The sequence below is a fragment of the Leptonotus elevatus genome, chromosome 19 (genome assembly GCF_054856555.1).
Source record: "Leptonotus elevatus isolate MCC_2025b chromosome 19, RoL_Lele_1.0, whole genome shotgun sequence".
NCBI classification, from domain to species: domain Eukaryota; kingdom Metazoa; phylum Chordata; class Actinopteri; order Syngnathiformes; family Syngnathidae; genus Leptonotus; species Leptonotus elevatus.
The window spans coordinates 8,430,009-9,443,516 of record NC_141257.1 but is presented as its reverse complement, the minus strand read 5'-3'; the positions used below and the strand labels follow the sequence as shown (position 1 = coordinate 9,443,516).

The 1,013,508-nt window shown below is 41.0% G+C and overlaps 24 protein-coding genes, 4 long non-coding RNA genes and 2 other non-coding genes across 102 annotated transcripts; 20 read left to right on the top strand and 10 right to left on the bottom strand.

The window, feature by feature from the left end:
- Positions 1-20,717: 20,717 nt before the first annotated feature.
- LOC147157814 (transcriptional repressor scratch 1-like) lies at positions 20,718-29,885 on the bottom strand. The gene is made up of 2 exons (XM_086061986.1): positions 29,218-29,885; positions 20,718-25,373 (listed from the first exon to the last, which is right to left on the bottom strand). The coding sequence occupies exons 1-2, from the start codon at positions 29,336-29,338 to the stop codon at positions 24,586-24,588; spliced, it is 909 nt and encodes a 302-aa protein (XP_085918112.1). The 5' UTR covers positions 29,339-29,885; the 3' UTR covers positions 20,718-24,585.
- A 13,721-nt stretch (positions 29,886-43,606) lies between these two features.
- Positions 43,607-58,540, top strand: dus3l (dihydrouridine synthase 3-like (S. cerevisiae)). Its single transcript, XM_086061979.1, has 16 exons — positions 43,607-43,689; positions 53,112-53,207; positions 53,655-53,904; positions 54,042-54,390; positions 54,600-54,667; positions 54,794-54,883; positions 54,967-55,008; positions 55,086-55,238; positions 55,472-55,588; positions 56,300-56,365; positions 56,449-56,559; positions 56,815-56,911; positions 57,003-57,078; positions 57,210-57,398; positions 57,470-57,598; positions 57,845-58,540. Exons 1-16 carry the CDS (start codon positions 43,670-43,672, stop codon positions 57,915-57,917), a joined length of 1,926 nt encoding a protein of 641 aa, XP_085918105.1. The 5' UTR covers positions 43,607-43,669; the 3' UTR covers positions 57,918-58,540.
- Positions 58,541-58,619: 79 nt separating this feature from the next.
- Positions 58,620-62,774, top strand: LOC147157812 (zona pellucida sperm-binding protein 1-like). 3 transcript variants are annotated; one of them, XM_086061981.1, is made up of 11 exons: positions 58,620-59,311; positions 59,408-59,523; positions 59,585-59,771; positions 60,449-60,571; positions 60,646-60,815; positions 60,901-60,998; positions 61,085-61,233; positions 61,997-62,171; positions 62,253-62,388; positions 62,551-62,625; positions 62,702-62,774. In XM_086061981.1, the coding sequence occupies exons 1-11, from the start codon at positions 58,807-58,809 to the stop codon at positions 62,708-62,710; spliced, it is 1,743 nt and encodes a 580-aa protein (XP_085918107.1). In that variant the 5' UTR covers positions 58,620-58,806; the 3' UTR covers positions 62,711-62,774. The 3 variants fall into 3 exon arrangements, with proteins under 3 accessions (XP_085918107.1, XP_085918108.1, XP_085918106.1); XM_086061982.1 differs by having other exon boundaries at positions 59,420-59,523; positions 62,551-62,774; XM_086061980.1 differs by having other exon boundaries at positions 62,551-62,774.
- Positions 62,775-63,959: 1,185 nt separating this feature from the next.
- cndp2 (carnosine dipeptidase 2) lies at positions 63,960-71,080 on the top strand. 3 transcript variants are annotated; one of them, XM_086063430.1, is made up of 12 exons: positions 63,960-64,036; positions 65,702-65,780; positions 65,952-66,095; positions 66,563-66,725; positions 67,454-67,542; positions 68,386-68,586; positions 68,667-68,751; positions 68,837-68,997; positions 69,075-69,239; positions 70,460-70,601; positions 70,687-70,834; positions 70,899-71,080. In XM_086063430.1, the coding sequence occupies exons 2-12, from the start codon at positions 65,721-65,723 to the stop codon at positions 70,963-70,965; spliced, it is 1,425 nt and encodes a 474-aa protein (XP_085919556.1). In that variant the 5' UTR covers positions 63,960-64,036; positions 65,702-65,720; the 3' UTR covers positions 70,966-71,080. The 3 variants fall into 3 exon arrangements, with proteins under 3 accessions (XP_085919556.1, XP_085919554.1, XP_085919555.1); XM_086063428.1 differs by lacking the exon at positions 63,960-64,036 and adding an exon at positions 64,664-64,729; XM_086063429.1 differs by lacking the exon at positions 63,960-64,036 and adding an exon at positions 64,736-65,610.
- An 871-nt stretch (positions 71,081-71,951) lies between these two features.
- On the top strand, positions 71,952-82,348 carry recql4 (RecQ helicase-like 4). Its single transcript, XM_086062803.1, is given in 26 exon segments — positions 71,952-72,212; positions 72,320-72,353; positions 72,431-72,546; positions 72,799-72,945; positions 73,015-73,145; positions 73,232-73,904; positions 73,978-74,060; positions 74,128-74,227; positions 74,340-74,564; positions 74,566-74,833; positions 74,900-74,992; positions 75,682-75,818; positions 75,916-75,999; positions 76,060-76,248; positions 76,319-76,501; positions 76,588-76,780; positions 77,060-77,253; positions 77,337-77,420; positions 78,334-78,471; positions 78,545-78,800; positions 79,629-79,758; positions 79,858-80,018; positions 80,104-80,281; positions 80,451-80,607; positions 81,173-81,281; positions 81,519-82,348. Coding segments are annotated over 26 exon segments (4,269 nt in total). The 5' UTR covers positions 71,952-72,128; the 3' UTR covers positions 81,641-82,348.
- An 840-nt stretch (positions 82,349-83,188) lies between these two features.
- slc39a4 (solute carrier family 39 member 4) lies at positions 83,189-92,105 on the bottom strand. 2 transcript variants are annotated; one of them, XM_086062942.1, is made up of 12 exons: positions 91,840-92,105; positions 88,811-89,170; positions 87,486-87,681; positions 87,280-87,401; positions 87,039-87,210; positions 86,679-86,851; positions 86,346-86,516; positions 85,612-85,716; positions 85,488-85,542; positions 85,195-85,347; positions 84,903-85,090; positions 83,189-83,815 (listed from the first exon to the last, which is right to left on the bottom strand). In XM_086062942.1, exons 1-12 carry the CDS (start codon positions 92,059-92,061, stop codon positions 83,687-83,689), a joined length of 2,046 nt encoding a protein of 681 aa, XP_085919068.1. In that variant the 5' UTR covers positions 92,062-92,105; the 3' UTR covers positions 83,189-83,686. The 2 variants fall into 2 exon arrangements, with proteins under 2 accessions (XP_085919068.1, XP_085919067.1); XM_086062941.1 differs by having other exon boundaries at positions 85,488-85,716.
- LOC147157809 (uncharacterized) lies at positions 86,953-90,116 on the top strand. Its single transcript, XR_015091319.1, has 3 exons — positions 86,953-87,408; positions 87,507-87,767; positions 88,874-90,116. It is a non-coding gene; the product is annotated as an uncharacterized LOC147157809 (long non-coding RNA).
- An 843-nt stretch (positions 92,106-92,948) lies between the features above and the next one.
- mterf1 (mitochondrial transcription termination factor 1) lies at positions 92,949-94,802 on the bottom strand. Its single transcript, XM_086062995.1, has 2 exons — positions 94,631-94,802; positions 92,949-94,332 (listed from the first exon to the last, which is right to left on the bottom strand). Exon 2 carries the CDS (start codon positions 94,292-94,294, stop codon positions 93,152-93,154), a length of 1,143 nt encoding a protein of 380 aa, XP_085919121.1. The 5' UTR covers positions 94,295-94,332; positions 94,631-94,802; the 3' UTR covers positions 92,949-93,151.
- Positions 94,803-97,885: 3,083 nt separating this feature from the next.
- akap9 (A kinase (PRKA) anchor protein 9) lies at positions 97,886-141,524 on the top strand. Of its 9 annotated transcripts, none has more exons than XM_086061916.1 (49): positions 97,886-98,084; positions 100,197-100,448; positions 101,234-101,278; positions 101,617-101,682; positions 102,249-102,392; positions 102,655-102,810; positions 103,004-103,201; positions 103,663-106,173; positions 107,895-108,009; positions 108,337-108,493; positions 108,875-108,926; positions 109,387-109,692; positions 111,075-111,254; positions 111,926-112,008; positions 112,176-112,321; positions 113,278-113,411; positions 117,148-117,310; positions 119,887-119,981; positions 120,166-120,283; positions 121,175-121,213; positions 123,069-123,301; positions 123,830-123,949; positions 125,294-125,314; positions 126,619-126,792; positions 127,169-127,273; positions 127,353-127,505; positions 128,787-128,873; positions 130,107-130,922; positions 131,066-131,188; positions 131,271-131,315; positions 131,387-131,521; positions 131,604-131,648; positions 132,095-134,404; positions 134,476-134,533; positions 134,856-134,983; positions 135,097-135,276; positions 135,535-135,705; positions 136,560-136,665; positions 136,747-136,930; positions 137,100-137,250; positions 137,310-137,606; positions 137,678-138,148; positions 138,276-138,455; positions 138,647-138,853; positions 139,865-140,100; positions 140,187-140,281; positions 140,725-140,842; positions 140,917-141,047; positions 141,137-141,524. In XM_086061916.1, exons 1-49 carry the CDS (start codon positions 98,037-98,039, stop codon positions 141,181-141,183), a joined length of 12,135 nt encoding a protein of 4,044 aa, XP_085918042.1. In that variant the 5' UTR covers positions 97,886-98,036; the 3' UTR covers positions 141,184-141,524. The 9 variants fall into 9 exon arrangements, with proteins under 9 accessions (XP_085918042.1, XP_085918048.1, XP_085918041.1 ...); XM_086061915.1 differs by lacking the exon at positions 97,886-98,084 and adding an exon at positions 99,825-100,108 and having other exon boundaries at positions 101,620-101,682; XM_086061914.1 differs by lacking the exon at positions 97,886-98,084 and adding an exon at positions 99,825-100,108.
- A 37-nt stretch (positions 141,525-141,561) lies between these two features.
- cyp51a1 (cytochrome P450 family 51 subfamily A member 1) lies at positions 141,562-146,884 on the bottom strand. The gene is made up of 10 exons (XM_086061923.1): positions 146,590-146,884; positions 146,402-146,500; positions 145,855-146,031; positions 145,647-145,773; positions 144,633-144,807; positions 143,994-144,113; positions 143,729-143,924; positions 143,569-143,664; positions 143,289-143,457; positions 141,562-142,042 (listed from the first exon to the last, which is right to left on the bottom strand). The coding sequence occupies exons 1-10, from the start codon at positions 146,752-146,754 to the stop codon at positions 141,864-141,866; spliced, it is 1,503 nt and encodes a 500-aa protein (XP_085918049.1). The 5' UTR covers positions 146,755-146,884; the 3' UTR covers positions 141,562-141,863.
- Positions 142,410-145,494, top strand: LOC147157805 (uncharacterized). 2 transcript variants are annotated; one of them, XR_015091039.1, is made up of 5 exons: positions 142,410-142,553; positions 143,718-143,939; positions 144,000-144,094; positions 144,302-144,362; positions 144,566-145,494. It is a non-coding gene; the product is annotated as an uncharacterized LOC147157805 (long non-coding RNA). The 2 variants fall into 2 exon arrangements; XR_015091040.1 differs by lacking the exon at positions 144,302-144,362.
- A 979-nt stretch (positions 146,885-147,863) lies between the features above and the next one.
- krit1 (KRIT1 ankyrin repeat containing) lies at positions 147,864-154,258 on the bottom strand. The gene is made up of 17 exons (XM_086063431.1): positions 154,070-154,258; positions 153,436-153,577; positions 153,184-153,340; positions 153,029-153,121; positions 152,447-152,576; positions 152,020-152,263; positions 151,819-151,934; positions 151,611-151,754; positions 151,395-151,551; positions 151,179-151,286; positions 149,491-149,647; positions 149,208-149,359; positions 148,953-149,119; positions 148,785-148,872; positions 148,496-148,702; positions 148,303-148,419; positions 147,864-148,160 (listed from the first exon to the last, which is right to left on the bottom strand). Exons 2-17 carry the CDS (start codon positions 153,535-153,537, stop codon positions 148,071-148,073), a joined length of 2,229 nt encoding a protein of 742 aa, XP_085919557.1. The 5' UTR covers positions 153,538-153,577; positions 154,070-154,258; the 3' UTR covers positions 147,864-148,070.
- Positions 154,259-154,820: 562 nt separating this feature from the next.
- On the bottom strand, positions 154,821-157,294 carry rpz2 (rapunzel 2). Of its 3 annotated transcripts, none has more exons than XM_086063443.1 (2): positions 157,188-157,294; positions 154,821-155,748 (listed from the first exon to the last, which is right to left on the bottom strand). In XM_086063443.1, exon 2 carries the CDS (start codon positions 155,737-155,739, stop codon positions 155,020-155,022), a length of 720 nt encoding a protein of 239 aa, XP_085919569.1. In that variant the 5' UTR covers positions 155,740-155,748; positions 157,188-157,294; the 3' UTR covers positions 154,821-155,019. The 3 variants fall into 3 exon arrangements, with proteins under 3 accessions (XP_085919569.1, XP_085919568.1, XP_085919570.1); XM_086063442.1 differs by having other exon boundaries at positions 154,821-155,783; positions 157,188-157,272; XM_086063444.1 differs by having other exon boundaries at positions 154,821-155,745; positions 157,188-157,264.
- A 1,693-nt stretch (positions 157,295-158,987) lies between these two features.
- LOC147157801 (uncharacterized) lies at positions 158,988-163,271 on the top strand. Of its 2 annotated transcripts, none has more exons than XM_086063440.1 (4): positions 158,988-159,070; positions 160,306-160,376; positions 161,342-161,912; positions 162,723-163,271. In XM_086063440.1, exons 2-4 carry the CDS (start codon positions 160,339-160,341, stop codon positions 163,035-163,037), a joined length of 924 nt encoding a protein of 307 aa, XP_085919566.1. In that variant the 5' UTR covers positions 158,988-159,070; positions 160,306-160,338; the 3' UTR covers positions 163,038-163,271. The 2 variants fall into 2 exon arrangements, with proteins under 2 accessions (XP_085919566.1, XP_085919567.1); XM_086063441.1 differs by lacking the exon at positions 158,988-159,070 and adding an exon at positions 159,134-159,412.
- A 1,047-nt stretch (positions 163,272-164,318) lies between these two features.
- On the top strand, positions 164,319-200,021 carry ptk2aa (protein tyrosine kinase 2aa). Of its 8 annotated transcripts, none has more exons than XM_086062024.1 (35): positions 164,319-164,497; positions 176,028-176,054; positions 177,674-177,921; positions 178,355-178,527; positions 179,427-179,514; positions 179,729-179,808; positions 180,393-180,455; positions 182,132-182,186; positions 185,846-185,986; positions 186,098-186,175; positions 186,279-186,386; positions 186,505-186,622; positions 187,150-187,180; positions 187,938-188,002; positions 190,125-190,142; positions 191,467-191,523; positions 191,818-191,838; positions 192,430-192,527; positions 192,599-192,683; positions 192,760-192,860; positions 192,943-193,058; positions 193,202-193,302; positions 193,585-193,674; positions 193,761-193,965; positions 194,167-194,278; positions 194,373-194,447; positions 195,331-195,420; positions 195,592-195,696; positions 196,203-196,265; positions 196,411-196,450; positions 196,689-196,792; positions 197,898-198,053; positions 198,135-198,215; positions 198,348-198,433; positions 198,516-200,021. In XM_086062024.1, the coding sequence occupies exons 3-35, from the start codon at positions 177,718-177,720 to the stop codon at positions 198,634-198,636; spliced, it is 3,129 nt and encodes a 1,042-aa protein (XP_085918150.1). In that variant the 5' UTR covers positions 164,319-164,497; positions 176,028-176,054; positions 177,674-177,717; the 3' UTR covers positions 198,637-200,021. The 8 variants fall into 8 exon arrangements, with proteins under 8 accessions (XP_085918150.1, XP_085918149.1, XP_085918151.1 ...); XM_086062023.1 differs by lacking the exon at positions 164,319-164,497 and adding an exon at positions 172,269-172,446; XM_086062025.1 differs by lacking the exons at positions 164,319-164,497; positions 176,028-176,054 and adding an exon at positions 177,082-177,295.
- Positions 200,022-200,473: 452 nt separating this feature from the next.
- Positions 200,474-206,628, top strand: LOC147157799 (class I histocompatibility antigen, F10 alpha chain-like). 5 transcript variants are annotated; one of them, XM_086062030.1, is made up of 9 exons: positions 200,479-201,636; positions 202,497-202,637; positions 203,698-203,964; positions 204,088-204,366; positions 205,387-205,686; positions 205,761-205,868; positions 205,952-205,969; positions 206,062-206,186; positions 206,267-206,628. In XM_086062030.1, exons 2-8 carry the CDS (start codon positions 202,574-202,576, stop codon positions 206,175-206,177), a joined length of 1,152 nt encoding a protein of 383 aa, XP_085918156.1. In that variant the 5' UTR covers positions 200,479-201,636; positions 202,497-202,573; the 3' UTR covers positions 206,178-206,186; positions 206,267-206,628. The 5 variants fall into 5 exon arrangements, with proteins under 5 accessions (XP_085918153.1, XP_085918157.1, XP_085918155.1 ...); XM_086062027.1 differs by having other exon boundaries at positions 200,474-201,636; positions 205,952-206,186; XM_086062029.1 differs by having other exon boundaries at positions 200,475-201,636; positions 205,761-205,969.
- Positions 206,629-217,074: 10,446 nt separating this feature from the next.
- LOC147157798 (major histocompatibility complex class I-related protein 1-like) lies at positions 217,075-233,932 on the top strand. Of its 13 annotated transcripts, XM_086062875.1 has the most exons (10): positions 228,145-228,275; positions 228,887-229,035; positions 229,936-230,047; positions 231,006-231,272; positions 231,396-231,674; positions 232,700-232,999; positions 233,070-233,177; positions 233,261-233,278; positions 233,372-233,496; positions 233,577-233,932. In XM_086062875.1, the coding sequence occupies exons 1-9, from the start codon at positions 228,266-228,268 to the stop codon at positions 233,485-233,487; spliced, it is 1,359 nt and encodes a 452-aa protein (XP_085919001.1). In that variant the 5' UTR covers positions 228,145-228,265; the 3' UTR covers positions 233,488-233,496; positions 233,577-233,932. The 13 variants fall into 13 exon arrangements, with proteins under 13 accessions (XP_085919005.1, XP_085919004.1, XP_085919006.1 ...); XM_086062871.1 differs by having other exon boundaries at positions 228,143-228,275; positions 233,261-233,496; XM_086062870.1 differs by having other exon boundaries at positions 228,143-228,275; positions 233,070-233,278.
- Positions 233,933-248,163: 14,231 nt separating this feature from the next.
- Positions 248,164-252,318, top strand: LOC147157797 (major histocompatibility complex class I-related protein 1-like). 5 transcript variants are annotated; one of them, XM_086062883.1, is made up of 7 exons: positions 248,164-248,441; positions 249,374-249,640; positions 249,793-250,071; positions 251,083-251,382; positions 251,453-251,560; positions 251,644-251,878; positions 251,959-252,318. In XM_086062883.1, exons 1-7 carry the CDS (start codon positions 248,378-248,380, stop codon positions 252,065-252,067), a joined length of 1,362 nt encoding a protein of 453 aa, XP_085919009.1. In that variant the 5' UTR covers positions 248,164-248,377; the 3' UTR covers positions 252,068-252,318. The 5 variants fall into 5 exon arrangements, with proteins under 5 accessions (XP_085919009.1, XP_085919011.1, XP_085919007.1 ...); XM_086062885.1 differs by having other exon boundaries at positions 251,453-251,661; positions 251,754-251,878; XM_086062884.1 differs by lacking the exon at positions 248,164-248,441 and having other exon boundaries at positions 248,968-249,640; positions 251,644-251,661; positions 251,754-251,878.
- Positions 252,319-262,560: 10,242 nt separating this feature from the next.
- LOC147157796 (major histocompatibility complex class I-related protein 1-like) lies at positions 262,561-266,768 on the top strand. Of its 2 annotated transcripts, XM_086062481.1 has the most exons (8): positions 262,561-262,838; positions 263,864-264,130; positions 264,253-264,531; positions 265,535-265,834; positions 265,905-266,012; positions 266,096-266,113; positions 266,206-266,330; positions 266,411-266,768. In XM_086062481.1, the coding sequence occupies exons 1-7, from the start codon at positions 262,775-262,777 to the stop codon at positions 266,319-266,321; spliced, it is 1,152 nt and encodes a 383-aa protein (XP_085918607.1). In that variant the 5' UTR covers positions 262,561-262,774; the 3' UTR covers positions 266,322-266,330; positions 266,411-266,768. The 2 variants fall into 2 exon arrangements, with proteins under 2 accessions (XP_085918607.1, XP_085918606.1); XM_086062480.1 differs by having other exon boundaries at positions 266,096-266,330.
- A 2,382-nt stretch (positions 266,769-269,150) lies between these two features.
- LOC147157795 (major histocompatibility complex class I-related protein 1-like) lies at positions 269,151-273,392 on the top strand. 4 transcript variants are annotated; one of them, XM_086062485.1, is made up of 8 exons: positions 269,152-269,431; positions 270,302-270,568; positions 270,691-270,969; positions 271,507-271,806; positions 271,881-271,988; positions 272,072-272,089; positions 272,183-272,307; positions 272,388-273,392. In XM_086062485.1, exons 1-7 carry the CDS (start codon positions 269,368-269,370, stop codon positions 272,296-272,298), a joined length of 1,152 nt encoding a protein of 383 aa, XP_085918611.1. In that variant the 5' UTR covers positions 269,152-269,367; the 3' UTR covers positions 272,299-272,307; positions 272,388-273,392. The 4 variants fall into 4 exon arrangements, with proteins under 4 accessions (XP_085918609.1, XP_085918608.1, XP_085918611.1 ...); XM_086062483.1 differs by having other exon boundaries at positions 269,151-269,431; positions 271,881-272,089; XM_086062484.1 differs by having other exon boundaries at positions 272,072-272,307.
- Positions 273,393-273,944: 552 nt separating this feature from the next.
- LOC147157794 (uncharacterized) lies at positions 273,945-275,027 on the top strand. The gene is made up of 2 exons (XR_015091278.1): positions 273,945-274,082; positions 274,959-275,027. It is a non-coding gene; the product is annotated as an uncharacterized LOC147157794 (long non-coding RNA).
- A 216-nt stretch (positions 275,028-275,243) lies between these two features.
- Positions 275,244-276,589, bottom strand: rplp1 (ribosomal protein lateral stalk subunit P1). The gene is made up of 4 exons (XM_086062777.1): positions 276,370-276,589; positions 275,691-275,765; positions 275,488-275,605; positions 275,244-275,371 (listed from the first exon to the last, which is right to left on the bottom strand). The coding sequence occupies exons 1-4, from the start codon at positions 276,439-276,441 to the stop codon at positions 275,289-275,291; spliced, it is 348 nt and encodes a 115-aa protein (XP_085918903.1). The 5' UTR covers positions 276,442-276,589; the 3' UTR covers positions 275,244-275,288.
- Positions 276,590-277,369: 780 nt separating this feature from the next.
- On the bottom strand, positions 277,370-282,016 carry clptm1l (CLPTM1 like). Its single transcript, XM_086063408.1, has 18 exons — positions 281,726-282,016; positions 281,013-281,247; positions 280,835-280,929; positions 280,578-280,767; positions 280,321-280,487; positions 280,094-280,172; positions 279,838-279,955; positions 279,679-279,773; positions 279,497-279,581; positions 279,154-279,257; positions 278,949-279,014; positions 278,800-278,850; positions 278,611-278,693; positions 278,503-278,537; positions 278,361-278,416; positions 278,242-278,286; positions 278,041-278,156; positions 277,370-277,972 (listed from the first exon to the last, which is right to left on the bottom strand). Exons 2-18 carry the CDS (start codon positions 281,175-281,177, stop codon positions 277,888-277,890), a joined length of 1,635 nt encoding a protein of 544 aa, XP_085919534.1. The 5' UTR covers positions 281,178-281,247; positions 281,726-282,016; the 3' UTR covers positions 277,370-277,887.
- A 472-nt stretch (positions 282,017-282,488) lies between these two features.
- On the bottom strand, positions 282,489-282,560 carry trnah-gug (transfer RNA histidin (anticodon GUG)). Its single transcript has one exon. It is a non-coding gene; the product is annotated as a tRNA-His (tRNA).
- A 283-nt stretch (positions 282,561-282,843) lies between these two features.
- Positions 282,844-282,915, top strand: trnah-gug (transfer RNA histidin (anticodon GUG)). The gene has a single exon. It is a non-coding gene; the product is annotated as a tRNA-His (tRNA).
- A 5,912-nt stretch (positions 282,916-288,827) lies between these two features.
- trps1 (trichorhinophalangeal syndrome I) lies at positions 288,828-448,829 on the top strand. Of its 8 annotated transcripts, none has more exons than XM_086063263.1 (17): positions 288,828-288,864; positions 288,981-289,061; positions 292,106-292,190; positions 312,018-312,087; positions 338,488-338,556; positions 353,879-353,954; positions 368,779-368,846; positions 385,953-386,386; positions 404,363-404,581; positions 405,865-405,980; positions 407,752-408,265; positions 408,554-408,768; positions 409,615-409,789; positions 410,220-410,448; positions 410,866-411,559; positions 442,465-442,587; positions 445,328-448,829. In XM_086063263.1, exons 8-17 carry the CDS (start codon positions 386,374-386,376, stop codon positions 446,741-446,743), a joined length of 3,714 nt encoding a protein of 1,237 aa, XP_085919389.1. In that variant the 5' UTR covers positions 288,828-288,864; positions 288,981-289,061; positions 292,106-292,190; positions 312,018-312,087; positions 338,488-338,556; positions 353,879-353,954; positions 368,779-368,846; positions 385,953-386,373; the 3' UTR covers positions 446,744-448,829. The 8 variants fall into 8 exon arrangements, with proteins under 8 accessions (XP_085919389.1, XP_085919382.1, XP_085919385.1 ...); XM_086063256.1 differs by having other exon boundaries at positions 404,363-404,983; XM_086063259.1 differs by lacking the exon at positions 353,879-353,954 and having other exon boundaries at positions 404,363-404,983.
- Positions 448,830-451,524: 2,695 nt separating this feature from the next.
- LOC147157788 (CUB and sushi domain-containing protein 3-like) lies at positions 451,525-772,878 on the top strand. 12 transcript variants are annotated; one of them, XM_086061996.1, is made up of 75 exons: positions 479,309-479,449; positions 480,428-480,575; positions 515,026-515,243; positions 574,004-574,226; positions 599,643-599,755; positions 620,631-620,828; positions 646,646-646,720; positions 646,790-646,853; positions 661,089-661,201; positions 669,691-669,768; positions 674,917-675,004; positions 675,100-675,224; positions 684,878-684,999; positions 693,056-693,159; positions 693,273-693,385; positions 699,624-699,806; positions 699,973-700,299; positions 702,330-702,524; positions 704,077-704,215; positions 704,500-704,687; positions 705,118-705,306; positions 709,290-709,406; positions 709,490-709,705; positions 711,917-712,105; positions 715,063-715,163; positions 716,422-716,490; positions 716,575-716,731; positions 717,508-717,699; positions 720,470-720,596; positions 720,670-720,872; positions 720,961-721,152; positions 721,218-721,356; positions 721,550-721,737; positions 721,824-721,942; positions 722,053-722,128; positions 722,214-722,330; positions 727,138-727,251; positions 727,354-727,449; positions 727,564-727,767; positions 728,747-728,871; positions 729,334-729,430; positions 730,624-730,728; positions 731,525-731,643; positions 732,129-732,198; positions 733,541-733,657; positions 735,062-735,271; positions 736,603-736,791; positions 737,438-737,615; positions 740,468-740,613; positions 743,781-743,861; positions 745,168-745,281; positions 745,366-745,554; positions 745,732-745,890; positions 747,629-747,817; positions 748,473-748,658; positions 748,737-748,931; positions 749,027-749,200; positions 752,052-752,225; positions 754,142-754,327; positions 754,910-755,095; positions 755,464-755,637; positions 757,929-758,111; positions 758,225-758,401; positions 760,501-760,680; positions 760,859-761,032; positions 761,109-761,282; positions 764,952-765,025; positions 765,598-765,709; positions 765,803-765,982; positions 766,445-766,504; positions 768,122-768,280; positions 768,486-768,622; positions 768,820-768,907; positions 768,981-769,116; positions 770,050-772,878. In XM_086061996.1, exons 3-75 carry the CDS (start codon positions 515,027-515,029, stop codon positions 770,207-770,209), a joined length of 10,827 nt encoding a protein of 3,608 aa, XP_085918122.1. In that variant the 5' UTR covers positions 479,309-479,449; positions 480,428-480,575; position 515,026; the 3' UTR covers positions 770,210-772,878. The 12 variants fall into 12 exon arrangements, with proteins under 12 accessions (XP_085918117.1, XP_085918115.1, XP_085918118.1 ...); XM_086061988.1 differs by adding an exon at positions 480,101-480,193 and having other exon boundaries at positions 479,409-479,449; positions 646,646-646,853; XM_086061991.1 differs by lacking the exon at positions 479,309-479,449 and adding an exon at positions 451,525-451,641 and having other exon boundaries at positions 646,646-646,853.
- A 514-nt stretch (positions 772,879-773,392) lies between these two features.
- LOC147157786 (uncharacterized) lies at positions 773,393-912,968 on the top strand. Of its 3 annotated transcripts, none has more exons than XR_015091119.1 (10): positions 773,393-773,761; positions 774,816-774,879; positions 775,315-775,378; positions 856,272-856,334; positions 868,995-869,105; positions 901,467-901,545; positions 901,981-902,047; positions 903,798-903,886; positions 903,983-905,063; positions 911,689-912,968. It is a non-coding gene; the product is annotated as an uncharacterized LOC147157786 (long non-coding RNA). The 3 variants fall into 3 exon arrangements; XR_015091118.1 differs by having other exon boundaries at positions 901,467-901,663; XR_015091120.1 differs by lacking the exon at positions 911,689-912,968 and having other exon boundaries at positions 901,467-901,663; positions 903,980-903,995.
- On the top strand, positions 869,115-900,589 carry LOC147157787 (teashirt homolog 1-like). The gene is made up of 2 exons (XM_086062146.1): positions 869,115-869,459; positions 896,046-900,589. The coding sequence occupies exons 1-2, from the start codon at positions 869,420-869,422 to the stop codon at positions 899,273-899,275; spliced, it is 3,270 nt and encodes a 1,089-aa protein (XP_085918272.1). The 5' UTR covers positions 869,115-869,419; the 3' UTR covers positions 899,276-900,589.
- A 151-nt stretch (positions 912,969-913,119) lies between the features above and the next one.
- On the bottom strand, positions 913,120-986,818 carry jarid2b (jumonji and AT-rich interaction domain containing 2b). Of its 5 annotated transcripts, none has more exons than XR_015091116.1 (29): positions 986,057-986,818; positions 953,665-953,791; positions 947,453-947,579; positions 939,007-939,287; positions 934,162-934,383; positions 933,187-933,404; positions 929,892-931,296; positions 927,610-927,830; positions 927,000-927,320; positions 925,906-925,998; positions 925,715-925,833; positions 925,562-925,632; positions 924,475-924,589; positions 924,289-924,394; positions 922,812-922,994; positions 922,385-922,515; positions 921,990-922,158; positions 920,905-921,012; positions 920,359-920,819; positions 918,899-918,987; positions 918,741-918,836; positions 918,477-918,660; positions 917,958-918,396; positions 917,772-917,812; positions 916,008-916,086; positions 915,291-915,481; positions 913,723-913,863; positions 913,528-913,609; positions 913,120-913,395 (listed from the first exon to the last, which is right to left on the bottom strand). XR_015091116.1 is itself a non-coding variant. In XM_086062145.1 (19 exons), the coding sequence occupies exons 1-19, from the start codon at positions 986,099-986,101 to the stop codon at positions 920,559-920,561; spliced, it is 4,323 nt and encodes a 1,440-aa protein (XP_085918271.1). In that variant the 5' UTR covers positions 986,102-986,818; the 3' UTR covers positions 919,129-920,558. The 5 variants fall into 5 exon arrangements, 1 of the variants encoding a protein (XP_085918271.1); XR_015091114.1 differs by having other exon boundaries at positions 913,528-913,606; XR_015091117.1 differs by lacking the exon at positions 913,723-913,863.
- Positions 986,819-1,013,508: the final 26,690 nt, after the last annotated feature.

Here is a 1,013,508-nt window from a genome sequence, read left to right as displayed (position 1 = left end):
GCAGTCTAATGGCCGGCCCTGACAAATGATCCATAAAAGCGCAAAGCGATTGGCTGGGAGATTGTCATTCATTCTAATGCAAGTGTCGTGGTGATACAGTGCGGGCGCAGTCACGCGCTCGCCGTTTAATTACAACCAAAATGGACTCGCTGCTCACTTATACGTTTGTCACCTTGTCTGTTAACGCGGGGATTTTGTAGGATTTCTTGCAACGAGTCATACATTGTAATTGGTTGCATTTTGAAGGTTAAATTTTTTTTTAATGTTTTCAGAATCATCAGGTCTAACTTTTGTTGTCATTTTACATACATTTGAATGAACGTGCCATTTCCTTCAGTATGTATCTTGATATATTTCAAAGTGGAACAATTCGGTTCTTTTAAATCAGAAACAATTTTCCGGTTTTGTTACACGCCTAGTATTGGTACAAGTCCTACTCAATTTTTGTTAGTGGTTTTTGCGGCACTACATTTTGGATAAAGTCCTACTAAATTTTTGTATAACTCTTACTAGATTCTTGTTAGTACTTTTACTGCATTACATTTTGTATAAAATCCTACTAGATTTATGTTAATATTTCATTGCTTTACTTTTTGTTCATAACCTACACATTTTATTTCACTTTGTTATTTTAGTACAAATCCTACTCAATTATTTATCTTTTCAGTGCATTACTTTTTTACAAATCCGAAAATCTTGTTAAATTATTGCAAAAATATTTTCACAGCATTATTTTGCACAAAAATCTTGTATTTACACTACTTTCCGGTTTATACAAAATCTGACAAAAATGGCACTTCCGTTGATTAAGTCCATTAAAACAATCTATTCTTAAAGCACTTGATGCATCAAAAATCTAAATATGTTGTATTTATGTCAGAATATCTAATTTTAGCACAATCAACAATCCTATGCTGCTAAGTAAGCACCTTTTTGTACGTAATCCAAATACCGGTAAATCCATGTTCTAAATTGCACTACATTGCTACAAAATTAATATTTTCATATTCACAATTTCCTTCTAAATTCTCAGATTAATGTTGTACTCGAGGATGAAACAACTTTTTTGTCAACGTCTATCTTCAGCTCGATCGATGATATAAATATGGCATTTCCTCCAAGAATCGGCACACCTCATATAAACAAAAGAAAATTGACAAAAATGTACAGTGTTATTTAATATTAGTGATTAAAATCTATTTCTCTTTTTTTGATTACCTTATCTTTCTTGATACCTAGTGCTTTTTTTTTTTTTTTTTTTTGCAGTTTGCGTGTGATCAAATGCATTGCTCTTCCTCATTTGTAATACTTGGATCCATATACCAGACAGCTCGAGGCTGTTTGCAGTTGTTTGATGTGTGCATGTTGTATCTGCAGGGAATTTAGCAATCCACACAAATTGAAAGCCTTTCCTCGCATGGCACAGATTTCCCAAAGTGCTTAGTTTGCATGAAGTTGTGAGCACGTTCCATCTGATGAGAGACTCCGCTAAAACTTTAAAAACGAGCTTCACACATCATTAAGAGATCAGATGGCCGAGCATGGCGGAAGCGCCGCCAGACACGGGAGACGTCGTGTGAGTGGAAATTCATCAAAAGGTTCACGTTTTGGCAAAGGGTTTAAAGGTAGTCAAAGCGCAGAGTGATCAAGGAAAGGCATGTTGTACTTCACGAGGTCTGCGGGGAGTGTGGAAGCGCCTCCAAAACTTTCATGCCTTCGTACGAGTGCAAAATAAATTAAAAGCTGTGACCAGAAATCCATCGAAATGCTCCGCCATTTGTCCTTGTTTTTTTGCAATTTGGCTTTTTCAAATTTGCTAGCAATCAGACTTATATTATATGATATTATATTATATTCACTAAAATCTCCGCTTCAAACAGAAATGACTTCCGGTGTCTTTTCTGTCATGAATCCTTGACTTTTTTTGTGTGTCTAACTCATTTTACTGCTCGCCGTTGGTGTCAAACATAAAACATCTGCAATCACAACTTGGAAAACGCAGTCTAGTCCTCGTTAACAGGATTGTGTGCACGGCCGGCGATTATGATACGAACGTTTCAGCGTTTTTGATTACGCTGTCACAACTTGCAAATGTGATACCGCTCAGAATACTATTTTCAATCTGGGTACAATCAGAGCTGGGATTGACTGTCGTCTTAACGCTACGCCGCCATCTCTTAATACAGCTGACAACTAACATAGTGGGCAAAAAATAGACAAGCTTAATTTGCCAAATCCTTCCCGTACTTGATAGTTTAGGCATCTATTTTATTCATCTGGTATTCAGGGGTACACATCCTAGTTATTTTTTATTGTCATTAACTCATTCACTGCCATTGACGCCTAATTTATTATAATCTTTAAAAAAAAAAAAAATCGTTAGTTAGCGAGGGAAATCACGCAATTAGTTCCAATTAATTTTAATCACCTGATGCCCCTAATTTTTAAAAGTATTTTCTTCTTTTTTTATTTTAAAAGAAAAGAAAGGATCAAGAATAGATTATTAAAAATTAGGGGCGTCAGGCGATTAGAATTTGTAATCGTAATTAATCGCATGACTTCACGAGTTAACTCCCGATTAATCACAAATTTTATATCTGTTCTAAATGCACAATACAAATAATTATAGGTTTTCCTACTCTTGTTGACAAAAATCGGAACAAATTTTAAACGAATAGAAATAGTTCAAATGGATTTTTGACGTCTATAGCCGTCAATGGCAGTGAATGAATTTAAAAGTAAAAGAAAAGATAAAACATTTGGAGCATCAGGCGATTAAAAATTGTAATCATAATTAATCGCATGACTTCACTAGTTAACTGACGATTAATCACAAATTTTATATCTGTTCTAAATGTACAGTAAAAATAATTCTAGGTTTTCATACTCTTGTTGACAAAAGTGGAAACAAATTTAAACTAATAGAAATAGTTCAAATGGATTTTTGACGTCTATAGCCGTCAATGGCAGTGAATGAGTTCAAATTAAGAGGGCATTTTTGGAAAAATGTCCGTAGAACCAAAAAGATTTGTGTAGCTCAATGTAACTGATCTGAAACTGCTCTCAAACCATAACAACAACAACGCTAAGCATTACCTTTGAAAAGGCAGAGTTTACACAAAAGTGAGCGTTAAATTATATTTAAAAGGTAGCATTAAAAGTCATTACAGCACGACTGAGGTACGTGATGTCCTTCCAAGGCCGCATCACATCACAAAGTAGTCATTCGTTTGTGCTTGTTTGTTGTGTTGTTTACCTGCATGAGCACTTTAAAAATACATACACATGTTGCAGTAACGTACGTTGGAATGCTCTTGCTTGCCAGCCCTCGCAATTCCTTGTGTGTTGTGAAGAATGCAGGTCAATCTGTAGAGCATAATGACTATTGATTGTGTATGTACGGCTCCACAAAAGAGGCCGTTTAAAGTATTCAGATAAGAAATACTGTAATGTTTTTCTCTTTCACGCTACGCTGAGCTTTTTTTGTACTGTAACGGTTGTCTGGAAAGAAAAAGATTCCAAGCCTGAAAAAAGCGTTTTTGTTTGGTGACGTATGCTTAGAAGTTGCTGCCTGGTTCATCACTTAAACAATGAATGCCTTCCTCAAAATAAGTTCTTTACATGAAAAAATATATATATATTTTTTTAAAGCTGTAATTGTCATTAATTAAGCATCTAATGTTCACTTTTGGACATTAAGGAGGTCGCTCCACATTATTGTGTCTGTGTTAAAAATAATCTTCTGTCCCTCGAATGCGTACTGTAATTAACTCATTCACTGCCTTTGACGGCTATAGACGTCTAAAATTCATTTAAACTATTTCTAGTAGTTTAACATTTTTTTTCCACTTTTGCTAACAAAAGTATGAAAACCTAGAAAAACATATTGTACATTTAGAACAGATATAAAATTTGTGATTAATCGTGAGTTAACTATTGAAGTCATGCGATTAATTACAATTAAATAAAAAAAAAAATCGCCTGACGCGATTTAACTTTTTTTTTTATTAGGGAAGTCAGGTGATTACAATTTTTAATCGTAATTAATCACATGACTTCACTAGTTAACTCTTGATTAATTACAAATGTTATATCTGTTCTAAATGTACAATAAATAAAAATATATGTTTTCATACTCTTGTTAACAAAAAAGGGGGGAAAATTGTTAAACTAATAGAAATAGCTCAAATGAATTTTTGACGTCTATAGCCGTCAATTGCAGTGAATGAGTTAATGGTTAGCTGCACTCCATTTGAACGCTGTTGCTGACCAAAACATCAGCACTAAAACAATCTTTCAGACAGATAAAAATGTGGAGACTTGGTGCACGTTATACAGGTGTTAGTGTGATTGCTCCACAGTGTTGTGTGCATTCATGTTAAGCAAAGGAAAGTTCATGGGAACTCTTGCCAACCAAAACAGCAGCACCTACTGAGTAATCGGTCTCCCAGAATCAAAGTATGGCATCGTTGTATTTAACTTAAAGATGATCTTGATCTTAAAGAGAATTTGTGTGGCAGTGGTCGCTCCGCAATATTGTGTTCCCGGAGAGCTCTATAACTTATTAGTTGATTTCAAACTCCAATTCCTCTAGACAGAGATTATAATATACGGGTAGTAAAAAAAATAAAAAAAATAAAGTGTTTAAATAGTGAGTGATAAATCCAACAGCAAGTTGCCTGAGTGAAAAAACTGGACGGGAGCGAGAGAGTCGCGCTTATCTCAGCGGCCAGGCTTCTGCAAGGTCACTCGGCAGCCGCAAGAAGATGCTGCCACTTTCTGTAATGACTCTGCGAAAAACAATCAGCGCTGCAGCCCGAATGTAAAAAGCTTGTGCTCGCAAAAAAAAAAAAAAAAGATGGGGGAACATTGAAATGCTAAAGTCTTTACAATGCACCCCTGCCGATTTGCGTCTTGCTTTTCTTCGCCTACTATTTGGAGAAAGGAAAATACAGGGGGACAGAAGTTAAAAAAGAAGGAAAAGTTATGAGGTTCTTGGTTCGAATCCCAGCCTTGCAACGGAGTAATGGAAGGAAATTGCGACCACTTGAAAGTGGCTTTGGATCTTCACCCAGCCCGACTTTTTTGTCCACAAACAATAAAACCTCACTTTCCCATCTGTTCCACTTAACACCTCTCTGACAGGTTGTTATGTTTTTCGAGACAGCTTTTTTGGTACAGCTCGAGCTTGGATCTTATTAAGATGAACTTGCGGATGCATCTAATTACAGCAAGTGTCTCACGGGTCGGTTCCCGGCAGCTTGCGGGTGCCAACAACTTTCGTCTTCAACATATGGAAGAAGTCCTCGGACCCAATTACTCTCTGCTCAACTTTTCACTCAAGTGTCTTCCAGCTGTTCACTGAAGCTTAGTGAAACATTTTTTTTGGGGGAGGGGGGGGCTGAGTTACTACTAATAAATATTTCACAAATGTTATCAATTACTTACTCTTGCCAACTTTTGGACAAATCTCATTAAGATTCTAAGCATTATCTGTAGTTATTTTCACTCAGATAATACAACACTGCGTTGCTTTAACCTTGGCGTGTTGCTGTGGTCACTCCGCAACGTTGTGTCGTCGGGTAAAATCGGCGCGAATCAGTGTTGCTGACGCTGTTGAATTCACGTGGTAAAGTGTAGCGGGATCAATTACACGGCTAGATGCTCCCAATTAGACGAGGCCGATCAATGTCAGCCAAGATTACTTGCCTAATCTCACACACACACACACACACAGTGATGCGCGCGCGCACACAACACACTGCATAGATGATTTGATAATTAAATCAATCTTAACAACTAGAGCTGCACTAATGAAGCTCTGATCAGATGAAATTCATCTGTGTGTGTGCGCGCGTCTGTCTTTGTGTTGTTGAATTTAATTGGCGATTTTCGATGCGCTAGCACCTTTAGCCACGTGACAATGGCCCATAAAAGCTATATTAGACCTTAGCATATGACGACAATTTAACAATAGATAGGTTTGAAACACAAAATTATGAACCACTAGAGGAAAGCCTTCAAGAGGACATTTTCTTTACAATAATCTGTTCTGTACGCCCCCAGTCCAAATTCAAATCTTACGGTGTTTTGCTATTTTGCTACTTGCTGTCGACTGAAAGTGACATCCTAGTTGCTCAGGTAACGACCAATCACGGCTCATCTGTTTTCTGAGTAACTGAGCTGAGCAACTGTGATGTCATTTTCAGTCGACAGCAAGTGACAAAATGGCCGCCCCCTGAGATAGATAAAAATGGGTGGATTTTGCTCCTTTATTCATATTCCACAAACTCAATGTTAATCAGAATACCATGTTTAGACTAGTGGGGCCACATAGAACATATTATTGAAAATACATTTGTATTCTTCCCCTTTAAATGTCACACAACCTAATTTCAGCTAGCATTGACGCACTATAGTTGCTTATTTCACTGTCATGATAGTTGGAGATTAGAGTCAGTAGTCATGCAGGTGACTGACCAATATTTTGGTCAATCAACCCCACACCTCCCACACCGCCTCCCAATTTTGGCTCTTCTGTGGCATTACGCTTTAGCAAAAGAGTCATTATCTATAGGCTACTGCTATGTTAGCCTGCTATGCTAGCTGCCGCAAAGTATGCTTGTCCCTTTTTAGAGGTGGTGGAAAGTAGTGAAGTACAAATACTTCATTACTGTATTGTACTGAGCTAGGTTATTCATAGAAGAGGTAAAAAAAAACTAAAAAAAACGTTTAAATGTAAAGTATGAACGGAGTAAGCTTCATTGTTAGCCTTGTAACATAAGACATTTAACAGTGACAATATCAATTACCCCCCAAAAAATGCTGACATTTTTTTTTCTTTGTGTATCTTCTCGTTTGTTAAATTTGTTGCATTTGTACTTATTCTCCATAACTTGGGCGACGACTGTATGCTATTATGCCCAGCACTGCGTTAGAAATAAAAATAGTCATATATTAAAATACAGTACTAAATTTTCCTTACTGCGTGTGCTCTTCGAGTACTAGTGACAGTTTGATTAAGCCGGCAGAGATGAAGTTGACTGCGTTGCCCGGCCGAGCTTAAACTCAGCAGGGTGCCACCATATAAATGTGTGTGAGAGATTTAATTGCTAATCACCAACGTGTGGTTTTGCTTTCTTACGCTGCTGGGAAAGACGAGGGAAGAAGAAGAAGAAGGAGGGAAAAAAAGCAAAAAGGCTTGATTAATAACATGATCCGTCACCCCGACGATATGATGATTAATGCGGCGATTCATCGGCACGGCGATACAATAGGAAGAATGTAAAGGGAGATGAGGACGGACAAGAGTGAGAAATGATGAAACGGAAAGAGGAAATGAAGCAAAAGAGGCACAAAAGAATAATGTGAGCAGTCGGAATTGAGGGAGAAAGGGGAAAGATGGACGAGAAGGAGGAGGCACAAAGCTCAACAAAGCATTTTGCTGTACAGCAGCTCTGTTTCTTTGAGATGTATCATAACGCTCGTTACATGAATTGATTTGACTTTCAACGGCTTTCATTAGTTTCGTTTCGCTTCGCTGGAAAGAGTCCAAGTAGAGCTTCTATAGCGTTTTCTTTACTTCATTTTTTTCCCCGGATTTTACCGTTCTTACAACAGTGTGTGCATATTCAGCGTTGTGTTGTTCATCGGAGATGAGGCAACACTTGCCGGCTAATTAGCCAGTCGGTGGACTTCAGAGCCCAAAGAGTCATTTGTCTTGTTTCGAACACAGTCGTGACTCATTGGAGAACGCAATTGCTGTGGGAATTGAATTGAGTTGGTCGAGAAATGATGTGAAGAGGTAAATGATCTGCATTTATGTTTGTGAGAGATCCTAAGTGGAAATGTGAAATTAGCGCAAACTGCTAACATGCTAACGGCTGTAATGCTAAAGCTACTTCATACTGAAAAATAGTATCCCGAGGATGGAAAATAACTTTATTTTTGCGAAAAGGTGGAATTTTAAAGAATCCAAGATGTCCTGAATGGTTTCAAGTTGGAATAGTTCCAGTTGGTGACAAAATGTGGAAATTAGCTAGAATGTTGTTATGCTAACAGCAAATGAGGTATGCTAACGCTTCTAGTGACCTGAGAATAGAAAGTAATTACCTTGGATGCGTTATAGGTTAAAAGATGATAACATGTCTCAATTTTATTTTCATATGAAAATGTGGAATTCCGAACAAGTGGGACTTTGTGGAATGTGAATAATACAACCCAAGATGCTGTGAATGAGCTGAACATATTGTTGGGTGAATATTTTGCTGCTGGAATCATTTGAATTGATTGAGAGATGAGGATGTTTTAGGCACACAGTAACCAATTTTTTTTGTATGTATTTATTTATTTATTTATTTATTAGCTGACTCTCCCTCCCTTGTCTGGTCATTATGGCCGCTTAAGTGTTTTCCTGTTGCGGAGAACCTCGCCGCAACATCCAGCGTGACGGAAAAGAGGGATGCTCTCGTCAGGGCATGTGTGTGTGTGTGTGTGTGTGTGTGTGTGTGTGTGTGTGTGTGTGTGTGTGTGTGTGTGTGTGTGTGTGTGTGTGTGTGTGTTTGAAAGATTTTGTGTGTGCGCGCACTGACCCACTTTGTCCGCCATGCAGCAACAGAGTGGGCTGTGCATTTTTTAATAGCAACAGTCTACTTTGCTCTCCGTCTCTGTGCGTGCTTGTGAGTGTGTGAGCATGCAGAACCCAAGCCTAATGTGTTCCCTCAAGAATTTCCATAAATAGTGGCCAGGAGTTAGTTACTCAAACAAAGGTGGGCTGGAGGCATTTTTGGGGGAGGAAAAAAATGAAATGAAGCAATGTTGGAACTCGGAACTCATCTTGGAAGTCTGTCAGCATTGTGATTGAAAAAGCAATAATAGTATAATAGTGTAATTTGCGTTCTTTAATTGTAGAATCCCAAAAATAATAATCTGTTTTTGAAACAAAAGCTTTTTTTTCTAAAAATGTAGTTTTATTTATTTTAGAACAAAGTCATTTTTGTGTGTGTTTTTCTCAAAATAGAAATTTGTCATATTACTGGAATACAATCTGACTTATATAGAATAACAGTGCATTTTTTTGGACACAGTCATCACATAATGAGAATATTTTGAGGAAAAAGTGTTTTTTTTATTTTTTATTGGAATCTTACAAGAATAAATCCATATAATGAAAAAGTTCAAATTTAACACAAAAAGTTCAAAATTTACAAAATTATAACCATATTTTTACTCTATGGCAAAAAGATGTAAGGTTGTGTTGTGTGTTATTTAAAGCCATATTGTTTCATCTTTTTTTAAACTCATAGTTTGACATTTAGAAAACAAAAATGTTTTTCTTTTTGTCATCTTACAATCAGGCTTTTTGTTGTTGTTGCAAATACTCAAACTCTCGAGAGGAAAAGATCTGTTAAATCTTATATGAATAAAAGCATATCATTGGCTCAAAAAAACTGCAATTTTAAAAGCGTAAAGCCATATTTCTCCAATAAGGAAAAATCGAATGTTCCGAAAAAAGTTGTTTTTGGTGTTTTTTTTTAAAATGAAATTAAACAATTATAAAGACTTAAAAAAAGGCCCTTTTCTTAATAGAATAAAACCTTTTATTTATTTATTTATTTATTTGAGTAAAATGAAAAAGTCATCCATTCATCGCTACTTGGTGTGAGTGATTTCAGGTTAAGATTTCCTTAGCAGGTTTTGACTGCCGTTGGGGAACGTCCCTCCCATCCCCACGCCGCGCTGCCGTCCACACAATCCTTCGCCGCAGTAATGGCAACATCATGTATATTCCATGAGAGATAAAAGCAGCTCCGGTGTCTATGTGTACACGTACACGTGCGTATTAGACGCCAAGTGGTCCTCCTTTAATAAACTGCTGTTCCGCTCCTGCTCACGCAAACGTGACCACGATAAACAAGCGATAGAAGCGAGGACGGGGTATCATTTCAAAGCCTTACATCATTCGTCTTTCTTGTCCAAGGTTTTTGTGCCCGTATGGTCGTAATCATACGCACGCTCGTCTTCATGCATACGTTTTTTACTGATGGGGAACGTATGTTTACATGCTTGAATGTACATTTGGATCTTAAAATAGCCATATTGACTCAATATTAGGATTGTCTCCGTGTACAGCCGAACGCTCCCAAAAGTCAGACAAAAAAATCATTTTTGCTACGTTAGCATCGAATAGGATTTTCATTCTACGGTCTTTTGCTTGATGCTATACTCTAAAAACAGTTGGGTCAAAAATAACCCAACTATGGGTCAAAAATGAAACTGGTCTTTCAGCGTAAAACAACTCATAAATATTGGTCAGATGCTTTACTTGGGTCATTTTGTATAAACCAAATAAAGTGGATCGCTCCATTTTTGATCCATAATTAGGTTACTTTTGACCTAACTGTTTTTAGAGTGCACAGAATATGCATTATTTTTATAGATAAATACTGTCCATGCATCATAAAAAGGCTGAGTAATTTTACTGTATTCTAATTGAACATATTTTGTAACAAAAAGTCAAGTCCTACTTTGCGAGGAAAAAAAAGGTGTATTTTTTTTTTTTCAAGAAAAATGAATCTTTTGGAGAAAATTGTCAATCGTACCTGTAAGGGATATTGCCATATTTTTTGACACACGTTTTAATCTTATAAGAAAAAAAGTCATAATTTGCCAGTTTTAATCATTTTAAATATTTTTTTAAAAATGTATATTAATAGAACAAAGTCAGATTTTCATGAAAAAGTCATAATTTTATGACAATGTATTGATTAATGAAAATAGTTAAATGACAAGACAGATTTTTTTTTGTACCGTAAAAATCTTTTTTTGAGGGGAAAAAGCAATAATATCCTGAGAAGTTTTCTCAAAAAGGTCAATATTACAAAAATTATCGAGGAAAAAAGTGACATATTTTTTAGATAGATGCAATGCAGATAAAAGGTAAAAAAAAATTATATATACACTAAAATTTGTAGTTTTAATGTAACATAATGAGACTAAGTAAAGCGTAAAGATTATTTTGAGGATAATTTTGATTTTTTTTTTTAAACATAACAAGTAGAAATTATTTCAAAGTATCAGTATCAAGGATGCCGATACCAGTCACTGATACTTCAAGTAAAAAATGAATAAATAAAAAGAACAAATCTGACATTGCATAAGTTTTCCTACACTCAATATATCGGTGAATCGTCATGTGCGCCAGAAAGAAAAAAGCTCAGAATTATCTTTCATTGTTTCAATTGAAATTATTTGTATCATGTGTACTACTGGTATCGGTGTCAGTGAGTACTCCAGTGAATACTTGTATTGGTATCCGTATAAAAAAGTGGTATCAAACTTGTGATTTTTGAAATGTATTTATTTTTAAGACCGATACCAATACAAGTATTTACTGGAGTACTCACTGACACACCAATAGTACTCATGAAACAAAACATTTATAAAAAATAATAATAATAATCATAAATATTGTGAGAATAAAGAAAATATTCTGTAAATAAAGTCATAGTTTTTTCTGAGAAAAAAAAGTAATAGTATTACAAAAATAGAGTCCCGTAATACATTTTAGAGGGAAAGTGTTATGTTACTCGATGAAAGGTGTAATCTTATCCGAATGAAGTACTACGTACCGACAATGGTGCACGACAAATAAAGTTGTTGTTTTGTTTTTTCCCGCCTTTTTACTAACGTCACCCTTATTGATGCTCATGTGTGTATTTCGAAGCCAATTATCTCACGCTAGGACAGTGTGTGTTGGTCGGTTTGTGTGTGCGCGTGCATGTGTGATGTGTGAGTAATGACACCCCCTTCTGAATTTTGCTGTCCAGCTAAATTACTCAACACTTTCTCATATCAGTCCTCCCGGGACGTCGGCAATACTGCCTCAAAGAGCCCGGCAAGCTTATTACAGCCGTGGCTTTATTGATCAACGCACACACACACACACACACACACTTGCACTTTGCTCCTTTGGAGATGTAACACCTGCACAGTGAGACACACCCACACACAACCATGAGAATGGCAATATGATTTTTTTGTGTGTCCATGCTACACACACACACACACACTGGGTCATTAAGGGCTCTCTTCGCAGTGTGTCCTGTAAGCAGTTTGGTTCCCCGGCGGGGCGCTAATATACTGCTGCGTTTCCATCGCATGTCGTGGCGTCAGCTTTTTTTGCGGCCGTTAAAGCCACAGTTCCACTTTGCCGGCGGGCCGCGGGACCGCTTGGCGGCGAGCTCGGGGAGTCGACCGCCGACGCGCCACAGACGCATTTCGCCGTAAATTGGCTGCAGGGAGCGCTCGGGTTTACTTTGAGGCCTGTCGCTCTCGCTTTGCGGCGGAATGACTTTCAGGCGTCGTGTTTGGAACCCGCTGAGGAGAAAATTAGATGACAACAGAAAAGTTGTGATTTTGCAAGAAAATATCTCATGAGATGAACTCATTCCCTGCCATTGACGGCTGTAGACGTCAAAAATTAATTTAAACTATTTCTAGTAGTTCAACATTTTTTCCACTTTTGTTAACAAGAGTATGAAAACCTAGAATATTTTTTTAGATATATCAGAACAGATATAACATTTGTGATTAATCGTGAGTTAACTATTGAAGTCATGCGATTAATTACAATTAAAAAATTAAACCGCCTGACGCGATAAAAAAAAAAGATTAAAAAAAATTACGGGCGTCATGCGATTAAAATTTTTTATCGTAATTAATCGCATGACTTCACTAGTTAACTCTTGATTATTTGCAAATGTTATACTTGTTCTAAATGTACAATAAAAACAATTCTAGGTTTTCATACTCTTGTTAACAAAAGTGGGGGGAAAAAAGTGAAACTAATAGAAATAATCCAAATGAATTTTTGACATCTATAGCCGTCAATGGCAGTGAATGAGTTAAAGATAGACTTTTTTTCTAGAACAAAAGTCATAGTACTACTCTCTAAAATGTTAAACCAAACCATAATTAAATTTTAGCTTAATGCTAACAGATGACGCTTAGTTTGGGACCTTTTCTGCCTCTTCTTCTTACTATTATTTACATACAAGTTGAAATGAGTTAAACATGTTTGTCATAAAGCAAAAAATTATTGTCTTTATATTTTGACATTTTGCTTGGACCCCAAAAAAATTCCCTCAGGATATTATGATTATTTAGGGAAAAAGACAAAATATAAAAACTTAATTTTAGTCCTATTATCAATTTTTTCTTATAAAAAAAAAGAAAATACTATTTTTGTAACATTATAGAATACTCATTGCCAAAATTAAAAAAACATATTTTAATTATTTATGTAAAAAGTATTTTTTTCAAGATAAAATTTGCAACAATATTCTTTATCTTTCGACTTGGTGAAGCAGCATGTGGCTTACAACAATAGTGAAACGTGCAAGCTAAGAGAAACTCTGCAGAAGAGGAACAAGGAAAGTGTGTGCGCGCACGTGCGTGTGTCTGAGTACAATTCATTACAGTGATATTGATCTGGTCAAAGTCTCTTAGAGGTACTGCCGCTGCCTGCCACTGTCCTTCTGAGACCAGGATGACGATTTTGATTTATGATGACTCGGCAGGATTATTTTTTTATTTAGTTCATGTCCCGGGAGCGCAGGGAAGAAGCATGACATAGCATTTTGTTTTCAAGCTAATTAAAGCGGCGAAACACCACGAATCGTGGATTACCAATGGGCACAACCGTCCTGAAAAAAAATGACTCAGTGGCGCCCCCCTTGGAATGTTTGGAAAATTGGCCCCTGCCTGCATCCCCTACAACAGTTGAACTGATCGACATGAAATTTAGTGGACTTGTCTATCATATCAGGACACATGAAAAAGTCTTAAGAACCCATGTCTGATATTGAACAGCAAGTCGGCCATTTTGGTTTGAGGCAGCCATTTTGGGCAACCAGTGAATTGGTACACATGAGCCTCCAAGGTGGGCAGAGTTTGGTTGTCATTTTGAGGATTTGGAAAATGTGTGCAAAAATTCTATTTTTGTGATTTTTCTTTTTAATTTAATTTTTTTTTAACTTTTTGATAGTTTTGTTGTTGTTGTTGCTGCTGAAAATAGCCCCCGTTTTTCCTTCTTTTTTTGTGGCGATCATTCAAGCTCACACGTTGTTAAAATGAGAAGAAAAATAGGAATTGAAGCAGGGTGAAAATTCCAGGTGTAGCAATAGTTGTCACTTGTCACGTTATAGGTGATGAGCTGAGCTGAGCTGAGCGGCGCATCCCTCACTCATTACGCAGACACGTCGCGCGCGTGTTAAGAAGATTTCAACATTCATGAATCACAGACGGGAGAAGAAGAAGCGTGATATGACCGCGTGCTCTAATGAAGACGTATGTCGCCAATAAACATCCGCCGCGTGTGCTTGTGCTGCGTGTAATCGAGTATTGTTGCTCTTGTGTGTATGCGGGCACATCGGAGCAGAACTTCATGCCTCCAATGCAAGCAGGAGTGTTTAGGGGACGCACAGAAATAAAACACAAGTAATGGAAAATGGGAATAATGCAGAGAAAGGGAGAGAGAGAGAGAGATAGAATAAATCTTCCATTTATGCTGTAGAGCGACACCCCTGGAAGTTTTTGCGCGGGCATGTATGTATGTCATTAAGCTGTTAAGCAATCGAAAGGTTGACGTGGCTGCGCTCACATATGTGATATTGTTTTCAGAAAAGTGAATATGCTGCTTAGTAAGGCGCTTTAAACAACATATAGTGTAAATAAAACACGAATATGTTTACCATTTACCGTTATAATAAAACTAAAAATTGCGCTATGGCGTGTTTTTTTTTGTGACAAAAAGTTCAATTAGTAAACCATTTGATTTGATTCAGGACTTGCTGCTTAAGCTGTAAAGAAATAGCAAGTGCGGATTTTCGGTGTGAGTCTGAGCTCTAATATACCGGTAGACCGTATATATAACTTTTGTTCTTAAAATACATACGTATATAGAGCGACTCACAAAAAAGTTGTGTAATTTTGAGAAAATGTCAAATTCGCGAGGGAAAAGTTTGATCTGTAATTTTAAAAAAACTCAAATATTTTTTTTTACCCCCCAAATGATGCTTTTCTAAAAAAAAAAGTTAAAAAATAAAAAGTTTATTTCTTTTTTTATAGTTTTTGAGGAGTAAGCAGTGTTTTTTTCTGTTTTTTTTAGGAAAATATCGTTTTCTTTTGTTTTTTATATATATATATATATATATATATATATATATATATATATAATTTTTTTTTTTTTTTTGGGGGGGGGGGAATAGAGTATGTTTTTGAGAACAAGCTTCACATTTTCCTACTATTTTCAGAATTTTAAATATATATATATATATATATATTATTCCCCCCCCAAAACAATTTATAGTTATGTTTTTTTTGAGAAAAAAGTTGTGTATTATATTCCCTTGAAAAAAATGTATATATGCAGTGAAAGAGTTTCTTATTCTAAGCATTTTGGATGAAATATTTACCTTTCAGTTCCTCTGATGATTTTTTGTCTATGGAATTGCATGGTTTGTCCATCATGCCCTTTTTCCCCTTGAACAACCACACGTTGCTTCAAAAGTAGCTCAAGTGGAACATCAAGTCCTTGAAAGTCACCGCAAAACTCCCCAAAGAATTCCCCCTCGCGCGATCGATGTCCCCCGTCCCCCTTCGGACGTCTCCGCGCTGATGCCGTCCGACAGCCGGCGACGCACGATTAGGCGAAATAATACACGAGGCGTCGCGACGGACGGTATCGATTGCGCGGGCCCGGTGTGCTGCTTCTCTAATGGAAGTCAGAACATGATCTCAGAGCGGGAGATCGGCTTCGCTCAGGTGACTTCTACTCTTCCAATCATGTCTTCATGTACACGCACACTCCAGTAATCCCCCCCCCCCCTCCATCTTACATTTTTAAGCATACCTTTAAAATAATACAAACACATTTAAACACATCTTGAGAGGGGCACTGTGCCCCATTTTGAACAGGAAGTCGGCCATTTTTGTTGGAAGCAGTCATTTTGGGTGATTTCTAGCCTCAACTGGAGGCAGAAATTCTATCGAGACGAAGATGCATGACTGTAAATTGTCAATGCTGTCTAATGTAGACAGAGAAGCACTATACGTTTTGTTATGGATTTTAAAAAAATTATTTGACTTTGGGTTCGAGGGCAAAAGTTGCTCGGCTAAATGTACAAAACACAAGCCGACAACTGTGAAGACTCGCATTCACACACATACGAGTCTTGGACATTCACAAAGCACAGAGCTTTTTAAAAAATGATTAGCTAAAGTTGTCCTGATGCTGATGGCCGACGTGCTAAAAGCAGAACGCAATACAACTTTAATAGGAGACACACACGCGCGTACAGAGAGCTATTTTTCTTCACTCTCCTTCATAATGTCTTCCTTTTGTGTCTTTAGTCTTTGAATGTCTAATGCTGACACGCAGTCTGTTGCTCATAAGACACAACTACAACACCAGCAGTCTCAACCACTGAATTAAAGCTGTTTGTGCGGCCTACATACCGTGTGATTTGTTCATGCTATTTTTTAGGTGTTGTGCCTGTGGGCATTCTAGCATGGCAAAAAAAAATAAAAAAATCATACCATTTAGATTAAAACAAAAATTGTCAAAAATGTATAAAACATTTTAGAGAGAAAAAAAGTCTTACATTTTTAAGATTATTTTTAAGATTTAAAAATATTCAAGAAAAGAGTTGTATATTTCTGAAAATTACATTTTGTCTCTGTTATAAAAAGTATTGTTTTTTATTGTGTTTGGAAAAACAATTTTGAGGGAAATTAGAAATTTTGAAGGAAAAATTGGGGAGTTTTGGGATAATTTGCTACAATATTTTTGTGAAAAAAGGCAGATATTTTCAAGAAAATATTTGTTTTTAGTTAATAGTAATGTTTAAGATTTGTTTGTATGAAAAAAGTCGGCTGTTTTCATGGCCAAATATTTTTGAGTTTGTTTGTTTTTTATCAAGAAAAAATTGCATAGCGAGCAAAAGTGATTATGAGTGGCGGAAAAAATTGTTCTCCAGAAAAATACAAATAAATTATAATTAGATTAAGAACATTTTCATTCTTCAGAAAAAAAATCTCATGTCAAGAAAAATTTTACATTAGATATATAGATATATATAGATATAGATGGATAGATGCTTTGTTTTTTTTCATATATTTTTCAGGGATAAGATTGAATATTTTTGACAAAAAGATGTCTTCTTTCAGCAAAGAGCTTAAAACATTTAAGCCCAAAAAAAATATTGAAACTAAAATTGCATTTTTGGGAAAATTTTTCTTTTTTCTTTGCATGCTTCAAGGATTTTTAAATACATGTACTTGAGGAAATAAAAGATTGAGAAAAGGTTGGATTTTTTTTTTTAAAGAGTAAGACATTACTAAGTGAGTAAGTAAGTGAAATATTTCCAACGCCTTTTGCACCTTTTTCTGCCTGTATCTCATAAACCATCAACATGAACAGTCTGCCATTGAATTCCAACTGCAGTATGTGTGCAGCTTACATATGGTGTGATTTGTTCATATTAAGCCAAACAGACTTTTTTTTATTTATTATTATGTGTAGTGCCTGAGGGCGTTGTACTGTAGCGGCGCAATAAAAGACACATTAGAGCAAAAGAGAGATTACAGTGGGAAAAAAATAAAATACAAGGCATAAAGGCAATTTTTTTTCCGCCATCACGGGGAAAGAAACAATAAATGTTTTTGTACGTGGGCGTGAGAAGTAAGCAGAGGAGACGTTCACAGCAGGCGACTGCTCCTGGAAAGAGGAGAGTTTGGATAGGGCTGAGGCAAGGAATGCAGGGTACAATGTCTTGTGATGAGCATGACGAGCATGGCGGATGCGAATGAATGAATTATTGTAGAAATCAATTCATTGAATGCATCATTCTTCTTAATCATATGTGTGTAACCCTTACCCTCCAAATTCTGCCTAGCAACAAGTGTTTGTGCAGCTCTGAGCAATTCAATGTGGCTCTATTTAACTGCGGCATTTTCAGATAAATAATATAGAGCGTGTGTTGTATCTGCCAGTAACACAGTCAGTGATGTCTTTTGTAGTTGGGTCGCCCCATTTTCTTCCATGTAAAAGAGACCACTGAGGAATAACCCGAGGGGGGAGGGCGTGCTTCCTTGTTCCTTCCCTGGAAAAGTCTACCCCATTGGGGCGTGCGTTGCGAGCGCGCCCCCTGACAAAGCAGGAGGTCAAAGCGCTGTCACTCACGTTGATGTAAAAGGAGAGAGGAATAAGCAAAGAAGTGCTTGCAGGGAATCCAAATGAAAACGCAATAGACACACTGTCAAGTCGGCCCCGTGTGCGTCTTACCTGCTAATTGAAATGCGATGAGGTGTGAAACAACCCTTTAAAGCCTTATGTGCTGCGTATGTGCGTGTGCAATGCACGTCAATGCAGGTTTTGGCGCGAGGTGCACTGCACCTGTTTGCACGCGAACGAGCAACAAATGCTACCGGTTTCATGGGCGTGGTTTCGGCGTATCGGCCTCCTGATGAATAAGCATTTTGGAGCGGCTGACGAGTATGGCAACGTCTGACGGACGGAACATGAAAGTCATAATCAGAAGAATCAGGTCGAAGCATCCTGTGAGTAATTAATCAAAGCGTTATATGGCAGAGGAGACTTTTTTTTTTCTTTCTGACTGAAAGTAAAAAAAGGTGATTTATTTATTAATGTATTTATTTTTTCCCATTGAAAGTCAAAAGAAGAGGCGTGAATTAAAACATTTTTTTTATTCATACAAAAAAAGTCAAATTATTAAAATAAAAATACGATTTTATTATAAAAAGTAAAAAAAATAATAATTCTCGTAACCTTCTGATTTTAATATTTTACTTAATATTTAACTCTCACAACATGGTGACTTTTTTACTCACATTGCAACTTTTTTGTCATGACTTTGTCATGAATTAGGTTTTTCCTCACTTCATATAATGACTTTCAGAAATTGCCACAATATTGTCACAATGTTGCTTATTTTGTAAGATTGCAGCATTTTTTTTTCTTAAAATATTCAGATTTTTTTTTTTCTTGAATTTTTTGTCCGAGAAAAATGAGTTTATTATTGTAGTATCAAAGTTTTTTCAAAAACGTATTTTTTACATTTTTTCCCAACATTTGTCGAAAGTAATATTATGATTTAAGATTCTTAAAACTTTTTTTTTCACAATGTTGCGACTTTTCTCGTAGTTATGACACTGCAAGTTCTTCTCTTCTTACGACTTTCTCATGATGTACGACTTTTTTTTAAATTTATCGTATACTAACTTTATTGCGGTAACGTTACAATTGTGATGATATTTGACTGTAGTCGAGGCAATGGAATCTTCCCGCTTGTTTTCTGTTATCCTGGTTTCAAAACAAAAGCGTGTACTATTCGTTTTTCTCTTACTGTATGTACTTTGAAAGCTTCGACTTTGCTCGCCGCGACATGAATGATTTAAGTGGCGAGCGCACGGGGGAGTGTGTATGAACAATTTAAAGCCATCGCCTGCTCTGAGGCTGAAAGGTCAAGTGTCGTGGGAAAACTGGAATTAGCATATTTAAATGCTTCTGGGCAATAAATAAAATATATTTCTCGTCTTCTTTTCGTGGTCGTCCTTCTCCAATGAAGTCATTCAATGCATAAGTAAAATAGGGAAAGTTTGGTGTCACGGTGGCTCGGGTTGATTTAGTTGATGTTTACGGGCTTCTCTGATTCAAAACTTTATTCTCATAGCATTTCAATTTGTTTGTTGTGATATTGACTTAATTCCTATAATATTGCTACTATTTTTCATTCCATAATTTGCCATTTTTTCTCAGAAAATTTCATTTTTTTCTTGTAAATTCTGATGTTATTTTCTCAGAAATTACGCTTTTTTTCCTCATTTTTTACACTACAATCTGAATGTTTATCTCATAATGTTCTGAGTTTATTTGACACATTTCCAGTAAGTTTTACCTTTAGGGCTCAGACTTTTTTTCTTAATATTTCAACTTTCCTGTCATAATATTGCAACTTTTTTTTCTGGGTTCATGAGAAAGTCTTAATGTATGAAAAATAATTCAGTTTAATAAGAATTGTAATGTTATGAAAATAAGGTCGCAACGGTCTTCAGTAATGTTTTATCAGGGGGAAAAAATATTCTAAGAAAAGTTGAAATATTACAAGCAATGATAATAGTATGAGAAAAGTTTACTTTTCCATATATTATGATCATGTCATTATTTTCATTCTTGTAACAAAACGAACATTATGACATTTTTCTTGTAATATTATAAATGTATTCTTGTAATATCGCCATATTTTCTTATTATGCAATTATATATTTTTCCATTCTTACTTCATTCTTGTAACATTATTATTTTATTTGCACTATTATAACTATTGTGATAATATTGCCCCAATTTTTTAAGATTATTTTGGAATTTTCAAAATTTACCGTCATAACATTAATGACTTTATCTCACACTATTCCAACTTTTTTGTTCTCGTGTTTAGGCTAACTTACTAATTCCCCATAAAATTTGTTTTCTTAAGGTATAACTGTCAGTGTTTTGCTCTTTCAATGTTTATAATTTCCTAAATAAATTAAGTAGACATTTAGAGGTTCCATTCTTTGTAATAAAACTAATAATATAGGACATAAATGGCTCACAAATTCATTGGAGTGAGTCAATGAAAAGGTTTTCTGTTGAAACTATCTTTTATTCTTAATAAGGAAGTGAAAGGGGGAAAAAAATGCCCAGTGTTGTTTTTGTGCTTTACATTGGAGGTCCCGAATAAAACGCAGAGGAAGAAATCGGAAGCTCTGGAAAAAAAAATCATCATCATCATCATCATCATCATCCTCTTCATTATCACACTATACAGTACAGATCTATAGAAATAATCCATCAGTCCATTCAGTGCTTATTTACAAGGCTTGAAAATATCGAATGTCTAGAAAAGGACGCGTCGTAAAGTTCATTATTGTGACGCAATCATCGCTTCTAGTAGAAAAATGAGACTGCGGTTCTTCTTTCTACAAACAAGGCGTCGTCTACCTGAATCTCTAAATACTTTTGTTGTGCTACTCACGTTGGGGGGAAAAAAAAGAAAGAACAAAAAAAAAACGTTCAAGAAGTTACAATTGGTAAGAGGAACAAGAAGTGCTTTTCATATAAGAATAGATCAACTAACTCGTGGCTATAGTCGGCTACAGTAGTGTCGTCTAAAAGTGGTTAGTCGGCGTTTTTCTGCTGCTGAAACATTGACTGCCAAAGACGTGATTGGCCGCCCTTTAAATTAAAAAATGGCTTCATTTACTTTTTTTGTTCTTTTTGTTTGGGAGCTAATTTGCAGTTTGGGCAAAATGTTGATAGTGTCGTACATGATGACATTGTTCTCACAACATTACGGATTTTGTCATGAATTGCAACTTTTTTCTTGTTAATTATGACGAATTGTGAAAACTACGAATTTTAGCTCAAGTTACACCATTTTCTTATCATATTGCCTCTGTCATAACTTTTTTGTGTGTGTCAATTACAGATTTTTTTCTTGTAAAAATGGAAGTCATTTTTTCAGAACTCTTTTGTAACATTACAACTGATTTTGCGTTACAACTTTTTCTCATTAAATTATGACATTATCAAAACACATCCAAATGTTGTCAATAATTTTTTTAATAATGCAACTTCCAGCTTTTTTTCTCATAATATTCTGATTTAATTGTCATAGTTTTATTACTATACCATAACATTACCACTTTTCCTTGTAAATCTTTTCATAAAGCGTCATTACTCTCTGTCCATGTCATTTTTTCCCCCCATGAATTTTGACTTTTTTTCAAGAGATAGTTGTAGCATTACTACAAACCTAACTTTTTAATCCTCGTGCCTTCATCAATTACAACTTTTTTTTATGATAACAAAACAACTTTTTCCTCATCAAATTGCAACTTGAATTTGACAGGAAATTTTCTTTTTATGTTTTTGACACTAATAAGATCAGTCCATGTTCCAGCAGCAGATGCCGAACTTAAGTACCCTCTACGTTCTTCTACATATACTTTTAGGATAATACAAGGCAGGCAGTGCATAAAAAGCATGTACAAAAAAAAGGAAAAAAGCCCTCCTTTCCATAACTGTCATGCATATTGTGTTCCCGATTAATCGCCTCAGCGGAAAAGGCCTCCAAAGGATCACAGCAGTGTGTGTGAGTGAGAGAGAGAGACCACATAATGCACATATATAGATATATATATACTGTATATATAGCCTCCATGGTTGGCAAACTCCCTGATATTTCATCATGTATCATCAATACATAAACGATAACAGAAAAAACTGTTGATATGAAAAAATAAATTATTGCTTGATCAGATATGAAAAAAATTGCTCTTTTTTGGCAACTAATCCAAAAAGATTCAGAAATTGGCATAGTTTTTCATTGCTAGGCTGTTGTCACCTATTTTTTTTGCATGCAGTTTATCATTAAAATGGCACAAAAAATATATATAAAAAAAAAAGGCTAAATAAATTAGAAAGTGTCAAATGCTTTGGCATATTCCAAACAGAAGGTGAAATAAAGTGCAAATAAATAACATTTAAATCATCAATAAATTAATAAATAGCAATAAACAGTAGCGGAATACTGTGTGATGGCATGAAAACCGTTTTTACATGAGTTCCCTTGTAAGTACGGCCCTGGCATTTTTGAATGTCTCAATTCATACTGGCAGCTAAAAGATATTGGATGTTCTTTAATAGGAGATGTGAATGTTCCAATAAAAATGGGCCTGTTTTGGGTCCCGAGCCACAGTTTGGAAACCCCTCCTTTAAAAAAAAATTAAAATAAATACCCTGGTGCATTTTGTTGTTGTCCGCTTCACTGACTCGTACTCGGATACAACGTGAACTGAACACAGACGCTCTCGCTTTTCCGATACTGTTGTGCTTGCTTGTGCTATTACGCTAATGGCTTGTGATGAGCTCGATGTGCTGTGCTTTTGTTTGTCCGTCTTTGCAGCTTCTCGTGGGCTATTTTTCGACCGGGTGAATTACCCCCAGTTGGTTTGTGTGTTTATATTGTTCAAGATGGGTTTTAATGATGTCTCACTGGTGAGACGAGCTACAGTGTCCGTGCTTGTGTGTCACTGTGGACTTTTTTGTTCTTTTACTATGTGGATTATTTGTAGTTGTTTTGTTTATTTCTATTGTGTATTGTGGTGGTTATCATAAATAACTGGCAAGAGGAGCAGTGGTGCATTTGACCAATCGTGGCCAAGCAGACTTTGTCTGATTTAGTAGATTATTTTAAGCCATTTTAGTTCATTCTATTGTGCGACATGTCCAGTTTTTTATTATCATAATTTTTTTACTGTGCGAATTATTTCTAGTTATTTTGTGTAGTTCTATTAGGGAAAGGGGCTGCGATCATAAATGATTGCCGAGAAGAATGATGGCATTGTTTTATTGATGATTTATTTTTACCATGTGGATTATTGCGAGTTCTGTTTATTTCTGTTGTGCATGGTGGTGGTTATCATCAATAACTAGAAAGAGGAAAAGGAGCAAACATGTGCATGTGACCGTCTGGAACTGACTAGACTTTGTAGATTATTTCAAGTTGTTGTATTTATTTCTATTCTGCAAAGTGACCAATTATCATGAGCAAAGGTATGTACATTTTGCTTGTACCTGTGCCATGGATTTTTTAATATTTTTTTACTCTGTGTATTATTTCTAGTCATTTAATTCTGCTGGGCAAAATGTGATATGAATTCCTAGTGAGATAAATGATAGCATTGATTATAAGAGCATGTAGCCTTGCGTGACCAAGTGTACTTTTTTGACTTTGTGGATTCTTTCTTGTTGTTATATTTATTTCTACTGTGCAGGGTACCAGATAAAGAGCAGTGGTGGATGGTCAGGGTTAGTAAGGCCTAAGCACCGGCCTAAATTTAAACCTACATTCTAATATTTATTTCATAAAATTGTGTTAATTTACGCTTACTGCTTGTCCAATCAGATTTCAGCCTGTGTGTTGCCGTGTCCATTTTAATCTGCCCAACTGCCTTTAGAATCAGTAGTGCTGGTCGATGTACCTTATGCTACATTAGCAATGTGTGAATGTTTCTTTAACCAATCAGATTTCAAATTCATCCTGACTGGGCCAGAGCGCTGTCCCTCGATGATGTCAGCATTTTCCCATCCTCTGATTGGTTGGTCAGAACAAGCCAAGTTTGACTAGCAAAACACATCTGAGGTGATCGGCATTGATACAGTTAATGATCTGCGTCTCTGGTGATTAATATGTTTTCTGTCTAGATTTTTTTTTTGTTCCTAGTATGTGCTCTTATATTGCCTTTTTGTGTAGCATTGACGTTTTTTCTAACTGCAGTGGTGGTGTTAAGAGGTGAATTAGATCGGGTAAGTCCCAAACATCTGGCCCGCCACCGCCTTACAGTAACCGCCGAACCGAACCACACGATCCGAGCCCTCGCCAGTGTCAAGCGGGCCCGAGCACGGTCGGAAGATGAGTCCACGCCGGGACGCATCCGGGCGGCCCGAAGATCGAGGCGTCAGTCCCCGAGCGAGCCCATGGGCGAGAAGGCCCCCTTGAAGCAGGCCGACTCGTAGTGCTTGTTCAGGTAGCTCTTGAGCGCGAAGGTCTTGTCGCAGCGCTTGCATTTGTAGTGCTTGAACGCCGAGTGCGTCTGCATGTGCGCGCGCAGGTTGGAGCGGTCGGCGAAGGCCTTGCCGCAGTGCGCGCAGCCGAAGGGCTTCTCGCCCGTGTGCGAGCGCATGTGACCCTGCAGCAGCCACGGGCGGCTGAAGGCCTTGCCGCACACGTCGCACTTGTGCTTGAGGTCGTGGGTCAGCAGGTGCATGGCCATGGCGGGCATGGACACGTACACCTTGTCGCACGTCGGGCACTTCTTGGCCATCTTGCTGTCCATGCTGCGGTGCGTCTGCTTGTGGCGGCTCAGGTTGGACGACGTGGCGTACGTCTTGCCGCACTCGCCGCACGAGTGCCTCTGCGGGGCCCCGGGCCGGCCCGCGCCATCTGCGGCCGCCTCCCCGGCCGCCTTCCGTCTCGACCGGCCGTCGACGATGAAGAAGGCGTCCACCGAGTAGGCCTCGCCGTTGATGTAGCCGCTGGCCGCCGACGACACCTCCGAGCGGGGGCTGTCCGGCTGGTCCGAGTCGCCGTTGATGTCGGCGTGGAGGCCGCCCACGTAGCCGCCGTCGATGTGGCTGTAGATGATGGACGGGCGGGGAGGGGAGGAGGGCGCTTTGGCGATGGCGGGCAAGTCGCTGCGCGCCGGGTCGTCGTACGGGGACGGGCTCAGATAATCCCGCTCGTAACCTGAGGAGACACGGGAAGTGATCGGTGAGGAAATGAGACGCTGACTGATTTGGAACTCGTGACGCCGGAGTTATTTATAAACCCTGCTACAGGCTAATGCATTATACAATGACTGGACATTTTATTAGGTACACCTGCACATTCTAACTCCAAATCCAATCCAAGTTGTTTTCCAATTTTCCATAACGAACCATTTTGATTTTCATATTTAAAAAAAAAAAAAACTTTCTTACTTGCAGGTATCTAAAGAGGAGTTAGTTCTACCATCACTAATACACTAGAGCCTATCAGTACACAATTAAACTTTACCAGTAAACTAATGTGTTGCACTAGTAAGCATATTTCCTGCACTAGTAACCTCCTGGATCTTACTCGTAGCGCCAAAATACCCACTGGTATCATTTTGCCTCACTAATAATGTCGTTGTCCTACTAGTATGCCAAACATGTCCTACTAGTGTACAAAAATGTCATACAGAAAAATTACTAGTAAGACACAGCCATTCCACTAATGTTTACTAGTGCAGACTTACAGCATACTAGTATGTGGACCTTCAAAGATATCAATCTTGAGGTCTCCAAATACTAGTACGCACTTTTCCCGCTCTAGTAGGACAACTTTGACAAATACATACTGTATTACTAGTAAAGCAAAACTGTGCACTAGTTGTTATATATACGCGACTGGGACTATATGTTAACTAGTAGAATTTTATAATCTCACTATTAGCTCACAGTAGTGGTCCTGCTAGTTTGCCAAATTGTTCTACTAGTGTGTGATACATTCCTACAAGTTGGGCCTCGCAGTGTTGCTTGTGCTAGTAGTTTACAAGTGAATCTTAATTGTGTACTAGTAGGCCAAAAAGTGGTAGTGGAAATAAACATGTACTAATAATGTTTTACTACTTTAAATTGGCTTAATAGTGAGGACAGACAGACTAGACAGGACCTTAACCTGGATATTGAATAAATGCTGAAAAGGTTTGAAATCTTGCCATGCTCAAATTATTTTCACTTTGAATTTGCGACACACGCGCACACACTGAGTGAGCCAGCGAGCCGGCTCAGCAGGATGCGCGCCAATCAATATAGCTGCTCCATTTCAATTAGCGCACTCCAAGATACTTGTGCTGGTAATATCATTTCGCCGGTCACTTCTGAGAAAAGCATCCATGTCGGTAATAGCAACCGGGGGGGGGGGGGGGGGGGGGCTGAGAGGCGGCGGGCTTGAGGATGAGAAAAAGGAGAGGGGTGGCGTGAGGGAGGGGGGGAGGGTGTAGGTCAAGTTGCTTGTTTACATGCTAACCGGACGTTTTGGGAGAGGGAAGACGCGGGCAAACAAGATGGAGTCTTGACGTCATGAGTCATGAATATTCGATACTCTTGGCTGCGAATGTGTGTGCGTGTTTTATAGAGCATGAGTAAAGTTTTGCAAAGATGACCAAGTGTTCATTTTCGCGCGCAGGAAACTTGACACATAGCTCTGGAGTGTGTGCACTAAATTCATTGGAAAGTACGACACAAGAATCCAGCAAATGTTTATTATTGTTTTAGCAGCGAAATGTTTTTGTTACACTTCTTCTAAGGAGAGGATACTTCAAAACAAAACTAAGTAAACAAGTTCATTTTTGTGATCATCTAACAAACATTTTAGCAGTTATTGAGTGAAAGACAGCAGTCTTAATCTCAGAATAGTTTTTTTGGTCATCAAACTCAATCACCATGCTAATACGTTAGCAATCGGACAAGATCACTACAACAACTTAAAATGGCCTCTTTATAACAAAATGGCTGACTTCCTGTGTCTTTTCCGGGATGGCTTCTTGAGACTTTTTTGTGCATCTCTTCATGCTAGACGCGGCTTTTAAATTTCATGTTGCTTAGTGAAGCCGGTTTCTGGGGCCGAATTTCCCAAATTTTTCCTGAAAGTCATTCAAATTTTGCGACATGTTCCTTCACCAAAGCATGACAGAAATCACAATCGTAACAACTTGGCTCATCTGTCTGGAAAAGAAGGCTCAAATATGGTAGCAACATTTTGGACCCTTAGAAATAGCTCAAATGGCCACTTCCAACCAAAATGGCTGACCTCCTGTCTTTTCAGCCATAGCTTCTTGACACTTTTTTGCTTGGCTAGTCATAAAAGATGTGACTATTACATTTCATGTTGACAAGTCAAACTGGTTTCAAGAGCTGGGGAAAAAAAAAAAACACAGCATAAAAATGTCCAACGGTTGAGAGTGATGCTTGCAACCTGATGCACACTTGTGTGCTTTTGCCTCCATGTAGGTCGCAAAGTGCTTCCTGTGCGTGTGCGTGTGTGAGAAATGCTGTGCACTCAAGCGTGTAAGCTGCCTGGAAAATATGCCAACTTGACAGAAACACAGCAGCGGTGTCTGCGTGTGCGCTTTTTTTGTGTGTATATGCGTGTGCGCGCGCAACAAGCGTCACTTGCGCGAGTCAAAGTGGTGTTATATTTATAACGTGGGAGCGTTGGGGGGGGGGGGGGGGGGGCACAGCATGCCTGCCGTGTTGCTGCTGCAACCTCCATGTTTGCTTCTTTTTTTTCTGTCATCACAAGTGACAGTTATTCATTTGGCCACAAGGGGGCAGAAAAGTTCCAAAGCGAGGTGATGAACAGCTCCAGGGTAACATGACACTAAAAACTGTTGGGTCAAAACTAACCCAATTATGGATAAAAAAATGGACCGATCCACTTTATGGGTCAATTTGACCCAATTTTTGGGGTTGTTTTATACAAAATGACCCAATTTATTGACCCAAGTAAAGGATCCGACCAATATTTATGAGTTGTTTTACACTAAAAGACCCATTTCTTGACTCAAAATTGGGTCAAACTTACCCAAGTAGAGGATCGGTCCATTTTTTACCCATAGTTGGGTTATTTTTGACCCAACTGTTTTTAGAGTGTACAATGATTAGACCCCTGTTTATCCCGGGAGTTAATTTGTAATATAGAGAGACCATGTCGAAAACTCTTCTCTTTTTTAACCCTTCCCATTGCTATGTTAAAAATCACATAAAAAGTGATGGCAGAGATTCACTTTTTTTTTGTGGCATAACCAGTCACCACTAGGTGGCACTGTGACTAAATGAGAGAATAAAATGAAAAGACAGCTTTGATTAAGATCGTCCCTTGTGGAGCTGAATTACTAGTTTGGTATTTAGATAAAAATACAAATAAATCAGTCGCAGACGTCGGTTTCACCTAGCAACATTAAATTTAATAGCCATGTCTATCATTTTAGAAGAAATTCGGGACGCTAATTAGTGAACCACCAGGCTTCCTGATTTTGATTTGTCTCCCTCTGTTGGTCATTGTTATTTTTTGTCTTTCTTGGACAAGCTAGGACTGTGAAGACAAATTTATTGTGTTTTTATATTCTTGGCCAATAAATCTGATTCAAATTTTGACTAACAGACCCACAGCTGGCCTTTTGATTTGAAGTGGCCATTTTTTGGCCATCTTCCTGTGTCTTTGGTGGCATGGCTTTTTTTTTGTGCATCTACTCATGATAAACATTGCTAGTAAATTTCAAATTCACAAATAAAACTGGCTTTTGAAGGTTGATTTTTTTTAAACACCATATTTAACATTATTCTCCATAGTGTTGAGAGTTGGACTTTGTGTATACTGCATTCCATGCATCTCCTTTGTACAATTTCTCCACTGCTACAAGATTGTATTGCTTCCTTGCTTTCTCACCATTACCTGAGTTTGACCCCCTTCCGAGGCAGTTATGACTAATGCTGCTATCTGGGGATTAAAATAATGTGTCGGAATGGTGTGTGCGTGTGTGCGTGTGTGTGTGTGCGCGACTCACCTTTGTGATGATGGAATCGCAGGCTCAGTTCCCCCCGTCGACCGTGACAGTAGGAGCTCTCCAGCTCAGCAGCTGAAATGTCATCCAGCTTGACTTTCTTCACCAGGAAAGAGCGAGGCATGATGGCAGTCACACACGCACGCGCGTGCGCACGCACACACACACTCCCACTTCACACTTTATGAAAAGTTATTTAAAAAGTTTCTTCCCTCGGAAAACTGTGGCATGGACATTCCAAGGTTGTTGTTTAAAAAAAAAAAGAAGAAAAAAAAGGTCCCGGTTTGTGTTACTGTGATTGAAATTCCTCTCCTCTGTCGGGTCGTTCAGAACCGGTCAGCTCCCTGAAGCGAGCCAGTTGTCGTCGCTGTCCCTTCAGCACCACAAAAGCAGCACAAGCCAGGCACATTCCAGTGCACTAATAATCGTTTGTGTCTTTTTAGCCTGAAAAGTGCAAAGTTCACCAACGTCCGAAACGCATCCCGAAACGTCCTTGCAACATATTAGCTCCTCTTAAGCGCGTCATTGCTCCCATAAAAAACGCTTTCACATGCGCACACGTCCCTCACGCTCTTCCTCCTCCTCCTCCTCCTCTTCTTCATCTGCCTCCGCTTCTGCTCAGAGTGCGTGAAGCTGCAGTGGCTCTCTGGTGCACAAGACCAGCTGTTGCCCTTATATAGAGGAGAGAGATGGAGAAGGGGGAGGGGGGGGAGTAGAGAGAGAGAGGGAGAGAGCATCAGGTCCAATGGGAGCAGCGTGGAGGGATTTAATGAGCTACTTTGAAAGCGCTCGGCGGCTCGGCGCTGATTTATAAGGCAGTTAAAAGGGAGCAAAAAGGGGGCTTTGCAAAAAGTGGAAACTGTGATGAAAGAAGAAAAAGAAAAAGGGCCACACTGAAAATGAAACACATTTGAAATAAGTGATGAGTAAATGTGTGACAGCTGTTTTATGGCCGCACTGAAAAAATGATAAATAGATATGACAAATAAACAAATTACCTTTAAAAAAAAAAATGTGTGAATTGAATGTTGCTCAGTGCAGGCACACGCAGGAGTGATGCATTGTTTTGGATGTTTACACTCAAAGTGACTTCTGCCTGCAGCCAGGACACACGCACACACACACACACACACCCCCACACACACACACACACTTCCCTACCCCCCATTCATGCTGATGCAGAGAGGCGGGATGACGGCGTGTGATGTAATCTGGTGACGCGTACGCTTTATGTAAGATCTTTTCACTGAAGTTGAACTTTTTTGTTTTTATTTCATCAAACCCACATCATCTGTTTGTTTGTTTGTTTGTTTGTTTTTTTAAGCTCCTAAGAAAAAATAAATCATACACTTGAAATACGAGATATTGAACGATATCTGCCGGCTGTATCGATCACACACGCCAGACAGGAAATGCTAAAAATGGTTCACTTCTTGTTGTGAGTTTTTCCTGCTGATCTCAGCGCTGTTTGTCTACTTTGCGCGTGTGTGCGGACATGTCGAGACTGAAGGTCTATTAGCATAATAATAGACTTGGCGTGTGTGGGTAAAAGGCTCTCAGGAAACACAATGGGCGGGATCTTGTTGACTTTTCATTCCTTTCTCTTTAAAGGGCCATCCAAATGACTAAGACCACCCATTCGTATAGAGAAGGACTTTACATTGGAGGCAAATTATGGAATCAAATAAGCAGAAGGGTGGCTTGGGGTGGCTTCCAGAGGACAAAGACAAGGTGGGCCAAGAAAGCATTCCCCGATAGGACGTAATGAGAATAATCCATTTCGAGGTCAAATTGTGGCAGTTGTATTAGCGCTATGTGCTAACTGTCCAAGCAAAGTCTCAATGTGGTGCAAGCCGGATTCAAACCTGCGACCTCCTGATTACTGGGCAATGCATTCTACCAACTGCGCCACCAAGCAGTATCAGAAAATGATGGAAAGTGGGACTTGGAACATTTTCAATTTATGTCCCATTGAAAATGAATGGGGAGAAGTTGATATTTAACGTTAAATTGTGCGAATACTGTAAGTAATGTGAAATTAGACAATATAGACCCCGGAAGGCGTGAATTTTTGATGGCGGTGTAATCGTACTATAAAAATTACACTATAAAAATCACAATAACATATTCCACTTCTAGCATTCCCACAATTAAAAGTAATAAATACAAAATTATGAAAAAATGTAGACAAATTATACGATTAACTCATTCACTGCCATTGACGGCTATAGTCAAAAATTTATTTGAACTAGTTCTATTAGTTTATCATTTTTTCTACTTTTGTAAACAAGAGTATGAAAACGTAGAAAACAAATTATTGTACATTTAGAACAGATATAAAATTTGTGATTAATCGTGAGTTAACTAGTGAAGTCATGCGATTAATTACGGGGGGAAAAAATGATCGCCTGACGCTCCTAATTCTTAATAATCTTTTCTTCTTTCTTCTTTTAAAAAAAAGTAAAAACATTTTTTAATAATCTTTTTTTTAAAGAAAATATTATTTAAATATTTTTTTTAATTATGATTAAAAAATGTAATCATAATTAATCACATGACTTCAATAGTGAACTCACAATTAATCACAAATTTTATATCTGTTCAAAATGTACAATTAAAACAAAATCTAGGTTTTCATACTCTTGTTAACAAAAGTGGGAAAAAAATGTACACTAATAGAAATTGTTCAAATTAATTTTTAACGTATACAGCCGTCAATGGCAGTGAATGAGTTAAATAAATACAATAACATTTATACAACAAAACAATAAATTTGGCAGATCATCACAAGAGAAAAACAAAGTTGAAAGTGATGGAATTGGAAGTGTTAGCGGTAGAGGCAAACAAACGTATTACCGAGTCACACTAATCAATCATTCCGATCATTTTTGGAGAAGCGCGCATGAACGGCATAAAAGCCACGTTTTGTTTAATGACCTCGTCTTGAATGCGCGCCCGCCGCCCATCCTGTGTAACATTCCTTCAAGCGTGACAAGAATTCAACGCACAGTAAAAGTAAGAAGCCAAAGTATAGTAAAAAGACAAGCTGAAGAAAGGGGAAGTCATTTGCAAAGGTGGCGAGGATCCATATGTGGGCTCTATGAATATGTATGCACTATGTAAGCGGGGCGAAGATGGCCATTAATATGTATTGTTTGGTAATGAGGCGAGTGGGGCACATCAGATGGGTCCTTCCTTAACTGCTCACATGTGGCTCATTAAGGAGTAGACCACCACGCAAAGCACCTGATACTCCCCCCCCACGCCCCCCCCCCCCTCCTCCCCCAAAGACCACGTCGTCCTGATTGATGTCAACAAAATGGACATTTGATCAGCATCCATCCTATAATATGACCACCCGGTATGTTTACATTACATCCAATAGAAAGTCGTGGAAAGATCTCAAATCATCTTTCTCCATTAAAATGAATTGAAATGCCTTTAATTCGCTCCCCCCCAAAAAACAACAACAACATGTTTTTAATTTATTTCAAAATCTCAAATGTATAATGGCAAAAGGTGGCAAAAAATAATCCAAAAAAGGGCATGCTTATTATTCCTTCCTGCGCATGCAAATCACCTTCGGATGAGCTTGTGGGGCCAATGTGCATATAGACAGCTTTATGAGTCATTCATTCAAACACAGACAGCTTATTAACCAGTCTGTGTTCTCAGCTGCCTCCCACCTGATACTACCACTGGCCCCTGGACACCGCGTGTTACCTCTGTAATGCCATATCAAAGATCATATTAACTCTTCTTTACTTCAATCGTCACTAATACAGAAATCAAAACATCTGACCAAAGACTATTAGGACTTGAATGCATCTTACAAAAAATAGTTTCATTTAGCAATGTGAAATTTAGTAGGGATGTCTATCATGAGTAGACCCACCAAAAAGTCTTAAGAACGTTTGTCAAAAGGACAAAGGGATGGCAGCCATTTTGAAGCAAGTTTCACTTAGCAACATGAAATTTGGTGGAGACGTCTATCATGAGTAGACCCTCAAAAAAGTCTCAAGAAGCCAAGTCCAAAAAGACACAGGAAGGCGGCCATTTTGGTTCAAAGCAGACTTTTCGGGTCATTTTGGCCATTTCCTAAGATAAAGATTTTTCTGATTGCTAGCATATCTTGAATCTCATTTACTAGATAGATTGCCAATGAAAAATGGAAAGAAATCCAGCTTTCAACATATGTGACCCTCAGCCAGCATTTTCTACTCCTCTCCCTGTGCCTCGAATGTCTGTTTTAGGTCTTTAAGGCTTCCTGTTCACATCTTTGAAAATTCAGCCCCTGAAACCTGTTTCACTTAACAAAATGACATTTAATATCCACATCTACCCACAAAAAAAGTCTCAGGAACCCATGCCCACAAAGACACAGTAAGTCAGCCATTTTGGTTTGAAGCAGCCATTTTAGGGTCATTTTCAAAGACGGACTACCTTGCGATATTGCCCAACTGTGATCCTATTCAAAGTACTTACTACTACTACATAGATAGGCCACTTTCCTATGGAGTTGATGAGCAAAATAGCATTCCATTGATTGTGATCAGCCCCCATTCAGCATTCGTTTGTAACTCATGAACGGGCCACCTCAAGCCGGTCCTGTTAAATTGTCTCGTTTTGTGCGACAGAGCGAGAAAGAAAGAGCGAGAGAGAGAGAGAGAGAGAGAAGGGAGATTCTGGGGGTTAATTGGGTCTAGGCACATACACACACGCACGCACACGCACACACACACACACACACACAGCAAATCCTCTTAGCTACTATAATGAAGGAAGTAGATGTGGCAACAACAAAAAAAAGAGTGGAAAAATATGGACGGAAAAAAGGCCGGGGAAACAGATGCAGGTCAAGATAAAAGGATAAACACGGAGGGATCATTTTTCGGGGTGATGCTTCAGAAGATGGGACGTGGAAAAAAAAATCGAAAAAATAACATTTCGTCATCGCCATGGAAACCAACAGCAGCCAGCCAGGTCGGGGATGCGGCCCCGCTTGTTATAAACCCTCCTTGTTAGTTAGTTAGGATGTTGTTGTTGCGCGCGTGTGTTTGTGTGCCTATGTGTGAGAGTGTGTGTGTGTGTGAGAGAGAGAGAGCGCAACAGCGTGTTAATGAAACCCTGCAGGGACCGCAAGCACTTTGTTCTATTTTGCTCCAGGCTGACTTTCCTCTGCCAGGTTTGGGATTAATTACAACAGTTTCTACCAGCAATGAGTGCCGAGATGATATTTTTACCCTGGCGGTGGAGCGAGCAGACACGGAAAAAGTCTGACAAGCGTGTACTGCGAGGTCGGCCGAGGACGTGAGCAGATGAAAGCCACTGTATGATAAAAATCAAATCGATTTCAACTACTCACCCGAGGAGACATGTAACGGGGAGGGAACGGAAAACGTCATCATTAGTGTTTTGTAGTCTTAACATTATGAGTATAAAGTGGAGTTTTTTTAAGGGGGAAAAAAAAGGTATAATATTGATATAAATGGAATAATGAGTTATAGGCTTTGTGTTTAGGAGGACATGAAGTTCTTGAGCTTTCCAAAGTGACTCATGCAGCCGCAGTGTGACGCAGTCGCGCGCTCTATGTTCCGTCTTTGTCAATGTCACTTGGCTTCTATTGGATTCTTAATCTCATGTGCTCCATAATGGGCGGATTATTGTGCGGCCGGGATATCTTGGTCAGCTCATCCCGGCCGACGCACGGCGTCAAAAGTTTGCGATGCACGTGCACAGAGCGCAATAGTGCTGATTCCAGCATGTCACCAGAGTTGCAGAGTGCGGCATTTATTCCATTGAGTTACGCTGTATCCACTAAAGTGGAGGACAATGAGATCATATCTCTTTTTTTTTTTCTGTGACAAAGATGAATGTAGTGTGTGTGTGTGTGGACTGCATTAAAGTATCTGCTAGATTTTGCTTTAAGGTTAAAGTTGCAGCATGGGAAACCCCCAACCCCCCCCCCCCACCCCACGCAAAAAAAAACTGCACGAAAAGTAATATTATACAATATAAAAAATAGACAGAATAAAGTTGCAATCTTTTCCAAGTTTTCTTTTTTTCACAAAAAAAAAAAGCACCAAGAGAATAAAGTTTTTTTTTTTTAAAGTAACACTTAGGAACTTTTCAACCTTAATCAAATATTTTCACAACTCTTTTGATGAAACATCGCCTTAACACTAGTTGAATGGTACCTTTGCCATGGCCTGAGGGGGTCTGTTTAATTTTTACTGGCGCTAAGCAACTTTGAGGAGGATGGTAGGAACACTGCCACACAAAAAAAAACTACAAATGTGATGACTGCTTTATGGCATATGTCAAAAGCAAAGGACAGTCAAGGATCAACATTGGCCCGGATTTCACTCGCTGGAGTGAGCTAAAAAAAACGCGATGCGCTTGTCTTCATAGGAAATGTAGTCTTTCTTCAGACATAACAATACCGCTTTTGTCCATATGGCACCGCTATAATCAATGTAAACTGCAAGTTCCTTGGTGTTGCTTTAAAGAAAAAAGGCCAAATATTAGAATAAAGCAATATATTATGAAAATGCACATTATGAGAATACATTTGTATACAGTATTTTGTATATAATATCACAAGAAAAAAATGTATTTAAAGAAAATTCCAGGATTTGTTTTTAACTCATTTACTGCCATTGACGGCTGTAGACGTAAAAAAAAATCATTTAAACTATTTCTATTAGTTTAACATTTTTTTTCCACTTTTGTTAACAAGAGTATGAAAACCTACATACAGTCCAAATCAAAAATGATTTTCCAATTGGAAACAGTTTTGTTGCACCATTAATATTGCCCCAATTCTTCTTGTTACTATTTGAAATACATTTGCATTAGAGGAGGAGGACACTGGGGCCCATGCAAGGCCGGCGTGCGAGGGGCTGAGAGGGTTGAAGGTCTCCGAAGGCGTCGCGTCGGCCGAGCGGATCAGCGAGACGGCAAAATGAGGCAGGAAAGTCAGGGGAAGTGTGCAGACATGCTTTAATGGTTTTAGGGATGAGAACTTTCGAAGAGGTTTTTTTTTTTTTTTCCGCCTCATTCAAGTTTGTCCCCAAAGCTCCGCGGTCAAGACAGATTTAAGTCTGCTCGGTTAATTGGGGGAGGCGCGTGGACGAAATGGCTTAAACCAATCAAAAGTCATTTGGGCTTGAAAAGTCACGCCAACTTTTTATGTTGTCTCCAGACAAACGTTGCATGTGAAACTCGGGTTTGCTTGTATACATTTTTTTTTTTGGAAGGGAAGTAAGTGTATTTTTTAGTTCATAGATGCTACTGTTTAAACAAGCATTAACTAGCTCTTGCTAACCAAAACAGCAGCACCTAACCATCTTCATAAAAATAATGCAAATATACAAGCCCTGCAGCAAATCGTGAAAATCTGCATGTAATCAACATCCCCCAAAAAGCGGCTTTCCTATGAGACGACGAGAGCAAACGAAATGAAGCTCCTCCCCTCATTTCAACATAGTTCTATGGTACCAAGATCGCGCCAAACAATGATTTTTAAGGTTGCAGAGTAACACTGTATATAATGCCAGGTTCATAATGCACTTCAGACAAATTTTTCATGTGATTCACAATTCCACTTGTACTACGCCGCAAACACTGTTCACACGCCTCATCCGTCTGCGGTTGAGTAAACGATGCCGTCGCCGAGTCAAAGCATGACTTCGACAATTGACAATTGGGCGGCGGAGCTGATGCAAGCTGTTAAAAAATATATAATACAAAATCAGTACTGATGCTTGATTATCAGCGCCCAGCCAGACGTCTGTTGCCCCCCCCCCCCTCCTGACAATTGCCTCGCCGCCGCCCATGCGTGTGTGCGCGCGCGCGTGAGTTAATCATGCCGCCCTTATCAGCGACCGTCAGACCCGCAGAGACTCCGATGTGCTCCCTGCTGATAGCCGCAGACACTGAGGTCGCCCTCCCCAACCCCCACGTGCTACCCGGCCACCCCCTTTTGGCGAGGGCGGGGGTGCGGGGGGGGGGGGGGGTCTCTCAAATAAAGAAGTAATAGACCCGCAGCCGGAAAAATAAACGCTTATTATCGGGGCTACAATGAACACTCAAATGAAGCAAACAGCTGATGATCTCTCGAGGTTAACCGCAACACAAAAAGACTAACTCGCCTTTCTGGTTGCTTAAATGCGTATCCACTGTGTTTATTCGTCATGCTACGTCATGCTAAAAAGGTCACGCTTAGTCTTTAAAAGTCATATAAACATAAAGAGGAGTTAACCGCGATACAATGAGACTAATATAAAGTAAAGAGACCTCTAAGGGTCCGGTTTATCGGGCCGAAATGGTTCAAATCAATCATTAAAGTCTATTCGGTCCTGTCTCGATGGCGTCAATGGAAAAGCTGTTAACCTGCTGACACGCACGCAGGAGCTGTAATGAACAGTCAAGGGAGTCCATTTTGCCCTTCTGTTTCGTCTGACCAGGGGGTGGGGGGTGGTTGGGGGGGCTTTATTGGCCAAAGCAGGAAGCACATTAGGATGAAACAGAAAGTAATCCAAAAGATTCATTTTGATGGCCGCCGCCGTTTTGGGATGTGTGGGAACACCCCAACGTGCACATGACAGCTCGTTATCAAGCGGAGATTGGGACCCCCCCCCCCCCCCCCCCCATTTGCTCTCAATCGGCCCACGCAAACCCCCTCGCTGACCACCAACGCCCCTCGAGTGCCCCTCCTTAGCAAGGTTGAACTGTAGGATGGGGATGGAGAGCATGTCGGGCAAGTCAGTGGTCCAAGGCGGCCATTTTGGGGCCTATAAAGTACGAGGTCGTCTGACCAAATGAGCTGAATTGCCAAACTTTTTTGACTTTGCCATCCAGGATGTGCACAGCGTGACGTCATAGTTTGTTGATCATTTCGAGGAGTCTTGTAGCATCCTTGCATTAATTTCCCAGAGGATCCAAATGGACTTCACGACTTTGCCCCGAGTGATGTTGTCAATCTTTTATATTTAAATATTTGATGTCCGTTTCACTTCCACCCTTGTCTTATCTTTCCATCTCCCACCCCTATTCTTGCCTGTCTCGTCGCACCCTCCCTCTCTACCCCTTATAATAACACAACACCTTTTTAATTGGTCTCTGCGTAACCCTTCATTGACTGGAACCCTCAAGAACGCGAGCCCGTTTGCGTGATTGGCGGCTTTGTGAGCCGACAACGAGGAGGAAGTGGCGGAGAGGGTGTTTCAGAAAGATGATGGCGGTGGAAAGCCAACGTACATCGCAGCCGGAGAGTGGCGCAATCAGGTCCAATCAAGATGTTATTGATTTGGTAGGCTTGATTTGGCCGCCTCCCAGCCAACACCTGGCTCTTGGCTCCATGGGACGCTGAGGATCATCTGCAGCAAACGCACTTATGTCCTTCTGTGTCTTATTTGGCGCACGTATTCAATGATGTAACTCACAATGGAGCATTATTATCAGCTCTGAAGGAGTGCAGGTGGGCTGTGCAATGTTGACGCTATTTGTCATCCGAGGGAGATTATGTGTCATTAAGATTTTTGGTTGATTAAATACGTAGTGGCGCCTTATGGCACTGCAGCAGAATTTCACACATTTCACACAAAATACATGGGATGAGGACCTTGAAAAAAAATGACCGCACATTAAATCACAATCACAATATCGAGGAAAGAATATCGCAATTAATTTGTTTCAAAATCATTTAGTTAACGTGATTAAACTCACAGTTTGTATCTTTTCTAAATGCAGTTTAAAAAAAAAAATCCAGGCTTACTTGTTAACATAAGAGTGGACAATTATGTTTACCTTGTAAAAATATTTTTTGCATCTTTTAGTTCATTGACACATAATTCTTAGCTATTTGAAGCTAAAAAGATATTACTATACAGTTAAAAATTGTGTATAACATTGAGTCATAGATTTTCACTAGGCAGCATTAGTGTTTCATGTTAGACATTGCTGGCAGTAATAGTGCATTTTTATTTTCAAATTAAAAGTACATTAATTACAACATGGAGCAACAAAATATTTATTATTATTATTATATTTATTGATGCAAAATTGAGTGACTCCTTTGCAAAACGTACGCCTTTATCGTAATACATAGTGCCACAGCTTTCCGACAAGAACCAGATATAAAATCGACGATGTCACTATAATCCATCAATTTAAATCTAAACGATGACATTTATCATTTATGAATTACAATGATTTTGAATGCTAGTACCCCAATTTTCAACATAATTGCAATTAAGTCCTATGTACTGGAATGAGTGCATGACTTTATTTTGAAAAATGGTGCTATCGTTTGTGTTTAAAGTGACAATGAAAGGCCTGAGGATTCCCCAGCTGTGTGTTGTGTCCGTGTCGGTGTGTGTGTGTGTCTGTAGCCGTATGCTAATCAATGGCGTTAATGTAGCAATGAATTAGTAGTTTAGATGTCACGGGACGCTTAACACAGCTGATCCTTACCAGACACCGACTGAAATATACACACACACCACACATGCCCACGGGACCCCTGGGGACCACAGGCGGACATTGTATAGCAGGCTAATTATCCCAAATTGCTAAAGTAGTGGAGTGTGTGTGTGGGTGTGTGTGCCCTCACAGCTGCTCCTGGTGTCAAGTCTTTGATAGATGAGAGATGGAGAGAGTGTTCATTTACTGCTCGGAGACACACACACACACACACGCACGCGCACACACCTGACTGCTCATTTATGGCTCAAACAGATTGGTCTTTTGTTGCCCAGTCACCGGTTCGTGCCGTGAACGCGGTGCTAGGAAAGGCACCCCGTCTGCGGCCCTAAATCTCCTAAACGCTGCGAGGCGCCCTGCTAGGAAATCGTGCTTGTAATGAGGGAAATTAGAGCAGTCGTAAAGAGACGATTGTGTGTACGCTGCATGTGTGACTCAGAAGGTGGAAGAGTGGATGGATGACAGTTGGACGGACATAAAAAACGCCAGGCGGACAGTCGGATGGACAGACAGAAAGATGGATGGACGGACAGATAGACAGACAGATGGTTGGATGGGTGGGTGGATAGAAAGATGGATGGATGCATGGATAGACGGATGGATGCCTGGATGGATGCCTGGATGGATGCCTGGAAGGACAGACGGAAATATAGATGCATGGACCGACGGATGGATAGACAGACAGATAGATGGTCAGATGGACAGATAGATGGATGGAAGGACGGTTGAATGGACAGATAGATGGAGCTACAGAAAGATGGATGGACGAATGGATGGATGGATGGTGCCTGGATGCATGAATGGATGGACGGAAATATGGATGGACGGACGGATAGACAGATAGCCAGACGGACAGACGGGTGGATGGATGGACAGATAGATGGATGGATGGATGGATGGAAATATGGATGGACAGACGAGTGGACAGACAGATAGCCGGATGGATGGATGTGTGGATGAATGGATGGATGGACGGACGGGTAGACAGACAGATAATCGGACGGACAAAAAGATGGATGGATGGACAGATGGATGGACAGACAGACAGATAGAAATATAGATGGATGGACGGACGGACGGATAGACAGACAGATAGCTGGACGGATAGACAGATGGATGAATGTGTGGATAAATGGATGGTGCATGGATAGATGGATTGAGGGACAGGAAGACGGACGGACGGATGGACAGACGGGTGGTTGGATGGATGGATAGACTGAAAGATGGATGATGAATGGATGGACGGACGGGCAGACTGAAAGATGGATGGATATGTGAATAAAAAGAGAGATGGATAAGTGAATAGAAAGATGGATGGATGGATGACAAATGAAGGGTGTGTGGATATTTCAGTGACTGGAAAGACAGGCAGAACTCAGGACTGATAAATAGTTGGGCAAAAGGATTAACAGTTGGATAATAGAATGATTGACAGACACACAGACAAATGAGAGGTTGATGGTTAGACGCATGAATGGATAAATAGCTGCACTGATGGATAGAAGATAGACACACGTGAAAGGAAGTATGAGATGTGTTTTGGATGTCGCTGATGATGTTGCAGGGCCACAGACCGAAATGCACACTTCATCTCATTTCAATCACCTCCTTGCAACACACACACCTGCACCAGCTGCATGCATGTGTGTGCGTGTGTGTGCGCGCTGCCTCTGGGACAGGCAATGCAGGAACGCCCATGACCCTGGTCATAGCTACCAACACACACACACACACCACAGGAAGAGAGCAACTGCCGAGCGGGTGGTCTGTGAAATGAGCTGGGGTGCAGAGGGGATATTAAAGTGCCACATGTGTTCTCTTTACTATTCTCTAATTAACCTCCAAGCTGTCTTGTACACCACACACAGGGCTTGTCGTTATTTAGGAGCATTTGGGAGGACAAAACTAAACAATGCACTGGAATTAGTGTGTGTGTGGGGGGGGGGGGGGGGGTCTTTTTTAGCATTTCGGATTTCATACAAAAGATTAAAGAAAAATTATGTTATATTATATACCCTAACTAAGTCATAATTTAAATAATGTAACATTTAGGTGTAAATTAATGAGGTAATTATTCAACCTCACTAGAGTTACATAGCATTTCACAGAAAATGTAATACAATCCAAAAAAAATCAAAAAAATATGTGGGATTTTACTTGCAAACTTTATAAATAGAATGTGCCTCAACTGAGTCCATAATAACCAAAAATAAAACTTTTTTTTGGGGGGGGGGCAAAACACAGCCTTTGAAATGTATACCATATAATTATTTTTTTTTTAAATGCCATTTTTAAAGTCAATTAGTTTTGAATGGCATTTTGGTGACAAAATATAACTTTTTATTGAGCTATTGCTGCAAACTCACAAGAATGAGAACTGCCGAGTCTTCATAATTAACGAATATGGCAAAATAGCATTTTGTTCAGCAAAAGCCTTTCACACAGTGGGAGGGAAAATTAAAAAGCTGATTTACTAACAAATTGTACGAATATAATATAAACTTGAATGAGTCATAATTTTTTTTTTATGTTTTGTGGCTTTTTTTTATTTGTTGGATTTCATATTTATCAGGTATGAACCCCCCCCCCCCCCCAAAAAAAAAAAAAAGCGTAATCTGACATTGTGACACCGAAGAAGAAGAAAAAGCTCGACTCTAAAATATCAACACTTTTGTGTGTCTCTTTGTACTGTCGTCATCACACACACACACACACGCGCGCGCGCGCACGCACACGACGGACACCGAACATGGACTGATGAGAGGGAGGAGTGTAATTTGTGCCGCGTGATAGTTGCGGCGTGGCTGCAAACAAAGGCCACGCGCACGCAAGCACGCGCACGCACACACGCGCCAGCATGCTCTTTGTCTCGCTTCCACCGTCTTAGCGCTCACATGTAATTAGCTTCACTCTCTCTGCCCGCTGCAGATACTGATAGCACACGGGAGGGGTGTGTGATGTGTGCGCACAACTGCGCATGTGTGTGTGTGTGTGTGTGTGTGGGTGTGTGCGTAGGTTAAAAAAAAAAAAAAAAAGAAGAGGGACGAGGGGGTCCAAGTGTCTCGCGGGACAGGTTATGACAAATAAGATTAATGTGCCCCCTATTTCCAGACTGGTGCACTGGCCTCTCACATACACACGCACACTCAAGAAAGTGACATCGTATAAAAAAAATGTAAAAAAAAGCACACATGCACGCTTCCCTCATTGGCTTTTCTCTCAGGAGACACTCCATATGGAGAATAGAGTCCCGTGTGCGCGCGCGTGTGTGTATTTTCCTTTGTTCTTTATCACTTTGAATCCTAAATATGTTGACTTCAACCATATTTACAGTACATGGACACTCGGACTCGCCTCCACACGATTGACAGGCGTCCACGTCATATTAGAGTGAAGAAATTAGCCTATAAAAAAAAAAGAAAAAGAAATCAATGTCTGTGGGGCCACCCCTAGTTCAACTTTGACCCTCAGCTAATTATTAAATAGGAGACACAAAGAAGAGAAAATTTGCAGCTATGCTAAAAAAAAGATGAAATAATTGTATAATTATTACTTTATTTTATTTCATATCCAATGCTATTGATAACTTCATATTCAGTTTTATTTAATTCAACATCCAGTACAACTTTTTCCAGGAAATATTTTATTTTATTTTATGTATTTAAATATATACAGTATACAGAAGCTTCCCCAGTATGTATTCTATTTTTTTACTGTATTTTATTTTATTTTATTTTAAACATTTTATACAGTACAGTACCTTCCCAAGTGTAAATCAAAATTCTTCTTATATTCTAGTTTTTTTTTCTTTTTACATTTTGAGGAATATCTATGTTTTTATTTTTTATTTTAATATAGTTGAGTTTATTTCACATTAGTTCAATTTCAGTTTTTTTTTCCATCCAGGTGTCTATGGGGGAAATGCCATCTCGGTGGTTTCTTCTTGGATCACAAAGTTTCAGCTGATCGGATGACAAGATTGCATTCTGGGTAAATAACGACGCGGCAAAGCTACCAGTAATGTTAAGCAGCGCTATAGTGCCCCCCCTCCCCCCCCTTCCCTTCCAAAAAAAGTCATATTTAGTTTTTTCACTCAGAAATTCTAGGTAACTTTTACAAGGAGAGTTTTGAGTGCATCTTACAAATGTATTTTTAAAAATATATATAAAAAGCTATGCAAACGTTGAACGAACATATGACCTTCATCTTGGGTGACAGCCACTCTACCACCTGAGCCATGCCGCTTTTCTTCTGTATGTTAGTATACTGCTGGAATCAGGTGGAATCCTCCCCAAGAGCGCTTTTGGTCTCATTTTGGACACACAGCAAGAGCGGCATGGCTCAGGTGGTAGCATGTAGGTCATGAGTTTCTACCTGAACACTTACGTAGCTTCTTTTTTTTATTTTTATGAACTAGTCAAATACTTCGAATTTCTGAGTGAAAAAACATGACTAGGTTTTTTCAAGTAATTTATACATTTTTTTACAGTGTACATTTTCACTGTGAGCTTCCCCTGTTTTCATTCGACGCTAATAATGCACAACACATTTGATATTTTCTGCTTGTGCTAAAATTACAAGTGGAAATTCTTGCGCTAACATTATATCACATGTTTACTTAACTGTAGATAGGGGAGGCCTTTGAGTGTCTTACAACAGGCGGTCCAACGCCATACTGTTTACATGCTAGGTGCTGCTGTTTTGCTTAGCCAGAGCCCAGCAGTAGTAATTAAAAGCATCTATGGACTGATGTAATGACACTTACCATTCTTTTTTCCCTTCCTGGTGTTAAAAGGGAGGCGTCAATTTGAAGGAGGTGTTAAAATCTACATCTCCATGTAACAACTTGACTTGGACTAACGCCGTGTTTAACCTCATTTGCAGCCTTTTGAACGTCCCATTCACGTTCCAAATCCAAACTAATGCGACTGACAGGAAGTCTGAGGCGAAATGAAAAAGGCTCCGAGTGCTTGAGAGCGCGTGTGTGTGTGTGCGCGCAAGCTCGCAGTTCAAAAGTTCATGTTTGTGTGCGTTTGCGTGCCAGTCGGCTGCTTGTTTTTTTTTTTTGGGGGGGGGGGGGAGCATCAGCCCCAGAGGTATCATCTTGTACTCCCACTGAGCTCCTCTCCGCCACGCTCTCAGCCTCCAACTGGCACAATGACTGTGTGTGTGTGTGTGTGTGTGCACCCGGGAGAAACACACTCTCACACACACACATGCCCGTGGGCCACAGAGGAAGTAGAAACAAGAAGTTAATGCATAGTTTTGAAGAGGCAACTGTGGGCGGCAAACAAGCAAACTGTTTAGCAGTTGACATTAACACACTGAAATATAAACTCTTGAACTTGTGTGACTTTATTCACGAAATACATTAAGTCATTTGCTTAGAAAAAAGGGAAACTATTTTAAATATTGCCATGGTCTCAAAAAGTACTTTTTTAAAAATGTTTTTTTATGCTAGAGCAAACAGACGACCAACAGGTGGCAGCAGAGTATAAGAGATCAACCAGGCCCATGTTGCAACAAGCTGTTTCCCCCACAGTTTTAAACAATTTGTGAATAATGATGAAACATAGCTATATTCTAATGCTAATAGCTGAAACAGACACAAATATACCTTTTTTTTTCCTGATGAAAGAAGACACTCTAACCTTTCTTTTGGTAGGTTCCATGTTTTTATAGCAATAGAACACAATATTCTGTGGGCCTTGCAAAATCTGTCAAAATCCAGTAAACCAGCCGGGAGCGAAGGGGGTTGCTTCAGTGAAAATGGCCGGGAGTGAATTAGTTAATATAATATGTGCTGATTGAGTTATATTAACTGGAAATATATCACGTTTGAACAGCAGGTGTGCCGGTATGGAACATTTTATACAAAAAGTAACACAGTGGGAAAAGCCTAATCTAATTGTACTCCTAATTATTTTGAATATAATATGAGCTGAGTGACTCATGAAAATTAAAACATAACATTTGCATGGCAAAGTAAATGATCGGCCTAAAATGTATCACATTTTCATAATTCAATTTGCAGAAAATCTAAAGTGATTTTTTTTCTCAAATAAAAAAAACAAAGACACCAAATGAGCTAATTGGATCCGAAGAACATCATCCGGCATTGATTTGTCCTTTTAAATGTTTCAGGTCAAAAGAAAACTTTTAACAAGCTTCATCGTGGATGATGTAGCAAATGATTTAGAGGTGAAGATGCGAGAAGGAAAGAAAAAAAGAGAGCGAGCAGACGTTCCTCCTTTCCGTCTGGAGTTGAAACTAATTGGTCCAGGATTAGAAAATACAGTATTACAAAAACGCACACACACGCATACACACGCATACACACAATTTCGACAAAGTCTTCCACAGGTCTGGTTGCCATGGCGATAATGCTGTGCAACAGTGCAAAGAGAAAAGGGGTAAAAAAAATAAAAATAACACCGCTTGCTGTATTGATGACAATTTGAAAGGAACTTTTCAAGCTGTTTCAAGAAAACATGCTTGGATGAGTTTGGTGCAGAAGAACTTGAGGGAGGAGCCTGATGCAATTATCTACAACTTGTTGCTAACCAAAACAGCAGCGCAAACATTACAATCACAATTAACTAATTTACTGCCATCAATTCATAAAAATAAAAAAAAGAGATTAATAAAAATTTGGGGCGATTAAATGTTTTTAACTCATTCACTGCCATTGACGGCTATAAACGTCAAAAATTCATTTAAACTATTTCTATTAGTTTAACATTTTTTTTCTCACTTTTGTTAACAAGAGTATGAAAACCTAGAAAAAAATATTGCACATTTAGAACAGATATAAAATTTCTGATTAATCGTGAGTTAACTAGTGAAGTCATACGATTAATTACAATTAAAAAATTTAGACACCCCTAATTTTTTATAATTGAATCGCCTGACGCCCCTAATTTTTAATAATCTTTTCTTTAAAAAAAATAAAAAAAGATTATTTAAAAAAATAACATCTATGTTTTCATACTCTTGTTAACCAAAGTGGAAAAAAAAGTTTCACTAATAGAAATAGTTTAAATGAATTTTTGACGTTTATAGCCGTCAATGGCAGTGAACGAGTTAAAGACCTCAGTTGAGTAAATAAACACGACCCGATTCCAAAATGCATTTTCTTTCCTTTCTACTCCGGAGTTTGTGTCCCAATACTTTCCCCCGTGTGTGCGTGTGATTCACACTCAACAACATCATTAATTTCCTGACATTCAGCTTTAATGATCTTTGATTAAAAAATGTCTCTTTTTGTCATGAAGACGAAGACGATGTTCCAGAGAGAACAAGGGTGAGATTAATTACACGCACGCACACACGGGATACACACCTCATAGGGCCCAGATGTTAGCGTTTAAATTTCTGCGTAAAATCAAGTATGAGAAACATGTTTTAATTATCTGGCCACCTGGACTGGCTTGTTGCACATACACGTACAGGACAAACACACACGCACGCACGCACACACTTGTGGTGCATGTTTTCATCACAACAGGACGTTGCATTCATTACTTTCCTTGATTAATTAAGCCGAAAAAGATCTGATTAAAGGTTTGATTTACATGTCGGGGACCAAACGTTGTCGTAATGATGCTAATTTCATAAGGTCACATATTTGTTGCTACCTGCTGTATAATATTGCAAATGAAATTGAGTGTAAGTTGTCTCTGGGAGGAGACAATATTAAGACAATAAATAGTAGTATAAATGTTTTCTTAGCAAATGAATCTAATGCTCAAATTGGATTCACATTTTTCAAAATAAAATACAATATACAGTACACAAAGAGAAATTCACAAAAGAAAAACAATATGGAACATTGGTTGCTTAAACCATAGATGGTGTATGTTTTTGGTTTGGGGTTTCACCGGTGAAAACATAAACAAGAAGACCAGAGAAAAAAGCAAAGCATTTTGAAATCTCATATTCATGTTTTGGTATGAAATCAAAGTGTCTTCTGTATGCAACAAAAAGAAAATAATAGACATTGACGTTTTCCAATCATTTTGAAGGGGATTTTTTTTTTACTTTACTTTTACTGATTTTATTTTGAAAGCATTTTGAGCTGTCAAAAACATCTTATCTAAATTTTGTTAATTTGAAAATGTCCGATTTTTTTTTATTCACTTGACAGCCATTTTTAAAAATATTCATTAGTTATTTCACAGTTACATTTTTTTAATATATATTTGTATACATGCACACATATATTTTTTTTTATAGTTTTTATTTTTAAAGCATTTTGAGTTGTCAAAAAAATCTTATCTAAATTTTGTTAATTTGAAAAAATCTGATTTTTTTTATTCACTTGACAGCCATTTTTAAAAATAATCATTAGTTATTTCACAGTTACATTTTTTAAATATATTTTTTTGTACATGCACACATATTTTTTTGCTGATTTTATTTTTAAAGTATTTTGAGCTGACAAAAAAAATCTTGTCAGAATTTTAAAAAAAATTCACTGACAGCCATTTTAAAAATTTTCATTAGTTATTTCACAGTTACATTTTTTTTAAACATTATTTTTACATGCACACATAGTTTTGTAGAGAATACTTGTTCAATATCCATTTACCGGTACTTATATTTAGATTAATTTTTTAACACTCCGAATACTTATTGCAATTATTTTGTTCTTATTATTATGTAGCATATTTTCTTCAAGCATGTTTTGTTTACCTCTGATGACAGAAATAGTGCATGTCCACAGAATGCAATGCAAAAGTGTTCCAATATCGAGCTCAATCAAAATGCATCAAAAGTCCAACCAAATGAGACTTCAGTTCAGTGAGCATCTGACTGACTCCTTACAATTGCAATGACATGAGTTTACCTCGCATGTTTATCCACGTTTTCCTCCTCCTTTAGTTCATTTTTTCCGTCTCCATCTTTGATTTTCTGCCGCCATCACGTCACCTCTGCCGGCGTTCCTCTCATTTCCCAGTCCACTGAGTTAAATATAGGGTGGGGAAAAAAACACAGCAATCAGACCATGACATGGTTATTATTTTAAAGTGAAGTGCTGGGGTGTTTTATTTATTTTTTTATTTTAATTCCCTCTCATCCCCCCTCTATGTATTCCCGCTCTTTTAACGCTCACTCTCTCTCTCTCTCTCTCTTGCAAGCTTGAGGAATTTTGACGCCCAGAGATTTAAGGCTGGGAATTAGTAAATCATTAACATTTGACCAAAAGTGTGTGCGCGTGTGCATGGCTGATTTTTCAAGGATTCTGAGTTAGAAAATGCCTGCTTAGAATAAACATGGTCATATTAGACTCCGTTCCTGTGTTGTTTTGTCAGTTAAAAAATGTGGGAACACAAAAAATAAATAAAAGAGTTGAAGTTCATATTTGTTTCATGTTTATATTAAATTTTTAGATAAAATATTCTTGAAGTTAATTAATGATAAAATTAAAAAAAATAATTACATTTTCAAAAATTGACAGAGTCCGCCTCCAAGTGCAGAGGACGCCTTCCTGGGTGGAGTTTGCATGTTCTCCCCGTGCTTTTTTGTCCGGGCGCTCCGGTTTCCTCCCACATTCCAAACACATGCATGGCAGGTTCATTAAACACTCTGAATTGTCCGTAGGTGTGATTGCCAGTGTGGATGGTTGCCCTGGATTGGCTAGCAACCAGTTCTGGGTGTGTACCCCGCCAACTGCCTCAAGCCAGCTGGGATAGGCTCCAGCGCTCCCCGCGACCCTTGTGAGGACTAAGCGGTTAAGAAAATGGATGGATGACATGGAGTGATGATGGAGTCCAAATGTTTAAATTGTCTAAAAAAAAAAGAGAAACAAATGGTAACTTAAAACATTTTTAAAATGACCTAAACATGTCCAAAACATGGCCGTAAAATTCCCAAAAAGGAAGAAGAAGAAAATCACCATAAAATGTGCCACAATGGGTTAAAAAGGGCAGAAAAAAACATTTAAAAAGTCATCATAAAATGTCCAAAAAAACTAAAATAATTTCCGAAAATTACCATTAAATATTCACAAAATTACCAAAAATATCAGAAAATTTATAGCAGAAAAGTGTAAATATATAAATAGCCATAAAATTTACAAAAAAAGGAAGAGAAATTACCATATGTCCATAAAATTGCCAAAAATGTCAGACATTTGACAGAAAGGCAGAAAAGACTAAAAATGTATGAAAAATGAAGTATGAAAAATGAAGTATGAAAAATGAAGTATGAAAAATGAAGTATGAAAAATGAAGTATGAAAAATGAAGTATGAAAAATGAAGTATGAAAAATGATAACAACAACAAAATTCAAAAAACAGAAGACAAAAGGTAGAAGAAAATGAATGTCCACGTATTTGATGCTGCATATTTTTGTGTTATAGTGCAGCTCTTTGGCCTTCAGCGCATTAGATTAACACTAACAAACTGTTTCCATCATCACAATCTTTAAATGTTTTGCGGCTCCAGGCAAATTTTTTTGTGTTATTTACTTTGGCCTAAAATGACTCTTTTGACAGGAAAGGTCGCCGACCCCTGGTTTAGGGCTAAGGTTGGAGTTATAAAATTAGTGGGAAAGGTTAGGGTTAAGGTTAGCATTCGGCATATTTGCACTTTATTGATTCCTTTTTAACTTCAAAGTATCAAACCCATAAAATATAAGAACAAACCACATTATACCTTAAATAAATCTGCTATTATGACACCATGGCGTGTGACCTCTCTTTCTACCGCACCCTTCCACTTTTCCTTCCTTACCGCTAAGTCCTTAAATCTTCATCTTGACAAAATGGAGCGTAAACGACTTTCCCGGTGAGAAACGATTAAAAAAAACAAGGTGAGGTTGAAGACATCGCAATTAGATCTCTTGAACGTCTTACGTACTCAAGCAAACCCCCCACTAACACTTCAATTCCTTCATATCTTCACTCCATAGGAAGGACCGGTGGGAAATTGTCTTGGGAGATTACCACCAGCGTGTGCGTGCGTGTGTGTGTGTGTTGGAAAGAGGCAATGTATTAATGTAGCCTGAGGTCCATATGCAACATGCATGAATTTGTGTGTGTATTTTGTATCCGTGTGTGTGCGTGTCATCCAAGGAACACATAAGTGGATTAGCCGTCATGCTTTTATTCCTGTAATGGAAACATCAGGCGGAGAAAGAAAAGTAGGGCTGAGGCCAGGCGGCGAGTGAGAAAGGGGGGGGGGGGGGGTTTGGGTTGCGCCAGTAGACTAAAAGCAACGTTCAAGAGCCTCAAGGTTTTCTTCAGTAGCAAATGCTTTGTGGTGGAAAATTCAATCACCGCCTATTGGAAACAGTGAGCAACACATGTTGATCTTATCTTATGTTGATATCTTCCCTGTCACACCCACTTGAGGGTAGGGTAGGGTAGGGTAGGGTAGGGTAGGGTAGGGTAGGGTAGGGTAGGGTAGGGTGGGGTGGGGTGGGGTGGGGTAGGGTGGGGTGGGGGGGGGGGACGCCCCCCAAAAACCAAACTTTTTAAGGCCGATTGAAAGGGGTCACAAAGACAGCAACGTGCCTCCAATGCCTAAAAGAAACGTGTTGACTTTGACTCTTCATTCTATCTTTGCTGTTACAGAGCATATGCCAAGATGACTGTATGCGGTTGTGCTCTCATTGCGTTGTGTTGTTGTCTCTGATTGAGTACAGAGGCGTGTCCTCCTGCGCTGCACCTGTTTTTCATTCACAAATCAACGCTTTATAAGGACCAAATTCCAAATTCTTATCTCTAGCTTCGTTTCTTGTTTACAGTTTCTGACGTGAGTCTTGTAGTTTTATGTTGTTGGTTCCTCGGCTTATTGCCCGGGTGCTTGTTATCAACGCGTTGTTTTTCCCACGTCGCTTTTAGTTTATCCGCTTTGTATTTTGGTTTTTCTTATTCGCGTTGTGCGATTGTGCAGCCCTCGGGTGTATTTTTGTTTGTTTTCCTTGCATACTTTGCAAGCGACTTTTGTTAACTGTTCTTCTCCTGGTTTCGTCCAGCGCTTTGTGTTGTAGAATTCTGTTGTGTACAATTAAATTTGTCAAGCCACATCCTTTGTGTCTCTGCGTTGGTGGGATCCACTATTCGGTTATTCCGGAAATCATTACAACAGGCTGTTCATTTTCAACTCTTAAGATCTTACAAAAGTAGTAGCGGTGACGTGTGCGTGTCGGGGGAGACTTGATGAATGTGTATGTTGAGAACATCCACAGGTTTGTATGACAAGGAGCTAACTGGGAGTGACACATGACAATGAGGCAGTGAAAACGGGTCACTGGACACTTTGAGGATTAGCACTTTTGGTGGGGGGGGGGGGGCGAGTAAGACATCCCAGGCAGATGTCCAGGGTCCCATGCCAGAAGCAAATGTGTGTGCACGCATGCATGTCTGCAATCATCTCAATATATTTACATTCAGTCATGTTTGACATGTGATGACGTAAATTTGATCAATATGAAGATCTCACACACACACACACAAAAAAAAGTGAAGTTGGCATCAACCTGGCGTTCTCCGTGCTGGCAGCTGTGGAAGAACATCTCGTGAGGAGATTGTGGGCATCCTGGAGCGTTCGCCCGAGTCATTCTTCCGCGCCAGCAACAATGGCAACTTGCAGAAGAACATAGTCGAACTGTCTTCGCTTGGGGCTCATCAAGGATCTTTACAATAAATAAACCTCATTCAGTGCCCTAAAAGTGATATAATTTGCTTTGATTTAATTTGTGAGTCTTCAGCTCGGTGAGCATCCAAAGGATGGAGTCAAAGTGCTTTTTGGCTTTTACTTATTGATATTGACAGTTTAATTAGCGTTATGTTATTTCTTAGGGGTAGAATGAATAATAATAATTTTTATTTTCTGCAAAAGCCTGTCTACGTGAAAACGTGTCAACGTGGTTGGAAATGTAAGTTAAACAAGTATAGTTAACCAAATAACATGAAACATTAAAAAGTACTGTGACCCAAGTCAACCCGGTAAGATGATAACGATGCACTGCCGCCTCCCTACGGTACTAGGGCGGTACACACCGGCCCGGAACTAATGGTCTTCGTATGTCCTTTCCGGACCCTTTTAAACGATGTACTGTTGCCTTCTCACGCTTTTCGAATACTCGTCGCATTACTTGCATATTAATACTATGTGACAGTAAACACAAGTAAATAATACTATTTTAGTACAGTTCTGCACCCTCGCCGGCATTAAGAAATAGCTATTGTCTGTTTCACTGTTTAACTTCGCGTTAGCAGCTAGCTTACATTGATTAGTGGACGCCAGGCTGTCAACACCATCAAACTAGTAAGTAAACAGTAAGCAACATAAATCAACAGTACTTAGGGCTGTTTTACTTTCTAAGTACTTACTAAATATGTCATCGTGTTCTTTGATTTTATGTACACGATAACGATGTCCTTTTTTCTTCTTTTTTTTAGCAAACAGGCAGATATGATGGAAAAACCTGGAGAGGAAACAGCAGTTGCAAAGGGTACAGAGGCTGCAGTTAAGGGTGAAGCAGCCCTCAAACCAGAGTGAGTCATTAGCCAATGAACTACCACCAAACTGTCAATTGTAAAATACGAAGTGCATTTTTTATTTCTTAATCACTTGTTCAAATTTACTTACAGTGGGGTAAAAAAGTATTTGGCCAAAATCAAATATGAATTATATGGGAAACTGGCCAAAAAATGTTTTGCCCCACTATATTCGGTGTTGCTTTGGCATCATCTTGTGGCATAGGTGCCAGGGGACAATGTTGAAGTGAGTGTAAAAGCTTCATTTCAACAGGCCACCGTCCTCTCCAATAGAAAGGTACTACCTTTCTGCCATTTTGTGGAGAATAAAAATAGTAAACCTTTAATGTTGTAAACATTCTCAATTTGCATCTGTAAGCTCCTCCTAAATCATGAGATCAAGTGGAATTTCCCTCTCATCATAACACTGAACACATAACACCCTCCCGTTTGTTGCAATTACAGATTCATCACCAGCAAAGACAAATTCCACGAGTTTCTTGACTCCGAATGGCAAAGCTTGAAGGGAGGCGAGAGCAAGGTATCCGAGGACCCCTTTGAGAAGCCTGAAATTAAAAAGGTGAAATTGGACACAGAAGAGATCAACAAAGGCGCCAAACCGGACGGCAAACGACCGAGGGGGCAGAACAAGTCAAGGCCACACAAGAAACCACAATCTTACGAGGAAAAGAGGTTGTGTGCCTATGTTAGTCAGGTAGGAATTTTAAACACGACATCTGTGCATCTTCTATACTGCTTTCCTTAATTTGGGTTACAGGTGAGGCGAAGCCTATCCTGAGTTGACCTATTGCGATCAGACTTCCTTAACGCTTGTCCCTCTCAACTCGCTAGGACAACCGGGAATGTCCCTACGGCGACAAGTGCCACTTCTACCACGACGTCGCCATGTACTTGGCCAACAAGCCCGCCGACATCGGCGAACGCTGCCACGTCTTCGACACCTTCGGGAAGTGTGCGTATGGCCTCTCCTGTCGCTTTGCCAAGGCGCACACCACGGCGGAGCTGAAGAGCGCCGAGAATGCGGACGTGGTGAAAAGCTGCGAGGGCCGCAGGCCGTTGAGGAACAGCCTGAGTAAAGAGCTGCAGAATCGACTGAGGAAGCATTCCGTTGCATTCAGCAAGTCGGCAGAGTACCTCACGGCGCTCAACGACAGCAAGGATAAAAAAGAACAGGGCAATGGTAGGAAGACATTTTATTTTGTTGAGTATATAAATAAGACAGTCATTTTCAAACTGGGGTCCCCAGATGCTTGGGAGTCTGCAAAATATAATTTTCGGAAGTTAATTACCTTGTTAAACTTGATTTATGATTTTAATAATATACCCCAAAAGTTTGAGAACAGCTGACGTGAGAGATATTAATGAGCAATTATTTCAATCTTTTACCAGGCGCCGCTGACTTACCAGCAGATTCAACGACCAAAACAAAGTGTGAATCTACAGATGCAGAAACACAGGTAAGAATGTACTTATATATATACTGTCATATACTATATGACTGATAGACCACATAAAACAAAGTACCTCTTGTAGAGCATGTAATAGGTTTCAATTGATTTTTTTAATGTATTTTTTTGTTGCAGGTTAGCTCTGAGAAACCCTCCACGGTGAGGACTGTCGGTGTGTTGACCGACGTGGACGTCATCAAGTTGCGAGCATGTGAGAAGAAGCAGGTATCTTCCACTCCCTTGTATACAATATATATTTTTACAGTCAAAACAAAGATGGCTGAATGAATGTGTTTTGCCCTTGCCAGGTGGACTTCCGAGACAAACTCTACCTCGCCCCATTAACGACCGTATGTGCCAGTCGAGGGAAAGTTCCACGCGTCATTGATGCAGCCGTTCATTCCCGGCTTTCCTTTTATTCCCTCAGTGCGGCAACCTGCCGTTTCGCCGCGTGTGCAAACGTCTGGGAGCGGACATCACCTGCGGCGAGATGGCCATGTGCACCAACCTGCTCCAGGGTCAGCAGTCCGAGTGGGCTTTGCTCAAGAGGCACGAGAGTGAGGATCTCTTTGGAGTTCAGGTTAGGTTACAAAACAACTTTAATAAGCAGAATGAGCCTAAAATGTCCACCTCAAACCAAAATGGCAGACGTCTCGTGTTTTTTTCGGGCTTCTATTAAATTTCTATTAAATATTAAACTGGCTTTGGGGGCTGAATTTTCAAACACGTGCCGAAAGACTTAAAGCGGAAATCCAAATCATAAATTGAGGAGTAATAAACGCTGACTGATTTTACAAATGAATTGGTTCTTAGGTGGAGGGCTGCTTCCCCGATACCATGACGAGATGCGCCGAGCTCATCAACAACAACACGGAGGTGGACTTTGTGGACATCAACTCGGGGTGCCCCATCGACCTCGTATATAAGAAGGTAAGCTTCTTCTTTTTTCTGTGTTGCATTCACCTGAGAAAAAAAACAAGTCCTATTTTTCTGACAAATTTTTGGGGGGAGCTTTGTTTTTTTGAGTATTTTTTTCCCCAGTTTTTCAGAATATTTTTTCCTGTTTTACTAAAAAAAAAATCTGTCAATAAAGTATTCAGAAAAACAGGCTGAAAAATTACTTTAAAAAAACAGGGGAAAAAAATATTTAAAAAAACGGAAAAATACATTTACTCCGAAAAACAGAACACCAGCTTTGTTTTCCGGAGTAATTAAAATTTTTACCTCTGAACTCCAAGTGACTTGTTGCAGACTCGCTAATAGCGGAAGTGGACACTTTCCCGCATACCTCCATATGCAATAAGATGGTCATGTTTACTTACTGGCTCTCAATAAAGGCATGCATGTGTATACCGTATTGTGGTTTGTTCTCTAATCTCTTGAGGGAAAACCCCTTAAAAAAATTACTCAGAAAAACAGAAAAAAAATTATTTTATAAAACAGGGGAAAATTACTCAGAAAAACAGAAAAAATATATTCAAAAAAACAGAGGAGAAAAAAAAATGTTAACAGAAAAAAAATACTAAAAAAACAGGGGGAAAATATTCAATAAAACAGAAGAACTTTTTTTTTTTCTTCAAGTGAATGCAATACACTTCCGTAGTCATGCATGCCTGGCTCACTTTATTTTTTGCTCCTCAGGGCGGAGGGTGCGGCTTGATGACCCGCACCCGCAAGTTTGAGCAGATCATCCGTGGAATGAATTATGTGAGTGTACATGTTTAAGAAAACATTGTGCAAATTTTGGAGGAAACAAATGTCCCCCCCCCCCCCCCCCCCTCATTCTGTAGGTGCTAGACGTCCCTTTAACAGTGAAGATCCGGACCGGCGTTCAGGAAAAGAACAACATTGCGCATAAACTCATCCCAGAGATGAAGAAATGGGGCGTCTCTATGATCACTGTAAACAATTTTTTTATCCAGAATTATTCTGCATATAACATTCAATTCATCATAAAGCTATTATTCTGCTGTAAAAATGAAGAAATGCATTATTTGTTAAGTGAAATTTCCCATTCATTTTGAACGCCACAGTTATTTTAGATATACATTAAGCTTTTCTTTTTACAATTGAAATCAGCTCCCAGTTGTTTAAATAAATGAGCCAAAACAGTGTTTTGGCGTTCTAATACGTTTTTCTTCCATGTTGTAATTTAGCTGCATGGCCGCTCCAGAGAGCAGCGCTACACCAAGCTCGCCGACTGGCACTACATCACCACCTGCTCCAAGCTGGCAAGCCCCATACCACTCTTTGGTATAAATAGATTGATTGATTGATCCGGAACAGTTTGTTACATTTTTGAATAATGCGGAACAATGAATTAGTTTCTCCTGTATTTTGTTAGGTAATGGCGATATTCTGTCCTACGAGGATGCCATGAGAGCCAAAGAGACGGGCGTTTCTGGAATCATGATTGCAAGGTTGGTTTTAGCGCCGTAGTCAACCCACCATCAAAGTACGTTGCCATACATTTCATATTTTAAGAAATCGTTTCACAAGTAAGCATCAGGATAAATAAATATATATTTTTTTAATTATGACTATCTACCAGGGGCGCTTTGGTGAAGCCGTGGCTCTTCACGGAAATCAAGGAGGGGCGCCACTGGGACATCTCGTCGGCCGAGCGTCTGGACATCCTCAGGGACTTCACCAACTACGGCCTGGAGCACTGGGGCTCGGACACGCGTGGCGTGGAGAAGACGCGCACCTTCCTGCTGGAGTGGCTCTCCTTCATGTGCAGGTTCGTGCCAGTTGTTTTTCAGCACCGGTTCACATGTAGCCTTTTTTTCATGGGGCAAAAATATACATCAGGTATATTCCAGTGGGGCTGCTGGAGCGAGTGCCTGTGAAGATCAACGAGAGGCCACCGTACTACATGGGGAGGAACTACCTGGAGTCCCTGATGGCCAGTCAAAACGTCGGAGACTGGATCAGGATCAGGTGAGCGCCCTGCCTTTTTCACGCGGAGATACTGTCAATTGGGACGTTAGAGTCACGTCAGGACATTGAAATCTATCCACTGTTGCCTTTTAACACACAACCTGAAAAAGTGGCAACGGCGGATCCATTTTAGGAAATCTAAAAGGCATTGTCATTTGCAGGCAGTGTGAAAAAGGACTTTGACTATATTTCTTTAGTTCTGCTTTACATAATGATCCTCTTTCAAATGTTTTGTTTGTTTTCCAGTGAAATGCTGCTTGGACCTGTTCCCCCAAATTTAAACTTTTTGCCCAAACACAAAGCCAATTCATACAAGTGAGTTATATTTGTATGCCCCCCTCCCCTCCCCTCGCCCCGAGAAGCATTTCAGGATTTTTTTTGGGGGGGTGGGGGGGGTGGGGATGTCGAGACGTAAAAAATCAAGTGTGTGGTGTTTTGACTGATAAAGAAAAAATATGTGACTGATAAAGAAAAAATATGTGAATTTGAGTTTTGGTACACTTGTACTGTGCAATAAAGCCACACTTAAAATACCACTGTCACTTGAACTCTGTTGCTAATGAAAACAGCAGCACATAAACAGCATCTCGGATGAATGAAGGTGTTTGTTCTGACTTCACATTGTAAACGAGTTCGCTGTGTGCTATTTGAACTGAGGCTACGTTATTGAAGACAATGATTAGCATTCTACCAAACTGATGCGGTTGCTGCATAATGTTTTGTTTGCTAACCAAAACAGTAGCACTTAGGGAAGCACATCAACTCGCTCTTGGACGAATTAGTGGGGAATCTGTACTTGTGTAGTACTAAAGATAATCTTACATCATGTGGAGATCATGCTTGCTCTACAATGTTGTGTTGCTAACCAAAACAGCAGCACCATAAGTGTGGATTTCTACCATATTTTGTTCACTTTGCAATATTAAAGATGAGCTCTTGCCAGGCGTCCTTATCGACTCTTTATGTCCAAATAGACTGATGTGGTCATTCTGTAGAACCCGGCACAATATTAAAGATGACATTACGTTATGACAATTCACCTTCCAGTCGATTCTGACATATGCTTGTTTATATTTTACTATAATAATAATCAACGTTACTTTACCTCAACATCTAATCAAATTTGTATTTAAACAATAAAATCACGTTCAAACAGAAGCGGGCACGAGACATATTTCAGAATATGCTTTAATTGGATGTGATTGACAATGCACACCTACCTCGTTAAGTGGCTGGGATTTGACCAATCAGAATCCACCAGGTGTGACCATTTAAGCACCACCGCAGCAACAAGTGGAGGTTGCAAAGGTTTTGCCACGCCACATTTGTTTTCTATTGGGGTCCACATGGCTCGCCTGTGGCTGCTTTCGGTCCTGACTTGGGGTCTTCTGGTTTCGGGATGGGAGCAGGAAGATGAAACGTCACTTTCTGAAGAACCGGAAACCGAGACGTTGGATGAAGGCAGTAACGGCAATGAATACGACAAAGGCGTTTTTTCTGATTCGGAGGAAGTGGAAACGTTGAACCCCGAGCCCGCGAAGGAGGGCGAAGCACCACCCAATGGGACCCAGGAGGAATCCGCTGAGTCTTCTCCGAGGGTGTGGACCAGCACCACCAACCCGAGTCGCGCCGGACTCCGAGTCACATGTGAGGATGAAGGCTTCGGGATTGTTCTTCCAGCCGCTCCGTTAAGCAGCAGCGTGAAAGTTTGGAGTAGGTTCTCGTTCCATATCGAAATTGGCATCGCTAGTCCCAGCAGTGGAAAGTTTTGAAATCACTATAGTGGAAATATTGTATGTTATAATTCAGCCCTTTCTGTAGGTTCTGAGAACCCGCGACCTGTCGCTCACGATCAATGTGGTCTCAACGTCACCCGCGTGGACAACACCCTAACCGTTCCGTTTACCGGATGCCGTGCGGGGGATGTAAGTCATCTGTTGTCATTTAAATCCAAATGAATGGAGCCTGATGCCAAATGCCTTCCAGAGCGACAACTACAGCCTGCAACTAATGTACGAGGATGAGCTTGGTGAGGCCCAAGTCGCCACGGTGGCGTGCCACCCGGGTCCCGAGTCCACCCCTGGCCCCGAGTCCACCCCTGGCCCATCGCATCGCGCCGGTGCCGCAAAGTGCCGCACGCCGTCACCGCCGCAAGCGCCACCAAGGGCACAACGTGAGTGCTAAGTGACACGGCGTATGACATCGTGCTGTTACTGGTACTAAAAATGAGCCCATGTCAAGTGTTTATTTTATTATTATTTTTATTTCCTTTTAAACAAAAGCCATATTATAGGAATGGAGTTTTTTTTATTTAAGAATGTAGTACAATTATTATTATTTTTATAATACAGTAAATGCATCTTTTCCAGCATTTTAATATTACAAAAAAAAGCTGTATTTTTTTTAAATGCGCTAAATTATGACATAGTTCCTTCTATTTTCATAAGATACCTGCATAGTCGTGGTTTGGCTTTTGCAATTTCACCTATTTACAGATTTGTTTTTGGGAAACTGCCCTCCGTTATTTGATGGAAAAACAAATATTTTTGCTGGTTTTGGTTGTTTTTTTTTAGCTCAGGCTAAAGCAAAGTTATTAAAAGTAAACCAAATAGTATTGATTTGGCGCCATCTTGTGGCCAAAGAACTGTCAATTTGAATTTGAAGCTTTGCTCATAGAAATATATGAATTGTAAAATTCCGAAACCACTCTTAGTGCCTATGTTTATAATATTTAGGGTTGCACATAATTGTGTTTGAGTTGTATTAGGGGTGCTTGTAAAAATATCTTTCTTCTAAGGGGTTCTGAACCCAGAAGGTTTGAACACCCCTGATGAAATATTTTGACTTCAGACTGTGCCGTCGCCCCTGAAGAGCAGCTGCCTTGTGGCGATTATGGAATTTTGCCCGTCCACTGTGTGGGCTTGGGATGCTGTGTGGATCCAACTTCGTATGAATGCTTCTATCCAATGGATGGTAACATTTTTTTAATTAATATTTTTGTGACACAAAAAAGGTTCTCGCCCATTAACTTAAAATTGTTCTCGCAGAGTGCACGGTAGATCTTCATTTTGTTTTCATCATCCGCTCCACATACGCCTCCATGCCTTTGGACCCCACCCAGTTGGTGATTCCCGGAACCGACTGCAAACCTGTTGTGGTGAATGCCAACTTTGCCATCTTTAAGTTCAAAGTATCTGAATGTGGTACACGTACATATGTAAGTTGGCACTCATAGGTGCATATAGTAAAGTCAGGTTGTATATTGCGTTCTAGTGCCTCAAGACTTGGCAATTCACTTTCAGGACATTGGCATGACAAGGTTCTACCTGGCTGAAGTCCAGACTCTCGTCCAAGCTCTCAGCCTCAAATACGGCATCATCACAAGAACGGACCCATTAAGGTTCTCTATATGACACCTTTTTGTGATACGACAAAATTTAGAGCAATTTATTTTTATTTTTTTTAATCTTGTCTTTTCAATTTTAGGTTCCTGGTAGAGTGTCGCTACGGTTCGGCTGCTCACGACCACCAACCGTTCGCCAGCGTCGGCTACATGGTGAAGATCCCAAGTCGCAACCTGCCGACGTCCATCCTCTCTGTTGGGTTGTACGGCGTTCAATTGAGGATTGCCACAGGTCTGATATCCCACTTGTTGAAAAACACAAAACGCCGATTAAATTGCGGCTTCTACTGTATGTAACTGAAGAAGTGAACACCTGTAGACACAGGTGATATTAGGGGTGGGAATCTTTGAATGTCTCCCGATTCCGATTTTTGGGTGCGCGCTTCGATTCAGAATCGATTTTTGATTCAAAACAATTTGATTGCCAATGATTTTTGCTTCAATCTATAGATGTGCAAGGGGATTGTAATGATCTACTCCAGTCTGACTCGCTAATGCTAATTAGCGCGCTACTCGCGGCACTTTTATCACTCAAAAGAACGGCTCCACGCTGCAAAAAAACAACAACTTTTATTGGAATAACTTGATCGTGACTTTTTTCCTTCTACTCTCTAATGTGGCTACAACTTAACCGTGTATTAGACCGCGTGGAACCACACTGCTCCCCAAGTGGCCAAAGCGGGTACAGCATGGATAGCGCTCTAAACAAAGGCAAGACCGTATAAAATAATTTAAATAAAATCGATTTTGGGACATTTAAAATCGATTCTGAATCGCACTAAATTAGAATCTTTTTTTTTTATTTTTTTTTTATTTATTTATTTTAACACATCCCTAGGTGATATATCACACTTGTCAAAACAGCAGTCAATTGTGAAATGTATCTAATGTCTAAGTGAAAAGTTCTTGACCCGAGTGGTTCAATATCACACTAACATCCTTGAATATGAAGTTTAGAGCTTGGCTGTTTAAATTCTGTACGTAATTTCAAACAGACGAGACCTTTTCTACCTTCCTGCCTGCTTTCCCGACATTGCGGTACATCTTGGGCAAACCCGTGTATTTGGAACTGAGACTGTTGTCTCCCAAACCCAAAGCGACCATTTTGGTCAAGTACTGTCTGGCGTTCCCTCGCTCGGCAAAGAATGCCCTGGTGCTCGTTTACGAAGGGTAAGCCATCATCTCAACATTTTTTTTTCTTTTGTTCTTATTTGTGCTGTCTTACAAGGTATGTCATGTTGCTCACTGTAGGTGTGCCAATCCTTATGACCCAAACGTGGCCATTTTGCAAGTGAGCAATTTGCCCCAAAATCGCCATCAGAGACGTTTTGTGGTTAAGGCGTTCCAGTTTATGGATGTTAAAACTAAGAGGTACCTCGATGAGCAAGTGAGTATCTGGAAAGATGGAGTTCTATATCCAGTTCACTGAATTGTCTTACGAGTACTGTTATGTACATGGACCAAAAAGTTATCTAGGATATTGATCAAAAGATGTAATGGCTTTTCATACGTAACTTTATTCTGTACGACATATATATGGTCCCCACAGATCCACTTATTGTGCTCTTCAGAGGTTTGCAGGTCGGACGAGAAGACTTGTGAAGAGCGCTGCTTTGATGGAAAAGTGAGATTTTAAACAGCACATTGGTGTCATGGTATAAATATCTGAATGTTTTGTTTTTTTTGTAATGTTTTTGAAGGTACCATAACGACTCACAGCCTGTGGACAAACCTAACATATTTTATTGTATATTAAACAGACTGCCAATTGTATCCTGTTGTGCATTTATTTGTCCTTAAGTCATGCCTCAAAACAAGATCACAAGATGATACATGTCATTTATAATAAAAATTTTATTATAAGACAGAATGCAATTTTATACCTTTTATGTATGTCATATATTAACATTGCAATGCCCTCGTATACGGTTTAAGGATGACTCAATCATCTGATCACTCAAAGCTGCTATTGGCCACAACTCGTGCCCATGCAGTCACTCCACACACCTTACATCTGGAATGTTTTTGTTACTTTGCGCTGCTGTACTTTAAAAACATCACAGACACGCTCAACCGAAAATGGTTGCAAAGCATGCTGGGAAGAGTGTGTGGCTCCGCCACGAATAAATGGCGTTGCAGCACTAGCTCGCGTGAGCTTTTGTGTGTGTTATTGGATTGGTTTACAAAATAACAGAATACGCCATAGAAAAGTGCATGTAAGCAGAAAAAGAAGCATTTTCTCAAGGACGTAATTTATCATTTACAAGTCATGATCGTACAAACGTAAAAAATAAATAAGTATTTCTATTTATTACTGAATTTAGTGTTTAGATAAAAATTAAAGCAGTATACACTTTGCTTCTAATTACAATTTAAAACAACGCATAAGAGAAACCCACAATCCTTTGCGGCACAGACGCGTAAAATAAATAGTCGGGCATAATTTAAGATTTTAATTTGAAAATTAAAAATTAATAATTTTTTTAGCATTTCCACATTGTTTAAGTCGGTAACTCGTATCAATTATGACCGTAAACAAAATGTTTACAGTCCTCACATAATTCATGTAAAGACTCACGGGGTGTAAGAATAAAGTGGAGAGTGCTGAACAAAATTAGTTACATTTCAAATGGTCCCTTTTACTATATTAGACGTTTGGACTGTTTGTTGTAAACTCTGATCATTTATCCATTTTGAACCGGAATTAATGAATTAAAAATTGTATTCACTTTTCCCTAACTAAATGAACTAATATTTATGTCCGTAATCAAAAACTAATATTTTTTTTCCCATATATATATATATATTTTTTTTTTTATATACTATACTTCATCCTGTGAGGAAACTTAAATATTGTTTCTATATGTCGCAGCTTCCAGGCGGGGAGGAGATCCCGCTGCCTCCAATCATCCTGGGACACCTGGGCTCGAACCCGGGCAAGAAGACGGTGTGCATCTACGGCCACCTTAATGTCCAGCCCGCCGCCATTGACGACGGCTGGGACACGGAGCCGTTCACCCTGGTGGAGAAAGATGGTGAGCATGCAGAGATGCTTTCAGTTTCCAGATGATTCCGTTATGTTTCGAAATGAGATTCTGGAATTTCCCAGCCATTGCTTTCACTTTCTGGAATGTTTTTGTTACTTTGCGCTGCTGTACTTTAAAAACATCACAGACACGCTCAACCGAAAATGGTTGCAAAGCATGCTGGGAAGAGTGTGTGGCTCCGCCACGAATGAATGGCGTTGCAGCACTAGCTCGCGTGAGCTTTTGTGTGTGTTATTGGATTGGTTTACAAAATAACAGAATACGCCATAGAAAAGTGCATGTAAGCAGAAAAAGAAGCATTTTCTCAAGGACGTAATTTATCATTTACAAGTCATGATCGTACAAACGTAAAAAATAAATAAATAAGTATTTCTATTTATTACTGAATTTAGTGTTTAGATAAAAATTAAAGCAGTATACACTTTGCTTCTAATTACAATTTAAAACAACGCATAAGAGAAACCCACAATCCTTTGCGGCACAGACGCGTAAAATAAATAGTCGGGCATAATTTAAGATTTAAATTTTATACCACCTTTGCCCTTTTTCACCCTCTCTGTATTATTTCACTGATTGTACAAGTACAACTTTTTCTTTTTTTCTTTTTTTAAAAAGACATAAGTACCCGGAAGCGTTGGTCAGGTGGCGAGTCACGTGAATAAATCGTCGCTACGAGTCACAGTGAGTTGGAAATTGTTGCATTAAATCTCAGTGTGCGTTAATTTAATACGTGGGCCAACCGTGTCATTGCTATGTATTTTAAAGGAAATGTTTTTTTCTGCTTTTTCTAATGTACTGATCGTGGCGTGAACGTGGCTAGCTACTTGTCGTCCAACGATGTACTGTAAACTCTGAAATAGGATCGGTGAAAATACAACACCTAAACAATTCAAGCAATGTTGGCTAAAACTAATGCTGAACGACCCTTAAAATCTCGTGAGACTCCTTTGCATTAACGCAAGGCAAGTTATGTATTGCGCCATTCATTCATACACAGGGCGAATCCGTAATGCTTTCCAGCGGTAGGAAAAAGAACGATTGAGTGAAAATCAACAACATAAAAGCAGCGTAAACGAAAGATGCAACAAAACAATTTAAAGCCAAAGCCACTGAAGTCATATCTTCAATTGTAACCGATACCGTTTTTTTTTTTGTGCTACAGTTGAGCGTAGAAATAGAATGCTGATTCATGCTGTTTGCTTCTTGCACCCAAAGAGGCCTGGAAGTCTTACGAGGAACGTCAATGTCTTAAATATACAACGCGTACCAAAATTGCTCATATTGGAGATTGAGAGAAAACTCAAGATGATCCTAAAATGCACTTTCCAGGTGAACTTAATTTGAACTTCAAACTTTTGAATCCACAACCAATTCAATGTTTCAGTGCATTTCGTGCTGTGTTGACACAAACTGTATCTCCATGCCAAATCAACATAATACTAAATACTTTAAATTTGCAACCACAAGTTTTTATTATTTAAATTTGCATCTTTTGTGATGCGGCGTCCAAGTTGAGTTGTGAAGCTACAAAATCTAGTCCCCTGTGCTGTCAGCAAGAGCAAGTAGGTGGAGTTATTCCACCGCACCCGCTCATAAAGCAGCGCTGGGCTGGAAGTTGCCTCACACCATTTTCCTTCTGTCAAACCCACTCAGCTCCTTCCAGCCAGACAAAATGGCTCATCTTCCGACTCTTTTCCAGTATGTGGATGAACACCAGGAGCTTTACGTGCAGGTAAGACTCCGCTTTAGGAGTCATTTCTATCAACAGATATTGTTCTCAGGGGCCATTTCATACGTTATGCATTATAAGAATTTGTGAGTACTGTAATATATTTTTGAGACATTTAAATGTAAATGTCTGAGCTTTTAACTTTTTTTTTACTCTCGAATTGCCCTCGACCAGCGCCTGGCAGAATGGGTGGGCATCCAGAGCGTCTCTGCTTGGCCGGAGAAGCGCGGCGAGATCAAGAAGATGATGCAAATGGCTGCCAAGGACATTGAGCGGCTGGGTGGCACAGTGGAGATGGTGGACATCGGACAGCAGAAGGTGAGGGAAGAATGGAAAGCGCTTTTATCCTGCTTGCTCCCATATACTAGTATATTGTATTTGATCTTTTAACTAGCATTTCCACATTGTTTAAGTCGGTAACTCGTATCAATTATGACCGTAAACAAAATGTTTACAGTCCTCACATAATTCATGTAAAGACTCACGGGGTGTAAGAATAAAGTGGAGAGTGCTGAACAAAATTAGTTACATTTCAAATGGTCCCTTTTACTATATTAGACGTTTGGACTGTTTGTTGTAAACTCTGATCATTTATCCATTTTGAACCGGAATTAATGAATTAAAAATTGTATTCACTTTTCCCTAACTAAATGAACTAATATTTATGTCCGTAATCAAAAACTAATATTTTTTTTCCCATATATATATATATATATTTTTTTTTTTTTTTATATACTATACTTCATCCTGTGAGGAAACTTAAATATTGTTTCTATATGTCGCAGCTTCCAGGCGGGGAGGAGATCCCGCTGCCTCCAATCATCCTGGGACACCTGGGCTCGAACCCGGGCAAGAAGACGGTGTGCATCTACGGCCACCTTGATGTCCAGCCCGCCGCCATTGACGACGGCTGGGACACGGAGCCGTTCACCCTGGTGGAGAAAGATGGTGAGCATGCAGAGATGCTTTCAGTTTCCAGATGATTCCGTTATGTTTTGAAATGAGATTCTGGAATTTCCCAGCCATTGCTTTCACTTTCTGAGTATGTGCATGCTCTGCAGACACACCTGTAATTGAGAAGTCAACATGCTTGAGGTGAAACTGTCAGCTATTTGTCCGTTACATTTACTGTTTGTGTCTTTTTGGTGCATAGTAGGCGTTTTGATCATTATTGCTCCATTCAATGCCATGCGGTGCAGCTTTTATCAGCCAATCCTATCACTGTTCACGCTCGTTTCCAAAGTCCTTTTCCATGTCATCATGCATTATCAGGCAGCCTTTTTCTTTTTTTTTTCTTTTTTTAAACTCTGCTCTATTTTGCTTTAATTTCTTTTTAACCCTACAACTTAAGCACATCAAGATTTCCCTGAAATGTTATTAGTATTAATAGTAGTATAACTCCGCGTTCACTTGGCATGAATCTTAGTATATATTCTTGAATATTAAACCTCCAAAGTCACAATTGTGGCGATCAGTCAGCTGACTGAAAGCAGCGTCTCCACTTCCTCTTCCTGTCGTGTCCATCCTGCCTGTTCAGCATTTATTTTGCATAACTCATGTATGCTACTATAAAAGAAAAAAAATCTAGTCAAGAAAATGGCTTCAACTAAAGAATTTTATTCAACTATATAAAGTTAGACTAGCTTGAAAATTAAAACTTTTTTTTCTTTTTTCAGGAAAAATGTATGGAAGAGGCTCCACTGATGACAAGGGTCCAGTGCTCGCTTGGTTTAACTGCATTGAAGCCTACCAGAAGATCCAGCAGGTGAACTAAAGTCCTTTGTCAACAGCTTGATTGCTTATTGTCCATTTCAGGAGCTTGTCTGTCCAAAGGTCTCCATGCAAAATTGCTTCTTCCTGCAGCTATTTAACTCATTCACTGCCATCAATTCAGATTGTTAAACTTTTTTTTTTTATTGATCACATGATTTCACTAATTAACTTTTAATTACAAATTTTATGTCTGTTCTAAATCTACAATAAAAAAAAATCTAGGTTTTCATACTCCTGTGGAAAAAAAATGTTGAATAGAAATAGTTCAAATTAATTTTGGACGTTTATAGCCGTTAATGGCAGTGAATGAATAAAAAAAAATAATAATAAAAATTCGTGGCGTCAGGCGATTAAAATTGTAATCGTAATTAATCGCATGACTTCACTAGTTAACTCATGATTAATCACAATTTTTTTAGCTGAAAATCTAGGTTTTCATACTCTTGTTAGCAAGTGTGGGGAAAAAAAGTAAAACTAATCGAAATAGTTCAAATACATTTTTGACGTTTATAGCTGTTAATGGCAGTGAATGAATTAAAAAAAAAAGATTTAATTAAAAAAAAAAATGTTATCGCATGACTTCACTAATTAACTCACGATTAATCACAAACGTTATGTCTATTCTAAATGTACAGTAAAAAAAAAAGTATAGGTTTTCATACTCTTGTTAACAAAAGTGGAAAAAAATGTTGAATATAAATAGTTCAAATTAATTTGACGTTTTTAGCCGTCAATGGCAGTAAATGAGTTAATAATTAAACTCACTCACATCACCTCATTTGTTCCTTCTACCACCTTTCTTTTGTTTTAATTGCACCTAATCGTCCCTTGGCAGGAGCTTCCCATCAACATCAAGTTCTGCTTCGAGGGCATGGAGGAGTCGGGATCCGAAGGCCTGGACGAACTGGTCTTCGCGCGCAAGGACAGCTTCTTCAAGGACGTGGACTACGTGTGCATCTCGGACAACTACTGGCTGGGCAAGACCAAACCTTGCATCACTTACGGCCTGAGAGGAATCTGCTACTTTTTCATCGAGGTGGACATCTTGAGTTTTTGGACACTTTTACATATTGGTAACAACCGTTAATGAGAACAACATTGACGCTACTTTCAAAGGTGGACGGCTGTGAGAAGGACCTTCACTCGGGCGTGTTTGGCGGCTCTGTTCACGAGGCCATGACGGACCTCATCACACTTATGGGCAAGTGGGAGCGCATTTAGGGAGGTTTTGTATCTCCGTTTTCCACAAATTTATATATTTTTTTTTCTCGTCTGTCTTTCAACAGGCTCCCTGGTGGACAGGAAGGGGAAGATCTTGATTCCTGGCATGTACGACGACGTGGCTCCTCTGACCGATGACGAGAGGCAACTTTACGAGAAGATCGAGTTTGACTTGGAGGAATACTGCAAAGATGTCGGAGTCGGACAGCTTCTACACAGCACTAAGGTAAGCCAAGGCGGGCGTGGTGGGTGAAAATGAAGCTACAGCGCATGTGTTGAATTTTTGTCTTTTTTTCCTCGCAGGAGGAAATCCTAATGCACCGCTGGAGGTACCCCTCGCTTTCTCTGCATGGCATCGAGGGGGCTTTCTCCGATGTGGGCGCCAAGACGGTTATCCCCCGCAAAGTCAACGGCAAATTCTCCATTCGCCTGGTGCCCGACATGGACCCCAAAGTTGTGGAGAAGAAGGTAAGACCACAAATAGTTAAATGACAATAATATCCAGTATAATGTACACTCAAATAAAATATTGAATTAAAATGCAATAAGTTCAATACTTTACAGTAAAAATAAATTTAAATAAACTACAATACTTTAAATTAAATTAAAATAACCTAATTCATAATAAAAATACAATACATACATTGAAATTGAATGTATTAAAAGATAAAATAAAAAAAGTAAAAATCAGTACTATAACTTTAATTTAGCATAAGCTATATAAAATAAGCTAATTGAAAGTAAATAAAAATAAGATAACTCAAAATGAAATACATTAAACTAATTTGAACATAAACTATATAAAATAAGCTAATTTAAAGTAAATAAAAATCAAATAACTCAAAATGAAATATGTTAAAACAAATTATAATAAAATATTTTAACACAAAAAAGTGAAATTAAAATAATTGCAGGCAAGAGAATAATAATATTTTTTTTCATTTATTGACATTAAATAATAAAATGCAATAAATTATATTTGCTAATTGAAAATAAAAATACAATCAATTAAATATCCTTACAATATAATTGTATAATATATAATAAAAAAAATCTTTAGATTGCAAAGTTTCAATAAAATATAGAACCATACAATTAAATAAAACATTTAAAAAATAATTTAAAATACAATAAAATGTAGTATAATAAAAGGAAATAAAAAAGCATTTTAAATTTAAACAAAATATTTAATACATTGAATTAAAATATAATAAATTACCCCTCAAATTATATATCACACGGTACAATTAAAATAAAATAATGTTGAAGTTAGTAGTAAATTTGAATACAATTAATTAAATCATATCAAAAAATTATTCCTTCATTCAAGCAAATTTATATAAAATGCAATCAAATGTAATGAAATGAAACTAAACTTAAAAAAAAAAACTCAGCCTTTTGCTAGTCATCATGGAACTTTGTGGTTTGCCACAAGTGTCTGCCTGTGCAAACCTAAAAATAAAACCTGCTAATACCCTTTCAGGAAGTAGATGTCGCTCACAGTTAGGAAAATAAAAGAAAAAAAAACTGCATACGTAGTGAATTTTTTAGAACTTAGTCAGATTTAAACAGCTGACTCACTCATCATGATGATCACGCATTCTAAATCGCCAGCTAAACATCAAGCCAGTCAGTATTTCTGCGTCTTATGTGTTTTCATTCATCACAATGGTGATTTTGGTTTTCAGGTGATTGACTATCTGCAACAGAAGTTTGCTGAACTCGAGAGCCCTAACAAGCTGAATGTGTACATGGGCCACGGTGCCAAAGCTTGGGTGTCCGACTTCAACCACCCGCACTACATGGCGGGTCGCAAAGCCATGAAGACGGGTATGCACCCCTTTTCAAATGCCAACTTTTTGTGATACAATAGAATGAGTAGTCGAATAATTTTTATTTCATTTTTGCATGACAGTCTTTGGCGTGGAACCGGACCTGACGCGCGAGGGCGGCAGTATCCCCGTCGCCCTGACCTTCCAGGAGGCGACTGGACGCAACGTCATGCTGCTTCCCGTCGGTTCCTCTGACGACGGGGCACACTCCCAGAATGAGAAACTCAACAGGTACTTATCTTAATTTGAGCCTTTTCTTCAGGCGACGTGAATCATCACTTTGTTCATTTTTCAGATCGAATTACATTCAGGGGATCAAGATGCTGGGCGCGTACTTCCACGAGGTGTCCCAACTGCAATAAATCTCATTGCCACTACCACTTGGACAGCTGCCGACTCTTCGATATCATTATGTAGGATATTGATAAGATTTCTCACTGCCTCACGATAATAAAAAACATATGCTTTGTTACTGTAGTCCCTGCTCATGTTTATCTCACTTGGTTCAGCATGGAATTATAAAAGATTAACGAAGGACCAAGGCCTTCTGTAAATAGCAAGCACCACTAGAATGAACATAATTGCCTGCGTTATTAATATAAACTGTTAATGTTTGACAAATTATGATTCCAAAACGGTATAAAAGTTCAAACTCACCTTGAAGTGCTTTTACTAATAGGTTACAATTTTTGGGGGCTGCCGGGGGAAAAAAATGCAAAAAAAACATAACTTCAACATAAGTGTGTAAATTTTAAATGATTAAGTAAAACGTCACACCATAACTATTGTATTGTCATTAGGCATTTTGATGCAAAAATATAATAATGAACGTGTGATCGGAAGTTTATCAGGAAGCAGATAAAACATTTCTTTAGGCAGGAGTTCCCAAAGAATGTGTTGTTTTTATGTTATTTTTATTTCGACTTAATTAAAGCGTTTTCTTTATTAAATGTAAAATCCCTTTATGCTATATTTTATATGTATGAATGTATAAAGTGAAACTCTGAGTCAACGTCCTACTGTAAATTAAATGTACGCGCTTAAAGTGTGACTGTCACTTTAAATAAATCCGCGTGGCTTTTGGAGCCCGGATATCCGCCTCATAATGATTGCCAAATTTGCCACGTACATCGCCATTACACATTTCACAACACTCACAACGTCTTAAAAAGCTTTTTAACCGGATAGACAGTACACAGAGTCTCCAAATTCCACATGAATCAAATAACTACATGCTTTAGACTGAGATAAATTATGCATTTTAATTGGAACATAAGTTTCAAGAAAGGGGGATAGACTCAACACTGGCAACACGAGCTGCCATTTTCCGGCGCGGGAAAATCGTAGCAAACACGGAAGCGCTTTGCCTGCTAGCTCGATGACATCATTATGCGCTACTACCACGCGTTTCCCCCTCACAAACTCTTATTAAACGCGTCTAATAAACAATGTTAACCTTCGCTGAACATCAACAAACCTCAACAAAGCCCATCTTTTAGTTCCGACTCAAATTTGTGGTTCTGTTATGGATCGCTACAACGAGGTGAAACTGTTGCTGAAAAGGTGGGAGCAGGGCTTTGTCAAGGAGCACAAGAGGAAACCCGTCAAGGTACACACATATTTTAATGCATTTACCTTTTAATGTGTGTTTATCTGCATGACTGTTTTATTAGTACAGTTAAATAAATGCTAACTATGTTTACACAAAATGTTCAGGAGGACATTGATGAAGCTTCACAGGAGACAAGAAGTAAGTGCACACGTAACATTTGACATTTAGTTTATTTGTAAAAAAAAAATTCAATTTAATATGTTACCGTTTTTCAGATTTATACAAAGAGTACCATAGTTTGAAACTGGCCAAAGAGAAAAGCAGCAGCAGCAGCGGTAATAACGATGCAACCAGAAATAACACTGAACAGTCTGGAACTGCACCTCAGAAGGTAATACCGTGATAATCCTAATGTATAAACAGCCCCAATGTATGTTAGGAAGTGATTTGGTGTAAAAGTGATTAAAGAGAAGTAGATTTGCAGGTTCTGTATATATTTTCTGCTGCGACGCAAAAAGAAAAAACAAATCCATCCAGAAAGAAATGTGAAGTATAATTATAATATAATTGTAATCAAACAAAATGTGTGACAGTATACTGTATGTCAACATGAGCAATGCATCGCCCTTATTGTGTTGTTTAGGACTGCTGGGGTTCCCATTTGAATCGCAGCGCATTACCAGCGTCTTCAACCAGGCCCCTTAGCGCCCTGGATAGAGACTCGCTGAAGGCCTCGGCACAATATTACGGCTTCAAGCTAAAGAACAACCTGGCGACACTGACTCACAAGGTAGCTCAAGTACGAAGCTGAGATTGTGTGGTTGATTGCGTCGTCAATATGTGCTTGTTGTCGTTACAGGAGAAACCCGTCTCGTTGAAAAAAGCTCGACGTGCGCCTGTGAACTCCTTAAAAAAAGATGCCCTAAGTGAACAGGAGAATAACACTGTCACCACGTCCACTGATGCAGAATCTGCCCACTTTTCACCAACGTGAAGGACTTTTATTTTTTTTTGCACTATGTGTCTTTATTCTTCACCTGTTCTCAATTTTAACAAATGGGGCAACTATTTTGCAGACAGGCGAAGCCGAGCCTGGGAGCCGTGGTCTCCAATAAACTCCCCCCAGTGGACCCTGAAGAACCTCTTGAGCCGTTTACGCCCATTCCAGAACCGTCCAAAGATTCTGTCAGTCCCGTTAGGACTCGGGTGTCTCCTATCTCCAGTGGAGATGTAGAAAATGACTTGGCGACTTCACACGGAGGTATTGGAACCACAGGTCTAGGAGGGCTTCGAATAACGACCACCACGGGAAGGCCTTCTCCCGCCAACCGGCTGAGCTTCGTAGACAGAAAGTGGCTGGAGAGATGTCAGGTTTTTGGTGAGCTGGTAGCTGAAGAGAAGCCTGGGGCAGGAAATCAGGAGGGGTGTCAGCCAAACGGGAAAGACGAGGAGAAGCGAGCGGATGAGAAAGACGCTGTGACCAACATTCCAGTAAATCCCACTTCACAAAAGAAGACAAATACTGAAGACCTGGCGCCACCGAAAGACGCCAGTGAGAGCCCTCCAAACATGAGTGGGAAGAAAAGAGGGCGAGGAGAGGTGATAGAGGAAGGAGGAGCCCAGAAAAGGAGGAAGAGGAAGACTGACGAGGAAAAAGATGATGGGGACGGAAAGAAGAAAAGACGAAGGAAGAAGGGAAAAGAGGATGCAGAGGTGGAGGAAGACAAAGCGACCAAGTCACCACAGAAGGTAGTCCAGTATAAAAACTGTTCATTTCCAAACTTTGCCCACAGTCCTAATAGCTATTATAAATACTGTCAAGGTTCCTCAAGAGAACCTGCTTGGAGAAATCCAGGAAGACTTTGGCACCAGGAGATCATATCATGCGCAGCCAACCCGAGCCAGGTAAGACTTTAATCACGTCCTCCAAATCCGAAGGTCAAATTCTTTTGTTTTGTCCCTTTTTTTCCAGAGGCGCCAAAGTTACAGAGGGCAACTTTGTGAAGATCAACCTGAAGAAGAAATCTCACGTCAAAGGATATGCGCTGCGAGGAATGGCTTTGCGTAAACAAGTACGTTTGTTATATAAAATTAAAAAAAAGTCAAGAAAAAAAATCATACAAAACAAAGAAATTGTGTATTTCTACTGAGTCATATCTATTTCTGTCAAATCCATTGGTTTAGATGTACATGCAGAAGTTCCAGCTGAAAGGCGAACGTTTCGGCGGCGCTGGTGGCTTTTTCGGTAGAGGCGGGCGAGGCGGCTTCCGCGGCGGCCATAGCCGCCAGGGCGACACCTGCTTCAAATGCGGTGGCACGGGACACTGGGCCGTCCACTGCAAGGGACCAGGTAGCAAAGCGGAAAACGTACGCTTTTTGGTTTTGTTGATACCAAGCTCTTTGTTTTTGCTTCGCAGCGCCGCCGCCTTCTGTTCGCGAGGAGCAGCCCGCGGAGGAAGAGGAGCCCTTCGAGCTGCCCACCCTGGAGGAGGTCGCCAGGGCGACGGGTACACTGCAGCCACAGCCGCAAGTTCCTGGTTTCAAAGAAGAACAAGAACCAGAGAACACCGGCACAGGCGAAGCTCTGCTCGACGTCATCCGTCCCGACTATGAGCGTCCGGCGCCTCCGCCGCCCGTCGAGCCGCTTTACAGCCTCACCGATGACGGCAAAGTTCAGGGTAATGAAATTGACTTTGACTGTATTGATTATTGTAAAACGATAACATACGTTTGCGTGTGTTCAGGGACGCCCGATGACGTCTCCGCCGCTCTCCGAGAACTCGGCTACAGCTCGTTCAGGGCAGGACAGGAGGAAGCCATCATGAGGATCTTGTCAGGTACATAAAGGCAAACAAAGCACAGGTCCTGCAAGATACATATATCAGAAATGTATTTTTATACAAAAATCTTGTCATTCTCCCTGCTGCTGCTCACCGGTCCCTCGGGATGGGTCAAATGCGGAGAATGAATTTCGCCCCACTTCGTTGGGTGTGACAATCAGCGGCACTTTAACTTAATAACCATTTTACAGCTATGTTTTAACATTGTATCAATTCAATTATTAGTCAATTCATTTGAAATAAAATAGATGTAAAATAATTTTACATAAAATGTTTCACATTTTTTAAATATTTTTTATTTCAATTATTGGTTATTTATAATTGTAAATAATACAATACAAGTTAAAAAAAAGAATAAATAAATGTAGATACATTTTGCATTTTTAAGACTAAATATCAGTAACTGAATATTAGTTTTTTATAAATGACACAAGAAAATATAATTACAAAATTAAATAAAAATACATGTACATTAAATTAATATTATTACATATAATAACATTACATGCATTTTTATTACAGGGCACATTTAACATTAATTATATTATAAAAATACAATTTAAAAAAACGAGAATTAATTTTATTGTATTTATTTCTTTGTTTGGCCTCTTCTGTCTATTTTAAAAGTCAAATTCGGACTAGGTTTGCCCACGACGGTATACTTAATGTTACTTCCGTGTGCACAGGTCTCTCCACTCTGGTGGTGTTGTCGACGGGGATGGGGAAGTCGCTTTGCTATCAGCTGCCGGCTTACTTATACGCCAAGCGGTCCAATTGCATCACTTTGGTCATCTCCCCGCTCGTCTCGCTCATGGATGACCAGGTGCGGCACCGTTAAATGACTACACAACATAGCCCTTTTTTTATCGAAGCCTTTTCAGGTAGCAAACTAAAAAACTGTCGCGACCGTGTTTGTCTAGCTGTCTGGCATTCCATCCAACCTGAAAGCAGCCTGCATCCATTCCAACATGACAATGAAACAGCGAGAAGCCGCGATACAAAAGGTAACAGACAGCAATTTTTGGCACCGTGATGTATTTGGATTACTGCGAATTTCTACTCAGGTGAAGGCGGGCCTGGTGTGCGTGCTGCTGCTCTCGCCCGAAGCGTTGGTTGGTGGCGGCGGCGGCAGTTCGGGATGCCTGCCCTCAGCGCAGGAGCTCCCCCCTGTGGCCTTCGCGTGCATCGACGAAGCCCACTGCGTGTCGGAATGGTCGCACAACTTCCGGCCGTGCTACCTCAGGCTTTGCAAAGTAAAAGACATATTTGATGTTTCGCTTGAGGATCACGTGACAATTGGTCTGTCATGTTTTCTTTTTGTAGGTGTTGAGGGAACGCTTGGGCGTGCGATGCTTGCTTGGGCTCACAGCCACGGCGACATTGTCGACAGCTTTGGACATCGCCCAACACTTGGACATCCACGACCAGGATGGCATCGGGGTCCGATCTGCCGCCGTGCCCGCCAACCTGCACCTTTCCGTGTCCACGGACCGAGAGAAAGATCAGGTACGACCGATCGGGTTTTTACCTTGGAGAGTTTCTGCTGATTTATAGCACTTTTTTTTTCTTTGTCCTTTTTTTTTTTTTTGTAGGCCCTGGTGTCCTTATTGAAAGGCGATCGTTTCGGCTGCCTGGACTCGGTCATCGTTTACTGCACCAGGAGGGAGGAGACAGCCCGTGTGGCTGCACTGCTCAGGACCTGCCTGCAGGGGGTGCTATTGAAAGAAAATAAGCATATCAGCAATAACCAAGTCAACCCAGTGGGGCAAAAGAAGAAAGAACTTGGTGAGGTTGAGTTGGAAATGGGTAACTTGAGGTGGCGGTTGATTTGAAGCTGTACTTTTTACTATTTGTCTTCCGCTAGCTCGTTTAGGCAGTGAACTATTTGGGCCTGAATTACCGGAAGTACTCCCAAGTACTAGCAATATTTTTACCTCATTTGCGCTATGATTTAGTGCCTGGTTCCTCACTCACTAATCTGGCAGCCATTTTGTGCAGCAAACTGAATGAGGGACAAGGCAGTTTAGTTTCAACCACCGGTCTGCCTTGTCTTTATTTTTCCAGCAAGGAAGAAGATTCGCAAACCTCTGAAGTGGCAGGCCGAGTCCTACCATGCCGGCCTCTCGGGGTCGGAACGCCGTCGGGTTCAGAACAACTTCATGTGCGGCGAGCTCCGGATCGTGGTAGCCACCGTGGCGTTTGGAATGGGCCTGGACAAATCTGACGTGCGTGGCATCATTCACTACAACATGCCTAAGGTGTGCAGAAGACTTCCCACACAGTAGTATGACAAAGTACTCGGCGTGTAAAGTGTACCCTGAGCGTGGCGTTATTCCCTCAGAGCTTCGAGAGTTACGTCCAAGAAATCGGGAGAGCGGGACGAGACGCAGAACCGGCCCACTGTCACCTCTTCCTTGATCCTGAAGTAAGGCTGCAATTGTAATTTAAAATTACAGACCACATTATTAGGCACACCCACACACACATTCAACTAATAAGTCAGCTTTTAGGTCATACTGTTTGAAAGATTGCGTTTACCAAATGTGTTTATTGATGTGGTTAATATTACGATTGGTTATTGTATTTAATACCAACATGAGATTCTTAGTATAGCAACAATAATTAAAATATATATTATCCATTCATCCATTTTCCGAACCACTTATTCCTTACAAGGGTCACTGGGTGTATATATAGTATATTATCATTTTTTATTTCATTTTATTAATTCAATTACAAATTTTTTATATAATTTTATTGCCTTCCTTTATTTTGTAATATTTATATGATGATTTTATTTGTTTGATCCATTTTAAATTTATTTTATCATTACTAATTTTCTAATTCGTTTTTATTTTATATATTTCAGCAGTTTCTATTTAGTACCGTTTTTTTTTTTTACGTTTTTTATTTAATTTGATAGTTTTACAATGTTTTTTTTACTTTAACTTTCTGTCTTTTTTGACTGATTTCTTCCATCATATTAGTTGTTCAATTACAATTTTTTCCCAACTTTTACTCCCTCATTTATTCATTAATAAAAATAAAAAAATAAGACATTTTATGTATGTCTTTTAAAGTTTAATCAAATTTTAATTAACTTTATTTGGTTTTTATTGTCGAAAAAATGTAAAAAATATTGCTAATGTTAGGGCAAATAATTATTAAAAAAAAACTATTAATATAATCGATAATGTACAAAACTAAAGTAAAATATATTTTTAATGTATTTGATTTTTTGATTTTATTATATTTAATGTTGTTTTTCATTTGATAATGATGATCTTATTTATTCATTATATATAACGGATGGATGTGTAATCAATCTTTATGTGTAGGGTATGGACCTCCACGAGCTACGGCGTCACATCTATTCCGACACAGTCGACTACTACACGGTGAAGCGGCTGGTCCAGAAAGTCTTCCCGCCGTGCAAATGTCAACAAATCCACCAGAAACAACAGCAACTGATCCAAGTAAATGCCTGCTTTTCGCGTGGACTGCCACACGCACGACACACGCGTCATACCCGATGCTTCTTGTCTCCAGGAGGATGTCGGTGATGCTGAGCTTTTGGAGATGATAGAGATGTGCGATCAGGAAAGCGGTGGCGACGCACCTGCGCAGCATTCCACAGATCATAAAAAGGACGATTCCAACACCTCAAAAGAAGTCAACATGGAGGTTGTGGCTGACCAAGAAATAGGAAGCTCCTTTGAGTGGCCCGTGGAACGAGTTTGTCATACTCACGAGAGAGCCGTCCCCATCCAGGAAACGGTTGAGAGTCTGGACATCACAGAAGAAGGTAACTGCACACTTCATTTTTACTGCCCGTCTAGGCAACGAACTAGGCCGGAATTACTTGCGCCTTCTGCAAGTTATTGCCAAATTAAGAGGATCCCATTTAACTTCTCTTGCTTTCAGATTTAGTGACGACACAGAATGTATTTTTTATTATTCCCGTCCTGATTCCTTTGGCATCCTCTTCAGTCAGCAAACGCATCAGAATTACTTGGACCTCCTATTGATTTCTGCCAAGTATTGAAATTAAATGTTTGCCCTTTATTTTTTTCAAAATGTAGCGACTATGCAAAAGCCTGTTTTTGCAGCAAACTAGTTAGGTCTAAATTACATAAGTTGTCTGATGGTTGCAAAATCTATTTTGCCTCTATTGCTTCAATATGTAGGGACTACACAACATAATGTACTTTTTGATAGTTGTCTTGATTGCTTCTGCAGCCCGTTTAGGCAGGAAATGAGTTAGGCCTGAAATATACGTAAATAACCTTTGCAGGTTGCTGCCAGATACAAAGCTCCATTTTGGCCTCTATTGCTTCAAGAGGTAGTAACTACACAACAACATAATTTTACTGTAGTCTCAATTCTTTCTGCAACCCATTTAGGCAGCAAACTCGTTGAGTCAAAAATGTTTTGCATCTCCTGGTTTTTGCCAGATAGTGAGGGTGATTTTTGCAGTTATTTCTTCAAGATGTACAGTGGTGAATATACAACAGAACATCCGCTGTCACTACCAATCACGACTTCTTCGACAGCCCGTTTAGGCGATACATGTATGGATTGTACATACTCTTGACGTGCATATGTTGTTTTTTTTTTGTATGTTTTTTTTCAGGTGTGGAGACACTGCTCTGCTATCTGGAGCTACATCCTCAGCGTTTTGTGGAGCTTCTCCACCCGACGCTGTCTGTGTGCAAAGTGAGCTGTTATGAAGGACCCAGACAGCTCAGAAAAATCACTAAAATGTAACCCCCCCCTTTCCCGCCCCCCTCCAAGTGACTCAACTTTCCACGTATTCATTACCCTATGGTGGTCAAAACTGAAAAACACTTGTCGGTTTGCAGCTGCCCGCCCGTTGCCGTGGTGCTGGCACGGAGGCGCATGGCCGGCGAGCGAGTGGAGTCGTGCGACCAGCTGGAGTTTGACGTGGTGGAGGTGGCCGACACGATGGGATGGCAGCTCCCATTGGTCAAGAGGGGACTCAGGCAGCTGCAGCGGAGCACCAGTAATGTTGTGTGGATGTGAATTTGTGTAATACCAGCGAATAGGAATGAATATCGCTTCACACTGTACTCGCTCTTTGTGTGTAGCTGGTGGGCGGAGTGGCGTCCTCGTGGAATTCTCTTCCCTGTCCTTCTACTTTCGCTCTTACGGCGACCTGAGCGACGAGGAACTGGACAAGGTGTGCCGCTTCCTGCATAAGCGCGTGCAGGATCGAGAGAGGTCGCAGCTCTACCAGCTGAGCGCCTGCTTCAAGGCCTTCAAAAGGTACACGTCTGCGTAATGTTTGGCAAAAAAGCTAGTCGGGCCTGAATTACTCGCACCCTCTGTTGGTCCCTGCCAAGTTCCGAAATCAATTTTTGACACCGATTGCTTCAAGTTGCTGCAAGTACACAAAATAAAATACTTTTACTGCCTGACTCGGTTACTTCAAAAGCGTGGCCTTCAAAAGCGTGCAGTCCTGCGTGGACGACTTGGACGAGGGGCGCAGTCTCCGGCTCAAGGACCTTCTGTCCGACTACTTTGATAAGCGGCGGGAAAGAGACTTCACCCTGGAACCATTGGAACCGGAGGACAGCCTGGACCAGTACAAGGTGGCAAAAAACACTATGCTGGTGTTTAATGCTCTGTGTTTTTATTAGGGGTGTCAGGCGGTTCAAATTTTTAATCGAAATGAATCGCATGACTTCAATAGTTAACTCACGATTAATCGCAAATTTTACATCTGTTCTAAATGTACAATAAAATATTTGTTTCAGTCATTTAATAATTTTTCATAAAATTGCGTAAAAATTATTATATATATATATATATATATATATATATGTTAATTTGCATTGAGGTCATTATCTGCCACTAGATGGCATAATTGCATTTGTAAGACGTTGGTGACACCTCAGTGCAGTTTTCTTTTCATATTAGAGCTTTAACACGAAGTAACTTGTGAAATTCTGCACATTATTAAAATGACCTCAGTCTCCACATATATATGCATTGTTATTACATTTATTACTGCTAAACGCTGACGTGTCTGCTGCGTCGCGACTGGAATTCCCCCAGTACAGGCTTTCCAAGTCGTTAATTGCGTGTTAAAAAACATTTGTGTCGTTAAAAGAACATTTTGAACACCCCTCATTTTTATTGCATTTTTCCGTGCAGCTCTTGGACTGGGAGAATCAGATCCGAGCGGACATAAGGAGCTTCCTATCCAACAGAAGTGATGAGAAGTTCTCGGGAAGAGCCGTTGCCCGAATCCTTCATGGCATCGGTGAGACATTACCATAAATGTAATGTGATATACTTTTTTTCCCCGTATTTGAAGAAAATTTCTTTTTTTTTTTTTTATTGGGATAATTCAACCAGTAACAACCACTAGATGGTGTCATAGAGTAAGGTGAAGACTTGTTGCAAAAAGTAACTCAGTGTTGTTTTGGCGGCAGGATAGACGGGAAGTCAATAAATGTACATTTTGTTCCATTTAAATGGTTGAATTTCTATTTGATAGGAAGTCCTTGCTACCCCGCCCAAACGTACGGCAGAGACAGACGCTACTGGCGGAAGTACATCCAGTTTGACTTCAACCAGCTCATCAAGTTGGCCACTCAGGAGATCATTCAATTTAAGTAAAACACACCCTGTGTTTTTATTGAAATTCTACATGTGTCGATGTGTTTCTTTCTATACGAATAAATTATATATATATATATTTTTTAAGGCTGCTGACTAACGCCCGCTGAATTTATTGACAACATGTCTGTTTTCCTTTAGTATGCATTTCTTTTATTAACTTAAAAGTTACGCAGCTAACCTTTGGTTACACAATCCAAATCAAAGGACTGCTTTCGTCGCTTTATTTACCCCAACACTTGAAACAAGGAAGAACAATGCTGTCTTTCCCAGAAATGTACCAATAAGAGCAACCTTAGCAAACCCACCATCATTAACTCCGAAGGCAAATATTGACCTGCATTAAAGCTGAGGAATTTCCTCTATTTCCTCATCGTTAATGTTTATTTAATCAATTTTCTTCCACAGTGAGGTTAAGGTTGACCTTTTTACATGCCTCAACAATTATTCCACAGTTGTTCCTGATCATGTAAAAAGAGTGAAATTCTGCACAGGACACCATTTGGACTTAAAGGTGCTTTAAAAAAAAAAATGCAGACACCAGCGATCCGTTCTCCTCAGTCAGCAGGTCTCGGTGCAATATTTGGGCTTACGGGCTCGGCGCACCAAAGCGTTCATTGTCATGTGTAAAGAGTATACATTATGTGTGTGATGAGTTGTCACTGGACTCTGGCCCTAATGAAGATGTTCACATAACCTCCAAGAGCAGATTAGATGAGGCTGATGATTATAAAAAATAAAATAAAAAAGTATTTACCATCAGCCAGTTTCTTTTATTTATTTATTTAAAAAAATATGAAGTTGAATGAATTATTAAGTAAAGCCATAAAAAAAAAAACTAGAATTAAATATATATCAAATATAAATTATAATTGGGGATCAGCGAGTACTGTATCGGGGCGATTCCCAGCCTTATTTCAAGGTATCGGTACTCGCGACGGTGGCCGATCCTCTTATGGCTATATTACAATCGGGAACTTGAAATTAATCATTAGTATACAGGCAACATAAAATTTCATGTAATTTTAAGTAAAAAGGCTATATTGGGATAGATGGGTTTTTCTTTAAAAAAAAAAGTGGGAGGGGGCGGGGCTGAATTGTATGTATTAAAAGTACTACTATTTGGTACTGGTACCGGTGACAACTCAAGAGTTGAGTGCTTGTACTGTTGTCTGTGTGAAAAAAGGGGTATCAGACATCTCTAATTATAATAAAGGTAATTGTCTCAAACAAATACAAATAAATGAATTCATTGGCAAGATTAAGTCACAGTGGCTGTAAAAATTATACACTGCATATAATTCTCAATTGCCATGTTTTTGTCATTATAAGATGATAGAAAGAAGACAATTTAAAACCTTTTTCCACCATTGAGTAACTATAACCTGTTCAAAAAATATATTTTCTGATAGTCGCAATAAGAAGAAACGAGTCAACTGAATTGATCAATTCATTGTTGACATGTTCAATGCACACATTAAATACAGCATGTTTGAATAAAAAAAAAAAGAAATATATTTTTTTTAAAAGCAGTGTTTTGCAGGCATATTTATTATTCAAACTGTTCAAATATACTAAATATATATCACACTTTATCATCCGGAACATTTTGTGTTGAGTCACAGTAATAAACCTAAATACATTCTTAAAAAAAAAAAAAAAAGTGCAAAGTTACATAACTCTGGTACGTCAAAAAGAGCCTCTCTGCATTTTACAAACAAAATGAAGATGACTTCAGCATGCTGTCATGTGACTGGAGTTAATTACAAGGTCAAGTCGAGAGAGTAGTTATATGTTCAGTCAAAGTCTCTTCTTAGCTACTATTAAATCAGTAGATCGTACTTCCCATCTTCCACTTTAAAATATCACTTACTAAAATATGTTTCTAAATATGTTTATTTTACTCATATTTGTGTATCATATGTAAAACTATTTCATTAGACCTTTGGACAGGGTGTGAGCATAAATTTCTTTCTTTAAAAAAAAAATACATCCTAGAAAACGATTCATCTGTCTCGTGCTAAGATCAAAACGGGGTTGAGGCCGCTAGAAACTGATGGTCTCCTCGTAGACGGACAGCAGCAGGAGGATGGCCCATCCCAACAGCAGGCCTACGTTCTGCAGGGCGAACATCAGCCACGGACTCTTGGACTTGATGTGGGTCATAGTGGGCAGCTGGAGTGGGATACGAGACCAAAAAAAGGTGCCATTTTTATTTATTTATTTTAATGTTTTTTTTTTTTTTTATATATTTTTTAAAGGTACCATTTTTACCCCATTCACTGCCATTGACAGCTATAGACGTCAAAAATTCATTTGGCGATTTTTGTTGTACATTTAGAACAAATTATTAAATTAAATTACAAATTTTAATCGCCTGATGCCCTTCATTTTTAATAATCTTTTTTTTTAAAGAAAATATTATTAAGATTATTATTATTAATTTATTTTATTTTAATGTTTTTATTTATTTATTTAAAAAAATTAAAGGTACCATTTTTACCTCATTAACTGCCATTGACGGCTATAGATGTCAAAAATTAATTTGAACTATTGCTATTAGTTTAAATTGTTTCCCCACTTTTGTTAACAAGAGTATGAAAACCTAGAAAAAAAAATTGGAGGTACATTTAGAACAGATGAAATTTGAGATTAATCGTGAGTTAACTATTGAAGTCATGCGATTAATTACAATTTAAAAAATGTAATCGTCTGACGCCCCTACTTTTTAAATATTTGTTTTCTTTTTCTTTTTAATTAGGGGCATCGGGCGATTAAAATTCTTAATTGTAATTAATCACATGACTTCAATAGTTAACTCAAGAGTTATCACAAATTTTATATCTGTTCTAAATGTAGAATCAATTTTTTTCTAGGTTTTCATACTCTTAACAAAATTGGAAAAAATGTGAAACTAATAGAAATAGTTCAAATGAATTTTTGACGTCAATAGCCATCAATGGCAGTGAATGAGTTAAAAATGAGAGGCGTCAGGCGATTACAATTTTTAATCGCATGACTTCACTAGTCAACTTACGATTAATCGCAAATTTGATATCTGTTCTAATACAATAAAAAAATTCTAGGCTTTCATACTCTTGTTAACAAAATTGGGAAAAAATGTTAAACTCATAGAAATAGTTCAAATGAATTTTTGACGTCTATAGCCGTCAATGGCAGTGAATGAGTTCATTGTCTGTTTCTTACCATCCATCCAACTAAAAGGGTTCCACTGTACAGGATTTTAGTCTGTGCCACTCACCATGTCAGTCAGGCCCACATAGAGAAAAAGGCCCGCAGTAATGGCGGCGATCCACTGAGTCGTGGCCAGGTCGGTAGCCACGCTCAACGCGATGTAGAGGCCGACGAACGACGTCATGGCGCTGCCGACGTTCAAGAGAAGCGCCCGGCTCACCGACATGCCGCAGTTGAGCAAGATGGCGAAGTCGCCTGAGTGCACAAAAAAGTGTTCAAACGAACATTTTGTCGGGACTTGTTTCTGCGCCTCTGTAGGTGCTGCTGTTTTTCTTTGCAACAGAGTGCGTACGTGTCACCTAGCTCGTGCGGCAGCTCGTGGCAGAGGACTGCCAGCGTCGTGGCCAGTCCGGATTTCCATGAGAGCGAGAAGGCGGCGCCCATCGCCAGGCCGTCGGCGAAGTTGTGGATGCCGTCGCCGAAAGTGATCATGTAAGGCAGCAGCCGATGTTCTGCGCAAAGACAGCAGTTAACCACGCTTAAAACTTGATGATCGGGTGAAATAGCTAACCCAGCGGCCCGGCATATAAACCATCGTAAAGCACACATTTGTGAATTGTGAGTTTGTGGGGGAATTACTGTAAAATCTTACCTCGAGTTCTCTCTCTGGACATATGAAAATCTCTTTCGCACTCCTCTTCTTTCACCTTGGCACATGTCACGATAATCACTCTCACAGTTATATCAGTGTGCCTCCAATGTGTGACATTTCTTACCAGGTCTGCTTTGGAAATTGAGTGCAGTTTGTCTTTTTGTTTCCTTTCCTGTTGATACATCTCGAGAACTCGGCTGTGGTCGCAGTGGTGGACTTCGGATTCATCCTTGAAGGTTTGTCGCAAATGATTATGAAATGTTTTTGGGGCACAATCTCATGACATCCGATGCAAGGGCTGTCAATTCTGGAAGGTGTTTGTATTTGGTAGAATAGTCATGTGACTTGTCCCAGCCAATTAGGGAAAGGCAATGAAAATAATGGAGATGTTACTGCAAGAAAATTACATTTTACTTGTATTTCGTAATTTTCAAAGTTTTTTTAGTATTAATTCTTATCAAGAACAGATTTAGTTTTTTTTTTTTTTGTATGACATTTGAAAGGCCAAATTTGTGGACATATCTATAATTATTTCAGTTGAATTGATTTAATTAAACTTATGTGTTTTATTTATTACTGAAGATTTTTTTTTTTTGAATTATCACATGTGAAGGCAAATTATAATTAATAAAATTAATACTTCTATTTGAATTATTAAAAAATAAAATCGATTTAATTTGTGAAGGCCATTTTTTTCCCCATAAAGGACTCATTATTTTCATTTTCATTCTTTCTAAATGGACACTTTCACAATTCATCCCTTATTTCATCATAGATAAAAATGCCTCGGAATTTGCGACCCAGCTCTTGCATTGGTGTACCCAATGAAGTGTCCAGTTCCAATTTATTTTTGCTCACCGCGTGGTGGTGATGACCATGCGTGATGATGTTGAAGACCGTTTCCATCAGGTAGAAGAAGTAGATGCCGCCCATCACCACCAGCATCTTGTACACGTAATCCGACAACTCCGGCTGGCCATGGTGGTGACCTCCGCCGGCTTCTTCCGAGTGCACGTGCAGGCCCAGAAACTACACACAGGTATTTATTATTTTTATATATATTTTATTATTATTATTATTATTATTGTGTATGATAATAAATGACTTTTTGTGACATTATTATTATTTTTTTATATCAAATGTGTTCTTTGGCTCAATAAAGGTCAGGAAGCAAAGCAGAAGACGGCTCACCATGGGCAGCAGATGCAGCAGCGCGTCCCCCGTGAGTGAGCCCACGGCCAGGCTGATGCAGAACTGGATGCACATCGGGAAGACGCTAGTGCACGATGTGCACAGCAGCAGCAAGATGCCCAACATGGACATCAGCGTGACGACCACGTTGGCCAGGGTTGCGTACAGGTACCCTGAAGCGCGCGCATGAGAGCGTCAAAACCAAGTTGTTAATAATCTACTGGAGAGCTAATATAGCTGACATATAATCATCGACATGCAGAAAGATGCCACGCCCTGGTTTTTTACGTGTTTTGGTAGGTGCTGCTTTTTTGGTTAGCAACAGTGTTCAAAATGGGCTCAGCACTTATGAACACTTACTCTCCGTTTTGGTGAGCTGGTCCGATTTCGTCGGGTGCGAGCCGGCGCAGGACCCGCTCAAGATCTGCTGGATCAGCGCCGGGCTAAGCCGGGCCAGGCCAGAGCGGCCCAGGTTGGACGAGTTCACATCCAAGCCGTGGATCACTACCAGCTCGTGTGAAGAGAAGCAGTGCTAAGAGAATCAGAGCAATGGCTCATTTTTTAAAATGCTGTCACATGATCTTCAGTGTGACGTCTTTACCTCTTCCCAGGTGCCGTTCGTTTCTGAATGTTGGCGTGGCATGTCGTGATCATGATGCACATGCTCGTGGCTTGCCTCAATGTTGGGTCCGATGCCAAGAGACATCATGGCAGCCTCCAGTTCTACAAGGTCCAGAAAATATGTTTAAATGTTTTTTTTTTCTTTTGGATTCTTTTGACTTCTTTTTTTCTTTTTCTTTCTTCTACCTTCAATGGTGAAATTCTCAGAGCCCAGTCGGTGCATGATGTCATCTAGGAAGAAGCTCTCTTCAGGGAGCGATTGGAAGCATCGGCCTTGCAAGGCGTGATGCAGGACCCGGCCCAGAACTGCACCCGCCGCTTGGGTCTGCTCCGCTGACGAGGCGCCGGCCTCTGACATGATGTCGCTTGTTGTGATGCAGTTCTGGTTAAAAGATGGCGGGTCCTGTGGTTACTTCATTTAACAACAAGAAACTCCAAGCAGATTCCGCTTCTCCTCATCTTTGCAGGGTAAGTCTGATTCACTTACAATAAGGTCAAAAAGCAGTACATAGCCAACTCATTCACTGCCACTGACGGTTATAGACGTCAAATATTCATTTTAACAATTTCTATTAGTTTAACATTTTTTCCATTTATGTTAACAAGAGTATGAAAACCTACAATTTTTTATTGTACATTTAGAACAGATATAGAATGTGTGATTAATCGTGAGTTAACTCGTGAAGTCATGCAATTAACTCATTCACTGACATTGACGGCTATAGATTTTCATTAATTATTTATATTAGTTTAACATTTTTTCCTACTTTTGTTAACAAGAGTATGAAAACCTAGATTTGTTTTAATGTATTAGAACAGATATAAAATTTGTGATTAATCATGAGTTAACTCGTGAAGTCATGCAATTAATTACGATTAAAAATTGTAATCGCCGGACGCCCCTATTTTTTAATAATCTTTTCTTTAAAAGAAAAAAAAAGATTATAAAGAAAAAAACAATTTATTTTTTAAAAGATAAGATTATTAAAAATTAGAGGCATCAGGCGATTACAATTTTTTATCCTAATTAATCGCATGACTTCACTAGTTAACTCACGATTAATCACAAATTGTATATCTGTTTTAAATGTACAAAAAAATTTAGGTTTTCATACTCTTGTTAAAATGTTAAAAAATGAAAAAAAAATGTAACTAATAGAAATAGTTCAACTGAATTTTTGACGTCTATAGCTGTCAATGGCATTAAATGAGTTAATTACGATAAAAAAAAAAAGATCGCCTGACACTCCTAATTTTTTAATAATCTTTTATTTTCTTTAATCACGTCAGGCGATTAAATTTTTTAATTGTAATTAATCGCCTCACTTCAATAGTTAACCCACGATTAATCATAAATGTTATATCTGTTCTAAACGTTCAATAAAAAAAATCTAGGTTTTCATACTCTTGTTAACAAAAGTGGAAGAAATGTGAAACTAATAGAAATAGTTCAAATGAATTTTTGCCGTCAATGGCAGTAAATGAGTTAAACAAATATTTTTACCACTGACCTCAATATCTGACGACTCATAGTGCTTGAGAAGCTCTCTGAACACACTTTCTAATCCACCAAGGCCCACGTGCGGATGTTCGCGCCCGTGGCACGACTCGCCCTCCACCTCCTCCCCCTCGTGGTGATGTTCATGGGAATTCCCGCTTGCGATTCCATGCAGGAAGTGTTCCACTTCTTCCCCCCACCTGCCCTGACCTGCCGCGGCGCACACCGTGTCAGGAGAGGTCAGGTACAGGACGCAACCGGCGGCCAGGGCGGTGAATCCCGCCGCGTCGATAGCGTGGTTTTTCACTGCTCCCGCCTGCCGATGATCGCTGTGATTGTGGAGCAGCTGGTGGACGGCGTTTGATAGGTTGCACTGGAGAAAAGTAAAAACACATTTGTAACCAATCATATCACATCTCATCGTAGTGGCCAAGTACATGTGGTGAACCATGCTAGGCAAAACCTGAAGAGTACTGGAAGACATGCAGCCCTATTAAGAGCAGGAGAGGCAAAGAAGGTCCCTAACTGAGCTTATTTTCACTGAGCAGAGAGAATACATGCCTGTGAGTATTGTCATGTGCTCAGTTGGTATGTTTTGCTTTTCTTTGTGTGTTTGAAAGTGTATCATTATTATATTTATGCTAATTCCAGTGAGCCTATCTATTAGGGGTGGGAATCTTTGAATGTCTCACGATTCGATTCCGATTTTTGGGTGTGCGATTCGATTCAGAAAGATTTTTGATTCAAAATGATTTGATTGACAATGATATTTGCTTCAATTTATAGATGTTCAAGGAATCGTAATGATTGACTCCAGTCTGACTCGCTTATGCTAATTAGTGCTCTACTCGCGGCACTTTTATCTCTCAAAAGAACGGCTCCACGCTGCAAAAAAACTTTTATTGGAATAACGTGATCGTGACTTTTTCCTTCTACTCTCGAATTTGGCTACAACAGTGTATCAAATCGCGTGGAACCACACTGCCCCTAAGGGGCCATATCGGGTACAAAATGAACAGCGCTCTCAATAAAGACACACACAAATAAAGGCAAGACCGTATAAAATAATTTAAATAAAATCAATTTTGGGACATTTAAAATCGATTCTGAATCGTACTAAATGAGAATTACGATTCTTATAATAATAAATTTTTTGCCACACCCCTACTGTCTATAGGTTTTTGCATTGTTAGCATTGAGTTAGCTAGTACAGTATCTGTAGCGAGTAAAAGTATAAGTTGTCAGAAAAATACTCAAGTATAGTATCGATACGTGTATGTCACTGTCAACAACTGCATTTTGGGAACCACGGCAGCAGGTTCGACCGATATTCAATCATATCAGCTTCATCTCCTTTCATTAGCGGTTCTAGTTAATAGTAGCGTGACCCACATGGGAGAGTATTTACTTATATGTTTCTGATAACGTTTTTGCTTTTATACTCTACATATGAAAATATCTTTGTAATTAATCACCCCGTGCAAGGGGCTTTTCTGGAGTCAGATGTTCAGGGGTGATGACCTCCGGAGATAAATTTTACTGTTAAATGAAGGAGTTAAATCTCCATATACGAATACTTTTTTTTTTTTTTAAGTTTAACCTTTTGATGACATATATGCACATAACAGACTTTTTTTCAAGGGCAGTGATTTGGCTGATAACTTATTTATTAATTTTTTTAGGTCAATTAACAGTTATCGATTTATTGAACCTCTCTCAAGGGTTTGACACAACGGTATTAAGTGCAGCAATCTTACTTGTGAGTCATTTATCTCCCGCAGGGCAGGCAATGTTTCCTTTTATTTCTGCCAGTGGGCACAATCCGTCACGCTTTCCTTTTACTGCGATCACACTGACATGCGGCAAGTTCAAGGACTTCTCACGCTGATAATGACACTTTAGCCCCACTGACCTCATGCTCACTAACGTATAACTCCATAGAAATTGAGGTATTTTATTAAAGTGGGAAAGCTACAATTGGTGGACCACATACGACCCTGTGAGACCAGTCCTGCCCACCATGCAATTTAAAATAAATAAATAAATAAAACAACAATAATGCAAGTAATGCAAACTTCAACAAATGCTGTAATGTATAAAAAAAAAAAGACACTTTTTAAAATAAATTGCATATGTATTTTTGGATACATTTATGTAGACATATTTGTGTGTGTTTGAGGTTGTATAATATACGCAGACGCAGTATAACAAATAATTATCTTATTGTGTCACTACAATCATATACATTAAGATAAATGTTATTTTGTTACTTTAATAACAATACATAAAATAAAGTTATTTATAAAAGAATTATTTATAAAACAAAAGTTTATAAATAGGATGTTTTCCTCTTTTTTTAGTTACTTTGATATTAATATAAATATTATTTTACTACTACTTTACTTAATATTATTTTGTTACTTTAATCATTGATACACTAATAAGTAAAGTAATATTTTCTTAATGATGTTAACTATGCTGCTGTAATAATGAAGAAATTAATACATACAATAAAATATTTTTTTCTTATTTTGATTATTATATTTGGTTACTTTAATGGGATAGTGAAACTAAAAACACCCAAAAATTAAAAAACGAAACAAAATATTTGAAGTATGATTAAAAGTTCTATACATTTTATTTAAAAATGTCCAATGAATGTCAAAGGTGAAAATGATGAATTTCAAATTAATTAAATGAAATGTTTTGCTAGCAGTTTCTTAAAATATATAACAAAATATAATGAAAATAAATAGAGAGAGATAGGTGCCTTCTAAGTTTAAAAATGTATATATATATATATATATATATATATATATATATATATATATATACTTATATATATATATATTCCTACGAGCATCCTTAAGCTTGAACGAAAAAGAAAAACTTATGAGTTTTTATCGCAATATCAGCACGTTAACAGCTTTTGGACTTCGTTCCCTGAGCAGCACACCTGAGGCGCGCGTAGACTTTCACCCAAGCTCCGCGGACAGGTGGACAACCCAAAAAAAAAAAAAAAAAAAAAAAAAAAAAACCTACCTTTCCACACGGCACTTCTCCACACTGCACACGGTTCTCCAGCGTATTAAAGAGAGCGACCAGCGACTCCTCGTCCAGAAGTGAGTGCTGCTGGCCGGGGTGCAGCAGGTCGACCACGGCTCCGTACGCCTCGTCAACGGCGGGACACGCTGATACCGAACCGAGCGCACACCAACTTGTCAGCGCCGAGAGAACGAGCAGCTTTTGGCGAAACGTTGTCATTTTAGCTTTTCTCGAGATTCAAAGCAACAAAAAACGTCAGCAAGTGGCGTCTGATGTGGTTCTGTTGGATTTCGAGAACAAACTTGAGCTGTAAAGACACTGCTGCCGGCTTTTATTCAGATTGAGGATCCACTGGATTGTGATTGGCTGACAGGTTCTGAGCGTCGTCCTGTCCATAAACGCTGAACTGTACCTACCTGAGGTCCTTAACACACACACACACACATATATATATATATATACACATATATATATATATATATATATAGACACACAAGACATACCCCAAACCGTTTCCATTATAAAAAAAGAGAAAAAAAATCACCCGAGAAAAACTAAAGGGTTGCTGGGATTTATACAAATACACAGCGTGTTCAGGTTTGTAATAAATAAATAAAATAGACCAATATAAATAATTTCAAAACTGTTTTCATCACTCGTGACCTATGACCTGCATAACTTAATTGGAAAAAAATAGAGGATAAATAAAACTTGACGATGAAGATAAAATTATGCTCTTCGCTTTAGATTTTTTTTCTTTGCTCTAGAAATGATTCATAAAAGAGACGTAAACATGACGTCAGTTTGAACCACTCAGAGTATCAAGACCACTAGATGGTGCTGTTACTCTACCTGGTGGCCATATACTGTACAGTACTGTAAAAAAAAAGAAAGAAAGTCATGTACCTGACCTGTATGTTTAAAAACCATACATTTGCATTAACTTCAACTTAATTGTGAGATATTCACGGTTCCCTATTGTATTCATGAAGTCACTTAATTGCATTATTTTCTGTGGAATCTGTCCCCAACTTGTATATAATAACATAATTAAAGGTTGTTGTATCAAATTTGTTATTTCAGTGTGTATCAAACTGAAGGCCAAGTAAGGTTTGGTGGCACAATTTAATAGAATTTTTTTTTTTCCTGCCATCTTGTGGCATCCATCCTGATCAATAGCAACTACTGTTTTTCATGGCAGGGCAAAGTAAATAGTGGAGGATTTCTGTAATTCCCTCAAAGCAAAAATATGTGATCTGGAAGCCACTTTTAATGGACAACAACATTAAATGAACATAAGAAGCTACATTTACTCATCGGTGGAAGTGACAAGTTTCTCCATCTTGGCTACAAATCGCTTCTGACTCAAGTGCAGGATGCCGATGCCGTTCGCCTTGAAGTCATAGCCGATGGCATGAAGCTCCTCCAGTCTGGCTGTGACATTCTCCGTGCCGTAGTCCAAGATCTTAGGCATCTCCAGGATCTGCTTCATGATGATTCCTCCTTTTATGAGACAGTCCAGTTTTGTGCCCAGCGTCGTCGCCCCTATGTACAAAACCATCGGATAGCCCGTGATCAGCTTTTTGATGTCCTCTTCGCAACAGCCCAGCGCGAGCAGCCTCCCCTGAAGACTGGCCATGTTCTTTTTAAGGTACTCGTTGGAAACGTCCAAGATTTTCGCACCTGGCCCTTGCAACAGGGCCAGGAGCTCGGCATCCGTCAGTTTCAGAGTCGTTCGCACGTAATTGATGTTGGCCTTGACTCTCTTTGTGCTACAGATGAGAATATAGAGGTTCCTGGATATGATCACTTTGGCAAACTTCTCAGGATCAGTCCCGCCAAGCTCGACGCAGAAGTCCTCAAAGAACTGCACCATCTGCTTGTTGAGCTCCAACCGGTTTGAGAAGGTACGCGGTGCAGTGCCGATCAGCCGACGGAGGTCTTTGTTGCTGAGCCCCAGTGAAGACAGGTAAGCTATATTCTTCTCTAGGTTGCCGTTGTTGCTGGAGCGGAAGAACGACTCGGGCGAGCGTCCCAGGATGCCCACAATCTCCTTGTCCGTCTGTAAGATGTTCTTCCACAGCTGCCAGCGCTGCTCAAGATGGTCCAGGGAGCGGGTGATGGCCCTAGGGTAACGCGATATGATGCTGGCAATGGTCTGGCGGCTGGCACCTTTGTTCTGCAGGAACTGAGCCAGGCCCTGCTCGTTAGTGAAGCCTCTACGGAGAACGCCGGGCTGACGCTGGCGCGCCATCTTCACGTCCACACCCAACAGATCCAAGTTCTTCAGCAGGGACTTATTCTCAGGGTATGCTATGGGATCATTCTTGCTCGGTGTCACAGTGTAAAACCTCAAGAGAGGGGAAGTTGTCGCGGACTGTACGGTAATGCATTTAAAAGGTTGTTGAGTTAATCTGTGGAGGCCAATGAATGCTTTGAACCCAGAAGCCATTTTTCATCTACGAGATATCCTTGCAAGCACCATGAGACCTGCAAATAGATACGTAGGCAAAAGTAATGTAAAAATAATAACAACAATCATAGTTGATATTTTGATGAAAGTATTGTATGTCACCAAAAAAATATTTCAAAATCAGGTGAACTGTTTTTAATTCAAAGTCACTTTCAGTTGTCTAAAGTTCAGATATTATCGCTTTTCCTTTGCGTCTAAGTTCATGCTTAAGTAGTTATGAATTGTACTTAATATTTGAAGGCAGGATTGGATTTGATTGCATATAAAACAGCAACAACAAAAAAAGATAAGATCATTCAAGTTAATCATTCTTACCTACATAGTGCCTCACGGAAACACAAGCTAAATTTAAGCGACTACAAAACGTCAGCGTTAAGTAGGAATATAACAAGTGATTGGCGTTAGATATTTAAAATATTTTGAACGTGCGGACATACAGTAAGCTGACATGTTGAATGCAATGGATTTGCCTTTTCTTCTTCCTTGGTTTTCTTTTTTTCTTCTTTTTCTTTTTCTCGGCTGATTGTTCAACCGCGAAGTAACTAGCGCCATCTTGTGACCATCATTATTTAACAACAGACCAGATGGTAGCAATGAAATGGAATCGAATGAAATTGTTTACAATTACACAATTATCTACAATATAAAGTATTTCCAGTGTGGCGTTTATATGTATCCTGTTGTTGCATGGTTTATTCCGGCTTCCTCCCACATTCCAAAAAACATTTATAGAAATGATTCCCTCTCCAACTAGCACCATAACGATTAACAGTGAATAATTAATGTACATCTATCAAAAACGATGCAGATTAGCCACTGTAGCATCATGCAGTTTGGACATTACTATAGGAAATGTCAACTTGCATACTTACTCCATTAAACTGTGTTGCATGTAAAAGTTTAAATTTGTACCCAAATAAATGTTTTGAAACAACCGTTTTTAAGGATTGCATTCAAATGTATAGTCTATACTTAAAAGTTCAATACAACTGAATTGTGCTTAAACGTATTAAGAAAAAAAAAGTTCAAAGGGTTTATAGGCATAGTTGCAATTTCCTTTATAATGTGCTCTATTTCATTGTATGACGCGTATTAGGGCCACGTATAAATATATATTTTTTAGAGAGAAAAAAATTGCAAGATTAAAACTCGTAAATTTGCAAGTTTATAAAGTGGCAAATTTGCTAAATTTCTTTCTCGGAATATTGCCTCCGCCCTCCAAAAAATAAATATTTATACGTGGCCCTAATACGCCGTCGTAACATTGCATTATTTTAAATGTTATTAATTTTATTTGTATTTAATTCAGTGATTCTTACAAATACCATAGTGGCACTTGTACCACACTTCGAGAATCACTGCTCAAACTTGCCCAAAGGTGTGAATATGAGTGTGGTTGCTTGTCTATATGTGCCCTGTGATTGGCCGGCTACCAATCCACCAAATCCGATTGCCTTGGCTCCAGCTCACCTACAAACCTAATGAGGACAAGCATTAAAGTAGGGGTTGGTATTGTATTATTATGTTTGTTTTATTTGTGCAACGGCACCCATATGTTGCTATACTATGTACTTTTTAGAATAAAACGACATAGTAATTTATTGCAAATCATTTTGCGGACTTGAGTGGGCGCAATCATGAAATTGCAGCCACTATTGTATTGTTAGTTTGTAATTTTTAGCTCATGGCACATGTTTAAATGATGTTCTTTTCCTTACGCTGGCTCCACGACTCACAGACCTTCTGATCATTTGGCTCTCAACACTGATGAGGGCCTCCACTTATGAATATTTTAACCGAAGCACAAGCTATTCATAATGCAAAACAGCTTTCACTCCTGCGTGGAATAAGATTCAAGTGAGGGTGATTCTAAGAAAAAATAAATAAAAAAGGAAGTAAGCATTGTTGGTATTATCATCATCGGATGCATTTACCATGAGTCTACCATGACGACTTTTTGGTGTTTAGCTACTTTTATTCAAAGTCTGATCCAATAGTCTAATTCTATATGCTGCTCGTGTTTAGGGGCTGCTGACACATTACTCCCTTGGTGAATGAATAATTCAGACCGGGGCCTAAACTTTCAAATGCCCCAGAGTTCCTTCTGCTGCTGCAGCTGCTGCACAAAAACGAACTGCTCACACAGGTGGCATCAAGTTAGACACGGCATGTCTAAAAGAAGATGGGTGGAATTCAAGATCTGTCAGACGATAAGTTGCTCCACTCCCATCAACCGAAGGCACAGAGCGTCCTCGTCGTCCTCATCTGCTGCTGCAGGTACGTTAGAAGGGAACAGAACCTTCTCGAGATGACTATTGCAACAGCTCTCATGTTATTCGACCTGAGCGGGGGGGGGATTTGAACATTTTCTTCACACAAAAAAACAAAAACGTAATAAAAAGGCAGCCTCTCGAACTGGGACAGCTCGCTGTCTGTTACCATAGAAACAGCAACAGTCCTTTTGGAGGGAGAACAATGAGTTCTCATCACTTCATAAATGAATTGAGGCAGGAGAAAAACAGGCAATTAATACAAAATACATTCTTTTTTGTATTTTTTTCCCCATGGCATAATACAAATAACACATTCACCAGTATTACCACTTTGAGGTGTGAGCAGTCTCCACTGAGGCCATACGACCAAATGTACAGCAAATTAAGATACAATGATCAAACAAATGTTTGTGCTATGATCGGTTGTAGGTTGGGAGGCTTTTCATAACATTTCCTGTGAGGTTTTATTTGTATAATTACTGGGGTAGGCTCAGAACATAAGCGTTCACAGAGCATAGGTTGCCCAATCCAGGCCTGATGTTGAAAAACTGCTGTGTAGGACTATAATATACTTGTGTAAACAATACCAAACTATACAGATCTGTTTAACGTTTTCTCTTTGTGATATACGTAACTATACCATCTCTTCCTTCCCCCAATAGTAGACGCATGAGGTAGGGACTGGCTGACTCCAAAATGAAGTGCATTACAATAACCCAGCCGAAATGTAACAAAGGCATGGATTACTGTTTCCAAGTGCTGCTGTGAAAAGAGAGGTTTTACTTTATCCAGCTGCCTAAGATAACATTTAAAAAAAAGTAATCAATAACAGCATCAATTTGCCGGATCAATTTAAAATCAATGTCCAATTTAAAACCCAAGTTCACCAATCTATGCGTGAGATGTACAAGTAGTACCAACTCAACCCATCATTTTATACTGGACAATGTCAGTCAGATAAGCTGATGATGGTTTAGATGCCAGTCGATCCATTTGGAAATGGCTACTCCAATTCTAGATTTATCCTGCTCTTCACCCACATGTTCCATGTTCTGTTGGCAACCTAAACATTGATTTTGGTGTATATAGGCGGCAAATTCAACACGTTTTTTTTGTCATTGTTTGCGCCTAGCACCTGCTGTGTTGTCAACAAATTACACGTAAACTCTTTAATTCTAATTTAAAAAGTATCACTATTGACAACAATTCTGCAAGACCGTGAAGGCAACACCAGTGGAATGCAGAGGGCGTGGCCACGAGCCACCTATCAGACGTCATCACGGCGGGGTGTCATGTTTACGTGGAAAACAACATGGCCGTCGACTGCCAACAAGGAGGCAATCCCTGAGAGAATGCGAACGGCGGCCGACTGGAAGCCGGCGCGGCCCCTACACGCTTCACCACATTATTTGTGATTCCCTCTCCGTTTGTTTTTAGCCACGGAGACCATGGAAGACGAGGAGCGGCAAAAGAAACTCGAGACCGGCAAAGCAAAGGTAGGACTCCTCCAGTGGTGTTACACTGTGTTAGCATAACTGTCTTTAAAGTTAACGTTGCAACAACTGTGTTTAGCTTTAATGCTCCCTGTTGGGGTCTGTCAGCTGTCCCCCCCCCCCCCTACTTAACCCCCCTTCACAGCTGTCAGTGCCCCCCTTCTTTGACAGGGGGTTAGTACCCTGTAACCGCTGCTAGCTCGCCACACAGTGCAAGCCTTGTGTCATGCTGCATGAGAAACGTCATTGTTTGTTTAAAACCGTAGTGCTTCAAGTTAGTGTATTATCGGCAAGTAAGTAGAGGCTTTCCGACGCCTCCCCTGTTGGGAGGCTGGCAGGCAGGTGTAACAGGATTTACAGGACACATATCCCCTCATGCCAGACCTGTGATGCCTTTGCTGGGTCAATTAGCACCCTTGCTAATTAGGTCACTAATACACGACCCAATATAAAAGCCCCTATGTAAACGGATTGGGTTGTAGTCATTTTTTTTTTTTTTTTAATGTAAACATCCAATAGGTGTGTCTTGCTTCCTGTGCAGTTAGGAAATTGAAAATGATGTTAGATTGCCATGAAAACTGTAACAAAGCTGGAAACGACCTGTATTGCTAGTGTCATATTAGTCACATTAGTGCTGCTAGGAAATAGAAAATGATCCCCTTTGTTGGTGTCGTGGAATAGTAATGAGAGTCCATGGTTTGCTGCTAGGAAATAAAAAATTCGGACAGACTGTAGGGAAACATTGTGACCAAATAAAAAGGTGCTATACGGCTTTCATGGAATAATCATGACAGGACATGGGGAGCTGCTTTGCTGCTTGACATTGAAGATCAAGATAGATTGTCAAGATGGATTCTGACCCACCGTGTTACCAGCTGGAGACAAAAGTGTACACAAATAAAAAAAATAGTGTTACTGTTATCGCTATTATGTTTTAGTAGTGTTGAAAAACAGCAGTGCATGGCATGCGTTGCAAAATAAATGAAATCATGATACATCACGGGATTGCTTTGTTGATTTTGCATCGATTTTAAAGCTGTGGCTCATTTTTCTCTACTAATATGAATCATGAGCTGCCTGCTCTCAACCTGCTGCTGTGTATTTACAACACAATGCTGCTTTCAAATATTTGTGTAAAAAATGTCCAGACAGCATATGTTGCTACACCTTAGCGCTAGCCCAGATGGAGACACTCCTCAGCAGACTGTACCCCCCCCCCCACTCCACCCCACCCCACCCCATCCCATCCCATTCCAGCACCAGTCCTGCCAAGTAGGGCATCAAAAGTTTCCCCGACTGGACACGAGCGCCTTGTAGATTTGAGTCCATGCAAAACAGTGCGTCGTTGTCACTCAAGCTTGCATATACATAATGTATATCTGTATATTATTATCCCCTTTGTATTTCTCTTTAGCGGTAGCACTAAATGTGGAGATAGTCAAACCCACAAATTTCCACCTTTTGTAGATCTATCAGAGCTGCAAATGAGGGTGGCTCTCTTCAGTGCTCTTTGCAGTGTACATTCTGTTCATCTTATACGTAGTTACTGGCTTCAGGCCAATGACATCGAGTAGCTGGGACATCTTATAAGGCTCTGATGTGGATTTTTTTTTAACATTCTCCCCGGTGCCGTGGCTTCACCCAAATCTGGCTGCAGTGTGCTGTGGATTAGGTGTACCTTGGTTCAAGTGATCTAATTCAGTTAAATGGACGCACATGTCGGCTCAACATTAAACGCATCTGCCAGCAATGGATGAAACTTCAGACAGAAATGCGATGGTAATTGACTAGTGGGAGATTATGATCTGAGTGAAAATGTTTGGTGTCCGGTTGAAAAGAAGAGCAAGAAAGACGTCAAGTTTCATGGCAGTTTAAACTGATTGTTGACATGGTTTGAAGTGTAATCCTTTAGTCGGGATTAGCACCCGCTGGCAGAGCAAAAGACATGCATTGCATGTTACATGGATGCTCCCAACGCGGACGATGACATGTTTCGCTTGCCTTTCCCCAAACTGTGCAGACAAAGAGTAAGTTCATTTAGCTTTGGATGGAGTAAACTAACAAAAAATGTCCATAAACACTCTTTTTCTGTGACATCTGTATTTCTTTTCACAGCTGGCTGAGTACCGTCAACGGAAGGCTCACGCCGATTCCCAGAGGAAGAAGAAGAAGAAAAAGAAGCCAGAGGAGGACTGGCAGGGAAGCGTGGAGCCGGACCGCTCAACGGGCAGGGAGGACGACTCATTCGGTGGCCGACATGGAGTGCGGGAAGCAAATGAAGAGGCGCCAGCCGCCGCTGAGCTGAGCTTCTCCAAGACGCTTCGCAGCGGGGAGACTTTCAAGCATGACCAGACGTATACCATAGAGGTATGATGGAATTATTGAGGCCCGATTTTACACCATTTTACCAATCAACATTAAATTGGGTGGACATCATAACGACAACAACAACAAAAGTCTCAAAGACCTATGTCAGAAATTGAACAGGAAGTCATCCATTTTAGTTTGAGGCAGACAATTTGGGTTTGTATATTGCCCAATTTTTTTCTAGGGCATTTTTACACATGAGCTTCAATCGGAAGCAGTTTTTTTTCCTTCCTTTTTCAAATTTCATTTAGCATTAGTCTTTAAAATCATGACCTAAGAATAATGCTACCATTTCTTCTGGATCCCGTTTAATAAAATAATTGTTTGAAAATGCTTCCCTGCATTCTCTCAAGTTATGACACACAAGGGAGCTTTTTAAGTGTATGTCTCAGATTAGGTGCTTGCCTTCAGCCACACCAAAAACAAAATGTAAGGACATTTTTTGTTGCCAAACTTGTTGCATTTATGCTTTTATACTTTCACAGTAAATGTCCTTACTTGTTGTCAACAATATTTCCTACCGTTATTACATCTCTGTCCCCGAACCTCATGTATGTTTGATGCTCACAAAAGCAGTGGTTGCCATGGAAACAGACGGCCTTCTGCCTGACCGACTTTTTATCACAATTTAAGGCCGATTTAGTCCATTTATTTGCGCATCTGTGCACAATCTAATTTCGTTTTTGTATTGGATTTCCAAGTTGGCACATTTGTATTCAACTTTCTTTAAATATTGCGACAATCCTGTAAAATGAAATGACAAATATAAACTTTTTGTGTTGCAGCCCGAGAGTGAAGTTTCAACGACGGCAGAAGATTATTCCTCTGAGGTAAGATATTTGCGAGAAGGTAGATGGATGAATTATAGACTATCAATTAATCAGTTAATGTTGTTTAGTAAAAATGTTAAAATGTTTTAAGAGGGTTAGATAGATAGTTGAACAAAGATACTTTATTCATAGTAAAAAAAAATTTGGCCACTGAAATTGGAGGATTTCATTGCACCTCGGTTAGGGATTAGTGCGTGGAAGTATGTTTTTCCCAGGTTCCCCAGAGATGGACCTACTGTCGCCCCTTTTGTCATAAATGAGAATTGCAAATAACTGCCAATTTAATCAGCCTTCACCCGAGTGATTCTTTCCTGTTTGGCTGACACGTTGTGAATTAGCAGGTCAACGGCTGCCGTGAGATGATGGCCAATCTAATGACGTCCTCCTCCGGGGATTTTATTTGGGTACGGTAATCCGATCAAGCGGCTCTGCTCGCGGGCCCTGATGGCTAAACCCGCCTTCGCTGACTGTCCGTTCGCTTAACAGAATAAGATACCCCCCGACCCCCACCACCCCCCCGCAGCCACGCCACATAGCAATGACTCTGTACTAACTCTGTACTAATTTTTGTATTCTTCTACCTGGTGCTTTGGTGATGGTTACATGCCTCAAGGTCACAGTGACACCATGACATGACATGTTTTATTTTTGCCTTGCTAATGGAGGTGCTAGGATTTGGTTCTGACTCCTGTATCAGTTGTTAAGGTGTCAGTAATGGTGAACCACAAATATGTGAGAGATTACTGTATACTAAACCTACTGCAGAACAAACACTCAGTACTCTTCTGTCAGTGCATTTTGACCTGTATTTCCAACACCAGAGGCACATGTTCCATCATCTACAAAGCGCTCTGCTTTTAAAGCCTACTGCCGCAGCGCTTGGTTGTTGACTAACCAGCCCTCTGTCTCCTTCTCATATTTCTCGCGAAAAGCTGCACATGCTCTAATAGCTCTTACCTACTTGTTTCAGGAAGAGGCAGAGCGAGAGGTGATAAAGGGAGGCAGAATACAGGACGTCGAGGAGGCACTTGCAGCCAAGACACGAGCAGTGGAGGAGCTGAGTCAGGAGCTCGAGGAAATACGAGCCACATTTGGAACGGAAGGTGTACAGAAGGTAAATATTAATTCGATCTGAAACATATGATGATCAAATTTAAGCTAAGGTTGAGGACATGCGCCCCTTCTATGGAAATTGTACAGTACATAGAAAAGAACCAATTTCAATTAACTCAAAATCAATATGAATCCATTGTCCTTATTTGGCGTGCACTGCTCGTCCAAGAGAAGATCATTAAAAGAAGCACAGTCATTGATTGCGCTCACACCATGAGTTTGACTTTCATTGTTTGCCCTCATTCATAACTTCTTGCTACCAGCTGCAGGAGTTTGAGGCCGCATTGAAGCAGAGGGACGGCATCATCACCCAGCTCACCTCTAACCTCCAGCAAGCTCGCGAGGAGAAAGATGAGATCATGAAGGAATTCCTGGCGTTGACGGATCAGAGCCAAAAACTGCAGATTCAGTTCCAGCAGGTAGTAGAGATGTATTAATCATGTTTTTTTTTGTTTTTTACCATTCCTCAGGTGTCTTCACATTCCTATGATGTGCTTTTGTCGAAATACCCTAATGATCCATCAACTACATTATCAAGAATACGTTCCAGAAATACATACTGTAAATACAGATGACAGTTTATCTGATGATGATACTGCGAACGTTTTCCAGCTGCAGGCCGGCGAGACCCTGCGGAACACCAGCCACAGCAGCACTGCTGTGGACCTTCTGCAGACCAGGCAGCAGCTGGCGCAGTATCAACTGCAGCTGGAGGAGGCCAACAACGAAGCTGGAAAGAACCAAAAGAAGTGCGATGGGCAACTGGAGCTCATCGGTCAGCTGCAGCGCAAAATCTACGACATGGAGTTGGTGAGTTCCATGATATCTTCCTTAATCATTTCCACCATTTCCTTAAATGGGGGACATTTTAGTGTTATTTTTAAATTGGGTTATAAAAAAGGTGAATTCAGTTTGAAATCGTTTCTGTTCAAAATGGTGAAATGTCAACAGCTCACTGAAATTGAAAGAGGCCATTGTTAAACACATCATGATCTATTACTTATTTATTTATTTAGCTTTTTGAGAGTTAAACACTGTATATCATGTGATAATGGAGTGTAAAGCAAAATAAAATGGAATATGAAATGTGTAGAAGCAGCTCCAGTCGAGGCAGACTTGGAGGAACAGATAAGTGTCTGCACTTAAGGCTGCTTTGGTTAGCAGCAGAGTCGGAATGGGCTCAACTCGTTAACGTTTGTTGAGGAATTACCGGGTATGTAATGAATGGACGGTGTTGCTTTTGTATGTCTAATACCTGACTGTTATTGTAGTCAGGGAGAAGATCAGAAGAGTCATTCACACAAAGGCTCAACGAGAAGGATGTGCTCATCGCAGAGAACGAAAAGGTCATCATGAATCAAGATCAGTCTCTTGCCGAACTTAGAGCGGCTGAAGAGACTCTGGCCACCACGCTAAAGGAGAAGAATCTGCTGCTATCCGAGCAGACGGCGTCTCTGAACCTTTTCCGAGAGGAAATCGCCATTTTAGGACGCTCGGCCAATGATATTCAAGCTTCGGATGAGAAGGACCTAATTATAGCAGAGCAGGAGAGAGTCATTTCCGAGCGGGATTGTTCTCTCGGCCGGCTCGAGGAGGAGCTGGAGTCATCACGTCAAAGCCTGCGTGGCCTCCAACAGCGAGTGGCCGCAAAGGAATCAGAGCTAGAAAAATGCCTGGGCGACCTGCAGAACACTAAGCGTGATTTAGAAAGCAGTAAAGTGGAAATGGAGAGTTGTAAATCACACCTTGAGAATGCGCGAGGCGACCTGCAAAGCTGTCAAAGTGAGCTCGCCAGCTCCCGGCGGAAGGAGCAAATGTCTTCGGATGAGATCAAGCAGCTCATGGGAACGGTCGAGGATCTTCAAAAGCGTTGTCACCGGGACAGCCTGTCAGAAGGCGACACCGTCCAAAGAATGCAGGAGGACACTGCGCGGAAGCTGGACCTACTCAGGGCCGAGCTCGACGAAATGTATGGCCAGCAGATTGTTCACATGAAACAGGAGCTCAACCTCCAGAACACGGCACGTATGGAGCAAGCCACGGCGCAGCATCACGCAGAGATGGAGCGTCAAAAAGTCGAGGTAGAGCGACATCTCGCTGAAGTGGAGCTTCTGAAAGAACAAAACTCGACCATCAAGGAATCACTCACTGTTAAGATTCAGGAGCTTCAAGCAACGTTAGCCGAATCCACAAGTGAATTCAACCGAGAAAAGTTCAACCTCCAGGCTGAGCTCCAAAGCCTCCGCGGCGATCTCCGTTCAGCGAGGCAAAAAGCCGAGCAGGTGTCCAATAGTCTCGTCTCGCAGGAGACACAACAAAGCGAGATGCGGCGCCTTTTGGAGACCACCGACAACCTACGGCGTCAGCTGGCCGCCGCCGGGGAGGCGGCGCTCGAGGTCGAGGCCCAGCATGAGTCTGAGACGACCAACTACAAGATCAAGCTGGAGATGCTGGAACGTGAGAAGGACGCCGTGCTGGATCGCATGGCCGAGTCGCAGGAGGCCGAGCTGGAGAGACTGCGAACTCATTTGCTGTTCAGCCACGAGGAGGAGCTCACGATCCTGCGGGAGGAGCTCCGTCGAGAGAGCTTCCTCAACGCCGAGAACCTCCTTAACGAAGCTGCCATCAAACACCAAAAATCTCTGGATGATCTGCGCCTCACTTACGAAGACCAGCTACATCTGTTGCAAAACGAAAAGGCTGCCTTCTCCAGTGAGCGAGAGGAGTTCTTGCACCAAATCCTCGGCCTGAAGGAAGATCTCAAGCTGGCCTTGCACAGCTCCAAAGCGGACGAGCTTGTGCAGCAGCTGCAGGAGCTCCAGGTGGAACTAGAAGATCTGCGGAAGGGAGGAGAGCGGCGCGCCAGGCTGGAGAACGAAAACCAAACATTGCTGAAGAAGATGGAGGTTCTTCAAGAGGCGGAGCCAAACTGGGAGCGCAAATGGAAGGAGCAGCAGCCGGAAAATGACGCAAAAATTTTGGAAATGGAGACGGTCGCCGCCCAGCTGAGGGAGGAGATCGAAAAGCAGCGGACCACGTTCTCCTTTGCCAAAAAGAACTTCGAAGTCAACTACCAAGAGCTGAAGGAGGAGTACTCCCGCCTTATCGAGGCTAAGACACAACTGGAGGAGAGGACACTGAAGGAAGCGCTCGAGTTCCAGGCCAAAATTGCTGACCTGGAGGGCGAAAATGCCAAAAGGTGCGCCGAGGCTGTGGAAAATGACTCGGCCAAACTCACGGGGAATCTTAACCTTACACTGAGTGAGAAGGAAAGCCTCGTGGTGAGACTTTCAGAAGTCACTGAGCAACTGGAGGTTGCCGAGAATAAAATTGGAGTGTTGAAAGGCGAGCTGGAGGAGGTTAAAATAACAAAAGGAGACGACCAGCACTCTCAGATTTGCTCCCTACGAGGAGAGATCAAAGCTCTCCAATCGCTCCTGAAGGCAGCGCAAGCTGAGAGAGACGGCGGTCGGCGGACTGCGGCTCTCCACAGCCTCCCCCGGTCCTCTCCGTCACAAGTACCAGCCTCGCAGCAGAAGCCCGCCACTGGCGCCTCGGGCTCCAACCGGCGTAAGAGGCGTCAGAGGTTGAAGCAGGAGCGCAGAGCGTGCGGTGGCCCCTCAGAGGCTGCCAGGCAAAGGGAGGAGGAGGAGGAAGAGGAGGAGGAGGAGGTGGAGGAAGAAGGCAGAGCTACAAGTGCCGCAGAACAAGAGATGCAGACAGAGAGGCAGGTTCGCGCCGATGAGGCTGACGGCTGCCAGGCAGACGGCACCATCAAACAGGTAGATCTGCATTCACCACATTTTTCTCTGCCTTCCTCCCTCAGATTCACTTTCTCGCATGATGATGAAAGGCCTTTCCAGAATAATATTCTCCACTTATTGCGGCTATGCTGGCGGAAACTGACACTTGATGCTCATCTAACGGGGCACTTGATTATCGTAACGGCGCTCCAGTTGCTAAAAGACCCGTTTTTGCTCAGAGTTACACAAGACTTTGTTTTTATGTTTGTGCGGCTTGTGCGACGGTTGCTACCGGAGGGAGGAAAAAGATCAAAAAGAGCATCCTTGCTCTGTAGAGTGGTATCAGTACAATGTTGATATGGGACTACAGTAAAACCAGAGTGTAATTGAAGCCCCCCCGCCCCCTATTTTTTTTTGTAATTGCCTAGATTCATAGCGAATGCAATTTTTATTTCTGCTTTTAAAAAGCTGCGTCTGTTTCTTCCTTGTTATGTTAGCACTTGCCACAGAGAGCCTATCGAATCACGGAACAGACCAAAGGCAGTTTTTTTAGTGTTGCATTTCTATGGTCATCATCAAAAGTGCCTAAACTGTCGATTGTCATGGAAACCTCAATTTCTTTCTCTAGTTCAATTCAAAACGGGAGACAGATTGATGACACATCTTATTCTTCATATTCATCTCTTAAAAATCTTTATTTTTCAGGCTACAGTTTACAGCTATTGAAATCTTACAGTTCACCTTAAAAAGATTTAATTATTACAGAATAATCACAATGTTATTTAATCTAGGAATTAAGTACAAATTATATGATATTCAAGTTTATTTTGATTGTTATATATCGCATTACAAGACCAATGCTACCTGTTGCTTTTCAATGTCAGTTGCCAGAACAGATGAATTTGTAGTGCATAGATAAAAAAAAAAAAAGGGGGTGGGTTGTTTGTGTGCCGGCAAAATATGGCCATGCAACAAATCCACCATTGAAATGGTTAAACACGTCCGATATCAAAGGCTGCAAAACAGCAATCGCATAATTGCTCAACCAGGACGAATTAGCACTAATGCATAAATTACAATGAGTGGAGCCCTTGCTTTATGTTTACCGCCCGGTAATTGGTTTGTTCCTGGACTCTGTCATTGAAGTGGGATTAGACGCATTATGACTGCTATTGATTCATCACCAGAGATGAGCCAAATTGCATAATTGAATTGGAAAATCATACTATTCGAAAGGGACAGTGGCCGAGCACTGCTGCATATAGCCAAAAACCACAACAAATTCATGCCCATGGGAAAATTTTGTTTTTGTTGTAGGTGTCAAACTCACAATCCAAAATCAATATTAAATGTGGCCCATTAAGGCGAGTAGTATTTACTGGCAGAAAATATAAATTTAAACTTTTAACAGCGTGATTACACATTCCCATGGCCCTCTGAGGGAAAAAATTACTTCTATGTATCCTGGGCCAAAATCCAAAACGATGAAAATGTACCAGAGTTGCACATGTACATATGGCAAAGACAGTCTGATAAAAGATGTCAGTCTCTCAGTCGAGATGTATCACTTTAACACACAGTACTTCAATGACATAAATTACTACTTTCCTATTAGCCAGGGCTTTGGCGCCATCTCGTTGCAACTTAGAGCGTTGTAAAAAAAGCAACAACAAAAAGCATGAGGTGTATTTGTGACTAGTAAACCACAAGGAGGAGGCTGCCCCCCACCCATGTTAAATTTTTTTTCTTCCTGTTTTAAGACCGAATGCAAGCTGCAGTTGGAGGCACAGCGCATCAGTCTGACTCACATCCACGCGGCTCAGCTGGAGCTGTTGCAGGAGGAGGCGGACAACCAGAAGGATGCTGTTGACCAAGGTCAGCTAATGGTGTGGTTGTATAATAATGAGAGCCATTTGCTTTTTTTTTTTTTTTTCTTTCTCCAAAGTAATCTCTCTCTCACATAAAGCTGCGCTATGGAGAGATGAAATACCTCTTTTGAAAATAGTTTTACCCCGCTCCACATATTTAAACCCATTTCAACTTCTAAAAACACACCTTTTAAACAAATTGTAAACTTATTTGACCATAAATAAATAAATCACAAGCATAAAATGTGTGTGTAAAATACGAGCGCAGAGATTGGTAGGTAAACCACAATCTAGTGTGGAAATACTGTATTGAATCCCAACTTCTGTGGATCAGATTCGGCCAAGATCCAAAGGCTGAAGGCAGAGTTGGAGGAGAAACATCGCCACCTAGAGGAGAGTCACCGGCTGGAGGTGGAGCACCTCCAAGCTCAATACCAGAGGATGCTCGGGCAGCAAATGCAGGAGCTCACTGGCTCGCAAGCCCAGGACAGGTGAGGTCACAGCACCTTGAACAGTGTCCAGATTCCATTTCAACGTTTTCGTTGAACAATTTTGAAGTGATGCCTAACTTTTGCGCAATGTAATGTCTGAAAAAAGTATAACAATGAGTGCCCTATAAACTATTCATTTCTGTATTTTACATATTTGAGTCTTTTTGGCCTGTTTTTAATAATAGTTCCAACATGGCTGATAAATCAATATGTACTAGATTTATATATCCATTTAGTTTAACTTTCATGTACTGTATATAAATTTTAGACTTAAAATGAGTTGCTATGGAATTTTTAGGAGACAAACAATAGAGAAAGCAAACCATGCTGATCATTAATTCACATCTAATATTACACTTACCGTTTTTTCATATTTTCTAGTGGCCCACAGTCCAGCCAAGAGAGCGACAAGGGGCACCAAGAGGAGCTGAAGGTTTGACTGCCTCCATTTAAATCACTCAACAATCACTTGTCACATCATTATATTCTACTATGGAGCTGATTGGTGCACGGGCACTAAGAGAGCATGACAATCTGAGTGGACGCGAGGGGAGGCAGTAGCAGCCTTTAGGGCTAAACGTGCCCTAAATATCCCCTACACCACCACCCTCCCTTTTTGCTCCAGAAGCAGCAGGATGAACTGTCCTATATCGAATGATTAAAAGGGTGGGAAGTTACATAATCCGCCTGTATTGCGTGTACGAATAGAGTACGAGCCATCCTCTTAGTTTGCCCCACTCTTCCAATCCTCATAACTTTGAGAGTACCCGTCTGATGTTAGGAATTCATCACAAGACAGAGGAACAACGTGGTGTATTGATCCGAGAGCAGAAGGGTGGGTTTGTTATATTGCACATTACTACACACTTCATAGTTTGTTCTGGCTTCTTTAGGATCTCTCCGAGGAGCAACTGTCCCAGTGGGCGTCGGGCTCCCGCTCGGGCTTGAGCGCCAAGCTGCAGGCGCTGAGGAGGGCGCTGTACAACGAGTACGTCCAAGAAGTGGCCACGCTCAAGAAGCAGCACAGCGCCGAGCTGACGAGGTTGCGGCAAGAACTGGAGAGTGAAAGGAAGAGGAAGGGAGAGCGACGGGATATCAACAGCACTGACGGAGGAGCTTCAAGCTCCTCGGAGACCGCCGTTGTTGCCTCGCAGGGCGACCTGCAAGGAAAGCTGAGTGTGGAGGAGGAAGTCGCTAAGGTAGGTGATTGTTTTGTTTACTCTACCAAGGAAGGAATCACATGAGTGTGTGCAACTTCCTCTCCAGTTAGCTGTCTGTATACATCAGGGGTGGGCAAACGTTTGTTTGCTAGGGCTGCATTTCTGAAACTGGCAGATGGGCCAGATCATTTGTAGATGATGTAAAAAAAAAAATAATAATAATAATAATAATATGCATGTGAAATGTGTCAAATAGTACAATAAAATAAATGTCTAAATAGTTTACAATCAAGTGAAACTTTGAAGTGAAAATGTATTTTATTGTTTACAATAAATGAATCTACCAACTATTTTGTGAGGGAAATGAATAAAACCAAATTTTAATTAACTAATTTAAGGCTGCATTAACGCCCCCCGAGTCATATTTTGCCCATCCTTGGTATACAGGTTCTGAAGTCACGTTTCAGATAGCTGTCATTCAGATGCAATAGTTAAAAACTGAAATGTTGATTTAACAAGGAAACAAGATTCAACGTTGACCATGTTAACTCTCCCGTATCAAATGAAGTTTTATTCAATTTGACGCCAAATGTGCAATTTATATGCAGCGTCACAAGCTGCACTGTCAAACCTGATTGAGATTTACATTTTTTATTTAATTGTAGTGCTGCATCATGTTGTAATGGTTTGCACATCGGCCTCAAACTTCTGAGATTCGAGGTTATAATCGCAGATCTGGCATTCTTGTTTGGTGTTTGCTTGTTCTCTCTGTGCTATGATGTGCGTGTGTTGCCCCTGGGTGTGGATGGATTTGTATTACTTTTTGCTCTCTCTTTAAATGAAACTTTATCTCCTTTGACCTATTAATATCCATGCATGGATTTGCTAGGTCGTGAATGGCCTTGGAATAGTTCTATGCTCTAAGTGCTTGACAAATCACAGTTCAGTATGTACCTTGGTGTTAAAGTCACGGTTTGGTTCAGTAAGGCACTGTGTCCCAACACTTCAGAAAAATACCACCAAACAAAAAAAGTAAAAAAAAAAAGGTATCGATACTGAAATAATACACAAGTTAGTTGCAGCTAGCTGAAAACTTGCTAATAAAAATAAATAAATAAATGCAGAGAGAATTCCTTAAATAGCCAAAATAATGTGTCCAATAAATTAAACAAGGAATATTAAATTATATATAAATGTCCTAAATCTTTTCTTTTTAGGAAAGTCAGTTTTTTCTTTTTATAAATGCAGAGAAATGCAACAAATTTGAACAGTCTTGCTGGTATTATGCCAGAAACTGTGCCACACTGTATTTGTTTACAGCAAAGACATGTGGCCAAAAGTGTAAAGCCGCTACTAAAATTTTCTGTGTGGGCAGTCTGTCACATATGAAAGGATCTCTGATACCAGCGTGTTGTCTTCAGGCCATCGTCCAGATGTCGGTGGAGTATGCACAGCAGACAGAGCTGGTCCGGATCAATAAACTCACCTGCCAGACCAGCACTGCCATTCAGACCCAATCAGACGAGAAGGAGGTTGCACCCGGTAACACGTCTGTCTCGGTGGGCGTGTGGCTGAAGGAGGGGATGGACCATCTCGAGAAGGTATTTGTACTACTTAGTAAATAATTTTTGGACCAATTAAGTACAATTAGATCATTTCTCCCGGCATACCTGATTATCTGTCACGGCACAATCATCTGCCATGGTACAGTGGTTGGTTATCACTGATTTGGAGGAACTCATACCTGACGTGCGAGGCATCACTTTTTTTCCATTTTTTTTTCATGATTAGCTTTTGGCTTCGTGACTGCACAGACTGTCAGATTCAGCCTTCAATTTAATTTGTCATCGTCATTATCAATTCTGATTTAACAAGGCAAAAAAGTAACAACACAGAAGTAATATTTTCTTAAGGACATGAATAATACAGTATAAAGACACTAAACATGAAATCATCATAGAATCTACCGTTTATTCATGATTTAATTTAGTGAGTTATATCATGAAATGCGTAGAGCCAAGTTTATCCATCCGCATTACTACCTTCTCTCCAGCTGGTGGTGCTGCCGTGCTTCTTTTTCCCCAGCTGCACCTGTTGCCATGGCAGCACAAAGAAACTAGTGTATCTTCACACTAGTCCAAGTGCGTCTGTGTTTGTGTCATAAGGGTGGCTGTTTACAACTTGGCATTTGAATTTGCCTCGCCGACTGTGCCACTCTTTCGGCTCCGTGATGACGGGACTGCTGTCCGTTGTTTCCTTTTTTCCCGTGCAGCCGCTGCAGACGAAAGAAGATGGTGAAGAAAAAGTTGAGGGAGAGCAGGACGATGTTGACTCCATCGACAGGGACGACGAAAGGTGATGATCGCATCAATTTTAATGTAGTGATTCACCAGTGCAGTTGTTTTCAAACTTTTGCTTTGGGCCTGTTAAAGGCTCTGATATGATTCTGACATAACATCACATGCATCTTACATCCCTGCATGAATAAAGAGTTCTGAAGTCAGCATTCCCTTTGCTTCCAGAATTGTCCTACGCAGGGCCAATGAGAGGCTCAGTCGCGTGTTGGCGGACGTCTTGAAGACCACGGCGGCGGCAGAAGAAACAATGGGCCTCCACATGCAAAATCTGCAGGTGGAAGTTATCTCGTCATCCACACCCCACGTCGCAGGCATGTTACACTCTTTTAACCGCCGATCGAAATAACTTGTGAGTAGAGAGACAACTACTGCAGTTGCTGGAACTGCATTTTAATGTGGTGCTTGATGTAAAAAGCCACTGTCATGTTTTGCACAGTTTGAATATGACCACTGTGCTTAAATATAGGAAAATAAGAACCTGTATGTAAATAATGATTCATAAATGTATTGCACTTGAACATTTAATTCAGTGATTCTTCCCATTAAACTAGAGGGAATATTATACTTTGTGAATCATTGTGTAATGGATTAAGGGACACGCCTGCTTGACACTTAAAATCTAGTACGTTTGGTTGGTATCAGTCCTCTGATGCGTACTTAGCCACCTCTGGCACGCTCACAATTGGTCATACGAATACTGCAATGCAAATGTTTCTTGCTAGTTATTCATGACCTTGTACAATAGAAATAAATGCAACAACTCAAAATAATACTAAAGTTAAAAATGTCTACTCATTCCTCGTTCACGCACATGTGGTCAATTAATACAATACAATCTTTCAGCAGTTGTTCATGATAAGTGCCATTGTGCACAGTGGAAATAAACAGATTGATGAAAAATATTTCATAGTCAAAAAAAAAAAAAGTGAACAACATAAAATGAATGTGATGAAACCTTGCCTTGGCGATTTATTACTGATAACCACCATCTTTCATCGTGGAAATAAACTTAACTCGCAATAATCAACGGCATGCACAGGCACATGTGAGCAGCCACCTTGAACAATGGAATTAAACAGAACGACTAGAAATAATCCATGTAGTTATAATAAAGTCCTTGAACCGCTCTGTCGTCCACAAGTACATTTGCTGCCAATGTATCTTTTCATGATCAATGGGATTGCTCCGGTTATTCATAATAACGCCACCTTGCACAATAGAAACCAACAGAGCGATGAGGAACAATCCATATCTCTTCTCACACTAGGTCAATCTGCCAAGTTTTCATCTGGCGACAGCCCACTCCTCGGGGAGGACGAGGAGCATCTGATGGGCATCAGCAGCCGCCTACAGACGGCCTTGGAGAAGATGCTGACGGTTATCACTGACACCACCAACCAGGTACATAAATGGCTACTGTACTTTTTCAAGCTTCTCCACATGCGCCGTATATTTACACACAGACAGCAGTTATTGGTTTTCCCAGTGTGGCGATAGCTGCAGAATGGGTCCTTTCAACAAAGTTGCCTGGAAAATGCCCCCCACACTCAAAGGAGCTACCTCATTCCCAGCGGTTGCCCATAGAAACGAGCTGTATTTACATGGAGCTTTTGTCTGACCGGCAGACAGCCTATCATAGTCCGGCTGGGGGAAAGCCCCCCCGCCCCCATGCCGTGCGCCCGCTGCGTGTAGCGTCGCCCCCTCTGAGTCGAGTTTAACTAGGCCATTGAGCTTGTTACTGTAAGCGAGTGAACGCCGCATCCTACCCCGTGGCTGAAATTCGTGCCTTACTCACGCTTGGGTGCCATTTGTCTTGGTGAGCTAAAAATAGCTTGTAGCGACCCAAGTCCAAGCCAGGCGTCACTGTTGTTCAGCATCTTTGTGCATCGCTTCTGGCAAAGGATTATTTTGAATATTTTTTATTTTTTCAAAGTCAAATGTACAACATTTGCATATGTTCTGTACTTTTTTGGCCTTGCACACACAGATCATTTTTTTATATGCTATTGTGTTCCAAGCGCATTTCAAGTTGCTGCCTCGTGGTAATGGCCACTGTGCACAATAGAAATAAATAGATAATAGTATATTAGGTAATAGAACAACTAAAAATAACCAATAGAGTAAAAACAAAAAAAGGAAATTGTACACTTATTTACACAATGGCAATGACAAGTTATTCATGACAACCACCAAGGTGCACAATAGAAATAAACACAGCAATGAGAAATAATTCATATCCCAAATGTCCCAAATAAATGCACAGGCATATGCGCACTGACAATGTACGCGTCATGATTCATGCGATCACTCCTCTCGCCTGTGATTCGTTCCAGAAATTCCACAACATTCATGATAACCGCCACCTAGCACAATAGAAATAAACACAACTACAGCAGAAATAATCCACTGTGGTCTCCAAAAAGTGTTGCCTCATGCAAGATGGAAAGTTAATATCATGAATAATGGGATTATCTTGACAGTCATTCATGAAAGCCGGCACATTGCACAATGGAAATCAACAAAATGAAAGTGATAGCTTTTCTTGTCTTTTTTTTCATGGTAGCCATCACCATGCCCAATAGAGTAACACAAAACTAGAAATCACCAATAGAGTCAAAAAAGTTCACAGTATGAACTATGAAGCGGCCATGCACACTGGAAATAATCAGAATGACAAGCACATGCATGCTGACAGCACATGAAAAAAATGAAGACAACAACTAGAGTAAAAAAAAAAAAATATATATATATATATATATATATATATATATAAGAGAAGAGTACATAGTCAGTCATCAACAAAGCGTCTGTTTTTCTTGATGATTTTCTTGCCAGGGGGAAAGTGTTTTAAGCTTGACAGTATGTCACACATGGAGAATGATGACATGTCGGAATTTTGAACTATCTATTGTCTTTTTGCACTGCGTGCGACTGCGTAAGGAGTGAATCCGGTTTGACGACTTTGTTGCTGGGAGGGCGTGTGTGCGTGTGTTGTCTAAGGGTTATTATTTGTGCGCACAGTAGTGCGATAGGGAGTGGTGTCAAAGTGTGTGTGGGAGATATCTATTTGCTATTCTACCTGGATAGCCCGGTGGTGTTGGGAATAGAGGCCACACCTCCTTTGCCCTCATTCCCTACGCCCCTCCCTCCCTGGTTTCACTGAGCACAATTCTTCAGCCCGTTGATCAGTGCAGTCAATGAACCACTGTGAGGAGAAAACAGCCGTGGAAGTCTTGGATTTGAGCCTTTTTTTGTGTGGAACAGAGTCAATAAGGAAACCTTGCACCTGTCCCGGTGAGTAACATTAAAAGCATGCGTAGGATGGGAATGACGGGCAAACTCTGGAAGGATCTCCGTCATGCCATTTCACCATCACCCGTGCTGAGCAATTAAAAAGGGGGGAGCCCTCGGGAAAAGCTTGTTGTTGCTACGGCGATATAGCTTTGTTTGGGAATCTCCAGAGGGGGAGACGAAAGGGATGTGATCTGTGCTTTTCCGCTGGAAAAAAAGGAGGTCAGCAGGAGTAGGGGGATCACTGAAGGACTGAGGACCCATGTTCAGGAATGCCGCTTAAGTTGATGGAATCAGGATGACGAGCCCCGTTTGGACTTTTCCTCTTCGCGGCTCGCTGCGGTCGGACCTGTTTACCTGCTCAACCAAGCCACGAACGCGTTAACCGTTGCCGGGCAGCCAACCATAACTTCATTCTCGGATCATGGCGAATCTTCCCCGGTGATCGAAAAAAGCGGCAGCCATGGATTCCCACCGCTCCTTCTGGAATTCCAGGACGCAAAGCTCCACCTGGGTGGAAGGGGAGGACCAGGACGTGTACGAGGTGGAATCTCGGATCCCCCTCCCGCGGCCTTTCCCCGTCTATAGCAACTTGACGGAGAGGAACGCCGTCCTGGTGCGGACGCAGATCTCGCACTTCAATCATCGCACAAATGGGCACCTGCTTAAAGTTATCTCCAGAATCTCTTTGCCCACACCTCCCTTTACAGTAAGTTTACACCTCACGCATCGCATGAGAAGTGCTGATGAATATTTTACCCCCTGCAGCTTCATTTATGCACCTGATGAATTAAATATCAACTGAGAGCTGTGATGGGTTTCAGAAAAGTGAGATATTCCATGTCCATGGCATTATTTAGTTGGGTTTTTTTGTCAGGTGAAATAATGATTTCTGGCCTATGAACTGCAAGCTTCATGTGTTAAATTCTGCCCATTCTCAAAAAACGCATACCATAAATTGACTTACTTTTTACTTTTATACTCCAGTACAGAGTCTATTTTTATTTTTATTTTTTACTTCAGTCTAAAAATTGAATCGGTCTAGCACTTATACTTGACTGAGAGTATTGTGCGACTTCCACACGACTACGTCACCACTTCCTGCTTTGCATAACAAAATGAAAAGACCTTTGCACTCCAGAGATACGCAAATCTGTTAAAGAGTCGTCGTGGAATGGCAACAAAACACAACCTTGCCTAACATCATTATACTTGTGTTTTAACTATGAAGTGGAAAAAATATGATACTATGGTTTTTGTGTTGTGCTACTGGATACGCACTGGTCACAATGTGAACAAAAGATTTTCTATTGTAAATATGAAACCGATTATAATTAATTAATTCATTAACTAATTGACTAACTCATTCACTTCCAGCCATTTTTACAAAAGTAATCCCCTTCACTCCCGGCTGTTTTACTGTATTTTGACAGTTTTTGCAAGGCCCACAGAATATTGTGTTGGAACCCACAAAAGAAAGATTAAAGTCTCTTCTTTCATCAGAAGAAAAGTATCTTTCTGTTCCATTTTGCAGCAATTAGCATTAGAATTTAGCCAAGGTTCATCATTATTCACAAATCTATTTAGAATTGTGAGTAATTGAGGTTTTTTTTCAACATGGCCCTGGTTGATATATTTTGCTCTGCTGGCCGTTTGTGTAATAACTATCATTTTTTCAACAGTTCTTTGCAGTTGCTCTAGCATTAAAAAACGTATAACTACATGTTTGGGGCATTTATAATAGAACATAGTTATACGTTTTTGGGAGCAAATGAGTTGACAAGAAAACAAAAAAAAAACAACAAACAACATCAAACTTTTTTTTGTGTGTGTGGTCACTTGTCAGGTGGAACATGCCCGCATCACCCAGACTGAGCTCATGCGCGAGTCCTTCCGCCACAACCAGGAGATCAGTGAGCTCCTGCAGAAGCAGGAGGAGCTACAGGAGCGCCTCACCGAGGAGGCCCGGGCACGTGAGCAGCTGGCCCTAGAGCTACACCGGGCCGAGGGTGAGCATCTGAAGCGCACACACACGTACACAAAATGGCGCTAGTACAGTAAGTAGTAAGTCTCATTGGATACAGCAAGGCAGAGATGTTCAAACTTTTTTTCCTGCTGTGGTTGCACACAAAATGGAAGGTGGCATGTTTTAGCGTGTTTCACCTTGGTCTTGTGAAACATGTTAAAACCAATCCAATATACTGTTTGCTAGCATATGCTTAGCACTTACACAAATAATAGAGATGTTTCTTAATTGGTTGTTCACTGAAGACTTACGTTCATAAATGCCCTGAATGACAACAGTAAAACAAAAACAGAATGAGCATACTGGCGCAGCAGCTGCTGTTGGCTCCAGCTCACACACACACTCACGCACAATCGCCAGCATCAAGCCACCCAAATACAAACACTACAATTCGTACAGTAGTTTATTTAACTTTTATACTTACATTTTTTGTGTACTCAAATATATTTACGGTTTGTGTTTTGATCATATGTTAATGCATGTGGGGCTGCAATGCCGTTTCGATTCAGTTATTATGGTATTCATGCACATTTGTTATTATTTTGGTTCTATCTGATGCGCCCGATAGAGGCTGATAAATGTCTCTACTTTGTTTACACTGCGCTAGTTGAAAAAAATAAAATAAAATAGTTAATTTTATTTGTTTAGGGTGTGTCCCTAGATGATAATGTTGCAATTTTCAAGTGATCTTTTAGGAAATATGGTTAAATGTTAACACAAGAACCAAATTGATTTGGAAGATGAGGGGGTTGGGCAGTTAACTGGAGCGTGAGAGAAACCACATTTTTCAATCTTGTCATGGTGGCGGCGTATCAGCTAGAGTGCCGGCCCATCCATGTCAGAGACAGCTGGTCCTGCATGTGCCAACTGTGGCGTTCAAGCACATGCACACCAAACAACACCAAAGCTAAGTTTGAGCTCAAGTCTATCAAATACAGAGCAACTTTTCACAAGCTTTTGGAAACACATGGAGTTATGGTGAGACTTCTATGCTTATCTTTCTTTTATTTGAGCATTATAAGGTTGTACAGTCGGGAATCCAGTATTTGCTATAAAACAGGATCGTGACCATGTGGTAAACACTCATTGCTCATACTGATAATAATAATAATAATAATTTTGCATTTAGTATTTAATGGGACATACAGGATTGTTGTGATAGAAGGCAAGATTCTGTTGTGAAATTTGGTAGGCAAGCCTCAGAAGCCACGCTGTAAAACAAAAAACAAAACAAAATTGTGCTCAGGGGTGGCACCATTTTGTGCTGAAATGAGTTGGGCATTTGTCACTATTTTGTGGCATATACTGTATAGGCAACTACAGTATCGTACAAACATTTTAACAGATTTTTGCTCTTAAAGCCTGGGCTCGGTCCCTAGCTCCAAGATAGGCGGGTGGCGCTAAATTGCGGAACTTTTTGGCTTATTAAGGGAAGTTTCTGTTAGGCAAATTTATTGTAAGGAATTTCCATTATAAGAAAGAAAGTGATAGCAAATAAAATGTGCGGTGTTTCTAACTGGTCACTTCCTACCATGGCACAAAACTAAAAGAGAGACCTTCCTTCCACAGTTGAATAATTCAAGTCACGCAAGACAAGCTATAAAGGGCTCATCTCTTGAACTCAACCCTATTGAGAACACGTGGCGGCCGTGGCTCAGGGTGTAGAGACGGTCGTTCAGTAACCAGAAGGTCGGCTGTTTGATCCCCGCTCTTCCAAGTCCTGTGTCGTCGTGTCCTTGGGCAAGACACTTCACACGCATTGCCTCCAGTGCTACTCACATGGTGCGAATGTTTGGTGGTGGTCGGAGGGGCGGTAGGCGCACATTGGCAGCCACGCTTCCATCAGCCTGCCCCAGGGCAGCTGTGGCTACTTAAGTAGAATGAATAATGTATCTATTCCATTGTAAAGAGTCTTTGAGTGTCTAGAAAAGCGCTATATAAATCTGATTTATTATTATTATGTGGAGCATTATTAAAACCCCTTAGTGCTACACAAAATGAATTCATTGTGATATTTAAATTGTATTGTATTTGTGTAATTTAACCTACATAAGTGTCACAATATCTTGCCATGATGGGAAAGAAGCAAATTGTGTATCCTGGAGAAGAACCCTCCTTAGGCAAACTCAATACAATGTCCTGCTCAGGTGTCTGCAATATGGCAATGCTCGGAATGTTTACCCTGTAATCCTACTGAATCAACACGAGCAGCCATTATCAAGCCATTAAATGCACCATTATGATATTTAATAGTTTTTGGAGAAAGCCACTCTCCTCTGTATATCCACGACCCCGAATGGCATCCCAAAGCAAAATGCTTGCTGACCTGTTATGAAGCATTTCATTGTACTTGCAATTCAGTCGTGTTCCACATGTCAAGCAAAATGGGTCAGACATGCAGCTCACTTGTCGGATCCTCAATTATGCAGCGGGAATGCGTTTGTGCTTGCTTGAAACCTTGAGGTTTGTTTTTGTTTTGTTTTCTGTATTGGCTGCACCTCCCTGCACAAAAGAACTCAAATTTTAAAAGCACTTACCTAACCGTCTCATCTCTTGCAGGTCTGATTGACGGCTACACGGGTGAACGAGCTGCCCTGGAGGAGCAGTTGCGTCAGAAGGAGGAGCTCCAGCTCAACCTGGAGCAGGAGCTGCAGGTAGATAATACAAAGTTTTGAATGACAAAGTATCACTTGGCCTTAGTTAAGTTGAACTAACTTCAGTTTAACCCACTCAAGTTTCAATTTTTAAATCATGTGGGGGAGGGGTAAAACTTTTTTATATGGTCTCTCTATATAGTCTATTTTTCTTTTCTTTCTTTAAAAAAATAAATAAATGCAGGTTACTGCGAGTCGACTGCAGGAGCTGGAGCAGGAGAGGCTTCAAATGCAGGAGGAGCGCGAGCTGGTTTCCCGGCAACAAGACGCCATGCGAGAAACCGCCGGTACCCGTGAGCTCTGTACGTATATCCCAGAAGACCTATGACAAAAAAGTCTGGGTGTCCTGAAAAGTTCTACAAGTGTTTTTATTTTTATTTTTATTTTTTTTAATTGCTTAAGTTGTTTGTCATTAAATCGGCATACTGAGGGTTTTCCTGTACTCAAAAACACATTCAATTTTGCAGACGTGGTCAACCAGGTGAAAGATTGTTTGAAAATGTAGCCCATGTTGAACGTTTAGCTAGGCAATGTCAAGGTCTGTCATGAGTAAACCCACAAAATAACTCAACTATGAATGTTGTGAATCAAACAGGATTTTTTTTTTTTTGCAGTTTTTAGAGTAATGTTGGCCAACTTCAGGAGTCCTTAAAATATTTTTTTTTTATTGCAATGAAATTTAAAATAAAAATAAAATGTTATACTTTAAAATTTAAAGTATACTAAACACATGTTTTTTTTTAATTCAGCACCTGTAACACATTTATCTTAGCAACATGAAATGTATTTTAAATATGTATCACAAGTACAAAGTACAAAGTAACCTCATATCCAAACTTAGTTTTGCATCATTATATGTGAATGGAGCATTGCTGTAAAGTTTGTTGACTTGCCATAAAGCAGTTCATTTTGGCACCATAACCCTTCTTGTTATCAAAAAGGTATCTCATCAGAACATTTTCTCTTTTTAAGGGTGAGTATACAACACTGGACAATTTAAGAAACGCCTTCCCTTCATGCTATTTGCTTCTTCTTCCTGTGACAACTACTTAACAAACTCCTGAATGACGAAATGCAAAAAAAGCTGCACCATCCATCCCCTTTTTCTGCCATCTTTTTTCTTCTGAGATGTTCGTGTTTGTGACACAAAAGCAAAGCATGTCCAACTCGTGTGCTTTCTTATTCCCCTGTAGGCCTAGTTGAAGCTGCAATGGTTGCAGCACCTGAAGCAGGTGTGTCCACTTTGAGCATGGCTCAGCCCCTCTCCCTCTCTCTCTCTTTATGTTTTTTTGAATTGTCTAACTGATCATATGCTGTATCTGTAACCCTAATCCGTCAGCATCACACATAACCTGACAGAAGTGGGTGACTTGAGTCACATGACTTGAGTTTATTTAGACTTGTTTGGCTAGAAGTTATGAGAGACTCATGATACTCACCTTGACTTGGACTTGAAACTCATGACAAGCCACCTCATAAAGCAAATATCTTGGAAGGAGCTCTGAAGATGATTACACTTCAAGGATTATGTTTTTGAAAGCAGCTACTATATATCTAATGTCATCATTGACTCACAGACAGATAAGCTCCGTTTCCTTCGCAGTTTAGCTAAGTGATTGCTGGTCAAACATTAACCATGCTTCATGGCGCTTCTGTGTTTAATTGAGATGACAATAAAGTAATAGATGATAACGAAACAACTGTGAAAGTACAGTTAGACGCTGTGTGCGAAGTGGCTAATATGAATGAATCTATGTTGTGACTGAGCAAGATTGTATGACTTGATTTGACTTGCTTAACCCAAGTAATGACTTGACTCGACTTGCTTGAAATTTAGTGATGACTCCATTTGCTTGATTATTTTTTCCAACCACATTAACATGAAGCTTGTTTAACTCATTCACTGCCATTGACGGCTATAGACGTAAAAAAATCATTTGAACTATTTCTATTAGTTGAACTTTTTTTTTCACTTTTGTTAACAAGAGTATGAAAACCTAGAAGAAAATTATTGTACATTTAGAACAGATATAAAATTAGTGATTAATCGTGAGTTAACTATTGAAGTCATGCGATTAATTGCAATTACAAATTTTAATCGCCTGACGCCCCTAATTTTGTATCTTTTCTTTAAAAAAAAAAAAGATTATTTAAAAAAAAAACATGTCTAGGTTTTCATACTCTTAGTTGAACTAATAGAAATAGTTCAAATGAATTTTTTACGTTTATAGCCGTCAATGGCAATGAATGTGTTAAAACTTGAAAGTAAAGACTTAAGACTTGCTCATATCTGACTTACTCCCACCTCTGGCATCACCCGAGAAAGCTTGTGCTTGCTTTTGGGCTTATGATCACAATCACTAACCTTTGCTTTAGCTTTTTGCTGTTCACTAATCTTGGCCTGCATTTTTTTAGCATCTTGGATTAAGTAATAGCCCTGGTTTTAGCATGGCGGAATGAAAGCGACATCAGTCTCCTAATCATCAGTTGTTTTTTTATTTAATTTTTTTTATTTGTACCAGTAAGATGATTGCAATTTCCCCTCTCCCTCCTGTTGACGCTTCCTGGGCATGAATATTGCAATGTTATGGTCTGTCACTCACACACTTGTCGCACCTTGACACTGCTAATTCTGTGGCGGGGCTTTTTTTTAATTGTATTTTTTTTTTATATAAATAAATCCCTGGTGAACTAATGGGGATTGTTCATTGGTGGTAGCAGAACGAGAATCGTCTTGGTGGGGGATCATCTTGGAAAAGTGAATGGGATGTTTGGAGAGTCTGATGATAACCACAACAGATGGATTATGCCTACAAATTGTCCCTAATAAAAAGAAAAAGCATTCCCAGCCTGATGAAAGGCACGTATATATTAAGTATGTATATCAAGCTTTCGTCAACCCCTTCGAAAGCCACCTTATTTGACAATTCGAAATACAATATTGCATTAAAATCCATCACAAGGTTAGAAACCAGCTCAGACTCTCCAATAACCTCAGCATCCTATTCATCACTAAAATCGCATTTCACCAAAAAAAAAAAAAAAGAAGAAGAGTGTCCACACAATAACACCTCCGTGCCCGTTCAGATCTCCTGGAAGAGACGGAGAAGCTGATGAAGGAGAAGGTGGAGGTGCAGCGCCAGGCGGAGAAGGAGAGCGCTGACCTGCTGAAGCAGATGAAGGCCTTGGAGGTCGATCTGGAGGAGCAGGTCAACCGGGTGATCGAGCTGGAGAACGCCCGCATGGCCGAAACCGGGGATCTCCAACAGCAGATCCAGTCACTGGAAAAGCAGCTGGACAAGAACCGGCGCTTCCTTGATGTAAGCAACAAACACTGGAGGTGGCAAAATACTCAAACTCCGTAGTTAAATAAAATGAAATACTTGTGTAAAAGTAGAAGTACAGACAGTAAAAAGAAAAACAGTTAGTGTTAGCACAAAACCTTTTGACTTCTGTTAGGAAGTGGGGAAAAAATGCCAGGAAAATCTACTACAACATCAGAACTTTATTTGGTGTTAATCATAGTCAATTAAAATAGTGGCAGCTGTCTCCCATTTAAAATTAATTGGAATTTGATTAATTAAGTCTGAACGCAGCCAAATACCTAGCTATGAGGGTGTGTTCACTTGTGCAACCACATTATCTCAATTGTTTATTTTTACCTGGAAAAAAAAAATCAATCAAATTGTGTACGTTAGAGGGCACGTTAATGATTTTTAAATCACAACAACCTGGCATTTGACCGAGGGTGTGTAGACTTTTTATATCCACTGTAAGTACAATACTGACAAAAATTTTGTATCAAATCTTGTTCATGAGGGCAAACTCGCTTTTTTCCTTATTTCTAGGAGCAAGCCGTTGACCGAGAACATGAGCGTGATGTCTTCCAACACGAGATCCAGCTACTGGAGCAGCAGCTAAAGAACCAGCAGAAGCTTCCCAGCGGCTCGGAGCAAAGAAGCCAAGAGGTAAGAAAAGAAGGGAGGGAGCTCTGTTTCAATTTGTATGACACCGCGCTGCACCACAATAGAGGCGATAGATTTACATGTGCTTCCTTGAACTTGACACTTAACTTGTTGACGTGGGAGAAAAGTGCCAGAATGCAATGAATGCTTTTTTTCTTGTCACATTAAAACCATTAATAGAACCGTTGAGAAACTGAAATAGAGTAAGCGTCTTTTATTCTCGAGGATTGGGAATGTGAATGGCGAACTGAAGTGGCCATGTAAAACCTTTATTAGTCTTAAATTGTTTGATGTCTTCAAATTAAGACAGAAGACTGTTGGGATTGATGCCAAGGTAAGGAAAAAAAACAAACCGAATACATGACTAAGGATTAGTGTGACCTCCGCGCAGGGATTGGTTGGATTCGGGAGTACAGGAAAAGGCAGATCACTGCCAGATAGCGTAACCTAGCACCATTCACTAATGACACTGAATGCTAAGAACTAAAGACAAAGTCCATTGTATTCCATCATAATCCACTTCCATGTGAAAATAAGAAAAAAGCAGTAGGGAAAACTAACTTGCATACTTCCTCCACCTTCCTAAAAGGATCATCCTGCGTTATGTAAAACTTGCTTCTCGATTTGCTTATATACGACTAGTTGGCTTTGCGATGAAGTGCTGCCTCCACGAGTGAAAACCAAGCAGTTTCTAACAATGTTAGATTGTAAGCATGCTGTAATTCTTTAACCTTTGTGTATTTTGACCAGAGAATGTCTACAAAGACACCTGGGAAGTATTTTTGATTGTTAAGAAAGAAAGGCATAACATGCCTCGGTTAAATTTCCTCTCAATACACACATTGCTAGTTCAGTTGTTACTTTAAGTAGACTGAACTCTGGATCATAACGTGTCACCTTTTAACAAGTTAGTTAATGTGTAACAGTCATTAGCGTATGCTATAAGCGGCAGCAGAGCACACACTCAAAATGTAGCTTTGGTGAATGCAGTGAGTGGAATGTCCATCCGTTCTGATATTAAGACGTTTGTTACGGCCTCTTTGAGGTTAAGCGTTCCAGTTGAATGTAATAGTAATAGTTACTTTGTTTTAAATCTCTGTATGGCTTGCATGGAATGATTAAATCATCTTCTCTAACATTATTTGTGCTTCCAAACTCAAGAGAGACCAGTGATGACATCCTACTATTTTGTTTATTCCCAGAGCCATATTCTTTTCTTTTTTTTAATACCTAAAATAGTAATTTTTTTTTGCATCCTCCTCAATGGCTCACCTTTCTCCTTTTTTTGCCTTGGCGCTCTGTGCTCCTTCACGCTCCTCCCAACTTCTCTCTCCTTGGTCATTGCAGGTGGATGGAGTGTTGTTAAAGGTACTGCTTCTAGTCGCTACATGTATCCCCCAAACCCCTGGAGAGTGTTTAGTGCAGGGGTGGGCAAAATATGGCCCGCACTGTTTTATAAACCCGGCCATCAATAATTGACATTATGAAGAGTTGTAATTGTTGCATTAATGTTCTCTCCTTAAAATGTATTTGCTAATTAATTCATTTATTTTCATTTGTGTCATGTAAATTATGAAAAAATATTAGTAAAATAGACAATATAATATATACATTTAACTCCGTACCGGTAAGTACAGATATAATACAATTAAAAATTATCTATGTTAGCATTAATCTATTTTACACATTTGAGAAGTTTCCCCATAAAATTGATTAATTCAAATGCAATTATTTATTTTTTGCATTTATCCCATTAAATAATTGGTTAATCTGTTGATTGTAAATAAAAAATATTAGCAATAGAAACGTTTGTATTTATTTTATTGAATGGTGAATTAACTATAATCTCAATTAGAATACTTTTAAAAATAATAATTTTATTTATAATATCAAGAGTCCTGTGATATATTTTTAAAATAATGTAGCTATTTGTTTTAGCTGTTTAAGAATTGGTTAATTTGTTGGTTGTAAATAAAAAAATATTAGCTATTTTCTACCAAAAACTGTAAAAAAAATATATATATATAGTTTTTAAATGTTTTATCTCATCTTAATTTATTTATATAAGCAATCAAACATTAATTAAATATAAAAAATATATAGTCATTTTATTATTATAATAAACTAGGATAAGTGGTACAGAAAATGGATGGCTGGATTTTACGTAGGCATTTTACCTTTTTTTTTTTTCTAGTCTTTTTTTTTGTTTAAACCTCATTTACATCTTTCAGTGGAACATCTGTCCATTTTGAAAATGAAATATTCCCTACAAGGACAAAAGTTTGCCCACCCCTGCGGGTAGTGCATTCAGTATTCCCAGCCCCTCCCTCTGTTTCCTATGGATACCAAACACTATGTGCATTTTTAGCTTTCTTCCTATTGAGCCCCCTCCTCGCTCTTTTTCCTTTTCCTCCTCCAGGTGGACCTGCGAGTCCCCTAGCCCCTGATTAATGATACTGTGTGGTTTGTCACCCTTGAATGAAAGCCCCCCCCCCCTAATCCCCCCACCTCCTGCACTTCTTTCCTCTCACCCTCCCTCCTTCCTTTCTCAGGTGGATCAGCTGACCTCCAAGCTAGCTGTGTATGTGCCGGCTACACTGTGTAGCAAATGGCATCCGTAAGCGAGTCTTTTCACCTGCTCGTCCTTCCTTCTTCCTCTTTGCACTAACCAGGTGCAGCTGAGCTCCCAGTTGAAGGAGAAGGCGGACTGGTGCAGCGAGCTGCTGCTGGGCTCCGAGCAGCTGCGCCGCGAGCTGACCGAGCGCGACCAGGAGATTGACAAACTGGAGAGCCGCGTACGCGAGCTGGAGCAGGCCCTGCTGGCCAGCGCGGAGTCCCTGGAGAAGGTTAGGAAAACGGGAAGGTGGGGGGGTGAGAGGGAGCCGCATTTAATGGCAAGAGGCTGTGTGAGAGCATTGAGATGAGGGGCTGACTTTAAGAGGAGGAGGAGGAGGAGGGAGGGACTGCACAGAGCTAGAGAACAATGTGTGGGCTGTTCCAATGCAGATGATGTCTACCGTCATGGTGTTTATGTTTACATAACTGAACTGGTACGAAATGCAGCACGGTGGGGTAGTGGTTAGCACGCCTGCCTCACAATCCACAGGTTCCAAGTTTGATTTTCAGCCAACTAGTTTCTGCTGTGGTATAAGAATGGATGGTCAAAACTGGGATTGAAATTGAAATTCATTTGTTTCCGATGCATTTTGTTGTGTGTCAAAGGACGACCAAAAGAAGCATCATGATTCCGTCACGGAGGCAAAGCACTCCACGTTGGAGGTTCAGTTGCAGACTGAAAGAGAAGCGTTGGAGCGGAAAGAGAAGGAGGTAGTGTTCCCTTTTTATTGTTTTGGCCTACGATCATATCGGTGTCCATCATCTTAATGTCTGCCATCTTCTCCTTCAGATCTGCCACCTGGAGGAGCAGCTGGAGCAGTTCCGGGAGGAGCTGGAGAACAAAAACGAGGAGGTGCAGCAGCTCCACATGCAGCTGGAGATTCAGCGCAAGGAGATCAGCAGCCAGCAGCAGTTCCTGGAAACCAGGGAGAGCATGCTCAAGGTAACCTGTCAAAAACCACAAAGATGATGTGATCTCATTCACTTCACATTTTGCAAACTACAGTTTTTCTTCAAATAGTGGCCCTCCCTCTAATATACACTGTACCCCAAACAGTCTCTTAAATGCTATATTAGGATTTCTTTTTTCTTTTTAACACGCACATTAGAGCCCATTTAACTCAGTTGCTAACCATAACAGCAGTAGTGGGGGGAGACCCTTTACGTCAGAGAAACCTTTCCAAAATCCTTTTTTCCTAATCCTAACACCAGGTAAACATAACTAACTTGTACCCCTAAATGGCAATTGATTTGAAAAAAGTGGTAATCATTATAAGAACAGACTCTGACCTATGGTCGCTCCACAATGTTGTTTTGCAAATCAAACCAAATCAGCGACAACCACCAAAGTACATAAACAATGCACAGACTGTGGCACATGTTGTAAAATATTTGCCCACGCAGTGTTAAAAATGATGACGTTAAGTGTTCCAGTAGACTCTGAAGTGGTTGCTCCACAGTGTTGTTTGCCTTCATAAAAGTCGACTATTGTAATTGTTTTTGTTGTGATTTAAGTGCTGGTTTCACTTGATATCAAACTATAACATGCTGCTAAGGTTGTTTAATGGTTTGCCAAAAATGCATTGAAGGCCTCCCCTCAAATAACAGCCTAGATGTAAATAAATGCCACCCATCCAAATCCCCTCCCCTCTCCCCATCGGCCACTATTTGCATGAATATGGTTTTCTTGCAAAATGCCAAATGGAAATTATCTAAGGATATTAGTTTAGCGTGTAGATAATACCCACTTGGTGTAAATAGCACTTAGACTAGTGTTTCCAACCAAAATGTGCTGTGGGAAATTATCCAACTTCAATCAAATTGTTCCAGAAATTATTTTTATGTACAAACAAATGATGTGATCTCTGTAATCTAGTCTATTTATGCCGAAGACATATAGTGACACGTAGAGCAATTAAATACTCCTCCCCCGGATGGCAGAAAAGAAAACAAACCTGACTATTCACCTGTTGTTACTATTATACCATTCATGAAACAGAATAATGGCTTCGTGTTCAACTAAACAGGAAAGGTTGGGAAACACTGAGATAGAAAAAAAGAAAAGAAAATAGATTATAAAACTGAGCATTTCCCATGTCTGCCAGATCGCATCCAGTGCAGGGCAACTTAAACCTCATGCCTTTCGTCTTCGGGCCGACTCTGGACTCTTATTTTTGTCATGGCATGTTCAATCCATCACGTTATAATCTTTTGACTCTTGAAGGTGATGGAGGAGAAGGACAGGGCAATAGCACTTCTTAATGAACAGAACACTAAGCTCCAACACATGGAGAAAACGTCTGGCAACAAGGTAACAAGCCATGTCTATGCACGCACGGAATAGGATTCGGTGTGTGCATAGCTTCATGGTCGTGTGTGGTGTTTTCATTTTTGGTGGCATCCATTTTGGTGTTGTGTTTGTCTTGGTAAGTAAATCCATGTGCTCGTTTTGTGGTGGTTCGTTAAAACTCTTGAGTTTCTGTCTGTAAAATCTCCACATTAGAAATGTATGTATAATCCAGGGGTGGGTTTGAGGGCCATATTTAATTTGTTATATAAACACATGGGCCATTCAGAGTTATTCAGAGATGAGGTAAAAAAATAAAATTAAATATGCATCATAATTTTTTTGAGCTTTTAAATGTAATTGTAATAAATTTATAGGAAATTAATAAGGATGGACGAGGACGAATACCAGGTATTGGCATTGTTACGATCAGGAACTAAAAATGAGAAGAAACTTGCCATTCATTTCATGCAATTTTAAGGAAAAAATGCTCTTTTGGAATACATAGGTCTTTCTTGAAAAAGATCTGTCATTGTTTTTTTGGGGGGGAAATTTCATGTATCAAAAGTGGTATCGGGGACTACTCAAGAGTTGAGTATTCGTACTGGTATCGTTGTGAAATTAATATTTTTTTAACATACCTACCGGTAATTTAATAAAAGAATACCTCACTCTCGTTTTTAAATGTTGCTATAATGAAGTTATTGATAATTAATCAACCAATTTATTAATAAAATAAAGGGGAACTTTTTTCATAGTTCATAGTAAAGTAAAGTTCATAGTAAAGTAACAAATTGTTTATTGAGTCAAATGAATGTAAAAAATACATTTGAATTCACAAATTAAGAGGAAAAACTAAAATAATTAGGAATTTTTATGTGTGATGTTTTTTTATGAACTATTATTCAGCAAAAAACATTTTTCAAATTTAATGTTTTTGGCTTTTGTCTTGAATGGATAGGACATCTCAAGCATAGACAGAAATGTTTAATTTGTTTAAAAAATATAAATTCACCAATTTTACGAAGCAAATGAGCAATTAACAATTTTACGGGGACAAACTGAAAACATCTAAGGTAGTAGTAAATATGTAAAATAGTTTATTTGTTTACTTAGCCCACCCCTGGTCTAATCCAAAATGAGTTACAAAATAATGAACATATTTTTAAAGCGGAGACTCAAAGGTTTCGTCCAAAGGAGGGAGCGAGAACCATTTATTTGGTACTATGTGCTAATATTTTTTGGTGATCTTTTCAGGGAATAGACGAGCGAGATGCCCTGATAAATGACCTGGAGTCGCAGGTGGAATGCCTGCGCAGCGAGCAGGAACGTGTCAAACGCAAGAGCGAGGAGGAACTGGAGCAGCTGAACGCCGTCATCGACAAACTCCAACAGGAGCTGCTCCACATGGAGCGCAAAGAGGACAACGAGGCTCACACGGGTAAGGAGTACGAGTACGACGAGCTGAAGCAGAGGATGGACCTGGCCTCCGGAGAGTTCCGCGCCTTCAAAGCGGAGGACAGCGAGCTGCTGGAGACACACCGACGTTTGGAGAAGAGCGTAGAGAACTCTGAGGACCTCACAGAGACCCTGAGGCCGAAAACCACCGACCTTGTGACGGCGCAGACCCAATTCCAAGCTCTGGAGAAGAGCGGCGCGTCCAGCGTGAATGAGCTCAGTCTCCGCATTCGGGAGCTGGAGGACTCATCGGGCAAGAAAGACGTCGAGCTGAGCCGCAGTCGAAAGTATGCTGAAGAGCTCCAGGGGCAAGTGTCCCAGCTGGAGGAGCATTTAAGGGAGAAAGTGGCCGCAGCGTTGGTCAGCCAAGCCACCCTGGATGCCCTTCAGCAGAAGGCATCCAAAGACCACTCGGGTGACAAGGTGGGCCACCTGAACCAGAAGCTTGCTGAGCTTGAGGCCAGTTTAAGTGGCATCCAGAACAATCACAAGCTCCGGAAGCAGCTGCTCTCCAGCTCGACGGAGGCGCAGTATGAGAAAAGGCTGGCAGGGCTCCTGGATCTGATGATGCAGATGACGGGCGGGAAGCATCCCAAGACATCAGCAGCTCTGGAGGTAAAAAAAAAATAAAAGTTTAGAAGAAGGGGATGGCACATTTTTGTGTTCAATGGCCATGGACAGATAGGCCAGGTCATTCGTCAGTAGATATACATATCAAGTCCATGACTAGTTAAAAAATTCCTCTTTCTTTGAACCAGGCCTCGGCTGGCAACCAAGTGCTCACATTGGAGCTTCAACAGGCCCGAGATGAAGCGTTGGCTGCCAAAAAACAGCTGGACCACCACATGGAGCAATGCCACCATCTCCATGATGAACTCAAAGTAAGCAGTTGTGTGTTTTGAGGTCCAGTTTGAACCCTTCTTTGTTGGCAACGTTTAGTGACTCTCTCTCACTCTCTCTTAGGACAAAACTGAAACAATAGAGAGGCTCAAGGAGCAGCTCAAGACGGTATCCATTTTCTTGATTGTCATGTTTTTACCCCATAGTAATGATAAATGATGAATTATGCTCCCCCTCAGGTATCTTCTGGAGGAGATGAGGAGACGCGGGTGCTCCAAGGAGAGTTGACTAAGACCCAGGAGGAGGCGGCACACGCCAAGGAGGAGCTGAGCAGCTGCAAGGAGAAGCTGGAGAAGCTGCAGGAGCTTCTGCAGGTATTGATAAAGCAGTAGTTAACAAAGATGGAGATTCAATGTGAAGTATTACCTGTAAGTTTTTTTTTCTTTTCCTCCAAAGGAGCGGGAACTGACAATTGCACAACTGAAAGAAGATCTTTTACAAGTACAGTATTTAGTTTTATAAATAATTTGTGTTGTATTAAAACAAAATTGTCAATAAATTACTACAGTAATTTCTGGACTATAAGCCGCTACTTTTTTCACTTGCATTTGACCTTGCGGCTAATACAAAGGTGCAGCATTATAAAGGAAGCGCAAAAGCGTCAGACAGAGCAAAACAAACCAAGTGAGCCCAAATACAGTAAGAGAGACAGAACGAAAGCAAGACAATTTGCACCCTCATTATGGAAAAGAAAGTAGCGGGAACCCGGTGCAGTAACATTAAAACACCTGCGGCTTACAGTCGGGTGCGGCTTATATGTGTAACAAACTCGAGTATTCCCCAAATTTAGCTAGCGCGGCTTATAGTCCAGGTGCATCTTATAGTCCAGAAATTACTATACTTACAAGATATGAAAATTGAAGCTCAAATTTGTCTTTTCTTTCCAGGTGAAAGCCGAAGAGGACAAAGCAGACAGGACACACCTTCTCAAGGAGCTCCAAGACGTCCAAAGCCATGCGGACTCCACCAAAGATGAGCTTGACAGCTACAAATCCCACAATGAGAAGCTGCAGGAGGACATTCAAGTGCGTGAGGTCTCTATTTCTAAACTCAAAAAGGAGCTCCAGGAGGTCCAAAAGAACGTGGGTGCCACCAAAGAAGAAGTTATCAGCTACAAATCCAGTAATGAGAAGCTCCAGGAGGATATCCGGCTCCGCGAGGTTTCCCTTTTGGAGCTAAAAGAGGAGCTCCAACAGGTCCTGAAGGATGTGGACACCACCAAAGAAATACATAGTTACAAAACGCACAATGAGAATCTCCAAGAGGACGCTCAAGTGCGTGAAATGTCTATTAGTCGACTAAAAGAAGACCTCCAAGAGGTCCACAAGAACATGGACAGTACCAAAGAAGAACTCAACAGTTACAAATCCCACAATGAGAAGCTCCAGGAGGAGATCCAGCTCCGTGAGGTTACCATTTCGAAACTCAAAGACGAACGCCAGGAAGTCCAGAGGAACTTGAACTCCACCAACGAAGACGTGACCAGCTACAAATCCAGCAATGAGAAGCTTCGGGAGGACATTAAGGTGTGTGAGGTCTCCATTTTGAATCTCAAAGAGGAACTCCAGGAAGTTCAAAAGAATTTGGACTCCACCAAAGAAGAACTTAACAGTTACAAATCCCACAATGAGAAGCTCAAAGAGGACGTTCAAGTGCGTGAAGCCTCTATTTCTAAATTTGAAGTGGAGCTGCAGGAGGTCCAAAAGAATGTGGATTCCACCCAAGAACTGACAAGTTACAAATCCCACAATGAGAAGCTTCAGGAGGACGTTCAAGTGCGTGAGGTCTCAATTTCTAAACTCAATGAGGAGATCCTGGAGCTCCAAAAGAATCTGGACTCCACCAAAGAAGAAGTTAAGAGTTACAAATCCCACAATGAGAAGCTCAAGGAGGACGTTCAAATGCGTGAAGCCTCTATTTCTAAACTTGAAGTGGAGCTGCAGGAGGTCCAAAAGAATGTGGATTCCACCCAAGAACTGACAAGTTACAAATCCCACAATGAGAAGCTTCAAGAGGACGTTCAAGTGCGTGAGGTCTCAATTTCTAAACTCAATGAGGAGCTCCTGGAGCTCCAAAAGAATTTGGACTCCACCAAAGAAGACGTCAACAGTTACAAATCCCACAATGAGAAGCTCCAGGAGGAGATCCAGCTACGTGAGACCAACATTTTAAAGCTCAAAGAAGAACTCCAAGAGGTGCAGAAGAACAGGGACGCCGCCCAAGAGCTGAGAAGTTCCAAATCTCACAATGAGGAGATCCAGCTCCGCGAGGTCTCTATTTTGAAGCTGAAAGAAGAGCTCGAGGAGGTGAAGAAGATTGCCGATACCACCAAAGAAGAACTGACAAGTTACAAATCCCACAATGAGAAGCTTCAAGAGGACGTTCAAGTGTGTGAGGTCTCAATTTCTAAACTCAATGAGGAGCTCCTGGAGCTCCAAAAGAATCTGGACTCCACCAAAGAAGACGTCAACAGTTACAAATCCCACAATGAGAAGCTCCAGGAGGAGATCCAGCTACGTGAGACCAACATTTTAAAGCTCAAAGAAGAACTCCAAGAGGTGAGAAGTTCCAAATCTCACAATGAGGAGATCCAGCTCCGTGAGGTCTCTATTTTGAAGCTGAAAGAGGAGCTCGAGGAGGTGAAGAAGATTGCCGATACCACCAAAGAAGAACTGAGAAGTTCCATATCCCACAATGAGAAGCTGCAGGAGGACATCCAGCTCCGCGAGATCTCCATTTCGAAATTGAAAAACAAACTCCGGGAGGCGCATGCGACCCCGAGAAAGGCGGCCGACTCAGCCTCGACGTCTCCTTCTCCTGCTGCGTCCCCTCAGCCTTTCTCCTCCTCTTCCTTGTCCAACTCCCAGCCCAAGAGGAAAGCAAGCGGCAAGCAGCCCCTCGTCAAGGGGAGCAAAGACAAGACGTCCATATCCAGGAAGTCCGCAGCTCCCTCCAGAAGTCCCGAGCCGCCCGCGGTGGACGCTTCCACTCAGACGGCCGCTAGCGAGGAGCTAGAGGAGGTGATGGGAGAAGTCCGGGAGAAGGTGGTCCAGATGCAGGAGCTGCATGCGGCCGAGATCCTGGACATGGAGGCGCGGCACATCTCTGAGAGCGACGCCCTGCGCCGCGACGCGCACAACTTGGAGGACGAGTGCAAAGCGCTCAAGGCTGTCATTGACAAGCTGCGCGGCAACGAGGTGAGCACAAGCAGAGATTTGTCTTTGAAATTAATTGAAATGCCCCGAAATCACCTCTTTCTTTTTTTTAGGTCCTCTCACTGAGACAAGATCGGCCACTGTCACAGTTTAAAGATGGCTACACGAGTGGTAAGGTCAATAATGATGCTAATGATAAACTTTCAGTTATGATTAGCAGTGAGCTTCGGTCCAATAAAAGACGATTTAATGCATATCTCGACATTTGGGGTGCAATAGAATTTAAGAATGGTGCATTTTAAAGTGGAACGATTCAATTCGGTGACTGTCGCATGGTGTTCCACATGGTGCAATTCTGGGGTCTCTTCTGTTTTCGTTGTATCTGCTGACCTTGGGTTCCATGATAAGAAAACATTTTCTGATTAACTTCATTTTTTTTTTTACACCTCTAGTTATGGTCCTTTTCTCAATGCGAGTATGTTCCTTGTCACAGACAGCAGCTCCGATTACAGCCAGAGGACCGGATACGACCTTCCGACTGGACTTCAGCAGGAGTTTAGGGTGACACCCGAAGGTGCCAGAAGAGAAGTGGATGACCCTGTATTACCTGATAGGATCAAGGTAAAACCTGAATTATTGTGGAAATTAATGTACTTGTGTAATCCTAACCTAACACCCTAACTGAGATTTGGAACTCTAATTTTCTAATGCCTCATTGTTGTTTCTCCGTGCAGTCATTACTGCGTGAGGTGCACCAGGAGGGCATGCAGGTTCTTTCGCTGTCAGAGCTTCCCGTTTCTGAAAGTGAGCCTGGTTGCCATTTGAACCTGCAGGTCTGGCTGAAGGAGAGAGATGCCCTGCTGGCTACTGTAGAGTCCCTCAAAGGCCTCATTGCTCACATGCAGACCACTCAGGTTTTTGTTTATGACACTTTTACCCCTCCCACATGCGTTAAACACATTTGAAATGATCTAAAACTCTTAAGACGTATTAAATTACACTTTTTAAAGCATTTCTTAGCACCTTTTCTCACTTTTTTTGCCTGCACAGTTCTCCAAATAAGAGACATAATAATAAATTGTCTAACGAAAGTCCACTATCTTAATGCTAACATAAAATGTGAAACGGCCTTATGGAAATTAGTATGATTAATGCTCATATTTGTGTGCTAGGTGTCGGGCGACTCTGCGGATTGGCGTGCAAAACTCTTGGAAGCGGTGCGCCAGGTTTTCATGAGGGAGCGTAGTGTGCTTAAGTGCGCCCTCTACAGCCACTTAGACCTGATGGACACTAGCGATGCCGTCATCCACCTCAACCAGCTGGAGCGCAGGCTGGCCGAGCAGGTGACAATAATCCCACTCGTATCACTTTTAGAATTTATATTGCGTATTAGTAGGAATTATTTTTTTCTAAATTTTTTTTAACTATATTAGCATAGACAAAGCTGTGATTGACCAGTTTAGGGTGTACCCCGCCTACTGCCTGAAGCCAGTTGGGATAGGCTCCAGCCTATCCCAAAAAGCCTATCCCGCGGCCCCCCACGAAAACAGTTTGAAACGATCAAAATAATTTTAATTAGTTATTCACGATTGTAGAATTGATTTGTACATTAATCATAGTTTGAATCATTTTTAAATTCTTAAAATAATGAAATAATTATTAAATTATTGATATTTGAGTTATTCATGTCCGGTTAGGCTATATTGACTTTAAAAAAAATAGTAGTAAAAAAAAAAAGTATTCCATTTATTTGACTTATTATAAAACAATGCATTATAGCGTCAATTTTTATTTTTATTTTTTTCACTTAGCACAATAGCTATTTCAGATGCAATATCAGCATGATTTCTAATCATGAACTAAATAATTACATTGCTATTATTTGAAAATCTGTAAAAAAAAAAAAATCAAGGCTATCATTTATTAGCCTTGGAATTTATTAATTATGAAACACTGCTTCATTATATCTTAATTATCAATTAGAAATAAAATATAAAATAATTGTTCAAATTAATTATTGAAGCAATTATTCAATTATTGCATAAAAAAAATTGGAGTAACTCCTTTTTTTAGATTTACTATTTCAATAAAGCAAAAATATTTTTAAAACTAATAATTAAAATAATCATAATTTCTCCCCCCATTCGTTTTTCTTCTATTCATCAATCGAATGTTGGTTATTTCGGTCCGTGTCCAGGATGCTCATCACAGAGAAGCACTGGGTTCCCTCCACACAGCAGACCGGTCCAGTCTCATCACTGAGATCCATCAGCTCCGAGGTCAGATGGAGCTCCTCCGCCAAGGTAAGGAGCTTTGAAACAAGCTGCGACATGGCATATTAATGGAAAGACACACAAAAGAAGAAGTTTGATTTCCTCCTTTAGGTGCACGACCTGCCACCTTATTGGGTGCGACGGCGCATCTGGGCGGAGGCGATGCCGATGGAGTGCCGCGGGCCAACAGGCTGCTGCTGGAGGAGCTGAAGGGAGAACTGTCACAGACCAAATTGGAGCTGGAGACCACGCTCATATCGCAACACAAGCACCTCAAAGAACTGGATGCGCTCAGGTTAGATTGGACAAAATGTCTACAAGAGAACTGGAAAATTTGACTTCTTAAACCAATAATGTAAAAACCAGGTTGTAAAAAAAAATATATAATAATCGAAAGAAGAATATATTAGTAAATTTAAAATGTTCTGCCAACAACTTGGAAAAACTGTTATTACTGTCTGCAGGGTGGAGGTATCGCAGAAGGCCTCTGAGGTGGACGCGCTGAATGAGCAGCTGTTGGAGGAGACCCGGAAAGGCCGTGAGCTTCAGTGGGCCATGGAGAAGGAACGCTGTCGCGCAGGGAGGAACGAGGAGAACGCTCGAGAACAACTGGAGGTAAAACCTCGTCGGCTCAAAGCGGCACAACACAAACCAACTTGGACTTTGTTTCCAAGGACTTGAAACTGGCTTTGGAGGAGCAAAAAAGCCAAGCGGAGGAATTGACGTCCAGCTTGGAGCAGGAGCGCCAGGCCTCCTCCCGCCTCTGCCAACAAACCGAGAGGGAGAAGCTGAGCCTCCACAGGCACCTCCAAGAGCTCCAGGTGCAGCTGGAGACGGAGCGAGCCAAGGCTCGCGAGATGAGCTCCGCGCTGGGCACCGAGAGGGAGCTGCGGGTAGGCGGAGGCCTAGCCAGCCAGGAGGAGAACCTTCTGGAAGGACTGCACAAAGAGCTGGGTGACAAGCAGGCAAAGGTGGGGGTCGAGCTGTTGTGTGATTGCCAACAACAAATAAATAAACAAATAAATAAAATGTTGTTTTCTAGGTGGTGCGTCTCCTCAGCCAAATGGAGGCTGAGAAGCTTGAAGGGCTGAGAAAGGACGAGGAGCTAACACTGGCGGGCCTCAAGGCAAGGCAGCACAACGAGGCACTGCTGGATGCCCGGGCCCAGCTGGAGAGCCTGGAAACCCGGCTGTCAGAGACGCGGGACCTGCTGGCAAATGAGGAGGCGAGGCGGAGGAGCCTGGAGGAGGACAAGGAGCGACTGGAGGAGAGGTTGGCTCGGGAGGGCGGAGCTGGGCCGCTGCCCGCGCCACACCACCAACATCACCATGGCCCTTGGCGCATGGCGGACGCCATCTTGGGTAAACTGCACCTGGTTTCCTCCAAGATCCGCGGCATGGCAAGCAAGGCCACTGCTGAGATCACCAGTGAAGAGCTGTCGCTGCTCCAGTCCAGTGTTGATGATGTCATCAGCATGCTGCAGCAGTCTCCAGCTCTTCCATCTATCCCTGAGGTGAGCATTGCTAATATAATGTATAATAAAATCATAACACAAACATAATACTCTACACAAAATGGCGGATAACGGCTAAGAGATGCTAACAGAAATGCACTTCTCTTGTGTTTACCCCCCTTCTTAGAGCGCCGCCCTGTTGGCAGGAGGCTCCTCATCGAGCTCCTCCCTGACCGAGCGTTTGCTCCGGCAGAACGCCGAGCTAGCAGGTTTCGTGGGCCGCCTGACAGAGGAGAAGAACGACCTGAGGAACCACTCGCTGCGGCTGGAAGAAGAACTCCGCTGCTACCGGCACACGGGCAACACTGTAAGTATGACATAAATGTTCAAGTAAAATTAAATTAATGAAATTAAATATGGAAACACTATACATTGAACCCACTCTGTTTGCTGCTAATTGCACTCACAGTACGTATTTTCCAGTGCTGCCCGGCATATTGTGGCACAAAATGGTACTGCAACAAAGGCATGCAACACTATTCTTCCTCCCTTTTGCAGTCCAGCGGGAGGAGAGGAGCGTCCAGGCCAGACTCTGCCGACGCGCTGCTGCTCTCTCAGGAGAAGGAAACCTGGAGTCGGGAGAAGGTCCGTTTGGAGAAAGCCTTACATCAGGCCCTCGCTCAGGTGGCCCGTCTCCGAGCAGAGATCAGAACCGGCATGCTGAGGGAGATAACCGGACCTGAGGCGGACAACGCTGCACTCAAGGTCAGATGCGAATATTATGGATTGAAATTACAGGCTCCGTGACCCACAACAACTAGGGTGGGTAGGTAAAGTAGATTGGTTGCTAGGGTATGTTGTGTAGGTAGGTAACTAGCTAAATAGGTAGGGTGGTCAGATAACTATGGTAGGTTGGTTAGATAAGTAGGGGTAGGTTGGTTCTGCAGGTATGTAGGATGGGTAGGTTGCATAAGGTTGGTTAGGTAGGTACTACTCGGGTAGATTAGTTGGGTTGGTGGGTTGTTCAAGTTAGGAAGGGTGGATAAGTTAGTAGACAGGCTGGTTAAATAGGGTGGATAGGTTAAGAAATATAGGCGAGTTTGGTAGGGTTGGCATGTAGGTAGGTTGGTTAGGATCTCTAGGTAAGTTAGTACCTTGGCTGGCTTGGGTGTGTTGGTTTGATTTAGTAGGGTGGTTATAAAGGTAAGTAAATCTGTTGGTTTGGTGGCTAGGGTGAGTATTTAGGTTGGTTAAGTGGGTTGGTTGGTTTTAGGTAGGTTGATTAATAGGATGAATAAATATCTAAGTTGGGCAAGTAATTATTAAAACTATGTGTTTGGACTATTTATACCACAACAGCTGTGTTGGTAGAGGGATTGCTTGGTTGGTAGATAGGTAGGTTAGTTAAACAGGTTGGTAGGTAAGTTGCTGCAAGTAGGGAGGGGATGTTGCTGGGTAGGTCATTAGGTAGGTCGAGGTTAGGTAAGTAGGTAGGTGTATAAATAGGTTGGTTAGGTAGGTAGGTTAGTAACTAAGGGTTTGAGTTGGTTGGGTAGATTAGGTCACTTGTTAGGAGAGTTACGCAAGTATGTTGGACGCTCTAGGCAGGTGGTTGTGCTGGGTAGATTAGGTAAGTAGGTTAGTAGGGTTGGTATTTTGGATAGGTTGGAAAATATAGTTGGTGAGTTGGTTAGGTAACTTGATTTGTTGGTAGCTGACTATTAAGTGGGATAAGTGTTGAAAGATAATCTTAGTGTCCTCGCTTGTCCCCTGCAGAGGATGTACGGCAGATACCTGCGCTCAGAGAGCTTCCGGAAAGCTCTGGTCTACCAGAAAAAGTACCTGCTGCTGCTGCTAGGTGGCTTCCAGGAATGCGAGGAGGCCACGTTAGCCCTTCTCTCCAGGATGGGGGGCCGACCCTCGGAGGGGCTGGGCGTCGGCCTAAGGTGGCAGCGCGGGCGGGGGCTCACGCGCTTCCGCTCGGCCGTGCGTGTCTCCATCGCCCTCTCCAGGTAAGTCGCAGAGAGAAAATAATTCAGCGATTTTTTTTTATTTTTTTTTTTTTACTACGGTTACTTGTATTTTTTTTTTCTTCCAGAATGCGTTTCCTTGTCAAGCGCTGGCACAAAACAACGGGCATGAGCAACACGACTTCCTGTAGCACTCAGAAAAGTGAAACCACGCAGATGATCGGTAAGTCAAACACGATTGGGATCATCACTTAGTTGTTGTGGTGCCATGTTGAACTTCCAGTGAGCAGTTTGAAATCGTGTGAAAGCGGTAACACCAAATTTTGAACATCTGCTCCTCATTCACACCTGAGACCTGAGACCGGGGATGGGAAAAGGCTAATTGGGCCCAATTTTGACATTTTCGCGTAGGGGTGTACTCACTTTTGTTGCTTGTTTAGACATACCTGATAATTTACACGCTGCTCACGGACGGACTACATTACATTGTAGAAAAATGCCATTACGTCTGTGTTGTCCTGTGATAAGATCTAATGAAATATTTAAAAAAAACTGTGAAGGCTAGACTGAATGAATGAATGGTTGAGGCGGACACCATTTTTTCGGAAAAATCATTATACATAAAACAAACATTACGCAAAAAAAACCTCATGTTTTGTTTTTCAGGCACTGACGACAGAGATTACCTCCACCCGGGCGGAGATATGTACCGAGGCGGGGGCTCAAGCAGGGGACGCAGTGGGCGGGAGTCCCCGCGGTCGCCCATCTGCTCCGCCCAGCACAGGTAGGACAAAATTCAGGAGCTTCCACCAAGGCTGAAAAATGGCAATTTCGAATGATGGATTTCTTGTGTGTAAGGTTTCACGCGGCCGGAGATCCCGGGATGCTCACGTGCGCCCACCTGCAGAGCTACGACCCTGACCGAGCCCTCACCGACTACATCTCCAGACTGGAGGCCCTGCAGAGGAGGCTGGGGAGCGTCACATCAGGTTCTCGTCGAACATTTACATGACAACGGAATCTCTTCTCTGTATTAACTATGAAATGTCTTCTCTTATTTCTTCGTCGTCTTCTCCAGGTGCTTCGTCTTCGCTCGCTCCGTTACATTTCGGCTTGAGAAGATAAGACGGCGAAAAAAAACAAGTTGCCTTTTCTGATGCAAACTGTTGTCTTTCCGTATGGACCAAAACACTTTATCTGTGTGATACAGGTTTGCGTCGCCGCCACTTGAATGACATAATTTAATTCAACTGCAAATGGTGTATATTTTGTTTGTGGATAATTTAAAAAGGATTTTTGAGATTAATTTATGTTTGTGTGGGTGTTGGTTGCGAGCAAGGGGCTTAACTGGATTCTTCTACACACTTGTTTTGTTTCATGGCCCCAAGACATTTGGAGAGAGCGTATTTTTATAGAAGCTTTTCTGACTATTTTGTCAAAAACTGAAATAAAGGAAAATATTTGGACGTGTTTTTTTTAAATTATTGTTGACTTGAAAATGTGGTAGTTCAAAATGTGATCATTCACAAATCTCGTTTATTATTTATATTTGACAGAGGTAAAAAGAGTTCCGAAATTCCCCCGTATTATCGAATTCAGCGTAAAGTTTCATTTAAGAAAACTGGGGACTTGGACAACAAGAAATGTTTTAAGAGGCTAGTAGCACTCACAAAACTTATTTTGTATTTGTTTCTTAACCCTCCACAAATGTGGACATTATTTTTACATTAATTACAAAATGAAATGTAAATTCCTTTTTTGAAAGACTTAGTGGTCCGTTTTACGTGATATTCACTTCCAAGTCTTCAGTGTTTCCTTCTTTTATATGCGATGATGGGATTGTGAGGTGTGTGTATCATAGTGGTGTAGTTGATGGTGGGGAAGTATCCGTCCACCAGGTCGAAATCGTATAGGCGCAGCATCGTGGACCAGATGGTTTTGATCTGCACGTAGGCGAAGTTCTCCCCAATGCAGCGATGTCTCCCTGAAGAAAAAAATATAAATAAATGAGTCATTAAATTAAAAAAAATAATAATCAAAATGGTTGGCCTTATAGCATAAATGCCAATGTTATTTTTTAACTTAAAATAAATGTCCTGTTTTTTTAGTTGGTGTTTTTTTTAACGTGTGTAACAATCCAGGTCACTGTAATCAGTAACAGCTAAATCGAGGCAATTAGATTCTTGTTTTGTTTAAAAAATAAATAAAAATAAAACCTGTCTTGTGAAAATTTCGACAAATACCTTAGGCAAGTATGCTATTTGACTTTACAAAATAATCCTTACACAAAATACAGAAATAAAACACATTTTGTATATATTAGTTGTCCTGAGCCAAAATGAAGAGTAGTTTTTGCTTTCAAAATGACTCGACACACAAATGATACTAAAAACAATTATAACAAATAAAAAAAAGTTACTAAAACCTTTTTAGAGTGACTTAGCATAGTACATGACTTAATCAAGCTAATTTCTCCGGCCATGTGTAAACCTAAGGTAAGTCCTCTTTATTTTTCATATTTTCTTAAGGTTTACAGCCAGCATGGATTATGTTACTCGAACGAATGCAACCCTGTTACTCACACACATATATATATATTCATAAAATACATTAATTTCCAAGTTTTTCGGGGGTTTTTTGTTTTTGTTTTTTTACAGCCAAGTGAGTTGACCGGTTAGCATAGCAGTATGTTGTTAATCTGTTAGCATAGCAGCTAACACAGATAGCATGTATGCTTAAACAAAGACTCTAACATTAGCGTTGATTTTCAACTTTGCTACTTATCACACACACAAAAAGACATGAAGCTCATATTTTCATTATGGTTGTTGTATGGTACGTTTTTTTTTTCTTGACCGGTAGTTAGCATAGCAGCTAACATTACGCTTGAGCAAACATTGCATAGCAGCTAACACTACTCTTGAGCAAAATGTCTATATTTTAGGGTGACCAAACGTCCTCATTTGGGAAGACAGGCCATTTTCTTACTATTCGCATTTATTTTGTGTCCCTCTTGCTCTAATTGAGGCAACATAAAATAAAATTAGTCAAATCTACAAAAGTACGGAAGAGTTTAGCTGGATGAATCAAATTACAGTATATGATGTTTTTGTCTTCTCTTTTCTTGAAAACATAACCAAAATGATCAAATAAATGGTCTGTTTTGAAAAATGTTTTTACAATGATCCATATAACACCAACACAAATATGGCGTCGGAAGGGGTGCGTACCGGCTCCGAAAGGCACATAGGCAAATTTCTCGCCGGCAGCGGGATTATCCTGGAGGTAGCGGTCAGGGTCGAACCGTGTCCTCTCACGCCACGTATCCTGCAGTCGGTGGTTGACGGTCGGGGAGACGCACACCTGGTGGCCCGCGGGGATGGTGAAGCCCGATGTGGTCTGTGGCACCGATGTGAGACACTAGAGTTACTCATCATAGCAATCTTTTAAACTGCGTAGGAAATCGTACACCGGGTGAGTGTTGCGGTTTAACGCCAATGATGTCATTACCTGAGAAGAGCGAGCCATCCTCATCATGGTCATAATGGGAGGCCGCAGCCTCAGAGTCTCCTTCAAACAACGCTCCAACAGGCTGAGGTCCTTCAACTGAAAAATGACATAACATACTGTTAATTATTAATTAATTCACATTTGTCAAGGCGGGTGGTACCTGATCCAGGTGGAGCGGAGGCAGGTGGTCACCACACACGGCCCTCTGCTCAGCGTAGCAACGCTCCTGTGTGGCTTTGTCCCTGGCCAGGAAAAAACCCATCCAGGCACTGGTGGTGGACGACGTGTGCTGACCGGCCAGCAGGAGACCGATCAGCATGCCCGCGACCTCGTCGTCTGACAGCGGCCGGCCATCCCTGAAAGAAAAAAAGGTTGAATTCAGCCAGCTTTGAAAAGGAATTATTTTATTTATTTATTTTTTTTACTTGTAGGTTGCATCCATGAGCGTCTGCAGAATATCGTCCACTTTCTCCTCAGAGCTTCTTCGCTTCTGAATCACCTTGTAAAAGATGTTCTTGATCTCCCGGTGAGCTTTGTCCCGCTTTCTAATGATGACAAAATATCTTAAATCATCCTTCACCGTTGAAATAAATGCAAATGCCATTAATCTGTTCCATCCTCACAAAAAACACCAATATTTTTTTTTTAACTTCAGTATTGTACTTTACAAAAACATGCAGTATTAACAATTAAATAGATTTGTTTTAATAGTTTGTTCATCTCAATGTCATAGATTCATCCTCCAGCTCCTTCTTGGCCACCAGAGGGCAGTATAATACAATACTAATACTGAGGTACCGCTGTAGTTCCTTGGCTATTAGATGAGGCTTTAGCACCACCTTGTGGAATCTTAGGGTGTTTAAAAGAGCATAAAATTACTGACACATACTTTTTTTCCCCAGCAAATAATTCCAGATAGGTAAAAAAAAATGTTGATTGGGTGAATCCGATGTAAATGGCAAATACATGGGCGAACGCTGTATTATTTATTATTTAGTCCCTGATAGGAAAACGACACCCCAGAATCATGGTTCCATATAATGATGACGATGTCATCGTCCCACCTGAAGCTGGGCAGCGGCAACCATCCGGGCAAGAGCCAGGCGGCGTGACTGAATCCTCCATCCAGGTCGGCGTAGAGCTGAGCCACGTGCTCATCCAGCAGGCCGCGGATCTCCTTACCGTGCAGGCAGCTGCTGGCCGTCAGGATAATAAGTTCGGACAACGCCTCGAACAGGTCTGGAAGGAGGAAAAGCTTTAATAGTGCTGAAAAACACGTCAGAAACGGAACAAAACAACAGTGGAAGTTGACCAGTGTGTATTGTATTGTTATTTTTGACCCATCTAATATTGTTGTAATGTTATGGCAAATATTGATATTTTACTATTAAGACACAAGGGCTGCACTTTTATGTACAAAATGATATTATTTTGATCACTGTTCTATTTGAAAACAGTTTTCAGTGTAAAATTAAACTTTGAAATGTATGGTTTATTATTTTAGAATACACTGATTGATATTAAGAAAATCACATTTACCCAAGAATTAAAAACTGAATAAATATGCTAGTATCTGTCTTATTATTTAGGCAGCTTATTGAAATCCTAATCATGCGTTCGCCCCCTAGTGGTTGGCTGACTACTAGTTGAGAAAGCAGTTGATTATATCTGCATCAACAATCGAGTCAATTTAATCACAGCATCCGAAATTGTGATCACAATTAAATGTGGTTATTTGTGCAGCCCTTTTTTATCTATAAACTACAAGTTATTAAACAATTTGCCGCACAAATGCTTTTATAAACCACCAAATAATTTTCCTATGAACTTTAACGTTAATTTCCCCTCCGCTCCACAAGGTGGCGCTATGCACCAATGTACCATTCCAAATCATTGCTTTTTGTGAAAATAATGACTGCTGAGAGTTGTATGTAAGTTTATTGGCTGTGTTTACATTCAACCCTTTGACGAAATATGCCATATCTTTGTTAGAATAAGAGCTAGAGATACAATTTCTGGAAATATGTTGGGATCTTAAACCTTCTGTCACACAATTGTATTAAACATATTGATCTTACTTCTCTGGCCGCTGTCTCCCCATCGCTGAAAATAGTCGATGGTCTCTGCCTCAATTATCTTGACGTGTTCTCTAAAGTGAGCGATGTTCAGACCCGTCTTCAGCATCTTCTTTTGTTCCAGAAAGATCTACACATATACATAAACGACATCCACGGGTGAGACTTATTTCACCGTTTTGGACAATAACGTGTTCCGGTGGACTCTCACCGGGTTGGGGATATCGTAGGCGACTCCTTTGCCGAAGACTGGCGTGGTTAGTCTGGAGTAGACGTCCTCGGCGTTCAGGTCCTCGTTCTTGCTGTTGAAGAGCAGCGTGGCGGCGTCGCTACCCAGAAGGTACGTGAATGTTTTGCCCACCATGGTGAAGCTGAACACCGGTCCGTACTGTGGAAGTTAGAGGGTTAACTATTTGTCCGCATCTTGAACCTTTCTGGCTGCGATAACGCAACGGTGGGGATTTTTTTTTGTCAGGCCTTGTGGTTTTCAACTTCATCTCTTTAAATTGAACAATACTGTTTATATTAGTGTGTAGTCTTAGGTTCTTTTTTTTTTAACCAATTGAAACCCTTGGGTTGAATAATACAATTTAGGTTACAATGGTCTCTTTCTAGATTGTACTCTTGTAAATTGCAGTTTGTTTTCTACCATATTACATCACTACGTTACCCTTACATATGTCATGTCATTAATTCGTACTATAATTTTGTTTATAATATAAAAGAAAAAAAAACATTAGTTATAAGCTTGAACTTACTTTTTCGTAGGCGTTTTCCAAAAAGTCTATGGGACTTTTGCCAAATGCAACAGCATGTCCCAGGAAGGGGACACTGGAAGGGATGTAAGGTGGATATTTCTGGAGGGAGGGGAAGCAAAACAACAACAACAAATAACGACATTATTTAGAATTTAAGCACAAGGTTCATTCACTTTAATGCAACTTACCACATTCTTGTCAGAAGTCTGTCTGGGAAGTATTTTGCCGTAAAAATATCCTAACGTGAGCGTGACGACAGAAACAGCCAGGACCAAAGAGGTTAGGTTGTCGTTCATTTTGCTCACAGTGTCTTCGAGCAGCTTAGTGCTCATTTGGTACAAATGCGTCGCCATGTTTAAAACTTCCGTTTCACGGTTCGCTTTTTAAGTGTGCGAACGGATCTTTATAATCTTGGACAACTCCATCTAAAATTGTTGGAGCGCCGCTGCTGTTCTCTACCTGTCAACGTCGGTCCCGCCCCCGCCTGAGCGACTGCCGTTTATGATTGGCTGTTGTTTTCGTGTCTGTCAATTGGTGACTCCTATGATTGGTTGCTTTGTCTGAACCGATGTCGGGTGTTATGATGTCACTGCGTGGCCGAATTATAATAAATAACTATTATTGGTTTTTATTTAAACACATTGATTGCTCAAAAGTCCGTCTCACAAGACATATATTTATGTGTATTATTTTAGCAAAAATATGAATACAGTTTTGTATGTAACAATTTTTTTTCAAACTATCTAATGTTACAAATTATGTACGTGAACATAACTCGCTAGTTTTATTTTTTCGTCATAAAACGCACTTATTCCGTAATAACTTGTGAAAACGACTGCGTCGTCGAATCGTCATAATAACGGAAATTTAAGAACTCAAGCGTTATAGAATTTTAAATCTTTCTCGGCTAAATTAATAAAATGGGGTTGTGTTTACATACTAATTAGCTTAGCGGCCAGGGCTAACTATTTATTAAGTCCAAATTTATCACAATAAACTAGCGTTTCCTGACTTTTATTGAGCCGAGGCACATATTCTACATGACTAAATTCTCACAGTAAACCACCAAACAAAAAATGTCACAACAGCATTATTATCTTCACTTGCGAGTTTATGTGTTGCTGCAGCGGCTCGTATCTCGAAACAATTTTCAGTTGGGCGCTCGTAAATCAAGTACAGTATCAGCTTGCACTCTACTGAAATACCGTAATGATGATTTTGTCTCAATTTACTCACAAATTTACTTGATCAGTTTGAAATTCGGGACTTGCATGTATAGAATACAGCTAGAGAAATAACATTAAATTGTTCAGGTTCCCACTTTTGTCGCTTGCATAGATAGATGAACATAAAAACATTATTTGTAGTAAATGAAAATGTTCAGACTAATTAAGAGGAATTATTTATTTAATCCTCTAATTGTGCAAAATGTAACCTTAATACATACAAAGGACAGACAGACTTATTTAAACATCATTGCATTTATTAAAACAAATTATTAAATAACATATTAACAGAACATGGAAATACAAGATTTGTCAAAAAAATCCCAAAACACACACATTGAACTTGTGAATATGAACATTAGAAAACTGCCCTGCGTTGCATGTCATTTATTATTCAGCATTGAAATGGTTTGGCAGCTGCGTCATCCTGAGCGCTTTTGGTTTCAGCCGTAAGTGTATTTCTCGGTGGCGCCTTTGTCGTTGGGTATCATCTGTCCGCTGAGCTTCATTAAAAGCTTCACAATGAGGCCGGCCTAGCAACAATTACGAGAGACATTCATTATTCATACCACTTCAATGTGTCAAAAATAATGTAAACGTTTCTTCTCTGATCACTGGGTTGTATTTGGAGAGGGTCTCATTTTTGTAAGATGTTCCTTTATGGACCACGTTTACCTGCTTGGTGTGCACGACGAAGTTCACTTTGTTCTCCCCGCCGTGCACTTGGAAGTACTGGTCGGCGTGTCCGAGCTGCCACATGAAGGTGCCGTACTCTAAGCTGATGAGAAGCACCTTCAAGACGAACCAACGAAGCATGCAAATGAGAGGCCGGCAAGTATTCCGATGAGAAGACGCAACGACGGCGCACCTTGGTCTCCATGTTCATGAGGTGCAGCCCCTTGGTGTTGACGCCCACGTAGACGCGGATGACCTTGTGGTTGCTGGCGCTGGCCTTGGTGTACACCTGGCCTGTGAAGAAGGCGGCGCCGTAGGTGGGGATGTCCCAGCAGTTCTGCAGGAAGAGCCGCTGCAGGTGGTGCATCTCCTTGCTCACGCCTTCGCTGGTGCTCAGCGCCTGTTGGCAAATAAGTTCAAACGTTTTAAACCATGACGGGGGGGGGGGGGCTTGTCCAAACTTCTCCAAGCTTCCACTCTACTTTATATTCATGAAGTATCCTGTGGGTCCAGTGGTATGCTTTGCTTTTCACTTTCAATATAGGCACAATGGACTTGAGATTTTCCTCACTGAAAACAAGAGAGCGTTCGTCAAACTGTGTGTCTAACAAAACATAAATCAAAAAACTCAGATTCAGTCCGTGTCGTACTTGAGGAAGCCTTGCTTGTGCTTCTTGCTCTCATAGTTCCCGTAGATGATCTGCAGCAGGAAGCTAGCCAGCGTGATCAGCTTGCTGTCGGGAGCCGGAAAGAAGCCCTTCAGCAGGCAGTGGCGGGCCTCGTCAAACAGGATGAGGATGGCCAGCGGATCCTCCACCTGCAGTCAAAAACGGGGGAAGTCGCGCATTCTTATGCTGTGCTTTTAGCATCGTGACGTTTTAAGCTAAGCATTGGAGCTGAGTGACCTTTTTCTCAATCTCTAGGGGCAAGCGGACGTCCCTGCGGAGGAAGAGCTGAGGCGTCTCCCTTTGCGGGTCCAGCACAGTCAGGTCCGTCACGATCTCCGTCCAGATGCGCAGGTGCTGCACGGGCTTGTGATACGGCTTCAGCTGTAAGTCTGTGACACATGTGCCTCTTATTACTACAGTATACATATTATATTCATCTTTAAAAAAAAAAAAACAGTCAGTGGTCGGGCGCATCCGCTTTTAATCCTTAAAATAAGGAGATGTTAGCTCGTCTGCTCACGGAGGTTTTCGGAGCATATCCAAATGGTGAAGTACTGCTGGGTCTCTTGGGACAGACGCATGCCCTCCATGATCTGCTGCACTGTGGTGTTGTTGCCGTGCTTCAGCTCCACGGAACGGTACGAGCCGTCCATGCGGTAGATGCGCACCTTCTCGTACTGTAAAGAACATATTTTTAAAAAAATTGATAAAATGCAAAAGGAATTGCTACAAAATAGGGATAGACCGATTAGCGGCTCCGATATTTAGCATTTTGTCGAGTATCGGCATCGGCCATTTTGAAGAATCATATGGTCCATTTAAAAAAAGTGTTAACTTTAGAGAACTAATGACATTTTCAGAGATGCTGCTGACCCTGGAAAAATCTCTGCACTTTCTGTTTGAAATTAAAACTAAGATAAGGACAAATTGAATGCTTCAGATATTTTCTAATTTTGGAAGACTTTATTTACTGTAGAAAACAATTAATGACGTTTTTATTTAACTTTTGAAAACATGCTACTGCCCCTGGGAGATCCTGCAACTTTTTGTTAGATTTTTAAAACAAAGATTTTTTTTTTAACTCCAATATTTTACAAACCCTAAAAGTAATTCAATAAACATGTGCTTTAAAATTAACCCAAAAATAAGAGGTGGAATTTGTAAATTTTCCCTTTTAGTGAAAATGAATATCAGCTCCAAATATCGGTTATTATATATATATATATATATATATATATATATATATATATATATATATATATATATATATATATATATATATATATATATATATATATATATATATATATATATATATATATATATATATATATATATATATATATATATATATATATATATATATATATATATATTTATATATATATATATATATATATTTATATATATATATATATATATATATATATATATATATATATATATATATATTTATATATATATATATATATATTTATATATATATATATATATTTATATATATATATATATATTTATATATATTTATATATATATATATATTTATATATATATATATATATTTATATATATATATATATATATATATATATATATATATATTTATATATTTATATATATATATATATATATATATATATATATATATATATATATATATATATATATATATATATATATATATATATATATATATATATATATATATATATATATATATATATATATATATATATATATATATATATATATATATATATATATATATATATATATATATATATATATATATATTTATATATATATATATATATATATATATATATATATATATATATATATATATTTATATATATATATATATATATATATATATATATATATATATATATATATTTATATATTTATATATATATATATATATATATATATATATTTATATATATATATATATATTTATATATATATATATATATATATATATTTATATATTTATATATATATATATATATATTTATATATATATATATATATATATATATATATATATATATATATTTATATATATATATATATATATATATTATTATATCGGCCTATCTCTACTACAAAATTTCCTGTGCATAACAATCTGTGGTGGACTACAGTGAGAAATGACACCCTCTAGTGGGCATTGTGTTAACTGCAGTGGGTGATTGTGGGACTCACCGGTTTGCTGTTGGCTTGTTTAAGAAGCTTCACGATCTCCTCCCATTCGTTCTGCTTGTTCTCCTCACACACTTGCAGTGGCGATCGCTTCTGCTGGTCTTCTATGTGCTGATGACCACACAGAAAAGGAATGACAATAAACAGCATCGCATTGACATGACGAGTCCTAATATTTATTGTGGGGAAAATATTTTTGTAGTGTATTTTTGGGCTCACCCGGTCAATCTCGGGGTGCTGCAGCAAGACTTGGACGATATCACCGTGGCCGCCTCTTGCGGCGAAGTGCAGCGGTGAGCTGAGCTGCCCGTTCAGCAGGTTCGGGTTACATTTACCTTTTTCCAACAAAAGCTTGGTCGCCTCAACTTTGCCGTGCCTGAAAGGGCAAATAACAAACATCAGGAGACGAATCGACGCGGTTTTGTGGATCCTCACCAGCATGCGTAGTGGATGGGAGCCCAGTGGTCGCTGTCCAGCTGCTTGACCGAAAAGCCGCTGTCCAGGAGCTTGGTGAGCAGCTCCGTGTCGCCCTCACAGGCGCTGCGGTGGAGCGGGAAGTCGTCCACCCACTGACGATCCCTGCAAAGACAAAATGATGATAAATGACATATTCAGGAGAGGAGAAGCTGGATTGAGTCCTCACTTGTCCTCAGGTGTGCAGTTGGCGGCGTGCTGCCACGTCTCCCTCGTCGGGATCTGGATTTTGGAGTAGTCGGGTGCTCCGAGCCCAAAATATGGGTTGATGATAACTTTATCCACCTTGCAGACATACCGTTTTTTTATCAAAGGTATTTAGTACCTTTGGTCATATTTATCTTAGCGTGCACATTAAACCTGGTCTCACCCGGTTGGTGTACTGCAGATCGGAGCCATAGAGCGGGTTTAGGATGCACATGTCCGCCTTCTCCAGCGACATCATCTTGCTCTTAATTTCTAGCGCCGTGTAGCCCATGTGCAGGCCCTCGTCGCTCGCTCGGCCCTCGCCGCCGTACGCCGGGTTGCTGACGTTGGTCTTCACCCTCTCCACGGGCGCTGGCCGGAACAGGGCTGGGATGGCGTGAGGCACCGCGTGCTGCTCCGCTAGCCACCTGGAAGTGGGCATGTTTTGGAGCAAAGTCAAAGTGTGTGGATGTTGGAGGGGGCGTGGCTTAAAACATAGGGGAAGAGTAGTCAACCGAGGGTGTGTGACTTCAACTTTTGGATTGTGCGGTTGTATGGATAAGGGCGAGTGGGCTTCAAAAAAGTAAATATGATGCAAAATTCAAGCTCACTTGTCCAAGGCAAGGAGCATCTTGGCAGTAACCGGGCAGAAGTGGATGCTGGTCTGGCTGCAGACCTTCATGATGTCCTGTAGGCAGTAGAAGCTTGGGCCGCCCGAGTTGTGGACCGGTTTGCTGTTGTCTGTCAAAACGCGCTGGTTATAACTCATTCACTGCCGTTGACGGCTCTAGACGTCAAAAATTCATTTGAACGATTTCGATTAGTTTCACTTTTTTTTCTCCACTTTTGTTAACAAGAGTATGAAAACCGAGAATTTTTTTTTTTGTACATATCAAACATATAAAATTTGTGATTAATCTTGAGTTTAAATAATTAAGTAATCAAACAAAAAAGAAAATATAATTTAAAAATTAGTAATTGTAATTAATCGCATGACTTCCAATAGTTAACTCGCGATTAACCACAAATTTTACATCTGTTCTAAACTTACAATACATTTTTTTCCTAGGTTTTCATACTCTTGTTAACAAAAGTGGAAAAAAGTAATAGAAATAGTTTTTAAAAAAAAATTGACGTCTAGAGCCGTCAATGGCAGCAAATGAGTTATATTGGGACGGGGGGAAATACAACACCTTTAACGCCAACTGGCACCACAAACAGCGACGCCTCTTTGGCGGCGTTCTCCCCACCCAGGGGGAATTTCTTCATGTGAACCACACGTTTACCTGGAATACAAACTGGATAACGAGCCTCATCTGAAAAGCAAATTGAATCGTCCCATGCTCACCGCTGAAGCTTTGGTTGTTGGACAAGGGTTTGATGGTGTCCGCAACATAGTCCAAGATGGATTTGGATTTGTCTCCTGCCGCTTGGATCCTGGTTGTCGGGAGGACTTTCTTCCTTTTCTTCTCCTTCCCTTCCAAGGGCACTTCACTCAGCAGGATCTCAACATGGAGATGCACATAGTGAAACGATTGTTTAAAAACGTTGCGATATAACAAACGGTGACATGAGGGTGTGATTATTTTTGAAAGTGCACCTCATAGGCTTTGGCTCTGTACTCCTTGGAGCTGAGGCTGACTTGGTTCTTGGGCCGGAGGACAGCGACAAACACGTCCTCCAGGCTGTCCTCGTTACCCATGATGACGGCTTTTAGGGCCAAATGCTGTGGAGTGGCATGTCTGGGATGCCGAACGACAATCATGACGATACAATTATTTTAACCGATGAACGCATGTTTATTATAAGGATTTGCAGGTCAAATGTTTCGTATGATGTTGTTGTACTTTCGTTTCAGGTGTTTATTATGTAGTATGCACCCCTGTGGGTACTAATAATTATCTGTAATGGCCATATTATGCTGGATTTGCTCATCGGTCGATTGTTACTTTGGAGTCATTACGGTACAGTACTGCACAATATAATACAGTCGTACTGCTACTTGTTGAATTCATGATGGTGACGCCCCGGAAACCAAAGCACGTCTGTCGTTCCTACATGCTATTAACAAAACAAAAAAAACATAGTTCTGCATTCACCACGACTCTTACGAATTTGAAGCCATGTTTAAATACGTAGAGTTGAATTACTTTAACGACAAATAGACGCCGTTTGGCTGTCCTAGCTTTGGATGCTACACGGCATCATCGGTTAATTCGAGTGGCCAAACTCACCGAAAAGACACGCAAACTTCACACAACTTCTTCCCCACCGTCGGAGTCCTTTTCGGGTTAAGTGTCCACCCTCGGCCCCACCGGGTGAATTTCCAGGGTGGTTATTCGGGCAAAAAGTCGCCGCCGCCGCCTGCCTGATATTGTTGGCCCCTTGGCAAACAGGAGTCGCGGTGCGTTCAAGGACGGCAGAGCCGGTAGGACAATAGAACACTTTGGTATATAGTGGTAGGGCGAAAGGTGTCGAGAGTAGCGAGCGTTGTTTAACTTGTTTTATTTTTACACGTAACTTTAGCTATTTGAAAATATTTAGCAATTCACAAGATTGTCCAGCAGGGTGATTGGTTGTCATAACTTTATGCTTATGCCTGTATACAAGCAACTTTTTTGTTTTTTAATTAGTAAACCCCGACCTGTTTGTTGCGGGGATATGTTGCAGGACCCCCCCCCCCCCCAATAGTAATGAATGTAATGAATATCGAGATCATATAAAAACGTTTTAAAGCAAAGTTTTACCTCTCACAAATGTTTCTAACATTATTGAATGCCACCTCACATACTAGTATTCACATTATGCGTGCAATTTTTTATTCGTGTCGAAATATCAAAAATCTGTTAAATGTGGAATGAGCTAAAAATATCAACTTTGTACAGTCTTAGATTTTTCCGCCATTGTGGGTGGGCTTGGAATGTATCCCAGTGAAACATTGGTTCGCTGTGCTGTAAAAACCCATAACAATTATTTTTATGCCAATCAACAAACACATCAATATTTTTTATTTGAAGTGATTATATCAAACATTGAAAACAAAATCATGCAATGGTTAATATAATAACATAAAAGATAAACATAGCTGAGGTTACATATGTTCTTTTGGTATAAGATGATTGGTCTGTACTGTAATTCGATTGGCCCACAGCCGTGTGGTGGTTCTCGACTTGTCGCGCCAAGTTCAGGAAGCAGGACTTTTCTCACCGGAAGCCGAGTCGGGTTCCCTGTCTTTGCAGAGGCTGAGCACCTCCTGCATCTTCCTCTGAATGTCGTGCACCCTGACGGTCCACTTTTCGCGCACCTCCTCCTCGTCGTCCTCTGTGACCACAGTATAGGCCATGAGGGTGATGAGGCCCATGTAGAAGAGGTGGGCTATATGTGAGCAATGGCTCTCCATGATCTCCGCGTCGCCATCGCAGTTCTCCAGGTAGACCCTCAGCAGCGGCCTGCCGAAGAGCAAGTTGAAGCCCATCACGCCGCGGTAATACACTTCCAGGCCAGTGTCCATTTTGTCCCGTTCGTAGATCCGCTCAAAGTTCTTCATGCAGCACAGCGTGTTGTCCGGGTCCTTCTTCACCTGCGCCACCATGGCATTAAAGGCGGCGTACTGATGCTTGATGTACTCCTCGTACTTGCCGAAGGTCTCGTTCACCTCGTCTATCCGGATCTGCGTCAGACACTGCCGGTTCTTCTCGGAGATGCTCTCCAGCTTGGTGTGGATGGCCTGGAAGTCCTGGTCCAGCTCGTGGCCCTCCTCGTCCATGAGACCCTTGCGAGCCACACCCACCAAGGAGGAGACGATGCCGAAGATGGGGTCGATGGACGAGGCGAAAGAGGAAACCTTCTCCACGTAGGTCAGCACAAGGACTGCCGTTTTCTTTACCTGGAAACCGTCCGCCATCTTGTTCTTCTGGGGGGGAAAATGGCCACACGAAGAGATTAAGACTAGAAGGATAAAGGAAAAGCAACACATTTTTAGAAAATTGAAAATTGTTGGAATGTTAGCCTGCAGTGGCTACCTAGCTGTGCCTTTTAGCATTTTTAATCAATTCTACTCTAAGAGCCGAGTTTCCACTCACTACCACCCACCCACGTCCTTAGATACATTATTAACAATCCTATAAAAGCAGTAAAGGAGTTTAATATCATACACAGGCATACATTCATGAACAAAATACCGTAAGCACATAAATGCACATTTGATTCATGCAAACGACAGTACCGAGACGTTTGTTGTATCAAGCAATCTCATACATTACACATTTCTCCAAGCCTAGTAAAGAATGTGCTATATTAAATCACCTCAGATTGTTTTAATTACACAATTTATTTAACTTTTAAACTTAAATATGTTAATAAAAGAACAAAATTAACTCTAAAAATCACTACATTCCTATTGTTTTTTTTTTCATTAAAAAACATGAGGTACATATACAGTGCTCAGCATATATGAGTACACCTTTGATTTTTTTTTTAAAGATTTTATTCAATATCTCAATGAAGATAACATAAGAACTATTTCCAAAATTTTGACAAAACGTATTTTGTAGAATATGCGCTTAACTCACAACATGAAAGTAAGGTTGTAATGGAATGCATAGATTACAAAATATTCAGTTTAATCAAATTAACTAATGCAAAAAAATAAATAATGCAACCCACAACAAAAACATCTTAGTATTTTCTATGACTGTAAAGGATAGCAACATGTCTGCTAGGCTTGGAATTAACAAGTTGTCAGTTTTTTTCCGGGGTTACTTATTTGTGCAAAATGTACTTTAATAAATTTAATATAAAAACTACTTTTTTTTGTGGGTACTAATTAACAAATCTTGTTTGCAATCAATGGCCCACTTTTGTAGGAGTACTTTGTAGTATAGTAGAAAATCTTGATTCTGAAATGAAACTAAAAGTGTTCTTACAAAACCTGTTTGAGTGTACTCATTTATGCTGAACAAAAAAATACTGTATACTCGTTTTTGTATACGAATAAATAAGAGACTCTTGATTTTTGTTTAAACTAAAATTTGTGCATTATAGTCTACACCTCGGTTGAATTAATCATATCACAAAATAAAAATACATCTTAAAATTATGTCAACGTCAATCAACATGACTTTATATGTAAGTCACCATGTCACCGTGGTAACGTCTTATTTAACAAACACATTTTGCTTGAACTAAACACCACTGATGTCGTTTATAAGCCCCCTTTCCACCCATTTCCTGATCACCCAAACCAATCATACCTAGCGCCAGCGCCATTCCCTGCCTGTCAATCAACACTCAAACACATCAGCAGTAAAAACACAAATCTCAAGCGGCTGCTCGTGTTTAATGTTTACTCACAAGGGATAACGCTTCTGCTATCTTTCTGTCTACGGGAGCCGCCCGTCTGCCCTGGCCACCATTTTCCTTTTCCGGCCTACGGAGACGGCCCTTTCTTGCCAAATAAGGCAAGCGACACAAGGAAGTGACTCACCCCTGCCTTTTGCTGATTGGCTGACGTAAGTGCCGCACACCTCAGCGACGGATACACGCCTTCTCACCGATGACAGACTGTTTATACACTTACCAAACCAGAGTAGGTGACCACACAGGTTTTTTTTCATTATTCATTACCAACGAACATCCTTACACAGACAATTTCAAACCATAACATGAGCAAGGGCAAGTCAGGGTGATGATTATTTGGCATTCTAGTAATTCTCATTCAAAAAAGTAGCTGCCAAATGCAAATATGAAATTATTTCAAATCTACCCCAACAAATGTGGAATGTGGAAGGTTGTTGTCTTGCATTATATTGGCATGCAAACCGTTTGTTTCAAAACTTTTACATTTTTTAAATAATAACAATAATAATAAGTATTATTAATATGTATTGTGTTATTTTGTGAGTAATTTTTTTTATATACTTATTTTATTATTTATTTTTATATACTTATTTAATTATTACTTAGCTGTGTATTAGCACGCTTTTGCACAACAGCACAAAATGAGGCATGAAATGTTCCAGGATTAACATGATGGGTCCACGGAGGATGCTAAATTTGAACATTCTAAGAATCTGCAACCCAACAGATTAGCGACAGATAAGAGTCCCTTACACCCACCTGTCCCCTGTGTATTCAAAAAAGCCAAAGCGGCTCATCTTACATGTTGCCGTCCGCGGCGGTTCACAGGTGTGACTGACTCATCTTGCAATGGCTAACCTCAACTCACAATAAAACAATTCAAAATAATATTCAGTGTTTGAAGTACAATGCCATTTACAACTTCCTTCTTGCCCATCATGTAATCTGTTTATGCGATAACTAAAATCTAAAATGGGCAGTGTTGGTAACCTGCTTACACTTTGTAGTTTTTATTTTAACTCATTCACTGTCATTGATGGCTGGCCTATTCTCCATTTGAGCTGTCAAAATTAATCGATAAGAAATCGATTATCAAATGAATCGACAACCATTTTAACTCATTCACTGCCATTGACGGCTATAGACGTCAAAAATTCATTTGAACTATTTCTATTAGTTTAACATTTTTTTCCACTTTTGTTAACAAGAGTATGAAAACATAGAAAAAAAAATTCTAGGTTTTCATACTTTTGTTAACAAAAGTGGGAAAAAATTTTTAACTAATAGAAATAGTTCAAATGAATTTTTGACGTCTATAGCCGTCAATGGCAGTGAATGAGTTAAGGAATGTCTATTTATTTATTTATTTATTTTTTAATGTGCATACTGTGAGTGCGCTGTCGGCACCAACAGCTAAACAAATAGCATTGGACAAGGACAAGGCAGTTATGCAATGTTTGAATTCCTTTTTAAGATAAAACAATAATCTCACATCTGCACACGTTTCCATGGAGAACATGCACATACGCGCGCGCGCGCACACACACACACACACACACTGACCACACGCTTCTCAGGAATCCTCATTGAATTTCTTTCTCAACTCATAAACAATAATAACTGTCGTGACACCGTGACATTGAATGGATCAATAATGAGAACAAATACGCAGGATAACTGAATGCTCAAAACCAATGGTGATGAATAGGACAAACACGCGCACACACTCACGCGCGCACACACACACGCACACAGGCCCCTCACCTCGCCATAGAGTTCAGCTGCTCAACTATGCCATTTCCCACAATAACACCTCGTGGCTGTGTCCACTCGGGCGGCCGGGCTGAAGCGAGGCTGAGCACCTCTTCTGCTTTTAGGTACGAACCTCATCACAACATCATCATCATCATCATCATCATCATCATCATCATCATCATCATCATCATCATCATCATCGTCAACTTTTCTGCTACAGCAGCCCGTGCTTTAGAAAGCTTAAGCCTACTATTGAAAAGGCCTGTCACACACAGCGTAGTCTCGCTGTTTTGTTTTTGTTTTTTTCGGACTAAATGTCATTCATGTTTAAGATGACACGTGTCTCGTTTGGAAGGAAGGCAGAAACGTGGGAATGTGCTGAATTAGGGTTTGTCGGCAGCAACATCTATCGTCTATGGTGTTTTGCATTGTTTCTTAGCACTAAGCTAACAGACTTTCCGAAGGTGCGGTCATATAAGGTTGTTTTGAGTTACAGTCTATTTATTTATTTATGTTTAGTTTCGGTATAAACTTCAACAGCAAGTGGCAATAAATAGCTTGACGCTTCCTCTCTTCAATATCTGCCAAACTGCTGCTTGTTGTTGAGTTTAATTCCACCTTCGAGCACTCATCTCACATTTTGTTTTGTAAAGGTGCTTTTTAACATTTTATTTAATAATCATTTAGTTCCATGTGTGGTGACATTTCCTGATTTTATTGCCAAATATTTAATTTAATATAATTTTTAATGATTCAATATAATTATTTATTTTAAATAGAAAAAAAAACATAGTCATTGTATGTTGCAGGTATATTGAAATTGGGATGTTTTTTTGTTGTTGTTTGTTTTTAAGAGGAAAACAGAAAATACCTGTAATAAATAACAGTAAGGCACAGTGTAATACTGTAAATAGTGGAGTCATCAATATTTTTAAAGTAAAAAAGAAAAGAAAATAAGACACAATATAGATTAATGTTTAGATTAGATTTACATGATATTAGACTATCTCTTTTTTTTTTCATTGTAATTTTGTATTTATTTATTGGCTTTTTTATTTTATTTTACATTTCTTGTACTTATCTGAGGTCAGCAGCAGCTTAAGCAGGTAAGCCTAGACTTTTTAGTTGGTTAATGGATTTACATTTACATGCATTTAATGGCCTTTTTATTTAACCAATGATTGTTTGCCTTTTTATCTCCTGAAAATCTTTCAACAAAAAAAAGTCTGAAAAAAATATTAATCCATTAAATAAAAATAAATAAATGTTTTAAATAGGTTCATTACATAATACCATTGATATATTTAATAATTTAATCAATTCTTTTTGACTTTTTTTTAATGTATCTAAACTGCAGGATACTTGCCAGCAGTAGGAAACAACTGGGAACATGTGGTGCAAAGTTATCAACTTCCTGCTCCTTTTGGGGTGAGTGTTATTAACTCATTCACTGCCATTGACGGCTAAAAACGTCAAAAATATATTTGAACTATTTCTATTAGTTTAACATTTTTCCCCTCTTTTGTTAACAAGAGTATAAAAAGCTATAAAAAAAAATTATTGTACATTTAGAACAGATATAAAATTTGCGATTAATCGTGAGTTAACTAGTGAAGTCATACGATTAATTACAATAAAAAAATGTAATTGCCTGTCGCCTCAAATTTGTAATAATCTTTTCTTCTTTTTTTTTATTCATTCGTTGCCATTGACGGCTATAAACGTCGAAAATTAATTTGAACTAATTTGTATTAGTTAAAAAAAAATTCCACTTTTGTTAACAAGAGTATGAAAACCTAGACGTTTTTTTCATTGTACATTTAGAACAGATATAAAATTTGTAATTAATCGTGAGTTAACTAGTGAAGTCATACGATTATTTACAATAAAAAATGTTTAATTGCCTGTCGCCCCAAATTTTTTATAATCTTTTCTTCTTCTTTTTTTAATTAATTCGCTGCCATTGACGGCTATAAACGTCGAAAATTCATTTGAACTAATTTCTATTAGTTTAAATTTTTTTAACCTAGAATTTTTTTCCATTGTACATTTAGAACAGATATAAAATTTGCAATTAATCATGAGTTAACTAGTGAAGTCATACGATTAATCACAATTGAAAAAAATGATTGCCTGTCGCCCTTCATTTTTTATAATTTTTAAAAAATGAATTTATGGCAGTGAATGAGTTAAAGACTGTACTTTAATTTGTAGGCCAAAATACATTTGCTGTCTCTGAGGTGAGCTCTTGAACAAACAGCCAAATGTGGTATTGTTTTGGACTATATGTCAAATTCTTCTCCAGTTAACCATCACCTACAGTAATTGCGGTGAATCCACAATTTCACCTATTATTCACGGGGATGTACTTAAAATGGTCTCTCTTGTGGTAGTGTCTCTCATTTGACCTGGGGCGCAATCCAGCGACCGGACTACGATGACACGGACACCCCGGAGTTCTTCAACCCGTCCTGGATGGCGAGCATCCCTGATGAGCGGCCCCTGTCCGAGATCACCATGCCTGGCACCCATAACACCATGGCTCTTTACGGCGGCGTCTACGCCGAGTGCCAGACGTGGAGCCTGGGTTTGCAGCTGCGCGCCGGCGTCCGCTTCCTGGACGTACGCGTGCGCCACGTGGAGGGCAACCTCACCATCCACCACGGGGTGGTGTACCAGCACGCCCACTTCGGCCACGTGCTGGAGGGAGTGCGAGACTTCCTGGACAGTTACCCCGGCGAGACGGTGCTGATGCGCGTCAAGGAGGAGCTGAGTGAAAGCGATAATATCTACGGGGCTGTGATGGAGTACATACGGCGCTATGCCCGGTGGGAGATGTTGTGGCATAGCCGCCTGGTGCCCACCATGGGCCAGGCGCGAGGTAAGCTCGTCATCCTGCAGGACTTCTTTGGGCCAGATTTAGGGATGCGCTACAAGTCTATGGACATTGCTGACGACTGGAAGGTAAGATGAAATTTCCTTTATTGAAAGACACTAGCATTGTGCTTTTGAAATTCTTTCTTTCTTCATTCTTTCTAAAATGCCACAAAATGCTGCCAAGATAGGAAAGTGTCAAACCATTTTAGGATCCATTTCCACGGGTACTTTAATGACAAAAAAAATGAAAAAGGTGATGCTAAATTACTAAATGTATTTGAAGTAGGGGTGTCAGGCGATTACAATTTTTCATCATAATTAATCGCATGACTTCAATAGTTAACTCAAGATTAATCGCAAATTTTATATCTGTACAATGAAAGTTTTCATACTCTTGTTTACATAAAAATGAAACAAATGTTAAACTAATAGAAATATGGCTGCATATTTTAGTCATTGATAAAGTAATTTCATAATAATTCATAAAATGTTGTTAAAATTAATGTGTGATATTAATTTGTGTTGGTCATTTTTCTGCCACTAGATGGCATAATTGCATATGTAAGACATTGGTGACAGCTCAGTGCATTTTTTTCCTTTTCATATTAAGAGCTATCTAATCTTTAATATGAAATAACTTGTAAAATTCTGCACATTTTCAAAATTGGAAAATACAACTTGACCCCAGTCTCCACAAATATATGCATTATTATGAAATGCATTACTGCTCAATTTTGACGTGGACGTGTCTGCTGCGTTGCTACTGGAATTCCCTCCTGAGGGCCAATCATTAATCGCGCATTGAAAAAATCTGTGGCATTAAAGGAACTTCTCAAAATGAACGCACTCATTTTGACACCCCTAATTTTAAGTAATTTAGGCATTGTATTCTTGAAGGTTCCCACGCTCCTGCATGTGGAGGAGAAGTGGCAGAGTGTCTACGAGCACCTCGAGATGGCGCCCACGGGGAATAAGGACCAGATCTCCCTCACGTACAGCAGCGGCGCCGGCGTCTTTGCCGTCCCGATGGCTGTCGCACAACGTGTCAATCCTCAGCTGTATGGCTACTTGAAGGCCAAGACCGACCTGAACCAACGCTTTGGGATCATCTGCATGGACTTCCCTGCTGCTCCCATGATTCAAACCATCATTGACTTCCAGCTTAAAGCAGGAACGGGGAAAATGATCCAGCCCGTCGTGCAATTCGAATAACAAATAAAACATCTATTAAAAAGCCCCTAATAGGAAAAAGGTTCCCATCCTGTTTTGAACAACGGTTGGTGCTTAAATCATTATTATAGCAATGATCATTGTGAACTTGACTGAAACAGCTCAGTTTGGTTCACTTCACTTAACACGTCACTTTAATTGTTAAAACAGCAAAATGTGAACATTCTAAACGGTATTAATCTTGTGTTTTGAGCCAATAAAGCAATAAATGCATTATGTTCATGTGGCTTTTATTTGTTTGACCTGTGATTATTTTTTAGTAGATTGTAAATGTTGGAAATGGTGTCATATTTCCCCCCCTATGCTCCATTCATAGCATATCATAAATACTATACAACATAACAACAAATCTTTAAAAAAAAAAACTGTTAACTATCAACAACAACAAATCCCTGCATTTAAATGAATTCATGACCAGTAAACCATGTGGCTGAATTAAATAAATAAATAAATCCCCAAATACAGTTCGTACACATGGAATCAAGTGCAATGACATGTTGTGATCACAAGGTGTCACCCTTAAACTTGTATTCTAGGAGGTTTTCAGGACCAGCGCTGCAATTTGAATCTTGTACATTAGTAGCAAACGTCCTATACTGTTTACATGAATATCCACATTTTGAACTCGTTGTATAAACATTACTGTGACATAATTTGACTAGCTTCATTACTTACTATACTGTACGCCAAAATGCAGCAAAATCTTAATCTCTTGCCATTTAGATTACATTGAATCCCTTTGAATTCCTCCTTTGTATTTGTTTTTACTTTGTTGATTGTTCTATATAATTAAAGTGAGTATAAGGTGGATATGAAATGTCCACGCACTCGTGATAGAAAAAAAAGACAAAATAAATAAATTTATATATATATATATATATATATATATATATGTATATATATATATATATCAAATTTGAATGGATTCTATCTTTACCCAAGCCTTTGCTCCTGTATTTTTTTCCGTAACCGTTGCCTTTTAAAAATAAATAAAATACAAAATAAAATACGGCTGTCAAAACACGGGGCGTGGCTGACAAGTACATCATCGCGACGATTTTCAAAAGAAAGTCCCCCGAGGTTATCCATTCCATTCGCTTGATTCATTCATAAAGTGGGCGTGGCTTGGTTCGGCGTGTGCACGCGCCCGCGTGTGTGTGCGCGCGCGCGCGCGCTCCTGCCTGGCTCTCAGCGGCGGCCATGTTGGAATGTTGGATGTGGACGGGGGCGAGCAGGGGGAAGCAGGAACGGCCGAGCGGGCTGCGAGCGAAGGGGGGGGAGAGGGAGACACACAAGAGGGGGACGAGATTGGAGCGAGACGGGAGAAAGATCGGAGCGATACAAACGCCGCCGACAAGTACTTTGGGCTCCCGCGGTTCGCCCAGCGGGTTTTCCAGCAACTTCTGCCGGCTTTTAAAGTCAACAGAATCCTTTAAGAGAACGTAAGTAAACATTTTTGGCTTTATTTATCGGGGAGGTGTTACTTAACTGTACTACAGTACTTCTGGAGCGAAAAAGGAAATGATGGGGTGCGTCGGCTCACGGTTTCAACACTCAAGTGTTTTGCCACATTGTCACCGTATTGAAGTGTTAAATATAAGTGGAATTTATGTTTAACGGCAACAGAGTTGGGCGCAAGAACCGTTGGCCTCACAAAAGTCACATGGAGTAACGTTACCTCCACTCTGACTGGATTAACCCACTTTTGTTCTCCCAAATCTCCCCCCAGGTGCTTATTTGGTCCCGAAGTGAAGCACTGTAGTCTATTAAGACTGAGACTTATAAAAGGCCACTCTTTAACATTTAAAGGGAGGCCTTTTATAAGTTGCATACTTAATTTGTTTTCAAGTTTAAACAACTTTAGAATCCCACCAACGAAATGGACTCAAATGGACTACTTTTTCATCAAACAGAAGCAAATTATGTGTGTAAAATTTAATAAGTATAAGCCATATCTTTTATAGATGATTCCAATAATATAAGTGTAATTTTCCTGTGATAATTAATCTTTAAAACTGGTGTAAATGTATCGGTTTTTTTTGCCAACTCCCTCATAATTAAATAGGGTAGATTTTTGGCGTGACCTTTTTGTTAAATCCAAATTTCAAACTTTAATAATCTCTTTAATCTATTATCAAAAGGTTGACATCAGAAACTGACAATGTATAATAATGATTAAAAAAAAATAGTAACAAAGTAAAAAATAATTAATAAAATGGCATTCAAAACATGCAAGAAAAAAACAAATTACGAGCTGAGAAGGAACAAACATGCCATACGTTTTAAAAATACAGTACACAATAATAAATAGCATAGTAAAGAGACATTGGAGTTGATGAAATTAGTGTTGGAAGCGACAGGAAATTTGAGCCATCTAAATAACATCACAAGCAAACGTGCCTGTGGCGGGTTCAAAAAAATATGGTGCAAATCAATTTGCATCGTATTTGGCAGAGTCACAGAGAAAATCTATAATTCAAGTAAAAATAGGGATTTGAAGCAATATCTCACTCGCCTTAAATGTTTTTGACGGTCAATTGTCAACAGTCGATTTATCATCACGTGAAGCCGATTTTTTTTAAGCACTCATTGGAGTGATTATTTGAAATTAGCAGCAGTGTCACATGAGAGATGTGCTGTGTGTAGTTGTGCACCATTTGCCTCTACTTCATATTCCAGATGCGAGCAAATGCTAATGAACTGCAGCATCCACTCGTGATGCAGCCTCTGAGCACCAGTAAGACTTCTCGGCCCTTATGTGTGCATAATTCTTTTTACATGGCCTGTGAGCCGCACTACTGAAGAAATGCTGCGTTAATGCTGAATGTAACACTTTGGCTCAAGTTGCCACTGTGAGTGCACCTCTCAGGTGATTTGCATCGTGGTTCTTCATATAAGCAGATTGGTAATGATCGTTGTCTTGTTAAATGAATGGACGCTAAGCAATTCACAGTGAAAGGTCAAAGATAATCAGGTTTTTTTGGGGGGGAGGAGGGGTTCAAAACAAGGCAATCATGGAAATAAATCAGTGCCGGGCTCACATTGTCACTAGGGTGTGCCCAAAAATCGATTCTCATAAGAATCGAGATTCTCATTTAGTTTGATTCAGAATTGATTTTAAATGTCTCAAAATCTATTTTATTTAAATTATTTTATACTGTCTTGCCTTTGTTTGTGTGTGCCTTTATTGGGAGCGCTGTTCATGTTGTACTCTATTTGGCCATGTAGGGGCAGTGTGGTTCCACGCGGTCTGATACACTGTTAAGTTGTAGCCACAGTAGAGAGTAGAAGGAAAAAGTCACAATCAAGTTGTTCCAATAAAAGGTTTTTTTTTTTTTTGCAGCGTGGAGCCGTTCTTTTGAGTGATAAAAGTTCCGCGAGTAACGCGCTAATTAGCATTAGCGAGTCAGGCTGGAGTAGATCAATACGATTCCTTGCACATTTATAAATTAAAGCAAAAATCATTGTCAATCAAATCATTTTGAATAAAAAAACCCCGTTCATAATCGAAAATCGATTATGAATCGAATCGCAGACCCCAAAATTTTGTAATAGTAAAAAAATAACAAAAAACTGACAACATGTATGGTGGTGATTTTTGTGAAAGATTATTTTCAAAGTATAAAAAGAATGAACCACTAAATCACCCCTCCCCCCCCAAAAAAAGAAAACAGTCGACAAATTTTGATATGAATTCTCTCGGCAGTGTTGTATGACTTTAGAGGGTATTTTTCACCCTATATTTGGTTTGAATTCCAAAGCAACCTTGGGGTGTTTGACTTCTCTCATTCACAATTTTCAGTTTCTAAAAAAATATATACAAAAAAAGTAAAGCTACTCACTCTTTAAAGATGCCAAAGCAATAGATAAGCGGGATCAGGAAATAGTTTGGTGATGAGCTTCTCCGGTCCGATCTTTTGATGTTTGTGTCATATGATGATAAAGTTTTTTTTTGTTTTTGTTTTTCACAATTCGTGGTCAAATTTCAAAATTTACCACCTCAGGGATGTTGCACAAATGTATCATCAAGGCTTTATCATTTGAGGCCAATCCAGATTAGGATTGTTGGTAAAAGTTTTATAGTAAGCGTCTGTAATGCATTCCGCACTGCCGAAACTGATTTGACTCTTTTCATGTGGTTGGCTACAGCTGGCTAATACAGGCGTGTCCGTGGTGTGTGTGTGTGTGTGTGTGTGTAAATTGCAGAGCGGTGCTTGTATTTATAGAAACACTTGACTACTCTGAAAGATCCTACAGTCAACCCCCGCAGAAAACTCTTGTCACAGTTGTCTGCTTCTTACCACCTCAGTTTCTTGCATTATATTCGTTTTTTGTGTTGTTGTTTTTTGCCACTGTTTGCAAAGTAATTGAGAGAAACGGTAACAAAGGCGGCAGTCTAGTGTCACCGTCTGGCATGACAATTTTATTGTTTGGAAGTCAGCCATTATTTTTGCGTTGTACCCCTCCTCCTTATTCCCTTTTGATGGGACGTAATCCATTCCACGACTCTTGTCGTAGGGTTAGCTAACCCTACCCCTGCCCATGTTAGCTTATTGAGTTGTCGCACTCAATAAATAAGCCTTCCGATGAAGGGGCTGTGAGGTACTTTGTGCAAAACGATGTTCTCAAGCTGTAAAAGTGCTTCATAAAGTGTGTGGATGAACTCGCGTAGACTGCAATCTGCCACAATGGCAGGAAATGACATCATCGCTAATGACCCGTCCCTCCTTGGGGGCATGCACATAGCCCGGACGTGTGCACGAAAACACACACTCTGCAGTCGACATCCCATTCTGCAGAATAACGCCAGATTTTTTCCAAACCCAACTTTAAACATTTATGCAAACTTCTTTGATCCTCACACAAGTCCCTTTACTGGCAATTTGAAGACAGGCATAAAGACAAATTGGTCCCCTGGCCTGGATCGTGCACACACAGACGAGATGTAGTCAAGTCATGAAGGTCAGTGCCGCTGCATGTCAGCTCATGATGAATGGCGCTGGAACGTGGTGATTCCCTCTAGTGTGGACACCAAAAAAAAAGGAAAAAAAAGAATCCAGACTCAACGGGAATAATAGGACATCGTAATACCGGCCGCGGTATTGCAAAAACATGGAGCCGCACATCTTGTAAAGTAGTTGTCTTCTCTTCGCGTGTGCGCGAGATGGAGAGAGCAGTCGGCGTAATTACACGTCCACCAAAGAAAGAAGTCATTGTCATAAAGACGGGAAGAGAAGTGTGCCGGGGGTGAAGTCAAATGGTAGGAAAAAGAGAAATACAAGACATGGAGTGGAAAAGGGTCCGCATATGTAAAATCACTTGCAGCTGTCTGATTTTCTAAATAAGAATTAAAGGAACTTTGGGCCTTTTTTTTTTTTTTTTTGACAGGATGTTGATGTTTTCGCTCTGTAAAAAAATGTTTGTCTAAGTGTTCCTGCTGTCTGGTGGCCTACGTAGGCTAAAAATCTCAGGATGCATCCCAGACGCGCAGGGAACGTACGTACTCATTGAAACATTGACACATTGCGGCATTGTCTCTGCAGAGACGGAAAATAAAGTCAAAACAAAAATGGAGAAATCAATGAATTCAAATTAGCCTCGTTTAGGGAGCGGCAACGTAAGATGGCTGCCGCGCAGACCAATATTCCTTGCGAATAGAGCGTGCGCTGAACACAAACCAAAGTTTGGCCGATCATATGACCTCATCACGCTCCCCACCAACACGCACGCACACACACACACACCCTGTCATAATAGAGACCATCTTCAGTGGAACACCTGGATGCTAGCCAGCGTTATGACATCACAGTCGCACGTTTCGCGTCTGCGGAGACTTAACTGGTGTTACCACCGCTGAGGTCAGGCATGGGTAAAATACCGCTGTGTCTGTGTGTGCGCGCGTCTGGCTGCATGATGAGTCACCCGCAAACGCTGCCCTTTTTACACAAAGGTTCATTGAGCAGCGGTCTTCATTCTTCGAGCTGCCTCCAACCCATTTGAACGTGATGATTTTCAACTATGCGCAGGCGGGGAAAGGCGTCGAATAAACAACATTTTTGGATCGTTCGGGACCCCGATTGAAATCACCTTGCCACTAGAGGGCAATGTTACTACATGGGCCTTGGAATCCGGGTGAACTGAGACGGCATGACGTGGGATGGGTGCGAGTGTGTGACATCTTGGCCTACTAATCCGACGGCCTATTAATCTGCTTTACTCTTGAGCAACTCCGGTCTTGCCTTGCGGCCGGTTTGCCAGTTTTGTGTTTGACAGCGAGGGGATTGTCTGTCTCATTCACTTACCAACTATATAGATACTATAGTAATAGAGTTGCGACATGCACTGTGTTTCCGCAAATGGTGCCAAGTGCCTCTAATAGATGCTGTGCCGTATTTAGTGTGTCGTCAACTTATGACTGATAAAAGCCTCTCTTAACTCATTCACTGCCATTGACGACTATAGACGTCAAAAATTCATGTGAACTATTTCTATTAGTTAAAAAAAAAATTCAATTAATTTCATTTTTTATGAAAACCTATATTTTTTATTGTACATTAATAACAGATATAAAATTATCATCTGATTATTTACGATTAAACGCTCCTTAATTTTTATATATATTTTTAAAATTAGACCCGTCAGGCGATTAATTTTTTTAAAATTGTAATTAATCACGACTTCACTAGTAAACTAACGATTAATCACAAATTTTATATCTGTTATAAATTAAAAATTCTTTAGGTTTTCATACCCTTGTTAGCAAAAGTGGATTTTTTTTTTACTATTAGAAATAGTTCAAATTAATTTTTGACGTCTATAGCCGTCAATGGCACTGAATGACTTTTTTGGGGGGATATACAGTTTTACAGTACACAGTATAATGTTGAACCTTGGTGATTATTTTCTCAAAATGTCAGCAACAGTTAGCACATCTGTCTCACATGTTGTGGGTTCAAATCTCGGGTCGGGTCTTCCTGTGGAGAGTTTTTGCATGTTCTCCCCATGCTTGCTTGGGTATTCTCCGGATACTCTGGACAGCTTCCTCCCACATTTGTTCATTGAAGACAAGTTATCCAACGGTGTGAAATGCTTATCTAATCATGCCCTGCAAATGGCTGGCAGTCAGTCCAAGGTGGAACCAGAATAGATTGCTTCAGCTCAATGGTGATTCTACTGAGCAAAATGGTTCTTTAGTCTGACTGTAGCTATTTAATCAATGTATGTTTTAAAAAAAGCCAAATTTGGATCAGGCCACAAATATATATATTTTTTTTACAAAGAAAATGTCAGATTATACAATATTATTGCAATACTTTTGTCGACTTCATCTTGTGCCACGATGACCTACATTTACTTCATAAATAATCTCTTATTTTGCATATCTATGTTGTGATGAAACAATTCTTTGCGGTGGTAAAAACAAAAAAAATCGAGATAGGCAGTCAAGTGAACAGCAGGCGCGTCACTCCATTCAGTCGAGCAACCGAGAATGTCACATTATGACTAATGGAGGAGCCCCTCGGGTGGTGTTTGTGTCAGAGAGGCGGAAGAGCCAAAGGCAAAATACACACGCGCGCGCACACACATTCTCCAGCTCCAGCCTGTTTTCGCAAGGATTTAGTAGATTTTTATACTGTACAAATGCAGCACATTGTCAACGTTGGCGGGATTGCAGTGAATATTGCTTGACATGTAAATATCACATCGATAACTATACAGTATAACAAGTTAAGTACTTTTGAGTCTCATTTGTTTTGTGTTTATATTCCTATTAGTTAACCTTTTAAAATATTTGATTAAGATCCATTTGATTTTATTTTTATTTTTATGACACATCAAGCAAACGTACATACAAAAAGAAATATGTCTGCTATTTTTGTCTATTATGTCTATATTTGTACGGTAGTTGGAACCAGGGCTGGATGATAACAGGAAAAATAAATCACGATTATTTTTGATTGACATTGAAATCCCGATTAATAAAATGGTTATTCATTGATTGAAACTTTACATATAATATTTTTTCAACTGCTAAAACTCAACTACTCCAAACTTTGATCATAGCCTTACGCCCGTTCATCTCTTCACGTTATTCTTGAACACGATTCTTTTTGTCAAGTATAACAATATAAATATTAAATTCAAGCCTCTTGCATTTTAGTCTTCATTTTCAAATGAAAGCATTACATTAGTAGCCTCTTTATCATATTTATTTCATCTTATGTTATTTTCACACGTCTGGGGACTTAGTGGGCTAACCTGGCACCTTAGGGATTGTATTTTGTGCTGTCATGTGGAAAGTTGCAATCGTATTTTATTAAGATAACTTGTTTTTCACAAATTGGGACGAACAGGCTGAAAGAGCCAGGCTGCCTGAGATTGCATCTCCGTGTATCTCTCGCCGGGAGTGTCGTAGAGCCACAAAAGTCACCCTGAATACTCTTACTAGCACCAACCCTATATGATGAAAAGCATGTAAGGATTGGACAAACAGAAATTAATTTAGGGGCGGGGAGGCAATCTCAGGCAGGCTAAAAAAAAATGGCTGCCTGAGCTTGCATCCCCATGTGACTCTAGTCGGGAGGGTCATAGAGCTACAAAACTCACCCTGAATGCTCTTACTAGTCCCCTCGGTATCCACTGAAAAGCATGTGTGGATTGGAGTCATTGGACAAACAGAAATTAATTTGGGGTGACGCAATCTCAGGCAGGCTTATAAAAACGGGCTGGCCGGCATTGCATCCCCGTGTATCTGTGGTAAGGAGGGTCAGAGAGCCACAAAACTCACCCTGGAACCCAGGCTAACGCAATAGTAAAGTCAAAATGACAGTATACATGTTTATGAAAATGGTTTCATTTAAAGCTGCTCAATCTTTTTGCGTAATTTCTCACAAAAAATCTTGAACTTTCAGTCATCTGGTGTCATTCTTCACCTCCGTCACGTTGCAATTTCTCTTGCCTCCCACTTCTGTCAACTCACTGTGACTCGTACATCTGGCTGCCTCTCTCTCTCTCTCTCTCTCCCTCTCTCTCTCCCTTTTCCACTTCATCCTTCTCCTGCTGGACAAAGATTCCCCCTCCCCCTTCTTCCTCCTCCACTCGCTCATCTCCCTCCCCCCTTTTGGGCTCCCCCCTCTCTCTCTGTCTCTCTCTCTCTCTCTCTCTCCTTCACTCTCCTCCTCTTCCCCACTCGTGTGTAGTTGTAGTAGTTGTAGCGCGGGATTAGGAAGGAAAGGGAAGGCCGGTTTGTAAACTGACACAGTGACCACAGAAGCTCGGCTGGGATTTGGGCTTTCCCAGTATAGCCTCCTTTCATTTGTTTGGTTGGGGGAATCTTGTTCTTCTTTTTCCTCTTTTTTTTTTGGACTTTAGATGGAGGGATTATACCATGGTAAGGCTAGTATGCATGTGTCATGTTATATTTGCGGTGGATGAAGTGTCCAGTTTTTGCAATGTGGGGAAACTGGTACATTCAAATCCATTGTGACGTGAACCGACTTGCTCGAAGTGTGTCACTTGACACGTTTAATTTCAAAAAGCAGCACTCTTGAATTGATTAAAGCGTCCAAGCGTGCCTACAGTCAAAATACAATTTAAAGAGGTGACATAATCCTCTTTCCTATTGATCAAGGGGGTGTGTGTTAATGTCAAGTGTGCACACAAGGAGGCTTGAAGTGCGTGCGCGTGTGTGGGAAGTTGCGTGTGGGGCAGTGGATGTGGATGTTAAATTAGAGGGTTGTGTTGTGCATCCTTAGACTATTCCTGCTTTTGTCTTGTATGCGGGCAATCTGTTTGTTTCTGTTTCTTCTTTATACAGAGAACCCAGCAGTAGTTATTCATTTGCAGGCTGTTATAGTTTATTTAAGGTATAAAAAAAATTCCGCCATGTTGGAATCTAGAGATTTTAATGAATTGCGTTCATATTAACGGATTAACAGAGAAGTGTGTTTTGCTTTTTCTTAGGCTTAATTAAACTATACAAACCAATATTACTCTGCAAACGATCCTGTTTCAAGTGACAAGTAGTCATACTTCAGTTTTCAGCCTCCTCTTTTTAACATTCAGATTTTTCAATACATTTTATGAAGGCGACAGTTTGAGCAATATACTGTACATGACTTCGGCTAATTCATTTGAGAATTAAAGCAACTTAAAAGTCAACCAGCCTCATTGGAACAACACATGAATCGGTTTATTGGCTGAATAAAAAGGTCGGCATCATGAAAAAGAGCTATTTTTCTCTCGCCCTTGATCAGTTTTGAATAAAACATGGTATAATATCAGCCCCGCATGCATTGCTAACCCCAGCTAACACGTTATCGCTGCACCTCAAACCCCACACACGAGTGAGCGTGTGTGCCTTTGCAGATAAAGGCTGACGAGCACTCATGCGTTTACATGACCTTATTATGTTTTATGCATGCAGGGTTTATCTGTGTGGAAGGCATTTTATGTTCGCCATTGATGTCTTAACTTGATCGATCACACAGGAAATGACTTGTGCCATAGAATACATCAACTAAAGATGTGTGCCTGCTCGATGATCAATAAAAAACAGCCTTTCACATTTTACTTCGTAATCATTTCGGAACCGTACTGTAGTTAAAGCCTGATTTGAATTGAGTCGTTAAAATGTCAATTTTTCCAAGTCTTGTCAATAAGTCGCAGCTTGACTTTGCATACGAAAGGCTTGATTTCCACGCGTCCCCGCTGTGTTTTTGGCCGGCAGGTGTGCGCGTTCGTTGCCTTGGGCGCAATGCTGTGCACACGGCATGCTCCAGTAACACTTCTTTGTCCACGGGGTTGTAGACTCAACCCGCACACCTCCTGCTGAGGCGCAACACGAGGCAGCAGGGCGGCAAGTTGGATTGCATACGTAATGTACTGTACAGTGTATGCCCTTAAAAAGTGAAAGAAGCATTTTTTTTTAGCTACAAAGAAGAACGATTTACGTGTGTGTTTGCAGCATTGAGGCAACGCACTTTTCACTGAACTCGGCATCAGAGTGACAGATGGTGTGTTTCTGTCTATCTAAGAGTATATCGAGATGTCATTATGGACACTTAAGAAACATGATGCCATGTCCTCTTTAACTCATTCACTGCCATTGACGGCTATAGACGTCAAAAAATCATTTAAACTATTTTCTATTAGTTAAAAAAACAACACTTTTGTTAACAAGAGACTTTTTTTTTTTTAATTGTACATTTAGAACAGATATAAAATTTGTGATTAATCGTGAGTTAACTATTGAAATCATGTGATTAATTACAATTAAACATTTTAATCGCCTGTCGCCCCAAATTTTTAATAACGTTTTCCTTTTTTTTAAATTAATTTACTGCCATTGACTGCTATAAACGTCAAAAATTCATTTAAATTATTTTCTATTAGTTAAAAAAAAAAACATTTTTGTTAACAAGAGAATAGATTTTTTTAATTGTACATTTAGAACAGATATAAAATTTGTAATTAATCGTGAGTTAACTATTGAAATAATGCGATTAATTACAATTAAACATTTTAATCGCCTGTCGCCCCAAAGTTTTCCTTTTTTTTTTATTCATTTACTGCCATTGACGCTATAAACGTCAAAAATTAATTTAAACTATTTTCTATTAGTTAAAAAAACCCACACTTTTGTTAACAAGAGTATGAAAACCTAGATTTTTTTATCATACATTTAGAATTTTAGAATGATTAATCGTGAGTTAACTAGTGAAATCATGCGATTAATTACAATTACATTTTTTAATCACCTGTCGCCCCTAATTTTTAATAACCCTTTTTTTTTTATGAATTTATAGCAGTGAATGAGTTAAGCTGCTACAAGAATAAAAAAATAAAAAAAAGTAGTTACAAGAATAGCCAGTGCTATGAAATTAAAATCAAATTCCGTCTAATTTCCGTAGGAAAATTAAATTGTAATATTTGAAATATCATCTAATTGTATAATAAGAATGTTGCAACAATAAGGAAGTCACCAACAAACTCATAATTACGACATCTTTCCAACTTTATGCTCATTTGATTTCATCTTGTTACTGTCAGAATTTCGTCTTTTTTCTCCTTATTTTGTCTTTGGGGGTGGTCCTTGATACAAGAACGACAAAGGAAACACTTGATGGGCTGTGAGATGTGCATTAGGAGGAAAATGTGCTAATCATAAAAGTCATACGGTGGGAGATATCGTCGATTGAAGGCCCTCTCTGCCTCCACCATGCTCACATAGACACGCATGCGGACGGCACACGCAACACACGTACACACACACGCACTCGCACACTGGTTTCATATTACAAAGTGTTGGTCGATAAACTATACGACCTGAGTTGGCACTTCCTCTTTGTGGCCTTTCTTTGCATTACATCATCTTTGTTGATGACCCTCTTCTGTCATTTCATCCTCAGCGTGTGTGTGTGTGTGTGTGTGTGTGTGTGTGTGTGTGTGTGTGTGTGTGTGTGTGTGTGTGTGTGTGTGTGTGTGTGTGTGTGTGTGTGTGTGTGTGTGTGTGTGTGTGTGTGTGTGTGTGTGTGTGTGTGTGTGTGTGAGTACTGTATGCCTTGGTAGTATTGTGTAGCCCTGATTGTCTGAAGCACTTATCCTCTTGACCTGACTCGGGATCAGTGACGCCCTAACTCGGTAGTAAGGGCCCAAAAGTGTCTTGGACTTCCTGTGGGAGACCATCTGATGTTGAGGGACTCTATAGACATTCAGATGCTCAATGTCTATAGAAGAGTCTCATGACCTGCCATTTTGTAGTTTACCTTTAGTAATTCAAGTCCAGATGGTCGGTACAAAATTCTTTCCTCCGTTTTTTTTTTTTTTTTTAAATCTAGGGACCTATTGATTATCCTCAATCCATATGTTGTTCTTTCTCACTAGGATATTGATTTTAAAAATTTTTATCATATAAACACAATATTAAGTGACTCTTTTGTGATTAACAAGCTTTTTATTTGCTTCTTTCAGATATCTCCAGGATTGCCTACTACACAGGTGAGTCAACCCCCACTCGTACCTAATTTGATGTTCATTATCATACAGCTGCTTAAGGCTTGTGGGTGAGGTGACCACCAAAGATTTCCCCTGACGGAGAACAGAAGAGGTAATTTGTTTGCGGTGTTAGAGGTCAATGCACTGCGAGTGGCTGTAATTAGAAAGTAGGTTCCTTTCTGGTTGACAAGTTCATCCACAAAGACCCGAAGGTGCAAAGCGAAGTATACCGAGCAGTTGAGCATGTTATTTATGTGGGCTGGCATCAAGTCCATCCATCTGTGTGCTAATACCAAATTCACACCTGCAAAATGGATGATAAAGTCTGCTCGTGCCTTAGCTCAGCTGTGAGGCAGACTTGTAAACAGACTTTTTATTATTATTTTTTTTTTTACTTTGTCCAAACACCATCTCAAAATTATCCCTCTCCAGCCCACAGAAGGTTCTGACGTCACCACCCGGTGGGTAAAAGTGGGAGGGCATAATCATTGAGCAGTCCAATGTTTTGGTAATTAGCATATTCCTCTTGCTCCTCCTCTCGGCTCCCTATTCAACTTTCACCCGTGCCGCGTTTGTCCTTCTTTTCCTCTCATTCTTCCTCGAGACAATGGTCGCCTTCGCCGTCATCCCTGCATCTCTGCTTCTGTCTCTCTCTTTCATTGCACACCGCGGTTGCTAAACAAGAGGACGTCTTTCCATTGGCTGCTCGCTAATTGTCTCCAGTTCCCTCCGAGTGTACGTTGTCCACCGGCCTGGAAAAGTTGGATTTTTTTTTCTTCTTCTGGAAACTGTCATCGCAACAGGAGAAAAAGCTCTATCCAAATTCTCTCCTGAATGATGGTCACGTCACACTTCCACGGCAACGGTGTAACTATGGAGCACAGGCATGGGGTAAGAACAGCCCGATAACAAACAGCGTGCTTGACGTCAGAAAAAAGGGGGCCGCCGTGGGGAGCGAAGAAGAGAACTTTCTGAACTCTCAGGATCTCAGGCTAAAGGACTCAAATGTGACATCGTCAGAACTTGCAACTTTTCAAGGATTTGCTCTGTTGCGCCGTTGGAAGTGGCGGATCTTGTGTGTTCGTTTACATCGCCCCCGCCCGGGACAAAGTGCGGCGTCATGCGTGTTTGTGAGGCCGCCAGCTGCCTGTCTGTGCTCGGCAGTGACGGACACAGCCAGAGACTGACATGTGTTTCCATGGCGACGAGCGGCTGTAGCCCCTTTCCCATATGCTGGGGCCGAGGTAGGGCAGTCATTTCCCTAATAGGCGGACTCAAATAAAATGAACGCCACCTATTAGAGACAATCTTTTGTATGTCGGGGGAGAAGCTAAGTTTATCCTAGATTGTTAGCGGATGAAATTATGAGAGCATTTTCCCTGCATATGCAATTGTAATCATTTTGAGGTTTTTATGAATTCTCTGTTTTCTTCCTCTAACACAAGTCAAGACGCACACATGACGAAAGGAGGCATTCCCAGATGAGTTTAAGTCCAGGAAGTTTGTCAATGTCAGGAAAAATAAACGCCTGTGGTCCATTGTCTTGCTTCGGTCACAGAATGGATGAGCCTTGACCTGGCCCAAATAATCTTAATGTGGGAAATCATTTACTTGTTTTCCAGAATATGACAGACACTTAGCCGCGGCCGTCTCAGCAGGGAAGACCATGGCGACGCCCTACATGGATCCCAACCTCAATCACGCCCTGCTGGACGGCGGCGCCAAGTCGCGGCTCAGCACCGGGGGGTCGGAGCGTACCGCTGCCGGATCCGTGGACAGGGTCCTGAAGGTCTTCCACCATTTCGAGACCAATACAGAACTCAGCAGCTGGTCGTCCAACATCCGATACGGGGATGCTACCGACGTCCGGGTAAGATTCGGACTCTGCTAATTAATGACTAGAACCCGGACAAAATATGGATTTCAATCAATCGAATTAAAAACCAACATACAAACATTTCAGAACCTCAAAATGTTTTGTTGTGCTCGTTTTAAACCGAGGACTCCTGTACGACAAATTACACTACTCAATTTGTTAAGCGGTCTTCCTCCATATCTGGGTCAAAACCCCCCCACCCCTGCCAGATTTTTTTACATGGCATCACACATGCTCCTTTGAGCATTAATGCGCATGTGATGTCTGGCAGCTTGTTTGGGTGCGAACGTCACCTTAAATGTGTTGAAGTTAAAGACAGGCACGATGTGAACCTTCTGTAGCCTAGACTCAATGCTCTCAGTTTAATACAGCTCGTTTACGTTTATTTTGTTCAAGTGAATATAATATCACAAGTTGACGTCCACAGGGAATCATCCAGAAGATCCTGGACATCCACAAGGTGCGATGGACGTCATGCTTTGGCCTGCGTCTCAGCAGCAGCGGCCAACCCAGCGACCAAGTGCACTGGCTTCATCCCGACATGGGCGTGTCGCACGTCCGAGAGAAATACGAACAAGCGCGCCCCAACGAGGAGTGGAGGTAAGTGAATTTTGAGGCGGCGAGTTTAGTTAATAGGCAAGATGCCCCTTTTGTACAATGCACTTTAAAGATTCATCTGTAGCTTCTCTCTGGATGGGGAAAATATGTCGTGTCATTTATATTTTAAACCAAGTAGAGAGAGCTGGAAACGAACACAGCGAAGGAAACAGTATTGCTATACATAGTGTGCCTTTTAATAAACAGGTCCCAAAAAAAAGGGTGGGGACAGCATAATTATTTGGGGCTGTATTTCTTCAGCTGGAACTGGGGCCTTAGAAAAAAAGGACCGAATTATGAACAGTTCAAAATCGCAGACCGTGTCGGCGCACAAGTCTTCATGCTTCTGCTTAGAAACAAACATTGTCAGGAAAAGCCGATGAGAACAGCTTAACTTTATTTGGGGTTGTATGATGGCAGGCATGTGCTGACTCGAGTTTAAATGCAATTTGTTCATTCTGAACGCATCCAAATCCAAGTTATAAGAGGCACAGTTTGACAAAGCCACAGCTCGCTGCCTGAAGCAGTATGCCTGTCGCAAATGGAATCAGTGATTTACTGGAGACGCCTCATGAAAAATCCAGCGGGCCCCGTCTGTTGTAGGGTGGATTGAAAGGCTCGTGGATCACTTTTATTGTGGCGGTCGCCGCTAATGCCATTGTACATTTAGGATCTTTTGCACCGTGGACTTATAAAGAGAGAAGGAAGCAGATGTCACCTTTGTCCGACTAAGTCAACAACTCTTTGCTGCTTGTGTCATGATGTAACCCCTTCTCTCTCACTATGTCATACCCTGTCATTTGCTTTTAGAATTGCATGACGGGCCGAATTAAGTGCTCAAATTGCCCACGGGCCGTAGGTTGCGCACCACTTCTCTAAACAATTACATTTCTTTTCCGCAGGTATGAACTGAGGATCCGATACCTCCCAAAAGGCTTCGTGCAGCAGTTTACGGAAGACAAACCTACACTCAATTACTTCTACCACCAGGTACGGACGCACAAACGATACACACGCATTTCATCTTTCAACATGAGACATATGGCGCTGATTGCAGACTGTGTGTTTGCCTGGAAGTCATCTAGGTCAGTAGGACTGTTTATGTTTGTCAAAGTGCCATTTGTTGCTCGGCGATATATAAATATGTCAGTGTCTTTAAATAAACATATGCGTTTGTTGCTTACATGTGTCATTTGGCACCCAGGTGAAAAATGACTACATGGCACAGACCGGGGATCAAGTGGAGCAAGATGTCACCCTGAAGCTGGGCTGCCTGGAGATCAGGTGAGACGCACGCTGAGAACTCAGCTGTTAACTATTAATTGTTTATATAACGATAACAATACATTTCGGATTAAAAATGTTTTTCTGATTCTGCTTGTTTTTATCCATAGGTAAAAACATTCTTAGATTTTTGGATGCAATCATTTCAATAGTTTAAATTGTTTAATTTGTGATATTATTATTTCAATAATTTAGTTTTAAATTAAAAAAAATAATTATTTGTTGCTACCTTGTGAAAAATGTTTTCTCAACTTTCTTTTAAAATATATATTATTTTAAAATCTTAAATGCTTTCCAAATGTTGATTTCTGTTTTCATTATTTTTTTCCAAAACGCAACAAAAACAAACCCTTATACAGTATTAAGTAGTGCAGTTCAGACTGCTGTCACTATTTACACATCAATCACATGATTTAAACAACTGTGTTAATATTTTTGGATATAGTTCTTGTTTTGGATTCCATTCGAATGTGCAGGTGTAGAAAATTAATTTATTTCCCTCGGGTCCACTGAAAGATCTAGAGCCTGTTGTTTAGCTAGGATGATTTAATGCTTACGCGGATATTCTCTGCTCTGATTTCCAGGAGGTTCTTTAAAGAGATGAGAGGAAACGCCCTGGATAAGAAGTCCAACTATGAGCTACTAGAGTAAGTACTTTTTATGGTTCCGACTTCCAGACCAGCAGTGATCTTCCAACAGCTTCGTCCTCTTGTTAGCATGTTTTGCAACTCAACTCAGCTCAGTTCCATACATTTGTCTTTATTCACGTTCAATATGGCAATTACTCATGATGGCAAAGCGTCTTCAAGCGGCTTCGCTCTCCATGTAGCAATCTGCTGACTGTTAGACGGCTAGCGCTAACAAACCGGGCGGCTTAACGAGGCTGCTTGGCTCCGACTCTAATGAGCTGCCCGATTCTGCCATACTAGCCTTTTCTTTCAAACCCTACGGCCTAATGAGCTCGCCAATGAACAGCCAAAAAGAATGTCCAGTCGGTTTGTATCCTGCTTCCTGCTCATCTCATGTCTTTGTCCTCGTCACAATTTTCTCCTTTGTTATTTTGTCTCAATCTGTCCCTCGTCCCCAATAAGATGTCAGCTTTCTGCCAAGCGGGTCTGGAGGGGGAAGCACTGCAGGCCTGACAGTTGGCCTGTTTAAACATTCCCTAGTTTATCAAAAGTTCTCAAAGCAAACTTTACATTACTTGTTTTTTTATACAGATAAGACCACAAGTAGCTGAACTTTGGAACATCCAAAGTTGAAACAATCTTTTTGTGATGCAGTTTGACTTCCAGGTTTTTCCATTAAAAAATAAAGATTATACATTTGATTCAGATAAAATAGTCACCACCATAAAACCTTTATATATATATATATATATATATATATATATATATATATATATATATATATATATATATATATATATATATATATATATATATATATATATATATATATATTATTATTTTTAATATATATCATTTATTATCCAGTATGGTAACAGCCACATGCTGTTGCTATTTACGAACCAAATTTGTATCCTGAATTTGTCCGCAGTGTATGAAGTAGCATTTTAGCATTTCTCACTGCCATACAAATATACAGAAACGTTAACCACTGTATAATGAGACAAAATAAAATCAAAATAAAGCAAAACTGCACACCTTTTGATGTCTGGGCGACACATAATGGACTAGAAAAATGTGCCCTATGTTGGTAAGCTTCTCTTCTCATTTTAACTGTAGCCATTATGCTAACAGCTACATTTTATTTAGCATTTGCTTGGTAAAATCCATTTGATTGAAGTTGATTTATTAATTATTCATGAATTACTTAAATGTAGATGGATGGAGTCTATGGCAGTGGTGGGCAAACCCCGGCGTCCTGCAGGTTTTGGAGGTTTCCCTGCTGCAACGCAGCTGATTCCAATCAACAGGATCGTTACCAAGCTTATGCAGAGCTTGCTGATGAGCTGATCATATATCAGCTGTGTTGGAGAAGGGAAACATCCAAAACCTGCAGGACTACGGCCCTCGAGGTCCGAGTGTGCCCTCCCTTGGTCTATGGCAATCGCAATTTTTCGCTGATGTCATCATAACAGAGGGGGAAAAAAATCCAAAATAGTACTGTACGACTGTTTGACTTTGCAAGTTAAACCGTTTAGCAAGTGAGTCAGCCTCATCACTTTCTGCTTTCCACTTCCCACATCCACTTATGTAACCGAGCTCGGATCAGATAGCGACATTCAACATTCCTGTGAATATTTACAGCATTCTAAACATTCCCCCTTCTCTCTTGTCGTCTTATCCCCTGTACACAGGAAGGATGTTGGTTTGAGGCGTTTTTTCCCCAAAGACCTTCTGGATTCAGTCAAGGTGAGAAGAAAGCACTACAGTAATCCCCTCCATAGTTGCGTTTCACTAATTATGAATTCACCTATTCCCAAGCTTTCCTTTGTAACGTATCCGCAAGCTATTCCCTGAAAAAGGGATTTATTCGCAATTTTTGTGTTAATGTGAGCTCTGTTTGAAATGATATTTAACACTAGATTGTAGTTTGTAGAGCATAGTTTGTTTGTTTTTTTCAATTCAAACTATACATACATGTGGTTGATCGTCAATTCTGTATGGGGGTTTTTTACTTTACACTGCAGTGGCATATATATATTTACCGTGAGTGGCCTGCTCTATTAAATCAAATATTTGTAACAAGGGTGTCCAATGTCTGACACAGGAGCTCATTTGTGGCCTTGTGGCTTGTTTTTGTTGTCCCCCGGTATGTTCAAAAAAAAAGAAGAAAAGTTTAACCATTAACTCAATTGTGTTTATAGAGCACATTATGTACCGCACTTTGCATGCAGCTGTGGTTGTTTTTAAAGTAAAAAATCTGACGTGTAAAAACAAATACAGTTAATTAATAACATAAACGAATCACTAAAACAATGCCCAGTCTCATGCTGATTCGAAAGCCAAAGAATACATTTACAAATAAATTAACAGACTCTATTATGCCGCAAGTCCGTTTACTGTTTTCTGCGCCAGCTCAAAACTAATAAATTTCATGTTTAAATTTGGAGTTTTTGTGTGCCGGCATAATGGCAGTGTCAGTGATAAATTTACGGCACACTTTTACGGGGAGGGTGTATCGAAGAAAGGCGCAGTGACCCCAAAAGGTCCTGATGTCGGCAGGCGGCGGGGAGACAGATGCTCGTGCACAACCCCCAGGGTCACGTTTAAACCCACTTTCTCTTTCCAACAATGAGGAAGGAAAAGGGGAGGTGTGCGCCTCCTTTCCTAGTCTGTTTATCAAGCCCAGCTGAACGCCCCCCCCCCCCATTCCCTGCCCTTCCCATCAGCTGCCCACTCACTTCTTTACCTCCTCTTCACAAACATGGCAACATAAAGCCTCCCTCCCTTCCTGGAGGCAACCACACGTGCAATCAACATCCATAAATTCTCTGATTGGAATTGAATACAGATGTCAGGGTGGGTGTCGTAGTTTCACAGTATTTGAGTTGTTTTGACTGAAACTGATTAAACACACATTGGCTATAGACATGACAATGGCAATATTCAGACGTGACTTTAAAAAGTGGAGCCTTTCTTGCACGGGGTACACGGGGCATTACATACCGAGTCTGTCATTTTTATTGATGGAGAATGATTGGTGGGGGATATTATATACAAACGCTCAATATATTGATTTTCGTAATTGGCTACTGTTCTGTTTAAATTGCAATTATCCCAACAAGGATATTCCATTCTAAATATTGAAGAGGTGTTACAATTATTGTCCCAAATGTTTTCTGAGCAGTAAAAAAGAAAATAATCACTGATGCTCTGAAATCCAACTTTTGTTTGAATTTTGAGGGATTTTTTTTCCCTCCAGAAAATATACATTCACTGCAAAAACTAAAATCTTAAGTAAGATATAATTTCTTAAATGTAACCTAAATTTGCTTCTTTTGATTTGACAAGTTATTTTTACTTAAAATGAAATTGCCAGGCAAGATCATTATGCTTATTTTAAGATACTTATTATTTAATTATCTTGGCATTGAGTGTTAACAGCCAGTTTTAAGTACTGTGAGGATTAAAACAAGCATTTCCCACATTTTAAGATGACAACTAACCAACATCAAAGGCCCTGAACTGGGGTTTCATAAATTTTCTTATTTTAAGATTTTGCATAATCTAGTAATAAGATAAATGAAGAAAAAAAATACAAGTATGAAAATAACCTCAGTCTTGAAGGTTGTGGGTTCAATTCCTGGCTGGGTCATGACAAAGAAACCTGTTACCTCTCTGCTTGACAAGTCATCCAAGCGTAAAAAAACCAACTAATTTTAAGAAAATTGTTCTATTCATTCCATCTTGAAAAAAGACGACATTACTTGTTTTTAATCTGAAAATAATATTTTCAAGACTGCAGTGGTTGATATGTGCCCAGTATTATTTTCTTATTTTTTAAAATCTTACAGGTAAATTTAAGTAAAATTTTCTTATTCTGTTGGCACATAATTTTGCTTATTTGAAGTAATAATTTTCTTATTTTACTATTTTATTTCTTAAAATTTCTACAGTCCTTTTTGCAGTGTTATTATTTTGTTTCACAAAAGCTGTTGTGAACATCTGCAGTTGTTCGGCATGGATACGAGGTGTGTACGTCCGGGTGTCACAGCTGTCAGATGTGTGGCTGTCTTTGAAAGGATATAAGGGAATGGGAGTCTTTTAATGGGATTATTCTCTTTCTCAATAGACTCCACTTGTCTCACACACACACACACACACACGTGCATAGACACACAAACAAAAAACAGATGGCTACGATAGTAAAGGGTGACTGATGTCAGGGCTGGTCAAAGCCTTCTAAATAGTCTATTCACACGGACAGGTTGGCAAGCAAGTTTAGTTAAAAAAAAAAGAAAAAAAAGGGACATTATAGACAGTTTAATGACAATGATTACTAGTGTGTGCCTCCAGGTGGCGCTAGTGTAAGTGATTGACAGCTTACACCGTCCGGTGTGATTGTGGGGACAATATGTGATCGTCTTTGTGTCCCGTTTAATCTTGAGGCCAGTTGCGATAGCGACAGGCGTTTCCTCTCAGGAAGGATGGACGCTTTAGAATGACTAGAAATGGCATTATCTCTCCATCAATTGGGTTAATCAGGTTACACACACACACACACGCACACCCCCCCCCCCCACACACACACACACACACTGATTTTTAACCTTTTCCATCAGATTTTGCAAAGCGTGATACACCCCACATGACCTGCAAAAAAATTGGTGAGTGTTCATCCTTGTAGCGTGCAGACAGGATGAAACGGGCGTCAATAGTCGTGGTAGTACCAAGACTGACCTGTGAGAGGCAGCATGATGCCACGGGCAATCCAGACTGCCGGAAAATGCAAATAAGACTAGTAGTGGTAGTAGATGAAGAAAAACAAGAGTTTAAGTTAACTGTTTTCTTATCTGATAACTACTTCTCCTTGCAAATATTTTACAGGTTTAACATTTATAATTGTTGCCCCCCACACACCTAGAAATATCTGATAATGCGGCCTTTGAATGACGACCCCCCCCTCCCCCGACACCCCCAACCAGAAAAAAAGGATGACCATACGTCCACAGCCATGTCTTGCTTAACAGCTTGTAAATCGGCATGTTCTTTAAGTCAGCTTTGAACATCAACCTCCAAACTCAATCTCTTCTAATCTCTTGTCTTAATCTATATGGCGAGCTATTCACAGTTTGGCCGGGCCTCTCTATTTTCACATCCTTAGCCTAATAACATAACTGCTTAGGTCATTTCTTGAGTGTTATCAGAAAACAAGAAAAACAAAATCTACAAAAACTACGAAAAACTAAATTTTTCAAGCACATTGAACGTTTTTGTGTGTGTGTTTAAAAGTGATTTACGCAAATCATGCTGTTAGGCCAATGAAGAGAAGATGAAGTACAAATGGCACAACACTGCTCGGGATAACCCGTCTGCCATGTACTTGATTGTCTCTCATCCTCCTTCAGGCCAAGACACTTCGCAAATTGATCCAGCAGACATTCAAGCAGGTGGCCAACCTCAACGATGAGCAGTGCATCCTCAAGTTCCTTGAAATCCTGGCGCCCATCCAACGCTATGACAAGGAATGCTTCAAATGTGCCCTTGGGGTGAGTAGGACTCTGGTTCCTTGTGTAAGGTTGACCCCTAGTGGTAGCATTAAGTCTCACATGCATTGACTTGATGCAATATCTGTAAATACTTCTTCTCCCTCTTGACAGTCAAGCTGGGTGATCCAGGTGGAGCTCGCCATCGGACCCGAGGAAGGCATTAGCTACCTGACGGACAAGGGCTCAGCGGTAAGTTCAAAGTTTGCCCTGACCTGCTGTCAATACTTTTCAACTGTCGCCACATCGTCTCATGATCCGATTGTGAGTAAGAAGTCTCTTTTCCTACCTACAGCCAACCCATCTGGCTAACTTCACCCAAGTGCAGTCCATCCAGTACTCGGCCATGGAGGAGAAGGACAGGAAAGGAATGCTGCAAGTCAATGTCGCAGGAGCCGCCGAGGTACACTTGAGTTGCCACCGTCGGCTTTATCCGTGACGTTAGCAGCAGCTGGAGAGCGATGCCGTATGTCAGTGAGGTAACACAACTTTTTTTTTGCGCTTTTGTGTGCACGCGTTAGCCTCTCACCGTCACGACAGCCTCCCTGACCATGGCGGAGAATTTGGCCGACCTCATTGACGGCTACTGTCGGCTCATCTCCATGGAAACGCGCTCTTTCATCGTCAGAGTTCAGAAAGGTGGCGGCGTTTGGTTATGTTTTTTTTTTTTATATTCACTCCTTTCCGAATGTGAATTTGGAATGATTTTGGGTTGCATTGCAAAATCTGAATCTGAACGCATGATATGAAAAATGTGATGCACACACAGTCACTCTTTGATATTTATGTTGATGTGTGCCTTTAAGGGGTGTGGCCTAGTGAGTGACATCAGGAGCTCTGGTTGGCCATTTACCATACTTTTAGTTTAGTGTGAGCGTCTGCGCCATCCTTCATTTTGACATAACTGTTTGCCCTGTTAAGAAAATGGCTGAAAGTGATTAAATAACATTCCGGAACCTTGAACTAAAATTTTGACTCCACACACAACACAAGAAAATCAACAACCTGGAACATTTAAAAAAAAAAAAACATAATTATGCAGCTATTAATGTCCAGTACGTGTAGAAAGGTTGTAATTATGTAGTCCGTATTTTATCACCATGCTGCAAAACGTGTTTTTTTTTTCTTCTGCAGTAACTTCATGTTGTTTTGCATTTGTCCTCTAGAGGGGGAGAGAGCGCTACCTTCCCTTCCAAAGTAAGTGCCATTCTCTTAACATTTGTGTTATGTTGAACCTAAACCTAATTCTAGGCTCAGACTTACCTTGTTTCCTAAAATAGTGCCCCCTAACTTAATGGTCCCCAGGTGCACCTGACTTGGATAAATGCATAATTTTTTTTACTATGATACCTTTAATCTTCTTTCAAATAATAATGGGTCATTTTAATTACATCAATTCAAGACACTATTGGTGTCTTATTGACAGTAAAGAGTGGCCTGATGAGTCCATTTGGTTTCGGTTACTAATTAAAACAGCACATTTAAAAAGGCTTGATTGAAAAAAAGTGTCTCATCCAGTCTCTATGATATTCTTTTTTTCATTTTGTTTAGTCCATTTCCGCTTGACATAAATGACAACAATATTGTTTAATGTTATTCCAATGATGGCCTCCAGCATCTGCAGTTGAGTAAATAAATGCCACTGCCCCACTACATGAGGAAATAAGGTCGTGTTGATCCCTTAGTTGGTGGGTCCGGTTGAACTACTTGATGTTTTGGGTTCAGTTTAAACACAAGTATCACTCCTTTTTTTTTCTTTTTTTTTCCTGCGTGTACCTTTCTCGCTCGTCTGGTCAAATAAGGAGATACGTTTGGCAGGCAAATAGTTTCCACTTGTGCAAGTCTCCTCCTCTTTTCCTTGGCCTCTCTCTCTGCCCTTCCGCGAGACACCACAAAAAGGCAGAGATAATTGCCGCACTTTGGGTTGTGAACACATACATGTTTCTATTTGTAGGTTGTCCAATAATGTGAAGAAGTTAGAGGCGGTAAAGAGCGGCGTGAGAACAATCTCTGTTTCAGGTAAGTGAGGGGAATGCTGAACTCACTCTTGTCACATGTTCCCTAGTGACTGCTCTGCTCTTTCCATTTCCTCCAACATCTGTTTTTTCTCTCATTGTTCCTGTCTTGTCTCCTCCGTCCTGTTTGTTTACCTCTACACTTGGCCTCGTTCTGTACCCTGTCCGTCTTCCATTCACGCCGTCCTTTCTTTTCAACACCTCCCCTCTGTCGTCCGATTGGCCGAAGACCCGGTGCCGTCGACTCCTCCCAAGTCAGCCAAGGCGCGTCGTTTCCTCCTCCCCTTTGTCTTCTGTTCCGATTCACCACCCAATGGTATTCCTTGTGATGTGAATGGCTAATCAAATCATGCTAATTCAGAGGATAATTCAACTAACAAAGTAATTTTGGGTCATTTTGATGACAAAATGGCAGTATGGTGTAGTAGTGGTTCGCACGCCTGCCTCACAGTTGGAAAGTTCCTGGTTGGAGTCTCGACATGGTCCGTTGTGTGGCTTTTTTTTTCTTCTTCCGGTTTACTCCTCTGCATTCCAAAAACATGCATGTCACATTCATTAATTGAAGACTCTAAATTGTCCATGGGTGTGAGTGATTGATTACTTTAGTGCCCTGCGACTGACTACCTACCAGTCCACGGGGTACCCCACCTCTCACCCAACGGTTAGCTTTATGTTATGTATTGATCTTAATGTTTTTCGAATATTTTTTAAATAAAGAAGCTTTTTGTCAATAACAGCATAAATAGTAGGGGTGTGCCAAAAAAATCGATTCTCATTTAGTATGATTCAGAATCGATTTTAAATGTCTCAAAATCGATTTTATTTAAATTATTTTATAGTGTCTTGCCTTTGTCTGTGTGCCTTTTTTTGGAACGCTGTTCATATTGTACCCAGTTTGGCCACTGAGGGGCAGTGTGTTTCCACACGGTCTAATACACTAAGTTGTAGCCACATTAAAGAGTAGAAGGAAAAAGTCACGATCAAGTTATTCCAATAAAAGTTGTTTTTTTCCAGCGTGGAGCCGTTCTTTAGAGTGATAAAAGTGCCGCGAGTAGCGCGCAAATTAGCATTAGCGAGTCAGACTGGAGTAGATCATTACAATTCCTTGCACATCTATAGGCTGAAGCAAGAATCATTGTCAATCAAGTCATTTTGAATCGAAAATCGATTCTGAATTGAATCGCAGACCCAAAATCGGAATCGAATCGAATCGTGAGACATTCAAAGATTCCCACTCCTAATAAATAGTAGCATTGCAAGAGGAGCGCATAAGCAAAGTATAATGATGAGTTGAAATCGTGCTCTGACTCTGAGGTCACATTTAATTTGCTAAATTCCAAATCCAATATATAATCCATTATTTTTAAGGCAGATGATTTAAAGTGACAGAGCTGAATTTGCGGTCAGGATAGAAGACTTTTGCGATTATTATCAGCCAAGGCGACAGCCGCAACTCAGTGCAGTGAGCCATTAATCTGGACGGCAGCCGGAATGCTGCAGACGGTTTTCACAACGTTCTCAGCTGGCGGCTTCCAATTTGACACGCAGGCAAAGCGCATATTCACGTTTGTAAATTCATTTCAGTGTTGCGCTAAAATCATTAGAAGTCATTGTGGCGAAGGGATCAAACCAAATGCCTTTAAATTAAAGATGTGTCAAACCTCCACTGATGTTGAAAATAATTGCCGGTAAATGATTTGTCTTGGGAGAAGTGTCTCATCATCAAAAGTATTGGGACACCTGATTGCGAAAATGTTGTGCTCCTGCCTTCTGTTTGCAGCTTCTACAGCTTCCACTCATTTGTTCTGCAGGATTTTGTGGGATTTGTGGGGGATTCTTTAGCAATTCTAACTGCCTGCTCACCATTTAAAGTCCGCCACTGGAATTTCAGCGTTCACCTCCGCCGCTCACACAAATATTTACAAGGCGGCCGCAGACTGCATCGTGTGCAAACCACAGTCTTGCACGCTGCCACTTTGTTAACGCTTTATTGGCGCTTTAACTAACTGCCTGCGCGTTTGACTTTGCAGGTTGTGCGGCCGCCATTTTGTGACACGACTAATCTCTGCTTTCTTTCTCTCTGTCTCCTCCTCTTCTGCTCTTGCATGCTCTCCCGGACCCTGCAGAAGATCTTAGCGGGGATGGTAAAGTGATCAATCTCTCTGTTTCTTGTGTTATGTGGGACACCCCCTCTCCTCCCACAACCCCTTTTCCGGTACACTTGCACTCATCTGTGAAAGTGTGCCAGGGGTCCGGGCTACAGTTATGCATGTGCTCCTCTTCCGCTGAAGCTGCATTAGCCCAATTTGCGAGAATTTTCTATATAATTATATGCTTTGCTACTAAAACTCAAAGGTGACACATCCACAAAAGCAACTACGGGATGTTTCCCTTTAAAGGAGTTTCTCCAAATGCTTCCCTCTCTCCACGCATACACACACAAACGTGCACACGTGGACTGACATATATTGTTGCAGAAAGTCGTTCCTGGTTTCAAGCAATGCATTCCAGGCTATAATGGGCAAACACACACGCTAAAGGGAGATTGGAATTTGAAAAGCCAAGAGTTGTTTTGTTTTTCCGTGACTGGAATGTTTTATTATTAGATAAACCATGAGTAATGTAAACCAGCTTATGATGACATGTGAATGATGCGGCTTTTCCCCCTTCTCTTCTTAAAACTTTCAGACAAGTGTTGTCTGGCCAAAAAGCTTTTGAAATGAACGTGGAAGTCAGTCCAGTGTAGTTTAGTGGTTCCCACTGCTTTAATTGAGCCTGCCTTTTATTAGCCTTTAAATGACCTGCTATATGCCGCCCGGCACGTTCCTGTTCAAATTTTTCTTGAGTTAATCAAGAATTTAAGGAGCAGATTTCCGGTGTTCCCACTGAGAAGTCCGGTGAATCGGATGTTAAGCTTTCACGGGCAGCAGATGTTCGACTCGTGTTGCTAGCAGCTGAGTCTGCAGCCTGATTTTATTTTAAACACCAACCATCTGGTTAGGATGGATTCCGTCCATCCTTCCCTCCCCCCCCTCCTCCACCTCCGCCTCCTTCTGTTCCTCCTCCTCCTCCTGACGCCTCTCTCACTCTGTTTTTCATTTTTACAAACATCTCTTTTGGATCCCTGCTTCTTTTATTTATGTTTATCTCCTCTTGAACTCTCCCTGGCCTCCTCTCCTAATTTTCCTGCCGCCATCGCGCCGCAACGCCAGTTGTTGTCAAAAGAGCTCAGCTGACACACCCAGCCAAGTGTGTGTGTGTGTGTGTGTGTGTGTGTCTCAATGTGTGCGTGTTTGTAAGAGAGAGAGAGAGAGAAAGTATAGCTGCATGGGTGTCGCTTTGGGCAGGAGTCAAAACAGTGAGACTATTTTCAGTAAGCTACTGCGCGTCCTCAATATTGCACATGCCTTTTTTTTTCTTTTTTTTTTTACTTGTGTTGTTAGTCATAGTGTTTGATTTTTGTTACAGAGACTGATGACTACGCCGAGATAGTTGACGAAGAGGACACGTACACCATGCCCTCCAGTAAGTGCATGATTTCCGTTGGGGTTTCTTTTAGTCAACAGGGGAGTGTGACACGCGTTTAGTCTCTCCTTCTCCCTCCTTTTACTTCCTCTTTGAAAGCTTTGAAACTTTGAAATCTGACATATGTTCTTTGTATGCATCCGTGTACGCGACGTGACAATCTCCGCCAAGTAACGCTGATGCTGAATGGCCTGGATGCGTGTTTTCCCGAGCTGTCTTGCCTCTTTCCCGCTTTTCACCTCCCTGTCTTCCTCTTTTTTTTCCTCCCCTCTCCCACCCACATCGCCAACGCAGTGACCTATGGAATAGTGGAAGGTAAAAAAAAACAACAACAACTAAAATCTTTAACTCTCTCATTCTGTCCAATTTCCAAATTTTTCTTTGTCACAAATCATCTCCCTAATTTTGACTATGGATTGACATTTGATTAATCAATGTTATTTTTAAAATATCAATTTTAAGGGGGCGGATATTCTACACTCCTGTTGACGGCTAATAATACACTCCAGTTTGCCTACATTGCCTCAAGACAAGATTAATCAACGATTGATTCCACGTGATCCACTAAATTTCATTAATAACGATGAAAGAAAAACGCAAAATATATTTTTGTTTTCATTTTTTTTTCTAGTGTTGGTCTTGCTGAATTACATGGAGGGATTAAGTTAAATGGATCAATATCATACATTTCAGTGTAATTTAATTGTATTTCATTTCATGAAAAAATTATTACATTTAATTCAATTTGTTTGATTTAGTTAAATTTTCCATATTCTTTTACGTGCTTTGTTTTAGGTGCTTTTCTTTTCAGGTTGTTGCAAAAAAATCATAAAATGCAATTAGAGAAAAAAATAAAGGTCTCTTTTTTTCCATCATCGGCATCATCACTTCATTTCTTCTTTTTAGCGCGGGACTACGAGATCCAGAGGGACAGGATCGAGCTTGGCCGCTGCATAGGAGAGGGTCAGTTTGGAGATGTGCACCAAGGAGTTTACAACATCCCGGTACGTATATCGAATTATTGACATAGGAAGATGTGATAAACGGGATTCGGTATCAAGATGCTATCCTGCAGGACAAGCCAGCGTTGGCTGTCGCAATTAAGACGTGCAAGAACTGCACTTCGGACAGCGTCAGGGAAAAGTTCCTGCAAGAAGCGCGTAAGGCAGCCATGAAGTTAGCAAACGTACTTCAATCACGCGTATTCTGTTAAATGGACTGAACGTGCTTTTGCAGTTACTATGCGGCAGTTTGACCACCCTCACATCGTCAAGCTGATTGGCGTGATCACCGACAACCCGGTGTGGATCATCATGGAGCTGTGCACGCTGGGAGAGGTCCGCTCGCATAGGCCCAATTTTTATGCTTGAATGCATAATGATTCTAATGTTTTTTTTCTTTTTTCCCCCCTGCGTACAGCTGCGTTCCTTCCTCCAGGTGAGGAAGTACAGCCTGGACTTGGCAACACTCATCCTGTTCGCCTACCAGCTGAGCACTGCGCTGGCGTATCTGGAGAGCAAACGCTTTGTGCACAGGTAAACAAGCCATTCTCATCAATACCTCGGTTTAAAAATGTCCTCACGCAGCCGTACTTGATGTTTTTTTATTTGTTTGTTTTTATGTGACATATAAATGTACATTTACGAGTCTGCATCATATTCTGCTTTTTTTTTTTTAGGGACATAGCGGCACGTAATGTGTTGGTGTCTTCGATTGACTGTGTGATGCTGGGGGACTTTGGCCTGTCCCGCTACATGGAGGACAGCTCCTACTACAAAGGTGATAATAATGCGCCTTTTCATATTGAATGCAGTCGAACCGCTAAAATGAAACCACTGCTTGGGGATAATAGATTGCGGTCGACTTTAGAGGTACTACTACTGTGTTCAATCAACTTAATGACTTGAGTTGGGCAGCATGATTGCGTATTGCGAGTATGAATGGTTTGCGTTTGACTAGAGACCAGTTCAGGGAGGCATCCTGGCTGCTTTAGTTGGACTTTACCGCCATCTACTGGAGGCATGGGGCATTTTCTCAAGCTTTTATCCTCCCTCCTTTTAGCCTCCAAAGGTAAACTTCCTATCAAATGGATGGCTCCCGAGTCGATCAACTTCCGAAGATTCACCTCCGCTAGTGACGTCTGGATGTTCGGTGAGCTTATCAGCTTCTTCCTAAGATGACATCGTGTCATTGCGGCGGCGATGGCTCGTTAAATCATTTTTGCATCCCCGCCACAGGTGTCTGCATGTGGGAGATCCTGATGTACGGCATCAAGCCCTTCCAAGGGGTGAAGAACAACGACGTGATCGGCCGCATCGAGAACGGCGAGCGGCTCGCCATGCCGCCGCAGTGCCCGCCCACCCTTTACAGCCTCATGACTAAGTGCTGGTCGTACGACCCAAGCAAGCGGCCACGGTTCACAGAACTCAAAACGCAACTCAGGTAATTACGATAACGGTACATGATGATACGGAATCATTACAGACCACATCATTTCATCATGCATGCGTAATGCTATCATTTAACGTGAAATGCCATAAACAGGCTAATGGACAACATATACAAGCAGAGCAAGCAACAATAGGAATATATTCACCGCAACTAATGGTTGGAGTGAAGCAACTTTTTGGATTTCTATAATAGCACCATACTGGAGGAGGAAAAGGCGCAGCAAGAGGAGAGACTGAGGATGGAGATGAGAAGACAGGTCACAGTGTCCTGGGACTCTGGAGGTTCAGATGAGGCGCCGCCCAAAGTGAGACTCGTCTTTTTTTCTTTCTTTTTTTTTTAGCTTCAATGAACTTGATTCCGGAGCTCCAACAGAATGTGTAATTTATTTGTGTTTGCAGCCGAGTCGACCGGGTTACCCGAGCCCTCGCTCCAGTGAGGGCTACTTCTCTAGCCCACAGCACAACCACTACCAGGTACTGCACACACACAATGCGTATACCAAAATACCTCAAATGTGTCACACGTGCACAAATATGAGGAAAGGGAGTTTCCTAATTTCCTACCATCTTTTACCTTTTTATTGCTAAAATAAGATTTCATTGACCAATAATGACAATAAAGACATGCTCTATTTATTTGAGAGGATTCGGAAGGATTCCTTTTTTCCACCCAATGGGTTAAGAAGTTAGCACATCCGCCTCATGGCTCTAAGTTCTGGGTTTGAATACTAGGATACTTTATACTTTGTATTTGTCGTACCAGTGTGAAACCACTTTTGAATGTCATGGTAGACACAGCCACCTAGTGGTTTAACATGGCATGTTTTTTCCTAAGGGTGGGAAAGGATGAATACCACATTTATGTCTTTTTTTCATATATACCAGAAAGATGAACCCAGTGATTAATTAAGGCACAACATCGGCTGTAGTTCAAGTCTCGATAGCAACTTGGCAAACCTGCATAACCAAAGGGAAACACGAGAAGCAGTTAAGACACAAAATGAAAACAAACATGGTCATCCTATCATTTCATTTCTAAAGGCTCTTTAGAGGGATGTCTTCAGGCAAAAAAAAAAAGAAAAAAAAAGTCAGAGTCAGCATGACCTCAGTGCACCGCAACATTGTCAGCAGTGACTGATGTGATCTACGTCTCACAAGTAATCCAAGCGGACAGCAGGCATTTTCTTTTGTGCCTGAGACACCTTATAAGGAGCGGGACATTGTAACTGAACACAACAATATCACATCTGCAATATATATCTTGCTATTGTCAAGATACCTTCGTCAAAACGTTTTGGGGTGTTTTTGATTGATTATTATTTAGTTTATAACTCTCTCTTTTTGTGTCCACCTTTAGCCGACAGCACATGGCGGCGGCTTCCCTGCGACTGATTCATGGAACCAGCACAGACCGGAACACACTGCACTGTGGAGCACCAACATGGAGGTACATAAATAAGATGTTTACATGTTTACATCTGTCTATATTAAGAGTTTAAACTGTAAACACAACTATGCGATACTTTTCTTTTGCAGCAACCACAATATGACAGCAGGATCAAGTGTGACGATGGCAACTAAGGAAATAAGAGGATGAAAGCTCTTTTTCTTCTTGCAGGACACAGAATGTGTGGGCCAGGCGCTCATGGAGGAGAGGCTAATGATGCAGCAGCAGCAAATGGAGGACGACCAGCGATGGTTGGAGCAGGAGGAGAGCTTCATGGTAACGTGAACACACGCCACTCTCGTGTAAATAGGCAAGCAAGTCAGCGTTGAAGCCGTGCGACCGACGCAGGCCTCGGCCAATCAGGGTTGAGCATTTGCGAAGGTCGGCGGGCGAGACAGGAAGTGGGATTGGCAAGGAGGTTAGGAGCGAGCGCTGAGGTGTGTGGATGGAAAGAATGGGAGGAAAAGTCGAGGGGATCTTTTCCTTGGCCGGCTCCTCCTCCTCTTGGAAAGAAACCTCCTTATAGATCCGATTTCTGCCATCTACTTCCTCTCTCCTCTTCAAATTCGTCTCGACCTCTTTTCATTTCATGACCTTCTCTCGCGCCACTCTTCTTGTTCAGACTTCTTTTTCTCCCAGGATGCAACTCTTCAAGGCTTGCTTCACCAAAACGGTACAGAAGCAAAGAGCGAGGGAGACAACCAGGGACACGTTGTTTGATAATGCCTGTTTTTCTTCTCCTCAGGAACATTAATAATAATAGTTGTTTTTTTTTCCTCCAGAAGGCCGAGCCCCGAAACAGCCGAGGGAGCATCGAACGAGAGGACGGGACGCTCCAGGCGCTGGTCAGTGCTTTAGCGTGACCATTTCTTTCCAAGTTTTTTCTTCATTTGGCGACCACATGACCACAGTGATGGCCGCAAGATGGCCGACAGCTCAACCCACCACTCCCCTCTCCTGACCTGTTGTGTGCATTTCTTCTCTGTGCAGGGTGGAAGCCAGCACATCTACCAGCCTGTGGGCAAACCAGGTAGGAGAGCATCTTTGACCCGGTTTAGTCAAAATACCCCAAGGAGCAAGAACTTCGTTTAAGTTACATTGGGCAGCATTAGTGATTCTGAATGTTGTGGGCAGATTCGACTGGCGTGGCAACACATAGAGGCTGAAATATAATTGGGCAATAAATAATGTGTTGGAAGCAGTGAAGTGAAGAGAATAGACTTAAATGCTAAAAATGTTGTGTATTTTTTATGTATTAATTTTTTTAGAACACATGGCTCCGCCGAAGAAGCCCCCTCGCCCCGGTGCCCCTGCTCACCTGGGCACCCTGTCCGGCCTCTGCCCCGTCGACAGCTACAACGAGGGCGTGAAGGTACGTCATGCTCTTAAGTCCACAATTGAGTCGAGTGCCGCCATCCCATGCTAACGGCTTACAGATTTTGGGCTAATGTGCTGTCCCTCACTCTCTCCTCTACCCAAACCCCCCTCTTGCCTCCCCATATAGCCATGGAGGGTAAGATGATCCGTGCGTTCTAGCGTAGATGTTCAGTAGTGTTAGTCTGTCGTCATCAGAGATTCATTCGGTGAATAATTTGGGTAACACAAATACAGTGGAACCTTCAAATACTTTTGACCCCTTGAAAAAGCTGGTGCCGTCATAGTACACAATATAATTTTATCTAGCTGATGCTAACATAATTAGCATGTAGCTGAAAGCATACTGACTAGCATGGAAATGACCAGAGGAAGAATGGCAACTTAACTCATTCACTGCCATTGACGACTATAGACGTCAAAAATTCATGTGAACTATTTCTATTTCTATTTTTTCAAATTTCATTTAATTTTTTATGAAAACCGAGGAAAAAATTTGTATTGTACATTTATAACGGATATAAAATTTGTGATTAATCGTGAGTCAACTATTGAAGTCATGCGATTAATTACGATTACAAATTTTAATCGTCTGACGCCCCTCATTTTTTATTTTTATTTTTTAATTAGGGGTGCCACGCGATTATTTTTTTTAATTGTAATTAATCACATCACTTCACTAGTTAACTAACGATTAATCACAAATTGTATATCTGTTCTGAATGTACAATAAAAAAACTTGTAGGTTTTAGTACTCTTGTTAGCAAAAGTGGAAAAAAATTTTGACTAATAAAAATAGTTCAAATGAATTTTTGATGTCTATAACCCTCAATGGCAGTGAATGAAATACTTTTTGACTGTCCATTGCTCTCCAAGGGTAAGTAGCTGTAATAAATTTTACTTATATATATTATATATATATATATATACTATTTGTAGTTTACATTGGAGGTTCCACTGTTATTTATCAAGCCATAATCAGCATTAGTTCTTAGCAGTAGTAAACATAATGTAGATTATTTGTATTGTTCTGTCTAGCTAGCTATATAAAAAAAATCATAATAAAGTAAAAAACCACAATTCTCCTTCCCACAATGGTGCAGTTACAGCCCCAGGAGATCAGCCCGCCCCCCACAGCCAACCTGGACCGCTCCAACGACAAAGTGTACGAAAACGTGACGGCACTGGTCAAGTCAGTCATCGAGATGTCCAACCGGATTCAGCCAGCGGCGCCCGAGGAGTACGTGCCCATGGTCAAGGTGAGGGGCCCCCGCGGGGCTAGTCACGAACGCAACATCCCAATTTAAGACTTCTGCTGAGGTTTTGTGCACGTTCTATAGGAAGTGGGTTTGGCGTTGAGGACTCTGCTGGCCACGGTGGATGAGACCATTCCCGTGCTGCCTGCAAGCACCCACCGAGAGGTAAACGCACACATGGCTGACACAACACGGCTGGTAGTAACGCTAGGATGGTGTGCAGCTTCCTGTCTACACCTTTTCATTCAGCAACTTAAACATTTGAATATCATGTGACATCATCCTCACACGACACAGATCGAGATGGCACAAAAGCTGCTCAATTCTGACCTGGCAGAGCTGATCGCCAAGATGAAGCTGGCGCAGCAGTACGTCATGACCAGGTGAGCGCCGCATTGCTCCGATTTTTTCCCCCGCCTACGTCCCGTTGTTGACGCGAGACGCTCGTCTGGTCTTTTTCTGCAGCTTGCAGAAGGACTACAAAAAGCAGATGCTAATGGCTGCGCATGCCCTCGCCGTAGATGCCAAAAATCTGCTCGATGTCATCGACCAGGCGCGTCTCAAGATAATCACGCGAACACATTAGTATTGAAAGATGCGCAGATGTCCAAAAATGCAGGAACGAGATGGACGTTGGTCACCACGGAGACAGAGACTTGGATCGAAATGGTGCAGAGTGGACAGACACTAAGTCACCGTGTTTTGGTGTCTTCTTGTAATTCCTTTTTTTTTTTATGAGAAACTCTTATCACATATTTACAATAATACAGAGTGATTAATAACTCCCTATTTTTAAATACTTATTGTAAGTTTCTCTCAATTTTTTTGTTTATTCTTTATTGTAGTTTTTTTTTTTTAACAAGAAATTGATTTGAGAGGAATGTTTGCATGTAGCATGAGTTCTACATTTATTTATTTATTTTTTTAAACGACAGAATGTGGAAGGGAAGCACTAGTAACTGTTCAGATTTAGTTACAAAATTAAATTATATACGTGAAAGAAACGGCACCAAAAAAATCAAGAGCAAAATTACAATAAATGTGTATTTTAAAAGAAGGGGTTACTTTTTAATCACCCTGTACATTTTCAGAGGCAGCCATTTTTAAAAATCTATTTAACACGTGATGACTCGCTTTGAAGGAGTTTGCCACGTGACGAACTGGAAAGCAGATGAAGTAGTGACGTTTGAACTTGCTTTTTATATAATATATATAAAGTTTATATACATATGTAATATTTCCAGCCTTTGTTCTTACTGGATGTTTTGTTTGTTTTGTTTTTTGTCAGTGTTGCTTTATTTTCCACATTCTCGTCCTTCATCTTTAAATCAGGGGTGAGGAGCAGTTTCCCTATTTTTCTAAAATATATGATTGACAAATATGAGCATTTGCAGGTTAAATGTTTTTAAATGTGTATGTCAGCTCCTCTGAGGTTTGATTTGTTTATGAAGTTGCATGACAGGTCACGTGCCGCAGGTTACTACCCACCCCATTTTTAAAACATAAGCAAGTACACGGCAGGCCACTTTTTTTTTTTAAGTTACGTATATAAGTAATTATATTTTAACACTTTTATGAGGCACAGATTGCTTGTTCGATACAAGCATAGAATGGAATGGATATAGAACACCATAAATATGCTTTTTATTGATGCTTAAAAATCTTGATGGCTTCTTTGTTTTTAATGTATATAACAGAGTCATATTGGGTTGCTTTTTTACACTACAAAACAAATTGGCAACTTTTCAGACTAGAATTCAATACTGTGAATAGACCAGAATCACAACATTATTTATTGGGTGAATGGCGACTGCAGTTGGATACTTTAGTCAGCCAGTTTGAACCTGATAAATTCCCAGAATGGGATGTATATTCCCTTTTCACAATTGCCTAACCTTCCCACCACCACCACCATTTCTCTCAGGAAAAGACTCATCATGTACAGTTGCAAATAAAAAACACTCAAACAGGTTACGGTTACTTCTTTATTTACCATAAAATGTACTATTTCTGCTATACAGCTAATTTATAGCGTTGGAGTTGCCTAAAACGTTTCAATTATTTTTTTAAATAATTAAGAAAAAGAAAAACGTGTTTCTGCCCGGTTTTGAACCGGAGACCGACCCTTATGTTTTTAATAGTCTTCCACTGAAGAGTATACGCTTCTTAAAAATATTTTTACAAAACTGCATTGGATTCCATTTGTTTTACAACAGTAAGTCTGATTTTTCTGTGGTTCTTTTGTGAGCCGCGCCGCGCAGAAGCTGTGAATAGTTAAACTCAACTGCCCTTAACTTTACTGCTTACCTGCACTACCATTGAAAATAAATTCCCAGTCATTTTCAATGGTAGTGCTGAGTTCAATACCGACGCGATATATTTTTGTCCATTGACTGGCGGTAGCGCTGCAGGTATGTTTTGGTCGGGGTCAAAGTTAACAGGACGCAGTCGCGGTCTCTGGGGTATATGCCATGGAGGAGGCGGGACTTACGACTTCCTGGTTTCATCAGCTTTGTTTCCGTTTCTTGTAAGCGACGTGTGGGCCGCGTCCCAGTTCTTGCGCTTCTGCGTTTATGCCGCTTGCTTGCGCGTTCCCGTCGACGGGTGCGACTGTGTAGTGTGTTTGTCTCAGTTGTTCGAGAGTTGAGACACCCTGCGCGCGAGAAAGGGTGCGGGTGCGGGTGCGGGGGTTGGAACGCTGGAAACGACGCTGATGTGTGAAACCCGGAAGTTGGAAGCCCGTGGCATCGACCCCATTTTAAAAATGTGAAATTTCGGGGCTGTCCTGATCAAATATGACGATTAAAAAATGAGTACCGGTAAATATAATGCCACTTGCCACACTGCGAATTTTGGTTTACCAAAGTGAACAAATTATCCTGAGCAAAGTAACAATATTTAGGAAATACGCAGTGAGCTTGTCCATCTTGAAAGATCCTTTAAGTTTCAAATTCCACAGTTTTGTTTTGCACAAGTTGAAAAGTGTCCCTGTGGCTGTGACGCTCTGTATTTAAGTATAAATTAAATGGATAATTATTGAAGGATTTACTATCATTATGAGGCGCACAACTGTCGTGGCTATGCGTACGTAAAGTAACTTTACATATAAGAAGAAGAAGAAGAAGAAAAACCCCCACTATGCTTTGATTTTGAAGGCCGAGAAACACGCCAATCCGGTTCAGATTGTGTGCAATTTCTCGGCCTCCATCTGGTGCTTAAATCGTGAACTGCAACTAAGATGTCATTACCTACTGCTCAGGTGTCTCGTATTCTGCCCTTTACTACATTTTGTTTGCTTCAAACTCTTTGTAGTTGGGTTAGGATTGTAGTCTTTTATACATGCAATAAGAAATGTATTTTCAAAAATGAAATATATGAAGAGGACGTATTTTGTCCACATTTTAAATAGCTTGTTTTCTTTTTGAATATACATCTAGAAGTGTGTGTGTGTGTTCCGAGTGTCACTGGCTGGTCACCATTTGTAGCGAGATATTTGGTGCAAAACTCACGTGACTGGACAGCAGCAGAAAAACCACTTGTGACTCCTAGTGGCGACTTCTTTGACTACAAGTTGTCATTTCTACAGGTACAAACATTTTTTACAAGTTAGTTTTGCACCATATTTAACTCCATACTTTAAAAGTAAAATTAATTCAAAATCATACGAATCAGAAATAAAAATAGAGTAAAATAAAAGTAAAAAACCTTTTCCCAAAAATAAAATAAATAAAAATTTAATGAAGCAAATTGTCAATCAAAAGATTCAGGGAAAATAAAACAAAATAAAAGATTCAAAAATAAAAGTAAAATAAATTCACAATCAAAAGAATCCAAATTGAAAATAAATTGAAATAAAAGTCAAAAAGTTTTTAGAAAAGGAACAAAGAAAATAAACTAACACAAATTAACAATCAAAAGATTCAGAAACAAAAGTAAAATAAATAAAAGTTAAAAAAATCAAAAGAATACAACCTAAAGTTAAAATCAAATAAAAGTCAACAAACAATTACTACATCTTGTTTGCTTCCGGTATACAGTATATCATATAAGTGTGTGTTTCTAGTGTGTGCCCCGCCCCCCAGTAGCACTGATGAAAAAAATGATGTAGTTGCTGAAAGTCAGCATTTGCACACCTTGGATGCGAATCCGAGCTGTTGTTCTTGCTGGCGTGGCGTCAAGGAATTTTGCGTCACACGCCAGGAAACTTGAACTTTACCACTTTCGGTTTCAAGCGTTCCGACGCGTCCGATACACAGTTTATTCTTCAAAGCTCAGCTTGACAAAATGAAATTAAAATTTGCTTAATTGTATTACTTTTGCGTCAACACATCTTGAACGTTTATTCATTTTATTATTCCTGTCCAAAGTGAAATGCTGTATGTTGTGTTTCTTGTCCTGACGTCACCCGGTCTGTGGTCACGTGACTTCCCCGAAATCGAACTATAGCCGCTTCCTTGTTGCCTTCACGGTATTAGAGCGGCGTCTTCTGGTTTGCTTTGACGCGGGACCGAAAGGAGCAAAAGATGTGGAAGATGAACTTGTTGGGATTGTTTGTGGCGGTTGTGCAAATCCACAGCGTGACGCCTGGTAAGTGCACAAGTTGACTCTCCCAATTGTTCACGTCTTAGTTGAAGGAAGCGACACTTGAACTGCAAACTGAAATATGCAAAATATGTCATCGAGCGATGAAGTATACTGTAAAGGAGAAAAATAGCAAACGTGTTCGACAAGTGTATTAAAATTGTAACATGTTGACTGGCAAAATACAAGTGGTCATAATTCATGAATTTCATCAGGAATGAACTTTAACAATCATTCGCTTAATTTAAATGAACGCAAAAAACTAAATATTTTAAGTGTCGTAAATGTTTCGTAGAATTGGTTTTTAATTTAACAATGATTTATATATATATATATATATATATATATATATATATATATATATATATATATATATATATATATATATATATATATATATAATTTCAAATATGAACAGTCCAAGATTTGTGGACAGCAAGCAAACAAAATGTTTTTGTTTTGGCTTTGACCGATTCACTCGCTCACATTCCAAACTTGTAAGGGTTGTATTGGAATTTTTCATCAACAGAATTAATCTCCTCTTAAATATACTTAACTTAAATACTGTATAATAAATGACAAAAATATAGTATGAACGAAAAAATATTTAGAATAAACAAAAAAATTATACACTGTGTTGTATAAGCAAATGAAAAAAATAATTTTAATGGAAAAATGACTGTAAATGGAAAAAGAACATATATGATGAATGAAAAAGCATTCATATAATAAAAATCATATCAAAAAGAAAAAACATATATAAATAAACAAGAAAATATACATAATTAACGGAAAATAAAATAAACGGGAAAGTAACACGGGCGAGAAACGAGGGAACACTGTACATACAAAATAGCAATGTCTGTGTAATAAAGGGTTAATAAGCAAACTTATTAAGGAAGCGTTTGTTTGGTTTGTGTGTAAGAATGAGCTGAAATCAATCAATGTATTGAAATGAATGCAAAATACAAATATGTGTTTTAACAACAATAAAAACAATTATTTCCTCAAAAAGATGTCAATAGTTTGGACGTCAAACAAACAAAATGTTTTTGTTCTCTTTCAGTGGTTCACACGCTCAAATATTTCGACACTGCGTCCTCTCACATTCCAAACTTGCCATCGTACTTTATTGTTGGTTATGTTGACGGCGTTCAGATTGTTCGTTATGACAGCAAGAGCAGGAAAGCAAAAGCCAAACAGGACTGGATGAATAAAATCACAGACGACGATCCGCACTACTGGGAGAGACAGACACAGATCAGTATTGGTAATGAGCAGGCCCACAAAGTCAACATTGAAATTGCTAAAGCGCGCTTCAACCAAACTGGAGGTTTGTTTACATTCAACTTTCTAACAACAAAAACGTTTCATGTGTGAATACTTTTTGCTTTAACTATTCACACACACACGTACTCAAGTCGGATGTTGCTTTGTGTGTTTGTGTGCGTGTCAGGTGTTCACATGGTCCAGGTGATGTCTGGCTGCCAATGGGACGACGAGACTGACGAGGTTGACGGTTGGGAACACCACAGTTACGACGGCGAAGACTTCATCTCGTTTGACTTGTCGACACTGAGATGGATCGCAGTTAAGCCGCAAGCTGTCGTCAGCAAACACAAGTGGGACCAAATGGACGACAGGAATCAATACCTGAAGCATTTTTACTCTGAGATTTGTCCTTCTTACTTGAAGAAGTATGTGAGCTATGGGAGGGACTTCCTGATGAGAACAGGTACCAGCACGCCCCCTGGAGTAGCATGGCTGACATGCACTCTCGCCTTGCCCCTCTCACACATTCTCTATTTTCCTCACCTCGCATGTCCTGTTTTTCCTCTTTCTAATTTCATCATCTTGCACTCCAACTTTCCTTATTTTCAACACATTCTCTCCATCTTTCCATCGCACGTTTTCTCTCACGCTTTAAATCCACATTTTGTCCTGTCACACATTCTGGCCATTTTTTTTTCTGCTCACACATATCTATCCATCTCTCTCTCTCACTCATGCTCTCCATCTTTGGTCTTCACACACATTTTCTTCATTCATTATCCTCTCACTTTCTCTCCATCTTTGTCTTTTGTCATCTCTCCATCTTTCTGCACCTCATGTTCTCTAAAACGTTCCTTGTTACACATTATCTTCACTCCTCTCACACACATCTCTATGTACTTAATATTTTTGCACATTCTATTCATCCTTTCTACTTGCAATGATTTCCCCTCTCACACATTTTCTCTATCTTTTGTCCTCTCACACATTGTGGCTATATTTCTTCCTCTCACATATTTCCTGTCATCTTCCTGAGTTCACACTTGCTCTCCACGGTTTCTCCTCTTCAACTTGTTCTCCATCTGTCATCCACTCACTTTCTTCCCATCTTCTGTCTCTTTCCTCTACGGTCCTCTCACACGACTCTCCAAATTTCTCCTCTCTCAAGTTCTTTCTGTCATTCTCTCACTTTCTCTCTTCTCTTCATCTTTTGCTCTTTCCTTCTTTGGTCCTCTCATACATTCACTTAAACTGTCATCCCCTCATGCTTGTTCTCCATCTTTGGTCCTCACACACATCCTCTATATTTTTCTCCTCTCACACAGTCTCTCTGTCTGTCATTCTCCCACAAATGTTCTCCATCTGTTGTTCTTATACATCTTTTCTCCTCTCACACATCCACTCCATCGGCCACTTTCTCCCCACCTTTCATTCTTACCTTCTTTGTTCCTCTCACACATTTTCTCCATCCCTTGCCCGGCAGAGCTGCCGGTGGTGTCGCTGCTGCAGAAGACGCCTTCGTCGCCGATCACGTGCCACGCCAGCGGTTTCTACCCGGCGGACTCCGCCCTGTTTTGGAGGAAGGACGGCGAGGAGCTCCACGAGGACGTGGAGATGGGAGAGCTCCTCCCCAACCACGACGGAACCTTCCAGACGACGGCCCACCTGAAAGCGGAGCTGCCGGCCGACGCGGAGGGCCGCTACGAATGCGTCTTCCAGCTGGCCGGCGTCGAGGACGACATGGTCACCAAGCTGGACAGAAGCATCATCCTGAGTAACCACGGTAACGCACGCACGCACGCACGCACGTGATCCTTGCGTGTCATTCACACGTCTTCCTTCTCACGTCTGGTCAAGAGGAAGACGCCACTAAGGTGACGCTGGCCGTTGTTGTCCCCTTGGCGCTCCTCGCTCTGCTGGCGCCGCTGCTCGTGCTCCTCGTCAGGCGCTACAAAAGCCCACCAGGTGAGGGACGCAAATGTTGGCCTGCCTGCCGGCAACATTCGGGATCACAAGTCGCAACTTTCTTCCTCTTTTCTTCCTTGCAGCCGACTACGCTCCAGCTTGTAAGTCAAACGTCTTCGCAGTCCTGTCCGGGTCCGATGTCCACCTTTGCGAAAAAACGCTCCACATCTCTCGCTATCTTTGCGTCCCGCAGCTGCTGACGCTTCCGAGCCCGATCCCGAGCCGGCCTCAAAGTCCGTTTCCGAGCCTGATGCCGAACCTGCTTCCGAGTCGGTTCCCGAGGCCCATTCCGGGACCAGTTCCTCGTGACGTCACACGGTGAGTGAGCTGACGCGGACTCCACGTGTTCTTGGACTCTGGATTCATGTCCACCATTTGCTGTGCTCGTCTTCGTGCAGGTGTCGGGACACGACAGAGACGTCTCCGTCCAAGTGCTTGGATTTGAAAACAGAGAGAATTTTTATTTGCTTTGGAGATTTATTTGAGTTCCTTGGGTTTTCCGTTTGATTTGTATGAAATTGTCAGTCACATGGTGAGAAGGATTTCTTCTTTCTTGGTATCGAGCAGTTAATAGCAATAATAGATTTATATCACGTTTTTTGATTCTTGGTTTGCCTCCTCTATCATCCTTACTTAGATTCTTCCAGAATTTCTTTCACTTCAACAGTCAGCAGTTAATTGGTACATTTATCACAATGTTGTTGTTTGCACTTATTTGACCTCGTGATGTAAATATTGGACCAATAAAAGGATGATGAATGAAAAAAAGAAGAAGCAAAATGTATGTTTTTTTCTGAGTTTGGTCAAGTTTCTGGAAGCTCCTCCTGCCCACCGAGCGCCAGCCTCTTCTTCTCACCTACAGGACGTAGGACATTCTTAACTAACGCTTCCTTTTCACCTGCTCTCCTGCTAGCTACCTTTCTCATAAGTATCATGTCAAGAAACTCCCTTCATTTTCTTATCCTGACATTCAAACCCCTTCAGCACTAGTAGAGAGAGAGAAAAAATGCTACAACCGTGGCTGACCTCATTTAATAATTAGGTCGACACCTGCGTGAATCTGATGACGTCACAGACAGAAGACGCTTCCTCTTGGTCCCTTTGCATATTTATTTATATATTTTAACGGAATATTATATAATTTCAAGTGGCGATCATAGCGTGAGAGAAAATCTCGAAAAATTAGTGTCGTGTCTGAGAAGTGACAAACTCCGCCCATTTTCTTGTAAGCAAGACATGCGGCGTCCTCAGGTAAGCCTGCAGATGACTTTTTGCCTCATGCACACCTTTAGTAAGCGATTTGGAAGCAGCACGTGTGTGGCTTGTTTCACTTGCAGCTTTCAAAAGACTTTGGGAAAACGATGACGTTTGCTTTTGACAACTTAAAGTCTCTCTGGTAACGGTCGGGGGCTTGTTGCGAAAGGAACTGGCTGCCGTGGCTATACGAATGTAAAGTAAAATAAATAAACTAGAAAAATTTCCGCGGAAATTTGGAATGGGCCTGCTGACTCTTGCAAGGTGGAAACACGCAATACTTGGAGCAATAAAAATACAATTTAAACCATTGAAATCGGTCAAGAAATGTGGAAGTTAACCATAATCAACTAAAAGTATTACTGCCCCTTTAAGAAACATGCACATTCACGCACACACATTTGATTTTACTTGTTGGGAGACGTCACGCACCAACATTCCATTGGTTTTGTATAGGATACGCACACCTCAAACAAAAGCCTCTCACGACTTAACGGTTGAAGATGCAGATTCCAGAAATGGCTCGTTAGAACGGCAAGGGTTTGGGGAACGCGAGCATGTTCTCAGTTTTTTAATCGGATGAAAAATGACCAAATGAGAGCAGGTTGAAATCTTATGATTGATCGAAAATGAAGAGGGGAAAACGGCGAAATTAACATGGAAAAAGAGACGAAATAGTCCGACTTCTCCTCGCTTAAAGTGAAAATAAAGGTACTAAATGACACCTTATCCAAATAAAAGTTAGTTTGTCAGAAAGCAGAGCCTTGTGGCTACAAAATGTGCGAATTTGATGTCGAGTGAGCAAAGATTGTGGCCATGGTGACGAGTTGAAGTGAAACTAGGAAATAGATTTTGTGCTTCGCTGCTGCTTGCTCCGCTCAGCAGGCTCATAATAAATGATAAGTACACAAATGAATTGCCCGAGATGTGACAAATATTGTCAGTTTAGATTGCTAATGTGGTCCTATTATCATTAAGACTATTTTTGTGATGCGATGTGATTTGTGAACTGCTAAAAAAAGAAACCAAACCCACGTGAACACGTCTGAATCACGCATTTCGTTAGCGCTGCTGTACTGACGTCATCGGCAAGATCGACGGCGCTTCAATCTGTTTTTTTTTTCTTAAATCTTCAAGTAGCCTGCTTTTATATTCTTAGGTTTATTTACGTTTTGACAATTTAAGTCCATACATTTTGTTGTTGACATCTTTAATATTTTCGTTCCAATGTTTTGACGTCAACTGGATTTTTTTTCAAATAACTTTATTAAACAATTGTAACTGGATATTCTCCAGCCAATCCTGTACCGTGACGCCATCGGCAGGCGACCCCGATACAATCTGGCAGCCCGATCCTATCTGGTACGGACACCGGTTCAGTTTGTGTGCAATTTTTGTTCTCTGCCCCCTCCTGGTGTTCAAGTCGTGAACTGCAACTCTGATGCATTTTCTGAAAATCAACTACATTTTGATTATCGTACGTTTTGTTTACATTATAGATAGAAACTTTATTCATTTTTTTTTTTACTATTTTAAAATTCTGAACAATTGAAGTAACTCATTTACGTGAATATTTTTGATACATTATAATTGAAGTTTTAGATTTCTACTTTGAAGTTCATTAAAAACAACTGTTGAGCAGTTTAATAATTATTAATTTCTTTTCAACAAAATTCATAACAAAGCGAGACACATTAAAAAAATATCTTTAAGCGCACTGAGGAAAGAGTGCATTTTATTTTGAAAGTCAGGCAGTGTCATTGTCAAACAAGAAGTCTTTATATTTTTACAGTGTATAGTTAGTAACATAGCATCTTTGCTTCACGACGCGGAGATATAGTAATCGCCTATGCCTGTACTGTGGGCAAGGCGGTCACTTTATCCGTACAGGCTCACCAATAACGGGGGAGGTATTGGTGGGCCAAACGCAAAGCCCCTCCTCACGCCGACTCCAACTCGCTGCTACGCTGTTCCACAACGACCAGTCCAGGGCGCCGTTTGCGCTAATCGACTGCGGGGCTGATTAGAATTTCGTCGATCGCAGCCTAGTCAAGCAAATGGGAATAGAGACTCTCCTATTGGCTACGCCTTTCGTGACCACAGCCCTCAATGGTCAGTTACTGTCGCGAGTAGAACAGCAGACAATGCCAGTCTCTCTCAGGCAACCACCGTGAAGTCATTCGCCTATATGTTTTTTTTTTTTTTCCTTCTTCTTCTTACAGAGTTCAGTATTGTTCATTCGGAAATGTCATCATCATTGCTCTTTATTTTTATTTTTTTATTTTTAATATATATATCTATATATTTTATTTTTTTATTTTTTATTTTTGTATGTGCGTGCGTGCGTGCGTGCGTATTTGTTAGCTCACCAAAAACCTATTAGAAAAAAATCCCATACCGTTCACCTAAACCGAACACCGCCGTCAGGAGACCCGAGGGGACCAAAGAAAACCAAGGAAGGTGAAATCCAGCACCGACCAGACATCACCCACCGGGCCACCCACCAGAATTCTTCCCCAACCCAAGAAACATCTAAATTCCAACAAATCCAAAAATAAAAAAAAAAAAATCAGGGAGACACCAAGAGACCAAAGGAGAGACTGAGGAAAGGAAGGAAAGACAGACGAAGCCGAGTGAGATCCACAGACACCAGCCTCCACCGATTCAATGACCTGAGGAGGAAGCAGATTGTGTCTGAGTTTCGATAGATGCTGGTGTGGTGGATCTGGCATGCATGAAAATCTCCACCAAAGAGGGGAGCCGACGACCCCTGGCAGGACAGAGCAAGCGCAACACCTCAGGGCCCCCCAGGACGCGGCAACGCCAAAGGACGACCCCCGGGCCCCGCCAGGGCCACCGGCCGGAGAGCAAACCCAGGAGCAGGCGCGCCCCCCACCCCAACACGGCCCGCGCCCCCGACCCAACGCAGCAGGACGGGGCACTGCAGGCACGCCAGGCACCCCACCGGCCCCCAACCCCCGCACCCCCACGACCCCCCCGCACCCCATCCATCCCCGCCATCCACCCCAACCCAGCCCCAGCCGCCCCCAGGTCCCCAATCCCCCAGACACCCCCCCACCCAGCACCCCCCCCCCCCCCAACAAAGCCGCCCCCTCCCCCGACCCCACCCCGACCAACCGGCAGCCCCCCAACCCCTGAACCCCAGCCCCCGGGGACCCCCCGCACCCAGCCACCGGCGCTTAAGAGGGGCCGGACAGCAGAGCGGAGAGGGCAGCCGCGCCCACCCCACCCCCCGCCGCGTGGAGGGACGGAACACCGGGGGCAGAAGGGGAGATGGGGGCACCGGAGGACGGCCGACACCCCCGAACCCCAGGCCCGGTCGTCACCCCAGCGTTCTTTGTGAAAGTTAACCCCCGTTACTGAGTCCGCCAGCTCGCCGACTGGCGAACTTTACCCCTAAACCGTGAATGTGACCCCACCCAGTGTATATACAAGTGTGTGTGTGTGTGTGTGTGTGTGTGTGTGTGTGTGTGTGTGTGTGTGTGTGTGTGTGTGTGTGTGTGTGTGTGTGTGTGTGGGGTGCATTAAAATTGGGAGCAGGTGAACCGGAGCCGAGGGAAATGATATTCCCACGATCCGATCCACTTGCCTCCCAAGCATGTTACTGAGTGTATGTGGTGCATTAAAAAAATAAAATAGATAGGGGGGGGAGGGTGGCCACTGCTCTATACCACGGTCCCAAACCGATGGCACCCCCACAAGCCCCCCCCCCCCCCAGTTGTGTGGTGCATTAAAATTGGAGGGGAGTTGTAGGGTGAAGACGGTGTTTCCACCCTACCCCACCCCCCAAAGTGTGTTATGTGCCCTATATGTCTATAAAAGTGTATTGTGCAAACTTAGTGTAGTGAGTTAAGAGGAGCGACCAGCGGGGCCCTCCCCAACCGGGCGGGGGCAGGAGGCGCACCCGCCCACCAAGCCCCCGCCCACCAAGCCCCCACCCACCCCACCGGGACCCCGGCGGGCATATGGGACCAGCCCGGCGGGGCGATAGGGCTCGCCCCCCGGATACTGGGGCCCGCCCGAGGCGCCAGGACGCCCACCGGAGCGGGGCGGGTACAACATCAAACCCCAGCCAACCCCGCCGGCCCCCGGAGCACCGAGACCCGAGCCATGGATGGAGCTCCCGGCCCAGGGGAGGGGAAGGAAGGCGTACCGGGGAGGGGGAAGGGAGGGGGGAAGGAGACGACAAGAAGGGCAGGGGGCAGCGGCAGGGCCGCAGAGAGAGGGGGAGAGGAGGAGGAAGGGTGACGAGGGAGAGGGGACAGGGAGGCGGAGGACGGGCGGGGAGAGGCGAGGAGGGAGAGGCAGCAAGGGGGAGGGGAGAGGGAACCACCGGGCACCCCGGCGGCCCACAGGCCCCGAACCGCGTCGCCGGGCCCAGAGCGACGGACCGCGCCGGAACGGCGCCGCCCCAGACACCAGGGAAAGCCCCGCAACGCAGCACCCCCCAAGAGACCCAGGGAACGGCCAAGACGCAGCCGCCACCCAGCAGCCAACAGAGGGGCAGACCCGCCCACGTCCAGCCAGGGGGGGACAGCACCCACAGAATTAACCCACTGGCAAGCCGTGAATCCGAATATCAACCCCTGGTGCCCATCGGAGGCGAATCCGCTCGATCCCGCTGGCAGCAGCCGGGTTCCTGACTATAAAAACACAACCATGAGTTACAAATTGCCAAATACAGAAACATCAATGCAAGTTATCACGCTGCTGTGGCTCTCGCTAACAGGCAGAATTAATTAACCAGGTTTAGGTTAAAAAATTCTATATACGTAGACCATGTTTCTTTAAATTTTGACATTTGGTTTTTATTTGAGGCAGATATTTTTTCCATTAAAATATGATTTATGAGGAGGTTAGACCATTGGTCGATATTCAAAGTTTGTTTATTTTTCCAGTTAACAAGAATTGGTTTTTTTGCGATAGTAAGGGCTACAAGTGTAGATTGAAATTGTTTATGTGGTAAGTCAATTGTTGTTAAGTCACCTAGCAAACACAAGTTTGGAGAGAACGGTATCCTACAGTCCAAGACAGCGGAAAGCTTTTCTAAGACTTTAGTCCAGAAACACATAACCGGAGTACGTAAGCATAAAGCATGAAAATAAGTGTCTGTAGTGTTTTGTAAACACTGGAGACAAATGTCGGAGTCTGAGAGTCCCATTTTCTTCATCATATATTGAGTAATGTATGTTCTGTGAATAATTTTATATTGGATAAGTTGTAAATTTGTGTGTTTTGTCATTTGAAAAAGGTTTTCACAAACTTGAATCCAAAAGTCAGATTCCGGCGCTATAGACAAGTCTGTTTCCCATTTCGAGATGGGTAAAGACGTTTTATCAGTATATGAAAGTAACTTATATATTTTTGAGAGTTTTTTTGTTGTTGTTGGAGAAAGCTTGGCAATATCTTTAGCTAAAACAGGCGGTTGGAGCGTACCCTGAAGTGTTGGAATTTATTTCTTTATCATACTTTTAACTTACAAATAATGTAAAAAGTTTCCGTTTTTTATTTTGTATTTTTGGAGCAAGGATGTATATGATATAAACATATTATCTGAGAAGAGATGGTGGAGATGTGTAATTCCTTTCTGCTGCCACACACTCAAATAAAACGATTGGTCATTCGCCTATATGTTTTCGATTGCCCTCAGTCGCCCTTGGTACTTGGATTACCCTGGCTAAAAATCCACAACCCCGATATTGACTGGACGGTGCCAAGGCTTACCTCGTCCGCATCAGAGAAGGTGATGAATGCAAAACGGCTTGCAACACACCACTAGGGCACTACGAGTAGCTGGTCATGCCATTTGGGTTGGCAAACGCCCCCGCCGTTTTCCAGGCCCTGGTCAATGACGTCCTCCGAGACATGATTGGCAAGTTTGTGTATCTCGATGACATTTTGATTTTTTTCACTGTCCCTGTCCGACCGTGTAAGGCATATGCGGCTGGCGCTCCAAAGGCTCTTGGAGAACGGGAGCCTTTTCGGCCTTTTTGTCAAGGCCGAAAAGTGCGAATTCCATGTCCCCAAAACCAGGTTCCTCGGCTTTGTCATTGTTAAGGGTGAGCTGCAAACGGACCCGGCCAAGGTCACAGCTGTCTCAGAGTGGCCTAAACCTACCGACCACAAGCAGTTGCAGCAATTCCTCGGATTCGCCAATTTCTATCGGGGATTCATGAAGAACTGTCGTCGTGTTGCAGCCCCCCTCACCTCCATTGCCATCCCTTTCCGCTGGTCAGAAGAGGCGGAAACTGCATTCAGCAACCTCAAGAACCGGTTCACGTCTGCTCCTGTCCTTCTTCATCCAGACCTATGGAGACAGTTCATTGTGGAGGGGGACGCATCTGAGGCGGGAGTGGGGGGGCCGCGCTCTCCCAACGGCTACCCGAGGACGCTAAGGTACATCCATGTGCCTTCTTCTCCCGTCAACTCTCCCCAGCAGAGCGCAATTACAGCATCGGTGACAGAGAACGAGAGGAATGGCGCCATCTGCTGGAGGGTGCAACACATCCATTCTGGAATACTTGAGGACGGCAAAGAGACTAAATCCAAGACAAGCGAGGTGGGCCCTCTTTTTTGCTCCTTTTCATTTCACTTTGTCGTACATTCCAGGGCCTACGAACACCAATCCTGATTTCCTGTCCCGCCAGTTCTCCACCCACAAAACAAAGGATTCAGAGCCCATCCTTCCACCTGCTTGTGTTGTAGGATCAGTGGAGTCAGAGATCGAAGCATTGGTTAAGAATGCACAGAGCGGACAGAACGACCCCAGAGGTGGGTCCCAAGCAACTCTATTTGTCCCTGATTGTGTCCGCTCTCAGGTACTTGGATGGGCCCACGCTTCCCGTCTGAGCCGCCACCCGGGAGTCCACCGAACCCTAGCCGTCCTGCGCCCATGCTTCTGGTGGCCGACTATGAAAACGGACACTCGGTCACTCGTCGCCGCATGCACGGTATGTGCCCGAAACAAAACATCTACCAGTTCCGGTTACCGCCGCCCATTACCAGTCCCCAGCCGTCCAAGGTCCCACATAGCACTGGACTTCATCACTGGCCTTCCTCCATCAAGAGGTAACACAGTCATACTTAGTATAGTGGACAGATTTTCTAAGGCCGCCCACTTTGTTGCCCGAGCCAAACTCCCTTCCGCCACAGAAACGGCTAACCTGTTAATACAACATGTTTTCCGTCTCCATGGCAGTCCCCTAGATATAGTCTCAGACCGAGGTTCCACAGTTCACATCCCTCGTCTGGAAGTCTTTTTGCTCTGCGCCAGACATTTCTGTAAGTCTATCTTCCGGTTATCATCCGCAAACCAATGGTCAGGCGGAACGCACCAACCAACAGCGAGAAACCGCACAGCATCGACTAATACTGCGTCATGAGGTCAGTTCGTTCTTTGCGGAGTAACTAAGAACTCTCTTGAGGTTGAAATACATTTGACATTCTTTTCTAAACACAAACAAAACATACATGGTGTGAAACATTCAGTTGTGCGTAAGTTCACTTGTATGGGATGAATTTCTTAGGTGAAATGTGTAAGATCGCTTTGTGGGTCGTAGATGTTCCATGTGAGGGCAGTTCCGATCGTCGCCACTCGAAGGCGCTGTGGTCACATGTAGCTTTCAAGAACGCTGGAATGTGACTGACCTGGGTTCAACCAGGGCCATCTGGCTTGCTGTTATCTGTGATTTAATCCACAAACTCGACAGGGGAGAGGAAGGAGCCCCCCGATAAAATAAACTGGCGGTTCTGGAGGGTGAAAAGCAAACATTCACATCCTGGTGACATGCGTGGTGGTTGACTTCAAAAGTGTGGAAGGCCTTTCGGCCGTCTCTGGCGAGGGTGAAAAAGAGGCGGAGAGTTGCTATCTCTCAACCCCAAGCCCAGGTTGACCTTGCGCATATTTCCAAGAGTGAAGTGTTTGAGGAAAGGAGAACAACAACAACAAAATGGAGGGTGACTGGCAATATTCGTTACAGCTTCAAGTCGGCTGCGGGAAGAATTCGTTTCGGTTCTCACCGTCCCGGTTTTAGAGCGTCAGCCCGGTCTTGCTTCAGATAAACCCTTATTGAGTAACCAATTCGAAATAAGGATCCAATCGAAACACGCTCTTTTTACAGCGGCTCCTCTAAAGATCGGTTACGCTTGTTAAGACCTAAATAAGTTTAGCTGGTTTTATTAAACCCGCTCGGGCTTGTTATCCTAACTCGGAGGATATGGAGTGATATTTATCAAAACCAAATGAACTCCAACTGACACTAAGAAAGATATTAAGTTACGCAAGTGATTCTGAATTCAAGCGCTCGGTTCCTGTATAAATGGGTCGAAATACTTGAACCTGGGTAATCCTAACTCGAGATAAAATCGCTACTGTTAATAGTCATCCCTCTAACTATAAACAGCACAATTAATTCAAAGAACCTATGCCTTTAGCGGCAAAATAATACCAAAATTGGTTAGAATTTTCTAACGTTTATTACAATTTTAATAATAGTACAGATCATCAAACGAGTGAGTTGGAGAAATGACAATATAGTACTTAGTTCGTGAGGTTCAGAAATAAAATGAAATGAAAAGCTTTCAAGGTAAAATAAATTCAAAAATCAAAAGAATCAGAAATAAAAATAGAGTAAAATCAAAATCAAAAAGTTTTTCCAAATTAACAATCAAAATATTCAGAAACAAAAGTCAAATAAATCGAAAGATTCAAAAATAAAAGTCAAACAAATTCAAAATCAAAAGAATACAACCTAAAGTTAAAATCAAATAAAAGTCAACCAGCAGTGCACCTAAAGTTGGAAAAGAATAAAAATAATAATATAAGAAACGTTGGAGAAAGACCCCTTTTTAGTTAAAAAACAAACAAAAAAACAGTCCAACGGATTTAAGTAGTTTTGACCCGATAGAAGAAATGGGTTCGAAATCATGACTTTTCCTTAACTGTCCCAGACTTCCTCCTATCTACTCAAGTCTAATTTCGAATTTGCAATCTAAGGCATAGTTCAGCTCTCTTTTCTACACTCAAAAACAGCCACGAAAAACAGCCAATATTACGATGCCTTTTCGTACCTTACGAGTAGGATAAGCCATGTCCCCGAAGGTTGTCGGGAAAAGCCCCGACATGAGCCCTTCTCCTCCTTATATACCCGATAGTTGGATAAGGAGGAGTTCTTGTCTGGGACCCTCTTACTAAGGAAGTTAGTATGAGGGTTTCACCCCTAGATGGTGCCCTTTCTCCATCTTACTGCAAGCATTCCCACCTTTCAAGTCAAGCTACCCGATGACCTCATTCCTTTCTCACCCTGTCGCGGATGTTAACCATTTCAACATACGGGGGTCCTTCTCGACATTTCTCACAGCCGCCAATTCTACAGCGAGTGTTTCCACCGTTCAAGTGCCCTAATTAGGTCACATAATCATGCATGTTACCCAACAATTACTACATCTTGTTTGCTTCCGGTATACAGTATATCATATAAGTGTGTGTTTCCAGTGTGTGCCCCGCCCCCCAGTAGCACTGATGAAAAAAATGGTGTCCCCCTCTCGCATTGACGTTGACCCCCCTCCCCGAAGTAGTTGCTGAAAGTCAGCATTTGCACACCTTGGATGCGAATCCGAGCTGTTGTTCTTGCTGGCGTGGCGTCAAGGAATTTTGCGTCACACGCCAGGAAACTTGAACTTTACCACTTTCGCTTTCAAGCGTTCCGACGCGTCCGATAAACAGTTTATTCTTCAAAGCTCATCTTGACAAAATGAAATTAAAATTTGCTAAGTTTTATTACTTTTGCGTCAACACATCTTGAACGTTTATTCATTTTATTATTCCTGTCCAAAGTGAAATGCTTATGTACAGTATGTTGTGTGTTTCTTGGCCTGACGTCACCCGGTCTGTGGTCACGTGACTACCCCAAAATAAGCACTTCCTTGTCTTACCGGTTCCCGAGCAGCAGGAAGGAGAGCGTCGCTGTTTCAGCCCAAAACTTCCAAAAACACTTGTGCTGCTTTTCATCTCTTCTTACGCACACTCGACTTGATTTGAGGCGCAAAATGACGCCATTCTTTCAAGTGACGTCATCGGCGGGTATTTGAGCGGCGTCTTCCGGTTTGCTTTGACGCGGGACCGAAAGGAGCAAAAGATGTGGAAGATGAACTTGTTGGGATTGTTTGTGGTGGTTGTGCAAATCCACAGCGTGACGCCTGGTAAGTGCACAAGTTGACTCTCCCAATTGTTCACGTCTTAGTTGAAGGAAGCGACACTTGAACTGCAAACTGAAATATGCAAAATAGGTCATCGAGTGATGAAGTAGACTGTAAAGGAGAAAAATAGCAAACGTGAATTTCATCATGAATTAACTTTAACAATCATTCGCTTCATTTAAATGAACGCAAAAAATTTAATATATTAAGTGTCGTAAATGTTTCGTGGAAAAAAATGTTAATTTAACAATGATTTATATATATATATATATATATATATATATATATATATATGTATATATATATATATATATGTGTATATATATATATATGTATATATATATATGTATATATATATATATGTGTATATATATATATATATATATATATGTATATATATATGTATATATATATATGTGTATATATATATATATATATATGTATATATATATATATATGTATATATGTATATATATATATATATATATGTATATATATATATGTATATATATATATATATGTATATATATATAAATGTATATATATATATATGTATATATATATATGTATATATATATATATATATATATATATATGTATATATATATAAATGTATGTATATATATATATATATATATATATATATATATATGTATATATATATACGCACACCTCAAACAAAAGCCTCTCACGACTTAACGGTTGAAGATGCAGATTCCAGAAATGGCTCGTTAGAACGGCAAGGGTTTGGGGAACGCGAGCATGTTCTCAGTTTTTTAATCGGATGAAAAATGACCAAATGAGAGCAGGTTGAAATCTTATGATTGATCGAAAATGAAGAGGGGAAAACGGCGAAATTAACATGGAAAAACAGACGAAATAGTCCGACTTCTCCTCGCTTAAAGTGAAAATAAAGGTACTAAATGACACCTTATCCAAATAAAAGCATAGCCTTGTGGCTACAAATTGTGCGAATTTGATGTCGAGTGAGCAAAGATTGTGGCCATGGTGACGAGTTGAAGTGAAACTTGGAAATAGATTTTGTGCTTCGCTCAGCAGGCTCATAATAAATGATAAATACACAAATGAATTGCCCGAGATGTGACAAATATTGTCAGTTTAGATTGCTAATGTGGTCCTATTATCATTAAGACTATTTTTGTGATGCATTGTGATTTGTGAACTGCTAAAAAAGAAACCAAACCCACGTGAACACGTCTGAATCACGCATTTCGTTTGCGCTGCTGTACTGACGTCATCGGCAAGATCGACGGCGCTTCAATCTGTTTTTTTTTTCTTAAATCTTCAAGTAGCCTGCTTTTATATTCTTAGGTTTATTTACGTTTTGACAATTTCTGTCCATACATTTTTTTAACTCTTTGACTGCCAGACGTTTTCAGAAAAGGGATGCCGTCAGTGCCAGCCGATATAAGCATTTTGACTGATCTTTCAAGGTCCACAGAAAATGTTCTGTTTGGACTATGGAAACACACATACTACCAAATGAAAGAAGACTTTCATCTTTCATTAGAAAAAAATAGTTTGTTTCTACCTTATTCCGTTCTTTAGTAATCAACAATAGAAAATGGTTAGTTTCATTCAAATGCGCTTGTTTTGGACCAAAATACGGAGAAATCAAGCTTTTAGTGAAACGATATTATTTCATGCACTCTAGTGAATTTTACACTTCTTTTTGTCCATGAATGATGCCACAAACACCTAAATAGTGCTTTACTTCTATAAAACACTACCACCAAGAATGAAAAAGTGTTTTTTGATAGCAAAATACGTTTATTTACATTCAACAGTGTAACAATTTGACAACAATTTGGCAAACTATTTACAAATGTGTGCAACTGTGGTGCTATTTACAATTATGTGGATGTTTCAACGACAGTTTTTCTTTTTGTGAAACACTCCCCTGCGTGCAAGGAGACGCAACATGATTTGCACAACAGATTAGTTTCACTGCGATTGCCTCTTCGCGTGCAGAAGCTACACTTTCTTGCAGGCCGTTTTTTCCGGGGAATAGCAAGTATATACTGCAGTGTGTGTTGCCATCAAGTCTACTATCAGGATCATGCTACGGTTACGTTACGGTGGTGTTACGTCTGGCTTCCTCATGTCCTTCAGTTGCTATACCGGGTGGTAAGAGATGTTCTGATCCATCTTATCCACTCCATTCATGGTGGCATCGTAGTCCAGAACCAGTGTCTTCTCCGTGATCAGACTGTACCCGCTCCTCCGATGAATATGCATTGGACTCGGGGTACTCTTCATTGTCCGACAAAATGTCCGCTTGTGCAGCTACGGCGTTAGCAGCGCTAGCCGGTGATGCTTTATGACGTGATAATAAAGGCCGCGTCCAACTGTGGCGTCCAACTGTGGCGTCAACCTCGGGATTCACCATCATCATCGGGATTCACCATCATCATCATCATCAATGTGCATTGGTCGATGCTTTTCGACAACTCTCCTTCGCCCGATCGAATACCCGGTCGGGTGTGCTGCGCGTTTTCCGGCGTTAGCAGCGCTAGCCGCGCTAGCCGCGCTAGCCGGTGAGGCTTACTACGTGATCATAACGGTCGCGTCAAGGCTTCCAACTTTGGCGTCAAGCTCGGAGTCATCATCATCGTCGACATCAATGCGCTTTTTAGTATTGATCGATGCTTTCCGTCTTTGAAAAAAATGCTCAAGCTTGAGCTGCTTGCAACCGGTTGCTTCATCAGCCATTGTGTCATGATCAGCCATGTCTCCTCAACACTCTAGCTCCGCCTCACGTCTTCTACTGACGCCCACGGTGGGCGGCCCATTCAACCTTGTGCAAAGAGAGTCATCGCTGCCATCTAGGGGCCAAAACGAGTCATTTTACTAACTAGATCTGCTTGATACTTTCAGCACAGCTGCCCAAGGCTTTTCTCCACCCGTTTCCCAAAAAAACAAAAAAAAAACATAGTGAAAGTCTTTTAACGTCTTCGGCGCCCTTCCGTAGGTTTTTACTAAACGTTTTATAACGTTTATGGCGGTCAAAGAGTTAATGTTACAAGAAAAGTTGAAATTGTTCAATTTTTTGTTTTTTTGCAGAGTACATGTTGAAAAGACAAAATGAAAAAAAACTTAGAATGTTTTTTATTTTTTAACAACACAAACTTAAAACAACAACAACTTGAAGTTGTATGACTTGATTGCTGTCTCCTTGTGGTCACCAGGTGAAGTTGTGAGCCAGCGGGAGCAGATCGTGCGGCCCTAAGACAAAAACGACATCAGTGAGTCACGTCAACTTGTTGTACAGCAAACGTTTTTGAAATATGATGAAAGCCACCAGCACAGAAGGGGATCCGGGCCAAATTGCTCACACAGCCGCATCGCCAGGAAGCCCGCCATGTTCCTCGGCGCCTGCGGCAGAACATTGGAAGACATCGAGGAAAAGCTCGCCGAGTCGACAACATTCAAAGTTTACCATCAACTTCAAGCTGATGGTATCAATGCAGCAACAAGAACACAAGTCACTGCCTGGTCGAGGGGACTCTACAACAACAAAATGGAAGTTATGAGGTTTTTTTTTTTTTTTAAGGCAGCAAATTTGACAGAAGATGAAACCCACCAGTGCAGAAGAGGACCTGCGACTCAATTCTGGGACTGTCAGTGATGACGCAGTTGCATTCACAGGACGATGACCTTGAAGTGACCTTCCATTTCGGCATCGGACGAACTGACACACAAACAGGAGATGAGCAATGAACCAGTCCAGCTACTTCAGTTTATTAACATGTGTCAACAAAAAAAACAAAAAAAAGTGATCCAGAGAGCGCCAGCGACAAGCTTTTAAATCAGCGCCGGTGTAAGGAGGAGATACTGCATTGACTACATCATGTAGGTCGTGCGCTGTGAATTCCGGCAAAGTCGGCGATTTGATGAACTTGGTAAAAACAGCAGGCGACAAAGGGTAATGGGCTGTTTTCAAACTAGCGATCTCCAAATTAAGTAAATATCGCGATTTATAAGTCCCGACTAAATGTGCCACTTTGACTGACAGGCAAACTTCGGTTGAAGTAGTAACAACTTTTAGTTAGTAAAATAACAGCCGCTAAATCACAAAGTCGTTCCGGGTCACGTCCATTTAACAGTCATTTCCTTCCGTCCGTCCTTCATAGGGCAGTCACGTGATCACGTGACGTCGGTGCAAAATGTCATATATTGTTAAATTAATGACCATGTTTTTTTTCTTTTGCTTTCTTTATTAATTCACACTTCAACATCCATTTCAAACTGAACACATAAACGGTGCTGCCAAACAAGACACAATAAAAAGAAAACACTCAAAACAAAAACAAAAAACCCAAAAGGTCTCATCGGACAGTAAACTTTTGAAGTTATTAAATACACAAGGCTTGCTTCGTCTTCGCCCTCCTCAAAGTCCTTCCAAACCCTTCAATTTCCTTACAATAAATCAAAAACAAAGGTCGACATTTAATAAATCGACATTTGTGAATAAATTGCAGCTACCGCCATTTAAGTTGTAACCTCACCCCGATTGCTGAAAGTCAACATTTGCACATCTTGAATTTTATTGCTTTCGCTTCAACACAGCGATAACGTTTATCGTATGATTCCTGTCCAAAGTGCAAAGCGCATGTATGTTGTGTGTTTCTTGGCCTGACGTCACCCGGTCTGTGGTCACGTGATTTCCCCGAAAGGAGCACTTCCTTGTCTTCCCGGCTCCCGAGCAGCAGGAAGGAGAGCGTCGCTGTTTCAGCCCAAAACTTCCAAAAACACTTGTGCTGCTTTTCATCTCTTCTTACGCACACTCGACTTGATTTGATGAGCAAAAGGACGCCACGCTTTCAAGTGACGTCATCGGTTTGAGCGGCGTCCTCTGGTTTGCTTTGACGCGGGACCGAAAGGAGCAAAAGATGTGGAAGATGAACTTGTTGGGATTGTTTGTGGTGGTTGTGCAAATCCACAGCGTGACGCCTGGTAAGTGCACAAGTTGACTCTCCCAATTGTTCACGTCTTACTGAGAAAAACAAGACAACAAAAATATTGTAATTTGTTACAGCAAAATCTTTATATTCATGATTTGGACTTGAACTGTGAGGTGGATGTGCTTAGCAGTGTGCCACAAAGCCTGCTAAGCACATCCACATCCTAATTGAAATAAAACAAAAACATATTTGTAGTCAAATAACAAACTGCCATTAACAGAAAACTGTCCCTATAAAACGTTTTATTTTTATTTTTTTTAAGTTAAAAATGTCAAATTTTACTCACAAAGGGGAGCTAAAAAACAACAACTAAAAAAAACTTTTATTTGCAAAATGTGTTGTATGTGCCCCTACTAGTTAGACAAAAAAATAACATTAAAATCTATAAAAACAAGTATTGTAAGTTAAGTCTCATGACTTTAATTCGTTTATTCCAAAATAAAAATGTACTTGGATGTAACTTTTTTATTTGGTTTGGGGAAAATAGATATATTTGATGTACATTAAATTGAAAATAATGCCTTCAACCAAATCATGAATACAATAAGACAAAAAAAATAGCTTTAATAAATTACCGGTACAGTTTTTTTGTTTTTTTGGTTTCGTCCAATGAATCCCTTTTTTCAGCGCAACACTTGGAAATACGCCAACATGACCATTAACAGAGATGGAATAGTTCAATTGGAAAATGTAGCAAACCGAGTTAATCACCTGACATATGCAAAATATGTGATGAAGGATACTGTAAAGTAAAGCAAACACGTTCGACAAGCGTATTCAAATTGTAACATGCCGATTGTCAAATAAAAGTTATATGGATAGAATAGAAGAAAATAACTAATAATGAACTTTAATAGACATTAAATGAATGTAAGTGAACCGTGAGCGCACAAAAAACAAAATGTTTACTGTTTTAAATAAGGGTTTCCAAGAAGAAGAAAAGTTTTTTGTTGAAATTTGAAAAGACAATCATTTCAAAATTGGATAGTCCAAGATTTGTGGACATCAAACCAACAAAATGTTTTTGTTTTCCCTTTCACCGATTCTCTCACTGAAGAATTTCTTGACTGCGTCTGCTCAAATTCCTTCAGAACTTGTAATGGTTGTGTTGGAATGTTTAATCAAGGGAATTAATCTCCAGAAATCAATTTAACCTTCGTCTTGTGTTAACTTTCTGTTACCATCTCTTATGTTAATTTGTTTTATTTATTTATTTATTTAAATATTATTGACTATAGTAACATCTATGGTGTTATGGGTCGATTTCGACCCATATATATTTACTTCAAGAAAAATGCAAAAAAAGTATTTTTTCAGCAGTAGAACTTAAATATAAACACAAAATGAAAAGCAGATCTTTGTCGTGTTGAAGGTGTGGACGAAGTGCTAGGTGAGCTCTGCAGCTGTCTGACCAAGATGGCAGCATCTGGGGTTCGGGGCACCCGTTCCCTTCGCTCAATGTGTGGCTTGACAAGTGCATTTCCCAGCTCCTCAAGAAACATTCTTCGCTTGCTTTCTTTGGTTGAGTTCCACCCTTGGTGGATTTGGGTCCACAACACAAATGCATTACATGCAGACACATCAAGGATGTTGTAAAACACAACCATTGGCCACCTCCTGGTCATTCGCTGGCCAGTGTAGGTAGCAGTCAGCTTGTCCAGGTTGTCCACTCCTCCTTTGTTTTTGTTATAGTCGAGGATAATTGTGGGCTTTTTGTCACTTCCTGATGAGTTGCGTCCATCTCTCCCAGACATCCCTGATGGGGGCAAGCTTGTCAGATCTTGCTCTGCTATTTCGGTTGTCAAATCTGAGGACTCTTGATATCATTCGAAAGGTCTGAAGTGACATTGTTGCCCGGAAAATGTTTATGCCTGTCGATGCGTCCCAGAGACTATCAGTGGCCTCATTGCAGGATCTGTACGCTCCAGCAAGAAGAAGAACACCAATGTAAGCATCCAGATATTCCTCATCAATGTCTTTCCACATGTCGTCATGGACTTTTTTTCTTTCAAGGTTTGTCATAGCCATGATGACTCTTTTTGGTGACAATGGCATGAATAGCTCGAAACATGTCTTGATGTCACTGACTCTTGTCACAGCAAACCTTGTGATTCCAGGGGTCATTTTTATGACATTTGCAGCAGCTGCCCTGCCATGTACATCATGAGGTACTGAGCTCCAACAGATCTTACCATTTTTGGACTTGAATCTTTCAGTGGGACGAGCTTCACCACCAGTGACCTCCTCATCAGACTCATCAGATATGTCTGTGTCTTCTGGATGATACTCCACATTGTCTTCCTCCTCAGAAACCTGCTCATCCACATCGCTATGCTGCTCTGTGTCCTCTTCCTCATTTTCGTCAAAAAGATTATCCAGAACTTGGGTCGCTGTAAATGTTCTTCTCATGTTTGTATGCTGCAAATTGGAGATGTGCACTCTGCAAGTCAAATGACCCTTCAAATGAATGAATTGACCTTGCATGTCAGGACATGCCCATCTCTGTTTGTTTTGTTTTTGTGCAGGTGTACTAGAAAACACGGCAAAATGCGAATCCCCTACAGCTCACAGGATTGGGAGAGGAGCTGTCTGTCAGTGTGTTGGCTGACAGTGCAATTATGAATCCAGTTTTGGCTCTAATTATTGCTTTATAATCTTATTTTTATAACTGGGTCGAAACCGACCCTAACAACACAAATGTAATAATTTCAACCAGAGCATTTTAGAATTTAGTGAAAACATTTTTTTTTGTTTTATTTTGTTGAAATAGAGGTTCCTGACAAAGTCAAAAAGCCTTGATGCAATAAACAAATTTATATGGTTATTTTATGCATGTTAAATCTAAAAACGGGTCGCTGCCGACCCTAACGCAAGACGAAGGTTAAAGAGCTCAGTATTGTTCATTCGGAAATGTCATCATCATTGCTCTTTATTTTTATTTTTTTATTTTTTATTTTATATATATATATATATATATATATATATATATATAAATTGTGTATGTGCGTGCGTGTATTTGTTAGCTCACCAAAAACCTATTAGAAAAAATCCCATACCGTTCACCTAAACCGAACACCGCCGTCAGGAGACCCGAGGGGACCAAAGAAAACCAAGGAAGGTGAAATCCAGCACCGACCAGACATCACCCACCGGGCCACCCACCAGAATTCTTCCCCAACCCAAGAAACATCTAAATTCCAACAAATCCAAATATAAAAAATAAAAAATCAGGGAGACCTCAAGAGACCAAAGGAGAGACTGAGGAAAGGAAGGAAGGACAGACGAAGCCGAGTGAGATCCACAGACACCAGCCTCCACCGATTCAATGACCTGAGGAGGAAGCAGATTGTGTCTGAGCAGTGAATGAAATACTTTTTGACTGTCCATTGCTCTCCAAGGGTAAGTAGCTGTAATTAATTTTACTTATATATATATATACTATTTGTAGTTTACATTGGAGGTTCCACTGTTATTTATCAAGCCATAATCAGCATTAGTTCTTAGCAGTAGTAAACATAATGTAGATTATTTGTATTGTTCTGTCTGTCTATCTAGCTAGCTAGCTATATAAAAAAAAAAATCATACTAAAGTAAAAAACTACAATTCTCCTTCCCACAATGGTGCAGTTACAGCCCCAGGAGATCAGCCCGCCCCCCACAGCCAACCTGGACCGCTCCAACGACAAAGTGTACGAAAACGTGACGGCACTGGTCAAGTCAGTCATCGAGATGTCCAACCGGATTCAGCCAGCGGCGCCCGAGGAGTACGTGCCCATGGTCAAGGTGAGGGGCCCCCGCGGGGCTAGTCACGAACGCAACATCCCAATTTAAGACTTGTAATTCCTTTTTTTTTTTTTATGAGAAACTCTTATCACATATTTACAATAATACAGAGTGATTAATAACTCCCTATTTTTAAATACTTATTGTAAGTTTCTCTCAATTTTTTTGTTTATTCTTTATTGTAGTTTTTTTTTTTAACAAGAAATTGATTTGAGAGGAAAGTTTGCATGTAGCATGAGTTCTACATTTATTTATTTATTTTTTTAAACGACAGAATGTGGAAGAGAAGCACTAGTAACTGTTCAGATTTAGTTACAAAATTAAATTATATACATGAAAGAAACGGCACCAAAAAATCAAGAGCAAAATTACAATAAATGTGTATTTTAAAAGAAGGGGTTACTTTTTAATCACCCTGTACATTTTCAAAAGCAGCCATTTTTAAAAATCTATTTAACACGTGATGACTCGCTTTGAAGGAGTTTGCCACGTGACGAACTGGAAAGCAGATGAAGTAGTGACGTTTGAACTTGCTTTTTATATAATATATATAAAGTTTATATACATATGTAATATTTCCAGCCTTTGTTCTTACTGGATGTTTTTTTTGTTTTGTTTTTTGTCAGTGTTGCTTTATTTTCCACATTCTCGTCCTTCATCTTTAAATCAGGGGTGAGGAGCAGTTTCCCTATTTTTCTAAAATATATGATTGACAAATATGAGCATTTGCAGGTTAAATGTTTTTAAATGTGTATGTCAGCTCCTCTGAGGTTTGATTTGTTTATGAAGTTGCATGACAGGTCACGTGCCGCAGGTTACTACCCACCCCATTTTTAAAACACAAGCAAGTACACGGCAGGCCACTTTTTTTTTTTAAGTTACGTATATAAATAATTCTATTTTAACACTTTTATGAGGCACAGATTGCTTGTTCGATACAAGCATAGAATGGAATGGATATAGAACACCATAAATATGCTTTTTATTGATGCTTAAAAATCTTGATGGCTTCTTTGTTTTTAATGTATATAACAGAGTCATATTGGGTTGCTTTTTTACACTACAAAACAAATTGGCAACTTTTCAGACTAGAATTCAATACTGTGAATAGACCAGAATCACAACATTATTTATTGGGTGAATGGCGACTGCAGTTGGATACTTTAGTCAGCCAGTTTGAACCTGATAAATTCCCAGAATGGGATGTATATTCCCTTTTCACAATTGCCTAACCTTCCCACCACCACCACCATTTCTCTCAGGAAAAGACTCATCATGTACAGTTGCAAATAAAAAACACTCAAACAGGTTACGGTTACTTCTTTATTTACCATAAAATGTACTATTTCTGCTATACAGCTAATTTATAGCGTTGGAGTTGCCTAAAACGTTTCAATTATTTTTAAAATAATTAAGAAAAATAAAAACGTGTTTCTGCCCGGTTTTGAACCGGAGACCGACCCTTATGTTTTTAATAGTCTTCCACTGAAGAGTATACGCTTCTTAAAAATGTTTTTACAAAACTGCATTGGATTCCATTTGTTTTACAACAGTAAGTCTGATTTTTCTGTGGTTATTTTGTGAGCCGCGCCGCGCAGAAGCTGTGAATAGTTAAACTCAACTGCCCTTAACTTTACGGCTTACCTGCACTACCATTGAAAATAAATTCCCAGTCATTTTCAACGGTAGTGCTTAGTTCAATACCGACGCGATATATTTTTGTCCACTGACTGGCGGTAGCGCTGCAGGTATGTTTTGGTCGGGGTCAAAGTTAACAGGACGCAGTCGCGGTCTCTGGGGTATATGCCATGGAGGAGGCGGGACTTACGACTTCCTGGTTTCATCAGCTTTGTTTCCGTTTCTTGTAAGCGACGTGTGGGCCGCGTCCCAGTTCTTGCGCTTCTGCGTTTATGCCGCTTGCTTGCGCGTTCCCGTCGACGGGTGCGACTGTGTAGTGTGTTTGTCTCAGTTGACGAGAGTTGAGACACCCTGCGCGCGAGAAGGGGTGGGGTTGCGGGTGCGGGTGCGGGTGCGGGGGTTGGAACGCTGGAAACGACGCTGATGTGTGAAACCCGGAAGTTGGAAGCCCGTGGCATCGACCCCATTTTAAAAATGTGAAATTGCGGGGCTGTCCTGATCAAATATGACGATTAAAAAATGAGTACCGGTAAATATAATGCCACTTGCCACACTGCGAATTTTGGTTTACCAAAGTGAACAAATTATCCTGAGCAAAGTAACAATATTTAGGAAATACGCAGTGAGCTTGTCCATCTTGAAAGATCCTTTAAGTTTCAAATTCCACAGTTTTGTTTTGCACAAGTTGAAAAGTGTCCCTGTGGCTGTGACGCTCTGTATTTAAGTATAAATTAAATGGATAATTATTGAAGGATTTACTATCATTATGAGGCGCACAACTGTCGTGGCTATGCGTACGTAAAGTCTCTTTACATATTAGAAGAAGAAGAAAAAACCCCACTATGCTTTGATTTTGAAGGCCGAGAAACGCGCCAATCCGGTTCAGTTTGTGTGCAATTCTCTGCTTCCATCTGGTGCTTAAATCGTGAACTGCAACTAAGATGTCATTACCTACTGCTCAGGTGTCTCGTATTCTGCCCTTTACTATATTTTGTTTGCTTCAAACTCTTTGTAGTTGGGTTAGGATTGTAGTCTTTTATACATGCAATAAGAAATGTATTTTCAAAAATGAAATATATGAAGAGGACGTATTTTGTCCACATTTTAAATAGCTTGTTTTCTTTTTGAATATACATCTAGAAGTGTGTGTGTGTGTTCCGAGTGTCACTGGCTGGTCACCATTTGTAGCGAGATATTTGGTGCAAAACTCACGTGACTGGACAGCAGCAGAAAATCCACTTGTGACTCCTAGTGGCGACTTCTTTGACTACAAGTTGTCATTTCTACAGGTACAAACATTTTTTACAAGTTAGTTTTGCACCATATTTAACTCCATACTTTAAAAGTAAAATTAATTCAAAATCATACGAATCAGAAATAAAAATAGAGTAAAATAAAAGTAAAAAACTTTTTCCCAAAAATAAAATAAATAAAATTTTAATGAAGCAAATTGTCAATCAAAAGATTCAGGGAAAAAAAAGGAAAATAAAACAAAATCAAAAGATTCAAAAATAAAAGTAAAATAAATTCACAATCAAAATAATCCAAATTGAAAATAAATTGAAATAAAAGTCAAAAAGTTTTTAGAAAAGGAACAAAGAAAATAAACTAACACAAATTAACAATCAAAAGATTCAGAAACAAAAGTAAAATAAATAAAAGTTAAAAAAATCAAAAGAATACAACCTAAAGTTAAAATCAAATAAAAGTCAACAAACAATTACTACATCTTGTTTGCTTCCGGTATACAGTATATCATATAAGTGTGTGTTTCTAGTGTGTGCCCCGCCCCCCAGTAGCACTGATGAAAAAAATGATGTAGTTGCTGAAAGTCAGCATTTGCACACCTTGGATGCGAATCCGAGCTGTTGTTCTTGGTGGCGTGGCGTCAAGGAATTTTGCGTCACACGCCAGGAAACTTGAACTTTACCCCTTTCGGTTTCAAGCGTTCCGACGCGTCCGATAAACAGTTTATTCTTCAAAGCTCAGCTTAACAAAATGAAATTAAAATTTGCTAAGTTTGATTACTTTTGCGTCAGCACATCTTGAACGTTTATTCATTTTATTATTCCTGTCCAAAGTGAAATGCTGTATGTTGTGTTTCTTGGCCTGACGTCACCCGGTCTGTGGTCACGTGACTTCCCCGAAATCGAAATATAGCCGCTTCCTTGTTGCCTTCACCGTATTAGAGCGGCGTCTTCTGGTTTGCTTTGACGCGGGACCGAAAGGAGCAAAAGATGTGGAAGATGAACTTGTTGGGATTGTTTGTGGTGGTTGTGCAAATCCACAGCGTGACGCCTGGTAAGTGCACAAGTTGACTCTCCCAATTGTTCACGTCTTAGTTGAAGGAAGCGACACTTGAACTGCAAACTGAAATATGCAAAATAGGTCATCGAGTGATGAAGTATACTGTAAAGGAGAAAAATAGCAAACGTGTTCGACAAGTGTATTAAAATTGTAACATGTTGACTGGCAAAATACAAGTGGTCATAATTCATGAATTTCATCAGGAATTAACTTTAACAATCATTCGCTTAAATGTTTTTTTATTTAACAATGATTTATATATATATATATATATATATATATATATATATATATATATATATATATATTTCAAATATGAACAGTCCAAGATTTGTGGACAGCAAGCAAACAAAATGTTTTTGTTTTCGCTTTGACCGATTCACTCGCTCACATTCCAAACTTGTAAGGGTTGTATTGGAATTTTCCATCAACAGAATTAATCTCCTCTTAAATATACTTAACTTAAATACTGTATAATAAATGAAAATTTAGAATGAACAAAAAATATATATACTGTGTTGTATAAGCAAATTAAAAAATAATTTTAATGGAAAAATGACTGTCAATGAAAAAAGAACATATATGATGAATGAAAGATTATTCATAATAAACAAAAAATCATACAAAAACGAAAAAACATAAATAAACAAATATCTATATATATAATTAACGGAAAATAAAATAAAATAAACAGGAAAGTAACACAGGCGAGAAACGAGGGAACACTGTACATACAAAATAGCAATGTCTGTGTAATAAAGGATTAATAAGCAAACTTATTAAGGAAGCGTTTGTTTGGTTTGTGTGTAAGAATGAGCTGAAATCAATCAATGTATTGAAATGAATGCAAAAGACAAATATGTGTTTTATCAACAATAAAAACAATTATTTCCCCAAAAAGATGTCAATAGTTTGGACGTCAATCAAACAAAATGTTTTTGTTTTCTTTCAGTGGTTCACACGCTCAAATATTTCACAACTGCGTCCTCTCACATTCCAAACTTGCCAGCGTACTTCGAGGTTGCTTATGTTGACGGCGTTCAGATTGTTCGTTACGACAGCAAGAGCAGGAAAGCAAAAGCCAAACAGGACTGGATGAACAAAATCACCGACGACGATCCGCACTACTGGGAGAGACAGACACAGTTCAATATTGGTAATGAGCAGGTCACCAAAATCAACATTGAAATTGCTAAAGCGCGCTTCAACCAAACTGGAGGTTTGCTTACATTCAACTTTCTAACAACAAAAACATTTCATGTGTGAATACTTTTTGCTTTAACTATTCACACACACACGTACTCGAGTCGGATGTTGCTTTGTGTGTTTGTGTGCGTGTCAGGTGTTCACATGTTCCAGAGGATGTCTGGCTGCGAATGGGACGACGAGACTGACGAGGTTAACGGCTGGCGACACTACAGTTACAACGGCGAAGACTTCATCTCGTTTGAGTTGTCGACACTGAGATGGATCGCAGTTAAGCCGCAAGCTGTCGTCACCAAACACAAGTGGGACCAAGACGACGCCTGGAATCAACTCAGGAAGCATTACTTGACTGAGATTTGTCCTTCTTACTTGAAGAAGTTTGTGAGCTATGGGAGGGACTTCCTGATGAGAACAGGTACCAGCACGCCCCCTGGAGGAGCATGGCTGACATGGCAACATGCACTCTCGCCTTGCCCCTCTCACACATTCTCCATTTCCCTCACCTCGCATGTTCTCTATTTCCTCTCACTAATTTCATCATCTTGCACTCCAACTTGCCTCATTTCCACACATTCTCTCCATCTTTCCATCGCATGTTTTCTCTCACGCTTTAAATCCACATTTTGTCCTGTCACACATTCTGGCCATTTTTTTTTCTGCTCTCACATATCTATCCATCTCTCTCTCTCGCTCATGCTCTCCATCTTTGGTCTTCACACACATTCTCTTCATTCATTATCCTCTCACTTTCTCTCCATCTTTGTCTTTTGTCATCTCTCCATCTTTCTGCACCTCATGTTCTCTAAAACGTTCCTTGTTACACATTATCTTCACTCCTCTCACACACATCTCTATGTACTTAATATTTTTGCACATTCTATTCATCCTTTCTACTTGCAATGATTTCCCCTCTCACACATTTTCTCTATCTTTTGTCCTCTCACACATTGTGGCTATATTTCTTCCTCTCACATATTCCCTGTCATCTTTCTGAGTTCACACTTGCTCTCCATGGTTTCTCCTCTTCAACTTGTTCTCCATCTGTCATCCACTCACTTTCTTCCCATCTTCTGTCTCTTTCCTCAACGGTCCTCTCACACGACTCTCCAAGTTTCTCCTCTCTCAAATTATTTCTGTCATTCTCTCACTTTCTCTCTTCTCTTCATCTTTTGCTCTTTCCTTCTTTGGTCCTCTCATACGTTCACTTAAACTGTCATCCCCTCATGCTTGTTCTCCATCTTTGGTCCTCACACACATCCTCTATATTTTTCTCCTCTCACACAGTCTCTGTCTGTCATTCTCCCACAAATGTTCTCCATCTGTTGTTCTTATACATCTTTTCTCCTCTCACACATCCACTCCATCTGCCACTTTCTCCCCACCTTTCATTCTTTCCTTCTTTGCTCCTCTCACACATCTACTCCATCCCTCTCCCGGCAGAGCTGCCGGTGGTTTCGCTGCTGCAGAAGACGCCTTCGTCGCCGATCACGTGCCACGCCAGCGGTTTCTACCCGGCGGACTCCGCCCTGTTTTGGAGGAAGGACGGCGAGGAGCTCCACGAGGACGTGGAGATGGGAGAGCTCCTCCCCAACCACGACGGAACCTTCCAGACGACGGCCCACCTGAAAGCGGAGCTGCCGGCCGACGCGGAGGGCCGCTACGAATGCGTCTTCCAGCTGGCTGGCGTCGAGGACGACATGGTCACCAAGCTGGACAGAAGCATCATCCTGAGTAACCACGGTAACGCACGCACGCACGCACGTGATCCTTGCGTGTCATTCACACGTCTTCCTTCTCACGTCTGGTCAAGAGGAAGACGCCACTAAGGTGACGCTGGCCGTTGTTGTCCCCTTGGCGCTCCTCGCTCTGCTGGCGCCGCTGCTCGTGCTCCTCGTCAGGCGCTACAAAAGCCCACCAGGTGAGGGACGCAAATGTTGGCCTGCCTGCCGGCAACATTCGGGATCACAAGTCGCAACTTTCTTCCTCTTTTCTTCCTTGCAGCCGACTACGCTCCAGCTTGTAAGTCAAACGTCTTCGCAGTCCTGTCCGGGTCCGATGTCCACCTTTGCGAAAAAAACGCTCCACATCTCTCGCTATCTTTGCGTCCCGCAGCTGCTGACGCTTCCGAGCCCGATCCCGAGCCGGCCTCAAAGTCCGTTTCCGAGCCTGATGCCGAACCTGCTTCCGAGTCGTTTCCCGAGGCCCATTCCGGGACCAGTTCCTCGTGACGTCACACGGTGAGTGAGCTGACGCGGACTCCACGTGTTCTTGGACTCTGGATTCATGTCCACCATTTGCTGTGCTCGTCTTCGTGCAGGTGTCGGGACACGACAGAGACGTCTCCGTCCAAGTGCTTGGATTTGAAAACAGAGAGAATTTATATTTGTTTCGGAGATTTATTTGAGTTCCTTGGGTTGTCCGTTTGATTTGTATGAAATCGTCAGTCACATGGCTGATATTGATTGGTATCAAGCAGTTGAATAGCAATAATAGATTTATATCACATTTTTTGATTGTGGGTTTGCCTCCTCTATCATCTTTACTTAGATTCGTCCAGAATTTCTTTCACTTCAACAGTCAGCAGTTAATTGGTACATCTTTCACAATGTTGTTGTTTGCACTTATTTGACCTCGTGATGTAAATATTGGACCAATAAAAGGATGATGAATGAAAAAAAAAGAAGCAAAATGTATGTTTTTGCTGCGTTTGGTCAAGTTTCTGGAAGCTCCTCCTGCCCACCGAACGCCAGCCTCTTCTTCTCACCTACAGGACGTAGGACATTCTTAACTAACGCTTCCTTTTCACCTGCTCTCCTGCTAGCTACCTTTCTCATAAGTATCATGTCAAGAAACTCCCTCCATGTTCTTATTATCATGACATTCAAACCCCTTCAGCACTAGTAGAGAGAGAGAGAGAAAATCCTAGAACCGTGGCTGACCTCATTTAATAATTAGGTCGACACCTGCGTGAGTCTGATGACGTCACAGACAGAAAACGCTTCCTCATTGGAGAGTGTCGACCCTCACCTGGTCCCTTTGCATATTTATTTATATAATTTTAACGGAATATTAAATAATTTCTTGAAAAATGTGTGTCATGTCTGAGAAGTGACAAACTCCGCCCATTCTCTCGTAAGCAAGACATGCGGCGTCCTCAGGTAAGCCTGCAGATGACTTTTTGCCTCATGCACACCTTTAGTAAGCGATTTGGAAGCAGCACTTGTGTGGCTTGTTTCACTTGCAGCTTTCAAAAGACTTTGGGAAAACGATGACGTTTGCTTTTGACAACTTAAAGTCTATCTGGTAACGGTCGGGGGCTTGTTGCGAAAGGAACTGGCTGCCGTGGCTATACGTATGTAAAGTAAAATAAATAAACTAGAAAAATTTCCGCGGAAATTTTGAATGGGCCTGCTGACTCTTGCACGCAATACTTGGAGCAATAAAAATAAAATTTAAACCATTGAAATCGGTCAAGAAATGTGGAAGTTAACCATAATCAACTAAAAGTATTACTGCCCCTTTAAGAAACATGCACATTTACGCACACACATTTGATTTTACTTGTTGGGAGACGTCACGCACCAACATTCCATTGGTTTTGTATAGGATACGCACACCTCAAACAAAAGCCTCTCACGACTTAACGGTTGAAGATGCAGATTCCAGAAATGGCTCGTTAGAACGGCAAGGGTTTGGGGAACGCGAGCACGTTCTCAGTTTTTTAATCGGATGAAAAATGACCAAATGAGAGCAGGTTGAAATCTTATGATTGATCGAAAATGAAGAGGGGAAAACGGCGAAATTAACATGGAAAAAGAGACGAAATAGTCCGACTTCTCCTCGCTTAAAGTGAAAATAAAGGTACTAAATGACACCTTAGCCAAATAAAACTTAGTTTTTCAGAAAGCCGAGCCTTGTGGCTACAAAATGTGCGAATTTGATGTCGAGTGTTAAGTTATTAACATTGTTTTTCAGTTTCAATTTACATTTTAGCCGTTTTGGATTTAGTTATAGCAGTATGGCTCAATAAATAGAATTGTATTCTTATCTGTCTCACTCTCAGAAGAAGGGCAACGGGTTTCTTCCATTTGCTATCTTGAAGGGAGTGTAGTCTGGTACCGGTCTCGGTCGGAATAGACAGGCTGATTTATTATTGTTTTTCTCTAATCTGATTTATACCTATGGGAACTTGCTGATGGGAACAGAAGGGGGGATTTTCTTGTATTCACTGAGTTGTAAACAAATGTACTGTGGGCTGATGGGTGGAGACTTTTCGTATTCACCCACTTTTCAATAAATAATGATGTGCAGCAGGAGGAGAGGACACACAATCGGAACCGACCACTGTTTGAGTGAGTTCAATTGTTGTCATCAAAAGCTTTTGATACATTTGCAAAGGGACTTCTTCACCAGAATCTCACCATTCAGTTAATTGAACACGCAAAGAGTAGAATATAAATATTGCCTACTCTAACAAATGGTGATCCCCAACGCTGAATTATAACGAATGGTGACCTCCGCTGTATTCTAACGGATGGTGGTATTTTGACGTGGAGCAAGCTGCGGCGTTCACGGACGGGTGGAACTTCTAGGCCTAAATAAATAAAGTACGGTAAGTGGAGACTTTTATCCACGTAGGGAGGTTCTGTCTGTTTGGGTCCGCTGCAACTGGTTTTTCGTCTTCCAAATTGTCTAAATTTTAAATGAGATCTGTGTGAACAAGTTGTAGTTTGATGTCGTTATAGAGTTGGGATAATTCCTACGATATTGAACTAAACACGTCGTGGGGTGGTGCATTTTTAAGTGACGTAAATGCAGACCTAAAAGAGATAAAGCTTTTTTACACAGGATGAAGTAGTGAATTTTTGTTGTTTATTTGTTTTGTTTTTCGTCACGCTACGAAGAATCCTTAGACCATAATATATATTGAATAAAAGGGTTTGCCGGATGACGTAAGAAGTCTTTCTTTTTACTAAAAATCGCGAAGATTATGGTATGCGCTCTGCCTTTTTTGGCAGTTTGGCCGATTTGGGACTAGTATCATATTTGCTCATGGCTCTTGGTGAGAACGTCCATTTACACGTAATATGTTTTTTGAAAAAAGCGCCTGTTTGAAATTGAACAGTATTGAGGGGTCCAGGTTGATTACAGTGATAATTTGATTTGTGTTACTGTATTTGCAATCGAGAGATTACGTGAATTTTATTTTATTTTTTGGCGCTCCTACGATTGTAGTTTTGGGGTCAGGATTACCGTATGAATTCCTTTTGTTCTACGGTTTAATTCGATAGCGCGTGACAAGTTATTTTGAAAATGAGCGCCTTGCAAAAATTTTGCAATATATTAAGAACAGTTTAGCTCAGCGGGATTGGATAACCGCTGTGTATAAACGAGAGGTCACGTGATTCTTATGTGTGTCTGTTGTGTGGCCATATGTGTTAACTTATTTGAACTATTATACTAAAAGTGAGACGTCACTGTATTGATAAATATTAATACTACTTGCGTAGAATATAAACCGAAAGTAAAAAATAGCCTACAAACAAAATGGAGGGCGATTTCGACCCGGATACAGAATGGTTTGTCCTGAATGCGCTTCCGGTTCATAGTCGGGACTTGTGAGTCGCAGCCATGCGGAAAAAATAAAAAACGTCGATGAAAAACGAAAAAACAAACTATGGATCGATTGTATAAAAAGCTTTCGCTGGACAAAATGGTACGTCAGACTTTTGCATTTTCTTTGTTGGTAATGATGTAGTGGCTGAATTTGATGCTAAAATGACTCCAGCATTTGTGGAGCAGTTTACGGGTGATTTGTTCGAAGTTAACCCGTTTACTGAAATCACCGTACAAAACTGCGGTTTAAATGCCATAAGATTTGTAGACAACGAATTGGTAGAATAAAACCGTTTATTATTTTCTAATGACTAAAGAGTGTGTGCGTATGTATTTGAGTGTGTGACCTAGCTTCTAAAAGGTGGGGGCTATTATTGTGATTGTGAGTGAGAAATGTGCATATGGGGATTTTGTTTGTTTTTCTTCAATATTTTAACTAAGTTTGGTGTTGTTTTTGTGTGAGATGAGACTGTTGTGATAGTGGCGTTTGTTTTATTAATGGGAATGTGATAAAATAGGTTTTGCGATGTATAATGTTAAGATCCCCCCCCCCCCCCCCGTTTCTAGGTTAGAAGAAAAGGAGGGGGCTGTGGGTTAGAGCATAATGTGTCCTCGTAATAGGACTTTTTCTTTGTCAAAATGGTAAGAGAGGAATGATAAACAATAAAAAATAAGTAATAGTATTTGAAAGATATTGTTGAGTTTTTGTAGAAGAATATTAAATTAGTGTTTTATTTTTATTTTATTTTATTTTTTTTAGTGACTGAGCCAATAGTCTTTACACTTTAATGATTGATGAAGATGGTTAATTTGTTAACTTTCCCTTTTCGGGACAAATGAATAAAGAATAATGATAAAATAATGGTATTTTGTTTGAGCTGTGTTGAGTTGACATGGTTATGCCTACATCTGTACAGCTGTGGCTAGAAGTAAGATAGTTGAATAAGAAGTTATAAATGTTTTTGAAATTGACATAATGATAATGATTTTTAATATTTGTTTTTTCTCTGAGTGTGTCATTTCAGAAACTGATGTTTGAGTTCCAAGGCAGATGAGGGTTTGATGGCCTTCACTGATTACAAACTGCGAACGGGATGCGGAAGCTGCTGATACGTTGTATTTGCAAGTATTGCTAGTAGCTATTTTAAAGGGGTATTTAAAAAAAAAAAAAAAAAAAAGGCTGTTTTTCAGCTGCTGATACGTTGTATTTGCAAGTATTGCTAGTAGCTATTTTGAAGGGGTATTTAAAAAAATAAAAAATAAAAAATAAAAAGGCTGTTTTTTTACGAAACATTTTTGAGAAAGCAGGAAGTGAACTATCTTGCTGTGATCCCATTTCCTCAGTCTGGCATTGTAGTGCATTGGATCAGCCGGGTGCATTCGTTGGTCGAGGTGAACGCCTGGAAGGACCGAAAATGTGTCATCGGGTCCACATTGCAGACAGCGTCTGAATGGATGTGGCAGAGATCAAAGGTCAAAAGCCGCAGAGCAACAGTCTTCTCCTCCTGTGCCTAAAAAACATGATGCTCAACTTCCACAATGCCCAGTGACTGTGTACAAGCCTCATTACAGATGTCTCCTCTCATCGAACTTTGTCTGACACAGCCCCGCCCTGAACATTGACTTTTGAAAGCTGGTGGTCTGACTAGGATGCGACCCTTCAATCGGTGAAATGCTGCACGTTATATGCAAGGCATTTTAATGTGTTGAATGGGGAACTGTGATCTATAGCAAGGTATTTCAGGAAATTGAAAACGACATATGTAAATTTGAAATGAGGGATTGAGAAAATGTATTTCATTCTATAGCCTACTAAATTCTTGCCTATATTTTTGGGAGAATTAGTTTCTGAATTGGTACAATGGGAATTTTATTAATATGATATGATACGATATACTTTTATTTTCCCCGTGAGGAACTTTTTTGGACTTCGTCCAGCTGCAGCTACAGTATAAAATAAATTATAGAATAAAATGAGTAGTAACAAGTAAAAGACTAACTAAGAGTTTGATGGTTAATTTTAGATTTTTTTTTTTTTTCCACAGCACTGTGATTTATGAATCCCAGAAATATTTTGTGTGCTGTGTTTTTTATGAGCCCCGCTAATATGTAAAAGAGGTGAAGTTGATTAGCAGTTTGAAGATAATTTTTAGTTTGATTAAGTTAAGCTAATTAAGTTATTAACATTGTTTTTCAGTTTCAATTTATATTTTAGCCGTTTTGGATTTAGTTATAGCAGTATGGCTCAATGAATAGAATTGTATTCTTATCTGTCTCACTCTCAGAAGAAGGGCAACGGGTTTCTTCCATTTGCTATCTTGAAGGGAGTGTAGTCTGGTACCGGTCTCGGTCGGAAGAGACAGGCTGATTTATTATTGTTTTTCTCTAATCTGATTTATACCTATGGGAACAGAAGGGGGGATTTTCTTGTATTCACTGAGTTGTAAACAAATGTCCTGTGGGCTGATGGGAGGAGACTTTTCGTATTCACCCACTTTTCAATAAATAATGATGTGCAGCAGGAGGAGAGGACACACAATCGGAACCGACCACTGTTTGAGTGAGTTCAATTGTTGTCATCAAAAGCTTTTGATACCTTTGCAAAGGGACTTCTTCACCGGAATCTCACCATTTAGTTAATTGAACACGCAATGAGTAGAATATAAATATTGCCTACTCTAACACGAGTGAGCAAAGATTGTGGCCATTGTGACGAGTTGAAGTGAAACTTGGAAATAAATTTTGTGCTCTGCTCAGCAGACTCATAATAAATGATAAATACACAAATGAATTGCCCGAGATGTGACAAATATTGTCAGTTTAGATTGCTAATGTGGTCCTATTATCATTAAGACTATTTTTGTGATGCGTTGTGATTTGTGAACTACTAAAAAAAGAAACCAAACCCACGTGAACACGTCTGAATCACGCATTTCGTTAGCGCTGCTGTACTGACGTCATCGGCAACATCAACGGCGCTTCAATCTTTTTTTGTTTTTTTTCTTAAATCTTCAAGTAGCCTGCTTTTATATTCTTAGGTTTATTTACGTTTTGACAATTTAAGTCCATACATTTTGTTGTTGACATCTTTAATATTTTCGTTCCAATGTTTTGACGTCAACTGGATTTTTTTTTACAAATAACTTTATTAAACAATTGTAACTGGATATTCTCCAGCCAATCCTGTACCGTGACGCCATCGGCAGGCGACCCCGATACAATCTGGCAGCCCGATCCTATCTGGTACAGACACCGGTTCAGTTTGTGTGCAATTTTTGTTCTCTGCCCCCTCCTGGTGTTCAAGTCGTGAACTGCAACTCTGATGCATTTTCTGAAAATCAACTACATTTTGATTATCGTACGTTTTGTTTACATTATAGATAGAAACTTTATTCATTTTTTTTTACTATTTTAAAATTCTGAACAATTGAAGTAACTCATTTACGTGAATATTTTTTATACATTATAATTGCAGTTTTAGATTTCTACTTTGAAGTTCATTAAAAACAACTGTTGAGCAGTTTAATAATTATTCATTTATTTTCAACAAAATTCATAACAAAGCGAGACGCATTAAAAAAAGATCTTTAAGCGCACTGAGGAAAGAGTGCATTTTATTTTGAAAGTCAGGCAGTGTCATTGTCAAACAAGAAGTCTTTATATTTTTACAGTGTATAGTTAGTAACATAGCATCTTTGCTTCACGACGCGGAGATATAGTAATCGCCTATGCCTGTACTGTGGGCAAGGCGGTCACTTTATCCGTACAGGCTCACCAATAACGGGGGAGGTAATGGTGGGCCAAACGCATAGCCCCTCCTCACGCCGACTCCAACTCGCTGCTACGCTGTTCCACAACGACCAGTCCAGGGCGCCGTTTGCGCTAATCGACTGCGGGGCTGATTAGAATTTCGTCGATCGCAGCCTAGTCAAGCAAATGGGAATAGAGACTCTCCTATTGGCTACGCCTTTCGTGACCACAGCCCTCAATGGTCAGTTACTGTCGCGAGTAGAACAGCAGACAATGCCAGTCTCTCTCAGGCAACCACCGTGAAGTCATTCGCCTATATGTTTTATTTATTTATTTATTTATTTTTCTTCTTCTTCTTAAAGAGCTCAGTATTGTTCATTCGGAAATGTCATCATCATTGCTCTTTATTTTAATTTTTTTTATTTTATATATATATATAATTTTTTTTTTTTGTATGTGCGTGCGTGCGTGCGTGCGTGCGTGCGTATTTGTTAGCTCACCAAAAACCTATTAGAAAAAATCCCATACCGTTCACCTAAACCGAACACCGCCGTCAGGAGACCCGAAGGGACCAAAGAAAACCAAGGAAGGTGAAATCCAGCGCTGACCAGACATCACCCACCGGGCCACCCACCAGAATTCTTCCCCAACCCAAGAAACATCTAAATTCCAACAAATCCAAAAATAAAAAATAAAAAATCAGGGAGACTTCAAGAGACCAAAGGAGAGACTGAGGAAAGGAAGGAAGGACAGACGAAGCCGAGTGAGATCCACAGACACCAGCCTCCACGATTCAATGACCTGAAGAGGAAGCGGATTGTGTCTGAGTTTCGATAGATGCTGGTGTGGTGGATCTGGCATGCATGAAAATCTCCACCAAAGAGGGGAGCCGTCGACCCCTGCCAGGACAGAGCAAGCGCAACACCTCAGGGCCCCCCAGGACGCGGCAGCGCCAAAGGACGACCCCCGGGCCCCGCCAGGGCCACCGGCCGGAGAGCAAACCCAGGAGCAGGAGCGCCCCCCACCCCAACACGGCCCGCGCCCCCGACCCAACGCAGCAGGACGGAGAACTGCAGGCCCGCCAGGCACCCCACCGGCCCACAACCCCCGCACCCCCACCCCCCATCCACCCCCGCCATCCACCCCAACCCAGCCCCAGCCGCCCCCAGGTCCCCAATCCCCCTGACACCCCACCCCAGCACCCCTAAGTGTATGTGGTGCATTAAAAAAAAAAAATAGATAGGGGGGGGGGCACTGCTCTATACCACGGTCCCCAACCGATGGCACCCCCACAAGCCCCCCCCCCCCAGTTGTGTGGTGCATTAAAATTGGAGGGGAGTTGTAGGGTGAAGACGGTGTTTCCACCCTACCCCACCCCCCAAAGTGTGTTATGTGCCCTATATGTCTATAAAAGTGTATTGTGCAAACCTAGTGTAGTGAGTTAAGAGGAGCGACCAGCGGGGCCCTCCCCAACCGGGCGGGGGCAGGAAGCGCACCCGTCCACCAAGCCCCCACCCACCCCACCGGGACCCCGGCGGGCATATCGGACCAGCCCGGCGGGGCGATAGGGCTCGCCCCCCGGATACTGGGGCCCGCCCGAGGCGCCAGGACGCCCACCGGAGCGGGGCGGGCACAACATCAAACCCCAGCCACCCCCGCCGGCCCCGGAGCACCGAGACCCGGGCCATGGATGGAACCCCCGGCCCAGGGGAGGGGAAGGAAGGCGCACCGGGGAGGGGGAAGGGAGGGGGGAAGGAGACGACAAGAAGGGCAGGGGGCAGCGGCAGGGCTGCAGAGAGAGGGGGAGAGGAGGAGGAAGGGTGACGAGGGAGAAGGGACAGGGAGGCGGAGGACGGGCGGGGAGAGGCGAGGAGGGAGAGGCAGCAAGGGGGAGGAAGGGGGAGGGGAGAGGGAACCACCGGGCACCCCGGCGGCCCACAGGCCCCGAACCGCGTCGCCGGGCCCAGAGCGACGGACCGCACCGGAGCGGCGCCGCCCCAGACACCAGGGAAAGCCCCGCAACGCAGCACCCCCCAAGAGACCCAGGGAACGGCCAAGACGCAGCCGCCACCCAGCAGCCAACAGAGGGGCAGACCCGCCCACGTCCAGCCAGGAAGGGACAGCACCCACAGAATTAACCCACTGGCATGCCGTGAATCCGAATATCAACCCCTGGTGCCCATCGGAGGCGAATCCGTTCGATCCCGCTGGCAGCAGCCGGGTTCCTGACTATAAAAACACAACCATTAGTTACAAATTGCCAAATACAGAAACATCAATGCAAGTTATCACGCTGCTGTGGCTCTCGCTAACAGGCAGAATTAAGTAACCAGGTTTAGGTTAAAAAATTCTATATACGTAGACCATGTTTCTTTAAATTTTGACATTTGGTTTTTATTTGAGGCAGATATTTTTTCCATTAAAATGTGATTTATGAGGAGGTTAGACCTTTGGTCGATATTCAGAGTTTGTTTATTTTTCCAGTTAACAAGAATTGTTTTTTTTGCGATAGTAAGGGCTACAAGTATAGATTGAAATTGTTTATGTGGTAAGTCAGTTGTTGTTAAGTCACCTAGCAAACACAAGTTTGGAGAGAACGGTATCCTACAGTCCAAGACAGCGGAAAGCTTTTCTAAGACTTTAGTCCAGAAACACATAACCGGAGTACATAAGCATAAAGCATGAAAATAAGTGTCTGTAGTGTTTTGTAAACACTGGAGACAAATGTCGGAGTCTGAGAGTCCCATTTTCTTCATCATATATTGAGTAATGTATGTTCTGTGAATAATTTTATATTGGATAAGTTGTAAATTTGTGTGTTTTGTCATTTTAAAAACGTTTTTACAAACTTGAATCCAAAAGTCAGATTCCGGCGCTATAGACAAGTCTGTTTCCCATTTCGAGATGGGTAAAGACGTTTTATCAGTATATGAAAGTAACTTATATATTTTTGAGAGTTTTTTTGTTGTTGTCGGAGAAAGCTTGGCAATATCTTTAGCTAAAACAGGCGGTTGGAGCGTACCCGGAATTTGTTTCTTTATCATACTTTTAACTTGCAAATAATGTAAAAAGTTTCCGTTTTTTATTTTGTATTTTTGGAGCAAGGATGTATATGATATAAACATATTATCTGAGAAGAGATGGTGGAGATGTGTAATTCCTTTCTGCTCCCACACACTCAAATAAAACGATTGGTCATTCGCCTATATGTTTTCGATTGCCCTCAGTCGCCCTTGGTACTTGGATTACCCTGGCTAAAAATCCACAACCCCGATATTGACTGGACGGTGCCAAGGCTTACCTCGTCCGCATCAGAGAAGGTGATGAATGCAAAACGGCTTGCAACACACCACTAGGGCACTACGAGTAGCTGGTCATGCCATTTGGGTTGGCAAACGCCCCCGCCGTTTTCCAGGCCCTGGTCAATGACGTCCTCCGAGACATGATTGGCAAGTTTGTGTATCTCGATGACATTTTGATTTTTTTCACTGTCCCTGTCCGACCGTGTAAGGCATATGCGGCTGGCGCTCCAAAGGCTCTTGGAGAACGGGAGCCTTTTCGGCCTTTTTGTCAAGGCCGAAAAGTGCGAATTCCATGTCCCCAAAACCAGGTTCCTCGGCTTTGTCATTGTTAAGGGTGAGCTGCAAACGGACCCGGCCAAGGTCACAGCTGTCTCAGAGTGGCCTAAACCTACCGACCACAAGCAGTTGCAGCAATTCCTCGGATTCGCCAATTTCTATCGGGGATTCATGAAGAACTGTCGTCGTGTTGCAGCCCCCCTCACCTCCATTGCCATCCCTTTCCGCTGGTCAGAAGAGGCGGAAACTGCATTCAGCAACCTCAAGAACCGGTTCACGTCTGCTCCTGTCCTTCTTCATCCAGACCTATCGAGACAGTTCATTGTGGAGGGGGACGCATCTGAGGCGGGAGTGGGGGGCCGCGCTCTCCCAACGGCTACCCGAGGACGCTAAGGTACATCCATGTGCCTTCTTCTCCCGTCAACTCTCCCCAGCAGAGCGCAATTACAGCATCGGAGACAGAGAACTCCTGGCTGTGAAAATGGCACGAGAGGAATGGCGCCATCTGCTGGAGGGTGCAACACATCCATTCTGGAATACTTGAGGACGGCAAAGAGACTAAATCCAAGACAAGCGAGGTGGGCCCTCTTTTTTGCTCCTTTTCATTTCACTTTGTCGTACATTCCAGGGCCTACGAACACCAATCCTGATTTCCTGTCCCGCCAGTTCTCCACCCACAAAACAAAGGATTCAGAGCCCATCCTTCCACCTGCTTGTGTTGTAGGATCAGTGGAGTCAGAGATTGAAGCATTGGTTAAGAATGCACAGAGCGGACAGAACGACCCCAGAGGTGGGTCCCAAACAACTCTGTTTGTCCCTGATTGTGTCCGCTCTCAGGTACTTGGATGGGCCCACGCTTCCCGTCTGACCCGCCACCCGAGAGTCCACCGAACCCTAGCCGTCCTGCGCCCATGCTTCTGGTGGCCGACTATGAAAACGGACACTCGGTCACTCGTCGCCGCATGCACGGTATGTGCCCGAAACAAAACGTCTACCAGTTCCGGTTACCGCCGCCCATTACCAGTCCCCAGCCGTCCAAGGTCCCACATAGCACTGGACTTCATCACTGGCCTTCCTCCATCAAGAGGTAACACAGTCATACTTAGTATAGTGGACAGATTTTCTAAGGCCGCCCACTTTGTTGCCCGAGCCAAACTCCCTTCCGCCACAGAAACGGCTAACCTGTTAATACAACATGTTTTCCGTCTCCATGGCAGTCCCCTAGATATAGTCTCAGACCGAGGTTCCACAGTTCACATCCCTCGTCTGGAAGTCTTTTTGCTCTGCGCCAGACATTTCTGTAAGTCTATCTTCCGGTTATCATCCGCAAACCAATGGTCAGGCGGAACGCACCAACCAACAGCGAGAAACCGCACAGCATCGACTAATACTGCGTCATGAGGTCATTTCGTTCTTTGCGGAGTAACTAAGAACTCTCTTGAGGTTGAAATACATTTGACATTCTTTTCTAAACACAAACAAAACATACATGGTGTGAAACATTCAGTTGTGCGTAAGTTCACTTGTATGTGATGAATTTCTTAGGTGAAATGTGTACGATCGCTTTGTGGGTCGTAGATGTTCGATGTGAGGGTAGTTCCGATCGTCGCCACTCGAAGGCGCTGTGGTCACATGTAGCTTTCAAGAACGCTGGAATGTGACTGACCTGGGTTCAACCAGGGCCATCTGGCTTGCTGTTATCTGTGATTTAATCCACAAACTCGACAGGGGAGAGGAAGGAGCCCCCTGATAAAATAAACTGGCGGTTCTGGCGGGTGAAAAGCAAACATTCACATCCTGGTGACATGCGTGGTGGTTGACTTCAAAAGTGTGGAAGGCCTTTCGGCCGTCTCTGGCGAGGGTGAAAAAGAGGCGGAGAGTTGCTATCTCTCAACCCCAAGCCCAGGTTGACCTCGCGCATATTTCCAAGAGTGAAGTGTTTGAGGAAAGGAGAACAACAACAACAAAATGGAGGATGACTGGCAATATTCGTTACAGCTTCAAGACGGCTGAGGGAAGAATTCGTTTCGGTTCTCACCGTCCCGGTTTTAGAGCGTCAGCCCGGTCTTGCTTCAGATAAACCCTTATTGAGTAACCAATTCGAAATAAGGATCCAATCGAAACACGCTCTTTTTACAGCGGCTCCTCTAAAGATCGGTTACGCTTGTTAAGACCTAAATAAGTTTAGCTGGTTTTATTAAACCCGCTCGGGCTTGTTATCCTAACTCGGAGGATATTTATCAAAACCAAATGAACTCCAACTGACACTAAGAAAGATATTAAGTTACGCAAGTGATTCTGAATTCAAGCGCTCGGTTCCTGTATAAATGGGTCGAAATACTTTAACCTGGGTAATCCTAACTCGAGATAAAATCGCTACTGTTAATAGTCATCCCTCTAACTATAAACAGCACAATTAATTAAAAGAACCTATGCCTTTATCGGCAAAATTATACCAAAATTGGTTAGAATTTTCTAACGTTTATTACAATTTTAATAATAGTACAGATCATCAAACGAGTGAGTTGGAGAAATGACAATATAGTACTTAGTTCGTGAGGTTCAGAAATAAAAGGAAATACAATGAAAAGCTTTAAAGGTAAAAAAAATTCAAAATCAAAAGAATCAGAAATAAAAATAGAGTAAAATAAAAGTCAAAAAGTTTTTCCCAAAAATTAAATAAATTAAATTAAACAAATTAACAGTCAAAAGATTCAGAAACAAAAGTCAAATAAATCGAAAGATTCAAAAATAAAAGTCAAACAAATTCAAAATCAAAAGAATACAACCTAAAGCTAAAATCAAATAAAAGTCAACCAGCAGTGCAACTAAAGTTGGAAAAGAATAAAAATAATAATCTAAGAAACGTTGGAGAAAGACCCCTTTTTAGTTAAAAAACAAACCAAAAAACAGTCAAACGGATTTAAGTAGTTTTGACCCGATAGAAGAAATGGGTTCGAAATCATGACTTTTCCTTAAACTATCCCAGACTTCCTCCTGTCTACTCAAGTCTAATTTCGAATTTGCAATCTAAGGCATAGTTCAGCTCTCTTTTCTACACTCAAAAACAGCCACGAAAAACAGCCAATATTACGATGCCTTTTCGTACCTTACGAGTAGGATAAGCCATGTCCCCGAAGGTTGTCGGGAAAAGCCCCGACATGAGCCCTTCTCCTCCTTATATACCCGATAGTTGGATAAGGAGGAGTTCTTGTCTGGGACCCTCTTACTAAGGAAGTTAGTATGAGGGTTTCACCCCTAGATGGTGCCCTTTCTCCATCTTACTGCAAGCATTCCCACCTTTCAAGTCAAGCTACCCGATGACCTCATTCCTTTATCACCCTGTCGCGGATGTTAACCATTTCAACATACGGGGGTCCTTCTCGACATTTCTCACAGCCGCCAATTCTACAGCGAGTGTTTCCACCGTTCAAGTGCCCTAATTAGGTCACATAATCATGCATGTTACCCAACAATTACTACATTTTGTTTGCTTCCGGTATACAGTATATCATATAAGTGTGTGTTTCTAGTGTGCCCCGCCCCCCAGTAGCACTGATGAGAAAAATGCTGTCCCCTTCTCGCATTGACGTTGACCCCCCTCCCCAAAGTAGTTGCTGAAAGTCAGCATTTGCACACCTTGGATGCGAATCCGAGCTGTTGTTCTTGCTGGCGTGGCGTCAAGGAATTTTGCGTCACACGCCAGGAAACTTGAACTTTACCACTTTCGCTTTCAAGCGTTCCGACGCGTCCGATAAACAGTTTATTCTTCAAAGCTCATCTTGACAAAATGAAATTAAAATTTGCTAAGTTTTATTACTTTTGCGTCAACACATCTTGAACGTTTATTCATTTTATTATTCCTGTCCAAAGTGAAATGCTTATGTACAGTATGTTGTGTGTTTCTTGGCCTGACGTCACCCGGTCTGTGGTCACGTGACTACCCCAAAATAAGCACTTCCTTGTCTTACCGGTTCCCGAGCAGCAGGAAGGAGAGCGTCGCTGTTTCAGCCCAAAACTTCCAAAAACACTTGTGCTGCTTTTCATCTCTTCTTACGCACACTCGACTTGATTTGAGGCGCAAAAGGACGCCATTCTTTCAGGTGACGTCATCGACGGGTATTTGAGCGGCGTCTTCCGGTTTGCTTTGACGCGGGACCGAAAGGAGCAAAAGATGTGGAAGATGAACTTGTTGGGATTGTTTGTGGTGGTTGTGCAAATCCACAGCGTGACGCCTGGTAAGTGCACAAGTTGACTCTCCCAATTGTTCACGTCTTAGTTGAAGGAAGCGACACTTGAACTGCAAACTGAAATATGCAAAATATGTCATCTAGTGATGAAGTATACTGTAAAGGAGAAAAATAGCAAACGTGAATTTCATCATGAATTAACTTTAACTAACTAACTTTTACTTTAATTCGCTTAATTTAAATGAACGCAAAAAACTAAATATATTAAGTGTCGTAAATGTTTCGTAGAAAAAAATGTTAAATTAACAATGATTTATTTATACATATATATATATATAATTTCAAATATGGACAAGATTTGTGGACAGCAAGCAAACAAAATGTTTTTGTTTTGGCTTTGACCGATTCACTCGCTCACATTCCAAACTTGTAAGGGTTGTATTGGAATTTTTCATCAACAGAATTAATCTCCTCTTAAATATACTTAACTTAAATACTGTATAATAAATGAAAATTTAGAATAAACAAAAAATATATATACTGTGTTGTATAAGCAAATTAAAAAATAATTTTAATGGAAAAATGACTGTCAATGAAAAAAGAACATATATGATGAATGAAAGATTATTCATAATAAACAAAAAATCATACAAAAACGAAAAAACATAAATAAACAAATATCTATATATATAATTAACGGAAAATAAAATAAAATAAACAGGAAAGTAACACAGGCGAGAAACGAGGGAACACTGTACATACAAAATAGCAATGTCTGTGTAATAAAGGATTAATAAGCAAACTTATTAAGGAAGCGTTTGTTTGGTTTGTGTGTAAGAATGAGCTGAAATCAATCAATGTATTGAAATGAATGCAAAAGACAAATATGTGTTTTAACAACAATAAAAACAATTATTTCCCCAAAAATATGTCAATAGTTTGGCAACAAACAAACAAAATGTTTTTGTTTTCTCTTTCAGTGGTTCACACGCTCAAATATTTCACAACTGCGTCCTCTCACATTCCAAACTTGCCAGCGTACTTGAGTGTTGGTTATGTTGACGGCGTTCAGATTGATCGTTACGACAGCAAGAGCAGGAAAACAAAAGCCAAACAGGACTGGATGAACAAAATCACCGACGACGATCCGCACTACTGGGAGACAGAAACACAGGACAATATTGGTAGTGAGCAGTTCTACAAAATCAGCATTGAAATTGCTAAAGAGCGCTTCAACCAAACTGGAGGTTTGTTTACATTCAACTTTCTAACAACAAAAACATTTCATGTGTAAATACTTTTTGCTTTAACTATTCACACACACACGTACTCGAGTCGGACGTGCAGAAGTAAGGTTGCTTTGTGTGTTTGTGTGTTTGTGTGTTTGTGTGCGTGTCAGGTGTTCACATGTTCCAGAGGATGTCTGGCTGCCAATGGGACGACGAGACTGACGAGGTTGACGGTTGGCGACACTACAGTTACGACGGCGAAGACTTCATCTCGTTTGAGTTGTCGACACTGAGATGGATCGCAGTTAAGCCGCAAGCTGTCGTCACCAAACACAAGTGGGACCAAGACGACGTCATGAGTCAACACCAGAAGCATTTTTTCACTGAGATTTGTCCTTCTTACTTGAAGAAGTATGTGAGCTATGGGAGGGACTTCCTGATGAGAACAGGTACCAGCACGCCCCCTGGAGGAGCATGGCTGACATGGCAACATGCACTCTCGCCTTGCCCCTCTCACACATTCTCCATTTTCCTCATCTCGTATGTCCTGTTTTTCCTCTTTCTAATTTCATCATCTTGCACTCCAACTTTCCTTATTTCCACACATTCTCTCCATCTTTCCATCGCACGTTTTCTCTCACGCTTTAAATCCACATTTTGTCCTGTCACACATTCTGGCCATTTTTTTCCTGCTCTCACATAACTATCCATCTCTCTCTCTCACTCATGCTCTCCATCTTTGGTCTTCGCACACATTCTCTTCATTCATTATCCTCTCACTTTCTCTCCATCTTTGTCTTTTGTCATCTCTCCATCTTTCTGCACCTCATGTTCTCTAAAATGTTCCTTGTTACACATTATCTTCACTCCTCTCACACACATCTCTATGTACTTAATATTTTTGCACATTCTATTCATCCTTTCTACTTTCAATGATTTCCCCTCTCACACATTTTCTCTATCTTTTGTCCTCTCACATGTTGTGGCTATATTTCTTCCTCTCACATATTCCCTGTCATCTTTCTGAGTTCACACTTGCTCTCCATGGTTTCTCCTCTTCAACTTGTTCTCCATCTGTCATCCACTCACTTTCTTCCCATCTTCTGTCTCTTTCCTCTATGCTCCTCTCACACGACTCTCTCAAGTTCTATCTGTCATTCTCTCACTTTCTCTCTTCTCTTCATCTTTTACTCTTTCCTTCTTTGGTCCTCTCATACATTCACTTAAACTGTCATCCCCTCATGCTTGTTCTCCATCTTTGGTCCTCACACACATCCTCTATATTTTTCTCCTCTCACACAGTCTCTCTGTCTGTCATTCTCCCACAAATGTTCTCCATCTGTTGTTCTTATACATATTTTCTCCTCTCACACATCCACTCCATCTGCCACTTTCTCCCCACCTTTCATTCTTTCCTTCTTTGTTCCTCTCACACATTTTCTCCATCCCTTGCCCGGCAGAGCTGCCGGTGGTGTCGCTGCTGCAGAAGACGCCTTCGTCGCCGATCACGTGCCACGCCAGCGGTTTCTACCCGGCGGCGTCCGCCCTGTTTTGGAGGAAGGACGGCGAGGAGCTCCACGAGGACGTGGAGATGGGAGAGCTCCTCCCCAACCACGACGGAACCTTCCAGACGACGGCCCACCTGAAAGCGGAGCTGCCGGCCGACGCGGAGGGCCGCTACGAATGCGTCTTCCAGCTGGCCGGCGTCGAGGACGACATGGTCACCAAGCTGGACAGAAGCATCATCCTGAGTAACCACGGTAACGCACGCACGCACGCACGTGATCCTTGCGTGTCATTCACACGTCTTCCTTCTCACGTCTGGTCAAGAGGAAGACGCCACTAAGGTGACGCTGGCCGTTGTTGTCCCCTTGGCGCTCCTCGCTCTGCTGGCGCCGCTGCTCGTGCTCCTCGTCAGGCGCTACAAAAGCCCACCAGGTGAGGGACGCAAATGTTGGCCTGCCTGCCGGCAACATTCGGGATCACAAGTCGCAACTTTCTTCCTCTTTTCTTCCTTGCAGCCGACTACGCTCCAGCTTGTAAGTCAAACGTCTTCGCAGTCCTGTCCGGGTCCGATGTCCACCTTTGCGAAAAAACGCTCCACATCTCTCGCTATCTTTGCGTCCCGCAGCTGCTGACGCTTCCGAGCCCGATCCCGAGCCGGCCTCAAAGTCCGTTTCAGAGCCTGATGCCGAACCTGCTTCCGAGTCGGTTCCCGAGGCCCATTCCGGGACCAGTTCCTCGTGACGTCGCACGGTGAGTGAGCTGACGCGGACTCCACGTGTTCTTGGACTCTGGATTCATGTCCACCATTTGCTGTGCTCGTCTTCGTGCAGGTGTCGGGACATGACAGAGACGTCTCCGTCCAAGTGCTTGGATTTGAAAACAGAGAGAAATTTTATTTGTTTTGGAGATTTATTTGAGTTCCTTGGGTTTTCCGTTTGATTTGTATGAAATCGTCAGTCACATGGTGAGAAGGATTTTCTTGGTATCAAGCAGTTAATAGCAATAATAGATTTATATCACATTTTTTGATTGTGGGTTTGCCTCCTCTATCATCCTTACTTAGATTCTTCCAGAATTTCTTTCACTTCAACAGTCAGCAGTTAATTGGTACATTTATCACAATGTTGTTGTTTGCACTTATTTGACCTCGTGATGTAAATATTGGACCAATAAAAGGATGATGAATGAAAAAAAAAGAAGCAAAATGTATGTTTTTTTTCTGCGTTTGGTCAAGTTTCTGGAAGCTCCTCCTGCCCACCGAGCGCCAGCCTCTTCTTCTCACCTACAGGACGTAGGACATTCTTAACTAACGCTTCCTTTTCACCTGCTCTCCTGCTAGCTACCTTTCTCATAAGTATCATGTCAAGAAACTCCCTCCATTTTCTTATCCTGACATTCAAACCCCTTCAGCACTAGTAGAGAGAGAGAAAAAATGCTACAACCGTGGCTGACCTCATTTAATAATTAGGTCGACACCTGCGTGAGTCTGATGACGTCACAGACAGAAGACGCTTCCTCTTTGGAGAGTGTCGACCCTCACCTGGTCCGTTTGCATATTTATTTATATATTTTTAACGGAATATTAAATAATTTCTCGAAAAATGTGTGTCATGTCTGAGAAGTGACAAACTCCGCCCATTCTCTCGTAAGCAAGACATGCGGCGTCCTCAGGTAAGCCTGCAGATGACTTTTTGCCTCATGCACACCTTTAGTAAGCGATTTGGAAGCAGCACTTGTTTCACTTGCAGCTTTCAAAAGACTGGGAAAACGATGACGTTTGCTTTTGACAACTTAAAGTCTATCTGGTAACGGTCGGGGGCTTGTTGCGAAAGGAACTGGCTGCCGTGGCTATACGTATGTAAAGTAAAATAAATAAACTAGAAAAATTTCCGCGGAAATTTTGAATGGGCCTGCTGACTCTTGCAAGGTGGAAACACGCAATACTTGAAGCAATAAAACTAAAATTTAACCCTAATCAACTAAAAGTATTACTGCCCCTTTAAGAAACATGCACATTCACGCACACACATTTGATTTTACTTGTTGGGAGACGTCACGCACCAACATTCCATCGGTTTTGTATAGGATACGCACACCTCAAACAAAAGCCTCTCACGACTTAACGGTTGAAGATGCAGATTCCAGAAATGGCTCGTTAGAACGGCAAGGGTTTGGGGAACGCGAGCATGTTCTCAGTTTTTTAATCGGATGAAAAATGACTAAATGAGAGCAGGTTGAAATCTTATGATTGATCGAAAATGAAGAGGGAAAAACGGCGAAAATTACATTGAAAAGAGACGAAATAGTCCGACTTCTCCTCGCTTAAAGTGAAAATAAAGGTACTAAATGACACCTTATCCAAATAAAAGCAGAGCCTTGTGGCTACAAATTGTGCGAATTTGATGTCGAGTAAGCAAAGATTGTTGCCATGGTGACGAGTTGAAGTGAAACTTGGAAATAGATTTTGTGCTTCGCTGCTGCTTGCTCCGCTCAGCAGGCTCATAATAAATGATAAATACACAAATGAATTGCCCGAGATGTGACAAATATTGTCAGTTTAGATTGCTAATGTGGTCCTATTATCATTAAGACTATTTTTGTGATGCGTTGTGATTTGTGAACTGCTAAATAAAGAAACCAAACCCACGTGAACACGTCTGAATCACGCATTTCGTTAGCGCTGCTGTACTGACGTCATCGGCAACATCAACGGCGCTTCAATCTTTTTTTGTTTTTTTTCTTAAATCTTCAAGTAGCCTGCTTTTATATTCTTAGGTTTATTTACGTTTTGACAATTTAAGTCCATACATTTTGTTGTTGACATCTTTAATATTTTCGTTCCAATGTTTTGACGTCAACTGGATTTTTTTTCAAATAACTTTATTAAACAATTGTAACTGGATATTCTCCAGCCAATCCTGTACCGTGACGCCATCGGCAGGCGACCCCGATACAATCTGGCAGCCTGATCCTATCTGGTACGGACACCGGTTCAGTTTGTGTGCAATTTTTGTTCTCTGCCCCCTCCTGGTGTTCAAGTCGTGAACTGCAACTCTGATGCATTTTCTGAAAATCAACTACATTTTGATTATCGTACGTTTTGTTTACATTATAGATAGAAACTTTATTCTTTTTTTTTTACTATTTTAAAATTCTGAACAATTGAAGTAACTCATTTACGTGAATATTTTTTATACATTATAATTGCAGTTTTAGATTTCTACTTTGAAGTTCATTAAAAACAACTGTTGAGCAGTTTAATAATTATTCATTTCTTTTCAACAAAATTCATAACAAAGCGAGACGCATTAAAAAAAGATCTTTAAGCGCACTGAGGAAAGAGTGCATTTTATTTTGAAAGTCAGGCAGTGTCATTGTCAAACAAGAAGTCTTTATATTTTTACAGTGTATAGTTAGTAACATAGCATCTTTGCTTCACGACGCGGAGATATAGTAATCGCCTATGCCTGTACTGTGGGCAAGGCGGTCACTTTATCCGTACAGGCTCACCAATAACGGGGGAGGTATTGGTGGGCCAAACGCATAGCCCCTCCTCACGCCGACTCCAACTCGCTGCTACGCTGTTCCACAACGACCAGTCCAGGGCGCCGTTTGCGCTAATCGACTGCGGGGCTGATTAGAATTTCGTCGATCGCAGCCTAGTCAAGCAAATGGGAATAGAGACTCTCCTATTGGCTACGCCTTTCGTGACCACAGCCCTCAATGGTCAGTTACTGTCGCGAGTAGAACAGCAGACAATGCCAGTCTCTCTCAGGCAACCACCGTGAAGTCATTCGCCTATATGTTTTTTTTTTTTTTTTCCTTCTTCTTCTTACAGAGTTCAGTATTGTTCATTCGGAAATGTCATCATCATTGCTCTTTATTTTTATTTTTTTATTTTTTATATATATATATATATATATTTAATTTTTTTATTTGTTATTTTTGTATGTGCGTGCGTGCGTGCGTGCGTGCGTGCGTATTTGTTAGCTCACCAAAAACCTATTAGAAAAAAATCCCATACCGTTCACCTAAACCGAACACCGCTGTCAGGAGACCCGAGGGGACCAAAGAAAACCAAGGAAGGTGAAATCCAGCACCGACCAGACACCACCCACCGGGCCACCCACCAGAATTCTTCCCCAACCCAAGAAACATCTAAATTCCAACAAATCCAAAAATAAAAAATAAAAAATCAGGGAGACACCAAGAGACCAAAGGAGAGACTGAGGAAAGGAAGGAAAGACAGACGAAGCCGAGTGAGATCCACAGACACCAGCCTCCACCGATTCTGAATGACCTGAGGAGGAAGCAGATTGTGTCTGAGTTTCGATAGATGCTGGTGTGGTGGATCTGGCATGCATGAAAATCTCCACCAAAGAGGGGAGCCGACGACCCCTGGCAGGACAGAGCAAGCGCAACACCTCAGGGCCCCCCAGGACGCGGCAACGCCAAAGGACGACCCCCGGGCCCCGCCAGGGCCACCGGCCGGAGAGCAAACCCAGGAGCAGGAGCGCCCCCCACCCCAACACGGCTCGCGCCCCCGACCCAACGCAGCAGGACGGGGCACTGCAGGCACGCCAGGCACCCCACCGGCCCCCAACCCCCGCACCCCCCATGACCCCCCCGCACCCCATCCACCCCCGCCATCCACCCCAACCCAGCCCCAGCCGCCCCCAGGTCCCCAATCCCCCAGCCCCCCCAGCCCCCCCCCCGCAACCCCCCCCCCCCCCCCCCAACAAAGCCACCCCCTCCCCCGACCCCACCCCGACCAACCGGCAGCCCCCCAACCCCTGACCCCCAGCCCCCGGGGACCCCCCGCACCCCGCACCCAGCCACCGGCCGGGCAGAGGGGCCGGACAGCAGAGCGGAGAGGGCAGCCGCGCCCACCCCACCCCCCGCCGCGTGGAGGGACGGAACACCGGGGGCAGAAGGGGAGATGGGGGCACCCGAGGACGGCCGACACCCCCGAACCCCAGGCCCAGCGGGGGAAGGCCCCGGTCGTCACCCCAGCGTTCTTTGTGAAAGTTAACCCCTGTTACTGAGTCCGCCAGCTCGCCGACTGGCGAACTCTACCCCTAAACCGTGAATGTGACCCCACCCAGTGTATATACAAGTGTGTGTGTGTGTGTGTGTGTGTGTGTGTGTGTGTGGGGTGCATTAAAATTAGGAGCAGGTGAACCGGAGCCGAGGGAAATGATATTCCCACGCTCCGATCCACCTGCCTCCCAAGCATGTTACTGAGTGTATGTGGTGCATTAAAAAAAAAAAATAGATAGGGGGGGTGGGCACTGCTCTATACTGCGGCCCCCAACCGATGGCACCCCCACAAGCCCCCCCTACCCCACCCCCCCAAAGTGTGTTATGTGCCCTATATGTCTATAAAAGTGTATTGTGCAAACTTAGTGTAGTGAGTTAAGAGGAGCGACCAGCGGGGCCCTCCCCAACCGGGCGGGGGCAGGAGGCGCACCCGCCCACCAAGCCCCCGCCCACCAAGCCCCCACCCACCAAGCCCCCACCCACCCCACCGGGACCCCGGCGGGCATATGGGACCAGCCCGGCGGGGCGATAGGGCTCGCCCCCGGATACTGGGGCCCGCCCGAGGCGCCAGGACGCCCACCGGAGCGGGGCGAGTACAACATCAAACCCCAGCCAACCCCACCGGCCCCCGGAGCACCGAGACCCGAGCCATGGATGGAGCTCCCGGTCCAGGGGAGGGGAAGGAAGGCGTACCGGGGAGGGGGAAGGGAGGGGGGAAGGAGACGACAAGAAGGGCAGGGGGCAGCGGCAGGGACGCAAGGAGAGGGGGAGAGGAGGAGGAAGGGTGACGAGGGAGAAGGGACAGGGAGGCGGAGGACGGGCGGGGAGAGGCGAGGAGGGAGAGGCAGCAAGGGGGAGGGGAGAGGGAACCACCGGGCACCCCGGCGGCCCACAGGCCCCGAACCGCGTCGCCGGGCCCAGAGCGACGGACCGCGCCGGAACGGCGCCGCCCCAGACACCAGGGAAAGCCCCGCAACGCAGCACCCCCCAAGAGACCCAGGAAACGGCTGAGGCGCAGCCGCCACCCAGCAGCCAACAGAGGGGCAGACCCGCCCATGCCCAGCCAGGGGGGGACAGCACCCACAGAATTAACCCACTGGCATGCCGTGAATCCGAATATCAACCCCTGGTGCCCATCGGAGGCGAATCCGCTCGATCCCGCTGGCAGCAGCCGGGTTCCTAACTATAAAAACACAACCATTAGTTACAAATTGCCAAATACAGAAACATCAATGCAAGTTATCACGCTGCTGTGGCTCTCGCTAACAGGCAGAATTAAGTAACCAGGTTTAGGTTAAAAAATTCTATATACGTAGACCATGTTTCTTTAAATTTTGACATTTGGTTTTTATTTGAGGCAGATATTTTTTCCATTAAAATGTGATTTATGAGGAGGTTAGACCTTTGGTCGATATTCAGAGTTTGTTTATTTTTCCAGTTAACAAGAATTGTTTTTTTTGCGATAGTAAGGGCTCCAAGTGTAGATTGAAATTGTTTATGTGGAAAGTCAGTTGTTGTTAAGTCACCTAGCAAACACAAGTTTGGAGAGAACGGTATCCTACAGTCCAAGACAGCGGAAAGTTTTTCTAAGACTTTAGTCCAGAAACACATAACCGGAGTACATAAGCATAAAGCATGAAAATAAGTGTCTGTAGTGTTTTGTAAACACTGGAGACAAATGTCGGAGTCTGAGAGTCCCATTTTCTTCATCATATATTGAGTAATGTATGTTCTGTGAATAATTTTATATTGGATAAGTTGTAAATTTGTGTGTTTTCACAAACTTGAATCCAAAAGTCAGATTCCGGCGCTATAGACAAGTCTGTTTCCCATTTCGAGATGGGTAAAGACGTTTTATCAGTATATGAAAGTAACTTATATATTTTTGAGAGTTTTTTTGTTGTTGTCGGAGAAAGCTTGGCAATATCTTTAGCTAAAACAGGCGGTTGGAGCGTACCCTGAAGTGTTCGAATTTGTTTCTTTATCATACTTTTAACTTGCAAATAATGTAAAAAGTTTCCGTTTTTTATTTTGTATTTTTGGAGCAAGGATGTATATGATATAAACATATTTACTGAGAAGAGATGGTGGAGATGTGTAATTCCTTTCTGCTCCCACACACTCAAATAAAACGATTGGTCATTCGCCTATATGTTTTCGATTGCCCTCAGTCGCCCTTGGTACTTGGATTACCCTGGCTAAAAATCCACAACCCCGATATTGACTGGACGGTGCCAAGGCTTACCTCGTCCGCATCAGAGAAGGTGATGAATGCAAAACGGCTTGCAACACACCACTAGGGCACTACGAGTAGCTGGTCATGCCATTTGGGTTGGCAAACGCCCCCGCCGTTTTCCAGGCCCTGGTCAATGACGTCCTCCGAGACATGATTGGCAAGTTTGTGTATCTCGATGACATTTTGATTTTTTTCACTGTCCCTGTCCGACCGTGTAAGGCATATGCGGCTGGCGCTCCAAAGGCTCTTGGAGAACGGGAGCCTTTTCGGCCTTTTTGTCAAGGTCGAAAAGTGCGAATTCCATGTCCCCAAAACCAGGTTCCTCGGCTTTGTCATTGTTAAGGGTGAGCTGCAAACGGACCCGGCCAAGGTCACTGCTGTCTCAGAGTGGCCTAAACCTACCGACCACAAGCAGTTGCAGCGTTTCCTCGGATTCGCCAATTTCTATCGGGGATTCATGAAGAACTGTCGTCGTGTTGCAGCCCCCCTCACCTCCATTGCCATCCCTTTCCGCTGGTCAGAAGAGGCGGAAACTGCATTCAGCAACCTCAAGAACCGGTTCACGTCTGCTCCTGTCCTTCTTCATCCAGACCTATGGAGACAGTTCATTGTGGAGGGGGACGCATCTGAGGCGGGAGTGGGGGGGCCGCGCTCTCCCAACGGCTACCCGAGGACGCTAAGGTACATCCATGTGCCTTCTTCTCCCGTCAACTCTCCCCAGCAGAGCGCAATTACAGCATCGGTGACAGAGAACGAGAGGAATGGCGCCATCTGCTGGAGGGTGCAACACATCCATTCTGGAATACCTGAGGACGGCAAAGAGACTAAATCCAAGACAAGCGAGGTGGGCCCTCTTTTTTGCTCCTTTTCATTTCACTTTGTCGTACATTCCAGGGCCTACGAACACCAATCCTGATTTCCTGTCCCGCCAGTTCTCCACCCACAAAACAAAGGATTCAGAGCCCATCCTTCCACCTGCTTGTGTTGTAGGATCAGTGGAGTCAGAGATCGAAGCATTGGTTAAGAATGCACAGAGCGGACAGAACGACCCCAGAGGTGGGTCCCAAACAACTCTATTTGTCCCTGTTGGGTCCGCTCTCAGGTACTTGGATGGGCCCACGCTTCCCGTCTGAGCCGCCACCCGGGAGTCCACCGAACCCTAGCCGTCCTGCGCCCATGCTTCTGGTGGCCGACTATGAAAACGGACACTCGGTCACTCGTCGCCGCATGCACGGTATGTGCCCGAAACAAAACATCTACCAGTTCCGGTTACCGCCGCCCAATACCCGTCCCCAGCCGTCCAAGGTCCCACATAGCACTGGACTTCATCACTGGCCTTCCTCCATCAAGAGGTAACACAGTCATACTTAGTATAGTGGACAGATTTTCTAAGGCCGCCCACTTTGTTGCCCGAGCCAAACTCCCTTCCGCCACAGAAACGGCTAACCTGTCAATACAACATGTTTTCCGTCTCCATGGCAGTCCCCTAGATATAGTCTCAGACCGAGGTTCCACAGTTCACATCCCTCGTCTGGAAGTCTTTTTGCTCTGCGCCAGACATTTCTGTAAGTCTATCTTCCGGTTATCATCCGCAAACCAATGGTCAGGCGGAACGCACCAACCAACAGCGAGAAACCGCACAGCATCGACTAATACTGCGTCATGAGGTCATTTCGTTCTTTGCGGAGTAACTAAGAACTCTCTTGAGGTTGAAATACATTTGACATTATTTTCCAAACACAAACAAAACATACATGGTGTGAAACATTCAGTTGTGCGTAAGTTCACTTGTATGTGATGAATTTCTTAGGTGAAATGTGTAAGATCGCTTTGTGGGTCGTAGATGTTCCATGTGAGGGCAGTTCTGATCGTCCCCACTTGAAGGCGCTGTGGTCACATGTAGCTTTCAAGAACGCTGGAATGTGACTGACCTGGGTTCAACCAGGGCCATCTGGCTTGCTGTTATCTGTGATTGTATCCACAAACTCGACAGGGGAGAGGAAGGAGCCCCCCGATAAAATAAACTGGCGGTTGTGGCGGGTGAAAAGCAAACATTCACATCCTGGTGACATGCGTGGTGGTTGACTTCAAAAGTGTGGAAGGCCTTTCGGCCGTCTCTGGCGAGGGTGAAGTGTTTGAGGAAAGGAGAACAACAACAACAACAAAATGGAGGGTGACTGGCAATATTCGTTACAGCTTCAAGTCGGCTGCGGGAAGAATTCGTTTCGGTTCTCACCGTCCCGGTTTTAGAGCGTCAGCCCGGTCTTGCTTCAGATAAACCCTTATTGAGAAACCAATTCGAAATAAGGATCCAATCGAAACACGCTCTTTTTACAGCCGCTCCTCTAAAGATCGGTTACGCTTGTTAAGACCTAAATAAGTTTAGCTGGTTTTATTAAACCCGCTCGGGCTTGTTATCCTAACTCGGAGGATATGGAGTGATATTTATCAAAACCAAATGAACTCCAACTGACACTAAGAAAGATATTAAGTTACGCAAGTGATTCTGAATTCAAGCGCTCGGTTCCTGTATAAATGGGTCGAAATACTTTAACCTGGGTAATCCTAACTCGAGATAAAATCGCTACTGTTAATAGTCATCCCTCTAACTATAAACAGCACAATTAATTCAAAGAACCTATGCTTTTAGCGGCAAAATAATACCAAAATTGGTTAGAATTTTCTAACGTTTATTACAATTTTAATAATAGTACAGATCATCAAACGAGTGAGTTGGAGAAATGACAATATAGTACTTAGTTCGTGAGGTTCAGAAATAAAAGGAAATACAATGAAAAGCTTTAAAGGTAAAAAAAAAATCAAAATCAAAAGAATCAGAAATAAAAATAGAGTAAAATAAAAGTCAAAAAGTTTTTCCAAAAAATTAAATAAATTAAATTAAACAAATTAACAGTCAAAAGATTCAGAAACAAAAGTCAAATAAATCGAAAGATTCAAAAATAAAAGTCAAACAAATTCAAAATCAAAAGAATACAACCTAAAGTTAAAATCAAATAAAAGTCAACCAGCAGTGCACCTAAAGTTGGAAAAGAATAAAAATAATAATATAAGAAACGTTGGAGAAAGACCCCTTTTTAGTTAAAAAACAAACAAAAAAACAGTCAAACGGATTTAAGTAGTTTTGACCCGATAGAAGAAATGGGTTCGAAATCATGACTTTTCCTTAACTATCCCAGACTTCCTCCTATCTACTCAAGTCTAATTTCGAATTTGCAATCTAAGGCATAGTTCAGCTCTCTTTTCTACACTCAAAAACAGCCACGAAAAACAGCCAATATTACGATGCCTTTTCGTACCTTACGAGTAGGATAAGCCATGTCCCCGAAGGTTGTCGGGAAAAGCCCCGACATGAGCCCTTCTCCTCCTTATATACCCGATAGTTGGATAAGGAGGAGTTCTTGTCTGGGACCCTCTTACTAAGGAAGTTAGTATGAGGGTTTCACCCCTAGATGGTGCCCTTTCTCCATCTTACTGCAAGCATTCCCACCTTTCAAGTCAAGCTACCCGATGACCTCATTCCTTTCTCACCCTGTCGCGGATGTTAACCATTTCAACATACGGGGGTCCTTCTCGACATTTCTCACAGCCGCCAATTCTACAGCGAGTGTTTCCACCGTTCAAGTGCCCTAATTAGGTCACATAATCATGCATGTTACCCAACAATTACTACATCTTGTTTGCTTCCGGTATACAGTATATCATATAAGTGTGTGTTTCTAGTGTGCCCCGCCCCCCAGTATCACTGATGAAAAAAATGCTGTCCCCCTCTCGCATTGACGTTGACCCCCCTCCCTGATGTAGTTGCTGAAAGTCAGCATTTGCACACCTTGAATGCGAATCCGAGCTGTTGTTCTTGCTGGCGTGGCGTCAAGGAATTTTGCGTCACACGCCAGGAAACTTGAACTTTACCACTTTCGGTTTCAAGCTTTCGAAAAACAGTTTATTATTCAAAGCTCAGCTTGACAAAATGAAAAAAAAATTGCGAAGTTTTATTACTTTTGCTTCAACACATCTTGAAAATGTATTCATTTTATTATTCCTGTCCAAAGTGAAATGCTTATGTACAGTATGTTGTGTGTTTCTTGGCCTGACGTCACCCGGTCTGTGGTCACGTGACTACCCAAAAGAAGCACTTCCTTGTCTTACCGGTTCCCGAGCAGCAGGAAGGAGAGCGTCGCTGTTTCAGCCCAAAACTTCCCAAAACACTTGTGCTGCTTTTCATCTCTTCTTACGCACACTCGACTTGATTTGAGGCGCAAAAGGACGCCATTCTTTCAGGTGACGTCATCGACGGGTATTTGAGCGGCGTCTTCCGGTTTGCTTTGACGCGGGACCGAAAGGAGCAAAAGATGTGGAAGATGAACTTGTTGGGATTGTTTGTGGTGGTTGTGCAAATCCACAGCGTGACGCCTGGTAAGTGCACAAGTTGACTCTCCCAATTGTTCACGTCTTAGTTGAAGGAAGCGACACTTGAACTGCAAACTGAAATATGCAAAATATGTCATCGAGCGATGAAGTATACTGTAAAGGAGAAAAATAGCAAACGTGTTCGACAAGTGTATTAAAATTGTAACATGTTGACTGGCAAAATACAAGTGGTCATAATTCATGAATTTCATCAGGAATTAACTTTAACAATCATTCGCTTAATTTAAATTAACGCAAAAAACTAAATATGTTAAGTGTTGTAAATGTTTCGTAGAATTTGTTTTTAATTTAACAATGATTTATATATATATATATATATATATATATATATATATATAATTTCAAATATGAACAGTCCAAGATTTGTGGACAGCAAGCAAACAAAATGTTTTTGTTTTCGCTTTGACCGATTCACTCGCTCACATTCCAAACTTGTAAGGGTTGTATTGGAATTTTTCATCAACAGAATTAATCTCCTCTTAAATATACTTGACTTAAATACTGTATAATAAATGAAAAAATATATAGTATGAACGAAAAAACATTTAGAATGAACAAAACAATTATATACTGTGTTGTATAAGCAAATAAAAAAAAATACTTTAAATGGAAAAATGACTGTAAATGGAAAAAGAACATATATGATGAATGAAAAAGCATTCATAATAAACTAAAAATCATACCAAAAAGAAAAAACATATATAAATAAACAAGAAAATATACATAATTAACGGAAAATAAAATAAACGGGAAAGTAACACGGGCGAGAAACGAGGGAACACTGTACATACAAAATAGCAATGTCTGTGTATTAAAGGGTTAATAAGCAAACTTATTAAGGAAGCGTTTGTTTGGTTTGTGGGTAAGAATGAGCTGAAATCAATCAATGTATTGAAATGAATGCAAAATACAAATATGTGTTTTAACAACATAAAAAACAATTATTTCCTCAAAAAGATGTCAATAGTTTGGACGTCAATCAAACAAAATGTTTTTGTTTTCTCTTTCAGTGGTTCACACGCTCAAATATTTCACAACTGCGTCCTCTCACATTCCAAACTTGCCATCGTTCTTGAGTGTTGATTATGTTGACGGCGTTCAGATTGTTCGTTACGACAGCAAGAGCAGGAAAGCAAAAGCCAAACAGGACTGGATGAACAAAATCACCGACGACGATCCGCACTACTGGGAGAGAGAAACACAGATCAATATTGGTAATGAGCAGGTCGACAAAGTCAACATTGAAATTGCTAAAGAGCGCTTCAACCAAACTGGAGGTTTGTTTACATTCAACTTTCTAACAACAAAAACGTTTCATGTGTGAATACTTTTTGCTTTAACTATTCACACACACACGTACTCAAGTCGGATGTTGTTTGTGTGTTTGTGTGCGTGTCAGGTGTTCACATGTTCCAGGTGATGACTGGCTGCGAATGGGACGACGAGACTGACAAGGTTGACGGTTGGGAACACTACAGTTACGACGGCGAAGACTTCATCTCGTTTGAGTTGTCGACACTGAGATGGATCGCAGTTCATCCGCAAGCTGTCGTCAGCAAACACAAGTGGGACCAAAACGACGTCGGGAATCAACTCAGGAAGCATTACTTGACTCAGATTTGTCCTTCTTACTTGAAGAAGTATGTGAGCTATGGGAGGGACTTCCTGATGAGAACAGGTACCAGCACGCCCCCTGGAGGAGCATGGCTGACATGCACTCTCGCCTTGCCCCTCTCACACATTCTCCATTTTCCTCACCTCGCATGTCCTGTTTTTCCTCTTTCTAATTTCATCATCTTGCACTCCAACTTTCCTTATTTTCAACACATTCTCTCCATCTTTCCATCGCACGTTTTCTCTCACGCTTTAAATCCACATTTTGTCCTGTCACACATTCTGGCCATTTTTTTTTCTGCTCACACATATCTATCCATCTCTCTCTCTCACTCATGCTCTCCATCTTTGGTCTTCACACACATTTTCTTCATTCATTATCCTCTCACTTTCTCTCCATCTTTGTCTTTTGTCATCTCTCCATCTTTCTGCACCTCATGTTCTCCAAAACGTTCCTTGTTACACATTATCTTCACTCCTCTCACACACATCTCTATGTACTTAATATTTTTGCACATTCTATTCATCCTTTCTACTTTCAATGATTTCCCCTCTCACACATTTTCTCTATCTTTTGTCCTCTCACACATTGTGGCTATATTTCTTCCTCTCACATATTCTCTGTTCTCTTTCTGAGTTGACTTGCTCTCCATGGTTTCTCCTCTTCAACTTGTTCTCCATCTGTCATCCACTCACTTTCTTCCCATCTTCTGTCTCTTTCCTCTATGCTCCTCTCACACGACTCTCTCAAGTTCTATCTGTCATTCTCTCACTTTCTCTCTTCTCTTCATCTTTTGCTCTTTCCTTCTTTGGTCCTCTCATACATTCATTTAAACTGTCATCCCCTCATGCTTGTTCTCCATCTTTGGTCCTCACACACATCCTCTATATTTTTCTCCTCTCACACAGTCTCTCTGTCTGTCATTCTCCCACAAATGTTCTCCATCTGTTGTTCTTATACATCTTTTCTCCTCTCACACATCCACTCCATCGGCCACTTTCTCCCCACCTTTCATTCTTTCCTTCTTTGTTCCTCTCACACATTTTCTCCATCCCTTGCCCGGCAGAGCTGCCGGTGGTGTCGCTGCTGCAGAAGACGCCTTCGTCGCCGATCACGTGCCACGCCAGCGGTTTCTACCCGGCGGCGTCCGCCCTGTTTTGGAGGAAGGACGGCGAGGAGCTCCACGAGGACGTGGAGATGGGAGAGCTCCTCCCCAACCACGACGGAACCTTCCAGACGACGGCCCACCTGAAAGCGGAGCTGCCGGCCGACGCGGAGGGCCGCTACGAATGCGTCTTCCAGCTGGCCGGCGTCGAGGACGACATGGTCACCAAGCTGGACAGAAGCATCATCCTGAGTAACCACGGTAACGCACGCACGCACGCACGTGATCCTTGCGTGTCATTCACACGTCTTCCTTCTCACGTCTGGTCCAGAGGAAGACGCCACTAAGGTGACGCTGGCCGTTGTTGTCCCCTTGGCGCTCCTCGCTCTGCTGGCGCCGCTGCTCGTGCTCCTCGTCAGGCGCTACAAAAGCCCACCAGGTGAGGGACGCAAATGTTGGCCTGCCTGCCGGCAAAATTCGGGATCACAAGTCGCAACTTTCTCCCTCTTTTCTTCCTTGCAGCCGACTACGCTCCAGCTTGTAAGTCAAACGTCTTCGCAGTCCTGTCCGGGTCCGATGTCCACCTTTGCGAAAAAACGCTCCACATCTCTCGCTATCTTTGCGTCCCGCAGCTGCTGACGCTTCCGAGCCCGATCCCGAGCCGGCCTCAAAGTCCGTTTCCGAGCCTGATGCCGAACCTGCTTCCGAGTCGGTTCCCGAGGCCCATTCCGGGACCAGTTCCTCGTGACGTCACACGGTGAGTGAGCTGACGCGGACTCCACGTGTTCTTGGACTCTGGATTCATGTCCACCATTTGCTGTGCTCGTCTTCGTGCAGGTGTCGGGGCACGACAGAGACGTCTCCGTCCAAGTGCTTGGATTTGAAAACAGAGAGAATTTTTATTTGTTTTGGAGATTTATTTGAGTTCCTTGGGTTGTTTTCCGTTTGATTTGTATGAAATTGTCAGTCACATGGTGAGAAGGATTTTCTTGGTATCGAGCAGTTAATAGCAATAATAGATTTATATCACATTTTTTGATTGTGGGTTTGCCTCCTCTATCATCCTTACGCTTCCAGAAATTCTTTCACTTCAACAATCAGCAGTTAATTGGTACATTTATCACAATGTTGTTGTTTGCACTTATTTGACCTCGTGATGTAAATATTGGACCAATAAAAGGATGATGAATGAAAAAAAAAAGAAGCAAAATGTATGTTTTTTTCTGCGTTTGGTCAAGTTTCTGGAAGCTCCTCCTGCCCACCGAGCGCCAGCCTCTTCTTCTCACCAACAGGACGTAGGACATTCTTAACTAACGCTTCCTTTTCACCTGCTCTCCTGCTAGCTACCTTTCTCATAAGTATCATGTCAAGAAACTCCCTCCATTTTCTTATCCTGACATTCAAACCCCTTCAGCACTAGTAGAGAGAGAGAAAAAATGCTACAACCGTGGCTGACCTCATTTAATAATTAGGTCGACACCTGCGTGAATCTGATGACGTCACAGACAGAAGACGCTTCCTCTTGGTCCCTTTGCATATTTATTTATATATTTTAACGGAATATTATATAATTTCAAGTGGCGATCATAGCGTGAGAGAAAATCTCGAAAAATTAGTGTCGTGTCTGAGAAGTGACAAACTCCGCCCATTTTCTCGTAAGCAAGACATGCGGCGTCCTCAGGTAAGCCTGCAGATGACTTTTTGCCTCATGCACACCTTTAGTAAGCGATTTGGAAGCAGCACTTGTTTCACTTGCAGCTTTCAAAAGACTTTGGGAAAACGATGACGTTTGCTTTTGACAACTTAAAATCTATCTGGTAACGGTCGGGGGCTTGTTGCGAAAGGAACTGGCTGCCGTGGCTGTACGTATGTAAAGTAAAATAAATGAACTAGAAAAATTTCCGCGGAAATTTTGAATGGGCCTGCTGACTCTTGCAAGGTGGAAACACGCAATACTTGGAGCAATAAAAATAAAATTTAAACCATTTAAATCGGTCAAGAAATGTGGAAGTTAACCATAATCAACTAAAAGTATTACTGCCCCTTTAAGAAACATGCACATTCACGCACACACATTTGATTTTACTTGTTGGGAGACGTCACGCACCAACATTCCATTGGTTTTGTATAGGATACGCACACCTCAAACAAAAGCCTCTCACGACTTAACAGTTGAAGATGCAGATTCTAGAAATGACTCGTTAGAACGGCAAGGGTTTGGGGAACGCGAGCATGTTCTCAGTTTTTTAATCGGATGAAAAATGACCAAATGAGAGCAGGTTGAAATCTTATGATTGATCGAAAATGAAGAGGGGAAAACGGCGAAATTAACATGGAAAAAGAGACGAAATAGTCCGACTTCTCCTCGCTTAAAGTGAAAATAAAGGTACTAAATGACACCTTATCCAAATAAAAGCAGAGCCTTGTGGCTACAAATTGTGCGAATTTGATGTCGAGTGAGCAAAGATTGTGGCCATGGTGACGAGTTGAAGTGAAACTTGGAAATAGATTTTGTGCTTCGCTCAGCAGGCTCATAATAAATGATAAATACACAAATGAATTGCCCGAGATGTGACAAATATTGTCAGTTTAGATTGCTAATGTGGTCCTATTATCATTAAGACTATTTTTGTGATGCGTTGTGATTTGTGAACTGCTAAAAAAAGAAACCAAACCCACGTGAATACGTCTGAATCACGCATTTCGTTAGCGCTGCTGTACTGACGTCATCGGCAAGATCGACGGCGCTTCAATCTTTTTTTGTTTTTTTTCTTAAATCTTCAAGTAGCCTGCTTTTATATTCTTAGGTTTATTTACGTTTTGACAATTTAAGTCCATACATTTTGTTGTTGACATCTTTAATATTTTCGTTCCAATGTTTTGATGTCAACTGGAATTTTTTTCAAATAACTTTATTAAACAATTGTAACTGGAAATTCTCCAGCCAATCCTGTACCGTGACGCCATCGGCAGGCGACCCCGATACAATCTGGCAGCCCGATCTAAAGTTGGAAAAGAATAAAAATAATAATCTAAGAAACATTGGAGAAAGACCCCTTTTTAGTTAAAAAACAAACAAAAAAACAGTCAAACGGACTTAAGTAGTTTTGACCCGATAGAAGAAATGTTTGCTTCCGGTATACAGTATATCATATAAGTGTGTGTTTCTAGTGTGCCCCGCCCCCCAGTAGCACTGATGAGAAAAATGCTGTCCCCTTCTCGCATTGACGTTGACCCCCCTCCCCAAAATAGTTGCTGAAAGTCAGCATTTGCACACCTTGGATGCGAATCCGAGCTGTTGTTCTTGCTGGCGTGGCGTCAAGGAATTTTGCGTCACACGCCAGGAAACTTGAACTTTACCTCTTTCGGTTTCAAGCTTTCGAAAAACAGTTTATTATTCAAAGCTTGGCTTGACAAAATGAAAAAAAAATTGCGAAGTTTTATTACTTTTGCTTCAACACATCTTGAACGTTTATTCATTTTATTATTCCTGTCCAAAGTGAAATGCTTTTGTACAGTATGTTGTGTGTTTCTTGGCCTGACGTCACCCGGTCTGTGGTCACGTGACTACCCAAAAGAAGCACTTCCTTGTCTTACCGGTTCCCGAGCAGCAGGAAGGAGAGCGTCGCTGTTTCAGCCCAAAACTTCCCAAAACACTTGTGCTGCTTTTCATCTCTTCTTACGCACACTCGACTTGATTTGAGGCGCAAAAGGACGCCATTCTTTCAAGTGACGTCATCGGTTTGAGCGGCGTCTTCTGGTTTGCTTTGACGCGGGACCGAAAGGAGCAAAAGATGTGGAAGATGAACTTGTTGGGATTGTTTGTGGTGGTTGTGCAAATCCACAGCGTGACGCCTGGTAAGTGCACAAGTTGACTCTCCCAATTGTTCACGTCTTAGTTGAAGGAAGCGACACTTGAACTGCAAACTGAAATATGCAAAATAGGTCATCGAGTGATGAAGTATACTGTAAAGGAGAAAAATAGCAAACGTGAATTTCATCATGAATTAACTTTAACAATCATTCGCTTGAAAAAATGTTTATTTAACAATGATTTATATATATATAATTTCAAATATGAACAGTCCAAGATTTGTGGACAGCAAGCAAACAAAATGTTTTTGTTTTCGCTTTGCCCGATTCACTCGCTCACATTCCAAACTTGTAAGGGTTGTATTGGAATTTTTCATCAACAGAATTAATCTCCTCTTAAATATACTTAACTTAAATACTGTATAATAAATGAAAATATATATAGTATGAACGAAAAATATTTAGAATAAACAAAAAATATATATACTGTGTTGTATAAGCAAATTAAAAAAAGACTTTTAATGGAAAAATGACTGTAAATGGAAAAAGAACATATATGATGAATGAAAAAGCATTCATAATAAACTAAAAATCATACCAAAAAGAAAAAACATATATAAATAAACAAAAATTGTATATAATTATAATATATATAATATAATAGAAAGTAACACGGGCGAGAAACGAGGGAACACTGTACATACAAAATAGCAATGTTTGTGTAATAAAGGGTTAATAAGAAAACTTATTAAGGAAGTGTTTGTTTGGTTTGTGGGTAAGAATGAGCTGAAATCAATCAATGTATTGAAATGAATGCAAAAGACAAATATGTGTTTTAATAACAATAAAAAAAAAAAATCCCAAAAAGTTGTCAATAGTTTGGACGTCAAACACATATATTTTTTTCTCTTTCAGTGGTTCACACGCTCAAATATTTCCACACTGCGTCCTCTCACATTCCAAACTTGCCATCGTACTTGAGTGTTGCTTATGTTGACGGCGTTCAGATTGCTCGTTACGACAGCAAGAGCAGGAAAGCAAAAGCCAAACAGGACTGGATGAACAAAATCACCGACGACGATCCGCACTACTGGGAGAGACAGACACAGATCAATATTGGTAATGATCAGATCTACAAAGTCAACATTGAAATTGCTAAAGAGCGCTTCAACCAAACTGGAGGTTTGTTTACATTCAACTTTCTAATAACAAAAACGTTTCATGTGTGAATACTTTTTGCTTTAACTATTCACACACACACGTACTCAAGTCGGATGTTGTTTGTGTGTTTGTGTGCGTGTCAGGTGTTCACATGATCCAGGTGATGTCTGGCTGCCAATGGGACGACGAGACTGACGAAGTTGACGGTTGGCGACACTACAGTTACAACGGCGAAGACTTCATCTCGTTTGACTTGTCGACACTGAGATGGATCGCAGTTCATCCGCAAGCTGTCGTCAGCAAACACAAGTGGGACCAAGACGACGTCATAAATCAATTCAGGAAGCATTACTTGACTCAGATTTGTCCTTCTGACTTGAAGAAGTATGTGAGCTATGGGAGGGACTTCCTGATGAGAACAGGTACCAGCACGCCCCCTGGAGGAGCATGGCTGACATGCACTCTCGCCTTGCCCCTCTCACACATTCTCCATTTTCCTCATCTCGTATGTCCTGTTTTTCCTCTTTCTAATTTCATGCTCTCCATCTTTGGTCTTCACACACATTCTCTTCATTCATTATCCTCTCACTTTCTCTCCATCTTTGTCTTTTGTCATCTCTCCATCTTTCTGCACCTCATGTTCTCTAAAATGTTCCTTGTTACACATTATCTTCACTCCTCTCACACACATCTCTATGTACTTAATATTTTTGCACATTCTATTCATCCTTTCTACTTGCAATGATTTCCCCTTTCACAAATGTTCTCTATCTTTTGTCCTCTCACACATTGTGGCTATATTTCTTCCTCTCACATATTCCCTGTCATCTTCCTGAGTTCACACTTGCTCTCCACGGTTTCTCCTCTTCAACTTGTTCTCCATCTGCCACTTTCTCCCCACCTTTCATTCTTTCCTTCTTTGCTCCTCTCACACATTTTCTCCATCCCTTGCCCGGCAGAGCTGCCGGTGGTGTCGCTGCTGCAGAAGACGCCTTCGTCGCCGATCACGTGCCACGCCAGCGGTTTCTACCCGGCGGCGTCCGCCCTGTTTTGGAGGAAGGACGGCGAGGAGCTCCACGAGGACGTGGAGATGGGAGAGCTCCTCCCCAACCACGACGGAACCTTCCAGACGACGGCCCACCTGAAAGCGGAGCTGCCGGCCGACGCGGAGGGCCGCTACGAATGCGTCTTCCAGCTGGCCGGCGTCGAGGACGACATGGTCACCAAGCTGGACAGAAGAAGCATCCTGAGTAACCACGGTAACGCACGCACGCACGCACGCACGCGATCCTTGCGTGTCATTCACACGTCTTCCTTCTCACGTCTGGTCAAGAGGAAGATGCCACTAAGGTGACGCTGGCCGTTGTTGTCCCCTTGGCGCTCCTCGCTCTGCTGGCGCCGCTGCTCGTGCTCCTCGTCAGGCGCTACAAAAGCCCACCAGGTGAGGGACGCAAATGTTGGCCTGCCTGCCGGCAACATTCGGGATCACAAGTCGCAACTTTCTTCCTCTTTTCTTCCTTGCAGCCGACTACGCTCCAGCTTGTAAGTCAAACGTCTTCGCAGTCCTGTCCGGGTCCGATGTCCACCTTTGCGAAAAAAACGCTCCACATCTCTCGCTATCTTTGCGTCCCGCAGCTGATGACGCTTCCGAGACCGATACCTTGTCGGTCGACATATCCAATTGCAATTCTGAGGCCGAACCTGCTTCCGAGTCGGTTCCTGAGGCCCATTCCGGGACCAGTTCCTCGTGACGTCACACGGTGAGTGAGCTGACGCGGACTCCACGTGTTCTTGGACTCTGGATTCATGTCCACGATTTGCTGTGCTCGTCTTCGTGCAGGTGTCGGGACACGACAGAGACGTCTCCGTCCAAGTGCTTGGATTTGAAAACAGAGAGAGAATTTTTCAATTCTGACGTTCCTGTTTAGACACTCAACGGTTTTTACATGCTTTTGGTGTATTGGAGATTTATTTGAGTTTATCAGGTTGCTTTCTTTTTCTGTCTTGAACTTTTTATCCGTTTGATTTGTATGAAATTGTCGGTCACACGGTGAGAAGGATTTCTTCTTTCTTGGTATCACGCAGCCGAATAGCAACAATGGATTTATGTCACGTTTTTTGATTACGGGTCACTGATCTGAATATATGACTGGATAGCCGATAGGCCAAAACTTTTGAAGTCGCGAAGCTGCCATATTGCTCCTCCCAAGAAACGTTTCTCTGCATACGATCCTATACATTTACAGTATCGGAATTGGAGAATATTTGAGACAGCATGATTTATAGTGTTTTAAATTTGTTAAATATAAACAAGAGGACTTCAAATATTTTACAACTTGCCTTAAATACCTGTATAAATTATATGCTTAATGATGTATACAGGAGGAAACTTGCATTTTTTTATTTATTTAAGAATTATAACTAATTCAATAAAAGATTTCTCTGCCAAATCTAATAATGGGGTCTATTGAACTGAGCGATAAAAGAAAAAGGAGGTTTTCAAAGCAGCACATACTGTCCACTTGTTATTATTTTAACTTGTTAAAAAAATAGTGACCACCCTGTCACAAAACCCACCACCCGGCCTTATAATAGCTGCCTACGAGCTGTATATGTCTCATGTGTACATATGCCATATAGTTTATACAGTCTGCTCGCGAAGTGGGAGGAGTGAAATGGCCGCCCTGTGACTTCAACGGCTTGCACGGGCGTGTATGGGTTATCGGCTATCCAGTCATATATTCAGGTCAGTGTTACGGGTTACATTTATCACAATGTTGTTGTTTGCACTTATTTGACCCTGTGATATAAATATTGGACCAATAAAAGGATGATGAATGGCAAACATGCAAAATGTACGTTTTTTTTCCTGAGGTCGGTCCAGTTTCTGGAAGCTACTCCTGTCCAGCCTCTCCTCTTCTTCTCACCTACAGGACGTAGGACGTCCTTAACTAACGCTTCCTAATTTTCACCTGCTCTCCTGGGCACAATATAACTAGCTTGCTACCTTTCTCCTAAATGTCACGTCAAGCAACTCCCTCAATTTTCTTGTCATTGTCCCGACATTCAAACCCACTTCAGCAGCAGAGGCCTAGCCTAATTTAATAATTACGCCGACAGCTGCGTACGCGAGTCTGATGACGTCACAGACAGAAGACTCTCACCTGGCCTGTGTCCAAATTCACAAGGCTGGATCCTCCAAAGGCCGAATTTGTCGTCTACATGGCGTCACTCCCGGCGCGACTCGACAGCACGCACGGACTTATGACTGATTTACACATGAATGGATTGCCGGTCAATGTGCTACTAACGAGCAGTATTGACAATCCATTCATATGTAAGTCCGTGCGTGCTGTCGAGTCGCGTCGGGAGTGACGTCATGCAGACGACAAATTCGGTCTTCGGAGGACCCAGCCTTGTGAATTTGGACACAAACCCGGTCTGTTTACATGTTTATTATCTCGAAAAATTCGTGGAATGTTTAAGTGACAAACTCCGCCCCTTTTCTCGTAAGCAAGCCATGCGGCGTCACCAGGTAAGCCTGTAGATGACTAGTTTTTGCCTCATGCACACCTTTAGTAAGCTATATGGAAGCAGCACGTGTGTGGCTTGTTTCACTTCCAGCTTTCAAAAGACTTTTGGGAAAATGAGTTTAAAGTCTGTCTGGTAACGGTCGGGGGCTTGTTGTGAAAGAAACTGGCTGTCATACGACAACAGTATTTAATCAATAAATCAGTCTCTCTTTTTTTTGTTTGTTTATTAAACAAGCGATTGGAGATCATTTTTGAATGCTGTCGTGTTGTGATTGGCCAACTGTGTATGATAGCAATACAGCCCACTGAGCCATAGACGTCTCGTCTAAGTTTAGACCAAAATTAGCCCGTCTCTAATTAGTCTATTTTTTAGCCCGAATCTGAACAATTAAGTAAATATTAAATAAATTACTGTAGGTTGTATAAATGATGGCAAAATGTTGGATTACTACGTTTTAAATAGTCATTGATCAATGTAGTGTATTTCGTAATTAGACTTGATTTAGATGTCTAAATCAAGTGCTAATTTCAACTCTTTAGACCAAATCCGGACGATTAATTTAAATGCATTGAATAATGTGTATTGTCAAAGTAAGTAAATAACTGCAGAACATCAGTGTGAAACAAAATGCCAGATCACACGATTCACAAATAAAGCAGCCAAATACGCATATCAACGTAAATGTGTATGTAAAACAAATTTGTAAAGATTTATAACTCAACTATTAAACATTAGCCATAATGTCATTTTCCAGTTTTCCAACTAAACATATATATATTACTTTTTTTATTAACTATTTAAACTAGTTACCAGTAAATGTCATTTTATCTATTATAAAATATTTTGGGGAAATAATTTAATGCAACAAATGTTACAGGTCTCTTATGTCAGTGGGTTGCATTACAGAATGAAGCAAGCCATACTTTGCCCAACCCTGCATTAAAAGGTAAGTCGTTTACTTTTCGCTTTACGTTATATTTGTCTAAACACCATATTTTGTATCCATCTTATGGGGCGGCCATTTTGTCACTTGCTGTTGACTGAAAATTACATCACAGTTCCTAAGGCCTCAGCTTGCTCGCATAACATGACCAAACGCAGAAAACAGATGAGCTGTGACGGCCGTGACTATCGTTATGTATGAAAGGTCACACAAGCAAGATATTTTTTTTTGTCATTTTATTGCGTTTTTAGAAAAACAGCCAGTTTAATCAAAGAGGCCGAAGCCCATGTCGTCATCAGACTCCTCGGACTCCTCCTTCTTCTCTTCTTTCTTCTCCTCTGCCTTGGCTGTGGTGTTAAAAGGTGGTTAATAACAGTGGTTAAAAAAGACACAAGATTGAACCCTTAAAAAAATGACATAGGCCCCCACCCCTTATTGTTTCCCTCCCATTTTTTTAGTTTACCTGGGGCATCTCCAGCAGAGGGAGCGGCTGCTCCAGCAGCGGGGGCTCCGGCTGGTGCGCCGCCTCCTCCGGCACCGACGTTGCAGATCAGGCTGCCGATGTCAATGTTGGACAGAGCCTATGGGACGTAAAAACAGGTGAGCATATTTTAAACGTTGTCACGTGTGCTTCATTTAAGCCGGAAAATGGCAGCTTTGCGTTACCTTGGCGAAGAGACTGGGCCAGAAAGGCTCCACGGTGACGCCGGCGGCCTTGATCAGGGCGTTCAGCTTGTCCTCCTAGATACAAAATGGTCAAGAAGATTAATTGAGCAATAGTAATACATTCATATCGACTATACACTTAAAAAAAAAAAATCAGAAACATTTACTAAACTTCCTTAAACATTGCATCACACAAACTCCCTGGTGGATAAATTCAAATAAAAGTGTCAAAGAAAAACTATTAAATATGCTTTCAAATGTGCTATTATGGTTTTGAGCAGGGCTAAGTTTCAAGTTTAAGGTTCCAAAACAGGGCTTCACGTGCCAACTTCATGTATGGCGCATCACGTTTAAACAATTAAGGGTTATTCTTTAAGAATTGTGCGCAATATAAAAATGATAAATATGTATTTTTTTGTAAACAAGCAGTGACATTATAAGCGACATAATACATACGGTTTGCACAGTCGTCACTCGTGTCCTGACAGGAGTTAGCCTAGCATTAGCAGCAGCTCGTTTTGAACCCATTGACATATCAATATAGTTATCCCGCTTTCCAGACAAAATTAAACTTTAATGATAACGCAGCCATTTATATCGCTGCTCGTTCTGTGGCCATTATAAGCCTCAAAATGAATCCGAAGTGTGGCGAAGCTAACGGGGCGAGCGGGACACTTACGGTGACAGTGACTTCATCGTCGTGGAGGATGAGAGCCGAGTAAATACAGGCGAGCTCGGACACGGATGCCATCGTTTATGTTTGTTTTTATGTTTACAGAGTCGGATGCCTAAAATTGACGGTGCTAGTCGCCGGATTATGGGCCTTAGCTTCGGGTGAAGAACCGAGCACCTTAGGCACGTTGACTTCCTGATAATGGAAAGGGACCGAAGTGGGCGGGAGTTAGATTTTTATAGTTTGTTCCGGCGGGGACTGACGTCATGACGCAGAGCCAGTAAAGATTGACGTAGCTACGCGGAGAAGCTGGACGTGTTTTGTTTTTTTCTCCATGATCTTTATTTAAATAAACCCAGACAATACACTGTAGCAAGATATTTTAGTACAACTATTACAGTTTAGGTTTGAAATGAGACTGTAAAAATACATTTTATAAATATATGTCACTTTTTTAATGTTAATTTAATGTGTAAACGTCTCTATTGTGCTAATGGTAATACTAATGATTGTATTTCAATGATAAAAGTAAAGAGATCAAACTACTTTACGTTTGCCAAGTTTTGCACTTCTTTGGGTAAATTTTTGATTCTGACAAATGTATTTCCTTGGATGATATGTACATGGTTTTGATTATATAATAATTAGACTCTATCCTTGTTATATATTTTTTTAATATTTATTTATGGTCATAATACAGCTAGCTGATCTGTTGCTAAACATCCGGTTTACATTTCAGATTTCTAAGTCAATCTATTTTTGATGGAATGTACATATTTGACCACTTTTATCTTAAAATGTGACTTAATTTGACTGATTATGTATATAATGTATATTTAAGTATGCATATTTAATAAAGCCAGTTTCAGGCTAAAAACGATTTTAACACATTACATATGTGATTTTTAAGTCCATCTTTTAAATGGACATGCATTTGATTATATTTGACTAATAGTTGACATAAATAATCACACTGATTTGTTGCTAATGAAAACATCAAAACCAGTTTGCATATTCAGTCAGTTTATTACATCTCAAATAATCACATCAATTAAAACCATTTAAAAAAAAGAGTCTGTAACTACACCGAGAGGAAAACCCTGAACTTTGAGAGAATGTACCTAAAAAGTCACATTAGAACAATGGAATGGAGCCTAAATGTGATAAATCTGTAGTAATACTTTCTTTGTCCATTTCTGTGCCTATTTGAAAAAATCCAACAGAGCGACTCTGCTGAATGTAAACTGAAAGAAAAAAAAATCCTTTCACATTTGGCACTGATAATGATGTATGTTAAACAAATAATTGTGCAAAATGGAATTAAAAGGAAAATGCATCCTGATATGAAGACAAAAAAAAGGAAAATTCCAATTGGACGCAACAGAGTTGACATAAAAAACAAAACAAATTGGTGTCATCTAAAATCCTCACAAAAATGTTCCTCAATATTTGTGGGGGAAAAAAAAATCCAGTTAAACCCTTTACAATTAAGTACGGATCTTTATTTTCCTTCACTTGTCCTTCTTAGTCCTTGTGAGATTTCCTTTTGGGTTTGTCATCATACGAAATTCCATATTCGTTGACCCTCGTCTTGTCCACTGGGTAGAGCCTGAGGAGGAGCAAGAGGTTTAGCTGTGATTTATTTATGTTTGCGCTTGCGAGTTAATGTGAGCGTACCATCGCTGGTAAAGGTAAACGAGAAAGACCACATCGTCCCGGAAACAGGCCAGTCGGTGGGATGTCGGCATGGTGATGATGAAGGCAAACACGTCGTCGATGAAGGTGTTGAATGCCTGACGTCATAAAAAAAAAACATTTATTGTGAGAAAAAAAACGGGAGTTAGTACACATTTGTGACAATTGTCCCCGTGTTCTCACCTTGTACATAAAAGCCTTCCAGGGCAGATGAGCCACCGACTTCAACTGTTGGACGATGAAGAAAAAAATGCATTTTAAATGCATACTGGCAGTTGATTATTAAATACTTATAAACTCACCTTATAGTTGACAAACAGTTGAGGAAGCATGAAGAGGAAGCCGAAGGCATAGACACCTAAAATATATATATATATAAAATAAAATAAAAAGAGATGATATAGTGACGTTGAGCGTTAAAAACAAGCGCTGGTCCAAACCTACCGTTCACCATACTGTTGATGAGCCACGAGTACCAACTACAAGACACAAATAACCTAGTTAGTGAATGCTGAGCGAACACTCGTGAACTTACAACTTCCCATTCCCAACCTTTTGTATCGCAGGAATATTAGCGCGTACAGGGCTCCCCCCAAGCACAGTGGGTAGAGAAGGTACGAGAGGTACTTCATGGCCTTACAGGGGGGGAGGGGAAGGGGGGGGGGGCACGAGAAATGATCACATTAAGCATGTCACTTTAAACAAATAAATAAATAAAAATAAGCAAAGTTGCGGGGTTACCTGTGTGTCGTACTCTCCTGTTCTTCTCTCCGACTCGTCTAACTTGCCAAACTGCAAAGAAAAACACTTTCTGATGCATGTGCAAGTATTATGCTCATTGTGGTTTCTGATCAACATTCCCGCCCGTTTGTTTGTGTCCATCAACCTACCAGGAATGTCGGCTTTCCTCCTTTCCAGATCACCTGAATCTTCAGGGCCTTCTTCACTTTCCACACCTACAACAAACATCCGCTTAGTCCAATCTGTCCACATAATAATGGCACAGTTTTTCCTCACCTATTGTGAAATCACTTATTCCAATAAATATGGGACTTAAAAAAAAAAAAGATGAAATTCTAAATTGTGCACTCTCACCTCAATAATGGCGCCAATGCCGGCAGGGATGAGCACCAGCAGGCTCGTTTGCTCGTCGAACAGGTACAGGAAGATGATGATGGTGCTGAAGCATCGCCACAGCACTAACACAGGGAATCAACATTATTTTTATCATTAAAATTCAGCGATATAGCCATGTTCCACCTAAGAAAAATAATTAGCGCCCTTTTCCATGGTTAGGGGGTATAGCGCCCCCTGTTGCTCTGGCATGCGCATGACAGCTTGTGAATACATTTTTGCATAGGTGAAGAATTTTTTTAGAGGACAGATTGTGTAAAATAAAATAAAATAAATGGAAATTAATCAACTTAAGTTGTCGTACCCGCCTTGCTTGACATCCCCACCATGCTTTTCTTCTCTTTCCAGAAACTGATATCATTCTTGAAGGCCAAGAAGTCAAAAAGCAACTGAATACAAACATAAAAAAGAGGACATTTCCACCATTCTATTAATCTGATTGACCTTAATCAAAACAAGTACAGGCATCTTTGGAGAAAGACTCACATGGAAGGCAGCCACGAAGAAGGTCAAAGCCAGAAAGTACAAATTGGTGTCAGTGAAGATCCCTTTAATCTCGTCAGCGTCCTTCTCCGTGAAGCCTGCGAGGGGCAAACGGCGTTGTGAAATGGCGGCACGAGACTGGCGTGTTTGTGAGGGTCGTACCAAACTGTTGCAGGGAGTAAACGGCATCTTGCATGTGGATCCAGAACCTGAGTCTTCCCAGGGAGATGGCGCCATAGGAAATGGTAAGAGGAAGCTCCAGGGTGGTGCTGTTTATTTCCTAATAACACAACACAGAACGTCTAAATCTAATACCCATTCATTTGCTGCTTTAGGTATTATTACAGGTGTCATTTTTTTTCTGCAACTATTATTTATTTTAAATTAATAGAAATACAACTGTTTGGAATTGCATTACCAGGAGATCCTTGACGCGGTTACTGAGCTCATCAACAAAGAGCAGAGGTAGGTAAACCGTCTTCTTGCCATTTTGAAACCTGAAAACAATCATCAACATCATTTAATACAAATAAATAAATACAAAAAAAATTAATAATAAAATAAAAATAAAAATAATTTAAAATATATAATATAATATAAATATACACACACACGTCGGCTAGATATAAGATGGCAGATTCTTACGCTCGGAGGTAGCGGCGCACGTCACTTGGAAGGTGTTCCTTGTCAAACACAAAATGGTCGCCCACAATATTCAGTGTCAGGCGAGAGCGCCAGTGCGAGACGGGCTGGTCTGACACGCCGCCTTCTTCTTTGCGTTGTTTGGTCTGGCGGGCCTCTTCCGTGACGCCCTGTGAGATAGGATGGCAAACATGCAAGTTACCCTGCCAGTTGGTTTGTTAAACTGTAACCTTCATTAACTATGCTCGAGTGCGTCTCACCTGCGTTTGGTCCTCTCGGGATATAAGGGAGATTTCAGGGGGCTTGGGCACCATATAGGTGGTGAGCTGGGCCGCCAGGTGCACCTGCCGCGGGTCCTGCCACGGCGTGACGCCGGCCTGGTGGACAAACACCAGCGCATACAGAGTCCCGTTGTTGCGCGTCTTCTTGGGTAATGAGACGTTCACAGTCCTGGAGAAGAGACAAGCTCTCGGTTAGTTAGCGATTAACTAATAGGCGGCAATCAGCATCTACGGACCTCTCAAACTTTTCGTTGATATTAAAATTCTCCTCTTTGTGGATGAAGGTGTGTCCCCCATCAGCATTGAGCCGGAGAGCCGTGTAGATGCTCATCTGGAAGATGCACATGAATGATATGCGTTCGTAAAAAACACACCAAATTCTTCCTACTCCAGATAAGATAACCCAATCCTCACCTGGAGCTCGGGGTTTCCGGCCAGGAAGGGTGTGATGCAGCCGGTGCCGCTCGGCGGCTCGCATGGTTTGGTGTACACGATGCCGTACATCACCCAGCAGGTGTGCACCACGTACACCACGAACAGACCTATCACCAGGGTGGTGAACGACGACTTAAGGAACATGGTGCCGGGGTGGTTTGGTGTCTCCTTGACTAGCTGTGGGGCTGGCCCATGTCAATCCAGTTAGTTGCAGCTACAACAACAACAAGGAGATTTGGTGAACCTGCTCATCTGGTTTAGTCATTGTTAAGAGTTTGTAAAGCTTTCTGTTAGATTTTTGGCAAAAAGCTGAAGTCCCTACTAACAACTATTTATGCGTGCCTTTGTGTCAGTCTTGTAATATGTACTGGTATCTACCTAAATAATGAATAAGTGAAGTACAGATACCTGAAAAAATAATACAGTAACGTTACGTTCCAATACTACTTGGAATTATAAAGTAATCATCCAGTGAACGAAAACCGCCTGGTGCGGTCAGGAGTGATGAAATACAACACACGTTTTTAAAGTGCAAGAGATAGAAGGACAGTAATTACGCAATCGTAACAAAAATCGGTTAAATACAGTGGTCGCAAATCAATTTTATGTGACAAAAATTCCGTAGTTCAGAACGGCGTATTGTATATATGCTCGTTGATCCCGTATGTACATGTGGATTAATTCAAACTAACCGGTGTAGATAGTGTCCGGCTGTCAGTGTTGGGACATTGGCGGCTCCCTCCCTGCGACTTGTCTCGTCCCCTTTACGGATCCCAGCCGTCTCATTCACCGCGACGACATCGTCTTTTTAAAAACCCTCCCCAAGTGCCTTGGCTGCCGGTCCAAATATCAGGCATACGCCATCCCTTCCAACCGAATCTCCATCCAGAGAGCAAAAAAACAATAAAAATCAAATTAGCTGTCGCGTAGCGTGAGGTGGATTTACACTACTTCCGGTATCCACTTCCTGGTTCGGCGATTTAAACGTGATTTGGCCGTATTGGTTAACGCGAGAAATAGCGAGATTACAACTCCCCAAAAATGCCACTATCAACAATATACCTGCTGTATAACATTGTAAACTGCGATTTTAACGAATATATATGAGCAATTTGTGTTTGAACAGAAGCCTAGAGATGCTTAATATTGGTCACTGCTGATTTAAAGTGCTACGGAAGGTAGGCTATAGGCAATCTGTACTTTTAAATGTAATTATTTCATTTATGGAATTTACTTCAATATGGCGTCACAAAATGCTATCGTGTTCACATGTACTGCAATTTGAAACACTTAAGTTTGTGGGGTGAAAAGATGTGCCATTAGCGTGGTTTGACGTTACATTTGTTTAAATCAATGCTTCAAAAGCACAGCATTTGAACTTTAATTTTACTGGTACGTGCTTCCAAATCCAGAGTTTTAAATATATTTTTTACGAGCAAAGATGAAGTTCAAAATTGCCGTGACCCGGATTCGAACCGGGGTTGCTGCGGCCACAACGCAGAGTACTAACCACTATACGATCACGGCTGTTAGTTGAATGTGATACAGTTGGATCGTAGACAGAGAGCCACGTCAGCCAGTCTACTGTCAGAATATTGCCCCTTTAACCTGCCAGTAATTGTGCACCCGAAAAAGCTTAGCTAAAATACTAATTAAGTACTCAATGCAACAGGTTACATGTTATTTTAGTTTAGACTGCTCTTCCAGCGTGCGGTGTAGTAGTGTACACATCTCCACCGACAAATCACGTCCCTCCCATGTCGTTTACGGCACAACTCTACAGATATTCAACTATTCGAAGGACTCAACAGCCGTGATCGTATAGTGGTTAGTACTCTGCGTTGTGGCCGCAGCAACCCCGGTTCGAATCCGGGTCACGGCATTTTTGAATTTAAGTTTGTAGCAAATAAAAATGAAACGGCTTTTCCTCTACCAAATTTTTTTTATTTTGTTTTGCATAACTAAGCAAACTAATGTACCCCTGTTCGAATCTTAAAATCGTTTTGAAACACGTTGTACATATGCGCAGGAAAATTGCAAAAGCATAGCATGTAGAGAAAATAGTGTACACTGTACACTATTTTCTCTACATGCTATGCTTTTGTACACTGTACAGTAATGAAAATGCCATTTACCGGAAATACCTCTTGATCACAGTCATACCAAAGATATTTAGTGGATTAACTGGTTAAAGGCGGCACAACCAGGAGTTCAACTTCTCACGAGTGGTCAGGATGTTCCTCTGGTTTTTCAAATAACACTACCAGAAGCTAGAGAGCTATCATAGGGCTTAAAAGAACAACAAAAGTATTATTCAAGAATGCGTGATGTTATCCGCAGCATAAAGCCCTCGAGAATTAATAGTTTTATGTTGTGTCAGCATTAAAGTGGCAATGAAAATGCAGTTAAATATGAAAAGAGGCAGCGTTCACGTGTCAATCCAATCTGGCAAACAAATCAAAACAAAACAGTTGTTATCGCTAGTTAATTTAGCTTTTGGTTGTCAGTTCACACGGTGAGCAATGACAAAAATTGTTTTGATAACTAACTTTTTGCTTTTGTGCATATCAGAGTCTTTGTTTTTTTTGCTTTTACTTCGGTAAAGTGTATCAATACTTCTATTTTTAATGGTCCTTTTTTATTAAAAAAAAAGACAGTAAAGTGTATCAATACTTCTATTTTTAATGGTCCTTTTTTAAATAAAAAAATAAGACAAATATCTACATTTCTACCTTCAGTCCTGACTGTTTGTACTTTTGCCACGTCTGTGCCCGTTCGTGTAAGTGTCCAATCAAATGACGAGTTGATGTGACGTCACCCCAATGCTTCTCACAACCACTAGGGGGCATACTTGCTTCAAACCTGGGGTTTGCCAAAATGAATGCATTGACCTTTTCTAGCTATATATACTTTTTTTTCTCAATGCTTTAACCATAATATTTCCCAGCAGGCCAGAAAGTGTGAAAGGTAAGGAGAAGGGGTAGAAGAATGAAAAAAAAAAAAAGAACCTCTTGTCAGTGTGCAGTTAGCCTTTGGGCAGAGGAGAGAATGTCAAGAACAGTATGAGGGTGTAAAAAATGCAAAGGAGAATGGCAGCATTTCAAAGATAGAAGAAGGGTGCCCCCCACGCCCCACGCCCCACCCCCCCTGCAACCGACGCATCCCTCGCCCGTCTACTTGTCAGAAGTGATTAAAAAGCCTTGGCCGCTCCCTGTGCCAGTGATGTACTTCCTGCCTCCCCTCGGGATACCCGAGACAAATACATGAAGCAAATTACAGACTTTCCGCTCCCCCGCGAGAAGGCGAGCAGGTGGAGATCCTCGGGCACATTCTTCCTTTCCCACTTTGAGGCGAAAAGGTGACCACGTTCGGGCCGTCGGGCCCTCTCAGCTCGGAAAGTCATGGCGGCGGAATCTCGGCCGCCCACTGCCATTTGCACGCCATGCTCATAAAACATGATGAGGTGCGCTTTAAGGAATATTAATCGCACCGGCACAGTCTATACATGGATGAAATGTAATGGGACTACTTGTGTAAGGACGTATGACGTCCACCAATTGGTGGCGCAGCAGCTCCATCTCGCGCCGCCAACCTCCGTCCGTCTCCATTCTCTCGCATCATCATTATACGCGGCGATGATCCATAATCACCCCGTCGCGTGTCTTCATTAACATCCATCACTCTTCATGGAGTTTTGCTACTAATGGAGGAGAGGAATCGACATTGAGTACGACTCGTTTCCAAATGACCTCCCGCGTGGATACAATCCCTATACGCTCACATTTTTGCATGTGTGGCTGGCGCTATGAAATGGACATTTTCAGCTGTCAGGCCAGCAGAATGATGAAAAAGTTGGATGTTTTTAGCCTGCCAGGTAATCAGGCCTGCTTCAAAAGCTCCACATTTGATTAAAGCTTCAACACTTAAGTCGAAGTTAGTCACACCAAGGTTGCTCGGGGTGTATTATATCCGGAAATTCAACACATGCCGTTCAGCCAAGATATGCAAGGCATCAGAAAATCTCTCCGTTTTATTGAAGTCAGCCATGCCGTGTATGGTGGGAACGTGGGAAAAGGTTGAACAATTCTCATTAATGATCATTTTTCATGTGAATTATAGTCTGGGAATCTTTTTAAATCTCTTCCCTTTCTGCCGCCATCGCTGTCCTGCATTGAAAAAAAAAGAGAGAATACAAATCCCCATACATCCTCCTTTGCTTTAGCCTCATTCTCATTCCACACTTCCCGCCGCTCGTCGTATCTGTCACTCTTTTCTCATTTACCCATCTCCATTCTCCCCCTTTTCCCGCCGTCTTGTTTCCCAAATGATTAAACAATGCCGCCGCCCTGGCGAGCTCACACTATTCTTTTTAATGCCTCCCGTCCGTCCCTCCCTCGCGCCGCTCTCCCGCCCGTCTATATCGGAATCTTTAACCTCTCGCCATCCGTCTCGCCTTGTCGCCTTCATTATTTCTCTCCCTCTCTCCGTCCTTCTCTCCGCAGCCTCCCGCGCCCTGTCGCCTCGTGATTGAACGAGTTGAGAAGTTAGCCGGATACCCTTCTGCTGTCCTCCAAGGTAACACACAAACTCACCTGGTCTATCTATCTATCTATCTATCTATCTATCTATCTATCTATCTATCTATCTATCTATCTATCTATCTATCTATCTATCTATCTATCTATCTATCTATCTATCTATCTATCGATCTTAGTCACTTCCTCGTAAAGGAACAACATGGCTTTTGATGGACGTTGTCTTTTTTTGGGCTGGATGACAAACGCGCACACACACACGAATACTGTATGCAAAGTCACCTTAATAGCAGAAAGTGCAAAAAAACAGCGGAGAAAGTTTGTGACCCTGTCAATCACTGCCGTTTACAATATTTATTATTTTATGTGATTGATGGATACTCGCAGCCTTTTGTCCTTATTGGGGACATGTTGTGAAAAGGTGACACAAATTGTTGGGTCTCTGGAGTGACTGGTCAGCCATCAAGTTTGAAAATCTTTGAATCTTTTGTTCGCTGTTTCAGAAAATGTGTTTGCGCCATTTTCTGAATAATTTAGATAATAACCACATTCATGCCAAAATTTATCCCGACTTGGCATCTCGGCTGGGTAAAATCTGCCATTTTTAAACACTAGCACTGTCATCATGACAAAAGCCAAAAAGCTAATTTAGCACAGGTTAGCATAATTCATTAGCATTAGCAAACAGTCTTGGCTTTTGATTAGGAGCACACACGCGACTGTTCGGCTAAGTTGTTGATATATTTTTGTTACAAATGCATGGATCTGGTTGGCGATGAAGTGCTGCCTCCACAAGTGAAAATATTACAGCATTCGTGACCCGACGTTTGCAAATTAATTTAAAGAAATGTCCATGTTTGCGGCAGGTCTCAGCCCATATCTCCTGCGAAAAGCTGTGTGTCAGTAATTCTTTACTATTTGTGTATATTACCATCATGTTATTAACTCATTCATTCACTGACGTAAAAAAAATTTTTTTTAAACTATTTCTATTAGTTTAATTTTTTTTCCACTTTTGTTAACAAGAGTATGAAAACCTAGAAGAAGAAAAAAAATTACATCTAGAACAGATATTAAATTTATGATTAATCGGGAGTTAACTATTGAAGTCATGCGATTAATTACATTAAAAAAATGTATGTGATTAAAAAAAAAGAAATATAAAAAATTAGGAGCGTCATGCGATATTTTTTTAAAATCATAATTAATTGCATGACTTCACAAGTTAACTCCCGATTAATCACAAATGTTATATCTGTTCTAAAATTACAATTAAAAAAATGGTATGTTTTCATACTCTTGTTAACAAAAGGGTAAAAAAATGTTAAACTAATAGAAATAGTTCAAATTAATATTTGACGTCTATAACCGTCAATGGCAGTGAATGAGTTTGGAATTTGGTGTCAGAATTGGGGTCAAAATCAGAAAAGGAGGCATGAAACTAAAGTTCCTTCCGTGTCCGTTCTCAACAATATGGAGTTGACACTTATGCACGATGTGTGTGTGTCTTGAGGTCTCCCTCCTCAGGCTGCGTCCTGATGGACATGAAAGGAATTCTGGGAAGTCATCTCACGCTACGGAGTGCGGGTAAGTGGCATGCCATGCGCAGCTCATCCTCGTCGCGGGGCTGAAAGGAGGCTTTCATCCCTTATCCTCCATCAGCCGCCCGTCTTTTTGTGCACGCGCCCTCGACCGCTCTTGTCCGCTCTTTTCTCGCCCCTTTCATAGTTTTCTGCTTTGATTTTTTTTTCATGTACATTTCCTGCTTTCATTTGCATTCCCTTTCCTCCTCCTTCCTACTCACCTTATTTCCCTCATCCTTCTCTTTTGCCTTGACTGCGAACATGAAATGATCAAAGTGCCCATTCTGGCCATGACAGTTCAATTTTAGCAGGGCACAGCATGTCCGCACAACACACACACACACACACACACACACACACACACACACACACACAAATGTGTAAACGAGCGAGGCAAGTTGCAATCTGCTTTTAATCTCTTTGAAAAGCAGAGCGAAAATCAACCGCGACGCAACATCAAACATTGGCGGTTAAGCTGCTCTCAGGTGATCAGTTCAGCAAAATGCATGTGTAAAGTATGTAAATGTTCATACAGTCCCCTCCAAAAGCATCGGGACGGTTTTGAGTTTTTGTTGTAGACTGAAGACATTTAGGTTTGAGAACAAAAGACGAATATCAGACATGAGTTCAAAAGTCCGGCTTTTAGTTCATGTTATTTACATCACATTATTTACATCTTTAACTCATTCACTGCCATTGACGGTTATAAACGTCAAAAAATAATTTAAACTATTTCTGTACTTTTGTTAACAAGTAGTATGGAAACCTATATTGTTTATTGTACATTTAGAACAGATATAACATTTGTGATTAATCGTGAGTTAACTATTGAAGTAAAACACATTTATTATTATTATTTTTTTATGTTTAAACGGAGGCACTAAAACATGAACTCATTCACTGCCATTGACGGCAATAAATTCATTTGAACTATTTCTATTAGTTTAACATTTTTCTCAATTTTGTTAGCAAGAGTATAAAAAGAAAAAAAGAAGAAAAAAAGAAAATATTATTAAAAATTAGGGGCATCAGGCAATTAAAATATGTAATTGTAATTAATCGCCTGACTTCACTAGTTAACTCACGATAAATCACAAATTTTACTTATTTATTAGTTACTTACTTGTTTATTTATTATACTCTTGTTAACAAAAGTGGGGAAAAAATAAACTAATAGAAATATTTCAAATTAATTTTTGATGTTTATAGCCGTCAATGGCAGTGAATGATTTAATGTCTGGCCAGTCAAAGATCTTCCACTTTTCCTCCTGATGAAGCCCTTTGTTTGGTCAATATCTTTTTTGCACGATGAAGCTCCTCCCATTTAGTTTAGATTCCAAAACAAATACGCCCCCCTCTCATCAGCACTTCAACTAAATTCCTCCCAAAGTCGGACTCCTTCACTTTTGTGTGTCTCCGAGACTTTTCAAAATGTACGTGATGTCCTTCCAGTTGACATCAAGCAGTTGGAATTAGTATGCATGCCCATTCAGTCGTACTGCACCACTTTTAAACTCAGCATGTGTGCTTTCTTCACAAGATGCGCTCTTCCTTTTCTGTCCTTTCCTTCAGGTGTTTGCACTCTCTTTCACACCCCCCCCCCCCCCCCATCCATCCGCCCATCTGTTCATCCATCCTGTTCATCAACCTTCACACGCGTAACAAAAGGCACAGAACGAATGGCCCGCATCGGATCCGGAAGTGAAGGAGAAAGTGAGCGACTCCAAACTCACCATTTTTCATCCTCTATCCTTATTTGCACCCACTCGGACTTATTCTTACCAGTAATTACAGCACCCTTACAGCTTGCTGTTCGACCGTTTCACCAGGGAGGGGCGCTGTGGTGTCACGAGGAGAAAGTATTGACGCTTTCCTGACACAGGCGGACTACAAAGTGGGACGTTTGGAAGGTGACGGCACGATTTAAGTCCATCGCTATGAAAAAATGTCACTCTGCTTTTTACTGGCTGATTGCCTCCGATAGTTGTGCGTGTGTGCGTGTCTCCCTTTTCTGCTTTCAAGTCATATAGTTGCAAATATTTGCAATTTTGAAATGAGCCGGATGGGATGTTAATTTAGGGAAGCCTCAATAGTCTGGGTGTGTTGGCCCAAAAATGTGTGTACCGGTATTTGTGTAATCCGTCCAAAGCAAACAGGCCTCCGCAGCTGACAAGAGTGTGATTGATTCGGCCTCAGCCTCCGCGCGCGGCTCGCTAGGCTGCTTGACGGTGACAGAGTGACTGACAGCCGGCTTGACAAAGTGACAAAAGCGGCGGGGCGCTTTGGGAGACCCGTGCGGGCTTTCGGAGAAATTTTACAACCCGTCCCGAAATACTCACGATAGTTGTTGTCGTCTCTTTTGCGTTAGCTTTTGGCTAACTGTAGGTCACATGATGTTAGCATGATGGGCAGCATAGAGGTAATGTGGTGCTTCCTCACTGTGACAAGGTTGTGGATTCAAACCTAGACAGGTCTAGAAGACTCAAAATTGGGTTTGATGTTTACAAAACCGTGAACGATAGGTTGACGGAAGACTTTTAACTTGACGTATATTTGGTTCATTGACGACTAAATTGTTTTTGAAGACGTTGACATTTAGGAGACGCATTTCTTTTTGATGTTGACAAAAACGCGAACATGAGTTGATTGAATACTTTAATTTGACATGTAATTGCTTCAGCGAAGACTCTAAATTGTCTTATAAATGTACAAAAATACATACAGAATGTTTTTTAAATTGTCTTTGATGTTTTCAAGACAATTTTTTTTTGACGTTTACAACAACATACTGAAAAAATGTCGTTGGGTTCATTGAAGACACAATTGTTGATGTTTACAAAGACATTAGGTTAAGAGAAGGCTTGAAATCTTAGATGTTTAGAAATTGTTCAATTCAGTGAAGACAAAAATGTCTGACGTATGGCATTGACAAACAGTTCATGAAAGTGTCTTTTTGATGACTTCAAAAGCGTAAAAAGACAATTGCTTTTGATGTTTAAAAAAAAAAACAATAGGGTTATAGAAGGATCTCATTTTTCTTCCATACTAAAACATGGTTGTTAAATTCATTGATGACTCAAAATTGTCTTTGATATTTAAAAAACAACAACAACTTTACGCAAATGCGCCAAAAGAATGCAATTAGTTTGGGTTATAAAAAGAAAACAATGAATGTTACAATGAATATTAGCTTTGGTTCATTTGACTCTAAACTGTAAATGGTGAGAGTGAGAATGAGAATGTTTGTGTGTACATTAGTATTTTATTCCATTCCCATCAGCGGACCACCCAGTCAACAAACCGCAACACGTGCTGTGTGCCTTATTTACCCTTTAGGTACCGTACCACTGCAGTTGATACTCTTTTAACAGCAGGGTGCCCAAAAGGTGATATGCTGCAGATTGCGTACTTTTGCTACTCTGCACAACTTGAAGCATTCAATATAGAATATATTTATTCCTGGATTTAGATGCCATCATGCGATAAAGTTGAGCTCGCCCCGAAGAGCAAACACACTCGCAGCACACCAACACACACAAACGGCGAGTCTGCGAGCATGCAGTGATGTGTGTTGAGCACTCAAGCCAGAAGTGTATTATTGTCACCTTGGGCCCCCAACAGCATTTATGCGACCCCCGCCTCCCTACACTCATACACACTGAGAGGTAGTAGCAGGCTCCATTGCCTTCCATTGCAGGTGTGTGTCGCTTGATAAACTTTATCAGCTCAGGGCATGCTGGCGTTTGTAAAGAAAAGGCAAAGTGTGTGTGTGTGTGTGTGTGAACGTTAGACATCATGCGTGTGTCTTTTTTTCACACCGTTAGTTCCACTTGCACAATCTAATAAAATCCACGACAGAAGCTCTATCACGTCCCGCTAATTTGCTGAATGTTTTTGTACAATTCATAGCTCTGTTTTGTTCTGCCTCTTGTTTATGCTGGGTGTAATTCTATTGTTGACCACCAGATGGCGGCACACTGTTTAGTTTGACTGTGTAACTTTGGTTAAAGTCAGAAGAAGATTGAATACAGGAAGTTAAGTATTTCAAGTCGCTCCAAATTTTTTTTGCATTCAACCCTGCTTTTAAGCCTACAGAAAGCAACAGCCGTAAGTTCATTTTGTAACGTGCATCTTTTGGCATGATTATTGATGGATATGGTGTGATGAAAAGTTTGTTTGGTAAAAAAAAAATAGATTTGTTTTTACTGTAAACAGAGGGATTATTTGTTGCTCTTGGTAAATGTGCTTGTATTATTTTAAAAGGGTCTATAAACATTTTAATGCTGGATATACTATAAAATAGGGACTGCATGTCTGGATATTTTTCCACAATAACTAGTGAAAATAGTTAAGTTAGATTCATAGAGCAAGCCTCTTTTGTTCAAAATGAAATGCTTCAGTGCAGAAGGAAGCGGTCAGCCATTAAGATATGATGCATACAGATTTATTTTTTGCTGATTACGCAGCTTAGTCAGCTCAACGGTTTATTTATTGCATCATCCGTTGCTCTAAGACCGTTGAAAAAAGTGTTGAAAAAATGACATAACCGTAATTTGTAAAGATATTTTTTTCATCATCATAAAAAAAGAGGCTAAATTAATGTAAGAAATAGTACAGGACTGCATAATATAAATGCTCAGTGGATTGTGCAACAGGCATATCTAATGAACCCATCTACTGTATTCCTTTGTCCACAATAATACAATCATTAAAATTGATGAACTTATTCTATAATAAAAATAGACATTGGTTGAAGGCATGTGTAAAATTGCTTAGTTTACGAATATTTGCTCTATTAACGATTTAATGATCAAAATGAATATAATGTACTGTAAATGCTCACTTAAAGTAACCATCTACTGTATTCTCTTTGTCCACAATGTGAGCACATTTAGTCTCCATGACAACTCACCCATACACACAACTAAAGTCTTTTTATTCATCTTTCACACAGACATCTTTCTATTTTGGTGGACCCAGGACTTGACAGCGTGAATCTTCCCCCCAAAAAAGGATGTTGACCCACGGCCCGTTTGGAGGTAAGTTTCCTAGCGTCCCTGAATGCACCGCGTGAACAACGGCTGATGAATGGCGTCCTCTCATAGTTGTCTGGTGTAACTGCAAAACGCTTTGATGGATGGAGTCGTATGCGAGATGGTTTTGGTTCTAGTGGGTCATCATTAGGGCAATGTACACACACACTTGCAAGCAGCTGATGAGGATCACATGTGATGGGAGTTGTCTTCCGAGATGCTAACATCCACTGGATGGCACTGTTGACATTTGCACACCTCTGAAAAAAAGAGGAGCATTTTTCTCCTCTCTTCTTGCTGCCTCCGCACTTACATTAGCCATCTATTCCCTCGCGTTGTAATGCGCTCTTATTAGAAAAGCAGACACACCTTGACGCGCACAATCTATACGGGCCGCGCAGCGAGGGGAAAGTCGGCGTGACGCACGGCGGACGTGATGCAACAAATTCAATTCATTGTATAATATGCCCGTCATCCGCTCGCCAGCTGAATATATGTTGCTCTTGTTGGAGCGTGCGTGCGCTTTACTGAAGAGCTTTTTGTAGGACACAGGCCACCGTCAGACGGAAGCTAAATGCTTATCGGATGGGACCAAGGGCAAGTGGTTAGCCCGTTACTGCATTACGGGCCTGAGGTTCAGGGTTCGAATCGAGGCTTCCTCCCACAGCCCAGAAAACATGCAAGTGAGAGTCATTGACTTGTCCATCGCTGTGACTGTGAGTTAAGGGTTGTTTGTGCCCTGTGATTGGCTGGCGACCAGTCCAGGGTGTACCCCACCTCTCACCCAGTGTCAAGTGCTATAGGGGATGGATGGATGGAAATGTCCTTGAAATCTCAGCACCGGCCAAAGCGGTATTTATTTTTGACTGTTTTGCCTCATACATTTAATGTATTTTTACGCATATGCAATTTAGAGACACCTTTTTTAAAATGTTAAAAACTAATTTAAAAATCACTTTTTTAAAGTATTCTTCGGTTCTCACTCAAGTGGTCAAAAAAATGGAAGATTATCGTTTAAAAGAGGAATTGCATGCTCGCTTTTATTTATTTTTGTCACTTCCAATTGGAATTTACTCAACATAAATATTCATTCAAACCATATACAGTAAATTTCTCTCACAAAAGTCTATTAGTTTAATGCTAACATATAATGTGAAACACCATAAAAGGGGCTAACTGAAATTAGCATAGATGTTATGATAATTAGGGATGAACGAGTACCCATATTAGGTGGCCGCACCCTCTCGTGGCCATTTTACAATCAGGAAATAAAACTTGACATTGAAAAATACTATACTGGGATTTTTAGGTCATTCTTTAAAATTATCTGTCATTTTTGGGGGGGAATTTTATGTAGCCTCCTTCTGGTATCTGTATCTGGTATCGGTATTGTGACTACCTAACAGTTGAGTATCGATATCAGTGTGAAAAAAAAAAGAAGTGGTATCGAACATCCCTAATGGTAATTATAAACTTTCAAACAACTGGTAGCAGCAACACATACAAACAGAGCCAACAAAAATTATTGCAGGCAAATATTCTCTTTGTTTTGTGGGAACTCGAACTTTCCCGTATTCTATAAAACTCCATTTAAAAAAATAATAATTGGGATATAGTGTTGGCATGAACGCTGGGCCGCAATATAGTGTATACAAATGCCGAAAACTTCAAAAAAGCCTCAATATACCCAAACAGAACTGAACATTATTTTCTTTGTAGGTAAAACTTTGGAGCCAGGTATTGGATTTCATTCCATTATGCAGCCGCACCTTTAATGTTGTGACACTTATTGGTTCTCAAAAGTCAGATGAAAGGCACCAAAGGGAGTCTCTCCTGCGCAGAGAAGCGTCAACATAATTCATGATGAAGAGCGCCACGTTTTCCGCACATTTCCCTGGCCTGGCGGGCTCCCTTGTGGTCCAACCAATAACCAGCATCCCCCCTGTCACGATTGGAGAGCGGACCCTGCGTAATGTTGTTGCGGCGCCACAAAACCCCAAGGAGAGGCGCGCTGCGGGGGCGGCCCCCGGTGGTGTGTACAACGTGGAGAAAAACCTTGGCGGTTTGCACGTCCTCCCGACAGTGAATGTGTGGCGCGAGATCAGAAAACGTTGCGGTTTGCGCTCAGAAGGGCGTGTTGCATGCTGAGTAAGATGCTGAAAAACAACATCCATTCACTGACTCACACAGGCCAATATAAACAAGTGTTGACTACCACTTTGATCAATGATTTATCTTGTCGGCAAATGTGAGTAAAAAAAAATAAATAGCTTGCCCATTGCCCTATGCATTTATTTTTTTTCATTTCATTTTTTAAAATATGGTCTCTATATTACGAAAGCGTATTGCATTCACTTGAAAAAAAACCCTCCTGTTTTTCTGACAATTTTTTGGGGGGAGCTTTGTTTTTTTTGAGTTTTTATTATTTTCTGTTTTCTTTATATATTTTTTCAGTTTTACTGAATATTTTTTCTGTCAAAAAAAAATTCCGAAAAACAGGCTGAAAAAAAATATTCCGAAAAACGGGAACAATTATTAAAAATATATATATATATATTTAAAAAAAAAACTGAAAAAAATCTATTAAAAAAAACAGGAAAAAAAATATTCCGAAAAACAGAGCTGGTGTTCTTTTTTTCGGAGTATTTTTTATTTTATTTTTACCTCTGAACTCCAAGTGACTTGTTGCAGACTCGCTAATAGCGGAAGTGGACACTTTCCCGCATACCTCCATATGCAATAAGATGGTCATGTTTACTTACTGGCTCTCAATAAAGAAATAAATGTGCATACTGTATTGTGGTTTGTTCTCTAATCTCTGAGGGAAAACCCCTTTAAAAAATATTCAGAAAAACTGAGAAAATATATATTTTTTAAAACAGATTTTTTTTAAACTCAAAAACAGGGAAAAATATTCAATAAAACAGAAAAAAATACTCAAAAAAACAAAGCTCCCCCCAAAAATTAGTCACAAAAACAGGATTTTTTTTTTTCAAGTGAAATCAATACGCTTCCGTACTATATTGCAGATTTTCACTCAACATAATATGTCATATGTGACTTCACTAGTAATTCTGATTAATATTACATTTGTGGAATATGAGTTATGCAGTAAAATCCAGCCATTTTTATCCATCTCTAGGGGCGGCCATTTTGTCACTTGCTGTCCACTCAAGATGACATCACAGTTGCTCAGGGCTCAGGCAACGACCAATCACAGCTCACCTGTTTTCTGAAGCTGAGCTGCGATTGGTTGTTTACTTGAGACCTGAGCAGCTGTGATGTCATTTTCACTCAACAGCAAGTGGCAAAATGGCCGCCTTCTGATATTGATAAAAACTGCTGGATTTTGCTGCTTAACTCATATTCCCCTAACGCAATATTAACTCATTCAGTGCCATTGACGGTTATAGACGTCAAATATTCATTTTAACTATTTCTATTAGTTAAACAGTTTTTTACCCTCTTGTTAACAAGAGTATGAAAACATAAAATGTTTTATTTGAAATTTTAGAACAGATATAAAATTTGTGATTAATCTTGAGTTAATTCGTGAAGTCATGCAATTAATTACGATTTAAAAATGTTATCACCTGACGCTCCTAATTTGTAATAATCTTTTCTTTTCTTTTTTTATCGCATTAGGCGATTACTTTTTTTTAATTGTAATTAATCGCATGACTTCAATAGTTAGCTCCCGATTAATCATAAATTTGATATCTGTTCTAGATGTACAATATTTTTCTTCTTCTAGGTTTTCATTCTCTTGCTAACAAAAGTGGAAAAGTTTTTAAACTACTAGAAATAGTTCAAATGCATTTTTTACGTCAATAGCCGTCAATGGCAGTGAATGAGTTAACCAAAAATATTTAGACTAATGTGGCTGCATAGAACATATTGCCAAGACATTTTTTTGGGGTTGGCTTCCCCTTTAAACTCGGGAACTCTTTTGCAATTCCTCTTGTTGCATTTAGGTTCGTAGTGTCTTTTCCAGTCTTTGTCCCAAACTTTGTCAATCCTTAAGAAGCTCCCAAGTTTTGGCTTGTCCTTGTTGCTACTTTGCTAATTTTGTCTTTAGGCTGAGTTGGATGCATAATAAATCTGAGGAGTTCCCTCCTCAGTTCAGGACAGCCGAGATGGCTATACATCAGCAACATTTCAAGAGTGCCCTCTGTTCATCTCTTTCAGCGAGCCAGCACATCAATTTTGCTCTTTATTTATTTTTTTAATCTTTTTTTTTTTCTTCCGGGGTGTAGCTGACAGTTAAAACACGACGATGCTCGCTGCCAAGGGAACTCAAAATTGCTGCAAGTCACCAAAGCAGCACGTGTAAATCATAAATTCATGAAGAAGTCGCAAACACTTTAGAATAAGTTGGGCAGAAAGTTGTCGAGCTCGGCATATATTTGCCGAGGGCGAGGGCTGTTGGGACGCCCAGAAGTGGCAAAAGCGCTCTCACTATATACTTAAGTAGAAGTACAGATCTTGTGTAGAAAAAGACTCTGATACTGACTCAACTCATGTACATTATGTAAAATATATAAAATCTCAACATTTACCTCTCTGCTTACATCTTTTTTTACATCGTGTTGTCATTCACAAAGGTTGAAATGTAAAACTAAAAAATAAGCAGAAAAATAAATACTTCAAGTTAAGTACATTTACCTGAAAAATACAGTATACTTATAAGTCTACTACCATTTTCTAATGTGTTTACAAGAAATAGTCATGAGATTTACTTTATCAGTTGAACTACTACTTAGTAAAACATTTTCTGCTCCGTATATCTGTTAGCCAATGTTAGCTACTCGTTAGCATTTACGCCAGAGTTTGCTATTCCCAACAGGGCTTGCATGGCCCCTAATCCCCGAGAATAGTGAGGTTTGATTCTACGATAGAGAATGTCTACCATTCTTAAGCACGAGTGGCCCCATTGCACGCAGCTTTAAGGGCTTCTGAGCGAAGTGACAGGCAAAGGAGGAAATTCCAACAACGGCTATAATTTGACCGAGGAGGTAAAAGGCTGTCAAGGGCTCTCGAATTCCTATTAGACGTCGCGGTATTGGTGGTAAATCCATAAACGTCATCCTCGGCTAATCTGATCCGTTCTTTTCTGATAGCGCGCAATGGAATGAGTTGTAGCGGCGGCGACATCTCACATTTACACGCTACAGTCTTGCCCTTCAGAGCCACAAGCTATTTGTCACGCTTAGACACATGGCGACTGCTGAGAGATATAAATTGATCATGGAAATTAGGGCGATGACATTGTTCACACTTGTAACAGAGGTGATCCAGTAATTGGCATGCTAACAAATGCCTACACAGAGTCCAAGTAGAGTGGATTTTGGACTTGTATGTATGTGCCTGTCCCTGAATGAACCTGTTAAAAGCCTTAAAGGAGCCACACAGTATTATGGAAAATATATTTGTTTAATGTTTAAACGGAGGCACTAAAACATGAACTCATTCACTGCCATTGACGGCAATAGACGTCAAAAATTCATTTGAACTATTTCTGTTAGTTTAACATTTTTTTCCCAATTTTGTTAACAAGAGTATGAAAAGAAAAGAGAAAAAAAAGAAGAAGAAAAAAAAGAAAATATTATTAAAAATTAGGGGCATAAAGCAATGCAAATTTGTAATTGTAATTAATCGCATGACTTCACTAGTTAACTCACGATTAATCACAAATGTTATATCTGCTCTAAATGTACAAAAAAAATCTAGGTTTTCATACTCTTGTTATTTTTTTTACATCTATAGCTGTCAATGGCAGTGAATGAGTTAAAGTCCTAAGCAGATCTTGAGCTACACAGTTAGCACAGTTTAGCATCGGCTAACCGGGTTATCAGCGTTATCTTGTAATAACCGGCACATTTGTGCTTAAGTTGATGAAACATTGTTTACAGTTTTTTTATTTACATTTAAAAAAAAAATGTTTTTTCTAACTGCCGGGGCACATACTGCCAACATGCGCGTCAATCGCTAATGCTAAACGCGTTGTCTGACCAGCAACACTGATGACTGCAGTTGATAGTAGGACTACATTTCTCATGATTCTTCGATGTGAAAGCAGGAAGTGGTTGTAGTTCCGGTCACCGCCTGCTACGTAACGCAAACGTGAATTTGGGAGTAAATAAGAAGGAATATAACAGTTAAACTCACTTTTAATTGGTTTATTGCATGAATCACTATGACAACTGTGTGGTTGACATACACATGGAAAAATACTGGGACGTACGTAACAGTGGGACAAAATAATGAGGTTGGCGAAATCTGCCAAGATCCGGGACCCAAGGCTCAAAATCAGAAATGCCACGGCCAAAACGTCTGGTCACCTTAGTGTAAAATCTTCTGTAATTAGAGTTACTAGTGAAGATACGCAAAAACATTGAAATCAGTTATGAGATTTCCCATTACCGTCTCTGTTTCCATCTTAGAGACCAGTATAGGTGATTGCGGTCTAAGTAAAAGGAATTGACATATCGCCAGACCACACCCCAATGCATCCAAAACCCACAACTAACCCGGATAAACGCAGGCTCTGGCGAAAGCAGCTGAATCCTGTCAAGCTCAATTGTCTGTATAGACTTACAGTCACATAAGATTTATGAGACTCTTTCGCCATCTTTTTTTTCCCTCCACATTCATGGATCATATAAGAAGGCATATAGGATCGCAGGTGGTTAATCCGACCTGCGACTCATCAAGGAAACCTGGATAATACAAAGCCTGCTCTTTGATCCCCCTGCCGCCGTCTTCTCGTCGATTCGGCGAGCCTTTCCCCCTCGCCTTGCTAGATTGCCTGGTGTCCCGCAGAGTGGTTTCAATTCATTTCCATATACGGCGAAACACATCAAACGGCGTGTTTCCACAAAGCAAAGTCCGTGGCTAATAGCAGCGGGGACGTTCAGGTTGCTTCTACCTTTGCCGAGCTGATTTAATTGGTGCTAATGTGACGGCCCGTGGTTGCGTTTGAACCTTGTGGTACGAAGCCCACGATTGGGCTCTAAAATGCATTTCCGTTTCAAGGTATTTCAACGAGAGTTTCCATCGCATGGACAGATGGACAGACTTGTCTCGAGTCAGACTTAAGTTGCCAATTTTAGACTTGGGACTTGCTTGGCTTCAACGACATGACTTGACAATCTTGCCTGTGAACATTTGGTCTTCATTTGCTATTCCGCCAGTTGGGTGCCAAAAATTAGAGGCACACGACAGATAATATGCTTTGGTACCAGACAAAACTTTTGGCGACCTGTCACGCCTAATAAGGTCATGATAGGCATCTTCCGCGGCAAGTTGGTGGCTTCCCAGAGAGCGGGTCACCTTCAAGGTTGTTATTCAAGAGAAAACTCGCTGAGGTGTCACAGGAAGTCCATTTTCCACTCCAAGTAGTGGAGCTGATTGGAAGTTTTGGACTTACCTGAGACCAATTAGCAATCAGCACACAGCCCGTTTGACCTGTCAATCACTCGGGGGAGCTCTGCGAGGAAGCTACGCTCGCACATATGGAGGTCAGGGTCAGGTAACGGTACGGGATCTCGGTCCCTGGAGAAATCGCCGTCTTCCAACCGTGCACAAACTTCCTTTGATGAGACTCAAGGTCATTCATCACTCTGACTTCCTGCGTTTTTTTTTTAGAAATGGTCGGTAAGGTTGGCATCAAGTCATACGTCTTACCCTGGTGTCATCCTGCGACTCATAGATTTTTCCGCTAATAAGGAAACTGACTCACACAGAACTGGATGACAAACAACACGTATTTGTAACGAATGTGAAAGTGTGACTCACCCGTGTTTTTTAAAAGAGCCAATCTTACCATCCTTGTGTAGCCTGGAAGCCTAACAGCAGTTTCATTTTAAGCCTGTGGATTTTCACTTCAACCTGAAGCACAGAGAAAAATAAATGTCATGTATTATTATTATTATTATTATTATTTTAAAGCTTAAAAATGATTCATCATAGTTCTGAAGCACGGCTGAGCGTAAACGGAAGTTATTATCACCACAAATGTGTTCAGTCACTTCTGATAAAACAGACCACAGTCAGACAAACACTTGTACACATGTTTTATTTTTTTTTTTTTAATCTAGAAATAAACAATAAATAACATTTAATTTTCATTGTCATTATTTAATTTTTAGCTGGGCGGCTATTGACGAGCCGCTACCGCCCTTTGCGCTCATTCGTCTTATTTACCTCCCCGACCTGCTTTTTCCTCGACTTCTATCATTATGCTTCTCACTCTTTATGTTTTTGGCAGCGCTCGCTCACATTGTCCATGGTAGTAGCAGGTCGCTTGAGCATCTGCGAATGTGTGAGTGTGTGAGCAGTCTAGACGCGGTTTCCTCTGCCGTGTTTGTCTTTCTCCCCGGGCCAGCTGATCTATTCGGCCAGGAATGTTAGCGCTCGCCATTCCGTTAGCACACGCTCTCCGTGATGCTCCTCGTCTTTTCGCCCCCTCCATCCGTTTTAGTCTCCTCCGGTTCTTATCTGTGCCTGACTTTTAACCGCCGCCTTCATGCGACGTGGTTTCCCTTGTCAGCGGGGAACCAGACGTACAATTTATCTTTCTGTTAAATGCTCGCAAACGCAGATTTCGGATCTGCGCTTAGCGCATTTTTCTCCTTCCTCATCACGCCTTCACCTTCCCCCCCCCCCCCCCCCCCCCTGCGGAGTCATCATTCATTGAGTGTCATCTGGCAACAGACCAGCACGCCTTGGCATGCGTAATTAGGTGTGAAAATTCCTCATTTCAGCACGTATGAGAAACGTGTTTTCGTCACTGTTAGACTTTCACGATTTTGGCCTTCCCGTGCTTGGATGGGTTTTCGCCAGGTACTTAGACTTCCTGCTGGCATTTTTTTCCTGAAAATATGCACCGAGGCCTGTAACAATACTCATAGCCTTTCAAGTAGAGTATGCTAAACTGGCTACAACTTATGCTAGCTTTGTTCTACTATGTGAGGATTGCTAAACAGAATCACAAGACCCAGACTATTTACCATAAAATACTCGTTGATCATGTTAATGCGTCTTCAAAGACGCCATCCCTTCTCACCGACTCATCTTTCTCTCATCCAAAATCAGCTGGAATAGGCTCACTCTAATAAGGTCACGGTCACGGGTGATTTGTAGTTTATCCAATCTGACTTCAGCCCGGGACACAGGGTACACCCTGGACTGGTCGCCAGCCCAATAGCAGGGCACCAGGACCTATCAGTATCAATATTTTCCAACCAGCACTCATTACCACCGGGAAGCCATCCAACAAGTTCCAGTCGTCAACCTCCGCACCATCTGCTTAACTTATCAGCAGCCTGGCTCGCTGTTGCCGTGGCAACACAAGCAAACAGCGACAAAGAGGGGCGCGAGACTGCCAAGCGCTACAATGACTGTTTTCTCTCCATCTCTTTTAACCCCATCTTCTTTTTTTGCTCACTCACTTTATTTTCCCCCCCGTTGTCGCACTTCTCTTGTCACTTCTAAAAATGGACTCTTGGTCAATGAATTCATCAATAAAGCGTTGGACTGGAGACCCTAGTTCTCCCTTAAATCTTCATTCGACTTCCATCCATCCATTTTCTACCGTGGCTCTCCTCATTTCAGCATGTTTTATTGCCATTTCCATTGGCTTGATAAAACTCTCAGACGGAGCTGGTATTGGCCAAAGGGCTTTGACTTTAATCTGGATCTACGGTGACTGGTGTCATACATTTAATTTCATCAGTTTGACCAGAAGGAGCACTGAGTGGAGAGGTTGACAGCTACGCCGCTAGCTAGGTTGCTACTTCCTGTATTTGTTCCAAGCCCTGTTGGTTTGAGAGGATTAACAAGGAGTACTGTATAAAAATGTAAACCGCTAATGTTAGCCACTCGCTAGTTTCTACTTCCTGTTTTTACTATCTATGGGCCTGTTGGTTTGATAGGACTTGACCAGAAGAAGTACTGAGTAAAAATGCGCATTGCTATGTTAGCCACTAGCTAGGGTTCTACTTCCTGTATTTTTCTGTTGGCGTGATAAGAGTCATAGGACTCAGTCATAGTTTTTTTTTGTGAACGAAAATATGGATCTTGTGTGACTTGTGTTGAACATTCAAGTCCATCTGTATGAAGCACTTTACACGAAAATGCAGACTGCTACATTAGCCCTAAACTAGGTTTCCACTGCCTTTATGGTTTGGTAAAACAACGACATTTTTATCAATTTTTTAAGAACAATCTACTTTCTTTTAGATCCGTTATGACTTATGACACACATAGGCCTATGTGGTATGGTGCATTTGAGTCCATGTGTTACTGACATTTGACAAGGACAGCTACAGTACATTAGCTTCTCGTGCTAGCTGCAATATGCTGCTCGTAATCTAAGGCTAGAGTTGTTGTTGTTGTTGTTTTTTTTTTTTTATAGGTGTGACACATTTCTTACCCAACCTCGTTTGACAAAGTTTCGGAAGGTGCACTGCGTATATTATCTATCTGCTTTCATATATTTTGGCGTGTGACACAAATCACAAATTTTGATGAACCATATCTTTTCCAGTTGCCAATATTCTGATGACGTGGAAGCAGAGCATGATGTTTTCACTTTGCTGGAAGGCGTCAAGGTCTTCTGATGGATTTAAAATACATTTTGGAGAGCGTGTGTGTGTGTGCCAGCACCGCATTCCCATGTTTTGCATAATTCGCACGCACGCCCAGGCACCGCTGCCCTTGCCCAGGGCGGCGAACACGTACGTGCTCGTGCCCACGTGTGCCGGTGATGGATGTTTTAGGTGCGCAGGTTAATCTCCCGCTAATGCAGATGAATTGTCCACCATCCAGATTGCGGCAAAAGTACACACACAAACACACGTAATGCAGTATGGTTTAAAACATGACACTGCAGATGCGTTGTTATGAGAGAGAAGAGTAACACAGTGTGAAGTCAATTGACGAGTTAATTGGTGTGTGAAAATGTTGACTTTATAGTAATTATGAAAAATGTAATAAAAAATCAAAATTATGGCTTTTTTTCACCTGAAATGACTGCTATGTTTGTAAATATGTATTTTTATTTCATTTTTTTTCATGTAAAAATGACTTGTTTGGTTAGAAAGCAACATTGTAACAAAATTCCTTTTTAATCAAGAGTTTGTAAGTATAATGTCGTCAAGTGCCGATTTGGTATTTGGAAACGAACACCAACACAACTATCAGTGGACAGCACATCACATCAAAATGCAAAAGCCGAGGCGATGAGTTCTTATTTGAAGTTATGCAAATTGTCTTATGAAATATTGAGGGCGAGGCATGAAACTCCAAACCTTCTGAAAGACTATTTTTTGGGCAATTTGGTTGGCAAACGTGTCACACACACATACACACAAGTAGTTTGTATTCACCAAGAATCGAGCAGCTTGACGAGAGAGGACAAGATCAGACACACATACAACTTTTGATTATTCTCATAGGTCTTTAATTTCTTTCTCAGAGCGTGCTTCTTTTTGGGTTTCACGTTTGATAAAAGATGGATTATATTTGCTTATAGTCGTGTGACCGAGTAGAAACGAAAGTAGGGTTTGAGATAATCACTTTAGGAACGGAACCTAAAATGCTTTCTTAAAAAATGGAACCGCTGACTCCCTTCCCCCCCCGAAGTAATAACTATTTGTTTTATTCTCCGAATATTTTGATTTTATTCTTATAATATTTTGACTTTTCTAGTGATATTTAGAATTTATTCTGATATTTTTTTGGGTGGCACATTTCAACCTTATTCCTACACAATTGGGACTTTTTTCAAACTATAATAAGAATGTATTCACATAAAATGTAATTTTATGAATACATTCTTGTAAAATTGACTTCTCCTCACGTCTGTTTAATATCATTTCACATTCATCTTACCACATTACACTTAACTCATTCACTCGCAGCCATTTTTACTGAAGCAACCCCCTTTGCTCCCGGCTGTTTCACTGGATTTTGACTGTTTTTGCAAGGTCCACAGAATATTCTGTTTTATTGCTTAACTTAGCAAAATAAAGTCTCTCGAAGAGTCTCTTCTTTCGTCAGGAAAAAATATATATTTCCATCTGTTTCCGTTTTGCAGCAATTAGCATTAGAATATTGCTAAGTTTCATCATTATTCACAAATCGGTTTAAAACAGAGGGGAAAAGAGCTTGTTGCAACATGGCCCTGGTTGATCTCTTATACTCTGCTGCCACCTTCTGGCCGTTTTTGTCCCTGAAACATACCAGGCTAAACATAGCTCCTCCCTTACACACTAGCCTTGCCTCCGGACCAGTTATTGTACTACCTTTGGCTTTTGCACCATCTTGTGGGGCGTATTGGTGCCAAAGAACTCTCTTGAAGTGAAGTTTAGGAGCTTCATTTAGACATAAGTAGCACTTTGGTGCCATATTGTGACATTTTGTTGCCAAGGAACTATATAGTGAAGTGAGTTGAGAAGCTTCATTCGGACCAAAGTAGTGCTTTGTCACCGTTGTGTGACATCTCTAGGCAAATAGACAGATGGAATATATTTTTATTGATCATCATGAATCATTTTTTTCCCACAAGATGTGATTCTCAGGATATGACTCATTGCGTTTTGTCTCCTTTTCATCCCAGTCCCCTTTCGTGGCTGCGTAGTAGCAAAGGAGCCGTCTTAATAGGAAAGAGCGCTGTCATTTCATTTCTCCGTCTGGAGAGATTTGAAAATTTCTATTTCATCTTTCGTCGCGGACGCTCAACCGAAAAGAACAACGCGAGAACCTTGCTGACCTTTTGTACCGTCGCACCGGCTGCATTGAAACACATTCTTTCTTGTACAAAACTTTTCTATGTTGTCACTGACTTTTTTTAAACTTTTTATTTCTACAATTGAATGCATGATTGAATACCTTTCTTCTTCTGACACTTTCAAACTTGAACGCATTATAAAGCTGATGTGAATTATTTAGCAGACTTCACTCCTCAAGTTAGTTTCTTATCCTTGATTACAGTATTATTATTATTCATGGGTGTGATTTTTGGAGTGTAGTTTCAATGAATTTTGGGCATGTTCCTCCACGGCTGCACATCTCCCTCAGCCTCTGCTCCTGTCAATAATTGATGAGCTGAATTTTATGAACACATTCAAAGCCGAACACACTCGTTGCTTTTTCCTTTATTGCTGCTGCACATCCGCCCATGCTCTAAATTCTATATAAGCGCCAATAGGCAGCAATATCCAACTTCAGGCGTTGCGTCAACTTCCCCAAATTGTTGCTCAGCAGGCCTCCCCCAAGGCAGACGCAACTTGGTAGCTGCGGTGTCAATAATGCAACAAGGTCGGACGTCATCGGTGGCGTCTCTTCTCGGATTCACGCACTCACACAGCCTGAGGGGGGGAAAAAATAAATCCAACACTTTTTTTTGGTTATCTGCGCTACTGCAGCAGGCTTGTGCAAGAAATTGTCAGGCGGGGGATGAAGAAGTCAAATTTGCAGAGCAAATAATTGGATTCATTTCAATAGATATCATATCCTGCAATTCCTAGAAAACCGTTGGAATGTTATGAAATTAAATGCGAGCTGAATTTTTGTTCATTACTTTTGACATGACATTATTACTGCTCTCATATTTGAAGTGTGACATTCCAACTTTATGTTTTTGTAATAAATTGAAGTCAATTAACGGGTTGCCATTTGCAGGTTCACATTTGTAGAATTCTTTTTTGGAACCTATCCTTTATTTGCTAAAATAGGAACTATGCTAAGGTGAGTTGAGGAGCTTCAAGAAAGCCCGTATCCCACCTAAGGGCGAATGTTTGCGGGGATGTGCGAAGGTAGCGAATGTTGATTTCTAGTCAGGGTTCCTTCGAGGTCGCAAACGTTCACCAGATGTTAGCAGTTTTTTTCACGTTTAAAATTTCCATGAGCAAAGAAAAAACATACTTTCACTTAATTGTACAATTTTCCTATAATATTAAAAATTCTAAACTTTATGTACAAAACTTAAAAAATTGTCTCATAATTATTTTGTCTTATCCAAATTCCAATGTAATTTTTTTTCCAACAAACCCGCTACTGCAAAGCATTCTGGGATTTGTAGTACCACTGGCACATGTGCCATTGAAGGCTTCCCACCCTTCTCTATTTGTGTAAAAATAAACCCACAGTCCACTGGTTTGACTATATATCGCTCTTAAAACAACATAATAAACTTTATATTCCAGCGTCATCATCCATACTTTTTTAATAATTGAGCTTACAGGAGAAACTGTCCTTGTATCCCTGACAAATCCCCCCCTGGCTGCTTCTGCTGTGACCACAAGTTCAACTTCCTTTTCAGCACCACTGAAGAAGCGGCTGAAGGATTTGTCTCGCAACTTGAGGATTTGGGTCCCAGTGGTATTAAAAAAAAAGAAAAAAAAGAGGTAACCTTGTTCCTAACCTTGTTCTGATGTTTTTCAAAGCTCCAGGAGAGATGAGGGGCTTAAGCTCACAGCTCTTACATGAGCAGAGATCATTGGATAATTGATTATTTTTGTTCAAGCCATCACTTGTGACAAACTCCGCCCATTCCCAATAATCCTGAAGCACCGCAAAGAAAACGTGGAAGGTCTTTCACACCTTCATCCCGACGAGGCATTTTTGCCATATCCGGGCAGCAGATGGAGACCGTGAAATTGCTTTTAATCTCAATCAAAGGAATGTGCAACATTTTTGGGGTGCAGCATAACAGCTAAATGCCACTTCACCATGTTTGCTTTGAAGCCTGGACTCCACTAATTGACCCAAGTTTGCAGACCTCAGAGCTCGACCAGGTTTATATTCAATTAGCATTTCCTTAACTCATTCACTGCCATTGACGTCTATAGACGTCAAAAATTCATTTGAACTATTTCTATTAGTTAAATTTTTTTCCCACTTTTGTTAACAAGAGTATGAAAACCTAAAAAAAAGTATTGTACATTTAGAACAGATATAACATTTTTGATTAATCGGGAGTTAACTAGTGAAGTCATGCGATTAATTACGAAACATTATAATCACCTACGCCCTCCATTTTAATAATCTTTTTTTCTTTAAAAAAAAGTATATTTTTAAATGTTTTAATAATCTTTTCTTTTTAAAACAGAAAAAAGAAAATATAAAAAAATTAGGGGCATCAGGCGATTACATTTTTAAATCATAATTAATCCCATGATTTAACTAGTTAACTCACGATTAATCACAAATTTTATATCTGTTTTAAATGTACAATAAAAAAAATATAGGTTTTCCTACTCTTGTTAACAAAAGTGGGAAAACATTTTAAACTAATAGAAATAGTTCAAATGAATTTTTGACGTTTATAGCCGTCAATGGCAGTGAATGAATAAAAAAAAAGAAACGATTATTAAAAATTTGGGGCGACAGGCAATTACATTTTTTTAATTGTAATTAATCGCATGACTTCACTGGTTAACTCACGATTAATCACAAATTTTATATCTGTTCTAAATGTACAATAAAAAAAAAATCTAGATTTTCATACTCTTGTTAACAAAAGTGGGAAAAAATGTTAAACTAATAGAAATAGTTCAAATGAATTTTTGACGTCTATAGCCGTCAATGGCAGTGAATGAGTTTTAATGTGTTCAGGAACCAAATCATTCTGTGAATCTGCGCTCTGGGCCTAAGATGGCCCACGGGCCAGAGCTTCCCCACCCGCGACGATGTTGTATTTAGGGGCAGTTAATTTGGTTGGGCGAAGAGAGAACGCGCGTATAAATATCCCCGCGCTCGGGACTGCCTGACGCAGTTTGACAAAAATTATAGTTATGGCCGCGCTCGCGTCTCGACAGCATGAGTCAGTTACGTGCAAGATTTACGGTTATTGGGGGAGGTGAGGCGAGGACACCAGCGCACGCTTGTACACAAATAGCGTGCAAAAAAACTGGTTTGGAGCGCACATTAAATTATCTTCACACAAACACAGCGAGGGAACAGAATATTTTACGGCGGACACAGAGATGTGTTGTTGCCACGCAGCGCTAATCAATACGTTCTTTATTGGGGGCGGTAGTAGCTCAGGCCGTAAGGACTCGGCAGCTTTGAGACCCACCGCCCACCACAACAACAGGTAAGCGGAGAGACGCTAATTCTCTTTATGAGGACCACTGAGGTGCCTTTGAGCAAGACCCTGAACCTCCAAATGCTGACCAGGGACTCAACATCTCAACTGTAACAAACACTTTCAAATCCACTGTCCAATAAAAAAACAAAAAAAACATGCCAGTAGGGATAGACGAGTGCAAGTACGCGACCAGACCGAATTTAAAGGTATCAGTCTTGTGGCCGTTTCATGATCAGGAACTAGAAATGAGTAATTAGAAGAACAGAAAATTCATACCAATTTCATGCAATTTTAAAGAAACATGCTATAATATGATATATTGATCTTTCTTCTAATTATCTGTCATTGATTATTTTTTTGGAGGGGGGGGGGGGCAAATTTTATGCATCCAAACTACTAATGGTATCGGTACTTAAAAGTCGTATTGAACGATCATTATTTATTTATTTATTCATATGTATATACACCAACATACATAATTTAAATCCAAATTGATTATGTTTATTTGTTTAATTTAAAATACAAATAACATAAGTAATTTTTTAATGATCCTGCTGGACTCGTACCAGGAAGTGCGGTCACTTCATTAATACCACAAAAGAAGAAGAAGCCAGAGATAAGCTGCTAGTATCAATTGGAGGAGACCTAGTGAAGAGTAACATATAACATTCTTTTGAGATAAACAACAAATAGTGTTGACCCAGCTTCAGTTAAATCCAATTCATGCTCACTTGTTGAATGAAATTACTTTTCGTCTTAATCCAGTACTTCTTAATTCATTCTTGTTGGAAGAAGATGCATATTTACATATATTCCTAAACGCTACAGACTTCATACTTATATTACACTTTTTTTGAAATGTGTATTTAAATGGTGTTCACAACAGGTGTTTGTCTTCATCTTGAATAGTCTTACGTGTTTGTGCCCACAGCTTTATTGAACTCCTCCATAATTGACTGACTGTGTGCGAGTTCTTTGTGAGTCATTCGACCCTGGCATCACAACGAAATGTGCAACATTTGACGCATGCACTACACTCTGTCAAGCTGTTAAATGAGGGAGCCAGCGCAAAAAAAAAAAACAATCATGTGCCAAAGGTGGAGCTGGGCTTCCTCCTGGAATGTGGATGAGATGAGTAATGCTTCTAAATGTATCTTGTCCTGCCATAACAACCTCCTGTGTGCCCCTTCTTGTTCAATTGACAACATCAAAAATTGTTCTTCCGTGAAATTGCAGGTCATCGTTCATGGTGGGTTTTCATGGTTTAAAAAAAATAAATATTTTTTTTAACTTTGGGTCCACTGGAAGAGATGACGCATAATTAAGAGCATGAAGAAGAGGCAGAGAAGGTCCCCTATTAAGCTACAGCTGAGATAATATATGCCTGTAAGTGTTATTGTATGCTGTTTGTACTTGTTGCTGCACAAGGGGTAGATTTCAAACCAAAATACAAATGACTTGAAATGAGTTTGCCCACCCGTGTGTTTATATCCTGCAATGTTACCCCTAAAGTTGGAAAATTGACTTAATTCCCCATCCCATGTCCATAATTACAGGGTGGCCCAAAAGTCCCTAATACACTTTCTATTCCATTTGAGTTCGGATAGATGTGAGGTTATCAGCATTTGACAGCTTACATTTTTCAGTTTTTTTTCTCCAAGCGTATCATTCCGTTGCCCGTGGTTCACCAATTGCCTTTGGAGCAGCGTTGCAAAATTGCCACCTGACAGACGTTTTCTGTCGCCAACTGCAGTTCAGGAACAGTTTGAGAAGCTTTATGGCCGCCGCGCTGCTCCAACACGCAGCGCAATTTACGCTATCCATGCTAAGTTTCGCAAAACATGATCTGTTTATTTGCTACTATCGCCACTAGTGGTCCAACGGATCACAAAAGTCACGGTCGGATCAGGGCTTTGAGCCACGGATCGGATCGTTTTTCGGATCAGCAAAAAAGGAAAAAAGAAAGATAAATAGTACTTTGTCTTCATTTATTTTTTAAAATACTTTTTCCCCATTAAATTAAGTAAAAAATCAATTCAAATTGTCCAATACAGCTGTTTAGGATTTAGGAAAACAACTTTTAAGTGCAATATGAGGCAGAAACATTTTCATTTTATACATCGTCCATGTGTAAAATAACAAAGCACTAAGGGCTCAAAGTTGTGTTCCTCCAATCTAAATGGCTATGATTGACATTTTGAGTTGAATGTTTTTCTTTATTTTACTTTTCAAAAGTGTTTTTTATGAAATAAATGAAGACAACATTGTATTTATCTTTTTTTTTTTTTTTATTAATAATGAAAATACCTCAAAGTGTAATTTAAGGCACATTCCCTTCCTTTAAACATGGAGAGTTAATTACAAAGTAGCTTTGGTCAAGAATATTGGAAAAATAATTCAAGCAAGCCAGTTACCAGCTGTCAAACTGATTTACAGCTACCAGCCAGGCACCCGTAGGCAATGCTAACAGCTAGCTGCATGCTAACCAGTAGCCACTTACGTCGGAGACTTTTGACGTATCATGCAATGACGGCGTAATTAATTAGCGGTTTATTAGCGTCCTAAATTAGCGATTGAATATGAGCTCGGGATAGCATTGTGTCGACGTTGGTCGCAACTTTAATGTCAATCAAAACTACGAACGTCGAAAAGGGAAGTCAAGCTAGCCATCATGCCACGTCGTGGGCCACTTTCAAAGTAAATGTCCACTAAAGCTATTTGCATTGCCATCAATGTAAGTAACCTTTATTTTGAAGTCAGCCTGAGCGCAAGCGGTGTGTTACGTGAGTATGTTTCAGCTTCTGAACGGTGTCCACTGTGAATGCGCACTTTGTTGTTGTTTCTTTCCCCTCCAACCAACCAATCCGCGGATCGTAGGCCATCCGAACACCGGTGCCAGATCCGAAACTGCGGCTATTTTGTGCCTTTCTCCATCCCGTTCGATGCTTACTACGAGTGCGAAAAGGTGACTTTCCCGCAGGCGGGCGACGAGTCGCGGCCATTCCGGGAGAAAGCAACAACCGACAGAGTCATTAGCAGAGATGACGAAACATGAAATTGCGACAATTAATCACAGGACAAGAGGCTGAATGTATCCACACATCTCAGGTGGATGAGCTCCAAAATGGGAGTCTGTGCCTGCGGATGGAATCTTCCATTCATCTTTTTTTTTTGACAAGCCCTGAGTCATGACTCTGACACATATAGTGGCTAATATGTGTGTGGGTGGCACAGACTGGAAACAAAATGAAGCTCTGAAATATCAACAAGTTGCCACCAGGCCGCAGATTTTGGCGTCCAAATGACTGATGCCAGTTGAGGACAGCACGAATGAATTATTCATGGTGGGGAAAAAACGACCCCCGCCAGACTGTGAGAAAAAAAAAAAGTTCCGCAAGTTACCCACCACGTTTAATCCATCGCACATGACTGATGTCCCGCTTTAGAACGGCGATCGCTCACTGAGTGTGAATTTATTTTTCATTAAAGCGCCTCGCCACCCCCGCAGGGGTCATCCATTACGACACTATACGAACGTCTGCAATGCAAATGTTGGGGGGGGGGGGGGGGGGGGGCTAAAGAGCGGACGCTCACATTTATTACATTTGTTCCTGTGTGGCCTCAGTTCATTTGTCTGCTCAGATCAGCAGCAATGATTGATCAATGTACAAAGTTCTACTTTTCAGCCATTTCTCATGTTTCTCTCTCTCCTTCCTTTTTTTTTTGTTGCTGCATAGCGCACGGATTCCAGATGGCCCACTATAAAGCACGAACACGTCATCTGCTCCAGCCAATCAGCAGCCAAAGGTAACAATGATCAAAAGTGTAACAAAAAAGAAATGCAGTGAACATGCTAACAATTAATGTGAAACGCCATATATGGGCTAACATAAACTAGCATCAGCGTTACAGTAAATATAAACCTAACAGCTGCTATTTTGATATATTACACAATAGCATATTTTGCATGGGATAAAGTAGCACATCTTATGTAAAGAATCTTTATTTAAAATTAGTAGAAATTTACGTGAAAAAAATAAATCATAATGTCCAGAGATAAAAAAAAAATAATAATCAGCACATTGTAAGATAAAGTGGAAATTTTGTTAAAATTCCCTCACACACGTAACTCAAAATTGAGATTTATTTCACCCCTTAAAATTAGAGATGGGTAAGTACCGATACCAGACATTAGTATCACAATGGTACCAGTATCAGCCGACCTCTTGTGACCATTTTACGATTAATAACTAGAAATTAGAAATCGCAAGAATAGAACATTGCCGTTAATTTCATGCAATTGTAGAGATAATGATATAGTGGGATATATAGGTCTTTCGTTTCATTGTTTTTTTGGAAAAAATGTATGTATAAAAATTACTATTGGTATCGGTATCAGTGACTACTCAAGAGTTGAGTACTTACGTGTATTGTTATCGGTCTTGACAAAAAAAAGTGTATTGAACACTGATTTCTATAACTTATTCCATGTCAGTTACACTTTACTTTGACTTTTCCCTTTATGAAATTGTATATAATTATTTTGATTTTATTGAACTTTAATTTTATTATTTAACTTTATTTCTGCAGTCGTATTAATTTTGTCTTCCTTTTTTTTTTGTGCACCCTAAATACTCATTTTCATATCATACTGACTCAGCATTGTCATAAATATAATTAGAAAAATTAGATATTGAGAACTAGTTAATTAGACAATTAAAAAAAACAACATTTGAACGCATCCCTTGTAAACTTAACTGCGTTAGATATCAGGTCAAATTAGTAAAACAAACAATTTGTGATAATGCCAACGGACTTAATATCACCTGGTGTGAGTGCGTGTGTGTAAGGCAGATTGTGTGTGTGTGTGTGGGGGGGGGGGGGGGGCTCTCCGCATTAAAACCTACTAAGTTGGACTACTTACAATTTATTACCATGAATATTTTATTGCATTTGACAGGAGCAGTTGTAACAATACCTTTATTGTGCGCTACTAATGGCTTCCCCTTCTGCACGTGTGTGCGTGAGTGTGTGTGCGTGTGTCTCTCTTCAGATATACGTAGACAGAAACAACAACTTCCCAAAGTAAAAGAGACAAATCAAATGGCAAAAAAATATAAATAAATAGAGGAAGAAATAATCACACACGCATTCAGAGTACACAGCCACTCTTTATACCTTCGTTAGTGTTACGCATACAAAGATATATGACAGCTGTGGAAAAGTCTGGGAAGTGGCTTCGTGCATGTGTGTGCGCGTGCGTGTGTTAGCGGAACGTGTCAGCTCAGTAGAGCGTTACCATGGCTCCTCATGGCTTTGGCCGCAAGCTCGAGTCCCTTTCCCTCCGCTGAATGCCCCAACTCAAATAAATACGCCTCTGTCTTGTGCCACCGACAATTCTTGATGAGAAAAAGGAGGAAAATGTACTTGCCTTTAAAGTAAAAAAAACACACAAAAAAAACACACAACATGGATTTGGCTTTTTTGGGCAGTTCGGTGAGCGTCAAAGGATTCATGGGCTAGCTACGCTTAGATTTTTGTTTGGCATTTGAAACAGTTCAAAGTCAACTTTTAATTGGCCTATATTTATTTATTTTACTGTTGAACCCATTCTCAGCTATTTGTTGAAAAAAAAAAAAAACTATTTGCAGTTTTTGTGCTCTTCCTGTAATCTACTAAAATGCCACAGGATGGCGCCAAGGGCGAATAGTATAATAGTAATTGGTGTTAAGGAAGTATGTGAAAGCAACATCTTTGTTGGGGAGGAGCTAAGTTTAGCCTGAGTTGCTAACGGGAGAAACAGTTCTTCATTGCATGTGTATGTACACACAGAGTTTCGGTGCATTTTTGTCAAAATCGAATCATCTCATATAAGATTAGGGAATCTGAGCCATTGACGTCAGTGTACAATTTCGAATTTAGTCACATTTTCTTGAAAATCAGTCGATAAACTTGCACAGATCTTCAGAATTTTGCGGGATCGTAGTTAAGTGACTGTGAAAGGAATAATTCATGCGTGGCGCATAAGCTTAGTGTCTCTTAGATCGTACAATTTGGAATTGGATTTTTTTACAAAAACAATTCTCGTTTTTTTGTTTGCACTAGAGCTGTCAAAATTATTACATTGATCAACAAGTAATTATCAAATTAATCGACAACTATTTTAATAATCAGTTTTTAAATTGAAAATTGTCGAAACGATCTGATCTCAGCAACTCAACAATAATTAACTCATTCACTCCCAGCCATGTTTACTGAAGCAACCCCCTTCTCTCCCGCGTGTTTCACTGGATTTTGCAAGGCCCACAGAATATCGAGTTCTATTGCTATAAAAACATGGAACCTACCAGAAAAAAGATTAGAGTCTCTTGCAGCAATTAGCATTAGAATTTAGCTAAGTTTCATCATTATACACATTCCTGGTGAAAACACTGTCAAAAAGAGCTGGTTTGCAACATGGCCCTGGTTGATCTCTTATACTCTACTGCCACCTACTGGCCGTTTTTGTAATTACTACCATTGATTCACCTGCAGTTCAGAGGCTGCATCAAAGCCTTCTGTATGCTCTAGCATAAAACAAATATAAAAAAAACGTATAAATACATCTTTGGGACATATAAATAGGACATATTCGTTTTTGGGAGCAAATGAGTTCATCACTGATTTCTGTAGTCTTTCATGGAAGAAGACCGATTACCTTCTGTGCTCAATTAAAATAAGACATAAGCAATGACGGTAACATAATCAGTTTCATAAATGTTGACGAGTGCATCAATCCATCTTTTTTTAATCACTATATGAATACGAAATACAAAATAAGCAACAATCACTGGTTAAAGCAGTCATCAGGGAAAAATGCTTTCATAAAACACTTTAATGATCCGATTATTCGATTAATCACATGAATAATCGACAGATTAATCTACTCTAAAAATAATTGATTGTGACAGCACCACTTTGCACTTCCATTCCAAAATCCAATGTAATTGTGCGCCATGAACTTTTTTTCTTGATTTCGTGGGATGAATGCATGCGGCCCTGTTAGCTTCACTCAAAGTCGATCCCACACCGGGGATTAGCGGGCAGATGCCCTCGAAATGGCACAAACCTAAACAAGCTCCACGCGCACAATCAAACCCGGCTGAGTCACAACTGGACGTGGTGGGGTGGTGGTGGTGGGGGGGAAAGAACACCAACGTCGACGAGGAACACACACATTGACGGTCGTCCAACGAGCGACGCAACCGTTGCCGTCGCGCTTAGCCGGCTGCATGGCGCAAACACGCCGACGCCGGCGTCCGCCGAAGCAGGGAGAAAGGCACCGGCGTGGCTTTTCCATATTTATGATAGCCGCCGCCCTCCGGGGGATCGTTCCACTTTAATTGTACGTGCAAGGAGCGACGCACTGTTAGCTGCATGGAAGCGTGTCAAGTCCACGTGTGTGGTCCTCCACGTGTGCATGATGATACTGGAACAGCTGTCTGCTTCATCCCTCCAAGCTCTATTTGAAGTCGTTTTTTCCCCCTCGTTCTTTTTTTGTATTGTAAATATCTCTAATTTGATGATTTATATGACCAAATAACTAATTCTTTCCAGTGATATACTGTAGTTGTTCAGTTTTGGCTCAAAAGGGAAATTTCACTGAAGCAAAAGTTTGAAGAAGGAAAAGAAAGAAATGTGAGAACTTTTCTTTCCGGAGATCGTACAATTTGGAGTTTGAGTACAAATTTCCCAAAAAAGTACATTTCAAAGTCCTGGAAAGCTTCAAACCGTCATTGAGGGCTCAGTTGAGTGAGCATGACTGGATAGTGTGCATATTTGATTTTACGTTTTGGAATTTGTGTACAACTTCCCTCAACATGAAAATGAAAACACAATAGATGAGAAAAAATACAAGACAAATATTATTTTTCAAACATGAGATTTCAACCACAGCCTGCATGTGAAATGACTCTTCCTTTAAGTGCTTCACTTCTGTGATTTGCATATTTTTCAATGGCTTTCTACATTAAATCTAATAAGACCAAGGCTAGAATGAGCCGTGTTGATAAAAAAAAAAAAAAAAAAAGGGGGGGAAAAAAAGTTAGAGGAAGAAGCCACGAAACGATTTACTGTCTGTTCCGAACATTTAACCGCAGTATTGATGATATATTAATGTGGTGTTGTGTTTTTATATGACTGTAATAAACAGTGGGAAACCCAGAGAGGATTAATTTTCATCTCGCAAGGGAGTAGAAATTGTACAGTGTAAATGTATGGAATACAGTATCTTGATCATTATCACAATATATCCTGATCCCAATACAATTGTATATGGAGCCACGTGCTGCTTCACCAGGTCATTGTTTCATTGCCTCCTGTTAAAGTTTTTTTTTTTCAGGTTGCTCGACGATGCAGGTAACTAGATGCAGGCTGTTAGATTTATATTATGGCCACAATATAACCACTCGCCCTCACATGTCATCCTCCGTACATATTAGTAGATGCACTTTCTTTTTATTTTATTATTCACATCAATAATTCTTAGCCCCCTGACCTGAAAGTGGGTAATGAAAGTGCACGGAGGCGAAGCATGATCACACGGAGACAAGAGAGACGAGCCCAGTAGGAGGACATCTGAATGCTAATTAGCGCTATTTTATTTACCCGCAGGCTGTTTGTCGAGGGTCCGGGCCTTTTCATTAGAACTGCACGGGCTCTCATTAGCACAGGACGCTAACTCCCGCGCTGCAAAAACTCATTAGAGGCACTGCCCCTTACTTAAAGAACACACGGGTCATGCAAAACGCTTCGTCAGTGTTGCAACATGAAACTCTGAAAATCAGAATTGAGGAATTTGAAACGGTTTGATCAAGCTTGAGGTTCCCTTCAACAACTGGGGAGCTTGTGGTGAGCATGAGTTATGACCACAAAACATTCTTTGATAAAGCTGAGTCAGCCTTTTTTTTTTTTTGTTCTTTTTTTTTTTGCCGCAACATTAATTTCTCCCTCGTTCATCTTCCCTCTCAGAGCAGCCGTGGTGGTTTTGACCCGCCGACTCCTGGCATCTCTCGTCAGTGTTCCGAGGCAACGGCGCGACCTCGCTCGCTAACGTCCGCTTAATAGGAGTGGTATGCAAATGATGCCCGAGTCACCCTTCACGCCGCCTGACAGTGGGTGGCGTGTACACCGTCTCTGTAGAACACCGCGGGGCTAATTCATGCCGCGCGCAAAGCTCGTTAGCATACTTTTGCGAGGGGAATCATTTGCTTTTTTCCTGCCTTGATGAGGAAAGTTTGTGAAGGAAATGGGGACCTCTGCGTCGTGATGTTGGATGTTGGCTCATCCATCTATCTATTGGCTAATTTTTTTGTTCTATCTTGGCCATCAATCATCATATCAATCCCTCCATCATCAAGTCACTTTTTATTATTAATCTCAAATATAAAGCATATGAAAAAGTCACCGAGTGAGCTGAAATTGCACCCAATTGTCCAAAACATGTTGAAGTTTGAAATGGCACTGTCCAAAATTTCTAAATTATTATTGTCAGTATTATATGTGGGAAACTCATATAATATTAATATATAATATTGTACACATGAGTAAAAATGTCCAATTTTTGGCCCATTGACTCCCATTATAAATCCTGTTTTTTTGATGCACTGTACACCTGATGTGTTATAGTGCATTTGCCGTGATTACCTAATTTATGTCTTTACTGGGGCCTCATTCAACTAAACGTAGAATTATTATTATTATTAATTTTTACTTTAGAGTCATAAAAGCCATAATACACCAGATGGCACTTGTGAGCTAATTAGCTTTTTTGGTTGACCTGACTTATATGTTTCCTATGTCCCCATTATTGTACCAATACAAGAAATGTGTGTGTGTGTTTTTTTATATACATATACAGATGATAGTTAGTTGTGCTCTTAGGACAATATTGCTTTTATTGTCCATAGAGGGCATCAAAAACAAATAGTGTTTGGTTCATTGGATCTTTCTGTTATTTTCCTCCACTTTTCCAAGCACTCTTTTTTGTGTGTTGGTCTGTCAGTGTGTGTGCGTTTATGACCAGGTATTTCTCTGTGCTGGAACTGCTTGTTAAACCATTTGCGGGGGAAAAAAACAGGTGCAGTTTGTCTGAATGACTTCTCTGTTTTCCGCACCAGTCGCCCTCTGTGTGTGTGTGTGCGTGCGCGCAAGCATCTAATGAGCACAACCTCAGCCGTCATGTCTGACAGCCGGCTTCCTGACAACACACCTAAGAAAACACACTGGTGCAGCACACATGTGCAGGCGCACACAGCCCCTTACACACAAACACACGCGTGTACGTTTTTGGAGGTGTGTTTGTTCGTACGAGTAAACACCGTCTTTTAGAAAACGACACAGCTCACGCAGCTGACAGATGAAAACATGACGTCGCCAAAGCGTCAACATTTTAGTGGCCGCCTTCTTTTGATTGATTGTCCTGTTTGGCAAAATGACGGAATGAGGCGACGTAAGCTCAAAGTGCAAGATAAAGACCCCTTTCACACTTTGGTTTCCTCGTGTCAACAGGTTAATGGGAACACATTAACTTGGCTCTGATTGGATCGTGCTAAGCTAAGCTAATTTTGGCTCGGCTAGCGCAAAGTCAACCGTAAACATTTCTTGACAGTAATATGTTATGTGTGGCTTAACTAGTCTAAACATGACATTCTGATTCATATAACATTTGTGGAATATGAGTTATGGAGCAAAATCCAGCCGTTTTTATCCATCTCAGGCAACGACCAATCACAGCTCACGCTGAACTGTGATTGGTTGTTACCTGAGCCCTGAGCAACTGTGATGTCATCTTCAGTCAACAGCAAGTGGCAAAATGGCCGCCTTCTGATATGTAAAAAAAAATTCTGCAATTTGCTGCTTAACTCATATTCTACTAATCAGGGCTGCTCAATTATGGAAAAAATATTAATCATGATTAATTAGGTAATAATTGAAATCACGATTAGTACAATCATGAATTTTTTAGTACAAAACAAGAATTTTTTAACTCATTTGCTCCCCAAAACGTTTAAAAACATTCTATTTTAAATATTGCCATGGTCTTAAAAACTTATTTATACATTTTTTTTTATGTTTCAGAAGGCTTTGATGCAGCTTCTGACCTGAAGAGGTCACTTAAAGCAATGGTAGTTATTACAAAAAACGGCCAGCGGGTGGCAGCAGAGTATAAGAGATCAACCAGGGTCACGTTGCAACAAGCTCTTCCTTAGCTATATTCTAATGCTAATTGCTGCAAAACGGAAACATACAAATAAACGAAGAGACTTTCTTTTGGTAGGTTCCATGTTCTTTATAGCAATAGAACACAGTATTCTCAAATACTAGTAGTCTAAAGCCAGTAAAACAGCCGGGAGCGAAGGGGGTTGCTTCAGTGAAAATGGCTGCAAGTGAATGAGTTAAACATGTAAAAAATATTAAGACAAATAAACTTCTTTGAAACACTTTTATTATAATTATTAGGCTCCTTTTGGACCAAACAAGATTGATCAAATTAGTCATTTTAGAATTAAAAAAAGGTGCAAAATTAGTATTAATGATATTTTTGTTAACAGTTAACCGCTGATTTTTTAATTGTGGAGTGTAATAATTGAAATTGTAATTGAATTTTGATTAATTACACAGTCTTAGGGGGGGGGGGGTGGGGGTTGGTGACCTCCCCTTTAACACCGGAATTAATGTAATGTAATTTTTGCAGTTTTGTGAAGCCACTTGTTGCTAAGCAGAATTGTATTCTTTCCCCCAAAACCAAACTCGACAAAAGCTGTGTTCACTGTGCGGTTTTCTTGACACTTAAGGCTTCAGAAGAAGACATTGCATGGACAGGATGTCACTCACGAAGGCAACTTCCAGCCATACATTTTGTAACTTGTTTGAATTGGATGCTGCATTTGAAGGTAATACAACCATGCGTTCCCCCCCCCCCCCCCCCCCCCAGCCAATCTGTGAAATCCGTTAAGGCTTCAAATTTACTCTCTGTAAAAGAAGCTACTGTATGAAATTAAAAATGGCAGATTCATAAAGGTCAAAAAATGCGCAGGGATCTCTGCTACTCCGGATTGTGAATTTAACCCCCCCCCCCCCCCAAAATTCTAATTAATATATCACACAGATGGGAAACGGCAGGGCCCGTTTGATTACAACTGCCCATCTGCTTGGGTTCGAACAAATAAAGGGCAAAACGATGCATAATGTGCGCGTGTATGATGGAGGCGGAATTCCAACAGACAAGCGTCCGTTGCTTTTTGGCTGAGGGGGAAGAACAGGAAGTGATTTAAAAAAATAACACACTTATGCGTATTTATTTGGAAGCCGAAGTGCATTGTCAATATTTTGCCGCGCTTTCTGATTTACACGCCGCGCACCCCTGCTCTAACAATAATTAATAATTGCTGCTTTGCGACAACATTGTATTGGGTACGCCTCCATAAAACTAATGCAGCATAATACAACAGGCCCGGCAGTAAATCCTCCCTAATGGCCTTCATAATGCGGCATCTCTCTTGAAAAGAAGATGACGATTTTTTTTAAATATTTTTTTTTTGCAGCGGTTGTGATTTACGGAACCAATTTTTCCATCCTGATTTTTTTCCCCCCGCCGCGATAAATTGGAGCAGAAGTGTGCCTGTCAATCAACCCAATGGTACACAATGGCACATCCTGGTCCCCGGCCAGTTCCCATAACGTTAAACGATGCTGATCAATAACAAATGCCCTGTTCACATCATTTATTTCATACCCTTCCTGACATAAACCTTAATGGAATTGATTTGTTTACCGACTGAAACAAGTTGAAGAAGATGGCGGGCTGCTTTAATCGTCGTATAATTAATTACGTATCATTTGATTGCGTCTGACCCTAGCAGCTTCCCGATGGAGGTAATAAAGTTGATCCTGTACAAAGAACTGCGCTAATGAGCTGAGTCGCACCAACGGATGCCAACAGAGATCAATTCCGACTTCGGTCTGTGGAGGTTGACGCCGGAACGACACGCTCAATTGCTTCAACCGGAATCGCAGTGTAGGTAGCAGTCACATTTGTTTATAGATACTTGATGCTAACATCATTTAGCCGCGAGCCACAATATCTCCATACGCACAAGAGCGGACCATGAGTTAAGTTTATTTGCAAAACGTGTCCTTACATTCCAAAACACACACGACAGTGAATGATGTCGCACTTCTCTAATTGAGTGTGTAAGCATAAATGTGAATTATGGCCCATGCTAGCTGCCGTTTGTGCGCATTGAAACGCTATGTCATTGACTTCTGGTGAGTCACGTTACTCCCAGGCGTGTTCGTAGGTGGCAAATCCAGGTTCAGAAAATAAAAACCCTGCCGCAGTTTGGTTTTAGCCCCAGGTGCTAGCTAGCGAGCTAGCTCTCCGGGTGCTTGTTTACCTGCTAGGGAGCTAGCTAGCCTGCCACAGTTTGGCTTTAGCCCCAGGTGCTAGCTAGCTAGCTCTCCGAGTGCTTGTTTACCTGCTAGGGAGGTAGCTAGCCTGCCACAGCTTGGCTTTAGCCCCATGTGCTAGCTAGCGAGCTAGCTCTCCAGGTGCTCGTTTACCTGCTAGGGAGCTAGCTAACCTAGTGACAGGGTTTTTACTTTCTGGACCTGGATTTGCCATTTCTGGGCATGTTAGGCGATTACAAATTTTAATTATAAATAATCGCATGACTTCAATCGCAAATTTTATATATTTTCTAAATGACAATAAAATATTTTTTTAAAGTTTTCATACACCTGTTAACATAAAAGTGGGGGAAAAAATTTTAAATAGAAATTTAGCTGCATCTTTTAGTCATTGATACAGTAATTTCATAATTCATGAAAATGAGTTAAAATTGAAAAGATGTACTGTACTCAAAAATATGTGATATTGGTTTGTGTTGAGGTCATTTTTCTGCCACTAGATGGCATAATTGCATTTGTAAGACATTGGTGATATCTCAGTGCAGTTTTCTTTTCATATTAAGAGCTATCTAATCGTTAACATGAAGTTCCTTCTGCACATTTTAAAAATTGTAAAATACAACTTGACCCCAGTCTCCACAAATATGTGCATTAATATTAAATTTAATACTGCAAATGGACATGACATGTCTGCTGCGTTGCGACTGGAATTCCCCCAGTATAGGCTCTCCAAGTAAGGGCCGGTCATTAATCGTGCGTTAAAAAAAAAAAAAGAGTGGTGTTTAAAGGAACTTTAAATTAACACAAAATTAAGGCACTAATTTTGACACCCCTAGTTACTACACATTCATAAACATACACATTACTATAAAGCCTTGAAAAAATCGTAAAACTTGTATGGTTCTTAGTGATTCATTGACATGGACTGAGAATACACCATCAGAAAGGAAACTCAAGCGAAGGATTCCCGAGACTTAAACCTCATGTACAAATTGACCTTTTACAACAGCAACATTTTCTTCATGCTTGCGTGTGTGTGTGTGTTTGTGGGCGTGTGCACAAAGGTCAGTGAGAAGTAAAGCACAGAATTCATGTTGGCAAGCGTGCACTTTTTTGTACTTTTGAAGGTTGGAGTCCCGCTTGCTGTTTTAACAACGCTAATAATTTGTGCGGCGGATGACAAGGGCACACTTAGGAGAGATAACTCAAGATACCCCCCCCGGGATAATTTTCATATTTTATCCTCGTTTACTCCATGTTGTGTACACAGTATATCATGTGCTGAAATATTTAATAACACTCGCCTGCGGTGTGTCTCATGTCCAGCTTAGGTAGGCAGTATTTTACGCCGTAACATCCATTTTTTATGCCGCTTATACTCACTTGGGTGACGAGTGAGCTGGAACCTATTCCAACTGATTTTGGGTACACCTTGGGCCGGGTTCCAGTTAATTGCAGGGCACATTAAGACGGTCTGTCTCATGAAAATGCGCCAGAGCTGATTCCGGCAACTCTGCCATGTCATGTCGATCAAGGAAGGGAGTTACGAAGAGGCTAGCAGCTTACACTTGAGGAAGTGTAGCCCAGAGTGTGAAAGTGTGATAGCATTTTCCCTGGTGAACGCAGCACTTCCTGCTTAGTTGCGCTTGAGCTTCATGTTACAAAAAATCTTGGCAAGCATTGCATTTTTTTTAATTCCATTTTAATGCATCCTTTTGTCACTCACTTCACAAAAAGGCGACGCTCACCGTGCCATATTGATTTTTCTTTTTCTTTAACCGCATCTTCTAAAGTATTTACGGCCCAATTGGTGAAGCGCCTCGTCGTAATAGGAAATGCCGGAGCACTTTCTGCGGCGTGCGACAAGGCGACAGAGCGAACGCTGGATGTTTATCAAGAAGGAGGGGGGAAAAAAACAGCACTCACGCACACACACATAATACAAAATGCCAAGAAATGCTCCCGCCGCCATCTATATTGCCAAATATGCTGAGCCAAGCAGCCTCTGTTCAGATTATAGACGACTGTACTGATTATGTGTGTGTACTTCATACGTGACCTCAATTTAGATGCTGCTCGCCTTCTGAATGGCGCTTTTATTTGTCCTTCAACTTGTTTACATCGCTGGAAGGAACACGGCAACTACTATGATGACTTTTTACTGACATGTTCCACAAATCATAATAATCTCGCCGATGGCCGTGCACAATTGTCGGTTGCTTTTTCTTCTTCTTCTATTATCAAGTGCCTTTCTCTCGTTCTGTTTTTGTTCCCATCAATGTGGAGTGAGGATGCGCTGTAGACTGGTAAAAATATATAGTGTCAAATCACTTAATGGCAAAATATTATAAAATATAAGTTAATCATCTGATTAAAAGAAAAGAAAATGGAATGAAATTATATATATATATATATATATACCACTTTAGGCCAAATAAATAACCGAAATTGTGTCTGGAGCCACAAAACACATGAAGATTGTGATGAAGGAAACAGTGTAGTGTTAGTCTAATGTACTGAGGGCCCAAGAGTTAATTAGAGCTGCATCCAAACAGAAAAAATATGGCAGCAGCATCCAATAAGTACTGATTTATTTATTTTTCTCTACCTTTCGTCTTCTGGTTTTGGATTTTTGGGGGATAATTTGTCATACTTATTTACTATTTTTGTGGGTATTTTTGTAATACTTATTTTTTCATACATTTTTAGACCTTTCTGCCTTTCTGTAAAATTTCTGACATTTTTGCCAATTGTATGGACATCTTTTTTTAATTTAGATTTCATGGCTATTTAAAAAATATTTTTTTTCTGCCTTTTTTAAAATATGTGTTTTGACTTTTTTTTTGTGCAATTTTGTACACATTTTATGTTCATTTTCAGTAATTCTTCTTTTGTTTTTGGACATTTTATAGTTACATTTTAAACACTGTTCTACTTTTTTTTTTATTTTTTAAATACATTATTTCACTTTTGGGGCATTTTTTTGGTACACATCTTATGTTGATTTTGAGGATTTTTTCTTTTGTTTTTAGACATTTTATAGTTACTTTTTGAACATTTTATTTTCTGTTTTTTTAAATTCAATTCCCTGACATTTTTCGGCAACTTCATGGACATTTTATGGTGATTTTCTGATTTTCCTCTTCCTTTTTGGACATTTTATGGTCACTTTTTGGAAAAAAATTTTTTAGGTAATAAAAAAAACATCGTCTACCTTTCATGTCTTTTTTTTTCCTGACAACTTGAAAATTTGGCCTTAATTTTTTTTTAATTATTCATTTTTTAAAAATCCAAATCATTAATTCATTCAAAGAATATTGAATCTAAAAAATAAAGATGTAAAATAAATATTAATTAAAAAAAAATAATTATCGAAAAAGAACATGGACTAAAGAGCCCCATGTGGCTCCAGAGCCACACGTTGCAGACCCCTGGTATATGTCAAAGCCACCTAATTGGCTATTTTTGGTATGTGTGAAACATACAAATACATAAAAGGATCTTGTTGGTCGTTTTTACCAAACAAGCAAACACACAAAAAAAGCCTTTGTGAATAAGAAGAATGCACGGAAATATTTGAATGATGATTTAGTGGCGTTCCATCCGTCCAACTTTTAGTCGAAAGCGTAATGAGTCAATGTGTTGAGTGTGTCTGTATATCACCAAGCTTGTCGGCTGCCAACGTCTGCCTGTGGCACCCAATTTAATCATTGTCCCACTTCACATGCCCTGCTGCGTGCGCGTGCGTGCGCGTGCGCGCAGAGCCGAGTAATTGTGTTTTCATTGTTTAGGTGTCAACAACTCACGGTGGTCTACTTGTTTGCATATTGTTAATTTCCGCCTCTTGCTGTGCATCTCTGCGTGTGTGCGCGTGTATAATATATAATAGATAACGCTGCTTTATTTTAAAGTTGGTCATGATGTAAAAAATATTTTTTAAGGTGGTACTTGGTGTAAAAAGCATTGTTATACTCATCTCCTATTTCTGACGGACTTCCTTTAAAGTCTTTAAATAGTGCGCCGGTCTTACTCTCCCCAAATGTGCCGCACGGGAAGCGTCTCGCGTCGCTCCCAAGACGCTTTGGGGTTGGACCTCCGCGGCCACCGTAGAGGCAATTAGGCGGCGGCTCGGTGTGAGTAAATGTCACTCGGTGTGCCGCTGGCCTCATTAAATAAAGCCTTAATTCAGAATCCACACTGTGCTTTTAATGCTGGGGATTTAGACTGCAGTTCCAATTTAGCATTAGAATTAACGAGCGAGAGTTCAATATGTCTATTTCGCCGAAGAATGACATAGAATAAAGAAAACAACTTTTCAATGATAGTACTTATATAACACTGTTGAGTTTTATTTCAACTGAAATTGGTATGCTGATTCCAAAATTGCAGCCATTGTTTTTTTCTCTTCTCCACAGTGTATCATCTAGCGAAGCAAAATTCCACCGATTAGCTGTCGTAAAACTAATCTAGTTACATGGCAACTTTTTATGCAGTCACAATAAAAAAAATTTAAAAAAAGGACATTTCCGTTTTATGCTGTTGTGTTCAAAACAATTCATTCATGACATTAATGTAATATTTTTTCAAGAAGATGAATTAAAAATGTGTGTTTAAAAAAAAAGAAGAAGCATAAAAGCACAATTACTGCAAAAATATATATAGCACAAGGACACACAGTTGAATTATTTTGTAACACTGAAAGCGTCTCGACCGCTCGTTGTCTTTAACTCATTCACTGCCATTGACGGCAATAGACGGCAACAATTCATTTTTCACAATTTCTATTAGTTTTAGTTAGTTAGTTTTTTTTCCACTTTTGCTAACAAGAGTATGAAAACCTAGGAAATTTTTGTGTGTGTAAATTTAGAACAGATATCAAATTTGTGATTAATCGTTAGTTAACTAGTGAAGTCATGTGATTAATTACAATAAAAAAAATTAATAGCCTGACGGGCCTAATAAAAAAAAAAACTTAAAAATAAGGGCCGTTTAATCGTAATTAATCGCATGATAATTTTATATCTGTTATAAATGTACAATAAAAAATGGGTAGGTTTACATGAAAAATAAGATGAAATATATATTTTTTTAAACTAATAGAAATAGTTCACATGAATTTTTGACGTCTATAGTCGTCAATGGCAGTCAATTAGTTAAATATGTGCGTTTTTTTTTTAGTTGATCAGTCGCAGACAAAACAAGTTTTACTTTCTGTCTCCTTTCATTCTTTTGCTTTACTTAGAATTTTTAATATTGCCTTTTATTGTCTTTTTTTTATGAATTAAATAAATTGATTGGAATTGAAAAATTGAAAGAAACCCTACAACTTCTATAGCTCAAAAACTTGATGTGATAGAGAAACACTGAAATAAATGTTGGATTCCGTGCCCAGAATTGAGTTAAAAATTGTGATCCCTAGTGTAATGACAATTGTTAGTGCAATCATGCTAACAGTTGCTATGCTAACATAATAGCAAAATAGTAACCCGATAGTGGAACGCAAATCAAATTCTTCTGAAAGTGAGATTGGTTTAAATTAGCTGAGCAAAGTGGAAGGACGAGGTCAATAAAACATCTTCTTAATTTGGGAATTTTCCCCGACATTTTCAACGTCCTTTCTCTGAGAGTGTGTGTGTGTGTGTGTGTGTGTGTGTGTGTGTGTGTGTGTGTGTGTGTGTGCTCTGCTTGGCAAAATAGGTTTCATAAAGTTTGTTTCGTAAACTACATTATTCACTAGAGACACACACACACTTACACAGGAGGAGGCGAGGATGAGGAGGAAAAAAATCTTATCTTCAAACACTGTGGCTTCCACTCCTATGAGATTTTTGTGGTGTGTGTGTGTGTGTGTGTGTGTGTGTGTCTGTGCGCGCGCGCGCGTGTGCGTGTGTGTGTGTTCTTTCAGATGTGGTTGAGTCGGAAGAGAACAACAAGCCTTTTTAAGCTCCGTACAGAAACTCTTCAAATCCCCAAATGGATTGATAATTACAAACAGGACACAAATTATATACTCTATATGTATATGAATCTGTGCGTGTGTGGTTGTATATGTGTCATGGGGCTCGAGCTGAACATGTTTTATGAATTTAGAAGGAGAAATAATTACAAAGGGCCGACAGATATAGTCGGATTTGCATGGCGGGGATGCGAAAAACATGAAAGATGCGAAGAAGAGTGGCGAGATGCTCAAATATTCTTGGAAAGGGAACAAATCAACAACATGAATATGTTCACAGATTGAAAAAGAAAAAAGATGGAGGAGGCAATGATGGGGGTGTTTAGAGCCCCCCCGTTCCCAAACCCCGGCTTGCATGGGCCTGTAAAACAATGCTGAATTGCTTTCCCTGATCGTATCCAGTATGTTGCCACAATAATTTAGTAGGAAATGTTGCGAAAAATGTCACATAACCACATCTGGATGGGACTGTTGACCGGAAAATCAGTGTCACTTCGCCTGAGCGACCCCCCACGCTGAAGAAAATGATCAACTCCACTTCAGCTCCAACAAACGTGGCCCGTGGCTGGGATGTTGCAACAAAAATAGAGCAAAAAAAAAAAAAAAAAATCAGAAAATGGCAAGATTCTCTTATTTAATGACAACATTTATTTGTTTTATATATACAGTATACAATATTCTGACATAGGCTACGTTTATTGTACATGACAACCAAACTGAGTAAATAATGACAAAATGATGCATTTACATAAATATAGCAGTAAAAAGAACTGAAAAGACTGTAATGTGCATGCCAGACCACAAGTTGGCGATGTCATGCGCAAAAAGGTAACAAAATAAAGACAATAGTTGGCCCATAAAGATGACTATTATTGACTTTTATTGTATTTTGAATTTAAGTGTACATTTACCCAATAGTAACCAAATTAATTTTTGGATACAACATTGTAAAAATAAAAATAAATCCAAATAAATCTCTTCCAATGTAAAAAATTCAAATAACCCTCAAATTACATCACATTGCTTGTCGTGCAGACTAAAACTTCCCATTTAAAATATTTATTTTTCCAGTTTGACTTTTTTTCATGACTTGTGGCTTAGATATAAATTTTGACAAAAATTATCTGTGTTTTTTTTTACACCAGTCTGACAGGACTAGCTTTTATTAAATTTGATGTGATGATTATGATTACCAGATTAAAATTTTTTAACTTTTGTCTCTCGCAGTTGAAGCTTACTGTAAAATTAATACTAGGGCTAGGTTTAAATAATTGAATAATTAATATCGAATCGATTTTCCTTTTTGAGCCTAATATCGATTTATAAAACCATGAATCGATTATTTTAATCTACTTTTCCCGTAGATTTGTAAGAAAACAGAATTTAAATCCCTTTTTTTATGTTTCTTACTCTTTGTATGTTTTCTTGAAATTTACTGTTCACATAAATTGAAAAATATTTTTCTTACATTTATGAAAGACATGACTTATTGCACTTTAGGACAATTGAGAATCTTTTAAATTTATAATTAATTAATAATTTATAATTATTGAATTAGAATTATATAAAATGTCATCCTTGCTGATGTCAATGTTAATTTGGAATTGAATGCTTGTGGAGTTTTTATCATGTCCTTGATATGTGAGAAGAATTGATGTTCCATTTTTAATCAATATCGAATTGAATCGAATTGGGAAAAATCCAAATTGAATCAAACTGAACTCTTGTGAATTGAAATCAAATCGATTCAGGAAATTAGAATCGATACCCAGCTAACACATAAAAAAAAAAAACGTTACACATTAGCCACTAGCTTAATGCTAACATATAATGTAAAACACCATAGACTGCATAACAGAAATTAGCATTGCTGCTGTTATGACCATTCTAAAACCGTCAAACAACTGCTCCTTTAACACACATACAAACAGCGCATACAACAATACTCACGGGCATATATTACTCGACTTTAGTTGTTTGCATCTCTCTCACCAAAACAAGTAATAAACTACTATCATGTCTAAAAATTTGGTCTTGCCCAACTGTGGCTACATTTAAATGGATTAGGTAGCCTGTGGAGGTTCCAAATCTCTGCACTGGGGGCAGCGGGCGCGCGCACACACACACATGCACGCGCACACACACACACTTGTCCTCTCTCCCCCATGCTCTGCTGTACACAACACAAAGACATCCATCTAGTGTGTGCGGGGTCCTTAAGGCCCTAACTTGTTTGCTGTGATGGAGTGTTGCACACCTCTGTGCCTTTCTCAATTTTTCTCTCTCTCGCTCTCTCTCTCTCCCTTCTTTTTTATGTTCCACCACACCGCTCTCTTCATCACGCACTTCCTTTCCACCGCTCACATTCTCTCCCCCCCCCCCTTTTTTTTCTTGTCCCACCGCGGGCACTAACCCTTATATCACGCTCGTATCACCATGCCGGGAGGTTGAAAGTCAGCACCGCCAAATGTCAAGTAGTTCTAATTACATTCAAAGGTAAATAAAGAGTTAGCTGCTTGATCTATTTGGGATGTTGCTAACCAATACAGCAGGACCTATCGAGACACTTAGATGGAATAAAGGGTGGAGTTGTATAGAATTCTATGCGCGGTATTAACGATGATCTTGTTGGATGACAGCACCCTTTTTTTTTTTTGTGACTAATTATTGAGGATTTATTTCTTACAGACACAAAATGTCAATATCAAGTTTCTGTATCAAAACCTTTACCAAAACACTTTTTGGTAGAAAAGTTGTCTTTGTTCATTTGCAAACTTGTGCTCACCCTAATTAAGTGAAAGAAGCATTGTTGCATTGTTGAAAGAAAAACAGCAAAAAAAAAAAAGTTGTTTGTTTATAGTTAAAAGGGTTTTCATTCCAGTTGTTTGTGTTTGTTCTTTGCCGGAGGCCCTTGTTGCAAAGCTCTGATTTACATCGCTTGTGTTTGTGTGCTGAGAGAGAAAATTGAAACCATTTAAATTGGAGACAGCGTATTGACGATATGTATACGGCGCAGAAGGAAACCGTTTTTTTTTCTTTCGCAGCAGAGCTTTAAAAGAGTCAAAACTCATCGACCACCCAGCGCTCGCCGTCTTTCAACACTCCTTTTTGCCTCCTCTGCTGTTTTTATTGTGTTCCCCTTCTCTTTAAATCCGCCTGGTTTCATACTCTTGTCATCTCAAGTGCGCTTCTAAATCCCTTTTCTATCTGCGTCTTGGCTTCTTTATGTTGCCACGTTATCCTAAAGCCACATCATCAAACCGGTATGTTAATGAATATGTTTTTTTTTCTTCAGGCTGGAGGAGAGATTTCTTTCCCACTTTTTTTTTTTTGCTGTCTCAGCACAAAAATAAAAATCATCACGAGCGGTGTGTGTGTGTGTGTGTGGCACCGTTAGATGCAAATGGGCCATAAACAAAAACATATATATATTTATTTCATATAAATTCATCAGATTGACAATTACGTATTTCGCTGAGAATGAAATGAAATGAAATATTTGTTACAGACTAGTGAGTAAAAATATACAAAATATACAATCAAATATTTGCACTGGCCATTGAAGTATAACAAAATGCAAATTTTAAATATCATAATGACCTCGCAGGGGTCTTGTTATGAATTTCATTTCAAAATGTGTACACATTTGCCCCATACATTTTCTAAGTGACATTTAGAAGAAAAAAAAGAAGTTAAATGCCAATATATGGCTTAAATGTCAGTTACACTTCACAACTGTAAAAGAAACCCTGGAGCAACAGTACCTAAAATTTGAAAATACATGTATATTAAAGGGCAGAAAAAAAATCCCTTAATGACAAATGAACAAAACATTGAAATGTAAACATGCATTTTAATGTTTAAATCTTGCATATACATACAGGGAACAGGAGCAAAAACAATAACGCAAAAAATTAATTTTGCAATTTAATTTATATACATTTTCAATTCAAATCAAATGCGTGTTATACTTTCCAACTGTAGGGGGAGCCCTGGAGTAAAAAAACAGACAATTAATAATTGAATGTATTTAAAAAGTATTTCTCATTTGTGACATTTGATTAAAACATCATCCATAATAAAGTGAAATGTATTTAAAAAGGTAGAAAAATTAAACACCAGCTGCTGGTGAGGGAACAATAAAACAAAATATGGATATATTTTTAAAATCAACTTTATCTAGAAGTGTTGCCACTGGAATACATCATATTAAATTTGCCCCCCCCCCCCCCAAAAAAAAGAGTTGTGGCACGCAAAAATATACACATTTTATAATTAAATGTACTATTTAAAAAGTTTACCTCATTAATAATAACATTAAAATGTGAGTCAAAACAATTTACAACGTATCCACCTACCCATCTAATGACTTTTCAAATAGTTGCCCATATGGCACTTGCATATACTTTTGGAAAGAAATTGAGGCCCAGTAATAGATTTAATAACATAATAATAATATAATCATATTTAAATGTTACTGTTTCTATGTGTAAAGGTGTATAATAATAGTGAAAGGCAGCTGGCATGTCTCTTTGCTCTGATCCGCCCATCAAGGAGAGCCTGGTGGAAAATCCATTTGGAACGCACGGTGCGAACACGCACACACCTAATGATGTCACAGACACAGAATCTGTTAAGAAACTTTTTTTTTTGTTGTCAGGAATTTGTGCGACTAAATTGGTGCAAAAAAAAAAAAAAGTCCTCATGATAATGGTGGGGCGTCACATTAGAAAAACAAGCACACACACACATAATCCAATGATTGGCAATCTAGAGATTGTAGAGATACAACTAATTCATTATATGTGACTATATACTGTAATCGTGTGTGTGTGCGCGCGCGCGCGTGTGTGTGGGGTGTGTCTTTGTGAATGACTTGTGAGTGGTGGTAGGGGGGTAGGAAGGATCTGGCATGGCGTGCTAGTCATTTCCCTTCTAGACTCAACATCACACTCACACTCACACACACACACACACACACACACACACACACACCCCTACACATACACACACACACTGAGTACAAGCGTTGGAATATCATTACGGTAAGAGCTGCAGTGAGCGGGCCCCTGACACAAGTGGCCCTTTGTTCCAGTGTAGACACACGCAAACTACACACACACACACACACACACACACACACACACACACACACACACACACACACACACACACACACACACACACACACACACACACACACACACACACACACACACACACACACACACACACACACACACACACACACACAGAGTCGGGCCTTCCATATCGGCAATATATAATTGCAGCTATTACATGTGACTCAAATATAACTTTACATGTCTTCTTTTTTTCCCCACCCCTTCCTGTCCCAAGTGCTCCATGTCGAACAAGAAGCATTTGAATGTTTGTGTGCCATGGCATAATGCTGTATAAACATTACCTCAACTAACGAGCGAGCGGTAACTGCTGGCCCGTGTGTGTGTGCGTGCGCGTGTGTGCGTCTTCAACGTCACCGTTTGTACAGACGGCCTTTTGTTCGCATGACTTTCACTTCAGACTTATAGTATTGCTCTTATATTCCTGATTTAATGTGCCTTTAAGTGTCGTCTTCCTAATGATAAAAAAAAACTACCGTGTTTCCACAAATTTTGGTCGAGTGTGTTTGTTTGGCTGCAAATGTTGGGGGGCGTCTATTAGAGGGGAGGCCTTTATCTGCATTTATTTAATAATAGTAAATGTCTCTGGCATAATACAATGAATGTCATGTGAAACTAGAATTTGAAACAAAATAAAGAGGACCAATAGGCAGACGGTGCGTAACGTAGACATTGTGGCTCCCCGTAACATAAACATGGACACACACAACAATGTGGAGCGACCACATATCAGAGTCTACTGGAATTGCTAATCCTCTTTCGAGATGGCGTCTACGCATAACGTAACATCAGCGACTCGTACAATACATCATGGCACTCCACACTTGATTTCTTATTTAACTAACCAGCTAAATCACAAATAGCTAACAGGTTCACTAGGTAGTAGAAACCCAACATTTTACTGATCGCAAAGAAAGAGATGAATACAAAAATCAAGAATAAAATAGGTAACAAAGAACTAAGTGAAAAAAACTAAAAATAAGCTAAATAATTGCAATTCACAAATGAACAAACTAACTACCAGCAAACAAACAAACAGCTTTGCTAACTGCAAACAATCTAAAACAAACTAGTTAAAAATAGTGAATTACTAACTAACTAACTAACTAACTAACTAACTAACTAACTAACTGCAAACAAATGTACAAGATAGATATGGGCTAACAAATGAACAGATTAACTGTGAACAAATGAACTACCGGTGAACAAATGAACAGCTTTGCTAACGGCAAACAATCTAAAACAAACTAGTTCCAAAATAGTGACATACTAACTAACTAACTAACTAACTAACTAACTAACTAACTAACTAACTAACTAACTAACTAACTAACTAACTAACTAACTAACTAACTAACTAACAAATGAACTACAGGTGAACAAATGAACAGCTTTGCTAACGACAAACAATCTAAAACAAACCAGTTCCAAAAATAGTGAAATACTAACTAACCAGCTAACTAACTAACTAACTAACTAACTAACCAACTAACTAACAAATGTGCAAACTAGATATGGGCTAACAAATGAACAGATTAACTGTGAACAAATGAACAAATTAACTACCAGTGAACAAATGAACAGCTTTGCTAACTGCATACAATCTAAAACAAACTAGTTCCAAAACACAGTGAAATACTAACTAACTAACGAACTGCAAACAAATGTGGAAGCGAGATATGGGCAAACAAATTAGCACTAACTGTGAACAAATGAACAAATTAACTTTGAACAGATTAATTGTGGCTTCAAAAAAAACAGAAACATGTTAACCTACATTGAACAAACATACATTTTTACTAACGGTAAATACATTTACTACCTGTGGACAAGCAACCAAACAAATTAACCCTGACAAGAACAAAATAATCAATTCATTACAAACAAACAATTGAACAAATTAGGTATGTGGCTAGGGACAAATGAATAAACCAGTAAACCAGCTGTGAATAAGCAAACAGACCAAACTAACTAGCTACACAGCTATAAAAATGGACAATAGACAAACAAATGAAAAAAATTAATGCAAACAATCAAACTATTTAACTAAGCGCAACCTAACTAGTTTGTAACAAATAATAATAAAAAACATGTCGACGAACAGCAAAGAAGCAAACGCATGAACTGCAAACAAACTAGTGAACAAATGAGATAACTAGCAGACAAATGCAACAAATAGATATGAGGGATTGTAAAGACGTCATTCATCGTCTATGTCGAGGAGTGTCAATGCCAACTGGTAGCTACGATGTGTGACGCTTTCCTCCACGCTTAAACACACGTGTATGTTATTATGTCAAACATGATTGCACTTTTGTCTGCAACATGATCTCGTCAAGTGTGTGCATGCAAACCTATTTTCTCGCTCACTGCTTTCCTCCTTGCTGCTTGACAATGCATCCGGCACAGACAGAAAAGCGACATGGTATACGCACCGGATCAACTATGTACATTGCCACAAAGGCCCTTAGTAGAGCTTAGACCTCCGCCAAGGCCAAACAAGTAAAATGTTTGATTCGAGAATTAAATGAATGATGATGTTACACTCCAGTCCTCTAGGTGGCGGTAAGTGCTAGATCTGGCGAAGTAAGTCGATGAAGATGAATTCCTCAAATTGCTCATTTATCCAGATCTGCACAGAAGCATTTCCTAAATTAAAAAATATATCTGAAGCAATGAATGAAGACGGAACAGACCGTCACTGCGTATACGGAAGACAAAGTGATCAGCGTTACGTTCACTATTGATTAGTTAAGTGTTTGAAACGTCTCTTTTATTTTAGCCATGACTTTATGGAGCGGATATCATTGCTAGCCACGCTCCATAAATTGTCCCAGGAGTGCGTTTTGCTTCTTACTGCACAACACACCGCACTCTCATTTAATATTGTGGAAGTGACAACCCTGATGAATTTGTGTTGTGCAAGTCGCCGCATATGTGAGTGTGTGCTTTTTCTGGGTGTGCGTGCGTGTATATGCGTGTATATGCGTGTGCTTCACAAAAGACAATTTCACAAATAACCTTGAACAATTATAAAGGTATTTTGCATACACAGTATACATAATATGCTGCATATATATTTAGTATAAAAATATGTAAGTAAAATTAATTTAATAGTAATAATAATTATATATATATATATATATATATATATATATATATATATAAATATTATTATATTTATATTATTGATAAATAAATTTGAATTCATTGTCAGAAAAGGCATTATGTTCTTCTCTATTTTCTAGCCATTGAAAATTTGAAAAGTTTGTTTTCGTTACAACTCAACAAAATCCTTGTGTGTACACTTCATGTTATTTATTTATTTATTTAATTTGCTTTTAGATTGGGTGATTTATAGGCCATAGTTTAATTGCGAATCTGCTTAAAATCATTTATCGCTTTTTATTGTGTCAGTAGCAAACAGGACGATTCATTCAACATAAAACATAAAAAAATAAAAATAAAAATAAAAAGAACAAATGCAACCTCGGAGACACAATTATAACTAATAGCCCTCCTCTTTATTTTTCATTCCCTAAACAAGATGTTCTGTTTTACTTTGTCTTCTTTGCGGTGGAACATAACACAGAAACACAACATGTGGCATGACTTTGCTTCACACAGCATCAAACATTCATGCTATTAATGCTATTTGTCCTATTCTGAAGTTTGAAGGACACCAGCTCCGGATAAAGCTGTGTGATTTTCCGCGTAGAAAAACAAAAACACCTCTAAGTAAGCGTAATAATTGTATGTCTATAAAAGTGGACGACTCGCTAAACTAATACGGCTAGCTACATGCTCCTGGTTGCTACGTTTACATTGTAATTGTAATTAGCGAGCTAGCCAGCTTTATGAGAATTGAATGAAAGGATTAGTTTACTAATTGTGAACTAGCTTCAAACAAACAAACAAACAAATTAGCTATAATAACAGGTTAGCTAACTGCAAAGAAACAAACTAGCTAAATAATCAGCTGTCAACAAACAGATGGACAAGAGAAACATCTATGTAGCATGCTAACTAACTCGTTAGCTAGCTAGCTAGCTATCTAACCAACTCGCTGCAAACATGCATAATGCAGCCGTGAGTGTATGTAATGTAAGCGCACGTCACGTGCGACGGCATATAAAGTGATCCCACCGATGTTATGCAAGCTCTCCGAGCCAAAGTGAAAATGAAGGTTGATCGTGTTCATACATAATGGTTCATTTACATAAATAATAATTCTCCGCGGTGGACGTCTGCGAGGTTGCTGATCGTAACCAGCACTTGGAAGGTCCGACCGTGTTACGTTGCCACCCTCCGGCCGGCATGCTAACAAGCACTTACATGTAAGAGCCGCCTAATCAATTTTGTCTTGAGTGCTTTTGGGTTTAAAAGGGGCTGAATAAGGAGAGCGGAATTTGCATTTAAAGTGACTTGCTCACACCGATGCGACACTTTAACATGCAAGAGAAACGGGGGATTCGCAGAAGTGTCTCGTGCAGGCGTTGGGAACTTTTTTTACTGTCAGTCTGAAATTGTTCAATATTTTACAGTTATATGCTAAAAGCATTTTTAGGTGAAACCGTTTTTGGGCCTGGTTTGGATCGGGATTCATTGAGGCAAATTTGTCAAAATCGGAGCCATTGTAAATCGCTCAAAACGTCTACTTTAAACCAAAATGGCTTCCTGTTATGATCGACCAGTCGCCCAGAATTTCTTGTTGATCGATGAAGCTATTGTTGGAAGCTAAGTTTTTTTTTTTTACTTTCCGAGAATTCACCAAATGTTCATCAAACTTGGATGCTATGCTCCCCTAGCATTAGACGACATAGGGAAAAAAAAAAAAAAACTCGGAACTTAGTAATTTATCAAAATACGAGCCTTTATAAATCACCCAAAATGATTACTTCAAACCCAAATGACCAGCTTCCTCTTTAATTTGTAGCACGAGTCCCCTAAAATCCATACATTTCTGCTCGGATAAACATTAATGCTGAATTCTCAAGCATATTGAGGTCTGCCCGAAAAGGAGTGAAACTCCGTCCATTCATTCAGACAAGCACTGTAATTAGTAATGAGTAATCATCGCGCTCCTGTTATTTAGAATAAACAGCCACTGCTTGTAATTAACCAATCTATACGAACACCCCCCGCCCCCAGCACCCTCCATCGCACTCCTGCTTATTCACTACTCTTCACTCGTCATCTTCACCATCATCGCCATCAAACATTAGGATTCCGCTCGGCGCTGCACTTACAGAAACTTCCGCGTAGAGTCCATTAGTGGCACATAAAAAGCACTCAGGCTAATTAGGACGACACATCCGCTAATGTTCCGCTGTGGTGCGTTGGGATGGACAGGAAGAAAAAGTTGTTTTTATGAAGCCAGCATGAAGTTAATGCAACATTTTTGGGTGTGTAAGATTAAAAAAAAACGAAAAACAAGGTGAAAGTAAAATGTTCCCCAAATGTTCTATTAATCAGTGGTTTGCTCTCCAAAAGTATTGGGTCTGTTCTGTACCTTGAAAACATTTGGATTTGACATAAAACGATAAATATGAGATCAATATGTCTTTTTTTTTATTTATTTCCTGGTATTTACATCTGGATCAGATAGACAACTTGAACCCGCCTGTCAGCTAAAGTATTGGAACGTGTTTTATTGCACAGGTGTCAAACTGAAGGCCCGGGGGCCAGATTTGGACCAACACGTTGTTTTTTGTGGCCCACAAAAACAAGGTGAGTCCATTTTCAGTGTCTTGCTTCATGGAATTGTTCTGTTGGACAGTCAAGTCCACAAAAAAAATAACATCACTTAATATGACAGTCAAGATTCAAATTTATATATGTCTAAAAAAAATGTTGGGGTGTGTTTCAATATTAACTCATTCACTGCCATTGACGGCTATAGACGTCAAAAATTAATTTGAACTATTTATATTAGTTTAACATTTTTTTCCCCATTTTTGTTAACAAGAGTTTGAAAACCTAGATTTTTTTTGGTACATTTAGAACAGATATAAAATTTGTGATTAATCGTGAGTTAACTAGTGAAGTCATGCGATTAATTACGATTACAAATTTTTATCGCCTGACGCCCCTAATTATTAATAATATTTTCTTAAAAAAACAACCCCACATTTTTGTTTAATTTTTAATCATCTTTTATTTATTTATTTTGTTTTTAAAGAAAAGATACTCACGATTAATCACAAATTTTATATCTGTTCTAATACAATCAAAAAATTCTAGGTTTTCATACTCTTGTTAACAAAAATGTTAAACTAATAGAAATAGTTGAAATGAAATTTTGACGTCTATAGCCGTCAATGGCAGTGAATGAGTTAAGAGTGGTTCACTCCATTACAGCTAAAATCGATCATTTCCTTCCGGTAAAATACTTTGAAAATGCCAGTGTTTGGCATGTGGAAGGCTGACATTGGAGACTCCCTTGGAATGGAATATGAATTGAAAAATAATATAGAAAGGAACAGTCTTATCTAATCCAATTAGGTATTATTCAGTAATTCTTACCTCAGAGCCTTTCATCCTTTTGCTTCTTATGGCTCTTACGTCTCATCTCTCCTCTCTCTCTCTCTCCTCATCTCTCTATTATCCAATCATGCATTTGTGTGAACCTCTTAACCCGCTGGAGGAAGGCACAAAGGCTGCAATATTGGCTTTCGGCAGCTAATTGGACAGACAATTGGCTTTTTTTTCTTCCACCTCCTGGTTCCTCGTATGGATGTCTTCCAAGTTCCCTTTTCTCGATTCTTCTTGTTTTTGTAAATCCCAGTGTGCTGGATACTCATTACCTAAAGGTGTTCTTTTCACAATTTACAGCAACCATTCTTCACCCTTCAAAGTGATTTTAATTAAAATGTTCTCGTAAAGCCATTTTCGAATGAGTTCCAGTCGCCCCCGTAACATTAAATTGGATATTTTTGAGGTTACGAGGTCGACTCGTGATTTGTTTGACATTTAGCTCAATTACCGAATCTGGGTCTCGGTCCAGAATTGGCTCCGGTCGGATTGGGCGCCGCCTACACCCACCCAAAAACTCTCACTTGGCAGCAAAAGCCAATGGCCTTTTTTGACATTGTGCGGTTGAAAGAAGTCGAAAGTTGTGGCAGCAGACTGGTGCCAGACACAGCTGTAATGGGAAAAAATGTTCCCTCAGAAAGAGACCATTAATCACTGTTTACACAGGACATCTGAAATTATGAGATGAGGAATTTTGACGAAAACGGGAGTTACAGCTATCTACGCCGCTTTTTTCTCTCTCTTAGCGACTATATTATTAAACTAAATAAACTCTCACCCATAGAGTGGGTATCTTGCCAAAGCACCGCGCCTGCTCACTTCATCATCATTTTGGGAGTTTAATTAGCAGTGGGGTTGGTGACGTTTTCAAACCAAAAACAAACTAACGTTTTTTTTTTCCCAAGTCATCGCATGAGGACATACGGCCCAAAAATAATTACAGTTTAGAAATCCTTTGTTAAAGCTTTTAATTCGATGTACTGTATGTCTTGACGTAGTTTGTTGTAGATGTGATTGGTGACATTTCGGTCATCTGTCCTGAAGTGGTTTGTTACATCGCATTTGGGCTGCTCAATTATGACGAAAATATTAATCACAATTATTTTTGGGGTAATAATTGAAATCACGATTAGGACGATCATTTAATTTTTGGTACAAAACAAGAAAAAAAATCAGATTAATCACGATTAATCGCTTAATGAACTCATTCACTGCCATAAATTCATTAAAAAAAAAGATTATTAAAAATTTGGGGCAAGAGGCAATTAAATGTTTTAATTGTAATTAATCGCGTGACTTCAAGTTAACTCACAGTTAATTAACATTTTTATATCAGTTCTAAATGTACAATAAAAAAGTCTAGGTTTCCATACTCTTGTGAACAAAAGTGGGAAAAAAATGTTAAACTAATAGAACTAGTTAAAATGAATTTTTGACGTCAATGGCAGTGAATGAATTAAAAAAATTTTTTTTGAAAAGATTACAAATTTGGAGCTTCAGACGATTAATCACGATTAATCGCTTAATGAACTCATTCACTGCCATAAATTCATTAAAAAAAAAGATTATTAAAAATTTGGGGCAAGAGGCAATTAAATGTTTTAATCGTAATTAATCGCATGACTTCAATAGTTAACTCGTGATTAATCACAAATTTCATATCTGTTCTAAATGTACAATAAAACAAATTCTAGGTTTTCATACTCTTGTGAACAAAAGTGGAAAAAAATGTTAAACTAATAGAAATAGTTTTTGCCCGCCCAATTTAAATTAAAACATTTTTATCCACTGCACACACTCATTCTCCTCTTTTTCTAATAAGTTAATTACTTGAATAATTTACTAAAATAAAAAATGACCCCAATAGTTTGACATGAACATTGACATGAATATTCTGAATGTCATTCGCAAACATTTATTAAATGCTTTACTTTAATACATGTAGTTATGTTTATTGCTCAAACTCAACCTGTGCTACCTTTAACACAACCATCTGCTGTCAGCTAAAGGATCATCTGCGGTCAAAATTAATAGTGGGATTAATCTGCGTTAATATATGATTAATGCGATCTTTTTTTTTTTTTATGAATTCGTTTTAATTTTGTGACAGCACTAATAATTATACAAGTTCCTTTTGGATGAAACAAAATTAATATAATTAGTTATTTTAAAATTTAAAAAAAGGGCTAAATGTATATAAATTTAAACAACTCAAAATTTTGTATTATTAATCTTTTTTTTCTTTTTTTTTATTATGCTGATTTTTGTAAACCTCTGAAAACCAAATGGGAAAATTTCTAATGGGAATATACAGGTAAAGTAGTGGAATGTAGAGTGAAATAAGAAGCTGTACGTTTCTCACAAATACTGTATTACAGTGGCGGGAATGCATTAAACATATCGTGTGACCATCTGTGCCAGATATAAATCACCGTTATGGTCACCCTGCAATTTTATTGTAACTCTTATGCGTGGCTTTCGGTGCCTTTCGGGAGGAAGAGAAGTGGTTGGGGAGGTGCGCGGGAGACAACAGAAAATGCAAAGTCATGACGGAGCTATAAAGAATGGCAGTGGCAGTCAATGATGCATGGCGCGCCGTGACTCAGCAGTACCGATCGCGAGCCAGCGGTTCAGCAAAGTGGGACGTCGCACCCGAACGGACGCACGGGACGAAAAGGTCAGAGCATAAGTAACTCCGAAAAAAGGCTGCAGACAGCAAGAAGAAGAAAGCGAGGAGTTTGTGACTTACCCAAAGTGCGATTAAAACATATAGAAGAAAGTTACTGTGGCAAACAGGTCACCGGATAGTCAAGTGCAGTGGTATTGCATTGATTGATAGTGCCCTGCACTGTATTAACTCATTCACTGCCATTGACGCCTATAAACGTCAAAAAATTATTTGAACTGTTTCTATTAGTTTAACATTGTTTTCCACTTTTGTTAACAAGAGTATGAAAACCTAGACTTTTTTTTTTTAAATAATCGTAAAAAAATTATCAAAAATTAAGGGCGTCAGGCGATTACATTTTTTAATTGTAATTTTTTTCTAGGTTTTTATACTGTTGTTAATAAAAGTGGATTTTTTTTTTTAACTAATAGAAATAGTTCAAATGATTTTTGGACGTCTATAACCGTCAATGGCAGTGAATGAGTTAAGTGCAGTGTGAAAAGGCCCATGAGTGTTTAATGTAGAATGTTTTTTTCTTAGTAGTTGGCATTACCTTTAATAACATTCTCCGTATAAAACCACTCACCCCACGTATAAATATAATATATCAATTAATATGAACTCGTCCTCTCAGACGTCCCACTCCGCGTGTTTTCGTTTTGCCGCAAACCCTTTTCTTTCTCGCTTTCCGCGGGGGAACAGCCCCCCGAATAATATCTTAAAATTTTCATTCCTCATCTCGGCTTCCTTTTCCTTTTTACCTTCAATTTGTTGCCCGGAGCCCAAAAGCATCACGGGATTCGTGAAACGTGCACACGCCATAGAAAATGCGATTACAGCCGCTCCTTTCTCGCAGCTTTGGGAATCGACAGACGTGATCGCACCTTCGTCTCTGTAGAAAAACCCTTTGTCATTTTTTTTTTATTTTTTTTACCATCACTCATATTTCTTTGTTTCCTGCCGCTTGTCTGGTTTGGCGTTATCGCACTCTCCCTCCTCGCGTCACCGTCGCGCTTACCGGGACTCCTTCTTCTTCTTCTTCTTCTTCTTCTTCTTCTTCTTCTTCTCTATTTCCCTCCCCGCATGCTCAGAGGTAATTCTCTCCTCTCCTGAGTCCTATTCATCATCGTCAGTGTCTCTCGACGAGAGAATACACGGTGACATTTCGGAGTGCAAGAAAGGAAAATTCAAAAAGGAAAATGTGCGTGCGTCTGTGAAGTTTGAGTTTGATAGAATTGCCATTTTCGAGGAAAGATTTGCCTCAAAAGTATAACGAAGGATTGACGCAAATGTGTGCTTTTACTGTTCTTTGGCTTTTTTTTGTTTAATACGCATTCTTAGCTATAATCGTAGTTTATCCACCAAAAGCTATAAAACACCACTTTGCTGTGTGAACACCTTCCTTCTCACAATTGTATCTCAACCCACAAATAACCTGAATTAGAAGTAATTTTTTTTTAAAAAATCAATGTTAGCAGTTGCTCACTTTTTTCTCTCTGGAGTTGCTAACAAAAAGTGCTTGCGTCAAACTGTTTATTGTCATTCCCAGTTGAAGTTACGTTTGTTTACAACTAAACATATAACCAAACTACGTAACTTTTCCGAAAGCCTGCTACCTTAATGCTAGCACATAATGTGAAAGGATATAGACGGGCTAACAAACCTAGCATCAAATTTGCAGTAATTTTAAACCCTCCATAGGTAGCAACATATGCAGACAGATTCAACAACAATACTCATGGGCATATATACTTTAACCTCTGCAAAAAAAAAAAAAATATATATATATATATATATATATATATATTAGGGGTGTGAACTGCGATTCGATCTGTATCACAATTCATAGGTCACGATTCGATTCGATACGATTAATCTTGATACGAATCGATAAGTCAATTATTGCGATTTTTTTTTTTACTTAAGTTTAGAAAATACTTATCAGTAAACGTGTACATGTACACTGAAAGATTTGTATGAAAATGTATTTAGCTGAAAATTCAGGCTTATAAATGAGCCACTGTATTTAACAACAGGTTGGAATCTGTTTCATGTTTGAGCAGCATTGAAATCAAATATTAAGACTTAATGTTTCTTTAATATAACATTCTTCCATGCTTAAAGTGTGAAACATTTTGTTGAATATTTCCATCAAAAATGTATCTTTTAAAAATTGATTTGATTCAGATATGAATCGATACGAGAATTGTGTGCTGTAATATCGCGATATATATATATATATTTTTTTTTTATTGTAGTATGTCTATGCATTATACTGCCCCCTGGTGGGTAAGGCGTGCACACCAGAATGAGCAACACAATGCCTATTGAATTATCATGATGCAAAAACTTCTTTATATTTGAAGGAGTCTTTTGAACTGATTAATGACATTTCCATTCATTCCAATAGGGCATCAATGTTTTGAGTCACAAGCATGTTCATGGAACAAATTAAACTCCGAAGTAAAGGCACTACTGTATTATTCATCTTCTGTTTGCGCTTTTATGACAGTTTTACTCTAACTCAAAAACTTGTGAGCTGAAGGGAATGACAGGAACGGGACGGGAAGAAAATAGAGTATGGCGCTCTCTCCGTGCGGTCAAGATTGATAAATGGACTTCATACGTCGTCACATGAGCTCAAATGATGGACGGTCACGGTTTACAAGGCAGCAACATGTGTGGAACACACCAGTCAACTTTGGTGCGCCTTTGCTATGAAAAGCAGCCAACGTGAAGGTTTTCAATTAAATGAGTTTAATGCATGGTAACGAAAAAAAAAAGAAAAAAAAAGTATGATCTACGCTATCATCTTTCTTTAAAGTGTGTCATGATTCATAACCACTAATATGACACTGCAATCTGGATCTTAGTATGCATGACAATATCGCATCATCACAGATGTGTTGCATTCAAGCAGATTGGATTCATTTGTGTAACGAGGCCAATTTTTTTTTATTGCGAAAGCACAGCTGCAAACAACATATTTTAAAGCGATCTCTTGTCTCAACAGTGAGTACAGACTGATGCTTGCGGGGAGGGGGGGGGGGGGGGGGCAAAATGTCCCGTGAATCTCGTCTGGGTCGCAAACTCGTTGACATTGTGGGCGGTGCAACATTGAAGGGCGCTACTCGAAGGCGTACAGTGCGGATGTTATGGATTCTTAGCGTAGCATCTCTCAGCCTAGGTTTGTTTTCTATTGAAGCAGCCGCAAATAGACACTTGAGACCTGTGCCATAATCCAGGATTATGATACTCCCTGGATGAACACGTTTCTGTTTGACGCATCCTGCGACATATGGTAATCCAACAGATTACCATATTTCTTTATGCTCCAATTAGCACTGGCAGGTTGCGTTTTTTCACTTATGCCAAACAAACACCTCCCTCAAATAGGCACCTCCCCTTTCGGTCCTACTAACAGTAAATATCTCAGTTCACATATGTTTTTAAATGGATACATGACTCATTGAGCACTTTTTTAGCAGTAAAAAGTTTATATTTTGTCCAGAATTATTTTTGATAACGTCATTATTTTTCATGTCCAATTAGGCAATTAATACCTTTAAAAATATTTTTTTTACACTTGCTGTCGACTGAAGATCACATCACTTGTGTTGAGGAAATAGGTCATATAACGACCAATCGCAGCTCACCTGTTTTCCGGGTTTGGACGGCAAACCATGATTGGTCGATACCCGTCATCTTCAGTCGACAGCAAGTGGCGAAATTAGTTTTTAAAGATATTAAATTGCCTGTGAAAAATAATGAAGTTACCACATTATAGACAAAAGCGAAATTGTACTGTACCAATTTTTTATTTTGAAAATCTGCTCATTCTAAACTTTTTTTCCACTTTTGCTAACAATAGTATGAAAACCAAGAAGAAAAATTATTGTAAATTTAGAACAGATATAAAATGTGTGATTAATCGTTAGTTAACTAGTGAAGTCATGCGATTAATTATGATTAAAAAATGTAATCGCCTGATGCCCCTAATTTTTATAAAAAAAGTTATTTATTAAAAAAAAAAAAAAAAGAAAAGATAAAAAAAAAAAATTATAATTAAAATTACTTTAAACAAAAGAAGAAGAAGAAGAAAACATTATTAAAAATTAGGGGCGTCAGGCGATGACATTTTTTCGTAATTAATCGCATGACTTCACTTGTTAACTCACGATTAATCACAAATTTTATATCTGTTCTAAATGTACAATAATTTTTTCTAGGTTTTCATACTTTTGTTAACAAAAGTGGAAAAAATGTTAAACTCATAGGAATAGTTCAAATGAATTTTTGACGTCAATAGCCGTCAATGGCAGTGAATGAGTTAATAAGACATTTAGTTCTCGTACAGTGTCAGTGCACAACATAAACGGCATGCAATTTACTGAACTGCTGTTTATTTGTTTCAATCCACAGCATGTCATGTGATTAATTACAATTAAAAATTTTAGTCGCCTGACGGGCCTAATTTAAAAAAAAAATTGTAATTAATCACGTGATAATTTGATATCTCTTATAAATGTACAATAAAATAATTCTAGGTTTTCATAAAAAATGCAATTAAATGTTGTTGTTTTTTTAACTAATAGAAATAGTTCAAATGAATTTTTGACGTCTATAGCCGTCAATGGCAGTGAATAAGTTAAAGGTTTGGTGACTTGGGACTCACTGTCACACAAATATGTGACTTTCTCCTACCTTTTTCGCTTTCAAGTAACACACCGTGCCGTTAGAAAGAAATCAATCAACTTTGCAGACGTGACCAAAAGACAATCTGAGCTTTTTTTTTCCCGGGAACTAAATCATATTGTTAAGTTTTAATTGAGGAAAATGTGACGCCGCCGTCATTGCGTAAGATGTCGCGCGCACCGAGACGAGCCGGGTTGCCAAGTTCCACGCTCTCTTAAAACCCTCTGCCGATCGGTCCTCTGGATTGGATTCCCAGTGCCGCGGCTTTGATAGCAGCGTGTAAAGAAAGGAGGCGGGCGGGTGGCGTGTAGACAGTTGGCACCAGCGGGACGACAAGACGACAGAGGAACACGTCCGAGCGGGAGACATTGTGGCTTTTCTCTTCTCATGGATATATAATCACTTTAAAGAGGATGTTTTTTTTCCCTCCGCAGTTTCGGCTTTGATGCGCAATCAGATTTGGGGCCGCACTGTAATTCTGCGTCTTTGTCTGTCCCGCTAAAGTCTCCCTGTCACCCGCGTTTGATGTGGCGGCACGCTGGCACATTGTTCCCACTATTGTGCCAAGCGGAGGGGCGGAGGCTGGGGACGGAGATAGATGAAGGGCAGGCTTGATGTGGCACGGAGGCCCCAGTCAAGTTGGGGCAATCTGGTTGTAATTGACTGCCACACGGGCAGATCTGGGATTCCCGTTCGAACAAAAGAGGGGTCCGGCGGCCATGTTCTGCAATCGCCTCCAAAAACGTTGACAACCTCCACCTGTTTGCGCTACGCTTTTCGCAAATTCAACTTTTGTTTGTGGAACTTACCCTCAGCTATTTTGGTGCTCTTTCTGAAATGCCCTAAGATGCCACAAGATGAAACCAAAGTCCTAGATAATAGGAACATAATAATTAGTGTCTAAGGTTCTTCTAATGAACAAACACTAACTAAACAAACAAAATTCCGTTAATGAAAAAAATACAGACGAAAATGCTTTAAAAAAAATGAAAGTCACCTAAAACTAACTATAAATACAGAAAATGATTTTCATATTGCTGTATGACCGTATAAAAGGAAGGAAGGTCAAAAAGTCATTTAATAATTGTAGTTTACTTCAGGGGTGCTCAACATGTTGATATTGATCGACCAGTTGATCACAAAGGTAGTATTGGTAGATCGCATGCAATTAGGACATAAAAAAAAATATATATATATATTTATCGAAAATTTTGTTCACTGATAGCGCTCTGTAGTCAGGTTTCCATCCAAATGTTTCGAAAATGCGACTTATGCCCGTTTCCATCCGCTCTTCTTTTGCAAATATGCGCCGCGAGATGACGTTGTAGTGACGGAACTTTGGGGCAATGGGGAGTTCCAGGTGGGAATGTTGGTTTTGACGGACTGAACGGAAGTAGTTTGTCTTGTTGGCTTCCCCTCCCTCATGTAAGTGAAGTGTGAGCTGATGTTAAAACTCATTCGCTGCCATTAGTTTAACTTTTTTTCTTCATTAAATTTTTTATGAAAACTTAGAATTTTTTTTTTACTGTACATTTATAACAGATTAAAAATTTTGTGATTAATCGTGAGTCACTTATTGAAGTCATGCGATTCATTTTTATAAAAAAATTTAATCGTTTGACGCCCCTCATTTTTTATATATATTTTTTAAATTAGGGGCGTCAGGCGATTACATTTTTTTATTGTAATTAATCACATGACTTCACTAGCTAACTAAAAAATAATCACACATTTTACATCTGTTCTGAATGTACAATAAAAAAATTCTAGGTTTTCATACTTTTGTTAGCAAAAGTGGAAAAAAATGCTAAACTAATAGAAATGGTTCAAATGAATTTTTGACGTCTATAGCCGTCAATGGCAGTGAATGAGTTAATAAAGCCATCTAAAATTGCATTAGTGTTTTCTTTCTGTAATTAATTATAAATAGAATCGTGTTTCTTCGTCTCCCCAAACATATCTTACTTTATCATCCGCCATGTATGTCATTTCTTATCTTGCATGTGACAAATGCTCCATATATTAAAGCATTTTTGAAAAAATAAAAAAGAATAAAAACTAACAAACACACTCTTAAAAACTAATTCAATCTAACTGAATTTTAAAAACTAATTCAAAATGAAATAAAAACTAACTATACTGACAAATCCAGGGAGAAGTTTAGCCTGAGTTGTTAGGGGAAGTTACGTAGAGTCTACCCTGTATGTGTATGTCAATTTTTTATTTTTGACATTTCATTGAAATGAAAGTTAAACTGGTTTTCCATTTTATTCAGTGTAATTAAACAAAAATCCAAAAGTCCCAACAACTGTAACGTTTAACTTTAAGGGGCGTAGCTGAGTAAATGACGAATGAACAGTTGAAGTTGCATCGGCTGGATAGCGATTGTTGCTCTCCTTGCCCATATGCAAGGGCATTTTTTTTTACACTTCATTCGAGTGGCAACATGATTGAACTTCGCTTGTGACAAATTTTGGCCGAAACACAAATTCATTTTTTTTTAAACGCCTCGTAATAATAATTATTATTTTTTTAAACTAGTGAAATGGGGCACCCTAAGTTTGTTAGCGTTGGCCTAAAAAATCTGGTGTTTTTTGTCTATTAGTGGCAGGGCTTGATCCCTTGCGAATAGTGGGCGTTTCCTGCATCTGCACGTTATCATCATCAGAAATACCAAACGTCCATGTTTCTAATTATTATCCCGTTTTATTTTCGTTCCCATTGCACTCGTCTTATCTCGTCTGTCTGTTTATCTTCAGCAGTGACTCTGAAGTTACTCTGGGAGCTTTATGGGTAAAACATTTTTGGACGATGCTCAGTGATGATCTCACTGTTATTATCAGTTGAAGCGGAGCAGGCAGCGAAAACAAACAGCTCAGCCTATTAAGTTACGAAGAGTATAAGTGGAAATGCATGGTGGCAGGCGACCACATTGCATTCCGCGGGACATCTTTTTGGGGTTGTCTCATGCATCCCAAGTGGGTAAAAGCACCAGTGCTGTAGAGAGTTGGTCTACCTAGCAGGGAAGTTGCTGCATTATACATTCTTAGCTGACCAAAAATGTAATTTTTTTTTAAAAAAGCATCAAAATGACAAACAAAATATCACACTTCCCCATTGTATTATTTATTATTTAATTTAATCAAATTTTCAATATTATTCAATTCCAAGTTTAGAAAAATATTTTTAATTATATTAAAATATTTTCCATAAATTATAAATTGAAATTAACTATTTAATTAAATGTAATTGTTGTGTACCTAACAAACTTATTTATTCAGCTTCATTACATTTTTTGATTTATTTAAATGTAGGGGTGTCAGGCGATTAAATAGTTTAATCGTAATTAACCCACGACTTAAATTGTTAACTCACGATTAATCGCAAATTTTATATCTGTTCTAAATGTACAATAAAATATTTTATACGTTTTCATACTCTTGTAAAAGTGAAGCCATTGATACAGTAATTTCATAATAATTCATAACATTGAGTTTAAATTAAAAAGATGCACTGTATAGTAAAAAAGTGTGATATAGATTGGTGTTGAGGTCATTTTTCTGCCACTAGATGGCATAACTGCATTTGTAAGACATTGGTGGCAATCTTTAACATGAAGTAACTTTGTAAAATTGTAAAAAAAAAAAAAATGACGTGGACGTGTCTGCTGCGTTGCAACTGGAATTCCCCGGTGCAGGTTTCCCAAGTAAGGGGTGATCATTAATCGCACCTTAAAAATAATAGTGGTGTTAAAGGAACTTTAAATGAACTCAAAATTTATGCACTCATTTTGACAAATTTAAGTTCACTATTATTTGTTTATTTGATTGGTTAATTATCACATCATTATCGTTGTATAAATGCAATAATTTATTCATTCATTTTTGTTTCCTTTTTTAAAATTAATGTATTTTATTCTGAAGCATTGATGAGAACGTTTTTTTATTTTTATTAACTTGGGTGGGAATTGAACGGGTGCCCTTCAAAATACTGGACACACATTTGAACCGCGAGGAGTTTCATTACCATCCTTGATGCTCAAAATGAGTAAACTGGTGACTTATTTTTTGAAACTAAAATGGCGCACACGCTTGATGTCACCATAGAAAGGCAAGCATTGGGAAAATGTCAACCTGTAACAATCAGCCGCAAGTGTGCCATTTGTGCGTGTGCGTGAAATCCAGCGGTTCAATGGAACATGGAAAATGGGAAGTAGCGAGCGTGCGGCGCGGAGATAAAAGACGATGACGAGGCGGCGGAAAAACAATGACGGCCAAACTCAAAGAGCATAAATGAGCCGGAATAGAGTGAGAGAAGGAGAGATATAGAGGGCAGGAGGAAGAATGGAAGAATGAAAGAGGGGTGAGGCAGAAGATGATTGATGGAGCCAAAAAGCCGATTTCTTGCTTCATCTGATCTGCATTACTATGCAATCAGCACACACACACACATACACACACACACGCACACCCCCACACGCACACACACTGCAATCAACACACACTGCAATCAAGGTGCAGGTTACTGATCAGATGCTGTCATCAACTACATGCTCTGCATGCTTAAAGTGCGCACACACACACACAGTTTGATCGGGTGAAATAAGCTCATCCGCACATTTTTGGGGGAAGATACAAACATTTCGGATGTCAAATTAGATAGATAGAAAGACAAGAACACCTCACACAATCCAATAGGGGTGAACAAAGTCATCCTGGCATTTGTATTGAAAAACAGAAACACTTTTCCCCATAACTAACTCATTCAAACCCAAAAAACATATAAATACGTTTTTAATACTTTGTCCTTCACTGCCCAAAACGTATTTAAACGTTTTTTTTGTTTTTCTTATGCTAGAGCATAGAGCAGGCTTTGATGCAGCCTCTGAATTGAAGAGAATGGTTGAAGAAATGGTAGCCAGTAGGTGGCAGCAGAGTATAAGAGATCAGCCAGGGCCATGTTGCAGCCAAGCTCTTTTCCCCAGTGTTTTCAACGGGTTTGTGAATAATGATGAAACTTGGCTCTTCTTATGCTAATTGCTGCAAAACGGAAACAGATACAAATATATTTCTTCTTCCTTGTTTATATATTTTATAGCAATAGAGCACAATATTCTGTGGGCCTTGCAAAATCAGTCAAAATCCAGTAAAACAGCCGGGAGCGAAGGGGGTTGCTTCAGTGAAAATGGCTGCGAGCCATTAATATGGGATGCTCATTTATCAAAATCAGGATCATTTGTGAACGGCTCATATCTACACAGTAAATTCTGTAGAGTAAATTTAACTCTATTTAGTGTAAATATTACTCTAAAACGGAATCTATTTAGTCCCACTCTAAAAAGTGGATGACGAAGCGCGATATAACGTGGTGACACCGTACTATAATCCTACAAAACTCTTCATCCTAAAAAGCAACGTGTACGGGGGCGGACGACATTACTCACATCCTCAAACGAGGATGGAAATGGAAAATGACACCCTACATTTGTTTTCTTTTAACTTTTGATAATAATTCAAGCTTAATAAATCAAAGTGTGTTTTGAAGACGCCTCCGAGTAACAGTTCGCTCCTCCCTCAATGCCCCCCCCCCCGATTCTCATCCCAACATCTCCACTGCGTGCATGTTAATGCTCTCAAGCAGTTGATGCTATTGATGCGATGAGTCGCCGTGTCTCCCAGGCAAACGCAGCGTCATTCATAAGCGCCGTCGATCAACCGGTTGACTTCACAAGCCAGCCAGGCATCAAAGAGGCTTTCAAACGCCTCATGAAAACAAGGCAGCGATGCTAAAAAAAAAAAAAGAAAAGAAAAAGAAAACATTGGATGTGACCGTAATGGCAGTCGCGGAGATCATTAGGCCTGGTAGGATATTTTTTTTCATAAGACAGAATGATTTTTTGGGTTCCAGTGTGAGAAAGAAGCCATTTAGCTAATGCCAAGCCTCGTGTGAAAATAAGATGTTTAGGTTTTTGGCTTCTGATGGGGGAAAACGTCTCTTTGCTCCCGAATATTTTCGCGTTTTATTTTATTTTATTTTTATTTTTTAAAGAAAAACATCCACTTTCACACCTGTTTGCCAAACAGCATGAAAATGACACATTCTTTTTTCTGGTTTAACATTTTCATCACAATTCAGTTCCACACGAAGATTTGTCTTGCAAAAGTTAGCTTGTTTTTGAGAGGGCAGCCTCGTCTCATTCAAATGAGCGACTAGACCCGCCCCCCTTAGCCGCTATACCGATCGCAAGTATGGCTTTTGTCACCATGACGACCTCAAACAACTAAGCCCAAAGTAAAGACACCCCGTAAAGACAAAAAAAAAAGCATTTTCACTCATGGAGGCAGCACTTCAAAAACGTATAAATCTTGTCATTCTCCCAAAGACGTATTTATACGTTTTTAAATGTTTTGTTTTTTTTATGCTAGAGAGCCAGCAGGTGGCAGTTGAGTTAAGAGATCAACCAGGGCCATGTTGCAAAAAGCTCCTTTAACCACAGTTTCAAACAGATTTGTGAATAATGATGTAACTAAGCTATATTCTAAGGCTAATTGCTGCAAAACGGAAACGGATAGAAATATACTTTTTTTTCCTGATGAAAGAAGAGCCTCTAATCTTTCTTTAGGTAGGTTCCATGTTTTTATAGCAATAGAACACAATATTCTGTGGGCCAGTAAAACAGCCGGTAGCGAAGGAGGTTGCTTCAGTGAAAATGGCTGCGAGTGAATGAGTTAATGGGGCACATCACAAACAAATAATACCTCACCCACCCTAACATACTGTGTCAGGCTAGATTGCTCAAAATATGTCATTGGAAGCTATTAAGTTATCCGTGTTGCCGACAAAACTCATTGCAGCTCTGCTTACCTTTTGGCCAGCAAACTCAACACACCACAGTGGCAACAAAAGATGGCATTCATTTGCCTGCATCTTTTACCCAGAAGCCTCAGTCAGATTACATCGAGTGTGACTAATAAACCGCATGCCAGACAACAACAATTGCTTTGAAAACAACAAAAGTGAGTGTCTGGTTGCTTAAACTTCACATTCTGGCCACAGACAAGAATGAACAAGAAAGAAATTGAATGTTGCATTTAATCCTGTTTTTGGTAAGCAGTGATGGCGACTAACACTTCAGGTGTTGTTGTTTCCCGTTAGCCCAGGATGGAACCGGCTCATTGAAGAGAAGCAAGCACTGGCCTCTCAAATTACAACCACAACAGTTAGTATCATGGTGAGTTAATTATATTTTGGAGTATTTGTTTTTGTTTGTTTGTCCATATTACACGAAATCGAAAAAATGTTGGGGCCCGCTGGTTAACAGACAGTGTGAAAAAGGGCTATGACGTGAAAGATGAAAAATCAATGACAATTCGACGCGGCTGATCTTGTAACAAGGAACAGGTGGCAGGGCCTGATTGCAGGCGAGGAGCTGATTGGTTTCGGGGCGCAAAAAGCGGGCGAGATGACAAGGACTGATGCAGCACAGGTGCATGGGGAGGGGGAAAAAAAATAGTGGAGGGTTAAATAGACAACAGCTGTGTCCTGATTCAGCGGGTTCGTCCTTCGAAGGATCCAGAATATACGGTACAAGCGGAAAACTGCGTCTTTGGTAGATTTCTTGGTTGTGTCACATAGTCCCAACCTTACATAACAATGCTAGGTTGCTACATTTGAGCATTATTAATAAATTGTAATAAAGTAGCAGTATATCCTACAAAAACTCAAAAATAGGGTCGCATTTGAAGGTTTTACATCAACATTGGTTTTTAAATCTGGCATCCAAAGATGCAGCACCTAGAATATTAGGGTATTAGGGTAGTAGATGCTGCATTCGAAGGAATTTATGAATTAGGGCTTCACACTGTATTGTTACTTCATCTGCCTTCAATTGCTACCTCCGTTGGGTCGAATGGATCCCATGAAAGATCATCACAGTCAATGTATAGTCTTTTATATTTGTGTATTTGAAGGAGCCTTTATATTCTCCCGCTCTGTCTGCCTTCAAATGCTGCCTCTGAAGAATATCGTTGGCTGGTAAAGAGAGTATTGTTGTGTCATCCAAAGAGGTACATTTAAAGGAATCTTGGAATTAGCACTTCATTTGCCTTCAAGTGCAAGTTTGTGGGTGCCCGTGAAGGATTATCACGTTGTGTCCTTAAGAAAAACAACACTCAATTTAAAGAGGCCTGCGACATGGAATTATAATAACATAATTTACCTTCAAATGTTAAAAAAAACTGCATCTGGGATGCCATTGAAGGCACACTTGAATTAAATTGAGAATGCCTTCATTCTGGGTTATCATCTGCCTTCAAATGTGCACTTCACAGGATTCAACATGAAGAATCTTGTGACATGGGTTTCTATGAATGATCGTTTCAATGTTACTCCTATTCAGACTGTCTTCGAAGACTCCAGAATTATTAAATCTTCTGCCATCAAATGTGGCTTCTGGCAGGTTTATGGGTGGACTCTAAAGTATTTTCAAAGTGTATCCTGCCAAAAATGCATTTGGGCAGAATTTGAAGGAATCTAAAGGTTAGGACTTGATTTGCAATCCTACAAAGGATGTAGCATCAAGAATCTTAGAATGTGGGTGGCTATGAAGTAGCCTTCGAATTTGTCCTATCCTTCAAATGTGTCCTAAGGAGTGTTGTTGGTGGCTTAGAAAGATAGTACCACTTTGTCCTTCAAATAAAAGCCACACTGAAGATCCATGTAGATTTCCTTGAATTGTGACATTCTCAATGACATTGTCTGCCTTCAAATGCAGCCTCCAAGGGACACAGCAAGACCAGAATCTTGCGGTACGTTTGGCAGCAAAAGACAGCCGTGTGTCCTGATCCTGCATTGAAATGATCCTTCATATTAGGCCTCCGCATGGAGAAAAAAAAATGACCCCGGTACCTTCAAATGTGGCCTCCAGTGGGTCAGTGGGTGCCTGTGAAATAACATAGCAGTGCGTGGCTGTGTACCGTTAAAGAAAAATCAGCATTTGCAGTAGGCGTCCTCTAATTGGGAGAGAGGTTTTCACCATCCTTCGAATGCAACCTCGAAAGGTTGTGGCCTTGAATTAGAACACAGTTTATTGTTTTGTACAGCTGCACAAAATCATTCAGTTCAGTCCGACATGTTCATTTCCAGCTTGAGTGCTTCAAAGTTGCCTCCGCTCGTCAAACCCATGTGAATATACACACACACACACACACAAAAAATGCCACTGAGCAAACTCTTGTACTTTTGCCAGAAAAAAAATCGAGGTCAGCTGATCAAGTTGTTCTGTGATTATCGGAGCTGAAATCACTGCAGTGGAAGCAAACAACATTGCGTGACCTCGGAGCGTACAGTTCAACCGGAGCGAAAGCAAAAGAATAACAACAACTTTTATGCAGGACAAAATGTGTTCCAATTCTCAAGAGGCTTGAATAGTATAATCTTAAAAACAAATACAAATAAAATAGTCACTGTGGTCCGTTGTGGCGTTGGGGAGGAAATAGACAAAAACAAACAAAATAGAAGGGCACACAGTCAAAGGAACCTCATCAAAGGGCAAAAATAAAGAAGAAGAATAAAATAGAAACAAAGTTTAAATTTGTTTTATGAAGACAGAATGTGGCAGAGGGAGGAAGAAAACAACAAAAGAAAGGAGACGCTTTTACCACATGGCTATGCATGGTCAGATCTTTTAACGACGGGTCAAAAGAGCTCCAAACACCCCCCCCCCCCCCCCCCCACACACACACACACAGACAAACACTAATGTGACAAAAGACACCCATGGGCTGCAAAGTGCCTGTTCAAAACATAATTGAGTACAAAAAGTAGATTTTTGGTTGCTTTCAAACTTCTCGACACTAATTGGAAAGAAATTGTGTGGAAAAGAATGGCGCTAGCAGAATGTTAAAACAGCAACATTAAACAGAAAATATTTATGTACGAGTTCAAAGAATCATTTTCTACGTCCATCTATAGCCACAGTAGACTTTTATTTTTTGCAAACGTTCCATTTACTGTCCTGCATGTATGTGCACTATGTGCGGCAATGCTCAAACAATGGTTATTATAATCGTTTTGAAAGACGCGCTTGGATTTGGAATCAATAAATATGGAGGCCCTATTTTCCATTTTCCATTTGTGGACGGCTCCCAAATTGAAGGGGGTGGTGCGAGGTTACATCGAAGGCATAAATGGATTTCTCGGGGGGGCTGGGGGGGGGGGGGGAGACAAGAGGGGGAATGTGAAGAATGGGCATTAGTTTGGGGAGGTTAAATCAACGCTGCATGGGGATATTGAAAATGTGTCCTATTGAACATTGAACTCGTCGTGTTTCCTTTTTCATTGTTTTTTTCTTAAAATTCAGTTTGTATTCTGTATATTTTCCACTGAAGGTGCAATTTCTTACATTTTTAGCCACTGAGAGAACTAGATTTAGCTTTTGGATGAATACTAGTCTAATTAATCTAAATTGCACTCAGCCCCTTCAATTTGTCGGTGGTACATGCCATGCAGACGTTCCTCTTTCCATGTCCATCTGGCTCCTTCTCATTACTGCGCTTCTGTGGCCTGAGGGATTCACGTAACAGGTCGTCCCGAGGGAAGTGCCTACTCCTCAGCTGTCCTCTTTCCACGTTGTGTACGGATTCAGGTATGCTGGATTTGATTTCAAATTAGGGTTTCAAGTCAGGGTGAAGGTTTCACATTAAGATTTCAAAGTGGTGTTTTGGTTAGGGTTTCAAATTAGGTTTCCAGCAAGGGTTTGATTTTCAAAGTAGGACCTGTGAGGTACCACTGCATCTAAATGCAGCATTTCTATGAAAAATATGCATGTATAACTGGCATGGGAAAAGGACAGGAGAATTTCTTGTTCTCATCGGTGTGTGTGGATGTTCTCAGTTAAACGTAGGCACAACGGTTCCCTGTGTTTGCAACCACACCCCGAGTGGGAAAAGGGAAGGGCTGCAGGGTACACACATCATTTAGCAATTAGAGTCTAATTTTTTCCCCCCGCGTTTGTATTTTGATCGGCAATTATATTGTCAGGTGTCATTTAAGCTGCACACTGTACAGCGGGGACAGTGACTTTCTCCTTCACACACACACACACACACATGTGATACTGTATTTAATTGCGTGTTGTCATAGAAGGTTAAATATATACCCTAGATACACTCCATCTTTTTTTTATTTTGAGGCCTCGGCATAATTTTCCTGTCGCGTGAGGTTCAAACCCAACCGGGTCTGGTTGGATGTGATGTGATGTGAGCACAGAACGAGCGATGAAGTCAAACACGCTAAGCAGATTTCCCGTACAATGCTCGGAGGGAGAATGCCTTAAGAGTAGGAAAACAAACAAAATGTCAATCCGTATTTTCTTTACTTTTTAAACTATAGGGTACATTAGAAACAATAGTCCTATTATCCTACATCCTATTATCATAAAACCAAAATATGCGGAACGGATTAACTTAAATAAAAGATTTAATACTAGGGCAAAACTAAATTGTCAGGAGAGCAAAAGGTCTGTCAACTCTTGAGATTTCAATACGCTACAACAAATTGACCAGAAAAATGTACAGTTTTAAGCATAAAAGTCCAATCACGACGTTAGGAGTGCTAAAAACTAGAAATGTATTTAAAGTTTTTGGGGTGTCAATTTTGTTTCTATATTTTGTTAACCATGAACTGTTCATCATCACAGACGCATAAAAGGAGAAAATGTTCCAAATCCTCAGATTGTGTCGGATGCATTGAGGTGTGCCGTATAAGAGAAAACGTAGCCATGTACAAAATTGGCTTGGCCGGCTCGCTGCTCCCGCCCGCCCGGCCGCCCGAGCGCCCTGCCTGGCGTGGCGACTATACTATCATCCGCATCACGTTGTCGGCGATCTCGCCACCTCTCCGGGCCTTCGTGCGGTTCGAGCTCTAATTCGCCACAAACAAAGTGCCAATTTATAAACGTAATTTGTTCCGCGTCTACGTTTTCCATAGTGCGCCGGCTGTGTTTAGATGTGTGAGGGCTGCGTGTGTGCATGTGAACCTACTCTTATTATTCATGCTATTGTCCCCCCTCATCATACTTGAGTCACGCTGTGTGCCAAAGTGTAATAATCCTCTTACAATTTCAGTTTAGCTTCCCGGAACACTGGCTTGCTATATATGATTCTATACTATGAGGACTCTTGGTACTACTTTCACACAATACACTCGCCATATCATCCACAAGTCCTCAAGCAATACTAATATATATATATATATATATGGGTGTCAAAATTTCATCAAAATATCTAAATTTAGCAGTAATAATATAGCATATATTTGTGGAGACTGGGGTCAAGTTGTCCATCCATAATTTATGCACATTTTTAAAAAATGTGCAGAATTTCACAAGTTACTTCATGATGAATATTTAAATATTCGATAGCTCTGAATATGAGAAGCAAAATGCGCTTAGCTGTCATCGTCTTACAAATGCAATTCTGCCATCTAGTGGCAGAAAATGACCTGGACACAAATCAATATACACTCGTTTTTTACAGTACAGTACAGTACATCTTTTTAATTTGATCTCAGTTTTATGAGTTATTATGGAATTACTGATCAATGACTAAAGGATGCAGCCATATTTCTATTAGTTTATATATTTTTTCAATATTTATGTTAAGCAGTATGAAAACTTGAGAGTATGAAAACTTTTGATTTTTTTTTTTTTTACATTTAGAACAGATATAAAAATTGTGATTAATCATGAGTTAACTATTGAAGTCATGCGATTAATTCCGATAAAAAAAAGTTTTTCTGACACTTCAATATAAGCATCTTCTTATTGCAAATGTTTTCAATTAGAGATTTTGATCGAATAAGGGCTAAAGTTAATCGTACAAGAAATATCACTATAGCTGTGGTTAAAAATAATAAGTGGAATCAGTTTAGCATTTTTTTTTTTTCAGGATAAGCTTGCAGGAAGGAAATGGCTGTGGCAATTGTGCACATTTTTTTCAAAAACACGCTGGCCATTTATACGTCTCAAAAGCAGTGATTTATGAACATGATGCAAACCTTTGACCCGAGGTATGTGATTCCTTGCCTCACCTGTCTTAATATTAATGTATTAAGAATTGCATATGCTTTTTTTTTTAATAATAGGGAAATTTTTCCAATTAAGCTTGTTTTGCCTTGGCCTTCTTTTATTAGTAAATGTCCAAAAAGCAGGACATCCCAAGAAGAGATTTGGCATGTTTGAAACCCTCGTTGACACAAAATAATTGCAATCATATTGCCAAAACAAAGGTGCGGAATCCGGATCACTTTTCTCACAAAACGATCCCTCTTCTCGGTCATCAATCCGTCACGAAAGCCGGCGGATTTTCAGCGTGATAATTAGCAGGCAGCGTGGAGCGGAATCGCAGTCGCAGACGACGCATCGCACACGCGATTTCAAGCTCTCAAGCAAAATTGGCGTGACGCGCCGTAAGCATGTTGCTCTGATTAAGCGTGTTTGTTTTTCGAAATGAGGCCGCGGGGGCCGACGGGACGATGTCAAACGAGCCGTGACTGATTACTTACACAATAGAACTTCAACTTGAGCGCGTCCAATAGTCATCCGTGAACGCAAACACATCTGGAAAAATGTGCAGGAATAACATCAACAACAAAAAAGGGCCGCTTACAGTAAGTGCATTGAGTTTTAAAGATTTGAGTAGAACAAACTATGACATGGACTCATAATGTTTTCAATGTAATTCCAGTGGTAGCAGATTACTAGACTGTACCATGAAATAAATTCAGGTTTTCATTCTGAAGTCTATATTCTTGTAAGTGAACAACAGGCATAATATTACTTCTTCCTTTTTTCCCCTTTTTTAAAATAAATATGATATACACGTACCTACCAACAGCTAGTGAACAACATAAAACTGAATGAAGTCAATATATATATATATATATATATAAAATATAGTTAAAATTACTACACGGAATAATCAATCCAATAAACAACCAAACAACGTCAAGTTAAAAAAATAAAATCAACAATACTACATATTACTTTTTTTTTTTTGTACCTTGAATAAAGTCCGGGTATCGGTCCACGGGAATCGCTCATCCCTAGTATCCAATCTGAATTTTGTACTACAGTTCACCAAATGACATTTTATTGTTAATACAAAAAATAATGGATACACTAAAGTAATAATAAACCCAAGGATGCTTTAAAAAAAAATCAAAAGGGAAATAATTGTTTTTATTTATTTTTTATAAACATTATAGTGTATTGTAGTTTCCTCAAGTGACATTTTCTTTTCAATAATTCATAAAATAATGGTATCAATAAAATAATTATGTTGATTTTTTTTTTAAAGGAAAGTAAAAAAAAAATAATCATCATACGACTTTTGCACACCTATTTTTACCTTGCTTACCTTCTTTACCGTTAACTTTTTTTTTTAAATTTTACATAAAATATTGTAACATACTAGTGGAATCCATGTAACCCAAGGGCAAACAAAGGCAAAATAAGGTAAGAACTTTGACTTTTATGTACATCATTTCACCAAATTTTAAAACTAAATCCACAGACGCGGTGAAGCAGCATGTGGCTCATTGCCCATGGTTATATTTCTATCCGGGTAGCTGTCTACAGCGACGTCATAGTTCTAGTCAAGAGTGGCTTGTGTTTATTGTAAGTGTGAACGCACCTGCCGCGTTGCTCAAAGGAACTCGCATACTGCATTCCGTACATATCCGCTATAAAATGTTAAATGTTTCCTTTTCCTCCTCCTCCTTACTCTGAAGTCAGATCCAGCAAAGTTTCTCCTGCTCTTCCTTTCTTTCTCCCCTTCCCCCCCCTCCCCCCCCCCCCCCCCCCCCCCCCCCCGCCCCCCTCACTTTATGAGATAACTCCTCTAAACCCTTTAAGCTACTTGGCCATATAAATTATGTTTTATTAGAAGTGTCCCGGGCAGAGAAAGCAGCGAGAGAAGCACACAGATAGCCATAAAATAACAAGAAAAAATAGATTTTTTTTATTTTTTTTAACAGTGATTTTAAATATTCAGATACTCTCCGCGACGTGTTTAATTTGATCTGTCTGTCCGTGATGGATGAGTTGGAAATCGAAACGTCATTGCCGCATTTGTCACAGGAGACATTATGTGTGAATAAATACACGTTCCTCTGGGGCAACAATGTTCTTGGTAAAAATAAAAAATAAAAAGAAGGAAAAAAAATCATAATCTTACTGACTTCTTTCCCAATGCAATAAAAAATCACTCTCTTTTATGTGCAAAATTTGATGATATTAACTTAGCGTGGCTATTATAAGAGTGTATCATAAAAAATATCTCAAAAGTAATATTTGCACGTCCAAGTGTTCCTCACTCTTGATCTTTTGTAAAACTTTTTTTTTTTATATATTTGTACTTGGAACAAGATGTTCAAAAGTGGCCTTGCATAATGAGCCACATGCTGCTTCACCAAGGCAAAACATGCTATTATCTGATCACATAAATAACCTCAAACTAAATCGCAGCGACTTTGCAAAATGACAAGCGCTGAAATCCATTGATGTATTTTTCTCACAAACGATAATGACGCAAAGAGCCAAAAATTTGCAATCGTGAAAGGATTCGCTTTGCTGTGGTTCGCCGCACACAGGGAAAAAAACATCCTGATTATTCGTTCTGATACCACATGTTCCATGTTGTCTTGTAGCCGGCAGAACAACAACATCAATGCCTTAATTATCATGCGAGGAAGAAAAAAACAACAAAAAAAACATCCTTGATTCAGTCGCCCTGTTTTGCAAATCGGATCGTCTAACAGCATGGCAGCCGTCTCACTAGTGGCATTACTTAATGCCAGGGCTGCTTCTAATGGCCGAGACCGTTAAGCAGAGACTCCCCGCGGCGCAAAAGACTCCCCGCTCCAAACACACACGCACGCACACTGTAGTGTTGCGAACAACATGCTAAACACCTTCCATGATCTCACCAGTCACACCCCCTGCAGTGTTAAAAGTTTTTCACTCATTCATAAAGGAAGAGAGCACATTATGTACTCATGGGTTCAAATGGCACAAGTCATTTTCATTATGTCATCATAAATATGATTATTTTTACATGCTAAGACCATGCGATATCCAGGCGCAACATTGTAGAGGGTGGGCCACAAGTAGGTATACACGTGAAAATGTTTTCATTCAGCTCAACTTTTTTTTAATTACGTCTACTATTCCTTATTACACTTTACCTTCCAACTGCCTTATTTCCTTCCTTCGGGCCTTGCCTTCATGCATCTTTGTTTACTTTCTTCCAACCTGTCATTCATTGTTATCATTCTTTCCTTCCTTCCTTTCTTCCTTCCTTCCTTTCTTCCTTCCTTTAATATCACACTTGTTTCCTTTCTTCATTCCATCTATTCTTAGTTTTTACCTTCAAACTCCTGCCTTATTTCCTTCCTTCGGTCCTTGCCTTCATGCATCTTAGTTTATTTTCTTCCGACCTGTCATTCATTGTTATTATTCTTTCCTTCCTTCCTTTAATATCACCCTTGTTTCCTTTCTTAATTCTTACCTTGTAACTCCTACCATATTTCCTTCCGTCGGTCCTTGCCTTCATGCAACTTTCCTTCCTTCCTTCCTTCCTTCCTTCCTTTAATATCACCCTTGTTTCCTTTCTTCATTTCATTTATTCTTAATTACTTCCAACTCCTGTCTTACTTTCCTTTCCTCCGGTTTCTGCCTTCAGCATCTCTTTTCCTTTCTTCCTACCTGTCATTCATTTGTTATCTTTATCTTTACTTTTTTTCTTCATACCACTCTGTTTTCATCCCTTCTACCCTTTCTTTCTTCCGACCCTTGTTTCCATATCCCGGCTGCTTATACCTTTAATCCATCCTTCCTTTCATACATACCAGTACTTCCTCCCTCCCTCCCTCCCTCTCTCCCCTCCTTCCTTACCATTTCTCTTTCTGTCCTTACTTCCTTTCAAACGATCCCACCTCCCAGCTTTTTCCCTACTTTCTCCCTGAAATAAGTTAATTTCAAAAGTGCATACCAACTTTTGGCCCACCCTGTCTACTGTTACAGTATATTTGTGTTGACTTAGCCATATTGGATTGAAAAGCCAGCACAGAGGCTTGTGTACTTACTGAATGACCAAACCTGTGGCTAATTAGCAGAGCAGAGAAAGCCAACTCAAGTGTCTGTAATTGCGGGGACATGCTCTGTTGGATGTTAGATTAAAATATATTATCATTGACTTATCCTTCTTGTACTGACCTGCCTGGACAGAGATGCATGAACCACTTTTGACGCTATGCAACCACTTTGTCCAAAGTTGCGCTTGCAGTGGTATGGTTGGCATTTCGCCATCCCAAATACCCTTCTGGAGCGGTGTCCCAAACAAAAAAGCCAAATCAATGAAATAGCAATGTTCTTGTCTCAAAACCTGGACCATTTTAAAAATGATATAGGCCATTTCAACTATCAATATTAGCTCATTTTGTTTTGTTTATAAATACAAACAGGAATCAAAAATAAAATAAAAATACTTGGGGTGCGTCTCATTTTTTAATGGGCCACTCCTGCGTCTGAAAATTTCCTACATGATGTGAGCAATTAAAAATGGTTTGAACAAATAAGTTAGCACACCTTAAAATACCACAAAGAACAACACGAGTCTTTAAAATATTCCATCAACATCCTTGTATTTTCTACTGATTGAGTTGCCTTCAATTCAGAAAATGCTGTATAATGATGACTACTTTATCTTAACCCAGGGATAGGCAAGTTCGGTCCTAGAGAGCCGCAGTCCTTCATGTTTTCGGTGTCTCCTGCCTCCAACCCAGGTGTTTCCAATCGTCAGCTCATAATTACGCTCTGCAGGAGCCTCTCAGCTGTGTTCGAGGAGGGAGACATCAAAAACATGCAGGACCGAACTTTTAACCTAACATATATTTTATGTTGTTGAGAATATTGTGAAGTAGGAATTGTGGGTGAAGGTAAAAGGGTATGATTTCAAACAAAATCATTTGAGCTTTTTTTTTTTTTTGTGTGTGTGTCTCTTTAACTCTTTGACTGCCATAAACGTTATAAAACGTTTAGCATAAACCTAGGGAAGGGCGCCGAGGACGTTAAAAGACGTCCCCTATGTTTTTTTTTTTTTTTTTTCAAAAACGGGTGCAGGAAAGCCTTGGGCAGCTGTGCTGAAAGAATCAGGCTGATCTGATTAGTCAAAGACTCGTTTTGGCCCCTAGAGGGCAGCGATGACTCTCTTTGCACAAGGTTGGATGGGCCGCCCACCGTGGGCGTCAGTAGAAGACGTGAGGCGGAGCTAGAGTGTTGAGGAGACAATGGCTGATCCAAGCCACAATGGCTTGACCAAGCAACCGGTTACAAGCAGCTCAGCTTGAGCATTTTTTTCAAAGACGGAAAGCATCAATCAATACTAAAAAGCGCATTGATGTCAACGATGATGATGACAACGAGCTCTACGCCAAAGTTGGAAGCTTTGGCGTGACTGTTATGAACACGTAGTAAGCCTCACGGCTAAGCGCGGCTAGCGCGGCTAGCGCTGCTAAGGCCGGAAAACGCGCACAATAGCCGGCCGGGTACTTCTACACAATCGGACATTCGATCGGGCGATGGAGAGTTGGCATCGACCAATGCAGATTGATGATGATGATGAAGATGACTCTACGCCAACGTGACTGTTATGAACACGTAGTAAGCCCCACCGGCAAAGCGCGGCTAGCGCGGCTAGCGCGGCTAGCGCTGCTAAGGCCGGAAAACGCGGAGCTGCACAAGCGGACATTCGATCGGACAATGAAGAGTACCCCGAGTCCAATGCATATTCATCGGAGGAGCGGGTACAGTCTGATCACGGAGAAGACACTGTTTCTGGACTACGATGCCACCATGAATGGAGTGGATAAAATGGATCTCCTACCACCCGGTATAGCAACTGAAGGACACGGGGAAGCGAGACGTAACACCACCGTAACGTAACCGTAGCATGATCCTGATATTAGACTTGACACACACTGCAGTATATACTTGCTATTCCCCGGAAAAAAACGGCCGGCAAGAAAGTGGCGCACGCGAAGAGGCAATCTTGTGCAAATGCTGTTGCGTCTCCTTGCACGCAGGAGAGTGTTACAAAAAGAAAAACTGTCGTTGAAACATCCACATATTTGTAAATAGCACCACAGTTGCACACATTTGTAAATAGTTTGCCAAATTGTTGTCAAATTGTTACACTGTTGAATGTAAATAAACGTATTTTGCTATCAAAAAACACTTTTTCATTCTTGGTGGTAGTGTTTTATAGAAGTAAAGCACTATTTAGGTGTTTGTGGCATCATTCATGGACAAAAAGAAGTGTCAAATTCACTAGAATGCATGAAATAATATCGTTTCACTAAAAGCTTGATTTCTCCGTATTTTGGTCCAACACGGGCGAAATTGGGTCAAACTAACCATTTTCTATTGTTGATTACTAAAGAACGGAATAAGGTAGAAACAAACTCTTTTTTTCTGATGAAAGATGAAAGTCCAATCTTTCATTTGGTAGTACGTGTGTTTCCATAGTCCAAACAGAACATTTTCTGTGGACCTTGAAAATCAGTCAAAATGCTTAAATCGGCTGGCACTGGCGGCATCCCTTTTCTGAAAACGTCTGGCAGTCAAAGAGTTAAGATTCAGCCTTTATTTATTACTTGGGTCATAATGCATTCAATCCCAGTAACAATTTTGGCGTTTAAGAATCCAGACATTCAAGACCAGGTACGTATTTATATTTTAAGAGTCTGTCATCATTCTAATTGAAATGATTAAATATGAATTTGAACTACGTTTATCATGTGTGTATCACTTTAAGAGTCAGTTTTCAGGCATAGTAGTTCTGAAGTAGTTTAAACTGAGATTTTTGATTGTAGAGTGCCAAAACTTCAAACTGATGACATTCAGTGTTACAATAACTCACCATTATGAATAAGTCATGCTACCAACATAGCAGCTGTGGCTAACGTCAGCTCATTTACAATGCTGATGCTAGCTAAGTTTCGCTAGCACCGCTATTCTATTGTTGCAAAAGAAAATACTGTCTCTCTTTATTTTTTAAGGAGGAGGAGGTGAGCAGCAAAAAAACAAAACAAACTCTGAATAGATTGTACTCATGGCTCAGCAGGAACTTGGAGAGTTCAATTTAATTCGTGAGCTACAGTTCCATCAAGGCCGCTTCGAGGTATATTTCAGGCTGAGGCAGGGAGCAGTTTGAAAACGTACTGCAGAGACTTGGTCCAAGGCTCACGTCACCTCCATTTTCCTCATGCTTTACTGTAAAAAGTCCAGTAAAATAACCTCTGCTGCCCCGCCCCCTCAGCACATACATGATGAATGGGTTGACAGCGCGCCGCGTGCTGCTAAGTGCAGTGTGAAAAGACTTTAAGTCTCCTATCTCGGGTTGGCTTTACCTCTATTTATTTACTTTTTATTTGTTGTTGTTGAAAAAGTAACAAGCATATTTTGGCAAAAGTTGGAGTAAAAAGTACAAATGCACGTTTTCAAATGTAGTAATAGTGATGAATCTACTTGGGTGTATTAACTAAGTATTTGTACTTTTGTTACTTTCCACCACTGGCAGTCAGAAATAGTTCTCAGTCGTAGAGGGAATTGGGGGATAACATTCAAAGTTGCCTTTTTAGAGAGATTGTGAAATGTAAATAATTTCAATCAAAATCTAAAAAAAATTAATACAAACCATGTGTCAGGTGTCTTTTCCTCTGTAGTCCATCCAAAGCCTTGCACCGCATCACAGTGCTTGCCTGCAAGGTAAGGCCTTTGTTAATAGCAACAAAGGGCAGCACTTAAAAGATGTCCCGAAAAATCGAAATATGGACTGCCACGTTTCTATTCAAGTCGCATTAGAAGACACATGATTGAATAAATAGCTGGTATTGATAGAGTTCGAACAGTGTTATCTTATCTTCTACTCATTTATCTTGGCTTAAATCCATTTACCGATGAATATTTTCATCACGCCGGCCCATTTGCCCCACGGTTATGTGCTTAGCGAGACCAGATAAGAGTTATTAATATGTATGCCGCCTGCTCTCTGATCAGTGTTTGAGGGGAAACCGTGTTTGGCTCCAATTATATACACTTTTATAAAGTTATATGGCCCGAGGTTGAGATTTAAGGGGTGAGATTATCCCGTCGCACTTTTACATGTGTTTACCTTGCATTTTGATGACACAATTTACATGTGGCTTTATTTAATATTTTTCTTATCGTTCACTTGTAAAGATAAAACATCTTTAGTAAATATTTAGCCTGTCTCATATGTATTCCAAATAATCCAAAAGCAAACCACAGTACATGACATAAATGTGGGTTTATTAACAGTTGTTTTGTTGCATTTAATATGCGTGCATGTCTCCTTAAGAGTCTATCGCAAATGTTGTTCAGTGTTGTGTCTTTTGAGTCAGTATTTGTTATATAAGGCTTGACGTGACAGTAGGCACATTATCAATAAATGTGTTGCGTGTGCCTGTCAGTTTTTATTGTATCAGCCCGTAAGTGATTTTACTGAGTGTGTGTCACTTTAAGAGCCATTCTTGATTTTAGTGGTTTTAAAAGTGGTTTCATTTGAGTTGTATCACTGAGTTTATTCATGCGTGTGTTTAAGAGTATTGAATGTATTAGCCTTGATGTGATTTAGTGTCTTCATGGACAAGTTTGTAATGGGTGCCTGACACTTTCAGAGTCATTATTTAATGTCTTAGCCTTGAAGTTATTCCGTATGAACTTTATTTTAACACGGAGTTTATCATGAGTGCATGTCAGCCTTTTTAGTTTTGCAGTTTTCATTTGAGCTGTGGCGAATGCAATGCATTTGCTACCAGTGCGTGTCAATATAAAATACATTAATCCAAAGTACAATACGGCTAATATTTGTTACCTCAATATGTGGCCAGATGTTCCCTGGTCCGATTTTGAATGGATAAATAAATGGATTCCTGTTTCTTTTTACAAAAAGCTTATTTTTCTCTGCTTTTAGGTGAGAAGCCAGCCTTTCTGATGAAACCAACCCAAGTTCTAGTGCTGACTACCAAAGAACAGAAAAGGGTAGGAATGAAGATAATGCACTTTGTTTTTGTAATGCTTGACTGTATCATGTCATTTAAAATCAGTTTAATGTATCACAGAAAAAAATCTGTTAGATTTACATTTTTAAAAGTATGGGCTCTACATGAATATTGAACAAAATAAAATCATAGTCCTGTTGGTGAAACATGATTTTAACACGTGCAACCCAACCAATGCCCATACTTCTTTTTTTTTTAATGCAAATCCAACACTCTTGTTTCAGTGACTTGGACCCAATACGTTTGTCATGGGTGCGAGCCACTTTTCATTCTCCATAACAGTCGTGGTGATTTCGCGTGGACGTGAACAATAAGTTTGTCCCACACGGGTGTGCGTGTCACTTTAAGATTCCGTCTTCGGATGGCTCCTTGTTGATATTAATAGAGCTGCAGCTGTGTCTTCCTCCTGTGACGTCACAACTCCGGCGAAAACGGCAGAGATGTCCTGTCACAGCAAAAGCGACAACACCGCTACACCGAACTAAAAATAACAACAAAAACAACAACAACAACAAACCGGCAGCCTGCTCCGCTTTTGTCGGGCCGGGTAACACAGGATACCGAATGAGAACCCCCAACTAACCCGCTTGGCGTGCTCTACGGCGTTCAAACTCTTCATTAAAACAAAGAAAAGAAAGACACAAAAACAACGAGTCACCCAGCACGCCATCATCAAACAGCATAAAAACCTACAAAGACAAAAGACGAAGCAGCCTTTTTTTTTGTCCCTTTGGCTAGCCCCCCGGAGCTAGCCTCCATCTTTAGCACGGAGCTAAAAAGAAGCTAATGTTCTTGTTGTCCGGATCAACAGGTAAGAAACACACTTAAAACTGTCGCAGTGGCGTAAAAAAAAATAAAAAGCTACGAAGGCGAGTGGGACGCTCGGGGTGCAGCCGCCGAATGGCCGGTCCGGACCGGGACAACTCTCGCTGTGTTCGCTGCTTTTACGACAACCGGCGGCCGCTTGGCGACTTATGTAACTAGCGGCAAGCGGCTGGTGGATGAGGGAGGGAAGTTAAAAAAGAGAGAGAGAGGGGAGGAGGAGGGAGGGAGGAAAGGAAGAGCTTTGAATTCACATGGCAGCTCACATTTTAGCTTCGGGACAGCAATACAAAGTGCGCGAGCGAAGGTGGCTTCTGGTTCGGGAGGAGGGGGTACGACTCGGGCTACTATCGCTTGGCCGACAAAGTGAGCCGGGGAGCCCGCGGCGAGACCAGACGAGACACGGCGGTCGGACAGACGCGGTTGCGGTCGCCACACAAGTAGTAGGTTTTGTATTGTTGTTGTTTATCTTCTGTTTTCTTTCTAAGAGAGTTGTGGGCCTTGATTTTCCTCTCAGCGTAGTTTGTTTGCCTTCATTGATAACTTTTTGGGTGCGTGAACTCGCTGCAAAGTGTTTGAAATGGTGCGTTCACGGATCAAAGCACTTGTTTTGCACATCTCATTGTTGGGGGGGCTTGGCTGCCCCCCTCCCTCCCTTATCAGCTTTGAAAAGTGAAACTTCTAATGGCCTGATAATGTTTGTTGCAACTTTGCATGATGGATGCCCAGAAGCCCTTTTTTTGTGTGTGTGTGCGATCATCCTCCCCATCTCCCCCCCACCTCGCCACTACCACCTTCACTAACGTACCCCCCCCCCCCCCCCCCTTTCCTTTTCCTTTCCTCCCCTGTGGTAAGAAAGTGTGATGTTCCTTTGAGATAAGGGAGCCCGGGTAGGCATGACAACTCTGTGGGGAGAGCCGAGTATGCGAGGCCATCACAATGAGGCACACACTGCGAGGAAGGCCTTTTTAACACAGTCCTTCCACAGTTCTCCAGCCACCGCTTCACCCCCTTTTTTTTCCCCAAAAAGAAAAACAGAATTGCTCATGTGCGCCCACTTTTATGCATAGATAACCTTCAGGAGTTTTTCAAAACATTACAGTAACTCACAGTCACCCAGTATAGATTTGCTTTAAAACGTGTTGTCGCTGTACCAGTAAAAAGCACGCTAAGTGTTTGTATAATAAAAATGTGGGGAGGGGGGGGGAGAAAACAGTTTTTTTGTCTTTTATTGATTAGTGATGATACAAATCTATGGGTATGGTGTATCCCATCAATTTGGAGTTGGGGAAAAAAGTTTTGACCAAAGTTTCAGTAACTTCAATCCTGATAAATAGCACGCAGAACCGTAGTATGTAATTTAAAGCATGACTGTCTATTTTTTGTGAGTGATTATTTTGACAAAAGCATGAGAAAAAAGTTTTTTTTTTTATTGGAGAGCGATGATAAAATTTTTTTTTAGGGTTAACCTTTTGTTCAGTCATGTAGATCCTGGAAAATGAGTAGTACAATAATAAGCCATGTACAGTATACATTTTGTGACTTTCATGTTTGGATTCAAACCCTGAGAGCAATTTTGTTATTTTTTCTTTTAATATACATCTGAAGGTTTTCACTGTGAAAAGTTTTCAAGTAAAAAATAGTTCTACACCCCACGGTGTGAAATGAAAAGCATCTATTTCCACAGTTTGTACTTCCCGTTCTGATCCAAAAAGTCTTTAAAAGCAAACTTTTGCTGATTTTAATTGACAGTGACGATATACCCCGTGTGGGTTAACCTTGTGGAGTTGAGAAAAAAGTGTATATGCAGAAAAAAAATGCATGCTAAAAACGAGATTTTCCAAAGCAAATGTCGTGTATTCCACTTTTAGTTCTGATCTGAAGAATCCCTGGGTTGACCCTGTGGAGTAGTAAAAAGTTATAGCGTGTTTCAGTAGTTTAAATTCTGGAAAAAGTAGTACTAAGAATTGTAGGGAAGAGCATGTTTTAACCACATTTTATGTGCTTTTTGTTTTATGCAAAGCAAAATAAGTCATTGTGTTTTTTTTCATTGGACATTGACAAAATGAAACCAGTGTTCAATGAAGTCAGTATTCTGTTGTGTTCTGTTTGATCTGAGATATAAAGTAAAGTAACATTTTCTGTTTTTCTTTTCACTGGACATGGATGGCATGCAACCACAGATATAACCGCGCAGTGGTGAAAAACGTTTTCAAAACGCAGTGTCCATCGGAAAGGCCAAATTGTATAACATTTTTTGAGTGTTTTGTTTGTATCTGAAATGCACAGAAAAGCGACTTTTGGTTGTTTTTCATTGGACAATAATGGCCCACATCCGTTAGTTATAATCCTACTTTGTCTATAGAACCACATAGTGTCCAATGAAAAGCATGTATTTTGTACGTACTGAATTCTTTTGTTGCTTTCTCAACTAAGCTAATTATGGTTTGTTTTCTTTGGACAGTGAAGATACGCTGATTCTTGAATTTTAACTCGGCTATTTTCTACATTTCCACAATAATAAATTGTGGATGTATCTCCCGACTCGAGTGAGGTCTTGTTTTAAAAGCTCTACATGCTCCTCATTGGACAGTAACAAAATATTGTAGCTATGTTTACTATCATAATAATAATAATAACAAATCTGTGCGCATTGAAATGCCATGAAATTGACTTGGTCACAGCTCCTCAGGGTTGGTTGCTCAGCCAACTGTTTTTTTTTTAATAGACCTGGTGGACTGTAGCACAACCTTTTCACACGTTTCACAGCACCTTGGTAAAAATCCACCATCTGAAAGTCTCTCTATAATAATGTCAAATGTTGCTCCTTTTCCTTCCAGACACTGGATATTATTGTCTCACGGCCTTGTTCGAAGCCACTATTAAACCTCAAACCAGTTGATGACCTCTTAAATAGAACGTCTGCTTATAAAACTCTTTCCCGTATGTGTGTGTGTGTGTGTGTGTGGGAGAGAACACAGCACTTTTGTGTGTGTGTGTGTGTGCGCGTTATGGAGACAACCACGGATTACTCATATGGCTGCAAGATGTGAAGCCTCTGCGGTGCAACTGGGCCGAGGAGAAAGTTTTCTGGTCGCGTTGGGAGAGAAGAGCGAGAGCCTCGGACTCGGGAGCGAGGAGGGGAAGTCGCAAGCGCTGGAATGCATCTCGCCGTCGTTTTATTGACGGTTTGACGCGCTGTACGACACGGAGGAACAACTGTAGTGATTTTGCGGGCAGCCGCGCGTTTGTCTTTTGGTCGCTTCCGAGCAGCCCGGCGTTACGGGGGGAGGCCGATGGGGAGCGAAAGTAGACATTACTCCTGGCCCGTGCAACTTTTGAGGCTAGATGGTGGTGACCAAGATCCCGTGGAGCTTCATGAAGTACGACACTAGGTAATTCGCATCTGACAGTATGCATTTAAACAAGTTTGTCATTTGTGTAGAAATTGCTTGAAAGTTTCCAACAGGGCTTTGCTAGCGTTTTTAGCTCAAGACTCAGTTTGAAATTCCTTCCAGGGACCATTTCTTGCAATATTACATAGAAGCAAACGGTGAATGGGATTAATTAGCATATACATGAATCATAAAGCCACAGGCTGAAAAATTCTGTGCTTTTCTTGCCGGTTAATTAAACAGTTTACAGAATGTTAGTGATTAGTTTTAACAGGTTTAGTGTTTATAAGATTAAACTCATGTGAAATACAGTCTGAATGTGGTTCATTTGGTAACAAAAACAAAACAGTGCTTTAAAAAAAATCACGACATCATTAAGTGAGCCCCTAACTTTTGAACAGTACCTGTCACACATACATTAGTGTCATTTCATAAAAAACACCCTACCTTCTGTATAGTACGGTATATGAGCTGAATTTGCTTAGTCAGCACATCTGTGTATTGCATTACAAGGTGTATTGCCAATATTCCTTGTTAACGATGAAACACCGCAACATTGTAAAATCAGAACCAACAGAATCACTAACAACGGTCGTAACGATTATTGACTTGAGGCAGTTTTAACTGCCTGAAATGTTATCACAGTTTTCATTCCTATATGACAAAATACTTTTCAGACTGTGACGGCACAGAACCTGGGTGGCGGAAAATGTTGCCTTTCACGAGCAGTTGTCGACATCCGAGTAACACTACTAATTTAACAATGTGAGTGAAGCCTCGTGAAGGCCCTCGAAAATACTCTGAGCTGCACATTTATTATGAGAGGCAAATGCGATGACGGTGGTGTCCTATTATTGTTTCACATTTGAATTAGTGAGGATTTTGCAGTTCTTGTGTATTTTGTTTCTTGGAAACTAAACCACCTCTGGGGGCATGCTTTTTTTAATTGTATTTTTTTTTTAAAGTATGATTGAACAGTTATTTACTATGAGCATTTTTATTTTGTGTAAGTTCCCCTGAGGCTTCATTTGTTATTCCAATTTCATGTTGGTTTTGTTAGATGTTCCGGGTAATTTCAAGGTTTAGTTTGTGGGGGTTTGGAAGCTCATATCAGCAAATCCGTCTAGACTAAACATGTAATTAATTTTTTGTAATCATCATCATCCTTTTCTGATGATGTGTGAAGCCTTCTTCCACGAAACATCAGACACATAATTTGTTCTTTGAAGACACCTTTCTCATTTATACTTCTGTACACATACGGTTGTCGACACCATTCCAAATCTTGTTTATGGTAAGAACTAATAATAAGACGGTGTTTTATTTATCTGATTTAACACAGCACTGTAGCTCATGAAGGAAAACACCCATTTGTCTCGGCTAGTTTATTCTTAGACAAACGTTTTTTTGCGCGGCTCCTGGCGCGCGTGGCTCTGTCGATAGCACTTGGCTAACTCGCACTGGGATGCAATTGTTTCAATGGAGTTTACAAGCTGCACACATGTTTTTTTTGTCTCTGGTAGCTGTATAGCACGTTAGCTAATTATGAAATGTGCATGGATTGCATTGTAGGTTGTCTGGCTCTCAGGGTAGGCTATAGGAGTGAATGCTAAGAATACCGAAGCCATCCTCTGGAGTTTGTCACCGTGCTGTTTCTGTTTATTTTAGGCTTTTAACGTCAGACTGCAACGCGCACATGGTCTTAGTTTAAGGGGATTTTTTTTTGTTTTTTTGCACGTTTCATGGGACGTCCCAAATATGGGAGTTTTTTTTTCTTCTTCTTGCTGCCACTTTGATCACAGAGAGTAAATAATTCTCCTGTCACGACACCGAGGAAGCTGATAAAAGCGGCGGCTGAGTGGATTTAGGCGTTTACAAGTGCCAGGTGACGGCAAATGGGTTACAAACGTCCTCCTTTTCGCTTCTGAATTGCTGTATAAAAGTCGCACAAGAAAGCTAACAGTTTATTGCGTGGAATGGTTTGTTACCCCCACCCCCCCTTTTTTTTTTAAATTTGACTGGGGCTGTAAACAATCTATTTTTAGTTGACGCAATATTTGTGTAAATCACTTTCTTCCTGATATGTGCGCTAAATGCTAATGGACACACATGAGCAAATATTCATAATTTCTTTTTTCTTTTTGATTTTTAGGCAGATGTAATATCAAATTATTAAGTTTGAAATAAAGATACCTTTATCTGTTTTAAAGATGGGGTTTCCCTCATAGTCAGGACACAAAATGGATCGCAAGTCAATTTTCAAGAAGTCGCCAATTGTCAGACTAAGGAGCTGTAAGAGATTTTATTGACTGGTTAATCTGGCACACATTTCTTGGCAAATTTCTTTTTGACTCTTGTCTGTTGTAATACATTAAGTCTAAGTGTGGGTTGAAAAAGCCTCTGCATAGCGTCAAACCCTGTGTCGTCGTTCAAAGTCATCAATGCACAATTAAGATATTCATGCTTTGGTGTTATGAGTTCGCATTACAGGACTCGACGCTTTCCCATGAGTGCAGCCCCTTGACGGTAATTTCCTCTGGTTTTTCCCACATTAAGCCATCAGACAGAGAGACAGTGAAATTAGCTTTGGAAAATGTGACCGAGGCGCAAGTGGCCTGAATGTGATCAAGTTGTAAGTTTCTTTTTGTTGGAACCCGAAAAGGCTGATGGGAAAAGTACTGAGCTATTTTTCCCCTCAAGTGCCGCATTCTGCCCGTGTGCTTCTTTTGAGGACGTATCCGCTTGTTTTAATGCAGGTACATCCAGCACGACTTGTAGTAGCTTGTAGGATCAGGCGTTGACTTTCAAGGGCTGATAATTAGTAGTCTTTGTTGTTTACTGTTGATTTAAAGGTGCTGTTTCTTTAGCGAAGTTTTTCCTTAGCGGTTAAGTTCAGCTGAGCTAACCACGGTATGATTTGGTCACCACTTTCCTTGTCCTTTCCCCATCGACCGATGAATGGAATGTATTGTCCCGGAGCTTGAAAAAGGCAGGGCGAAATATCTATCGTCAATCGTGATGTATGGTTTTTGTACAAACGTCAATATTATAGGTAGTCCAATAATTTTATAGTAAGTTTTAATCTCACTGCTGATTTGAATGAGCACCGAAAAAACTCCTTTTTTCTCTCAGTATTTTATCTTTTACACGTGTGTGTTAAGTCGTATGGGAGGGTTAAGTAAAACGATACCAAAACGACATTGTCTCCGTTTAGCGCATATTTTCACCTTCAATGAGTGCGTCTGGAACGTATCCCCTGCTTTGAACCGGGGTTCACTGTACATTGTTTCGAATAGTAAAGTTTACAGGTGGTCGTTTATTTCAGCTGCTTTTTAAACCATTTGCTCATACACGCACTTGCACACACAAACGCTCGACCCCATTAGCATTGTAGTCTGGCTAAAAACATCTGGCGACTGTTTCAATGTAGTCTTGGTCCTCTCTGAAATGGGCAGGTCAGCCATTCTGTCTACAAAACAAGGAGCAGACGTTTTATGTTGTCCAGGCTAATTGTAGCTCGGATTTGAAATGACAGTTTTTTCCCCCCTCTTTTCTCGAAAATGGAGCTGGCTGCGAGGCCGCTCGTCCTGGCTTGTCCGCTCAGCTTGCCTCTGGTCCAGCTTGACATTTTGACAAAGAGCCGGAGAGAAAACCCAAAAAGGCAGAAACCGCTGGAAGTTGGAGCTGATGCCCTCAGGCCTTCTCTCCAAGGAACATGAACTTTGGCGGACGCTGGTGGCCTTCTAACTTTATGTCAAAAGTAGACTTTTAGATTGTTTTGTTTCGGACTTTTTTTCCGATGTAGAAGTTACGATATAATTCCCCACAAAAATACTGGACCAGTGTCCTTTATTTTGAGAATAGACTGAAACCATTTGGGTTTGATAGCAATCATGACAGAAGATCAATTAGTAGTTTACCTCCAGTTCTTTACTGGATTGGAAACACAACCCATAAGGATTTTTTTGGTAGTAATTTGGAAGTGCTAAATCTAAGTAAGGATGGGAATAATAGCCGCCTATTGATTTTGTTTGCAACTTTGTTGTTTTAAATGTACAGTATTTATTTGAAGTCAAGTAACAGCAGCTTGAAGCTATTAAGACAAAATGGAGTACACTACTTGGTTGAGACACTTTCGATTCAGTCTTTCAGGTGGTTGTCTATAAAATAACAAACGTCTTCTATGGGAAGGTGAGCTCCATCCGCGCAGTTGCGCAATTAATCCTAACAGCTCAATATGGCTCTGGTATTAAAATAAGATTGCAGAACGTTTAGAGCGATCCCATTAAATAACTAATAGATTAATTTAATTTATGGTGGCACTTATGCCGGCCCCTAATGGCTGAAGGGAATCTAAGTTTCTTGTTGACCTTCTGAAAGTCTGCTCATTTGTTTAAAAACAATGATTGCCGAAACTTTCTGACAGGACAGAGGACCGTCTTTCTTCTGCTCGCCCAGAAGAACAGCTCCTTAATGTGGCCAATTACTAAACACTCAGTTATGTAACCATTAGCTGCACTCAACACTAACAACAACAGCAGCAGCAGCAACACTTATTGCTGTGTTGTGCGCTGCCTACACTTTAGGGGAGAGTTTTCAAAAGTGCAGCAACTCCTGCTTCGTGGAGGCGGTTTGTCGAAAAGAGTGAAGAACCACAATGAAAACAAGTAATAACCACGTTAACTATTGAACTGGCTGTGTTCGGATGGGATTCAGGCAACTATGCATCAATGGATATTTTTATTAGCTGTCAATAAGCTTAGCCCGAACCTGGTCTCGTGAGAATTTTGTCAGAATTTGTACATTTTGACCAGTAAGTCCTATGAAGATAATAAACACAATTTAGCGCTAATGATGAATTGTAGGGTGAAGTATATTGTTTATGTAGCAAACAATGCAAAATGTAATCTCTTTTGTTGTCATATTTGTGCATTGTGTGGCAGCAGGATAGACAATGCGGCTGGAAAGTTGTCTAGCTGTAAGCACTTTTTGTACATTTCCTGTTAGATAAAGCTGCCATTCAAGCAATTGTTCCAGTGATTCAGACAACTTTTTATCAATGAACATTTTTGACTGTCAATAGTCTGAGCCTTTTTTCTCTTGATAATGCTGTTGGAATTTGTACATTTTAATGAGTCATTATGATTTTTTTGTGCTAACTAGTGCGGATTTAGGGCGAATTGTAGTGTTTGTTGTAAAGTCTGGAAAATAAAAACATTTCCACAAAATGTTGCAGGATATCTATCTTATTTACGAGCACTTTTTGTGTGTGTAAAAATCTTATTACTTCAGTACATTTGTCTTGCTTTTTTTGTGTTGATGGGTTTTGCAATGTGTGTTAGTGTGTGAAGTGGGTGCATCGATTGGATGTCAAGCAGAAGGGAGTTGGTCCCCCAACTATTTTTTTTTTTTGAAATGGAAATGAAAGGGGGCACACATCTGGGGGTCTTTGTGGTAGGAAGGCGAGGTGGCGGGTGTCCGAGGCCCACGGTCAGGGTAGGGTGCGAGGGAGAGTGTTTGGTGAAAGTGGGAGGGATGAGGAAGCTTTCCTTTGATGAAGGAATGTGTCAAGAAGTTAAAGAAAATAAGTGGAAAGTAGATATCCATATTGGCCATTCAATTTGACCGTCCGGAAGGACGACGAGTGTGCACGCAAACATTAAGACCATTAGGAAAAAGGACAAATCTGAGGTAAGGTAAGAAGGACGGAAGGGCAGATGAACAAGCAAAGGAGCTCATTAGCATAGACAGGAGTGAGAGGAGGAGGGAAATAAAGGGGAAAGGATCACTTGCTATAGTTGAAAACTTTACGGCTGACAGTTAAATTTACTTGTGTGCGTGTGTGTGTGCGTGTGTGTGAGAGAGAGGAATAGCTCGGTGGGGGGGTGCGCTGCGTTTGTTCTGCAACATGGCTTTTAGGCTTTTTACTACTGTTTCACCCCCCCCCCCCCCCCCACACACACACACACACACACACAAAAAGTTGTCCTCTCGCTTGTCCGCTGAGGCCAATTTCACCTCGCTATGACAATCATGCATTCTTTCACCTCTTAAAAAAAAAAAAAAGACAAAACAGCATTTCAATCATAAGATTTTATTTATTTCATAAAAAGGAAATGCTTTTACACCGATGAGTCACTTAAAAAGAAAAAATATATTTACTGCATTTACTGGGCTTAGTAGATTTAAACACAACCAAAAAAGGTTGTTGTGACATAAGCTAATTCGTTGTGGCTTAGTATTTCTTCCCCAAAATATATGTGAAGTCTGAGCAAAGTGCAACGTTGTGGTGGTAAAAAGTTGATATTCACGTGCTAAAGCTGTCTTTGTCCTTTCTTTGTTCTTCTTATTTTATGGCTAATTCCTGCACTGCAATTGGAGCGCAGTGTTTGATGTTCCACCATTTTAATTTTTGAATACGGATGGAGAAAATGTGTCAAGGAAGTGTTGCGGGCAAGAGGAAACCGCATTGGAGCGAGTCTAAACCATAGCGCCATTAGAAGTCTCTACAGATGATTATGCAAATGTAATCTGCTTAATAACCACATCCGAAGAAGCGTCCCATTACAGTTATTTGCGGCCCACTCTGCCTCCCCAAAATTCTTTTGAATTGACTGAGCTCGCTTAAATTCAGCGCCGGGGATGCTTAAATGGAATTAGTCGAGGTGGCGGGCTATAATATCCGATGGCAGCTGCATGGACTGCACCTGTTTTGTTGTTTTTTGGTGATTTGCGGAAATGGTTGTGCTGGTAATGGAGGGAATGAACACGCATATAAATAGGCCTGTCTGGTTTAGGAATGGGCATAATAATTGATTAATTCATCTGCAATTGGAGTTGATGTAATATGGTATTGAAAGAGTCATTCATTTGTCCATCATACCACTTATTTTTAGTAATGCTAGTGAGCTGGAGCCTTTCCCAGCTGACTTTGCATGAGAGGTGGGCTACACCCAAGACTGGTCAGCCAACCAATCGTAGGGGGTCTTAAACTATTGAAATAGGTTTTACATTTACGATTGTCAACCCTGATCGTTTTCCAACCAGATCAGGAGGAAAAAAGTATTAACACACCCCACACCACAGAATCGCTCAAAAATGATCATTGACAACATCTGACACTCTGAACTTGGCAGACTTTTTTTTACGTACAAGTGTTGAATCGGGCTCCAGTCAGGCCTGATGGTTGTTGATTTGTTAACCCAGCTTTCGTATTCGCAATCGTAAATATGGAACCGGTTTAACATTTTACAGTTATCGGCCTTGACCATTTTCCAAGCAGATCAGGAAGGAAAAATCACTCTTAACACACTACATGATAGTCGCTCAGGTTAATCGTTCTGACAATCAGGCCTTTGCTGATTTCGATCGCAAAGGAGGGCTACTCAAACGTTGTGATCGTTGGTAACTGTGTAATATTAAATCCATTTCAGACTAAATGATCGTAAATATTAAACAGGTTTAACAATTAGGATTGTCAGCGCTGACATTCTGAGCAGATCAGGAAGAGAAAAAAAAAATCAACTTTAACACCAAACTACAGTATAATCGCTGAGTATAGTCTTTCAGACACAGCCGATAATCGGCCCTTTTCTGAATCAGGCCGAATCTGAACATGATTGTAACTCGTCAGTATGCATGTACGCAGCTTAAGGATTTGTAATAGTAAATATTGAACATGGCTAGTATTTGTGACTGTCATCCCGACCATTTTCAAGCCAATTCAGGTGGAAAAAATGAGAAACCCACACTGCAGATCACTCAATATGATCTTTTCGAGACATCTGAGAATGGGGCCATTGCCGACAAATTTGGCCCGATTGTCAGTGCGTGTGTGCCCATTCGAATTGGATGGGAAAAGTCCACTGCCAAACATTCGAGACAGTGTGACAACTTGTGGCTCTCGAGTGAAGATGCCCAGCTTTGAAATTAACATCACCGGGAAAGAGAAAATCCCACCCCCGCTCCTGCTTCCCGATAGTAGAGAAACGGCGCTCCGCTCGCCTCTGCAAGCGAATATAAAAGTCAACATTGTGGCCCAGCAAACGTTCCGCTGCGCGTCTGCGCGTGTGCACGTTAAGTTTGTCCAGATACATTTCCCGTCAGTCGGAGAGGGTGGTGGTGGTGGTGAGGGGCTGCTTCTGCAGGAAACGTCCGCTTCTGCGGGAGTGGAAAAGTGTGCGTGTTTGTGTGTTTACACAGGCGGCGAAGAGTTGTCGGTGCATGTGCACTACGGCGCTACATGGCCCTCCTTTTTCTTTTCCGTCTTTTTCTGTGGACGACTTGTGTGCGAGTGATGTCATGTTTGAGATTAGCCAGACAGACAAGTGCACATGTGTGTGGGTGCACTTCCAAATCGTCTTAATTACCTGGTCGACTTTGGCACGCGGACATCTTGTGTGTGTTCCTTTGGCATGACTTTGGTTTGTTTTTCATAATTTCTGAAGGGGAAAAAGAGACAGATAGACGAGACGAGAGAGTCAACAATCAACATGTTGATTTATGCCCGCTACAAGTTCCTTCCATGACGCCTACGATTACTGCTAAAAAAGTTTGTTCTCTGTAATTTGTTTTATTTCTTTTTTTTTTTCTTTTTTAAGCGGCAGCGTCTTAACCGTGCTGAGATACCTGTTGATTTATGCAGCTCGCCTGCGTAGCCAAGGATGAATATACGCTCTGTCTGTCTGGGCCGCCGAGAGTTGGAAAGCAGTCTCGGCAGCCACGGGCAAAACCAGGGGCACAACCAGACATTATTTGGCTATTCTTGTTTGAGCACGGTTTTTCTTGAACTCTGCCAGGGATGCATCTGCTTGTCATCTCATAAAATAGTATTCCATTGATTAGACTTTTTTCTTCTTCTTCTTTTTTGAGCAAGTTGCACTAACGGGCATAGCCAAAAAATGTTCAGTAGCTTTATGCATGTTTAGTTTTCACACTGGGGCTTTCATGACTATAAAATATTGCTTTCTTTTGACACATTCAAGTTTTTAATGGGTCATAGTATGTAAAATGTAACTTAAATTTTTTTTTTTTAATATCCATTCTCCATATAAATTTTTTGTGCTTATTTGAACCCAGACTTCTGCTACTGTAAGTACAAATAGCAAGGCTAGCTATAGCATCTGATGGAATGTTTGAAATGAATGTGAAATTTGGTGCATTCTGCCCTCTCATTGGTGGAGTGTGTGTCTTAATTGGGGTACTTGACTCATTGAGCCATTTTCAACAGTAAAATATTTTGTCTATAATTAATGTGATAACCTCTTTTTTTTTTTATGAACAATTAATACCTTTAAAGACTAATTTTTCCACTTGCTGTCGACTGAAGATGAAATCACCTGAGCTGAGGAAGTAGGTAACGGCCAATCGTGGCTCACCTGTTTTCTGGGTTTGGTCAGCAAACTGAACCATCACAGGTCGTTACCTACTTCCTCAGCACACGTGATGTCATCTTCAGTCAACAGCAAGTGGAAAGAATGGTTTTAAAATGTATTAATTCTACATGAAAAATAATGAAGTTATCAAATTCAGTCGGGACAGAATATTAACTTTTTGTTGCTGAAAATGGCTCAATGAGTTAAGTATCCCTTATCTTAAATGCTTTAAAAGTCAAATCAAACAAACTTTTTGAGTACAACCGTTTTGGCTGGGAACTCATGCATATTTATAATTTTGACCGCATTGCCATTTTAACTGGTTGTTGGCTATTTAGAAACGAATGAACCGTTTGATGGTTCAAGGTAAGCGTCTTAGGAACGTAAAACTAAAGAGTGGCGGTAGCTCGCCTTCCAATAGCTGACGTGTAGCCTTTTTATTTTTAACAACTTCAAAACAAAACAATCATAATTGCTTCTTGTCATTAATTATCTTTCTGTTGTGCTGCCTATCCCAGCTGAGCTGACTTTGGGCGAGAAAAGGGATACGCCCTGGACTGGTTGGTTGCTACTAGTCAATCGCAATACGCATATATTGACAAACAACCATTCACCTCTGGACAATTTGGAGCCTTTAACCAACCAAACTTTTTTATTTGGGGGGAGGGAATGAAGGAGGAAGGCATAATGGTCAGAAGAACCAACTAGAAGGCCCAACCTGAGATTTGAACACAAAATCTCAGAATTGTGAGGCATATGTGTTAACCAGTTGTTTACTGTGCTGCACATGATTAATCAACTTCGTTTGGAATCTTACCAGTCACTTAATCGATTTCAATTTGTGCGTGCCGTTTCAACACATCCATTTCTTCTGGCTTCTGATTGCGTGTAATGGCTACTCGTTGCTTTGCGCTTCTTGGATACAAGACTGGTGTGTGTTTATGTGATAACTGTACTTTTGTGATGACGTGTTGTGCACCTATACATTCTTCTACGCCTATTCTGCGTGTGAGCGTGCGGGCGTTTGCGTGTAATTGCGTGCGTCGGGCCGTCATGAATGGTGCGTTTGAGTGTGGAGTTCCTCCGGGCCGAACCAAATTGGAAACAGAAAAACAAACATCCCTCCCAGCCCCCCACCAAGTCAAGTTACCCATTCCCCCTCGTCTGCCGGCTAGTGACGCGACCTGACCTGTCTGGGACAATGTAACGGCCTATAGTCGGACCGGACCACACACGGCTGTGGAGCACAGGAGGCGGTGGCTGCGCCGTGGTGGGAAGACATCTGTATGTATGGTGTGCGCGTGAGTGTGCCCTGGAAAAACAGGCGGGAATCACGCAAAGTTTGTCAGGGAGCTCAGTGACGGATTGATGGGAAAGACAGAGCGATGGAAAGAGATTAGAAAAGTGAATGGAGGAACACGAGTGGAAAGGATGGAGATAAGTCACGGTAGAGAAGGCGGTAAAGAGAAAAACAGAGGAACTGTGATTGAGTATAAATGAATGAGGAGCCGCGAGACCCAGTCGGGGCTCCTCGGGGAAAATATTCCGACATTTGATGGGGAAGTAAACCCCTCCCCTCAATCACTTATTTTCCTGTTGTGAGTGCCCCCCCCCCCCCCCCCCATAAAAGACACTAATGGCTGAAGCTATTATGTGGTCAAGCTTGCAATAACCGGAAGCGTGTGGATTTGTTTGAAACGTCACACAGCAGCTCACATAGTAGACGGGCTTGACAAAACTCAGTGACTCGTCATTTCCAGATCAATTCCTATTGCGCCTTTTCCATCCACAATTGGATTGTCTGATAAAGTTTATACTTGACCTATAATTGCGTTCTCCCTTTTCTTAGTTTGCCGTAATACCACCTTTTGTCTGTCGTGCAGCTAGAATTGGGTTTTTCGGCGATAATATATTGTATGCTACTCCCTTCTTTTCATCAGTGCGCTTTGTGTTATTGTGCCTGTATCTTTCCACCAAAAGCATATTCATAGTTCATAATAACTTCCAGCTTGTTATAATACCAATGACTTTCTTCTAGCTTCTGTTTTCCTAAATTGGCCTTTTAGTTGTAGTTTACACTTGGAGCTATTTTGTATGCTTCTCCCTTTGCACAAAAAAGCTGCTCTGTGGTTAAGCGTGCAACAAACTGAAGCATGTCGATTGTTTGTGTGGAACAGCAATTCTTATGATAGACATGTTTTAAATAAATCATACAAAATAGAGCCCTGTGTATCACAACATAATAACCTTCAAGTGTGATTTTTGTTGCCTAAAAACACACTCACGGTACCACTTTTTGATGGGAAGGTCTGAAAATGAGTCATAATTTCTGTAATGACTCATAATGCGCTTGACTTTTCTCGCCAGCAATCTTCTGTTTCTCCTCCAAAATGCCCCATATCTGTTTTCACATAATAACTCGCTCGCAGTCTCGAAGGGCCGCTGCCGTTGTTTTCTACTATCCAGACAAAAGTTGAAAAGGCACGTGGATGTATGTGAGTTTTGCCACGGCGAGGGCAGGCATTGTATTTTAAACACGAGCTCAAAATAAAAATGGTACACACAACCAACATCCCATAGTGACGTTAAAAAAAACAACTTTTTATTTTTTTAATTGACGATCCTATCCGTAAAGATCTCAGAATAGAATAGAATCTACAATTGCCAACAAAAGGTATCAGTGTTAATTTCATATAGCCACCACCGCTAGCTAGAACATGGATAGACACAGCCACCAATACTCTTTCAATCGCTTTATTATAAAATAGTAAAAATAAATAAATAAATAAATTAAACACAAACACGTGCACATCATGTATTTGACATGCAGACGAGCTAACAGTTAGCCAGTTAACAGCCTACTGCAATCTTGAGCTGACTCCCACATCACTCACCAGGCCAGGCCATACACAGTTTGCTGTTTAATAGAATAACATTTGTTTTTATCTGAGTTATTGATGGGATAATCAATAACTGATTCTAACTATAGTTGATAGCTGGAGCACTATTATGCGGAGCTTGTGGCCTCATTGAAAAATATTTGAGGCTGAAGGCTGTGAATACAGATACCTTAAAAAAATATATTAATTGGGTGTTGCACGTAGAATTTTAAGGTGAAAATAATTTTAATTTATTTGTACAAAAGTGTGAAAAAATGTACGTCATCTTCAAATATGACATTGAGTTTTGTCGGCAATGGCTCGGTGTGTACCATCAACCATATTGAGGCCATCTTTCCTTGTAGTTTTGATGTAGCACAAATGTCACAGACCGCCGTACTTCGATAGCGTCTGGCTCTCGTTTGTGGGATAGATTCGATCTATCCGTCTACGCTGCAGTCACACTGGCACAAAACTATTTTTCCTTACGCCGCACACCACTCAATTTGAGAGTCAAGGGGAAAATTGTTTCCCGTAAAATCTGGACAAGACGTCCCAATATAAAACGCCATTGCATGTAAAATCTGAACCCATTTGTCTTTCTGCCTTGTTCCAGGTGCTAAATGCGGCTTTTTTTTGAAGCTCCACAAAATTGACAAGTGAGGATCTAAACCACAGCGGAGACCGGACCGCCACCTGTTTTAAAACTTCTCCTGTGGATCTACAACACACTCCACCAAGCTGTGACGCGTAACAGCACCAGCAGCGGTGGACCAGAGCGAGCGGATGCTATGTGGAGTTTAAGACCCTCCTAACCCCCTCCCAAAAATTGATAGAAGCTGAAGGCTTGGCGGCCATGGACCTGCGTGGAGCTATGCGGGCCTGCTGAGAAAGGGGCACTTGGATATAGCCTGAGCTCCACTTTTTTTTTTTTTTTTGCGGGTGGGGTGGCTTCTTATTATCAGAGCGGAACCGCTGGGGTCCAACTGAGCCGCTTGAACAGAACCGATGCCCAGGCATGTTGTTTTTATAACCTGATGACCAGCAGAGGTAAGACATTTACATGTATTTTTAAATACTCCTACAGTACCATGAATCATAATCTGATGGGGGAAAAAAGCCCCAAATTATCTCAATTACTCAAAATCATATGACAGATCCCTTCATTTTTAATACTCGAACAAGATTTAATATGCAAATAATCAGCTGTCTGCGTTGTAATTAAAGTGGGGTCATCAATAATATAAACTGCGCTATTATTATTTATATTTAGCCTCCATAATTGATAAAAATGCCACAGCAATGAGTTATTTTTCTCAATGAGTACCGGTACATGGAATTACATTGAAGTAATATATTAATTCTTGTGGACAAAAAATACATTTGCTTCATTTGTTCCTTTTTACAGTGCATGTGTCAAAATGGTTGATTGCTTTTTTTACATTTATTTATTATTGTTTAAAAAAATAAATAAAAATAAAATATATATATATATAAAAATTCCTTATTACTTTTTTCACTCTTTACACCACTCGAAATTGTATATTTGTTTTCTATTTGTGCTCTTTATTTATTGATATATTTGTTTGTCCAGTCCGCCCATCATATTGAATACATAGTTACATGTGATGAAAGTTACCCCCGCCCCGGTCTGTCCAAAAAAGTGGGGAGAAAAAAAAAAGAGAAAGACTTTTGATGACTTTTTCTGTCATTGTGTGTTTAGATAAATGATTAGGACAACCCTGAACATATGGGACGGGATACACACAAGCCCTTTTAAGCACGTGAGCGTGTGTGTGTGAGTTTGTATGTTTTTCATTATGTGGTACGGTGGCTTTTGCTCGGTGATGTTATTCAGCAAGGGCGGGTTGCTTTTAACCGCTTGATGCTTTTAGCTGTGGTTTGCGTGCGCGCTTATGTCTGTGACTGTCTATGCGTGCGCATACTTGCGTGTGCGTACATGCGCGCGGTTGCATGTGCGTGCCTGTGTGTTGCGGCAGTGCGACAGCTTTGATGTCGCCGGGACGAGTCGGATTTGGAACATGTTTTTGTGCAGTTTGTGAAAAAAGAAACAAAGGAATGTCAAGTGGAGACAATTCGATAGAGTCTAAAAGTTAAGTCGGACTGTCATTCAAAATGCACGCACATACGCATGCACATGATGGCCCTGTACGTGCGGCATGGTCAGTGCTACGTCTCTGTTTGACTCTTGTTGAATATTTTCAATGTTTGTTGTTGTTTTTACCAACATTACATCACAGTAAACCTAGCACCAAATAAACAGCGGGACCACAATTCGTTCAGTCATGCGGCAATTTAGTTGATCGGCAAAACAAGCTATCCCGTTAACATACCGGTAAGCTATAGCTAGCAGGGCTCTAGACAGAGACAAATTTGAGCGCCCAGGCACACTCATTTCTCAATGGTACACCTAAAAAAGAAGAGGTTGCACTGGTGCGACCACCCTTTCGAAAGGTTTCCCCCAGATGGTAACCGGCAGATGTGTTTCTTGTTTCATTTTGTTGGCACATTTTCAATATTTAATTTGGTGTATAGTCTTTTTTCCGCCAGAAAAATGGTGCCTATAGTTGAGAACTTTTGTGTCATTAACAAATTTCGTATCTTTCATTTGAAGTGAGGGAAAGTTCAACTCCTCAAAAAACTGCATTATTAATTTTTTGCTAATTTATTTTTCTTAATTTTCCCTTTAAGGCATTCGACTTTTGAGTTCACGCTGTAAGTTACCAGTTGCCATCAATGTAGTGCATAAAACACTCATGTTCCTTCAGTGCTGCATAATGAGTGTTTGGAACAACAAGTGCCAATGCATCATCCAGTAGCAAGCCTGTTAACCCTCACTGCACTCACCTCCTCGCTCAATCTTGAAGTACTATTTTTTTTTCAATTTTTGTCCCACAAACAATTATTTACCTGGCAGAGGCATCTAAATTATGCAGACAAAGATGGATAAAGGCGTTGTCGCCAGACATCACTACAATTAATGACTTAATTTGTTAGTTTGCTAATGATCGACTTGTTTAAAGGACGCAGAATCAATCAAGCGTCGAAATGACAAATGTGCGTTTGCCGTTGTGTGATGTGTGCGTGTGATTTCATAATTGATGAAGTTACTCGACTGGAGTAAGCACAGCGCGCTTTCATTGCGGTCGCTGTTGACGTGACTTTCCCCAGGTCAGTTGCGCAGTTTGGGGTGGGCGGGACATGTATCTTGTTGGTAATTAGGAGATGAGAGCTCCTATGAATTAAGGGTGTCAAAAATAATTCACCGTAATTAGGAGAAAACTGCAAAATCGACATAACCATGTTGGCTTTATGGGAATTTTGGAACACAAATCTCACCGTTTTATTTTTTATGCAGCCAAACCAATATGTTTGTGAACTAAAAGGGATGGAAAGTGCCACCATTGTTATGTCAGTATGACCGTATCCTGAACCGAGCTAAGTGTTTTTCTGTTTCTTTACAAAATGGCCTACTACTTGCATGGCATGCATATTGCAACACTATTATTTATTAATTCCAGGTCTACAGCTAAATTGAGCTAGTACAGAGGTGTACCAAGTTTCCATATTGAACATGCAATTTTGGGTTAAGTGTCACATTCTATTTTTTTAGGTGCTATTTTGAAACGACAAAAAAAACAGTGGATCGCGTCTGCAACAATAGGAGCATGAGGGTAAACTAAACCATACAAATACCACAAACCAGGATCACAAAATGTTAAAAGCATTTCAAGCATGCGCATTTCAAACATCCCTTAAAAATATAGTGCTATAAACGCAACGAATCACACCAATACACCAATGGTGCAGAGTCTGCCAACGTTCCAGGCGTGGCATGTGCCGGTGGGAAATGCCACTGTTTAGTCCCAGTTTGGCAAAACGATCAGCTGCAGCAAATGTACGCAGCTATCTGTTCTATCCACTCCTGCTTTGATTTGTGATTGGTGAACTTCCGTTTTGTGGAAGTTTAGTTGAACGGACAGCAAATTTTTTTTCTTTTTCGGTTTATGGCTAACCATTTTTAATTGCAATTAAAGAGACGCTACAGTATAATACCATGCATTCATACTGTTGTCAGTATTTTTCAGACTTTTTCTGTCACTTTACAGAAATTCTAAAAAGGCGAGTTCTATAAAAAACTGAGGATATGTATTTAAAAAAATAAATAAAAAAAATCAACAAATAAGTGAATTTGTGTTGGCCGAGCTAATATTGGTGAGAGCTTTCCTTGACGCCCCTGCAGGAAAGCCATAATCAGAAAAAATAGTAACCAGACAAAAGCAGGGCCAGTGGGTCTAACCTAGATTTCCAAGGCCCGCTCCATTTGTCTCCGGCTGTTCCTAGCCGGGCTGGGCTAAAATGCCTTAATCAGATTAGGTTTGAAACCTCTGCCAGTGGGCACACTAACCCGACTCTTGGTTCAGCGTGAACTCGGCTACTCTAGCCTGATCCTGCACGCTGCGTTTGCCTCCCGAGCAATTACATTATGTGTTGCGACTCGCTCCCACGCTAAGCCGAGCTACACCCGCTCACCTGCTTGTATGTGTGCCGCCACAGGGTGTGTTGTCTTTTCTTTTTTTTCTTCCGTTCTTTGGCTACCACCGCGTGCCTTGGCCAAGTGAACAAGTGTTAACAAGCTCCGCGCACACTGTATTTATTTAATCCATATGCCGGTGAGCCATACAGCTGCTGCAGCGAGTGTGTCTGGGAGGGAATTATTGCAAAGTCAGCTCCACAGCGTTGCTGGTTTTCCTAAAAGAGTTAAACATTTAAGCCATATTAGTTACACATGAGCTTCTTCTTTTTTTTTTTTTTTTATACTGTCTGCCCTTGTGTTCCTGACATTATTAAAGATGTTTGGCGGAGAGCTTTCAATTACATGAGCGCTGTTGGATTTTACTACATTTTTTTCCCTCAATCTATTTCTTTTATTGGAGCAAGGGCCAGCTGTGGTTAAAAAAAAAAACAGGGATACATGGGGGTCAGGCAAAGGCTGTGAGCACCACTGACAATAAAAAGGGTGGTAAAGGGACCGGGATGATGCATTAGCCACCAGCTAAAGCATCCAAACTTGCTCAGATGATAAAAGCAGAAGAATAATCCAGCTATCCATTTTCTGTTCTACTTGGTAGGGTTAGGGTTGTGCAGCAGTCAATCCCATCTGACTTTGAATGAGAGGCGGGGTGCACCATAGACTGCTTGTCCATCTCTTGCAGGGTACATTTTGCAAAATTCACACTCATACCTATCTTCAGTGCATGTTTTTGGAATGCGGGAGGAAGTACACGGAGAAAACGCCACACAAGCTCCAAATAGAGACTTTAAAAATTAAAGATAAAATCAATTATTTTCTTATTTTCTTAAATTGTATTTATTATTTTTCATAGTATTTTAGATTCATTTTTATATCAAAATATTTGAAATAAAATTACTGAATTAATGTAGCTTGATAAATTATTTTCTTATGAAATGATTGATTATTATATTGAATCAATCAGTTGATAGAATTTAAACATTATTTTTCTAGATGAATTCAAATATTATGAATCGTGCACTTTGAAATTCCCCCCCCCCCCCCTCACCTCCAACATCAGAACCACTATTATTTATGTGTAAATAGGTCAAGGAGAAATAAATTGTGTGCATTTGGACACTGTCAATTGCTGAATGTATAATCTACGTTTTTACCAATATATCAAAAAAAAAAAAACTGGTTTTAAACATGAAATACCTTGGTCTAACTGTCTGATAAAAAACACAACTCTTTATGTAAAAATGTATAGGAAATAAAAGTATCCAGATCGGCGCTGTACTTCATTTCCCTGATCAACTATAGGGAATCCATACATTGATTAGCTAGTTATTTTTAATGAACACAGTCTAGTGAGAGTTGAACACTGAAGAGTCTACTGACTGGGCAAGCCTGGATAAACTCAATACATTTACACTCTGTCAGCATGTTAAGTTGGTCAATTCTCTCTGAATGTTCTGAACTCTTGTTTCTATGCCATTGTTGTTGTGAAGTCTGTGCAGCTGAAGTAGTTTACTTGCAGTCATGTTGCTGCTGTTGTTTGGGTTACAAAACTAGCAGTGCACTCCATTTTTCCTCAAGACGCGATGAATCAATTCCACACGGTTGCTTAATCCGGCCGTCTAGCTGCACAAATGACCGAACGCGTTGCCATGTTGTTGAATGTGGTGACTGCGTGCTCACCGCCAGTCCACTGGCTGCCAGAGCTGGGTGGTGGAAGTTACTGGAAGTTTGGATTGCTAGTTTGGAATATAGCATGGAAACACATATCTTACTTTGAAGAGCCACGCCACAGCCAGTCATTCACTGCACAGTTATTTATTTATTTTCTAAATTTATTACCCTACTCTGCTATATTAAAGATGTAATCATGCCAGGACAAGCTAAATATCAGCTGTCTTTATGGGCTTGTGTATAGGCCTCTATTGGTGTATTAAATTTGGGACCAATGGATAATTGCCCCAGAATACCTAATGCAGAATGTGAGTGTGCAAGTGTGGTAATCTCTATGGCAGGTTCCTTGCCATTAGCGCACCGCCGAACAAGGCAGCAATTCATTCAGCAGATTTAACTGTGTGTGTGTGTGCGTAAGTGTGTGTGTGTAGTACTGTGTGTCTGGATGACAGGTTTCTAAATGTAGAGTGTGTGTTGTTTTTGGAGAATTGTTTCCGTGCGCCTGTCTGCACCATATGGCCCTATGTGGAAAAAGGCCTCTTTAGGGGTTTGTGCGTGCGTGCGTGTGTGTGTGTGTGTGTGTTGTGTGCGCACACACAGCGGTTGGGTCTGCCCAGAGTTGAAGCTGTAAAAACAAAACCGTCTTGAGAAGAAGGAAAAAAAAAAAAAAGCTCCACTCGGAGTAGTGATGTCAGAGGCAACCTTGCTCACTTTCACTCGCCACCTAACGAAATCACAATACCCTCACTGTCACACCTCGCCGTATACAGTGCGCAGTGCTGGAAGGGAAGCTTGTTGATGATGTCATTGCTGTCTCGTAGGAGTGCCACAAAATATCCATTAGTCATATGATGTGAATAAATATGATGTGAATTTCAGTACTGTCATCGTTGCTGAGCTAAACGGCAGATAAAAACCAATGTTTTCGCCAGTTCCCCAACACCCAGCCGTGGACAGCTCTAAGCCCTGATACAAAAAATGGGTGTGCTGGTTGGTCAGGAAAAGCATAAAAAATTATGCTGAACAAATGGGAGTGACTTGCTGTGGCAACTCCTGACAGGACAAGCCGAAAGTCATACGCTGATGGCCGGAAAGAAAATCTACTGGGTGTATTTGCACCCCAAATATCAAGGTTCGAATTGTACTTTGCCATTGGACAAAAAATAAAGACAAAATGTTGGACCATTGCATCGTCAGAGAGAGAGCGACAACTTAAACACTTACTATTAGTTAATTTGTAAAAATATGAATAGGAGGCTGACCAATGGTATTGATTTTTGAGTATATTAAAAACCTGACCAAATTAACCAATTTTGGACATAAGAAGTTTCGCCCGCTAGCCGCTATATAAACAACTTGCTAAAAATCAGCTGGGTAGGCTCCAGTTCCTCTGTGACGTCATCTTATTAATAATGACAACCTTAAAAGAAAAAGGAGGGATTTCAGGATAATGTTTCATGCTTGTGCAAAGTGTGCATTGCTAGCCATGTCATCCGCTAACCAGAGCCTCAGCTGCACTGTATTTGTTTACAGAGTAGCATGTGGCAAGTGCGCAAGGGATTTCCACTTCTGTCCCTTTACCTAATGTGTTCCGTGTGGGAACCCATACGGTCTGTGCCAGACAGACAAATCTGAATATGAACACATGTACCATTACAACCCTAGTGAGAGCATTGATATCTTTGGCAACCATATCTAAATATCATATCTCCAGTTACTATGCAATTCCGACCCCTAATGTCCAACACTTGCTGAATATGTATTTTCAAGCCCGGTTTATCCTGCCCGATAGTGTTTCTTACTTGTTTTTGGCTTGTTCCGAAATTATCACTTCGGTTTTTCCCCCCATGTACTTTTCTCATGTTTTCTTTGTGTCCGTTTTCCTTGCGACTTTTGGTTTACTTTGGCGTAACAGTTGGCGCAGTGGTCGAGAGTGCCGAGACCTGCGAACAATCAACGTCTCACACATGCAGAAATGCTTGAACGCGCTCCTCGTCGGCCGTCACGTGTTGACAGATGTAAGCAGATCTATGTACACCCGCAAGAAACTGAACATTTACCAAGTTTTCTTAGAACTTTGATTTGTAAGAATAGTAAGAAAAAACTGGTTTGCTTAATTAGTTATTATTGCTCCGTCTGTTACATAGAAGTGAACAAACCAGTTATAGATCTACTTCTTACTTGAGCGATTATAAACCTCAGACTATTAGGTCAAACAAAGGCAAGCAAGAAAATTCTTACAGAAGTGGCTCACTAACTCAATTTGTATTGTAACAGCTGCAAGAAAGGCCTTTTTGTTTCTAATGGTTGCTCTTTGGTGTAGTTTCAACATGTTCCATTTAATGTACAACATCTGTTGGGAGAGCCGGCTCTCGTTTTGGTGGCTCCATCAAGTTTCCGCAATGGAGTGCGCCCCTCACCCCGTCCCAAAAAAAAAGAAGAGGTTTTAGGCTTCATGTTAACATGCTCACAGAAGAAGAACTTTTTTATTAGGCCCCTGGAGCGGGAACAATTATTGAACACTGTCGCTGTCAAATGAGAAGCATATATCTATCTCCTTATTTTCAGAGCTTTTTATCTGGAAAAATGACTAATGAAATACCGACTTGCACTCAGGGCTGAGCATTGTCTATGCCCAACAACTAAGGAACTAGCCCCAAGCACCAGTTAGCAAACACTGGTCCAGAGGGATTGATGGAATTAATGGAACAAAATTTTTTTGTGGCCTTTTAAAATCCGCAACCAAGCCTAGTCAAATGATCTAGCGCCGCCTGTAAAGTCAGGTAAGTCACACAAGACCTAGACATCCTCTGCAAACCCCCGTGGACTTGAATTCACGCCTGGTCGTAACATGTCTGATTGGATCTCCCATGGAAATGAAGACCGGGGAGGCAGCAAGTCAATTGTGCTTATCGCCTGTTGATTAAAAAGGAGAAAACCGTAGCAGCGCTCCAGGCAAAACCAGGTCGCCTGGGGTGTTTGATGCACTCGTAATACATTTTTCAGCCAAGTGTAAAAGTCAAATCAAAAGTCCTGCTCATGGTTTAGCCAATATTCTTCTCCTGTGCTGCCTCTTCATGCTAATGGAACATTCTCGTGTACAGGAAAGGAAAATAACTAATGGCTTTCAAACTGGGGTTAGTAACATGTAGGGGTTTGTAAGCCGTAGTTTGTGTTGGATCTGTAGTGACCAGTGAGAACTGATTAAAAGATTATTGAATTATTTCCTCCTTTACTCCCAAGAAAGTTTTTTTATTGGCGTTGCTGCATTTCTTTTAAGCATCATGTCATTAGGTTTTCATTTGATTTCCATTGTGCTACGCAAAAGAGCAACATCCATCTCCTTTGGCCTCGCCAAACTTGCAGCATCCCCACTTACAAACTATGGATTTCGTGATAACAAGTTCCTCAGGACTTGATTAACGAGAGGCATCCGACTGCGGCCTCCTGCGTCTTCTCCCGGCGTGAACTTTCATCTCATCGCAGTCTCTCTTTGCTCTCTGCGGTATCTCGATGCAGCCCCACGTTCTGCAGCCACGTCCAAACATTTACATTTCTGCTTTCAAGTGCTGTTTATATATGGCCTTATCTGTTATCTAGCACGCACCCGTGCACATTCAGACGAGGACGGTCGGTCGGTGAATCAAGCCTCCGTCGGACTGACATCAACACAGTTGCTTTGTCCATAATAGGACAGAGGGAGTAAAAGAGAGTGCCACATAGACACAGGGAGGGGAGGCAGATCATTTGCCACCACAGTGATTTGTGGTGAGGTGACGCATGGAACTTTGGGGACTTAAGCGCACCCAATTTTTTTTCTTGTCTGTCTCGCTTGTGCTATAGAACGACCGTGTCATTGCACTCCTCAACAATAGCAAATGCCACTTATCCTGTTCAAGTTATGATTGAGTTTGAGCCTATCCTAGCTGACTTTGGGCAAAGGGTGGACAACACCCTGAACCGCTTGCCACTCAATTGCAGGGTTTTTTCCCACTGCCTTTTCTCACTCATTTATTGGAAATTATAAATGTCCAACTTATGTTTTGTGAAGATGAAGGTACTTCATAAGTTACAAGTACTGCACCGCTTAATTTCTTCTTCCTATCCTGATGACAAGACTTTGGTCAAGGGAACTTGTAAGCTAACAGACAGAATCAAATCAGATACCTTAAATTGACTGTAAATATATATATAACGGGATCAGTATCTGCCTCGATTTCCTTAATTTTGGGGACTCTGTGATCAGCCGATCCTTTAAAATAAAATATATTTTTCATGATCCCATGATCTCCCACCGCAGAGGCCTGAACAAGCCTGATGAATAAGCATAGTAAGTCCTTTGAAAATAGGTGCTACTGTGGTTGTACTTCAACGTTGCCAGCATGCATAAGTAGGAGTTTTGTAGCAGGAACCTTGCAAAATAAAATTGTCTGCGGATAGTATAACTCTTCTTACTTTTTGAAACACATTACAGGGTGCACCCTCAGCCTCGTTCTGAGGACTCGATTTGTCATCCTGACCCTCTTCAGAGGCATCCCGACCCTTTGACATCCCCGTCTGTCCAAAACAAGACAAAAAGGAGATCTCCGCTCCAGGGATCTGCCGAGTGTCACACCAGTGCGTGATGGGCTCGGAATTTGACACTCTGTATCTGCTTATCTGTCTGAGAGAGAGAGAGAACGCGAGAGCGAGAGAGTCATGGGTCATCGGTGTGGATGTGTAGTCTGATTGTTATCACGCCGTTTGACTCCCATCTGCTTTTAAGGCAATGAATTCACATCTCCCCTTCCTTCTTGTCTTGTGAGCCCTCTCCTCTACTCATCTCTGGTTTAAATCTGTCCTTCTTCCTCCTCCCTTTTATCTGACTGTTATATCTTCCGTGAGTCTCACATGACCATGTTGTCTTTTGTCTTTTTTGAGAGATTATGTGTAATTAGCAGCGAGAGATCAAATGCTGAATTGCAGGTTTGGTGAGTCTTATTTACAAGAGATTGTTACCTCAGCCAACAATGACTGTAAAACTTTGAACCGTGACGGGGACCCCTCAGGTAAGATGTTTTATTGTCTGTCACCCTGCAGCAAGGATACAAGTTGCGCTCCCTCCTTCCACCTGCACATCTGTACCGCTGCCAAGATTGTGGTTTGTTTTGCAGTCTGTGTACTCAAGCGTGCAATGGCACACGTATTTATCAGGCGGCCGGCGAGTGATAGACAGAGTGATTGACAGCGGGATTTGTCGTGTTTTTCTTTCATTCCACAATCGACGCACGTGTATATTTGACACGATACAGCCAAGACGCTCTAGTTTTGACTCGCTCGCCGATGACTCATCCGACTGTCAGTTTTCCAAAACATCACAAAAGGGAAACCTCAACCAGCACACCCATCTTATCATTTCATTTTTATGTATGCGTGTGATTCATCAGTGGCGTATATCAGAGGAGGATCAGGGCGAGGAATAAAAGGCAGAGGGGAGAGGTTGTCAACAAAAGCCAGTCGATGAAAAGATTAAGGGTGTAGTAACTGCTGATCTCAGCAGTGAAATCTGGTTTGTCTGTGTGCCAGCATTTGTGTCTGTGTGTGCGCGATTTTGTTTGTTCATATCTAAGGGCGTACCAGCAGTTAAGACTGGCGTGAGAACAACAGATTGCATTCCTTTGCCATCAAAGATTGTCTACCTTTTGCCTTCATTATGACTCCACACCTGCATCTATTTAAAATGAGCAAGGAGGTAACTCGGGACAGTCGAGTCTCATCATCAAAGTGATACCGGCCCATGCCGAATCATGTGTGATCACCATGATCCAACATCGATATTATAATTTCAGTAGCACGACGATCTGATAGAGAATGGTAAAAAGATCTGAGATCTTGATGCGTGTCATTGTGGATAAACTGGACAGACATTCCCTCTTAGTAACAAATTTGTCGCTACTGTTAGTCGGGAACTGTATTTGGACAATCTGGATGGACAGCCATTTTTCTGCACTCGATTGTAGTGATATAATTGCATAATCACTCCGATGTCTATGGCAAAAGATTCTCCGATCCCAATATACATTAAAAAAAAATATCTTCAAATGCTCCACCCCCAGTAAAAGAAAACACAAAACAAGTTGAGCAGCTGACAAAGTTGACCCAGGAAAATTAACTGTTCTTGAGAAATGAACAAACAGGATTTTAATTTGTTTTTAGCGCTCTGTCCTCAAGTGTTTATGGTCAAAAGCAATCTATATTCAGAAATGTATGTTGGTTATACAGTATATTGTAACTTTTTTTTTTTATGTAGACTTCCTTACTCAAGAAATCCATGTTTTTGTGTCCTGCATTGTCACATATTACCATTATAGTCACAGTTTCATCAGCTTGTTTTTACGACAAGCTATTTGTGTGCTGTGTAGTTCCTGCGGGCGGGTCACAGCTCTTGATAACCATCGGCTCACAGTGTGCATACACGTCTGCGTGGTTTTCAACATTTTTGTCCTTTTTTTTGTGGTGGGGGGGGGAGGACAGAGGAAATGAAAGCTCAGACTGAGGCCTTCGAGGCTTTTTGAACTGTTTCTGTGTCCTTCTCATGCAATTTTGTATCCGTATGTGTTTGTTGTATTCTTCAAAACGCGTATGCCAGGAAATTATCGTATCTCATTGCCACCACATACTCTCTCTTCTGTTTGTGCGTTTTGTTTATCTTGCATTTCTTCTGGACTTTTGTAAACCAAGTGGGGTACTTCAGGGATGTAACTCAGTGGGATCCACTTTAAATACTATAAATTATTAGCACAGAATAGTTGGAACTAATCCTTTTAATGTTTCATTACAAAGGATTTAATCATTAATTTCAGTCATATAGAATCCAATGAGATGAAATTAATCTGCCCCGATCAATCCTATTAGATTATTGTGTGCACGTTTTATTATTGCACAATTTGCGTCCATGTTCAGGTGCTCCCAGTTGGTGAAATTCCCTCAAACTATCGCATCATTGCATGTTAACGTTCATTTGTCTCTGTTTTACATTCATTTATTCCTGGTTATTCCATTAGCGGGGGTCAGAGCATGTTAAACCAACAGTTCATACTTCCATGTATACATCAATGGGAGATTCTGAGCGGCCTCTGTGTGTGTGTGTGCGTGCGAGACATCCATACGGGTTGTACTATTGTTTAGCCTCAGCAGCTTGTTTAGCTATAATTAATTACACCCGCTCATTGTGTTAGTAAGAGCTTTCCACATAGTTAGCTCGAAGGTTGAATGCCCTAAAGGCGACATTTTTCCCGCAATTTAAAACGGTTCCCATATGTCTTAATAACATGTTTGCGATGTGCTTTCGACAAATTACTGAAAGGATCAAGAGTTACAGCACATTGCCTTTTTTTTTTTTTTTTAAGTCTTGTTTGTGTTCTGTGGGGGTAGTCCTGTCTTTCCAATTGGGCCTGTGCTGAGTATGGCTTTCGTTTCCATGCGGATTGGGTGCAGAGTGTAAAGAAAAAAAGTGGATGTGATTTGTATTTTCATTCATGCAGACAGCACTTCATCTCCAAACTGCTGAATGGCACTTACCAATTAGTGCAACACAGTTTTCTGGAGTGTTTATTGAGCCAAGCAACATATTTAGAAAAGTCTTATGACATTCAACCAATCAAAAATGCCACCCAGTATATTTACTGAAATAATGATGGTCTTGTCTCAATTTACTTACAAATTGACTGCGTCAGTGTAAAATCTGGGCCTGTTTAGTTGAACACAAGGGTAACATTTTATTTTAGGAATGGCAACAGGTGGCTGCATGGTTTAACTGTATACATTCAGCAATCTAGTGAAAGAGCGTTTACATTTTCTGCCTTTTCACTACATACCACTGGCATACACAGTGCATGGATTATTACAGTTTAAAAAAAAATCGGACCCATTAAGTGTTTGACAAGAACAAGCACCTAGCAAATCTGTAGACTGCACTGTTGGCTTCTCATGCTAACAGTGATAGAGAAAACTAGAGAAATGTTTTTCATGAACAAAATGGGAGTTGACCACACATGCTATATTTGATGACATTCACACACTCAGACAGCGTATGCTCTAAAGACCATAGTGGGGGAAGCTCTGTCTGCGTTTTAGTGCGTGTGTGTCTGCGCGTGTGTGTGTGTTTATGAAGTCAAAATCCAGACAAGAGGGCAGACTATTCAGTCTTATAAACTCTCAGGTCGCAGATTATTGAAATAACAGAAGAGATGCATTGTCTTCTGTTTCGCTTTGCGACTGAAATACTCCCTAGTTGCTGAGGATAGTGATCATTTGTGTGAGTGTTTATTTTGTAACGGCAATACGGCATATAACTTTTGACTGGTACACAGTCATCGACGTGTTTGACGAGTCATTTTAGATTAATTGTATTCTATTTGCCATGTTGAAATTACAAGCCTCTTTTCAAAATGGCCCCTTCTGACCTGTAACAGTATTGCAGGTCACTGATGTCTTGTGGCGCCCCCTGCGTGTCTATAATTGGATCAATATTCAATTCACACAGCTCAGTATAACCTCCATTGTAATCACACAAACTAGCAAAGCATTTCAGGGATGATTAATAATAGTTGGACTGGCTTAAAGGCCAAACTAGTGTTACCCCAAAACGGTAGTCTTACCTGAACAAGGTGTTAATAATACACACCAAGTTTTGTGTCAAGATAAGGCTGGAGACAGAGCAAAGTAAAATTGGCGGAACTGAGAGCATGATGAATGTGTGTGGATGTGTATGACAAATTAATTGAGAGTGATGGATGAAAGATGGAGTGATACGGAGCGTGTGCATCCACAAAAGAAGTACGATTGGGAAGAGAGCAATTTAATAGTCGAATTTGATTTGAAAGGTCTTGAAACTGCCTAATTAGTTTTGACATTTATGATGACACTTCTCTACATGAAGTTCTTAACTCCACTAACCGGATGTCTTTATATGGGAGTTGCATGCTTCTTGGAGAGAGCTATTTGCTATGCAAGAGGTATATGCATCTTTCACTTGAGCAGAGTATTTATATGTGTGGTAGAAACAATAAATGTTTCCGTAGATAGTAAAACGTGTGTGTGTCACAATTGTGAGGAAAAATGGCGCTGACCATGGAGTGAATGACGAACGGCATGTCAAAAAACAAAAAACAGAAAGAAAACACTTTCAAATCTAGCCATGTGATGAGTCAGCGTTGCTCACACAACATTTTATAGTTGTATATCTGTAAATAAATTAGTATTTGTAGCATAGTTCTGATCCGTCTTCTCAGTAATTAGGTTGATTGGATTTGTTAGTTGAGTTGGTTTGGTTGGTGACGTCGACTTGGTTGATATGGTTGCTTTGTTGTCAACTCCAAACGTTTCAAGACTAGTAGACTACAGCCCTGAAATACGACCTTGAACCAAATTCTGATTAACGGTATACAGTACTCGTGATAAATCGGCAACAGTGAAAGGTAATGGGGAATCCATATTTTCATGCAATAAACTGTTCATACCACAGAGAAACTACATTCCCAACAACACTGTTTTCTAACTTCCTTGACTTCCTGAGGCTAAAACTTTAAAGTGAGTTTAAAATGCATAAGCGTGTAAAAAAGCAAAGTAACACATTGCGGGCATGCAGAGGTACTGACACTCTGGCATTCATTCATTCATTCATTATCCATTATTGACTTTAAATTTGGTTGGCAACAAGTTCAAGTTGCACATTTGTTTGAAATCAAATGTTGTGTCCATACCTTAAAATGACAGCTTTTGGTCCTACAAAGCCTCATTGATTAAAACTCCACAGTTGATCATTGATAATCCATAAATCACACCCACGCTTGGCCAGAGCTCGATCGGTGCTCAAAACGCAACCCTCCCCCTCCTACTCCTCGTAACCGGCGCTTGTGTCTGATTCCCATTACAGCTTGGCTTGGTTTCAGGAACGCATATGTTTTGTCTGTCTGGGCATGAAAGCATACACGTTCATATACAGCGCTTTTATTAACTTTTTACTTCAAAGAGTGCTAACTTGAAGTGACAAGCCAACGTAGCCATGAAGTCCCATCACGAGGGCATCAAGTAATCACGTGTGACAATGACGTCTAAATAACTGCTTTGTACTTTTGGAGGAAGGCTGTTTTTCCAGGAAACCTAGTTAACACAAGGTAGTAAAAGCGGGGACAGGGATGAAGGGTGTTCTGTGATCTTGAAACAGGGATGTGAAGGCATACGTTTCTATATTAATAATATTGCAATTTGCAACCTTGTTTGGGCTAAAACTATTGAGGAATTTGCGGTTTGTTTTTGGAACCTATCCCCATCTATTTGCTGAATAACTCATATTCAAATGTTTTGTGCTCTTTCTCCCTAAGATGCCACAAATTGGCATTAACACCCTTTTAAATAGGAAAGTAGTACTTTGATGCCAATGAAGTTGAAGTGGTAAGTCTCCACTAGAGTCGTTAGCAGACAATATGTCAGAAATCATTTATTGGAAGTGTACCGTATGATGAGTTTTGCCGATGAAAATATTTTGGGATCATTGTTTGTGATATATTTACTAATAATAGAGGTCATTATGCACATTTTTGGAAAGGTGTCAATTACTCATGCCAGGGTTGGTCGGCCCCCGTTACCAGTAGTTTTGTTCTCGGATTTTCTGCGTGAGGAAAAAAAAATCCTTCCGTTTACTTAATAGTGGCATTTTTTTTTAAATTACTTCCTTGAAATCTTGAAAGCCAGCTAGTCTTATTTTCATATTTTTTCTTCAGTTTGGTTCCCCTACTTTGTCATCAACCGGGAAAGTTGTAACACTCATGTCAGCGTATCCCTCAGCGGTCGTCTAAGGGTCATTATCATCAATTTTAGATAATAGTCCCACCGGCTAATTCACGATGATGGAAACGATTAAGCGTCACATTCATCCTACCTGTCATATCGCGAGGGCCGCTTAGCGTTGTTTTTTTCGGAGGCGGCGTGGGTAATTGTAGCGAGTAGCAGTTGCTGATATGCAGTGAAGTCAGTATGTTGTGGCGGCTTGCACCTAATTGCACTTGATAGTAATGGTTCCAGCCTGTGCATACAGCCTGAAGCATGCACAGGCAGTGGCTCGGCAGTCCTGAATAGGCGGGATCCAATCCCAGTTCGGACCCAGATGTCATTCTATGGGGTTTGCATTAGTACGAATAGAACTAAGAACTAATTTATGATTTTTTTTTTAATGTGATCATCTGCTAAGAAATGTTGTACTGCCTTAGTTGGGATACTCTAGAATTGCATTTTTAAGGTTTGACAGTCAGTCAGACTGATTTAAAATGCAGCATCATGGTGGAGCAGTGGTTAGTCTGTCTCTTAGTTTAGAGGTTCTAGGTTTATATCTTGGCTTGCTTGTGTTGGTTTTCTCCAGGTCCCCTCTGGCTTTCTCCCACATTCCTAAAACATGCTTGTTATGCACTGAAGACTAAATTGTCCATAGGTGTAAATGTTAGTGTGAATGGTTGTCTGTATGTGTGATTGACCGATGACCAGTCTGGAGTGACCTGGGATAGCTTCCAGCGCACCATAATGAGGATTAGGGATATAGAAAATAGATGGATGGCTTTTCAAAGTTACTGCTCTACTTTGGCATAAAATGGGCCTTCCTATAATTGCCGTGCATCAGCAATGTTGGCAACTAATTGGTTCTGATTAAATTCACAGTTTTATGACCCTCATCTTAATGGACGTCCGTCGGCCAACAGATGGAAACACAGTTTGGTCACTCGCGAGCTCCTTAATCTTGGGACTTTTTGCGTCATCACTTCACCACAACGATGTCGTTTTCCACTTTGTGTGTGCGTGTGTGTGTGTGATGAATTCTGACTTGGGTGTGGTGAGCATCAGATGAGATTTTCCTCTGCTCCCCGCACTCCATCTCACACACACACACACACACATGCACACACAAGGAGTTAGTGCCAGGGTTGGTTGAGGCGTGGGCCCTGGCAGACATAAATTACTTTATTTTAATAGTTGCATGGCTAAGAAAGAGAAGGAAAGACTCGTGGATACACAAAGAACGTCTTTTTTGTCCATATCTCGCTTTCTGATTTCATTGACCCATTTTGCACCTCAAGCATATTGCTACAGTAGTTATACATAATTCAGCCTACAGTCCATTCTTCTGCACTTAGTATGCGTCTTTATGTTGTTGTTTTTGTTGTAACATGCAAACATACTCACTAAGATTGCAGGTTAACAGGGAATAAGAATTGATGTTGTTTTTGCTTGATTACATATTTATGCAATATATTATGTATCATGAATTGGCAAAATATCACTATGATATAGTATCACCTAGTAGTGTTTTATGATATGAACCAGAAGATGTTCTTCCATTATACTGATCCTCATGCAATTTGTGTATAGTGATACTTATAAGCGACGGCAGCCGATCCCAGTATTGGCTGCCCTCTTGTGGCTGTTTTTCAATCAGACTAAAAATTATAAGAATGGAAAATTGTCATTAATTTCATGCAATTATAAGGAATAATGCTATATTTAGATGTGTAAGTCTTTCCTTTAAATGATCTGTTATTATTTTTGGGTGAATTTCTTTGTTTCAAAACTAAGTACTAGTGGTATCGGTTTTTAGTATCGGTGACCACTCGTATTGAGTACTCCTACTAGTATCGGTCTGAAAAAAGTGGCGTTGAACACCCTTCAAATATTGAATTTTACACGATTGCTGTATCATGATACCACGGGTATTGTACAGTATCACAATATGGTATCGTAGAAGTAACACACAACTTTCTGCATCTTCACAGCGATGGTGAGGAAGAAGAATCCCCCTATCCGCAGTGTGGGAGGTGAGGAGGAGGAGGAGGAAGAGGGGAGGAGGCCAGCAGGCGAGGAGGAGGAGGACGGCGAGGAAGACGAGGGGCGCGTGGGAGCCGAGGCCGACCGAATAAGCCGTCCCTCGGAGCCCGAGGAGCGAGTCCGGGGCGATGAGGATCCCGACGAGGAGGAGGAGGAGGAAGGAGAAAGTGAGTGCATTTCCTCATCTCTCTCGCCCTCATCCGTTGGCAACGAGGAGCGAGGCGGGCGGAGGGGAGGAGGAGGCGGAGGTAGGCCTTCACAAGGAGGACTCAAAGCGGCCGAGTCGGACCCTGAGGACAAGGTGGGCAAAGGCGAGCCCCCCGGGTCGGACGCAGGCAGGGCAGAGTCGGCCCCGGACACGCCGCCGCTCTCCTCCAGCCCCTCCCCCAAGCTGCAGGACTTCAAGTGCAACGTGTGCGGTTACGGTTACTACGGCAACGACCCCGCCGACCTGGTGAAGCACTTTAGGAAGTATCACCTCGGCCTGCACAACCGCACACGGCAGGACGCTGCCCTCGACACACACATCCTGGCTCTCCACAACATGGCGCCCCCGCACACACCTCTAGGTAACTCCTAGCTTGGCTTGTTTTGCACCCTCTTTGTGTGAAGTGGTCGTAAAGAACACAAAGTAGCAAGTGAAACAGTGTGTCCGTGGGGTTTGTCAAAGGGTAGTTCATTGAAAATGCAAACAAGTTCTGTGAACAGCCTTTCTGCCACATCGCAGTCATCACAGTAGACTCATTTATTGGCTTGGAGCACGTTTCACTATGCCTGCCTGTTCACACATCCTCCATCCCTCTCACAAATTCACTTGATGTCTTTTTTTTGGTTGGAAATGCTCACCGCTACACCAAATAAGTTTGTTCATGAAAATAAGTTGAGTTTTTGTGCAAAATGCTATTAAATTGCAATGATGCATTTCATAGAGACTGAACTCGTTCGCTGGAACTTTTCATTATTTTTTTGTGAAGACTGTTTTATGATGATAATTTAGTGGGAAATTACAGCTCACCCACTGCAAACTTCTTCCCTCCGCGATTTATTAGGAAACATTAGCCCATGTGGCCCAAAGGGCCATGGGCAGTGACTCTCGGGTGTCAAACGTACTGCACACGTACTTTCTCTTTAATTGTACATTTTGGTGTGATTTGTACAAGTTATATATTTTTGTTATATTCAACAGTAATTTCTGTTCTAATTTGTGTGTAGTTTTAATCTGCAACCTTACATTTATTTTTAGGGTTTAAAAACTGTTGCAATTCATGTCTGGTTGTAAAAAAAAAAATTGATGTATGGTATTTGAAGGTATGACATTTAACTTTAAGCAACATTAATTTTACCATTGCATGGCATTTTCCTCAACTTAACATTTTTGCTTTTGGCGGTCCGAGTCCCACAGCTTTTGCAGTTCTGACTCGTCCGTCCATCCTTGTGTTTGTTCTCACAGTCATGCAGTCAGGAGAAGGGAACAGGAACCAAACCAAAGAGTCTGCCGCGAGCAGGCCGGAGCTCCACCATCAGCAACACAGGACAGTGATGATGAACGGCACTTATGACATCCAGGTGGGAATCAACATTGATATTATTGGAATACAGGAGTTCATTGAGGGTCAGAGCCATCTTACACTGGAGCTAGCATGTCATAGACAGGGAACTCCTTTACTTATACATGTACTATTATTCAGTTGTGTTCAGTCATGTTAGTTTGCTCTATATAATCTCATATTAAGTATTTTAAACGTTAAGCCACACTTTAAATCAGCGCACATACGCCACACGCACAAACTCCCTGCAGAATGCCTTGCATTTCACAAACGCACACTTACAAATAAAAAAAATAAAAAGTATCAAAGGAGTCGCTATTCTCTTATTCCCTCATTCCCTCATTCTTGGTTTCTCGTTCTCTCTCCCGCATGTGTTTGGAAAGTTCCATGCTGTAATTTGCTAAAACGGGATTGCCGGTGAGATTTTGCGGGGTGGAACAAAATGATAGCGGGGTGGTGGGGGGGGGGGGGGTGTCGTCAAGATGAAGGGTTACTTAAGGAGGCTTCGAAACACTGGCCAATGTAATGAAGCAGCTGTCAGACAAGTTTAACTCAGCTTTTGACTTTTGTTTACCTACTGTCAAACTTTTCAATTTACGTTTCATCTGTCTTACTGCTTTTTCCCCTCACCTTGTCCTACCCTGTGACTTTCAATGTTTTCCCACTTGACAAAGATTTGCAGTTAGAGAGCATTGATTGTTTACGTTGTTTGCTGTCTAAAGAAATCCAAAACAGGTCTACATCTGGAAAATTTAACTTCATGCACGCTACTCACACTCTTGGAAATGTTTTTGACGAATGAATCGTCTTCTGGGGGAGGCCCTCACGATTCATTAAAACACACCAGTTTTTGCAGTACTGGTGAAAATGTATATATATTTTTATGTGTCCCCCACAGAAAACTGAAATAAAATAAGGAAGTCTGTTATTTGAGGTCTTCATTTGGACCCTTTTTGTATTTTAAGGGACTCATACAAAACTCACCTGCTAGCATGGCCCTGTTAAAAAAAAAATATATATATTTTTTTTAAAGCAGCCCTTGTCGGAAATGGATTTCGAAGACAGTTAATTAACGTTTAACTTTCATGTTCATGTTTATTCCAGTGCTAATGCTGCTCTCAGTTTTGCTGTGTAACGAAAGACGTTTGGTAAAAAAACATCAAAGAAACTAATTCGATGGTCAAGCAAGAACAAATGATGTCATGTTTCTGGTTTTAAATTCAAAATTCTAACACTACATCTGGATTTTCCAAAAGGCTTTCTTTTGCATTGACAAACTGCCGCCGCCGGACCGCCTAGCGTCCGCATGAGACCGCAGATCTGCTCGGAGATAAATCCACGTCGTACGGTAGTAATGTCATTGTAAGCCCCTGCGCTCCCGATCCAGCCAGCAGCAGCACGTTATAATCACCTACAGTCTACGGGGCCAGCCTAATAAAAAACAGATGGGCTTCAGGTTTCCTTGCCTCGCAGCCGTGGCCTCATCTCATGGAAACCTGCCCTGGAATATATGTTAGGGGGTTTGGTTAGTTAAAGTTGCAGCAGCATTTAATTGCACATACATACAGAGAGGAGGCGTTCAAGTGCGAAGAGGCATTTTTCTTTGTAGCGGCACAGTTGTATTTGGCTCATGACACGCATCTCTTCAAAAAGCACCAACATTGGAAAGTGGCATGCTTCTTTTAATGGCTCGGCAGTCTTAACAGCAGTAACTAAATGACACGTTTTGGACAAAGTCGAACCTGGTTCCTGTATTACTTTATAATGTAAGAAATGTTTACATTCAACAGGTGACGTTGGGTAGCACGCTTATCGGAATCGGCCGCAAGACCTCCGATTGCCAGGGCAACACAAAGTACTTCCGCTGCAAATTCTGCAACTTCACCTACATGGGCAGCAATTCAGTAGAACTGGAGCAGCATTTCCTGTCCTCGCATCCCAACAAAGCCAAGACCCCGCCAGCCACGTCCCTCCTGAACAACGACATCCAGAGCAAAGGGAGGAGTCCGACAGCGGACGGGGCGGAACGAGTGGCGGTCCGAGCGGAGGACGACTCCCTGGTAGGGTATTCCATCCCCGTCCGGGCCGAATCGTCGGGCTGGCCAACAGAGGGGACGCAGGCGTACTACTGGTGCAAGTTCTGCAGCTGGAGCTGCGAGTGGTTGGGAGGTTCGGCCAAGCTTTTGGAGCACTATGAGCAGCGGCACAGGATGAACACGGCAAGCCCTAATGACTCCCGAAGGGAAGGTGAAAGAGACCACGTGTCCAAAAGTCGCAAGGATCTGTCATCCGGTCCCAACCAAGGTAATTTGGGCCCAAGCTTAATGAGCAGTAGTATACTGGGAAAAAATATATATCTACTGTATATATACATGTTTCTCTTCCCAGTGACCCTAAACTTCTGACCAGTAGTTTATAACATTAAACATTACATTTGACAATATCATACAATCCATAAAAATGATATAGCAGTGGAATATACCAATATTTACAGTATTTCACAAGATGGCGAAATGTTGTCCTGGTGTGAGCGTCAGGCCAAAATCTCCGGTGTTCTAATCCTTTTTGACGCAACGTCCTTCTTGTTCCCAGGCGATCCGAACAGCGGCGACGCCGAGGCCGTGGTCACCAGCTACAACTGCCAGCTGTGCGACTTTCGCTACTCCATGGCGCACGCCGCCGACGTGATCGTGGTTGCTCCGTTGCTGCTGCATTACCAGCACAACCACTCCATTCATCGATGCTGCATCCAGCATTGCATGTACTGTCCGCAGGGCCTCTGTCAGCCGCACAAGCACCTGGGAGAGGTGAGTTTTTGATTTCGGGAGTTCTCAAATGAGGCGTAACGTGTAGGGGTCTACAAAATAATTTGTAATACATTTCAATTGGGAAAAAAAGTTGCATATCTTCATATGGAGACTGGGACACCAAAAAAAACGAATTAAGTAATTTTACTGAATAATAATGAATATGTAAATCATTGCTTTTGTAATGTGTATATATATTTTTTTATAATATTCAGTTCAAATGCCTTTAACCAGGTTGCTTTACCCGTATTTGTCAAATAAGGGGAAAAGGATTCTGCTCATGCTGCCTGTGTCTTAGAGGGAAATAGAGGGTTTCGAAAAGGCTCTAAATTGGCAAGACTGACAGTGCTTTTGTAAACGAGTTCCTTTGTTCGTAGCCATGCTGTTAGTTGAAGCAGTGCACATCTGCTCACAACGATGGATGAATATTTCATTTAAATCAGTTGATTTTGGTAAAGTTCCTTTCTATTTAACAGGTCATGAATATTTAGGTTGAAAGGTGAAAAACTTGGTGCACTTGGTTCAAGGTTGTGATGTTTAATCGCCGTTAGGATTATTGAGGCGGACCTTGGCGATGAAAATTGTGCCTGGACCAAAAAAGTGTGAGAAGTGTGTTATTTCTTGAAGTTAAACAAGACACCTCCATCTTTCTTTTTGTCCTAGCAGCAACATTGGGGATGGCATCATTAAGAGTATCATTAATGATGCACATACTGTATCCCCAAGGAACTCTCAGTTGTTTGATTTTCCCTGCCAAGATGAAATACATAGTACTGTAAAGCAGGGGTTTCAAATACTGGAGATCACATCATTCTTGTGTTTTTACCCCCCCGCCTCTCTGAATAGGTGTCACACCCTTTTGCGTGCCGGAAGCCCACCTGTCCAAAATGTTGCGCCAAATTCCCCCCGTGCAAGACACAGCAAGACACAGGCGGGTCCACGCCTCCCCCTCATCCCAGAAGCGACCCCAGTGTGACATCGGTTTCGACTGTTCTTTCCTCGAACACTGTTGCATCACAAGGTAATTAATTTGACTGACCAGGGAGGACTTTATGTGTTGAATAAAACAAAGAATATGGAATAAAATTTCCAGTGGGCAGTAGCAACACGTGAGTATAATATGAAATAATGCAAAATATCTACTGTAATTGTAGATTATATCTAATGTACACACAGTACTTGAACTATACATGAATAATAAATTGTATCTTGTATGCAGATGTGAATGGCAAAGTGTACAATACATGACTAACCAGATACCATATATGCTTTTAGATTGATACTTTTAGATCTAAGCTGAAAATGACGCCAGTAATGCTATCAGCATGAATAATAATGCATTGATATGCTACTACATTATGTAGATGTAAATGTGAGCAGTTGCAAAAATAGTCAGCAGCATTCACTGGAGTAGGAAACCACAAACCATGAATGTGATCATGCGACCTCAGGCGTCACCCACCTGTGCGACCAGTGCGCCTTCGCCACCGCCGACATCGACGTGCTGCTGCAGCACTACGACGGCTGCCACAGCCTGATCAACCTGAAGGGGGCCCCGGCGCACGTTAAGGCCGAGGCACAGGAGGGCGGCGGCGGCGGCAGCGGGCCGGACAGGGAGTACTCCTGCTCAAAGTGTCACTTCATCACAGAGGTGGAAGAGGAGATCTTCAGACACTACAGGTCGGCTCATGTTGTGCTTTGAATTTCTAGTGCTAGTTCTTAAGGATGTGGCCAGTTTGTACACAGTTGTGCCTTAAGATAGGAGTTAAATAATTTATTTTTCGTGGAGGTTGATATATTTATATTATCTGTTAACACAATTTATTCCACCCTTCCTAGAGTCCTTAAACCGTGACTATCAATGCTATCTGTGAAAAGCAATCTCCATGATCCTGTATGTTAGAAATAAGCTAGGTGGTCATTCTTAAGGCAACGTTTTTTGATTGTTTCAACGTTATTATTAGACAGTAAACTTCACATGGGATTGCCATTAAACAGCTTGATGTTCTTTATTGAGGAATTGTTCACTATTTGACAAACTGCACTTTAGTGTGAACTTTTTAATGAAATACTATTTTCTTTATTGTTTTTGCGCAGACGTGTCCATGCGTGCTGTCGCTGTCGCCACTGCGACTTCACGGCGCCCGATTCGTCGGCGCTCCTCGACCATTTCAACTCGGCCCACTGTCACGACGCGTCGCTGTCGGCGACCTCGCTGACGCCGTCCCTAACGCCGTCGGCCAACGGCTGCTCGGCGCCCTCCACCTTGGCCATCAAGGAGGAGAGCAAAGGAGATCTTCGGCTCCTCTACTCGTTGGCGCCGCCCGAGGGTCGCCTGGCCGAGGGGGGCCGCGAGGAGATCGTCAAGAGCGAGGGCGGCGACGAGAAGGAGAGGGAGCGTGAGAAAGGCTGGGTCCTCGGGGAGACGAGAGGCGGCGAGCAGGCCCACGGACTCCTGTGGGTGCCCAAGGAGCGCATGGGACCCGAACCCTCCCTGTTCCCCTCACCGTTGTCCGTGGCGTTCGTTGCCGCCAACCACGAGGCCTCGCTGCAGAAGCGGGGCGGCGGCGTGTCCTCGCCCAGCATGGTCTACCTTGGAGATACCAAGTCTTTTTTGGGAGAGGCCAAACTGTATGGTGGAGGCAGTCGGTTGGGCGTTGGAGCCGCCTCCAGCGGAGGGGAGAAAATGAGCCAGATGCCGTCTCAGCAATACACAGGGGGAGGAGGGAGCGGAGGAGTTCAGGAAGTGAAAGGAGGAGCTGCTAAAGAGGAGTCCCAGTCACTGCTACGGGTAAGGTTGAACACATGTACACCCCCCGCCTCCCCTCCAAACACTTCTCTCGTCCTTTTATACTGCTGTCAATCATGCCACTCTCGCTTTTCACCCCACCCCCCCCCCCCCCCCCCCCCCCGCCGCCCCCTTCTACTTAAAATAGTTAGATTTAGCTGTAGCATGCTCGCACCCTGGTGGCACTGTCCACACAGCAACACATCTGCAATTAACCCTTTGTGCTTTATTTTTCTTTTATTGTCACTATATGTCAAAGTAATTATAAAAAATAATTTTGTGTCTTTTATTTTTTTGATATTTATTATATATCTAACTATCCAAAATACTGTATATTACATTAATAATAATTTGTGAAAAATGACCAAATATGGTTCCTCATCCAAAGAGCAACATTTGCTTCCCTCCATCACCTGCGACGATTATTTTGGACTTGGAAACACCATAATCACCAAGTGGAATATGCCACCTTCTCGCCTTCGTAATGACGGGAAGACAAACGTTGACAGTTCCCATGGCAACCCGCCTGTCAAGTTCCACTTTCTCCGTAGGGGGGAGTCTCAATTCACAAGTGATGTCATGGACTGGCAGTAGTGAGATTGCGGTCGTCGAGCGTATTGGTTATGATTGCATTGAATCAGCATGGGCCCACATGTATTTTGTGTGGGCGGATATAGAGTCATTGCATGGACATGTCTCCATCTTAGTGGCAAAAGTGAGTGTGTGAATGGCGCTCATATGGTGCCTGAGAAAATATCACTGCGTATGAATACAGTACACTGTGCTGGCTTGCTTATTATGAAGTGTGTGTGTGCATGCACATGATGTGTTGGCAACCACTTGGCAGACAGGCAGGGTGTGTCGGCAAGGAGGTTTACTCATTTTCTCGGGTGGGGCAGAAAGAAAGAAAAGAACATTTAGATGAGAAGCAATGAGGCGAGTCGCTAAGAGAAAAATTAACCCATTCTGAGTCACTCGTCTTCCTCTTTCTATCTTTATCACAGTGGATCCCTTTAAAGTGGCAAAATGTGCCTCGAACGTTCAACAAATTCACGGTTCAAACAATCGTGTGCAATAATCTGAGCTTTTTTTTTTTTTTAATGGAAGCCAAATAACAGGAAATGTAACTAATTGCATGGGTTTACTACAAATTTTATGTTATTCAAATTCAGTTTTCAGCGGTTCAAATTCCAATATGAACGATTCAAATTCAGAGGCTTTATAGTGGCGACAGTTTGAGCCTGGAATGCATTAAGTCACTTTAAGTCATTTTAAAAATCCTTAGACGGCCCTATTTGTCGTTAAATTTACAATTTTTTTAATATGATATTCTTAAATTCAAACAAACTTCCTGAAACTTGAATCAGGTCATCTAATATTAGAAAAAACACACTCAGCATGATGCAAAGCTTTTTATTTTTTATTTTTACATCATTGCAAATGAAACCAAACCGACTTCTGTCTCAATCACAACTTTTTTAGTAAGAAGCGTTCTAGTTTATTTGTGTGTGCGGGAAGGTGGCAAGCACAAACACTGCAATCATGACATATTACTTCAATCGCGCCGTAAGCGATCACACTTCATTGGTTTATCTTCAACACAATATTTACCCTGTGTTTCCATGGCATACACATACACACAGGCAAATGCTTTATGCCGCATATGAATGCATGCAGAGTCGCTGTTGACTCATCATTTTGACTCATCGTCGTAAGGCAGGGCAAAGGACTGGCATGAATATTGCATCATTTGAGTTGTTTTTCTCTCTCTGCTCAAATCTTCCCCAAAATAATATCAATCACCATGGCAACACTTGAGAAACTTAACACCAACCCTTACTTAGTGAAGTTTTTTATCATGTGCTACTGTCAAATGATGTTATTTTTGTGGAATAAAACTGCGAAGGAGGGAGGCCGAGAATGAGGCATGACAAAGACGAAAAGCAGCAAAAGTCATATTTTATCGAAACATGCGACACTGGTCATTTTTCCCCCTCCCTGCGTGCGTCTCGTGCGATTATTCCCCAGCTACTGCATCGACCTGCTGCTTTCTTCCATTTCTTCAACTCACCTGACAGAGCCAAATCAATAATCAGCAAAGACAAGTCCAGCAAAGGAGAAAAGGGTTTCTTCTTAAAGGGCCGGATGCTAGTGAAGCATTGGATTGTTGAAACCTCGTGCCTCTTATTGCGTGGTGACTTAGTACGCCGATGTCAACCTTTTTGTGTATCCCCAGTGTGACTTTCTGCTTCTTTGACTGACTTAATGAGACAAGCTTTCGAGTGTTGCTCTTTGGATTAAAACTTCCAGTACGCTGTACCGGCTTGGCTCTACTAATATACAACATGATGTACACGTCAGTCGGAACAAGGCAGCAAACAATCTGCATTGTTTCTGAGTATGTGATTGTGGACTAGACATTGCGAGCAAATAACTGCAGAGGATCTAATTTGAGAGGAGGCGAAACATGCAGCCAAGTGGAGACTTTGGTGTATTATACAAGCCCATTGTCTTGGAGAGTAATTAAGGGGATTTGCCACGTTCAGCACAGTTTTATTTCTGCTAGAATCCCAAACTGTCGACCTCCCTCAGGGTTTCGCCAACATCCAGCAGAAGCTCAGAAGTACTAGGTCGGGACGTGTAGTCAGATAAATGGCCGTGTGTGCTTTCGGCATATCAGAGAGAAGTTTCATTAAAGTTCTTTTCGTTTACATTGCTGCCTGACGGAGCTAATTATGTTTTTTTTTTAAGGGCACGCGCACACACACACACACAAAATTGTATTTTACATAAAGTTCTCATTACTTTGCGTTCCATTTCCCCTTCACCGTCTTGCATAAATCCATGTTTGTGTATCCATCTGTGCGAGTGAGCCTCCAACCACCCCCCCCCCCCCCGGCTTGTGTACTTAATTATGTGCGTTGTCCCCGCATTTGCATTCCATCTGAGCGTGTGTGTTTTGTAAGGAAATTAAAGCTTGAATTGAAGTTATTTCCCGTACTGATAATTTAACATCCAGTTATATCCGCGACCGGAAATTGTGGAGCTTATGCCGGAGTGTGTATGTGTGCCTGTGTGTATGTGTTTAACAGTGAAACTGAAGTGATTTAGCCCCCAAATGATGCAACTTTACTGTGTTTTAAAACTGAAATATAATAATGTAAACAAACAAACTAAACACTCATCCGTTCATAGAAAGCGAACAGGAAGGTTGTTGCAGAACAATACTGCCACCTAGTGGTGTTTTAAAGGCATTGCTGTTCATCTTTGCGCAAGTAATGGGGACTCGTTCCCGCTGTGAGTAATTGATGCCCCTCGTAAAAGTGTTTATAATTGCTCATGTTTATACTTTAATGTGTTAAATCCGAGACTTGCGGCAAATACTTGCATAATTGATTCTGTTAACAACCAAGGCTAAATGTAGCTCTTCCCGTATATTCAACGAATCTGATGACACCGACGTACTGTTCTCCTATTACACATGGCTTCACTGACACCTTGTGGCATCTTAGAGGATTGCAGAAAGCGTACGTCAGTAAGTGTAAGTTCAATTTCCTCTTCTATAGTCATCATAACGGTTTCCCTCTTCACTCCGTGTTTCCTTCAAAATAAAAGCTAAAGAAAAAGCTAATTTACTACTCATCCAAGTAAACAAGTTTTGTGGGCTTTGACATATTGTTACAATGTCCCAAATGTTGTGGAATCTGTTGGTTAACTTCAACTCAGACTGGTTCTCATCCAAAAAGGCAATCCATGTGACACACACATACACGCACTCGTACACGTTTGCCAACCTGTTGCGTTTGTTTGTGCAGCATGGCCACATTTCCCAGGACACACGCTCAAATAAACATGGCCGTGCTCGGATGGGGAAGAAAAGTGTGCGTCTTGTCTGCGTGTGGCGGCTAACTGGCTGTTTGTTAGCCTTCGAAAAATTCCCTGATTATGCCACTCACCGCTGTCTGTGGCATAAAAAGAAAACCAGCGGCGCGAGGAAATCAGTTTTCGATGAAGATAGAAGTTGCATAGCATGGTGACCCAAGGGTACAGATGGAAACTTGTGGCACTTTCAAAGGCCACCATCGTGTTGTAAGGGATAATGGTGGATACCTACGACACAGTCAGGAAAACTTTGGATGGCTGCACCACATGTTTCTACATGCTAAGTGGCTTCATCTTCTTAGCCTTAACATCATGTTAGTTGGCTACCCCTGGCTACGTCGCTACATGCTAACGTTAGAAGGATTTACCAGTTGGTAGATGATTTGCCCTTTCGCTACCATGCTAGGTGGCTATATGTTAGCCTTGGCGCCATGCTGCACAGCGAAATGTTATTTTTCAAAAAGGCCTTCTGCACCACGTTAAAACCCATACTGTACGTATGTGGCCATGCCGGGTGGTTATATGTTTTAGCCTTTGAGAGATTTCCTGGTTGACTTGCATGCTATGTCAGCAAAAAGGTGTCATTATTTTAACAGAGATTTGAAGGTTAAAGCAAAATTGTCACAACCTCGGCTCGTCCTTTAGTGACACAGTTATTAACTTCACTATTGAATCAGTGCTCTGTAATAAGTTTCAAACAAACGGCACCCATCCATTTTATTTTATCAGTATAGAGAAGTACAATGTAAATTGGCTTTAAAACTCTCGGGACTTGGGTCTTGGCTCTTTTTATTCCCCCCCCTGTTTGCCCTGCTTCTTCCGAGAGGTTGCTATGGTGATGCTATCAGATGAGTTTCAGCGTGAAGGTTTTGTCCGTTCTTCTGGGGACTCCTTGAACAAGCCCCCTGTATGCTGCAGGGCTGCTTGGAAATAGTGTCTCCATGCTAGGTGGCTACATTTTAGCCTTCAAAAGATTTCTCAGTTGTGCTTGAGCGACTCCGTTGCTTGCTGCAGCGCTGCTGGGAATACCTCCTTTCGGGAAACAGATTCAACTTAGCATCTCTTTTGACTCGTCCTATTTACGAGGGAGAAACCGCAGTTGTCAGGAGCCAAACTTTTTCTGAACCGGCATCTAATTACCACGCGGCGGTTCGCGGCCTCACAATATCGGTCGTGCAGTAGAATGAGTTTGACGTGCGCCTAACACCCATGTCACATCGCTGCTGGCGCCCGGCCTGGGCCTCCGTCGTGGCTCTCGGGCCGGGCGCCATGACACAGATGTTCCGCCCCGGCCGCCAGAGCGCCGGCCAGGTGTTTTGCATCGTGTCGCCACGGCAACGCTCAAACACAGCGGTCACTTTAGCTCCTTGCTGTAATTTAGGCGTTTACATCAATTACTGTTACAATCAGCTACAGTACACATGTGTTCTTTTAGTACGGCTTTTTTTTTTTTTCCCCTCGCCGCCGCGTTGTTCGGCCCTCGCTCTCTTTCTTTGTGTGTAAGGCAGGAGCGCTTCATCACAGGCTCTCTGCGCTTGCTTGTGTGTGTGTGCGTGTGTGTTCACACATGGAACCAATATTGAGGCCAGATGTTCATTTTGCTACAACAAGACCTCTACACGCAATATTAGCCAGGTCCACACACACACGCACACACACGCACAGGCAGTACATAGCATCCTGGCAGCACTTGTGTAATTAGGAAGCTGATTGGTTAGATTAAATGTCCACCTGACCCCTGACCAATAGTTAATTTGACACCCCCTCCTCCCTTTCCACCATCTTTTCGCCTGACATGACGTCCTTTTGGAGAATCTGACAGTTAACGGTGTCTGACAATTGATTCTTGTAGCATATTAGTAAGTGGCGATTTTCTGTATCAGCCCCATGCAGCAGTTCATCATTCACAAATTCACCTTTCGCGTTTTTGTCTGTACAAACTAGCCCCAGCTTGTCGCTGAGACAAATCATTTTCAAGAGGCAAGAATGCTTTCTCAAGATCTAGAGTTAGATATGCTGTCATTTTGATTCTTAGGGTTTGACAAAAGCATGTCAACTTGTCTCACATTACATTTAACTGATTCACTTGCAGCCATTTTCACTGAAGCAACCCCCTTCACTCCCGGCTGTTTTACTGGATTTTGACTGATTTTGCAAGGCCCGCAGAATATTGTGTTCTATGGCTGTAAAAACATGAAACCTACCAAAAAGAAAAATTTGTCTCTTCCTGCATCAGGAAAAACATATATTTTTTATCCGTTTCTGTTTTGCAGAAATTAGCATTAGAATATAACTAAGTTTCATCATTATTCACAAATCTGTTGAAAACACAAGAAAAGAGCTTGTTGCAACATTCCCCTGGTTGATCTCTTATACTCTGCTGCCACCTGCTGGCCATTTTGTTGTTGTTGCAATAACTACCATTGCTTTAAGCGACCTCTTCTGGTCACAGGCTGCACTAAAGCCTTCTGTATGCTCTAGCATAAAAAAAAACATAAACATGTATAAATAAATTTTTGGGACCATGCCAATATTTAAATTAGAACGTTTTATATGTTTTGGGGATCAAATAAGTTAAAAATGAATTACTTGGAGATTTGATTTTGAGGAAAATGCACATGCACTTGTGACAGAAGACTCTATAACAACCTGAGCTAAATTTAACTCCTCCCAGACATAGATACATACTTCCTTGACACCAATGACTACTTTTCTATTAGCGGGGGCCCTTTTGTAGCATCTTAGAGTGTAATAAAAAGTACACAAGTACACAAAAAAAACTCAAATGGATGAATCTGTGATTAGCGAAACCACTGTACAGTCATGAATCTGTGACTAGCGAAAGCTTTCGAATTTTGCATACTTGCAGTTCAGCACTCATGGGTTTTGATATTTGTCCCCCCACCACCAACATTTTCTTATATTTCGTTATTTTGTTTGTTTTTTGGGGGAGTATGAAACATATTGAATGTTTATCAGCATTTTTTATTTTTATTTTTTCCCAATACATTTCAATGGTCGTCAATCATACACAAATTTTTGCTGTTCTTGGGCTAGCCTGGTCCCTAAACCGTCAACTGTACGCCATTGCCATCTATGATTACAGATCTCTAGTTTCCATGTGAAATTGTGAAATGTTTGCCAAATTATATCAACTAGACCTATTGTGCAAGAAATATCTCCACTCGTTTCTGCATTTGCATTGACTGTCACAACACATAAACCGGAAAATAACTGCGGCACACACACGCACACAAAAGCTGCGTCAGCAACAAATGATCACTCATCTGCCGTCTTGCAGCCTGAAATACTTTGTCAGTCATATGGGCGAATTCTTACGAGAGAGAAGAGGACTTTTGAGCTGCACAATCTTCTCCTTTTCCATATTGTGCAGGCTCAAGCCATCATCGTGACACTGCTAATCCACTTCTCTTCAGACACACCCTGCTCCCCCTCAAGAGCCATGTGTGTGTTTGTGAGCGAGCGATACCATGGCAACGCTGGCCGTCCAAGGCCCTCTTGGCAAGGTTGCAACACTGCCCCGGTCTCACACGCGTGCCTCCGCACTCTGCGCTAAATGTGTGGACGGCAGATTTTCACTCTAGCGCACGCTAAGAGGCGCACATGCTTGATACGATGTGAAAGCTTTTTCTCCTCTCGGCATCTTCCCCAACTACTACTCTCCCACCTCCTCCCTCCCTCTTCCGCATCCCCTGTGAGGTCTTCGCTCATTAGGAATTCTTGCCTGTGTGCGAAGTGTGTTTATGAATTCTGCTCCACGGGCGCGATGCAGCTTGTATACCCTGATTCCCCCCAAAGACCACTTCGCTTTTTTTGTTCTCCCCCTTTCTATTCTCTTCAGGCGCAACAGGATCACACATTCTTTTTAAAATAAAATATATTGTATTGCACTTCTGTGCTATGTACGGAGGGAATATATGAAGGATGGGTTCTTCTCGCCTTTAAACAATTGATGAAAGTAGCTGAGATGCTTAAGTTATTCCAGGTGCACTGAAAGCTGATTGCTGACATTGAAAATTGATGATGGACAAAGTTGATTGCACAAGGGCATCCAAAGAAATTAGTTTTCTCTATGAGCAGATCATAGAATCATAATCATAATATTTTCAGAGGATGAATGGAGATGTGTACATGAGTTCTGGTGAACGGTAAATCAGTTTTCAGACATAAAGGTGATTTTGTAGTTTTTTTTTTGGTAGACTGCCTTTTGGAGGCTCAAGTCTGCTGCATTTGCCAGTCACTGCCGCTGTACAAGTTTGTTTGTTTTTCTTTCCAGAAGGAAGAACATGAAACTCGACATGGTGAGGAGTGTCCTTATTTGAATTATGGCAATGCTTGGTGATGCCATACGGCATTTTCATAGCAAATTAGAACAGGAAACAAATCCAAAAACAACAGCTGCCATGTTTAAGCTGGAGCTACTGCATGTCATAGTGATCACATGACTTGTCAAAATGGTGTTGCCCGGGGTCGTCATTATTTTAACACTTAACTCATTCACACCCAGCCATTTTCACTAAAACAATCCCCTTCACTCCTGGCTGTTTTACTGGATTTTGACTAATTTTGCAAGGCCCACAGAATATTGTGTTCTATGGCTATAAAAACATGAAACCTACCAAAAGAAAGGTTAAAGTATCTTCTTTCATCAGGAAAAAACAGATATTTTTATCTGTTTCTAATTTACAGCAATTAGCATTAGGATATATATATATATATAAGTTTCATCATTATTCACAAATCTATTTAGAATTCTGAGTAATTGAGGGTTTTTTCCAACATGGTCCTGGTTCATTTCCTATGCTCTGCTGCCACCAGCTGGCTGTTTGTGTAATAACTACCAATTCTTCAACCGTTTTTTGCAGACGCTGCATCAAAGCCTTCTGTATGCTCTGGCATAAAAAAAATAGAATAATTTAAAAAACGTATAAATACGTCTTTGGGACACTTAAATCATTTAAAATAGAATGGCTTTAACTTTCTTTCAGGTCATCAAATACTATTGTTTTTCTTTTTGGTTTGCTACTAATTCGTTTTAATCACAGATGTGTGCCTTTAAAGCTGCTCATTGTAACAATTTGCAACAATAGCGTTTTTATTTGACCATTTATGACTGAAGCATCTTCTAATTAGTAGATTAACACATTAGCTGTTCACAATGGGTATTCCTGCAAGACTCCGGCCAATAGTTTTCAGACTGGATTAGGGTTCAAATGTCCCGCCCTCTCTCCTCTTCGTCAACAGTTGCCAGTAGTCATTCATAATTGAATTTTCTGCGTTCAGTTGCTTTTAAGTAAGACTACCATAATTCCCACAAAATGTTCACACTTTTAATGAAGCTGGCGTAAATCCTGTTAAATTGTGCAGTTTGGAACAAGACTACCGTTACTCTCACAGAAGTTGCACAAAATGAAATAAGACTACCTTAATCCTTCCAAATATTAAACACGTTTAGATAAAACTACCACAAATCACCCAAAAGTTATGCAAGCTAAAATGCGACTATTGTAAATCTCCCCATAATTGTGCCTTTTTAACCTAAGATGTAAATGCCCCAAAGCGACTTTTTGCAGAAGCTGTGTAATATGAGTGCTTCATAACATCAGCCGCAGAAGATAAATACACTTGCCTCCATTTTCTGATCAGTCGCAAATGTCTGATTTTTTTTTTTCTTCTTTTGCTTTCACATGTGAGTGATGGCTTTCCAGGCCTGGTTGAATGGAAAATGTATTTTCCGGCTCATTTGGATGATGATCATTCATATCTATTCTTTTGTTATTAATGAAAACATATTAGTGTTTTTAAAGCACTACCATCTGCAGGCTGTGTGTGATTATGGCGTGAATAATGGCGTATCCTAAGTGTTATCGTACCTCAATCGCGCCTTAGTTTGCGCCCATTTTTACGTCGTTTCTCAAAGCTTGCGGCAGATGTTTGGCGGCGGAGACTGCACAGCTACAGATGCACACAAATGCACGCTGATTCACACGTTCTTGCGGTCAGGTCCCGTAGATCCATCTATCCTGTTCCTTAGTGGTCCAGGTGTTGTTGAACAATAGCTATGTGCCCTTTACTGCGAGTGTGTGTGTGTGTGTTATTCTAAACTACTGTGTTTGCATGCGTTTGAACATTTCTTTCAATTTCTCTTTTGGGATCGTTGACACCCGCCCGCCCAGACATCTTGACTCACGCAGTTTGGCTGCGCCTTTTAAAGTCTTTATGTTCCCCCATTAGTGGAATCCATCGCAATGCTTATGCTTTTATTATTCTATTCGAGGTGCTTTGCCTTCCACTACACGTCGAGATAAAACCGTTTTAAACAGACACGATCACCACCACCACCCTAGTAGGGCTGCATTATTCCTTTAATCATCATGGCTCACTGATCAAGAACAGCTCTCTGCATTGCCTTTGTTGCATTAATGACAAAGAATACATACCGTGACTGTCCCATGACCACCCTATATGACACATTGTGTTTTTTATTCTAAAGAACGACCGAGCCTGAGGAATTTGAGCTACATCCATGAAGACGTTGTAATAATTAGAATTATTTATATTATATCTTTCAAGGGATTCAAGTACACTGGCACAACTCCACTGGGCAGCTTTATATTCTATTCAACATTTCTTTTGAATGGGAACATTCTTATTCTGGTGGAAGTATGACTGAAGGACTGTTCTAGACTACAATGACTCCACCAAAGGTTGTACATGGTAACTGGTAACATAAGACTGCTGTGAATACTCCAAAGTTATGTAAGTAAAAACAACTGTAACATCTAAACTGAGGCAACTGGAAGTTAAAAATCCAATACATTGAGGGTCCTATATTTAGTTTGTGTTGCCCCTCCTACATGGTTTGTGCACAACAAAACTTTTTTAAAACGCGCTCTTTAAAGTAATCAAGAAATAATGCAACTGAGCGTCGGAAGCTTGCGTGTATTTGGTTCGCAGTGAGCTCTTGAGGCTTATGAGCATGCCATGCAAGGCACATGTGGAGGATCATCGTTATGCAAAGCCCTCTGTTTTGCAGCCCTCTGTTTTTGCACCACCGCCAGGATGCCAGTGTTCTATTACCTCGAGACCACCGCCAGTGAGGCGGTAATCAAAGAGCGATGGGAGAAGACAATAAAGACAGAAGGATGATGTGGGAGAGAGGGGGTACAGAGAGAGAGAGAATGAGTTGGCAGCAGCTGCCAAGTTATGAGAGGGGTTAAGCATCACCACAAGAACAACCAAATAAGGTCCGAAACACACCGAGTTGGCAAGCGTTCACTTAGTAACTCGCTTCTGCCCCCTGCGAGCCGACGTGACGCTTTGCTGTGATATCCCGGTGAGGAGTTCTTCCCTGTTGTTTGGCCTTCGTCGGCCAACATTTGCAACACGGGACGACCTCCCCTCCCCTCCCCTCCGCCCCAACCCCAAATCAATCATCGCCCAGTCGCTCTGCGCTAAAACGCTCCAGATGTGAGGCAGCATCACCTGGTGTGCTTCCAGCTGGGATGCACAAAGCAGACGCAAACACACACACTTGACGGATTGGCACAAAAGACGGGACATTTCCACACGAACATTCTTTGTGTTCATACAAAAGTGTTCAAAAGAAGGACAGGGTGTACTAACGAAAGCAAAGTGAAAATCCACAGAGATGCACAGCAAATACTGTCGATGGCAAACCATGTTACTCACAAATGTTCAAACATGCCGCACACATACTATGCTTGAATAGGGTAAAAACTACATTTTGCCATTAGTTCTGATTGCTTAATTTAGCTTTTAAAAAAAAAAAAAAAAACTTTGACTTCCTCCCACATTCCAAAACCATGTATGTTAGATTATACAAGACTCTTAATCACAGGCTCAAGGCCCGCGAAAAGTTTGCCACAAGTTTTCCTTGACTTTTCAATGTTATCATGTGATTGTTAGAAAGACAGATAGATGGCTGCGGTAGAGCTCAGCTCAGTCTCGTGATCTGCTTTTGGCACAACGTCAAACTTGTGAGCTGGTTTGAGCGAATGTGAACATTATTGCAGCATGGGAATAAAAAGTACTTTCTGCATTTGCATGACGACGGGCGCCCTAGTCTTGTTTATCTTGTAGAATAAATCATTGCTAATTCCGTTTTTTTTTTTTTTTACGTCAGTTTTGTCATTCAGCGTCATTTGCGAAGAACTGTAATTCCTAAACAGATTTAATCCAGTGAAATGTTTGAGGTGAGGCATGGTTTCCAATTACGCCCTCCAATCTGTTCAAATGTTATTAAGCTTTACATCTTGTACCTGTTAGGCCTCGTAATAAGGTACAAATCACATTGCACTTGCTGAGCCAATAAGTCCTGATCTAGTTTTGGCACCCGCAGTGTACGAGTTCATTTATTTCTCCATTTGTAATCACGTTTTGTCAAGTTAATGCCTTTTTGTCCGCGTGAGGCCGTGTGTGTGTTTATTTATTTTAAATGTGTGTCAAAATGTTGGTCTGTTTGTGTGTGTCAGTATGTGTCCATCTGCTTGAGTGTCAAAGTGTTTGTCCGTGTGTGTGGGATCCTTTTGTGTGTGTGTAGAGGGACTTCGCGGAGGCCATCAATTTTTTAGCTTTTTTCCCCAAAGGAATGTCTTCTAAAATGCTTTTTTAATGCAAGAAGGTCCAAAGAAACTCACAAGTGAAATAATGGATTTTTATCTGTTTGCAAGGCTTAGCGAGGAATGAAAGTGGACAATCCTGCCTGCTAAGTAACCGGAGAAGCCAAAAATGAAACTCATCATCTTCCCGCAGTATCCAGACAGTAAAATGAAATCACACAAATAGTCTGCTGTCCCTTGACAGGTAGCCTTGTGGAAAACCAAATGAATAATGGGAGATGGAGGATAACTTTTCCCCGAGTGCCACCGCGAGCTTTCTCTCCGGTAAAGACGATAGATGAAAAGCTGATAGCAGAATGGCAGAGACATGTTGCACTCGTGCTTTCTTCTTTTTCCAGGTCTTTAGTTTTTTTTCTTCTTTTGACGACGCTAACATGAGTCTCTCCTGATGTAAGACATATGTTCTGGCCTCCGCAGCGTGTCCGCGGCTGTTTAAACCAACTTTATCGCTCCATCAGCTCGCAGACAAGGAGCGATTCATTCAGTGGGCGGGAGAAGGTGGTGGTGGGGGGTGGGGGGGGGGCGCCTATGTGTGCGTGGGCGTGTGTTAATAAAACCTCTGGAATGTCGGACATCAGATAAAATTGATGTAAAAGGTCCGCATTGATTTGCTATATGGAATTGTATTCCGTTTAAAATAACCATCATATTTCCTCAAATAGTGTCTGTATTTGGCACATTGGCATAAGTAGGTGTGTCATCTGCCTAAGACCGGGCGGGTTCAGCAACTAGTTTTCATGAGTGGCTCGGTTAAATAACATGCAATGTGTCCCAAATGTCACTCAACACTCGCTTTTTTTTTCCTATTTCATTTCAGGTATCATTTGGGCATACGTGAGGCCATCAGCATTTGACCGCTTTGGCTTTTCCGTTTTTTTCATGTTACTTGACATTAGAGGGGCGTTGCAAAATTGCCACCTGACAAGAAGTTTTTCTGTCCCCAACTGCAGTCTCGTACCACTTTAGAAGCTTTATTCTATTCATGGCAGGTTTCCCGAATCAGGATTTGTTCTTGACAAAGGCCTGCCACTACCATTAGTGTTGAAATCACCAAACTCCTAGAGCAGGCGTTTTCCAAAAAGTCATGGAAACTTTATCTGGAGGGCTGCACTGGAAAAGATCAACAAAAGCTTGACACAGCAGATACTGTGATAAAGGTTTTAGCCATACTGACTTTTGTGTGTTGAGCAGCAGAATCCTTTTTTTTTTTTTTTTTTTTTACATAAAAAAGCTGCCCTGCAATTGGTTCAGAGCATTCAAGGGCCAATAGGATATCTTGGCTTGGCATGCAGTGAGCACGTCACACATCACTGAATGTCGTGCACTAGTAAGACACAAAACAACTCCTACAGTTTCTCAAGTAAATGAGTTAGACATTCTTGTCATAAAATCCGGCACAGTATTGTGCCCATCCATGTGTATGATCTTGGCAGCTACGAAGCTCGGTCTGCCTCCATTTTGCGTTAAACTCCACTTTAATTGTATTAGACCGGTTACATTGTTTAATATCATTCTAAATAAAGGACTTCCTCCCTTCGTAAATGCCTCTTTTCATCTGTGGGAGCGTAAATAAAGTAAATGCCCCTGGCAGATGAAAACAAAAGTATCTGCCTGGTGGGAATTTATACAAAACCCAAGTATTACGAGGGGATTTTCACCCTGGATCCTGACTTCTTTTATAGCAAAATGAGTTTCTTATGGTACCATAGCAACTACGACGTGTTTATTGTTTCTTGTACAAAATAAGGATTAAACTCCAACAAATGCAGAATTTATTGGGATTAAACATTTCTTTGGTTTATTAGCATTCTAAATGTACTTTTCCTGAGCTTTTATTTTATTATTTAAAGGCGGTAATGAGGAACAGAGCGAGTAAGCTGCAACTTCCAGTCTACTTATTCAGCCATTCCAATGGCCCATTCAATATGGCAGGTTGAACATTTTCTTTGTTAGAAAATGCAACAAAAGTAGTTTTATTTTTTCTTATTTAGGAAATAAACAATCCAGACACGTAACAAAAGGAGCACCAGTGGCATTTTGTATTGCTTTGACTTCATCTGAAGAGCCTGTAAGAGGCTTTTTAAATGCTGCCAGATGTTGTGTTGGCACTGAGGTATTTTATTTAATTTTTTATGCCCGACTGATATTCACAAAAATCACAGTTCAGTTCCACCTTGGTTGTAATGTTGCTGTTTATTTCACGTTCAGCACAGTAAAGGGAACAATGCATAAAAGAAAATCTTGAATGCATGTTCTGGTGTGATAAAATAGTCATTAATGTTTAAGGGTAATGTTTTAAGATGAGTTTGAAATTCTAGCAATCAATGGAATCAGGTATTAAAGTAGGCAGTTTTTGATTGGTGGCAAAAAATTGTCGTAAATTTATTCACTGTAAACAAGTGAAATATATTTTAAAATAAATACATACTTGGCTATGTAGTCTGAATTTTGCACCAAAAAAAAGGTAAAATAGACAGATTTTTATTTTGCGCTTTAACTACACCATATGGTGCCCAAAGCGGTTTTACAATTGAAGCCTCACATTCACCCATTCATTCATACACAAGTGGTCGGCTGCTGCCATGCAAGGCGCTGCCAGGTCCACTGAGAGCAAATCACACAGAGGCACAAAAAATACACAAATGGACGCACAATGTTGAGCATCAAACCCATAACCTCACAGATGGGAGATGACCACTCTGTGAGCCATGCTGCCTCTAAAAAATACAATGCTGTTGCAGACGAGTTACCAATTTTGACCGTCCTGTCAAAAGCATGTCACTACCCACCACGACCGCGAGCCCGAAGCTGAGCTAAATCTGAGCACGACACAGTTGCACTTCCTGTCCCTTACCTAATATTTTCTGAGCTTATGGCAACTTGCCTCTCTGTACCTCCAAAATGTTCGATTCCAAAAAATCTCAAAACGATTATTTGCGAAACTTCATTGTGCATTTTTTATTTATTTAATGAGAAGATTCCATTTTGATAGCGACTTAAGTGTACAATTGTGGAGCACTTGAACTAACACATGGTTTGATTAAGGCTTCATCTTACACACGCGGAACTCATCTCCATTTCGATTCTCTGGCCCAATGTGTGTGATTGTGATTGTGTGTGTGTGGTCATCCGTAGAGTTGGATCAAGTGAAGAGTGTGCGTGCGTGCGTGCGTGCGTGCTGTGAGTTATTGATAGTATATGCGGGCTATCAGATGGACTTTTGGGAAATGAAAGCATTTTATTTATTGATACCATATGATTTAAAGGCATTTGTATCTGTCTTTTGTGTGTGTGTGTGTGTGTGTGTGTGTGTGTGTGTGTGTGTGTGTGTGTGTGTGTGTGTGTGTGTGTGTGTGTGTGTGTGTGTGTGTGTGTGTGTGTGCGCGCGCGTGCGTGCGTGCGCGTGCGCGTGCGTCTGTGTTTGGTATAATGACAAATAGAATGAAGGGATCAGGGCAATCAGGTTTGAATGATTACTATGGGAGCAAGGGAGCGAGAGAGAGAGAGAGAGAGACTTTGGACTTGGCTAATTCTAACACGGCGATACAATAACAAGAGTATTGCATCAGTTGTCTATCAGATCTTTTATTTATCATTCTTGAACTGCAGCGCCTCATTTCAATCCGTCCCCTCTCGCTCCATCATTTGCTGCCTTTCCATCTTGTCAGGACGGCCGCATCAGTGCCAATAATTACAGCCTTTGTTTGCGATACGGCCTTGGCAACGTTCACCCCCGCTCGGCCGTATAAACTCTCTGTTTTGTGGTTCGAAAGAGAGGAGCGACTTTAGAGTTGCAGCCAGCAAAAACGTCATCGTTATTTAGTGCATCCTTTATGTTGTCAACGCTTTTATGGCCCTTCTTCGTCACTTACTGTAACTGGAAGCATTTTTTTTTTTTCTTCACAGAGCTTTGACGGGATGTTGTAGTTTATTATAGGGGAAAGTGCTTTCATTAGTAGTAGCAATTGCAATTCACTTTGAAATTGTGCAGGAAATGTGCTAAGAGCCACAAAGCTAAAATTCTGAAGCAGAATTGACGACCGTAAGTGCACCGTCCGTACACATTACGACTAGTGTGTTCTCATGTCCCACCGGCGGGAAGCCCCGGGGAACGCCTTGGGATCCCGTCGGAGGAGCTGGTTGAAGTGGCTGGGGAGAGGGAAGTCTGGGCTTCCCTGCTAAAGCTGCTGCCCCCGCGACCCGACCTCGGATAAGCGGTAGATAATGGATGGGTGGTGTTCTCATTTTGTATTTGTTTGGCGTTTTGTCCCATTCAATAAAAGTGTATTGGCACGGACAAGTTCTTGCAGTCTGTTACTATATTTGAAAGTGGCTCCTTGCCGGCATGACTTAGTCCTCCACGTTCCGTATCTTGTGCTTGTTTATACTGAACAGAAAACTTTGAAAAAGGTGAAAAAAAATTCCTGACTTGAAAAAAGAAAACATGTCAATCGTAATTTTCTTTAAAAGAAATTATATGTGTTTGTCATTTTGACTTATTAGATCATCTGAGGTCTTTTTTTTAGATTACAAGTGATTTTGAAATACGAAGAGTGTCTGTGCATGTGTGTTATACAAAAAAAGACAAGGAGTGTCTACATATGTTCCAGCACAGATTCCAGCCTCATAAATCACTTCAACTGGTGTTCAACAGTCAATCTCTTTCTCTCTCGCTCTCTTTTTTTGTCGTTCCCACTGCCAGCAGGGAGATTTGTGCTCTGTGTCTCTGTCGTACAGGATTAGCAAACAGACAAAGAGAACAGAAGGAAAGAATGAGAGGGAGGGAAGGAAAACTTGAGGAGAAAGAGACAAAAACGCAATTCCCCGAAATCATACTCCTTGCCTCCATTTTGTGCGTGTGTGCGTGTGTTATCTGTTCTTGTGTGTCCGGATGTCGTCCAGATGTGCAGTGAGCTACACGTGGTCTGCAAGTCTGTACGAGTGTGTGTGTGTAGTAGTCCAGCACTTTACTGCCGAGTTGCTTGAGCCAACAAGCTAATGCTAAGCCGCTTGTCAGTCTGCGTCCAGAATGGCGAGCGCCTCATTTTTATACTAACGCATTTGTGGTTGTGACAGCACATTTGAAATAACCATCAATCAAAGTCGGAGTTGTCATTTCACAGGATTCATGCAGAAACAGTAATGTTGAAGTCTAGCTTCGTCTTCAGCCACTAGAGGGCACATTATTATTGAGGAAGTATTAGCCACTTTTACACTGCATGCAAAAGCGGTGAATTTTCTACCTTTAGAGTTTGTATCAGACGAGGCGGATAGATGCCAGGTGTTGTGTTACGGTTCGAATATGCCAATTTTGCAAGATCGCCAGCCACAATTCAAGAATAACGGAGGAAATTGAATGTGTGCTCTTTGCATTTGTAGCTCCGTGCGGCTACTTTTAATATCAACCCGCCGTCCGACCTCTGTTGCATTTCTGTGGCTCAGCTTGTGTTGGAAGTGATCAGTATCTGTTCTGTTTGCTCCTCTCCAACCTGCAGTGGCTCCCATTGTTTGTGTTTGTTCCCTCTGTGGGGAAGAGATGAGAGAGATGATACCACAGGAGGATAAAATAATGAAAGTAAAGCATTAGAAATAAGGGGCGAATCATAGCTTTTTGACCCTCTCCAGGTGCAGCAGGCTCTTTTGTATGCCTTTTAGGAAATTGGCATACTTTTCTGTTATCAATCATCTGGAAAATAACCAATCAATTTTTTGTAATTTGTTTTGGTGATTTATGTGATGTATCCCTCCAAGGGCATACTTTGAATTCATAGTCATCTGTCTGTAGCCTCTTTGACACATGACATCTAAGCTGCCATTTTATTTCCTTTCTGTTTGTGTGTTAACACAGTGTTGTAGTTCTTGAGATCGGGCTTGGTTTCGAGTCCACCTCTTAAGGGCCTCGGTCTGGTCTCAGAATTGAAGGCATTTTTACACAGTCTTATCTCGGTCCCAGACAGGCCAGACTCTCTTCTGTTTTTTAGAGGTTCCAATACCACTCAACTGCCTCGAAGGATTTTTCATAGATTTGTGATCAAATGTGGTGTGTTCTGACTGAGATAGAAATTCAGGTTTGGCTGCCACCGGAATTCAGTGATAAACCAAGGACCCCCTGCATAAATCTTGCAAAGGAACCTGAAGCTCTGAACTTAATCTTTACACATTCAATTGCATACGTTTGAGCTTGTCATGGTGAAAGCGAACCTGCAGTCAGTCTTCATTCTACAAACTTCTAAGGTACCAAAACTGAGTGGATTCGGAGTTATCAACAGTAACTTTGTTTTTAGCGCTCAACATAGCTGAGTCATAGCTGAGTTTTGCTGCCGACCATCATTTAGTGGAATAGTCGATGTCTCAGGCCCTTTCCCATGTGACACCCAGCATCGTAACTTCTCTTCTATCTCCTGGCAACAACTCGACTGCAAACAATTTCTTTGAAGAGTCTTGGTCCTCGCATGCGTGTGCTTGCATTTCATTATTATAAGAGTGTGTTTCCAACGGGTGGAAATGAGCCTGCTCTCGTCTCGGTTTCCTACGCTCTTTGTCGCATGATGTCAGGCCCTGGGAACAAAATTGTACCTACCAGCAATCATTTGCCCTCCGCCTGTTCTGCTCGCTCTCTCTCCATCAAGTTTACTCAGCGTTCTCGACACGTTTTGTTCTGACGTGTAAAAGGAGATGCAGGGGGAAGTAATAAACGGAGATTTCATGACCTTGAGTCACCGTAACCGTCTTGTTTTTACACCAATCACCAGTCCAGGGAGAAGTCGGACAATGCCTTGACAAAAAACGTAGGTGTGTCTATTTCTCTTGATAAATCCAACTTGAACAGTTTATAATCACATTTATGTGTGTTCCCGCTGAATGGATCTAACCTTGTATCTCAGACTATTCTGGATAACACTGATGTTTTCTTGATTTTAAATACTTGACTCATTATACCAACATTGAATGTTCCAAGCAACCATCTTGAGCTGAGTGTTCAGTTGTTGTACAAGTAACTGCCACCACGACACAACGGGATGATCAAAGCCCATGAGAAGACATTCTGTAAATATCTGTTTATTTTTATTTTTTATTTTTAAAGCTCCAGAGACATGAGGTCAGTGACAGAGCGAGTTAGCAGATTGCCGAGATGAAGGGACATTACAGAAGCTGTCTAAAAGTAGCACAGTTCCGTCCTGCCAGTTTTTGTCTTTGATTGACACGTTCGACGCAACGTCTTTGGAGGTGGCGGGGCATCGGTTGATGCGAGGCCAGGTTTGATGGTTGGATATGTTTGGCTCGGCGCCTCGTGTGAAGACGCTCGTTCAAGTCCAATTAAGGCCTCAGATGCAAAAAAAAAGAAAAAAAGACTGCTCGTTCTCTCTGCCAGATTTGGACGCTCATTTGAGTGGATGTGAAGTGCAGCGTGACTATCTGTCAACGTTCCCGTAGCGTTGTCTGGTTAACATATCGGGTTATCATAGGTGGCTGTCTGGAGCGAATGGCACAAAGATGACACGTCGATTACGCCCACCAGACACGTGCAAGCCTAGCTGATCTGTTTGGTTTGTCGCGATAGCCAGAGCATGACCGTCAACATTTTGAGCGTGTGTGTGCATTGGGGGGGGGGGGGAGTAACTTTTGATATTGACGTGTGGGGCTCTTTATAAGTGGAAAATGTCAGATAAGCCCCAGGTCAGTCACCTACCTAGCATCAAGGGTGCCTTAGTGCTGACATCGACTAGGTGCTGCACTAATTTATGCGTTAAATATGCAAAGACGACACATGCATTTTAGCACGGGGATGGCTAAACATTAAAAGAGCCCCTTAGAAATGGCATTCAAGAAATATACCCCAAAAATATTCAATCCATACAAAGTTTAACACATTTATTTGACCACCGCCCATTGGAAGATTTAGTCATTGAATGGTATGGTAGATTAATTTCAGACTTCTCAGAAAAGCCTAGGGAGCTCAAATTTGGGTCTAAAAAGGTGAATTGAGTTTGAAAGTCATTATTTCTGTTCATAATGGGTAAACATCAAGGCCGCTCTGAAATTGAAAGAGTCTACTTAAAATAACTTTGATGCTCTTCTCATTCAGGTGTTCTAATCCATTTGGCAAGAGCACAATAGATTCAAAATGAACTATTGCTCGACAACTTCAGTGAGCGTGAAGCCGCACTAAATTTAAGTTAGATAATAATTCAACCTGATTGAAGTAGAGCAGGGACAAATCTAGTACTGTTCGATATGCTCTCCACGGTACAGTACGACGTTATGGACTGCTACGCACTCAGGATGAATTAAAAGACAACAAAAACGTGAACCTTGACATTTGCCCAAAATGTTTCAAAACAACAAAGACAGACTTTCCACTGTTGTTCTAGAATTAGGTCCCATGTTTTGCCAATACTTTGACTCTTAGACTACCAACCCGCATCTTCCTTGCCCGAGGCTAACTTTCATTAAAATTGTAAGTCAAAAGAAGCCATTTGAAGTGGCCATCTTATCACGCAGGACCCTTATAAGCAGCTCATGCATTCTGAGCGAGTGTCCGTCGTCTGTGTGCAGCACGGGTTTCTCGCGGCAACAAATCCACACGCCTTCCAGCTCCCTCGCCATAAATAATAATACAACCTCACCCTGACAGGCCTGCACACATCACCACCCCGCTATGAGCCCTCACACATACAACATGAATACCTGGTTGATAATAAAGAGCAGCGGCTGCTCAACCAACTGACTGACCGACAGCCCAGGGGACAGCCTTTATCAATATTCAGATGATTCCACAATGCACTTGTGTTGCAGCTGGCGTAAAAACCATAGCGAGCTGCCGCTTCCACAGTAATGATGGTCAGAGGTCGGCATCTTCTATTAATTTCAGGCGGTCTTTATCACTGAGGGGGATGTCAGCGGAGATTATGCGATTCCAGGCGCTAATCCATTTTAAAGTCACATTGTTGCATCGCCGCTAAATCCTAACCGTTTTGAATTTGATAGATGTGCTTTCAAGAAAATTCATGTATTGTGCTATTTCCATAGACACTCTTCTGAGTTTTCCATTTGTGACACTGAAGAATTGAGATGATTCTTGTTACCCAGCTGTTGTCAACTTTGGATAACAAATGTAGAACTTTGAAAAGATGGTTATATATCATTTGTCATGCAATGACTGCATTGTGCTTTTGTTGTCGGAAAATGATCACAATTATTTTAACATCTACTCCTCAACTCCTGTCCATATTTTCGAGTTATTTAACAACACGCAATTGTGAAAAATACCATGTAGTCAAATTCTAATTGTAACCGCTCATTCTTTTTAAGCAAAGACGGGAAAAAAAAATTCTCTCATTATGCAGCTCAGAGTAGTTTCCATTTGTTTTGTCAGGACTTTGATGAGTTGGCCCTAATGAGCTAGCTCGCCTTATCATTTGTCCTTTTGGCTTCAATTTGATGGAGCGCGTTGATATTGTTGAACTACTTACTGGGCCGCTCAGCCCCGGGATTTCTCGTCTCCGGCGTTCACCCCACTTTTTAAATGAAAAACATATCAGATGGTTGCATATTCTGGATTGTTGGGCATTTAAAAACGGACACAAATGAAGAATGGCAATACAAAAATGTTTAAGGCGTAGTCGTTTGCTTTGGAGTCGCCGCGTATGCTCACACTGCACATTCTCTACGTCATCTTTTGCTTGTTATTCACCTTGGCCTCCTTGCCCACTCACTTTTGCTCATTTCTCGCTGCCGTGACCCATGGCACCATCACAACCGCCCTCACACTCTCGAGGACACATACTGATAAAATACAGACTTTACCGCAGGACCACGGTAGGTAGGGATTAATAATGTTACCGTACCTGACAAAGGACTGAACTTTTAATGATCAAATAACTGATTATTAAGTTATAATGAACCAGTGCAATAATTTTTAATGAAAAGGAATAACACAAACTTTTAAGAAGAAAAACGTCCAATCGTGCAATCAAATGTAAACATCACCAAATATGTTAAGTCTTGGCCCTAATTGGAACTAATTTTCTGAACCAACTCAAATCTTTGAGGCAGACATGCTAACCTTCAGTCCACCATGAACATGTATCTATGTGTCACCCGTCAACATTTCATGATATCGGAGTTTTTTTTTTTTTTTTGCATAAATCTGCTAATGTCTACTAACATGCTACTTATACATTTTCGTCTGAAATCCTACTAAATTCTTCTTTGCTCAATTTATTGTGTCTGTTTGTATTAGTATTCAAATTTTGGACACAGTTGAGGGTCCATTCATTCTATGCGATACCATGAATGCCAAAATGTACCTTACTGTGCTGCAAGATAAAGTCTTGCCAGTTATTGGTTCTTGGGAGAATTTTGAAGATTTCATTTTCATGCAAGATGGAGGTCCTTTCCCATTTGACTATTTTCGTTCATGAATGGCTGAACACCCACTTCCCGGGAGATGGATGTGTAGCCAGACAGGAGTCCCAACTTAACACCCGTGACCTTTTTTTCCTTGGGCTAAAAACTTTGGAAGAACGTGAAGGACGAACATGAAAAGTTGTGTTTTCCATCCCGAAAGAGTTTCTGTTTCATTCAGTTTATGCCATTCCTGGGCAGTTCGAGAAGTTTGTAGCAGATTCTGAAGCCCCAGTTTTGATAAAAATGCTAACTTTCCTCTTATGTTGAAAATAAATCTTACATTAAAGAAGCACTCGAGGGAAAAGAAAAAATCTAAATCCTAGTTAGTAATCAAACATTTTCATACAAAAAATTATTCTGTGCAAAATTGTAGAAAGTGTCTAATTAAACTCCATGAGGAGCTAATTTGTGGATTTTTAAGCTAGTCATAAATGTCAGCGTTGTGTTGTGAATTCGGTGTGCATTGTCTTTTCTGTCGTCCACACTGTCCAGCCTCTCTCCTCTTCACACCTCTTTTGTCTTGGTCATAGCACTAATTGGAGAGATAGTCATTTGGTGAGGCGGCTAGTGCACGAGGTCATTTTGTGGTTTAATACTATAAAGTGCCATGCATTACACGCTTTTGGTCGCATCCCTCCTTGCTTCCCGTTTTCTGTGGCTCCTCATCTTCGCAATCATTTTTATTTAACAGCCCGCACCCCCTTCCCATTTTCTCCCCGTCCCTCGTTTTGCACCGCAATTAGGCAAATCTTTGCTTGTCCAAGGACGTTTGGAAATGAAGACGTACGACTGGCGGTGTGTGTGCGCACCTCGTTTAACGTGCCGCGGTGTCAAACAATTAGCGTCGCAGATGTTGGCGTCAGGCTGGGATGAGCTTAATACATGCCGGTGTTCACAGCATTGTTAGTTTGCCTGTCAGGTCAGTTTGTGTTGTTCTTTGACAACTTCATTCCTGACATCACAGGTGATTTCTTTTTTTTTCACAGTGATGTAGCAACAGAACAAGGTAGCGCTTATGAAATCTGTGCATCTCTCTCGAGCAGTGGTTCTCAAACTGGGGTCAAGGACCCCCGATGGTCTTCGAGCTGCGGCTTGGTGGTCCACAAAATATGTATAGTTTAAAAACCATCACACACGGTAAAATGTCCTATTTTTCCGAGAGAAAAAGTTTTAACTTTTCAAGAATATATATAGTCCTATTTTTTTTAATGTTACAAGAATGAAGTTGTATGACACTGAAGTCGGAGCCAGTTTTGTTTTAGTCATTGCTTTTAGACCAAGCATGGCAATGAACTTTAATGACTCGCCATTAAACCCAAAATTCTAATCAACTCCACAAGGTCAGTCTTGTGATGAATGCTCTGGCATAACTGCATAAAAGATAGATTTGCATTTCTGTCTCTTCAGTAATTGTTTTGTTTAGACATTACCTAGCTCACTTGTGGAACTAACGAGAGATGAGCACATTTTTGGATGAAAGTACCAGTCCAGTCTGCCTTGCCTTTTATTTTGCTCCAACTTCTACATTCACAAACCGCGGTTACATTGCCAGCTTTTACCGGCATATAGTAACGGCATTCCCTGCACCTGAACAGTCACGTGGGGGTCCGCAGTGTGGGAATCGACTTGATGTTCTATTCTCAGATAAACAAGAAAAATAGAGACTCAGACAGTTAATTGGTTGTTTAATGCCAGTGGATCAGGCCGCAGGTATTAAGGGTGTACATGGAATAACTTCCTCCTCTGCTCATCTTCTTCCCCTCTTGATAGTTTTCCTTTGGGCACTTGCAATGTGAGAAGGGGCTAAGGTTGCAATGTCCTGGATAAGTAAAGTGTGTTCATGTCCACCTAAAAAGGATGAAATATAAAAAACGACATTTCTCACCAATCTGGACAGGTTGAAGTGGGTCACTGTTCTCCAGACACCATTTTGTTCCGCGGGCTGGGATGATACCATTTTAGACATTGAGTAATATGTTCTTAACCACATGCAGAGATTTAATACAGGAATTCTGTTAACGCGGTCCACAACTACGAACGCATCAACCCTTTAATAATGCAGTGGAGCAGCATTTCCCAACCTTTGGAGCCAAATTTTACATTAGAAAACCTTCAGAAATGACACAAAAAGTATGACTACTGAAATAATGATAAAAGCTGATTGACTAGCAGGAAGCTATGGTTTATTCTCTTTTATGTATGACCATTGTCAACAGGTGGATAAAAAGATATATGGCATTTAGTGTAATTTGTGGTATGCGGACTCCTTAGGAACAGAACTCCATTGTAAACCAATGGCCCCCTACATTGGATTCTGATACATAAACTTTTTTGTTTATGTAGCATTTTGTCAACCCTTTTGTTCTTTTTAAGCATTATGACATCTGTTCAGTAATCCTTAAGCTGGCATTTTAGAGATGTAAAACAAAATCACTTTAGCAAAACATTACTTAAGTGTCACATGCAGATTCCCCCTGAGGTTATTGCGTTCAAGCTGCTCCAATTGGCCGCTGTCAAAAAATAAATACATTTTTTTAAAAATCAAGTGGCGTTTGCTGACGTGCTCCTTTGAAACATCATTAAACACTTCCTCCGCTCTAATATGGAGCTCGCCCAGTGGTGGCCTCCTCATCAACCGGCCTGGGCCTCACTTTTGAAAAACCCTCTTGCGTATATCGCCAACACAGCCTTTATTGTCCAGCAATGAGATTTACTCTTAAGCTCCAAAGAGAGACGGTGAAGGGGATGTAGGGGGGTAACTGAATGTGTTGCAGTGATAGCATTGGCGCTGCCAGTCCAAAGCCTGCTGGTGTGGACTGTTACTATAAGCTTGCTTATGTGTAATGGAGCGCAAGGTGCACAGGGACAAACACCGGCCGTGTTCTATATATAAAAAGCTCTTTCAAGCTCCACTTGCTTGTTTACAAGTTTGTTGCTGTGCTAACCGTCGCTTAATGCTCGCTGACAGCAAATTTAAGACATTTTATTCTAAGGCTTGTGGTAATCCCTGATACATCTCCATTACTAATACACTTTGATTAAAAGAAAAAAAAACATGGTCATCCAATTGTTGTAGGATTTATTTGTGTAACATCGCTTTGCTCGAGAACAATTTATGATGTCATACAATTGTGTGTGAAGCTCACGTTCACCTGTAAAGGATAAGAGCGCTCCCTCAACACAGCCACACATGGCTTATTATGACACTTGTATTAATGCTGTAGAATACATTACCCTGACATTAATGCAGAATTCAGGCACAACCCTAATCCCATCGGATATATATCCAGGCAGAAGCGACGGTTTCCCTCGCAGATTTGCATATAATGCCGAGGCCTTGTTACCAAGTAGGTTATCTGTCAGGATTACGCAATGGACCGTTTTCATGAGCTTCAGCCAACAAGGAAGCTGTTGGATTTTGGGGACATCTCCATAGGCTTGAAGGTTTCCAAATTGAGGAAAATCAAGTCATTGTCTCGACCCCTGAACGCTCTGTGTGTGTGTGTCCACTCCACATTTCACTACTACATTGTTCTCAGTCTTTGCGTATGTTTTTAGCAATTATCTTTAACCGTGTATAATGTAGCAATAAACAAATCTATGGTTTCACTTTACAGGGACTTGAATGTAAATTCTTTATAATAAACTGTTTATTACTGTAGTGATGTCAACCGCGTTACTGATTTTGCAACTGCTACACGTTGGTGGAGCGACATTTTCCATTCTTCTTTCTCACTAATAATGTTATGTGAGCTGATAACCGTTGAGGAAAATGTATCGCCCCGCTGCCGTTGATTCATGTCAATTTTACAGAGCGCGGGGCCTGAGCTGTTTTAGTCTATTTTGTGCTATCAGCAGCAGCTCCTGCCATATAGCATATAAATATGACAGTAATATAGCATTTGTTGTGCTCCCTTATCTCCTATGACTTTCCCCCAGTCTTCAAAATGACCTACTTGTGTATTATTGAAGGTGAAGTTTGTGCAGTGTCTGTCGGTCCCCCAAAATGCTCGTCTGCTTCTGCCAAAGCCGTCAGTGGAAATAGTCAGGTCACCTTTACAGCCACTCAACACCAACCTGATGGTTCCATTAGGTTTTGCACAGTAGCTTGAGAAGAAGCATACGCCGGACACACAAGCACAAGCAGTTGATGGTTGGTAGCATGATTTACAAGGCTCGCTCACGTGTTAGATGGCTCCCAGATGCAGTTCGCGGCGCTGCGGTAACATGTGTCTTGTTGTCTAACAAGCACCATGTACACATTTCTTTTCCACGTGTGTCCGTGCGCGCGTGCAATGAAGAGACTGATCCAGCGTATGGGATATTTGACTTGTCAGTACGGAATTGAGTTAATTCTTCCAGCGAGTAGTCTTCTGGGCTGATTAAATAGTCACTGATTCAAAGTATGTCGTTATGTGTACGATATATGCTCCAGAGAATACTTGACTTTATCTTTACGTGAATCAAATGTAATTTCATTCTGCAAGAAAAGCCTCTTTTTGAAATCGGAGACTGCTGGGCGCCCTGATCTCTTTTCTGTTGCAAAAAATACTGGATTATTACCTTATTTTATGTAGAGAAATGTCCATATTTTTCTCTCTTACAGAACTGTAGTCTGGAATTGTATTTGTAAGTTAATGACTAAATTGCATTTTGCTGTAAAAATACAATATTTAGGATAGGGCGGCCTCCTTTGATGGTAGAGGACCGCAATAATAAAAACAGTAAGTAAAAAATAGGAAAATTGCACAATTGCTTTCTAATCTAAATGTTTTGTAAATTTAATACCATGCAAATACCCCAAAAAGCGATTATCTCAAGGAACTCTTGAAAAATTTAATTAGATAACTGAATCATCATAAAAAGGATTCTGTGATGTTAAAGGACTGATACATTTTTTTTAAATAAAAGTACACAATACATTAAAAAAAATTATTAAATAAGATATTTTTTTTTTGCATGGAAATGCCATTTTGAGTTTTCAGCTCATTAACATGAATTAAAATATCAACACTGTGAGTATGTTAAAATAAGAGAGTTCTTTTTGCTCAAATTATAAAGGAAAAAATTATACTCATTTCTCTTGCAACAGGTTTTGTGGTGATAAAGAACAGAAAAAATATATGTATTTTTTTTATGCTATGTTGTAACAGTGACATAAAAAGGAGTCACTGTTAAATGAATATTCCTAAAACTTTTTCAATCACATAGTTCCTCCACAAATTCAATTTGAGTGTGTTCATGTAATGAGTCAGCTTTTAAACGTCTGACATGTCGACAGGTGTTGTTCATGTTATACATTGTTGCTATAAAGCTCTCAGCATTGGAAAGAAATGTGAGCCCTTGATAAAAGAAGACATAAATATCACTTAGTGACCAATGCAATAAATATATTTTTTTATTTGCTCTTTGACATAAAGTTGATTGCACTCCTGTGCCCATTTGAGCCTCCTTGCCATGTCCTTAATTATGATTGTTTTCATCCAAATTGCTATTTCATAGTCAGATTAGGTATATATTTTTTTAATAGCAGGATGCAATTTCCTCCTTGAGGGTTGTGTGTGTGTTAGGTACAAATTGAAGCGTGTCATAGGTAGCTGAGAAATAGGTGTATGAGCTATGATTAGTGCATATGTGTGTCTGTCCTCTTGTGTTTTGATGTTTAGTGTAGCACAAAACCCGGCCGCTAGCTTTCTGCATACATTTTGATTCCACTCGTGTTGAAGTCTGTGCGTCCATCGTCCCATAAGGAGGCGGGGCAGCTGCGTGACCATATGCGAGTAATTTGGCTCGCTCGGAGAGAAGCTAAATTCTGATGACAGACACATTGTTGAGCTCGCGGAGGACTACACACACGCACATACACACGCGCACACGCACACACTCTCGAAGAGGAAGTGTACATCAATCAATCACCTGGCTCCGTCTCGCTACATGTGGTGAGCGTATGGTGTGCGCACACAACGCCCGCGCACACACGTAGTGTGCGTTGCCAGCGAGATGATTTGGATCCGTGCGTGGTCCCGTGTCAGAAAGCAACACATGTACCATAAAAAATCCCAATATTAGCCATGTGCTGTTTATTCCATACAACATGTTTGGAACAGGATGTTTAATCATCCCCACATTGACTCGGCGAAGGGTGGACGCAGGCTTCCCAGAGTAAATAAACATCTTAGCTTGCAAATATTTGAACTGTCTGCTATTTTGTCGCCGTAGTCTTAAAGTAGAGTGAAGGAAAGCACTTTAAATCTCTGCTTGGCAAAAACGTTCATGTCCCATTTTTAAAACATTGTTGCTAAACAGTAGCAACATTAAACAAACGGTTGTGGACGATTCATCATCTCCTGCCGGAAACTGTCTAAGGGCATTTGCCGTGTCATGGAAATGTACTAGAGCTGGCTGCTGCATGTGATCAGATAGCCTTTTGTGACTCGGTGATTGACTCGGCGAAGCAGCATGTGGCTCATGGCTCAAGGTTTTTCATTGTTCGCTCAATTCCAAGGCACTGTGTAAACAAGTAGTTGTTTTAATCGAGAGGTGGCTCGAGTTCAGTTGAAGGGTCACAGCAGGTGCTATGTTACTGTGAAGACCTTGCGTACTGCATTTCATAAACATGATTAAATCAATATATTCTTGCTTTTTTTTGTTTACATACAAAACAACTAACTGCACCAAAGTAGTATCGTCAAATGGATAGATATGAAATAATCAATGAAACTTAGCATGATTATGAGCAAGGTTATCCGCACCACAGATGGTCATTCCGTTAAATTATCTATATAGAACATGAGGAAAATTAACACTCAAATCAATTAATTATCTAGTTTTTACAGAGTCAGCAGATGTAACTAATTACTACCCGACGTGCTAATCACTAGTCCACCTTGCTGCCTAAATTTTCCATATTCACATGCTGTTTGTTGTGTATGTAAGTAGATTTTTGGATTATAAATCTACAGAATCTGTTGACCAAAATGTATGGTAAACCAACTGTGATTAATTACAATTAGATTTGCAATTAGTTTCCCCCCCCCCCCCCCCAACTCCATTCACATCCTTGCCTTGTCGCAAATAAGACATTTCCGGTGGGAACAAAATCTGAAAATGTAGCAGTGCTGAGCCCTGTCTGCTTTGTAGCCCCCCCCCCCCCCCACACACACACACACCCACCGGAAACAGATGCCTGTTGGAAGATGTGCTCGTGGCTCCATCTGCAACAGCTCGGAGAGTCCAGAACGGCCTCGGGTGAAGTGAAGGCGCTTTTGTGAAAATGTTTTCGCACCGGCTGCTTCGAACCCCTTGCTGCCCAAAAGAATGCTAAGCTCTCCAGTGTCTCCACTGTGTCAGGTACATAAAGCGACAAGATGGCGGCGTTGAAAGGAGAAGGTCCCGGCGGACCGTCAACAGAAGGAGAATGCCAAAGATGGCAGGCGCAAAGATGGAATTTTAGGGCATATATAGGAGTGAGAACATAATGGTGCTGTACTTCTTATTGTAAGAAATAAATGAACATCAATCCTAAATGTGGTGCCTTTTCCAAGGTGTGGCTATGGTGTTTGATGCATTAAAAAAAAAGTCAGTCTAAAATGAAATTGGGAGTGAAGATTGATGGACTGGCAAAGAAGAAAATAAAAGCGACTGAGTTTGTTGGCGTGGAGGAGGAATGCATCGTAAAGGTTGGCGACCTGGGGGACCACAGACCTAATGGGATGGAGAAACGCTGTGATTGGCTCATTACTGTGATGGAGCACGTTGCCACGCCAATTAGCCTGCTCACCTCACCCGCCTCTTTACCACGCTTGTATACTAATATCGTTAATGACTTACCTGCAACGCACTTCTTAAACTCCTCATCTTTATTTTTCTTCATCCATTTGTGTTGACATTCACTCTCTAACGTCAATCTTGTGTGTGTGTGTATGTGTGTTTTTTTTCCCCATCGTCCTCCAGCGGCGGAGAGGCAGCGGGGTCTTTTGCGCCAACTGTCTGACCACCAAGACGTCGCTATGGAGGAAGAACGCCAACGGTGGCTACGTCTGCAACGCCTGCGGCCTCTATCAGAAACTGCACTCGGTAAGACCACATCCTCGCCAACTGTACGTTACCCCCTTCAAACTTTTGGGGTCTAAGGACACCCTCATAATCATCATCATTTTGAAAAATAATCAAAATTGGGATTTTTTTTCCCCCCTCATCATTACTGCCTTTGTGATTTAATATGCAATAATTTTTTCAGGGTCCTCTTACCCTATTTTTTTAACAAAAAATAAATATAATTTCTGCTATTGTTATTATTATTATTATTATTATAAACAATATCTGATTTTTTTTTAAATCTCATAGGATAGATTTACGCTAAAATAAAGCCATATATATATATATATATATATATATATATATAATTACATATATATATATAATTACATATATATATATAATTACATATATATATATAATTACATATATATATAATTACATATATATATATATATTTATATATATAATTACATATATATATATATATATATATATAATTACATATATATATATATATATATATATATATAATTACATATATATATATAATTATATATATAAATACAGCCTAATGAGTGACTGAATGACAGTAGCCTTTCCAATTCGAAAATTGCATTCTTCTACATTGCAATGTTGATTTGTTTTTAATTGTTCAGCCCAATAGGAAACATGGTTCAGCTGTGTACTATACTGTACTCCGCGGTGGAATCGGGCTTCGGTCGTCCAAGGCGCCAGAAGACTGTGCATCTGTTCACCCTTAGCATAGCAAATAAAGGCAGCAAATTGTGCTCTCTTAAGATCTGTGGCACTGCGACTCCTGCTGTGGAAACATAATATTGTGGAAAGTATATTTGATTTGGCTGCCGGGGAGTCGCAGCGCTCAGTCAGCTTCCTCGGGAGCGCGAACCGTTGTGGCGTGATCCGAGCCGACCAGCCGTCTCCAGCCTGGGGAAAGACGATGGAAATCCCAAACTTAATTAGACGGCATGAATTACAGATGAGATAACGACACTCGGGTTCCGGAATCAGCCGGATTTCAAGCGTGGATCACCTCAGACGTGCTCTCGTGGAGTTTAGAGTCATTTCACGCATCAGTACATGTTTGCATATTGACTTTTTAAGATGGCCTTGTTCAACCGCAAGGTGCTTCCATCGCATTGTTGATTTAATAAACGAGCCGACTGCTTGACAATTACTGAATGTAGCTCAAGCTGTGGGTCGGGCTATCCAAATTGGGTCACAAAGCCATTTTTATTGGGTGACTGACTGTCAAAACTGCAAGTGGACAAAGATACGTTAACATTTCCAATAACTATTCTTGGAAATATTCATTCAAAGGTATTCAAAATGCAATTATCAATGTAACATATTTATGAGGAGAGCATTCAGCATCATGAAGTGCTCTCATGCATCCTTTTTCGATTTCAGTCTCATCGTTTTACCATTCTGAACAGAAATTAACACATTCAAGCTGATTCCACCTTTTTAAACCTATCATTTGAAATTAATCAAGAATAACGTTCAACCACTAAAACAAATTTTCTGTTCAGCAATGCAAATAAATAATTATACTGTGGCATTGTAATCTAGAAATAATCTTGACGAGTTTTACCGTTTTTTTGGGGGGGTATAATTGTGGTACTCAATTGTTGTTTTTAGGCCTGTTTATAAAATAAATATGGGGGGAAAGGTCAATAAACATTAAACCATTTATTTCAATTTTGTAGTATATGAAAATGTCTTAGAATATTGTCATCAGTAACTAAAAACAATACGTGATCCATTCTAGTTAGCTTGCGTGTTTGGACGAAAACTGCAGACGCACCAGTTTCAGAACTCCGCCACTCTCGTCCCATTCAGTCCCTCCCTCTCGGCTCTTGCCGGTCGCCACGACGGCCATATTTTACATGGCACGATAAAAGTTTTATTTGCTCGACACACATTATTAGCGAGGATCGCAGCTAGTAAAAACGCTGGCGTGTTGAGAGTGCACAGGGAGAGTTATGAATATGGAGTCGCGGGTGCGAGAGGGAGCATGTCACCGTTTGTCTTCACTCCGGCGACCTTTTGTCGCCTCAGTTTGCTCAATTTTGAAATGGAAAAGCGTTCTGTTGATGCCGTGAATCACTTTCTCCTTCTTCGGTTTTTGTTCACTTGTGGTTCATTGAAAATTCTTAATTGGCAATAGGTGAATTTGAGTGAATGACTGTTTTTGTATGCCCTGCAATTAAAAATAAGTTACCTTTAATAATGTTGTTTGTATGGTGTTAATCATAAATCACAGTAATTATATGTGAAGATCATGTTAATGATTTCTCACAATTATTATTTTCAATCACTTTAATAAGTTTTACAATTTAAGTTATCATATACAAGCACTCCCCCTTGTGGTCAGGGTAGGAACCAGACAGTAATTGAAATGATTATGTGCAGGAGATCCGGGTTCAACTCAACAGTTGGGTCAAAAGTAACCCAATTATGGATCAAAAATAGACCGATCCACTTTATGGGTCAAATTGACCCAACTTTCTGGGTTGTTTTATACAAAATGACCCAATGTTTTGACCCAAGTAAAAGGATCTGACTTAATATTTATGAGTTGTTTTACATTAAAAGACCCACTTATTGACTCCAAGTTAGGTCAAATTGACCCAAGTTAGAGGATCAGTCCATTTTTGACCCATAGTTGGGTTATTTTTGACCCAACTGTTTTTAGAGTATACATTCTCCGACGAGAAGTCACATTTGGACATTTTGTGTTTATTTTGTGTTGCAGACGCCCAGACCTCTAAACATCATCAAGCAGAACAACGGCGAGCAAATCATCCGCCGGCGCACCCGCAAACGCCTCAACCCGGACACGCTGCCGCCCGAAAACCCTGCCCACAAGCAGCAGCGCGCCACCGCCGACGAGCGGGTCAATGGCGACGAGTCGGACAGGAGCTGCGTGTCGGTGAAAAGCCAGCAGCAGCCATCGCCGCGCTCGCGTTCGCCGCGCTCCACGCAGGCCTTCCTGGCCAACCAGACCTTGGAGATACACCGGCGCATGCCGCCGCTGTTGCTCCCGTCGCACCCCGCCTCCTCCGAGGTGGTGGACGTGCTGGCCAAAGTTGAAGCGGGGAAAGTCGGCTCCGGCGGCAGCTCGGAAAGAGGAAGTCCCATTGAGAAGTACATGCGGCCGTCAAAACCGTCCAGTTACTCTCCGCCGGGCTCGCCCATTGAGAAGTACCAGTACCCCCTTTTCCCCGTGCCGCTCTCCCTCACGCTCTCGCCGGATTTGACGCCTGAGTCCGATTGGCTGCGCTTCTGGACCAAGTACAAGATGGCCGCCGCCTCAGGCATGGGCAACCTGGGTGGCACGGCGGGTCTGGCCAACAACGCGCACTACCTGGGCGCCATGGTGGCTCCGGTGCAGCACCACCCGCAAAGCTACGCGGTGCCTTACTGCGCCTCGCCGTATTCGCCACTCCCGCCGCCGCCCGCCCCGGCCCAATACCCGCCTCCACCTCTCCACCCGCAAACCTCGTCATCATCCATGGAAAGCGACGCACCATTGGACCTTGCCATACGACAACGGGACGCCACGGATTGCGTGGAAAAGAAGAAGCGGGAGTCGCCTTCATCGGAAAGCCTGAAAGTTGAGGCCGAGGAAAGCGGCGCCCGGCGGGAGGCGGAAGACGGGAACCCGTCCACCCGCTCCACTGCGGACGTCGCCACACAAGACGAACCCAGCAACCGCTGCTTGCACTGCGGTATCTACTTCCTGGACGAGGTCATGTACGCACTGCACATGAGTTGCCATGGCGACCAGGGACCCTTCCAGTGCGGCTTCTGCCTGCACGTTTGCGCCGACCGCTATGACTTTACTACGCACATACAGCGAGGCTTACACCGCTACACGGACAAAAAGACGCCGACGAAGGATCAGAATGACATCGCCGACGCTGCCGTGACGCCGAAGCATCTTGTTTTGGAGCCTGAACATCGAGATCTGGAACTGGGGCATCCAGATATGACGCTGAAGAATCAGGATTTAACGGCAGAGTTGACTTTGGAAGAAAAAGATGGAGGCGACGACGGCACAAAAAAAGACATTACCTGTGAGGATGCCACAGACGGAAGTGAGGAAGGTAACAAGATGACGTCCGACGGTGGCGAAGAGACGGAAAAAGGGGACACAGAGGGTCATTGATGTCCCTCGAGAATATTACATATGCTCCCGAAGGCGAGCTGTAGCGCACCTCCAAAAATAAAAAAAATTAAATAAAAAAACACACATCCCAATGCTGGAATAGAAATCACCCTGCGAAGTGCTGCTGGGATGGGAGAAAACTCATGGGGAAATGATGACGTGATGAACAGTTTTGACGGCATCAGAGCAACTTCACCGCTGTTACATCGGTACGACCTGCGCAAAAACCAAATCTGATTTGGTCTTGACGGGAATGTGTCAAGCGGGTGTCAAAGTGGATCTCGCGCGTCTTCTGCTGTTGGGCTTGAAAAACTCCCTCCAACAGCCAAGACTATTTGTTTCAGTGTGGACGCATCTATCTGAAACCAGTTGAAACTGCTCCAAAACGGTGCCAATCCGGAACCGAAGTGTTCTCCATGTCCCGTGTGGATGGAACCAAGTGACTTTATTTTGTACTTCCCTCCGTGCCATGATACTAGCTATGTGCCTGGCTGCCTTTGCCTGCCTGATAATAGAACAAAACAACAATCTATTAACCTGCTTAACATTTGTATTCAACAATAATAATAGTAATATTAATAATAATAATTATATTGTTCTATTACAAAAACATGCAATTTCATACACTTTTCTTATGTTATTTTGTAAAGGCAAATACTTGTTTTCAGGACTTGGTACTACAAAAGTAGTGTTTTGTTTTTTAGGTTTCTTTTACATTGTTATGGAAATGTAAATGAGTGTGTGTGTGTGCGCGTGTGTGCGTGTGTGAGGGTCAAGGGCGCGTCCGTCCCCGATCATGGATGTAAACAAAATGAAGGTTTGCTATTTCAGTCCTCAGGGGTCACGCGTGTTGCACACCAGCCCGCCTGCTTTTTATTTCTATTATTGGATTGTTTTGTAACTTGTACATTATGTAGCTGACGTCATGATGTTCTCACGTACGGGGGGGTCCTCGATTTACGACGAGTTCCGTTCTTACGGCGGCGAAGTAACAGAGCGTTTTTTTACTCGCAGTATTACTACGACCTGTCGTGTAAAATTACGACTCGATTCTCATGCAGTTGGAAATGTTCGATTTATTCAGGTCACCTGGCATATTTATTTGTGCAAAAGTACAACAAATTTAAAAAAGGGGGGAAAAAATACTTTTTTTTTATTACAACTAAGAGCATATAAAATGATGCCTTGTAAAATGATGACTTAAATCCCAAATTTCTTTAAAATTGTGGCTTTTTCCACATCAAATTTTAACATTATGCACGTAAATTGTATTTATTTTTAAAAAAATCATAAAATTGACTTTGTCCTGAAATATTCTGACTAACTATGACCGTGTAAAATGCCTTTTTCTCATAAAATTGAGATGTCTTCTAAAATCATACCTTTTTTCATAATATTACTTCATGTCTTATAAACTTACAACTATAATTATTCCAGTAACATTGCAACTTTTCCCTCAATCTATTTTAATTATTTTTCCTTAAGATTTTACTTTTTTTTTTTATTTATTGACTTAAAATTGCATCTTTATGTACAATAAATAAATAATAATTTTTTTTAATGTCGTGACTTTACGACTATGTCCATGTGAAATTGGCTTTCTCATCAAATGGCAACTAATCTTTCCAAATCATTTTTTTGTAACCTGCTTTAATCAATAACTAGCCTATGCTGGTGCAGTCGTAAAGTCGTAATTATAGTCTATATTTCTATGAAAAACACTTCAATATAAAACGGAAAGACAGTAAATACGCCATTCTTATTGCGCACCATCTGCAACCTCGTCTTATACCGGGACCATCGTAAACCAAGGACCCTCTATCTAGTCCATGTTCTCATTCTGATTTTGTTTTTTTATTATTATTAGGTCAACTTTAAGTGTTTGGGTTCAAATCAATAGTCAGTGTGCTACAGGTCACCTCAGTTAGTGTTACTGATACATTTTACTGTGCAATGACTTAACAGGAAATACCCTTCCATCCCATCTGCTTAATTTTTTTTTCTTACATTTATTATTTTTGTCGCGGTTATTTATCAGCAGAATATTTTTCTACTTCTCAACTGTTTACATTCAAAGTTGTACATAACCAGGTGGGAGGGGGGGGGGGGGGGGATCGTCACCCGCCTTGCTGCCTTAGTTTAAAAACAAAAAAAAGAGAGAGGAAAAAACACTATAGGACTAAAATGAAGGAAAAAGAAGCCTTAGAGTGATATTTTTCTATCCGTTGAATGAAATCCCATCTAGTGCCTGCTCACACTTTTTTCTACTCAACATGCTTCTTCCTCTCTGACTGGATTTGCGCCACAGGTCCGAGTGCACGATTCTGATGGAATGACTTTTTCAAGTGACACAATACTCCATACAGGAAATCAACCCGCAATGCACATATACCCAAATTGCACATTGATAACTCCACAAGCATGAAGAACAACATGGAGGTAAACCATCATACATGAATAATATAAATATTCAAATTTGCACTCTTAGCGTGACTTTCATTGATTTGAAATGAGGGTCACGTAACACATAACTCCGTAATACTCTAAAATGTTGTGAAAAAGTCAGAATTGTGCCACTTGAACATTCGGTGTAAATCCATCCTTTGTCTCAAAAAGGTACGTCATCAAAAAAAAAATGCCAACCCTCCATTCATTTTGTCATAAATCGACTACAGCAAAGCGCCTTATTGTCTTTGGGCGAATCCTTATTTCAGAATCCAAAGGATCTACTGGAGTTGAAGTCTAGCCATGATCTCAAGACAACGGCCGGAGCCAAAAAAACAAACAAACTTGCCGACCACGGCGGAAGTGCGGCCAAGATGGCGCCCACGTTTTCATCAATCACACGTAAGCAGTCGTGAAGCCGACATCTGTTCAGGAAAAAAAAAACATTTTGTTCGCTCAGCTAAAAGCCATATGTGGTGCTTACACATATTTAGCTGGACGTCAACACAATTTAGTAGGAAATCGTACTTCAGCGTGTGAGGTCACATGGCTCATTTATCCTAATAAGAGTCCACTTTTTTTCTTTTTTTACTTGGGATTTTCAAATAAATTAACAACTTGTTGACGGGAGTCTTTTTTTTTTTTACAAGTTTACAAACCTGCAATGAGGCCTTTTTCAAAATTCAATTCAGAGACGTTTGACACCAAAATAATTCATCACGGCTAAAAATCCATACTGAAGTTCTTCAGCGCCCCCACTAGGCAATGTGAAGCTCACATAGGACCAAAAAAAAAAAGTCATTACAAATGGAAACATTCCTCTTTTCTGGCCCGATTCACTGATGAAAAATGGGGGGAAACTCCAAATCTCACCCCTTTGAGCTTTGTAACATTAGCACTAGTGGGGTGGGGGGGGGGGGATACTAGTACAGTACATGGACCTTAAGCTGGGCATCAAGGATAATGAATAAATGCTTTGTTGTGCGAAATTCTACTAAATTGTAAATAAAGTAGGTAAGACCAAATCAAGGTCACACTGTGCTTGCTGCTTGGAAGACAAAGTCTAAAAAATCAAATTTAAAAATAGCTTGATTCCAAAGTTCACCTTTTATTGCAAAAAAAATAAAATTGCGAAAATCCTATCATGCAATAATACGAAAAAAGGTATTTAAAAAATAATAATAAAAGGATCATTTCAACCATGGGAAGTGGATGTGTAGGGGTGTGTATTTGTTTGTTTGTTTTGTTTTGTTTTGTTTTTGGCGGGTGATCAAAATGGTCATGTTTACATTTTGGAAATGTAGCAAAGAAATGAAGTGACAGGGAAAGACTGGAGGGCTTCTTTTCGGAAACAGATGAGACTGTGCTCTTGGTCTTTGACTCCGCCCGCTTTGGTCCATAAAAGTGGCCGTTGGGAGTTTGGTCCAAGTTCAAACGACTTGAATCAATTGCAAACGTTTTGGGCGGGGACATTTTCCAATGATGTTTGAATTTTGTTTTTCTTCCACGTCGATAAAAGTTCACATGAATGGCATTTCACGTCAAAGTTTACATCAAGGCCTTTGAGTGTTTTAGCTTCCTGCGTTCATAATAAAAAGTCGCGATATAGCTTTTGGTTCATCGCGAAGGGACAACAGAAATGTAGCTTAGCATGCAGCCGACGGTACGAACATGTTCAAGAAGGGAGCTTAAAAAAAAGGCCAGTTTGGTCCGAACCATGCATGGGTAAATGTACATTTAATCATTTTTTTTTTTAAGTAGAATTTTTGTCTTGATTCCTTTTTTAATATAAAATGGGACTATTTTGTTGTTGTTTTTTAAAGGTAGTTTTCTGTCATGTCTTATTTTATTCTGTTATCTTTCTGTATGCTATTTGTTAGGTTTGCAAAAATTGTATTTTAATGACATGGGGGGGAGGAGTTGGATGGCCAAGAAAAAGTTTGTTACGCAGCTAAACTTGAAAAAAAAATATTGATAATGATAATAATTAATAAAAGTAACAAATATACTGAATATGCGTTGTCTATATTTTCTTGTCATCTCATTTTGTCCGCTTTTAGCGTGTTTGGTTCCTAAAAATGTAACAAGCCAAGTTTGAATGCTCCAAAACTGTTGCCATGCTATATGCTAAGCTGGTTTCCCAGATTACTTCCTGGTTTGTATTACAAATGTATAGTTATTGTTTTTATACAGAGGAATTAAAAACAAAGAAAAAAATGTGGCATACATTTGTTTATTTTTCATGCTACATGCTAAGCTAAGGAGAGAAAAAAATAAATGACCTTGGATAGACACCTGAGAGTTGTTGCAAAATGTGCCATATGTGGATGTAGCTCAAGAGGGCAGCACTGAGCAACTCAGCTGAATTTTCACTTGAGGAAAAAAGGCACGGCCAGCTGCAATCACTTGTGGAAGGACGTGTGAACAGACACCAACAACAAAAGATGCCTTTGGTATGTGTGGAACTGTTTGTTTTTCTTACAATGATGACTGCTTTTGAAACGAGTAATATATGGCATAGCTTTTTACGATGAGGCAAATTATCCGCCCATAGAACAGGACTTGGCAAGATTTCTTAAACCATTGCAAAAAAGGAAAATATGCTACATGCGAAGCTTAAAAACACAAAAAAAAAAAAGCAAAACTGTTGAGGGGAAACTTGCTACATGCTATGCTAACTGAAAAGAAAATCATACTTCATTATCTTTATTTGTTGGATTGTGTGCTCTTAAAGTTCGCGGTGGACCATGTGAGGTTTCACAAATGGATAATTATCGGGATTTTTACTGAAATGTAATTGGCTCTTCCTTTTTCAGTAATTTTTAGTGAATGTTTTCAAGAATGGGGGGGGGAAGTACCTGACAGGTTTGTCACGAAGCTAGCCATAGTCTTTGGTATGTTAATCTACCTGAAGTGAAAATTATGATTTATTGTTTTTGTTTTTTTGTGGGACATCCTAGCTAGCAGCCTACTTCCTGTTTCACTGATAAGAAGCCAAATGGCAAACGGATAGAGCCACACTGTTTAGCTCGAGCTAAGCTAACAGAAACAAACACCGTTTTTAGCTTTGTGTGTCTGTCTGTTAGCGGAAACAGTTATTGTTGGTATTTGACAATGGAGCAAGCACAATTCTGTTTGACTAAATCCTTTTTTTTCCCATAATAACCGCACTTCTGTCCAAAATCAGTTGCTACATAACCTCAATCTTCCTCACAGTTGCCGAATCATTTTTGGTTTCACTGCACGTATACCCCCACGAATCAGGAACTTTGACAATCAGCGTAGCCGCGGCCATCTTAATCTCATGTTTGGCATTATCAATTCATCTGTGTGTTTATTATGTGAACATTGATTAGAGTTTATTAACTCTGCGCCTGGAGTGAAATTAAGAGGCAGCGGGGTATCATTTGTGTGTGTGTGTGTGTGTGTGTGTGTGTGTGTGTGTGTGTGTGTGTGTGTGTGTGTGTGTGTGTGTGTGTGTGTGTGTGTGTGTGTGTGTGTGTGTGTGTGTGTGTGTGTGTGTGTGTGTGTGTGTGTGTGTGTGTGTGTGTGTGTGTGTGTGTGTGTGTGTGTGTGTGTGTGTGTGTGTGTGTGTGTGTGTGTGTGTGTGTGTGTGTGTGTGTGTGTGTGTGTGTGTGTGTGTGTGTGTGTGTGTGTGTGTGTGTGTGTGTGTGTGTGTGTGTGTGTGTGTGTGATGATGATTTAGCACAGATAGAGGATGTCAAGACTGGAATATTAACTAGCCCCGGTGTCTTTGCACAGAGGTCATCACAGACCGATGGATGTGCATGTAATTATTAAGATCACGCAGCAAATTAAAAAAGCAACATAAATTAAAAAAAAAAAAATGCAGCTAAAAATAATCTTATGATATAGCAGCTGCCGTTTCAGGTTCTAAGACATATGCAAATAACCATGTCGGGGATCAAACTGGAATTTTGTATTAGTATATGAAATATAATTTGTGTTGTTTGAGGTGGTATGGGATTGCTGTCACTACATGAAAAGAAAGTTAGATAAAATCTCCAAATAAAATATAGGCCGACTGCTTATATAATTATTTTAAAAAATATGGACAAAATCACAAAATGAAAGTCAACTAAAAATATACTTTAATTATGTGCTTATTTAACAAATACAGTATTTTTTTTTAAGCATGATTAACTTTATAAATCCGATTTTCTTTGATTTTAGTTGACTTAAATCCTTTTTTTTTAATGACTAAAGACCAATAAGTTCTCCATAAATGCTAATATATTTGCATAGTTCATTTGAACATACTTTCTTCATTATTAATAGTTCCAAATATTAGTAATTGCTCTGAATGTGCTGTAGAAAGCCAACCCAAATCAAGAGTTGAGAATGAGATGACGACAGGCTTTACTTCTCCTCGCTCGCCTCTTGCTCCATCTATTATTGAGGATCCCTTCAGGTCAAACTACACCCCCTCTTCTCCTTTTAGTCTTTCACTCTTGTTCTTTTACCCCCAAGTCCGTTTCTCGGTGTTATCCTCCATCTTTGTCTCAAGACTGTACTAAAATGGCCGTTCAAGTTTATATATATATATATCCCCAAAAGCTTTAGTTTCATGAAGCAAAAAGTCAAAGGCATTGGAAGTCGGCCATTTTGGTTAGTAGCGGCAAATTTAGGGTCCTGTTGGCCACCTCTGAGGACTTTTTTTCTGAATTTTTACAAAATTGCACCCCAGAAGCCAATTTCACTTGAAATTTAATCAATTTATCATGCGTAGACCCACAAAAAAAGTCACAAGAGGTCATGTCTGAAAAGACACAGGAAGTCAGTCATTTTATTTTGAAGCAGCCATTTTATGGTCATGTTGGCCATTTTCAACAATCCTCCTAAATGTATCTGAGATGTTTTTTCTATAACTACTGCCAAATTTCTACATAGACAGAAAATAGTTCATAGCTAGTAGTCCTTTAAAAAAAACTGTTGAATATTCTTTGCTAAATGACTGATGGATCCATTAGTGATCCCCCTCTGAGACCTCTGACCAGACAAGGGAGCGTCCATTTTGTTAGCACTGTGAGATAAATCCAGCTTCTCCGCCCTAAAGAACAAATATCCTCAGTCTCTGAGCCCATTAAAAAAGGTCCATGATGGGCGGACACATAATCGATCGTCCTTTAGGCCATTTTCCACATTGCAAACACACTCCAAAATCTGGATCTTATCATACAACTCCTTTAAGACTGTAATATGGCTTTTTATTCCCGACTAAATGTAACTTTATTTTGACATTTGGCAAACAGACGCGCATGATGAATTTATCGCCTGGAGTACTTGGTTGCCATGGCAACACGCACCGTCCCTCCCAACAAATGGCTAAATTGCTTTGCCTCAATAGTACGTTTAGCTTGATGCTAACAAACAATGTAAAACGCTATACGCAGGCTAACAAATAGCATCGGTGTCGCTATGTTATAATAACCCTTAAAGTACTTTTACTTTTATTTAGATATGTTAATGTAACTTTATTCCTGTACAACATTATACAGTGTACTCTTTATATGTAATAATTTGGACTTTTATGAATCTACATATACAGTTCAGACATTTATTTATTTAAAAAAAAAGTTTTTTTTTTTTAAAGCACTCATAACGGTGAAAAAAATACAACACTACACTCAGGAACACGTAAGCCGCTCTATATGTCTGGCAAACAATCAATAGCTGACACTGCCTCATAACCTTTACATATGAGCAAATAAGTTTGCGACACGAGGACACGCACACATGGCGCCCCCCTGTAATCAATGGCCGTAGTGATTGATGATCACGTATGGTGCATCTAACGTACTTTATCGATTTGAAGTGCGGTGTGTGTGTGTGTGTGTGTGTGTGTGTGTGTGTGTGTGTGTGTGTGTGTGTGTGTGTGTGTGTGTGTGTGTGTGTGTGTGTGTGTGTGTGTGTGTGTGTGTGTGTGTGTGTGTGTGTGTGTGTGTGTGTGTGTGTGTGTGTGTGTGTGTGTGTGTGTGTGTGTGTGTGTGCGTGCGTGCGTGCGTGCGTGCGTGCGTGCGTGCGTGCGTGCCGCGTGTGTTTGTATGTTTGCGTTTGACCTTTTTGCCGGTGATTAGCATCCTGTCGTGTTGAGAATAATCAGCGAGCTGTCCATCACAGGTGCCGCAGCATCAACAGGCAGATGGCAGACATCTTTGTAGGATGTTCACTTGCGGTTCTTTCGAAATATGAATTGTAACTAAAATACTATTAGTGAAAATCTGCAATATCGAGAGTCTGCTAGCTCAGTGTTAGCATATGATGTGAAAACAGCGTAGGCGGGCTAATGGAAGTTCGCATAGCTGCTACGGTAATTATACAATTTCAAGCAACTTCCATAATACTCACAGAGCAGATAATATTATTTTCTCTGCTCTTTTGGAATGTCACCTGCATTACTGGAGCTTAATTGGCGACCTTCTCTGCCTCTTTTTCTGCTTCTTAATTACGCTACATCTCTTCTTGTCGACCCGACATTTTGTGGTGCAACAAAATTCTAAATTTGGACTTGCGGTAAGATTTTTGTAAATTTTTTAAATAATGTTCCAAATATTAGAAATCCACTCCTCCCCTTATCTGTAGTAATCTGGAGTAATTGTTGCCATCATTTTGATTATTGGTGCATGTTATCGAACAAGGGTGCTCATCTGGCTCTCATCTGAAATACGTAATGGATCTATTCTTCTCCTAATGTGCCACAAATGGAAAATCTATTTGCATTCCCGACATCATAAATATCATAAGAGTGTATGTGTGTATCGTGTGCGTCCTTGTACTGTACATCCACATTAAATTTACATTTGATCATTTATAGCCCAGCATTATCGTCGTGCTCGTTTCATAATTAATGCATAGCGGAGGATGTCACCGTCGCAGCTTTATTGAACGTTTGGGCCCCAGTGGAGCGATCGGACTGCTTATGAGGTGATGAGATGCTTTGGGTTTGTTGCATCCGACTTCCCGCCTGGTTTCCCATTTCATGTGGCAAATGACTGCGGGCAATCGTCCAGCTGCTTGTTAGCCTAGCATGCTAGTCAGCTTTATGACAAAAGTCGTCATATTTAGTAGGAGATCTCATCGATTTTCCCTGGCTGATCTTTTTGGGTTGAGTAACGGTCCACCATTATTCGCAGTATTTGTTCTTAGGCCTAAACCATGTCAAATGTCCAAAATGTTACTTTAGCGCCATCTAGTGGTGCACCAATGAACTACATTGAAGTGTAGGGAGGGGCTTCATCTAGTGCTTTGCTGCCATCTTATTTGGTAGGACATCGAACCCCCCCCCAAATTTTTTTGTAATTTTCCGAAAATGTTGACACATGTACTTGTTTGGTAGAAAATCTGAGCAAAACAAAAAAAAAATCACACTTAATAGGAAAATGTATGAAAAAAGTATTACTACTACATGAAGGCGGAATTAGAAGGAAGTCTTATCAAAAAAGTAATTAATTAGCAACTCATTTAATAGATGTTGCAAAAAAAAGTACACTACTTAGTACAGTCGTAGGAAATTTGAGAAAAATGTCGACTACTCGTAGGAAATCTTACATAAAAGTCGACTAATAATCTTGAAAAAATCGACTAGTAGCAAACCGTAAATAGTAGATAATATAGAAGAACATTTGACAAAAAGTTTTGATTACTTTAGGAGGTAATCTTACATAAAAGTTGACTACTTCAGTGGGAAATTTTACCCACAAAAAATTAGGGCAGGATTATGAAAAATGAAAAATTAAAAAAGTCGGCTCGTTTCGTAAGAAAGTTCAGCAAAAATGTCGACGAGTAGTAAATCTACAAAAAAAAGTTGACTACTTACACTAATCTTATAAAATACTTAACTTAAAAAAAAGAAAAAATATAATGGTATCACAAAAACAAGTCAACTAATTTAGTTGGAGCATCAGAGCCACTAGCCACTTGTTAGCCTGGCACGCTAATAAGCGCATGCGGTTATAGCAATTAATATGCAGTGCACATGTTGGATGAAGAGCTCGAGTGTTCTTGGACGGGCTCATGTCGTAAATCAGTCGTGTTCTTGCTGACACGGAAGATTATTTCTGACGCTCCGTCAGCCGCACCTGATTCTGCTAAATGCGCTGCCACACTGCGGCCGTTAGGCGAGCGTTCAAAGTTGCCGTCGGGCCTAATGGCCGTGACATGGCGCACTTGACCCGTGTTTACTCGCTGGTGCCCGTCACTCGTCAACGACCACCCAAATGCCCGTGCTGCCATTTTGCGAGGCGCCAAAGCACACTCGGCACTTTGGCTTTCATCTCGACACACTATTGGAAGAAAAAAAGACGAGTCGACAACATTTCCTGCTTTGGAAATTGTTGCTAGGCAGATTTCATTCAGCAGAATGGAATAACTAATTGACATATGACAAATGGCTTTTTGGGCATTATAAATAAATGTGCTAAAAAAATAAATGTTAATTTGTCTTTTTTTTTTTTTATTCTTAGTAAGTCGCTGTGTCCCATCACTGGTGAAATATTTTTCTTTCTTTCTTTTGAATGAATGAATGGAAATGTATTCGGTTTATTGGCAAGATGAATTCAAAATTCATCATAGACAAAAACAAATTCCATACATAGATATACAACCGAAAGCGTGTAATTAATTATTAGCTATTTTAAGAACAGACCTGTGTGCTACTCATGTTGTCCTTGGGGCTAACCATTACCTGTTGGCTTATTCATTTTCTTATGACAGTGCCTCCCTCCGCCTCCTCTGTGCCTAGCTGCTCACTCCTCCCCTCTTTGCTCTCAAGAAAGAGAAAATAATCTATTTTTGATTTCTTTTACATTTGATTTTACATTAATAATTTAAAGTCTGTCATGTCATGTCCTTCACACATTATTTATAATCTTTTTGTAATGAGTTTATTCCACAAACCTCATTTAACAGGGCCACCCGCTGATCATGATGAAAAAAATAATTTATTATTAAAAAAAAAATAGTTCCGTAATTTCAGGTATATTGTAGTTGGATTTGTGAAAATAATTGTGTCCAATTTATTTCCTGACTTTTCTGAGGGGTTTACACCACAGTGCCCTCTGCTGAATCTTGCCCTTCACGCTCGCTACAGCATCCCACGTCATGCCTCAAGTGTGTGCGCGTGCGTCATTGGCAATAATAAACACATTAGTTGCCCTAACGATCCCTAAGTGCAGCCCCAACCCATAACGCACCCCACATGCCGCTGCCCCCGAGGACACAGAATCTGACGCATAATCACAGGTACACATGCACATCCTGCCGCCACTGCAACACATAAAAATCCCCACTTTAATCATCTCCCCTGCCTCGCTCCCAACTGTGGAAAACAAGCAACGGCAGCCCACGTGGCCTTTTCCCGTCCCCTTTTCCCTGCCCTCATTAAATATGGAGCATCCGAGGGAGCCGTAACGCGCAAGGACACGCCGCCGCTCGCCACTCGCCGCCTTCCTTGTATATGTCAACCGGATTTAAGCGCACTCTGCTCTTGCATTCCGGAAAAGAATTTGCAACTCCTTGCCAATGTAGCTTCAAATAAATCCGACATGAAGACGCAACGGTTGTTGAAATCAAATCCGTCGTAAGCCAACGGTGCAAGGCTTCGGCCGCGTATCAGACACCTGAGCAATGGAACTGTCGGAGCAATTAAAAGCGGCTTAAATGGAAATATTAATTATGTCAGGGACCGGCGGTCTGCAGATTGGCCTTTTTTTGCAGGCAGCCAAGATAATAAGGTCTTAAATTCACAATTTGTGGGGCGTTAGTGACGTGACACTTCTCGGCAATGAGATTGACCGATTATGCCAGATTGCCATGGGCGACAACTCTTGCTGCAAAAAAAATCATTGAGGAAGTCTTTAAAAAACAAATCAACGGAAATCATTCAAAAAAGTGTTTAGTTGGACCAGTCATAGCTAAGAACCCCCCAAAAAACTGAAATGAAATTTTAAATTGACTAATTTAGACGGAAATTTTACTAAATGTTTTTTTTCCCTGAAATCTAATCAACATTTTTGCTAATTTAATAGGGAAAAAAGTTTATTAATATTGTCTGAAATGTAACTAAAAAGTGGAGTCGGTTGACTAATTTAGTAGGAAATCTTTACCAAAAAAATTGACTAATTTTGCCTGAAATCTTACACAAGGTTGACTAATTTAGTAGGAATTCATACTAAAAAGTAAAAAAAATTATGGAATCGCACCGAAAAAATTTACCAATTTGGTCTAAAATAAATTTGATTGATTTTGTCTGAAATGTAACCAAGAAGTTGACTCATTTAAGAGAAAATATTTACAAAAAAATTCTGAAATCTGACCAAATATTTTTACCAATTTAGTCTGAAATCTTTCAAAGTCGATTGATTTTGTCTGAAATTTAACCAAAAAGTTGACAAATTTATAGGATTTCAAAAGTAAAATTGTTTTTACTGAAAGTTGACTACATTTGTTTGAAATCAAACCAAAATGCTGACTGATGTTTCAGGAAATTTTGCAAAAAGTTCACAAATTTTGTCTGAAATCTTACCCCAAAAAATTGACTAATTTGTTTGGAAATCTAACAAAAAGTTTACTAATTTAGTAAGAAATCATATAAAAAAGATGAAAATTTTGTCTGAAATCTAACCAATTTTATTTGACTAATTTGACAAAAGATTGACTAATTTAGTCAAAAATCATACAAAAAAAGTTGACTAATTTAGTATTAAATATTACAAAACACAAATAATTTAGAAATCTTAATATATTACCGACATATTCAAATTCAACAAAAAAATGACACATGCAGAAGCAAATTAAGTAATGTGTTACTGGCATCACTGATTCTGACTCACCTGTAGTGTTCAAAAGACCTCTTTTTTTATTTTTTAAAGTGCCGCAGTTTATCAGGGGTGCTAATATATTTTACAAGCTACCGGTACATCAAATATTGTCCTTCCGGCCAAAGACAGATACTGAACGCACCCCTCACCCGCTTTGAGATTTCATTAATGTATGAACTGTCCCCTCTTAATTGACCCGCGCTCATTAGCTCGTCTGAACCCGAGCCCTCCGTAATGGCATTTAACGAAGAGGGAGCAAAGTTGCGGGGGTGTAGGAACAGAGAGGTGGTGTCGGGCAGGTCGCGACCTGTGCCGCCGGTGTTCCTCCTTTGCATGATGTCGCGCACGCACGCGCCGGCAATTATTTAAGGGTCAAGTTAGGTGTCAAAAAAGTTCCGATGGTCATGTGTGAACAATAGTGCCTTGAAACTGTGCTAATTTCACTTAATATCCTTTTTTTCTGATGTGAAAACTTGACTATTAAGTTGATGTTCAGGAAAAATATGAAACAGTCTTAAATGCTCTCTTTTTGAAAACACGAGCGATTGTCGTGTCCTCGCCTCATATCGACTTAGCGGCCTTCGCTATCACTGAAGGAGTAAATGGCGCTGAATGTGCATTCTTGAAATAAAAATACTTTCTATTGCTTTTGGTCTTTGCCAAGGTAACTACACGCTCGGTTGCACGCTCACCATAAGCAGAAAATAGACGAGCGTGGGATGACGCCATCGCCAAGAGGACAAAGAAACAATTTCCAGACACTTCTGATGAGACGGCACGAACTTTTATTGATATCTGGTTGGTGAGGAATCATGCGCCACGTGACCCCTGCTTTGGGTTGTTTTCCTTGAGGTCGTCCCGCTGCCAACGAGGCGTCCGTATCGCCGTGTGAACATTTGCTATATGGCCATCGAGCGCCTGTTCTCTGGGCGCCGTTTGTTGAATAATTCAGCGCGTCTATCACTCGAGCATTTTGGTAAATATTACGCGGCGAAGGCTCCGTCATCTAACGGAATGATGCGCACAATATCCATTTGTTGCCGGCGCGGCATCATAATCACCTCATTTTCCTAACCCCCCCCCCCCCCCCCACACACACACACACACCTCCGCCGGGAGCCGAAGCATCTCAGCGCCTCACCCGGCCGCTGTTTGTTGTTTAATAGCGGCGACCTCGGCACAGCGTGCGTATGCATGAGGCCGACCGCTGCTGTGCCGATGGCCGCGGCTATTACACACTCTGCTGCGTTTGTGTGTGGAGGGACATCAGCCACAAAACAACTTCAGATTTCCTCAAAAAAAAAAAAGAAAAAGGTAGAGCACTAGTTGTATGGAGTTTATTTGTGGATATGATTTGGATTCGCACTTACTTTACAGTGAAAAGTAGCGCTTGGCTGTTTTTATTGGCTTAAAACACATATGGTAAATGATACCCCTTCAAAATGTAAAACTTCTTTAAAATGCAATTGTTTATTTTATTTAGTAAGTTAAAAAGTTTAAAAATAAAAATGCATAAAGACGTTAGTTAACGCATTCACTGCCAATGACGGTTATAGTTGTCAATTGGACTAGCGGTGTAGGAGTTAAAAAAAAACGACTTAACTTCCCGTAGTTACTTGCTACATCCTTTGCTTATATTTGTTTTCTTGAAAACTTGAAGTGTTATTAAAATTCTAAAAAAATAATCCAAACCCTCAAATCTTTTTTTTTTTCTTGTTTAATTAATTTGAATGTTTTCTGCATTTTCAGTGCATCACAGTAGTCGTTTGAATCGACAAGTTAGCCCACACTCAAAACTGCTGGGTCATAAGTTGGATTCACCCATATTTCTGTTTTTGTTGTTGTTTTTTTGTGTACGGGTACTAAATATAACCCCTCCCGAAAATTGGGCTGTTTGAACCTAATTTGTGTCAATTTGACCCAAATTTCTTGTTTTTTGTTTTTTTTCCCAAAATCAATCTTTTTTTTTCTTTTTCTTTTTTTTTTGGTACAAAACAACCCTTTTTGGTGACCCCCCCTTCCCCCTCCCCAAAAAAAGGAGAAAAACATAGTGTTGTTTTGACCCCTTAACTTCGTAAATTTATGGGTTGGTTTGTAGAATGAATTTTTTTTTATTTATTTATTTATTTTTGGTACTAAATATAACCCCTCCCGAAAATTGGGCTGTTTGAACCTAACTTGTGTCAATCTGACCCAATTATTATTTTATTTATTTATTTATTTTTTTCAAATCTATCTTTTTCTTTTTTTGGTGCAAAACAACCCACAAATATTGGGTTGTTTTGACCCCCTAAACTGGATCAATTTGACCCAACTTTCTGGTTTGTTTCGTACAAAGCAACCCAAAGTTGGGTCAAATTAACCCAGGTTATTAGGTTGGTCCAATTTTTGACCCAGCAGTTTTAAGGGTGGTCGATTTGAGTTGTCTTGCCATGTCCAGCCTCATTGAGATTCTTTAGAACCAATAGCAATTTAAAATGACATGACATTTTTTTTTTTTGCTGTCCAACTGCTGTTATCTCCACTTTTGCCATCTTTCTCCCAACAACACAAGTCCCGAGTTGTCCCAGCCAAAAGGATCATATCATATCCCCACATCTCCATGTGAATTATACATTTTGCTCTTAAAAGGAAATCGCAGTTCTCAAAGACAACACACGCGCTAAGACACTCAAATGCGTCGGCGCGTTGAATAATAAACGCCATCTATTCCCCCCGCGCTGCCCGTCACGAGTAACAATGCTGGTTGTTATCATCTGCGCAACGTGAGACAACAAGATGTCCTCACATGGCTTGTTTTGGCAAGTGCTTAGAGGTGATTAACTATAAAGAACACAAACGGTTCTTATAAGACGCAAAGTGCATAACTTGACATTGATGGGCATTGGGCAAAATGTATTTGGTAAATTAACTATGGATTGGATTTTTTTCTATTTCCTTTTTTTTTTTTTCTCAATTTTTTGGGGGGGAATGACGTACATTCTGATGGAAGCCTAATTCCATCAGTGTGGGGGTGGGGGGTATTTATTTATTTAAAATAAAAATAAAAATTTTGAACCAGAGCCTTTTTCCCATGCACAACTTGGGTGTTTAAAAAAATAAAAATAAAAAAAAAATGGAAAAAAAACAAAATCTGATAATAATAATTCCAATGGTGCAAACAGGCCTCTGATGGTTTAAAGAAAAAATCAGGGTGACAAAGAATGGAAAATTTTGTTTGTGTATAAAATGATAAATTCCTCTCGCCTTCCTCCTATGTCTTTGGTATGTGTGTGTGTGTTGTCAAAATGTCTCAGTGGAATACTTGCACATGGATCCTATGGAAATGTCCACGTTTGCGTCATACCAAGGACCAAGAGGTCACTTCTATGTCTACACACATGGGAGTTGTGCTCCTGAAAGCAGCATGTGTGCATCATTAAAAGCAACCCGACTGGGAAGAAGAGGTCTGAGGTGTCCACAGCTAACCAAAACAGAAGCCCCTACAGGTGCACTTAAATGGATGTCTTAAGGTGTCATGGTATTGAAAATGGCAATGATTGGCGTTCCAAGAAACTGGCAAGTTTCTTGTCATTCTTCCCATAACAGTCCCTTTCGTTTTGTTTTGAAAGCCACTTTCCTATAAGCAATAACCCCCCCCCCCCCCCCCCCCCCCCCACACACACACACATTTGCTGCCACCTACAGGGCTGGAGTGGAACAGCATCAATATTCTCTTTTTAGTTGCACTGTCTGATGCCAGTTGTTTATATCACAAATTCAGTGTTGCCTATGGGGCTAACGTGTTCATTGTTAGTCAAATCTCAACCTAGTAACCATTTTAGAAAGTAGAACTGCAGAATTTGTCGACTTTACTGCTTGAAAGCAGCATCCAAAGCCAAGTTTATCATTAGAAATGTTTTTGAGTTGTTTTGTTGGCGTTCGGAGGCAAACTTGCCACGAAGAGCTTCTGTCTCTCGGGGGGGGGTGAAATGCAAACGATCGTCGGGGGAATCAAACAGCGAGATGAAAGCACGGCGGCACAAAAGGAAACATGTTTGAACTTCCCGTGATTATTCCGCACATGCAGAATGATTGGAACGGCTCATCATCCATGCATGCGGATGTTGCCAGCGTCTATTGCCGCACGCATTGGATGGGAACCAAATGGAAAGACATGGAGAGGCTGCTCTAGTTGCATTGATGAAGTTCATTTCAAGTTTATTGAGGATGCACCAAAACAATATAATTGGCATACTTTAAGATGTTAAAGGTGCAAATCAGATGGCGGTCTCTCCTCCATCTTGCTCTGATGGGATTTTCCCATCATTTGACATGATGTCCCGTTTCAAGCAGGAATAATTCCAATATTAAGAATTTATCCCTCATCTTTTGTACCAACAAATCAGTCCGGATGAGGACGTTCGAACCGGTATGGTGTTCTGTGCTGAAACGCTTCCGAAATCTTAACAAGCACATTTTGTGTTGCCGACTCATTAAAACATATTAGTGTCATCCGGAGACCCCAAGCGGGCCAATTTAGTCAGTCAGGTCGCCTCTATCTTGACCCAAAATGTGAATATTTGGAGTGCCTGGGGCTCATTACAGCATATTAGTACCTCTGTCATGTTGGGGGGGGGGGGGGGGGGGGTGCGAAAGACAGTCAAAAGCAGTTAGCGTCCTCACCTGTGCTTGCAGGGCGATTATCACACCTGTGCGGTCAATTCCTGAGGACCGACTTGCGTTTTATTTGCATGCAACACGTCCAAAGCTGTTTGTCAAAAAACTGACATCACATTTTTGGGTTGATAATCCTCTAAAATGCCACAAGATTGGTGGATAGGAAAGTAGTAATTGTGGTCAAGGATGTATGTTTTTTAGTGGGTTGTTGGGAGAGTCCATTCATACTGCAACTGGGCTGTTTTGGTTGTCGGTTCATGAAAAGGCTTGGTAGGAGGTCAAAAATCCAGTTGCGATCAATATAAGGCCCCGGGTGCGAATACGCGTACAGTATCTTTTTTTGCAGTTCGTTGCTCCCTGTTAAGGATGTCCCCTCTCGGGAAGCTTCGTTGACCACACAAGGGTTAATTAAGGTGAGCCAAGCAAGGTGTGTTTGGATATACTTGGATATCTGCTCTTCCCGGCGGTGTCAAATGAGATCCTCATCGGACTATTTTCCCGCCACCGGTCATTCTGTGTCTAATTGCCAAGAGGGGTTCACCTGCTCGGTCCCTGAAAAGTGTGATGATGATCTTTTTCCTTCCATCTTCTCTCATCAGCTCTCTGCGACTCCCTTTTTCTGATTATCTGTATCGCCACTTTCCTTTTTCATCTCTTATGCTCCAACCCTGTGTCGTTTTTTTCTTCTTCTTCTTGCCCCCTCCATCAATCACAATGTCATTCTCCTATAGAAAATGTAGTTAACAGACAGATGACTGCAATCAGCTGTGGTTCACACTCGGGTCACCCAGTACATATATACAGTGTGCTGAGTGTGTGTGTGGGCGCGCACAGGGTTGTGTCCTTTAGTATGGCTGTGATTGACATGTGATCTGCAATGCAGACTGATTATGAAATTCCGAGCGAGATTGGTTGATGTGCAAAATCTGCGTATGCAAGAAATATTGTAAGTGCAAGTGTCCTGATAAATCTTCCTCTTCTCCATATCATAATTGAAAGATGACTCGTTGCACATGCTGTAGTTGTCCTAGACAAATCAAATATTCTACAAATGAACTAATCATTTAGATAAAAGAAAATAATTAAATATTTGTTTTACCAATTACCTAAAAATGTCCAAAAAAAAATCCAAAAAGGAAGCAGAAAAGCAGACAATTGCCATCAAATATTTTTGGAATTGCCAATAATGGCATAGAACAGAGGTGGGCACACTCGGTCCTCGAGGGCCGGAGTCCTGCAGGTTTTGGAGGTTTCTCATTTCCAACACAAACCAATTCCAATCAACGGGATCATTATCAGGCTTATGCAGAATTTTTTTTTAAAGGTTCAAAAAGTAGCCTAACCGAAATATACAAATATTCAGAAACAAAAAAAAAAAAAATCACCATAAAATGTCTTTAGAATTAGCATAATAATAATAATAATAATAATAAAAAGTGTCCAAAAACAAAACAAGAAATCCCGCAAATGACCATAAAATATCCACAAAATTGCCAGAAACGGCAGAAAGTTGATATAAAAAAAGGCAGAAAAAAATTCAAAAAATGGCCATAAAAAGTCAAAAAACGGGAGAGGCAGAAAATGACCCTATGTCTGTAAAATTGCCAAAAATGTATGAACAATTGCCCCCTCCCTATACCAAAGACTAAAAATAACCCATTTGTCTCCCTGCTTGACACTCAGCATTACGAGTTCGCATAGGGGGGTTAGATCACCAAATGATGCTGCTGCTCACCGCTCCCTCAGTGGATGGGTCAAATGCAGAGAACAAATTTCACCTCACTTAGATTGGCGTTACAATCAGTGGAACTTTAACCTTAAATGTTTTGCTGCTCCAGACACATTTTTGGTTATTATTTGACCTAAAATGGCTTTTTCTAGCAAAAGTTGCTGACCACTGGTATATATACAGTAGGCGTTCCACAGGTATCTGGTCTAGGTCCACTTCTAATTGAATGCAGAAAGCAGTTATTTTTTGGACTGTAAGGGGGAGAATCCATTGTATCTCACCCACTTCCACACCCACTACAAATTAAATAGTTTTTTTTTTTTTAATAGAATGTATACCCAGATAGGAATTGAAGTGAGCATTTCAGGAGCATGGGGCTCTCACGGTTCTCCTGACTAGTGGCATGATGAAAAACAAGTTAAAGATTCCAAATGTCATTTTTTGAGTTGCTAAAATGGGATTCACACCGCACAATTCTGAGTTCATGGTGACTAACGTGTCGGATGATGACGGACGGCAACAAAGAATAAAGAGGCAAGTAATAATCCACACTTTGCTCGATATGATGAATGAGGAAGAGAGTGCAAGCACGAAAACAAGCAGACACACGGAATTCTGATACCGGGCTGGGGTTAGTACAAGCATCCAAACAAGCAAAGAGGTTTGCAGCTGAAATGGGTGATGGGGAAACTATCAGGGCAAATGTGGCCTATTTGAGCGTAGATGAAGTCATTTGCGCCGCGCCACACAATTCTCTTCATAGCGACGAGCGCTGCAACACAAAAGGGCCGGTGGAGATAATGGGAAAGCAGGGATTTCATCTGCACCGCCGACAAGTGTAAGACAAATGGCGAGACATATGTGCTTTGGTGTAATGGAGTCCCCATACCAGCTGCACTGCCCAAGAAGTGGCAAAATTGGACTTAATTTTGAAATTCTTGTCTTGAAATTTATAGTCCTGAAAATGTTTCATTTGACTCGTTATGCATTCATAGAAATGCAATCATTTGACATCAATGTCTAGCCAGACACTTAAAGTACACTTTTCTAAGAGAAAAATACTATAAAAAAAAAAAAACTCTGTTGCTAGCTAAAACAGCAGTACCAAAGCGTCGTAATCACAACAGCAGCCGTTTCAAAAATATGGTGAATGTAAATTTGGCCCAGTGCTTAATAGGCTACAGATGATTTTATGTTATATGACAATGGCGTCATTAATAACAATCAGCGTTCCAATAGTGATATTTGGCCGTTCCACAATGTTGTGTGCATCATTTTTTTTTTTTAATGAGCAACAAACTTCCGCAGTTTCACAGCGTTTTATCATAAAAGTCATTTTTATTAAACGATAAACTGCAATATTTGGCCAAATACTAATAAAAATCAATTTAAATAGCATTCAGTATGTATAACAGTGACATTTAATTTGCGAATCAGAAGAAAGTGAAACTTTCTGCCCTGCCGGTCGTGATCCGGCGTCTTCATCGCGCTCCGGATCATTCAGCCGTCTTTACTAATGTATGTTGTTTAACATTTAATGAGAGGGGCGATAGGCGCCGAAGGTCAGCGGGTTGCAACGGAGAAAAAGACGAAAACAGAGGTTGAATGGAATTCTTCTTCATCCCAGCCCAACCCCCCTCCCCCCCCCCCCCCCCATAACGTGTCCTCCCCGTGAACCAAATCGACATTATCACCTCCTTAATTGGTGCATGCAACAACTTGCAAGTGATTTGACACAAATTGAGTTGATGAGAGCACAGTTATAGTTCCGTCCGTGCCAGTCGTTATTTTTGGTGTATCTAAGACTTAATCGTAGATGCAGACACAAAGAAGCAGGAGGAGATGATGAAACTATTACTTTTAAATAAAGCATGTTTTCGGCCCCTAGCAGTAGAGACACAAAACGTGCACCTGCAAAACAAATATTGAGTCCTATCACGTTTCAATTGGCATGTAAATATCGTCAAGACAAATTTGGCATTTAGTGGTTTGGTAGACACTTAAGAGCCACATTTGGAAATTTAAATTGAGCTCAACGACAGGACAACAGTTGTTTTTCAAATCACCGTAATTCCTGAACCGCTAGCGCTCGCAACGTAATTCCAACGGCTTCTGAAAGCAGAGAAGCGGAGCTTTACGTGGATACCACGTGTATTACGGTAGCTAGATTGTCACGTGTGGAGGAGGGGGAAGTTACGCGTCATAGAGGAGTAACTTCAAAGTACCGTAACTCCAGAACTATATGTGCTAGCAACGCAATTACAACGGTTTCTGAGAGCGGAGAAGCAGAGCTTTGCGTCGATTTCACATGCGTTACGGTAGCTAGCAGATTTTCATGTGTGGAGGAGGGGGGAAGCGCTGTGTCCTCGAGGAAAGTGACGCAGAGACAGGAGCTGACGCATGTCTTACAAAAAACAATAAAAACAGGCGGACTGCTATGATAATAATACCAAAAAGGTTAATTGTTTTTTCTCCCTTTCACTTCTTAAAAAAAATGTCCCTCAATGTTTTCAATAATTGCATATTTTTAACATTCAAATTCCATTCTCGTTCCCCACCCTTTGCAAATATTTTCATTAAGGTTCACCACATTGTTAAATTTGCATGTGACATTTCCTCTCTTCGTATCCCCCTTCCCTCCCCGACACCTCCACGTTGACACATGACACCAGCCAGCCCGGCACGTACGACCTTGCGCCTCCTCTTCCAATCCGCTCGGTCCTTCTGTTGCGCATTTTGGGCTCTGCAGCTTTCAATTACGCCGCTGACATCCAGTATGTGTCATGTCATCTTCTCTCTCCTCACGTGCGGATTCCGCTGCGTTTCCACCCCCACTGCTCGCATCTTCTGCGACTCCTTCAGGGACTCTCTCTTATTTTGAGTCATGCTGAAATAAGATTGCATGAATATCATTGTTTTCGTGTCAAATGGTTTCATGTTGTTGTTGTTTTTTTTTCAACAAAAAAAAATACTTTTTACTTTTTCATGTGCGTAACTAACAAAATTACATTTTGCCGTGTGTGTGTGTGTGTGTGTGTGTGTGTGTGTGTGTGTGTGTGTGTGTGTGGGGTGTGTGTGTGTGTGTGTGTGTGGGGTGTGTGTGTGTGTGTGAGCATCTGAGGGTTTGAGTGTGCGATGCTTCATTCCACCCCGATATCGCAAAGTCAACATTGACAAATATTTGAAAGAAAGGCAAACTTGTTTCAATATTTGTTTGCGGCCATATCTTTGCAGCATCACCTCACACATACAGTACACACACACACATATACACACAGCTGTTGTCCAGTGCGCAACAAAGCTAGCATAAAATGCAATTCCCCAAGTTTGTGTTCTAAATGTATGGCGAGTAAACATGTTTGTGGAAGGTGAGAAAAGTTATGATAGGGAATTATAACGGCTATTTTCTTCTTTTTTCTTTTCTTTTTCACGTGCCGTCTACATTGCTGTGAAAAAATAAATAAATCCGTATTTACGAACATTTATTATTTTGTAAAAATGCCAAAATGTGATTTTAACGAATCTGTATTGATTTTGCTAGAAAGTGCCATCGTATTTGTTTGCCCGTGTGTGTGTGTGTGGTCACGAGTTTGTGCTAGCTAGCGTATCGTTTAGGCTAGCATGCTAGCTATTATTGATAAGCCTCGTGTAAAGGTGGTTTGTGTTGAATAATTTAAAGGAGATGTATGCAATAAATAAATAACTCTATTGGATATATTTTGTGCCTATATGTGCCACTATTTTACTAAATGTACACTACAAACAGTTGGGTCAAAAGTAACCCAATTATGGATCAAAAATGGACCGATCCACTTTATGGGTCAATTTGACCCAACTTTCTGTGTTAATTTATACAAAAATACACCATTTTATGACCCAAGTAAAGTATCTCACCAATATTTATGAGTTGTTTTACACTAAAAGAGCAATTTCTTGACTCAAAGTTGGGTGAAATAGACCCAAGTAGAGAATTGGTCGATTTTTGACCAATAGTTGGGTTATTTTTGACCCAACAGTTTTAAGAGTGTAAAATCAGTTTGAAGTTATATATTTTTTTCCAGGTGGTGGTGTGCCTGCGATTAGTGTACTCAAAACAAATGACACATCACAAGTCCCGTCTTGTCCGTGATTGGTTGTTTTTCCTTGGGCGTGGTATTTGTTTATCAAATGGAGCATATGCCACAGAAGGGGCGGGACTTCTCACCAAAAACTTTATGCGGCCTCCGCATTTGTATTTTTTTCCCCACTATATGAAGAGATTCGATGTCAGTGGATCAATTTTGATATTACACGTCACACAGGTGTGTAGCTGTCATTTTTTTAAAAGCAGGCATTTGAGAAAAAATAAATCAAAACCTGCTTTTCATTGGCTAAAATTAGTTTTACTTAACACGGAAGCTACATGAACGAACAAAAAGACAACCCACTAAATCAAAGACACTGACCACACTATTGCTGAAGTCTGCATTTACGGGTTGCACTTTATTTTCCAAAGCGGCTCGCTTAATATGGACATCAATCACCGAACAAGCGCTTAAGCTGCTTAAATCCCCGCGAGGACGCCGCATCTCAGCAGAGCCAGTTAGACGACTTTGTCAAAGCGCGTGTGCATCCAATAAGCAACAAAGTGCGCGCTTGCGTGATTGTTTGTCCTGCGGAAGTCCCCCTTTGTTCCAAAGTTGAACTGACAAGGCATGCGAGGGGAGCTTAGCGGGGCTACATGGTGCTAATTATCAGGTTAAAGCTTTTAATTTGAGGGTTTTAGTAGTGGGGCTTTGAGTGATCAAAAGCATTATTATCTGGCTTGTGCCGGCGAGTTGCTGCAGTGATTGTTAATTCTGTTCCGGAGCGCATACAGTCACGACCTGCAAGCTAATTGCTGCCGGAGTTATTTGAAGAGAGGACATGATTTTACCTTTACTGTCAGGAAGCAACCTGTAACGGGTGCGCATTTGCAATACCAACAGTCATTGTCCGTATTACACGCAAAATAATAATAATAATATTATTTAGGCGATTAAAATTTGTCATCAGAATTAATCGCATGAATCCCATAGTTAACTCATGATTAGCAACTCATTCACTCCCAGCCATTTTCACTGAAGCAACCCCCTTCGCTCCCGGCTGTTTTACTGGATTTTGACTGATTGTGCAAGGTCCACAGAATATTGTGTTCTATTGCTATAAAAACATGGAACCTACCAAAATAAATATTAGTCTCTTCCTGCATCAGAAAAAAAGTATATTTGTATTCAGTTTTGCAGCAATTAGCATTAGAATATAGCTAAGTTTCATCATTATTCACAAACAATGAAAACCATGGCAAAAAGAGCTTGTTGCAACATGGCACTGGCTGATCTCTTATACTCTGCTGCCATCTGCTGGCCGTTTTTTGTAATAACTATTATTTATGTCAGAAGCTGTATCAAAGCTGTTATGCTCTAGCATTAAAAAAAACATTTCCAAGTTTTTGGGAGTGAATACAAGGGATTAAAAACACGTTGGGTTTGAATGAGTTCGCAAATTTTACATCTGTTCTCAATATACGATACTCTTGTTAACATAAAAGTGGAAACATTTTTACATAGAAATATGACTATATATTTTAGTCATTGAGTAGTTTCAAGATAAATCCTAAAAATTAGTTAAAATTCAAAAGATGTACTGTAGTGTAAAAAAATAATAAGTGATATTGATTTGTGTTGAGGTCATTTTCTGCCACTAGATGGCATAATTGCATTTGTAAAATGTTCGTGACAACTCAGTGCATTTTTCTTTTCATATTAAGAGCGATCTAATCTTTAATATGAAGTATATTTAAAAAATTGTTAAATACAACTTGACCCCAGTCTCCACAAATATATGCATTATTAGTAAATGTATTACTGTTCAATTTTAACGTGGACGTGTCTTCTGTGTTGCGACTGGAACTCCCCTAGTAAAGGCATTCCAAGTAAGAGGCGGCCATTAATTGCGCGTTAAAAAAATTAGTGGTGTTAAAGAAACTTTAAATGAACTCAAAATTAACGCACTCATTTTGACACTCCTAATATTATTATAAGTTGTGAGTATCAAACAGAAAACGTACTAAAAAGAACCCTTTTTACATCTTTAAGCCTTGGTGAAGGTCTCTTGTCCTTTTTAGTGTTTAACCACCTGTAGGGATGCCGCGATGGAAAATAAGATGTGAGAAATGAAAAACAAACACCAGTGTAATTACAGGGAAGTTATTGTGCACACGGCTGTGACTCCCAAAAAGTCTTTAAAAAATATATATAAATAAATATTTAACGCATCGTTATCTCATTTCAGAGCGCTGCGGTGTGTGCGAGGCGGCGGCTGCTGTTTTTTTTTTTTTTTTTTTTTTTGCTTGGTGAGATCCCAAAAATTATGTTGTGAGCATACTCGATTGCACACCCACCCACGCTGACTTGCTGAACGGTAGTCACTAAACTCATAATCAGGTGATATGTCGTGTTGGGTCTTAGGCTGCTGCTTTTGGGTTGTGCTCCGTTACCAGGACGACCGGCCGACTTGGCGCGAAGCGTTAAAGACCACTCAGTGCTCACGGGAAAATAGATTGCCTTCCCATCGCTTCACCTGTGTCTGCCTCGGTACACCGGGGCCTGCTGTAGACCTTTATTTGTCCCCCAGGGCCAATTCATTCTTCTCTCTTAGCAGTAAAAGTGGTCAGCTACACACACGCGCACACACACACAGAAAACCCGCAGCAACAAGCACGCTTGGAGATGGTGGCAGGCGCAAAAGAATTTATTAGTTTTGACAGATGGTTGTCTGAGACGAGAAGCACAGTGCAGGAACTTCAATTCAAAGTGCAAGGGATCATGGGTACTGTCAGAGGGAATAATACTCAAGACAAATAAACGCCTCCCCGCAAATAGCCGCCTCCCATTCCCCCATCAGGAAAACAACAGGTACTTAGTGTATTTCTCTGTTCGTAGACACGGTTGTTTGCAAGTGTTAACCACTGAGCTCATCTAAATACTGTCGCTAACCAAAACAGCAGCGACTATTGGAGCATGTTAACAAGTCTCTCGGATGATTCCGATTCAGAAAAGGGGCAATTAAAAAAAAAAAAAAAAAAAAAAAAAAGAACGAACATAAGAGTGGGGGAAAACGAGGCTCAAACTCTGCGACTTTAAAAGGGAGGCACAGTATGAGCCTGGAAAAAAATATTGGTAAATAAAGCCACGTAAGACATTAGAACAGAAAACTCAGTTCAACAGCCACATCCTTGTCAAGGATTAAAAGTGCATTTCGTACCCTATGCAGTATTAAAGATGATTTCACAGCTGATGACAAGCATCTCAGTAGAATCTGTCCAGCTTTAGATACCTCCCAGGCCCTTATTTTATTTTGGGCACTTTTTAGACTTGATGTATTCTAATACATCAGAAACAAAAGCCTGACGAAATAAACACCGCGCAGTGCTCCTATAACAACGAACAAAACTAATTAAGATGACTGCGGTTTGGCTTTTGTGAGCATTAGTGCGCGCGAGTCCACTCATTAAAACCCAATTTGGATAAAGCTGTGTGGAGTGTTTGAGATATTATAAAACTCCCTGAAATGATTAGGAGTCATGAAAAATGGATTTTTAATTGCGGTAGAAATCCTCTGATGGCTAATACTGATAGGACGGTTCTCTTTGAAATCTAATCGGAACATAGAGGTATACCTTTTATTGTATGAGAGTGAAGTCCTGTGCCGGTATCGCCTAAGTTAATATCAAAAGAAGGTGCCTTTTAGACTTCACCGTTTCACCAAAAAAGTTCCGATTTTTCCATGAACTTCGTACTCGTTGTATTCAGTGGATGTTAAGGTGCAATGCATATTGGTCTATCGTCTGCATTTTTAAACAAAACAAAATAAACCGTAGGCTGACAGGCAAACGGCAAAGCAATTCAACTTGCTGACAGGGTGGACATTTTTGTCAAAAATGTGCAATTGATGAGCACATGGTGGATCTTCACTTTGCAACATGGTTCAGTTAGCAAGCTGACTGTGTACTGCTTAACAGATATTTTCAATTTATATTCATTGATATTTGACTGTGACAGAGTGGACATGTTAACCTTGACAACATCGAACAACACAAATGGTGAAAATTGACAAGCATAAGTGTAAATGTCAACTATGCAACACGCCACTGTTTCAGCCTCCATTTCATATATTGGTATTTATTAAAGTGGCAGTTACTTTATGATGACAGGGTGGACATTTTCGCCAAAAGTTAACATTTTATGAGCACATGGTGGACAACACTCAGCTGGCAGGCTGTCTGACTGTGTAGTGTGACTGATTTTGTTCAATTTATATTAATTGATATTTCACTGTGACGGAGTGGACAAGTTAAGCTTGACATCAAAGTACACACATGAGAAACATAAGTGTACATATGAACTACGCAACCAGCCACTGTTTCAGCCTCCAGTGATTATATACATTGGTGCTTCTTAAAGTGGCGGTTGGTAATCGTAACGACAGGGTGGACATTTTTTTGTCAAAAACTAGCATTTTATGAGCACATGGTGGACTTTCACTTAGCAACATGATTCAGTGAGCAAGCGGAGTGTGGACTGTGGAACAGCTATTTTCAATTTTGATCAATTGATATTTCATTGTGACAGAGTGGACGTGTTCAGCATGACAGCATCAAACGACACACATGATGAACATTCAGAAGCAAAAGTGTAAATATTAACAATGTAACAAAACACTTTTTTGGCTTCACTTTAAATTAAAGTGGCAGTTATCCCAAAATGACAGAGTGGACAAAAATTTCACACACATACAAAATGTTCAGTATCCATCATCCATCCATCCCTTTTCCAAACCGCTTGTTCCTCACAGTGATTATAAAAAATATATTTACTTATATAAATATATGCATGCAAAAGTGTGTAATTAAAATGATTCATGTTATCAAACAACTTGTTGTGGGTGTTAAAATCTTGTAATTTTTTTTTAAATTTTGTATAATTGAAACCGTTATTAGTACAACTGTATTTAGCAGAGCAGAAAAAAAGTATAAAATGAAGGAAGGCAAGTTTGTCATGTATAGATCCATCATGATCGCTCTATCTATAATGCCATTCATCCTGTTATGTGACAGCAATGTCACAATGACCTTGCAAAATACGATTTTTTTTATATGCCTCAAACTAATTGTGAAGAAAATCCAGCCAAATGTGAGCGTGGAGGAAATAATAAAGGTTACCAGCCTTTGTGAAATGTCAAAGATCAACTCCACTTCATAATACTAAACTTCATAAAGCACTTTTTTTTTTTTATGGCTCCCGTTTATGAGACCATAATTCTAATCATCGAGACCGTCACAGTAATCAGGAACAAAGCATCCACCTTGTGGAATTTTTGAAAGGGCTTCTGTATGTTTTTACTGCCGTCGTTCATATATCAATATCATGAGGGCCCTTGTGAAATCACTGTTTATTGTTAATCAGTCGACTTTTATGGGCCCAAAACACATTTTAGAACAGGTTTATTTTTTTGGTAGTTTCTTTTTATTTTGTCAAATGCTTAATATTAGTTTAGCTTTTTTTTTTTTGATGAATTTATAGTTTTAGCATTAGTTTTATTTTTTTATATTTTAATATATGGAGTATTTGTTGAGAGCAATATTAAAAAAAAAAAAGTTTGTGTAACAACGTTAACATTTACATTTTGCTTTTTGACGATTTACGGTGAAAAATTGTGTGGTGCAACGTCCCCTTGGTCGCTCTTTGCGGCTTTTGATATATATGTGTAACTCTGCCCACCTCCTCTGCCGCTGCCTACTTCTGGCCTTGGTCTGCCTTTCACAGCTCCAACCGTGCGCGGATTAGGGCTGGCTGAGCGGTCATACCATGAGAAGTCTAATCCATCATTAAGAGACAAGAGGAGTTTGGCGGGATTTGAGAGGAGACGACCTGAAATGTAGCGTGACGTGCCAAGAGCGACATGCAAATGAATGTACAACCTAAATTGAAAGTCTTGTGACCAGTTATGACATATAACATCCTCGGTGTCTCAATGCATTTTGTCACGTTTTATTGATGCAAACAATGATTTTATTTATTTTCCACGTGCCATTTCCGTTTGCCGTTTCCATCTGTGCGGGTTCCACGGTTCACTTCTGCGATCACGTCTTATGATTCCGAGTGAAATGCCGGCACCGTCAAATGATATTTTGTGACAGTCCGGCTGTTGTAAAGAACACAAGTTGCATCCAAGCAAGAGCTGTTCTATTAGCCCCCGTTTATAGGGATAATAAAGCATCAGTTTGCCATTGTGGACTTGTTTATGGGCCGCAAAACTCCACAAAGGTTAGAGGGATTTTGGAAGCCAACTCTACACCCTTGCGGTGTTTGAGGCCCGGCCACGTTGTGTGTGTGTGTGTCTTTGGGGCGTCCGTGAGAGTATTGTGCATGTGGGACGTGTCACAGCGTGGCCTTTAGAGAAAGGTCGGCCCGTTTGGAAGAGGAATAGAAAGATCACGCCGCGGCAGACACACATGAAGAAGCCGCAGTGACATGGATACAGCGTACACGACAAAGAAATAGGAAATTGTTGGCCTTTATCTATTCGTGTATGTCTATATTTTTTCAATATGTTGCGTAGTAGCGTTATAATCACTGTACTATTAGAGGGGCGGCGAAGGAGGGGTGAAACATCATCTGATATTATTGATGTTTTGTCTTGGGCTAGTATGTGTGGTTCTTGCTGATCTGGGGTCAGTTAGGAACCATTTCAAAATGCTACCTGGACTGGATAGACAGTAAGTATCATAGAAATGATTAAAGTGTTTTACTTTTTCTTTGGATTTATTTTATATATTTTTTTTGCAACGCCAACCACAGAAGGGTATCAGTATTCACAAAAGAGAAAAATGTTTGATATTTCATAGAACTGAATAATCAAATAATGACAGACAATGTGGAGGTGGGTTGGGTCCAGGGTTTTGGATTTCATTATGGTTCGCTTTTTTATTTGTATTTTTTTTTAAATAAAGTCAGTTTTACTTCATTTTTAGAGCAGGTTTGTTAATTTTAAATTTTTTTTTTTTTAAATGAAAATACTTGGTTTTAATGTAGTTTTGGTATTAGTATTAGTTTTTTTAAATACATGAAATATTGAGTGCAAGTGGACAAAATGTCACTTAGAATTATGTAATAAAATTCGAATTTAATTGTTTGAAAAAGCAAAAAAAAAATTATATAATTATGGTCAGTTAGTTATAGTTTTTTATAACTTTTATTTCGATAATGACATTTTATTTTCTATTTTAGCTGTAGTTGTTTTAGTTTTGTTAGCTTTTAACTATAAAAGCCTTGGTTGGGATTTGGGGAATGAAGTCACAACAAACTCTATAAATCTGAGTTGAAAGTGTGCTTAAAAATGTGAACCTTGGGGTATTTTGACGATGCCTAGAAGATCCTTTAAATGGTAAAGCAAAAAAAAAAAAAAAAACCCTGATGCGTATGTTTGCCATTTATATAAAACCAACTTTTTCCATGTACTTTTTCAGATTTACAATCAAAAAGTGGACTTTTTGAGTCTGCCTAGTCAACCGAAATAATATTTCTGTCCAGCTCCTTTTGTTGTCCGGAGATGAGTCTGAGTGTTGTCACTTGGGCACATGTCAAAAATCCATTGCTCCTGCTCGATCCTCCATCCTGCTTCTTTCTCATTAAAAGTCTCCTCTCTCCTTTGCCACATCACTCCATCCCAGCTCATTTCTTAGTCAGATGGGGCTTTGCGAGGCAGAAGGTCACAGAAATATCTCTCTTGCATACACACAATCACTCTCTCGCTCTCACTTACTCATGGATCCCCCCCGCCCACCCACATGCATACATTATTAAATGTCCATTTCCCTCCACCCCTTTGTCTCAACTCTGTCCTGTATGCACCGCATATATTACTTTTTTTCTCTCTAATTTCATAGAATCCAAAGGAACATGCCTTTGAGCCAAGCATTTCACTCGGCATGCTCGTTCTAAGATAACTCATTAGCATTTATTTCATGGGTAAATCAATAGAGGGAGTGGAGGCTAACTGGCAGTGATTGGCTGCACCTTAAAAGGGTCGCACGAAGATATTATAAAGTTACATAGGTAGTTGCTCATACTATAAGGAGGTTTTTGCACAAGATAGTTGGATGGGAGCGTCAAATATCACTATTACTATATTTTCTTTTCATATATGTGCTAAAGGCAAACATAGAAAAATAGCATTCACATTCACACCTATGCCCAATTTTATTAACCTTACATTCATGTATTATTGATAATTTAAAAATACGTTTTTATTACTAAACTTTGAAAATAGTTACAGAGATCCACTACCATAAAGTGAGAGGAAGTGATGTGATTTCTTTTTTGCAACTCATGAAAGGTTTACTTGGTCGTTAGCTTAGTGTGCAAGTCAATGAAAGAAAAAGAAAAATCAATGCAGAATCTTGATTGCATCCAAGTAATTAAGTCTAACCTCACTTTTCAAACGGAACTATGTACCATGTTTGAACCTTTTCCTGCAGACTCTTTTTTTAAGTCAAACCAAAAGCTTCACAGAGGGCTAAAAACAAGAGCTTGATCCGCAACTATGCTGTCAAATAGCTGTTTTTACCCCGTCTTGGTGCTTTAAATCACCATAATCTTTGTTTAGCTGTTGCCTTATTGCCTATTTTTAAATATCACGTCTTATAGAAAATGTTTAAAATAAATTTCTAGGTTTTGTGTTTTACTTTGAAATCTTTTTCGCTGCAACAAATTTCTTAACTTTACTTCCGGTTGTAGATTGCGGTTATCTGGCACCTGCTTCGAAATGGTAAACAAAACAGTTATGAGTTTTTCCTGCCCACCTTTTTTTTTGTCTGTATTGACAGTTTGTGTTTAAAATGTTTGAATGTGATATATTTTCTTTCTCCACAATACATTTAGTGGCAAAATGTATCACGTACAATCCACAAAACACCCGCTCTGTTTGCTACGTTGTTGTTCGACTTACTGTGAGGTAAGTCATATTTGACGGATGAGCAGCGTGTGATTTTAATTTAATTTTAAATATTAAGACAAAAAAATCGTATTTTTCTGTAAAAGGCTTGGCTTTTGAATCCTGAGCGTGATTTTAACTGAGGTAACATTTTATCACAGTGTTGCAGTGAAGTATACTATTTATTTAGTTATTATTATTATTTTTTTTAAATTGTTTTAATTTCTTTACTAACACACCAAATGACTATTGGGAATATATGAGCAGACATGTCATTAAATACAAACTGAACTCTTTAATTGTAAAGTCCTGGAAATAAAATGTCTTAATCAACCAAATCACATTATTTCAGAAATTTTGTATGGACTTAGTTTCACAGATGTGACTTCTTTCAGGTGCTAAACTACGATCATAATGCTTCTAAATGCAGACAAAGAGTAAATATATTTTCCACTGATGCAATAAGCTGTGGGAGTTGTGTTTGCTGCTTCCCTTTCCCTCCCGCGCGTGGACATATGTGCAGCGGCCCACCGTCTCCTCTGTAATTGAAAGCTGATTATTATAAGAAGTGAGGCCTCACATTGACTTCCCAGTGTGCCTTCATGCGCAATAATGTTTACCCGCCGCCATTCATTAGCAAACATTCTTGCCACCGCTTGTGGGCTTTCACAGGGGTATCCACCTGCCCACAAATGGAACATCATCGGCATGGAAGACCTTCTGTAGCTTTGATATTTTGGGTCCTGATCCGCTGCTGTTTTAAAGGTGACATTTTGTTTTCAGTAAAACAATGCTCTGATGTTTAAAAAAAAAAAAAAAAACGTGAATAGGCCTATGAAATTGTGGAGATAAAGTGCACTCCATTTACCATAATGGCCGACTTGGATAATTCGTTTTTGGGATTATGAAGTGTTTTTTTTGGCAAATTTACAATTGGTAACCCATTCGAGTACTTTTCTAACCTAGCTTCTAAATGGTGATTCCACTTTTCCTATCCAGCAGACAAACGAGGCTCCTTGTGGGGAGGACGGCAGAGAAAAGGACGTTGGAAAACTGGAAGCAGAGAAGCCTCCAAGTTGCTAAACGGCAGTGGTGGACGCCAACATCTGATCAGCTGGTAGCGGCGAGCAGCTCAACGTGTGTTACAGTAAGTGTTCAATTCATAATTGGGACTTAAAATGTCTTATAGAAAAGTAGCACTAATTAGTAGTTTAACAGTATGTAAGCCAACATAAATTCCAACATCCGCAAACTTTCTGTCCATTTTTCACATGACAAAAATACCCCCAAAATGAACATTTTGCTAGCATGTGGATCAGCATGTAGCACATGCAGCGGACCCATGGCCAAAGCACTACTTTGACTTTTATTTATTTTTTTGCTTAATTTGCCTTTTTATTGTCATTAACAGAACCTCGTGGTTATGTGCTCACTCAGCAACGCTATCTGATTTGCATCCGCCGCTCGCTTAGCCGTCACGTCCGGCCTCACGCGTGAAAGTGACCTGCCTCGATCAGACACCGGCTGCATTCTTCTATTTGCTGACACAGCCTTCGTCCTACGTCGCTTTTGTGTACTCGTTGACATGCGACGCGGTACAATGTAAATAAATCATCTGATGGCTCGGATGATCCCGTCCGTTTGGTATGCAGTAGCTCAATAATAGATAAATGAATAAGATAAGGGGCGGTGCGTAGTTGTTGTCTCAGCAAAGCGGTGAGTCCTTCACGTCCCTGATCCGACTCTCAAGGATTAGAACTCCATTTCCAGAAACGGATTGAGGGTTCGAGGTTTAATATTTTGACACCATTATTTTTTAAAAAGAGAAAGCAAACCCTAGCAAAAACATTTTCACTCATGAAGGCAGTCAGTTACTGTGCAGATCTGTAGGATTGCAATGTTGCGATTCTACGAAATTCTTCGCGGCACAGATGGCTCAGAAACTTTTTCAGAAATTGGCAACTCTTGAAAGGTTTACTTGGTCGTTAAATTTCGCACTTCAAGGGAGGGCAGAGTCCCATTTATTTCTAGACAAACAATGAAAAAGTCAATTTTCCATGATATATCTCTCGTAAAAAAGTCGTTTTTTCCCCTAATATGTCATTGATTGGTGTTACATTTTAGTGTTGGACGTGATTGATTTTCATAGTATCTAGCACAAGATGGCTGACAAAGCAGGGTTAGAAAATAAGTCCATTCACTTTTGGGCGAACATATGGAAAACAATTATTATTATTATTATTATTATTGTTTTTTTCAATTATTATTTCAATAATTGTTTTTTTCAAAGTCATTTTATCATGTCTTTTTTAACAAACAAGCAATTAATTAACAGATATACATAATAAACAGATTTGTTATACTTACGATTTTGTCTAATAGGTTATGCGTAAACAAAGGCAAATGAACCGTGGAAGCATTTTTTTTATCTACTTAAGTGTTGTAACTTGCTAAACACTTTGCCTCGCAGTACTTTAAGCATGAACTACAACGTGACACATTTCAACAAAGCAATCGTGGTGCAAATATAATTATAATTAATTACGTAAATCAGATTATAACAATACAATATTACCAAAACAACTGTGGCTTTTTCTCACTTCAATTTTTCACGTTTCATGAAACAATATGTCAACGTGGACTGCACTTCTTAACAAATTTTCTCCCAAAAACTTAAAAAAACTAATCTATTTTAAATATCGCCGTTGTTCCGAAAACATATTAATAAGTTTTTCCCCAATGCTAGAGCATACAGAAGGCTTTGATGCATCCTCTGACCTGGAGAGGTCGTTAAAGCAATGGCAGTTATTACAAAATAAGGCCAGCAGGTGGCAGCGGAGTATAAGAGATCAACCAGAGCCATGTTGCAAAAAAAGCTCTTTGCCCCAGTGTTTGAAACGTAGCTATATTCTAATGCTAATTGCTGCAAAACGGAAACAGATAGAAACATGATTTTTTTTCTCCTGATGAAACAAAAGACTCTAATCTTTATTTTGGCAAAGGGGGTTGCTTCAGTGAAAATGGCTAGGAGTGAATGGGTTAATTAAAATGATTAATTAAATAACAATTGGTTGTTTTTTCCCGCCCCCCAAAACTTTCGCCTTTGCGATTTGAAAATAGCAATTTGCTTCATTGTGGTTCAGCTTTTCTATTTGAAAGAAGGTTCATTCGTACTGGTTTCACTTGGACTCCATACTCGCCACTTTTGTAATCTTATCCAGTGTACCCCCCCCCCCCCCCTTCGAAGGCGATATGGAACTAATTGCCACAGCCGTACTGAGGCACAAGTGTTGCGTGCCGTAGCTTAGCAACAGGCCACTCTGCCATTTCCTCGCCGCGCTCTCAAACTCTCTTTTTTTTCCTAGAGATGTCTTCTTAAATGTTGTCTCCTCACCAAAACGGCTGAATGCAAATCGCAATAGCGTATCATTGTGTGAGTCTGTGTTTTACCGAAGCAGCCGAGCCGCGAAGCTAATTGGCTTCAGCTGAGAGAAGCAAGACAATAGCTGCTTGGGGGGGGGGACACCAAAAAAAAGGTATCAAAGTCAGACAGGGACAAACAAGCACACGGTACCCCTTAACATCCGGGTGCGGCTTGGCTGGGCCCAAACAGTTGATTACGATTCCGGGTGTTATGATTCGATTAGTCCAGTGATTATCGAAGCATTTTGGCGTGCCTTGAATCGATGCATTTTTTTTCTTACCGTGTTACTTTTTTTTGTTGTGGTGACTTTTAAACAAAAAGAAAAGGATGCGTGACTTAGATGTAACATTTGCTAGCAAACGTATCTCATCGTCGCAAAATGCTAACAGGTTCAGTTCCTACGGCGACGACGCAACCCAAATTCTGTATGTTGCAACGTTGTCTTTAAATGTCCGACAGTAATGCACGGCGTACACAGCTGGTTAATTGTGCGCCGTTCGTCACCTCGAAATGTCAAATGTCGGGAACCTTGTCAAAGTTGGCCAAGCTAACATGCTAAACTCAACTTTGTCTATATAATTTTTTAATCGCTACGTGTGCACATATTGTGTGTGTTGTTATAATTAGGAAATACAAGTTTTAAACAAAATCATAATTTTTGCACTTACAAAAAAAACATTAATTTTGCGCACCTGCAACTACCAACTCGTATCAGCCCTTACTCGTCAGGACTCCCAAATATATAAATAATATTGTTGACAGTTACGTATAACCAATATGTACAGTATATGAAACTGTGGATTTGCGTACACTTTCAAAATAAAAGCATGTAATTTTACATTTTACTTTGACTTTATGGTCACTGTGAGGGCCGGTCGGAGACTGCGGATGGACCGCATATGGCCCCCGGGCCACACATTGGATTTAGCATTAAGTGATGCGTTTGACTGAATTAAATATGTATTCATTGTGCTAGCGAAATAAGTCATTCATCGTTTTTTTTCATGCAAAGATAATATAAGTGAGTTATTCACTTCGATGGCTTATATTGGCACAGAGATGTGATTCCCATACGTAGTACTTATTTAGTAGTAATTTGCGCCTTTATTTCACAAGCCCCCAGGATTGTGGAGTCAATTAATAAGCAAGTCCAAGTAAATATAATAAAATGACAAACACATCGAGCTCAGGAGAGACGGGCTCGCTTTCACTGTGAATTTGATTTGCGCTCACAATTTTCCCTGCACTCATTCTCACCCCCCCCCCCCCCCCGAGTGCATCGTGTTTGGTTTGTGTGCAAGCGGAGGAGATGGTCGGCTTCATCTCTGTGAAACCAGGAGGGCGTGCTCAAGCACCTGTAGTCACAAACTAATTCCACACACACACACGCACGCACACAGTCTTGATCCGGCATCGCAGCCTCTCAGGCACTCTTTGGCGCGAGGCGGCGGCGGCGGAGGGGGAAAGAAAGAAAGAAAGAGCGAGCGAGCTAGCAAGAAGTGAATTTGTAGTTGAAGTGTTTTTTTCTGTGTTTCCTCCAGCGGGCTTCACTCTCCATCACACACGGAGACGTTACCACACGCACACACCGACACCACATCGTTGTAAACAGTCTTTGCTTTTTCTCGCACAAACACACAGAAGTCGTCGAGTGGAAATGACTTTGAGATTGTCTTTCCACAAACACCTTTTTCTGCCGCAGAAAGCAAATATTTCTCAGAGGGTCAAAACACTCGAAGGGTTCATTTCTTTTTCTTTTGTTGAAAATCTAACATTGTAAACGTTGGTATTAGCGGCATGTGCTGTAACCGCGTATATGAGTCGAGTTCTTGATGAGACGTGAAAAGTAAATGTAATAAAAAAAATTATAATTCCAAATGCTGTATTTATTGTAATTATGACTTCGCCACTTCATTGTGGGGAATGCTTAAGTTATTGTGATTTTTATTCTCCCCACTTTTTGCCGTTTAACAACTCCCACATTATCCTTCCGAATTTCAACTTGCTTCAAAAATTCACGCCTCCCGGGGTTTATATCGTCTGATTCCACATTACTTACAGTATTCGCATAATTTAACGTTAAATAAAAACTTTTCCCCATTAATTTTCATTGGGACTGACGTTGAACTTTCCACGCCCACTTCCAGACGTACAATTGATCATCATTGCCCAAACCAGGAGGTTGCAGGTTCGAATCCCACCTCCAACTGTACATTGCAAATATATCCATCGCCGTTATGCGAAGTGATATATATGTATACCAACTGACTATCATATCAGGAAATGGATTATCATTTCTCTGAAATGATTCAATCCCACCTTTGACAGATTGCAGTTCAAGTTTTCTTTTTATTCATTTGTCATTTAACTACAATTAAAAATATGTAATTTTCACATAATTTATCTTTCAGTTTACTTCATAAGCACATGCATTCAAGCTTTTCAGCATTCCCACACCATTTCTGCAGAAGTTGTACCATGTGCAGTTATTTCGGTAAAAAAACAACAACTCTGAAATCAATTAATTAGGCAGTTGTATATATTTACATTTTCTAGTTTTCTATAAACACTGCTATATACATGATAGGGCAAATACATGTCATCTAGGAATTTCCATATTTTTGGGTGACCTCGGCCCTGTATACATGAATACTGAACAGCGAGCAAATCCCATCTCCACATTTAGAACCAAAACAAGAGCAAACTGTAGTAAGACTGACCTTTTTTCAAAGTTAGAGGATCATTAATGCCAAATTTTCATTTTTAATATAAGCCACTGGTCCTTGAAAAATGGAACGCGGGCCGCAAATGGCTCCCCGGCCATAGTTTTGACACCCCTGACCTAATATTCCCTGATTAGAACACCAGGTCTTACTTAGGGCTGGATATCGATTCAATTTGGATTCACATTAGTTTGATTCGGTTGAGATTTTTTCCCATTCGATTCGCTTCAATTCAATCCGATATTGATTAATTACAGAACATTATTTTTTTCTTAAATATGAAGGACATGATAAAAAAAACTCCACAAACACTAAATCCAAATTAAACTTTGTGGAGGCAGTAACTGGTTAAATGATTTAGTTCATTAATGAAAGTAGCACGCGTTATAATCAGTTAAGTGTTACACAAACATTGACTTCAGCAAGGATGAGATAAAAATGTCTAATAAAAAAAAAAAAAAAAGATTCTGAATTGTCTTAAAGTGCAATAAGTCAGGTCTTTTGTAAATGTAAAAAAAAAACTTAAATTCATGTGAACAGTAAATAAAAAATAAAAAACTCAGTAAGATTCAATTTAAAATTCTATTTTCTTAAGAATTCGTGGGAAAAGAGATATCAATTAAAATCAATCCATGGTTTCATGAATCAATATCAGGCTCGAAAAGGAAAATCGATTCGATGTCGATTCTTCAATTTTTTCCAATGCCAGCCCTATTGTTACTGCATTTTCCTCTGTCGCGTACATTTCTAAATTACATGCATGCTATTCACCACATTAGCATCTCAGCGAGGTGAATTCCAATTGCCGTTTGGTGCGTCACGCATGCGCTCATAAATAAAGGCGGCAAGAAAATGAGCGTTGAAGTCGAAGCCGCGCTCGAGCCGGGGGACCCCCAATAAACATTGACATTCATTGCACTGAGCCCGATCAACTTTTGGGCATCGATCAGGGAAAACAGCCAGAGGGCAGGTCCGCTTCGCCAACCTGCGGGTTGAGCGCTAATCCCTCCAAATAAATCTCCCAGACTCAAGACTGGGAAATCAACGTTTGACCAGCCCGTTGTGGGGTCTCGATGGGCTAATATAGATGAGTGCGTTCTGAACAGTCGGCTGCCCGGACTGTGAAACTTAGAGCTGTTGACTTTACGACGTAGCGCCATGAACGCGCGGCCGCGTTTTATGTCAGGCACATGTTGGTATTGAGCGAGGAAAGCTCCATTCGAATGCCAGGCAGAAGCAGTTGAATCTGCTCTGGCCTGACATTCAGATCTGCTTACAGAATGTAAAGTACACATTCATTTCACAGGCAGCGTTAAACCGATATACTGCCGGCAAGGTTGTGTGCGTGCGTGCGTGCGTGTTTGGTCGTTTGAGGTATTACTGCAGACAGAAGCTCTCGTCCGCTCCAGTCTGTTTCCCAAATCCTGCAGAGATGGAGGAAACAAGGTTTGGAGGAAGGGAGCGGGGGCGCAGATGAGCGGATAGAAGCGACACGGTGAAAGTGAAGACAAGAGAGAGGTGTTTTTAGCGGAATGAAATTGTTCCTGGGAGTGACTCGGGCCGTGCGCTTCAACCTAATGGTGATGGATGGTGCACGGCTGCGATACAATACAACGCGATGCACTCTCGTGGTCCTATAGATGGCTTTTAATGCACACTTTGTGATGATGGGAGCGAAGGAGCCAAAAGTCAAAGAAAGGAGCCTGTGTTTTAATGGCACCCGAGTTGTGGCCAAATCTTTCTTAGTACATACATTGGCCAGTTATTATAATTGAAGGCCGTAGCAGGTTTGAATATCTAATCTAGTTCGCTACGCTTGAGGCAGCTGGTTGATGTTCTCTGTGAAATAAGGCAAGGCAACTTTATTTACAGTGTGTAAAGTATATCGTTTTTTTAACCTGCATTTAAAATAGTTGACATTACACATTTGGCTGACTTGGCAACTTATTCCGTTTGCATGCAGCATAACAGCTAAAAGCCGCTTCACCATGTTTGTTTTGAAACCCCGGGCTCCTTTAGTTGAGTCCTACTGGCAGTGTTGCCAATTTGGCGACTTTCTCGCAAAATCTGACGGCTTTCTAAAGCCTCTTTGTTTGCTTTTTTAAATTTACTTTTAATTAACTTTCTATTTGCTTTTTTAAAATTCCTCTCTCCTATAAGTTTTATATGCAAATTGACAATTATGCAAATTAGCCAATGACATCATTTAACGACTTTTAGGACAGCCAACAGCACCCCAACTCCCCAGTAAGCAACATTGCCTACTGGGTTTATATTCAATTAGTATTTCCTTAATTCATGTATTCAGGACCCAGACCAGTCAGAGATTTATAGACCAGTAGCAGAATTTTTAAATCTATTCTACAACTGACTGGGATCCCGCGTAAAGACTCTTGCAATAATCAAATCTACTCATCTGTAATCCCTTAACTTCAACTGAACAAACCATTTTCTATGTTTTTGTAGGCTTATTGTGTTTATCAATTAAACCTGATAATTGTGATGAAGATTAGAATTGGAAGTGAAACATATTGTGACATATGCCGTAAAAATGGAGGCTGGCACTGGCTGCTTGTCCGCCCAGTTACCTGTAAAGCCATTCTCTCCCTGTCTGGCTCTTTATCTTCCTTTCTAATTCTCCCTCCCCAGTGCACCGTTTCCCCCTCAATCTTGCCCTCGTTTGCTCTCATCAGTACCTCAGACTCTCCTTGACATTTTTCCCATAATCCTTCACGACCAGGAAGTTAAGCCCTGCGGGGGCTGGGCTGACATTTAGGAACTGCTCTCCGCGCCGGATAGCTGAACTCTGGATTTTCATGCACACACACACACACACACACGCGGTGCGCACCATGTCTACGTATAGACTTAATCCATTGCTTTAAGATGGACCCATGGCAGACTTGTGCGCGGAATGCAGTTTTTGGAATAATTTGTGGAATATTAGCTATGAAAGTCCTTTCTGTGCAGAGATATTATTCTGCTGCACATCTTGAGCACAGAATACTTTATCACTCAGGTGAGGACAGCATTTTTCCACCTGTTAACTGTCCTTGACGTGTAACTCAACCTCAACGTTGTTTCACTGAAGTGAGGCATACATTGTTCAATTTTGGTTTTGTGAGTCCAACCCACACTGTAGTAATTAATTAACAGGTGGAATACACCAGACGTTGCATTTGTCACAGTTCCTTGTTTGTTGGTAGCACAACAGTTGTCGACCCTCAAACAAATCAAAAACAGACTTTAAAGCCATCTGTTGACTCCCAACGCTAATGCTAAAAGGAACTTTTACAACAAAGCTGCCTGTTTCAGTTAGGCCTGTCCTACACTCTACAATTTTGCCATTTTCACTGAACCAACCCACTTCGCTCCCGGCTGGTTTACTGCATTTTGACTGATTTTGCAAGGCCCACAGAATATTGTGTTCTATTGCTACAAAAAACATGGAACCTACCAAAAGAAAGATTAGAGTCTCTTCTTTCATCTATCTGTTTCCATTTTGCAGCAATTAGCATTATAATATAGCTAAGTTTCATTATTATTCACAAATCTGCTTATAATGGTTGGTAAACATGACCCAGGTTGATCTCTTATACTCTGCTGCCACTTGCTGGCCGTTTTTGTAATCATCATTGCTATCATTGCTTCATGTATTCTCTTCACTTCAGAGGCTGAACAACAACTCTAGCATAAACAAACATAAAAAACGTATAAATATGTCTTTGGTAATATTTAAAATAGAACATATTTATACGTCTTTGGGAGCAAACGAGTTAATGTCAATCTATTCTTACTTTCTCATGAAACAGTAAATGCTGAATGATGTCTTGTGTCGTTTCAGACAATCCAATAAGTGTCTAAGTGAGGCGGTGTTTTGTCCCAGTTATTGTGTGGCTATTATTTACGACAAAAAAAATGGTGGCGTTCTAAGTTGTGCTAGTGCTGTAGAAGCTCCCAATCATGATCATTATACACCAAAAAAAGAAAAACCGTCAGCAGCGAGTCAAGAGTGGTAACAGTATATAAAACATTAAATCCATGGCGTATTACAGCAGAAAGTTTTTGGTCAGTTTCAGGCAGCGTTTGCTTGACGGTCTACACACATTTTTTGAAAGGTTCCTGGAAAATTTTAAAAATGGATAAGAAGCAAAAGATTGGCTCTCGTTTTAGTTGGACTCTCTCTATAGAGCATGTATTTATAACGCAACTTTCTCAAAGGTTGCATGTTTTGATATCTGAGCAAGGCATCTCTGGTTTTCATCACTTCATGGAAAAGAAAATAATACAGTAGAAGAAATGGGAAGCTTATCGTGCATGAAAAAAGTTTAGTTGTGTTTGTGTACTCTCATGTCATTAGACTTACCTCCTGCTCTATTTCTAACCTGACACGTTTACCAAACTTTCCTCTTCCCCTTACACATTTATTAGAAAACGCCACTATGACAGGTGCTAAATTTTGGCTCACCGTCACCATGACAACAATCTGAGTTGGCCACACACCGGTGATAATAATCCCGCAGAGCCCATTCCAGGCCAAGATTTAATGTATGTAAAGTGTGAATAATTGAAAATCAATGATGGAGCCATCTAACGCTGTGCAGTGTGCTTTGCGTTCACCTTATAAGACGGCAAAAGCTGTCTAGTGAAGCCTGGCTCCGTTTTGAAAAGTCGCGACAGCATCCTTGATAACATGAGAGATGGCTGTTGATTTCACGCAAAACTTGTCCGATCGTTAGAGGGCCGGTCAGGAACTTCCAATCATTCCTTGTGCAACTGACAGCAACCCGGCGCGTCTAAAAAAAAAAAAAGTGAGTTAAAATTGTGCTTGATTCTGGCTTAATTTGCACAGTGTCTTAATTAAAAGCCAGTTTTTAAGCCTTTTTGGGCTTGACGGATTCCCTTGCGTCTCGCCTCTTTCTCTCTGCCTTCCTATCGATTCTTCTATCCTTCCACATTCCCAACAGCTTTGTGCTTTTGCTCGTAAAGGTTTATTAGAAGCCTTTCTGAGCGCGTGTGTTTGTGAGTTTCATCCCTGATTATCTCCCTGCCTATCTTCTCCCCCCCCCCCCCCCTCTTCCTGATAACAGCCTGCGGTCATGAAAACTTTTACAGATGTGAGTTGGCAGACCTTGTTGGTGGGTTTTCCGCATAAGTGTGTATGTGTATGCGTGTGCGCTGGCAGACCTTGAGACCCGTCAGCAAGTCAGTGTGTCAAAAGAGGACACTGGCATCCTGCCTAACCCCCTCCTCTCCATATCCACACGTCTCTAACACGTACAGAATTAGCAATGGCGAGCATGCATGCTAACTAGCGGTCGGCCCACTTCTGTTGCCACCTGCGCTGCCTTTTTGCCGGCGGTCATGCCCTGCGCTGTTAGCCTGCAGAGTCGGTCAGTTGGAGGCCCTTCTCTGTTTACACACGGCATAGATTTCTAGAAACCACAAACACGAGTTGGGATGCTTGAACCGCAGGGCTTTTTAGTTGGTCAAACTGTTCCCTCAACATGCCGTTTTGACACCGGATGGCTGGAAGGGCAGTTGGTGTTTATATCCTGGACGTGTTGAAAAGATATGATTTGTTTTGGCATTTTTTACAAAAACAACATTTCAACCATATTTGGTATGTGCATACAAACGAAAGAAACACTATCAAGACTTTCATGGCTGGTTTTGCACTGGAGGTCCCCAAAATAAAAAGTTCTTATTTAACTCATTCACTCCCAGCCTTTTTCACTGAAGAAATCCCCTTCGCTCCCGGCTGTTTTACTAGATTTTGACTGATTTTGCAAGGTCCACAGGATATTCTGTTCTATTGCTATAAAAACATGGAACCTACCAAAAGAAAGATTAGTCTCTTCTTTCATCAGGGAAAAAAATATTTGTATCTGTTTTGCAGCAATTAGCATTCGAATATATCTAAGTTTCATCATTATTCACAAACCTGTTGAAAAGCAGTGGGAAAAAGAGCTTGTTGCAACATGCCGCTGGTTGATCTCTTATACTGTGCTGTCACCTGCTGGCCGTTTTTGTAATACCTACCATTGCTTTAAGCAACCTCTTCACGTCAGAAGCTGTATCAAAGCATTCTGTATGCTCTAGCATGAAACAAAATGTATAAATACGTTTTGGGGAGTGCAGGACAAAGTATTAAAACCGTATTTATATGTTTTGAGGTTTGAATGAGATAATATAATATAATATTTTCCCCCAACCTTTATTGAGCCAAGTCATACATTTTACATTGGAAAGTTTTCTCGCCACATTGATGATTTTTGCCTCGATTTACTCATACATTTATATACTCTTGTGTGAAATCTGGCTCTATTTAGTCAAAAACAAAACTGACATACTGTTATTAAATTTTTCACTGCGAATAATGTATTGTTTGTAGTGAATAAATAATTTTCGGACCGATCAAGTCAAATTAGATAATTTCCTGCTGTCCACGTGATACATTTTTGAAGCAAAATGGTTGAGATTGCTGCTCGACCATATTTAATGGTCTAAGCTTTCACGTTCAGTATCTTTGATTTACAGTACTGAGCAATAAATTGTAGCAGCACTTGAACTATGTAGTCCCATTACAGCCGAAGAGACATCGCCCAATCAATATTAAGTTCATCAACCTCTCAACTGAATGCTTTGGAAAAAACCTACTTTGATTAATTAGAGCAGTATAAAAACAAAAACAAACCTGATGAGGTCTTCATATTTGGACCCAAGGTGCGAAATCTTCCCAGCTTGCCTAGGTTAGAATGACATGAAAATGTCAGCTCGCCCTGCTTCTCTGGACCAGAAATGCTCAGCACACGTCGAGCCGTCCCGTCTTTTTCACCCCCCCCCCCCCCCCCTTGTCATTCTCATCATCCACTCTTCCCAAATTGAAATTTGCTCCACTGAAGAAAACGGGACAAATGAAATGAATTGGGCCGCTTTGAAGAAAAGCCTGAGCTGCATTCTAAACGGATTCAAAATGGTCGATACAAGTTCACTTTAGGTTGATTTAAATCAAATCTGTTCAATGGTACTCATGAAATTGATTTTTGGGGAAAGATTAGAATGGAACGAGTGTGGCTACGCTAACATGCCAGCCTAGCAGTGCTTAAAATGCAGCAGGAGAAGCAACAAAAACTTATTTTGCAGCTGCTTCAAGTGGACTTTTAAGCAACATTTTCCATTCACTCTCGTTTTATTGGATCCTGGATATCAACCACTTCTTCATGTTAGGCCTGACCCTGCATAAAAATATATATTTTGACTTGAACCAATAGGACATCATTATTTTAGCACTTAGCATGATTCTGGTTGGCTTCCAAGTTTTTTCTACCATAGGAAAACATATCAAGTGAATAAATGTTTTTAAACTCAGATGCACCCTTACTTTAACATCATGTGACATCTGCACAGTGACGTGACCTTCTAATATGAATGAGACAGTTGCCTTGCGGGGGGGGGGAGGATGCCTTGTCATCACCGTCCCTTTTATAATAAATCTGTTTTGTTTACGTCGCTTGCTTTAATCCCTTTTCTCAACCTGTTCCGCCACGTTGTCTCCACCGGTCGTCAACTTTTCCCCTCAATGTGGCCGGCGGGAGAGCAGATGGCAGTGATCCATATAAACCCGGTTAAAGCAGCAGATTCTTAATGAGGAAGGACGTATATACGCACAGAAAGAGAGAGACGTCGGGGAAAGAGTGAGGAACAGGCTCGACGCAAGAGAGGGAATTATCAACATGTCGGACCACGTCTGAAAAGTTAATACCTTAGGGAGATGTCTCGCTTTCAACATTCCCCTCTACAGTTGTGCCCTTTTAGACTATGCAGCATATTGAAGACCTGGCCGGGGGCCGCAGTGCAGACATATATGCACGGCAGTGCCGTCTCCCGAGTCGTCCTCCCCGGTGCTTATCGACATGCTGGAGTGACTGTAAAGGTCTGACAACAACAATGTGTAATAGGATCTGGAATAGTCATTACTTTTATCTTGCATTAACTGAGCGATGAGACAAAAGAGCCACATTTTTGTCATTTATTGCCGTGGCGGCCGTAAACCAAAATAATTTGACTCACTCGCTGCTTAAATAGACTCACAAGGATGTTGAGCAATAATTCAGTCATCATCATAAAAAGGTTACATTATCAACTGCACTGAATACAACCAAATGTAACATTGTTTACGGTAAGTAAAATAAATCAGAGTTTTGGCATTGCAATGGTACGGGAGCTGCTGGGTAAACTGTAAATTTGGGTTTGCAAGGTAGAAAACAAACTTAAGAATGGTTAACAATTGTTAAGTTAACAAAATGTTAAGCTTTTTTTTTTTCACTCACACAAACAGACAAACATGGTCTCCCAGGCGGGGAAGCGAACCCACGCCAGCCTGCATCGAAGGCAAGTGATGGTTCCACTCCGCCACCTGGAGCCCAATGTTTAGCCAAATTAAATGGTATTGGTGGTGATGAGAATAACCAGAATAGCTATAGCTAACTGTTCTGTCAATTGCAATAGATACAAGCAACTGTAATGTGGATTGTAAGGTACAGTAATGAGTAAAATGAACTCTAATGTCTGTGATGTTTGGCAAAACCAATTTCTGATGTGGGTGGTGACGAGTTGAACACACTGTAGTCTGTCTGGGCCACGGTGGCTAAAGCTAACTGTAGTAATACAGCCAACTGAAGAGTGTTTGTTGTTGGGTTTTACGCCCTCCGATGTGGGCCGCACTCACTAAAGCTTGCACTGAGTAAAACCGCATCTGGTGTGGGTGGTTATCGCGGTACGCAAGGCTATTATGCACGATATGGCTAAAACCCACTTTTGTACTGGTAAGACGAACTGCAGTATGGATGCTTGTGCGTATAACCAACTGCAGGATTGCTGGCGATGGCTAAAAAACAACTTGTGATGGTCCCGAATCATCCATTACATTCTTAAAGTACGTTTTTATCTTTATTTCGAAAACCAAGATTTTTAAGCCCTGTAGTTGGCCGTAGAGGAAAGATGAAAATCAAGGCCGATTCGTTTACAACCCTCCAACTCCATGTCCTTGAAATAAAAATTGAGTTGATTGGTTGGCCCCAAGTATGAAAAGAATGAGCGCAACACGTCTTTTTTTCCCCCGTTCTCATTTAATTAAGGTGCTCTCGCTACGTTTTATAGTCTGAATGGAAAGCCCACGGCATCCATGGAATTGAATTGATGCAACCATAGCAACTCAGATCTTTAATGCCCGGACTCTACGGCTGGGATTTACAGTGCAGTCCCAAGGGGAGTGAATAAATAAAGTCCCGCTGTGTCCTTTGGATGTGGTATGTTATAATGTACACTATTGACCCAAGATGTTTCCCCAGGATTTGGTTAAACTGCAGTCCCCATTATCTAATCAAAGCATGGGGTCAATACTTTCATCATGAGATTAGACACTGACTCAGTGCTTCTAGAGGCTTATTTTTACAAAAATATACAGTCGAGTTTTGTATACAAATGGGTGATGGAGTGAGCAGAGTCAGGCGTCCAGAAAGTCATATCGTAAAGAGGTCAATTGGAAATTTTCTTGAAAATCAATCTGCAGTCGCTGACTTTCTTGTCAATTTGTCTTTTTCGTTGGCTTTTTACAAAAAATAATAATAAATAATACTGATTCCAACTCCTAACGTACTTCGCTCACTGCCTGCAAGTCTGGCTTTAAAGGGAAGAATGTGGCAGGGAATGATGTCTACAAAATATACCTGGAAAGTCTCCAATCTGGCACCCGCGACCGCTGCTGCTGATGTAGCTGCAGGAGGAGGCCATTGTAGGCAGGGCCAGGAGTTACAGCCTGGCGGCCGCTTGACAGCGCTGTCAACCAAAAGAACGGTGAAGGACATCGGCCGGCACGGCCGAGAGTTTTACTAACGTTCTTTGCTAAAGCGCTGCCAGCAAAGCCCAGGCTGGGTCCAAATTTCAGAGCTACCGGCCCCGTTCAGGCTCCAATTTGTGTGCCGGTTTGATGCTGCCAGCCCTGCAGCAGACTGAGCAGCTGCACAAAGAGGGAAGGGGCTGCAAGGACGCGATAGAACATTATTGCAGACGTAAACGCCTTGAGACGACAAGCCTTTCCTTAAGACACAACAGTGACTGCTTTAATCCATTTTTCTGTCCCTTCACCTGCTCTTTCCTTTAGAAGTTTACCCTTCAGTTTTTATCCCCCCCAACAAATGTTAATCTGGTTTGCACACCCACCCATAAAAAACTTCTGAGATCAGTGTGGCCCTTCTCTAAGAGCTGAAATTGCTCTCAGCTGGGAGCAGCTTACTCTGAGGATGTCGCATGTCGACAGTGTGAAACCGATAACAATCCATTCCATTGAATTCCCCTCCCAGCTCCTTTCTTTTTCCAACCGGACTCACAATGCATGTTCTTCATTTCAAGCGCTAATATTAGTCTGCTCACCTCGTGTGCCAAACAGCAAGGCGAGAGAAGATAAGGTGTCGATGAAAGCCCACGAACGGCCGATGTCCTTGATGAATCCAGCTGGGAGGTAAAACAACTCTACGTGAGCTTTTGCGCTTCAGTCAAAATTGTGCATTTGTAAAGGACACTTTTTTTGGGATAAAACACTAATACGGTTTTCCAACCTTTAAGGTTCCAATTAATATATGTTGTGTTCAAAAAATCTCACCACCAAACAAAAAGATCCCCAAAAGTATTTAACATGAGGCATTGCATATTCGTGGTTCAGCATTTGTGAATTAGCATGTTGTCAAATTTATTTTGGACCCTTTCCTCGTTATTCACTGAGAATCTTGTATATTTGCTGTATTTGACTCGTGCTCTGGTGCTGTCTGGTGGGACCCTGGTGTTGTTGTTTCATTAATTGTGAACTTGTTTGAGGCATTTTGTTTTGTTAGCGGCAAATTTGAATCGATTCCCAAAGTAGCTACAAATTTCTGGCGTGGCCACATTTGTCATGTTTACCCTAACAATTTATTTATTGTAGGGAAATGCCAAATAGTGGGTTTAATGACCGAGACTGTGTAAAATAGTATTGCCCATCATTGATATCATGTTAGTTTGTGCTAGTGGAGTGGTGTCCAAACTCGGTCCCCGAGGGCCGTAGTCGACTAGGTTTTGGATGTTTTCCTTCTCCAACACACCTGAAGCTCATCAGCAAGCTCTGCATAAGCCTGATAACGACCCTGGTCATTGGAAACAGGTGCTTTGGAGCAGGGAAACATCCAAAACCTGCAGGACTCCGGCCCTCGTGGGCCGATGATAGACACCACTGTACCAGTGTGTTATTTAGGCTAGTATGCTAACTGATAGTATTGTAGTATACTGTCAAACGAGATGAATGGTTTGGGTGATTTTGAATCTTCTCCATTTTGAGTTATTTGCCACCATCTTGTTATTCGTATGCAATTACAAGCTACTTTTAAGGAGTTTGGTAGGGTTGGATTCCCGAGCGCGGCTGCTGCTGCTGCTGCTGCTCACCGCTCCCTCAGGGGATGGGTTAAATGCGGAGAATGAATTTCGCCCCGCTTACGTGGGTGTGAGAATCAGTGAATCTTAATCTTAATCATAATATTATAAATATGGACGCATATAGCACTGTGAAGCAACATGTCAGAAGCTAGTATAAACATAGTTTTACATGCCATTTGAGGATCATCTTTACTATTGCACAGGAAACTCATTTACAACATGCCGTAAGTCACCACCCGAAAATGAATGTACTTAGCAACAGAGTTCAGTTGTACTAGCAAATTAACTTTTCGAATGTTTGTGCAAACAATATTGTCTATGAACTTATAACTGCAGTTAATATCTTTTTTTTTTTTTTCTGATGGAAAACCTCAAGTGTCTATTTGAGAGAGGTGTTTACTGGTCTTAAGCGACTGACACACGTGTGAATTTGGACACATTTTCAAGAAGACAAACAGCAAGTGTCTTGACAAACTAACACTTGAGAAAGATTTTGATGATTCAAAGTGGAGTGGAGACTGTATTTTGTGCACTCAGTGCTAGTACACCATGATTTACCAGACGCAATTTTGGTTTGCTACTAGAGTCGCATTCATCCATCCATCTTCTAAAGCGCTTGTCATCATCATTAGAGCACACCCTGGACTAGTCGTGAGACAGTTGCAAGGTGCAACCATTGCTAGTCTTTAATGAACCAAACACGTTTTTTTTTAATACTTCTCCTGTACTCTATTTGTGATGCAAAAATGAACATTCTTACTGATACAGAGAGGACTGAATACCTCTAGTTTCAAGTAATCGAAACCCCTTGGCTTTCTCTGAGTCTTAATTCTTCCTCTTATCAAGAGACTTTTGGGAAGACTGATTTTTGCTTAAATTTAATAAAAAAAAATACATTGTACTCGTAAGATTAATTTACAGGTGTTTAATTAAAGTCGCCCGGTGAAGATGATTGTGTCATAATCTAAAACTCAGAGTCTTTGTGCTTTACGCTGTCCATCACCGAAACAAAGATGGCTCAATCTCCTAGGAACTGTCTTAAATTATTATTTTTTATTTGTATTGAGTGCTTTGTTTGAAGCTGAGCCGCCAGACGACGGGTTAATTGAGCAGGCCAACGGCATCGCTACATTAGAAAGTGACTGGAATACATCTAAGGGGTTTTTAATGGCTCAAATTATCACTGTCAATCGTGAGAATAATGAGGCGTGAACAGTTGGAATCCGGTGAATTTGTGTGAATCAATTGTATTGCCGTGGCACCAATGAATATCGGAGTATTTAGTTAAATGGCACCGTTCCGTCTCACTTGCACCGAAACGGAAAACGGGCAGTGTGAATAGTCCAAAGCCGGCTGCATGGAAGGAAGGATCAATCAAATGGAGTTTCAGATAAGGAGGACAAATGGAAACAGAAGGTGGATATTAAGACAGTTGGACATTAGCATGAGACCAAGTTGTCCAGAGACAATAATTTCATCCACCAAACCAGAAGTTTTAAACGTGATCATGTAGTAGCAAGACGACATACTGTATATATTTTATATATCTATAGTATATTTTATTTTGGTGATCAGTGTTGTATTTGCAGTTTGCCCTCAAGGATGTGAGCACCCTCATCTACAATCGACATGGCGGCACATATTTGTTTGTGAAAACAGCACTTTGAGGGAAAGGAATGACTGTCCTCTGTTGAACTAGCAATTTTTGTGCCTTATGTACATATTTTTTTTACCTCTTTTATGGCTTGTTGCACTCCAAGATTAAAAGCCAGGACCATTGTGCCCAAGAAGTCCATTAGATATGTGTACAATCAGCATCTCCAATTGCCTCTCAGACTTCCTCTTGCACACTTCATGTCGGCACAAGGCGGCAATTTGCCACCGCCGCTTGCTGCACGTCATCACTTTCAACTTATACACGGTCCATTACAAAAAAAAAAAAAAAGCAAATGGGCCTCAGGGTATTCTGCACCTTTTGCATCTGGACCGCGCGGTACTATTTTGCCGTATGCAATCTAATCCGCTTCCTGCATAGCAATGACACTATTTAAATTCAATGCACATTGATTCAGAGCAGCAGAATTGTTTGAAATCAAATGTTGCAAAGGGTGAAATGTTAGGTGGGGGGGGGGGGTGAAAATATTTCCTCTCATCTCGTATGAGCTTTGAGGCGTTACGCGAGGAGAAAATGTTCTGTTTTGAGGGATAATGGAAGGCTTATACAATATTATCACTTCACAATGATGGGCAGAGCAACAAGAATTTAGCAGAAGTGTAGATCTGTATTTATTTAATGGCTGTATGTCGAAACCGACAACTCATTTTAAAGAGTCATTTATGTTTGTCTCAGTTTGTAGCAAACACAATTCCACAGAAGTCACAATGCAGTCGAAACACGGCGCTGAGATTTTACATTAAAATCCGCATAATTCAGAGTTAAACGGCTAGTTTGACTTCACAAAGCATACACAAAGACCATCAACCCTTGGGACTGAATAGTTAAGCCGGTCACCGTCGATTTTATTTAATGACAGTCATTAAATAAAAGTGACGGTGATCGGCTTCCCGATTCAACGTTTTACCATTGCTCCTCTCCAATCATGATTGTTGGACTTATGAGTGGCGGCCGTGGCTCAGGATGGAGAGACGGTCGTTCAGTAACCAGAAGGTCGGCTGTTCGATCCCCGCTCTCCCCAAGTCATGTGTCGTCGTGTCCTTGGGCAAGGTACTTCACACTCATTGCCTCCGGTCTTACTCATTGTATGGAAGGTGCGAACGTTTAGTGGTGGTCGGAGGGGCAGTAGGCGCACACTGCTGGCAGCCACGTTTCCATCAGCTCTGGCTACTTAACTCTTTGACTGCCAGACGTTTTCAGAAAAGGGATGCCGCCAGTGCCAGCCGATTTAAGCATTTTGACTGATTTTCAAGGTCCACAGAAAATGTTCTGTTTGGACTATGGAAACACACGTACTACCAAATGAAAGATTGGACTTTCATCTTTCATCAGAAAAAAAGAGTTTGTTTCTACCTTATTCCGTTCTTTAGTAATCAACAATAGAAAATGGTTAGTTTGACCCAATTTCGCCTGTGTTGGACCAAAATACGGAGAAATCAAGCTTTTAGTGAAACGATATTATTTCATGCATTCTAGTGAATTTGACACTTCTTTTTGTCCATGAATGATGCCACAAACACCTAAATAGTGCTTTACTTCTATAAAACACTACCACCAAGAATGAAAAAGTGTTTTTTGATAGCAAAATACGTTTATTTACATTCAACAGTGTAACAATTTGACAACAATTTGGCAAACTATTTACAAATGTGTGCAACTGTGGTGCTATTTACAAATATGTGGATGTTTCAACGACAGTTTTTCTTTTTGTAACACTCTCCTGCGTGCAAGGAGACGCAACAGCATTTGCACAAGATTGCCTCTTCGCGTGCGCCACTTTCTTGCCGGCCGTTTTTTTCCGGGGAATAGCAAGTATATACTGCAGTGTGTCATCAAGTCTAATATCAGGATCATGCTACGGTTACGTTACGGTGGTGTTACGTCTCGCTTCCCCGTGTCCTTCAGTTGCTATACCGGGTGGTAGGAGATCCATTTTATCCACTCCATTCATGGTGGCATCGTAGTCCAGAAACAGTGTCTTCTCCGTGATCAGACTGTACCCGCTCCTCCGATGAATATGCATTGGACTCGGGGTACTCTTCATTGTCCGATCGAATGTCCGCTTGTGCAGCTCCGCGTTTTCCGGCGTTAGCAGCGCTAGCCGGTGAGGCTTTATGACGAGAGAATAACGGCCGCGTATAGCTTCCAACTCCGGCGAGGTTGACCATCATCATCATCATCAATGTGCATTGGTCGATGCTTTTCGACTACTCTCCATCGCCCGATCGAATGTCCGCTTGTGCAGAAGTACCCGGCCGGCTATTGTGCGCGTTTTCCGGCCTTAGCAGCGCTAGCCGCGCTAGCCGCGCGTAGCCGGTGAGGCTTACTACGTGATCGTAAACACGTCCAGGCTTCCAACTTTGGCGTCAAACTCGCAGTCATCATCATCATCATCATCAATCTGCATTGGTCGATGCCAACTCTCCATCGCCCGATCGAATGTCCGCTTGTGCAGAAGTACCCGGCCGGCTATTGTGCGCGTTTTCCGGCCTTAGCAGCGCTAGCCGCGCTAGCCGCGCGTAGCCGGTGAGGCTTACTACGTGATAGTAACAGGCCAAAGCTTCCAACTTTGGCGTAGAGCTCGTTGTCATCATCATCGTTGACATCAATGCGCTTTTTAGTATTGATTGATGCTTTCCGTCTTTGAAAAAAATGCTCAAGCTGAGCTGCTTGTAACCGGTTGCTTGGTCAAGCCATTGTGGCTTGGATCAGCCATTGTCTCCTCAACACTCTAGCTCCGCCTCACGTCTTCTACTGACGCCCACGGTGGGCGGCCCATCCAACCTTGTGCAAAGAGAGTCATCGCTGCCCTCTAGGGGCCAAAACGAGTCTTTGACTAATCAGATCAGCCTGATTCTTTCAGCACAGCTGCCCAAGGCTTTCCTGCACCCGTTTTTGAAAAAAAAAAAAAAAAACATAGGGGACGTCTTTTAACGTCCTCGGCGCCCTTCCCTAGGTTTATGCTAAACGTTTTATAACGTTTATGGCAGTCAAAGAGTTAAGTAGCTTACCGCCACCAGAGTGTGAATGTGTGAGTGCATAAATAATGTATCCATTCCATTGTAAAGCGTCTTTGACTGTCTAGAAAAGCACTATATAAATCTGATGCATTATTATTATTATTACTTAAGTTTAAAAGAGGAAGTACGCGTTTTAAATGACAAAACAGAGCTACTCACAATGCCCTTGTATCTGGCAGTTCTTGACTGAGACGAGCATTGCTGCAGCAGCCTTCCTACTTACCTGACGTGGTTCTTGCGTGAATAGTTCAGTAGTTTGGATTTGAAATGTCTTTCGTGACAGCAGCCCTGAAACTCTTCTGACACACCTCGTTCAGTATCTTGTCATCACTTTGCGTATGCGTGTGTTGACAACCAGCCGGAAGAAATGACTTTCAACGATTTTGCATCGTACTCTCCCTAACAGCCAATCACACTCCATTTCAAACCACAGCACGGACACGCACAAGTTGTGCGTGTCCGTGGAAACACATGGAAACTAAGCGATGTTTTATTCAGAAATATCCAGGAGCCAACAGAAAATGCAAATGTAGAACTTTCCCACCCTGCCGCCAAACACATCCCGCATACTGCGAGATGGATCATTTTGTAACGTAACTTTGTAAGTGTGAGTGTTTCTTGTCTTGCCTTTGCATGCCATTATTCAAATGGAGAATACTCTGTGGGTATTTAGGGCAACTTTGTTTTGAAGGACTTTACTGTAGGTGCATGGTCTTTAATTAGTCTCAAAACGTGTGCCTGGCAGAGTTGTTCCTCCACGTGAATAAGCATGCACTGCTTAACATTGTATCCCTCCTCGCGTTGACTTTAAGAATCTTGAGGGCGGACGGGCATTGACTAACTTTTGATTGCTTCTATTGATGTAGTCTAAATTCCCTCTGAGAACGACCATGTTTGTTTGGCATATTCTGAGGCTACATTTCATATACAGTATGTCACAATGTTGCGATATGCAGACCTGTCTTAAAACATTATGATGATCATGTTCGGCCACAAATGATAGGTTCCGGGTTGTGCAGGTTCCTGAGCAAAACAGAGCAGTTTTACAGTAGTTTCTGAATGTTTGCGTTTTAAGGCTACGGAAATGTGGTCATGTAAAGAGCAACCACAACAACGCCAGGTCAGAGCTTCTAAATCAAAATGCGCAAAAGAGTTCTAAGTCTTTGTCAGGCTTCCTGAGCTAAATTGGAGTACAAATAGGCAGTTACTATGCTTAGTTTTCAGACAGTTGGCCATGCGTAAATCATTAATCGTCCAATAGTGTAACTGGGCGAAGGGACATCATTACAGTATTAGAATTCCCGTTTGTAGCACACACCTTCATTTGCATGAATACATTAAAAACCAACCAAGCTCCTCTTAAAATGTTTCTCTCGTTCATTTCATGATCGTGTATTGTTCATGTTCTAATAGAACTGGCCCGCAAGGCTGCTCACTGCAGAGCCTCCAGCTGTGTGTCTTTTGATTTGAATGGACCATGCTAATAGTGGCATTTCAGCCAAAGTCAAATCTTTCTTTCGCCCTACCAGAGAATCATGGTATGTTTTGTACTGTAGACATTGTATTCTATTCTATTGCTAGGCCCAGTTTCGTAATTACCTGCCAGCAAGGAGTTGACGATTTAGGCGACATTGGTTTGTCTGTGAACACGACTACGCTAAAGGTTTTCGATTTATCATGCTGTCATTGGTTGAAGTGATCATTAATCATCCGCAGATCAGGTTTTTATCTTTTGAGTTAAAATGCGGTCAAGGTCAAGGTTGCAATATCCCTTACTTTCAAGCCACAGGAATCAATGGAGGACATTACGGAAACTGACCACCATGGCCTTATGCAGGAAATGAGCAACCTCGTCAAAGGTTTGCACTCTCCGTATACCTGGTTAGTTTCAGAAAACTAGACCCTATGCCTTGACCGCTTTGGCAAGAGGTTGGGTTTGACAGAAACCGATAACTAGAGCTTCCAATTAATTGAGCTCAGACGGAAGATGTAAATTCTCGCTAGAGGGACCCAAAAACCTTGAAGTAGCCAACCCAAAATAACATCAAGAGGCGAGCCAGGAAAGCCTACTCACTTTCTCAGGCGTCAATCACAGCATCACTCCCTGTCAGCTGTCACATGACATATTCATCAGCAACCACAGCTGGGCATGAATTTCAAGGGGATTATTTCAACTTGATACTGTATTTTACTCGCTGTCCTCTGAGCTTGCTGAACTTTGAATTGGAGCACCAGCTCATATACTAGCTGCTCGGTTTTGCGATGTTTCAAGTCTGCCTGAGATGTAATTCTATGAATAACAAAGTCTCTTTTGTCCCCAAAACGCAATATCAAATTACAAAATATAATTGATTTTGCGGCTATGAACAAGACAGACTGGGCAAATCAACTTCCTCCCCCTTGAGGATTTGCCTCTGCTGGAAAGTGAATCGCTATTTTGAAGCCATTTGTCTTTCTGAAGAGGTAAAAAAAAAGATATATTGCAGCTCCTTCACTCATGACTCTCAACACATCTCTGATGCGGATACTCAGAACCATACAGGCTAGTACCAAGTGGGCCTGGAAACTAAACCTAGGGGTCTAAACCGGTTAAATATCTACTTAAGCCAGGCCGAAGTCATGCGAAGTAATGTATCCACGAGCGATGCTGGCTACCCGGCTTTAAAATGCCTTAGTTGTTTCATGTAGCCCGTCATAATCTTCCAGGCCAACAAATAAGCAGAAGAGCTGCTGGAAGTGTTTGATTCAATGTCAGCCTCTCTGGTGTAGCAACCCTTGCCCTCCCTTCAAGTGCTGGCAACTGCTTTGTTCAGTCAGTCGAGGCTGGTTCCGAGGTTCTCTGCAAGGGCTTAGTGGCAAAATAGTGGTTCAAAAACAGCTACCCCAAGGAAAGGAACAGTGGAGATAAAATCTCTTCTTTGTCGTGCAGATTTCTCCCGGACTGAGCGCGGTTTTAACATCAGTAGGGTTTTCCCTGTGCGTCTTAAGTGCAGCTCCCTTGACATACTCCAGCTTCGATTGTTTCTCCCTACACATGCTCTCTTTCTGATGTCGGAATAATCCATATTGTCCATTATTCAATCTCTTTTACGTTCACCATAAATCATAGTAAAATCTATTTTTACATTGTTAGCATGAAATGTTGTGGGTATAAAAAAAAAGGGTTAGAATACTGCATATGTACAGTATATTGCTTGTAACTTAATTTGAATTTCGTTTGACACATTAGCAAAATCAATAACTTAAAATTGATCATAGATGTAAATGTGAATGTTAGTCAGAATGTTGGTCTGAATGTCTCGCGCCCAAGTCTTCAGATCACTTGTGACCCGAACGAGTAGAACTGCTATAGAGAATAGACGGATGACTTTTGAAACTAATTCAGCTTCCACTTTGGCCCAGTCAGTGGATAAATGTTGCACATCATCTGATCTATTTAGTGTCTAGAATTAAGCAGAACAAGCAGAATTGAAACTATGTACTGTTCTTTGTGTCAGTGGTGTAGTTACGTTGAGTTGAATATAGAACTGAAATATCTGCTTCTGTGATTTTGGCAGCTCAATGAAAAGGCCAGCATCAAAACGGCAAACTGTACTAGAGCCAGTTGTTATATGCCAACCATATCATTCATTTCCCGGCTTCCCATCTGTATTGTCTACATTATTACGCGCGGTTAAGTCAATTAGAATGAATTATGGCTTTCAAGATTTACTTCTGAATTCGGTGATAGATGTTGTTTTACGCCAACCTGGCGGCATAAGCGTAAAGGCGAGACGAACTGTCAGTGTTTGCTCAGTCGGAACGGGATACAAAGGATTTGCCGGTAACACGGTATGAATTATTTTCTGTTCCAAGATGGAAAGCTTCACCCCCCCAAAGAGAGGCCACAAAATGACACACATCCTCTGGCTAAGACTGAAAAGGACAGACGCAACCCGACCACAAAGAGAAGCCAGCAGTTGGCGACTGGACACGAGCAAGCTGTACCGATCAGCCTGCATGACGCAACAGTCTTTTTAGGGTCACTTTTTGGTTCTCTGTTCTTTTTGGCTGGCCTACAACTGCAGGCCATTGGCACCAGTGTTTTTGTCAGTTATTGCTGGTCAGATCTTGGCTCTCTGCGACACTTTTTCTTTTCTCTTTTAGCGGAATTGCAACCGAGTTAAGCTGTCATTTTCAGTTAGGTTTTTTCCCAAACTGTTCTTTTAAACAGACTGCCTCTTTCATCCTGGAGTGAATGAAGTGAGGGCTTACTTGAAAAGCTAAAGATGGAGTGATAGCTGCCTTAAAGTAGGAACATGTTGACCGTGCCCTGCAAGTATGGTTGCATCTTGTGTATCCTGCGCCTGCTGACCTTGACCCGTTGCTGATTCAAGATATGGCAAAAAAACGTTTTTTGTCGAAGGGGGTTGGGATCTGCTCACTGACTGACTCAAGATTTGACACGGAAGCTAAGAATTGTACAATCAATTAGCCTTCATTTGCACATGAGTCATCACCTCACTATCCCCAGGTAGTTATTTTCTGCTTTTTAGCGGCGGCACTGCAGTACTTCTTATGCTGTCATCACAGCAAAAATGTATGCAGGAAAAATTGTCAATGCTGATTCTTCTACTTCTTTCAAAATGTATTACTCTAACAATATATTTGTTACTGTGATTGTTGATAGCTGTGATGTAGAACCACCGGCGTCTTCTCTCACCCTCATTTGATGATTTTGAATAAGTGTAGCGTCATTGTTCTCTTCATTAAATCGAGAGCAATACATTTGATGATCCCTAACACACGTTTTAACCTCTCTACTCCCACATTCACAAACACTTCTTATTCATGAGGCTGTGGCTGACATCTTGTACGTCGGAGCTGGATTAACAGCCTGCTGCTACCAAAAGGGCGAGGTGTAGATGAACTGCTACAAATTATTTCCTGGATTAAGTGGTTGAATTTTTAGATTGGAAGCCCCCCAAATCCGTTGGAAAGGGTCTGCACCTTCAAGTCTTTTCGCCGTTATCTCTCCTCTTGTGATAGAGGATAAGAGAGGGGAAAAAAACACTTTGCTCCTGCAGGCAATATGTGAGACTTAAAAGTAAAGTGCGATAAACAGGATTGGAAGGGACAGACCAAAATCGAGAGAAACTCAGGGAACACTGTAATAATTCAGCCTAGATTGGCCGCACTAACATTTTATCACTGCTTTATTGGAAATTACGAGAAACACACCTACACATGATGCTTCCATTGCTAAGAATAACCCAAGGATTGCTTGCGCTGATTTAATCCAAACCCACATTTTGTAAACATAGGATGTCTATGTGTTGCATAAACAAAACATAAAATAAGTCAATACAACGATATGCAAATCAGTTTAAACTAGTGTTCATCATTAGCATATATAAAAAACAAGACGGCATTCAAAGAAAACTGTGTAGTCGATTGAGGCTTTTGAAACAACCTTAAATGTAGCAAATCTTTCAAGAGAAGATATTTGTCAAGTTTCTTATTTGAAACTTCAAGGTTTCTCCATTACATCAGAGAGGTCTGACAGTGACAAAATATATTTGTCAGGAAAGAAGTCTCTGCTCCAAGAACATTTTTAGGATTTCATCTGATAAGTAATATTTTGTAGTTGCCGCAGATTGACACCAAAGTTACAGTTTAGAAGTAACTGTAAGGTCCCGATGGACTTGACGATGGCTCATTCAAGTTCTGATATTGACCGAAGTCTCAAAATTCACTTCCTGGTCTGCTACTGGATAATACACATCCATAGAATTCAACTGCAATATGAATGGGAATAAAACATTAATTGATTAAAGGTAGAGTTTTCAGTGATTACATTTTTTTTCTCATATATTAAAACTGTATCTATGACCTGACTGTAGAATATGACATAAATAATTAAATAATCTTTTGAAAAGTCATCCCTCTCTGGCCCCTTCTTAATGCCTCTAATTTAATTTTTAATTATTATTACTTAACTTATCATTGCGTGACTAAACTAGTCAATTAGAGACTGTAGAGACAGAAAGGCGTGACTGAGGGATGCACGCTGCCACTCACGGAGGCTCTTGGAGACATACGGAGACTCTCGTAAAGGAGAATATTCAAGTTTATTGGTTGGCTAGCAACAAAAAGTAAAAAGAAGAAATAAAAAAGGGACATAAAGGTGTTTGAGGCACGCATGGCCGCAATGTTCCCATCAGGTCACCAAAAAACACAACATCAAACCGGTCACATTTTGTTTCAGCCAATAATCCATCATGAAAGTAGGGGCCAGATTTGTGATGCTACATTCACATCTTGCTAGCATCTTTAAGTCTGCACTCTAATAGTAAAGCCCCAAGAGTATTGTTCTCATTACGGTACTCAAATCGACTTAAAACAGTCATAAAGTCCTGCTCCCAACCACACTTCATATCATCCAAGTATGAGTTTCACATTCAGGATATTGAGCCTAATGACATCCCTCCCCTCCACCTCATCAAATGGCGTCTGTATATCTTTTATTGCGCTCGACCAGGTGATATTGTTTCGATGTGTGAAAGCGCGATCAGTCAAACCTGAGTGTGTGTGTGTTGGCGGTAGCCGCCGGCATCTTGTTGAAAAGTCAATGACGTTGCTTCTGTTTGTGCAATGAGCCTCTCCACACTGACAGACACACACAATCACACACACGCACACACACTAAAACAATCTGTCTCTCGACGTACCCTCCCCGCGAGCGACAACGGTTGTAAACAGGCAGCTGGGGACGAACAAACACTGTCTGCCTTGTTGTGTGTGTTTGTTGGAGAGAGTGAGCATGATTGTGCATGTTTATAAAATGGGAGCCATAATTCCCCACGAAACCCCCGCAGCCCCCACAAGCGTTGCAGCCTCTTGTCTATTAGTAAAATTGGGAGACGTTTTTTTGCTCAGCATCGGTTGGTTAGCATAAAAAAATTAATCCCAGGATTTCATGTGCTTCCACTGAATGCGCTGACATTTTCTTAGCATCTCCAATATCCTCTTCTTTTTCTGGCCATAGTTCCTTACACCACTTTTTTTTTTTTTTTACTTAATTTGCTTAATGCAGAGCTGGCCTCTGAACCAGTGGACTGCCTTTGTTGAAAATTCTGGCAAAAGCCCAATACGACTCTTTTATGCACTCCGACTCGCTTTTCTGGCAAAGCCTTGCCTTACGTCCAAGTGTACATAACTTGGAGTGTCAACAGAGAGGTCGGTGCAAACCACAAATTGCTCGTATATGCAATGCAAAACAAAAGCCTTTGCAATGACTGTTTTTTTTGGTCAGTTTTTTTTCTTTATTACCATGAGCTGAAATGGTTTGGTTTAAAAGGTGGTTCTCGATCCGAGCCTTAACCTTTCTGATCGTGTCAGGAGTCCGATGTGTGGCTTCGTATCTTTGCACTTTGATATCAATCCTGAGTTTAAAATCATCAATACAAATTTAACTTCATGACCCTTAGTCGTCAACCACTGCTCAGCGGCCTTGCCCTTCAAGTGATGAGATTCCAGCCAGGGCTGGTCTTGACAAGGTCTTGCCAGCACCCAGCTGTGAACAAAGTCAATATTTCGCATTTCCTCACTCTGAGCCAACCTTGTCTGTAACAAATTTGCTTTTATATTTCAATAGAGTCTTGGATAAGGGAGATCAATTGAAGGTTAGCATGTCTGTCTTACAGTTCTAGCATTCAAATCTCTGCTATACTACCTTCCTATGTGGCGTTTGTATGTTCTCCTTGTGCTTGCGTGGGTTTTCTCCGTGTATTCTGCCTTCCTCCCACATTCCAAATACATGCATGCTAGCTTAAATGAAGACTCTAACTTGCCCATAGGTGTGAATTTGTGTGTCTTTGTGCCCTGCGATTGACTGGCCAGGCTTACGTCAGCTGGGCTAGACTCCACCTTTATTGAGGCTCGTAAAATGGATGGATGGAGAGTGCAGGATCCTGTCACACATCCACCAGCGGAATCTTTGTCTCCCGTGTATTTAAAGCAAGGCTTGCTTGGGTGGGTGGCTAAGCGGGGACAGCGCTCTCACCTGAAGCGCATCGTCTCTAACAGCTGCGCTAACACATAGGCGGCCTCTTTCGCCTCGCGTGTCATGACAACTTTTTGGAACGCCCGTTGAGAACAACAAAACAACCGTCACTCCCACTTTGCCTCCGCGAGCCACCGGTTGTCAAGAGAAGCGGCAGGTTTTAAACACCTTTCACCGTCGCCATTTCACATTTGCTTTTGTCACCGCTCCAATGCCTCCGAGCAGCGAGTGTTCCTGCATGTGTTCCCGTACTCTCATTGAGGATCGTGTTGCACTTGTCTTCACGGTGGAAGTCTCTGCACCAAGGCTTTTGACAACCGTTTTCCGCAAATCAGGAGAACCAATCATATCATCTATAATTCATTCATCCATTCATTTTCTATTCGACAGCGTGTCCCACAATATATTTGTGCATTTACATGACCTAGACAAACACGAATAAATAGGTTGAAAAGTAAATCATTCATTCATCAAAATTCTTGCGTTGCAGAGGGAACAAAAGGGACAACAAAACAACTCCCCAGCTAGCAGGAGGGGCTAGTAAAAAAAAAAAAACTAAGCAGAAAGTGGCAAGCGATTGGCCAGAATCACGGGAGTTAGTAACGACCACCTGCAGACGCCAGCTGTGGAAGGTAAGCTGCAGTCGACCCATTGGGTCCGAAACTCAATGCAAAACCACGCGGGCTTACGACATTTGCAAAGATGTCCTTTGGGCATCCGTAGCAGTAAGATGGCGGCAAAACATGGCAGCGCTAGTAAGGTGAGACTACAGCCATGTAATATATTACTAGACCTACAAAATATATATATATATATATATATATATATATATATATATATATATAAAATGTTCATGCGATACATGTTCTTTTTGCATACCATTGTCATAAACAGAATTGTTAGTTCACCACTAGATGGCGCTAGGGATCACTGAATGCCCCTTTAACGTAGGGTGACCAGATGCCCGGTTTACTTGGGGGACAGTCTTTGTTTCGAGCCTTGTGTCTCAAGTCCTGGTGGATTTCGCCAGCCCTGTTGTTTTGTCCCACTATTACGCGCATCCTGGTTTTTCCAGTCAGCAAGCCAATTGTTTGTGTATTCCAATCTCACAGTTTATATTGTGTGTGTGTATATTTGATTTTCAGCGAGATTATAGTGTCCCGGTTTTGATTGTGAAAATCTGGTCATCCTAACTAATAACAATAACGGTGGTGTGTTGGCAGCTTTAGTGACATGGTCAACTGTAAGCTGACCCTTGAACGGAAACCGAGCCTGTCGCAATGGCATACACGTCAGCTGAATCTACCCGCGACCAATGGGCCATCTTTGTATGGTAGACAAAGATATGCTCTTCCTTTTGCCTTGAGGCTTTACTTGCTGCAGACTTCATTTTTGCTCGGATTCCCTTCACAGACGCGGCAAATGGCATCGACTTAAGGCAATAACAAATAAATGTTCCACCTTGACCGCTAGTTGTTTGACTGCAATGGGGAAGGCATCAAACCAAAGCTGATCGGAGCAATTGCAACCCTAATGGCGGAAACTAAATGGGCTGTTGGAAGAGTAGAGTTCATAAATTTCAACTCATTTGATGCAGTGGTGAAGCACTCTGCGGTATAACGGCTTCTGTCAGCAGCATCAGCTGAAACGAGTTTGCAGCACCCAAGCACAAGCATGTAATGCAGCTTCCAAGGAGATCTTGATCACACTGGTTATGAATTCCTCACTCTTTTTTTTTTTTTGCCTCCGTCTTCCTTCAAGTCCAAAACCATCATGTCCGTTCACTCGCTGTCATTCTTCTTCTCCTCATTTTGTTTTAATTGCCTCGTTTCTCCCTGCCTACCTCCTCCCCACTCCTCGTCTCATCCGATATTCTTCACCCGAGCTCGGTGTCTGCAACCTCCCAGCCCTCCCTTCTCGCCAATCCCCCTCCAGCGTCTCTGTGCTCTCCTCCCTGTCGTCTTTTCTCCTTTCTTTCTCTCTCACTTTCCCAGGATGTGAACCGCACACACGGCTTATTGATTTCTCCTAGCAGGAACAAGCAGACAGAGGGAGAAGAGGGGTCGGCAACATATTCACACTAGAAGTCTTCAAGAAGGAAAAATAGAGACCATTAAAGGAAAAAAAAATGCTATGCAGATGATAAAGCAAAGATCAGATTGTTGCGGGAGAGGGTGGAGGGAGTGCGCCTGCAGATGGCAGAAGAGAGCTTCATGAAGCTCACACACAAAATCACACAAGTACATCAACTCTTACGGCCATTAACCCCGCCTCACTTTTGCATCGATACACCTGTTTGGATATTCCTTGATGAAATTCTCTCATCTGAACCAGTCAGTGTAGCATGCATGCATAGATTACCCTAAAGATGCACGTATTACTGCATAAATGAATGAATCAAAAGCAGCAGCATCCATAATTGATCTCTAAAATGATTACACCAAGGGTAAGAAATCGACTGTTAACTTGATTGGTTTAACCAACGACGCCTGCAAATATTCTGTCGATCTGTCCGTCTGGATTCGCGTCGCAGGTTGATCCAGTCATCGTCCAACCGACCTACCCGGAATGCGACACAATCTAACACTAACCTAAGATGAAGCAGTTGTAAAGTCATTATCACAGTAACTATTTGTATAAAAATGGCTTCTTCGCCTTATTTACATCAAATATGAAAAGCAGGAAGTATGGCGGTAACTGATCATGCAACCTTGTGACCAAGTATTCTTACGCCGCTGCGCAAGCTAGTTCTTGGAGCACCAAAACATTGTCGACGAGGACCTCCTGTATTATCTTGGCCATGTCTACGTCTATTCAGTGACTGTCTAACATCGAACTAGTGGGAGTGCAAACCATTATGCAACAATTGCAACGGTGATCCTTTCAGTAGCGAGCCAACGTTTTAGAAAATGGGAAAACAAATGTGAAATTCTGCTGACTGCTTTGTATGGGGAGATAAGTAGTGCCATCTGGTGGACAAACTTGAAAGTCATTACAGTGCATCTTTTGTAAGATGGATTTGTGTAAAGGCCAGAATATGCCCAGTTACTAACCTACGCCTCAGTCAACAAAGTGATGAGATATTGTTACACCACCACCCAAACTAGTCAATCGGGTACCACTTTAACCTCGAAACTTCGTAAACCAAAGTCCGCTTTGTATTCATGTGAACGATTGGGGAGGAAAAACCTAACAAGATAAAGCAAATCTCTCTATTTAATTCTTGCTCCTGTCATGAAGGAGCACAGTTACCTGGATAATGCAGTCTTTAATCCCTGTCGTTAAAACTCACCTTATTACACATATTACTACTCAACTTTGAAAATCCTTAATCACTCGTCTGTGAGACAAAAAAAAAAAAAGGCAGCATCATCCAACATATCTGTGCGCCGTCCGTACGAGATGACCTTGCAGGACAAACACATGCCATGCAGCGAGTAACGGATAATACTAAAGTGAACATTATTGAATTGTTAGAAATAAATTAGTCGCACAGGTCATCCCCAGCAATATGCGCATTGCGTTTGCAATTTATGGCAAAGAAAGGTTTGGAAAATGATACTTGAAGGTCTAAGAAATAACCTCTTAACTGGTTTGTGCAGAACCTAAGGGTTTTTTTTAAGCACTTTTTAAAAATATGACATTTTCTATACCATTTAATGTTTTCACGATAATGCACATTTTTTCCTTAACATTTTTTGTCTTGTGGTAGCCTATTTGTATGACATTTTTCAGTACGGCTGCAACTAGCGATTATTACCGTAATCCATTAACCTGTTGGTTATGTTTTCTATAAATCAATGGATTGGGTAAAAATAAGTTTAAATTTACAGCCATTTTTTCAAAAACAGGACATTTGAAATTGACAGTGCATAAACATCAATTACAATTCGGTTACTGGTTTGCTCTGTAACGTGGGGAAAATCTGCAAAAATGCTAATCATTGTTGTTCAAAGTGTTCAAAACACACGCTAGCTTTCAAGGAGGACTACAATAATCGGAAAATATTTACTGTTGAGGAGCTGAAATTCAGAGCATTTTGACAATTACCAAATAATTTGGTAATCCATTAATTGCCGATTAATCATTACACCTCTATACCATAGCTGAGGATGGTTGTTTTCGTCGCTTGTAATTGGCAGGATTATGCAAATGTCCAGAAATCTGCAAACTAGTCTAATTCCACAATTTCTCTGAGGAAGTGCTGCATCCCTGTGTGAAAAGGCAATACTCTATTTGTGGGCTTTTTTTTTTTTTTTTTCCTTCAGACTTTTTCTAATACATTGCACTGCATGCACACAGTGCTGCATCACTTCCACGACCCATCCCCTGACCAATAGTCACACCCACGCACGCGGCCGGGGAGCTTAATTCGCCACCAACTCCCAAACTCCTTCCTCTACCGACTTCATTCCACGAGACTAGCGGCAGAGGAGGACGAGGAGGAGGGTAGCGGAGTGATTCGTGCAAGCACCGGCGTTTCTTCCCCCCACCTTCCGCCGGAGTGGTTTTAATCACGGAGCCACTCGGGCTGTGACTCGCGTGCGACGGAACGCGCGTGACTTACGATGCGGGAGCTTCCGAGGAGCACTTGAAGGCAACATCTCGCACCAGCCAGGCAGCCCGCCTCACTCGCAGCAGGAAGACGAGGCAGAAGGATGGAGCAGGATACGTCTCCTCTGCTTTGAGACGAGAGGGATTTCTTTTCATTCTTTTTTCAATCCTGGGGGACAACTTGAACATAACACGGCAAGACTATTTGATGGTTTTATTTTTAAGGGGAGGAGGGGGGGATCAAGAATGAGTGAAGCTGATTGTTTTGCGCCACAGCAGGGAGCAGTATGCAACAATTCCCGCATCCGCACTTGAAGAGAAAAGAGTAGAAAGGGCTGCGAGGGGGTTAAAAAATCAGAAGAAAGGATCTATTTATTGTTTTGTTTTGTTTTTTGAAGGAGGGGGGAATACCAACCATCCTGGGAGCTTGGATGCATCCCAAAGGAGGAAAAATTTGGATTTGACATGCCAAGTCTGCCTCAACATTGATGGCTGATTTACAAGTCACTTCTCCTCTCGCCGTCGAGCGCCATATGATGGATTTATTTAGTCTATGTTAGACGGAGGAGGAAGGAGAAAACTCACGCAACCCCCCACCCTAACCCCCCTATCCTCTCCTTTCCTATCTCTCCCGCCCTCCCTCCTCCCCCCCTCTCCTGCCCTCCCTTCCCGTGTTCTGGATGTGAAGCAGCATGCGGCCCGGTGAGAGCTCAGAGGGCTGGCGCTCACCTCGCCGCGGAGGATGCGTCGGAGCCCGCACTAGCGGCACGGAACGCCGTCTGATGGAAGGAGGAGGAGGCGGAGGAGGAGGTGACGGAGGACGACGGACGAGCATGACCGACGGAGGGATGACGGCGCGCTGCCTCCTGTGGATCGTCGTCCTCGGATCGCTCTGCACGCACGCGCAAGGTACGGCCGGGGATGGATGGACGGGCGCACGCACGCACATGCAGGGTCGTGCCACTGGTTCAACCCCCCCCCCCCCCCATCCTCTTTCTTTGCTGCTTCTTTGATGTGTATGCATGGAGTGTTCGGAATTGAAGAGCTATTGAGCTGTAGCTTCTTCTTCTTTGCTCGTGTTTCTGCCTCCCTCCCTCCAAGCCTTCGCCTCAATACAGCCATTGAGCCGGTAGCCAATAAATATTCTTGCGGTAGCTCTTGGGCTGTGGCGGTGTGAACGTGAGCTGATTATTCCAAATTGTGTGTGTGTGTGTGCAAGTGCGCGCGGGGTGTTTATAGCAATCATCTCCCAGCCTTCCTTACGCAGCACTTTTCCTTCCATAGATAAAGCTCAACCTATTTCACTCTAAATGTGTTATATAATAAACAGGGTGCTCTGCTCCCCCTCCTCACACTTTTCCCCCCAAGCCTTCTTCTCCCAAGTGGAATCCAATGTTAAAATATTGACCGCGTCGCATCTTCCGGTTCTGATCACACAAAACTCATCCCCGCATCATGAGTGGTGGGGAGGGATAATAGAATGGACCGGCACCTTGGCCCGACTTTGAGAACTTGCCAGTAGCGGATGAAAGAGGAGGTGAAGGAGGAGGAGCTTGTACAGGAAGTGGGTAGCTAAAGGCTGGACGCCGTTGAGGAACGTTTGTCACTGTCACGGCCAAGTGGAGGGCGATTGTTTGGAGGCTGACTGGGCCAAAAAAGCGAGATGGATTTTCCTCGGCAAAAGAGCAAAATCTCCACGCGTGCTCGGAAGTCATGAATAGGCTTGTTTGACAGTTTGTTAAATGGCAAAATAAGACATGGACTCCTTGAAATCTGTCTTATAGCATGATATCATATATTGATATGATAGTTGATGATTGAGGGTTCTTAAAAAAAGTTCTTGAATTTCCCTTGGCACAATGGAACATGTGGGTCATGGGTCATTTGCGGACCTCTCAAAGAGGATTTGATCTGCTATATAAATAGAGATGACTTGACTTGGACCAGCATGCAGTTCTGGGCACAAGTAAAACCTCAGTCACCCAAACACAGACAAGACATTAGAGTTCAGAAAGAGAGAGTCTTTTATGTACAAAAATACAAAGTAGCAACAAAGAGCAGGTACAGATTCAGAAGGCCTTGAGTGGGAAACCCATGGAAGAAAAGCGAGCATGGAAGAGGAGGAATAGGAAACTCCTCGACGTACTGACAAAAGTGTCATTCAGTAACTCTCGTTAAGGCAATGCACATTTTATATGACAGAATAAAGGCTTATATGGCAAGAGTCTCAAATCCAGATCCTAAAATACAGGACCTAAGAATGACAATTACAGGAACACAGCAACCTCATAGCGACTGCAAATATCATCACAAGGGACATCGCAACTGCATAGCAACTAGCGACGTTAACACCATAACACAATGGCCTGCAGTGAACCAACCCAAAACACTCGTAACAGACTGAAGCTTCACAAACATCAATCAGTACTCTCGTTACTCGAACACACAAGTTCTAATTTGGAACCGTGGGTGAGCTTTCGGGTCTTGCCACCATGCTCCTCACAACGCTCCACAGAGGAAAGAAAGAAAAAAAAAAACCTTGGGGCAGATTTAAATTAGGATGGATAAAATGTCAAAGATAAATAGAGAAATTGGCGAAGCAGCCAAGCAAATAAAACTCATTAAATCGCCAAACAAAGAAGAGGTAAATAATAAGACGCGCTTGATACTTGATGACATTTGCTGACATTTTGGCTTAGAGTACAAAAGCGGGACATTTTTTCTTTGCAGGTGTAAGTGAATGGAATTGAATGGTAGTTTTGTGGAGGTGCAATTCTTTTCTGAACCACAATGGGGCCACTCATGCAGACCCTCCCCCAAGGCGAAACGATCACAGTCGCTTTTGGTTCTCTACCAAACATTTCATGCTTGCTTCTTGGCCAGGTTGTTCGGTCATCCTGTTGACAAAGGAACGAGATGTAATGAAAACACAATTCCTGACTTATTTTCAAAAACGAATCAGAACAAACTGAACTGAAACTCTACCAGATTTTCAAGGCTTTCCTTGCGCCGACGTGCTAAATCACCATGAAGTTTCAAGTTTTTGCCTAATCATGGTCACGAACAAGCTAGTAGCGATTAAAAACACTTAATCGGTGATGATAATGAAGGATAATGGCGAATAATACACAATAACAAAAGTGAAAGTTCAGATGACAGATGCCCACGTTTTTGGCGAGCGCTTTATGACGCAAAGCCTCGAAAAAATACAAGAAGGACTTTATTGACCCGGATCGACGCATAAAAACCTGCTTCGGTCGGTGTGCGCAACCCCTCGCAAGCGCTCGCCGAAAATGTGAACATCTGTTGACTACGGGGAGATGGAAATGCCCGCCTCCGGTAAACCAAACGTTTCCTAGGCCTTTCCACCAACTCTCTACAAAATAAATTCTTGTCTAATCCGTTTTACAAACAGCCAAGCCTTGACCAAAAAAAAGAATGATTCTTTTATCTTTTTCCCCATTTATTCGTATTATATTTTAAATGTTTGGATGCACAAAGTATTTCAATTCAGATTATTCATCCACGAGGAAAAGATAAAGTATTACACGAAAATAAGCTTCCTTTGAACAGAAGCAGTATTTTGTCGTTTAAAAATTTAGTTTTTTTCTCTCAGCTCTCCTTCTTTACGCCCCCTCTCGAGGGTTAATTTACACAACGCTACATCGCACTTGCACACCACGATGTCAACCCCCACATCTTTTCCCATCTTCGCTCCTTTAACGTATTCTGCTCTCGTCCCAGTCCCGGTTACCTACCGACTGATTCGTCTCCGGCACGTGACCGAGCAATTATCGCACGTGGTCCAAAATGAGCATTTCAATCTTTATTGACGTGGCGTGAAAATAGAATGCTTTGTTCTTTGCTCGATTGAAAGCTATCCGCCATCGGCGGGCGGGTAATTGAATGCAAGGCCTCGCTGTTAAATTGGACGGGCTGTCAGGCGTGTTGAAGCTCTCCTGCCGGACGTTTTTTTTGTAAGCCATCGGCGGATATCGAAGATTGATCGGCGCCCGGCGCCTGCTTAAAAATCATTGATTGATGTCATCCATTAGCATGCCATTGCTAATCATTTCCTTTTTTTTTTCTATTTTATTGGTTTGGGGTGTGAGAGGGAAGCGATTGGTCACATTTGGGTAATAACTTCAGTCGGTAATGGATTGATATTTTGCTGCGGACACGCAGGCAAAATGATGATTGCACTTTTTGTGTTCTTGCATACACACTTTGACACACACGTCAGCATACACTTAATTCCGCGGCTTATGGCTGCTGGCTCTGAGAGGGAGATCATATACTGTAAATAGTGACGCTGTGCCGAGGAGGAAGAGACACATGGCGCAGAGAGGGGAATTGGGGGATTGTGAGGCAGCGTGCCTGAGGAGGGCTGCGTAATATACTGGAGCGCGAACGTAGCGGCCAGCGAGGAGGCATTCATGATATGAACGACAGCCTCGACGCTTGTGATGGATACGCTTCCAACGTCAAGAAGGTTCTTGCTTTCACACCGATGGATTACCCCTTTTAAAGTCACAAGTTGACACATGAAAAGAGGGTTAGAAAAAGGGGTTGATGGAAAATGGTGGCTGAGCAAACAGGCGTAGTTAAAAATCTATCAGCTTCTTGCTTTCACCCTGAACAATTGAATTCAGTTGCTATAGAGTTTAGAGATCAGTTGAAGATTGAAAAATGTGCAGTGTTACGTCGAATCCCCAATATTAATCAATAGCTTAGGTCTTCTGATGGACTGAAATGTCATCCATAGGCTTTGGATATGATTCTTGCATCCACCCAATGGCATTAGGATATAGCTAGGTTTCATCATTATTCACATTCTTGGTGAAAACACTGACAAAAAGTGCTTGTTGCAACATTGCCCTGGCTAATCTCTTATACTCTGCTGCCACCTGCTGGCTGTTTTTTTATTATAATAAATACCATTGTTTTAAGCCTGCTCAGAAACGGCATCAAAGCCTGTCTGTATGCTCTTGCATTAAAAAAAACAAAAAAAAGTTTTGGGGAGTGAAGGGCAAAGTATTTTTTGGATTTAGCACTGAAACTTGATGAGGATGAGAAATGCCAACACGTTGGAAGTCGTACAAGTTTAGGCTTGTATGTACGATATGAAGGCTGTCAACAGTATGTGTTGTGGTAGGTTGTAGAAATTGTGTCACTATTTTAAGAAAAGGCAGTTCATGGAGTGCACTAAGAAATGGAATGTAAAAAAAATAAAATGGAGTTGTTAGTTGTACAACTCAAATTACTTTGCCATCAAATGCAATTTTTCAGTCTTATTTTTCTTCTTTTATAGTTTGAGGTGTCACAAAGAAAATAAAAATATATATATATCAAGGTTGCTGTTCTGCACATCATGTTTCTTTTCACAAAAAGCTTGTTTTTCCGCTTTTTATTCAGAAACTGGTGTTTTTGCTGAACACTATTATTACTATTATTATTCCGAAAGGTGAACTGGTGGAAAGATAACTCTTTCTTTTGGTAGATTTGGTGCTTATACCATCACAGATCACTCTGAAAGGGCTGACAGTACGGGTAACTGCTTTGAAAAGGGCTGGCAGTAAATTGCTGTACCAATGCGAGTGGTATCCCAACGGGGATAATCCCAAAAGTGGTCTCTTATGGCTCACTTTTGCTTAAAAAAAAATGAAAAAGCGATACGGCATTTCTGAAATTAACTGAACTTGCTCATTCTCAGCCTTACTTTCACAGAAAAGACATTGCTGATGGAGAACATATTTATAAATTGATATATTCCACGTGAACACGTGCACACTTTGTAGTTTTCTGATTGGATTAGGATCTTGCCAGATAGAGATCTAAATTAAATTAGCCCCCGTAGCCTAAAAAAAATCATATCTCCTAGGATTCTTTGGATGATGGCTTCCTTTGATATTAGTGATGAGAGAGCGTGGCACCTGGAGTCAGTCCATTTGAATTCTATTAAAGTCACGGTGTCCGTTTTCGCTCCCCTCGTGTTGTCAGTTCGGAAGATGGATACTTACTTACCATCTGGCCTCTTCTTGTTGGGTTGCTTTTGTCCAAGAAAAGCAGCAGTTTATCAATCCAAGTCCCTTGTTTATTTCGGACCTGAAGACCCTTTTTTGTGGTTTAACACATGATAAACGCCATGCTGCCAAATGTCATGTTTGTAAGCGAAACTAGCTGAGTTTTGGGATTTGAAGGCCGCACTTAAGTCTGTTTTTCCTCCGAGGACTTGTGCCTTTTGCCACACAGTGTTGTCATGAGTACAATTAGCGTAATGCTAATTCCTCATAAGTGACTATACAAAACAATGAGGCTTCCCGGAGGAGCCATCATGAAATATGGCAACGATTCAGAGTGAACAGGAACAGGGTCAGCCAGAGTCCACTGCATAATTTTTTTTGATTTTTTTAACCGACGTCACATTTTCAACTTTAAGGTGGTCATGTTTGATTGTCTGTTTCAGGTTGATTGCGCAAAAACTGAATGAACGAACAGGCAATGTTGAGAGTACCATAATTTGGTTTTATTAGGCAAAAGTCAATTTCTTGTTGAGAAAATTCAAATGGCAAAAGTCTAATTTTTAATGGAGGAGTGGTTAGCAAACACATGTAGAAATATTACTTAATTAAAACATTGGCAGTAATGGCATTGTTTGAATCTAGATTGGATTATTTCTATAATTTCCCCTGTCTTCACCTATCATAGCTCGACTTTATTTGGAGTGGGACCTTGATTTCACACTCAGTGACTGGCAACAAGGCCTTTGGAGCAGTGTTTTGCAACCTTAATGAGCCAAGGCACCTATTTTACATTGGAAAAATCTCAGGGCACGCTACCAAAAAGTATGAATACTAAAAGAATCATGATCTCTCCATTTCCCCACAAATTGACTTCAGTGCGAAATCTGGGCTTGTTGGATTGAACTCGGGAAGCTGAATGGCAACAGTTGGATACTCAGATTTATTGTACCTTCTACCACCTAATGGAAGCGCATTGAATTGGTCCGCCTTTCATTATATGTCGTTGGTATAGATAGAACAACATTTGTCATTCAAAAATACTCAATTTCTCATAGTCTGAGGCAAAATGGTTTATTCCTGGGGCCCCCCTGGTGACCTCAAGGCGCTACTGTGTTGGAGTCGCTGCTTTGGAGGAACCCAAATAATCAAGCCTGTGTAATTTTAACTCGTAGCCAAATCACTTGTCTGCTTCATGTCAAACATGAGTCAATATGGAAATAGAAAAATCTCATAGTGGGTGACGCATTACGCAAATACGCACACCCACACGCCGGATTTGCCAGCCCTCCTTAGCCTTGTCATTATTCCAGAGGAGGTAGACATGACATGAAGATGTTGTCTTCTGTGTGCGCACACACAATAATAAATATTCCCAAAATATTCAGGTCACGTCAAGATAGCACTTCCCCGAGGAGGCGTGACCGCAAACTTGCACGCACATGCGTAGGGGACAGGCGACAAAATGACTCTGCGATGGCAAATTAACATAGACGGACAGTTTCAAATCCAGCTGGTGCCTCCTCGAGCTTTGTGTGTGCGTGTGCGCGCATTATCAAGGTATTTTGGCTTCCTCGCTCGGTAAGAATTGTGCCGGATCTTTGCTCGAAGATGGTGAGGCATGTAGAGAAGGAAGAGGGGGGAGGGAGGGATGGATGCGTGAAGGGCAGCGTCGGTCAAAGGTTGGATCCCCGCTGACAGCTGGAGTGTCGCTGTCAGGGTGTCCTTGAGTAAAACACCCCCGGCCTTAATGATGGCGTGGCGTGCTTCCACTTTCTCCAGCCCGCTTGGGGGAAATACATGACAAGAATGTGTACAAGACAAAGTCCACACTTGACACTTTACTTCATTCAGTCATGAAAACTGTTCAATGACATATGAACGTACCATAAAAAAATAGGCTCGTTTGATGTTTGTTGTTTAATTAGCTGGTTTGTTTGCGGAATTATGCACAAAACTATTCAACAGATCCAAGTAACTTTGCATAGATTCCTCCTATGCAGCAAGGTTCTAAAAACGTCCAACTCATGTGCTTGCTTGAAAAAATCACGAGACCCATAGATAGCTCTATTTAGCGGATCTGGTGGGTGACTGGCCCACTTTGACCCGATGCAAGTGGCGCGTGATGAGAGAAAAGTAATTTAATTTCTATTCAGATCTGCAGGAAAAAATAATGGTTTTGTCTTTGGCTTGTACAGTATGTTTAAAAAAAAAAATCAAAAGGGTAAGTACGAAATAACTGCAATCATATGGTTGCATAAGTGTGCACACCCCCAGGACTGGGATATGGATCTTTTCAGACTGAGCTAATCACATTCAACATATTAAATGGGAGTCAGCTTGACACCTTTTAAAGTGCCTCTGGCTAGCGCCAAATGTATTTATGATGTTCGAGTAGGCTTTTCCTGACTTTCAAGGGTTTGTGCCAACACTGAATACTTAGTACACCTGCCCAGAAATTATATTTCAGGTTGGTAAAGTGGTAAACACGGTTAGTATCGGTGTTTGACTTTGAACAGATGCTCATAATGATTCTGGGCATCTATACTAGAGATGTTAGATACCACTATTTTTTCCAAACCAATACAAATGCGAGTATTCACTCTTTGAGTACTCGAGTACCTCTCATACTTTTGATATATAAAATGTCATTTAGCTGTCAAAAAATTGTGAACAAAGACCATGTGTCAAATTACCGCAGTATATAACAACTGCCGAGGGAGGTCATATTCAGTGTCAGCTTTTATTTTTTGCCTTAAGTATTGGTGGATGGTATCGGCAGCCTCCATGAGGACCCGACTTAAAATCATCCACAAGGAATATGGAACTGCGTGTGCATCCTCTGCTCGCCCTGCTGCCATCATGTTGGCTACGATTGTCTCGGGAACACTTCCTTCTGCGAGTGATGGTGTATTTTCTTTCTGGCTTTTCCTTTTTCTTTCCTTTGGAGACATTTTGTGTTCTTCTGCCATGTGTCTCTTTGTGTGCGTGTGTGTGTGTGCATGCGCTTCATTTCCAGCGCACGCTCATTCCCCTCGCAGGCCTTGTCAGGCTGTTTGGAGGTGCACTCAGCTCACAGCTTGAGGCTGCCGCTGTCACCTTCTTACCTAACATCCCCTCTGTCTTCTTTTGGGAGGGATTTAACCCATCTGAGTCGGGACACAGGGATAAATTGTCCTTTTATAATAAGATTAGGACTTAACTGTGAACAATTGTATTGACAGTAGTAGAATGAAAATGACAATCATGAGGTTTGCATTTATTAGCAAAATTTGTATGTTTTTCCATAAAAAATTTTTTTTTATATTTTTGAAAATGTTATGTATCAAAACTACTAGTTGCATCAGTATCGGTGACTACTCGAGTTGAGTACTCGTACTGGAAAAACAAAAAAGGAACATCCTGTAGAATTTTGGGAATAATGAATTAGGTTACGTGTACTATTATTAAAATGATCAATTGCATAAACAGGGCAAAACCATTAATAAACAACCTGTTTATTTTACCTTAAATCATGCATGTCTTTTTCTTCAAAAGGATGAAGCAATCACTCAAAAGATTAATTTAAAATCCTTATTATTCGATTTCTTTGGAATTCAGTGCTTACTGTGAGGTGTTTGCGACCTGTGTGTGTGCGCGCGTGTGTGCGTGTGAGTTCTTGTCTTGTGTTGACACTACAAAACAGTTGCTCGAGTAAATCACACATATATGAATAAGTAATACAGTCCCAACAGTGATACATTTCAAAACATTACTTATTGATTAACATATCTGCCATTAGTTATTAATTAGCATACATATCATTAGTTACTACCTTAACTAATGGATCCTGATTCTACGATCCCTAAAAATTATCTTTATCTTTCGTCTTAAAGAACAGTGTGTAGAATTTAGTGCCATGTAGTGGTGAACTAACAGAATGCAACATTGTTGCATATTATTAAAATTAATAGTTAATGAATAGTGTTTTTTTTTTTTTAAAGCACATGAACGCTTAAGACCCCCCCACTACATTTTGGTTTTGGTTTTATAAAGCCTATGCTGATATAAACCTTTAGTAGTTAAAAAACAAAATAAATGTGTCATTATCATAGCAGATGGCCATTCAACTTTGAATGCCATGCAGCATAGTTTGGGAATATCTGGCATACATAATTGTTTCATCATTGGAGTATGAAAAATAAGTATACAATATTTAGCAGCAAAATAGGCTGAACTAACAACCAGAAGGTCAGACAATTATGTTATTAACATAAATGAACAGCTGCATAATTATGACCTAAATGGATTTCTTGGCATTTGTTTGCGTGCGCGGATGTCACAAAAGCTGCTTTCCAGCACCGTCCTGTCCTCCCGCAATGTTGTCACCCTTCACCGCTCGCCATCCCCCCCTCACCTGCTCGCCTGCGGGTCAGCGGGTCAGACGGCAAGCAGATGCTTTCACGGCATGACTCCAACCAATACCGCGACACGGCTACTCCCGTTTGCTAATTTCACCCACACAAAGCAGTGTGTCCTCGCGCTTTTACACGGGAGTCAAAGCTAATTGTTTAACGGCACATTGTGGGCTTTTAACATTACAATTTGTGCCTCTGGGTTTGTTTCCTCGCGCAAACAATTGTCATCATTGAAATGTGTTTATGTCGTTGGCAAAGCTTACCCCGCCATGCACTTTTTCCTCCGTGTTCTGTACAGTGCCAGTTCCTCCACGTTTGATGGGTTTGTGTGTGTGGGGGATGGAGATGGAAAAACAAGAAAAGCATAAAAAGTCTCTTTATATTCAAATGCAAGCCAAAAGATTTAGTCTTCTTTCTGTTGTTTATTATAAAGCTCCAACCCAACGGCCCGTTCGTTTTTTTTTCATTTGGTAATTGGTACCACAATTACAGTGGTACTTCGGAGGCTTTCAGCACACAAGTCCAAACGAGTCCACACTGTTGCCATCATAAAAGTTTTAAGTGTGCAGGCTATATTTTAATTTAAAGAAAAAGTCATTTAGTACCACCTCCGGCTGAAAGTCATACAGGAAGTCGCCACTTAGCGATCTAACGTAGCAGTCTATAGCTTCACTGATTGTTTCTCCTTGCCAAATGGCACAAACAGATGGTCTCAAATGCATGAAATCACTCACACACGTTTAATAATCAATAAAAGTCCTTTGTTTACAACTTGTAGGTCGCTACCACCTCCGGCTGAGAGTCAGTGGTCATGATGAAAAAAACAGGAAGTAGCAAACTAGCTAGTGGCTAACGTAGCAGTCTATAGATGGATTCAAATGCATGAAATCAGTCACAGAATTTAAATATGAAGTAAAAGTCCTTTGTTCATAACTAATTGGTCACTGCCAACTGCGGCTGTGTGTCTCGTCACACTAATAGAAATGGGAAGAGCAAAAACTTAAAAGGTTAAAAAACCACTGCATATATTCTTCGCTTCTTGCCGTCCTTATGAGGAGGAAAAAAAAACGCCACAGAATCTTTTAATCTCTTGTGCACGGATCCCTTAAAATCTCTTGGAGTTCTTTTTCCCCTCTAATATTTTGTCTCTGTAAAATCGGTTGGCTTTGCTGCAAAAGTACATTATTCCACTTGGCGCATTAGACAGCCCAAATTCATCCCCGGATAAATCACAAAAATACTAAATGTCAAAGCCACTTTGGCGTCGCCGTCGCAATCTGGTGGAGGTAATTTACTGTATATTCTCCAACACAACACAGAGGAAATAAAAAGGCTGCTGCGTCTGCTCGTCACAATCCCAAATACCTGCTAACGGCTCAGCTCAAATGACTTTGCCGGATCAGAAGACGGCGGGCGATAAGGAAGGGGGAAATAAAAGGATTTGAGTCGGACTTGGAATCCATTCAAGCGGGCGGTGCATCGGACTTGGCTCGTGTCACCCGGGTCACATCTTATTCTACTTCTGCACACTTTATCTGAACTTATCTCCAGTCTCCCTTTTTTTTTTTTGCCTTCTCCATGAACTTTTCCTTTTTGTGTCTTTTAAATAACCAAAATGAGCAAAACAATATTGAACATTTCACTTAATCTCTTGCAGCAGCCTTTCTTTCTTTTTTATTTGTGGATCATGCTGGTTTTAACCATGCACGTGTTTGAATGTAATTCGATCACTTCAAGAAGGACACAAACTGACACCATAAAAAAAAACGCTTTTAAAGGCATTTCATAATTTAAAAGTGCCCAGATGTTTTAAAAACAAACCTCTGTGACCAAGTGCCCAATGATCAAAATTGAAACCTTGTCGTTTTACTATAACTCCAAAAGGCTTCTTCACTTTTATATCTTGTGTGAACTTCCCCGACTGTATTTGTGTCTCCTGTGGGGGTTTGTTAAGAACTGAAGACACCTTTGGGTGAAAAGGTGAAACATTTTCAACAACCAAAAGTGTCTGGTTGCTTTGAGAATTACCATCATTTTATATACAGTAGACATTAATTTTAACACAACACAACATACACAACACAAATACGCCCCAATCGCATTGGCAAATTCACCGAGAAATCAAGTGCAGTATATGCTGTTTATCAGAAGCTAATGCTAATCTCGACCAGCCTCGCTTTCAAACTGAATGACTGGACATGATTGAATCTGGCAAAACTCAGATCGACGTTTTCGTAGAAAAGCAAATATTTCACATACTTCACAACTATTAGTTTACTAGCAATCCGTTTTCTTTATGCATCTCCCTGCTTGACCCCAAAGTGACTGACATGCACAGTAATGACGCCAACTGAAAAGCTAAAGCTCCTATTGTAAGGTACTTATTGGTTTGATTGTCTCCCAGTGATCTTGCTTAGAAGCAATTTCATTAAAGGTACTTCTCAATAGACCGCATGCTGGATCTCATCGTGTTCATCTCAACAGAACACAATTTCGGGGACATTTCCGCGAATGAAATGCTTCCTGCGTGCTTCTCAATTGCTATAGTTGACTTCAATTTGGGGCCTGGATGCGGGTAGATACATACCGCAATGTCGCTGCCTGAGAAAAGTAGCATACGGTGAAGATTCTGCGGGGGGGGGGGGGGGGGGGGGGGGGGGGGTAAAAAAAAACTGTCATTGCAAAATGTGTCACTAGCGACTCATTGAATATGATAGCTCTGAATGTGTTAATTGTTGCTCGGGGGATTCATTTAATTCACACTAATAGGTAGCTGTTGGCAAAATTGTGAATAAACCCGCAACTCTGATTACGGTCGTGCCAAACCTTCTAAATGTTTTGTTTTGTTTTAACAAATGGCAATTTGCCAAGGGAAATCAACGTTTACACATTGTAGATGTGATGATCTTGCTATATTAATGATGAAGTGATGCTACAGCAATATGTAAACACAGTGTGGTTGCCCGTCACCGTTCGTTTGTAGTTTTGAACATCCATTGGTTTTCCATAGCGCTTGCTTATCCCAGCTGACTTGAGGCGACACGCGGGGTATCACCTTAGACTCGTTACCAGCCAATTGCGGAGACACGTATCGATAAACAACCATTCAAACTTACATTTATTTATGAATGTCACACAGCGATAATCCAACGGAGATTCACGATTGTGAGTCAGATAGGCTGACCATTAAACCCCGCAATGCTGCCTAATTTTTAACATCCCTCCATTTCCTTTTCTGCTTGGCCTCATTAATGTTGTGGCCAACCACCTGGCACATATTGCCACAAACTGTACCAAGGGGTAGGACCCAAAGGCAAGACCCAAAAGGCATAAGAGAGTTCCAAAAGCACACAGTTTAATAAACAGGCGGGGCTCGGTACACGGGCAGGCAGTCAGCAAAAGCAACGGTATCCAAAAATCTGAGGCAAACAGGAAAGGTCGTCAATCAAACAGGGGCCGTTTACTCACAATAGTGTGGTTTTATTCGGAGGCGGGTTTCACCGTTTATTGTCGATGAAAAAATTGCATGTGTTCAAATGGCCTCGTATTAACGTGCTTCACTGTACTGGTTTATTTCGGCTTAGCAAGAAAAGTGCAAATCTCCCGGTAATTATAACCTGAGCAGCCCTGACATTTCTTTTTTTTCCCGTTTTAACACCAGACTCCCCCAGGTAAGTGCGCATGTATCACTGTGCGTGTGTGTGTGACGGCCCTTTTGTCTTTCGGGGATGAAACAGCTGGGTGCGCCTTGCTAATTAACTCGAAAACCTCATGATTACCGTTGGCTGGTGCGCTGGAGTTGACAGAAGGAGGGAGAGTCAGGAAGCCCAAAGACAGGAGTGCCCAAATGGGACACTTCACATGGACAAATGTTTATTTACTGCTCGTCCTATAATAGCACGCACACACACACACACACCAAAAAAGCCTTGGTTTATCAGAACATTTCTAACAATTGATTTTTCACTAAGGTAAGTTTTTTTTTTCAGTTTTCAAAACATGAAACATCCTCTGTACTGTCTGTGCCAAAGTAAGCAATGCACTTGTATTATACCAAACAATTTTAAGATATCATTAGCTTGTTAGCCAAAATGCTAATCTTATGCTAACAACGAGAGACCGAGTTCATCTCAACTCAACTAATCTTTATTTATATATAGTTACAATCCACTTAACTCTTTAGAGAGCATCAAGGGGTTAATTGGAACTTTTTGTTTGGCTATTTGTCACTTTTTTGCTAAATTTATTCTGAAATGAGGATTAACTTGCCTACGCAAAACTGCACACAAACTGATAATACGACCCAATTCGCTTTTCTGAAGTCTCTTAAAGATTATCCTGAGCGATTATCATATGGTGTGGGCTGTTCAATATTTATGATGACGGATTCTTGTGTGTCGTTAACACCGTCAAGCCACAGACTGTAATTGTGACGTGAAACCGAGCGGTAGCTAATCAGGAAGCGGCCTGAAACACAATTAGTGATGCAGCCGGATGTGCTGCGTGATTGTAAAACGTGTGTCACTAGACATTGGACTCACTTAAAATGGCACGTAGAAAAGTTTACTACCGCAATGTTGTTACCAGATAAGCTAACAGTTAGCCTAGCTTTGTCTATACTATATTGTTATATGAACTGATTTCTGGACTTGTAAACCAGCTACGACTGTGGAGAAGTTGACAATTTTAAACTCATCAAAACGTTTGCTTTTAATCTCTGTAAACCTACGTGGAAGCCTTCCATGCGAATCAATTTGTTTCCATTTAAAGCACCCTAGAGGATAGTCAATAGTTGAGCTTACCATGACTGACATAAAAATGTAAGCTGTGGACCACGTATGGGTCCCCAAGCTCGACTTTAGACACCCCCACAACATGCAGTGCGGAAAGAAGATGGATGAACTAGACGAGATGAAACAAGACGACAAAACAACACATGAAGCATAATTAAGACCGGTTGAGATGTTTGTTTTTCCATAACTGACAATCCAATTATGTGCAGCAATTTTCTTGCCTCTCACAAGCCGGTACATAATAGGGAGAAAATGTTTCCTCACAATGCAAAGGCAATCATTTCTGGCAACAAAGCGACAAACGTGAGGCTGGCGACCAACAAGAAGAACACTGGGACGGTGTTGTTGTCTCTCCGCAGGCGAAAGGCCACCCCTGCCACGCCGCTACATCCCGTGCGCATGTGCTCATGTACTTGTGTGTGTGCCTCTCTGACAAACATGTAACGTCGGATTTATCCGAACGGCTCGCCTTGGTTGACCTTACAAGCTTCGAGAAGTCTTCCTTGAAAGGTCACGGAAATCAGTGGGGGTGGGAACACACTACATGACTTCTACAGGCACAGACACTTTTTAGCCTATACGGCACAGTTTTTTTTTTTAATTATTTCGAATGACATACATATTTTCAAGAACACTGTATTTTTTCTAGATAATTGTACTGTGTACAGAGTAAATTTGCCATATTTCTTACATGAAGCAAATTTAGCCACTATTCTACTTTGCTGTTTACATGAACCAAGTTGGGCTATGTTGCTATGGTGGTTAGGAATTTTGTGATGTCACCAGCTGGCAAATTGGGAACTACCAGCTAGGCTGAGTGCTTGATCGAAGGGCCACCATTTTCATGCAAATACATGGAAACACAAGACGGGGAGTCTTTGCCCTACGTCGTCTCGACTTTACGGCGTCTGTAGCACCTTCTTTTTCGTTAACTTACCACAGTAATTACGCCATTTTAAAGTTAAAGTTGTAAAGCAGGTCGGCTCACCATCAGGCGCGTCACATTTCCGTGCTTAAGTTTGAATTAGCTTCACTTTGCCGTCTGTCAGCAATGGATGTCCATGCTGAGGAAACATGAAATATTGTTTCCGGCCGTTCCGGGTCGCGCAAATTTCAACTTAAATGGTGAAATTCGACTTAAGTCGAAATTCGGGTTACATCGCCAGCGTAGGAACGCAACTCGGACGTAACTCGAGGACTCCCTGTAATGTCAAAGTTAAGAGCTGTAGTTAGCATTAGCTTACTGGCACATACTGGAATGTTTAGTGAAATTGTTGTTGTGGATGTCGAGGTATTTGTGCACATGCACTTATCTGCTACACCAGTAGTTCTCAACTCTTTTTTTTACACCAAGCATCAATAACAGGTATATTATAAAAAAGTCACTTTAACATTTTGCACAGTTTTAACTAGGGCTGGGCAATAAACCAAATTATTTAGATCAATCGTCATTTTGAAAATCGAATTGTTGAAAATTTGCTCAATCGTGAAATAGAATTTTGTCTTCTAGATTATTAAACGGTGTTGTGTGACATGCAGATGTTATTGTGAGTTGTAATTCTGCTCAAGTGGCAAAATGCTGGATGGGTGGTTTACAAGACTTACTTATTACTTATATTTGTCGCAATTAAGCAAAAGCTATGAATAAGTTTAAGTAAAAACCGAATCAGTATACATTATTGTTGTCTGAACATTTTGCACAGGAATTTATTTTGAATAAATAAACCCTTTAAAAAAAAAAAACATTTGTTGAGTTTATTAGATTAAATGAATGAATATTACATTTTTTGACCATATTGCCCACATTTTTACCATTAACACTGTGATTAAATATAGGAAAAAAAAACTTTTAAAACACTGTACTTGATTCAATGAAAATATGGCGGCACGTAAAAAAAAACAAAAAAAGAAATTGTACTGAAACAAACATTTGAAAATGAGTTCCTAAAGATGAAATGCTGGACTGCACTTAGGAAATTGTATGACTGGAGGCAGTAGTACACTTTGAGTATGACTTTGAGTAACACTAATTGTCAAGAATGTTTGCTGATGAAGTGCTGAATTCCCCAAGTGAAAACCCAACCCATGCTTTTACCGTCACAAGCGTCACAACAACCCCAATCGCTCAATACATTACATGCAGACGCGCATCTCTTCTTTAAGATGTTAAGGGTTATTTGTTTTTGTTGACGAGTTAATTACTTTAGTGTTAGAGTAAAAAAAACAAAAAAACGTTGTGACATGCTCCCTGGCTGTCAGGCTTCTACAGTGTGTAGCTTGTCTCTCACTGCAAATAAGACGCCGCCATATAATATCTCATGAATGTCAGGCTCATTGCGTAATAATATTGAGTCATGAAGCCAATAAACCGCCTCCAAATTCTTCTGTTGTTATGATTGAAAGAGAATAATCACCCTTGGCGTGCTTGTGTGCGTTTCTTTTTTTTTATTTCTCTGGGGTCGGCCGTGGTCTAAGCAGCTGGCTATTTATATGTGTGCGCGTGTAATGGTGTCGTCACGGCGCGTTGATTTTCATGTCAGACAGCAGCGTTCTTTGCTCCACTCAATTACTACACGTGCCCACGAGGCGTCACGGCGGCGGCGGCTGAGTGCCGGTTCGATTCCCGCAACCGTTCCAGTATCTCGGAGGAAATATTGAACTCCCCTGTCGCTCCCAGTGCCACGTCATCATTTTAAATGTCTCCATTGTGACTACACTCACTTATTTTATTCCTTCCATTCTGTCCCGTCTTCCCTTGTGGTTTCCTCGGCCGAGAACTGTTTTATTCTTTCTTTCCTTTCCGCACTAAAGCTATTTAATTGCCACTTTGGCCCGAGTTTGACACAACACAATTGCTCACAATAACAATAACGTCAAGTCAATGAAAACCCACAAAAAACACACACACACAAAAAACACACACACACAAAAAACAAATAAAATACCGCTCCGCATCATTTTTCAAGCTTGAGCACTGTCACTGGAGATTTAAGAAAACTGCTGAATTAGAACCGCTCCTAAACACAAACAAGCAATTGTTTACAAAAGGCATAAGTCATTTTTAAATTTTCCACAGAGTAGAATAATCATTCAAAAAGCTTAATTAGTGTGGAAAACTGGACTTTTGTGTCTTGAATAAATCAAGTCAAATTGCAGTAAGCAAGGGAAGTCGTCAAGTATGATAGATGATATTAGATGATTTTAAATCATTTAGGTATTGCTCTCGTCCTGCCCCTACAGTTGTTAAGTTTAATTGAATTTACAAGTCGATGTAAATATAGGTCAACATTTATCTAAGATACATGTTGATATATAAAATAAAAGTGACAAAAAATATATTTTTGGCGCAGAAGATGATTTGCCAATGTGTCAAACTGCCACACTATAATGCCTCTGACTTATTCAATGCCCATTTTTTTTTTTGGTATTAATTCACTGCCATTGACGGCTATAGATGTAATTAGAACTATTTCTATTAGTTTAAATTTTTTTCCACTTTTGTTAAGTTTTTGTTGTTGTTGAGTCTGAAAACCTAGAATTTTTTTTTTACATTTAGAACAGATATAAAATGTATGAATAATGGTGAGTTAACTAGTTAAGTCATGCCATTAATTACGAAAAAATTTAATCGCGACACCCCTAATTTTTAATAATCTTTTCTTTTTTTTTTAAGTAATTTTAATTATTTTATTTTATTTTTTAATATTCTTTTCTTTTTTAAAGAAAAGATTATTAAAAATTAGGGGCGTCAGGCGATTCAATTTTTTTAATCATAATTAATCGCATGACTTCACTAGTTGACTGACAATTAATCACAAATTTTATATCTGTTCTTTTTTTCTAGGTTTTCATACTCTTGTTAACAAAAGTGGAAACAATGTTAAACTAATAGAAATAGTTCAAATTAATTTTTGACGTCTGTAGCCGTCAATGGCAGTGAATGAGTTAAGTATCGGTGGCTGGTATCGGCAGCCCCCACAAGTACCCAATGCCTTACAATAAGGCCAGTATTGGTACTCACTCATCCCTAATGCTCTGTATCGAAAAATATATTCGTCACGGTGAAGCAGCAATCACTGAATGTTATTTCTGCTTGCACCAAGTCATGACAAACAATTGTATGTTTGTATTCCGCATCTTGCGTATGTATAAGTTCCTCTCTTACTTTTAGTATAAGTAGAAATAGTAGTTAGTCAAGAAGCAGGCCTGTGCAGCACAACTGGGATTTGCCTCGCGGGTTGCCTCCACCTTTTTGTTTTTTTCTGCTCATTGTGCACTCCGATGCCTTTTGAAAGTTGTCTTGGGATGAAATATTGTACTTTACTTTTTATGGCACTCTTACTTTGCCTTTATTGGCCTTGTCTAGTCCCACTCCACTTAGCGATCGCCTACACAGAATGCCTTTCAACAGTCCCCAGACACCGAGGGACCCTGAACTTTTTATTCCGTAGAGGCTTGCGCATGCATTGTTGGAGGGAGAGCTCGGGAAAGCTTTCTTTCACTGGTGAAACTTGAAAGAGCTTCCGAAAAAGCAACAAGTCTCACATTCAGGAGCTAAAATCGACCCATGGTTACATTGCTTCCATGTACATGTTTGAGTAGTCTTTGTCATCTTGGGTCTGAATATTGCAGGTGTGTCAATATCAAGCAGCATTAATGCATAAGTAAACATGAATAAGTAAATAATGTATTACTGTATATGTTTTTTTAATACATTTTTTTTATTGGCCCTGATTCTCCACCGTACTGGTTTAAATGTTTGTAACCTTGAAATGACTCGAGTGATTGCCGTCGGCAAAGATTTTCCTTATTGAATAATCCATACATCTAATGAAGCACGTTTACTCATTTCTACATATGGGAACCACTGCGCCAAACGTATATTAAGAACATGGCATGCAATAACATATCGAATAAAAAATGTAATGAGAAGGAGCAGCATGCAATTAATACACGTTGAAGTCGGTTGCATTGCAATTTATACATCTCTTCCATTTTGTTTTAATAAAAGATAATGAACGTTTTTTTTATGCTTATCCATGTAATTATGCGTTATGCAATTACTCATTGACTCAATTATCCTTTTGTCAAATCCAATCCAATCCAAATTGTAATCCAATCCAATTGTCAGGTGACACACCTGATTTCTTTTGACCCTTTTTATTGTGTTCTTGCGATCTGAGAACATTCCATTTCAAACATTTTCTTTACACCGCCACGGCAGAGATGCACATTTTTTTTTCCAAAATGAGCACTTGAACCATGTTAAACCACCAACTCTATCATAAGTGGCTAAGTACGCTAAAAGCATACAATAGCCGTGTCATTTTCCCTGTTAAATGTAGTGAGTCAACCATTTTAGAGAGCTTCTGTACTGAACTATGAGCACTCAGCATGAAACCGGTTCATACAAATAGGAACCTGGACCCACTTATTTTTATCAGGAGGAGTTGAGGTACTAGTAGTAGGATTTGGAAACCTCCCCCGGCGGTGGCTCGATTTCTGACAGCTGCGAGGAAGCCGCAGAACCTGGAGCCCCGCTATCTGTGCACGGAGCACCGCTAATGTATAGTGATCCCTTGGCTAAGCCCTTTATCACAGCAATTAGCGGAATGTCTCTTAACGGCCGGAGGAGAAAAGGGCTTTAAGAAGGGCCCCGGTGTTAAGGAGAAGCTGGAATGGGCTACGAGTTGGGGAAATTGGACGGCTGGTCGAATGACTGACATCTCTGGCTGACATAAAAAAAAAAAAGGCCTTACACCAGACATCAGGGATTTTGTCATTTTGATACTAGAGGCGCATCAACATGGCTTTAGCCAGACAGGTCAGATCCGTCGGGTCCTGATGTCTTGTTGGAGGAAGATGTCATAATACCACTTTTCAAGGTTATGAATGATGCAAAAGTCTGCACAGTGTCGTTATATTACGGCAAACAACACTTTGCTGTCAATGTATTATTTTTTTTATTTTTTGGGCTTTACAAGCTAATTTTATCACTATATGACTAGTTCAAGGTTCAGAAGTTGGATGGATGATGAGTTCCCATTGTAGCAAGAGTTCAAATAGTCAATGTTGGTGGAATTTCCTTGATTGCTTTAGAATTTACTAGGTTTTAATGTTAAAAAAAAGAAGTCACATCATTAATCAAAAAAACAAACTTGGGCCCAAAAAGTATAATGCCACAATAGAACATAAAATGCAAAACATACTGTATGTTGTCACAAAGGCATGCTCAATTATTGCTGTACTTAATGCATTTCATTTGATTATTTTTTTTCATAGTTAAAGCTATATATTGTTTGACAGTTTGTTAGTGACAGACTGGCATGCTCCGACTTTTAGAGGAAAAATATCACGGTATTAAATTTACAGCTCTGACCTTTCTATAAACATTTGGGTCAAGAAAAAACATTTACCCCCATCTAACACAATCAATATAATTTTTAAACAAAATATAGAATATTTTGTACAGAAAAAACATGTACCATGTTAAGAGTTTAAATAAATCATCAACATTCTTCTTTGTAAGTCACAGTGTCCCATCACTGACCAGTGGACTACTTATGTTGTGCTTAAGGCTAACTAGTACTCACTGGCACTATTTATTTATTTATTTAGCAGTGTCGCAGCCATGTCCATGTGTCTCTCTGCCCCCCCCCCCCAAAAAAAAAGTTAATTAGAGGCAATTAACTTCAAAGTATGGGCTTGTTTACTCAACTCTGCAAGCAGCCAATCATATTGTGCCCTGCTTAGACATCCCCTCAAGAAAAGAGAAGAGCTCATTACGGGTGACAGCTAGTATTAGCGGTTATTGAATCCTTGACTTTAAAAAAAAAAAACACGGTAAACCACTAAACCGGGGATCGGACCATGACTGAATGAAACTCTGTACAGTACTTCCAAAAGGATATTTTGAGCTATGGATGTCCACCTGCTAGTTGTGTGACCACCCCAAATAATTAATCCTCTGTACCATATCGAATGTTACCGTCATATTTGCTGTTTTTCATTATTGTCTTTTAATTCTCTTTACTACTGCATTAGTGTGTAGTTCAGTGACGTCGTCATAGAAACAGAACTCAATCATAAACCGAGGACCCCCTATACACTCTACCCTTTTGTTCCCTTCAAGTAGACCCTTAAGTGGACCACATGTTGGAGTTTCTGCACTTTGCTTTTCACCATTCCCTCCCTCCTGACTGCGCCCGTCAACTGTAAGGCAACGTGACTTTTTGTTGCGAGCTCCTTTGGATTCACTAAGCCTCGCAGAGCTCTTTAGAAAAGACAGCTCTCGTCGTCAGAGAGCGGAGCGGAGTTATTATTAAGCCCAACCTCAATCAGAATCGCTCATGGCGCGCCGGTGGCGAGAAGCCCTGCGGGGCTTTGGGCGTTTTGGCTCAAGGTCATTTCGGCGCGAGCGAACTGGTTAATGTCCTTTTTGCGAGACGGCTTGGCTGCCTCGCGAGCGGGCGACGGGATGACAGTTTAACGGGTCCGTGCAGGATCGCTCGCCACACATGACGCCGCAGCGCGATGAGACGGCTTTGAAGATGATGTGGAATCAGTCGCGTACAAACACTCGCGCTGTGCTGTTAGATTCCGCCTTGACATGTGCAAGGCAATACACATATTTGTGTAAATATTTTATGACTATCAACGCTGGAGAAATGACCATTTGCTATAATATTAAGTCGGCAGTGTGTAGATTGAATACAATGTGAATTTACTGTCCCCTCAAAATTACTTAACTGCCATTAATGTCTAAGCAACTGGTGGGGGACCACCCAAGTAAAAATGTCCAAATTGAGCCCAAGTAGCCATTTTTCCCTCCCCTGTGTCTTGTGATTCGTTAGTGTTACAAGGTCTCAGGTGTGAACGGGGAATAGGTGTGTAAAATGTGTTGTTCCATTAAAATATATAATTAAATAACTTTTTAAGAATGTGATATACAGTACTTCACGTAGCCTCAATTGGATCAGATACCTTATAAAAAAAAAGGAAATGATCTAACTTGACTTGAAGCTTTTAGTCGTCGACCTTTTTAGCATACTTTGTGTGAATACTCATTTGTGTGCCTGGAAAAAACACAGACCAAGAAATGTTATGTTCAAACTGCTGTTTGGCGCACATGCTAGCCTTTTGTTTGTGTCTGACTGTTTGTAAGAGTTCATAAATGTGTTTACTCCTGATGGCGCGAAGCTCTAATGCGCCGTCTCCAATCTGACAGCGTCTATGCAAATTGTCGCAAGGGACACACTGTCTCGCTCTCTCGCGCACGTAAACACACATTTGCTTTTGTCGCCATGAATGAAACGCATGGCAGCGTTTGACTCTGCACAGTGGTACCAAAGCAACCCGTTTGGCTGAAAGATAAATGAGAAAAGAAGCAATTTGTTGCAAAACTGTTCGAAACGCGCTGAATTTGGCTACTTTCCAGCAGGTATGTCCTTGTAAGAAGAACTCGGTAGGAAATTGTGTGAAATGTCACTTATTTTGAATGCTTTCAAGCAGACAATTTATCCTCCCAAGATTTCTGTCGACAAATTGCACAAAATGAAAGTCTGGTAATTGCAGTGAACAGAGCTCCTTTCCAGCTGTTAACATGTCCTCGCAAGAAATGAGAACATTTTTGTCAAATGTCACTAAATATGACTACTTCCCAGCAAAATGTCAACAGCAGAATTGAGTGTGAAATTGCACAAAATTAAATCAAATTACACTGAAAGGGAGTTCTTTTCCAGCAGGCAACGCATTTAGTAGGAAATGAAGTGGAATGTAAATAAATGACGACTTTCTTGCTGGGAATATGTCCTCACGTGAAGAATTACACAAAATGTCATCGTTCTAATTACCCTATACCCAACCTTCTTTCCAGCAATAATTCAAAATGTCACTAATTTTGACAACTTTCCTAGATGGAATATGTCCTAATGTGAATTTTGTACAAAATCACACCACGTCAGCATGATAAATACACTGAACAGGAATACTTTACAGCAAGAAACATTGGCTTAACGAAAATGTAGTAACACATCTACAAAATGGTTCCATTGTAAGAATTTAATAGGTCTCATACAAAAATTATATATTATTTTTTTAACTTATTTTGAATAACTTTTAAGGGTGTTCGATACCATTTTTTCAACTCTTCAACTCTTGAGCAGTCACCAACTAATACCAAGTACCGATACCACTAGTACTTTTGATACATAAAATCCCCCCCCCCCCCAAAAAAAACTGTAATAATTTGATGTCCTAGTATAGCATTTTTCCTTAAAATCGCATGTAATTAATGGCACAATTTTTTATTTTTTTCAATCCGTTTTGTTCATAAAATACGTATTTTGTGTAGGAAATACAATAAAATTAACGTTATTAAATAAATGAATGAAATGAAACTAATAAGATGATCAGAAAAAGTACAGATTAAAATGTGGTTGCACATCTTAATGGCCATCTGTCAGACATGTATGCCTTTTGTTTACTTTGACTGATACTTTGAAATAAGCCCCATCCCTAACCCTAATAACTTCAGTTTTTTTCTGTTTCCTATTTTGTTTACGACATGGATGGAAATGGATGTTAATTTAACAGATTGCGGCGAGACAACACTATTTTATTCCACATCGAGTTGTTCCTGGAAAATTGTTTATCTTAAATAAAAATCTTTATCTTTTAGTATGATTTTCAACAAAAATTGCATCTATCATAAATATAAGCTTATAATTTTGCCCGGAGACAAAAAATATGTTAAACTTAAAAATAACTTTTGAATGACCAAAAAGTATATGCAAATTAAAGTTAACTGCGCCATTTTAAGCCTATGTCTCAGGCACTGTGACAAATGCAGAAAATGTGAAGAAAAATCAAAATTGTGACTGCACATAAATGCAACGGATGACTATGAATCAGGGTAAAAAGCGGACACATAGCGAATTTGTGACATAAGAGGAGTGGAGAGATGGTGGGCAAGGGTCGTACATGGAAAGTAAGGGGAAATAAGAGAACAAACAAAAAAAAAGACAATAACGGAGAGGCAGAGGGAGACAGAACGCTCTTATCAGTGTGTTGCAGGAGGCCGAAAGACGCAACTGGGGAGTGTGCGTGTGCGCGTGCGAGTGTGTTATTGAAGTGACTTTGGACAAGTTTAAAAAAAGTGCAAAGTCCAGCTGAGAAACGGACGCAGCAGCGAGAGCCATCGCAAACACCGTCATCATCCTCTTCCTCATCAGTATGTGTGTTTATATGGTGCAAATGGCAGGTGTATTTTCCGTGGCCGTGCATTTGTCAACATCCGTTTGGCATGTTTGCGATGAAGATTGGGAGGCCTGGAGGGGATTCAAAGTCAGACAGCCTCAGAAAATCGATGCCGACTTCTCTCTGAAGACTTCGCTTGCGCTTTGCATCAAATGAGCTAATAAAGCCAGTAACAACGCACGAAAAACTCGCCCGCCTTTTAAGACGTCTCTTATTTTATTAGACATACAGTATCCTCAGCTTTGGGTGGTGGAATCTACTCTAGGTGTCAAACTCAAGGCCCGGGGGCCAGATACGGCCCGCCACTTCATTTTATGTGACCTGCAGAAGTAAATTTGGCGAATCAACTTCCGGCATTATTGCTAAAGTCTCTGCCAATGTTTTGTTTTTTTTGGGGGGAAGAGCTCAGTATTCATTCGGCTGCCGAATCAGCATGTCATCATCATCACTCTTTTGTGTGAGTTTATGCTCATTAAAAATCTCAAACCCTTCACCTTAAGCGGATACTCCAGAGTCCCGCCATAGTCGGGAAGTTGTCAGGAGACCAGAGAAAGAATCAAAGAAAAGAAAGATGAAACAAAGTGAAATCCAGCACCAACCAGACAGACAGACAGAGTTACAAAACCAGAATATTTCACCAAACCCAGAAACATCTAAATTCCAACAAATTAGGGAGACCTCAAGAGAGCAGAGGAAAGACTAAAGAAAGGAAGGAAGGATAAATGAAGCAGAGTGAGATCCACTCGCGCCCACCCCACCCCCATCTGTATAGAAGGGCGGAAAACTAGGTAGGGAAGGAGAGGAGGGAGCACCGGGGGACGGGCGGCACCCCAAAACCCCAGGCCCGGCAGGGAAAGGTCTTGGTCGTCACGCTAGCGCGCCTAGTGAGAACTAACCCCGCTACCTCGGTTCGCCAGCTCGCCGACTGGCGAAATGTACCCCTGCACTGTGAATGTGACCCCACCACACCCCTTAAAGGCACACACAATACATTTTATGGAAAATGTTTTATTTGCATTCTCTTTCATTATGCTTTTATGCAGTAAGGAAGAAATTAGCCGTGCTTAAGCGCCTGCTGGAGGTATTTAAACTTGGACAGCGCATGGTGACAAATCAAATCAATCTACATACTAACCCGAGTTTGGGTCTTCCTCAGGACTTCACATCTAATTAAGACTTATCGAAAGAAGAGAAACTGTCATCTAAAATCACATGAATATCTGCTAACGGGACAATCGCCACCGGACACACCTATTTCATAAATGCGCTATGCCAAAAACGTTCACGTCAATCAGGAAAAACATATCCTCAAGCTGTAAACAAGCGTGGGTGTGAGCTTGTTTCATGTTAATGAAGTGATCAGGATTGACAGGGGACGTTTTAAAAATAGGTCTGCGGACGCCAATTGCATGCGATGCAAACAAGATGAGAGAATACCGCTTTGGGAATCTTCCATTTATAGACGCACATGCAGAGATGCAAAGATGGCATATTTATGAAGGTTTGGTGCTATTTGCATGGTTTGTGTTTTGGAAATTTCACTTGACCAAAATATATTGGTGGAATATTAATGTTGCGCTCAGTATAAATAGAGCAAAATTATTATTTCATTCTACTAACTAAATCCTTGTCATTTTGCCTGCTGGAAGGTCATGACCCCATTTCAATATCAAGCCTGGAAGGTTTCTATGTGGGTTAGCTTCTCCGTGTTTGAACATTGTTGCCGTGGAGACAATGATGCAATATTCTTGTCAGCGCCTTTAAGTGCCGATTTAAAACGTTGCGCCTTCTTCCTTTGATGGCCTTTAATGTTAGAAAAGGTCCCGGTGTCTCACACTTTACTCACGTACGCGAACACAGTAGAACCGTCAAAAAGCACTTCAAGTCACATACATCCAATTCCACGTTATTTTGAGCCGATTTTCCTAAATAACAACATAACTTAATTTTCAAGTCAGAAATCATTTAAGAGTATAATTTGAATGCTTTTGTGTAAAAGCACATTAATGTCCACACATATTGTACCGTACATGCCCCGAACTGTGCCTGTCATGGCTGGTGCCGTATGGAGATCAATCGTGTCTGTGCGGGACTAGGATGTGATGCCAACGGGGTTCATTCACACTCTCTTAGCCACCGACAACTTGAGTCATACCACCCGCCTTTTGATGAGCTTACACACACCCACTCACACATTCACACACGCACGCGGCTAATTAAGAGCATCATTATTGTCGGCTTATGTAGCTCTGCTTCAAAACTACGGGCTTTTTCTTTATTGGAGAAAATGCTGGTTTCACTTGTGCCTTCTCGATTTATGAATTGGATTAGTGGTTACACCTGGGGTGCGTGATTTGGGGTTGGTGCACAATTTTAAAAGAAGGAAAGAGAGCAAATGTGAATGGTGGTTTCTGTTGGCGCGCAACAATCTGGGCTTTTCTTTTTTTGAGGGGATTCCAATGCAGGCAAAGTCACGCTGCAATATGATTGGCTGCTTGCAGAGATGGCTAAACAAGCCGCTTCTTTGAAGTTAAATATAAGATGTCAGATGACCCCCCCCCCCCTCTCCCTCTCTTTCTCAGCTGAACAGAGAGGGGAGGGGTAAGCAGTTACACATAAAAGCAGGTGTTAGGAAGAAAGGGAGGTGAGCTATTGACATTGGCCGTCAATTAATGTGCATTGTCCTGAAGTAGAAAATATGAACATGGTTCCAGTGGTTACTAGTTAGCCCTAAGGACAACATGGGTCTGGTCTGAAAATAGCTCATAGAGACACTGTGACTTACTAAGAATTGAAACAAAAAAATAATCTTTCTTTCTTTCTTTCTTTCTTTCATTTTAACATGGTAATTGTTTCTTGATGTACCAAATATTCAATGTTTTGTTTAAAAATAAACCCAAATATTTACCCAAATATTTACCCAAATATTTACCCAAATATTTACCCAAATATTTACCCAAATATTTAAAAAATACATTTTAGAGCTGTCATTTGAATGCTGTGATGTCGCGATATTTTTGCTGACACTTATACTGTCGGAAACTATTATAGGCTTATGCCTCGTCGCTCGTTTCTTGTCCCTCATGACGGTGGACAAAAAAATAAAGTCTTCGATGTCCTGATGGGTTCAAAAATGTAATACATCTTTGAACCCATCAGGACATCTGAATTTGAGGATTTCATATAAGTCTTAGTATTTTCCGCAGCCTTGGTCCCCCGTCCTCTACCTGTTTTACAGTCTCTGCCTGTCATGGCGGTCAGTCACTGTCGCCGGCAAATGAAGTCTTTTATGACCTCAATCTAATAGGTCAAAAATGTTTGAAACCTGAATTTCAGAGTTGCTAAGAGCGCCTTGGCGCAGTGCTGTCTGCTTGGTTCCACCCTCCTGTGCTTGTTTTAGAGTTGTGCCCATGGCTGTCACCAGTACGTCAACTCTTTGATATCCTGATCCAAAAATTGTGAAAATCTGAACACAGTATCAGACTTAAGAAGAGTGTCTTGCTAGTTTCACTTGCAGTGCCTTAAGTATACCTAATTCCCCCCATACACAAGCAAGCTGTATTAATAATAAAGACGAAGACCTAACATTAATATTCATACCGATCTTTTTGCTTCCGCACACCGCTACCCGCCTGCGTGTGTACTTGCGCAATGCACACACACACACACACACACACGACTGACTTTATTTCCACCCCTTTCTACCTCACTCGACTCGGCTTGTTGCTGCCAATTTACATCATCAGTCCACAAGATCTTCACATCGCTCCTGCTGCTTTTGATCAAAAAAGTGCAATTACAATGAATATCGTAGGGCAACGCTCGCCCCGTAAACCTCGCCTTGGATAAGACGACCTCTGTGTGTGTAACACGGAGGGATTTTTCTCACGCAGAGACACTAGGCTGCCTTTAGGGTTGCCGAAGTGAAAGAAGTTGGCTCACTAGGTGGCTGTTGAAAGGGAAGTACTTCAGGTGGAGAGGATAGAATGAGCTAAATGTTGAAATACTGTGCCGGTCAAAGTTTAGCATCGTTAAGCAAAACAATACAAATAACTAGCTAACCTTTACTTAGTAGATGTTACCTTTGTGAAGCCAGAGAAGACAACAACTAAAGGGAGATCAGCTAATGCTGGATGCATGGCCTTTTTAGTAGAGATGTCCCAATCCCATTTTTTTGCACCCAAGTCTGAGTCAATTGATTTTACGTATTTGCCAATATCGAAGACAAAAATGTTCAAATAGTGTTGTTCTTCCCTCTTTCCAATAACGGTATCCCAACATGAAAACTTTTTTTATATGGCTGTAAATCAGCAGTAGTTCAAATCAAGTAAAAAAATTAATCAATCAATCTTGACTTAAAGGCGTTTTTCAGGACGTTTGTGACTTTCTAAAAACTGAAAACGGCTATCAAATGCCGGGAACGATCATCTTCATCAGTAGCTGCAGCCCGCCTTACTTCATAGACGGATGTCCTCTTGCGACTCTCAGCCATTTTCAAAGTACAGTATGCGGTGAGATCGGTGGAGCTTCAACGATCAATGGCTGAGTCTCAAGCTCAGCGGCTACATGCTACAAACACTCATGCACAGCTAGGAACGAGCACGCACGACGTCGTTACGGCAGATTGATTAATGGGATCGAGAAACAATCGTTAAAATCATCCACCCGGAAGACGCAGCGACAAAAGATCCTGGAATAAAACTTAAAAATTACAAAAAATCAAAAATACAATTTTTGTCATACCGATGCCAATCGACTGAAGATGATCACCCCCGATTTCGGATTGTGATCGGATTGGGACAAGTGTCCGGATAGGTCTAATTGGATGTTTCTGATGAAATTTTGACAACTTTTGATGGTACTCAGCAAAATTGTTTGTAATCAGAAAAGATATTTAATATACATTAGATCTTTTTTTTTTTAAACCTTTACAAAAGATTTTTTCATCCCACCCAAAATTTTACTGAAATATCAATACATGTTATAACTCTCATCCTAAAATAAATCCATGCGGTTATATCAAAAAGTACAAAACTGGAAGTCACCAAAGGCTTTTGTTTTGATCCGATTACAAGCGCATCGATTAAACAGCTGTTGGATTTGTTGGGAAAAGCCTTTCTCTTTCCGCATGATTCCCTGGATTTTAATCGAGTCAAACACAAAAGCAAAACATTTTGATTACCAGCTTGAGCAAACTTGAACGCATTTGCTCTAGTTAAAGTTGCACCAAACATGGAGTCAGCAGTCATAGAAGCATGTAAGTATCATACTGGATAAGGGACCTCTGCAGCCCTGCTGGACCAACGATGCATTTCCTTACAGCCCTGAGTGTGTGCGTGTGTGTGTGCGCGTGTGCATGTGTTTGTGTTGAACCCTCAGGTATCAGCTAGCCTAGTTTTAGGTGATATACACACAGCACACACTTGAGATAACATCCTCCTCCTGAGGGCCAATGTTTCGCTGACCACGAGTTGTTTTCCTTTTATGTAACATGTGTGTGTGTGTGTGTGTGTGTGTGTGTGTGTGTGTGTGTGTGTGTGTGTGTGTGTGTGTGTGTGTGTGTGTGTGTGTGTGTGTGTGTGTCTTGGCCGTGTGCTATTTTTGGTATGTTTGTATATGCACGCGTGGCTTCTATAAGGCCATAAAAACTGACTCGCAACTAAGAAAATTGTAGTCGGGGCAATAAAGTTGGGCTTTTTTTTATTTTTATTATTCAAACAGAAGGCTTTTTCATCTTGGCATCATGTTTATTCTGTTGGTCTTTTGCTGCACTGTTTGTGTTTCCGCCATTGTGTGCCTTCAAAGTGAAACGCTGCCCCCTCTCTCATTATTTGTGAGCCTGTATTTGTCTGTGTGCGGGCGCTTTAAACAAAGAAATATGGCCGGCGAGTCAATCCTGCTGACCTCACTCTGTTATGCCTCTTCTCAATTCACTTTTTTTTATTTTCCTTTTTTTTTTGTTCGACGGAGCACAAAACGCCGACACCTTCACTCACACGCATCTTTGATTTAGTGAGAACATAATAAACTCCTTGGTAAATATTCATTCACTTTACTCTCAGATTTACATGGAGGGCTGGAGATTGGTTGGTTAGGAGGCGCCCCATGACGTGAGAGCAGTGATTGCAGCTCGTGGTGTTTATTTACTCAAAATGCATATAGTTGGAAGGCGCCAACCCACCATTAACGTATCCATTCCTCCATCAAATCCATCTTTCCACCACCAGATTCAAACCATCCCCCAGAGCAACCCATCCTTTCCCTTGGCTTTTACCCAAACCAACCCATCTATCAACCAACCATCCATCCCCAAGACCAACTCATTAATCCATTCAATCAATCCATCTCTCATTTCCAAGAAGATCCATCCTTCCCCTACCCAACTCCTTTCACAAACTTAGCCCATCCTTCCAGGAAGTGGAACAGGAAAACTCAGACCCCCAATTGACCACAGGAGAGGCAAACCTGCTGAGGTAGAACGTGTGACCAAAGGATTTTTGGTAGAAAGAGCGCAAGTACCGCAACAGACTACCAGGTCAGCAACAAAAGAGCAATCCACAGAGAACTGTTGGACACGTATTAAAACTGTCTGGCAGGTAGCAAGTTGTCTGCAGAGCTGTGAATAGTTGGCTGTGGCTGATTGGCTGAAAGACAGACATTCCGCCGGTCTGCCATCCCAACCGATAATCCTGCCACTTTCCATCATTCCTGAGCCGGTTCTCCAACAACCTATCTTAGGGCTAGGGTAGCCTAACTATATCCCAGATTTCCCCAAACCTGGTCCTCAAGGCCCGAGTCCTTTAGGTTTTCGATGTTTCCTTACTCCAACTCACCTGATTCCTATAATCAGCTTATCAACAAACTCTGCAGAAGCCTGAAAACGATCCTGATCTTTTGAATCGGGTGCAGTAGAGGACGGAACAAATCTAAAACCTGCAGGTCTCCTACCCTCGAGGACCGGAACCGAGGACAAACACCACCTCACGCTCTGTTGCTCACCCCTCGCTCATTATGTTTTACTTTGTCCAATTAATACAGTTGTGTTCCTGAAGCCTCGGCCTCGCTATTTCCCAACACTGCTGCTTGCTCACCCGGCCGGGCTCGCGCTCGGCAGCCTTGCTTCACATGACCTCGATTGCCATTTTGCCTCTCTTGCCCTGGCTGTTGCTTGCCAGGTGGTGCTGTTAGCACCATGCAGCTAATGCGCGTCGACTTACGGTACTGGTTTCCTGTGTGCATATCTCCATGGATATGTTTGTAGTGTGTGTATGGGGAGACCTTATGCCCGCCCCTCCTCCATTCCTCCTCTTTATCTTTCTCCCTGTCCTCAATTTCTGGCCAACCCATTTGCTATTTCTGCCCCCCCCCCCCCCCACACACACACACTCTTTCCCTTTTGTCTCTTCTTACCCCATATGTGCGTCACTCTCACCAGGTGTATTTTGTGTTGTGCTCGAGGCTAGTGTGTGTGTGTTAGGAGAAGAGCGAGGGGAAGAGAGAGAAAGAGAGAGTGAGGATGCCCTACTTCTAGCAGTAAAAACTACAGGAGGGGAATAAAATAAACTGCAATCAAGGCAATAACAGTAAAATCCTGATGCGGGAAACTGTAAAGAAAATAAAAGAAAAGGTTGTGCGCCTTTGAGTGTGCGTCAATGAGTGGGGTTGTAATCATAATTATGAAGGACGAGCGCACCCCCTTCCTCGCTCACTCCCTCCTTCCTTCCCTTTACTCCTAAGGCGTCATCAACGCTGCTGCAGAATCACTCGAAAGACAGCTAGCGCTCCTACAGCGACTTCACTGGCGTTCGTATGATACGGAGGTTCCTTTAAGGTTACGATGTTCAATTCTCACCGACACAACCCGTTCGCATCCCACTTCCACAGAAAAAAAAAAAAAAAAAGGAAACTGAAAAATTCCCTCCAGCTGCTACATCAAACGTAGCAGTTCATGAAGGAAATGTAATGAAATCTGTCGACGGGAATGCAACATTTGCATCGCGTCTTCAAGCGAGCCAATCGCCTTTTATCGTAATTCATTTGTTACACGTAGTGCAAAGGGGACCAGTTTCCCTGCCTCCCCGCCCGAGGGAACGCGAAGCGGCCAATCGGCGAGAGTCTTAATTAAATAGTCTGCTTGTTGTCCAATCACCGGGGGTGTCGTTTGGCCTCGGCGGCGGCTTATGGATCGGCCGTCTTGCGGTTGGCTTGTAATGAGCCGGCAAAGAAAGAGATTAGCTAGAGCATATTGCGGACACCACAAAAGGCTAGGCGGTAAGTAAGGGACATGCGAGGAGGAAGAGAAGGATTGCTGTGTGCTACATTTCCAAATGGTTGTTCATACACTCAGGTTTCAACGTATCAAAGAGATTAGGGTTTTATTTTCATTCAGTTTGGGCGCTGAAATGCAGATCCATGGTGCCCATATTTCAATTGTTGAATGGTTGATTGTTGGTGAATCAAGATTATTTTGATTTTGGAGAAGGCCTGTGATTAACTAAATTCCATTCTCGTTTTAGTTTCCAATAGGCTTTATGGGGAAATAGTTTTTGTTGACATCTTGACATCAGGAATCTGCAAAAAAAAAAAAGAAGAAAAAAATATTTCTACTATATTTCATGGATTTAAATGTGGATTTGGAATTTCCATTAATTAGTTTGTAATAGAACATGATTACAATGCTGTATATAATTTGTTGAGAGTTTTGCAACAGAATTCTACTTAAGTTTTAGATTTTTGTAGGTTTTTTTGGTTTTCATGAAAACTCTCAGACTTTTTAACAAAACTTTATGCGGGGGGTGGGGCTTATGAAAATGACGCAACCATAACATTTTGCTATGAATAAAAAAATCAAAAAAAATCAATAAACTTCCTGAGGTGGTGTGGGTGCGAAATTTAATGTAGACACTTTTGTTGTATTTGATCCATATTTAGTATTGTTCCACCTTGGTGAGGTCCTCGCTCAACTTCGTATCATTGGAGTTTCAAATGATATTTACAATAAGTGTTGTTACAAACCAGATCGGAACAACTTCCATTTTGAAGACACAGTGTGATGATGTGTTTTTCCCAAGGTGCTGTGTATCTTCTCCACTCTGCTTCATGATGTAACCAAGAGAAATAATAGTCATGTGTGGGGGAGATCACACATCAGCATATCAACTTGTTTACTCTTCCACTTCCATCATCTTCTCCTGCGCGTTCGTCCTCAACCCCGTTTTCAACCTGGACCCCACCTTGCGGCGTCTGCCCCGAGCGTTTCCTTCTTTGACCTCTGCCATTCCTTCTGTTAGTCACCTCATAAAGCTTTTCAATTTCTCTCAGCTCCGTTACTTCCTCTCGCCGCCACTCATGGAGATGCGGCGGGAGAGATTGAGAGGGAGATGAGATTGAAAAGAGGATGAAATCCAGCCAAAGGATAGATCTAAGGCTTTGGGGGGTGGGTTGGGTGCATTAAAAGAGGGCGGAGAGAGGGGGGACGGCAACGTGAGAAGGCGATCAAAAGAAAGAGGACTCAAGAGAGTAGCTGAATTAAATAGAAGGATTCAATCGAATTAGCATTGAATGGAAACAGGGAGAAAGAGGGGGGGGGGGTTCTCGGAGGAGCATATGTGAATTGACTGGTTCATAAAAGAGAGCGTCTGCAGTCAACAAGGTCCGCCATGGACTATTTACAGTCGCTGGCCACAACAATGTTGCATCACTTCAAGTTCCTCAGTCTCAATAGTTGCAGAACTTGGAGGAAGAATATGGAACATATGCCTATTTTTTTTGTGTGCTTTTGCAACACCTTGTATGAAAAGGCAATGCGGGAGAATAACCATCTACGCAAACAACTCAGATGATGTCCAATTACTTTTGAATGTTTCACTGTCCTCGTAGTTGGAAAAGATTACCAGCAGTCCGGTGGTTAACAAGTGTTGCTTCTGATAAGCCATGTTAAGTGCTTTTATTTGGCATGTTTTCTTCAGTTAACCCTTGGCTTTTTAAGGCGCTCGATCGGAGCCGTCATCAAACAGCTTTTGGTGAACAAAATACGTAGAATTGGATCTTCTATGAAAGGCGCGTTAGATTTGAGTCCAACTGTTTGTACTGTTTGACAGGAACAGGCGCTTGCTTGGTGAAGATGTAGACTGCATATGAGCTTTTCGATAATCACTTCCAACGTTAAGAAGTTATGTTTAAATGCATTAGTGGTTGACTGTGATGCCATTTTCAGTCGACTGCAAGTGGCAAAATGGATTTTGCTGCTTAACACATATTACACAAACATCCTATTTTTAGAGTAACTATATCGTTAAGACTAGTGGGGGCGTATAGAACATATTATTGTAAAGAAATCACGTGCTTAGCCTATAGTTGTATTATAATCACTCGCGCAAACTTGTACTCAAATTTCCTTTACAGCTAATATTTTTTTTTATTTTATTATTTCCACCTTCATGATCTAAATGGAAACATTTTAATGACATTTACACAATTGTTGTCTGTAGCGCATACCAATATTTTAGCTAGTCAAGGCAGAAGTCATTACTGGATCTCGTTCAATTGTGCAGGTGTTGTCGGCGATAAGTTTATTTACCAGAACTGCGTGAAAATCCAGCATTGCCTCCTCCGTGTCCCTGCTTTTATAAACACAGCAGGTATCGCTTTTTAAATCTGCAGACGATAATGCCTGGCAAGAGCGCCCGTGTCGCACAGACGCCACATTTTGCTTGAACCTTGTCGAGCTGTCGCACATCTCGAATTCACTGGCAGCTGCCGCGCCTTCGCCGGCCAAGTTTGCAATGCCGAGGTAGCTGGCAGAGCAACAGTAAAAAAAATAAAAATAAATACAAATACAAAATTACAGTCGATGTTTGCCAAGCCTTTATTTGGTGACGTCTCCCACTGCGCTCCCCTAAGACGCAACACTTTCACAATCGACAAGTGGGTATTAATTTAGCACATGGAGAGGGACTCTACTTGACAATTTAGGGATTGACTGCACCTGCTCACTTGTACTAGGAATCAGGAGGACAAAACCATGTCGGCGCAGTGTAGGCTACTTTTTTTTTATGTTGATTCAGTCTTAACTTGTTTGCTATCAAAAGCAGTTATTCCCAAGCACTAAGTGGTGGAAATGTTACTTAATTGGACCAACAATTATGTTCTGTCTGTCTTTGCTTAATTCCTGCATGTATATCAGCTTGTGTAGTTAAAGCGCAATATAAAAAGCAGTCTGTGTACAACTGAACAGGCACAGATTTCACACGGCATAAGTAAATTTGTGAGTAAATTGAGACCAGATCCTCTCTTTTCCTGTGTGTATGCTTTTTGTGATACGTGTTTGGTAGTGTGCAATGCGATTTGTCATTTAAATATGCAGCTTTGGAAACACAAAAAGAAAGACAACTTTGACGTTGAAATCCATACGGGCAGCACATGAATGTGGAGTTCGGAACATTTGGACATATTGTCCCATTACATGAAGTCATTTCTGTCAAATGCCCAGCATTACTTATAATACAAATTGTCAGTCAGCTAATGACATAATAGTTGAAAGTTGAAGTTGAAGTTGATAATGTAGTGCTGCTAGTGCGGGATTATGGAGTTTTGGTGTAGGTTTTATTTTTACGGATGCCCTTCCTGACGCCAACTCTTCCAATTCATCTGGACACCGTATTGGGCTGACGTAGCTCAAATCAAAGTACTGCTCTTGTGTGTGGAACCTCCCAGATCAGACTAGTATGGCCACTTAGATTTACAGAAAGAATGAGCCACATGTTTCTTCACCAAGCCTACAGACAAAGACACTTTTATCAGATCTCAGCCCGTTCTCCGAAGTTTCTGTTGCAAATGGAATATTTACCAGAGTGACTGCAGCGTAAACGGACGGGTTGGATCTATCCAGTTGAAGCAAGACTGACAAAATTGTTGTTTCCGGCTCTGTGCACATCAACAATGTTGGACGCGCATCCCTTGAAAAATCGGACGAAGGCACTTAAAGCGGAATTGTGAATCTGTCTCTTTCTGTTTACGAGACTTCACACAACAAAATAATTGCTCACGGTAATCTTTGAAGCAACTGACAATCCGTCCTTTGCTGAATTTGACGAGGGGGTTTCAGTCGCAAATTGCGTCCGATTATGGGTATGCGTGTACCTCCCTTCAGACCGAACTGGAAGCTGAATCGGTTGGCCCGTGACCGGGAAGCCGTCAGCTCCGCCGCCAGAATTTGCCGAACAAAGCGAAGGCATTCATCTCTCACGGTAAAAGGGAACGTCCCCCTCGGCGAGCTCATCGACAGCCAAGGAAGAGCGACCTTTTGTGCTTGCTGTTTTCCCCAGGGGGCTCCACAAACACGTGTGACTGCAAACAGTCTCCCATCCGAACTTGGTTACCATTTTAGAGATTCTGATCTTCCCTACTAAATGATTTTGATCACTCTGGCGATCAGATAGGTGTCTGTAATTGACAACATGGACACCAGAGGTCTCCAGGTCCAGTCCTTGAGCCCCTATCCAGCTTGTTTCCACGTTTCCCTGGTCAGCTCATCAGCACACTCTGAAGATGCCTGGTAATGATCCTGATGATTTGATTAAGGTGTGTTGGAGGAGGGACACATGGAAAACAGGCTGTATAGGGGCCATCAAAGACCAGATTTGGAGACCCCTGATGATGTACATTATGTGTGGAACATTCAGTCTACCAGTTTTTGACTCTGACTTTTTGCTTCCATTGCGACTTTTCCAACCCCCTATCCTAATTAAGCTTTTACAACAACTTGAAATGTACAAGAGTCCATTACTATTCATGAAAGGCAAGCAAGGAAATGGGCCTAAGAGATAGATAAGGGAGCAGGGAGGGGGACAGGAAATAAGAGTAGTCGTGACAAGACAGGACCATCGACGGAGAAGAAGTAGACAGTTGGCCTTCGCGCAACATCCGCCGCACTTCTAACGTGTCTAAATTAGATGAGAAAATGTCACTGGCTGTCCAGGGATCGCGTTGACAATAGGTGGAACTTTTGGATACATTTGGCCTGGGGGACTGACTCAACTGGGAAATGTCAGCAGAATCTTCTGTTATAATTGGCAAGTGAATCATAAAACTCTGCTTTAATTTACTTTTGGTAGAATTTAGTAAGATTCTGTACACTGTAAAAAAACAAAAAAAAACTGTAATATAACAGAATTTTACTTTTTATTTGACAGTTTCTTTCTGTATCATTTAATTTACAAAAATAAACTCTGATTTTACATGTCAAATGTAAAATAACATGAAATCATTGTAACTGTAAAAACACACAATATTTCTGTTCTTTTACAAAAAAAACTGTTAGAAATAGCTACATATATTGATTGTTAAAATACGTGCACACATGTATCGTGATTTCACACATATTGCTCTGCTATTTAATAGAATAAAATGTAAAACTCAACTTTAAAACCCTAAAAAAAAGGAAAAATATATATACACTGAGACATTTGTAATTTTACAATAATTTATTTGTGAATTATTGAAGTATAAATAAATGTCCTATAGATGGTAGCATTCATTGTATTAACATTTATTTTGAAAGGACATTTAATGAGATTTACACTGTAACAAAAAAAAATAAAAACATTTCCAGTAGCTGGGGTGCCAGAAAAACACTGGTAAACACAAAATGACTTTCTCATAAAAAAAACCCCAGTGATTTTCCGGCAGCTGGAACGTCAGGAAAATACTGTGAAATAACAGACAATTACTTTCTTGTAAAAAATCCCTGTAATTTTCCGGCCCCTGGGGCGCCAGAAAAATACTGTGAAATAACAGAAAATTTCTTTCTCGTAAAGCCCCAAAAAAAAAAGAAAACGGTAGGCTTAATAGAAAGCTTGAGAGGGTGAATAATACGCAAGTCAAACAATTTGACCTATGAGGAATCAGCACTACCAAGTATACATTCCATGAGATAAAAAAAAACACCATTGGCAGCGTGGATTAGTGGAAAAGTGGCCGTCTGGTATCCCTGAGGTTGCGTGTTCAATCCCCTTGGTAAACTGTGAAGTATCCTTGAGCAAAATACTGAACTACTGTCATCAGAAGGTGAGTGACTACCGGTAGTCAATATGTAAAGCAGTTTGAGAGCCTCGTAAGGGGTAAAAATGCTATACTGTATAAATTAATTACCCTAACAATAAACTGTACAATATCTAGGTTTTCTTTTTTGTCATGTTTTGAAAGATTAATCACATTATTATCATATACTGTTATATTACATACAATCTTGTTAAAATTACAGTTAAAAACTGTATTCTGTGTTTTTACAAGAAGGTCATTTTCTGTTATTTCACCGTATTTTCTGGCGCCCCAGCTGCCGGAAAATTTACCGTTTTTTTTTTCGATTAGTAACACAAAAAGCTAATCACAGTAGATAAAATAAATTATTTGCGATAACACAAAATGTGAACAGTGCATGAGATGATATTAACTCAAATCACTTAAAATGGATCTTGGACATCAATGGCAGGAAATGAGTTAAATGATCTGTGGCAATGCTGGGAGATCATTTCGAGGAATCTCATTGGATGTTTAGAAATTTGATGACATCATTTTGAACGGTCTGATTAAAATGGACTCTGTGACGATGGACATCAATGAAAGTAATACAATTCAACACTAAGGAAGTGCCAGGACATCGTTTTGAGCCGTATGATTGGACAAAGTACGCATTAGGTGGACATGCTGGACATTATTTAGAGCAATCTGTTTGGATGTTTAGTAAGTTCAATGAGGCAATGCTGATTGGAGTGCTGGATGGGAATGTGGTCATCATTTAGAGCCTACTGATTGGACACTTGGTAAGTTGTAGGAGACAATGCTGGAACTTCATTGAGCAAGTGCCAGGATATTATTGCAACAAAAAAGTTCATTTATTTTGACAGGTGCAGGAAAATATTCTAATTGTAATATAACGTGTCATTTTTCTATTGAAGTCTTTCTAAATTACCATAAGAATGTGACCAAAATATGTCGACTTCAGCATGCCGCCGACTTAAAATAATGTAACAAAAGCAAGCGGACGACCACTCGCTGTATTTGCTTAAAAGCCTTCACAGCGCCTTCCAATTAATGCCAAACTGCTGATTATTAATTACATCGCTGACTGAATCGCTAATGAAATGAAGCTTGTTATAAATTAGCCCACTCGCAGTCCCTGAACATTTACAAAGACTTTTTTTCGTGTTGTTTTAAGAGGATTGATCATTTTAATGTTCACCTCAGCCTTTTGTACTACGGGCGAGGCTATTTTTGGTCTCCATTAGAGGCGTTTGCGCTTTAAGCCATTTGGGGAAACAAACACAGATGAATCGTGGAAATTATCCATTTGCTTCAATTATTTCCTGTCTTAGATGTCCTTTTTTTGCTTTTTAATTTATTATCACTATGAAATTTAACTGGCCATTTACTCGATCAACGTACACAATAACGCTTAGCATCTAGGGAAAATCTTACATTAGCACAAAGAGTGACCTTCTCATAAATTCACACCTCCCGTTTGAGACGAAATGACCGAGCCCACTGTTTGCTAACCAAAACAGCAGCACCACATAATAAACAAGCAGCCTTCACTGCCTTTTTGAATGATCTTATCTTAGATGGACCATTTCTTGATGATTAGTGTTACAATCACTTTTCATTTTAAGATGATTATTAGTATGCAATATTAATTTGCGATGAATGATTATATAGTAAATACTTTTGGGTCCTGACTCAGGCAATACCGGAGCATCCTTTGGAGCAATCTAATATTCAGAAGATGGTTGTTTGTTTATATATGTGCCCTAAAATTGACTGGCAACCAGCCCAGTATGTCCCCTAATGTGGATAACCAATTTGAAAAATGTTGACTGGTTGAGTTAATAAGAAAAGAAAAAAGAAAAAAAAAGCCTGGTCTAAAATCCTTACTAAAAATAGCTTTGGACACCTCTTAAGACGTTGACTTGATGCTAACCCTTGACATTTAGCCGTAAGAGTGACTCACACTGGTGAAAAAGACACACGCACACACATACACGCGGTTGTCGGACACACACACACACACACACACCACACACCACACAAACATGGTCTTTGCAAGGCCTTGTGGTTTTAACGCGAGCTGTCAGCTCTGCCACATTGTTGTGACTCGTTACACGGGATAGCGCCGCGAGCGTGTCTCCTTGTGTGTGTCGTGGTGGCAAAAATAACGCTTTTGTATACATACTGTAGCATTGTGTGTGTGTGTGTGTGTGTGTCGTACGCATATCTGACAGGATGAAACAAAACAAATATGTTATGGCAACGTGTCAAATGTATCGAATCAGAACGTAGCGCATGCGGATAAGCGCGTTTGCTCTTTTCATCGCCGCCTCCCAATCCTGTCCAAAAAGCATTTTTGACATTACCCTGTTGTACAGTACACACACAAACACACAAGGCTGCCCGCAAGGCCGATTAAATCAGATTTGTTTCAAAGATAATTTAAGTCAGCGTGCGCAATCTCGAGAGGCGATCGCAAAAAAAAACAAAAAAAACAGCGTTCCAATAATCGCTCCCATCTTTGTCCTCCGCCGCCTTCCCTTTTCCCGCTTGCCGTCGTTTCTCCATCAGCGCGCTGCGCAATCTGATCCAGGTCCTTCCCCGTGACCGCCTCTTCTTTGCAGCACGGCGGTTAGGAATGCAACAGATACATAAAATCTCATCCGCCCCCCCCCTCAGGGCGAGACGTCATCTGATGTGTGGGGATGCTTTTGCGGGGTGGCACGAGATTCTTGAAGACGCTTCCGTTGCGATGTTGTCATGTTCAAGATTTGAATCGCACTTTAAAGTGCTTCGGATTAGAATCGAACGTTCACAAAATTACAACCGAATCGTTTGCATGTTCAGTAAATGAGACATATTACGGGAAAGAGAGTTTTTAATTGCTCGTATACAAATAGTTGTGGATCTCTTGAGTGTGAAATTACACATCTGAGTGTTTCTTCCGGGAGAATGCGTCTAAGTACCCCTTCAGATTTGTCTTTTTTTTTCTTTTCATTTACTTTGTACATTTTTGGAATACCACCTCCACAGTGAGTTTGTGTACCTGTGATTTGACAGCTCGGCTCGGCAAAAGCCTTCCATTTTATACAGATCTACACTGAGATGAAGTCGAAGCCAAACACCAAGCAGAGTTGCCGTGTTGTTCGGCACATAAAGACAACATGGGGTGTCCTTACTTTATGACGTTCTATTTCTACGGCGTCAACGTAACCCACATTTGTACGGATTTCGTAACATGCCGTAGCTCAGAGGTCACCAGCCAGGTGGAAGAATAGCTCACCAGTGAGTTTTATTTTAATTTTTTTTATCACATTCACACATGCGTTGGTTTTAATAAAAACAAAATATTTTCAGGAAGATGCACCACCAAATCTGACTACAAAAACAAAGATCCAATAAAGATACATTCCATGCAGGAAGTCAGAAGTAATTGCAAGTAAAGGTAATCATTAATGCCTGGACAGCTGTGTGACATTCAATACCCAGCACTATATCCGCAAAATGACACCTTGACGGGGTTTTCTAAAGGCAACTAAATTGAAACTTGACTCTGATTTGAGTCGCCTGCATGACTTGGAGGTAGTAACAGCACCAAGCGAGTTTGCTCACTTCTTTAAAAAAAATGCTGTGTGATGTTGAAAATTCAGTGGGATCTGTGCGTGAAAGACTTTTTGGCCGACACCACTGGGTTGGGGGTGTGATTGCCTGCGAGCAAAATTGCTTGATCACCAATATTGCCTGTTGTGTGCGTCCACGTTGAGCCATTTACAAGAACAGAAGACTTGACCCGGGTCAGCCGCCGGTCTTTTTGAGGACATCAGAGGCTCTTTGAGGTGGCAGTAATGGATGTAGGCGTCCGTATCGCCTCCCGTTTGGTCCGCCTCACGCTATCTGTGTGCTACTTTTACTCCCGCTGATGGGCTCAAAAAGTTCAGCCTTGAAACTCTCTGTCGTGCTCGCACTCCGTTTTACCGCCCGTCTTTTCTCTGTCAATTGCAGCCATTTACACGTCTGGCACCTCACGCCGCCGCGGGCATATAAGCATGCGCTCTCCAGTTATGTAGCTACATGTGAAATATGTGCGTACGTCTCCGCGAGGAGTCGGAAATTAAAGCTGCTCATGTGAATCTAAACTGGCCCTCGCACCCCCACATCGGATAATTGCATTAAGTCTCTATTTGAATATATGCTCATCACGCAGCGTAATTCTGCCCGTTGCGCCGTGTCCTCGCATGTAATTGAAATGAGTGCGTAATGAATGCATATCTGAATTAGAAGACCCTCACTCCGTTGACTTTACTGGCATCGCTGTAACAAACAGCCAACCTCGAATGCTCTCTTGAAAGCGACGGGTGTTGGCTTGCGGTCTTTGGCTCTGCTATCCAATGTCACGATACGATGATGGTCTCATTGTAGCACAAGCAGAATGATGGAAGAACGTTTTCTTGTTGTGCAATTAGTATAAAAAAAAAAAAAAAAAAAAAACTTACGTTTTTGCAGTTGAAATCTGAAAGGATTAAACATCTAAAAAATAGATATCAAAAGAGGGATGGAGCTCAGATGTCACTAAATTGGAGAAGATATTGCAACCCCGCAAAAATTGTATCGTTGCTACAAAAAGCGGACGGAAACATTTGTAAACCATTCATGGGAAAAATAAGCAAAATATATTGTCATGAGAAGAAAACCAACATTTATGGGGACACTTGAATTTTAATTACATTCAAGTACTAGTCAGTCAATTAGTTGATTGCTCAGAATTCTGATGGGGAGGTGATTAGTCGGTCTTTGTGTAATCGAGGCATAATGGACAAGTGGACTCAAGTATTAAGTTTTAGTATTTCATTTAATTAGTTTTTGACAATAAAATGACTCAAAGGCAAAATGGAGTGCAACCAGCTGTCGGTTTTAAGAAGTATTTCATCTGTATTAGTAAATATTCACATACATTTTACATAGGTTAATGATAATATACTATATGTTCTATTTGGAGCAACTATATATATATATAATATTTATTGTTTGGTCCTTGTTTCCCTAAAACTCTTGTTCCACATTGTGTTGTTGACATCACTGAAACAAATAATCCCATTATCTCATTTTCCAAAAGCTTTGGCTAATTGGCGTCAGTGGAAAAGTTGAACGTTTTAATGAGAGACTTTCATTAGCATTAGCTCCTCAAAGCACTTAGTGACACGCACCCGGTGTCGGAATGTTATCTCCTTTCGTATTTGTGTGTTGCTGTTTTTTTTTTTTTATTATTATTATTTTTTTTCTCTTTTCTTTTTTTACACTGGCTAAATGGTACTTCAGCCTGTAGACACTTAAGAGGGGTATTTAGACTTCAAACAAACACCTACAAATGGCTCCTGGCCAAAGTGTGGGTTTTTGTTAGCTGCTTCCTTGCGCTTTCACCTTATATGGTTTTTAATGTTCCATGAACATTACGCGTACATCTATAATCTCAAATTGCGGCACCAAAATATTATAAAATAATAAGGAAAAAATATTCAACCCTATTAAGAAACAGGAGTCCATATTTAAATATATATATACTCATGACACTTTGACATAATTAAATGTAGTCAGTGTACATCTTATATAAAAGTGTAATGCGAATGAGCAATACTTTTCCATTGTCCTTTCTTTTTTTTTTTTTACATGGAAAATATAGTTAAATAACTCCGTAAAGTACCTTCCAGTGCTCTTGGAGGTTTTGTTTCCAGCTGAGCAAGCAGCATCTTGTGGGCCAGGCCTCGGCAGGATGCTCGGCGCGCTCAGAACAGGTGTTCTCCGCAGGTGGGCTTTCTGACGTGATTAAGTTAAGTATGCAAATGGCCTAATTAAACAAATAATCATCCCATCATCCCGTCCTGTAAGCCATCACGGTCAGTGCGCAGCGCCGTCCAAGTTTTCCATTTGAGGCATTTAAATGCAAGAGGAAGGAAGGAAGGAAGGATGAGGGAACAAAGTGGAGGCGAATATGATGGATGGCGGCGAGGGAGGAAGTGCTGATGAAGGCTTGGAATGAGCACATGCGTGGATAACTTTTTACGAATCCTCCTTTCCGCCCCCAAAAACCTGCCGACAATTTTCACAGACTAACCTTTTCTCTCGCCCCGATGTGACATCTCACTCTCTTTGCCGTTTTTGGGTTAATTAAAATCTCACAGGAAGTGTTTGACAGCTTCTCCACAGATTCTACATTGAAAGGAACATTCGCATACAGTAGCACTTTTTTCCTTATTTTATTTTTACCTGTGGAAAAAAAAAAATCTCTTGCTCCTAGGACGTCACACAAATAATGGAACTGATGGATTAAGGTGTTATTAATCCTTAATTTACATCACAATACGATATGTGGGTCGCGATACGATAATTATTACGATATTATGGAGAGGTTGGCGATATAAAAAAAGGTTATATCGTAAAAAAATGAGCTCATACAAAAAATAAAAAATATTGTGCTTTTGTACATTACAGCAATGCATATAAACCTACAATCTCTAATAATACTTAATACTGAGGCACTTGCTAATGCATGCACACATTAAGCTCTTCCACATATTGATCTGGTTGACAAGCATATTACGTTCCCCTTCATCTGACCATTAGTGTGGATTTTAAACATAGAAGGGCCAAAACATGGCTTGTGAACATTATACCGCACTAAAAAACTAGCCACCGGAGGGTGCTGTAACTGCACAAATGGAAATCGATCTGACTTTTTTAAGATGTGCCGCTTTAAATATCGGGACATAATGACAACGATATTGTGGCAGTTTTAATATCGCGATATCACAATATTGCCGTTACTGTTGCATCCCTATTTCTTATTGCTCAATGTATGGTAAAATGTATTGCAGGTTGCTTAATGTACTGAGCAATGGTTTGGTTTGTGTTGAAGTGTCTCTTAAAGGATAAAATATTTTTTGTATTTCATAGACAAATGGCCAGTGTGTGGCCGGCTAGCTGGTTAGCATAGTGTACAAATTAGCTAGATTTCTGATTTCTCAATATAAAAATAGCCTTAAAGAGTTTATCATGACAAGTAAATGGGTTTATCTTGAATGTTAGCTTTCCGTTGTTGTCGGATAGCTAGTCTAGCGTGGTTAGCCTGATGTTGCTACGGCTACAAATGCATGCATCTAAAATTGCTAGCCTGTACTGAGACCAACTTATACATATTAGCTCCTGATTGAAGTCTTGTATAAAGCGGATAATGTAAATGAGCTAATTCTGCATTGAAATGAATTTAGAATGATTTGCGCTGTGTGTAAGTGACTCTTAAATGGTGAATTTAAATTGGTTGGCTTTGTATTTAACTAGGAAATGTAACATTCAGACACTGTATGAATGTAATGATTTGGACGGTGGATATCAAGCCCCCAATTACATCGCCGCTGTCTCATTAACCTCTCTCAGTCTTGTTTCCTACCTCACACGCTCACCACATTGTGCATTTCCTCCGCTTCTGACGTCAGCCTTGTTTCATGTAATCAGTCGGCAACAAGTGTTACACGGTAATTAGCAACCAGTCAAGGCTGTGTTTAGTTTGCGTGTTAACATGCATGTTGCATGTTTTGCCCCTTTGCAAGAAAGAAAAAAAAAAAATCTTTCCACACACTTGTCACTTTCCATAAATTCCCCTCCTCGCATCCCCTGCTTGTTTCTCCGCCTCTCTCGCTCCCTCTTTAATACCATTATTGGAGCCATCAGACAGAGTGGTGGCATTTTCTGGCCCTGACGTTGGCCCACTCAGACATTCTAGCACGCACACGCACGCACGCTCATATAGAGGCAGGCTGCCCACTGCGTGCTAAGTTAATGAGATTGGCAAAGTGCCACGTTGCCAGTATCAGCAGCAGCACACCCCCGTCCCCCACCCCCCCTTGCACATTTCGGCCCTTTTCCTCCTCAAATGCACAAAAAGGGGAGATTTACGCCTTGAGACGTGAAATCGGAAATACAAAGAAGACATGGGTGTCTTAGAACAAGTCCAAAAACAGTCTGTGAGATTCGAAACGGTGAGATAGGAGGGGAAAATGGAAGCAGGCGAAGTAGCCTGGCAACAGTTACAATAGTCTGGAATGCATGCAAGCAGATGATTGACAGTGTGAGGTTCACCATTGTTATTCTGTGTAAATATAAATGTTGAGTAATTGGGATTCAAGGTCAGAATAAGCATCCTGCATTAAATTGGGAAGTGATTGATCCAAATTTTGTGTTACCAACGTTATGGAGCAGTAATTGATTTTACTACTTGGCAGCGACCAGCAAAGACTGAATTGTGGACCAATTAGTCCGCTGCCTAAATGGGATGCAGTCAAAATGGGGGGTGCACATAAACGTTTGCAGCAGGACTAAGAAGACTAAACTAGGAATGAGTATTTGACTACTTTGTAAGTAAATGTAAAATTAATTTGCTGCCTAAGCGGGTTGTGGTAGAAATGGGAAGTAAATATTGACCCATTGAAGATTTAAAAACATATCTGGGGGTGAATGTTTGACTAAATGAACCAATATTTACTTTGCTAGCTAAAAAGGTTGCAGTAGAAATGGAATATAAATTTGAAAGGTTAGAAGAGTTTGACGAAATGAACGGAAAATGTATTTGCTGCTTAAATGGTTAATTTGGACTTTTACCCACCCAGCCGCAACATGTTTATGCAGCAAACTAATTGGTCCACAATTCAGTCTTTGCTGCATGCTACCAAGTAGAACAAACTTATAAATACAAATGATCGACAAATACCCGATTTAACATACATAACATTATTCCAGCCTTGAACCCTAATTAAGCCAGCTTTTTGGGTGAAAGAAAAAAAGGAAAAGTCCTATATTGTGGGCAACAAAAATTTTATACTGCTGCTACTCTTCAACCAAAAGCCTCCATCTTGTTTTCTCACTGCATCAACATCTGTTTACGCCCACATTAAAAATTCACATTCTCATTTTTGTTGAATGAAGTTATTTACTTTTTTTTTCATTCTGCAAATCTGATCCCAAAGAACTGTTTTCCTTCACTGCACTTGAAAATATGAGTGTCTTAAATGGTTGATGAAGTAGCGCCGACCCACTTGATGCTGAAAGGTTAAATGTGAACCAAACACCAATAACCAAAAACATCCAAATTCAACCCTAATGTTGTGATTGTTCTTTGTAGTTTGTTGTATAAAAACATGTCATCTAATATTCGTCTGCGCAATACAATGTGGCGTCAGCATGTGAAACCACCGTGTTTTATCATTTTGCTTACAGGCTGGGTTTCTTCCACCAGCATTTACCATCCGTTGGAGTCATTCATTATTTCATGAATGATGAACGACATCAATGTTTTACCGAGTGGGGAGGTGAAATGCCACAAAGCGACAGAATTTAGTTCCACTTGGGACGCCAGCCGAGCGAACGTGTGCCCGCGTTTTAAAATTTGCATAAGTTCATCTTCAGGAAGTGACGGCTCGGGATTTTCAAGGTTTTCTTGTTTTGTCGGTTATTTGCAATTGTTTTTGAATATTGAACGGATCACACTTTTGATTTGCTTGTGGTTGCATCAGAATAGCAGTGAACTCAAGATAATAAATGGAGTTGCTGTCCAAGGTACTGAAATCACACTCTGGCTTCAATTCCATTCAAAACTTCTTTTTTTTTTGTGATGTGTGGAGCAAATAAACCATTCATCTGGTCTATAATAATAATAATAATAATAACAACAATAATAATAAAATACATTGTACATCAAATATCTTGTTAGAATGTCAAAATATTAGGGCAGTTTATTGTGCTCATCCGCCCGTTTATTTTGAGTGTAATTTCACTGTGCACCACGAGATGGCGGCACGCTATTTAGTTTGACACCATGTAAAGAAGCATGATAACAGGAATTATTTTCAGCTCTGTCTAGTTTTTGCTGAAGAATGATTATTTAACATCCCTTTGGTCTGGCAGGATAATATATAAATGATAAATATATACATTCAAATGAATATTCAGTTATATATTTGTGCTTAGTTTGCATCTCAGATCCGTGTGTTCCGTTCTATAAACTCAAAAAGCTCCTGAGTTGGGGAAATACCATTGCATAATAAATATAAAATAATGCAACAAATAAAGTCAAATTAACATGACCTCAAAAACCACATCACGTTTGAGTTCACTCCACATTTTTATTGTATCGAGAGTTGAAAAGGAGAAACGGATCTAATCAATCCTCTGAAATATAGACCAGCATTGCATGTTTTTTTTAAACCTATAATTAGAACAAGCAGTTACGTCTGCATATTAATTATTTGAAATTATGTATTTAAATTGAAACAACTGCAGTGTTAATGAGCAAAAAGCAGTTCTCGTAGATACTTTGAAACACAACACGTCGTCTACACAGTAATCACCTTTTTGTTTTTGTTTCTTAAATAAGACTCGCACACACTTGACGACTTGTAACAAAAGGTTAAGCGTGAGCAAAATCCCTCATGTCCCAGCATGCCCTGATTTACGACTGTGTGTTTTTGTTCCCGTGCAGGATGTTTGCATGCTGAGGTGACATTTGTCCCGACAATAAGTCAAGCCACTTGACATTTATCATGGTAACGCGCCTCAACACTTGTAAAAGCAAAACGGTGTGACCTTATATTTACATTTAAGACTTGCCGAGCACAGAACCGAACACGATTATCTTCGTGAAGCTCATTTGGACTTCATATAGTTCCACGGTTTAAAAGACACATTCATTGACATGCAAATGAAAGCGACTGCTAACAAACTCCGAATGATCTCTCATCCAGCAACACATTTTGCTGCAATTTCTTTCAATTTATACACTTCCATCATCGCCGTGTTGTGTTGGCAAGTGAAAAGCATAATTAGGTCGAAAATGCGCTCTGCATAATCTATTTCTTTTTTTTCGTTTTTTTTTTTTTTTTTTTACCTCACTGTGATTTAATATCTAGTTCTGCTGCCTGAAAAACTGGCAACGAGCTGGAAAGTAGATGAAAAAAAAAGGACTGGAAATGGTTTCCAAAAAAGTCTTAGCGGTTGCCAGATTGGATGCTCACACAGTTATGATAGTTAAAATGGACTCCAAAGCACTAAAAAAAAAGTAACAATTCATGTGTATTATTGTGATTTGGTTTGTGCTGATGGCTCTGTTTATTTCCTCAAATGCAAGTATCAAGGGGGTGGGGGTGGATGGGGGGGGGGGGGGGGGGTCTTAACCAGCTTTGCTAAATTCATCTTACCCTGGTATGATTCTCGTCAATACTGTGCCGGGATCTACAAAATGTAGTCTCTAAGGTCAAGTCCCCTTTTTTTGTCATTGTGTCAAATGGTAGATGTGAAATCTGAAGTGGGTGATAAATTATGGATAGCCATAATGGGCACTCAGCAAAAAAACATATCAACCATGTTTAAAAGCTGTAAGCTATGATTAATCAGCTATCAAAGTCTTTCTTGGGTCCAAAGCGACCACGTAATTAATCGGCGTGCCACTATGACTCCATTGGCAGCCGTTGATTTATCAATACATGCATGTGCGCAACAGCGCACGGCTACAGTGACTGATGACCAAGTGGAGACGGGCAATGGATTCTTTCAAGGTGATGATTAATCCATAAGAAGCCGAATCCCCGAAGACAAGCGTGTCCCACCAATTAGTTATGACACAGACACGCTTGATGAGTCGGAGCAGCGGTAATGAAAATGAACAATTCGCCGGACGGGATGAGATTGAGTTACCTCTGGCCGCCGGAAGCTCATTACAAAGACGGGAGAAGGAATTATGATTTTTACCTTTGACACTTGGAATGAATACAGCAGCATTATGTTCCAAATTTGCGGACTTTGGAATGTGAGAAACTTTGAGGTATTGATGACAGAAAAGCAACTTTTTCACTCTTCTGCGTGTTTTATTAAAGCCACACTTGTCCTTTTTGGAGGGATCATTGTCTTAAATTCATTTGAAATGTAAAGTGCGAGACATATTTCGAGGGAAATGTGCAAATGAAATCGGGTTTGTGCCGTGGCAGACTTCTCCACTCTAACAAATTGTCATCTGAGCATTAGATCGGCGCTTCTTTGGAGGGAAGCGAAATCTAATATTGGCCCGTAAAGTGGTTCGCTTTATGAGGTTTGCTTCCTTCCCGCTGAGCATAACCATGCATGCTGAGTGCGGGCGGGTGGTTTTGACAGCCAGCTTCTCCCCCTTTTTTATTCAAACAACAACCAAAAAGCTTGAACAGGAAGGCAATCCAATCTTTTGTTTTGGCAGCCTTGCTCTCGAGAAATGTGTCTGTTTATTTATCGCAAACAGTAACATTTAATATATTAGGGATTCGTTACATATTTTGGAGACAAAATTAGTTACTTATAAATAAATCGAGAATGTTCCACGAGATGCATTTTGTTCAAAGTTCTGCTAAATTCCATTGAGATATGAGGCTTGGTTAGTCTTCTGATGTCGCACATATACATTTTGGAATCTGGGCTGCCAAGGTAGTCATGGTGATTAGGTCCATCAGTGACTTTTGAATAACATGTATACAAATAGTTGGGTCTCTGGAGTTCCAGCCAACTATTCAAGTGTGAAATTACACAACCCTCGTAAATCTTTTGTGAGTTGTCTATTTCCGGAAGTGTGGTTGCAATTAAGTTGTTTTGAAATGGTGATGTCTTTTTGACCCAAGAATGTCAAGTCCTTTTATTGAGACACTTGCTAATGATTTTAAATTATTAAAAAAAAAAAAAAAAAAATCTAATATGCTTCCTTGCATCCTTAAACGACTTCCCCATCCCTGAAGCATTTCCGCTGACATCTCTTAAAGCTGATGACTGTCTTGAAAAATTAACAGAGACAAAATATGATTTTGAGTCATGGAATCATTAAATCCTTCCTGGTGCAAAATAGGAAGAGGGGGGAAAAAAAAGCTGACTTGGATCCAGCATATTTAGGGCAGCGGGATTGTTGTATTTCTAATGACTGTTCAGCTCCTAATGGAGCCTCCTTTTGTTTTTTAAGCAAGGCTCTGTCTCCCAACAGCATAATGAGAGCAAGTGTGTGTGTGAGTGATTAAAGCAGCTACGCCTGCCATTTAAAAAAAAGAGATGAATGGGAAGAGACGATTGTGGGTTTTAATACCTTTGCTTGTTTGAATGTGCACTTTTTGGAGTAAATAACCTCTTGGATGAACCGCACGCCAGCCTCCACTTGAAGCTCCCACAGATGCTGAGGAAGGAACGCCCGCTAACTTGTGCTCCCCCAGCTGAAAAAGATGTTAGGAGATTCCATATAAAAAGAAAATAAAGATTTCCATGCTTTGATTGAGTCACGCGGCGTCCCAACATGGCACCCGCTCGCTTAGCTAGCCCACTTTGCGTTGCGATTTAATTTTCAAGACTTTTTGCCTCTTTTGAGTGAAAATGGGTCAAATTGGCGAGAGAACTTTCTTTTTTTTTTTCCCAAAAAGTTGTTGAATTGTCATCTTTCTTATTAATGCGACCATCAACCCCAAAAAATATTAACAATATGTTATATGTATTATATATATATCTCTAAAGATGGCATTCTGATTAATATTGTGTTTGTGGAATCATGATGAAGCAGCAAAATTCTGCCATTTTTTTCCCCATCTCAAGACAGCCATTTTGCCACTTGGTGTCGACGGAAAATTACAGCACAGTTGTTCAGGGCTCAGGTAGCAGCCAATCACGTCTTCTTTTTTTATTTATGCAAGAGCATACAGAAGGCTTTGATGCAACTTCTGAAATGAAGAGGTGGCTTATAGCAATCGTAGTTATAAAAAAAAGCCAGCAGGTGGCACCAGAGTATAAGAGATCAACCAGGGCCATGTTGCAACAAGCTTTTTTTGACAGTGTTTTCACTAGGAATGTGAATAACGACGACATTTTGCTATATTCTAATTGCAAAACGAAAACAGATACAAATGTACTTTTTTTTTCCTGATGAAAGAGGAGACCCTAATCTTTCTTTTGGTCGGTTCCATGTTTTCATAGCAATAGAACACAATATTCTTTGGGCCTTGCAAAATCAGTCAAAATCCAGTAAAACAGTCAATAGCGAAGGGGGTTTCTTCAGTGAAAATGGCTGGGTGTGAATGAGTTAACAAGATGGTGGTAGATCACTACTTTTGTCTAAATGAAGCTCCTCAATTTAATAAAGCATCGTTCCTTAGCACCAAAATGCCACAAGATGGTGTTAAAGCACTACTTTTATCTTAATAAAGTTCCTTAGGTCACGTCAACATAGTTCCTTGGCACCAAGAACCCGCAAGATGACACCAAATAGAATAGACACCAGAATGCTTTTATTCCTTTAACTTAACCACAAAAAACAGCAAAAAAATGGAGGATAGTTGAGTAAATAGGTGAATTTGTGAATGTTTTGCGGTTTGGGATTATTAAACGGTAAAATTATCCAAAATTATGATTTGTGTATGTTTTTCAGCAGTTTTAGAAGATCGTCTCTTTTAAAGTGACAAACATTACATTAATTACGTAACCAAAACTCGGTCCACAACACAGGATCCACCGTTTTCCCGCATAATAGGTCAAATGTTACCATGGCGACATACCTTCTCGCGAGTTTCCCCAGTAACAAGCTCGCAACGTCTTACCTACAGAACAAAACAAAAGAGACTTGTCACTGTGTTGTTTTTTGCACTTCGGGTCTCATTAGCGGGGTTAGCGTCGATGACACTCGAGTAATCAATAGCGCCCCCTTCAGATGACGCTTATCAGCATCTCATTACTCCCTCCTGCTGCCAATCACTAACGCTTTAGTGCACTTGTCACTTCCTTGTTTGGCCGCGCAGCTTTATAGATGTTTGACCGATGAAGTCAATCAAATACTCGAGTTCTGTACAATTCCCCTCCTCTATACCATCGCTGGGCTCTCCTTGAACACCACGAGCAATCCCTCAGAAATATGCTTGACCAAAAGTAGCTGACCCACTTTAAACGAAAGCACATTTAAAAAAAAAAAAAAGTTGTTTGCCAAACTTAAGCATTTAGCTGCTATTACCGGCAAGGCCAGCATGCTGATAAAAGTGCACATTATGGCTTATTATTATTCAAATAGTGAGCGCGTTAGCGATTTTTGCGCCTGGTGCTCATTAGCCCTAAACGGTAATTTGACTCTATTAGGATATCTTTTCAATACGACAATGTGGAATTAGACAGAATGGCTGGATAATACGCAAATGAGGCCTGCCGTGAGAAGAATTGGGCAGAATTGAGATGAACTACTATGGGATTATATTTGTCCACCAGATGGGGCTATTCATCCTAATTCAAAGCATGAAGCAAACATTTATATTGTACTTGTATAAATAGTATATTTAACATTTTAAATATTATTAGTAAGTCGGAATGCCGAGCACAGAATGCATCAAAGATACCATCTCAACACAGTTGTGACATTTCGCTACCAAAATTTAGGTCCGATTTAGAATTTTATATTTTTCCCACTGTATCGATTTTGCTTATAACATGTCTGCCGTGTATTTGCCGGTGACATTTCCTTCTCTCTCCGACACGATTGCAGTCCTGATTCTCAATTTCAACTTTGCTGCATCAATCTACTTTTTACCACAATCCCATCTATTGTTTTAACCCCCCACCCATGCCCCTCATTTTTATTCACATCCCCTTTCCCCTGCTAGTGACTGACAGCCCTAGAAATTGATTTTCAGCCCGGTGTGTTCCCTCTGTCTCGCTCTCTCTAGGCATTTCCCTTATTTAGCCTGCACCACTCCAGGGTATAGTCTAGACCACGAGTTTGACGGGAGCAGTCTAATTCTTGGTTTGACGGGCGCTCAGTGACAAGCCCCAGGGGCACGTTTCAAACGCGTTCGGTTCCACGTTTGCCGATACCTCCGTTTTTGGCCTTTGACTGTCTCTGTTGCTTTTGGTCTGTCTTAAAAAACACCCCACGGACATAGAGAGCTTTAAATTGAGACTGCATCCATGAATTCAACCGCTGGAGTTTGCTCCAATTAGAAACACGACAGGACAGTGTTACCTGTGTGGCGTGACTTGATTGGTCAGTTGCCCCACTGGGTAAAAGCTATTTCTTTATCACAGATCAGAAAGTGCTAGATTAGACAGAATAGACCCTTAAAGTGAAGCTGCACGGTAGATGAAAGAGACGGACAAACAGAGAAGCAGGACAACGAGAATGTATTGGGTATGACCGGCGGTTGAACAAAAGGTTTGGCTTCATCACCAAATGAGCGTATTGATCACAGGATTCTTCTCCCCTTGTGGAAAATGACAGGCCGTGTAATTGATTTCCCTGCCGGCTGTGTACGCATTGTGACGGGCTTAGCGCGTTCTCTTCATCTCGCCGTAACATTTATTTTGTTACCGGGACAACATGGATAACTGGAAAGCATATAGCACAGACAATGACTTTTTATATTTGTTCTGTTTTAAATACAGATATATTTTTTTTGCACTGGTATGTGCTTAACAATGGACAAATTCAAAGTATGTACAGTATGCGTATCTAAATTGTTGTACCTTTTAGATTTGAAAGAAAATGAAATTATAATTGAGTTTCTCTGATTAAAACATAACACATTTACGAGATTTAAAGATGGGTTTGTAAAATGGATGGATAAAGCATATATTTGCAAGATAGATACTTTCTTCACTCCACAAGAAATGTCACAGTTGGAGTCATTCGTACTATTCAGTATTACTCATGTATGAGAGCCCCAATGGTTGTTTTGGAGGAAAAGGTCCAATCCCATTTATTTATGATAAAGTGGCATATAAGACTGTAGTCTACCATAATGGAAATGCTGGAAATAAATCTCCTTACTTACCGCCTCTGCCAGCTCACCCGCTGATTCACTTTTCACTGCAATCTCAAGGCGACCCACGCTGAAAGTCACTTGCTTTAGAGTCAGGTATGTTTTGAATCATACACTCACCATTTAAACATTTTTGTCAAGGCTTTTTTAACTGTACAAGGGTCCATTTCACGAAGCAACTTCAACAAACACTGAGACTAACCCTGAACGACTCAATGTATATGACTGGTGCGTTTAGTAAGAATCAATGGGGACGGGTTACTAATAAAGCCATGGCTTCTTTCTACCCGTCTGCCCTTTTTTTTGGATGCAATGTGTCCGAAAGGAAAACAATGAATACAACAAAACAACAGCGAGTTGACATACACTGAGATAGGAAACGCTGCGTTTTCGCTTCCAGGACAGCTGATTTGAGTTAGTTTCACCTGGGGTTACCACCACACTAAAACTTGGATGAGTCACCATGGCAACGGGTAATTCTTTACCCCTCTCAACTGGAAGTCTTAATGCGAGCATATGAGCGCAACACGCAATATATGCTGTGATGTGATCGCATGACTACGGCTGCTAATGTTGCAAATGTAAGGACGGATTGAGTTGCGTATGCAAGTGATGGACTGTGATGGTGAAACGGTACCGCTCAAAAAGATAACTGTCCGGAAATGCCAGCATATCTTTGCACGGTCTGATAACAATCTCACGACGAATATTAAATTCCTTGCGCAATAACGCGCCACCTTCATCAATAGGGTCATTGTCAAAAGGACATGCCATGTTTGTGACAAAAGGGGACTTTACGCTATGGACTATTGGCGTATTTACGCAAAAACTCGCCACAGCGGACTGAATGAATGAGGAAATGAAATGTCGTGTGTGGCTGAAAGGAGGCGGGCACAGGGAAAAACTCGATGTTCATTGTGATAAACCTGCTACCGACCAGGTTAGGTTAATTTGCTCTGTTACTACGGTAACTGACCGAGATCTTAAATGACCTCTTTCTATGAAACGGGCTAAAGTTGCCTCTTTTTCTCTGGTTTCAGTTGCCTCCACATTTCAGGGTTTATTGACTCAGGGTTCTCACTAAACCTGCTTTGTGAAATGGGCCCCAGTACGGTATTCCAGATGAATTTCTTACCGTGGACAAGTAATGAAATCCCATTCATTAACCAGCGAGTCTTTAAAGCTGCTTTTCATCCATTTTTTTTCCTTTGCTGAGCGAGCAAGCTCTTTTCCAGCATCCTCATTAGCACTGTTGAATATATTTGCACCTGGCCAATTCCTTCCGTGACTTTTTGACAGTTTGCCAATTAGTGTCTTTCTGTAAATCCTCTCGACAAAACTAGTTTGGACACACTTTGCAGTTATCTTTTAGACAATCAAGAAAGGTGTGTTTGTTTTTAACTCGGCAAGAAAACATTTTGTATTTTGTAACTTCTTTATGCAGATACCAGTTAAAAAAATAAACAATATTTTTAAATTAATTATAAAAAAAATTTGTGTTGATGTGAGTTGAGTTACGGCACCGCTTGCCCGTGCCACATGGGTCACGACGGCTGTTAACATTGATTTTGTATTTATTTATTTTGGTGGTGGGGGGGGGGGGGGGGGGGTTAATGTGGTGTGGTCGGGGGTACAAAATGAGGTCGATGGAGGTTAGCGATGGCGGAATGAAGAAATGACGTGATGATTGATGGGTTTAAACAGTCGAGGACGACCGGGTATGATTATAAACTGTGCGGTTATTTGTAGCTGTGCTTGTGTGCGTCTTTTATTTTGGTTTGCACTGTTTGTGTGTGTGTGTGTGTGTGTGTGTGTGTGTGTGTGTGTGTGTGTGTGTGTGTGTGTGTGTGTGTGTGTGTGTGTGTGTGTGTGTGTGTGTGTGTGTGTGTGTGTGTGTGTGTGTTGAGGATGGCTGTCAGTTTCGGTCTGGCAGTCAGCATAATTAGAAATCTCTTTTACCCCTGTGTACTCTTCATTCTCTCTCTTTCTCTCTCTCTGTGGCTTCTGTTCTATATTTTTCCATCTTGTTTCACGCAGCATCCTCCCTCCCACCCTCCCTCACTCCTTTGCCGCCACCCACCTCTCCTCGCTCTGAGCGATGACTTTTAAATCATCTTTTTTTTCCCCCCCTCACTTTCTGGCACGGTGACTAACGTCGAGATGGGGTGAAAGGGGGGGTGGGGGCGGGGGGGGGTGAAAAAACGTTCCTTTTCTCTGTTTGCTCTGCAGTCCGTCTGTCCCCTTTTCACCCGCCGATCCGATTTAATGACTCCACTTCATCTCGGACCAAGACATCCTCTAATCTATTAAGTTCAGATGAAGCCCTGATGGACTTGTCAGCGAATCCGTCAGAGCGTTACGTTAAACACAACGAGGGGAAAAGACGAGGAAAGGCCGCTGCTGACCACTTTTCGATGTTATTAGGAGCAGACGGTGCAAGGGGCCTTGTTTATTTTTCTTCGGATGACTGCATGGTGTTTTTGGGTGGGGGGCTCAACACGCTCCAAAAGTCACCAATGTTTGCAAGCGCGTGTGTCCTGATGAAAATGAACTATAGAATTAGTCTGAATGAGTCCCAATTGAAAGCAGGTATTCAATATGTCTATTTTTGTCTATGTTGTCTAATGTGGGTAGACCATTTTGTTAAAGCTTAATGGATTCGCCATGAAAAAGGTCAACCTTCACCACTGTTCACATGTTTTGTTTTAGTTTTTTTTTAGTTAGTTCTTGAAAACGTTTTTTCTTTAAAGGCAATATGTTTGTGTTGTTTTAAAGTGAATGTTCAGAAATCATTCACATTGAAAAGCATGTGTCTCCAACGTTTGAGCATTGTTGTTTTGTTTAATCAAAACACCATGGCAAGTAGTTTTTTGTAGTTTTTCTGCCCAAAAAAAAAGAACAACTTTTGGAGATAGCATTTACATTATCAGCATTTTTTTTTCTTTTTACCATTCTTTTGTAGTTTCTCAGGTCAGTCTGTTAAAACAAACAAACAATCATTTGAATCTCCAAATTTGGTGAGATGATTTATCTTTTCAACCAAACCTAAATCCATCTGAATACTTTTTGTTTTTCCAATGAAAAACATGTGTCCCACAATACTAAAGCTCAAAGCAAATTACTTGGATCAAAAACACAAGATTTTGTTGAACCACAGACTTAACCACTACATTTATGTAAAATGTACTACAATAGATTTATTTTGTGGTGTACGCCAGCCTTTTCTTGCACATTTGTCTAAATACAAAATCTCTTTTATGTTTCCAGTTTTAACATCTTTCAATTAACTGGCGGTAAACAAACGTTTTCTTCTGATTTTTCTTGCAGGTTTTATCTACACTTGCGGCGGCACCCTGAAGGGCCGAAACGGCAGCGTGGAGTCGCCGGGGTTCCCCTACGGCTACCCCAACGGGGCTAACTGCACCTGGGTCATCGTCGGGGAGGAAGGCAGTCGCATCCAGCTCATCTTCTTGTCGTTTGCTATCGAAGAGGAATACGACTTTTTGTCCTTATACGACGGACACCCGCACCCGGCCAACTTCAGGACCAGGTAAGTTAACCATTATTCATGTTTCAAGTTTTTTTTTTTTTTTTATCTCCCTGCATACAATTCCATATAGAGTGAAGAAAATAATATTTTTTGTTGTTGAATGATTTAACTTATAATATAGTTGTTGATGCTTTATGATCCTCTCTGTTTTAAATGCTTTGCCACCATCTTATGGCTTCTATATCAGGATTGGCCCAAAGCATTGCTTAACTTAAAACAAAACCTGACACACTAAAGCGCCAACATAGCCAGGAAGGCGGAGGCTCCGTAAATAGAACAGCTCCACCCAGCAAAAGAGTGCCGATTCCAGCGTTGTGACCCGGAAGATGCAAAGAATTGTGCTTCACAAACCTCGCCAAGTTCATTGGCAGGTTACGCCAACGTTAAAAGCTACGAATGTATATCAGAACTTAATCTAGGACTTTTTTTTTTGGGGGGGGGGGGTACAAAGTTGTTTCTCCAAGTTACGCAAACACCTGTGCGTCACCGCCTCGGGAATTAGGTCTGGGGTTGCATTGTCAACATGAGTCAGCAGAATCTGCAGTCTACAGGGTTCACGCAAAGGTCCGATTTATTTAATGAGATTAGGCAAGGCGCGATTCCTAGATGAGGGGAAGCGATTTGGGTCATCAAAAGATGCAAATGAGTCCTCCTGATAGTTGCTGGAAAGCAGTCCTCCCACCATGGGACGCTTTGGCTGGCATCCGACACAATCAGCATTCTCAAACAAAGATGCGTTTATTGTTCAAATGCCGTGTGAAGGCGCCAGAAAAGAAACGATGAACGCGGGATTAGGTTTTGTGATACCCAGGGAGGAGATAAAGCAGTTAAAAGGAAAGCAAAAGTAAAAGACGTCCCGGGTTGACTCGCATTTGCCTGCTCAACGTAGCAAACGACTGCAAGTAAATTGACTGGTATTTTTCCACATTGCCTTCACAGCTCGAATGTGAAGTCAGTCTGCATTTCGCTGTACGTATGATTTCTTCCGGGCTTAATTGGTCACTTAATGAAGTGTCTAATGTGAGCTTTGAGAGAGAGCGAAAAAGCAGAAAACAAAACAAAAGCAATTTAATTCCCACTCTGAAATGTCATTTTTTAAATGAACAAACACATTGAGAAAACATTTGCCCAAAATGTAATGTCATAATCTTCTCTCCGTGTCGCTTACGCATACACAGTTTAGTAGAAAAGTTGGACTGAATCAGCAAGAAAGTTATCGCTAAAGTTAATGCATATACAATCACCTCTTGCTCACAAGCTCAAATAGGTAAGCGTCAATTGAAGTTGACTACTATAAGTAAAGGCATCAAACAACAAGTTTTTACTTAGGGTGTAATGGTACATTGTGTTTGTGTATGAAGTGTAACCTGCCTTGCACTGTAATCTGTAAACAAATACAGTGCAGCTCTGCCTCTGGCTCATAGACACGGTGGCTGGTAATAAGCTCTTGGCAGTACATCAAACTTGCAGCCAAAGCAATAACAAATGCCATCTGCATTTTTATTGCACAATACTTGTGAGTGTTGGAAATTGTTACTTTTGCACTTGTTTGTTCTCTTTGACACAAAAGAGCATTTTTATCCTTTGCATTTTGTTTCCACATTGCATCCAATGTGAATTGTGATCTTAAAACCAAGGCAACAACAGCAATAACAATCTTAAACCCTTGCTAATTATTTAGGTATGTATCTTAAATAAATAGGGTTAAGGTTAGGGTCAAAGGTACAAACATAAATCGTTTGCAATTGAAAGCCAGTATTGTGATTTGTTGGCAACCAGTCCAAGGTGCACCCAAGCTCTGCTGGGTTCGGCTCTGGCTAACCTGTGACCCGATTGAGGAGAATCACAACAATAGAAAATGATGGACAGATCCATTGTGTGACGGCTCTTATTCCTACTTTTTATACCTTCCATTTTTTTGACGCGCTTTTTCTTCCACATAATTCATTCGATTCCTATAATTCCAATTTCAACATATTCAAACAAAATCATGCCATGAGAGCTTCTATATATATACAAAAATAAAAATAAACACAGTTTCCCCATAATTCAAAAAAATTTCACCTATAAATTCCCCATTCTTTCCAATTGAGGCCAAATTACCACCAATAATTATTTACCATTCATTTCCTTTGGTGCATTCAAAACATCAAATTCATAAAGTTCCCATTTGAAATATAAATCATTCTGCTTCGAATCAATTCACCTTATGAATGATTTTCAACAAACAAAAATTCCGTTGTTGTTTTTTTAACCCCAAATATTACCATATTAGGACATATTCTACATTATTCACTCCTCCCTCAACATTAAATGACAGATTCCATCTATTCCAACTTCAACATGTGCAGCCAAAAGCCCCAAATATTTACATATTCACCTCCAGTTTCCACGTATATCGACCAATCAAAACCATTGCAACATATCCAGCCCATTCCATGCCATTCAATATCATTCCAAATGATCCCACATGCTTCTATGTTTTTTATGCAGCCTTTTCAGCCTTCACGTGCCATTTCTACTCTACTTAGTATCTTAGTATGTTCTGACATGAATCCATTGCAAATATTCATTAAACAAGCCAAAGATGTGTTTAAGTTTTGTTCATACTTCATAGACACACTCCAACAATCCTAATCAGCGCTCTATTTATGAGTTAACTACTTCAATGGCAACAATTTGTTCTAATTACAAGTTTTCATAATTAATTAAAGGGCACCTCGCTCGTGCCGCATGTTCCATCGAGCATGTTCCAAGTTGGCCCGCTGACAGCCGCTGGTTTTGTGCGAAAAGTCTGCTTGGCCCACACACAGCACGACAACATTCAGCCACTTTGAATGAGAAAACACTGATTCAAGGACGTGGCAATTCAGCTTCGTTATGTTTGTTTATGGGCGGATTTTTGCGCGCAAGTTGGAAAAGTTACGGCGAGTTAGCCATGCATGTATTCATCATGCAACTCCGGGAAAAGTTGCTCATACAGTACGAGCCTCTCACGGGATTTTGACAGGCGGGACGGGACGCTGCTTCCTCTCATGTTTCATGTTAATTCAACCTGACACATTTGCATAGTTTCACACTTCTTCTTTTTTTTTTTATACCCCCTCCCGTCTTACCCTGACTTTTTGTTTTTTTATGTATAACTTGCTGGTTGTTTTTCAATTTGACTGGTGACCTATACTAAATAACTTTGTTACGGTTGGTAAAAAAAAAAGATCATTGGGGAGATTTTGGGGCTGAAAAACGCTAACAAGGACGCCCCAGCACAGAGTGGCTTGCTTGGGGTAGCTTAAAGTTGTTGTTTAAGGGAAAACTAGTAAGTAAATAAGTTTTATACTGTACTTTTGTACTGTGAGGTGCAGTAACTTGAGAGACAAAAATAAATAAATAAAATTTAATCCGTTCATAGTTCATTTCACATTAGGGAAAGAAAATGCAAAACTGCTTATCTTTTGCACGCAGGAACATGTACTTAATGACATTTAAACACAATAACACACACAAAAAAAAACTTTGAACATTCAGCTATAAATTCTTCCATCCTATTAAAACAACAGCAACACAAAATGTCTTGTTCATTTCCCCACATGTATTTTTTTCATGTATTTTATGTAAAAAGGCATATGTCATATGTTTGTGTGAATGTTTCATCAATGCGTGTGTGTGTGCGTGCGTGTGCATGAACGCTTTAAACGCCGGCCATATTTATTTTTGTGCCAAACAAACTCAATACGTTAGAGTCTACTCTCAGGGGCCTCAATGCAAACCGAGGGGGTTGTTGTGTTTGGGCGTCTGATTGGCTTCGATCCGCCGCGTCTCAGGCTGGAATCTTTGGAAATTTGTTTACAGCGTCTTGGTATATGAGTGTCGTACACAGGCGGCAAGCGTATTGCTAAGTCAATAAAGCAGGGGTTTGCAGCTAGACGCGGCTGGTGAGAAATGGAGGAGGCAAATAATATTGCCAAATGTCATTTCTAAATACAAAGAAGAAGAGTAAAGAAAAGTCACGGAAGTGGCAAATGAAGTATTAACGTTTTTACGAGGAAGACAGTATCATAGCAGACGGGGGAAGTCGGTGAGGCCATTAAACACATCGAGGAAATGTATCTAGCGATCTGATAAATATAAGTTAACATCTGTAACACATCAGCTCAGGGATAGGAAGTTGAGCAGTCCTAATGGGCCACAAAATAACTATTTCAATGAGTCGTCAATTTATTTATTTTTATTCCACCCAAACCTAAACACATACGAGAGGAATACATTTTTCCACTGGCCACCCCAAAATGTATCTTATCAGCTCCATATAACAATGCCTCCCCCAGCCCTTCTTTGCCTGTATAATTGCTTAGTACAGTATAGTTTGGATCTACCGCTATTGGGTTGTTTTATGATGAAGTGGTGAAAAATATCAAAGTGGCTGCCACATATTTAGAAAGTGTGCACACCCCTAGTTTACGGTCTTACAGTCGTCTTGAAGTTGTTTGCTGATTATGTGTGATAAGTCAGCGTCTTTGCAAAAATAATTCATCATTTACTTTAGTCAGCGCCACAAGAAAAAGAAAAAAAAAAAGAAAAGATAAATAATTCACCCTGAGAATTTACTGCGGGGAAAGCATTTTGTAGATTTAACTGTGTCGTTTGGTTTTGGAAGCAAACTTCTGTTTGTCGTCAGTTCATTATTGCCGCTGTGAGTCTCTCTGCGAACTCAATATGATGACATGCTATCCACCAAGCAATGAGGAGTACAATTGAGGTCAGATGAGGAAAAAAAACAAAACAAAGGAACTTATAAGCCCTTAGAAAACCAATCAATGCGAGGGTATATATGCTGGAGTGTAGGGCATCCATCTTGAGTTGGGTCGGCGGGGTGAACGACAAGGTTACTTGGGGCTAAACATGAGATTGTTGGAGAGGGGAGAGGGCGAGGAGGTTGCTGCACTTGCCTACTAAGTTAAGATGTCGTGATGTTGTGTCTTCAATTGCGCTGCGGTGGCTGTACCTCCATTTTGGGGGTAAAAAAAACAACAACACAATAGAGTTTTTTTGGGGGGGGAGGAGGTGAAGAAGGGTGAGCAGAGTTTAGGCTGCTTGTCTGGTGAGATTTACTACGGGCATTTTCACTCAATGGACTGCTAATGGGAATATAATGTTTGCGGCCTATTTTGATTTCAAGCGTCTGCATTGTTTGGGGATTCGACTGCCGCAATCTAATGAGATCTGGTACGAACACAGACAATTGCACCTTTATTACCATCATAGCGCTGCTCAATTTGTCTTTATTAGTGCATGAAACAGGGAAGGTTTTGTCATATTTTTGCATTTCATTGTAGCTGAACGCAGTAGAAGCATCGACTCCAGCTCAGGTCATTTACTACGTGGTTATTTCAGTGCTAAGCCCTTTTCACACTGCACTTACTCCGTGTGACAGTGCACCACATTGTAGACAACACACGCAAAAAAAAAAATTCTTCAAAATGTTTGCTCCAAAACAATTTGCTGAGTTGTTTTTATGTTGTGGGACGATACAAGGGACAATCGGTTCTATAAACTCTTAAAATATTTTGTTGAATTGTCCAACTCATTTTCCTCATGCTCTTACCTGTAAATAACTCTGCTAAAATCACACAGAATTGCTCCGCCAGCCCCTCTCCTATTGGAAGGTCTTGTTTGACGTTACGGCGCCACCGCTATCTAATAAAACGTTTTTTTTTTTTTCAATTCAAGTGCCTTGATGTTGAGATAAACATCTCCTTGCCACACACTCCATTTCATGGACCCCGCCCCTCACCACATACACAATGACTAGGTTTGACAATGCCACGCTGTGCCCAGGTAAGTGCAGTGTGAAAGGGGCTTTAATGTCTTCTCCATGCTCCGCGTGAGTGTTTGCAGGAAGGAAAGTTGACTAGGAAGTTGACCATTTTGGTTCATGTGTACCATTTCCAGGGCTCGTACTTTGAAAAACTCCTCCTCATGAATTTGCCAAAACGAGCCCAAATTAGAAGCAGGTACCCTTGACAGATGGGTGACACTAAATTGCTGAAGATTTTTTGTCCATGCCATCTATTGTGGGTAGAATATAAGTCCATTTTGTGGCTTTTTTAAAAAAAAGTATATTTTATTATATTGGCCTTAAATAATACAACACATTTGTATCACATGTTGCCATCCAAGCTGGTCTGGTGCGTTCCGGTCCTGACCTGTTTTGTTGCGTGTAATCTTCTGCAATGCCCACTTTACACTCAATAAGTCACTCTTATTTTCTCCTGCAGGAGGACATTCAGGGGTCACTCACATAGACGCAACACAGTACAATGGAGAAAAATAAATAAAAAAAGCATGTTCAAAGGGATAAACGCAGAGAACTGTAGCGTACAAATACAAAGGTCATGAAAACACTTTTGATGTTGCTAAAATATATTTTAGGGGAGAATGAATGGTGTGTGTATGTAGCTGTGCACTAAATGTGCATGTGTAGAGTTCCAATGGAGGTGTGTTTACCCCTAAGGTTGTCATATTTCATCTCCTGCCGCATCAGTTCTGCCCTGTGGGAGGGTAAGAGGCGTGCGCGGGTTTGTGTGTGTGTGTGTGTGTGTGTGTGTGTGTGTGTGTGTGTGTGTTTGTTTGGTTGTGAAAGTCTTTTGTGTTTGTGTATGCAAGCTCTAACATCCACATAATGTTTTCTATACGATTACGAAGATGGAAGAGGTGATATGAGGCGGCTTTATTTTTCCATTATAACTTTTTGTGGCAATTTGTTGACCAACATCACTCATTTGTCGAGAAGTAAAGAATACACAATTGATATTAAGGAACCATATTTGGTGACCACAACAGCATCATGCTTTTTTTTATTTATTTTTTTATAATTGAGGCGAACCATCTGATCTTTCCCAGCCAATCAGAGAAGCTAGCTATCTTTTGATAATGTGATAATTAAAATAAAATGTTTTTAATAAAATTGGTGAATACTAAATGTAAATAAATGACCTCCAACAAAAGAAAAAAAAGCAAGGCAGCTTTATTTATACTGTATAGTGTATACATAGTGTATATTTCATACATAAGATGGCTTCATATTCAAAGGCAATTACAAACAAAATAATTGAAGACATTTAAAAGCAAATGGTAAAATAAAAAAATAAAAAAATTAAGAATTTTAGACATTTAAAAGCAAAGTAAAGAAATAAACATTAGTTTATTAAAATTACTATAAACGAATGAACAGCGCAGGAATAGGATTTTTTGTGGAAAAAAAATATTATAAAAATGCTTTAAAAATAAGTATGGGGGAAAAAATGATTTTTAACCTAGCTTTAAAATCATTTACACTTTTACACTTTGATCTCTGGTGATCATAATAATTTAGATTAAATATATCCAAAATAAAACAGTCCCGCATCTTCCTTGTGAAAAAGATAAACAGTACAAATTAGATTTAAAAAATTGGATTAAAACGAATTCCTGAAGAAAAGGTATCTAATATATTGTACGGGCCTGTAATTCAGAATGCACTATATTAATGACTCAATTACAGAAATACAATCAAGTTTTTTTTTTTATCTCTCTATTGATTACAGTAATTGTCAAGGGATCAAATTCAGATTTAAAAAATAAAATAAAAATATTTAAGCATTTCAAAAAGTTCCTTACTGATTAACTAATATTTTTCAATGGTCACACAGTGATCACTGATTCATGTATTTGATTTAATATAGAGAATAATTCAAATTTAAAAATCCATTTAATTGTACGTAATTTAACTCCATCCCCAGGTGCTGCTACCTATGCTAATATTATGTATATGCCACAATATCGTTTGTACTTTCTTATTTTGCACAATGCAATTACATGCAAAATGAGTATAATGCTACAGTGGCCATAATACATTTAATAACAGTGATTGGATGTTGAAACTATTGCAAGTTGAACTCAGGACATTTGGCTGTCTCTATCAGCATTTCAGTTGATATGTTGTAATTGGCGCGCAGCTGACTTTATTTAAAGGGGGGCGGGAAAAAGCTTTCACGGGACGTTTCAAAGCTGCTAACAACCATTTAGGAAATTGCTTTTCACATGAAGCGTATTCTTTGAGCATGCAGTTTCCTGTCAGGGATTTCCCGGCTTTTGCTGTAAAAATGAGATACAGTATTTGAGCTGTGCTTTATATATTGCGTATGTCGAGCTTATCACTTGCTGTCCATTATCTACTATCTTCCTGTGCACAGTCTGTCTCTGTCTGCACCTGTAATGGACTCCTTCATCTCTCCTCTCGAATATTACTTCGGCGACCGTGTCTGTTTCGACTCATTTTGTCAACGTCATTTATTCGCCGGCGATAACCGGCCTCCCGTTCCTTTCAGCCGCAGATTACAATTGTAATCTCAAAAGAACACCGTGTGGCATTCAATGAATGAGTCAAAATACATCTACCGTTGTGTCAATGTCGTCCTTTTTGACGCTTATTAAAAATTGACTCCTGGCTGCCATTGTCTGGGCGTCTTCTGGTTCCACAACTTCGCCGGAATCAATCTTGGCTTTTACAATGGGGAGAATCACCTTTCAGTGATTGATGAAAGCCTCGTTTATACTGTGATGACCGCACCATAAAATGTTCTAACAAAAAAGTCTTTACAAAAAGGTTGCTATTAGACTTTCCACTTATCTGATCGGCTATTTTTTGGGGCCAAAATTTTGCATCTTTTGTTCGTTTTGTGTTCAGCTGTAATGTCGGAATTTTCAGATGCCGCAAATTGAGACATTAAAGCTGTAGTCACATGTACACTTACTGCTTACTGTATCTGTGGCGGGCTACTACTAATTTTGGCTGCCACTGATAGATTTTGTGAGCGAAAAGACCAAAGCAGCAGCTACCCCCAGAATGTATTTCGTTTTTTTTATTTTATTTTATTTTATTTTATTTTTTTATTTTTTATTTTTTTAAGAATGTATTTCGGGTAACTCCATTGTATAATGCGATATAAAAATTGTGTGCAGGCAAGAGGTGGTGAGTCAACTTTTTTGGGATGTTGAAAAAAATATGTTAAATGTAAATGCAGTAAAATATTTTTTAAGAGATTCACACCGGGGTTATTTGTGCTCCTTGTATTTTTTCTGCAAGCATGTGAGCTACAGTGAATGGTTTTGATTCTAAGAAAAGCCAACAAAAGGGCTGAAATTAGGAATTATGTTTCTTTAATAACACAATAAGTGCATAATGTTCCTCGGCACTGAATTATAAATGGCAGATCTTAAGAGTTTTTCGCGGTCTTCACAGTACCTTCGGAAGGACAAAGATAAGTACCCACTGTTCCACTTTTCATAAATATGTATCGGGGACTTAACATAATGGAGCGAGAAACGAACAAACACTTGTTGGGAGCCTCGTCGTGCAAGTTCTACGTCTCTGACAAGAATGTCGTAATGACAAGCACCCGACTCAGATCCTGGCGCTTTTGTCGACTTAAGCGGGATTGTTTTGAATTGCAGGCCACTGAGAGCCAGTGAGCCAATGTCTTGGATGACTTTCCCAGTCTGGTAAATACACTCGCCAGTGTGTCTTTTTGTGTATTTGTGTGTGAGTGTGTAGCGTTCCAGTAATCCCAGCGGCTAAACTGGTAATCCCCTCAAGCTGCCCATTAGCCTCTTGCCGCTCACAACCTCCTTGCGGGTCGTCACCCAGGTGTCAGGCGTGCCCTTTCCCTGGGGAGGGATCACTTTGATGAGCCGCAGAGCTAACCTCGACCCCCCCCCCTCCTTACTGGAGGGATGAGAACGGCTGTTTGGCGAGCCTTTTGACAATTGCAGGTGGGGATCGGACAGGGATGAGCAAGCGACAAGGACCAAAAATGAGAAAACTGAAAATGTCATTCAGCTGAAGATGACGCGGTACGACGTGACAATTGCTTTCAATGTAACAGGGTTTGGGTGGGTTTGGGGGCACTATGGAATGCCCTCACACACAGGACCTTCACGCTTCTGTTCTTGCTCTGGTAACCTCTAAGGCCAAATAAGTGTCAGTTGCCCTCTCTATCGCCGTTACTTTGTAATATTGCTGAAAAAAAAGGTTGGAAAAAACAAATTTCCACATTTTCTTATAGGGAAGATGCTTTTTGCTATTCCTCCATTCAGCGTTTCGCTCGGCGTTCTTTTCTTGAGCCTCACGCCCACCCGACCTCCCACTGGATGTTTAGCTGTGAGCCGCGTAGGCAGGGATCGACGCGCCTGTCTCGTTATTGAAAGACAATCGCGTTGAGCCCTAAGGTTTTCTTGCATTTATGTCGACGTGGAATTCTTTCCTCGGAGCGTGACTCACAAACACGGGGTGACTCAATCTTACGGAAGGTTTGCGGCATCCTCTACTGTCCACCATCTTGACTATTCAATGCGTCTGTTCTGTTCAGTTCTTTTGGATTTGGACGCTTGAGTTAGCCGAGGACACGTACCTTGTACTTTTGCTAAAGCAAAAATCAACCACAGCACCTCCACCTCAAACATTCTGTGTTTGATATTCGTTCCTCCCTGCTGTTGTTTTCCTTGCTTCTTTTTAATCATGGCAGATGTGGTCATTCAAACGGAACAGAAAATGCAATTGTTCTGTCAATATGGCATTTTAAAAGAGAATCGGGTTGTCTCCGCCTACACCTGGGCTATTGTGTTTTTGCCTTGAAGTTTACGCTAATTTGATCTCAGCGTCTTAAAGACGTCATGTCATCCTCTGAGTTTGATTGATGCTTATTTTTGTGACTAATTAGTTTTTGTTTCCACAAATAGCCACGGTGCCACTATTAGTCCAGTTAGGATAAATAAACACCTTCTCAGCAAGTGAAATGGAGTTAAATAAATTCACTGATTCTTAATGTTATATATCGTCTCTGCTATGTGAAGGACACTTATGTCCATATTTTTTTCAATTTGCTTATTTTTACGTTTTGGGGATGTCTGCATTCAGTTTCATCCTCAAAACATACACACACACACACACACACACACACACACCCACACACACACACACACACATATATATATGCTGCATTTTTTTCCACAAGATATTATTATTTTTTGCATAATCGCGTGATATTTTCGTAAACCATGACAAAATATCGCCAGTGTATCACAAAATTCTCTGTGATTCACGTCTTTGTTTACATAAATTGTAAAAGGTAAATGGACTGCTTTTTATATAGCGCCTTATGTACATCATATCACCGCTATATGAAAACACTTAATTCCATTTTTTCCAATTTTTTTCATTTTTAGATTTTTGGGATGTCTGCATTTAGTTTCACACCAAAAACATAAAAAAAAAAAAGGGGCATGAGTTTTTCTCATATCAGTGACGCTATGGTGCCCAAAGCTCACCCATCCATGGTGCATATTATACACGGGATTTTAGGATACGTTATTTCCCCCACAACATGTCCATAAAACCTCTGCATTGTGGTCCTGTGAGCAAAATATTTCAATAATTCAGATTTGCAACTTGGTTTCTTTTCTAATTGCAGTGAGTTCCTTTTTCAACCAAATGCTTCTAAATCCTGGAAAACCTAAGACTCCCTAATGCCGCCCTCATTAGCAGGGAGAAGTTTTTAGTAAAACATCCCTCTTAAAGCATCGTTAATCGCTCAGGTGTGCGCACATATTTACGAGGACGGCCTTGTTTAAAGATTTTGTGTCGGCGGCCTAATGACGTTGAAACGTTGCCACGGCACGGGCAACCAATGGAGCGGACGTTCCAACGGAAAAAAAAGCCGAGCGGGAACAATACGTGTTCCTCTCTGCTCCGGCGCTTCGCTCCATTATCCTCGCAGACACAAATACACGAATTCAATTAAAAAGAGCGTGTAGTGACCTTAACACACGGACACAGTGCCTTTTGTTGACGTATCAATTAATCACCGTCTGTCACTTGACCATTATATAGACTGTGTTTCCTCACTGGACCATAGCCTTCTTTTGCGGTTTGTGGGTGTGTGTGCTTGGTAATGACCATTGTTATCCCCAAACTCTTAAAACGTTGTTAGCCCCACACTAATAAGTCTGTTTGGATGCTAGCGCTTGATTGTGTGTGTTTGTGTGTGTGTTTATTACAATTAGTATGCAGCAGCGGATGCCAGCATCGTGTTTTTAAACATTAAAACGAGACGACAGAATGTGGCCTGACTGCCTTGGCTAAACAGAGCACACTTTGTGCCTTAATAATAGAAAATAATCCCCTAACAAATATTTTTGCAACCACTCAGTGCAAATATGGAACAGCAGAAACTAGCGTTAATGTTGTTTTTATACAGTGACAGGGCTGGGGGGACCGAATGGCAAATATGCAGAGTTAGAAGAAAATCAGAGAGGAGTTATTATATCTGCAGTATTCAGCCCTTTCAGCAGTGGGCACCCATGAGTTTCAAAGGTGTGGGACCCTCATCATGCAAACACACGATGTGGAGTTATTCGTTTATGGTTTTCCTAGCACTTCTCCCATCACCCCGCACTCAAACTGAAATTGTTCACAGTTAAGCGTCCTCCTTCTGTCGAGTATTCGTGTTCCAACTTCTGTCTGACATAATCTCAAGGACAAGTTTGCTTCTGAAGGATCTCTGGAAACGGCTAACATGACACTAAAATGGACGTTTCAAACCACAATTGCAGCATGGGCATGGGCATCTTTATACTTTTTTTTATGGGTCTGCATATGATAGACCAAATGTTCAAGTTCAACTGTCTTTGGTGTCTAAAATTTGTAACAGTTGGACAGAATTAGAGTTTGTCTTTGAACAGCCCCTGGCAATGGTCAACATATTTAGACTTTTTGTGGGACTTTTTGTGCATCTACGGTACTATATACCGTACCCATTTACATTTTCCCAAAATTTCAGTGGCATTACGTTTCCATCCAAAGGTCATTTCCTACATGCCAGAAAAAAAATATAGGATTTTTGAGAATGGAAAAACCCTCAGAAAAGTGACTTATTTAAATATATAAAGCTATTTAAAAATAATTGAGCTCTAATTAAATCTTAGGGTAACTGTTCTAAAAAGCCCCAACACCTTTTACCTTGAAAACTTGAAAAGGACCCGCTGGCTTGGTGCCTCATATCCCACCCGTTCATTACTCGACACCGTTTTACAGCACTGACAATGTCGAGATTGCGCTCGAGTGTGCAAACACTCACACTGGCAACTCACGCTCATGGCGGGTGTTACGGTTCACACTGGGAGATTACGGTTACTTAGAAACGAGAAATCTGGAATTACTGTAAATCCAATCAATATGTATCAGACACCCAAAAATATGAACAAAAAATACATTTTACAGAGAATAACTATAGCTTTACATATAAAACCAGTGGGAATAAATATAGTTCTACAACTACTTAACAGCAGCAACTTTATATGGTGTATTTGAAGTGGGAAGATTTCCAAGTTTTTTCTTGAATTATAATTTTTCGCATTCTTTATCCACTTGTTGCCATTCAGATTTGTGTCGTATTGTGTAAAAATGGTTCAACAGACGCCTCGGAAGACTCCATGATGCAAGGCTTTATTAACAACTCAAGGCAATAACGAGCCTCTCAGTGCGAAATGTCTTTATAGGCGACTTATGAATTGCTTCAGATGAATGTGCATCGATTCCGGGAAATCAATGGCAGAGTCTTTATTTTTGATTGCAAAAATTGAGTGGATTTATGAAAACTACCAAATTTAAATGGACAAACTGTAACCCTTTCTCTCCAATAAATGAGCTTTTCCTCATTTTGGTAGCCTGTTGGCACCTGATTTTCAAAATACAACTTATGTGCGGCCTGATAACGAATGGTTCAAAGACATGCCGGATGTGCCTTGGCTTAGATTGGAAAGAACACTTTCCCCAACAATATTGCCTCATTCGGCGCTGTGATGATAGCGGTATCCATCACATCTGTTCCCAATCCCCCAGTAGGCGTGCGATCGGGCTGATATCATGCGAGGGTTAAAGCCAAAACCCATCACCGGCGTCACTCTCGTAATCATCCGATCATTCAGTGACCCCTGGGGAGCATTGCGGTTGTGGGACGGGAACACGGCCATGCCTTTTATTCCTTTTAATTCGCCACCTGTACATCCGAGCACGCTGCGAATGTCACCGGTTTTATTGAATCGTAATGGTGTGTTTCGCAAACAGCAGGCCTCAGAGCAGGTTTGGCTGGCAAAGATGGCCAAAGTACTCAGACTGTTACTTCAGTAGGAATACAGAGTACTTGAGAATTTTTGAATGCCAGAAGATTGTGCTTTTTGTTGACTGGAACAAGTATTTTTGGAGCTGACAACATCAACAAAGTTCAGTTTCCCGCTCTTCATAATAATTGTCTATATCAGAGTATTTTTTTCAGCAGCGGAGGCAGACCAACTTAGGGTTGCGAAAAATCTGTTGATTTGTTTTTTTTCATTTAGTCGGTTTCTGCAGTTCTATACACTAACTTTTCCGCTAACTTTTTCAGTTGGTCGCACCACACAGGATTTGGTCGCACCTTTTTTTGCCGAGGTGCCCAATTGTATGTAAAGGTCTGTGTGATTGATTGTGTATGCGGTAGTTAGGTTTTTGCGTTTAGCAAAAATAATTACAAATCAATCAATTTCAATTGGGCAGCCAGCAGTAATGTGTTCTCTCTGTATGTAATATTAATAATACATTATTTACATGACTTAGACTCTTGACCTTTCAAAGGTCAATAGGTGCATCACTGTTACTAATGTCCCTCAAAGATCTGGATTTATGCCACGTACACAGCATTTATACACCATTTATACACATTTTCCTTGGTTTCACACATGCTGGTGAATCCATTTTAGTGGACATTTGTCAACGTTTTTTTGGTCACTTTAGGGAACATTTCAGGGTAAAAGAATGACATTTGGGATATTTTCCCCCCCCATTGCTCTCATATGTCAAATTTGACCTGAACAGTATGGGTTAAATAAGGCCGATGGGAAATGTCTTGCTTGTCCGAATCTGTTGCCGTCATCATTAATGCTCCCTGGTTCCTGTTCTTCCATTTCGCTGCTGTCTCTGTTGTTTCCACCTTATGTGACCCCAATAACTCTATTAATCGAGGTCAACTACCGTCGATAATACTTCTCACTATTTGCTTTTTTGTTGTTGTTTTTACAATGTGTCTACCTCTGCACAGGTTAGAAAAACGATCAAAGGAGTAGAAAATACAGTTTCCAAATGTATGGAGAAAAAGTATAAAGTCGTCGTACTTGAGTTGCCCAGTTTCAATACCTGAAACATTTATTTCAGTACATTTACAAAATAAGAACTTACTGTATTTTTCGGACTATAATTCACTCCGGTGTCTAAAGTGTTAAGCCGCACAAATCCAAAAAATGCATCATCATGTATGTATGAATCACTCCGGAGTATAAGTCACATTTTTTCTGGAGAAATGTATTTTACAAAAACCGAGACTAAGAACAGTAGACCTTGGACTCACAACCAAAGTCCCTGTCCCTGCTTTAGGAAATGTGCTCTGAGCGCACCATGCTTCACTCCAACCGCTGGGAAACTCATAGCAATGTTCAAATGTACCGTTGAGTTATTCAGAATGCCCCAAAAAGCAATACAAGAAAAGGAAACCGTTCACGCGCAAGCTGCTGATTGCTTTATAATATTGGCTGCATCATTAGGAAATTAATGCAAGGAGGGTGCCAGAATGAATTTCCTTATGCGCCCCGTGTTGACAGCAACGAGTTCCGGTTGGATGAAACTTGCACTTCTAACTATAGAAACGTTTTTCTTTTTAGTTTAAAATGGCTTATGGTTTAAAAGATAGAACCCTAATTGGTTATTGCGGCTTTTGCTGCTGTAAATAGTAGGACACACTTTGGGTGGAAAGAAGGTGGAGGTTATGCACAAAAAGTCAACACAATCGGTGAATGTGAAAAATACAGTAGTTACTTCCCACCGCTGTCAACTGGATTTACCTCCCTTCGAATAAAATCTGTTTCTGCATTGAAAAAGCACAACATCGTGTCCACAAGTGTTACGTTGTGCCGGTATATAGTGGGAGTTGCGGTTGCAGCGGGGCGGCCATTCATCACGCTGAACGTTGTAAAAGCGTCCACTCGGATTTGCTCCACTTTGCGCCACGCCGCCGCCTGAAACTGGACTTGGAAGGACACCCTAAGTAAAAGTGATTCATGACGCCAAGCCGGGGGATGTATATATGGCCACCTTCCTGATTAAGTTATCTGCCATCTCCAAGGTCGATGTTTACATTTCCATGCAGCATTTTAGATTGGAATGCTGTCTGCAACTTGGATTTAGTGTTTGGTTTTAAGGCATCCTAGAATCCTCTGACATGTAACTCTATTCTTAGGGATGCGCATCTGTGTCATGTGCAGAGACGTGTAAAGAGGCCTTTGAGTCTGTGTGTGTGTGTGTGTGGGTGTGTGTGTGCGTTTGTGTGTATGCATGGGCGGGCCCGCTGTTTAGTTCCACTGTGTTGTCGCCAACAAGTCAAAGAGGTAGTTATTACCACGGGCGATTTACACTTGACTGCAGACAGACGCCAACACAAAGGATTACAAGAGGCACGAATGCATTGCATTTCTCCCCCCCCCCCCATTGAAGTTCATGTGGGAAGGCTCCAACATGAAATTTACCTGAAAGGCTTGCCGGGATTGACACAAAACTGAAAGAGCGTGAACATCAAATAATACAGTTGGTGAGATGCTTTGAGGATGAAGTATAAACATACAATCTTATGAGAATAATCAAGACTTTGATGTGAAAGATAATGGATGGATGGAAGTAATGCAATGTAATTGGTGGAGTTTTTGCTTTATGATTGTATAAAAAAAAATCAAGTAGGCCAATTGCTGGTTTGGTGGTTCACTATGGTATTAAAAAGCCAAGGTGGCTGTCGCAGTAAGTGTAAGGGGCAAAATATGATTGGCTGCTTGCAGAGTTGGGTAAGCCAGACACCTTTTTTTGACGATAATTGCCTCCAATTATTAATTTTTTCTTGTTCATGCTGAACAGTGGGGAGGGGGAGAGAACAAGATGAAAGAAATGGATGCCTATTGGTTCATTTTAATTTCCATTCTCTTAAAAAAAAGTAGGTGCCAACTTAGTTAGCCCTAAGCACAACATGAGTAGCCCACGGGTCTGTTCTTAAAATAACTCACCAGTGATTGGACACTGTGACTTACTAAGAAAAATGTAAACAAAAGAAGAATGTTAACATTTATTTCTTTATTTAAACTTAACATGATACCAAGTATTCTGTATTTGGATTAAAAATAAGATAATTACTTTTTGCCATTTGGACTATAAATAATAGATATAAATATTTCACAAAACGGCAATTTTAGAGTTGTAATTTTCATATTTTGGTATGGCAGTATTTTTGCTCGTGGTCATCATAGCATCAGAATCTAATTTCAGCCCATGTAAAGCCAAAAATACAAAATGAAAGCACTCACAAGAAGCTGCTGTAGGCCACAACTCACGCCAAATCACTCACATATTTTTGTTTAAGAGCCTACAGTGCTGTTGTTCTATCCTGTACTTGCTTTGATGAACATACAAGGGCCATGGCAATCCGTTATATTCTTTTTGGACTTTATTATGACAATTTTTTTTTACTTGTAACATTGGAGATTCAATGATTAATCCGTTATAAAATGAATTGATAATTGTATCTTCATCTTGGTGTCATGTTTGTGGAATATGTCCCAATTTCCACCAAAATTCTCATGAAGTCATGTTGTATATGACAGTCCTTTACCACCGTCAAGTTTGTGACCTCCCACGTGTGTCTGCCGCACGTTTAATCCCTTGCCATCATATTTCTTCTTTTACACGCTCCCTCTTTCTCTCAGCACCACATCTAATCCCCCCCCGGCCCATATATCTCTCTAACGACTGTACCTTTAAGTCGCTGTCAGCCCTGACACCTCCCCTTTGAATGCAAGTGGAGGCATGCAATCTGTCTCTGCCTATCTGCCCAACACAGGTGTGTGTGTTTGTGTGTGTGTGTGTGTGAGCGTGCGTACCAGCATGCACGTCCATTTGTGTTAGCCCCTGTTCCTTATGTGTGTCCCTTTCACCGCATGTGCTGATGTGTGTACCCTTCCCAATGCCCGTCAAGTGTAATAGTAAGTGATGGGATAGCCAGAAGCCTAAACAAGCTTTAGCTCGGGGAGCAGGAAGGGGGGGGGGGGTGGGGGTGGGTGTCTATCTATCTAACTGTCTAAAAAAAGAGAGGGGGAGGGCGGGTGGGGGAAGACGGAGGTACACAACATTTATTATTAAATAGCGCAGGGCCGTTGTTTACGGATGTTGTTCAAAATACCGCCAGGAAAAACTTTGCTCATGGATGCATGTCACAACGATCCGAGGGGGGTTGGGGGTGAAGGTGTCACACCTGTTGATGTTGAAGCTATGCGGCTGTTTTATTTCAGCACGGCAAAAGGGCAAATGTATAAAAGTTAATGGAAGTGTCGTGTCACAATAGGTCGGCGATAGTGCAGCGTGGACGGACAGTGCCACTTTCTATGGGGAACAAATGTGGACTCTATAATGCATATTGTATTTTTCGTCCCACATTGGAAATAAAGTGCGGCAGATAAGACAAATGATGATACGAGTATGACAAGCTGACCTCGGTTGACTTTGGATGAACTAAATTATTTTAAGAAACTATTTATTTTGCCAATCACAAGACTGAAGAAAGTCACTGCAAAATATGGACTTACATTGCACACGTGGACTGAACATATAATGGTGTAATTAAAATTACTAGATTTTACACCGATCTAATCGGCTGGATTGGAATATGATGATATTTAGCATTTTATGCAAAATTGGTGATTGGCTCTAATGTCACAATTTTCCCAGTTGATCAATGACGTCCATGATTGGCTTCACGAAATAAGACACACCGTTTGTTATATACAATGTTTATCAGCATTTGATTATTATTATTTATTTTTTTTACATGTTTTTTCCCCCCATGCATTTCAATTAATGTCAATTATTCGCAGGCGTCAAGCCAGTCCTCCAGTTTTTACATAGATATTGAATTGGTGATCTTTTTTTTTTCAAACTCAATCTCTGATCAGTGATCAGCCCAAAAATCCTGATTGTGTAAAACCTAGAAATTACTTTTTAAAATAATTAGAGATAGGCGAGTACAAATACGAGGTATCGGGACGATACCAGCCTTATTTCAAGGTACGGGGTACTCGTGAAAGATGTCAATATCAGCGGCCGATACTTAAGGCAAAAAAACAAAACAATCTGACATTGAATAAGTCGTCCATGCCAGTCATTGTGTGAATGGAAATTGTATATATCATAAGTACTAATGGTATTGGTACTTGCTATCGGTGAGTACTAGTAGTGGTCTAAAAGTGTCAACATCCTTTAAAATAATTAATAAGATAGATGAGTGAATTCAAACCATGTATCTAAATTCAAATGTTAAAATGAAATTGAAATTAAAAGATTTTTTCTTTCTTTCTTTATTTTTTTAAATTAAAAAATAATAATAATTGTGACTTAAGATGCATTGAAAGTGCATTGCCGGACAAGAAAAGGCTGCCTTGGTGTTTACGACTTGTCAGTCTGAGTCACAGCGTGTTCCCCTCTGAACCTCTGGGGCTGACAGCGAGGTTAATCTGCTGTTCGACCCCCCCGTCGGAGTGCCTCGCTTCCTGGGTGGGGGGCGAGTGACTCCACCGAATCTCGAATCAGATGGTGTGAACGGTGCGAAGGATTGGCTGCTGGTGCCAATAGCTGGCGTGGGTGCCAATCATGTGGAGTGTTGAGGGATGGCCAACATGTTTATGTTTATGTTTATGTTTATGTTTATGTTTATGTTTATGTTTATGTTTATTTTTATTTTTATTTTTATTTTTATTTTTATTTTTATTTTTATTTTTATTTTTATTTTTATTTTTATTTTTATTTTTATTTTTATTTTTATAATGCACAATTTTCTAGAGTGCTATTTGACACTTTATTATTATTATTATTTTTATTATTTTGTTTAAATACTACTGTAGTCATGATGAGCAACACAATGTGCCCCCCTCCAGGACTTGCGCTGACATCAACACTCACGTGTGTTTGTGTGGGTGTACTGTATGAATGTGTGTCTGTCTGACTAATTGAATGGATTACCCACCAGCACAGTCAAGGACCCAGCTCACACATACTTGCACACACACAATGCCAATGAGGGATTTACCAGACACACCAGTAACCATTGACGACACATACTGAATGTGTGCGCATATACATGTCACTCAGGCCGGTGCTGGTAATCAATCACATGACGGCAGACCCTGAACTTTGCACATGATTGAGGTAAATAAATCAAGATGCAGAGAGGAGGAAGAATCGAAGGGATGACATTTCTATATATAAATAAATAAATAAATAAATTATGCTCGAGCTAATAATTAGGAGAAATTCATCACTTTTTCCTCCGTCCCTTGCACACAGAATAAAAATTTAAAACAGTGTTGAACTTTGGAGAAAAGCCGGAAAATGAATGTGCTTGCCCTTGACTCTCCAGCCAACCTGAACAATTATGACCTCTGGACCTCATCTCCTCCTCAATGTGTGAATGCGCGGGCGCGTGCGAGCGCTTGTGTCAAACAGAGTTTATCTGATGATTATATGAATGCTAACGAGATGCCGCATGATGAAACGTGGCGAAATAACAGAAGCAGACGTTTGTGAACTCGGATAAAAACACCATTAATGGCTTTAACGAGGCAAGCGTGTGTGTCTGTGTGTGTCTGTGGGGCTGGTGAATTAATGTGTGGTGATGGGAAACGATAGCAAAGAATGGAGTGGACTTTAGCGATAATAATGTTGATTAAAAAAAAAGATGTCTTCTACAATTGGTAGAAGATTAAAATGAGGCTTAACAATCTTTTAAAATACCAATTAACAGCAAAATATGACAAACAGTAGAAGTCCTTTCCAAATCAATAATCTAATCCTGTCAATTCTGCAACAAAATATCACCAAAAAAATACTTGACCTGCCAAGTATAACAAACAGAAAGTTGACTACAGTAATTTAGCAGAGCTAAGCGTTAATCTAAAATACGACTTAAAACTGTTAAATATATGGTGGAACATCTACTTCAATGATTCAATTAAAATGCATTGCACAAAGGTTTATAAAAATTGTACATAAGCCACCGCCAAGTAGCCTTCATCACAGCCAAGTCATCGCCACAGCCAAGTCATCATCACCACAGCTAGCCAAGTCATTCTCATTACAGCCAAGAAGCCATAGCAAATAGCAAATGCAAATTTTGGGTGCAAGTCCGAGCTTTAGTAATTACTTTACTTTGGAACAAGCTAAAAAAACACTCAATAACTTAGCTGATAATTCTGTATTTGAGTGTCTGGGCAAGAGTTCTGGCCCTGTTGTAGTTCATTTTCTAGTCAAAAAACTTGACTGGACTCTTAACAAACAAACTTGGAAAAGTGGAGGCTGCACAGGAACTCCACATTTTCTCCCCCTCTCACGTCCTGTCGGTGTCATGGCCGACACATCTCAATGCTGCACCCACATTTGGGTTGTTAGCTCAAGGACACCAATTAGCAGCCCCGTTGTCATGGTTACAGTGTGAGGATGCTAACAAAACTGCCACAAGTGTGGTGGGGAAGGGGAAGCATCTCACTTCCATCCGCACTGATTTGTGTCCCCCAGCGACCCTGCACGCCTGACTTGCCGTAAACCTCCTCCTGATTAAACGCCATATTCAAGAATGCTTGACGACCAGACCGTGACTTGCGTGCCGCTGTAGCGCTCACCAATCTCATTTGGATGTCATTTCAAACGCAGACATCGCAAAACAGGGCATTATGTTTATTATTAATAGAGATAATGGTGTTTACCGTGTGGAATACATCCCAGGCCCACATACCATAGGCACAAATCTGCTATAAAAAGAGCCCATATTAAAAAAAATAACGTTTTGTTTTATTTCTCCCAAATGCTTTAAAATCATTTAAACTTATTAAAACACATCTTTAAAGTAATAATTAGCCCCTCGTGCTCTGAGCTACCTAATAAGAGTGTTTATTTAAAAATAATTCAACATTGTGAATTTAAAGACTAAAATGTTCAACAAAACAAAAGCCAGCTAGCTTATTGCTAATTCATAAAACTCCGTAGAGGGTTGACGGAAATTGCAAAATTCATCGAGAATCGGCACGGTTAGTCTGTTCTTACACACGAGGGATCCCCGTGCAAACTGATGTGTTTGCTCTGAGTAAGGAGGGGGGGATCGTCATCGCCGGGCAGGTGGACCGCGGGGGCGGTTTATTGGTTGGCATTCGTGGAAAGAAAGCGTAACCCCCACGAGGGGGGTGTGAAGAAAGTAAGTGGCTTTTAAATTGACAGTTACTCGATCTGAAGTGAGAAGTTCACAGGGGCTTTACATCTGCGGGCTTCCTATTTCACGTATCTGCGGCCAGGTTTCACATATATCATCTTCATTTTTCGCATTATTAAAGAAAACATCAACTCCTAACATCCCCCAAACGGCTCTAAAGTGACAGAGGCAAGTGAAAGAAGGAGAAAAGGAGGCTGTCAATCACATTAGCGGGACTGCATGCTTGCTTTATGTGTGCGCGCGCGTGTGTATCGTGCATCGGGATGAAATCACATTCACATTGAAAATGACAAGCAAGCTAATACCAGCCGAGTGTTTCTCCTACAACACACACACAGTATGTATAGAATTTAAAGCTATCTGGTCGCGCGCGCCTCTCCCTTTACGAGAGCGATGTGATCCATTCATCATTAGTTAATTATCATAGTTGCTGCAAAAAAATGTTCTTTGGCCATTTTAATGGTGCAAATAAGACATGTTTAGTGCAACAGAGCGCACATTTACGTTGTTATTCTGTGAGAAACTCGACCGCCTTCCACACAGGTTCTTAACATAACACAATTTAATGCAGCATGGCGTAGCATAAAATGGAATTACATAGTACTGTGCAGCACGACATAATAGAGCATAGTACTGTATAAAACCATAACATTGGTTACCATGGCATGATGTAACTTAAATTTAGCGTGACACCAGAATATATCTTTGTACAGCATAGTATAACATAGTACAGCATAGCATAACATAACATAATATAGCATAACATAGCATAGCATAGCATAGCATAGCATAGCATAGCATAACATAACATAATTCCATATGCCTGCATGACTTGTTTATGATGGCATATTGCCCAAAACGAAATGTTACCAGCTTGATCCTGTATTTTTTGGGGAATGTACAATCAATTCAAACATAAGAGAGGCAAGCAACTTCACTGACAACACGATGGGACGCATCCACAAATATGTAATCGCACACACAAAGATAAATGATACATTAACCATAGAGATCGAAAAGTGCCTTTACACAAGGAGAGGATGCCAAAGCCGAACGAATTCCCGACAACGTGTAAAAGACGGGGATAAGTCTTACTCTTGTTTGTTGAGGAGTCCAATAAATAGACTTGGGGTATAAAAGATGAAATGGCGTAGTGAAGAGAGTGATGGGTGCAAGGATAGGTCAGCCGCTACAAGAAACAGTCATGACATGTTGTAAAGTAAATGTTTTAAAACAGCTCTTTGGAGACACGAAAACATGAGAGCTTTCTTGGAATGGGATTCATTTCCCCCCACTTTCGGCAGGTGGTAACAACAATTTTTTACCTAAGAGAGGAACGCATTACTTTTGATTTTTTTATTGTACTATTTACTATCTATAATTGCTTTGTGTATTAAAAATGTTATAATTGACTAGAATTTTTGTTCAGTGTTTCCTTTTGTTTTTGTTATACTATAGTTTTTTATTTTTTATTTAACTATGGTGTTAATCTTAATTTTAATATTTTTATGTAGTGTTTATTTTAATTTTAATATGCTGTATTAGGATTAATCCAGTGTAATTTTCATTAATCTTCAATATTTTTTCATGCTTTATATTATCTAGTTCTTTGACTTAAAATAATGACACCTTTTATCCATTTTTTTTCTCATGTGATTTTCTTTCTTTCTTTTTATATTTTGGATGACTTTAGTGTCCATTGTAGATCCATATTGTGTTCTTAAATAACAGAAATATTAATGATTTAACTAAGTTTTTATTGACAAATCATTTTGAAATTTGAAAAAAAAAAATTAATTAAATAATGTTTTTGTCATAACACTTTTTTTATTAAAATCATTTTCATAAAATGATTTTTATTTGTATTTAGCTTTCAGATTATTATCTACAATATATGTCTTATTTCCTTGTTAAAACTGCTGTGAAATTCCATGGTGTGAAGTTTGGTAGGTGTGAAACCATTTTCCACACTTTTCATGTAGTTTTTTCTTTCTTTCTTTTTTTTTTTTTTTTTTAGCTCCAAGACATTGAATAATCTCTCTTTCTCTCTCTCTCTCTCTCTCTCTATATATATATATATATATATATATATAGATGTCTCAGAAAATCCAACACTGCCTTTGTGCTCCCTCCTGGTTGTTTGCCTGTTTATTTATCAAGCAACACAACTCTATGGGCTTTAATCTTGTGACATGATTTATTTAAAAGCCCCCCATCCACTGTTAGCTTTTATTGCTACCCCCCTCCTCCTTTTTTTAAATTAAAATGTATTTTCAAATAATGGAGAGTTGTTTGTGTGGTACCTCAGAGGCCGGCGTATGAGGAGCAAACACAAATAGTGGTGTCATCAAACCAGCCGCGTATGAATAGAAAGACGATTTCCTGGAAGCCAATTTATGTGTGCAGCTATTGTTGTTCAACACCATTTATACTCTTGGTGTACTTACCAATTTTCTACAGGATAGGAAAAATCTGTTTTATTTCAGTATATCGGTGCATATTTATGTACTTCCCACCCCCTACGTATTATTTTGTGTTTTGTGTACAGCGCTTTGTTACAGCTACGGCTGTTGAAAAAGTTGAGATCATGTGTTTGTATTGTCATTTGGGTTTCAGCATCTTCCAATTTTGAAACTAGGTCAATATAAAGAGTGATTTGTGAAATGGGAATTCCCCTAATTTTTGTGTTTTAAATATTTATTTTATTTAACTAATTTGACATATTTCGATTTGTTTTTGTTTCATTTCTTATTTGTTATGGTTAAAATGCCTTCTGTAATTTTTTATTTTTTATTGTAATTTATATAATTTTTTAATGTATTGTTATTCTACTTATTGGTCAAAGATGAAAACAGTTAGGAACTTAAACCATCCAGATGTCATTTTTATTTTGAAAACTTTTTTGGGTGTGTTTTGAGTTAAGTTTGTGTTATCATGAGCAAGTTTGAGGCAACTCAGGAAGTGATGTATGAGAGTTGTTGAGTATCTGTTTGTTTTTCCTCCGCAGGCTAACAGGTTTCCAGGTGCCGCCTCCGGTCACCAGCACTGGGAACGTCTTCTCTTTGAGGCTGACGAGCGACTTTGCCGTCTCCGCACACGGCTTCAAGCTCATCTACGAAGGTCAGAGAGTGTCAACGCGTTGGCACTTGCGTGTCTGTGTGTCTTTGTGCGAGTGTCAATGTTTGCAGCAACACCGCCGGAAACAAAACAAAACAATACGCGAGGCCTGATAGCAAATGCTTTCAGTCGAGTCAACGTGACGTGCGCTTAAGTTGTTTCCGTGGCGATAAGAGAAAAAATGCAGGCCACAAAAAAGCCTGAAAATAAGGCATAGAGTGAGTAAATAAGACGTGACAACTCGGTTCTGCTGAAAAAGAAACAGAACAAAAATAACTAGATTATAGATCGTACAAGTGAAGGAATTTAACTATATTGCAGCAAAATACTTTGCTCCAACATAAGTAGCGAACCAATTGGCATTTAGTCACGATTTTGACTTCCACGGAGTTCCTCAAGGCATCGTGTTGATCTCCCGCCATAGCAATATGAGGGCCTCCCATGTTTCTCTTTTATCCCCAGTCCAGCGTCTTTGAAGGACTTCAGAAAAAGTTCTCCAAGAATTTGACATGTTCACTTCTCAGCTTGTCACGAGTGACACTTTAATTCTTTTCCAAAGTCAGCGGCTGTCAAGACCGGTCGGCATTGTGAGCGATCAGGTCTGCCGGTAAAAGTGCCACGGTGTTACCCAAAAGTGGGACATTTTCAAGATGAACCCGCTTACTGAGGACACTCTGTTAGAGACGTACGGTTAAGGAGAAAAAGCTTTTGTTTTTTTTGTCCAAACTGCCAGTCCTTCATTTTGTAACTCGTGAAAATGCTTGGTTTCAAAAAGGCGAGCATACACTGCACAAATGAAGCCTGCTCCAAGTACCAATTCCGAAACGGCCGACTGACAGCTGAATCGATTTAAAGTCTGGTTGGGCTCCAAAACGGCTCATTTCATGGCTCTCCATTTTTTCGTTGGCCTGGAAAGTAATCCAGGTCATGGCCTGTTTTTTTTTTGGTGCTTACTTTATAAAATGGCACAGATCAATTCTCCCGCTTACCATGTTGTCCGACTGAACTCTTAGGACAACCTTCCAGTGATCCTTTTCAGGAAACGATAGTATGAAACCTCCCGTAAAATGAAACATTGAGGAAATCCTGCCTCAGCACTCTGCTGGGTCAAAAGTAACCCAAGTTGGGTGAAATGGCTAACCCATTGCTGGCTCCAAACTGAACATATGTTGGGTTATTTATTATTATTATTTGACCCTGCACATTGGGTCAGGATTTTGATTTAGCAAGAAATAGAAACTGCCCATACTCATGGGTTAAAGCTACCAAAAAATTGTTTACCAGGTTATCAGTGAAGCATGTTCCATTGAATTTACTTCAACTTCAGTACGTATCAAAATGATCAATATGAAGTCGGAAATGTGGTCTTAATTTGTTTTGACAGTTTGCATCATTCACCACCGACATCAACAATCCAATCTGAACATCCAAGTGTGAGAATCGTATCTGTAAATTAGGATTCATGACGCATTGGAATGAAACACAGACATTTTATTGACAACCTCTTAGTTTTGCCTGATTGATTGTTTTTCATCACTACCGTTTTAAATAAGACATTTGCAAAAACGTTGCCTTGTTGCGCTTTTACCGTAGGCCAGCAATAAACAACTTGACGTCATTCTCGCAGATGAAAGCCCAGATATCAAAAAATTAAATAAAAAATGACTGAAGCGGTGGCTAAAATTAGAACTCATTATGCGTGATCGTCACTGTGTCCAGATCAGATTTAGATTCGGGAAAAAAAAAGAACTTTGATGTGCTCATTGAGGAAGTGAGCGTAAAGAGTGTCGGCCCCGCGGGGGCAAATGCGATACGAGAATTTAAACAATTTACAACCACGTTGGGCTTTTATGCATGCAATTTTTTTTCTTATCTTGCTCTGCTGTCATATAAATGTCACCGGTGATGAAATACCAAAACACTTCCATTTTTTCCAATGGAGTAAATAAAAGCATATTTCCTCAAAGACTGTCCGTCCATGTCGTAGATGCCGTGCCCCATTTGTATAACATATTTTTCCCATTACTCACTGCAATCATCTCATTTCATACACGTCGTGTTTGAATAGAGACTGATTGCAATCATTAACCACGTTTCTCTATTCTTGGAAATTAAGATCAAAATAATGTATGCAAATGTTTTAAAATACACAAACATGTCCTAACAGATTCTAAAGGGTCTCAAAAGTGAAGACACAACAAGAATCATATTAAGTTAAAATCCTTACCGTCATAAATGTAGCATGACGTACCAGCCATTCTTGTTCCCACTGGTAATGTGTCAAAACGATTTTCAATATAAAATGTTTGCTCTCTCAGAACGCTTCCCGGGGAGTCATCTTAAGAGTCCCCCGTTATTTATATGTGCATCAGCCACCATCCACCATATGCGGCATCCCATAATGTTCATCGGGGAGAGCTTCACACGGGCGGAACGATCCAACATGGATTATTTTTGGCAGGTCCATTTCCGCAGCATGTAATTCTCTTGTTATCCTCACACTGGACGCGGTTCAATTTTTCCCCCGATTGTGACATGTATTGTCTGCAACAGCAAAGAAATGAGGACAAATAGCTGTTTACCATCTCCAGTTGACTATTTGAGCAAGTTTTTGTTGGATTTTTAGCTACTGTATCTAATTAGTACATCCTTGTACTATTGTACAACATATCTGTAGAGTTTGTTGTGGACAAAACAAAACAACAACATAGTTTGTGACTGTGTTGTGAAGCACCTAGATAAAAAAAACAACAACAGTTTCTATAGCAGGGGTGTCCAAATCTGGTCCTCAAGGGCCGCTGTCCTTCAGGTTTCGAATGTTTCCCTCCTCCGGAACGTAGTTGGTGATTCATGTCTTATATGTTAACCTTTTCCAAATCACCTAATTTAAATCAGCAGCTCATCAGCAAGCTCTGCAGAAGCTTGATAAGTATACTGATCATTTGAATCAGGTGTGTTGGAGGAGGGCACCATCTATACTTCCGATCATTATGATCCTGATCATTGGAATCAGGTGTGAATCAGTGACCTTTGAGGACTGAAGGTATAGATGTTTCCCTCCTCCAACACACCAAATTCAAATGAAGGATCATTATCAGGCTTCAGCAGAGATTCCTGATGAGCGGATCATTTGAATCAGGTGTGTTGGTCGAGGGAATCTAAAACCTGCAGCATAGTGGCCTTCGCGGACCGGAGATATAGATGTTGCCTTCCTCCAACTCACCTGATTCTAATCAGTAGCTTATCAGCAAACTCGGCAGAAGCCTTAGTATCCTGATCATTTGAATCATTGGAATCAGGTGTGTTTGAAGAGGGAAATTCAAATTATCATGATCATAATGATCCTGATCATTGGAATCAGGTGTGTTTGAAGAGGGAAACATCTAAAACCTGCAGCATAGTGACCTTTGAGGACTGAAGGTATAGATGTTCCCCTCCTCCAACACACCTGATTCAAATGATCAGGATACTAAGGCTTCTGCCGAGTTTGCTGATAAGCTGCTGATTTGAATCAGGTGAGTTGGAGGAAGGCAACATCTATGTCTCCGGTCCGCGAAGGCCACTATGCTGCAGGTTTTAGATTCCCTCGACCAACACACCTGATTCAAATGATCCGCTCATCAGGAAGCTCTGCTGAAGCCTGATAATGATCCTTCATTTGAATTTGGTGTGTTGGAGGAGGGAAGGACAGGATTTGGAAACCCCTGTTCTAGAGAGAACCAACTGAAATTGGTACAGTTTTACTAGTGGACAGATAAGTATAGTAGGACATTTAACAGGGATATTTTTATCCATTTCTTCTTCCTTCTGTGAAACAATTGCAATAATCTATTTTTATTTGTTTAAACACAAGACGTTAGGGATGTTAAAGCTACTTTAGTGCAATTAAGTTTGGCAAACACTGATGAAGTGATTCACATAGCTGACTGTAGTGCCATTGGGGTGGGATTTAGACCCACTCAAATTCAGACTGGTGATCCGTCATGTGCAGTGTGAGCAGGAAATGAATGGATGGAGCCCACCTGCCTGAAAATGCCGCAGCACGATTTGTAAATCCAAACATGCCGTTCAACTGGACATCAAATCAAATCACAATACTCTCAAGCAGGCCTGCAGAAACATGAGGCAGAGGAGTTGAGAATGTGGTCAAACCGCACGTAAGGGTTCCGTATCCGGCATACCCCTCCGGTGTTGATGCTGTCAGCGGAGGTTATCCGAACATGTGATCAGTGGGTGGCTAAAAACCCGAGCACCTGCCTTAGGCGCGCCTCACACAGGGGAGGCTCGGACCACGTTTGCGAGGGGGAGATTCCTCGATTCTCTTTTCCAATGCAATTTTTGATAAAGAATGAAATCCGTCATTTTCTTGCTTTGATGTCATTGTGGGATATCTACACAACACCCCCCCCCCTCCCCCCTCTTCCTGTGAAGACCACCAGACCATCATTCATTCATGGGGCAGCACACATGCACACTGTATTTGTACGTGTGTGAGCGAGGGAGATAGAGGGAGTGATGTATTATTTAGCATCATGTCAGAGGCGGTTTGATATTGTGCTGATGAGAAGGAATCACAGATGATCGCACACACACAGACACACACCATGTTGAATAATTATTCTTTTTGTTCCCGCCGTCCTCCTTCACCTTGTTCACTTGTCTTAAGTTCATTTCGAGTGACGGGAGCCCGGCGAGGACACCACATCTGCACGTTCGGAACACATTTGCTAAAACGTCAGATATTCTCCGAGCAACAATCTACGCCAGAATTCTTGATGAGCGATTATTGAACCCATATCCATATTCAGCTCTTTTTTTAACAGGACATTTTCAGATTTAGTTTTCTTTCGACAAGAAAAAAAAACTGTTGTCGATTGTCTGTAGAACATTTAGTAAACGTTGCGACCTTGAACGAACCCTGACGGGAAATCAACATTCACTGCCTTCAGAAACACTCTCAAATGTTCGCCAGCTCACGAGGAGACGGGTAGAGGGTGATCAGATGTCTGGATTTTAACGAGATAACCCATTTCGATCCTTGTGTCCTGAGTCTCGGCGGATTTCGCCTGGCCCGTTGTTTTGTTTTGTCAGCAAGCCAATTGTTTGGCCATGGTGCATGTCAATCACAGAGTTGCCATAGTGATTCATATGATAAACCATATCAAAAGGAATTTAATTGTTAAATCACTAGCAGATACGTTTTCGTCAAACCAAGAGATTTAGCATTAGCTAATGTATTACCGCAACCACTGGTAACCACATGGTCCTGTTTTAATTTAGAAAATCCGGTCAACTGTATCTCTCTTGCGAAAGTAGCAAATGATGGATTTGTCAACTTTTCTGACAAATGTTGACACAAATCAGCGGGGCACCTCTATCATTAGCAACATTTAGCAACTTTTAGCGATTCATAGAGACAATGTGCAAATGTTTGGGAAAGTGTTTGTGAAAGACAGTTTGCGACTATTAGCGGGTATTTGGGACAGTATCACGAAGATTGGAAAGTATTTGCCACAGTTTGGGAACTTTTGGGACCGTTTGCCAAATCCTTGAGTAGCAGGTGGACGTAATGTAATGAAAAGGTGCATGATCCTTCCCCAGCATTCAGTTTTCTGATCTCCACCGTCAAAGCTACATACTGGATGTGTAACTATTAAAATGTAACATAAAAAAATAGAATTTCTTTTAGGGTAAGTGTTGTAGGGTAGATGAGGGGAGCCAACTCCAGAATGTCAAATAGGTGACATGGCTAACAACCTTTGGTAGACACCAGCCTTAACTCTAAATATCTCCAAGGTTTAAAAGCATACCTCGTGTGTATTTTTAAGTGTTGTGTCATGCTCCTCTTTGTGAGCGTGATCAAGTTGCGTTATCAGTTGTGGTGACACCGCTTGAGTGCGTGCTGACAAAGACACTCAGTCATGTAATGGATGTGGCCTTTTCACTGGCAGGGAGTCACAAAAACAGCAACGGCACCGCTCGTTTTTGTTTGCAGACCAAAGAAAAAGAAGCCTTTTGTGGACTTTTGTGACTGGCAAACATCGTTGTGACTGTTTAATATTCAGCTTGGGCTCAAACTCCGCATCTCAATACAAGTAAGCTTGTTTTGTCTAGAAGATGAAACCGAGCAGTCAGCCCAAAAACGTTGCTTAAAGAAAGTATTAATATTGGATCTTTTTGTTAAGGAAATCTGTATGCGGCCTTGGTTCCAGAAACACTGCCATTGAATAAAACATAACCTGCACTGGCGACCTTTCTGTAATTAAGCATGTAGCCCTGCTTTGCTGGCATACTTGACCTTCTGTGTTAATTGTAAAACTTAATCGCCGAGTAAATGTGATCATATGCAGCCGATGAACAAAGGTGATTCATACAGTAGCATGTAGACCTCCGAGGAGGCCTTGCCTTCTGTTATCAGATGCATTGATTTGGCCTGGAACGTCACCTGTGGCCTTTAAAGTGTGATTGGTGTTGGTGCGGGCTCTCACGCCGTCATGAAAGCTTAATTAACTCTGTAGACAATGTTTTAATTAGAATTTTAACATTATTAACTGTCATCCAAGTGCAGCCGTAACCTTGTAATATTGGGTGGTAGGGACCCCCAACCCCCTGAGACCCCTCCAAGAAAGGCTTTTTAACTCATTTGCTCCCAAAAACATATCGATATGTTCTATTTTTAATATTGCCATGCTACCAAAGACGTATTTGTTTTTTTTTTATTTGGCAAAGCACTACTTTTTTTCAAAATAAAGCTCCTCAGTGTACATCAAGACGACACAAGGTAGTGACAAAGAAAGTTTATTTTGTTTGTGCGTGGCAATTGTTAGCCTAACATGATTATGTGTTCTGCCAGGCTGACTCTTTGTCACTGTAACAGCCTGCGTTCCCCACTGACAAAGTGACTGCTCTCTTTCTTCACTACAGCGACATGCATATCTCACACTAGCAGTTTTAGCACACGCGTCTTGTTTTATTTTTTTCCCCGCCCTCCTTGTTTCACATCTATTTCTTTCATCTCTTATTTTCACCTACTGCTACCTGCGGCGCACCGGCGCATACGCATGAGGCTGTGCACATATACGCGAGTGCGGCCCGGGTCATGCATTTCAAATGAGGGAGAAAATGTCAGCACTGTCCCTGGAGACAAAACGGAGGGGGGATGGGGGGGGGGGGGTGGTGGTGTAAAGCCCTGGATGTGAATGCGGAGGTGTGTGTCCGTAATGGAAATGCATGCAACACCGCATAGTACCCATGTTAATCCATCCACAGAAATACAATTTCCCATTGGATTGATATCGTTTTTTTCGGTAACACTTTTGGATTATTAATTATCATACAAGTCTTGGCAAAGGTTGATCGATTGTGTATTATCCGTCAGAAAAAAAGTAAGAGTATTAACACAGTGTCTTGCAAGTATTTGTATAAGATGAAATGTTAAATGAGCTCAACTTAAATGTAAAGCTGCAACACATACGATGCTAGTTAGCTAGTAGGAGAAGCTAACCTAGCTACCCCTACAAAGACAGTATATTCAGTGGTTTTCTCGTCAAACTTCACAAATAGATGGTTTCAAATGTGTGTACTGTTAATATAAAAAAAATACAAAAAAAATTGTCAATATCAGGAGTCCTGTCTAGTAAATGACAATGACAAACTAAAACAGGAAGTACAAACCTAGCTATTGGCTAGCACAAGAATATAATGTAGAAGTCTATCTTTCCTTGTTAAACATCACCAACAAGGTTCAAGTATACCACTCACCAAAAAAAAAAAAAAAATTCAGATTAATACCCCTTGCTTACAAAAAAGTGACTCTAGCAAAACACTAGGAAATTAAATAAATAAATTAATAAATTAAAATAGAAAATAGAAACTACTTTTTTGCTAATGTCTAGCACTGGAAGCTACCGTAGCATTCTACATCTCCAGTAGTTTCTCCTTATTGTCAACCATCACCAGTAGGTGGATGGTTGATACGTACAAATACACCAGTCACATAATATGTAAGTTAATGTCCTTTATACTCCGGCTCCTGCGCTCCTGTAGAAAATGAGAAACCACCTCACTAGTAGCTCATTTACATGACACATGACTAACCCCCCTTAACAGATGCTCATTTTAGCAAGGTAAGAAAATGGTGAAAAGGTTGCTGTAATTGTTTATCTTTTGGGAATTTGACATTGAAACACATGGCAACTGTTTTAAATGATGAAAAATGCATGCCTCCTTTAATATCTATGAAAGAGATTCACAAGTTTTATATAACGGTGCATTGATGTCAGCATGTCCATGTCTCAATGTGACAACGTAATGTCATTTCAGTAAATGGATCTCACCTTGACAGGACACTGATGATGTCTCATGTCCAAAGAAATAACAAAAAATCCAATTTGTGTAAGCCTGAGAAAAATGTCCCTAAAACGTACCAAAACGTGGCAATTGGTGTGACACCTTGGTATTTTAATTAAAAAGTAGCAGGCAGCACAAAAGCCGTTTGATGAGCGCCATATGATATATTGACCTCTTCTGAATGATGTTCACTACTTTTTTGTGAAGCAAGGCCAACTTGAAAGTGATTCGTTGATATAAAATCCAGGCCTGTCAGATGCCTTTTGATATTACAGAATCACTTGGAACTTACGTGTACGTCTGTCTTGTCCTGACTTGGCTGGTCTCGTCGAGTCTTGTCTTGTCTTTTTCTCTCCTGTCTCAAAATAATTCTTTACAATTTGGACAAAATTTGATATACTGTACTGATGATGGATTTTTTTTTTTTGCTGTTTTTGGTCATGTAATTTTCAGTCAACAGCAAGCGACAAAAATGGCCTCTGGGTGGATTTTCATGCTTAATATATGTTCCACAAACGCAATATTATTCAAAATAATGTAACATTTTGGAGTTGACTTCCCCTTTAGGTGAGTTAGCATCTGTTTATATGAGTCGTTTCTCATCACATATCCTCAAATCATAAATCTTGTTGACCTCACTCATATGGTTAGAAAGAGTACTGGGTAGTCCCTGGTTCCGAGATAGTTTGATACAAATGATTGATTGCCTGAAGGAATTGATGGAAGTGTCAAGTGACTGATGGATGGCCGATGTCATAACTTGAATGTTTGCAAACATCAGTCGACTTTGACCGAGTCTATTTTTGGTAATCGTACTTAAATGTCACTGTGTTGACATTTCTGAGTCACTCTTTCCACCCATCATCTTATTTAAAGCAAACAAACAAACAAACAAACAAAAAAACGATCCATTCATAATATGTTCATGAAATCGCCCAAATATACAGTATGCTTGTAATTTTGACCTATGAACGTAATGTTTATAGGTTTCGGGAGATGGTGTGCTGGTATGCAACGCTTGTGTCATTCGGCTCTCCAGGGAGGTTGCCGTGACGTTAGATTTAATAAGTCACACTGCAATAAGCGCGCCTATTAGATACCCCGCACAGATTGACACGCACATACTGAAGCTAGTCAAGCAGCACGTGCACTGATGGTGTTAGCACACATACACATATAGCATTTTTCCTCAAATAGTGCGCCTACTTTAAAAGACAGTGGTAAGTTGTATAATGGTGTGTTAACCACAGGAAAACAACAATGGTTGCAATGCAGTATGCAAGGTCTTAACGACCACGGTTATTGTGTGATAAATGCATGCAGATGTAGCTAATTTGGGGTTTCCATCAGGGTTTGTAAAAGGTTTCAGAAGATCTTCGCAGCCAGCGAAAAATTGTCTGAATATGTTCGAAATGTCTTTGAGACAAGTCTGTGAACATCTTACAAATGCTGATGAAAACCCTAAATTCGTTACGTTTGCTCGCATTTACTGCTCATCTTTATCAGCCTTCAGATTCGTAAAACAATGTCACAGTGCCAAATATCTGCACCCATAATTCGCCCGGCTGCTAATCAGTCCATCCCTACTAGTTGGCCCCTGAAAAGACTATCACCCCAACAGACGCCATTAGCGTATTTCCACTGGAGCCCGGCACCGCACCGCGCGAAGCCAGCATGGTGTTGGCGAGCGTTTCCATTACCGTGTCGGCCCTCACGCCTATGTTGAGCCAGAGCGAGCCCAGGACATTACGTAAAACACCACCAGGTGGAAACGCAGTGCGTGCGTGGGTTGGGCTGAGCTGACTCTCCAGCAAGCCGTGCTGGGCTCCAGTGGAAATACGCTAATATAGGCCGCTTTTTGCATAAAAAGCAATGCTTGAACTTTCAATCAAGTCTCCAACCAGAGTCGAAGAAACTTATGCCGAGACACACACACATGCTGGGTATGTCTCTACAGGCACTAATGTGTACATGGCGTACTGCTTAATGATTCATACATCACTTAGCAGCATTAACCTTGCACAGGCCCCCACCCGGCTGTCAGCACACTCACTGTCACTTTTTTTGAGGACAAGTCAAAGATCAGTCTGAAGTGACAGCTGGAGGGGAGGGTAAAAAAAAATAACACAATAAAAACTCCCTCCGGTGACCCCTCGGGGTGTCACTGTTCATTACTGCAATTGCATCAAACAGGGGAGACTCTTTCAAAGTTGGCAGTTCTTGGAAGGAGAACTTCAGGAAATGTTATATAGCTGGTAAATAGAGAAACAGTAAATGCTACGGGTGATGATTGTGATGTTTCCCAATGGTATCTCCATACAGCAACCGCGATCATCATAATCTCTTTGTTCTGGGGTACTGGACTGACTATGAAGCTCACTTTGGTCAAGGTTGAGCTGCGGCACATCATCTTCATGGGACTGAACATCATAGCGACAATGGCTGATAGAACCCTGGCACTTAAGCGAGGAAGACATTGAAAAAGAAAGTGCATGTATGCGAGCGAAGAAGTGTTGTGCGCTATTGATCAGCTCTCAAGGGCCGCATTCATTTACTCAGCTCTGTTCAATGTCACATGTGGCATCTGATCTTCTTTTGGAAATCTCTTTCTCTCAGCCTCTGTGCTTCTCTGTGGTGTTCAGTCTCTTAATGGATATTGATTCCGTTTTAGGGACATACTGTAGCTTTCGATCTGCCTCCGCTAACCCCGTCTGCCTCGACAATCTCTCGCTGAGGTGAGGCCATCTTTCCAGATGGCACTCGTTTCAAAGTGCCTGTGTGTGCATGTGTCGCACACATAACAATTTCCTATTGGTCGCCGGCTCCCTCCCCCTGGGCCTAACGACCCGTTATTGATCGGGCCAATTAGCATTCACGCCTTTTGATTAATACTGGAGCCTAGTATTCACGGGTGCATGCAGCTAGTTTGAGGCAGGAAAGGTGATGATTTTTTTGTCACTTATGGAAATCCCTCTGAGCATTATTCAAAATTGTTGATATCCAGTTTAAGATCCATGTACTAGTCTTGACTAGTAAGACAATTCAGCACATTAGAAATACTTGTTTAATCGTCATTTTGCATTCCACTGCTGAAAATGCCCTTTTCACACTGCACTTGGTGTTCACCGTGTGACAGGGCGCAGGGACGAGAGCGCCCAAGCGTAAGCTTGCCCATATTTGGAAGACATTGTTTAGCGACCTACCAGGAACTAGCATGGATACACTATTACTGTTAGCACTCTGAAACCACTCCGCCTATTGGATGTGCCTTGTAACGTCACGTCTACAGCGCTCCCGAATTAAAATTTACGTACCTTTGGGCACGACGAGAGGTGCTAGATGTTAGCCAGTCAAATTTCATTATGTTATTGCTAGTACTAATAGCACACATTTGTTAACTAAATAACTATTTCATTACTTGTAACATGTAGTTGTCCTTCTATTGTGTTAAAGTTGCTGTGCTAGTGTAAACAATGAGCATACTGGTACATGGACTTTAAACTGGATATCCTAAATCAGTGGCGTCAAAGTCAGAACCTCGAGGGCCTCAGTCCTGCATGTTTTAGAAGTTTCCTACGTTCAACACAGCTGATTCATATTTAAATCCTTTGCTCCCAAAAAAACGTATCAATACGTTCTATTTCAAATGTTTGAAGTGTCCAAAGACATATTTATGTTTGTTTGTTTTTTAAGCTAGAGCATACAGAAGCTTTTGATGCAGACTCTAAACTGCAGAGAACGGGTGAAGACATTTTATTAATTACAAAAACGGCCAGCGGGTGGCAGCAGAGTGCAAGAGATCAACCAGGGCCATGTTGAAAAAAAAGCTTATTTACCCACAGTTCTAAACAGATTCATGATTAATGATGAAACTTAGCTATATTCTAATGTTAATTGCTGCAAAACAGATACAAATGTACTTTTTCCTGATGAAAGAAGAGACTGTAATCTTTCTTTTGGTAGGTTCCACACAATATTCTGCTGCCCTTACAAAATCAGTCAAAATCCAGTGAAACAGCCGGGAGCGAAGGGGGTTGCTTCAGTGAAAATGGCTGGGAGTGAATGAGTTAAGCTCATCAGCTAGCTCTAAGGAGTTTGATAATGATCCTGATCATTGAATCAGGTGTGTTGGAGTACAGAAACCTCGAAAACATGCAGGACTCAGGCCCTCGAGGACCGGACTCTGACACCTATGTTTGGAAGAAATTAACCCTTGATAGCAGTTTCACCAGTCCACACAAAATTGGGCAGACATGCCTGTCATAACAGGACGCACATAAAAGTCTTCAAGACCCACGCATTGAATTGAACAGGAAGTCAGTGATTTGGGCTTGAAGCAGCCATTTTGGGCCAGGTTCCAAGACTATTATTTTGGCAAACTCCTACGAGGGAATTCACCCAAATGAACCCCAGCCGGAGGCAGGTATCTTTGACAGATGGTGCCCACTAAATTGCCTAGATTTTTTGCCTACGCTGTCAAGCGTTGGCATAACATGTTGACAAAGTTTGACCATTTTGCGGATTCACTATTGTAAAGGCGGCACCTCTCACAACAATGGTATGTTTGTGAAATGCATGGACAGCTTTATTGAAGCGGGCATTGATCATCACGCCAGCATGGGGCGGGAAGCATTCACATGATCTTGCAGAGCAGCAAAGTGGAGGTGAAGGGCCTCTAATTGGGCCTCCTCGCACGGCCGTGTGAGCGCTCGGACGGCTGTCATTATGTGCTCATTCACTTAGAGACACAAGGGGTGGGAAATCAAATGGAAGTCGGCATGTTGGGCTGACGTCTCGGCAACAGAGAATCTGGCTGGCCGCAAATGAGTTAATTGCGGCGGACGGCGCCGCCGTCTCCAAAACGATCGACCCGTTCCTGGCAGTCACTCACGTGTCACCGGATAGTTATAGTTATGATTGGATGATTGGCTGTCACTCAGGTGCCATTGCTTATTCATGTCAAGCGTTTTGGAACAGGTGGAGATTCGCAAATTGATTTTTCTTTGGACTGCAACTTTTTTACTATAGTGTGCGATAAAAGAGCATTTTGTGTGAAAAAAAACATTGTGAGACTTTAATAATGAAGGACTTGTAATGGAAAAATGCAATCGTCATACAACTCAGATGGTTGTTCTTGGCAGGCGTCTTTGAAAGATGAGAAAATACTTAGTATGTTGACCTGGCTGAAAAGAAAAAAAACCCTCCCTGCTTTTTGTAGCAGGTCTTTTTGCAGTAGGCTTAGCCAGAATGCCGTGAACACTAACCTGGACTTTATCTGGTTGTCCAGAATGGCGCTAAAATCGCCTGGGGTTGCTTACCTACTTCTCAGCTAACCCTGTGACTAATCGTTCACACGGCACACATACAACATCAAGGCATCAACACTATAAAGCCAGACTCCTGGGCGCTGCAGGGATGAAGGTGTGTTTGCCGTGTAATAAAGACCCAGCGGGACGTTGGCGGTCGGTTGCCCCCCGGTCCTGTAATGTTTGATCTCCACGAGCATTAGCAGCACGCTAGCATGGGTACAAACGTATCTACGTGGCTGCCAGATGTCTTCGGATGCAACCTCTTTCCCCTCCCTCCGCTGTTGGTGCCGCCATAAATAATGATAATTGCGTTTAATTACACCGGCGCTGAGGTGGCCGCGATTGGAGCTTTATTAGAGATGTTCATCACTGTCTTTGTAAGGTTGCGCTTGTGACAGTTAGTTGCTGAGCTAAGCTTTACATTCTAACATGGGTTTGTAAATCCAGGTCCAGAGAGAAAAACCCTGCCACAGTTTGTCTTTAGCCCCTTGTGCTAGCTAGCTAGCTAGCTTCCTAGCAGGTATCCAAGCACCTGGGGAGCTCGCTAAGGAGCTCGCTAGGGAGCTCGCTAGCCAGCACCTGGAGCTATAGCCAAACTGTGGCAGGGTTTTTACTTTATCTGAAAGCGGTATTACCCACTGACAACTAAGCTGTTAGACATTTATCATGAAATGTTACACAAAAAGTCTCAAGAAATAGCCTGAAAATATATATGTAATTTTTTGTTGCATTAGTTTGTAAAAATAGACATACATCCAGCCAAGTTGTGAACTGTTACTGCATGCTTTGAATGGGTACAAGTAGCTCCATCTGGTGGACACATAAAATAAAAATGTAAATCATAAAGACAAATGTGCAATCAAAAAATGACAGTTTCATTTTTTTGTCAATTCACAGAACATCATTGTTTCTGTCGCTTTGCCGTTTTAGGCTCATTAAAATAATGCGTATATGCAGTATACTCACTGGGAAATTTAGTCTATATCATCATCTCATAAGGGATTTAAGGAAGTTACTCTGTACAATTGTTTACTTCACCCATTCGTCATCCTTTTGTTAAACGTTTTCCCAGCGCGATTGTCTTTAAACTGCTTAATTTTACCATGCGAAAGCTTTTATGCGTAGAATTTGTCACATTTTCAAACAGCGGCTGGCTCATCGCCACGTTCATCTTCTCATTTAAAAGCCACACATTCAATAACACCATTATCTCATTGCGTGTGTGCGCCTGTCAGTGTATGTGCAAATTCAGGCGTCATTGTTGGGCATTAGAAGAATTTGCTTTTGAGCGCACATCTGAATGACAGCTCAGCGGATGCTTTATTAAAAGTGAAGGGAGACAGACAACCTCCCGCTGTCGATACTGCTAATATATCACAAATATTAGAGCTGAAAGCACTAAATGTCATCTTTTCTGAAAGGGTAAAAAAAAAATCATTACCCAGTTTTTGCCGACTGCTGAAGAAGTTTTCATGAGCTTCAATCTTTTTTAGATGGATGCATATTGATGCAAAAGAGGAGCGATTACACTCTTTAAATCCTTTTATGTTGTCACAATATGTCCAAAAAAAAGTGGCTGAAAAGTCTTTATAGTTATAGTCATTTGAAACCACTTTTCCTGAAACATAACTAACGCCTTTTCACAGTTTTCTACAAACGATGGTACTTTTGCTATTGATGTTGGATGGTGTGCACGCCCACATTTTAGTAAACATGGAATCTAATAAGTCACTGTAAAAGCTGCATGGATAATCACAATGTCCCGCTAGCCAGAGTCCTGTCACTTACCTCACATTTCCGTACGGAAACTCGTACCTTCCACACGCCTACGAACTATAAAGACAATGTATAGATCTGTATATTACCGTAATGTATTCGTACATCTCAAGTGACGGCGCGGGTCGGAGCAGTAGGACGGGGCCAGGTGGTTGTGGAAGACTTTGAAAGTGAAGGGGTGTACTTTGAACTTGATGCATGGTGGGATGAGAAGACAGTGAAGGTTCTTGGGAGGACGGGGGGGGGTGGAGACAGGCCTCTGGAGCGGAAATGTTTGAGTGAATTGTGAATATTTTGAAGTTCTCGGAGGGCTTTGGGAGGATGAGCCTTAAACCTTTGACAACGCTGCAAAAAAACAAGAAGAAGTGACATATAACTTTTTTAGACAGAGCTCAAACTCAAATATTTTTGCAGCATTGCATTCACTCTATTTTAACAGTTTGACAACAAATATTTGTTTTTGTTTTTTAAATTAACTCAAAATACAGTCATTAATGTCATAACCCCTGGCAACAAAAGTGAGTAGACCCCCAAGTCTAAATGTCCAAATTGAACACAGCTTGTCATTTTTGCTCCTACTAGCTATTAATTGCTGTATTTTGAGTTTATTTATATAAACAATAAGTATACACTGTGCACTTGCTGTTTTTCATTGGGAAACACTGGTATAGACCATTGAATAGGAAGGTGGATTGCTTTCATGTAAGCTTACTGGGAGAAGGAGTCCATCTAGTCACACGAATAATGACCAAATATGGGCACTACTTTCGAAGAGCTCCAATATAAATCCAGTGAGATTGCACTTGTTTAATCAAATAAAAGTTGGATTTTTACCCGCTTGGGGCAATACATTTTGACAAATGATGTTAAAAAGGAGTGAACTTAAGCAATTCATGAACGTAAGGGACCAAAAACATTTTTCTTGTAAGAAGATGGAGTCAAAGAACTGGTAGAAGATGAACGCGCCACATTTGAATATCCCTCCAAATCTGATCGATTTTATGGAAAGTGCTTCCAAATGGATTTTCTGCTGGATTCATCCGTCACACGTTAAATGGATCTTTTATGCCTTCTTTGAGGTTTTTTTTTCTACACGTATCTGTTCTGTAGAGGAAAAAAATGCAAAGTTGACTCCTCTTTAATCCGAGGTGGTGCTGACGGAGGTGCAAAAAATTTACCAAGTCATTGAATCTCTTTAGCTTTTTTTCCGGTGTGTCATCCTTCTCACTAAAACCTGCGTAAAGCATGGGCACCGTTCTTACTTTTCTTCCGTCATTCCTTTATTTTTTCTTACCCGTAACTGTAATTGCTTATCTAGGGAGAAATAAAAGTCCAGGTAAATGCTTGCCTGAGTATGTACGGCGGGGGTTCGATGACTGTAGCACGGCCACTCCGTATCTACGTGCGTGTGACGAATGCAGATCAGCCTACAGATGGGCCATAAAAGCAGCAGCTTGTAATGAAGCGACTGAGACCGAAATTATGGTTATGGCAGACCAGAGGGGGTGCGGGGAGGGTAAGGGTTGAGGAAGAGCGAGGCAGAGATGGAAAGACGGAGCGAGTAATTAGGGAGGAAGAAAAGGTGAGGATAAATAATTGAGGGTACGCCGCAGTAAACCAGCGTGAGAGTCTGGCGTGGCTGCTGGCGGCCGAATAAAGCGCCGTGATGGAACTATGAAAAGTCGGCAAACTCACGCCGGCAGATCAAAGACAGCTGTACTTTTACAACGTGAAGTAGCGAGCCGCCGCTACATCGCAGATTTGCAAGCGATTATTTTGCGGGGTTTTACAATATACAAGCGAGTCTGAATTTAGAACTGCGGAAGTGTAGTGCCACTTTGTGCCACCACTTTCTGAGTATTTGTTTTATGCTCTGTTTGTAACTATTTTGTGCTAATTTATTTTAGCCTCTCAATGGTATTTCACATTGCAGTATAAAATCTGCAATATATAGAAGAGCGACAAAGTTAGCCAGTGCTAATAAGCACATAACATTTTTAGTTGTGTTTATTTAATTTTTTTAAGTATTCTTTTGCACCTGTTCTCATCCTCTCACTGTCAAGAAATGGGAGATTATCACATATACTTTGAAGAAACAAAAATACTATTTTGTTTTCCAAATCCTTGCTCCTCTCCAAAAATAGGCAAAAGCATGCTTGCTTCAAGATGTTGAATTGTCACTCCTAGAACTGACATCAAACAGAAGAGAAACACCAAAATGTTTAAGCCATGTAATAACAAAGATATGTTAGCTTTAATGCTATAATGTGAAACACCACAGACAGGCTAATGGAAATTATACTCAACAAAAATATAAACGCAACACTTTTGTTTTTGCTCCCATTTTTTTTAAATAAGATTAACTCAAAGGTCTAACACTTCTTCCACACACATAATATCACCATTTCTCTCAAATATTGACCACAAACAAGCCTAAATCTGTGATAGTGAGCACTTCTCCTTTGCCGAGATAATCCACACCATGATTAGTGCACAGGTGTCAGTACTGACCGTTTTTGGGTCCCCAGAGCCCCCCACCCCACCCCCAATAACACAAAACGGTGGTTTTGTGGGCAGTCTAAGGCACATCTGTGCAGCTAAGGTGGGATTGATTATTTTGGCAAAGGAGAGGTACTCACTATTACAGATTTAGACTAGTTTGTGAACAATATTTGAGAGAAATGCTGATCTTGTGTATGTGGAAGAAGCTTTAGATCTTTGAGTTCATCTCATAAAAATGGGAGCACAACAAAAGTGTTGCATTTATATTTTTGTTGCGTATAGCAGATATTTTACATTAATTATGAACCATCAAACAAGTGCTATAACCAACATGACAGGAATGACAACTGTTAATGGAGGTTAGTTGGAGACCTTCTCTGCCTCTTCTTCTAAATCTTCTTCTACCTATGCGTTTAAATGTGGAACCCCTCCCAAAAAACATTGCTAAAAAAATCCACAATATATCATGTCGGTGCAAGATGAACCACAATGCAGTGGGGGTTCACTTGGAATGAGAGAGATCAAACGATTGGAACGAGGGAATGTAATTTAATGGAAACTTGAATGAAAAAGTGATGAAAGCAATGTGGCAACGCGGCTCCTGTGTGTGTAGTATTAAACGTGTCTCTGATAGGACGACAAACCACCACAAGCATCCCGGCACCCAACACCTCAGGGTACAAAATCAATAGGCCAGCAGGTTGCAACCCAACATCCAATCACAGGGAGGGGGGGGGGGGGGCACAATGATGGATGACCCTGCGTGTGTATGTGTGTGTTGAGATAAGAGGGTCGGCGAGGGGTCTTTAGCGAAGGCATTCTCACGAAAAGACTCCACAGAGAAGCTCGAACCAAAGTAATTACTTTACATAAAAGTATGTTCATTTCCTTTCTTTTTTTTACTGGTTTGTCTGCAGGCCGAGACTCGTTTGGAGGCAAATTTATCCCGCCATTAAGTCAATTACGTCCTCGTTTTCTCCTTTCCCAAAAAGTTTTAAGCGCGGCGGCCCTCATTAGCAGAGTAATGGTTGCTATTCATATCGACGAAGCTTTTCGTGAGAGGAGGGACGTCTTGGGCGAGTGATGAGCGTCGCCACGGCAACAATAGCGAGGCGTCTGAATTTAATGAGCGATCTAGAAGTCGTTAATTTGCACGATGGCGATCAATCAACACCGAACCACCGGCTTTTCTGCGATGGGGGGGGTCCTGTACTTACAACTATTACCATGTAATTAAACATCTGTTACATAGTAATTAACCATTAACATATACATTAATAATAAAGTACAAAACATGCTTTAATTTAAAGCAACATGTCTGCATTAAAATAGCTGAAACTCTTTTTTTTTTTCAATTTAATTAGGGCATTAACTTTGGAGGTAAATTTGTTCCAGAGCAATTTGCTCACTTGATTTAAAATCACAATTGCTCAAACGTGGACTAGGAAGGCTAATGCTGAAATTACTAACAAAAGCTTCAGAGATCCCCAAGCATCCTCTTTTCTTTCCCCAACACAACCCATCTGTCTCCTTCCCAGTCGCCCCTTCCATCATCACACCACTCGCACTACCCCATCCCCAACCCCCTACCGCCCAGCCTCCCTAAATCCTATCTGTCTGCACACTTTCATCGTTGTATCAATCACGCTGAAACTGTAAGAGCAGAGAGTCCCCGATCTCCCATCAGCCTCCTGTTTTATGGCTCGTAGCGTCCTGCCTCCCTTTCCCACTTTCCAGTGCACATATACAGTAAATGTGTATACAGTACACATCTGCCAGCAACATATGCACCAGTAAAAGCATCTTGAAGGAGAAACGTCATTAAGTTTAAACGCAGCACGGCTCCAGCTGATAATGTACTTCTGATTTGGATACATTTTTAGTTTGAGTTGCGTTTTGGTTTGATTCAGTCTTTTTAGTGTCATGTTGACCCTTTCCAAGGTTATGACATAGATGGACTCCCCAGATATTTTAATCTGCCAAATATGAGCCACGCCTTCTAGAGAGATTGATGAGGCTAAATTGTGTTAACAATGAAGTTTTAATCATTTCCATAAAACACTTGAAAATTCAGCCTCACAACCTCTTGTTGTTTATCCGGCAACCGTTTTAGACCTCCTTTTCCTTCCCTTCCCCATTTTCCCATCTTGATGACATCTGACATCTTTGACTCGCGCCGAGGGATTCTGCTTTTCATAATGGTGCCTGCTCTCAGGAGACCATTTGCTTTCAACATATCCTGCACCTTGACAGAGCTGAAAAACTTGTCAAGTCGGTGGAAGACGAGTCAGTTCCGTCCCAGCGACTGCGCTTTCCTCTGCGTCTGAATCTAAAAACTTCAATAACATTTCTTGGCATCTGGCCGCTGCGACCGCAGAGCACACAAATGCTCTCGCAGGACGTGGTGGTCTGTGCTGGCACATGACGGCGGCACATGGAGGCAAACATCTGCTTGTCTTCACGGGCCTTGCCTCCTGTTGGCAGAGTGTGAAAGTCTCACTTCCTACATGGCCTCATGCATGATGCTCATCGGAACAATCAAGATAATTTGCTACTTAGCATTGTAATCGTATTCTATTGCACCAGAATACACTTGATCTGCTTGAATTGTAAGTCTTGGTCTCAGACTGCAGACGGTTGAATGTGAATGTGTAGTTGTGTACAAGTTGTTTCCGAAACTGGACCAGGACCAATATTTCCAGAAACAAAATGCCAGAATTTCAGAGTCAAAGAGTCAAATTGGAACCACCTGCTAAATTTGCAACATCTTTTACACAGTCTGCACTCCTCTGAGTTCCATTCCAGTCATCAACCACCTCCAAATTGAAATCTATAAGCGCACCGATGGGATGCCATGTGCTCTTCTATGACCATAAATTTGCTGCTGTAGTGATGCTGCGCCCGGTTCAACAGACTCCCTCTCTCGTCTTCTCTACCTGCAGAACTCCACAGTACGTCCTGCGGGAACCCCGGCATCCCGCCCAAAGCGATGCTAAGCGGTGGCGGGCGCTTCGCCGTGGGGGACAGCGTGCGCTACAACTGCGTGTCCGGCTACGTTCTGGACGGCCACGCCACGCTCACCTGCGTGCTCAATGCAGGGAACACGGCCGCGTGGGACTTCCCCGCTCCCATCTGCCGAGGTACACACCGCAGCATGCTGGTCAATGTGGTCTTGAAACTTTATTGAATGAATTGTGGGGAGAAAGCCTGTCACATGTATGTGAGTGTGTGTCCTTTTATGTGTGTGTGGGGGCGAGGGGATCGAGGATTGTTTTTGTGGTCCTTGTTCATCATGCCACAACAAGTCATTCTGCCCATGTTTTGGGCCGTATTTACATATCTCCCAACCAAGTAGGCCTAAACACACAAGCCACATTTCCACCAAATTCTACTTGTTTGGCAAGCGTACGCTTTTAGGTGCCAAAAAGTGGTACAATGTGTTCTTTTAATACAAGGGAAATGAATTTTTTTGTAAGAATGTGTTTATGTAACAATCAACAGCACCTCTACTGGTCACAATCAACCTTATCACTTTCAAACCATAATTTCCAAACACTAAACCTCATAATCCCCTAACCCATAACCCTTAGTTTTAACCAACTGTTTTAAGATTTAACCATAACCCTATAACACCGACCTCTAATCTCAATCCAATCCAAACCCTCCAGTTCCAAACTCCCCAACACTAGTACCTTAAATCCTAATCTTAATCGCATTTCACAAACCCTAAACCTCACTGTTATCCCTAACCCTAATTTCTACACCTAACCCAATCTTAAAACCTGAACTCACAATGCCAGCATCAAGCCTAACCCTTAACTCCTTACTTCAACCCCTAACTATAGTACCAACCCAAACCCTAAATCCTAACCTCTCATCCTATATCCCATTCCCTAATATTTTATCCAAACTGTAACCTCATACTCTCCAGCCCTGACCTAAACCCCTTTAATGTAACCTAATGATCCCCAAACTCTTAGGCCCTTGAACCCATCTTTCAACGCGTACCCTGTAACCCTATACTCCTCTAAACCCAATTCCTAACTCTCTCCCAAACTAATCACCTTAATCCAGGGGTATGGGACCCTGTCCCTCGAGAGCCACTGTCCTGCCTGTTGTCGATGTCTCCCTCCAGCAACACAGCTGACTCTAATCACCATTTTATCAGCAAACTCTGTAGAAGCCTGTTAATGATCCTTTTAATCGTGTTGGTGGAGGGACACATAGAAAACAGGCAGGAAAGTGTCTCTCAAGGACCAGGGTTCCCTACCCATGCCTAAACCTATAACCACCAACTCCATGATTCCCCAACCTTTATACAATCCCGGGCCCATCCATGCCTCAATTTTTTTCTGTTGATTCGGGGTCAGGTCACAGGGGCAGCATCTTAAGCAAGGAAGCCCAGACTTGACTCTCCCCAGCCACTTTGTCGAGCTTGTTGGCGCGGATCCTGAGGCATTCCCTGTCAAAACATAGTCTCTCCAACGTCTGCTGCGTTGTCCCTGGGACCTCGTCCCAGTGGGACGTGTCCAAACACTTCACAGGAAGGCATGTAGAAAGCATCTTAACTAGATTCCTTAGCCATATCATCTGGGTCCTCTGGATGTACTCTGCATCCCTCTCGGATGACCGAGCTTCTCACCTTATGTCTAAGGAAGAGCCCAGAAACTAATTTCGGCTGCTTGTATCCAGTCTTTTGGTCACGACCCACAGTGTGTGACCATAAGTGAGGGTAGGAATGCAGATCAACCGGTAAATTGATAGCTTTGTCTTTCGGCCCAGCTCCTACTTTGTCACCGCAGATGCAGCCCTGATCCGCCTGTTGATCTCCCACAACATTCTTCCCTCCCTTTTTGAAGAAGACAGGGATGCTTGAATTCCTCCTCCTGGAACAGGATCCTAATGCCCTACCTGGAGAGGGCACACCACCCTTTTCCAACCACGGAGTCAGACTAACCCTAACCTCTCATCCTCAAACCAAACTCCTAACCCTACAACATACCACCTTATTTGATCCCGAAAACTTCATAATGCGTGTTTACTACAAACTCTACTTTTATATAAAAGTAACTTGTACAAAATGGAGGCCAGTGTTGTTACATTATGTGAAATCATCCTTGTACACCAAGTGTCTGCAAACAACTCAAAAACAAAAAATAGAATAGACTCACGCTGCGCCACCTCACTACCAAGTTTTGCCAACACAAAACGACTGTCACACACAAACACAAGCTCATTAGAATGCGATTAAGAGTGACTGATGACTGAGAGGCGTCAAACCAAATGCTCGCGATGAGTCACTAGACAGCCCCTTGAACACAAACGCGACTCAAACATGGATTTTGCGAAAAAATCGCAGCGTGAAACCGATTCATTCTCTAGAATATAACATCCCCCAAGCCCCACCTATCCTCGAAATGAGTCCATTAATTGCTCGCATTCATCCGAAGAACACAGTAAGTGTCAATCACGGAGACGCAGCGCAAGTCTCTGCGGTTTCACAGACATAGCGGGGGTCCAGTGGAGTTGCAGCTAATGGGGGAGAGGGTACCAACATGATCAAAGAAACCAAAATGGAAGCCGCGCCAGAGACGTCGCTGGTGGCAGAACCGCTTGAACTCAACAAACAAGTACAAAGAGCAGCATTGCGTGTTCAATACACAGGCAGTCTTTCCTTTTGTAATTGAAGAAACCGAGTTGTGGCTGACGAGGGAAAAAGGGTTCATTCGGGGTTTTGTCTAATGGGGAGCATTCACTTTCATTTATCCATCTGTTTTCTATAACGCTTGTCCTCATTAGGGTCACGGCTGATTTAGGGCGAGAGGCGGGCTCCACTCAGGACTGATTACGATTCACAAACAGACAAAACAACAAATCACACTCAAATTCACTTGGACAGTTTAGAGCAAGGGTGTGAAACGAGCAATTTAATTTGCTACTTCAAACCAAAATGGATGACTTCCTGTTTACATTTGTGCTTGGGTCTTGAGATGTTTTTTTTGTGCGTTACAAAAGTTACAATCCCATGGGACAATAATTCTCTTTTGCATGACTAACTTCAAGTTAATATAATTTAATGTTGTATAGAAGACATTGTCTCAGTTCTGAAATTCACACGTGATGATTGTCATTATTATTCCGACATATTTTCCACTGATGTCAAGCCATTCTGCATGGCGCTGGACTAAGAAGGGGGATGCTGGGAGGCAGGAAAAGCCACTTGTCATTGGCAGATTAGTAATGTCTCTGTCACCCTTGTCAGCGAGGCTAAGAGGGGTTAAGCTACCACCGTGAACGCGGGGCAGCAGGCTGCAGCCTCTTTTCGAAAGTTTGTCATACACTAAATTCAAGTTGTGACCGGTGCAACTCGGATAATCCTTTTTAGAATAAATAACTCAAGCATGTTTTTTTTGTTTTTTGTTTTTGTGAGTGTGGATAGAGCACATATCACTCTTTCATTTGGATTTTGTTGAAAGTTGGTATATTTTTGACTTATTGACGTTGTTTTGATCAACTTCTATACTTTGGGGCCCAGGAATTATGTTGAAGTGAGACCATACCCTTGTCTAATCGAGAAAAAAAAGTGCTTTGAGGCCATCTTGTGGCATCAATAGGTAACTAACTTTGTGTGGCCGTCCTATACTACCGGGGAAAGTACAAAAAAAAAACATAAAAACCTTTAAGCTAAATAATGAACATAAGTATGCCTTTCATTTTCGTTTTTTCTTTTAACATCAGATATAAATACTGCATTTGCACTTCTAACACTTCTCCTATTTGTACTAAAAATCCCATGCCGTAAAAGTTGCTTCATAACTACAGCCTTCAAATGGCTGTCCCCAAATGCACCATATATGTAATAAATGTTTGGCTGAGCTCATTAGAATCAGTCACTATTATATTCTTAATGTCTACTATAGGACTCCAATGCTTCTAATTAGTCACTTTCTACAGTACACAAAGGCCGGCCGGCTGCTCAGTAAAGTCCCCGGCTCTGGTTCTGGCAGCTGATGTGGGTTGCCATGGCGGCGAGTGCTAATGAGATGATGTGCAGCAGCTGGATTCCTTTCACACAACCTGTTCATCAAACGGACACTCGCAACCTGCTGCTTCTTCGATATGTTTTCCACCCTTACTTTAAAAGGCTTCTATCGTGAATAAAAAAAAAAGTGTGTGTGTAGAGGTTATCTCTTTTCTATTATTTTCTATTTTCTATTCTTTTCTCGTTTTGATGTTACATTAGTAACTTTTTTTTTGCCTGTCTTTTTTATGTCTGTGGCTATAAAAAGGGCATGCAATCATCCGCACTTGTTGCTTGATGACACCAAATAAATACTGTATTTTCCGCACTATAAGGCACATCGGATTATAAGGCGCACCTTCAATCAACAGCCTATTTAAAACCTTTTTCCATATATAAGGCATTATAAGGCGCACAGAATAGAAGCTACTGTAGTGGCTGGGGTTGCGTTAAGCATCCACTAGATGGAGCTTACTGATCCACATATAAGGCGCATCGGATTATAAAGCACACTGTCGGTTTTGGAGAAAATTAAAGGCTTTTAGGTGCGCCTTATAGTGCAGAAAATACGGTAAATAAATAAATAGGTGCTGGATCGGCAGTTGGATTAGAAGGAAAATAAATGCCATTGTGTGAAAATTAATAGTTAATCATAATTAAAGCGGACATATTATGGAAAATCTATTTATATTGATTGTATACAAATAGCACAAATTGACAAGTGCCAAGAAGTGATTAAGTGCCACCGCCTTGAGTCAAAATACTTTATTTACTTTTTTTACTCAGCTCTCGCCGCCTCTGGTTGTCATGGTAACAAAATCCATACTCACCATTGGCCCAGCAGTTGATGGGATGGGGCGGACATGCCACCCCCATCAAAACAAAAGCTAATTTCAGCTGTAAACTGTGCTGTAATTCTCCAACCATATTATATACATTATATTGACAAAAGCATTGTCACTAAAATTTTTGTCTCGAATATTTCTCAACATTCCCGCGCAAATATCCAATACATGCTTTTATAGATTCCTGGAGGACATGTTTTTCCATCCTACCACTCAGGGCTGACCCTGTTTGGTTGGCACAAGCTCCTCAGGGGTCTTTCAGGTCTAATTATTGCCTTGCTAATGACTCCTCGTGGATGTGAAGCTCTGCTGAGCCAAGCAGCGGGAGGAGACAAACACACTCGACCCGCCACCCAGACATGTGGAGTTCTCACACACACACTCAAATACTGTACATACCCGGGTAGATGAAACAATTGAACAACTCCATTTCATGAAAAACTAATGTCAACAGTAAAGGCCATATGCTTACCAAAACAGCAGCACATGAAAAGCCATTCAGATGAATGAAATGAGTATGTTGTCAGAAAAAAATTGCATTTATTCAATTTTGCACACAGTATGTCGCAAATAAATTAATATACACAATTAAATACAAAAATCATGCAATGTTACGTACGTAAGTACGAAAGGAGCCTCTGACTTGTGTCTGATATATTTTGACGAGCTATGCGATATATGATCTCCCCTCAGTCTCGGTTCTTTCTGTTTTACAGCCTTTCTCCGTAATAGTCCTTTTTATCTGATTTTCAATTCCTGTTTAACGCGACATAAATTGTAATATCCTGTTCGCATTGTTGAATATTAATAAAAGCCCTCCCACTTAATAGGCACTTACACAGCCTCTATTTGTAGAAATATAACATTAACAAATGATCAATTTTAAGTTTTTACCTGTCATGCTGTGTACCCTTAGCATAAACAATATGGCATTCAGACTCCTTTGCACTCTTGCAAGGTTTTTGCAAATGGTTTTATTTATGTGGCAGGTAGATAGCGAGCCGAGTTCATTTATAAGAACAATTTAAGTGCATGCGGAATTGTGTTTAGGAGTCTATTATTCACACTAATCACGCTCCCTTCCTACCCTCCTGCCCCTCCTCTCCGTCTTCTTGCCTCGTCTCCCGCAGATCAATGTAGTGTCTTGTAGTGACACTTGAAGTGGTCTTATCTCTCTCCTGCAGACCTGCTCACTGCTTGCTACTCCACAACCACGACACACACACACACACACACACACAGTTCTCATCCCACACACACTGGCAATCCACTTCTCCACATATTTTATTTCTTAGCTCATCCCTTCTAATGTTCTCGTCTCTCATTACCGGCACGGCGGTTGCTGTCTTAACAATCGGAGGAGGGATAAGGATGAGATTAAGCCCTCTGTATTTCGTAATTATGTCGGGCCTTGGAAGTCGAACATATCTGTCCGACCTGCAGTTTGTTCGGACCTTTAAATGAATTCCCCCATTAATTCATAATGAATATAGAAAGGTCATTGTAAAACCTTTAAATACTAAATAGGTGATGTATGAAGTAGCTTTTTCATTAATTGTAATGCCTATTGGCTGTTCACAATTATTTTCTTCCCTGAGAGTGCCACCTTAACAACAAAATGGTGCCAAAGCTGTGGCTTAGTAAATAGGAAGCAGGGTCTCATCCAATCCCTCTCCAGTCACGACAGGTGTGCTCCAGGGCTCCATCCTGGGGCACCTGCTCTTCATCATCTACCTTCTCCCCCTCTGCCTCATTTTTTTCTACATTCATCATTCACTTCCATTGTTTTGCAGTTGACAGCCGGCTTTCATCTCATGCTTGTCTGAATTACCTTCCTGGTTCACCTCAAATCTTTTCAAAGAAAATGTTGAAAAAAAATATATCATCCAAAGTCGACAGTTTCTCCATTCCAATAGATTGTTCTACTTACTTATTACTTGCACATACAATATGTAGCCTACTCCGATGTCTGCCCCAAATTTTGGCTGTATTTAGCAGGCTGATTAGTAGAAACAAACCCCCTTTTTTTGCATAGTTGTCTCACACTTCTGTTTTATTTTCAAAACTTGCCATGTAAAGGCGGTCTTTCTTTCGCTCTTGTTGTTTGCATTTGGTAAACACATGTACAAGGCTGTAATGAGGTGTAAAAAAACAAAAGCAAAAACACAGCTCATATTTAAATGTCACTTAAAGCTTCCCTCCAAAAAGCATTTATATTCAATCAGAGCAGACATGCTGGATGGACATCAATAATCTGAGACAAACACATTTTTGGCAATAAACACATGTAATCGTATTTACACAGTGGCAACTGTTGAGTGAACACTACAACCAATTAAGCGTCTTTTTAGCGTAATCGCACCGAAAGGCGTGCTGTATGCGAGCATGCTTTCCGCTAAAACGCTGTTCATTTATTGATACGAGCCACTCGTTTGTTTATTTATGGAGATGCACGTGGCGACAAGCTTGTAAAAGAGCACTTTTGCGGCATGTGCACTCACTACAATGACAGGGGGTCGGCTTGTGTGGTTTAGCTGGAGCGTGACGCCACCTGATGCTGCTCAGTCAAAATGGCCGTTAGTTCACTATTAGCATTTTTACTTAATTAAACACTCATGTCTTGTTGTGTAAAATCATTGGCAATAATTTAGCACAATTTTTCACACTGCAAGGGTCCAAATACAGTCTTGTCATTAACTTTACTAGAGTACATATTCAACTCTACACAGCAATCTCTTCATTTATATACTCTATTAAATTATAAATATTACTTAAAATCTCATTTATTGGCACCAAATACAGTATGTCATTGCTGGCTTACAAAAATAATTTATTTCTAAATGTACACAATATTAAATTAAATAAGTAAATCTGACTCTATTTAGAGTAAATTTGACTCTATTTAGAATGGGACCAAATAGACTCTGTTTTAAAGAAGGCTAATATGTAAACTTGAATTTTTTTTCCAGTTCCTTATTTTACTCTATTCCAAGTGTAAATATTACTCTAAAACTGAGCCCACTTTAAATAGAGTCAAATTTATTCTACAGAATTTACTGTGTATCATATTTATAGGTAAAACCATAAAATAAAGAGAAGATTGCCGAGTAATCAAAACTCCCTAAAAAGGTCTAAAAATATTTTTTCTATTGGACAAGGCTGTAGCCTGACTTTAACCCTGTTCACACTGCACTTAATCAATGTAAAAGTCGCAGCAGCTGGAAATTACCAGCTGCCAGCGTGCCCATATTTGGAAGTGTTAAACGTAGCAGCCTACCAGGAAGTAAAAACGGATATTTTGCTACTGGTTAGACTTTCATTGTTGCAAAAGAAAGGCCTGACTGCTCATTTTAAGGACGAGGATACGCGCAGCTTAGTAAAACTTACGGCTCGGCAGGAACTTGTAAATAAGTGCACCAAAATAACACTATATCACTTCGCCAGGTCCTTTCTAATTGGAGGCCCTTGTCTTGCGTCATGACACCGTCGCTTTCGAAATTTTCCATTGAGGCAGAAGTCCTCTTGCCGACCCGCACCACCCAACAAGACTCCATTCTGTGGTCCCCACCCCTCACCACATACACAATGTATGGACTTGACAATGCTAAACGCAGTGTGAAAAGGGCTTTATCCCAGATAAGGTTTTGACCCGAGTTTAATGAGGATACGTGGCAAAAACATTCAGAAGAGCGAATCTCAAATGTGAGGAGGACTGTTTTAAGGTTTTTTTTGTTGTGTTTGTGTGTGGAAGGTCTTACGGCTGACATTTTTTTTTATGAAGGGTTGGGTTTTTTTTATGATTCAAGAAACATATGTTGCAACTAATGACAATTTCCAATATCTAGATTTGAATACCAGGTGTTGTTGGATTAGTGGGTGGATTTAATTCAAAATAAGCACGGAATAATAAAAAGTAGAAATGTCCTACAGTAAATGCTGTTTATCGTTCAAGTTTTAGCCATAATTTATCTGGGTCCTCCATTTGTCAGGACTTATGACAACCAATGCGTCAGTGAAAAAAAAAAAAAAAAGTTTTCCGCCCTACTGTTAGCAAACCTCAGTCGACTCCATTGTGCGGTGGCGGCGGTGTGTGCTGAAGGCTTATGTCAGGTGTGCTTTACTTAACTCTAATGTGATTGGATTAAAAATGTGTTTACCACGATTGCTCCTTCCCCGCGACGGGATGCTGACGCTGCAACGGGGACGCACAATGCCGACACAACACATGCACACTAGCAGGCACAAAGTTTTGGTTCGCGCTCTTAACACACAAAATCACTCACACGCAAGCTCAAGCGGAGTATAGTTAGCACTGCTGGAGTCAGCAGGGACTCATTTAGCCACTAAATGATTCAGGTTGTTCACTCTCCATGTGTGTGTCCTGTGTGAGCACAAATGTGTGTAAGCAGTTACAATGCAGGGACAACTTGATGATCTAACGAGATTTATAACATTTTAAGGTGAAGCACTTTAAGGGTAAAAATTGGGTTGAGTAGGTTTAAAGAATTTTTCGCTCAGGAATCAGAGCCGATTTTGAGTATGGAAACGAGTGTGGGACTATTGTAACGACAAGGACATAAGGTGCGATCAAATGTCCTTCATGTCACGTCCTCCATCTGTATAGTTTTCGATGTCTCGAACATCAGAGCATAGAAAACTAGATATATGGATGGAGGCAGGTGTCCAATCAGACGTGTCTTTGACGAAATCACAATGGGAGCCATGTCACAGCAGCCAACTCTATACATAATATAAAACTAAAGAAATAGGGGTGCTTTGATAAGATTCATGCCAGATAAGGTAGAATACTTTGTAGCAGTGACATGAAAAGCTTGTTGAAATGGAAAAGTTGCTATTCTCTATTCACCTGCACATTTGAATGATATATGGCGACATTAGAGTTGTGGACATCACATTCCACCTTTGGAGAAGATATATTAATGACTTTCAGTAAGGAACCCAAACTCAACTCAAAGCACAGGAATATACGCCAAACCCTAAACTCGGGTTTGGACTGACCCTGAAAGGTCACATTTTGCTGCTAAAATTTGAGACAATGCAGTTCACAGCAAATCGGTCAATGTTACATTTCCAGTGCTCAATCATCTAAGCAGTGTTATTTTAACACTGTCAGAGTAAATTTCCTTGAGTTTTTGACTTGAAATAACGAGTCAAGTCAGCCGTTACGCCGCAACATGCTGCCGGGAACAGCTTCAAAATAAAAGCCTACCAAGTCCCTGATGTCAGCGTATTAATGTATTTGGAAAGATTTCATTTTGAATCATGGATAGCTTGAACAATTGCTGCTGCTGCTCGCTTGACTAGTCTTGCCCATGGTTCACCTGCAAGCTTATTTTTTTAAAGGTATTTTATATTACATATTGATCTATAATATTAAACATTAAATTCAATTTTCAATTAAAGTACTCCTTTTTTTCTTTTTTTTTTACATCTAGGTACTGGTAAACAAAAATGTGTGTGTGTGTGTTTTTTTTATTATTTTGTATGAATCCATGTATAATATGGTCGGACTATTTTGGATCAAATGTGTTGAGATCTGACAGAACTTGTGCATGTTGCGTCCAGCAAATTTACTGAATTGTTGCGACTCGCCATTACACAAAACTGAATAATTCAACTCCACAAGGTCAGAGCTGGACCGAACATTTTGTGTGTGACGTGTCGGATGATAATCTTGTAAATGTGGGCAATTACTCTTAAATGACAGTAAATAGCAATATGTCATGCATTGCATATTTGGAAGTGACACTGCTTCTTTTTTTTTTGACTCGCGACATGGCTGCCTCCCCCGCAGCACACCTCTGTGCCTTTTAAAATGTGTGACAGTTTAATGCTCACTAAGCGTGTCTGGCCTGCCAACAAACACACACACGCGCACACACAGCCTGAGGTGGTGTGTAACAGGGGATTTCAAGGGGGACAGCAGGATAGACAGTTTAATCTGACAATGAGAGGGAAGCGAGGTGAGGAAGGGAAGGCATTTGTACATCGAAAGATGGAGGGGAAGGGAAGGGGGAGGCGGCTCGGGAGCGGAGGGGCTAAAGGTTATGATCAGGACGTGTCGGCGGGGTGTCGTGACAGTGGAGAACTTCATCTCTCTTCCACTCTAGAGAGTTTTAGAATTCTGTGGAAGACAGGCCGTAATGCTGGACGACTTGGAATTAGGTCATAAAACGTTTGTTTTAAGTAACATTTACAAGCTGAGATACATTTGATTTTGTTTGTCAGGCCTACAGGAAATGTTACCATGACATCACAAGTAGATCTACTATTTGGCAAAAGATAAATCTTTGCTCATACTTGGTGCTGGTTGCTAGAGCGACCGAACAGGAAGTAGTCTTGCGAGTTTTGCTGCTGGTTTGAAGCTGAGGTAGGCAAGGTAGCTCTGGCATTACTTATAATAAGGAAGAGGGGGACGAGTGGCAGCTAAAAGAAGGGAATGGGTCCATCCAATTCTAAATAGGATCTGGGGTAGTGTAGGCTCGTCCCTAAACTACTTTGATGTGTAGGGAGAATTTTATTTTTTTAATTTATTTTACCACATTACTGTACGACATTTGTCATGTGTCCCAAAGCTCGGAACACTGGGGCACCACATTAATACCATACTGCCACTCAAATTGTTTATAAGGGTGCCAAAATGAGTGTGTTAATTCTGAGTTAATTAAAATTTCCTTTAACGGCAGAATTTTTTTTTTTACGCACGATTAATAACCGCTCCTTAATTGGACTGGGGGAATTCCAGTTGCAACCCAGCAGACACGTCCACGTCAGAATTTAGCAGTAATAAATTTAATATTCAAGTTGTATTTTATTATTTTAAAAATGTGCAGAATTTCACAAGTCACTTCATGTTAAAGATTAGATGGCTCTTAATATGAAAAGAAAAATGCACTGAGCTGTCACCAATGTCTTACAAATGCAATTATGCAATCTAGTGGCAGAAATATGACCTCAACACAAATCAATATCACACTGTTTTTTTTACAGAACATCTTTTTAATATTAACTAAATTTTATGAATTATAAATGACTAAAAGATGCAGCCATATTTATATTAGTTAAAAAAAACATTTATGTTAAGAGTATGAATATTTTATCGTACATTTCATTGTACATTTAGAAGACATCAAGTTTGTGATTAATCGTGAGTTAACTATTGAAGTCATGCGATTAATTACGATTAAACATATGAATCGCCTAACACCCCTGGTTTAAATCCAATGCCCCGACCACCGCGACAGACTCCCACCTTTTGCACAGGCGTCCGCCCTGAAGTATCCTAGTGCATATTATTTACTAAGATCATGAATGGTCTGTTGGAATGCCTTCTGTATCACTTAATGATGAACCTCAATGCACCTGTGCAGTGTGTGTGATTGTTGTCTTCCTCATGTTTGTTTAGCATACAGACGTTTCCCCTCCCCTGGGGAAGGGGACCCCAGCTGATTGACAGCTCTATCCCCAGTTGTCATGGCAATGATGATGGATGTGTTTTTTTTCCAGGGAGGGGGGTGTGGTGCATTGCCGCCGAGACCCCTGTTGTGGCATGACATCTGCATGCATAATGTGCTTTTAGCATAAAAAGATGAGGCAACACGGTGAGACGACATGTTGCTCGTGTGCTATACAGATGCCGATTAGATGGAAATTTCCATTAAGTAGGACGCATTGCATGGAGATAGAGAAGGGTGTGTTATTAAGTGAAAGGTGAAGCATTGTGAATTTTCAAGTATTTTTTGGAGTGGATTTGGGCTAGGTTTGGTGTTGGTAATTGTTTTGTGGTGAGGTTTGGGTTGCTGTTTAGGTTAAGATTAGTTAAATCCAATACAGCACAAAACAGCACAGTTGATGTTTGTGTCTTTGTGGGGGTTTTTTTTCCTGGAAAAACAACGCATTGTATTTCCTTTGTGTTACTTGAGAAAATCCTAAAAAAACATTGAATATTCTACATGCATGATGTTGAAGTTGGTGCTTTGGTGGTTGGCTGGCCTTGTTGGAGGTCTGAACTTGGGGCGTTGTGGTAGAATGTAATTTTCAAGGGAGCCTGTCCTCTATTTGGACAGTCTGTTGTGACAAGACATCTATTTTGATATGATTTTCTGCTAAATTCCCATGCGGCCTTGTCTGATATCACACATTCAGGCATTGGAGTGGACATTTTCTCTCCTGTTATGATTATTTTCTCATTTCTCCTTCCGTCCTTGAACGGGAATGGATGAGGTACAAGTGCCATTTTTGCATTTATCCGAACCATTTATGTTCAATTCCCATGGACCAGCAACACATGCGGTTTAAAAGTAATCGCGCAATTGTACATTCCCTGAGGAAACGTCAGCGCGTATGCGCACAGTATCTTTGTTTAGATTGGACGTTTAGCTCAACTAGCATGAACACATAACAATATGCTGTGTGATATAATGCGACATGAGAACAAAACACACACACAAGTGTCTTGTTTGTGCATCGTGAGTCGACATGCATGAGCGGTTCATCCACAGTGAGGCAGGCAATCAAGCTGCTCACCAATGCATGGCATTGAGATATTGAGATACAACATTGTATTCCGGGAAATAGTCAGTGTCGAGCATTATCTCTGCCCTGAAGGGAAGCTCGGTCCATGTAGTGAACGTTCACAGTAAGTTGATTAAAAACTGCAAAAAAAAAGAAGCTTTTCTTACATATGTTTATTTTAATTATGTACATTTCATCTTTTATTTCCAGTTGCTGATGGTTGTCAATTTTCAACTCTAAAATGAGTACCCTGCTCAGTATAAAGAGGACATTATGATTATGTGGAGATAATGATTAGCACTCAAGTAGACTGACCATATTAATAATAATAATAATAATAATAATAATAATAATAATAATAATAATAATAATAATAAACGTTATTACGGACTCAAAAGGTCCAGGGAAAAAAAGGATATAAAAGACAACATAAAAAAACCATTCACTACATATTTACAGTGCAATTAGTAAAAAAAAAAAACACTTAAAAAAACATAAATAACAAACAAATAAACAGTCAAAAGACCTCAGAGTAGACTAACATACCACCAATGCTTCCAGTAGTGCTCAGTTTGATGCTAGTAAAGCCATGATTATGGAATTCTCTGATTTGTTCAGCCGACATATAACTTTATACATAACATTTGTCATGTTTATTTTTGTTTGCAAAAAATGCACTTTGCAAATAAAATGTAGCCATTATTTGTGAAAATACTGTAGTTTTCCAACTCTTTAACTCATTTGCTCCCAAAAACATATAAAAACATTTTATTTTAAATGTTATTATTATTATAAAAATATTTAATATTTTAAATATTGCCATGGTCCCAAAAAAGTAATTAATACTTTTTTTTAAATGTTTTTTTTTTATGCTAGAGCATACAGAAGGCTTAGATGCAGCCTCTGACCTAAAGAGGTCGCAGGTGGCAGTAAGGTATAAGAAATCAACCATGGCCAAGTTGCAACAAGCTCTTTTCCCCAGTGTTTTCAACAGGTTTATGAATAATGATGAAACTTAGCTGTATTATAATGATAATTGCTGCAAAACGGAAACAGATACAAATATAATTTTCTTACTGATGAAAGAAGAGACTCTAACCTTTCTTTTGGTAGGTTCCATGTTTTCATAGCAATAGAACACAATATTCTGTGGGCCTGGCAAAATCAGTCAAAATCCAGTAAAACAGCCGGGAGCAAAGAGGGTTGCTTCAGTGAAAATGGCTGCGGGTGAATGAGTTTCCTGGACTTTGGTGATTAAACATACATATATATTACATCATCAAACGGGTTTGCCTCATGTCCATTCGCAGGCTGTCGAAAGATGTCGATCTCTTGCAGGCCATGAATATTTTAAACGTACACGTATTGAATATTAGAAGTGTGAGTAGTGTTGCATTCCTCACCACCCCCCTTCCCCAGTGGACCGCTTTGGTGTCATCAATAATTCAAAACGCGCACGAACTCGCAGACCCGCAGTCCGGCGTAGCCGCTCACGCGCTAGCAGATCACGCAGGGTCAAAGTCTGCGCACACATCAAATCAAGTTGGAAATGAGCCTCCATGCAGAACCCCCGCCCACCTCCCCGCTCCCCCACACAGCAAGAAAATGGAGACAAATTCAAAAGACGAAAACAAAGATGAATGCAATTGGCCTTTCAGTCATGACTCAGCAACATAAATAGGTGATAGTGGGCGGGTTACATATTGGAGAAAATTGCTAGAAAAAAGCTGAAATAAAGCACTTAAGGGATGGTCAATTGAGAGCATCTTTCTATTATTTGGTGTTGTGATTTTTTGGGGCCAGTTCCTCACAGGTTATTTTGTAAGGTTTTGGTCAATGACCCATAATAAATATTGGTTATATTTGCGTTACATAACACAAAATCTACTTTTCTTCAAAACATTGTAGTGGACATTTGTTTCTTCTTTTTTACATTCATTTTTGGGAATGGATTCATGATTTTTAAATGTATGTACACAAGAGGAATGACATCCTGTGACATGGATAAAAAAGCACGGCGAAGGATGAAAATCTGTACCATGATCATTTAAATATATATTGACTAGGTGTGGTCTATGTCATGTCCAAGCCAGTGGGAAAAGCCACCCGGCCACTTCTTGGTAGGTTGCTAAGCAACGATTTCCAAATATGGGCAGTCGTTCCAGTAGAGTTAACGGCAACTTAAGTTCTCAAATATAAAATACAAGCTATTTGCCCCATAAAAAGCTACATCATATTTATATATATATATATATATATATATATATATATATATATATATATATATATATATATATATATATATATATATATATATATATATATATATATATATATATATATATGTATATTTGTTTATTTATTTATTTTTAATCAAAATGTCAATGTGTTTGCGCAAACTAAGCTGTGCAGCCGTCTCGTTTGTCGTCGCTTGCTTCGGCAGACATCTTATTAGCCTTCTCATCCGTTATGTCAATTGCGGATTGTGAACAAGCATCCTGCAAGTAAACAACACGCCAGCTCAGCACACACCATCTGGGATTCCTATCTCAAATTTACCCCATCAAACAATCTTCAATCCTCTTTCTCGTTGTGTCTATCTGCATCTCTCTTATTTATCTTCCCGTTTCCCCTTTGTCTTCCCAATAATCCTCCCGCCCCTCCATCACCGTCTTGATCTTCTTCGTCTCTATCCAATATCCATCCGTCTTGCTTCCCGTTCACCCTCCGGTGGACCGCCCGCCCACCCGCTTCCACTGTGACTTTCTAATTGGTTTTGCCTTGCCTCAAGCCCCCCACTTTTGAAATCATCAGTCATCAACCCCCCCCCCCCCCCCACACACACAAACACACAGTTTTCGTTTCCTGTTTCTACCTCACTCGTCCAAAGTTAGCTTTGAGTAGAGCCAGGTTGTGCAAAAAAAAAATAAAAAATAACTAAAAGAAAGAAAGAAAAATCTTCGCGATTTAGCATCAATTATGTGTCGTGAGTACCTGGTTCTGTTTGTGGCTCATGATAAACATGTCTACCGAATTTTGTATCAATGTATCATTATTATTATCATTATTAATGTTATTATTATTTAAACTGTACAAGGGTGAGTGAATTTTGGGCGATGATGTTAAAAACCCCAAGAACCGTTTTTTTTTTTTTCAGGCATGTTAAGATCCGGATTACTGTCAAACAAACAAACAAAGATAATTACTTGTTTGTGTATTTAAACAACCACAACACTTCTGCTTGCTCAATGCTAAGCTAACACACAATTCAAAGGGCCATAGGCGTGTAGTATCCATAGCCATGGTGTTAAACCTTTAACCAACTGATATTTGAATACAAACAACAGAGCAACACACGTAGACAGACAATGTAACCATACTCAGGCATATATGCTTTATTTTACGCGAAAAACGTAATGCAGTTTACCGAGTCACTTACAGTATTTGTGAAACTCTTTTTATTGTTTTTTTTTTCCCTCCATGCCTGTTTTAAACTGCCTCCGGTGCAGCAATATATAATCATGATGCGCAAAACCTTTCATTCTTTACATCCTCTGTAGTTATGTTACTATGTTTTGCAAAGTAAAATAATAAATGTTGCTATATTGCTATAGTGCTATATTATATTCATATAATATTCATTTGAATGGGGACAGGTGAGCTGTAAGTTTTTTTTTTAATTATGAGAGTTGCCATAGAACAAATTAAACTTGTATCTCAAGGCACTAGTGTCCCCACACCATGTGAGGAATGGGTGCATTGTGTTGAAAACAGGACAGGAGTATTGTTCTGGAATATTTTTTTAAAAATAAATATACACTGTATTATACCTTTTCTTGATGGCTGACAGGCTGTTAAAAAATAATGATAAAATCGGGAAGCTAAAAGAGATGTGTTTTCTTCCTGCCATATAGGTCAGGTTCAATAAACTTGTCACAAAAAAAAGCGACAGAAAAAAAAATAGCTGCCATATCGCTTTGGTTTGCTGTCACTTCCCCTGCTTTTTACTCGCGCCCGAGAACGAACAATTGGACGAGACGTATTAAAGTTGACCTTCTGTTTTGTTTCAAGTCTCTGATGACTCTTTCTTCTGTCCGTCATCTGATGGCGTTTCATCACAGTCTTGTCAGGATTACAAGATGGCCTTCTCGTGCGCCTTGCAGGAGATGCCACCGAAATCAATGTGCCCTGGTGAACTTTTGTTTGTTGAAGAAAGTAGCCCTGGTGCTTAAGTGGAGAGTGGAGAGAAATATTTTGTTTTGGTTCGACCACTAATCAGAACAATGGGGAAGTCCAAGGGAAATTGTCACGATACAAGTTGGGAAGTATTTTTATTGGCATCCCTTAACAACCACAGCGTCTTTATGGATGCACTGATGGAGTCAAATTGAACATTATCCGCGTGCTTGTTGTGTTTTAATGACACCTTACAGCCTGTGTAAACCGTAGCCAGCCTCAAAGGAATTGCGCGGATTTAGACAATTAAAAGTTGTATCTCCTTTTCCTTACTTTGCGAGACGTGTGGCATTTATCTATCAAATCCTTTGCGACAGCGTCTTATTAAAGGCGGCTGTACGAGCTGACAGCAATCTGCTAAGAATTCTCACGTCGGAAACACGAGTGACACTTCTCGGTGCGCCGTCTTGATTTTTTTTGTCTTCCTTTTTTGTCGTGCGTGACCTTTTTCTGATGCGACAAATGCTTTCTTCTAAAGCGCTAAAAGTTAATGGGACCCCGGGGACGTTACTTGTAATGCGTCATGCGGTGATTAGCGTTGCGTTCATTGTGATTTCTCTTTCATTATATGCTTCACTCACCGGACACTTCACACCTGCTCCTTTTGTAGAGATTCAATATTGAAGATGTTTCAACTGCCTCGACACAGTAAATTCTGTCAAGTAAATTAGACTCTATTTTGAGTGGGACCAAATAGACTCCGTTTTAGATTAGGCTAATATTTACACTTGTAAGAGAGTAAAATAAAGAATTGGGACAAAAATAAAAATCACTCGAGGGTTGAAGAACAAACTCACGACAGTACCACCTAAGCACAGCAGGAGTAGATCGGCTGAAGGTCGTGAGTTCGTTCCTCACTTGACTGACTTTTATTTATTATTTTTTTCAGTTCTTTGTTTTTTTCTCTTCCGAGTGTAAATAATACTCTAAAACTGAGTCTATTTGGTCTCTCTCTAAATATAGTCAAATTTACTACAGAATTTACTAACAGGAGAAAAAAAAAGTAATTTGCGTTATCGACCTAGCTAACAAACAAATCTGCAGCAATTTGACACCTTTGTGGTTGATAGTGTTATGGCAAATTTACGTGGGTTTGTTTTCTGCGAGAAAGAAGAATGAATGTGATTATTGCCATGGAGATGAGTGGATCCTGTCCCATTGGGGCTGTGATGCGTACGCTCCTGGCACGCATCATTTGTTTTAAGATGTCACAGATGACATTTAACACTCACAGATAACGGAGGTCTCTCTCTCTAATGCTGTATCCCGCCCCACATCCTCATACACATCTTAAACGCGTGTGAATAATAGCAAGGGGGATGTGCAATGCAGGACAAATGAGCGGTAGCGACAATCACTCACAACTTCAGGAGTTTATCGTCGGGCTTGATCATTTAGAAACTCTTCTCAACACCCAAATGAGAAAACGGGGGTACGCTTGATTCATTCATCTTGATCCCCCTCCGGATTTAGACAGACGCCGTCTTGTCTCTTTTGCTTTGTTTACCCTTAACTTGTGCCCCGCCTCTTATCGTTCTTCTCGGCTGAGATCATTTCCAAAGCGGCGGGGGTGGCATTCACTCAACGACGCAGAGAGAAATGAAGCATCGGGACGCACGGCGAATGATTGATTCTTCAAGCGCAATCGCTCTCGTCGGATCGTTTTACTCGAGGGGAACATGCCAGCTCGTAACAAAAAGGTTGCAGCGAAGGGTGGTGTCTTGCTGTGAGGTGTTAATCACGGGCCTGTTTCACGCAGGGAACCCCTTAAAAGTGGCGCATCACAGCCGTAGCACGAACTCCGTGGATCCTTAAAAAGTCTTAAAAGGCTTTGAAGCCATACATCTAAAAATAACACCTTCATTTGCATTAAAATGTCTTTATGAGTAGTAGAAAGAAAAAGAAAAAGTAAAAAATAGTTGTTGTTTGATGGTTTACAATTACCGTCACATCTCTGCTTGCTAACTCCCGTTAGACCATCTGCGGCGTTTCCCATTGGTAGCATGAAGCTAGCAAGCCTTTATAAGATACCATTTTGTTTGGTGTACCAGTTTAGTGTTTAAGTATGCAATGTTTAATTCTCTTTTGTTGAGCGGTAAATTAAAAACAAGTCAATTGGCGATGTTAGTCAAGACTGCCGCTGAGACACTTAAAAAAATGAACTCTCTGCTTTCTATTCAGTGAGCTCCATAAATCAGGGGGGTTAAACAGTATCACTAGTTAGGGAAATAACCATAGCGGCATAATGACACGCAGATTTTATCTGACTTGGAAATTGAATGTAATCAAGGGTCAAACGCTCGCACTGTCGGAATTAAAAACGCCATCCATCATTGACGTCGTCACGCATCTCCGCCATATGATGGAGCGTTCCATCGCGCTTCTGCCCTAATTGGGCTAAATGTCGGGCGAGTTAGTTGAGTGGCAGTCAGCAGCTGCTCCATGATTTGTGGACAGATGGTGGGCGGCACTGAAGGTCACTGCGCCGACTCTGTTTATGTGCCAGCGTGGCAGAGATGCTGTCACTTTTTCTGATGATATATAGAGCTGCCGAGCGAGGGGCGTCGACTGGTGAGCTTTTTGTCACGATTGAACGTGTGAAAGATAAATATACTGACTGATAGTAAGAGACTAAATTTCATCTGGCGTAAACGCAGAATGCCTGGCTACAGATGGACAGCGATGTGTTTATTGCAAGGGATAGGTTCCATATCCATGATGCAATTGGTGAAAATCTGTGAGATAGACCATATTAATTCATTTGCTCCCACAAACGTATAAAAACGTTCTATTTTATTATTGTTGTTTTACGCTCAAGCATACAGAAGGCTTTAATGCAGCCTCTGACCTGAAGAGGTCGTTTAAATCAATGGTAGTTATTACAAAAAAACGCCAGCAGGTGGCAGTAAGGTATAAGAGATCAACCAGGGCCATGTTGCAACAAGCTCTTTTCCCCAGTGTTTTCAACAGGAATGTGAATAATAATGAAACTTAGCTATATTATAATGCTAATTGCTGCAAAACGGAAACAGATACAAATATACTTTTTTTCTGAGGAAAGAAGAGACTCTAATCTTTCTTTTGATAGGTTCCATGTTTTTATAGCAATAGAACACAATATTCTGCGGGCCTTGCAAAATCAGTCCAAATCCATGGAAACAGCCGGGAGCGAAAAGGGTTGCTTGAAAATGGCTGCGAATGAATTAAAAACATTTTACAACTTTTATTACAATGAATATAGGTTTTAAGGTGAATATTCCAACTATGGCGCCAACAACAAGATGACAAATACTCAAAATATATCATATATTGTAACTTAGTCTCGCCCATCCATCTTGTATATGAGGTTTAAGTTTGGTAGAAATTGGGCAAAACGGTCTTCTGAAACCAAAATGGCAGACTTCTTGGGTCTTCTTCTTGAGTTCTTGTTTTTTGTCGCTCTACTCATGATGGTGATTTTGGCGTTGAAAAGGTTTGTTATCTGCCTGTAACTCAGTATCATGATGTATGTAGACTGTGTGGCTATTTGGTCAAATCAAATATGAGTATTTTTGGTCGGGCAGGGGTTGAGTGGGAGGAGGGCGTAGAAGGCCAGATGGTGTCAGATGGCATCAGATTTCTCGCGCGGTACCAATCCAAGTGGAAACGGACTGCCCTAGCACCCCCCTACCCCCCCCCCCCCCCCAAAAGTGAGGCAGACGTCTTTCTTGGAAGTCCTGATGGGCAACGTCGGCGAGCTTCAAGGAGCTGCTGTTCAAGAATGACCCATTCGACTTTATTATTGAAAATGGAGCAAAAATGACATGAAAAAAATATATATTTCTACAAATTGTGTCTGGAGGCGTTTGTGGTGTTTATTCAACTGCAAATGGGGCAGGGTGACCAGTTACATTACATTTTATGTTAGGTGAAGTAGAAAAATGAAAAGGGCTGTTAGGGAGAAATTCACTGCTGTCTTGCACATATAGAGTCCATTTAATTATTCCCAGCAGGTAAACTCAGGAGCAAGCAGCATTGGTCAAGACTGACTGATGGCTATACATGGAGCAGTACTACACACTACGGATGGAGAGGTTGATGGATGGCTGGGTGGATGTAGATAAGAGAGCAGCAGGATGGATGCAGCCTAAAGTCCGGGAGAGGAGAAAAAAAAGCAGATGATATAGACGGGCAGTAATCCCTTCACGCTGACAGCGGCTGATTGAACCCGCTGTGTTTTTGGAAATTGTGTGCCGGGGGATCGCCGATTTCACCGTGCCAGCGATGCAAACAAGTGATGGAATTATAGGGGTTGTGGTGAGGAGTGGAGAGCTAAAAAGAAAAAAGTATTAAAAGCAATCAGCAGCAAGAGGAGCAAAGAAGGGGAGATCTTCAGGAAGCACGCAGCGAGACGGGGGAGGGATAAAGAAGGAATACTCCGATGACGGATATTGATGACAGCGCAGTGGGGGGTTTATGGTAAATGCAGGCGGGGATAAGCAGGCTAAGAAGCAGAAATCAAAACCCTAATGCCTCGTGAGAGGGAAGGGATGGGAAGAAAACACTTGTGTGGAGATTTCCACTGGGATTCCTCGTTGTCCATTGGTCAGCAAGTTCCACATTTGTTGTACAAGATCGTCTATGGAATCATATTGAACAATATGAGCGGTGATAGCGGGGTTCGAAAACCAAATGAAAAGGTGCCACAAAATACAGTGTAGAAAAACAGAAGAAAGAGAAAAATAGCAGTCAATCTCCGACATAACAAGACTCAGGAAACATGTTTACATACTCCACAATTTAAAAAAATTCTGACAAACTGACTGTTTATGTTCGGTGCTGCTTTTTTGGTTAGCAATGGTCCTAATCCATTCTCTCTCTCTGTTGTATTTTTTTCCTGCAGTATTTAGAAACACTTTGCCAGTTTTTCACACATGGATATGAGAGACTGATGAGCTCTTCTGAATTCTGTTTGCTAACCAAAAAATCAGTCCCTACTAAGGCATGTAAAAAGAAAAAAAAATTCAGAGGAATTAGAGTATGGAGAGTTGTCCCATATTGTAAGTGAGTCCCCCTGCCTTATTCTCTAAAAACAGTTGAGTAAAAATTAACCCAAATATGGACCGATCTACTACTTGGGTCACTTTGACCCAACTTCCTGTTTTTTTTTGTTTTTGTACGAGATAACCCATTTTTGGGCGGGAGTTGTTTTTGGGGTTGTTTTCTGCAAAAGAACACAGAAAGTTATTGGGTACATTTGTATTTTATTTTATGCAAATTGGTCTATTGCTGACCCAACTGTTTGTTGTTGTTAAAAAAATAACCCAATATAGGTCACAAAGGGACTGACCAAATTTTTGTATTTATTAATTTAACTATTATTGTTATTGTTTATTTGTTGCTGTTTTTTTTTTTTGGGTGCAAACAGAACCCATTTTTCAGTTTAGTACCAATAACCCATTTTTTTAGGGTACTTTGGTCCCAAAACCCCCAAAACAAAACATTTTTTGGGTTGTTTTGTGGGTTATTCATTTTGACTGAATTTTTTCTGAAAAAAGTTGGGTCAGTTCTTTGTTGACCCATGTTGTTTTTGACAACAGTTTTTCGAGTGTAAAAACAATCGTACCCTGTGCAGAGATGAATCCATTCATCTCTTGACACACAGTCACTCTACAATGTTGTGTATGAACCGTGATTACCACCCAGTGTTTTATGGCCAGAAGACAAGTTAAGACAGTGGCGGTTGGGGAGGGTGAAGAGCTGGTACGACTGCAGGAAAAGGTAAAGCAAAGGGCAAGAGTGTGGCCCGCTGATGTGATGTGAAACGACACAGCCACACACTGAGAACTCCATCTTGCGAGTCAGTGCTTTGGTGCTGAAACACAAGTTCAGCCTCCCCTGGTTGCGGTGTGCAGTACGAGTACACCACTAAAGTGAAGCTGGACAGAAGAAAAAAAACTTGCTGATAGATTAACTCCCTTTGGCCCCCGCCCTGAAACCACAGTGGTAAAGTCAGTCCCTCCACCTCTCCTGTATTTGATAGCACAAACACAGCAATACCTAAGGGGATGTTTCATAATACAACAAACCGCAGTGGTGTCCATACAGAATGCAGCAGGAGTCGGTGCCGGTGTCAGACACTTTCTCACCTTCTGCAAATTGCCAGGTTGCTATCCCACTGACGCGCAGCTATTCTGGGTGACTTCAAGCCCCGAGGTGTGAAAGCAGCTTACAAAAGTCCAGAAGGCTATCATAGTGATGTCGCCACAGGTAGATGACACTTACGGTTTTGTCTCAATCTTTTCTTAAAATAATATCGTAATTACAAGCCTGACCTTTTTCCCATCTTTTTATTTATTTTACTGGACACTGACATCTTAAAGCAGTACCTGTCAGGTACCCAAACACGAAGCCTCAGTCCAGTACTTCGCCGCAGGCCATTTGCTTCAAGAGTGGCTGAACATAAGTTTTTTTTTTTTATTGTTATCAGAGTCTGAAAGAAAAAAAAATGACAATCAGGTTTGATATGGGGGGAAAGATTAGCCCACAGGCTGGCAAAAATGGGACCCAAACCCAAACATGTTTGAAGAGCTTGAGTGAAACTTAAATGAGACCAAGAAAAGAAAAAAAGAGATTTATTGAAGAGACAATATCAGCAGTTACATATATTGCTCAAATAGATGAATCCATCTTACCTTCAGGAAAATACGGAAAATACTCGTGCTCACATTTGCACTTATGTGCAATATAGTCTTCAATGAATCGTGCATATTTTTTGGGAACGAGAGAATACTGGAGAAAACCCATACAAGAATGGGAAGAACATGTAAACTCCACACGAGAAGGAACTGAACTTCAAAACCACAAAAATTCTCGGTTATTTTAACCACTGGTTAACCTGTTAAAATATCAACCCGCCCTGTTAGCAAGTCGACCATTAAATGTGTGTTGTTCAAAACATGGTTACTCACGTTGTTAAAGTAAACCGAGTTTTGAACGGTACTGTTAAAGTTAATGGTCGATTCAATCTACTTAACCAGTAATTAAAAAATAACCGAACATAGACTAACTTGCTTCCCACGACAAGACTCTGCTACCAACATTAACCCATATTTTTCGAAATACTATTCAGAGAAAATAGCAATGAATAGTTGATTTAGGAAATGTCGATCACAAAAGCTGTTATTCCGATTTGTTATTTCTAACGTCTATTTATGGCGTGTTTTTTTTATGGTATTCAACAACAAGGCAACATTACATCTCATGAACAATAAACACATTTCCCAACATTTAGCATTTGTAACTTTATATTGATGCACATCTTCAATACATTTGACACAAGCTAAGACTGGAACCCAACGCTTAAATCCTGCCTTTCATTTTCTCTTCCTTTCATCCCACGTCTTGTTTTCTCTTTCCCGACCTGTCCCTGTGATCTATTCCTGACTCGCTCTGTGCTGTACTTCCTGTCTGCTGTGCGAGTGTGTGCGTCTGATCTGTTTACTGTGTTTATGCTTGATATTTTTGGGTGGGGGTGGGGCATAGCCACCCTGAAGGCGGCACCCCCTGTGGCCGCCTGGAGGGTGTCGCGCCTTTTTGTCGACCGTACCCGTCAGCCAGTGCAGTTTGACCGCTTGAGTTGTTTCTGCCGGGAAACGTGAAAACTGCACTTGCTGGTGTCTTTGTCCTCTAAGAATGTGTTGTCTTTCTGATTTGCCTCCTTAGTGTCTACACAGTATCTATAAATTATACAGGTATAATTTATAGTCACAGTGGAAAATGGTTTCAACATTGTATCTTTTTCCACTGGGGCACCAATTTAAGCAGCAGTTGCTAACTTGTAACTGATGCCCTAGTGCAGCGAAAAGGTCCAATGTCATCCAGTGTTTCCCCCAACCCCGTCCTCTGTATAAATTGTATGCTTATAATTTATACCGTGTGCACAGCGCCGACCCATGTGTCTTTATCTGTTACGCAGCAAATCAGCCAATAATCACAATCTTTTTTTTTAATTAAGGAGAGAGAGTGTCAAATGTCATTTGGGTGTCGACCACAGGAACTGCAGCCTAACCCCCCTCACAACAAAAACTGACAATAGCAAAATGATCATTAAGAACAATTGGCAACCCCATTTCTAACAGTGAAGCAGTATTGGGAGAGAGAAGGCGGGGCGTTGGGCTGTCTTGCCTGCTTGGTGTAGTGAAAATCGGTTTCCCATTCCATTTTTTTTCCTGAATTGACCCACCCGTCAAAAAAAAAAAAAAAAAAAAATCTGCCCTTCAGTCCCTCCTCCTCTCCCTAACCCAGGTTTTTCTATTTGTCACTCTGATTTGATTGACAGCTGAGGACACATGTGGGGGCACTGTGCGGGGCGGCAGTGGGGTGGTGACCAGTCCCGGTTACCCCGGCAACTATGGTAACCAGGCCGACTGTACTTGGATCCTATTGGCCGAACCCGGAGACACCATCTCTGTCGTCTTTACAGACTTCCACACCGAGGAGAAGTATGACTACCTGGAGGTGGAGGGATCCGAGCCACCAACCATCTGGTGAGTGACACGTACTGTTACAGTGCTTAATGTTATGTTTGGAGAACTGATATGTTGAAGTTGAAATGTTTTTATTTAAAGTCAAGTAGAATTACTTTTTTTTAAAGCAAATTCCGCATTGGACATACAAGAGATCGGGACTTCATTATTTGAGACTTAGACTCGAGTCGACTTGAAATAAACTAGGAGACTTGAGACTCGGGCCATGACTTGATTGACAAGTTAAGTCATTTGAGTTAAGTCAATAATATCATTATCAGACCCAAGTGGTCTCACTTTACAAATACCAGATACTGCAGGTAAGGACTTCACAAAAAGGCAAGATCATGTTGCTGCCATAGGAATGGAACACTGAAAACCCCATTTAGTAACAATCTGAATAATCCCTTCCAAAGTCAAATTAAGGCCATTTGAAATTTTGAACATTCTTAACTGTCAATACATGTAAAAATAGGTCATTATTTGTGACATATCCTGTCCAAATCTTGGAGATGGTGGTGTGATTCCACAATGAGCCTCACATATTTTACTTTACTTTGTCAAATCCAAAACTACCTTTTAACGTCAAATGACAAAGGTGCATTGAGCCACATTTATACGTTTAATGCCGTATCGACCTGTGCACCTTTTCTAATGATCTGCAAATTGTCACACAGCCGTGTTGGTTTCAGTAATAAAAGGGTCAGATTAGTTTTACAATTAGAAAATGTTGAGGTTGGTATGCATGTGTATTGTAGACCCACAAAAAAAGTCTCAAAAAGTAATTCCTTGAAAATCGGTCTTTGTTCATTAAAAGAAAACTTCAGCATCCAAAGTTCTTTACATCCAGCAACATAAAATTTGCAGATTTTTGTTGGAAGGCGCAATTTTAAGGTCAATTTGACCATTTCCAGGGTTTCTTCAAAGATAAGCTAAAAAAAAAAGTGTTGAAAGCAAAAAAAACCTGCAGTTTTATTCAAACCACATGCATTAGATAGATAGGTGACACTAAACTGCAAAAGTTTTGTTGACATTACATTAGCATCATCATACCCAGTGGTGAAGTTTGATGACTCATCATAAAACCCAAAACTCTTAATAACTCGTTTGGAGAGTTTCTGATCTCATTAGATGACGCAGGCACACTGCACCTAATGTGTATTGCATTAAGTGAGCCTACTTGAATCAATCTCCTGACACCCACTTTTTTAGCCTTACAACAGACTCAATCCTGCGTTACGGCTCACTCATTTCCCCCAGAAACGATAAGTCACGGCAACTATGTGTCAAAGTCCACACCGATCTGGCTGAATGGACTACGGCGCACAACTGCAATCCCCCCCCTCGCATTTATTTTGCAAATATGAACTTTTCAACCCAATTCCAGACGCCGGCTGCTCGGTAGAGATGTGAGAGTTTTTTGTGTCGGGAGTAAACTAACAACAGCTCCCCGGAGACGTCAGCACATCCCGTCCGCTGTTTAGCCTGAAAAGTACTCACTTCTGTCTTTATAAAGAATTGTGTCAACACAACATTTATGTGCGCAAACTGCAAACCAATTTTAGGTGACAAAAATACAGCAACAGTGAAAGGTTTCCGTTTGATAAATATTTCGACAGCATTCACAGAAGGTGGAAACCAGCATACTGCCATATTCCTCTAAATAGTGGCCAGGGGTCACAAATAGACAATACAATTTAGGAAATGCAAAAATCGAGAAACACTCGGCAGAACAAATCGGTCTGATAGTTCCCTGAGGAAACAAAACAACGTATACGCATTCTCAAAGTGTGGTTAAGACTCCCTGCTTCTGAGAGACTTTACATGATTCTGTAAGTGCTGCTGTTTTGGTTAGCAAACGATCAAGTGATTTCAGCAATTATAGCGTAAAGGCGCATTGTGCCGTCTAACCCTGGAGAACCCAAGAACCCTTTTCTTCTTTGGAAAATTATGAATTATACATTAAATCACTGCTATAAGTTCACTGAACACCAAAATATATGTTTTTCAATTTAACCCTTTTTTTTTAACTAGCTCAGAGTTGCTCATTTATCAAAAAATATATATAAAATATACTCCTAGGCATTCTGCAACATGATATGAAATAGATTAACAAAAAAAAAAACCACAATTTTACCATCTGATGGTTTGCTGAGAAGATGGTTTTGTTTGGATTGATTTCCAGCTCAACAAAATTGGCATGTTGCCAGCCATCTTGTCACCACCACTCTGGCTCATGTAAGTGCAATATTCACCCACTAGATGACCCCATGCAGGGGTCAGAAGTGGCACTCTGGACTTTTGAAGAAAAAAAAAGGTCTTTGTTATTTGAGTAGCAGAATTTATAGGGGCCAAATTTGACCCCGTGGGTTTTCCAGGGCCAAAATCATGCATGCTCCACCAATGTGCAGATGAGTACGAAGACTGCACCTATCAGCTTTTTTCTTTCCTTCATATTAGAGTGTGCACACCCGTGGTGAGAGGGGCCTCGGCCCTGCTACTACATCTCCCCTTGCCTCACAATCCCCAAAGTGACAGCAAACTAAATCTTGCAAACTCCTTGGGTGGTGGCCAGTTTACTTGGGTGGGCCAGCCAAATATTAAAGTAGCACTTAGGAACTTTTCAACCTTAATAAAATATGTTCACAACTCTTCTGATGAAACATCGACTTAAAACTAGTTGAATGGTACCTTTGCCATGGCCTGAGGGGGTCTGTTTCATTTTTACTGGCGCTAAGCAACTTTGAGGAGGATGGCAGGAACACTGCCACACAAAAAAACTACAAATGTGCTGTCTGCTTTATGGCATATGTCAAAAGCTACCCCGTAGGAAAGGACAGTCAAGGATCAACATTGACCCGGATTTCACTGGCTCCAGTGAGCTAAAAAACGACGCAATGCGCTTGTCCTCATAGGAAATGTGGTCTTTCTTCGGACATAACGATACCGCTTTTGTCCATATGGTGTCACCATAATCAACTTAAACTGAAAATTCCTTAGTGTTGCTTTAACATGGCGTGGGAAACACTGGTTTGTATTGTATTTGTATTGGGGCACTGTCTATTCACTGGATGCTAACTATTTAAGGAAATAAGGTATTGATTTCTGTTCATCATGTTTTTATTTTGAAGTTTGAGTCTGCCTTTTCTCAGCATCCTATTATGCCTTTTCCGGCTGTCATTATTTCAGGGACTCTGATTGGCTAAAGCAGCATGATGGGTAGGGCTTACAGTTCCACCTGCCAAAAACAATCCGCTCGGATACCACGGCTGTGTTCGGAGACGCAAATAAATGTAATATTCACAAGGGAGGGATGCATACGAGTAACGAGGTGTACCTGCACACGAATGCTAATATGCCCCTAAAAGCTGTTCTCAGCCCATTCTGCCCCCCCCTGCCCCCAGATCAATGGCACACTAATAGCCTGCGCCGTGATTAAATCAACAACAATTTGCCAAAAATCGGTGAGCAGTTGGGGGCTACGAAATATTTCTTATGAGTGAACCACCTAACAACTCACAAAAGGAATTTCCCATTTTATGTCAAGGAAATCGAGCAGAGCAGAGGTGAGACAATAACGGATTAGCCTTCATACTCGGTGAAGCAGCATGTGGCTCATTGCCCAAGATTAAATGTGTAATCAGTGTTCATGTAGTCATTAAATGATTGTATGTTTTTGTTTAGTATAAGTGGGAAAGAAGCGGCCATGTTAGTGACTTTGTGTAAATTCCTTATACGCACCTCATGCGTGCATGTAAACAGATGCCACCATCATATAATGAATCTTTTGTGTGACTGCCCTCCACACACACCACAATTAGTTGATGTTTGTCCTTTGTGTCCCCTGTAAAAACTGCTGAGGCCTCATGTTGACAAAGCGGCTCTGTTGACTCTGCTCTTCCCATTAGCCAGCCCGGAATTCTTCAAAAATGCAGCCCCCGAAGCCAATTTAGCAACATGAAATTTGGTAGCCATTGTTATCATGAGTAGGCATATAAAAAAAAAAAAAGACTCAAGAGTTCATGGCTGAAACGACAAAAGGGACTCTGCCATTTTGGTTTGAAGTAGCCATTTTGAGGTAACTAATGCCATTTCCAGAGGACCTTACCAGACTTGTTGTTCACCAAATTTGAGCCACATATATTAGACAGAAAAAAAAAACATACAGTAGCTGCTGACATGAATCTAATAACTCTACAAAGCCAATGAAGTCAGCCATTTTGGTTTGATGTTCTTCAAGATTAAACTTAGATTAAAAAACAATTCTAATTGCTACCAAATTTGAACCTTGTGTATTTAAGTTTACAAAGTTTGTTGTCTCTAACAACTCAAAACCTTAAAAATACAGCTCTACTGGGTCAGCTCTTGATCAAACTTACTACTTTAATAGGTACAGCACTGTACCACAAGATGGTGGCCAAGCACTGCTTTCCTATTAGGTAGGACTGTAGTCTGACTAAATGAAGTTCCCGCCTCTCACTTCAACATAGTTCCTTTGCACCAAGATGGCGCCAAACTTTGATATTAGATTGTTTTTTGCACATAATGAAGGATAAGATCCCAAACAATCCCCAAATAGACTCATTTGTGTTAGATTAGACTTTTTAATAATTAGATAGGTGACTTGAGTAAGTCCATTTTGTCACTGTGACAAATTCTGGCATCCGGTAAATAGCTTAACTCAGAATATGCCGTTTTTAGAATAGCAAGCATTTAAGGTAAAAGAACCGGTGAAAGTTCCCTTCAGAACTTTAAAATTGGTGCCGTGACCCAGATCCAATTGTAAAATACTGATGTACTAATTTAATCGAGACATTTTCTTTCCAGGCTTTCATTTGTCTTTGACAAGCAAAACCAAGCAAAATTGTAAAATGAGGTTTTCTAACTTTAAAAGCAATTACAAATGAAAAGGCGCATATGCTTCCGAGAAAGCTTTGTGATCCAAAATGTGTTTAACTAATGCATAAGACAGTTTTCATTTTTTTTTTGTTAGATCATGCTGCAAGATTCCAACGCACGACCTTTTTACTGTCGTCGTCACTGGCTTTTCTCGAAACTGGGTCGTTTTGCCGCTCAGCTCCTTGTTTACCGATTTCCGCTGGCAAATTGCAGGGGAAGAAGAAGGCAGAAGCTAAAATGCTCATTTTCCGCCGACAATTAACAGGCAGCGCTAATGGCCGCCGCCGCCGCTAATACCGTGACCGGCTGCGGGAGTTAGGTGTTTATCAGACAACAGCAGTCTTTTGCTCACACAAACGGCCTATTTACATCCACGGACTTGATCTGGCAGCCTCCCTCTCATGCTTGTCTAATCAGTATGCAGAGAGGGGGCACTCGTGCCTGCGAGAGGAGTATATCAATATGAGCTAAGTGCCTGTAATCCTAGCCTAACATTACACACACACATTGGCAGACGCGCGCAAATGCAAGTGTTGCATTTTTGTTGTTTCACAATCAGTTGCCCTTGAAAGTGTGTCCCGTCTGTCTGTTATCTGGCAGGAAGACGCCCGCTGTTTAGTGATCTTTATGCGCCTCCCGCTTGACAGCCCTTCACCTTGCATGTGATGCTGCTGTCTCGCCACATGTCGCGCTTCCATCATTTTTTAAAGATTTGTTATTAACATCCCTAGAAATGAGCAGTGACAGGTTGAAGCTGAAGCCGGAGTCGTTCCGGTGACGCGTCAGGCATCGGGGAGTCGGGTAGATGGCGGGTGACGAGAAGATGCGACAGTGGTGGATGGTTGACTTCCAAATGATTCCATTCGCCTTCAATAAAACCTTTATTTAGTTAATTTCCCGTCTTATATAACATCCTTAACTGTCGTACTAGTGTAAAGAGAAGTCAACCACTGCGTAATAATACAAAAATGAGGCAAATAAAGGCTGCAAGCAGTGATAAATGGGCCCTCACGTTTTCATGGCGAATCCTCGAAAGGATCATCAAACTTTGATTCTGTGCTCAGCCCACATTAGCCGGCAATGCGGCGTCTGTCGAGGCTGGCTGCTTCACTCGGGCACATTTCCTTGGAGAGGGAATTTAATACTTTTTGTGGGAAGCATATATATTTCCCTAAAAAAAAATGTTGCCGTTTGAATATGAAGCAGAAGTTCATTTTAGGATGGGTAAAAGAATACAAAGTAACTCTAGCTGCGTTTCCATTACAGTTTTTCCCAAAAATAAAAGCGATGTTGTGCTATTTCGATAAAGTACAATTTCGACTTGTTGGTGTTTCCATTGAAGAGCGTTTCAATTCGGAGGCGCAATTCTCGTCTCTCGAGCGCTCGCAGTTCTGTAGGAAGTGCTGATGATGTTTACGGAAGACGGACGCCCGGACTTGTTAAGATTACTTTCAAAACATCTCATTATCCTCATCGGGCGGGTTCGGGCATTTGATGTCGGTGTTGTGTGTGTGTATGCTTATAACTCGTTTTTTGGATTTCAACTAAGTATGTCGCTCAATTGCTCGTTGCCCGGGTTAACGGCCATTTCTCATGCTACGATATGGAACGTGCACGGAACGGCGGCCTTGGATCTATAGCTAAATCGCTTTGTGCTTAAAAAGACCTGTTATCCCTTCAAGAAGCAAATCGCTTTCGTGTCGGAAAGCGATTGACCCCGTACTTCCTACTTGACCTCAGGGAATGCACAAAAAGGGTTTTCATTACACTTTTGCAAAATCAATCAATCAATCAGTATTTCGACCTTTATTTCCAGATACAGTGCAGTGATGCCTTTTGTTGCAAGTTTGGAGTCTTTCAATTGTTCTCAATTGAACTCAGCTCAAATCACTTGACAAAAAGCAGCAGTTATGCAAATAATCAACAATTCTTCAAGCTTCAGGCAGTTTATTGCCACAAACTAAACATAAAAAAGAACATTGTATGTTTTTAATTAAAAAAAAATGACAGCCTTGCTTTAGTAAAGTTGGCTTATCTTAAGCCTCACAAAAATGTAACACACTATAAATGGGCTAACAAATATAATCATGTCAGGTGTTTAAACCTTCAAGCATATTTGATTGCGATAGGTGGTGGACAGATAATACTATTCTTGCATTATCTCACAATTAGCATATACTGCACTTTATCTTCTCTAAAGAACCACATATTGTATATTACTGCAGTTTACTGAGCTTAGATTTGACCCTGCGTGTCTGTATTATACTGCCCCTAGTGGCCAAGGAACTGCACAATTTCCATTGAATTGAAGCAAAACCTGAAAAAAATATTTATTTTGTTCAATTGTGTCAATATTTCATGTTTTTTTTTAATGAAATACAATATCATAAAACACTTTTTTTTTTAAGACTGTTACTGTTGTTGTTTTTAGGAGGTTGGCACCAAGGCATCACTGTTTGTGGTATATTAATTTTTGCGGGACAAAACCCCACAATTGTTTTAAGTGGATAAAGCTAGCTGTCTATGGGTAAAGCGATTTGTATCATTAAAAAACACACAAACAAACAAAGGAATTGTGAATTTGAGAGAAGAAGCGCAAACACATTACTCAGATTCAGGGACAAGAAATGCCCAAGTCAATCCCCAGACATGAAGGCTATTGAGTATGCATTTTTTTAACCTGCTAAAGACAAGACAATGGAACAAAGCTGTGGTGAAAGCTTGGAAAGGCAGGCAACAATGATTTAACAAGTTTGGGGCGATTGTGTAATAAATTACAGTTGCAGCTGTACCTAATGTTCTGTCCAATGTGTGCTATATGACTTGCGAACTGGCGTAGAAGTATTTTTGTATTCTCCTCTCGTCCCCCAAAAATGAACTACTGCAAAACACATCAGTCAATCGGGGAGTCTCTTGGGAATCCATTAGCGGACTATTGGCCAAATGATTGTAAACAGGCTCAGACTGAGACTGTTTCCCCCCGGCGGGTTCGCGGCTCCCAACGACCTTCACATTTACCGAACCCACCTCCTGCCTCACTGGTAGAGCAATCGAGGAGACCATTATGTAGTAATGTGGGAGGTGATGTATAGCTGAGGAAGAGGTGCTAGCAGACAGGCGGAAGGGGCGGGGTGCGGAATTGGGGTCCCATGGGAGCTAGCTCGAGGCGAGGGGGGGGACACACGAGCCGGCGAGAATAACTCGTCAAACACGGAACACGAGAATACGGCAATTAGATTACAAGCGTGTAAGCAATTAAGCGCTAATCCGCCGCCATGCGACTTGAATGTAGCTTCTTTACAGGATTAGCACGTGTGAAATTAGGCACAGAATGGCTTGCAAACGCGACTCATATTCTACTAGCGGGACTGTCTTTCGGGATCAGCTAATAATCTGGCAAGCGGTCTCAACGTGAAGCAACCATTGGGAGGCTTGACATGTTGCCTTATAGGCTAACATGCACATAAACGCCTGCTATGCACACATTGCATTGGAATGGTGCGTTAAGATGATATGCTTCAAAACAGCTTACCGGTAATCAAATTGCTCCCATAAAAAAAAAAAAAAAAAAACGGAAAGAATCAAAGTCAGGTGTATAATTAGATTAGTGTATGCTAATGTGTTTGTTGTGCGGATGCAAAAAAAAAAGTCACAATCAAAAAACATTCAAAATCGAAATGAAACAAAATAGGTCACTCCTGAAATGGCAGAATTGTTGTTTCTGACTCGCATCTCATTAGAATAATAATGCACCAAAAAACAATACCTGTAACTAAAACGGATTTATTTATTTATTTGTTTGTTTTCTCAGCGTGTCACGTGGCGCCAAAAGGCCCTCTCAGTTTCCATCGGATTTACTGGTTTTCATTTGACCCCCTGTACTGGCTTTCAAGTTGGATCACCGGGTGCACGACTTTTAAAGTTCTTGCATTATTTGTAACAAGAGCTCGTCAAGAATGCCTGTCAATGGCCCACCATCAAATAACCTTAACTGTAAGCTCAGTTACAGATTGGCATTGAATATATGTGCTGTCCTTGGGCAATAATTAATGAAAACGCTATCAAAGAAAAAAAATGCATATTAATTAAAATGAACCCCTACAACCTCAAACCAGCTTTGCAATAATGAGTCAAAACAAAGTTGAAATTGCCAGATTGGTCTCTGCAAGTACTGCAATGTGAGATAGAGTGGAATTAAAATGTGCTTGGATGCTTCTTTTTAGTGTCCTGCCAAAATGTTTTCATGGGTCTCTTGCATCCATTTGGGATTGTCTCAGTGGAGTAATTATTTGATGATGATAGTTATTTAAAAAATAAATAATAAAACTACATTCTTGACCACTTGAGATCACCAAACATCAGTTCCGCCATCAAAATATTTTAGCAGAAAATCATGCAACGAGTCCATCAATGGCCGAATATATTTACGGCATTAAATATGATATATTGTTGTATGCTCGCACCAGGTGTTGGCATGTTAGCGTTTTATTTATTGTCATTAGAAATGACAGGGCAATATGTAACATCCTTATTTATCTTGTAAGGAATGCCTATTCAGATTGATGACTTCCTACATGCAGAAGGACAGAACAGATGCAAAACCCTTTTCAATCTGCACTTTTGCTGTGGTTCTGTGTGATAGCATAGCAGATTGCTAGCTAGCATTTGTTAATATATTATTAGCATGGGCTCTGCGTGAAAGGCACAGACCAATACATTTTACGGCAGTGGTTCGTCCACACCACTTGGGTGTTGTATCCCCACAACATACAAGTTGATACGCACTCGTCTTGCGTTTTATGTCCTCATTGTCCGGTTCGCTACACGCTTGCGTGCAGTCGTGTTTTATGTCGTCTTTCTCTTTCATGAGAGACGGAGACGCATTTAGATGAGATAACGGGGGTCGGGGGGGTGTGAGTAGGGGTCCCGTTGTGAGCGCTGATTACCCTCTGCTCACTTTAGATTGATGGCGAGTGACACGCGCACACGTACACATGCACGCACACACACACACACATCCGTCTGCTTGTCTGTGCAAACTGATTGATGACAGTTCCACCCAGACTACATTCAGCCCAGCGGCATACTTCCACGGAGTGTGCATACTTGTAGGTGTGTGCTTGTGTGTATGTAGGGGTGTGTGTGTGGATATCAGTTCCCACCTGTCTTAATTAGCGGAGGCTATTAAGACAGATTGCCTGATTAAATAGCATTCCCCCTACTGTCTAATGAGCGCTCGCACAGTGCAAACACACGTGCTACACATGTTCCATGTAGTTTGGCCAGGCGGTGGACCATGCAGCCAATCAGAAGGGGATATTTAATGATTGGCAGGTAAAACAGTCCAATGATTGAAAAACAGACGAGTCATAGGACACTGATGCAGTTAGCAGGCTAGCTTCTGTGAGCTTCACTTTAATTTGCTTTATTAATGTATTTTTTTTTATTATTTTTTTATGTCCTTACCTTCATTTCAGCTTATTTTTTAATGAGCGTAGCTTCAGCTCTCTCGACTTAAATCAGCTAAGCTTCAGATTTCTTATCATATACTTGACTTGACTCGTCTAGTAGGGAGCCAAACTTTATTTAGCTTGGCTTTCTAAACTTTGGTTTCATTATTCCTTAGCTTTTTTTGTTTCAATTTTTATTGTTACATCTTAATTCATCTCAGGTTCAGTTAGTTTGGTTAGCCTGATATTAGCTAACTTAGCTTTGTAGTTTAGCTGAGTCGGCTAGCTTATTTTAGTTTTCGTTTAGCCTAGCAATTTGTATATCATTATTCATAAATTTAGCTTTAGGTCAGTTAACTTCCTTTCCAGTATTTTTTTTTTTTTTTAGTTAAACTTATCATCGTGTCATTAATTTTATTTTTCATAACTTTAAGGTATCTTGGCTTTGGACTGCTCAGTTTTAATTGACTTAGCTTTAACTCTCTTGAATGTAATCGGTTTAGCTTCAGGTGTCTCATACTCAAGTTCGCCAGCCATCATTTAGATCTCTTTTTCTTCTTCTTCAGTGTTAAGCTCTAGCTTCTTCAGACTGTGCACTGTGTGTTTCAATTTCTTCTTCTTCTTCGACTTTAAAAATAAATACATTTATGGTTGGCAACAAAAACGTTTACTTTTTGGAATGTAGTGTGGGTCTGGATAATTGTATTTCATGCATTTTTTAAAACTAAATTTACAGTAACTTCACCTGTAAGATGTCTCTAGTATTCCATGCTACTTTCTGACCAGATGAATAACTAGTTGTCCTGCCTGATTATCTTGTTTTTATTCGCATAACTTCATTTAGCCTAGTTTCACATAGTTAATTTGGCTAGCTTTAGGTAGCTTGGCTTCAGTTAGCTTAGTTTTGGTTTTCCCGCCAATCAATCTTATAACCTACATGCTCAATATAAGTTAGCTTAGCTACATCCATTTTGCTTTCAAATAAATTTCCTGTGTTTAGTTTCAACATTCATCTTTGCTTCATGTAGCTCGATTGTTATTCGCTACTGTAAGCTTTACATTTAAATAGACTTTGCTTCATCTGTGGCTTTGATTAGCATAGCATGGTTTCAAGTAGCTTCAGACATGTTATGTTCTGTTATTATAGTTGCCTGTTTGCCAAGCTTTGAAGTACTCAAATCGTTTTGTTGCTTTGTTTGAGTTCTCTTGTCGCAACACGAGTTGCTTAACAGTGTGTCGTAGGTTGTTCATGTCTTTTATTAATAGGTTTGAAGTCCTAGTTTGGAAGTCGTGTCCAAATGTATCCGCCCCCACCTTCGGAGACGTCGCCAAGCTTGTCTTCTGTGACACCCCCGGAGTGCTTTATAAGCCGTAGCTGTACCTAGGGGGAGAGTGCATCGTCGCAAATGCAAGCCATGAGTGTAGATTAATGATTTAATAATGCTTTTGTCCTCATGGCGGAAATGAAGATGACTCCACTTAGGGTCTGTTCTTGTTTGGTTTTTAGAGCGCTGCTGTGTGTGACTTTTTTAGATTGTTCTCGTGAGGAGTAGGTTGTCAGACTAAAAAATAAGTGATCAATATAAAGCAAAAATTCTGACGCTTAGCTTCTGTGCAAGTTAGCCTAATTAATTGAACTTGACTTGACTTAGCCTAGCTTAATGTATCTCAGCCTCAACTTGAACAAGCTTCATTCATATTCATTTTGCTTCAGCTACATCTTATGCTTCAGTTACTTTGGAAATCTTATGTATCATAGTGCTGCTTTGTTTTGTTATTTAACAGTAGCATCATTTTAGTGTTTTTAGTTTTTTTTGAGGTTCTGTGGCTTCAGTCAGATGTTTAACTACTTAGTTTAGGTTAGTGCGGCTTTAATTAGATTTGTTTAGTTAACTTGGGTTCAACTAATTCAGTTCAGTCACCTTAAGTTAGCTGTTTACCCACCTTGATTTACCTTAATTTAGGTTTCTGATATACTTAAGTTGTAAATTAGTTGTTTGTATTTACTTCTCGGCCTTCACCCTCATTCCATGGACCTTTTTGCTCATTTCTCTCCATCTCGCCATCTTGTTTTGTCTCCCCTTTCCGGTCTGATTTTACTGTCAACTTTATACACTCAACACACACGAGGCTGCACCCCCGCTATAGATTTATGCTTTAATTCCTCCTTTAATATTAGAGGGGCTTAAATATGCACACACCCCAACATTTAATGATCCACTGCAAGTAATGATGCTGCTGCCAAAGTGAAGCAATGGAGTCTTATTTTGAATACAGAGTACATTTGTCGGCGACCCGTCACAATTATAACACAGGATGCGCAACAAGCGGCGGTGTTAATCCATCACAAACGTCCGCAAGTCTCCCGGGAGTCTGGTTGCTTTGTCTGATGTTTATTATATAAATTCACAGCAGTAATGTTTTACAGCCGGTGCCTTAAAAAAATTAATAAATAAATCCTACATAAAGCTAAAATGCTAAAAGAGTGTGCACTATTATGAATGCAGTGTGCGTTTGCAGTCATTTAGTGGCATATGCATGCGTTTAACTTAATACAGTGCTTGATTATTATTTTTTTATGGTTTCTTTGAGTCAGAAAATACACAGAAAATGGCATGCATTACTATTATAAACAGTGTCCCTATGCCTTTCAGCTCTAATATTTCCATATCCAGCTTCATCTAAAAATAACTGATAACAATACCACAATGTAATACAATAAAAGTATAAAAATATGACGGTTATTTTATGTTGGAAATAAATAAAAAAATTAGCCCCACCAAAAGCTAGATTTTCCAAGGAGCGCTAAACATACTATTTATACATGTATTTATTCATTTATTTAGGGTTTTTTATGCACATTTTAAAACACTAACCTTAATGTAAATTATGATATATATTCTTGTACAAAACGTTGTTCTAAATTTTGTTTTTGTATTTTGTTTTGTTTTTGTAGAAGAGACTACTCATTAAATACCTTTAAGTCTTTGTCTTTGCCTTATGTTTTCTGAAGTGTAAAGCTAATAGCAACCTCCATTGGGTACATTGCAAATAGGTATTGTGTTGTTATAAGGCCACTGTGCAGGGTGCCTACTTATTTATATGATTGTGCATTATGATATTAATGCATATTGAAGGTTAAGCGCAGCTCACGAGCAGCCAGTCCATTTGACATTCTACAACCTAACAATGTAGAAGCACTCTAGAACCACCTGATGTGTGGAAAACAATCACATTGCCCCGTTTTGGTTCAGCTATAAATCATCTATATTTACATTTAGTGTACGTAGCTGCAGGGGGTGGCGTTAGCTACACCGCTAACTGTTCTGGCTAGTGTTATATTTGCTGGTTCAAATCCTCCCAAGCGTGCAGCCGGGGAATCTGTGCAAGAACTAAGAGTTTGAATGATCGTCTGCTCCTTCATTAAGTCCCATTGAGACACTCTGAGCATACTGCATTTAACAATAATAATAATGATGCTAATAATGATGATAGCCATCATAATAATCGCTTCCTCTCACAGCAGGAGAGCCGCACAATCAGGCAGTCAAGCCTCTAGTCTGTACAAGTATGTAATTTAATTCTGTGATTTACCAGATTGTGATCCAATAATCATATCCTGAGTTGTAGTGAAGCAGCATGTGGCTCATAACCCGAGGCCATTCTTGCATATTTTGTTCCAGGGCATTTTTAAACAGTAATTCCTTGCAGGACATACTGTGAAAATCCATAATAAAAAAGACCCAATAAAAAGTTTGATTTGACCCCTCCCACACACGTTAAACATATTTCTAAATTTTTTTGTTGTTGAAATATTCCTCAGTACCTGTTCTCACTTTCTTGTTCTCGAAAGAAGTTTGGTGTTTATGGCAGACACATAGAATTTTTTTGTCGTTGTGTGTCGCAGGTTGTCGGGCAGCAACGTGCCATCGCCTATCATCAGCAACAAGAACTGGCTGCGGCTGCATTTTGTCACCGATAACAACCACCGGTACCGTGGTTTCAGCGCACACTATCAAGGTGAGTGAGCACATCATTATAATAAACACACTCCACAAAAATGTGGATATAACTATCATGACTTTGGCAGTTGGTGTTCATTTGTCCATTCATATGGTAGACAAGATACTTTCAGGTTCATCAAGGATGATGTAAGACAACTGGAACATACTATTTTTTTTTAATTATTATTATTATTGAAGGGTTGGGGAGGGGGGGGGGGCAGAAGGTTCCATCGTGACATAAACAACAAAAAGTGTAAGTCTTCTGAAAAAAGATCAAATAAAACTGTTTAAATGTAATCCTTTGCTAGCATGTTACTTCCTGGTTCACAATAATGTAAAATGATAGGATCATACCATTTCTATTTAGGGATTGGGGAAACTATATAATAAACAAATAGGTTTTTTTTCTTCATGTCGTTACACGGAGACTTAGCGATATCATTCAGTATCATGAAGGTCTTTTTTTTTATATACGGCGGGAGATGAGTAGGCATACAAGATTTTTATTCCAAAGTAATCCCATTTTATCTTCCAAGGTAAAATTGTTGTTTCTTTTTTATGATTATAATAAAAGGGATACAAACAGTGCGGCATTGGATACGTCATCAATCCCACTTTCATATTTACAGCCTGCCAACCATCATCGCCTTTGATACATGCAATATTAATAATGTCCATGAGCGGCATTAGCAGTTAGCGGCTAACACGTGACTGATTCATTCCAACCTTTTTTTTCCACTCATGTACCCAGATGGTCTAAATGTAAAGTAATTTATAAAAATAATTTTAATTATAATAATTCCCCAACGCAACGGTCTTAAATGGTTGTTTATAAATGCATATGACAGGTCATATATCTTGTCAGTTTTAAATTATTTTTGATTCAACCCAGCTGTGGTTCTGCTAATAATTTAGACCCAAACAAAAATGGTGGATTATCATTGATTGATTGATTTTATTTTAATACACTACAGCACAAAATTGGCAAATGATATTTTAGTAATGTAGTGTGTATCTTTTGTTATATTTAAATGTATCCACGTTTAATTATTTCTGTGCCTCCCTCCCGATTGGCTGACTGACAAGCTGACCGCCTTCCCCTTGGGGTCGTCTTAATTGTTCCTGATTGATGGCCTAATTCGGTTTTAAAAGGTTAATCAGGGTTGTTAATGAAGGGTTGCGGTTGGAAAAAGTTCCTTGATTAATCAGCCGCTGGTTCCCTAACGAGCTAACGAGCTGTCAGTCAACCCCACTGCAAAAATATTATGATTATTGATTATAAGGCTATACACACTCACATTACTGTACAAAATGCCTGGGAGACGGGATTGCACAGGTTGTTCTGCTCTACACCCTGTTCTAAGTAACACTTAAGCTAAACAATCTGTCTTTTTCCTAAAAAAAAAAAAAAAAAAAAAGCACACAGTTGTTCGCAGTTTATTGCAAATAATCTAAATTTCCATTGCCTCGTCCTTTGTGCTAATGATAGAGGTTATTTCAGTTAAACAACATTTTTTTCCCCCGCCTGCCCGGAGAGACAACTTGCGCAAATGTGCTTTGGCAAGGCAGGCGTCGCTTTGCTAAGACGCTCGCTCCGAGACCTCCCAAGCGAGGCTCTGGCACAGCCGGCTAGATGGTCAGACTTTCTTTATGTGACTGTGTGTGTGCGCGTTCGTGTGTGTTGAGCCACAGGAGGTCAGCCAATTGGCTCACATATCCGTCTAATTGTGCCTCCGCTCACCAAATTGTGAAGCGGTGAATTAGACAAGAGTGGGGTGGGGAAACGTGACATTCAGCCAGGCAAGCTTGGCTTTGTCTTAATATTTGCCCTGCTGTTGTCAACTAGTGTCTAATGAGCATATGTGTGCATGTGGGGGTGTGATGGATGGTTTGTACAGTGTGTCGAATAGCTCGCAGCCAAAGGGCCGCAACTCTAAATAGAATTAGTCTACTTGTCACATTCAGTGCTTAATTGATGAGAGGACGTTACACAAGCACGTTTGCTCGCTGGTCTATAATCATAATAATCGTATGCTATTTTTGAAGGTGATCATAATGTTGACCATGTTTGTTTTTGAACTTTCTTATGACATGCAACTGCAATAGAAGGACTCAAATAGTGATACAAGCATCAAATGTGTATATAAAATTATGATAAATATGATATTTTTCCCGTCATGAATAAGATAAAAGCCCTCAGGAACATGCAGTGGGCTTGCACGGCCACCATTCCATCACCAGACACAAATAAGCAAAGTGAATAATGTGCTTGTAGGCCTTGGCCTTGTCAATTACGATTCCATCTGTAAGGTTTAAATCCCTTGGAAGGATCGCCTCCATTCAGACAGCCTTAATAATGCACTGCACGGGGGGGGGGGGGGGGGGGGTCCTTGACACGCATGTCACATGCTACTGGAGCAGGTTACATGTGGTGCTTCGATGTCCTTCGGCCTGGGGTGGTCATGTGTCACGCTGGAGAAAGCAGGAAAACATGCCCTGCTGGTCACGCGTTGTGAAGAAATGAACTGCATATATTTGCTTTGATCTCATACATGATTATTATTATTATTATTATTCATTCTTATACATGTGCAATCATTTGACATTTGAATGTGATATTTTGGGAAATATGATACTTCACCACCATAAACATATTAATGAATGGAATATTTTCAAATAATATAAATGCAATTAATATATACACTACAATTTATAAATTATTATTTTTGGGGTGAATTATTTCTAAAATAATTTCATTACAGTACTGTATTTGGTAGGGGGTGGACTTTATCCCAAAAACCTGATTCGCTTACGTGGAAAATAAATAAAATTTGACCTAAATAGTAAATGGAGAAAACGTCTGCAGTGCTTTATCTACGCCACGCGATGTTCAAAGTGTACAACGTCCAACATTCAGTTACTTGAAAACGCATTGTTGAAACTACGCAATAGTTCTTTTAACTTTCAAATAGCTTACCTTAAGTAGAATCACACGTTGCATTGTGGTCAACGGTAGAATCTGGTTTGTTTATTGCACACTTTGATGTTTGAAAATAAGCGGTCCTCATGACAAACATCCTGAATGTTGGATGGATTAGCCTGCATGCTACTTGCTACAGTAGCTAGCTGCTGCGGAGACCATCAATTTATTAACTACAGAGCAGCCGGTGTGTTTTGCTCCAGTACGCTCATTATAACTCATTTAATTATTTAGCAATTTAGATGCACTTGTGTTTGTTACAAACCACAGACATGCAGCTATGATACAGGTTTGTATAATTTTTTAATCGGTGACATCACGCCATCTGATCCGAGTCTACAAATTATGACTCAGCACAGCCACTCGAATGAACGTCGGAATGACCACCCATTCATGCACTGCACTATTATTTAGCCAGTTGCTAGTGCTAACATAGCTAAAGTGATTCGAGGCAAGTCCAATGGTAGTGTAGATTAGAACATGAAAGGAGACTATTCTAGTTTTTCCAACTCATCATGCCACCGATATAATTTCAAAACACTTTTTTATGAGGCGCTTTTTAATTTTTTTCTAATACTTATTGTCGCTTTAAAGCAATTATTGTTGCCCTGCTTGGATGTTCGTGTATTAGCATTTGAGGCCTCAGGGCAATTACACAGAGAGAGGAAAAAAAAACCTATTAAGCGTGGATTAATTACGGCACAGGTTTGATCTTTTATTCATGTACGGATCACATCCAAGCGAATGCGCCATCGACTGCGTATGAAGATGCATTATTCGCAGGCTACGGTGGCGGCTGCGGCTCTTTTACGCATTCCCACCGGTAAAGGGAATAAAGGGACATGATTTCCATTAAAGCCGGAATAGCAGCGCACTGCTGGAAGTTGTCAACAGGCTCACAATAATAAATGGTGACACGAATTTTACAGTTCAGGTTGACTCGAAATAGGTCAACTTCTGTCATTACCGCTGGCCGGAGTTATCCAGACTAGTGGAGAGAGTGGACGAGTCACACATAGCAGGAGGTTGTAGAGACTCGAGGAAATGCTCTTCGTATGTGCTAAAATACAATCGAGGCTGGTTGTTTTTGAGAACCTCTCGGGAGTCGAACAGTTTTGGTTTTAAAGATACTTTAAAAGTTCTGACATATATTGGCTGGCTGGAACATGATCCCAGCAACCCTGTAATTGATTTTTTGGCGTTTTTTAAGTCCAAGGACAAAGTCTTAAGAGTCTTTATGCTTCAAAACTTGCTTTACGACTGCAAGACCTGGACTTGAACTTCAGATGTAGAATGGAGTAGCAAGTCTTTGGTCTACCTTGGCAGATATCATTTTGATGAGATAAGATAAAATACACTTTTACTTATCCCACAATGGAGAAATACACAGCGTTACCAGCAGCAATAACCATCATCAAACATCATATATAAATAATATGGATCATAAAAAAAATACTGTGACTGTGTTCATGAAGTCAACGCAAGTTTGGGACACACATGGGGGTGTACTGGACTCTCAGTAGCAATGTTGTCTTTGCAGTTTTTCAAGGAAGGCAGGCTATAGAGTCTCAGTAATCCCATTCTTGAGAGTTTGAGACCTGGACCCTGGACCAGTAACATTAGGCATAGACTAGACTCTTTTTGGTGCCAAGTGCTTGGCTTTCTGGGCATTTCCATCCAAAAACCAAATCTTTTGAGTCCTAGTGCACCCAATTTTGTTTTATGCTTCCAAAATCTTTGATTGAACCTTGATGTAGAATATACTTCTTTTGGTCCCAAAAGATGATACTACGTAGGTGTAGCATGGTGACTAACGGTGTCCCTTAGCCACCGTTAGCCCTAGTGGAGTCTTTTTGGTACCAGGTGTTTGCCAATTTAGATATTTATATTTTAGGATGACATATTTAGTTTGTTTTGCTGTCTGGATGCCAGACCTGGACTTTTAACCTAAGATGTATTTTGGATGGCTTTGATATCTATTCCTTGAGGGAAATCAATAGCCAAATAAATTATTGTCCTGGTGCGCCTAATGTAGATTTATGACCTTGATTTGCTATCCCCTGAAAAGCTTTGCTATAAAAGCTGTTGTGCACCTGAGCAAATGCAAAAGTAGCAATCTATTATTTGGTCCCTGTTCAACAACATTAACATCGGTGATCGTGAAGGTTTAACGGCGCCAGCGGAACTAAAAACGTGGGAGTTATTCCAGCGATGTTCTCATTCTACCTGTACACTCGCTGATTTTTTTAAAAAGCACCAACTTTAACCTCCCTGAAATCTGCCGTGTCTAAACCGGTTAGGCGGACTTAAAAGACGAGGTGATTATGCGCATTCAGAAGCAAACACGGTGTTTGCAGTTGGATGCAAACACATGGAGAAATCCCCCAAAAAATAAATAACCAGGGTCTTTTGAGGATGTATGAAGGATGCAGTAGTCTGGTTGTGGTATATGGTATGATTACTAATACTATATTAGTAGAGTCATCAAACTGTTAAAGGAGAGTGAGAATGCCATAGATGCACTTTCAACCTTTATTTTACAGGAAAAAACACCACTATGCCACACTTGACAATCAGGTTTTGTCTGTATGTCTTTTGTCTTAATTACACTTTATGGAAGCATTTTACTTTTTGACCTTGTTGTTTATGTTTTGTGCATTACAATACGATGCCATTTACTTTTTCTTTACCCCCCAAAAAATCAAGCTTCACTGTACTTGTACATCGTCTGTCACGTGATTTTGTCTCATTCGTAAGTGTGAGGCGCGAACCATCGCCTTTGCTACCCGAAGGCAAGAGCTACCAATCACGCGCCTTCCCTGCCGTCGTCGCTCCACATGACCTATTCATGAGTTTCTGTGTCTGCGGGGTGTTGCTATCGGCTCTTAATGAGCAGGCCATGGCGCAATCCTTCAGCCACAATTCCACTACGGCCATCAGTCAGTCCAAAAAAAAAAAAAAAAAAGGGGATCCAAATTTGACAAGAGAAAGGCGAGTGCCAGTAACAAAACATTTTTTAACTGTGCAACACTATTGAGGAGAGATATGGTCGAATTGCATAATAATGTAGTTGAATGCTTGATGTGTGCATGTATTACAAAATAGGCGGACTCCATCCCGGATTCGGATCCAGGGACTAACCACTACAATTCATCTTTCAACTATTGATATATAAGACGAATGTTTGGACTTGAAGGTCTCCTGCTGGATTAAAACTAAAAATGGAGTTAGCCCACTGTAGTTCCCATTTGCTCACATTAAATTGAATTTTAATTAGCCTTCGCTATGGTGACTAGCCATTCTCACGTGGCCACATTAGAACATAGACTAAGCCCAAATGTTGCGAGTTACAGTAAATAGTGCATGTTTGTGTGTCTGCCTAAATAAGCTCCTCAGAGAATGCCGTGATATCATCATAAAAGCTCCGTGTTGTTAAAATGTGACTTTCCTCCAAATAAAAAGGTTTCAGCCCTCTGGGTGTCTGCTTGCTATTACGCTCTTCTAATGTGTTCTATTAATAAGTAAAAATGCACCTAAATTGTCCTTAAAAGGCACCAAGCTAATATTAGACCGCGGAACAGCTTCTCGGTAAATGCGTCTCGACGAGTCTTGTATTAAAGGTGACGTTTGCGCTAATTCAATGCGGTTTTTATTCATTTCTTCGTTTTAAATCAAACACTTAGGACAATAAGTGGGGCTTAGTTCAATACATCTGGCGCTCCATCTGCCGTGAGAACATCACCATTGGGATGTTTAACTTTGATGCGTAGTCACACACTAAACACAGCCAATGAATTAGCTCAGGCGGATACAAATTTGACTCGTTTGCAGATGAATGCGAAGCGAGCGCGCTAATCTAAGGGCGCCATATTTCTTGTTGCAGTTGACGGCGCCTTTTGGTAAGACAAGATAATATCGCATGGTGTCAGACGCATCATTGGCTTTATGCATCACATATGTCGGCAAAGCGATGGGGCGGAATAAATACTTCATTCTAATTGGCTGGGTTTTGGTGAGATAACATAACAGAGACATTAACTCTTTTTAAATCTCAATTTATCAAATGCCACCTCACAACGCCAAACTCTGTTGACCCCCGCATACTCTTGGTCTGATTCAGAGATTTTTTTGTCAAATTTTTGAATTATTTTTGAATTTGTATGCACGTGTTTCATGGAAGACATATGTTGAATGTATATCAGTGTTTTTTTTTTTTTATGAATTTACGGAGTTGTGATTGTGATCGCTTGAGGCAGTCCTAAATAAATGCTAATTGCACCTGTTAACCATTGGTATAAACAAAGATGCTCATGTTCTTCTATAGGGGAGGGAAGATCAAGCGAAAGTGTGTCATGAGGCACTGTTTAACTCATTCACTTCCAGCCATTTTCATTGAAGCAACCCCCTTCGCTCCCGGCTGTTTTACTGGTTTTACTGGCCCACAGAATATTGTGTTCTCTTGCTAATAAAACATGAAACCTATCAAAAGAATGATTAGAGTCTCTTCTTTCATCAGGAAAAAAATATATATTTGTATCTGTTTCTGTTTTGCAGCAATTAGCATTATAATATAGCTAAGTTTCATCAATATTCACATTCCTGGGAAAAAACACTGGCAAAAAGAGCTTGTTGCAACATGGCCCTGGCTGGTTTCTTATACTCTACTGCCACCTGCTGGCCGTTTTTTGTAATAACTATCATTGCTTCAAGCAGCCTCCTCGTGTCAGAAGCTGCATCAAAGTCTTCTGTAAAAAACACATTAAAAAATGTGTAAATATGTTTTGGGGAGTAAAGGACAACATATTAAAAAAACGTGTTTGGGTTTGAATGAGTTGAGATGCACCCAAAAAATCCGGAATACTGAAGTACTAAATAAGTAAATAAATGAAACAATTTTGTTCATTTAATGAATGTGCCATAATAACTACAAATCCACTGTAGTCCATGTTAGAATCCAGTACCTATAATGCTAGCTTGTTTTTTATTTTACATGATTTTTTTTCATTTATGCTTTTTGTTTGGCTGTTTCCATCATAAAACGGATTGTTGATTGCAATTTCAATTGGTTGAAATGATTCGCCATTAAAGTCCAATATCTTTGTACTTCATTTTATTGTGGTTTTACCATCAGGTTTACACAAACTAGGCTGGTCTCCCAAGAATGAGGAAGGGCTCAAGGGAGACTTTTGTTATGACTCACATCATCAAATCTTTAAAAGTGGAGCTAACCCAACACAAGTGCCAATTTTCTTGACCTGCTTTTGTTGTTGTGAGAATGTGGCGGCAGGACACCCTGACATGAAATTGATGTGATTTTTTTTTTGGGGGGGGGCCTCATTGTCTGCTTAGCTTGCCGCTCTTCCCTCTCAGAATTGCGAGTGGAGAAGAACCGGCCACTTTTTTTTTCTCCCCCCCCCTATTCCTCGCTTGTCTCTTGCTTTATTATTATGATTCTTACTCGCACCTCTTTATCCAGTCTGTTCTGATTTTTTTCTTCTCTCTCTGTGTTTTGTTCTCTTCTGCAGTGAAGCGCTCAGTAGATTTTAAGTCGCGGGGCGTTAAATTGTTCCCTGGCAAAGACTCCGGCGGCAAGTTTTCAATCTGTGAGTTCCCATCTTAATGTCACTGTGGCTAATGAACTAACGTGTGCTGATGGCCTTGCTTTTTCATGTCTCTTTCTTCCTTTTGCCTGCTATTTGCCTCTTTAAAAAACGGCTTTTCAACACTTTAGTGCCTCAGATCAATCCAATTTATTGTGGCTTATCTGAGCCCTATTTTGCTGAAGCACAAATATGTTGAAAAGCCTTTTGAAGAGTGGCTTCTTTTGCCTGAAATAATGATTTGCTCCTTGTACTATATATGGATTTTGGATTACAGCTTCTCAGTTTATGCATGTCTTCTTCTAATCATGAGCATGATCAATTATTCGCTGGCTCGTTTTGGGCTGTTTTTTTTTTTTTTTTACTACACCCATGCTGACCAAAGTACTACAGACATTCACAAGGAAGATCTCATACTCTGGGGCTGTTATAAGTCAAATCTGCTGTTTGGAATTCTTAATCACCGACTTGTAAAATCAGTAAATATGAATCCATGGATGTCTCAAATAAGCATGGATTGCGTCCACAGTTTAGTGTTCACCGAGCCTTGCCATGAATAGCGGAAATTGGCAAGAAATTACATTCGAAAGCACTTATTTTCTATTATACAAGGCTTTATAAAGTCATTCATGGAGCTCCTCATCTAAACTCCACCCAACCCTGTTAATGTACTGGTAGAAGTTACCTAGCTTAACTAGATTGTTAAGGGGCCTTGCACATTTATTGCACAGGAAGCTGAGCAATTATAAGTAACCTGTTGTAAGGAAATGATAATAGTTGTGTTATAGTCTACTTTGGGTTTCATTAATAGCTACAATTGTCCTGATTGTGTGATCAGATATCGGGGCCACACACATGAATATGATTATATTTTTTAATTCTCATAATTTCTAAAGTCAAGAATAAAATTGTTACTTGATTTAATCCGATTTAAAGCCATATAAAAAGTTATCATATTGAGATAGATTTATTCAAATTTAAACAAAAAACAATTGAGATCATTAAGAATTCGGATGTGGTCTTTTTGTCTTTGTAATGAATTGCAGAGGTATCAGAACGAGACTCTGCCAGATACTTAAAACCAAATGACTAGAACTCAGACTTGGGTGCAAAAAAATTTGATTGGAATGGCACCATTAAGCTGATTTGCTAACTGCCAGTAGAGCCTGTAGAAAAATATTTACAGTTAAATGTTTAATATTTAATTGAATATAATCAAAACAAAATCCAATAATATGAAATTTACCAAAATAAAAGGAGAAACTGCGTACACAAAAAAATACTTCTTATTATTACTTATTGTACATACAGTATTTCCGTGTTTTCCTTTGTTCTGACTCCTCGCTTTAAATGAATCCTGCACAATGATTGGGCTAATTACATACCAGGGCGAAATGATCACTTTGTTGGCCGCTGATAATTCACAAGCCATGTGACCGTAAATGTCAAATGTGAAACGTGAAAATGTACGCGTTGACATGGTTCCATGCGGAGAAAAGGCTGCATGTATGAAATTATTTTCTTCTTTTTTTTTTTTTTTTTGTTCACGAGGACCCAGTCATTGAAGCTGTCAGCGACCATTTTGAGAGTGCTCTCACACATTATTTCTTTTTCTACTCCCTCCCTTGCTCTCTTCCACAGACGTGCTCTTTTGAGACTATTTTTGCATGTAACCATGACGACATGCGCTATTATTTTTTTCTCTTTCACGTCATCGACACTCATTTCTGGTTCCGTGGTCATGCGTGGACAGTGACAGCCAGTGACACACTTCCAAGGACGTGCACATCATTCCAGATGCATGAATACAAGAGTACGCTCGCCAGCGCTTTTTCGCCTAATTGGATTCGGAGTCCCGCCGTGATCTATTTAGGAACCCGATGTTTCCACTAAAAGCATAGTACTGTCATAAAATAGGAATATATTGAGCAATGTGCTTCTACAAATAATCACTGACCCACTGTATTCCTGCAAATAGCGGCCTGGGCCGGTTATTTACTCAACTGCAGATGGGTTGGAGGCATCCCTTAGTGGGTTTATATTTATGTTGACAATATTGCTGGTATATTGAAGTTTATTTAAAGTGGTAGTAGAGCTTAAAACCAAATAAAAATGACTAGTATGGATAAACTATACAAAAGTGGCTGAAAGACAACATTGTGGAACAAACGCATGTTAGTTGGCTGGAATTGTCATTAAAGGGGAAGCCCAGTCAAAAAATTTATTTACAATAGTGTAAACATGTCATTCTGATTACTATTCTACTTGCGGAATATTCCAAATCCAGCCATTTTTATCCATCTCAGGTGGCGGCCATTTATGTGACATTGGCAAGCTGAGTTGTGGTTGGTTGTTACTTAGTAGCCCGAATCGAAGGTTGTTTATTGTAGTAATTTTGCTGCATTGGCACAATAGTCCCTAAATGTAGGATAAAAAGATAAGTTATTTTTCAAATTATTTTTCAGACCCCCAAGTTACAGTTTGCATACTCCCAGTCATGTTCCTAACAGGTCACCCAATCACTTCCACAGATGGCGCTGCCATAACCGGTTCAGATGTTCATTTTCTCCTTTCTGACTCGTTTTGCATCCAAAGCGAGCGTGCGCGCACGTCGGACGGAACTCGCGCATTTACGCCTCTGTGATGCCGTTTACGCGCCTACAAGTCGGTCCCTCTGGGGTGCGCCGTTCAAATAGTCCAGATGGCCAAATTAGCCGCTCCAGCAAAGCAACAAACTAGCCTGTCGGCGAAACAACACACGCGCATCCACCGCCACCTGCTGAGTGTACACTGACGCGTTTGTTCGCTGGCCACACCTCAGACATGAACTCAACAAAGAATTGCCTGCTTGTAATGTTAATGTGTCAGTGCGGCAATGCTAAGTATTTGGACCATGGGCCATGTAGCAGCCAAATTAGCAGGATCGTCGCTATGCCAACACAAAGTGAGGCTGATTGGAATATCATTGGTATGGCAGATAATTAGCCAGATAGCGAACTAGCAGACACACTGGAATATTGAATTGTTAATTATTTTAGTGGGTATGTTCACATGCCATGAGGTAGGAAAGTCGCAAGTAATTGTAATGTCAGGAGTTATTTTTAATTGAAAACTGACTAGAGCTGTTGGTTTGCCCATTTGGTTGCAGTAATGGTCGTTGACTTGTTACTGTTCTCTGTTGGGACACACCATGAGTGGCTCTCCATGACAACCCAGGCAAAACTAAAAGTTTATCTCCAAGCCAAGATGTATCATTTATACATATTTCTTTTGACTACTTTCCTATTAAGACATTTTGAGGTTTCAGAAAGAACACACACACACACAAAAAAGTGAAAGCACAGGAAAAAAAAAATGTCAAAAGTGGACCACAATTCAAGCACTTACATAACAATTGCATATTATTTATAACCTTGTAATGTTCAGTAGCATGTCGGTAACATTGCAAACTAGACTTTAAAATGCTGGGTCAAAAATAACCAATTTTGGTTAAAAATTGGACTTGGATCCATTTGACTCTCAACTTTTTGGATTGCTTTCTACAACCCAATATTTTGGATACAACAATCAAGTACATTGGGGTATTTTGATATCTAACCCAAATCTGGGTCAAATTGTCCTAAGTCACATGTCGGTTCATTGTTTGACAAAAATTGGGTTATTTTGGACCCAACAGTTATAAGGGTGCAATTTGACCAAATACACTTTACCGGTAATTGCATTTTGGCACTGCCGTGAAAGGAAAAATTATGGACGGGACTATACGGTTTACACCAGAAGATAAGACTGCCAAAAAATAATTTCAGATCCGAAGTTAATTCTCGTCTTGAGAGTCAAACTCAAACGTTGAAGAACACAACAAACCGACAAGACTCGCCTGCCACATCGTTCTCGGCCGGGGGGGAAAATTCTTACAAACACCGCGTTGGCTTTGACGGACCCCATGCGTCGTCGGGAAATTTTGCCGAGTGAAGTCGATCCCGGGGTTTCCTCCCAAAGCCGCGGGGTACCAGAAGACAAACAAGACTTAATCTGATGATGAAGATTGATTCCAAGAATAATAATATCTAATATAATGCATAATAACATGATTAATTTATCTCCAGTTGAATGCTAGCCTATTTTCGCAGATTTAGGGCCTCATTAGGTATTGTTATTTTCAACAAGTAAAGTTATCCGTATGATCTTCAAGTGTATAATCAGGCCAACTTCTTTCCTTCCCAACATTTTTAGAACATTCCTGAAGGGAGAACGTGAACGTGTGTTGGCGTACGCCAGCGCAAACACAACACACCATGGGGTTGTTACTTATTCACACAATGATATTCCAAAAGTTTAAGAGGGGATAAAACAAGTTTTGCACTTTAATATCTCATTGACGCGGAGATAGTATTCTCTAGGCGGACAATTGTTTTTGTTGAATCTTTCAGGATTGTGTGTTTAATTTTTCAGAGCGAAGCTACCTTCTGTACTTTTTTAGTTACTTTTTGTTTTGTTGCTTTTAGGCTGTGTTAGTTTTGATTTATGCCAAAAGTATTGTAAAGTAGAATAGTAGAGTACAGACCTCAGCCAAGGCTGAAAAACTAGGTAGGGTAGGGGGGAAAACAATCCCAGACTACGTTCTTTTAAGGAGGGGAGAACAGTGTGGATTTGGAAGGGGGACCAAAAAACTCAGCAAACAGGTCCACATTAATGCGGCACAAAAAGACTTAGGGAATTCTTCCACTCGTTGCAAGATATGCTTGTCAGGTTTTTTGTTTCCATGACGACTGGAGATGCCAAATGACTACCTGCGCTCATGCGACTTATATATAGTTTCCACATTGGGAACTATTATGTAAATTAGCCCCACTGTGACATCACAGTGAATTTCTGACAAATGTCACATAGCTTCTGTTCTTAGAATATTAAATTATCATATATATATATATATATATATATATATATATATATATATATATATATAAATTCCACTTTTCTGATAATGTCTCCTTTAATCCATGTCATGTATCGGGAGAATGATTTTCTATTAGTTCTTTTACCCGCCTGCTTGTCCATGCATGAACCATTACCCCTCAAAAATGGTATTTTCAAACTAGTTGCTTTCTGACTTTTGACATATGTCCCCTGCTTATTTGTGTGTCCTTGCAGTAAATGAAGGCGGCGTGCGACACGCGTCAAACTCCTGCCCCGACCCCGGAGAGCCGGAGAACGGTAAACGCCACGGCAATGACTTCAGGTACTGTCCGCGCAAGTCGTCGCACGTCGGTCATGTGGGCTAAAATATGAGTTTTTCCCCTCAAAACTTGTCTATTTTCCTCATTATTCACTCAGCATTGACGGCATGGTGCAGTTCAGCTGTGACGAAGACTACGTCCTCCAAGGCAGCAAAAGCATCAGCTGCCAGCGAGTGGCCGAAGTCTTCGCGGCCTGGAGTGATCACAGGCCCGTCTGCAAAGGTAAAAAATGAAAGAAGATTTTGCAGAAAACACTTGGCTCCAGTTTGAGACCTGGCCTGGTTTTCACGGGCTCCCACTCGCGTATGGAAGCGACGCGAGACGAAGACGGAGGGCGTCCGTCACTGTAAATGCCAAAGTCGTTTGTCAAAGCTGGCCTTGGGATGGGCTTTAGACTCAGGGTGAGAGACACATACTTGAGGATAGAAGACAAAATTTATGGGGTGCACGTCCCTTTGTGGGAGGATGAAGGAAATTATTGCATCACTTGACTAATAATAAATCAGGCACATACTCAAAGAATGAGATAAGCATAAATTGGGATAAGAAGACAGTTGGACAATTCCGTTTTTTCTTTAGGGACAGTCTTTTATAATTTTTGAAAAAAGGTGGTGCACGTCCCTCTCACACCTACTTGGACACACACACACACTAAAAACATATGTATGTAGTTAACATTTTGAGGGTGAAGGTGAATATAGAGAAAATGCAGATACTAAATATAATTTAGTTTTCAAGATACCAACAGAGTTGGTGGACCCTTTGTTCTTGCACACAATGTGGATAAGGAGATGGTTGATAGGATAACATACAATGTTCACATTGCCCTCAAATTGCCATGACAATAGTGAACAATTAGGGAAAACACGTAACAGGTGTTTTTACGACTGCAATTGGACTTTTAATCTGAGCACCACCAAGGTCAGGGATCCTTGAACATGTTTGACACGTGGACTGACTTCCTGAACACAATCTCTTCATGAGCCCAGTCAATATAAGTCGATCTAAACATTACGATAGGACTGTGCCTCCCTCTGTTTCGGATGGGTCCACAACAATCAACCTTATTATGCAAGTCATTATTCGAGATATTAGACTTCTGGTTTCCTTACGATTGGCAATTGAAGATGGTTAACGCCTGTTAGGGAATCATCATCACCAAAGACAAAATAATGAGCGTTTAAACGCCTGCCATTAAGTCTCGGGCGTGACGATTGGTTTAGCGTCCTGCCTCCAGGGAAGCCACCAAGTTTAAGAATGTTGCGTAACAGTGATTTGTTTGCAATAAAGCAGCAGCATTATGAGCAACTGCACAGCGGGCAACTTTGTTTGACATGACAAAGTCCTCCGTGCCGCTCCAGCAGTTGTTGCTTAGTAACAAGGCCATTGTGTGCTTGGCCTCGCCATGCGACGTACACAATGAGAATAATATACTCCAGGCAGCGTTTAATCGCATATAATGTTTAGCGGCCGTACTCCTTTACATTATAATGTCATCTGTGTGTTTATCATATCTATGTGTTTTTTTTATTCGGCGTCCAACGGTGAGACTAAAGTCACGGTTTGCTACTTAGCCTGGTTTTCAGGTCAGGTGGTTTTAATGCACATTTGTGGAGATATTTTTCCCAGCTCATAATCCTTAAAGAGAAAAGTGGTGATGGTACAATAACAAATTAACACATTTTCTCCCAAAAACCTGTAAATAAGTTCTATTTTAAATGTTTTATGTGTCCCAAAGATGTATTTATATATTTTTTTTAATGTTTTTTTTAAATGTTTTTTTTAATGTTTTTTTTAAATGTTTTTTTTAATGTTTTTTTTAAATGTTTTTTTTATGTTTTTTTTTATGTTTTATTTAATGTTTTGTTTTGTTTTGTTTTTTTATGTTAGAGCATACAGAAGGCTTTGATGTAGCCTCTGAACTGCAGAGAACGGGTAAAGCAATGGTAGTGATTACAAAAACAGCCAGCAGGTGGCAGCAGAGTATACGAGATCAACCAACAACCAGGGCTATGTTGCAAATAAGCTGATTTCCCCAAAGTGTTAAACACATTTTTAAATATTGATGAAATTTAGCTATATTCTAATGCTGAATGCTGCAAAACAGAAACAGATAGAAATATACTTTTTTTCTGATGAAAGAAGAGACTCTAATCTTTCTTTTGGTAGTTTTTGGTATGTTTTTATAGCAATAGAACACAATATTCTGTGTGGCCTTGCAAAATCAGTCAAAGTCCAGTGAAACAGCGGGGAGCGAAGGATGTTGCTTCAGTGAAAATGGCTGGGAGTTGAATGAGTTAATGTTTTCAGGGAAAAAAATTGCAATTCTTGAGAATAAAGTTGTATTTTTTTGTTGAAGCAAAAAAGTCATCTTTACACAACCAAATCACTTTTGTTAAGGTAACATTTCATAATCTTATGATAATAAAGTTGTATTTTTCCATGTTAAAGTTTCACTATTATTTCTCAAATAAAGTTAAACAAGTGAAGGAAATTATTTAGTGCATTTCAAAAATACAACTTTATTCTTGCAACATGTTTTCTATTTTGGAAAAAGCAACTTTATTCTCTATAAAAGTCAAATTAATTAAAAAAAAATACACTTTGCAATAGGTGCAAGTAGGGCTGTGCAATTAAACGGAATTCAATTACAAATTTAATTATAGCACTCCACAATTAGAAAATCGACATAATCATTTGCACCTTTTCTTTAATTTTAAAAGATCAATTTTAATCAGTTTTGTTTCATTCAAAAGGAACTTGCATAATAATAATATAGTGTTTCAAATAATTGTATTTGTCTTGTATTTTTTTTACATTGAAACATTGTTTTGCACGAAGTAATAAATGATCCCCCTAATCGTGATTTCAATTATTAGCAAAATAATTGTGATTAATATTTTTTTATTTGATACAAAAGACGATTGTGAGAAATATTTGGGCCATTCTGTTCTAATTTTAGGGCTGCTTTATAACATTTTTTTTAAGCTTTATACATACAGTATGTGCGTAAATGCTATGTATCTACGTATGCCGCCATCGCTTGAAGGACAGCTTATTCGTAACACTTAGGGGAAAAATTAGACTTAACAGACATTTGAACTACAGGCAAGATCAGTCCTTCCCAAGTAAGTGTAAACATTGCAAACAAAGCCCTCCAGCTTGAAATGGGATGTTTTGGTGGCTTAGTCGAGGAGCATTGCGTGGAATATTGAGTGTACTCTGCTTGTCACAGAAAAAAATAAACCCCCCTCAGGGTGGAAACTTTAATATCCAACATTGTAAATCTTTTTTTTTTTTATATATATATATATATGTGCAGGTGTGATGCTAATAGACGCTTTGTGATTGGCTAATACATCCTGCAACCGGGTTTGTCGAGATTAAGCCGCCATCCGAAAAATCGAGCAGCCTTGCCAACTAGTCCATTATACCGCAAACGCACGTAATTCCTTTTGGCAATTTTAGCCGAGGCGAGGCGTGTTGAGCTTAAGTTGGTGCAAACACGACTGCATCTACAGGAAAAAAAAAGGGAATTGTGGGCGGATTATGCTGTCAGCGCAGGTAGCGTCACGGCAGGCTTCAGTGAATGTAAATGTCGCATCAGCTCTTCTTCTTTGTCACAGAAGAAGCTGAATGGCGCCAACAGGGGTTTTATTTATCGTCACTTGTACTACAAAAGATGTTTTTCCACCTCCCTTATTTGTTTAACATATTTGAAAATGCACTCTGTATTATATGTATTATGTTGCACATAGACTATTTTTTTGGGGGGGGGGAACTCTTCAAATGTATTATGCTTTTGATAACAAATGAAAATTGCTGTAAAATACTGGTGGGACATAGGGACGAATAACAAGAATCACAGATAATTAATCGCCTATAACAAGAACATAAATATTGTGGCAAAGTATTAGTAGTAGCCTGCCAAAGGTTTATAATTGCCTATAGATGCCACAAGATGGCAGAAAAGCACTACGTGAAGCTCCTCAACTCGATTTCGACATAGTTCCTTGGCACCAAGACAACACAAGGTGGTGGAAAAGCACACTTTTATTGCTTTGGCCGAAGATTAAAATCAGTGAATTTGTGAATTTGCAAATAGGGGATTAGGGAATGTTGTAATACCAAAAACAAAGCTGTAAAGTGCGATGACAGCTGAGGATTGATCTTTCTCTCCGTGGGCACCTCTTGTGTAATACCGCTCAAAAGGAGCAATCTGCTGGGAAAGCTTCTGACCACTTTATTTATTAATACACATCACATCCAAACATGCTAATAAAGTCAGTTTGCACAGAACGTGTGTGCTTTTGTCACAAAGGTAAACCGAAATAAATGGGGCAGGAATTGTAATGAAAGAACAGATAATGATTTAGTAGCTATGAAACTCAACGAGAATAAACAAGGCAGATCGTCCTTCTGTCTGCTCTGACTACACTTTTTAGAGGCAGACGGACAAACGTAGCGAATGTCCATGTGGCATGTTGATGAGTGGACAGATGGCGAGGCCAGCGAGCCAAAACCGCGTGTGTGCGTGTGCATACACTTTTGGGGGGGGTTCAGTCGATCTCCTTCCATCTCCAGCCTGAATGAAGGATCCCTCAATGTGCACAAAAGAAATGAATCACTCCCTCTTTAGACAAGTTTTTGGTGGGCGCGGAGCCATTTACAGTCGGCCGTCGGGACACCTTGCCAGCTTAATGATGTCATCAATCAGCCACCGAGCCTATTGGTCCATCCCTACTTATGTCGACGGGCTGCTTCAAAGTGCTCGTTTGGGAGTACCTAACACAGGAAGAAAAAAAAAGCGTTGGATATTGGATTTGAAACTTTTCATCATTCACAGACGAGCTCAAAAAGCGTATGTGGTGTAACTTTCAGTGTATGTTATTGCGCTTGTCTTCTTTTTTGCAAAAAATAAAAAAAGCCAAGTGAAACAAGTGCAAATTAAACAATCTTAGGCATGTTTGAGTTGAGCTAATGTTAGCTTAGTTATTAGCCAATCATCCTCAGTCCTATTGGTTGATTCAAAACTCAAAACTTTAAAACTCCCCAAAAAATCACAACATTTCCAGGATGGCCGACACACCAAAATGGATATTGAAATGACAAAATATACGCAAACCATTTTTTGCGGGCCTTTTTCCAATAGGAGGAGCATATGTTCAAATGTAGGCTGTTATCTTAGCTTAGCTGCTGGCTAGCTAGTTGGCTGATTCAAGGTAGCACAGTGAAGTATTGTAGACTAAAAGTTGTTTTTATGATTTAAAACATTGCTCGTTTTGTGGGCAAAAAAGTCCAAAATAAGTGCAAGGACATTTTTGTGATTAAAACCCCTGAAGTGTTTTTTTTTTTTTTTTGATGTGTCCTAAAAATAAAAGATGCCCTCTAACGCTTTTTCTGAAAAGGAAGAAGAGCAAAGCTGCCGGGCTTACTTATCATATCCTTTAAATGCGACACTTCCCCCTTAAATAATAAATTCACTTTAATTACACTTTGTTCCTCTAATGGTAAAATTGTCATCCTCAAAGAACATTTTGCAGGTGTTGATGTATGGCCTGCAACATTTCAAATGATACGTATTTTAAAAGTTGAAATGGGAAGTCACTAAAGCATCGATAGATTCTACTTTATGAACGAGGGATTTTGATCATACTTTGTGTCAGTATTTTCCATAGTTCTGTCTGTGAACCAATAGGAGGCCGTGTTCAGAATTTGCAAATGTTTCAAAATGGTCGCGCGGTGTGAAATCCTAAACTGAAGGTCCGAAATAAGCTGCAATGGTGATCACTGTGCAAAATGTTGACAGTGCAGTTGAGGGAATGTGATTATTAGCACTTCAATTAAAAAGCCGCACGTCATGCGTGATGAAGAATTTCCTCAGTCTGTCAGTGGAGCGTGCAGGGCAGTGACAGCAGCCCACCACTGAAGCTGCTCTTCTGCCTGGAGACGGTGCTGTGCAGCAGATGCTGTGACTTGTCCATGACGGGCAGAACCTTGTTCGTTATCCTCCTTTCTGCCACAGATGCCAGGCTGTCCAGCTCCGCCCACGACCGAACATAACACAAGAACCTTTTCATTAAAAGCAAATGTTGTTGTCATGCTAACGTCACCGGACAGCTACAAAGTCACAGTAGCTTTTTTTTGAATGTGCAAGTAAAAAAAAAGTACGTTCAAATCAATTCATCCATTTGACACAATTAATCAATTCCAAGCGATTGACCAAAATCGGAATGATCGATCGATATGCTCACTGTGGGAAGTAAGGAATGGCGCCCTCGTACAGTAGATTCACCATTAAGGGACCACGAGCCGAACCGACCTTGATTCCCAATCAGCTCTGTGACCAGGAAGTCTGTTTGGCGTCCTTGCTGTTGCTGTGCAGCAGTTGGATCACTTCCCTGGTGAGAGGTAAGAGGTGTGGGGGTTCAAGGACCACCCACTAACTTCGAAGGCTGGATCCCCCGGTGTGATCACACAGACCTTGAGAAAAACACACCACACACACGAAATGTGTATTTTAGCTAGCATGGAGAAAACATTAAGAACCCCCCCCCCCCCCCCCCCAAAATCAAAACAGAAAACAACTTTTCCATACAACGGCATATTAGGGCCACGTATGAATATATATTTTTTTAGAGGACAGGGGCAATATTCCGAGAAAAAAACTCTTGCGAGAAATACACAATTTAAGCTAATTTGTTCAAATAAATATTTACTTGCGCATTTATATTTCCAGAATTATTATTGACACATTCCTACATTTTGGTATTTGGCCGGCTACGCTACGTGTATTTCTTGTAATTTTTTTGTTTTTTTTCTCTTGCAAATCTGCCACTTAAAAAACTCGCAAATTTCCCCCAAAAAATTCTCTGAATATTGCCCCCACCCTCTAAAAAATATATATTTATACATGGCCCTAATACCCCGTTATGTTTCTGTTCATAGCATTGTTTATGTGCAATACCAGAAATTTCCCATTTAACACTGAACAGTCTGAACTGTTTTCCAGCAAACATATCACTTAAAAAAAACAAAAACAGAACGTAAAGATACAGAAATGAAAAGACAAAGAAGAAAACTGACAGTCACCATTTAGAAATATCCCGTAAACAATCAATTTAAAGTGATGGCTAAAACATGCTCATTTATTTACACGTGTCTAATATTGGACCCAAGCAAGGCGAGTAAACATTCATAGGTTGAATAGTTTCAGTTCTAGAATGGATAACCCTCCGAAAACTGCACAGCATTCCACAAAGATGGCCGACATGCGCTAAAAATGATATCTGTCATACATAAACTTTAGACTGCCAGTTTTTAATATTTAGTAGGGTTTTTTCAGACATTGCAAAGCAATTAAATACTTTTCTATATACAATGCTAGTAAATGTAGTACATTTTATACAAATTGTGGATGCAGACCAATAGAAGTTGAAAACATGTTATAAAACAACAGTGGAAATTATTTTCATGCCGTTGCTATGGCAGCCCAGTGCCCAATCACCTTATCGCACGCAAATGCTGTGGCCATCCATTCAGGCCGTCTTGATTGAGCTGTCAAAGTGCACACATGCATACTTTGTCTCACACACACACACACACATCTCTGCATACAGTACACGTAGGCCTAAATTTCACGCACACGTACTGTTACATGTCGTTCTGGATGTATGGATTGTGGTGAGCCTAACATGAGAGCAGGTCAAGAGAAGATGCATTGTGTATGAGAGGGACAATCAGTCAGGGGCCAGTTAAGAGGAAGCTGAGCGACTGAGGGTCAGCATGACACACCGGGGGGCTATAGATTGTCTTAAAGGGTCTTTTACTTGTTCCATGAAGTGTGTCATGGACACACATTCCAGGAAAAAAAACACCCTGTGGGATGATTCTTTGTGCACGGGTGTTTTTTTTTTTTTTTTTCCAATCTTCAAGTTGGTTGGGTTTAAACCTTTAGGTTGGGTTCAAAGAGCATACAGCATATACAGTCCAATATCATATATCTAGCTAATTATACTATTCAAACTCATCCTGGTAGATTTTTTTATGTGTATCTTTGTGTTTCACGTATTTTATTTAACACATGCATTACAAATGCATACAATTGATGTGTGTAGACTACCACATCGTTGGCAAGGGCTTTATGACGAAGCTTTGAAAAAATGCACAGACTGCACATTGACAGAAGCAGATTTCCGTCCGTCAATCAAATCAATACACACGGACAGTCCTTCCCGGTCCGTGTATTTTTTACGAGGCTTCTCATCATGAAGCACTCGCCAAAAAGGCAACAGCGCTCGCCGAAAGGTGGGCATTCATCAATGACGGGCCGATGTAACGACGGTTTTGCATACCTCTGGTTTTAGGTAACATGCTCATTTAAGCGAACACATTTTTGTTTTATTTTAACTACAGCAACGTTTTTTCTGTATTTTTCATAAAAATATTTATTGTTAAAATGTATTTTAATGATACATTTTACATTGGACACCTGCAAGTTTGTTGTTTAGTGTGAATTCACTGTTTGCTCTGATGTTCTATAATAATAATAATTATTATTATTATTATTATTATTATTTTGAATCAGGTTAAATGCACAGCCAGTTGTTGCTATGCAAAAATTACTAAATTAAATCATTTTTAGTTTTACTCTTTCTGAAACAGAAGGATTTTAACCACAATATATTTGCACATGCACCTCCATTGAGAAAATATGGGATTTGCATTGGCAAATATGTCGTTTTTGTTTTTTTCGCATGGTGCTTGTTCCACTAGCGGTGTGCCACGCGAACAAACTAATTAAGGAACAAACGCCGCTTCAAACCAAGCAGAAAATTACCTCCCGACTCGGCGCGGGACAAACCAAGGACGGAGCGAGTTGCGCTTCTTGATTGTCACAGTATACGGCGCCTAAATGAGGGTTTATTTGGTGTGTTAACGACTAGCGTGTGTCATTTTCAGACCGGCTTATTATGTCATACGACTGCGAATTAAAACGTGGAAATTATTGTGTATTAACTGTGAATTATAAAATGATAATACCATCCATTCATCCGTTTTCTTTTACACTTGTCCTTATTAGGGTTGTTTGTGATATGGAGCGTATTCTAGTTGACTTTGGGCAAGAGACATTTCACCTTTAAATGGTGGCTGGTTAATTGCTAGCACATTTAGACAAACAACCCATTCAGACTCACATTCACAGCTCTGGGCAATGTATTGTCTTCAATTAACCTAATATGCTAACTGCACAACCAGCGTGCTGTCACACTCATGAAATGTAAAATGGTCAAACATGACACAGACAAAACATTCTTCATCACAACTGACTTAGCAAATGGCAGCGAGCTAGCAATTTAGCTAATGTTGCTTCCACTCTAGTCAAAACAAAACAAAAAGATTGGAATAAGTCATGTTCTCAAAACGAGCCGGTGACAAAAAGAGTTGAGTGAGGTCTAGTGACAAGCATATGACAGCTAGGCTAACCAGTTAGCAGCTAAGCTAATGTAGACGTCAACATCATCACCCGACCATTTGTCGCTCGGCAGAAATGACCCAAAAAGCCCACTTTATAGGCATGACTTCCACTGTAAGGCGGTACGCTTTTCTATACTCCGGACACTAGTTCCTAATTGTCACTCAGCTCGTTGGACTGTTTGACTCTGTGCAGCACTATGAGCATCCCCATGAGTCAATATTGCGACTCCGGCTAATCATGTGGTATTCTGCAGCCGATAGTCTCCAATTAGGTGGGACTATCGGGAGAGATGTCGGCGACCGTGTCAATATCTTCTACCTGACCCCTCTGATTGTGTGCTCTGCAATATTCAGTCAGAGACAAATCTGAGAATATACCCATTGTTCTGTTTCCACAGTCAAGACGTGCGGCAGTAACCTTCAGGGACCGTCGGGGACCTTTACGTCGCCCAACTTCCCGATTCAGTATGAGAGCAATGCACAATGTGTTTGGATCATCACGGCTTCGAACCCCAATAAGGTATGTCTAACTTTATTTCACTACAATGCCTTGTTGCTTCTAATGCTCCATCTTATTTTCGGTTGCCCATATTTGGTTTAGTGGCGGGGGTGCGGTGATATCATCTTATTTTAAACCTGTGTAACGTTGTGGAGGATTTACGGTAATCTTATTTTAATGTTCAATTTAGAGGGGGATTTATGGAAGCCTTATTTTAACCTGCATAACTGGGGAGATTTGTGGTAGTCTTGTGGAGGATTTCTGAACAATTTTGGAGTGATTTACAGTCGTCTTTTTCTTTTACTACACACATTTGTGGGGATTTACTGTAGTCTAATTTTAAAGTAGTTTCATGTCAATATCTGCATTTTTTTGCGGGATATGCAAGATGATTTACAGCTGTCTTATCCAATATGTGGGAATGTTGCGGGATGTACAATAGTCTTATTTTTGCCCGCAACTTTTCTGAGACTTTAACGTGCCTAAGATTAATGCTATTTTAACCTGTGAGATTTACGATGGCATAATTTTAACACGTGCAACCTTTGGAGGGTTGATGGTAGTCTTTTTCTTTTCTATTCTTTTCTTTTCACCTGCAGCTTTTCTGAGAATCTTGGCACTCTCATTTTAACACAAGTTCTTTGAGATTTATTGTAGTCTTCTTTTAATTGTGCATCTTTTGGATGCTTTACGGTAGTCTTATTTTCACCGGCAGCTTTTCAGAGACTTATGGTTGTCTTTTGTTTTTTTAGGTTCCCCGACTGTTGTGAGATTTTTAATCATTTGTGCGATTTTGTAGGATTTATGGTAATCTTTGCAACTTTTGTGGATTTTCGTAGTCTTATTTTAACACATCCTACTTACAAGGGTTTTACAGTATACTTCATTTAACTTGCATATCTTTTGTGGAATTTATAGTTGAAACTATGGAACTCTTGGAAGATTTATAGTGATCCCTTTTGAACCTCTTCATTATACATTGAGTTCCATTGATGCAGAAATTAAATGCTGGTAGCTTGTCTGTCCAAGTTAACATCCACTGTAACTTTATTGCATGTATAAGCATGTACACGCTTAGTTCACTGGCATGCTGTAAATAATTGAAAATGTCACTCGATAATAATTGACGAGGATTATGCGCTGATTATAGACATCAAGTCCGGCCCCGTGATTGGTCGGCCTGAGAGGAATGGCATTGCTATTCATGAAGTGTGCGTGGCCGTGTCATGGTTGCATCAGAAACGCAATAGCTTTGAAATACACACACACAGCTTCTCGGGAGTCTAACAACAACTCCGGTGCATCTCCTGTTTGACCTGGCTGCAAGCCACTGTGCTTTATAGTCCATAATTACATCGAGTTTCACTTCTAGTTTAATGTTCCACATTATGTCATTAAACATGCCAGGCAGCCCACACAAGTACATGTGCGATATTCTGTTCTGTCACATTGCATTAGAAGTGTGGCGAACATTTACATGTCGTGGTGGTCTTATTTCAAGTTGCTCAGTTTGAACGGGGATTTATCAATGTTTCATTTGAGCCGATGCAACTTTTGTTGGATTTAACTTAACCTTGCTTTAGCCTGGGAGATTTACAGTTATTTTAATGTGTACCACTTTTGGAAGATCAATTTTCATCCAGTTTCAATTCATGCTATTATTTGGCTACTTAAAGTACTGTCATCTGATTTGAACATGCGCAACTTTTGCAGGATTTACGGTAGTTTTATTTAGCTTTTGTTATATTATACCGCACATCTTAACAGGAATTTATGGTGGTTTTATTTTAACCTTGCAATTTTTTGAGTTTTTTTTTTTGGTCATCTTATTTAACTTTGTGCAACTTTTTAGGGATTTACGCTATTTTTAATTTAGCTTTGTATTTTTTTGTGTAATTCGTGGTTGTCATATTTTAAACTATTAGTAATCTTATTTTTATACAGTCATCTTATTTTTAGCTGTGAAAGTTTTAAGAGGTTTATGGTTGTCTTATTTTAACCTGTGCAATGTTGGAAGGATTTACCGTAGTCTTGTATAGTTTTTGGGTGTGTTTACATCCATCCGTTGTCTTATTTTACCCAGTGCAACCTTTATGGGATTTACCGTAGTCTTATATCTTATATTGCATTTTTTCCCCTAAGCTTTATGGTCTTATTTGACTGTTTGTATCTGAATTATTTTTTGCTAATGTAGTTTATCAAGAAAAATGTTGGCAATTTCCTCAGTAGAAAAAAAAGCAGCCCTAACTTGACTAATAGTTTCATCACAAGCTGTCATGGCATTTCTGTGCGTGAATGACAATAAAAATGGAGACATTTTAATACAATCCCCGAAGCAGCCGACGATAAGGGATGAAGCATGAGTGACAAATCCTCTAATTTCACTCCTAATATCATTCTTTCTTCATTTATTTTTTACATCCTGGCAGTTTTATTCTCCTTTTCTGGTATTCATATTGGACTCGTGTGAATTGGCACGTGAATTAAAGATTCATCGTTTAAAAACGCAATAAGTAAATGCAGCATATTGCTCATGGATTTTGTATCACTACCGTCAGTCAAGTGTCATCGCTTTCCCGCCGGGGTTCAATTCGCAGAAGATTCTAGAAAGCTTTTAACGCCATAGAGCATCAGTCAATCAAAGGGAAGGGTTACTTATCCAACGTGTAGTACATTATGAAAGTTTGGAAATAATACAGTAACTTTTAATGTGAGTTAAAGCACATCCAGTATGCATTTGTAAAAATGAGACAATTAACATATTAGTATGCATTTACAAAGTGTTTACTGTAACTCCAAATCATTTTGTGATTATTATGAATAATATTGTTGTGCCTTTGAAAATAATATTTTTTCATTTGATATTAGGGGAGACCGGGCCTCGTATCACTTTTTTATACTTTTATCTATTTCTTGAAATCAATACATCATATATAAACAAAATGTATACCAGATGAAAGACCAAAGTCTTAGGTATATATTTTTGTATTCATGTCATTTTCATACTTTGTGGCAGTGCAGTGAGTGAACATGTGACCTTTTGCGCCACTAATGGGTAAGATGTCACGCTATATGGGGTAAGATGTCACACTGGATTTTGCAACTAATAAAACAAGGACAAAATTATCCCTTTTGACCAGTTTTTTATTATTATTTTTATTTTTATTTATTTTTTTACAGCTAGAGAAATATTTTGTCATTGATCTTGAAAATGTACTATAGTCATTGAGCAAACTAACATAACATATTATGAAATGGATGAGAGTCCTTAGGAAATGCTGGCATGTAGGTCATAGCTCTCAGGCTGTTTTGCTTCCCTTAAACTGGAAATTTGAGATAAAATTGAATTAAAAAAAAAAATAAAGCATTTCGGTTAATGGATTGATGAAACTTAAACTAGTCCTGACGTGGGCATACTGTAGTTCCAACGACAACAACTGGAAAATCAATTTTTAAATAATGAAACAAAACGTAGCAAATACATTTTCTCACTCTTCTCATCTGTAGGGCAATTCTGGCATATGTAAACCAAGTTGCCAGAGGTGCATTTTTCATTGGCCCATTCTTTGCATGTGTGACAACAAACCCCGAAATGACTGGGACAAGTTACCCCAAACTACCATGTTGGTTAATACTTGCGCTAGTTTAAAGTTAGCTTAAAACCGAGCAATGACAAGATGCCTAAATCTCTCTTTTAACGAGTCCACATGATTTGCAGCTAGAATTTGTCTAAGTACGACACCTGTTTCAAAATATATGAAGTTGAAAATTTTTACTTTAGGTTGTGCAAAACCGATAACTGGCACTCATCTCAGCTCACAATGTGCTATTCTCTTCTCAAACAGTGCACAACCCCTGACCATTTACACGAAGAAAACTAGCATTCCACTTTATCGTTGCGCCCTCTGGTGGAGAAGAAAATTGCAATGTGACAACTTACCCGTGATAGCCTGGGTCTCCCCTATGTGATTATGAATTTCTTTTTTTTTTATGCAATTATATTATAGGTTTGTATTCACTTTTGTATATTATTTCATGTTCTAAAATATGCAAAACACAACACTCTAATTATCTCCAAGATGCATTTACAGTGGCAAAAGTAGAGATTACAGTTAAAAAAAAAAAATGTTTGAATCCAACTTGAGGAAGCTTAATAGCTGGGAGCGTATTTGCAATGGCTTGCTCTTAATGAGCACACTGATGGGTGAAGGAGGAGCAGCTTGTCGAGGATATTGGATCTCCTGAGAAGGAAATAAAAAATGAACACGAGCATAATCCGAAGACGGAGAAGAAGAAGAGAAAGAAGGTGACTCGTGACACACAGTGGGCAAGGAAATTGTCCCGTCTGAATTCTCCTCAGTTTCTTCATTAAGGAGCCCGAAACGATCAAATTACTCAGAAAGGAAGTGCAGGGTGTTCCACTCTTGCGTCCATCTCTGAGGATGAAATGCGGCAGGTTTTCTTCACGCCGACCTGTCCTCTTTGGTTTCTTTCCGGCCCCCTCTTTTCTCTCTCCCCTCAGCTCGGGTTAAGTGTTAATGGCCTTCTATGGCTCTCTGACGTTATTGCTTCATTTAGTTTGAGCGGAATGAGCCTTTAGAGCCAATTCATTCCCCCTCTTCTCATTTAACCTTGGGGATGGCGGGGCAGTATGGCCGTTAGCAATGCCGCCTCCTTCCTCTTAATTCTTCTTCATCCTCCCCCTCTCTCTCTCTTACTCTCTCGCGCTCGCCGTCTCATTTGCTTTTTTTTTTTTTTTTCATTTGCTCCCCTCATGGCCCCTCGTCTGCCCCCGCCGGCCGTCGTTGTCGGAACGCGCCCGCCGTGTTGAATATTCACTTAATGACATGGGTGCCAAGAGTGCTCACAGTTTGGACTTGAGTAAAAGGCACAGATGTTAAAGAAAAAAAGGCAAAAGTACATGTACTGATTCAAACCCTCTACCTAACTAAAAGTAATCAAATGAAATGTAGAGTGAAAAGCAAAAGTGTATTTTTACTGTCAGTTGCTGTTTTTCAGTCACTTGCACTGTGACACTTCAAACAATAAAACAACAAAAACAAGACGGGCAGAATCATTATTTATTTACAGATAGACAGTGAGGTGTGCCTGAGCGATGCTGAACGACCGTTTGAGTTGACTCAAGTTGGACATCAGTGGCTGTTTTACATGCAATACAATCCCAACTGTGAATTTAGATTTGCTTGTATACTGTGCAAATCCATTTAAGTGGAAGTCAACCTGAAACATTTCTTGACAATAGTATGTTATATGTGACCTCACTTTTTCTAAACATGACATTCTGATTAATATTACATATGTGGAATATGACTTATGCAGCAAATCCGGTCGTTTTTATCCATCTTAGGGGGCGGCCATTTTGCCACTTGCTGCCGACTGAAGATGACATCACAGTTGCTCAGGGCTCAGGCAACGACCAATCACAGCTCATCAGTTTTCTGAAGCTGCGCTGTGATGGGTTGTTACCTGAGACCTGAGCAACATTGATGTCATCTTCAGTTGACAGCAAGTAGCAAAATGGCCGCCCCCTGGATAGATTAAAATGGCAGAATTTTGCTGCTTAAACTCATATTCCACTCACACAATATTAACCAGGATACCATATTTAGACTAGTAGGGCTGCATAGAACATATTATTGTCAAAACTTGTTTTGGGGGGGGTGATCATTAAAAAAAATCAGCAATATAGTGTGACGTGAAAGATGAACCGTGATAAATTGTACGTTCACTGTATTCCCCAACCCGCTTTCCATCACTGACTACCACCCGGGCTACTCTCACCATCCTTTTTTTGGCGGCGCTTCATCATGCAGAAATCCAATTCTGCCGGCTCATTGGCCAACGGCCGCAGACGGATTGGCGAGAAGTCGGAGCGCGGCGACCAATTAGAACGGGCGAGGCGGAGGCGTGTGACGGACCGGCGACGGCGGAGCGAGAGACGGATGCTTGCTTGATCGCCGACCAATTAGAGGGGAGGAGAAATATGTACATGCGCACTACACCGAAAGGAATTACGTTACGCGTACCTTAAAAGTCTGAGCTACATATTTCACGGCAACCATTGCGTACCCCTCTCACTCCCGAACTCACCCGCCTTTCTGGTTATGTTCTCGCCATGTTTAATGCCGTGTGAACTGTGCTGATGCGGCCTCATGGGGTTTTTGCATACAAGAGCTTAATGGCCGCACGTCCATCACACAACATCTCGCAGTAAGGTTTTGCTTTCCCTTTCCAGCTTGATTTCAAGAATAATTTGTGGCGCGCGTTCTGTACCACAACCAAAATGGAGCATTCTTTCCAACTGTAGCAATCAGTCACAGATATTACAGTATGTATACAACTTAAGGATGGCAACCTCAAATTGTCAAAAATAATACCTTTCTCTCATATGCATATTTTGTATTGGGATTATGCATACAGTTTATATATATGAAAAAGGCTTGAGATGCCAGGCATCTGTCTGCTTTGATTCATGCAGTTTCAGTGCCAGGTTAATCGCTATGTTGAAAAATCAGCAACAAAAAATAGTCAACTGATTGGTGAAAGGGCAATCATTCGCATTAACAAGGCAAATTAGCGCTCAAGTTGGACTGCGCGTCGGCATTGAGGTCACGTCAATATCTCCGCTCTTTAACGGCAGATTTAAGCCAGGGAGATGCTTGTGAAGTCCACAAGCGGGATATTGAATCTGGAAATCTGGAGAGAGAAAAAAATCCCCCTCCAGCAACACAGAGGAAGAGAGAGAGAGCGATAGAACGAGGGAGCAAGTGAGCTTCCAATCGCTCCCCGAGGGTGAACTCAAGTTTGAAATATTCTTACACAGTTCTCGGCGAGCATCAAAGATGTGCTCATTATTAGACCGAACCTCCTCCCCCGAGTGACCATCATCTTTCTCCTTCTCGGGTTTCCTGTTCTTGCCTCGCTATGGTCTCACATGAAACAAAAAAAAAAATGTGCTGGTTGAATAATTCCTGATCAGAGTCTTGCTAGCTTTGTGCTTCTTGTCACCTTGATACATTCATGAACTCGCAGTCAAATTCCCAGTAGAGTTTGAGCAGTTTTTTTTATTCAGTGATATGATAGTGTGTGTGTTATTTGTTTTGTTGGTATTGTGCCAATTCTCTTTTTTTTCTAACCATGGGTCATGAGAAAGTGAGTGATGAGCAGTGTCGGGAACATTACTTTAACAAAAATAATTAGTTATAGTTACTCATTACTTGCTCCAAAAAGTAACTGAGTTAGTAATTGAATTACCTCATAATAAAAGTAACTTATTACCAGGCAAAGTAACTATTTTCACTGCTGTAAAAAACTTGAATAATCTGGATTGTATTTTTATTCATTGTATTTTAATTTTTTCATTATGTTATTGTTTTATATTTTATATTTTCATTCGTTTATTATTTTTTTACATATATGCAAGGGATTCAAATTGTCAAGGCTAGGTTTTCATTGATTTTTGTGAATATTTGTCACACAAACGTCTCACTCCCTATTGATCGATATCAATTACTACACGAATCAGAAAAGTACAAAATAATAATAATAATAATAATAATAATAATAATAATAAAAACTTGATAGATGGTGATTTGCGGCACACATGTCACCTATACGTAATTTGTGGACAGTCCTAGCACAGACCGTTAAGAGAAATGCTATTAACTATGAATTACGTTAGGCAGGTAATTTTATGAGTGTGTCGCTATGACTTATATTTTTTTCCATAACTGTCATTGTGCTTGTGAAGTCGCAAAGTCCCATAATGATTGTTGGTGGAACAGAATTGTCAGCAAATCTCTCCTCATGGCGGCCATTTTTCGGCAGCTCTCTTCTTGTCAAACACCGAATCAGTTCCAGGCTGGGGACGTGGACTGTTGCTAAAATGCTATACAACATCATTCAGTATTTATTTCAATGGGAAAAGTTAATTTGAGATATGAGTGATTTGAGTTGCGAGCATGCTCATGGAATCAAACTGTAAAACTGGAGAGGTTTTAACAATTTTGACAAATAATAAAGTTGGTTATAATATATATTTCCTTGTATGCTGCAGGTCATCCAGATTAACTTTGAAGAGTTTGACTTGGAGATCGCCTACGACACGCTGACCATCGGAGATGGAGGGGAGGTGGGCGATCCGACCACCATCCTGCAGGTGTAAGTACTTCTATTGCTTTATTACGAGCAGCGTTGATCATCTCATCACAGTGGTGGAAACGAGCCTTTTATTTCCAATTAGAATGAAATGTAATGTCTTCGCTTTGTCGCAGCCTGTCGGGCAGCTTCGTCCCCGACCTGATTGTCAGCATGACCCACCAGATGTGGCTCCACTTGCAGTCGGACGAGAGCGTCGGATCCATTGGCTTTAAGATCAACTACAAAGGTTTGCAATACACAGGGCTTGCGATATAAAAACAAATATATGCACAACAGCAGCCTCTCAAATTTACATCTGCAAAAGTGAAGAACCTGCGAAGTGCAAATCCCCCCGAGAAAATGCCCTCACCAATATGCGTCCTCACATTTTTGTTTTGTCTCATGCTCTGTTGTTTTCCAGCAAATGACCTGTCCCTATTTGCTTTGAGGTTTCATTCTTTTGTTTTATTCCTGCTTTCCTCTCGCTTTCACTCCCACTGTCTGATTTCATTTATCTATTATTAACGGCAAGTTCACCCACCTGGCAACACTTGGTCTCCGCTGCGAGGCACACACATCACACACACATCACACACACATCACACACACATACGCACGTCCCCTGCTATAGATTTGAGGCAGCGCTGCAACATTATTGACATCAAATTTGCATTAAAGATTCAGTGAGTTTGTGCCTGGACTATGAATACACCCATTCGTCATTGAGGCTGCACAGTCCATATGCGGGATTTTAAATATGGATCCATTCCACAGTTTATATTTAGCTCCTTAGCAACGTTACAATGGCAGCCTTTATGAATATACCAATGAGACATAAACCAGCACATGTATTCATTTGCATTTTAGGATTTCAGTAGCCTTGATAGCATAAAAAAAAGCAGTATTGTCATCAAATAAAGCCTTCAAATATTATATTGGGCTTGAAGCGATATTACTCTTTGAGTTGGTTAATATGTAATATCTTGGACAGATAAAAAATATAACATTACTGCACCATAATTCTTGGGGATGTTCCCCTATTTCGCGGGTCTTAATTCCATCTCATCTGAGATTTTATTTTACGTTCTTCATCTGCTGTTTTACGGCTTTTAATATGTAATTTGTTTTACTAGCGCCAGAGATGTCAAGGTGTCTTTGAACAGGTTATGGTGACTGTCCTCGTGCAGGGTGGGCTCACATATTTGGCCATGTCGATGTACTGTTTCAGGGTTAACCAGTGCCCTCTGCAAAGTTAGGGAGGCCAAGTTTTTTTTTCTTCTTTTTTTTTAACTATTTTCACTGGTGAATAATACGAAATATGGTGGAGGTGTCTATCAAAACAGAGCTCATGAAAAAGTATCAATGACCCATGCTCAAAATGGAACAGGAAGTTTCCATGTACTCTGGCCATCGCTTGGAAGTAGCTCTGGATCTTGGGCCAGCCTGGCTGACAAATCATAGGCGGAGAAATGCTGTGTCACAGCAAGACTTTCAGGAATAGCAGCTCACTAAAATGTACGTGATTATTGATTTCACATTTGATGGGCAGGCACTCCATAGACCCAACCATGTAACTCCATAAGCTCACCTTAAAGGGAAATTTTCATAGCTCAACGTTATCGGCGACTTGTCCAAACCAATAAAAACAATGTCCTGCAGTATCATTTTAATAACAAGGAGGATCCGTCTGGGAGAGACCAACCAGACCTAATTTAATTTGGCACTCTGCGTATAATTCGGAGGACAACAAATCTTTTATGAGCATTGTTGAGCTCATTAAGAGCCACTTGTCACTCGTAAAACACACACGCAAAAAAAAAAAAATCACTCGTGTGAATGCTTTTGGGTCCTTCAGGGCCCCCCCAAAAGTGCCCTAGTGAAAGTCCCTAATTATGAGTATCTTAAAAATCACGCTTGGTGGACCGCGAGAGATACTGAAATATGACTTTATAAAATATTCAGTCATAGCATCACTATAAATTTCACTTGGTTTACAGTCGATAAGGCTCCCGTTGGGATCCTGTGTTTGTGCTGTCGAGGTAACCGGCGAAGGGCGCTTACTTCATCACAATAGCGTCATCGGGATATGATTTTTCACTCATGAATTATTGACCTGCGGTAATAAACTAACAGGAAGCAACAATGTTCCTGCTACTGAATACGACATTGGCTTATGTTAAGAGCATTAGTTCATGTTTCCCTCTGTTTTACATCATGTTGCCACTGTGCTGTTTTTCTGTCATGCTAACAACTTTGGTTTGTGTTGCCGCCATGCTAACAGTAATGTTAGCTTGTGTGCCGCCATACTGACAATATGTCATGTTGCTATTATTCATGTGAAGAAAAACTTTAGCTAATCTTTCCATTATACTAACAATACTATATTAGCTTGCGCTGTTGTTGCCAACTGCCAACTTGCTAATAACATTAGCTTCAGTTGTGTCATACTAATTAAGCTTGTGTTACCACCACGCTAATGTCAATAACCATATACTCGTGTTGCTGTGATGCTAATATTAGTTCAAGCAAAGAGCAAAATTAGATTGCGCTGCTTTTGTACTAGTTATCCAGATCTTGCCCTAACGACACTACTAACAACAATATCAGCTCAAAGTCCTGTCACGCTATCAACTAGCGGTTGCGTCTTTGCCATGCTAACAATGGCTCATTTAGCTTTTGCTTGTGTTGTCGCCGTGGTCCTACTAATAACATCGTCTTACAGTATATTAATGCTAGCATTGGCATAACACCTTTTTACTGATAGCGGTGCATAGCTTTTACCAGACATAATTTTACCATAACTCTTTCAAACATTAAAATATCAACATTTGTCAAACACATCATTTGATTAAATAAAGACACATGAGGAAGATGCCTGGAAAAGGAATCTTAAAAACGTAGTTTGGAGGTCACTGGGCAGAAAGCAAGAGCACAGTGTAGGAGTGTAAAAGCATATTTCCCGCCCGGTGGCATGTCTGGATCGAAGAAAAGACCCCAATTATTACACGCGGCACCGACATCCCATTAAAGCAGAGCTTTCCGGGAATCACACCAGCCATGGATAAAACCAACACATCCCAACACGTTCTTTGCACTTAACAGCAAATAGAGGCAAAAGGTGACCAAGATTTTGCGACATTGTCAAAATGATCTCTGTTCTCTACAAAAATGACTGTAATCTACAAACTGGACTACCAAATTGTAGGAAAATTGTTTAAAGTGCATCAGGGAAGTGAGTGTCAGGTCTTTAACTTCACAACTTGTCAGGCCATCATCCCGCCGCCTCCTTTACGGCTGTGTTACTATTGAAGGTCATTATATTATATCCCATAATCTACGCATCGGTGTACCCTTTTAACACATAATTAAATTATATCTCAATAATACCAGACGCAGGTGAAATGAGTGTTCACAGCTGTGTGATAGTCTTCCCCATTTACACAGTTATTATCCCGCCTCTCTTGAGCCTCTAATACAATCTCAAAAGTTGGAAACAAGAAAGGAATGTCTAAAGTGAGCTGTAGCATCTTTCACACGGACTTCACTTGAAAAAAACGGACACGGAAGAAACTTGTGTTTTGGTCCACCTTGCTTATATATTACTAATTAGTGCTTAAGTCAGAAAATTCTTGTGTTTGGTGCTGTGGAGGACTGAAACATAAAACACAGTGTAGGTAAATCACTGCTTTTCACTGGCCATGTAAAAGTGGCTATTCCCTGCCATCCCTGTAAATTGTTTTACGATTGTTCGACTTAATCTCTTAATGCATCCTGACTTTTGTCTGTAGCGTGTAAAAGCACAAAGAGGGGCAAAAAAACGGGCAGTTTATTACATGGAGTAAAAGCTCAGAGCGCACAGGTACGAGATGCTTTTAGCATCCTAGCGGCTAAATCAATTTCACAGTGGTCACAAATGCAGCCTATGCATTTTGTTCTTGTTTTTTTTTCTCTCCTGTCCCCTTTTGCCCAAATCTCATTATCCTTCCAAAATCTATTTCCTTCCCTCTTGGATCTTTAAGTGCCGTTTTTTACCAGAACACATTACATGTTGTATTCCCTTGAACAATTCGGCCCGGCGTGATGGAATATTATATGAGTGGTGAAAACAGAGCGGCTGGTTCAATCCCCAGACACGTTGGGGGGGGGGGGGGGGGGGGGGGGTGCACATACGTATGTACATGCACATTGTAAAAATGCCTCGTTCCGCACTCTACACACACAATGGTATTGCATGTGTCGTACTGTAGAAATATTCCAACAAAAGTCATTTGTTCTCCATTCTTGTGTGTTGGGTGCTGTGATTGGTGGAGTCGGCGCCTCTCATAAAGACGGTGTCATGTCGGAAATTAATGCAATACATCACAAAACACACACACACAGTGTGTACACACAGCAAAAATGCATCATCCCCCTCCCTTCCTGTAAATAATAGTGAAAGTGGGAACGTCGCGGCAGAGGAACGCCCGACCAAATACATTCCCACAAATGCCATCCACCGACTAAAAAAAAAAAAAAAAAGACTTACGGCGACACGGTGGCATTTCACCTGGACCCAAATGGGGATCCGTCTAACCTTATCGCCAGACGGCCGACGTTAATTCCATAGAAACGCTGAGCGGGGAGTGATGGATTCGAACCCCGAGTCGTTCGTCTGACGCAGCAAAGAGAGAGCGACGCGATTTAGTGTGACGTGTAAATGCACCGCGGGTGGTGCCGTGCTTTGTGTGTCTGCCTCGCAGTTGAGAGCATCCAGGTTTGAATCTTGACTCGGCCCGCATGAGGACGAGCACTAAAAAATTGCTGGATGAAAATAAACCGCGTAGTGGTTAGAAAATCTCCCACATAGTCTGTTCTGGGTTTGAATCTTTGTGTTGAGGATATCGGCGGGTACTCGGCTTCCTCCTTCCTCTGATCCCAAATCGAACCCTTTCCACCAGCAAATCTGTTTCAACAATTCAATGATTTTTTTATACTTCACCTTTTTCCCCATGACGACTCTCTCGGATCCATACACTGATCCGTTCCCCGAACAAATTCGTCTCATGTTGTGGTTGCTTCCCGTAGACCTTCACGGTCTACAAACAATGTGACTGCTGCTCCTAGCTAGTATTATAAATGTATATACATTAGTTGGGGTGTTAACAAGAAAATGACTAAAATCTGGTCAGGTTTTATGGACCCTATATTATCCTCTTTATTGCGGTTAGCAATGACTTTGGTCAGACGGGCTCGTGCCTGAGGCAACGACATTGCTTTTTTTTTTTCTTAGCCATTTCGCTCTCGATCATCGATAATTTTATACATTTCTGCGGCACCTTTTTTAAAAACCTCAAAAGAAGTGTTATTCCTGCCAAAGGTTACATTTCTCACACAAGTGTGCGCCGTTTTTAACAAGCAGCCCGGTCGCTTGCCTGCGCAAAAGGCGACTAACGGTGAGTCACACTCTTAAGTGTTTTCCCTACACGGCATCTTAACGAATGCGAGGTGTGCCACCTCGTTAAAAAGAGAAAACGACGAGGCGGCGGATCCTTTATGTTATCTTTTTTTTTTTTTTTTTTTTTGTAGCAGCTCCCCTGTGAGGAGCTAAATCCACAAACGCCTCAGCCCATCTCTCCTTCCCACTGGTTTGTTTGTGTATGTGTGTGACTCCCAAAGTGATGGTTCTGAAGATTCTTAAAGGAGACATACAGTTTGTATTTTTATTTCACAGTTAAAATTTTCCAGGTATTTTTGTGTAAAAACCCTGAGGATCAAGAATTATAGGATTCCTTTACAGACCCCAGTGTCTTGCTAAAATTATATATTTTAAAGGTTCAACCCCAAGCGTTTTTTTTTTTTTTTACAGTAATATGTTCTAGGCAGCCCCACTGGTCTAAACATGACATCCTGATTAATATTACTTTACTATTACTACTATTACTATTATTATTATTATTATTTGTGGAATATGAGTTAAGCAGCAAAATCCAGCTGTTTTATCCATCTCAGGGGGCGGCCATTTTGCCACTTGCTGCCGACTGAAGATGACATCACAGTTGCTCATGGCTCAGGCAACAACCAATCACAGCTAACCTGTTTTGTGAAGCTGAGCTGTGATTGGTTGTTACCCGAGACCTGAGCAGCATGGATGTCATTTTCAGTCGACAGCAAAATGGCCGCCCCCTGAGATGTGTACAAATGGCTGGATTTTGCTGCTTAACTCATATTCCACAAATCTAATATTAATCAGAATGTCATGTTTAGACTAGTGAGGTCACATATAACATATTATTGTCAAGAAATGTTTAAGGTTGACTTCTCCTTTAACGGGAGTGGGCCTGTCTCATGTAAGTGAGTTCCATATACTGTTAGACTAATAGCGAATGTCTGACTTTCATTACCAGGACGACTGAGAACCCTAACTACGACAGTTTCTACTTCAGTGTGGGGGGGAAATAAATAAAGTACCCCTAAAGACAATGCAAAAACGTCACCAATCTTTACAGAAATAGACAAGGAGAGTTGTGGTGATCCCGGGACGCCTCTCTATGGAATAAGGGAGGGCGACAGCTTCCTGAATGGCGGCATCCTGCGGTTCGAGTGCCAGTTCGGGTTCGAGCTGATCGGGGAGAAAAGCATCTCCTGCCAGGACAACAACCAGTGGTCGGCAAACATCCCTATATGCATATGTGAGTATTCCCCAATTCTGTTGCGATGCTGATAACGTTCAATCTGGGCAGTCGCCATGGCGACCGAGTCCACCACGGCCCAGAGCAGATGATGACCGGCAATGATGTGGAGATGAATATTTAACAGGAAGCTGCTTTGTGTCTTCCCCACCTCATCTCCGCAAAGTCCCCTGCATGTCCAACTTCACAGCTCCTTCTGGAACCGTCCTCTCGCCCGACTACCCGGAAGGCTACAGCAACAACATGAACTGCGTCTGGCTCATCCAATCGGAGCCGGGCTCGCGCATCCACTTGGCGTTCAACGACTTCGACCTGGAAGCGCCCTACGACGCGCTCACGGTCAAGGACGGCGAGACGGGCGACGCCGCCGTCGTGGGCAGGTTCTCGGGCGCCGAGAGTCCCTCGCACCTGACGTCCAACACCAACACCCTCAGGCTGGAGTTCCAAGCGGACCACTCCATGTCGGGGAGAGGCTTTAACATCACCTATAGTAGTATGTGACGGTTCTTCTCCTTTTTTAAAAATGGACATTGATGTACAGGGGGTCGTAATTAAGTTGGAATGCGCCGTAGAAACCTAAGGTGGCAAATCCAGGTGCAGAAAGTAAAAACCCTGCCACAGTTTGGCTTTAGCCCCTGATGCTAGCTAGCTAGCTTCCTAGCAGGTAAACGAGCACCGTGGGAGCTAGCAAGCTCGCCAAACTGTGGCAGGGTTTTTACTTTCTGGAACTGAATTTTCCACCTCTGATTGCTAACAAAGTGGTAATTAAAGTAAATACTTCTTCAAAAGACAAAACATATACCTTTAACATCGGGGTAAAAGATACATTATTAATTGTTCTACCTGTATATTTCAGTGAACCCCCCAAATATTTGTTTGGATTTTGTTAAATTTGCATATATCCTTTCCTCCATTAGTGTCTTTGCTGGTTTGGTGCTCAGAGCAAAGCAATAAACGTATTACTTAGGCGCCATCTGTTGAAATGTTGGTGTTGTTAGGTTCGATTTATTGATAGTGCTTTTATGATAGCCAGTTTTGTTGGCAGTTCTTTAATGCACCTTGTGCACGGTTAATAGTGGCACTGAAAATATGTTTCTGTTCCAAAGCCCTTATGTCTACATTGCCATTACAATTTGCCCGTACATTTAGATTGTGTGTAAATGCCAGAAGGTGAGTTTAATGAGCACTCATGTAAAATGCTACTGCACTTATTGGTTTGCCTATTTGGGATCTCTCGTTATTTCGGCTAGAATGCTAATTCTATTGATGAAGGTGGTTTGCATAGAGAGTAGTTGTTTATGTAACATGAGTTGTTGGTGTTTTATGATCGTCTCCTTTTTAAGTGTTTTGTTATCATCTTGTGGCATCTGTAGGCAATTTGCTTTTTGCGGTAGGGGTTTGCCCCCCCCCCCCTCCCCCATTCCCTGCAAATTGCAGAGGTTCAGTAAATACAACTATGAGGAAGTATTGCTCACTAAATAACTAAAATAAAAAATAAAATAACATTCAATTCAATTCAATTTAAAAAAAAAAATGAAATGAAAGGGGGACAGAAAGGAGAACAACCTATAATATCTGTCCCTAATCAACACACACAAAAAAGAAAAGAAAAAAAAGTCAACACTACAATATTGGATTAGTGTGGTCTCTGTATCCAACGACACAAATAGCACGTTTCTGTAAAAGAAAAATGGGTTCAGTGTAGGTTCAGTGTAACATAAAACCTTTATTACTTCTATAGGAAATATAGAAACAAATTATCAAAAATAATTTAACCATGAAGTCCAACTAAATACATTTGGATATGTCATAAGTTTGAAATATCCACTTGTAATGTGTTTTTTCCAGGATGAGTTTCACCTTGTGTACTCCTATTGTCATGTCTTTTGAAACGCCTGTGCCAAACTTAACAACATCATTTAGTGTTTTGTGCAGTAACTCTCATGTAATGTGCCAAAAATTGCTGATTTATACTATTAGTTTTGAGCGCAACAGAATGAGAAACTCATAAGTGCCACTTTCTCTCTATATCACGGCTCTGATGTTATTTCCCAAACATACTACGGTTCTCGATGTTATATCTTCTACATCCAGCTCATAAACACTGGTGTAGCATTTGATTATTTTCCAAGCCGCTGCACTCGTCATTTTTTTCTCCTTTTCGGGACCGTTTGGAAGTCGGGACTGGACCGACATTTAATGCGATGAAGCGGACCATATGCCCAAGGCGGGCACACTCGCATGAATTTTATCAGCGGCCCGATTTGCTTTGCTGGAGTCCGCCCGAGCAAGCGAGTAGGCATTTGAGCAAAATCCTAAAAAGGACTATCTGGAATATGGAACAGACAGATTACAAGAGGACATATTTTTCAAGGCCACTGCTTCAGTCATAATTTTCGAATTTAATCAAAGTGAAGATGCCTGTAAAATATGAGTTTTATACCATCTAATTACATTTCAAAGCACAGTCCAATAACTATCTAAATTTTTTCTGTGTCCCCTTGTAACTTTTCACCCCTAAAGCGTTCGGCCACAATGAGTGCCCGGACCCTGGCATTCCAATCAACGCCCGCCGCTTCGGAGACAGCTTTCAGCTGGGCAGCTCCATTTCTGTGGTGTGCGAAGACGGCTTTATCAAAACCCAAGGAACCGAGACCATCACCTGCCAGCTGGAGAGAGGAAAGGTCATGTGGAGCGGGCCCATCCCCAAATGTGAAGGTAAAATGTTGACTCACTATTGGATGCACTTGAATGATTTTCTTTATCAACTATGGGGGTATACGTACAGCTAATATTTTTTTTTAAGATTTTTTTTATAAAGGGATGGGAGCTTATGAATGTTCTGGGCTCCTGTTTTGTTGCCATCGTGGAGGCCTGAAAATGTAAGCCTTTTATCTTTATAATATTTTCCAAACAATAATTATAGTTTTTAAATGTATTTAATAAATGAAATAAAATAAAAATAAACATTTTCTTTGTAAACTATTGTATTTTTTGACTTTTTGACTTATGGATCGAATAACATCGATACCGATGTGTCAAGGAACTTTTAATAAAAGAACTGTTCTTCAGTATTGAGGTTTTTTTTTTGTAGGATTTCATACAAAATTAACTATCAATTAGTAGAAGCATTTACATCATCGCATTTAATTTTTTTTATATATGTAATACACTCATTTGTCATAACCCTAAATAAGAATTAATGTTAATTATTTGTTTGCATTTCTAGCCAAAATTGTTAAGGGTTTGTAGCATTAGTACTTAATAAAAAATAATAATAATTTAAAAAATTAACGCTTGCCTTGGATTTATGGCCAAATGTAGCATTTTTAGTGAGGCTCAAGAAGAGTGTAATGCCAGCCATTTTGTGAAATCTAATATTTGTGACAAGCTATCAATAAAATAATGAAGTTAATTGCCTCCAATTAACTTGTTTTTGTTCTTTTTAGCAAAAAGGAGCAGGCTGGATGAAGGGGTTAGACGAAAGTGGCACGCATTGTTCTTAAAAAACAACAACAACAAAAAGCATGGTACCAGCATATACTATTTAAACCCAAGGACAATATAAATTGCCCACGGGTCGGTTCTAAAAACAACTTAAGTGACTTGTGTACAATGAGGGGCAGGGAAGGGGCGGTGGGGGTTGTTTACCGAAATATTTTCAAAAAAGGTCATTTTAGAGCTGTCATTTTAATACTACTACTTATATTTTTGCTCACAGTTATCATACCGTCATAATGTAATACCAGCCCATGCTGCTCATTTTGGCTATTGTTCTTGAATGTGAGTGTTCTGTATTACTGGCTAATGTCCGTTTTGTTTTTGTTGTTGTTGTTTCTTCCTTTTAACTTGGTGCATTTGTGTGTTTTTTCTCACTTGCGTAACTGAAAATGTGATGTTGCAAAGTGTGCAGTTTGGGGCGAAATCGTTCGCTGCGGGCGACGCCGAGATGGATATTTGGATTTGGGCTTTAGTCAGATTGGGTCCATCCGTCACGCGCTCCCCCAGCAGAGTTAGTGTTACGAAACAAAGCAACTCCGCCACTATCCATCTGCTGCCTCGCTGACACTCGAGTGGGTGGGTAGTTGTGTTCAAATCCAGTGGAGGCTGCGTGGAAATCTGTCCAGCACCGGAGGGATCAGAATGAGCTTCTGTCCATTGTGGCGTCTAACAGTTGGCGGAGTTCATACGGAGCATGTCGTGCTCCCAACTGGGCCGGCAGCTGGGATGACCTCACAATTCACAGCCATTGTCCCGTTTCCTCCTCCAGCTCCATGCGGCGGACACTATTCGGCCCCCACTGGGGTGATTCTGTCCCCGGGATGGCCCGGTTATTACAAGGATTCCCTCAGTTGCGAGTGGGTGATCGAGTCGGAACCCGGGCGATCCATCAAAGTCATCTTTGACAGGTGGGTGGTGTAAAGCACTGCTCTGAATGAGCCTCAATCAATCAATACAAATGATATGTACCTGTTAAGCTTTCATACAACAGAATAAGTATGGCTACCTGTATAGACATTTTTTTCAGTATACACTTAGTTATAATGCAAAAGCAGGCATACCGGCAAGATGTGCTAACCGCTAGCACACCGTGTTGCCCTACTCCTGCTTGTTGCTATGCAAATAATTGCATCCATATACCCAAATACTCTCATGGGGAGTCGATGACAGCGCTCCAAATCTTTCCCCGCAGATTCCAGACAGAACTGGGTTACGACTTCCTGGAGATCCACGACGGCCCCAACCTCCTGTCTCCGCTGGTGGGCTCCTTCAACGGCACCCAGGTGCCGCAGTTCCTGTTCAGCAGCACCAACTTCCTCTACCTGCTCTTCACCACCGACAACAGCCGCTCCAATGCTGGCTTCAAGTTATTATATGAGAGTAAGTGTGAAAATATAGTTTGAATAATCATATCGTTTTAGAGTTTTTGTGCCGTTCAATAAATACAGTAGCTCAAAATTAGACACCAAAAATGTTTATCCATACAATATAATAGCTTAATGCTAACATGTACTGTATATGTCAATGGGGTGGGCTCTCTGAATTAGCATACTGTATGTTATGGTAATAATAATCATTAATACAACTGCTGCTTTAACACACATGGAGCAGCAAAACATACAGTCAAAGGACACGAAAGTGTCCAAATATCCAAAATGTTTGTAAGGAACTGATCAGGGCAGGTGAACCATGATACATAATAGCGCAACACTATTTACAATTAAAGGTTTTTGATGATCACACCCACCAGACATCCTTTCGAACCTTGATACCTTCTGTCAGCGGTCACCGGGATTATTATATATTCCAGGCGTCACGGTGGACAGCTACTCGTGCCTGGATCCCGGCATCCCCGTCAACGGGATCCGCTACGGGCAGGACTTCTCCATCGGGTCCACGGTGTCGTTCGGTTGCGATTCGGGCTACAGGCTGAGCCACGAGGAGCCTCTCGTGTGCGAGAAGAACCACTGGTGGAGCCACGCTTTACCCACTTGTGACGGTAAGTAACGTGGGTAGATAATTCAATTCATCATCTTTGCGGGGTTTTATGTTGTCCACACTTAACATACATTTACTTTTTTTTTTTTTTACTCAAATACAGACAATTTAAGTGTGATTGCCAGCTTTTACTACACGCTACACACCAAGTGCATTTTCATTATGGGTTGATGTGCCGCACCCCTCGTAAACTTTCAATATGTTGCCATGTCAAACCCTCTTGTAAACGTTCAATGTTTCTATGCAGTGCACACCTTCCTTTGTCACACACCTCGGTAATCTTTTAATATTTCTGCACGCCGCACATCCAATAAACTTTCACGGTTTCTAAGCATCACATCTATGTGGTAAACTTTCAATATGTCACTTAATGCAGCGCACCCAGTAAAACTTTCAGTGTTTCTATGTGTCAGACCCCAAAATAATTGTTCAATATGTTTTTGTGTTGCACCCCGTTTCACTTTCTTTCGTTCCTTTTGTAAACCTGACTAAACTTGCACCACTAATCATCTTTAATCTAAGTTTCTATGCACCATACTGTGTGTAAAGTTTCAATACATTTCTTCATTTAGCACCTGTAGTAAAAAGTCTATGTGTTTCAGTGTGCTACACATCTAATTAATATTCAGTGTTTAAGTGTTATGTGTTTCAACCTAGTAAACATTTACAGTAATGTTTTCCAGTATGCCAAACCTCTAATGATTTTTTGAAAGCTTTTATGTGCCTTGTAAAATTTCAACACACTCTACTGCTATTTTGTTACACCCTAGTAAGCGTTCAATATTTACTGTATCTATGCACTACAACTGTAGTAGAATTTTAATATAGTGCCAGGATTTGCACATGTAGCACATTTTTCAATATTTCATTGCGCCGGACCACGACTGCAACTTTTGGTTTTACATATTTCAGTTTGTATACCATTATACCTTTCCCGAAGCAAATGTTCAATATTGTCGCTGCTGTTCACTTGAACACTTATGTCCATTTTGATTTATTTTTATTTTTGTGTTTTTGAAAATTGTTAGGGGGTGCAGCACTGAAAACTAATTGAAGGTTACAACGGGTGCTAATATATCGTTGCTGCTATGTGAAAAGCACTTAAGTCCATTTTCCCCCCATTTTTTTGTTGTTGACATTTTTACATTTTTGGGATGCATTCTGCATTCAGTTTCATCCCAAAAACATAAAACATGTATAAAAAAGAAAAGAAAAAGAAAAAGAAAACGGGGGAAATAATGGACATAAGTGTTTTTCACATGGCAGCGACGATATATTAGCACCGGTTGTAACCTTCAATTAGATTTCAGTGCCGCACCCCTAACACATTCAATGTGTTTCTGTGTTGCATCCTAATTGACGTTCAACATATTTACATGCGTCACACCACTCGTAAACTTTCAATGTTTTTCTATGTTCTGCACTTGTCGTAAACTTTTAATATCCCACACCCCAAATCACTTTTCCATGTTTTGTCTTGCACTCTTAGCAACAGTTGAAATATTTTTTTTTATGCACCGTGCCCCTCATAAACTTTCAACATATTTCCACAGGCCCTCAGTAGTATGTAAATTTGTGTTGAATCACAAAAATAAATATTTCTTAAATACTACAAAAGTATTCATTAAAGTTGTTAGAAACCTATTCCTGGTGTTGTAATGACTGAAAATCAGGCAAAAATACTGATGCCTTGTTTAAAAAACATCTTTCCAGCTCTCTTGCACGTTCCGTGTGAGCTGATTGATGCAATAAGACTCTTTGTCTCGACGTGACGCTAATGCGACGTTGAGGGTTTTTTTTCGCCCGAGAAAAGAAAGCGAGGACCGACATCGGAACTGACAGCAGATATTGAAGCCGAACCAGCGGGAAAAAAAACAAAAACAGAAGACAATCAGAATCCAAATTTCTCACCCAGCTCAGCATTCAATATTCACAGCTTCCTGGCAGCAAAGTATAAATAAGTAATGTTGCAGTGCAATGCGGGCGTGTGCTAGTGTCAAAGCACAAGTGTCGGGTCTGCGCCTTTTTGTGCAACGTGGACTCATTCACACACTTGCTCAAACTTATTTTTTTTTTGCAGTGCATGGATTGCTGATTGTTTTAAAAAAAAATACAGGATTGAGTTGGAACATGCTACAGTGTTTTCAATATCCTGGTCCGATTCTCTGCACAACTCTCTTTAGTCCGTGACCCTCCGCAAGGTCCTTTTCCCAACTACTGCTGCCCGACCTTATGGCACAGCGGTGACAGCGGCCAAACTTCTGTGCCGGCATTGCAGTTTTTGAGGCTAATGGTTTCCGCTGGGGCTTTATTGCGACTGCAATGATGAGGCGACTTGTCCGACTGTAAGACGGAGCAAGTGGAGCGAGCCGCAATGGAGCCGCGGCCCATATGCCGCATTAGTATGCATAATGTCAGCAGCACATCTTTTTCGGAAGGGTCCCCTCGTTTCAACTCAGGAGCGCCACTCAATGCATAACAATGTGCGCGGCTGAATGCCCGTGGGGTCATCTTGGGGTCATTCTGCCTCGTAAAAAACATAAATAAAATCACTTTGCCTTGAAATCTACATAAAATGGGTTGTAACCAGTAATGACATGTAACAATTACATTGTTGATTGATTTGCCAAGTATCTGTTTTGGGTGGGGCCATAGGGTTAATGGTTGTTGTTATGATGTTGACAGTTGCTATGTCCCTTGTGATGAAAGTTGTTTGGCCCATAAGATGATAATGTATTAGCCACTCTTAGATTGTCTAGTCACTCTTATTTTGTAGTTACAGTTACTATGTCTCTTATGATGATAATGTTGTCAGTTGCTATGCAGTTGCTACAGTCCTATATTAGCCATCTTTTAGATTGTCTAGTCACTCTCATTGTGTAGTTACAGTTACTATGTCTCTTAAGGTGATGTTGTCGGTTGCTATGCAGTTGCTATGGTCCTATATTAGTCACTCTTAGTTTGTCTAGGCACTTTTATTGTGCAGTGCTCCAGCACGAGTTACTGAATGACACTTTTGTCAGTGCGTCGAGGTTTCTTCTCACTGCTCAGCCATGCAAGCTCTCATCCATGCAAGCTGTTCTTCCATGTGTTGGAGGTTGCTTCTATGCATCCGGCACTGATGTCTTAATCGAGGTTTTTTTGTGTTTTCTTTGACACCATCTGAATCTAGCCCCGCTCTTTGTTGTTTCTTTCTATTTTTCTTTTTAAATACTCTTTCCCAACTCCCATGTCTTGTCAGCGTTCGGGTCCGAATTCCACACCTCACATGACAGTATCTGTACTTGAGCATGTTTTTTTTTTTTTTAATATACTGGAAATACATTGCTACACCTGTAGTAAGTGTTAATTGTGTTTATAATAAATTGGGATATATAATACCAGTAGTAGTACTCAATTCTGGAGTTGTCACCGATGCCAATTAATGATGCCATTAGTACTTCAGATACAAAAAAATATACCCCAAAAACAATGACAGATCATTTGAAATAAAGGCCTATATATCCCAATATAGCATTTTCCTTAAATAATGGCAATTTTCTAATTTTCTAATTCCGAATGTCTAATTTCTGATCACAAGATGTCTGCCAATACCGTTGCGAGTATTGATACCTTGCAATAAGGCCAGGTATCGGCCCAAGACCGATACCTGAGATTGGTACTTGCCATCTCTATTTCTATGCACAACCCTATTCAACATTCTATATATATATATATATAAGTTTCAATGGGTCGTAGCTACTCCTCGTCAACTTGTCCATCTCATTCTATTTGTTTCACTATTAATATATTTGTCACACGCATTTTTTTATGCATCACACCATTAAGAAACGTTTTATTTACTGTGAATCAATGTGTGACAGCCCACATAAAAAAAAAATGTATATGTTATTTCATGTTAGTAATTAAAGTCAAATAAAGGCCTTGCTCCAATAGATGTCTCTCCCATTTGAACATCTCACTCCAACTCTCACATCCGTGCAGCTCTATGTGGCGGCGACATCCGGGGCCCCTGGGGCACCATCCTGAGTCCCGGCTATCCGGACAGCTACCCGTCATCCCTCAACTGCACCTGGACTGTGGAAGTCAGCCACGGCAAAGGCAAGAGTCACTCGAGCGTTTTGTATAATGTCACCAACTACACGCGCACAAAAAGAACAACTTTACGCTTCTGCCTCTGACAGGCGTCCAGTTTCAGTTCAACTCGTTCCACCTGGAAGACCAGCACGACTACCTGCTGGTCACGGAGAACGGGAGTTTCCTGCAACCGCTGGCTCGCTTGACCGGCAACGAGTTGCCTGGCAACATCAACGCCGGTCTCTATGGCAACTTCAAAGCCCAATTACGATTCATCTCCGACTTCTCCATTTCCTACGAGGGCTTCAACATAACGTTTACTGGTAAAGTCTCTCAAATTCCTTAATAGATACCGTATTAGCACTTTTGCCTTGGGTAATACCCATCTCTTGTGTAAGTATGTCAAATTATTTTTTTCGGGTGAAAATTCAGGATGAACCTAAAATGAACTTAATTTGACCTTATTTAAACTTTACACATCTTCATGAAAGAGCTTTTGTTTTGCCTGTCATTATACTGGATGTTGTTTTTACGGATACATGAACAAAGATACATTATTTATTGCAAATAATATTTGGACCAATTAAGGGAAATTGCCTCCTCTCCCGGTAACACCGTATGATCTCTCACGGCACAATGGTTCCGTGCTAAATGATACCGTTGCCTCTGGTTGCCAAAAAGTAGCTGACTTTATTTCTAAAGAGCTTTTTGCTACACAGAAAGAAGCGTGCACACACAAAAAGTAACGGTGCACATAATAAGGAGCCAATGAAAGGTAGCACTTAATAGCGCCAAATGTGGCGTCTGAATGGTAGTGATCACCCGCTAAGGGCTGATAGGAGTCAGAAATGCTCATGCTGAGAGTGACTCATATGTTTCTTTCACAGAAAATATTTGTGATGGGTTTAAAGTTCAAACTTTATACAATTTATGTCATTTCAAGGGAAAATGCATAATTGAGTCCGCATGGTTCCACTGAAAGACCCACGGCACCATTAAGGTTGAGATTTTTTTTTTATTACAGTAGTACACAGCTATTGACAGCTAAAAAAATACACCACCATAGCACAACTTCATATCCTGCTGTTTGCAAGCCCGTGTTGGAGGTGAAGCGTCATTAAAAAGGAAACAGAGGTTTGACTCGGAGTGCCTTCAGCAAACGGTGTCTCATGAGAGACTTGGATGCGATATGGCAACCCAAATGTGTTAAAACTTTGGCTGGCGGTTGAGACAAAAGGCGGTGCGAGTCCGCAGACGGGATTAAAAACAGACAAGAAAACAAAAGGCACGGCTGATTGGAGCGTTGGCAATACACATGGCCAGATGTCGTATTAGGAAAATTTGCAAAAGGACACCTACTGAAGAGTGCTTCCGAAGTGGGATCCAGTGCAGTGTAATCAGGCCCAGATTGACTTTTGTGGGCAATACATGGCCGACCGATTTCAAACGTAACATCATAAAATAATTTTAATAGGTGTATGTTTGTTAAAACCATATTTTCTTCTTTTTTTTTTACCTTCAAAATCTCATTTTTTTAAGTATAAAATCCAGTGGTCAGACGAAAGGCCAAAACTCATAGCCAAAACCAAGATTGGTGACAGAAGTGGGATCCATCCATCAATTTTCTCCACTGTTTGTACTAATTAGGGTCGTAGGGAAACTGGAGCCTATCCTAGCTAACTTTGGAAGAGAGGCGGGGTACACCTTTGACTGGTCGCCAGCGGTCTAATTAGGTCCAGAGTGCCTTCTCACAGCACATTGCTGTAACACACATATGAATTATTTGGCTTGATGTTGTCCTTTTGAAAACTTTTGAAAATCAGAGTATGATAAGACAACCTAAAAAAAAAAAAACAGTCATCTTCTTGTGTTTTAATTGGTCGCCAGAACGTCATTATTAAAGCAATCTTCATGGACTGCTGGTGCGCTTGGATTGCTTCAATCTCTGTCTGCACTCGGGGAAATGTTCCTGCCATCCAGATGGCGTCGACTGAAATGCCGGAATGTCCCCACACAAGTCAGATGTCACAAGACATCTGACTTGCCTTTTGCTAGCACATTCTCATATAGTGACTATAGTGGTTCTACTGTACAGAGTTCCCCTGGTGCACGGTTTGGTTATTGCAAACACATGACTTGGCAGATTTTTTTGTGTGGAATGTATCCACTTCTCTGTTGCAAAAATCCCCACACTCCTTTTTTGTTTGTTTGTTTGTTTAATGGAACAACAGGTAATGAAAAACCACTAGCTACATTAGCAGTGGTAGATCCTTAAAAAAAAAAAAAAAAAACGGACACTTTAAAACCGACCACAGGGTAAGCAGTCAAATAAAAACACAATGAAGACTCACGCTCACATCGAGACACTCACAAGCAGACTTGCTAACGTTACATACCACGCCACCAGGCCCTGTCTCTTAATCAAAGGCACATTTCGATTTTCACCCATAACAGGTGGCCACGCTTGATTGTCTCACCATGTGTGAAAACCAAGGTTCCATATGCTGTTAACAAGTCCATCATTTTTGCAACAGAGTACACGCTGGAGCCATGCGAGGATCCCGGGACGCCGCCCTTCGGCCGGAGAAACGGTTACAGCTTCGGCATCGGCGACACGCTGACGTTCTCCTGCAATATGGGCTACCGCCTGGAGGGGGCGCCAGAGCTGATCTGCCTGGGTGGCGGCCGAAGGATGTGGAGCGCGCCGCTGCCGAGATGCGTCGGTATGTGCACGCTGTGCATTTTGATTTGATTCACAGTGAGGGCAAAATCACGACAACGTGTTTTTAAAAATACATTTTCCATCTTATCAAAAATTTTTGATGGTAATTGCTCACACACTCGATAATTTGACTCCACTTAACCGTGGTGCTGCTATTAAGCGTGCTAACTCAATTTTTAAGCGCATTAGCGTTAGTCTGAACGCTGCGTGCGTTCACACAAGAACTTGCCATATTTGATTGAAATGATTCAGCCGCGCGATTTTCCGCAACCGTGCTCTTACCAGTGCAAGTGCAGCGTTTAGTGGAAAATCGAGAAAAAAAACAACGATGCGAGTTACAGCTTGGTGTGATTTGTGCGAGGCGGCCGACCGTTTGCAGGCACATTGCTTGGCCTTGGGCAGCTCATGGAGCGAACCAAAACATGCAGCTTTAATGGGCTCCAGCAAAAAGAACAACGCTGTTCCTGGCGCGTTAGGGTTGGGACTTTTGACTTTTGGAGCGCAGCAGACGTCTTTACATCAGCCGACATTTATTTTTTATGAAGTAAAAGAGCCTCTTCTCAACGGGTCTGCTGGACGGAATCCAATGTGTGTGATTCTTTTTGCGCGCCTCCGCAGAAGCGGTGGAGCCTGTTTGCTTTTTTGGCCTGATTCCGCAATCACGTTCAACCTCGGGACCCAATCAGCAAGATGTCTATTGGTAGGGATTACAGAGCGTGTTCTCGGAGCAAACACTGAGCATGTTGGCCGTAGATCAGTGAAGATACGCTGGCAACGCACACACTCGGCAAGCTGTCTTGGAGATGAAGGTAAAAAAAAAAATAATAATCACGGTCCTGCCTCGACAAGGCATAATGGGAGTGTGTGTTTATACATAGCAAGCACCGGCAACTTCTAAGCGTGAAAGAGATATCAGATTAACACATACATAATACTGTTGCAGCACCACCAGAAAAGATGGCAGGACGTAAATAGGATAATGTCCCCAAATAGTAGATAGAAAAATCACTAAACGATTGATCTTAATGGAATAAAATTCACTAAAGTGCTGGTGATGGGGGAGATAAATCACAAAATGGTGGATACCAATGGAATGGGACGACATAATCTCAAATAGATACAAATTGAAAAAAAATCACTAAATGGTGCATAGGCTACCAATTAAATAAAATAAAAGTCAAAATCACAGCTTTGAATGAAAAAGGGTAAAAAATCATGACAAGACGGTGGATACCAAAATAATTCACTAAATGGCATATAAAGTACTAAAGAAAAAATACAAAATGGAGGATAGCGCTAAAACAATTTCACAATGATGGACAGCAATGAAAAGATGTACAAAATGGTGGCTACCAATGCAAAGAGTTCACAAAATGGTTTATACCAAGAAAATCCACGACATTTGGGATACAAATGTGTGTGTGTGTGTGTGGGGGGGGGGGGGCTAAATTAAGTATGCAATGTTAAACATTCACAAAATGTCAGATACCAATGAAAGACATCCAAAAAAAATTGGGGGGAAATTCACAAAATGGCTGTACTGCCATTTTGGCCAAATTCAAGAACTTAAAAAACAGGGTCCCTTCATCACTACTTAAATTTTTATTTTTGATTAACATCAACGAAGCATTATTCCAGAAAGTTAAAAGAAAACAGCGTCATTTTGTAGTGGTTCGTGCTTTGCCTTGCCAGTTTGTCGCGATGGATAATGCAAAGTGACGGCATTGCGTGCCAGTTTTCGTCCGCCGTAGAGCATTTGCGTCGCTATATTTAGTTCCTGTCGCGTCGCTGCGCTGTGGCGCAGTCAAATAATCACACCTCAGATGTAGCGTTGCTAATTTTCAGCTTTTTTTTGTTGTTGTTTTTCCAAAAGGTTTAGTAAAGTGGAATCGAAGCAACTGAATCTATCTTTTGGGGTAGAATAAGAGACTGCTGCGGATTTGCTTTGGTGGTCCGTGTTTGTTGCTCCCAAGTAGGTCAAGCAGAGGGAAGTGGTGCGTTTTTAGACAGCATTAAAAGTTCCACTGGCACTTTCTATCCCCTCTATTGTTCCCTGCGATTTTCCACACATTATTAGGGAAGAGGGTGTGGATAAATGGGAAAGAAAAGGGGGGGAAAAGTGAGAGTGATTGAAAGCAGGTGAGTGTAAAATATCATTATTCATAAAGAGGCCAAGCTGGAGGGAATGAGCGCGAGGGGGCGGGGCTGAGAGGTAATTTTCTAAATGGGAAGCTGTGGCAATGTGATTTATCGACGATATGACAGCTGTAATGCGACTATTACACCAGTAGCAACACGGAAGGCGGGCTTTTTGGAGGTGTATGTGAGTTGGTGTATTAACATGGGATATGCTGATACAGGGCGGGGGCGGGGTGGAGGGGCTGGTGTTATCCCAGTCGAGTGGCAATCTGGAGGTAATTTACTCATGGGAATTGCACTGGTGTCGCATTTTCTCACAATGGAGCAAAATTGCTGACAGCACAGCACTTAAGTCCGGTTATTAAATTAGGAGCACACAAATTCACATTAGGACCGTTCAACCGTTTATGGGGGCGAAAGGTGATTAGCATCTTGGGAAAGGAAAATGGATTGAAAAATGATATCATTCACTGCGTCCCCTGCATATTTGTAGTTCGGCATTTGCACATTTGCTGATCATTTCCCCTTTTTTCTCTTTATATGCTCAGGCCAAAGCAATAACAGTATTCCAGTACAGCAGAACGCTTTTTGGGTGGACCGTCTCCTCGTTAAGGGTTAAATGTTCGCCGTATAACCATACTGAAGAGATAGGGCGATCCACCTACGGTATATAAACAGGAATTAACTGATGTACAACAAAGCGAAAATGACGTGAGATAATACTCACGCTGTGTAATATACCATCCAAGCCAAAAACCATCATTTTGAAACATAATTGTAAAACATTTCTGTTGTTTTTGTGTTTGTTTTTTTCGTTAGCCGAGTGCGGCTCCTCCGTTATGAACAACGAAGGCATCCTGCTCTCACCCAACTACCCGATGAACTACGACAACAACCACGAGTGCATCTACAGCATCCAGGTAAAGTAGCGACTCATTTATCATTTGGCCTCGCATGTTGTTGTGCTAATTAGCATAAGTAGCTGTAAATGACAACACGACTATTATACAGGCAAAGTAGAATTGTGTACAAAGTTAAACACTGTAGAAGGAAATAAATTAAAACTCGAATGAACACACGTGCATTTATCTTCCTAGCGCAAGTCGATTGCTAGTTTAACGCTATTGCGGTTATAAGCATTAGCTTAGGAGCTAGCTTCTTAATTACGATGAATCCTAGAGCAATTGATGTCAAAACTATTATTAATTTTGATTAATAAACTCTACTTGTTATACTGTATTGGTCATCTACATCCACGCAAGCTTGTTATACATATCTTTGGTTCACACATTACCAGCGAGAATGTTTGTGTTCTTGTTGCTAGCAGGTCGATAGTATTAGAGACTGATATTCACTTCTATTGTATTAAAGCTATCCGTAATTTGTTGGGCTTCAGTTATGAAAGTTAGCTTCTAGCTGCTAAGAGGCACTAACGACTATGACACAAAAAATTCTAGACAATCCCTGTACTCCTTTTGAGCTCAAATGATAACGTCACTTCGATTTTGAAAATTAAGATATTCTTTGCTCAGGCCCTCATGACAATGTTACTGGTAAAGCTAGAATAGCTTTGTTCCCGTTGCGAGCAATTAAGCTTTAGAAATGTAGACGTGTCCTGGTGTATAAGTGAGAAATAATTTCCCCCATGTTCATTGATGTAAAATATGTACCTTTTGAAAATGATGTATACTGCTAGTTTTAAATGGATGGAATTCAGTCACAAGTGTTAGCTTCTGGCTGCTAAGAGATGCTAGCTACTTTGATATGATGAATTTTAGTACAGTTTCAGTTTCAGTTTGAGAATTAGGCAAATGTAGACCAGGGCTAATATATTATGAAAACATACATATTTTTGAGTTCCGTCATTCAACGCAACTTGAATAGTTTTAATCCATTTTTTGTTCAGGTTGCTAGCATGTTGTTAGCTTTAGAAACAGTGCTATTTCCTGGTATTCCAGTAAAAGAAACATTGAAGGAGAAATTGAGTGTTTTTGTAAATGTCTTTGTGTAATGATCTGAAAAATACATGTTTTGTATTAAAAGTATGTTTATTGCTTATTTATTAGGTCATAGGATGGCTTAAAAACACTGCTGGCTTTCTTGGTGGTGTGTCTCCAGCTACAAAGGACAAAAAAAACATAAATAACCTCTGACATTTAATTCTGTGTCACTAAACAGGTTCAGGCTGGGAAAGGCATCAACATTTCTGCCCGGACGTTTCACCTGGCCCAGGGGGACATACTCAAGGTTTGGACCCCATCTGAGACTCATATATCTCGAAAAACAATCACCTGTGCTTACCTTTTCATCTGCGCTTTTGTCTAAAATCAGATTCACGACGGCAAGGACAACACGGCCCACGTCCTGGGGGCGTTCACCGGCACGTCCATGCTGGGCCTGACACTCATCTCCACCTCCAACCACCTGTGGCTGGAGTTTTACAGTGACCCAGAAGCCACGGGGGAAGGATTCAAACTGGTCTACTCCAGTGAGTTGACGCCACTTTCTTTTCATATCCGTCGCATGTCTCGGGGGAATCACGTACGGCGGTTTAGCCTGGCCGTGCGGCCTCATAAATTGCAAGACAGCCGTGGGCCATGTTCGGAAGATGGATGGTGGCGAGGGTACTCAGGGTGAAGAATGCCAGAAAGTGGAGTAAGGACTGAAGGACGAATATTTTACTGTGTAAGAAAAACTCAGAGGAAAGGATGTGTATTATGCCTTTTCTGGAAATGCTTTTGATTGGTCGATATGGCTTATAGCTTTTATATTGGCACCTGTTGTGTGAATGTCTTTTACTGCGCATACTATTTGAAGTCACTATTTACATTTGTCCTTTTATCCCAGTCTTAAAATCTTGCTTCACACTCTTTAGCATGTGAAATACATGTTCTTTTAGTTTTAAGTCTGGAGATTAACTGGGATGCAAACGTACAGTGATGTTTATCGGTTTGCTCACCTAGACATTATTTCAAATAATACCGTCTTCCCTTTGCAACTTATCTTCAAGGTAACGCCGTCGATACTGGCTTGAGTCTCGCAAAGGATAAACACTATTTATATACCGCTTCATATCCTGCTCTCAGAATGGTCGCGCGCGAATAAACAGGAATCTTCTTAATATTACCATGGAAACAGCTCAGACTGCGGAACATTAAATGAGAAACGGTGTACACACGCTCACGTATCAGCGCCTTGTTTATTAAATCCGGATGAGAGGAGCTCAAAAAATATGATCTTTTTTTTTCTCTGTCCGTGTCGCAGGTTTTGAGTTGTCTCACTGCGAGGACCCGGGCGTGCCGCAGTTTGGCTTCAAGGTCAACGACCAAGGACATTTCTCCGGCAGCAGCATCACATATCGATGCGAGCCCGGCTACACCCTGCACGGGGCCACCACGCTCAAGTGCATGACGGGCGAGAGGAGAGCCTGGGATAACCCCCTTCCTTCCTGTATTGGTATGTTGCCATGGCGACCTGTTGACGTAACTCTTTATCTGCGGCACTGATGGATTTTGTGCTTTGCGGCACTTTTTTACTTTCAGCTAGTGAGTCATTTATTCATGTTGAATAGCGTCAGTGCCACCGGGGCCCAATGCGCGGAATTGGTACTAAGCAGATTTTTATTTACAGGTGGTTTTCCCAGGATGTTATCATCCACTCTAAAAAAGCAGATTCATTCCGGAGATCTTATCAGCCTTTTTACCCAAGCCGATCCATTTGTTTCTGTGCAGTTTCCTCCTTCCGATAAATCAAATATAGTCAGATATTATTATTATAATTTTTTTTTATCTCTCTTCAAGCAGAATTGTTTCTTAGAGAAACCCCGTTTCTCTGACTTGGGTCACGAGCGCATTTTAATCATTTTCAGTAGAACCTAAAGGCATTTTCAGAAAAAGAAAAGAATGCAACCTATCTGAATGTAAATTACATTCAAGTGGTGTGAGGGCTTCAAGGGGGGCCGGCCAGGTGCTTTGCTGCATTCAAGGGTTCCCTTTTGAAATCTTATATTAAAATATAATTGCATTTAAAAAAGATCAATTTTCAAGGTTTTAACACAGTAAGGGCAGGGAATAAAACAAAACAATGGGCTGAATAGTGATTCCAACAAGAAAACATTATACATCATGGCAGTATAAAAACCTGCATGAAATTGCATATCCTCAGATCTACTGTACCTCTTTATATGATTTAATATCAATATTAACAAAAGTGTCATGATACAGTATTGTTTGAAAAATGTTATATAAATTGAAACGTATTTAGCATATTGATGGCTATGTACCAGATAAAAACACACAATACTGTATCATTATGTTTCTGACAGTAGTATCACAATACAGTAATCTATATAGTGTGTGGGGGGCGGGGGGGGGGGGGGGGGGGGCTGTCTATAATGCATAGCATTACCTACTATTAGAAACTCACAATAAGTTATACAGTAATTTCAATATTTTGATAGTTCACGAAAAATGACACAAATTATACTTACGTATTTAAAGTTATTCATGTTTTAATGTTTAAGTGGACTTAGCAGTATGTAACATAACATTCATAACGGTGGCAAAAATTAGTGGCTCCTCTGCAAACATGTTTTGTTTTTTGTTTTGTTTTTTATAAACATGTTGAGTCATCCCCTCTTGTCTTTTGGGTTGCAGGTTCCCCACTTAGGGTTAAATTACAGCAAGCGGCAACAAAAGTCGGGGCGACAGCTTAAGATAGCAGCAAAAGGCTGGAAAACAGATGGCCGCAATAAGCAGAGCAGCAAACGTAAAAGTTTAAAGAACCTTTTCTCTTCCTTCATCCGCCGGCCCTCAACGCTCTTGATTTGAAATTCAGCTTAATAAGCCTCCATCCCTCCTCACTATCAATAATGGAACGCTCATAAAACCCAGAGACGATATTCTATGACTTTATTTTTTAGCAGTCGCATACTATGACCGCAGCTCAGCCCCCTCCCGTCTTATTGTTATATTGCCTGTTTTTTTTATTACCCCTTTCTGTCTTTAACACCCCCAAAACCTTCGATTCTCTACTTTCTATCTTTCTTTCTTTTCTTTTTTTTTTAAGCAAGGAGTGGACTCTGAAAATTGCTCCTCATTTTCAAGCTAATATATTCCAGTGAGGTTGGGATGCCGCCAGGAAATAGGAACACAGGCACAAGAGGGAAAGCGGAGATGGGATAGAAATTGTGGAAATATATAACAGCGAGAGAAACAAATATTGAGGGGTGCGATTTATATTTTGTCAGATGTGTGCTGCTTTTTTACAGGAGGAACATGAGCTCATTAGTATTTTTAAATTATAACAACAGTCGATAAATAGTTAGCATCCGGCTCATTTGTTGCCTTAGTTGTTTCATTTGTAGTGGAAATTTTGTAGTGTTTTGAGTTAAAAGAAAAGCATTGAATTTGTAAAAACACTAACATAATTTTTGAGTGACTTGAAATGCTTATGGTGCAAGAAAAGGGTTCAATTTGAACATAATATGTAAATTTTTCTACTAAATCATCACAATTGCGCAGCTACATTCTCAGATGGCTGTATTTTCCTTTTATGTTAACATCTGATATAACAATGGGTTGACGTCTCTTTACTACAGCGAACATATGGCAAAGCCTTTTCCTTCCATTAAACAGCGAGAGTGGGTCTGTGTTGCCGATACGGTATCTGTAATTCAGTTGTGCCTCGTCGAAATGAACATTTCAGATAGCCACAAGTTTGTTATTCCGAATTGTAAGTTTCGATAACTGCAACGTCATTTAGCTTAGGAAAAATGACATCACTTTTGAGGTTCACTTTTGGGATTTGATTACAGATTGAATTCAGTCGCAGATATCTGTTTTGTCAATTACGGATCAATCAATCAATCAAACTTTATTTATATAGCACCTTTCATACAATGCAGCTCAAAATGCTAAACAATTAAAACATCCAGGAAAGGCACTCAGGAAACACTAGAACTAAAAACTAAAAGACAACAAAATTAAAACTGTTAAAAGCTAAAAGAAAACTGAATAAAAGGCAAAAACAACGCTAAAAGACAATATGATCAAAGGAACTGGGGACTAAGAAAAGAAATAAAAGGGGTCATCCAAAATCTGTGAAGCTGAAGTTTAGGTTGGAATTTAACAGATTTAAGGATTCAAATAGAAAAAAAGAACTTTCATCAGATGTCTACAATATTATTGCCACATTTTAAGTGTGACACAATCTTTATTTGCGTTAGCCGAGTGTGGCGGACGTTTCAAGGGCGAGTCTACGGGAAGGATTCTTTCACCGGGATACCCGTTTCCTTATGACAACAACCTGCGGTGCACCTGGACCATCGAGGTGGACTCAGGAAATATTGTTAGGTAACAAAGCAACACGGCGAGCAACATTCTCTTGCAGAATACCGTTTTGAATACCTTGTACTTGTTTTCATAGCCTTCAGTTGCTGGCGTTTGACACTGAGGCCAGCCACGACATGCTTCGGGTTTGGGACGGACCTCCCACCAATGAGATGTCTCTGGCGGAACTCAGCGGGTCACTCCTGCCCGAGGGCATCCACTCCACTCTCAACACTGTCACCGTTCAGTTCGAGACCGACTTTTACATCAGCAAGTCGGGATTCGCCATCCAGTTTTCCAGTGCGTAATCCCCAATAGGGAGCATATTTCTGTCTGATTGAAACAAGTTTCACACGCTTTAACGGGTGTACCTGTCATGGCCGCCCAGGCTCGGTCGCAACCGCCTGCAGGGACCCAGGGGTGCCGATGAATGGCACCCGCAGCGGCGACGGCCGGGAGCCGGGGGATTCGGTGTCCTTTCAGTGCGATCCGGGATACGAGCTCCAGGGGGACGACAAAATCACCTGCATACAAGTCGACAACAGATACTACTGGCAGCCCAGCCCACCCGTCTGCATCGGTGAGAAGCGCTAGCTTCAAACCCGAGTTGTCAAGGGAAACGGTGATTGATTATCTGTGTTTCAGCTCCCTGCGGAGGCAACTTGACCGGCTCCAGCGGCTTCATCCTGTCTCCAAACTTTCCGCATCCCTACCCGCACTCCAAGGACTGCGACTGGCTCATCGCCGTCAATCCCGATTTTGTGCTGTCGCTCGCTTTCATCAGGTAGCGATTTTTCTTGAAAAGTTCACCCATTTTAGTTTTATTGGTCTACTTTATGGCGATCCTTTGGAGAGTGCAAATACAGCAAGAGTGCAAGTTTTTGCAAAGTTTAAAGAGCACCAAAGTCGGTGAGATTTACACCCGAGCAACAATAACCTAACCTCAGCTCACCTCTCCTAAATCCCCACCTGGCCAGTTTCAACATTGAGCCAAACTACGACTTCCTGTACATCTACGACGGGCCGGACAGCAACAGCCCTCTGATCGGCAGTTTCCAAGACAGTAAACTGCCTGAGAGGATTGAGAGCAGTTCTAATACCATGCACTTGGCCTTCCGAAGCGACGGCTCCGTGTCCTACGCTGGCTTTCACCTGGAATACAAAGGTAACAACATCTGACCGATTTGTCATACTTGGCACAATGTCAAGTAGTAAGTATTAACTTGTCATCTCGCGTCTTCGCCACACCAGCCAAGTTGAGGGAGTCCTGCTTTGACCCGGGTGTGGTGCTGAATGGGACCAGATTGGGATCCGACTATAAACTGGGCTCGACTGTAACCTTCTACTGCGAGGCTGGATATGTTTTGCAGGTACATGATTGGATGAGTGACGAATACTAATAATTCGATGATGTATTTGTTTGGAAAAGCTCCTATATAATCAATACAATATTTGTTGCTTTGTTTCGTTTCATCCACAGGGTTACTCAACTCTAACCTGTAGCATGGGAGATGATGGCAGGCCCGGATGGAACAGGGCGTTGCCGAGCTGCCAGGGTACGAATGGCCGTTCTTTTGAAAACCCACCGAAGGAGATTCCTTCGCTCTCGTTAACGTCTTCCGTGATCTCTTCTGTTTCCAGCTCCCTGCGGAAGTCGCTCCACGGGAACTGAGGGGACCGTTTTGTCTCCGAACTTCCCTCGAAACTACACCACCGGACAAACCTGCGTCTACTCCATAGCTGTGCCGCGAGAATTTGGTGAGCATCTGACAAGATTTCATAGAATTACAATTCCAATTTAAATATATATTCAATATGAATGAGTTGAATTGTCCTTGTTTTTGTATTGTGTTTTTTGTGAGCTGTATACAATTTAACAAGGAGGATTAGCCAAATACAAGAATGGTAATGACAACTTTAAACCAAAAACGTAATGTTTAATTGGCTCAATTCTGATAGCTACGATTAGATACTTGGTTGCTGGTTGTTGCAGGTGTTGAGTCAACACAGTGAAGGGTGACATGAAAACACAAAATAAGCACAGGAAAAAAAAGATATAAGCACAAAATGCATCCATCCTCATTTGTTGGAGCGAATAGCTCTAATTATTTGTGTGATCACCATTTTTCTTCCCTCTTTTCAACCTGATTTTAATGAGTTCATTTTAGACTCCCACAGATCAAATCTTCGAACGTTTTAACCTTCACGAGTAAAAGCCGTGGGGATATAATAGCTGATCAAAAGATGCTGGCTGTCCAGTCATTTCATTCCAGGTCAGGGTTAATCAGTGAAGCAGGGTTGAAAGATGAAGCAGGTTTCTCTCTGATCTGGTCGGCTTTTGTTTTATAACACCATTGTTAATGGTAGCAACACTTTCTTCCATTTTGGCTCCTTTATTACAGCCACTATAAACCGTCACGAGCTAGTTGGGCCAACATGCGTCTTTGTTATATATATACTTGTTGGATGCACCCCACATCAACGTACAGTATGGAATCCCTTTAGGTCGGTGAATTGGAATTAAATCTGCAAGCAGCAATTAATTTGAATTCTTCTATGGTGGATTCTGTCCAAATTTGACTTCATTCTCTACCCGCATTAGATGGCAAAGGCAAAAAAGTCTTGACAATCTGTCAAGGATACCTGTTTCTGATCGGGACTCATTTGGTGACTTCCCCACTAGGAGTTTGTCAGAATATGAGCCCTGAAATTCACACAAAATGGCAATATTAGTTTTTTTGTCTGTTTTTTTGGTGCCATCTTGTAGCCAAGGAACTGTTGACGTGAGGGGAATGGCTTAATTAACTAGACGAAGTGCAATTTCTGCAGAAATTGCGTGGGAATGCTAAAAAGCTAAATGCTATTAGCTGAATGCTAAGATTTGAATGCATGTGCTTATAAAGTCAATTGAAAGCTAAATTACTAAGGTACTAAAATATGGTTCAAGCAGGGTTTGCAACCAGGCACTCCACTTGTTTGAAATCATCGCTAAAAGCGTATTCATTTTGAAAAGTGTCATCTGATACTGAAAGCTAGCATGCGTTTAATCATTTCAGTGAAATTGTAATGCATTTCTTGACATGGTAGTCAGTGGGTATAAATGTATATCGCTTAAATCAAAGGTGGGATTCAAACCCGCGACATCCTGGTTACTGGGCAATGCACTTTACCAGCTGCGCCACGGAAGTGGGGGTGGAAGTGGGACTTAAAAAAATGTCAATGTCTGTCCCATTGAAAATGAATGAAGAAAAATTGATGTTTAACGTTAAATTGTGCGAAGACTGTAAGTAATGCGAAATTATACGATAATACCCCGTGTGATAAGAATTTTTTAAGCAAGTGTAAATCTGAAGTATTATGCGGGAGATGTTACACGGCGAAAAAGTGTGGAGAATAAAAATCACAATAACTGAAGCATTCCCACAATTAGGGCATAGCCTTGTCTAATAGGAATAGTTGCTTTGCTGCCATCTTGTGGCATGGATTGGTAGCTACTCCTGGATTTCAGGTATTTATCACGGGGATCAGTCCCTATCCCCGGTTTAACAATGGGGGTTCACTGTAGTCAGCTGCAAATATGCAGTGGAATACGGTACAACTTGAGGGTGTAAAAACTTCAAGGCACTGATGCATATATCCCGATCGCTAGCAACATGTTGTTTGACAGCATATTAGCTAACCGGCTCTGACTTTGCAGTCAGTAATTATTTGAGACGGGGTCCAATTGTGCCCGCCGGCGCGATGTATAAATAGCGGTTCTCCCCGAGACCATCAATGGTCGCCCGTCTCATTCCATTTAGCGAACGGCGTTCGTCACGTCGCCTCCCTGACGACGCTTTTGACGAAGAAAAGCTAGCATTTGCTCGGGCCTCCTTATTTAAGGCGTGATCCGCCCCATTGTCCGTTAGCAACTTGTTTTTGTTGTTGTTGATGCTGCCGCTCATATTTCTTTTTATTGAAAAACACACGCGCACACATGCAATGTGTGCTCTTGAAGGTTACTCCTTGGGATAATGACAGCCTACACTGGAAATAAATGGAAATGTTCATTGACATCTCATCTCTCATACATACAGCCTTGCTCAGTCTGGCCTTCGTTTTTTCGTTTCTTTATTTTCTTTCTTGCCATATTGTGGTACAACAGGTATTTCAAATAAACAGTTAATGTTTAAAAAAAAATCCATGCAAAGTGAAAACCTGCTATAAAGAAGTAGTCACTTTAATCTGTACATCCAACAAAATGCAGCTTTGCTTACCTGTGTGGCTTTGACATGATCGCAGGGGTGTCGCAACCAAGGTTTGTTTTACAGAAACAAGCAACTAAGTAATTTTCATGGGCATTTATATTTGTGTTTAATTTAGCACGATGGGTTGCCAGGCACTTCAGGGACTCCATCATTTGTAAATCATTTCCCATTATAAGTCCACATTTTTTAAGGTCTCTTTTGGTAATAAGCTGTCTTTTGAAAGGATTTATTTGTTTTGAGGTTCACACAAAAGAAAAATGATGGTCCAATGCCTTCTCTTTGTGAACATTATTCAGACATGAAATAAGCTTCTCCATTAAAGCGTCTTAACCAAATTTCGCTTTTCTTCCTTCTTTCTGTTTTGACCTTGTTGACGTTCACATGACGTACGTGTGGCTGCCGAGGCCTAATTTGAGCGTTAGTCATCCTTAAGGACATCTGCAAGTACTATTTTGCGGGGGATTTAGGTAAAAATCCTCAATATAGAAACCATATTAAAATACCATGTCGATAATTTTGCCCCTCCCACATGCTTTAAACAATCGAAACACGTTTTGAGCTATTCCTTAGCACCTTTTCTCGCTCTCTCTTGCTTGGTCGGGTCTCTTTTGTCTTCCTCATATAACATCATGTGAAGACACTCTGGCTCCTGCTAACTTCATACAGTATGAAAATGTAACATAAATGAGCATAAACGCTATTGTCGTTAAGAACTTTCAAAACCCATCAAAAATGGTTTAGTGTAAACAAAAGTGCCGTAGTCTTGCTACGTCTTGGCATTCCTCCTCGAGTCTCATTAAGGATGTCGCTGCAACACATAGAGCGGTAGATTTTCCAGGTATTATATGGGAGTCCTGGGTGTAATTCCCATTCCACTGCGGCACCTTTCATCATATAGCAAGGCGGAGGCGAAGCGCTGTCCTTTTAGACGTTAGCTGGTAATTAACGACCAAGTGCCAGCGGCTCCTGCTGCCCAGATTGATTTTAAAACCGACGCTAAGCCTCCTGATGGCTCTATTGGGCCAGCGCGGCTTATGATGCATGATTCACGGGGCAACGCATACATTATGGAGTCTTTTCTTGTAATAGTACAACTTTTGCGGAAAATGACGACTTTTCATTTCAAATATGATGACTTTTTTCACGAGTAGGGTTTTAATCCCGCAATATTTCAACTTTATTCTTGTCAAATGAGAATTGTCTTCTCTTATAACGATGACTTTCTTGTGTTAATCCAATTTGATAGTTTTGTTAAAATGAGGACGTTCTGCATGCACAGTACAATGTTCATTTTCGTGATTTGCTACTTGCAAATTGATTGTGCTTTTCTACCCTGACAACTCATCTATTTGGATTTTGTCATCAGGTCATATAATTTTGTCCTGTCTCGTATTTCCTTGGTGGCATCTCAGTGCCGATGTAATATGCTGTAGAATTAGCGTTATTCTTATGGAATTATTGACTTAATAATTGCATATTAATTAGGGCTGGGTATCGATTCTAAATTCCTCAATCGATTCAATTTCGATTCACTACAATTCAACCTGATATCGATTAATTATGGCACATCGATTATTCTTAAATGTCAAGTGCATGATACAAACTCCACAAATATTCAATTCCAAAGTAAATTTTGCAGAAGCAGTAACTTGTCTAATGATTTAGTTTATTAATGAAAGTAACATACACGTGCTATAATCACTTAAGTGTTACACAAACATTGAGATCAGCAATGCTGAGATGAAAATATTTTTTATATATTTTAAATATAATTAAAGTGCAATAAGTCAGGTATTTCATAAATGTGAGAAAATACTTTTAAATTCATGTGACCAGTAAATTTCAAGAAAACTGAACAGTAAAAATAAAAAAATGGGCCTTTAAAATTCTATTTAAGAATTTATAGGAAATAGAGGTATATAAAATAATCGATTCATGGTTTTATGAATTAAAATCGGGCTTGAAAAGGAAAATGATTTGATATTTGAGGTTTTTTTTTTTATCCAACGCTAATCATTTTTAACCCCAAAATTATTATTTCTCATAATTGCATTTCTTCATGTTAGAAAATCAAATTTATCACGCTAGTTGTTAAAATGACTCCTAAAATGGTTTAAAAAAGTCGGATTGTATCCCTAATTGTGTGTTGCCTATGCTAGCGCAGGCGAAGACAAGGTGATGTTTATTTGGTGATGTTCAAGGTTGGCTTGGCACCAATGGGATTAAATCATGCAAGTTTATTGTATCCCTGTGGATTTGGACACCAAATAACAAAATGACCTTCTCTCTTCACTCACCCTTTCCCATCCCTCTTTCAGTCCTCTTTGGTCAGTTTGTGCTTTTCCAGACGTCTCTGAACGATGTGGTGGAGATCTACGATGGGCCCACTCAGCAGAGCACGCTCCTGTCATCTCTCTCCGGGTCCCACTCGGGTAAGGACTGATGGATGAGTATGCTGATGGATGAAAATGTGGCGAGTGGTGAGTGCAGGGGGCGTCGGCGTCGGAAACGAATGAAATGTTATCTCGTTTCAGGAGAGTCGCTGCCGCTGAGTTCGGGCAATCAGATCACCGTTAAGTTTACGACCGTGGGGCCGGAAACGGCGAAAGGCTTCCACTTTGTCTACCAAGGTCAACCTGTCAAAAAAAGACCCCAGTCAATGTCATGATAATGTGTTCTTATCGTTTTAGTTAGTCGATTATTGGATCAATCAAAAGTAACGTCTCTTTGATTTCATTCACCAGCCGTGCCGAGGACCAGCGCAACGCAGTGCAGCTCGGTCCCAGAGCCGCGCTTCGGCCGCCGCCTGGGCAACGACTTTGCGGTGGGATCCCTGGTCCAGTTCGAGTGCAACCCGGGATACGTCCTGCACGGCTCCACCGGCATACGTTGCGAGAGCGTGCCCGACAACCTGGCACAGTGGAACGACAGCCTGCCCACTTGTATTGGTAACTAAGCAGACCACATAATTTGTATTCGTACTGTACTGTACTGCAAAGTATTGTATGATTATTTATTTACAACTCCAATTTTGTTACTTTGACAGTTTCTTGTGATATTATGGCTTTTGTTAATATTTGATTTTGTTTTCCTCGTAAATGACAACTTTATTACTATAAAGTTTTTAAAATCTTTGCTCTCTCAAAGTAAACAAAAATAAATGATTTCTCTCCCCCTATTAGCTATAAAATAATGGCATAAGTGTCTGACTAGCTGCAAACAAACTAGCTCATTAACACGCTAAAAATAAAGCTATGTGGTCGCCCACATAAACTGTTGAATCTAACGTCAGCAGTGCATTAGCTGGGAAATACTAATACTAATAATGATAATAATAATAATATTAATAATAATAATAATAATGGTGTGCTGCCGTAATTACCTACCAAGCTGACTAGCTTCAAAACAAACTAGCTCACTAACTGTCAAATCATGGTGTACTAGCTATTTGCTTACTAGACATAGAGCTTTTTAATAATTGTAATACTAAATGGGCAGAGGGACTAGCTATTGAAAACAAACTAAGAGCTAAGTAGGCTAGCTAACTATCTTCAAACAATCAAGCTACCTCAACATTATCATACAAACATAAGCCAGCAAAGTTAACCAGGCTTGCATCTGGCTCCTGTTGAACTTTTTCCCCCCAACTGATTACTTTAAAAGGGAATGAAGAAATTAATAGTGAGAAAACAGAGAAACTAGCAAGCTAACGCTATTTAAAGCTACAGATAAAGCACAGTCTGAAAAATCCCTCAAAAATCAACAGGCGCACTTTATATTGAACAAACGAGCTAATTAACTAATTGCGAACTGTTAAGCTAAAAGCTAAAAGGCCTTTCCAAGGCCATCAAGGGTATGTGTTACTAATTTGTGTTATTTTTTGTTTTTGAATGATTGTAAAATATATACGCCTGGCCCCCATGTCAGTTCCCTGTGGAGGTGTGTTGAGCTCCCGTCACGGTACCATCCTGTCGCCCGGCTACCCGGAACCGTACGACAACAACCAGAACTGCGTGTGGAAGGTGTCGGTCCCTGAAGGCGCCGGAATCCAGGTAACTGACCTTGCGCATCATTGACTTAAAAGCTGAGCAAGCGGGAAGGCCGGGACAAGATAAGAGATTATTAGGCGGGATTGACAGACAGATGGATGGACGGGCAGATGGTAAGCAAGCAAGAGCAAGAGAGCATACCCACTCGGGCCGATAGCATCTCATGCTAAAGAGATAACGGCTGTTTGCGTGGGAAGCCGAGGCACTCTCGAGACAATGCAGAGATAACTAATGCCTTTCACGCGTGACAAACCAGCTCTGAGCGGCGCTTGTGTACAAATTGCGCTACATTATTCCACTCTTTCTTACTGTTATACATTCATTGTGTTTTTTTGTTTTAAGTGTTCAGTACTAGTATCCTTGCAATATTAAGTTTGTTGTGTAAATGATTACTATTCTTGGACAATTGTGACTTGGTGGTGAAACGAGCTAACAACTCAAGACGATATTGTTGTCTCTGTTCAGGTTCAGGTGGTGAGTTTCGCCACAGAGCACAACTGGGACTCTTTGGATTTCTATGATGGTGCGGACAACCATGCACCCAGGCTGGGAAGCTACTCGGGTAAGATTTATTATTCCATCAATGCTCATTTTTGCTGAAAGCTTCCTTGATGAGTACACGAGTCCACATCATGCAACAGAATCAGCTGTTCCCGTAGTTTTATTTTATTTTATTTTATTTATTTTTTTACAGTGTGTCATGAATATGTAACTGGGCAATGTTGTTGGGCGCTTCAGAAATATGGAGGTGCAGGAAAAGCTAGGAAATAATTAATGGGCGTCAGACATGATTAATCAGTCGTTCACATCAAAGGTGTTAAATTTGTTTTCATTACGTGCCATGTATAAAAAAAAAAAGCATATCAAGTTTGTTAGTTTGTTACGGCAAAATTACGAAACTAAATATGCATCTTTTTCTTTTGTTTAATTTTCACTTTACTTTTTTAATTGTCCTTTTTTCCTGTAAAATGCTCATTATTTCTGTAAAAATTGACTTTGCATTTTTTTTCCTGGTAGATTTACTTGCTATTTGCTATAAAACTTGAGCACCTTTGCCACCCGTGCCCAAACCTCTACTATAGATTTGGACCATTTTGTATTGAGTTAACCAAGCGTGACGCGAATGTACAGCTCTTTATTAAATCCTTCTTAAATACTCATTATTTATTGTAAAACTCACTCTGCTAATTATGCTGCGGTATCCATTATTCATTGAGGAAGGAAAAAAATATCTTTATATATTTATAATGTTCTGTCACGATAATAAATGAGCCTTCCTGTAGAATGGGAAAAGGAGCAGCAGGGAGGCTAATTAATTCCCCTCAATCACACCAGCCAATCACATCCATCAGCCCACTCCAACAATAGCAACAACAACAACAACAAAAAACAGGGACACCCTAAAATTAACCGTCAAACCTGTTGAAAAATATCACAGAGCAATATTAACACGGATGTGCGGTGGTGACATTTTAGCAGTGAGTAGCTTAGCGGAGGTTAGCGTTCCGTAACATGAAAGGACGTCACAAGGTGGAAACACGGTGAACTGTGACAGCTTGGCTTCAGACGCTTTCTTTCTGCAACTGGGTCAGGCCAACATTTCTACTTTCAAATGAAACATTGGCCTGGAATAAAAAAAAGAAAAGAAAAAAAAGTGATCCCCTTGCATCTCCTTCCAAAAGAGAGAAAGAAGGGGAAAGTCTTTGTTGTGTTTGCTTTCTTTCTTTCTTTTACTTTCTATTTTTTTTTTCTCAGGCACCACCATCCCACCACTGCTCAACAGCACGTCCAACAACCTCTACCTCAGCTTCAGCTCTGACATCAGCGTCTCTGCCGCCGGCTTTCATCTGGAATATACAGGTATCAAACCATCAGGGCACAGTGGAGACTAGATGAAGGGGCACAGGCGGCAGTGGCCCCGCCAGAAAATGTTTCTGCAGTCGGATCCTCTAAAGTCAAACACAATTTGTTGCATGATGCTGACTGAGATTGCTGATGCCTGATAAGTGAGGGTCATGGAGAGGAAAAGGAAAGTGTGTCCCATTCATTGGCTGACGTTTCTTGTAAAATTAAGACTTTATGCACAAAAATATGTTTTCTATTTTGTAAATGTTACTCATGTAAAAAAAAAAAAAAGCCTTTGCTCTGAAAACTATGCAACTTTTTATTTTTTTTTAGTTAGTCAAATTGTACTGTAAAATTATGCATTTGTTCTCACAAGGACATATCAAGTTTTTTTTCTAGGAAAATTGCAACATCTTTCTTGTCAAATTCAGACTACATATGAAAAATGACACTTTTAAAAAATTACTACTTTTTTCTTGCAGTATTATGACTGTACATAGTAAGTGGTCATCTAAAATAACATCTTTAATTTAGGATTGTTATATGTAAAACTTTGTAATATTATAACTTTATTTATGTAAAAAGTGCAACTTGAAAAATTGCACATGAAATTATGTATTCTGGTGAATTTTGAAATTAAGCTTTTTTTTCATTGAAATTGTGATTTATATGCCCTAAATTATTTTATGCAATGAAAATAAACCTTTTTTCAACTTGAAAAATGTAAACAATTTTCTCTTTACAGGAAAGATGGTGGAATTTTAGATGTGTGAAGTTAAGCCACTTAATTTGCATAAAATGTATTTTTCAGCTATCGGCCTGGAGTCGTGTCCGGAGCCCCAAACTCCAAACTGCGGAATAAGACAAGGAGATCGTTTTATGGTGGGCGACGTAGTGCAGTTCTCCTGCGAACAAGGATACTCTCTTCAAGTAAGCCCACATTGACTTTTTCTTTCATTTCTCTCACTTTATCCCCACAATAGTTCAAACTCATTCTTGTAAAATAACAGCTTTATTCACGTAAAACAAAGACATCATCCTCATAACTCCACTACTTTTATAAGACAAGGAAATTTATTGTAGGTAATGCATTTGTGCATTTCTCCAAGGCTATTCTCTTCAGGTGAAACTATTATTATTATTACTGATGAAAAAGAGAGCGCATTAAAACTCGGTATTAAAAAAAAAAGAAGTTTAAAGTGTCTCAGCTCACTCTCTCTTTTATTAATCCCCTCGGCTGCACAAAGCAAAAGTACTTAAAACGGTGAATCAGAGAGAAACGTCACTACACACACGCTGCAATGAATAATAAATGTCTCTACCTCATCTCTGTGGGTGAGAGAAAACGTTCAAATGTCTTTAAGAAGGTTGTCGACGCTTTCAAACTTAATTTTGTTTTTGGTGAATCATTTTAGGGAAACGCGCACATAACCTGCATGCCAGGACCAGTTCGCAGATGGAACTACCCAGTGCCTCTTTGTCTTGGTAGGTAACACCTTATCACACAATTACACCATGTTGTCTCCTATGCGTATATGAATGCCGTACCTCAAATATACTAGCGTGAAAAATAGACAGTGGAAAACCAACAACAAACTTTTCAGTCTTAAAAATACGTATTTTGCATGGTCTCACAGTCATGTAAAATTGTGTTGTTGTTTTAAAAAAAACTATTTTTTTTTATTTGAAATTTATCCCAGCAATATTTCAACATTCGTTTTTTAAAATAGCAATGTAATGTATTGAAAATTAGGATTTATTTTTTTTGCCTCATGAAATTAACCTGTCTATATCTTTTTTATATAACCTTTTTTATTACAACTTTATATGCAGAAAATTTGCAAAATTACAACTTGATGAGTGTTAAATTCTGATTTATTTTTCCTGCAAAATTATTATGATTATGATTATTATTATTATTATTATTATTATTAAGGCTTTATCCAGTGATGTTTAAACTTTTTATTTTATTTTAATTTTTGTTACTTTTTTAACTTGTGGAGAATTAGGATATTTTTTCTTCCATGGGACAATTAACCTTTATATTTTTCACTACCTAAAATTGGGTAGTTTTTTTTCCATTTTTTTTTCATAAAACTACAAGTTTAGACTTGTGATATGTCAGCATTGTTTTAGGGGAAAAGTACCACTATTAGTGAAAATTGGGGTGGGGGGGGGATCCCTCTTGATATTGCAACACTAATTCTCGTATATTATGACTACTTTAGTCACATAGTATAGTTTTTCATGCAAAATAACCATAATATTCCGCTTTTTATCTACAGTTAGCTTGTTAGCATTTTTTACCAACTTAATTACAAATTTGCTTGTCAATTTCTGCACTCAGGTTACCTTGCTGTTACTTAGCTTACCAACCATTAGCTTTACTGTTAGCATTCCCGCACATCACATAGGCACAAAAAGATGTCGCCCAATTTGTTCCAAGAGGGTGGTTAGCATGGTCGCTGTTAGCGCTGTTTGAATGTCCATTTTCAACTTTTGAATAATGCAAGCAGCAGTAGCGGAGCAATGCCCGACGTGATTAGCTCTCAGTGTGAGTGAATTTTAAAGGCTGCGGGGGGAAATAAGTGCTCTTGGTCAACGTGATTGCCCATGAGCTGCCACTGATGCATCTAAATTGGATGTTTATCTTTGACCTTGCGCTGCAAATTAATTGGATATCGCGCCGCGCCGCTTTTTTTGCGCGAGTGTGACGAGGAATCTATTAAAGACTCCATTTGCAGTTCAAAAAACGATGCAAAAACAACTCAAAAGGTCCTCCGCATTATTATAATTTTTATTTTGTGTTCTCCGTGTGCATCTGCAGCTCAGTGCGGTGGGACCCTGATGGACGTAAGTGGCGTGATCCTCAGCCCCGGTTACCCCGGCAACTACCCCAGCGGATTAGACTGCACGTGGACCGTTAACTTACCTGTCGGCTTTGGTAAGAAACGCTTAGCCTCTTGTTTTTGTTTTGTTTTTGTCCCTTTTAGCTGTGTACATTTCAGAACCCCCACACTAAACTGGGGTTAAAACCAAGAAAAACAAAAATAATGAAATTAGGATATGTTGATTAATTTAAGCAAAATTACTTGCCAGTAGAGCTGGAAAATTGGAAGTGGCAATATTTCTGAAAACATGTGACGTTTGCTAGCTCCAAAAAAATGCTTTGTGGGAATGATATAAAACCCAAATTTGTATTTCTTGTGCACTAGTAGACAAAGGTGCACTAGTAAAATGACCGTGTCATACTTGCAATCTATTTTACTTACTGTATGATATTTCTGCAAACTAATACTGTAGGACTTTGACATACTAGAAAAACTACTACTGGTCATGTTACTGGTAAGGCAAACCTGTGCTAGTTGACATTTGCACTTGATGTTAACTTGTAGAATTTTATAATGTCACTAGTTATACTAGTGCCATGCAGATGTCAATTAGTGCCCATTTTTTGCCTCACTAACATGTAGTTGTCTTACTAATGTTAAAATTGTTCTTCTAGTGAGGATTTACTAGTACTTGGACTTTAAACTGGATATCAAATAAATGCTCAAATAACTTTACACATGGTTGTACTTGTGTTCATGTACTATTACGCTCTTTTCCGTCACTAGTCGGAAAACAATATGCGACTACTGAGGCAAAATTACTAGCTAGCATTTTGGTGCTACTAGTACGGGCAAATAAGCTACTAGTGTGTGACACTTGCCAACCAGTTGGGGCCAATAATTTACTCGTACAGCACAGTATTGTACTAGTAGGCCAAAAGTGATTCTAGTAATAATAAAAAAAAGTGGGAAATATAATTCTACTAGTGCATTCTGGTCATTCTACTAGTGTGGACATGGACCTCAAGCTGGATCTCACTGATGTCAAATGTATGCGCAGATAGCTTATTTACAAGGTTGTAATTTGGTCCATGTGATAGTATAACATAGGTCCTTACTAGTAGAGCAACCTTGGCGTGTTAGTAGGACAACTACATGTGACGAGTGAGGCAAAACTACTAGTGGACATTTTGGTGCTTCTAGAAGAGTCCAGGGGGCTACTAGTATGGAAGTCAGGACTACTAGTTGGGCCTAATAGTGTTACTAGTACAGCCAAAGTAGTGCAATAATAGTGTACTAGTGGCGCTCGTAGCAGGGAACAAACAAGTTTACTTTAATAGTCATGCCTCCACTGCGCTGATTTGACCCAATAAAGTGTGTTCTTGTACACGGACCTTAAACTGGATATGAAGGAGTTTGAATAAAAGCTTCAACGGCTTCCCATAGGCCACAATTGATTGATTGACGCCTTGCCTGGGGCTTCCTAGTAAATCTGATTAAGTTTTGCATTTGTGTAGGAATCCATCTGCAGTTTGTGAACTTTTCCACGGAAGCCATCCACGACTACCTGGAGATCCGCACCGGTAGCCTGGAGACGGGCTCGGTCATCGACCGCTTCAGCGGTCCGCTCATTCCCAGAGCTCTGTTCAGCACCACGCACCAGACCAGCTTCTTCTTCCACAGCGACTACTCGCAGAACAAGCCCGGCTTCCACATCACCTTTCAGGGTAAAATGTGACGCCGTCTTGCTCACGATGGAATTATAATTTGACACGGATAAAGTTAAGCCACACATTTTTTAACATTTAAATATTAAAATAATATTGCTAAAATTGGGTGAAAAAAAAAATCACTTTACGTGACCTAAGTCATTTAACTATACCGATATGAACAACATTTGTGGTCAAATTCTATCATTTTGTTGTCATTGTCCTTATTTTTGTAACAATACTTTATACTTAACAATTTAAGTACTTAGTACCTAAGTATTGCTATTACTACATTACTTTTTTAATATTGCTGATTACAGGCTTTGTTCTGGCACTTTTTTTGCTTACATTTAGGACTTTTTTCTTGGAGTACTTCAACTTCATCATCTCAAGATCATCATCTTATTAATTCAAAATGAGGACATTTTTATCACAGTATTTCAACGTATTCTCATAATTAATTTTGAAGTAATCAAAGACAACACATACTCAAAAACACAGCCAACTCACCAGCTTGGTTACTGAATTCAAACAATTAATTTGACTAACTTCATTCTGGGTGGCTGACGACAAAATAATGAATATTTTCATACTGGCAATTGAAAATAAAACAGGTCGGGACTTTTGAAGATCTTGCCGGAAATTACGCGCTTTACGATCCTCGTCGGGGGGGAAATTCATCGAATGACTTTTGTGTTTATTCTCTCTGGCACTGAAGCGATTTTTATTTTATTTTTAAAATGTGCACAAACAGATTTCATTTGTTCAAGCTTCTCTTCATTAATGTACAACAAATACTTTTGTCGAAAAAATGTGTGATTGTCAAGCCCATAATTGTGTGCTTAGAAGCACCAAATAAAAGCTGGTGACTTAAATTTGATGTTCATGTGAAAACAGCGCACAGTGAAGCAGTCACACTAATGCAACATTTAACATGATTTCTCCACCGATTGAATTTGTGCGGCTACTTCATGATGCTTTTAATTTTCTCAATTGAATTCATAGATTTCATTTATGGATGTTCAATACCACTTATTTTCAAACCAATACCGGTCAACTCTTGTGTAGTCCGATACCAAGCACCGATACCACTAGTACTTTTTGATACATGAAATGTTCCCCTAAAAACAATGACAGATCATTTTAAAGAAAGACCTGTATATCCCAATATAGCATGTTTCCCTTAATTTCTTGAATGTAAAACGGCCACAAGAGGACACCCGATACTGGTATCTGCCAACATCGCAATTTCTGATACCTTGAAATAAGCCCTGGTACCGATTCCGATACCTGGTATTGGTACTCTCTCATCCCTAATTTCAATACATACTGTTTTTTTTTTGGTACAGCCTACCAGCTCCAGAGTTGCCCGGACCCCCGGCCGTTCCGGAACGGCATCGTGATCGGCAATGACTTCAGCGTTGGGATGACGGTGTCTTTCGAGTGTCTCCCGGGCTACTCCCTCATGGGAGACGCTTCCCTGACATGTTTGCATGGCATCAGCCGAAACTGGAACCACCCACTACCCCGGTGTGAAGGTAAAAACAAAAAACGAAAAAAAAAACACGACTTATTAAATAGATAATAAGTAGTTAAAACACTGTGACAATAATAGCGTAATTAATATCCGTTCAATTACCTTTATCTCACTTTGCAGCGCTACCTGTTTGATATGCACAGCGGTTCCCATTCAAAACCTGACAAATGCCATTTTTATTAGAACTGTTTGATATGGAGAAGCGCTGCAATAAAAGTGGAAATAGCGGCAAATGCAATTAGTTGGAGCGCGTGTGACCTGTAGCTTTAAAAAAAAAAAGATTTATTAGGCAAGGCACTAAAAGGAGGGTTGTGTTACAACTGCAGTTAATTGCGGAGGAAGAATCATATCACTGAGCTATAATAGTCTTATTTTATTAGGACTTTTATCCAAGTACCGTTCGAGTGGCAATTTTGAGGACTTCTGCTTTTACTGTATGTCCCTTAATGTGGATTATTCCCTGTTGTGTTGGTAAAACAACACCAGTAATACAGATAAACACCAACGGGGAGCTGCAACAATTGAAATAAATATAAACGTTGATGAGGTTGAAGGCGGCGCGTGGCTTAAAAAGTTTAGGAAAGCGTATTACCCAGTGGTCGTAACATTAAAATGTGCGTAATGTTTGCTATTATCGCCCCTAACAGCTCTTTGTGGTGGAAACATCACCTCGCTAAATGGAACTATTTACTCGCCCGGTCACCCTGAGGAATACCCCAACTTCCAGGACTGCGTGTGGAGTGTGAGAGTCCCGCCCGGACACGGGATCTACATCAACTTCACGGTTCTGAGCACGGAGCCCATATATGACTACATCACCGTCTGGTAGGTCGCCGTTGTCGTTTGAGTCGGGTTACTTCAATTAAACTTAAAGTGGTCCACTTATGTACCTTAATAAATGAACCATAATTCCGCCAAAAGTGGTTCATCTCAAAGTAAGACTCTTGTGAAATATGACTGCTATACATCCCACAAAGGATGCCACTACCATAAATCTCTCAAAGGTTGTGCAACATAAATCAAGGCTAGCATAAATCACACAAATGTGGCTCAGCTTTATTATGAATATTGTACACCGTCCAAAAGTCATCCATCTTATTTTAATGTTGTAATTCTCACAAAAGCTCCTAATCATAAAACAGACTACCGTACATACCGGGGAAAACATACATTTCTCAAATGTGTCAAAAATCTCAAAAATAAAACATGCAAAAAAAAATAAAATACTTAAAACACATTTCAAAACAATACGTTAAAGCTCAGACAAATATCAAAAGGTCAAATTTGACTCCGACTACCATAAATCTTACAAAGGTTGTGCAACAGAAAACAAGATAACCATAAATCCCACAAAAGCAGCACACTTGTAACAACTGTCCTCAAAGTTGTGCATCTTGAAGTAAATCTCACAAAAGCTGCACAAAGTGAATGAAATAAGACTAACGAACATCCCACTAAAGATGCGGCCACTATTAATCTCACAAAAGTTGTGCAACGTAAAACAAGTCTACCATAAATAACACAACAGTGGCACAGCTTTAATACAATTACTGTAAATCCTCTAAAAGTTGTCCATCTTAAACTAAGACAAAATCTTACCAAAGCTTCACAGGTAAAAATAACACTACCATAAATCCTGCAAAAGATGCCCAGCCTAAAGTAAAACTAATTAAACAACTTTGCACATCTGACTGTGGCTACCATAAATCTAACAAAAGTTGCAAAATAAGATATTTGGCACAAAAGCAGCACAGCTTTAAATAACACTACTGTAAAACCCAATGTATCAGGCATGAGACTACCATAAATCCCAGAAAAGCTGCACACCTTAAAACAAGACTAGCCATGAACAGCAAAATTCACAACCGGTGTTTGTTTGGTTTTGTTTATTTCTAAGGATGTCCACTTTTACACCTTTTTTCTCACTCTTCATTTGTCTTCGCAAAATTACATTTGTGTGAACGAATTGCTGAAATCACCCAAAGAGAAAGACGCTGACACTCTCATCATCACTCCCGCTGCCGCAAAACTGTCTCTCGGCGGGGAGTGCCGTTTCTGTGGCGGGAGTGCCATTTTCACAGCGGCCCACCTCGGGTCCAAAGCCAGATGCCGGCAGTCGAGTTTGACTGCTAATTGGTCTCATACAGGGAACGATAATTTATGCGGAGGCCTCGCTTCTCAGTATGCATCCCGAGTTTAAAAGCCACGGCGAAGGCCGGCTGAGACGACTTCAAGTGGATCATAGTGAAAAGGGATGGTGCCTCTCCCTTCAAACCTTGTTACTTGTAATTAGCCTAATCCAGAGTTGCTCAAACAGCTGGGATGTCACGATGATGCGTTTTAATGGCGGACAGAGGTTGCTATTTTGGTCAATTCCAACCGTGTAGCTTGACTGGAAGTCATCGTAGTGTTACGCAGTTGGCCTGGCGGTTGACAGATGACTTCCTGTTTGCTAGCTGTGCTAATTGAGGCTACTCTAGAAAAAAAAATGTTCCTAGATACTAATGGCATTGTGGCCCAGCAGTTCGCCCAAGATGGTGCTTCAAACTAGAACGGACGATTTATTCAAATTTGGGCCATGTCACATCAATTTTGTATTGATGAGGGAAATTTCGAGGGAGTGTGCTAGCTGGCTAACTTTACAGTGGGCTTGCTGATTTTCATTACAATCAATTAATCAATCAATTACAAAAAAAAACATATGGAAGCATAGTTTACACAACCTGATGCACAAAGTTAGGCTTGTTAGCTTTACGAGCTTCGCTTGCTATTGTCATTGGTCAGTAGCCAGTGCCCCTATAGCATTATTATTTAGAGCTATTTTTTGACAGATCAAATGTCTTTTAGCAATGACCTAATGAGTCGGCTAGCGAGCTAGCATTAAGATAGCTCACTGCTTTACTCATGCTAGCCAGGAGCACAGAATTAGCCTTATTAGCTTAGCCAGACAAGGTTCATCAAGCTCTTATAGATATCAGTGGTATTTTACATATAATCATAGTTTTATCTAGAGACTGAAATATATATATATATATATATATATATATATATATATATATATATATTTCCAGTGACCAGCAAACGAGTTAGCGTGTATTACTAGATCAAAAGTATAGAAAAATGTTCTATTTTCAAACATAATCGTCTTTATGTGAAGTCGCTGAATGACAAAAAAAAGCCCCAAGCCAAAAATCCACAGCGGTCTTTGGCATGTGTTATTCTTTTAAACTAACGACGCATTAATGAGCTCCAATGTCCCCGAGACGGCAGTGACAAAGCCAATTCTGTTTGAACCGCCGTGTCATCGAGAGAGACAAAAACAAATATGCCCGCTTCCAGGCGAGTTTGTATTTGGAGTTTAGCCTTCAGTTACTGCCAATGCTACATTTGAAACCAATTTTATGCAGCCGGATAGCAACAGTAAAAGGTCAATGTCAACCTTGTATTTGCGTATGTTTTTTGGCCGCTTTCTCACAAGGGCACTTGGTCTTTATCTTCAGAGTTGGCTTTTGTTTTGTAAATATCATCAAACCTCTTCTGCTCTTGTGTCTTGCGGATATCCTGTCAACAAATGACCACTTAATGAGTGCAACAACTCGCGGGTGTCCTCTCGCCAACATTCTATGAAGACTTTCCAAAGCAAGTTATAGCTGACTTTTCTGTATTGTTCACTGCAGGGATGGTCCGGACCAATCGTCTCCTCAGATTGGCCAATTCAGCGGCAACACAGCTCTGGAGTCGGTCTACTCCACATCCAACATCATCCTCATCAAATTCCACTCGGACTTCTCCGGAGCTGGGTTCTTTGTGCTGAGCTACCACGGTAAGCTATGATATCGTTAGTCGATGACTTCGATCTGTTTTGGTGTTGTTCATTTTTGCGGATTATTCGGCTTCATCCTCGTTAGGTCACTCGCCGGTGTGCCTGATAGGGTTGAAGCATGGCTCTACAAAGAACAATTTAAAGTTAGGGTAGATCGAAACTTAGTCGGGTCTGAATTACTTGTGCCGTTTGCTAGCTGTTGCCAAGAAGGGAACGTAATTGTTTTTGTAACTTCAGAGCCAATTTATGGCAGCAAACTTTGCCTCGCTCCACGTAAAAAGTAGACTGCATATATCCTTGACTACTCATTAAAAACGTCATCACCACCGTCATCTACCTGACCAGCCCCAATCTGCCTGTGGGAGTCCAGCTCATGGACAGGGTTGATTCACTGTGAATAGATGGAGAACAAAAAGCAAGGCGCTCACATCCTCCGTCATGGAGCTCCAATACGCTGATGACGACGCATTAGTCGCTCCCTTTGAAGTCAACCTTCAAAACGTCATGAATGTTTTTGTCAGAGGCTGCCAACTCCTGAGAATTGACATCAACATCAAGAAAAGTCAGATTCTCTACCATCCAGCTCTTGACAGAATTACCCCCCCCCCCCCCCCCCTCAGGCTTCCATGCTCTATTTGGACAACAAGCTACGAGAATGTGTGGGTCATTTGACCTACCTTGCCGGGCTTCTTTCCACAGACTGCCCGTTTAAGCAGCAAAGTAGTTAATACCGATGTATTTGCCCAATTGCCAACAAGTTACAGTATATCCATTTTATTATTACATTTGAAATGCATTGCATCTCTATTTATATATCTACTTTGTAATATCCTCGACTACCCGTTTAAGGCAAGAAGCTGGGCCATGAAGAGGGCACAATTATTATTAAGATAGCATTGTCGAGTGGTGGTTTTGTAGCTCGAGGACCACATTCAACATCATTTTAAAATTCGCAAAGTTTCTCTCTTGAATTACGTTACATTTATCTCTGAGATAAATATGATGACGTTTTTTCCTTCCTCCACAAAAGTTGCCTTTCGGGGTGGAATTTTTAATTAGACGTAATCATTTCTTGTGACTTTCCTGACTCTGTTTACCCTTCACAGAGCAGTTTTTCACACTGGAGTGCACACATACACATTCATACATATACATGACGATCTTCTCTCCTCGCCTTGCAGCATATTTGTATATTTCCAGAGGTTTGTGTTGATCGCTCCTCCATGCAAGTGTATGTTTTGGTTTTGGTTTTTGTACTTGTTTCATACAGATGTCATGAATAATGTTGGTAGGTTGTGATTGTCAAAAAAAAAAAAAGGAACAGTCCCATCTGTTAGAGGGTTTTGAGTTTTTTTCTTCGAGCTGGTTGCTGATTATATACTATAGCTTGCAGATGGTGGCAAATTAGGACACTGCTTGTTAGCGTTATGTGCACACACAAAAAAAGTGAAGGTCCACTTCATTTATATGTACGACAGATTGTGTGGGTGTACCTAATATTTTGACCAGTTTCATTGTGAATTTACCCCCCAAAAGCAGTTTGACTAAACAACTTGAAATGTCAATCATGAGTAGACCAACAAAAAAAATGTCTCAGTAGATTAGGGGTGGACAAACTCGCTCCTCGAGGGCCGGTGTCATGCAGGTTTTGGATGTTTCCCTTCTCCAAGACAGCTGATTAATGATCAGCTCATCAGCAAGCTCTGCATAAGCCTGATAACGATCCTGTTAATTGGAATCAGCTTGTATTGGAAGAGGGAAACCTTCAAAATCTGCAGGACTCCGGCCCTCGAGGACCGAGTTTGCCCACCACTGCTGTAGACCATGGTCCGAACTCCAAACACTGGGAACTAGCCATTTTGGTTTGAAGCTGTCATTTTTGGGTGATTTTTTTTTTTGTTTCCCCCATTTTTAGGGATCCTTCATTGGTGGACTTGTCCGAGAAATTTTGTCCACCAGCGACTTATCCTGTTTCACTCAGCAACATGAACTATAGCCATGCTTATCATGGGTAGACCCACAAAAAAATCTCCAATTCCTATATCCAAAATAACACAGGAAGTCTGCAATTTCAGGGATCCTTCTCAAATGAACTTGACCTAGAGATTATGTCCAATCACTACCAAATTGTAGTCATCGAAGACAGTTTAACTTGGCATCATCGAATTCCATCACGAGGAGCCCACAAAAAACTCTCAAGGAGCCATACCTAAAAGGTATACTGTAGGAAGTCTGTCATTTTGGTTTTAAGAAGCCATATTAGTGTCATTTTGTCAATTTCCTGGAGCCCTTGAAAGACCAACTTGCCCCAGAGATTTTGTCTGACTGCTACCAAATGTGAGCCCTTGAAGTCTGTTCCACATGACACTAGGTAGGCATGTCTATCATGAGCAGACCTACAAAAATATATCAAGAAGCCATGCCTGAATAGAGACAGAAAGTCCGCCATTATGATGCAACTCAGCCATTTCAGAGACCGGTTGGCTATTTTCTGGGGTCTTTCAAAAGCTCGCCTGACAGAGAGATATTGTTGAATCGCTGCAAAATTCGAACCACGTACACAAGACAGATGGGCAACGCTAAATTGCTAATCGTTCTAGTTTTCGCCATTGCGTGTGGCCAGAGCAGGGTTGCGTAGTTTGTTGACAACTCTTGAATCTATAAAGTCAGCTCGAGACAAGAAAGTGGCTATGAAAAGGTTTTTGAGATCAGTGAGATCAATTGCTGCTCTTAGAGGATCTCATGCACACACATGAATGTGCATGCTTTTGATATGCACGAGAGCAGCAGCTACGTATTGGCAGGTCTCGTTTTCATTGTTCATTTCAACCTGACTTACAGCCCTCGGCTCTCTCCCTCTCTGTATTTTCTCCCTGTCCCGCTGGCTCGCCACGTTACTAAGTGATCTATGGTCATGCAGTCGTATCGATTACAGCCTCTCAGCCCCGTGGCTGTTGCCTTTTATGATTCAAGACAAGCAATGTATTTGTGTGGCCACTCTAGCTGCTTTGCTGACCTAACCAAACGCACATAAGGAGTTCAATCGGGAGGTTAAGTAAAGCATAAAGCAAAATAAATGGTGCGGTCTAACCTACAGTGCCTCCTACATTCATAAATGTTTTCCTCTCTGCTCTTCTTTCCGGTGTGGTGCGTCATCCGTCTTCCAGCTTACCAATTAAGGGTCTGCCAGCCCCCTCCGGAGGTGCTCAACGCTGACATGCTGATGGAGGACGGCGAGTTGGAGATAGGTGAGCAGTCTGTCCGTCCGTTTTCAAACGCCTCCAGACATGTCACTTTGATGACAGGCTGCAAACGAGACGCTCTGAAGTCCACAAAAGACAATTTATTTTCAAAGGATGCGCAAACAATTCGCCGGGCCACAGTATCACAAACAAACTGTATCAAAAAAGTCACACACAAAAAACAATGCTCAGTTTCCGAGAGACATTCTTTCCCCACTAAAAATCGTACATAGTTGGGTTTTTGACACCAACTCAAGCTGGCCTCTCATAAACAAGCCTTTTTGCATGAACTGAATAAAAAGAAAAGAAAAAGTGTAGCTATAGAGTCAGCAGCTAATGTTAATGACTAGTGGGTAACAGGAGTTAACGAATTTTTAACCCAAAAAAAGGGTAGCATCCAAGGATTTTTTTTAAGCCATGTGTTGTTAAAAAATAATAATAATAATAATAATAATTATAGCCAGTCTGCAACTTGGGAATTAGCGGTTGATGCTTGGGGCTAACATCAGTTCATGAGAGATTTTCAATTCACATTTGCTGAAGAAATTAATTGCATTAAATAAAAAGTCTGCGGCTAGCAAGTTATCGGCTAATGTTAGTGATAAGCAAATAACATACCAGCTGATAAGGGATATTTTAATTGACTTTTGCCAAAAAGCAAGCCAGTCAGCCGCTAGGGAGATAGTGACGAATGATCGTGACGGGGGGGGTAATAATAGTAATCGACGATGGCTTTTTAAATATACATCTTTTGTGATTTTTTTTTCAGATAAAATTGTCATCCATGGCTAGTTAGCTAGTCTAGTACTAGCAACTTAACAGGTTGAAGAGAGTTTTGTTTGCTGTAGAAAACAATTACCATTAGCCAGTCAGTGGCAAGCGCTATTAATCCACAAGAGGCTAAATTACTTGGTGGTTATCAGTTAAATAGCTAATGCTAGCAGCTAAAATAAGCAGTCGACTAAGGCTTTTTTTAATTCACATTCGTTGTTGAATATAATACAACTTAAATAACTTGTCATTGACTACTATGTTTGCAGTTTATGCTAACGGCTAGCATCAACTGCAGACCTGAGTTGAGTACTAATGAGACAGCTTTGGATTCTCCCACATTTTTGTCCACAATGTTAAAATGTGTATAAAATTTAGGGTATGATGCAAAGTAGTTGTATACCACTACAAACTACAAAAAAAAGTCTATCTTCTGTTGTGTAGTTGTAGCTACTTAATGAATTGGCCGGTAAATGTACCGTATACATGATGTCATCACCTCTTTCACATTGTCTTATCCTTGTGTCCTAACGGCATTTAGGTGACATCATTAGGTACAAGTGCCATCCTGGATTCTCATTGGTCGGCAGCGATATTCTCACCTGCCGCTTGGGAGAGCGGCTGCAGATGGATGCACCGCCGCCAACATGCCAAGGTCTTTGCTTGGATTTCAATATACAGTACCATACCTATGAGAACATTTCAGTAAAATACAAACTTGTTTTCCTTTTGTCTACAGTTCAGTGTCCCGCCCACGACATCCGATACGATTCGTCAGGTGTCATCCTGAGTCCCGGTTGGCCTGAGAGCTATCCCAATCTGCAGATGTGTTCATGGAGCATCAGCGTGGAGAAGGGCTACAACGTCACTATCACCTTTGAAAGCTTTCACACAGAGAGAGAGTTTGACATGTTGGAAATTTTTGATGGTAAAAAAAAAAAAAAATCTCAATCGAATTTTTTTATTTTTATGAATTGCTGCACCGAACCCAACACCCCCTTTATTTTGATTACAGTGTGTGTCACGTTAACCATTTTGTACCCCAATGGGACTACTCTGCACCCAATAAAATGTCTGAAGCCCCTCCCCCTCTTTCACACCTCAGGTCCGTCCGCCAACGACCCAACGTTGGCCACGTTGAGTGGTGACCTACCGACACCCTTTAACATCACCACATCTGGGCACCAGTTCTTGGTGCGCTGGTCATCAGACCACGGCACCAACAAGAGGGGCTTCAAAATTCGCTATGTTGGTGAGTACCAAAGTATGTATCCCAACTTTATTTTTACTACTAATTAGCATTATCATATTGCATGGGAAATAATCAAAAGAGACAGACAGAAGGATGAATGGTTCCCAAGATAAATTTGAACATCACATTTGTCAAATGTGAGAGGGAACTCAACACAATAACCCAAAATATGACAATTAAAAATAACTTGAGCACATAAACCTGACTTCTGACTGCCTCTCATGCGGTAGAATATATTGTGTAACGATCGCTCTCTGTCCAAGTGGAGCCTGCTGAGCACAGATGGTGCTGTTTTTTGGACAGTTGGACGAGAACTTTTTTGTCCACTGAGGACCTTTTCCCATGTAATGGTTTTTTTTTTTCAAGGAGTTTTTTTGACAGTAGAGGGGGAAATTATAATTGTATGACCTGGTTAGTTCCTTCGACCTTTTAAATTCCTGCTCTTGTTCGCGATGAATGACAGTCAGAGTCAGAGCAGATGTCAGTGGCGTTCCCACTTGGTAACTCATGTGGTCCAGCGGAGCTGGACTTTTGGACTGAAATATTTGAATTATACACATAAAATGTCCGATTTTCATGTGGAATGATGTCATGTATAAAAAACAGGCAGCCCTTTCTCCCACTGTCAATTTTAAACTCATTTTGGGATTAGGGTTGGGATTAGGGAACAGTTCGGGTTAGGTTTGGAGTTGGTCTTAATCCAGCCCTTCTCTCTGAATTCAAATGTGTGTCCATTGAATGCGCTGATTTCGGCTCAGCTGTCAAATGTCAAACAAATACTACAACTACGACATGTATTTTTTTTCCTCCTCGCTCTTTCTGCCTTCTCTCCGTGACGTGCACTCTCACGGACAACAACGAGGCAGTCAAAAATGGCTACGCCAGCCCAAAGCCCTGGTCCACACATTGACTGTCTAGTTGGATAAAAAAAAAAAGAAGAAGAAATGTGCCTAATTAGTCTTCCGTGTTTCTCTATTTAATATAGGGTTCACACTCACAGCTGATAATGAGTCACGCTCAAAACAATCCCGAAACCTGAAAAGGTGAAAAAAAAATCTCTCTACAATTGAGTACAACATAGTTTATCAGTCTTTGCATATTTTCAGCAGTTACCTCAAACATAAGTATGTAATGTATTTTAGAAACAAATCCGAATTCACTTTACAAGGTCTTTAAAGTGTATTTGTTATGTATTGGTCTGGGTTCACGGTGGGGAGTGATATTCTGGGCATTCTATTTTGACTCGGTGTTGCTGTTAAGGTTTGGCGTTAGTGAGTAAACTCCCCTGTAAATACAAGTAAGATGCCTTCCAGCAGACTTCAGGCTATGCAACCTGCAGAGAGACTTGAACTCCAGCGTTTTAATTATTCCGCCACTATCATCTTGATCTTTTTATGACGTCAGCCGCTCCTAAGCAAGCTTCTGTTTAGGTTAGAAATTACACACTGAGGTGAAGTTTTAATTGGTAACAACTGGCATGTGACAAAACCAACTGTGAAACAAGCCCCAAAGGGACTTATTTCAAGTATAAAATCAAAAAGGGGCAACAAAAAGCTGATGGTCCAAGCGAAAGAAAGTCTTAGACACAATTTAGCAGTTAACCTATTGGCGTCATTGCAGAGTGTTACGATGTTAATGACAATACGTTTCAAGGTTGTTAGCAGCTGCTTGCAATGTTTTTATTAACATGCTTCCCTGCGAGTCGTTCCCGTTTCCGCAACCCGTCACTTTTTGGAATCGTTCTGCGCAGCCCTGTACTGCTCCACGCCGGATTCGCCGCTGCACGGCTCCATCTCATCGCAGACCGGCGGCCACGTCAACAGCGTGGTACGCTGGGCGTGCGACCGCGGCTACCGCCTGGTCGGCAACGCCACGGCCACCTGCCGCCGCACGCCGCTCGGCCACCATGCCTGGGACTCGCCGGTGCCTGCGTGCCAAGGTGTGTATCTGAGATTAACACTGTTGGGGGGAAAACATCATGGTAAATAATGATTCAATTACAATGTATTGCAGATAAAATGAAACATAAATAAATGTTTTAGATAGTAATTCAAATGTAAGCAGTGATTCTTTCATGTACCACTCGAAGGCGCCCTTGTTCCGCTAGTCGGCCATTTTGCCACTTGCTTTCGACCGAAAATGACATCACAGTTGCTCAGGCCTCGGGTAGCGACCATCTGCTGAGCCGTGATTGCTCGTCACCCGAACCCTGAGCCGACAGCTTGTGGCAAAATGGACTCTCCCCGAAATGGAAAATAACGGGTGAATTTTGCTGCTTAACTCATATTCCACAAACAAACTATTATTCACACTTAAAGCATATTGTAAAGAAATTTTTGGGGTGAACTTGCCCATTAAGGATTAGCATGGTAAAACTTGGTAAAAAAAAAAGTAGATTTTTAACTAACTTCAATTCTGATTTAAGTAAAACATACATAAAAAGTGAACTGAGCAGGATGTACATTCTCATCCTGTACCATCTGTTTTTATCCCAACCAAAGAACACATCAAACCAACATGCTTGAAAGACATAAACGATGCATTAAATCCACATCTGATCCGCCGTGTGTCTGCGCCTCTCTGTCCTCCCCAAGCTGTCTCGTGCGGAGCCCCCAAGGCGCCGACAAACGGCGGCGTCCTAACAGCCGACTACTCGGTGGGAACGCGAGTCTCCTACTTCTGCAACGACGGCTACAGGCTCTCCAGCAAAGAGCTGACGTCCGCCATCTGCCAGCCCGACGGGACGTGGAGCAACCACAACAAGATCCCGCGGTGCTCAGGTTGGCGCAACCAAAAACCCACTTGGCGTAACCGCAGCTTGTCACGATACTTTTTTTCCACGGGTCTGTCCGTTGTAGTGGTGGTGTGCCCCAGTATCGGCTCCTTCTCCCTGGAGCACGGCCGCTGGAGGATCGTGAACGGCTCGCACTACGAGTACAGGACCCGCATCGTGTTCACCTGCGACCCGGGCTACTACCGCTTAGGACCCGCTCACATCCAGTGCCTCCCCAATGGCGCGTGGAGTTGGAAGAATGAGAGGCCGCACTGTCAGAGTGAGTCATGGTTTTAGATTATGGACAGCAGAGTTACTTGTCTTTCAGATTTTGTCTTGCAGCAATTGCTTATATCTGCGCTTTGTCTTTGTCAGTCATCTCCTGCGGCGAGCTGCCGTCCCCGCCCAGCGGCAAGAAGATCGGCACGCAGACGACCTTCGGGGCGACGGCCATCTTCGCCTGCGACGCCGGCTTCATGCTCGTGGGCTCGGCCGTCAGGGAGTGCCTGTCATCCGGGCTGTGGAGCGGAACCGAGTCGCGCTGTTTAGGTACGTGGATGTAAACGCTAATTAGTACAGAAAGCTCTCCCTTGCCAAGAAACTTGTATGTTTCTTGGCTGTCTAATGAGGACGAGTATTAAAGGTAGTTGAGATGACCCCTCCACCCCACCACCACCTTCATCTGCTTCCACAGCTGCTTCCTTCTGGCCTTGACCTCGCAAGAAAGCCTCATTTTTTCTGTACAGCAAAAAAAAAAAAAAAACGCCAGGCACTGACAGATGTTATGGCACCCAAGAGCTGTTAGGTGCCACATAAACAACATTTAGATTCAATACCAGTGCATTTTTTTTCCCCCACTCTGAAAAAGGCTTAGCTAAAGATAAATACAAAGGAAAAAAAGAAATTGAATTTACCTGGAAGAAAAGCCTCTCTTGTCCTTGGTGGTTTACGCTCACACGGCCGACTCCGAGAGGCGAGGAGGGAGAAAAAAAAAAGCACTTGAAAGTGTTTTACGTGATTTGACTCTGGATGTAATGTTTATTTGCAGATTAGAGACCGTGTTCAAGCCAAGTTGACATTTGCCTGACTTATAATGACTTTCGAAGAATATTCCAGAAACTTTGTGACACTCCAACGTTGCAAGGTGCATTTTTTCTAATTATTATTATTTATTTTTTTAGCTACACACTCGTCTCGACGTCCCGACAGAGTTATTGCTGCCTTCGCAGCCCCTCTGGTGTTTAATCATGATCAAAACACATTACAAATGATTTGTTATTATATCAAACTGCTATTACATTTTTAATTTCACACAACCCCGAAGACGTGCACGCATCACAGTTTGGAATTGCTAATTAGTCATAACTGTATGCGTAAATAAACAGCTAGGGCTTTAATACTCAATACAGTTTGTGCGTCTTTGTTTTCTAGATGCAATATTTCCCAGATTTTTTTCAAACCGCGCACCCCCTTAGATGTCCCGAAAGAACTGGTGCTAATAATTTTTCATGTGTTTTTGATCATGAGAGGGCTAGGATGGTTTAGCCCGCTCATGTTTAATCATGTTCAAAACACACAGCATTATGATTATTATTATTATTATAGCAAACTGCAATCATGCTTTCAATCACCCCCTGGATGGGGTTTACACTTAATAAAAGGAAAAGTTAACTAGCACCAACTACATGAATATATTGTAGTAGCAGCTAGCTGTAATGCTAAATTCCATTTCCTTTTTTTTTTTTCTTGCCAAGTGCCATGTTCCCCTTTTTTTCCCGATCAAAACACATGAGTCGTTGTTAGCCATTACACTTTTAATTTCACACCTTTCCCGGAGGGGTGCTTGTACCAGTTTGGCAGTTCCCAAGCAAAATAATGGGACATGGTGACTAGTCATAACTACATGAGTGTAGAGGCAGCTGGAGCTCTACAGTAATACTCAAGCCGTGTCTCTTTATGGCGCTCAAGTGTTGAAGGCGGGTGCGCGACAAAAAAAGTTTGGGAAAGGCAATGCAACTGTTTGATGCTTCATATTTAGGACTCCAGGGCGCGGCACATCGAGATCAGCCTTTCCTAAACTCTTGAAATTGCGCAACCCCCGGGCCTCTCATGTTCAATCAAGATCAAAACACACGGGAACTTATTAGTTATCCTGCCGAACACATGTCAAATGAAGCCGATGCCAATCGTCCAAATTGACACGTCGCAATCATCGAATCTGACTGAGAGAAATCCTTTGTAAACAATGCGTTTCATCGTCTTTCATTAGCTGCCTTGCGCGCAACTGAGGGAATCGAATGTGATCGCGGGAGTTGAAAAGGACAAGAATCCCAATCCAATTAGGCAACCCATCTTCAAAAGAACATGTGCGCCTTCGTTGTTTTTTTTTCTTCTCCTGGAAACAACACAAAGGACTGCGCTGCATCTGTGGAAATGCTTGCGGGCCAATTGACCATCTGAGCCTTTTTAAACCGATAAAGAATTGAGGTTCCTCACAGAATCTCTAATAGTTTATAAAGGCTTGTTTTGCGTTCTTTGACTTTAGATTTGTGCAGCGTGATGATTGCTTGCAGAGAGGCTTCAAAATAGAGGTGCAGAATGAACCCATCAGGAGCTGTTTTAGTCATCTATCCATCCATTTTCTATATCGCGTGTCCACATTGTTGGTCACAGTTGAGTTGACACCAAGCCTAATTTACTTTGGGCAATATGTGGGGGGAGATAACCGGATTTTAGCCTCAGAATTCTTGGGCAGATCAGAGGATGACAATGGAAAGTGGAGAAGCAGAGGAGAAGCGGCAGTAAAACAGGCCAAAGCATTCAATGTCAGAGTGTAAAAACAAAGTCTTAAATGGAGATTAAAACATATCTCTAGATTACTGGAGCCAGAATACAGAATGCTCTTGAATCTGGTGACTTATTTTGAGGTCTCCGAGTCACCAAAAGACCAGCATTTTCCGAGGGTAGTTCTCAAAATTGATCTGAAATCTTCACAAGTCAGCAAGGTAGGAAGGTACATTTTCAGTCAAATCAGGTGGACCAAGTTGGCCAATCAAAATGTCCAAAATGGCTGTGCGAACACACTATGAACAATGTCCCGCTTCAGTGAGTCTTGTCTGAAAGGCAAAGGCGAATAAATCTACTGTTGTACCTCAAGGCGAAAGCTAATGGCGTATGGTGGCACTAAAGGGACAAAAATATGGTGTTTGTGAAACACTTTTTTTTAAAGATTAAGATCAAATGTTTGATTCGATCAATGCACAGTCCATAGGTTCGCCACGCCTGTTCTAAAACCACATCAGCCTTGAATCCCTGTTCCCTACTGTCACGGCAAATAAGCCTTGAATTTATTTTAAGTTCTCCCAGCATGTGTGTGCGCGGTGTTGCTTTTGTGTTGCAGCTGGTCACTGCGGCATCCCGGAGGGCATCGTCAACGGCCAAGTGATCGGGGAGAACTTCGGTTACCGCGACACAGTGGTGTACCAGTGCCTGCCCGGCTTCCGGCTGATAGGCTCATCGGTTCGAATCTGTCTCCAGGACAACCAGTGGTCTGGCCAGCTTCCCATCTGCATACGTAAGGACATGGGAAACAAATGATGAAGATCATCAGGCGCCTCGGCGGCGCTGTCTCCATGACAACCTTTTGAGCCAAACGGCCACCGAGCTTTTAAGACAACAACGCCGCTATGTATACATCGCGCCCACAGTGGAGGCTTCATTATCACATTATGTCCCATCTGTTCAATAAGGAGCATCCTCATGCGACGCTCGGCGCACTCACTGCGCTGCACACTTGGTGGTCCGCTAAATAGTTTCCATGAATTGTGTTGTCATTTTTAAAAGTAATTTGTTTGGGTTGATAAGTGAATTTAAATTAACTCATTCACCCGCAGCCATTTTCACTGAAGCAATCCCCTTTGCTCCCGGCTGTTTTACTGGATTTTGACAGATTTTGCCAGGCCCACAGAATATTGTGTTCTATTGCTATAAAAACATGGAACCTACCAAAAGAAAGATGAGTCTTTTCGTTTATCAGGGGGAAAAAAGTATATTTGTACCTGTTTCCGTTTTGTAGCAATTAGCATTAGAATACAGCTAAGTTTCATCAATATTCATATTCCTGGTGAAAACAGTATCAAAAACAGCTTGTAGCAACATGGCCCTGGTTGATCTCTTATACTCTGCTGACACCTGTTGGCTGTTTTGTTTTTTTAAAGCTACTATTGCTTTGAGCCATGTCAGAAGCTGCATTAAAGCCTTCTGTATGCTCTTGCATTAAAAAAAACAAATACGATTTTGCAACTGAAGTATTAAAAAACGTGTTAACATGTTTTTGGGTTTGAACGGGTTAAGGTCATATTAGGATCATAAATGATAAGGTTGAATTATTCATTTTTATCCACCAAAAATTCTCATGGTGGTTATGTTAACTTCTTAGCGGGGGTTCAGGGCCCTGATGATTTTCCATAATTTTGGAGACCTGCTGCGACTTTGAAAACCGGCCCAAAGGCAAATCTGATTTTGAAAAGTTTAATGAATTTGTCCTTCGTGCAACATTTTTATGGAACTTGTTTATGCAAGAAATCTCCAGGCAAAAAATAATTTTGTAGGCAAATGATCCAGTAATTATGGAGATTAGTGGCGCACACACATCGATGTGTGTCCGATGTTGTTAGATGAAATTTGTACGCACAAACATCTGATTCTCCCTGATTAATTAAAAAAAAGCATCTCATTCTTTCCCGTCCTCTCTCGTCAGCATTCCTCGCTCGTTTCCTTCCCCGTCCCATCGTCCCCCCCCTCCGCTTCCTCTCTCCAACTGTCTCCTCGTGCGAACGTCAAAAATAGCCTCGTCAGCGCGCAAACTTTTTAAGCAGCGCCATTGAATCAAGCTAAGGGATGAATAATTACCACGCCAAACAGCAGGACACTCAAAACCAACACCAAGGAGGTGGCGAGGGACGATATTTCCTGAAATGACATCCGTAAATTGCCCGTGAGGCCTTCAGCCGCTGTGTACTGATGAAGGAGATGAATGTCTATGAATCAGCGGCATGTGAGCCTTTTTTCTTTCTTTTTTTTATGTTCTTCCAGACATCAGTTCCTCAAGCCGTATAATTTGTTTTTCTCGCCGAGGAATCAATCACGTAATCGAAGGAGAAAATGGAGTAATGTTTAATGAAAAGCTCCAACATTTATGGCGTGCTTCTGAATCAACAGCGTGTCTCCACAACAACAACACTTGCTGCTAGCCGCTTGCTTTATTTGGACATTCTGAAGTAAGATAAACGTACTTACTTCGGGATATACGTAGGAAGTATTGGAAAAAACCCAAAAGAAAACGTTCAATGATCATAAACTTCAATTCAAATTTCACATAAAGTTAAGTCAAATAAGTAGACAAAATATACAGTACAGAAGCTAATTATTTGTGGAAATATATTATTAAAGGGACATTTCGACACACGTTGTGTCCTTCTTCCCCTTCAGCCATCAGCTGCGGCCACCCGGGCAGCCCAATCTACGGCCGCACGGTGGGGAACGGCTTCAACCTCAACGACGTGGTCAGCTTCGTGTGCAACCGGGGCTACGAGATGGAGGGGCCGGCCCGCGCCCACTGCCAAGCCAACCGCCAGTGGAGCCACCCGCCGCCAACGTGTAAAGGTGGGGAGAAAAGTTGAGTGTATTCACCCCTAACTGTACTTATCAACTTCATCGTACGCATAGAATTTTAACTTAATCCTTACAATTGTAGTTAAGGGTGGCCAAATGACTACTCCCAGTTACGGTCAATTTAAACATAAAACAAAGTGGGTTGCACGGTTTGTATTTGTCTAAACTACATTTAGTTCGTCTGATGAAAGTATGTTAGCTTAATGCTAATTCACACTGCAAAACGCCATAATTCTAGCATTGATGTTGCAGTTTAAGCAAAGGAGATTTGAACAACTTAAGCAGTTGTGACCCTCTTCTTTGTGTATATGTTTGCATGTATCATGCTGCCCCCGGTGGCCAAGGCTGAGACCCCCCCCACCAAAAAAATGACAAAAATAAATAAATAAATCCATCTCTGTATCAAAGAAGATAATTTAATCAAATTAATATTCAAGAAGTCTAAGTCAATTCAAAGTATTTTGCTTTCCTTGAGTTAAACATACAATGTTTTTTTTAAGAGTTAATGAAAGGGGAGGAGAAATGAGCCTGTCAGGTTAATGCCAAATAACACATGCCTTGGTCTGTGTGTGTTTGTGTCTGTAGTGGTCAACTGTTCGGACCCCGGCATCCCGGCCAACTCCATCCGCCAAAGCAAAATCGAGCATGGCAACTTCACCTTCGGCACGGTGGTGTTCTATGACTGCAACCCGGGCTACTATCTGTTCGGCTCGCCCGTCCTGAGCTGTCAGCCCACCGGACAGTGGGACAAGCCACTCCCAGAATGCATCGGTGAGGGAGGCACGACTACAGCGCTAGCCGTTCAAGGTTATGGAAATGGAGAAATGGCTAGTCTAAAAAAAAAATCTCATAAAAAAAAACCAACTGTGTAATATGGGGGGAGACAAGACACTTACCACTATTTCTCATAATAGTACACAATTTAAAACATTTAAAAATTGATTACTTCAAGCTTCCATGTGAACGGTGTATGCAAATATTCTGACCCCTGCTCCTTTTGTTTTCACTCACCGTCAAAATGAACACAACTCATGTCAATGTATTGCCTTCAGCTTCTTTACAGCTCTCTCTCTCTCTCTCTCTCTCTCTCTCTCTCTCTCTCTCTCTCTCTCTCTCTCTCTTCTCTCCCCCTATTTAAGTTGTTGACTGCGGCCACCCCGGCTCTCCCCCGAACGGCGTGCTGAGCGGAGATAAGTTTACGTTTGGTTCGACGGTTCGATACTCCTGCCTGGGCGGCAGGCAGCTAAAGGGGGAGTCGTCCAGGATGTGTCAGCTCAACGGGATGTGGAGCGCCCCCATGCCCTTCTGCTCTGGTAAATTAGGAAATATGCACACGGCACATACAACAGATGTAAATGATTATTATGGATTAACTCATTAAAAATACAGTATATCAGATGCATACTATGCTCACAAGACTAAATAAAAAATTCTGACTAAAGGTTTATTATCATAACGTTGCAACTTTTAATCAATGCTCTTTTCAGTGTGTCCTTAACAGTTGTTTTTAAATGTTTAGCCTCAATTGCAGCTAAATAATGGCACAGTGGAGGTTGTTCATAACTAAAAAATATGTAAGCTTTTAATTAACCTCAAAAGCAACGTTTCAGTGCTATTATTTAGACTGTATCACATTTTATATAAAAAAAATCCCCCAGCGAGCCTAAATTTCTATTCACATGCAATAGTACTTAATGCACCTGCATAATGAATGGATGTGAATATACTTGGCGCAGTTGTGTTCATATCGCTCGTAAAGCAAACAAAAATGCACTCAAGCAAGAAAAAAAAAATCTATGTTGGAATGCAAATCATATCTTTGGCCCTGAAAATGAAAAATGCAATTCGGCCCCAGAAGTTGCCTGACTGAGTGTTTCGGCTTTCATTTAATGGAATTAATGGATACTTTTTCATTGGCTGTTCTGCATGCTGACTGATGATGTCAGTGACAAATGATAAACAATAATGTGAATGGATAGTTTGAGCTTTTCATGGGACTGTTTTTGCTAAACCAATGTATAGTAATGGGAGAACTCGATGATTTGTACATACAATATACCATAGCCATCAATATACCAAATAAATTAACACAAGAACAATTGAATTGGAAGCTTAGCAATGTCTTGACATCATCATCCCTCAATAACGCCTTCAATTAGATCAGTTAGCCTTAGCTTAGCATTATTAGCATTTTAGCTTGTTATCCTTTCATGTATGTTGCATCCTCATTTGTGTGTACTGGTGAGTATATATAGAATACCAATAATTGCTGATTTTTGTGTCTGAGGTAGATGAGACAAAACGTCAGATTATTGTGAGAGAAGAAAGTCATATTACTATGATGACAATTAAGTTAAAAATATATGTAATTTTACTTGGGCAAAAGTTTTAATAAATAAAGTCGCGCCGGTAGTTTTAAAAAGTCACTCAAAAGTTTAAATAGAAATGAAAATAAATTCCAAATTCTACAATGTTTTAAAAAAAAAACGTTTTAAAAAAAGTCAGATTTTTATGAGAACCTAAAAAAATTTAAGAAAAAAGTTTTAATTTTGCACACACAAAATAACAATAAATTCACAATGCTACGTCAATGCTATGCCAAATTCTTACAAAGTCATAATTAGCAAGAAAACAGTTAATATTTTGCTGAAAACAAGCAAGACTGTCAACATCTTTCAAGAAAAAGATGCAATTTTATAAGAAAACGAATGAAACTCAGGTAAAAATGTAAGGAAAAAGAATTTCACAAGAAACGTTTTTACTGGATTTGACATTTGAATGAGCACTACTAGAGCAAAATTAAATTTTTCAGCAAAAAAGTCCTATTGCGAGAATAACATTCAAATTATACGAGGAAAAAAAATCTAGTAATATTGTTACAAGAAAAACTAACATTTTAAAAGAAAGAACATTTTACTAGAATTGTCCTAATGTCATAAGAATTATGTTTACATTTTTCAAGGAAAACAACTTAACTGGAAAAATTAAGTTTGAATTGTAAGCATGTAAATGATGAAAATATTAGTAGGACTTTTTGAACAACAAACAAACTTGAATTTAATAATTTATTCCCCCCAGCCCCCAAAGAATAAATAAATAAATATATATGCGACAATGATAAATGTTCCACTTATGTCGAGATGACCAGCTGACTTTGTTAGCGCCAAACTGTATTGTTTTGGTGGACGTGTGAATGCCAAGTCGTGTAGTAAAGCAACAGCAGCAATAAAGTAACATACATCAATGAAATTGTCTGTGTGTGTCTGCGTGATGTCGGAAAGCATGCACACACATTTGTCAGGCGCAATTTGCTGACCGCGCAGTTCTCCAAGGACAAGATCACACACTCACTCTCGCGCATGCACACACACAAACACACACTTCAGCCTCAATTTAAGTGTTCGAACGCGCGCACACTTGTAAGGTGTACTTGAGTTTTATATTTTCATATGAGGGGCCATCAAGGACATAATTCAGGATTATCGCTTGCATTATTACTTCGCTCGCACAAACTAGTGAAATGCTCTCATAGGCTGAAATGCGTATTTCAGTCGCGGCACATTTCAGTACGATGTTTTTAAAGGATTTGTGTTTTTCGTGTTAGGTGACACGGCCGGCTCGTGCGGCGATCCGGGCATCCCGTCCCACGGATCGAGGGAGCAGACGGATTTCCGCATCCGCTCCAAGGTGTTCTTCAGCTGCACGGAGGGCTACGAACTGATCGGCTCGGCCGAGAGGATGTGCTTCCCAAACGGGACTTGGTCGGGAACGCAGCCCTTCTGCAAACGTAAGAGGAGGACAATAGTTTAAAAAAAAAAATTAAATCATTAAAAAAATGAATGCTCAACTTTCCCATTACTGGAAATATTACTTAAATGTATAATTTGTTTACTTTTCCAGCCATCCAGTGCGGTAATCCCGGTACTCCAAGCAACGGCAGAGTGTTTCGTCTGGACGGGACCACCTTCTCCCACTCGGTCATCTACTCCTGCATGGAGGGCTACCTGCTCTCCGGCGCCACCACCAGGCTGTGTCTGGCCAATGGCACCTGGTCGGGAATACAGCCTAACTGTACCAGTAAGGCATTTGATTTGATATTTCCCGTTATTTGCTGAAAAACTCAAGTACACAGTAAATTCTGTAGAATACATTTGACTTTTTTTTGGTCCCACTCTATACAGAGTAAAATTTACACTTGGAAGAGCGTAAAATATTCAGAGTAAATTCTACTCAAAGTATTTTTAGTGTGTATAAGAGAATTTGCCTATCCCATAAAAAATAAAAAATAAAATAAAATAAAAAACAGATTTTTCACTCAAAAATTCTAAGTATATTTTGCAAGGAGAGATTTTGACAAAATTTTACTAATTTATTTAAAAACAAACAACAAAAGTTACACAAGGGTTGAGGAACGAACTCACACAATTCAGCTTGTGAGACTCTACCACCTGAGCTATGCCACTCCTACTGTTTGCTTATATCCAAAAAGTGACCAAAAACATTGGCGTTAACAAAGATTCCAGCTGACAAAGATACAAACACATAGTAGGAGCTGCATGGTCAGAGAGGAAGTTGTGGGTTTGTTCCTCCCACCCCTGAATGACTTCTTCTTTTTTTTTTTTACTCTCTTCCAAGTGTAAATTTTACTCCGTTTAGAGTGGGATCAAATAAACTCTATTTAGAGTAAAATGTACTCTACAGAATTTACTGTGTAGTCACTGTTTTTATGCTCATACCTAAGATTTGTTTAATAGTAGTTTTTTCCCCATGTGAGGGCATGAGCTCTATTTACACAGGCTTTTGTGCGGTCTAATAAAAAAAATGGTGTTTTGTCGCTTTTTTGTGGCATCTATAGGCAATTACAAAGTTTTATTACAAAATGTTGTGATGTATTTGTCAGATATTATTTCAATAAACATCAAAAGCATCAGCAAAATTTTTTTGATAAGTTAAAATATATATTTCAAACAATGTGTTCACAATGAAAAATAAAAAACACACAAATGTGAATGTTAAATAATAAAAACTAATAATTATATACACTTATCAACAAATTAAAATTAAAAATTAAAACAGGAAATAAATTGCTGCCTCGTCATTTAAACTCAAAGGTCCTTTGAGGTTAAACAGCAATCTTTATGTGCTACTTACGGGAAATATTTACTATTAAATCTTTTGCTTTGCAGTTCTGCCAAGCTGCTGATGTGTGATCATTAGGCCTCCTCCCACTTCCCAACCGTGCTTTAAATTATTCCTGTCTCTGAGTAATGCAACGCTCCTTGGCTTTTCCGTGCCGCTGCCATCGACGTTAAAGAATGACGCGTGTAACCATGATCGGTGTTTACTTTAGCTAATTGGCTCGATGAAGTCGAGAAGAGTTGGATAAGTGCAACTTGCCACATCCTTGAACAGTAAGATGACACGTTAATAAAGACACTTTAATTTGTCATGTCAAGATGTATAGAACAGCTGTGATGACATCAAGCGTCAACATTATTGGCATGCTACTAAAAAAAAAGTACAAAAAATGTTCAACGTGGCCACAAAGTGTAAAATATATATTTTTAAATCAGTTCAAATATTTTCACATTGGGGTGTACTCACTTTTGTTGCTGTGTTCAATCATCTTGAGGACACATTTAAGTTACACTTTTATATACGCTGTACACTGACTCCTTTGCGTTGTAGTAAAGTGTCACTTCCTTGAGTGCTGTCCAATGAAAATGCATAATCAAATATTTACATAAATGTGAAAGGTTTACTCACTTTTTTTGAGATACTGTACTGTAAGTTTTTTTTTTTTGCATACATTTAGTAGGACTTTGAGGACTCATGGCCTCTGATAGAACAAAAGGTTCCCCACGCCCGACTTACAGGAGGAAGATGACAGGACATCTATTAATAGTCATGTATGCATCCGGTGGCGGCCTTAGAGGAATTTCAAATACCTATTAGGCTATGAAGGACAGGACTTTATAGGTACAGTCAAGGGAATGTTAATGTGATTCCAAAGAGAGACCCAAGACAACCTCGGCCGCTCCCAGGCATCACTTGACTTCAAGCCACTAAAAGAAATTAGATCCATGCTAATACAGGCGCAGTGAATGGACAAGACCCTAACCCTGCTCCTAAAACTAACTCTAACCCTGATCTTTTTATTTTCTGCCATTTCCAAGTGATCAACTGCGGGGATCCTGGCGTCCCGGCAAACGGCCTCCGCTACGGCGAAGACTTCACCATCAGCCAGAACGTGACCTTCCAGTGCCAACCTGGATACAGGATGGAGGAGGACGGCTCGCCCGTCAGGATGTGCACTCAGAACGGGACGTGGAGCGGGAATATGCCCATATGCACAGGTAATGACCACTGCAATGTCACAGTGTTTAGGCTTTATGATAACGTCTAGAGAATAATCCACATAGTGGAAGAAAACCATTGTAATATCTATATAATGGAGAAAAAAAATCACATTAGGATATTAGCACATTATTAATATTAAAGGTCCCTCTTCCTCTCTTGCCCTCCCTCGTCTAGCGGTGACATGTCCCACTCCCGCCGCCGTCAGCAACGGGGTCCTGCAGGGCAGCGACTTTGAGTGGGGCAGCAGCGTAAGCTACAGCTGCTCGCCGGGCTACGAACTGTCCTTCCCGGCCGTTCTCACCTGCGTGGCCAACGGAAGTTGGAGCGGGATGCTGCCGCAGTGTTTACGTAAGCCCACAATGCATTACACCAGCCATACAGAATCGACATTATTTTTTGTTTTTTTGTATATATATATATGCAGCCAAGTTTTGTGGTGACCCTGGTACTCCAGCGGGTGGCTCCCGGGAGGGGCGCAGCTTCATCTACCAATCAGAAGTGACCTTCTCCTGCTCCCCGCCTCTCCTTCTGGTCGGCACGGCAACCAGGCTCTGCCAAAATGACGGTAGCTGGAGCGGTACACAGCCTTGCTGTATAGGTAATCATTTTGGTTGATTTTTTTATTCATTAATTTTTTACCCAAAACATTCTTGAATAAATGAGAATACCTCACTAATAAGTATTTTCCCACAAATATTGGGGGTTGGGTTCCTCAATGAGAAAATGGCCTGAGTTCCATAAAATCAGTCAATATACAATCCACTGGGTTTCCACTTGTGTTGATAATTTTTGACAGTTTCCCGACATTCACTGTGATTATTGCATTCAACATTTAGACACCACCAATCCCTAATTTGGGGTTGTTCAGCTTTGGTGGAGATCAGTACTCAAAAGCAGACAAGAGACAGGACAAGCGCTTTGCGAATTATGAGAGACACAGTTAATTAAGAACTTGCATGCATGGAAACAGTTCAAATACAACCTGATGGCTAGTCAGAAAAGTGTCTGTCAATTTCTCCTTAGGCGAGGTCGTATTTGCAGCCATGAACAGGCACTTATCATCTGTCTCATGCAACTGATGCCCGCCTAATTACAGACAGCTTGCTTTGTCTCAGCAAATTGATAATACAATATCAGACAGGAAAAACAAGGTTGGCTTTCTTATCCTTGCACTCAAGGGAAATATTACATTGTTGTTCACAGAATCCAATTTTTAAGTTCAAAGGCATATATTTTTCTGACAGTTTGCTTTGCCGACTGCTGTTTCGTTCTCGTCTTAAGTCACTGTGTAATTGTGATATACAAAGACGCACATTGTTGTTTTGAATGTGTTTAGGTGGCTTCCAAATGGCCGCGCGCGTGGGTTTGTCGCACATTATTTATGTCTGGCTGCGGATGCTTAATTCCAACTTGTTTGTTGCTCAGTGGGGAGCCGCTAGCTAAGGCAGCTAACCGCACCGTCTCATATCCCTCTGCCTTAACGATCAGGGCAATTAAGGGCCCACCCACATGTGGCATTTTGCAGGCTTTCGCTCCCGGTTAAGCCGGCCGCTGCTCATCAAAGCAGAAGTTGCACAGACGGATCAGGAATGATAACGATGGAGGACTAGACAGACATGTTGTAAAGGATGGCGTCGGGATCTGGTTTTCTAAAAGGACACCAATAATAATGCCTACATTTTTGCACACTGAGTAATAATAATGTTTTTGAATTAGAACTGGCTGAACTCGTCTTTGTTAGCTTAGCCTTGGGTAGCTAAGGCTAAGCTAACAAAGACATAGACTTGGTCATCGATACCCATTTGTTGTTGTAGAAAGAAAAATCTTAGATAAATGTTCAAGGAACTGTCAATTAATTTGAGTAATAAATATAAACATGAAGAGTTCTTCCTCTGCAAAACTCACAAAAAAAAACACATCACATATCAGAAGCTAGCAGCTAAGCTAACGTAATGCAACTGAAGCCAGGATTTAAAGCTGACAGAAAGTTGGTTAATTACTAACTTCAGTTCTGGGAATAGGTGCAAAAACAGGCAGTTGTGTAAGTTTTTTCCCCCCTAATTTCAAAGTGATTTGCGTTTGACTCTCCCTACTAAAATTGATCGTAATTCATATGCTCAAGTGTACAGTTAAGCTATGGTTATAAGATACGTAGCTAGCGGCTAAGCCAGGGGTAGGAAACTCCGGTCCTTGAGAGCCGCTGTCCTGCCTGTTTTAGATGTCTCACTCCTCCAACACACCTGACTCAAATGATCAGCTAATCAATGTGCTCTGTAGGAGCCTGATGACGTTTCTGATCATCATCAGGTGTGTTGGAGGAAAGAAACATCTAAAAACAGACAGCGTTCCCTATCCCTGGGCTAAGCTAAACTAGCTGCAATATACATCTCTCCTCAGTACAAACAGATGGCCTCCAATGCTTCACGCCAGACACAGAAGATTATCACGACAATGAAACGGCTGAGTTCATCTGTCGATGCTGGCTGAAATGAGGTCTAGTGAGGTATGTGGGGGGGGGGGGGGGTGTCGAGGAGTGAGCGGCCCCTGCTATTTAGTCAAAGGCTCAGCACACGCGGACCTTGGCGCGCCACTTCACACACGGACGGGCATGATTTGCGAGTAGGTGCTTCAGCGTCAAGTGTGTGCTGACTCATCTTGATGTCTGAGTGTTGCGTTAAACTCGCACGCGCGCAGAAACTCTGCATTCTTTGGCACTCTCATAGATGACTCCAAGTAGAACGTTTGGGACAACTTGATAGCATCTCAACGCGCACACAAAACGCACGGACTACTGCGGAACTTTGAAGGAAGAAAAAAAAATAGAATAATGAGTAAAAAGAGAGAGAAGCTGGAGGGGAAAGAGAGATGTAGAGGAAGGGATGATGGAGAGAATGGGAGTAGCAAAAGAGGGTTGGGAAAAGGAAAAATAATGGTCAAGAGAGAGGAATAAGTAGGAAAGGAGAGGGAGAAGAAGAGGTTGCATAGAAAAGGAGGTCAATGAGTCGGCTGAATGAAGGAGGTGAAGGTGAGAGATGAGTGATGAAAGGAGGTGAATGAGTAGTGAAAAGAAGGTGTGATGGAGGGAGGAAGGTGGAGGAGGAGAAAGAAAGAGGACAAATGTGGAAGGTGGAGGAGAGGGTGATGAAGGGGGGTAAAGTAACGAATGAGGTGAAGAGGAGAGATTACATAAACATGATTGATTTTTGTGTGAGATCTTTTTGTGTGTGTGTGTGTGTGTTTTGTTTTTGTGAGATTTTTTTGGGCTGAATGTGAGAGTTGAGTGTGAGAGGTTGTTGTCAGTGATGTTTTTAGGTGAGTGGGAGAGGGCTTGGCTTGTGTGAGGTTTGTTTGGTGAATAGGAGAGGTTTTGTAATCGTTTTGTGTGTGTGCGCACCATTTTCTGGTGAGTGCTGAGATTTGGTGGGAGATTGATTTTGTGGAATGTGAGAGTTTTGGGTGAGAAAATGTTTTGGGTGAGTGCGAGGGATTTCCAGTGTGTGTGATTCTTTTGGTGAATGTGAGCAGGTTTTTGGTTAATTTGAGTTTATTATTGTGAGAGAGTTTTTGTGTCATAGTAAGGTTTGGTGAGGGTGAAAATTTTTGATGAATGAGAGGGTGTTTTTATGTTGCATATTAAAATAATTTTTGGTAAATATGAGAGGTTTTTGGTCACTGTGAGTTTTTTTTTATTGTAAGAGAGGTGTTTGAAGAATGTGAGAGGTGTTTTGGTAAATGTGAGAGTTTTATTGTGAGTGTTTTTGTGTGAGGAATTTTTTTTTTTTTGGGCGAAAGATTTATGTTGTGTGTGCAGTTTTTTGGGTGAGTCTGAACTTTTTGGGGATGAATGTGTGAGTTTTTTGGTCAGTGTAAGATATATATTTTTAGTGATAGGTGTTCATTAAATGAGTGTCAGCATTTTTTGATGGGAGTGGGTCAGATTTCATGGTCAGTCTTAGTTATTTGGTGAGTGTGTGTGAGTGGTTTCACGCTGTAATTGAGAGTTTTTGTTAAATTTACCAGGTTTTTGATGAGTGATGTTTTGGGTTTTTTTGTGTGAGAGGCTTTCTGATAAGTGTGAGAGGTAAATGTTAATATGGGCATTTACAGCACATCATAGCTCTCTCTCCTCTACTGCATCCTTTTGCCTTTGTGACAAAGCTCTGCTGCCCCCTGGTGCCGCTCCAGCGCACGGCAATCTCTGTTGCCATGACAACAACGGACCAGTGGAGAGGAGCGAGGGCATGACGCTTGTGTTTCTTCTTTGCAGAGCCGACCAAGACAAGCTGTGACAACCCAGGAACGCCCAGATACGGATCCCTCAACCGCACCTTTGGATTTAAGGTAATGTAGTGAACACAGAGATTATTGTAAAACATCACTTGGAAGAAATGAAAAGACTCTCTCATGAAAACACAGTTCTCCAAATAAGAGGCAAAAAAAAAAAGAGGCTCAAGCATGCTTGCTTCAAGCTTTTTATTTGAGTATATTGTTAAATATACTTAAAATAATTAAACTGTGTATATTAACATGTAATTTTGATTGAGGCATTTTTTTCATGTGTATGAGGTTTTGTTGTTTTATTTTATTTTTAATGTGAGATCATTTTTGGATGAATGAGAGGGTATTTTGGGTGACAGAGATTTTTTGGTATGTGTGAGAGTTTTTGTGTGAGTTTTCATATGCAAAATAATTTTGTGATTGAGAGTTTTGGGGTGTTTGTGACGGTTTTATAAGTTTATTTTCATTTGTTGTTTAGAAATAATAAGAGCTTTTTGGGTGTGTATGAGAGTATTTTTGCTCTGCGTGAGAGGTAAATGTTAAATGTAAATGTTGTCCTGTGGAGCACTTCATGTTATGGCTCTGATACAGCAATTTAGCAGTGTGAAAGGTTCTGTCGTCTTGTCGTGTCGCAGGTGGGCAGCTTGGTGTCCTTCCAGTGCCAGCCGGGTCACCTGATCCAGGGCTCCTCCTCCAGAACTTGCCAACCAGATCTGAGATGGAGCGGGACACAACCGGAGTGTACACGTAAGAGTCCCGTTCCATGCCGTCACGTCCTCTCCAATTGCAATCTTTTTTTTTTAAATAATTTTTTGGTGTCTGGTTGTCGTCCTCCCACAGCGCACGCATGCAAGCAGCCCGAGAGCGCACTCCACGTGGACGTGCTGGGCATGGACCTGGCCGGCTTCGGCTACACGCTGGTGTACAGCTGCCAGCCCGGCTACTTCCTCGCCGGGGGTTCCGAGCACAGGGTCTGCAAGAGTGACGGAACCTGGACCGGAAAGATGCCGATATGTCGCGGTAAAAACTAAAAATTTATATTAAAGTGTGTGTGTGTGTTTTTTTTTTTTTATAAATAAAAGCCTGACTATTAAACTGTTAAATACCTAACTATAATAAAATACAAACATGACTGAAATTTAAAAAAAATATATAAAATTGAGGGGTGGGAAATTAAGTTAATATATTAAGAAAAAAAAAATCATTTAATCTTAAAAATCATTAGTCGTGGATTCACTTTGCATAGCCTGGCTTGCAGCAACCCATTTTTTTAATATATTTTTTCTTCCCCAAACACTTGATAGTCATTTAGTGCTAATCATGTGAGCAGCCCTGAGCTCTAATTTTCTGTCTCCTGCATCAATGGGACATTAAGCCTACATCTGGCACACTACCATATTTTGTACCAATTTCCATGTCATCAGTAAGCGCCACATGGTTAATGGAGCCAAATGTGTATTCATGTACTTTGTATGCTTGCAGCTGGCGAGAAGAAGAAAGCTGCGAAACCAGCAATGGGAACCCCGAGCCCCAAACTGAACGGTTAGTGCTGATTCCCTTTTAAGTCTCGATGCAGTCCAAAAGACAGCACAGCCGCGTTTGTGCACAGCCCGCAGCCAAGTGTGACCGCTGCTTCCTTGTCTGCCGGCCATGTTTGTTATATTAATTTCTCAAAAGGTCACTATTTTGGCCGAGGAGCTAAACACTTTTAAATGTGAAGTCACAGCTGTAACAAATGTTTCCGTTTAGCGCCAACTGCCAACAACGTCTGCTGCATGATAACCAGCTATTTACATCTGCACTACATCAAACTGCATTTAATGGTGTTTACACTGGCCTACTTTTTACTATGGTACGGCCATAATGCTATATAACCTCTATAAACTATACCTGTTATGCTACATTTTATCAATCAACCTATACTCAGCTCAACTTTATTTATAGAGCGCTTTGAAGCAACCACAGTTGAAACAATGTGATGTACAGTATAAATACATGTTGATTAGACATACAACAATTAAAGACAAAAAACTAAAATAAGGACAGTCTCATGCGGAATTGAAGACTAATGAATAATATATTAATTTTTCAGTTTTAATTGAGTTGATTTAATTTATGATGAAAAATATTTTTAGTGTAGCTGTATTTTTTTCCAATTATTCAATTTGATTGTTTTTTTTATATAGTAGCTTTAATCGTGTATTTTTTAAGATTATTTTTTTATAATTTTTAAATTCCTGTTTTTCTCCATATATACCCCATCAGTTTTAATAACAATAATAATGAAATTTGATATCTGATATTTATTTTTATTTAAAAGCAAATATAGTTTGCTATCAAATTAGTTGTAAATACACAAACTTTTTTTTTTATATATATATATTTGCAATTTGTATCTAGGTAGTAGAAATCTCATGCAAAAAAAAAATATATATATTTTTTTTTTTACGTGAAGTAATTAAAAATAATGTTAACAAAATATTTTTAACTTTTTGGGTGTATATTTAAAAGTTCAGGTAAAAATTTTATTTTATTTCTTTCAAGAATTATATTTTAACTTATTGTTTAAACAAAACAAGATAAAATTACTCTTTTTATTTTACTTAAATTTAAATGCAAATTTTGTTTTTTGTTGTGATTTGTATTTTTCCCCAAAAACAATTCCACCCATCAATCCGTAATGGTCATTTGAATGCAAAAAATTATTTTGGGCATATATATATATATATATATATATAGATAAATTTATAAATATATGTATTTTTTAATTGTATATACATGTATTTCTTAATGTGATGAAACTGAGCAGTTAATCGGTTAAGTCATTTATGGCAATCGGAGGGGGAAAAAAGTGTTGCCCATGTAGATGACAAGCCCACACAAATGATGTAACTCTTAAGAATCAACCAAAGGTTGTTGTTTGTTGCCAACTCTGTCTTGTCACTTGGCATTCTGACTGGAAACCACTGAAAGTGAGAGTGGGCTAACTCCACAAGTGAAATATAGGATTGCCCTTTATTAACTTTTCTATATTCATTTCTACACTTTACATAAAAATGACAAAAATGCTGTTAGCCACTCTGATTCTCAGTGGCCCATATCATCGCACATTAAAATATATATATATTTTAACCACCCCCTTCCCCCTTGGTTCCGCAGTCCCCGACGACGTGTTCGCCCCCAACTACATTTGGAAGGGCTCGTACAATTACAGGGGAAGGAAGCAGCCCATGACGCTGAGCATCACCAGCTTCAATGCCAGCACGGGCAGAGTCAACGTCACCCTGAGCAACGGCAACATGGAACTGCTGCTATCAGGCATGTCGCGCATGTTGCTGTTGGCTCTGAGACATATTATGTAATCTTAAGCTATAGATGAACATATTATTTTCATTAATATGATATCGCTATATAGTATACAGGACAATACATATACATACATTATGAGTACCAAAAAAAAAATGGCAGAAACTAAAAAAATAAATCCAAAAAAAAGAATAAGATGTGGTGTCTCCTCCTGTAGGTCTTTATAAGACGTCCGAAGCGCGCTTGCTGTTGCTGATGTACCACGTGAACTACGCGCAGCAGGGAAACCAGCTCAAAGACTCCACCATTTCTCCCGCCAAGATCATCGAAGACTCGTGGACCATGGATGGATTTGTAAGCGTCAGTGTAATCGCGGAAAATATCAACTCTACACAGTCATCCTCCGCTATTAAAGGCGGATGGGGACAATGAAAATGGAGCACAAAATGTCATCTTAAAAGTGTTCAGTATAAATTCATAACATTTAATGTACATGCGCATACCATCCAGTCCATCACTTTTTCTTGAATGGTGTTTATTTACCTTTGCAGGTGTCGGCCGAACCCGACGGTTCCAGTTACGTGTTCCAGGGCTTCATTCAGGGAAAAGACTACGGACAGTTTGGACTCCAGCGACTCGGTAATGGCTCTCGAAAAATGACTTGATGATGATGATGATGATGATGGAAGCTAACTTCCTGTTTTCTTTGCAGGTCTGAACATGTCGGAGAGTCAGAATTCGCATCCGCCTCAGCTGGGCACCAACAGCAGCTCGGTGGCTATCGCGATCCTGGTGCCTTTCTTCGCGCTCATTTTTACCGGCTTCGGCTTCTATCTATACAAACAAAGGTTCGTACCAAAGAGCGCATTCATCGTACGTGACAGGCTTTTTCGCAAAATAGCCTAAGCATCAAGTCTTGTATCAAATTTTCCACCCAATGTTTGCTTAAAGGATCCTTTTTTAAGGGGGCAGTCCTGTCTCATGCAAATGAGCCAACGTCCACTTCGACAACGCCAACAAACATTTGGCTTTGGCCGTCACTTGAAAATGGCGGTCTCAAGCAGGTGGAGAAACTGCATATGGGGGTGGTATTATGTATATTAGCCACATCACATCCTGGCAAAATTAAGACCAGCCCATAGACACATTTTTAGAAATTGGTATGCTATGGGCTCCCTCTAGTGGTATGAAGAAGGATCACTGCCCAAGTACAGTTTAGTTGTATTTAACTTTTAAGATCATTAAATTTGCATTTAATTATTACGATTTTTTGGTTTTTAAACATTTATTTAGGTACAATTTTAATTTTTTAAAGTGTGAGTGCATTTTAGTGAAATCATACCATATAATCATAGATTCACCTATTTTTAAGAAATATTTTTTGGTAATATTGTAAAAAAAAAAATATTTATTTATTTATTTTTTGCTAGGAGAGCCAGTCCATGTTTTTCTGGAAACCATTTGGAGGTTTCTCTTCAGAATTTTGGGATGTAAAAAAACACACACATTTATGTCCGTCAATTATTTGTCAAATTTCACTATATACTATTATTTATTATTATTATTATTTTATTTTTTCTCATTTGTGAACCCCAGTCAGAAGGATGTATCATAGATATGTGGGCTAGCGAGCTTGTTTGCCTATGCTGACGTTTGAAGATCATTTCAGGAACCCCAGGAACCCCCAACTCAATTACAACATGGAGGCATTTGTCTATGTTCATAGACATTTTGTCTTACCCCTCTGTTGTTGTGTTATTTTCATATTTATTTACACACAGGACCACACCGAAAACCCAGTACACGGGCTGCTCGGTCCACGAGAACAACAACGGGCAGGCCGCCTTCGAGAACCCCATGTACAACACCAACGCCAAGGCGGTGGAGGGGAAGGCGGTCCGCTTCGACCCCAATCTCAACACAGTCTGCACCATGGTCTGAGGGTCCATGACGGGCAGGAACCGGAACGGAAAACAGTTCCCGGCGATTCAGACTGGTCTCGGCCGCTCGGTCTGCAATCTCACATTGCGGAGAGTTAGCAAAAGTTTGGGGAAAGGGGAAAAAATTAAAACTCGTGAGCAAAAGAAGGGATGAGGGCAGCCCCGGAGACGGCGTCCTTAATCCTGAGTGAACGGCGGATTAGAGTCAAAAGGGAGCCCGGGCCCCAGTGGAGCAGATGAGAGGAGGAGGAAGGCTGAGTCACGGAATGTTTAAATCGCTCCTTTCCCATTTCGGTGGACGGAAAGGCTGAGGAGACGCAGACAACCCCGAACTGAACTGGAAGTCGATTAAGCGAATCGTCTCGGGGGGAGGGGGCGGGTTAAGATCTTCAAATCCCCTCGTAGCCAATCAGAGCAAACCTAAAACTCGCAGCTGTTTTCAGAATGTTCCCTGATTCAGTGAATTCCAAATAGACTCCGATGCGAGGCGGACTAACGACGAGTCTGAAACTGACATTCTGGCTCTGGCACTAAAAGCACATCGGGCAGGAAACGCTTCCTGTCTGCCCCCGGAGAACGGGACACTTTAACGGGAAGGGGCCGAGACGGAGACTGCTTGCAGGACCGCCGCCGTCGGAACTTAACCAGAAGCGGGCTTTGCCGCCCTGCCGACGTGGACCGCCGCCGCGGTTCCACTGTGATCCTGCACTCCGCGAGTGCTTCCTCCTTTATTTGTTACTACTGCAGAATCTTCTGATCTGTAAAATCTATTGCGAATATATATGAAAATATATATTCGGGAGTGGTCACCACTTATATTTTTGTGCTATATATTTGCCACGGGGGCGCGGCCAGGACGGATCATAGCAGCAGATTATCACGTGGGATTTTTTGAGGAAAAAAACATCTGGCCAACCACTTTTTTTTTTCCCTTCGCAGAATGTGAAGTCGCACACTTTCATTGCTTTTTGCCGTCTGCTTGTCCGGAGGTTCTACGTTTTGTTTTGTTTTAGACGTCACTCTGTATCTAATTATCTAAATGAGAAAAGCCACAACAGCTACCACTTTAAAAATGTGTTATCAGTCTTTGTGATCTTTTTTTTTTTTCCTACGGTGCTACGATATTTACAAAGCTGTTAAAGGGGAAGTTAACCTTAAACATTTCATAATATGTTATACTGTATGTGACCTCACCTAAACATGACAAATAAATAAATAAATATCATATTTGTGGAATATGAGTTATTCAGCAAAATCCAGCCGTTTATATCAGTCTCAGTGGGGCGACCAACCACAGCTCACCTATCTACTGAAGCTGAGCTGCGATTGGTTGTTACCTGAGCAACTGTGATGTCATTTTCACTCGACAGCAAGTGGCAAAATGGCCGCCTTGTGATATTGATCAAAACTGCTGAACACATATTCCACTAATGCAATATTAACCAGAGTACCGTATTTAGAGTAGTGGAGCTGGATTCAAGTGATGTGAGCCCCTTTCACACTGGCCAAATAGCTAGCTTGTTACCCTCTTTTTCATTGAAAGTAATTGTTACTATCGCTCAGACGTCAACATACATGTCCTGTAATTAACTGACATGTGAAGCCGCAACGGCTGATTCAACACGTAGTTCGGAAATGATGATTTGACAGCTATATCTTTCCACGCCAATTTGCTGGGGAAGTACAGTCGTGTGAAAGGGGCTAGAGATGGAATCAATTGAAGTATCTAGATAGTTATGAACTCAAATTTGTCGGTCCAGCGTTTTTTATTTGGATTGTGTTAAAATGTTGCGTTTGTAGTAAGACGAGAGATCTCAACTTGGACCAGAAATCTTGCTTTAATTGTAATGAAGTGTTTTTTTTTTTTACCCCCTTCATTATCGGATTCCTTTGTTCAGGAATTTTATTGTAAACAACTGGATGCCCGGTGGAATACTTTGTGGGCCTTATTATTGGTCTGGTTTTCTTTGTTCAATGGCGGTTATTTCCCATCAGTAATAAAGTTGGCAGATTTAGGAAACCACGCGTATAATTGTCGGCCTTAAAATGAGCCACAACTTGGACTTTTCTTTTCTTTGCAAATTGGCCAGTCAACTTGATCGTTTTCCTGCTTCCTCTAACGAGTGCCGCATTCATCATCTTTTTGTCTTTTAGTTGTTGCCAAATTGACATTTTGCTGGCGGTTCAGTTCATCCACGCTCATTTGGACAGTTTGGAGTGATTGTCGTCGTATGTACGTTGTTGTTGTGTTGTGGTGGCTTTAGTAGTGCTTTTCACGATGAATCTGACACAGTGCCTACCAAAAAACTAACATTTTTGGGGACCCCGCCACACCTGGGACAACGCCTTCCACACACACACACACGTATCCCACTTTCAATGGCATTTTTCTCCCCCCGCCCCCAAAACACAAGCTTCTCCCAGTGACTGCAATAAGATTGATTGGAAGACTGAAGCCCTTCTTCGCCCCCCTTGACGGACACTGGAAGTATTCCCTGTTTGAAAAGAAAAACAAAATAAAAAGAAATTATGGTTAAAAAAAATATATACCTAACTAAACAAAGTGTTTTGTACAGAAATATATTTTTATGATGAGATTATTTGTAAAATGTAATGAATCTATTATGTAAATTTTCAATGCAATGTAAGATTAAAAAAAAGGCTACTTGCTTTTGTAATTAACATGTCTTTTTCTTTGCATATTGGGATCGGGTTCTCACTTTTAAAAGTTGCTTTGGGGTTCAAGTGTGACTTGAAAAATAAAGCAAACTTACACCTGAGAGGCCAAAGACAGTGTTGCTATCTCATCTTGAGATAAAGTCCCCAAACTTTGGCCTGTTCATTTTCTCTCCGCAGGTTTTATCATCCAAAACGCTTTTTTTCCTCTTTCTTTTATTGCAGTGCCTTTTCAGACCTTTGACTTTCTAGCCAACTCCCAAGAAGTTTAGTTGACAAAGTTCTGTCACAATTTAAGTTTTCCTCACCCTATGAGTACTTATTATTCAATCATAATCCACTTATTTGATTATATTACAGGATGAAATAATTGCATGCAGTGGTCATAATGAAGTCTGAGATACCTTGAACTTTTCATTCTGCCGTATTTAAAAAATTTATTTATTTATTTGTATTGACAAAATTATATTGACTATTCGGTAACAAATCTTGTCAATATAACAACAAATGATAACCTACAATATATTTTACACACACAAACACTCAATACATTCCAGCTCAATTTTACATCAACCAAAATTACATATTTTGATGTGACCAAAAGAAAAGAAAAAATACACATACTTCAACTAAACTAATTGGAATATATTTCCAAACTCTTTTGGCCTTTCTTATTGTTTACAAATTTAAGATAAATTATAAATGTCAGCAAAAAGTTGTCATTTTTAACACGCATGACGAGGAGTTACGTCGGCAACAATCGCCGTTGCGTGATGACGTCAGTCTCAGCGTCCTTTCCAATGTTTGATGCAGCTATTCAACCTCTGCTCCGCCCGTTGACGTTTTCTAACAAGTGTTAAAGAAAAGTGGCTTAAAGGTTAGAATGTTTAAATTTCTCTTTTGAAGAGACCCCAGTTCCTGTGTCGGACAAATGCTAAGTTAAAGCTGTGTGTTTATTGTGTTCGTCGTGGTCCAAAATGTTGCTAAATTAGTTGAGCTAATTAGTTATACCTGTGTTCGACAGGTGTTGATGTTGTTGTTGTCGTCGTACTACAGTGGCGTTTTCCCCCTTTTTTTCGGACGCTCCAAAAGTCAGAAATTTGTGTTTTAAGTAGAACAACGTTGTAAAAGTTTATGCTGTGGTATGTTTTTTCATATACGTTGTGGAATGAATTCTTGCGGCGCTGTCAAGTTAAAATGTACCTTTTTAATCAACACAAACTGATAATTTACTTGTTTAAGTTGTGTACTTTTAATATATTTTTTTATACACGTGTGAATTGATATTTTTATCTAACTAAATAAAATTAAAAAAACAGTAATTTAAAATGGCCTCTTGGTTTGTTCATTTACCACACAAGGCCACTAGATAGCGCCACAGTACTTGTAATTGTGTTGGTTGTGGCACGTATATATTGACGCCGCTCTTGTCAAAATTAAATAGCAAAACCTTAACAAGAAAAAAAAAAGCAGTCTACCGTATTTTTAGATGATTTTCTTATCTTCCCAACATTATTAAACAGAAAAATTAAACTGAATAAAAATGATTCTTGTTCCGAATGACTCTTCAACGACTTTTTAAAATGTTTTCTAAACGACACTGATTGTAATGTAGCAGGAAACCACTAGGTGATGCCAGCGCACTTCTAAAGAAAATCTGTTAGTGAGGCATTTTTAAAAACACACAATTATTTATTTATTTATTTATTTTTGTCCTTTAAAGGGAAAAAAGCGAATTGGACGGAATTAAAAAATACAACATATTTAAATGTATTAAAATAAATACATTTAAGAAATAATTGAAATATAAGACTTGACTGTTGTCCAGTCCAATCATTAAAGCATTATTATTATTATTATTATTATTATTATTATTTGTTGTTTATGTTGTTTTAAAATCTTTTTTCTTGGTTATATTATTTTACATTTAGAGACCGAGATGAAGACATCTTGTGACCATGGCTGCCTTTACACCGCATAGTGCAAGAAGTTTAAGTAAGTCTTCAGTTTAAAAATAAATAAATGTTATATTTGTTTACATTATTCAACAAAATATTTCAAATGAATAAATAACGTAATGACTCTTGAATGACTTTTTGCAAAAATATTTTGATTGTAATGTAGCAGGAAACCACAAGATGGTGCAGCACACCTCTAAAGAACATCAGTGTTTAGTGGAACAGAAGCAGGGGGGAAAACACACACACAATAATTGAGTAAAAAAATAATAATAATAATTTTAAGAAAATAAAAGTGAATAGGAGAGAATTTGAAAGTATAATACATTTATGGAGATTAAAATAAAAAAAATCTAAATATAGTCATTGTCCATTCCAATGATTCAAGCATTATTTGTTGTTGTTGTTAAAACATTTTTATGTATTATTGATCTTTTTCTTAGTTTTAATGACGGTGTTTTTACATTTACAGACCGAGATGAAGAACACTGGTCACCAAGGTAGGCTCTACATGCCGCAAAGTGCAAGAAGTTTAAGTAAGTTTCCAAATCTTTATTATTATTATTCTTTAATTTCATGGGAGTATCATGAAATGTTTTATTCTTAAAATATGAGTTCTGGAAGTAGGATTTATAATCGGCATGGCTCAGGTGCATACTTAATGTACAATTTAGTATATATTTTTTTACAATGAATAAGGTTGAAAATATTAAGATAAAAGGAAAACCTTTAACTAGCTATTCTTTCCCAAAGTAAATGTTGGTTTGTTGCTGATTTGTATACAAGCAAGACCTTTGCACTGGAAAACAAATAATAAATACAGTATATAGTTAATTTGATGTTTGAATCAAAGCGTTTGTTGTTTGGTTAGGATTATGGATCAATTATACATGCAATGAAAAATGTATCATCAAAAATGAAGAGCATGTCCTGATACCCTTTAACAACCTGTTATATACTATACCAGGGATTTTAAAAACTTACACTAAATACTGAAGGGGACCACATAAGACCAGATGTATTACAAAAAGGTTATTTAAAATAAATAAATAATATATATATATTTATATATATATATATATATATACAACAGTTGAAAAGGTTTATTCAACAACAACAACAAAAAGATATTTTGCGGTCCGTTTTTTTCCTCTTGAGCCTCAAGTTGGACACGTGTGCTTTAAATACTCAGCGTGTCTTCCGATCAGTCAGCCGTCTTCCTGCCAGTGACTCGCTCGCTTTTCCCACATCGCTCCGTCTTTTTTCCGTCCTCTCTCGATCAATGGGGGGGGGATTCGGCCCTCCGGGACGTTTTATTTCAATAAAGGAGCCTAGCGAGCCAACAGAACGATGTTTTGTAGCAGCCACATTAATTATGCATCCACTGCGGAAATCAGCCGGCCTTGATCATCTCGCTTTTACTTTTTTATTTATTTATGCATTTATTGTAATCCGAGTTGGAGAGATTTGGTAATTGGCAGGCTTGTCACATCATATCTGGCGCGTGTTAGATGCTCTATATGTTCCATGGTTTCTATTTATTAATGCTGTTTGTGATGACCTTCCTGCTGCATATTAATTATTCGTTTTCTCACTGTCGGCTTCGGATACGTGAACAATTAGATAGGAAATGAGGGATTTTGTGTTTTAATGTTAGTTTTGTGCACTTTACATGGTAACATTCACTTCCATATGTATTGTTGTGTGAATATGAAATTGCATTCATGTGGTGTCAGACTATGAACACACACTGACGGTGTGGTGTGCCTTGCTAAATGATACTAAATTAATAGTTAACATACAAAATGTGAACTAGTTAATACAAAATTGTACTTTTACTACTAAATTGTGTTGGAGTTTCACATATTTTAGTACACAGTGATGAAAAATTTAAATTGTTTGCTTTTTGTATTTGAATTGTGTTAAGTTGGCAAAATAACACTATGAAAATCAGTCATACAGAGAGTTGAATGAAATATTTTTACAAAAGAAAATATTTCACCCTAATAAAATACAGGATTTTTTTCCTATTTTACAAGAAACAATTAAAAAACGTAAACAATCTTAACTTTTGAGAATAAAGTAAAAATTAGAGAAACTTTAAATTTGTGTGGGAATTTTGGCATTCTCTGACTAAAATTCTGACTTTATTGTCACCTGACCTTTAATGAAAAATTAAAATTGTTATCTTAATTTACACCCCCCATGAAAAACAGAAAATATATTTTTGTAAATGACTTTTGTTTTTTTAAGACTTAACTCTCAAATATTTTATTCATTTATCTCAGCATCTTAATTCTAAAATATTGACGTTTTTCCTCCAAGTCACTTTTTTGTTCTCTTAACTTTTTGAGTTTGTCCTTCACAAATTGCAATAGATAAATTAAATAAATAATTATTAAATAAAAATATATTAATAATATATTATGAATTACATTATTTATGTATTTATTATATTATATTATTATATATATTATTATAAATATATTAATAATAATTAAGTAAATAAATTACGATTCTTAGGAAATTAAATTTTTCCTTGAAATAAAGTATTAAATTATTCTGTTAATGCAAGCCTTTCTAAATATAAAATTACTCTTAAAAATTACTATTGGGTGCTGTTGCCATGGCATTGTGCTGTTCACAGATAAAAATGATGCTGTTTTTGATTGTCTAAATGTGGGCGAATAGTCATGAGATTCTGAACACACATAAGGCCTGCCAAAAACATTCATATTTTTTTAGGTTCCTTGTCCTATGTGTCAGTACCCCAACCATGGTTGTGAGGACCCTTTGTAGCTCTCGTTATCTTTTAAGTGTAGCCCAAATACTCCTTTCTATTGTTTATTTTTTATTTTTATTAATCTTGGCCCTTAAATAACAATGATTTAGATTTTACAGTGTGCAAATGTGAATATTATTATTCTGACTGTATTGCAATCCTGTACTGTATCAAATTTGAGGTACGGTTCTCAACCATGGCCTAAAGAGGGAGCTCAAATCTTCCATGTTGCAGTGATGGGCAGCGGTTAGAAAGTTTCCTGATATGCGATCAGACCTATCCTGTTTATTTTTGTAATAATAATGAGCAAAATGAAGGCTATTAAGCAGATTGCACTATTGGGCCCTCACTACTTGTCGGCATGTGTGCACATAGCGCCCCCTCGGCCTTGAAGCCGTTCGGCGTGACCAATCGATGTGTGAGACAAGCTCGTCCGTGTCCGACATTGCGCGGCCACCATGTTTGATTAAATGGCCGCCACATCCTCACCGGGACTCAAATCAATGGCGTTGGAGGGGCGGAAGGGGGGCTCACCTTACATGACGCGGCCCACCGTGGCGCCTGGCCGTATTGACTCGCATAGCAATAAGAAGGATGCCATTTGTCACCAGCTTGTCATTTTTCAATAGTTGATTTACTCATGTTTTAAATCAGTCGTTCTCAAACCTTTTAAACAGCAAGTAAAATTCCACGCTTGATTTTGTGACGCTATTTGGTTATTACAGAGTGTTAAAACAAATAAGTAGTCGTGTAAAATCCAAAACACGTTTTTTTAATACCTTACCTTTATTGTACTACGTCCACATATTTCAGCATTTTTGCCATTAAATATAGTCTTGAAAATAGTCAACTTTGCAGTCTTTTTATTCCAGCCGGACCACAAGGACAAACTTGTAATGATCTCACTGTTTTCTGTTGTGTTTCCGTGGAAACACAACACCCTTAGGTGATTCTGCCCATGCCACATAATTTTTACCTAAACACGGGATAAAGGTGCGCATTGCCCAGGCTGGGAGAATTTAGCGCATGACAGCCGCTAACTGCCCATATTGCATTTATTTTACAAATGCAAAACAAAAACAAAATGCTACAAAAAATCAGGAAAATTTTATTACATTAAATTTTTTTTAATTTTTTTATTATTATTCTGGTGCAAACAAATTTGGGGTCTACAACTTTATTTTTCATCAAAAGCAATGTCCCCCATAACTTTATTTTATTGGCTCTATTTCGACTATCAACTACACAGACATTATTTGTTTCCACAAAATACATTTATTTTTCCAGCCAACTCGCCCCTGCTGCTCCATTGTTTCAAGACGTGAGCGGCTATCATCGTCTTTTGCTCAATTCTACGCCACCCTGTTAGGATGTCGAGAGCGAGACGCGGCAAACGATCGGCGGGCGGCGGATCGCTCGCGTGCGGGATTTGTTTGACTCGGGTAATTGAAAGTGTTTTAAACTATTACGGCGGGCACAGGGGCTTGTTTAAGTGTCGAGCTGCCAGTCAGTGAGGCGGGCGGGCCCCGAGAGCGCCGGCCCGTCAAGGCCCGTCAGTCAGTCGCTGGAAAGCCTTAATGGATTTCTACACGATGGAGCTCAGAGACAGACGTGAAAATCAATGCCTTGTCATGTGTGAGTGGGATCCATCATACAAGCGGCAGCATAAGTCAGATGGAATGTTTTGTGTTTGTGTGTGTACGTGTTACTCTCTGTGATAGTTCTTGAAAAGGGGGCCATGACCCTCCAAAATGGCCGTCTAGTATCTAGATAGCTACTATAGATAACTAGCCATCTATCTATACTATCTTGCTAGCTAGTGTTAGAGTAGACAATATTAAGTATTGTACTCTTTGCGTGTTCAATTAACTGAATGGTGAGATTCTGTTGAAGAAGTTCCTTTGCAAAGGTATTAATTACCAGAAGCTTCTGGTCGCACAAATGAAGTCACCCAAGCAGTGCTCCGTTCAAATGTGATGCTTTCTCTCCAGCCCACATCGTTATTTATTCACAAAGAGGGTTCATAAAAAGGTCAGCCCACAACACACCTGGTTACAACTGAATGAATACAAGATAATCCGTTCCCATGGGTATAAATCAGATTAGAAAAAATACAATAATAATAAGCCTGACTCCCTTCCGACATAGCAGAATTCCCGGGACCTCCCTTTAGATTACGAATGAATAGACAGACCCGTTGCTCTTTCTCATGAAAGTAACACAGATAAGAATATAGGTCTATTCATACAGCCATACTGAGTTAACTAAATCTAAAACGGCTAAAATATCATTTAAAACTGAAAAAACAATGTTAATAACTCATCACTAGCTGTCAATAGGATGTTGCAAACTAGCTGCTTATAGGCTCTCATTAGCTAGCTGTCTATAGGATCTAGCTAACTAGCCTAGCGGCCTATAGGATTTAGCGAGCTAGCGGTCCATAAGATCGAGCTAGCTGTCACTATAGGATCTAGCTAGCTGTCACTATAGGATCTAGCTAGCTGTCTCTTTAGGATTTAGCCAGCTAGCAGTCTCTATAGGAGTTAGCCAGCTAGCTGTCTATAGGATTTAGTTAACTTGCGGCCTACATGACATGACATTTTGCTAGCTAGTGGTCTAAAGGATTTAGCTTGCTGTCTCTATAGGATCTAGCTAGCTGTCTCTAGGATCTGGCCAGTTTTCAGTTTCTATAGGAGCTAGTTTGTTAGCTGTCTGTTAGCTCTCTATGGACAATACGTTACAAATCAAAATGGCATTCTTACTGAATAAAGGCTCTCTGCTCATTAAAAAGCATTGGCTTTTGTATCGTAATTTGACTTGTAAGGATTATTTTGATTTCAAAATTAGATGAAATCGTTGTCTGACTACTATAACAATCTGCCTGGTTTGTATGCTAGTCACAGGCAAAAGCAATACAAGAGGTTGTTTGTTTTCACCATGTATAGGAAGCATTTGCATTGCGGAAATATCAGAAATACCCGGATGTTCTGACTTGTCCATAGATCTACATTTGTAGTTAACTGTCTATAGGATCTAGCTAGCTAGCTAGCTATCTGTCTAGACTAGCTAGCTAAAAAATGGTTCATGCTACCGCCAGGACAGTCAAAAATGTGCTTACAAGTCTGTAGCTTGTATACACATTCGACCCAGATTCCACACAAGGTTGCTTGTCTTTAGTGTGTGTAACACTGCACTGAATGATTGCAGACTTTAGTAGTAGCACTTGTTTCCACTCATGGCAAATGAGATGTATGTAGGTTTGAGTCTTTAACACAATCATCTACTCAGTGAAAGTCTGCCACCCTCCTCTGTTTTCTATTTGATTACTTTCCGAGTGAATACCTGCTTCTCATCTCCAAAACGGCGTCTGTGACTTCTTGCCCGCACATCCCGCCCAACCACCATGTCATTTAAAAAAAATAAAATACAATTTGAGGGGGTGCCTTTTATCTGCACCAAATGATGGCATTCGCCGCCGTCACCGCAGTCTAACACGAGGCAGACTCGCATGTCTGTGTTGAGCTAAACCAGACGACCCTGTGAAAGGCATCAAATCATTCCACCATGTTGAGAGCCAAAGTGGTAATTACTTATAATTGGGGGGGGGCTTCAATTTTTTTCTCTCACTTTTTTTTTTCTAAATTGGATGATTTCCTTTTTTCCCTTCTTCTTCTTTTGAAACGATGGCAGATACCTCAGAAGTTTTTGGAAGAAAATTGAAAACAGAGGTTGTTACACTTGACTTGTTACTCTTCCAACAAGTATACCATTTGCTGACATCTTACATTGTTGTTGTTTTTTTACATATGACTGGCCTTTTTATCGATGTTTGATTTGTACTGAAATTGTTTGCTATTTTAAGATTTGACACTATAGGTAAAACTATCATTAGTATAAAAAAAAACATAGTTGACGACATATTTTTCTCTTCTTTCAACGTGATCTCGTCGGCATTGGCATATTGACCGATTTTTGAGAGAATCTATCCTTTGCTCCTTACTTTTTGTGTGCCATTTGGTGGCATCATATTGCCAAGGAAACAATTTGAAGTGAGTTAAAGAGCTTCTTCATTTAGACACAACTAGTGCTTTGCTTCTGTTTTGAGACATCTATAGGAAATTACAAATCCTTGAAAGGCTACTTCACTTATTTACGTTATTTTCACTATTTGTGGAAGATGCAAAAAATAATTTAAAATCGCATTGCAAAAATGTTGTAGGATGTTGTGATGTGGCTAAATGTGTGTACACAAAATTGTCCTCCCTTACCTGAAACTAAATCAGGTAATTTTGCGATAAATATTTGACAACGGATTAAGTCAACAACTGTTGTCGCGAAAATGTTCCAAACCAAGTAATCCAACACGGCCTTGCCTACGAGTTGACGTCCTGGTTGAATCAACATTTTCCTTTTTATTTCGCGAGAAGATCTCATGACCCACTTTTACGTTCACCAGCTGAAAAAATTCCGCCGGCTAACGTCAGTTCGATCGGCTTTGACAAACGCGACCAAGGGCTAGCAGAAATGCAATCGCCTTTGTGCATCCTAGGCAACTTTACAGAAACAGGCTTCATGTATTTAATAGCTAGTGTGTTTATGTAGGCTCCATATGCTAGGGCTCACTTGTCCCACCTCCCACCCTGTAGGCTTGTATTGGGGGGGGGGGGGGGGTGGCAGTGGAGCCCGCAGTGTGGCCTGCCAGCCTCGCAGACATCAAACTGGGCTTTTTTGGCAGCATCGCATCGCAGCAGCAATAACACGGGGCCGAGCTGTTATTTTTACCAGCGCTATTACGCAGAAACTCAGTATGTGTGTGCAAAAACACACAGAGAAAACACAATGTTTACACACGGATCTCTACTCCGAACATATGCCGCCCCACAGCCCCCGCCATCTCCTCACCTAGCCTTCCACACACAGCTCGGGGGAGGGGGTCGCGAGTTGGTCCGACACGCAGTAAATCACATGTGACACAGCAGAGGTGCGTCTCTTGACACGCTGTGATGGGGCACGCCCCGCTGCATTACCGTCCACCAGGGCTCGTGGACACCCGAGCACGGGATAGCTTCTCCATTCGGGATATGCGGGAAGCCCTTTACTACGATGTCGCAAGCAGCCAATCATTTCTTCCACTCTAATTGGCACGCATGTAAATTCACCCTGGAAGGAGCCGCAGCGACGTGGCAACCGTGTGCGTTCGCCTGGCCGAGTTAACCCCACGTGCGCTCAAGTGTGACCCGAGATGCCCAGCGCCACCACCGCTGATGGCCGCTAGTCGGCTCGTGTTTGGATACCCAGTGATGACTGAGCGTCACCTACTACATTTATTATTATTATTATTATTATGTTGTTGTTGTTGTTGTTGTTGTACGGTGACCTTGAATGTCTTGAAAAAGGCGCTTATAAATTAAATGAGATATTATTATTATCCATCCATTTTCTTAACCGCATAGTTATTATTATTATTATTAATATTACATTTTGTACCTTCTGGAATAGAGTAGGAATGGCCTTTGGCAGTGTTCTGGCATAAAAATCAAACATGTACTTTTCCTCCTCCGTTCACAAAATAAGATCATTTGCGCCAATAAAATACATAATAAATTGAGCAATTTAGAAAATGTTGCCCAAAAAAACTGCTGTAATTAGAACATAAAAAAATGGTGTGACTTTTTAGTAACTAATGAAAAGGATTTCACAAAGCCATTTTTAACTACAGAATGGCACATTTATGAAAATTTGGACATTAAAAATTGTAGTGTTAAAAAAAAGTTGAATACAAATGGGGTTTAAAAAAAACTAGCATGCAAGGCTACAGATATACAGTAATGATGTTCTACCATATTCATATGTATTCCAATGAGTAACTTGGATTAAGTGTGTGTCAACATCACAACCTAGTATTTAGCTAGTTAGACACAGTATGCTAGCTTACTATTTTCTTAGCTACTTATCTATAGTACCGTAGCTATCTACCGTAGCTATCCATCTACTGTATATTATCTAGCTAGCTGTCTATAATATCTTGAAAAAGCTCATGGATAAACACACACACACACACACCAAAAATAGCACAAAAATGTGTATTGAAAATCTAACATCAGTAATTGTGGAGACTGGAGAACACTTTCCTGGTTGTATGCATAAATGCCACTACTAGCCTAATGCTAGCGGTGAACTCCACCATTGTTGCCCACACTCTATGTATGGGCATGTTCTGTGTTTCCATAGATAACCATTTGACATACTGCCATAAGACTGGAAGTATGATAATGATAATCAATAGTGAAAGGCCAAAGTCCATTGAACATGGACATTTAAAACAAATATGTTAACCCTGACACATTTTCAAACAAAGCTTGAATCAAGACTTACTGGAGTCTATAAACCCAAATTTCTATTTACTCTGGTAGAACACAGATGACACCCAAGTTGAATGTCTTTAGTGTTTGGGTCCATTTCAGGTTCGGGCCGACCGGCGGATGCATCTCCCTACGGATGGCTTTCTCCGCCGCACCAGAAGCGATAACGTCCGCGTCTTCTATATAAACACAAGCCTTGGCACTGGCTGCCTCAGAAGCGAGCCTTTGAAGTGAAGTAACGACGCGGGGGGAAGTTAATTACGTCCCATTATGCAGGCTGGGCGCGACTGCGCGCTTAGCAAAGGCCATGTTTTTCCCTTTAATTAACTAGAAAGCCGAGCAGTCGCCTGTCAGGCTGCCGCTAAAAGAGCGAGGAAGGAGCCCTCGGGGCGCTGATGAGAGGCCGCTAGCGCCGGCCACATGCTAATTGCGCCACGTTAGCGTCTTAAACTGCGCTATCGCATGCCACTTTTTTCGTCGTCTTGCCGAAATGTGCGAAAGGATATCTTTTGGCGGCGGGCTGGGGGGGGGGTCCCCCGGGAGCGAGGGGAAGCCTAGGAACTTTTCAACTTTCAAAACACCGACAGTGCGCGCGCCGTGTGAGTTCTTAATTGGAAAGTCCGACAGAGGAAAACCCCATGATCACCCTGAGCCAAAGGAAGAAGAAGAAAAAAAAGCTTGTTAGTAGCAAGAAGTAAACACATTTTCTAGTTTGTAGTTGATGGGATTTAAACACAGCAAACCATCTTGAGGTTTGCACAGCAGCTGTTACCGTTCACAAGTTTGGAGTCACTTAGAATTGTCCTAGTTTTTTTTAAAGTAAACCTTTCAATGAACATGACGTTAAATTAATCAGAAATGCAGTATTGATATTCTTAGTGTGGTTTAAAAACAAAAAAATTGAGGACATTTCCAGGCGGTCCCACCCCAAAAAAACAATCTCTGTAAATGTTATTGTATGACAACATGAACATGAAAACTGACCTATTCACTATTTTTGTTTTGTGCTGTTTTGGAAATGCCCTAAAGATGGCGCCATTTTGTGACATCTTGGTGCCAAGCAACTATGTTAAAGTGAGGAGAGGAGTTTCTGTTAGACCTGTAGTCAATTTTACGTGACATCAATTAGTCGCAGATTTTCGTTAAACACGGTGGCGGACACACAACCTTTGATAGCATTTTTTTGTTGTTGACTCTTTGTCATGTTGTATTGACATAGACATAAAAGATGTCCGTACAGTCTCGATACTATTGAACACATTTATTATACACAGATTCAGCTTTTTTCTTAAGAAGTGGCTGTTTTTATTTATTTATTTATTTTTAGTTGTTAATTTAACAGAAACCTTCATCAACAGGGTGCCTGAACACTAGTACAATATAATTAGTTAATTACAGTGCATGAACTAATTCCGTTCTCCCAACTGCAGCACTGTGCATTGCCAAAGGGTGGCGCTAAGCACAAACTTAAATGACCTATCTTGTAGTTACAGTATGCATATGGGCACCTGAGACTTTATACATGTTTATACATTAGTGCAATACATATTTTATTTCATGTCAGCACCATATTTTAAATAACTGGTCCCCACACCCTCACAGCTCTGAACGTGTATGTGTGTGCGCGTGTGTGTGTGAGGCGGGTTATCAGTGACAGCGTAGTTGTTATTAATGTCCACTGTGTTGTAATATGTGCTGGGAAGAGGGTGCGTCGGTGTCCCGCTCCTCCCCCTGAATCTCACCGGCCCCCACACAGGGCTCCAGCTGTCTGGCTCCAGCCTGTAAAAAGATCCAGGCCTCATCGCTCCTCTTCCACGTTCACATCCTCTTAAAAGACGAGGCCAAAAAAATCAATAAAAAGGCAGCCAACAAGTTGATAAATGTGTGAGATCGGTTTCACCATGCAACACGTTTATGTGCAAAAGGCTCAGGTGTGTCGAATATTACCTTTGTGGTTCATGTCAGCTTTAAACAATGGCTGAAACCATTTGAATATTTCTACTCTTTATTGTTTTATTATTATTTTTTTATTATGAACTTCATGTTGTGCTAGTTTTTGCTGCAGCCTGCTTTTTTGTTGAATTTCCCGCCTTCATCACGTATTTTTCTCACTTTCATTTTCAATGTGCCAACTTTGAAGGAAAGCACTCTCCTTTTTTTTTAAATTAATTCTGGGTGTGATATATCTAACGTTTGAAAAATAATAAAACGTGAATATGGAAAAAAAAATAACAAGCTCAACAATAGCTAGGTGAATTGCTACTTATTTGTTATATATATGTGCTTGGTGTTGGGAATTTAGTAGGGATTTGTGCATGTTTTTAAAATATAGAATCTCAGCAAAATATATGTACATTTATGTGGCATGTAGCATACAGTAAAACAAGATTTTTGCAAAATATGATTTCCTGGCTTTTTAAATAAATATTAATTAATTCATAATTTATTGGCTAAATATTAAGAAAATAAATAAAAAATCAGGCCAACATTTGCATTTGCAGAACATGGAATTTATGTGGCAAAATTGAGCATTTTTGCAACAAACTTACTTTCCTGGCAAAATCTAACGTTTTTGGGTATATTTATGGCAGAATAGCATGATCATAGGATTTTCTTGGTAAAGTTTGTATTTTTTAATGTTAAAATGTAGCATTTCCTTAGCAATATTTAATATATCATATTTTGAAGATAAAAGTTTGCATTTTTGTAGCAAAAAAATAGTGTTTTCATTGAAAATGTATTGGACTTTCTCATTAGTTGGATATTTTTATTTTATTGCTAGCAATTTCATGGCAAAATCTAAAAAAAATTAGATCAAATTTAGAGTTTTTTTGTAGCAGAACAATGCCTTTTCATAGCAAAACTATCATTTTCATGGAAAATGTATTGGACTTTCTCGTTAGTTGCATATTTTTATGGAAAATTTCTAGCATTTTCTTGGGAAAGTTGAGAATTTTTATGGATTGTTTCTAGCATTTTCATGGAAAATTGCCTGCATTTTCTTGGCAAAATATAAAATTTTGAAGATAAATATTTAGCATTTTTTGTCGCAGAACAATGCCTTTGAATAGCAGTATCTAGCATTTCATATTTTTATGGAATGTCTGTAGGAGAAAAAAGCCTTTTAATAGCAAAAACTAGCGTTTTCATAGAAAATAGCTAAATCTAACATTTTCTTGGCAATATATTGCACAACATTATCATGGTAAAATGCAGCATTTTTTACAAGAACATGTAAACCTAAACCTTCACAGGTAAACCTAGCATTTTTTGTGGCAAAAGGTAATTATTTGCATCCTGTCTGTGTTTCTGTCAACCCAAAAAGGCAACAGGATGTTTTTGTGTAAGCTATTAAAGGTCACATTTTATCAGAAGGATCTATTGGACATCCACAATGTTAGGAGTAGTGCCGTTTTCTCATGAGGAAGGTTGACATCTCTTGCAGTTTGTAGCCAAACCTCTTCCATAATGTAGTGGTCTCTACGTAGCGCGGCATTGTGTCATCCAAAGTCCAAACGTAAGTCAGGTAAGAGAATCAAAGTGGAATCATTTTGACTTTCCATCTGTCGCTCTTCCTCCTCGCCCGCCATCACCCCCCCCCCCCTTCCCTCGCCGCTCCCCGGATGGGTTCCGGCTGTCGAGCGGGTGGCGCTGGTGGCCGGCGTGACGGCTAGGCTGTCTGGTGTCGCGTGCGATCAGGGCGCACGTCGCGCGGCGAGGCCGATCGGAGCTGAGCGCCTCCGCCTCACCGCGGGTCACCTTTCACGGGCAATTAGTGTCGGAGCACGGGGCGCGCTCGCGGCTTGTCGGCCCCGCTTATTGTGACGCCGCGCTCGGCCCGCCGCTCCCCTCTTCCTCCTGCCGTTCCTCGTTGCCTCTCCATCTCCTTGAGTTTTCCCCTGATGTGCTTTTGCCGCTCTCTGGCTAATGGCTGCTGTCTGGCAATATGTTGTCCAACTGTTCAGCTCTGTCTTCATTATACACGCTTGGGCTCTACGTATGCACATTATTCCAATTACGTCTCCTGAAGTTCCTTCCTAGGACTTTGCTTTCATATTTTTTCCCTACAACAACTTTTGTCGCTTCATTTTTATCATCGCTACTTTAGAGTGCATGTTTGACGGCTCGACACCAACTTCGGCTTTGAAATGTACACTATATAGTCCGGGACTTAAAGTTTAACAACAACGACCCAAAGAAATGGTGTGATCAGTCAAATCATTAGGTTCGACTTTACATCACGGGTGATTTACAGGGCGAGTTGGAATGTATGCCCAGCTTAAACAAAGTCCATTTTAGTCTCTTATTGAATCAAGTTACTTTTTTTCAGAGTGTATTCTTCTTAAACTGGTCTTTGGTTTCCGAGGCAAAAACCTACGATGCGGCATAGACGCAAACATCTCATCGTGTACGAGTAATCAGCACCAGCAGCAATAGCGGGTGCGATTCTTAATATACATTGTGACCTCCATACATACATTATCTCGGCCGTGCTCCAATATTTCCGCCGCGCGTTTTAACGGCGTGCGCCTTTAAACACGGAAGAGGAGAAATCAAGGGAAAGGGCACGCTCATTTGCATGTGGGGGGCTTCATTAGATGAAGCTAAGGACGGCAAAGAGAGCAACCTCAGCCATCGTGATGAATCGCTGCTGCATCATCAAGTCGCCTTGTAGTCACCCTTATTTGCATATGCTCTATTTCTCTATATGTGTTATTTACGCACTTAATAGTGGGCACTTACCTGTTTGCTTTGAGAATTTACACGCTGGTTATAAAAATATGATACAGTATGTTATATATGTTGTAGAAAATACCTTCTAACATTATGTTAATGCATTACTTGTGATTTAGATGTTATTCAATGGCGTTGTGTGGACTTGATAGTTAAAGTGGAAGTCAACCTTAAACATTTCTTGACAATAATATGTTGTGTGTGACATTATTACAATATTACATATGGGGAATATGAGTTATGAAGCAAAATCCAGCTGTTTTTGTCCATCTCAGGGGGCGGGTTTTTCTTTTCTTTTTTTTTCTTTCTTTTTTTTCTTTCTTTTTTTTTCTTTCTTTTTTCTGAAGCTGAGCTGTGAGTGGTTGTTACCTGAGCCCTGAGCAACATTGATATCTTCTTCAGTCGATAGCAAGTGGCAAAATGGCCGCCCCCTTAAAAGGATAAAAACAGCTGGATTTTTCTGCTTAACTCATATTCCACAAATGTAATATGAATCAGAATGTCATGTTTAGTTTAATGAGGTCACATATAACATTATTGTCAAGAATTTTTTGGGAAGGGGTTGACTTCCCCTTTAATGAATTGTGTCGAGAAGCAGATGAAGTAAAATGAAGTACACTACTTGGCTTGGTAACCGTTTTTTTTTTTTGTTACTGTTAAGTACATTAGTAGCCTAGTAGTTGATTGATAACTTCACTGAAATTTAGTCAAATGGCCATTCCTAACAGGATCTGACAATAAGCCTTTCTGAGCATCCCCACAAATTTGTACTAGCCAACTTGGGCCAGTGTCTTTAAGTTATGTGGTGGCCCAACACAGTGGAGCGCTGGTCCCCGGATGTTGGACCCTGCTTAGTTACATCCATGAAGAGATCTCCTCTGTCCAATCTGTTTTCTCAACACTCATAGCTGCTGTTCAAGCCCCAACTTTTTTACTTTTGTGATGGCAAAAATATTTGCTAAAAGCTGGAAAATTTAATTTGAATCAAGACTTTCAGCATTCAAACAGGTGATCAGCACTGACATCAAATTTCACAGCGATACGATGCTCCCACCTTCGGGATTACAATCATATTTTCGTAAAATAGCGAATAAATCCTCCGCTCTTTAAGTCAAACATAAACCGTAAACATGCTGAATAAATCATTTTCCCACTCTTTTATAAATGCCCCCATGGGCAGTTGCATCTTGGCAGGCCTCACGCCATGTTGTCTTTTTGAAGGCGAACCTACGCCGTCGGGCCTCGGACGGCCGTTTCATCTGGTCGTCCCGCGCCTGACGAGATCCGACTGGCCCAGTCCCAATTGGGTCCTGCATCTCTGCAGCCAGCCATCAGCCTCTATCAAACAAGAGCAGCCCGGATGGCGTCAGATGTTTGCTCGCATCGCGGCGATGAGCGTCCTCGGAGGCGAGGGGGTATTGGAGTAAGATACTATGATCTGAAACATCCAAAGACTGTTAGGGGGTTTTACGTATTCTTATTAGTGTTGAAGTTGCTGACACATACAATATGTACAGTGTCTTCATTGGAGATAAAGTGTCAGTGAGCTGTTTGTTCCTATTTTTGTAAACCTGGAAAACTCTTCGTTAGTTAGCAGGCAGACTTTGGAGAAGAGACTGCCAAACATTTTGTGTCCACCATCCAAAGAACAGGCAGTGGGATTCCAAATCTTTTAATAGGCTGTTGGTCTATGTGGTCAATTTCTTACCAATGTTTGCCAAGATTTCTTTACTCAAATATTTTTGCTAATTTTCTTTAATAAGGTAGTTTTTGGTATTACATAATGAGATATTAGGTTTTCGAACTCGTACATTTTTAGCAAAGAATCTGGACTGTTTAAGATCTGGAGGTTTGTCATGAATCATTACAAAATAAATGATCTGGCAATTCCAATATGATTTGTAGAATGGTTGCGCTTTGGTTTATTGAAGCATGAAAATAGAAACTTTAAGTGCTTCACTCTGTAGTTATTAGGCTTTCATTCTCTATCAAATTTCCAATTGCCAGCGTTTAGTTTTGAAATTCAATTGTAGAATGTTTGTTTGTTTGTTGTAACAATAGTTACAATGTTCACAAATTTTGCTTCCCACTTTGTATCTGTTCATTTCTTTGATTATCCAATTTTCGACCAGGCTGCTGGCATCTACGTACTAGCCTTCCCAATTGTTAAGCAATTTTTTAAAACTAAACAGGAGAAACAACAACAAAAAAACGTTTTAAATTGCCATGATTTTTCTTTTGAAATCACATTAAGTTTGACTTCTTGAGAGGCAATCTGCTCCTGAATGATTTAGTAGGAAGATGGAGCACATGCAGAGATAAAGACTTGGGGCCAATATTGTGATGTCTTTTATAATTGGTGGGAGGAAAGTAGTCTAAAACTTTCAACAAGTCTCATTTCTAATGGTTATCTTAGGATGACTTTCATAATGTAAGAAAAATGAATAACTGATGCACCCAAAAGGTTGGAAATTTGGCATCTTATGTTCTACTAAAAGACACCGTCCGCAACGAAGTGCCAAACGATTCTCTACCCTTTGATTTTAAGTGGATGTGCTTGTAAATATGACCTGTGACCCCTTACAAGTGTGGTGGAAGGAGGACGAGGAGGCTCATGTTTATTCAGTAGTTGTCGCCCCCCGGGAGACTGCAGCGAGCACCTCAGGGCGGGGAGCTATATTGGGAAATTCGTGCATAATGTGCATTAGCTCAAAATGTAAACAATAAAAATACACACATGGGGAAAAAATAAACACCTTTATCACAGACTGCCTGACTGCCTGCCACAGCGCTGAAGTTGTCGCCGTTAATGCGGGTTTGTGTTCAATCATCGTGTCATCTTCTGAGAGGCGACTGATTGACACATTGAAGAAGCAGCCCGACTGGGGCTAAACTCAGCGAAAAGCCTCAGATCTCAGGCAGGCGCGCGCTCGCTGCGGAGACTTAGACACAAACGTCTGGTCCAGTCAACGCGCTGACAGTGATCGCCAAAGAAGTCTCGTCTCACTTTTTTCTCTCCGGTGTTTGTTTGAGTTGTCTTCCCGTGGTCCACCACATCAGCTACTATTCGTCAAGTGTTTTTCTTGCCGGCGATTTCCCAAAAGGGGCGGAATTTTCGGAATGTTGTCAAGCTCGCGCCTCGATCCCACCGAGGACGTCAACGGAGCCGTTGACGGGCCGGGGCTGCGATTGTGATTCTTCTACTACTACTACCCCTTTCCTTCTGCCAGCCGAACGATTCCAGCTCGTCTCCTGGAAATGATTGTTTTCCCCTATTTTTAAACCCCAATCTCCCTCGGTCAAGTCGCCTGTTAGGAAAAACACCTGCTGTGTGACTGTGGTCACCCCTCGGAGATCGCCACGTATAAACCGTCCAGTCGAGACTTCTTGATTAGGTTTGATCTGTCATGAATGACCCTTGCGATGGTCAATAAAATGTTGCCAAATATTAGGCAAGTGGCTTGATTACAAAAGGCTCATCATATTTAAAAGAAGATCATTTCATTTCCTGTAAACATACGTTTGAAGGATGTCTTGCAATAAGAGCATAGCTTCCTAATATGGATCCAAAATGGCTGCTTTCAGTCTGCTGGTTGTCTCATTCACCAAGCCTATTTGGGATTCATGCGATACTGTTTTGCTGTATGAGGGGGAGAAAAAAAACAACTCAAAATTGTAAGGCCTCAGGATGGGGATGCCCAGTCAGACTCCTGCAAGCTTCAGCGGCTGAGGTCATCAAGCAGCAGTTTGTCAAGATGTTTTTCGGGCTTATTGCAGGCCTAAATGCCCCCTCCCTCGCCACACACATCGACTTATTCCCTCTTGAAAAGACATGTGCACAGATGACTTGCCACGGACCATAAAAAGACCATAAGGGCAATGAGCCACTAAGAAATGATGGCTGGGTGATGGAGGGGTGGCCGGCAGGGAGATGGGTGGAGTTCTGTTTTTTGTTTTCTTTAGGAGGATATCTCGAGCAAGTGTGAAAATGAAGGTGGGATGCCAAGTGTATGGAAACGTAAAGAAAATCAATCACATGGACCACATGGGAACCTCGCTTTGAGTTTGCTCCAGCTGTGGCCTCTAAGCGGCAGGTGGTCCAAAGAGATTACGAAAAAAGTATCGCAACCTTGCTGCTGGGTAATGTCAGTCCTCTGAAAGTGCAATTGATGGCAAAGACAGAGATTAACAACTATATTCAAAGTATTCCCTCTAATAGTGGCTATTATTCACGCTGCTAACCAAAACAGCAGCACCTGCAGAGGCATGTAAACAGTCAGAGATGCCTTGCACATTTCACAAAGGAGTTCGCTGCACAGGAAAATGAGCTTTTAAGTGAAGACACCATTGTTGTTAATGACGTTTGGTAGGCTAGCAGATTGTGACTGCTCTGTGGTCATTCCGCAATGTGCTAACCAATGCAGAAGCACCTACTGAGACACTTTAAAGACCAAATGTGAGGTGCGGAGCAAAACTGAGTTAGGTTGTATTTTATTTACGTATTTGCAATGTACTCGCGTCAAAGTCCTCATCTTCTGTATCTGAAACGTAGAGCTAGGGCTATTTCTCCATCAAAAGCCAGGGTTCCCTCTCTCGTCATCGTAGTATTGTCAGTCAGACTTGTTCCCGTGCGGCTCCTCAGAAAAGATACCGCTTTTGCGAAAGCTCCATCGTTAGTGCAAGGATATACGTTTAGCCCAAGCTTGCGCATCTATTTACAAATTGGGGCGTAACTTGCTGTAGTCGAGCAGCTCCATTCCATGAAGCCAAAGCACTGACACCATACGTCCTACAATATACAGGAAACCCGGCCCTAATTGCAAACTGGCAGGCATGAGAACCCAATTGACACACATCACATGCCTGCAAGTCCTCAACCAGGGCCGGACTTCGTCAGCACTGCTCCGCTGTCTGTCAGCAGAAATGCTCTCACACAGACAAAGCGGTCTATTTATGTGCCCTATTATTCTTTATATTTATATTTTTTCGTCCAACTTTTGTTTTGACTGAGAACAGTACACCGCCACACAGCCCCGTGTCACCTTACCGAATAACAATGAGGACAATCAACAAAATAGTACAATGGCTGACTGCCCTCGCAACTCCCGTGTGACGTCATTTTCAAAGCTTTCCGAAGATTGTCGAAGAAAAGCATTTTCGTTGTCAAGGGCTTAAATTGTTTTTAGCTGTTTTACTCAAAAACATGGTTGGCCAACCTTCCTTCACATTTGGTCTTTAAATAGTCAGAAAGCCTTTACACTGTCTTTAATGATTTTTAGATTATCTTAAAGATGTCTATTATGATAATTAGCATTCTAGTGGACTCGGGACGACTTTGTGGTCACTCGTGAGTGTTGTGTTGCTAACTAAAGCAGCAGCACCTTATCAAGGCATGTAGATCATCTAAACTGCATTCGAAAAAGTTCCTGCACGTTATTAAAGTTGATTGAAGGTTATGTACAGAAAGCATTTTTAACAATTAGCAGTCTAGTACACTCCGATGACTTTGTGGTTGCTCCGTAATGTTTTTGCTAAACAATGCAGCAGCGCTTACTGAGTGACATTTACACTGTGCATCTTTAATGACGATTAGATGTTCTAGTATAGTGGTTTTTCGCTGGTACATGAACTTCCTCTAGTGGTACGCAAAATAATCACTGCCTAAGTACAGTTCTTACATTTGCATTTGTTCAGGTAAAATTGGTATTTAACACGTGTATACATTTGAATAATTAACATTTTATATGTTTTTTTTTAGTTTCCTATGCAAACATGTAGTGTTGATGTTTGAACTGTATAGAATGTTCCAGTGGCTTACAGTAATAATATTAGATCTACTTTTCAGGAATAAAACCTTTCAACTCTTGATCTGCAACTGGGATATTTTCTAGCTGTCTTGAAGACATTATTACACATCCTTTCTGCATGTAAGCTTTTGATGACAGCAAAAACTCTTCCTTGATCTTACATGCTTAACACTTCAGTTGTTCGGCTGCATTATCAGAGTATTTCTTATTGTTGTGTTGTATGTAAAAGCTCCCCGCCCCTCCTCCCCCACTATATAGCTGCGAGTGCACCTCCGAGCTGTCATGTGTGATGATCACCGGATGGCAGATGAGAGCTGCCACGGCGGCACGCTCCGAGAGCCCTCGGGGCGAAACGGATGACTGCAACGTGGCGCCTCTTCACTCGGATTTGTCTCCGCTAACTGCGTTGCCCCTGCCATTAGCACGCTTAGCACTTCGGGAGGCCGTTTAAATGGTCTTGTCCCTGGACTTTTCCTGTTGCTCGCGTTGTGTTTTAATTAACAATCGCTATGATAAACCTCTTAATGGGAATTTGACTTGGTCATACTTGGAACTATTTTGTCTTTTGTGCTTTGAAGAGTTCAAGTAAAGTAAAATGAAGAAGGATCTAAGAATAGACAAGAACGTGCCTGATCTTTGTTCAAGTTGGGAAAAAGTTGGATCTTGTAGTTCGAACTTTACGGTAATGTGTTTTTCAAGGGACTATTAGATCGTCCATTAGTCACAGTGCATCACTTTTTGTGCAAAAATACTGCTCAATTCCTGAGATGTTTTCCGAGGCAGAAACACTGCTCATTTCCAGCTGAATGTTGTTTTATTTCCCTCCCTCGCTCCTGAGTAACTTGAGCTCATTCAATTAAGCGCTGTCGACAGGCAAAAGTCATTTACGGGAAACGCACTCAATCAACGCGGGCAGCCACTCACCGGGAATGGCAGTGATGCGCATGATCTTCCCGATTCCCTTTGTTTCAGCTTGGACAGCTCGTGATGCATCATTTGGACTTTTTGATTGGTCTTTCGCTGGGGTTCGCTCGTTTGTTTTTTTGTTTTTCCCCCACCCCCCTCGTGGCCTCAGCAGGGTGCGGAGTGATGCGCGGAAGCATGTCATCCCCCGATAAAAGCCGACCCTGATGCTTTTTAATGCATCATCAAGGCAATGGGGCTGTCCAAGTCGCGTAGAAGTTCACCAAATAAACACTGACAATGAAATTAATAATGCATATTGTTTGCGAAGGCCTCAGCTGGGTGATTTGACTGATGTATGCAAAGATGGTAATTTATTGAAAGTAAATTCATGTAATTGTGCAGCGGAACTTGATGAAGCAAAAGAAGGTGTCAGCACAGCTTCCATCATCATCAGAAGAGAGAAATCATTAAAGAGCAAAAACAAATCCGGCTTCAAACGACAGCGCACAACAAACACTTTATTTTATGGATATGTTTCATTTGGACCAAAGTTCACCACAGCCCTTATGGTAAATATGTCAGATTTGCTCTTAGTTGTTTGCCGATGTGATCGTTTGGGTTTATTTATTTTCCGCTTGGTCCGCGGGGATGTAAACACTCACTCTGCGCGTATCAAAGTCGTCAGTGTGGATTTAATTTGAGGAGAAGGAGCAAAAATGTAGTTGTCATCGTCAAGTCATGCGGACGCCTCGCTCGGTAAAAATAGTTTCCTGCGACTCGGCTGTTTTTTATGATAATTGTGATGTCAGCGAAAGTGACGCAGTGTGTAAGTGATGGCTGCCTGGTGTCAGGCATAGTGACAAAGTGATATACACAGCGGGACTGGGGAAGAGTCTTTCAAGGTGGATTATCTGCCCTTTTTTCTATATTATGAGTTTGAACCGTTGTCTAAATTGTAATTGTTTAGATCCCAAAGACTTTCCAGTTCATCATACAAAAGACAGGCCTTAATGTGTCGCCCTCTTAGAACTCTTAGCAAAATTACGTGCGTTGTCTTCAAGTCAAATGTTTATGCTGTCAGTGATTGAGGCTGTCATTGCCAGCAACCTCTCAGTTTTACTAATGATTACCTTGTGGAAAGCTGCTGACAACACTGAAAAATTCCTTCTTTATTGTCTCTGCATTTTTTTTGTTGCTTCATTTATTATTGGGCTAGCTTAACAAGCTGTTAACTAGCACCCTCGTAGAACAACGTAGCTGATGTGACTATTTAGTACAGATACTGTACTTTAGTGTTGTCGTCAATACCACACCAAGCGAGACCAAGACATTATCAAGACTAGAGACAATTGAGATGGAGAAAGACCAAGACTTTTGAAGGTTGAGACGGAGACAAGACCAAGTAAAAATGCCGTAGTTTCTGAGATGAGGCCGAGACCCTTAAAAAGTGGTCTTGAGACCAAGGCCAATCTCAAACTACAACACTACTGTACGTACTGTACATTGTCTTGAGAATCATTAACCAGATAATTCATGACAATAAGCAGACCAAAGATACATACTAGCGAGCTTATAAGCAAGGACTGTGACTACCTACCGAAAACGGATGTCGTTTACTAGCTAGTTCATCAACAACCCAGGGGCAGCATAGGCTTCACGTGACCAAAGATGCTAGTTTGTCATTTGGACCACTGACAGATGGTAATCACCGACTGTGCTCTGCTTTTTGAAAAGAAGAATCGAGTTCGCTTAAAGACGCAATTAATTGCGTGTAAGCTGCCACTATGTCTCCCATGAAGTATGTCTTGTTTTACAATACGCAATATGTCACTGTTAAGACACTGTTTCCAAAGTGTGAATCCAGATTTATGTCCTCCCCTGCCTGATGAAAAATTGGAACAGCCAAAAAACAAAACAAAACTCCTGTCCTGTGTCTTTTGGCGCGTTAATGTGATTTCAAACTGCCAAACATGGTGTCACGCTTTTCTGACAGGGCCTTGGGAGAGACTTTATCTCATCATTAATTAAGTATCATATTTCCCTACATGCTGTCTTTGCTTAATTAGGAAAGGGGGAGGGGGGGGGGTCATTTGGGAGCGCTTATTAGCTGGAACAAATTTGTTAAAGGAAGGAGACGGATAAAAGCGAAAGGCGACGACGGCCGCCCTGACAAGGTTTTGCCTTCCGTGATTGATAACTGCACCAGTCGCAACTCCGGTCCGACGCATGCAGGGAGATGTGACTGAGTACATGGGAGGGGATGGGGAGGAAATCTGCGAGGAAGGACGAGGGTGGCAGGTGGGGGCCTGGGAGGAAATGATTGCAGACACATGCTAGCGCTCAAGCCAGATAGAGTTAGACACAGGCTGCGAGGGGAGGGATGAAGATACAAAAACAAAGAAGGGAATGGAGGAAGGAGGCATTGAAGATCCATTTATGCAACATCACAATGTTTATGTATGAAGTGGTATTTTCACGAGGCGCGATGGGATCCAACAAAATCATGTCTTTTAGTGCGGTATGTTTGGTACTGGTCTTGATTTTGATGATCATTCTTGGGAAAAGTGAATAACCAACTTGAGGTCACCAAATGCTTTTGAGTATTGGGTGTTTGTTACAATCCATACATTTGAACATTATGTTAGGGTGTCTCAAAATAGTTATCAAGTGAAACACGAACATCTGAGTAACTAAATGTGCAAAGCAAACCCAATCAAATGGACTTAATGTTGAAAAAAGAAAAAAAATGTCAACATCTTTTTCATACAGATAAAGATTTTTAAACAGGCTATATCACAAAATTTTGCATTCTTGATCCTCGGGGTTTTTGAGTTAAGAGACCTTACAACTCTTTGATCGTGATGTAGTCAAGACCAAGACATTATCAAGACGAGAGTATCGAAACTTGGACAAGATCAAGACTGTATATATTCCAAATCCAAGACAAGACCATGTAAAACTGTGTTTGATTCCAAGACAAGGCCGAGAACCTTAAAAGGCGGTCTTGAGACCAAGACCGATCTCGAGAATTACAACACTGTTGAATGTGAATGTCTAATTACTTGGCTATGTTATTAGACTATGGAATGATATTAAGATTAAGTTTGTACATATATTTTTTAAAAGGGAAGTCAACCCCCCAAAAATATTGACAATAATATGTTCTATGCAGCCCCACTAGTCTAAATACGGTATTTTGGTTAATATTGAGTTAGTGGAATATAAGGCGGCCATTTTTCGACTTGCTGTCATAAAATCACAGTTGCGCAGGTCATCAGGTAACAACCAATCACAGCTCAGCTTCAGAAAACAGATGAGCTATGACTGGTGGTTGCCTGAGCCCTGAATAACCTGTGATGTCAGTCAACAGCAAGTGGCAAAATGGCCGCCTCCTGAGATGGATAACTCATTTTCCACAAATGTAATATTAATCAAGATGTCATGTTTACACTTGTGAGGTCACATATACAGTAACATATTATTGTCACGAAATTAAGGTTGACTTCCCCTTTAAAGCCTTCAGCCTGTCAAAGCAAATTAGCCATCCATAAATTGTGCGTGGGCAGGTTTGAAATTCGTTAAACCAAAGACGAACTGTCAAACTGGAGCAATGACCTTACACATGTTATCGCCACAAGAAAGCATGTCAATTATCGCTGCACTTCCTGTTTATTATTTGATTTTGTATTTATAGCCTAGAAGTGTTTTTCATGCAAATATTTTTTGTAATTTATGACAGGCTGCTGCGTTAGTGCAAGTTAGTGATCATTGAGGGACTTGCGAACAAGTGCCTCGTTTTCTGCCACCCTAAAGTATCCTGGTGCCATTATCTAGCAAACATTCAGAAATTTGCTATAGTCTACTTGCATCGGGGCCAAGTGTGGCAGTGAGTCACCCGATTCATCAGATGAAGCCAAGGTGAAAAAAAGCTTTCAGTGTGTGTTTATAAATGGGCATTACTGACACCTACAGGACCTGCATGCAACGTCATCATTTGATTTAATCCAGTTAGTCACACGGCCTTGGTGGAGGTCTGATCTCATTTCTTCGGCGTACATCATGTTTCCCGCCCTTTTCAAGTGACGGTAAACCAGTCGGCGTGTTGCTCATGTCATCGATATTTCAAAGTCTGGAGAAAAACAAACTTTATTAGGCACGTCGTCGCCTCACTGGGATGAAAACTTCTGAGAGCCATTACACGTTTGAAGGCGGGGGCCCCGACGCGGCCGCGCTTGATTGACAGGGTTGGCCTTGCCTTAATAGACGATAATTGGGCAATTTTGAAGGGTCTCTGAAAAATGACCAAATAATAACACGCGACTTGACTCGAGACTTGTTTTCTCAGGTAATTGTGCAAAAAGCATCTGGCGCACCATTAGTTCCATTTTCACATTAGAATAATAATCCTTTGCGGCTAATAGAGTCGCTCAAAATGTCGGCCGAGCGCCTGGGTGGTGCTGTGAAGTGGTAAAAACTGTATGGAGGGAATAAACCGGCGTAGCCTCCACCTTTGTGTATCGCGCTGACATTTTCTTGTCTTAGGTTTTAGCATGCACCCGTTGCCATTTGCACATCTAATGAATCATTATTACGATCAATGAAACACTTGAGCGGCTCGCTCTTAATAAATTCCACAACAAAACGGGCCGTCAGCGCCTCTCGCCTATCTTCTGATTCGAAATGTCACAACATTAACACAATTAACACCTTATCAGAAATTCAAATATGATGCGAGACAAAAAAAAGAGTGTGTGTGTGATGAATGTTTTTATAATAACAATTACAGATGCTAATTGGGCTGCGGGCATTTTTTTTGTCATCACCAAAAATGCTACTACTTTTTTTTTTTTTTTTTTTTTTTTAATATGCAAGACAATAACAATCCCCAAGGGGTAGTCGCCTTATTGTTCGCCTCTTCCCAATGAGAGATTACACTAATATCACGTCTCAAATTAAAGGCTAATTAAGACATGTTGTTTCCGAGTTTATTGCTGTCCATAAAACTTTGATTAGGCAAACATTAGCCACATTAAGGCTTTAATGGCCGTTGCCCCTGTGATTACCATCCGCAATTTTTATGTACTGAGCCAACGCGTGTGTGTCTGTGTGTACGTGTGTGTGTGTGTGGTGGTGTGCAAATGAATAATTTAGAATATAGAAATAGGGAACCGTGACTTTAGAAAGTAATGCGTGTGGGTTTGTTTTTTAAAAGGTGAAATTGAAATGTCATTAAAAACTTTGCGGATGTTAAAGTCCCCTAAATATTGATTCAGAACGATTTGGACAGATGGGCATATCATCGACTGAAGGGAGATGTTATTACTACTTTTTAAACCGGTATCTGAGAATCTCTGTATGTTCTGAACTCCTGTTTCCATGCCAATGTCATGTTGGGCCAAACAGTTGTCATGGTGTCCATTTCGCTTCCGTCGAGCTGTTGACTTCTTTGGTTACTGCTCAGGAAAGACATATATTCAACACTTCCTGTGCAATGCTTTGTTGAATTTGATGCTACTGTTTACAATTTTATGAAATTTCTCATATAAAGTTTATAGAGAGACTGTATCATTTCTTGTTTTGTAGTTTTATCCCTCCCACAAACTTTGAGCATAATTAAACTTATTCAAACATACTTTAAAGTGTTCATTCACACCTGTTGTCATTCTCTGGCTGTCAGGATATTGTATAACATCACTGAGGAAATGAAAAGAAGACCCCCCCCCCCCCCCCACACACACACACACACACGCACTCACATGGTTCTCCAAAGGTCAAAGCAGGCTTGCTTTAAGCTATGTGTCATTCCAAATAGAAGTTTACTGTAAAGCTGAAATGCCAAAGAATGGCTAATGGAATTAACATCGATTTGACACTTATTATAAACCTTCAAACGACTTTAACAAACACAAAGCAGCAAACAGAGCATACAATAGTAATCACAGGGACATGCTAATGTATGTATGTGGGAGCGACTACTTTAACTGGAGGTTAGATGAGGACCTTCTCTGCCTCTTCTTCTTGCTTCTCAATTACTTGGCATCTCTTCCAAAAGACCTAGAAAATGCCCATTTAAAAAAAATGATCACGTAAAAATCCATAATATAGCACAATTAGAAACAGACATTTGAAGGAGTGATGACATGCTTACATATCTGTTTGCTAAAATTAGATTTTTCATCTCAACACAAAATCTATTTTGTCCATTACTGTGTAATAAAATAATAATTTAAAAAACAAGTTTGTATAGGACAAGCACTATTGTTAAAACTGTCCCGAGCATAAAAAAAAAAAAAATGTTGTTGGCCTGCTGTGTGTTTTCACTTTTAAAACTTGCTGAACAAAGCAGGGCATCTGGGCACAAAAGCGACTGCGCAACGGTGGGAAAATCATCATTTTTGTCCCGTCTTGGCGCTCCGTTATTAATGGCGCTCGCTCTTCCGGATCACCTGAAAAATGAGTCCAAGGACGAAGATTTGTGTCGGGAGAGGCGTGGCTGTCCACTTTTTTTTTTTTTTTGTGGAGAAACAACGAGATTCCCAACAAGGAAGATTAATGGAACTCAGAGGGCTTTTAATTAGCGCAGCTGTGCTCATTAATTATCTGTCCGCAACACAAATATTTTTATATTCGCCCGCTGTTGATTTATTTGATTTTGTTTGCCGCCGGATTTAGATGAATGAGGCTTTCTTTCAAATTTTGCCAACACTGTACGCAGGAGCCAGACATTGTCCTCGCTTGCTCCTCGCCATGTTTGTTTCGAGGAGGACGTTATTGATGGTCCACGCTGATCCCTCGTTCGAGTTTTATTTGTGTGCGTTTGTTTTGTAAAAATCATACCACGACTTTGCGTCCTTGGGTTCCTTGAAAGGCGAAGTATAAATCGAAGTTATTATTATTGTTATTAACAGTGACTCAGCAGTTTTGAGTTCTATACATTAATGATTGTGTTTTGATGTCAGTAGCACGAGGCGACTTGGCTAACTTCTCATTCAAAACAAAAAGTTGAGAGTCAAGAAAGATTGACACTTGTTCTTTCCTAAACATCAAATACTTTCTAAACAATTGATTGGCAAATTTTATTTTACACAGATTATAAAATACGTATAAATATTGTGATTTGAAGTATACAGCATATACTTCATTTGCCTTTCTTTTTACACGCAATTAGCATGATTTTGTAGCATTACTCATAGAAGCTAGATAAATATTCCACTTATCTCCATCTGTCATTACTTCTGCCGCACCCCCACCATCACAACACTTTCTCCCATCTCCGCCTCGGCACATTTCTTTGAAACTACCGTACAAGTCGAGACGCGATGGCGAGGACAGGAATTAAAATTTCATTATTTACTCCAGTCGGGGCTTTTTTTTCTCCGGGAAGGCAAGCAAGGCAATTAGCAATGCGAGCCTCACGGCCCAGGGATATTTATTGCTCCGGCCTCTTCTTGCTTTTTTATCCTGTCGCTTTCATCCTGTTTAGCTGCATAGCGATGCTCATTAGAGTCACGTTGGACAATTTAGTCCAGCATGTGAACTTGAGATTGGACACGGAGGCAATAAATCACAGACTGATTGGGTTTCAGTACATTTAAAGGAGTAGGAGTAGTTTTTAGAGATGGCAATTTGACATTTGCATGATCATCAATTTTTAAATGTTCTTTTTTTTTTTTTATGACCATCTGATTTAATGGGCCAATATTGGCTTTTTTTATTTTATAAATCGTCCAAAAAATTGGCCTTTTTTTTCTGATGTTCTCTCCCACAACGGCACAAATGCTACTTTTATAGCTGCGGCCGTCAACAAAAATACCAAAAGAAAGAAATTCCACCCATGCGCACAGTTATACTGCACTAATTTTTTTATTTTTTTATTTTAGAGAACAAACTTACTCAAACACGAATAACCATGTTAAAGTTCCTGGACATTATAATGCAAATGAACCCAATCAAAGGGGACCCCGCGGTTGATCTGAAGGAACAACGTGAAGTGGTAAAACAACATTAAAGCTCATCTTAGCGTTCCAAGGCGCTAACATATTGATCAAGAGGAGGCGATGTTTTGTGCTGAAAGAGAAAACAAAAAAACTGCGGGCTGACAAGCGGCGACGGCACCAGGAAGCGCTCATCCTGGCGTTCATTAAAATTGCATGGCTTTCCTAAAAAAAACAATAACATACGGTTAACTGGAGGGAACAAGAGGCAAAAACAAGTGCTCATAATAGCTCTTTTGCATTCCTCCCACTGGTCCGAAAAAGTGTTTTCCCCATTTGTTGGCGCAGAACCCTCATGGGCAGGTTGAAGTATCAGCAAAAAAAACAACATTCCTGTCAAGCTTGTAGGTTTGCTTCGTAGGTAATACAGAGTGATTTCATTATACCGTCGCCGTTTCCCCCACTTTAACTAATAAGTACTTTTCAAACCTTCCCTTCCCGTTCGGCGGCGGCGCTTCGATTCCTCTGCGAGTTAACCTTAACACGCTATCATTACTGTCACTCTCCGTGAGGAACTTAACACAGGAGCTCACTTTCTCGCGACGTTAAGCCCGCGCCGCGGCGTCAAGGCGGCCCACGGTTCCTCTCAATTACACGTTGTGCTGTTAAATCCGGCTCCAAACTTTTGGCAAACAAAAGACAACAGATTGTTTTCTGTCTCGATGAATGTTCTTTTACAAAGACATGTCGCAGGATAGCCTTAATAGAAGATACAAGAGCTGGGAGTACTTTAGTCTGATTTTTAACCTTCAAGTTTCAAAAAGTCCAAGTTACCGTCGAGAAGAAAATCTAGCATTGCTATTGTCTTCATATTCCCCATTTTTTATCGAAAGCTTCATCCTTGAATCCAAATGCAATCATCTTTGGAGTTTAAATGATCATAGTTTGTATTCATCTCGCTACCATCCTAGCCTGGACCAAAAACCTTCCGTAATGATAGCTGGCAAGTTATCTGTACATTCTGGATTTGCTCCATCATCCCCCTTCTCCCCCACCCCAGCATGTGTCATTACCCGTCGAGTTTGACCTCCCCCGTCCCCTCCCGTGGTGACACCGCCTGCCCTTGTTAAGTGGCCGCGGCTCCCCTTGCCCGATTTACAGGTGAAATCTATTCTCGCGCACAGGCCTCCAGGGCCCGAACGGACTGTAACAGAATTTTTCCCCGACTGCGACGCTGAGGATAAATGGCCGAGGTGGCGGGACTAGACAGAAAAATCAATGGCTGTTTATACAGACGTGACAGTGGCGGCGCCCGAGCAATTGTCCCACTCGCCCCTCCAGACGAGCCTTTCAACTCCCCCCACCCACTCCTATAAAAATTGCTGCCCCTCCCCGCGAGGTTGCCACCAAGGACCGACGCTATGTGGCCATTTTGCTCTCAATTTGTTCACAAAGCATGTTGAGGTCAAGCTGGTGCTTTTTGATGGGCCAACTGTCAGCGCTACTGTATGTATGCCAAACATGAATTGCAGACACCTTGGGGGTTGGGGCGGCGGGGGTCATGTGTTCCAGACGGACATTCTCAGTCGGCGGATTGCAAACCTAAAGTGTAAAGCCGCTGCGTGCTGCGATGCATTCCTATTAAAACATTAAAACACGCGTTGGTTGGGCTCTTGATGATTCGCCACTTTTGTGTCTTTGACACATCACAAATATAGACGTTTGCATGCTCAAGGCAACAGAATATTCCTTATTCTATTGACATCCTTTTTGTTCATACGAAAAACATGACATTTTTCCCATTGACATTTAAAGGAAAGAAACAAAAAATAAATAAATACAAATTGGAGCTATATTATTTTTATTATTTTAAATGTATTTAAACGTTTGGATTTTTTTTCAAATAGCACATTAATTTCAATTTGGGTTAAAGCTGAGTGTTAACTGTAAACCATAAAAACACCATACAACAATATTTTTAAATCGCTGATCCTTCCTGTTCTAAATTGAAATACGATTTTGTCCCAATACTGAGAAATATATGTGACTGATGGAATACGTATTTGTACTTTTTTTTTTCTCCAAACACTTGCAGTAATTCTGGACTACAAGGTGCACCTGACTATAAGCCGCGCTAGCTAAATTTGGGGAATACTCGAGTTTGTTACACATATAAGCCGCAGGTGTTGTAATGTTACTGCACCGGGTTCCCGCTTTCTTTTCCATAATGAGGGCGCAAATTGTCTCGCTCTCGTTCTGTCTCTCCGACTGTATTTGGGCTCACTTGGTTTGTTTTGTTCTGCCTGATGCTCATGCACTTCCTTTATAGTGTGCCCCATTGTGATCTGATGGATGAGGCGCACCTTTGTACTAGCCGCAGGGTCGAATGCAAGTAAAAAAAAGTAGCGGTTTGTAGTCCAGAAATTACTGTACCTTAAAAAATTTTTGATAGCGCAACAACAAAGTCAAGCTAGCAAAACTACTAACTAGCCATTGCAGCTTTTAAACTAGCTTTTAGCTAGCATGCAAAAAAAATAAATAAATAGCAAGCTTCGAGGAAGCACTGATGTACAGAAATGGCTAAAGTTAACATGCTAATATTTGCTAAAAGCACAAAGATATGATTACAGTTAGCCTGTAGTTAGCATGTTGTCCTTAGCCAGTTAGCATTCAACTCAAAGATATTAAGCTAAAGGGACACAAACACCTGTTTTGGCTTAAATACAGTTGTACCTTGATTTATGAGGTGTCACTGATTACAATATTAGCTTGTACAAAACTAATTTTTTTAAATCAAATTCTTGTTTTTTTCATTGTTCTTATTGATTTTCAGCACACTTTATTCCGCTTTCACCCACTGCTACCAACATACCGAGCTCATGAGGTTATGGAGGGGCGGCCGCGGCGCACTTGCAACTCTCGTTGATTTATGTCCGCTGTCCAAATATAATCATAAATCAACGCACCTGCCTCACAAGTCACTCTCGCGCCTCGTCCCCGCTGTTGTCTCGTCCGCCCCCTCTACATTGACGGACACGCAATTGATTCCCCTCATTGCGTCAATTTGTCGCCTAATCTGGTGATATGCTGATAAATTTTACCACTTTGTCAATTTATTTCCCTCCGAGGCTCAGGCCTGGCAGCGGCGGACACATCAATACGCAGCCGGTGGAAGTACGACAAAATTAAGTGATAAAATTTATTGCCCCCCTATGCGGCGGTGTGAAAACATAACTAATGAGGGAGGCAATTAGAGTTGCATGTGGTCTCCTTCGGGGGGTGGAAAAAAGACCTCTGTGGTAATTAGACAAGTGGGAGAGAAGGGATCTAGGGGGAAAACGGTCATCTGAAACAGAGGGGGGTGTTTTATAAAAATAGTTTGTTCCAGCTTTCCGTCACAGTTGTAAAGGGCAAACAAATGGAAGAGGCCTTTCAAACACGACAATAAGTCACTTTGCACATTTCCAGTTTTTGACAAATGCCTTTAAGACGCGCTAGCCACTCATCAGTTCCTGCTTTTGCATGTTGAAGTACCGACGTAAAATCGTTGTCAGTGCGTCCTCGCCTAATTAGTCCACTGCTGACTTTGACGCATGTGTTTTTTTTTTTGTCACACGCTGGAATAAATTAAACATAGATGCTTGTGTCATCATTTTATTTTTTTTCCAGAAGGGAAGAAGGTTGTTAGCGGTGTTATTCCCCAAAGCTGGCTCAGATCACATCAAAAACGGACAACATTGTCTTGCTTTATTTTCGCATCCGCCACCGTATGGCCCGATAGAAGTTGCCGAGCTCGTTTTGTTTGACACGTCGCACTCGCGCTGTCATTCGACAGGCAGACCGCCACTTTGGTTCGAACTTAAGCGGTTTCTGTTCGGTCTAATGGAAGGCGCCGTCCCGGTGGGAACGCCGATCACTGTCTGGCGGGCTTTGCGGTCAGTGATCAAAGGTGCCGGGATGCCGTGGGAAATAAATAAGCATGTCACCGCAAACATTGCAAGACAAATAATTTGTAGCCTAATAAAGCTCATCGTCACGTTTGACAACTTGCACGGCGTCTAAGAAGCATGAACATCACATATAGTTTACCTTTTTCCATGTTAAACCACCTGAAAAGGATCTACAATACTAATGAACAGTGTGTGTAGCTTTTGGCGCCCCCTCGGATGGAATTCTGCATTGCAATAACAGAGGCACATTTTTTTTGTAGTTTTAAACACCAAGATCTTCGACCAATCCATATAATCCATGAAATTGTGAAGAAATATTTTTTTGCGTTAATGTGCTTTTTAGATATACCGGTAATTTAATTAATGGGCCATTAATTGCAGTATGCAAAGTGCTCTCTGCTCTGATTGGCTGTTAGCTACTGCAAATAAAATGGCATCATCCAGTAAATTAATCTAAACAAATCTTTTATTTTATACTCAGGCTTGCTCCTGCTTGTATTATGAGTGTGTTGAGCAAGTTTCTGGATAGTTGTGTGCATTTTATTTAATGAAATCCTGACTATGTATGGTATGACAAACAATGACTTCTCAGTTACAGAGGAAATTGAATAGTTGTATAAATAGGCCTCCCCTTTTAGATTAGATCAGCTCAACTCCCCTGGACACTATTTACAAAACCCTGAATTACAAAAGTTCTTACATGAACTCCCGTGAGTACAAACACAAGTCAAGTTCATGTTCCTTTTGTACCTTTTAATCCCTTATCAAATTTGTAATAGCGACATCTATTAATAATGAAATTACAAATGAGTCATCATCTTTCATTTGAACAATTTAAACGCGGCCGCACCGTGTTAACACACGAGGGCTTTGCTGCTCGTGGAAACTTGAGTTTTTATGCGTCGTAGCACCCTGGGGAGCCGTGAAAACAAATGGTGTGTTTTGAAGAAAACTCCTTTTTACGACTCCAACAACCCGGGGAGGCGATTTTTCTCAAGAGTGGAATCGCCATTAGCGCCTTCATTAGGAATGCGGCTAGCCATCGACGGCACTTTTTTTTTTCTTAACGCCAGCATTAACGTCTTATCTCTTAATTCTCGGCCGCATCCTTCGTGTCCGGCGTAATGAGATCCCTTCATTAAACAAGCGTGTCGATTCTCCGAGGGGTGCTCCTGCAGCGTGAGGGATTCTCACCAACGTTGGTGCTGTTTGAGGAAATGAAGCTAAAGTTGTTCTGTGTTTGTTTAATACAACAAGAAGTGCCTTAGTATGATCATTTGTTTAAAGTAGTGGACAAAAGTGTACCTGCGGTCTCGATGCTAACTTGTCGCGTTGCACTCAATGGAGTGTGAGCGGAAGTTAGCACATTGTAGCACACGTGACAGCGTGTTTGTAGTTTCTTTGAGATATGACTTGCGCCGATGGTGAATCTGTAAGTGATGCATTTATTTATTATTTGGCAAGAGGCGCAGTAGCAGCACTATATGCATACCTATATTTAAAAAATCACTTTGAATCGCATTGTCACTAAAATGTATACAGTGGAAAGAAAACTACAACTACTAAAAATAAATGTAGTTGCAAAGTATAAGCAAGTGAAATTTTAGAAAGTGATGTGATAACTAAAGTGGAAGTCAATAATAATATTTAAATAAAAATAACTGATAAAATAATACATCTAAAATCAATGTCAATAGTGATAATAAAATAATAGAATAATATCAATAAGTAAAAAATGCAATACCTAAATATTAATAAATTGCAAAAATAATGAAATAAAAATATAGAAACAAATAAAATAAAAATGATATCAATATTTAATAATGGAAATAAAATGCTAAACCGTAAAAGAAAAAAGAAAATAAGTGCATTAAAAATGTAAGTGCAATACAAACTACAATATATTAAAAAAAAAATCAATATAATAAAATTTAAACAAAACTTAACTTACTCAAATAACTACACAAAATAAATAAATTTAAATAAATAACTAAACTTAAACTAATGTATTGAAATACAAAAACAAAAAATACTGAACTCACTTAAAATTTAAAACTACAATGATATCCATAAAATAACAAAAATAAATAATATATTAATAAATGGGGAAATGAATGAGAAAAATAAAAAAAATCAGCTTCAAACATAGCTCCCAGAATATCAAAATAGACACAAACAACAACGTTGAGCGACCATATTTACTTTGTATGTTGATAGGTGTTGCTGTTTTGGTTAGCAACCGAGCAATTGGGCTTAACTCTTCCATGTGTGAACTTCTATGAGCTGCTATATGACACTTTCATAATGGAAAAAAAGGAGACCTTTTTTTGTCTTATGTGAATGACAATTGAACAATTTCATTTATCAGCAAACCCAAAAAATCTGGATTTTTGTCGATCCGATGTTGTTGCAGCCTTACTTCCGGAATCGTGAGACGAGCAGCGAGTCAACGTTCCGCGAGGGTTAAGCAGAATCTGCCATTAAGAGTAGGTGTCTGTTTTAAATATGAATCACCCCCTCTTCTAGTTCAAGTTGTTCACTAAATAATTCAGCGCCGGGGGATGCATTATCGACTTGATGTAAATGTGATATGAGTGGAAATCGGAACGTGTGACCGAGACGATAATTGAGACGATAATGGAAAAAAAGAAGATGGCACAATAGCAACAAATAGTAATGAAAAGCTAAATAAATGATGGGACTAAAACTGCAAGCGACACGCCGGAAGAAGCTCCGACGGCGTGCGAGAGGCGGACGAGAAGTGAAAAGCAGCAGCTGGCCGGGCGGCGGCCCGCCCAGACATCTTATTACGAGCGCTTGTGCCGCCCTTAATGAGACAACAATCGGCCCCCACCTGGTCCGGACACTGCATCGTAGACAGATGTCGTATTCCAGTTTAGAAGACACTCACTCTTTTACACCAAACTGCCAATGGAAAGCCATGAGCAATTATCTGGAGTGATCAACTGTGACCAAGCAAGAACATGACTTGTGTGGCATGCGTCCACCCACTGTGAGACGACTTGTCAAAGTCCTCTTCCGAGATTATCTGGAAAAGCGACGACGCCCTCTTCGACCTCCTCTCCTCAGATAACATTTCAAACTTTTCAGAGTGGCCGTTCACAGTATCATTAATGAGATCAAACGCGTGTGGTGTCAGTCGCAACTGACAAGATGGTGTTGCACTCGGGTGCAAACTGTTCAAGTGCAGCGAGCGGCCTCCATCTGCAAGACGTCGAGACCCAAATGAAGTCGTACAAAAAGCACTGCGTGCGATAATACGGCTAATTTTTACGACTCTGACAAGTACGTAATTATGCGCCGCGCTGCCTTTCAGATTGTATCACAGTCAATAAGAGAGCGTGCTAATTTCATTCCCCTTTTGACATATTTACACGGAAAGATTCCGTTTTGGTGGAGGAATTAAGAGGCCTTGACGGATGGCTCTTAACCATCTGTGACCCGCCGCCCGTCACTCTCCACCGAGACGGACTTTGATCTCGAAAAAGACGGGACGTCTTGGGGAAACATGAGGCCCTTTGTGTATGCCACATGGGCAAAAGTAATGGGACACCTGACTGCTGCATTTCCTCAAATAGTGGCCATCCATCTAATGTAAAATATAGGGGTGTCAAAATTATTGTGTTAATTTTGAGTTAATTTAAAGTTCCTTTAACGCCACTGATTTTTTTACGCGCAATTAAAGACTACCCCTTACTTGGAAAGCCTGTAATGGGAGAATTCCAGTCGCAACACAGCAGACATGTCCATGTCAAATTTTAGCAGTAATAAATTTAATAATAATGCATATATTTGTGGAGACTGGGTCAAGTTGTATTTTACAATTTTATAAATGTGCAATATTTTACGAGTTACTTCATGTTAAAGATTAGTTGGCTCTTAATATGAAAAGAAAAATTCACTGAGCTGTCACTATTGTCTTACAAATGCAATTATGCAATCTAGTGGCAGAAAAATGACCAACACAAATCAATGTCGCACTCGTTTTTTACAGTACAGTACATCTTTTTCATTTTAACTCTATTTTATGAATTATTATGAAATTACTGTATCAATGATGCTGCCATATTTCTTTTACCAGCAGTTTAACAGTTTCCACTTTTATGTTACCAAGAGTATAAAAACTTAGAAAAACATTTTATTGTACATTTTATTGTACGTTGAGAACAGATACAACATTTGCGATTAATTGCGAGTTAACTATTGAAGTCATGCGATTAATTATGATTAAAAATGTTACCACCTGACACCCCTAGTAAAATAAGAACAAAGCTTTCATCACATTATAGTTGACCACAAAATCTTTGGTCCTTCAACCCTTACTATGCAGCATAAAAACAAGTGCATTGTGTGGAAAATATGACATGGTCACTCCACAACGTTGTGTACGTGCACCCGCCCGTTGTCAATCCATCCGGTCGCCCTAGTTGTCCGTCAAGTCAACGCCGCAGGGGTCAGCGGCAGTGACAAGGTCCACTTATGAGACGTGGGAATTGGCGCCCGAAAGCGGGGAAACGCGTTCCCATCTTGCCGTGTGGCGTGTCCCTCGGCGGTGTCATAAAAGCAGCAGTAATTACCCAGGAAATTGACAGTGAAATTGAAAAAGTTTGAGGCTGTCCATCCTCCCGTCTCCTTCTGTTGTGTGACAGCAGAAGGTTCAACATTTAAGTGGACTGCACAGAAGTACGACTTGAAATGTGTTGGTATTGGAACCAGATGAATTCGGAAAAAGAATAGTGAGTACTGATAAGTATCAGTGATGTAAAGAGAGAAGAGAGAAAAAAATTATATTATTATTTTACCCCTACCACTTAAAATGTATTTGAACACACTTTTAAAAGTATTTCTTAAAGGAGAAGTCAACTCCCCACAAAATAATTATTGACAATAATATGTTATATGCAGCCCCACTAGTCTAAATACGATATTCTGGTTAATATTGCGTTAAGCAGCAAAATCCAACTTGCTGTCGAGTGAAAATGACATCACAGTGGCTCAGGTCTCAGGTAACAACCAATCACATCTCAGCTTCAGAAAACAAGTGAGCCGTTATTGGTTGTTGCCTGAGCAGCTGTGATGTCATCTTCAATCGACGGCAAGTGGCAAAATGGCCGCACCCATTTAGACTCGTGAGGACACATAACATATTATTGTCAAGAAATGTTTACGGTAGACTGTTATCACAGATCTCAAAATCATTTTGCTTATGTCACTCTCAGTTAAAGTTTACTATAAAACTGACACATAAGCCAAAATCTATATATTACCAGAAAAATGTTCAACCAAACCGCAGTTTCATCTAAGGAAAGTCCGCTATCATAGCGTGCAATGCTATTTAGACTACAGGCTAACGTGTATTAGCATAGATGTTACGGTAATTATAAACCTTTAACCAATGCTTAAAGTCAATTTCACTTAAATCAAATCTAAAATTTGCCCCTCCTCCCCAGCCCAGTCATTCCTAGCTCGCCTGCTGTTAACGCACAGTGACATTTGCAAATATACATCACGACGTACACAGGCAAGAGCGAGCGGCGCTCGCAGCGTTTGACTGGAAGACGAGGCATTAGTACATTATCATGCAGCTTGTCAATAGTCATGAAAGCGCGCGACGCTCAAAAACAGCCATGCGCGAGGACGCGGCAGCGCCACGCCGCGCCGCTCCCGATCGCTAACGCCAATCTCCATAATCAGGATGAAACCGCACCGCGGCGCTCGCCGATGAGTGATTGATTGAATATGAAATAATGAGGGTTTTCCGCCGCTCTGCCGGTCATCTAAAATTCCGCATACAAATCAAATGGAAATTTTATGCAATGAGATGGATTAATGCGACTCTGGCAGCGTTTTAAGGTCCTAATGCACGGCAATGAGCAACATAGGTTGTCTGCGCCAGCGCGGACGCTTGTTTGCTGTTGATAGGCCATTTTAGTGCATTACTGTCAAAATAATGCATGTCTGTCTGCGACCATTCCACCAGCTTAACGTGGAACAATTACGATACAGCACTTTTCAAACTATTTTAGTGCTAAAGTGCCACTAAAGTCAATGCCAAAAGTTGTTAAATTAAATATTAATTTATGGGGGGTGGGGACATCAGCCTGTATCTGAAATAGCTCTGAAAATTAAATCTTATTGTTTAATCTAATGTTTTATTTACCTGTAAAAGTAAGCCTTTTGCATTATAGTCATGCATTCATACATTAGATAAAACTATTAAATAAATACATACCAATAATGTTCAATATATTATCAGATATTTTTTATACTTCACTACTATTTGTTACTTTTAAATTCTCGTGTGAATCTGTACTCATAGCTCATAAAAAAATGGGAAAAAATAATAATAGAATTAATTGGCCAAACAAGGTGCATTGTGCCATTTCAAAAGCTTTTTGTACATCATGCATGCTCCACCAATGCCCAGATGAGTATGAAGAGCCCTGACTGTGTTACTCTTACTGCACCTATCAGCTTTTATCTTCCCTTCCCTTTACAGTTTCTTTGGGAAGGTGAGGGGCGGAGTTTCTCTTTCCTCATTTGAAGTCATGTCTTCCTTTGTCAATTGTGGCTGTCACTTTAAGATCGTGCATGTAATCACACAAAGATGCTGCAGTTACACTTTGGGCCAGAGGTGGCAGTCGCAAGTAAAAAAGTGACAAACTGCACAAATTGCTCCTCTTTACAGCAATCAGTTTTTTAAAATATTAAAATTCTACTTGGTATGAATATATTAATATATTTGCAACTATATATTTTTTTTATAATTCTTCAATATGATTCTATTACTTTTTTCTAGTTTTCTGCTAATCCATATCCATACTTTTATGAGGATATATATATATATATATATATATATATATATATATATATATATATATATATATATATATGATTTTGTTTCATGACATTGAAGTGTATTCTGGCCACTCTGATTACACATTGAGTGCTTTGCTTGCACATGTCCGCCTGCTTGGTTAATCACGTTGATGTTAAGTGGTATTTACAGATTGTGGCCAGCAAAATAGCATATTAAAAGCCCAATTAACATTTTTGTTGCCGGGGGCAACCAGGAAGTAGATCGCATCAGTTTTTTTCAGGCAAGCCAGCGCACTGAGCGGGACACCAGCGCAGCAAATTTAACTTTAGGACAAAGGGGACAGGTCCCGTGATTAGCATGCTCATTAATTTGTCGGCTTTCATTTAAATCTCATTTTAAACGCCTCAAACCGCGAGCGCTTAAGCGGAATAATAGTGTTGTGATTTCAAAACGGAGCGTCACGTCGCTTCACCAGAGGGCGTGGCCGACGTTGCTAATTGACATTGTGACCACTTTGTGAAGCAAAAGCAGACAAATAATGTGTGATGTATTTTCCGATCGAACAGAATATATACTTGCACCTTGCTAATTTGACGTTTGTCCAAAAAATCATATACTAGCCAGTAGACATATTATGCTTCCTGTCCTTTACAAAATGTGTTTTGTGTGGGAACCCATTATGTTTTGGTACTGTTTACTGTACATTTCTCATTAAGTGTCTCCTTTAGTAAAATATCTATATGCAATCTGTCAATACAGTCCAACTCGTCACCTCTGAGCTCATAGTTAATATCCTTTTAAAAGTTTTAAAAATGAGTTAAAGAATCAATTGTCGCTCATAAATGAGTTGTAATGGCTTAGATTAGCAGGACAGATAGCGACACAATTTACATCAGCTTAAAAGCAAACGACATATGACGGCCATCAAAGCGTCCCACCCCGGATCAAATCGGCTCCCCCGCGTCAGCGTCCGAGCGGGAGAACTTCCCGTCCCGGCCCACGGTTGATTGACAGCTAGACGTTGACCGTCTTTTTTTAATTTTTTTTTTCTTCGGATCAGACCACCACCTGCCATGAAAGCGCAGCTCGTCCCGCGTCGGCAGCCCCCAAACGATAGTGAATGTGATTAGCTTTTCACTCCGCCGGATTTCCGAATACTGCTGATGGTTGACGTTTTCTCTCTTGGCGGCCTGATAAAATAGTGATGACAATTGTCTTCTAAGGGATTTTGTCAGCATTAGTCCGAATGATAAAATACATATGGTGTGACACCAGGGATACTGTTTGTATCTCAGGGAAATAACTTGGATTTAATTGTCGCAGATTTTTTTTTCTTTCTTCTTTGTTGGCACCCAGGTCAGTTTTGTTCACATTTTGTTTGAATCTGGAAAGTGACAAGACAAGCTAACACTAGAGATTTTTTTGTGTTTATTTTTAACTTTTTTGTGTGAACCAAAATTTTCGAATGAAATGAAAATAAGAAATACAGTCCCTATGCACTTTATTAAAATCAACAATCAAATCCACAAAATACTTTATATGCTTTTTAAAAGGTTTATTGCTTTGTTGTGTTATGAAGTCAAGGTAACACTGTACCTGATCGTAACATGAGCTAAAAATGGTACCTCAGTTTTGACAAAAATATAAAATTTTGTTTGAAATGAAAGAAACTCTTGCTATTTTTAATACTTTTGTGGCAGTGATGTTGCTGCCACGCTACGCCCACTTTGAATGACAAAAACTCCTGTTTTTCAATTTAGCGTTTTAGCATTTATAGACATGTTTCAAATTTGGTAGGAATCGAAAATATATATATCTTTGTTTGTCTCTGAAAGCCCCCTGAAAATGTACAAAATGATGGCGGCTTCAAACAAAGATGGCTGCCTTTCTGAATATGGGAAAGCGCTCAGTTAAGGACTTACTTTTAGCCTGCCGAAGAAACAAAGCAATTTCAAAAAGATCCATAAAACAAATCCAATTGGATACACTGTGGTTCCCTGTAACCACAAGTAAAAAATTTATGTAGATTATAGTGCTTACCAGTATTGTTAACAAGACAGTGCTCCGAAATTATTTTTTGCCACGAAGAAGTATAAAAATATTTCTTACCCCCACCCCCCCCCCCCCCCCCCTCAACTCTCCGCCATGACTATAAATAGCATAATTTGTCTCTAAAATAGTTTTAAGTACATCTCTGTAGACAAGCTAATACTCTTTGCACGCTCTCTAACAATGAGACCAGCACTGCCACCTACTGTAGTGGATGTGCAATTACAAAAAAATATATTCCCTGAGGTCACTTTATTATTTATATTTATATATTATACATTATATATATTATACATTATATATATATATATATATATATATATATATATATATATATAATATAATATACAAACAGCGTACAGATCTTGCTGATCCCCATTTATTTACATTTTGTGCACGCAACCATACATCACAGCTGCTAATGAAACCTTTGTTTGGCAAACTCCATTCGCCGTGCTACACTCTCGTCAACTTTTTTTTTTATTGTCATCTTTTACGGGACGACATACATTAAACCCACTGTGGCCGCTGTAAATAGTTTGTTGTAAAGTCGTGTTTGTGAAGGAGCTTGTAAACACGGGCACGCCCGCGGCCAGGTCATACTCATTTCCATTGAGTACTACGGTAATAAATATAAATCGCATCGAGAGCATTTTTGGGGTTTAAATACAAGGTGGGGCAATGGGTGAGTGAGGCTGAGGACACTGAAATTGAAACTGACGTGCATTCATTTTTCAAGTACAAATGTTCCCTTCCGAGCTCAAATTTTATAGTATTTTAGATGTTCTGAGTGATTTAAACCTTAAGATCAAAATGACAGTTTGTACCAATGACACATTGTATGTGTGTGCAAAAAGGATGTCTATGATTTGTATGAGTGAAAAACACTACTTTCAAATGCTCAACTTTAGACCCAATTTATCTAGCCAATTCCCCGCATGCCAGTCTTGGCCCCAAAGAGCGTGCGGTGATGCTAATTGACGCTTATTGATTAATGTTTTAAATCCGGGCATCCACTTAGCCTCGCCGTCAAGGAATCCCAGACGTTTGATTTGCTCTTTCATGCCGTTAAGCGGCGCGCAAATGACAGCCGCGCGTCTCCCATTCCTTTTACTCATCGCCTTTCATTATGTTGGGCTAAAGCGCCCGCGCCATTAGCGCCGCTCGTATCATAAGTTATGAATGAGGCGCTTGGCACAACACATCAACACTCGGGGCATCAGCAGTGACATGACGAGACGCGCGCTAGTCTCCCTTTTGCGGCAGTTGGTACGCGAACACCCGACCTTCTTTACATACGCACGCGGCTAATCGGAGTGGAAGTCAATTGGGCCCATCTCGCCATCGGATGGTTTGTTGCTTTCAAGTCCGGATGCGAGGATTAAACACATAAAAGTGAGCCGAGTTCATGCTCTGTCACCATGGCTCTAATGGGATTTGCGGATCATTATGGGAGGCTTTAGGGAAGAAAATCCAACAGTCAAGTTTTGTCACTTGACGTTTTTTTTACATTTATCTTGCTATTAGCGACATGTCTTGGGCTTCATTTGAGTGCTTCAACTTCCTTCTAACATGACTTCATCAGTCTAGATGGGTTGAGGGATGGATATAGTTGTTAATGGAACATTTGTGATTAATTCTGTCCACTGGTGTTTAGTATGGACGACCAAAACTAAAAATAAAGAAATCAATGAATACAAATGAAACTTAAAACGGATATATAAATATAATTCAAAAATTAAATACAAAAAAATAATATAAATGGAAATAAAAACAACAAAATATATACATATATTATATATCTATTAATAAATAAATAAACGTAAAAATAAATAATAATTTTAACAAACGAGAACAGACAGCTATCTTGTCCACTGGAGTCCAACCCAAGACACGCTTAGGACCGCCCCCTCAATTGAATAACATTTCGACCTGACAGAGCGTCTGCAGCACAAAATAAATAAATGAGCATTTTTATTTATTGCTTGATATTTAATTGAATTTATATATTTATTTTTGTATTTATTTATTTATGGATATATATGTTGTTTTTATTTCCATTTATAGATTTTTTTTTGTATTTCATTTTTTAATTATATTTTTTTATATCTGTTTACCTTTTCACTTTTATTTATTTCATTATTAATTCATTCATTCATTCATTTATTCATTTGTTTATTTATTTTTTATTTTGGCAGTTTTGATCCTCCATAGGTTAGCACACCAAAAACATTCCGTTTATCGCCTTTTGTTCCATTTAAGGCAATAATTAAGTAAATGTACAATACTTAAATTTAGCACACCACCTGTCACAAAGAGAATTGCATTGAGCTTCTGTTTTCACACACTAAAAACAACTAGATTGACACATGGTGGCCCAGAAAACATCAAAATCACCACTTTGTCACCGCTCAGTCGTTTGCGATCGACGTAAGCCAATAAGAAATCTACCGGCAAAATCAACGGCGAACGCTAATTGCATTTTCTGCATGAAGTATGATCTAAAGCAGACATTTCCCACTGCACGCCTGGCTAGGAGTCACCTGCGAAAGCGCCGTCAATCACCGTGACTGGCACTTCTCAAGTCAGCCAGCCTAATTTCTGTCTCTTTTTGATTGGTTTGTCAGCTTTTATCTGGGGACCCCATTTGCTTGGGTTTTTCTTTACCCTGAAAAGGACTTGTCAGTCAAGATGACTGACAGGACTCAGGCCCTGTGTGGGTAAAGGCAATGAAATGATTCCCAGCAGCAGTTTGCCTCTCTGCAATGCAGTCTTGTCGTAACGGCAATATGATGCAATCTTGATTGTCTGGATGCTTTAATGACTTGATAAAAAACTGTTTTTATTTGATAGGATCTCTATTAGTCATCACTCTCTTGAAGGAGTAATGGCTATATGCCTATATATCCCAATTAGCAATTTTCCTTAATATTGCATGAAATTAATGGCAATTTTCTATTCTTCTAGTTCCTGGTCATAAATTACTACGATACTGGTATTGGTCGAAAGTACAGATAGTCAGATACCTTGAAATAAGGCCTGGTATAGGCCTGATACCGATACCAGGTATCAGTACTCGCCCCATCCGTAATGATAATATTTAAAAATGTCGTTCTACTCTCCAGTGTGACATAGTTTGTATCCGCTAAGGCTATTCCAGGTTAAATGACACGCGAATGCTAAAATTGATTTTAGATTTGTTTTCAATGTGTGTTAAATCGAGGAAAATGGCGGTAACAGTGTGCACTACTGTTTGACACTTTGAATAATTGTTGTTGAAAATGCTGTGAAAAGGAAATCACATCCAATTAACAGAATCATTTATGACCATCGCTTTTCTCAATACGCTCTTTTCTTTTACCATAAATTATATTCCATACGGATTCTCTAATATCCTTGTTATTGTCTTTTGATAAAATCTGGCTTCCAAGTTGAACCTGGACAAACTGTTCCTTTTTCACAGTTTTCGATTAATTTGTGACTTCATTTGAATGTCGTTAAATGACGCCTTGAGACAGATGTCAGCGTGTTTGGGAACACCGTGTAGCTCGAGCTCACTCCCGCTTGAAATCATTCGGCTCCCTAAATTCCAAGTGACTCATAATGGAACATGTCTGCTTATGGTCGTGACTCAGCTACGCATCACACTCACGCTAGACGTTTTTTTCCCTAGTCGCCGCTGGAAGATCACCAAGTCGGCCAGCTGTTCTGACAAAACAGGAAACTTTCATCACATTGGTTTGAACTGACACGGCTGTGATGACCTTTAAATTCCAAGAGTAGTTCAAAGACTAGAAGAAAACGTTTTAACCACAACTGGCTGAGTCTTACATGTGACTATAATCTCACATATCCTTCAAAATGTCTGAGCTATGATTATAATTTAGCAAAAAGATAAAATAATTCTGCCCCCAAAAACATGTGGGGAAATCTTTATGATGTGATGAGCTTTTTGGCCATAATTCCAAAATGTATGTTTAGCACAAACGAACAACACTGAACCAAGAAGAGTGAAGTCCTCCAACTGTTCTAATAGACAAGTTTGAATAATAATCGTTGTACCTGAGTGGGTCCAAATCTGCAATGAGAACATTCACATGTGTTCTTAAAATGGCTGCACTAAGAGCTAAATTGTCAAGAGAATCCCTCTTAACAAGAAATGCATCCAAGCTAGGCTAAACTTAGCAATTCATAAATAAAGCATGTGGCAAAGTATTTTATGGTGTGGTGAACTTTTTGGCCGTAATTCAGAAAGGTTTTCAGTGCAAAAACAAGTGTCTGTTAATCATCCAGCTGATTTAATTTAATTTAATTTAAACTCTTTTTTTTTTTAAATTACCTATATTTATTAAAATTACCTATATTTTATTTGTTTTTGCATATTTATTTATTAATGTATTTGTTTATTTATTTACAGTATTTTACACATGAACATATTCCACATAGGACAAACATTACCCCTAAAAAAATTGTAAATACATAAATAAATAAATAAATAAATATTATTTTTGCTAACAAATACTAAAGGACTGGGGGGGGATAAAAAAAGGAATATGTTCTGGCTTCTTTTAATTAATCAGCTGATTAATGTTCAGAATTGTATTCTGCCAAATATCGGAATCAGCATCAGTCGAAGCCTAACAAAAACAACACTGACCACCATAACCACAGTCAAGTTCAAAAGTCCAAATTCGCAACAAGGGAAGAAAAGACAAAAACAGCCCTTCACAACTTTAAAAGTACATTTCTGACAAATGTTGTCTTTGTCCTACACGTAACAACAATCGCCTGCATTCTTCATATGTTTGGCCTATTGGGGTCGGGTGCCAAGACATGAGTAAAACATCCAAGCTGGACTAAATTTGAAGAATCCTGCCCGTGGTCTGACATCCGCCTGTGGGCGGTCACCAGTCTCTTAAGCGGGAGTGATAACACACATGTACTGTATGTGCACTATAAAGGTCACGCTGCAGTCGTCCATATGGGATCTGACAAGCGCTTTGGACCAAGTGTCTCCTCCCTCCTCCGCCTGTAAGCAAGACTGGAGTTTTAGCAGATGTTCTCGAGGAACAACCAGTTGGGTGTCAAGAGTCACCCAAGGCCTCGTTATACGGGGAAAGCGGCCCTGTGGTCTCATTAATGTAAATAGAGAGGTCAGCGGGAGGGTAATCTTTCCCCGAGAGCAACAATAGCAAGCCCACCGTAATAGTGATGTCTTTGTTTTGACTTGTGTATCATAAATGGTTCAGAGATTTTAATACAATATGGAATGTATCATGTATGTAACATATTACTATATTTCTGAGACTTAAATAAATTTAATTTTTAAGATGCAGTTGTAGCCAAAGTTATATAATTAAGGGGCATTGTCAGTTTCTGTTGCTGAACTGAAAGTTAGTTGCCATGACTACCGTGGACGAGGAAAAGCTGCTCCTTTTCCGTTTGAACGTTTATGAGTACCGTAACATCCATGCTCATGTCAGTTAGCTTGTCTGACGTTTCGCATATGTTAGCATTAAGCTAGCCATCGTTTGATGAAATCATACTGTGCAATTTGAATGAACATTACAGTAAGCACGCTTTGCCTCTTATTTGGAGAACTGTGCTAGCGAGAGCCAAAATAGGTAGGAGCTGAGGAAAAATGTAAAAGTATAAATACAAAGAATTATTAATAAACAGGGTTTCTTTAAATAACAATTTGAGTCATGGACTCCAGTAAGAAATGTCTATGGAAAAAAAAAAGAAAAAAAAGAAATGTCTATACGGCAATATCGGCATGGCGGTTTGTGTGCGGTACCAGCGTCGTGCGCTCTTATCGGCGCACTTGCGCTAGGACGTTCTTCCACTCGACCCGCCCGCCCACCCGGCGCTCCACAGAGGGAGGTTTTTATCTCTGCCGGTGTTCCACATTATTGATGGCGGCGTACGTATTGACAGGCGGCGCCGCGTCAGGAAAGGCAAAATAGGAGTTTGATATGACATACTGTGGTTCTCAGCAGGTCCCATAAATAACGTTGACACATTTTTGTATGCATGGGAAGGCCTCTGATTCAGCCTCCCATAAAAAATAAACTTCTATTATGGAATGTATTTGTCAAGTGGCGGCGTGATGGATGGACTCGTGTTTAGCGCTTGGCAGGTGGATGCGACCCGCCGCTAGCGAAGCCTCGCAGGGGTGGATTCGCTAAGCAAGCCGGGGGCGGCTGGAAAGAGGAGGTTGTCGATGCAATTATTCAACATGAAGGGGGGGAATCATCTCTGCACCTGCTTTCTCTTTCCCATCATGCATTATGGTGACAGCATCCTTTCTTGCTGATCAGAAACAGGAGATGAGACGCAGAGGACAAAAGCGACACAAGATTGTCTTTGGTTCAAACTCGCCGGGCTGCAAAAATTGACTTTTTGAACACAAATGCGCACTCTGATTACGAGTATGAAAAAGCAAACAAAGTTGGAATATATCAACATATTGTACAAAAGTCTCAGGCAACAGCACCATTAGATTTGATGTATTAGCACTGAATCATTTGTACTACAAATAGTGCCTGGGGGAGTTTATTTACACAACTGCTTATTGGGGGGAGGGGAGGGGGCAGCAATTGAGAGACTCTTCCAGTATTTGTACAAACACATTTTTGGTGTAATGTTTAACAGTTTGTCATGTAGTCAAACCAACCAACAAAACAGTAAGAAAATAAGTTGCTTGGTCACAACAAATATATAGATCGAGTATGTAATCTGGTAGTGCCACCCCCAAATTTTTTTAAATGAGCTGTTAACGTAATGCTTGTGTGAGCCTTATATGTAGTACCACATTGTGCCACAACCTGCCAGGCAGTGCTGAGGTGTACTGGGAGATTTGCAGTATAATTAACAACAAGGAGAAGAGGCAGAGAAGGTCCCCAACTAAGCTGCAGTAATGTGAGAGCAGAGGGAATATACACAGGTGAATATTGTTGTAGGCTCTGTTTGTATGTGTTTTGTTTAAAATTGTTGTTTAAAGGTTTTGAATGACTGTAATCACACATTTACACTAATTTCGGTTTCCACTTTTTTGATGTTTCATATTTTATTGTAGCATTAAGATAGCAGACTTTCATTTGATGAAATATGGTTTGGCTGAACATTTAGGTATTTATACACAGTGTGTAATTCACTTTTGTTTTGCGTGTCAGTTTAATAGTAAACTTCTTCATTCTTTTTCTTCACCCTGGGCCTCTAATTTGGGGAGTCGCAGGCGCTAAGAAATTCTTAAAAAATGTGTTTTAGTGTGTTTTAATATATATTTTTAAATGTATTTAAGTGTGTGGCTGGGAAAAACTAAAGAAAAATGTATTCCATACATTGGATTTCCTTAAAATGTCTGCTCAGTTCATCACATACGACCCAACGCAATACTAATACTAGTTTTCCGATTTTCTTCTGTTGGTTGTTGGCTGATACGGCAGCTCTATTGCGGCGACAAAAAGAATAAGCGAGCACCGTGTTCCCATTGCGGTCATCGTGTCTGCGATGTCGCCACTCCGTTCCATCACGAGAACGTTTGCCCTTAAGGAAATATGGGGATGAAAGTGGCGCCAATCTAGTGCACCTGCGCTCCCTTCATCTCACCATGCTCGGGAACTCTCACATACTAGAAATCGAGTCTCCTCATATCTGCTCTTAAAATAAATGGGAATTTGTATGGGCAAATAAATGAGCTTTCCATCATCCTAAACGAACAAACGATGGGCTGAATTGAGCCCAGAGATGGAAAACTCCTCCTTATTCACTCATTAAGGCGGCAAATACATCAAAAGATCTTTACAATGATCCTCATTCTCATGCGCTGCTGCTCGGCCGGCCCAATTAGGGGGACAAAGGAGGCGGTAATTACAGATTTTAAAGAAGTAGAATGCTGTATGTAATCGCATGGATCAAAACACAATTAAAACTTCAGCTCAACCTGTTATCGCCGGCTGATGAGCCCGACACCCCCACCCCCACCCCCATCTCCCATTTCTCTGATCTTAATACTTGAAATCATATGGCGGGCGGGTTGTTTGCCGACGGACGGATGAAAACACCTCTCGCGCCCAACAGAAAATTAATCGCACCGCTTATTTCGCCGCCCCGCGGACGTTTAATGCCAGCCTTTGGAGACGCCGCTCAAATCCTCTTGCTTTGTAATTGGCTGTCGACTTCAATAATTGATTGGAACAAATGTGAAATGGATGAGAGGGTCTAAGTGTTCTCCATCACGCGCTTTCTTGGTTCAGCAAGTTCACGGGCGACTGCTCGGCCAACGGGGCGCAGTCGCGTGGATTCGTCGCTTCCTTGGGATCTGATTGCAGCAACGCCGACGATGACGACGCTTTCAAATTTGATGCAAATAAATGTGCATGTGTAGGATTTTTTTGGGGTGATGTTTATTGTTAATTTAGTCACTGTGGCATGTTCATGACAATGAACCAGGATGTCAGATAACATCGAAACAAAGCAATCGATGAAAACACGCTTGAGTATTTATTCTATATCATTGATATCCAGTTTAAGGTCCATGTACTAGTACATTTTTTGTCATCTAAGACAATTTATTTTTAATCTTAATTGTAAATTGTTGTTTTTTTCCCCACCACTGTCTGACATTCCCACACATTAAAAAGGCAACTTTGGCATACTAGTTAGATAACAACAATATGTAACAAGTTGGACATTTTAGTACTGTTACTGCTACTAGTATTTGACACAGTGTTACTAGCACAGTAGACTTAATAGTAAGATTTAATAGCATTCTATCAAGTCAAAGTGAAACTACTAGTTGAAAACACATTACTAGTAACAAGTCATTCAATAGGACCACCCTAGTCATTACGCTAGCACATAGAATTGTCACACTAGTGAGGACAAATAATGCACTAGTAGCCTAAATGGACCTGATGGATATCAAGAATAGTGAATAAATGCTCAAAATACTTTTCCATAGCACTACTACCGGTAATATTTTTTTATTCCGTTACCTTAACAGTTTGGCTTTTTTTGTGGGAGTGGGGGGTTGCAGTTTAACTGGCACATTATTCACAAAAGACAATCAAACGCCTCCCTCAAATGAACACTTTTCTCTATCAGGTGAATAAAATGGGATTTAACTATCATTAGCGTTAACTAATTATTTAATCACAAAAAATTATCGCTTTAATCATGTATTAACGCAGATTAACGCAAATTAATTTTGACCACAGATTATCCTTTATCTTGACAGTGGACGGCTACGTTAAAGGTAGCACAGGTTGTGTTTGAACAATAAACATAACTACATGCGTTAAAGGAAAGCATTCAATAAATGTTTGTGTATGACATTCCGAATAGTTGTTCATGTCAAACTATTGAGGTCTTTTTTTTTCCATTTTAAATTATGCAAGCAATTAACTGATTAGAAAAAGACAAGGATGAGCGTGAGCAGTGGATCAAAAAATGTTGAAGACGTCCTCATAACATTAAATGTCTGAAAAATTAAGAGGTGCTCTTTAAATTTGGCGGGCGAAAAATGTTGATGAAAAGCCTTTTTATCCCTCGGCACAAATTAATCGTGATTAATCAAAATTCTAAAATGTGATTAAACTGATTACAAAATGTAATCGTTTGGCAGCTCTAGTTTGTAGACACTACTCGCAAAACGGGCATTTAAAAGTTAACTGCTGAGCACATTTTAAAAGTGTTGCTGACCAAAACAGCAGCACCCAATGGCCTCACAGATGACAGTGTTGAGTGTTACTAAGGATAATCTGATGTTATGTTTCCAAGGAGTCACATTCCTGTAGACTCTGACATGTAGTCGCTCCACAATGTTACCTGCACAGATGTTGTATATATTGCAAGTACTGAGGAGCATTTCATTGAATGACAGTGTGGAAAATGTGCTCTTTTTGTGACGGTATGGAAGAATCCGTCTGAATGTTCAGTGTTTCTGCTTCAGTAAGGCACAAACTCGGCAGACGTATGCAAACACAATCTAATTTCATTAAATGAAAGACTGATAGCTTAATGCTAACATATACCTGCAGTTCTCAATTAATGGCCAATTAACAATCAATTAAGCGATTGTTCTGCGCATCCCTCAAGAGCGCTCAAACATACTAACGCAGTCGCTTTTTATGCTCCTGCCTGCGTTGTTGTGCCTCCTCCCTTGTATCTCATCCCTGCTCGCTCTCCTTATTCCGGCGTATCGCAGCCTCCTTGTCATCACAATGAATTGGATTTGTCCCCTTCAGTGCAAACAACAATAGACGAGCGCCGGGGACCTTCACGGAAAACAAATCGCCGCCTCCCGTCGCCGCCGGGGGAATGGTTGTATACGTGTCTGCGCACATGTGCGCTCGTGTCGCTGATGTGGCTGAGGGCAGCGATGAGGAAGAGGCCCGTGCCACCGAGGCACCCTGGGTCGTTTATTAACATGTCACCCTCGCCTATCTGCGCGGCGAGCCAGACATCCAGACGAATGATGTTCATAATAATAAGGAGCCCCATGGTGACACTATGAGGTCTGCGCTGCTGTCCGTACCGGGCGCCTCTGTTTTATTAGCGCTCTTTGCAACTCTGGATGGGCTTTGGGATGCGTATTTGTACTATTGTGAGTTTGGACTGGGATAACATTACTTATTGGAGTTTTAATGGTGAGTCGTCAAACTTCACTGAGATGCACTGATGAAAATGTGAAACCCTTCATATTTGGTAACAATAAGACAACATCTCTACGACAAATTGTTAAAATGGGCAAAATCAAAAAACATGGCAGACTTCCTGGGCCATATTTTCAAGCCCGGTGCAAGTGTACCGCAAAGCAAAAAGCAGTCTTAACTGTGCGCATAAGTGGCTTTTTCGTTCTTTTGGTGTTTTGCTTAAATAGTGCAGTTAGAACAGAGCGTTTTGTGCCGTTGTGAGATGGAATGTAGCCGGCTCGCTCCCCTCATTCTCATTAAAATTGGGCGGGTGAAGCGCATACAGTCCGACGCAGAAGCAGGAACGAACACGGCCCCAGTCAGGGGCGTGCTATTAAAGTATTTTTAAGATGATCATGATTATTATGTGTTCAGTGAATTGATGTCTCCAAGGATTTCTCATATTTATGAATGAAAAACGATAACATCCATCACGCGCATCTGCCCAATATTTCCGCCTGTGCTTTGGATCAAATCCATTACAATGCGCCACCTGTGCCACAATTTAGACCTGGTTTTACAGAGTCTAAAATCTAGCCTGCCTTTTGTCACCAAATTTCCAGATGTGCCGGGGGTGTGATCCGCTAGTGCGGGGGTGTGATCCGCTAGTGCGGTCAACCAAATTCACAGACGCGCTAAATTAGACTAAAATGAAGACGCGCCCATTTGATTGCTGAGGTCTACGAAAGAAATAAATGTTTTTTAAATAACATCTTGCTAAGGGAAACTGGCTTTTGGAGTTGGTCAAATTTGGTGGCTGTTGGACAAAAACTTTGGAACAAGTTTTAGGACCCTTGGAAATGACATTATCTTAAAATGGCTGCTTGAAACTAAAATGGCAGACTTCCTGTGTCTTATCGGAAATGGCTTTCTGAGGATTTGTTGTCGGTCTACTCGTGATTGACATGGCTTTTTAAATGTCATGCTGCTAAGTGAAACTAGAATTTTGGCAAACTCACACAACTCAGATGATTATTTTTCATAATGTCAGTCTGTTTTCTAAGGGGTACAGCTGCGTCTCATCCCAGAACGTTTCCATGCAAAGTAATAATTCATAGTGTGCGCTGCGCGTCGGTCGCTGAGATTTAAGCTAATTCATTCATATAGGTTGTAACATTTTAAAGGAGATGCGCTCATGTGCGAGAGAGGTCCACGATGGTTCCTTTCAATTGCAATGATGAATTAATGATCTGGCTGTGGGTGTCATTAACTTAGGTGGGGGGGGGGGGGGGTTGAATTGGCAGATGACGATCACGCAATCCGGCACGGGTTTGCCTTTGCATGCTTTTTCTGGAGACAAGTGAAGGCAACGGCAAAACAATCTGAGGTCTTGTCTAACCAGAAAAATAGACCAACTAAAACGGTAATTAATGGTCGAGTGTGTGACAAGCTTTGAATAGTATTTACATCCTGCTCCATTTCCATGCGGCACTCACTCTGCTATAATAGCGTTTTGTGAAAGTTCACTGCTAATTCGCACATAATAGCCACCGTGACGTGGTAGTAATTCAGCCCGAGTAGCCTGCAGTGGACAACTGCGACGAAAGACTTTTATCACAGTGGATTGATCGCATCGGAAGGAGAAAGGCACAAGCCGTCCACACTTGGTAGGAAATAGGCTTTTATATATATATATATATATATATATATATATATATATATATATATATATATATATGTATATAAACTTTTAGTAACTCCACACAATGTTTTTAGGAATATTAATAATATTTATAATATATAATAATATTAGGAATATACATTTAGCGAAATGTTGCAATGTTTTAGTATCACTTTAACATTAACTTTTTGTAATATTTTAACATTCTAAACTTTCAAAAAAGTTTGAGTTGCATGAGAGTTTTGTATGTTGTTTGTTTGTGGCTAAATGGTCCCCCAAAATATCAGTCAAACTCTGAAAAATTGAGTAGTAGGTGTAGGGATGGCCAATACCCGCCTTATTTCAAGGCCTCGATTTTTTTTAAGCAAATGAAATCAGACCACCAAACTCAGCATGCCCTAAAACTCAGCAATTTTGTCAAAGGTGTGTATCCTGGTAAGAATGCATTTTAGGGGTCTTGAGCATGAGCTACTAAAATTCACTCAGTGATTCTCAAGTCGGCCATTTTTGTTTCAAGTTGCCATTTTGTGTGAATTCTAAGGCTTCTGCCAGGAATCCACCCAAATGAGCCCCACTCTGAAGCAGGTACCCTTGAAAAAGCTTATTTGAGAAATTTTTGCTTACACCATCTAACACGGGCAAAGCACGGCGTCAAAGTTTGATCATTAGAGTATTTGCCATAAAAATAGGTTGTTCGGCCTGTTCATTACTGCTTGCAACGTATATTTTATTCATTGTTTTTTATGGCATTTTAAATAATTCGACACGCTTGCATAAAAACAACAGATCAAAGTCTTTTGCAACTCTTTTTGGTCACGCCGCTCCTTCTTCTTCTAATGCGATGTTTTGTCCTGGCGCTTATGTTTCGCTTTCAGACGACCAGGCGTTAAATCTATTAGGTAAATAAAGGAGTCCCGCGATGCCGCGTTTCCTCGAGGCACCCAGAGTGAATTTAGCGTTCCATTAGCCGCCGCCATTTGCGCCCAACCTGCGCTTATTAGAAAAGATGCCGTTGTAAGCCTTCACCCAAAGCAATAAACAGTAAGCGCGTGCAAATGGTGATTATGATAAGTACGCTAATCTCCTCGGCTGATCGGCGCTCGCTTTAGCCACGGAAATGTGTTCCCTCCCGCATGCTGATAGCGTAGAGATACACCGCCAAGTCAGAATATTAATGTTTTTCAGAGGTGGCAAAAGTGCTCACACTTAAGCAGATGTGCATAGACAGTGGTTGTTCTCAAGTAAGAGTACTGTTACTTTAAAACATTATGACTCACGTAAAAGTAAATAAATTCAATGTTGTTACATACTAAGGTAAAAATGTAGTTTCCTTTTCATTGTATAATATTTGTAAATAATGATTGGCGTACGTAATGCTTGTACAGAGTAAATAAAAATCATGTAACGTCGCATGTTGTTAAGAGCTAGTTTAGCGTTAGCTCCACTTTTATGCTATCAATACAAAGTTGTTCCCATGGCTTTGCTAACGTTGTGAACTGAGTTTTGTTCGTTTCATACATTTGCTACTTTGGCCGTGTTGACAAGAACAGCAAGTCTGCCCGGCAACAGCCGCACACCACGACAGCCATCAATGTTTTATGGCATCTTTCACTCACTAACTTGTTTTTTAATAAGCTGTCCGTCAATGCTAATGAGGCGGTGAAGTAACCGGCGATGCATTTAGTTATTTTTTCCTGACCTTTTACGCAATAATTCACTTCCCCGCCGTCAATCTGTCGTGTCAAGCGTGCAAGGACGCCGGCGCTGCAGTAAATATTGTTTAAGGACTCGATGCTGTCACCTGTAAACAGCCATTACATTACTTCATAGTGCCGCAGTAAACAAGTCCTCCTCTGGTTTTTAAGGCTGGATTCACATTGCATGGTCCAAGTGATGCAATTCTGATTTACGGCCCCATCGAGATATCCATCATGGTAGTTTAAATCGGGGGGGAAAAAATGCATGAATTGGATATCAAATCAGAATAAGGCCTGCTCCAAATGAGGATGGCAAATAAATGGAGCTCACCGCATGTGGTCTGCGGGCCAAACCATCCGAGTTGAATGAACTTAAAAATTCCAACATGTTCAAATATATATTGATTTTACAACCAATTTCATGTTGGCCTCAATTTAGGTGTTAGCTAGTGTGCTGTGATTGATTAGTCCAGGGAATCCCTCGTTTTTGGGCCTCTGACGTCTTTCTGCCAAGGTCAAATGGTGGCCGCCGTCCTGTCACAAACAATGGAGGACTGTATGAAAGGAAAGACAACAACACGCCCAAAATAGATGCGCTTAATTATACTGTGTAATTCAATTTACATTAATAATTAATGCCTCCTTTCTCCGACTAAATATCTATAATTAATCAACAAGTCCTAGCAAGAGAGCGGGCTAATTGGTTTGAAAACAGCAACCTGCATGCTTAATTCGTGACATCGCTAATTGCGGGCGTAATCAAAGCGCCGCCCTGTGGGATTTGACGAAGAGATTGTTAAATGGAGGTTAGCGTGATCCTTTCAAAGCGTCGTCGTGACGGCTCCATTTAGGGAGCCGACGAGTATGGGCCGCGACACGGAGCGTAAATGGCAACAGCCGCGCCGCATTAGCGCCTTTTGATGCTAAGCGCCGGCGATTGAATCAGTGGAGGAGTTTTGCCCACTTAAGGCCAACTTGGAACGCGGTTACGGCGCTCTCCTGAGCCCTCGCTGTCACTCGATTGTTTTCAACACGCACGCTTGCTGAAACGTTAGCTTCTAAGTGGCTCAACCGGTGATGTCGCCGTTAAACTCCACCCATTTGCTTGACGTGATCTTGGACATCAATGGTGCGTTCCAGAAACCCCGTCGTCCTTCCGATCACCGATCTCCACTTGAAGTCTTCCACTACTTTACCTTCCTGTCGTCCATCATTCACGCCTGTGAGCGGTCCTGGAGAGCCGCACGAGGGTTAAGGAGTTAATTTCTATAATTGATTCTAAGTGTCGTATGACAGCTCCGCAGTCGCCGGCGTACACGCGGCAGCCGGCGGTGATTGGTCGGCGTGATCGATGGCTCAGGCGGGTGCACACGGAGGCCGTCGAGGAAGTAAGAGGGTTCAAGCCGGGTGCTAATGACGAAAGGGACGCCATTAGCGGTCGTCCTTAATGCTGACTCAGCTAAAGCCGAGTCGTTATTTTTAGCCTTGGACTCAAACTTTTAGAGGTGGAATCGGCAAACGGGCAAAGAGACGTGGAAGTGTGACAATTCGGAATGTGTCCAAAAATTTGGTTTGACTTTAAAAAGTGAAGACGATTTGTCCTTGGGTTGTGAAGACACTCACTTCTTAGGCTCAGGCGCTTCGGGTATATGTTTTTTTATTATGTAAAATGAGTTTGATATTACATGACAATGTACTGGGATCATAGTTGGTCGTATATATTTATATGTGGGGTGTGCATATTTCCACAAAAGGCAGTTTGATCCGGTTTTCGATACATGGGGTGCGAAACGATTCAAGGACGGTTCGTTTTGTAAGTGCAACGATTTGATTTGAAGTCGGTTTGGCCCAACTTAGCCAGTTAGTGCGTACATAAAACATATCAATTAAAACATAATTAAAATGAATCTGAAGAAATAAACTGTTTTTATAAAGACTTATTAATTAGTCTATCTATTAATCTACCGGCCGTAGGTAATCGTTTTTCCCCCCTTTATTGTGATTTTTTTTTTTAAGGTCCTCTACATGTAAACTAAATTAATCAACATGCAGTACGTTTTTGGTTTTATAGTTTACTCTTACACTAAAATAAAGACAACTGAACCATGAATTAAACTGAAAGACATTGTTTTTTCTGACTTCAATTAGCGTTAACTTACTAAACAATTTGACTTATTTTAACTTCTTGACTGTATTTTGTATTGCATGCATTTACAGTGGGATGCAACATCCCCATTACTTCCCCGTTTCCCCATCACTGCCACCTTGGGCTGGGATCAGATTAGCCGCTCGCCAACTTGGCAGGCCCTGGCGACGGGGCATCGGCGACGCGTGTCCGCTCTGATATTTCCCCTATATCTCCCGCCGTCCGATAATGCGGAGCCTCCCTAATGAAGCTATTGTGCGGCTGTCCGAAGCCATTGTCTTCCCGCCGCGACTTCTCCATTTCTTTCCCGCTCGACACATGCTCCCCTCGGTGATGAGCGCACCTGTAATGGCCACGTCGCTCCTCGTCTGTCCTCCTCGTTTTAACCGCCCGCTCCGCCGCCGCCGCCTTATCGTTCTTCTCAATTCCGGACAGTTTTCCGCTATCTACATAGGCAATTTATTTTTGTTGTTTTCTTCCTTCCTCCCCCGTGTTGCTTGGCTTTATCTTCATAGCGGAGATTGTTACAGTTTAGAGAAGTGACGGGAGATGAGCTAAATCAAAGCAGTGCACTTGGAAGGGGAGCACTTAATAGGGCAATTTCTTGGCGGACGAACTTCAAAATAGTTGTCATTGAGACAAACGTCCTTGACTTTCTCCAAAGCTCTGCATACATTGGACAAATTTCCACAAACTTTTGAATCAGGGCTAATTTCAAGTCTTGCAATGTGTGCAGCTCCCAATCACTCATTAAGAACGGCTCAATTTGCAACTTGGTGGATTTTCTGGTGGGCTGCAAAATATTTTTAGTCCTACATTGCACTGAAATATCATCATTGGTGTACAGTAAGAGATTGGAATAACAATAGATGATCATGTTGAATAAGTTTGTTGTTTTCTGCACAGTGATTATTGTTTGTGCACTGTTTATCATTAGCACTTTTACTCACCGTCTCTCACACAGTTCTCCAAATAAAAGGTCAAATGTCTTTGCTTCAAGCTGTTTGTCACTCCAAGATGGTGTTTACCAAACTGAATCATCAAATAAAAGGAAATTATGCTAAAATGTCCAATCAAAGCATGTAATGTCGTTTTAGAAACCATGTTAGCTTAATGCTAACATGTGAAACACCATAGACACCCCCCTCTAAAAGTAATTTTTTTTATGTAGGAAAAAAACATCTCAAACTTTCAATCTGATGTTTTTCTTAAATTATTGTTATTTATATTAGGAAGAAAATGAAAAAAAATCATACAGAAATGTGGATTTCAATGTTTTATTGCCCTTCTCAAAAATGTTGTGATATTTGTTTTAACCAAACTTATTGTGAGATACATGCTTTTCACCATTCTTATACCAAATCAAAACTTCTAATGCAAAAAAATGTTCGATAATTAAATAATAATAATAATAATTATTATTATTATTATTATAAGATGATTGGCACAATTGTGATTTTTTTTCCCCCCTCTTTTCAAAATTCCCTCCAAAATAAATCTCAAAATAATAATAATGAAAAAACTAATAGACCTGTTTTATACTAATAAAAAAATAAATACATGAATACTGTTTGTTATGAAAATGAGCAGTCACATCAGTGGAGATTCTCGCGTGGCAGCCTGGCATGAAATGACTCCTACTGTATCTCCATTTTCCCCCTATTTACAAATTGCTGCTTCTACTTCATGTAATAATGTAGAGAAGATTGAAACCCTACCCCTCGTAAAAAGACACCCATCAAGTTTTAATGCCGTTAACAAGCATGATTGTTCCTACCACAGGACTTTCCTTGCATCTGCCATGTGTAGGTGAACACGAGTTGTTTCATACAGGAATAAAATAACCACAGCAGTTGTGTGCTGCTTATATTGAAAATGGCAAAGAAAGCGAAAACGTGTACCCGTGCCTGACGCGCTCGTCATGGCTCGAACCCTCGCTGACGTCTAAATGTCACATTCCGCCGGAGATGTTACACTTTATTTGCACTTGGAAATTCTCGAAATGGAAGGGTGTGTGTGTGTGTGTGTGACTGCCTTCTTTCATTTCCAATTTCACTGTGCAAACATTACGCTTCTCGAGGAATATCACTTTCCTTGGATTTGAGCGTAAATTTCCCCTTTCATGCCAAGATGTTCCCAGCGAAGCGAGAGTTGCTCGCAGACAGCACACGAGGGACAAGCGCACCTTTTTTTTCTTTTTTTTTCTGATGCTCTGGAGCCTTTGATGTGCTGGGAGAGGCTGACTTGCATCTTGGCCTCTCCCGCCAAATGGCACTCACGATATTTACCACCCGTGTTTTTAAATGAACAGCGCTTGTTTGTTTGCAGCAGCAAAAAAAAAAAAACTTGCGACATATCCTACCATTTTAATCAATGGCAGCGTAATCAATTATTTGATTTTTGGAGTATTTTTTTTTAGTATATGTTTAAGTTAGTTTTGGAGATGCAAGAATTCCACCAAACAACAATGACATACATTATATATTGGTCTTTTTTTTTTTTTATGACAAAATGAGCTTTCTATTTTGGCTTATAAAAACGTACCAAATTTGGAGTTGCGCATTTTTCATTGGACAGTGACAATTCACATATTTGAAAGCAACACGACACCACAAGTGCAAAACAAGCATTTGCGGTGTGTTCTATTTGTCAGGTCTGCCTCCCGGTGATGAAGCCACGAGAGAAGCCTCGCACTATCGGGGAACAGCTGTCCGGCTCTAATCTTTTTATGAGCGATATGCTGTTTTTAATGAAAGCCCCTCGCAGCACTCTGCAATCAGCTCGCCATATCACCGCTTATATTTCATCCCGCTATTGTGATGTCATCAACGGGCGCGGGCATCATACATAATTCTCCCCCGCGTTATGACAAACTGCGGCCCCCGGGGGTCGGCGCTATATATGAAACGCCTTTCGGGCTCGTTGTCATGTCCGACGCCATTTGCGGCTAGAATAATCACCCGGCGGCTTGTTGTAGGATTGGCCGGCATCAAACAACAAATAGTACACGGATATCTGAATAAAACAGTGAGGAGGTTTTGATAGCATTTCAAATGGATGCATTCAGTTTGAGTGAGTAGAATAACAAAGCGAGTGCAGGGTAGGGGGGATATGTTTGTTTTATTATAACATTTTTGCCCTTCCATTCCTTCCACAGCCACCTTCAAAATGTTCAGCTCACTCATAACATCTTGATAACTGTCCTTCACATTTACTAAATTCTCAAAATTTGAATTATTCCGCATTTCCCATGTCAACATTCCAAATGGATGGGAATCTTTTGCATGTTGGCCTCCACCTTCTATGTTTCTTGACCAATTCAAACCATTCAAATGTTCATTCAGGACATCCTGCCAAATATTTATCACATTTAGCATTTTATTTTTAGGTAACAGAAATTATTTGTGTGAAAAACAGTTCTAGGTCATGAATTTAAAACTATCAAATATTAAAAAAGAAAAAAAATAGCAATTAAGAAAGTAATTGTACCTTCTTTTGTCATATTCTTGTGGGCAAACTCGTCCCTCGTGGTTCATAATTTTGTAATGGTTCATGCCAGGACTGTTGTAAAGCAAGGGGATCAGCGGTCATCAGTTCTGTGTCTTGCTAACAAAAGTCAACAAACAGAGATAAAAGTGTCACAGGAACAAACGGCAAAAACAATCGATACCTGCTAATTTAGGTCACCTGCATTATTCAATTTTAAGATTATTTTTCCTTTAATTTTTAATAATACCTGTTCAAAAACTAGCTAACTCGCTAGTGTCAACTTCTGCCTTCTCTTATGTCTTTTTCTGCTTTCTGTTATGGCTGACTGGAATGTATTTTGTACATTTTCCAAAGATGCCTCGTTTGTGTTCATTTCCAGGATAAATTGAACAGGAATATTTCCAACCTTACTTTTGAACATTTTGGCTATCTGCTGAGACGCCTCCACTGTATCTTGCTTCCAAATGCTTCCGCCAGAATTTTTTTCAGTTTCCTTTGGATACTTTTGATTTCCCGTTTAAGCCGTTAGGTTATTTGCATAGGAAGCTAACGGCGGTGATTAATTGCGTCGGATGGTTCCATGATGATAGCGTCTACATGTGGATGGGCTGTCGATCTTGGAGATGCTTGTGTGCTCATCTTGCATAAAAAAGGGAGTCTTTTGTTCCCCTCAGGAGACTCTCAAATTGTCAGTGCCAAGCAACAACTTTATGCTCCCAAGAGAGGAGCTGAAGTATCCTGGGAATCAGGCGTCATTTAGCCCGCCAGAGCCTTTCTCACAGCTTGGCAATCACTTTTTACCTTTTATGTTCCCTGTATGCGCTCCTTCCTCCCTCAACTGTACAATCGTTCAATCTTGTTCACTCCTCTTTGATTTGACGGTGAATATCAGTTTAGCTCTATCTGACCCCATCTAATAGCATCTTTTTTTGCCTTTCATGTTCCTGTATGCGCTCCTTCCTTAACTCTACAATGTTGTTAACTGCCCTTTTAATGGCAGTTTTAGTCTCGTTCAGTGTTACTCTGACCCACTTGGCAGTCTAGCTTCTGTTGTAAGAGATTGTGTGCTTTTATTGTTCCTGTATGCACTCCTTCTTGCACTGGTAGAGTAATTTAATGTTTTGAGGATAATCTTTGATTTAACGGTTAACCATTGTTTTTCTCTCATTATTCATACACTCTCTAATCTCTCCATTCCAGCACCTTTTTAGAGGAGTGTAGCCTTGTATATTCATGTATGCGCTTCTTCCTCTATCAACCTTAAAAGATTGTTCCCTCCTCTTCGGTTTCAGGTTGGATCTCAGTCAGTCATGTTCCAGCCACTCTAATCTCACCAGTTTGGTATCAATTTGTAGAGGGTTTCTCTTTTGTATGTTCCTGTATGCGCTCCATTCTCTCAACTGAACAATCTTGCACACTCCTTTTTTTGTTTTGAAGTTGAATCTCATGCAGTGTTTTTCCAACCACTCTAACCTCACCACAACACCGTGTCTGTTTTTGCTTTTTCCTCTTGTGTTCCTGTATGTGCTTCTTCCTCTCAACTGGACAATTTTGTTTGTTCTTCTTTAATTTGAGGTGAAATCCTATCGTATTCAGTCCATCTCTGATCTCCTCCAACATCAGGAATCTGAGGTTTCATTTTTGTGTATGGACTCTATCCTCTCTCTGTTAACTCTTTGACTGCCAGACGTTTTCAGAAAAGGGATGCCGTCAGTGCCAGCCGATTTAAGCATTTTGACTGATCTTTCAAGGTCCACAGAAAATGTTCTGTTTGGACTATGGAAACACACGTACTACCAAATGAAAGATTGGACTTTCATCTTTCATCAGAAAAAAATAGTTTGTTTCTACCTTATTCTTTAGTAATCAACAATAGAAAATGGTTAGTTTGACCCAATTTCGCCTGTTTTGGACCAAAATACGGAGAAATCAAGCTTTTAGTGAAACGATATTATTTCATGCATTCTAGTGAATTTTACACTTCTTTTTGTCCATGAATGATGCCACAAACACCTAAATAGTGCTTTACTTCTATAAAACACTACCACCAAGAATGAAAAAGTGTTTTTTGATAGCAAAATACGTTTATTTACATTCAACAGTGTAACAATTTGACAACAATTTGGCAAACTATTTACAAATGTGTGCAACTGTGGTGCTATTTACAAATATGTGGATGTTTCAACGACAGTTTTTCTTTTTGTAACACTCTCCTGCGTGCAAAGAGACGCAACAGCATTTGCACAACAGATTGCCTCTTCGCGTGCAAAAGCTCCACTTTCTTGCAGGCCGTTTTTTCCGGGGAATAGCAAGTATATACTGCAGTGTGTGTTGCCATAAAGTCTAATATCAGGATCATGCTACGGTTACGTTACGGTGATGTTACGTTGTGGCTTCCTCATGTCCTTCGGTTGCTATACCGAGTGGTAGATGTTCTGATCCATTTTATCCACTCCATTCATGGTGGCATCGTAGTCCAGAAACAGTGTCTTCTCCGTGATCAGACTGTACCCGCTCCTCCGATGAATATGCATTGGACTCGGGGTACTCTTCATTGTCCGATCGAATGTCCGCTTGTGCAGCTCCGGCGTTAGCAGCGGTAGCCGCGCTTAGCCGGTGAGGCTTACTACGTAATCATAGCAGTTGCGTCAAAGCTTCCAACTTTGGCGTCAAGCTCGGAGTCATCATCATCATCATCATCAATCTGCATTGGTCGATGCCAACTCTCCATCGCCCGATCGAATGTCCGATTGTGTAGAAGTACCCGGCCGGCTATTGTGCGCGTTTTCCGGCCTTAGCAGCGCTAGCCGCGCTAGCCGCGCTTAGCCGGTGAGGCTTACTACGTGATAGTAACAGTCGCGCCAAGGCTTCCAACTTTGGCGTCAAGCTCGGAGTCATCATCATCATCATCATCAATCTGCATTGGTCGATGCCAACTCTCCATCGCCCGATCGAATGTCCGATTGTGTAGAAGTACCCGGCCGGCTATTGTGCGCGTTTTCCGGCCTTAGCAGCGCTAGCCGCGCTTAGCCGGTGAGGCTTACTACGTGTTCATAAACACGTCAAGGCTTCCAACTTTGGCGTCAAGCTCGGAGTCATCATCATCGTCGACATCAATGCGCTTTTTAGTATTGATTGATGCTTTACGTCTTTGAAAAAAATGCTCAAGCGTGAGTTGCTTGCAACCGGTTGCTTGGTCAAGCCACAATGGCTTGAACCAGCCATTGTCTCCTCAACACTCTAGCTCCGCCTCACGTCTTCTACTGACGCCCACGGTGGGCGGCCCATCCAACCTTGTGCAAAGAGAGTCATCGCTGCCCTCTAGGGGCCAAAACGAGTCTTTGACTAATCAGATCTGCCTGATACTTTCAGCACAGCTGCCCAAGGCTTTCCTGCACCCGTTTTTGAAAAAAAAAAAAAAAAAACATAGGGGACGTCTTTTAACGTCCTCGGCGCCCTTCCCTAGGTTTATGCTAAACGTTTTATAACGTTTATGGCAGTCAAAGAGTTAAGTCTTTTTTTGTTCGTCTTTGATTTCCTAATCTCATTCAATCGTTCTAAAGCCACTTTAACATCAGTAGACCAGAGTCACTTCTTAGAATGCTTTTTATTTTCCTGTATGCACTCTATCCTCCACTGTTATATCTGCTTTTGATTTAAATCTCTTTTTTAATCTTTCTGCAGCCCTCTCAAACCACACCAGTCAAGTGTCAGTTTTCACAGTTGCCGTATGCGCTTCTTCCATCTCTCAACTGTACAATCTTGTTTGCTCCTCATTAATTGAAGTTTGACTCTCATTCTGTCTTTCCTAGAAAAGCTTAACTTGATCAGTTCAGTTATTACAGCGTTTCTGCCTATAATCTTCATATGTGCGCTCCTTTCTCTCACAACGGTGCAGTCGTTCAACGTTTTTGTTTGCTCTTTACCGCAAAATCTTGCTAACCTCACCAGTCCAATATCTAATTTCAAAGGGGTTCTGCCTTTTATGTTCCTGTATGCACTCCCTTCTTCTTAAAACGGTGCAACCATTCAGTCTTTTCATTGTCATCCAAAACATACACTGCGCGTCAAACTTCATCTCACGTCAGTTTGGACAAAAGTGCTGGTGTAATACTTCTCCCCCACATGTGTCGCATTACAAGAGTAAGCGAGCGCCACCGTGGCTATCAGGATGCGATGACTCAATCTTTTGACAAGGCTGGCAGCGGGCTGAAGGAGAACGCTGGCTGACGAGAAGCTGCCACCTCTGGTTAATTCATCGGCGGGCAGCGCCGCGTTTTCGCCGTGATGAACGACATGCGTTTCAAAGGTTAAGGGCTGGATTGGCGTCGCATTAGCTGACGTTTCCCGGGAAAAACAGATGACATGTTGATGAAGGCAATCTTTTGTCATGATGCTAAACTTTCATTTAGCTGCCGTGCTAAAAAAGGACTTACTTGCTGGTGATGCATTGGTCCATAAATGTCAGCATTCATCCTGTGGGACACCGTAGCAAAAGGGTTATATTAGGTGGGTGGCAGCGTTGCAGTTTCTTTGGTAACCATGGCAACACAAAGTAGCATGTTCCTCTAATTAAAGCCTTTCACATTCTGTAGTTATCATTTTCTTTGCAATCAAGAAAAAGCAGACATTTTCTTGACTGACCTGAGAACCGAGAACGATGGCTATTTTTGTATTTCTGCCGGACAGATTCAGTTTTAATTTTTGGTTGTGTGGTCGTCAACATCTCCATTGTTAGAAAAAGAAAAACTGACTGGTATGAGTTAGGCAAGCTGGGCGTGATGGGTTTTCAGATTTCTGCTGACCTATTTCTGTTCATATTTTTGGTCTAAGGTCCTAATCACCGCAACGGTCATGAATAAACGGTCATTTATCTTGATTGACTGGCGGGGCCTAGGTAGCGGTCAAGCCCATTCTAGACCTAATTTCAGATTCTGTGGCCATCCTCACAACCATCGCAATGAGGATCATCTTGACTGACCTGAGTCTCAGCGGCCTGGTCTGTTTTATTTTCCGACTATTGTTATTACCGTCACAATTTTTTTTTTTTATCTTGACTGTGATCTGTTGGCGGCACTTGAACCGAGGGCGACGGCTAGGTTGGCATTGCTGTCGGGCCGTTCCGGTATTTTTATCTTCTCGTTTCGACTCATTGGATTCCATTGTACCGTATTTTCATGACTATAAAACATACGCCAGCATCCATGCTAGCATACAATTTTAAAAAGGCAGGTGAGCAAAACTGAGTTCGGTACTACTTTACTGAAGTATTTAACAACGTAAACAGTGAGTTTGGTTGTACTTGAAGTATTTAACAATGTAATCACGTTACTTTTGACCAATTCTCATCCACAAATCCCTCAAAGTCCTCATCTTCTGTATCTGAGACGAACAGTTGGGCTAGTTCTCCATCAAACACGCCAGGTTCCCTCTTGTCATTGTAGTATTGTGAGAGTCAGTCTCGTTCCGTGCAGCTCCTCAGAAATAATGCGAAAGCTCGATTAGTTCAAGCAGACACGTTTAGCCAATGCATGCACAATCCATTCACAAATTGTGGCATAACTTGCTCTAGCAGTTCCATAAAGCGAATGCAGAGAGAGAGCACCAAGAAGTCTAACTGTATCTTATATACAGGAAATCCGGCCCTGGTTGAAGACTGGCAGCCATGAGAAACCGAAAGACTCACGTCATCTTTCAGTTGAGTCTTTCGGGTTCTCATGCCTGCCAGTCCTCAACCATGGATGGATTTCTTGTATATGAGCAATATGTCAGAAATGCTCCCACACAGACACTCAATCGCTTACCGAAGTCGCACAACAACATTTACAGATTTTGGAACTCGGTACACACAAAATTTGTGAGAAAATTTAAGACTTTTAAGTGTGCCTTATAGTCGTGCAAATACGGTCTATGCATCGTCTAACTTGAATGTTCAATATCAGTTTTCAAGTGACCCATTCAACAAAGAAGCAGAGAAATGGCAAAGGAAAAGGATAAACAATAGTATAGTGTGTTCGCTGTATGCTGGTTTCAAGGTCGCAGCTTGGACACGAGAGCGTCCTCCGTTGCTTATCTCAGCCGAATCCTTGCATCTGAGGCGACAGAGAGAAAATGGCTGCGCGCTATGTATGTACAGTGAGCCACACGCAGATACACACTCATCTCCTGGTGAGGAGATAGAGATAACCCCAGAAAACACACACACACACATCATAAGTAGTTCACTTTATCAGCAGCAAAAGAGAGCTGGCAAGCCATCTCGTCGCCATTGTTAATCGCTCTCTCTCGTCGCCATCCGTCTTTTTTTTTTCTCCTCCCTTTCCTCGCTCACTCTTTTCTTTGAAGCCCACAATTTAATAACCTCAAGTGCTGTCAGAGGAGGCGTTGAAAAATGGCTTCTATAAAACATAACGGCCTTAATCAGAGTGTGCCGAGGATTCTCCCCGCCGCCGCTGATTTACCCCCTCCAACACACACACACACACACACACCCTCTCCCCCGCGATGATCCCCGCCTCTAATGAATTAATGTTGAAATATGCAGGGCCTCAGTAGTCATTAGATGCGCGCCGCTAGATATGATTTAAGATGGCGGCCTTTTATAAACGGCGAGATGGAGCAGGTTGGGCCCGGTGGGCCAGCGGCCGTCATGACCGACCCGAGTCTAAGCGGTGCTCGGGCCGAGCGAGGGTCATGGCCGGGCTGTTGTCGTCTTTCGGTTTGTTTTCCGGTATGCTCCAGACCAGTGATGGTCTTGGCTGAACCCAGGCGAGGGCGCCTGCCGATTGTTGTCTAGACGGGGTTCGAGTCACGTATGATGGCTCGTCTGCCGGGTCGTTGTCATGTTTCAGATGGTTTTGAATGGTTTGGGCCCAGCCAGGTGGTGACGTCTGGACTGATCAAGATGGGATTTAAGATGACAGTTAGAAGTGGTCTGTCATCCTTCAACATGATGCGCCTGAGTTTTGGGCGTTTTTCTCAATGACTTGTATCGTATGGTTGCTGACCCCTTTTGGGATTTTTGATTTGATTTACACTCTAGACTTGATTTTTCCAAGTGTTCATTTGGATCAGTCTGTGCCCTGTCAAATGGCAATCGTACTGACTGATCTGAGTCTTGGCAGTTGCCAGTCCATTGTGGTTGTTTATCGTTTTGGGGTATTCTATAAGATGGCGGCGGCATGATAGAGTGAACTTGCCTAGACGGCGTCGTCTTGACCTACCTGAGTCTAGACGACGCTACCGCCATGAGTGATTGCTTGGTAAGCATTTCTGTGTTATTGTCTTTCTGATTGTTTTTGTCTATGCTCATGCATCAGGCCGAAACACGGGCTGATAAGTTGAGGAGATTTGTCCTTTATCCGCCGCCTCTGTGCGGCCTGCTGTGGATGGGCGTTCATCATCACGCACTCCTGCCACCTGCCCTTTGACCTGCGGTAGCGTGGCCCCAGCAAGCGAATCCCGACTGTGACGGCAGCATTACGTAAAAGCGATGACTTCAATAGGAAGCATCTCTCTTCCAGGTCTCAGCAGATTTGAAGATATTTAGAAGGCAGTCTGTGGTTTCTATTTGTTTTGAGACTCTTTGTGAATGCCATGTCCGATAATGGATGGACATTTTGGTTGGTTTGAGGAATAGACCCCTATAATGAAGAAAGCCTCATTACAGACCAAATCTTCATTCTGTATTGACTCATCGTGCAGCCCATTTAGGCAGCCGAATTTGTTGGGCCTGAATGAATACATGTAGAAGTTTTAAGCGTTAGCGTTTCTTGCAGCCACTACCCAATACTGTACTTCCTGTTTTGACTTCTTGTGCAGCCTGATTCGGCAGCAAGCTCGTCGGGCCTGAAATAATTGGCGTTGACCATTAATAGTTTTAAGTGCATTGTCTGTTATGGATAGTAGCACTACAAAAGATGTGCTTTCTTATTGACTTCTCGGGGGCCTCTGGTCTAGTTGGACCTGAATTAATTACATACGTGGTTTAAGCACATGCATTGCTTGTCGTAATTAGAACCACTTCAAAATATGTACTTTTAGCATGCAACCTGTTTAGCCAACAAAACAGTTGTGCCTGAATTAATGCGTTGGTTGCCCCAGCCATGTTTTTAAGTATTAGCATTAGCTGTCGTGATGTGAACTAGGGCAAAAGGTACTTCCTTTTGACCATTTGTCTTTTTTTTTTTTGCAAGCCGTTTATGCAGTGAAGCAGTATTGTGTGTCTTCAACGCATTATGCTTCAAGTCGCGTCGACACAACGTGCTGATTTTTTTGGGCTTAGAAAATTTGAACAATCAAACATGGTAAAATACATTAATAATACCAAAAGCAATACCAGTGGAATTTATTGGCAGTAACAGAATAAAACAGGCAGTTTAACTTGCCAAACAAATGGAAAAAAATGTATGTGGTTTGAGCGCAGGCGTCACCATCAAACATTTTCTGACATTTTGTTCAAAAGGCGCATCAAAGTGTTCCTATAACTTCCACCCAACATTTTTTTGACAATGTTTCATTACTGTCGGGCGGCTCTACAATCTATTTCCTTTGAGACGCCCCTGTGAAGTTGTGATCACACAATTTAACGGCGTTCTCGTCGCGGCGGCTACGACGGCGGCCAAAATTAATTAATAAATAAACACCGCATTTCTGCTGTTCATCAGTGGATGGTAAAAATAGCTCTCATTATCACAGGTAAATTACCACTTTCATTTTTGTGTCAAAAAATTAATTGTATCCCTTAACAGCTAATCCCAGGAGAATGTTAAAGAAGAGAATGGGGAATGTAAAAAGAAAAAAAAATCAATGGTGCCGACCACCAGCAGTGCTAATTGATGCTTTCAAAGCCTTGCGTCAGTGTTGGCGTCGTCATTCTGCGCCGGCGTACGAGTGTCCCGCAGCGACGGGCTGCAGGTAGAACTCCCCCCTTTACAAATGTGCGGATGTCAAGTGTTGATTTAGACGCCCCGGCAGAGAACTTCCCTTCATCTTCGCTTAACCAGGCGGGCTGACCGCAGAAGGAGCGACGGGCGCAGTCGTTTTTAGCGAGACGGCTGTGTGATGTGTGGCATTTCTCCCCGCTTAGTCGCCTGTCGGGTATGAATGTTGACATCAAACAAACACGACAAGTGCAAGTCAACAAGCGAGGTGGGAGACACAACATGGGAACAAAGATGAACTATATCGCAGTGGAAGATTTCATTATACTCTTCTTTTTTTTTCTGTCCATTTTTTTCAAAATCAGAAAATGTTTGGTAGTAAAGCACTTTTTATTTCATTACTAAAATTAGGGATCAGTTTTTTGAGAAATTCAGAATGGATTTTGACTTTTTAACTCATCTGCTCCCAAAAACTTATAAATACGTTTTATTTTAAATATTACCGTGCTCCCAAAGACTTATTTATACGTTTTTTTTTTTTTAATGCTAGAGCATACGGAAGGCTTTGATGCAGCCTCTAACTGAGGAGAATGCTTGAAGCAATGGTAGTTATTACAAAAACGGCTAGCAGGTGGCAGAAGAGTAGAAGAGATCAATCAGGGCCATGTTGCAAAAATCTCTTTACCCCACTGTTTTAAACAGATTTGTGAATAATGATGAAACTTAGCTATATTCTAAAGCTAATTGCTGCAAAACGGAAATAGATAGAAATTTTCTTTTTTTCTTGATAAAAAAAAAAAGAAACTAATATCTCTTTTGGGTAGGTTCCATGTTTTTTATAGCAATAAAACACAATATTCTGTCAGCCTTGCTAAATCAGTCAAAATCCAGTAAAATAGCCGGGAGCGAAAGGGGGCTTAATAGTCTAAATGAATGAGTTAATAGTCTAAATGTATCGGTGGCTGGTATCGGCAGGCTCCATGAGTACTCGATACCTTGAGATAAATTGTATGAAAGGAAATCAACTATCAATTTGTTTTGTTTGTTTTCCATAAAGGACACCTTTTCATTTTCATTCCAAATCCTCCTAAATTCTCGTGACAACATGCCCTCACGTCGAAAATAATATTTGCCAACTTTGTCGTGACACGGATGACACGGCGAGTTAATGTATCACTCTGTGCCCATGGACAACCCACTGATGAATACCAACTGCATTAGCTGGGCCATTAGCACGTTTAAGCCGCCTGTAATGCCCGAGTGCTAGTGACACCTCTGGGTCCCCGCTCCACTTAAGCGCCGCGTCCAACTGACGGGCCTGACATGCCAGGTTACGGCAATGCCACTGCGGCCGTGAGCGGGGACCCCATGGTGAGAGTGGTTTTGTCGGGCTGCCATCACCTGAAAGAAGATCAGGCAGGTTGCTGTCAAGTATGGAGTGCACGTCCGTGCATGCTAGCAAGCATCTGGCAAGCTTTACTATTTCTATTTGAATGATTTTCCTCAAAACCAAATCAACAGTAACCATAGAATTTTTGCAAATTAAGTTTACAATTTAATTCATTTAGTTAGTTATTTTTCCAGTGGTGTGGTCACTGAACTGAACTGGACGACTTGAGGAAAGTCACTTTCCACATGAAGTGCTTCTTCGCCTCAGCTCAATGTACTCGGTCCTCCCAATTGACGGCGAATGTGGCCATTTGATGAGCTAAGTTTGGCTACACGAGCCCTAATGGCCGCATTAAAAGAGGAGTGGGGCAGAATGATGGCCGCACATCCGTCACTTTAATCGCCCGCTTCATTATTCAGTGGACGGCCGCCACCTGCTCATACATGAAGGCTGTCAATGGCGATGAGACGTCGCCAGGTCCGGTTTGAGGCAGCGTCTTTATTTTTCAGCTCAGGCACAAGCCTCTGTTTTGTTTTTTTCTTCATTTCTTTTTCCTAAGAGGAAATTAATTGCATCCCCGTTTGTCCGATTTATCTTTGGAGATGAGATCATTACTTGGTCTTGTTGGAGTTGCGTCATTATGATGAAAATCCCAAGGAAGAGTTTTCATGAGAGGTTGAAGGGTGCGGCCATTTTATGATCTGTTATGTTTCATCGCCGCTGTAGTTAAGTTTGAATTGGGACTCGGAATAGAAAGAGACCTTAGTATTATTATTATTATTTTCTCGTGAACCTAGACTACTTTACTATTGTAGTTTTTATGGTCTTTTAGAAAATCTTTGAAAATCTGCCAAAGAGACTATTATTGCATGTGGTTCTGGAGCTTATTCCCCACGATAAATAGGGATTCACTGTATATAGATAGAAATGCTTAATTTGATGGGTTTTTTTTTTATGAAAAAATCATTAGCTTGTGCAAAAATAGCCAGAACCTCACTCATTCACGTTGCACCTTTTTGCAGTCTTGTTGTATTTGTAACAAGCTTATTAAGGTCCTTCACTTCCTGTTTGGAATCCTAAAGCCACCCATTTAGGCAGCAAGCCATAAAACAGTGACAGCTACTGGTCACAATTCACCTTCAAGTCACAACTTAATCTTATTGATATTAACTTTAAAATTTGGAGCAGTCAAATGTCTTTTTAGCCCTACCCCACTGTTGTTGTTCAATATCCGGTTGAAGCATAGCAAAGGTACTGGACCAGTAGCAAGTGCTGATATGATACACACACACACACGATAAGCGAGAATAAGCTGTCAGCAACCCCTGTTTGCGCGTCCTCTACATTCTTCACATTAGCACAGGGGGAACAATGCGTCTCGTGTGGCAGGTGGCCATAGTTCATAATGTGCTGATGCTGACCAAGTGTCACTTTGATCCATTGCGTCGGCGGAACGAGGGGGGGTTGCCGCCGCCGCCGCCACCGCCTGCCTTGCATGCTAAAGCTAGCGTTCCTGCGGGGGAAGCAGGCAGACGCGATACACATGAGGGTCGCCGCGTCGGGCCTCTTGACTGGGAAGGAAGATGCGGCAAAGGATGGGAGATTTTAGAAGAAATGAGCAGATGTGACGCTTATTTGGTTTATTAGCTCTAGAGAGGCTGTCCCAGTTACGTTTTCAGCCAGAGAGAGCTGTGCAAATAAACTTTTATCAAAACATAATCAAGTAGGTTCTGCAGTAGGGATGTTCAATACCACTTTTTTCAGACTGTTACCAGTACGAGTACTTAACTTGATGGGTCAATCATACCGATACCAATTAGCGATATCACTAGTACTTTTGATATATTAAAAAAGACAGATAATTGATATATCCCAATATAGCATTTTCCCTTCAAATTGCATGACATTAATGGCAGTTTTTGAAGCACTTTCTTCCATTTGTTCATGAAATACATATTTTATATACACTCTAAAAACAGTTGGACCGATCCACTTTATAGGTCAATTTGACATTGACATTATACAAAATGACCCAATTTTTCAACTCAACTTTATTTATAAAGCACTTTAAAACAAGTATTGCTTCACATGGAACAGAAATTGGCCATGCAGTAAAGATAAGTAAAACAAGAACAACAAAACAAATATTTTAGGTAAGTATATTCAAGTAAATAAACTTTACATCAATAAATTAATAACAATATGTAGGTAAATGAGTGAGTGAATAAATAAATAAATAAAATAAGCATCAATTTCGTAACACAAAATACAGACACACACAAAGCACCGAAACGATGCTAAGTCTCACGTTGAGCCAAAAGCAGAAGAATACAGACAGGTTTTAAAGGTAGCTAGAGAGGGAGATTGCCTATATTGAGCGGAAGGTCATTCCAAAGAAAGGGACCGGCAACTGCAAAGGCTCGATCCGCCCAATTTTTCGACCCAAGTATGACCAATATTGTTTTACACCAAAAGACCCATTTCTTAACTCAAATTTGGGTCAACTTGGCCTAAGTGGAGGATCAGTCCATTTTTGACCCAACTGTTTTTAGAGTGTAGAAACCACAATAATAGGGATTTTAAATGAAATATAACTAATATTCCAAAATTCCCAATCAACATTTGTGGTGTCAAGTTTTTTTGTTAGTTTTTTTGACATTGCAGTATTCCACTAGATCCGTGCCTTGCCCGAGCATGAGTTAACGAATGACGCTTTTGTCAGTACGTCAAGTTTTCTCTCAGCACGTCGAGGTCTCCAATCCATGCATTCAACTCGAGCTTTCTCTGTCAAGGTTTCGCCGTCAAGCGTTTTTTTAGAGGCCATCTGAATCCAGCCCTCCTCTTTGTTGTTTGTGTATTTGTAGACTCTCTTTTCCCCAATTTCACATAAAAATAAGAAGAATCCAGTTTATTTTGAATGACACCTGACCATGTGACCATAGGATTGTTGGCCCAAGTTCTTCAAACCCTTGATTTTGATTTTTTTTAAATGACCTGATGTGATTATCTATGATGGAGAATTTCAATGTCTAGTAAGAGCAGCACAATCTTAGGTGTGTGTTGCCAGCGCATATGAATTGAAGTTGGCATGGACGTGTAACGTAGTTGTTTACACACACACACACACACCTCGAGGCAGGTTTGTGCAGTCTACGGTGAACATGATCAAAGCACAGCTGAACACACACACACACTTGCACACACACACACCCCCGTCCAATTTCCATATTCAACAAACTGTCACGTACACAAACACGCTCCTTTGCGTTTGTTTGTTTTGAAAGGCACACGCATTGTGACACGGTGACAACATATTCATGTCACCTAAACAATGCATGTGATAGAACAGCATGTCGACGGCTGCGCGAGGATGTTCGCTCAGTGAAGTTAACAGCGTTTAAACGCCGTCGTTTGTCAGCCAGACGTCGCTCGGCATCATTGTTTGTATTGGAGGAAGACGCGTGAAACGTGACTGCCGGCCGGCGCCGAAACATCGGCGGAATGCTCCGGCAGTGTCGGCGCGCCGCAATTCCACACTTTAGCTCTTCCTCCTTCTGGATTTATTGCACGGGGAAGAAGAGAAAGCACCCCCAGCGCCAGGCGATCTGTCATCTCAACATTATCGGCCAAACACAGCGCCTTCCATACGGCGCTACAAGGGCCAGGCCAAATTGCTATTTTTATGGGACATGATAAAGGAAATGCTTCCTTATGTTCACTTTTTTTTTTTTTTTTACCTCCTCTGATGTTGGCGCCGTTATTCACGATGCTGGAAGCCATTTGGCACTGTGTGACGCTCGCTGGGGGAGGGGACCAAGTGGACAAATATGTATTTTGTGTTAAGCGATGAACCACAAATAAAGACCTCCCTCAAATAGACATGTCAGGAAATATATTTATTTATTTACACTGTTTATGAACTGAGATAAATACATTTCCTGGTGCTGTTTCATATAAGTTTGCCGTTCTGCCTAAAGCTAGCTCGCCATGATGTCTGTTATCAGAAGCTGAGCTGCACTCTTTGTTTATGGCCTATTTCCTTTTCTTGTTCCGACAATGTGCTCAAAGACACGGCACCGAAAAAACATTTCCAAGCTAACGACATTCAGAAGCAAAGCAGAGAAAACAAAAGTATCTTAGCAAAAGTACTAAATGAATGTACATTGGCAACTTTTAAACACATTCTAAAAGATCTTTAACCTAGATTTAAAAGCATTTACACTCAGGTTTTTTTGTAATTCAGGTAATTTGGTGGCTTATTCCATTTGTGTACAGCATAACAGCTAAATGCAGCTTCACCGTGTTTACTTTGAACTCTCGGCTCCACTGATTCAACCAAGTCTGCAGATTGCTGAGTTTTCATGTATGACACGGCCCTAAAAATACTTTTTTTTTGGTCAGAATAATAATGATAAACAGCAATTTATAGATGGCCTGTAATCAGGTCTTAATAATAATAATAATAATAATAATAATAATAATAATAATAAGGGAGATAGGGGAGAATGTGGAAACAATTTATATCCATCCACATCCTAGAATGTGACTAATAGAAATGCAGAGAACTGTAAATATGCTAACATCGATGAATACTTCCCTGTTCAAACGAACAAATCATTTCAATAATAATTTCAGGGTGAAAAAAACTAAAGCAGGGAAGAAATGCAAAGTGAAATGCAAAAAGTCAGAGCTATTAACAAGTTTCGTCTGCAAGACAAGTCAGTGTTGACTTCATCTGTCTGTTTTTTATTCCCCCTCCTCCTTCTCTTCCTCTTCCTCTTGTCGTTTCCTCTCCTTCAATCCTTCCCTCGGCGTGCCTGACAGGCAAACTGACAGGCCCTCAAACTGCCGGCGAGAAGGCGAGCATTAATTAAGTCATTGCCGGACTGTAATTTCCTTGAGAAGTAAAAAAAAAAAAAAAAAGAACTCACACGCGAAAAGGTTACCAAGACCTTTTCTGTGTCAGAATTACCATGTGTCATGAATATTAATGCGCTTAATGAAGACAACCTTTGCTTCATCAAGAATGTTCCAGTAGCAGGTGCCAAGCTGATAAACTCACTGGCTGATGGCTGTTTTATTTCATTTTATTTTAACTTTCATTTCATGTCAGATCTTCCGAGACCGTTATTCAAATCAAGCAATCGCATCGTCTTGTGGGTGCTTCATTTTTCTGCAGTTTTGCACGTCTTTTGTGTGATGGTGCCGACCTGCTGCCTGCTGCGGTCATCAGAATCCGGAAGACTTATTAGACGTTCTTGTATTGGTGGAAACTTTTCAGGTGGTCCCCTTTTAGTCAGATCAGAACTTTGATCAAAATCATGATTAGGGAAAAGTTGGTAAAAGAGCACAATATGTTTCACTATTTAACAATGTCAAGCATCAATCTCAGCCTTGAACGCAATCCAAGGTGATGTATTGCCATGTCAATTTTACACAGAGATGGCATGTTTCTGACCAGACGTAGCAAAATGGTGCCTACTGCTAATGCTAATGCCGCTAGGTGCGTAGTTGACATGACCCACAACTTAAGCGTGACCCTTTTTGAGCCTCGTGTCCCGAGTCTCGTGGATTTCGCCAGCCCTATTGTTTTCTCCCACTTTTACGCTTATTCCGTGTCTGTTCCCTTTATACGTTACAGCTGAACATAAAAATGTGTCTAAATCTCATTTTCACCAGACTGTGTGAAACTAAGAAAGAAAACCAAGTCGCAATGTCTAACCCGAAGCTTTTTGATTTCTCGACCTGGTGCCTCAGCTGTCCCTGCGCTCCTCCTCGTTCCTCTTCTTCCGCCTCTGGCTGCCCATTATTCCCGTTGCATAATAGAGATGCTGAAACATTGACAGAAATCATTTACCGCGGGATTATTACATCCACACGCACGCTTCGCAGTGGAGACGCGCTCAAAGAATGCAATTTGAGGAGCCTCTCCAATTGTCTTTTTCTATGTATCCGCTCGTCCCCGATGCCGGATCCGAGCGAGGGTGAGCATCTGCTTGCCGAAATGGGACGACTCCTCTTATTAGGCTGCCACGTCACACTAAATCAGGGATTCCCAAATTGTGGAGCGTGCACCCCAGGGGGTGCGCCACTTGAAATGTGTAATAGCTGTCTAGTATAATAATTACCCATTTTGTTTTTTTAACATCAGTTTTTTTAGGGCGAAGTAGAGAGGAGGGTGCACCAACTCTGTCATGTTTCGGTTCTGTGGGGGTTGGGGTTTTGTTTTGTTATAGGTGTTTTTGTTGTTTTTGTCTGTGGTTTCTTCCCTTGTCTCGTTATGTCCACGTTCACCTGTGTGTGTCTACCCTTCCCCAGGTGTGTCTCATTAGTGTTAGTTAGTCTGTTGTGTTTGTCCAGTTGGTGTGGGTGCATTGCCTATGTTATGTGTGGAGGTTTTTGCGTCAAGTCTTCGTCACAGCCAAGCCGTCTTCGTCACAGCTAGCCAAGCCGTCTTCGTCACAGCTAGCCAAGCCGTCTTCGTCACAGCTAGCCAAGCCGTCTTCGTCACAGCTAGCCAAGCCGTCTTCGTCACAGCTAACCAAGCCGTCTTCGTCACAGCTAGCCAACCTGTCTTCGTCACAGCTAGCCAAGCCGTCATCGTCACAGCTAGCCAAGCCGTCATAGCCCCAGCAAAGTCAAGTCACTCCACAGCAAGTCAAGTCAAGTCAAGGCAAGTCAGGTCCTGTCAAGTCGTGCTCGTTCCAATCATGGCGACTAGTCTACTCACGTCCTGTCCAGTCATGGCGACCGGTCTACTCACGTCCCGTCCTGTAATGGCGACCGGTCCACTCACGTCCCGTCCGGTCATGGCGATGAGTCCAGTCACGATTGCCTGCTCACCTTTCTCCCTATGTTTCATGAAAGTTCTTCATATTGCACTTCATTCTGGTCTCACTGCCTTGCTTCCCCGCAATTGGGTCCACCGTTCCTCAACCACTCAGGCCCACCCTGACAGTCAGGATGTTTAAACGTGCGTACATTTGGTACCAGACCATGGAAGACTGAGCAAAAAATATTCCATTAGAGTGTTATGAAAATTGCGGTCTCTGTTACATGATATATCAGTAAAGTAAACTAAAATTTGTAAAAACAAACTTCTTTGGAGTGCTTCTATAAAGAGGAGAGAAAAACAAATCATGAGACTGAAGAGTCGAGAACTTCCAAGAAAAATAAAGCTGCATTTAAGAGGCAATATCAGCAGTCTTACATCGCTAGAAGTGAGAAGTATCACCTTGATGGTGTCATTGACTCCCATTACTCCAAGAAAGGGACTAGCCATCTGGCATACAGGGCAGATACCAAGTGGGCCGGTGTCTTTTGTCAATGCGGTACTATTGATTATTTTCCTCCATTTTTATCCCAAGAGACCCCCCCGCCCCCAAATTTAGAGGGAGCAGCCTGAATCTGTTTTCTATGTCCAACAGCCCATCAAAATATTGCTTAATGTGTAACCAGTCATGGCACAGAAAAGGATGGGGACCGCTGACCTAGATGACACTCGCAGCCACCCCCAGGGGGGGTGCTCAAGTGTCCGCCACAGGGTGCGTTTGATGAAGCGTAATGCAAGTCTATATATGGGTTGGGGGAAGGGGGTGCGCCATGTCTGTCAATATGTTGAAAGGGTGCGCGGGGTGGGTACCCAAAGTAGTTTAATGACTTTATTTGACCACCTCGATGCCACTTGCAACCACCTGTGCCAGGTGCCCTCCAGGTAATTACAGTTTCAACTCTGTCGGGATGTTTAAATGGGGTGCGGTCCTTCAAAGTTTTGGTAAACCTGCGCCGAGTCCAACCAAACAACCACCGGCGTGTCTCGTCTTATCTATCATTCCGGCTGCATTGTGAGGAAGTCGGTCCATCCTCTTGAGACAAAGGGCCACACGCGCATCCACACTGGCGCACACGCCGACGAGAGCTGTGAGGTGCGCTGTCATGCACCTCTCATTAATTCCAAGCTGTCAGCGCTCTCCCCCCTACCGTATCGGCCCCCGGAAAGGTGACAGCTTTCCGATGACTGACAAAGGCTCTTTAGGTGATACGGAGGATCCCCCCGCAGCAAACGCCGGCTTGTGTAAAGTGCCCCTCAAATGTCACTTTTGCCGCCCGGAGATGCGCACGCCCACGGAAAAAAAAGGAACAAAAAAAAAAAAAAACAGAGGACCGCTCTCAAGTCGTCAAGCATGTGTGACATCCCGAGGCTGCCAGTGTCACCGAGACATCAACTCTTAAAGCTTTTAACATCCGAGAGAGGTGGCGTTGTTTGACAGTGCTATTGGTAGATGCTATTGTTGCGTGTCATTTTTTTTTTCCCACCACACTCCCCAAGTGCTTTGGATTTACTTGTTTTTTGTAAGAGATGTGTAGAACTGAGGCAAACTTTCCCTGCGTGTCCGTTCAGCTGTCACGGCGACAGCGAGCCGTTTTTCGGTGTCAGGTTGTGCCAGGCGAGACTTGGGTCAGGTAGAAAGAAAATGTTGTATTGTTTGGCTCGTATTGACAACCTCTCGCTTGTCCGTGACAGTTTTGTTACCTGAGCTGCTCGGAACATATACTTGCAAAGGGTTTCTACTTGAAGAGAAACTCCCTGCTTTTACTGAATGACCACAAGCTATAAGCATGTAAAAACACGTTCCAAGTGCTCGTTTGTGTTCAATTTTAGTTCCAATTTCAAATTAATGTTCCCTATAAAAGCAACAGCAGAATTGATAAATTATGATTCCAGTCATAAAACCAAGTAGTGTTTATCACGATCGACCCCAATTCAAGCAGACAGTAACATGGAAAGAGGTTACTTTTTCATGCAAAATAATAATAAATCATGGGTTCTTGTTTGGCACGTGCCAAAAATTTGAAATCTTGAACAAGCTAGCTAGCTAACTAACTGATTGACTGACAGATTGCAAAAACTTCACCAAAAATGGCAGAATTTGTTTTATAGTTGTGCTATAATCCTGCTAACTTGTTATTTTAATGTTGTCATAATTCTGTTCTATGCTCAATAGCTTATGAGTAAACTTGATAACTTACACTGAAAAGGAATTTGAACAAAAATTTTGCTTTTTCTTGGCCAGCCCAACACCGTTTTGCATTGCTACTCATGCTTACTCGCCAATGTAAAAAATGGACCTCCTTTCCCAAAATGTCATGGCTTGCTTGTTTGGCCACCCTGGTACAAAAAAAGTTGTATAGTTTTGCCGTAATCCTAACAGCTAGCTCGTTAACTAACAATCTACCATTAAAGGCTTGACCTTCTCACATGAGCCACCACACTACAAAAATGTTGATTTGTAATTCCGCAAGATAGCTTCACTAAGTTTAGTTAATTTATGTGATTGTTATGCCATACATAGATTTGGGTGGGATTGTTTTGGCACAACACATAACCTAATCTGAATCCAGTCGCAACTTTATACAGCACACACACAATCAAAGCACACTTAAAAAAATAATAATAATAATTAAAAATTGCTCCTCAAATAAAGAAAAACTATTGTATAACTTTTGTCCAAACAGGTGTTGTGTGACCCTCAACTCTAGTAAGCACATTTAACTTCTTCTCAGTTTCTGGGTGATAATAGAAATTCTCTTTTACTTTAGAACACTCTGGCAGATTGAAAACGGAACACAATGGCGGAATTAATTTGGCAACTTACTCCAAAAGTTCACGGCGCGTGAACACCTTAATATGCGTGGCCTTCACCTTTACGGGCTCATAAAAACGCACCCAGTTGTGCCTAATTCTTTTATAATATGTAATTTATTAAGAGCAGCGTATGTTAATCGGAGTCTACGTGGGTGAGGTTTATAAAAAAAAAAGAAAAAAAAAAAGAAAGTGTGGCCACGGAAAGGTCAATAATATTGTTTAATGCGGCTTTAATGATTTGCATTCTTTAGCACGTATTTTACATGGTTATTTGCAGCCGATAAAACCAGCCTGCCTCTTGTTAATCTCTTGTGAAATATTGTTATATTCAAGGCAGGCATGCACTGAATTAATGAAGATTCAAATATGATGTTCTGCTATCGTTTTTTTTTTTCACAATAAAATATCTGCATGGTGCAAAAGTAGTAGTAGTGCACAACTGAATTAGATCAATATAAAAAAACTTCTTTTTTTTTTTTATGTATTTCCTGTTGAGATGAGGATGTCATCAGCCAGGGGCAGCGCTCATCATGCCCCATCTGTGATAAGCAGCAGCCTGGTAAGTGAGACGATGCTGGTCTGTCCTCATGTTGTTGTTTTTTGGCGTCCATTTAAGCCGTCGTTACAAACAACAGTTGCACGTAAATGACATGTCATGACAACGCACATTGTCGCACATTGACAACACACATTGTCGAAGTGAAGTTTCAGTTATGGGCATCCAGTTCTTTGGCTAGTCGCAATATATCGGGGACAGTGGTATTGTCTGGCTACCTGTTACGTTTTGTTGCTAGAAAAAGAACGCGGCTAACTCCTACCTAAAAATAGGAATAAAGCAGCAAAATCCATCCATCCATTTTCGTAACCGTTTTTTAATCCATTTTAGAGGCAGCCATTTTGTCCCTTGCTGTTGACTGAAAGTGACATCACAGTTGCTCAGGTAATGACCAATCACGGCTCACCTGATTTCTGAGTTTTGTCATGTGACATTCACAAGCTGAGCCGCGGTTGGTCGTTTGCTGATTCATGAGCAACTGTGATGTCTTTTTTCAGTTGACAGCAAGTGGCAAAATGGCCGCCCCCTGAGATGGATGTAAAACAGGTAGATTTTGCTGCTTTGTTCATATTCTACAAACAATATAAATCACAATGCCATATTTAGACTAGTGGTGTTGGATAGAATGTATTGTAAAGAATTTTGGGGGTTGGGGCCCTCTTTAAGATCTTTCAAATTTTAGAGGCGTGTGGATGTACTGTACGGTTGCTTCTGTACTCTCAAAACTGGGCTAGACACGACTATGCTGCCACTTTTCCAGTCTTTCTGTTGTTAAGACATAAAAAGTCACGTTCACAAATGTGCTTTCCCAGTATGTTTGTGTGAACGTGTGTCGATGCACTTTTTAGTATGTAAATCTGTATAGCTGCTATTTCGCGCGGGTGTGTTCAAAGAAAAGACAACAATGAAAATAAATTGCTTGTTAAAGACAAGTTCTTGTTTGTTTCTCAGTGGGAGCCAAGTTGCGTTCAAATGCACTACAGGCTCATCATCTAAAAAACGTTTGCCACAGAACAAACTCTCATTTAATAACAACGTTGTGTTTAGACAACATTTCCCCAAAAGCTTGTTTTGCTCTTCAAATATCAACAGTCACTCTGCGTGAAATTTTATGCTAATCGTCGTCGGCAATCAAAGGGTGTAATTGATTAAGACTGAACTGAGAGTGAGCAGTAAAAAGAAGATGTTATCACTTGGAGTCTTGTTCAGATTGAAAGCGTCATCAGCGAGCGTCTCCTTGAGTGCACATGACACCTCGCTCATTTCGCTGGTGGCTACATGACTGATGTGTGATGTGATGACTCCGTTTCTCGCTCTCTCTTTTTTTTTCTTTTTTTTTTTTGACATGTTTGAAGGCTCGGCCGTTTGTGAAGTTTAGTGACGGGCGTGCCAGCGAGCGCTTTAGCGAGATAAGTCGTTTGACACGCGCACATCACAGCCCGCCCGCCTGCCACATTTTGTGTGTCCACGTCGGGCGCTTTTTTCACTTTTCAGCTGTCACAAATGACGCTGACGCACTCTGAAAAGCTGTCGAAACTAAAAATACTGTTAAATTGATCTGGGAACGTTTTAGAAGAAAAAAATTAATTTGCTATTTAAGAAGCAAAAAAAAGAAGAGTTCCCCACTTTTTAACACAGCGGCGTTGATTAGAGCAATTAGATGTATCCTCCAGAGTGAAGGCCGCATTGAAGCCAACAGTCATTGAACGCAACACGACAGCTGTTAAGGCTGACAGGAGACTTTGTCGCTTTGAGACATGCTCGCACACACACACACACACACACACACATGCTAAAACAGGCATACAACATTCAATTTATTATGTTCAACCATATATATAGATGCATAGTACGCGACTGCAAACGTTGACGCTGGCGCGCACACACAGAGTAGAGCAAAGTGAGGAAGCGAGTTGAGTGTGCTGGTCCAGTATTTAAGCGTTATGTAGGATTGCGCTAATTGGCCCACGTCTGTTCTAAACATAAAAAGCCTGTTAAACGTCGGCCAATTAAAGTGGCGCCAGTGTGTTTAACTGACACAAATACTGACAAAACACTCCGATTGGGAAGAAAATCACATTCCATACTGTACATACTCTACTGTGTATAGATTTTAATTTTTTTTTAAAGATTGAGAACTTTTCTTTAATTGGTGTCCATGAAAGTGAAAGCATGATTGGTCACGGTTATTTTTTATGCAGTGAAGATGACATGAGAGCGTTTACATATAGCAAATAAGAATTTTCATGAAGAAGCCTGTCTAGTGTGTGTTTGCCTTTCTTCGTGTTTCTCCTGTGTGAGAGACACACACACACACACACCATGCGATCCCTGTGGCCAAACATCCCCCTCCCCCTCCCCCTCGTCCCCGTATGTGTGACCACTTGTCATGGGATGTTTATGGTCCATTGTTTGCGGTGCTGATGATCACTGTCACTGGCTTCTTCCATTACCAACAAATCCTCTGATGGATGAGCCCCGCCCCCCACACACCACATCACCCCACCCCACCCCACCCCCTCCTCCTCCCCCTCACACCAGCGTCCTTGACCGCCAGGGCAGCCTATGAGTTGATATCCTTTAAAGCAGCAATTCCTATCCAATTTCACTTAATTGCTCACAAAATTATTTATGACTAAATAGTCTTTGTTCATCTATCTATGCGTGTTACGGTTAGTGACAGGCAGAACAAATTGATTTACCAGCTTGCATCGTCATTTCAGTATAGTGTATATACTTTATTATAGCAAATTACAATTGCACTTACAATCTTTGGCACCTCTTAGGAGGGCACTCACTGTTTAGGAAGCCCTTATGTATTTGCGCCATGTTTAATGCTCCAAGTCATCCATAACATCATTTTTAAAGCCAAGCACCCCCTTCAACATCCTGACATGGTTGGCGCACCCCTCCTTGCCGGTGTGAAAGTTTTGTTTTGTAAAGCAAATGCTCATATTTAACCATTCTTTGTGGGAACAAAACAATTGAACTATTATAACAAGGGGTGTCAGGTGATTAAAATGGTTATTTGTAAGTAATCGCATGACTTGATGAGTGTGATATTGATTTGTTTCGAGGTCATTTTTCTGCCACTAGATGGCATAATTGCATTTGTAAAACATTGGTGACAGCTCAGTGAATTTTTATTATCATATTAAGAGCTATCCAATCTTATGATAATAATATTATAATAATTTCATTTATATAGCACCTTTGAAGCAACACAGCACAAGGTGCTTTGCAAACAAATAAAATACAAACACATAAAAGCCAACAGGCAGTTAAAACAATTAGACATAAGAAGATTAAAATAAAAGAACAAACTAATATACTAATATAATAAAAGTCAAACTATGTAATCAGAAAACGCATGAAGTAACTTCTGCACATTTTAAAAACTGTAAGATAAAACTTGACCCTAGTCTCCACAAATACATGCATTATTATTAAATGTATTACTGCTAAATTTTACGTGTACGTGTCTGCTGCGTTGGGACCGGACTTCCCCCAATACAGGCTTTCCAAGTAAAAATTTGTGGCATTAAAGGAACTTTAAATTAACTCAAAATGAACGCACTAATTTTGACACCCCTAATTATAACATTATAACGTGCAAATCTCTTAAATTGGTGCACCCCCTTTCACCCGCACACACTCCCTTGGATGTTTTTAATCATATTATACTGTAGAAGAATGCCTTGACATTTATAATCTTGCGCACCCCTCAGGAAGTCACTCCCAGTTTATAATTTACGTCTGTGCACTAATTTACCAAATATAAACCATATTTAATGTTATATGCCACACTTTTGAAACCCCTTTAACAGTTTGACAGAGTGGCCGCACCCCTCTCCTTTTTTTCATACACACCATAAAGATAGCTACTGAAAGTACCATTATTTTATTTATTTTTTACAATTATTTGCAGCCAAAAATATTTTTAAAGAGGAAATATAAAAAAATATATATAATAATAATAAATCATTGTTTGTTATACCTGAATACACTCTTAATCATGTGCACCCCCGGGAGGGCGGTTCCAATTTGCAATTCCCTCGTCTGTCTCCGCTTAAATAGCACATTGAAACAATATTTCATTTTCGGTGCATCCATTCCAAAACTTTTAAAAAGCGACACACACCCTCCCTTAACATCATAACAGTGTTGGCGCACCCCATCTCACCTAGGTGCACCCTTGAAATAAATTCTTGCCCGAAGCACCACTACTGTTCCATATATAGAATGTATTTAACTCTATCTATGCCATCCATTCCCAAACTCAGGTCATGCATCCCCTTCAAGTTCCTGGCGCACCCTCGTACCACCCACACATACATCAAATGGAAATAGTCACTTGAAGCATGTGGTGTAAATGCAGTTTTACATGGAGAACTGAAGTGCTAGTTAAAGGAGATGTCTTATCAGCGGGGACTCGCAGTAGACCCCCGAACGCCGCCCCCTTAGACAGGCGGGGGTGCGCCCGGTGAATCCTCAAGCAGCCGCGGCCGATCATAATTGTATTTCATAACTGTCAGCGGACGAGAGGTGACGAGAAAGCTATTTGCGTCTCCATCTCGCTTCTCAATAAAACTCCAATCAGAAGGCAGATTGTTAGCACTGAGCCTCCGAGATTATTAAAAAATCCAAATGGGGTAATTTACGGGTGACAATTAACGGGCGGAGGCTTGATTAATAAAGTTGGCTCGGCGTCGCGCCGGTAGGCGGGAGGAGGATCCGACACGCCACCGCTTGTCACGGGAGACAGCCATGTCATTCTTTTTGATTAATGGCGCATCATGACCCGGCTTCGATCCCGCCTTCGTGGTTTTCTTCTTCTTCTTCTACTTCCCCTTCTCTCACCTCCACTCATGTAAAAATAGACTCATTGGACACGGGTTTTGTTTTTTGCCATCAAATTTGGGAAGGACTGAGGAGAAAGATTGAGAAACTGAATTCTCTCTGTTGTGGCACGTCACCGAGCTAACCTTGTCAACATGTTGAGTCAGCTGTGATTAATTAGTGCAGTGAGACTGAGCAATTAGGTCAGGGATGTTTTTTTGTGTGTGCACGTGTGTGTGTCAAACTTTTGGGCAAAATGTTAATTACGCCTGCGACTGCCAATTATTTGGGTGATCAGTTAGTTTGCCATTTAATCAGTGCAACGGCAGGCGTCTGAGAAATGTCACAAAAGTCCTGACAGATGTTGGATGTAATCAGCCAGCTTGGGAGGACTTTTTGGCAATCAGTGTTTTTTTTTATTATTATTACTATATAAACCAGGCACCATTGATCCTCTACAGTCTAACATATTTCAAAACGGTGCATCCTGAAGAGAAATAGTGGCATAAAGCTAAAAATAACTCTTAGCTTTGTGCAATTTACATAATCAAAAATTGTTACGTGTCATATAATTAGTTAATAAAAAATACTCATAATAAATGACAATAAAACATTTTATTTTTTTATGCTGTTATTAGTCAAACAGAATGCCCTTGATAACAGGTGACAATGATAGCAGTATTTCACAAACATTTTAGGTGGAATTTCGAAATGAACTGGTGAGCATTTGAATTTAGAGGTTGCTTGTGTATTTTTTTTAAGGTGTTTTTATTCTTAATTTTCTAATGTTAGTTATACTTAAAAATGGAAACACCTTCTCCAACAATGACGTAAAGCACATTGTAATTCTCTTAAAATAATTGCCTAGGTCATTTTTTTGCACACAAAAAACATTCTTAAATCATCTCCTCATGATGCAATTGGTTCAATTTTTTGTTTCCAGAAAAATCTAAATAATTACTTATTTTAAGTAGGTGACATGCGGGTTGTCCAATGTTAACATTTATTTTGAACTTTCAACTTAACCACTGTTGTTCACAAAAAATAAAACAATATTAACCACCTTACCTAAACATTGAACTTCCTACTTTAGCATCATTTTTACGTCGTTGCACATGGAGTCATTTTTGTGCCATTTTCAAAGCTCGTATTTCATGAAAATATCGTTGCCATTTCTTGTTCTCTCATTATAGACCTTCGTGGCTTAGCTTGGTAAGAAATATTTTCAAGAGAGCCTAACCAAGTACACGCATCTTGAGTGTGCACTCGTAAAAACTTGTCTGCGTCGTCGTGTGGCATCGCCTTCTCGAGTTTAAGGATGAGAGACCCTCACACAAATCCTTGATCCCCTAACGAGCATATTTAACAATGATGGCTATATATTTCCCCCCTTTTTTTCTTTCCACGCAATTAAAGAGTCACCGTGTGTAATTTAATTCTTCTTTTCAAGTGCAGGCTCCCCCGAGACGTGGCCTGTAGCTGCGCCATCATCGCTCTTGGTGATTATCATTAATGAATGTCGCCCAGGACCATCCCTCAATGTGACTCGCCGAGGAAACACGGGCCCTAATTAAAGGTTCCTATTCATAAATATACGCCTGCAACCACGCGCATGCTCCTTTTAATGTCAGGAAAGAGCGGCTTTAAGAGCACTTTTTTTTTTATTATTAGTATTATTATTATTATTATGGTGACAGCCGGCAGCGAGGGATCTGTGCAATTTGAGATTTGCAGATTTTGGAATCGCAAAGGATTAGGATGCGCTAATTTGACAGTTAATAGCGACTGTAAATCAGAATGTCAAGCACACAAAGTTTGCGTTTTATTCTAGTGTCTGAACTTCCAAAGTAATAATAAAAGCAGAATTTATTATAATACAGTATTTCCTCTACTGTTTTAGCAAATGCCTCCTGTCCTTTAAAGGCCACCGTACAAGCGGCTGTCATGAGCTAGGCTAATAACTTTAGTGAATTAGCCTGTAATTCTTTTCATTACTGACACTCACAAACTCAGAACAAGTTTGACTTGTACCACTGAGCACATTATTGAATGCCTTTTGTCCCTTAAAGGCCACCATACATGTACATGTATGTGAATGTCACTGGCTAGGCTAATAACACAAGAACTAGCCTGCCGTTTTGACAGACATTTCTAATGTTAAGAGCTCTACATGCATTAAAACTATACTTCAAAATTTTACTTACCGCACCGTTTAAAAGGGTGTAATTTACAAACTCCAGTCCCTAAAAGGAAACTATACCAACTCTTTAAGTTTGACTTGTACAGCGAATTCTTCGTCAAAACACTGACGAGGCGACTAAGCAACAGTAATAACGCTTGCGGATTAGCATGCGTTTTTCAACAGACACAGTGAGATCTCAAGAACTCATAAAAAGTTGAGCGCATTACTGAAAGTCTTTCGTTCTTTTGCCGCCACCATTTTGGGATTCATAGCATCAGTGGTGTTCACTTTCTCTGCCAATAATTCAGGAGCTAAGCTAATAAGTAGCCTAACTTAACATAGCTAGATTGATTGTTTTGTTTTTTTACATAATTTAATATAAAATTAAAGTTAAACTATTTTGTCCATCCATCTATCCATCCATTTTAACCCTAATTGTATTTGTAAATTTGTGATTATCATATCACACCGCCATAATAACGTACACCCACTGGAGGGCACTTGACAGCGAAATACTTACCTTGTTGTCCTTTAAAGCTCACCGTACTCTGCCTCTGCCTCAATACGCGAACGTGCCACTTAATGTGGACGATTAAACACATTTGTGTTAAAAACTGTATATTGCACGAAAAGTTTCCCACTGTTGTCTAATTTGGAGCGTTCCACATTTGTCTACCTTAACGCGTACCTGAAAATAATTATCATTACGTAAACATAATTTTGGTCACATTGTCACACACTAAACCAGATCATCCGGGCATGCATAGTGGGTGGATCTTTTTTTCTTTATTTTATTTTTCAAGAATGTGTCCCTTTCCGCTCCCACTTACGGCTGAGAAATGCTAATTGGGGCGCACGTGTCAAAGCAAACAAAAAGGCGAAGGAGGCGGCGACGCGAGCGTGCATGTCAAGCGAGGCGCCGATTATTTTCAAACGGGAAATGTGTCGCTTGATGCAGTCGAGGGAACTCAAAAACTGTTGAGAAATTTTTTGAATTTTTTTGTTTACCAGATGAGTCGAAATACTGGCCACAACTTTAGGTACACTTGCCGAGTGGAATTCAATACAAGTCCGGTATATAAATTTGGCCCTTACGAACATAATGCTAATTGATGTATGTATTAACGTCATCTATTTGATAGTGTAATTGTAGTTCTAGTACCGTATCTAATATTGCGGTTAGCCTGTTTGGTTACATATTTGAGAGAAACTACAAGACTAGTCTGCTAGATTCATTTACCATTTTCCATTTTAGGTCATTTTTAGAGTTATTGAAAGATATAAAAAAAATATATATAATAATAATAAAAAAGAAGCCATGAATGTTTTTATTACGTCTTTTTTTTTTACGTAAGTTTTTTTTTTGCTTATTTTTTAAATTTTAGATCTTATATATTACAATATTTATTCATTGATTACGGCGATTACTGTAAGTACTACTAAGTAGTTTTCTTTCATTGTGTATAAGTTGTTTGTCTGTAAGAGAAATCTCATGCTCCTCCTCTCTTATGAGTGAGGCTTGTGGCATCCATTTTGACTCCAGTTTGTTACCAAATGTGCAAGTTGTCTCTTCAGCTAATAGAAATTGCATTCTTTGCTTCCCAGATTTAAAAACATATAGGAGCTGGCACGTAAATGTGGCTTCCTCCTTATATTTGGCCCCACAAATAAATAGTGTCAGAGAAAACAGCACAAAAAAGGTTTAAAACATCCGGAAGAAGAGTAAAAACATCTTTGAGTCTCCTAACCTCTCCAAATTATTGAAACCCAGTTGATCGTGTTTCTGTGAAATAACTGCACATAAGGTGTTTTACGCTCTCTTATCGTACCATCACTGCCATCTTTTCAACTTAAAAAAAAATGCCCAAAAGTGACAAAAAAAAAAGGTGGGGATTACGAGGGTTTAATTGCATTGTCAAAAGTAGCGAAACCTGTCATTTTTTTTCCCAAGGCAGCACACATGAAAGCAGTCACATTATTTTAATTACGTCCATTTATCTGATAGATGTGTGCAGATAGAACAGAGCTGGTGTCAAAGTTAGTCTTTATTAATATTTTTGAAGACATATACTGTACGTATCCTTAGTCAGCCTGTCACTCTGATAGCAGCCGTCATTGATTAGAGATTAGCGATGGGTTTTTTTTAAGGCGCTTCAGAAAAGTTTGGAGTGGAGAAAAAAATTACACGCCTCTTGGATGTGTGCATGAAAACTGATTTATTCATGACCGTTAAGAGGTAGGCATTACATTTTTGTCATCATCATTTGGCCCATTAACTTTGCCGTGACGATTAGTGATAAATACTTAATAATATAAAAAATATCCTCTGAGAAGCCACCTACTTGCGGTATACCACTTAACAATATAACACATAGCAATAGTTTAAATACTGTACAAAAATCGATCATAAGTTACAAACACACATATATTGGTGAAATAATGTTACAAAATGTAAATATATACAAAGTAGAAGATATATATCAAATAATATGGAAATAATGATATATAAATATAATACATGATAAAATAATTTCAATATATAGCATTAAACAATTTGAAAAAATGCAGTAAAGACAACAGAAGATAAAAAATAATACTTTGTAAAATAAAACTAAAATTAAAAAAAATACCATAGCACATCAAAATAAATCCTGAACATACAAATAAAATATTCAATACTGTATATCCATATTCTTGAGTATATTTCTTCGCACGCTGTTTCTCACCTTGTTTTCTCTCAATATATCCAAGACAGAAAAAGAGGAGAAGGGGGAGTATTAATACAACATATGATTATTGATTCTGTAAGTATACACTCTCGGGTCACAACTTTAGGTACACCTGATGATGCTTTTTTACCCTTTTCTGCTCTATTAAAACTGCTTATGAGGAAATAGTGGACTAAACACATGCTAGGTGATTATAATTCACGTTTATAACAACACACACAACACACACACACGATAGAATGCAGGCACATTATGAGCTTTCTCTCGGGACCCCATGACCCCCCCTGCTGGCCCTACCGAGACTCCCCCATAGAAGCGTTCAAATCCTTCATATTTTACATTAGCATGCGTTTAATATTTCATATTTTGTAACTTGACCTCAACGTGTGCTGAAATAGGCTACAACATCAGAGCCAATACAAGATCTGTATTAAATGCAATTATCTGCGTTTCTAATATTTTCATGACCTGATTTTGGTACGAGTGCATGCAATATACTGGTGGGGTTTTGTTGTTGTTTTTATGCAATACAAGTCAAAATTTATTCAGCACCTTATAATACTGTATAAAAAAAAAGTATATATTGTAGACAGTGTCATAAGTTGTAAACACAAAAAAAAGATCTATTAAATCTTTAAATTTTGCCAAAATCAGGATTTGGTGACTCATTAAAATTCTAAAACAGTACAGTGCAAAATGCATCTTTTAAAATTCAGTCAGAGATATATATATATATATATATATATATATATTTTTTTTTTTTTTACGTCTTATTGAAACAAGTGCATATTTTAAAATGCATTCAAAACACAATTTATCACTTGAAAATCAAACTCCTTCTTTCAATTGTATTAGTGAGTCAGGGGGGGGAAGTTTTAACTCAATTTAAATTGCAATAGGCACCTCAATGAAAATGTTCTCCAAGTGTTGCTTATATGTATTATTTAATTATACATTCAAAGCAAATAAATTGTGTTAAAATCTTAAAAAGTGACATTTTGTCATAGAATAGGTAAAAAAAATGTATTTAAACTCATTATGTAAATTGCATAAGGCACCTTGTTAAAAAAAAAGAGGATATTTGTTGTGCAGGAGCCATTCCATGTAAGATAAAGCCCCCTCGCCCTACCCCACCCCCACCCCCCATCTTGCTCCCTCACCCCCCTCCTTGTAGTGACGTCACCACTCTCCGTCAATCAGCGTTGCAGGCTGCGGTGACAGACGCGGATGGACACGTGTTGTGTTCCGAGGGCGGTCCTTTCCCTTCGCCCGCGCTCATTAGTTAGCCCTCTGTCGCGTGTAGCCATGGCGAGCACTCACCGCCAACTTTCTCCGTCCGGCATGTAATAATATTCCCGCTCATGGAAGCCGTCCTCCTAAATGTTCATCCCCGTCGAGGCATTAGCGATGTAACCCCGCCGCTGTTTGCCCGCTTTTATAAACACTTTGCTAACGCTTGGGAACGGCTGGCTAACGTAGCCCCCCTGCCCCACCTCCTTGTGGTGGTGGATAGGGGAGCCCCTCCCCTCCGCGTGAAGCCGCCGAAGAAAGGTGGAACCAATTCATCCGCCACTTCTTTTGTGCCACTCCCCCCCCAAAAAAACAACTCGAAATGCTACGGCAACTTTAAAAGTATCTCTTACTTTCACTGAATGTAGAAGTCCGTGGTGGGGGAAGAGTTACAAATTATTTTGGGAAATACAGTCAAACAAATGTTTCTTACTATATAAAATGAGAATCTGTGGATTAAAGTTTTGACATTTTTAACAAATGCCCCAACTTACTAGCCAATTTACCATTATTGTGTTATATTGTGTTAGCTGCTATGCTAACCGGTCAAGAACATACTTATCTTGATAATACTTTGATATTATAAATTTATTTTTCTGATGGTTGTGAAGGTTTTAGTTCACTCTATTATGACTGCAAATATTCCACACAAAAAAACAACAACAACAAAAGGAGAGTACTTACCTTTAGTCTACCCTTGGTCAGAGTAATTAGCTTGATGATGTCATTTCTGCTGAGTCATATAGCTGACTTTTTTTTCTCGTCCTCTATGTGGCTAAAAATAACAGGGTTGCATGTATGTTCAGAGCATATAATTACAGATTTAAAACATGTATGAAAAAAGGTTAACAATTAGTCGAAAGACGTAAACAAAATCACATTTCTAAAAAAGTGATTTAAAACTTACTTCATCGGTTATTTGATATGCGAGTTGGTCATAACGAGGAAGGGTTAAGGGAAGTCATATAGGAGATGTTCGAGCTATTTAAAAGTTAGAATCTTGTCTTGGTGAATTAATTAGTTTGAATTGTCATGGTTGGGCGGAAAACCTCCTAATTCTGTAATGACCCATAAAATATATCGCATATGTTTTTGTAAAGTAGGCTATTTACATCGAAAGCGCTTTGGCCCCTTACAAGAAAAAGAAAAAAGATTTCCACAATGATGCCACCACCACACTCGGGTGTGTGTGTGTGTGTGTGTGTGTGTGTGTGAATGGGTGGGAGGGTGTTTATGTCAAAGTGACGCCGCCTGGTAAACACTCGGCAGCGGATTGACGGACAGGTGGGCTCCGGCTTGTCAGGGTGACGCGCCTTGAAGGGGTGGAGTAAAAAAGCAGCGGAGAGGCCGGCCCCGGCTGCGCTGCGTTGCGTGTGTCCGTCCATCAGTGCGAGCGAGCCGCGCCGTCATCTTCCTCATCCACGCCGCGGAGGAGCTCGCTTCTTCTCCCCCAAATCTCGTCTTCGTCTCGCTGTGTGACGCTTTGTTTGTTTGGAATTCGCTAACAATCACGTTGACGGAGCGCGCGCGCTCCTGTGAGTCTCGCGGGCTCGCGCACGCCCAATGACTGACACGCCGCTCTAAACGTGTCACTCTCTCTTTTTTTCCTGCTCGCTCCCACAGAGTGTCACGGAAGCTCCCACGGCCCACAGCACGGAAGCCCCCCCCCGCCTCCGCCGCTGCCCCCCCACGAGAGTTCCGAACTGCTCCGCCGTACTTTTGGGGCCGCTAAAGGTAGGAAATAGTCCCGTAAAAAGAGGGTCTTGGAACGGAGGGGGTCACCCCTCGCCTCCTTTCCCGAGCCGCCTGCGGTACATCCACACGGAGCCTTCCGGCAACTTCGCGGACCTTCTCCCCCGTTTTTGTTTTTCCTGCGGAAATACTCACCACGAGTAATGAGTTAAAAGCTCGAATTTTCTTTTAAAATCCAAGCAACGCAGAAGAAGGATCTACGCGAAGACTCCCGGGACTCGCAGCCGCTTTTTTTTTTTTTTTTTTTTTTTTTTTGAGCAGTTCGGGGTCTGCATGAAAAGTCCAGCAGCGGCAGCATGCCGAGGAGGAAGCAGCAAGCACCGCGACGCTCTTCAGGTACGTCCCGGTGTAGTAAACAAACACACCCTCGCGCACCACACGCATTTTAATTGATGTAATCAAACAGTTAGAGATGTGTTCGATTTATGCAAAGTGAAGCACAGAACTTAGAATTGTATTTTTAATGGGTAATTTAGTGCGTTGGGGATTTATCAGGGAATAAAATTACTTTTGGTGGTAGACTTAAATGTGTAACAACTTAATGTTTTACTATTTAATTTATCCTGGGAACATACGTGTTATGGACACGAAACTAGTAATTTACTAATATTTACCCATAAATTTGTGTTTATGGTAACTAAAAGGACTCCTGTTGTAACCTTACTACTTCTTAGATTGTTTTATCTTGGTTTTAATGTTGCTGTCATGAAGCAACTTCTTCCAACTCAAATGTATTAAAAAAATATAAATAAATAATGTTTTAATGTGTCAAAGCCTTTGAAGCGTATGGATAAAACAGCACCAAAAAAGAGCAAAAGTGTCTTATTTTCAGCTCGCTCCGGCATTGCCATCCTCGATTTGATGCTTGATTGATCGCCTGTCACGCCACCGCCTTTCATCTATTCATTGGTGATAAACATCAACCAAATCATTGGCTACGCATGCGCCCAGCAGCTGGACTCAATGGGTCGCTCCTTTTTATTTTTTTCCTTTGGAACCCCACCTGACAAATTGAAAGAAAAGTTTCAAAACGGGGGATGAATGCAAGGCGATTAATTCCCCAAAAAGGAGGGGTGGGGGGCATTCTGGAGGTCCGAGGGAGGGGGGGATGTGTAGGGGGAAGAGGAGAAGGAGGAGGGTGCTGGGGCGTAGCGAGATCACAGGGGAAGAAAAAGCCGGAAAAGGAGCCTCTTAACGCCGTGACCTGACCTCTGTGTTCGGGAGGTGTCAGACGAGCAGGAGTCGCGACCCGATTTGTACATTTATGAACAAGTAGCCTACCATGCAAGAATTGACCACTGAATAGGTATTTTTTTTGTCACGAAAGATTACACACGTATTACCTGTTCAGGTTTCTTGGTAAAAATATTTAGATTTATCCAGGATGACAAGCGTGGCCATTTTTTTCCCCATTTCCTTTATCCAGATGTAGGAATCATAATGGGAAAATTGTGATATACTATATATGGGAAGTCTGAAGTTGTACTTATGTTTAATTGTACATATGTTAGAAAGAGGACCTGATGTCTTTTCGCCTTTGACTTTAGCACAAAACCAAGCAAAGGCGACACCATAACTGCGTGCTTTCACACAGACACACGCCGTCCCCGTCATCAGATAATTAGCTGACGTCAGCGGCAGCGGGACGCCCATTGATACGTATCAAATCTTCGTCGGACAGCGACAACAGGATAGGAGAAGTCATACCACAGTATTTCTACAGAATAGCCGAATTCCCTTTGACACAAGCAATGCCTGTTACGACTACCTCTGAAGGTTGAATATTTACCAGGTTGAGTTTGTCCCCTCATTGCGTGTTTGTGCAGTTTGCATAGAGCAATGAGAGAGTGGGGAGGGCCTGTGCGTGTTGGGGGCCAGCAGGGCAGAAAAATGCAAGATGTCGAGTTTATGTGGCCATTTTTTCATCGTATCTGTTGCCATAGTTCATAATGATCAGTTCAAGTTTTTACTCAGTTGGAATGTGAATGCAGATGAAAGGGATTGAAAATAAGTAATGTAGCTTGGCTAACAACTTTTGAGTGTAAACCGTACTCCCCAACATTAAAAGACTAGTCACGGTAATACAACAATTGTACTAATCGTCTTGGATTTTTTATTATGATGTCAAATTGTGAATCTGTGCATTAGTCCCATTACATACAAATAGAATTGCAGGACATCAGTTCCGCAGATATGATGATGTATCGCGCATGGTCCTCAAAGATATTTTTAGAAAAATATTACAATATGGCATCATGATTTCAAAGTCACTCAGACGTGCCTTGCCGGGACTTTTCAGGTCTCTGTAAGTTTCCTGCGAGGGTCTCGCGCCTATGTGATTGACACCCAAATGGCAGCGGAAGCCGTTTGAAGTCCACGCCGCGATGACCAAAGCCGAGCGAGCGGAATGCTAAGCAGGCGTCGGCGAGGAAATGTGAGGTTAAGCAGACTTAATCAAGGTTGCGGACGCGGACACTTTGAACTGGTCGTGGCTGTAATGTCTAATTGACAGCGGGCTTGGCTGACGGACGCGCTGCCGTTTGAAGAGCACGCCGCAAAAGAAGGGCGTCTCGGTGTGGAGTGGGAAGCCTTTGACCGTTGCGGTTACCTCCACCAAGGAGCGTATGTTTTCACTCGAATTGTTTGTGCGCAACATCATGTCCCGCTTTTGATGCATTATACCGATTCCTTTGATTAAATCCACACATTGATGATGTCACAATTGCGAACACGCGATCACGAGGACTGTTGGCCAACCAGGTTTGATCCTCATCTGATCCAGATTGTGATTCATGATGCAAGGAACCATATTTAAGTCCAAATGGATGTCACACGCCTTAACGTAAGGGGGAAGAGTCATGTGATTGGTCTCAGCCAATCGGCAAGGAAAAAGTCAAACATTGTTCTTTGGCCTGTGAATCCCATTAGAATCTCTTCAGATCAGGTTGTTATTTGTTATTTACATCCCGGACTGGGATAAATCTTGCCGATAAGCTCCAACGCGGTGCATTCGTTGATTTCACAGGAAGTTTCTCGGCCTACTGAGTGCCCGACACGCACATCTAAGCTTACAACGCCGCCGTCCCTCCCGGGAGCGTGTTTACATCTCTGGCCAAATATCACCAGATTTGTCCCCTGAGGTGTAATACAAAAGCAGCCTCGGCTCCTCCAAGGGAAAGAGGGAACATTGTGCGTGCGTGCGTGCGTGCGTGCGTGCGTGTGTTCGTTCTTCCACTAGGCTCCGTTTCATCAGTCACAGGGATGCTTTTACACCCTGTAATGGCATTCGGGCCTATCTCCTTTATGGCCACTGACAATACATCAGTGTTCCCTCATCTGGAACCACATTAGTGCATCTGTTAGTTTTGGCGGCGTAGTTCAGCGCGGCACCATTTCAGCACGGTACCAGTTAGTGTAGTTTTTTTACTTTCTCTTTTTTGCTGCAGTCATTTGTCGTCATTTTCGGGAAGGCGTGTTTAAAATGCGGAAGATGGGTGATTAAAATCAACACAGCAATGTCAAGTGTTTTTTTAGAGAAGCTTTAGTCAAGAACGTGTGGCATCTCGAGCAAGGAAATGGACACATTTAGAAATTGCCAGCCACTGAAGGACAATATTAAATGTTGAGGTTACTATATTTATCCGTATTACCCACCGCCCCATTTTTGTTCAAAGTCAAAAAAGTCATCTCAGCTCTCGCTTTTGCCAGCCACAAAATCTTAAATCAAAGTGCGCCACTCTTTGTAATGAACGTGTCAACTAATCACTCAACACGGCAGAGTAATTACACAATGACACAGATTGCATTACAGTCACAGGGAAGGAAAAAAAGGACGACGAGGGATGGTCCCAGTGCATTTTGAGTGCCTCGTTGTTCTCGAGCGAGGCGCCGGTGATGTGATTCTTATGAGCGAAAGATTTACTAACAGGCATGATCAATTGTTGACCATTTTGCACGGTTCATTCAGGCCCAACTAGTTTGCTGCCTAAACAGGCAGCAAAAGTCGAGAGCAAATGCTTGCCTTTGTTTGCTCGATCTTGTGTCATTTGGCTATTTTTGGTATCATCACTCTTTTGAATTGATGGAGTTATTACTTGGCCACAAAATAGCAGCAGGTGCAATTCATTCAGGCCCTATTAGCGTGCTGCCTAAACACGTTGCTGGTATTGGTACAAATGATAAATCCACCATGATAAATCAACATTGATTTTTGATCTTTGAGAATTTGGTCAGTTGTGTGTAATTTAATCCTTCCAGTGTTTGTTCATTCGGGCCCAATTAATTTGCTCCCTAAGCGGGCTGGGGAATGTTTATGATGAGTTGAATTTCGCTGAGCCTATGCAATTTGATTCATCTCATGTTTTGATCAAGTATGTACTTGCTACGTCTTTTTGGATGTTGTTTGCTGTCTAAACAGCATTTAAAAGTAATTGGGTTTTGTTTTTAAGTTGCCCAAACGTTGGAATGATGGAGGCATCGGGCAGCAGGGGAGCACAGAATACATTTGCGACCAAAACGGACTGCAGAAGTGAATGCTTAAAACAGACCGCAAACTACATTTTGCTTTTCATCAAAAGAAAGGCAACAATATATTGTATTATTGCTGCTGCTGTTGTTGTTGTTAGCCCGCATGGCGATGTAGCACGTCAGCCAAGGAGGGCGGCGAGCATCACGCTATTAGCACCTCGCCGACACTCCTGTCTGGATGCCATCCGATAAAGCATTTAATGACATTTGTCAGGGCTTGGTGGCGTGCAGCGGCAGGAAATTTTTGAGGTACACACAGGAACGCAGCGTGTGTACGCGTGCGAGTTTGTGCAAGTGTGATCCAGTGATAAGGAAGCGTATGCAAAGTATCATTAAGGGGTGACATTGACTGAAGGAGTCAGTGGATATATACTGGCTTTCTGCAAATAGTGGCCAAGGAGGTTTGTTTACTCAACTGCTGATGGGGGAGGCCAAGTATTATAATTCATGTCAGATGAACTTAAAGTTTACACTAAAAAGCTGAACAGAATGTATATTTGTCTTACATCTGGCACGGTGTCTCCTTGGCGGAGGTTACAGTGACGCATGAAGATGGACGAGTAAGAATCAAAAGGAGTCAGATATTCGTGAAAATTTGGCCGGCCAGCCAGGCGACGACGTAAAGGCATTCAGCCCCGCCGCCGCGAGGTAAACTTATCCGCGACTTTAATGAGGTTGAGGGGGAAACAGGAAAGCCTGGCTTTCCACTCGAATATAACAAAAGAATCCTTGACAAGGACGCAAAGTCATTATTTTCCCCTATTTTCGTTTTTTTACAAAACAAAAAAACTTTGTGGCATAAGCACGCCCTGCAGGTAAGACGTCGCCACTAATCAGGCCTGCGTTTGATGCTAATTTGCTGTTTAAAGACATGAAAAAGAGAACAGAACCCAGTTCAGAGACGCAGCCGCATGAGATCATAGCTCATTTTTAGTTGTACAGGTTTCAGTGCGTGGGACAGAAAGGAAGGAAAAGAGGGAGAAAAGTGATGAGTCATGATTTAGGGAAGGCTTTATGGGCTTGTCATGACGGTTGCTTTGCTTGCAGCAGTTTTACACCTTGGCGTTTTTACGATTGTTGTCCACTTGCGGCACTGTGTTACATCACAACGTGTGTGTCCTTGGGCGATTTGTGTTCACATTAGTTTTATTGCCACATGATTTGTTTTCACTTAGTTGCATTGCTGGATTGCATTTTTCAGCATCATTTGGTTGATTTCCTTGATTTTCAAGAATTATAATGACACAATTCAGGCATATACAAGTGTTTGGTTATCTTTGACTTGAGAAACAATCCCATTTGTTGTCATAAAATTCTCAGAAAATACATGACCTGGAAGCCATTTTGTGTCCTCTCGCAACACAGTTGCACAGTATCTGCTATATGCTACATTACGCTAGGCTAACATTAGCTTAGCCTGCTGTTGAGGTTTAGCTCTGGAATCCACACTGTTATCCTTCAGTCTTCAGTACCTGCTTACCAACATTTCGCTTAGCATCTTTTGTTTGTTAGTTTGTCTCATTGGTATTGGTGTGTTAAAGTGCAACTATTAAAGTAAAACATGGCACTTGTTCTCACTCTTTTGCAATAATGCAGTAATTGCATAATATAATATAATGCATAGTTTTGCGAATAAGAGACAAATCATGCTTGCTTTACATTTAATTTAATTTAGCACTCACAGTTGATGTTTACTGTAAAACTAATACATTAAATGAAGTAGAATTAAACATTTTATACTTAAACAGAAATGTTCAACCAAACCATAGAGTTTCGATTATAATCCGCTAGATTAATGCTAACAATGTAAAAGACCATAAACTGGCTAAAGGAAATTAGCATAGATGTTGCGGTACTGTATTTATAAACCTTGAAACATAGATAAACAGAGCACACAATAATTCAGCACAGTATTGGAAAAACAATTTACACAAAAGTGTTAGTATGTCCAAAATATGCACTGTAGCAAAGGCAGGAAGGATAAGCTACGATAATAGCGGGGGTATCAATATTGGAGTTAAAAATGATAGTCAACTTAACGCAGAGCTGGTAAAGTAGCCTCGGCTTACCTGAAGTGGCCTCCAGCAGCCTTGAACATCTGGGAGGGCGAAGCAGCAGACACCAGACGGCGAGATGAGCGTGCCGGGCGGGGCGGTGACAGTCGTCCCCGTGTGAATGAAAGCTATCGAAAGTGACAGACGAACAGCACTCGCAGCTGCGACTGCCTCCGTGGCTGTGACAGGTGTCAATTACGAAGTACAACCGCAGAGGCACCCCATGTCGTTTTCTTTTTTCTCTCTCTCTCTCCCTGAGAGCTGCATTTTCGAAAGAAATACTTTACCCTTGTCAGTGTCGTTTGCACCTGGCGGCTGTGGCCTTAGGGAACCGCTATGCTAATTGATAGCCAGTTAGCATTTTGGGGGGGTTCTTTTTTGTGGATTATTTGAGCCTCTGCGTCACAAAACCATTTTCTTTTTTTAATACCTCACAACTTAAAAATGGTTTTATTTTACTCTTATTTTTATTGGACAAGTGGATAAGAATATAATTTCTTAATATAATTTTAGCATTTTTAGAATGATTATTTTAGCGTTTCTACACATTCATTGTATATTTTTACATCAGTTGTTTTGAAGTTCACATCGAGTGACTTGTGATGGAAACTGTCTGTTTTTTTGACGTTTTCAAGGTTTTGTTAGTCCGCGATCACCTAATCAGATCAAGACATGTCAGCGACACGCGTCCGCCTGCCTGTAAGGAAAAGCAGAAAACGCTAATTTGCCTGTGGAGTGAAACCCTCAATTTCCCAGCTGAGTTTCGTCCTGACACTCTGGTCACAAGCTTTAGTGTCAGTGACTGAAAGAATGAGATCGTCAGGATGAAGCGAGCCACCTCTTCCTCCTGCAAAGCGACCGGCCCATCAGGCACTGCTGCGGTCTCTCAGCTGCTTGTACAAGTCATCACTTTGACAGGACACTCACTTGTCTGGCTGCAGTGTTTTGTTTAAAAATATATATATATTTTTTAAATGTGCAGCCGTCCATAATGGCAACACACACTGGCAGAATACCGTACGCCGTTTTGTCTTGGCATCACAGTCTTTTGTTGTCTGTTTTTATTTTATATGTCAAATAATTATTTTGCTGATTGTTTATGTAAAAATACAGACAAATGAGTGTATAATTTTAAGACAATTGCCATTGTGGCTGTCAAATGCCTGTATGCACTCCCTACGTCTTCTGAGAGCTCTCCTTCCAAAAATCCAAAAGCAGTCAGCTCCTCATTAGTCAGTTATTAAGCATTTTTAATAAAAATAAATCCTATAAATTTTGAACAGAGACCAATGGGTGACTACCAAAAAACTGGCTTAGTCAGTCGTGTGTGCGGCCTCCACATGCAACATAAGACAAAGACAACGATAATGAACTGTGAAAACATTCAAGAGTCCCCCACAAATAAAAAATCTGCAAAACATCGGCCAATTTTCCTCTCTATTGTAATAATATAAGACAACATAATAAGTAACATAAACCAGTCAAATGTTATTCCTATAATTTACCCCAAAAATATATTTTCTATTCATGATTTTTTTAAATTAATCAGCCGATTACTCAAGCATCAGAATTTTATTCAGTCAAATATTGGAATCGAAATTAGCCTAAAAAATTCCATATCGATCGGGCTTTAGATTATATATTTTTTTATATCCAGATACCATGTTACCTTGACCTAAGAGTTTAATTTGGTCTGTCATGTTTCCCTATTATAATGAACTGATATGCAATTAATCAGTTCCAGCCCCCCAGAACACTAACTATAATGGCAGTATATTGCATAAAAATGAAAGAAAACGTAATAAAAGAATGTAAAGCGATCAACTGGTTTAACAAAGTGTAATTACCGCATGCACTATAGTAGCAATACATAGGCTTAATGTTTTGCCTTCACGTGCCTGTATTTACTTCTTACATCTACTGTTTGCAGCTGCTTGGGGCCCTAAATGGTAGATTCAACAAACAAATCAAATAAAATGCGTTTCTTTTATTGGCCAAATGTAAGTTAAAAAAAAAAAGTTTGACAAGTTTGATTCTCATTGTTTAGTGTTTTCCTTCAGTCTGTATTGGAGTTTAATTTCTCAATATTAACAAGCGGGAACATCACAGACAGACGACGCTCTTTTGAAGTCAAAATCTCATGACTGTCACATATTTTCCGAGAGGCCATTTCCCTTCGTGCCAGGCAATAAAACATGACGCTCGCCGAGGGAATCAAAGCATATTTCTGTTGGCGGCGTTCACGTAAAAGGGAAGCCATTGATCGCCATTTGCTCGAGGTTACGCCAAAGTCAACGCTTTGTAGTCTCCTGCTTCAACCGCGTTGGTGGGGTGAGGGGCTGCTAGAACCTTGAGATCCCTTGTCTGTTTGACGAAAAGGTGCCACAACATGCCCCCCCCCCCCCCCCCCAAAAGTTCAAATCTTGTCTCAGACTTCCTACGGGGTTAGGCAGGGGGTCCTAAGCCCGGCTCTGTATCGCTAAGTCGTCTGACTGAACAAACAGCAGGACATCTCTTTACCTCTGTATCCTATTTAGCGAGGATACTATCATTCGTTATTTCAGGGATCGACGAGAGAAAAAAACAGCTTAAGAAAAACATGTCTGATGGTAAAATTACAGCGATATAATTAGCATATTAGTGCGTCTGCTAATTTGATGTAACGACATCTTAGAACATCGTATCAAAGGAGTCACTTTGAAATGACTCGCTAATTAGCAAGAATTGGATCGGGTTGATTAACGGCATCATTTTCGCTACTTCGATGCAAGCAATTATCCAGAGTTCTTTAAGGGACGTAATCGTGCAAGCGTTAGTTGCAAATATCAGAAACTATATTCTAACTGCACAACCTGAAGTCGCGGACTTGAGTTCTTTGAGAATGTAACGACGCTCTAAAAGCATTTTTTTTGCTATGTTTGCAATAAGAATTGATTCTTGAGTGTTAAGAATCGATTGGTTTGATCATGAGAAATACAGTAGTCTGTTGATTAATTATTAATTAGATGCAACTGAGGTAAAGCGAGGCACGACTTGGCTGCTAATGATATCAAATGTCGTTATATCCACGCAGGTATGTTTAAGGTCATGATGTTTTTGGAACATTCATTGATGGAAGAGTGATTCATTTAAACTAAAATTGTGTGCGTTTTCTTACTTCCAGCACCTTTTGTACAAACCGACTTGACTAAAAACTGTCAAGTTTTTTGCATAAATGTTGATTACAATTGTTGTTGAAGTTTGAATGTGAGATTTAGTACAAATTCATACTACAATTAGTCAGAAGGGAAAATTGTGACCAAATGATTCACTTCATATTTGCTAACACTAATTGCTTCAATAGAGCGCTCGTCGGGTTTGGTGTAACTTGATAATTGTCCAACTTTTATTTTTTTCTCAAACTTTACAGTGGCGCTATTACTTTAAGTGAACGAAGAGCTTTTTACTACTTAATTTAAATGCAACTGTCCGAAAGTAATCCAAAGCAAGATTTGATGTTGTCTTTCTAATTCCAACACAGACTTTGTGCTTAAACTTTTTACTGTAAAAAAAACCTCTGAGCAACAATATGTCTGTATCAGAAACTGAACAGCAATGTGGGCTGTTGACAAATCTGAGGGGGTGAAAACGTGCAACCCTCCTTCGGGCCTTTGCATTTTGGAGATCTTTTATGTACGGAGTGTCTACATGGGCCTAGACGGGTCCGACTGAGTCTGAGAAGCAACGGCAGGATGAGGGAAGAAAGAAAAGGGGAAGAGTGACAGCAGACAAGAATGAGGAGGGGGGGGGGGGGCAGTGGAAAAAAGAGGAGGCTAAGCGACAGAAAGAAGTGAAAGAAAAATGACTTGAGCGATCGGTGAAATAAAGCAAGCGGGAGAAAAGTATCAAGGAAAACGAGGGTGGCTGGGGCAGCGTCGGGGGGGGGGGGGGCGAAAGCATTTGGACGTCGGAGCAAAGAAAGAAAAAGAGAGGGGAGGATGTCACCCATGGCTGCCACTCATCACTCACAGCCTAATGACGCTGTTTTTTTCTCCTCCCCCTCCTCGCCAGTCTCCCCTCCTCCCTCTTCCCGCCGTGGGAGAGAGGACGCTATGAGAGTTTAGTAGGAGGGCGCTCAGCCCGACCAAACGGGGTCACTCAGAGTTCACAACCTCCAGGTGGGGCTCTCCTCCTCCACCACTGCTGTTGTTGTGAAAACTGCCCAGACACGGACGGGGATGGTTTACATGATACGTCCTAGCAGAAAAATGTGTTATTGTTTGAAGTTTTTTGAAGTGTCACATACAGACGCTGTCAAAACAATCCAAGCTGTAGAAACCACTGGAAATGTGTAATGTGCATGCCAATCCAGCAGTTGGCCACTTTTGGATCTTAACTAACAGCGTCCTCGTCGGTTTTGAATTTGACAGTGAGTTTTTACTTCTCTAGTCACTATGAACTCATTTTCTCCCCAAAACGTATAAGTACGTTCTATTTTAAATATTACTATGGTCCCAAAAACGTATTTGTATGTTTTGTTTTATGCTAGAGCATACAGATGGCTTTGATGCAGCCTCTGAACTGAAGAGAATGTTTAAAGCAATGGTAGTCATCACAAAAACGGCCAGCTGGTTGCAGCAAAGTATAAGGGATCAACCAGGGCCATGTTGCAAAAGCTCTTTTCCCCAGTGTTTTCAACAGGTTTGTAGAAAATGTTGAAACTTAGCTACCGGTATATTCTAATGCTAATTACTGCAAAACTGAACTTTTTTCCTGATGAAAGAAGAGACTCGAATCTTTCTTTTAATAGATCACATGTTTTATAGCAATAGAACACAATATTCTGAGGGCCTTGGGAAATCAAAGTCAAAATCCAGTAAAACGGCCGGGTGCAAGGGGATTGCTTCAGTGAACATGGCTGGGAGTGAATGAGTTAAAGGTAAAGTGTATAAGCTTAATATCTTGCTGTATTTTTCAATATTTTAGCTTTTAAACTTCATGTGGACTTCTTGCACTGTTGTACTGAAAATGACAGAATCAGTAATGACAAATTTCCTCTACCTAGTAATGGGTAGAGCATGGCTAATAGATCCCTGTTTGTAAAAAGCTAACTAAATATGTTATTTTGTATCTCTGTAATAGAAAATAATCACACAATAATTACCTGATCTTTCTCCCTCCACCAACTGTCATTAAAAACGGAAAACGTTCTAGAATCACACAGTTTTGAGGCATAGCCTGCGTTATATCAAAGTGACAGCTCTGTTGTTGTAATTCAGAATTACACTTTGCAACACTTTTAATTAAGATTGTCAAAACAATTCAGAATCACCAAAAACAAATGAAAATGCAACTGTGTGTTTATTGAAAGCCCATTAAATGTCATTGTTTGAAAAGTTTTACATGAAAACATTGTCAAAATATTTAATCCCTAAAACACAGCTAGCTAGATACCGTAGGTAGCTAGGTAGCTCGCTAGCTAGCAAGATAGAGAAATAGATAGCACATGAGAGTAATTTCCAAGAGAATAGCACTAGTGTAATTTACATGTTTGGCTAGTTGTTAGCAACATAGTTGTTAGCTAAAGCACATCCATTTTTTCTCATAATCCTAACACCAATTAAATTTAACAGCCATGTGTACCCCTAAATATCATAGAAATGGAAGAAGTTGCATGTATTGGAGGGGCAAATCTGTACAAGAACCAAAAAGTATTTTGTTGGATTAAAAATGTGTTCATATTATGAGAAACAAGTCTCGGTATTATGATACTGAAGTCAAGAACAAGAGAAGAAAGTGATATTTCAATGATTGTATTTAAAAAATGCAACGAAATTCTTCAAATATGTATTTTATTCTGGAAAATGTGTCTTTACGGCCTACAAAATAGGATTACGTTCTCGGAAAAATAAATGTTTTCTAAAGAAAAATGTGACTTTATTCCTGTAATAATATGCCTTTTGTTTAAAGATTTTAGTCATGCATCAGATTTATGTGACGATACATCATCAACATGTCAGAACTTTTAATTAGCCCAAAGCTAAAGTTAAGAAGAGTCATTGGTTTTCACATTATTTTTGTTTTACTTGCACACCGGTCCTCATTTAGCACATTTTCAAAACATCTGACATATTTATTGCAAAATAAGTTTGAGCTGTGGCTCGCGTACACCCTTGGGGTCCAGGTCCCCCAATGTAAGAACCACTGGTTGAAACAAGACCCAAAACATAAACTTGCTTTCGACTTGACGTGGTACTAGCAATGCTGTTGTTTGTTTGATGCGTGTTGCGTGCGGCGAAAACACTTCCTTCTGGGATTGGCTAGCTTCCCATCCCGAGCTTGTGTGCGTATGCGTGAGCTCCACTTGTCCTCGCCGTTTCTGGGAAGCGTCAGCCGTTTAGAACTCCAACGGCCTGATTTTTTTTTCTCTCTCACTCTCTCCTCCACCACCACCTCCTCCTCGCTCTCCTCCTCGCACCAAATTTGGGGAACAGCTGGGGCGGCCATGACGATGATTTGTCTCCCTCTGCCCGTCCGCTTGACAGCTTTCAGAGCACGCACATGCTCGTACGCCGTCGCTAATAAGCACACACACGGCGATACACACTGTAAGACACGTAGCCTTATACAGAGGCCATGTTTTTCCTGGCCGCTGCCAAAACACAGCCATTTCCTTTAAGCCGGGGCCGCCATACATCAACGTGGGGCCTCCCAGTCCGGATGGCAGGGGCCTGACAGAATGACACGTGTCATTTATCAAACGAGGGGGCGTCGGGCGGGGGTCCCAGACGGGCTGTGTAACAAAGCCCCGCATCCACAGCGTTTTTTTCATGGGATACATGCCCACAGTCGGTGAGCTGAAGTCTCTTTATGGCTCAAGAAGTCATTTAAAAAAAAATATATATATATACGCTGAATAGCTGGGATTTGTTCCAGATCCAGACCCAACCGCAAAAGTTGAAAAACAATAATAGGGAGAGGCCATATGCAAAAATTATCCTGCATTTAAACTTATTTAAAGAGTCTTCGGGTCTCTTTTTTCATCAGGAAAAAAAACTTATATTTCTATCTGCTAGTTTCATCATTATTCACAAATCCGCTTAGAACTGTGGGTAAATCAGCTTGTTTTCAACATGGCCCTGGTTGATCTTTTCTACTCTGCTGCCACCTGCTGGCTGCCGTTTTTGTAATAATTACCATTGCTTCAACCGTTTTGTGCAGTTGAAAGGCTGTATCAAAGCCTACTGTATGTTCTTGCGCCGGGGTGTCAAACATACGGCCCGCGGGGCGGATCAGGCCCGCAAAGTGGTTTAATCTAGGCCGCAAAAAGATTTTGGAAAGTAAAAAAAAAAAAAAGTTTTTTAATTGTAATGTCGGACCAATTAATCAGAAGGCCACAATCAAAACATATAAATTCATAATTTCACAAGCAGTCCACAGATGAGCAATGCAACTTGTACACAGAATTGTCCTGGATGTCATTATTTCACACACAACCTGAAGTCACGGTTTGTTTAAAAACCGACATAAACGTGTTAAATATGACACAAATTCAATTACTGGTAGCACAAATACATATGACAAGGATTAACGTCCTTATAACTTCATTAACTGCGTCCCATAATTCATACCGGAAACAATATATATGCAAAACAGGTAGATTTAACACATCCGGAACTCAAACAGGCAAAGTGTTTTAACAGTAATCACGGGAAAAAATGCTTTTGTAATACACGTTAATCCAAAAATAAAATGAATCTGATTAGTTGATTAATCAATTGAATAATCGAAAGATTAATCGATTCCAAAAATATAGGATAGTGACAGCGCTAGTTTAATCCTGTTTGGACTGAAGGAGTTTTATTGACATACCAGCGCACATTTCCACATGATACATCAAAAAATACAATTCTCAAGGTCGCAGGTTAGGTTAGTTTAGAATTTCGACGAAAATCTGTCCACTTTAGGCCGCAATCCTCACATTCCACACGATAACATCTCTGACTTTGAATATGTGTGGCTTTAAAAGGTGGGGCCTGCCCTGGTGAGTGACGTGGGAGTCAGCAAATGAGTTGGCTGTTGCGAGGCTAGGTTAGCGACGAGCTGTTAACTGGCCGCATTGAAAAATCCATCTCCGTCAACCAGAAAGAAGCCAAAAACACAAATGAAGTGCTCATTTAATGTTCTATTTTTGCCTTTTGAGTCCAGACGTATCTGTAACTGTGCCCAGAATGCAACTGGTCCTCTCCCGTCTTTCAATCCCGAGTACAAAGTAGCCTTCTAACTATCGCAAATCCCTAATACTGCGCTCTGTTGTCTTTCCATGCACGCCGCCACAGTGCCGCCATACGCCTCTCTTCCTCCTTCATCACGTCCTCTTCTGTGATCTCACTCCCGCCCTCCCCCGACCATCCCCCACCCCTCCCCATCGTCTCCTCTTTCAAGCGCCCGTTCATTTGTCTTCATAAGCCTAATTTATTCGCTGGGCCCGCAGATGCGCGCTGACACACATCAGTCCCCCCCTCCCACGCCGCCTGACGCATGCTCCCTGGGCGCACACCTGACCTCCCAACACACACATAACACATGTGTTATGTCCTGTACTACCTCATGGCACGCATTTGCTTCACCCACTCAGACCCTCGGAGCTTCTTCTCTTTTAACATTCCTGCAGATATACACTACTGCCATTTGTGTGTGTGTGTATACGTGGGAGATAGAGGGCACAAGGGGGGGGACGGGTATTTTTTTCCTGGCGTTTTCCACACCCGCACAGCCGTTGGTTGTCTGTCCGCAGTCGGATATTGTGCTCCGTTGAAGGATGGCTTCCTCTCTTCCTGCCTCGTTCTGGCTGGGAGGCTGCTTTGAGCCATCACACACGCACGCACGCACACACACACATGCATAGTCGCATACAGACCAATTAGCTGGACACGACTACTGATACAAGCTCACCAGAATCTTCTACTCTTAAATCTTCCACACTTAAATATTAGCAGTGAGACAAAATATAGATATTCGTATCAGGTCATTTTTGCAACCAATCGTCACTATTATTGACAAAATATTGTCATATTGTTTATTCATTGTATTGCAAATTTGAGATAAAAGCTAAATTTGTATCAGATTACTCGATTAATCAATGGAATTACTGTTAGAATAATCAATTCTAAAAAGGTGCAATAGCTGCAGCTCTAGTTTGAACTCTTTAGAGAAGAGATAAGAATAAAACAAACAAACAGGTGTGTGTATATATATATATATATATATATATATATATATATATATTTCCCTCTACTGGCTAAGGCGCAGACACCACAACGAGCACAACTGGAACGGATTAATGCCGCTTCTACACTCCAAGTTGGGTCAAAAGTAACCCAATTATGGATCAAAAATGGACCGAACCACTTTCTGGGTTGTTGTATATACAAAATGACCCAATGTTTTGACCCAAGTAAAGTATCTGACCAATATTTATGAGTTGTTGTACACTAAAAGACCAATTTCTTGACTTATTGAAGTTGGGTCAAATTGACCCAAGTAGAGGATCGGTCCATTTTTGACCCATTTGTTTTTAGAGTGTATTAATTTAAGTGGTGAAAGGTCATTTGAGATATGAGTGTTCTTAGTTATGAACGTGGTCATGAAACAATTTTAACGATTAAGTCAAGGCACCGTTGTTGTTCAATTATTATGCAATCACTGCGTTGTGACTTGTGATATGATGGCTATCATTTCCATTACGCACATCAATAACATGACATATTGTATATTTTTGCTTCCAGTTCATTAATTATGGTGCAATCATATTGTGATTTTATTGGTGGTCTGGCAAGTAATTGTGCTGACTGTGACGTGCTATGATTGGTTTTGTTGAGAACATATTTGAATTTGATACATAGATTTGTGATGTATCGTGACAAGTTGTAATATATTGCGCAAATGCTCTTCTGATATCAGTATTGCTTTAAGCGATCACATCGGGAATAACTGCGACTCCCTCCCCTATTAAATATGCTGTTGTATTTTATTTTATGCTATACACGCGTGTGCGATCCCTCCCACTTTAATCTTCTACACTAATGTTGAAACGACAACAGTGAAAACTTTTTCTAACGGAACGTCGGCCTTTAGCGGCACTTTGTCACTGGGTTAAAAAAAACGAGAATACTTGGCCAAGCATAAAGGATAATGGCTTTCACGGTGCACAATTGGCGGAATTTCCCCGGTGACACACGCGGTTGAAAGCGCTCAAATATTTGGGGACGTCTCGGTCGTCTCGAGCAGACTTCCACCCGGAGGCTTTTTGTGGTTCTAATTAATTTCCCTGAAGTCACTTTTATGGTTTTTCATGTTCCTTCTTTTCCTTTTATTTTCTCTTTTTTACTGTCCCTGAAAAGAAAAACTCGTGTGTCATACTTGCATTTTTAGCAGTTACTCAATGTCCTTATTTCAAGGTAGATAAAAATAAATAGGGGAGCGTCCTAGTTTATGAAATAATTTCGTTTCCTGACATTTGAAGTTCGTCACATTCACACCAATTCAGGGGGAGCCGATGAACTCGACAACACAGACTTTTGAGAGCTTTTTTTTATTTTAGTTTATGTGTTTCAAAATCATGGTCATGAGGCAGAGTGATATAAGTTTATGAGCCTCTGACTGAATGAAGCATTTCTGTGAACTAGCAACCTCGCTAACTGATGCTCACTTGCTAATTCTATGGCCAATTAGGCGTTGAGCAGAATCAGTTTCATTTTGTTTAGTGTCTAAAGAAAGGAGAAAGGGTCCCGGTGGAAGCCATCCTGCGGAGAGCGACTCACAATGAACATTGCCAAAGACACGACGCCCCAAAATCAGTGATTAATCAACATGTTGGAAACGTTTGATGAGGTCGCCTTGCCTCACCTGTGCACTTTTTCATGAGAAAAGAGTGCGAAAGAGCAGGAGGTCCGGCCGAGCCACTCAGAAGGGGAAGTCAACCTTAAACATTTCTTGACAAAAATATGTTATATGTATCCTCACTAGTGTAAACATGACATTCTGATGAATATGACATTTGTGGAATATGAGTTATGAAGCAAAATCCAGCCTTTTTTATCCATCTCAGGGGTGGCGGCCATTTTTGTTACTTGCTGTCGACTGAGGATATCACAGTTGAAGCTGAGCTGTGATTGGTTGTTACCTTAGACCTGAGCAGCTGTGACGTCATTTTCACTCGACCCCACTGCTACGTTCAGACCAACAGTCGGGGAGGCGTTTCCGGCAGCACGATTGCGTTGTAGTCAATGGATTGAATTGAACTTTTGGCACCATCAGCGACAGCCAATCGGTGTCACCAAATACGTCACAGACAAAACACAGGAAGCAGCGGTTGTGTGCAAAACGTGTAGCATAGCAATGGAGGATAGCTTGATCGTCGCGGTGTGCAGACACCAGGAGCTGTACGTGTACCGGGACCGGGCCAAAAAGGAGATAGCTTGGAGGAAGAAGCGTAGAGGTCAGCTTGTCTGGCGAGTTTGTTTGTTGAATTGTCGGAAGTGTGAAGCAAGCTAGCAATGCTACAGTGAAATTAGCATCACCTACCGAAGCGGAAATCCCTCCTATTGTTCCGTTGCGGTGCGGAGCGAAACAAATTCCATTGAGAACCCCGTAAACAAAATCACGCGAGACAAGAGTAGCGTCGCGATATTTTCTTTTCGGTCTGAAAAACTGCTGGATTTTGCTGCTTAACTTGTATTCCACTAACAGAATATTAACCATAATACCATATTTAGACTGCTGGGGCTGCATAAAACATACTATTGTCAAGAAATGTATTTTGGGTAGACTTTCCCTTTAAGTTTTTGAATAATTGAATTGTAGCTTTACTAACGATTATGTTGGCGTCCATGTTTTTGCAAAAGCAAAGTTTGTCTGTTTTTAAGTTGATGCAAGTTAATGCTGAGGGGAAGAAAACTTTCAGGGGGAAAAAACCCTTCAAATCTATCAAGAGAAAAAAAGTCCAAGAAAGAAAAAACAAAGTTGTGTTTTTTTCTTTTCTTTTAAGGTCTTGTTTTTTAAATGAATGGCGCTAGCATACTCACAAACAGCTTTTTTTGTCACTGTTGTTTAGCTAAACAGCATTGTAGCTAAAAAAAAAAACTTTTTAAATAAAAAATTTTTTAAAGTACAAAGTGCAATTTTTCCTGACATTTAGGTGATTTTTATCACGTATCATTGCCCAAAAACCTCAACCACCACATCTTAGTCTATTTAGCACAGACATTTATTTAACTAGGATTTTTTGGGATGCACTTGTGTGCATGTGCATGTTTGTTGCTGCTTTGCTCATCAGTGTTGGATAAAGCGAGCGTCCTTGGCCAAGGCTGATTGATGGCTTATTGTGGAAGCAGACTAGACAACTGGTTAGCTTTTGGCCCGAGGCCATCTCATGTTCATTTCCGTTGCAGTAGATACTTTCTTTGTCTTAATACTCAAACGTATTACTATTATTAGTTATTATTGGGTTTTTTTGTCTTTATATATTCTGTGTACCACCACCGTTTCATTCTTCCTTCCTCGGACCTTCACTTTGTTTCCTTTGTCGCCGCTTGGGTCCCTTGAGTGGAAAAGTTCCATTTTAACACCTCTATTCATTAGTCCAGGGCCACGCTCACATTTTTTCAGTTTCTATTGTCTTCAAGAGTCGCACGGCCGTTTTCCCCACCGCGGTTAAAAAAAAAAAGTTAAAAACTCTGCTGTCAATGCTTTTCCGCTCTCTATTGTCCACGCTGGCGTCGGTGATTTATGGTAATTATCCATCTTTTGGGGGTCATCCGTCAAGTGGCTTGTTGCTAGGCGATGGGAGCAGATGTTGTTTAGTCGCCGGCAAGACGGGAAGATGGTCCGGGGCAACGCAGGTGAACTCAAACTGTGTATGTGTGCGTCTGGGGGGGGGATATGAAACGTCAACGTCAAGACGCCGTGCATTCTTAATCTTCAACCTGAATACTCCATTGGAAGCTGCGGTAAACGGCATCCATTTCCAGTGAATTGCAGCAAATATTGACTTTACAAATGTATTATTTTCTGTTAGTTTGCATTATTAAAAAACTAATAGGCTAGTAGGTGAAACATAGAAATGTGTAGCATGTAAGGAAGCATATTTGGGTTTCTTTTAAACAGATTGTCTGCATAAATTCTCCTAGAGACAATCAAAAAAACATTAAGAATGGCACCTCAAATTTATCTATTTTAATGGTCGATGTTTTTAAAAGGTGACTTTTTAAGTTGGAAATGTAGGTTAATTTTGTTAGAATCTCAGTCTATCACTATTTTATCTTATTAAATTCTAACCTGCATGAGTATTATGATCGTTCTTTGCTGATTGGCTGGGAGTCAATCACATGCTTTTACTGCCCTACACTTTGTGAGGCGTCCATCTTAAAGCGGCCCCTTGTCCAATCAAGTGCTACTTTTCTGCTTTAGAACACAAATGAGTGAGCTACTTACTGTATGTGTTTGTACGGAACACATCGAATACACGAGTGTTGCCTGACCTACATGGAGTCAGCTGAGCGAACGTCTCACAGTGGCATCGTTTTTAATTAGCATTAGTAACGCTTTATGTGCACTTTGCCTCAAAAAAACTAACCAGATGGTTTGGCATGCCTGTGCAGCACAAGAGCGCGGTTGTTGTTCTAACCCTCGTGTGTGTGTGTGTGTGTGTGTGTGTGTGTGTGTGTGTGTGTGTGTGTGTGTGTGTGCGTGCGTGCGTGCGTGCGTGCGTGCGTGCGTGCGTGCGTGCGTGCGTGCGTGCGTGCGTGCGTGCGTGCGTGCGTGCGTGCGTGCGTGCGTGTATACACATGGAGGTGGAGGGGTTGTGCATGTGACGAGCTAATGGCTGTTGTTTAATCTCATAACAAAATGCTTGTTTGACATTATAGGTAAGCCAGCATTTTGGTGGTAAAACATTAGTCGATAAAAATAATAAAATGAAAGTACAGTTTTTCATTGACTTTTGTGTTTAATTCGCTTCGTGACCAATCTTGTATCTGAACTTGTGTATCAAAATGACATTTACTCATTTAAATGAATTGAAATGCCATTCTTCTGTTCCAGTCCCTTGAAGAAAAAAAAAAACACCACAAATGTTTTGGTACAAGTTTCAAAGAAAAAAAAGAAATTTCTGGTAAATTGGCGCGACCTTAATGCCAGTCAACAGACAGCCTAAATGGCCGCTTTGTAAGGGGCTTCTGGTAAGAAAGAATCTTGTGACCAAAACGAGCCCATAAATGAATGAACCTGCAGTATGTAATGATGTCAAACTTGTATTTTTTATGCCAATGCTTGTTTCTGTGATTTGATTGGATCACATGGAGCCACATTAATGGATTCACTCTAGAACTGAACATTCTGTGCGGAATCAGTTGTTGTAGAGTCATGTCTTGAAGCAATTGAAACAAAGTAGGCGCACTACATACACGACTTGACTATAAAAAAGCAGAGTTGTTCATTCTCTCTAGGGATGGGCAAGTGCAATACCCGGCCTCATTTCAAGGTATGAGTAATAGTGACGGCAGCCAATACCAGTATTGGTGGCAATTCAGACAATGTTACGATCAGGAGCTAGAAATTAGGTGAATGGAAAATTGCCCTTAATTTTCATGCAGTTTTAGGGGAAATCATATATCGGCCTTTCTTTAAAGTATCTCTCATTTATTGATTTAAATTGTATGTATCAAAAGTACTAGCGGTATCGGTGACAGTTTATCAATCAACGTAAAAAAAAATAAGTTACATGAATTCCTCAAAGCGGGTAGTGGTTTTAATTAGGGGTGTCAAAATGAGTGTGTTAATTTGTAGTTAATTGAAAGTTCCTTTAACACCACAAATTTTCTTAATACGCAATTAATGACCGCCCTTTACTTAGAAAGCCTCTACTGGGGGAATTGCAGTCGCAACGCAGCTGACACGTCCATGTCAAAATTTAGCAGTAATAAATGTAATAATAAAGCATATATTTGTGGAAACTTGGGTCAAGTTGTATTTAGCAATTTAAAAAATGTGCAGAATTTCACAAGTTAATGCATCTTCAAGATTAGATAACTCTTAATATGAAAAGAAAAAAGCACTGAGCTATCACCAATGTCTTACAAATGCAATTCTGCCATCTATTGGCAGAAAAATAACCAACATAAATCAATATCACACTTGGTTGTTTTTTTACAGTACAATAAGTATTTTTAATTTTAACTCAATTTTATGAATTATTATGAAATGACTGTATCAATGACTAAAATATGCAGACCCACTTTTAATTGAACACGAGCATGAAAGTTAGAAGAAAGAAAATATATTTTACATTTTATTGTATATTCAGAACAGATATACAATTAGATTAATCATGAGTTAACGGTTGAAGTCATGCAATTAATTATGATTCAAAATTGTCATCGCCTGACACCCCTAGTTTTAATATTATCAACAAGAAACACAGTGTAGAGAAACGTCGTGAATCCAGGATTTGTTTTTTCGACGTTTTCATTTGTATTTATCATTGATGTTCATCTCAACCCTATTGACCAAATTCAAGAACTGTATCTCTCAAGATACAACGATCTGATCAGAGGCGCAGTTTAGGCCTTGGCAGAAGTCTGCGCCCTTGCCTCGGATGTCATGACATTGCGCAGGTGTACCTAAAAGAGCGTCCCACGGAGAACCGAGTCGCGGCGACATCCTCTGCGTCGGCGTAATTGCCTATCCTGCGCGCGTATAGGACGCGGGAAGTAATAATGTCATTTTATTTACAGCCTCTACCTCGCCGCAGGTCAGTGACACACACTGATCAGGCCTGTCCAAAGCCATCAGAGGTGAGTGGCAGCGAATGGAGGGCCTGGTGACAAAGCGAAACGGGATCGAGGGGAAATAAGGGCCGCCCGTTGCGGAGGGGCCTCGCTAAACGGCGCGAAGGGGTGGGGGCGTTGAGCTGGAACGCGGCGGGTAAATCAGCGGGGGTGAAAGCTGGCGGAATTGGACATTAGCGCTGCAAATGAGAGGCGGGATTGCCCTCTTGGTCCAGACGACATGAATAAATGAAGATGCGTTACAGGGGAAGGTGCGTTTGTATGCGCGCGCAAGGGAAGTTGATTGTTTTGGTCGGCGTGACGACGAGATGTCTGACGTATGACAAGTGCTACTTTATTGGGGAGTAAAGCACTTTGGACGGGCAGAAGTAACTCAGTAATTTTCGCAATATTGGGCAGATGCATTTGTGTCCAAAACTATTTGGACAAGGATATTTCTGGACGTCGCATCAAATCCTCTGACAGGCGCTGGAATTTGCTAGAAAATGTCCAACTTTGTGTTCAATTTCCAGAGCATGTTCTTGAGACTTTTCCATTCCTCCTGTTTTGATTGAAATGCCTGGCAAATTTGAGGGATGGGTGAAACTGGTGTTTGGGGTATCAGAGTACAAGCCCTGGAATTTGCCCAAAATGGCTGCTTCAACACCAAAATGTGATGCCATGCTCTGCAAAGATTAAAGATTAGACTGAGATGGCAACAACAACAAAAACTTGGTAATTAAGTCTTGCCTGTCTAGTATACCTACAATTTTATAGCAGGAGTTTAGGAGGACTTTGCCCAAAATGGCTGCTTTAAACCAAAATGGCAAACTTCCTGTTCAACTTCTTGCATTTGTCTGTGAGACTTTTATCGTCTGTCCTGCTATGGTCCCTCATGCCATTTATGATTATTGAATGACGTCCATTTGATGCCAAGAACTTGAGACAAAACGGAGTCCGTTACTTAAACACAAACACCGTCAATGCCCAAATGCCTCTGGACCAAAACCTGTGTGCGTGTGTGTGTGTGTGTGTGTGTGTGTGTGTGTGTGTGTGTGTGTGTGTGTGTGTGTGTGTGTGTGTGTGTGTGTGTGTGTGTGTGTGTGTGTGTGGGTGTGGGTGTGGGTGTGGGTGTGGGTGTGGGTGTGGGTGTGGGTGGGTGTGTGTGTGTGTGTGTGTGTGTGTGTGTGTGTGTGTGTGTGTGTGTGTGTGTGTGTGTGTGTGTGTGTGTGTGTGTGGGGGTGGGGGTGTGTGTGTGTGTGTGTGTGTGTGTGTGTGTGTGCGTACTCTTTGTTAATCTAGCATGTCAGTGTATGTGTGTAGGACATAATATTTTGGAGGACCTCACACATCTCCCTGCCCTGGGGGGGGAGGTATGTTGTTCTTTGTGCTGAGGGGGTGTTGTGGTGTCCCACTGCGGTGTCACCTGTCTGCAGCAGGAAATCCTGGACTGTACACAGCATTAGTGACGGGCTGCACTCCAAACACACACAGAACACACAGATGGCATTGCTTTTCGCACACACATTTAATACAGAGCAGTCATTAAATAGCGGGACAGCTCTTTTTGCATACTTTTATCGTATTATTGTTTTGGTGTGGTTAGCCCAATGTTTATTTTCGCCTATCCCAATACATGACCGTCGAGGGGATACGTATCTCGATATTTTGCACTACTTAAGTTACAGTTTGATGAAAACAGTCCTATGTATATCCAAATGATATTTTTATGATGCAGGATGGCAAAAACGTTTTGTTCTTCTAATGTTTGCAGCGCTTTCAATTTGCCGGCAGTGTCATGCCTGGCGGAAATGTGCGCGCACTCGGTAGTAAGGAGCGGCTTTCCGAGATTCGATTGCGATGCCTGTGTATAAAGAGGTCTGCACTGATGTATTCCCATTTTCATGTATTGTTTTTGTTTTTCACACACCCTGAGTGTAAAGGTTGTCGCACAAAAATGTAATACAAAACTGAGTCACGCCAGCAGTTATTATCCTATGTTGCTATGTATCCGGCAAAATGTCAACACTTGTTGACGACTTTGGAGGCCTGATAAAAAATAATCCCTTTAGATATTCTCCATAGAGAAAACAATTATAATAACAATAATCCTAATATTCCAGCTGAAAATGCGGTCACTGTATAAAGATTCACTCACTCATATCATACTGTGTTGTGATATCGAATCAAAATTAAGAAACCAGTGATAGTTTATACCTCTAGTGGGCGCGGCTAGCTTTTATTTAGCTGGCCAATGGGGCAGTGACAATGGAGCCGGACAATTTCTGCCTAGCAACAAAGGCGAATGGGGCGGTCCTTGGATTGACAATCGGCGGGCTAGATTTGACCGCCTCCTCTTCCTTATCATCCGACGGCCGGCTGATTGCTTTCGACCTGCAGAACCGACAGTATTGAAAACGGCCAAAACGATGAAAGCATTTTATTTGCGGTGTATGGATGCCTCGCTAAACACAAACTCTGCCGTTGCCCTCATGCCCGCCAACAACTTAACTTAGTAATGAAATAAATGCCACATTTCAGCTAACAGTCAATGTTCCTCTTAAACATCAGATCCAAAAACACTAATGTACTTGCGAGCGTGTTGGCGTGTTGTTTAACTTCATTCCCGCATTTTGCTTGAGTGGGCTTTGTACATTTTTGACTGACAACCACAACAGACACCTCCATTTTAATCCCCCCCCCCTCGGCCCTCCTCCCTCGCCGTCTTTTGTTCCGGCCGAAAGCAGCCGCGTCAGCATCTTTCCCCATCTCTGATTGCCTTATTAGCCGGAGGTGGCACTCGCGGCTTTATTTTTTATTTTTTGTCGTACACAGATGGTAGGGAAGAGGTTGTTTGGGGTTTTTGTCGTCCCGCGACCCTCCCGCCCACTTTCGCGCACGCACACACACTCCTTAAGTGCGGTTGCCTTTTTTGTTTTGTTTTTTTTCACTTTGTTTGTTGCGCTGTCAGCTTAGCTTTGTCTTAAACTTGAACCGGCCACCTCGGCCGCGAATGGCTTCCACGGCGTTTCCATTTCTACGCTTTAGATGAGAGCATTTTCAACGGGCCCAATTTTGTGAATGGCCCAAGTAGAATGTAATTATAATGGTTTATTTTTAAGACAAAAACGGATGCGCGTTGAGGCTTTATGCCTCTAGGCACGCAGAAAGCGAAAAGAGGCGGGGCGGTTGCAACTGTTGAACCTCCAGCTTTTCCCAGGCAGCTGTTTCTGGCACCTCACACACATCAGGTATTATGTCCACTCCTATTATGGGATGGAGTGCAACACGCTGTTTGAAGCTGACAGCACATCTGCCTCCTCGCAGGAGACTCATTCTGGCACCTCAGACAAGCATCTTACCCGAGATGGATTTGGGGGAGGGAATACGAAGGGATAGGGGGTTGCCTCTTTTTGTTTCTTCTTTTTTTTTTATACTCGACCGTCTTTTTTTTCCCCCTACCCTCCTGGAAATATGTAGTTTCTTTACAATGTCGCCTCACTTTCAGTCAGGCGTCTTTCAAAGCGCGACCGGGCTGTCATGTCCGCTGGCGCTTTTCCCTCGCCCCACGCTGAGAAGACTTCCACCGCCGCTGCCAAGTCCACTCCTCCCTGCCAGCCACGGCTCAACCAGGCGCACGGAACTGGCACACTCGCCCGTCCTCGCGCTATCTCCATTACTTTGGAGGCCAAATTGCGTACGCACGTCCAGTCAAATTGAGGGATGGTATCAGTTTTCCCGCGTGAGGCCGTACTTTTGATCTGGTGGTGAAATGGCGGCTGCTGCGCTTAGTTGTAAATCCATCTTTCAATCCATCAGTAGTGTAATCAAGAGGTGCAATAGCAATTAATCAATCAAACATAACTTTTTTTAGTTGCCTTTTTTACGAATGACACGGCGCGTGCCATTTGATGTTAGCGGACAGTTTAGGGAAGACCCATTTCTGTTCCCAGTGCTCGGATGAGTTTGTTGCGGAAGAACATCATACATTTCAAAAATTTCAAAATCTTCTTGCCTAACGATGGTTCAAGGTTACAAACGTAAGCGGCGTAAGAATACTGTATTTATATTACATGTAATTTAATTTTCATTTGATTGTTTTATAGTGTAGTATTTTATACACATATTTACTGGAATTATTTAACCTTCTTATTTTCTTCCTATTTCACTGTATAATTTGACTGGCCCCAAATTCACTTTATTTTGTTTTTGACAACATCTCATTAAAGTAAAAAAACTCCTTAGTTCCTTCCTGCGATGTGTCCCAATACTTTTGTCTCTCTGTCAGTCACATGTGTGAAATCCAAAGGCCGGGAGCCATTCAGCCCGCTGCCCGGAATAATGCGACCCTCTAAAGTTAATGAACACGCCTACTTTGTTTCCAACTAAATGGTTGTTGTTTTCATTTTGGCAGAAATAATGTTCACTTTAGCACAGATTTTAACCAAATCGCTTAATATATATTACGTTAAAAAACGTTAAATTATTTAATTAAATGATCTCGCGCTAACAAAACCTTGTTTGCTGTTTTCCAGCTTACGGTCCCGAGGATGAGTTTGGCTCGGACAAGGCCGACGAAGAGGAACCCCTTCAGGATGACGGCCTATCTTTGGACGGCCAGGACGCCGACTACTTGTTCAACGACGACGAGGATGCCGGGGATCGCTTCAGCTGCCAGAACTCCCCGCTCAGCAACGGCACCAACCCGGACGCCGGCTACGCCTCTCCGCTCAGCGCGGCCAGCGACCACCTGGCGGACGCGAAGACGCCACCCTCGGTCGACGACGCTCGGCAAAAGCCGGAGGAGAAGCCGGAAGAGAGCGCCGAGCCGCTCAACGGCCTCTCTCTGCAGGACAGTTTGGCCAAAATGAAAGCCGTCTATGCAAACTTGATCTCCGACGCCTCGTGGTCGAGCATCGCTTTGGACATGCTGAAAGGTAAACGAGACGACGACGCGTCCGGCAAGGCCAACAAAAGCGAACACAACGAGAGCAACGGGATCCAAAACCACCACGGCCAAGCGAGCGTCCTGTCAAAGAGCCGATTGAGCAGCACCGGCGCTAGCGCTAACACAACTACCGGCGGCACCGCCGCATCGCGCACCGCCTCAAACAGCACCGGCGTCAATTCGGGGTTAGCCTACGACTGGCACCGGGCGGCTTTGGCCAAAACCTTTCAGCACACGCCCTACCAGCTTCTCCCCGAACCGAGCCTCTTCAGCACCGTGCAGCTGTACAGGCAAAATAACAAGCTGTACGGACCCGTGTTCACAGGCGCCAGTAAGTTCAGGTGCAAGGACTGCAGCGCGGCCTACGACACCTTGGTCGGCCTGACCATCCACATGAACGAGACGGGCCACTACCGCGACGACAACAAAGACACAGAGGACGACCGGGGCAAGAAGTGGTCCAAGCCCCGCAAACGTTCCCTGCTGGAAATGGAGGGCAAGGAGGACGCCCAGAAGGTTCTTAAATGCATGTACTGCGGCCACTCGTTTGAGTCCTTGCAGGACCTCAGCGTCCACATGATCAAAACGAAACACTATCAGAAAGTGCCTCTGAAAGAACCGATGCCGGCTCTCACCTCCAAGCTCGTCCCGCCGAACAAAAAAAGAGCCTTCCAAGACCTGATGTCGCCGAGCTCCCCCGACTCCGCGGCCTCCGGCGTCCCGCTCGGAGAGGCGCACAGAGACCAGAGGCTGACCAATCCCTACGTCACGCCCAACAACCGCTACGGTTACCAGAACGGCGCCAGTTACACGTGGCAGTTTGAGGCGCGCAAGGCGCAAATCCTCAAGTGCATGGAGTGCGGCAGTTCCCACGACACTTTGCAGCAACTGACGGCGCACATGATGGTCACGGGGCACTTTCTCAAAGTCACCAACTCGGCCTCCAAAAAGGGGAAGCAGCTGGTTTTTGATCCCGCTAGCGAGGAAAAATTTCAGTCTATTCCCTTGCCTCCGACGACCACCAAGCTCCCGGCCCCCAACGGGAAGTCGCAGCCCGACTCTCCTTTGCTGTCGGCAAGCCCCGAGGAAGAGTCTAGGGAGAGGGAGGACGAAGAGGCGGAGGAAGAGACCGAAACGCCGGCGGAACTAGACAGAAAAATTAAAGAAGAGAAAGAAGATCCATCCGAGAAGTCCGATAAGCCGGACAAGGCAAAGTCCTACCGATATCTCCGAGAGGAAGACTTGGAGGAGGCGCCTAAAGGGGGACTGGACATCTTGAAATCATTGGCAAACACCGTTTCGAGCGCAATCAGCAAGGCCCAGACGGGCACCCCGACGTGGGGCGGGTACGCCAGCATCCACGCTGCCTACCAGCTCCAGAGTTCCCTCAAGTCCACTCTGCCTTCTTGCGCGCAGGTTCAGCCTTTATTCAGCAGCAACTGTCTAAAGGCGGCGCCCTCCGACCCGGCGCCCGGCAGCCCGTCGTCACCGCCGAGCCACAAGAACAACGTGCAGGCCATGGAGAAACTTGTGGAGAAGGTGACTGGGAAGAGCTTGGCGAAGAGCGAAAAAGAGGAGAAGGTCAGGTCCGCCAAGTCACCGTCGCCAAATTGGAAAGACAAACGGGTTTCACCCAACCCGGAAAAGACCGCCGTCGACAAAACCGAGCCCCGGAGCAAGGAGAGCAGAAAAGCTACGCAGATCAAGGAGGAGGCCGCGTCGCCAAAGAAGGTCGTCAACGACGGCCGCAACAACCTGAGCATCATCACCGACCACTCCCCGGAGCAGCCCCTCGTCAACCCCCTCAGCGCCCTGCAGTCCATCATGAACACCCACTTGGGCAAAGCGGCCAAGGTGACCGCGCCCTTCGACGACCCCTTCGCCGCGCTCTACAAGCTCAACGGCAAGTCGGCCCTAACGAAGCCGGCCGAGCCGGCGGCGGAGTACCGAAACGATGACCAGCCCATGGATTTGACCAAATCTAGGAGCGCCAACGGACCCTCGGCGAACTGCACCGTACCAAACCGACAGCCGTGCTCCAAAAGCGCGTCTCAATCGTCATCCCCGCCCCTCCGGGAGAACGCTTTAATGGACATATCGGACATGGTGAAGAATCTGACGGGCCGCTTGACGCCCAAGTCCACCACGCCGTCCTCCATCTCGGACAAGTCCGACCTTGACGGGGGGACCTTCGAGGACAGTCTGGAGGAGCTGTCCCCCATCCAGAGAAGGAAAGGCCGGCAGTCCAACTGGAATCCGCGGCACCTCCTGATCCTCCAGGCGCAGTTCGCCTCCAGCTTGCGGGAGACGGCCGAGGGGAAGTTGGTCGTAAGCGACCTGGGCCCCCAGGAGCGGGTGCACATCTGCAAATTCACCGGTCTCTCCATGACCACCATCTCGCATTGGCTGGCCAATGTGAAGTACCAGCTAAAGCGGACAGGCAGCACCAAGTTCCTCAAGAACATGGAGTCGGGCCAGCCGCTCTTTCTTTGCGGCGACTGCGCCTCACAGTTCAGAACTCCTTCCTCCTACATCGGCCACTTGGAGTCCCACCTGGGCTTCGCCCTGCGGGACCTCTCCAAGCTCTCCATAGACTTCCTCGAGCAGCAGGTCGTCGGCAGGACGGACGAAAAGATTCCGGGCCCGCCGGAGTTCACGGAACACGACGACGACGACGGCGGCGGCTCGCCGAGTCAGTGCAAACTGTGCAGTCGGACCTTCGTGACCAAGCACGCCATCAAACTGCACCTCTGCAAGACGCACGGCAAGTCCCCCGAGGACCACCTGATCTTTGTCAAAGAGTTTGACAAGCAGTGACTGGGCCGTGCCGGCGCATCCCGGGGTTACCGTTGCACTAAAACCACCCAGCTTCAATCTGTCCAAACAGAGCGCCACAACTGTACAAAGCGTCGTCACAGCACACACGGTAGCTTTACCAATCAGTGTATCGTTCCTTCTTTCCGTTTTCAATTGGCAATAAAAAATAAAAAAAAATAAACACAAACACAAAAAGAATTGTTCTCATTTTGATGTTGGGTTGAGCTCAAAAACACAACACTCTTATGCTGCAATTTGTCTTCATTGTTGCTCAGTCCTGTGGCCCGTTTTTTAACTTGGCATTTTTGAGCTCCGCCTAAAATTTCAATGTGGGCGAAATGACTCCATTTGCGCGCGTTAGCAATTAATAATGGAAATCCAGAACGATACACCGATTTTTACGCCACATAATGTAATTACTCATCCATGCATTATGGCCATACAAGGGAGTGTGACGGAAGAGGGGGTCTTGCACTGTTCCAAAGCTAAAACGTTGCAGGTTGATGTAAATTGTACCAAAACGGTGCCGCAACTGCGCGGCGTCCGAGCGAGCGGTGGCCGCTCTCGTTGGCGCGCTGCATCTTTGATGAGCCTTTGGGAATCGTCCATCTGTTGTTTCAAAACTGGACCGGCGCTCCCGTTTCTGTCACCGTCAACTCGCGTATTATTTATGAGATTGTTTGTGCATGTTTTAATGTAAAGTGGTGGGCAAATGAGGAGACCTCCATTAAAAAAAAAATAATAATTGACAGCCATTTAAATGAAGGTGAAGCAGATGAAGGATGCTCTAAAATTGGTATTGCGGTTATTGAAACATGTGGAAAGGAATGAAGAAATAACACAGCTGTTTTAAAAACAGCGGAAGGAAAAAGGTATCAGATGAATTGTTTGAACATGTACAGTATTTGCATTAGTTAAGAAAAAGAATGAAGTGACTGTATGAATAATCAGCAAGCAGATGCGCGTCGGCGCATCTGGCTTGTTACAATTCCACATTATTTGTACTGTGTGAATTTTTATAATGTTCTTTTCTAGACAAAGATGGCTGAAAATGTATAAAGTTAGGTTTTGTTTAGTTTCTTTTTCTTCCATTAAATGTGGTTTACACGGAAGCACTCGCAACAATAAGAAAGATTAAAGAAGAGAATTGTCAACGTTTTCCTGAAGTTTAATTTGCTACGATGCTATTTTTGTCTTTGGGTGTAAAATAAATGCCATGGTTTCAACTTGTATGTTGTCACTGTGTACTTTTACATTTGAAAGGTTCAATATGTCACTTGGGGAAAAGGTGACGTATGATGAGAGTGAAAGAATTGAAGAAAAAAAAGCGTTCATAAATTGTCATCGGAAAAGACTACAACTACTAGAGGGAGAGAAAAATAATGTGATGATGAAATGGAAAAAAACGAACCTACTGTTTTATTTATTTATTTTAGTCTGCCGCTTAACCATCATGTTTTTAATTTTGCATGTTATTAACGCAACCTGATTGACTTTTGTTTTGCATTTCAGAGCTGGGAATCTGTTCATGTGTGTGTTTATATAGCGAAAATAATCCCTTTATAGTGGGCTGTTGTAGATAAAATAGAGAGAGGACAGAATGAGCTTGTGACGCGCGCGTTTGACGCGGAGCTTGGCTTTGCCGTTCCGCAGCCGAGTCAGGCACCTGATGATAAAAACCCAGAAGCCGCGACACATTTCCACCGAGGGCATTTAAGTCGACACGGTCCCGCCCAGCGCCGCTCTCGAACGCTCGCCTCGGGCGTCTTCACTCCCGGGAACAATGAAGCTTGCCGTGTCTCTCTGGAAAATAGACCCCGAACGCCACCCAGGTTGGGAAACCGAGTCCCTCTTTGGAAGGTTTGAGGGCCGTTCGGGCACATGCTAACGTAAACGCATAGTCAAAGGAAGAAGTCATTCTTACAGGGGGGGGAAAAAGTTAGAACCTTGTTCTTAAAATGTCATCTTTTTCTCAGATTTTTCAATCAGACCGCAGCAAGAATGACGTAACAACTTTTTCTGTATGATTCCCTACTAGTCTCAAGTCGTCTGAAGAAGTGTCAGACTCATTTCTCGTTTGACAACAAAACAATAAAGCACCTTTTCACGCAGAGTGTGAAGTTAAAGGTTTCCAAATCACCCAGGACAGTTTGCCGTCTCCTAACTGTCAGCGCAACTTGTTTTTGTTCAGATACCACGCGACATCATGCGTCAGGGCCCCGAGGGAGGAGGAGGCCCTTCAACAAGTGACAACGTGGATCCTTTCCAGAGTAATGACACCTGCCTAAGCGGACGACGGATGGGCCGTCTTTTCCCATACATCACAGCCTAGAGACAAAAAGAGTTGGGGACAAAAATGAGTGAAATATCAACAACGATATCAAACAGGTTCTCCTTTACAGTAGATATTTGTTGATATTGGCGGCGTAACAAAAAACGATGCCTTGAATGGAAGCAAATCCATTCCTTCCAATTATCAATGTAATCACGATGGGTATGTAATTGTCATATATTGGCGAGATATAACTTTGGAGGAAATGCCACATAGACAGCACTGACATGTTTGTTCATATAAAAGACTAAAAAGTGGATATAAGTATTATTTAGATCCATTTCACTCACTAAGTTGCACACAAAAAAGTCCTTATGTTTGAATGGGTGTTTAAATGGAATTTTTCCACCCTGTTGTTCTGTTGTATTTACAGGTTTCAAGCATGGAATATTGCTTTGGCGCCATCTGGTGGCATCCTGGTGTCAAGGGAACATTTTGAAGTGAGTTGAAGAGCTTCTTTTAGAAAAACGAGTCATATGCTGCCATCTTGTGGCATCTGTAGGGTGTTACAAGCCCTTTAGGGGGCGCCATGGATTACTTGCACATTGTCACTATTCGCGTCTACGTCCCTCGCGATTAACGGGAATTCTATGTAGGCTTATTTGTGCTCAGTCGGATCGCCTGAAACACCAGAGGCTTAGCTGCACCGTTGTTGTTTACGAATGAGCCGCGTACCGAATACAGTATGTCCCCGATGGAAACGTCTTAATGTTGTGGACCCAAAAAAAATGGGAATGCATGACAGACTTAGCAACAGTAACTAAGGGAGACAGGTCTCAAAACAAATCAAAAAGGGCAACATCCACCTGGAACGCGTTGACTTCTGAAGGTTCAACTTTTTTTTGCGGGTGTCAATTGTGTGTGTTATTGCTGGCCGCGACGTTGGAAAAATGTGAATTGTCGTGTCGTGACGCGCCGCACGAAAAGTAGGTTGCGGACGTCTCCGGTTGACCACAACGCAGACGGTGACATCACCCTCCCGGAGACACTCGTTGCGCGCGATACCAAATAAATAGGTTACAACTGTCGCTGCTGCCATTTGCTCATTATTCCCGACTATTCCTGGTCCGGGTGGGGGCGTCGGGCGCGTTTCATCCGGCAGCCTCGGCGGACAGTGTGACGAGCCTCATTCACGTGTGGTCCAAATGCTTTGCATGAGAACGGGGCCCCCAAACTCTGGCAAAGTGACACTCGGCCGACAAGCCGTCAGCAGGCGGCTGTCATATTAGGCGGCTAAATTCAGGTGACACCCATCCGCCGGCCTCACCCGGGCCGACCTGACACCGCTTCATGTTCCCCGCTGTCTTTTTCTGAGAGGCTTTGTTAGCCAGGGTGGGAGTGGAGAGGGGAGCCGGCGATGGGGGGGGGTTGTTTTTAATCAGCATGACGAACCCTTCCCTGCGCGCGCACACACACACTTTACGCGGGATTGGGCATATGCCGAGGGCAGCGGGCCGGCCGGCGTGCCATCATTAGTCCAAGGCGACGCGGCGAGCTCCTGACACATGTCGACGGGAGTTTTCATTCGACCTCCACAAGGAGCATCCGCATTATGCATAACGGCGACGGCGCAGCGCGACTGTCACCAGGCGGGAAGACAACACGCTGAAGAAAAGAGAGACAGGGGGAATTTATTAGAGGCGGAACGGGACTGGAGGTCCCCGGTTTGCGGCGGTCCCGACCTACGAGGCTGCGATGTTGCAAACGGCACCCAACGTTTGGCCCTTTCCGTTTGCCTGTCCCCGTGGCTGCTTTCATGTTGCGCCACCAGTGGAAGGTTACAGGCCCCAGAACCCTTCCCAGGTCTACAGAGACTCTTGGTGCGCACTTGTTGTTATTGAACCCCTGTTATAGAAAATTGGATTTTGTTGACATGTAAAAGTCCGCATATTACTGTTTAGAGCGACGTCGTTAGCGACTTGAACTTAATTTGTATTTAAATGGGAATGCATCACAGCATTGTTTGTGCCTGTGTAATTACAGACATAGACTTTGTAGTTGTGCCAATAACTACATAGTACAGCAAAAGTCGGGAAGTATGTTTGTTTATCCCTCACCATCCCGCCAACGCTCCTTTTGTTCAAAAAGAGTTTGCATCGCTCATTTCTTTGGTTTGTTTTCATAAACCATAAATTAAGTGCCTATCATTATCTGCTGTTTGACATCTTTTAATTTGCGGCTCTCCACCAGCGACGGCGGCGCTGGCAAATGTGACGGGAGGATGAGGAGAGGGCGTCGAGAAGGACATGTGGATGGATCCTTTCTAATCATCGCTGATGGTGAGCTACAGCTTCAGCGTCCCCCATCTTTGTATCGTTCCCATCCAAAGTTGTCCAGCCCAAAAAGCCGTTTCCTCGTCTTTACACCTTAAGCAGACCCCGAGAGGAAGACATGACAGGAACAGGGGAAAAAATGGAAATAAGTCGGCCGCTCATGGAGGATCCTTTCGACAATCATAGGCTGTCATCACGTCCCCATCAGGCCTGTCAACACACTCGCACCGCCAGCCGACTGTCATATTCCGAGTTGTGTTATTTACGCACGCGTAGCAGCCGCACATGCAAATGCGCCAGACGTTTTGGGAGCCCTAAAAATAAGACGCACTCGCTAACAGTGTACAGTCTCCACGGAACTGTCAAAGTAAATACGATAGTAAAGTTACTGCCACAAAATGTAGCTCAAACCGTAAACATAGCTAAGCTAGCTACGAGCTAAGACCACAAAATTGTTTATCATTATCAACTCATAAATAGCGAAAAACTGCGACTGATTGACGCTTCCCCAGAAAGGTTTGTATAAATGACACAAAATGGCGGCAAAGCACTACCTTTTTATTGGCTTTCCAAATGAAACGGCTTCCTTTATTTGAACGTTACTCCTCGGCACTAACCGGATAACGCCAAAGCAATACTTTTAGATTACACATGGCTTTGGCCAGAGAATAAAATCAGCGAAACTCAGTTTGCCAGCCAAGAATATACTTCTGTGACCGCAATTACTACTTTATTGTTAGCCAGGGCTTTGGCGCCCTCTTGTGGCACTACAATACACAAACAGATGAGTTTTTCAGCAAATAATGTGATTAGTCGCACATAACAGAAGAACACGAAAGCATTTGAAAATACCTGACAGACACGTCACCATCATGCTTATTGGCTACATTTAGCTTAGCATCTGCTTGGTAGAATTGATGAAGGCATAACAAGGACACAATTACAAAGTTGGAGTGCACACTCCTTTTTATTTTCACCTCACATTCGATTGTGAGCAAAATAATCAGAAAATGTGTATTCAAAATGAAAGTTCCTCCCTGCCACCTCGATGTCATTAAACATAATTTTGTTTCTCTGTGGGTAGAAAATGACCTCCCACTTTGTCAGAATTCCACGCCAGTGTAACGCGTCAGTGTTGTGAAAGGCGAGAAACACCTGAGACGTCCACAAGATGTTCCAGAAGGTACCAAAACCTGATTAAATGTTTCATTGTTGACACATACAGTTAAGGCCTCAACCCACAACCTTCCACCTGACTGCCAGCCGTTTTGCCCCCCCCACAATTCCCTCCCACTCAGACGTCACCATTTGTCGTTGTCCCGTATGATTATTAAGCGACCAATTAAAAAGGAAGAACTCAAAGGCTTGAAACGAATATGCAAATGTTCCGCCGTTTGGCCGATAACGGCGTGCCTCTAAGCTCTCTTAGTCTTAACTGCGATTTCCCCTGATCCGCCGTGACAAACAAACACAAGCGATAATCCCATTATATGTATTTTTATGGGTTTTTTGTTTATTTAATGTTATGCTTTTTGTTTTCCCTTTCCGCTCGTTCAAAGGTGTTAATTTTTTGGGTGTGATTTTCAAAATCAAATTTCACATATTTCAGTTTCAATGCTTATTCCAACAAAGTTGTAATCCCTTGTAGCATTTAGCTAGGTTGCTTAGCATAGTAGTCGTTGGGCGGAGTCGATTCGCTTTATGATGAGAGCTGACAGTAGCGATGTTGAAATATCAATATTTGAGAAAAAAAGGATATATTTCTTTAACGTGGTAAGACAACTTTTATTTACACGTTAATTGTGAAACAGATGGCTAATATAAATATGTTGTATGGGAATAGTCGTACGTGGAGTCACTTTTTCTGAATTTTGGGGAAAGAAAATCTGATTGTTTAGAAGCTTTTTTTTGACTATGTAGTCTTACAAGGGGGGGGGGGACAAAAAACGTGTAATTGCATGGCAGTAAATTATATATTAGTCATATTTTCATTTGAATAAAAAATAGGAGAAGTTAGCAAAACATACGCCATAATTGTAATCCTATGAGAATAAATTCAGGATTGTATGACAGTAAAGAAGTATTTTGTCAATAAACAAAGTGGTCATTATTCTAGCAACAATAATGAAATAATTATACAACAGTAATCCTATGAAAAGAAGTCAGATTGTAATGTAACAAGAAATGTCACAACGCCACAAGATAATAGGAAAATTTTAAAATCGCATGAGGTTAAATAGTGAGAATGAAGTTGTATATATATTTAGAAGAAGTCAATTGTATGAGAATAACAGATTTAAGAAATTTAAGTCATAATTGCAAGAGAAATTGTAGAAAAGAAATCATAATCTACATTTATTCTTTCTTTTGAAGGAAAACAGAATGTTATGACAATGAAGTGGTAATTTTAAGAGAAGTCGCGAAGCCACAAAATGAATCATCGAGGGAGGAAAAAATTTGAATGTAATAAAAAAAAAAATGGATTGCTGATGAATTTCCCACGCCAAACTTTTTGAAGCGTTCCGTCCCTTTGTCGCTGTAATCCTACTGAAGTGTTTCGTCTTGTCTGGTCAGTTGAGCGCTTTTGCGCTAAAGCCAACTTGCAAAGTGGAGACGGGCACTTTTAAAGGAAGCTTCTGGAAACGTTAAGCCCTAAAGTGCCCCCCCCCCCAAAAAGTGAGCGTCAGAAGAACTTTGGCATGACGACGACACCTTCATTTCCCGACTAATACCTGAACTAAATACCCTCGCTGGCTCCCAATGCGCGCCCTTTAATCGCAGCATAACGGCCCTGGGGGGGTGGGGGGGGTAATAAAAAGTGTCAATTAAAGGATCCTCACCTTCGCCTGCGGCGTTGAAGAAAAGTCTACTTGTAATTATTGTGGAAGTGTTTGTTGGAATCTTAGCCGACAAATCCGTGAACCCCCGACGACAGAAGACGGCGAGACCCCTTTCATCTCGAGGGGGGGGGGGGGCGGCACTGAGAAGCTCCGGCGACGTACCTTTCATTGGCAAGGTTTTAATGTCTCGTCAGACTCGGCGCGCCGCGTAGGCGACGTCGCTCGCATTACAGCGAGTTCAGGCAACTTCTGAAGAGCAGCAGTCCAACTTTAATCATGGCTGTGTTCACTAAAGAGCTTTTCTTGCCCAAAGAGTCCGTACGCTCACATCCACGAGAAAAAGTAGCATCGGTAGACTTTGCAGTTTTTAGCAGACCATAGAATAATAAGATAGAAATTAAATCAGAATTTCAGAGGCAAAATCATTTGTCCTAATCAGAATAGTTACTCAAGAGTTAAGTGAAAATCTTTTTCAGAAGAGTGCTGTTGACAATCCTGGCAAATGTAAAAGATTTATTAAAAAAAAAGTTGGATAAAGACAACGACAACGCAGCCACGCCAGCTGCCAAGTCGGATGCGAATAATCCCCCCCCCCCACCTGACATTTTCATTGTTCCCAGCGTAATTAGCTTGCACTTACAGCAGACAACAAGGCACTCTAAAGCAACCGCCTAAAAGAGCAGATGTATTTTTGGGGCGCAGGCATAGCTAGCCAACTGCACGCCACAATTGCACTGTGCCAAATTAGCAAAGTGAGTTATGCTAGACCGTAAAATGCAAAGAAATGCAAAGAGGTGAAAAGCAAAAGTTTTATCATTATACAGTCTTAAAAAAAAAAAAAAGTAGCACTTTATCATACAGTTAGCCGCCATTTTGTGATTCACAAGGCTGCATGTTGTCACCTTAAGGCTTGACTGTAAACCCATAACAACTTTTCAGCCCCCTATTTAAGAATAACCAAGCGAAAATAGCCCAGAATAAAGAAGCACATGAAAGTATCATTAATATCAACAGAAAACCAAGTCGAGGTGTCCTTGCTTGACCATCGATTTCCAAACCATCATAGCTAATCAGATTTAGCCATTAGCATACAGCATGCTATTGTCGCCAATACAAGCAAAATGTCCGTTTAAAAGAGCTTAAAGGCCCAATAATTAGATATTTTTATTTGCTTTAAATAATACTCTGAGTTTGGCAGAGAAGGTGGAATTAACAGCAGGAAATAATAAGCAAAACGGACAAAGCTAAAGTTAGCATCGACGCTAGCTCGAGATTGTCTAAGTGCTAGATAGTGAGTCTGTCTTCCAAAGGAATAAAAAAATCACCGTAAATGATCTAAGCAGATTCCAAAATGATTTTATTTTTATTATTTTTCTCAACGTGCTGTATCACTCGATCAATCTCCTCACCGACATCTTTCCATGACAGCGGCCACTTAACATCTCATCACGTGGTCCATATGGCGGCGTCAGAAAGCGTCCTGCCGTGCGGCGAGCCCAGCGGGAGGGTCCGGATCTGTCATCACCACCCCCCGAAACCCGTAACCCCCTCAGTCAGACTTCAAAATCTTGCCGCGGCCTAATTTGGTGCCAAACGCGCTTTACATGTCAAGCTTTTCAATCCTCTTACAAACGTCTGAACAGTTAGCCGACAAGTCAAATGCACGCATTAGCTAATTGATTGGAATTCGACAAATGTAAACCCATCCAAACTTTTATCTTGAAATGAACATATTTTATTGTCTGGGGTTATGACTTTGATCTCACAAGATTCCGATAAATCTCATAAAGTTACGAGATATCTCCTGAAGCAATGGAATGTGCCTGTAAATAAGTCAAACTTAAACTTACCTATTAGGCATGTTAGACACCACTTTTATTTAAGATTGACACCAGCATGTCTACTCAAATGATACAGATACCGCCAGCACTTCCGACAAATGAAATTTACCCCCAAAAACAATAACAGATAATATCTAAGAAAGTAAAAGATGACTTATTCTTTAGATGTTCTTTTCAGTTAGTGTTCCATGAGCTATTGTTAGTCATGGCTCAATAAAGGCTGAGAAAGTGCTAGATTAGAAAGATTTGGCAATTTCCCTGAATGACATTGGCACCCCTTCAGGGTCAAACGACACCTTGGCAGCCTCTGCATCAATTATGAAATATTTTATGTGTATCTGTCAGAGACGGATGCGCATAACATTGTGCTGCAATTTCTAGTTAACCACCAGGGGGCAGTAAAATACTGCATGTAATACAGCACGTTGCTACACACATCAATTCCAGGGTCATTAACCCCGCCATAATGATTTATGGTATGTTCGGGTGGCAGATGTGGTACAATGTGCCATTTGCCTTTGTTGTTTTAAGTTTATTTAGACAATAAAACATATTAAAAAAAGCAGTAGTTGTACTGTAGGGATGGTAGTCATAATGAAGATATTGATGATGAGGGTCAAGTAATTTTCTGTGCAGCAAATAGCAATGTTAGTGGAGATGAGCAGACATCTTTTGAATTGTAATATGGAGTTTGAAGAGAAGTAATTTCCATAAATCGCCAGCAGTAGCAATTCAACCAGCAAAAAAAATAATTAATTAAATAAGTAGTTGTAATGAATATATTAAATAGGGATAGGCAATGAAGTATCGTTATTGGGTCGATGCGCAGCCTTATTTTAGGGTATCGATATTTGTGGCCTGTGTACTGGTGGCCGGAACAAAAAAGTAGAAATAGGAAGAGTAGGAAATTGGCAATAATTTCATGAAATTTAAGGGGAAAATACTGTATTGGGATATGTTTGAATTATCTGCCATTGTGTTTGGGGGATACTTTTTATATATTAAAAGAACCAGTGGTATCGGCACGTCGCACTCAGTAGCATCGAACATAATGGGGGGGGGGGGGTTGTAGTGCATAATGTCACAAGAAAAATCCAGTAAATTTTTCAAGATTGAAGCAGCAACTTTGTTCTTTCCAGAGAGAACCTATGAATCATCACAATTATACGAAATACCATAAAATGGGGGAAAAAAATGTAGTATTGCAACTACTGTCGCAATGCAGCGCTACACAAGTCGTAAAGAAATTGTAGTAGTCATGAATGTGTTGAAGAACTGGTCACGCTTATGAATCGAAGCGCAAGTCGAGTACAATGTTGATGTTGTTATATACCTTTAAGGCGCAAAAATGCTAACATCTCAAATGAAGTGTAAACTGGAGTGATTGTCAGAATTGTGCCAATAAGGATATTTGCACAATTTGACCCCATGTGTGAGGCCCAACGTGGACCTCACCAGGCCCACTTTTTCACGCCGCTATACAACAATAAAAAAACAAAAATATATGGAAATTGCATTATTCATAAAAGCCAAACACAGCAAATGAATTCCCCCCAACCAAAAAGGGAAGATTAATGAGTCACTCTTTGTCTCATAATTCAGAGTTCATCCTCACATACATCATATTTTCAAGCACATAGATTATGAGAGCGAGCACATTCATCATGCGACACGCAAACACACACGCGCATCCTTCGCATCCAGCCACTGTAATGTTATTCACCGGCGTCTCCCGCCGAGCGTTAAAGTGACGCTTGTGCAAACGGGGCGGAGATAGTAGCGGGACAAAAGTGTGCATTCCACACGCGTGATGGTCATTCATCACAATCAGTAAAGCGCGACACCTGCATGTATTTTTTTTGGGGGGGGGGGGGGTCGTGGTGTTCAAGTGGCACGCTGCGGTCAGAGACGGCAACCAAAGTGCACCAAAAAGGCAAGATTGTAGGGATTGGCAGTAAAGCAATTGTAAAACATGGCAGAAGTAGTTTAGCAAGGGAAAAAGAGTTAAGTATGCCAAAGTGCACATTTGCAAACAGTTCCACTTCCCAGATAGAAATCTAAAGCGAAATGCGGCAACAACAAAAAAAATGAGACAGCCCTTTCGTGAAACAAGTGTAACCGCGCAAAGTAGTCCCAGCGCTCCCTTGCTCAAGCAGACAAATGCCCATCAACTTTCCAGCAATAAGCGCCGACGGTCAATTAATGCCGCCTCTCAAAACGATAGACGGCATTATTCCCTAATTATTATTCCGATACGGCGTCGCCCCGCGCGTAAATTGCTCTTTTCAGGATGTCCGATGGTGGCAGATAGAATTCCCTCCAAATAGGCATGGCCATGTCACGCGCACGCACGCCACCCCCAATGAGTTTCGGAGAGAGCCGCCGTCGGCCTATGCTAATCCGCTCCATTTAACCCCTGTCCACCGAGGGCCGGCGACGAGTCACTCTCACCGTCAGGCTGCCCCCAGCTGGAGAATGATGGCGACAGGAAAAACATCTTGCTGAGCTTTTTTGTTACTTTATCACAATCTGAACAGCAGCCAACACAAGCAGCCTACTTAGGCGAAAGGGCCTTCCAAAAGCAGAAACTGAACAGAAAATGTACAAGAAGGCGCCAGGAAAAACATTCTCAACAAGACTCAATAAAAAACCCGGAAATGAAATAATGTGTGCATTCCCCCAATCAGCAGTTTTCCAATGTATATCCAGAAAAGCAGCAAACCGTCAAATAACAAGCCATACTTAAAAGGGGAGAAATGAAACAACACTGAACATGATATTCCCGGAAATCAATTTTCCCAACTCCCAAAGAAATATTTATGGCAAAATGCATGGCTGCATATTTTGGGATTTGCCATTCATATCTAACAAATCCATTTAAAAATATATATATAATGAGGCCACCCCGAAAATGTAAGACGAATTTGTTGTACAGCAGAGCCTTGCTGCGCATAGTCATCTACCACCCAAAATGTATAAATTCAATAATTCCCCACATATGCCACAAGATGGCGCCAAATCAATCCGCATGCTCTGAACCACAAAGGTGAATTTAAGAGAATAATGAAAACGTGGTGGGCCCCCCATGGTGCCCTATACTGCTAATGCAAAATATGTGTCTCCCGAGGGCTGGAAGTGACGCGGACGCATCCGAAGGAAGATTCGAGGCCGGAGATGACTCCACTGCTGCCACGGCATAATGTCACCCGAATCGTCCCCAACGCCAAAAAGAGTAACAGGCGGCAAGCCATGAGGTTGCTGGAGAAAGACATTGTAGCGCAGTGTTTTCCAACCCTGGCTCTTGGGAAACGCCACTCATTTCCAGCCTGTTCCCCATGTCTCCCTCCTCCAGATCTTGCAGTGGAGGCCAGCACAGGTCAACATGGAAACAGGCTGGACAGTGCAGAATGCTCGAAGAAAGCTTGAACCTGGGACCAAAGCGCAGTGTGTGGCGCCACCTTCAGGCGAAAGCCAAAAGAGAACACAGACCACGCCACAGCGTTATTGCTCACCACGGTGCCACGGAGCACTAGGCATTGTTTGAGGTGCCGCTTAGCGTAAAAGGCTTTAGAAAGACAGCCACCGGGGACAAAAAGAGTCATTATAAGGACACAGTCCCATGCCGCAAAACAATGTGCCACGCGACCTCTGCCATTGTATTGACAGGCCAAGGCGAACACTTGGATGCAGCGTTTATTCATACCAACGCCTGGATGTTGTCTCAGTCCTCCCACGGTGACCTGCCACTTCTCATCAGCGAGGCCTTTTGCAGCCGCTTTTCTCCCGGGCACAGGAAGTCCATGCTGATGACAGGGGAGGGAATAAACAGCAGTGTGGGAACGAGGACGGCCAGGCAGGAAGCCCAAAAGGCATAAAGTAAATGTGCTCAGGAACCTCCCACGCCCTCTGTTGTCCACCTGAGGAACAGCAGCGCCAACCAGGCACAGTAAGGCACCTGTCATCCCAGTTACCTGCTTAATTCGTGCCATTTATACACATGGCCAAAAACCCGTAATTACACTCCCCCGCCCACATTTTGAAAGCGCTGCTTACTTTGGTATTAGAGCTCCTGTGACGTACGCTGAAAAGAAACAGTTAAAATCTGCCAATATAAAGGGAGGCCACCGGGTGGTGCCAGTGAGCACAGCTTGATTAGGCTTCCAGCAGCTCAATCAGAGACAGGTGCGGCAACATGGCGGTCGTCAGGCAACTCGCAAATGTTGGTGATATCCCCCTCTGCAGGTGTAGATAAATGAGCCAATCTCGACCTTTGTGTATTTTTCAGGGCAATGGTATAGAATCATTGCAAGGTACTTTAGTAACAGTAGATGCTTGCATGTAAGTCATTACTTGAAGTACAAAATATTGATATTCATGATGACAATTTGTCTGTTGCAGGATTGATACATGGATTAAATACATTTTTTTTATGTTGTTTCAACAACGAGTAGATCATTCATATAGGAAAATAAATATTGTATAAGTACTGAGTGTCTGGATAGTGTTTTTCATTTTACTCAGGGTACAAGTGTGTGTGTATAATTTAAATCTCCACAAGTTGATAGTATAAATGCTTTTCAGCACATGTTTATTCAAGAGCTTTATGCATTCTGTTACATGTTGAAGGTTTTCACATCTGCACAATATACCGTGGTGTTAACATTAAGTTAAGTACTTTGTTAATAGACAGGAATGTTCCTTCTTTCACTTAACTTTGAACAAAGTGCTACTCGCCAGCTAACAAATGTTTCATCAACACTGCTTTCTCCACTCCTTTTCCTTCCATCATTTGTGTGTGCCCAAATGCAGCTGCTGTTGTCACCAGGCTGCTTTTCTGTGGGAGGGGAAGAAAAAAAATAGTCATTAACTTTCACATGCAGCTACTCTGCTTTCATTTAAACATTCAGTTGTGCTATCCGTTTTCCAAGACAATGACACATTTACTGCTAATTCAGTCTAAGTTTACCTCTGCACACTGACCCATCTGCTTTCGCTTCTTGTTTGCCGCTGTGAGCAGGTCAATGCTGATGGGAGTCAACTAGCACCTACTTGCAGATCAGACAGAAGATTAAACGCACAAGCCATCAAAATTGTAACTTGTCAACTGTACTCTTAGATTTTGCCTATGTTGTAAACTAATTTCTTCATTTACTATTCATACCTTTAAACACAATTTGACTACTGGAGATGGCATCGCGCTTGCTCAGGAAAACACCAATCGTGGTGCAGTTCACTACAGTCACATGACCAAACCCAGACATCTAGGAGTTGTGTGTTTTTCTGGCCACGCGCAATGTGTCATCTGCAGTAGACAGCAAGTGGAAAATTGTGTTTAAAACATTCATTGTACAGCTATGGTGTTTTGAAAGCACTATATAAATAAAGATGACTACAAATACAATATTTACTCATTTCTGAACTAAATATCTTACTGCTGAAAATGGCTACATGACAAGTATACCAACTTTTCTTTTTTTACTATTACTCCTAACTGCTCCAACTCTTCCTAATTGGATTAGGACACTCCGTTTAAATCATTTCTAGGTGAAAACTAGCCACGCTATGGACAGACATGGCCCAGGATTACATATTCACAAATGATAGCTACAAATTTTGCATTTGCTAACAAGTGTGGAAAGCGCAATAAGTCCTATTTTTTCAATTTGATTACTATGCTCACTTTTTTTTTTTATGCAAGACATTCTTCACATCTATTTTAGTCGTGTTCTATATGTGGGTAATGTGCCAATTGAGCTGACTACAGCATTACATTTAATATAACTAATCCTCACGGGTGGCAGAAAAGCAAAATATAGCAAATGGCTGAATAAGCAACCCCCCCCCCCCAACAACAATTACAGAATGGGAAATCTACAGTATGGAACATCATTATATTAAAGGACAAAATAAACTAAATCATATTGGAACCAGACTAACTGAGATGAGACAATATTTACCATTGCGCACGCCACGATGCTTTATTGTATTACATGACTTAACCCCCTTTTATTTTTTTCCATTACAATGTATACACTACTATCTCCTTAAGGGATGCGCCTGTCTTTTATGTAGTTTGCATTGTTCCTTTACAACTACTTAAAAATATGTTTTTGAAATTTAACTTCTGTGGATTTTGGAGCAGGATATGATAAAGTTTGGGTCTTACTTATATAAAAGCTTTCCTACTTTATAGCAAGATTTTCTGGGGTTATGAATACATTTGCCCTTGCCTGTGTGTTTACATATAGTATTGTTATATTGAAGCGTTCACCGCAGTGACTCAAATATCACACACTAATTCACCAAAATACTGGGGCTCTAAAAGCTCTTCAATTACTGTATATTCAAACTTCAACACAGGAATACTTCTTTACATGAGTTACTTTTATTGTATTTCACAGATACATCACATGACACAGGCAAAATTACTGACTGGGCCAACGCAACGCCGTTGATAGACTTTGGCCAACTACTTTCACAGGGTAACAAGATGGCCTCCATATGTCATGTGACCAATCACAGCGTAGTACTCTACGCTGATAAGTGACAAGTCTTCCTCAACTGCTGGTCACATGACATGGACGCCATCTTGTTACCCTGCTGAAACATAGTTGGCCAAACTCAGCTCTGAGCTAACCCATTATAAAAAAAACTATGGGAGGAAAGCTAATCAAAAAATACAAATTAATAAGAAAAAAAAAACTGCCCATTGCATTACTGCAGTCTCACCTTACAAGAGGCCAACATTTTACCACCATGCGGGTGCCCAAAGGACTACTTGATTCTGCCTCCAGTCACTTGTCACCTATTGCTTGGCTCTCAACACTTTACTAGTTCTTTTTTGGAGCTGGAGGGTGCTTGACCGGCTGGGTTGGAAGATTAGTTGGAGGCTGGTAGCTTCTTGATCTCCACCATTTGCCCTGCAACAGACATCATGAAAACAAATTACAGTAGCAGTAACACAGATCACAGGAACAAAATGAAACACTACACAGTATGTTACAACCTCCTGTCCTCCATTTACTCCGCAACTAGGCTAGCTAGCTTAGCCAGGCAAGCTAAGCGAAGCTAGCTAGCTTAGCCAGGCAAGCTAAGCGAAGCTAGCTAGCTTAGCCAGGCAAGCTAAGCGAAGCTAGCTAGCTTAGCCAGGCAAGCTAAGCGAAGCTAGCTAGCTTAGCCAGGCAAGCTAAGCGAAGCTAGCTAGCTTAGCCAGGCAAGCTAAGCGAAGCTAGCTAGCTTAGCCAGCTCCATTCCCCATGTGGCAACGGGTGGAATAGGCACCACTGACTGGCAGGCAAACAGGCCAGCCGCAAAAAAAAAGAGGCGCGACTGGCCAGCTTGCCAGCCAGCCAGCGATGCCTATTCCACCCGTCAACACAGGGAATGGAGCAAAGAGTAATGAGGGAAAGGAAGGAAGGTTCCGTTTGTCGTGTGAACTTGTGTTACCCGGTCTCGTGTCTCAACCCCAACGCAAAACAACGCCCACATTAGTTGGCTGCCGGTTGCTAGCTCTTGATGGACACATCTGCAACACAGATCACATCAACAAAATCTCAATTTATGACACTGATGGCAAACTTTATTAGAGTGCCAAATGTTACACAATTCTGTTTTTAAAAAGCCAATGTACAATATCACACGCTACACTCACAACTACAATCTAAGAAAAAAAAAACTGACTTTGTGTTGAAGGGGTTCATTTTTGGAACAATTATGAAATTGATGCTGCTACGCTTCCCGTGTAAAAAAAAAATATTAAAAAAATTAATTCTGTACCGTTCCAAACATATACAGCTGTGATTTAAATTATTCTAGCCCCTCTGCTGATAAGTACTTTAGCAGGTTTGACTTTGTTTATAATCACATCAAATAAGAACAAGTCAAATACACCAGCGCTACTTAAACGACAAAAAACATTGTGTGATAGACCAGGTCGTGTCCCTTTTTATTATTTCCTCACCAACAAGTTATTCAAACCTTAGCCTATAATAAATCATGTTTAATATGAGATGACAGCACCTGTATGTGTCAACAAAACCTTGGCGGTCAAAAATTAAGCAAACGTTAAACAAATGTGTTATTTGTCCTCCTTCCAAACCATCAATGGTGCCTTTGCAAAATGGCGACGTCCAAGTCATGGTCACGCAAGTCAAGGTCATTTGCCTTCATAGGCAAAGATATGAACATAAAAAAGATAGCCAAGAATCATTTCCAGAGAGACAACTGGAGGCATCGTCCGCAAGTTGAAAAAGGCGCACTGGAAAGAGAGGATGTCGTCGGTGATTGCTTTGATATCCCAAGCAAAAGATGGCAGAAAATCCCCGGATGACAGCTGAGCAACTGTCATACAATTTCACGGAGGGATTTACTCAACTTTCAACCCGGATCATAAAAAGGTGCCCAGTGTGAGCTCAAGCCTTCCACGCTAGCATCAGAGGCGCCCCCTACTGACTTCAAAGAACAAGACCAGTCAACACACAACCCACGCGGATAAACCACAAAAGGTCGCGGAATGTTCTTCTCACAGGCCTGTAAAGAAAAGTGCACCTTAGCGACTGCAAACCCGAGCCAGGTGAGACGGTCGCCCACTGTGGCTGTTACAGGCAATCTCCAGCGTGCGCAAGGTTCCATCAATACGATTAGGAGATCGTGAAAATACATTGGATACAGTCAAGTGATTACAAAGCTGAAGCTTGGGAGACCATTCCAAGCGTGCCCCCAAATCTCTCATAGTTTGGTTGCAGACAAAGTGCTTGAAGATTCTGAAGTGGCGGCCATCTTCAGACTTCAATAGAAAAGAGAATCTGAGGGGACGTGAACAAGACTAAGGCAAATCATGCGAAATATAAATAAAATATTAAAAACAAGACAGAGCAATGACGACATGTCAAATCGGTAAAATTACCAAATGAACAATACTGACCTCTCCAGAAAAAAAAGAAAAGAAAAATGGAAAAAATTAATCCTGTGAAATAATATTTGCCTTCTGGGCAAAGATACCAGTCGACGGCTGCAAGAACCTTGTGTCAAGCTATATTTCACATCTGATATATTTTATTCCCAAACAGTGTTGCACTATACTCACCTAGTACATATATGGCTGAGGGATTGAATATTCTCACAAAATATATATTTTATAATAATAATAAACAATCATAATAAGACATGGCCAAGGGCAAACGTGGAGGTTCAAGACAAGTGCAGGCTCACCGAAGAGGTCCATCCAGCTCGAGCGGCTCCATGCTGGTGATCTCCGCCCATTTGAAGACGGCAACAGCAGGAAAAAATAAAAAAGGGGGGGGGGGGGACAAACATCATCCATTTTAATGTGCACTCATTTCACACGCCTCAGCAGTCAAAAAGCTTGTTCATTGGTGTGTCTACTTTGGAACTTACTTTTGTCCAGTCTTTCGCCCCGTGCGGTCGCCATCTTGCCGCACATGCTGATGAAGCCACTCGTGACCCGCGCACACCTGTCTCCTAATGAGCTGCAGGCTAACAAGCAAAATAAATGTCCCCACATCCAATCCAGCTTCACTTCTGTCCCCTTCTGTCAGTGGAGCTGAATTCCCCCCCAACACAGCCATCTTTATTACACAAACTATAAGTTCAACAACAACAAAAACCTTCACAGTTCAATTCCCAAGTAGAAAACCATCAGGTGTGTCATTTACGACAGCAAACATAAAATCGCACAAACAAAAGTCACTAAATGCTGGCAACCATGACAAACGAACCAAAACCAAGAGCAAGGACGGCGTGCTAAACGAAGCAAAGTAAAGCGAATTGTGATGCGAGGTGCTCAAACCGCAACCGCTGTGGAGTCCCTCAAGTCCTGCAAGAAGCCAAATGTCATCATGAGAAACGACAACAAACGCCAAAAACATTTACAGATTTACTCGTGCGCTCGCTCACCAACACGACACAAGGCCGCGAGTGCGGCCGCCATCTTGCCGTAAATGGAGAACAATCCAATCACCGCGCACCTGCGCCTTTATAAGCTGCAGGCCTGACGTCATCCGCCATCTTCCGCTTTTGCACACTAGCGCCCCCTACTGGCCTGTCATCAGGACTGCAAAAGGGTTGCTTTTCTCTTTTCCTGCCACAAAAATAAAGGTCAATCACAACCAATGTTATTATTATTATTATTTCTTTAAATTAAATTGTTAGGATCGTTACCAACAATGTCCTTTACGCGTGTAGTTAGCGGTTGGGCCATTTTTAGGCTGGAAATACATTCCGGATAGTCTTCAGGCGCCGCACTGTCGCCATCTCCTGGTCGTTGTGCGAAATGCTTTCAGTGCGAAAATTGTGCGAATCCAAAACGACTCACTTACAAGCTGAGCGCCAAATGGACAACGGCCAGCGTCATCTTCCTGGCTTCTTCCTCTTGAACAGATGTGAGAAGGAAGACGTGAAGGACACGCTGCATTCCAGAGAATCAAGAAAACAATCAATCATTTTCCACAAGTATTGATAGCAAACAAATCAAAATGGGAAATGGTATTTTGTTTTATACCACGCACCTACAACAACACACCTATGAAGAAAAGGAAGACGTGACACATTTGCAAAGGCTTGACAGTGAATTGTCGGCAAGTTTTTATTCAACCTCAAGTACAAACAAACTGCAAAAATGTAAAAAAACAAACAAAAAAAAACAATATGTAACCAACACTAGAGTCTGGACCAATAAATTAAGAGCCTCGCTTTGTGTCAGCGAGCACTTTCAGACTTTTGTATCAAAAAACCAACATCGTTAAGGCCATAAAAACTTGACAACCACTTTTCGTTGTTTTTTTTATTTCAAACGCTCACGTCAGCGTTTTGCCTTAAATAGTCTCAAAGAGTTTTTCAGTCTTCTGCGCGGGCGGGATGACAACCAAATCATGAAAAAAAGGATCCTGGATGTAAAAGCAGTTTTTTTTTCAGTGCAACATGTGGAGAGCTACGACCTTTATTTTTCAGTGTGACTTTTTCACACACAAAAATAATGACAAATAATGAAAACTTCTCACCTTTTGCTGTTTTTTTCCCCTTTTCTTACAAAAGTAAAGCTAAAGGAAGAAAACTAGACTGAGGGGGCTCGGGAACGGGCAAGGGCAAGTCGTCTTATGTTTGGCGATATAAGCAGCACTTAAACGTTGATTTTTTTTGTTTTTTGTTTTTCCTTTACACACGGGAGCGACCCTGTCGTCGGCGCACATGCCGATGAAGAAAGGGAATTGTAAGGCTTTTTCTTCATCATCAACATCATCATCATCATCGCTCTTTCCTGGCATCTTTCCCCACCGGGGTCAAGTATGTAAAATACATTTACAGGATTATGTACAAAAATTTTGCCGGAGGGAAAAATACAAATTGATGAAAGGGGAAAAAAAATCACTCTATTTCATTATAATAAAACAATTCACATTTGACACAAGTGGCTCTACTCAATCAAATATCGTAAATTATAGGGGAAAAAATGAAAACACGCAAATGAAACACGGAAGAATTAAAGTCAGATGAAGGACTGGAAGAAAAATGGAATGTTAACACGATTGCACATCTCCAACCAAGCGAGGGGCGGGCCAGGAAAAAAAAAGCTTTTACGCGATGGTAGCGCTTTAACGCTATCGCTTTAACGCTATCGCTTTAACGCTATCGCTAACATCGCGCTTTTTCCCTCATCGTGACACAGTCAATGGGAAAGCGACAGCACCGAAAAATAAGGCCGATCTCCTCGCTGTGAGGCACACATTTTCGCGCTCAAACCCCACTAAACAGATGCAGAAGGTGGAAAAATAAAAATTACCATTCCAAAAGGATGCGTGAAAAAACAGCAACAGTATTGTCTTTCAAGTTTTCGCTACGAGAGCGCCCCCCGGCGTTTCCAAAGTGATACTGCAGGAGCTGCGCCGGTAATCGGAGGGAAAAACTTTGGGTTTCTACTCGGGGAAATTTGGCGGCGGGGGGGCAGTTGGGAAGCGTTTTGGGTCGCTAGTGCAAAGGCGCTCAGGACACGGCGGCCGCTTTGGGCAGGAGGCCGGACGACAGGCGGCCCAGCGACACCTCCATGGCGCCGCGCTTGCGTGGGGCGCCGGCGCGCTTGGCCAGCGAGGCTTTGGTGGGGCTGACGGGGCGGCAGCAAGCGTCGCCCCCGCCCGCCGCCACCGCCGCCGCCGCAATGAGGCCGCCGCCGCCACCCGTCGCGCCCCCGCTGCTCTTTAACATGGCGCGCCCGCACACCTGGTTCACCAAGTTGTTGATTTGCTCCTGAGCCGGAAGGAAAGGACAAAATGGAGCTGACGTGACTTTTCAAAGACAACTCGGACATTTTGCCTGCGGATTTTTTGCTGACCTCGTCATATCTGTACATCATCTTGAGGCCTCGGCACGACTTGTGCTTCTCCACGTAGCGCAGCGCGCACTCGAGGCAGAACACTACATTGTCCGTCTCCTGCACCACCTGCAAAATAAATTCACAATCCTATTCATGACATCGTCGTGTAATGTTCTGTTTTGGAATATTTCATGACATGAACGTTATCATGTCAAAAATGTGAAACTTGTTTGGCATGTTTTTATTGAAATTGTTTTGTCATTTCAATTTCAATTTCTTATTTCAATCTAAATGTTCCAATCTACCATTTTTCCTGTAAGTTTACGTTTTTACATTTTACATATATATATATATATATATACACTTTATTTATTTATTTTTAGTTTTATTTCCTTTTCAAGTTGAATGAAATTGGTTTTGACATTTCATTTTTTAATTTTAAACAATATATCTAATTTACAATTTTACTCTAAGTTATTTTTTTTTACATTTTACCAAATTTTTATATTATATATATATATATATGTATATTTATTAGGTGTGTAACAATAACAAAAAAATTGCCTAAACATTAAAGATCCTTAAAATAAGGCTGGTGTTGGCACAGGTACTTGCCCATCAATGCTTACAAGTTTTATTAAGCACATGCATGTTAAATTACTTCAATGACTGATATGTACTTATTTGGTCTGTAACATGTCAGAGCATTACATATGCAAAAATGTTGATTGCTGTTTTCCAAAATAAATGCTGATGTTTGCAAATGTGCACATTATGAGATTTAGATCATTTAAAATTAAAAAAGATTTTTAAATTATTAATCAGTATATGGTGTCTAATTAGGGGTTTCTAACTTGGGGTGGGCTTCTAACTATAATTTAAAAGTAGGGTTAGGGTTTAAAACTAGCGATTTCTTTTTCTTCGTTTGATTTTAGTTGCAAATTTAAACTTTACTCATATCTGATTGTAATGTTTTACTTACTACTTTGTTCACTTTTACAATTATTATTATTATTTAAATGTTCAAAATCCAAATATTTGGTAGTGGTTGAAATTCTGTTGGCGAGAGATTGCGGGTGTGCAAAAGGAAAGTAGTAGTTGACCATGGAGAGGTAGCAGAGGTGGTGGCAGATCTGGCAGCGTCTCTCGGAGGACTCGAGCGCCGTCCACTTGCCGCGCGGCTTCTTGCGGCCCTCGTCGTGAGCGCCGTAGCGGGCCGCCGAGTGCAGGCCCGCCGTGAACAGCTCCTCGCGCTGGCGCATCTCCAAGTTCCTGCGGTGCCAACCCACATCTCGTTACTCAAGCTAATGTGCTAACGGCCCAACATCAGAACTACTTTTCTCCTTAAATGTTGTCCATAAATACACAACTTAAGTCTCGCCAAAGTATGACTATCGTTCACTTACAACTTTTTTTTTTATCTCTTACATTTCAAACTTAAACTACTTATGCTAACAATTTTCTTATTTTATTTTAAGTCGGGTTGTGGCCTAGGCACCTGAGGTCTTTGAGGAGGGCGGCGATGGTGGTGAGCAGGAGCCCGTTGTCCCGTTTGGACTCGGCCGTGGCGATCTGGTAGAGCAGCTTCTCCATGGAGAAGGGCTTGGCGATGCGCCGGCACTTCAGGTCCTGGCGGGGCCAAAAGCGCAAATCAACACATCAAAACGGCTAGCCAGTCGTTCGGCGCTCGCGAACCACTCATTGGCCGCCTTCGGAAAGTTCGTATGTTGAGTGGGCAAACTCGATGAAAAAGCTCATCTTTTAGCAGAGTGTTGCTGGAAATTAAAGTGTACTTCCAATGGTGACATATAGGGGGCAGTAATTATCACTGCCATATACCAAGAAAACATTCTCTTGGAGTTCCCCCACTATCGTTGTCAGCGGCTCAAATGAATGCGATGGAATTGCCATTTCTCTTTCCCAACCTTGGCGGCCTGGTAGCCCATCTTGATCCAATGCGGCGTGGCAAAGTGCACCGTCTCGGACACGCTGTAGCCGCAACACACCTTGGACACAAAGGCGCCCGGGAAGCAGATCACAAACTGGCCGCTGCGCTGCACCGTGCGGTGCACGCGGACGCCCTCGCGGCAAAGCACCTCCGGAGAGATCTGAGCAAGCAAAACACAACAAACTGTACCAAAACCTGCTTCGTATACCACGTAGAGGTGGACAAACCATCGCTTTGTTTCCATTTATTTGTAATACATCATAATACAACTTATTTGACTAAGAAGTCTAATTATTTATATTATTATATTATAATTATTATATTAAAATGAAATGAATTAGGATTACATTTGATTAAGCATTAGTCCTGTTATGTTGCGGGTCAAAATGACCCATGGACAATTTTGAAAATAAATATAAAAACCTTGAAGGTTCTCATTTGTCTACTGGCCTTGATTTTAATATTCGTTTTTTATCTATAGTGACATTTTTGGGGATAACTTAACATTAAAGTGGGTCACACTGACCCATGAACATTGTCAAAAAAACTAAAACAACTGAAGTAATTTGACTGCCTATTATTTCAATGACTAATACGTTCAATTTAAAGTAATTAAGATTATGATAACATATTTTGTGTGTGTTTTTTGGTACTTATTAAGTACAATTATTAGATCAATATATTAAACATAATCAATGAAAATGACACATGTATTCATCCTAATATTTGTAATTGATTACTTCTTGGATTCTTATTTATTTAAACAAAAATACATAATTCTGATTGCTTTAATTTAGGACTCATTGATTTTTTCTTTATCTGGTAAGAATGTATTCATTCTAAACTATTAGTTAAATAATGTAAATTATCTGATTATATCTAAACAAAACAAAAAACAACGTAATGGACATTTACTACATAATACTGGTGACCATAAACTTTTAATTGCAATCAAATGTTCATGCATTTATTATGATACATAATAATAATCATATTTGTTTATTTATTTTGATGATCAAACAAACAAAACAAAACATAACATATTATGTTTCCATGACAGCTTGATTTGACCCAAATGTAATGTGCAGTGTGTCCTCCAGGTCCGGAATCCTGCATTTTTTCCATGTTTCCGCCCACTAGCACACCTGATTTATATAATCAGCTCATAACCATCCTGACCTTTAGTATCAGGTTATCGGGTGTGTTGGTAGGCGGAAACATCTATAACATGCAGGACTCGGGACCTCGAGGACTGGATGATTCGATATATGAATGATTAAAATTGACTACAATATTTTTAATCAAATATACATATATGGATGTACAGGCTGACTAGCACTTTTTTTTTTTTAGTTAATATTATTATAATTTCTTTTTAACATCTTTGTATTAATGACCAATTACAATTAAGGGCAGGTGTGTGTGTGTGTGTGTGTGTGTGTGTACGTCCGCACCATGACGTTCTTCTCGAGCATTTCCAGTCCGGGCGTCCCGTTGGCCTGCAGCAGCGTGTGGACCACCTTGTCCAGCTTGGACTTCTCCTCAGCAGGGACACAATACCTGGCCACGCATTCGCACACGTTAATGACGCGCGTGTACAGATTTGTGAATATGCGTATTTGCGTGTGCGTGGCACCCACCAAATGCAATCAGCACCAGTGTGAAGGTAATCGATGTATGGAAGGCGATTTTGGTCTCGAGACCAGCATGAGGTAGAAAAGACCATGCCGATGTTGAGCCAGGGAATGGTGACCCCTGCAGGCCAACGAGCACAACAACACTTCACATTTCACTTTCATTTACTATGTTCAGAAACATTCTTTTTCCATCTCAGTTCTCATACTATTTTAAAACAGGTTTTGTGGGCGTTAAAACCAATCTAAATCTGCCTGCACTAATTACAATTCCATTCATAATTTTTTATCCTTTCTGCTAATTCATGATTTCAATGACTCACTTTCCAACACAGAAAGATATTAAATACTTTTTCAACCATTTTAACCTTCCAGAAGCCTGAAAATATCTCTGGAATACACTACAGTAACATTGTGTAATAAATACATAAACAAATACATAAATAAAATGTGTTCACAATCAAATTATTTCTACATTAATACTATTAACGGTATTATACGTGAAATAAACAAATTTCTGTAGTGACAAATATGCATGTATTTACTTTTCTTCTTTTTGAAATGTACAAAAAAGCTTGAAGAAAATAACTTGAAGGAAAGGAAAAATATGCATAAACTTCACATTAGAGCTGAAATAAGTGACGTTTTGACGCAATTGCTTTTCGTATTATTATTGACTTTCGTAAGGCAAAGGAAGAAAAATACATTTATTTTAACGTACATAAAAACATGTCAATTATACATGAAATGACTCTACATTAATTACGCAATTTAATAATTTCAATTTCTTTTCATTTTCATTAAATATGACACAAAAACATCTCTATTTCAGCCAATCAGAAGCCTCAAGTCCTTTTACAAAATGGCATGATGATATAAGGCAACATTTAATGTCTGCCACATTTACTATTAACCTTATGATGAATTAATTGATACAATTTTATTTATTTGGAATATTTATATATAGCACAAGACCTAAAACATACATCACGCCAGCTTTGGTTTCAAAGTTATTTACAAAAAATGGCCATTATAATGAATATGTGGAGGATTCGAGCGCGCGGGCCGATTGGCGTGCGAGCGTTTGTCTTACCGGGCACAGCACCCAAATGCCTCAGGATGGACCCCGAGTTATTGGGGAGGACGGTCAGGTTCCATCCGTGTCTGCGCACAAGAGGGCGCCACAGACGCGTCACATATTCTCCTCGGTCGACTTTGCTTTCATTTTGGGGTGAGTGTGACTCACTTAGCAAAGGGCTCCGACTTGCCGGTGGGGAAGCCGCTCCCGTGCGTGCTGGTGTCCACCTTGCCGCAGTGCACGGCCACGTGACCGTCGCGCTGCTCCACGATGCGCCAGTACTCTTGCTGCGGCCGCAATCGTGCCGGTCAGTTTGGATGACATCCCCGGCGAATAAAACATGTGATGGTGATGCTCACCTCAACTTCGCTGGCGGCGGGCTCCTTGTTGAAGCACATGCTCATGGTGTTGCGAGCTATCCGGAAGAAGTTGGTCAACGACACCGACTTCCCCTGCGACACATTCAACAAAAACAAATTCAAGTAATGGCAAACAATATCAAAATATATTAGTACAATTTTAAGAGTTAAAGGAAAATATGTCATCTACAGGAGGACACAAATTAAAATAAAGCCACTGTAAAATTATGCAGTTTGAACACTCAAGCCCGTGTCCCGCTGACCAGCAAACGTTTGCTGTCAAAGGTCGCGAAGGCATGCTCCCCGGTTTTGTCAGGGTTCGTTCAAAGTTCACAAACACTCATCAAATGTTTACCTACAGTTTCAATGGTCTTTCTTGAACATGTTCATAATTTCTTTGTGACAAGAAAATCCATTCTAACATTTGGCGAATGTCCAGCAATTGAACGCACCCGGACGAGAAATCAACATTCACTAGCGTCGCAAATTTCCGCCCCGTCAATGGGATACAGACTTAACACTGTTTACATTTCAGAAAAATATGGCACTAAAATTGAGATTCGATTCAACTGTAAAAATCAGTTACTTCACTCACATGAGCCTTACCTGAGGACGCTGACCTGGATGAGCAACAATCTACACAGACGTTTTTTTTTTTTTTGCTATTGCCGCATTTGTTTATTTATTTAAAATAACTTAAAAACATCTGTTCATGTCTAACAATATTTAAAAAATGGTAAATTTTTAAAAGTTAAAGGTTTTTTTTTCCAAGTAGAACCCTTAATCATTCAATGAATCGAAATGTGATAATTGACGTTTGGCTTTTTGCAATTTACTAACTTTTAATTATTGTGGTAGTATTGGACGGATTTCACCACTCACCATTAGAGGGAGCCAGCATACCACACTTTGACAATGACTGCCCTAAACATGTTCATTAAAGATCTGACGTTAAGCAGTGATGAAATACGAATATTAGCCTTCCGTGGTGTAGTGTTGCTAACCAAAACAGCAGTCAACACTGAGTAAACATTACAGTTCACAGTTTCTCTGATTATATGACATTGTGAGATCTTCCACTTGTGGCCACTAACCTTGTAAATACATTTGTGCTGGTCGCCGAGGACGCCGTCATCCTCCTGGTGCTCCACCGCGTGCCGCCCGTCTTCTCGTCCACCATGTTTTTCCTGAGCGAAGAGGCGGCGCCGGCCCGCTTTCACCTGAGCCTCCAAATCCTTCAGATGCTGGTACACGCCGTTGCCGTTGGCGCCGTTGCCGCCGCCGCCGCCGCCGCCCACCACGCCGCCCGCCAGCCCGTTCTTGGGCTCGTAGCGGGGCAGCGCCGGCGCGGCCGAGTCCGCTAGGCCTTCCAGAGGGCCGCGCCGCGCCTCCAGCCGACGCTTCTCCTGCAGTACCTGACGGCAAATTTGACAAGTCAGCAGGTGATGGAGGATTCGCTATTCGGGTTCCAGTACTCCAGTATTGAGCGGATACCTCAATCTTGACTTAGTTCTACACATGTGGTTAAAAAGCACTTTTTATACAACAAGATTCTTACACTGCCTCACCTCCTGGCATCTGGATTTTGCCCTGTTTTACTGCCACTTCTCTTAATTTGACACCACCCATCCAAAACGGTATTCTTTTTTTATATTGCCTATACGGCGGTACCCTGACTGGGGATTTTCAGCGCAGCGGAAGCACCTCGTCTTGCAGCCGGAGTCGCTCGTCGGCGCCCAGCGAGTCGTAGGCCAGCAGGTACTGCAGGTAGGCCTCCTGGAGCTTGGCCAGACGGTCCTGCGCCGACTTGGGGATGCGCAGCAGGTCGGCCAGCTTGGTCCACTTCTTCAGGTCCATCACCTGCTGCATGCCGCCCATGTCGTTCAGCACCTGGAACAGGCGCGCCAGGTCCACTTCGCAGCCGCCTGCGCGCCACAACGCCCGCGTTAGCATTTTCACACGCTTGCCAAGTTACTGCAGAGGCAACGTTTAGTGCCTTTCACACGATAAACAAAAAAATAGAGCAGCGTGAGTGCGCGCTTTCATAGACAGAGACATCCAGCAAAGTTGCCTTTTACACGTAACCCAGCAATATTGACATACATGCTTTCGGAAAGGGAGCCTGCAAGTTCCTCAAGGCCTTTTTCACACGATAAAATAAAGTAGTAAATGTGTGCGCTTTCACATAGAGACCCGACAAAATTACTGAAGATTTAGTTTAGCCGCCAAAGACAAGTTTCACGCAAAACCCAGATTTACCATAACTGCACATATTCACAAAGGGGTCCTGCAAGTTTCTAAAGATTTAGTGCCTTTCACAAGCAAAACAAACACAAAATATAATAGCAACTGTGCTTAATTCTACACAGAGATCCTGCCAAGTTGCTAAAAATGTCTGCCTATGACTTTCACGTGGCACCCATCTATATTACCATAACTGCGTGCTTTCACAAAGGGGCCCGCACGTTTCTAAAGATTTAGTACCTTTCACGTAAAAAACTACAAATAGAGTAGCAACTGCGATTAATTCCAAACAGAGATCCTGCTAAGTTGCTGAAAAATAAGGTTGCCTGCCCATGCCTTTAACACAGAGCCCAGTGATGTTGCAATTGTGCTCTTTCACACAGAGATCCTTAGAAAGTTACTAAACATTCAGATAATCTGCCTGTGCCTTTCACACAAAACACAGTGGTGTGCGCTTTTGCATAGTCATCCCGTTGATAGCTGCATGTGCCTTTCACGCACAACCTAGCGTTTGCTTTCACACAAATACAATTTTGCCATACTGCAATCAATTTCTATTTCAAAGACGGTAATAAACTTTAAACCGCAAGGAAACGCAAACAACAACTAAAACAAACACGTCATTAGTTGCAAGATTTCTGCGTTATTACCTTTCACACGGTCGCGGGGTGAAAACTACATTGTATCCTCAATTTTGTGTCGGTGCTTTTTCACACAGAATGGTGACAGAAGGCAATTTATATATGTTTTGCCTTCTCCGCTGTTACGACGCCCTGTAGGAAAGTAGCACTTAGTCCTGCCTTCCACCTTGTTACCTATTGAGTCCCCTTACTCGCAAGCCGGGCATCAAACCTGGGTGTCGTTTGTTGCGGTCCGCCTCTGTGGACCTCCTCAAGCGCCCCATGCGAGTGCATGAAACAAAAGTGCCGAGTGTTTACAAGCTTTTGGCAGTGTTTGCTCTTCGGACTGCCACGGTGGCGTCGTGTTTTTACGAGGCGTCTTTTTTATAGCCCGCAATAACAATGGAGATGTAGTTGGCACGCGGCCCCCCGCGGACCACCCCGGCAATATTTCCCGCATATTGTCCTGTCACTTCCCACTCCTCGCCGGCGCGTCGCCGCTTTACGAGCCTCTAACAAGCCTCGGCGTGCTCCCAACGCCACTTTTTTTCCCCCTCTCATGTTTTCATTTTGCGCGGTTAGTGCGTGGCTGCCAGCCAGTGGGTCCTGTTCGCTGGCGACCTCCACTTTAGCCGTGCGCTCGCCCTGTATTAAATGCAAATGTTTTGGCAGGAGGAAGCGCTCAGGTGACGTCCAAAAGGTCACTTGACTGCGGAGAGGAAAATCAGCTGACTGGAAGGGAAACATTTAGTGGCTGCACGAAAGGGGCCGTTCTTCCTTGGGGGAGGTACAGCTAAACTACAACAGATTTTTCTACCACCACCGGGGTAATCTGGGAAACGGGTAGTGTGAAAGGGGTTATGATGATTCTTTGGCCTTGTGATAATTCGCCTGATTAAGTTTAAACCAATTTCCATTCAAATTTTACAAAGCCTTAAACCAGATAAATAAAGTCTATAAACTATCGATAATTATTTGTTTGCCTTGGTGGGGGTCTGTGCACTTTTTGCTAATTAGCAGAATGTTGCTAATTGTAGCATGGGCCAAGAAAGAACCTTCAAGTTACAGACAAATGTGCCAATCCAAGAATTTCTGATATTGATCAACGCACAAACGTCTTACCAATGACGGGCGGCTCGTCCATGGTAATGCCCTGAGATTTGAGGTGTTTTCGGATGCAGGCCAGCCGCTGCACGTTGGGACCCCAGCGCCGGCCCAACATGTGGATCTTCTGCACGGTGGTGACAAAGCGCATCTCCTCGCTGAGCTTGCACTCGGGCCTCCAGTCCGGCGGCGGCACCACGCGGCAAATGCCGGCCGCCTCCGCCTGCTGCCGCGCGCTGTCCAGGTAGGCCATGGGGTCCTGGAACTCACGCGACTCGGGCAGGAAGACGGGCACCTCGCCCAAGGCTGCCCACCCTTCGGGCCGGCTGCGCCGGGGCCCCCACTCCTTCTCCTGCTCGCGCTCTTTCTGCCGCGCCAGCTCCTTCTCGCGCTCCCACTCCTTGTCGCGGTCGGCCGGCCGCCCCGTCAGCGGGGGCCTGAGCGGTCCCGACCGGTTGGCGAGCGGGGAGGCGGCGCCGGCGGCCTGTTGGGGGTCTGAGGTAGTGCTGCGCCCGGGGCTGTGGGAGTGATTGTGGCCGGACGACGGGGAGTAAGCGACGGCGGTGGCGGCGCGGCCGTGAGACCTGCTCAGTTGCTGCTGTGCTTGTCGGATCAACATCAGCTTGCCGGCCGAGGCCCGCTTGGGCCGCTGGTTCACCGACTCTGCTGGTGTGGAAGAGGATTGTTGCGCCAGGGGCGTGGAGGACGGGAGCGCGGGCGGGGCCGTCTCGGGGGGCGGCGGCGGCTCCGAAAGGCGTCCGTTGGAGAGCGGGGTGCTGGGGGTGGCCGAGCGCATGGGGCCCGCCTTCTTACCGCTGCGCGTTTCCGGCGGCGTTGGCGGCTGAAGCTTGGCCTTCTTGGGGTCCTGGCTGGCCTTCAGCGCGCCGGCCTCCATCGAGTGCAGCACCACCTCCAGGCGCCGCTTGGAGTTGCGCAGACCCTCCCGCCCGGCCGAATCGCTCTCGTGTCTGTGGCCGTCCTCCCTGTCGTCGTGCCGCAGCCCGTTCAGCCTCCCGTTGAGGCGGGCGGCCCCGTGCAGCCCGTTGGCTAGTAGCACCTGTTTGCGGGTTTTTGCATTGCTGTGATAGGCCGCTGCTGCTTTTCCTGAGTGGGTCATCAGCCCGTTGCTGGCTGCTGGCTGGCTGTGCTGATTGTGATAGTTCGCCGTGCTGCTGCTGCTGCTGCCGCTGCTGCTGCTGCTGCTGCTGCTGCTGCTGCTGCTGCTGCTGCTGCTGCTGCTGCTGCTGCTGAGTTTGGTTTTCTTGCCCAGTTCCCTCTGCTTGGCTTTGGTGTAGGTGACGTGGCCCTTGGACACGGTGGCCGTGTACTTCTTCACAGTTTTGGACGGCAGGCGCAAGTCGCGGCTCCTCTTGGCGGCCGCCTGCAGGGCGCCCAGACGCGTCAGCCCGTTCACTCTGGACACCTGAACCACATCAAGACCGACCAAAAAACAACGGGGTTAGCAATACGGTGGCGCGCGTTCAAGGGCCCTGATGACCAATCAGGTTTTTTTATACGTGACGACAAAAGCAGGAAGTCAGAAAGTAACTCATATATGACAATATGGATTAGGTGATATTTAAATACACCACACATACACTGGATACTAGACACACACACTGGATACTAGACACACACACTGGATACTAGACACACACATCAATCACTACAGAAACTGTTGACATTCTCCCATTGACAGCTTTCACTCTTGTCAAAAGCTTTTGTGTGCGCGTGGACATACGTGTGCATATATGTGTGCGTCTCAGGTGGCTGAGCTGACAAAGAGCAGGTCATTAAAAGATAAGGCGTACTGAAATCTGACCCTGCTGCCATCAATCTCATACACACACACACACACAATGGACACACATGGGGAGAGGAGGAGAAAGAGGAGGGTGGGTGTGTGGGTGGGGGTTGGGGGCAGAGTAGGAGGAGAGACAAAACTATTGGAACACACACTTGTGTTCTCTAACTGGGGTCCAAGTACCCCTTTTCCTTGGGAGTCCAAGCTGTGACTGTGGGTCCGCAAAAATAATTGTCCCCAACAATATTTTGTGTTTTTTTTATTTTTTTATTTTTATGGGGACAACAAAGCTAAAACACCAATGACTCCTACCCTCCTTTAGCTTTGGGCCAATTAAAAGCTCCAATGGGATTGCGAGTTCACAAAAATGTGACGTCAATGTATCCATAAAGTTTTCATTATTATAAAGACAATATAGAGTTACATTTTTGAAAATCGCTAACTAAAATATGACCTTCTTCCCTTGTTAAAATTAGATTTTCTTGGCTACATTGAATGAGTTTCTCCAAAATAGCCAACATTCTAATTTCTGTGGCATTGACAGATTATTTTGAGTGTCATTGTCGCTACTGTGAGGGGTCCCGGCACCCCAAAAAAATTATTCTAGTCTGGAGTACAAATGTCAGCACACTTTTTTGCTGAGTAAGCCTAAAATTCCTCCCGCCACCAGGGGGCTCTGCTGTCTTGGACAAAATGATGCTGGGTGGAGCAAAGGAGAGAGAGAGAGAGAGAGAGAGAGAGAGAGAGAGAGAGAGAGAGAGAGAGAGAGAGAGAGAGAGAGAGAGAGAGAGAGAGAGAGAGAGACAGAGAGACAGAGAGACAGAGAGAGAGAGAGAGAGAGAGAGAGAGAGAGAGAGAGAGACAGAGAGACAGAGAGAGACAGAGAGACAGAGAGAGACAGAGTGGGAGTGTGGAGGCGGGCCTTGATGACATCATGTGTTGCTATCGCCCAGCTGACACCTGGCAGGCAGACTGGGAACATGTGCAGCAGCATCGCAAGAAGAAAAAGAAAGACAACCAAGAAGAAGAAGAAGAAGAAGAAGAAGGCAGACACTTTATAAACCAGCACAGCGGGATGCTTTCAACGCACACGTGCACAAATACACAAGCACACACACTGGACAGCCACAAAAACAGACAAACATGCGCATACTAAAAACTAACACAAAGACACAGATAGAAACACACACAGAAAAGGAACAGGAACCGACAAATGGACAGATAATGACAGAATAGAGACACACAAACACACACACTGCTCAGACACAGCTACACGCTGATGGCAGTATCTCAACTTACGAGTTATGAGTTGTCGCTTGCTCATTTCTTAATTTTTGACTTTGGGTTGTGCTCAATTTTTGTTCGGAATGCAGGTAACAAAAATAATTGCCACACAGGCCATTTACGGATGCAGCCAAACAGACAAATAGAAAATGAATACACTAGCAAGGAGCATGTTTTTTTTTTCTTTACGATTCACGACATGAGACGGCTGACGGCATATCTGACCTGCTTGCGAAGCTCCTCAGCGGCCCTCCTGGTGGGCAGGCCTTTGGCGGCGCTAGCGTTAGCGCTGGCCATGGCCTGCAACATCCTGACATGTTCCCGCGCCTCGGCCCGCTCGCTGCGCTCCCTCAGGAGCGGCGGCGGGGGAGGAGGAGGAGGAGGAGGCGCAGCCTTGGGCCGAGGGCTATCCCGCATACCCGCCTTGCCGGCGCTGTTCAACACTGCCCACGTGAGGACGAGAAGACACACGATCGTGAGGCAAAACTCCAGTTAGACAAAAAGTCATCATCAGAATGGGTGCAGAATTCATTTTGATCATTTCCCCTTCCCCAAACTGTCAGAAAAGCAGCATTGGAAAACACGTAGCACCTATTTCTTTTATTAAGCAACAAAACATGACAAAAAGAAAAAAACGTGACAAACATTTTAAAATGATATGTCTAATTTTGTTTTATTTTATAAACATGAACCTATAATAATTTTTTGTCATTAAAGGGATACTTGACGCATTTCAGCAGTAAAAAGTTTATAATTTGTCTATAATTAATTTCATGATTTTTCATTTACAATGAATACCTTAATAAAATATTTTTTCTACTTGCTGTCGACTGAAGATGACATCACCTGTGCTGAAGAAGTAGGTGACGACCAATCATGGCTCAGTTTACTGACCAAACCCAGCAAACAGGTGAGCCATGATTTGTCGTTACTTACTTCCTCAGCACAGGTGATGTCATCTTCAGTCGACAGCAAGTAGAAAAAATAATTTCTCTAGATAATTAAGTTATCAAACTATTTCTGGACAAAATATGAACTTTTTACTGTTAAAAACGGCTCAATGATTCAAGTATCCCTTCAACACAAAATAGTCATATTTAAATATATGTATCTCCAACTATTTGTGCACTTTCATTTGATCCTAAACAACTGAAAGTACAACATGAAAATCAGGAATGTCCAATTTTTTTCCGTCCTTACCGTGGCCGTTGAGCGCTTGGCGAGTAAGCGGCTTGCCCTTGCGTGGCGTGGAGTGGCAGGAGGAGGAGGCGGAAGCGTGGCCGCCACTCGTCACGCCGTGCAAATGGCCGACGCCGCTGCCGTTCCTCAGCTCCTCGTCATCGTCGTCCTCCACCTCCCCCAGGTCGTCCTCTTCCTGGGAGCTGCCGAAGTAGGCCATGTTGTTGGGCAACGCCGGCGAACCTGCCAAAACACACAAAAACCCATGAAGCTATCTGTCAAGCTGACTATAATATATCTATATCTGATTGGTTGGACATGTGATCACTTGTTGCTGGGCAGAATCCACAACTGTTTTCGTTCCCATTAAAAATATTCACAGCATGAATTTGAAGTGTGTTTAGCACTCATTTGTCTTTTGTGAGAAATTACAGAGCCACTAAACAAAGGCGGCACTCGCACGCACACGCACTCTGACCCAATCAGCCTCTAATGATTGGCTTCATTAGCTAAATGCTTGCAATTTAGTGCGCTGACCCGGGGTCAGCAGGTCAATGGCAAACAGACCATGGAAGCAGTCGGGGGGGGGGACTTTGGTGTGGACGGACGAGTCCCATTTGACCAGAAATTAAACAATTTCATTCAATTTGACTGCCTTATTCTAACCCTTACCCTAACCCCAACCAAAACCCAATTTTGACCCTAAAATAAGAGGTTTGGACTCATGGGGACCACCAAAATGTCCCCACAAGGACACGTGGTCCCCACAATGATAGTAAAAAAATGGTCCCCAAGATGTGATATAAACCCGCGCGCGCACACACACACACACACACACACACACACACACGCGCACACACGCGCGCGCACACACACACACACACACACACGCGCGCACACACACACACACACACACAAACTAACAAACAGCACGAAGACCTTCAGCGCAATCTCCGGCAGGCTTTAGGCGCAATCCCCCCCAATTATGGCGGCTTTTCATCCCCTCTCATTGCAGCCGCGGACAAATCATAATTAGGCCTGAAAGAGTCTATTAGGGTTGTCATTTTTAACGAGACTCGGGGGTGCGTCGGGGTGGCAGCGTGCGGAGAGAAGGGGGGTTAATTACAAACCTTCCTTTTTCTCCGGCTACCTTCTTTTGTCCCCTTAACTGGAAGTGAAACAATGTTACAAAGCGGCCGTCAGACGGAGGTTTCGCCAACGCGGGGACACCAGGGAGGACTTGAAGCCAAAGTGCGGCACGTGTGCCAATGGGAAGTGGCCATTGCCGTGACATGGAAATTTCTTGCGGGGGCGGGAGGGTAGCACCACATTGCTGATGTTTAGGTCAAACAGGAAGTAATGTGGACTTATACAAGTACCACCGCATTATTACCACAAGCAAAAATGTCAACATCAACCATCAGAAGTGGAAATTTTACCAAAAAACAGGAAGTCAGACAAATATCCTAAACCTGAACAAAATGGGAAGAAATAAGCTTGCAAGTCAAAGGTACGAAAGTAAAACCTAATTAAAAAATTTTGGTAGTTGATATAAAGCAATACGAGTTGAGTACAGATCGATTAATCAAAGGTGGGAGTTTCACTTTGCTCGTATGAATCTTGTAACACTAGCTTCAATCAGAATAGAAGGAGCTATCGCTAGGCGCTAACTACTATTGTAATCCGCCAGCAGTTAATTATCGCACTCTCGAAGCCACGCAGATCTATGAAGACCGAGTCGCCAGAGGTTTTGCTACTTATAGTCCAAAGTTGCCTGTAAATTATCCGATTGGAAGACGAGATGCCAAAAAACGTGTGATTAATAGTTAGTCGACTTCCTGCGATGCAAAGTCGTCAAGCCTTTTCATCAACTAGTTAATTCAGCCCTGACCAAAAAATATTCTAATACAGTCCAAAAGCAGAAAACTAAATTCACCACCATCTGAAGTCATTGTAACCAATCAAGAACAGCGGAACATTACAAGTCGCAATTAAACCGAAAAATGAGAGAATATGATCCAAAATTCGAGATTCTAATAAGCTTAAAAGCTTTTGTTTCAAAGTCAAGTGTACTAAAAAACACAGTCTTTTTTTTTTGTCTTTTAGCTAACACAAAAATAGTCAATGGCGTAGAATAGCAGAGTGCACTTCAGACTCACTGTTAAATCCTGCCACCTAACTTCAACTTCAACTTTGGAACCCGCATAGGAAAGTGCCGTTGGCGGCGCGCCACCAAAACCAGTTCTGCGACTTTAATAAAACACCAATTGCGCACTCGAGGAAAACTCGTTCGCCAAGGTGAAGCCTTGGAGGTCTGTGGTTCATTGGAGGTGACATTATGAAAGCCAGGCGGACAACTATCCCGGGATGAACCACACGCGCTCGCTAACGCTAACGCAAGCAAAATGCCTGCCGGTTTTATGTAAGGGTTATGGTTTTCAGGAGCGTGTGTCCACGCGGTTACTCATTGACGCACTTGTCTTGTCCTATCTTATCATGTCAATAAAACGTTGAACAAATAACGCATTTACAAGCTAGTGGGAATAGACTGCATTTTAGCGGCATCAAATTAGCACCTCAGGGGGGGAAAATTAATAATGGATTTGACATACATGTAACAGACTGGATTACAACGGTAATGCTAAATACATATTCGCCTATTGTATTTTCAGAACTTTACGAAAGCACAAATTAATTAGTTTTTTTCCCCCACCCGATATTATTCACTTGTTTTGTAACTGGTCTCCTGCTTATTCTTTTGCAAGTTAGCTAGCTAGCTAGGGGTTAAATTAGCATTGCTTTGCAATGGTAACCCTCAGCACCGCAAATTAGTATTCATGTTGTAACAGACATCCTAAACGTGTAAATAAACTGCAAAACATGGCGACCAATCAGTGCCACTGCTATACAATGGTAGCTAGACTTATATAAAGTGTATCCTTTCCAGGAGTGGTTGGTGGTTGGTCATTGACTCGCGTCGCTATTCTTATCACGTCAATAAAACGTTAAACAAGTCACGCGTTTGCACTCCGTAGCAGCAGCAGACGCGCTGGCTAGAGCCAAATCGGCTTTCACACATAAGCGCCCGCTTTGGGAAGGAACGCTGCAGTTACTCCCGCGTTGCGTCAGGACAAAACACCCCCAATTACTTGCAATCCCCGAAGGAATACAACAACAACAACAGCAGCTGGTTCTTTATCAGCGAAGGGGGGTATAATCCCAAAAGATGTCACTTACATGCGGCGTGATGCAAAACGTGTATTTACACCATCCGTCGCTTTTCTGTGTGAAAGGTACTGACGTAAAATTGGTGGGGAATTGAGGAAAGATGGAGTTGAACACCTAACAAAGCGCAAACAAGCTGACGTCCAATTTTCAGGACGACCGTGGTGTAAAAATGAACACGGTTGCATCAAAACAGTCACACGGCGCTGCTGCGGCATTTTTGCAGTATCTTTGCGTGAAACGCTCCAGTTTCACGACACGTGGCTTCGTTTTGGATTTCTTTTTGGCGCTGTCAGGAAGAGTGATGCGTGGCGGATTTTTGGCTCATTTCGACACGCAATGTTTACCAGATAGCATCGGCAAACGGTGCCATGTGTGTGCGTGTGATAACGTGTGTATGTTTACATAATGTGAACGTTTGACCTGGCTACCCCCCCCCCCCCCAAAAAAAGACAAGGATGACATGCTGTGTAGGAGAACAGAGAACCTACGTTTTTTGCCAGGTTATGTTCAACTCAATTGTAAAAAATAAAGTTAACTGTCACACTAAACTTAAAACAAAGAGAATTACAATCTGAGTGTTTAAAACAACCACAGACGTTTACCTTGGTCATGGACGATTAGCTTAATGCTAAAACACAATGCAAAATGACTGGCTAACAAAGCTAACAACAGTCAAAAAGGTTAAGAAGTTTCAAGTTTATGTTCCCATAACAATTTCTAGTAAACCCTTAAAAACACTCGCCAATGTGGAAATGTCCGCAACAGACTAGTTAAGAAGTTTGGAAGGTGAACTGCGATAGATCGGGGGTCGCGCCGCATCGCAATCTCAGGCGGGTGGTGGTCAACGTGACATCAATGAGTCCCCGGGCTACGTAGCGTCGCTACATTTGAAGCTCGGGGGCTGTGCTGACATTCTCTCGCGTGGCCGGCGTAATGCTAATAAGCCTCCATGCGGGAAATGTCATGCAAACAGCATGAACCCGCGTCTATAAATGCACGCTAGCAGCATATTAGAAGAATTTCTGTGAGAAAGAAGCATTTGATAATTATTAGCAGGCAATTGTCATTTGTGAAAATGCACAGGACGCTCCAAATCCGCATCAGAGTGGTTTTGTCGTAAAACGTCACATCGTGTTGCACGCCGAGAAGCCATGGCGACCAATTTGTAGTGTTAGCTTAGCAGGTAGCGTTTTATGGAAACTAGCATTCTCAATTTGTGTCGGTGAAAACATGGTTGTGACAGTAATGCTAAATGTACTCACACCAGCAAATACATGGCGACCAATCGGTTACGTTAGCTTGGCAGCCAAAATTAGCATTTGCCAAATAGACACATCCTAAAATCATGTCGGTGACTATAGCTAATGCTACATATGTAAACACGTGAAATCAATCACTGTTGCTAACAACAGAAATGGGAGTAGCAGTGGAAAACAATATGCTAGTTAGCTTCGCAGTGCAAAATTAGTATTAATGTGCAATTGGAACGATGCTGATGAGCAATATGGGAGTCCCAATGGAAATATATTTATTAGCTTAGCATAACGTTATAATAATTGCAATTAATATCATCAAAAAATAGATATAATCCGCTAGACGACAACATAAAAAAACTTCTTAGCATGTCAGTCGACATACCTCTGAGGCAGAGAAAGGTGAGGAAGTCCTCGGTCTTGGGTTTTCGGCGGGACAGGTCCTGGATGGACGACGACAGGGATGAGGCGGCGAGTGACGGCGACAGCGACGACGATGAGGCGGCGGCGGTGGTGTTGGTGGCGGCGGCGGCGGAGGGGGCGACGGCGGGCGTGGGGACGGCCTGGCCCACGGTGAAGGCGGCGGGCTCGGCCACCTTGATGGGAGTGGTGCTGGGCGAGTTCGGCTGCGACTGCGCGAATTTTCTCTGCGCCTGCAGCCGAGGCCTGAAAAAAAAAAAGTGGTTAGTTAGTTCACTATTTCACATAGCCGTGCTTTCTTTCAATACGACATGCTGGCAGCATGCACGCCGGGTGTTACATTTCACACACATAGACTCACTCCCGCCTCTTCCTGATGGATTTCATTGGTAATAATTTGAATCCAATCGCTGCTTTTGGTGTAATAAAAAAATTGGTCTAGTTGGATCAACCGTGCATCTTCCGTTCCAGTGCAAATTTCAGGCTCTCCATTTGATTTTCTCGCGTTCCTTAGTGGCTGCTCGCGATATATTGATGTTTAACCGTAACCACAACGGCAATGAGATCCATTTCTATCAATTTTCCGGCAGGCTGACGAGTGAGCGGGAACGTCGCGATCGTGTGTGGAGGATGGCCGGGGCGCATTTGCCGCGCCCGCCACCTGCCAAAAGGTGCCAAAGCCGCCATTAGGCTTCAATCAGGGAGCGGCGCCGTGTCAATTCCGACAATTTTCCGGTCCGCTGAAAAGGACGGCGGCAGCAGGTTGGAGGTGTGCGTGTGTGTGCTCGTCAATATACACTCAGAAGACACCGCATTATCTACACTGAATTGGTCGCACTACCAGAAAAAGTAAAATTCTCCATTTCCATGCTCTTGTTGAAATCTAAAAATTTGGAGATGCAAAGAATTAAAAACATATGAAATATGATATGAGAGAATGAAACTACCAAAACTACAAAAAACTATATAACAAGTAATAATTTTTTTTAATATATCCTAATGAATAATTATTAAATTGATATCTTATGGAGACAAAAAAAGTATTAAAAAACTTCATTATGACAATAAATAAATTTGATATCTTATTAAAACAAAAGAAGAAACTAAATTCGAGAGTAGAACCACAATTCAAAGAAACCTAATATGCTAGCAAAAAAATTACAAAATCTGGGTATAAATTAAATACGCAGTTTATTTTTTAATCTTTGTTTTCAGATTAAAAAAAAAGTTAAAATAATGTTTTTCAGATCAGAACTAAATTTGGGGCTAGACATATAAAAAACATTTAAAAGCAAACAAGCTGTAAACACATTAAAAATAATAATAACAACAACAATAATAATTAAATCTTTATTTGAGCTTAAAACGAAAACGAAAAATAAAAGAAAAAATCTGATAATTATTAATGGAAAAAAGACATTCATATACAATTGCAGATGCACGTTTTATATCAAACAAAAATGCTCCCGTTAAGACAATGAAACACCTTAACGTGTGTGCGAACATCTGCCCGTGCGTGTCGGGTAGAGCGTGCTCTCAAGCTCCGGGCCGCAGGGTGTGCCTTACATACGGAGGCATCCAAATTGGGCTGATTGCCATTGCCGCCGCCGGACAAGGCCGAGAGGCGCTACGACCAACGCGGGGAAAGCCGAGACTCAGAAAGAAAAAGGAGATTACAGCCGGACGTCCCGTCCCCCCCTTTAAATTCATTCATTCGACATCCCCCCCCTCGCGATAATCCACCTTTCATCCGTCGCTTCCTGCTCCACCTCAAAGCGGACGCTCTAATGTCTGACATTACACTCGCCGCCATTTCCTGCAAGGAATTCTGGAAAAAGACGATGAAAAGTGCTTCAGTGCGTCCCACAACATCAAAGCAAAATAATCCTAAATTGGGATAACGTCGCCGCCGCTTCCAGCCCCCACCACCGCAACAAAAAAAGACCCAAATTCACCAATTTCCCCACCTTTGATCCAAAATAAAAGATTGCGGGCACGTAGTGGATCTTACCAGCTATGTAATTAATGGCCAGTAAGATACATTGTATCAAAAGGACAACCCTCTTCGTAAGTCTTACAAACTGTGTTAATACAATTTTTGAAAGATGGATGGATGAATATGTATAATGTAGATGAATACTGCGGTTGTAAGTGCGTAGTCTTAATTGGTGCAATGTTTACTACTGTCAAAAACCCATCTTAACAGTTCTTGGCAGATGGCTATCAAAATGGAAGATTGCTGGCTCTTAGTGGATCTTGTGTTGTGCGAGAAAGCAGAAGTGTGCAAAGTGGATCTGTGTGAACTGTCGAGCCTTGCAATTTTACGTTCCCAAATTTATAATCCGGCGCGTCCTAAAATTTTGCTAGCTTTGTGGAAAAATATGACGCGTAATAAAAACATGGCACATCACAAAAAGCTGGCAATCATATATGAAATGTTTGGAAACGCTTGCAAAATTCCGTAAACGCGCATCGTGATAAACGCGGCCAACAATCTGAACAGTCTACCGTTTGTCGCAAAAGACCGACGCAATCGGCGCGTCGCTGATCTCCGATCAGATTCCGGTGCCCCGCCTCCCATGGCGGTAAACCACCGAGCGCTGATCCAGAATCAGCACCTTCCGCTAGTCGTTGCTAATTGGCTCCAGATGGCCCATATGGTGCCGATCACAAATAAAAAAAAGAATACCTCCGTGCAGCTGGTTTGTCTTTGTGTGTGTTTGGTGCACTTTGGAACACAGCTGAATATACATTTACATGTTTATGGGAAAAGCAGCCCGCCACAAGCCGTGTTTACATCAAAGGATTACGCGCATGTGCGTTTCATCGGCACCGCGCCGGCTCATCTGTCAGCGACTAGTTCTGTCTGGCGGCTCGTGTCAAGAGAAGACGCCTCTTTGCACTCCGGCACCGACACGGAATACAAAAATCAAACTCATAGCGGCATACGTTGAAGATGCAGTTGTTTTTTTTGCCAGGTGGGACCAAAAAATAAAAGACTGGTCCAAACTATATTTAAACAACAACAATACAACAAACTATTATTTTTGTTTTTGTTTTGTTGTGCCACAGCAAATTATGCTAATGCAAGCTAGCATGTTAAAACCATATACAGTAACAGCAAGCACAAATTAGAAACCATTTTTTGTAACGTAATAAAGATATATTAAGACTATACTAAACTTGTATTGTGTAATAAACATGCTGGTGGAGATTATACAGTTGTGTGCATTTAAACACATAACCTTGGCGTGGCAGAAGACATCTTGACACCATCAAACTGCACTTTATCTCTCTGACGCTATACATTAATCATGAAGTCGCAGCCTTTATATACTCGAATGCTAATGTAGCTCGCCGCGCTAGCGTCCCCTCCGCCAGATGTTTGGAATTTGTCCTTCATGACCAGCAAAGACAAAGCAGCACACAAGATCATTCATCAAGGTCTGCGCCACTTAAGGCTATTTGCTGACATTGGGCAACCTTTGTGAACTTTGAACCGGGCGGCATCAACCCGCAGAGCGGCTGACCCGAGTCCAGTCCGACTCAGTAATTAAGTTAATTTATTCTGCGGGGTTAAATGAGTCCCGTGATCGTTTGGTTGGTAAACAATAGACGCCAGAATGTCACGACTTCTACTGAAAACCAGGACGTTTACCGAATCAAACTTTGCATCCTTTTCTATCGGGCATGAATTCAATTGTTGTTATCGAGCGGCAACCTCAAATGTCCAAAAATTTACTTTTTCTTTTTTTTTATTGGTCTGTCTCCCGTTGTTATTTTTGATGGGTGACTAACCATTTTCAATTGTTGAAAATAGAGACTACTGAAAATAATACTGTTCTGATTTTCTGAGGGGCGGGGTGGGGGTGGATTCACAATGTCTGCCATATTAAAATGTTTTTTTTTAAATAAATAAAGACAATTCACTTTTTAGTCAAAATCTATTTTTGCATGGTTAAGAGAGACAAAACAGGAAGAATGCTTTGAGTCACTTTTTTTTACTAATTTTCACAAATGAGTGAATTCACTGTTTTGTCACTTTTTTCCCCAGAAGTTTGTCAAAATTGAAAACAAATATGGTCGGCTTAGGAATTTAATTTATACGAAGCGAAAGTTTTTTTTAAAAATATTTATTTTTTTATTTTTTAATATATATATATTAAAGAATGGTTTGCTGAAACATATTTCAAAATTGTTCTGATGTGTTTTTGTCCAAGACAGATTTGTTAGTTTTGTGTGTCCACATTTTCTCACCAGAACTGCTCTGTTTGTCATCCAATCAGTTCCCTCGTTCATCGTTGTCTTATCAATTTGCTTGGATTTATTTCCTTCGTTTCCTTCTTTTTGGGTTGATTGTGCCACATCTTGTCTCTTTTTTTTTGGGTAAATTTAATCCCCATAATTGGTTTGAATCTCAGTTATTGGACTTTATTCATTTAGTTTTTTGATTCCCTCCTGTATCTTACTTTCCTATTTGTTCTTTTCTGAATTGATCATTTTGAATTCCCGTTGACCTTCCCTGCACTTCGGTCCTCAACTATGCGAACCCGTGACACAAACTTGCTTGACAACAAATGGTCCGGTTTGTTTGAGGAGAGGCGTTTATTTGTTCATGTGAACAGCCCCCCCCCCGCCCCCCCCCCCCCTCCCCGGCGACTATTTGGGCCCTGGCGTCCATTAGAGGGACAACCGCTAATTGAGGAAAGATGAAATGTAGTCACTGGAGCGCCCCATTTGAGTGTAGTAGCACCTAAAGTAAATCAAGAGACACATTAAGGCTCTCGTAACGTACGCGAGTGCGCGTGCGTGCGTTTAATCCCTCTTAAATGGAAATTATGCATTACAGACAGATATTGCTTGCACTAGACAAGCGAGTGTGTGTGCACTTGGCATTCATTAAGTGGAAACAAAACAAGCGGCGGCAGCTGAGTGAGCGTGTGCGTGCGCGCGCGAGTGTGTGTCTTGGCTGAGCAGCGAGCCAAAAGCGGTTTTCAGTGGCAGGAGAAACAAAGAAGGACGAGGAAAAAAGTGCTTCTAAGAGGGGGGCAACTCTACTTGACACGCTTCGTGCTTCGTACAAGCGAACAGACGCGCGAGCGCTGCAGATTTTTCACCTTGAAGCCAAAGAAAAAGTCTTTCACGTCCTTATTTCGGAAGGCGGAAAACAATTAGCAGCTTAGCAGCAGTTACTGTTTTGAGGAAAACCTCGCTGTCCCTGACATTAAATTATTAGTTTGCGCGACCCCAGCAAAAATGTAGGGGGTTGATGGGCGCCATGAGGCAGATGACAACTTCCTGTTTATGTGCTCATCCGACCTCGCCGACGGAGAAATTGGCAGCCACCAGGTTGTACCTCCTTAGTTGTGTTATATCGAGGGCAGCAACTCACATTTTTGGGGAAATCCATTTACCTGTCTAATTTGGATTTTTTTAAACGTTTTTTCCCCAGCACCCATTTCAACCCCCCCCCCCCCCCCCCAAAATAGGACATTTTGTAAGTGTACAATACACAAACGTAAATGAATTGTGATTCAATTATTGATTTGGTCTATAACAGTAACAGCAGGTGAGCAAATGTCTTATTTTGATTCAACAACAACAAAAATAAATTGTTTGCTAGAGAGTCCCACATAAATTGGTGAATATTTGCTAACAAACTAGTCGATTACTTTGATCAAAGTGTTCATCCTGTCTCTCATACTGCTCGTTTGAGTATGCCGTCCTGATGTCACCACACATTTCATTATTTCAATGTGTCAAGTTGCAATGGCTTTGTAAACGCGCATCGGTACTTCCGCTACGGCAATTAACTAGGTGGCTCCCAAAAAACGTATAAATATGTTCTATTTTAAATGTTTTAAGTGTCCCAAAGACATATTTTTATGTTTTTTTCTTTTCTATGCTAGAGCATACAGAAGGCTTTGATGCAGCCGCTCAACTGCAAAGAACGTTTTAAAAAGTGGTAGTTATTCCACAAACGGCCAGCAGGTGGCAGCAGAGCTAAAGATATCAACCTGGGCCATGTTGAAAAAAACCTCAATTACTCACAATTCTAAATCGATTTGTGAATAATGAGGAAACTTAGCTATATTCTAATGCTAATTGCTGCCAAAACGGAAACAGATAGAAATCTATGTTTTCCTGATGAAAGAAGAGACGTTAATCTTTCTTTTGCTAATTTTTAATAGCAAAAGAACACAATATTCTGTCAAACCAGTCAAATTCCGGTAAAACAGCTGGGAGTGAAGGGGATTGCTTCAGTTAAATGGCTGGGAGTGACTACGAGAAGAAATAACTGTATTCCAAGTTATCTAGGTAAAAAACGATGGATGTTGACCTGAGAAATTTTGTGACTCCAAGGTGTGTTTCATGTCCTGACGTTGCGGTAAGGAATGTTCTGGAAGAGGAAAAACAAGAGTCCGGAATTCTGTGATTCGAACTTGGAATTAACCAGTTGCCAATGCTGGACCACGGCGAAAATAAGACGCAGACAGTTCAGACGCGTTAGGTGGCGGCGTTTAGTGTGCGGTGGTCTTTCTGGTACCAAACACAAAAAAACTTCTATAAAATGTTGGTATGGGAGAGTAAAACAAAAGTGGGTCAGAAAATCACATCGGTAGGTATGAGACGGATTTGCGGGAGCGCTCTTGGCAGACGGAGCCTGCAGTGACGGCGGCGGTCTGCGTCAGGCCCCGCTGCGTTTAAAGGATCCGTTTGCGGCGCTGGTCTTTGAGCGCGTCTCAGGAGCATGGGAAGGCAAACACATGACGGCTCTCAAAGACTTCTAAAGCTCGCCGTCTTTTGCCAAAAACTCCTTCGCACCTGTCCTTCTGCTTTGGCCGTCCTTCTGTGGGACGGTCTTCCCCCTGGCCCCCAAAGACGACGGCGGCGATCCGTCCCTTTTAGGCCCAAGCCAGGTGCAAAAGCTGCTGGCGTCGTCTCAGTCGCCGCCCGTCAGCCTTCACGTTTTCTAAGAGGGCCGCTCGTTGCCAAGCGTTGGCTCAGCCGCCGTTTCATTAGCATCAGATAGAAAGCTTTTCTTCATTCCGAGCCGCCGGCCGCGCGTTTGTGTGTGTGAGCGACGAGACGATCATGAAAGGCGGCGAGCGGGGTGGCCTCCGTCTGAACCCGACTCGCCGCTCTCGCGCCAATAAATGAAGGAAACCCTGAGTGGCCAGATTGCACCTTACTGCCTGGATACTCCCGCACACACACACACGCACACACCGCACTCGCCACAGATTGTTTATGCTTTGCTGCCATTATGAGCCCACCAGGTCACTTCCTCTTCCTGTTCCAGTCAGTCAGACGTCGCCAAGATTAAATTATTCTATCAAAATCACACACAAGACGTATGGCTCGGATCTTGTAGAGCGCACTTATTAGAGCTACGCCTACCAAATTTCATGTTGCTAGGTGAAACTGGCTTGCCACGGCTGCATCTTCAACAGCTGGAATCTCAAAGTCTTAAGGCTCCAAACTGCATTTTGCCACAAAAATTTAAAATGTTTTTCATCTACTCGCACACCAGTAAATTTGCAGATTTTTAATTTTTTTTTATGAATTTTTACATCTTCTACTCTACATTTGAGCCCATTTATCAATAATATCATGAAAATGTGAATATAATACAATATTGACTTTGTAAGTCAATTGACAGTGTTTAACCATAAATATTTTAATTGTGCCCCCTGAGATTTCAGGTTAGGTGCCACCAGGGGCGGGGTGGCTATTGGGAACAGATGCACCCCACACTCCTTGTCAATGATTATTCTCGGGATTAATTTTTGCCCCAATACGTCTCTGGGTGCCACTGTGTTCCGAGTAGAAAAAAGTTAATCTGGAGCCCTGAAGTCTGACTTTGAATGAAGATTGGAAATGGGCTAAATGACCCTAAATTGGCCGCTTCGAATCAAAATGGAAGATTTTTTTTTGTGGGTCAACTCCTGATAGACATGTCTACCAAATTTCATGTTGCTAGGTAAAACTGATGTCAGGGACTGAATTTAAAAAAAAAATGCAAAAGACAAATTGAGTTTCCCATTTTATGGTGAGTTATCAAACTTTTTCTATCCTACTCGAACAAAATTCAAATTGCTTGCAGTTTAGCGTCTTCCACATCCACACTGAACAGCACGTAAGGCTTAAGTGCCTTCTTCTCACAAACAGGATCTTGCAAGGACTCCACTACATTTACAGTATCATGTGACGGAGGAGGCAGGTGCTGCTGAATGGGCTCCTCATTACTGAAGGACATCTGCTACCGCACCCCCACCCCCTCTCCCTCTCTCGGAGACCCCACCCCTCACTTTACACCACCTCTTTGATGGCCTGTCAACGTGTGGAACAAAAACAACAACACAAGCACACACTTGCCGCAGCAAGCGCGCACGCGGCTAGCGTCTCACCTCTTCTTAGCCGGGCCGTCCTCACAGAAGTCGCCGCCCTCATCCAGGCCCGACGCGTGCAGCGAGCCGCCATCTTTGTGGCCGCCCATTGACCCGGAGCCGTTCAGCTGCCCGTTGGCTAAGGAGCCTGAAAGAAGGCCGGGGAGACCAGAGTTGGTTAGCAAAATCCTTTTCATCTTCGCTTTTTCTCTTTTCGGAAAAGGAAAGGAAATAAAATGGGGTGACATCAAATAAATGCATTTGATTCTATTACAATTTTTACTCTTTTCTTCTCATATGTTAACTACAAAATAATTTTTTAGTCATTTATATTTTGAGGGTTATTGTGCAATTTCTTAAAATCGGCTCAGTAGTGCCCCCTTATTTATTTATTTTTATTTTTTACAAAACACCCAAGTTGAAGATTAACCTCTATGAAGATTGGGAGTCATATGTAACTGTAACCTTGCTCTCGCAAGATGTATTTGTGAGTTCAAAAACTCCAGAGAATCCATCTTGTACCACTCCCATTGATTTCCACCGATACGAACCACTGGTCGTTCGGACCAATCGCAGAGTGACATTGTATTTTGGGGGCGGGATATGCATCTGCGACGAAAACTAGAAGTGCCAAAGCCGTGGGAAGAAACAAACCTAACATGGCGACACCGATGGACAAATGCGTGGACGCTGCAATTAATTCTGTTCTCGCTAAATTGTGTCCGCATATCAACATTACAAAACCGACAACATAAACTCAACACCATGATGTCAGCTAGTCACAACAGTCGCATGTTGGTGACGACATTTTCATCCTTTGCCGTGATTGGTCGAAACAAGTTAGGTAGACGTGCGCACGATTCTGCCTCGTCCAATCAGCTCGAAGTGTTGTACAGCATGCCCCGCCTTTCCAGATAATAAATAAAGCGGAGCAGTCCCAGAACTCCCTCGAGTGAAGCACAAATCCAGGCTAATGTAACTGCCCAAGACCAACAGAAAAGTAAATAGCAAACAAAAAAGCTGATTTATTTTCCTTTATTCTGTTCTCATGTTTCCTTTTAAATTATTTTTCCTTTCCTTATTAAAAAAGAAAGCTCTTTTAATGATAAAGGTAGGATAAAAGATAAATTTCTCAGATTTCCCTGTTCATTTTCTTTCTGTTGTCACTTCCTGGTTCTCCACCAATCGCCAGCCTGCTCTGTCTTACGGTGCCTTCGGGGAGCATTGAGAATTTAGGAACAACTACTCATACTGTCAAAAGCACATCGATAGCAAAAGTTGTTGCTTTTCATTTCTCTGCTTTTATTTTGGCGATTAATCCCCGATGCTGCAAGCGAAGCAACATGTGACACTGCATAACAAACATGCAAAAAAGTCAGAGAGCAAGAAGCCTCGTTAAATATTTAGCGAGCCGCTCGGGCGGAATGACACAAGCAGGCGAGTCATCCAGAGGAAGAAGTCACAGCAAATGTACAAGAAACAAGCGCGTTAAAAATGAAATCACGAATTTAATAACTTGCTAAGCGGTTCTCACGCCGTCTCACAGCGAGCTGGCGTGATTTAACAAGAGCAGAGAAGAAAAGGTGAGCAACTAAGCCAAGACCAAAGAGCCGCCGCAGGTCGAAAAAGGTTTTTCTCAAGCGAGCGGAGAGGTCATCAAAGAGTTTGCAAGTTGCCGATCACTCCAAGTTGCCTGACAGGCGCTCACACCCGAGTGGTTTTGGGCTTTGGCAGGCTGCTCCTTCATTTGATCTCCAACAAACAAACGATGACTCACTGAGCCAAGCGTGCCTTTTCCACGCACCTTTCCGGATGCTACGGGTTTGCCCTTTCCAATGCTTGCACACGCCCCAGGTGGAATTCCATTTGCCTGAGGTGTCACCAGTTTACTTCCGTTCAATTGGACGGCTGTGTCAGGGGAACCCGCCACTGGGGTGGAGAACCTCGTCCCAGTCTGTTGATTGGTGGCCAGTAAAAGTGAGAAATAAAACCAAATGTTGGATAACCCCGGACCATGTTTAGAACAAAACAAAAAAAAGGCTAATGGACTGAAGTAGGAACATCCAAGTAGACGTCCAATTGCTTTGAAAGAACATCAAGTGTTATTTTTCCAAGAACAACTGTTTTTTTCTACACAATTAACTGCTACACCTGACGTTTAGATCTGACATGTCTCTTTGATTGAAGGTGGACCACCCAAGAAGAAGTCCAGTTACCTCTAATTCACTAATTCAATTCTAATTCTTTCTTAACTCATTCACTCCCAGCCATTTTCACTGAAGCAACCCTGGCTGTTTTACTGGATTTGACAGATTTTGCAAGGCCCACAAAATATTGTGTTCTATTGCCATAAAAAACATGGAAGCTACCAAAAGAAAGAAATATTTCTTATTTCTTTCCATTTTGCAGCAATTAGCATTAGAATATAGCTAAGTGTCATCATTATTCACAAATTTGTTTAAAACAGTGGGGAACAGAGCTTTTTGCAACATGGCCCTGGTTGATCTCTTATACGCTGCTGCCACCTACTGGCCGTTTTTGAAATAACTACCATTGCTTCAACAGGTTCTCTTCAGTTCAGAGGCGGCATCAAAGCCCAAAGTCCACCAGAAGTTTAGACCTGAACACGTCTCGTGAAGACACTTTTGGTGATCCCACAAAGAGGAGAACATCCAGAATTTGATGCTCATTCCAGGACATTTCCTACAGCCAATCAATAGGACTGGACTAGGTGCCATCCCACAGTGGCTGTCACCGTGACAAAAGAGTTTTTTAGTGTGTCCAGCTCCGCCATAAAAGTTTAATCCACTGTTTCATGGTGTCAGAAATTTTGAATTCAAAACCAGTCTCTTGAAGTTGGAGTGTCTTCAAAAGCCAACGCGTTTTGTCAACTTTTGTGGATAATGAAAACTAATGAACACCCAGGTGTTGACAAACGGGCCATTTTTTTGCCCACCAGCACTCGAGTGTGTTCAGTTCCACCCTTTACTTATGTCACTCTTGTTTCTAAAAATGTGTCAGGAAGAGGTATGGGCCAGTTTTGTTGGCCAAAAAAATTCAAACCACACCGCCGCTGAGATGAAAGCAAATTGGCAATTGTCCTGTTGAAATTTCTTTGATCCAAGAACACGCACATCTGTTGATATGATCTCAAACGAGTCCGCGCTCGCATGCGGCCGCCGAGTCATCGGGCGAGCGTCATTGCGGTCAGGAAGCCAACAATCGGCGCGGAGATGAGTAAGACCGTCGCTTTGTCGAGCCTCCCGAGTCTGCAATCCTGCCTGGGGCGTGAATCAACACCTGAAAATGTTTGCAACACCTTTTGAGTAAGTAATTGTTGAGGGATGCATTCAAACGGTGCTGGATAAAGAATTGAGATCCTGAAGGTCCAGAACAAAAAAAAAAAGGATGCATGGTGCTAACATTTGTGCCGAGAGGACCCAGCTTATTAATTGTAGTCGGTGAGGGGAAATGAGTGACGCCTGACGTCCCAGCAGAAGGCAAACAAACAAGCGGAGGCCCGTTCATTAGCTCCTCTCTTGCTTCACTCAAGACGCGCTTGACATGTTGCACATGAGTGCCCGTGTGAGGGGCAACGCTGGAAATGTTACAGCGAGGGAGGGAGGGAGGGAGGGAGGCGGGAAACATACGTGCCAGTTCCTCGTGCTGCAAGGGCGATGGAGGCTAAATGGGGGGGTACGTGAATTGATGCGCAAAGTAGCATCCTGATAGCTCTTGATTTTAATCAGATTTATGCGTGCTTAACTGAGCTTGTCGCCTTCTGACGTTTACCTCAAATTCTCCAGAGGGGCGCAGCAGCGTAGCCACGTTTGGCCCTATTAGATATTAAAACCAATGTCGTACGTGAGCCAAAAGTGCCGTCATTTGCTTATGATTTCGATAAAGACGAGCTAAATGTGAGCGAGCGCATCGGAGCGGACGTAATTGGGAGCGAGGGGAGGGCCGTTAATGGCAATCAAATGCCTACGTGCAATTAGCTGGGCCGACATGTGGTAGTCATCCGGCTAATAAGTTCTATACAATTCATCCCAAATGTTAGACTTTTACATGCAAGTCCCCTCGTAAACAAGAGTGTTAAAATAGAAGGTGTTCAATAAAGCCGTCCCCCCGCCGCCTGCATACAATTAACACGGGGGCACAATATGAAACGGAAACAATGGGATCTTTTATTTGGGCTTTATATGAGGAGAATGAAAAGACGGATGCCTGGTGAATGGCAAATGAGGTTTTCAGTCAACTGAACCGGTGGCTTAGGGCTGGTAAGGGTACGCTCTAAAAAAACAGTTGGGTCAAAAGTAACCCAATTATACATCTAAAATGGACTGATCCACTTTATGGGTCAATTTAACCCAACTTTGAGTCACGAAATGGGCCCTTTAGTGGAATTCTAAATATTGGTCAGATCTTTTACTTGGGTAAAAGAAATTGGGTCATTTTGTATAAAACAACCCAAGTAGAGGATCGGTCCATTTTTGACCCAACTGTTTTTTAGAGTGTAGTTTCTGAAGTAGGTCACCTTTTTACATGAGTAAAGCCTAATTCCGTGAGCATTAAATAAGATGCTAAGCTGCGTCAGCAGCCCAGAATTTCAGCTCACTGGCAGCGCTCTACGCTCCCAAACCAGACACGTGGTCGCCACGTGGTTTCAATCCCCGAGTTGGGCACCCCTGATTTAGAACATTATGTCATTATTTATAAGACTTCAAAAGATCGTTAGGTTTTTTATTTCTACCCAATACAGAGGAGCCATTCGGTAAACTGGTTCTAATGTATGGCAGTAAAGTTTATCAGTTAAGTATCTCGAGGCCAGGCTCAATGTTCTCCTTTTGTTGGAAATTAAAATATGGTCGCTCTACTCTAGAGACCGAGGGAGATACAGAAAGACATACAGATAACAATAGGGATAGTAATAGAGAGAGAGAGAGAGAGCGAGAGAGAGAGAGAGAAATGCAGTTGGAGTGACCAAGGGATAGAGACAAAGTGAGACAGACCTATAAATAGAGGTAGTGAGAAGGAAAGACAGACAAAAGGATATGATAAAGTTAAGTGATAGAATGAGAGATAAATCGAGAAAGATGACAGATAAATAGAATGTTCCAGTAGTCTGTTTACAATGAAAACAACCTAAGGCAAAGCAGGCATGTAGAATTGTGGGTGTGTGTGTTGGGGAGTGTTCATTGTGACAGCACAGAGACACCAGAGATCACGTGATCCGACGTGGCATTTCCGATTGGCCGTGACATGCGGACGTTGCCACACCATTCACCTGCGACTCAAATGTGAAATTGCAGCAAAACTAGTTGCGCAAGCGCGCACGCCACTCGGCAGTTGCTTCGCCGAGCGTTCGGCGCGAGGTAGCATCCCGATACGGACGTCAGACAGGAAGTGACAGTCGGGAGGACGAGGAAGAGGAGGAGGGAGCGCGCTAAAGGGAAGCTGCTCGCGCTTCTTCGCTTGCTGGCCCGTGTCCAGCTCTTCCATCAGCGGCACTCTGGGAAATGGAGGGAGGCGACGGCGGGGGCGCGGGTTAGCGTAGCGTAGCGAGGAGGAAGAAGAGGCTGACAGATACGACGGCCGTCCGGAGTGGTAACCGGATCCGTATTGATGTGCAATAGAAAAAACCGGCACGGAGGAAGTCGCCGTCACGGGAAGAAGGCGCAAACGGGCACTGACGCCAATCATGTGCCTCTATAAAAAGAAAACGCCATACACAAAATGTGGGCGCATCAGATTCTGTGAGATCAGCTCAAAATATAAACACAAAGTGCACTAGCTTAATAACTCAATTAATAACTTGGACAGCCTTGATGTTGTGCAGGGATTCCTATGCCCAAATATGGTCAACTTCCTATTTTCAACAACACAATTGGTCTGTTCTCATGTCATCCCTTATTTTTACACAGTGATAAAAATAACTTAAGAACAAATCTTCAACTTGAGAAGCGTAAACATCTTCTGACTCTGCGGGAGTCGCGCAGCATTACGTCACCTCAAGACTGAAAATCGGGATGTTTTGAGACCATTCAATTTAATTGTGCTAGTTTTGTTATTGTGCCTTTTCTGAATAGCTTCTAAAACGGGATTGGGAAGTTGTAGCACCACCTGCGTGCAATCAAGAGATATTTTTTGTACATCGAGTTTCGAAAAATGCTTCTACAATATGACATGGAATCAGTTTTAAACACAGACGATGACAAAAAAAAAGTTCTTACCGTTTTGGTTGTCGCTGGCATGTCCATCCAGTTGGCGTTTCTGCGCACTGCGAAACTCCTTGAGGGACAAGTACAGCACCTTGCGCATCAGCCGCTCCTCCGACCACGGGATCCCATCGCTGTCGTCCTGCCAAAGCAAAAAGGAAGAGATGTTGAGACGGCGACATTTGGTACTTCGTAAACAAACACAGTGCAGATCTGCCTCTGGCAAGCAAGACGCCGAACGGAAATTGTTCAATCCCAGCTTTTACATGATAAAGAGTTGTCAACAATCTTGTGCATTTTGCTGTATTTGTCCCATATTGCAGGGAAAAAAATATTTTCTCGTTAATTGGTGATTTTGTTTATTATGAAAAAATGAAAGTATTATTAAATAATGTACATGTATTTTTAACTAGGGATGCAACGATAACGGCAATATCGTGATATCGCGATACTAAAAGTGCCACAATATCGTTGGTCGTCATGTCACGATATTAAAGGCAGCATTTCTGTAAAAAAAAAAAAATCAGGTAGATTTCCATTTCTGCAGTTCTATCGCCCTTTGGTGGCTAGTTTTTTAGTGCAATTTAATTTTCACAAGACATGTTTTGGCTCCTTATTTTTAAAATCCACGCTAATGGTCAGATGAAGCGAAACGTAATATGCTTATGAACCGAGTAAATATGTGGAGGAACTCAATGTGGAAATGTCACATACTATCTTTTTCATGAATTAATTGATTTCAGTATTTTATTTTTTATTATTAAGATTTTGTTTGACTTAACTAATTTGTTAATTTAAATATATTTTTACAATCATTTTACGTGTTTTTTTATTCATACTTAACTTGAATTAATCAAAATTTCACAGTCAATTCTTCTATTATAATTTTTTTACCTATTAACTCTATTAATCAATTAATTACAAATCTTTCATCATTTAAAATTCATTATTTTATCAAAATATAATATTTCTTCTTTTTTAAAGCATGTTTGTATTGTAATTTATAACGATTACAAAGAAATTTAATTAAAATGATAATGCATTTTTTTTATTACTGCAAATCAACTTCACGACATTTAAAAAAAAAATCACATTTCCTAATATTTACAAATGATGTTGCACTTTCCCAAAAAGAGAAGATTTCAGCAGTGAAAAATGATGAAATCTTCATTTCATAGCCAGCAGACTAGTTTCTTTTCATGTCAAGTGAGGAAGTCTGATGAGGACAGAGAAGCATTTTGTTTCTCATGCTGTACATGATTTGGCAGACAGCTTTGCGCTCACTTGCAATCACAGCTTGAAAGAATTTCCAAATAGACATCCGGAGACGGGGGTTGAATGGGGGGGGGGGGGGGTGGCTGGGGGGGTTGTTCGATATCTCCTTACGTCGACATCTTGCAACGATTACTCGGCACTCGACGCGGTGATGTCATCGCAGCCGCGTGCCTGAGTCACGACGCCCGTCGCGAAGCCGCCTGCGATTTCGGCTTTGCATTATTCATTAATTGCGCTTTGTTGTCGCCAGCTCGTTTCCTCAAGTCATTAGTTTGACATCAAACGAGCGCACACGACATATTTCCCCCATCAGGCTGTTTGTTTACACTTACATACTGCTGCTCTACACAAACGCACACGTCAACCATATCCTCACAATCATTGTCTACATCACATTAGGAAGTCGTAATCGTTACGATAATATATTAAAGAGCATGTCTTCCTTAATAAGGTCAACACATCCATGACAGTCAATGAGTTTCTTAGTTAAAATAGTTGTAATAATTCCTTTTAGATTTTCCTGAAGTTATCTGCACATATTTAAATCATAATTATCGAGACAAATTCAAAAAGCATACATCAGTGTGGACTTTTAGTCGTAGCTGTAGAAAACGTTGCTACCCAATGAAAAAAGCACATTATTCAATTCAATTATCGATATACTTAGAAAATGTGTTACATTTTGCAATAATAAAATAAAAAATGCCGATCGGTGCTGACGATAAAAGCCTTGTATTATTGGATCGTATTTTGTTTTTGTTGACAATCAGGTTTGTCGTCAACGACGTGATTAGCATTTGCAAAAAAAATAAAATCCCCCTCCAATCCTGTTTTGACCTCATTCACTCACTTTCATTCTTTTCAACTGTTTGAAAAGGTTGTGCCAATATTGACAAGTTGTGCGTTTGCGTCGCACAAAAACTAGTTAGCGTTTTGAACTTTACACTCTTGGGGGGTGTCGTCGTAATTCAAAGGCGGGTGTGTCGACGTTTGATGGAGTTGAAGGCGGATATGCTTCACCAGATCCCGTCTGTACAAACGCTGCTTTTGTTTCTGCATTCCTCCCCTCAAATGTCTCGCTCCGGATATACGGCATGTGGGACGGCGGCATTTTAAAACAAAGGTTGAATCTGAGTCATAACGGAGGCGGGATGCCCACCAAGCTCACGTGATTGTCGCAATCAGCCCAAATTTGCTGGGTTGTGCGTGAAAAGCAACACTTTAGCAGGAGCTCTGTGTGAAAAGAGGGAATTTATTATTTTATTTGAATTAAAATATAGATTTTTTTTAAATGTTAGAAAAGTCATTATTTAAAATACAACGTATTTTTTTGTTCTAGGGTGACGGTTTTTCAGAGGGCGGGTGATTCAATTTGAGTTTTTTGGGGTAAAAAAAAAAAGATGATTTATTGGTATAACTGCTTGTACCTTTTGTCAATAAAAATGGTTTATTATATACATATATAATTTGCCATTCTAAAACAGCAAAAGGAGCATGCAAATGAAATCCTTCAACATCAAATACTAAATTTTTGTGTTATTTTTTTTTAAACAATTTTAGTATGTAAAAAAGAGGAAAGGAGCAGCCCCTCACACACACACGCTCAAGCGCGTGTGTGTGTGCGTCTGTTGCCTGTTTGTGGCAGCATTTGCGTCGCTAGCCTAACTGGCAGCCGCGACACACCCCGAGCGGCTCCCATCGGAGCTAGTGGAGTCCCGCTAATGAGCACCGGGACCTCGTCGCGCCTATGGTGTGTGTGTGTGTGTGTTTAATGTGCTCTGTCAACCCCCAACACACACAGAAATGCAGACACACACATAAGTGTATAGCACTCCAAAAAACAGAAACAAACACCAGCAGTGTTAAAGAAAGGGGAGTTACACTGCGCACAGGCTGCAAATTACGAGCTGCAGGTGATCAGTTTTTGTGATTGGCAATCAAGAGCATCGATAAACGTATGCCGCTCTCGTACCGTCCATGGAAATCACGATAGGTGGCTGATGGATCGGAGCGCCACTACATGAGACACATTTTATATTCACCTTGTACGCGTGAACAAGAATGGCTTGCACGTTTGTTTTCGTTGAGTTTTCCACATTTGATCGCTTTCTGATATTTATGTTCTCCTCAAATACACCCTAAAAACTGTCGGGTCCAAAATAACCCCATTTCACTGATAACTTTCTGATGTTTATGTTCATCTGTGAAGCTATGGAGAAATCTAAAGATTTTTGGGTTTGAAAACGGACAACCTTTCCAATAATTCGTCCTTAAGTGGTGAAACTGGCAACTTTCTGATATTTATGTTCTCCTTATGTACGAAAAGTGAAGACTTTTCAAACTTGATGGTCTCCATGTATCTTTCTCAAATGATGTTCCTTTGTATGCATGATGATTTTCTGATATTTATTTTTGTCCTCTTTATATATGAAAAGTGTTGACTTTCTGATATGTATGTTCCCCTTCACCGACTTTCCAATGTTGCTTTTTGATGACTGTCTAATATTTGTGTTTTCCCTTTAATGACTGGCACAAGCGACACTAATGTAACATTTCCTCGTGTGTGTGTGTGAATACGCAACCCGTCTGGGCTAAAAATAGCCTAGCGCTGCACCGCTTCCTCTGACTGTTGCGGATGTCATGGCGCGGGAATGTGGGCCGCGCGCCAACCACGATGCACTCTTCCCAAAAAAAAAACAATTCAAACGTGTTCCGCTAGCACTTTTCCACTTGTAGGTGAGATGACAAAAAAAGGAGAGAGAGAGAGAGAGAGACGAGTAAAAGGAAGAGGAGGAAATGTAACAAACGTCTGGCTTCTTCTGAGCTATTAAGCGCTTCCTTCCTGCTTTTGCCGTCCCCGCCGACACGTGCGGACCACATGACCACGTCCGTCGTTAGCCGTTATTTCACTCCCGTTGACGTCGCCGCAACGTTCTCTTGCAGATGGGACCAAAAAGGCGGCGGATAAGAAAATGTGTCAAATGTAGAAACAAACGCAAGCAAATGGTCGAAAGAAAACAAACAAAATGAGAAAGCTAACAAAACAAACATCGCAACATACAGCAATCGTGCATTCACATATTTGTGAGAAATTTCCAATTCTAGTCAGAAATAGCATGAGAACGCCAGCAAAATAATGAAAAGGAGTATAAGAAGTCTGTTTCAAACATTGCGACTTACAATGTCAACCACTTAGAAATACACATGAGCAAGAAACATCAAGTCCCACAGAAAGAGGATCCAAAAGCTAGCAAAACAAATAAACACTACACTAAATGAATCAAAATGACAAATATCTTTTTGGGTCAAGTATATCACAAACCCTCATTCGCAAAAAAAATTCCAAGTCTCTGAAAAAAACTGCCTGAGAATCGCAAACGACAGCTCCGATTAAAACATCACAAACTTGAGAAGCGCAACTCCAGAATTCAGTCCCAGACTGCGAAATGTCAAGGCCCGCACAGAATATCATTTTGGGCAGGCTGACAGGAAGGCCGAAGCAGGAAACGAGCGCAACCTCGTTAGCCTCGCGTCTTGACAGGAAGTGCCTGTGGGCTAGCAGACGCGAAAGAAGCGACGCTGTTAGCATGGAAGGCAGCTCGCCGCCACGCCTGGGGGCCTCTTTGCTTGGGATGGCCCCACTGACTTGAGGTTTACATCTGGATTCGGGTTCGGCTCAGGGTGGGAACAATCGGACAAAAAAAAGTTTCCAGGTGTCTTGATGCGTTTCTGGCTAAATTCCCCTGGCATCGAGAATTACGCCACAGTTTTGAAGCTTCCCTGTTTTGAGGGGGAGGGTCTGTCTCATGCACCCTGCCCATAGTCGTCATCCACTTGACCAATAGAAACAAATAACACTGCAGATTACGGCATCTCTCACAGTAGTTTTGAAACTCGTCTTCATTTGTGTCAGCATGACTGTATTGTACTGCCACCTGGTGGCCAAGTCGTGCACACCAAAAGGAGCCGCAATTAATTTGTTCATTATTACTAGAGCCTGACTTATTAATCGGTCGATATTAGCTGTTTTAATATTGGTTGATGCTTTGCTCAGTTTTTAACACATAATGATGATGACATTCAAACTGCGGTTTTTGTCAATTTGTTTAAAAGGTCAAAGTATTGTAAAACAGTCAAATGTTGAGACTAATTAATTTTTTATTGTTGTAAGTAAGGGACCAAAAACAACATTATTTTATTCATTAGATATTTTTTTAGTTATCGGTTATCAGAATTTAATCTGCCAAATGTCGGAATCAGCCTGAAAAAAAAATTCTGCTAGGTCCGAGTTATGGCTATATGTTTTGTTGCATACACTATAATAGTATTTTGAAGAACTGTCAAAATGTATCAACTAATCGACAAGTAATCGATTATCAAATTAACTAATTCACTTCCAGCTATTTTCATTAGCAACAAGCAACCCCCTTCGCTCACGGCGGTTTTAATGGATTTTGTTCTATTGCTATAAAAATAATGGAACCTACCAAAAGAAAGATTAGCGTCTCTTCTTTCATCATTTGTATCCGTTTCCATTCTGCAGCAATTAGCATTAGAATATAGCTAATTTTCATCATTATTCACAGTCCTGGTGAAAACACTGTCAAAAAGAGCTTGTTGCAACATGACCCTGGCTGATCTTTTATACACTGCCACCTGCTGGCCGTTTTTTGCAATAACTAGCATTGCTTTAAGCAACCGCTTCAAGTCAAAGCCTTCTGTATGCTCTGGCATAAAATTAAATAAACATAAAAAAACCAAACATTAAAAACAGTATAAATATGTTTTTGTAAGTGAAGGACAAAGTATTAATAAACATATTTATAAACTATTTTACTATCGTTTGGTTCAGCATATCAAAAGTAATTAGTTACTGATTTTTGTAGCCCTTGATAGAAGAACACTGATTACTAATGAGAAATTTGCAAACATCCGTTTTTACGTGTCCGAACCAGTAACAGTACAAAAAGTACGAAATAACCACCAATGACTGGTTCACAAACAGTAATCATGAGGGGAAAATGTTTTTTATACACTTAAATGCAAAATTAAAATGAATCCGATTAATGGATTGAATAATGGATAGATTAATCGATTCTAAAAATATTCTAAAGTGACAGCACTAGTATTTTGATTGACATTAGTAAGTTAAAAAATAATTGTGCAATTATGCTCAGTGGCTATGTTTGGAGAAACTAAAACTAAAATTGACCCAGTGAGGCCATATAACTAAAAGAAACATATAAATTGGGGCACTTGTAAGTCAAACTCATTTGTATTTCAATACTGCAAGATAGCAAAGTGTGTGTGTGGGGGGGTCTAATATCCCATTGCAGCTTCTGGTACGAAGTGCGCCAATCCTCATAATGATTCTCACTATCGCTTGTATGTTGTCAGCTGCCTTTAGTGAGAGTGTGTGTGTGTGTGTGTGTGTGTTGTGAATTGCTTCTTTGTGTCCGCCGGAGAGCGTTGACCTTACATGGTCTCGGCAAGCTATTCAGTGATTACGCCGGTCGGTGTGGAGGCCCCCGCAGCTCCACCGCCGCCGCCACACGAACTGGCACAAAGCTCTCGCCGCTCGCTGGAGAAACGAAGCCTTGTGGGAGTTCACGGCAACATCGCAAAGTTATCGCCAGTGAGAACTTTGCTGGTTGCGGGAACAAACGCTTTGCCGCGTTAAAAACTGATTTAGTAAAGCTGAGCAACTCCGGGCTTTTTGCGGGTATCAACAAATATAATTGAATGTTTTTTTATTGGCGTTTATAATGCAGCTTAACTGTCAAACTGGCGTATGAGCGGGTATTAGCAACTTTTGGCGTCTGGGCTATTTTTTTCGGTTCTGGTTTTACAAACGGAAATTGATCTGGTAAGAAAACAAGCTGCGGTGAGACGATGCAATATGTCGAATCATTTTGAGTCATCAGCGACGATTTTAGCAAATTTCATCTGCTTCACTTGGTTTGACTTATATAAAAAGCTAAATTTGCAAAGGGTGGTCCAGATGACCCGAGCCCGGCTTCCTGGGTCAGGGGCAAGCAGGTGGCCAGCCGGGGTCAAAGATGACCTTACAAGCCACTCTTGCTCTCAAAGGGACCTGCCAATCAAACGTTGCGATTTGTTATCCCCTGCAGCCTCCCGGGCATCCGGCAGACCTCTAAACGCCGCCCACTCCAAATCCAGCCACATAAGAGGTTGGGGCCCTCTTTCAATGACAAAGTGCGGAGGAGGGTGTGGGTGGGGTCATCTTTCAGTGGCGTTTGGCGACAGAGGAACTTTCGGATGGAAGATCGTCCCGAAGCAAACACCCGCACGCACGTCGGCGATACGCGCCAATCTTCATCCATCACCGCCCGACGCGGCAAAATAAACAATCGCACGGCGGATCAATCACTGTCTGTTTAATGCCGCGCACATCCCAGGCGAGATGGGTTTAAGGCGGCGGCGGTGGCGGCGGCGGGCCGGGAGCAGCGAGGGGCACGATATGCAAATTGGACGCATATTTAGGATGGCTTGAATAAAAACACACACGTACAGTCAAGCCTCTCCATAGAGGGAAGATGAATGAGCAACACGCAAATGTGTGATGATAACCATAAAAGAAAGAGGAGTGATAACCACAAAACAGGAAAAGGAGAAGCATATAAGAACTACAAAGAATGACTAGAACTGTGCAAGAGCCATAAGAAGAGCGACCATAACCTTTTAAAACAGTGACCATAACCATAGAACTTAATATGGCTCACAAGTGCCACATCGGTGGTATCACGATAAAGCAATTGAGTCATATTCAATACGTTGGTAGAAAACATAAATGATTCTTTACGGCATCCTTCTAACTGGAATTTTTTTTTATCCAATATTGCAATACTTCATCAATAATATCAGTGGTATCACGATACTGCATTGGTAGAAAGTAATTAACAATCACCAATTCCAAGTAACCCCCAAAAAAAATATCACAAACAATCCAATATCAGAATATTTTACGAAAAATATGGTACCACACATCAAAATATCTACACCATTGATGTATTAATATAATTGAGTTTTTTTTTACTTTCAAAAACTCTCAACACCAATGTGATACTTAGCCAACAATACTTGTGATATCACGATACAGCAAATAAATCTTTATTTTCTGATGAATGGAGTACTATGCAAATCATGTATGATTGATCTAGAATCCTGAAGAAAACTCAAGTAACAGCAACCGTATCATGATACGGCGTGAACAGCTGCCTTGCCCATTAAGCAAACAAACAACACATTGTAGATGAAAAGCTATTTACAGCTTGATACCCAAATGGTTGTGACACTTGTTTATCACACGTGTAGTGCGCTACTTACTCCTCTGTTGCTAAGCTAATACGTTAGCGACCCTCACCTCCTGTGCTAGTGGAAGCAAAATATTTTGAAACATTTCCACAGAGGCGATGACAGGTCGGGAAGTCGGCTGGCGTCCGTTTGTTTCATTCATCTGCGACCTGACGGCCAAATGCTACTTACTGCGTGTGCTAATCTGGATTTGTGGCACTTAAATCACTTTGTCCCCCGCTCTCACACTCCCGAGAGAGGCAGGCAGTCATTTGACGCTGAGTCCAGATGCAAAAACTCCCGATGTCTCATAACAAAGAGGATACAAGCGGAAAAAATACATACATAAAAGACGGCAACTTTTTTCTTTTTTTTTAAAGGCACACTGAACAGTTCAGACATATTTTGGTATACATTTTAGGTAACCCTTTCAAAGTTACAAAGCAATTGTATCATAATTGAAGACATCGAAGAAAGTGAAGAAAAGTCATAACATACTAATTTGATATTTTTTTCAACGATACCAGTAGTGGTATCACGATACAGTCATTAATCAATAAATTGATATATTGGAATTAAAGTCATGTGCAATATTGCATGACATTCATGTAACTGAAGGAAAAACACTACATTATTGTTGAATTATTATGACGATATCAAGCATATCATGATACAGTGATTGCATTATGCTTGAAAAAAAAAAACATCTACAAATTAATACATCACGATATGTATTGAACTGATGAAAACTCAAGACAAAATGGCAACATTTTGCAAGTGATATCAGTAGTCTCCCAATGCAGCAATCCCAAAACAAATACTAAAAAACAATATCTACATCATTTTAATAAATCCATTGTATTTTACAAACAATATCCTGATACAGCATGCTTCGTAATATTTATACAGTATTGTGTTGTAAGAAATATGATACATTTGCGGTATTTTGTTAATGATACTTTCTGCGATAAGAATGACATTTTTGTTCACTGTATCACGATAGCCATGTTACTGACATGAAATCACAATACGATAACACCCCAATGCTTTGGAAATTACACCAACTAGGTCTGCACAACATTGATGTATTCCTTCACCAGATAATAAAATGTAATTTCTTTAGGTACATATTAAATACCGGAATAATATTGACATGGCAATATCTGCTTTATTTTTCCCGATATCATGTAGCCCGAATACCAACCGTATCACGATACCACAATTGCATGACTTATTTACGTGATGATATTATGCCAAAATATCACGAAACGATGAATACACACGTCGCATTTATGCGTTTTTATAAATGCAACAAAAATGACAACAGTGTCTTAATAAATGTCTCAATAATAAAAATAATAATAAAATCTAAATTGACTCCCCCCGAGCCAAAGCGGCACAAAAAAATAAAACACAGACGCAGCCCTTCACTTCCATGCGCACCTTTCCCGGAAAGAACACGTGAGGTGTTTCATTACAGCTGTTTTTTTATTTTCTCAACGCCATTTATAGACCCCTCATAAAAAGGGGCCGTTTAATTGATTTAGGACGACCGATCTGTTCTCGCACAAGCGCGCTCTTGTGTTAGTGTGGCGTGAAAACACACTTCTTTTTTTTTTTTTTTATTCCTCCTCCTCCAAGTAAAATGCAAAAAAAGCGGGTGCGCTGAGGAATGGAGGAATTGCCACTTGTAATCAATGTGCTGCCGCTTAAAGAGGAGAAAAAAATGTGACAATCATGGGATGCAATCATGCTCTCCTTTCCTCGATATGCCATCTTCGGATTGCTCAACCGGACTGTCACGGTTACTGATATGATTTGATGGGGCGTGTGAAAAGGGACTCGAGTTGAAAAGTCGACTTGAAAGTTTCTTTGTTGGTGAAGCTCAGTCTCGGCGCTATAGGCTACCGGGAGATTACCCATAATGCAACAATTTCACATTTGCATCTCCTCATCATCATCATCGTCGTCATTATTATTATTGCCAGTCCCAGCAGTAGTCGGCCCTGATAGACTTTTATTTCTTTTATTATTATTATTGCCATAAATCGATACAGAACCCTCCCCTGGCGTCGGGTGATTTCCTGTCGTGCGAGGAAATGGTCCTTAATGCACGTCCAGTCCGACCGGCTGCGTCTGGCGCCAAGTCGCCGTCGAGTGGGGGGGGGGCTGCCAAGTGAGGTCACCGTAAACGCTCCTCGATAAGAGCGTGGAAACATATGGGAGAAGATATCCAGGCCAAAAAAAATAAAAAATAAAAGAGAAGAGCTGGAAATCCGCCTTTATCCTATCAAAGCGATGCTGCTGCCATGCTTTGGGGGGGGGGGGGGGGGGAAGGATTCACGAGTTCTCAAGGACATGAAATCAAACAAACATAAATGCGACTTTCCACATGCTTTAAGTGTTTAACAAAGGAGAAGAACATTAATTTATATATTTTTTAAAAGGTTGACTTTGGACATTAAAAATGCTATCTGCCATTGGGGCTTTATTGGAAAAGTTGAGTACTCATGGTGTGTGTGAAAAAAGTGGCACTGAACATCCCAAATTTGGTGAAATTTGGTTTCTTAACGGATTCGTGTGCTATAAAACAATGCTCAAAAGTGGCTTTTCTACTTCAAATGCGGCGAGAGAAGCAGCTCACCAGAACAGGACAAAACTCAAAATTCATGCCATGCTACGATATCGCAGTTTCAGATTGCAAGAATGGTTCCTCAGCGGAAGGAAGAAAGGAAAAGAATCCGGCATGAGTGAGATTAGATTAAGAATACGAGCAGACGGTTCACCGCGGTGAGCGGAATTGATGAAGTGGGTTACAGAATCTGGGGTGGGGGGGGGAGAAGCCCACGGCGTTGAATTATCTCAGACAATGTTGAATACAAGAACATGGGGGGAGGAAAGAGGGGGGGGGGGGGTGGAATCAGCAGGCGCAGGAAGCTAATCACATTAGCGCGGAGTCGAGGACGGATGGAGAGCGGATAGAAGGGTGAGGTTCAGCGCCACGCAAACTCCCAATTGGAAATCAAGTCTCGTTGCGAGAAGATGGAAAGGTCAGCGTGGACGCAGCGTGTGTGTGCGCGCGCATGTGTGTGTGTGTACTTAGCAGGGTGAGGCCACAGGAGAGCCCAAGGTCTGCAGAGCACACAAGGTCGATAGTGCATTACCGAGAGTGAGATACTGCTACGGAGTGTGCATGTGTGTGCGTGTACAAGGTTGTGTCTATTTATGTCCGCCGGGAGCGGACGGCAGATTGTTGCTCAGGTCAGAAGCGTACTTGTCGGACGCGGGTAGCGCCAGCGGCGTAATTTTCCATCGGAATGAAAAAAAGAAGGAAAGAAAAAAATGAGAACAAACTTTTGACTTTCTCGCAGCGTCCAGTGACTTGTGTTGCTCTGATAGACAAAACGAATTTTGTCAACTTTTACTGGGTTCTCTATAAATTGCCATGGATACATTTTGATCATCCAGCATTCTTAGTCATCAGTATTTCAGGCGGAACCAAAACTGTAATCGTCAATCTGTCAACGTTATTTTAACCACACTTTTGTCTTCCTTAATTACATTTTGTCACCACAATTTTATTTTCCGCTCGTCAGAACTCGTAAGTTCCCCGAATACTACCGCGCACAGCCAACAGACTCAATACTTCCCCTTTATAGGACCCCTTAGCTATTCAGTAACCTGCCTGACGTCCAATGGCGCACCGACGCACCCCCTAGCTGCCTGTTGTAAAATAATTATAATAACGCGGAATTTGGCTAAGTAATGGCGGGACCAGGTTAGTCGTGGGAGATCGGCCGCCTATGTAAAACAACATGAGGACGGGACAGGGGGTGTGAAGTTTAACACAACGCACAAAAAAGTTCTTGTTACCTCTTTCAATCCCAGCCAGTTTCACTGAAGCAACCCCCCTTCGCTCCTGGGTGCTTTACTGGATTTTGACAGATTTTGCAAGGCATACAAAATATTGTGCTCTATTGCTATAAAAACATGGAACCTGCCAAAAGAAAGATTAGAGTCTCTTCTTTCGTCAGAAAAAAAAAGTATATTTGTATCTATTTCCGTTTTGAATTAGCATTATAATGTAGCTAAGCATTATAATGTAGCTAAGTTTCATCATTAGTCACAAATCTGTGAATATCCAGAAGGGGAAAGAGCTTTTTGCATCATGGCCCTGGTTGATCTCTTATACTCTGCTGCCACCTGCTGGCTGTTTTTTGTAATAACTACCATTGATTTAAGCGACTTCTTCAGGCAAGAGGCTGCCTCAAAGTTTTCTGTATGCTCTAGCATAAAAAAAACATATAATATATATAGATATATATATATATATATATATATATATATATATAGATAGATATATATATATATATATATATATAAATAAAGGATAAATACGTTTTTGGGAGCAAATGAGTTCAGAACAAAAATCAATATCTGACACATCTAATTGTGTGAATAAAGTATCGTTGTGTCTACTGTTAGGGCTCCGGTGCCTTGACTAATTGACATTTTGAACCGAAAGTGAGACAGTAAGTCAAACGATAGCAAACTGAAACTCTGCACCAGAATATGCAGTGATTATACTCCAGGTTTTCTTGGATTGCGCTCATGTAAAATAAACAAAACAGTGGTAAGGTTATAATTATCGCAACAGTTTTCTTTACGGTCTTATGACTAACCGACTAGCAGTAGTTTCTACATTCTAGATTACAGGTTTGGGAAAAGAACGGATCCACAAACATGCTACAAAAAATGCCGAGCAGACGACGGGATGATCCGCGTTGACAGGGATGAAAACGTAGGGCCGAGCATTCTGGCTCCGGTGGCCTCGCAAGTCTTGATTTGCGGCCAATCAATGTGCTGCCAACAAGACGGAGCATGCACGAGGCGTAAAAACTCACAAAAAGACACAAAACTGTAGCACTGGTGTACTAAATCCTTCTTGGACAAAGGAGAAAGTTGTAAATTCCTCAGGGGTGAACATCCTCAGGTGTCGGATCTGCCGACACCGAGCGTAAACAAACCTTGCGACCTTTCGTTTGACCGACAGCCAATGAGGCTGAAGAACGAGTGGACGCCTTCACCTGCGGAGCGCCGGCGACTCGCCGCGTAAACTCGAAGCCGTCTGGGCGTCATTGTAAAAACCTTTTGTACGGCGTTAAAGCCCCCGCTGGATTTATGGACCCGATTTTATTGGGCCTTCGTAACGACTGCGGCCAAATTGGTTCTTTATGAAATCTGGAAGGCTGCAGTCAAGAAGAAGCCGCGCTCTGATACGTTCCACAAACGCACATTTTAAAGGATTCACTTTAAATAAAAAAAACAAAAACACCTACACTGTTTAGTATGTTTGTGTTTGGGGTGGATGTTTCTTGTCTGATGAAACCAGAGGATGACGAGGGTGTAAAAGAGAAGCTCAGTAAAGTGTTCTTGGAACAACCACTGTGTAAGCCGCTTTAGCTGTTTGCTGTTCTTTCTTGCACGAATATTAAATCATTGTTAATCTTATCCGGTCTTGGAGGTATGAAGTCATTTCGACTAACAAGCGGAGACTGTGAGGACGCCTGCCTGACTCAGAAGCGCTTGCCGGGGTGTCAGGTTGCAGCGACTTCTCACGTGATGAGAAATTAAGCTCTTGCGGCGTGCCTCGTAAAAAGACTGACAGTTGTTTAGATCCGCTACGAGAATCTTAAGCCGTCTGAACCACAAGTACCGTTTTCATATCCAGCTAATGTGCAAAAATCAGCGGAAATCCTTTCTTTGTCATTCGGCTGCGGCTCGGATCCGCTGAGTCATGACAACACTCGCAGGCTAATAATAACAGCCAACGACGCACTTGAACCGAAGCCCGCTTTTGTTCCCCTGACATCACAGCGGCCCGACAGAATCCGCCAGTCTGGGAAATACCTCCAGGGGTTTCCTCGCCTCACGTCTGGAGCGACCGCAACAATGTTTTAAGAAGGGCCGGCCGGCTGACAGCAAAGAAGAAAACATTTAGCTGACTCAGAACAGTGTTGGCGGCGACGCGGCAGTCATAAAAAATTCCCGCGGAGCCACAGTCGACGCAGGAGGGGAGGGCGGAGAAAAATATCTGACTCAAGTCATCGGGGTCACTTTGATGGCAGAAATTCTTAAAAAGTTCAACTATGGCACTTGCTGATAATTGCGGTGCCGGAAAACCGATGGCGTATCGAGGTTCCACTGTCTTTGACAATGTTGCGTTTTCTTAGCGGCTGATAAATAATAAAGTCGAGCCAGAAAGAACAAAGGTTGACTTCCTCTCAGGGAAGCACAGTAAGCGAGTGGTTAGAACGACTGCCTCACACATCTGAGGTTCAGGGTTCGAATCTGGGCTATGTTCTACTAGGGTGGGTTTTGTCTGGGTACTTCAGCTTCCTCCCACATTCCCAAAATATTCTTCTCAGGTTCATTCAAGACTCTAAAGCAGGGGTCACCAACGCGGTGCCTGCGGGCGCCAGTTAGCCCCCCAAGGACCACATGAGTAGCCTGCAGCCCTGTCCCAAAAATAGAGATTTGCAGTAATAAAGTGTTGCATATTGATATTTATCCTTTTACTAATTATTGGTTGAAATAACTAATCATTGACTCCATATCAATAATTATAATTATTAATACAAACATAACATTATTAAAGGTAATTTGAGCACATTAGTTACTTCAGCAGTGTGTATCAAACTGGGAGCCCTTGGCTACCCAAAATGTAGCCCTCAGTTTCAAAAAGTTTGGTGATCTGTGCCCAAGCTGGAGTCCATAAAGCTAACATTTTTCGTGTGTGTCTAACGCCAAAAAGCTTTTGGTCGTGAAATTGTGATTCTTTAAAGTCAGGGCACCTCAACTTGAATGATGCAAAATAATATAATAAAATCTGACGTACGCTTGAACAGGAAGAACGAGTTCACTGTCAAAAATTTGTGCCTGTGTACGCTTGTCAACAAAAAGGTCGGCAGGAGCGATCAATCACGATGCTGCGGCGGGGGCGGCCCCTCCCCTGTAGAAAAATGTTTCCCGAGAAAAATAATAAATCAATCTTAATCTCTGGCCTCCCTTTCATTCGCCGTTGACGGCGCGAGTGGGAGGACGGCCGGCCGAATCAATAGAGGTGTGAAACGTGTTGACAATGGTGTTGGCTTACGTGTTGTTTATGCACAGACGGCGGGTCCAAACTCACATTCCTCCGAGTGGAAAGCTAACCAGGAAGGAAATTACCAGACAAAGAAGGAGCTCCACCAGGAATTAAATATCCAAACTTTAGCTGGCTACGATTTTTTATCAGTTTTTTTTTTTTCGGGATATTGTTGCTTTGTTGTCAGACATTTGAGCATTAGCATTCGCAATACATTAGCATTCAAAGCTGTAGTTACCGATGACTACTGGACTGGAGTTGTTTGAGTTCCAGTCTTTAGTAGGAAGTTAGGAACACCTAGGATTGGTTTCACTAAAACACTAGTTTCTTACTAAAATACTGATAAAACTCCTTTTTTTTTTGTGGGGAAAAAAGTGCCCAAATGTGTCCCACTTCCAACGTGTTAGCATTTCTCGCCATCATAACAGATTGACAAGCCGACTATTCATGTTCTTCTCCAACCCAGAGCGATACAACGCTGCCATCTACGAATCCCTGCTTGAGGCGACACCATGACTGCGACCCTCCGAAAGTACAACTGCCATAAAGCTTTTGGGGTAATTTTCTGACTAAGGAGGATCCGGCGCAAACATGAACTCCAACCGGGCCCAGCGGGAATAATTTAATGAGTCCGCTGTGCAGACTGGAGACGGGTTAAGCGTCGGTGTCTGCGCACCAGCGGAAGAGCAGCCCGAGCGTTACCACCCGCCACGTCTGTTATTTTGGATCCTTCTCGCCAACTCCACTCCCTTCCACGCAAACATCTGTTCAGCCGCCCTCCATCTCCCATCACACCTGCTTCTTTCTTACCTCCTCCCACTGCTAGCTCACTAGCTTCAATGCCCGTCTTCTTCTTCTTATCAAGTGACAGTCAGTGAGCAGCTGTACCACACCACCAGGCTGGGGATATTTTTCCCTCTTTGTGCACCCCCCCCCCCCTCTCCCACCCCCGCCCTTGGCCTTCTCCTAAGTGGTGGGTTTGTGCGGTGAAGGCAGCGGGGATACATAGGACTTGCAAAGAGCCACACAAACCACAAGAGGAGAAAGCGAGGATGTTGCTTTTTTGTCCCGCCTTCCCACATACAACATTGTTTTCCCACACTGTCAAGCCCGTCGTGTTCCCCACTCATGATGCTAATCGCATGAGAGACGGGAAAAACAACATTTGAGTGGGATTGCTGAGGGCTGTTAAAAGAGTCTTTCGCACCCAAAATGCTTGTCTGAATGCATCGGATGGAACGAGCCGACAACAATCCCGACACGTTAGACAAGGGAAGGATTTTAAGAAGTAGCGGGAGCAAAACGACAAAGCGAAGATTGAGGAATATGCAGCAATGAGCTACGCTGATGTTAGCGTGTGCATGAGTGTTGTAGTTTGAGATCGGTCTTGGTTTAAGAGTCTCATCTCTGAATCGAAGGCACTTTTACTCCGATTTGTCTTGGTCGCAGTCAGGGCGGACTCGAGGTTTTTGATCAAGGCCAGTCGAGACCAGGCCAGACCTACAGCGATCAGCGAGAAACGCAGAATGCAGATGCTGTGCTGCATTCCCGGTGTTGCCTGGAGTGCCACATAACCTCGATTTTAGATTAGTTTCATTGTACTACTTCAAAAACAATATACCAGATTTATTTATTTTTCGTTGCAAACGTCATTTTAAAAACTACTGGTCGATTTGTTCCGTTTTTTGTGATTTTTCTTTGATACATAACAGTCTTGGTCTTGTCCCAGTCCCCACTCCCAAAAGTCTTGGTCTTATCTCGGTCTAGTCTTGATATCGTCTTGGTTTCAAATAGTGTGGTCTTGACAACAACACTAGCTCTTACACATAAAACTGTCTGGTAAAAAGAAATATCTTGGCAGGCAAAGAGCAAGCATATTTCTCCTTGGTTAGATTTGAGTTTTTGTAGTGTGCAATCCACAATAAACAGCTACCAGGAATAGCATCTGGTCTTGCCCATGGTTAAGCATCAACAAAAGCCAAATAAACCACCAAGACCGGGACCAAGACCCTGCGTATTTCCCCGTCACATCATGACCTTCAAACCGCCTTCGCACCGTGTCAGTTGTCTGGTTAATCCTGAATATGGTGGACTGAATGAAGCGTACGAGTGTAAATTCAAGGTTGTTACAACGCATAACAAAAAGTACATAGGATGCATTTCCTGGCAGCAGAGACTGCGAAGTACTTTTAGTAAAATGCTGAATGACGTGCTACAGAGCTTCTCTTGACACATACTGTCCGTCATAGTGAAAGTGCAAAAAAGTCATCACTTCCTGTCTGTCGAGTCAAATCAGCGCGGGGGTGAAAGTGTCACAACGATGACTCAGCTCTGTCATCGCACCCAAGACGTGTGGGCACCTTCGCTTTTCTTGAACGTCCAAGCAGAGGTTCCCTGCGCCATCTCTGAGGAAACTCTTGCATAGGCTTTGCGTGCCAGGCATCTCCGCCCCCCCGCTGGTTTGAATAATTAACTCACTGCCTGTTTGTCCTCCGGGCTCATTCGTAGTCGCTGGACCGTAGGCTTCACTCCTTTTAAAGTCCGTCAGGTTTTGGGCGGAAGACAGCGGGAAGAAATGACAATGCGCCTAAAAGCGGCTTTGCTTTCTCTTTGTCGGCGTAAAAAGTTTGCGGTTGACTGCGTGTACAGTCATCGAACTAAATCTCTTGTTACAGGAAATGTGGGGATCCCTGCAGCGCATGTTTTTAAATGCGAGCGGTGTTTGAGGAAATGGTGGGAATGACAAACAAAAAATGTGGGTATCAAAATAAAGAGCATCAATTTGTTTTTACAAAAAAATATTAGTTTTTTTTTGTTTCCATTGTTAAAATGTATAAAGGAAGAAATGAGGCAAAACTATAAAAAATAAATGAACTAAAGACCACATTAATTTGATTATGAATTAGTGTTACCGTACTTACATCAGTTTGTAATTCCACATTTTGCGCGACTTTAGCTCAGCGGTCTGATTTGTACGAACTCATGGGCAGACTGGACCATATTTAGGGTTCTCAACCCCCCGCCAAAAAAACCGAAAGCCCTTTGGAAAACAGTATAGTAATGAGACTTGAACATTTCCCGACAAATGTCATATTGATGCGACTGGTAGCTAGTGTTACTGTACAAGCTAGGTCGCTCATTTTTACTAATTTGGATGGTTTCGAGGGGGAAGGAGAAAGGGAGTGCACATGGGGGTAAAAAACAGAGGGAGGTGGTGGTGGTGGTGGTGGTGGTGGTGGTGGTGGTGGGAGGGGGGTCCTCCATATGCAGGGCATGTTAACATTTCACAGCGTGTTATTAACACATACACACCTCACTGTTTGATCTCCTTTGAATCTTAACATGTGTTAGTTCCACTTCCATGAACTCTCTAAGTGTACGAGTCGGCTCGGCGGCCATTACGGCTCCGGTTTCATTTGCCATTAGCCATTCAGAGGCATGACAATACCCAGGAGGGGGGACCTACCCTTCAAGCCTCTGCCAAGGCCTCGCATTACAGACACACTCATCACGCAAATGCGCGACACAAAGACTTGTAACCACGCGAAGGCATCAATCTGGGATGTTTTTAGAATTGAGGCTTTTGATTGATTAAATGCAAATTTTTTACATCTGAGATCAGCGCGCAAATATTTGTCAGGCCATGAAAATATAATCCTGGAATGGGATTCGCCACAGCGCATCTGGGGAAACTGACAGCTTCTAAGCGCTGTGCCACCCCACCTTTATTTTTTTTAAAGGAGGGGGAGGTTGCGCCCTCACCCAACCCCGGATTAGCCGCCAATCCAATTGTATTCACAGCCGACCCGCCAATCGGGCGGCAGCACGAGGAGGGGGAAGCATCTCGGATTGGCAGAGGATGTCGGCTGGGCCCTAACAACAGCAGCGAAATGAGCCAAATTCTCTCTCCGGCTCGTGCGTGGCTCCCGGGCCGCCCAAAGTGTGCCGTTCCACCCCGCCGCCGTCACCCGCCCTCCTGGAGTCCCCCGGTTCCCCTTCTTCTTCCCCTTCTTCCCCCTGCTGTCAGTCGAGTGCTGACGTTGTCACTCGCCGTGACACCAAGCGGGATTCCGCCGAGATTTGGCAGAGCTGAGGCCGGTTCTCATTGAAAGCGGAATTTACACACGGGTGCCCACAAACACACACACGCGAGCGCACACATTGCACGCACACGCGATCCGCTCAGCTCGGGTTGAACGAGGTCTCTCCGTTGACCTACTTCTTTGCCAAACGCTGAGCTCACGCGACAAATGCCGCCGCTGCAGCAAATGCTCGGGGTTTGTCGACTGAGGATCCAAACCTCTCGTGGGCCCTTGATGCAACCTTACACATACACCCAGCAACCCCCCACACACACACAAGTAGAAAATGGATGTCTTTACAGCCTTCTACAAAGCAGCCATTTTGGCAGAATGAAAAGAAATTGGTGGGGATGTGTCTAAACACTGAATTACTAGCCACAAATTGTAATGAATGTTAGTGGTAGCCCCTCAAACAGGAAATAGGTGTGACTTTGTGCTCTTTCAAAGTGATACGGCTTCCCGCAATCAGATCATCTGACAGTCCATCCATCCATCCATCATCTAACGCTTATCCGGGGTCGGCTCGCGGGGGCAACGGCTTTAGCAGAGAAGCCCAGACTTCCCTCTCCCCAGCCACTTCAACAAGCTCCTTCGGCGGGATACCAAGGCGTTCCCAGGCCAGCCAAGAGACATAATCTATCCAGCGTGTCCTGGGTCGTCCCCGGGGCCTCCCGCCGGTGGTGCATGCCCGGAACACCTCTCCAGGGAGTCTTCCAGGAGGCATCTGAATCAGATGCCAGAGTCACCCCAACTGGTTCCTTTCAACGCGGAGGAGCAGCGGGTCGACTCTGAGTCCCTCTCGGATGACCGAGTTTCTCACGCTGTCTCTAAGGGAGAGCCCGGACACCCCGTGGAGGAAACTTATTTCGGCTACCTGTGTTTTTGTAATCCGACAGTTAGTATATAAAATATTTGTCGTGCCGTTGCAGTGACTTTCCACACAACAGGGTAGGAGATTGTCAGTGTTAAAACTCCTATTGCAGGTTTCCAATTTGCTGGGTTGTGTGTGAAAAGGCCAAACGAAAAAAAATGACAAATCTATAATTAATTTTGCGAGAAAACTGTGTGAAAGGGGCTACAGCTAATGTAGACTTTTGTCTTCATGCTGAAGCTGCAAATGTTTTGATAGTGAAAGAAGTGTCAGGTTTCGGCCTCCACGAGGCGGCAGGGGTTTCAGGTGATTTCCGGGTACGGCACACTTTTCCGTTGGATCTATACAGTGTGAGATTACAGTGCGGGCCGAGGTCACGGAACGTTTGTGCTTTGACGTGTGGGCAGTAAGCAGGTGCGCGTGTGAAAAGGAAAATAAAAAGTACTGTACTTTCCTGACTGATGTTAGACAAGAGCACAAAAACAGAGGCAGAAGAACATGAAGATGAATCATCCGCAATTAATCAACAAGGCGGGTGAGTGACAGGCCGCGCCATGATTCAGTCTTCCTGAAACTCACATTCCCATTCCGGTGACATCTCACAACAAAAGGGCGGGATAAATCTCAAGTCAGCTCACTTCAACAAGCCAAAACATTTTATTTATTTTTTACAGCGGCGTCTGGACGGAGTGAGATTGATTTAAAGTCTTTTACGAGCTGCCAGGCGCAGGTGCTGCGAGGAATTCCTGGGCTGCTGCCTTTACGGCTCACTCCAGAGCCCAAAACATAATAAATGTCACTGGGGGGGCCATCACAATCCAGGGCCATGTTGCGCACTGACAAACACAAGGTGGAAGTGCGAGTATTCTTGACAGGGTGAGTGTTTCATTTGCAGACAGGTACAGTTTTAGGGTACTATGGTCCGGTAAATTGACGTGTATTGGTAGAGCCGGGATTTGAAAGTTCAGCCGGCTGTTGCAGCTTCCCGCATTCAGATTAGCGCGCGCGCGTCAACATGACAGCGACATTTGCCGCAAACTGACAGCGAATTTCTGGTCTTCAAGTTCCACTGGTCAACTTTCACACGAGTGAAGAAATCCCAGATGCGCTTATCAAGCTACAATAAACCCGGAAGTCAGCATGGACAGCTCCAAAGTTTTGTGTAAAGCGAAGACAAAGAAAAATAGCGTTGGTCGACCATTTTCCTTTCAAGCAAAGCCAAACGACGCCTTTCAGAAGCCCAATTTGACTTTTAATTAAATACCTGCCGAGTCACTCTGCTTTTCAATCCTTTTATCGCAATCGGGCTAATTAAAATCGCTAGCTTGACCCCCTCGAGATAGCAAACGCTCCGGTAAACACGGCGTTACAACGGCAAACCCGGTTTCAGAGAGCCGGCGGATGCATTTCTGCCTGCCAGATGGGCGGCAGGGGAGCTAAATGGTTGGGCTAAATCTCGGAAAAACAACAATCAGGGAGGGATAATGCCGGCGTGTAAACTAAATGACGATGTTTTCAGACCTTGTCTGCCCGGGACAAAAATTTGCACATTCTCTGTGTAAACTGCTGAGGGACGGGACAGTGAAAAGAAAAAAAAAAAGCGTTGTCCGACAACAGGCTGATCCAGTGTCAAATGTGAGCTGCCAAATGAAAAAAATCGCCAGTAAAGAGTTAAGCTTCAGGGTTGGGGCCTAATGCACACTGGCAGGCAGATAAGATTACCAGTTAGGCGACTGGACGCCAACGCAGACGACGAACAGGAAAGACAGGAATTGGCCGCGAGGGTCTCGCGCCGATGGAAGAGCCTGAATCTACACCTTAACGAGGATTGCAGCACGCCCTTATCTCTGGGGTTGTAAAAAACTAAATGAGATTCTTATCTATCACGTGCAAAACCGAAAGTACCAATCCGCGCCCCAGTGGATGTGATAAGCGCCTACAATGCTTCATTGACTGATTAACTGTTTGGAAAGTCAAAATGACACTCGTAGGCCCTGTTGCGATCAAAATGCTAACCCAAATACATTTGTGAAACTGGTGTCTGGGGGTACTTTTCCTAACTTTCCCAGAACCCTGCCCATAATCCTCAAAGTTTGTGGCCATACGTGGACGAAATAAAATTTTGCGTCACCCATCTAAGATAACAAGTTTCCAGTGAGTTTGAGAAAGTGCAAGTCCTTAAATTCACTTAAAATGGCAGCTTCAGAACAAAATGGCCGACTTTCTGTTCCATTTCATGCCTGGGCCCTTGACAGTTTCTCATACGCTCTGTTGAAATCTAATTTTGTGTTAAATCAGAGGAACATGACTTCTGCCACGTTTCTGAAACTGTGGCCTACATGATGCACAAATGCTAACCTTGGCCTAATAAGGACAGGATATGATTTTACCATGTTATGCATACAAACTGCATCGTTTTAAAAGTCTCAGCATGGAGGCGATATTTCTTGAGCGATATGCGACCCGGGATTATTCGCCAGACATCGGTCACGGCAATAGCATCTGTTGCGGTTTCCCAATTCGTCAATAGAAACTCAATCCGGTGCATGCTCGCCAGCGTGATCATTTAGCTCTCACCTAGACCCCCCACCCCCCCCCCCCCCCACCCCGTAGCCCTACCCCGAAAAGCACATTTCCCCGCGTTCGCCGTGTCCGACAATCTTAAGCCTTTTAAAGCCCCGGTGTGTGTGCCGGTGTGACTGCAGATTACAGCGTAGCCGGAGAACGGTGTGAAACAAAGCCAGGGGCTTAGGCGAGAAGGGGGTCGGTTCCAATGCTTAGGGACTTGTAGCGTAGGCCCGGGAGTCCATTCCCTGGCACAATGCGCAGAAGAGGCAATTAAAGGAATGATTGTCACCTCTCAGCGCCGAGATAAAACCCTCATACCTCACCCACTCCTCCCCCTTCGCACTATTGTGTCAGGTCTCTAAAGGGGGCCCGGGGAAGAAAGACTTGCGGCATTACATTTATACGACAACATCCTCAAATGTACTCTTTGCTTGTCCTTTAAATACTCTTCATCGGAGTACGTATGGTATTAAAACGAAATGTCGTCGGGCGAGAACATTTGTTACGCAAGCTGTCGTTTTTTTTGTTGTGACGTATTCGCGGCTGTCTTCTGTTCTCAGCGTTTGTTTTGCCAGAATGTTTCATTTTTATATGTTTCGTTCCGTGTCCAAATATGGGCATTGTTGCGTAAGTGAGAAGCGCGATTTGTTGCCCACACGAGCGCATGATCTCATTTCAGTGGTTGATGGAAACGCTATTAGTTTTCATTCTCTTTTGACACGTTTCCACACAGTTTGCAGGAAGCAAAAAAATATGCTGTTACTGTTTCGGTTGTGACGTACTTGCGCTTGCCATTTTTTTCCAGTGTTTTCAATGGAAATGGGGCTCGTTCACAGTTTTCGCATAAACAACAGCAAAAAAAATAAAAAATAAATAACCTGCTCGAAGGCAGAACTCTAAGACTAATTTTAACTATGTTGATAATGAAGTGAAATGATGTTGATTCAAACACTCTTTCCCATTAATGACAATTCACGAGCATGTGAAAAAATTGCTTACGGCACGTGTTAAAAAACAAAAACACCGTCTGTAAACACCGAAATCCACACCTTGCTGGCATCCGTCGCTCTGAGCCAATGCGCCGCTTTCGCTTCATTAAATTGCTTAACCCGTCGCCGCTCAGGCTTCGATTGATTTAGTGTGAGCGCTAATTAATGTATCGCGACTTACGTGGTAACCGTATTGTAAAAACGAGTGTCAGGAACGGCTACACCTCTCGGCTCAGAATCATCAGCAAATAATAAAAGAATGAATGTCATGATTGAACGATACGTGTTGCTTGTCCGGGGGTGGCAGAGGGCAAAATAATCTGCTGTTTATGTGTTAGCAGCTTCAGCTTCAGAGAAAACAATGATAGGAAACAGAGGGCAAATTTACTACAGGAAACCCCCCTTTCACGCAGGGCTACATTTTCCCACTTGGTGCGGCTTGCGTGACTCACGCGACGACGCTTGCGACTTCCGCAGACGACCAGACGCTGTCGAATCCATCAAAAACCGGAAACTCTCTCTAGTTTCAACAACACTTTAGTCACACCTGCACTTCTTGTGGCAAATGTGCAAATGAAGTACGATTATCCAATTTCCTCCTCTCGTGGTACGACCAAAGCAAGGGATGGTTCGCAACGTTGACGTGGGGTCTAATTTTGATTCGAGATTCCTTCCCCTTTGGGGAAGATTCCATGTTCTTGCGGTTAGCGCTGTGCGCGGGGACGAGGGACAAATGGTGGCTAGTGGGCCGCAGGAACAAGAACAAGCCCAGATGGCCAGATTAAATGAGTGTGGTGTAATGTGCGGTTCAAATTGGAGCGGCTTGCCATGGCATTTTGGCAGAACAAAAGGAACACAATTAGAATGGCACTCAAGAGCTCCACCGAGAAACCCAAACAGCTCAAACTCGCAGTTCCTACGCTGCTACTACACAACATCGACAAAGTAAGATAATGTATTGATGAAAACATCTTGTGCAGCCCGCATAACTTACAGCCTGTTACCTTGTTTGTTGGCTGTTTAAAAATCGGATCAATTTGTCCGACGTGCAAGGATTCGGGCCAAAAAGTTATCTGGTGAAAGCAAAGTTAAAGAGAAACTCAATGATGTCATTAAGGCATGGCGCCATTTACACTAAGCATACAGTAGTGACAGTCGGCATTTTCGCATAACTCTCAGCATTTTTATGAGAGGCGGCGGCGGCGGCAAATCGATACGCCGTCGTGTTGCCTCGTCCCCCGAGGCTTAATTCGCAGAACGCCGGTGTCACAAGAACGGAGGATCAGACGGCGGGGTGAAAAGGTAGCGGGTGTTTATTAAACAGATGCGGCGCGACGGTTGGCGCCGTGTCGGGGAGATGGACGTAAAGGTCAATAGAAGCTAAAGTGGGATTAAAAACTCTTAGTTGGATTTAATATGAAGCAATTACTTCGACACACTCGACAGAATTCAACTCAATCGAGCATCACTTTTGGGAGCAACTTGGTGACTAAAGTGCTAAGAATATATATTAGGGGTGTTTGAAAAAATCGATTCGGCAATATATCGCGATATTACAGCGCGCAATTCTTGAATCGATTTGATATGCGGCCGAATTGAATTAGCGTTATTTTTTTATGGGAATATTCAACAAAACGTCTTACTTAGGGTTAAGATTGACACATTAAGCATGGAAGAATGTTATATTAATGGAACATTAAGCCTTAATATTTTATTTCAGTGCTGTTCAGACATGAAACAGACTGCAACCTGTTCGTTAAATGCAGTGGCTCATTTATAAGCCTGAATTTTCAGATAAATAAATCAATTTTCATACAAATCTTACAGTGTACAAGTTTACTGATTAGTATTTTCTAAATTTGAGTAAAAAAAAAAATTGCATTAATCAATGTATAGATTTGCATCGGGATTAATCGGTATCAAATCGAATCGTGACCTATGAATCGTAATACGAATCGAATCGCCAGGTACTAGGCAATTCACACCCCTAATATATATATATATATATAAAATCGTATTGTAGTTCTCTTGGATTATTATTATTTTTTTACATATTGAGAGGAAACCAAACCAGATGGAAACTACGTTATGAAAACAACATAACAGCTTTTATTTCTGATTCATAATTGTACCGAGGCTTTTGTGATAAGACTAAGCTGGAATTAATGAGACATCAATTTTTATTCAGAGGTTTGTTTTTGTTTTTTTAATATATAACGTTCAACCCTGGAAACGGACCAAACCCCCGAAAAACGACGAGAATGTAAAGGTATCAAATATCTTTAGTACTGATTGTTCTAATAGGAGGGATAGAAATTGATTTTGAATAATTAACAAAAATAACAAGTGAGGTGCGAGCATCGTTTATTTACGTGGGAGTCGGCGATTGAGAATGTAGTCAGTTAGCTGTTGTTAGCCGAGGTCGGCCAGTGTGCACGCCGAGTCCCTTTACAGAGTCTTTGAATGTGCTTATTACGCATTTATTTTGTCAGTTTGCTTAATAAAGCGATTAAGAGCGCCACTGTGACCATCACGAAACACTTGTGGGGGCATTACAATATGTTGTAACTAGCGAAAAGTAGGCTGTATTAAATTGGCTACAAATGTTTAAATAACCGTGTCGTGCACGTGCTGTTGTGTAAGCAGGTTCTGCTTGCTTTGCAGCAGACATATTATAGTTATTACACTTGAGCTGTGTTTTTTTTTTTTTGTTGTGTGAAATGATCCCAGATTTTGGATAGACCCCGTCTTAAATGTATTTGCTGGAAAGGAGACGTGAAATAATTGTTTTGATCGGATGAAAATGTTGATTCAGCTTCACAGTATTGTGAACGTTAAGCCATGCTACACACACACACACACACATACGCACACAAATACACACACATGGAGCCTCTCAGGGCCTGACCAGCTGTCCCGCTCCCCCCGATCTCCATCCACACCCACGGGAGCAGCAGCGTATAAATCACACGCTGGAATGAAGTCGTACGTGACGCACACACACGCACACACACACACACACAAACTGTCCTTCCACACCTCCGCCACTGTGCCGAAAAACAAGCACCTCCTTTTCACAAAGACACCCACCCACACCTACATTCGGGCCGCCTGGAAACATTCCAGGAGCTTCTTTATCTCCCACCTGAAGACCTTTGCCTGCACGAGTGCTAACGAGTCGGGAAAAGACTTAAAAGGTTGCAAACGGCCGATAAGGAGAGAAGGTCGCGTTGCATAACGAGAGTCGGTTGGGTGGCACGCGTGACGTAATGCAACCCTCCTAAGATGGCCCCCCTGATGAGGGTGGCTATATAAAAGCATCCTGACGGATAAATGCAGTTAAGAGAAATTTAGCGTTAATGTGGCTAATTGCAACAATTTAAGCTCTCTTAAGTCAACATTTACTTGATTCTGGCTAAATAAATAAATAAAGAGGCTAATAGCTAACAGTCATCTGAATGTCGCCTTCGCTGGGTTCTGTGTAAAAAGGCAGCTCTGGCTAGCTTCCGTTACGGCTAATTGAACATGTTTGAAAAGTCGAAAAGTTCAGAAAACCCAACATGAAACATTAAAATGTTCATGGAGGAACTCCGTAGCACTTACAACATGAACTTATGCAAAAAATAATAATAATAATATTAAACACATAACGTAATAAGACGTATAAGCTCTAGTGAAATGCAAACCTTAGTGAGCATATGTTAGTGTATAGTGTGTATCATAACGGTGAAAAAAGATGACATCACATAGAAACATTTTATATCCTAAAACAAATTATGCCTTAAAAAGCCATTCCTCGCTCCAGTTTTTGGTGTTACTGTTCTAATCACAAAAGAAATTGCATTAGTCACTGTTGTGTTTCACAAAAAAAAAACTATTTTCCTCTGCTTTTTGGTTAGAAACGGGTGATTGTGGAGAACCATGCTGGAGAAACGTTTGCAATATTCTGTGGATCTGGAGACATCGGTCAAAAAGATCGAAAACGGCAGGCAACATCCACACTTTCACCACTTTTGCATGAAAACAAGTCTTCTTTCTCCAACTCATTTGAGGTCGCATTTGTCAGCACGAAACTACACCGGGTGGAAAATTCACGCCTGCTCGCAAAGGCCGGGGGCCGCTACTGTACATATATGGAAGGAAAACGCCGCGGCAGAAACGCTGCCGTGCCAGTCAAACAAAATCATATACGGAAAAAGACACAAACTCTTCGGCTTTCGCCGGCTCCGCGTGGAACGTAAACATCGGTGCGGGCCAGTCAAATAAACAGGTAATAAAGCAGCGCCTCGCTTTTGCTTTGCGACCGTCGCCATGGTTACTGGGGGGTTGCTGCTACTGAAAAGAGCCTCACCCCCCCCCCCCCTCTTCGCCATGTTGCGCACACGTGAGCATTTGCATTGAAACATAAGATTCAATGAAGCGCGGCGAGGCTCGGGCACGGCGGAAAAGAAAACAACCCGCTGACCCTCCGGCCCGCGTCGAGAGGCCCCACATTTCATTTTGGACGGCCCGACAAGTGGGGAGATAAAGACAGGAAAGGAAGGGAGGGGGGGGGGCTAAAGGGGGGCTTTTGTAACTCGTCACTCTGTCCGGCCCTGCTTTCTCTATTTTTGTTTCCTGGGCGCATTTTGCCCATCATCATCATCATCATCATCATCATCATCATCATCATCCTCCTCATCCTCGGCTCGCCTGATGATGAAACAAACCCTGACAGCCTCTTTACATTTGCAAAGGCCCCTGCAGCAGCTGTGCTCGTCCCACACTCGCGCACGCACACACAAAGTTGGAGTGTGAGGCTCCAGCTGGGGCCTACAGGAAGGAGCGGCCTCGGTGCGGCAACAACAGCAAAGAAAGAAAGAAAGAAAAAGAAAAAAGGCACCAAACGCTCGCCCGTCTTTTTCACTGTCGCCCGTCTTTTTCACTGTCGCCGCACGCAACACCGCTAATCATTTTTAGGCTTAAGAGAAAGCTGGTGCACGTCTTTACTCAACACTGACTTGACTCTGGTGTGGAAACAGGAGTTCAGAACATTGCGAGTATCCTCACATGCAATTTTTGTCATCATTTTCCTTTTAAGCCATCGAGGAAATTGAGTTGAATGTCCTCGTGTGACTTCAGCCACATTTGTGGATACAGGAGCTCAGAACAAGACATTTCCATCCATCCAAAATACTTTACTGCATAAACATCTCCACAGATGACAGAATAGGCCACAACTTTGAACAAAAAAGTAGGTCACCGGTGATGCGATGAAGACATACTAGTCATCAGCTCAGTGAGCACCCCAAACATTTTTCACTTTTGGAGTTAAAATCCACTTCAGGCTGCTCCGCCTGACAATAGTGTGGAAACAGGAGTTCAGAACATTCACAAAAGCACATCTCATTAAAAATACTTTTCAATGAATAATTTCCACGTGGTAAAGAAACAGTCGTGAGAACCAACCAAAATGAAACCCATTCATTCAATTTGGATGATTACCTAAGGGGGACAAAATGGAAGGGGGGGGGGGTGCAGTGGATCAGCTTTGCCTGGTTTGCTTTTATTAAGCTTAATCAATGATTTCATTACCAATAAAGAGGGGGCAGTGTTTATTGGGGTCCGGAGGGGGCACGGGGTAGGGGTTGGGGGCTCGTGTTTGAAGGGGAATGGTGAAGTCGAGCGCGCATAATTGTCTTACGCTAATTAAGGGAGGGCACCGGGGGGACTTGGGGAAGGGGATCAACCTCGATGAAGGAGGTTAGCGCGGGGGGGGTTGTTTCGAGTTGTCCTTCTAAGTTTGTTGCAAATTTCAAAGCTCCGACTGCAAGCAGCTGCTGCTCAATTCGAGACAGATGTGGAATATGTGCATGCTAGCGGCGGAAAAACGCCACATCGACCCAATAATGGCCCTTGAGAGCATCTCAACGTGAGGTCACATGTAACGTCGCGCACCGCCTGTCAAAAAAAGATGATCTGCTTTGTGAAGTAAAAATAGAACTGAAACAAGCTCATGTTAGCCATGCTACTTCGCTTCTTAACTGCCACTGTAGCACATATTTTATCGTAATTATTTCACACGTTAACTTTCATAACTGGTCGCCATGGGTCATTTCAAGACAGGCTTACAGAGGATGCTGTGTGCCCCTGTGAAAGCGACCAAAGCTACCCCGATATTGTGCCTTTGCCGTATTCAGTTTAAAAAGCAAAGGTCATCTTGTTGTCGAATGGAAACTTTTTGCCGGGTCTCTGTGTGAAAGAGAATAATGACGTAATTGATCTGGTTGCAGGACACAGCCTTAATTGGGTTAAGTGTATAAAGGCATATTTGGTGGCTAGGATGCAGGAATATGTCAAATATGCTGACGACAGCTTCCAACAAGTATTTGTTGTGACACTGGGTGGCTTGATTAATTAAAGGGCAAATGCGCAAAAGTCCTAGGTCTTCTTCTATTGCAATTTGCGGAATCTCTGCGTTAAAAGCTCCGATTTGTCATTAATTTACATCACTGGTGCAACCAGTCCGGGTTGAAGATTGACATAGTTCGTCTTTTCACAAATTCACAGGATCTCTACGTGAATACAACTAATGACCTGTCTTGCCGTATAGTTACTGAGTTCTGTGTGTGGGGGGGAAAAGGCACATCCAGATAGCTACTTGCTGCAAATTTTGACAGCTCTCTGTGTGAAAGTTGCAGTTATCAATCATTTTCATCTATTTGATAGGCTGCTGCTTTTGCTGAGTTCTGTTTAAAACATAGAGGCCAATTAATGCTAAGTGATCTGTTTCACAGGATCTCTGTCTGAAAGAGACCGATGGGGAGAAAAACAAAAGCACTTCGAGCGACATTGGAGATTCAATTTCGATTGAATGCTGTAAAGAGTGGTTATATACTTAAAGTACATTAATTGAAATTATTATCGTTCATATATTTAAAGGTAGACGACCAAATAAAACCTGAAATCGGCTGTTTTGTTCCTGATAGGCCGAAATTTGACTTATTTTTCCGTTGAAAACGAGCGTGCACTTGAACGCACCATCAACAACGCTTGTGAGTGTGCGTGCAGCAAACTTTAAATGGCCACACGAGACGTGCAAGAAAAGGCGACTGACTACAGCAAGTTGAACATTCAACGGCACGTCCATTATCCCCAAATTCACACAACTCTTGCCTGCTGAGAGTGAAATCGGTCACGGCACGTCAACACGCGAGGAGAAAATGGTCGCTTCTCGTCACGTACGTGAGAGCCCCGACCCCCTGCAATGCGACTCGTCTACACGAGCGGGTCGCCCTCCTCAAAAAGCCCATTTGACGCTAAAAAAGGCAAAAAAAATGTTTTTGTCGTTTCAAGAGAGGGAAAACGAGGCGAGTGGGCTAACCGCGCGAGGCTTTGCTTCGATGTTAGCTAGCTAGCAGAAGGTCACGCCAATACCTGCCGGATTCTACTCCCCCCCTCTCCCCGCCAAAGTAGTCGCGGGTGCAAACCCCCTCCTGTCCTCCCACGGAACACACTTTGAAGTATGGGGCTAAAAGCAAGAGAAAATGCTGATTTTGCGTGACCCCCTTTCCTCTGCTCGCTCGCTCACTTTGACGAGGGAGGGGGTTATCGAAGGGACCACAGACGACAACACGCTCGCGTTGAATTAAAACACACTCCCGTGATATTTAAATCCCCCTCTGCCGGTTGTTATTATTCATCAACATTTTCACCCTCCACAAAAGTGAGATAACGCGAAGAAACCAAGCTGAGCCAATGGCCGCCGATGCCGACGACGGGGCTGAGTGCCCCCCCCCCCCTCACTGAAACGCGAGCCCACAAAAAGCCATTTTGCCTCAAAATTAAAGACACGTCGTGTCAATTTAACACAAATTAGTACAATTAGCACAAAGAGTGGACACAATGTAACCAGGCACGGTCGCGAAACGAGCAACCACGGCACAGAGATGTCAACAAAAGCTCCCAAAGACCGACGACTTAACCTTGACAAAACGCTGCATTTTTTTTTTTCACCAAATGGAGTAAAATGAGAGATTTTAAACATGTTTTTTTTTTTAATGCACGATCCGCCTGCTGGGAGCTTCACCCCCCCACCTCCTCCTCCTCCTCCTTCTCTCGCCTCCTTTCCTCCAAATGAAAGTTGAAGCATTTAAGGCAACAAACTTGAAAGTGTACTTACGTATTTCTTCTGAATAATATTCCTTTTGGGTCGTTCTTTGCTCATTATGCACTTTCTCCCCCCCACCCCCAAAAAGGAAAACTAGAAACGAGAGAATGGCCACATGAATGTCTCTCCCCCCCTGAGGAGCACCAGCGAATTTAAATCCCCGAAGAAGAGAGAGAAAAAACCCTTTAAAAAAAAAAAGCACAATCCTTCCTTCCCTCGGCGTTTATCCTTCAAAGTGGGTTAAAAACCGGCAGAATGTTCCCGTTGGAGGGCCGACGACGGACCGAAGCCGAACTCACTCGGGGGTAACATAGCCCAAACAATCGCAACATAACAATAAGTTCCGTTCGGCTGCTCGGGCTCGGCTCCCGGTTCTTCTTTCACCATCGTCCGTCAGCGTCACGATGCGTGTTCAAATCCCTCCTCCGGGAGACAATAAATAAGGTGAATTAAGAAGACGAACGACATATGTATATAAAAAATAAAAACCGAACGCGTCTTATGTCCTCTCGGTGTCTCTCGCCGGAGCTTCGCTGCTGCGGTAGTCGCGAGAGCTTCTCCAGCGGCACTGGCGAGTCGAGTCCGAGCAGCTCCTTTCTTCCCCGGCGTCAGCCTATCACGGCGCGCGGGAAGCAGCGGCAACTTTAAAACCCCCTCCGAAGCGGCCCCACGCAAACAAAACCCACCAAAAGAGAGCCCATGCAACTCTTGATCTGTCCGTGCGTGGCTTTACGTCACGTGTTCAACACACGTCGCACTCGAAAGAGACTTTTTATACGCCATTGAACACGAATTGAGATTTGGATGCGAGAAAACTGGAAAATCAGAGCATTGAAGGGACAATTGAACGTCCCTTAAAGTTATAGTTATTATGGTGCGTTGCATTAATCTCGGAAATCATAAAACGAAAAAAAGATGGAACTCAAAGATTTTGGAGTGCAGTCCTTTGAAGCCTAGAAAGCTCAAACACATGATAAATATTTACTAAGTGTCTCGCTTTAAATATAGTTTTACCGGCATTAAACTGAAATGGACATTTTCATTCCAGAAAGCTGGAAAATCTGAGCATCCGTGAGACATTTACCTCCCCCCCCCCCATTCCCCCTAAAGTGATATATATTGTGGTGCTTTCAATAAACCTCTGAAATCTGAAAACACATAAAAGCTGTGAAATCATAAAAACAGTTACAAGAAACAGTTATAAATTATAATTACTAGGGTGGTTCCATAAACCGTTGTAATGTAGACATTATGATACACATTTACTACCCGCCTAACTCAAAACTGAGTTCTAACCTCATTAAATCGAAATGGAGATTTTCATTCCAGACAGCTGGTTGGCAATTCAGAGAATTTGGTGAACAACCGAATGACCCCCAAAATTCGAATCATGATGCGTTTTACAAACCACGGAACTCTGAAAAACACAAACCATTTTTACAAGTTGAAATTTGTGTGATGTCTTCCAAGTGTCAATGAATGTTTTGACAAAATGGCCAAAAAATGCCAATTTCTTCAGTCATGTTTTGTTTACATTTAATCTTGGAAGGATTTTCAATTGTGTCATTGTCAATCAATTTAAAGTCTACCAAGATATTATATATAGCACAGATTGCTTGCCTTTGTTACTAAGGGTGTCACCAAGTTACAATACTTTTATAACAAACTTTAATCCACGAATAGAAACAATAACACTGTAACTATATTAAACCTTGTCTGTACAAAAATAACACATAAAAGACGCAAAACACAATCACAAGAAACGAGAAACAGCAACAACAAAAAATGGGAAAGCCTCCCACGATTGCCGTTGCTCTCTTCAAGTTAGCGTCAGTCAGCTCAGTAGTGCACCAGAAGTGGTGAGAATACGTTTCAAAATAAGAGTACTAACAGGAAGTACCGTGTTAGTTGCTTTAATCTTGCTAGTTTAACTTTATTTGGCAAGCCTGTGTTAAGTGTAAAATGTCTTATCGTAATTAATGTACATTTGCTTATTGGTTCCTTTTTGTCCTTTTTTTTTTTTTGCCTGTTTTATGTTCACATACTTATGCAAATAAACACTGATCGTGCTCCTGTAAGAGTATTCAATTGTAAATGACATTTTTTATCAAATGCAATATGAATATATGAGGGAATGCTCATTTATTTTACATTGATACACGAACTGTAAAATTTTGTATGTTCATTAAAACATGAACTAAAGTGGGCCGGTCTGAGCCCTGAAACTCCAGGGCTGAAAATGAGTCAGAGTCCGGCCCTGATCTGAGCAATATACTTGCTTGGTAATGCCATGACATCACTGCAATTAAAACGCAAACTATGCTGCTTACATATGCTAAATAGCACTGGTGTGAATGCTTGTCTCTCAGCATTAAACACAATCAGGTCAGAGGTTTTAAGAAGTTGGGGAAGAAACAAAGGGACAAAAGAATAAAAGTCAGAGGCTTCTCACTGTTTATGTAAATTGACCCCCCCCCCTCCCTCTACTCACAACCAACCCCCCAGCATTGTGACCTAGCATGAAACTGCAAGGTCTCGCTCTTTACAAAAAGTCAGACCTCGAATACTCCACTATCTGCGGCATCATGCTAACTTTGGTAATGCTAATCCCTGTACAGCACAAATGATGAAAGAAAACATCAAAGAAAGAGTCTTTTTTTTTTTTTAAATGCACGCTCGTCATTTACACGCTTACCAGACTGAAACTGGAGCCACGAGTTATTTACAGTATCCTAATCTGTCCAATCATTATTCATTTTGCCCCTCGATCAATGTCCGTCTGTCCCGACAGCCTCAGGAGTCCTGCAGGCTATTCTGAGTCTGCTTTTTCGCTGCCCCCCCCAACCCCGACCCAACCTCCTCCCGTTCTTCCCCTCGGTGTCGGTTCGCTCGGGGGTCTCGAGCCCCGCTGGCTGGTGCTGACATTTGGGCCGGCGTCGATCGATGAGACGAGCTGCCGAGGGATCTTGACGGGGAAGCGTCATTAGCACAAACGCTAGGCTAATACAGAGCTTAGGGCCGGCCATTGTTGTTTTGGTCGTGACAGGTTTAGCGTTGATAAAAACAATGTTGATTTCAAAACACGACAGTTTCGTTGTGACGTCCTCGTAAATACTACACTGTGAATACGCTAAAACATTATCACTTAAAATGGCAAAAACATGTTGTAAGTAGGTTTTACAGCGTTTACACAAAATGGCAACCTGACTTTTTTTTTTTGAAATATTACGCAACAACAATATCATCTTCCAACAAGAAGACGATGCGCTAACATTGTTTTGAAAAACTTTTACGGACCTGCCTACACCGAACACTGAAAATGTTTACAATGTTTATTTAAAAAAAAAACGGTTACAATATACTTTTAAAGTCTATTCAAATGTTTGCGATTTTTATTTTTATTATTATAGTTGTCATTTGAGAGTTTTAACATGAAAATGTAACAATTTTGTTTTCAAAAACAGTTAGAAAAACTGAGAAATGTTTTGAAACAAAACGACAACATTGTTATCTAGTGCCAGTACGATTTTTTTTCCCTTCACCGTTTACACATACACACAAAAAACGGTGAAAATATGTTTTTCGGAATGTGTTACGAAATGACAAATGGCAACATTGAACATGCACAGGCCTGTCCTCTCATTACTAGCAATTACATGTCAATTTGAAAAGCTAAAGACGTCTTTTCAAAAGTTTGCGTTTTCATACTCTGATTTATTGTTATCGCAAAAACATACGACCGAAATAACATAACTGTTGTCCACTGTCAGCAAATTTGCTGACATTTAGGTGAAAACGTTAACTGTGTCGTTTCCAAAAATGTCCACAAATTCTTCGAGCGTGTCCAATCATATTTCGCGTTCACATGAAAACGGTTGAAAACTGTTTCCAAATATTTTTGTTTTTTGCGTCGTCATATCAACAAACAACCAAAATGACAAAATTGCCATCCAATGTCAGTAAAGTTCTGGCGTTTTCAAAAACTTCCATCGTCATGCTTCGCGTGAAAACAGTTCCAAACATCGTTCCAAATATTTGTGTGTTCGCATCATTGTCACATAAACAAATGTCCAAAACAAACAATTGACACAATTGCTCTCCATCTTCGGTTACGATCGCATAAAGTTTACAAGGAATTTGTGTCGCGCTGGTGGAAAGCCAGAAAAAACGATTTACATTTGTGCGCGACAACAGCCAGACAGGCTTGTGTATTTTTTGTTGCTCTTTCAAGGGACTTGTAGATTTAAAAGTGCTATTTGGACACTCGTATAAACGGCAAAGCCAACAAATTTAAGAGAGTGTGCGCGTGTTTAAGAAGTGTGCGTGTGTGCGTGTGTGCGTGTGTGCGTGTGTGTGGAGACGGCCAGGAATTGATTAGAGCTTTCACTCTCAATGTGGTTAATTGCCCAGTGAGGCTTAGCAGACGGTGCTGGCTAGATTGATGTCCGATATCCAAGAGGAGGGGGGAGTCGGTGTGTGCGTGTGCACGTGCGTGTGTGTGTGTGTAATGGAGGCTGGGCTGATTTCGACAGCATTGATAAGAGGCCAAGAATTCTCCAATTAATGTTGAAAGATGAAATGCTTAAATGTCTCACACGACCGCGGACTGATAAAGCCCAATGGAGTTTTCCACGGTGGGTGGGAAAATAAAATTGAATAGAGAAAAAAAAAAAATCTCACAAAAAATACAATGAGGTCGGGTTTGTTTTGCTTTGACGCTCAAATTTGTCAGTTTTGCGGAGAATTTAGACTAAAATAAAACAAATGTACACAATATAAGGATTTTGAATCCTACATTTTCCTTTTTTTTTTGTAAAAAAGACAATGTGAATAAAATAGTTGAACAAATATGTATAAATAAATCATATTCAAATTAGTCACTTGCTTAATATAAATGTAAAAAAAAAGTAAAATACAAAAAAAGGGAAAATTACTGATTCAAGGAAGCAGTGGATAAAACATGATAAATACATTTGTAAAATTATTAACATGAATACAATCTAAAACATATTTCATTGCTTCTATATAAAAGGCAACAGCGGCTTAAAAAATGAATATGTAAAATAAGTTACATACAATCAAATCAAAATTAGGCACCTGCTCAATGTAAAATGGAAAAAAAAGGAAAAAAGGCCCTGAAAAAACTTCTGTAAGTTTTCATTTCATTTTAAAACCCACCGGCATTTAATTCCTTCAATTGTGGCCTCATTTGTTTGCTTATGAAATTTTAAGCACACGCTCATGCCCCGAGGCCGCCGATGATCGACACGCCGTTTGGAAATTGACCCTCTCCCCCTCCCCCACTACTTTGCCTCGACACGGGGGAAGATGCACGCCTGCGGGGCCCCATACTCAAACATGTCTTGGGGGTGCGTGGAAGGCGGATGAGATGCCCTAAGTTGACCCATCTGGAAGGTAAACGCGCAAGCGTGTGAAGATCACAGCCTCGGCCTGATTTGCGGGCGCCGCCCGAGGCTGCGGCTTGTGTTTGGCTAATGAGGCGCTCATCCCGACGCTCACCTGGCAAACCCGCACAGGTTTGCCTCGCCCCCCGGCTTTTCAACTTTTTTCCTTTTGTGGTCTTGTTTCCTTTACTATTTCCTTGTAAGAAGAAAAACAAAGTCTATGTCACAAATATGACATTCTGGATACATGCATTCATCGCTGTCCAAATATGGTCAATTTCCTGCTCCTTCACAAATCAATACTATTGGTCTGTCGACATGTTGTCTATTACTTTTACGCATTATTAACCCATTTAAAGTGTTGAAAATAGCTTGAGAACAAATCTCTTGAAATGTCTGAGAAAGGTCATAAAACTCTCTCGCATCACCCCGTGGGAGCCGTGCAGCAAAATGCCGCCTCAAGTTTGAAAGTCTGGGTGTTTTTTTTAGATAATAATGGATGAAAATAGTTAAGATAGGTGAGATATATTAGAACCATTTATGCCATTTTGTTAAAAAATTAATCGTTTGCATGCAGATTTATTTCCGCCTATTAAGCAATTAGCATTGCTCATGGCTCTAAGATCTTTGAACAAGAGTTTTGGACTTTCTTCCTATGATGATGATTTAACCAGTTCTAATCCTAGCCCCCGCCCACCACCGTGTGAGTACTTTCATGCCAATGGCGTCCCGTGGTGAGGATAGCACTCAGCGATGCATTCTCCCCCAACCCCTTACACAAAAAAATCTATGCTTATTCACTTAGTTGAAGTACAATTAGGCGTCTTTCAACTGCAAATCAAACCGGAGCTGACAATCAAGCAACAACAAAAAACAACAACAACAACAATCTGTACACGCACACCTCACGTTGCAGCCAGCCTATTAGCCAGCAGACCAATGTAGCTAAATTACAGCGTGCACCCGGGGGATATGCAAATGAGCAGGACCTCCCGCGTGACTTACCTTGGTTTTTATCATGCAAAACATGTTGGTGTGATAAGTGAGGAGGGGGGCGTGAGGGGCGCTTTTGTGAGCAGGTTATCACGTTTTTTTTCTCACTAACTTTGGTCAAAAGATGTGAAAAAAAAATCCCGTAATTAAAGTGCAATGTTGTCTCGTTTTGAAAATGCACTTTGAGAAATGTTGAGATTTGATTAGAAATAATTGTCGGGGAAAGATTTGAGCCCTCACGTCGCTTGTCCTCCGTTTCCGAGCGTCTCGGTGCGTCTTTGTGTGTGGGACCACCCAGACGGTGCCCCCGCTCGCCCCGGCAGGCTCCAGCTGTTCCCCTGCTGTGGTTCCAGTTTGTGTTACTTTGTTTCCGCATGGCTAAGGTTGAGGCAGCCCCCCCCCCCCCCCAACCTCCAATCACCAACCCCCCGCCGACACCCACCCATCCGACCCACTTTCTTTCTCCGTTTTCCTCGCTACGAAGAAGAAGAATTGGGGGAGCTTTTGTATCCCGTGCAGGTGCCCCGACTATGGGGGGGTATTCAGCCTGGGACCCCAACCACAACCCACCCCTCCACCACCGTTCTTCCCCCACCTGTGGCAGGTTTTGACTCACACGAGTCAGCCAGCTACACGCTTTTTGCTGGAGAGAACTTGTGGCACACTCCAGCCCAGACTGGTTTCGGCAGCCAAACGGTGGAACCGGGAAAAAGGTGCTAGCTTAGCCCCCGCCGCACGCAGCATGATGTGGCTTAAACCAACTTGGACTCGATCATCGTAAAAAAAAAAATTGGTGACTCAGCTCTATGAATGCCCTGCAACATTAAATGGCAAGCATGAGAATAAAAGTGAGAGCGGGGCTATTTAGAAACTCAGCCAACCCATTCACTTAAAGGAACTTGGCACAATCGCTTGTTCATAAAAATCAGTTACATAAATCGAGATGGGGCGGAATTTGACAGGAATGGAAAATCGAGTAAAGTGATTTTTTTTTGCAAATTGGTCACAGCATTAATTGTCACTATGTGCTGAAATGAGTCCGGCAGATGCAAGAAAATGGAGATTTGATGCAGTTTTGACATAGGTGATATGGCATGACTCCTTCTTGTGATTGAGTGGTTTACTTCCATTCCATTTGCATTGATAACTACCACGACAGTTATAAAAACTATGCAAAACAATCCTGGATGAATATTTTGGGAACCTTTACATCAGAAAACACGCACCATGCGAACCTCTGATGAACTTTTGTAACCTTTAACTGCGTTTCCACGAAGCAGTCCGGTTCAGTTTGGTCTGCCACATATTGGTAACCACCAATGGTTACAAAAATCCTGCAGTATGAGCCAAATATTTTGGAATCCTTTACACCGCAAAGTGCGCACCAAATGGCTTTCCGATACGAAGGTTTTGAGCCCTCATCACGCAGTCCAGCTTGGTGCTCTTTCCCTCGTCAACCACTAGGGATGTAACGATAACGGCAATATCGGGATATTAAAAGTGCCACAACGTTGTCGTCGCTATGTGACGATATTAAAAGCAGCAAATCCGTTAAAAAAGCGAGGTTGTATTCCATTTGTGCAATTCTCGCACCCTCTGGTGCTTAATTTATTAGTGCAGTTTAATTTTAAACCGGAATGTTTTGGCCACTGCGGCGGTTATCACTCCTATAAATCAGTCATACCAGCAAATATTTTTAGGATTTTCCTCTGACTGGTTGGTGACTTTAAACTAGTGCTGTCAAAGTTAAAGTGTTAATTGATTAATTAATCACCAAAAATTATCGCATTCATTATGAATTAACGCAGATTAATCGCGCTATTCATTTTGACCATAGATTAGCCTTTAGCGTGGCAGCAGATGGCTACGTTTAAGGTAGCACAGGTTGTGTTTGAGCAATAAACGTAATTTCAAGCATTAAAATTAAGCATTCAATGAATGTTTGCGTATCACATTTAGAATATTTGTTCACGTCAAAATATCGGGGTCATTTTTTCCCATTTTAAATTATGCAAGTAATTGATTCAAAAAGGAGGAGGATGAGCGTGTGCAGTGGATCCAAAAATGTTGAAGACGTCGTCACAACATTAAAATAATTAAAACATAACCGGTGCTCTTCAAATTTAGCGGGGGGGGGGGGGGGGGATGTAGATTAAAAAAGCCGTTTTTATTAAGCGATTAATCGTGATTAATCGAAATTCAATGATGTGATTAATCTGATAAAAAAAAATTATCGTTTGAAAGCTCTACTTTAAACACACTTTCTTGCTGCTTCTGATCGGCTGTAGCGCCACCTGGTGCTTGTGACATAAAAAAAAAACTCTCTGTGGTTGAGTTTAGCAAAGCAGAGGCAAAATGTTTGCGGTCATAGCCGGATGCTTATATCCCGTATTAAACACCCAAATTGCCTCTTACTCAAGCGTTATGTATTTAAAAAAAAAAATCAATTTTCCACTCACGCATAGCGCATCACGTGTGTTAATCCCGCCTTGTTATCTGGCACATCAAAGCCAATTTATCCCGCTTTAACATCAGTTCTCAGCCCGGCCAAGAGGAAAAGCACCGGGGTATGAATTAATGATCCACCCCCCACCCCCCACCCCACCTCCCTCCCACCCCATCTTTATTAATACTAACCTTGCCGCTCCTGCAAAAATGAGTTTCATCCCTCCCTGAAATAATGCGAGAAAGCTTCATCAGATTGCTTCCAGATTAAAAATAATTCCGAGGTAAACATCCTCCCCGCCGATGATATTAATTATCATTACTTTCAATTACGACGCCCTGCCAGGACCTGTCACTGTCGAGGGCAACTTCCCGTGGAGCAGACGCCACACGCCGCCCCCGAAGCCGTCACCTCCACTCAACGCTACCGAGACCTGCTGGAACCAACCGCCGTCGTCACTGAATTGTCAAGGTAATCTCGCTGTGGAGCCCCCCCCCCCATCTGGGGATAAAGCCAAACTGTGGCAGAGTTTTTAGTTTCTGGACCTGGATTTCCCATCTACCGGCATCATTCATTGCAGCCACGCAGAGGGGACGACGCCAATGCTACTGTCAACAAAAGCGCCACCATGGCAACCTGCTGCCACGGTCCTGGCCATCCTCCCGTATTAGCCCCGCTACCGCCGCCACTCTCCTCCGCTAGCCGGCACAACCCTCTCCCGCCACCATTGCAAATTTTTTTACCCCTTGCCATCATTCCCTCACGTCATGTCACCGTCTCCCAATCACGACATGAAACATCCATTTCAGCCACATGAAATATGGAAAAGCTCCTCATGAATTGTTCACGGGCCGGCGGCGGCGGCTACTCGGGTTCATATCTGTCCTGGATTGTCGAACACACGCCTGTCATCAGGTCATAAGGTCTCGAAAGCCTCTCCCGCACCCGGACCCGGCAAAAACAGCCGTATTTGACACCCGACGCTTTCACACAGCGAAAGCGCATCCTCAGTGGCACGTATGAAAAAACTGTCCGGATAGCAACAAGTGAGCAGGATTATAGATGTCATAGATCATAGTTCACCCGCGTCTCACCGTTCTGGTAATCCCGTTACACACGAGTCGTCCTAGACTCAATAAAGGTTGGGAAGTACTGCCTATAACCTTACTAGTACTGTAGTGTGCCAAAAAACGGCATCAACACACATGAAAAAAAAAACATACCATACCAATCATACAAACAGGAAGCAGCACAGGGTAGCACTTAGCATCAACATAAATGCGCTAATGTGCTAATACACAGTGAGCCCTGGTGGAGTTCCGGAATGCCGAGGATACGGCCGGAAAGCCGCCAGTCGGACTTTGGGCTTTTTATCTTTCCCCTTTTTGTGATTGATGGCGAGGAAGACGAGCGCGCCGGAGAGGCCCGCTGACCCAAAGTGCTTCACTGCAGCTCGCGCGCTCATAATGGAGCACTTGGGAGCGCAGCACTTGAAAAATGATGCCGATATATTATTCATCTCTTCCCGTCGCGCCCACCGCGCCATTAGCGGATATTGCCCAACGGCGGCTGAGAGAGAATACCAATATTGCACCTTCATCCCCGAATGTCGTAGGCCAGCTAAGCGGCATGCGGCTAACACAAGAAGCTAATGCAGCAGTAGTCTATAAAGCTTCACTTAAAGCAACACTAAGGAATTTTTAGGTTACGTTGATTATGGCGCACCATATGGATAAAAGCGGTATTGTTATGTCTGAAGGAAGACCACATTTCCTATGAGGACAAGCGCATTGCATCGTTTTTTAGCTCAAGCCAGCGAGTGAAATCCAAGCTAATGTTGATCCTTGACTGTCCTTTTATCCGGGTCGCTTCCCTTTTCCTTTTTTGTCCCCCCAGACAAAACATTTCAGTTGTTTTGCAGCTCCTGCCAGGAAAGCAGTAATCGCGCGTAGACATTCAAATTGATTTCTGTCTTTGTAATGAATGCGGAAAGGAGAGAAGTGACGTATGCCATGAAGTAGTCAGGACCTTTGTAGTTTTTTGTGTGGCAGTGTTCCTACCATCCTCCTCAAAGTTGCTTAGTGCCAGTAAAAATCATACAGACCCCCTCAGGTCATGGCAACTAGTTTTGGCTTAAGTCGATGTTTCATCAGAAGAGTTATGGAAATATTTTATCGAGGTAGAAAATATCCTTAGTGCTGCATTAATGCTCCTCTAAGTTGTATATTTTGGAGGGAAAAATTAACTCTTTTGAAGAAAAGTACAGTTAAAAAATAAAAATACATCACTTGTTTTGATGTATTAATAAAATGTCAATAAAAATGACATTTTTAATAGAAAATATAACCTTTTCTCAAAAATATAGTACTTTTTCTAAAATAATAATAATAATAATAATAATACATTTACAAAAATCTTCAGTGATCTATGATTAAAACGAATAAGGGGTAGACACGTTTTTAACTTCCTCCTAACCCTTTTGAACATATTTAAAAAAAATAAAAATAAAAATACCAGAGGAAAAAATGTCCATTTTGTTCCTGGAAAATATACTTTGCATTGATCTTCTCATGGCAAAAGTGTAACATTCAGAAACAGATTTAGTGTCAATTTCGAGATCACGATCGATTATTTAGTCATTAGGAGTCGATGGTGTGGAACGATTAAGCAAGTCTTAACGCGGTGCACTACTGGGGCACGGCCAACAGAGGCGCTGTTGATTCAACAAGTTTGCTCTCTAAGAGGGGGAAAAAAGCCACATCACCAAAAGAAGTTAACAGTATGCAACAACAGCATGTGAGTGTGTGTGTGCGTGTGTGTGTAAAAAACAGTCAAGTGCGATGGGGGCATCAGGAGATATTCCGTTTTCTTGTCTGTCAGCTGGTGATAGCGATGTTTCCACCACAAGCGTCAACTACTACTCTCTTTCACACACACACACTCAGACCTGCCTATTAGAGATTAGCCTTCCTTTCGAGGGGCGTGGCCAACTGGCTGACCATCGTTCAATCAGGTGTGACCTTTCCGGGACAAGCAGCCAGCCAGGCGTTCACGTTCCAGATCCCACCGAGCTGCCAGGCTGCGGGGGTAGAGGGGCTGGACGGGGGAGTGCGCCACGTGACGGGACCAACTGGCTTCACACATGCTCGCTCAGATCTGCCCATTTAAGTGCCCGCTTTCCTCTCTAAAATGACCACTTCAAACCAGAATAGCAGATTCTTACTGTGTCTTTTCACGTAAGCCTTATTGAGAAATGTTGGTGGGTCTACGCATGATAGACATGCCTGCCAAATTTCATGTTGCTACGTCAAAATGGCTTTAGGGCTGTATTTTTATCGATAATTCGAGAACCAAAATGGCCAGTTTGAACCATGATGGCAAACTTTGTGTGTCATTTTGGGCAAAGCTTTTTGAGAATATTTTTGTGGGTCTACTTATGATAGACATGCTTACCAAATTCCATGTTGCTACGTCAAATGGCTTTCGGGCTGTATTTTTAAAAATAATTCGAGAACCAAAATGGCAGACTTCCTGTGTGTTTTTGGCAATGGTTTCCTGAGACTTTTTTTGTGGGTCAACGCATGATAGACATGACTACCAAATTTCATGTTGCTAAATCAAAATGGCTTTGGGGGCTGTATTTAAAAAGATAATTTGAGCGCCAAAATGGTCAGCTTGAACCAAAATGTCAGACTTCCTGTGTCGTTTTTGGCTATGGCTTCTTGAGAATTTTTTTGTGGGTCTACTTATGATACACATGCCTACAAATTTGAAGTTGCTACGTCAAAATGGCTCTCGGGCTGTATTTTTAAAGATAATTCGAGAACCAAAATGGCAGACTTCCTGTGTGTTTTTGGCAATGCCTTCCTGAGACTTTTTTTGTGGGTCAACGTATGATAGACATGACTACCAAATTTCATGTTGCTAAATCAAAATGGCTTTGGGGGCTGTATTTAAAAAGATAAATCAAGAGCCAAAATGGCCAGTTGGAACCAAAATGGCAGACTTCCTGTGTGTTTCAAGGCGAAGGTCCATGATACTTTTTTTGTGGGTCTACTCATGACAGACATCAATAACAAATTTCATGCCGCTAAGTGAAACTAGCATCAGGGGCTGAATTTTCAAAAACATTTACTGGGCGCTACTGATCCAATCCGATCATTTTGGACATAAAGACGTTTCTGGTACTTGTTCGTACGGCCATTAACAAAAAGTCAACCATTGCTGATTTACTTTGGGTTGAAATACTTTCAGCCTGCGTAGGCTTGATGGATACGAAAGCTCCAGAGGAAGTGGCTCGTGAGTCAGCGTCGGTTTGCTTGAAGCTCCTCGGCAACGGAGGCTCTGGGAGTGATTAAGGCCGTAGGGGCCGGCTGGAAGAATTACCGACGTACGCTGACCCGGCCGGTCCCGTCGGGCATCTCCTTTGAAGAGTCAGGCCGCTTGCCAAAAAAGCAACAGCAACCGTACGCTAGCGGATGCTAATTTATGTCCAAAATTTTTACAGAGGCGAAAGGATAAGATGGCGTTTTGAAAAATTCAGCAGCACATGCAGAAGGCATGTTATTATTGTCGTGCCTTGATGTGATTTAGCGCTTTTGTTCTTTTCGACAAAAGGGCCATGTGTGGAGGATTGGTCGCCAAAGACCCTGACATGCTGACGTTGCACTTTTTCTGGTGCACTTTTTAACACGCAGGCTAACTCTGCGGTGATGTTAAAACCCACAACATGATGCGCAAGCATGCTTTTTGTTAGCAAAAACCACGAGGCTTTGTGGTTGGGTGGTCGCGAGGACGTGTGGATCGAGGATTTCTCCTTAACATGCGGTAATAAAAACAGAGGAGGGGGCTCAGATCATCTGTGTTGGGCGACAAACTCGCATGTCTGAAAACTCAGGAATGGGGGAAAAAAAGTTGATTCTGGTCTTCAACAGGAGCCAACTAGTGAGTTAGCATCGCTAACAGCGTATTTCTTAGTTGTAAATAAATGATTGATTTTGCCATCAAAGGCCCTTTCCCGGTCTTGTTTTTCTTAGCATGATCTGCTTGACAGGCTTTTCTTCACAAAAAGTTTTTTTTCTCCATTTTTTGATTCAGTTTTTTGTTTTGTTTGTTTTCACATGCTGAAACGTTTTTCTTTTGGTAGTGTCAATGCTTATTTTGTAAAATAGCTATTGAAGGAACTTCAACTGCTTTGAAAACGGCTGCCAGTCAGTGAGCCAAAGTGGGTTTAGTGCCGCTTTGATGCTGTTGTCTGTGTGAAACCTGCCAAGAATGCAAAAGCAAACCATTTCAGGTATTTGATGGCTTAGATGTCATTGAGATGATTTTTTGGGGGGGCGGCATGCTGTGTTGCTGTGTGAAATCGCACACAGTTGTAGCAGTATGCCATCTTTGCTGGGTTCTGTGTGAAAGGGTACTGAGATGGCTATGATTCCCCAGTTTTCACGGAAATTGTCCATTTGACGCTGTCGTGCGCTCGCAACAAAGGCAAAGTGCTTTTTAAGGAAGTGCTCCCTAATGGAGGACGCACTCCATAATCATGCCACAGAAGCTTTTTTTTTTTTTGCGTAGGGACGGCTGCACCGAGGGCCCCTTTGGTGCCGTTTATTACCGCAGACAAGCTTGGAACCCCCCCTTAAAAATTCCAGACAAAAGCCAGCGAGAGGCTTCTTGACACTTCTCCCGACGCTTCCTTGAGCACGGCGCTAATTACATGTGGCGCGCTACACAACACTCTAATTGTGGTGCGGCTATAAATAGAGCGGCTTGTTGTGAAAGCATCATGTCGGCGGAGTTGTCGTGACAATCCGTCTATTAGTTCCGCTTTGTTTCTCCTGAAAAGAATACATTTACTATAAATATTGCAGATTTTGACACAGATTGTTGACATTTGGGCTCTCACAATATTCTCACTGACTACAAAGATCCCCAGTGTCCAAATTCCGTCAAAATGCGTGTTATGCAAACTTGTTATTACTTCAAATATTTAAAGACACGCTGGTGTGGTTGCAACTTTGAAAGAGATTTTTTGTTCTCAAGAGATTTATTTTATTTCAGAAGGGCCTAAAGCTAATCCTGCTGCCTGGAAATTGTGACAAAATATGCTAAAAATAAACCCGCAAGCATCAGACGAGGATTACCTGCTTAGGATTTGGGTGAATTCTCTACTCGGGGTTTGGAACTCGCCCAAAACAAAAATGGCCGACATGTTCTTCAAAACCAAAATGGCCGACATTTTCTTCAGTTAGCAGACCTGTTGAAGCACCCCTAAAGACAATAATAGCACCCGCAAAAGTTTAGAGGTCTTAATATATTTGCTTAAAAAAATAGTATTTTCCCATTAGAATCCTTCTCTGTTGTGCTGTGGCTCAACATTTAAAGAACCTTGATCAGCTTTGGTTTACTTGCAGAATTCCTTTACACATTTGGGGGGGGGGGGGGTGGATGCACGGCAGGCAACACCCCCCAACAAGATAGTCTCCTGCCCCCGAGTCACCCCTAAACCACTGATCCGAGAATCGCCCCTGGTGTGTGTGTGCACGTACATCAAAACATCAAAACAATCTGCAGGTTGGTAATAAAAACAAAAAGGCTCTTGTTGTTTCAATCTCAACTCTGATTGGTTGGCTGTTTGAATTTTTTTCTTCACCTATGGGGGAAGGGTTGTTGCTTAAGTCTCAACTCTGATTGGTTGGCTGTTTGAATTTTTTTCTTCACCTATGGGGGAAGGGTTGTTGCTTAAATCTCAACTCTGATTGGTTGGCTGTTTGATTTTTTTTTGGCCACCGATTTAGGGAGAAGGAGGGGGGGTTAAATCTCAACTCTGATTGGTTGTCTGTTTGAATTTTTTTTCTCCTGCCACTGGTTGAAGGAATGGTCAGGTTAGGTTGGGAAAATTCTAACTGCTCAGTCCACATTTTACCTCCCCATCAGTGACAGTGAGTAGCTTGAGATGGTGAAAATAATTTCCAGTGAAGATGCAACTAAAGATTTGCTTTCAGACTCTTGCATAAAACAAGAAGAGCAGGACATGTCTATTGGGGATGTTGTTATGAGCAATTGTGCACCAGACGAGGATGAGGACTGCAACCCCCCTAAAGCAGAGGAGGTGAAAGACAAAAATGAGAATGAAAATGGCGAAGGGGAGGAGGAGGAGGAGGAGGAGGAGGAGGCGGAGCAGAACAGGTCTGATGACGAGGATGTTGTTATGAGCAATCGTACATTAGACGAGGACGAGGACTACAAGCCCAGTGAAGGAGAGGAGGAGAAAAGTGAGGAAGAGGAGAATGAGGAGGAGCACAGGTCTCATGAGGATAATGTTATGAGCAATTGCACAACAGACGAGGACGACCACTGCAAGCCCAGTGAAGGAGAGGAGGACGAAGATGAGGAATGTGAAAATGAGGAGGAGAACAGTTCCGATGAGGATGCGGTTGTGGACAATTGCACATCAGACGAGGACAACAAGTCCAGTGAAGGAGAGGAGGAGCCAGATGAGGAAGAGGAGATGGACGACAGCATTGAGGACACCAACTGGCGCTCAAAAGATAAGAAAATACTGTGGTCTACCACACACGCGGTGGCCAGACACTATGTGCCACCTCCGATACCGCAGACCGGCCCAACAAGATTCGCAATCGCCAGGATCAGCAGCCCTGCGGCGGCCTTCAATCTGTTTTTCACGGACGACATCATCAAGCGGATCGTGGAAAGGACCAACCGGCATGGGCTCAAGACCATCAAAAGCTGGCGAGATCTCACAGCAGAGGAGCTGCGCGTCTACCTGGGCCTGCTGATCCTGGCAGGTATGTACAGGTCCAGACATGAGTCAACCCTCAGCCTGTGGGACAAGAAAACGGGACGTCCCGTGTTTGTGGATGCCATGTCTCACTCGAGGTTCTGCACAATCAACCGTGCCTTGCGGTTCGACAATAAACCGCCCAAGTCGGAGAAAAGGGAAAGCAACGAGCTGTCCCCCATCAGAGATGTTTGGGTGAAGTGGAACAGCCTCCATCCCAAAATGTTTAACCTGGGCAGGGACGTCTGCGTGGATGAGCAATTGGTCTCATTTTCGGGCCTCTGCTCGTTCAAGCAGTACATGCCCTCCAAGCCGGCAAAGTACGGCATCAAAATCTGGACCCTTTGCGATGTCGCCACCTCCTACGCCTGGAACATGGAGGTCTACACCGGAAAGCCCGCAGGAGGACGAAAGGAGATCAACCAAGGAATGAAAGTTGTGCTGCGGCTGTGTAAAGGGTTGGAGGGCCACACGGTCACCGCCGACAATTTTTTCACCTCCTTTCCCCTGGCGGCGCAGCTGAGAAAGAAAAAAATAACTTTGTTGGGAACCCTCAGGAAAAACAAAGTCGAGATTCCTCCACAGATCCTGAAAGTCAGCCACAGAAAGCCCACTTCCAGCGTTTTTGCTTTCTTAAGTGACACCACTCTTGTATCCTACCTTCCCATCAACAAAAAGAAAAATAACATTTTACTTCTGAGCACCAAGCACCGGGAGCCGGAGGTGGAGAGCGGCCCCCAAAAAAAGCCGAGAATGATTCTTGACTACAACAAATGCAAAGGGGCAGTTGATCACTTGGACAAGGTAAGCGCGCAGGTTTTGTTTTTTGACCAAACTTTCCCTCAAAGCTGCCTGATGTCATCTGATGATTTTGTTGTCTGTGTGTGTCCTTTCAGGCCTGTGGCAGTTATTCTTGCCGGCGGCGGGCACTAAGGTGGACCATGTGCCTCTTCCACCACATGGTGGATGTTTCCTGTTACAATGCGTTTGTGCTCTTCACACAAGTGGATCCCAACTGGAATCAGAAGAGAATGTACAAGAGACGGCTCTTTCTGGAGGAAGTGGCCATGGAGCTCATTTTGCCGGCTACTAACAACTCGGTTCCCCCGCCGGTTGCGAAGGATTTAGAGAAGGTCTTACAATCAGCCAGCAAGCGAAAGCAATGCGCCCTTTGCCCCAAACCACTACGGGCTTGCAACACTTGTTGCAAATGTGGTGTTTTCATCTGCTCTAAACACAGCAAGAGAACATGTTTGAATTGCTAAAACAAAAACAAAAAAGTTCACCGTTCGTTTGATTTACATAAATTCTCAGTTCTAAATTCTTCATGGTTGTTGTGTCTTTTTTTTTTTACCTTTTCATGGTTCAATTGCCTTATATAACAGTTCAACTTGGATAGGTCGAATGTAGAAAAATATATTCATAAATGACCTAATTTTTACACTTCCTAGAGGGTGATAAAAATATTACTAATAATAAGGAAAAATAAAATAAAAAAATGCCATTGTCAAAATAAATGCAAAAAAAAAAGAAGATTTATTAACATTCAAGGCTCTAATTACATCATATCAAATATTCCAATTTGAGTTTATTTTTCTTTAATATATACACATCATAGTTAGCTGTGCTCATAGCACAATACAGTTTGCTTTTATTGGCCAAAAAGTGCATAAAAAAACAATATATATGTGTGGGATAAGTCTGATGCCACTGAACATTTTGAGAGGTCGAAAGTAAAAAAAAATAATTACTTAGTTATCGCACTTCACAGAATGGTTCAAACTTTGAATCAAATATTGCAATAATGGTGAATAATGGAAATTAAGCGTGAAAAACAGCATCAATGCTGAATTTTTCTGTTGTCGTCCACAACTTCACCAGAGACACAAAACTCCTCAGTTTACTTAAAAAAAAAAAAATACAGTCACAGTACAAACATCATTTCAAGATAAGAAAAATTAAGAATTAGGTGGCCAAGGCACGGCCACCAGAAGGAGCAGCACAATGTCCAGTCGATTGCAGCAAAACTCTTTGACTGCTTTATATTAAATTTTATTCTATCATTACTCTATGTTTCTATAAAGTACAATATTAGAGTGCTATTTTAAATTAGAGTGGATGAAATGGAAAAAAAAAATTTTCACCACGTCAAAACTGTTCATAAAAGTGTTAGCATTTAGCATACATACAGAGAGGTTGCGTGTCTGGTCTCGTCTGGTGCCGTCACACTTCCACGCGATCCCCGCGCCGTGGCGGCGGTGAGGCTGGTGAGCTCCTAATGATAGCTTTGCCCTGGGCCACAGACTAAATCAGGGCTTGCTGGGTAAACCCACTCGGTCCCACCACTTAACCCGCGCTCTCCCTGTCAAACTACCCCCACCGCCACCCTCTGCTGCCGACACTAAACATCACCGCACATTCATATGCAAATTAAGACAGGATCGCCCGACCACCACCCTTTGATTCGTAGCTCTCAGGAAATAAAAAAAAAAATCACCGTTACAGAAAATCTAATTACTGGGTTAGCCCGACTCAAATGTGACTTCAAACGTGCACCTCGTTGTCCAACGGAAGTGGTAGCAAATTGAACGTGTGGCCTGCAACAGTGTGTCATTTACTTCAAACCCAGACATGTCTTCTTCTTTTCATGTCTGGGGAAAAAACAGGTCGTAAGATCCTTTGTTTTCCTTTAATGTCATTTCATAGACGCTCTCAGTCACACGGGGAGACACCACGGTTCACTGCTGAGACCATTCAAACTCTGTTGCTCATCAAAACAGAAGCACCTAATGTAGCAAGTAAACAGTCTTTTTTGGTGATGGCAGTATCAAAAGTGAAGACTCTTAACTTGGCGCTGGGGGCAAGAAAAACCTGGTGGGCCACCAGTCTTGTAAAGCACTGGGGGAAACCCTGCTTATGTTTTTGTTTTTTTTAAATCCGCTCCACAATACAATTTAGGACGAGATCACATGACTCCTGTGTTTAGAAAGAAGAAACAGCCGCGCCCCACCACTACATCAACGCTTGGGAGCGTATGCAGCAGATCCGTGATCCATGAAATGGGGAGTAAGAACTGGAGGCGCAGCGTGAAAGCTATGATGGATGTCAGGAATCAGGTAGCCGCGGGATGCCAGCCGCGCTCAAACTAACCTGGGTGAAAACAAGACTGCGCTACTATCGACCTTTTGGCCAGGAAATCACACGCACTTCCGGGTGCAATCTCCGATTATGTCGCTTGTGAGCCGAGCCTTCCATGCCGCTTGACCAAGACAGAGTCATTAAATGTGCATGAGCAGGAGGCTGCATATACTGTGAAGCTGCACGCACACACTCACACTCACTCACACTCACATTCGCATCGCGGAGCAGCACGTGGAGCGTCGCTAAGTGAAACAATGTGCTGAGCAAAGAGTCCCATATTGCGCGGGGCTCTCCTTTGGATTCTGGCACGAGGAAACGTGACTGCGGCGCGCTTACGTGGCGCTGTAATGGCCTGGGAAAACAGGAAGTTGCGGCCTGTCTGGTCACATGTAATGTTTACGTTCCAGTCACATTTACAGTGGAAGCTCACTCGGCGCCCACTCACTTTTCCGTAGTCAGTGACTTTTTCCTCCCCAGGGTTTGCGTCCTCGGCCTGTTTGATGAAGTTGTGGCAACAAGCGTAAGAGGAGAGTCATCATGCTGCTGAGTCACTAATTCATCTTTCTGGTCTAAAAAAAAAAGCAGCTCCTACAATAATGGACAGTGCATCAGTGAGTGTTTTCACTGAAAAAAAAGTAACTAATTTGCTGACCAAATGTCCATCCATCCAACTGAACTAATTAACTGGTGAACCGAACAACTCATCAAACAACATTTCAACCAACTGACCAACCAACAAACCAACCCACTTAGCTAGTTAATTAGACAGTGGACCGGTATCCAACTAGTTAACCAAATAACCAACCAAATCAACTAACAACATTCAACAAATAACACACGAACCACAACAATAACCAAACAATCAACTGCCAGACTAGTACTAGTAAACCTCTCAACAAACTAATAACTCACTAGCAAACCAACTAAATTAAACTGGCTGTGTGATCAATTAGGTAATAACCAACTGACTGCTGTCTAAAATAGTACCTAAGCTAACCAACTGGCCAACCAGTCTTGTAATCAACTAACTGACCAACAACCAATGAACAAACTAACCAACTAACCAATCAATCAACAAGAAACAACCAAACGACCAGCTACTATCTAGCTGACCAACCAACAATCCTAGCAGCTGAATAACCCATCAGCCATCTGATGACAAACTAATCAGCAAACTAACCTGCCAAATGTCAACCTAAAAAACAAGTCAACCAATAACCAACTAAGCAGCAACCAAATTGACTAACAGAATGATGCCTACCTGGCATACTTACTCATTAAACAAAGAAATCAACGGAAGGACTGCAATCGAACTAGCTAACCAAGTAAATGACCAATTGGATGGCTGAACAACTAGCTAACCAACCATCCAACAAGCTAACTTACTAACTGGGTGGCAGAACAAACAACTGACAAACAAACTGAAAAGCCAACCAACTGACTGACTCACTAACTTAACTAGGTGACAACCTACTTGGCCAACCGACAACCTAACCAGCTAACCAAATAGCCAACTGAATCGACTACACGTTAACCAACAACTATACAAGTGATGACCGACTAATTAGCCATCTCATTCAATAACCAATCAGCTGACTGGCCTAGGTAACCATCCAGCCAGTCAACCAACTAACTGACCGAATAAACTGAACCACCTAACACCAATCAGCTGACTGGCCTAGGTAACCATCCAGCCAGTCAACCAACTAACTGACCGAATAAACTGAACCACCTAACCCAACCAACCACCCGAATAACCAAACGTCTCCAAATCAATGTAGTCAAGAATCAACAAACCAAGTAACTTGTGACTCCCTAACTGGCAAAATGGCCAATCATAATGTTGTTGAGTCCAAATGAAGTTGTTAGCAGGAATCATGAGAAAAATGGACGCTGCCTCTCAACTCCAGTTGAGCCAACAAAGGGCAAACAGAGAAAAAGGTAAGGAAATGACGACAAGTGCTTTGCGTCCCGTCTTTGTCAACCGGAGTGTGTTTATGTGTACATGCGTGTGATGGAAACCCCCCAAAGTTGGCCCCGTGACAAGTAACCCCCCCTCAAATGCCACCTTGTGCACCCCCCTTCCCTCCAAAGAGGAGAAAAGGCGACCCGGGGAAAGAAAGGGAAGAATGGAGCGAGCAGGGAAGGAGGGAGAGTCCAGCTGTAGGCAGCACAATGCGAGCGGGAGCTTGGCACCGGCTCAAAGGCGCCCCGAGCGAGTGCCTCCCAATGACCCCCCCACCCCCCGTCATCCGTCCCTCACAAATGAAAAGCGTTTGGTGCTGAGGAAGGAAGGGCTGGCGTTTGGGGGGGGCGAGAGGAGATTAGGAATCGGCAGCTTAATCCTAATGATTACACCCAAAATAAATATAAGTGATTTCCACACACACGCCAGCGGCCAAAGGGTGAAGCGTTATCAAGCAAAAAAAAAAAGGTTATTCCTAACTGTGACCAATGAAAAACTGGTGAGCTTTTTTTTTATTACATGGATCACACAAAGGCAAGCACTGTTTTGGCCTGGTCATATTATTTTTAATATTATTTTTGGTAACTAATAGCATGTTGCAATAATGGGCTAAGCAGCACACTAGCTGGCAAACCAAACAAAAAACTAACTGACTAGCCAGTCAAATAAATGACCTGGCCAAACACAAAATTAATAAGCAAGCAAAATCTAATTACTAACTAACAAACTAACTAACTAACTAACTAACTAAGTATCCACCAATCTACCAACTAGCTAACCAACTGACCAAACAACCAACCAACCACCAATGTACTATCTAGCTAAATAAACAACCAAACAACTTACTAACTAAGTAGCTAACCAATTAAGCAACCACTCTACAATTCAATAACAAAATAACTTAATCGACTGAATGACTACTATAGAACTAACTAACTAAATTACTTCCAACTAACTAACTAGCAACAAATGTATAGTGCACTAAAGAGCTGACATTAGCTTGCAGCTAGCCATTATGTTTTGGTAAATGATCAAAGACAGGCATTGGACATTTTCTAAGTTAAGTGGCTAGAATAAAAAATCTACACAACCTTCTGAGCAAGATGACTTATTTCCAAACTTTTTTTTTCGTCCTGAAAACAACTCTTTCTGAGTGGGGAAGTAAAAATGATATGGTTGCAAAAGTGTGCACCCCCTCGTATGACTGGGGCTGTGGCTGTACTCCGACTTAACCAATTACATCTACATGCTTCTGATTAACCTCAAATAAACTTCAGCTGTTCAAGTAGACTTAAAAAAAAAAAAGCTGACCTTTGAACAGGGGTGTGTAGACTTTTTTTATAGCCACGGTACCTGTGAGAAAATTTCCAGTTTGTCCACTGCTGGCTTTAAAGCAGCACATGGGCTGAGTCACCAGACTTTCTAGGCAGTAAAAATAGGCCAGTGGAACATGCCGTACATCTGTATGCTCCTCTTTTTTTTCTTCTTCTTCTTTTTTTTTTACCCGCGTGTGAAAGGGAATACCCTGCTCCATGGGTGAGAGTTAGACAACCCCCACATTCCAGCACACTCCGTCCAAAGCCCCAAACTGTCCTCAAGCCTGAAGAAAAATCCGTCAGCATGTTTACCGCTCGACGGGGGTGACCGTCTGCGCCGCATTTGCCTCCATTGATTTAATAACGCCCCCATTTACATGTGCGGCACGTTTGCGGTAAATAAACGCGCGCGGCCATCGGTGCGTTCACTTACGACCCAGCCAATTTACGGCCTGCATTTTGGAGAGGGTTTGAGGGATTCTTGCAAAAAAAATCTAATCAGCTCTGTAGAGGTGAAAAGTAAAAATGTTCTCTTTTTAGCTGTGCTTAATTTCATAATGTTACAGAATTCTCATACAATGACTGCAAGGATGGGGTACGCAAAATATTATAAAAAGAGAGGAAAATACTAACACTAAAAGCCAATGATAACAGACAAAATATAAAATGGAAAAACATATTACAACTTGGAAAACTTCAAAATATCAGACATTAAAAATGAGAAATGAAACAATTCGAAATGGCAAGTTTAACAATGAGAAGCTCCACTTGTGGCGCTCTGAAATAAGGTGAAGCGCCGTCACAACAACACTCGCTTTATAGTCTCACGTTGTACTTCCTGTCATCGCCTCCCCTCACAAAAAAAGAAAAGAAAAGATAAAAGAGAGCCGACCTGTGTAACAAACGTTTGCCCTGGCCCGTGCAATCAAAACACAAAAAGAAGAAGACCAAAGACGCCATTAGGGCCGGCATAAAAAAACAGCATTTCTCATTGTCTTCTCATGTCCGACTGCCGGGCTAAATAAATTACCCAGTGGCGTAAAACAAGTGCGTGTGTGTGTGTGTGTGTGTGTGTGTGTGTGGGTGTGGGTGTGTGTGTGTGTGTGTGGGTGTGCGTGCGTGCGTGCGTGCGTGCGTGTGTGTGTGTGTGTGGGGGTGTCTGGGAAAAAAATAACCCTTGACTTTAGGATGAGAGGCAATAAAAATGAGTGGTGCTTTTGTAAATTCAGCTATTTAGAGGTTATTTTTGGTGGGTGGCGGGGGGGCTTAAGACAGTGGAATGGAACGGTCGTATGTCCAAATACTTTTGTCCTTACCTCAATGCGCTCGCGAGTCTCTTAGGTGATGATGTCAGAAATGCGGACATGTTCCGAGACATGATCGCAGATCCTGCAGGAAGCTTTCCCCACATCTGTCCAGGATTTTAAATAAAGAAAATAAAAATAATACATTAATTTTAGAAATGGGGGGGGACAAAATAAATACAAAAATATTATGATTTTTTTTATGTGGACAATACAAAAAAATCCCATTCAGAAAATACAAAAATAGTCAGAAAACACTCAAATACTAGATGAAAATAAAATGCCAATATTACATAAAAAATAGGAAGAAAAAAAAAATATATATATATATGCTAGACCAATAAAATTTGATTATTTTTTGGATCAGCCCCCCCCCCCCCCCAAAAAAAAGATAAATAGTACTTTCCATTAAATAAATAAAAATCTATTCAAAATGTCTAATATAGCCATTTAGGATTTAGGAATATAAATTTAAAGTGCAATATGAGGCAGAAACATTCGTATTTTGACATGGTTCATGTGTAAAATAACAAGATAATAATGGCTTAAAGTTGTGTTCCTATCATCTAAACAGCTAAGTTTGACATTATGAGTTGAATGTTTTTTTTCATGGGCAAAAGTGTTTTATAAAATAAATGAAGACAAAGTTTTATTTATCTTCTTCTTTTCTTTTTCTTTTTTATAATGAAAAGACCTCAACGTGCAATTGAGGGCGCTTCGCTTCCTTTAAAGATGGAGAGTAAATTACAAAGTAGCCTTGGTCCAGAATATTGAAAAAAATATATTGGTAATGCTAACAGGTAGCCGCTAGCCACTTACGTCGGAGACTTCTGCCGTGTCATACAATGTCAGCGTAATTAATTAGTGCTTTCTTAGCGTCCTAAATTAGCGATTGAATACGTCTAAAAGGAAAGTCAAGCTAGCCATCACGCCACAACGTGAGCGGATTTCAAAGTAAAAGTGTACTAAGACTATTTGCTTTGCCATCAATGTATTACTGTATTTGGTCCACTTTATTGTGAAGTTAGGCTTAGCGTGTATACTCCGTTGAGTATGTTTTAGCTTCCTTGACATGTCACAATGGACTGGGATTGCGCACTTTGTTTTTGTTTTGCCCCCCACCCCCCCACCCCACCACCACGCACCCACCAACCAATCCGCGGATCTTCCATTTTTCAACTAACTTGTCAAACCCTTCAACAATTCCTACAAATGTCCTCAAATCAAGTAGAAAGAATCCCCAGAAAGTGAGCAAACTCATTTTCGTGTTGTTTGGCTTCTTGTGATTGTCCCGATACGGATGACCCACTTTCCACAGAATCCACGCGAGGGATAAAGAATCGAGTAGAGACTGGTGACACTGGGTCGTTGCCGCGCTAATTAGCAAAGGCAATTAGTGTCGCTTAAACAGCGTATGAACGCCGTGTTTTCTCGCAGGACTTTACCAGACGTGTAAATGTAAGAAATCTCTCGACATTTACGCGCTTGTCAGCAAATTGCATGGATTTGCTCAAGGTGACACACAAAGTTGGCGGTGACAGACGACGTGCCGCCTGAACGCCTCGAGGCTTTTTAGGGGACCACATAATCAGGACAACCCAACAAAAAAATACAGATTTTTAAAAATACTAAAATATTATGGCAAAATTGCTGAAAATAATATCAAGTATTAGACAAAACATACACACTATTAGGATGAGGAAAAGCGCACCACACAAAAATTTGAACTAAAATGGATGGTTTTAGCCCAAAACAGAAGTTCCTACAAATTATTAAGACAAAAAAAAAACAATTATGATATAACATACAGTTATTACAAATAAAGTGGCAAATATAAAATAATAAAAATGTTCATGTTTAAAACTACACAATAATTCATTTAAAAATACAAAACTACTGGGGCCAAAGCAGGAGGGAAAAAATGCAAATGATTAGACAAAAATTTAATATGAGAAAAAAATTCAAAATTGAAAAATATGTCACATAAATAAAGGGGGGAAAAATCTAACAATTAGAAAATGCACAAAATAGTAAGAATTAATACAAACTATAAGACCAAATCTAAATTAATATTGGATATTTTTTTAAATGGACAACAATGGCACAAGTATTACAAATACAATTAAAAAATATTACAAATATTTGGAAAATGCAAAAAAAAATGGAATATTGCAACAAAAAATTAAAAAAATACATGGATTATTTTGTGGTAAAAAAAAATCACAAAATATCTACAAAATACATACAAACCAAAAATACAATAAATAAAAATTACATTTGAAATTCACAATTATCGACCAGAATACTCCTCTAGTATAATTTTTTTGTTTTAATTGTCAATTAAAAAAAAAAGACTATTAAGCAAACTGATTTAAAACAATTAAAAAATATCAGCAAATAAGTAAATATTTTATTTGAAAAAAAAAATCTAATTTGTTATGATCTCAGCATTCCAGAATATTCCGAACTTTCTACTTGTGTTTCATGGTCCTGCCACATGGTCCCAATTGTTCTGAACTCCTACGCGATTGCTCATCCTGAGGCCGTTTTACGTCATCGCTACGTTACGACACAGACCACCCTTGTTTTTCGTCTTCTACTTTTATGACTTTTTTTTTTTTTAATGGTAGGCGGAACGTATTGATTTGATGTCAAATCAAAGCGTTTGTGCTCCACAGTGTCATGGATTTATTGATTTATTTTTAAACATGTTGACAATATATTCCACATATTTGTGTTGTTTGTTGTATTTTTCGTCAAGCTGCTGTCAGCTGCATTAAATATTCATCATTCTCTTTTCTCTTGGCTGCATGTTGATGTGATGCCACTGTCACGCTGCTTGCAGGTAACGCGCACACGCACACGCACGCACACGCACGCACACACACACACACACACACTAAGCGCATCCATGCAGACAATACACGCGTGTTAAGTCCCTTTGCTGTTTTGTGAGGTTGAGGGGAGTCATTTCTTTCATTTTTTAATTGGAAGTGAGCAACCCTGCAAAGGAACAAAAAGTGGGAAAAAAAGTAAATAGAATGGAAAATATGAGACATGATTATTTTATTCCATGTATGCAATTTTTTAGT

Bases quoted from the DNA above. Each gene is read 5' to 3' on its own strand.
- LOC147157812 (XM_086061980.1), top strand. From the start codon at position 58,807: ATGCACACCTACCTCGTTAAGTGGCTGGGATTTGACCAATCAGAATCC. The intron at 60,816-60,900 runs GTAAGTTGGCAC...ATTCACTTTCAG, and splicing joins AATGTGGTACACGTACATAT to GACATTGGCATGACAAGGTT. The intron at 61,234-61,996 runs GTCTGATATCCC...AATTTCAAACAG, and splicing joins TCAATTGAGGATTGCCACAG to ACGAGACCTTTTCTACCTTC.
- cndp2 (XM_086063430.1), top strand. From the start codon at position 65,721: ATGGCTCATCTTCCGACTCTTTTCCAGTATGTGGATGAACACCAGGAG. The intron at 67,543-68,385 runs GTGAACTAAAGT...GTCCCTTGGCAG, and splicing joins CCTACCAGAAGATCCAGCAG to GAGCTTCCCATCAACATCAA. The intron at 70,602-70,686 runs GTATGCACCCCT...TTTGCATGACAG, and splicing joins TCGCAAAGCCATGAAGACGG to TCTTTGGCGTGGAACCGGAC.
- LOC147157799 (XM_086062027.1), top strand. From the start codon at position 202,574: ATGTGGAAGATGAACTTGTTGGGATTGTTTGTGGCGGTTGTGCAAATC. The intron at 203,965-204,087 runs GTTTGTTTACAT...TGTGCGTGTCAG, and splicing joins GCGCTTCAACCAAACTGGAG to GTGTTCACATGGTCCAGGTG. The intron at 205,869-205,951 runs GTGAGGGACGCA...TCTTCCTTGCAG, and splicing joins GCGCTACAAAAGCCCACCAG to CCGACTACGCTCCAGCTTGT.
- LOC147157795 (XM_086062482.1), top strand. From the start codon at position 269,368: ATGTGGAAGATGAACTTGTTGGGATTGTTTGTGGTGGTTGTGCAAATC. The intron at 270,970-271,506 runs GTACCAGCACGC...CTTGCCCGGCAG, and splicing joins GGACTTCCTGATGAGAACAG to AGCTGCCGGTGGTGTCGCTG. The intron at 271,807-271,880 runs GTAACGCACGCA...CGTCTGGTCAAG, and splicing joins AAGCATCCTGAGTAACCACG to AGGAAGATGCCACTAAGGTG.
- krit1 (XM_086063431.1), bottom strand. From the start codon at position 153,537: ATGGGTAACGAGGACAGCCTGGAGGACGTGTTTGTCGCTGTCCTCCGG. The intron at 153,122-153,183 runs GTGAGCATGGGA...TTTGTATTCCAG, and splicing joins CAACAACCAAAGCTTCAGCG to GTAAACGTGTGGTTCACATG. The intron at 152,264-152,446 runs GTGAGCTTGAAT...GCCCACTTCCAG, and splicing joins ATGCTCCTTGCCTTGGACAA to GTGGCTAGCGGAGCAGCACG.
- LOC147157801 (XM_086063440.1), top strand. From the start codon at position 160,339: ATGTGGTGCAAAGTTATCAACTTCCTGCTCCTTTTGGG. The intron at 160,377-161,341 runs GTGAGTGTTATT...CTCTTGTGGTAG, and splicing joins AACTTCCTGCTCCTTTTGGG to TGTCTCTCATTTGACCTGGG. The intron at 161,913-162,722 runs GTAAGATGAAAT...GTATTCTTGAAG, and splicing joins ACATTGCTGACGACTGGAAG to GTTCCCACGCTCCTGCATGT.
- rpz2 (XM_086063443.1), bottom strand. From the start codon at position 155,739: ATGGCGGACGGTTTCCAGGTAAAGAAAACGGCAGTCCTTGTGCTGACC.
- LOC147157796 (XM_086062480.1), top strand. From the start codon at position 262,775: ATGTGGAAGATGAACTTGTTGGGATTGTTTGTGGTGGTTGTGCAAATC. The intron at 264,131-264,252 runs GTTTGTTTACAT...TGTGCGTGTCAG, and splicing joins GCGCTTCAACCAAACTGGAG to GTGTTCACATGTTCCAGGTG. The intron at 264,532-265,534 runs GTACCAGCACGC...CTTGCCCGGCAG, and splicing joins GGACTTCCTGATGAGAACAG to AGCTGCCGGTGGTGTCGCTG.
- LOC147157814 (XM_086061986.1), bottom strand. From the start codon at position 29,338: ATGCCTCGCTCTTTCCTGGTGAAGAAAGTCAAGCTGGATGACATTTCA. The intron at 25,374-29,217 runs GTGAGTCGCGCA...GTGTCTCCTCAG, and splicing joins GCGATTCCATCATCACAAAG to GTTACGAGCGGGATTATCTG.
- akap9 (XM_086061914.1), top strand. From the start codon at position 100,043: ATGGATGCTCCCAACGCGGACGATGACATGTTTCGCTTGCCTTTCCCC. The intron at 100,449-101,233 runs GTATGATGGAAT...TTTGTGTTGCAG, and splicing joins ACCAGACGTATACCATAGAG to CCCGAGAGTGAAGTTTCAAC. The intron at 135,277-135,534 runs GTTTTTGTTTAT...TTTGTGTGCTAG, and splicing joins CTCACATGCAGACCACTCAG to GTGTCGGGCGACTCTGCGGA.
- LOC147157787 (XM_086062146.1), top strand. From the start codon at position 869,420: ATGCCGAGGAGGAAGCAGCAAGCACCGCGACGCTCTTCAG. The intron at 869,460-896,045 runs GTACGTCCCGGT...GCTGTTTTCCAG, and splicing joins AGCACCGCGACGCTCTTCAG to CTTACGGTCCCGAGGATGAG.
- clptm1l (XM_086063408.1), bottom strand. From the start codon at position 281,177: ATGTTCCTTAAGTCGTCGTTCACCACCCTGGTGATAGGTCTGTTCGTG. The intron at 280,768-280,834 runs GTCCGTAGATGC...TCTCTTCTCCAG, and splicing joins ATCAACGAAAAGTTTGAGAG to GACTGTGAACGTCTCATTAC. The intron at 279,258-279,496 runs GTACGACAACTT...TCCCTGTGTTAG, and splicing joins GGGGATGTCAAGCAAGGCGG to TGCTGTGGCGATGCTTCAGC.
- dus3l (XM_086061979.1), top strand. From the start codon at position 43,670: ATGACAAGATTGCATTCTGG. The intron at 54,668-54,793 runs GTAAGAATGTAC...TTTTTGTTGCAG, and splicing joins CTACAGATGCAGAAACACAG to GTTAGCTCTGAGAAACCCTC. The intron at 57,079-57,209 runs GTTGGTTTTAGC...ACTATCTACCAG, and splicing joins TCTGGAATCATGATTGCAAG to GGGCGCTTTGGTGAAGCCGT.
- LOC147157797 (XM_086062881.1), top strand. From the start codon at position 249,265: ATGCAAAAGACAAATATGTGTTTTAACAACAATAAAAACAATTATTTC. The intron at 251,561-251,643 runs GTGAGGGACGCA...TCTTCCTTGCAG, and splicing joins GCGCTACAAAAGCCCACCAG to CCGACTACGCTCCAGCTTGT. The intron at 251,879-251,958 runs GTGAGTGAGCTG...GTCTTCGTGCAG, and splicing joins GTTCCTCGTGACGTCGCACG to GTGTCGGGACATGACAGAGA.
- cyp51a1 (XM_086061923.1), bottom strand. From the start codon at position 146,754: ATGGCGACGCATTTGTACCAAATGAGCACTAAGCTGCTCGAAGACACT. The intron at 144,114-144,632 runs GTGGGACGATGA...TGTCATCATTAG, and splicing joins TTGCCGCTGCCCAGCTTCAG to AAAGCGGGACAAAGCTCACC. The intron at 142,043-143,288 runs GTACGCACCCCT...TTTTTTCTTCAG, and splicing joins CTATGTGCCTTTCGGAGCCG to GGAGACATCGCTGCATTGGG.
- jarid2b (XM_086062145.1), bottom strand. From the start codon at position 986,101: ATGAGCAAAGAACGACCCAAAAGGAATATTATTCAGAAGAAATAC. The intron at 947,580-953,664 runs GTAAGAACTTTT...GCCTTCTTTCAG, and splicing joins TGCCAGCGACAACCAAAACG to GCTCCTTAGCCAACGGGCAG. The intron at 922,159-922,384 runs GTGCCTAGGCCA...TTGGCACCGCAG, and splicing joins GCCCTCCTCAAAGACCTCAG to GAACTTGGAGATGCGCCAGC.
- rplp1 (XM_086062777.1), bottom strand. From the start codon at position 276,441: ATGGCATCCGTGTCCGAGCTCGCCTGTATTTACTCGGCTCTCATCCTC. The intron at 275,766-276,369 runs GTAAGTGTCCCG...TTTTGTATCTAG, and splicing joins ACGATGAAGTCACTGTCACC to GAGGACAAGCTGAACGCCCT. The intron at 275,606-275,690 runs GTAACGCAAAGC...TACGTCCCATAG, and splicing joins GGCCCAGTCTCTTCGCCAAG to GCTCTGTCCAACATTGACAT.
- mterf1 (XM_086062995.1), bottom strand. From the start codon at position 94,294: ATGGCTTCTGGGTTCAAAGCATTCATTGGCCTCCACAGATTAACTCAA.
- ptk2aa (XM_086062025.1), top strand. From the start codon at position 177,172: ATGCGTGTTTGTGAGGCCGCCAGCTGCCTGTCTGTGCTCGGCAGTGAC. The intron at 179,809-180,392 runs GTGAGACGCACG...TCTGATTTCCAG, and splicing joins CTGGGCTGCCTGGAGATCAG to GAGGTTCTTTAAAGAGATGA. The intron at 180,456-182,131 runs GTAAGTACTTTT...CCCTGTACACAG, and splicing joins TCCAACTATGAGCTACTAGA to GAAGGATGTTGGTTTGAGGC.
- trps1 (XM_086063259.1), top strand. The intron at 405,981-407,751 runs GTGGGAATCAAC...TACATTCAACAG, and splicing joins ACGGCACTTATGACATCCAG to GTGACGTTGGGTAGCACGCT. The intron at 408,266-408,553 runs GTAATTTGGGCC...TCTTGTTCCCAG, and splicing joins GTCATCCGGTCCCAACCAAG to GCGATCCGAACAGCGGCGAC.
- slc39a4 (XM_086062941.1), bottom strand. From the start codon at position 92,061: ATGACAACGTTTCGCCAAAAGCTGCTCGTTCTCTCGGCGCTGACAAGT. The intron at 87,402-87,485 runs GTAGAAGAAAGA...TGGACCTTGTAG, and splicing joins TGAGAATTTCACCATTGAAG to AACTGGAGGCTGCCATGATG. The intron at 86,517-86,678 runs GTGAGCCGTCTT...ACCTGTGTGTAG, and splicing joins TGCTGCATCTGCTGCCCATG to TTTCTGGGCCTGCACGTGCA.
- LOC147157788 (XM_086061991.1), top strand. From the start codon at position 515,027: ATGCGGCCCGGTGAGAGCTCAGAGGGCTGGCGCTCACCTCGCCGCGGA. The intron at 685,000-693,055 runs GTATGTCTAACT...TGTATGCTGCAG, and splicing joins CGGCTTCGAACCCCAATAAG to GTCATCCAGATTAACTTTGA. The intron at 745,891-747,628 runs GTATGTATCCCA...CGTTCTGCGCAG, and splicing joins CTATGTTGGTGAGTACCAAA to CCCTGTACTGCTCCACGCCG.
- LOC147157798 (XM_086062868.1), top strand. The intron at 229,036-229,935 runs GTACAAACATTT...TCACCGTATTAG, and splicing joins ACAAGTTGTCATTTCTACAG to AGCGGCGTCTTCTGGTTTGC. The intron at 233,000-233,069 runs GTAACGCACGCA...CGTCTGGTCAAG, and splicing joins CATCATCCTGAGTAACCACG to AGGAAGACGCCACTAAGGTG.